The sequence below is a fragment of the Penicillium coprophilum genome, assembly GCF_028826855.1.
Source record: "Penicillium coprophilum strain IBT 35676 chromosome Unknown utg000002l_segment0_segment1, whole genome shotgun sequence".
NCBI classification, from domain to species: Eukaryota; Fungi; Ascomycota; class Eurotiomycetes; order Eurotiales; family Aspergillaceae; genus Penicillium; species Penicillium coprophilum.
Genome location: NW_026622722.1, coordinates 4,707,545 through 5,773,850, shown reverse-complemented (window position 1 = coordinate 5,773,850; position 1,066,306 = coordinate 4,707,545). Strand labels below are relative to the sequence as shown.

The 1,066,306-nt window shown below is 48.9% G+C and overlaps 415 protein-coding genes across 415 annotated transcripts in view, besides 3 other annotated features; 215 read left to right on the top strand and 200 right to left on the bottom strand.

The window, feature by feature from the left end:
* Window positions 1-1,521, bottom strand: part of N7500_004245 (S-adenosyl-L-methionine-dependent methyltransferase MidA) — a gene marked incomplete at both ends in the record, with an annotated part of 1,974 nt that extends 453 nt beyond the window's left edge. Inside the window, 5 exons of the mRNA XM_056675391.1 lie at window positions 1-449; window positions 515-719; window positions 808-1,074; window positions 1,139-1,392; window positions 1,467-1,521. The exon at window positions 1-449 is cut by the window's left edge and continues 453 nt beyond it. Of these exons, the coding sequence (XP_056535916.1) occupies window positions 1-449; window positions 515-719; window positions 808-1,074; window positions 1,139-1,392; window positions 1,467-1,521 (1,230 nt within the window). The remainder of the gene's footprint in view (window positions 450-514; window positions 720-807; window positions 1,075-1,138; window positions 1,393-1,466) is intronic.
* Window positions 1,522-3,074: 1,553 nt separating this feature from the next.
* N7500_004244 (uncharacterized protein) lies at window positions 3,075-4,770 on the top strand (the record flags this gene model as incomplete). The annotated part of the gene is made up of 6 exons (XM_056675390.1): window positions 3,075-3,227; window positions 3,284-3,480; window positions 3,543-3,653; window positions 3,710-3,998; window positions 4,126-4,203; window positions 4,258-4,770. The coding sequence occupies 6 exons, from the start codon at window positions 3,075-3,077 to the stop codon at window positions 4,768-4,770; spliced, it is 1,341 nt and encodes a 446-aa protein (XP_056535915.1).
* Window positions 4,771-5,434: 664 nt separating this feature from the next.
* Window positions 5,435-6,506, bottom strand: N7500_004243 (RNA recognition motif domain-containing protein; the record flags this gene model as incomplete). Its single annotated transcript, XM_056675389.1, has 4 exons — window positions 5,435-5,683; window positions 5,742-6,158; window positions 6,239-6,399; window positions 6,461-6,506. 4 exons carry the CDS (start codon window positions 6,504-6,506, stop codon window positions 5,435-5,437), a joined length of 873 nt encoding a protein of 290 aa, XP_056535914.1.
* A 381-nt stretch (window positions 6,507-6,887) lies between these two features.
* N7500_004242 (CDC2/CDK family serine/threonine-protein kinase) lies at window positions 6,888-8,342 on the bottom strand (the record flags this gene model as incomplete). Its single annotated transcript, XM_056675388.1, has 2 exons — window positions 6,888-7,752; window positions 7,807-8,342. The coding sequence occupies 2 exons, from the start codon at window positions 8,340-8,342 to the stop codon at window positions 6,888-6,890; spliced, it is 1,401 nt and encodes a 466-aa protein (XP_056535913.1).
* Window positions 8,343-8,603: 261 nt separating this feature from the next.
* On the top strand, window positions 8,604-9,547 carry N7500_004241 (copper chaperone CCS1; the record flags this gene model as incomplete). Its single annotated transcript, XM_056675387.1, has 4 exons — window positions 8,604-8,621; window positions 8,681-8,753; window positions 8,804-8,938; window positions 9,018-9,547. The coding sequence occupies 4 exons, from the start codon at window positions 8,604-8,606 to the stop codon at window positions 9,545-9,547; spliced, it is 756 nt and encodes a 251-aa protein (XP_056535912.1).
* Window positions 9,548-10,123: 576 nt separating this feature from the next.
* Window positions 10,124-12,046, bottom strand: N7500_004240 (uncharacterized protein; the record flags this gene model as incomplete). Its single annotated transcript, XM_056675386.1, has 2 exons — window positions 10,124-11,891; window positions 11,949-12,046. The coding sequence occupies 2 exons, from the start codon at window positions 12,044-12,046 to the stop codon at window positions 10,124-10,126; spliced, it is 1,866 nt and encodes a 621-aa protein (XP_056535911.1).
* Window positions 12,047-14,793: 2,747 nt separating this feature from the next.
* N7500_004239 (cytosine permease) lies at window positions 14,794-16,516 on the top strand (the record flags this gene model as incomplete). Its single annotated transcript, XM_056675385.1, has 3 exons — window positions 14,794-15,060; window positions 15,128-15,344; window positions 15,408-16,516. 3 exons carry the CDS (start codon window positions 14,794-14,796, stop codon window positions 16,514-16,516), a joined length of 1,593 nt encoding a protein of 530 aa, XP_056535910.1.
* An 817-nt stretch (window positions 16,517-17,333) lies between these two features.
* N7500_004238 (oxidoreductase, short-chain dehydrogenase/reductase family) lies at window positions 17,334-18,294 on the top strand (the record flags this gene model as incomplete). Its single annotated transcript, XM_056675384.1, has 2 exons — window positions 17,334-17,403; window positions 17,459-18,294. The coding sequence occupies 2 exons, from the start codon at window positions 17,334-17,336 to the stop codon at window positions 18,292-18,294; spliced, it is 906 nt and encodes a 301-aa protein (XP_056535909.1).
* Window positions 18,295-19,712: 1,418 nt separating this feature from the next.
* On the top strand, window positions 19,713-20,805 carry tif35 (translation initiation factor eIF3 core subunit g; the record flags this gene model as incomplete). The annotated part of the gene is made up of 4 exons (XM_056675383.1): window positions 19,713-19,729; window positions 19,794-20,415; window positions 20,511-20,682; window positions 20,756-20,805. The coding sequence occupies 4 exons, from the start codon at window positions 19,713-19,715 to the stop codon at window positions 20,803-20,805; spliced, it is 861 nt and encodes a 286-aa protein (XP_056535908.1).
* Window positions 20,806-21,502: 697 nt separating this feature from the next.
* On the bottom strand, window positions 21,503-22,471 carry N7500_004236 (uncharacterized protein; the record flags this gene model as incomplete). The annotated part of the gene is made up of 3 exons (XM_056675382.1): window positions 21,503-21,701; window positions 21,951-22,048; window positions 22,073-22,471. Coding segments are annotated over 3 exons (696 nt in total), but the record flags the coding sequence as incomplete, so codon positions are not given.
* A 4,465-nt stretch (window positions 22,472-26,936) lies between these two features.
* N7500_004235 (uncharacterized protein) lies at window positions 26,937-29,190 on the top strand (the record flags this gene model as incomplete). Its single annotated transcript, XM_056675381.1, has 4 exons — window positions 26,937-27,136; window positions 27,500-27,549; window positions 27,615-27,711; window positions 27,768-29,190. 4 exons carry the CDS (start codon window positions 26,937-26,939, stop codon window positions 29,188-29,190), a joined length of 1,770 nt encoding a protein of 589 aa, XP_056535906.1.
* A 4,736-nt stretch (window positions 29,191-33,926) lies between these two features.
* N7500_004234 (uncharacterized protein) lies at window positions 33,927-34,242 on the bottom strand (the record flags this gene model as incomplete). Its single annotated transcript, XM_056675380.1, has 2 exons — window positions 33,927-34,134; window positions 34,229-34,242. The coding sequence occupies 2 exons, from the start codon at window positions 34,240-34,242 to the stop codon at window positions 33,927-33,929; spliced, it is 222 nt and encodes a 73-aa protein (XP_056535905.1).
* An 853-nt stretch (window positions 34,243-35,095) lies between these two features.
* On the bottom strand, window positions 35,096-37,424 carry faa4 (long-chain fatty acid-CoA ligase FAA1; the record flags this gene model as incomplete). The annotated part of the gene is made up of 5 exons (XM_056675379.1): window positions 35,096-35,185; window positions 35,238-36,382; window positions 36,441-36,836; window positions 36,896-36,921; window positions 36,988-37,424. 5 exons carry the CDS (start codon window positions 37,422-37,424, stop codon window positions 35,096-35,098), a joined length of 2,094 nt encoding a protein of 697 aa, XP_056535904.1.
* A 713-nt stretch (window positions 37,425-38,137) lies between these two features.
* N7500_004232 (S-adenosylmethionine-dependent methyltransferase) lies at window positions 38,138-39,598 on the top strand (the record flags this gene model as incomplete). The annotated part of the gene is made up of 3 exons (XM_056675378.1): window positions 38,138-38,195; window positions 38,248-38,409; window positions 38,853-39,598. 3 exons carry the CDS (start codon window positions 38,138-38,140, stop codon window positions 39,596-39,598), a joined length of 966 nt encoding a protein of 321 aa, XP_056535903.1.
* Window positions 39,599-40,356: 758 nt separating this feature from the next.
* On the bottom strand, window positions 40,357-41,830 carry N7500_004231 (uncharacterized protein; the record flags this gene model as incomplete). The annotated part of the gene is made up of 3 exons (XM_056675377.1): window positions 40,357-41,036; window positions 41,110-41,398; window positions 41,462-41,830. The coding sequence occupies 3 exons, from the start codon at window positions 41,828-41,830 to the stop codon at window positions 40,357-40,359; spliced, it is 1,338 nt and encodes a 445-aa protein (XP_056535902.1).
* Window positions 41,831-45,335: 3,505 nt separating this feature from the next.
* On the bottom strand, window positions 45,336-47,600 carry N7500_004230 (Hsp70 family protein; the record flags this gene model as incomplete). The annotated part of the gene is made up of 4 exons (XM_056675376.1): window positions 45,336-47,125; window positions 47,256-47,321; window positions 47,388-47,508; window positions 47,574-47,600. The coding sequence occupies 4 exons, from the start codon at window positions 47,598-47,600 to the stop codon at window positions 45,336-45,338; spliced, it is 2,004 nt and encodes a 667-aa protein (XP_056535901.1).
* A 1,229-nt stretch (window positions 47,601-48,829) lies between these two features.
* N7500_004229 (uncharacterized protein) lies at window positions 48,830-51,287 on the top strand (the record flags this gene model as incomplete). The annotated part of the gene is made up of 5 exons (XM_056675375.1): window positions 48,830-48,849; window positions 48,899-48,967; window positions 49,032-49,502; window positions 49,556-51,154; window positions 51,203-51,287. The coding sequence occupies 5 exons, from the start codon at window positions 48,830-48,832 to the stop codon at window positions 51,285-51,287; spliced, it is 2,244 nt and encodes a 747-aa protein (XP_056535900.1).
* A 1,768-nt stretch (window positions 51,288-53,055) lies between these two features.
* Window positions 53,056-53,495, bottom strand: N7500_004228 (uncharacterized protein; the record flags this gene model as incomplete). Its single annotated transcript, XM_056675374.1, has 2 exons — window positions 53,056-53,381; window positions 53,435-53,495. The coding sequence occupies 2 exons, from the start codon at window positions 53,493-53,495 to the stop codon at window positions 53,056-53,058; spliced, it is 387 nt and encodes a 128-aa protein (XP_056535899.1).
* Window positions 53,496-54,533: 1,038 nt separating this feature from the next.
* N7500_004227 (oxidase ustYa family protein) lies at window positions 54,534-55,572 on the bottom strand (the record flags this gene model as incomplete). The annotated part of the gene is made up of 5 exons (XM_056675373.1): window positions 54,534-54,574; window positions 54,642-54,860; window positions 54,910-54,979; window positions 55,042-55,286; window positions 55,338-55,572. 5 exons carry the CDS (start codon window positions 55,570-55,572, stop codon window positions 54,534-54,536), a joined length of 810 nt encoding a protein of 269 aa, XP_056535898.1.
* A 622-nt stretch (window positions 55,573-56,194) lies between these two features.
* Window positions 56,195-57,189, top strand: N7500_004226 (uncharacterized protein; the record flags this gene model as incomplete). Its single annotated transcript, XM_056675372.1, has 4 exons — window positions 56,195-56,486; window positions 56,542-56,633; window positions 56,684-57,040; window positions 57,121-57,189. The coding sequence occupies 4 exons, from the start codon at window positions 56,195-56,197 to the stop codon at window positions 57,187-57,189; spliced, it is 810 nt and encodes a 269-aa protein (XP_056535897.1).
* Window positions 57,190-58,690: 1,501 nt separating this feature from the next.
* On the top strand, window positions 58,691-59,494 carry N7500_004225 (uncharacterized protein; the record flags this gene model as incomplete). The annotated part of the gene is made up of 1 exon (XM_056675371.1): window positions 58,691-59,494. One exon carries the CDS (start codon window positions 58,691-58,693, stop codon window positions 59,492-59,494), a length of 804 nt encoding a protein of 267 aa, XP_056535896.1.
* Window positions 59,495-60,062: 568 nt separating this feature from the next.
* On the top strand, window positions 60,063-65,077 carry N7500_004224 (P-loop containing nucleoside triphosphate hydrolase protein; the record flags this gene model as incomplete). Its single annotated transcript, XM_056675370.1, has 10 exons — window positions 60,063-60,274; window positions 60,307-61,376; window positions 61,435-62,617; window positions 62,649-62,971; window positions 63,028-63,139; window positions 63,194-63,432; window positions 63,523-63,948; window positions 64,042-64,231; window positions 64,301-64,381; window positions 64,462-65,077. The coding sequence occupies 10 exons, from the start codon at window positions 60,063-60,065 to the stop codon at window positions 65,075-65,077; spliced, it is 4,452 nt and encodes a 1,483-aa protein (XP_056535895.1).
* Window positions 65,078-65,777: 700 nt separating this feature from the next.
* On the top strand, window positions 65,778-69,919 carry N7500_004223 (SKI complex RNA helicase subunit SKI2; the record flags this gene model as incomplete). Its single annotated transcript, XM_056675369.1, has 5 exons — window positions 65,778-66,007; window positions 66,062-68,591; window positions 68,652-68,940; window positions 69,002-69,189; window positions 69,239-69,919. 5 exons carry the CDS (start codon window positions 65,778-65,780, stop codon window positions 69,917-69,919), a joined length of 3,918 nt encoding a protein of 1,305 aa, XP_056535894.1.
* A 485-nt stretch (window positions 69,920-70,404) lies between these two features.
* On the top strand, window positions 70,405-73,984 carry N7500_004222 (putative nonsense-mediated mRNA decay protein (Nmd5); the record flags this gene model as incomplete). The annotated part of the gene is made up of 8 exons (XM_056675368.1): window positions 70,405-70,494; window positions 70,558-70,636; window positions 70,705-71,165; window positions 71,231-72,608; window positions 72,660-72,791; window positions 72,855-73,400; window positions 73,455-73,751; window positions 73,815-73,984. 8 exons carry the CDS (start codon window positions 70,405-70,407, stop codon window positions 73,982-73,984), a joined length of 3,153 nt encoding a protein of 1,050 aa, XP_056535893.1.
* A 2,282-nt stretch (window positions 73,985-76,266) lies between these two features.
* N7500_004221 (uncharacterized protein) lies at window positions 76,267-76,494 on the top strand (the record flags this gene model as incomplete). Its single annotated transcript, XM_056675367.1, has 1 exon — window positions 76,267-76,494. The coding sequence occupies one exon, from the start codon at window positions 76,267-76,269 to the stop codon at window positions 76,492-76,494; it is 228 nt and encodes a 75-aa protein (XP_056535892.1).
* Window positions 76,495-76,849: 355 nt separating this feature from the next.
* vip1 (putative actin cytoskeleton protein (VIP1)) lies at window positions 76,850-77,768 on the bottom strand (the record flags this gene model as incomplete). Its single annotated transcript, XM_056675366.1, has 3 exons — window positions 76,850-77,474; window positions 77,552-77,638; window positions 77,689-77,768. The coding sequence occupies 3 exons, from the start codon at window positions 77,766-77,768 to the stop codon at window positions 76,850-76,852; spliced, it is 792 nt and encodes a 263-aa protein (XP_056535891.1).
* A 352-nt stretch (window positions 77,769-78,120) lies between these two features.
* Window positions 78,121-79,096, bottom strand: N7500_004219 (uncharacterized protein; the record flags this gene model as incomplete). Its single annotated transcript, XM_056675365.1, has 3 exons — window positions 78,121-78,699; window positions 78,772-78,845; window positions 78,901-79,096. The coding sequence occupies 3 exons, from the start codon at window positions 79,094-79,096 to the stop codon at window positions 78,121-78,123; spliced, it is 849 nt and encodes a 282-aa protein (XP_056535890.1).
* An 891-nt stretch (window positions 79,097-79,987) lies between these two features.
* On the top strand, window positions 79,988-81,544 carry N7500_004218 (uncharacterized protein; the record flags this gene model as incomplete). The annotated part of the gene is made up of 1 exon (XM_056675364.1): window positions 79,988-81,544. One exon carries the CDS (start codon window positions 79,988-79,990, stop codon window positions 81,542-81,544), a length of 1,557 nt encoding a protein of 518 aa, XP_056535889.1.
* A 2,166-nt stretch (window positions 81,545-83,710) lies between these two features.
* On the top strand, window positions 83,711-87,448 carry N7500_004217 (carbamoyl-phosphate synthase (glutamine-hydrolyzing) CPA2; the record flags this gene model as incomplete). The annotated part of the gene is made up of 5 exons (XM_056675363.1): window positions 83,711-84,053; window positions 84,230-86,472; window positions 86,522-86,652; window positions 86,693-87,281; window positions 87,341-87,448. The coding sequence occupies 5 exons, from the start codon at window positions 83,711-83,713 to the stop codon at window positions 87,446-87,448; spliced, it is 3,414 nt and encodes a 1,137-aa protein (XP_056535888.1).
* A 1,253-nt stretch (window positions 87,449-88,701) lies between these two features.
* On the top strand, window positions 88,702-90,349 carry N7500_004216 (S-adenosylmethionine-dependent methyltransferase; the record flags this gene model as incomplete). Its single annotated transcript, XM_056675362.1, has 3 exons — window positions 88,702-88,965; window positions 89,064-89,360; window positions 89,423-90,349. The coding sequence occupies 3 exons, from the start codon at window positions 88,702-88,704 to the stop codon at window positions 90,347-90,349; spliced, it is 1,488 nt and encodes a 495-aa protein (XP_056535887.1).
* A 330-nt stretch (window positions 90,350-90,679) lies between these two features.
* Window positions 90,680-91,016, top strand: N7500_004215 (uncharacterized protein; the record flags this gene model as incomplete). Its single annotated transcript, XM_056675361.1, has 2 exons — window positions 90,680-90,757; window positions 90,870-91,016. 2 exons carry the CDS (start codon window positions 90,680-90,682, stop codon window positions 91,014-91,016), a joined length of 225 nt encoding a protein of 74 aa, XP_056535886.1.
* Window positions 91,017-91,564: 548 nt separating this feature from the next.
* On the bottom strand, window positions 91,565-91,779 carry N7500_004214 (uncharacterized protein; the record flags this gene model as incomplete). Its single annotated transcript, XM_056675360.1, has 2 exons — window positions 91,565-91,696; window positions 91,726-91,779. 2 exons carry the CDS (start codon window positions 91,777-91,779, stop codon window positions 91,565-91,567), a joined length of 186 nt encoding a protein of 61 aa, XP_056535885.1.
* Window positions 91,780-92,640: 861 nt separating this feature from the next.
* Window positions 92,641-96,578, bottom strand: pex1 (AAA family ATPase peroxin 1; the record flags this gene model as incomplete). The annotated part of the gene is made up of 4 exons (XM_056675359.1): window positions 92,641-95,858; window positions 95,912-95,990; window positions 96,044-96,280; window positions 96,342-96,578. The coding sequence occupies 4 exons, from the start codon at window positions 96,576-96,578 to the stop codon at window positions 92,641-92,643; spliced, it is 3,771 nt and encodes a 1,256-aa protein (XP_056535884.1).
* A 218-nt stretch (window positions 96,579-96,796) lies between these two features.
* Window positions 96,797-99,408, top strand: N7500_004212 (DNA replication licensing factor MCM7; the record flags this gene model as incomplete). Its single annotated transcript, XM_056675358.1, has 4 exons — window positions 96,797-97,114; window positions 97,172-97,302; window positions 97,360-99,280; window positions 99,340-99,408. 4 exons carry the CDS (start codon window positions 96,797-96,799, stop codon window positions 99,406-99,408), a joined length of 2,439 nt encoding a protein of 812 aa, XP_056535883.1.
* A 385-nt stretch (window positions 99,409-99,793) lies between these two features.
* On the bottom strand, window positions 99,794-100,153 carry N7500_004211 (putative adhesin; the record flags this gene model as incomplete). Its single annotated transcript, XM_056675357.1, has 1 exon — window positions 99,794-100,153. The coding sequence occupies one exon, from the start codon at window positions 100,151-100,153 to the stop codon at window positions 99,794-99,796; it is 360 nt and encodes a 119-aa protein (XP_056535882.1).
* A 1,440-nt stretch (window positions 100,154-101,593) lies between these two features.
* On the bottom strand, window positions 101,594-102,979 carry N7500_004210 (ATP-dependent (S)-NAD(P)H-hydrate dehydratase; the record flags this gene model as incomplete). Its single annotated transcript, XM_056675356.1, has 6 exons — window positions 101,594-102,475; window positions 102,529-102,561; window positions 102,611-102,621; window positions 102,680-102,726; window positions 102,775-102,814; window positions 102,886-102,979. The coding sequence occupies 6 exons, from the start codon at window positions 102,977-102,979 to the stop codon at window positions 101,594-101,596; spliced, it is 1,107 nt and encodes a 368-aa protein (XP_056535881.1).
* Window positions 102,980-103,379: 400 nt separating this feature from the next.
* Window positions 103,380-104,493, bottom strand: N7500_004209 (uncharacterized protein; the record flags this gene model as incomplete). Its single annotated transcript, XM_056675355.1, has 2 exons — window positions 103,380-104,435; window positions 104,488-104,493. 2 exons carry the CDS (start codon window positions 104,491-104,493, stop codon window positions 103,380-103,382), a joined length of 1,062 nt encoding a protein of 353 aa, XP_056535880.1.
* Window positions 104,494-105,137: 644 nt separating this feature from the next.
* aspf8 (ribosomal protein P2) lies at window positions 105,138-105,527 on the top strand (the record flags this gene model as incomplete). Its single annotated transcript, XM_056675354.1, has 2 exons — window positions 105,138-105,296; window positions 105,357-105,527. 2 exons carry the CDS (start codon window positions 105,138-105,140, stop codon window positions 105,525-105,527), a joined length of 330 nt encoding a protein of 109 aa, XP_056535879.1.
* A 554-nt stretch (window positions 105,528-106,081) lies between these two features.
* Window positions 106,082-107,435, top strand: N7500_004207 (40S ribosomal uS19 domain-containing protein; the record flags this gene model as incomplete). The annotated part of the gene is made up of 4 exons (XM_056675353.1): window positions 106,082-106,264; window positions 106,549-106,604; window positions 106,820-107,116; window positions 107,176-107,435. Coding segments are annotated over 4 exons (606 nt in total), but the record flags the coding sequence as incomplete, so codon positions are not given.
* A 1,078-nt stretch (window positions 107,436-108,513) lies between these two features.
* Window positions 108,514-110,349, top strand: N7500_004206 (acyl--CoA ligase; the record flags this gene model as incomplete). Its single annotated transcript, XM_056675352.1, has 3 exons — window positions 108,514-108,613; window positions 108,701-109,336; window positions 109,397-110,349. The coding sequence occupies 3 exons, from the start codon at window positions 108,514-108,516 to the stop codon at window positions 110,347-110,349; spliced, it is 1,689 nt and encodes a 562-aa protein (XP_056535877.1).
* A 172-nt stretch (window positions 110,350-110,521) lies between these two features.
* Window positions 110,522-111,493, bottom strand: N7500_004205 (uncharacterized protein; the record flags this gene model as incomplete). Its single annotated transcript, XM_056675351.1, has 2 exons — window positions 110,522-111,090; window positions 111,244-111,493. 2 exons carry the CDS (start codon window positions 111,491-111,493, stop codon window positions 110,522-110,524), a joined length of 819 nt encoding a protein of 272 aa, XP_056535876.1.
* A 451-nt stretch (window positions 111,494-111,944) lies between these two features.
* Window positions 111,945-113,165, bottom strand: N7500_004204 (glycoside hydrolase family 28 protein; the record flags this gene model as incomplete). Its single annotated transcript, XM_056675350.1, has 3 exons — window positions 111,945-112,403; window positions 112,459-112,878; window positions 112,935-113,165. 3 exons carry the CDS (start codon window positions 113,163-113,165, stop codon window positions 111,945-111,947), a joined length of 1,110 nt encoding a protein of 369 aa, XP_056535875.1.
* Window positions 113,166-114,901: 1,736 nt separating this feature from the next.
* Window positions 114,902-116,045, top strand: N7500_004203 (enolase; the record flags this gene model as incomplete). The annotated part of the gene is made up of 3 exons (XM_056675349.1): window positions 114,902-115,258; window positions 115,311-115,545; window positions 115,594-116,045. 3 exons carry the CDS (start codon window positions 114,902-114,904, stop codon window positions 116,043-116,045), a joined length of 1,044 nt encoding a protein of 347 aa, XP_056535874.1.
* A 448-nt stretch (window positions 116,046-116,493) lies between these two features.
* On the top strand, window positions 116,494-118,265 carry N7500_004202 (uncharacterized protein; the record flags this gene model as incomplete). Its single annotated transcript, XM_056675348.1, has 4 exons — window positions 116,494-116,792; window positions 116,857-117,286; window positions 117,342-117,478; window positions 117,533-118,265. 4 exons carry the CDS (start codon window positions 116,494-116,496, stop codon window positions 118,263-118,265), a joined length of 1,599 nt encoding a protein of 532 aa, XP_056535873.1.
* A 242-nt stretch (window positions 118,266-118,507) lies between these two features.
* On the top strand, window positions 118,508-119,682 carry N7500_004201 (putative NAD binding Rossmann fold oxidoreductase; the record flags this gene model as incomplete). The annotated part of the gene is made up of 2 exons (XM_056675347.1): window positions 118,508-118,834; window positions 118,942-119,682. 2 exons carry the CDS (start codon window positions 118,508-118,510, stop codon window positions 119,680-119,682), a joined length of 1,068 nt encoding a protein of 355 aa, XP_056535872.1.
* A 487-nt stretch (window positions 119,683-120,169) lies between these two features.
* Window positions 120,170-121,194, bottom strand: N7500_004200 (inositol oxygenase; the record flags this gene model as incomplete). The annotated part of the gene is made up of 2 exons (XM_056675346.1): window positions 120,170-120,226; window positions 120,280-121,194. 2 exons carry the CDS (start codon window positions 121,192-121,194, stop codon window positions 120,170-120,172), a joined length of 972 nt encoding a protein of 323 aa, XP_056535871.1.
* Window positions 121,195-121,959: 765 nt separating this feature from the next.
* Window positions 121,960-123,019, top strand: N7500_004199 (putative glycerol dehydrogenase; the record flags this gene model as incomplete). The annotated part of the gene is made up of 3 exons (XM_056675345.1): window positions 121,960-122,320; window positions 122,377-122,757; window positions 122,820-123,019. The coding sequence occupies 3 exons, from the start codon at window positions 121,960-121,962 to the stop codon at window positions 123,017-123,019; spliced, it is 942 nt and encodes a 313-aa protein (XP_056535870.1).
* A 2,585-nt stretch (window positions 123,020-125,604) lies between these two features.
* mirD (putative MFS siderophore iron transporter) lies at window positions 125,605-127,517 on the bottom strand (the record flags this gene model as incomplete). The annotated part of the gene is made up of 3 exons (XM_056675344.1): window positions 125,605-126,536; window positions 126,590-127,203; window positions 127,282-127,517. 3 exons carry the CDS (start codon window positions 127,515-127,517, stop codon window positions 125,605-125,607), a joined length of 1,782 nt encoding a protein of 593 aa, XP_056535869.1.
* A 1,073-nt stretch (window positions 127,518-128,590) lies between these two features.
* sidH (enoyl-CoA hydratase/isomerase family protein) lies at window positions 128,591-129,470 on the bottom strand (the record flags this gene model as incomplete). The annotated part of the gene is made up of 2 exons (XM_056675343.1): window positions 128,591-129,180; window positions 129,242-129,470. 2 exons carry the CDS (start codon window positions 129,468-129,470, stop codon window positions 128,591-128,593), a joined length of 819 nt encoding a protein of 272 aa, XP_056535868.1.
* A 444-nt stretch (window positions 129,471-129,914) lies between these two features.
* Window positions 129,915-131,300, top strand: N7500_004196 (GNAT family N-acetyltransferase; the record flags this gene model as incomplete). The annotated part of the gene is made up of 2 exons (XM_056675342.1): window positions 129,915-130,871; window positions 130,929-131,300. 2 exons carry the CDS (start codon window positions 129,915-129,917, stop codon window positions 131,298-131,300), a joined length of 1,329 nt encoding a protein of 442 aa, XP_056535867.1.
* A 1,048-nt stretch (window positions 131,301-132,348) lies between these two features.
* On the top strand, window positions 132,349-136,351 carry N7500_004195 (ABC transporter ATP-binding protein; the record flags this gene model as incomplete). The annotated part of the gene is made up of 2 exons (XM_056675341.1): window positions 132,349-133,279; window positions 133,332-136,351. The coding sequence occupies 2 exons, from the start codon at window positions 132,349-132,351 to the stop codon at window positions 136,349-136,351; spliced, it is 3,951 nt and encodes a 1,316-aa protein (XP_056535866.1).
* Window positions 136,352-136,661: 310 nt separating this feature from the next.
* sidD (nonribosomal peptide synthase SidD) lies at window positions 136,662-142,954 on the bottom strand (the record flags this gene model as incomplete). Its single annotated transcript, XM_056675340.1, has 2 exons — window positions 136,662-142,472; window positions 142,529-142,954. The coding sequence occupies 2 exons, from the start codon at window positions 142,952-142,954 to the stop codon at window positions 136,662-136,664; spliced, it is 6,237 nt and encodes a 2,078-aa protein (XP_056535865.1).
* A 1,825-nt stretch (window positions 142,955-144,779) lies between these two features.
* Window positions 144,780-145,901, top strand: sidJ (putative siderophore biosynthesis lipase/esterase; the record flags this gene model as incomplete). Its single annotated transcript, XM_056675339.1, has 2 exons — window positions 144,780-144,830; window positions 144,900-145,901. The coding sequence occupies 2 exons, from the start codon at window positions 144,780-144,782 to the stop codon at window positions 145,899-145,901; spliced, it is 1,053 nt and encodes a 350-aa protein (XP_056535864.1).
* Window positions 145,902-146,549: 648 nt separating this feature from the next.
* On the bottom strand, window positions 146,550-150,161 carry N7500_004192 (uncharacterized protein; the record flags this gene model as incomplete). The annotated part of the gene is made up of 1 exon (XM_056675338.1): window positions 146,550-150,161. The coding sequence occupies one exon, from the start codon at window positions 150,159-150,161 to the stop codon at window positions 146,550-146,552; it is 3,612 nt and encodes a 1,203-aa protein (XP_056535863.1).
* Window positions 150,162-153,576: 3,415 nt separating this feature from the next.
* On the bottom strand, window positions 153,577-157,311 carry N7500_004191 (SH3 domain protein; the record flags this gene model as incomplete). The annotated part of the gene is given in 6 exon segments (XM_056675337.1): window positions 153,577-155,133; window positions 155,189-155,379; window positions 155,446-155,529; window positions 155,585-156,346; window positions 156,376-157,028; window positions 157,040-157,311. The coding sequence occupies 6 exon segments, from the start codon at window positions 157,309-157,311 to the stop codon at window positions 153,577-153,579; spliced, it is 3,519 nt and encodes a 1,172-aa protein (XP_056535862.1).
* Window positions 157,312-158,183: 872 nt separating this feature from the next.
* N7500_004190 (Rtr1/RPAP2 family protein phosphatase) lies at window positions 158,184-159,147 on the top strand (the record flags this gene model as incomplete). The annotated part of the gene is made up of 2 exons (XM_056675336.1): window positions 158,184-158,566; window positions 158,589-159,147. 2 exons carry the CDS (start codon window positions 158,184-158,186, stop codon window positions 159,145-159,147), a joined length of 942 nt encoding a protein of 313 aa, XP_056535861.1.
* A 511-nt stretch (window positions 159,148-159,658) lies between these two features.
* Window positions 159,659-160,202, bottom strand: N7500_004189 (40S ribosomal protein eS17; the record flags this gene model as incomplete). The annotated part of the gene is made up of 3 exons (XM_056675335.1): window positions 159,659-159,739; window positions 159,796-159,993; window positions 160,056-160,202. The coding sequence occupies 3 exons, from the start codon at window positions 160,200-160,202 to the stop codon at window positions 159,659-159,661; spliced, it is 426 nt and encodes a 141-aa protein (XP_056535860.1).
* Window positions 160,203-160,678: 476 nt separating this feature from the next.
* On the bottom strand, window positions 160,679-162,087 carry N7500_004188 (mitochondrial 37S ribosomal protein bS1m; the record flags this gene model as incomplete). Its single annotated transcript, XM_056675334.1, has 2 exons — window positions 160,679-161,317; window positions 161,365-162,087. The coding sequence occupies 2 exons, from the start codon at window positions 162,085-162,087 to the stop codon at window positions 160,679-160,681; spliced, it is 1,362 nt and encodes a 453-aa protein (XP_056535859.1).
* A 338-nt stretch (window positions 162,088-162,425) lies between these two features.
* Window positions 162,426-163,657, bottom strand: N7500_004187 (SDR family oxidoreductase; the record flags this gene model as incomplete). The annotated part of the gene is made up of 5 exons (XM_056675333.1): window positions 162,426-162,932; window positions 162,990-163,280; window positions 163,334-163,466; window positions 163,537-163,588; window positions 163,636-163,657. The coding sequence occupies 5 exons, from the start codon at window positions 163,655-163,657 to the stop codon at window positions 162,426-162,428; spliced, it is 1,005 nt and encodes a 334-aa protein (XP_056535858.1).
* A 1,314-nt stretch (window positions 163,658-164,971) lies between these two features.
* tor (putative TOR pathway phosphatidylinositol 3-kinase TorA) lies at window positions 164,972-172,241 on the top strand (the record flags this gene model as incomplete). The annotated part of the gene is made up of 4 exons (XM_056675332.1): window positions 164,972-165,098; window positions 165,154-165,370; window positions 165,441-171,789; window positions 171,849-172,241. The coding sequence occupies 4 exons, from the start codon at window positions 164,972-164,974 to the stop codon at window positions 172,239-172,241; spliced, it is 7,086 nt and encodes a 2,361-aa protein (XP_056535857.1).
* A 417-nt stretch (window positions 172,242-172,658) lies between these two features.
* On the top strand, window positions 172,659-174,022 carry cwc25 (U2-type spliceosomal complex subunit CWC25; the record flags this gene model as incomplete). The annotated part of the gene is made up of 2 exons (XM_056675331.1): window positions 172,659-172,684; window positions 172,744-174,022. The coding sequence occupies 2 exons, from the start codon at window positions 172,659-172,661 to the stop codon at window positions 174,020-174,022; spliced, it is 1,305 nt and encodes a 434-aa protein (XP_056535856.1).
* Window positions 174,023-174,678: 656 nt separating this feature from the next.
* On the bottom strand, window positions 174,679-176,070 carry N7500_004184 (MFS transporter; the record flags this gene model as incomplete). The annotated part of the gene is made up of 1 exon (XM_056675330.1): window positions 174,679-176,070. The coding sequence occupies one exon, from the start codon at window positions 176,068-176,070 to the stop codon at window positions 174,679-174,681; it is 1,392 nt and encodes a 463-aa protein (XP_056535855.1).
* A 529-nt stretch (window positions 176,071-176,599) lies between these two features.
* On the top strand, window positions 176,600-177,898 carry N7500_004183 (uncharacterized protein; the record flags this gene model as incomplete). The annotated part of the gene is made up of 1 exon (XM_056675329.1): window positions 176,600-177,898. The coding sequence occupies one exon, from the start codon at window positions 176,600-176,602 to the stop codon at window positions 177,896-177,898; it is 1,299 nt and encodes a 432-aa protein (XP_056535854.1).
* Window positions 177,899-177,999: 101 nt separating this feature from the next.
* Window positions 178,000-178,756, bottom strand: N7500_004182 (alpha/beta fold family hydrolase; the record flags this gene model as incomplete). Its single annotated transcript, XM_056675328.1, has 2 exons — window positions 178,000-178,438; window positions 178,668-178,756. The coding sequence occupies 2 exons, from the start codon at window positions 178,754-178,756 to the stop codon at window positions 178,000-178,002; spliced, it is 528 nt and encodes a 175-aa protein (XP_056535853.1).
* A 724-nt stretch (window positions 178,757-179,480) lies between these two features.
* N7500_004181 (HesB/IscA family protein) lies at window positions 179,481-180,601 on the bottom strand (the record flags this gene model as incomplete). The annotated part of the gene is made up of 2 exons (XM_056675327.1): window positions 179,481-179,852; window positions 180,275-180,601. The coding sequence occupies 2 exons, from the start codon at window positions 180,599-180,601 to the stop codon at window positions 179,481-179,483; spliced, it is 699 nt and encodes a 232-aa protein (XP_056535852.1).
* Window positions 180,602-180,911: 310 nt separating this feature from the next.
* Window positions 180,912-184,488, top strand: bna5-1 (kynureninase; the record flags this gene model as incomplete). The annotated part of the gene is made up of 6 exons (XM_056675326.1): window positions 180,912-181,101; window positions 181,171-181,514; window positions 181,582-182,062; window positions 182,111-182,535; window positions 182,882-183,139; window positions 183,202-184,488. 6 exons carry the CDS (start codon window positions 180,912-180,914, stop codon window positions 184,486-184,488), a joined length of 2,985 nt encoding a protein of 994 aa, XP_056535851.1.
* A 208-nt stretch (window positions 184,489-184,696) lies between these two features.
* N7500_004179 (ER membrane protein complex subunit 4) lies at window positions 184,697-185,370 on the bottom strand (the record flags this gene model as incomplete). Its single annotated transcript, XM_056675325.1, has 3 exons — window positions 184,697-184,772; window positions 184,826-185,175; window positions 185,233-185,370. 3 exons carry the CDS (start codon window positions 185,368-185,370, stop codon window positions 184,697-184,699), a joined length of 564 nt encoding a protein of 187 aa, XP_056535850.1.
* Window positions 185,371-186,120: 750 nt separating this feature from the next.
* Window positions 186,121-188,582, top strand: N7500_004178 (putative AP-2 adaptor complex subunit beta; the record flags this gene model as incomplete). Its single annotated transcript, XM_056675324.1, has 5 exons — window positions 186,121-186,365; window positions 186,448-186,523; window positions 186,579-186,943; window positions 186,996-187,424; window positions 187,475-188,582. The coding sequence occupies 5 exons, from the start codon at window positions 186,121-186,123 to the stop codon at window positions 188,580-188,582; spliced, it is 2,223 nt and encodes a 740-aa protein (XP_056535849.1).
* Window positions 188,583-189,227: 645 nt separating this feature from the next.
* Window positions 189,228-190,791, bottom strand: N7500_004177 (putative eukaryotic translation initiation factor 3 subunit EifCl; the record flags this gene model as incomplete). Its single annotated transcript, XM_056675323.1, has 2 exons — window positions 189,228-190,349; window positions 190,486-190,791. 2 exons carry the CDS (start codon window positions 190,789-190,791, stop codon window positions 189,228-189,230), a joined length of 1,428 nt encoding a protein of 475 aa, XP_056535848.1.
* A 1,294-nt stretch (window positions 190,792-192,085) lies between these two features.
* Window positions 192,086-194,375, bottom strand: N7500_004176 (putative C6 transcription factor; the record flags this gene model as incomplete). The annotated part of the gene is made up of 7 exons (XM_056675322.1): window positions 192,086-192,497; window positions 192,564-192,911; window positions 192,965-193,135; window positions 193,195-193,346; window positions 193,405-194,088; window positions 194,227-194,258; window positions 194,282-194,375. The coding sequence occupies 7 exons, from the start codon at window positions 194,373-194,375 to the stop codon at window positions 192,086-192,088; spliced, it is 1,893 nt and encodes a 630-aa protein (XP_056535847.1).
* Window positions 194,376-200,152: 5,777 nt separating this feature from the next.
* Window positions 200,153-201,482, top strand: N7500_004175 (branched-chain amino acid aminotransferase, cytosolic; the record flags this gene model as incomplete). Its single annotated transcript, XM_056675321.1, has 3 exons — window positions 200,153-200,567; window positions 200,648-201,249; window positions 201,309-201,482. 3 exons carry the CDS (start codon window positions 200,153-200,155, stop codon window positions 201,480-201,482), a joined length of 1,191 nt encoding a protein of 396 aa, XP_056535846.1.
* Window positions 201,483-201,805: 323 nt separating this feature from the next.
* N7500_004174 (AAR2 splicing factor family protein) lies at window positions 201,806-203,217 on the bottom strand (the record flags this gene model as incomplete). Its single annotated transcript, XM_056675320.1, has 2 exons — window positions 201,806-202,181; window positions 202,319-203,217. The coding sequence occupies 2 exons, from the start codon at window positions 203,215-203,217 to the stop codon at window positions 201,806-201,808; spliced, it is 1,275 nt and encodes a 424-aa protein (XP_056535845.1).
* A 741-nt stretch (window positions 203,218-203,958) lies between these two features.
* Window positions 203,959-204,679, bottom strand: N7500_004173 (40S ribosomal protein uS11). The gene is made up of 3 exons (XM_056675319.1): window positions 204,551-204,679; window positions 204,416-204,488; window positions 203,959-204,316 (listed from the first exon to the last, which is right to left on the bottom strand). Exons 1-3 carry the CDS (start codon window positions 204,618-204,620, stop codon window positions 204,004-204,006), a joined length of 456 nt encoding a protein of 151 aa, XP_056535844.1. The 5' UTR covers window positions 204,621-204,679; the 3' UTR covers window positions 203,959-204,003.
* A 350-nt stretch (window positions 204,680-205,029) lies between these two features.
* Window positions 205,030-207,023, top strand: N7500_004172 (prephenate dehydrogenase (NADP(+)); the record flags this gene model as incomplete). Its single annotated transcript, XM_056675318.1, has 7 exons — window positions 205,030-205,124; window positions 205,491-205,551; window positions 205,610-205,721; window positions 205,783-205,931; window positions 205,998-206,597; window positions 206,657-206,788; window positions 206,868-207,023. The coding sequence occupies 7 exons, from the start codon at window positions 205,030-205,032 to the stop codon at window positions 207,021-207,023; spliced, it is 1,305 nt and encodes a 434-aa protein (XP_056535843.1).
* Window positions 207,024-207,575: 552 nt separating this feature from the next.
* On the top strand, window positions 207,576-211,708 carry N7500_004171 (putative cytosolic regulator Pianissimo; the record flags this gene model as incomplete). Its single annotated transcript, XM_056675317.1, has 4 exons — window positions 207,576-209,336; window positions 209,393-211,231; window positions 211,282-211,442; window positions 211,507-211,708. The coding sequence occupies 4 exons, from the start codon at window positions 207,576-207,578 to the stop codon at window positions 211,706-211,708; spliced, it is 3,963 nt and encodes a 1,320-aa protein (XP_056535842.1).
* Window positions 211,709-212,205: 497 nt separating this feature from the next.
* N7500_004170 (alpha/beta hydrolase) lies at window positions 212,206-213,297 on the bottom strand (the record flags this gene model as incomplete). The annotated part of the gene is made up of 2 exons (XM_056675316.1): window positions 212,206-212,893; window positions 212,957-213,297. 2 exons carry the CDS (start codon window positions 213,295-213,297, stop codon window positions 212,206-212,208), a joined length of 1,029 nt encoding a protein of 342 aa, XP_056535841.1.
* A 1,630-nt stretch (window positions 213,298-214,927) lies between these two features.
* N7500_004169 (uncharacterized protein) lies at window positions 214,928-216,052 on the top strand (the record flags this gene model as incomplete). Its single annotated transcript, XM_056675315.1, has 1 exon — window positions 214,928-216,052. One exon carries the CDS (start codon window positions 214,928-214,930, stop codon window positions 216,050-216,052), a length of 1,125 nt encoding a protein of 374 aa, XP_056535840.1.
* Window positions 216,053-216,688: 636 nt separating this feature from the next.
* N7500_004168 (uncharacterized protein) lies at window positions 216,689-218,044 on the top strand (the record flags this gene model as incomplete). The annotated part of the gene is made up of 1 exon (XM_056675314.1): window positions 216,689-218,044. The coding sequence occupies one exon, from the start codon at window positions 216,689-216,691 to the stop codon at window positions 218,042-218,044; it is 1,356 nt and encodes a 451-aa protein (XP_056535839.1).
* A 320-nt stretch (window positions 218,045-218,364) lies between these two features.
* On the bottom strand, window positions 218,365-219,756 carry N7500_004167 (fungal specific transcription factor domain-containing protein; the record flags this gene model as incomplete). Its single annotated transcript, XM_056675313.1, has 2 exons — window positions 218,365-219,061; window positions 219,098-219,756. 2 exons carry the CDS (start codon window positions 219,754-219,756, stop codon window positions 218,365-218,367), a joined length of 1,356 nt encoding a protein of 451 aa, XP_056535838.1.
* A 35-nt stretch (window positions 219,757-219,791) lies between these two features.
* N7500_004166 (Zn(II)2Cys6 transcription factor domain-containing protein) lies at window positions 219,792-220,873 on the bottom strand (the record flags this gene model as incomplete). The annotated part of the gene is made up of 2 exons (XM_056675312.1): window positions 219,792-220,417; window positions 220,474-220,873. 2 exons carry the CDS (start codon window positions 220,871-220,873, stop codon window positions 219,792-219,794), a joined length of 1,026 nt encoding a protein of 341 aa, XP_056535837.1.
* Window positions 220,874-221,135: 262 nt separating this feature from the next.
* Window positions 221,136-222,683, bottom strand: N7500_004165 (M20 family metallo-hydrolase; the record flags this gene model as incomplete). The annotated part of the gene is made up of 5 exons (XM_056675311.1): window positions 221,136-221,214; window positions 221,261-221,846; window positions 221,893-222,161; window positions 222,216-222,530; window positions 222,586-222,683. 5 exons carry the CDS (start codon window positions 222,681-222,683, stop codon window positions 221,136-221,138), a joined length of 1,347 nt encoding a protein of 448 aa, XP_056535836.1.
* Window positions 222,684-223,147: 464 nt separating this feature from the next.
* Window positions 223,148-224,691, top strand: N7500_004164 (amino acid transporter; the record flags this gene model as incomplete). Its single annotated transcript, XM_056675310.1, has 4 exons — window positions 223,148-224,038; window positions 224,090-224,170; window positions 224,225-224,600; window positions 224,648-224,691. 4 exons carry the CDS (start codon window positions 223,148-223,150, stop codon window positions 224,689-224,691), a joined length of 1,392 nt encoding a protein of 463 aa, XP_056535835.1.
* Window positions 224,692-225,857: 1,166 nt separating this feature from the next.
* Window positions 225,858-228,038, top strand: N7500_004163 (uncharacterized protein; the record flags this gene model as incomplete). The annotated part of the gene is made up of 4 exons (XM_056675309.1): window positions 225,858-226,332; window positions 226,392-227,472; window positions 227,525-227,532; window positions 227,620-228,038. 4 exons carry the CDS (start codon window positions 225,858-225,860, stop codon window positions 228,036-228,038), a joined length of 1,983 nt encoding a protein of 660 aa, XP_056535834.1.
* A 549-nt stretch (window positions 228,039-228,587) lies between these two features.
* On the bottom strand, window positions 228,588-230,930 carry N7500_004162 (putative C6 transcription factor; the record flags this gene model as incomplete). The annotated part of the gene is made up of 4 exons (XM_056675308.1): window positions 228,588-229,806; window positions 229,873-230,249; window positions 230,308-230,784; window positions 230,847-230,930. The coding sequence occupies 4 exons, from the start codon at window positions 230,928-230,930 to the stop codon at window positions 228,588-228,590; spliced, it is 2,157 nt and encodes a 718-aa protein (XP_056535833.1).
* A 440-nt stretch (window positions 230,931-231,370) lies between these two features.
* On the bottom strand, window positions 231,371-232,915 carry N7500_004161 (uncharacterized protein; the record flags this gene model as incomplete). Its single annotated transcript, XM_056675307.1, has 1 exon — window positions 231,371-232,915. The coding sequence occupies one exon, from the start codon at window positions 232,913-232,915 to the stop codon at window positions 231,371-231,373; it is 1,545 nt and encodes a 514-aa protein (XP_056535832.1).
* Window positions 232,916-234,772: 1,857 nt separating this feature from the next.
* Window positions 234,773-236,552, top strand: N7500_004160 (uncharacterized protein; the record flags this gene model as incomplete). The annotated part of the gene is made up of 7 exons (XM_056675306.1): window positions 234,773-234,886; window positions 234,980-235,135; window positions 235,239-235,371; window positions 235,438-235,653; window positions 235,708-236,297; window positions 236,356-236,472; window positions 236,526-236,552. 7 exons carry the CDS (start codon window positions 234,773-234,775, stop codon window positions 236,550-236,552), a joined length of 1,353 nt encoding a protein of 450 aa, XP_056535831.1.
* An 80-nt stretch (window positions 236,553-236,632) lies between these two features.
* Window positions 236,633-237,961, bottom strand: N7500_004159 (RCC1 domain-containing protein; the record flags this gene model as incomplete). The annotated part of the gene is made up of 1 exon (XM_056675305.1): window positions 236,633-237,961. The coding sequence occupies one exon, from the start codon at window positions 237,959-237,961 to the stop codon at window positions 236,633-236,635; it is 1,329 nt and encodes a 442-aa protein (XP_056535830.1).
* Window positions 237,962-238,395: 434 nt separating this feature from the next.
* N7500_004158 (putative MFS phosphate transporter) lies at window positions 238,396-240,443 on the bottom strand (the record flags this gene model as incomplete). Its single annotated transcript, XM_056675304.1, has 2 exons — window positions 238,396-239,905; window positions 239,959-240,443. 2 exons carry the CDS (start codon window positions 240,441-240,443, stop codon window positions 238,396-238,398), a joined length of 1,995 nt encoding a protein of 664 aa, XP_056535829.1.
* A 3,051-nt stretch (window positions 240,444-243,494) lies between these two features.
* N7500_004157 (uncharacterized protein) lies at window positions 243,495-243,790 on the bottom strand (the record flags this gene model as incomplete). The annotated part of the gene is made up of 2 exons (XM_056675303.1): window positions 243,495-243,547; window positions 243,634-243,790. 2 exons carry the CDS (start codon window positions 243,788-243,790, stop codon window positions 243,495-243,497), a joined length of 210 nt encoding a protein of 69 aa, XP_056535828.1.
* A 1,560-nt stretch (window positions 243,791-245,350) lies between these two features.
* N7500_004156 (uncharacterized protein) lies at window positions 245,351-246,707 on the top strand (the record flags this gene model as incomplete). Its single annotated transcript, XM_056675302.1, has 3 exons — window positions 245,351-245,852; window positions 245,937-246,039; window positions 246,197-246,707. The coding sequence occupies 3 exons, from the start codon at window positions 245,351-245,353 to the stop codon at window positions 246,705-246,707; spliced, it is 1,116 nt and encodes a 371-aa protein (XP_056535827.1).
* A 1,712-nt stretch (window positions 246,708-248,419) lies between these two features.
* On the top strand, window positions 248,420-249,559 carry N7500_004155 (Actin cortical patch SUR7/pH-response regulator PalI; the record flags this gene model as incomplete). Its single annotated transcript, XM_056675301.1, has 4 exons — window positions 248,420-248,422; window positions 248,519-248,707; window positions 248,785-249,162; window positions 249,317-249,559. 4 exons carry the CDS (start codon window positions 248,420-248,422, stop codon window positions 249,557-249,559), a joined length of 813 nt encoding a protein of 270 aa, XP_056535826.1.
* A 1,266-nt stretch (window positions 249,560-250,825) lies between these two features.
* On the top strand, window positions 250,826-251,992 carry N7500_004154 (mannitol-1-phosphate 5-dehydrogenase; the record flags this gene model as incomplete). The annotated part of the gene is made up of 1 exon (XM_056675300.1): window positions 250,826-251,992. The coding sequence occupies one exon, from the start codon at window positions 250,826-250,828 to the stop codon at window positions 251,990-251,992; it is 1,167 nt and encodes a 388-aa protein (XP_056535825.1).
* A 224-nt stretch (window positions 251,993-252,216) lies between these two features.
* On the bottom strand, window positions 252,217-253,196 carry N7500_004153 (enoyl-CoA hydratase/isomerase family protein; the record flags this gene model as incomplete). Its single annotated transcript, XM_056675299.1, has 2 exons — window positions 252,217-252,848; window positions 252,965-253,196. The coding sequence occupies 2 exons, from the start codon at window positions 253,194-253,196 to the stop codon at window positions 252,217-252,219; spliced, it is 864 nt and encodes a 287-aa protein (XP_056535824.1).
* A 447-nt stretch (window positions 253,197-253,643) lies between these two features.
* On the bottom strand, window positions 253,644-255,330 carry adaB (chromatin-binding transcription regulator ADA2; the record flags this gene model as incomplete). The annotated part of the gene is made up of 3 exons (XM_056675298.1): window positions 253,644-253,712; window positions 253,766-255,157; window positions 255,238-255,330. 3 exons carry the CDS (start codon window positions 255,328-255,330, stop codon window positions 253,644-253,646), a joined length of 1,554 nt encoding a protein of 517 aa, XP_056535823.1.
* A 591-nt stretch (window positions 255,331-255,921) lies between these two features.
* Window positions 255,922-258,294, top strand: N7500_004151 (serine/threonine-protein kinase; the record flags this gene model as incomplete). The annotated part of the gene is made up of 6 exons (XM_056675297.1): window positions 255,922-256,045; window positions 256,150-256,308; window positions 256,371-257,145; window positions 257,207-257,622; window positions 257,674-258,038; window positions 258,097-258,294. Exons 1-6 carry the CDS (start codon window positions 256,024-256,026, stop codon window positions 258,292-258,294), a joined length of 1,935 nt encoding a protein of 644 aa, XP_056535822.1. The 5' UTR covers window positions 255,922-256,023.
* Window positions 258,295-259,256: 962 nt separating this feature from the next.
* Window positions 259,257-262,221, bottom strand: N7500_004150 (coatomer subunit beta'; the record flags this gene model as incomplete). The annotated part of the gene is made up of 6 exons (XM_056675296.1): window positions 259,257-260,465; window positions 260,524-261,792; window positions 261,850-261,881; window positions 261,942-261,963; window positions 262,017-262,079; window positions 262,204-262,221. 6 exons carry the CDS (start codon window positions 262,219-262,221, stop codon window positions 259,257-259,259), a joined length of 2,613 nt encoding a protein of 870 aa, XP_056535821.1.
* Window positions 262,222-262,900: 679 nt separating this feature from the next.
* On the bottom strand, window positions 262,901-263,737 carry N7500_004149 (complex I NDUFA5 subunit family protein; the record flags this gene model as incomplete). The annotated part of the gene is made up of 3 exons (XM_056675295.1): window positions 262,901-262,964; window positions 263,017-263,121; window positions 263,187-263,737. The coding sequence occupies 3 exons, from the start codon at window positions 263,735-263,737 to the stop codon at window positions 262,901-262,903; spliced, it is 720 nt and encodes a 239-aa protein (XP_056535820.1).
* A 411-nt stretch (window positions 263,738-264,148) lies between these two features.
* On the top strand, window positions 264,149-266,474 carry N7500_004148 (putative disulfide isomerase; the record flags this gene model as incomplete). The annotated part of the gene is made up of 4 exons (XM_056675294.1): window positions 264,149-264,375; window positions 264,431-264,512; window positions 264,569-266,062; window positions 266,115-266,474. 4 exons carry the CDS (start codon window positions 264,149-264,151, stop codon window positions 266,472-266,474), a joined length of 2,163 nt encoding a protein of 720 aa, XP_056535819.1.
* A 760-nt stretch (window positions 266,475-267,234) lies between these two features.
* N7500_004147 (cytochrome b-c1 complex subunit 10) lies at window positions 267,235-268,084 on the top strand (the record flags this gene model as incomplete). The annotated part of the gene is made up of 5 exons (XM_056675293.1): window positions 267,235-267,237; window positions 267,405-267,457; window positions 267,751-267,804; window positions 267,873-268,020; window positions 268,076-268,084. The coding sequence occupies 5 exons, from the start codon at window positions 267,235-267,237 to the stop codon at window positions 268,082-268,084; spliced, it is 267 nt and encodes an 88-aa protein (XP_056535818.1).
* A 1,250-nt stretch (window positions 268,085-269,334) lies between these two features.
* N7500_004146 (amino acid permease) lies at window positions 269,335-271,191 on the top strand (the record flags this gene model as incomplete). Its single annotated transcript, XM_056675292.1, has 3 exons — window positions 269,335-269,596; window positions 269,665-269,776; window positions 269,844-271,191. 3 exons carry the CDS (start codon window positions 269,335-269,337, stop codon window positions 271,189-271,191), a joined length of 1,722 nt encoding a protein of 573 aa, XP_056535817.1.
* A 6,012-nt stretch (window positions 271,192-277,203) lies between these two features.
* N7500_004145 (C2H2-type zinc finger protein) lies at window positions 277,204-278,982 on the top strand (the record flags this gene model as incomplete). The annotated part of the gene is made up of 3 exons (XM_056675291.1): window positions 277,204-277,966; window positions 278,057-278,824; window positions 278,887-278,982. 3 exons carry the CDS (start codon window positions 277,204-277,206, stop codon window positions 278,910-278,912), a joined length of 1,557 nt encoding a protein of 518 aa, XP_056535816.1. The 3' UTR covers window positions 278,913-278,982.
* Window positions 278,983-279,952: 970 nt separating this feature from the next.
* On the top strand, window positions 279,953-280,555 carry N7500_004144 (uncharacterized protein; the record flags this gene model as incomplete). The annotated part of the gene is made up of 1 exon (XM_056675290.1): window positions 279,953-280,555. The coding sequence occupies one exon, from the start codon at window positions 279,953-279,955 to the stop codon at window positions 280,553-280,555; it is 603 nt and encodes a 200-aa protein (XP_056535815.1).
* A 770-nt stretch (window positions 280,556-281,325) lies between these two features.
* Window positions 281,326-282,563, bottom strand: N7500_004143 (agmatine deiminase family protein; the record flags this gene model as incomplete). The annotated part of the gene is made up of 2 exons (XM_056675289.1): window positions 281,326-281,571; window positions 281,664-282,563. The coding sequence occupies 2 exons, from the start codon at window positions 282,561-282,563 to the stop codon at window positions 281,326-281,328; spliced, it is 1,146 nt and encodes a 381-aa protein (XP_056535814.1).
* A 961-nt stretch (window positions 282,564-283,524) lies between these two features.
* N7500_004142 (MFS transporter) lies at window positions 283,525-285,167 on the bottom strand (the record flags this gene model as incomplete). The annotated part of the gene is made up of 5 exons (XM_056675288.1): window positions 283,525-284,070; window positions 284,126-284,775; window positions 284,845-284,902; window positions 284,959-284,979; window positions 285,045-285,167. The coding sequence occupies 5 exons, from the start codon at window positions 285,165-285,167 to the stop codon at window positions 283,525-283,527; spliced, it is 1,398 nt and encodes a 465-aa protein (XP_056535813.1).
* Window positions 285,168-286,982: 1,815 nt separating this feature from the next.
* On the top strand, window positions 286,983-288,021 carry N7500_004141 (urate oxidase; the record flags this gene model as incomplete). Its single annotated transcript, XM_056675287.1, has 3 exons — window positions 286,983-287,119; window positions 287,192-287,838; window positions 287,897-288,021. 3 exons carry the CDS (start codon window positions 286,983-286,985, stop codon window positions 288,019-288,021), a joined length of 909 nt encoding a protein of 302 aa, XP_056535812.1.
* Window positions 288,022-288,425: 404 nt separating this feature from the next.
* Window positions 288,426-289,174, bottom strand: N7500_004140 (mitochondrial 54S ribosomal protein uL13m; the record flags this gene model as incomplete). Its single annotated transcript, XM_056675286.1, has 3 exons — window positions 288,426-288,550; window positions 288,704-289,064; window positions 289,154-289,174. 3 exons carry the CDS (start codon window positions 289,172-289,174, stop codon window positions 288,426-288,428), a joined length of 507 nt encoding a protein of 168 aa, XP_056535811.1.
* A 360-nt stretch (window positions 289,175-289,534) lies between these two features.
* Window positions 289,535-290,363, top strand: N7500_004139 (40S ribosomal protein uS9; the record flags this gene model as incomplete). The annotated part of the gene is made up of 4 exons (XM_056675285.1): window positions 289,535-289,580; window positions 289,651-289,673; window positions 289,868-289,939; window positions 290,073-290,363. 4 exons carry the CDS (start codon window positions 289,535-289,537, stop codon window positions 290,361-290,363), a joined length of 432 nt encoding a protein of 143 aa, XP_056535810.1.
* Window positions 290,364-295,409: 5,046 nt separating this feature from the next.
* On the top strand, window positions 295,410-300,012 carry N7500_004138 (DNA-directed DNA polymerase alpha catalytic subunit POL1; the record flags this gene model as incomplete). The annotated part of the gene is made up of 5 exons (XM_056675284.1): window positions 295,410-295,796; window positions 295,818-297,593; window positions 297,621-298,178; window positions 298,237-298,977; window positions 299,032-300,012. 5 exons carry the CDS (start codon window positions 295,410-295,412, stop codon window positions 300,010-300,012), a joined length of 4,443 nt encoding a protein of 1,480 aa, XP_056535809.1.
* Window positions 300,013-300,298: 286 nt separating this feature from the next.
* Window positions 300,299-302,374, top strand: N7500_004137 (uncharacterized protein; the record flags this gene model as incomplete). The annotated part of the gene is made up of 9 exons (XM_056675283.1): window positions 300,299-300,351; window positions 300,496-300,677; window positions 300,739-300,821; window positions 300,872-301,416; window positions 301,475-301,625; window positions 301,688-301,753; window positions 301,812-301,920; window positions 301,979-302,194; window positions 302,253-302,374. The coding sequence occupies 9 exons, from the start codon at window positions 300,299-300,301 to the stop codon at window positions 302,372-302,374; spliced, it is 1,527 nt and encodes a 508-aa protein (XP_056535808.1).
* Window positions 302,375-303,007: 633 nt separating this feature from the next.
* N7500_004136 (DEAD-box ATP-dependent RNA helicase DBP2) lies at window positions 303,008-305,597 on the top strand (the record flags this gene model as incomplete). The annotated part of the gene is made up of 6 exons (XM_056675282.1): window positions 303,008-303,063; window positions 303,266-303,456; window positions 303,515-304,483; window positions 304,544-304,651; window positions 305,191-305,319; window positions 305,380-305,597. 6 exons carry the CDS (start codon window positions 303,008-303,010, stop codon window positions 305,595-305,597), a joined length of 1,671 nt encoding a protein of 556 aa, XP_056535807.1.
* A 435-nt stretch (window positions 305,598-306,032) lies between these two features.
* Window positions 306,033-307,231, bottom strand: N7500_004135 (SGNH/GDSL hydrolase family protein; the record flags this gene model as incomplete). The annotated part of the gene is made up of 4 exons (XM_056675281.1): window positions 306,033-306,678; window positions 306,736-306,875; window positions 306,937-307,069; window positions 307,122-307,231. 4 exons carry the CDS (start codon window positions 307,229-307,231, stop codon window positions 306,033-306,035), a joined length of 1,029 nt encoding a protein of 342 aa, XP_056535806.1.
* A 3,351-nt stretch (window positions 307,232-310,582) lies between these two features.
* N7500_004134 (uncharacterized protein) lies at window positions 310,583-311,010 on the bottom strand (the record flags this gene model as incomplete). Its single annotated transcript, XM_056675280.1, has 2 exons — window positions 310,583-310,815; window positions 310,902-311,010. The coding sequence occupies 2 exons, from the start codon at window positions 311,008-311,010 to the stop codon at window positions 310,583-310,585; spliced, it is 342 nt and encodes a 113-aa protein (XP_056535805.1).
* Window positions 311,011-313,414: 2,404 nt separating this feature from the next.
* On the top strand, window positions 313,415-315,100 carry N7500_004133 (putative C2H2 transcription factor (Con7); the record flags this gene model as incomplete). Its single annotated transcript, XM_056675279.1, has 3 exons — window positions 313,415-314,053; window positions 314,279-314,459; window positions 314,748-315,100. 3 exons carry the CDS (start codon window positions 313,415-313,417, stop codon window positions 315,098-315,100), a joined length of 1,173 nt encoding a protein of 390 aa, XP_056535804.1.
* Window positions 315,101-318,016: 2,916 nt separating this feature from the next.
* On the top strand, window positions 318,017-320,667 carry N7500_004132 (pentatricopeptide repeat-containing protein; the record flags this gene model as incomplete). The annotated part of the gene is made up of 2 exons (XM_056675278.1): window positions 318,017-318,802; window positions 318,889-320,667. 2 exons carry the CDS (start codon window positions 318,017-318,019, stop codon window positions 320,665-320,667), a joined length of 2,565 nt encoding a protein of 854 aa, XP_056535803.1.
* A 658-nt stretch (window positions 320,668-321,325) lies between these two features.
* Window positions 321,326-322,981, top strand: N7500_004131 (xenobiotic compound monooxygenase, DszA family; the record flags this gene model as incomplete). Its single annotated transcript, XM_056675277.1, has 4 exons — window positions 321,326-321,445; window positions 321,497-321,685; window positions 321,737-321,984; window positions 322,054-322,981. The coding sequence occupies 4 exons, from the start codon at window positions 321,326-321,328 to the stop codon at window positions 322,979-322,981; spliced, it is 1,485 nt and encodes a 494-aa protein (XP_056535802.1).
* Window positions 322,982-323,073: 92 nt separating this feature from the next.
* N7500_004130 (Yip1 domain protein) lies at window positions 323,074-324,379 on the top strand (the record flags this gene model as incomplete). Its single annotated transcript, XM_056675276.1, has 5 exons — window positions 323,074-323,133; window positions 323,261-323,381; window positions 323,451-323,859; window positions 323,921-324,070; window positions 324,130-324,379. 5 exons carry the CDS (start codon window positions 323,074-323,076, stop codon window positions 324,377-324,379), a joined length of 990 nt encoding a protein of 329 aa, XP_056535801.1.
* Window positions 324,380-324,880: 501 nt separating this feature from the next.
* N7500_004129 (uncharacterized protein) lies at window positions 324,881-327,251 on the top strand (the record flags this gene model as incomplete). Its single annotated transcript, XM_056675275.1, has 4 exons — window positions 324,881-324,920; window positions 325,164-326,212; window positions 326,282-327,124; window positions 327,186-327,251. The coding sequence occupies 4 exons, from the start codon at window positions 324,881-324,883 to the stop codon at window positions 327,249-327,251; spliced, it is 1,998 nt and encodes a 665-aa protein (XP_056535800.1).
* Window positions 327,252-327,765: 514 nt separating this feature from the next.
* On the bottom strand, window positions 327,766-328,282 carry N7500_004128 (uncharacterized protein; the record flags this gene model as incomplete). Its single annotated transcript, XM_056675274.1, has 2 exons — window positions 327,766-327,862; window positions 327,963-328,282. The coding sequence occupies 2 exons, from the start codon at window positions 328,280-328,282 to the stop codon at window positions 327,766-327,768; spliced, it is 417 nt and encodes a 138-aa protein (XP_056535799.1).
* A 96-nt stretch (window positions 328,283-328,378) lies between these two features.
* N7500_004127 (O-methyltransferase family 2) lies at window positions 328,379-328,775 on the bottom strand (the record flags this gene model as incomplete). The annotated part of the gene is given in 2 exon segments (XM_056675273.1): window positions 328,379-328,676; window positions 328,690-328,775. 2 exon segments carry the CDS (start codon window positions 328,773-328,775, stop codon window positions 328,379-328,381), a joined length of 384 nt encoding a protein of 127 aa, XP_056535798.1.
* A 229-nt stretch (window positions 328,776-329,004) lies between these two features.
* N7500_004126 (GNAT family N-acetyltransferase) lies at window positions 329,005-329,556 on the bottom strand (the record flags this gene model as incomplete). The annotated part of the gene is made up of 1 exon (XM_056675272.1): window positions 329,005-329,556. The coding sequence occupies one exon, from the start codon at window positions 329,554-329,556 to the stop codon at window positions 329,005-329,007; it is 552 nt and encodes a 183-aa protein (XP_056535797.1).
* A 1,305-nt stretch (window positions 329,557-330,861) lies between these two features.
* Window positions 330,862-332,136, top strand: N7500_004125 (uncharacterized protein; the record flags this gene model as incomplete). The annotated part of the gene is made up of 1 exon (XM_056675271.1): window positions 330,862-332,136. The coding sequence occupies one exon, from the start codon at window positions 330,862-330,864 to the stop codon at window positions 332,134-332,136; it is 1,275 nt and encodes a 424-aa protein (XP_056535796.1).
* Window positions 332,137-333,589: 1,453 nt separating this feature from the next.
* On the top strand, window positions 333,590-335,056 carry N7500_004124 (Cytochrome P450; the record flags this gene model as incomplete). The annotated part of the gene is made up of 4 exons (XM_056675270.1): window positions 333,590-333,667; window positions 333,718-333,993; window positions 334,081-334,284; window positions 334,340-335,056. 4 exons carry the CDS (start codon window positions 333,590-333,592, stop codon window positions 335,054-335,056), a joined length of 1,275 nt encoding a protein of 424 aa, XP_056535795.1.
* Window positions 335,057-335,515: 459 nt separating this feature from the next.
* Window positions 335,516-335,731, bottom strand: N7500_004123 (uncharacterized protein; the record flags this gene model as incomplete). The annotated part of the gene is made up of 1 exon (XM_056675269.1): window positions 335,516-335,731. The coding sequence occupies one exon, from the start codon at window positions 335,729-335,731 to the stop codon at window positions 335,516-335,518; it is 216 nt and encodes a 71-aa protein (XP_056535794.1).
* A 1,331-nt stretch (window positions 335,732-337,062) lies between these two features.
* On the bottom strand, window positions 337,063-337,486 carry N7500_004122 (uncharacterized protein; the record flags this gene model as incomplete). The annotated part of the gene is made up of 3 exons (XM_056675268.1): window positions 337,063-337,073; window positions 337,102-337,249; window positions 337,316-337,486. The coding sequence occupies 3 exons, from the start codon at window positions 337,484-337,486 to the stop codon at window positions 337,063-337,065; spliced, it is 330 nt and encodes a 109-aa protein (XP_056535793.1).
* Window positions 337,487-338,668: 1,182 nt separating this feature from the next.
* On the top strand, window positions 338,669-339,926 carry N7500_004121 (uncharacterized protein; the record flags this gene model as incomplete). The annotated part of the gene is made up of 2 exons (XM_056675267.1): window positions 338,669-338,836; window positions 338,901-339,926. The coding sequence occupies 2 exons, from the start codon at window positions 338,669-338,671 to the stop codon at window positions 339,924-339,926; spliced, it is 1,194 nt and encodes a 397-aa protein (XP_056535792.1).
* Window positions 339,927-339,976: 50 nt separating this feature from the next.
* On the top strand, window positions 339,977-343,685 carry N7500_004120 (ATP-dependent 3'-5' DNA helicase; the record flags this gene model as incomplete). The annotated part of the gene is made up of 2 exons (XM_056675266.1): window positions 339,977-339,979; window positions 340,080-343,685. 2 exons carry the CDS (start codon window positions 339,977-339,979, stop codon window positions 343,683-343,685), a joined length of 3,609 nt encoding a protein of 1,202 aa, XP_056535791.1.
* Window positions 343,686-344,640: 955 nt separating this feature from the next.
* Window positions 344,641-346,852, bottom strand: N7500_004119 (Zn(II)2Cys6 transcription factor; the record flags this gene model as incomplete). The annotated part of the gene is made up of 3 exons (XM_056675265.1): window positions 344,641-344,881; window positions 344,964-345,760; window positions 345,824-346,852. 3 exons carry the CDS (start codon window positions 346,850-346,852, stop codon window positions 344,641-344,643), a joined length of 2,067 nt encoding a protein of 688 aa, XP_056535790.1.
* Window positions 346,853-350,517: 3,665 nt separating this feature from the next.
* Window positions 350,518-351,275, bottom strand: N7500_004118 (phosphoribosylglycinamide formyltransferase; the record flags this gene model as incomplete). The annotated part of the gene is made up of 2 exons (XM_056675264.1): window positions 350,518-350,778; window positions 350,865-351,275. 2 exons carry the CDS (start codon window positions 351,273-351,275, stop codon window positions 350,518-350,520), a joined length of 672 nt encoding a protein of 223 aa, XP_056535789.1.
* Window positions 351,276-352,034: 759 nt separating this feature from the next.
* On the bottom strand, window positions 352,035-354,702 carry N7500_004117 (RING-H2 finger protein; the record flags this gene model as incomplete). Its single annotated transcript, XM_056675263.1, has 3 exons — window positions 352,035-352,190; window positions 352,249-352,524; window positions 352,579-354,702. The coding sequence occupies 3 exons, from the start codon at window positions 354,700-354,702 to the stop codon at window positions 352,035-352,037; spliced, it is 2,556 nt and encodes an 851-aa protein (XP_056535788.1).
* Window positions 354,703-355,485: 783 nt separating this feature from the next.
* N7500_004116 (uncharacterized protein) lies at window positions 355,486-356,781 on the top strand (the record flags this gene model as incomplete). The annotated part of the gene is made up of 1 exon (XM_056675262.1): window positions 355,486-356,781. One exon carries the CDS (start codon window positions 355,486-355,488, stop codon window positions 356,779-356,781), a length of 1,296 nt encoding a protein of 431 aa, XP_056535787.1.
* Window positions 356,782-357,213: 432 nt separating this feature from the next.
* On the top strand, window positions 357,214-358,833 carry N7500_004115 (uncharacterized protein; the record flags this gene model as incomplete). The annotated part of the gene is made up of 1 exon (XM_056675261.1): window positions 357,214-358,833. The coding sequence occupies one exon, from the start codon at window positions 357,214-357,216 to the stop codon at window positions 358,831-358,833; it is 1,620 nt and encodes a 539-aa protein (XP_056535786.1).
* Window positions 358,834-359,265: 432 nt separating this feature from the next.
* On the bottom strand, window positions 359,266-361,512 carry N7500_004114 (VPS9 domain-containing protein; the record flags this gene model as incomplete). The annotated part of the gene is made up of 2 exons (XM_056675260.1): window positions 359,266-361,144; window positions 361,208-361,512. The coding sequence occupies 2 exons, from the start codon at window positions 361,510-361,512 to the stop codon at window positions 359,266-359,268; spliced, it is 2,184 nt and encodes a 727-aa protein (XP_056535785.1).
* Window positions 361,513-361,887: 375 nt separating this feature from the next.
* On the top strand, window positions 361,888-363,761 carry atg15 (triglyceride lipase ATG15; the record flags this gene model as incomplete). Its single annotated transcript, XM_056675259.1, is given in 3 exon segments — window positions 361,888-362,064; window positions 362,123-362,929; window positions 362,946-363,761. The coding sequence occupies 3 exon segments, from the start codon at window positions 361,888-361,890 to the stop codon at window positions 363,759-363,761; spliced, it is 1,800 nt and encodes a 599-aa protein (XP_056535784.1).
* A 910-nt stretch (window positions 363,762-364,671) lies between these two features.
* On the top strand, window positions 364,672-366,344 carry fgaCat (catalase easC; the record flags this gene model as incomplete). Its single annotated transcript, XM_056675258.1, has 4 exons — window positions 364,672-364,693; window positions 364,750-364,802; window positions 364,852-365,031; window positions 365,094-366,344. The coding sequence occupies 4 exons, from the start codon at window positions 364,672-364,674 to the stop codon at window positions 366,342-366,344; spliced, it is 1,506 nt and encodes a 501-aa protein (XP_056535783.1).
* Window positions 366,345-366,800: 456 nt separating this feature from the next.
* Window positions 366,801-367,672, bottom strand: N7500_004111 (uncharacterized protein; the record flags this gene model as incomplete). The annotated part of the gene is made up of 3 exons (XM_056675257.1): window positions 366,801-366,817; window positions 366,877-367,085; window positions 367,143-367,672. The coding sequence occupies 3 exons, from the start codon at window positions 367,670-367,672 to the stop codon at window positions 366,801-366,803; spliced, it is 756 nt and encodes a 251-aa protein (XP_056535782.1).
* A 997-nt stretch (window positions 367,673-368,669) lies between these two features.
* Window positions 368,670-369,686, bottom strand: N7500_004110 (DUF3632 domain-containing protein; the record flags this gene model as incomplete). Its single annotated transcript, XM_056675256.1, has 1 exon — window positions 368,670-369,686. One exon carries the CDS (start codon window positions 369,684-369,686, stop codon window positions 368,670-368,672), a length of 1,017 nt encoding a protein of 338 aa, XP_056535781.1.
* A 2,241-nt stretch (window positions 369,687-371,927) lies between these two features.
* N7500_004109 (uncharacterized protein) lies at window positions 371,928-372,460 on the top strand (the record flags this gene model as incomplete). The annotated part of the gene is made up of 2 exons (XM_056675255.1): window positions 371,928-372,214; window positions 372,271-372,460. 2 exons carry the CDS (start codon window positions 371,928-371,930, stop codon window positions 372,458-372,460), a joined length of 477 nt encoding a protein of 158 aa, XP_056535780.1.
* A 2,730-nt stretch (window positions 372,461-375,190) lies between these two features.
* N7500_004108 (uncharacterized protein) lies at window positions 375,191-376,634 on the top strand (the record flags this gene model as incomplete). The annotated part of the gene is made up of 2 exons (XM_056675254.1): window positions 375,191-376,148; window positions 376,210-376,634. 2 exons carry the CDS (start codon window positions 375,191-375,193, stop codon window positions 376,632-376,634), a joined length of 1,383 nt encoding a protein of 460 aa, XP_056535779.1.
* A 615-nt stretch (window positions 376,635-377,249) lies between these two features.
* N7500_004107 (uncharacterized protein) lies at window positions 377,250-377,501 on the top strand (the record flags this gene model as incomplete). The annotated part of the gene is made up of 1 exon (XM_056675253.1): window positions 377,250-377,501. The coding sequence occupies one exon, from the start codon at window positions 377,250-377,252 to the stop codon at window positions 377,499-377,501; it is 252 nt and encodes an 83-aa protein (XP_056535778.1).
* Window positions 377,502-378,829: 1,328 nt separating this feature from the next.
* Window positions 378,830-380,642, top strand: N7500_004106 (putative MFS alpha-glucoside transporter; the record flags this gene model as incomplete). Its single annotated transcript, XM_056675252.1, has 2 exons — window positions 378,830-379,156; window positions 379,257-380,642. The coding sequence occupies 2 exons, from the start codon at window positions 378,830-378,832 to the stop codon at window positions 380,640-380,642; spliced, it is 1,713 nt and encodes a 570-aa protein (XP_056535777.1).
* Window positions 380,643-381,062: 420 nt separating this feature from the next.
* On the bottom strand, window positions 381,063-382,169 carry echA (enoyl-CoA hydratase echA; the record flags this gene model as incomplete). Its single annotated transcript, XM_056675251.1, has 4 exons — window positions 381,063-381,112; window positions 381,179-381,724; window positions 381,832-381,969; window positions 382,022-382,169. The coding sequence occupies 4 exons, from the start codon at window positions 382,167-382,169 to the stop codon at window positions 381,063-381,065; spliced, it is 882 nt and encodes a 293-aa protein (XP_056535776.1).
* Window positions 382,170-382,594: 425 nt separating this feature from the next.
* Window positions 382,595-383,493, top strand: N7500_004104 (Rer1 family protein; the record flags this gene model as incomplete). Its single annotated transcript, XM_056675250.1, has 4 exons — window positions 382,595-382,663; window positions 382,768-382,885; window positions 383,025-383,327; window positions 383,414-383,493. 4 exons carry the CDS (start codon window positions 382,595-382,597, stop codon window positions 383,491-383,493), a joined length of 570 nt encoding a protein of 189 aa, XP_056535775.1.
* A 798-nt stretch (window positions 383,494-384,291) lies between these two features.
* Window positions 384,292-384,944, top strand: N7500_004103 (copper transporter family protein; the record flags this gene model as incomplete). Its single annotated transcript, XM_056675249.1, has 2 exons — window positions 384,292-384,788; window positions 384,851-384,944. 2 exons carry the CDS (start codon window positions 384,292-384,294, stop codon window positions 384,942-384,944), a joined length of 591 nt encoding a protein of 196 aa, XP_056535774.1.
* Window positions 384,945-385,770: 826 nt separating this feature from the next.
* N7500_004102 (class I SAM-dependent methyltransferase) lies at window positions 385,771-388,664 on the bottom strand (the record flags this gene model as incomplete). Its single annotated transcript, XM_056675248.1, has 9 exons — window positions 385,771-385,921; window positions 385,977-386,179; window positions 386,233-386,371; window positions 386,429-387,707; window positions 387,757-387,831; window positions 387,890-388,149; window positions 388,205-388,221; window positions 388,272-388,403; window positions 388,455-388,664. The coding sequence occupies 9 exons, from the start codon at window positions 388,662-388,664 to the stop codon at window positions 385,771-385,773; spliced, it is 2,466 nt and encodes an 821-aa protein (XP_056535773.1).
* Window positions 388,665-393,091: 4,427 nt separating this feature from the next.
* Window positions 393,092-394,608, bottom strand: N7500_004101 (uncharacterized protein; the record flags this gene model as incomplete). The annotated part of the gene is made up of 2 exons (XM_056675247.1): window positions 393,092-394,284; window positions 394,341-394,608. 2 exons carry the CDS (start codon window positions 394,606-394,608, stop codon window positions 393,092-393,094), a joined length of 1,461 nt encoding a protein of 486 aa, XP_056535772.1.
* Window positions 394,609-395,369: 761 nt separating this feature from the next.
* N7500_004100 (putative chromatin remodeling complex subunit (Arp8)) lies at window positions 395,370-397,709 on the bottom strand (the record flags this gene model as incomplete). The annotated part of the gene is made up of 4 exons (XM_056675246.1): window positions 395,370-397,001; window positions 397,053-397,452; window positions 397,524-397,602; window positions 397,670-397,709. The coding sequence occupies 4 exons, from the start codon at window positions 397,707-397,709 to the stop codon at window positions 395,370-395,372; spliced, it is 2,151 nt and encodes a 716-aa protein (XP_056535771.1).
* Window positions 397,710-398,179: 470 nt separating this feature from the next.
* N7500_004099 (ADP-ribosylation factor family protein) lies at window positions 398,180-399,026 on the top strand (the record flags this gene model as incomplete). Its single annotated transcript, XM_056675245.1, has 5 exons — window positions 398,180-398,254; window positions 398,348-398,386; window positions 398,469-398,552; window positions 398,611-398,934; window positions 399,000-399,026. The coding sequence occupies 5 exons, from the start codon at window positions 398,180-398,182 to the stop codon at window positions 399,024-399,026; spliced, it is 549 nt and encodes a 182-aa protein (XP_056535770.1).
* Window positions 399,027-399,558: 532 nt separating this feature from the next.
* N7500_004098 (zinc-dependent alcohol dehydrogenase) lies at window positions 399,559-401,151 on the top strand (the record flags this gene model as incomplete). The annotated part of the gene is made up of 9 exons (XM_056675244.1): window positions 399,559-399,799; window positions 399,868-399,919; window positions 400,006-400,087; window positions 400,153-400,174; window positions 400,240-400,320; window positions 400,375-400,468; window positions 400,531-400,581; window positions 400,652-400,905; window positions 400,967-401,151. The coding sequence occupies 9 exons, from the start codon at window positions 399,559-399,561 to the stop codon at window positions 401,149-401,151; spliced, it is 1,062 nt and encodes a 353-aa protein (XP_056535769.1).
* An 833-nt stretch (window positions 401,152-401,984) lies between these two features.
* Window positions 401,985-402,988, bottom strand: N7500_004097 (uncharacterized protein; the record flags this gene model as incomplete). Its single annotated transcript, XM_056675243.1, has 2 exons — window positions 401,985-402,713; window positions 402,797-402,988. The coding sequence occupies 2 exons, from the start codon at window positions 402,986-402,988 to the stop codon at window positions 401,985-401,987; spliced, it is 921 nt and encodes a 306-aa protein (XP_056535768.1).
* A 678-nt stretch (window positions 402,989-403,666) lies between these two features.
* N7500_004096 (dihydroorotate dehydrogenase 2) lies at window positions 403,667-405,265 on the top strand (the record flags this gene model as incomplete). The annotated part of the gene is made up of 3 exons (XM_056675242.1): window positions 403,667-404,137; window positions 404,193-404,644; window positions 404,710-405,265. The coding sequence occupies 3 exons, from the start codon at window positions 403,667-403,669 to the stop codon at window positions 405,263-405,265; spliced, it is 1,479 nt and encodes a 492-aa protein (XP_056535767.1).
* Window positions 405,266-405,987: 722 nt separating this feature from the next.
* On the bottom strand, window positions 405,988-406,837 carry N7500_004095 (triose-phosphate isomerase; the record flags this gene model as incomplete). Its single annotated transcript, XM_056675241.1, has 2 exons — window positions 405,988-406,057; window positions 406,137-406,837. 2 exons carry the CDS (start codon window positions 406,835-406,837, stop codon window positions 405,988-405,990), a joined length of 771 nt encoding a protein of 256 aa, XP_056535766.1.
* A 1,583-nt stretch (window positions 406,838-408,420) lies between these two features.
* N7500_004094 (RpiB/LacA/LacB family sugar-phosphate isomerase) lies at window positions 408,421-408,903 on the top strand (the record flags this gene model as incomplete). Its single annotated transcript, XM_056675240.1, has 1 exon — window positions 408,421-408,903. The coding sequence occupies one exon, from the start codon at window positions 408,421-408,423 to the stop codon at window positions 408,901-408,903; it is 483 nt and encodes a 160-aa protein (XP_056535765.1).
* Window positions 408,904-409,462: 559 nt separating this feature from the next.
* Window positions 409,463-410,513, top strand: N7500_004093 (putative U-box domain protein; the record flags this gene model as incomplete). The annotated part of the gene is made up of 3 exons (XM_056675239.1): window positions 409,463-409,545; window positions 409,671-410,208; window positions 410,280-410,513. The coding sequence occupies 3 exons, from the start codon at window positions 409,463-409,465 to the stop codon at window positions 410,511-410,513; spliced, it is 855 nt and encodes a 284-aa protein (XP_056535764.1).
* Window positions 410,514-410,879: 366 nt separating this feature from the next.
* N7500_004092 (acyl-CoA-binding domain-containing protein) lies at window positions 410,880-411,424 on the top strand (the record flags this gene model as incomplete). The annotated part of the gene is given in 3 exon segments (XM_056675238.1): window positions 410,880-411,116; window positions 411,128-411,202; window positions 411,305-411,424. 3 exon segments carry the CDS (start codon window positions 410,880-410,882, stop codon window positions 411,422-411,424), a joined length of 432 nt encoding a protein of 143 aa, XP_056535763.1.
* Window positions 411,425-411,725: 301 nt separating this feature from the next.
* Window positions 411,726-415,104, bottom strand: N7500_004091 (tyrosyl-DNA phosphodiesterase 1; the record flags this gene model as incomplete). The annotated part of the gene is made up of 7 exons (XM_056675237.1): window positions 411,726-412,487; window positions 412,537-412,939; window positions 413,005-413,117; window positions 413,226-413,633; window positions 413,950-414,249; window positions 414,310-414,800; window positions 414,855-415,104. The coding sequence occupies 7 exons, from the start codon at window positions 415,102-415,104 to the stop codon at window positions 411,726-411,728; spliced, it is 2,727 nt and encodes a 908-aa protein (XP_056535762.1).
* A 375-nt stretch (window positions 415,105-415,479) lies between these two features.
* On the bottom strand, window positions 415,480-417,213 carry N7500_004090 (CeGAL family transcription factor; the record flags this gene model as incomplete). The annotated part of the gene is made up of 1 exon (XM_056675236.1): window positions 415,480-417,213. The coding sequence occupies one exon, from the start codon at window positions 417,211-417,213 to the stop codon at window positions 415,480-415,482; it is 1,734 nt and encodes a 577-aa protein (XP_056535761.1).
* A 636-nt stretch (window positions 417,214-417,849) lies between these two features.
* N7500_004089 (Carboxylesterase type B) lies at window positions 417,850-419,754 on the bottom strand (the record flags this gene model as incomplete). The annotated part of the gene is made up of 7 exons (XM_056675235.1): window positions 417,850-417,974; window positions 418,026-418,428; window positions 418,487-418,997; window positions 419,047-419,131; window positions 419,184-419,371; window positions 419,423-419,427; window positions 419,482-419,754. 7 exons carry the CDS (start codon window positions 419,752-419,754, stop codon window positions 417,850-417,852), a joined length of 1,590 nt encoding a protein of 529 aa, XP_056535760.1.
* An 893-nt stretch (window positions 419,755-420,647) lies between these two features.
* On the top strand, window positions 420,648-421,841 carry N7500_004088 (uncharacterized protein; the record flags this gene model as incomplete). Its single annotated transcript, XM_056675234.1, has 4 exons — window positions 420,648-420,895; window positions 420,945-421,412; window positions 421,464-421,531; window positions 421,591-421,841. Coding segments are annotated over 4 exons (1,035 nt in total), but the record flags the coding sequence as incomplete, so codon positions are not given.
* Window positions 421,842-422,714: 873 nt separating this feature from the next.
* On the top strand, window positions 422,715-423,269 carry N7500_004087 (uncharacterized protein; the record flags this gene model as incomplete). Its single annotated transcript, XM_056675233.1, has 1 exon — window positions 422,715-423,269. The coding sequence occupies one exon, from the start codon at window positions 422,715-422,717 to the stop codon at window positions 423,267-423,269; it is 555 nt and encodes a 184-aa protein (XP_056535758.1).
* Window positions 423,270-424,873: 1,604 nt separating this feature from the next.
* Window positions 424,874-425,650, top strand: N7500_004086 (uncharacterized protein; the record flags this gene model as incomplete). Its single annotated transcript, XM_056675232.1, has 1 exon — window positions 424,874-425,650. The coding sequence occupies one exon, from the start codon at window positions 424,874-424,876 to the stop codon at window positions 425,648-425,650; it is 777 nt and encodes a 258-aa protein (XP_056535757.1).
* Window positions 425,651-426,526: 876 nt separating this feature from the next.
* On the top strand, window positions 426,527-428,602 carry N7500_004085 (rDNA-binding RNA polymerase I transcriptional factor; the record flags this gene model as incomplete). The annotated part of the gene is made up of 1 exon (XM_056675231.1): window positions 426,527-428,602. One exon carries the CDS (start codon window positions 426,527-426,529, stop codon window positions 428,600-428,602), a length of 2,076 nt encoding a protein of 691 aa, XP_056535756.1.
* Window positions 428,603-428,944: 342 nt separating this feature from the next.
* Window positions 428,945-429,889, bottom strand: N7500_004084 (uncharacterized protein; the record flags this gene model as incomplete). Its single annotated transcript, XM_056675230.1, has 1 exon — window positions 428,945-429,889. The coding sequence occupies one exon, from the start codon at window positions 429,887-429,889 to the stop codon at window positions 428,945-428,947; it is 945 nt and encodes a 314-aa protein (XP_056535755.1).
* A 1,454-nt stretch (window positions 429,890-431,343) lies between these two features.
* On the bottom strand, window positions 431,344-432,537 carry N7500_004083 (MBL fold metallo-hydrolase; the record flags this gene model as incomplete). The annotated part of the gene is made up of 3 exons (XM_056675229.1): window positions 431,344-431,914; window positions 431,974-432,114; window positions 432,185-432,537. The coding sequence occupies 3 exons, from the start codon at window positions 432,535-432,537 to the stop codon at window positions 431,344-431,346; spliced, it is 1,065 nt and encodes a 354-aa protein (XP_056535754.1).
* Window positions 432,538-433,353: 816 nt separating this feature from the next.
* Window positions 433,354-434,391, bottom strand: N7500_004082 (alpha/beta-hydrolase; the record flags this gene model as incomplete). The annotated part of the gene is made up of 1 exon (XM_056675228.1): window positions 433,354-434,391. The coding sequence occupies one exon, from the start codon at window positions 434,389-434,391 to the stop codon at window positions 433,354-433,356; it is 1,038 nt and encodes a 345-aa protein (XP_056535753.1).
* A 1,452-nt stretch (window positions 434,392-435,843) lies between these two features.
* On the bottom strand, window positions 435,844-436,098 carry N7500_004081 (uncharacterized protein; the record flags this gene model as incomplete). Its single annotated transcript, XM_056675227.1, has 1 exon — window positions 435,844-436,098. One exon carries the CDS (start codon window positions 436,096-436,098, stop codon window positions 435,844-435,846), a length of 255 nt encoding a protein of 84 aa, XP_056535752.1.
* A 1,148-nt stretch (window positions 436,099-437,246) lies between these two features.
* On the bottom strand, window positions 437,247-439,133 carry N7500_004080 (Amino acid/polyamine transporter I; the record flags this gene model as incomplete). The annotated part of the gene is made up of 4 exons (XM_056675226.1): window positions 437,247-437,952; window positions 438,020-438,232; window positions 438,314-438,884; window positions 438,944-439,133. 4 exons carry the CDS (start codon window positions 439,131-439,133, stop codon window positions 437,247-437,249), a joined length of 1,680 nt encoding a protein of 559 aa, XP_056535751.1.
* Window positions 439,134-440,405: 1,272 nt separating this feature from the next.
* On the bottom strand, window positions 440,406-441,339 carry N7500_004079 (Class II aldolase/adducin N-terminal; the record flags this gene model as incomplete). The annotated part of the gene is made up of 2 exons (XM_056675225.1): window positions 440,406-440,480; window positions 440,542-441,339. The coding sequence occupies 2 exons, from the start codon at window positions 441,337-441,339 to the stop codon at window positions 440,406-440,408; spliced, it is 873 nt and encodes a 290-aa protein (XP_056535750.1).
* A 979-nt stretch (window positions 441,340-442,318) lies between these two features.
* Window positions 442,319-444,065, top strand: N7500_004078 (cytochrome P450; the record flags this gene model as incomplete). Its single annotated transcript, XM_056675224.1, has 3 exons — window positions 442,319-443,718; window positions 443,805-443,949; window positions 444,018-444,065. The coding sequence occupies 3 exons, from the start codon at window positions 442,319-442,321 to the stop codon at window positions 444,063-444,065; spliced, it is 1,593 nt and encodes a 530-aa protein (XP_056535749.1).
* Window positions 444,066-446,150: 2,085 nt separating this feature from the next.
* N7500_004077 (uncharacterized protein) lies at window positions 446,151-446,825 on the top strand (the record flags this gene model as incomplete). Its single annotated transcript, XM_056675223.1, has 1 exon — window positions 446,151-446,825. The coding sequence occupies one exon, from the start codon at window positions 446,151-446,153 to the stop codon at window positions 446,823-446,825; it is 675 nt and encodes a 224-aa protein (XP_056535748.1).
* Window positions 446,826-447,041: 216 nt separating this feature from the next.
* N7500_004076 (uncharacterized protein) lies at window positions 447,042-447,298 on the top strand (the record flags this gene model as incomplete). The annotated part of the gene is made up of 2 exons (XM_056675222.1): window positions 447,042-447,093; window positions 447,141-447,298. The coding sequence occupies 2 exons, from the start codon at window positions 447,042-447,044 to the stop codon at window positions 447,296-447,298; spliced, it is 210 nt and encodes a 69-aa protein (XP_056535747.1).
* A 327-nt stretch (window positions 447,299-447,625) lies between these two features.
* N7500_004075 (ankyrin repeat domain-containing protein) lies at window positions 447,626-448,588 on the top strand (the record flags this gene model as incomplete). Its single annotated transcript, XM_056675221.1, has 1 exon — window positions 447,626-448,588. One exon carries the CDS (start codon window positions 447,626-447,628, stop codon window positions 448,586-448,588), a length of 963 nt encoding a protein of 320 aa, XP_056535746.1.
* A 436-nt stretch (window positions 448,589-449,024) lies between these two features.
* Window positions 449,025-450,543, bottom strand: N7500_004074 (MIP/aquaporin family protein; the record flags this gene model as incomplete). The annotated part of the gene is made up of 4 exons (XM_056675220.1): window positions 449,025-449,337; window positions 449,400-449,941; window positions 450,001-450,452; window positions 450,501-450,543. 4 exons carry the CDS (start codon window positions 450,541-450,543, stop codon window positions 449,025-449,027), a joined length of 1,350 nt encoding a protein of 449 aa, XP_056535745.1.
* Window positions 450,544-451,411: 868 nt separating this feature from the next.
* N7500_004073 (uncharacterized protein) lies at window positions 451,412-452,299 on the bottom strand (the record flags this gene model as incomplete). Its single annotated transcript, XM_056675219.1, has 2 exons — window positions 451,412-451,968; window positions 452,032-452,299. 2 exons carry the CDS (start codon window positions 452,297-452,299, stop codon window positions 451,412-451,414), a joined length of 825 nt encoding a protein of 274 aa, XP_056535744.1.
* Window positions 452,300-453,920: 1,621 nt separating this feature from the next.
* On the bottom strand, window positions 453,921-455,797 carry N7500_004072 (uncharacterized protein; the record flags this gene model as incomplete). The annotated part of the gene is made up of 6 exons (XM_056675218.1): window positions 453,921-454,132; window positions 454,198-454,275; window positions 454,329-454,434; window positions 454,872-455,026; window positions 455,086-455,112; window positions 455,650-455,797. 6 exons carry the CDS (start codon window positions 455,795-455,797, stop codon window positions 453,921-453,923), a joined length of 726 nt encoding a protein of 241 aa, XP_056535743.1.
* Window positions 455,798-456,888: 1,091 nt separating this feature from the next.
* N7500_004071 (uncharacterized protein) lies at window positions 456,889-457,518 on the top strand (the record flags this gene model as incomplete). Its single annotated transcript, XM_056675217.1, has 1 exon — window positions 456,889-457,518. One exon carries the CDS (start codon window positions 456,889-456,891, stop codon window positions 457,516-457,518), a length of 630 nt encoding a protein of 209 aa, XP_056535742.1.
* Window positions 457,519-458,153: 635 nt separating this feature from the next.
* N7500_004070 (Zn(II)2Cys6 transcription factor) lies at window positions 458,154-459,775 on the top strand (the record flags this gene model as incomplete). The annotated part of the gene is made up of 3 exons (XM_056675216.1): window positions 458,154-458,487; window positions 458,542-459,025; window positions 459,079-459,775. The coding sequence occupies 3 exons, from the start codon at window positions 458,154-458,156 to the stop codon at window positions 459,773-459,775; spliced, it is 1,515 nt and encodes a 504-aa protein (XP_056535741.1).
* A 2,003-nt stretch (window positions 459,776-461,778) lies between these two features.
* On the top strand, window positions 461,779-462,577 carry N7500_004069 (uncharacterized protein; the record flags this gene model as incomplete). The annotated part of the gene is made up of 2 exons (XM_056675215.1): window positions 461,779-461,998; window positions 462,063-462,577. 2 exons carry the CDS (start codon window positions 461,779-461,781, stop codon window positions 462,575-462,577), a joined length of 735 nt encoding a protein of 244 aa, XP_056535740.1.
* Window positions 462,578-463,148: 571 nt separating this feature from the next.
* N7500_004068 (uncharacterized protein) lies at window positions 463,149-465,213 on the bottom strand (the record flags this gene model as incomplete). Its single annotated transcript, XM_056675214.1, has 5 exons — window positions 463,149-463,747; window positions 463,834-464,026; window positions 464,084-464,785; window positions 464,842-465,078; window positions 465,133-465,213. The coding sequence occupies 5 exons, from the start codon at window positions 465,211-465,213 to the stop codon at window positions 463,149-463,151; spliced, it is 1,812 nt and encodes a 603-aa protein (XP_056535739.1).
* A 924-nt stretch (window positions 465,214-466,137) lies between these two features.
* N7500_004067 (uncharacterized protein) lies at window positions 466,138-467,238 on the top strand (the record flags this gene model as incomplete). The annotated part of the gene is made up of 1 exon (XM_056675213.1): window positions 466,138-467,238. One exon carries the CDS (start codon window positions 466,138-466,140, stop codon window positions 467,236-467,238), a length of 1,101 nt encoding a protein of 366 aa, XP_056535738.1.
* A 1,993-nt stretch (window positions 467,239-469,231) lies between these two features.
* Window positions 469,232-469,437: a sequence feature (Protein overlapping with rRNA (N7500_004066, KAJ5171283.1) was converted to a misc_feature.).
* A 179-nt stretch (window positions 469,438-469,616) lies between these two features.
* Window positions 469,617-469,769: a sequence feature (Protein overlapping with rRNA (N7500_004066, KAJ5171283.1) was converted to a misc_feature.).
* Window positions 469,770-469,850: 81 nt separating this feature from the next.
* Window positions 469,851-470,121: a sequence feature (Protein overlapping with rRNA (N7500_004066, KAJ5171283.1) was converted to a misc_feature.).
* A 414-nt stretch (window positions 470,122-470,535) lies between these two features.
* On the top strand, window positions 470,536-472,337 carry N7500_004065 (CAZyme family CE10; the record flags this gene model as incomplete). The annotated part of the gene is made up of 6 exons (XM_056675211.1): window positions 470,536-470,748; window positions 470,825-470,829; window positions 470,886-471,073; window positions 471,127-471,713; window positions 471,780-472,182; window positions 472,234-472,337. The coding sequence occupies 6 exons, from the start codon at window positions 470,536-470,538 to the stop codon at window positions 472,335-472,337; spliced, it is 1,500 nt and encodes a 499-aa protein (XP_056535736.1).
* Window positions 472,338-472,844: 507 nt separating this feature from the next.
* Window positions 472,845-473,858, bottom strand: N7500_004064 (alpha/beta hydrolase; the record flags this gene model as incomplete). The annotated part of the gene is made up of 1 exon (XM_056675210.1): window positions 472,845-473,858. The coding sequence occupies one exon, from the start codon at window positions 473,856-473,858 to the stop codon at window positions 472,845-472,847; it is 1,014 nt and encodes a 337-aa protein (XP_056535735.1).
* A 598-nt stretch (window positions 473,859-474,456) lies between these two features.
* On the top strand, window positions 474,457-477,359 carry erdS (aspartyl-tRNA synthetase, cytoplasmic; the record flags this gene model as incomplete). Its single annotated transcript, XM_056675209.1, has 2 exons — window positions 474,457-476,193; window positions 476,238-477,359. The coding sequence occupies 2 exons, from the start codon at window positions 474,457-474,459 to the stop codon at window positions 477,357-477,359; spliced, it is 2,859 nt and encodes a 952-aa protein (XP_056535734.1).
* An 838-nt stretch (window positions 477,360-478,197) lies between these two features.
* On the bottom strand, window positions 478,198-479,050 carry N7500_004062 (uncharacterized protein; the record flags this gene model as incomplete). The annotated part of the gene is made up of 2 exons (XM_056675208.1): window positions 478,198-478,659; window positions 478,751-479,050. 2 exons carry the CDS (start codon window positions 479,048-479,050, stop codon window positions 478,198-478,200), a joined length of 762 nt encoding a protein of 253 aa, XP_056535733.1.
* Window positions 479,051-479,761: 711 nt separating this feature from the next.
* On the top strand, window positions 479,762-481,674 carry N7500_004061 (tubulin alpha chain). Its single transcript, XM_056675207.1, has 6 exons — window positions 479,762-479,847; window positions 479,930-479,970; window positions 480,031-480,057; window positions 480,172-480,247; window positions 480,349-481,303; window positions 481,364-481,674. Exons 1-6 carry the CDS (start codon window positions 479,823-479,825, stop codon window positions 481,590-481,592), a joined length of 1,353 nt encoding a protein of 450 aa, XP_056535732.1. The 5' UTR covers window positions 479,762-479,822; the 3' UTR covers window positions 481,593-481,674.
* Window positions 481,675-483,047: 1,373 nt separating this feature from the next.
* Window positions 483,048-487,283, top strand: N7500_004060 (EF hand domain protein; the record flags this gene model as incomplete). The annotated part of the gene is made up of 6 exons (XM_056675206.1): window positions 483,048-483,060; window positions 483,224-483,381; window positions 483,446-483,569; window positions 483,633-483,818; window positions 483,884-487,203; window positions 487,254-487,283. The coding sequence occupies 6 exons, from the start codon at window positions 483,048-483,050 to the stop codon at window positions 487,281-487,283; spliced, it is 3,831 nt and encodes a 1,276-aa protein (XP_056535731.1).
* A 962-nt stretch (window positions 487,284-488,245) lies between these two features.
* Window positions 488,246-489,145, bottom strand: N7500_004059 (uncharacterized protein; the record flags this gene model as incomplete). The annotated part of the gene is made up of 1 exon (XM_056675205.1): window positions 488,246-489,145. The coding sequence occupies one exon, from the start codon at window positions 489,143-489,145 to the stop codon at window positions 488,246-488,248; it is 900 nt and encodes a 299-aa protein (XP_056535730.1).
* A 697-nt stretch (window positions 489,146-489,842) lies between these two features.
* N7500_004058 (MDR family MFS transporter) lies at window positions 489,843-491,571 on the bottom strand (the record flags this gene model as incomplete). Its single annotated transcript, XM_056675204.1, has 3 exons — window positions 489,843-490,156; window positions 490,224-491,367; window positions 491,422-491,571. 3 exons carry the CDS (start codon window positions 491,569-491,571, stop codon window positions 489,843-489,845), a joined length of 1,608 nt encoding a protein of 535 aa, XP_056535729.1.
* A 2,772-nt stretch (window positions 491,572-494,343) lies between these two features.
* Window positions 494,344-495,421, top strand: N7500_004057 (uncharacterized protein; the record flags this gene model as incomplete). The annotated part of the gene is made up of 2 exons (XM_056675203.1): window positions 494,344-494,887; window positions 494,958-495,421. Coding segments are annotated over 2 exons (1,008 nt in total), but the record flags the coding sequence as incomplete, so codon positions are not given.
* Window positions 495,422-497,243: 1,822 nt separating this feature from the next.
* On the bottom strand, window positions 497,244-500,898 carry N7500_004056 (ATPase P-type K/Mg/Cd/Cu/Zn/Na/Ca/Na/H-transporter; the record flags this gene model as incomplete). Its single annotated transcript, XM_056675202.1, has 5 exons — window positions 497,244-497,299; window positions 497,362-498,911; window positions 498,983-499,467; window positions 499,531-499,761; window positions 499,837-500,898. 5 exons carry the CDS (start codon window positions 500,896-500,898, stop codon window positions 497,244-497,246), a joined length of 3,384 nt encoding a protein of 1,127 aa, XP_056535727.1.
* A 1,460-nt stretch (window positions 500,899-502,358) lies between these two features.
* On the top strand, window positions 502,359-504,433 carry N7500_004055 (uncharacterized protein; the record flags this gene model as incomplete). The annotated part of the gene is made up of 9 exons (XM_056675201.1): window positions 502,359-502,449; window positions 502,603-502,706; window positions 502,757-503,018; window positions 503,072-503,102; window positions 503,161-503,242; window positions 503,302-503,339; window positions 503,390-503,942; window positions 504,021-504,162; window positions 504,234-504,433. 9 exons carry the CDS (start codon window positions 502,359-502,361, stop codon window positions 504,431-504,433), a joined length of 1,503 nt encoding a protein of 500 aa, XP_056535726.1.
* Window positions 504,434-504,969: 536 nt separating this feature from the next.
* N7500_004054 (origin of replication complex subunit 5 family protein) lies at window positions 504,970-506,776 on the bottom strand (the record flags this gene model as incomplete). Its single annotated transcript, XM_056675200.1, has 4 exons — window positions 504,970-505,208; window positions 505,252-506,095; window positions 506,164-506,541; window positions 506,627-506,776. The coding sequence occupies 4 exons, from the start codon at window positions 506,774-506,776 to the stop codon at window positions 504,970-504,972; spliced, it is 1,611 nt and encodes a 536-aa protein (XP_056535725.1).
* A 986-nt stretch (window positions 506,777-507,762) lies between these two features.
* N7500_004053 (uncharacterized protein) lies at window positions 507,763-511,897 on the bottom strand (the record flags this gene model as incomplete). Its single annotated transcript, XM_056675199.1, has 4 exons — window positions 507,763-508,874; window positions 508,937-510,147; window positions 510,207-510,637; window positions 511,598-511,897. The coding sequence occupies 4 exons, from the start codon at window positions 511,895-511,897 to the stop codon at window positions 507,763-507,765; spliced, it is 3,054 nt and encodes a 1,017-aa protein (XP_056535724.1).
* A 3,990-nt stretch (window positions 511,898-515,887) lies between these two features.
* N7500_004052 (DNA-directed RNA polymerase III core subunit RET1) lies at window positions 515,888-519,637 on the top strand (the record flags this gene model as incomplete). The annotated part of the gene is made up of 3 exons (XM_056675198.1): window positions 515,888-515,947; window positions 516,022-516,779; window positions 516,829-519,637. 3 exons carry the CDS (start codon window positions 515,888-515,890, stop codon window positions 519,635-519,637), a joined length of 3,627 nt encoding a protein of 1,208 aa, XP_056535723.1.
* Window positions 519,638-519,889: 252 nt separating this feature from the next.
* Window positions 519,890-521,935, bottom strand: N7500_004051 (DUF4246 domain-containing protein; the record flags this gene model as incomplete). Its single annotated transcript, XM_056675197.1, has 3 exons — window positions 519,890-520,459; window positions 520,518-521,555; window positions 521,609-521,935. The coding sequence occupies 3 exons, from the start codon at window positions 521,933-521,935 to the stop codon at window positions 519,890-519,892; spliced, it is 1,935 nt and encodes a 644-aa protein (XP_056535722.1).
* A 652-nt stretch (window positions 521,936-522,587) lies between these two features.
* Window positions 522,588-523,437, bottom strand: N7500_004050 (TMEM53 family protein; the record flags this gene model as incomplete). Its single annotated transcript, XM_056675196.1, has 2 exons — window positions 522,588-522,865; window positions 522,930-523,437. 2 exons carry the CDS (start codon window positions 523,435-523,437, stop codon window positions 522,588-522,590), a joined length of 786 nt encoding a protein of 261 aa, XP_056535721.1.
* Window positions 523,438-523,948: 511 nt separating this feature from the next.
* N7500_004049 (polyubiquitin-binding protein UFD1) lies at window positions 523,949-525,259 on the bottom strand (the record flags this gene model as incomplete). The annotated part of the gene is made up of 3 exons (XM_056675195.1): window positions 523,949-524,815; window positions 524,874-525,191; window positions 525,257-525,259. The coding sequence occupies 3 exons, from the start codon at window positions 525,257-525,259 to the stop codon at window positions 523,949-523,951; spliced, it is 1,188 nt and encodes a 395-aa protein (XP_056535720.1).
* Window positions 525,260-525,499: 240 nt separating this feature from the next.
* Window positions 525,500-526,828, top strand: N7500_004048 (GYF domain-containing protein; the record flags this gene model as incomplete). Its single annotated transcript, XM_056675194.1, has 1 exon — window positions 525,500-526,828. One exon carries the CDS (start codon window positions 525,500-525,502, stop codon window positions 526,826-526,828), a length of 1,329 nt encoding a protein of 442 aa, XP_056535719.1.
* Window positions 526,829-527,079: 251 nt separating this feature from the next.
* Window positions 527,080-528,597, bottom strand: rvb2 (RuvB family ATP-dependent DNA helicase reptin; the record flags this gene model as incomplete). Its single annotated transcript, XM_056675193.1, has 3 exons — window positions 527,080-528,033; window positions 528,091-528,537; window positions 528,589-528,597. The coding sequence occupies 3 exons, from the start codon at window positions 528,595-528,597 to the stop codon at window positions 527,080-527,082; spliced, it is 1,410 nt and encodes a 469-aa protein (XP_056535718.1).
* Window positions 528,598-529,151: 554 nt separating this feature from the next.
* N7500_004046 (uncharacterized protein) lies at window positions 529,152-532,441 on the top strand (the record flags this gene model as incomplete). The annotated part of the gene is made up of 2 exons (XM_056675192.1): window positions 529,152-531,463; window positions 531,547-532,441. The coding sequence occupies 2 exons, from the start codon at window positions 529,152-529,154 to the stop codon at window positions 532,439-532,441; spliced, it is 3,207 nt and encodes a 1,068-aa protein (XP_056535717.1).
* A 312-nt stretch (window positions 532,442-532,753) lies between these two features.
* On the bottom strand, window positions 532,754-534,001 carry N7500_004045 (uncharacterized protein; the record flags this gene model as incomplete). Its single annotated transcript, XM_056675191.1, has 6 exons — window positions 532,754-532,782; window positions 532,841-533,144; window positions 533,242-533,437; window positions 533,526-533,650; window positions 533,723-533,762; window positions 533,817-534,001. The coding sequence occupies 6 exons, from the start codon at window positions 533,999-534,001 to the stop codon at window positions 532,754-532,756; spliced, it is 879 nt and encodes a 292-aa protein (XP_056535716.1).
* A 1,666-nt stretch (window positions 534,002-535,667) lies between these two features.
* N7500_004044 (epoxide hydrolase family protein) lies at window positions 535,668-537,093 on the top strand (the record flags this gene model as incomplete). The annotated part of the gene is made up of 4 exons (XM_056675190.1): window positions 535,668-535,941; window positions 536,001-536,057; window positions 536,131-536,328; window positions 536,393-537,093. The coding sequence occupies 4 exons, from the start codon at window positions 535,668-535,670 to the stop codon at window positions 537,091-537,093; spliced, it is 1,230 nt and encodes a 409-aa protein (XP_056535715.1).
* Window positions 537,094-537,382: 289 nt separating this feature from the next.
* N7500_004043 (uncharacterized protein) lies at window positions 537,383-537,869 on the bottom strand (the record flags this gene model as incomplete). Its single annotated transcript, XM_056675189.1, has 3 exons — window positions 537,383-537,556; window positions 537,619-537,668; window positions 537,737-537,869. 3 exons carry the CDS (start codon window positions 537,867-537,869, stop codon window positions 537,383-537,385), a joined length of 357 nt encoding a protein of 118 aa, XP_056535714.1.
* A 232-nt stretch (window positions 537,870-538,101) lies between these two features.
* N7500_004042 (fumarylacetoacetate hydrolase family protein) lies at window positions 538,102-539,224 on the top strand (the record flags this gene model as incomplete). Its single annotated transcript, XM_056675188.1, has 5 exons — window positions 538,102-538,129; window positions 538,177-538,415; window positions 538,477-538,792; window positions 538,852-538,948; window positions 539,020-539,224. The coding sequence occupies 5 exons, from the start codon at window positions 538,102-538,104 to the stop codon at window positions 539,222-539,224; spliced, it is 885 nt and encodes a 294-aa protein (XP_056535713.1).
* An 898-nt stretch (window positions 539,225-540,122) lies between these two features.
* Window positions 540,123-541,901, bottom strand: N7500_004041 (uncharacterized protein; the record flags this gene model as incomplete). Its single annotated transcript, XM_056675187.1, has 5 exons — window positions 540,123-540,255; window positions 540,315-540,991; window positions 541,049-541,205; window positions 541,354-541,544; window positions 541,653-541,901. The coding sequence occupies 5 exons, from the start codon at window positions 541,899-541,901 to the stop codon at window positions 540,123-540,125; spliced, it is 1,407 nt and encodes a 468-aa protein (XP_056535712.1).
* Window positions 541,902-543,508: 1,607 nt separating this feature from the next.
* N7500_004040 (uncharacterized protein) lies at window positions 543,509-545,358 on the top strand (the record flags this gene model as incomplete). Its single annotated transcript, XM_056675186.1, has 3 exons — window positions 543,509-543,703; window positions 543,810-544,560; window positions 544,619-545,358. 3 exons carry the CDS (start codon window positions 543,509-543,511, stop codon window positions 545,356-545,358), a joined length of 1,686 nt encoding a protein of 561 aa, XP_056535711.1.
* A 1,085-nt stretch (window positions 545,359-546,443) lies between these two features.
* Window positions 546,444-547,427, top strand: N7500_004039 (uncharacterized protein; the record flags this gene model as incomplete). Its single annotated transcript, XM_056675185.1, has 1 exon — window positions 546,444-547,427. The coding sequence occupies one exon, from the start codon at window positions 546,444-546,446 to the stop codon at window positions 547,425-547,427; it is 984 nt and encodes a 327-aa protein (XP_056535710.1).
* Window positions 547,428-548,444: 1,017 nt separating this feature from the next.
* On the top strand, window positions 548,445-549,377 carry N7500_004038 (uncharacterized protein; the record flags this gene model as incomplete). Its single annotated transcript, XM_056675184.1, has 3 exons — window positions 548,445-548,483; window positions 548,798-548,864; window positions 548,932-549,377. The coding sequence occupies 3 exons, from the start codon at window positions 548,445-548,447 to the stop codon at window positions 549,375-549,377; spliced, it is 552 nt and encodes a 183-aa protein (XP_056535709.1).
* Window positions 549,378-549,952: 575 nt separating this feature from the next.
* On the bottom strand, window positions 549,953-550,939 carry N7500_004037 (uncharacterized protein; the record flags this gene model as incomplete). The annotated part of the gene is made up of 4 exons (XM_056675183.1): window positions 549,953-549,995; window positions 550,059-550,332; window positions 550,660-550,732; window positions 550,859-550,939. The coding sequence occupies 4 exons, from the start codon at window positions 550,937-550,939 to the stop codon at window positions 549,953-549,955; spliced, it is 471 nt and encodes a 156-aa protein (XP_056535708.1).
* A 1,501-nt stretch (window positions 550,940-552,440) lies between these two features.
* Window positions 552,441-553,062, bottom strand: N7500_004036 (uncharacterized protein; the record flags this gene model as incomplete). Its single annotated transcript, XM_056675182.1, has 3 exons — window positions 552,441-552,703; window positions 552,826-552,895; window positions 553,027-553,062. 3 exons carry the CDS (start codon window positions 553,060-553,062, stop codon window positions 552,441-552,443), a joined length of 369 nt encoding a protein of 122 aa, XP_056535707.1.
* Window positions 553,063-553,597: 535 nt separating this feature from the next.
* N7500_004035 (WW domain-containing protein) lies at window positions 553,598-555,214 on the bottom strand (the record flags this gene model as incomplete). The annotated part of the gene is made up of 4 exons (XM_056675181.1): window positions 553,598-554,569; window positions 554,631-554,780; window positions 554,817-555,084; window positions 555,147-555,214. The coding sequence occupies 4 exons, from the start codon at window positions 555,212-555,214 to the stop codon at window positions 553,598-553,600; spliced, it is 1,458 nt and encodes a 485-aa protein (XP_056535706.1).
* A 529-nt stretch (window positions 555,215-555,743) lies between these two features.
* On the bottom strand, window positions 555,744-557,806 carry N7500_004034 (uncharacterized protein; the record flags this gene model as incomplete). The annotated part of the gene is made up of 2 exons (XM_056675180.1): window positions 555,744-557,208; window positions 557,256-557,806. The coding sequence occupies 2 exons, from the start codon at window positions 557,804-557,806 to the stop codon at window positions 555,744-555,746; spliced, it is 2,016 nt and encodes a 671-aa protein (XP_056535705.1).
* Window positions 557,807-558,469: 663 nt separating this feature from the next.
* On the top strand, window positions 558,470-560,868 carry abp2 (putative ARS binding protein Abp2; the record flags this gene model as incomplete). The annotated part of the gene is made up of 2 exons (XM_056675179.1): window positions 558,470-559,129; window positions 559,183-560,868. 2 exons carry the CDS (start codon window positions 558,470-558,472, stop codon window positions 560,866-560,868), a joined length of 2,346 nt encoding a protein of 781 aa, XP_056535704.1.
* Window positions 560,869-562,286: 1,418 nt separating this feature from the next.
* On the bottom strand, window positions 562,287-563,137 carry N7500_004032 (uncharacterized protein; the record flags this gene model as incomplete). Its single annotated transcript, XM_056675178.1, has 2 exons — window positions 562,287-562,991; window positions 563,051-563,137. The coding sequence occupies 2 exons, from the start codon at window positions 563,135-563,137 to the stop codon at window positions 562,287-562,289; spliced, it is 792 nt and encodes a 263-aa protein (XP_056535703.1).
* Window positions 563,138-564,195: 1,058 nt separating this feature from the next.
* N7500_004031 (ketohexokinase) lies at window positions 564,196-565,473 on the top strand (the record flags this gene model as incomplete). Its single annotated transcript, XM_056675177.1, has 6 exons — window positions 564,196-564,242; window positions 564,286-564,715; window positions 564,792-564,950; window positions 565,001-565,062; window positions 565,116-565,223; window positions 565,284-565,473. 6 exons carry the CDS (start codon window positions 564,196-564,198, stop codon window positions 565,471-565,473), a joined length of 996 nt encoding a protein of 331 aa, XP_056535702.1.
* Window positions 565,474-565,983: 510 nt separating this feature from the next.
* On the top strand, window positions 565,984-567,139 carry N7500_004030 (ribosome biogenesis protein BRX1; the record flags this gene model as incomplete). The annotated part of the gene is made up of 2 exons (XM_056675176.1): window positions 565,984-566,219; window positions 566,290-567,139. 2 exons carry the CDS (start codon window positions 565,984-565,986, stop codon window positions 567,137-567,139), a joined length of 1,086 nt encoding a protein of 361 aa, XP_056535701.1.
* Window positions 567,140-567,818: 679 nt separating this feature from the next.
* On the top strand, window positions 567,819-568,910 carry N7500_004029 (F-box protein; the record flags this gene model as incomplete). The annotated part of the gene is made up of 1 exon (XM_056675175.1): window positions 567,819-568,910. One exon carries the CDS (start codon window positions 567,819-567,821, stop codon window positions 568,908-568,910), a length of 1,092 nt encoding a protein of 363 aa, XP_056535700.1.
* Window positions 568,911-569,531: 621 nt separating this feature from the next.
* Window positions 569,532-570,428, bottom strand: N7500_004028 (Rab family GTPase; the record flags this gene model as incomplete). Its single annotated transcript, XM_056675174.1, has 5 exons — window positions 569,532-569,656; window positions 569,706-569,786; window positions 569,836-570,225; window positions 570,325-570,337; window positions 570,408-570,428. 5 exons carry the CDS (start codon window positions 570,426-570,428, stop codon window positions 569,532-569,534), a joined length of 630 nt encoding a protein of 209 aa, XP_056535699.1.
* Window positions 570,429-571,014: 586 nt separating this feature from the next.
* Window positions 571,015-575,045, top strand: N7500_004027 (uncharacterized protein; the record flags this gene model as incomplete). The annotated part of the gene is made up of 7 exons (XM_056675173.1): window positions 571,015-572,661; window positions 572,724-572,950; window positions 573,006-573,153; window positions 573,224-573,412; window positions 573,467-574,279; window positions 574,331-574,680; window positions 574,739-575,045. The coding sequence occupies 7 exons, from the start codon at window positions 571,015-571,017 to the stop codon at window positions 575,043-575,045; spliced, it is 3,681 nt and encodes a 1,226-aa protein (XP_056535698.1).
* Window positions 575,046-575,050: 5 nt separating this feature from the next.
* Window positions 575,051-575,299, top strand: N7500_004026 (Chromo domain/shadow; the record flags this gene model as incomplete). Its single annotated transcript, XM_056675172.1, has 1 exon — window positions 575,051-575,299. The coding sequence occupies one exon, from the start codon at window positions 575,051-575,053 to the stop codon at window positions 575,297-575,299; it is 249 nt and encodes an 82-aa protein (XP_056535697.1).
* Window positions 575,300-575,694: 395 nt separating this feature from the next.
* On the bottom strand, window positions 575,695-577,595 carry N7500_004025 (putative ATP-dependent Clp protease; the record flags this gene model as incomplete). The annotated part of the gene is made up of 2 exons (XM_056675171.1): window positions 575,695-577,091; window positions 577,160-577,595. The coding sequence occupies 2 exons, from the start codon at window positions 577,593-577,595 to the stop codon at window positions 575,695-575,697; spliced, it is 1,833 nt and encodes a 610-aa protein (XP_056535696.1).
* A 1,664-nt stretch (window positions 577,596-579,259) lies between these two features.
* N7500_004024 (FAM207/SLX9 family protein) lies at window positions 579,260-579,829 on the bottom strand (the record flags this gene model as incomplete). The annotated part of the gene is made up of 2 exons (XM_056675170.1): window positions 579,260-579,766; window positions 579,827-579,829. The coding sequence occupies 2 exons, from the start codon at window positions 579,827-579,829 to the stop codon at window positions 579,260-579,262; spliced, it is 510 nt and encodes a 169-aa protein (XP_056535695.1).
* Window positions 579,830-580,338: 509 nt separating this feature from the next.
* On the top strand, window positions 580,339-581,851 carry N7500_004023 (glycerol-3-phosphate dehydrogenase family protein; the record flags this gene model as incomplete). Its single annotated transcript, XM_056675169.1, has 4 exons — window positions 580,339-580,400; window positions 580,458-581,581; window positions 581,642-581,693; window positions 581,770-581,851. 4 exons carry the CDS (start codon window positions 580,339-580,341, stop codon window positions 581,849-581,851), a joined length of 1,320 nt encoding a protein of 439 aa, XP_056535694.1.
* Window positions 581,852-582,236: 385 nt separating this feature from the next.
* N7500_004022 (putative glycogen debranching enzyme Gdb1) lies at window positions 582,237-586,960 on the top strand (the record flags this gene model as incomplete). Its single annotated transcript, XM_056675168.1, has 3 exons — window positions 582,237-582,454; window positions 582,519-586,836; window positions 586,892-586,960. 3 exons carry the CDS (start codon window positions 582,237-582,239, stop codon window positions 586,958-586,960), a joined length of 4,605 nt encoding a protein of 1,534 aa, XP_056535693.1.
* Window positions 586,961-587,551: 591 nt separating this feature from the next.
* Window positions 587,552-590,233, top strand: N7500_004021 (putative DUF221 domain protein; the record flags this gene model as incomplete). Its single annotated transcript, XM_056675167.1, has 4 exons — window positions 587,552-587,719; window positions 587,781-587,945; window positions 588,012-589,176; window positions 589,239-590,233. The coding sequence occupies 4 exons, from the start codon at window positions 587,552-587,554 to the stop codon at window positions 590,231-590,233; spliced, it is 2,493 nt and encodes an 830-aa protein (XP_056535692.1).
* Window positions 590,234-592,237: 2,004 nt separating this feature from the next.
* On the top strand, window positions 592,238-594,466 carry N7500_004020 (F-box protein; the record flags this gene model as incomplete). The annotated part of the gene is made up of 1 exon (XM_056675166.1): window positions 592,238-594,466. The coding sequence occupies one exon, from the start codon at window positions 592,238-592,240 to the stop codon at window positions 594,464-594,466; it is 2,229 nt and encodes a 742-aa protein (XP_056535691.1).
* Window positions 594,467-594,788: 322 nt separating this feature from the next.
* On the top strand, window positions 594,789-596,405 carry N7500_004019 (F-box protein; the record flags this gene model as incomplete). Its single annotated transcript, XM_056675165.1, has 1 exon — window positions 594,789-596,405. One exon carries the CDS (start codon window positions 594,789-594,791, stop codon window positions 596,403-596,405), a length of 1,617 nt encoding a protein of 538 aa, XP_056535690.1.
* Window positions 596,406-596,968: 563 nt separating this feature from the next.
* On the bottom strand, window positions 596,969-598,249 carry N7500_004018 (3-deoxy-7-phosphoheptulonate synthase; the record flags this gene model as incomplete). Its single annotated transcript, XM_056675164.1, has 5 exons — window positions 596,969-597,120; window positions 597,176-597,590; window positions 597,635-598,077; window positions 598,135-598,189; window positions 598,244-598,249. 5 exons carry the CDS (start codon window positions 598,247-598,249, stop codon window positions 596,969-596,971), a joined length of 1,071 nt encoding a protein of 356 aa, XP_056535689.1.
* A 355-nt stretch (window positions 598,250-598,604) lies between these two features.
* Window positions 598,605-601,126, bottom strand: N7500_004017 (uncharacterized protein; the record flags this gene model as incomplete). The annotated part of the gene is made up of 2 exons (XM_056675163.1): window positions 598,605-598,820; window positions 598,886-601,126. 2 exons carry the CDS (start codon window positions 601,124-601,126, stop codon window positions 598,605-598,607), a joined length of 2,457 nt encoding a protein of 818 aa, XP_056535688.1.
* An 887-nt stretch (window positions 601,127-602,013) lies between these two features.
* Window positions 602,014-603,285, top strand: N7500_004016 (uncharacterized protein; the record flags this gene model as incomplete). The annotated part of the gene is made up of 1 exon (XM_056675162.1): window positions 602,014-603,285. The coding sequence occupies one exon, from the start codon at window positions 602,014-602,016 to the stop codon at window positions 603,283-603,285; it is 1,272 nt and encodes a 423-aa protein (XP_056535687.1).
* A 431-nt stretch (window positions 603,286-603,716) lies between these two features.
* Window positions 603,717-605,140, bottom strand: N7500_004015 (ubiquinol--cytochrome-c reductase catalytic subunit CYT1; the record flags this gene model as incomplete). Its single annotated transcript, XM_056675161.1, has 5 exons — window positions 604,989-605,140; window positions 604,734-604,891; window positions 604,561-604,623; window positions 604,094-604,491; window positions 603,717-604,033 (listed from the first exon to the last, which is right to left on the bottom strand). The coding sequence occupies exons 1-5, from the start codon at window positions 605,055-605,057 to the stop codon at window positions 603,717-603,719; spliced, it is 1,005 nt and encodes a 334-aa protein (XP_056535686.1). The 5' UTR covers window positions 605,058-605,140.
* Window positions 605,141-606,262: 1,122 nt separating this feature from the next.
* On the top strand, window positions 606,263-609,042 carry N7500_004014 (uncharacterized protein; the record flags this gene model as incomplete). The annotated part of the gene is made up of 4 exons (XM_056675160.1): window positions 606,263-606,374; window positions 606,431-606,755; window positions 606,806-608,719; window positions 608,772-609,042. 4 exons carry the CDS (start codon window positions 606,263-606,265, stop codon window positions 609,040-609,042), a joined length of 2,622 nt encoding a protein of 873 aa, XP_056535685.1.
* An 866-nt stretch (window positions 609,043-609,908) lies between these two features.
* On the top strand, window positions 609,909-610,939 carry N7500_004013 (putative extracellular SCP domain protein Pry1; the record flags this gene model as incomplete). The annotated part of the gene is made up of 2 exons (XM_056675159.1): window positions 609,909-610,208; window positions 610,265-610,939. The coding sequence occupies 2 exons, from the start codon at window positions 609,909-609,911 to the stop codon at window positions 610,937-610,939; spliced, it is 975 nt and encodes a 324-aa protein (XP_056535684.1).
* Window positions 610,940-611,237: 298 nt separating this feature from the next.
* EifCb (translation initiation factor eIF3 core subunit b) lies at window positions 611,238-613,653 on the bottom strand (the record flags this gene model as incomplete). Its single annotated transcript, XM_056675158.1, has 4 exons — window positions 611,238-611,666; window positions 611,725-613,258; window positions 613,330-613,522; window positions 613,581-613,653. 4 exons carry the CDS (start codon window positions 613,651-613,653, stop codon window positions 611,238-611,240), a joined length of 2,229 nt encoding a protein of 742 aa, XP_056535683.1.
* Window positions 613,654-614,219: 566 nt separating this feature from the next.
* N7500_004011 (SWIB/MDM2 domain protein) lies at window positions 614,220-615,335 on the top strand (the record flags this gene model as incomplete). The annotated part of the gene is made up of 5 exons (XM_056675157.1): window positions 614,220-614,226; window positions 614,320-614,456; window positions 614,546-614,986; window positions 615,044-615,094; window positions 615,150-615,335. The coding sequence occupies 5 exons, from the start codon at window positions 614,220-614,222 to the stop codon at window positions 615,333-615,335; spliced, it is 822 nt and encodes a 273-aa protein (XP_056535682.1).
* Window positions 615,336-616,062: 727 nt separating this feature from the next.
* On the bottom strand, window positions 616,063-616,764 carry N7500_004010 (uncharacterized protein; the record flags this gene model as incomplete). Its single annotated transcript, XM_056675156.1, is given in 4 exon segments — window positions 616,063-616,299; window positions 616,340-616,422; window positions 616,478-616,604; window positions 616,618-616,764. The coding sequence occupies 4 exon segments, from the start codon at window positions 616,762-616,764 to the stop codon at window positions 616,063-616,065; spliced, it is 594 nt and encodes a 197-aa protein (XP_056535681.1).
* A 1,167-nt stretch (window positions 616,765-617,931) lies between these two features.
* N7500_004009 (E3 ubiquitin-protein ligase HEL2) lies at window positions 617,932-620,387 on the top strand (the record flags this gene model as incomplete). The annotated part of the gene is made up of 3 exons (XM_056675155.1): window positions 617,932-618,354; window positions 618,436-618,674; window positions 618,737-620,387. 3 exons carry the CDS (start codon window positions 617,932-617,934, stop codon window positions 620,385-620,387), a joined length of 2,313 nt encoding a protein of 770 aa, XP_056535680.1.
* Window positions 620,388-620,737: 350 nt separating this feature from the next.
* On the bottom strand, window positions 620,738-623,624 carry N7500_004008 (MutS family protein MSH4; the record flags this gene model as incomplete). Its single annotated transcript, XM_056675154.1, has 6 exons — window positions 620,738-622,161; window positions 622,209-622,296; window positions 622,347-622,466; window positions 622,519-622,668; window positions 622,723-623,082; window positions 623,133-623,624. The coding sequence occupies 6 exons, from the start codon at window positions 623,622-623,624 to the stop codon at window positions 620,738-620,740; spliced, it is 2,634 nt and encodes an 877-aa protein (XP_056535679.1).
* A 133-nt stretch (window positions 623,625-623,757) lies between these two features.
* N7500_004007 (G-protein beta subunit) lies at window positions 623,758-625,419 on the top strand (the record flags this gene model as incomplete). The annotated part of the gene is made up of 3 exons (XM_056675153.1): window positions 623,758-623,982; window positions 624,047-625,122; window positions 625,176-625,419. The coding sequence occupies 3 exons, from the start codon at window positions 623,758-623,760 to the stop codon at window positions 625,417-625,419; spliced, it is 1,545 nt and encodes a 514-aa protein (XP_056535678.1).
* Window positions 625,420-626,777: 1,358 nt separating this feature from the next.
* Window positions 626,778-627,422, bottom strand: N7500_004006 (putative IgE binding protein; the record flags this gene model as incomplete). The annotated part of the gene is made up of 2 exons (XM_056675152.1): window positions 626,778-627,101; window positions 627,168-627,422. 2 exons carry the CDS (start codon window positions 627,420-627,422, stop codon window positions 626,778-626,780), a joined length of 579 nt encoding a protein of 192 aa, XP_056535677.1.
* Window positions 627,423-628,536: 1,114 nt separating this feature from the next.
* N7500_004005 (uncharacterized protein) lies at window positions 628,537-628,746 on the bottom strand (the record flags this gene model as incomplete). The annotated part of the gene is made up of 1 exon (XM_056675151.1): window positions 628,537-628,746. The coding sequence occupies one exon, from the start codon at window positions 628,744-628,746 to the stop codon at window positions 628,537-628,539; it is 210 nt and encodes a 69-aa protein (XP_056535676.1).
* An 831-nt stretch (window positions 628,747-629,577) lies between these two features.
* Window positions 629,578-630,773, bottom strand: N7500_004004 (velvet factor family protein; the record flags this gene model as incomplete). The annotated part of the gene is made up of 5 exons (XM_056675150.1): window positions 629,578-629,851; window positions 629,907-629,999; window positions 630,077-630,379; window positions 630,431-630,510; window positions 630,561-630,773. The coding sequence occupies 5 exons, from the start codon at window positions 630,771-630,773 to the stop codon at window positions 629,578-629,580; spliced, it is 963 nt and encodes a 320-aa protein (XP_056535675.1).
* Window positions 630,774-632,433: 1,660 nt separating this feature from the next.
* Window positions 632,434-632,752, top strand: N7500_004003 (uncharacterized protein; the record flags this gene model as incomplete). The annotated part of the gene is made up of 2 exons (XM_056675149.1): window positions 632,434-632,511; window positions 632,597-632,752. 2 exons carry the CDS (start codon window positions 632,434-632,436, stop codon window positions 632,750-632,752), a joined length of 234 nt encoding a protein of 77 aa, XP_056535674.1.
* A 3,769-nt stretch (window positions 632,753-636,521) lies between these two features.
* N7500_004002 (uncharacterized protein) lies at window positions 636,522-637,712 on the top strand (the record flags this gene model as incomplete). Its single annotated transcript, XM_056675148.1, has 1 exon — window positions 636,522-637,712. One exon carries the CDS (start codon window positions 636,522-636,524, stop codon window positions 637,710-637,712), a length of 1,191 nt encoding a protein of 396 aa, XP_056535673.1.
* A 646-nt stretch (window positions 637,713-638,358) lies between these two features.
* N7500_004001 (DUF3602 domain-containing protein) lies at window positions 638,359-638,919 on the bottom strand (the record flags this gene model as incomplete). The annotated part of the gene is made up of 3 exons (XM_056675147.1): window positions 638,359-638,528; window positions 638,622-638,825; window positions 638,883-638,919. 3 exons carry the CDS (start codon window positions 638,917-638,919, stop codon window positions 638,359-638,361), a joined length of 411 nt encoding a protein of 136 aa, XP_056535672.1.
* A 756-nt stretch (window positions 638,920-639,675) lies between these two features.
* Window positions 639,676-640,116, bottom strand: N7500_004000 (uncharacterized protein; the record flags this gene model as incomplete). Its single annotated transcript, XM_056675146.1, has 2 exons — window positions 639,676-639,812; window positions 640,029-640,116. 2 exons carry the CDS (start codon window positions 640,114-640,116, stop codon window positions 639,676-639,678), a joined length of 225 nt encoding a protein of 74 aa, XP_056535671.1.
* Window positions 640,117-640,714: 598 nt separating this feature from the next.
* N7500_003999 (presequence translocated-associated motor subunit PAM17) lies at window positions 640,715-641,518 on the top strand (the record flags this gene model as incomplete). Its single annotated transcript, XM_056675145.1, has 2 exons — window positions 640,715-641,269; window positions 641,342-641,518. 2 exons carry the CDS (start codon window positions 640,715-640,717, stop codon window positions 641,516-641,518), a joined length of 732 nt encoding a protein of 243 aa, XP_056535670.1.
* Window positions 641,519-641,908: 390 nt separating this feature from the next.
* On the bottom strand, window positions 641,909-643,035 carry N7500_003998 (enoyl-CoA hydratase/isomerase family protein; the record flags this gene model as incomplete). The annotated part of the gene is made up of 4 exons (XM_056675144.1): window positions 641,909-642,059; window positions 642,112-642,468; window positions 642,544-642,654; window positions 642,713-643,035. 4 exons carry the CDS (start codon window positions 643,033-643,035, stop codon window positions 641,909-641,911), a joined length of 942 nt encoding a protein of 313 aa, XP_056535669.1.
* Window positions 643,036-643,672: 637 nt separating this feature from the next.
* On the bottom strand, window positions 643,673-646,342 carry N7500_003997 (Zn(II)2Cys6 transcription factor; the record flags this gene model as incomplete). The annotated part of the gene is made up of 5 exons (XM_056675143.1): window positions 643,673-643,759; window positions 643,821-644,782; window positions 644,835-646,147; window positions 646,202-646,228; window positions 646,281-646,342. The coding sequence occupies 5 exons, from the start codon at window positions 646,340-646,342 to the stop codon at window positions 643,673-643,675; spliced, it is 2,451 nt and encodes an 816-aa protein (XP_056535668.1).
* Window positions 646,343-647,145: 803 nt separating this feature from the next.
* On the top strand, window positions 647,146-648,196 carry N7500_003996 (uncharacterized protein; the record flags this gene model as incomplete). The annotated part of the gene is made up of 3 exons (XM_056675142.1): window positions 647,146-647,207; window positions 647,456-647,648; window positions 647,696-648,196. 3 exons carry the CDS (start codon window positions 647,146-647,148, stop codon window positions 648,194-648,196), a joined length of 756 nt encoding a protein of 251 aa, XP_056535667.1.
* Window positions 648,197-648,888: 692 nt separating this feature from the next.
* On the top strand, window positions 648,889-649,125 carry N7500_003995 (uncharacterized protein; the record flags this gene model as incomplete). The annotated part of the gene is made up of 1 exon (XM_056675141.1): window positions 648,889-649,125. One exon carries the CDS (start codon window positions 648,889-648,891, stop codon window positions 649,123-649,125), a length of 237 nt encoding a protein of 78 aa, XP_056535666.1.
* Window positions 649,126-649,582: 457 nt separating this feature from the next.
* On the top strand, window positions 649,583-651,550 carry N7500_003994 (allantoate permease family MFS transporter; the record flags this gene model as incomplete). Its single annotated transcript, XM_056675140.1, has 6 exons — window positions 649,583-649,723; window positions 649,800-649,879; window positions 649,952-650,132; window positions 650,185-650,737; window positions 650,857-651,123; window positions 651,198-651,550. 6 exons carry the CDS (start codon window positions 649,583-649,585, stop codon window positions 651,548-651,550), a joined length of 1,575 nt encoding a protein of 524 aa, XP_056535665.1.
* Window positions 651,551-651,686: 136 nt separating this feature from the next.
* N7500_003993 (uncharacterized protein) lies at window positions 651,687-652,322 on the bottom strand (the record flags this gene model as incomplete). Its single annotated transcript, XM_056675139.1, has 1 exon — window positions 651,687-652,322. The coding sequence occupies one exon, from the start codon at window positions 652,320-652,322 to the stop codon at window positions 651,687-651,689; it is 636 nt and encodes a 211-aa protein (XP_056535664.1).
* Window positions 652,323-653,513: 1,191 nt separating this feature from the next.
* N7500_003992 (uncharacterized protein) lies at window positions 653,514-654,404 on the top strand (the record flags this gene model as incomplete). Its single annotated transcript, XM_056675138.1, has 2 exons — window positions 653,514-653,977; window positions 654,062-654,404. The coding sequence occupies 2 exons, from the start codon at window positions 653,514-653,516 to the stop codon at window positions 654,402-654,404; spliced, it is 807 nt and encodes a 268-aa protein (XP_056535663.1).
* Window positions 654,405-654,829: 425 nt separating this feature from the next.
* On the bottom strand, window positions 654,830-656,848 carry N7500_003991 (WD40 repeat domain-containing peptidylprolyl isomerase; the record flags this gene model as incomplete). The annotated part of the gene is made up of 3 exons (XM_056675137.1): window positions 654,830-656,265; window positions 656,319-656,693; window positions 656,776-656,848. The coding sequence occupies 3 exons, from the start codon at window positions 656,846-656,848 to the stop codon at window positions 654,830-654,832; spliced, it is 1,884 nt and encodes a 627-aa protein (XP_056535662.1).
* Window positions 656,849-657,077: 229 nt separating this feature from the next.
* On the top strand, window positions 657,078-658,973 carry N7500_003990 (chaperonin-containing T-complex subunit CCT2; the record flags this gene model as incomplete). The annotated part of the gene is made up of 4 exons (XM_056675136.1): window positions 657,078-657,080; window positions 657,152-657,309; window positions 657,383-658,757; window positions 658,821-658,973. 4 exons carry the CDS (start codon window positions 657,078-657,080, stop codon window positions 658,878-658,880), a joined length of 1,596 nt encoding a protein of 531 aa, XP_056535661.1. The 3' UTR covers window positions 658,881-658,973.
* Window positions 658,974-659,239: 266 nt separating this feature from the next.
* N7500_003989 (uncharacterized protein) lies at window positions 659,240-659,425 on the top strand (the record flags this gene model as incomplete). The annotated part of the gene is made up of 1 exon (XM_056675135.1): window positions 659,240-659,425. One exon carries the CDS (start codon window positions 659,240-659,242, stop codon window positions 659,423-659,425), a length of 186 nt encoding a protein of 61 aa, XP_056535660.1.
* A 628-nt stretch (window positions 659,426-660,053) lies between these two features.
* Window positions 660,054-661,539, top strand: N7500_003988 (glycoside hydrolase family 76 protein; the record flags this gene model as incomplete). Its single annotated transcript, XM_056675134.1, has 3 exons — window positions 660,054-660,144; window positions 660,198-660,892; window positions 660,943-661,539. The coding sequence occupies 3 exons, from the start codon at window positions 660,054-660,056 to the stop codon at window positions 661,537-661,539; spliced, it is 1,383 nt and encodes a 460-aa protein (XP_056535659.1).
* A 970-nt stretch (window positions 661,540-662,509) lies between these two features.
* ireA (bifunctional endoribonuclease/protein kinase IRE1) lies at window positions 662,510-665,979 on the top strand (the record flags this gene model as incomplete). The annotated part of the gene is made up of 2 exons (XM_056675133.1): window positions 662,510-665,469; window positions 665,523-665,979. 2 exons carry the CDS (start codon window positions 662,510-662,512, stop codon window positions 665,977-665,979), a joined length of 3,417 nt encoding a protein of 1,138 aa, XP_056535658.1.
* Window positions 665,980-666,535: 556 nt separating this feature from the next.
* N7500_003986 (uncharacterized protein) lies at window positions 666,536-669,659 on the top strand (the record flags this gene model as incomplete). Its single annotated transcript, XM_056675132.1, has 3 exons — window positions 666,536-666,792; window positions 666,867-667,786; window positions 667,807-669,659. 3 exons carry the CDS (start codon window positions 666,536-666,538, stop codon window positions 669,657-669,659), a joined length of 3,030 nt encoding a protein of 1,009 aa, XP_056535657.1.
* A 593-nt stretch (window positions 669,660-670,252) lies between these two features.
* Window positions 670,253-672,916, top strand: N7500_003985 (Branched-chain amino acid aminotransferase II; the record flags this gene model as incomplete). Its single annotated transcript, XM_056675131.1, has 5 exons — window positions 670,253-670,272; window positions 670,321-671,353; window positions 671,403-671,620; window positions 671,691-671,809; window positions 671,856-672,916. The coding sequence occupies 5 exons, from the start codon at window positions 670,253-670,255 to the stop codon at window positions 672,914-672,916; spliced, it is 2,451 nt and encodes an 816-aa protein (XP_056535656.1).
* A 1,047-nt stretch (window positions 672,917-673,963) lies between these two features.
* On the top strand, window positions 673,964-678,283 carry N7500_003984 (CDR ABC transporter; the record flags this gene model as incomplete). The annotated part of the gene is made up of 1 exon (XM_056675130.1): window positions 673,964-678,283. The coding sequence occupies one exon, from the start codon at window positions 673,964-673,966 to the stop codon at window positions 678,281-678,283; it is 4,320 nt and encodes a 1,439-aa protein (XP_056535655.1).
* A 1,070-nt stretch (window positions 678,284-679,353) lies between these two features.
* Window positions 679,354-682,116, top strand: N7500_003983 (Kha1p; the record flags this gene model as incomplete). Its single annotated transcript, XM_056675129.1, has 3 exons — window positions 679,354-679,473; window positions 679,569-680,597; window positions 680,656-682,116. 3 exons carry the CDS (start codon window positions 679,354-679,356, stop codon window positions 682,114-682,116), a joined length of 2,610 nt encoding a protein of 869 aa, XP_056535654.1.
* A 213-nt stretch (window positions 682,117-682,329) lies between these two features.
* Window positions 682,330-683,289, bottom strand: N7500_003982 (uncharacterized protein; the record flags this gene model as incomplete). The annotated part of the gene is made up of 1 exon (XM_056675128.1): window positions 682,330-683,289. The coding sequence occupies one exon, from the start codon at window positions 683,287-683,289 to the stop codon at window positions 682,330-682,332; it is 960 nt and encodes a 319-aa protein (XP_056535653.1).
* Window positions 683,290-684,154: 865 nt separating this feature from the next.
* Window positions 684,155-685,966, top strand: N7500_003981 (deoxyribodipyrimidine photo-lyase PHR1; the record flags this gene model as incomplete). The annotated part of the gene is made up of 2 exons (XM_056675127.1): window positions 684,155-685,362; window positions 685,423-685,966. 2 exons carry the CDS (start codon window positions 684,155-684,157, stop codon window positions 685,964-685,966), a joined length of 1,752 nt encoding a protein of 583 aa, XP_056535652.1.
* Window positions 685,967-686,154: 188 nt separating this feature from the next.
* N7500_003980 (Zn(II)2Cys6 transcription factor) lies at window positions 686,155-688,720 on the top strand (the record flags this gene model as incomplete). The annotated part of the gene is made up of 2 exons (XM_056675126.1): window positions 686,155-687,395; window positions 687,454-688,720. 2 exons carry the CDS (start codon window positions 686,155-686,157, stop codon window positions 688,718-688,720), a joined length of 2,508 nt encoding a protein of 835 aa, XP_056535651.1.
* An 839-nt stretch (window positions 688,721-689,559) lies between these two features.
* N7500_003979 (uncharacterized protein) lies at window positions 689,560-690,445 on the top strand (the record flags this gene model as incomplete). Its single annotated transcript, XM_056675125.1, has 2 exons — window positions 689,560-689,840; window positions 689,929-690,445. Coding segments are annotated over 2 exons (798 nt in total), but the record flags the coding sequence as incomplete, so codon positions are not given.
* Window positions 690,446-691,136: 691 nt separating this feature from the next.
* N7500_003978 (putative NRPS-like enzyme) lies at window positions 691,137-693,605 on the bottom strand (the record flags this gene model as incomplete). Its single annotated transcript, XM_056675124.1, has 1 exon — window positions 691,137-693,605. One exon carries the CDS (start codon window positions 693,603-693,605, stop codon window positions 691,137-691,139), a length of 2,469 nt encoding a protein of 822 aa, XP_056535649.1.
* Window positions 693,606-694,284: 679 nt separating this feature from the next.
* On the bottom strand, window positions 694,285-695,241 carry N7500_003977 (putative short-chain dehydrogenase/reductase family protein; the record flags this gene model as incomplete). Its single annotated transcript, XM_056675123.1, has 1 exon — window positions 694,285-695,241. One exon carries the CDS (start codon window positions 695,239-695,241, stop codon window positions 694,285-694,287), a length of 957 nt encoding a protein of 318 aa, XP_056535648.1.
* Window positions 695,242-695,658: 417 nt separating this feature from the next.
* On the bottom strand, window positions 695,659-696,663 carry N7500_003976 (UbiA family prenyltransferase; the record flags this gene model as incomplete). The annotated part of the gene is made up of 1 exon (XM_056675122.1): window positions 695,659-696,663. One exon carries the CDS (start codon window positions 696,661-696,663, stop codon window positions 695,659-695,661), a length of 1,005 nt encoding a protein of 334 aa, XP_056535647.1.
* Window positions 696,664-697,082: 419 nt separating this feature from the next.
* N7500_003975 (cytochrome P450) lies at window positions 697,083-699,056 on the top strand (the record flags this gene model as incomplete). Its single annotated transcript, XM_056675121.1, has 7 exons — window positions 697,083-697,467; window positions 697,525-697,707; window positions 697,761-698,104; window positions 698,154-698,275; window positions 698,321-698,604; window positions 698,657-698,758; window positions 698,866-699,056. The coding sequence occupies 7 exons, from the start codon at window positions 697,083-697,085 to the stop codon at window positions 699,054-699,056; spliced, it is 1,611 nt and encodes a 536-aa protein (XP_056535646.1).
* A 143-nt stretch (window positions 699,057-699,199) lies between these two features.
* N7500_003974 (uncharacterized protein) lies at window positions 699,200-700,174 on the bottom strand (the record flags this gene model as incomplete). The annotated part of the gene is made up of 3 exons (XM_056675120.1): window positions 699,200-699,953; window positions 700,026-700,055; window positions 700,113-700,174. The coding sequence occupies 3 exons, from the start codon at window positions 700,172-700,174 to the stop codon at window positions 699,200-699,202; spliced, it is 846 nt and encodes a 281-aa protein (XP_056535645.1).
* Window positions 700,175-700,648: 474 nt separating this feature from the next.
* Window positions 700,649-701,970, top strand: N7500_003973 (uncharacterized protein; the record flags this gene model as incomplete). The annotated part of the gene is made up of 4 exons (XM_056675119.1): window positions 700,649-700,832; window positions 700,967-701,046; window positions 701,097-701,473; window positions 701,529-701,970. Coding segments are annotated over 4 exons (1,083 nt in total), but the record flags the coding sequence as incomplete, so codon positions are not given.
* Window positions 701,971-702,284: 314 nt separating this feature from the next.
* On the top strand, window positions 702,285-703,196 carry N7500_003972 (alpha/beta hydrolase; the record flags this gene model as incomplete). The annotated part of the gene is made up of 2 exons (XM_056675118.1): window positions 702,285-702,764; window positions 702,819-703,196. The coding sequence occupies 2 exons, from the start codon at window positions 702,285-702,287 to the stop codon at window positions 703,194-703,196; spliced, it is 858 nt and encodes a 285-aa protein (XP_056535643.1).
* Window positions 703,197-703,368: 172 nt separating this feature from the next.
* On the top strand, window positions 703,369-704,403 carry N7500_003971 (aldo/keto reductase family protein; the record flags this gene model as incomplete). The annotated part of the gene is made up of 2 exons (XM_056675117.1): window positions 703,369-703,659; window positions 703,717-704,403. The coding sequence occupies 2 exons, from the start codon at window positions 703,369-703,371 to the stop codon at window positions 704,401-704,403; spliced, it is 978 nt and encodes a 325-aa protein (XP_056535642.1).
* A 184-nt stretch (window positions 704,404-704,587) lies between these two features.
* On the bottom strand, window positions 704,588-706,429 carry N7500_003970 (FAD-dependent oxidoreductase; the record flags this gene model as incomplete). Its single annotated transcript, XM_056675116.1, has 4 exons — window positions 704,588-704,888; window positions 704,943-705,219; window positions 705,268-705,366; window positions 705,397-706,429. 4 exons carry the CDS (start codon window positions 706,427-706,429, stop codon window positions 704,588-704,590), a joined length of 1,710 nt encoding a protein of 569 aa, XP_056535641.1.
* Window positions 706,430-711,040: 4,611 nt separating this feature from the next.
* Window positions 711,041-711,514, top strand: N7500_003969 (uncharacterized protein; the record flags this gene model as incomplete). Its single annotated transcript, XM_056675115.1, has 2 exons — window positions 711,041-711,139; window positions 711,209-711,514. 2 exons carry the CDS (start codon window positions 711,041-711,043, stop codon window positions 711,512-711,514), a joined length of 405 nt encoding a protein of 134 aa, XP_056535640.1.
* A 266-nt stretch (window positions 711,515-711,780) lies between these two features.
* On the top strand, window positions 711,781-712,155 carry N7500_003968 (reverse transcriptase; the record flags this gene model as incomplete). The annotated part of the gene is made up of 1 exon (XM_056675114.1): window positions 711,781-712,155. The coding sequence occupies one exon, from the start codon at window positions 711,781-711,783 to the stop codon at window positions 712,153-712,155; it is 375 nt and encodes a 124-aa protein (XP_056535639.1).
* Window positions 712,156-715,353: 3,198 nt separating this feature from the next.
* Window positions 715,354-717,471, top strand: N7500_003967 (uncharacterized protein; the record flags this gene model as incomplete). The annotated part of the gene is made up of 3 exons (XM_056675113.1): window positions 715,354-715,901; window positions 715,963-717,060; window positions 717,105-717,471. 3 exons carry the CDS (start codon window positions 715,354-715,356, stop codon window positions 717,469-717,471), a joined length of 2,013 nt encoding a protein of 670 aa, XP_056535638.1.
* A 131-nt stretch (window positions 717,472-717,602) lies between these two features.
* N7500_003966 (uncharacterized protein) lies at window positions 717,603-718,016 on the top strand (the record flags this gene model as incomplete). Its single annotated transcript, XM_056675112.1, has 1 exon — window positions 717,603-718,016. One exon carries the CDS (start codon window positions 717,603-717,605, stop codon window positions 718,014-718,016), a length of 414 nt encoding a protein of 137 aa, XP_056535637.1.
* A 675-nt stretch (window positions 718,017-718,691) lies between these two features.
* N7500_003965 (Mitochondrial carrier protein) lies at window positions 718,692-719,805 on the top strand (the record flags this gene model as incomplete). The annotated part of the gene is made up of 5 exons (XM_056675111.1): window positions 718,692-718,736; window positions 718,796-718,864; window positions 718,912-719,055; window positions 719,110-719,282; window positions 719,340-719,805. 5 exons carry the CDS (start codon window positions 718,692-718,694, stop codon window positions 719,803-719,805), a joined length of 897 nt encoding a protein of 298 aa, XP_056535636.1.
* Window positions 719,806-719,901: 96 nt separating this feature from the next.
* Window positions 719,902-720,549, bottom strand: N7500_003964 (uncharacterized protein; the record flags this gene model as incomplete). Its single annotated transcript, XM_056675110.1, has 1 exon — window positions 719,902-720,549. One exon carries the CDS (start codon window positions 720,547-720,549, stop codon window positions 719,902-719,904), a length of 648 nt encoding a protein of 215 aa, XP_056535635.1.
* Window positions 720,550-721,016: 467 nt separating this feature from the next.
* On the bottom strand, window positions 721,017-722,180 carry N7500_003963 (DUF3716 domain-containing protein; the record flags this gene model as incomplete). The annotated part of the gene is made up of 3 exons (XM_056675109.1): window positions 721,017-721,400; window positions 721,670-721,998; window positions 722,159-722,180. 3 exons carry the CDS (start codon window positions 722,178-722,180, stop codon window positions 721,017-721,019), a joined length of 735 nt encoding a protein of 244 aa, XP_056535634.1.
* Window positions 722,181-723,118: 938 nt separating this feature from the next.
* Window positions 723,119-724,285, bottom strand: N7500_003962 (Taurine catabolism dioxygenase TauD/TfdA; the record flags this gene model as incomplete). Its single annotated transcript, XM_056675108.1, has 1 exon — window positions 723,119-724,285. One exon carries the CDS (start codon window positions 724,283-724,285, stop codon window positions 723,119-723,121), a length of 1,167 nt encoding a protein of 388 aa, XP_056535633.1.
* A 507-nt stretch (window positions 724,286-724,792) lies between these two features.
* Window positions 724,793-726,046, top strand: N7500_003961 (Major facilitator superfamily domain general substrate transporter; the record flags this gene model as incomplete). The annotated part of the gene is made up of 1 exon (XM_056675107.1): window positions 724,793-726,046. The coding sequence occupies one exon, from the start codon at window positions 724,793-724,795 to the stop codon at window positions 726,044-726,046; it is 1,254 nt and encodes a 417-aa protein (XP_056535632.1).
* A 552-nt stretch (window positions 726,047-726,598) lies between these two features.
* N7500_003960 (acyl-CoA dehydrogenase family protein) lies at window positions 726,599-727,970 on the top strand (the record flags this gene model as incomplete). The annotated part of the gene is made up of 2 exons (XM_056675106.1): window positions 726,599-726,920; window positions 726,973-727,970. 2 exons carry the CDS (start codon window positions 726,599-726,601, stop codon window positions 727,968-727,970), a joined length of 1,320 nt encoding a protein of 439 aa, XP_056535631.1.
* A 1,316-nt stretch (window positions 727,971-729,286) lies between these two features.
* On the top strand, window positions 729,287-731,218 carry ilv3 (dihydroxy-acid dehydratase ILV3; the record flags this gene model as incomplete). The annotated part of the gene is made up of 3 exons (XM_056675105.1): window positions 729,287-729,351; window positions 729,406-730,799; window positions 730,851-731,218. The coding sequence occupies 3 exons, from the start codon at window positions 729,287-729,289 to the stop codon at window positions 731,216-731,218; spliced, it is 1,827 nt and encodes a 608-aa protein (XP_056535630.1).
* A 2,096-nt stretch (window positions 731,219-733,314) lies between these two features.
* On the bottom strand, window positions 733,315-734,874 carry N7500_003958 (uncharacterized protein; the record flags this gene model as incomplete). The annotated part of the gene is made up of 1 exon (XM_056675104.1): window positions 733,315-734,874. The coding sequence occupies one exon, from the start codon at window positions 734,872-734,874 to the stop codon at window positions 733,315-733,317; it is 1,560 nt and encodes a 519-aa protein (XP_056535629.1).
* Window positions 734,875-735,938: 1,064 nt separating this feature from the next.
* Window positions 735,939-737,212, bottom strand: N7500_003957 (cupredoxin domain-containing protein; the record flags this gene model as incomplete). Its single annotated transcript, XM_056675103.1, has 4 exons — window positions 735,939-736,538; window positions 736,600-736,668; window positions 736,733-736,768; window positions 736,841-737,212. The coding sequence occupies 4 exons, from the start codon at window positions 737,210-737,212 to the stop codon at window positions 735,939-735,941; spliced, it is 1,077 nt and encodes a 358-aa protein (XP_056535628.1).
* Window positions 737,213-740,339: 3,127 nt separating this feature from the next.
* N7500_003956 (pepsin-like aspartic protease) lies at window positions 740,340-741,572 on the bottom strand (the record flags this gene model as incomplete). Its single annotated transcript, XM_056675102.1, has 1 exon — window positions 740,340-741,572. The coding sequence occupies one exon, from the start codon at window positions 741,570-741,572 to the stop codon at window positions 740,340-740,342; it is 1,233 nt and encodes a 410-aa protein (XP_056535627.1).
* Window positions 741,573-743,520: 1,948 nt separating this feature from the next.
* N7500_003955 (uncharacterized protein) lies at window positions 743,521-744,687 on the top strand (the record flags this gene model as incomplete). The annotated part of the gene is given in 3 exon segments (XM_056675101.1): window positions 743,521-743,632; window positions 743,733-744,529; window positions 744,547-744,687. 3 exon segments carry the CDS (start codon window positions 743,521-743,523, stop codon window positions 744,685-744,687), a joined length of 1,050 nt encoding a protein of 349 aa, XP_056535626.1.
* A 574-nt stretch (window positions 744,688-745,261) lies between these two features.
* On the bottom strand, window positions 745,262-746,451 carry N7500_003954 (RTA1 domain-containing protein; the record flags this gene model as incomplete). Its single annotated transcript, XM_056675100.1, has 4 exons — window positions 745,262-745,627; window positions 745,678-745,915; window positions 746,003-746,381; window positions 746,430-746,451. The coding sequence occupies 4 exons, from the start codon at window positions 746,449-746,451 to the stop codon at window positions 745,262-745,264; spliced, it is 1,005 nt and encodes a 334-aa protein (XP_056535625.1).
* Window positions 746,452-746,945: 494 nt separating this feature from the next.
* N7500_003953 (fatty acid synthase beta subunit) lies at window positions 746,946-753,489 on the top strand (the record flags this gene model as incomplete). Its single annotated transcript, XM_056675099.1, has 4 exons — window positions 746,946-752,715; window positions 752,779-752,894; window positions 752,958-753,350; window positions 753,409-753,489. The coding sequence occupies 4 exons, from the start codon at window positions 746,946-746,948 to the stop codon at window positions 753,487-753,489; spliced, it is 6,360 nt and encodes a 2,119-aa protein (XP_056535624.1).
* A 297-nt stretch (window positions 753,490-753,786) lies between these two features.
* Window positions 753,787-754,730, top strand: N7500_003952 (thioesterase family protein; the record flags this gene model as incomplete). Its single annotated transcript, XM_056675098.1, has 2 exons — window positions 753,787-753,876; window positions 753,942-754,730. The coding sequence occupies 2 exons, from the start codon at window positions 753,787-753,789 to the stop codon at window positions 754,728-754,730; spliced, it is 879 nt and encodes a 292-aa protein (XP_056535623.1).
* A 445-nt stretch (window positions 754,731-755,175) lies between these two features.
* On the top strand, window positions 755,176-760,471 carry N7500_003951 (uncharacterized protein; the record flags this gene model as incomplete). Its single annotated transcript, XM_056675097.1, has 15 exons — window positions 755,176-755,415; window positions 755,465-755,996; window positions 756,055-756,284; window positions 756,333-756,612; window positions 756,666-756,899; window positions 756,958-757,733; window positions 757,805-757,967; window positions 758,033-758,395; window positions 758,448-758,571; window positions 758,631-758,702; window positions 758,761-758,811; window positions 758,890-759,573; window positions 759,630-759,713; window positions 759,785-760,165; window positions 760,228-760,471. The coding sequence occupies 15 exons, from the start codon at window positions 755,176-755,178 to the stop codon at window positions 760,469-760,471; spliced, it is 4,458 nt and encodes a 1,485-aa protein (XP_056535622.1).
* A 1,318-nt stretch (window positions 760,472-761,789) lies between these two features.
* On the bottom strand, window positions 761,790-766,886 carry N7500_003950 (uncharacterized protein; the record flags this gene model as incomplete). Its single annotated transcript, XM_056675096.1, has 5 exons — window positions 761,790-762,394; window positions 762,450-766,133; window positions 766,189-766,673; window positions 766,736-766,762; window positions 766,831-766,886. The coding sequence occupies 5 exons, from the start codon at window positions 766,884-766,886 to the stop codon at window positions 761,790-761,792; spliced, it is 4,857 nt and encodes a 1,618-aa protein (XP_056535621.1).
* A 676-nt stretch (window positions 766,887-767,562) lies between these two features.
* N7500_003949 (cytochrome P450) lies at window positions 767,563-769,410 on the top strand (the record flags this gene model as incomplete). Its single annotated transcript, XM_056675095.1, has 6 exons — window positions 767,563-767,640; window positions 767,705-767,855; window positions 767,912-767,971; window positions 768,033-768,290; window positions 768,346-768,711; window positions 768,776-769,410. The coding sequence occupies 6 exons, from the start codon at window positions 767,563-767,565 to the stop codon at window positions 769,408-769,410; spliced, it is 1,548 nt and encodes a 515-aa protein (XP_056535620.1).
* A 445-nt stretch (window positions 769,411-769,855) lies between these two features.
* N7500_003948 (Branched-chain amino acid aminotransferase II) lies at window positions 769,856-771,201 on the bottom strand (the record flags this gene model as incomplete). The annotated part of the gene is made up of 5 exons (XM_056675094.1): window positions 769,856-770,107; window positions 770,157-770,791; window positions 770,852-770,992; window positions 771,069-771,104; window positions 771,168-771,201. The coding sequence occupies 5 exons, from the start codon at window positions 771,199-771,201 to the stop codon at window positions 769,856-769,858; spliced, it is 1,098 nt and encodes a 365-aa protein (XP_056535619.1).
* A 736-nt stretch (window positions 771,202-771,937) lies between these two features.
* N7500_003947 (ankyrin repeat domain-containing protein) lies at window positions 771,938-772,776 on the top strand (the record flags this gene model as incomplete). The annotated part of the gene is made up of 2 exons (XM_056675093.1): window positions 771,938-772,195; window positions 772,339-772,776. The coding sequence occupies 2 exons, from the start codon at window positions 771,938-771,940 to the stop codon at window positions 772,774-772,776; spliced, it is 696 nt and encodes a 231-aa protein (XP_056535618.1).
* A 1,106-nt stretch (window positions 772,777-773,882) lies between these two features.
* On the bottom strand, window positions 773,883-775,295 carry N7500_003946 (Aspartate/glutamate/uridylate kinase; the record flags this gene model as incomplete). The annotated part of the gene is made up of 1 exon (XM_056675092.1): window positions 773,883-775,295. The coding sequence occupies one exon, from the start codon at window positions 775,293-775,295 to the stop codon at window positions 773,883-773,885; it is 1,413 nt and encodes a 470-aa protein (XP_056535617.1).
* Window positions 775,296-776,198: 903 nt separating this feature from the next.
* Window positions 776,199-798,331, top strand: N7500_003945 (AMP-dependent synthetase/ligase; the record flags this gene model as incomplete). Its single annotated transcript, XM_056675091.1, has 6 exons — window positions 776,199-776,744; window positions 776,836-777,558; window positions 777,608-777,917; window positions 777,971-780,186; window positions 780,248-788,065; window positions 788,129-798,331. The coding sequence occupies 6 exons, from the start codon at window positions 776,199-776,201 to the stop codon at window positions 798,329-798,331; spliced, it is 21,816 nt and encodes a 7,271-aa protein (XP_056535616.1).
* A 2,613-nt stretch (window positions 798,332-800,944) lies between these two features.
* N7500_003944 (CFEM domain-containing protein) lies at window positions 800,945-802,509 on the top strand (the record flags this gene model as incomplete). Its single annotated transcript, XM_056675090.1, has 7 exons — window positions 800,945-801,040; window positions 801,089-801,221; window positions 801,271-801,455; window positions 801,506-801,542; window positions 801,601-801,668; window positions 801,715-802,097; window positions 802,155-802,509. The coding sequence occupies 7 exons, from the start codon at window positions 800,945-800,947 to the stop codon at window positions 802,507-802,509; spliced, it is 1,257 nt and encodes a 418-aa protein (XP_056535615.1).
* A 1,585-nt stretch (window positions 802,510-804,094) lies between these two features.
* Window positions 804,095-806,413, top strand: N7500_003943 (uncharacterized protein; the record flags this gene model as incomplete). Its single annotated transcript, XM_056675089.1, has 5 exons — window positions 804,095-804,179; window positions 804,228-804,282; window positions 804,336-805,629; window positions 805,719-805,977; window positions 806,037-806,413. 5 exons carry the CDS (start codon window positions 804,095-804,097, stop codon window positions 806,411-806,413), a joined length of 2,070 nt encoding a protein of 689 aa, XP_056535614.1.
* Window positions 806,414-807,919: 1,506 nt separating this feature from the next.
* On the top strand, window positions 807,920-809,203 carry N7500_003942 (NAD(P)/FAD-dependent oxidoreductase; the record flags this gene model as incomplete). Its single annotated transcript, XM_056675088.1, has 3 exons — window positions 807,920-808,151; window positions 808,219-809,013; window positions 809,070-809,203. 3 exons carry the CDS (start codon window positions 807,920-807,922, stop codon window positions 809,201-809,203), a joined length of 1,161 nt encoding a protein of 386 aa, XP_056535613.1.
* Window positions 809,204-810,901: 1,698 nt separating this feature from the next.
* N7500_003941 (putative extracellular exo-polygalacturonase) lies at window positions 810,902-813,827 on the bottom strand (the record flags this gene model as incomplete). The annotated part of the gene is made up of 8 exons (XM_056675087.1): window positions 810,902-811,792; window positions 812,193-812,267; window positions 812,317-812,418; window positions 812,519-812,707; window positions 812,762-812,922; window positions 812,975-813,033; window positions 813,091-813,457; window positions 813,518-813,827. 8 exons carry the CDS (start codon window positions 813,825-813,827, stop codon window positions 810,902-810,904), a joined length of 2,154 nt encoding a protein of 717 aa, XP_056535612.1.
* An 810-nt stretch (window positions 813,828-814,637) lies between these two features.
* On the bottom strand, window positions 814,638-815,463 carry N7500_003940 (mitochondrial pyruvate carrier family protein; the record flags this gene model as incomplete). The annotated part of the gene is made up of 4 exons (XM_056675086.1): window positions 814,638-814,833; window positions 814,892-815,028; window positions 815,184-815,199; window positions 815,273-815,463. The coding sequence occupies 4 exons, from the start codon at window positions 815,461-815,463 to the stop codon at window positions 814,638-814,640; spliced, it is 540 nt and encodes a 179-aa protein (XP_056535611.1).
* A 444-nt stretch (window positions 815,464-815,907) lies between these two features.
* Window positions 815,908-816,421, top strand: N7500_003939 (L51/S25/CI-B8 domain-containing protein; the record flags this gene model as incomplete). Its single annotated transcript, XM_056675085.1, has 4 exons — window positions 815,908-816,009; window positions 816,078-816,184; window positions 816,268-816,300; window positions 816,363-816,421. Exons 1-4 carry the CDS (start codon window positions 815,924-815,926, stop codon window positions 816,419-816,421), a joined length of 285 nt encoding a protein of 94 aa, XP_056535610.1. The 5' UTR covers window positions 815,908-815,923.
* A 150-nt stretch (window positions 816,422-816,571) lies between these two features.
* On the bottom strand, window positions 816,572-817,854 carry N7500_003938 (DODA-type extradiol aromatic ring-opening family dioxygenase; the record flags this gene model as incomplete). The annotated part of the gene is made up of 4 exons (XM_056675084.1): window positions 816,572-817,035; window positions 817,092-817,252; window positions 817,314-817,486; window positions 817,546-817,854. 4 exons carry the CDS (start codon window positions 817,852-817,854, stop codon window positions 816,572-816,574), a joined length of 1,107 nt encoding a protein of 368 aa, XP_056535609.1.
* Window positions 817,855-818,518: 664 nt separating this feature from the next.
* Window positions 818,519-821,332, bottom strand: N7500_003937 (uncharacterized protein; the record flags this gene model as incomplete). Its single annotated transcript, XM_056675083.1, has 4 exons — window positions 818,519-818,646; window positions 818,709-820,230; window positions 820,281-820,924; window positions 820,975-821,332. 4 exons carry the CDS (start codon window positions 821,330-821,332, stop codon window positions 818,519-818,521), a joined length of 2,652 nt encoding a protein of 883 aa, XP_056535608.1.
* Window positions 821,333-822,565: 1,233 nt separating this feature from the next.
* N7500_003936 (uncharacterized protein) lies at window positions 822,566-823,090 on the top strand (the record flags this gene model as incomplete). The annotated part of the gene is made up of 3 exons (XM_056675082.1): window positions 822,566-822,603; window positions 822,668-822,852; window positions 822,963-823,090. The coding sequence occupies 3 exons, from the start codon at window positions 822,566-822,568 to the stop codon at window positions 823,088-823,090; spliced, it is 351 nt and encodes a 116-aa protein (XP_056535607.1).
* Window positions 823,091-823,811: 721 nt separating this feature from the next.
* On the bottom strand, window positions 823,812-825,262 carry N7500_003935 (glycoside hydrolase family 76 protein; the record flags this gene model as incomplete). Its single annotated transcript, XM_056675081.1, has 3 exons — window positions 823,812-824,384; window positions 824,457-825,160; window positions 825,223-825,262. The coding sequence occupies 3 exons, from the start codon at window positions 825,260-825,262 to the stop codon at window positions 823,812-823,814; spliced, it is 1,317 nt and encodes a 438-aa protein (XP_056535606.1).
* Window positions 825,263-826,570: 1,308 nt separating this feature from the next.
* Window positions 826,571-827,622, bottom strand: N7500_003934 (palmitoyl-(protein) hydrolase; the record flags this gene model as incomplete). Its single annotated transcript, XM_056675080.1, has 6 exons — window positions 826,571-826,673; window positions 826,741-827,129; window positions 827,196-827,249; window positions 827,309-827,399; window positions 827,470-827,481; window positions 827,543-827,622. 6 exons carry the CDS (start codon window positions 827,620-827,622, stop codon window positions 826,571-826,573), a joined length of 729 nt encoding a protein of 242 aa, XP_056535605.1.
* Window positions 827,623-827,886: 264 nt separating this feature from the next.
* N7500_003933 (uncharacterized protein) lies at window positions 827,887-829,345 on the bottom strand (the record flags this gene model as incomplete). Its single annotated transcript, XM_056675079.1, has 2 exons — window positions 827,887-829,247; window positions 829,315-829,345. 2 exons carry the CDS (start codon window positions 829,343-829,345, stop codon window positions 827,887-827,889), a joined length of 1,392 nt encoding a protein of 463 aa, XP_056535604.1.
* A 584-nt stretch (window positions 829,346-829,929) lies between these two features.
* On the bottom strand, window positions 829,930-830,665 carry N7500_003932 (putative GPI anchored protein; the record flags this gene model as incomplete). The annotated part of the gene is made up of 2 exons (XM_056675078.1): window positions 829,930-830,184; window positions 830,249-830,665. 2 exons carry the CDS (start codon window positions 830,663-830,665, stop codon window positions 829,930-829,932), a joined length of 672 nt encoding a protein of 223 aa, XP_056535603.1.
* Window positions 830,666-831,450: 785 nt separating this feature from the next.
* Window positions 831,451-832,084, bottom strand: N7500_003931 (copper transporter family protein; the record flags this gene model as incomplete). The annotated part of the gene is made up of 2 exons (XM_056675077.1): window positions 831,451-831,565; window positions 831,621-832,084. The coding sequence occupies 2 exons, from the start codon at window positions 832,082-832,084 to the stop codon at window positions 831,451-831,453; spliced, it is 579 nt and encodes a 192-aa protein (XP_056535602.1).
* Window positions 832,085-832,320: 236 nt separating this feature from the next.
* On the top strand, window positions 832,321-834,465 carry N7500_003930 (ferric reductase family protein; the record flags this gene model as incomplete). Its single annotated transcript, XM_056675076.1, has 2 exons — window positions 832,321-832,481; window positions 832,527-834,465. The coding sequence occupies 2 exons, from the start codon at window positions 832,321-832,323 to the stop codon at window positions 834,463-834,465; spliced, it is 2,100 nt and encodes a 699-aa protein (XP_056535601.1).
* Window positions 834,466-835,096: 631 nt separating this feature from the next.
* On the top strand, window positions 835,097-835,697 carry N7500_003929 (uncharacterized protein; the record flags this gene model as incomplete). Its single annotated transcript, XM_056675075.1, has 3 exons — window positions 835,097-835,108; window positions 835,168-835,530; window positions 835,611-835,697. 3 exons carry the CDS (start codon window positions 835,097-835,099, stop codon window positions 835,695-835,697), a joined length of 462 nt encoding a protein of 153 aa, XP_056535600.1.
* A 434-nt stretch (window positions 835,698-836,131) lies between these two features.
* Window positions 836,132-838,204, bottom strand: N7500_003928 (putative serine/threonine protein kinase; the record flags this gene model as incomplete). Its single annotated transcript, XM_056675074.1, has 4 exons — window positions 836,132-836,222; window positions 836,291-837,606; window positions 837,679-837,751; window positions 837,819-838,204. 4 exons carry the CDS (start codon window positions 838,202-838,204, stop codon window positions 836,132-836,134), a joined length of 1,866 nt encoding a protein of 621 aa, XP_056535599.1.
* Window positions 838,205-838,953: 749 nt separating this feature from the next.
* N7500_003927 (cupin domain-containing protein) lies at window positions 838,954-839,427 on the bottom strand (the record flags this gene model as incomplete). The annotated part of the gene is made up of 3 exons (XM_056675073.1): window positions 838,954-838,983; window positions 839,034-839,265; window positions 839,330-839,427. The coding sequence occupies 3 exons, from the start codon at window positions 839,425-839,427 to the stop codon at window positions 838,954-838,956; spliced, it is 360 nt and encodes a 119-aa protein (XP_056535598.1).
* Window positions 839,428-840,688: 1,261 nt separating this feature from the next.
* On the bottom strand, window positions 840,689-841,927 carry N7500_003926 (uncharacterized protein; the record flags this gene model as incomplete). The annotated part of the gene is made up of 1 exon (XM_056675072.1): window positions 840,689-841,927. The coding sequence occupies one exon, from the start codon at window positions 841,925-841,927 to the stop codon at window positions 840,689-840,691; it is 1,239 nt and encodes a 412-aa protein (XP_056535597.1).
* Window positions 841,928-843,329: 1,402 nt separating this feature from the next.
* Window positions 843,330-844,034, top strand: N7500_003925 (glutathione S-transferase family protein; the record flags this gene model as incomplete). The annotated part of the gene is made up of 1 exon (XM_056675071.1): window positions 843,330-844,034. One exon carries the CDS (start codon window positions 843,330-843,332, stop codon window positions 844,032-844,034), a length of 705 nt encoding a protein of 234 aa, XP_056535596.1.
* Window positions 844,035-845,216: 1,182 nt separating this feature from the next.
* On the bottom strand, window positions 845,217-847,612 carry N7500_003924 (Zn(II)2Cys6 transcription factor; the record flags this gene model as incomplete). Its single annotated transcript, XM_056675070.1, has 3 exons — window positions 845,217-847,183; window positions 847,242-847,415; window positions 847,519-847,612. 3 exons carry the CDS (start codon window positions 847,610-847,612, stop codon window positions 845,217-845,219), a joined length of 2,235 nt encoding a protein of 744 aa, XP_056535595.1.
* Window positions 847,613-848,059: 447 nt separating this feature from the next.
* N7500_003923 (uncharacterized protein) lies at window positions 848,060-848,902 on the bottom strand (the record flags this gene model as incomplete). Its single annotated transcript, XM_056675069.1, has 2 exons — window positions 848,060-848,574; window positions 848,629-848,902. The coding sequence occupies 2 exons, from the start codon at window positions 848,900-848,902 to the stop codon at window positions 848,060-848,062; spliced, it is 789 nt and encodes a 262-aa protein (XP_056535594.1).
* Window positions 848,903-850,101: 1,199 nt separating this feature from the next.
* Window positions 850,102-852,150, top strand: N7500_003922 (methylisocitrate lyase ICL2; the record flags this gene model as incomplete). Its single annotated transcript, XM_056675068.1, has 6 exons — window positions 850,102-850,492; window positions 850,554-850,842; window positions 850,898-851,310; window positions 851,361-851,784; window positions 851,835-852,088; window positions 852,143-852,150. The coding sequence occupies 6 exons, from the start codon at window positions 850,102-850,104 to the stop codon at window positions 852,148-852,150; spliced, it is 1,779 nt and encodes a 592-aa protein (XP_056535593.1).
* A 1,974-nt stretch (window positions 852,151-854,124) lies between these two features.
* N7500_003921 (uncharacterized protein) lies at window positions 854,125-854,628 on the bottom strand (the record flags this gene model as incomplete). The annotated part of the gene is made up of 1 exon (XM_056675067.1): window positions 854,125-854,628. The coding sequence occupies one exon, from the start codon at window positions 854,626-854,628 to the stop codon at window positions 854,125-854,127; it is 504 nt and encodes a 167-aa protein (XP_056535592.1).
* A 1,516-nt stretch (window positions 854,629-856,144) lies between these two features.
* On the bottom strand, window positions 856,145-856,546 carry N7500_003920 (uncharacterized protein; the record flags this gene model as incomplete). Its single annotated transcript, XM_056675066.1, has 2 exons — window positions 856,145-856,222; window positions 856,286-856,546. The coding sequence occupies 2 exons, from the start codon at window positions 856,544-856,546 to the stop codon at window positions 856,145-856,147; spliced, it is 339 nt and encodes a 112-aa protein (XP_056535591.1).
* Window positions 856,547-858,214: 1,668 nt separating this feature from the next.
* N7500_003919 (uncharacterized protein) lies at window positions 858,215-861,288 on the top strand (the record flags this gene model as incomplete). The annotated part of the gene is made up of 7 exons (XM_056675065.1): window positions 858,215-858,304; window positions 858,382-858,802; window positions 858,865-859,226; window positions 859,300-860,146; window positions 860,211-860,394; window positions 860,457-861,093; window positions 861,151-861,288. The coding sequence occupies 7 exons, from the start codon at window positions 858,215-858,217 to the stop codon at window positions 861,286-861,288; spliced, it is 2,679 nt and encodes an 892-aa protein (XP_056535590.1).
* Window positions 861,289-861,890: 602 nt separating this feature from the next.
* On the top strand, window positions 861,891-864,165 carry N7500_003918 (Zn(II)2Cys6 transcription factor; the record flags this gene model as incomplete). Its single annotated transcript, XM_056675064.1, has 7 exons — window positions 861,891-861,932; window positions 861,988-862,011; window positions 862,104-862,581; window positions 862,641-862,957; window positions 863,015-863,431; window positions 863,484-863,716; window positions 863,772-864,165. The coding sequence occupies 7 exons, from the start codon at window positions 861,891-861,893 to the stop codon at window positions 864,163-864,165; spliced, it is 1,905 nt and encodes a 634-aa protein (XP_056535589.1).
* A 982-nt stretch (window positions 864,166-865,147) lies between these two features.
* Window positions 865,148-866,581, bottom strand: N7500_003917 (DUF3237 domain-containing protein; the record flags this gene model as incomplete). Its single annotated transcript, XM_056675063.1, has 5 exons — window positions 865,148-865,176; window positions 865,236-865,530; window positions 865,583-865,903; window positions 865,963-866,454; window positions 866,513-866,581. The coding sequence occupies 5 exons, from the start codon at window positions 866,579-866,581 to the stop codon at window positions 865,148-865,150; spliced, it is 1,206 nt and encodes a 401-aa protein (XP_056535588.1).
* A 1,158-nt stretch (window positions 866,582-867,739) lies between these two features.
* Window positions 867,740-870,064, bottom strand: N7500_003916 (Rad21/Rec8 N terminal domain protein; the record flags this gene model as incomplete). Its single annotated transcript, XM_056675062.1, has 5 exons — window positions 867,740-868,963; window positions 869,022-869,484; window positions 869,550-869,684; window positions 869,740-869,880; window positions 869,940-870,064. The coding sequence occupies 5 exons, from the start codon at window positions 870,062-870,064 to the stop codon at window positions 867,740-867,742; spliced, it is 2,088 nt and encodes a 695-aa protein (XP_056535587.1).
* A 769-nt stretch (window positions 870,065-870,833) lies between these two features.
* Window positions 870,834-873,628, bottom strand: argEF (bifunctional acetylglutamate kinase/N-acetyl-gamma-glutamyl-phosphate reductase; the record flags this gene model as incomplete). The annotated part of the gene is made up of 3 exons (XM_056675061.1): window positions 870,834-870,889; window positions 870,942-871,182; window positions 871,238-873,628. 3 exons carry the CDS (start codon window positions 873,626-873,628, stop codon window positions 870,834-870,836), a joined length of 2,688 nt encoding a protein of 895 aa, XP_056535586.1.
* A 1,578-nt stretch (window positions 873,629-875,206) lies between these two features.
* N7500_003914 (SNAP receptor SNC2) lies at window positions 875,207-875,790 on the bottom strand (the record flags this gene model as incomplete). The annotated part of the gene is made up of 3 exons (XM_056675060.1): window positions 875,207-875,226; window positions 875,283-875,514; window positions 875,683-875,790. 3 exons carry the CDS (start codon window positions 875,788-875,790, stop codon window positions 875,207-875,209), a joined length of 360 nt encoding a protein of 119 aa, XP_056535585.1.
* Window positions 875,791-877,696: 1,906 nt separating this feature from the next.
* Window positions 877,697-878,440, bottom strand: N7500_003913 (Serine hydrolase FSH; the record flags this gene model as incomplete). The annotated part of the gene is made up of 3 exons (XM_056675059.1): window positions 877,697-878,196; window positions 878,252-878,351; window positions 878,399-878,440. The coding sequence occupies 3 exons, from the start codon at window positions 878,438-878,440 to the stop codon at window positions 877,697-877,699; spliced, it is 642 nt and encodes a 213-aa protein (XP_056535584.1).
* Window positions 878,441-878,946: 506 nt separating this feature from the next.
* N7500_003912 (putative short-chain dehydrogenase/reductase family protein) lies at window positions 878,947-880,057 on the top strand (the record flags this gene model as incomplete). The annotated part of the gene is made up of 2 exons (XM_056675058.1): window positions 878,947-879,130; window positions 879,192-880,057. The coding sequence occupies 2 exons, from the start codon at window positions 878,947-878,949 to the stop codon at window positions 880,055-880,057; spliced, it is 1,050 nt and encodes a 349-aa protein (XP_056535583.1).
* A 300-nt stretch (window positions 880,058-880,357) lies between these two features.
* N7500_003911 (NAD-dependent epimerase/dehydratase family protein) lies at window positions 880,358-881,293 on the top strand (the record flags this gene model as incomplete). Its single annotated transcript, XM_056675057.1, has 1 exon — window positions 880,358-881,293. One exon carries the CDS (start codon window positions 880,358-880,360, stop codon window positions 881,291-881,293), a length of 936 nt encoding a protein of 311 aa, XP_056535582.1.
* A 590-nt stretch (window positions 881,294-881,883) lies between these two features.
* Window positions 881,884-882,986, top strand: N7500_003910 (nascent polypeptide-associated complex subunit family protein; the record flags this gene model as incomplete). The annotated part of the gene is made up of 4 exons (XM_056675056.1): window positions 881,884-881,929; window positions 882,067-882,076; window positions 882,476-882,648; window positions 882,751-882,986. 4 exons carry the CDS (start codon window positions 881,884-881,886, stop codon window positions 882,984-882,986), a joined length of 465 nt encoding a protein of 154 aa, XP_056535581.1.
* Window positions 882,987-883,549: 563 nt separating this feature from the next.
* On the bottom strand, window positions 883,550-884,960 carry N7500_003909 (uncharacterized protein; the record flags this gene model as incomplete). Its single annotated transcript, XM_056675055.1, has 2 exons — window positions 883,550-884,816; window positions 884,878-884,960. 2 exons carry the CDS (start codon window positions 884,958-884,960, stop codon window positions 883,550-883,552), a joined length of 1,350 nt encoding a protein of 449 aa, XP_056535580.1.
* Window positions 884,961-887,132: 2,172 nt separating this feature from the next.
* N7500_003908 (uncharacterized protein) lies at window positions 887,133-891,429 on the bottom strand (the record flags this gene model as incomplete). The annotated part of the gene is made up of 7 exons (XM_056675054.1): window positions 887,133-887,271; window positions 887,335-888,541; window positions 888,601-888,786; window positions 888,855-890,284; window positions 890,334-890,432; window positions 890,486-891,341; window positions 891,399-891,429. The coding sequence occupies 7 exons, from the start codon at window positions 891,427-891,429 to the stop codon at window positions 887,133-887,135; spliced, it is 3,948 nt and encodes a 1,315-aa protein (XP_056535579.1).
* Window positions 891,430-891,829: 400 nt separating this feature from the next.
* On the top strand, window positions 891,830-893,368 carry N7500_003907 (Major facilitator superfamily domain general substrate transporter; the record flags this gene model as incomplete). Its single annotated transcript, XM_056675053.1, has 1 exon — window positions 891,830-893,368. One exon carries the CDS (start codon window positions 891,830-891,832, stop codon window positions 893,366-893,368), a length of 1,539 nt encoding a protein of 512 aa, XP_056535578.1.
* Window positions 893,369-893,812: 444 nt separating this feature from the next.
* N7500_003906 (NAD(P)/FAD-dependent oxidoreductase) lies at window positions 893,813-895,111 on the top strand (the record flags this gene model as incomplete). The annotated part of the gene is made up of 1 exon (XM_056675052.1): window positions 893,813-895,111. One exon carries the CDS (start codon window positions 893,813-893,815, stop codon window positions 895,109-895,111), a length of 1,299 nt encoding a protein of 432 aa, XP_056535577.1.
* Window positions 895,112-895,251: 140 nt separating this feature from the next.
* On the bottom strand, window positions 895,252-896,692 carry N7500_003905 (fungal specific transcription factor domain-containing protein; the record flags this gene model as incomplete). Its single annotated transcript, XM_056675051.1, has 2 exons — window positions 895,252-895,437; window positions 895,496-896,692. 2 exons carry the CDS (start codon window positions 896,690-896,692, stop codon window positions 895,252-895,254), a joined length of 1,383 nt encoding a protein of 460 aa, XP_056535576.1.
* A 628-nt stretch (window positions 896,693-897,320) lies between these two features.
* Window positions 897,321-898,111, bottom strand: N7500_003904 (O-methyltransferase; the record flags this gene model as incomplete). The annotated part of the gene is made up of 2 exons (XM_056675050.1): window positions 897,321-897,350; window positions 897,401-898,111. 2 exons carry the CDS (start codon window positions 898,109-898,111, stop codon window positions 897,321-897,323), a joined length of 741 nt encoding a protein of 246 aa, XP_056535575.1.
* A 309-nt stretch (window positions 898,112-898,420) lies between these two features.
* On the top strand, window positions 898,421-900,067 carry N7500_003903 (Aldehyde dehydrogenase C-terminal; the record flags this gene model as incomplete). The annotated part of the gene is made up of 3 exons (XM_056675049.1): window positions 898,421-898,453; window positions 898,500-899,210; window positions 899,270-900,067. The coding sequence occupies 3 exons, from the start codon at window positions 898,421-898,423 to the stop codon at window positions 900,065-900,067; spliced, it is 1,542 nt and encodes a 513-aa protein (XP_056535574.1).
* Window positions 900,068-900,549: 482 nt separating this feature from the next.
* On the top strand, window positions 900,550-902,261 carry N7500_003902 (uncharacterized protein; the record flags this gene model as incomplete). Its single annotated transcript, XM_056675048.1, has 2 exons — window positions 900,550-900,951; window positions 901,032-902,261. The coding sequence occupies 2 exons, from the start codon at window positions 900,550-900,552 to the stop codon at window positions 902,259-902,261; spliced, it is 1,632 nt and encodes a 543-aa protein (XP_056535573.1).
* A 155-nt stretch (window positions 902,262-902,416) lies between these two features.
* N7500_003901 (seipin co-factor family protein) lies at window positions 902,417-903,124 on the bottom strand (the record flags this gene model as incomplete). The annotated part of the gene is made up of 1 exon (XM_056675047.1): window positions 902,417-903,124. One exon carries the CDS (start codon window positions 903,122-903,124, stop codon window positions 902,417-902,419), a length of 708 nt encoding a protein of 235 aa, XP_056535572.1.
* Window positions 903,125-903,615: 491 nt separating this feature from the next.
* On the bottom strand, window positions 903,616-905,475 carry N7500_003900 (putative Rab geranylgeranyl transferase escort protein; the record flags this gene model as incomplete). The annotated part of the gene is made up of 4 exons (XM_056675046.1): window positions 903,616-903,956; window positions 904,145-905,174; window positions 905,220-905,352; window positions 905,402-905,475. 4 exons carry the CDS (start codon window positions 905,473-905,475, stop codon window positions 903,616-903,618), a joined length of 1,578 nt encoding a protein of 525 aa, XP_056535571.1.
* A 476-nt stretch (window positions 905,476-905,951) lies between these two features.
* Window positions 905,952-908,079, bottom strand: N7500_003899 (uncharacterized protein; the record flags this gene model as incomplete). Its single annotated transcript, XM_056675045.1, has 6 exons — window positions 905,952-906,288; window positions 906,342-906,671; window positions 906,751-907,448; window positions 907,516-907,611; window positions 907,665-907,781; window positions 907,921-908,079. The coding sequence occupies 6 exons, from the start codon at window positions 908,077-908,079 to the stop codon at window positions 905,952-905,954; spliced, it is 1,737 nt and encodes a 578-aa protein (XP_056535570.1).
* Window positions 908,080-908,863: 784 nt separating this feature from the next.
* N7500_003898 (alpha/beta hydrolase) lies at window positions 908,864-909,832 on the top strand (the record flags this gene model as incomplete). The annotated part of the gene is made up of 2 exons (XM_056675044.1): window positions 908,864-909,027; window positions 909,085-909,832. The coding sequence occupies 2 exons, from the start codon at window positions 908,864-908,866 to the stop codon at window positions 909,830-909,832; spliced, it is 912 nt and encodes a 303-aa protein (XP_056535569.1).
* Window positions 909,833-910,171: 339 nt separating this feature from the next.
* On the top strand, window positions 910,172-910,533 carry N7500_003897 (uncharacterized protein; the record flags this gene model as incomplete). The annotated part of the gene is made up of 2 exons (XM_056675043.1): window positions 910,172-910,290; window positions 910,380-910,533. The coding sequence occupies 2 exons, from the start codon at window positions 910,172-910,174 to the stop codon at window positions 910,531-910,533; spliced, it is 273 nt and encodes a 90-aa protein (XP_056535568.1).
* Window positions 910,534-911,190: 657 nt separating this feature from the next.
* On the bottom strand, window positions 911,191-912,064 carry N7500_003896 (uncharacterized protein; the record flags this gene model as incomplete). The annotated part of the gene is made up of 3 exons (XM_056675042.1): window positions 911,191-911,479; window positions 911,557-911,921; window positions 911,978-912,064. 3 exons carry the CDS (start codon window positions 912,062-912,064, stop codon window positions 911,191-911,193), a joined length of 741 nt encoding a protein of 246 aa, XP_056535567.1.
* Window positions 912,065-914,319: 2,255 nt separating this feature from the next.
* On the bottom strand, window positions 914,320-914,914 carry cyp1 (putative peptidyl prolyl cis-trans isomerase (CypC); the record flags this gene model as incomplete). Its single annotated transcript, XM_056675041.1, has 3 exons — window positions 914,320-914,733; window positions 914,790-914,831; window positions 914,882-914,914. 3 exons carry the CDS (start codon window positions 914,912-914,914, stop codon window positions 914,320-914,322), a joined length of 489 nt encoding a protein of 162 aa, XP_056535566.1.
* Window positions 914,915-915,752: 838 nt separating this feature from the next.
* N7500_003894 (F-box domain protein) lies at window positions 915,753-916,244 on the top strand (the record flags this gene model as incomplete). The annotated part of the gene is made up of 1 exon (XM_056675040.1): window positions 915,753-916,244. One exon carries the CDS (start codon window positions 915,753-915,755, stop codon window positions 916,242-916,244), a length of 492 nt encoding a protein of 163 aa, XP_056535565.1.
* Window positions 916,245-916,717: 473 nt separating this feature from the next.
* On the top strand, window positions 916,718-918,574 carry N7500_003893 (aspartic endopeptidase; the record flags this gene model as incomplete). Its single annotated transcript, XM_056675039.1, has 1 exon — window positions 916,718-918,574. One exon carries the CDS (start codon window positions 916,718-916,720, stop codon window positions 918,572-918,574), a length of 1,857 nt encoding a protein of 618 aa, XP_056535564.1.
* Window positions 918,575-918,755: 181 nt separating this feature from the next.
* On the bottom strand, window positions 918,756-919,919 carry N7500_003892 (3' exoribonuclease family protein; the record flags this gene model as incomplete). Its single annotated transcript, XM_056675038.1, has 1 exon — window positions 918,756-919,919. One exon carries the CDS (start codon window positions 919,917-919,919, stop codon window positions 918,756-918,758), a length of 1,164 nt encoding a protein of 387 aa, XP_056535563.1.
* Window positions 919,920-922,351: 2,432 nt separating this feature from the next.
* N7500_003891 (putative metalloreductase transmembrane component) lies at window positions 922,352-924,574 on the top strand (the record flags this gene model as incomplete). Its single annotated transcript, XM_056675037.1, has 1 exon — window positions 922,352-924,574. One exon carries the CDS (start codon window positions 922,352-922,354, stop codon window positions 924,572-924,574), a length of 2,223 nt encoding a protein of 740 aa, XP_056535562.1.
* Window positions 924,575-924,825: 251 nt separating this feature from the next.
* Window positions 924,826-925,872, bottom strand: N7500_003890 (GNAT family N-acetyltransferase; the record flags this gene model as incomplete). Its single annotated transcript, XM_056675036.1, has 1 exon — window positions 924,826-925,872. One exon carries the CDS (start codon window positions 925,870-925,872, stop codon window positions 924,826-924,828), a length of 1,047 nt encoding a protein of 348 aa, XP_056535561.1.
* A 568-nt stretch (window positions 925,873-926,440) lies between these two features.
* Window positions 926,441-927,405, top strand: N7500_003889 (uncharacterized protein; the record flags this gene model as incomplete). Its single annotated transcript, XM_056675035.1, has 4 exons — window positions 926,441-926,506; window positions 926,568-926,864; window positions 926,891-927,146; window positions 927,194-927,405. The coding sequence occupies 4 exons, from the start codon at window positions 926,441-926,443 to the stop codon at window positions 927,403-927,405; spliced, it is 831 nt and encodes a 276-aa protein (XP_056535560.1).
* Window positions 927,406-928,215: 810 nt separating this feature from the next.
* On the bottom strand, window positions 928,216-929,301 carry N7500_003888 (alpha/beta hydrolase; the record flags this gene model as incomplete). Its single annotated transcript, XM_056675034.1, has 1 exon — window positions 928,216-929,301. One exon carries the CDS (start codon window positions 929,299-929,301, stop codon window positions 928,216-928,218), a length of 1,086 nt encoding a protein of 361 aa, XP_056535559.1.
* Window positions 929,302-930,083: 782 nt separating this feature from the next.
* On the top strand, window positions 930,084-931,562 carry N7500_003887 (C2HC5-type zinc finger protein; the record flags this gene model as incomplete). Its single annotated transcript, XM_056675033.1, has 1 exon — window positions 930,084-931,562. The coding sequence occupies one exon, from the start codon at window positions 930,084-930,086 to the stop codon at window positions 931,560-931,562; it is 1,479 nt and encodes a 492-aa protein (XP_056535558.1).
* Window positions 931,563-932,418: 856 nt separating this feature from the next.
* On the top strand, window positions 932,419-934,141 carry N7500_003886 (cytochrome P450; the record flags this gene model as incomplete). Its single annotated transcript, XM_056675032.1, has 3 exons — window positions 932,419-932,496; window positions 932,585-933,196; window positions 933,254-934,141. 3 exons carry the CDS (start codon window positions 932,419-932,421, stop codon window positions 934,139-934,141), a joined length of 1,578 nt encoding a protein of 525 aa, XP_056535557.1.
* Window positions 934,142-934,366: 225 nt separating this feature from the next.
* N7500_003885 (Mpv17/PMP22 family protein) lies at window positions 934,367-935,146 on the top strand (the record flags this gene model as incomplete). The annotated part of the gene is made up of 3 exons (XM_056675031.1): window positions 934,367-934,462; window positions 934,522-934,938; window positions 934,994-935,146. 3 exons carry the CDS (start codon window positions 934,367-934,369, stop codon window positions 935,144-935,146), a joined length of 666 nt encoding a protein of 221 aa, XP_056535556.1.
* Window positions 935,147-937,050: 1,904 nt separating this feature from the next.
* N7500_003884 (MDR family MFS transporter) lies at window positions 937,051-939,121 on the bottom strand (the record flags this gene model as incomplete). Its single annotated transcript, XM_056675030.1, has 4 exons — window positions 937,051-937,698; window positions 937,764-938,190; window positions 938,240-938,619; window positions 938,675-939,121. 4 exons carry the CDS (start codon window positions 939,119-939,121, stop codon window positions 937,051-937,053), a joined length of 1,902 nt encoding a protein of 633 aa, XP_056535555.1.
* Window positions 939,122-940,791: 1,670 nt separating this feature from the next.
* On the top strand, window positions 940,792-941,943 carry N7500_003883 (Aryl-alcohol dehydrogenase (AAD); the record flags this gene model as incomplete). The annotated part of the gene is made up of 1 exon (XM_056675029.1): window positions 940,792-941,943. One exon carries the CDS (start codon window positions 940,792-940,794, stop codon window positions 941,941-941,943), a length of 1,152 nt encoding a protein of 383 aa, XP_056535554.1.
* Window positions 941,944-942,618: 675 nt separating this feature from the next.
* Window positions 942,619-944,158, bottom strand: glkA (glucokinase glkA; the record flags this gene model as incomplete). Its single annotated transcript, XM_056675028.1, has 2 exons — window positions 942,619-943,923; window positions 943,979-944,158. The coding sequence occupies 2 exons, from the start codon at window positions 944,156-944,158 to the stop codon at window positions 942,619-942,621; spliced, it is 1,485 nt and encodes a 494-aa protein (XP_056535553.1).
* Window positions 944,159-946,259: 2,101 nt separating this feature from the next.
* Window positions 946,260-947,199, top strand: N7500_003881 (Mic19 family protein; the record flags this gene model as incomplete). The annotated part of the gene is made up of 3 exons (XM_056675027.1): window positions 946,260-946,318; window positions 946,527-946,584; window positions 946,654-947,199. The coding sequence occupies 3 exons, from the start codon at window positions 946,260-946,262 to the stop codon at window positions 947,197-947,199; spliced, it is 663 nt and encodes a 220-aa protein (XP_056535552.1).
* A 301-nt stretch (window positions 947,200-947,500) lies between these two features.
* N7500_003880 (ribonuclease P/MRP protein subunit POP1) lies at window positions 947,501-950,209 on the bottom strand (the record flags this gene model as incomplete). Its single annotated transcript, XM_056675026.1, has 2 exons — window positions 947,501-949,801; window positions 949,871-950,209. The coding sequence occupies 2 exons, from the start codon at window positions 950,207-950,209 to the stop codon at window positions 947,501-947,503; spliced, it is 2,640 nt and encodes an 879-aa protein (XP_056535551.1).
* A 235-nt stretch (window positions 950,210-950,444) lies between these two features.
* Window positions 950,445-951,924, bottom strand: N7500_003879 (putative MFS drug efflux pump; the record flags this gene model as incomplete). Its single annotated transcript, XM_056675025.1, has 4 exons — window positions 950,445-950,855; window positions 950,912-951,042; window positions 951,104-951,476; window positions 951,535-951,924. 4 exons carry the CDS (start codon window positions 951,922-951,924, stop codon window positions 950,445-950,447), a joined length of 1,305 nt encoding a protein of 434 aa, XP_056535550.1.
* A 1,303-nt stretch (window positions 951,925-953,227) lies between these two features.
* Window positions 953,228-954,154, bottom strand: N7500_003878 (PaaI family thioesterase; the record flags this gene model as incomplete). Its single annotated transcript, XM_056675024.1, has 2 exons — window positions 953,228-953,605; window positions 953,735-954,154. 2 exons carry the CDS (start codon window positions 954,152-954,154, stop codon window positions 953,228-953,230), a joined length of 798 nt encoding a protein of 265 aa, XP_056535549.1.
* A 308-nt stretch (window positions 954,155-954,462) lies between these two features.
* Window positions 954,463-956,302, bottom strand: N7500_003877 (ubiquitin-specific protease UBP6; the record flags this gene model as incomplete). Its single annotated transcript, XM_056675023.1, has 3 exons — window positions 954,463-954,524; window positions 954,580-956,235; window positions 956,287-956,302. 3 exons carry the CDS (start codon window positions 956,300-956,302, stop codon window positions 954,463-954,465), a joined length of 1,734 nt encoding a protein of 577 aa, XP_056535548.1.
* A 324-nt stretch (window positions 956,303-956,626) lies between these two features.
* On the top strand, window positions 956,627-957,480 carry N7500_003876 (actin-related protein 2/3 complex subunit 4 family protein; the record flags this gene model as incomplete). Its single annotated transcript, XM_056675022.1, has 7 exons — window positions 956,627-956,629; window positions 956,680-956,708; window positions 956,765-956,830; window positions 956,892-956,942; window positions 957,007-957,313; window positions 957,365-957,409; window positions 957,472-957,480. The coding sequence occupies 7 exons, from the start codon at window positions 956,627-956,629 to the stop codon at window positions 957,478-957,480; spliced, it is 510 nt and encodes a 169-aa protein (XP_056535547.1).
* Window positions 957,481-958,609: 1,129 nt separating this feature from the next.
* N7500_003875 (uncharacterized protein) lies at window positions 958,610-961,300 on the top strand (the record flags this gene model as incomplete). Its single annotated transcript, XM_056675021.1, has 5 exons — window positions 958,610-959,419; window positions 959,497-959,913; window positions 959,977-960,039; window positions 960,114-960,425; window positions 960,491-961,300. 5 exons carry the CDS (start codon window positions 958,610-958,612, stop codon window positions 961,298-961,300), a joined length of 2,412 nt encoding a protein of 803 aa, XP_056535546.1.
* A 1,735-nt stretch (window positions 961,301-963,035) lies between these two features.
* On the top strand, window positions 963,036-965,489 carry N7500_003874 (DUF2461 domain-containing protein; the record flags this gene model as incomplete). The annotated part of the gene is made up of 8 exons (XM_056675020.1): window positions 963,036-963,597; window positions 963,654-963,769; window positions 963,829-963,882; window positions 964,001-964,020; window positions 964,077-964,147; window positions 964,246-964,448; window positions 965,076-965,216; window positions 965,451-965,489. 8 exons carry the CDS (start codon window positions 963,036-963,038, stop codon window positions 965,487-965,489), a joined length of 1,206 nt encoding a protein of 401 aa, XP_056535545.1.
* Window positions 965,490-970,567: 5,078 nt separating this feature from the next.
* On the top strand, window positions 970,568-972,050 carry N7500_003873 (Zn(II)2Cys6 transcription factor domain-containing protein; the record flags this gene model as incomplete). Its single annotated transcript, XM_056675019.1, has 4 exons — window positions 970,568-970,717; window positions 970,788-971,114; window positions 971,167-971,508; window positions 971,571-972,050. The coding sequence occupies 4 exons, from the start codon at window positions 970,568-970,570 to the stop codon at window positions 972,048-972,050; spliced, it is 1,299 nt and encodes a 432-aa protein (XP_056535544.1).
* Window positions 972,051-972,142: 92 nt separating this feature from the next.
* Window positions 972,143-972,334, top strand: N7500_003872 (uncharacterized protein; the record flags this gene model as incomplete). The annotated part of the gene is made up of 1 exon (XM_056675018.1): window positions 972,143-972,334. The coding sequence occupies one exon, from the start codon at window positions 972,143-972,145 to the stop codon at window positions 972,332-972,334; it is 192 nt and encodes a 63-aa protein (XP_056535543.1).
* A 1,822-nt stretch (window positions 972,335-974,156) lies between these two features.
* Window positions 974,157-978,168, bottom strand: N7500_003871 (serine/threonine-protein kinase; the record flags this gene model as incomplete). The annotated part of the gene is made up of 5 exons (XM_056675017.1): window positions 974,157-974,392; window positions 974,446-974,778; window positions 974,828-976,713; window positions 976,773-977,501; window positions 977,552-978,168. The coding sequence occupies 5 exons, from the start codon at window positions 978,166-978,168 to the stop codon at window positions 974,157-974,159; spliced, it is 3,801 nt and encodes a 1,266-aa protein (XP_056535542.1).
* Window positions 978,169-979,250: 1,082 nt separating this feature from the next.
* On the bottom strand, window positions 979,251-979,962 carry N7500_003870 (nuclear transport factor 2 family protein; the record flags this gene model as incomplete). Its single annotated transcript, XM_056675016.1, has 2 exons — window positions 979,251-979,641; window positions 979,883-979,962. 2 exons carry the CDS (start codon window positions 979,960-979,962, stop codon window positions 979,251-979,253), a joined length of 471 nt encoding a protein of 156 aa, XP_056535541.1.
* A 1,999-nt stretch (window positions 979,963-981,961) lies between these two features.
* N7500_003869 (uncharacterized protein) lies at window positions 981,962-982,585 on the top strand (the record flags this gene model as incomplete). Its single annotated transcript, XM_056675015.1, has 1 exon — window positions 981,962-982,585. One exon carries the CDS (start codon window positions 981,962-981,964, stop codon window positions 982,583-982,585), a length of 624 nt encoding a protein of 207 aa, XP_056535540.1.
* An 830-nt stretch (window positions 982,586-983,415) lies between these two features.
* On the top strand, window positions 983,416-983,886 carry N7500_003868 (uncharacterized protein; the record flags this gene model as incomplete). The annotated part of the gene is made up of 1 exon (XM_056675014.1): window positions 983,416-983,886. The coding sequence occupies one exon, from the start codon at window positions 983,416-983,418 to the stop codon at window positions 983,884-983,886; it is 471 nt and encodes a 156-aa protein (XP_056535539.1).
* A 2,464-nt stretch (window positions 983,887-986,350) lies between these two features.
* On the top strand, window positions 986,351-986,632 carry N7500_003867 (uncharacterized protein; the record flags this gene model as incomplete). Its single annotated transcript, XM_056675013.1, has 1 exon — window positions 986,351-986,632. One exon carries the CDS (start codon window positions 986,351-986,353, stop codon window positions 986,630-986,632), a length of 282 nt encoding a protein of 93 aa, XP_056535538.1.
* A 246-nt stretch (window positions 986,633-986,878) lies between these two features.
* On the bottom strand, window positions 986,879-987,497 carry N7500_003866 (FAD-dependent oxidoreductase; the record flags this gene model as incomplete). Its single annotated transcript, XM_056675012.1, has 2 exons — window positions 986,879-987,292; window positions 987,357-987,497. The coding sequence occupies 2 exons, from the start codon at window positions 987,495-987,497 to the stop codon at window positions 986,879-986,881; spliced, it is 555 nt and encodes a 184-aa protein (XP_056535537.1).
* A 539-nt stretch (window positions 987,498-988,036) lies between these two features.
* On the top strand, window positions 988,037-988,992 carry N7500_003865 (pyrroline-5-carboxylate reductase family protein; the record flags this gene model as incomplete). Its single annotated transcript, XM_056675011.1, has 2 exons — window positions 988,037-988,076; window positions 988,124-988,992. The coding sequence occupies 2 exons, from the start codon at window positions 988,037-988,039 to the stop codon at window positions 988,990-988,992; spliced, it is 909 nt and encodes a 302-aa protein (XP_056535536.1).
* A 240-nt stretch (window positions 988,993-989,232) lies between these two features.
* Window positions 989,233-990,948, bottom strand: N7500_003864 (MDR family MFS transporter; the record flags this gene model as incomplete). The annotated part of the gene is made up of 1 exon (XM_056675010.1): window positions 989,233-990,948. One exon carries the CDS (start codon window positions 990,946-990,948, stop codon window positions 989,233-989,235), a length of 1,716 nt encoding a protein of 571 aa, XP_056535535.1.
* Window positions 990,949-993,247: 2,299 nt separating this feature from the next.
* On the bottom strand, window positions 993,248-993,634 carry N7500_003863 (uncharacterized protein; the record flags this gene model as incomplete). The annotated part of the gene is made up of 2 exons (XM_056675009.1): window positions 993,248-993,543; window positions 993,598-993,634. 2 exons carry the CDS (start codon window positions 993,632-993,634, stop codon window positions 993,248-993,250), a joined length of 333 nt encoding a protein of 110 aa, XP_056535534.1.
* Window positions 993,635-995,567: 1,933 nt separating this feature from the next.
* N7500_003862 (peroxiredoxin family protein) lies at window positions 995,568-996,278 on the top strand (the record flags this gene model as incomplete). The annotated part of the gene is made up of 4 exons (XM_056675008.1): window positions 995,568-995,614; window positions 995,662-995,774; window positions 995,843-996,006; window positions 996,099-996,278. 4 exons carry the CDS (start codon window positions 995,568-995,570, stop codon window positions 996,276-996,278), a joined length of 504 nt encoding a protein of 167 aa, XP_056535533.1.
* Window positions 996,279-996,551: 273 nt separating this feature from the next.
* N7500_003861 (uncharacterized protein) lies at window positions 996,552-996,758 on the top strand (the record flags this gene model as incomplete). The annotated part of the gene is made up of 1 exon (XM_056675007.1): window positions 996,552-996,758. One exon carries the CDS (start codon window positions 996,552-996,554, stop codon window positions 996,756-996,758), a length of 207 nt encoding a protein of 68 aa, XP_056535532.1.
* Window positions 996,759-996,930: 172 nt separating this feature from the next.
* On the bottom strand, window positions 996,931-1,001,220 carry N7500_003860 (Mtc5p; the record flags this gene model as incomplete). Its single annotated transcript, XM_056675006.1, has 2 exons — window positions 996,931-997,959; window positions 998,020-1,001,220. 2 exons carry the CDS (start codon window positions 1,001,218-1,001,220, stop codon window positions 996,931-996,933), a joined length of 4,230 nt encoding a protein of 1,409 aa, XP_056535531.1.
* A 536-nt stretch (window positions 1,001,221-1,001,756) lies between these two features.
* On the top strand, window positions 1,001,757-1,002,384 carry N7500_003859 (E2 ubiquitin-conjugating protein UBC13; the record flags this gene model as incomplete). The annotated part of the gene is made up of 4 exons (XM_056675005.1): window positions 1,001,757-1,001,809; window positions 1,001,875-1,001,963; window positions 1,002,023-1,002,154; window positions 1,002,209-1,002,384. 4 exons carry the CDS (start codon window positions 1,001,757-1,001,759, stop codon window positions 1,002,382-1,002,384), a joined length of 450 nt encoding a protein of 149 aa, XP_056535530.1.
* A 919-nt stretch (window positions 1,002,385-1,003,303) lies between these two features.
* On the top strand, window positions 1,003,304-1,004,165 carry N7500_003858 (60S ribosomal protein eL24; the record flags this gene model as incomplete). The annotated part of the gene is made up of 3 exons (XM_056675004.1): window positions 1,003,304-1,003,354; window positions 1,003,554-1,003,697; window positions 1,003,884-1,004,165. The coding sequence occupies 3 exons, from the start codon at window positions 1,003,304-1,003,306 to the stop codon at window positions 1,004,163-1,004,165; spliced, it is 477 nt and encodes a 158-aa protein (XP_056535529.1).
* A 1,036-nt stretch (window positions 1,004,166-1,005,201) lies between these two features.
* On the bottom strand, window positions 1,005,202-1,005,867 carry gup1 (glucosamine 6-phosphate N-acetyltransferase; the record flags this gene model as incomplete). Its single annotated transcript, XM_056675003.1, has 2 exons — window positions 1,005,202-1,005,291; window positions 1,005,361-1,005,867. 2 exons carry the CDS (start codon window positions 1,005,865-1,005,867, stop codon window positions 1,005,202-1,005,204), a joined length of 597 nt encoding a protein of 198 aa, XP_056535528.1.
* Window positions 1,005,868-1,006,487: 620 nt separating this feature from the next.
* On the bottom strand, window positions 1,006,488-1,008,376 carry N7500_003856 (class II fumarate hydratase; the record flags this gene model as incomplete). Its single annotated transcript, XM_056675002.1, has 6 exons — window positions 1,006,488-1,006,674; window positions 1,006,729-1,007,746; window positions 1,007,800-1,007,915; window positions 1,007,982-1,008,019; window positions 1,008,073-1,008,117; window positions 1,008,170-1,008,376. 6 exons carry the CDS (start codon window positions 1,008,374-1,008,376, stop codon window positions 1,006,488-1,006,490), a joined length of 1,611 nt encoding a protein of 536 aa, XP_056535527.1.
* A 256-nt stretch (window positions 1,008,377-1,008,632) lies between these two features.
* On the bottom strand, window positions 1,008,633-1,009,878 carry N7500_003855 (alpha/beta hydrolase; the record flags this gene model as incomplete). Its single annotated transcript, XM_056675001.1, has 3 exons — window positions 1,008,633-1,008,917; window positions 1,008,967-1,009,284; window positions 1,009,342-1,009,878. 3 exons carry the CDS (start codon window positions 1,009,876-1,009,878, stop codon window positions 1,008,633-1,008,635), a joined length of 1,140 nt encoding a protein of 379 aa, XP_056535526.1.
* A 1,015-nt stretch (window positions 1,009,879-1,010,893) lies between these two features.
* On the top strand, window positions 1,010,894-1,012,254 carry N7500_003854 (putative aspartate transaminase; the record flags this gene model as incomplete). The annotated part of the gene is made up of 3 exons (XM_056675000.1): window positions 1,010,894-1,011,973; window positions 1,012,030-1,012,135; window positions 1,012,190-1,012,254. 3 exons carry the CDS (start codon window positions 1,010,894-1,010,896, stop codon window positions 1,012,252-1,012,254), a joined length of 1,251 nt encoding a protein of 416 aa, XP_056535525.1.
* Window positions 1,012,255-1,012,780: 526 nt separating this feature from the next.
* N7500_003853 (putative chitin biosynthesis protein (Chs5)) lies at window positions 1,012,781-1,014,170 on the bottom strand (the record flags this gene model as incomplete). Its single annotated transcript, XM_056674999.1, has 2 exons — window positions 1,012,781-1,013,989; window positions 1,014,099-1,014,170. The coding sequence occupies 2 exons, from the start codon at window positions 1,014,168-1,014,170 to the stop codon at window positions 1,012,781-1,012,783; spliced, it is 1,281 nt and encodes a 426-aa protein (XP_056535524.1).
* Window positions 1,014,171-1,014,578: 408 nt separating this feature from the next.
* On the bottom strand, window positions 1,014,579-1,015,022 carry N7500_003852 (uncharacterized protein; the record flags this gene model as incomplete). The annotated part of the gene is made up of 1 exon (XM_056674998.1): window positions 1,014,579-1,015,022. The coding sequence occupies one exon, from the start codon at window positions 1,015,020-1,015,022 to the stop codon at window positions 1,014,579-1,014,581; it is 444 nt and encodes a 147-aa protein (XP_056535523.1).
* A 693-nt stretch (window positions 1,015,023-1,015,715) lies between these two features.
* On the top strand, window positions 1,015,716-1,016,347 carry N7500_003851 (translation initiation complex factor eIF1A; the record flags this gene model as incomplete). The annotated part of the gene is made up of 2 exons (XM_056674997.1): window positions 1,015,716-1,015,736; window positions 1,015,919-1,016,347. The coding sequence occupies 2 exons, from the start codon at window positions 1,015,716-1,015,718 to the stop codon at window positions 1,016,345-1,016,347; spliced, it is 450 nt and encodes a 149-aa protein (XP_056535522.1).
* Window positions 1,016,348-1,017,130: 783 nt separating this feature from the next.
* On the bottom strand, window positions 1,017,131-1,019,400 carry N7500_003850 (uncharacterized protein; the record flags this gene model as incomplete). The annotated part of the gene is made up of 6 exons (XM_056674996.1): window positions 1,017,131-1,017,631; window positions 1,017,696-1,018,554; window positions 1,018,604-1,018,730; window positions 1,018,779-1,019,033; window positions 1,019,090-1,019,224; window positions 1,019,274-1,019,400. The coding sequence occupies 6 exons, from the start codon at window positions 1,019,398-1,019,400 to the stop codon at window positions 1,017,131-1,017,133; spliced, it is 2,004 nt and encodes a 667-aa protein (XP_056535521.1).
* Window positions 1,019,401-1,019,819: 419 nt separating this feature from the next.
* On the bottom strand, window positions 1,019,820-1,023,055 carry N7500_003849 (ssDNA endodeoxyribonuclease RAD1; the record flags this gene model as incomplete). Its single annotated transcript, XM_056674995.1, has 7 exons — window positions 1,019,820-1,020,731; window positions 1,020,782-1,021,877; window positions 1,021,928-1,022,456; window positions 1,022,504-1,022,574; window positions 1,022,627-1,022,714; window positions 1,022,781-1,022,958; window positions 1,023,008-1,023,055. The coding sequence occupies 7 exons, from the start codon at window positions 1,023,053-1,023,055 to the stop codon at window positions 1,019,820-1,019,822; spliced, it is 2,922 nt and encodes a 973-aa protein (XP_056535520.1).
* Window positions 1,023,056-1,023,407: 352 nt separating this feature from the next.
* On the bottom strand, window positions 1,023,408-1,023,659 carry N7500_003848 (uncharacterized protein; the record flags this gene model as incomplete). Its single annotated transcript, XM_056674994.1, has 2 exons — window positions 1,023,408-1,023,478; window positions 1,023,527-1,023,659. 2 exons carry the CDS (start codon window positions 1,023,657-1,023,659, stop codon window positions 1,023,408-1,023,410), a joined length of 204 nt encoding a protein of 67 aa, XP_056535519.1.
* Window positions 1,023,660-1,024,714: 1,055 nt separating this feature from the next.
* On the top strand, window positions 1,024,715-1,026,335 carry N7500_003847 (WASP family protein; the record flags this gene model as incomplete). The annotated part of the gene is made up of 2 exons (XM_056674993.1): window positions 1,024,715-1,024,924; window positions 1,024,986-1,026,335. The coding sequence occupies 2 exons, from the start codon at window positions 1,024,715-1,024,717 to the stop codon at window positions 1,026,333-1,026,335; spliced, it is 1,560 nt and encodes a 519-aa protein (XP_056535518.1).
* Window positions 1,026,336-1,027,300: 965 nt separating this feature from the next.
* Window positions 1,027,301-1,028,201, top strand: N7500_003846 (F-box protein; the record flags this gene model as incomplete). The annotated part of the gene is made up of 2 exons (XM_056674992.1): window positions 1,027,301-1,028,024; window positions 1,028,080-1,028,201. The coding sequence occupies 2 exons, from the start codon at window positions 1,027,301-1,027,303 to the stop codon at window positions 1,028,199-1,028,201; spliced, it is 846 nt and encodes a 281-aa protein (XP_056535517.1).
* Window positions 1,028,202-1,028,867: 666 nt separating this feature from the next.
* Window positions 1,028,868-1,030,711, top strand: N7500_003845 (CorA family magnesium transporter; the record flags this gene model as incomplete). The annotated part of the gene is made up of 3 exons (XM_056674991.1): window positions 1,028,868-1,029,380; window positions 1,029,441-1,030,081; window positions 1,030,132-1,030,711. The coding sequence occupies 3 exons, from the start codon at window positions 1,028,868-1,028,870 to the stop codon at window positions 1,030,709-1,030,711; spliced, it is 1,734 nt and encodes a 577-aa protein (XP_056535516.1).
* Window positions 1,030,712-1,030,980: 269 nt separating this feature from the next.
* Window positions 1,030,981-1,032,105, bottom strand: trm44 (tRNA (uracil) methyltransferase; the record flags this gene model as incomplete). The annotated part of the gene is made up of 1 exon (XM_056674990.1): window positions 1,030,981-1,032,105. One exon carries the CDS (start codon window positions 1,032,103-1,032,105, stop codon window positions 1,030,981-1,030,983), a length of 1,125 nt encoding a protein of 374 aa, XP_056535515.1.
* Window positions 1,032,106-1,032,797: 692 nt separating this feature from the next.
* Window positions 1,032,798-1,033,190, top strand: N7500_003843 (uncharacterized protein; the record flags this gene model as incomplete). Its single annotated transcript, XM_056674989.1, has 1 exon — window positions 1,032,798-1,033,190. One exon carries the CDS (start codon window positions 1,032,798-1,032,800, stop codon window positions 1,033,188-1,033,190), a length of 393 nt encoding a protein of 130 aa, XP_056535514.1.
* A 286-nt stretch (window positions 1,033,191-1,033,476) lies between these two features.
* N7500_003842 (histidine phosphatase family protein) lies at window positions 1,033,477-1,034,434 on the top strand (the record flags this gene model as incomplete). Its single annotated transcript, XM_056674988.1, has 4 exons — window positions 1,033,477-1,033,652; window positions 1,033,725-1,033,988; window positions 1,034,089-1,034,304; window positions 1,034,371-1,034,434. 4 exons carry the CDS (start codon window positions 1,033,477-1,033,479, stop codon window positions 1,034,432-1,034,434), a joined length of 720 nt encoding a protein of 239 aa, XP_056535513.1.
* A 147-nt stretch (window positions 1,034,435-1,034,581) lies between these two features.
* Window positions 1,034,582-1,035,037, bottom strand: N7500_003841 (DASH complex subunit HSK3 family protein; the record flags this gene model as incomplete). Its single annotated transcript, XM_056674987.1, has 1 exon — window positions 1,034,582-1,035,037. One exon carries the CDS (start codon window positions 1,035,035-1,035,037, stop codon window positions 1,034,582-1,034,584), a length of 456 nt encoding a protein of 151 aa, XP_056535512.1.
* Window positions 1,035,038-1,036,207: 1,170 nt separating this feature from the next.
* Window positions 1,036,208-1,038,759, bottom strand: N7500_003840 (ketopantoate reductase family protein; the record flags this gene model as incomplete). Its single annotated transcript, XM_056674986.1, has 6 exons — window positions 1,036,208-1,037,088; window positions 1,037,150-1,037,898; window positions 1,037,955-1,038,384; window positions 1,038,449-1,038,489; window positions 1,038,541-1,038,661; window positions 1,038,726-1,038,759. 6 exons carry the CDS (start codon window positions 1,038,757-1,038,759, stop codon window positions 1,036,208-1,036,210), a joined length of 2,256 nt encoding a protein of 751 aa, XP_056535511.1.
* Window positions 1,038,760-1,044,194: 5,435 nt separating this feature from the next.
* N7500_003839 (uncharacterized protein) lies at window positions 1,044,195-1,044,684 on the bottom strand (the record flags this gene model as incomplete). Its single annotated transcript, XM_056674985.1, has 2 exons — window positions 1,044,195-1,044,581; window positions 1,044,619-1,044,684. 2 exons carry the CDS (start codon window positions 1,044,682-1,044,684, stop codon window positions 1,044,195-1,044,197), a joined length of 453 nt encoding a protein of 150 aa, XP_056535510.1.
* Window positions 1,044,685-1,045,252: 568 nt separating this feature from the next.
* N7500_003838 (uncharacterized protein) lies at window positions 1,045,253-1,045,648 on the bottom strand (the record flags this gene model as incomplete). Its single annotated transcript, XM_056674984.1, has 1 exon — window positions 1,045,253-1,045,648. One exon carries the CDS (start codon window positions 1,045,646-1,045,648, stop codon window positions 1,045,253-1,045,255), a length of 396 nt encoding a protein of 131 aa, XP_056535509.1.
* Window positions 1,045,649-1,046,733: 1,085 nt separating this feature from the next.
* Window positions 1,046,734-1,048,747, bottom strand: N7500_003837 (ATP-dependent RNA helicase SUB2; the record flags this gene model as incomplete). The annotated part of the gene is made up of 5 exons (XM_056674983.1): window positions 1,046,734-1,046,779; window positions 1,046,832-1,047,089; window positions 1,047,144-1,047,504; window positions 1,047,561-1,047,971; window positions 1,048,495-1,048,747. The coding sequence occupies 5 exons, from the start codon at window positions 1,048,745-1,048,747 to the stop codon at window positions 1,046,734-1,046,736; spliced, it is 1,329 nt and encodes a 442-aa protein (XP_056535508.1).
* A 311-nt stretch (window positions 1,048,748-1,049,058) lies between these two features.
* On the top strand, window positions 1,049,059-1,049,727 carry N7500_003836 (ribonuclease P Rpr2/Rpp21/SNM1 subunit; the record flags this gene model as incomplete). Its single annotated transcript, XM_056674982.1, has 1 exon — window positions 1,049,059-1,049,727. The coding sequence occupies one exon, from the start codon at window positions 1,049,059-1,049,061 to the stop codon at window positions 1,049,725-1,049,727; it is 669 nt and encodes a 222-aa protein (XP_056535507.1).
* Window positions 1,049,728-1,050,897: 1,170 nt separating this feature from the next.
* N7500_003835 (uncharacterized protein) lies at window positions 1,050,898-1,051,490 on the bottom strand (the record flags this gene model as incomplete). The annotated part of the gene is made up of 2 exons (XM_056674981.1): window positions 1,050,898-1,051,128; window positions 1,051,215-1,051,490. 2 exons carry the CDS (start codon window positions 1,051,488-1,051,490, stop codon window positions 1,050,898-1,050,900), a joined length of 507 nt encoding a protein of 168 aa, XP_056535506.1.
* A 1,421-nt stretch (window positions 1,051,491-1,052,911) lies between these two features.
* Window positions 1,052,912-1,053,811, top strand: N7500_003834 (WW domain binding protein 11; the record flags this gene model as incomplete). The annotated part of the gene is made up of 1 exon (XM_056674980.1): window positions 1,052,912-1,053,811. The coding sequence occupies one exon, from the start codon at window positions 1,052,912-1,052,914 to the stop codon at window positions 1,053,809-1,053,811; it is 900 nt and encodes a 299-aa protein (XP_056535505.1).
* Window positions 1,053,812-1,054,775: 964 nt separating this feature from the next.
* nimA (serine/threonine protein kinase nimA) lies at window positions 1,054,776-1,057,100 on the bottom strand (the record flags this gene model as incomplete). Its single annotated transcript, XM_056674979.1, has 3 exons — window positions 1,054,776-1,056,866; window positions 1,056,927-1,056,979; window positions 1,057,049-1,057,100. The coding sequence occupies 3 exons, from the start codon at window positions 1,057,098-1,057,100 to the stop codon at window positions 1,054,776-1,054,778; spliced, it is 2,196 nt and encodes a 731-aa protein (XP_056535504.1).
* Window positions 1,057,101-1,057,631: 531 nt separating this feature from the next.
* On the top strand, window positions 1,057,632-1,059,661 carry N7500_003832 (ankyrin repeat and BTB/POZ domain protein; the record flags this gene model as incomplete). Its single annotated transcript, XM_056674978.1, has 3 exons — window positions 1,057,632-1,057,865; window positions 1,057,937-1,058,022; window positions 1,058,086-1,059,661. 3 exons carry the CDS (start codon window positions 1,057,632-1,057,634, stop codon window positions 1,059,659-1,059,661), a joined length of 1,896 nt encoding a protein of 631 aa, XP_056535503.1.
* Window positions 1,059,662-1,060,211: 550 nt separating this feature from the next.
* On the bottom strand, window positions 1,060,212-1,060,603 carry N7500_003831 (uncharacterized protein; the record flags this gene model as incomplete). The annotated part of the gene is made up of 2 exons (XM_056674977.1): window positions 1,060,212-1,060,400; window positions 1,060,493-1,060,603. 2 exons carry the CDS (start codon window positions 1,060,601-1,060,603, stop codon window positions 1,060,212-1,060,214), a joined length of 300 nt encoding a protein of 99 aa, XP_056535502.1.
* A 201-nt stretch (window positions 1,060,604-1,060,804) lies between these two features.
* N7500_003830 (DNA repair ATPase SMC5) lies at window positions 1,060,805-1,064,629 on the top strand (the record flags this gene model as incomplete). Its single annotated transcript, XM_056674976.1, has 6 exons — window positions 1,060,805-1,061,236; window positions 1,061,296-1,062,207; window positions 1,062,264-1,063,154; window positions 1,063,209-1,063,281; window positions 1,063,332-1,063,459; window positions 1,063,508-1,064,629. 6 exons carry the CDS (start codon window positions 1,060,805-1,060,807, stop codon window positions 1,064,627-1,064,629), a joined length of 3,558 nt encoding a protein of 1,185 aa, XP_056535501.1.
* Between the last annotated feature and the right edge of the window lie 1,677 nt (window positions 1,064,630-1,066,306).

Sequence of the window (1,066,306 nt, the reverse complement as noted above, 5' to 3'; positions counted from 1 at the left end):
GCTAGATGCAGAGGTCTTTTTAGAAGCAAGCGAGGAAGCAGAATCACCACCAATACGGCGAGCAAAATCTGCAGCATAGATTCGGCTCTCAGGGCTTATCTCAATGGTCGAGCCTGGCCGCGATTTGAGTGCTCGGTAACGCTCAGAGATTTCCGGGATCACGAGTGATGACGGGGTGGAAGCCTTGGCTTTGGTCAATTGGAACTCGGGCTCTCCCTTGATATTCTCTTCGACCGCCTTTGGATTTAATGTCACCATTAGCTCACGCCATTGAGGGGTATTCGCGTGTTTGGGCGGGGTGTGGAGTTCAACTGGGCCGGTGGGAGTCATGATCTTTCGTGGCTCGTTGGTATGCTCGTTTTCTGGAGATGGCGGAACAGATTCAAATGCATGGATTGGAAGCGCATCAAAGAATTCATGTGCGAAAATGAAGGGTGTTTTGCCTTCCTCTATATCACCGATAGTCTTGGTGAGCATCAGACGAACGAGGAACTGACTTGAGATCATAACTTACCATGTGGCAGAAGACGGATATCCTCCACCCAGATTACGGGTACATCAAAGTACTTGCACACACTTCGGTGTCCGATATCTGTCTCCTCCATTACAGCGTTTTCGCCGCACAGCAACCGCTTCTGCACTTCTCGGAGAGTCCCGCTAGCTTCCACGAGATAGATAGCCTCAACACTTGAAGAGAAGGACTTGAAGTTTCGGAAAGTCTGTTGGTTGAAGGTAACGTTCAGTCCCGTGCGCTTCTTAACTTTTTTTTCCCGTAAAAGGAAAATAGGAATAAATGCTACCACTCACCCGCAACATATCATCCATCAGAGTTCCCTTTCCTGGGCCAACTTCCATCAGCTGTACACCACTCCTCGTCCGCCCCTGCGCCATCCACTCTGCGATAGTCCAAATACCGATCAACTCTCCAAAGACTTGCGAGATTTCGGGCGATGTGACGAAATCACCGTTTTTGCCGAATACACCTCCGTTCTCTCCTCGAGTCGTATAATATCCGCCATCTGGAGATGTCAAAACCTGGCGCATGAATGCTGCGATTGGCACGGGGCCAGTGACCTGATTTGCAAAAGTAAATGATCAGCAAAAAAGCAATGCGACGTAATTCGAAATGTATAGGTACCTTCATGACACTGGCCAATGTTTTCGCTAGCGGAGTGGACCATTCTCTCTGTTCAAATGTGGAGTTCCATCTTCCTGAGCATCTTGGAAGTACTGTGTTGCGAGGTCTGCGGAGAATACGCGACGCTACGCGCCTCGAGGCTTGGTTCATTCTGGACTTGTGCTTGGGTGGCAGTAATGGTTCATGTGATCGGATTTGAGATAATGGAGCTATTTGCAGCAGGTCAACGAATCGTCCGGGCCCAAATAGTCTTTCTGTTGCATCGCGCCAAGTCAAGATGTTCTCTCTCAATCTCTCCGCGGAAGCTCCGCTGCACGTGATTATATACTTATCGAACTACTATCGGCCGCTAGTCCTAAAGTGGTATGGCTCAGCAACAAGCCCTAAAGACTACGGAATACGGAGTATAACATCAGTAAATATGGGAGCAGCCTTGGAGTGTATTGTTGTCATCAACGATATCGAGTATGCTTGAATTTTTCAAGCTATTAGCATTTGAAAGTATAAACGGAGATGAGCAAGAGCAGTTAGAGGTCAGTGATGGTTTAAATCTCGTTCGCAAATCGGTCGTCACCATCTAACTTCGTATAGTGCAAGAGTTGATGGAATGGCTCTCAAACATTGAACATGCAAGTTTATATGACGCTCGATCAGGGCTCGTATTTGGCCATTCATACATTATTTAATCACATATTCCACTTTTCGATGCCCCTTCCCAAATTGATATCACTGATAGTACGGCAGAGAGGGCTTAGATTTTGAGTTCGCAATACTAGTATTACTAGTGACAAACCTATCAAATTATCTTGAAAGTGTATTTATAGCGGAATATGGGACCATTGTGAGATAACTCGTCTAGTTGATCTGGGTTTTCATACTTCCGTCGTTTACTTGTTTTCGACATAATACCATGTGAGTGAAAAACAAAGGAGTGATTTTTCGAGGATATACAAAACGATTCAATTCATTCTTACTATAAACTAAAATTAAATTAAAGATAGATATTTGGACGTCAACTCATTTAAATAATGACTTAGGGGCATTGGCATTTCCGCATGTGTAAGGTTTTCCCAGCCCTTGAGGTAATATCTATGTAGATGAAACTTTTGGAGAGTACGAGTATCATCTGCGCACGCGTAGAGCTGTACTAGTTTTGTGACCAACTTGAAAGCAACTGTATCTTCTTGAATGAAAAGCTGTTGTGTTGAGTATACTTTGCTCAGATCGCTCTCAATCCAACATGCTTTTTTGGATTGCCACCATTGTATTTCGCCAGACTTAATTCACCTTAGAACCTCATTGATTGTTTTTGACTTCCAATGACTTCGCATTTTTCTAGATATTGGTTCGAATTTTCTTTGTTCGAATGGTGGCTGAAGGAAATTGAGGATGTGCGGATAATAAAAACGGCTACGGTCTTGTGAAGACAGTCGGTTTAATCAAAGAGTGAAACAAGACACGCAGTATATCCCAGCATGGAGTCAATCTAAAGAAAAAAAGAGAGGCTGATCTACCCCTTCAAACTTCACTGTCGAGTACGCTCCCAACAAGTGATTGGTTACTATCTATAGTCCAGCGTTTTCTTTGTGTTAGAAGAGCTTCGCAATTTCTTTCTTCCTCATCTTCCTACCTATACTACCTTCGGTTCAAAGCGGTTATTTGTCTTGTCACTCTTGCTTAGACGTCAGCGAGCTTTGTTCTCATATTGAAGTCCATGAGTCCGTCTGTTTAGCGCTGATATCTCGAGGCCATGGATCCCGAGTTGTCTTTATCTGACAACAGTCAAGACTTGATCCCCCAAGTCTATAAGAGCCCTCTCCTCTAGAGACTGAGTTTTTCAATTCATTCTTCTATATCTCTCTCACCTTGTCGATACCAGCCCACGGGGTTTTCTAGTCCCCTCTTCATCCGTATCCCAACGCAGCATTGAGTCAAAATGCCGCCCACCACTCGCCATGGCAGAAAGGCCAAAGATGACACCCCCGAGGCCCTTTTGCCTGGGATTCCTATGGACGAGAAGCGACTAAGAGTACCAAAACCGCCTGGCCTCAGTCGTGTGTCCAAGCCCGGCGTCAAGAAAGGAAAGAAGGTATCATCTCCCCTTGTCTTTTGTGTCACAAAATATACTGATGATATATTATTTAGAAGGGTCAAGACCAAAGTCTGCCCCACATTGCACTTGCAAATGATCTCCTCGAGCGTGGAGATGAGCTACGTCTTCCTGAAATACCATTTCAGAAGTTTGAGTCACCGAAAGTATGGGGACCCCGCGACGTGCCTATCACGGATCCTACCAAGCTGCCCGAAGGATGGTCTGCAAGCGAGACAGATCTAGCCGAGGAGTAAGACTTGTGCCAGTTGTTACTACGCATTGAATATTCCATTGCTAATACCTTCGGAGTAGTGATATCGACGGCCAAATTTCAAGATGCCACAGGCGCATTGAAGAGAACATTATGCCTGCCATTTTTGAACAAAGATTGGAAATTTACCAGAAGATGAAACAGAAACAGACGTGAGGAAATCTTGCATTCTCTGCATTATGCCAATATCTAACGTGCTCTTTTATAGAGATATGATCAAATCCGAGCCTAAGGGTCTTAGCTGGGAAGTTGTTCAGCGTCTTGATTGCCTGGAGGGGGTCAAAAAAAGCTTCAAGGAGCTGGGAGGCGACAATGGCAATACTCCCAACTTGATTGCCATCATGGATGCCTACAGGTCTGGGGACCTTGTCTGGGATGATGATTTAGTCACGTATTGGGCACATGGTAAAATGGTTGGTGGTCCGAAGAAAATGGATATGGAGGAATTTTACACTCTCAGTAGGGAGCTTGGCCCGAATGGTGTTTGGGTAGAAGGAGTGAGTTGAAATGCCAGAGACATCTGAGCCTAATTCCCGATCTATGGATAGACTTGTTATATCAAGCGAGTACAGCATGAATGCATGGTCATATCCATCTGCATACAGTACTAACTTTGACTTACAGCTGGACAGCTTCAAGCCGGGGCATTTATACGTGTTCTGCACCTTGCCCCCATTCAATCCGGGTTGGGCCTCGCATAAAGTAAGACTTTCCTGATACAAATTTAACCAATTTGAGAATACTAACATAAAACAGATTGTCATATCAATCCGGAATCCTGCTACTAGCAGTACAAACACATTGGCACAAACTATGCACCTCCCATTCTTGGAGGATACTGGGGCCACGACAATGACGATGTACCAAAGCGACAGAGATGCTCTTGAAGGACTGAGTGGCCTCCCCCTGCCTTTCTATGGCTCAACAATGATGAGAACAGTAAATGGTTCAATTCCTATGGATAACCTGGTAGTACAAGTCAACATCTACGCCAATGGTCATCCTATGCTCCCCAAATGGGTAAACGTTCGAGTCGGTGTAAGTCGTGTACCTCCCAATACTCCCCCAACCGCTCCGCGCCTGAGTGGTGTCTGGATTCACCATATGCTATATTGTTTGAGTATGCCCGACAACAAGCTTGAGATGCACGTTGGAAACGATCTACAAGAAATTTTGGGAAATGTACCCCTTTGCGATCCAGCATACGCGATACCACCACCCACGTCGACGTTACCTCCACTCCCATTAGCGGCACCACCACACCCATGAGCGATGCCACCACCCACAGTCTAATCCTATGTGATCAAACCATCCTTTTCAGAGAAGTTTGATAATGTATGGATAGCTGGAGATTGATTCCTGATTATATATTCTGATGTTACTTGGTCCTCATCTGTTTCTTGCTTTTCTGGAGCTTCAGTGGCGTTAAGTGCTTGTCCAGCTAGAGGGGGGGTTGATCTAGCAGACATCTTGTATTTGGAATTTCTGAATAGAACGAGTGCTTGTTTGGGTATTGTTGAAGACTACGTACTGTTTCCAATGTCATTGCGAGAATCAAATGTCATAAGCTTGTGATGCTGCCTATAGCTTCACTTCATTTCAACGTAGGTGTAGATGAGAAACTAGTGATAGAGCAACAGGTGATACCGAAGCATGGGTACGGATTGACCTGCATGGTGAAGAAAAGCCCTTGATACATTATTAATATTCGGTCCGATTTGTCCTGTTCGCCGCTATCTGTTGCAAAAAAGTGTGCTCCGAATGCTAAAAATTGACCATAAACTGATGTGACCATATCATACATTTCATGAGAGTGCAAGAAGAGGAAGAAAAAGAGGAAGAGGCATGACCTTCACGACCATGCCGCGTAGTGGATACTCCTTACACCAGCAGCACTAGCCCAACCTCAAGTTCTCATGCTCAAATTAGGTACTCAACGACGCCATTTCCTTTGGTTCTGATTCTTCTGGGTATCCCGCGGCGCATCGACCATCATTTCATCGCTGTAGAGGCCAGTCTGCGAGGTTGCCTGGTCCTCGGCTAACAGGTCGTTTAGGGGGCCTGGGCCACGACGGGCTCGGAGTCGTTCTTGGTCAGCTTGTGCTCGGAGTGCAGTGAAGGGATCTTGGTGAGGAATGGTCTTGGTCGATTTGAGGGTCATTGTAAGCAGTCTCCCATCAGCCTAGCAAACATTTGTCAGCACCCATCTTGCAGGCTCGTTGAATAGGAACAGTATTTACCCTCTGGTTGTGGAAATTGGCAACCACCAGCTCTGCAGCCGCCTTCTCCGCGTATGCAAATTCTGCAACAACACTGGGCCGACTTGCTACTATCTGGCAGCTGATCATGGGTCCGGTTATAGGCTCAAGAGCAGACTGGATGTCGGCAGCTGTTGTCCCAGGGGCAAAGTTCCTTCCGACAACAATGAATGGGCCCGAGGCACCCTTGATGGTCATGTTCATGCCACCGGACGGGCGGCTGTTCTGCGCAAAGTTGCCTGATCGGGCATTCCCTAGGCCATTCTGAGTTTGGAAAGCTGTCTGCACCTGATCCACATTCACGCGATCTTTCTTGCCAGGTTTACCCCGTGTCCGGTTGTTGTTTGTAGTGGGCGCTGGCTTGTTCTTGTTGGGTTGCACGGTCGCTGAGGCGGAGCGCTAAATGTCGACGCGAGAGATTGTCAATGATTTTCCCCAATAATGGTCGCATCCATAATTGCATGGTGGAATTTTCATACCTTGGATACTCCGATCCTGCTTGCTAAGCTTCCGGGCTTTACAGTCTGTGATTTGTTCTGCGCTTTCTTGCCGGCGCCAGAGCCCGATCCTGGTGCGCTTGATCTGCGGTTTTTTCCAAGGAGTTGGTTTGCAAGCTCCTCTTGCTTCTTCTTTTGACGATCTGTGGAGAAAAAGACAGTCAGATTTTGCTAGGTGTCAACGCTGGAGGTTGGAGTGATTACCAGCCTGGATGATTTCGTCGAAAGAGACCGGTTGCTTGGTCGCCATGACCGAAAGAATATAGACAATTAAAAGAAAAAAAAAGGAAAGAATTAAAGTCAGAATATGTGAGAATATGTGGTGAGGTTGAAGAAGAAAAGAAGCTCGGGGGCCGATCAGACTTGGGGCCGATCTACCCTGTCCGTAGCTCCTTGATTATATCTACATCTATAGCCCATTGGCCCCACGCCTGTTATTTCTATGTTATTCTTTAGTACTCTAAATTACTCAAATTTAATCTACAATAGATATTTTCTCAAATCCAGGGATTCTATCGGAGCTCAAGGGGCAGACACGGAACATATTTCCGGGGTAGACTATATTGTCTATTTTGTACAGAAACAATTAAAACAGGATTTGCTGTTATTTACTCTCATATGTGAAAAGCAATTATCCCAGCCGAAGAGTAAATCCAGCCCCTGCCTCACCAGTATCTCCACCCGGAGCACCTCCAAAGACACCCGCAAAGTCCAGCTCGGGGGCTTCCTGGCCCCGCTTGGGAGCCTCAGGCGTGTGGTGACGCCTCCGTTTCTCCATGCCGGCCTTCGATGGGAATGTTGGGAACATCTCTCGCGGTTTTGGGCGCGGATCTTCCTTGAAATATTGGTGATCGAGGCACTGTTTTGCAGTAGGACGGGAGACCGGATTTAGCGCCAGCAGTCCTGACATGAGACTCAAGCCCGCATTAGACAGGTAAGGGAACTGGGTACGAGGGAGCAGAGGAGGGTTGCCGGCCGAAGAAGGTGCCGATGTCGACGGGAGCCGTAATGACTTGGCATTGGGCAATGAACGGAATCCAGGCCATGTTTCAGAATTTGGTGGCCCAGTTAGAGCGAAGATCTTGGACACCTGGTCGACTTCATTTTTGCCCTGTAAGAGAGGCTCTTTGGTGAGAAGCTCGCCGAAGATACACCCAATGCTCCACATGTCGATCTCCGTACCATATTTGTCGGCACCGAGGAGCAGCTCCGGCGCACGGTACCAGAGTGTCACAACAAGCTGTGTCAGCTTGGGAGGTGGATCGCCGAAGTAGCGGGCCATGCCAAAGTCGGCAATTTTGAGTTCGCCACGGTTATTCATTAATAAGTTAGAGGTCTTGAGATCGCGGTGCATGATCCACTGTGAATGTAGGAACTCGAGTCCTCCAACCACCTGCAGCAAGACGGTCTTGATCTCCGAAGGAAGAAAGGGCTCGCGCATCTCGTCAAGTAGGGCTTTGAGGTCATGTTCGTGGAAATCCATCACTAGATACACGCTGCCGGAACCAATTGATCAGCATATGAGATGAAAAAAGATGCATGGGACTCACTCATCCATTTTATTGCCCATTACTACCTCCCGCAGATAAACGACATTTTGATGTCGCGCCTCCAGAAGTGTTTGGATTTCCCGAAGCCCAGTGACTGGGAACCCGTCCGGCGAGTTCTCCAGCTTGAGCTTCTTCAGCGCGACAATTTCTCCCGTCGAAATGTCCTTTGCCCGGGAAACCCATCCGTATGAGCCTTCCTCAATGTGATTCAATCTTTCAAAGTTATCCACATGTCTGCAGGGCCCCCATTCTCCAACCGGGAATCGCAGTAGGGTCGACTGGATTTTTTGTTCCTGCTCAATCTTCACACCTTCGGCATCATTCGGACGGACATCAGGATCGTTGGAGAGTCTGCGTCGTTTTTTCGGGGGGCCTAGCTCGCCATTGGTTGAGGTGGCATCCCGGCCTTGAGCTTTGTTGGCATTTTCGAGTCGCTGCTTCTCTGCTTTAGCGCGTCGTTTTTGTTCCTTGTCGCGTTTTTGTTGCGCGATAATTGCTTCTGTTTCTGGGTCGTCAGTTGCCCATCTGGATGACATTTTCGTGGGGAAATGTTGAAGGGAGAGAAGTTCGGGAATGACGTTTCGCTAGAAGCCGAGTTCCTTCGATTTGAAATCCAACGCCCCGCCTGGATTTGTATAGCGCATTTATTTTTGTTCTAGTCTTTGGTCTAATCTTTTCTCTGACCTTTTTGTCTTCTGATTCATTATCCCTCTCTCTTGCTCTATCCTTGGATTTTCGTTTTGTATACATAATCCTACACTTGCCACCGAATTCGGATCTACTGTCTCTTCCCCGCCATGATCGAACCATTCCAGGTCAGTCTATTTGACCATGACTCGCAAACACCCAATACTGATGTGGTCTTCATATCTAGACGACCTTTTCGGTCCCAATGACCTGCGAAGGCTGCGTAAAGTCTATCTCCACCTCTCTACACAACCTGGAAGGTAGTCACCACACCCCAAACCCAGCTTCATCTAAGCTGACCCCACAACAGGGATCAATAAGGTTGAGGCAAACCTCAAAGACCAGCTAGTTTTTATCGAAGGCACTGCTCCTCCCAGCTCTATTGTCACTGCGATCGAAAACACTGGCCGCGATGCCATCCTCCGCGGCAGCGGCACTACAGACAGTACGGAATATCCGATCCCTCCATAATTGCTATTCCATGCGACGCACATGAGCAAGTCCAGCTGATATACACCATGTAGGTTCTGCCGTCTGCATCCTGGAAACGCACTCAACGAGCGTCTCAAACAATATCCGCGGCCTCGCGCGCATGGTCCAGGTCTCCCCGAACATGACCCTCATCGACCTGACAATTAACGGCCTCTCACCGGGAAAATACTGGACAACTATTCGAGAAGCGGGAGATATCTCCCGGGGCGCTGAGTCTACCGGTGGTATCTGGGAGGCTGTGAAGAGCAAGGTGCTTGGTACCGACGCTGCCGCCGCCCCGGCCAAAGAGACCCGAGGCATTCTTGGTACCGTGGATGTTGACAATAAGGGCCGGGGCAGTATTTTCATGGACCGGCCTGTGGCAATCTGGGAGCTTATTGGTCGGAGTATGGTAGTTTCAAAGGGGACGGAAGGTCCCTTCAAACGCGAGGACGAGAATACTCTGGTTGGTGTTATTGCGCGTAGTGCGGGTGTGTGGGATAACGATAAGATGGTTTGCTCATGCTCGGGTAAGAATGTCTGGCAGGAGAGACGGGAACAGGTCGTCCTAGGTATGGCTTGAGTTTGAGTGTCGGTTGACTTTGTTCGGAGTGATCATGTAGCCGTTTCAATCTAGTGATATATGTAGCTTCAAATATGTGATACCATGAAGTATAAATGTGATTACATATATGAATGACAGAACAATTTTACTTTGCTTTCAATGGGTGGCTTTCAATGGGTGGTCGCGTCATGTCCATAAGCTCTCTCTCTCTCTCTCTCTCAAATGTGCCTTGTGGTATCAGTAACCTATTTATAAATAGTGAAGAAATTATCTCGTTCAACATTCATGCGCTTATATATAAAGTATATAGAATTATACTTCGTGTACTCTTGTCTACAGTTGAACCCGGATATCCTCTTTGAGTACACTTATTGGGATATCCTCTAACCTGTCCAGGTGGAGTTGACTAGTAATCGAAGTTTTACCACAAAGACAGCAAAAGAGAGATCCACATACAGAATACTGAAAAAACAAGCTCCCGTGATATAAAAGCATTTCGGGACTGCCAAGGGTAGGTAATAATACAGTGTGGTCAAAGAGGACAGAGGGCCCTATTGGTTAGGCCATTACTTTGAAAAAGTGTTAACGAAGAATTCACCAAGCCTGTCTTGGCTGCACAATTCCAGGATAGAACTCGTCGTCTGTATCTTCTTCCACAAATTCCAATTCTACATCGGGAATGCCATTGGGCATGAGCCGTAGGGACAGGATCCCTGGAGATATCACCTCAGTTAGGTTTTGAGATCCTCTGGTATTACCACAGTTGCTGGTAGCATGCTGCGCTGATTTGACTGACTCATTCCCTCTATCGGGATACTGGCTGTTTGTTTTGCCATCAAAAAGGGAGTACCCATTTCCATCCTCCACCGGGCTTGGGAACAGGACCTCAGAGTCGATCGGCGACCATGTATCGTTCGACATGGATTCCATTGAAGTCATTTCCGTCGATGTGATATCTCGCGATGTGGTATTGTCCGGTGTGTAGCGGCTCGAATAATCTTCAACACTTGACCATTGTGTGGTTGCTCTTTCGGAGATAGACGACCATCTTCGACCGAAGTTCCGGTTTGAGATGCAACTGAGAGGATTTGGATAACAGAAAGACTGTGTCTCTTCGGAATGGGTGGTTGGGGTTTGCGGGGGCACCAGAAGTATGCGACCTTCATCGTATTCATCATATGGAGGCGGCATGTTGCTGTATGTATCATCCTGGTGCATAATGCATTCAAGTGGCCCTTGAGAAGCGCACAGCGTTCCTTCTTGTTCGTACAGCACGAGGCTCTGGTGACTGGGGCTGGAACCATGTTGGCTTGGGCTAGAATTCTGTTGGCTGAGGCCGAGACTGTGCTGGCTGAGATTGGGGCTGTATCGTTCAGGGTCGGAGCTGTCTTGACTATGGTTGGGATTACCATGGTGCCTCGCCCACTGGTCCAGCGTCTCTCGATATATTCCTGGAAATGCAAATCGAACTTCGGCGGAGCACTGTCTCGAGATGGGGATCGAGCTTGGCGGATTATCACTGGTTTGTGTATCCGAACTTACATGACTGATATTTTGCCGCTGAAGGTTGCCTGTTTGATGTTCTCCACAAGATGTCTGAGCATCTGATAGCCTGTCGGAAGATATTTTAATATCTTCCTCGGTAGAGATTGCAACACCCCATGTATGGTCTATCAAATGGTTTTCTGTCGATAATGTCGCATGAGTAAAGTGATTCTCAGAATTCATACTCGCCCCAAGGTCTCTAGCTCCCTCAAATTGGAAGTCAAGACCATGGTGATTGGCCGAGGTCGAGTTTACCCCTGAATTACTTACAGCTCGACCGGAGATTTCAGGGAGTTTGCATGCTGATTCAGATGCGAGAAGAGTTGTAGGAAGAGTTGCAGGGGAATCGTGAACCGAAGGAATAGGCGAGACACGAATAAGAGATCGCACATTAGCATTGGCGGATGAGGAAGAAGGTGTAGGATTCATGCGAGATAATTCGGCGCCAAAGGCCAGGTCCTCTTGTGTATCCGAAGTGTAGGCCCCGGATGAAACCCCACGATGCTGTTGTCTTTCGCGCCTGAGAGCAGCAGGACTAACATACCCTTTCTCTGGATTTTCTTCTTCACTTGAACGGTGAATGAAACCCAACCTCAGAGCATACAGACCTGACCGTGCTCTATGGAGAGATCGTCTGGAGAGAGATTGGACCCACGCCATTGGACTACGTGACTCCGAAGACAAACTGCGTTGTTCCTGGAGCCCCCACGACAAGGTCTGTATCTCTGGGTTGTGACGAGGATCTAGGGGATTAAACACGGGGTAATGGATTCTTTCATGGCACGTTGGCTGTTCTTGGACTGCAACGATCATGCTGCTGTCTTAGTTAGTAAGATATCTCTTTCATCATCTGGCATCCTTTGTTCGTCATTACCTGGCTCTCTTGCTTGTCTGGGAGCGGAAGATCGATGATAACGAAGATAAATGGCGACGCATGGTGCCCAAGCCGGTCTGTTGGTGGTCGGGACTCATTTTTTGTCCAAGGACGTGCATCCAATAGTTTGAATCATCAATGAGATAAAGAAAACACGTGAAAAATCAGCACATATAGATATTGATCATGCCAACGTGTGATATCTGACGTCAAAGAAAGGAGAAAGAAAACATGAGCTCTTGGGGGTTTCCTTAAGATCACGAGGTAGAAGTCGATGTGACGCGTGATCGAAATTTATAGTCGAGCTTGATCGCTCTTGCCCTCGACCTCTATGCTTTGCCTTTACTTTGCCTCTGTTTATTGTATGATGTCTAGGTATAGGGGTGATATATTTCACCTTGTAGACTTATCCAGAGATCATATGCTTTATCATGACTCTAAGGTTGAATATGTTAATGAGCCTACAAGAAAGCGAAGATATGGGGATGCAAATAGAGTACTCTCTTCACGAGTATTAGAGCTAGGGTTCACCATGGCAACGTGACCGAACATACACCCGTGCACCTGGGCAAGCGCGGCAGGAACAGCAGAGGGCGAACAGACCCTTGTCAGCGTGACCGACTAGAAAACTAGGGCTTGGGCAAAGCCACAAAACTTCTAACGGCTGGAACGAAAAAGAATTGTTTCAGAGATGGATTTCTAAGATAAAACCCAAGGAGCTCACTACGCTTCAATCTTAGCTTATGATTCAAACGATTACTCAAGCAATGATATTCGTAGATCGTAATGGTAAAGTAATTCTTCGTCTTTGGATTCTACCGGAGAGATTCTTTTCTGAACTTTCAACGTGCACCTTCCCAACAGTTTCATCTCGGGTACATTCTTTGGCGCGTCAAGGAACCGAATGGGCAAACGGGAGAGTGGGATGGAAGACAGCAAGCGAACGACTAGCGCTAGCGACCATGATGTTGATACGTTTGTTGATCGCCTCCGTACTTCCTCGGATGCAGCACGGTCCCCTGAAATTGGAGCCCACAACTAGCCGTCATGGCCATAGTCTAGCAAGCGTTAACAACTTGAGACTGTGGGCTGAACCAAGGCATGTAGTATGCAGCGACAAGGAATCTTTGAAAGAAGCAGCGAGGAGTAAATGTCACTGGGTGGTCTATTTTCATCAGTGATTTATTGACGGAGGAAGAGATAAAAGCAAACACAGTAATCATAGCCTATACTTGGGCGAAATAGGTAAGGATGATGCTTTGATGCTTTTCAAGGTTCAAATGGGTTGATCACGATGCAGGCTATAAAGTTATCGAGGAGGTCAGAGAAATTGTACATAGCACAGATTGTTTGATATAGAGATCTGAATTACTGTATGCCGAGAAAGCCAATGTACTTTTTTAGTAAAGCGCTACTGGGTCAATGGTGAAATTAAGTTCACTGAACGTGCCCGAGAAATCTATTTCTAATATCTGAGCTGAGATGCTTACATATATAAATGATAGTTCTAAAGATGTGAGAAAGATAAGAGGAATAAGAGATGAATCCCACAGGCAGAGGTGCCAGCTTAGAGCACATATGTTTCAATAGTTCCTCAACTTTCGGACAGCCCCCATATGTCTAGTATGGCATGTTCGAAAAAAAGTAAATAATGTAGCCAAAAAGAGAATATCAAAAGCCCAGTCTCCGAGCCAATCAAGAGCTTTTCGTTGGCGGGTAGCGCGCTAGACAAAATTAAGCATAGATCGAAGCGTTAACTTTACATGATCGGATCTGTCAAAAGATCTCGCCCGCGCACCAATGAGGTCCAAAATGGCAATCTTCACAGCCTTGTCTCTAGCTATAGCCTTCAGTGGGGATAAGGATGACCAAAAGCGAAAGATACGACATGCCAGGTGGCTTCAGAACGTGATTGGATATGCGTGTGCACATCCAATCGAGTCGACCTTCCAAGGCCACTATATTATGTGCGGCCAGTTATCCCCGTTTCTAATCAGTACTAAAGCCACATCATTGAGAATATACTGGGGTCAACCCGAGAACGTCCGGGGTGCCGTGACTAGGTCCCGGCGTGGATATTCCCCGCACAAACACGGGGAGGTAAAAACACACTGCAGATATCAGGGTTCACGCACATCGCCTCCCATTTGACAAGGGTCAAGAAGCTTGATTGAAAGGCATAATTGGACTCGGACACCAATCAGGGGTATGCGAATGAATACAAGGTTCATGTAGAGGGCCTATGATCCGAATGATTAGCTTGACTTGGCATCAGACAACTTGATTGGCACGGATTACGCCGTACAAGCACCAAAGTTGTACCTGAAGCGAAGCTGTCACTATCAAGAGCATATCGGAAGTCGGCCTTTCTCTTATCTGGGTCCCGAGATGTGTCCACTTTAAGATCCGCTCACGTAAATTCTTCATCCAATGACAATTCAATATTCACTCCGAGACGGAAGCGAGTGCAGAATTCCTCGGCATTCTGATAAGCTAGGGCTATCGGAAATCTTATGATTGGCTTAACAGATCTTCTGATGGGGTTCCAAGGCTTGTCATTTGCCTTGTCTTCTGGAAGGGGGCCACGCGACAGGGCTATCTTTGCCACAGTGCGAGATCGCGGTGGGGACGCGCAAATTCTCGCGACACTATATTAACAGCTTCTCCCGTTCTGTGGAGCAAAAAAAAAGAGAGAGAGGATGTGACAGTGTCTTTGTACAATTCAATTCCTTCATCCTGATCTCCCTGGGTCTCGCTGAGCCTACCCAGCTCTTCGATTAATCCCGTTCATCTTCTTGTCTCCGTCCCATTCTTCGCCTTCATTGGTGAGGATTTAACGGAAAAGATGCCCCTCAACTTCGCCAAAACGTTCCGCAGCTCAAACGAGGACCTGGAAAAGGCTCCCCAGGTGAACAATTCCGACTCGACTAGCAATGATTTATTCGACAACTCCAGCGATGGTGCCGTGCCCGGAGAGAGCTTTGAATATGGCGATTCGATGTACGCCAAGATCCAGCGTATAGCTGGCAAGCTCAACATCGAGCAGCGTGGTGTCGAACGAGTTCCGGACTCTGAACGGAATGATACGTCCTATCTCAATATTGGTAGCATGGTGTGTTCCTGCAATTACCTGGCGTGATCGCCGTGGCCCGGAGGCCTTTTCCACTGACCAAACCTAGTGGTTGGCCGCGAACATGGTCGTGAGCTCCTTCGCCATTGGCGTTCTTGGAAAGTCGGCGTTCGGCTTGGGCTTCGTCGACGCCATTTTGGTCTGTCTCTTTTTCAACCTCCTCGGTGTTATGACCGTGTGCTTCTTCTCGTGCTTTGGTCCTCCCTTCGGGCTGCGCCAGATGGTGCTCTCGCGATTCTGGTTTGGGTGGTGGGTTGTGAAATTCAGTAAGTTAGCTCGGGATGTCCATTGGATTGTGTAGAATTGTCATACTAATAATCATTTTCTAGTTGCCGTCCTTAACATTATCGCCTGTGTCGGTTGGTCTGCTGCCAACGCCATCGTCGGAGCTCAACTTCTCAACGCGGTAAACGACGAAGTTCCCGGATGGGCCGGTATCCTCATCATCACATTCTGCACGCTCTTTGTTACCTTTTGTGGATACAAGTTTGTTCACATGTATGAGTACTGGAGCTGGATCCCTACCTGCATCGTGTTTATCATTGTACTTGGCGCATTTGCCCACTCCGGCGATTTCATCAACATCCCAATGGGAGTCGGGAGATCTGAAATGGGTGCCTGTCTATCTTTCGGATCCACTGTCTATGGTTTCGCCACTGGCTGGACCAGCTACGCTGCCGACTATACTGTCTACCAGCCCAAAACCCAAAGCCGTCGCCTGGTCTTTTTATCTGCCTGGGTTGGTTTGATTGTCCCCTTGATCTTCACTCAATTCCTCGGTATCGCCATCATGTCCGCGACGGAGATGGGTGACGGATACAACAACAAGTACGCCGAGGGCTACCGAGCTTCAGTCAATGGCGGCCTAATTGCAGCCGTGCTGGAGCCTCTGGGTGGCTTCGGCAAGTTCTGCCTCGTCATTCTAGCTTTGTCAATCATCGCCAACAACTGCCCCAACATCTACTCTGTCGGCCTGACCTTGCAGGTGCTGGGTCGGTCTACTCAGCGCGTGCCGCGATTTATCTGGACCTTCCTCGCCTCATGTGTATCCCTTGCCATCGGCATCCCGGGTTACTCACACTTCGAGACCGTCCTTGAGAATTTCATGAGCCTTATTGCCTACTGGCTGGCTATCTACTCCGGCATTGCGCTCGTTGACCACTTTGTTTTCCGACGTGGATTCGGTGGCTATCGCCCGGAGGATTACGACAACCCTGACAAGCTACCCTTAGGCATCGCCGCATCGATTGCGTTTGCTTTTGGCATTGTCGGTGTTGTTGTGGGCATGAGTCAGTCGTGGTGGACGGGTCCTATCGCTAAGTATGCTGGTGACCCAGAAACTGGCGGTGGCGACATCGGCTTCGAGTTAGGCTTTGCTTTCGCTGCATTCATGTATTGCATTTTGCGACCGATCGAGATTCGTAAGATCGGTCGGTAAGTTTGATTTCACAGGATTTGGGTTTGCGATGTACATATTGGGTTGGTTGGGTTATATTGAATTATTATACATTTGCACAGTTGCATTCCAATATATTTGCATTAGAATATGTTGCATTTTGATCTATACTATTTTCAGTCGTAAATGGGGCAGGCTAATACTGACCTCTGATATGACTTCGCAGGAAATGCTATCTACTTATACAAGAAACATTAGTTGCTTATGGGCTCTTGTTGAGTCTTTTGGGTAGTTTTTCTGGATGTCTTTTTAGATGTTTTCTTGAGTATTCCCTGACTTATGACTGCTTTAGCCTCAAAAAAAAAAATGTAGAATATGGGCGGTAAAAACTGTTCAAAATGTGCAAAACGGCGTTCCATGTATAACATGTGATACCTCTCTACTCTATCCGGAGGACTCGTAAACTCGGACTCGGAGGAACTCAGAAAACTCGCCGCTTGTCCTTCGGAACAAGATCAGGCCGTTCTGACAGGCAAATGTGAAGAATAAATATAGAAGACTGTCAGCTAGCTAGCTGGCATTGGAGAGCTCGGAAACCATTGGCTTTCATTGGCTGGACAAGCCACATGTGGGGCCCAGGGGCTTAAATCATGCGTTCCCAATCGGGCAATTTGATAGTTGACCTCGAGCACTCTTTGACCTCTTGCTTACGCGAAACGTGCACTTCGCAGGTATAAAAGATAGATATAGCTCGCTTCATCTCACTTTGGAACCAGAATTCCTCACTCCGAGCCAGTTTGACATATTTCAAACTCAATATTGCGCGTGACACATCTAGCCCTAATTTTATACCTCAACCATGCCTTTCGACTATAACCCTGAAAAGGATGTACCCGACCTCGCGGGGAAGTCAATATTCATAACAGGAGGTTCGAAACCAATGATCTCTCCTTTCTATCAGTCTAGAATTAACAACCAACCTAGGAACTGGCGGCCTAGGCGCAGCATCAGCAATCCACCTCGCCAAGCACAACCCATCACACATCTACCTCAGCGGCCGCAATGCCACGAGCGCAGAGAAAGTGATCGAAGAAATTCATCAAGCCGCCCCAAATCTCGCAGTCACATTTATAAAATGTGACCTATCCTCCCTAGCTTCCATCAAAGAAGCCGCCGAGCACTTCGTCAGAAGACACCAAACCTTAGACATCCTAATGTGCAACGCGGGGATCATGGCCAAAGCCCCCGGTCTAACCGTAGATGGCTATGAGGTTCAATTTGGCACCAACCACCTCGGCCACGCACTACTGATCAAAAAGCTCCTACCTCTTCTCGAAGCCTCCCACAACCCGCGCCTCGTGATCCTTACCTCACAGGGCTGGGGACTGCACCCGCACGGCGGTATCGTCTTCGACAAGCTCAAGACACCGCAGGATATGACATTCGGCGGGCCTTGGCGGCGGTATGGACAGAGCAAACTGGCTAATTTACTGTATGCGCGTGAGCTAGCGAAGAGGTTTCCGGCTATCACGTCGGTGTCGGTGCATCCTGGTATTGTGAGCACGGGTCTTGTTGATGGCCTTAGTCTCAAAAACAAGATGGTTGTTTATGGGACTACTTGGTGGCTACTTATAAAGCCGCATGAGGGTGCGTTTAATCAGACCTGGGCGGCTACTGTGGATAAGGCGACGATTCGGAATGGGGGTTACTATGAGCCTGTTGGAAAATTGGAGGATGGGAAGCTTGACAAGACAGCGAAGGATGAGGCCCTTGCGGAGAGGCTGTGGGATTGGACTGAGAAGGCGTTGCGGGAATTCTGATTTGATGTTGTTAGGGCATTCCTGAATGGGGGTTGGACTTGGGGGGAGGAAGTTTGGCCTGGTAGATCTGTGCTTTCGTGAGCTTTTTAATATAATAATCCACAAAGAAATCTTGATTTGTAATATAGGCCATGAAGATGCTTCGTAAATCCTACGGGTATATATTCGACTGGTTTGATCTGGGAGGGCAAATTCACAAGTATAGGTATCACCCCAAGAAAGGGAAGAAAGAAGATGGATAAATTCAATTGCAGGGAAACTCTGGGCCCCATTTTTCCACCCTTGGAATGTCTTCCTCAAATCGCTGAGTGGTTCAAATGAACAGAGTTACCCTAACACTTCATCACCCTGGCAGCAGCATATTATCCATTTTTTTCAACAAGCTCGATAGCCTTGAGATACTGCGGTTGACCTTCGCCGACAATTCACGCCCCTTTATCGAACAGCGTTTGTAGGATATCAATTCGACCTCATTCTGCAGTCAATCATCCATATCCCACCCATGTTCGAGAAAAATTTGGCACGCCAATGGGGATTGCTTACTGCCTCTTGGAGCAGTTGAAGCAGTTGTAAGGAAGGTGCATGCTGAGACTATGACCCTACTGTATCTGGATGACTTCCGTGGAACTTGATCAATACGTGCTCCGAAATGAACACAGGGTCCGTGTGCATAGCATATGCAAGAACACAATCTGTACCATTTGCGCCGCCTTCTAAAGGAGTGTCTTCCAATAAAGAAATATTCTGCTCCAATTGCTGCTTCCAGCGGGTGTTGGAGGGAGGTGGGTTTTCAATTTCGATCCGACTTTCATGATCAGCATACAGAGCTAGATCGTCAATTTTGAAGACAAAGCAACAGCAAGAATGCCGGGACCTGATATTCTCAAGATACCTCAAGGAGCTCCGTTTGCCTGTGGGGATACGCAGTTTCTAAATTGCCAATTTAGTGGTACTAGAAAATAAAGGCTCGAGGGACTATACGTGAACACCATTGTACAAATTTATATATAGAATCAAGTTTCTGTCCCTGATTTTTTTCACTCCACGAGTTGAGGTTAGTTCAGGGTGAATGACTACCCTGCCCACTGCAAATGTTCGCTGTGGTTTGAAGGAAATTTTCTTGGGGTCATCGACGTGAACTATGTCTGGAAACGGTGGCTATACCGTTGATATCTCTAGGATTAGAAACTCGCTGAATGTTATGATGTTTATCACGGGATAGAAAAGAGCTAATACCTTCATCGCTATGTTGAAACGAGGTTGAATAGAATCACTTTTGATGGGGCTATACACAGCGCGCCACGTGATTCCCGCCACCAGCCACAACTGCGCCACGGGAAATTATTAAATCCACAACGGATTCGCCTTTGAAAGAAATCCAGAAATTCAGCAGCCGTAATAACACCATCACTCACACCATGTCTCCAACCGGAAAGTGAGTATACACGTTTCCACCCCGTGAAAAACATCCCGACCTAACAGAACTTTTTATTTTACAGCCGCGCCGACTGGGCCGACGACGAAGATTTCGATGACCCCTCCGTGCTCCCGCCGCAAGAAGTGATCGCGAACAAGGACGGCACCAAGACCGTTATCTCCTACCGCTACAATGATGACAACAAGAAAGTGAAGGTCACCCGCCGAATTAAGACCACTATTGTCCGCGAACACGTCAACCCCCAGGTCGCCGAACGCCGCAAATGGGAAAAGTTCGGTCTCGAGAAGGGCCACCCCGCCGGTCCCACGTTTGATACTACCTCCGTCGGCGAGAACATCGTCTTCCGTCCTAGCGTCAACTGGAAGGCCAACGCTAAGGAAGCGGAGAAGGAGGGCGGCGAGAAGGGCGGCATGAAGGACCAGCTGAAGGACAAGAAGGTCAAGTGTCGTATTTGCAGTGGAGAACATTTCACAGCCCGCTGTCCCTTCAAGGATACTATGGCCCCCGTCGAGGAGGGCACTCCTGCTGCTGGTGGTGCCGAGGCAGAGGACGATGCGGGTGGTCTCGGTGCTGGAAAGTCCAGCTACGTTCCTCCTCACATGCGGAAGGGCGGTGCTGGTGGCGGCGAGAAGATGGGTGGTCGCTTCGAGAAGGACGATTTGGCGACTCTCAGAGTTACAAACGTACGTTATATCCTTGTTCTGCCTTCTACGAGCTTTACGAGTATCGTGGTTGTGCATCTTGGTTTGGTACTGACTTTTTTTTTTTCGGAAAATAGGTCAGCGAGTTGGCAGAGGAGAACGAGTTGCGGGATCTCTTCGAACGTTTCGGTCGTGTCACCAGAGTCTTCCTTGCACGGGATCGGGAAACCCAGAGGGCAAAGGGCTTTGCTTTCATCAGCTATGCGGATCGTGGCGACGCAGCACTTGCTTGCGAGAAGGTGGATGGCTGTATGTCTTCAATATTCCGTTTCGTGGTTTTCTTCCTACGAGTTCCTTGGTTGCTAACCCATTTTTCTGATAGTCGGTTACCGCCACCTTATTCTCCGCGTCGAGTTCGCCAAGCGCACTTAAACTTCTTTCTCGGTTCTCTCTTACGACTTTTTGAATGGAAATTTTCCTTCTTCTCAGGCGGGCCTATATTTAGGCCGAAGCTCTTTTCCTTGTACCGTAGGACATGGTTGATAATGATGATTCCCAAAAAGACATCCAGCATGTCAGTTACTTGCATTCGTCAGTCTATACAAAAGCAATGGGATAGAGAAATTTTGAACTTCATACACGGTTTCCTTACTTGTTTTGGGGTTTACCCTCATCCACGGTAGCAGTGTTTCTTTGCCTTTTTGGTAATCCTTCCAATGTCCTTCACGAAGCAAAACAGTTCTATAATTGCTTCACGGCTACCATGGAACATCTCTCAACCTTGGAAGCACCCATGGGAAACCAACCACGTGCTTGTATGAAGCGACGGCATCCTGGAAACAACATCTATGGGTAAGTCCATTAGGATGGGTCACCATCCAGTATGTCATTTGTTTTTGGACGTGCGGATCTGCATGGGGGTGAAGATCATCGCTGAACTTCAACTGCGTTTCAACTTCACTCGACATGTTAATGCTCAAATTCCCTTGTAATCAAGTTGTCATAAGCTGCGAATATGGTAGCAGTGGATGCTAGCCCATGGCCACTTATGCCGAGTCTACTTTCCCTCACTGCTGACTTCAGTCTTGACAAATTTCCACATCTTCCCACCCTCCTAGCCAGCCCAAATCTAATACACAGGCGCCAGACTCGGCTGACAGTAATCCTGCATGCCGTTGACGGCAAAACCGTCATCTGAAAGATAAATGTCGCAGGCCTCGACCGTTCGATTCTTGGAAGCCTTCAGGGATTGCAATTGAGACATCAAATTTCCTGCATCTTCGCATGACGGTAGAGATGACATCGGAAGGAAATGGAGCTGAGGCAACCTAGATGTTTGCCTAATATGCCCTAGCCTGAACGCTACTGCGTACTAGTTAGGCCCTCGGGTGCCAGATCCCAGGCTCAATCACCAAAGTACCAATGTATAGATCGATATTAGATCTCAACAAGTCAAACACAGACCCAGCCTCGTCGGCAAAAGTGGTCTTGAAATTTCCCGGTAACGGGATTGGGTTGCATAACGTAGCATCGGTGTTTATTTTAGGAAAGAGACTTGAATCGGCAGGAAAGCTTACCTACGGGTCCAGCTTTCCGCCGAATGCTCCCCTACTAGACCAGACGGGCTACGTAGACAGTGGCGGAAAAGGCCGAAATGTTCCCTGTAGCTTTGGCCCTAGCTTCCTCGGAAAATCCTCACCATGCCACCATACTTTGAGTATTCCACTCCGCCACGGCGGCATTCCATATGACAGCCAAACACATGTGAAAGGTCGTTTGTGACATTCCGAAGTCCCAGTGACATTGCAGGGAATATCGGCGGCAAATAACATGATCCTAGTTGTGATTGGTCCAAGGAGTTCGACCAGAAGGGCAGTTCTTCGTTGGGAGCGTTTTGGCCGGTGAGCAAGTTTTTTCTTGGCTGTTCCTCCGTGCTACACAGGCACGGCTTAGGGTTGGCCGAGCTATTCCTAGGATGGTAGTCAAGGGCTGATGAGAATTGCCATGGGGAGGCAAAAAACGGCCGGATGGGTTTCTGGATGATGAGTGGAGTCTTCAACTGGCCTGCATCCAACGCGCCATCCAAAGCATATTTCCTGCCTGACAAGCTTCATATTCAGAATTTTGGAGGGCGGCAAGCCAATGAGACATTCTTTTCATCTTGATCCTTGTTTGGCTGATGCCTTGTCTTTCCATCCATGCCGACAGGGCCAGATACTTCAGACCTGGAAACTTTTTTCACCCGGGAGCTTCGTGGTCGTGATACAATCTGTGCTGGCGGGCTGTAGATCCAGGGTGATCAAAGTTTGGGATGACACAGTGGGGAAACTCCCAATGATCATCCCAGTCTGGGGCAAACTCTGGCTGGCAAGGAAGTTGAGGGCGAAACGATCCAATCTCCCATGGGACATCTAGCCCATTGTGGTGGGCTACCAATACTCAGGTCTACTTTGAAAGTAACCATCAATCTCGGAAGAAGTGATACACAGGTAACCCATCACAGAACCTTGTGTTCAGACGACCCAGTGGAATTGTGGAGCCATACAAACCCGAGCTGCTTAATCTCGATGGAAGAAAAGCCGGGGAAAATTCGTTTCAAAATGGTACCATTACCATTGAATCGATGTGCTAGCTGCATATTGTATGCACCTTGACATGGTACAAGATGGTAGAATTGGGTAGATTTTTGCCCGGTCAAGGCCGGTGGATGTCTCGGGATGGAAGATCTGGAGGTCTCGGCCGTTGGTAAAATAAAACTTTAATCTACTTCAGTCAACAAGGCAGAAAAGCCTCACGTTATTGTCTTCCGGTAGATGTGGCCTAGCTCCTTCCTTGCATGGTAGGCATCCAGCAACATCTCCTCCGATATACGAGGATTTGAACTCTAGACCTGATAGACCAGGATTGGCGCACCGACCATGGCATATGGGTCCATCGGGCGTACCGCATTCTAAGATCCTGGAGCAACAAGCATACCGGGCTGAGGCAGCAGGACAGGGGGATAATAGTCTAGAATGACACTCTGACTCTGTACCCATGTCTAGGTTGTCGACCAATGAGCTTTTTTTGAGGGGGTCTGAATTTGCTGTTGATGTAAAAACCGTACACCATTAACACGGTGAAGTCAGCAATGCCGACTCCGGGATTTGATTCTATAGCTCGACGTCTACCGTTACCTGGTAGGCCGAGGTGTAGCTTTGCGCCCCTCTCAAGATCGAACACCCGAATGTAACCAGCAAGGGCATGGCATTGACGGGCGTTGTCATTGAAGAATTTTTGCACGGGATCAGATTTCGAGATGTCAATGGAAGGACAGACTCGGTAGATGGCACGTGCCCGAAACAGAGACAGGGTCATCCAAAGTGATAGAAAGATTGGGCGAGACAGTTGCAACCTCGAGCTTTCAGAGTTTTTCCGGCTCCTAGGGTTCTGGGGCTATTCCATGTCGAAATATTAATCCGTGCAATTTTTTTTTTTTTTTTTCAAAGTCAAATTATCATTGGCATTGGCTTCGAGGTACCTGCAGCCCTGGTACCCACGTATCGGACAATTTCTGAGTAGTCTGTATCTCATAGTGTTGTGCTCCGTACTCGAGCAAGCAAAGTTGATGCATCGAAAAGTGATATGTGAAGAGTTGACGGGAAAAGATCTGATAGTGTCTTTCGGGTGCATTGTTAGTTGCATGAATGATTTGAGATTCAAGTTCAATGAGAGCTCTCTACAACATAACCTTGAAATGGGTTGAAATGTTCGCTATAAATTCCAGAGGGATATACGGAGTACCCCAAGCCATATAAGCAGACACATCAAGTATAGTGTACACAGTCTATTTGCCAACTGAATATGCTAGGATGATGTACCTGATACATGTAAACTTTGTTCCAGTTCACCGCCCCCCTTCTGCACGTGCCCTATGACCGTCATCCGGGAAGGGGGTGATCCCCCGAGAGTCAAAGATGTCGCCTCTTTTCCATTGACTTTGACTTCGTATGTGATTTGAAGTTAGATTTTGCTTTCTTTGACATTCTTCAACACTTTCCTACACTCTTTTCACACACTTTCCCACTCTTTTAGCCTAACACGGCCAATCAATCCTGCACCTAGTACCGATTTCGGTAAGCATGGTTGTGGCCTGTGGGAAGAGCTGCACAACATACCCGCCATAACCACCGAGGAAATCGAATCGATGGCTTATCTAACCAATCATCAGCTTGCGGGTGCTTTTTCACTCCTTGCCATCTCACCCAGCCTTCTGCAGGATGGTCGATCCTTTTAGCCACTAATGCAATATTGTCGACACGATCGATCCACTGGGATCTTTTGAATCTACTGGTATTTCGGAACGGTGGGACTAGTGCCGCTTTCTGGAAAAGGCTCCCGGGTACGGACCGCAATTGTATACCCTGCAGCTTTAGCTTCTCTACTCTGTGGAGATTGAATATCTTAACTGTTGTAGGAAATACAGCTTCGCCCAAGTCCGGTCAAAGCTATTTGCTTCTACCAAAGGTATTAGAAGGGTGGATCTAGTTGGAGGTTGCATCGTTTCGAACGTGCTATTTTTACTCTCCCGGGTCGGTGTGAACACCGCCAACATGGACAATGCAACGTGCTGAATGGAACTTGTCGATCGCATGATCTTCCACTTTCTTCATGCAAGAACCGTTAGTGCCTCGAGCCTCCTACAGCTTCAAGGATACTGGAAATGAATCGGGGACTACTCCGACAGGCCTTTCAACAAAAACATTATGAATTTCAGTCGAAAAACTTATTCCCAAAGTGGTTATTTCTCACACTGAATTTGCCAAGTTCTATTTATTATTGGTCTGTGGATTCCCCAAGGCCTGATACATCAACCACCTCTGTCATGGGTCTGCATAGGTACATATTCTGGGGGTCGATCACCTCCTCCATCCTTTCTAGTTTCATCTTATTTCGCTCTCCTGCAGCGACCCGTCTGTCGGGTATTCGCACTAGGGCATCTGATCCCATCGGGAATTATCTGTAATGGAAAACACATACAACGTGTACGTACCGTGCCTTACGGTCCGTGCAGCATCGGGTTCAAGACTCCGTACGTAGTGACCAATGCCATACCCCTTAAACAATCAAACTGTCTGGAGAGGTGATTCGATGTGGAGATACACACCTAGATCATTTTGCGTTCAGACTAAAATTCCAAATTCAGAACTTCAAAATACAAATCATTGAGAAAAGAAAAAGAAAATAAGCAATATGATTTGTTTTCTTTTTTTTTTAGAAAAAAAGAGATCACACCCTAGGAATCTGGATACCTTTCGCCAATTACGGTTGGACCCCTATGCAAACTCGCATCTATTGGAGCCTTGCCGAAGACAATATACGTATTTCACTGTCCCTGGCAGCCAACTCGTGGTTATGGTCGCCTCTCGGCTAGAGGTAGAGATCCCTAAGGGTAGGCTAATGATCCTCCAGTCAATATAACGGCATTCGACAAACACAGGATCTGGTATCAACCCTTTTCTTGAGTAAAGACATATAATCTTACCTAGTACATTTATCAGGTAAGCCACAGATCTACCATGCAACCTATCAAAACAAAAACCTACTGATTTCTCTTAAATACCATAGGGTTGCAAAGTTTGAAGCATTTCATACCTGCAAGATACCCCATTGATGGAAGAGCTTTTTATTTGCTCCCCCCAAGGCTGTCACACCAGATTACATCAGTTTTCTTTTTTTTTATTATTTCGCTTGCTATTATTTTGCTGTTTTATTGCTTCGGTTTATTTATTCTTTTCTATGAACTTTGGGCTAATTCTTTTCCTTGACCCTTCTTCTTTCTTCACACACTCTTAGATTCTGGCCCGATCTATATCACACTCTGCCCTTTTGTACTTTTGAACTTTCACTTGGAGATTTCCCAATTAGGAAGTCATGTCTATAAGGTGACGCACTTGGGTTCCCGAACATTCATCTACTTGTCAACTAAAAGGGCACCGTTTTACGCACCGTTTTACTAAGATATCTATTACACCTACCCCATCTTTTATAACCCTGAGATCCTCTGTCTTTTAATACTTTGCTCTTTATCACTCTACTCCTTTACAGGCTTTCTTACCTTCTCCCAACCTATTTTCTCACACAATTGTGCTGGTTTATATCTGGTCTATTGGAGTTTCCTGTGATTCTCATAGGCTGAAAGCACACACTTTTTGAGTGAGCTCGGCCAGAGGTATCAATCGAGTACTGTGAGGGAATTTGACTATACAGAATTCTGTCGACCTTACCTAACTTTCTTTTGATGCTATTCTAGACATCGACTTCTTGCCACCCAAGACCTCAAGGGCTAGACAGCTTTGGTGTCGAGCCCAGTGTTACATTTTAACCCAAAAAAAAAAATTAAAACTTCAGGGTCCTCGAGGCACCTGGCATCAGCACACTCAGGATGAATCCCTGTAAGCTTCACTCTTGTCTATTCCCTGTTCTTTCCGTCATGCGGTTGATTCGATATTGTTTTCACCTTTTTTTTCATCTTTATCTTTTTCTCTTTTATGTCATATATATTCCCTGCCTCTTTCTAACCTATGAATTCCCCAGCACTTCTCTCGGAGGTATTCTCATTGAACGATCCCGTTACTTCGGAGGGTGACTATATCAACTCCCATGTGACAGGGTTTGGAACAGATGAAGACGACAATAGCCAGCGAGTCGGAGGTCTTGTCTCTATACCTGACACCAACGGCGTGAGGTACCACGCACAGCAGCCTGTGATGCAGGATTTACAGTAAGTTATTTTTCTATTCTTTCAATCCGGACTTGCCCTTGCGCTCCACTCGGTCAGCCTCTCGCCCCCTTGTCGCTGCGCTTCCTCCGGGTCCGAGCAGCTTGAACTTCAGTCCAGCCTGTTTCTGTACCTTCCATACCAATCTGCTGCCTGCATGTCTTTCTTCCGATGTTTTGTCCTTTTTATTTGAGCTCGTGCCGTGTCTTGAGGTCCTTGCCTCTTTTGCCCCCGTTTCGATTGTCTTTTTATGCATCATGGTTTCCGTGCGCCCGGACTCATATGATATCTTCTGGATCGTTTTAATTCCAGTCGATCGCACGTGGATCTTTTCATGAGCTTTTACTGAGCCATCTTTTCCTCTAGATATTCTGGTTCGAGTGCTCTTGCAATGACTCCACCAGATTCTTGTCCCGGTAAGGCCTCTTTCTTATAGATAACTCCCCGAGAGACTCCATTTGACTGATATGGTGTTGTAAAGACTCATTTTCGCCCACATCTGGTCCTCTCTTCCCTCATATCTCTCGGCTTCAACATCCTTACGATAGAATGGCAGAATATCAACGGGTGCCAGCGCTGTAAGCTTTGCTCTCCTGTGGATGAGGTTCATGAGTACTGATCCTTGTTCATCTAGTCAACCGCCGACTGGCATGCCAGCCGGTATGCAGAGCTCAGGGCATACCCTGAACTCCATTCCAGCACTCATGGGACGCAATAATTCCTACGGTTCATACGCTTTACAGCGCGGAATCGGAAATATCGGCTTGCCCATGGGGGGAATGAACGATCTCTCCCGTAGCCATGGATATCCGGGCACACCTCGCGCTTTGGATAGCGGGATGGATCGATCCCAGAATAATATGTATCAGCAACCAATAGTGGAGTCCTCACAACGCTCACAGCCTCAGGTGGAGGCCCCACCTTTCGACGACACTACTATCCTTCATACAATTGTTGCAGAGTTTGGTGGACAATATCAAACAGTGAAACCAGAAGTTCAAGCAAAAATGGGTCGAGGGCCCTTTCCAGCTGAGGGAAAGTGGACTTGCTATCGGCGCAACTACTTTGCAGTGACCTGCGGCTTTGGGCTTCATCCTTGGCCTCTTACTGCTCCTCTATACATCCGCTATCCTGATCAAACCCTTGAGCCAATTCGTGGATTTTCAATGGCCATTTCTGCTATCGTGAACGGTCAATACGGAGAAACTCGAGAACTTGTTCAACACACCCCAAAGAGAGACAAACAATCCGAACGCAAACCAGGTCGTGTCGTTCTTCAGCCTGCATCCCCGCCTTCATTCACAGCAACCTCAACAGTTAATGGAAGTCTTTCGGGGTTTCCCCTTGGCTCGCAATCTATGGACTACAACCCTTCCTTTGCAGGGACACCTCAACCGTGCCAGCCTCCAACCTCCCACGTGTTTGAACGTATTCAATTCCAAAAGGCGACCGCTAACAATGGCAAGCGCCGCGCCCAGCAACAGTATTACAATCTGGTCGTTGAACTGTACGCTGAGGTGGCTAGCTCGGTCCCAGGTGAAACTGAGTGGGTACAAATCGCCCGGCGCCATTCCCACCCCCTGGTCGTCCGCGGGCGTTCACCCGGTCACTACAAGGATGGACGCCGTGGCAGTACTGGTAGTATGGGTCCGGATGGGGCTGGCGGAGATAATACCTGTGGTGTCGTTCCTCATGGATTGGGCCAAACGGGCCGCTCACACATGCTCATGTATGACACGTCTCATCGAGCTGGGCTTCCTTACGGTAGATCCGACTACAGGAAAATAAACGTCACAGACCATTCTCCGCTCAGCGACAGCCCTCTCATCTCCTCTTCCTCTTCTTCCGGGTTCGAGTACTCGATGATTGACACCATGGACCCCATGGACACAATCAAGTCCGACCTCTATCTCAAATCAGACCCCTATCAGGATAATACCTATACGGGGGTCCCCAGCCACCAAAACCGTCAGAATAATGGCGGATATGACCCCGTTTACTCAACAACTTATAGCCGCTACGATCCCATCCAGAATTCGCATAGTCTATGCACTTAGGCTGTGCCTTTTGTTACCCTGGGTGAAATTATTTTTTTTCTTCGTGTTTTGTCTTTATCTTGCCCGATACGATCAAATGGGAAATGGTTTATGCACTGGGTGCAGGACGGCGTGGGGGATCATGAGGCCAATTTCTATTCGTTGTTTTATTTTTATTTTATTTTCTTCTCTTTATTTATCGTCTGCCAGTGGACTTTGCGTGGCCTTGGTTTATTTCATTGTGATTCTATTCTTTTATCTCTTATGAAATTACTTTCAGCTTTGATTTTGACTCGAGATATGGTTCCATTTCCATGTGTCTGTCGGAAAAGAAGCACACAGAATGTCACTAAAGACTGCATCCACAAGAAAATGACGAAATGTCCCAATAGAACCGATTGATCCAATCAAGATCTGAACTTGACTAGATCACAGTATCTCGATAGTCATGGTTGAATTAACATTATTCAGGTCTATGTATTAATACAAAGGGCATATAATAATAAAGCCAAATATAGTATCACAACACATCGAAAAGCAAATCTTCCAGAAATAAATCAAATCCCCTCCGATCCCTACAGGGTAGTCAAACATTCAAACTCCCCGATTTGCTCTGTTCAACAGACAGGAACCGTTATTTGCTGCGGTCCTGATCCTGGTCTTCATCTGTTGCAGGGCTGCCAGCCCCATTTCCAATGGACAAGGGCTTATGCGGGCTTGCCTTATTGCTTTTGTCTTTGATTTCCTCCATTTAGTTTTCCTATTCTGTGTGAATATTTCTTCTATCCAATCAAACATGAAGCAAGGACCTGTAATTTGCCAGAACTCTCTGCCTGTCTGATGACTACATCGACTGCCTCCGCAGTAAGCAGCATGGGTTGCCCGACTACCGGAATGATTGGGTTGAGCTCATCAAAATGACATTCAAAATTAAAGGGCCCTCTTGTGGCGTTGGTAATTTTGTTCTCATTTTCCTTTTTCGTCTTGCTTTTTTGGGGGGGGAGGCTCCGCGGTCTTAGAACCAAAGCAAGGTGGGTACTATTTCCGTACAGTGGACGGAGTACGCCGAAGTACACCGTATAGACATCAGAAGACGGCAAGATGCAGAAGAGATCAGAGCCAAATCAGTAGGTAGCCTGTTTGGTAGAGTTTAGAAGGGGCTAGGTTGGGGTGATAGTTTGGGGTGATAGTTACTTTGCTAGGCAGCAGAGATCGCCTTTCAGATCAAATCATTTCCTTTGGGTTTCATATTAGAATGTATCAAATGTATCCAAATAGGTATTAAGTGTATTAAATTAAGTCGGAATTCTTAGATGCAGATCCTGATCGACCGTAGTGCAGGTGATCGCTACAACGTCGGTACGTCAAGGTACATGTCAGCTTAGCCCTGTTTGGCTATGTGAATTCACTGGTATCAAGTAAAACAGGTTTTGGTGAACCTATTTGATCTTATGCCTAAGAGAGTACACTCCAATGAAACCTGCTCAGGTGTTAACTTAAATTATTCAATCCTCATCGAGGCCCTGCACCTCGGCATATTCCGGCGTTTTAAACACTCTGATCCTTGTCAATAACATCCCCTGTGGGCCGGGGTAGTAACGTCCGCATGCAGTAAGAGATTTGAGAGATATAGTAGATTTTATTCAAATCAGACTATTTTTGACTTTAATCTGAAACAATTGGGGTCGAAAGTTCAGTCTATTCCATCATTGGTATATACCCGTTTGCCACTAGGATATATATATCCCATCGGATAGGGAACAAACCATGTATTCTAGTGAGAAAACCGCTCAGATAATACCCATGTATATTGTACATGTAATGTGTTGGAGTCCATTATCATTGGTTGTTTCATTTACTCATAACCGGTTGGAAAGGGACGTACTTCTGCACGTTGTACAAGGGAAGTCGGGCAAAAGGACAATCCTAGGCGCTTTGGGATTTCTTATGCTTTATTCAACATTTTGGATTGACCCTAATTTGTCTTTTGGCCATACTTGGCTGGCGTTATGCTGATATCTGGTGTTTTGCCATTCTTGCATGATTCATATGGACCAAGAAGGCCTCTACTTCATTACTCATGTCACTCTATCCTGCCCATTCTCTGTCTATCAAAATCTGCATTAATACAAAAGATTGCCATTAGAACACAACATATAACTTACCGCTATAGATCCTGTCCATTGTACTTGCTATCGCTATAGCAAAGTATGTCGCATTGCTTTCCTGTTGATCTCTCGCCTTATACTGTTGATTCCTGTTGCTACCCCCATGCAGGTAATCTGTAATCTCCTTAGCTACTATATGCAGAAGATCGGACTCTTGGTTCGATTTGTCCTTAGGAATGTTTTAAGGTGTGCGAATGTCAGAATATCCTTGCAGCTCCTACCACTGACGTTGCCACCCTGGACAACTCCCTGCATCTTTACCCTTCCCATGGCATATCCCTTACCTTGCGTATGTTGTCTACCACGCTTCATTTCACTAAAAGCTAAGATATGTAATAGTACAAATTCGGCCTTTGTGATTCACACTTTCATTTTTATTTTTATGTTTCCATAAAGTTTAGATTGCTGGGACTAGTCTAGAGTCCAGATATCTCCACGCCACATAGGCCAAGATAGCTCAGTAACATCAAATACCCAACACAGACATCGCTGGCCAATGATTGCGCTCTAATGAATTCTGGGAAATGCAGTTTGAAGCCCAAGGATATATAGCGAGGAGACTCTGGTTATAGCAGCAAGGCACAAGCCTGAAGTAACGGACCCCGGGTTGTCAGTACGACGATCATAAACCCTATCCTTCACCAAGCCAAGACGCCCAAAAGGCAATTTGTATTCTTCGATCTTTATATTTAGTCCAATGAGCCATGTACGATCTCTCATTTCGTAAGAGACATGGACAGTTGTATCTCCAGATCTCCACAATCAATCGCTTTACTACCCCAGTCCATGGCACGGTAGCTCCAACGTCAGCGCTTTCCACTGTCTAATAACCATGCCCTTAGATGCATCACGCATGAGGAAGCTAGATCCATGTATAATTGGGTATCTTCTATTCCAATCGAGATTAGGATCGGCTCGACTGTCCACCCCGGGCCTCCAGGAAGAATGGTCTATATCTTCGTGTTCCACATCAACGGTCTCCGAGCATGGTGCTATATCTGTCTTACCCGGAATAGAGCCACATGACCGATCTAGAGATCTGTGTGATGTAATATTGTAAACCAATATCTTTTTCGGGCTACAAGCTATGAATAGAATATCAAACGTATTCTACAGAGACTTCCGTGACGAAGAGTCCGTATAGGTCAAATTCCCGATTCTTGAATTGATGACCGTCGATCTCTGAGATACACAAGATATCTCCCAAGGTCAAGGGGTCGTGCTACGCCATAAGTGATATCATAAAGTCAAATCCGAAACGATACTTGCAGAGCCGCAATACTATGATATGCCCGAAGCCACTGGTATAAGGTGCTTTGGTAAGATTGTTTCACATTACCTTGAAATAAAATGACTTAGAGACATCCCATTCCAAGGTCCAATATTCTGTATAGGCAATGCGACATCATGGATCAATTCACATAGTCGAGATGACTAGAATAGAAGTTAGCCTAGACACACATATTCCAAATATCCATTACCATATGACCCCATGACCCAAAAATACAAAAGCAAGACATTCCAACATCTCAAACAAAGAACCAGTGGCAAAGCCCAATCCTAACCAGACCAACTGCCTCTCGCATCACTTTCTCAATCAGACAAGAGAGAAATCTCGGAAATTAAATTCGACCTCTAATTGGCCCTTCGGCACAAGAACCAACATGTCACGATCCGGACCAGGCTAAGCAACGATCCACCCTCTCAGCCGCAGCAATTCTTCCGAGCCACAGGAACTTTCGACCAATGCCTCAAACAAAACAAAGGCAGGAAAAAGTCCGCACGAGACGAGGCTAGGCGGGGAAAGATGGACGCTGACTGCAGCAGCCCAATACCTCCCTGCACTGCGAACAGAGCGGTTGGAGCCGGGGTCATTGCAGCCGCACGGACAGGCGTGGGCGTGAGCATGGGAAAAGACAGGGTACGGCACGAATGATCAGCCCATACACTCCCTGTGGTCTTTCCGATGGGGACGTGCACACGTAGATCAAGACTCTTAGACTCAGAACAGGGCGTCAGCCACCGGCCATTGACCACTGCTTGGTTGTTTGTTTTTATCTTGGCGGGACACGCGAAGACAAGACAAACAGTCCTGGAGCGGCAATGTGGCCGCTATGACCTCTTTCCAGTATATGTACGTAATAAGTGACATCTCGGCTCCGACAAACCGGGTCCTCTTTTCAATCCTAGAGTCCCGATGAGTCGAGGGGATAGGAGAGACAGGTGCAGTATGTAGGTAGGCAGTTGAGTGCTTAGACACCAGACAGGGGCACAAGAAATTGCAGCCATGCAGCAATACAACCACCATATTGCAATTGAGTTTTTGGGGGAAGGTTTGACTCAACAATATATCCAGGGAGTTTCTTCCATACCAGCCTGGCAGCCTGCAACGAATTGAGTTCCCTCCGTTCTTCCTGGCCAGTTGTATTCAAGCCCAGGGTTCCGTGAGAGCCGTACCCATGACTTCCCGTAGATAATCACAGCCAACCACCAGAACATCTCGTAGCGCATCTATCCCCAGCTCATGAATTGATCACATGAGTTTCCAGATTCCCGTTCTCGCGCCTTATCCGTTGACTCCTCAATTGCTCAGTTCGTCCGGCTATCCCCTTCCTCCCCTCCGACACGCGACACGCGCACTGCCAACTTCCGATCCAGTGCATCCTGCTCTTCCTTCGAGGCCTGCATGCCCAATGCGCTTTCTACCTGGGGTGTGGTCCATAATCCGATGCCTGCCCAGGCCATGACGCCGATACCGAACAGGGCCCGGGTTTTGGGGGTAAGGCCGCGGTAAGAGCTGTGCGAAGCTGATTAGTTTCTCCCTTTGTCTCGATCGTGGTGTCCGGGTGTGGTATGTGCGGGGTCGGTCGGTTCAAGTCTGTGTCACGTACCTCCAGAGAGACATTTGGACTGGTAACGAAAGTATTTTAGTCGTGAAGGGGAATAATCATAGGCATGACTTGACTTGGCTTTCAGCATGCTACTTTGACGGGGACAGTCACGTGAGAGATATCTACACTTTCGGGTCACGGGATTTGGTACCTGGGGCTAGCAAACTCTAAGTATCCTTCGATGTATACTAGTACGACGGGTTCGAATATGTGTCTTTTTATCTGCCGCTAAGTCCTGCCAGGTACATTGACACGCCGGGGTACTTGTGGATTGCTGGGGTGGTGGTGTAACTGTGGCTTTTAAATGAGGTACCGAGGTACTTCGGACAAAAGCACTGGCTACACAGGCACTTGTACTTTTGTATATGGTAGGTCTGCCAGATGTAGAGTAGATGGTTGGATAAAGGGGTCATTCAAGACATCGTTGGATTTAAATATGTGTTCCAGCTACCTCCAGGTGACATTCAGGTTGATATCCTTGGCTTTTAGTTGGCAGTCCATACCAAGAATTATTCTTGGAAAGATCAAATGATTTAGAGCGTGCCAGGAAAAAAAAAGTCAATGGCCAATCACAGAAGCCTCATGTAGAGTAAGATGGCGCTAATATGTAGATTATGTAGAAAACAGTCCGTCTTCATGTCGATCATTCATGTCCACGTTCATTACTATATCATCTACATCGCGGCAGGATTGTGAAAACAATGTCAATAAGAGTAAGAGGCGAAGAAATGTAAACATGGATTGAACAGAGTAGAAAGAACAGAGAGGGTCTCGAAGCGCAAGCAAATACAGCAGAGAAAATAAATAGAAATAAAAAAACAAGGGTGAAGCTAGGAAATCCAAGTGAAGAAGCTGGTCATACTTCATTTACTTCTTGCCGTACGCCTTGTTGATCTGGGACTCGTAGTGGGCGACAATCTTCTTGCGCTGGAGTTTCTGCGCAGCGGTCATGAAACCCTGGTGTCTTGTTAGCATATTTCGTGCTTTAGATAGTTTGAGAATCACTTACGTTTTGTGGGGTCCACTCATCGTCGGATAGCACGACGCCGCTGATAATCTCAATGCCCTTCAAGCCACCAGCGCGACCGGCAGACTGCAGCTGCTGCAAGACAATCTTGTTGAGCTTTTCATTGTGAACGAGGGACTCAAGGCTGTCACCATCAATGTTGTGCTCCTTTGCAATCTTCTTGAGTGCTGGCTCGGCAGGGACAATGATTGCAACAGGCTTGTCTTGGTCCTGGGCGGCGTAGACACAGATGTTACCAACCACAGGAGACGAGCGGTAGACAGACTCGAGCTTCTCGAGGGCGATGTATTCACCGTTCAGGGTCTTGACCAGGTTCTTCTTGCGGTCAATGATGTTGAGGTGGCCGTTGCGATCGAACTCGCCAATGTCACCGGTCATGAACCAGCCATCCTCAGTGATCGCAGCCTTGGTCTCCTCCTCATTGTCGTAGTAGCCCGAAGTGACACTACCACCGCGGATGAAAATCTCACCCTGAGGGGGGTTGTTCGAGGTCAGGTATCCAGCATCGGGGAAGTCAACAAGCTTGACCTCGATCGAAGCGGGAATCTCACCCAGGGCATCGGGGTTCCAGGCCAAGGGGTCGTTCAGGGCACCCATGGCGGAGGTCTCGGTCAGACCGTAGCCGCTAATCATGGGGGCGATAGCCAACGACAAGAACTTCTGGGTGTCCTTGGAGATGGGACCACCACCGTTCATGACGACACGAAGTCTGCCTCCGGTTGCCTCCTTGAGCTTCTTGAAGACAATGTTGTCCAAAATCGTGGCGCCCAGGCCCGAGCCAGGGAAGCCGGTAGTCATGAGGAAGCTCTTGGCCGACAAGGCACCCCAGAACAAGCCCTTAACCAAGAAGCTGGCCTTGTTCAAGTTGGCCAAGACACCCTTCTTCACTGACTCCCATACGGCCGGAACACCGACCAGAACGGTGGGCTTGAACTCCTTGATGTCGCCCAGGCAGTTCCGCATGGAGGCATCGGATAATGTTCGAGGGTTACCGTATCCCATAGTACCGCCCCAGAACAAACACATGTTCTCGAACATGAATTCCAGGATGTGAGATTGGGGAAGGTAGGTCAGGAGGGAGTCCGTGTGGTTGATACAGGGACCAATGACGGCGTGAACACCAGCAGCTATCAGAGAGATATTAGCTTAAAAAAGAGGTAGTCTCGCGGGCCATTTTCAACTTACTAGCAGCGATGACATTGGCGTGGGTCAATGGCACACCCTTTGGTGGGCCTGTTGTGCCCGAGGTGTACATGATGCAGCACAGGTCCTCTGGCTTGGGAGGAACAGGCTCCACGGGATTCTCTTCACCCTGCTTGCGCAAGTCCTCGATGCTCGTCACATTGATGTGGATAAACTCGCTGTGTAACTGATCAAGAAGCTTCTGGTCCATTTCAGTGTCGGTATTGTAGATAATGTGCTTGATTGAGGGCACGCTCCGGAGGATACTGATGAGCGATTTCAACAGGCCGGGGTCGAGGAAAATGGCAGTGCTGCCAGTTTGAACGATAGAGTGCTTCAGGCCCTCCTCGCCTAGGGTATCATATGCAGTCACGATGGTCACGGATTGGGAGGCAGCACCTGTAACAATCTGTTAGTGAGTTCGCGGTTCACAGAGAGAAAAGCAGAGGTAGACAAACCGTGTGACATGGCCAGCCAGTGAGCGCTATCAAGGGCAATCAAGTCAGTCATCCTGCCTCGAATTTCTTTGGAGTCGCAATGTCTCTCTTACCTAGTTGCACCGTAAAGGTGGATTCTGCCGCCCTTCTCAAAGCCCAGCTTGCGGAGACCACTACCAAGCTCCAGACAGAGCTTCTCATATTCGAGGAAAGTCTTGTAGGTATATCCACTCATTTCAAAATAGGTCCATTGCTTGTCGACCTCCTGTTCGACGCCATCCACAATCTTCTTGACCTTCTTGTTCTCCACATGGGTCTTGATTAGCCGACGACTGCCAACAGCTTTGGAATTGCCGAAGACGCGAGCGGACCGGCGCATATTCTCGTAGGTGGTAGTAACATCTTGGAGCGTTGTAATGAGGCCGTCCTTAGCCTTAGGGTGGCGACGGGGAATTGTCTCGCCAGGGACGCGCTCGTACCCGGATGCCTCGACCGAGAAGGGACCCTTCTTGACCATGCGCGGCTGGAGATTGATGTTTTGTGTCGACATATTGACTGTATGGCTCGCTCAAGGGAAAAGGGGGAGAAGCCGGGTCGGGGAAACTCGAAGAAAAGTTCCTCTACTCGAGGGGTCTGAGGTTAGCTAGTGCGGAAATAGCGCGGAGTGACCTTGTGAGGAGAAAACCCAGAGCTACAGCGAGCTGGAACAGAGGGTATGATGGAATGAATATTACCAAGTGAAGGAGAAGAGAGAGTAGTAGTATTGGTGCCTGAGCATTCACCGGGGGGAAGAGGAGAAAGTTGGACCTGAGTTTGGATATATGTGGCTGGTCTACGGTATATGACGCAGGAGGTCCAAGGGTTTTCGGCCTGGAGTTTTTTTTCTTTCTTTTTTTCTGTTTATGCTGTATCTTCGAGTGACACGAGCCGGTTTTTCCGTCTACATTCTTTTCTTCCTCTATATAAAGGTTTAATGTATAGAATCTGAAGTTGGAATAGCTGTTATAGCAATGTTCATAGTACCATTCCCTTGATATGTTTATTTAACCGGCAAATCGGTACCCGTTTACTTTTTCTGTTGGGCTCCCAACAATTATTATATGTATAACTCATAGCTTATACGAGTTCATGGAGTGTAGCACCTTTCAAAGTCTATTAACATAAATCGTAGGATGTATAGAGCGTATTTCATGTCTGATCCCGTGATCCCTCGGACATTTTGGTAAAATTAAAATATTCTCCAACCCATCCGGATATCAACTCATGGACGAACTCATCAAGTTACTCGCCAATGGCGAAGAGGTCACTGACGTGGATGAGGGTACGCTATTCCTATAATTATCCCAAGTATAGCTACTGAGCTGAAGTTATAGAATCATTTCTCCTCTTCGCACAAGACATCGCAAGCAACAACCTAGGGATGCTCAATCCCCGTGCATCATCAGTAGAGATCTCTATCAATGACAATGAATACATAATCTATCAATCACCGTCATTACTATCCTCTCATCGAGCGGGAGGTACTACAGGCGCCGGTAAGTACAGAGTACACGTATATTGTACTCAAAGCTCGCATGATCTACACCAGTGTTCTTATGATTTTCCCCCGGAATCCCCCCAGAGACACGAAAACTCAAGCTCGGACTACTCTGCAGGTCTTTTACCCGAGTCCGAAGTGCCCAGACCAGGCCCGAGGGTCGCGGCGTCGAGTCGTATCCGTTTGCCTGTGCCTCGGCTCTCGGTGTGAATGTCTCTCATTTTTGACTCAAGCCCTAACACTGTCACACTGTACTTTTCTCCCCCAACACGAGTTCTAGTTGTCAGCTGTTCCACTGTCTCTTGGCCTTTCCCCCCTATTCATCCCTTGGAATACCTTGGCTCTCCGCCCCTACATATCCACAAAACATCCCCCCCGCTTTCAATGATCACTGCCATCACCATCCCTCCCAAACTTAGCCTACTAACCCAAGAAACTCAGTTCTATGGAAAATCACCCCTCTCTTCGCAGAATGGGTAACCAACCCCTCAAATCCGCTCTGGACAACCGCCTTCCTCGGCCAAGCCTCAACTGTAGTCGAACTCGGCACTGGGATCTCAGCTCTAGTCGCGCTCGTGCTGGCGCCCTCTGTGCACCACTACATCGCCACAGACCAAGAATACGTGCGCAAGTTGTTCCGAACGAACCTTGACGCTAACACGTCCGTCTCTTCTAGCAACAGCAGCAACAAATCAAAAGGCAAGAGCAAGGGATCCAAATCATCCAAATCAAAGCCAACATCATCTCCTGCCAAGCCTGTAGATAATATTTCCTTCGCAGCTCTGGACTGGGAGACTGACCAGGCCACTTCACTGAAAGAATGTGTGGATCCCGACGACGTTCGGGCCAAAGATGCAGAGGAAGAAGAAGATCGAGGCTTCGACCTCCTCCTTTCCTGTGACTGCATCTACAACGAAGCACTCGTGGCACCGTTTGTTCGCACCTGCGCCGAGATTTGTCAATTGCGGCCAGCATATGTGGCTGGTTCGGAGGAACAGAGCTCGCACCGCAAGCCGACTGTTTGCATTGTCGCGCAACAGCAGAGGTCGCCTGATGTGTTTGAGACTTGGCTTAGGGAGACGATGCGGGAGTTTCGGGTTTGGAGGTTGAGTGATGATGTGCTTGGGGAGGGACTGAGGAGTGGGTCTGGGTATTTGGTACATTTGTTATTGGCGAAGCATAAATAGACAAACACAGCTGTAGATACAACAGAAGTAGGTATTGGTGGCTATGTTCATATGTGTCAAGGGCATACATGCTGTTCAGGTACTTTACATAATTGACATGGAAGCTTCAGCTCTTCTTTTACTAAAATCACTTGGTTCGAGTTACATTGAGATGGCCGCAACGGGCGAGACTGTTTAGAGGAATAGTTTCGAAATATGTTTAGTTTGTTGGAGCTTTCTTCATGCATAAAATCCATGGATGAGGATGTCCCCCATTTCTCGAAACGGTTGCAGTTACACACCCGTTTCTTGCATTGACAGTAAAAACCCCGAATGGTTCTTTCGATCAGATAAGGCACTCTATATGCAATAACAGGTATCGACAACGTACTTTCGTTTCCCCGATCGTTTTACGAGTAGATGATATTTGCTGCATGGTACGTATATATATGAACTCAGGTATGGCCGGAAGATTGTATATGATTGGCTATGGAAGTATTGCACGATAACGCCCAGCGTCAAGCTGCTGTGTTTGAAGGAAATGGAAGACACCAGGACCACCCGAATATAACGAAAGGGCATCTGAAAAGATGGAATGCCCCAAGACAGCATTCTAAACAGACACAGCAACAAACAGATGTAATAGTAACATGATGCAATTGATTATCATATCGAGAGCTGATATCCGCATACGCTCAAAAAAGAATTATGTAGGTGTATATATGTATTGCCGGCGGAAATCGACATTGAAGATAAACATTAGTCCGCATGGACGGCATCTAAGGCTCCGCATTTTCTTTTTCCGCGGCAGGCGGCGAGAATTCATATTTGCGTTTCGATGGCACAGATGACTCGGTTGGTGTAGGGGATGGACCTTGGATCCCCGATTCTGACGGTGGGATGGTTGCCAGCACCTCTCTGGAATCCGTTTCCGGGGTGCGGTCGATAATAGACGAGATGGACTGCTTGGTCGATCCGTTGACTGTGTGCTTGGGGGGTGTTGCCGCGGCAGAGTCGATGGGAGTGCCCTCGCCGTCAAGCATGAACCGATCTAAAACTTCGGTTTTGACTCGGTAGGAGCTCTCGCGCTCAAGCTCGCCCTCGGACTCGGAGTCCATCTCATCATAGTGCTGGTCGCCATCGTGGTCCATGGGAATAGAGCCCAGGGGACTTCCCTCTGTTGAGGCACGGTGGCTATTCATGACTGGCGGGAGGGGGGCGTTCGGATCGTAGACTACACCGCAGACTTCGAGAGCCCGGGACTGGCTGCCCAACGTGCGGTCTTTGTGTTTCTTAGTGAGATGGCACATGAAGCCGTGGAGGGTGACAAAGTCGGATTTCCCGCAGCCGTGGATCGGACAGGTGAGGTATACTAGGCTTCCGTCGGAGGGTCGTTTCCACAACGCTCGCCCAGATGGATCATGCGCTGCTGGTCGGCCGTGGCGTTCGCCCCATGCCTCTACATTTTTGATGGTGTATTTTTGCTTGCGGCGGATAGAGCCCGCGCTGTGTATTGAGTCATGGGAAAGCACTGGGTGTGGATGCTGAGAAGGTGGAGGAGGTGGAGGAGCTTGGTGATGAGGTTGGGTATGCATGTGAGGTGGTGGTGGCATTGAGGGCGGTGCCTGAGATGTAGGTGGAAGGGGGGGCTTGACGGGGCTCCGGGGGGCTCTGCTGCTTGAAGAAAGCTAATGTGGTTGCTGCACTGGTCTCTGATAATCGGCGAGGTGGTGTGGGACGTAGAGGCGGCGAGTCGCTCACGGCATTGAGTCCCAAGCCCATAGACTCTCTCTTTAACTTCTTGCGTTGTCGTCGAAGATCCTATGAAGCTTGTTTTAGAATTCCAACTCCCAATGCCCAATCGGGTATCAATATTCGGCCTACCTCTTCCTCTGCCTCGGCTCGTTCGGTCATTGACCGAAATTCCTCGTCTTCATGTTTGCGCATTGCCAGAATGCGACTACGGGCTGCATTCCGGGCCATTTCCTCGTGCTCTAGATGTCGAAGTCGAGCTTCGATATGTTCCAAAGAAGCTGGACTGTGTACTGGTGGCACTCCTTGGGAGGGATGATGTTCATGCATGGGCGGCGCAAAATGACGGAAGTGATGACTCTGCACCATCTGCTCCGGAGGTGGCATTTGATGAGGTGGATTTGGATTCATGGCAATGGGGTGATAGCGAGGAAGATGGTTGAGATGGCCGGGTATGCCACTATCGGGGCCAGTATGATGCACTGGTGGTGCAGTTGTCATTGTGAGTATGCTAGAGGTTATACAATCTGAACTGCACCAAGAGCTGAAGAGATGAAGAAGTCAAAAAGGGAAAAGCAAAAAAAGTAAAGAAAAAAATAAAGAAAAACAGGATGAGACAATCTAAAGGGCAGACCCATCTCCGATCTATGGGTCGACGGTTTGGAAAGGATTGACATTCAGAGCTAACAATAATAAAAAAAATAAGAAAATGTGTGAAATAAAATATGAAATAATATTCCATAATAATAGAAATTAAGAAATGACTCTTTCCACTAGCGCGACCCTTCTGCACCCCCGTTATCTTGAAAAATTCCCCTAACGGCGTAAGGGATCTCAGGGGATCTCGACATATCTTATTGATCGGATTGATGGTGTATCGTATTGAATAGATAGAATATTATACAAGGTCATCTAGGATGTTTTTGATTTACCAAACCACCTCATCCATGGAATTGGCTCGACGCTAAAATGTAAACAAATCAGAATGAGAAGAACCTTCATTTCCTTTGGATCAGAATGGAGCCTAATCTACACGACCAATGATCGGCATCTCCATACAAAATTGGTCACTTGACATCGAACATGACAAGTCTAAAATTTTCTTGTCAGATTGGATTTTGTTCCAATCTCGATTTTTTTTGTCTTAGATCTCTACTCCGTCCTGTAGGATGACCTTTTTGGATTTGAGCTTCCCCGGAGAAAAGTAGGAATCGCCTGAATCCTATTTTTCATGGTATACCTAGGTATACACCCGAAAACCCTTGGAAAGCTAAATTCGATAGTCGAATGAGAGCCTCCGTGATTGAATTTGCCCCTATCCAATAATAAGCAACAGATCTACTCCCATTACTGCCAAGGATACCCGTGGACATCTGGGAGATCATTATGTAATACTTGTTCCTGAGAAGTTCCATGGTAGCCATAGAAGCGGGAAGAACATTGAAAATGTCAACAGCGGCCGGAGTACGGAGTAGATGGAGTACTTGATGGCCTCTCCACATATTATTGTCTGGTGGCATCAATTTATTTGATTTGTGTATCGCCGTACAACACACCTCTCCGTACGGAGGATGGAATACTCCATATGGAGGACAATAACAAATACATGCTATGTAATCTTCTCAGGGGATCGAGGAATCAAGGAAAACTCTACCCACATATTTAGGGCCCCCAAATTGTAACCAGAATATGGGTCTTGTCTGGATTTCCTGCTCAACTGACTTATTATCGCATCATTATGGGGCTGCAGTGAACGCCAGGGCTTAGCTTGTAAAGGCAAGCAACGGCAAAAAGGGAGAAGCCTCTTCAGAAAAAAAAATAAATGATAAATAAACAAGAACACACATGTCAAGTGGGGAAATGGAAATAATCATGCGTACTAGGGGCACGCTAAGGCAGCTGGTCTCACACAAGAAATGATCGACGAATGGGCGAGACAGAGAAGGTAGTTTGAAAATTTTCGACGGACTTGGACCGGGACTTAATTTAACCATACACTTATTGTATATATCCAATCTATTGCCGGCATTGATAGTAAATTAAGACCACACTTGTCCCCCTGTCTAGTGCAATTCTATATTAAAATCAAAGCCTATGGAGTACGTACACGATCTTAATTAGAAATAATTCTTGTTTACAAACATCATTGCAAAGGACCCACTGTGGCAGCCCAACTACTGTGTACAAGAATGATTTGCTGCTTGACCGCACCGCTGCAGGGAAAGCCTGCACAGTTGCTTCGTTCTATCGGCTCGAGTCCAGATTGGCCTGATGGCAAGAAGTTGCTGTTCTCGTGTTTTGAATGTACGGCCAAATCTTGTTTTCATTCCGGCTCCTATGGAGATGTAATATACAGGGTATCGAGGACAATTGTAGGATTCAGCATTGTTCAACACAACCGAACACAAGCCACATAGTAGAAGCTTGCAGAAATCTACCTTTTACCTAAATCGAGGTGCAGTGTCCATGGCTACGCTCTACTATCCCCTCTCATACCTCCTTCAATGTCTAGCCCCTCTCGCCCAATTCTTATAATTCACTCCTAGTGAATTTGCCTTGTTTCTTTGTGGATGATGCAAGGATGAGAACACTATAGAGTCGATTGGTCCAACCAAACGGACTGCAGTTAAACCTTGTACGATGGGAGCAAAGTGGAGGCGCAGACGCCAGATTTCGATTAATAGATTGGTGCGATTGAAAGCCATACAGTTTCAGGTGACTGGCTCAACGTGTGCTCTGGCGGGACCAAGGGTCAACAACCCGTGCGCCAGTTGGGAGATTCCGGCCTATCATCGTTGTCATTACTCCAGATATTTGACTTTGCGGTGGACATGACACTCGGAGTCCAGTAATATGTTTGTTATTCAACGCGTTCAAATGTAGTCCGTATTTCGGGTAATAATAGCCACTGCTACCACCGCCTATGTACATACATCCGAATGGTTGGCTTAGCCACAATGGCTTCCATTGGTTGTCATATTCCTGGATATACGACGGCATAAAATAGGCGTCTGTACGTTCAATGCCTTTTTACCAGCCTTTTTTTTCAAAAAAACCCCCCATTTCTAGCCAATACATGGGGAAGGGGAATGAGATTCGAAAGGACCAATGAAGACATCGTAGTTTTATTGGAAATGCACCATCCCTTCTAGCACATGTAGCCAAATGGATCAGTTTTATAGAGTCCTACGTTATCAAGGAGGCCGTAGAAGCGGACGAATAGATTCTCTGGTGCTGTTATGATCACTAACACCACATTGCAATGCCATATGCAGGGTGTTTGTGGAAACGGGTTGCATGCTGCAAAGCTAGAAAGCGTATCATGTAGCAGTTGATTTGAGCTGTGTGTTGTTTGCCTCTGTGCCTATGAAGTCTGGATTGGGCGGTACCAAGTACCTACCTACTCCATTCATATATGTACATGTAGAAAGTGAAGCTGATAAGCCCAGAAGCAATTACGGCTGCATCCGTCAGCCAGTAAATTCCAACTGCCCATGTCACTGGCAGGTAGGTCAAACGTACGGAGTACTCCGTACATACGCAGACATGCACACTAATGTTGATTCAACTGAATCCTACAGTTGGAGGTTGGGAGAAAATGACTGTGAAGCGAGAGGAGAATTGTCCGATTTCTATTGTCACATGCCCATGAAAGCCAAAGCCTACCACATCCTTTTTTGTGGCCCCCCTGCCGTAATGTCATTAAATACAACTGTAGACAATCCCGGCATGATCACTTCCAGGCGATTAACCCGAATAGTGGCACGAGGGCAGAAGAGAAAAGAATATAGGATCATACATGGGTGTGGTAGTTAAACACCGATACACCGGAAAACGCGAAAGAGTAAAAAGGGGCCTTGAAAGTATGTGTACAGGTAAAATGCGAGGAAAGGAGATGCAAAATCAGGGAGTCTCTGAACACAAAAGGAAAAAGAAAAAGGAAATTGATAGAAAAATACAGGAACCATTTACGGTTCAGGTGTGGCAGTTATAAAGGGAAAAGCATTTACTGCTTGTTCTCGCCCTGCTGCTCACCACCCTGCTGCTGCTGCTGCTGCTGCTCGTTGTTGGCCTTGTGCATCTTGTCGAAGAGGGTCAAACTGGCGGTCTGGAGGTCGTCGACCTTCTCCTTGAGCTCCTCAGCAGTGGTGGTGCTCTCGCCAGACTGGCTCTTGACAACGAACTCACGGAGGGTGGCGATCTTCTCCTTGATAGCATCAGCCTCAGCCTTGTCAAGACGGTCCTCGAAGTCCTTAAGGGCCTTCTCAGTATCGTTCAGGACACTGTCAGCGCGGTTGGCAGCCTCAATGGCGGCCTTGCGCTCCTTATCGGTCTCAGCGTACTTCTCGGACTCCTCAACCATGGACTGGATCTCGGCATCAGAAAGACCGGAGCCGGAGGCAATGGTGATAGACTGGTCCTTGTTGGTGGACTTGTCCTTGGCGTTGACGTGAACAATGGAGTCAGCGTCAATGTCAAAGGTGACCTCAATCTGGGGAACACCACGGTGAGCGGGGGGGATGCCAACAAGCTGGAAGTTGCCCAACATCTTGTTGTCACGGACGAGCTCACGCTCACCCTGGTAGACCTTGATCTCGACAGCGGTCTGCATGTCAGCAGCGGTGGAGAAGGTCTGAGACTTCTTGGTGGGGATGGTAGTGTTGCGGTTGATCAGACGGGTGAAGACACCGCCGAGGGTCTCGATACCGAGGGAAAGAGGAGTGACATCGAGCAGGAGGACGTCAGTAACCTCACCAGCCAGGACGGCACCCTGAATGGCGGCACCGATGGCAACAGCCTCGTCAGGGTTGACGGACTTGGAGGGCTCACGGCCAAAGATGGACTTGACGGACTCAGTGACCTTGGGCATACGGGTCATACCACCGACCAGGATGATGTCCTGGATGTCACCAGACTGGAGGTTGGCGTCCTTCAGGGCCTTGCGGACGGGCTCAGTGGTGCGGGAGATAAGGGGGTCAACCAAAGCCTCGAGCTGAGAGCGAGTCATCTTTTGGGTGATGTGCAGGGCTCCGCTGGCGCCGGCGGTGATGAAGGGAAGACTGATCTCAGTCTGGAGGGACGAGGACAGCTCGATCTTGGCCTTCTCGGCGGCCTCACGGATACGCTGAATGGCCATACGGTCACCGGTAAGGTCGACACCGGTCTCCTTCTTGAACTCGGCAACGATGTTGCGGACGAGGTGGATATCGAAATCCTCACCACCGAGGTGAGTGTCACCATTGGTGGACTTGACCTCGAAGACGCCCTTCTGGATCTCAAGGACGGAGATATCGAAGGTACCACCACCGAGATCGTAGACAGCAACGACACGGTCAGCCTCCTTCTCCATACCGTAGGCAAGAGCAGCAGCGGTAGGCTCGTTCACGACACGGAGAACGTTCAGGCCGGCAATCTGACCAGCATCCTTGGTAGCCTGACGCTGAGAGTCGTTGAAGTAGGCGGGCACGGTAACAACGGCGTTCTTAACCGGCTTGCCGAGGTAGGCCTCGGCGGTCTCCTTCATCTTGTTGAGAATGAAGCCACCAACCTGGGAAGGAGAGTACTTCTGGCCACGGGCCTCAACCCAGGCGTCACCGTTGGTGTGCTGGACGATCTTGTAGGGAACCTCCTTAATATCACGCTGAACCTCACCGTCGGTGTACTTGCGACCGATCAGACGCTTGGTAGCGAATAGAGTGTTCTCGGGGTTGACAACGGCTTGACGCTTAGCGGCAATACCGACCAAGCGCTCGCCATCCTGGGCGAAACCAACGACAGAGGGAGTAGTGCGAGCACCTATTGAAAGATTGGGTTAGTTTTCAATTTCATTCAAGCCTATCAGACTGGGGGTGGAAAGTCTTCTGATTCGAGCTCAAAAGCTACTCCGACCACCTTTCCCGCAGGAATTGAAATCTTAGAAACGTACCTTCGGCGTTCTCAATAATCTTAGCGGCCTTGCCCTCCATAACAGCGACGGCAGAGTTGGTGGTACCTGTAAAGTATCATGTTAGAATTCTGTCAAGGTGAAATGTCGATTTGATCTTGCGTCAGTACTTACCGAGATCAATACCGATGACCTGGCCCTTTACCTTCTCCTCACCACCCTCTGTGGAGTTCCATCTCCGGAATGAGGCAGGGAGTCTGGAGGCAGGAGTGCGAGCGAAAGCAGCGCGCGGGAGCTGTGAAAACTGAGTCAGTGACGTGCGACGCGTAGATTTTTTTTTCTCGGGAAGGTGAAGCTTACTGCGCGAGTAATTGTGCGAGGAAGCATTGTGATAAATTAATTAATAAAAGAGAAAAAAGAGACACTCCAACGACTCAATCGTGGAGTTTAAAAAGGACAGAAGGGATGGAAGAGATGGAGATGGAGAGATGGAATCGAAAAGAAGGGGAAAAGGGAATAGAAATTGCACGGAGAGCTTCGGCCCGTCGAACTTGGTAGAATCACGGGATCTGACCAATCAGGGTGGGAGCTTCCAGGTTGCCGTCGACAGCCTCCTAGGTAACCGAGCTCACCGCCTTGTTGCCATATACGGGTATACACTAGCTTATGGATGGGATAGGCTGGCATACATTCAGATAGGAGATACACCAGAGAGCTAAGATTTTATGGTAGATACTGAGACAGATAGGGATAAATAAAAGGGAATTCCACTGTATATTGTATATCATGTAGTAAGTACGGAGTACTCCGTATTGAGGTGGCAGTTCAATGGCACATCATTCCGATGTGGCAAAGACTCGAAAACCTTAGCTCCGAGCTACTCCCGAGGTCCATATGTACAATCTGGTGTCTTGTTATGTTTTTATACAAAGAGACATGTAAAAGAGCTGTCGTAATAAGCATTTCTTCCTCAATTCAGTTGCGACAATTGTGTATCTCCAGTGGGTGAACCAGTCATACCCTCAACGTGTCGTGTGACTTGGTCGGCAAACTCCCCTTCGCTGTTGGCTTGGCCGAACTTGAGACAAGATTGAGAATAGACCTAAAAGACAGCCTGGATCAAGATGATCAATGACAATCCATGTACGAAGTACTTTAGGAGGGAAAATAAGTCTTGGCCCAGATTATTGGAAGTGAGGACTTGACTGGGGACATTTCGGGACTGGCATGGCGAATACCACTATGGAGTCTATCGAATCCAGATTCAGAATCCAAAATCCATAAACAGTGTAATGCATCATCATGAATGATCAAGGCCGGTTCCGGGGTGACAGTCACAAAACCGCATTCGTTGGAATTTGCAGTTCCCCGGCTTTTTGTCCCAGTCCCAGATCTTACGTCATCCATGAAAAGCACCCAGTTACACTTTGAACTGCAGAGAGAGAGAGAGAGAGATAGAGAGCACAGACTAATCAAAGTAATATTTTTTTTCCCCACGAACAAAAGAAAACATTGTCCCTACCTGTCAAGTTGCTCTACTCCAACGGGGAGCTCCCGTTTCTCTCTTCGAACTTCCCCGCTCGAACAATGTCATCTCTGGCTTAGCTCTATCCACCATGACCTCGGATTCGAATCTGTGAGTCTGGTGCAGCATACTATCGGAAATAGCTCTAATGTGGTCTTAGACATCGCCCAACCGAGGCTCTCATCCTCCCGACCAAGCGACGCTTCTTCCCGTTCAAGATCCCCAACTTGTTCGTTGATCAACTTATCTTCCTTATCTTCCGTGCGCAACCTAACCCAAACCTTTGGTTTCAGTCACTCGCAGCTTCGCAATTATATTAGTACTGCTGATCCCGATCACATTTATGTTGTCGTCGAGAGAATCGTGTACTCAATACAAATATCGGCACAAAAGCGCGAAAGTGTAGCTGTGATCCCATTTGAGCCGCGTTGTCTAGTCGCTGGACATGGTTGGATAGTAGTGGGAGGCCCAGAGAATGGCGAATGTGCTTTCATTCACATCGGTGATCGCGGAATGCAATTCCATGACGATGCGCCCTTCCAGGCCGATGTGGATAGTGCGCTCCCGCTCGATCTTGATCCACCGTCAATGGCTTCGCCGGGCGATTCGAATGCCGATTCTGCGTCAACCCGTTATCGAAGCAGCAGATCATCCCCCGAAGTAGAGCTTCATCGATTCGGTGGAAGTATTGTCAATTCAGTGGCTATCCATCGTTTCCATGGTGGTAGCGAGGAGTTCGCGGATGAAGATATCGTGGTTTTGAGGTGCGCGCAAGTCGGAAATGGCTGTCTTCTCACCATGCTAATTATTTGAATAGCAATAATGATCGGACAGTCACGGTGTATTCGCTGACTCGTGCGAAAGTCATTAAGGTTCTTCATCATCCGACTTGTATGAACTATGCGACAATTTCCCCGGATTCTAAATTTCTCACGGCCGTAGGGGATGAGAATCATGCCTATTTCTATGAAATTACTCGTGATTTAGAATCATCTGGGATAACAGAGTCTGGACAGAAACTCACGGGGTGGGAATGGGAGCTTGTCAATCGCCTGGCGATGAACATTGGGCTGCGGGCGGATGATGCGTGCTGCTTCACTGTCGCTTTCTCGCCATCCAGTCGCTTGTGCGCCATCGGATCCCAATCTGGAATCATCACGGTCATCGATGTCGAGTCTGTCTGCAACAACCTTGGCGACTCGGATGATGCCGCTATTCTTTGTCAATTCCCGACGTCAAGATCATGCGCTGAGGGTGGTGCTGTTCGTTGCATGATATTTTCCCCTGAGCCATGGGACCTTCTTGTATGGCTGGAGGGCCACGGCAGAGCCGGCGTGGCTGATGTTCGCCAAAATTTTATGCGCAGGCAAATCCTCCATTTAGATTCTAATGACCCGCAATTACAGGAAGTCTACACGGACCTTTCGACAGAGAACTTCGAACGACACCCCGTGAGCGGGGATGTCCTGGAGGCGACACCACGAACGCGACTCGACAACGAGGATCTTTTACCTGAGCAGAATGGAGAGCAAACGGAGCGGTCGTCTCTGCGAGAGTCTTTGATTCAAGATCTTACCGAGAGAGAAAGGTTGATCATGGAATTTCTGAACACGGCACGCTGGACGTCGCGGCTGGAAGAAGGGCTTACTGAACGACCGGAGCGCCCGGCCAGGGCAAGCCTTCAACCTCAACCAGTGGCTCGCCCGCAAAATCACGGTTCCACAGATGGTGCCACTCGCACTCATCGTCCTACTTCACCCCTGCGTCGCTATGATTCTTCTGATGTCTCCCGCGATAGTAATCTGGGCCGCACTCTAACGAACCCAAGACGCCAAAGCTCGGTGGTGGTATCTCAAGGAAGTCGACCTACGGAAGCGACGCCACCTCATCATGATCGCCAATCGGGCATCACCCTCAGTTATTCGACCTCGCACTCAGAGCTCACACCCCTCAGGTCAGAAATTATCTCTCGGGCTGGCACGGACCCTGAACCGATCAACCACGAAACTAGCGTATCAAATCAACAGACTGGAGCTTCGAATCCAAGTCTAGACATCCATGGCTTGAACCACCGATCCCAACAGCCAAGCTCCATTCCCCGGCGCGTCGAACGACCACAAACCGGAGCGGAGAGAAGAAACGACAGCTCCCGCCTCACCACATATGAGATTCGTGCAAATGTCGCTGCTGAGAGGCTTCGGAATCAGCGCCAGATTGCTAATGAGGTACATAACCGCTCTTTTGAAAGGGAACAACGACATCGCCAACACCTCCTCGGATTTGAACAGACACATTCTCCCCGCTGGATTAGAAATATAATCAATGATCTCCCTGATCGAAATTCAATGCATGGCACCGGCGCCGAGGAGCCAGATTCCACTGCTGGAGTTGGCTGGGGCGCCGATGGCCGCACATTGTGAGTGTACAATACAGTAACTTTGCGGAATTAGACTAACTTTTACAGGTACATCGCCACAGTTGAAGGGATTTTTGAATTCCCACTGAACATTCACGATCGGAAAACATTCCCTATTTTCTCTTGCCGTTAACGTCCTATGCCTGGCGTTACAGGGAATTTTCTATCTAACGTCATCTGGTCTCGCTTCTTTTAATTCTTCGTCATTTCTTTTACTTCTGCTCACGCAGGCTCCACAAATGCCCCAGATCTCTCTGGACAAGGGATATACTGCTGAACAAGGATGGTCCACAGTCTTCATTTTACAAAAAGGGACTCATTGGCCATTCCTTGTTAGGACCCGCTCTTGTCGTGCTAACGAAGTCAATATTTTTCTCCCATGGAATTGTTCTCACATACCCTTCTGGCGCTTAGGGGCGTACATCATCTTATCCCGATTCCATTTGTCTTATTTTCCATGCTATATCCACAATTCATTGTATAACTGATTGAAGTAAAAAGGTTAGGTCACATATTTTCTTTTTGCTAATACAGCCTTCTCTGAATTGAGAAAATAAAAATAGAGACCAAGCAGATAAGCGATAAAAAAAAACCAAGCAAGGAATAACAACATGAATGTACCGTTGTCGCAATCAGCCACTTTTGATGCCACGCTGATCATGCTCAAATCCATATATGACAATGTGCTATACAATCCCTTCGTTGTTGCGCTGGAAAAAATTTGTTGATATTGTGTATCTGAAGCATCTAGTTGTAACATCGCAGCTCAATTCGGAGGCGTCAACATGAGAATAATATCAACCTGGTGATCCATTGAGGTGGACGAGTAGACTTGTAACTTATATGGACCTAGTATATTTCAACAAGATCCTTTGTGCAGGACAAGGTCAAGAGCTGTTTGAAATTCATCGTCTATGATATGAGAAACGATGACTCCGAGCACTATCTATGGCCAGTGTGAACATTTGTATGTTTTCTAGCAATCCTAGCCTAGGCTACTGCAATCCTATACACTATACTATGTGAGTTACGGTATTGGCCTAGCCTTACCTCTTTGGGCTTAGCTCCCAGATACACCGTCATATAACCTCCTTTGAGTCCCTTCAATGCTCCCAACATAAAAGACTCTCAAATTTTCATTCTTCTACCTCTTTATATTGGACTCATCGCTGTGCCCCTGTTAATTAATCCACCACCCAAGGCACGATTATACATAGAAAAGCCTCGTGCACAAAGTATGCCTTTTCCGCCTTTTTCTGCCCTCTACATATAAGACTTGAAAGGGGGAAATCTAAACTATCTTACAGATATCTCAGAAAAACACCTAAAAAGACTTAAAAGTCCAATTAAGAGTCTGGTAAGACATCACATAAGGCAGCATAAGCGGCCGCCTACTCTTGTATGCCATATTTCAGGAAAAATACAGCGTATTTTACCAATAGACCACACACAAAACTTAGTACTAAGCTTATTGTATGGACCTCGAGCCTAGGGGTGCCATATCCATTGTTTTTTTTTTTTTTGCCACCATATTTTCTAGCCTGCGAAGAAACTAGAAACGAGGTTCTGTGCGCTCCCAATAACTTCCTCGGAGAACCAATCGAGGCCTAGTAGCTAATGACAACAAGTATGGAGTTTTGTAATATTACTTGGATCAGACGTAACTATCCTTAGTCTATCCATATATGCAATATATGAAGTGGCAAGATTGATATTGAGCCCTTCTAGATTGCAAACGCAGTCAAGATGACAAAATAGCAACAGATGTGAATTCATGACATCAAAAGTGACTATCCAAAGCATGGGCTCTCTGGGCCTATCATAATCGTTATGAGTCATGAAAAGCCAATGCTTGATATCGTTGCAAGTATGCACGATTAACATCTTAGCTGATTTTCCATTCAATAAGCCTGGTGTCCTCCACATTCAGCACTGTCGACACCCCGCGCGCAACCATTTCCGCGGGCATCAAGCTCCTCTCGCTTGTAAGCTTGGTGTCCTCCACATTCAGCACTGTCGACACCCCGCGCGCAGCCATTTCCGCGGGCATCAAGCTCCTCTCGCTTGTAAGCCTGGTGTCCTCCACATTCGGCACTGTCAACACCCCGCGCGCAACCATTTCCGCGGGCATCAAGCTCCTCTCGCTTGTAAGCTTGATGTCCTCCACAATCAGCGCTGTCAATACCGCGTGCACAGCCATTCCCGCGGGCATCAATAGAAGCGTAATCTAGGATGAAAGTTAGCGTCTGAATCTGTAGCCCACAATGTAGAATCCAGTACCGCTAATGGGCGCGGCAAGGCACAAGTATGGCAAGGCCAACAGAAGGTAGGCAAAACGCATCTTGTCAGATGTTGTGAAGACTTTGGAATTGAGGTTCGAGTATTCGAGTGAGTAAGTCGGTTGGAAAGGGGCTGGCAGAGTCGTGAAGGTTGGCATGGACTTGGAACGGGAATTGAATTGGCTTTTATAGATAATCAAGGTTGTATACAGCCGACTGGTCCTTAGTGAATATGCCTTGTTGAATTGACTGTTCAGCATCCCTCTCTAGACTCACTGCTCACCCCGCTTCCATCTCACTCTCTCTCTACGCCACTCTTGATGATTTGTACCGCATACTGTCGCATTTGATTGATTCCGTCTTTGAATACGTAGGCTAGGAATACCATACGTATTTTTCCCATACGCGTTTCTTCTTGTGGCCCTCGGAGATGCTTTGCCGAGTTGAGAAACGTTATCAAAGACCAAGAGACACACAGAATCTACTAAAGCGCAATCTAATGCAGTGCCTAATGCAGTTTGAATACTACCTGGGGGCCAGGAAAAGCTCAATGACCGTCGGGCTCCGGCAAATATCCTTTCATCTCACTTGATCTAAAACCAATCGGTGTTTTTTGCTTACTATCATTGCAGGTGCCGGAAATGGACGTGCCGCCTGCAACGTGTCATATCATTGAGCGTCTCCTTTGAGACACCTACGGGAGTCAACTATTTCCTTGAAGTAGACTCTAGATAGAGGCTTGAGATGACATCTGTTCGATAGCAAGCAAGAGAACTGAGAGAGCTGTGCGGGTGGCCTAATTGAATCCCGTACTATCTTCATTAGAAGTTCCTAGATTTTGACACTGAAAACGTGTTCCCTCATGGCAGGCTCATTTCACAGGAGAACGTAGGGAGGAGCAGAAAGTTGCTGATACCCACAAGGAAGAGAAAGAAAAGGAAAACGGGGAAAGGGCTACGCTTGTGAAAGGTTTTATTGGATTGAAGACTACCGTAGCTATTGTGATAGAATTCTTTCTCTTGCAAGTAGAAAATCAACTTGCTTTCCTGAAAAGAAAAACTACATCCTAGGCTCAGACGCTTACCATAAAGTGTATGCTATCAGGGTGAGTTCCCACTGACAGTGTAATTGAATGGACTTGCTGGAATTGAAAAGATCAGTTAGCATCACACCGGTCTTTGCGTTTCAAGATATTATATGTTTCTTACGTAGTTCAGGGTGATAATCTGGATGACGGATCAAATCAGGATCGAATCCATCGAAACTGTTCGCCAAAACCCATTCCTCGATAGACTCCCAATTCGCACACTTATGCACGACCTCGAAATTTGGCCACGGCTTGGGATAATTTGGGATCCAGTCAAAAGTGTTAATAGACAAATCCGCGTTGCACATCACATACTGCCGTAAGCCATCCAAACAGTGGTCTTTGAAGAAATTAGCTTGCACAAAATGAATGATGGTGGCAGGACTTACCAATATGCTGGCCTAGATTTTCCTCGGTGGAGTTGTAGTGGTCTTGGTGAATGTACCTGCGCACCCATCTCTGTAGGATATCTTTATTAGCGGAAGCCGATTTCAACTATGCATGCTATATTGGATACGTACCAAGCAATGTAGCTGATGATATACGTCCAAGGCAGCCATATACCCCGATCCATCTCGAAGCTCAACAGAAGTGCGATTGATTCTGTCCAGTGATTCCTTATCCACGAGAATGGCAGCAGACGGATGGAGAAGCTTATTCCATGCCTCCTCTAATTCCGGTCTGGGTGGTCCTTTGAACGGATTCGTTATCTCCAGCTGATTTTGAAAGGTTCTCAGTTCCCACTTGAGTGCCTTTGATGCTGGGCCTAAGTTCAGGTGTCAGCAGCAATTAGGCGGACGAACGATATCATACTCACTATAAGCTGGGGCGAATTTGGATGCATCTGCCTCTGAACAACGAGATTGTGAACGGTCCCAGAAAAGAAAGAAGATTGTTGTATAAACGGTAAAGACAAAAAGTTGGATGAGCCATGGCAAACATTGCTCGTAGGGGCTCCTCTTTGGCGAACGAATATGCTTTTCAGCAAATTCGCTTTCTTCGTCTACTGATAGCGAATTTGATCTCGTTGGGAGGAAGGGCCTCTCCTCCATCAATTCACTTTGTGGATGTGTCATGTTGTGCATCCAAGATGCATACTTCGGTAAGAATGCGAATAGAGATAAAAATTTGAAAAGGCTGACTTCTCGGCAAGTGAAAGGGAGACTGACTGTGAGATTTTTTTTCCCTTCATCTCAAGACTACCCCGCTCATGCCGCGAGACATCGAGATAAATTGTGTCTTGTAGATAGGCGCGGAAAACCTCCGAGGTTGATGCATGATGACTGCAGCCTCGGGGAGTCAACGAGATTAGCGTGGCAAGGGTTATACTGCAACCGACCCCCTGCATTTATTTTCCGAAGGATTTCCACTTGTAATTAATTATGCAGCTATTTTAGTACATTTGGGTATAGAAGATACACAAGAGAGCGGCTTCGGATGAGCAAGCTAGAAGGCCGTGAGAAATATTAGCTGCTTGCTTGGGACAATGCTGCATTAAGGATTAGCCTGAGCGAAATTTCACGGCCTCGGCGGGGCCGAATCAGTAGTTCTATAGCTGATGAGATAGTGGTCTCTTTCCCTCCTCATTCATCACCTCCATCAACCGACTTCCCATCAATCCTCCAGCAACACTTCTTATCTTTACTTCTTCAGTCACTCCGGTAGACATCCAATATGGGTCTAGACATAAGATACCTCATTGGAGGTAAATTCAAGACAGAACAAGAATACTCCATCTTGAGCTCCAACGATCCTGAAGTCTTAGACTCTTCTAAGCCCTCGAGAGAAGCCTCTACAAAAACAAACAATTTGCGATTTGGTGGCTCCGCTCGGTTCAAAGTCGTATGTGCTGCTGCCATCATCAGCACGGGAATTGCTCTGGCGATGCTATTTTTCACATTCCTGGGGTGGAATATGTGCTCTTCGAGGCCGCAAAACTCCCTTCTTAAGACACCAGTGCCATCTTGTCTGTCTTGAAAAGAAACTTCATTTGAGAGAACAATGAACTGACCAGTCTATAGTCCCCAAAGAGATTCGATATTTTGAATGGAATCAAACCTTTGTCGACCCGCCAAATCCAGAGAACGATATAGCATGGAATAAGCTCTTGCCTGTATGTTGTACACAGATTCCGTATTCATTGGCAATTTTCTGATAAGATAGGACGGACGAGGATATATCTACGTCGAGAACGGCGCCAAATACGGCCTGGAACCAGGTGTCCAAAAGGAGACTGGAGAGATATATGGTGTCTCAATGTTTCATCAAATTCATTGCCTCGCTGTCATTCGTCGAGATTATTATAAGTTGGTAATGGGTCTTCAGACAGATGACCATTCAGTAATAAAAGAGGCAGCAGAGCGACAGCTTGCCTCCGAGCATACAGGTCATTGTTTTGATTATCTGAGGCAAGCGTTCGAATGCTCTGGCGACATGTCTCTCGAATGGCCAAGAACAGAGAAGGATGGAAGCCGATTCCAGACGGATGGGGCAGGTATTCCTCACGTTTGTGTGAGCAAGGTGAGAGCTTCCTTTCCGTTTTTGTTTTTCTTTCAACCCTACAAGCGATTCGAATTAAGCATCACTAACATCATGCGCAGAGCGCAATAATGGACTACATGGAAGTTCATGGTTATCGTGAAGCCCACAACCATGATATTGCAGCCTGATTTTGAGTGATGAGCCAAAGTGATTTGGTAGAAGTTTCCAATGAGTCAAAAGCTAGTTCAAGCTATGGCAGCCCAGAAACGCGAGGTGAAGCATCGATCCTTTTTAGTCAATGCGAGTCTCTTTTCTCTTTTTGGCATTGACCTTAGACCACGAAGTCATACATCCTACCATCAAGCACTGTGTATATGCTTCTCTAGTATTATTTTGGGGGTTTGGATCCACAACTTGGGTCGCAAGAGAATGATTTTCAAATGGTAAAAATCCTGCTCGTTCATTTTCATAGCTCTGGCATGTGATTTCTTTGTCCTCCGCTATTATCCTCGATGGATTCTGTATAAATTAAAAGAAAAGGAAAAAAAAGCGGCAGTTAATTCGAGCCCTGCAACTAAAATCGATAAGCCACAATGGCCAGCGTAGGATCTGTATCAACGTTGTTCAGGAGACAATGTTACAATTGGAGTATTCGCTATTGATTGGCCTGTTGGCGTTAGGAGTGGCTGATTTGGGTGACAGCAGATTGATTTTGAATACGATTAGACTGCATACGACGCTCCATCGTGCGCTCGTAGCCATTGAAGATTGTTAGCGTCATTCTTAAGGACTAATACGGAGTAGTATTCCGTATTATAGATCCGAAAAATCAATAGTCATTTGAACGTCTTTCTTTCCTCGGCAAATGTCAGCATCGTAGGATTTTTCCCTATTTCAGTGACCCTCCGATAAAGAATGCATCTTCGCCGTCATTGATGCATGTATGTCGTGCTCGGGCTTCAAGCAAGCCAAGAGCTAAGAAAAACAAGCATTACCACCCGCGTAAAGTGATTCTTAGTGTTCCAACTCCCGTGTTCTTTAGGATAAGGCACTATTCTTGTATTACAGACAAAAGCTGTGCACAATACTAGCGTCTCGGAATATGCCCCATCAATCAGACTGCGGGCCAACCGCCAACCGGGCGCCAACCGGGGTCTCATCGGAGTCCGAAAATAAATATACAGGTGCATAATCAGAAATAGTCAGATCAATTGTGGAGTATGCAGATGAAAAGAACGGTAGGATCAGCAGAATGCTGCAACATACTCAAAATCGTACTTTTGCATAGCCTTTTGAGCTACTCCATAGTTGGAATGCAATCAACAACGCACGATACCATCGACTGCCACGTATTAATTGCCTCAGTGACATCCGGTCCTATAGGGTAGACTTTTGCAGTACACTATTTTTGGTTTTGTCAATCTAGGACGTTGTATCCGATTGAGGGGGGTAAGCGGAGTGTTGTCCTGGAGTGGACTATGCATCAAGTCTGCATCCACTTGCGAGGTATCCCGGGCTTTTCTGTATTCTACTAAGAATTCAAAATCAATTCCGCAGTATTGTCTCTGAGCCTATCCTGTCCCGGCCCAATCTTGGCCCGCGTTGTTTCTCCTCTTCTACGGCCGTTCCTCATACCAAATTGCATTTAATTGTCCCGGTCAACATTGTTATGACAACATCTATGTCACAATGAGCAACCGACTTCCACCGTACAAGTTTTCTGCAGTAAAGGACTTGGAGCCGTCAAATATGAACGGCTCAGAGCAATATGATCCTCTGCTAGACGACGCAGATGAGAAGTCTGCAGAGCAAGATGAAAGGCGGATTGGCACCCAAGCTCGAAGTCGCTTCATTCGCCTCAGTGGCGGCTTGCTTTTCTTGTCAATTCTCATCTTTATCATGGGAGGCATCAACATCGCTATGGTCTCGTCCGTGGCGAACGGCACTACAAAGACGGGCGACGAAATCCAAGCCGTCCGAATGGCATTGGCCACAAATCATCTACATCAAGCCTCAGATCAATCGACTGGGGATGAGTTCGGCCACTGTGGGAAATCCATCACAGAGGCCCGGGAGCTTGGTTGCATCTTCGATCCAATGTCCTGGGCATGGCAGCGACCAGAATGCTACCACGCTGATTTGGTGAAGGATTTCCTAGAGAGAATTGATTGGCATTTCTACCTCAGCAATGAAACCCTCCCGGAAGAGGAAGTGCCACGCGAGGCATGGGAGCGGGGGGACTATACCATTCTTTATGGCCCGCGGATGTGGCATCAATTTCACTGTACCTATTCCTGGAGGAAGTTCCACGACGCTTTCCGTCACGGAATGCCTATGGATAATGATATCCTCAAGCCTGAACACACGCTTCACTGCGATGGTGTTTTCCTACACGGCTACGACCCGAAAATTTCAGTGCCGTGCGACCACTGGGAGAGCGGATGCCACACAACGGAGCTCCATGCAGGATTCAATCGTTGCGGTTGGTCGTGAGGAGCAGAGATCTGGGCGTGACGGAATGCGGAATACCTACAATGATGTCAAAGTGGTTCAAGGCTGGGGCAAGGTTAGTGGATGAGGGACGGGTGATTCTAGCGGTGGATATACGAGTAAATATTGGCCGTGATAGCATAGAGTCCAAGTGAGGAAGGGCCTCGGGGATCAGTGAGCCCATCCATTTACCTAGGTGGTCGTGACTCGTTAGTATACACCGCTGGATAAACTTGAGCTTTTTTTTTTCGGTCTTTGATTGTTCGACCCTTTACTTTTCATAGTAGCTCCGACAAACGAAAGGGACACCGATTGGTAAAGTGTGTCTAATTGAGTAGAACCTTTCATCACATTCATATGTGAGATCGGTGATGATAAGCGATGGCGCGATAGACGACATAGGGGTTCGTTAGTTCCAAGCCCGGCGGTTACCAGGTACCTAGGTAAATGAACTTACAAATCAATTTCGGATTGGTGTTCATGGTATTTGACCCTCTCGAGAATAAGTACCAATTCTACCCTTACATCTATCCCATCGAATCAGAAGAACGGAAAAGGAGTACACCAAATCATGCCACCAGAGTGCTCACTCCAGGCCGATAACAAATTCGGCCCTGTAGTAGGTAGCGAGTGCCGTGATGGGTTTGATTTTACTCTATTATTCGAACAAGCCATACTTGGTCTCGTTCCTGCGGTCGCATTTCTCCTCGTGTGTCCCTTTCGATTGCGGATTCTGGCCAAGAGAGAAGTGCGCACTCAGCCTCACAAGATGAGATTGGCAAAGTCGGTAAGCACTTTCACATCATTATTCACAGAGTCAAACACGAGGTAATGTCGATTCTGCCTCAGATAACTGCTTTCGTTTTCGCCGCGATTCAACTCGCCCTATTGATCAGCTGGGCAAAGAAAACTCGGCCCACTGCGAAGTTCTCTGTCGCGTCGAGTGCAATCAACTTGGTAGTGGCAATGCAAATTGTGGTCTTGTCGTGGGTGGAAGATGAACGATCTGTTAGACCGTCATCGCTCCTCGCCACCTACCTTCTCTTCACGTTGCTCTTCGATGTTGTACAGACAAGAAGTTTGTGGTTATCTCACAGAGATCACCGTATTTCTATTCTGTTCACCACAAGTGTCGCTGCGAAAACAGCAATGGTGCTTTTGGAGAGTTTGGGGAAGCAAAAACACCTCGTAGGTTCTTATCAAGACCTTCCACCAGAGTCGACTAGTGGGCTTGTTAATCGGTCGTTCATGTGGTGGCTGAATCGCCTTTTTTTCACGGGCTTTCGATCCTTGCTAAGTACCGAAGATCTTGATCGTCTAGACAAACCCCTGGAGTCCGCGGAAACGGCGCGGAAAGCATTAAGAGTTTGGGCTCTACGCCGGCATCCCGAGCGCCGCTTCGAACTCCCATGGCAAATGGGCCGAGCGTTCAAAGGTCCACTTGCTTTGATGGTGCTTCCACGCATTTTCTTGATCGGATTTACCTTCTCACAGCCCTTCTTGATCGCATCTGTTCTCAACTGGCTTGATAACCCACATAGCGCGAGCAATCTCGGTTACGGCCTCATCGGCGCTACACTTCTAATATATTTGGGAATGGCCCTCTCAACCCTCATGTACGACCAGATGTTGTATCGGTTGGTGACAATGTTTCGAGGGGCAGCCTCATCAATGATCTACGACCATGCCTTACACATCCCTGATGGCACTCTAGGGGATCGTTCTGCCACAGTGACTCTAATGACTACTGACGTTGACCGCATAATTGCCAGTCTAATTACTTTGAATGAATTCTGGGCGCGGACGATTGAAGTTGCCATTGGCATTGCGCTACTCGCGCTCCGGTTAGGGTGGGTTTGCCTGATGCCATTAATAATCGTTCTCAGTAAGGAATCCCACTTTCGATTCACATATGGACACTATTTGCTGAAAGTTGATAACAGTTTCTAGTGGCGGAAGTATTTATATCTCGAAGCATATAGGGGGACATCAGAAAGTATGGGTGGATGCCGTACAGCAACGCATATCAATCACCCGCTCATTGCTGGACGGTATCCAGACTATCAAAGCAACTGGATTATCTCGGACCTTTGTTCGGCTTGTACAGAGAAAAAGGACCGAAGAAACCCATCAAATGGCCACGTACCGATGGAGTGTGGTCTGGAAGAATATGATCCAGAATCTGCCCTGGGCCTTGGCTCCAGCTTTGACCTTCGTCGTCTATGCTGCTCAAGGAAAGGAGCTGAATGCTACCAAAGCGTTCAGTAGTCTGTCCATTATAACTCTTTTGACTAACCCGGCTTCGAAACTACTAAGTGCGATTCCTTCCATAGCGGCTTCGTCGGGATCTTTTGATAGAATACAAGACTTTCTTTTACTGGAAACTAGTCCTCAGCACACAGCGGAGGGTCTCTGTCACACGAGAGAAACGGAAGTTGATACATCTCCACACATCGCCGAAATGGAATACATGTCTTTCAAGGGCCCACTAGACACCACCGACCTTCAAACACCTGTCATCTCAATGAAAAATCTCAGCATTCGCCCATCCTCATCAGCAAAGATTGTTTTGAGAGATGTCAACTTAGAAGTCCCTCTCGGAGCACTGGTCATCATCCAAGGGCCAATTGGGTCTGGCAAATCGACGCTGCTTCGGGCCATACTTGGCCAGGCGGTTTGCGAGACAGGATCAAAGACAGTGACCATTCGACAACCGGCCTTTTGCGCTCAAACACCGTGGGTCCCAAGTGGCACCATTCGTGATATAATCTGTGGATCCTTCTCAGCTGCTCCTATAAGGGAGGACGCAATTGATGAGAAGTGGTACGAGGCTGTTCTTCACGCATGTGACCTCAATTCGGACCTGGCTCTCCTTCGCGAGGGCGATGCTACGCAAGTTGGACACGGATCTGGTCATATACTGAGCGGTGGCCAAATGCATCGGATCGCTCTTGCTCGAGCGGTATATGTTCGCAAGAAGCTTTTGCTGTTAGATGATATATTCAGTGCACTGGACCGGAAAACCAAGGGTAATATCATATCACGTCTTTTCGGTGTTGACGGACTGCTTCGAAAGACAAAATCGACTATTGTTTTGGTGACACATGAGAGTAGGCTTCCTCCAAGGTTTGTTTTGTCTTCTATTATGAGCTGACAGCCTATCAGTGGACCAGCTGCCTTGTGCAGATCGGAATTATTTCCTTTCGGATGGGCGTCTTAGTCAGGAAGAACCTTGCGTGGGAAATGCCTATCAAGAAGTGAGGTCTGACGCTGTGGAAGCTAAGGAACCGACAGGATTCCCGGACTTGGCGATAGAAGATAAAGCCGCCTTGATCTCCAAGGCGAATAAGGTTGACGATCTCAGGAGGGCAGCCGGGGACTCTGCTGTTTATGCGTATTATCTGCGTTACGTTGGGTGGACGAACGCGCTGGTATTTGTCTTTTTCGTGACAATGAACGTCTTCTCCAGCACGTATAGTCGTACGTGAACTTTACCTGTGCTACTCCAGATATCACTAACATTGGCTTTCTACTAGAAATTTGGCTTAAGCGATGGGCTGATCGTGGTGGAGGCCAAAAAGCACTCTATGTCTCGGTGTATTTCTTCCTTGCCATTTGCAACACTGTTGGTAATGGTGGTTATGTCTGGTGAAGTGCTCTGTCTAATGATACATATAGGGCTCACTACTAACAAAATCATAGGGCTATTCTTATTCTGATCTCACCATCAACAGCACGTCGGCTTCATTATGTCGTGCTGAAGACTGTCATGATGTACATTCAATCATCTTTTCTCGCACATCATTCAACTGCTGACACTTCAAGGGCAACGCCTCGATTTCTAGTAACTGTTGACATCGGGTCAATACTGAACCGTTTCAGCCAGGATATGACCCTTATAGAAAGCGATTTGCCTGTTGGCATCTTAATCACTGTCTCAAGTAAGACCCCACCCGTTCTACTCACCCTCTGGAGAAATTTTCTAACTTTTGCCGCTTGCTACTTATTGACCTTATTGCTGATGGGTATAGATCTCTTTTCGTCAATTGCCAATGCTGCTCTAATTGCAACCGGATCAACGTACATGGCAATATCCGTGCCTTTCCTGATCATCTCCCTCTTTCTCTTACAGCATTTTTATCTAAAAACATCGCGACAACTTCGCTTGCTTGACCTGGAAAGCAGAAGTCCGCTGTACTCCCATCTTCATGACACTGTCGAGGGTCTTTCTACAATTCAGGCATTTGGCTGGGAAGCAGAATTTCGAATTGCCAATTCAAAATTGCTGGACGCTACCCAGCGCACGTATTATATGCTTCATTGTATTCAGCGCTGGCTCACCTTGGTCCTAGACCTCATCGTTGCTGCCGAAGCAGTCATCGTCGTCAGCTTAGCAGTTTCTCTGCGGCATACAACGAGTGTCGGATTGCTTGGAGTATCGCTCAACAGTATTCTTGGTATGTCTTCCTATGGAAGTTGACTTTCTCTGCTACTGCACCTTAAATATCGTGACCGATATTCATTTGCTCAGCTGACTTTCTATCTCAAAGCTTTCAATGGTAGCCTTTCGTCTCTCATATCGGGTTGGACACAATTGGAGATATCCCTTGGCTCAATTTTGCGCGTCAAAGATTTTGAAATTCAAGTACCACGTGAAATTTCAACTGGGCGGGTAGAGGTTTCCATCGACTGGCCAAGTCGGGGAGCTATTGAGATCTCGGACATGACTGCACAATACTGGTACGTACTCCGCAGCATGTGCAACACTATCACCATCTTTTGTTCGCGTCATTAACAAATAACGAAAAGCCCTGGAGTAGCAGTACTAAGCAATGTCTCTGTGAAAATCTTACCGGGTCAGAAAATCGGTATCTACGGGCGTACTGGGAGGTAGGTATCATCGCCTTCAGAATCACATTCAGCTTTAGGATTACTAGTCAATGCTAACCTTCCACCGCGCAATTATTCAGTGGGAAGAGCTCTCTACTGTCCTCCGTATTAGGCATGCTCACTTTGATACGTGGGTCGATCATTGTCGACGACATTGACCTCATCACTGTCTCCCCTGATATGGTCCGCGAAAGGCTTGTCACAATTTCCCAAAAGCCACTCATCATGGTTGGTTGCACAGTCAGATTCAATCTAGATCCCACCGGGGCACTTCCAGACGAAGACATCATCGCAGCTCTAGACCGAGTTGGGATCTGGAATGGCGTATTACTTGAAAGAGGTGGGCTAGATTCCGAGATAAAAGACAATCTATCGCTGTCCCGAGGCGAGCAACAGCTGCTTCAGTTTGCTCGTGCAATATTAAAGATACAAGCAAGCAATGCTAGGATCTTGTTGATTGATGAGGGCACCAGCAGCGTTGACACGAAAACTGACGCCCGTGTGCAATTCCTTCTGCAACAGGATCCATTTCGTGCATGTACGGTGCTTACGGTTGCACATCGTGTCCACACTCTCTTAAGTTACGATTTGATTATCGGTCTAGATCGGGGCAAGGTGGTAGAGATGGACAAGCCTATAGTTCTGAGAAATCAGAAAGACAGTATCTTTGGCAACCTTATCAATAGCGGCGGATGATAGTTCAAACTTGACGGAATGGAGATTTAGGGAGCAAGGCCAAACTTCTTGAATGGCGATCGGAATCCTGTTTACTACGAAAAATGCATATATTCAAAAGACATGAAACTTGAACGGGATCTCAGATAATATGAACTACTCACCTGGGCACTATTGTGACTTTCTACACTTTGTTTAGTTACTCGATTATTTCCAAGGTTACTGTATTAATCTCAACTTTTCTTAACAAATACTTTTCTTAACTGCTTTAATCACTCCCTATATATTAATTCTTCTAAACTCTTTTGTATAGTTCATGGGTTATTATTCTCTATGCTCCAAGTAATGAAGGGATTGGGTTTGTTTGGGCTTTGGGCTTGGGCTTTGGTGACAAGAGATGATAGCGGTAAACTATTGACCCCCACATCGACGTCATGAATACTGCCGGACCATACCGCCTTTTCGTCTTTCAGTAAAGTTTACCTACCAGACCGTCTGTTAGAAACTTGGCTGAAATCACTTCGAAACTCTCCGTTCAACCTACCCGCAAGGTGAATTTTCTCCGTTTAGCTTGTTCTTCTCAGGTTAAAGTCCAATTCTTTCCGGGTGCCGCCAGGAGTTGAAATTGATACACAGATCGGTGTGGGGTTCGGCTACTGCCGAGTCAAACATCGACATAATTTCACTCGCCGGTTGACTCTCCGACACATTCCTGAGCACCATGGCGGACTCACTTAATTCCCAAATGCACAAGTTGGACTTGGAAGGCAAACAGTTTGACCCCGCAGCCTTCGATGCTCGCCTCGCAGACGAAGAGAATGGCAAGATCGAGAACTTCCAAACTCGGAAGCAAGCTCCTCAGAGTGCCCAAGAGTTGCTGACAGAGCTTGAAAATGAGTTCCTGACCCCATCAGACCAATTTAGCACAAAATGGTTGAATTCTCTCCAGAAGTAAGTTCCAGTATATGGTTTCATTTGCGGGGCAGCTTCTAACAGCTTTCGCAGACGATGGGACGTTTCGACAGATTATGCAGACCTTTTCGAACTCGCTCCAACCCAGACACGGACGGTGACTCGTTTTACACGAGAGGGTTTGGAAGGACGAGTTACTGGATACCAGGAAGTCACCGTTCCTGCTGCAAGCGCAACAGCTAAGAATTCCACATCGCTTCTCCGCAGACCTGCTGGCCGCGCCGACTTTGTCAGAGGTGCTGCAGGTTTCTTCCCTTTCGCACCCGGGGGCTTAGACGCCATTGAGGCCTTGGCAGCAATGGAGGCCGATGCCCAGGTTGCAGAGCAATCGAGCAACGGGGCGAAATCTGGGCTCGATCGGATAATCAATTTTGGCACCGAGGGAGGTCTTCTGACAACACCCCCTGGCTTTGAGAACGGTGTCAATTTTGATGAAGCACAATCTCAAGATGCCACAGAGGGTGCGCAAGAAGTCGAGACTGCCCTTCTTCAGGAGGAAAGCGATCTGAAGGTGGACCGACCCGAGGAAACTGCGGATGTCGACACAGGAACAAATCCCGAGCTTGACGATGTCAGTGATGATGAAGATGAAGAAGACATTGACGCCTTGCTACCAGTTGAGTTCCCGGCATTGGAACCGCGTAGCCAGTTACTCGCCGGTGTTCACAAGCAAAGAGGTAGAGAATGGGCCCACGTTGTAGATGTCAACAAGGATATCCCGAACTTCAATGAGTTGGTTCCAGATATGGCAAGAGAGTGGCCATTCGAGCTCGACACTTTCCAGAAGGAGGCTGTTTACCACCTTGAGAATGGCGATTCAGTGTTTGTTGCGGCCCATACCTCGGCAGGAAAGACAGTTGTAGCTGAATATGCAATTGCCTTGGCTGCTAAACACATGACCAAAGCAATCTACACGTCTCCCATCAAAGCGCTGAGCAACCAGAAATACCGTGATTTCAGAACCGAATTCGACGATGTCGGTATTCTGACCGGTGATGTCCAAATCAACCCGGAAGCCAGCTGTCTCATCATGACCACTGAGATCTTGCGAAGTATGCTGTACCGAGGCGCTGATCTCATCCGGGATGTTGAATTTGTTATCTTCGACGAGGTGCATTATGTGAATGATCTCGAACGAGGAGTGGTATGGGAAGAAGTCATCATTATGCTTCCAGAGCATGTCACATTGATTCTTCTCTCCGCCACTGTGCCTAATACCCGAGAATTTGCATCCTGGGTGGGCCGTACAAAGAAGAAGGACATTTATGTCATTTCAACTCATAAGCGCCCTGTCCCGCTGGAGCACTATCTCTGGGCCGGGAAGAGCAAGCACAAGATCGTTGACTCTAATAAAAGATTCCTTGAGAGCGGCTGGAAGGAAGCGGATGATATCCTGTCTGGCAAAGATAAGGCCAAAGCCAAGAAGGAGGCTGAAGCTCAGGCGCAGTCGGCGCAAGCTAGAGCCTTGGCCCCTCAGGGTCGGGGACGCGGTCAGCCAGCGAATAACAGAGGTGGTCGCGGTGGTCCCCAGCGCGGAGGTCCACAGCGTGGAGGTCCACAACGAGGTCGGGGGCAGAGCGGCGGACAGTACGCAAACCGAGGAACAGGTAACATTGCTCGCACAGGCCGAGGTGGTGGCCGTACAAGCGCGGCCCAAGACAAGAACACCTGGGTGCATCTTGTTTCGCATCTTCGCCAAGAGGACTTGTTGCCAGGATGTGTCTTCGTTTTCTCTAAGAAGCGATGCGAGGAGAACGCGGATTCGCTGTCAAATCAAGATTTCAGCAATGCCAGCGAGAAGAGCTTGACGCACATGTTCATTGAGAAGTCACTTACCCGATTGAAGCCCGAAGATCGCACGCTGCCGCAAATTCTTCGCCTTCGCGAGCTACTAAGCAGAGGTATCGCTGTACACCATGGTGGTCTCCTGCCTATCATGAAGGAAGTTGTGGAGATTCTCTTCGCTAGATCTTTGGTCAAGGTTCTGTTTGCCACAGAAACATTCGCGATGGGTCTGAATCTTCCTACCCGAACTGTGGTATTTTCCGGGTTCCGTAAGCATGATGGCAAAAGCTTCCGTGATCTCCTGCCCGGCGAATATACGCAAATGGCCGGGCGTGCTGGTCGTAGAGGTCTTGACACGGTGGGGTACGTTATCGTGACGAACAGCGGAAAAGATGAGGCCCCATCTGCTGCCTCGCTGAAACAGATGATTCTCGGAGACCCCACAAAGCTTAGGTCCCAATTCCGTCTCACGTACAACATGATACTGAATCTGTTGCGTGTGGAAGCCCTGAAGATCGAGGAAATGATCAAGCGAAGTTTCAGTGAAAATGCAACACAGGCTCTCTTACCAGAACACGAGAAGCAAGTACAGGTATCTGAGGCAAGTCTTGCGAAAATTAAAAGGGCGCCATGTGAGATATGTGACCTGGATTTGATGACCTGTCATGACGCCGCTATGGAGTATCGAAGACTCACGGCGCAGTTCCACACCGAACTATTATCATCGCCTGTCGGCAAACGTCTTTTCACGATGAAGAGGCTGGTTGTGTACCGCAAGGTGAGTTCACGTGCCTCGTAATGATATTATGTGTTTGGTAAAATGCTAATGCGTGAATAGGATGGACTCCGTACTGCTGGTGTGATCACTCGCGATGGAGTTTCTGCGGGAGTTGTCGGGGCCGTACCCTGTATCCAAGTGCTTGAGATTGGCACCTTGAGTAGCAAACGACATCCCACCGACATTCTCCCATTCTTGCCTCTGTTCCGACCCTACTTCCAATCGCTGCCCACTCGCGTCGATGACATGAGCCTCCGCGTATGCAAGATCCCATTATCCGATCTCGAGTGCGTGACAAACACCCAAGTTAAGATCACAAAACCAATGTGGTATCTGAACATTAAGAAAGGTAAGAGATATTTGCTTCTTTTTGCTCATATAGTTATCAAAAAATACTAATTCAGGAACAGAGTCCGTTAAGTGGGCAGAAACAGAACTGTGCCAATTCACAAATTCCTGGATCGATCCTGCTTGGGACGAAATCGACTGGCAGCGTATCAAAGAGATGGATATCCGCGATATCCTCGACAAACGACAGGCTCAAGCAGAGATTGCTCAGTCATGCCACTGTTTACAATGCCCTGATTTCGTGAACCACGTAAGCATTATATTACTATTTATTTGAATCCCGTACTAATGCCTCATAGTTTGAGATGCAACACGACGAGTGGCAGGTTAAAGAAAATATCTCAGAGCTGAAACAACTGATGTCCGACCAAAACCTTCAACTACTTCCGGACTATGAGCAGCGCATTCACGTGCTCAGGGAGCTCGGTTTTGTTGACGAACACTCTCGTGTACAACTGAAAGGCAAGGTGGCATGCGAGATTCACTCCGCCGACGAGCTGGTGCTGACCGAATTGGTCCTCGAAAACGTGCTTGCTGAATATGAACCGGAGGAGATTGTTGCACTTCTTTCTGCATTCGTCTTCCAGGAGAAGACAGAAAGCACACCTACGCTCACTCCTCGCCTGGACAAGGGTCAGAAGGAGATCATTCGAATCGCTGAGAAAGTGAATGATTTCCAAATCTTGCACCAAGTCATTCAGTCTAGTGAAGATTCCAATGACTTCGCCAGCAAACCACGCTTTGGTCTCGCCGAAGTTGTCTATGAGTGGGCCAAGGGAATGTCTTTCAATCGCATTACGGATCTCACGGACGTGATGGAGGGCACTATTGTTCGGGTGATCACCCGACTGGACGAGACTTGTCGCGAAGTGAAGAATGCGGCTAAACTGGTCGGCGACCCAACTCTTTACACTAAGATGGAGCAAGCTCAGGAGTTGATCAAGCGCGATGTCATCTTCGCGGCCTCCCTTTACATGTGAAGATACTCAATCCTTAGGGGGGGTATATGGTTGAATGCCTGGGCCCCCATTGGGTAGTCATGAACCTCTCCACTAGATGGGGGATTCACCACAATGTATGTAAATCAAGACGAAGAAATGAACAAGAAACTATCAAATTCCATTGAGATCAATCATACACAATATTTTATAGAAAGCAGTAAAATCAACAATCCCATAGTCCATAGTTCCTGGAAAATCCGTGTGTGCGGCCTCTGATTAGCTGCGGGGCGACCGCCTCCCGAGAAGTCGGAAAATCGAAAAAAAATCCCCCTCCTCTTGAAGAACACACCCTTTCTCCCTTTCTCTTCAAGATCCACACGATCTCTTTAGGACATTCACGTCCTTTCAATCATTGACTCTTTTGCCTCGGCCCTCTTTCATCGGCGCCGGTCCGCATCTCCCACGGGGTTCTCAGTTTATTTGGAGATTTTTTGACTTTCTGGTGTCTGGGGGATTGTTGCGCGATGGATGTCACAGCCCTCCGAGACCGCATTCAGTCTACTCTAGACGCGAATGCGGATATTCGCCGACAAGCGGAGCTTGATTTGAAATATGTACGTGCTGGGTCGACTGGCGGGGCACGGAATACCAGGCTCACACGTGGTTGATATCTTTAGGCCGAGACGCAACCTGGATTTATCAATGGACTCTTGGATATCTTGCAGGGCGAGCAGAACAATGCAGTCCAGCTCTCTGGTAAGTCTCTGAGTGTTCATCTTGGATTGCGAAAGAACTTCTGTCTCTTGCTAACCCCACTCTTATAGCTGGTGTTTACCTGAAGAACCGTATTACCCGTGGATGGGCCCCCGTCGAAGATAGCCCCCAGCGTACGCCAATTCCTGAAGCCGAGAAGCCCAGTTTCAGGGAGAGACTTATCCCTGCCCTGGCCTCGACGCCTCCGAACGTCCGTAATCAACTGGTTCCCCTCCTCCAGAAGATTCTCCAAAACGACTTCCCCGAGCAGTGGCCCGGATTCTTGGATCTCACTTTGCAGCTCCTCGGCACCAATGATGCAAATACGGTCTATGCAGGTCTGCAGTGCCTTTTGGCAGTCTGCCGAGTCTACAGGTTCAAGGCCGGCGAAAAGAGAGAGGAGTTCGATAAGATCGTGGAGCATTCATTCCCCCAGCTGCTCAGCATCGGATCGAAACTTGTTGATGAGGAAAGTCTGGAAGCTGCGGAGATGCTCCGTATTGTGGTGAAGGCTTTCAAGCACGCAATTTACGTCGGTTACCCTGATTCTAGTCTGCGCTCGCGAAAGCGATTTATACTGACTTGTCACGAATTTAGTTCGAGCTTTCTCCGTGCCTTCAAACCCACCAGGCGACTGTAGACTGGTGTACACTATTCTTGCGCATCGTCTCGAAAACACCCCCTGCGAGCTCAATGGCAGATACGAAGGAGGAGAGGGAGATGAACCACTGGTGGAAGTGCAAGAAGTGGTCATACGCCAACCTGAACCGCCTATTCATCCGATATGGCAACCCAACCACGATCACGAAATCTTCTACCCCCGACTACACACCGTATGCGAAAACCTTCATCAGCACTTTCGCCCCCGAAATTCTCAAGGGATACTTGACGGAGATTGACAAATGGGTGTCCAAGACGCAATGGCTCAGCAACTCGGCACTTTCATATACTTTGGTCTTCATGGAGGAGTGTGTTAAGCCAAAGGCTATGTGGGACCACTTGAAGCCCCACATGGACAACCTGATCGCCCACTTCGTTTTCCCTATCTTGTGCCAGTCCGACGAGGACATTGAGCTTTTCGAAGACGACCCATCCGAGTATCTCCACCGCAAGCTGAACTTTTACGAGGAAGTGTCCGCTCCTGATGTTGCCGCCACCAACTTCTTGGTTTCTCTCACCAAGAATCGCAAGAAGCAGACCTTCTCGATCCTCACCTTCGTGAACAGTATTGTTAGCAAGTATGAGTCTGCGCCGGAAGAACAGAAACAGCCCAGGGAGAAAGAGGGTGCTTTGAGAATGATTGGCTCGCTTGCTTCCGTCATACTGGGCAAGAAGAGCCCGATTGCTGACCAGGTCGAATACTTCTTTGTCCGTCATGTTTTCCCCGAATTCCGCAGTCCTCACGGCTTCCTCCGTGCTCGTGCTTGCGACACCCTGGAGAAGTTTGAGCAGCTCGACTTCAAGGACCCAAACAATCTGATGGTTATCTACCGAAATATCCTCGAGTCCATGACCGATTCCGAACTTCCCGTGCGAGTCGAGGCCGCCCTTGCTCTACAGCCCCTCATCCGTCACGATGTCATCCGTACATCGATGCAGCAGAATATCCCCCAGATTATGCAGCAGCTTCTCAAGTTGGCCAACGAGGTCGATGTGGATGCTCTGGCTAACGTCATGGAGGACTTTGTTGAGGTCTTCTCTGCCGAGCTTACTCCATTCGCTGTGGCGCTCAGCGAGCAGCTCCGCGATACTTACATGCGTATTGTTGGTGAGCTCCTGGAGCGTAACGCCTCCAAGGGTGGTGATGAAGACGGATACGGTGATTTCTTGGACGATAAGAGCATCACCGCTCTGGGTGTGTTGCAGACCATCGGTACCCTCATTCTCACACTGGAAAGCACCCCCGACGTGCTTCTGCACCTTGAGACCATCTTGATGCCCGTTATCAGCATCACCCTGGAGAACAAACTCTATGGTAAGTTTTGAATCTATCAGTTTTATGTCCGGCTCTAATTGGTTGTTTTAGATCTTTACAACGAAATCTTCGAGATCATCGACAGCTGCACATTCGCATCCAAGACCATTTCTCCCTCCATGTGGCAAGCCTTCGAGCTGATTCACAAGACCTTCAAGGCTGGTGCTGAGCTATATCTCGAAGGTGAGAAGTTCTCATTGGTTCACACGTTTTGAATTTCTATTGTATTGACTTTGTTTTGTGTAGACATGCTCCCCGCCCTTGACAACTATGTCGCCTATGGCTCTGATATGCTGGTTCAGAACCCAGCTTACCTGGACGCCATGGTTGGTATGGTTCAGGACATCTTCTCTGACGACAAGGTTGGTGGCGTTGACCGCATTTGCGGATGCAAGCTTGCTGAGACCCTGATGCTCAACCTTCGGGGTCATATTGACCAGTACATTCCCATGTTCATTGAGATGGCTATGCGGGTTATCGACGCCGGCGAGGCACACACCAAGTCGTACCGCATTCACTTGATGGAGATGGTCATCAACGCCATCTACTACAACTCAGCTCTCAGTCTCCAGGTTATGGAGGCTAAGGGCTGGACCAACAAGTTCTTCAGCACTTGGTTCGCTAACATCGACAACTTCAGACGTGTGCACGACAAGAAGCTGTCCATTGCCGCAATCAGCTCTCTGCTGACCCTGAAGGCCACCGATGTTCCGGTCAGTGTCCAGCAGGGATGGCCAAGACTTTTGCAGGGTGTGACCAGACTCTTCCAGACCCTGCCTGCTGCTCTCAAGCGTACGTATCCCCAACCCTCCCGTCATGTTCCCCCAAGGCTAAGAATTTGTCCAGAACGTGAGGATGCTACCAGGGAGTCCGACTTCACCCTCGATGACGAGGATGATGAGGACGACGAGGACAATGACTGGGATGGAGATGTTGAGTGGGACGAAAACGAGGTTGAAGCAGCTCTTGAGGAAGACGACGTCGCCGACGAGAGTGCCGCTTACCTCGACTTCCTCAACCAGGAGGCTCAAAAGTTCGGCTCTTATACCGATGATGATGATGACGACATGGACGAGGAGAGTCTTCTGGAGACCCCTCTGGACAAGGTGGAGCCATATGGCATGTTCAAGCATGTTCTGCTGAGTAAGTGATCTACATGAAGAGTATCTATCCCCTTTACGTGTCACCCGCTAACCTAAATTTCAGACCTTCAGCAAGAACAGCCTCAGCTCTATGAGAGTCTGACTAAGGTTCTCGGTCCCGAAGAACAGCTGGTCATTCAAGGCGTCTTCCACGAAGCCGACGCCAAGGCCATGGTCGCCGCTGCCAACGCAGAAGCCGCCGCAGCAGCGGGCATGCAGGCCAACGGCAACTAGGAGACCATAACCGAGATGGATTGAGAAAACAAAAACAAGCTTCGAATTTCCAATGCCTCGGACGTCTAGTCTCTGCCAATCACCCCTTTCACATTTTCCTCACGAGACCATATGCCCATTTCATGTCTTTCCCGCTTCTCTAGATCATGTCCCATCTGCTCTGTACCTCCGTGTCTCTTTCGTCATGTCTGTTTCATGCCATGCACTCGCTGATGTACTCTTAAAAGTCCTACCCGTGGACATTCTGCTCGAGGGTGTCCCCCCTCTTTCCCCATTTCTAATCCTCTTCGATGCACAGATTCCCCTGAAGACACCCTTGTTTCCTCATGACATAGTACATCAGCTATGCTACGAATGCTGGATTCCAGTCCTGGAGCCTGTAGTACCGTAGATACCAGCCACACAGGTGGACTCCGAATCGAATCCTCAACGATACAAGAACGTTTCTAGATAAATCATGCAAGGACGCCCAACGAGGCAGCCAAAACTGGCTCCACAGAAAGTCCCATGAAAAACAAGAGGCCTGTCGTTTTGAAAGGGCAGCGTAGCTAATCTCGCCCACCTATTTCAAACTGCCAAAACCTACAGGATTTCGATGCCAACGTGTAATTTCCCGGCCATGCTGCTATTTAACGACACAGGCCCCGGCCTGTGCCTGGGGGCTGACAGAGCGTGTATAGAGCGAGCGTCTGATCTACCTATATATCCTGTTGGGCAAAGGTTCCAACTTTGTTTTACTTCTGACAACCAAAACTCCCTTGCGGCTTCATCAAAACGAGAGCATCGTATCTGGTTGGACGATCAAGGCTCTTAATTCGGATTCTTGCAGTCTTTTTGTGGCTTGTTAAGTAACGGGGGCAAAAAAAAAAAGGAATCCGTGCCCCAATTACTCCCAGCGCAGGATCGAAATCCTCACCAGTTTCACCATTGCTAGGCTTCCCAATGCGGTATCACCCGTAGTCACTGTTTCACCTAGCAATCAGATGACCTTGTGTCTCTCACCCACTCAGCCATCCAGGGAGGATTAGGTAGACTACCTTGGACCGGGGTCAAATAGAATCTTAATGTTTATACTACGCAGATTTTACTCCAGCTACTCATTAGGCAATATTCCTTGGTTTGATCCACCTTATGATCCAGCTCATGATGTATAACCTGTGAAAGATTGATCTCGTTGACTTCCCAGATTCCCAATCGAAACCCCTGACACGTCATGAGAACAGGCACGGCAAGGAATATACCTATCGTAAATAGAAGCAGTGAAGAAGACAATAATGTATCGCCATGTTGGATTCTCAATAGCCGATGCGAGAGCCATTGGGAAGACGAGGGTCGAAAAGTTGGGGGAGAAGGGGGGGTTTATACCCCCAGCAGACGCACCTTCCTAGCATAGAAAGTTCCATTCGATACCATGGATGCATGATGCATTAACACTGAAATAGGTACCTACCTACCCGAGACACCCCATTCTCCTGGATGGTACATATAGGTAGGGAGTGACAGTCTCGGCACTCTGTTGTCCCACCGTAGGACCCTGTCTTGAGTAGAAACGGAGAGACGTGTCAACTGCTAGATACAAATGCATTCGAATGCATGTGCTAGTAATTGGCCAATACCTATGTATCATGTTTCCTTTGTATGTCAGCTTGTCCACTATTTTAACGTCATTTTCGAGATCTTGTAAGTGCAGGTACAAGATGTGAGGTCAAAACAAACGTGATAAATGACGTCATCTGTTTCAGAGGCAATTATCAGATCCAGATGCCACATTGGAGGTCAACTTGAAAGATCATGTAGAAAATATTCATGCTATGAAGCAAGAGAGCCTCTTGTGACTCGCGACCCAAAAGCCTTCTAGTGTTTATTGATGTTGTGTTTTGACGTTCTATTTCAATACGAGGATCGATAGCTATACAATCTCATAGACACATCACACGAAGATTATTTGTACAAGCTGCATTTGTTGTTATAGTTGATACTACAATATCCAAGGCCTAGTAAGTAAGGAGTAGATTGGAGACAGTTCCAAGTGCCACTCCACACGTCATCATGATGACCCCAATGACCGGTTTAGCTGGTAACGTCAGTTGGTTTCTGGGGATAAAAAGAGTATTGTTCCTTCTCCTACACTGGGAACCCAAACATTCTACATCTAGCACCAAAGTCATATTGAAGGTTAGTAGTATCGAGCTTGCCATAATTTATTATTCATTTCCTCGCATTGAGAAACTCACACTTATCCTCTTCTTCAGCATATCAAATCCAATTCGACAATATCCAAAATGTCTGCTCCTTACCCCGGCCGCCAATCTCCCTCTCCGGAGCGTCAAACCGGCGCTCAACAGCAAGATATCCCCGGCTCTGGCAAGACCGATGTTGGCAAACCCCCAGCCCACGAGCATTCGCAGCAATCGTCGGAAGACTTTAGGGACAATGTGTTGAAGAGCAACCCCGAACACCCATTAGAGAAGATTGAGGCGGAAAAGTTCGCCAAGGGAAAACATGATTGAGCTGGAATGTTTCTCGCATGTACTTGGAGAGGCCCATTTGTTGAATTCTGAATAATGATATCATGAAGAATAAGCTCGGATAACCATTTTCTTTGAGCTTTGTATTTATTAAAACAACACACCAAATCTCTAGAGAAAACTGAATCTTTGTGTTCATTTGCTTCGCTTATTGGATAGTTATGAAAAAAAAAGGTTCGCTTGTAAAGTGCCCGAAAATCAGGTCATCACAGAAAAGAAGAATCAACTATGGACATGGCATGGCATCATAATAAGGGAAAGAATAAAGCAATAGACACACACAAGTCCGGCGCAAATATTCATATCCACATGAAGTTAAGACCTCATTCCGATAGTTCTACACCTTCTCGGAAGGCGCAGCAGCAGCCTCAGGCTGAGCAGAAGCAGCAGGAGCAGGAGCAGCGGCAGTAGCAGGCTCGGCAGCAGCAACAGGCGTAGCCTCACCACTCTTACCCTGCTTCAGATCCGCCAGACGACGAGCCTCAGCGTGGATATCGCGCACCTGCTTATCGGTCTGAACATAGAAGTCACGCAGCTTCTGGCCGGAGGGATGCTCCAGGGCCTTCTCGAAGTAAGAGCTCAGACCGCGCCAGCCGGAAGCCGCCTTATTGGAGATCTGGTAGTTCTCATCGATGCCCTTAGCGCGCTCTGTGGCATTGTACTTCTTATCGAAGTTGTTGAGCGCCGACGTGAAACGGCTGGAGACTCCGTGCTTCTGGTCCAGCTGAATTGCCTTCATGATCGCATTATCACTCACCACGTACCCGTGAGCCAGATACTCTGCGACAATACGCGATCGGGGCTTATCTTCTTGTGCGATGTGGTGCTCTTCCTCCTTGGTCTCGCTGCCTGCGCGGGTGGCTTGCGCTCCGGCTATGTCTTCGATGTTGTGAGCTGCTTCAACATGCACGGCAGAGGTGCCTAGTTGAGTCTGGTCTAGGAGGAGGGCGGTCTTGGCAGCGCTGGTTTCAGGGAGTTTGGATTAGTTTGGATTTCTTATGTGGTCTGCGGGAAATAAATTGGGTGCGGGGTAGCTTACGCTTCCTTTTCAAAGGTCACAGTCGCGGACTTCTGAGCGTCGGCTTCCCCAGAGACGGGGGTAATAGAGAGGCTGACAATTTTTCCACTGTTCAAGTCAGTAAGTTGTCAATTAAACCACTAATTGCGACAATGTACCAGAAGCTGAAGAAGTCGCGGACCTCCTTCTCGGAGGTTGCTGGCGAGATGCCAGAAACGTGAACAGTGGCGTGAGACATGATTATGATAGGTAGGAGAGAGAAAAAGATTGAAGAAATTGAAAAGTCACACGATTGCCCAGGTGGTGATGCGACTATTTATCTGGAAGGTCTAGGGCCTGCGCCACAAGTGACTGTATGACGTATAGCGGGGCTGCACCGCCTCACGTAGCTAATTTCATTTGGGTTTCTTTTCCCGTTTCATCTAGTCTGGATCAATGGAGCTGCCTGGAAAATAAATTCACATGTCAAAACTAGCATTTCGTTGAATGTGTTTGCCTGCAAACCTCCCAATGTGAAAATGTTGGGCACTGCCGCACTGCCTCCACAGTGGCAATACGAAAGGATGATATGACTTGGGATGGAGGTTGAACTAGGTGCCAATAATGCTCTCGGACGATGTGGCAGAAGCCTCAGTTGTCGAGGCCTCCTTTTGCCTTTTTAAAGTTTGCTCCAGATCCCGCACGCGCCTCCTAAGCTGTTCATTCTCCCGCTTCATGTATTCCACCTCCAATCTGTGATGTGCAGCCTCCTCAAACCGCGACAGTGAGTTTCCAGGTGAATGGCCGAGCTGGGTCTGTGACACCGAATTTCGGTGTGGGTATGCACTGCTGTTATTGTAGGAGAACGAGGATATTGACCCGACGGAGGGTCGGCGAGATGTGATGGATGGCTCGCGGCTGCGAACCGTTCGTGAATGGTCTGCCGGGCGATATGGTATCTCTCGTGAGGGTGCAATTCCGGCGACACTTGCGGACTGTGGGCCCTGGTTTGAGCTGAGGCTTGAATTAGACCGGTTCCGTCGGGCAGAGTGAGACTGGGTTGAGCTGCTGAGGGTGGGTGATGCCCGTGCGCCATCTGCCTCATTGAATGTCGAGGTGGAGGATGCTGTTGAGGCCACAGATGCTGTCTGCTGCCGGAGAATAGATAGCTCTCGGGTCAATCGATTCACCTGCAAAGAGTTTTGGTGCGTCAGCAGTTGAGGGGTAGGTAGGTATACTTCGGGCTATAGAATATCACTCACCATCGCTTCTTGCTCTTTCTCAAGCACTAGATGGAGATCCGAAGGTGTCAGCGGCTGAGGATGACGCAATGGCCCTTGTTCTGTTAGTCGGCGAGCTCGAGGAAATGACGCCTGCCTCTATGAACTTACCCTGGGCGGTACGTGTGATGCCATAATCCCCCGTTCCGAGTGGTGGACTTCCCGGGGGCGGGAGTGCTGCAAATGTCTGAGGACCATGTACCGGTTGTCGGGGTGTTGGAGGTTGCGATGCCATAGCAGGTGCCGTTGTTGCCGCGCGAGGTCGTGACATATTAGAGTGGGAAGTAGCACTCAAATCGGGCGCCATAGCCATCAGGTATGTTTATTGTGTAATGGTAAGTTTGTTTTTCCACGGCCGCAGTCGGCATGTGAGTCGAGATGACTGAAGTATAACGGTTTCAGCCTTGAGATAAGTCAAATTTTGGCCTAGAATTATGAATCAAAACACCCCTTGATGCAAATTCCAGAGAGACTTCTGAAACATACCAGTTATGGAGGGGGAGATCAAAGGTCTCCTTCCGACGGGGAAAGAAATTGAGAAAAGGCAGGACGAGAGAGAAATCTGAGAAGTTGGGCTTCTCTCAAGCCGTGAGACGTTTTATCCTTTGTCGCTTTGATTGGGCCGTGCACGTAATCTGTACATCTACTGGATGTACATGTACCTAGCTCTAGAAATAAGCCGGTGACATTCCATGTTGGAGGGATATCTACACTCTCCGGAACAAGACAGCCGACATACTAGATAAAATGTTTTATTTTAGCTGTCTTATGACACAATCCATAGAGGTACCTCTATTAACTACTTACATTGCACAAATGATGGAGATGGTACGGGGTAAACATGGTGTTTAGGCCTCGTTGGGGGCATATTGGATGTCTCAATTGGAGCTATCCAGTAAATTGAGCAATAATAGAGTCGATCAGTCGATCGGCATCTTCAATATCCTATCAGACCTAATAAACGTCATCAACATATGTAGATGCTCGACTTGTACAGCAAAACAAGCTCCACTTCGGGGCCGGGATGATCTGCGTGTTACATAAGCGCGAACCAGTGGACGAACCTCACCTAGTCAACAACTTCGATAGGATATCACTGTTGTGGCAGTGAAGTCTTCCGAGACCTGTCTGGGTCTCAGCTTGTTCTCTCCAGATATCTTATCTTACAAATCCCTTGGAGACCCCGCCCAATGAAACCATGGTCCGACCCAACTCCCCTGACGCTACCCACATTCCACCCGTTCTGAAACAGCTCGCTCCTTACGTCAAGTCGCGTGAGGAAACCCTTCATATCCGCCAGGTACTGACGTCTTATCTGCGCTCATTCATCGAATTTGACAATCAGTCAAGCGATGCTTCTCAATGCCACCTATCCCTGTGTGCGACGACCGATGCTGTTACCAATGTCAAACCTATCCCTACCAATATATCTGGGCTGAGAAAGGATTATCTGAAGGCACTGGCAGCCAATGTTGCGGCCCGCAAAGATTTTGCCTTGGCGTCTGAGAATGTCGCCTCATTAAGGCGCCAGAGGACGTTCCCGAACCGTCCTTCTGATGATGACCTGCAAGAACCCGGCACCGAATTTCGTGAATACCTTGCCCTTCTGCGCGATCGACGGCGTCATAATAAGCTGCAGGTATTTCAGAACTATCTTGAGGAAATCAAAACACGCGATGCAGGCAGCTTGGACGACGTCGGCAATGACGGTGAGCAAATACTGTTACCGGAGGTAGACGCAGAGGCGGGACGCAATGGCACCGAGACGGACCTGGATGAACTAGTGCACAACCTCGAGAGAGCAGTTGTCCGCGCAAGAACTGAATTGGGCCGCCAAAAGCAATTGTTTGAGAAAGCCAAAGCACAGCATGATCCCCAGGCCGAGACTTCAGGTGCCAAAGCACGAGCATTACAAAAGACCCGGGACGAGCTAGTACAATGGGTGGAGGAACGGCTGGTTGGCCAAGGGGATATGGATGAAAGTATGCTCCAGGAACTTCCTCCAGAGGAAATCAGGGATGCCCAGCAAGGGCTAGAGAACCGCAAGATACAAATTACGGAGCAATATGCCGCATATCTGCAAGCCCGACGAGATCTCCTCGATGCCGCTTCTAGAGCTTGTCAGCCAGTTACGGTGACCCCGAAACCTCCGTCTCGATCCACCAACAAGAACGAACTTGTCATGGCAGAAATACCACCACCCAACCCAATCGACGTTTTGTCATACACAAACGAAAACCTAGTTCCGCTATGTAAGAGTCAAAAATCGCTGGCTCTCCAGAAAACCTATTTGTCCAGTCTACTTTCGAAAGAGAAGTCCACCACACTCCGCGCCCTCAATCGTCTTAGCGACGAATCCCACCTACTTCCTGAATACCCCGCTCCCGCCCGCCAGCCGCGCTTTCAGCATGCGGCTGCTGCTCTCGACTTGCGAAACCAGGCTCAGACCTCCGATCAAACCCCAGACGAGGTTGTTGGTCTTGCCGAAGCATGGGCATTTGCCTCTGATGCTGCAGCTGCCAACGAACGAGACTTCGTTCAGCAAAAACTTGCATTGGGCACTGAGATTGCGCAGGACGCCCGACAGACCCTGACTGATGTATGTAGAACCCTCAATCAGGACTTTGATGAAACCATGCTGGAGGGTCGAGAGAATCGCTTCACCAAGGGGATGTCGAGGAGTGAGTCTCGGATTGAGAAACAACCGAGAGGTCCTTGGTCAGGTCTGAATGGGAGAGTGGGGGTTGTAGAATGATTCAATGTTATACCATATGTAATGTAATACTCTATCCACTATATCTAATACCCTGTTTTTTGCTCAATCCAGCTATGTCCGTCATATAATCTGGTGTTATAGCTCTGGTTTGTCTGGTCTGTTCCACTTTCCAGCCGTGCGGAGATTCTCGAGTATCGAATTCACTGCATATTGCGCTTCAATCTGAGTGGGACAATTGGCCTGTAGGTTGTCATTGTGTATAACGCTTATTATTTTCAGTGACCTCGCCTCTTATTTTCTGTATGTCGATTGGATGTGGCCGCGCCAGCTAAATATATATCCCAACGTTGGGGCAACTGCACACCGGAGTTTCTACCAAACATAGATGACCATTCAACTTTTCTGTTTACTATAGGCGTATACGGCCTAATATAGTCTTGACATAAAAGGCAACAAGTGTTTGAATTTGAGTTGATCACATATATATATCTAAAGAGCAACTAGGAACCATGCCTCACTCAGAATAGCGATCAATCCATTGGGTAGGGGCCACTTTAGATGAGGTATTTTCAGGTGCTCCAATTCAATTATATAAAGGTCCTAAGCTGCTCCATAGTTGCATCGAGAACAGCCATAGGGTGTGAGAAGGGAAACATGTATCTGTCTCCTCCGCACTCCGTATGCTGATTGGGTACGGAAGTAAAAAGGGGGAGGTGAAGAATATTGTAATTGGTTAATATATGTTTATAGGGATCCACCTAACCTTGGAGCTAATCCATGGGTGTGGCTATTTTTTTTCTTTCCAAGGTTCCAGGGGCCAGGGCTTAATGCCGAGTGTATATAAGACATGTGGTCAGAAAGGTGCAACATACTTCGCTTTTGAGGATTCCACACTTCACCCACTGACAGTCCTTTTGTATGCTGCATTTTGAAAGGTGTGAGCACAAAAGAAGCAGAAGATGTTTCTGCTTAATATCTAAATGTAATCCATGGTAAACTTCCTACATATGTTGTACTACTTGGCTTTGGGCCATACCATGCATGTTGTGTTGTGGTCAGCGAGCTTTTATACAATCTTTGCCATAGGAGGGTTATGGAGGCCCGAAGGAGTGGATTTAGACATAACGTGTGATTGAAAGAACTAGCCTGATCCATAGGCCGAAACATTAGTTATTGGAACTCGGTATTTCGCTCATCAAACAACATGCAGACTAGCACTAAGACCCCTAATAATTTATGAATTCAGTCATCTACCTGTTTCTTGTTTTGCCGACCAATCTTTCTTCCGACGGTGATCCTTAACTCCAACCAGCTGAACCTAGAAGCAACTGCAACATCAACCTGCTCCCTCTATCACCCAAACTCCACATCTCCGACATACAGATAGACTGACACTGCACGTCATCTTATAAGCATAACACATCAATACCTACTCCGTATTCCCTTTACATCCCCAGGCCGATTACGTCACTCGCTTGACTACCTTCCAAGATTTAACTCTGATTCATCCCTATTTATGCATCTAGTCCATCCTTTCATACGGTTGGCTTCCAACCATTCTGATGCTTAACAACGAGATATTATCATACCAATTTTCGCGATGTGGCGGAATACTACAGAGTACGGAGTAGTTGGAATGTTCCAAGGTTGTAGGTGTTGAAGTGGAGAGATAAGAGATAGGGTTAGCTCCGGCATCGGCATGTACCAGACAGATCAGTGATATAAGATGTTCTTGCTGGATCCCAATTTCTTGCGACACACTCTATAACTTTCATATGGGTGACAATGTAGATAGGGGCAGTGATAATTAATAGGTTCTGTATCCCTATGTAGGTAGTAAATATAAGATATAAGAAAAGATATTTGCCGAGCGAACCCCGTCTCCACATTCAAAATTTGACTCATCGCTGCCAACAAAATACAAAAAAAAAAATTTAAAAAGGGGGAAGAAGGAAAGAAATATATAAACCAACCATCTTTTTAATATAAACTTATTAACATTAATTATTAGATCCTCCAGATCTATATAATTCCACTTATCCCTTGAATTATCCCCCGGCTTTCTCTCGTTCAAAAGTGGAGCCGTATACGGTGAAGGGAGCGAGCCAATTAGCGACGGCGTGGCGGAAAAAAAAGAATCCCAGCAAAGCGTAGACTCATCCTCAACACATCTCTCAGCAATTGAAACATTACCTTTGGTGCGCGATGGTTCTTGCTGCTCGATGTGGGCAGGCAACTGCCCTGCTGCGCCAGCGCTGCATCGCTGAAACCCGACCAGCACTCTCTCTGCGCGCATTCTCATCTCAGTCCGTCCGTTCATCGGTCTCGGCTCTGCGCCTGCAGAAGATCCCAACGGCTCGCTCTCAGCAGCTCCGTTCTTTCTCCAGCACCTTGAACCGCCTGGCCGCTGAAAAGCCCCCAAGTGCTGAGTCTTACCTTGCCAGCGGTGCCGTGGCGACCGGTAGCAAGCTCATCGATGTCAAGAAGGTCCTTGTCATTGGTAGTGGTGGTCTGAGCATTGGCCAGGCTGGAGAATTTGATTACTCCGGTAAGTTGCAACCACTTGGAGCTGGACCTCTCGACCGATTAGAATGCTCCGTGAGTCCCTCATGGGGGTCTGCACAGGGGTCTTCTATGCGGGGAATACACAGAGCTTAAAAATGACCCCTAAATATCAAATGAAATAGCAACCGTCACTAATCTTTCAACTGTTGGATCAAACAGGCTCCCAAGCCCTTAAGGCTCTCAAGGAAGCCGGCGTCCACTCAATCCTGATCAACCCCAACATTGCGACCATCCAGACCGACCACAAGCTTGCGGACGAAGTCTACTACCTCCCTGTCACCCCTGAATATGTTACCCACGTCATCGAGCGCGAGCGCCCCGATGGTATTCTCCTTACCTTCGGTGGCCAGACCGCCCTGAACCTGGGTGTGCAGATGAACCGCATGGGCACCTTTGAACGCTACGGTGTCAAGGTTCTTGGTACCCCCATCAAGACCCTGGAGACCAGTGAGGACCGTGACCTCTTCGCCCAGGCCTTGAACGAGATTGATATTCCTATTGCCGAATCGACCGCCGTTGAGACTGTCGAGGACGCTCTTAAGGCTGCCGAGGAGGTTGGATACCCCATCATCGTCCGGTCTGCTTACGCCCTCGGTGGTCTGGGTTCTGGCTTCGCTTCCAACGCCGAGGAGCTCCGTGACTTGTCCTCGCGCTCTCTGTCTCTCTCCCCCCAGATTTTGGTCGAGAAGTCCCTCAAGGGCTGGAAGGAGGTTGAGTACGAGGTTGTCCGTGACGCTGATAACAACTGTATTACCGTTTGCAACATGGAGAACTTTGACCCTCTTGGAATTCACACCGGTGACAGTATCGTTGTTGCCCCTAGTCAGACTCTATCTGATGAGGAGTACCACATGCTCCGCACTGCTGCTATCAAGATTGTCCGTCACTTGGGCGTCGTTGGCGAGTGCAATGTCCAGTACGCTCTGCAGCCCGATGGCCTCGACTACCGTGTCATTGAGGTGAACGCTCGTCTTTCGCGTTCTTCTGCTCTGGCCTCCAAGGCCACCGGTTATCCCCTTGCTTACACCGCTGCCAAGATTGGTCTGGGACACACTCTTCCCGAGCTTCCCAACGCCGTCACTAAGACCACCACCGCCAACTTCGAGCCCAGTCTTGACTACGTTGTCACTAAGATTCCCCGCTGGGATTTGGCCAAGTTCCAGCACGTCAACCGCGACATTGGCTCCGCCATGAAGTCGGTTGGTGAGGTTATGGCCATTGGTCGTACCTGGGAGGAGTCCCTGCAGAAGGCCATCCGTCAGGTTGACCCTCGATACCTTGGTCTTCAGGGTGATAAGTTCGATGACCTTGACGAGACTCTCCGTAACCCTACTGATCGCCGCTGGTTGGCCGTTGGCCAGGCTATGCTTCACGAGAACTACTCGGTCGACAAGGTCCACGAGCTGACAAAGATTGACAAGTGGTTCTTGTACAAGATCCAAAACATTGTGGATTGCAACAACGAGCTTAAGGAGATTGGCAGCCTCTTCGGCCTTAAGCAGGAGATCCTGTTGAAGGCTAAGAAGCTTGGTTTCTCCGATAAGCAGATCTCTCTCCTTGTTGGATCCACCGAGGATGATGTCCGTGCTCGCCGTAAGTCTTTCGGTATCACCCCCTGGGTTAAAAAAATCGATACCCTTGCTGCCGAGTTCCCGGCCGACACCAACTACCTCTACACCACCTATAACGCTTCTTCCCACGATGTTACCTTCGATGATCATGGAACTATCATTCTTGGCAGCGGTGTGTACCGTATTGGTAGCTCCGTTGAGTTCGATTGGTGCGCTGTTAATGCCACTCTCTCCCTCCGCAATATGGGCAAGAAGACCGTTATGATTAACTATAACCCCGAGACCTACTCCACTGACTTCGATACCGCTGACAAGCTGTACTTCGAGGAGCTTAGCTACGAGCGTGTCATGGATATTTATGAGCTCGAGGCCGCTAGCGGCGTCGTTGTCTCTGTCGGTGGTCAGCTGCCTCAGAACATTGCTCTGCGTCTGCAAGAGAGCGGTGGTGCTACTATTCTGGGTACCAACCCTCTGGACATTGACAAGGCCGAGGACCGTCACAAGTTCTCTTCTATCCTCGACAGCATTGGTGTCGACCAGCCCGCCTGGAAGGAACTGACCTCTGTCGCTGCTGCCGAGAGCTTCGCTGACACTGTTGGCTACCCCGTCCTGGTTCGTCCCAGTTACGTCCTGTCTGGTGCCGCCATGAACGTCATCTACAGTGTTGATGAGCTTAAGGAGAAGCTCCTTAACGCCGCCGCCGTTTCTCCTGACCACCCCGTCGTCATCACCAAGTTCATCGAGGGTGCCGAGGAGATCGACGTGGATGCTGTCGCTTCTAACGGTAAGCTGCTTGTCCATGCCGTTTCCGAGCACGTCGAGCCCGCTGGTGTTCACTCCGGTGATGCCACTCTCGTCCTCCCCCCCCGCCAACATCGAGGAGCCTATCATGGCCCGCGTCAAGGAGATCGCCGAGAAGGTTGCTAAGGCCTGGAACATTACTGGTCCCTTCAACATGCAGATCATCAAGGCCAACCAGGAGGGCGCCGAGCCCGCACTCAAGGTCATTGAGTGCAACCTGCGCGCTTCGCGCTCCTTCCCCCTTCGTCAGCAAGGTTCTGGGTACCAACTTCATCGACGTCGCCACCAAGGCTCTCGTCGGCCGTGATGTCCCCGAACCCGTCGACCTCATGAAGGTGAAGCGCGACTACCTCGCCACCAAGGTCCCCCAGTTCTCCTGGACCCGTCTGGCTGGTGCTGACCCCTTCCTGGGCGTCGAGATGTCCTCCACCGGTGAGATTGCTTGCTTCGGTAAGGATCTGGTCGAGGCCTACTGGGCTTCTCTCCAGTCCACTATGAACTTCCGCATGCCTGAGCCCGGTGAGGGTATCTTGCTCGGCGGTGATATCACCCAGCCCTACCTTGCCAAGATTGTCGAGTACCTGAACCCTCTTGGCTACAAGTTCTTCGCCGTCAACTCCGAGGTCAAGGCTCACCTCGAGTCCGCCAAGGGCGTCTCCGTACAGGTGATTGAGTTCCCCAAGAAGGACAAGCGTGCCCTCCGTGAGGTGTTCCAGAAGTACGACATCCGTGGCTGCTTCAACCTTGCCAAGACCCGCGGCAAGACCCAGCTTGATGACGACTATGTTATGCGTCGCAACGCTGTCGATTTCAACGTGCCTCTCTTCATGGAAGCTAAGGTATGTTCAGTGTTCTGGTACCTATAATGATACAACTTACTAACTTGTCTTCTCTACAGACTGCCCAGCTCTTCGCTCAGTGCATGAACGAGAAGCTCCCCCGCACCGAGGAAATCCCCTCCGAGGTCCGCACTTGGTCCAACTTCGTCGGCGGCAAGGCGCTGTAAATCTTTAATTCTTTTTGCACAAAATGACAGACGAAGAGAAAAAAAAAAGCCCCCACCATGTCGAGGTAATGAGGGACAGGAAGTCAACATCTCCTTCCGCTCGATATCCCCTATGACCTCCCCCGGTCGTCCCGTCATGATTTTCCAAGGACAGGATCTAAACTTTCTGTTTGGTGTAGTGGGTAGGACAATTTTGTTGATAGATGGCGTGCATTGTCTTTTCGGCCTTTTTAATTACTGTACTCTCGGATTGGAATGTTGTCTTTTCCTTATGAATCATTGAATTGTTCCCCATCTCTACTCTCTATTCTACTTGGAATCAAGGACACAGTGGCGTAGCGCTTATACGCCCCCGATATACGAATGATCTCGTCGTACTCCATAATCGTGCCAAGCGCCCAACACACCACCCTGAGTTGGTGCGTCCCAGAAGATTCAAATTACCCACAAGATCAAAAATTTAGAAATTAGGTATCTTTTGTATGAGTCATCCATACAAAAGATACTTCAGTACGTCTTAGATATAATTCAAATTTCCTCAACTTTCGAGCTATGGTGCTACCGCTGGTGCTGCAAAGCCTTTGATTACTGCTGTGTCATTGGGTGCTGCTGCTCTTGCGGCCTTTGCGGCCTTTGCGGCTATGATCTAGGACTTGGGTTTGGTTTTATGCCTGGTGGTTAGTTGATTGGGGATTGAGTCACTAGGTCTATATACTTGAATGAGCTATGCTATATGTCTACTTAACTATATACCCGAATCCTGAGTCGAATCTAGTTTCTTTCGAGCTACATACATTTCTTGGAAGGGTTAGTAAGTCTTCGACATCTATTCAGTATTTTTTTAATTGCTATCATCCAAGTGTTACTATTTCACTTAGAGGTATAAATAAAATTGGTTTCCAGCTCTGGTAGGTAGTCAAACCAACACACACACTCTCTCTTTCTCTCTGTATGTGTGTGTGTGTGTGTGTGCTCATCTCTAGGCATAGCTTGTACAAGGTAGGATCCTGGTCACCAAGGTGACAATGACAAAAGTCTTTGCAAATAGCTTTGAATCAGTAGCTCAGCCACCAGGGAAAATTCAGAATATTCTCATCAGATTGCTCTCTCTGTGTGAGAGATTCTATCAATCTCCTTCTATCATTGCCAAGAGATTCAAATACATGACGAATATTCACCGCCCCACGGGATGACTATCCACTCTGATCGTATATCTGCCAACGATTCTTATTTTTATGATCAGATCAAACACAATGGCATCGAGAACTGTACTGCCTTCGGTGACGACTAGGACCGTCCCACAGCCTGCCCCCAATGGAATGGGCAATGGCCTATTTGCGACAACCGATATTAACCCCGGTGAGGATGTTTTACACATCAAAACACCATTTGTGGCAGTTCTCGATTCTCCACGTTTAGAGGACACATGTGCCGGTTGCTTCGGAAAGAGACAGATGGAAACTGGTAATGAGTTGAAGGCTTGCACAGGATGCCGTGTTGTGAAGTATTGTGACCGAGTGAGTTGCTATGACGATAAATCGTTTGATGTCTCATATTTCCCGTCCGACCCAAGAATATTCCCCATTTGATTTAGATTCTAATACTTGATGACTAGGCGTGTCAATCTAAGGACTGGAAGTTTGCGCATTCTCTTGAATGCCCTATCTTCAAAAATGTCAAACCTATGGTGCTTCCCAATAATGCCCGTGCTCTCTTACGCATAGTGCTGCGCACTGCGCGTAACAAGTACGATTCGGAAGAGTCCAAGGTCTTTGATGGCTTGGAAACTCACATCAATGAGATTTCGGAGAGCCAAGGCCAACTCGATAGGATTAACTTGACAGCAAAAGCTGTCAAGAATTACTCAGGCACGGACGTCGATGAAGGAACTGTCTCTACTTATGCTGCGAAGGTAACTAATTCCAGCTTGAAACCTCTTGCCTCGCAAGCCTTTCATCTAACTATCATTTTTAGTTGGATCTGAACTCCTTCAACCTCACAACCTCTATGTATGACCGCATTGGCCTCTACATGCATCCATATGCCGGGTTGATTAACCACAGCTGTGACTACAACTCCACAGTTGGATTTGACGGCGAAGAACTGTACGTCAAGGCTATGTGTCCCATCAAAAAGGGCGAGCAAATCTTCATCTCCTATATCGACACCACGACACCATACGATATCCGTCGCAACGAACTGAAAGAACGCTATTTCTTTGACTGCCAGTGCACAAAGTGCCAAAAGGGGGCGGACACTATTGAAGACCGGTTCTTGTCTACACCTGAAGACATGGCCCCTCTAGAGACAGCAGAGCGTGAAGCCCTGGAGCTCATGCAGAAAGCAACCGCAACCAGCACGGAACCAGCTGACGCAATCGAAAAGCTGGAAGCTGCTATGCACAAACTTCGTGAAACTGCCCTATGGCCTCTCACCCGTCAGCCGTATGCTTCTCTCCGCGATAAGCTGATTATATCTCTGTTGACGGCTGGCAACTTCACCCGGGCATTCATCCACGCTGCCATTCGATACCTGCGAATCGATCCTGTTGTCTATGGCAAGGCCCACCCCATCCGACACATCCACGCATGGAGCCTAGTCAGGCTTACAGTCTTCATTTCCCAAGAGGGCTTCCAGCCTGACCAAAAAGACCCTGTTCAGCTTCATGACTTCAAGTTGAACTATCACTACTTGATTTGGTACATTCTTGCTGAACTTACTAGCACACAATTGGAGAGCTGCACCGTGCCCAGCTTTAAGAAGCTTGTTGGAAATCAATTTGTACAGGTCCACAATGAATTCAAGGCCAATGGCCTTGATCCTAGCAAGAACAAGGCTGTTCTGTCCGCTGAGTGGAACAAGCTTGAACACCTTGTCAACAAAGCTCTAGAGAAAGAGTGAAATACTGGGTCCATTGTTTATTTTACTCAAATTTACATACTACTACATGGCTAGGCTTACTGGAATAGATCGACCCCCTTATATAACCAAAAGTAGTGCCCAGTTGGCCTCTCGCCACTCATGCTCGAGATGGCAGGAACGATCTGAAGTTGATGCTTGTACAGCCACTTCACCTGGCCGGTCGACCCTTCCTCTTCAGACTGGCTGGGGGCCATATAACAAACTCCCACCCTTTTCGAATTTCTTCTCTCTCTTTTCTCTTTTCCCCCACGTTCGCCTTCGTTTTTCATTGCCGACAAAGGCAATTCGACACCGCGAACAACCGCCACAATGAATGCCTTCGAAATGGCTGCCCTTTCTAGCTGGTCCCTCGAGAATGGACCTCCAACCCGTCACTCCACTGATGAGGTTCGTGCCACCCCCGAGACCAGTAGCTCCCCCCACTATGGGGCCAGCCGTCAGGCTGCGTCCCCCCCGGATTGCCGCCATTAGGATTCCGGTGATTCCCCCTGGTTATCAGCAGATCCCAGGGTATGAAGCCCATCGCCAGCGACAGGAGGCTCGCGCGCTCATGGGCTCGATTGCGGAGCGCCGGGGCAAGAACACCCCCGCCCCAGTCTTGATCCGTGGCGATGCGCCTCCTCTGTCGCGCCGACGGCGTTGGTAAGTCACTTCCATTTCATTCTTCCTCCTTGTATCCTTTTTTTATCTTCACTTCAGTTTGTTCTTGGCTTGTTCTCACTTTGACTTAATTTCACATGTGCTATCTAAAATGATTTCTTCTACTTTGTTTGGGTTGGACTCAGCTGACTTTTGATTCTGATAGGGTCCCTGGGTGCCGCTTATGCTGGTGCCTTTGCCGTAGCCAGAGCTCAGCAGCTAGCCAATGAGTGACCTCAGACTTTGTCTGGGGGAGCTTTCTGCTGGTGCTTTTGGTGGGCATGGTAATGGGGGTTTCTGTAGTGTGGGGGTTGATTCTCGAGGGGCTGGCTGCCCATTGGTGAGGCTTATCTCTCTCTGATTTGACCTCCAATCATGAACGCTAACCTTTGGACATAAAGGTATGAATGCTCTAAGTTCTGCTCCCCGAATCACCGGGTACGAGCTCGTCAAGTGGTATGTCCATCTCTTCCACATATAGCCCGACTTGAACAGTTAATTCATTGATGTATAGTGGGGGTGGTTTTATATAAACTCCAGGTCCTGGATTGGTCTTCATAGGAGCTGCACGCAGAATCGTAAGTCTAACCCCTCCCATCTATTTTTCAGTCTCTGATTATGGAAGACCAAGGTCGCCTCTTCACCTTGCGATGTCACACTCCGAGATTGCAAGCCTTCATACGCTACCTGGGAACGAATAATTGAAACATATTTACCCGACCGGCGCAGAAGAGAGGACCTTGATCAGCAAAGTCTTCGGTGGCCTCCATGCCGACGGGAGATGGGCTCTGCCACCAAGCACACTCCAACTGGTCACCCAGTCTTCGTGTCGTACAAGTACGTCATAAAGGACGGCCAGGAAAAATGTGTGGGCAGACCAGTGGTGGATCTCAGAGATGCCAGCATGGAAGCACTTAAAAAAGATATGTACCTAGTCCCGACACAAGTGGACATCCTCCAGCTTTGCAAAGAGAGAAAATACATTCCATTTCTTGATGCAGCCGCATGGTCCTATCAATGGAGGGTACATCCAGGCAGACGATGTCGGCAAGCTAGGAGTTATCACTCATTGAGGACACGAGGTCCTCAAACTCGCAATGATGGGCCACTGCAACTATGTAATATACGCCCAACGCGAGCTAGATAATATCTACGGGGCCTGCGAAGCTTTTGTCGGGCTTATATCGACGACATCGCGATCGCCTCCGATAGCTTGGAGGAGCATATCTAACACTTGCACCACTTGCTTGGCAGAAGGCATTGCTACCGCCCCCCGACAAGTGCATTTCCTGTCTCTACATGTGTTATGTTCACGTGCGAGCGAAGCCCTAATTTCTTCAGCAGATGTACATTTGTGGGGTTCTTTAATATACTCAAACTCCCCTGAAGCATCAGGTATACCTTCGCTATGTTGAAAAACGAACCGATCTACAAGGCCTCCAGAGATAGACAAGATTGGCTGGATGAGCTTGCTCCTTTTCTCATCTCACATCTCATGTGACAACATTCAAATTTATAATATAATGTTCATCTACCAATATTGATAAATACAGGAATAGAGGGCAAAGAATGAATCGCGCATACAAAGCTACCCATATATACAGTGTACATAATCCAAGTCATAATATGCATCACATCAGACTTGTTCGGCCTCCAATCTCATTGGCAGCCTCGCCATTGGGCATCTCGCCATTTCGGCCAGCGATAAATTCACGGTAAATTCCCTCGAGACGTCTGCGCTCTGCAGGGGGAAGAGAGCCACGTGTGGTAGCCAATGAGCGCTCAACATGCTCCCAGCGGACGACGATTTCCTCACGCAGCTCATCTGCATCAGGCGCAGTGCCATTAGTCAACGGGGCCGCGGTGTTGTTCGTACCGGAAGGTCCCTGCTCGAGCTGGCGCTGGCGGCGACGCGAGTTCTTAATTGCCTCCAATTTGGCTGCGATCACTGCCGGGGCTGGCATGGAGACAGATCCCGATGCTTCCTCCGAAGAAGAGTAGAGGAATTGAATGAAGGATTTGCTAGAAGCACTGGCATTGTTGGACTTGGCACCGGGCTTGGCTGTATCGGTAGAATGATCACCCAGCGCGCTGTGGACTGCCTCTAGATGGGCGTTGTATACGACAGCCTGCAGATCTGCGCCAGAGAATCCGTCCGTCTGGGTGGCAATATCACCAAAGCGAGAGATGACTTCGTCACTCATCTTGAGCTTTTCGCTCACTGAGCGGATGATATCAACACGATCTGCGTGATTTGGCATGCCACAAAGCAAGGACTTATCGAGACGACCAGGGCGAAGGAGGGCAGGATCTATCAGGTCTGGCCGTGATGTAGCTGCCAGCACATAAACGCCCGAAAGGCCTTCTGCGCCGTCCATCTGTGTCAACAGCTGGTTGACAACACGGTCCGTGACACCAGTGGAGTCGTGACCACGCTTGGGCGCGATACTGTCGAACTCATCGAAGAAGAGGACGCAAGGGCGAGCAGCTTGGGCTCTCTCGAACAAATCACGAACACTTTTTTCACTTGCTCCGATATATTTGTTCAAAATCTCGGGACCCTTAACACTGATGAAGTTCAGGCCACACTCGCCAGCCACTGCGCTGGCCAGCATTGTTTTACCGCATCCAGGAAATCCATAAAGAAGCAAACCAGACCGCAGTCGCAATGGGCACTGTGCGAAGATCGGGGCATATTTTGTAGGATATTGCAAGGTTTCCAACAGCATTTTGCGAGTTTCGAACAAACCACCAACAGAAGAAAACGTGGTCGTTGACGAGGTAAGAGTGACGTTGCGAAGAGAAGCCGGAGTAAAGTCCTTCAAGGCACTCTCAAAGTCCTCTCGTCCGAGAGTGATCATCTTTGATGTTGCTGTCAGATCTGAGCAAGAGCGAATGAGGGCCTCATTGCGCGCACGGGCGACAAGTAGCACAAGATCACCAGGCATGTACCCATCGGTTTTTCCAGCCAGCTCCAGATACTCGACATCCCTTCCAATGACAAAGCCATCACCCCCAGAAGAGCTTGGTCGGCTCCCCGGGTTTGAAGGATCCAACCATGAATCCTGTGTTGAGGAGCTCGTGGCCCTCACATGCCCGTTTGAGCTTTCTGTGGGCTTATCTTCGCTAGTAAGTTTTTCTAAAACCCTTCGGCGCCCTTCCTTGTCAGGAGCTCTCATATTGATAATCTCACGGACAACGTGACCACCGATGATAACATTATTGAGAGACTCCTTAGCCTGGGCAGTGGCCAGCAGCACAACAGAGGAATTCAGCGCGCAGTATTCTCGAACCATAGAGCAAATGACCTCGCTATTCTGGCGACTGCGTCCATTATCTCCGCCTACTTGCAATTCAGTCTCCGCTGGGCAAAGTTTGTCCAGATCCTCGAGAATCACGACTGACTGGCCACCAAGACGCGCACACCATGATGCGGACATGAAGAGCCGGTTCAGGGTCTCTTTGATGTTGGAAATGCGTGTTTCATCTGTGACGAGCTTGCGACAGGAGAAATACTTAATGTTGAAGAGGTGATCTCGTCTTAGGCGATGGGCCAGTAGCTGGGCAAGAGCCGTTTTGCCAGCACCAAGTCCACCGGTAAGCAGGATGGACGAGGATTTTGTGAGGTTATTCAATGACTGTTCAATTATAGAATCAATCCCTACCAATTGAGGAGCAGGTTCTGGGAGAGAGTCTTCCATGGGTAAGAGCGATGGATTAAGGTCCAATGGTTTGGGAATTTCGGCTTGGACCTCTAGATTGAGCTTAGCTTCTGATCCCAGAAGCCACCCAAACATTGACTTTGTTTCATCTGATGGCCCCTTCAACGGGGGATCGAAGCGAAGAATAGCACCATCGAATGGAGAGACTGAAGGATGATACTCAGACTTGGGTATAGTCATTCCATCTGTCAAAGGCCCAGAGAACAGTCCTGTGTCAGACCCAGTGCTGCCGTAGATGACTTTGAGGCGCTCAGCCAGGGCATCCCGGGATGCTGTTGTGTCAGCGCCGAACTTCAGTCCGTCCTTCTTCTTTGAAGCATCGCCTATGAAAGGGTAGATTTTAAGGGTCTTGACTGCGGAGCGATGCAACTGTGGGGGTGCTGCTTCGACGCGGAGGATTCCTCCAACCATGTTCTCTGCACCAAGGGCCCTACACAACAAGGTGGACATCGCCGCATGCCGATTGTCCGGAGCCTCCTCCCACGGAAGTAACTTAGCCACGAGTTTGGTCGTAGTGGCACCAGCATCACTTGACTTTTGCTGTTCAGCTTGAGCAAGTTGTTGTTGGGGATCTGGTGGGGGTTTGAGACCAGATGGATGGACCACTGACACGCATGCCCAAGTCGCTCCGCGTAGCTCGTGGCTAGCCAGCAAGTCCTGATCAACCCAAACACGAAGGCCTTCATTTGCATCATCTTCTATTTCCTCATCAAAATATTGAGTGGTCGCTGACCGGTCCACGCCTCTCAAGTAGAGAGAGCCTCGTGTGCTGGAGTCGGACCGACCAGTCTTCTGGCGTACAGTGCTTGAAGCACTCCTACCCCCAACACTCTTTCTACTGCTACCGGCTGCACTGCGGCTGTCCGCTCGGGAGCTCTTGCTTGTCTTGGATCGAACTTTTGGGGCCACTATGACTTCTGCATCCGGCGCGATCTTAGCGAAGGGAGAGGCGTCTGAGGGAGCGGGTGTAAGAGAAGTGACGATAATATTGGCGGTAGATGTTGGAGAGAGATGCAATGCAAGTGGGTGCATATGCACCGATTGCGTTGTATTGTATGTAGGATTGGGTAGAGCGCGAATTTGTGACAAGAGGTTCAGTTCCAGGAACGTGGCGTGGAGTTCAATGACTAGTGTCTAGTTAGTACCAGTCTAATTGTAGTTGTATGTGATTTGAACCTACTCTCCCAGTCTTCTGGTGTCAACGGCTCAATGTTTATCGTATGTGCAACGGGTGGATCGAGGTGGATGAACAATCCGACCTGCAGGTGTTAGCACCCCACGTGGGTAATGGCGCATAGGAAGTGTTGTATACCTTCTGGCCTTCTGTAAGACCAAGGAGCCTCCCAAAAGTAGTATCAAGCTCAACGGTGGAGGTTTCCTGTTCCCTGGAGTACCCACTGTTGATGCCATCTCTTCCAACGACAGGCGCAAGCCTGCGCTTGCTCGGCATACCCGTCCAACCGAGGAAGCATGACTGCTGCGGAGAAGCTCCATTGGCCTTTCCGGAGGTCGATTTATATTGTAATTCGATAATGACGTTTTGAGCGGTCTGGGATAGCTAGACGTTAGCTGGATATAGTTCACCGGAATATAGTGATTAGTAGACTGACCGTGTTTGCATTGACCAGCAGAGCGACCAGCGACGGCGGTAGATTAACAAGACAGTTCTTCAGAGGAATGAGGGCGACTTCCGCTGTCGCAGCAGGCTTCTTGGGGGCCATTTTGAAGCACTGAGCGATCGTGAACACCGAAAAGGCAAGGAGGAGGGGAACCGTGAATTCGGAGAGACACACGACCCCGGACTCCGCACTACATCTCTCTTTCGCCTCGGCCCGATGACGAGTCATGTGACACGTGCCTCGATAACCGGATTAACTGATCATCCGTGATAATTGATACCTTTCCTAATCAGGTTAGTGGCATTTGTGGGCGCGTGTTGACCTCGCGTTCGCGTTTTACCGGCGAATTTGGTAGAGGCTCGGATAGCCACTGGACCCTCTTCTCTATTTCTCTCCCGATCCCACTATTGATTCTTTGCGCTTTGAATTGAGCGCATTTTGTGATTATGTCTCTTCTTCAATACCCCCCACCTGTGGACTATTCCGCGCAACTGAATGGGTTCAAGGATTTCTTGAAGGGATTCAAAACCTTCCAATCCTCCTCGGAAGCCGCTGCAACCGAGGCGTTGGAGGATCTGAACATCGATGACGGCCAGACAAGCGATGAATATGATTTCATGGATGATGTCGACGAAACGACTGGAGCAAACACCCGTGGAGCAAGGAGGCACCGGGAGCCGAAGCTCAAGTACATGCAAATTCTGCAGGATATCGCAAACCGGGATAAATCTAATATTTTGATTGAGCTGGATGACCTCTCAATTGTAAGTATCGAATATCAGTCTTCCTCGCTGATATCTAGCTCACAATGGTGGTAATAGTTCGAGAAATCCATGCCCGAGGGAGAAGACCTGAAGCTTGTCGAATCTATCCAAAAGAACACAAAACGCTACATCGATGTTATCTCTCAAGCAGTCGATGAGGTTATGCCTAGGGAGACAAAGGATGTCACGTATGTTGAATTTGTTTCTATGCGAATACAATGGCTGCTAAACTGATTATCGCGCAGATTCAAAGATGATGTGCTTGATGTTATCATGTCTCAGCGCGAGAAGCGAAATGAGACCATGGAAACTGCAATGGAGGCTGACATGGAAGCTGCTGCGACCGCCCCATCGATGTTCCCTCCAGAACTCACCCGTAGATATACACTCAACTTCAAACCCCTCACACCTTCGGGGTCCAGCGCCGAGCGCGATTCCAAGGCCCTCGCCGTCCGTTATGTGCGCGGTGAGCACCTGGGTACCTTGATTACAGTTCGCGGTATCACCACCCGTGTTTCAGATGTCAAGCCGGCTGTGCAGATTAACGCCTACACTTGCGATCGCTGTGGTTGTGAAGTGTTCCAGCCCATCACCACAAAGCAATTCCTCCCCTTGAGCGAGTGCCTGTCAGAGGAATGCAAGAAAAACAACTCGAAGGGTCAGCTCTTCCTGTCAACTCGTGCATCGAAGTTTGTTCCCTTCCAAGAAGTGAAAATCCAAGAAATGGCCGACCAGGTCCCAGTGGGCCATATTCCTCGCACTTTGACTGTTCACTGCCACGGCGCTCTAACTCGCCAACTCAACCCCGGTGACGTGATCGACGTGGCGGGCATCTTTTTGCCCACTCCCTACACTGGTTTCCGCGCCATTCGCGCTGGCCTGTTGACTGACACATACCTGGAGGCCCAGCACATCACTCAGCACAAAAAGTCATATAATGAGATGGGCATGGACAGCCGTACTCTGCGCAAGATCGAACAACACCAGCGCTCTGGTAACATGTATGAGTACCTTTCACGGTCGATTGCACCTGAAATCTACGGACACCTTGATGTCAAGAAGGCATTGCTGTTGCTTCTGATTGGTGGTGTCACAAAAGAGATGGGTGACGGCATGCACATTCGTGGAGACATCAACATCTGCTTGATGGGTGACCCTGGTGTGGCCAAGTCCCAGCTTCTTCGATACATTACCAAGGTTGCTCCTCGTGGCGTGTACACTACCGGGCGAGGAAGCAGTGGTGTCGGTCTCACCGCTGCAGTGATGAGAGATCCCGTCACAGATGAGATGGTGCTGGAGGGAGGTGCCCTTGTTCTTGCAGACAACGGCATCTGCTGTATTGATGAGTTCGACAAGATGGAGGACTCGGACCGGACAGCTATTCACGAAGTTATGGAACAGCAGACTATCTCCATTTCCAAGGCTGGTATTACAACTACGCTCAATGCCCGTACTTCCATCCTGGCAGCGGCCAACCCGCTATACGGTCGCTACAACCCCCGGGTGTCACCCGTGGAGAACATCAACCTGCCCGCTGCTTTGCTCTCTCGTTTCGATGTCATGTTCCTGCTTCTGGATACCCCATCCCGCGAGGGCGACGAGGAGCTGGCCCACCACGTCACCTACGTCCACATGCACAACAAACACCCGGAGAACGAGGAATCCGGCGTGCTGTTCACTCCCCACGAGGTCCGTCAGTACGTTGCCAAGGCACGCACATTCCGCCCTATTGTGCCTACCAACGTTTCTGACTACATGGTTGGTGCTTATGTGGCCATGCGCAAAAGACAAAAGATCGATGAGTCCAAGAAGAGGCAGTTCTCTCATGTCAGCCCCCGTACTCTGCTTGGTATCGTTCGTCTTTCGCAGGCCCTTGCTCGTCTTCGCTTCAGCGAAGAGGTTGTTCGCGAGGATGTCGATGAGGCTCTACGTCTCATTGAGATCAGTAAGGCTTCTCTGTACAATGATGGCGAGCATGGTGCCGACAACACTCCATCTAGCAAGATCTACAACTTGATCCGCAGCATGAAGGAGAGTGGCGCTGCTGCTGTTGGAGATGGGGAGGAAGGCGAGATGAGCATGAGGCGTATTCGTGAGCGAGTGCTGGCCCGAGGCTTCACTGAGGATAACCTCACCATGACTATCGATGAATATGCCGAAATGAACGTAAGTTGTGATAACTCGACGAGACTACTATGCTTTTTCACTAACATCATTTTCTATAGCTCTGGCAAGTCACTGGCAATGGCACACGTCTACTTTTCACCGAAGTTGACGGTGATATGGACATGTAATTGTGAGGATTTCTCATTATTTCTTTTTGTTCTTGATTGTCGATTCGGCTTTCTATGCGTGTTGAAGATGCATGTGGAATTGGCTGGAATCAAGGCGACGGGTGTTTGGGAGTATTGGGAATATGGACTCGGTTCTTATGATTTCGTAGGCTTAAGAAGATCTTGCCAATCTACTTCTTTAATCTACATTAACATCCCTCGTATTCTTTCACTAAACCGATTTTGTTTTTAAGGATTGACGGCTGTAATATGCCAGAATATCTCACGCTATGGACCCAACTCGATCGTTTGCGTTTATTGCACTACTCCCATACATTGTTTGAAAGTCTCTCTTCCCTCCTTCGCCCCACTACCAACAAACTCACTCATACACCGGGGCACTATTCTAAGCCACGCACTGCCATTGAAGCTCGACCTCCTTGCAAAGATCAGAAGGAGCAGCCCACAGATCATCACACTGGGTGTTGCAAGGCGTGTTCTCAGGAACGAAAACAAGAAACTCATAGTTCGGCATCGGCAGACGGAACTGATGATACAAGTCGTTATTATACTCAGACGCCTTGAAGCCAGCACGGCAGGCGCAGTGAAAGGATGTACCCGTGTTGATGCACGAGGTCGACGGGTCACACTGGTTCTCGCCTGAGATAGGGTTGCAGGTGCCACACTTAGACCACAACCCTGGTGTTGAGTCGGCGGCCACCAGGGAGGCGGTGGTGATAATCATGGCGATGATGGGAAAATGCATCTTGATGAATGGTTGGATATGAGTATAGACTTGGGGTAGATCCGGTGACTTGTATCTGGGGATTGTGTTCTGATGGCATTACCTTCCGCTGGGAATTTTGCCATCTTATATACTCGTTTTTGAAGGTATATATGCTCATGTGAATCGCTAAGCTAGGCGTGCTCCTTTGTTACGGAAGATGTTCTTCTCCCTGTTCCCTGCGAAGCCCATCAGCCTTGTGTTGCATCACAAGATCATTATCGGCCTGGGTTCCCCATACTTTGTAGGGTGGTCCATGAATTTGGGCTCCTAGTATAGGCTGGTGCACGAAGGACACGATATCCATACTCTGTGCAACAGTTGAATTATATATCATACTGGTTGACTTCTGTAATTATGTATAGTAATGCAGTGGTGCCCTATGATCGGATATGACAGCGAACCAAAACCAGCCGGGGTTGGGAATACGAGATCTGGAACGATACCTCAGAACATGACCAATGTCTATCGGTCAAAGTGATGTCGATGGCTTATTAGCTCAACATTGCCTTTGAGCAGCATGACTGAGACTGTGCAGGCTTGGGAGCATCGATTGAGGGCAAGTCTTGAGGCGAGTGCATGTCTCAGGCCATCCCCTAGCCACATTTCGATCTCAACGTCAACAATCGTATAGAATTGCGGAGATCTTGACTTGCCAAAGTAGAGGTCTTAAACTGCTTGAAGCTTTATGATTACGAGCTGATATCTCTTTGACCTGGTCAGACTTACGCAAAAGGTCTTCTTTTCCGCAAGTTTTAGGAACATGACAGAAGACCAGCGAAAACAAGCGAGGCAGCGCAAGTCGGGCACTAGTTACTCAAGGTCAGGGCAGGGGCTGTGACACGGTGCTTTTGCTTTCTATTTACACTATGTACCATCAAGGGTACCTAGGTAGAGATTCTGAAAATCCAAGTCAGCATAATGATATAGTATCGTCAGATGACACTTGGTCGGTAAAATTATCTTGTCATCTAATAGTGGGCATTCGGGACCGGTCTGGGGCCCGAGTCTGAAGCATCAGCACCGAGAGACGGGGGTTGACCATGCTGATCGATGAATTAATGAAAGCCGAGACTCACATACTATGAGCCATTTCTTTCAAGTCAGGTGAGATAAAACCTATACAAAAAAGATGTTCTATGCTACCTAGCTACCATTTAACACCGCGTACAAAGCCAGTGCCGCTGAGATTGCAATATTGGAATAGGATTTCTATGAAACGCACAGTTCGAGACTCTTCCTTTCGATGACTGTAGACAACCGCTTGTGCGAACCATCACAAAAGTCGACGAAACATGTTTCATTGGTGGGTTTGCACACAGCTGAAGGCCTAAATATATGGAGATATGCTCCGGTGTTACCAAAACCTGTACTCTATTTCTCGTACATAGATGCATGACTAGTATCCTTTTGCATGGTACCCTAAAGGTGCGTCTTGGATCCGTCTGGCTCTCCGATTAGCCTCAAAAAGGCCCCGTGAACCTCATCGGTCAGATCACTTGCTTGCATGCTGCGCCCTTTGGCTGCAAAAGCTCGTCGCGAACACTCTCGTGTAATGCTACTTCCCGCCCACGCTGCCAATAGCAGAGTTGTTGTCGGGGACATGCGCTTGTTCTCGGAATCGAGCTCCGCCTGGACTTCTTCCTTGCTCTGGGCCTCTTTCTCGTTGTCCTGCTCGCCAGAGTCCCACAAGTTGTCGTGGTAAGCTGCTCGCCAAGCAAGGAATGTGCCCAATGATCCGGTCAGAGTGTCTCCTTGACCGCCGCTGCGCTTCAAGCCACCCTTGCCATCAGAGATGATACTGGTAACGCCATTGGAAATTACATCTTGAGGACCCTTTTGAAGAATCGTCACACCGCCAAGGGCTTGAGATAGTTGCTCACACGCGTCTGATGCTTTGCTAGTAATGTCTCCATCTCCGGCTTTGGCAACATCCGCTTGGCTGGCAACCTTGATACCCATCGCTTTGGCGAGACGGCCAAACTCTACCACATTCGGCGTGAGAATGCACTCCTTGTACCCTTTAACTAGGCTCGGGTCTTGCGTTACAATCAGCAATCCATCTGCATCCAACACAAATGGTATCGATTGTGACCGCGCCTCTCTGATCACTTCGGCAACCACCTTTAGCGTCACACCGTCGCGGCCAAGACCTGGCCCAATTACAAGTGCATGGAGGCGAGATAGCATTCCGATGATCGGACCCGCCAGTGATGGCGCATCAATTGAATTTGGATCTTTGACGGTGTCGCTGCTAGGAAGCAGTGGGTGCACCATCAAGTTAGGAGAGTAGCCCTTGATAACCTGCACATTATGGGTTAGGAATGGTGTCAATCTAGCTCCGGATGTTGGCTTACTGGTGCCGCGGATCGTTCGCAGAGTACGTGACTCTGGTGGTTGTTAGTCGTTTGCAGAAAGTACTTCATCTTTCATACATACCATATCACATCCTGCAATTCGCGAGTCAATATATTTGGTGAAGAGCAATGGGGTGTTTGGGGGACGTACCCAGTCTTGCGGACGCCATGGCTGAAAAGTAAGGAGCTCCGGTGTAGCTTATGCCAAGTTAGTATGATACCAGTGTTGCCAGGCATAAAACCTACTCAACGCAGCCTCCAATCACAGCTACACGGCCCAGCTGCCCTAGAGTAATAGTCAGCGGAGATGCCCATTGCGTGATAAAACACAGTATCGATAACTCCAGATCAACGTACCTTTATGAAACTTTTCAAGCATTGGCGGTACAATCTTGCGCACCTTGCTGAAGAGCACTTTTGATGAGACCGAGACATGATGAACAGACTCCATGGTAGGTATGTAGATATGTAGATATGTGAGGTAGTAGAAGGATGCCAACCTGTAGAGTTATCAAGGTGCGGGTGATGTCACTCAAGTGGGGCCTAGACAAGCTTGGAGTTCCCAAGTCCTGTCGACGGGTAGTCAATGTCATTCAAGCACGCATTGAACTACAAATATACAGGAAAGATAGTCAAAAAAAAAAGTAAGTTGGTATTTAAATAGCGCTCAGTATTGACGGTGCTTTAAATAAAAACGAAGGCACCCCCCTCCCCCCCTTCTATGGACACCCCGAACGCTCATAATGCGGAGTTAATATGTAGTAACCAAAACAAAAGAGATCATGGAAAGTACTAGGAAATAAAAAAACCCGAAAGTTTTTTTTTTTAAAGGTATAAGAACATCCAAAACTTCAACGCTTGGTCCTAGAAGCAAGAGCGGCCAATTTTCGCTGGCGCTCCAACTTCTCTTTCTTAGCCGCCATTTCTGCTCGCAGCTCTTTCTCATCCTCCCGTTTGGCATATTCCAATGCAGCCGCTTCTTCGCGGTCCACATCGTCTATTCCGGCCTCCATGTCGGACGATGCATCCGAATAATAATCGTCATAGCCACCGAAATCACCCTCGTCTTCCTCGTCAGTTCCGAGATATTCGTTCTGTCTGGAATTGCGAGACTGATGTCGACGGTCGTTTCCGCTACGGCTTGACGGCAAGCCCGCAGTTCCACGGTATGTAGGCGGCTCGGGATTCTGCGTCGGTTTAGCCGTGCCCCTGTATGTGGGCTCCTGGGAATCGCGCTGTCGGACAGCAGATCTATCCTTGGTAGAAACACCCGATCCAGCCTTGCTTCCCAAACGCGCTTCTTTTTCTTTGGCCTGAAGTTCCATCATGCGACGCTTCCGCTCCACCTTGGTGAGTCTTTCTTTGGGGCCGGCTCTGTGTCGTAGTAGGCCCACTCCCACGGGCGCCTTCTCTTGCTTGGCCTTTGCCTGCGCCATGATCTCCGCAAATGATCCCTTTGGTGGCGGCTTCGACTGTGTGGCAGCAGCTACCTGGGTGGGTTTGGCAAGGGGTGCCTTCTGTGAGGGGGCCACTTTGGGGGCCGCAGACAAACTAGGTTTGGAGGTGGGCTTGGACAGGGTTTGTCTGGAGATATTGGTCGAGGCTGGCTTTGGCACAACTCTGGTCGCTGTAGATGATACCGCTGGTCTCGTGGGAACCGAAGACTTCATTGGGGCGGGGCTATTCGTCGCCTTGCTTTCAGGTTTTGGTGGCCGAGACAGCTGATCCTCAGCTTTGCGCTTAGTACCTCCATTGACATTACCGCTGGTGGAAGGCGCCTGTCGCACGGCGATCGGTTTTCGCTCCTCTTTCTTAGGCACGGAAGGCGCAGGCGAGGCAGGCGCCTGAGACGGTGGCAGTTGGGCGGGTTTACCCGTCTGGAGAGACGAGAGGACAGAATCGAGGAACTATTATACGTCAGTCAGAAATGACCTGGAACGAAAAGATAGGTAATCATACACTCATTGTGAACTTGTAGTAAGAAAATCCTGAAGGACGTGAAGTCGAAGAGTAGTACAGAGAAGAAGTCGCTCACCGTCGATATTTGGTACGACTAAGTAACTTCATGACTCCGAGCCCGATACCATGAGAATAGATCTCTGGCTTGGCTCGCTCCGGATTTTCTGTTATTCCAATATAACAGAACTGACGCAAGAAAAGGACACGCCTGACTTGGCCCAAGAGCTTTCTAAGTGAGAGCTATATACTGCGTAGACGAGTAGAAAAGGCAGAGGGGTTTGTTTCTAGGCCAGCATGCAATTATCAAGGCCGGATATGAAAGGGTCACGTGGTAGCAAATACTGCGCCACACCCACTCGCTTAGAAGTCCCGCCGACACTAGCCACACCCACTCGCACCACCTTTTTTTCCAAGATTTTGAGCGTTCGGTTAATCCTTCGTCAACCAACCTCTTCCACCAGAACTCGACGTTGCAGTCTCCGCCCAATTCGCGGTTAAATCGATTGTTTCTCTTGTTCAGATAATAATCACAAACGGTATGTACATCTCGTTTTCGTGTCTATCAGCCGATTTTGCGGCCTGAACAGTGCGATCGCATCCGATCTTGAATTCACGATACTAATGAAGATTTTTTGTCCAGTCCTTTCAAAATGAAGTATCTCGCTGCCTACCTCCTCCTCGCCCTTGCCGGCAACGAGGCCCCCTCCTCCGCCGATATCAAGGCTGTCCTCTCCTCCGTCGGCATCGACGCTGAGGGTGACCGTCTCGAGAAGGTCATCTCCGAGCTCCAGGGCAAGGACCTCCAGGAGGTTAGTGATACTCGGATGTGCATGAATCAGATCCGAACCGCGTGCTGACTTTTAATCTAGCTGATCGCTGAGGGCTCTACCAAGCTCGCTTCCGTTCCCTCCGGTGGTGCCGCTGGCGCTGCTGCCCCTGCCGCTGCCGCTGCCGGTGGTGCCGCCGCTCCCGCTGAGGAGAAGGTCGAGGAGAAGGAGGAGGAGTCCGATGAGGATATGGGCTTCGGTCTCTTCGATTAAGCGCTTTAATCAAAGGCCTAAAAATCATGGTTCTGGGGAACAGATGTTTGGTTGGTTCGTCAGCCCGGGCAAGATTTGCGCCGGTTGGCTTCTCAAGTGTGTTCGGTCAAGACTGTTTTGATACAGTTGCGCCTTTTCATGTGAGCTGGAATAAGCTCCTATAGCCAATAACAATTCGTCTGCCCTTCACTACAATATTTTCTCATTCTCAATACGTAGTTTCCAAAGATCGCCGGGACCCGCTCATCGTTTAGAGCAATAGGCTGTACTCTTGTCTGAACGTCTATTGAACTAGAGGCCTAGCCATCCACGTCATGTTCGTTCAATGTACTCAGATAAGGGCCATTAATAACCTCCGATCACGATACTTGAAACATGCATGTCAGCCCTGGGGGTTGATGGGTAATCATAATACAGATAAATTACAGTGATGGGTACAAGCTTTTGTATGCAACGGCAGAACAAAGTTGAGTAACTCAATATTACAAAAGTTTTGATTACAAAGCAAAAACGAAAGGTTCAAAATAGATTACCCGTAGCCCGAAGGGGTATAGTGTCTAGGGCTTGGAACCTACCCGTCGCTTAACGAGTGCTGCCCACCTCGTAGAGCCTGTGTGCTAGTAGCCCGACCGCTCAGCGACACGACAATTTCCGACAACCCATCCTCCTTCGCTTTTCGAGACACGGTCGAAAGGCGGTTTACAGGAATATCTGCAAAAATGGCTGACACCGAATACGTGAGTTTTTTTTTTTTGCCCTTAAGCCCGTGCGATACACTAACATGGAGTTTTTATTTAGAACGCCGAGGAGGCTGCCGGTACGTTATGAAAAATCATCCCCATTCCCACCCATCGCCCATGGATAGAAGAACCGCATGAGAGGAGAAAGCGCGCATTACGATCGACAATACGATAAGGGTTGGAGATATACACGTTGGCGGGGAACAACATCGACCTGGGATGCAGGGAGACAAGCACTACAACAAGATCGCAGACGCTGACTGAACCTTCGCCGAACAGAGATCAAGAAGAGAAGACAGTTCCGCAAGTTCTCTTACCGCGGTATTGACCTCGACCAGTACGTTACCATCACCAATCATCGAACCCTTGGGCTTCCATTCGCAGCCAGTGCCTCGTGAAATGGAATCGAAGATGGTCATCTGACATTCCAAAACACATCGGATAAACTGCCTGTGACATCCTGGTTCTAGCCTTTGGGAGGCACTGCATTGCATATGGACACCAAGGATTAAAAGTTTGCAAGGATATTGGTCTAACTGAATCCTTCTACAGGCTCCTCGACCTTTCTTCCGAGCAGCTCCGTGATGTCGTTCACGCCCGTGCCCGCAGACGTTTCAACCGCGGCCTGAAGCGCAAGCCCATGGGTCTCATCAAGAAGCTCCGCAAGGCCAAGCAGGAGGCCAAGCCCAACGAGAAGCCCGATCTCGTCAAGACCCACCTCCGTGACATGATCGTCGTCCCCGAGATGATCGGCTCCGTCGTCGGTATCTACTCCGGTAAGGAGTTCAACCAGGTTGAGATCAAGCCCGAGATGGTTGGCCACTACCTGGCTGAGTTCTCTATCTCTTAGTATGTGCTTCATATGTTCATTTCCCATGATTCAAATCAGAGCACTAACAACCTCCCAGCAAGCCCGTCAAGCACGGTCGTCCCGGTATCGGTGCCACCCACTCTTCCCGTTTCATTCCCCTCAAGTAAACGATTTCAAACGATTCCCCTCGGAGTGGTGTGTGGAGGAAATGGTGCTGGGAAAGCAAAAATGGAATTCAGCAAAATTCTCAACTGGGTTTTTTTTTCAGCATGTATTTCCAGTGCGGGTCAGCTGTTTCCAACTCAATTTAAGATCTTGTCGGCATGAAATCATCTTGGGATTTGGATTTAGTCCCTCGTCGAGTCTGGCGAGGTAAAATAAAAAGATACTCCTTCCCTCGTGTCGCTCTATGTCATCAGGGAAGGAGTCTAAATCTAACGACATCAAAAATTTCATTTTCAGCCACATCGTAGGCCAGTAAACTGAATGAGAGAATCAGACTAGCCCTCATGCCTCTGGGTCTAGGTCATCCTCATTGACACTGCCACATTACTGTGAACTACTCCACAAGTTGGACTCCGCTACCTTGATTCTGGGGAAGCGTCATTGAATTTAGCGGCAGGGTCAAGGCTCACTACATGCAAATATTATATTGAATGTGAACTCACAAGACTTGGTAGCACATTTACAGTAGAATTGAGTTCCGTGTGTATTCGATTTCTGCATTGCTGGCCATGGAGAACATACCACTGTGCTATATCCGTTGGTATATATCATATATCTCTGATAGGTCTCTTCCTAAATGCAAAGGCCACTTCAAATTGCTAGATGCGTTGCACCTGAATATTCCACGTATTATTATCATTGCTTTAGACTCACTCCGTGTCACTCTATAGGATTACCCGACTTTGATACTATCTCCAAGATTCCGCACTTTATGTTTATATGGTTGGTTCACATCGCTCCCTACAAATCTTGCATTAGATTTTATAGTTCGTCAACGTTATGTTTGATTTAATTTACTATATACAACATATTTCCTGCTATTGCTTAGAACATTGCCATTCGGCACTCGGCAAGGTCCGTTATGTGTAATAATATATATATCTGCGACGTTAAACCCCGAGATCTCCGAGTGCCGATCTTGACAATGTCAACAATCACAAGTACGCGTGAATCTCAACGGAGCAGATGATTTGGACTATGCAGTGCACAGTATGTGGCATTACAGCGTTCAGTCCAATTTCACAAAGTACAAACTTCACCAAAGCAGTTTTTAATGGGGCCTTCGGCCGGAGGCTAATGCATAGGGCCGAGGCAAGCCGCGAGCCGAGAGTGCGGAGAAGCACCTCTTTAAGTAGTCGGCTTGCGTCTGTTTTCTTTCATCTGACAGTCTCTTAGCTATTACATCTCGGCTTACTTTGATTTCCCCACAATGCCCGTCTCATCCAATTACCCCCTGGTCGACATCCCAGAAGTGGACCTCTGGACCTTTCTATTTGAGCGCAAGGACAGAGCTTATCCAGATGATAAGAGTGTGTGTCCAATGAGCATCCCAATGCTTTGCCGTTAAACACGGCAATTCTTTTTTTTTGCCCTTCATACTGACCTAGCCCCACCAGTTCTCTATCAAGATGCCGACACTCAACGCCATTACACATACAAATCGCTCCGCGATGCCTCACTGGAATTTGGAAAAGGCTTGAAAGCCATCCATGACTGGCGCAAGGGCGATGTACTGGCACTCTTCACCCCAAACAGCATCGACACACCCGTGGTGATGTGGGGCACGCTTTGGGCCGGCGGAATTCTCTCGCCGGCGAACCCAGGTTACACGGTTGACGAGCTGGCCTTTCAGCTCAAGAACTCTGGTGCTAAGGGACTCGTAACGCAAGCTCAGCTGCTGTCGGCTGCGAAGGAAGCTGCGAAGAAAGTCGGCATGTCTGAGGACCGCATTATTTTGATTGGGGACCAACGGGATCCCGATGCACGGGTCAAGCATTTCACTTCTGTGCGCAATATCTCTGGTGCTACTCGATACCGCAAGCAGAAGATCAATCCTGTAAAGGATGTGGCGTTTTTGGTCTATTCGTCTGGAACTACCGGTGTGCCTAAGGGTGTCATGCTGTCACATCGGAATATCGTTGCCAATATCAGACAGCAGTTCATTGGCGAGGGTGGAATGTTGAGTTGGAATGGCGGTCATGATGGAAAGGGTGATCGCGTCCTGGCATTCTTGCCCTTCTATCATATTTACGGTATGGTTTTCTAATTGCGTGAATACTTGGATGAACAAGATGCTAACTACAAGTCATTAGGACTGACCTGCTTGATTACCCAGGCTTTATACAAGGGTTACCACTTGATTGTCATGTCGAAATTCGACATTGAGAAGTGGTGCGCACACGTACAGAACTACCGCTGCACGTTCAGTTATATCGTTCCCCCTGTGGTACTGTTGCTAGGAAAGCACCCGGTGGTCGACAAATATGACCTTTCGAGTCTTCGCATGATGAACTCCGGCGCCGCACCGCTCACACAAGAGCTGGTGGAGGCAGTCTACTCCCGCATCAAGGTTGGTATCAAGCAAGGCTACGGACTCAGTGAGACCAGCCCAACCACGCACTCTCAGCGATGGGAGGATTGGCGCGAGGCTATGGGCTCTGTTGGCCGTTTGATGCCTAATATGGAAGCTAAGTATATGACTATGCCTGAGGATGGATCCGCGCCCCAGGAGGTTGCCGTAGGCGAGGTTGGTGAACTTTACCTCAGTGGACCTAACGTTTTCTTGGGCTATCACAAGAACCCAGAAGCTACCAAGGGCTGCTTGTCTGAGGACGGGTGGTTCCAGACTGGTGACGTTGGTTACCAAGACGCCAAGGGCAATTTCTACATTACCGATCGTGTCAAGGAACTCATTAAGTATAAGGGTTTCCAGGTGCCCCCTGCTGAGCTGGAAGGATATCTGGTTGACAACGATGCCATTGATGACGTTGCTGTCATTGGTATTGAGAGTGAGACACACGGTTCCGAGGTTCCTATGGCTTGTGTCGTTCGCAGCGCGAAGAGCAAGTCTTCTGGAATAAGCGAGAAGGACGAAGCAGCGAACATTACCAAATGGCTGGATAGCAAGGTTGCCAGCCACAAGCGTCTGCGCGGCGGTGTGCAGTTTGTGGATGAGATCCCCAAGAATCCCAGTGGGAAGATCCTGCGTCGGATTCTGAAGTCGAAGTTCAAGGGGGCAGCCGAGGCACCCAAAGCCAAGCTGTGAATGAGTTCTCTTTAAATAGGCATACAATATAAACCTTAGATTTGTTCATGTTCATCATGTTCGTTTTGATGTTTGAAAGATCTAACACCCGAAAAGTAGTGTATCCATATCTAATCCCAAGCCCTTTCGTGACTTGAAAATCTAGATATTCAAGCCCGAGCTGTATAATTTCTTACGGAAAGAACCTCTTAACCATTCCCTCAACATCCTCCCCAGCAACAGCATCAATCTTCTCCCTCGCAACCCTATCAACAGCCTCCTCAACGTCTTCCTCCCCATTAACAAGATCAATCCACCCCTCCGTATCAGCCCTAGAAAGTAGAAGATCTGCGACAATTGCCACATCCTCCCGAGTGACACTTCCCCGGCCGTTAGGCGTGGTCCCCAGGGCGACCTTCCGCGTCGCAGGCTGGTTGGTCAGAATGCCAGGCCGCAGGTTAATAGCCTGGAAAGGCGGCAGCGATCCAGACGCGCGCTTTCGCTGTTCAGCCAATGCTGTCATGTACTCGTCGGCTTCTATCTTGGCTTTCGCGTAGGTCGGCAGGACTTCCAAGTTGGTCTTCACTAACCCCGCCCATTGGTCATCTGGCATCCAGCTCGGCTGATTACGCCGACTACCGAGGTAGGAGACCATGAGGAACTTGCTAATTCCCGGTGTGGCGAAGGAGGCTGTCATGAAGTGCTTCGCGGCTTCTTGGTCGATAGCGATTGTGCGTGCTGGGCCGCCCACACCACCGGCGCCTATATTCCAGTGTTAGTTTATGGGTTAAGTGTGTTGCACATTAGGGAATAATTGATTGTGTATCAATGATGTGTCGAATGTGTATCAATTGTGTATTGTGTCGTGAAGGTTGCGACGGACAAGATGCGGGGTGAGGGGAAGGGATATCATACCAGCAGACCAGACGACGTAGTCCGGTGTAGCTGTGTCGATGATTACTTGAGCATCTGAGGGACTCTTTACATCCTCTAGACTAGAGACTAGCACTTTGACAGTGCCCTTGTGCCCTTGGCCTAGAGCCAGAATCTCGGTTTCATGCGCGGGGTTGCGAACGACGCTGGTTACATTCCAGCCTCTGTTGAGGAGGAGCGGAGTAAGGTGGAGGGCGACTTTGCCGTGACCGCCGAGTAGAAGGACGCGCATTTTGGATATGACTGTATGACTCTGTATGTGAAGAAAAGAGAAAGAGAGAAGATGCTTGGTATTTATGTGTGATTGTCAGTTGGGGAGACGAAGTGAGTTGCGTCATTGAAATGGGTACCCTCCAGATGTTGAACTTGGCGTTGATTTCTAATCGCGAAGAAAAGTTTCCTAGCTGTATAGAAATTGAGTTTATCGGTCAATTGTGCCAATTTTAGGTGCGTACTACAGTCTCGTCTTTAGTTAGCATTAGATAGCTCCAAAAATGTTCAATTGAATCCATCTATAGATGGCTATATAAGTACACTATACAATGACGTCTAAAAAAGCAATATGACTGGCAACATATTTCACCTCGTCATCCCCTTGGTCATCCAGTCAAATTTGCCCTAAAGATATCGCAATCCCTGCGTGGGTCATACTATGCAGTGATCACCGTTTGATCACTGGCAATCTAGCAAGAAGCCCCAGAAGGCACGTTCTTGCATTTGCTGCTAGTTTTACCACCAGTGATAGAGTTGCCAGCCCAGGTCCAATCAGAGCAGCTGCCGCTACCGCAAAGAATGAAGACGTTAGTAGCGCTGCTCGAAACAGTGCCGGTAACCTTCTCGACAGTAAGGCCGGTAATGGGGACACCAGTAGTGGGCTTGCCGGTAGGGCTGCCATTCTCGTAATCTTGCTCGATAACGATACCGTAGGAAGTGATCTTGGACAGCTCGATGTTGGAGAAGGTCACATCGGAGACTGAACCGGTGGCCTTGTAGATGGTCTTGACGCGCACGCCGTTGGCAGAGTTGGTCACGGTGGAGTCGGAGATAGTTACATTCTTCACAACGTTGTTGTCGCGTCCACCAACGGATCCGATGGAGATACCGTGGCCACCGGAGCAGTAGCCGCCAGTGAAGACGATATTCTGTTAGAACATTGGGTTAGATTTGGCATTGTAGAGAGATTGTTTGACTGCTTACCTCGCCAGAGTTGACAGCCAGACAGTCGTCCTGGTTCTTGATGTTGGCGTTGCTGATGGTGATATAGGTACTCTCGCCAACATCGAACGCATCGGTGTTGTGGCCGCCATTCTTATCACCATCCGAGTTGTCGATGGTGATGTGGTCAAGGACCAGGTTATCAGCCTGGACACTGAAAGCCTGGACGGGGGTGTTCTTGACGTTCAGACCGGTAATGGACGAGTGGTCCAGGGAGTGAGCGTAGAAGAACTTGGGCTTGGTCTTTCCACCGTTGGTTCCCTTGGTGTCCCACCATCTGGCTCCGTCGCCGTTGATCACATGGCCTTCTGCGCCACTGATTTCGATGTTTGAGCCGGAGAAGCGGATGAGGGGGCCCTTCCACTCCTTGTATCCGAAGGTGGTCTCGCCCTTGAAGATGACCTAAACAGTAGTATTAGGTATTTTGTTTTTAGTGCTCGGATAACGGAGATATCTACCTTGGTACCTTCCTTCAAGTTGGAAAGGTCAAGAGTCTTGCCGGCAGGGACCGCGATGTTGTCCAGCACAATGGTAGAGCAGGACTTCTTGCTAGCGCTGGCACTGGCAGCGGAGTTGAACGTGCAGGTCGAAGACGAGCGCTCAACGATCTCGGAAACACGAGAAGGAGCTGGGGCAGCGGACACCATGGCGGCGCCGAGGGCCAGCATGGAAATGAAAGATGTACGCATACTGAAGTAAATGTCCGATCAACAGACAAGTAAAGAGAGTGTGAATGCTCGGGACTGGCCCAGCTTGAGTGCAATAGGAAATGAGAAAAGAGTGAATGAATGAATGGGTTTGAACAAGCTATTCCATCGAGCTTGGCTTTGGTACTTAAAGGCTTGGTCTGCACGATATCCTGCGTAGAGCTCCTACGCTAGTTTCCTTCTGAAACGGGAATATCACCATCTACCATGAGGCTGACCCCTGTTCGTAGTCGGAGAACTCAATGGATTAATTCAGGAGGCCCAGGGAGACGATGAATTAATCTATTAGTGTTAGCTACACCCAACCTGGCAATTCTCCGAAACCTTTAGATCCACCGAGTCTAGAGCCCTACGGAAACGACGATGCCGGAATAATTTATGCTCGGAATATCATCGGCTAAATTGACCCCGAGACATATTGGTTTCAGTCTGGGATGAACTGGTCATTGTCCAATCAGGATACAGAATTCATATCTGCAGACTATATGCTTAGGCGCCGTTGAAAGCTATGTGGAGCTCCGTCGAGCTTGTGTTTCACGCCAATCACTTAATTTCAAGATTGTGCGATGGAAGGCTCGATACATGTAGACCCATCCTAGAAGATTTTGTGGCGCTGAAACAGAAATCCACTCTGATATTCAGAGTCCGGTGTTTTGTTTAATTGGTACCTTATAAGAGAGAAGCAAAAACGCATTATAAATCAAGATGCTTCAGATGGTATCTACATGTTCCTAGTACCCCTAACCTGAGTATGTGATCGTGTACACGCCTTGTAGTCAAGGAAATCGCACTTGATCATAGGCTGCCGAAACAACCAAGAAGGCAACATATCACTGCCAGCGATGGTACATGCCGGAAATTTATACATTGCAAAGCTGATACTGGGTGACAACCTTAGAAGCCCATAGACTTCATTTTTTATCAACAAGCTTGGCAACACTGTCATATGACTACTCCGGACTTGAAACAGATATTTGGAAGTTGTGGCAGAACTTCTTGCAGAACCTATGATTGCGCTGTGGTCTCGAATATATTGCTGCAGCCTTGAACTCAATATAGGTGCTTGGAGGTTTATAAACCAAGGGCATAGGGGGCGCGATCTGTTCTAAGACGCAATGTTTGTGATGTATGCGAATAAGTCTTCCATAGTATTTCGACTTTTGATTTCTTTTCTTCGGGAATACTGCATTGAACTTGAAGGTGCCGCACATTTCCCATCATACAGACCTTGGACAGCACATGAGATAAACTGTCCGCAGGGCCAGAAAGGTGGAAACTACAACACTCTTATACTTCCCCTGTCATATTTCACGATTATTCGTCGCGATAGACTTGAATTGCTCGAAACAATATCGGGGTCAGAACAATAAAGAAAGTGTCAATCCGCCAATCTGGACTAGATCTAACTTGTGGGTTATCAACTATCCTCCGCTTGAGTCTTGACATCATCGCCTGTCACCTACCTATTACCCGTGGACATCACACGGATAGTATGTAATCCCGTACATTATACGGACACTACGTCATTTCAAGGTTGCTCTTGGGGATATCGTAATGATGGATGATAGATAAAAATCACCATTCCAATCTTTCAAGGTATCAAGTTACCACACTTCATCACATTGAATCCATAATGATCAGGTCAATCCAGGCTGCTCAGCGCTTGGATTCACGGGGAAACCCAACTGTTCAAGTTGATCTTACTACAGACAGAGGTAATGGAGCAGCCGTACATTAAACTCGCAGCTATAGACAAGTTAAATTCTTACACTGATGCAGGTACCTTTCGAGCCATTGTTCCCTCTGGTGCGTCCACAGGTGCAAATGAGGCTCTTGAGCTGCGAGATGGCGACGCCTCTGCATATGGTGGCCGGGGCGTCCAGAAAGCTGTGTCAAACGTCGGACTGGTCATTGGTCCTGCGCTAGTGAAGAGCGGGCTCAAGGTTGATACAGACCAGAAACGCATTGATTCGTTCCTCAAGAATCTGGACGGTACCAAAAACAAGGCAAAGCTCGGGGCGAACGCCATTTTGGGCGTCAGTATGGCATGTGCCAGAGCGGGCGCAGCCCATGCAGTAAGTCAAAATCCAGATGAACGATCGAAAATGATAGCTGATGTATAGTTAGGGAATTCCGTTGTACGAGTTTCTTCGACGTGAGTCTGGAGCAAAGAGGCCATTACTGATGCCAGTGCCGTTCTTCAATGTCTTGAACGGGGGTGTGCATTCCGGTAACAAGATGGCTTTTCAAGAGTTTATGATCGCTCCTGTCGGGGCTTCCTCTTTGACAGAAGCAGTACAGATGGGTAGCGAAGTTTACCATCACCTGAAGAAGACCATTGTTGAGAAGTTTGGACCGTCTGGTAAGCATACCTTCACACAATATCGTAAACTATACTGATCATCTCAAGCTACCGGCATTGGAGACGAAGGCGGGTTTGCACCCCCGATTTCCCAGCCTCATGAGGCACTAGACCTCTTGGTTGAAGCCACTTCTCGTGCTGGTTATAGCGGCAAAATCAAATTTGCGATCGATCCTGCATCGAGCGAATTCTTCAGGAATGGAGACTACGATATTGGGTTCAAAGACAAACCGAACTTGCACAGCCCAAAGCAACTCTCAGAGCTGTATCACTCGTTGTTGCAAAATTATCCCATCGTTTTGCTGGAAGATCCATTCGCCGAAAATGATTGGAATAGTTGGACCGAATTTAACAAAGAATGTCCAGTCGAGCTGGTTGGGGATGATTTGCTGGTCACGAATACTAAGTATGTGCAAGAGGCAGAGGATAAGAAAGCGTGCAATGCTATGCTGCTCAAAATCAATCAAATCGGCACCATCTCCGAAGCAATCGAAGCGTAAGTATCACCTTCTTTCCTATCTGAAAACAAGCTAACATGATTCATAGGGCAAATTTGGCGTATAGTTTTGGTTGGAATGTTTTCGTATCCCACCGGTCTGGCGAGACTACTGATGATTTTATTGCTGATTTGGTAGTTGGACTGGGAACAGGCCATCTAAAATCCGGGGCACCTTGTCGGGGGAGAGAGTTGCCAAGTATAATCGACTGATGGATATTGATGATGTTTTGGGTCAAAAGTGTCCTTACGCTGGTCCTCAATTCACCTAAAGTATTTCAAATATATATGTATTTACAGTCCTTACAATATATGTATGTACGTTGCATGCACCTTTCTCCATGTGTTGGGGAATTTGCCGAGGTCGGGCTTCTCCGCGTCTGAAGGCCCCCCCCTTCTCATCCCCCGGACTTCCATAGCAATTATGTTCTAACTTGATATCAACAACCACCATGTCGGACAAGCCAGTCCCAGATGCGGATGCGCTGGAACTCCCACCCCGCGCTGTACGTGACGTCCTTCGCGTGTGTCTTAGCGCAAAGGAATACCGATTCCTTCACGAATCGGTGACCAAACGCGCCCCTGCCGTGCAAAACAAGCTACCATCTCCATCTCGCTACGATGTCATTGCTCGCCCGAAGAATCGCCACAGTGAAGCTGCTATTCGCTCATCGCTGCGAGTCTTCGTCGGCTCTGGAATCGCGTTGAAGTTGGCGGATCTGTTGATTACTCGGTTCCAAGGCGCTCCACAGTAAGATCATTAATCTATCAAGAGACTCCTCTTTTAGGAATAAGCACTAACACTGGCTCTACAGGAAAAAGACCCGAACCCCCCTCTTCCGGTCTCCCAAATTCCGTCTCTCCATCTCCCTCTCCCTCCTCCTTCTCATCCATCGCCTCCTCTACCGCTTCCTCATCCGACTGCGAGCCAACCTCCGCACCGATGAGGCAGAACCATTCAGAGAACGCAACCCGCGTGTCTCGCGGGCGTTGACCTCGCGCTTTGCCCCAGCGATCGGAGCAAGTCTGGCGGGTTTCGCCTTAGGTATCTGTCCGCAGGATCAGCTTCGACTGACTGCGGCAATTTACACTGGCACCAGGAGTTTGGAATTCTTGTTCAATGTCCTGGACTCTGAAGGCTGGCTGGATAAGCGCCCGTGGTGGTTCGGCAGCTGGCTGTTGATGCCCATCTCATTTGGGCAGCTTTTCCATGCTTTCGTGTTTGATCGCGAGACCACACCCAATGTTTGTGGTCGGAGATTTCAAAAATTGAGTTACGGTCGCTAATTCGATCCTATAGTGGTTTGGAAATGTGATCTTGAGACTCTCACCGAGTTACATCCAAGGCCGACCGGAGTCGCTCCCGGCCAACATCGCCTGGCCCGAGAAGGAAGAGATCGTGAACTCTCTCGCCTCTATTGCTGATCTTCGTTGGCCGTATGTTTGAAGCTGAGTATGTCAGAGTGTATTGCGATCGCTAATATGACACAGGGCATTCGTTTCTCCAATCCTACACCCCGACGACCTCAACACCTTGCCGTCATCGGTGGCTTCCATCTCCCCCATCACTGGACCAGCACACCCAGCGATCTCAAATCTATCATGCGCCCTCTTGCACCCGAGCCTCCCGAACTGCAGCACGGCATTCTTACATCACATCCTCCTCTCTGTGCCGCCGCTTGCGCGCTTCCTCACGGCTGTGACTCTGGCGCTTTCGATTCCCAAACTGAAGAGTATCCTGCTTCAGCCTATTTCGTCATTGAACACTATCTCAAAGCGGATCATCACCATGACAGCGGTTCTGTCTGCTGCAATTGGCTCAGCGTGGGGTAGTGTGTGTCTCCTGAACAACAACTTGCCCCGAACAACGCTTCCTACGAAACGGTTCTTCCTCAGTGGAGCACTGGGCGGTCTACCCTTTTTGTTCCTGGGCAATAGCCGCAGCACTTTCCTCTGGTTCTTCCGGGCCGCTGTTGATTCGGCGTACAAGACTGGGGTCAAGCGCGGACTATGGAAGGGCCGAAGAAGCGGTGAGCTGTTGTTGTTTGTTATGTCTTGGGCGCTTATGGGGTCGATCCTTGAGGCGAACCCCGAGGCCGTGCAGGGTGGTGGACTGCGTAAAGCTCTGGGTTGGCTACGAGGTGATGGATTTGCGGATCCTGTGGATATCGCGAAACGCAAATTGCGTCGGGAATCGAAGAAACCCGACACGGAAGCCAATTAACGGGTTAATGGCCTATGTTTTATGTTCCGGCATCTTAATATTCGAGTTTCGGTGTGGAATTCACTTTCCGACCCCACGTTTGCGGAGATGATCTTCGGAGACTGGCCTCCGCATTTAGCTCCGACTTTATAACTACAGCTCAGTTTCAAAATTCCCCTTTGTTAGCAATTGATTTTTATTTTTTTCTTGATATTCTTGACATTCTTCATCTGCGGGATCTTCTTGGCCTATACTTCTACACAATGACTGCCCAAAGATTGAAGATCGGTTGTGCTGGTTTAGGCCGTATGGGCAAGCGCCATGCCCTGAACTTCCTGGAGCGTACTCCCCGAGCTGAGCTTGTGGCTGCTAGTTCCCCTGACCCCGTTGAGCTCGAATGGGCCAAGACTCACCTCGAACCATTTGGTGTACGCCTGTACCAGAATTACGACGACATGCTCAAGCATGAAGGTTTGGTTGCCGTGGTGGTTGCATCGGCAACTGCAGTACATGCCGAGCAGGCAATCAAAGCAATTGAAGCCGACAAGCACGTCCTCTGCGAAAAACCTATCTCTACAAGCGTTGAAGTGGTAAGTTGGTCGCAGTTTGAATCAATCTCACCGCCAAGTAGTTTCGTGTACCAAATACAAAGAAACAAATATGGGAACCAATGACTGACAATTCACCTTTTATACAGTCCCAATCCGTCATCGATGCAGCAGCCAAAAAGCCCCACCTCAAAGTGATGTGCGGTTTCTCCCGACGCTTCGACAAGTCCTATCGAGATGCATACCAGAAGATGCAGTCAGGAGCAATCGGCACTGCGTCAGTACTCCGCAGCCAAACCTGCGACAAACTCGACCCGAGCGGGTTCTTCGTCGCGTACGCAGAGTTCTCCGGCGGGATCTTTGTCGACTGCTCCATCCACGACATCGACCTGACACTCTGGTTCTTCGGCGACGAGTGTAAAGTGAAGTCCGTGTCGGCTGTAGGCATCACAGCCGTGGAGCCCGACCTGCGCAAACACAACGACCGCGACAACGCCGTTGGTTTAGTCGAGTTCTACGATGGCCGTATGGCCTTCTTCTATGCTTCCCGCATGATGGCCGCCGGCCAGGAAGATGTTACGGAGATCATTGGAACGAAGGGAAAACTGGCTGTCAATACCCAGCCGGCGCTTAATCATGTTAATATCTATGATGAGTCGGGGGTGAGGAGGGAGATCCCACAGACCTACTATGATCGCTTTGAGTATGCGTTTGTCACCGAGGCTAATGAGTTCACGGCTGCTTGCATTGATGATACTGCCTTGCCTATTGATCTTAACAATGCTGTTAAGGCTGTAAGGATCGGTGCTGCGCTGCAGGAGTCGATGATCACGCAGAAGAAGATTTTCTTCGATGAGAATGGGAACCGGTCGGAGTTGGCTCGTCTGTGAATAATGTGCGATGTATCTTGGGTTTTTGTATATACCCTTTCAAAAATAATACGATATACGACTTCAACATGATTTCAATATGGATCCATTCTTGCATTTACTTCAAAGTAGTAGGACTTATCTAACTCTACATATCGCAACATCGAAGGGGAGATATCTGATTTCATTCTACGCATGCAGGTGTAGGCCATCCTGTGAACAGTAGCGTAGCGTGTTAGTGACATTTGATACCATTTTTCACTCTAGCATACTCTTGAATTTCTGATGTATAAACAGTGCATTGAAGGGATAGTTACGTTCGTCTCTATCTACCCTAATTTCTAGATTCGATTGCCTGGAGTGGATCCAAGGTTAAAAAAGTAGGATTCTAACGCTAATAAATGGAATCGCATATATCGTGGCTATTTTCATGGAACTGAGATGGTAAAAAAGGGGAATCGTGAAATGGTATGTGTGAAATGAAGACGCAAGAGCAATTCGCAGACATCTACCACTTCAGAACCTTGGTGGGGAAGTACTCGTTGATGAGCTCCATGTAGTACGGCTAGAAAGAAACAAGTCAGCCTTAGGTTCAAAAATAGCGGGAGCAAAACATACCTTCAACTCCTCAACACTAGGAATTCCATCACTCTTGCTGTACAAGTCATACGGATTGAAAGCCCTGACAGCACGCAGCATATCACGGTCGTGGTCATTCATCAGCTCGTGGTATGCACCAGCGCTGTGCCAAGGATAGAAAGAGTGATAGCGGATCATGGCGAGCGCCTCATCGGGAAGAGTCGACTGCTCTTTGGCGAGGTGATAGAGATACTCATCGTGGCCCCAGGAGAGCATGACCTTATCGAGACCACAGCCGGGTGTGTAGATACCGAACTTGGTGTCATAAATTTTGTGGCCGAAATCTTCATTGTCACGGAACGAGTCGCGGCCGTAAACGATTTTCTCATCGAAGGCACAGCCGACGGGGAAAGTGTCGCCGACAACATCCCATTGGCCTTCGGCGTCAAAGAAAAAGAGGAGCTTGCCCAGATCGTGGATTAGACCAGTCAGCTGCATCCAGCGGGGCTTGCCGTCGCGACGAATAGCCTCGGCGGATTGCAATAGGTGCTCGATCTGAGAGAGGCTGGTATCGGGGTCTGACTCGTCGATCAGGGTGTTGAGTTTCTCCATGGCTTCCCAGACGGTCATCTCGGCGCGCGTCTTGCTATGGAAGTCATGGCGAGCCTTGAGGTTGTATGCAACGGTCTGCTTGGTGTGCTGTTCCTTGTAGAAGTTCTTGACTCGGTCGCTGGCGTCTTCGTACTGGCGGAAATTGGCCTTGTCTTTCTCCTTGTCGAATTCAGACTCTTCATATAGACCCTTCTCTTTGGCCTCTTTCTTTTCAGCCTCGCGCTTCTTCATGTCTTTGAGAACATTCACTTCGTCAATGGCGTCTGACATTTCTTCGAGTGCCTGGCCATCACGCTTCTTGAAGACAGGAGAGGCCTGTGGGGAGATGGCGACTGGTGCCATTTCGACTGTATGAGAGGAATAGAGTCCCTTGGTTTCTATGAGATATAAAATTGAGGCTTAAAGTTTGACAAATGAGATTGCAGTTATCAAATCGTAAAAAGGTCTGGAGTCGGCACAGGACTTGACTTCAGGATGTCCAGTGTATATATAGGATCGAGGCTCCAGAGAATATCGCGTGTAGATTTCCGACGTCAGCGGTTGTGTGAGGACTCTCCCCAGTTCCATTTGCCTGATTTGCCATCATATCGATGTATTGTGTATGCGGGATGAAAAATCGTGAAACATCACGGATTCTGGCTTCCGCGCCGATGAGTATCTGGGTTGCTCTCCAAAAGAAAGATGATGATTGGCAGCCATAGCGACCCCACGACCCCAAGCTGACTATGTGGAGTGGCTGTGATGTCAAGTGGGGAGAAATTCTTCGAACTGGAAGACGGTTTCCGCTGATCTGCTGATTTGGATCTGGGTATTGGTCTGGCGGTTATCAAGGATGTTTTTTTTCTTGAGTGATAATGGCATAGAGCTCCAAGACTATTCCATCGTACATCGGAACAATCGAAAATTCCAGAAGATTAGAAGTTCCTAGTGATTGATGGAAAAAAGGCCGACGTCCTTGGCCATGAAGGGAATAGCCCCGCGTGGGGGTTCTATTGATTAGTAAAATTCCCCCGAGAAAGGTTTATCTTTCTTTATATTTGAACTTCATTCTGTTCATATTCCTTGTTCTATATTGTAAATAATCTCTTGATACCCTATACATTCACAATGGCTGCCTGCGATACCCGTTTCAAGCTTAACACTGGCGCCGAGATCCCCGCACTCGGTCTGGGAACATGGCAATCCCAGCCCGGCGAGGTTGCGCGCGCCGTTTTCCACGCTATCAAGGTTGGCTACCGTCATATAGATGCCGCTCTTTGCTACGGCAATGAGAACGAAGTCGGCCAGGGTATCAAGGAGGCCATTGACGGCGGCATTGTCAAGCGCGAGGACCTATTCGTGACCACCAAGCTATGGTGCTCCTACCACGCTCGGGTTGAAGAGGGCCTCGAGCAGAGTCTGAAAGACCTTGGGCTAGACTATGTCGACCTTTATCTGATGCACTGGCCCCTGGCAATGAACCCCAAGGGTGAGTTGAGTTTTATCAACTAAGTAGATTCGAGATGCTGACCACTTCAACCGCAGGTAACCATAACATCTTCCCCAAGCTTGCTGATGGCTCGCGGGACATTACCCACAGCCACTCTCATGTCACTACTTGGAAGAGTATGGAGAAGCTCGTCGGCACCGGCAAGGTCAAGGCCATTGGTGTTTCCAACTACAGTGTCAAGTACCTCGAGGAACTCCTACCCCAGGCAACCATTGTCCCCGCTGCCAACCAAATCGAGAACCACCCCTTGCTTCCCCAACAGGAGATTGTCGACTTCTGCAACAAGGCTGGCATTCACATCACCGCTTATAGCCCACTGGGCAGCACCGGAAGCCCGCTGTTTACTGCTGAGCCCATCGTGGCCGTCGCTGAGAAGCGCGGAGTTACTCCAGCTACTGTTTTGCTCAGCTGGCACAGTGAGTATTCCTCGAGGTTCCACACCCTAGACCAGATACAGCGTACTAACCGGTTATCCTAGTCGCCCGTGGCTCTTCGGTCTTGGCCAAGTCCGTCACCCCTGCCCGCATCGAGGCCAACCGTGCCGACTTGATTCACTTGGATGCAGAGGACATGGCTACCCTTCGCAAGTACAGCGATGGCCTTCAGGCCGAGGGTAAGCTCCAGCGCTTTGTCTACCCGCCGTTCGGTGTCAACTTTGGCTTCCCCGATAAGCAGTAAGCATTCTTTGTACCTGGAAGAATGGCTGATAGAATTGCTACACGTATATAATGGATCGGTACGTTTGCATATTATGACATAGATACCAAAATGGAAAATTTATGATTTCATGAATAACAATGGATATCTGCACTATAGAATGGCTGTTTTTTGGTCACTAATTGCAAGGACTCCCTGTTCTTAGACATGGGAGTTCTATTCATCAAGCTTCCCATGCCATTCTATACCAAGTCTATTTGTCACAGTGTAGTTTTGCTCTAGTCCAGCAATTTAATGTTTCAGTCTCGCTTTTGCTTCGATTTGCGTTGGATTCCAGTTCAGGCATGAGACCTAACTGAGCTAATTCTATCATCTGTCCTTTTTGATGAATACTCTGTCTATCGAGATCTTACCGTAGGTGGTAACAGCATGCGGGACACACTGTATTCCTCACCATAGCGTGAGCTTGATTGCTCGGCCATGGATTCACATCGCTCTCCCCAGACCGAAACATTGGAAACAACCCAGATGTTCTGCGTATGCGGCAAGTAAGCATGGCGGGGGAAGGTCTTAAGTACGGGCGGTCAATTCAAGGTATCGGGAATAGTTTGATCAAATGCCAGCACGGTTCTCTTCGAAATAAGTCGGTCAGGATCAGTGTAGGTAGATTGCAAAGATTAGGTAGCGTATCTCAGAGTCTGACAAGCCCATATAGCCTTGCAAGGCTTGCACTATGTGGAGCAAACATAGTAGAGTGATGAGACCTTTTACTTTGTTTTGCACCAGGTCCATACCAGAATATCGGACACTACAACTTTCGAAGCTACGCTAGCAATTTGCGCTGAATGCATATTCACCTTTCTTGAGAAATCTAGGATGTTGTCTCATGGCATGCTATGATGGCTGGATATATACGTCGGCGCTTTCCCGCCAACGATGAGGTTAATATTTGAGGGCTTTGAGGTCACGTGTGACAACCATGTCCAAGGATCACGTTCATTGATGGTTGACAGACAACGCAAAGGGAAAGATATATCAACAGTAGAGTAATCGCCGGATGACTTTCATCAATGCACCCCTATAAGATCGGAGAAACATACAAGGGAAGCTGGGATGGAGGATTGGGAGCTGTTGTGTTTGTCCTGAGGATGAATACTATACCGCAAGATCTACACCTGGATATACAAACATCTTGCTCTACAATGTTCTTCTCTATGCTGTACTGCTTTTGTCGTCGTGATCTGTCTATGCATGTGATACCGAAACGAAGAACAAACCATGCTGACTCCCACCAAACTAGGAAATCAATCGAGCGCTACCTGGTGTTCAACAAATTTCAAACCAGGGACAAGAATCATTCGCGGAGTCATTCAGCAGGGCATTATTCTTTCTGCCAAGCAGTCGAGACCATGCTACCAGGTTACTGCTTTCGAAGTACGTAATGAATCTTGAGATGAAGCCGCCGAACACGGATATCCACCGGGGACCATGGGCTGCGGTTTAGCGGGTCGTGTCTTGTTATCCACCGAAGGCCCTCGGATCAGATAAAAACGCCGCAGTGCGCTAAAAGAGCCCAAGAGCCCAATCTAATCAGATGATCAGACAAATTATCAGATTCGGTAGCATTCGGACCCTTTCCAAGAAAACTAGACCAGGGGAGCATCCGACTACGCCTGGGCACGCGACCATATCCACCCAGCAACATGGTAGAAACTCGGCTTGTTTTTCCATAGGGGGGAATGTTCCCTGGAGATCACTCTGTGTTTGGCTGCCTGACTGCCATTGCTTTGTTAAATGAAACACTGTGGATCTAGGTCTTCAGCAATGTATTATATGACCAATTTGAGCCGAAAGGAAAGGGGGATTTCTCGGGCGTCGGGCAAAAGCAGCCAAGGGGGTCCTGGGAAAAAAGGTTATCAGATCCTTTTGGCCTTGGTTCCACCTTAGAGTGGATGGGCTCTAGTCTTACGTGGACCTGGCGGGTTCGAATGGCACCAGGCTTTGTAAACTGTAGAGGTAGGAGGTATATACATGTATGTATGTATTGCTTCCCATATAATTCATTTATGGAGACAATACGGAGTACGGAGTACATGGTACATACTTTTAGTGTGTATATAGTACACACTATTTCATACATAGATTACACACTTACTAGCGGTATATTCCTGTAATTTACCTCAAGTAATGCGTACCATATTACATTATTACATACCATACCGCTGTTCTCCCGGTAAACGGAAACAAACAGCAAGCGAGCTGCTGGTCGCTGAAAACTCGGCGTTCCTGGTCTTGGCGTACAAAGTCGAGAGTATAAACGTTTGATGTGGAGATTGTATGATTGGCATAATAAAGCTAGTTGTACAGTCATATAACTTTGGTACGCTATTGAAATAGCTCAAAGCTCTACAAATTACAAGGACAGAAACGTCAGTTCGAATAGTCATGACATTCTGAACTCAGATCGTCATGTGGATATAATTAGATAATAAGGTACAAAGAAGGAAGTCAATCGACTCCCTGGAGGTAGCTAGTCGTTTTTTGGATATAAGGAAATGAAACATCAACAGCATCGTTGTCAAAGGTTTTCCCAAAGGGCAAACACCTTAGAAGACAGTACCTCGGACCTGGGCAACTTGCCTCAGGTCGATATTTCGGATCATGAGGGTCCAGATGATGCACAGACCCATGAGACCAGTACCAACGGCAAGCATTCTTGTCTGAGAATAGGCGTATGCTTCTTGAATAGCCAGTCTCGCCATGGAGCCGACCGGATACTTCAACTGCTCGTCAAGGCTCTCGTAAATAGTATCGAGGTTCGCAAGCGCAGACTGTGGAAGCCTCGTCGCAAGGGCTTTGTAGAATGTGTTGGTCCAGATTGCAGCGCAAATAGTAGAACCAGCAGCATTTCCAACAGTACCAACGACATTCAGCAGAGCAAGGACAGTTGCAACGTGCTGGTGGTCAGCGGCAGCCAAGATAGCAAGCTGCTCAACAATAATGAAGACAGATCCACCAATGGAGATAAAAATCTGACACATGACAAGATAACCGACAGATTGGTTGGGGCGGCGGAAGTAGATCATCAATCCCTGAGCAAAGATGTACAGCGGGACCGCAATGTAGAGAGTCCACTTGAAGCGACCAGTCCTGCGAATGGCGAAGCCGACTCCGAGTAAAAGGAAACCGGAGACCACGTCGAAGGTGTTGCTAACGTACCCGGCCTCAGAGATGCTGAGGTCGTTGACTACCTGCAAAAAGGATGTATAGTAGTTGTTCCAGCAGTAGTAAGAGAGCTGGTATGTCGCATCGAGCAAGCATGCACCAATGATAGTGCGATCAGTCAACAGACTGAAGTTGAACATTGGTGTAGGAGCAAAGCGGAACTCCCAGACGAGGAAGACGGCAAGCATAACAAATCCGAGCACGATCATGGCAATGATGTAGCCTGACGCCCAGCCGTTGGGAGCGTAAGTCGAAATGCTGAATGGGAGGAGGAAGATTGTAAGGCCGATAGAGAACACCAAAACACCAAACACTAAGTAAGTTAGTATTTCGAAAGGTCAAATCCTTTAGAAGTTGTTCACTTACAATCGAACTCCTTGATATAGAACCAAATGCTTTGGAGGAGGGTCCGGCCACTGCGCTCCCTGACTGCAAGACCGTTCCGATGGGCCTTCTTAAGGTTGCTCTTCAAGATGAAGTAAAGAGGGGACGCAACAATGGGGAAGATGATGGAGAATGCGCCGAAGGCCCACCGCCAGCTAATATCTTCGTAGAAGCCCTCAGCAGCCTTGGGGCCAGCGAATGCTGTGATGATGTATGGCGAAGAGGTGAAAGCGTAAGCCAAACCTCGATTCTTGAGCTTGGAAATGTCGGCGGTGATAACATCCACGCAGTATGTCATACCTCCAAATCCAATGCTGTAGAATACATAGGCAGCGCAGAATGTAGGAAGGTTGTTGCACGAAGCCATAAGGATCAGACCGAGAGTAGCAAAAACGGTCATGGCCAGGAAACCTTCTGCACGGCCCCAAACATCCATAACCTTGGCAGTGGGGATGTACACTGCGGCCGTCATTGCATCTGCGACAATGTAAATGACATTCAATAGGGAGTGGCTTTCGAAGGCACTGGTAACGTATCCGAGCAAACTGTAGCTAATCGTGGATTGCATAGCATTGACGAAGTACAAGAACCAGATGCTGTGGGAAGATTCACATTAGTTGAAAAACTCGTTTGGATTGGCGAATCGCCTGTCAGGTAAAAGGATAAGAGCTTACTTTCCAAAGACCGCAATGAGCATGGTCTTCGTCCAGCTCAAAGTCACGGCCTCGAGATCTTTAACACCCTGCTGTGTACCTTCGGTGGGAACTTCAGGGTTGTCCGCATTGGCTACAGCAACAGTTTCGGTGGGCAGTTCAGTCTTTTTTTCGCCATCAGTGCTCATAGCGACTTGAGTAACAGACTCCTGAGTCGATGACCGCCGGAAGGCGGATCGGAATCTGGAAACGCCCATGTCGTTGATCTGGATATGAAAATTAAATTGGAGGTACTCGAAGAAGAAAAAAAGACAACAGAACCCTAGGGAACCCCTTGCCCTTATAGTAAATATAATCTCTGGTTATTGGTGCTCCAGATCCAGCACATAAAAAAACACACCCGAACTCGGCAGCTTGGTACACTCTTGGAAGACCAATATACGCCACACTATGAGAAATGAACCAGTAGGAAAAGTCTTGGCGATGTCTCAGCGCTCATTCGCTAGGATATCAAGTAACGGATGTTTTTTTTCTTCCTTTCCTCCATAGGGCTTTTTGCACAGGCCATGTGTGGTCACCCCACTTGAGGCGTCAACTAGGATGGGACATTCCGAAAGCAGAATCTAATCAGATTGTCTGGATGATGGTTTTTACACCGGAGAGATGCGGCGAAGGGAATCTCAACCGGGGATGGAACCACTTCTGGCTTCCAGCAGCTCGTGGAGGCTTCCTGTTGAGGTAATTAATATGTGAGACGAGCTTGGCATAGCTTGGCGCTGATGATGGAACTTATCTCGCCGCGGCAAGAGCCGGAAAAAGATATAAGAAGAAGTATGTACGGGGTAGGGTTACTACTTCTGGTTGGATAAGGTGTGGTTTTGAGTAAAAGTTATGGTATCAAACGCGCTACGCTCAGATCCACGTGGATGCATCCTGCCAACACAAGTCTATACTTAATGGGTATTAGCGGTATGTAATATATGTATTAAGAGATTTCGATGAAACGCACGATTAGGATTCCTAAAATTGGTTGGAATGTCTAGATTAGCAGACTTCTTCAGGTAAAAAAACATTCTCAATCGTTTGCCTTCATGTTTTGATGCACACTTGGTACCTGATTTCACGTCTGTCTTCGACCCAAGCTTTTGACCAGAAAAGAAAAATAAACAAAAGAACCTTGAAATACTCCAAGGTTAATTACCTCACCTTACCGTCAATCAGATAAGTACAGGCCCCACTAGTAACCATGGCACGCCATATGATAGTGGAAACTAATTGCGCCACCCAATCTGATTACAGAGTAGTGTGAGTGGAGCCTTTGCTTTTTTCCTCACAGCTTCGAATTCTTCCAGCTTGGTGGTCGTTTCTCCACAAATGCCTGGATGCCTTCGGCAAAGTTAGGACCCCCAACCAACCGAGGATACCACTGATCCGCTAGATCTGATACAGTATCCTCCACACTGCCAGCTTCCCAGCTCATCCGAACACCCAAACGGCCAACAATAAGGGAATCGGGGCTGTTTTTGCACATGACTTCCGCAACTTCGACTGCTGCTCGGACAACATCGGCCGGTGAATCCACCACTTGACTGATGAGACCCCAGTCATGTAGCGTTGTGGCGCTCACGTTCCTGCCAGTAAGCACGAGATCCATGGTGCGTTGCAGCCCAATGGTGCGGGTCAATCGCGGTAAACATCCGGCTACTGGCACGATGCCTCGTTTCACTTCCGGAAGGGAGAAAATGGCGGAGGATGAGGCTAAGATAAGATCGCAATTTGCCACCATCTCAAAGCCTCCACCCATGCAGATGCCGTTTACGGCGGCGATGATGGGTTTCTTGCCGGTCCGGCGAGGCAACCCGGCCAGGCCAGGTGCGGACATGTCATTGACCACGCCAGCCTTGTTCATTGCGTTCCATTCTACTCATCTCGGTCAGTCTTTTTCTTCGATATGTTGCGTCACCACAGAGAAGAAACCCACCTCCTAGATCAGCCCCTGTACAGAAGGCTCGCCCAACACCAGTGATTATGGCAACCCATAAGCTTTCATCTTCGTCAAACAGCTCCCAGATCTTGGCAATTTCCCGACTTGTAGCTTTGTCGATGCAGTTTAGCTTGTCCGGTCTATTGATTGTGACCTGGACAACCCGCTCATGTGGAAAAGAGATATAGAAATTCTCATGATTCAAGGGACCTGATCGTAAAGACATGATGAATTGTGAAGCAAAATATGCACAAGATTGTGACTAATTCAGCTTTAGGCTTTGACTTGATATTTCTCTTGGGTCGGCGTAGGGGATTATGTATTGTCATTGGGAGCTCGGTCGCAGATAGCTCCCACGGAACCTCGGGAGTTAACTCCATAATGCGACATCGGTATTATCTCCGTACAAATATTGTACAGTTGTAAAGACTTGAAAATAACAGCCCCATAGGGCGATCAATTCCGGCTCATTTATCCTCTCCGAAATAAAATTTAGAAAGGATTCGGCCTCGGTTACTATCTCCTTGAGTGATCATCCTTGGCCTGTCGAGGTGTCACCTACATATAATCTGATTGCGCAGGGCGGAGAGCTCTCTTTTTTTTAAACCCCAAAACTCCAATTCCTTCTTAATTCTTGATCCTTCCCTCGACTATCGAGGAATCAACAACAATGGCCTCAAAATCACACCAGTATCCTTTGGTCAAGTTACCACACCCTTATCTGACCACATATCGTGTGAACACTGTCGCTGGATCAACACCGGCTAAGCGCAACTTGGCACTTGATGAACAGCCTGCAAAAGGCCGGTCTTTGCCTGAACAGCTACACTCAGACTCGCTTTCATGGCTTGACCTGACGTTCATTCCCAAGGCTGAACAGCCACCTATTTCGGATAACACTCCCTGGGGTCGTGCGCGTCGCAGTCCCCAGACCGTCTTCGAGTGGTCAGGGAACAGCGCTCCTTCTTTGGGTCAAATTTGGAACGTGGTTCACGCTATTTACCTCGGACACCCAACAATTGAATATTTCAGACTGACTCTGTCCGGCGCAGGGCAAGACGTCATCCGAAATGAGCTTCTTACCACCGGGTTGGCAATCAACCACCCGAAGAACCTGCGGGACAGAGACAACAAGGCTCTGCAATTTGACGATTTGCTGATCCTTCGAAGCGCCTTCTGGCAAGGTGCTGCTTCTCCAATGGGCCCTCGTCCCATCTGGGTGGTGGGAGATGGCACAGATGGTCCTATGCGAGAACCTTTGTCTCAGTATCCCGTCATGCCAGAGAACTACCAAATCACAAACAAGTTCCCCGAGGAGCCTGTATATACCCGTCACCCAACTCGCCGCCCCAAGCCGCACCCCGGATCGATTGTCTACAGTCGTTACATCCCAGAGATCAACGAGCACTTCTCACTCGAGGTTGTTGACTGGGAAAACTCGGAGCACGTCCAGCTGTTTAACAAATGGCAAAATGACCCGCGTGTTGCCGCAGGCTGGAATGAGACTGGAACCATTGAACAGCATACCGAGTATCTACGCAAACTGCACTTTGATCCTCACGTATTGTGCTTGTTTGGATGCTTCGATGATACCCGTTTCTCGTACTATGAGTTGTACTGGTCAAAGGTAAATTCCTCGACTCCATCGCGCTTTAATCAGGCAATACTAACACCTTGCCTATAGGAGGATCATTACGGCGCCCACTACGATGCTGGAGACTATGATCGCGGCCGTCACTCTCTCGTCGGCGATGCCAGTTTCCGAGGTGCACACCGCGTGAATGCCTGGTACTCGAGCTGCATTCATTATGTCTTCTTGGACGATCCCCGGACCGCCAATGCTGTCGGTGAGCCCAAGGCCACCGGCGCGACCATTCTGTCCTACGAGAACGCGCAGGGACTCACAATCGGCAAGTACGTCGATCTCGGGCACAAGCGATCGGTGCACTCTATTTGCAGTCGCGAAAAGTGGTTCCAATTGTGTCCTCTATTCTGGGACGGACGCGAGCGACCTTTAGAATCTGCCGATCGCGCTGCATGGAATGCCAAGCTGTAAATGTAAATTGGTTTGACCTTTCTTCACTTCCTACCCACGGCTTGACTTGGATCTACAAAAGCTACAATGTACGAAAATTCACGACATATTTCCGAGGTCTTTTTTTTTTCTTCATTTGCCGTCATCATCCCGAGACAAGTGGGGGTAGCTCGTGTTGTTCCACCTCCAGCTTCCTTGTTGGGGCAGTAACACGTTGTCTACTCCACTTTGCCCAAATCAATCAGATAATCTTTCAGGAGGGGTTTTTTTTAAAAAAAATTGCATGTTGTGACGGGTCCCACTTGTCTTTGCTGTTTTTGTATATTTTATGTAATAATGTCAATACTGCTCCGTATCCCTACAAAATATCATTCTTACAGATTAAATATGCAAGGTATCAACCGGTGTATGTACACAATGCCTCGAAAGATCAAAACATAATCGTGATCAGTTGGACAAAATTTATATACGGACTACCTGCTAGGTAGCTAGGGGAGGGTTTGGAGACGATTCATCCGAACTTTCCATAACCTTCTCCACCACACAACTAACAAACAGCAAAGCGTCTGAAATTTCCACATTTTTAAATACACAGCGTATCTTTTATAGATGCGAAATACACGCGTATCGAAATGGCATCTATAATACAGCTGTAATCCCTTGACCATACAAGTATGGATGGTAGTGGGGAACCTCGGTACACAGGCTCCACTTTGATCTGATAACTCCGTATAATTGAAATTCTTCATGCCGTGGTGGGTTGCATATTCGGATCCAACTGTCAAAACCGATGTCGGCTGATTGAAAAATTAGCTCGGCATGTTTAACATCCGGAATCCCCCTAGAAATATCCATCTTCACATTTGGGATACATCTCTTTCTTCGGGTCTTTGTCGCAACCCACACCTAAGGTCGCTTCACCGAATGGATTCACGCTAAGGAGTGGATGCAATTTTCATGGTGACGCCACTGTCAAGCTAACAACGTGATAAATTGATCGCTTGCGAGAACTTAGCTTCTTCAACACTCAAACGACAATCCCAGTGTTGAAAGCCATTTTCAAGTCACCATGGGTTTCGGCAACCTTGCAGGCTACCCCAAGCTGCTTGTGGCTGCCAATCCCTCGCGGCTGGAATTAGGAACCCTTTTTGTTGGCCTGGTGTCGGCAATTGGATCGGGTGTCCCCTTTCCCATCATTGGTATCATATTCGGCCAACTGATCGATGATTTCAACGCAGTGAGCTGTGAGGAATCAGCTAACTCCTCAGGGGACTCCACCGATCAGTCAGACATGAACAGCAAAATTCTATTGATTGTATACCTCGGAATTGCTCAATTCGTTTTGATTTACCTGCACCTGCTATGCTGGACCATGACCGGTGCGCGCCTGGCGCAGCGACTCCGCGAAAAATATCTCCAGAACCTGCTCCGACAAGAACCCTCTTTCTTTGATAACTTGCCTGCCGGAGAAGTTGCCTCTCGACTCAACACCGATATCCAAACAATTCGCTCCGGCACAGCTGAGAAAGTTGGAATCTGTATCTCGAGTTTCTCGTTTTTCGTCACCGCATACGTTGTTGCATTTATCAAAGACTCCATTCTTGCCGCCATGCTGCTTTCCTTGATCCCCGCATACTTCATCATGTCATTTGTTGGAAGTTATTACATTGAGAAATACACCGGGCGCATGTCGGATTATGCTGCTTCCGCCGCGTCAATTGCTTCCGAAGCGCTTAACAACATTGTTGTGGTGCACGCCTTTGGTGCAAACGGTCGTCTGGAGAAAAAGTTCTCCAAGGCACTGAAAGACTCGGAAACCGAAGGATTGAAAAAAGCCAATGCCACTGGTATCCAAGCCGGTGTCTTGTATTTCGTCGCGTATGGTGCGAACGGCCTTGCATTCTGGCAAGGAAGTAAGCAGATCGCCGAATCAGTACGCACAGATTCAGCTGGTGCCACTGTCGGATCTGTTTTCACTGTTATTTTTGTCTTGGTTGAAGGTCAGTTTATTTCACATCTTACTATAGAATATCTCACTAACATAAACAACAGCTACCCTGCTTCTGAGCCAAGTTGCACCTTTCATCCACTTGTTTACACAGGCTGTTGCTTGTTACCACAAGCTGCGTGATGATATTGAGCGTGAATCATTGATTGATGGACACTCTGATGCGGGTATTCGCCTCACCCAGGCCGAGGGTGGATTCGAATTCAAGGACGTCTCTTTCATTTATCCCTCCAGGCCCGAGATCACTGTTCTTAACAAGATCAATCTCTCCATTGCTCCCAAGAAGCATACAGCTATTGTTGGTCTCTCTGGAAGCGGAAAGTCCACCATTGCAGGTTTGGTTATCCGCTTATATGATGCCACTGAAGGTGAAATCACTTTTGATGGCCAGAGTCTCCGTGATATCAATACCCGTGACCTGAGAGGATTCCTCAGTCTTGTGCAGCAGGAGCCTTCCCTTCTCGACCGCTCTCTTTTAGAGAACATTGCACACGGCTTGATGAATTCAAGCAAACCGGCCCACGCACACCTGAAGACGGCACTTCTTGGAACCGACCTCAGTGACCTCGCCGCCGAAGTCAGGGATGGTCAGGATCTCATGGCGGCAGCAGAGAAGCGAGGCCCAGAAATCGTCGAAATCGTCCAATTGGCCCGTCATGCTGCTGCACTTGCCGATGCAGATGGATTTATCGAAGCATTGCAGTATGGGTACGCCACATTGGTTGGCTCTAGCGGTCGACTCATCAGCGGTGGTCAAAAGCAGCGAGTCTCTCTTGCTCGCGCTCTTGTCAAGGACCCCGCGGTTCTCATTTTGGACGAAGCCACAGCTGCTCTGGATTCACGCAGTGAGCAGCGTATTCAGCGGGCTATCAACAACATCTCAACCGGTCGAACTGTCATCACGATTGCTCATCGCCTGTCAACAATCACAAATGCAGATAAGATTGTCTGTATGCACAAGGGAGATATCTTGGAGGAGGGAAGTCATTCAGAGTTGATGGCTCAGAATGGACCTTACTCTGAGTTGGTCAAATTGCAGACTCTGGGAGCAGCATCCGCATCCAACAAGACTGAGACTACTTCCAGCATCGAGAGCGTCAGCAAGTCCGACGCTACCTCTATTACTGACGTCGAAAACGAGAAAGTCAGCCTATCAAATGATCCTCAACCCATAAAGGAAGCCCGTATCTCAACCACCGAAGCACCAGCCGGCGACTCCGAGGAAGAAGAGGAAGAGCTTGAGACCCCGGTCAAATCGGTGTGGGAACTTTGCAAGGGTTATGCACCGGCTCTTAAGCCCCATTTGCTCATTATTTTTGCTGCTCTTTTCGGTTCCAGCATGGTCGGCGGAGCCTTCTCTGGTGAAGCTGTCATTTTCGGAAACACAGTCGGAAGTTTGAACCCTTGCCATAGTGCATCCAGTATCAGCGACCGGGGTAACTTCTACGGTCTGATGTTCTTCGTTCTTGCAATCATTGAGTTCTTTGCAAACATCATCAGCTGGGGAGGATTTGGCCTCGTCTCTGAGAAGATCGTCTACAAAGTGCGAGTCTTGTCATTCCGGTCATTGTTCGAACAAGATCTCCAGTGGCATCAATCTAAGGGTCGATCTCCTGCCCTCCTTCTGTCCTATATCACCAGAGACGGTAATGCGCTTGCCGGTATGAGCGGATCTGTCATTGGTACTCTGTTCTCGATTTCCGTTAATCTTGTCGCTGCCATAATCCTGACTCACATTATTGCATGGAGAATTGCCTTGGTTTGCCTAGCCCTTGTCCCCCTTCTACTGGGGGCTGGTCTCATGGAACTGATGATTCTCGGCAAATTCGAAGAGCGTCACGAGAACGCCTACACCAAGTCTGTCGACATCGGTGTGGAAGCAGTTACCTCCATCAAGACAATCGCTTCTCTTTCCCTTGAAGAAAACACTCTTCAAACCTACCGACGATCCCTGAAGGGGCCTCGCAAGGAGACATTCATGGTTACCGTGCAGGCAAGTTTATGGCAAGCCATGACCTACTTCTTAGGTAACATGGTGAATGCACTGGCATACTGGTGGGGTTCCAAGCAGATTGTCAACGGCAACTCCACTCAGACCCAATTCCTGATTGTTGTATTCTCTCTTTTGGTCAGTGCCTTGCTTTGGAGTCAGATGTTCGCACTCGCGCCCGAACTCTCTGCTGCGCGGTCGGCAATGTCCAGAATTCTTGGCTTGATCGAAATCGGCAAAGACAAGATGGATGCCCGACTTACACTATCCGACAACAACGATGTTGAGGCAGTCCACGAGAAACCCACCTACAACTCTGGCAGCATGGCCTCAAGTGTGCAGCTCCGCGATGTCCACTTCTGCTACCCTGCCCGGCCGGATATGAAGGTGCTGAAGGGCTTGAATATTGATATTCGCCCCGGCAAGTTCTGTGCTCTAGTTGGACCCAGTGGTGCCGGTAAATCTACCATCATCTCCTTGGTCGAACGCCTGTACACACCCGAATCTGGTTATATCGTGATCGACGGTGTCGACGTGACCAAGACCTCAGATGTCTCATTCCGTGACTGGATCTCCCTGGTACCCCAAGAAAGCGTTCTCTTCGAGGGAAGCATTGAGTTCAATGTTGGTCTTGGTGCCCGTCCTGGCCACAATGTGACACTTGAAGAAATCCAAGAGGCTTGCAAGCTCGCAAACATCCACGATGTCATCATGGCATTGCCGCAAGGCTACCAGACCCTCTGTGGACCGAGTGGTAACCAATTCTCTGGAGGCCAGAAGCAGAGATTGTCTATCGCTCGTGCGCTCGTTCGCAAACCCAAGCTTCTCATTCTTGATGAATCGACTAGTGCCTTGGATGCTGAATCCGAAAAGCTTTTGCAGGATGGTCTGGAGAAGGCTGCCCGGGGAATCACTGTCATCGCTATTGCCCATCGTCTTCACACTATCCGAAAAGCCGATATGATTTTCTTGATCGACGGTGGTGTGTGCACTGATTCGGGATCTCATGACGAATTGCTTGAGCGGTCCGACAGCTACCGGGCAAATGTCATGCATCAAACAGTGGCGACTTGAAAAATATTATATATCCGATTCAAATTTTAGTTCTTTAATATATACCTATTTCTCATTTTTTCAAAAAGTCATCTCATGTCCGTAAATTGGCTTGTGCAGAAGTGAATCCTTTCAGCGTAACCAATATGAAAACATTACAAATTAATACACATACAATATGAGAAGTAGCAAGTGGAATTATGAGTCTAAGAAAGCCATCGATATGTAATTGTAGAAAGACCATACGTTGGGATGTTCCGAAATAGATAATAACCAAAACAATATCATCAATCTATCTGCTTTACAAAACATCATATCTCATTCAACATATTCAGGCATCGATTACCAAGGGCTCAGAGCGACAGCCCGACAATTCCTGAACAGCAGCAGCCAACTCATCAAGAGTGGCATCCACAAACATCGCATCCCTTTCACTCCCAACAAATCCAACATGCATCTTTCCACCGCGCACAAATGAGACAGCCTTCAGGGGATAAGCAGCATCGCCATGTGGGTTTGAAATATCAACCTTGCAGGAGGATCCAGCGAATGGCATATCATCGAAATCATCCCAGTCTTGATGGTGGACAATCGAGTCAAAGGATCGTGCCTCTGGTGACCACTGCGCGCACTGCTTCGAGATCTTCTCGAACCCGAGGAAATCGTGCGCTGCAGACTCGGCACTCTGCTTCTGTACAAAGCGCAACAGATCCATCGCCGTCCACTGAGACTCGAACTTCACTCTGACAGGAGTGAGTTGGTAGCATGGACCCATGACGTTCTCCACGTTTGCTAGGTCGATCGTTCGGCCTGAAGTCACTGATCCGAATGTCACATCCGGTTTACCCAAGCGACGGGCGAGTACCAGTGCCCAGGCTGCGGTGAGCACGTTCGCCGTCGTGATCTCTGGGATGGACTGGAATTCTTCAACCGCCTTCTCATGGAAGATGGCTTTGTCTGTGGGCTGGGTCGAGGCTCCATAGAGTACAGACAGGGTCGAGTCCTTGAGCAGGTCGCCCCAGTAGTTTACTGCCTGGGTTTGCAGGCGTCCATCGGAAACTCGTGCCATGTACGAGGCGAATGGCTCAAAGTCCACAACCTTACCTCCGGCATACAGGGTCTCCAAGTCTTGGAGCAGTCTAGGGAGGGAGACACCATCATACTGGGCGTGCGAAAGACCTAGCACAAGACAGTGCTTTCCGTCGGTTCCCTGGACATGGAAGATCTTCAGGAATGGTGATCCAAGCTCGAAGTTTGACTCGATGTCTACTGTGCAGAGCTCGGTGACGTACTGTTCAATATCCTTGTCGGTCTGGTGCATGACTATAGGGACATGTGCGTCTTGAAGGACAACTTGAAGGAAGGACGATTCATGCTCGATGAAGACAGTGCGCAGAATATCGTGGGTCTTGACCAGATTATTGCAGGCGCGTAGCAATTGCTCCTGATTGATATTTTGATCGAAGTACAGCATGGTGTATTGGATAGAAGTGCGTGGCGCTCCAATGGTTCCTCTGATATCGAGCGCTTGTGAATCCGTGACCGGAGACACATCCTCGATGGGCCAGCCTGAGTTGGCAAGCTTGGGCCGAACAGCTGAAGACAAGAACATCTTGACATCCAGATTGCTCAGCGCAGAGAAAGGTTTGTATGGCGTGGCGTTTTCCTTCGCTTGGTCCACCTTCAGCACCTTGGCTGCATCGCCAAGACGCATGTGTTGGAAGATATCCGCCACTGACAAGCTGTGTCCTTGTGTGCGAAGACTTGACACCAATTTCATTGCCAAGACAGAGTCACCTCCAAGGCGGAAGAAGTTATCGTCGACGTCAATTTGCTCTGGGCTCAATCGGAGGATATTCGCCCAAGCGGATTGCAGGATCTTCTCTGTCGGTGATAGGTTTGTCTGTGCCAAGCCCTTAGTCCATGCTTCTTTGAAGCCCCCACGAAGTTGTTCGAGAACGCTTTGAGGGATCTTCGATGCCAATTTGTTGAGGGAAGTGTGATCGAGTTGCTCCAGTCCAACGGGCAACTTGTCAACCACAATGTACGCAGAGGGGGCCATGTAAGACGGCAGTGAGTCTCGGATGAATTTGTCAAGCTTCTTCAATGATACAGCAAGTGTAACAGAAATAGTATCGCAGATTGTCATCTGCTCGCCAACCATCTCGTATCTTGCCGGCATGACTCTGACGTTGTCTTCCTGCGAGGGCTGGCTTTCGATGAAGATAGCAAGCTCTTGCTCAGTCACTTTTTGAGTGCCCTCTCTCAACGGCTGGAACACAGATGCAGCGGCGCGAGTTGCTGATGGCAGGTGTTTCTCAAAGTGTGATTCAAGGTCTGCAATATCCACTGCATGCCCTTGAAGGGGTACGACATTCTCCTTGCGACCGACAAATACTAGGCTTCCATCATCCTGAAGCAGGACCATGTCGCCCGTGGGCTGCACTTTTCCTGCTCGGCCAGCGCAACCAGAGCTGCCGGCCACGAGCCATGAAGGGGACTCGATTGCTTCCCCAGAGAGGCAAGCTCCCTCAAGCCAAAGCTCACCAACACTGCCGATGGGCGACAGCAAATCCGGATTGCGAGCATTACACACCCAAGGAACCACAACACGAGGATAGACGGATCCTTGTTTGGTGCTCGCATGAGCGCGAAGGTTGCCAGAGGTTTCGTCCACAGAAAGAGGAGGAGCCTGGTTCCATTGCCATATTTGGTCCACTTCTGTCTCGGGAAGGCAAGAAATCTCATCAATGCGCTTGTCAAGACCCTTGGACAATTGCACGCAAGCGGTTTCCAACTGAGCAAGGATCCGCTGCATCTGTGAACCCTCGATCAGGCTGCTGTCGAAACTGGCGCAAACTCTGAGACCACCTTTGCGGATTCCAAAGGCCACCATGAGCGGGTAAGGGTTGAAATGAAGCGCCTCACGGACAACATCTCCAAGCTCAAATCCAAGATCGCTACCCACGTATTCGGGGTCAGGCTGGATGACCAGACCAGTACCAGCTTCGCATGCATATTGCGCATCTTGGCTGACCTTTCGGATGTTCTGCATACCCATGTGCTGGTAAGGTGTACGAGCCAAGATGGTTTGCTGTACCATCTGCAAGTACGACTCGACTGAGCTGGATCGGCGGACCTGAATGCGGATAGGGATTGTTGCGATCAGCGGCCCGACGATGCTCTCCACACCCGGCAGCGAGATATCACGACCAGTGAGTGTCTCGCCAAAGACAACATCGTCGCTTCCGGTGTATTGGGATGCGACGAGGGCCCATGCACCGCGGATCAATGTAGCCATCGTGAAGGGTGATCCAGCACCTGTCTCGAGGGAAATCTGATGCTCGATCAGGCCATTGGGAGTTGGCATGAAGTCGCGAGAGGGCAGGCGGGGGAACTGAGGCCCGACAGCGCCCTTCAACTCACGTCGCCAGAAGTCATGCATGGCGGTCTCGTCTGTATCGCGTACGTACTTAACAAAGTTCCGCATCTGTGTCTGTATCTCGATGGATTGGTTTTGGTTCTGCAAGGCATCGCTAACTTGCTTGAGAACAATTGGCTCTGACCATCCGTCGTAGAGAACGTGGTGCACAGTCCAGACCATATATCGCTTGTCATCATTTGGATTGCTGACAAGACCGTATCGAGCTAGACTTTGACCAAGGTTCATCCTCTCGTTTCGGTCATTCTCGAGATATTGATCTAGGTCAGTGGAATACCTCCAGGATACTCCTTCCTTCACAACAATCTGTTGAAGGCCTGGATCCTGGAGCGGTGCCAGGCGAGATCGCAAGATAGGGCTTGCTGCAACAACATCTTCCCAGGCCTTCTTCCAAGCGTCCAGGCTGATATGCGACGGAATACATGCGACTCTCTGAGCAATGTACGCTTTTGTGGATTTGAGAGAGAATGTGAACAATGACTCCTGTGTGGGTGTGCAGAGGTAGATATCTTCTACCTTTTCTTGATCCACTCCACAAGCTTCGGCTGCTTCGAGGCGGGCGCTCTCCGCGGATTGGGAGATCAAAGAAAATGCCGGAATCTCGTTCTGTACCAGAGAGGTGCACGGCTGAACAACAGTGGCCATCGCCGATAGGGTAGGGTTTCCGAAAGTGCTGATGACCGAAAGATCGAGATTTTGCGCTCTGCAGACGGATACGAGTCTCATCGCTGCCAAGGAGTCACCACCCAGCGCAAAGAAGTTGTCGTCGGGACGAATGGCTTCTGCTTCGAGTTTGAGTGTCTCAGCCCAGGCATGTCGCAGGCGTTTTTCAAGCTCGTTCAGTTCTCGAGAAGCGGTGCTTGCGGCTCCTTGGTCTAGTTGCCGCAAATCAACTGTCGCACCAAATGCTCGAAGTTGTTTGCGATCAGTCTTGCCTGAAATTAACACTGGCATGAGATTTACCGGAATATATGTAGTCGGCACCATGTATCGCGGCAGAGTTTTCGCCACGTCCGCATTGGCCTTCGTCAATATGTTGTTCAACTCGCTTGAGATATTGTCTAGGGCAAGCTCAGTATTTCCATGGCCCTTTGGCTGGAAGGCAACGAATGCTACGAGCATTGCCTGGCCTCCATAATCCTTTGGGTGAATGACCTCAGCAATGACATTGGCTTCTGAAGGCAGAACAGCTTTGAGCTGACTCTCGATTTCACCCAACTCGACACGCTGCCCACGCAGCTTGACTTGAGTATCCTTTCGTCCGACGAAAACGATACCGCCAAGACCATCTGGGTCATATCTCCCAAGATCTCCAGTCTTGTACAGACGGCCCCGACGACCAGCGTAACCCTTATGGCCTGCGACCAACCAAGGTGGATCATTAATGAAAGCAGCAGCAGTCTTTTCGGGGTCATTCAGGTAGCCCTGTCCGACAATGGGTCCCTCAACAAGCAGCTCGCCTACAGCGCCGACTGGCACAAGCTCGTTGTGATCATTCGGATTGGCAATCCACATGGCTGCACCGTTACCTGGGCCGATGGAAAGATAGTCTCTGCCAGTAGCAGCACTAGCGTTGACTGTGCATCCAATAGTGCATTCGCAGGGACCATATCCAATGATAATTCTGGTTTCCTTGCCCCAGTTGTTGGCGTCTCTTGCCGAGACTGCTTCGCCTCCGAGACCGAGACCGCTGAGCGATGCGATGACATCCGCGTCCAAAATTCGGCCCACTGAGGGGGTCAGACCTGCATAATTGATTCGCATTTTTCGGATAACTTCGTTGATATCATTCAGTCGATCCTCGTCGGATGGAATACAAAGACAGCCACCGTTTCCGAGCGTTAAAAGCATACTGTCGATGCTGACGTCGAATGCGTAGGATGCAAAATCAAGGACCCTGGACTCTGGGGTGTACCCAACTGCCTTCGCTCGAGGAATAGCACTGCTCGTGTAGGTTTCGTGGGAAATCTTCACTCCCTTTGGAGTGCCAGTGCTGCCAGAGGTGAAGATGATGTACATAAGGGCGGAGGATGGCACAACGGGTAAATCAAAGATTGCTGGGGAGTTTGATGGGTTCGTGAAAGCATCTTCTTCAACGACAAAGTGGTTTCCAGTTGGCATAATCGTCAAAGACAGCTCATGTTGCTTGCGGGACGAAACCATCGACTTTGCGCCGACCTGTACCGCCATATTTTGAAGACGGGCAAGGGGAAGAGTTGGATCCATAAGCGCAAGGGTTGCGCCTACTTTCATTACTCCGAGTACAGCAACAATCGTCCATCTGGACTTCTCGAAGCACACAGGGACGACATCGTGCAGCTCGACGCCCATTTCTTTGAGCGAGCACGCCACAGAGGTGGACCAATGATCAATTTGGCTATAGGTCAGGCTTCCATCCCAAGAATCAATGGCGACTTTGTTTGGGTATTCACAAGCTCTTTCGGCGACCATCTCTTGCATGCAAAAGCTGTAGGTGGGAGGCAATGCGTGGTTCCACCCCCATATGTCGTCCAGGTCACTTGTAGTCGGGCGAAGGCACTGTTCAATGGTCGCTTCGGGATTTGTGAGGCATATTCTGATAGTGTCGGCAAGTGCCTCGACATGATGATTCACTGTGTATGGCAGCATGTTCTCGGTGTGCCACAATGGGCGGATCTCGAGGTGGGCATTATTGAAGCGAACTTCGAGATGAAGTATCCCCTTTTCAATTATGTTTAGTTATGCTTGAGTGGCTAGGGAATTGATTGTTCACTTACTTCATCTTTTGCTTCTTCGGATGTTTGCGACAGAGAGCTGGTGCTCAAAAGGAGCGATGCGGGACTCGACGCTCTCGTACTGATATTCCTAGAGATCGCAGATGCGACTTCTCCCACATTACTTTGTAATCCTTTCATTACTTCATTCATGAGTAGTTTGTTCACCGACTCGGGCTCGGTGCCATTTGCGGAATCTTTGCGGGACCAGTCGTATGATATTTGGCTGTCTTCCCGGCTGCGCAATAGCACCATGAGCCAGGACAACAGCACGATCTCTTCCTTCATTCCGGTCGGGGTGGTGATCTGTTCAGAGGCAAGATGCGCCATGTGAAATGAGCTGAATTCGCCATTCGCGCCTGTCGGCACTTTCTGAATTCCATTTGGCGCATTGTGAAGATTGGCATCTTCAAGAGGTATAAAGCCCATTATGACGGCAGACCAGCACAGCTGGTCTTAGTACCCTCAAGGTGATGTGAGGAAGGAATTGGAGCTTGGCTATTAAATTTGGAGCCTTTGGGTCTTGACGGAAGTGTGTCACTATATAGCCAACTAGCGGTTCTGTTGCATCATGCTCCACAAGGCTTGAAAGTTCCGAAGTATCATGACTGTACCCAGGTATTTTGCATATCATCACCGAGATCGGCTATTGCGGGGTGGATTATTCGACACTATCCCGTTCTGAAAGGCCAAATGATACTTGAAGCATGTGGCCGTTTCATCTTTCCTGAATTGAACACATACCTGTATGCGATTACAGATCTCGAAGCTATACACAATACTGTATGGTAACATCTCCACGGGCTCCACATGAAAGAAAATGATGGAAAAATGCAAAAAATAAAGAAAATTTGCGCCAAGATCGGCTTAATGGATGAAGACATCCGGTTCAGTTAGTTCATTTCTCATCGAGACAGAAATGAAAAGAACATGTTGTAAAGCAGCATGAACATGACCAACCTATTCTGTAAAACACATCAAAACTCCAAATTGAAAAAGAGGTATTCGCCGAGGTTTCGGAAGTCAGCAGAGGACCCACGATTGTGCGTCTCAAGCGGAAACCCCCGATAGAAGCGAGGGACGAGGGAACCCTGGAGACAGTGTGATAATTTTATCAATCCGAGACCCACCTTTGGCATCGCACGCACACGCATGTGTCGTGTACACTTCTCGATAGTGTACAATATATTAATTCGAATGCAAGTATCCATAGAAATAAATAATAATATCTACTTGGGTCCTGGCGTAACAAGCATGTAAGAATAAAAAAGCAGTAGAAAAAGGCCTCATTCTGTAGACTCTGTTGTGCACGCACGTTCCTTGATTGATTTCTTGGCTCGCTTGTAGAGGGATTTATATGGATTCTTCCAAACGCCACGAAATGGCTTCTATGCTCTGATAATGACTGCAACGTTGCATACATACTTTGGTCTTGGTTTTCGCAATGCATGAAACGAGCCTCTTCAGGCAAAGATCTTCAATATAAATCCGAGTGGCCAAGAATTTCTGCGCATCTCAGAAAAGTCTTGCATGTAGATGCAGGTCTTGACGAATTTACTCCCACCCACAACATTATGTAGAGTTTTCCAAGGGGGGCTAATCTAATCAGATTCTCCTGTTTCCAGCCAATGAATCTAATCAGATCTGTTGATCTTACCTAGAATAGCTAGCTCCAACTAGCCTGCATTGTAACCACAGCTTTTGTCTCAACGGCGGAGTTTGATTGGTCTATCTTTATTTCCCGAAGCTTCAGTAATTCTTGGCAGTACTAGCCGAGACAGTACTTTGATCGTTGTACGTATTTACCGTTAAGATAACATCCGTACAAAACCTTTTCTGTAACATACAGGTATTTTATGTTACATAGCATTACCTGAACGGGTATGTATACTGAAATACTTGATTCGAGACATCCATATAATTTCCTCAAATTTCCTACCCTTTTCTCTTTGACCTTGGCACTACACAAACCCATGGATATGAGACTTGTTACCTAATATTTCGGCTTGCCTCGGTTTAATCAGATTGATAAGATGGCCTGAAACAGTTCACCCTGTGGATCGAGTCATTCGGTTCACAGTTAACCGACAAATTTGTCTTCCGTCATTGCGGAAAGACACAAAGCCGGTCTCGGCAAATTGTTCGATTAAAGAAAAGACCCCATCCCAGAGGCCCTCTAGCTCCTAGAAAGTTTTCCCCTTCAATTGACACCTACGCACTACCCCACCACACACGAACACCCACATTCACCGACATGTCTAAGTTCTGGCCTAAGGGAGGCCTTCCCGGTATCCTGCACCACTACGTACGTTTCTCCATAGCTGTCAATTATAACACCCGGATCGCAACTAACCCTTAATTGCGCAATGTGTAGACCGAAACCCTCGTCGCATTCGAATATGCGTCCAGCACCGTACGCCAACCGCACAGTCTCCTCTTCGTAGGAGGACTCGGCGATGGCCTCGCAACAACATCCTACATGGCCGATCTTGCGCGCGCATTACAAAACTCAGAATGGTCCCTCTTCACACTAAATCTCACATCCTCCTACCAATCATGGGGCGTTGGGCATCTCGACCGTGATACAAATGAGATCGCCCAATGTCTGGAGTACATCAAAAGCTACAAGGCTGAAAAATTCGGCGGTGGCAAGATCGCGATGATGGGCCATTCCACGGGCAGCCAGTGTGTCCTGCACTACCTGTCCCAATCAAACCCACACACAAAGATTCCAGCCTTCGACGCTGGCATCGAACATATTACGCGCCCGGTGTTAGACGGTGCAATCATGCAAGCGCCTGTTTCTGATCGTGAGGCGATCTTCTGCGTCTTGAAATGGGGAATTGGAGATACGACGCCTGAGAAGGCTCGTCTTGTATATGATGAGATGGAGGCGCTGGCGAAGGCGGCTGTTGCTGAGGGAAAGCCACATGATACCATGCTTCCTCTTCACTTGACTTCAATGATTTATCCCGCCAATACCCCGATTAGCTGTCGGAGATTCTTAAGTCTTGTTAGTCCCGAGAGTCCCCAATCGCCTGGAGAGGATGATTTGTTCAGCTCGGATCTGAGCGATGAGCACCTTAGCACTACCTTTGGTATGATTCAGGAGCGGGGCCTGTTGAATCACAAGCTCATGGTGTTGATCTCTGGGAAGGATCAATCAATTCCCGATTGGGTTGATAAGGACAAGATGCTGGCTAGGTGGCAGAAGGCTACCGACCATGACGGCAAATATCAAATTTGGGATGAGAAGCACACTGGTGTTATTCCTAATGCTTCTCATGCTTTGAGTAATGATGACCAAGCTGAGCCCCGGAAGTGGCTTGTCGAGAGGGTCTTGGGATACCTCAAGACGGCAGTGGAAAAAGCTTGAACAAATCGCAATGATAAATGTAAGATTCTAGATTAGATGAACCAAATACATATACCATTTGACATACTTTTCAATCGCATCCAATGTGTGAGGTAGATAACCCTCCAATAATCGATCTTTAAGATCGAACTACAACCTGTCATTGTCCGTAATATTCGATAGTTTGTACCGCAATATGGCTTGAACGGGACTTATTTACTTACGAGCATGAAGAATATATATTACCCTAACTCTACCCCGAAGCCACTTGCGAACAGAGAAAATCCTACGCTTTATTTGGGTAACCTACAAGGGATGAACGGCTGGTTTCACGAGTGGTGTATTCAATGAGATTGGGAGAATAGGATACATAGTTTGAAATTGAAAATCCAGCTCAGAAGTGTTTATCACAAAAAGGAAAAGAAAGAAAAAGATCGAAAGTAGACATGGGACGCTCAAATGCACCGAGTGGTATCTAGTCGTCACAGCAGAAATGATAGGAAAGCCCAGAGAGGGAAGATGGGACAGAGAAGAGAAGAAAAGGCCCGGAAAAGGGTGTTTAGGGAATGGTGGGTAGAGCAGGTGTAGGTAAATGAGAAATCAAGGGAATAAGAAGAGCCTATGTCAAGGCATGGTGAATGGTATAGAGAGTGGGAAGGGAAGACAAGTTTAAAACATGCCTCCATCAACGGGGATAGCAGGAGGCGGGTACTGAGGAACAGCCGGCGGAGAAACAGGCATGGATCCCTGGCGTGCACGCCCGTTCAGGTTACCGCCCTCGCTTGAAGTCTTGCGGAGACGGTTGCGCGAGCGCGGACGTTTTTCATCATCTAGAAAGCCGCTTTGTTCTTCCACGGCGGTCGGGGCGGGAGAAGAGACCCGTGACAAGTCGTTCTTGTCGCTTTTGTCACTCTTAAAGGCACCCAAAATGGTTTGGGTGGCGGTTCCGCGACGACGGCGGGGGTTCATAGGTGGCACTGGAGGTGCACTACTGGGTGAAGGCAGTGCAGATCCGGGTGGGAGACCGACGAGAGGGACATCTGATGTGGATGAGACAAAAGTAGGCTCAGAGATCTGCTTCTTGTTCACAGGGCGCTTCAAGAGGGAGCCGTGCCCCAAGCCACGTTGAGGAATCTGTGAGCTGCTGGAAGCAGAAGCCAGGGATGTAGATGAGTTGTATTCCGGCATTTCATTCAGCGGAGGAGTGGCATTAGCAGAATAGGCCGGGGCAGCGGGTGGAGCCCGGGGCGAGGCACCGATGATCGAGGACGTGTTGGACTGCGAGAACTGGAATGGCCGTTCGTATTGGAAGCCGGGCGTGCCGGATCGGCTGGTACTGCGGCGTCTGCCTGAAGCGGTCGAAGAAGTGCGGTCGAAGTTCATAGAGTCAGACATTTCTGCTGATGGGCGACTCGATGTAGGGCGCGAGACAGGCATAGGAGGCTCATAGCCCTCAGGAACAACGAATTTCTCATGTGCAATGATCGAACCCTCGTCTACGGTTTCAAGGTCATCCCGTTCCCGAAGTCTGGTTCGACTCTTGGACCGGCCTGATGCATCAGAGCCTGCACGATCTCTATGGTCTCGAAAAGGTGAGTGACCACGGCTGCGGCTAGACTCGCGCGAGTCTTCATAACTGTTGTCACGGCTTATGGATGGCATACGAGATCTAAGCGAACGCTCTGATCCAATATGAGGAGAGCTGGAGTTGGAGTGCCGGCCAAAGTTGAAGGAGGGCCTCTCCTCCTCACGCCACGACTCATCTGAAGAGAGAGCAGGTGTGGACGAATTGCCACCGACATAACCAAACAGCTTCTTCTGATCCGGCTTTCCGCCAACCTGTTTACTAGACTTTTGCTTCAATATGGCAAATGCATTACCAGCCCGGGACAAGTCTGGAGTTGACCGGCCCGGGGTGGGGCTGCTGGATCGACTTTCGTTCTCAGCAACACTTCGCAGCTTCTCCTGCACCTTTCTACGCCTCTCTGCCAGCTCAATGGCAAATTCCTCTCGCTCCTTTTGGGTCTCTGTGCTCCCGTGACGACGATGATGAAGTTCTAATTCCTCCCTCCAGGAAGAGCCAATTGATACAGAAGCTATGTCGGGAATAGTTCCAGGTGCGGAGGATTCTTGGCTGTTTCGAGAGTCTGTACCCTCCGCCGAATGTCTAGAAGGAGACTGCGAGTTCGTGGTACCTGAGCGTGTTTCTGACGATGGCTGACTCTCTTCGGGGGGTTGTGCTACCATGGGAAGAGCGTTCGGTGGCTGGGGAGTGGATTTCTGGGCCGCGGTCATAGGAAGATAGCTATCATTTTGGCGGGGGGATGGAGGAGGGAAAATGGAAGATCTGTCACTCTCCTGGCGCAGGTGAGATCGAACCATTCCCCCCATTCCGCTAAAGCCTTGGTCAGGCTGCAGGGTTGGCGAGTCAGGCCTCTTGGGTGTGTTATCGGTGGTTTCAGGGGATGAGATTGTGAAGTCAAGGTCGTTCTCGTTGATTGCCTTAAGATCGGAGTATCTCACTTCGGGGAGCGTTTCGAGGTGTTCCTTCGTGGGTGTTGATGACTTGTTAGATGCTACGCTCGGATGCTGAAGCGGCGGGCCGTACTCGCTGGCCAGCGCAGGCGCAGATGGGTTTTCGCGCGAAGAGCGACTCTCTCCTTCATCGCCAGACTCGCTAGCGCTCGAGTTGGCATAGAAAGTCCTCACCCCAGGTCTGAAAGGAGAAGCCTCAACGCTGGACGAATGATCGATGCCACGATGCGCATCACTACTATAGTGAGACGATGCGGACTCTGCTCGGGAACGATAGCTGGACTTGGATAGTCCCCGAGCACGGACTACGGGTTCTGCAGGCAGAGGTCGACGCGGAGGTGATGCACGGCGCGGAGGCGGAGTCTCTCGTCCTTGGTGCATCTGAAGTTGGCGGCGGGAAAATGCCTGCTCGTCGAAACCTGTGGTAGGCCGGTTGAACAAGCCCATGGCAGTAGCCTTTCCATGATCTTCTGGGTGAAGTGAGGCGGCCAAGAGCGAGGAGACCTCGTCGTTCTCGCTTGTGGGTGGGCTCAGGGGAGGGGCCCCAAAAGTTGCTGCTGTGGGCGAGAGACGGTCCCCGAGTGCAGCCTCCCCAGACATGCGTGGCTTCGGTGACGTTGCTGACGAAGGGGGACTAGTGGGGTGTGAGGTAGAAGGCGGCTCAACAATTGCAAGCTTTTGCAGGCGGCCCCGCAAGTTAGTGGCACTTTTGGAGTAGTTGCGGTTCAAAGAGGGGAGGTCTGGCGTGCCGGCTCGCTGGCGACTCAGACTCTCCAGGCGGTTCAAGGTCGAGTTTTGCTGGTTCTGAGCAGCCTGGGTCAATCCTTGTCCATACAGACGACGATTACGGATTGAACCATTGCGCGGGGTAGACGTTGGGGGACCGGTTCGAGGGGCCTCGGGATGGGTTTCCGGGAACGGATAACCAGTCATTGGTGACTGGGATGTATTCAACGGTGACTCGTCGACCGAGGTTGCTGCAGTTGAGGCGGGAACTGTTGACAGAGGTCCAGATGCGGTGGAGGAGTATGTGGCCCGGCTATTAGATGAAGCAGTTGAGGTGGCATATCCAGATTCCCGGGCAGCCTCCGCCGTCTTCTCTTCCTTCTCTTTGAGGCGCAACCGCTGAAAAGCAGACAAATTCATATCGTGGTCATATACCGCTTTTCCCATGGTCCGTTGACCACTCTCTGGCGCATCGGGGGTTGTTCCGACTGGCGATCTAACCGGGATCTTGTAAATCTTCTGGCGACCTCCAAACAGATTATTGCCCTCAGCGCGACGGGCTCTGCTCATAATACTGCCCCCTTGGGATCGGTCATCGTCTGTACCGTATCCATCCCCACCGGAAGCGAAAGAACCAGAGCGGTCGAGTGCAAGGGAGGGTCGGCCACCGTCGTTGGAGCAAACCTCGTCAATATCTGCCAGCATTGCGGGGTTGTGGCCAAATAAATTGAGTCGAGAAGCGCGCTTAGGAAACAACACGCTATCGTCACTGGCCTTGCCCAGCATTGATGATGGGTCATCCTGTTCCTTCAGCATGCTAAATCGAGCGGACAATTTGGGCATTAGCAGACTGGTGCGAAAGTTGTCTGTCGAGGGCAATGCGGCTGATAGGTCAAAATCTGGGGTAGGTTCCGGTGACTCCTTTTTCTTCGATGGCTTCAGACTGAATCCTGATGAAGCCCCTTCTTGATCCTCCACGGGCTCCTTCGCCTTCTTGTGTTTGCGGAATCGATTCATCATGGATGGTAAGTTTGAAGCGCTCAGGGGTCTTGTAGTAGGAAAGAAATGAATGCGATTAGGATTGATTAGAACGAATGTCGATGTATCCAGTGAGTGTGTAGTAGTAGCTTGAGGGTTGATCGGTGTCTCGGTTTGGCTCAATGCCCTCCAAGTGACTCACTGGATATCCTTATCCAGAGAATGAATTGAGCGGCATGACCTTCCAGTGCAACAAGTGCAGATTGAGATCAGGGAGAGAAATGTCTCCTGACGAATATAGGTGCAAGGAATGCCAAGTTCGAGCCGTGTATTGTGAATGGTCCGGATCCAAGGCCAATCAGAGTGTTTAATGGGGATTGACAGCAGATAGGAAAAAGCAATAAGCTGCTTGGACGAGAAGAAAATCAAAAGAAAAAAAGAATGACTGGGGAAATGGAGGCGAAGAATGCGATGGGAGGGGAGATTTGCAATGGATCCAGAACTGTAACTCCCCAGGGCTCTCTTAGCGGCATACCAGAAAAAAAAAAAAAAGTGAAAGTCAAAAGGATCTAGATGATCGTCCCAAACTGGTGTCCACCAGTCGATCAATTACTCCCATACCTATTTTCTTTATATATCATGAATTAATTCTCAATTCTAAATTGAAGATGTTCTGTTTATTTACTCGGGGCTTTTGGACTATGTTGTATAGTGTCCCCAGGGCAAGGGGCTTCCCGCGACTGTATCCATGGTCCAGTGTAGGTATGGTATGGTACAGCTACTTAAGCGAGCAGTCTAAATCCCTATAGAAATCAAGTACCCATCTCCTAAAATGACTGTAATTCATGACCACCCCTTGCGTAAAATAAAATAAAAAGTCAATGTTCAGGATCACATCCTTCTCTCATTTCCAGGTGGAATTTGGGGCTGAACGCCACTACTGCGGGAGAGGTCGGGCCTGTCGATGTGGCCAATTCCCTTCGGCTGTAAGCCCATGGTGTACGATGGACTCCGTACGTGTTGCTTCCCTCTGAAACCGGGGGACACTCCGGAAAGAAAAACACTCATTCGCTAGGGTAGTTCCGGGGGCCTGGACACGGGAAACACCAAGATCGTCGCCCCATTACTTCATTCCGAGCGGAGCAGGATTTTGATCTGGAAGCTGCTCAGGTGTCCAGGTAGTTCATCCAATCTCTCATATCAGCGCAAAGAGGGTGGAGCCAAACGAATATACCCCAATTCAACTCCTTGCTTTATAGGAAGTTGGCAGCAAGGGAATATCATTGGTCACCATGAGGCAGAACAATATGAGCTAATCAGGCACGCGATGCAATATGGGATAAAGGCAGAGTATGGGAGATTCCTCAAGATCATAATCTGTACGAAGTAATAAGTAGAGCGGTACGGAGTACATTGAAAGTACAGCTTGGTTTGAGAAATGAGCAACACGGCGTTCACATCGTACAGCCACAATATAAGTACGGAGTAACGGAGTATTTGCCCTACAATGGCATCAATAGGCCAGGACCTGGACTCACGAGTACTCCGACACTGCAGGACCTCTGCAGTGTGCAGGACAATGGTAGCATTCGACTCTGCATCTGAGGCGATGTATGGCTTCCGACTTCCTAAATGGTCAGACCCGCAGAAATAGCCTGATCCATGGGATAGCACCCGATAGACTCTGGGTAATCCCCACTTGATCCAGGAATCAAATTTTTTTTATAGAAGTCCATATTAAAGATGAATATCTATGGATTAGAGCTGAGATACAGAGAGAGAGCAGCAAACGCGCCCAAAGCCCAGAACGGTTGAGGGGGAAAAGAGCAAACTCATCTAGCGTATCTCCCAGTCTTAGCTGGTAGGCTTGACAGCCGTTTGGGACCCGCCTACAAGCTTTTGAAACTTCCGAGACTAGAAATCGTTAGGCTTATATTATGTAGCCAAAAAATAAAAAGGAAGTGCCCCTGACTAGTCCCAATGCGGATAGTAATTTAACGCCCCGGCTCCGGGGTTCTTTTTTTGTTGCGCAATGGAAGACCTTGAAAATCCAAGTTTTGCAACATGGGCACTATAAACTTGAGATCTAGAATGCTTTGATTGGATGTCATAAGCCCCCAGATATCTACCTATATTGTACGGATCAACCTTGGAAAGGCATTTACAGGGAATGATCCAATCGGGGCTTAATCAAACCCTCCGGGCCAATCCTCGTGGCCAAAATATTGGGATTTTTTTTTTTAAAAAAAAAAAAAAATTGAAAATGAAAATCTCCGACATTGGACATGTCACTTATTCTAAATGCCCTAAATAAAATGTGCCATACTCCGTATATTACCAAATAACTACCGGTAATGTGTTGTCACCTTGCATTGATCTATGCTTGGTAAGTGCACAGAAGCCAGAAAAATGAGGTATTCGATATTCATGATCAGCTCGAAGTCCAGGAACCGATCGCAAATATTAATATCCGAAGTATGAGCCAAAGTTCCAGGAAGTTCCACTGATATGGCACAACAAGCCGGTGGAAGCTCAACAATAAGAGAAAAAGAAAGAACATACTAATTGGAGCCCCTGTCGGGGATGAGGGGTTGAGACTGGGGCCCTCTCGATATATCGTGTGGCCAAGATGGATCCCGCCCATTGCTCTACAATCATTTAGCCTCGGGTATTCGGGTCACTATACGACGTACAGGATACATCATTTCCGGGCGGAGGGTTGTGCCTACGGGGTACTCCGTATACAAAGTAGACTGAGATGGTGCTATTTAACTCCGCCCTCGAAGGTCAAAAGGGCAGCACTACGAAGTGGAGTCGGCAGTTGTGTTTGGCTGTGCTCAATCCGTTAATTAAAGAAAACTTTCTTGGCGTCGGTGGGATTTTGGGATTAATTTACTTCAGACGGGGCGTTGGATTCTAGAACACACGAGGAACTGGACGTATTGGCTTAGCCTGTGATATCTCGTAAGCCCTAATCACTACAACCTAGGCGTGTAGATGTACCGAGTATTGCCGTCATCGTTGGCCAAGGGATCCAGGTAAACATATATGATACTCTGGGGCTTGGGAAATTTACCTACAAACGAACTTACGACAATTTAAAGATAGACTGAGAGAGAATAGTATCTCATACTCTGCTTGGATAGAATCATGCAAGATGTACTATTGACAAAAAAAAAAAAAAAAAAAAACTGCACGCTCGCTCAACTCTCCATCAAACAGGGACCACATTACCACACCAAGCCCAGATGATTCATAAGAGGGAGCAGGACAAGAAAAGAGAAAAGGGAGAAGAATATAGAAGACAGGGGAGAAAGGAGGCTCCTTTTCATTCATACATGATCCCACCCAATCTAGAAGGGGCAAGCAAAAAAAAACACAAAAAGGAAAGGTCGTCTGCTCATAGCGCAACTGCAATAAAAAGGTCGAATTCTCAAACCAGAATCCTTCCGTCCGGTTACTTACTGGCTTCCCAGCCCACCCAGCTACGGGGCATCACTCGCCAGACCTTGCATTCACCACTGCGAAGGTCGTTCAGCTTAAAGCTCTCCATTTTGACCTTCTTACTCTCGCGGCCTTGCTCCCAGGCTCGGATCTTCTTCTTTGTGCCATCCCAGTCGACCACGATGCCAACGTGGTCAGGCTTTCCAACCTCGGCGCTGTACTTCTGATGCATGGTACCGCGGTGGCCCTGGAATCGGGCATTGCGGAAGCTGACAATGTCACCGGCGCGGATTTCGTCGTTCTGAGATACGGAGGCATTGGCCAGATTGGAATAAACTGAGGCACCGTATCCACGGGTACCCACGGGAAGCAACGCGTTAGGAAGAGGATTGAGTAGGTACTGCACTAGCCCGAACGGAGTGCCGTCTCCAACAGTAGAGTTTTGGATCGAGTTGACAGCCTCAGAGATTCGCGTACCTAGCTGAATATGAGCCTGTTCGAGTTGGTCCTGGCGAAGCGGGAGCGGCGGGGGTTCATGACGCTGTTCGAAAGAAGCATCCGCGGGGTTCTTGGGGTCAAATTGAACATTCAAAATTGTCTGGGAGTAATCGAGGAACAGGATATAAACATCCCTCGAGACTGTCGTTTTGCCGCCACGGTTGGTGGACGCAGTCTCCTCGACCTCGAAAAGTAGATCATTGCGATTCTGGAACGCTGGAGGCGGGGTGTTGGGTTTAGTCCACCAGAGGGTATACGTGGCGAAATCAACATCGGTAGCGATGTAACCTTGGTCAATAGATGGGCGAGCAACATCCATAGACCGACGAACGTTGGGCTGATTTCTGAGAAGATCCATGGATGCGCGCTGAGTTCGGGCTGCGGACGGAGATGGCAAACCCGAAGCTTGGCTTTGGGAAGGCAGAGGCGCCAATGAGAGACGTTTCTCATGCAAGGGAGAGGGTCTTTCTTTGGCCGGGCTCTGCACAGGGGGTGCATCATAAAGATCGTCGTATTCATCAGCCCCTTGTTGCGGTGGGAAAGGAGGAGGAGCCTCTGGGCGACCGAGCGGGAGGGGCGGAGATGTGGGGAGACCATGTCGGGGAGCGGAGTAGTTGAAAGGGTCATACTCAACATCATCATCGCTTGGATCTCTGGGCGGAGGGGGAGGAGGCGGTCCCCTAGGTGTGTCAATAGACGCACGGGTATTCCGGGGCGGCTGATTTGGAGGTGGAGGCGGAACTGCCCTGGGAGCCGTGGGCGGAGGTGGGGGATGCCGGGCTTCTTGGGGGCTGCGCGGTGACTGAATGGAATGGTCGTCGGTGGTGATGCCCTCGTCAAAGCTGGAGTCACGTTCGTGAGCTTTCAGAGCATCCTTGTGTTTCACTCCCGACGCGATATCAGTGTCGTAATCTCCATCATATTCAGTCACCTCTCCTTCCGCTTCTTCTCCAGCCTGTCGAGGGGATGATGCACTCATGCGACTATCAGCGGTAGATCGGCGACGGAGCTGATCTGGGGGGTGGGGGCGGGGGAGCGCGACCCTGCGATGATGGTGGCATGGGTGGATTGACTGGAATGGGAGGTGGTAGACGACAAGCTCTCTTTTCGGCCGCAGGGGTGGAAACGGGAGAGGACAGAGTGTCATAAGTTTCGGGACGGCGAGAGTCAATCTGATCAGGTATCGCAGGTGCAGGCACGGCGGGTGGGACAGCCGACGTATTCAAAGATAGACTAGATGTGTTCACCGACAATTCATCATCAGACTCGTCACCTTTGTCGGCAGTTGTCGGCCGTGGTGGAGGAGGAACTGGTCGCCCTGTATCTCATCGTTAACTCACGTCAAGTAGATTGTTTCAGGGTCTTGGTACTTACCACCAGGAACTGGCGGAGGTGAAGCCGGTGGCTCTCCCGGGACAGTCGGGACTGGTCGTGACTCTCGAGGAGGCGGGGGGAGGTGCCGAACGATCTGCAAATGTCAGGAAGTGAAACAATATATTAGACTGCTGAATGGCATATCTTACCTTGGGATGGGGACGCCGGGACCGGACGATCAATAGAGGCGCGAGGCAGTGCACCTTCATGAATGACCTCCTCGACGTCTGGAACCTCGCGTGAGGAGTGTTGTTGCACGAGAGGGGTGGCCAAAGGCTCATCCTCTTCCTTCTCCACTTCAGCAGAAGAAGGCACCGGCTTGCTAGCGACATTCATTCCAGGAAGGGGAATCATAGGAACTGGGGGTGCATTGGCAGGCGAAGCGGACTCAGATTCGAGCTCTCCAAGCCTCTTCTCTGACTCGCCGGGAGTCTTAGGCTTGCGAGCACCACCGGCACCAGGCATGCCTGGCACACCCCCGGCAGGCGGGCCGAAGAGACCCATCATACCCATGCCGCCGCTCATCTTGGCCATTCGCTCACGCAGTTCCATTCTGCGCTTCGTTTCAGGATCCATCTCCTCCTCTTCCTCTTCTTCTGCTTCGCCCTCGTCTTCAACATCTGCCTCGGCAGTTTGGTCGACTGTGCGAGTCGACTTCTGACGCTGGGCGACGGGGCGAGGCTTAGGCTGATCCTCCTCATCATCCTTACTGGTGGATGTTTCACCTGCATCCTCGGAGTCTGCGGCTGCGGAGTAGTCGGCATCATTGGCATCACTCGCGATTTCTTGAGTGGGCGAGAACGGGGCAACAGGCTGCGGAGGTGGGGCTGCAGCTCTCAGTGTATCAACACTAGAATTTCGGACAGCTGATGTTTCTTCGACAGAGGGTGTATCTTGTTCCTCGTCGGGTACTGCAGGAGCCACAGGTTCATCCATTGACTTCTTAGGAGCAGGGCGGGGGGCTTTTCTTTCTTCTGAGCTGCTTCGGCATGACGCTGAGCTTGCTCTAATTGCTGCTTCTGGAGCAACGCAATTCGGTCTTTCAGACTAGTTGGCTTGGGCTGGTCCTCCGCGACATCTTCACCGCCTTCAACGGGAGCAGGCCGGCTTTCAGAAACCGGGGGCTCGCGGGCAATTTGTTCCTTCACATCAGGATCTTCTTCTCTTCTGTAGATCTTGGGTGCAGGTTCCCTTGGCGGAGGCTTGTAGGCGTCCCGGCTAGGAGGCGGCGCGACGAAAGGCTTCTTGATGAAGGATGGCTGGGAACCGCCCGGTTTGAACGGCGTAACTGGTGCTGCAGCAGGTTTATTGAAGGCAGCAATCCGATCTCTGAACGAGGACCCCGAAGGCTTCTCCGCTACGGCCGAAGGCGCAGGTTTTGAGGGTGCCTTGGCTGCGGATTCGGTTGAGGCCACGGGTGGGGCGGGAGCTGCGGGCGCCTTTGCCGGCTGCGGAGGCGAGGATGCAGCTTCTACTATAGGGGCACTCGCACGTAGAGGAGGGGACTGGGGTAGAGGTGACTGTGGCGAGGCAGTCTCATAATCTTCCTCGGTGGGCCGCACCTCTGGCTCGGGTTCGGGCTCAGCCTGTTTGCTTTCGACCACGGGGGGGTCTCCACTGGCACCGGTTCGGGCTCCTTTTTAGGTCTGGGTCGAGATGGTCTCGGAGGGGCCGGAGGATCATATTTTTCAACGAAGTTCTTCGGGAAGATGCCCTCCTGTTTTCTCCCCTGGGCGTCTGAGTATTCACCGTAGTACCAATCGTCGTCCTCGAGGGCGGTGACGGTCACGATTTGACCGATCGGGAAGTTGAGATCATCATCGTGGCCTGAAGCATACTCGAAGACCGAGCGGACCGTAAAAGGCGGACCTGACATCTGGCAAGTCAAGTCCGAGGTTCAGACGTTGAGATAATCGATGTGGAGTGAGGAATGCCGAATGAGTCTGTGACGCAATGACGCTAGAATATTTGTACAGAGCAATTCGCCAGCTTCAATACGTTTAGCATGCAGCGATATTTAGGGCGAAACGAATCAATTCCTTTGTGGTACGATGGGGTGTCAGCTTAGATGAAACGGACGACGTCAATGAGTGGGTGCCTACGACCAGGAGATGAGGGGGAAGGGAACGGCGGAAGCACTCACGGCGTGGAGAACCGAGCACCCTATCCAGAGCCAACAAATACTTGATGCAAGATGAAAAGAAAAGAACAGGGTCAGAAAGACAGAAAAATGTAGGGGAGATGTAGAAAGGTGGTTGTCACTTGGCGGGATGAGGGAAATGGGCTCCACTAGGCGATCGGCGGCTAACATTCAACCAGGGAACACGCACATGGGGTGAAATGTGTTGAAATTCAAGTTTATATGATATTCTACTGACTTTACATATATGTAGCCTGAATTCTTTTGAACAGAAGTATATTCAGGTAGATAAATATCTGGGTGGCTATATAGAATCGAACTTTGATATATCGAAATATTCGGAACTTGTACCGAGGACATCATACACATATAATATATATGTTCAAGCTACTACATATGTGATTCCAAATAATGTCACTGCCCAAAGCCTACGTCAGCAGTGAAGTGTCTCATATTTGGGGAACCCGGGGGGGAGTTTTGCCTCTTCCGCTTTAGAACCGAATTCTGCTGGTTTTATTTTTTTTTTCTATTTCGTCTCACCTCAAATCAGCCGATTTTCAATTCAAGATCACCTTCCAATATATATTCCGGTGCCTCGGTTCGAAATTATGGCACAGTCAGGTCCAAGTCACGCTCTCAAGACCTCTCTTCCTGAGACATATGCCGCCGTCAATGCCCAGCAACCCCCACCTTCATACAAATACCCTACACAAGAAGAGCAAGACAAATACCTAGAAGGTAGGCCCGGTGCAACCCAGCAGCACCTCGAAGTCGCTCTGGAACACGCGCAGCAGATCCAAACCCAGAAAGACGCCGAAGATGTCATCCTAAACCGCATCCTTGAGCTCCTTGAACTTCCCTCTTCCCCGACAGCCGACCCTGCCGCCCCCTCCCAAGAAGATACCATAAAATTCAAATACGCGCTAGCTCCATTCCGGCCCAGCGACTACGACAATTTAATCCTGGAGCGGAACTTCGAAGACTCGTGCGGGTACACTCTATGCCCTCGCAAGTATCGCAAGCAAGACAGAGGCCCAGGAGGCGGGTTTCAATTTAAATACGGCCCCAAAGGAAGCGGACCAGGGGGGGCGCGGACGCAGTGTCGATATCGTTTCCGAGGATCGCGTCGAAAAGTGGTGCTCAGATGCATGCGCAGAGCGTGCTCTTTGGATCCGCGTGCAGCTTTCCGAGAAGCCTGTATGGGAACGACGGGCAGGTGATACGCGGGGCACGGCTATTCTACTGCTTGAAGAAGCCCGCGCTAAACGCTTGAAGGCCCCGGCGCCTACTAGCAGTGTATCCTCCGTTGTGGATGATTTGCAGAGTATGGGGCTTGGGAACCGCGATCGGTCTCGAGAACTTGCCATGGAACGCGGTGATACCAGCACGATTCGTCCGGATGGACGTGTCAACGTCAATATCAGAGAGAATCAACGTAGTTCTCACCAGGCTCCTGGCGCTCCACAAATGCGCCCCGAGGACGCAAGTGGCGGTGCCATTGAAGGATACGTGCCCAGGGAGCAACAAAGGATGGACCAAGATGGAGACATAGATTTGCTCGATCAGATCTGATCCAGCCAGCTTGCTATGTGGTTGTGGGGGGTTTTTGGCGTTCTACTTTTTTAATACCCGATCAATGTCGACATTGATATTTGAATAATGACTACGCAGAGACCATATGTATGGCTATAGGCCGGGCAGCAGGACTCATCTACACGTACATATAAATATGTAGGTATATAAGTCGAGCATGACGCAGCTCATCCAAGGCCTCGAGTCACTTAGACTGAGGTAATCCTCAGTCCGGGGACTCCTACGTAGTCCAACCCAGAGAGTCAACTCATAGGTGGACACGAAAAGGGAAATTTGGCAATCAAGCGTCATCTCCTTTCGGAGAATCAGCGACACCTTTCTCAAAGAGAATCATGTTTATTCATTCCTCATCCAGGAATAGCCTTCCACGCTAAGCTAAACCATGCTAGCCGGGCGAAAAGCCAGCCAGAACAGACATTGTCGGGGTAACCGCCAAGGGTCGACCGTAGGCCAGGTATGAATTTTTTTTTCGTTATTCCGGGCGCTGGATTTAGCGGGGACCGAAACGGCGGGGACGCTCAGCCTGCTGCTGCTGGCTGACAGCAACAACGTTGACCTTGAGGTTGTCGAACTGTAGAAATATATTAGATGAATCCCGAGGTATCGTCATGTGCAGGCTAAACTTACGCCCATGGACTTGAGAAGGTCCTTGGTGTCGGCATCAACATCGAGCTGGCCGGACTCGGTCTGGGAGACATCGAGAGCGGAGACCTCAGGAACGTACTGATCCTTGCGCTCACGCTCCTCCTCCTGAAGCTTGAAGGAGATACCGCGGACGGGACCACGCTGGATGCGCTTCATCAAGTGGGTGGTGTAACCAGCGATCTAGAAGACATTGCGAATCAGAATTGAAGGTCTCGATTGTTGATTCTGATGCAGGAACTCACCTTGTTGCGAAGACGCTTGGAGGCAATGATGGCGATCTCATCACAGATACGCTTGTTGGTCTCGAAGTCGAGGGTCAACTTGGGGTAGTAACGCTCGATGATGACCTTAGCGGAGCGCTTGACTGTCTTGGTACGGACGCGACCCATTTTGGCGGTTGTTGGCTGGCGGAATGAATGTTCGAAAGATCGAGAATCGTCGTGCCGATTTGGATGAGTTTGAGAGCAGGCTTTCGCTTAGTCCTGTGCGGGTCCTTGCCCTAGGCCCTAACCATCAGATCACGTGGTACATGTCTGGCCCGCGGGCCCGGGGCGTATTCAGAGATTATGTAATCTTGTTTGACATCCTCCCGTGGACCTGTAGACGGGTCCATGCATAAGAAGATATGAAGCAAACACGTTGAAGTATATCTTCAAGTGTAGCTTTACTGTCAACTTATTTGTGTTGTTATTCTTCATTCAGGTGGGAAATATGCAGTTGCAATCGTCGCTGAAAATAACTTGATAATGATGCATCCGATTTATATGACATAGTCAAAAAAGAAAATAAAAGTAGCTTTACACAAGCACCAAATCTATCATACATGGTACAATCCTTTGCACATCCACCCGTACCTCACTCTTCCCTATGACCTAGAGTTGAGGTTATTGAGGAGGCTGCGTGCGACGTCCTCTGTCCCTCTCGTGGGTTGTCTCCGAGGACGGTTCTCCGTGGAAGGCTGGAACCGAGGCTGGCCGAATGACTGTCGGTCCAATCTTGGGACCAGTGGGGAGGGGGCAGTGGCAACGTCGGAGATGGTCAAGGTACTCGGCTTGTGGTGGTCTTCGATTCCGTAAGGGGCCTTGGAGGTTGCACTCGCGCGATAAGATGAAAGGCCAATGCGGCCGTCGGAGTCAATCGAAGCCCGGATGGGAGTAACCCAGTATTTACCTCCACCGGGGATGGACGCATCAAAGAAAGTCAGACCGGGAGGTGTGCCTTGCTCCACAAAGGTCATGGCATTCAGATCTTCGACGGCAATACCACCGATACCTGCGAGAGCCCGAGCCATGCGTCCCTTAAAGCGTCCCTTGGGGCGCAAGATGCGAGCCTCCACGGGGCGCTGGTGGGCCTGTGGGCCAAACTGGGCGTGGTTGTGGATCAGAGCGTGTGATCGTGTGTATGACAGGCCGGCAGACGGGTGTGTCTTTGGGGGCCCTGAGACGGCGTATTCGAATGAGGACAGCTTAGTTCCAGGGGATTGATAGTACTTGCGCCCGATACGCTCGCTGGGAACGGCAGGGGGGAAGCGAGGTCAAGTAGATCAAATACCACAGGACCGAGAGCGAATGGGTCATTACGGAGGGTTTTGATGTAGACATTAAACTCCGCATCGGTGACGGTTGCGGGATGAGCCTCCAAGTCCTCTCCATTATCCTGTGCCAGCTTCCGAATCTCAGCAGACCGCTTAGCAACAAACTGTTCACGAAGCTTCTTTAGGAGCTCAGGCTTATTGCGAGTCACTTGCTTCAAGTACGCTGCAAACTCTGCTTCCGTCTGCCCAGCAAGCCAAGGACCGGTGTGTCTGAATTGTTTAGCACCAGGTTCCTGGAGACCCTGGCTGGTCTCGGTGTTGTCGAGATGTGTCTCGAACGGACTTTGATGCCTTGGCACAACACTTGTAGCATAATTGACTTTGGAGGGGAGGGACATTGGCATGTGCATCTCCTGGAACTTCTCGAGAGTCACAGTGTGATCTGCGGCGGATTCGAAGTCGGTGACATGTTCATACGTATCAAGGGCGTGCAACCTGACCACAGGTCTCGATGATTTCTCCGACGTCGATTTGGCCGGTAAAGGTCGCTTCAATCCCCAATCGCCTCGGGCTAGTGATGATTGCGGTGTAACGATGGAGGCTCGGATGGGGTGAGGCAGAGTTGCAGTGCCGGATTCTCTCGACGTTTGATCCTTAGGGCCATTGAGGGTTTTGGGGAGTGCGAATAAACGCGACTTTCGCAGCAAGTTCGCCGTTGGTGACAGCCTGGCGGAGGCCATCTTGTTTAATGGATTGACTATGTGATCTTGGATAGCTGGCGCAAGAAAAGTTGACCGGAGAACACGGGCCAAAGCGGTACGGTGAATCACAGCCACCCAGCCCGCAGTTTTGTATCTATACAATGTACCTAAGACCCCAGATCAACCTTTGCTATGTATATTACGTATCTGTATAATATATACGACGCAGAATGCGGAAAGTGCTCGATATCTTCTGTTAATTGAAGTTTTTATGACATACGTAGTTGTCAAAGTAATGTTGGATTTGTTTTTCTACAATGTATCCATAATTTCGATCCAGATCTATGAAATGTAAAACATCGAAGACGAGTCCCAGTTCAAACACCAACAGCTAGAAGAGAATCAACGGTGTCTGAAACTGTTTGCTTTAGTGGGCAATAATTGAGTCCAAGGACCTTTTGCGACTTAGTGTTGTCAATCTCATAGATATTTTCCGGAAAGTCGCTGGGAGAATCTGCAGGGGGCAGCGCAGACTCTAACTGGGGGTGAGTCTCGCGAATGATATCTGCAAGTTCCTTGTTTGAGAAGAAGCCGGCGACAACAAAGAATCTCTGGCTGCCTGCTTCGGCAACTTCAATGGCTCTGACATGTGCGAGGGCCACATCACGCACATCCACCCACAGGAAATTGCCCGTTGGGGCAATTTTTTCTTTCATTTGACCCTGGATTAGGTTTCTCATGCGCTGGTTAGAGGTGTTGATGGTCTCAAGAGAGTTAAGATAATGAACGACCGGGCCAAACACCAGTGGTGGATTGATGGTAGCGATATCGAAATTCGGCTTCTCCTTCTCGACAAAGGCCCAAGCTGCTTTCTCCGCGAAGGTCTGTACGACATTGACTTAGCACTTGATAAGTTTGACTGATAACCGAATTTCACCTACCTTGCTACCACGATAAACTTGCGAATGGTCCAACGCCTCCTCCCATGTCAGCGGATTCCATTCTTTCTCACTGTAGACCTTGGGGTGCTGCTTGCCATTCACAATGGCAGCGAAAGATGATGTGATGACCACTCGCTTTACGGTAGGGGCATAATCTCTGATGGCCTTCAAAATACCAGTCGTTCCCTTGATGGCTGGGTCAAGGAAATCTTTCACAGGGTCCTGAACATTAAAATGGAAAGGAGACGCGGTGTGGATAACATAGTCGAAGGGAGGGCTTGATTTGACGGCCTGTTATATTTTCGTTAGCTGTGTATGTAATAGGAGAAGGACCTTCGGTTTACCTCGTCAAATGCACCATCCTTAGCTACATCCTTGACAATTGCATAAGAGAGCTTCTCCTTCGACACGTCGGGGTGGGCCTCGATTATCCGTTTGCCCTTCTCCTCCGATCGAACAGTAACGACTGTATCAAAACTAAAGTAGAATTGTCAATCTTCAATATTTTCAACCAATAATGTGAATGTTCAATGTGGCTGCAACATACCCATGCTGTAGCAGGATGTCCACAATGTGGGCGGCGATGAAGCCACTGCCTCCTAAATAGATAATTAGATTGGAGTTCGAAAGCAGCTCAGTCACATACCAGTCAAAAGAACTTTAACCATTGTAAAAGAAGTTGGAGCTATAGATGAAATATTCGAGAATTGGATAGATGTAAAAGAGCGAGGAGCTTGGCTTTTGTGGTTCCTAAACCCCTCGATCCCGTCATCCCCCGTAAGGGCCTATCACGGCCTAGAAAGCTTGACCGGCGATTATAAATACAAGATCTCACGATGTTCAATGGAGTTAAGGTGCTAATGTTCAATAAAATCCGTATGTCCGGAGAAAAGAGCTCGGGCCTATGGGCACTCTCTTATCTCCTTGCAACACTTTGATCGAGCATTACATGGACCCCTTGTGGCTGTAGAAGATTTATCTAATGTATACCTATCAGCCCAAGTAGAAATCAGGCCGACAAGTGTCTAGGCTGCTTATTGGTCTTGAAATCGATCCGAAATCCGGTTCTGTGAATAGTTTTCTATCTGTCTGATCTGCCTAGGGTTTGTCGATTCAAGAACCGGAAAAGACTGATGTTAGCAGTAACGTCCTCTGTCGAATATGTTCTTCTTTGCTCCCATCACATCGCCTTCTGTTTCAAAAAGCCCGCCTTTCATTTTGACACTCTTAGCAATGCCCTCATATTCGTTAGCTGCTACAGCAAGACTGTTCTGCAGATCTACCCCTAGGATGTGCTAGAATCTTGGTATCAAGTCACTTTGTCCACAAATATCGATCACCCAAATACTTGGCCTAAGTGAAATTATCTATCTACTGAATGGATCTTATCACGGTCATAGATGCAACTTTGAAGCGTTGGAAACAACTGTGCACGTTTAGCCCCATGGAAATCTTCATGGTACAGAACAAACAAAGTCGGCCGCTTATACGGTCTCTTCCAAGGTTTGCCTCGTTCCTTGCCTTATATCTTATACTTGAGATAAGCACTCTAGTGTCTTGACTACCCGTGGACCTAGGTCGGTAGGTATATCTGTTTATATCGATATGCGGCAAAAACATTAGACTACCGGAGTTATCAATGCCACCGAATCCGTTGGGTGACGTATCTGGCGTCGAGGATAATGTAAGTCGATCCTCACATAGACCAGAATTTCAACGTGATTCAATCTCCACGGATTATCTTCAATATACCAAGTCTCAAGATCCAAATAGTACGTAGTGATTACCTATAGAGTGGTTGTAGATGGCCAAGATTGCCAGGGTCGCACGGAGTCGGGAACTCCAAACTGGCCCGTGCACCCCGCGACCTTCTCCAAGCCTCACACATGACCCTCCCATCCAACCTCATGCGCTCTGCGTGTTTTTATTTTATGGCCTAGACATTGTATTCCAATGTCCACCCTGGGGTGTGATTCGCAAATATGGCCCAAGCAGGTGCAATCACAGACGTGACCCAAAGGTTGTTCGTGGAGCTCAAGTCAAAGAATGAGGAGGCCAGGGCCCGAGCTGCCTACGAGCTCTACGATAATGTCCTATCCGTATCTAGAGGTACTACCGGATAGACCCTGAGGCCTCTAACTAGCTGACATATCTTCTTCTGCAGATTGGCCGTCGGAGAAGTTCGTGGAATTTTACAACGCCGTTAGCCAACGTATCGCCCAACTCGTGGTCAACGGCAGCGATGCAAACGAAAGAATCGGTGGCTTGTTAGCACTTGATCGACTCATTGACTTTGACGGTGTTGATGCGGCTCAGAAAACAACGAGATTTGCCAGCTACTTGCGCAGCGCCCTTCGCAGCAATGATAACGTGGTCTTGGTGTATGCGGCCCGATCGCTGGGCCGCCTCGCGAAGACCCGGCGGGGCCTTGACTGCAGAACTGGTCGAAAGCGAAATACAATCCGCATTAGAATGGTTACAATCCGAGCGTCAGGAAAGTCGGCGTTTTGCAGCAGTGCTTGTGATCAGGGAACTGGCCAAGGGCTCACCAACACTCCTCTACGGCTTCGTTCCCCAGGTCTTTGAGCTTGTCTGGGTTGCCCTTCGAGACCCCAAAGTCCTCATCCGTGAGACTGCTGCCGAGGCCGTTGGTGAATGCTTTGAAATAATCGTGGCTCGTGATTCTCAAGTCCGTCAATCATGGTTTGCACGGATATACGATGAAGCACTCCTGGGCTTGAAGTCTCATAACATTGATCATATCCATGGCTCTATCTTAATCATCAAAGAGTTGATTTTGAAGGGCACAATGTTCATGAAGGAACATTATCGCAATGCTTGCGAAATCATTCTTCGTCTTAAGGACCACCGTGACCCAAAGATTCGCACTGAAGTTGTCCTCACAATTCCCATCCTTGCCTCATATGCCCCCACCGATTTCATTGAGATATATCTACACAAATTCATGGTCTATCTCCAGGCGCAACTCAAGAGAGACAAAGAGAGGAACGCCGCCTTCATTGCCATTGGAAAGATTGCCAATGCAGTGGGCACCGCTATCAGCCAATATCTCGATGGTATCATTATCTACATTCGAGAGGGACTTGCGATGAAGGCGAGGAATCGATCGGGAGTCAATGAAGCACCGATGTTTGAATGCATAAGCATGCTGTCCCTCGCAGTGGGACAGGCGCTCAGCAAATATATGGAGGCCCTTCTGGATCCCATTTTTGCCTGTGGGCTGAGCAAATCATTAACACAGGCTTTGGTCGACATGGCCCATTACATTCCTCCCATCAAACCTATGATCCAGGAAAAACTTCTTGATATGCTGAGTATTATCCTTTGTGGAACGCCATTCCGTCCCCTCGGTTGTCCCGAAAACCGACTTCCTCCTATGCCATCATTTGCAAAAGACTTTGCACCCCATGAACTTCACTCTGATTCCGATATTGCATTGGCACTTCACACGTTGGGCAGCTTTGACTTCTCTGGGCACATACTGAACGAGTTTGTGCGAGATGTCGCTATCAACTACGTGGAAAATGATAACCCGGAGATTCGAAAAGCGTCAGCTCTTACATGCTGTCAACTTTTCGTTCACGATCCGATCATCAACCAAACCAGCGGGCACTCTATTCAAGTTGTCAGTGAGGTTATTGATAAGCTCTTGACTGTGGGCATTGGAGACCCTGACCCTGAAATCCGACGCACCGTTTTGTGGTCGTTGGACCGCAAATTCGATCGTCATTTGGCACGACCAGAGAATATTCGATGTTTGTTCTTAGCAGTCAATGATGAGGTCTTTGATGTCAAAGAAGCCGCGATCTGCATTATCGGCCGACTCTCCAGCGTTAACCCTGCTTATGTCTTCCCGCCACTACGAAAACTGCTGGTCAATCTTCTCACTGGCCTTGGCTTCGCGAATACCGCCCGCCAAAAGGAGGAAACAGCTCAACTCATCAGCTTGTTTGTCTCTAATGCGACGAAATTGATCAGGTCCTATGTTGATCCCATGGTGACCGCATTGTTGCCTAAATCAACAGACATCAATCCAGGCGTTGCTGCCACTACCTTGAAGGCTGTCGGTGAGCTCGCCAATGTCGGCGGCCATGAGATGAGACAATATCTGCCGCAGATTATGCCAATTATTCTGGACTCGCTCCAGGACCTATCGTCGCATACCAAACGCGAAGCTGCGCTTCGGACATTGGGACAGTTGGCGAGCAATTCAGGCTACGTTATCGAGCCATACATGGAATACCCCCATCTTCTCGCCGTACTCATCAATATCATCAAAACAGAACAGACGGGCTCTCTACGCAAAGAAACTATCAAGCTCCTTGGAGTCCTCGGTGCCCTCGATCCCTACAAGTATCAACAGATCAGCGAGATCGAACCTGATGTGCACCATATCAACGAAATACAGAATGTTTCTGATGTTGCCCTAATCATGCAGGGCCTGACTCCCTCCAACGAGGAGTATTATCCCACGGTGGTCATCCACACTCTGATGCAGAACATTTTGCGAGAAAACTCCCTAGCGCAATATCACTCGGCTGTCATTGATGCCATTGTCACAATTTTCAAGACCCTGGGGTTGAAGTGTGTTCCATTCCTTGGACAAATCATTCCAGGGTTTATTTTGGTTATCAGAAGCGCTCCCGCTAGTCGCCTTGAGTCCTATTTCAATCAAATGGCAATTTTGGTGAATATCGTGCGACAGCATATTCGCACTTTCTTGCCAGACATAATCGAGGTCATTAGAGATTTCTGGGATGCTTCATATCAAATCCAGGGCACGATTTTATCCTTGGTCGAGGCGATTGCTAGGTCGTTGGAAGGAGAATTCCGGAAGTATCTTGCTGGCTTGATTCCTTTGATGCTCGATACACTGGATAAAGACACATCGCCTCGTCGCCAGCCCTCAGAGAAGATTCTTCATGCCCTTTTGATTTTCGGTACAAGCGGAGAGGAATACATGCACCTCATCATTCCTTCCATCGTTCGTCTGTTTGATAGGCCACAAAATCCTCAGAGCATCCGAAAATCCGCTATCGACAGCTTGACAAAGCTATCGCGTCAAGTTAACGTCTCTGACTTTGCATCCCTTATGGTTCACTCCCTGTCACGAGTTGTGGCTAGTGGTGATCGTGTGTTACGTCAAGCTGCGATGGACTGTATCTGTGCTCTCATTTTCCAACTTGGACAAGACTTCACGCATTATATTCATCTTCTCAACAAGGTCCTAAAAACCCATCAAATTACGCATGTCAACTACCACATCCTTGTGACGAAACTCCAGAAGGGCGACCCACTCCCGCAAGATCTCAATCCGGAAGAGGTTTTTGCTTTCCCTACTGATGACACCAATTTCTCTGAAATTGGACAAAAGAAGATTGTCGTAAACCAGCAACATCTCAAGAACGCGTGGGATGCTTCGCAGAAGTCCACTCGTGAGGATTGGCAGGAATGGATACGCCGTTTCAGCATTGAGCTCTTGAAGGAATCCCCATCTCCGGCATTGCGTGCATGTGCTAGCTTGGCTGGAATCTACCAGCCGCTCTCAAGGGACCTCTTCAATGCTGCTTTTGTCTCATGCTGGACTGAGTTGTATGACCAATACCAGGAAGAGCTCGTCCGCTCAATTGAAAAGGCGCTTACTTCTCCCAACATCTCCCCAGAGATTCTGCAAATTCTTCTTAATCTGGCTGAATTCATGGAGCACGACGACAAGGCTCTTCCCATCGACATCCGCACTCTTGGGAAATATGCTGCAAAGTGTCACGCTTTTGCCAAAGCCCTTCATTACAAAGAACTCGAGTTTGAGCAAGATCAGAACTCGGGTGCTGTTGAAGCTTTAATTACCATCAACAACCAGCTTCAACAGTCCGATGCTGCCATTGGTATCCTTCGCAAAGCGCAAGCGTATCGTGATGTCGAGCTCAAGGAAACGTGGTTTGAAAAGCTTCAACGGTGGGACGAAGCTCTTGCTGCTTACAAGCGACGCGAAAGGACAGACCCAGACTCATTTGGTATTACAATGGGTAAGATGCGCTGTCTGCATGCTCTTGGCGAGTGGAAGGTTCTCTCGGACCTCGCTCAAGAAAAATGGAACCAAGCATCACTGGAGCATCGCCGAGCTATTGCGCCTCTTGCCGCTGCCGCTGCCTGGGGTCGGGGCCAGTGGGAGTTGATGGACTCTTACCTTGGTGTGATGAAAGAGCAGACTCCGGACCGCTCATTCTTCGGTGCCATTCTGGCAATCCATCGCAACCAATTCGAAGAAGCCAACATGTACATTGAAAAGGCTCGCAATGGTCTCGATACGGAATTGTCTGCTCTTCTAGGGGAGTCATACAACCGTGCCTACAATGTCGTTGTCCGGGTCCAGATGCTCGCTGAGCTCGAAGAAATAATCACATACAAGCAAAATATCGGCGACCCTGAAAAGCAAGACGCCATGCGTAAGACGTGGAATCAAAGATTACTTGGGTGTCAACAAAATGTGGAAGTGTGGCAGCGTATGCTCAAGGTCAGAGCTCTTGTCACTGCCCCACGTGAGAACCTTGACATGTCCATCAAGTTCGCCAATCTTTGTCGCAAGTCCAATCGCATGGGTCTTGCAGAACGGTCCCTTGCGTCTCTAGAGACAGTGGTGTCCGATGCCAATGGCACACGCACCATCGCACCACCCGAAGTCACATACGCCAGGCTGAAATTCAGTTGGGCAAATGGTCACCAACTCGAATCTCTTGAAATGATGAAGGAGTTTACCGCTGGTCTGACCGATGATTTCTCCCGATATAACACACTCATGGTATCAAATGGTGATCATCATGGCGCGAATGGAGTCAATGGGATCGCCGATCAAAACCATCCGGATGTAATCAGCCTGAACGAACGGATTGGTGACGCCAGCAAATTCAGAAAACTTCTTTCCAAGAGCTATCTCAGGCAAGGAGAGTGGCAGACAACCTTACAGAGAGGTGATTGGAGGCCGGAGCACGTCCGAGATGTTCTCAACGCGTACTCGGCGGCGACCCAATACAACCGCGATTCATACAAGGCGTGGCACTCTTGGGCACTTGCAAACTTCGAAGTTGTTACAACGATTTCCAACCAAGCTAACCGTGAGGGCTTGCCTACGCCAGTTCCTCCCCATATCGTTACAGAGCATGTGATTCCTGCCATTCGCGGATTTATTCGCTCCATTGCTTTATCCTTGACATCTTCTTTGCAAGACACCTTGCGGTTACTCACTTTGTGGTTCAACCATGGTGGGGATCATGAGGTGAATACTGTCGTCACGGATGGATTTACAGCTGTCAATATTGACACTTGGCTTGCTGTCACCCCTCAACTCATTGCTCGAATCAATCAACCCAACATCAGGGTCCGAGGTGCGGTTCACAGGTTACTTTCTGAGGTTGGCAAAGCGCATCCTCAAGCCCTTGTTTATCCACTGACGGTGGCAATGAAATCGAACGTGACTCGACGCTCTCAATCTGCTAGCAACATCATGGAAAGCATGCGGCAACATAGCGCCAAGCTTGTTGAGCAAGCAGATCTCGTAAGTCATGAGCTTATCAGAGTTGCAGTTCTGTGGCATGAACTCTGGCATGAAGGGCTGGAAGAAGCCTCTCGTCTCTATTTTGGTGATCATAATGTTGAAGGCATGTTCTCGACACTTGCCCCCTTCCATGATATGCTAGATAAGGGCGCCGAGACCCTTCGCGAGGTGTCATTTGCCCAAGCTTTCGGTCGCGATCTGGCTGAAGCTAAACACTACTGCATGATGTATCGCGAATCGGAGGAGATCGGCGATCTCAACCAAGCTTGGGACTTGTATTACACCGTGTTCCGCAAGATCAGCCGACAACTGCCACAGCTATCGACTCTCGATCTCAAATATGTGTCTCCTCGACTCAAGGATTGCTCAGACCTTGACCTTGCCGTCCCAGGAACATACCAAAGTGGTAAGCCAGTCATTCGCATCATGAGCTTTGACCCGATCTTGCATGTCTTGCAGACAAAGAAACGACCACGTCGTATGACGCTCAAGGGCAGCAACGGAAGCTCTTACATGTACCTTGTCAAGGGTCATGAGGATATCCGACAAGATGAGCGGGTCATGCAACTCTTCGGCTTGTGCAATACCTTGTTGGATAATGATAGCGAGAGTTTCAAGCGACACTTGTCAGTCCAGCGCTTCCCTGCTATTCCATTGTCTCAGAGCTCTGGTCTGCTGGGATGGGTTTCCAACAGTGATACACTGCATGCCTTGATCAAGGAATATCGTGAAAGCCGTCGGATTTTACTCAACATCGAGCACCGTATCATGCTTCAAATGGCACCTGATTACGATAGCCTTACTCTCATGCAGAAGGTTGAAGTTTTCGGCTACGCTATGGACAATACAACCGGCAAAGATTTGTACCGTGTGCTATGGCTTAAGAGCAAGAGCTCCGAGGCATGGCTCGAGCGCCGCACGAACTATACTCGATCGCTCGGTGTTATGTCTATGGTCGGCTACATCCTTGGTTTGGGAGATAGACATCCATCGAACTTGTTGCTGGATCGTGGTAATGGCCGTGTGGTTCATATTGACTTTGGTGATTGTTTCGAGATCGCAATGCACCGAGAGAAGTACCCGGAACGGGTTCCGTTCCGACTTACTCGCATGTTAACATTCGCCATGGAAGTCAGCAACATTGAGGGTAGCTACCGTATCACTTGCGAGGCTGTTATGCGTGTTCTACGGGAGCATAAGGATTCATTAATGGCGGTCTTGGAGGCTGTAAGTGACCTGACTCCTTGACGTTGCCAAACCACACTCACTGACTTATACTTTTCTAGTTCATTCACGACCCTCTCATCAATTGGCGCCTGGGTGCACAAGACTCGTCACCCGACCGTGTGTCTCTACCTGCAGATCGCCGCGGGTCCATTATGGACGGTGTTAATTTCGAACCCGGCGCCCAACCGGCAGATTTCTCCCGTCGCCGCCGCCCGTCCATGCTTGAAGGTGGTATTCTTGATGCTCCAGAAGGCGTTCCACAAGAAGCTCGCGAGGCACAGAATGCCCGTGCTCTCCAGGTTCTCGCCCGAGTCAAGGAGAAGCTCACTGGGCGAGACTTCAGAAATAACGAAGAGCTGAGTGTTAGCGACCAGGTGGATAAGCTCATCGCGCAGGCAACCAATGTTGAGAATATCTGTCAACACTGGATTGGATGGTGTAGTTTCTGGTGATCTGGCTCTGCTCTTCGAGTTCCATGGCGATGACGATATGATATGATGCGTTTTGTTCCGATTTCAATTCCTCACCTTGTACTTAGAGTTATTCCCTATCATTTGCTATTTCTGTGCCTCTAATGCTTCTCGTTTGTTATTGATTTCACTCCCTTGGTAGTTGTTGAGGCTATACTAATACCTTGGCTATGGCCCTCATAAAGTAAGAAAGAGAAAATGGGAAGTTCCCATTGTGCTATGTTGTTTAACATGTTCATCGAACACATTCCATATCGCAAGGTGTAGTTCTCGTATAGAGGGAGAACACGTGACCGGTGGCAACTGAGCTTAAGGTCCCGACGGGGATTTACCTTTGGGCATAGCAACGTACTCATACCAACTTTTCTTTGTATCTCATTATTTGCATTCACAAGCATCATGGGTGGAGATCTGAACCTGAAGAAGTAAGTATCGGGTCACGGCTTGCATATTCAGAGAAGCAAAACACTAATCGATCAACCAGGTCATGGCATCCAGGTCTGATGAAGAATCAGGAGCGCGTATGGCTCGAAGAGAAACGCGCTCTTGATGAGCGCAAACAGATTGCGCAGCTACGACGTGAACGTGAGGAGGAGCGCCAGATGGAGGAGATTCAACGCCTTCAAGAAGCCTCCGGAAAGACCAAACAAGTTAGCCGGGTCGACTGGATGTACCAGGCACCCTCGACCGAGACTGGGCACTACTCGGAGGAGATGGAGGGATATCTGCTAGGAAAGCGACGCATCGACGGAGTTCTTCTGAAGAAGGACGCTGACACAAAAAAGCTGGGGAAGGGTTCGGAGGTGGTGGGCAACGGTGCGGCGGCCGGCCCATCTATTGTCTCGGCGCGCGACACCATGTCCAAGGTTATGGCGGATCCACTACTTGAAGTCAAGAAGAGAGAACAGGCCGCTTATGAGGCGATGGTGAAAGAGACGATCAGACGCAAGGAAAGAGAGAAGGAACGCGGAGATCGCGATCGCGGAAAGGATCGTGACCGTCGCCATCGCACCCATGACTCAAAACGCAGACGCTATAGTGATGACGCTGATGATGATCGCCGTGACCGCCACCACCGAAGATCATCACCTCGACGACACCGATCTAGATCACCCGCTTCGCCTGATCGATCTTCCCGCAGACACCGAAATGACCGTGATCGTGAACGCCGCGATAACGAACATCGCTCAGACAACCGTGACCGGAGAAGTGACGAAAATCGATCTCGCCGGGACGATAGAGACCGGGATCGAGACCGTCGCGAATATCAAGACAGGAGAGACTCCCATTCCAGCCGACACCATGATCGCGACGACCGAGGTGCCCGGCGAGAGCGCTCACTATCCCGAAACTCCCGATCCCCTCGCCCATCAAGCGATCGCAGGGAACGCCCCGCCGTCGAGGAAGATCGCCGTCGTGACTTCCCCGGGCGCGAATACAATAGTCGACGTGACTCTGGCCGGGCCATGGGGCCACCCTCGACCCGTCCCCCAACAAACAAGCCCGATCCCAAGGAATTGGAAGAGGAACGCCGCCGCAAATTGGCAGAAATGCAGTCCAACGCCTCAGAGATCGAATCAGAGCGACTCAAGCGAATCACGGAGATCTCTGCCAAGGAGGAAGAGCAGCGGCAAGCTGACGATAGGCTGCGCTCAGACCGTGGCAGGTTCATGTCTGATGTCAATAGGCGAGTACAGGAGGATACCTTGGATGAACGCATTCGACGTAGCCGTGGTGGACTTGCGAAGATGGAGGAGGATTAAGACCGTCTTGTTTTCCAGCTGGGACTAGGCATTTGCCGTTACTTCAGTCCCTATATTCATGATTTCTTGCTTTCTTCTTAGCGATACCAGAAGTTTTGATACACAAATGATTCATATCCCTGTTCAAGTCTTTGAGTCCACTGCAAGTATCTTCCAGCATCCAATCGCCCTATTCTTCTGGACCTCTAGTGGAGGTGGAGCTTCTCGCTATCACGGGCACCCCGGTTCACTGCATCAGGTTTCGAGTAACGTGGAATTTCTCTGTGAGGCTCATGTTCTTGGACGCATCTTTGGATAATCAGCACTAAAACGCGTTATCCATAAGGTTTCTATTTGGATTCCACAATAACTTGGTGTCTTCCAACTGCATTCTCTTCTGCGAACCGTTCTTCATTGTAATTGCCCACTTGATTGAGCTTCAATGAGTGGCCTCATCAGTACTTTGGCGCTTGAATCGGCTCTTTCGCTGAGATTCTTCCCATCATCGAGGCTTGGCTCTTTCTGCACAATCATGCAAACAAGCCATTATATATCCATACCGTGATGTTTCATTAAATATTATCTAAACCTATGTGCTAAATTTAGGCATGGCCTGCAGCTTTATATTGAAAAGAAGTCCAAAAAGAAATATACAGCACCCATCCAAAGACACATTCCTATGCCAACGTTTCTGGAGAGGGTTTTGTCGTGGCTCTCTCTCTTCGAACAACGACAATTATACAGATAACCCCCAAAGAGCACAGAATTGCTAGAATTGTCATCCACCACCCATACCCGATGCTTGCTACTGCAATAGGCGAGACAACAGTGCCAATAGCCGCAAGAATATTCCGCACCAAATTCAAATTGGCCACAACAGAAGCGCCGACTCCAGACTTGACATCCACGAGGAAGGGCATGATTGTCGAAGTGATAAGCATAAGCCCTAATCCAAAGAGAAAGGCTCCCACCAAGGGCGCAAACCAGAAAATTTGTTTTTCAACCAACCACCCATAGAGGAGAAGGCCAACCGGAACAAAACCAACCCCATACCACACGGTCTTCAGTCTTTCCACGGGATTGATCTCCCCGTCATGGGTAAGCTGGTACTTGCGCAACTTCGCATCGCTGAGCCGTCCACCTGCAACGCTGCCGATTGCATAACCCAGACAGTTGCTGATATAGCAAAGACCAACTTCAATGGAGGAGAAGTTATATGGAGGTGCGGAGTAAGCATACGGGAGAGTAGTGTTGAAGCAGTACAGACTTGCAAAACAAATGCTGACATAGCACACTGACAGTGCGATCGAAGGAATCAGGAGGAGCTTGAGCTTTGGCAGTGGGGAAACAGCATCGCGTTGAACTTGTTGAAGCCAGGATCGCGATGATCCGGCATTTTCTTCGGGGGATGCCTTCACCAAGGTCTCGGGCAAAGCCAAAAGGATGAGTATCACCATGGCGAACGTGAATATGGCCATAAAATACAAGTTTGATCGCCACCCAAGCCATATTTGAAGGGCGCCTCCTACAATCGGAGCAACCAGGGGCCCGATCAGAGTTCCAAGGTAGAACCACCCCAAGGCAGATCCACGATCTGTTGAGATATATATGTCACTGATGACACCGGCCCCGACACTCTGAGCAGATGAACATCCCAGCGCTTCGATCAATCGAAAGACGGTGATCAGTGGTAGTGAATTTGACACTGCGCAGATAATGACGGCAATGGCCGAAATGAGAAAGCTGAAAACCAGCACTGGTCGACGTCCATACTCCTGGCTTAACGAGCTCCACCATAAAGGCGCGATGGCTAGACCGATGAGGAAGACCGTGGTAGTCAGGGCTACCTTAGGCTCTGTTGTATGGAAATGTTCCACTAGGGTGGTGAAGGATGGAAAAAGAATGCAAGAGGCAAACGGCGCTGTGAATGCTGAGAAGGTGATGATCATGACGATGCTATTCTTTTGCCATGCTGAATAGGATTTTGGATCGTCGACTCGTTGAGCAAAACAAAGTCGATCGAACCATGATATACTGGAAGGAATAATGTGAGATTTCAATTCTGACATGACTGGATGTATTTTGCAAACAAAGGCGTCAAGATTGAAATTCTGTGGGAGATATATTCGATCACTAACTTCTATATACATCTTATATATACGTTCCAAGGTCTGTTCATAGAAAATTCGATATCGGGAATTCGGGAATTCACTCAAGTCAGCCCTACAGCAATATAGAGAGATAAAGAAAAGGCCGATAGCAGCCACCGATGCAATTTGTATTCAGAAAGCGCCACTAATTGGCGCCTGGAAACCCGAAAATCGGTCCTCGTATTCCTTTCCTCCCGAAAACCCCGAAGCCATCGAGATATTTCCTCCCATGAACAAAAGTTGCATTACGTGTGCGGAAGCCAAGCTTCGCTGCAAGTTGCCAAGCAACGGTCAGCCTTGTGTGAGATGTGCACACAAAGGACAAACCTGTGTTCGGACTGAACGAAAGAAGCGGCCCAAGAGAGTGGGATCAACCACTCACACCTTGTCTTCGAGGGAAAATGAGGATCACACGATTCAGAATTCAGAGCCCCTCGAGCTATCATTCATGGATGCATTCCCGGATGAGCTCGACTTTTTGACCCAGCTAGCTGAGATTGAGAATTCAGTCGACATGACATCCTGGATGTGGACACCAGATATGCTCTCCATCTCTGAGGATCACGGTAGCATGACCGACGTGACCTATCCACTGATTGCGCCTTATACTGCCATCCCGGAGCGAGTGCTGTATGCTGACACTTTCCGACTGCCAAGTGACTACATACTCACACTCGAAAGCAATACTACCACCCCTTTGGAAAGACTTGAAAAGTACTCGCGACTATTCTTTGCGCATTTCCACACTTTGTTGCCTATCATTCATGTCCCCACATTTTGCCTGGCATTAGCTCCAGCAGTACTTGTGCGTGCAATCTGTCTGATCGGAGCGAGGCTCGATGCAGACCCTATATCGTTTTCAGATGCAGGGATTTTCTACAAATCTCTCCCGTCAATATTTGCAAAAGGATATCTCCATTCGGACGGAGCAGCGCCAAGTTTTGAAGAATTACAAGCACTCGTATTGTTCCAATTCGCCAGCATGGCAAGTGGAGGAAGTGCTGAACGAGCAGCCTCGCGAATGTTACATCCACTGCTTGTTTCTGCTATGCGACAGGCAGGACTTCTCAAAGTCCACGGGGAGTGTACAAAAGCCACACGGAATGCAAGCTCATGGAAAACCTGGATTCAGAAAGAGTCACAGAAGCGGGTTCTTTGGGGTGTCTACGCGGTAGACTGCTATCAATCAATTCTTTGTGGTAGTCGACCACTTCTTTCGCCATCGGAAACTCGCGCTTCTTTTCCTTGCGACAATGCAAGCTGGGATGCCTATTCTGCATCATCTTGGGCTGCATTACCCGCACAAGACCCATCGAGCTGTTTCTTGAGCTCAATCAAGGGTTTATTGCTTGGAAAATCTCCATCCCTGGCAAATATGACAGCCTTTGGCATGAACCTGCTTATTCTAGCTGTGCATGCCCTGCTTCTTGAAGCCCAGATTTCAATACTTCCTGTGGACCTCTCGGCTCTCCACCAAGCTCTTCAAGCCTGGCATGCTTTATGGGAGGAGTCTGGAGGACAATTTGTTTGGAACTCTGAGCTTAACCCGGAAATCTTTTTGATCACCAATAGCCTTTCTTTGTATTATCTCGCAACCCACTTTTTACAGAGTGGACGCCCGGTATTGAGCGAGAAAGCCTATATGGAAAAGTCCACGAACTCCGGGAACCCGCTGATTATCAAAGAGCAAATCTATCAGGATGAGATGATGCGGTGTGTTAGAGGAATGCTGAGGGAATTCCAGTAGTAATTCGACGGAGTGGATTTCAATGAATATGGTGTATTTCATCTCTAATGTATTGGCCGTCTACTCAATCAATATCTATCTTTTTATTCATTGTCATACAATCACAACTTCGAGCTCTGTTGTTTCAACCACGGCAAGGCAGCTTCCACGACAGCTCTTGGCTGTTCAGGAAAAAGTGCATAAGTAGCATCAGCAATAATAACAGATGTAGCACGCTCCGGGTACCTCGTAGAGGTCACGTTCCACTGATTACTAGGCTGGAATGGATCCTCCGCAGGGATCAACTCCAGAACCTGCGTATTATCCCCACCAGCCCAGTGTTCCTTCAAGCTACCATATTTCTCCACTGCAGCGTGTTCCATGGCAAGAACATCATGATACCATCCGTCCAGCCAGACATGGGCGTCGTGACCCCGAACAAAGAAAGCAGACTGCAGAGCCTCAAGCCGCTCAGAAAGAGGCAGAGAGGTATTTCCCGCGACAAATGGAACCTGAGCAACCCCAGTAGGAAGATCGATGTCACCCGAAGCTGCGAACAAACTGGGTTGGCCATTTGTAATTTGCGAGTGATTGAGTGAAGTTTGGAAGGGCGTTTGTATAGCCAGCCAATATCGTATGGAGAAGGACGATACTCAAGGGGAAACGCATAGTGAATTGGAGAAAAAATATTCGATGGTGATATTCTTCTTTCATATGGAGAGAGCGAAGCCAATTATATATGCCTCATTGATGCCTCCGTTAGGTGTTCAGCATATCAGTGCCAATTTACACCGGCAGACATGCCGATATGACAATGGCGCAAGTATTTCCAAAATGGGATGTTTCCAATATAGCAAGGTAATGTTCAACCTTCCACATCTGGTAAATAGGTACAATTACAAGAGTTTCGGGATTTCGGGATTTCGGGGTTTCGGGATTATCTGGAGAGCTTACATTGGGGATTCCTGCATACAATCTCTGCCCGGTGGCTGAAAAAGAATAACCACGGGCTATTTATTCTCTCTGTCTCTCTCGATTGCAACTACAATGCGCCAGGCGTCAGGAGTTCATGGCGAATGCACAAACACAACTGAGAAAGGTGGACATCCTAACTTGATAGGTGAGAAATGTCATGGATCTTGCAATCAGTCAATTTTTACATGCGAACTTCGCGGTTTGGGACTAGTGATACACCGAGTCAATGTGTAATGAAAATGTATGATGATCATTTGAACAAACACTTCGAGAATGCATGTAAGGACTGCTTGTACATCCATGCATAGGTACAAGACGAATTCTACTATCAGAAGAAAGCTGCAATCAGTACTCCGTACTCATCAATCAACTTGGATGGTATCCACGGTTCTTTTCCCCGGTAGAAAAACTTGATCAAGAATTAGGTCGACCTGCTAAATCGCATCGCGTTACTCCATATCGTATATCGATGATGTTGGTAGTCTGACCAATATAAGAGAAGAGGGGTATAGCATGTAATATTCTATCTTTCCAGTGTGCAGAATGCAATATGATGTACATAAGATAATAGATGGGGAGGAAGAAAATAGTAAATATCATCTCTCCTACCCCTCCCAGGGACAATTGCTCAATCGCTGACATCGAAACTTGTCCCGCAACCGCAGTTGCTTGTTGCGCGAGGGTTATCCACAATCTTGAACTGGCTCCCGATCAACTCGGTGGTATAGTCCACAGTGCTGCCATGCAGCAGCTCGAGCGAGGGCTCATCCATAACTACCTTGGCCTCGCCAGCTGACTCTGTTGAAACTTCTGAAGCATCTGCTTCTCCTTCAAACACAGTATCCTCTTCTGGGTCAATTTTGGAAGCTCCCTCTAGAGACATCATATATTGGAAACCATGGCATCCGCCACTGGTGACTGTGATGCGAAGATGGTGGTACGGATTCTCTTCTTTGGTGGCGGAGGGAGAAGAGGTTGGGTCTGTGATTTCACGGAGACGCTGCGCTGGGTTAGCTTCAAGATTCACAGAGATAGAACTCCAATAAGGAAGGGACAGCAAGAAAAACGAAAGGAAAAAAAAAAAAAAAAAAGAGGAAATAAACATGCAACAGTGAGGATTCGCTGGTGGTCACCCACCCAACTACTAACTCACCGGCGTGTGGCTTAAGTACGGCTGAGCGGACGGGAAGCCCTGTTTTCCACACCCTATGGTCGCATGTACTTAGAGGAGCATCCGAGGGACCCATGGCGCGGCCAGAGGGTCGTCCCTGCTCGGCTGAAAGCAAGCCAACGCCGAGATGAAACCCCGGCACTTGATGCCATGCAGCCTGGACAGCTTTCCCCCCATCCCAACACAAGCCAGATAGTAGAGCGAAGCAAAGAAAGGCAAATCAATAGCAAAGAAATTCATTATTCACTCACCTCCACAGCTCGTGGCGAGATAGCCATCATGAGTGGTTGTCCATCATCTCCAGTTCTCGGGTTTTGCGTCACCTTGGTCGCCGGGCGGACGGACGAGGAAGAAAAACACGCATGTTGCTGGCGGATATGGCGAAAGGTCGATGATTGATGTGCGGAGTGTTTGAGAGGATGCGCGCTACTTGCGATAGTGCCTGGCCGACGAGGAGCGATTTCGCCGCCGGAGAATGCGGAGAGGCGCAAAGCCGGTCGAGAAGTCGAGAAGAGCCGGCACGTCGGTACTTGGGATAACCGGCGGGCGGGTGCCGATGAGAATAAATGGCGTGACATGACTGATGTGTGAAAGAAGGAAATTTTCAAGAAGAGAAAGTAGATAGATGAAGAATACTAGATATCAAATCATCCCATTCCGATTACATCGGGTTAGTCAGTTTAGTAGTGACGCCATTGGTCAGATCAAGTCGGAGGATGGGGGCAGAATAATAACCATATCAGGAAGTGATCGCCACGTGGTGGGGGACTGCAGATAAATGTATCAACCTTGTATGAGACTCTGCTGAAGTTTTGATTTGGTACAACTCTCAAACTCGTCAATCACACTACCGCATTCCAGGAAGAATATCGGTCTAGTTCTGCCATCATGGGCTCCCGGCAGCATGTTCGGGACATCAAAAGCGGTTCCCCGCTTCCCTATACAGATGATATCAGGGCTTACAAGAAGGAGTATGCCGAAGCTCTTGATGCTCGAGATCCACTTCGGAGCTTCCGGGACGAGTTTATCATTCCATCCAAGAAGGATCTCAAGCGGAAGACTCTGAAAGGAGACCAGGGTGCGTATCAGGTTCTCTTGTGTACCCAAAGATCCCTTCTAATTTTTTGGCTCTGTTCCTTCTCGTTAGGCAATGAAGCATCCGATGAAAAATGCATCTACTTCTGTGGTAATTCACTTGGAGTTCAGCCTCGTAGCACCCGGAAATATATTGAGCAGTACCTACGGACTTGGGCAACCAAAGGCGTGACCGGGCATTTTGTACCGCATGACGATCAACTGCTACCTCCTTTTGTCGATGTTGACACCGCAGCCTCCAAGCTGATGGCTTCAGTTGTCGGTGCTTCTCAAAGTGAAGTGGCTGTCATGGGCACTTTGACTGGCAATCTGCACCTGCTAATGGCAAGCTTCTATCGCCCTACCAAAGAGAAGTATAAGATTATACTGGAGGGCAAGGCTTTCCCCAGTGATCATGTATGTCTTCAAGCTGCGCAATCCAATCGTGGGTGTGATTTCTTGTACTAATACGAGTGCAAATCAGTATGCGGTTGGGTCTCAGCTTCGTCATCATAACTTTGATCCAAAGGGCGGCATGGTTTTGATTGAACCTAAAAATTTAGATCAACCCACCCTGAGCACGGAGCAAATCATCAAAGTCATTGATGACAACGCTTCCAGCACCGCACTCGTCCTTCTGTCGGCTATTCAGTTCTACACAGGGCAGTACTTTGATATCGAACGGATCACGGCTCACGCCCACTCTAAAGGAATCTTGATCGGCTGGGACTGCGCTCATGCCGCTGGCAATGTGGATCTACAACTTCACGGTTGGAATGTGGATTTTGCAGCCTGGTGCAATTATAAGTACCTTAACAGCGGGCCGGGTGGAATAGGAGGACTATTTGTCCATGAACGTCACGGTTCCGTAGATGAGAAACAGCCCGAAACTGACGATACATTTCGGCCTCGACTCTCAGGTTGGTGGGGAGGAGATATCAAAACGCGTTTCAACATGGAAAATAGTGAGTATCTAATTCTGATGTATAGATAGGCTAAGCTGACGGCTATAGAATTTCTGCCACAACCCGGTGCAGCTGGATTTCAGCTGTCGAACCCCTCTGTTCTAGACATCAATGCCGTTGTCGCGTCTCTCGAAATCTTCAACCGGACAACAATGCAGGAAATTCGACAGAAATCTCTCAGCCTCACAGGATATCTAGAACATCTTTTGATGAAGTATCCTCTAGATGCAGCCCCTGAAGATAAACCATTCACCCTTATCACGCCATCAAACCCAGCCGAGCGAGGTGCTCAACTCAGCCTACGTCTCCAGCCAGGGTTGCTGGATCATGTCTTGCATTGTCTGGAGGAGAAGGGTGTTGTTATTGACGAGCGGAAACCAGATGTGGTTCGGGTCGCCCCTGCGCCTTTGTATAATACCTACACGGAAGTGTGGGAGTTCTGTCAGATCTTTTTGCAGGCGTGCAAAGAGGCCGTCAAGGCGCTTGACCGTTCTGTGTAGAATCGTGTCTGAACTGCATGTATTCAAAATTCTGTACGAAGTGAAGTTTTGTTAATATATTTTCTTTTGAATCTCCGTACCACCAGAGAGCTAGGGCATGCTACCTTGTGTACCTTGTATAGGTGCTATAATCCGCAAAAAGTAGGGATCCACCCTTATAAGAGGATCGGCTTCTCGGCACGCCATCCAAGGCTTGTTATCTCCGCAAATGGCGGTATGGATCCCCCTCGAAGACTAGTGAGAAAAAAATGAAAGTCAGAGCTGTTTCTCTACTTTGATGCCTCCTTAGTCACAGATATTTGATCTTGATATAGCCTAGATGGCGGAGAAGAAAACACAATCTACTTCGCAACCGAAACCCGATCAAGATGTGGATGTAGGGCGAAGCGGAGATCCTGCTGATGTTGACTACTCAGTCTTCACGGTCGGTCAGCGCAGATATATTGTTTTTATGGCCTCTTGGGCTGGTTTCTTTTCGCCTGTCTCTTCTCAGATCTACTTCCCTGCATTGAATACCTTGGCGAAGGATCTGCATGTATCAAATTCATTGATCAATCTGACTTTGACAAGTTATATGGTAAGGCATTCTACGTGTATATGGCAAATTTTTGTTCTAGGACCGGGTTAACAAGAATATAGATTTTCCAAGGACTGTCGCCCATGTTTATTGGTGACTTTGCGGACAAAGCTGGCCGACGACCAGCATATATCTTGTGCTTCACCATCTACATTGCAGCTAATATCGGACTTGCCCTACAAAACAATTATGCAGCTCTTTTTGTTCTCCGATGCTTGCAAAGTGCAGGAAGCAGCACCACCATTGCCCTCTCATCGGGAGTGGTCTCCGATGTAGCCACTGCATCGCAACGAGGTTCCTATATAGGATTCGTCACAGCAGGGTCTCTCATGGGCCCCTCAGTCGGACCAGTAATTGGAGGTCTATTGTCTCAATACTTGGGCTGGCGGGCAATCTTCTGGTTTCTGACCATTTTTGCAGCGGCTTTCATGGTTCCGTTTCTAGTTTTCTTCCCGGAAACTGCTCGTGGGATTGTCGGCAATGGCTCACTGCCTCCTCAAAAATGGAATATGTCCCTGATCAGCTATCTAGAGTCCCGGAAGGCTCGCGAGGAAGGTGCCATATCTACGGCGATTACATCCAAGCAAAAACTCACGTTCCCCAATCCTTTCCAGACGCTGGCGATTGTATTCCAGAAGGATACCAGTCTAATCCTCTTCTGCAATGCTATTCTTTTTGCTGGTTTCTACGACGTGAGCGCCAGCATTCCTTCTATCTTCAATGATCTCTACGGGCTAGACGACCTCCAGGTCGGTCTCTGTTATATTCCGTTTGGCCTCGGTGCGACCATCGCCTCCATTGTCAACGGCAAGTTCCTGGACTTCAATTATCGCCGACTCGCAAAGCAGTTGAATTTCCCACTAACCAAGAACCGCGAAACTGACTTGCGGAACTTTCCTATTGAGAAAGCTCGTCTTCAGCTAGCATTCCCTCTTCTCATCTTAGGAAGCATCTCCGTCCTTGTGTTTGGATGGTTCTTGAACTATGGGATTCATCTCGCTGCGCCAACATGTATTCTGTTTCTCATGGGATTGACCTTGACAGGAGCATTCAATACCATCAGCACACTCCTGGTAGACCTCTATCCAACACAAGCGGCCAAGGCCACTGCTGCCAATAATTTCGGGCGTTGCTTACTGGGAGCCGGCGCAACGGCACTCATCGATCCTATGCTTTCTACTATGGGTCGGGGGTGGTGTTTCACATTCATCGCGTTAGTGATGATCGCCACAACACCGCTGCTTTTGATTGTGATTCGAAAGGGGCCGGGTTGGCGCGAAGAGCGTCGTCTGAAAGAGGAAGCTAAGAACCCTAGGAACGAGAATGATACCGAAATGACAGCTCGATGATCATGAACTACATTTTTCCTGTCGATACCCCTTGAGAAACTTGCGCCCAAGGGATGCATTATTATAGAACTGTTCAATAATACAAGAAGGCAAAGGACCAGCATGATCACTGCCATGATAAGCTGTTGTTCCAAATTGCATTATTATCCACTGACGCATTTCCAACAGTCTCTTTTCATCTTTCAACCCGTACTCCAAGATTATCATATTACCTGAAAGCAAAATGAGCCCGCTCCAAAGGTTGTCGTTCCGACTCCCATGCTAGCCAATCCGATCTCGTAGTTCTGAATATATATTAGCAAAATGAGCGCCGTCAAAGCTATAGAGCAAGACTTACGGCAACAGTCCCATCGCATTGACCTTCCAGATACCCAACCCCAGTAATACCAGCTGCATCAACATGTAGACCACCTTCACTCCAAGCATACGCGAATGTGTGGAAGGAGTTTCGTACTTGGCGAACGCCGCATTGGTATTGATCAGACCCTGGATAGGACCCTTGAACAACATGAGGACCATCATGATGCTGAAAATTTGGAGGCTGTTGCCGGACATGTACATCATAATGGCATTCATTGGGATCTGTTTGGACGGGGCGATAGCGATCTCCCACGCCTTCTTCATCTTAAGCGCGTCGGTCTCATCAGGTTTCTTCGTGGTAGACTGCTGCTGCTGTTGCTGTTGACGCTAAAAAGCACCGCATCAGTATATTCGCACGGCATTATGATTTGCGGTGGAAGTTACCTGCTTGCCTCCCCGACTACTCGAGAAGCCTGGCGGGTCCGGAATGCTGGATGCGGCCTTTGAGGGGCGCGGCATGGGGGAGTTCATTGCAATAACCCATTGTGGAGGAGGAGGTGGTGGTAGAGGAGCTTGTGACATGATCAAGATAGTAGATGTGATGTTGGGGGGGAGGATGGTCTTAGAGAAACAAATGGAGAAGGAAAGTTGCTGGGTAGGGAGGTTCCCTCCGCACTGTGGCTACTCCGCCTTCCAATTCTCCTTTCTCTCTCTCTCTCTCTCTCTCTTGATTTCCAATTTCATTTAAATCTTCTAATTTCGATCTGTTTGACAAAAGGAGAATGTCCAATCCCTGATTTGATTTGTTTCCGAGTCTCCCGAATGCGCCACAGGTGAACACGTTCTCGGTCTCACCCTTTTCCTCTCTCAAACTCCCCCGACGGCCCGGACCCTTTGAACACGATCTCGCGTTTTTTTTTACTTTGACCTTATTATTGACGATCCTCCGGCCAATCTCGTCTGTGATTGATCGCACGGTCATCAGATACGAAAGCTCGCCGACGTTCGCATTCCAAGAAATCGCGCCTACCAGTGCCTAATCGCTATTCGTCCATACCGCAGCCATGAGTTCTGGAGGAGATGCGAAGTTATTCGCCAGGGTACGTTAGCTTGCCCAGCCTACTCTTTAATCGCATGATCTCTTTCACTTCGCATACTGGCCCTACCCCCCTTCCCCGCATTCTACTTCCATACATTTAGTTTCCCTCGCTTTGGTGAGCTTTGTACTCGGGCCTTTTGCTTCTTGCTTCCCTTGCATTCGGCATAAGCCACTTGCTTTGCTCCTACACCTTTCTGAGTTACCATATCATACCTGATATCATACCGGCCCTCATGTTTATTGCTATCACTCCTTATCCTGCATTCCATGGCTCACGCTCGCGAAATACACAGGGGAAGGTTGCAGAGCTGCGGCAAGAGCTCAATAGCGGCGGCAAGAAGGATAAGAACTATTCCGCCAAAAAGATCGCGCTTAAGAAAATCGTCGCCAATATGACCATGAGCAACAACGACATGGTTGCGCTATTTCCGGATGTTATTGGTTGTATGAATCTGCCAAGCTTGGAGATCAAGAAGATGTATGTCCAGCCCCTCTACTCAATAATGATGCTTATGGTGTGTCATGTGGAGTAGAGCGGACTTTGCTAATACGATATCTAGGTGCTTCTTGTTCTTGGTCAACTACTCGAGAATGAAACCAGAGGTCGCATTGAAGGCGCTCCCTATATTGGTTGATGTATGGATCCGCTCTTACGAAAGAAGATTCGTCGAGGTCTGACTTTTCTTTATAGGATATGACAGATAATAACCCCCTTGTGCGTGCCCTTGCACTACGAACCATCTCATATGTGCATGTTCGCGAATTCGTCGAAGCGACCTTCCAACCCGTCAAGCGCCTGATGCAAGACAATGACCCATATGTCCGCAAGACGGCTGCTTTCTGCGTCGCAAAGCTCTATGAACATGATAAGAAGATGGTTGAGAACTCAGATCTGATCGACAGACTCAACCGTATGTTGAAGGATGAGAACCCGACTGTAGTTTCTAGTGTCTTAGCTTCGCTGGTGGATATCTGGGGCCGCAGTGAATCAATTTCACTCACCATTGACTATGTCAGTGCCTCGAAATTGGTTTCAATTCTGGCCGACTGTTCCGAGTAAGAATATCTGGTTCTATACCTAGGGACATTGTACTAACCGTTCAAACAGATGGGGTCAAACTTACATTCTCGAGGCATTAATGTCATATGTGCCACAGGATTCCGCGGAGGCGCTTCTGTTGGCAGAGCGAGTTGCTCCGCGACTATCACATTCAAATTCCGCCGTCGTCCTGACCTCAACCCGTGTCATCCTTTATCTCATGAACTACATTGCCGGTGAAAAGCATATCACCTCATTATGCAAGAAGTTATCTCCACCGCTCGTCACATTGCTTTCCAAGCCTCCTGAGGTTCAATATCTGGCACTTCGCAATGCCATCTTAATTATTCAGAAGAGACCAGAGGTCTTGCGGAATGACATCAGAGTATTCTTCTGCAATTACAACGACCCAATTTATGTCAAAGTCACCAAGCTGGAATTAATGTTCATGCTAACCACAAAAGAGAACATTTCCATCGTGCTTGCAGAGCTCCGCGAGTAAGAACTTCTCACATTGGCTGTATTAAATGAATACTGACACTTTGCAGATATGCCACTGAAATTGACGTTCACTTTGTGCGCAAGGCCGTCCGGGCCATCGGCAAATTAGCAATCAAGATTGAATCTGCTGCAAAGCAGTGTATTGACACGCTCTTAGAGCTGGTCGATGCCAAGATCCCATACATTGTCCAAGAGGCAACAGTGGTCATCCGCAACATCTTCCGCAAATACCCCAATCAATACGAGAGTATAATCAGTCATGTCATCCGAAACATCGACGATCTGGACGAGCCCGAAGCCAAGGCGGCCGTCATTTGGATTATTGGACAGTATGCGGACCGCATCGATAACTCAGATGGCCTTCTTCAGGATTACTTGGCCACATTCCATGACGAAACGGTCGAAGTGCAGCTGGCCCTGCTCACGGCTACCGTCAAACTTTTCATCCAACGCCCCACCAGGGGTCAGAAGCTCGTCCCACAGGTTCTGAAATGGTGCACCGAAGAAACAGATGACCCTGATCTTCGTGACCGTGGCTACATGTACTGGCGCTTGCTATCGACAGACCCGGCAACCGCCAAGCAGGTGGTCATGGGCCAAAAACCCCCAATCACGGCCGAGAGCGAAAAGCTAGACCCACGCACTCTCGAGGAACTGTGTCTGAACGTCGGCACGCTAGCCACCGTCTACCTCAAACCTATCCACCAAGTCTTCCGCGCTGCCCGTCCCCGGCGTCTCCTGCCCAGCCCAGCCTTGCAACGTGCTCCTATCGACAATGGCACAGGAAACATGCTCGAATACAACCCTCCATCCGCAAGCATGGCCGCTACCTCAACGAGTAATAGCGGTCTAGCCACAATCATCACCACAGGTGAGCCCGTCACGCCAATCTACACCGGGCCTCCGCCTTCTCTTCCTGTCGGCCCGGGCGTCGACTCCGCAACTACAGGCCCCAGAAACATGAACGAGGCAGCAGATGCAGCAGACGCTTACTTCAGTGGTATCGGCTCCCAGCAAATGGCTTCGCTGGATCTTGATGGTACTGGTGGTGGAGGTGCGCCTCAGACACAGTACGTTGTGACCCAAAATCAGCAGCAGGTTTATCAGCCACAACTGGCTGGTGGAGCTGCCACAGGCGAGCTACTATTGTTATAATCCAACTAAGAGAGGGATGTACTTGTACATGTAGATGGAAAACTTTGGCATGCGGCCGACACCTATTAATCCAAATATTTTCACCCTTGAAATTCAAAGTTTTCAGGGTTTCTTTCATTCACCTTAATTCAGACCAACTCCAAATCTTGTTTGAACACGGTGCCCGTGGAAGAATTGAAACATGTAGAGTATTTCTCGTTGATCTAATGCTTTCATCAAGTAACTGATTTTCTTCTACCTGACACAAATACTCTCCATGCTGCGTCAACCATCTGCCTTAATATAAGCAGCGACAGCAAACCAGGAGACACATAAAATAGCGGACGCCCACCAAATAAATCGCGATAATCCAACTTGAACTTGATTTTGAACGGACCAGGAAGCCTTGAACTTCCATAATCCACGGACGGGCAACACTCGAAAAATAAAAAATGGAAAACAAGACACAGAAACAAGAAACGTGAGGGGGAAAGGGGGGGAGCAATGAGTATAATATGGAGAATAACAAACAAAGTAGGCAGAGAAAAAGAAAGAAAATTCATCTCAAGTCATGTCCGTTCCTCTTCTTGTAAGCAGAAGGTTCCCACCACTCTTCGCTTTTTTTTTCTTTTCAACTCTCGGCACACTTGTGAGACACAGGCTCGCTTAGTAGACGCGAGCAAGGTTACGCAGGTACCAGTCGACCAGACGGCGGCCGGCCTTGGTCTCGCTGACGTGGATCAGATCGTCCTCAAGAGCGTAGTCGAGATCGTTGGCGATAGCAGGTTCGCCATCCAGGAGGCCACCGTCGACCCAGCGGATCTGGCGGCTGCGCTGCTTGTTAACGAGCAACCACGAGCGGAGCTGCTCAGGGGACACCTCGAGGAAACCTGCAAGTTTCTTGAGGTCCATGGTAGTGTAGAGCTTGAGGTAAGAGCGGATGGTGGGGTTGAACAGAGTGTTCTTGACCTCGTCCATGAAGATGGCGGTGTGGTGGTCGACGGGGTCAACGTTGGAGGCTGGGTTGTCGAAGTCGGGAGGAGTGGGGTTGATGAACTTAGGGCAGGAAGAGCGGAAGAGCTCCTCGAAGACGGGCAGGGCCTCGGGGCCACCCTTCTGCATGCGGTAGAACTGCTCGCCGTACTTCTCGCGGACGGCCGAGTGGATGGTATCATCCAGACGGGTAGGGTGGAGAGCGACACAGATGGCGATCAGGGCGTACATCTGGTCGTTCTTCTTGGCGATGGCCTCGTAGTTGTTGCCTCCCTTCTGGAAGTTCTTTGTCCGGGACACATACACGAGGATGTGGCTGAACATGCGGATGGCATCACCGTAACGGCGCATCATCATGTAGGAGAAGCCCACGTAGTAGTAGGTGGTGAAGTGGGCGGCCATCACGCGGGCAAACATAGCCTTCTTGTTCATCTCGACATCGTCGAGGATCTTCAGGGCAAGACTGAAGTCACCGAGCAGACAGTGCACGCGGAGCAGTCCGATGATCGAGAAGTAGCCGAGCATCTTGTACAAGGGGCGCGAACCGTACTCGCCGGCGACAGCCATTGGGTCCTCTCCCCGCTTAGTAGCGTTCAATTGCTCGCTGATCTGCGAGCGCTGGATCAGAGAATAGAGCACGTTCAGCACTGAGTAGCAGCCCCATGTGTTCGGGTTCTCGCGGAGCAATTGGCTCTCTTCCTCGTTGGATCCAGTGCGAGCAACGCGGTTGCGGTAACGGCAGAAAGATTCAAATTGGTAAATGAACTCGTCGATAACTTCCCAAGCCCAGTAGTACTGTAGAGAAAATAATCGTTAGTTTTTTTTTGTACTGGCTTTTGAGGGATGGATCGACTTGTTGATTTCACGAATGCCAAGCTTTTCTTTTTCATTCATGGCGTTCAACAACCGGTCGGCGAAACTAAACACCTACGTTAGGAACCTCCAAGTCCACGGGGCCATCGGAGTTCAGGATGTAGTGGAAGAGACTGCAGTAGTTGTCGTAGCTAGCGAATTTGGTCTCGAGAGTAGCCTGGTATTCCAGCGGGGTGGCGGCGGCGGCCAGCTGAGCCTGAAGGTCTTGGGCCTGCCCGGCGCCATGGGATGTAGTATGGTCTAGCTCGCTCATTCCATCGTCGTAGTTGACCTGCTCGTGGTAGTCGTTGACCATAGCCTCCTCTTCATTATCGGACTCATCGTTCAAGTTGGGGCGCGCATTGGCGCGGTCTTCGTAGGACATGTTGAGTGGGAGGGGAGAAAGAAAAGATTCGAAAATGCAGCAAGATGCCGAGATGAAACGGCAGTGAGGGAGCGGAAGGGGCGAGGTGGGGAGGGGGTGGGATAGCGTCGGCGTGTGCGATTTGCTTAAGAAGTCGAATTTTGAGGGTTTTCGCTTGGGTGTTTGTGCTTATCTTATCTGCGCATAAGTATCTCACATGACTAAGCTATGTGGATTTTGTGCATCGTACACTCAGGACGATATAAGTACAGGGCACCGGGGCTGTCACCTATATTGGCTGACAATTCTTGTACTGGCTCCCTCACTTCACTTCGAACATAATCTCAAAACCAACACTATAGCTTCGCAACTACCAATATAGATACGTAAGCACTATGAAATTAGAAACCTCATATGTAGAAGGAAGTAGTTATGATCATTGAACTTTACAGCATGCTGATGGAAGGAACTCTAGATATTCCAAACGGACTTAGGCTCGTTGACTTCTTTTTGGCCGTTGCGTGTCGTGATATAAAAAAGTGATCGTGTATATTATCTCTGTTTTGATCGCTTGTTGAAAAGCTGACTCGATACAGTATGAGTAGCAACTTGAACTACCTACGTGGGTGTATCTACTTATTCCCATCTGGACAACAATGTTTGGAAATTCCAAATATGAAAGCCCAACACACAGGCGTATAGAGATCAACGGTGTCACAGCAGACAGCATAAGATTGATATTAGCACATTATCAGCATATTTCAGCTCCGTCCACCTTTTTCTACTTTCTAGAGGAACGCCGGCAGGTTCAGTACTAGTACTAGAGAGCAACAATATTTCTTGAGTGTGTAGTTTCATTCACTAGACAGGTGTGATACATGTAGGGGAAAAGTCTTCCGGTGGACCAGAGGCCATCAACTGTCCGCTTGTCATCGGCTACCACTTTTCTAGGTGCAGGTGGCAACCCCTGCCCTTCCCCTCAGTCCACGTTGCCCCTTGAATCTCCTTTTTTTCTCGCTATAACCCACAGGCGGTGATACTACACTCCCTCCTCTCTGACCCGAGTTCCAGGAGGGCAGAGCATGCATTGGCCATCACTGAAGATTTAGATAGGCCAGTATCAATGTTTACTCTGCTGCGACAGGTTTCTAGGGTATTGCAGCTTTTTCCTCAACACCCTCGTTCCAGTCCTGCCGTCGTGGTATATCCACTCCGCATTTTTCATCCCAGTCTGCAGCAAGATGAAGTCTTCTGCAATACCATTCATGAGGCAGCAGCATGGAAATGGCCACAACCACAGGCTAAATGTTGAGTTTCAGGGCCCAAGACTCCTCCACTGTTCCGGATTATCGAAGATTGCAACAGCCTCAGGTGGTAACCGGAGATTTAGGTGCAGCGCTTTTTTCCTGATCTCATGAATCACCTCGGCTGTTTGCTTAAACCTGTGACTAAGAGCCGTTCCAAACCGACAGAGTTCAGTAAATGCCTGTTTTGATTCATCACTCTCTTCCAACCGATGAACCAAGATCCGAAGACCTGTTTGTACGGCATCAACTACCTGACTGGGTATATGCTCCAGGCCATACGACTGATGATGGATGCGAAGACATTGCGCAGTTTCCTCAGCCGCCTTTACCTGATAAAATTGGGCCTGTAGCACGGAATGCGGCTGATGGGGGTGATTCAAAATCTCAATCAGATTTATGACGGCCTGGAGACATTTAATTCTGTCCGCAGTATCAGCACAGAACCAATCATCGGGGTGCACGCAATAGAAAGGCAGTCATGCTTACCGCAGGAGAAGAACTTGTGGGACCGGATTCTGTTGTATCTCGGGCACGCTCGGCCAGTGTTGCAGCCAGGCATCCAAACGATCAAATGGTTCTTCGGCTTTTCTCCACAACTCATCAAGGCTGGTGCCTCGGTTTCTTTCAGAAATGAGCCTTTGAACATCGACTAAGATTCTGGTGATCCCAGCCATTCCCTGCCTAATTTCCGGGAATCGGGCTGGCTTTTTGTCATATGTGATTTTGTTTGAGCGAGGATACGGGGTCCAGTCAAAGTCCTCACTGCCACATAGTTTAACATCGGATGTGGGGTATGGCAAAGGGACAATTTTCTGCAGCTCAGTCGACATTTGTCTGCCTCAATTGGTTAGACACTGCTCATTTCTGCGAGAAAGGGCCGTGCTTACAAGCTCATATTGAAGACACCCCAGGCAGTGATCGAGCGCACCCGTTCTATCTCTGGCGACACCTTGTTTTTAAACACTGCTGGAGTATCAAAGAGTCCTATATCCCGTGCCAGCTGAACAGCTTGATTAAGCATCATCCAGCTTTTCCTGACTCGTCCTTGGCATTTAAATCTGCAAGCTGTCAATCTCCTGGGCGTGATTTATTTGCTACAAACCAGTGGACAACGTACACACAACACATCACGAGGAGAGCTTGGATATTAGGCAGGTCGTGCTCATCGTCTTCGACTTCCCACAATCTTTGTGCCTCACGGAAGAAGTTCTGACCCCGCGAAAACACGTTCTCGGGTGTGGAAAGTACATCAGGGCTATCAGAGTAGGCCTATCGGTGTTAGCTCATGGAGGTGCAGCAGGGACCGAGGTATTTGCGGGACTCATACGCTGGCCATTGACAATAGGCTATTTACGAGAAGCGGCGTGCAGAACTCGGATGTCTGATCGCCGCGTTTCATATGTTCGAGGAAGATACGTTGATCAAGGAATTGCGAGCATGGATGGTCCCAGGTAAAGTAGAGCGAGACCAAGTGCGAGACCAGGTAATCATCATCTGTGACTTTCGTCCACGGCTTTGCCGGCACCTCAAAGAGAGGTATGTCGCAGAGCCTCTCCAGTGTGACACGAGCATAAGGGCTGACTGCTGGCCATTGTGGGGCTTTCATGTTCGAAATCTCTTCTGGTGAGCTTGCTATCGTGCTAGGGTCCGACGACCGCCTCACTCCATTGCCTGAGGCTTCTATGGGATGCTCCCCGTACTCCAAAATTGCCAATCTGCTGGCATTTGACAATTCTTGGGGGTCACCGAACGTCGTGGCGGGGCTTCCGACGGCATGAGCGATATCCTGGAATGAAGCCTTGTTCCGAATCAAATCCATCACTTTGTCAAATTGGGGTTGATCAGCAGATCTCAGGGTGCTTAACAAAGACTCTAGTAGATCTTTATGATTTGTGAGCTCCTGGATCGTCCGCTTGACGGCAACCTTTCGTCTGAGGTCTCGACTTGGATCGAAGTGGCATTCAGTGTTGGCGGATCGACAAGCTTTGCATGGAGCATCTGGTCCAGAACACTATATTGAGCAAAACGAAAAGATTAGTCGGGGTCTTCATGGTTGAGGTTTTTTTCCAAATTTAGGACAAAGCAGAGAGAGCGAGAGAGGGAGAGGGAGGAAGGGGGGAAAATGGATCAACTGATTGCCCCGACTCACCTTCCTCTTAGCTGCTTTGCATGCCAGGCAGGCTGTAGAATTTTTTTTGGCCTACTGACAGCAGTTGACGTCTGCGGAGCGAACATGCGCGGCGGTCCGGGAGCCAACGCTGCAAATTGCTTCGAGCCCTCGTGGTGGCTCATCTTCATTTTTGTATAATAAGTTTTGTGGAGATGTGTAAGTTCCAAGAAGTTGTTTCCCGGGATAATCTGACCAAAATATACCGGGATTGAAGCTTTGACAACAATGCAAATCTGTTGAGGCAGCGCTTGGTGGTGACTGACTTTGCAACCAGTGCAGCCAAATGATGTTCTATACAGCACTGAACCACGGTCTTAAGGTTTCTTCTTATGGGCCATTGAAATTGACGTCTCCAACGTCTCACCAGCTTGATGTCAGAAAGGGGGTAAGTGTCATGTCGCAATGATGCGGGCGTCACGGTGCGGTGCGTTATTTACGCGTAAAGGTGGCACACAACTAAAAGAAACTATTCTGGAATCGGTTGAAGTGATCAAAGTCCACCTGCAGGTGACAGGACCTCAAAAAGCGAGGGGGCGTGGGCAAACAGAAGGGGAATTTCAACGCCGTCACACAACCGGGGTAACCCGGTAGGCCAAGCTTGAATTCAGTGATTGGGGAGCTATCAAATTCAGCAATTAGCCAATATTGACTGATAATATGCAGATAGCGAAAGGACCATCCAGTCAAGACCTGAGACTGTTAATGCGAGATCCGAGGAGATCGAGGACCGCATACGGAAACCCTACCAGCTTGAACTAAAGCACGAAACAACTAAAAAAATAAAATAAATAAAATAAGATATAACGCGCGAATAGGAAAAAAGGAAGAAGAAAACAAAAAGAAAAGAAAAAGAAAGGAAAAGAAATCATACTAAAGGGATGTACCAGTACCAAAAGAGATTTTATCCGCCAATATGGGGTTTGATACGTTGTCACCTTGTGCCTTCTTACTAGAAATCGATTCTTTCTACTTTCAATGTTATCATTGCATTCTACTTCTGTTCTGACTCTCTCTGGCAAAGAAAAAAAAAAGACTTAATATGCTTTAAACTTGATACTCCTGGTCTAGGGAGAGATTGTACGGAGAGATTGTCGCCTTGTATGGGAAACTCATATGTCAATCACATATCCCGAACTCCACAACCTCCACGTTGGCCACATTGACTTTTCTCCATGAAGCTGAAACGACATAATTCAAGGAAGCCCATGTCAATGTGTATTCTGGAAAGTGGAGAATATCACTTCAATAACCCTCCTTCGCTCCGGAATGGAATCTGGATTTCAACCTTGCCGGCCTGGAAGAATGATCCATACAACAGGGTTCGTTCCAAAAGGGGTCAGAAATTCTAGTACACCGGTCGATGGGACTAGATGTGCTGCTACGAAGTACATGTTGTGACACCGAACACTTGATGGACCTCCAAGGTTCTAAACCTGAACTACAACATATATATATCCAACATCGAATGTTCTCCATACGCAGGATTCACGTACCACCTTGGAACCTTGTCCCGTCCCAAAGTCTTTTCCGCTGTGGATGCTGTGGATCGAATCGGGATTTGCAGGGGAAGAAGGCACATCTTGAACACATCTTGAACCTCCACATCATAACCAGATCTATCGATCCTTCCAGTACTAAACTTGAATTATAATTTGCTATCTCGATATTTCTGGGATTCTTGAATGATCCGATCCCAATGATTCGCCAGTCTCTCTCACAAACTCCATTGGTCCCTTTTTACTTGATAAATCCACATAACATCTTCCAACTGTTTTTTCTACTGGGCAGTTAAAACAACAACCAATCGGAATCGCTAGAGATGATACATTTCTTTCTTGGCATTCTGCCAGTTACTCTGAATATCAAGCCTGATTTGCATTCTGGCGACACTGCAGTTGGGGAGATCTCAGCTACGTTAGGCCACATTTGGGCGATATTTCAAGGTTCAAATATCTACAAAGTATTCCGTGTATTGTACTCCTTTCGGTTGAATCGGATCTGTGTGTACCCCACTACTGATATGCCGTGGAATAATTTTTCCCAACAGGACCTCTCCCAATAAGTATATTGGTCCGGCGTTGTCCACGCGTATCTCCAGGCTGTTCCAAGTATTTTGACTAGTCCTAGTGGCTTCCGCGGAGAAGAGTGCTTGTTTCAGACAAAAAAAAGAGAGAGAAAAAATGTACTCCGTAACAAAATTGGAAGCAAACTTTTAGAGCTCTTGGCCTAGATGAACTATACATGCTAGCGTCGCGTAGTGCCGCTTGCGCGCCCGTTATACTGAATTTCAAGAACGTAAAGCCGGATCTTCGATTTCCTTCCTTGATATCCTATCGCTTAAGGCTGTTAGAAAGTATGTATGTGTACTTCGCCCCCACACTAAGTTCCAGTGATGTAGCCAGGCATGTTTAGATGCCGGGGTCGGTAGCCAGTGAAATCAATTATGCGGCTGAAATCCCCTCTTTTTTCTTTCCCGTGTCTTAGGCCCTTTTCAGCAAGCCTCCAGAAATCCCTGCAGCCAAAGTACAGTACATGTGGACGTGGTAAAGAGTCTGCAATGTAAAATGGGTCACGGGAAACCAATCGCTATCACCTGCATGTGTGGTGGAAGCCCTCTCGCCTTACTAGAAGTAGACTCCTACCAAAAGGGGACTTAGCGCGATGACAATAACGCGGTTATCCTATAGAGCTGTCATGCTTTTTTAGATTTCAATAATCTAGTCTAGACTATTTTCAAATTTGCATGTGTTGATCTAGATTTGAGTGGATCTGATCCCTCCATACCTCGATATGCGTAAGTACTCCGTAGACCGAGCATGTATATTCGATGTACTCCGTATAAGGTTCAATATCAAGTCGGATAAAATAGCCAGATGTCTTTAGTTGGTCGGATGTGTTCACCGTTGGCGGTCGCCCATCTTGGCCCCCGCTTTTGGTTTCATGATTTTTGTACTTGACAGTTTCCAGAATTTGAATTTGCTATATTGCGTACAATATAGTACAATTAAATTCTGATTGCGGTGTACCAATCTCAAAGTTTTATACAATCTAAGGAAATCTTCGACTTTGAATGTCTTTTTTGATAATTTAAAGTTCCCTTTTACGTTCAATCACGGCCCGTCAATGCATTGCAGATGGGAATTAATCTTGGAAAACCCAATCTTTGTCTAAGGTTTTCCAATCTCCCAAGCTAGGTATTGCATAACTCCACTTGCTGACTGTCATTTATGTACAACCTTGGAACACAGAGCATAATATACATGTTTGCTCTTTTTCTTGGATTTTCGGGAGAATATCAGCTAGATACTATCGCTACAACATTGTATATGTTTGCGGCTGATCACATACGTCAGATTATTACGATCCTTGGCCTTGCTTCCTATGCCAAACTCCTTGTTTTTGACCTGGTCAGTTCTGTATCCAATCATCGGATAGGTACCTCCAATCGTTGCTTACGGCATACGTACATGTCAGCATCTAACTAGTTACTCCACACCATTGGCTTTAAATATGTCATCGTATATCAAGGCAGTACCTTCCTTGATATTTGTAGATCACGCCGATCTAATCCTTTATTGTATACGGACACCTCGTGGTGGGTGATAACTGCCGACCCCTCGATCTGGCAGATGTCTTTCTTTCTTCGTAGGGTCCATAGACATCTGCCTTTCTGAAGACGTTTTAGAACGAGGGAGAGGTCTGCCCCTCGATCATCTCGCATTCTCATCTTCTTTCGTATACTACTCGTTCTATATTCATCCCTTCTCTGCTTTTCCAAGCATTGTTAGCTGACCGGTCATTCTCCCGTCTTTCGATTAAAATGCCTGCACGTGCAGAAGGAGAAGACTTTATTACCAATTTCAACACTATCGTGACTTTACGCAATCCATACAATATAAACTAAAGAAGTACGGGGGCGATTTGCATTTGATCTTGTTGGGATGTCTTGTGACCCGGTCGTTTACTCGGTCAATATCAACGGCACTTTATGACTTCTTCCAAATAACGTCTCTGTATTTCAAATCCCAAATTGAGTCACATACCAAATCAAAGGCTCATCCACTACAAGCAGCAACGATTAAGTACTCATGATGCTCGTGAACATTTCTACATACCGTACTGAGAGCCTGCATGCCTACAAGTTGCAGCCTACTCGCACTACAGATGCTACTTGACTATCTAAGCAAGAGGTAGCTCCATATCTAAGACAAGGCCGCACTTTATATTGTTACCGTACAGGGATTGGTTCGGTTCGACATACCCCTCACCTTAGCCTCGGCGATCAGTGCTAGCTCCATACCAAGATTTTCTAGCTTATCAATACAACCGTCCAACTAGGTATGTCTTGCGATCCCCTCGATGACTTCTGCCTTCATAGTAACCTAAGAATACACCGGTGCGGCATACCAATAATCGACGGTCATGGTGTTTACCCGACTTGCTTTAGAACATGAAGGTGGCAGCACTATTCAAGAAGTTTATCTTGCACACTTACTTGCATATCATTATGTTTGCCACCTAGTTGATTCCAGATCTCATTTCCGACCTCGGAAGGTGCATGATCATAACCGACCGGTTGCCGCTGGCTTCATTGAATATGAGTGGTCGCACGGATATATTCTCCGGTCCAACCAAAGTTAGAACATAACCCTCTCGGGTCGGAGTTCGTAGTCGGAGCTTTTCCGGGACTTTGTAACAAGGTCTGTATTCCGTGGACATTTCACTTGCCTGTAGGCCAATGAGTGATTTTGGGAAATCTACGAATACCTGTCCTACCCTCTTAGGAGGTATGGAGGTTTTGACCGGTCTTGAACTTGGCAGGTACGGTGGCTATGGCGGACAAAGTTGAGTGTATAATACAAGTATATATTGTTATAAGATTGGACAACAAAATTAAATCAGAACTCAAAGTCGGTGTTGATGAAGACTGTGGACTGGATGTATACGATCTGTTGCACATAATATATAGAAAGGCCAAATGCTGTTCAATGTGCTACCTGATACCGTCCACGGGTGTGCCACTCAACTTTGTAAGCTGTATGCCATTGTTGGTGAAATCCATTAGATAGCGCCCCCTATAGTTGTTTCGAGTTTCGAGATGCCTGACCTCATGTTCATGCAAACCGGAAATATTATTTCGCTGTCAATCATCATTCTAGTGCAGAGGTACAAGATATCATTGCCCCGAGGATGTTGATTGCTTTACATTTGTTTATATTATTCTATAGAAGATAATATAGGGTAATATGATCCTCAAGGAGCATATTACCTAAAGCGAAGCTTGGGGTGTGAGGAATGCAAGGATTGTGCAGGCTAAAGAGCCAAGACTTTCGATACTGCAGTCACACAAATCAGATCTTGCGAATTCTGACGACCTCATTTTGCATCGATTTTGGACTACAATTGCGATATAAGTACGGAGTACAGTAAATCAGATCGATATCAACTCGGCTAGCCTCGGAGATGCTAAAAGTGGACCTAAGATAGCCAATATTTTGACCCATAGGATGTTCATAATACCCCTAGGATGCCCATAGTACTTCGTAGACACGAGTTCGAATCGGGGTTCATTGGGGCAAAGAAATCGCCCTTCAACGTGTTGTACAACATATAGCGATGTGCAACAGAATGTTCTCCGGTGGCAAATGGAGAGAGGCGACTTCCCCGGGGGTCTTTCGGCTTTGATTTTTTTTTTTCCGGGTCGATGGTTAAGAGGGGCATTCCCCGAAGCAAACCGCTTTTGTACAATTGGAATTCTCTGTGAAATATCTCTTTTAAAAGGTACGTTCATCCTCCTGGTTTTTCCTTCCAAAATCATCAATTGACCGTCTAGTGACTCATAGATCCTCTCCTTCCTCCCACCCCACCCCATATCTAAGGAAAGATCTTCGATACCAACTACAACATGGGTTCTGTCGCTCCTCACGTTGCCGAGCTGGATGGCTCCAAATTCAATATCACTCGCACAACCAACCCGCGCGATGTGCCTTTGCCCGGCTCTCCAGAGGAGCTGAGCCATTCCCACTGCACTGACCACATGGTCACCGTGAAATGGACCGCAGCCAAGGGCTGGGAAACCCCCGAAGTCAAGCCCTACCAGAACCTCAGCATTCCCCCCACAGCCTCCGTCCTGCACTATGCCACAGAATGCTTCGAGGGCATGAAGGTGTACCGCGGATACGATGGCAAGCTGCGCCTGTTCCGCCCCGATTGCAACGGCGAGCGTCTGAACTCCAGCTCGCAGCGGTCCTCTCTGCCTGGATTCAAATACGATGAGCTGAAGAAGCTTGTCGCCAAGCTACTGCAGATCGATGGCCCTCGTATGTTCCAATACCCCTACAACCCCAGGCACCTTTTGCTATAATATAAATAGGCGTTCTTTACTAATAAATATCTCCAGGCTGGCTCCCCAACCCCGGTTCTTTCCTTTACATTCGTCCCACCGTCATCGGCAACGGTCCTCACCTGGGCGTCCAAGTGCCCAAGGAAGCCCTCCTCTTCATTATTGCCGTCCCCTGGCCCGACTTCACCAAAATGCCAAAGGACCCCAAGGCTGAACCCCGCAAGGGTCTGAGGCTCTACGCCTCCAACCCCGATAGCATCCGCGCCTGGCCCGGCGGCTTCGGTTATGCCAAGCTCGGTGCAAACTACGGCCCTTCCCTACAGTCTCACGGCAAGGCCCAGGCTCTGGGCTTCGACCAGATCCTGTGGTTGTTCGGACAGGACCGCCAGGTCACCGAGGCTGGCGCCAGTAACTTCTTCATTATCTGGCACAATACCGAAGGCAAGCTGGAGCTTGTCACTGCTCCTCTTGACAACCAGCTCATTCTGCCTGGTGTTACCCGTCGCAGTGTTCTTGAGCTCGTGCGCGAGCGTTTGTCAGAGCACTTTGTCGGCAAGCTTGCGCCCCTCGAGGCTGTGGAGCGCACTTTGACCATCGATGAAATTGAGACGGCTTCGAAGGAGGGCCGCATTGTTGAGTCGTTTGTTTCAGGCACCGCTGTAAGTTCGAGAATTTTTCGTTTCTTTGCCGGAGTTGATATGCTAACATCACATCCCAGTACTTCATTACCCCGGTTGCCATGATTCGCAACGAGAACACCGATATCAGCACACTGGGTGCGAACGGCGAGCCTGCTGGATATGCCGCGCAGATCAAGTCGTGGCTCGAGGCCATCATGTTCGGTAAGGTCGAGCATGAGTGGGCTTACACCATCGACAACGAGGAACAATAGATGGATAGAACGTTTATAGAAGATTTTAGATTTAGACTCGCGGGTATTTTGGCCGAGAGCCCTTGGACGTGTTCGTGAAGCTTAGCATCGCGGTCGGTTATTTTGATACTAGGGTTGGACTGTATATAGATTTTAGACCTTTCATGAAGAATTCCGGACATTTCATTCAATGCTTGTCGTTTGACTACAGACATATTTGTAGAGTGTAACAAGACGCTGGTAAATGTACCTGAGAAATGGATATCAAAAAGACTCATCGAGTATTTTACATATTTCATGAGTGCGTACAAATAGAACTAAAGTCGACGTCCTAATCTCGCATTTCACTCAACAATCATTGGAGCATACTCTCCAGTCTCGTCTTCTTCGTCATCCCCGTGCCAGTCCATTTCGACCTGCTCGCCGTCCTCCAATTGGAGCATACCGCGGTGAACGACAGCCCCACGACGCAGCTCCCAGTCATATTCTGCCTTCACCCACTCTTCAAGCTTGTCAAGCTCTGACTTGACCTTGGATTCAATTTCGCCAGCAATGTCATCAACTGACTGACGGAACTTTATGAGTAGGTCGCGCAAGAAAGCCCCGCCTTCATCACCGTCGATCTCAAACAGTCCCCCGTCAACATCGTCGCATCGCTGCAGCTGTACCGACAGTATCCGAAGGACTTCAGTCATAAAATCCTCCCTATCCACAATTGCCCTCCGAGAGGTAAGAATAAGCTCAAGAAGCCGCTTCCACTGTTGTAGACACGAGTAGTTCATCATAGTCAATACCATGAGGAACGTAAACTGCAGTTCGCCAAGCAACTGGTTCCCCCAGAAGCCTCCCCTGCATACCGATCGATCAAGTCTCCCAGAGCCCAAGACCGATCCTGAGCAGCTTCAGTCCGTTCGCGCCCGACCGCGCCTTCCCTCCACGTCCGCTTCAAGTCAATTGGGATGAATTCGAACTCGCGTTCCGCTTCCTCCTTTAACTCCGGCTCGACCGATCCATCAGCTGGCGAGTCAACGCCGGGAATATGATCTGCATCACGGTTGGCCGTGGAAGCAGATGACAACACCCATCGTGGATGACCGTCGATATCAACCTCTGGATTCCCAATAACGCGGGATAAAAGGTTCGGTGAGATCCGGTCGGTTAGTCGAGACCAATCCCTCCGGCCGCTCTCTTCGGTCTGCGCATCATCTTCGGTCTGAATACGAGCTTCGATTTGGGGTTCGGGTTGGTCTTGTTCTTCCATATTCTTCTCCCCTGTTTTTGATTCGGTCACGGGCTTGACAAGCAGTGAAGGGGCAATCCGGCTGCGATACTTGAATAATCCTCCACTCTGCCACACAGAACCCAGATTCGCCTTGTAGCGCATGCCCTCCTGGCGGGCAGAGTCACTTTCACTGTCCAGCGCTACTAGGGACTCTGTATCTGCGCACCATTTCCATATGTAGATCTCAGTCCCTTGTACATTTCGGGATTGGGTTTTATTTCGGCCTTGCGCGACGAGCGCTGTGTCGTTGCTCCCTTTCCCCGCGGTGCTGATGTCACCGATGTAAAACCATGCGCCACTGCGGAGAGAGAGGGTCTCCGTTGCGCCGGTGTAAAGGAAGTGCCATCCTGGCGAAAGATCGCGGATTCCATGGAAGTTGGGGGTTGATGTAAAAGTTATAAGGTCGATGCCGACTAGGGTTTTCGGGGGAAGCTTCGGGAGGAGTATTGTCGGGGTTGGCTGGTGGGTGGCCATTGTGCCCTGTTTATGCGAATCGGAGGGGTTCGGGGAAGATTGCGCGCAAGTTAGAGCTTTAAAAGATCAAATGTTCGGAGCGATCGCGTAGCTTGGGCTAAGCTGTCGGATAAATGCCGTTTTATCTTTTATCGGGAGGCGAGTTTTTTTCTCTCATGAACCAGGCCTGGTTTAGAACGTCATAGAGTCTTTGTAAATCCGGAACCTTTAATAGGGCAGGATAATATAGAGAAGAGAAGGTATGAGGTAGAGCTAGTTGAGCAGAAAGAGAAGGTCAATCTTTCGATATAAAGTGGGCAAATCGAATAGCGGAGGCCGAGCAGTCGAGGGTGATTCTTAGCTTCGTATGTAGATAGTTCGCGGGATAATGTGTGTAATGAATATGAAGGTGAAGGCCTACAAGGGGACGAACAGAATCAAGACAGCTGCATGTAAATCCCAAGATCTCAAGCCGCCATACTATGCTTCTGCCATCTCTTCCCGCAGAAGCTCCCCGCCGGGCCTCAGATCAAAGCTACAAAGTGGCGACTACTGATATCTTACAATTGAGCTCACCAGGAGCTTACAGTTTAAGATATATAGGTCAAGTTGTTGATTTAGCACTACCTAATCCAACAGCAGAACCCGAGAGTTCATTTTCAGCGTATGAAAAAAATTGAAGACCAGGCGATAAATGCCGTTCCTCGCGTTTATTCCATCCACAGATGCAGGAGGAGCCTGCAAATAGCCTCCAATCCAGACATGCAATGACTTGCAAGAGGAAGGGAAAGACCAAGCCGCATACGCTCACAGACGACGACCACGGCGACCACCCTTGCGACGGGTAGAGTCGGAGGGAGTGGGGGTGACATCCTCAATGCGACCGATGCGCATGCCGGAGCGGGCAAGGGCACGGAGGGCAGACTGGGCACCGGGACCGGGGGTCTTGGTGCCGTTACCACCAGTGGCACGGATCTTGATGTGGAGGGCGTTGATGCCGAGCTCCTTGCAGCGGACAGCGACGTCCTGAGCGGCCAACATGGCGGCGTAGGGGGAGGACTCGTCACGATCAGCCTTGACCTTCATACCACCGGTAACACGGCAGATGGTTTCACGACCGCTGTAATCAACAACTTGTCAGCCAACATCCTTTGCGATCGATTCCAACTTCAATTGGCTGGTTTGAATACGAGAGTATTGCGGGTGTAGGGCGACTCACGAAAGATCGGTAACGTGAACGAAGGTATCGTTGAAGGAGGCGAAGATGCGGGCAACTCCGAAAACGAGCTTGCCTGTGTAAATAGTCAGATCTCATGTTCTGAACTTCTTTAACTCGAATTTTGTTCCAACATACCATCACCGGCGAGAGGGCCGAGGGAGACGTTCTCCTTAGCGGCAGCGGGAGCCTTGGTCTTGGGGGCCATTGCGACTGTTGTTGGTGGTTAGTGTGGATGGAATACAGAAAAGAAGAAAAAGTCGGATCCCGATCCCACCTGGAGGTGGAAGAAAAAAGTGGGTGTGTGCCCTAGGGAGAATTACGCAATATGATTGGCTCACAATATCAAGCGAGCTGGCTGCCTCAGGCCTTAGCTGCCGTGTTTTTATACCCGGATTCTGGTCGGCCCGGTAGGCGGTGAATCATTAGCTCCGTGCAGTATTTAAATTTTTCGTTCGCCCAACCTAATTCCTTCCAACATCACAATCGATATTCTCACGCTTCAGCGGTATTCGAGTTTGGAATACACGATTACAAATAATATCCAGTGGTTATCAGTGTCACCGGCTTTGAGGGCCACACCTTATTTCCCAGAAGTTTCAGGCGCGCTTGTCGCGATGGGTCGCACCAAAGAAGATGCATCAATCGGCATCATTGGTATGGGCGATATGGGCAAAATGTATGCCCAACGCCTGAGCGATGCAGGATGGAGGTAACTGGCCGCCCCCCATTCTTCGGACAACACAGGCCCGCTTGAAATGGTAAGCTATCTACCTCTCATCCTCCTTTCTTTGCCCATCCCCTCGAATGATGACATGAGTGCATTTGGCTCGAGTACGGTTTGGCTGGCGCTGTCACACCATTCTGGTTGATGGCTAACCAGCTGGCTGTCGGTGATGTAACACCCACGCTACCTTAATTTTTTTGTCTGATCCTGTTCAACCTGTCAATCTGAATCTTCAATTTTGCCGTTTGAAAACATACACTAACAAGTGAAAAGATTTTACAGATTCGCATCTAGCCTCCAGCATCATTAACCCATAGATATGCATAACTAACTTCGAACTTTGATATCAAGGATAAACGCGTGTGATAGACCTGAGAATTTTGAATCTTTAAAACGAGAGTTCGCTTCTCAAGTACGTCCCCCGGCTGGGATTATGCCACAAAAGCTCAAGAGGCTCATTGTATATATAGAAAGGAGTCACCATATTTCCCAATGGACATCTCGTCTCAAGAATTAGCGATTACATTCTGTACAGTGTAGAGGCTGGGGTCATCGACAAGGTCGTGGCGCAGTATGGATTATGTATGTGTCGAACAGCCGCCAGTCTGCTTCTAACCCAAGTATATTCTAACTCGGATTCAAGCAACCAAGGTTGGTGCCATCGTCGGTGGTCAAACGTCTTGCAAAGCTCCGGAGCTCGCGGCATTTGAGAAACACCTGCCTCCCGATGTAGAGATTATATCTTGCCATTCACTACACGGGCCCAAAGTGAACACGCAAGGCCAGCCGCTGGTATGGCCGAACTCAAACATGGATCCTATACTACGTCAGACATGCATTAGTAACGCAGTGATCTAGGTTCTCATCCAACATAGAGCCTCTGACGAAAGTCTCAAATTCGTTGAGAGCATCCTCTCCTCATTCGGCTCCAAACATGTGTATCTCACCGGCGAGATGCACGACCGCATTACCGCCGATACGCAGGCTGTCACCCATGCTGCATTCCTCAGTATGGGAACCGCCTGGCAGGCCAATAACCAGTTTCCTTGGGAGCATGGACGGTGGGTGGGCGGCATCGAGAATGTCAAGATCAATATCACCTTGCGCATTTACTCGAACAAATGGCATGTTTATGCCGGGCTTGCCATCCTTAACCCAGCAGCGAAACAGCAGATTCGCCAGTACGCCGAGTCGGTCACTGACTTATACAAATTGATGATCGGAGGACAGAGAGAGGAGCTCAAGCAGCGAGTGAAGGCTGCAGGTGCGTCAGTTTTCCGACCTGGCTCCGAGGGACAAGATTTGTTGTTGAAGGATGAGGTTTTGGATCGGTTCTCTTTGTCCAATCGGCCACGTGAAAAGGCGCCGCCAAACAGCCACCTCAGTCTGCTTGCTATTGTTGACTGCTGGTCGAAACTCGGCATTGTCCCTTATGATCATATGATCTGTTCTACGCCGGTATGTATCCAGTCATGATGATGGCATTGTCGAATTGTGGTTATATTAATACGCTGCAGCTTTTCCGTCTCTGGTTGGGTGTGACTGAATACTTGTTCCGTAATGAGGATCTCCTTGAGGAGGCATTGGATACCGCGATCGATGACAACACTTTCCGTTCGGATGATTTGGAATTCACATTTGCTGCAAGGGTATGTTTGGACAATATCCCAGCGCCGCTCCGGGTCATGTTAGATTCATTAGTTCATGCTAACATGATGCTTTCATCAGGCATGGTCCGACTGTGTTTCTTTTGGTGACTTCGAGTCCTACCGTCACCGGTTTGAACGAATTGCGGAATACTTTGCACCACGTTTCCCCGAAGCTGCCACACTCGGCAATGAAATGATGAAGACCATTTTGGAGAAGACTACCTCCAATAACTAATCAACTGATAACGGTATGAAATTTGTGAATACATGCTCTTAGTCTGAGCAAGACTGGGAAGGAAGGGCAGGGTCTCAAGTAGTTTTATCAGAATGTATGATCTTAGGCTCCATGATAAATAAATAAAAATATCATTTGGGTATTCAAGAAGATAAGAAAAATTCCTTGAGTAGAAATACATTGCTCTTCACATTGCATGGTGTGGCAAAGCTTCTGGCGTGATAAGATTTCTTAGTCAGCGGGTTGTTTCTCTAACCCTGGAGATCTGCCCAGGTGGTTGAGTCGAGTATCTTGCGGGACAGCAGTTATACGATCACTGCTGTTGTTCAATTTAACATTTGGGCGCCCTCTTCTGACAGGTGGACATGGCCACTATCTTCCTTTGATCATCAAGCGACCTAGTGACTGCGCCCCTCCCTCACACTTCCCCATACTGCCCTTGCTCCGCTCCGCTCGACCCTCCCGCTAAACAAGCGACCTCAATGCGGCCATCAGATACTCAGAATACCTGCGATAGATGATAGCGAAGCCAGCAAGGCTAGATGGAGCTCTATGGCTTCCGGGCACAACTCAGCATACTCCGCGTCGACTCAGCATCGTGCACTGGGTGATGGACGCTCCTCGCTCAGTCAGGATGGCGGCTCGGCCGATGGGAGTTGGCAGGACGGCATCACAAGGATTGGGAGGAATAGGCGGTCCGAGTCTGGAGGCAGTAGCAATATGGGCGGGCGAGGAGGATCATTGGTGCCCTCATTAGCTCCCTCGTTGGCACCCTCCATTGGTGGGCCAGGTAGCTTTAGTGCGGAGCTCAAAAGCTCGACTTCACGCAGTGTTACGCCCCGACCAGACGGCCAGTATAACAGACGTGCCAGCCGATCGATCGGCGAGGAAGATTTTCACACAACCGAGGCGCGGCAGGCTTTCCTCCGAGACAGGATCGCAAAGGAACTGAAGATCAAGAGCGGAACCGAGAATATGCTGGAGGCGCTGCTATCAAAACCACCGAAGCAAACCAAAGAGCAGCGTCTCAAGGTGGAGTCAGAATTGAGCTCATCGAACCGCAAGCTGGTCGAATTGCAGCATGAGTTGGAAGAAGAAATATTACGTGCGCAGGCGCCAGCCTCGACTCCTCCTCGCAGCAGCCGCCTTTCGAGCCTCTTCCGAGCTAGCCCTATGCGCTCTCCATCTCGAAACAAGGATGCCATCGGATCGGTCAACGGCGACGTGGAAGAAGGGGGTGATGGTGACGTGGAGTCGCCTACATATGTCCTCTCGGAAACACTACAGGCGTTGGAGATAGAGGACATGTCTCCTGATTTCTACGTCGAGCGCGCGAACAGCTTGGTCGAATTGTTTAAACGGCATCCCACATTGAAGTATGACCTCGCTTGGCCTGTGTTTGGCTTACGGGTTCAGGTTATGCTTTTGAGTGATAGTAAAGAGGTTGTAGCTGCGGGTTATCGACTAACGCGCTATGCTATTGCTGACCGCAAATCTCTACAAATTATCCGAACACTCCATACCGATGAGCTCGTGATATTGTCCCTTGTCAAAGAAACCAAAGCAAGCATTGAGAGGGAACAGGCATTGAAGTTCGTAAGAGGCTTCCTGGATGTCAAAGATGGCGTCCGAGAGATATCCCGCGCCGTTGTGCGGACTATCGTTGCTGTTGCTGAGCATCATGAAGATCGTCTTCGGAACATCTCAATCATGACTCTGGCTGAGATTTTAGTCAAAGATCCCGAACTGGTTGCTTCTGCCGGTGGATTTGCTGCCCTACATGATGCGCTTGCAGAAGGGACGTTCGGCGCCTCAGAGTCTTTGATATCAAGCTTTTTGCATGTTGTGGACACCCCACGAAGTCGAAAGTTTCTCCAAGGATCTGAACTTGAAGCTGTTCTTACCCCTTTCACGGATTCATTATCTGACACACTACGCAATGGGCGATTAAAGTCTGCAGCGCGGGCAATTTCTGCGATGCTCAAGACTTGGCCCGGGCTAGTTATTCTTGCAAGACATGACTCACAGCCTTTGCGTTCCCTCCTTGATTCCCTCCAGTACAATGATCCCACCGCCCGAGATCTCATTATGGAGCTATTATTCGATGCTCTGCGAATTAAACCTCCCTCCTGGTCGTCATCTTTCCTTGCAGGCAGACGACTCACAACTTATGGCAGAGTCTCCAATCTTCGCTCTGATGTCGAAACAAGAGCTAGCCGCGCTTTCAGTGACACTAATAGCAATAGATTTGACCTGACAGCTCATTTCTCTACTCTCATATTGGCCGGTTTGGTTGAGGCAGGGCTCCCAAAGGTATGCATCCTTTTTTTTCTAGGCATGGCTTAGCACAAGCGCTGACCAAAGTCCAGGTTCTCTCCGACGTCATTGAGGACGAAGCGGATCTCTCTCTCAGACGTAAAGCAACTCTGCTATTGACAGAGGTTCTCAAGCTCGCCCATCATTCCTTGCCCCAAGCCGTCAGCGCAAAACTTCAAGTGCTTCCACACCTACTCCCGCCCGCAATCGACTTCGAAACTGAAAATCATGATCTTTCAACTGCAACTATCTTCCAAATTGATAGTATTAACCGGACATTGGCACGTTCTGGTGGATATCCCAGCGGACAGGGCCGATACAACATGGAGACTGACATATCGGCTTCTTTGCTTCCTGTTGAGCAAGGGAAAGACAAGATGAGCCCTTCCATGGACGAGACCCAGTTCCGCAATGCCATCCTTGAGACTCATGTCCTGAACACCGTCAACTTCAACAAGTGGAAATGGGACATTATTCACCGTCTCGTGGAGGGTCCTCTCACAAATCCAAAGAGAATGGACGAGGCAATCAAAGGCTCCAAGTTCATGAAACGTCTCATTGGGTTTTACCGCCCGTTCAAGTATCGCTTCTCCATGGTTCCAAACACAAAGGCAAATCAACGATATGTTCGAACCGGCTGTGTTCTCATGCGTACTCTCGTTACGACACCCGAGGGCACCAAGTATTTGGCCGAGAATAAATTTCTTCGCCAGGTTGCAGAATGTCTGGCCCAGCTGGACCGCATGAGTGGGCTAACGTCTGCGTCCCCACTTTTCTCCAAAGAGCAGATGGCTACTACTCTAAGTGGAGGCTACTTTGCCATGCTAGGATCATTGAGTGGCGATGTCAACGGGCTGCTCATGATGGAACGATGGCATATGCTTAACATGTTCTATCATATTATTGAGCTGCGAGACCGGAATGATCTCATTCAGACTTTGTTAGGAAACATGGATTACAGCCGCGAAAGTCACCTCCGGGTCATGCTTTCCAAAGCCTTAACAATTGGTTCCAAGGAAATCCGGATCTTTGCAACGAGAGTCTTGCGCAAATATGCCGTTGGAGACTTCGCACTTTCGCCTCACGTCGCGATTGGCAATGCAGAATGGGTGGTCAAACTTCTTGTCACCCAATTGTACGATCCCGAGGTCACGGTCTGCCAAGTTGCCGTCAAAATACTCGAAGAGGCATGCAATCAACGGGATTATCTCGAGTTTGTGGTCAAATGTCGACCCTCCCTCGACCATCTCGGTGAAATCGGCGCACCGTTACTGCTCCGGTTCCTGTCGACTTCCGTTGGATATCACTATCTGGATGGTCTCGATTATATCACTCAAGAGATGGATGACTGGTTCCTTGGTCGCAATGATAGCTATGTTGCCCTTGTTGAGGCTGCTCTTTCCCGAGCTTACGTTGAACAACCGCGACGTAGCAGCCTCATCCCCGAGGATCTGGTGGACCTCCAGGATATTGGATTGGTACCACCGCATTTCTACCGAGAACTTGCACGAACTGCCGAGGGATGTAAATTGCTAGAACATTCTGGCCACTTTAATGAATTTGCTTGGACAATCCGCGATTTCAGGCTGGATGAAGAAGACAACGAAATGCTCCTCAAGGCTAAAGGATGTCTCTGGGCTGTCGGTAATGTCGGCTCAATGGAGCTTGGTGCACCATTCCTAGATGCTGAGATCATTCAACGAATTGTGCAAATAGCAACCAGTGCAGGTGTCCTCACTATGCGAGGCACTGCTTTCTTCGTTTTAGGCTTGATCTCTCGCAGTCGACACGGACTTCAAGTGCTGCGGGGGTTGGGCTGGGATTCCGGTGTTGACCAAAAGGGAGATTCACTGGGGCTTTGTCTCCCTACCGATTTCCGGAAATTGTTCTTGGTGAGTATCTCTGTTCCCTGGCTTTCGCCTCGTTGTACTCATCCATCTAGATTTCCTTCCCCGGCTTTGATCATAGATTAAAGCAAACACCAAAGGAGAAACTCAAGGAAGCCACCACAGACTCTGATCCTGGCAATCAACGGATATTGAAATTGATCGTTGATATGGGCAATACCGTGCTCTCCAAACGAGCCGCTTCTGATCTTCACCTGTAAGGCCCTCCCGCTTTGTTCCGCGACTTGTCACATTTACTCGGAACTAATTCTTAACGACAGCATAAAATCCAAACAACCTGAGCGATTCCACCAAACTCATCTCTTCCGCAAGACTCTATGCATTCTGGAGAGTCATCATTACAGACTCCCAGCTCGACGTTTCGCCTTGGACTTATTTGACAAGAGTGTCATGCGACGAATCGTCCTCGATGAAGACTCCGACTTAGAATCGGACTCGTCATGTACCTCGCAGTCGGAATGAATTCCTTGATCATCTTCTTTCCTTTGAACCTTCTTGTCCTGCCAATATACCCTGCTTGTCGGTTGATTGGGTGTTTGGCCTTTTGTATCCTGAGCGACGATTTATGCATGTTCAATCTTATGACTTCTTAAGAATTTCCCGATGTCTAACAACGTAGTACAGTGAAGTACGAAATTTCCAAGATCTCCGAGATCATTTCTGACCTTCAGAAAACGGCACACTTGGGTGTGTCGGATTTCTTCACCGGCGTAGATCTGGGGTAAACATCGTTCGACCTCGATCAGCAAACAGCGTGACTCTTTTACCAGTCTTTTTCATATCGTCTTCGATTTTGAACCCTATTGCCACTCAAGCTCAGCCTATCTATGTTGCTATACCAAGCATATAAGGGTTATATTAACTTTTGATAACTTTGACCATGCAAATAGGAAGAGATTTTACTCTTTCATTGCTGCTGGGCAGCTGTCTGATTGGCCAACATCTGGAATTATCATTGATCACGCCGACCCGCTCAATTTCTCCATCATGAAATCCAGTGTCACCGCATGCGCCTCATCTGCCACTGGCAGACCGGGAAACACCGTGAAACCATGAGTAGCGCCAGGGTAGATCTTGACGATAGCCTCGCCACCAGCAATGCTCCACTTAGAACTCATCAGGATCGTGTCGTCAAGCAACGGATCCTCGGTACCGCAAAGGAAGAGAGCGGGAGGTAACGATCCAATAGTAGGGGCCGCAACAAGTGCCCGGAGGTCCTCGTATAACGGGGACACACAAGGACGTTTGCGCTCGGCAGTGCTCATGCCCGGCACATATGCGTTGTTGAACCTCTCCATGATTTCCAAGTTTATCATGAGGGGCTTGGTGGAAGCCGCCATCGCGGGAAGACCGAGACCCAGATCAAACAAACCATAAGGAAGGACGAGACCTAACAATTTGTGAGACGGCCGTGACCGCATGAGCTGCAGGGCTGACAGAGCAACAAGACAGGCCCCCGCTGATTCTCCACCGATAAAGCAGAAGGGGGCACCGTATACCTCCACCGCATGGTCCACCATGTACTCGGCGACATCAATGGCATCATGCACAGCAGCTGGGTAGGGATGCTCCGGGGCCAGACGGTATCCGACTGAAATCGCCGTTAGCTGGCACGCGTTGGCGTATTCCCGGAGGGTGCTATCGGAGCTGTCCAGGCATCGATAAGTACACAGGCCACGGTAGAAGAATGATAGACAGGGATAATCTCACTGTTTGTGCGTTGCCAGCACAAAACCGCCGCCGTGGAAGTGGAGGAAGACGCCTTTGCTAGGCTGGCCATGATCAGGCTTGTAGATACGGATGGGGATATCACGGCCAGCTTCTCGCGAAGGCACAGCGCCGTCAAAAGCCCCTGCGAGATAGACGGGCTTGGGCAGCGATGTCTGACCAAGCTCCCGCATCTCGCGGTACTTTTTGATATCTACTTCCCACCATCGGGGCCCAGTGGTGGTGATGCTTTCCAGCAGAGTTGCCGCTTTCTTTGTTGACTCCGTGACATTGCCCGGGTGAAATTTGGAGATATCAAGGGCGATATCGCTGGCTATCGGCATCGGGAAGGGGGTTCGAAGCTCGATGATGAGCCTTTCTATATGAATTTTATGAGTGTCTCGAGCGAAATCCGTTCAGATTCCGAAGGAAAGCCATTTATGTAATTCTCTTTCGGCCCCCTACAAGAGTCCAAATGCAGCTATGCAAACTTTGGTTAGTGTCGGAGTACTCCCTGAGCGGTCTCAGCACTGCTGCCTATCGGTGTTGTTATGTCTAGGTTGTTCAAAAGAAAAAAAATACCATGAAGTATTCTGAAAGTAGCGTCATCAGATATTCCGTTGAAATCCTCTGTGGAATGAAGATAGGCTGCCGTAACTCCTAGAATGTCCAAGCCTCTTCGCTCGAATCAACAATGACCAATAAATTCCTCCACTCCAGTTTATCGCGCAGATTCAACCTTTAGCCATGTACGATCGAGAGAGCTTAACCCCGTTAATGTTCCATGTGCCGCAGCAGCTTAGACCTCCGCAAAGCCCACAAAGCCCATAGCCCAACCCAACCCAACCCGCAAATGGGCTGGGCTCTGAGCCCGGACCAGGGCCCACTTAGCCCATAATGGGGGCCCATTAAGCCCAATTAACACCAAACAACGCGAACATTTTGAAGAATTCATTACACTATGTTTAAGCCCTATGACTAGCCCTTACATTGTGGTAATACTTTGATATTCCAATTGATAAGCTTTTGATACTAAGTTAGATTCATATATCACGTTTAATTTACGAAAAAACGCGTTATTTAGATGATTTTGAAATTACAGAGATTCACTTGGAAAGTAATGAGTTGTACTAAATAAATTTGAAATTTATATCTCGTATCACAACATCAATATTCAACATTTTTCGCGATATCTCAACCTATACAAATTAAGTCTCGTTCACATGTGCTCCTGTCGAGATCGCTTTATGAGGGCGGTCAAAGCCCATGAGTAAACCCGTGGACAGGTGCGAACTTAGTAATCACACCCAGCCCCTAAGCACCTGGACATAGCCCTGTGTGATTCGAACTCCAGGGATGAGCCGCCGTATAGGGGCAGTCAAATCACGAACTGGGTGCAAAACCTGCAAGTAAGTATCTGCTGCCGCTTTAAGAGTCCTTTAGCTCTGACTGCCGACCAGAATCCGAAGAGTCAAATGTGGTGAGGAGAAGCCAAGCTGCCTGCGCTGCTCTAGTACAGGACGAAAATGTGAATATGAGGGCACAGATACATCTCCACGGGCTCTCTCCATATCTAGCCATGCATTGCCAGTGACTCAAAATGCAGCATGGCGTGAACGTCGTGCATTTGCATATTACTTCCAGCATGTGTCTCAACATCTCGCAGGTGGACTTGATGTAGAATTTTGGACTGGGGTTGTTCCGCAGATCTGCCGCAGTGAGCCCGCTGTGTGGGATGCAATGATTGCAATTAGTGCATTGTATGAAAATCCGAAGCAATGCGTGCACTTTCATTTTTTGAAAGATCGCCGAAGTCAGACACGTCTGCTTAATCATGTCCAACAGGAAGCATTGACATGGTACTCGCGATCCATCTCTGGTGTTTCTTCACAGATTCAGCGAGGCAATGCAGATCCGTATATTGCACTCGTCAGCTGCGCACTGTTTATTTGCGTGGAGGCAATCCAAGGACGTATGGAGAAAGCTTTAGAGCTCTACCAACAGGGTCTCAATCTGATGCATGACCTCCGTGCCCAAGTTGGCCGTGGAGGATTATCTATCAGCAAGGCTACCCTGTTGGAACGCAGCATTGCTCCCTTATTCCTACGACTGGGCACAGGTTCCCTGACTATTTCAGGGACTCAGTTTCCTGTTGAACTTCTTTCCATTGTAGAAAGAGACATCAGCTCTGGCTTTGCATCTGTCGATTCCGCAAGAACTACGGTTTTTGCCCTAGCCGCGGAAGCTCTCCTCTTTGAGCGCGAGGCGAACTTGCACCTCAAGGCAGTTAGGGCAGATTCCGCCGTAAGTCCAGAAATGGTCGCGAAAAAAGAAACACTCCGAGCCCGTCTCGCTGAATGGCATCGGGCATACATCAGTATGTGCCAAGGCAACAGCTCCGTACCTACTGCTTCCATAAACCCAGAGCCTATCCTGCTCACATATCATGCTGCTGCTGTGATTTATCTGGCCGGATGCTTAAGGCAACAGGAAACCGCCTTTGATGACCATTTTGCAGACTTTGTCACCATCGTCGAGCAGTCGAAGTTGGTTCTCAGTGCCCCGGCAGGACCAAACGGTGCCCAACCACCATTCACCTTTGAGATGAGTGTGGGTGTTCCTCTCGCTCTGACAGTGTTGAGATGCCGCGACCCAGACTTGCGGCGAAGCGCTTTGAATCTATTGCGACTATCGCCTCCGATACAAGGATTTTTCAAATGTGCCCCGGTGGTTCTTTTGTCCGAAATATTGATGAAGCTGGAGGAAAGCTATAGCTTTTCCCTAATGCAAGAGAACACATTAGTAGCCTCTCAGAAGGCCCTTGCCAAGAGTGTCTCAGGCGGCTCACCAGCCTCTATAGCAACGCATGAGACAGTCGGCTCACAAGCAGCACTCATTCCTGAAGAGGCTCGTGTACATGACTATGCTATCTTCAGACCAAATGAGTGGCAACCTTCGTGGATCACAGAGGAAGATCTCGCTCCGTTTTCGCAGGGTCCAAACCAACTATATCTGGGATTTTCGAGAAATCAATACGACAAGGGAAGCGGCAGCTGGCAGCCGATTTTCCAATGCATACCGTTAGAGGCCAGTTTTTGAATGATCATTCATGTCTTTCATTTTTCTCCAAAGTAACATGTATGCATTGAAATTCAATTTCTCTATCAAAAGGAAAGCTCAAAAGGTTGCGTTTGATCTTTTTGATCAGTCACGGATGGCTTATCTATCTATAGTGGAGCACAGATAGCATTTCCAGCCACGTGGGAGGTGCATCGATCCATGGATTCAAAGCGTTTGGCTGTCACCAAATCCGGACTAGCGTGTTTAGTCCGCCGACGGGATCCCCCGCCCTTTCAATTGATAAGGATGCCGACGGCGGTGCCCCTCTTAACAGCTTGTTGACACTCCAAAATGTATCAGTCCTCACACAGAATCTTTCACTTTTACCTACCCTCAATATGGCTGAACAATTGAATATTGACCTAGATCTCATTGTGCTGAATTGTACTTTAGCCACCGTTGAAGAAGTTGTACAATGTGACATTGGCGTCAAAGACGGAAAGATCCACTCGATCGTCCCCCAAAGGAACCCTGGCTGGGTCAAAGGCCAAAAAGATTATTGATGCCAAAGGAGCTCTGGTTACGGTTGGTTTTTTCCTCTTCTTTTCATCCTTCTTACAAGTGAAATCGTGACCATGTGCTAAACTTCTTCCAAGCCAGGAGGAATTGATGCCCATGTTCACCTCCAAGAGCCGCCTCTGTTTGGACTCGGCTCCACTGCAGACAACTTTGAGTCTGGTTAGTCCCCCCCAATATCTAAAGCCGACGGTTAACGTGTTCATGAAATTGACACGCCTCATAGGCACCCGCGCCGCGATTGCGGGAGGTACAACCACCATTGTAGCCTTTGCACCTCAACGGAAGCATGAGGATAGTGTTCTCGCAACCCTCAATAGTGCCCATGAACGCGCCCAGGACCAATGCTATAGCGACTACTCGTTCCATCTCATCATTTCGAACCCATGCGCAAACACGCTTGCGGAATTTCCAGCCTTCCGAGAGTTGGGCATCTCATCCGTCAAAATATACATGACCTATGAAGCTTTACGTCTGAATGACGAGCAATTCTTAGATGTCTTGTTCCAGTCCCGTCTACACAAAGTCACAACTCTGGTACATGCAGAAAATGACTCCGTGATTGCGTGGATGACCAAGAAACTGCATGAGCGCAAACTATATGCACCAAGGTACCATACCGCCTCTCACCCTGCAGCCGCCGAGATTGAGGCCAGCTACCGTGCAATTTGTCTTTCTGAATTTATCGATACTCCGATCTTAATCGTACATGTTTCCAATCCTCGAGCCGTTGAGAACATCCGACAAGCCCAGGCAAACGGGCTTCCCGTTTATGCCGAAACTTGCCCTCAATATCTATTCCTTAGCAACGAAAACGTGGATCTGGCTGGGCTTGAGGGGGCAAAGTGTGTTTGCAGTCCACCGCTACGCAACAAATCCGACCATGAGGCTATTTGGGCGGGTCTCGAGGACGGAACGTTTACCATTCTCTCGTCCGATCACTCCCCGTTCAATTTCAACGACTCGAAGTCTGGAAAAGGATCGAGTGTGACCGCAGAACATCCCGAGGGACAGTTCCACCTAGTTCCCAACGGATTCTCTGGTGTCGAGACCCGAATGCCATTGGTCCTTTCCGCTGATCGACTTAAGATACAGAGATATGTGGAGCTGACATCAACCAACCCCGCCAAATTGTATGGCATGTATCCGAAGAAAGGCGCTCTTATTCCCTCGGTCAGTGATGCCGACTTTGTCATCTGGTACCCCGAAGGGGATCTTGATATGACTATCACCAACGACATTCTTCACCATAACGTCGACTATACTCCATTCGAGGGGCACAAGGTGAAGCAGTGGCCGCGCTATACCGTGCTTCGTGGACAAGTGGTTTGGGACAGGGATGAAGGAGGCGTCGTTGGTGCTCGAGGCTATGGTCAATTTTTGCATCGCACAGAAAGCAAATTGGCAGGAAGTAGGAGTGAGGGCTCTTGGGATGTTGAGACCGCGTGGGTTTAATAGATAGACAAACGCATATCTTAATGGCCCAGGAAATACTTCTTCGCATCCTAGGCCAAATTTCACTTTGGATACAGACAAGCTTGGACAGTACATGATTATGCATCCTAGAGGTAGATACCCATCTTTGCCTGCTGAAGCTTATTTTCAAGGCCCGACCTTTTCTTTTGCCAGCTTGACAACCAGAGTGGTTGGACCGTTGGTGGAGATTCCCAATGGTCCCCTTAGTAAAGTAAAATCATTGCATGAAGTTATGAAGGATATCTTGGTAAGAATGAAGCACCACTGGCTTTAAATAACAATCTTCATCTACAAAATGCTCATGTTGAGGTGTCAACATTGTGAGAAGCAGCCGCGACGTTGACCAAGTTCTTCCAAAAGATGCCATCAACTCGAATAGCCGCAAAACGAAGAAGTGGCCAAGATGGAGCGCGTGTACGCAATGTTTGTCTCCAAACACCCAAGAGCTTTTGGTCATTAATCATCATATGCGGCTCTCTGTGCTGGAAACATAGCATGAAGCTGAATTGCCCCGGATAAGAGAAGCATGATCTCGTATATGTCGGCCAGAAAGCTGATTGGTGTCTAGCATCGAGGCTGTAGATAAAACGAGTCACAGTGCGGATCAAGCCTCGCGATGCGTCTAGGATGGCTGCGACCGAGGGTTGAATGTGATCCAGCTCTAATTTGTCGTCGAGTATTGGTCGTAAAAGAGCGCGGAAGAGCAGGATTTGAACTGTAAAGTATGAAATGTGCAAGCTACCGCGAGTATCGACTGGTTCTTCATCTGTTTCCGAGTGTGTCTGCGCTGGTGCTGGCATGTGAAGTGACTCCGGCAGTGCACCGATCCACTGTTGTAGTTGCTGGCGAAACACTCGAGCCTGATCTATCAAGCTCTCCAAAGGTTGTTGCTGACAGACAGAGCGGAGAGAGCTGGCGGTGCCAATTAGTGGACGTTGATAAAGCAAACTCAAGGATACCTTTGATAGAGACAGCCATGGAACGAGGCAAGAATGACTAGAAAGGAAAAATGAAATTGTGGTTCGAACTCACAAGAAGGTCCGACACAAATCGTTAGCAATAATCGTGAGCGAACTCAGATGCATAAAGTAATCCGGGCAAACATCATCCACCCCAAATCCGGCTCCAGGATTCAGGTTGACTTCAAAGTCAGCCAAGCCGAGAGGGGTCACATTCCAGCTATCGTAGGAAATTATTGATTGCCGCCCATGAGTGACGGCTCGCCAGCTGTGTTCGACAAAAACACACCACCACAGGCGTCGCCGGAGGCGAATTTCCCAAATAGGTAGATCCCAGCCTATTGGATTCATATTTAACCCCAAAGACTGAGCAATGGCTAGTGTTGAGCTTGCCAAAGCCCACGCCGAAGGATTCTCTGCGGAAGCTGGATCGAAAGGGTCGAAATTGAGGAGTAGGAGAGAAGTCTGGATTGTTGATAGACGCGGGAAGTGCATCTCTCTCTGCACACAGGCATACGATATGCCCCACAAATCTTCTGATGATGGTTTGTTATAGCCACTGTCAACGCAAAGGATGTCATCCCATGCAGTGAATTGTAGTGAAAGTGCGTATATTGCGGCAAGAAGCCCAACTGAGGCGTTTTTCACGAAGTCTTCAATGTCTCGAAGAACAAAGGAGCGAGAAAGAACTGGGAGTGCATGGAAGATGTACCGAAAATACCTTTGAACCATTAGCAGGGGAACCCGCTACTGAGGGCACATGGTAGCTACAGCTTCACTAGTCCGACTCCCATCTCTGGACTCACGAGATTGTCGAGTTGGGTTCTTGGGGTGCACGTGCCTTGTTCGAACATGCACTTTTCAATAGCTTGTAAAGACCGGGATACTGTTTGGCTATGGTTTTGCAGAAAGTAAACAGGCACGGTTCCGGCCGATCTCGTTCCCCGTTGGCCTTCAGAGAGAACTATATTGTCGGGTTCGGGGCCAGCGGCTGTATTTGAAGCCATTCTATAAATAAGCCTGAAGAACTTCACTTCACCTGAGTCATCATACGGGTAATTTCGCAAGAGGAATGGGTCAGACTCGCCCGAGAACCCAAAAAGTTGAGAGGAGAAATCGGGCTTTTGATCGAAGGTTAACTCCTCTAAGCCTTCAGGCTGACTGGAATGTGACCATGATGGACTCTTATCAGTAGTATTGAGACCAAGGCAGCTGGTTGAGTCAGCAGGTAGTAGGTCCGAGATGTTTTCTCGCCCAAAAGAGTCAAACATGTCTTGGAATTCGTCATTGTTGAACGTGGGCCAGTCATCGCGAGGCCAGCCAGTTGCGATCAAGGGACTGTCGAGGAGTGATTCGTTGGGCACACCACGGATGTCAGATAGAAAACGATCATCTGCAGCCAGCTATTAGCCAGCTATCAGCACAGATTTTGCGTGGAGCTGAATGCACTACCTGTGCCTGGAAGTTGTTGGGATCGATTTCCATCCTGGGAGGGTGGAAGAATGGAGGGCGGCCTCTGTGTGTCGATAGTTGTACCGGAGACTATGCCCCCGGCAATAGACTCCGAGAATCCATCACGTCGAGGGGATTGCGACAGTGGGCCGAAGTCTTGGGCTTGTTTTTTGCTGGGCTTACGATTCGGCTTTTCCAGAAATGTGCAAGATCGCCTAGTACGCTCGCAAAGTGTGCACGGCTGGGATGGATCGGGGATATTGCAGTGAACTTTGCGGGACCGACACAGATCGCACGGTCTCTGTGCTTTGGAACGATACCTTCGCACGCTCGCAACACGGCCACTTGAAGTAGTAATGTTATCGAGATTGGAAGCACTTTCCCTATCTCTATTCATTTTACCTTGTTAGATCGTTAGCCAAGAATTGGCTACAATGGCGAGACAATGGAAATCAGGGGTAAGGAGAAGCCGCCGATTGGTGGGCAAGTAAACTGGGGGCGGACTAGTCTTTAGCCGATGAAATTGCCCTGAAAGCTCTGATAGAAATATTTCACTCGGGTTGCAAGTTTTTACGAGATCATTTGATATATATAATCTTTCTTCCATTACATACTATACAGGCCTCAATACTTCATACATTATTGTACGTATACTTGCCTCAAGCAAAGTCGCCTCGTTTCGCGCGGAGCTTGTCATATCCTAAAACAGCACCTAACAAGACGTTGGCACCAATAGCACTGGACTAGTTAGCAAGCATCACTAGAAATATCATTCATAGCTTACCAGTCTTCGGGAGAACAATACTCCACAGGGTTGTGGCTAATGCCATTGCGAGTCGGTGTGAAGATCATGCTCGTTGGGCACCGCCGATTGGTGTAGCAACTATCATGACCGGCACCACTGATCATATCCCGCCACTGCTTTCCTCCTGAAGCTGGATCTGGGAATTCCGCAAGAACAGCTTTCGCGCTTTCTTCAACCACGGAGATGCAGTCCTTGTCAAAATGAACAGCGGGGCTATCGACCAGCTCCTTCCATTCGACGGTGCAGCCTCGCTCGCTATCTTCGGTCGCAATTCTCTGGAATTCGGCCACGCACTCTGCAATCATCTTTTCGAGGTCTTTGTCAAAGGTATGGCGAAGGTCCAGACTGAAGTTGACCGTTTGAGCTACAGTGTTGACCGTTCCTGGCTCCGAGTGTATGATCCCCGTTGTAGCGAGACCGCTGGCCTTCTTTGCGACCGAATTCGCAGTGGTGATCATTTTAGCAGCGCATAGTACAGCATCTTGACGCGCGTACAGCGGTGTTGTGCCTGCGTGGGTATCCCTACCACCAACAGTGATATCAAACCATTTAAATGCTTGGACACCTGGGCATGGTTAGTATTGATCACCAATTAGTCAAAAACTCCTGACCTTGCACAACACCAATCTTTCGACCTTCATCCTCCAATATGGGCCCTTGCTCAATGTGAAGCTCAAAGTGAGCAGCAAAAGGATTGGCCTTGAACGAGGCTGGGGTTTCACCCACATAGCCTATTCTATCGAGTTCCTCCTTCATAGTCTTGCGAGGTGTGTTGTCACCGGTGGAAATTTCCTTCAAGTTCCAAGCCGTATCGAGAGGAATCGCTTCGGCCCAGACTGCAGCCGAAATAGCCATCACCGGGAATCGTGCTCCTTCTTCACTATTAGGTATGTTCATCAGCCAGTTGTTCAGCCTGTTATGGGAAGAGACATACTTGGTCCAATCAACGACTCCAATGCTTCCTTCTGTCTCAAACGAGTTCTCTTCTAGTACTTTCAGTACTTCTAGGCCAGCGATGACACCGAGGATGCCATCGTACCGTCCTCCAGTAGGCTGCGTGTCAAGATGGGAACCCATCATGATGGGAGGGGCATCCTTGTTCTTTCCGGGGCGAATCGCAAATAGATTGCCCATTTGATCGACGTGGGTATGACAGCCAAGGGATTTTGCAGACTCAATAAACCAATCTCTTACGTCTTTATCCGAGTCTGTTAGGCTAAGCCTAGCCATTCCGGTTTCTGTGGAATCCCTGATAACAGCACAATCAGCGTAGGTCGAAGAGGCTGGAGAGTGAGTAACCTTACTCTCCATATGAATGCGCAGAGCCATGTTGGCAACTCGCATGTAGCGACTCCAGTAGTCGTTCCTGGTTGACCTTGAAAGGAAGTTGTGAGGACGCCATATTTTCGGGTACTGATATCAAAGTGTAAGGAAAGATGAAGCAAGTGCAGAGGAAGAGGATAAATGCATTCGGATAGGTCAAACAAGAAAGTATTTGAATTGTTGATCGGGGTCAATTCCAAGTCGAAAACGGGCGTGGGGAAATCCACGCCGTCGGCCGTGCTGGGGAGATTGGGGAGTTATGGCCGTCGGCCACTGATAACGCTCTCTCCACCGTGAACACCTTGTACATACTATGACCTACATTCCGATTATCCTCTTCGAGTAGCCATGCAGTCTCCATCTATCTTGCAGCCAGCATTTCCCCGCATAAATGCACGCTTATCTATTGTGGCTTGATTTCGCCGACGGCAGTTGGCCTACGCTTGGCAACGTTTTACTATATAGTGTGATTCTTATTGTCCATGAAACGATTATGTATACTATTTCAAGTTTCCAAACATGACCACAGACACTCAACATTCGATGAGTTCCGATATCAAATCGCCCGATATTGAGCGAGCACCAAGTCCCCAACAGGGCTACTGTGAGAAGGTACCCGAACAGACCGAGGTGTTCAACGACACAGAAGATGGAGTCAAGTATCGCACAGTCGGCTGGATAAAGGCTTCAGTAATCTTTATCAAGATTCTGTTTGCCGTTGGTGTTTTATCTATTCCAACTGCGATGTACACCTTGGGAGCGGTTGGCGGGTCGCTTAACGTCGTAGGATGGGGTGCCTTCAATACCTATGTTGCAGTTGTTCTGGGCAAGTTCCGTCTCAGACATCGAGGATGTCATAGTGTCGCTGATATGGCCGAGGTTGTGGGCGGTAAAGTTACAAAGGAAATCGTTGGTCTTCTCTTCATCATCGCATACGTGCTGTCCGCCGGAGCAGTAATTGTTGGAATTTCGGTTGGTCTCAATACCTTGTCCCATCATGCAGCATGCACAGTCTGGTGGGCATTTCTAGCAGCTGCCGTTGTGGCTTCGGTAGCCTCGATCAGAAAGTTGAACCAGTTAGGCTGGCTCACTTATCTTGGCTGCGGCTCCATCTTTGTTGCGGTTTTGACGGTGGTCATTGCCGTCACACAACGTGATCGACCCGCAGCCGCCCCTCAGACAGGCGATTACGAATTTGGCTTCAATGCTATCGCCTATCCATCTTTTACAGCCGGCGTGGTCGCTACATGCACAATCTTCTACTCAAGCTCTGCGACAAGCGCCTTCCTTCCCGTCATGGCTGAGATGAAGCGTCCTGAAGATTACCGAAAGTCACTATATCTTTGCATGGGATTCGTGACATCAAGCTATCTCTGCTTCAGCCTGGTCGTCTACCGATGGTGTGGAAAATGGGTCGCCAGTCCGTCACTAGGGGTGGGTTTGCACCACTCTGGAACCATGAAGTACGTACTGATGCTTCTTTAGAGCGCTGGACAGACGATCAAAATGGTAGCATATGGCATTGGTCTTCTGGGCCTTGTTATAAGTGCCTCGGTCTATATGCATGTAAGCCTTCGAGTATCATCCGAGGAGAAGAACCTACGTTAAAAATGATTTTAGCTAGCCGCGAAGTATATTTTCGTGCGATTACTACGCAACACAAGACACTTGCAACAAAACACTGTCACTCACTGGGTGACTTGGCTGACGTGCACTTTTGGGCTCGCCCTCATTTCTTTTGTGTGCGCCGAGGCAATCCCGATCTTCAATTACTTGAACGCATTGGCGGGCTCATTGTGTTTTGCTCCTCTCTCAATGGTCCTACCGGCCTGGCTGTGGCTGTACGATCACTCAAGCTTCAGGACAGGTACTGCCATCCAGCGATTGATGTACTGGGTGCATGTGTTTTTGATTCCATTTGGGTTCTTCTTCATAGTCGGTGGGACGTACGGAGTCGGCCTACAGATTAGAGATGCTTATGCATACGGAACAATCAGTACGTCAAACAATAAGCGTGCAATGAGCTATCACTAATATGTCTAGAACCCGCGTTTTCATGCGCTGACAACTCCAATTATGGAGGTTGAAGTCGGTTATCTCGGAGCTTGGATTATGGAATTTGTACTTTACACGGCAGAGGTATATCAGCTTAATCTATAATATACTCATAGTATCTATCCCTCTTTGGATATTTTTCAATTCACCCTGATTGTACTATAATATGCGGTGAGTCTGTAGATCTTAATATGCATCTTGGAATACGTAGCCCACGACTGTGTCAAAGGGATCTTCTTTATCCGTTATACTGCTTACAGTGATCACACTATCTCACTCGCAGGTTGGGATTGAGATAGATCATGCAACAATGCCCTCTTTACCCACACAATGCAAATAGCTATTTTTTCCCACTCAATCTCCGTCCTATCAACAACGTCTGTTCCGAATGTTGCACCATCGCATGACACCTACGGGCAACCAAAGCGGAGAAAGGTGCGTAAAGGCACCCACAGTTGCTGAGAATACAAGTGCTAGAAGATGAAATGTAGCTTCGATCTGCGCATTGCGAGTACCTCATGTAATGGCTGTCGACTGCGCGGCTTTGTTGCCTTGCTCTATATCCTAATTGCCTGCCATCATTCGAGTTGCTAAATATTCTGCGCCCCAGAATATTATGAAAGGGTACGGAGATCGCCATTTGTAGTCTTGAGCTTTCGGGGATATACTTTAAAGCTGCCTTGATCACATACACATCACATAAGAGAGCTGTGGCTGACACGGCCGAACGAGGGTGCAACTCATTTCGACGGCCGTGTGTTGTTTCTAACTATTAGTACTCCCTAATGGAGCTAGTATTCCAAAGACAGTCGAATTACTAATCCGGCGGTCGAATTAATCCTTAAGATCCCCAAGAAATGTAGCGGCATTCGTCCGCTGTGTCCCACCGCACGAGGACTGCGAAAAAAGTACCACTAGTTGACAATAACATTGATAATGCTCCTTTTGTACCCTCAACCACCAGTTTTTCGCCGAATTGTAAGAGATTACTAGTCTAAGGTATGATGCCTTTTAACTAGAATTCTATGAGGGAAGAGAGCAAGGAAGAACTACTCCGTACGGATAAGAAGATCGAGGTTACTTGTGGGTCCCGCACCTGGGCACGTGCAGATAGCGGATCCCCCTAACCTCCAGCTTCATTATCCTTTTGTGTCTCCCCTTTGCCGTGATTTATACTAACAGTAATATGGAAAATGCAATGGAATCTCTGCCACAGACACACCTCATCGACGGTGAATCCACCCCGACTGTAATGGAGAGTTTGGAGGTCTCAAGCTCTGAAGAGCATACACCTAGCGATACGGCAAATATGCCTCATTGCGTCATCCAGTTGATCCAATGCCAACAATGTTCCCGCCCTTTGAAAAGTCCGCTTCGTCTACCATGCGGTAACTCAGTCTGTCGGGAATGTTTACCCGCATTTCGGCCGCGGACGGGTATCACTTACCCTGTGGCTGAGGGGAGGGACCAGGAATTTACATGCTTTTGGAAAGGAAACGAGGCGTGTGTTGGGGACCACTGTGTTGGAGATTGTGGCGCTGACGTGTTGCTTGGGAAGCTGGTTGATGTTTTCGGAGAAATACTGGGGTCAGAGGCAAACAATGTACCTCGAGATTGGTCCGAGAATGATGGACCATTACTGCAGTGGAAAAAGGATGGACAGAATCAGGAAGGTATTGCACACTTGAAACGACGTGGGTGGCTGGGGGGATTTATAGCCTGGCACTGGAAGGCCGATTTCCGTCTGGTGCATGTGAGGTCATTTATGGAGATTCCACAACCCCAGCCGGAGGTATAGAAGAGCAGGATCTCATTCACTTCCAAACGCTGCGAGACAGCCTCCGCGCCGAATTAGACTGCCAAGTTTGCTACGCACTCGTTCTGGATCCGATGACCACGCCTTGCGGCCACACTTTCTGCCGGAAATGTGTCGCACGGGTCTTGGACCATACCGATCTGTGTCCTATCTGTCGCCGAAAGCTAGGCATGCCGAATGATCTCCAATCAGAGCCTATAAACCAGACCGTAGCGCGGCTGATCGACCACCTTTTTCCTGACCAGATCTCAGTCAGGCGGGAGACCAGCGCCCAGGATGAGACAGGCCTGGATCATGAGAAGAACTTACCGCTTTTTGTGTGCACGCTAGCATTCCCGACGATGCCGACTTTTCTTCATGTCTTTGAGCCCAGATACCGACTTATGATTCGGCGGGTTCTCGCAAATGGAAACGGAAAGTTTGGCATGGTCATGTACAATCGACAAGGCCGGGCACAGATAGGTCAAATGCGTGACGCACCGTTCATGCAATACGGAACGCTCTTGACAATCGAACGATGCGAGCTGCTTCCAGACGGTCGCAGCCTTGTGGTGGCTACGGGTGTGTCACGGTTCAAGGTTGTCGACTCGGGAATTCTGGATGGCTATTATGTTGCCAAAACGGAGCGCGTAGATGATATCTCGCTTGCAGAGGAAGAGCGGCTTGAGTCAACAGAGACCTCAGGAGACGGTGTAATTGCTCTACCAGGGGTGAATGAATCAGAACGTCCGCTAGACTCAATGCCAACTCAACAGTTACTCCTCTTGGCAAGGGAGTTCATCAGCAACCAGCACAGATCAGGGGCCCCTTGGCTGCACCCGCGCGTCATGTTAGCATATGGACCCATTCCTATAGATGCAGCCCGCTTCCCATGGTGGTTTGCGAGCATTTTGCCCATCTCCGAAGAAGAGAAATATCCAATACTTGCCGCTACAAGTGTTCGAGAGAGACTCAAAGTTTCGGCAAAATGGGCGAGACAGCTCGAGGCTCGAAACTGGTAGATTTCACCTCTTCTCCCCGTTAAAGTCTATTCTGACATTTTCGACTAGGTCTACTCGTACGTCACTTTTCTCTGTCTTATGACTATCCGTCCCTCTCCTCATCTTCTGCATGATTCCTCTATTGCTGAAACCATTGCCGGGAGTCTTCGCCTCGATATCGCCGAATGTATTCACATCCTTAACACCATTTTCTTTCTCGGTCTCGGTCTCGTTTGGTGGCTCTGGTCTTTCGTATCCTGGTGTTAGCTCACAACTTTTCAACAAGCGTGAACAACCCAGCGACAATCGCCAACCAGAAAAGAAGAATGAAGCATATATCCATCAGGGATTCGTGATTGCCACCTTCTTGGCGATCTTCTTCGCCCAGGTTGGTCTTCACTTTCTGCATGCTGTTCGAACCAGAAGACGCAGACGACGATTTCTGGAAATGCAATTTCCGCGACCCTTACCCCAACAGGATCGGCAGCAAGACCCTGGGATCAATACGAATGCTACAGAGGAAAGTACACGAGATGATGCAGAGGGACGCCCCATCACAGGAAACGCTCCTGGCGTTGGGTAGTGGGGTCCAACGTGTCTGATATTCAAATTTACACTCATTCAGCACTGATACTTCAATCATCTGCTACCCCACTATACCCCCTTTTTTGACGAAGCTCTACGATATTTTGCTGTTGTGCGTTTTCGTTCATCATTATCTGGGACTTGATCCAATGTTGTATATATACCTTCATTAAGGCTCAACACATTGAGCTCTGTATTTATCTTGTACTTTGACATCTGGATTGCCCGAGAATCTCTTGATATGAGCCCGGTTTCTACGACATGAGTTTACGGCTCCCATTGATTACCTTCGGGTTATTACCCATGACTCCCACTGGTCATGTTTGAACAAATTGGCTTGGCGGTAGTTTCGCCAAGTGTATGCTCCAATCTGCAACAGTAAAATCTCCATACTTGTTGCCTACTCTTAGTTCACCGTCAACACACGCTACAGGGCATGTCAGCAGGGACGGGACGACAGCTTGTAGGAGGACGTTGATACAGAGTCTCTCTAATTGGTATTCTTCATCAAGTACAAGTACTCCGAGTGAGGAGGTCAGCCAACGTCTCACGAGGAAGGAAGGCTCTCATTTTCCATGACATCGTAAAAATCAGCAGCCATAAAGACGTCAGCACTCGAAGGGGTTGTTGCAGGATGTAACGTGGGCCCGCTCCCTAGAGTTAACGGAAATTCATGGGCCAAAGGTGAGAACTTCTCTTTTCCTACGTCTTCCGGTGGTTGGAAGTCCAAGAAATCCCAAATATTAGGACTCAGCCCATTAGACAGAATGGGCATCACATCTATATCGGGAAGGCCATCTAGAACGGGCAAGGAATGATCAAAAGAGGTATCCCCAGGAGTCGGTAATTCCAGAGCGGGTGGATCAATAGGAGTGGCTGGAGCATTCAATCTCTTCAAAATCTCTACCACCTGGTGGTAGAGGGGGCGCTTCTGGTTCGATCCGGCATGGCGGTTTACACAACCACCTGAATCCTCTTCCAACTTCATAAGGGCCTCGAGGGCAACAACACTGCGCGACACCGGGTGTTGCAACAATTCCTGGGACATAGTGTCGCCGAAGTATCGTTCAGGTGAGATTTTAGTACGCAGCAGTTCAATGGCCTCTCGAATATGGTCTCGTGTCATTAAGCGGCCGATTTGAGCACTCGAGCGCTCAGCCTCGGTCAACGGAGAATCAAACAATAACCCCAAGACCAGTACAACGGTAGCATTGAAGAGTTGCGTCTCATTGGTGGATAGTGAGCTACAAACTGTGCAACGGGCTTGGATCTGGGCTTGCGTGTTGATAATGTTATGAGCCAGCTGCTGGCAAGATGCACGCCCCATGGGGGAGGAGAGTGTACAGCGATGTAGGCGGAGAAGTAGGCTCCACAGCTGTTGATGCAACATGAATCGTTCGACTGGGATGGCGGCCATGGGACCCATGGCTGTGAGTCCGACAGTGCTTCCCAGCCTAAAGTAGGACGGTAAATTTGCCACATATTTTTCGTACTGTTGATTGAGATGCTGGCGGCGCTGGCTAATCTCGTTTGCGGTGTCGCCAAGATCAAGTAATTCCCGTACAATGACTGAGACTTCCAACGCGTGTACCGTATAGGACAGCATGGTAAACTCAGACCGAGGGCGCTCGGGAATCTTGCCATGTGTCCTAAGTAGATCGTCGTCATTAATATGCAACGGCATTCGTGTATTGAACTGTGAGGGATGAATAGTATAGTAGCCAAGAGTCTGTCCGCGCGACCAGTCTCTCAAGACAAGAGTCCACCTAGCAGTCCCGGATAATTTAGCGCCTTGTTCGAGTGAGCAAAACCCGAGGATTGGTATTACCTACCAAATTCGAGTCGCAATCTCCGTGCGAATATGAGGTGGTTCAGCGGTCGTCAAGTCATGAAATAAGGAGGCATCCAAAGTGGCATTACCCAAACGATGCAATCCAAGTTTGCGCGCACCTGAAATGGCGGTAACCAAGATGGCATCAAGTTCTAATGAGCTCTCCTTTGCATCCAACAGGAGCATGATAGCTGCTTGTAAGCTGAAGAGAGAGCCGCAGAAGAGGGAAATCCCTCCATGGAGACAACGCACACTGAGGGATCGCCATGTCGATATAGGCTCATCCGAGACACGTAGTTGCTCCACGCGGTAAGTCAACGGAGTAAGCTGGGCACCCAAAAGGGACGGAGTTGGATGGAACGCGAGTCCGAGCACGAGCTGTATGGAAACAGTCAGCCGGCGATAAATCAAAGCGGGGTTTAGAGGGGAGAGGCACCGCGAGAAGCAAAACAGCAAGAGAGTCCATGGATAGCGTACTGGCAATAGCTGCATCGGGGGAATTCATTTTTAAGCAGTGGTGCAATTGATCCGCTTGCTTCTTGAAGCTTGGGGTGTGCACCACATTTCCCAGAGGTCCCTGACAACGCGTGACAAAGACCTCGTGGAGGGCTTGAATGATATCCCACTCTGGCAGGGCCTGGACCACATCTCGGATCAAGGCAAGCTTTTGTTCGTTCCTTTGCGGATCCCCGGTTTTCCAGTATGGATTGGGGATATCAGGGGCCACGCCTGCTGATTCGGGGAGAGGAATGATGTGCACGAATTGTTCCAAGATATGCGCCGTCTCTTCAATTTCCGGTCCTTCCTCTTTTTTCTCCGGGGTCACCTGGTTGTTTGGCGCATCATGTTTGTTTTTGGTCCGCTTAGCTCTCGGTTGACGTTCATCTTTTGTACATAAGTGGGCGCAGTCACGCTTTATGCATTCCAACTAGATACAATGAGTTCACATCTCCATAAAACTCCAGGCGCACTTACACAAGGCTCTTTGCGATCACATTTTAATTTGGAGACACGGCATCTCGAACAAGAGAGAGTGAGCTTTTTGGGGGCGACATCCATGTCGAGCAGAATATAAGACAAGTTGGAGATTTCCCGACATAAACACGTTTGACTGTAGTGGGGGCGAAACCCATCTCCCGTGATCGCCTATGCGGTATCAACAGTTGATCTGACTGGCGTGGACAATATATCGAAAATTAGATCAAATTGCTGATTGCGGCCCAATGAGACAAGTTCTACAAGGCATAATTAGTGGACGAAACATCCTTGAAAATATCCTTCTCTTATATCAACCGAGGAGACTAGGTAAATCAATGGCAAAAGCTAGGTGCATTGCCTAGCCCTGGAGTATCTACTCAATTACAAACAGTCCAGCTAATTTTCGATCAAAATATCATCCTTGAAAACACTTCTCATGTTTTATCTCTCGCATTCTATTAATCACTTCAGCTGGTCAATATCGGCCAACAAGAAATGAAACCAGTATATCATATATTGCTTCATAGTTCCGCTGGCTCGGAAATGATCTCAGGGCTAGGCTGACCCTCTGACTTGGACTCAAATCTGTGGTCGCGAACGAAGAAAATCACAACGAAGAATCCCACAGCTGCGAATCCAATCCCCAACCAAAATGCACTCCGGTATCCACGAATTGGGTTCTGTCCACCCTCATTGACATGAGACTCAACAGTGGCGGCGATACCCAGACCGATGGAGATGGAGTACTGTACAACCGTCGAGATAAAGGAACCTGCAACACCTTGCTCTTCGGGCAGGACGACATTGGTAATGAGAATTCCAGATGAGGCAAAAGACAAGTCAGGTCCACCAACGACAAGCAGACAAGCGGGAAAGATAAAGGCCCAGTAGACATTCGAATAGTTGACGAAGCTCATGATCAAGTTGCCGAGGAAGAAGGAGAACATGGATACACCGAATATGTACTGAGCAGGTGTCTTAGCGATAAAAAGTCCCACAGCCATAGTAGCAAAAAAGCCACCAATAACGAGGGGAACCATTTGAGCCACTGCGGTAAGCGGCTGGGCTTTATGAATGGTTAGAATGTAGACCGTGGTATAGTAAAGAAAGATTCCAAAGGACATCCAGCCAAATGCCATGGCAATGACCACGGGTGCAAAGCCAGAGCGGCCCCAGAGGGAATTAGGCAGGACCGGGGCAGCGACACGGGACTGGGAGAAGACGAATCCGATAATCAGGAAGACGCTGACAATAAGCAGGGCGTAAATATAGGGCTCTTGCCAACCGACGACTGAAGCTTGGTTCCAGGCAAAAGAGAACAAGATCAGGGCTGACACGCCTAGCAAGCTACCGATGTAGTCGAATTGGCGGAGACTCAATCCCGGAATTGGGGAGCCGATTCGGTGAGGAACAACGACGAAAGTCGCCACACCCAAAACGAAGCAGCCGATAGCCCAGAACCAGAATGCCCACCGCCAGGTGACGTTTTCGGCAAAGCCAGCTCCGATCAAGCCACCGAAGATGTAGCCTGAGGGAGCGCAGAAGCCCAAGAAAGCAAACGCGATGTTCTTCTTGACCGAAAAAGGTGGGAATGCACGCGCTAATAGCGCGAATGAGTTAGGGGCTAGTGCGCCATTGCCGATTCCCATCATACCGCGAGCGATGTCGAATAAAATGACATCGTGGGCGAAGCCGCAGACTAGTGACCAAATGGCCATCCAGATCCAACCAAAGAGGAAGACGTATTTGTGGCCAAAGTGATCACCCAAGCGGCCGGTAACTAGGACAAAGACACCACCGCAGAGGGAGTAGGAAGCTAGAAACCATGATCTCTGCCCATTACTGCTTGTGCCAAGAGATGCACCGATCTGTTCCATTGAGTAGGCAGCATTGCCTAAACCGCCGACAGAGAATAGTTGCGACAGGCCAATGATCAAGATGAAGACAGCCTCTTGGAAGGTGGAGGAAAAGCCGGTCGGCTTAGTTTCAAGTTCAGCACCTTCTAGGTTTGAGATGATTTCTTTCTCGTGAGGTTTGCTCACCAAGGTGGATCCGTCGGTAGACATCTTTTGGGAGGTATAAATCGATTGGAGGTGGAGATGAACATTGCAAATAGAGGAATTGATTTGAATTTATACATCTGAATCGAGTTCATTTTCTCGCGTGCGCTGAATGTTGAACCCATGGAGATATATGGAGATGGAAGTTGGCGTTGAAAGTCCGCGGAGTTTCAGACAAAATCCGATCTCACCAACCACTTCGACTTCCCCCTTTATGAGTGTTCAAGCTTAGGGTACGATAGGAAAGCAGACTAAAATTAAATCAAAGTGAACAGTCCAGCCAAGTGATATTCAAATCATTTATTAGGCTCTTTTTCGCTATGCGCCGCGTAAAGCTCCCTCGATCACAATTATATCAAGATCCAGTCTAATTTTGGTGATTGTATGTGTATGATTGGATCGAAACTGTTATACAGATCGCAATTCCAGGACGAATTGCTAATGTTATAGAAGCCAACTATCTTTTTGTATTCTTCAACGGATGTAAAAACATCGGTAGGCAAAGGCGACGGTATTTCTCCTTTCTCTTGTTAGCTAATATCGACGGAGTCCAGGGACCAAAGCTACGCTCACTTTCTCTGCATTTTCATAAATCAGCCAGGCTCGATGAATCTTTTCCGGAATTTCCGACGCAAATAAGTAGGAGATTTTCATCATAATGTCATTATGCTGGTCCCAGTTCTAGATACTATACCTCCCAGCACCGAATTTTCCCGGCTTACCAGTATTAGCTCGGAGATTGAGCTTGACAAGTTCTGCTTCGTGGGCATGGTAAATAGGCTGAGGGACCTGAACAGCTTTCAATCCATAATGAAGAGCCTAGGGGGTGGGAGACGGGAGACATCTCAGATGCTAGATCCAAGACCTTTCTCGGTCTGGTCTTTATACATAACCCGGAGGATTCGGGCTAGAACACGGGTCATTGCGACAAGGGATGTCCGGCGCGGAGTACGTCTCTTCTAGGGAAAATTGAATACCCGGTCAGCAAAGGGCCAGTAGGTGTGCTGAGGGTCAAATTGAGGTAGCTAGGTGATCACGTCGACTTCCTCGCCCACACCCTAGCTCCAAGCTTCGTCACCTAGGTCTAGATCAACAAGTGGTGACTCTGGTGCTTCATTCCTAACCTCGATACCCTTTGCTGGTTGTGGTCCCCAGATACTATGAAGGCCTATCATGCTCAGGTCTACCTGATTGATGAAACCCTCCCAACTTCCGTGAACAGCAAGGAGGTAGAAGCAAGAGTTGCGCTCCCATTTATTCTTGTGAGGCTCTTGTTTTGCGAACTCTGCTGCCTGTTCGTATGGGATCAAAAGCTTCGTTTTTGGAGGGCCATGGGATTTAGTTATTCTGTCCCTACATCACTTACAATACACCGTGTAAAGGTGCCTCAAACCAGTCAATATTCAGCCATAATACCAGGCATTCAAGCCTCATTCAAGTATCAACAGTCTTCACCGTTAGGCCAAAAAGGTGCACGCCTCCTTGGTGAGGTCAATTGGTGTATCTCTCGTAATTCTCGTTGTGACATTCAGTGAAAACAACTCTGAGCGCTAATCGTGCCAAGCGCCCAACAAAGACTCAGTGTTAGTGCGCCCCAGAAGACACAAATCATTTACTAGGTCCAACATTTGAAAATTGAGCGTCTTTTGTATGGACAAGTCAATGTATCTTTGGGGGCACTGGGCGCGTGGCACGATGATGCCCCGTCGTGATATGCCGCTTATGTAATATTTGTCCACGTCTCCATCGAACTTCAAACAATCGTGCCCCAAAGCTGAGTGAGATGGCTCAATTGATATCCACAATTCAGTCCTATACTCGGGCCTATTTGGCATCCAGAGGTCAAACAGCACCAAAGCAGTCATGACATCGCTCTCATTGTCGCTAGGCCCACCAGCCTTAGTCCGGCTCCACGACGCCTTGATATGCCTATCCAAATTCAGCGAAACAGTCGCCATCGAGGCAGAGCCTGAAATCGTAGGTTATTACATATTGCCTCCCGTGGTTAATCAATTCAATTCAATTTCTGGAAGCCCGCAAATGAAAATCTTTTAGCTAACTTTACTCCAGCTCCGCCTCAGTGCCCTCAATTCCACCAAAACGGGCTTTGCCTCCTTCGCGTTTGAGAAGGGAATTTTCTTTGAAGCATATTCTTTCAACTCAAGCAGTAATGGCAGGAGTGGCAGTGTTTCACTAGACCGGTTCTTTTGCCAGATCTATATCAAAGTTAGTATACGGACTCCCTTGTTCCCTTCCTCAACGGTTAGATTTGTGGTCTCCAAGTTTGTAGGTCATTATCTTGATTGGTTCATACTCATATCTAATACAGGCACTTCTCTCTATCTTCCGAGGAAGAATTGACAAAAACAAGGACACGGCCGTTGAACGCTGTGACATGGAATTGCATGAAGATTTGCAGCAAACCGAGTGTAGATTGACAGTAAAGATGATCTGTGGACTAGGTAAGACACCTATGCATAGATACGACATTCATAGCTTATATTACATATCTCTAACACTATATCTAGGCGTGATCAAGTCATACAAGCTAACCTACGAACCAGCGGCAATCCAACACGCCGTCTTTGACAAATCCAAAGCTACCAGCATGTGGACTGCTGATCCACGGTTCCTCAGACAGCTCATTGAACACTTTAGCTTATCTGCTGAGCAGCTAGACATGTACTCCGATTCTGGCAGAGCCGTGTTCACAAGCTTCACAACAAAAATCACCGAGGGCAAGGGTATGTCGAGTTCGTCCCCACCAAGTCTCGAACGTCAACTAACAACCCAAACAGAAGTACTGAAACAACCAGTCCATACCTCCGTAGCAGCAGACAAGCGCGACTTCCAAGAGTACTTGGTTGAAGAGAACATGCACGTTGCGATCAACCTAAAAGACTTCAAAGCCGTAGTCGCGCACGCCGAAACGGCAAACGCCACCGTAACAGCACGTTACACCCGACCCTGCAAGCCTCTGCAACTGGAGTACCAATTTGAAGGCATCAACGCAGAGTTCACAGTCATGACCCGCGGCCAGGCAGATAATGAAGACGCACCCACGTCAACAAGAGCGACAATCCCCCGGCAAACGCCCTTGCCTGTCCCAATATCAGCGGCCAGGCCGCGCGATCCTCGCCCATCGGTGACTCCAAGCACACAGATGCCCCCGCCACCACCCCGAAGCAGGTCGATCCGTCCCCTCAATGGGTCATCTACGCTGGAAAATTTGAGCCAGAAGGCTAGCGCAGATCGACCGGCCACAACTGGGCTTTCAATGGCATTCGATAGCCTTTTCGTGCCTGCTGATGATGACCGGCAGTGGGATGAGATGAATGAAGAAGAGGAGCCGCAGGATATTCTTGGATGGGATGCGTCGGGAACACAGGTATGTGGTTTTTTTCCACCTCTGGTGGGTATATATGGGTGGCTGATCAAACACCTAGGATGCATTCGGGGCATCTATTCGCGATGCAGAACCTTCCTTCTCAAGACAGGATGATCACCGTCTCGAAGATCCGGAGGACGAGATGGGTCTCCCGCCGACACAGCGTTTGTCTCAGGTATGGATTTCCTTTCTTGCGAGACTTCCAACCCGCATACTGATAGCCGATAGGTTCGCCAATATGGCCTTTTCGACTGAGAGGATACCCTTGTTGAATATCCCTGCCGGGGGCAGTCCAGCTATCACCAATTCTCGGCGCTTCCAGATCCCAAGGGCGATCATGTCACAATCAACCAGCTGGTCGCACACCCCGCTCCAACCCCGGCAACCTTCGCGTCAGCACCCACAGCTTCGGGAAGCGCAATCACATTATATGTACCCGACACATTCCCCTGGGAATCTGTATCAGGTCCACAGTTTCCATGCTCGCCCCATCCAAACGCTGCTACTCGACCATCTCCCAGGAGAGCAAGGACATGCTCACTACCAACAGCGAGTTTAGCAGCAGACGGGAGATCTGGCGGTGGAAGTTGACCTCGATCATTGCGGCCCCAGGCAACAATAGAACCACCAAGATCAGCATCAGAGTCTGTCGGTGCATCCGAGATCGACGGTTCCACCCGTCCCGGACCAGACGCAGCATGTACATAAATCCCATGCCAACTAGCCGCAATACCAGTATAGCTATGACGAATAATACCTCCAGACCCTTGCTCATCATCCTGTAAACCATGCCCATCATAACCCGCCAAAGATAAACTTTCCGGCACACTCAACAACCCCCAGCGATTCCCTTTATCACCAAGAACAACAAACCGCCCACGCCCCGAAACAACCGTAAACTCCCTCCCGCAAGCAACAGCCTCCGCGAAAAACGGCACACAAATCCGAACAGGAGAATAAGCAATCCTAGCCTCTCGATTTTCGCTCCCGAGCTGACCCTTCCGCGCCCCACCCCAACCATAGACATCCCCATTCGAGAGCACAGCAACCGAGTGAGCCATCCCACTCGCCAGCGCTGTGATTCTCAAATCCGGTGGCGGAAAGGACGGGATACACGTCCCCGGGGCAGAGACGGGAGTGTCTGGTCCTAGACCCAGTTCTCCTTTGGGCGAGGAACCTGATACGAAGACTCGGTCTTCAGTCTCGAGATTTTTTCCTTGGCCGACGTTATGGCTGCTGCTTCTTGGCACAGAAGCTACAGCAATCGTGCCCTCCCACGTCGCGGAGACGTGTTTGAACTTGGATACTTCTGTGTTGGAGACTGCATCTGAGAGAATCATTTGACGAAAGCGCAGGATGTTTCCTTCGTTTTCAGCCGTGGTTGAGTCTTTAGTTGCCCTGTGCGGCCCGCACCGTCCGTCTTCATTGCAGCCGGCGGCGTAGATGGAGCCGCTGGCTGTTAGGAGGAGGGTATGATTTCCGCCTGCTACGATAGTAGTAATCTCAGGTTCATCTGCCAGGGCGGTGTTTTGAATGGTGGTTATTTGGGATTCTCGGGCTGGCTCTGGCTGCGCGAAGAGACATTGCACTGGTGTGGAGACGTCTTCTTCGTGGCCGATGCCTAGTTGGCCTGATCCGTTGGAGCCAAAGGCAAAGAGTCTCATGATTCTTTCTTTTCTCTTTCTCTGAGGTTTTATGTTTGGGGTATCATCGAATTTGACCGAATGTGCGATGCACATACATCGATTCATGTCCAGGTGGAAGATATAATGTTAGTCAGCATTTCTGCCTCAGGCCAAAGCTACAAAATCCAGTCTCTTTTCTGACATCTGAGTGAGAATTCAAAGATGCTATATGTAGCAATATGTAAATTTCCGACCAGCATGGTAAGTGGTATCAATATCTAATAATAATCATGCACGCTGAATCATATGGCGAGCATCAAGTTTTCCAAAAAAAAAAAGCGACTTGTATGTGCAATATGCTTTTTATAAAATGAAGAAAGAAAAAAAGAATTATTCAAAGCTAGTTTAATAAGAGAATTTAGTTCATGGTCACATCACAGGTAATAACCCCAAAGACCGAGCAAGCTCGTCGCTTATTGCTTCTCATTGGAGAAAGAATCTTCGGCCTCGCTCTCCGCAGGTGGAGGCAGGGTGAAATTGTCCTGTTTGGCAGACACATTCTTCTCCATTCCCTTGAACATAGGACTGGTCCGGTGGAAATAGGTGTGAACGTGGCCCTCGAGAAGCGAGTCGTCGGTATCCATGGCATCAGCAGCGTCCTTTTCAGCGGACTTGGCGGCCATTGCACTCTCCCACTCAATGCGGTACTCCTCGACCTTCTGCTGGTAGTCGAGTTTGGCATCGTAGAAGCGATGCTTGCGCAGGATGTATCGTTCATACCATGAGAGGTGCTTGGGGTGCACGGCAGGGCCGTGATAGTCTTCCTCGCGACCCGCGCGGAGGCATTGCCATCGGCGCTCCTGCTCCTTCAGGTCCAAACCAGTGGTGTCCGGAAGGAAGAACGCGGTAATCACAGCACCAGCCAGACCAAACCAAGGCACGACGTAGAACTTGGTCTGGGTATCGATGTAGTTGTACAGGACGGCAGCGAGAAGCGCACCGGCTTTACCCCAGGCAGCGGACATACCGTGAGCGGAGGCACGAATGGGGGTCGGGAATACTTCGGCAGCGACCAAGAAGGAGACCGAGTTGGGACCGAACTGGTTGAAGAAAGAGCTGAGGAAGTACATGGTTTGGAAGGACTTGATGTTTTCGGGGCGGCGGTAGTAATCGAAGTTGAAAGCAGGGACGATGAACAGAATGAAGCAGAGCATGAAACCGACAATCTGCATCCATTTGCGACCGTACAGCTTGTTGTCGATCAGGAAAGAGGCCAAATAGTATCCGCACAGGGAGACACCGACATTGACCAAGTTCCACAGCCAGGTAGGCATGACAGACTCGGATGCGGGACTAATCACCTTGATGAACTCGCTCTGGAAGAGCTTGTTGCCGTAGAAGAACACATCGTTGGCGAACCAGCCACCGGCAGTCGCGAAGATGCGGAATCCGAAGTACTTGAAGGTCAGCTTCAGAGACTTGGCATCATAACCAGTGACGGAAGACTTCTTCTTGGCAGCGGTAAGTTGCTTGCTAGCAGCCTTCATGTGATAGGCACGGTAGTACACAAGCCACAAAGTACCGACGGCGGGAATGGCGAAGGAAACTCGGTAGGTCCACTGGACAGCGACGGCGGAGTAAGGGTTGTTGCCGCTACCGTGGTGGAAACAGAGCAGGAGAATGATGAGCAGAACCTGATTGAAGAACTGACCCCAGCCCTGCATCAGGAAGGCACTGGTGACCTTGCGGCCACGGTGCAAGCGATCATCTTTGGTGGAGACCTTTCCAGAGCCGACGGCGTTTTCCATACCGCTGGTGGCAGTCATAGGGTACTCGCCACCAACTCCGATGCCGTAGATGAAGAGGCACCAAGCATAGCAAATAACCCAGCCATTCTGAGTCACACCCCAGGCGGCAGTCAACATGACCAGACCGAGAAGCATGATGACGGCGTCCTGAATCAAACCCCAGCGACGGCCAAGCCTAGTCCCACGTTAGTATGATATCCTTCCACGGATAATCCAATTGCAACATACCAGTCACCCAAGATTCCAACCAGGATCTGACCGACAATAATACCAATGATTTCGAGGTAATCAATGGCGTAGATCCACTGCTGGCTACAGATTTTGTGGTGTTCCCAGCAATCAGGGAAGGTCTTTTGGAAAAGAGGCTTGATGTTGCCGATGGAGAAGAGCACGTAACCCTCCAGACCGAGACCAGCACCGGGGAGGACCATGTTGCGGAAGTAGTAGGAGATGGGCGAGAGGGGGTCCTTCTTCATCATAGTCCAGATATCGCCCAACTCTTTCTTTGCCTCCTCATTGTTGGAGGCGGTGACGAATGTGATCTTCTTCCACAGAGGGAGATCCGCCCAGTAGGTGCCCTCGGGGGTGTAACTGTCGTCGGGGCGAATGAGGGAGTCGAAAGCACCCTTCTCATTGATGTCCATATCCTCCAGTGGGTTATGGTCTCCCGACATGTCGGGCCCATGAGGGGCACGAGGACCAAAGTCGGTCATCGTGGAAGTACTCGGGTGTCGCGTGAGCAAGGCAAAGTCCTGGTAACAGGTGCAATTGCGGGGGAGGGAAGAGTCAAAGTGACCACAATGGTTGGGGAAGGTGAGTGACTTGAACTCGAGCAAGTGGCGAGGGACTCTCTCTTATATGGAAAAAGGTAGAGAGAAGAGAGAACAGTGGAAGACATGCAACGGCATTGAGTGGCGGCTCCACCCAAAAAAATGAATTTTTTTAAAAAAAAGTCAAGGCAAGAAGCACGTCGATGGGGTCAGGGCCCTCCTGGGGGCCCATCTCTTGGTGCGGCTATGGGTCTTCTCTTGCTGATTTTGGCTCCGAAAGCAGAATTTCGACTTTTAGTGGAGATGGATGGATCAGGTGGATCCAGCATGGAGCTGCCGGCAACCAATCAACTGAGCACGTGCAGGCAGAATCTCGAATTAGATCGCCACCGCCTGCGGTTCATGGCAGATCTTTCCAAACTTTCGCGGGGCGATAAATTTTCAATTTTTGATGTTTAAATAATAACTCCTATATGGAGTACCTACAATAGACCGAGGTATGGATCATAGTAAGTGTGGATAGGCTAGGGAGTATATTCCATGCACAAAAGTTATGTGAAAGGTCATCTCTTCGCTAAATTCAAGATGCCAATGTAATGCCAATGTATGCCAATGCAGTGCCAATGGGATACCTCGGGAAAAGTGGCAATGGCCTTATCCATACCTTAGTCCCGGGGCCGATCTCAGTTCCAGAAATATCAGAGGGATAACGTGGAATGTATTCTGCGCTTCGACCACGGACTTTCAGAAGCAATTAACCAATATCTACTCCGTACAAAGAAAATCACTCTGCCAGCAATTATTTTCCAGATGGCACCCCAAACGGATGTCTGGATTGACATATTGACGTAGGAGAGTTCCACGCTAGTTGGCTCACCCCGGCATCTACCATGCAGATCTCGGACCAATCAGCATGCAGTATTTGACCATGTGCGACTTCCCATCTCCGCACCTTCCCTCAACATCTCGAACCTACCTCCAACACGTGTTATCACGTTGCGTGTCACTGTCATACATTCCGATCTATCCGAGAGATTTAGTAGATGAATTGCTTGAGACTATCATGGACAATGAGTTGCCCGGTGGAATTGCCTTGAATTTGAAACAAAAATTGTATACTATACCTTATAGGACCAACAACGCCTCTTGAGATCGATACCTGCGACAATAGCTGCATCAGGACCTTCCAGAATCTTGGCTAAAGCTTGCTTTGATTCCTCAGATTAGCCCAAGCAATCTAAGCAATTTCAGAGCCTGTCAAGCAATAGGCGCTCCGGCGAGAGGCGTCGCCAAGTGAGCTTCTCCAATGCTTAGTCCTGCAGGGATAGATTTGAGGTTATCGCGCACGTGCTCGGATTTCGCATGGTCAGTTGTCAGGCGCGTTTGATGGCTCGGTCCTCAGGAAAGCGAATCTGAGAAACCTTTGTATCCACCTAAGCTGCTGCCGTATGACATGCGCGTTGCGATCTAATTTTGCCTTTCCCCTTTTTCCATTTTAGTTGCTTTCAGGGGCTACCTAGGCATCTGGAGTGTCGTATACGTTGCGTGAATTCATCGATCTCGAGCCTTGTCTGGACTTTCTTCGATCATTTGGTCTCCGTTCTGGTCTCTGCTCTGGAATTCCAACCCGATGTCGGATATGACACCCCTTGCAGATTGCATACATTAGCCGCCTGCTGTCAACTTTACGCTAGGAGCTTGTCTCCAGATGCTGTGGATCCAGATGGCACTACATCGTAAACGCTAGCTAGAGAACCAAGTAGGAAGGTCCGTATATAGCGTTCGGTATCTCCGAACCCGAAAAACCCACTCGGGCTAACGTTCGAAATAATCAATAATCAATATATCGGATCCCTCTGTGCCAGTCTTGTTGTCCCATGTCACGGCGTGTTCGCGTCTAGGCTCGGGACATGACGCCCGGCTGCCCTGAGACCCAGATTTATTGGAAGGATTCTATCGAGCCTTGAACCTTCTGACACATCAGCACTAACCGCACACTTGTTTCCAAGTCTGGATGTTGGTGGGTAAGCCACGAGCTGCCAGCTTACGACTTGGTTCGTTCTCTTCTCGCGGTTCCCTGTATTGCATGTTGGTTCACGTGGTTGTGTTGTTATCCCCTACAGGGCACACTGAGCGCTAAGCTGATGGTCTGAAAAGTGGCGTTTGGCGATATTACTGGCAAGATTATTTGAGCGATATATTAATGGTTCGTCCCACTGTATCACTATCAAATTCTGTCTCACCTATGTTGCATTACATGTTCTCTCTGTGTAATCTCTTGATGCCGGTCTACACTTGGCCTATAGCTTGATTTGGCACACACTACTTTGCTCAGGAACAGGTAATGGGGGAATAAAAGACATAAAAGACATAACCATCCGATGTTTCAGCCATCGGAGGTTTGACCTCACATTGATTTTTGAGATTTCATCTCCGATAGCCTAATTAGGTTTGCGGAGACCCAATGTGCGAGTTTCCAAGTAAAGGAAATATTCAGCAACTTTAATGGGGAACAGTGTGAGATTAATCAATTTCACCACCACACATCATGGCTTGTTCAAAAGTTCTGTGCATCAAGGGGAAACCTGACTAGATAATTCAGGTAGCAATATATAAGCCTCGAGGACTACACACATATCGACCTAGGAGAACTACTAGTAGGAAGATAATGTACATGTAGTTTTTTTGTCTTGTGTGTCTCCTGTTTACTCGTCGAGCTGTTCTGTCCAGGATTCAGAGGAAGCCTCTATGGTAAACTATCTCTCATTAATCCTACTCCCACCTACAATAACAGTATACCCTAAGGGGTCGGTTTTGAATTTCTAGAGTGAAGCAAGTCCCTCTATACGATATTCAAGCTAGCTTCGAGATGATCAGGGGCACACTACGAGTCGAGAGTTGTAGGATTTTTGCTTATAGAAAGGGTGTCTTCGGAGGCCACTTCATAAGATAATTGTACATAGTCCTCGTTAACCCCAGGATACATTAACCCAATTACGGCAAGGTCGCTTGTGCGCATTGCTCTTTGGCGAATGTGTAATCCAGATCTTTGGGATGAAATAAAATTAAAGATAGAGATGAGATTGATGATCTTCCTCGACCTTTTCCTCACATTTACATGGCCTATGAATACCTACGGCGCGACGAGCGGCACAATTGACAGCTTCGGATCTAGCATTCAATTGGCCGGGTGCCCAGGTGGTTGTGTGTTCCGGATCAATCACAGTCTTCGCCCCCCGGCCCGGAGCCCCAGGACCGGCCACAAGATGCTGTCCTCCACCAATATACATATGGAGATTGTGGGTTTTCTTCCGAGGTTCATGCCATTCTACCTTTCAATCTGATCTGATCCACGGATGATATTAAAAAGATATTATAATTGTAATTGTGGCAAACTCACCAATGTCTAGTGTGGGGGACCCACCGGATGGCAAATCATGTGGCCAGGTATCTTTTGCAATTCATACAAAATATACATAAGCACAACACAGACAAAATCCCAATTGTCTTAAGCCTTGAACGGGGACGGGGATTATGGAAAGAAAATTGATGTTTATAAAGTTGTCATTGTTTAGTGTCAGCCTTCAGGGGAATCACCGAGTATGCGTGGAGGAGAATGGGGAAGCTGATATGTAACATGTTTCACAAGCAGGGGTCCACTTCCCTAAAATGCGTCTATAGATTGGCACTCGGCCAATTCAAGCACCCACCATACCACCACTTCGCTCTCGAAGCTCGCAAAATTCAATAGAGCAAGAGGGGAGTCACTCATCACCTGGCCCATACCGGAACTTCGTTATCCAGACGATGCTGAGTCCTGATTTATAGGTCAGTTTGACGGTAAAAAGATAGTTATCTATATTTGAGGTCTCAATTCATGGTCTTTGATCATCGCTGAGATGAGCAACGAGCAATGGATAAATTTTTGATAGAGTCGTCGGGAACGCAGTCATTGACCTGGGGCTTCATGAGTACTTGTCACTTTTTTCCCTGGGCTATATGCGTCACACTCTTCTGAATCATGAATGGGGATTACTGGAGTCGGGAGAAGTTAAGTCAAAATCAAATCGATGCCTATTTCTGCGATATCACGACTGACATGCTTGTGTTTTGTATCTTCTGAGAGCTACTGTTTCTTGTAAATTTAGCTAGAAAGGATGCTAGACATGCGATAAGCCTCGCAGAAACTGTGGGCACGAGACTTTCCGCGCTGGGGGTAGCCAATAGGCATTTGACCAGGGTGGTTGAGGGGAAGGACGACCAAGGGGATTATGTGGGTATATATGGCGTACTGCGACAAGGGGGAGGACTAAAGTACGAGAACTGGGACCAGAGTGAGGGACACCAGATTTGTTTGAGTTTATAGAAATTCATAATAGTCTTGAGATCCAGGTAGACAGAAGCTTGAAGTTGATGTCGCCCTGAGACCAAATGTACGAGGCTATTTACCGTGATATGATTCCTATCAGTCGGTATGGTACCCTGCTCTAGAGTCTCATCTTTGACGCCCTATTCTCACCACCATTGATCTTGCATGGTTTGGATTATTAATTCACAGTGGTGTTGGATGGCAATTGACCCCTGCGGTCTTTTTGCTTTTTGATGGAACGCGCCGTTTGCGATACATAGATATCCCCTCGTTTCTAACCTGATCGTCAAAATCACCCACGCACGTTCTATTTAATACACCCTGTCCCTCGGCCATCTTTATCGGGGTGGGATTTGACATTCGTGGTTTATTTATTGACGCACCTCAAGGGAAAAGGGAACGTTTACATCCAAATACACTGGAGAGGATTCTCTGTTGAGCAATTACAAGGGGAACCGATACAATCAGTTCACCACCGAACATGACGACCGCATCCCCGCCTCCAGACGGGGGTTTCCATGCTTGGGCGCAGGTGGTGTCGGGTCATCTGGTTGTAGCTCTCACATGGGGTTACGCTTCCAGCTTTGGAGTATTCCAAAATTACTATGAGAAAACCCTACCTCAATCAGCCTCTGACATTTCTTGGATAGGCGGATTCCAGGTATTTTGCCTATTGTTTATCTCGGTGCTATCCGGCCGTGCGACGAATGCTGGGCTTGCGCGACTGGTGGTAGGCGCAGGAGCGGTCCTTTTATTACTCGGCACTTTCATGACAAGTCTGGCCACGGTGTATTGGCAGATTTTTCTGGCGCAAGGTCTCTGTGTTGGGATTGGACAGGGCCTTATGTGGTTGCCCAGTGTGGCTTTGATTTCGACGTATTTTGTGCGGCTGAGGGTTTTTGCTCTCACAGCTGCAGCGACAGGGACGAGTACAGGAGGAATCATCTTTCCAGCAATGATTCAGTATCTCACTCCCCGAATTGGTGGGTTTCTTCTCTCCTTTCTCTCTCACACTCACACACATATCGTCTGGTTTGGCTAAATTCATGGGCGAGCGTGATTTATAGGCTTTCCGTGGGCAGTTCGTTGTATGGGATTTGTGGCTCTGGTTATGGTCGTCTGTATCCTTGCGCTGCTACGTCCTAGATTGCCATCTCGAAAGTCGGGCCCGTTAGTTGAATGGGGAGCTTTTAAGGAACCAGCTTATATGCTTTTCACTTTTGGGGTGTTCCTTCTCTATTGGACGCTTTATTTCGCTTTCTTCTACGTATGTCACTCTTTGTTTCTTTTTTTATATAGGGAGATTCCGACACTAACATTCTTCTAGATTCAAAGTTTATGCGACAAAGGAATTGCACTTATCTCAGATAGATGGCGTAAAACTGATCATCGTTATCAATGCGTGCGGTATTCCAATTCGTGCACCTTGCGGCTATCTGGCTGATCGATACCTCGGCCCATCGAATTGTTTGATTCCATGGGTGGCGCTATGCGGTATCTTGATGCTCTGCTGGATCGCTGTTCATACGGTCGTCGAACTATATATTTTCGCCGTTTTCTACGGTCTGGCATCAGCAGCCGCTATGGCTTTGTTTGCTGGTACTGTCCCCTCTTTAACCAAAGATTTGGACAAAATCGGAACCCGTGTTGGAATGGCGCTGACACTGATGAGTTTTGGGCCTTTGACTGGACCATCTGTCGCTGGCGTATTGATATCTCGTACCAATAGTTATCTTGCGGCACAGATTTGGGCAGGAGTAGCGTTGACTATAGGCGTTCTAGCCCTAGGCATGGCACGCATCATCATAACAGGACCCATTATCCGGGCAAAAGTATAAAGTCTCAACCGCTTTTTCTTTTCTTAGCAAAACAGTTTCCTTGGCAGATCTCCAAGGGTCGCGAGGCCTCTTATGATTAGTTCACCGTATCCGTAGCTCCAAGCGCTACTGGGTTATACCAGTCTCATTAGGCTGATGGTAGCTAAGAGTCTATGACCGCGGGTGGGAATGCACTGACTTTGCCCAAAATCACAGATTCAAGGCATGGACACGTATCCCGTATTCAAATCACACCCACGATTATATCAAGTTTATTCAGTGAGCCTTGAGATGTGAGCATGAGAAGAAGTGAAAAACATAGGTTATTGATCAGCAGTGTCAAATACCCAGGTACCGAGTGACCATACTTGGTCTGTCGCACAACCCAGATTTGGGTCGAGATGTAGAACCCGGCCCCGGACCTAAGACCTAGGCTAGGGCCATAGTTTAACCTAAATTTATACATATAAAACTAACCTCTTAGCGTTTACAAAGCTACTAATGAATTAGTCTATAACATAGTAAAAAAAACAGGGCCTTGGGAGAGATGTATGTCTATATAGATGATCAGTTCACTCTAAATTCATTAATGATGTTTTCGTTGAGATAAATATTGTTGGTCTAGGCGGACCACTCGCTGGTGTAAGACGTTATATATATGAGGTGTCACTGGTGCGATCTAAGGTACCCATATCATCGATTGCCCAGACTTATATGTTAAGCTATTTGATCTTTTCCTTAACTAATTTGTGAGTTCAGAAATATTGACATTATGCTCAAGTTTCTTATGTATCTTTTGTATGGAGCTATGCAAAAGATACCTTATCCTACGATTTGCCAGCCGACAATGGATGTTGGCCAGACTTGCCACCTGGCCCCTAGGCCCACGCACTCAAAATGATTTTCTGCCAGGTGAAAGCCCAATCTAGACTCTGCTCAACCAATCAAACTTGATCCGCCGTCATATCGCACCGTATGTTGTACAGGAGCAGAAACGGGTCGGATCGTACTCCCTAGAGATGGAGTATTTCCTTGTTTCTTTTGTATTTGCGATGACGAACTATGGTTCGCTCACCGAGGGCCAAATACAGCATTTTGTGTATTGTCCATTAGATTGCATAGGTCAATCTTGAATCTGTCAAACTGAAGAATCGTAAGTAGGTGGGAATTTGAAGATTTGATGTCAAGACAACGAAAGTTCCCAAGAGATTGACCCAATTTAGGGATTGGCGTCTGTACATATACAAAAATGTGTCAACTGGGATGTGGCCAAAGCAATATAACCCCCTGTCGCTGACGTCAAATTCTTTTGGATCTACTATATAACCCTGGCAGACCCCTTCATCTCTGAGATCGAAACCTTCCCCACCGGCCCTCAGATAAAATTTGTATTGAAAAATAATGTACCAAACCCACGAATAAGACTGACGTGTGATTTCAACTTGCAACTTCCTTCGTGGCTGGCAACATTCTGAACATTCTTGAAGCGGGCGGGACTACACCCATTCCCTTCCCACCCAGCCACCATACCTGGGCTACTCCTCCGTATATACTTACGTTACCAATAGCGAGAGGTCTTCTACCCGATCATGTATAATGCAAACATTCCACAGCACATCATCTCGATACTGTGCAGAATAAAGTGCCCCCGCCATTTCTTACAGCCCACGTCTGGAATGAAGCCATCGTGAGAAATCTAGAGACCGATCGTTCCGATCATCCAAATTTCCAGCATGGTATGCTTATAAGGATAGCGAACTTGGCCAGAATCGCAGATTCGGAGCCCTCCCATTATTGAGCCTTCACATCATCTGCTGTAACCATACTCACAGACTGCATACTGGATCCAACTACATCTTGCAGAAGAGAATCATACCAACGCATATACCCGACACGCCATCATGTCAGAGTGCAGGGGCTTATTCCAGACAGTGGCTGTGTTCATCGCGTTTATACTAAGCATCCTATGTCTCTTCGCAGGGACACAGAGAAATCTCCTGAATAATGTGGATATCTTAACAGTAAGTCCGATCGTCTTCAACCACTTTCTATGAGTGGCAGATAGACGCAGCGTACTGACTTGGCCCTATCAATGTAGCTCTATACGCCCGCAGACCTCACCGGCAGTGGAGCGAACGATTTCTATTCCATCCACATCATGTCCTACTGCCAGGGGACACTAGGGACAACCGACCCCAACGGAGGAGTCACGCGCAACTTGACCGAATGCTCAAACCGCACGGTTCTATCCTCATTTGACCCGACCAAAGCCTGGCCAAAGGAGATCACCGGTCAGGAACTGGGTTGGCCACGCGTGATCAGCGATGACTTCCACGCTCTCAGATTGACAAGTCGAGTTATGGCGGTGTTATACTGTATGGGAGTTGGGGCGATGGGGGCGACGATACTTGTACGAGTATGGACAACTCTTGCTCCACGACCCGGCCAGGGTCCGTGTGAATTTTGGCTTTTCATGGTGAGTTACATAAACAGCACGTTCTGCCCAGGTGATAGACCCCCTACATAAACTCTGTCTCGGCATTGCAGGCAGTGTACTACCTAGTTGAGCGTGGTGCATTTTGGATATCGAATTTCCCCATATCATTTGCTGACATGGTATCATTGATTAGGTCGGATCTCTCAGCATCAGCATCGCATCCATAATCGCCACGGTCATTGCTTTTGAATTCGTTGCTCTGATCAACGCTCACGGCAAGGGCTGGAACGTGTCAGCCCATTACGGAGAGAAATTTCTCGGGATGACTTGGGCCGCAGTGGGGCTGTTACTCGCCGGTAGTATCGCTTGCTTTGCGAATGTCTTTGTTCCCAAACGGGCTGCATCTACGTCCGTCGAAAAGGATATAGAGGGGTAATTTGCAAACCAAAGAGAAGGAAGAAAAGGAAGCGGTGATGTTAGCCAGTCGGAGAACGCAGGTTTCAGACGGGGGGCGGACGTCGGGGAAACTCGCAAAATCGAATATACTGCATTTCATAGTAGATAGAAAGAGCCATTTACAACATAATCGAACGATCCTACCATAAGATTATTTTGCGCAACCAATAGAGTCTAGCTCAATTAACTAGATATTGTTTCAAGTGAAATTACATTGCCAATCCGGCCACTTACTTTTGCGGGATATCTGAGCGTGTACTCCGTATGGCGTTGGGCCAATGGCTGGGCTCCGAGTTACCGCGAGGGTTAGGTTTCCCCCTAACTTCCAGGGGCTCAGGTATGTCGGGCAGTGCAAGGCAGCAATCTAGTTCTGGCGGCTAGAGCATGGAAAGCGATAGATGTCTTTGGAATAAACCTCGGCTTGATGGGGTCGATGGAATTGGCCGCGACTAATGGAAAAAAAACTGGGTCGGGGCTGCCAACCGTTCATCCGACGTCACACATGTGGATATCATTGTTCTATGAGTATCATGAAGGATCTGGAATGAGTATACACACTAAGGTACTCCGTGACATTATACCCCAAACTAGGTACTCCGTACATTCCGTGTACAAGGCTCAGACGCCGAGGACCACAGTACTCCGTTTCCCGGTTTATCGGCTGGGTTTCTCCGACTACACTTGCCAAGGGTTCAAAGCGCGAGTTGAATATGGACGGGTTTTCCCGGTGATTTTCTAATTGCCGGTGAGTGGTTCAGGCCTATGAATGGGGATCGATGTGTTCCTTAAATAGGTATAGTGTGTCTACGGACTACGGAGGAAGAGAAGTATGGAAGTTGCACAGACAAAGCGGGGGGAAAAGAAAGGGTGCATGTATAGGAATGTGAAATTTGAAATGACAGAATAAAATTGAAACGGTAGGAATTAGGAAAGGAGAATACAAAGATAATACCGAGAAAATCAAAGACACACTGACGTTCTAAACAAGGCGGAGGCCAGTCCCGTAGACTCTAGATCTATGAAGTCATCGTCATATTGGGACTCCCGTATATATCCTCGTCACTTTCCCATTTTACTTAAATAGCTGCAACTTCCCCCTCGTGAACTAGAAAGCGCAACTTGACTAAGACTTCTACTTTAATTCTCTACCTCTACCTTTCTACCTCTACCTTTCTACCTTTACCTCTACCTCTACCTCTACCTCTCTACCTCTCTCCACTTCCACTTCCACTTTTCCATCTTCATCATGGTCAAAACAGCTATTCATTTCGGCGGTGGTAACATCGGCCGCGGCTTCGTTGCCGAGTTCCTTCACACTGCTGGCTATGAAGTCATCTTCGTTGATGTCATGGACAGTATCATCAATTCCCTACAAGAAACCAAGTCTTATCAGGTCACTGAAGTCAGTGATGAGGGCGAGTCTACCAAGACGATCACCAACTACCGTGCAATCAACTCCAAGACTCATGAGAGCGAGGTCATCCAGGAAATCTCAACTGCCAGCATTGTAACCTGCGCCGTGGGCCCGAACATCCTCAAGTTCATCGCTCCCGTCATTGCCAAGGGCATCGACGCCCGCACCGACGCCACACCGCTCGCCGTCATTGCCTGTGAGAACGCCATCGGCGCCACTGATACTCTACACCGGTTCATCAAGGAGAACACCGCCCAAGACCGTCTCGACTCCATGCCAGACCGAGCCCGGTTTGCCAACTCGGCCATCGACCGTATTGTACCTGCCCAGGCTCCCGACAGTGGTCTCAACGTGCGCATCGAGAAGTTCTACGAATGGGTCGTGGAGTCGACGCCTTTCGGCGAGTTCGGTCACCCCGAAGTCCCAGCTATCCACTGGGTTGCCAACCTGGAGCCCTACATTGAGCGCAAGTTGTTCACCGTCAACACCGGTCACGCCACTGCAGCCTACTATGGCTACAATGCGGGCAAGAAGACCATTGCTGAAGCCCTCAAGGATACTCGTATCCGTGGTATTGTCCGTGATGTACTTCAAGAGACTGCCTCCCTCATCGTCGACAAGCATGAAATCAGCGCTGCCGAGCAGCAAGAGTACGTCGAGACCATCATCACCCGAATCTCAAACCCCTACCTCGAGGACAGTGTGGAGCGCGTGGGCCGTGCCCCAATGCGCAAAGTGTCTCGCAAGGAACGGTTTATCGGCCCGGCTTCGCAGCTGGCCGAGCGTGGTGGAAAGTTCCAGGCATTGATGGGCTCCTTTGAAATGGCTCTGCGGTTCCAGAATGTGAAAGGCGACGAGGAGAGTGTGGAAATGGCCAAGATTCTCAAGGAGAACTCGCCTGCCGATGCTGCTGTCCAATTAACCGGATTGGACCGAGACCACCCTCTCTTCCCCCATGTGGTCAAGGTCGTAGACGAAGTACAATCCGACACCAAGTAGGCACCTCTTCCTTATGCCACCACCACACAACATCCTAACACCGCTTTTCAGAGAGGCAGGGCAACCGCATATTTGATTTTGCCTTGACTGAATTTGAACTTGCATGAAATATGGCGAATACCAGGTACACGGCGCGACGGAGAATTGGGATTAGTGTTTTTACGAGTTTACGAACTGGAGTATGAATAGCGAACAATGGAATATTTCTTAATTCTTTTTTTTACCTACAACTTACTATCAACCCACACTGGCTTTCGCTTCTCTACAAAAGCCTTTAGTCCCTCTTGAATATTCTCCCCCTCATACAATCTCTTCACCCAAGTTTCATTCAACATCGCCGTCGCCTCATCCGCCCCAATCCCCTCCCACCCCAATTTCACTCCCTCGCGACTAACAAGCACCGAATCAGGACTATTTCCCGAAATCTCCTCAGCAACCCCCAAAGCCTTCTCTAAAACAGCCCTGCCAATCTCCTCCTCCCCATCCTTCTCACCAACCGCAACAACAGAATTAACAAGGCCCCACCTTTCCGCCTCCACAGCACTAACCATCCGCCCCGTGAGAACCATCTCCATAGCCCGCTGCTTCCCGACGGTCCGCACAAGCCGCGGTAACGCCCCAGCAAGAGCAACAACTCCACGCTTCACCTCCGGCAATCCAAACACCGCCCGCGAAGACGCAATCACAATATCGCTATTGATAATCATCTCCGCACCCCCACCAAGACAGAGCCCGTTCACAGCGCAGATCACGGGTTTCTTGCCCTTGCGTCTCGCTAGTCCACCGAACCCGCTGTGTGGCATCGGGGTCACGGAGCTAGAGGTTGTCGTTGCTCCCGAGGTGCGGTCGTTCCATTCTGGGGAAGTGGAGTTAGCGGGTCAAACAGATGAATTGGAGCATCAGTCATTGGGTTTTGGAGATTGGGATAGTGTGTGTCTGTGCTTTTGGATCCTGGCTATAGTGCTGGCTCACCTTTTAGATCGGCGCCGGCGCAAAACGCTCGTCCTTTTCCGGTTAGAATGCCTACGCGCATGCTCGGCTCTTCGTCGAGCCATTCCCAGATTGCGTGGAGGTCTGCGTGACCTTGCGCGTTTATGCAGTTTAGATCGCGGGGTCGGTTTAGCGTGACGAGGAGGATGTGGGGTGCTGGGTAGGTCAGAGTTGCGTGGGCTGGGGTTGGTGGTTGGATTGTGAAGGGTGGCATTTTGGGTTTCTTATGTGAGTTGATAGATAATTGGGTTGATTTGGAAGAGAGAGGTACATTAAGGAGGATTCAAGGAGATTATATAGAAATGATACAGAACGTCAGTGATCGACGGCAGTTGGAGGTTGTAAATGCGGAGAAGATGCCGAGGGCCGAGTGTGGGGATGTATTCTTCGCTGGCTTTGGGAAGAATATATTGATCGACTTTGTTCTTTGAAATTAAGTATATTGAGACGTATTTGGGGTACTTCCATTGTACAGTTGTGCAAATTACAGGTGCTATTCTACCTGTGATTTGGGACAAGGTCCGAGATCAACACGTCCACCCATCTCTCAGGTTCCCTATGAACGCCAAAAAAATAAGAAAACGCCCCGGAACAAAACCACAAATGAATTTGGATATCAATAAGCTAGGAAGTGATTACAGCATATCATGGATCGGCGTACCTACGCCTTGTTAATCCAACCGCTGTGTACCATGAAATCATAAATTCGGCTGGTTTTAGTGCCCTCGATCTAACATAGTCAGTAAAGAATTCGCGTTTCAAGAGCCAAGGATAAAAAAATACCTTGCAAATCATCCGGGCATCTTTCTTCTTCAGGTTGCCGCCCTGCTTCATTGCTTCTTTCAACAGTGTCTCCTTGATGACCAGATACGGCTTTGGCATGATACGTAGAACATTGCATACTTCTGCCTCTTCCTTAGTCAAAAGGTGCAGGTCGGCAGCGGTGTCATTGTCCAACTTCCACGGTGGCATCCCGCTTAGCGGGGGCACCACGTATTTCGTCTTTGTCGGCTGCGGGGGAGGCGCATCCCCATCGACAGCGAAGGCGCGATCAAAATCGTTTAATGGTTCGTCAGCAGGATCCGCTGGTGCGTGCGGATTGGCAGCTTTTTGCAGTCGCAGCGGCAATTCAGGCGTTGTGAGCTGGATTGCTGCCGCTGGTGTCTCTGTCAGCTGTGTCTGCTTTGGGCGGTTGCTGGCAAAACGGTCAAATGATCCTTGAGGAAGCATTCGTTGCACGCGCTGTTGCTTATCCTGCTCATACTTCTCACCTGCTTTCAAATCACCGATGCCCATCTGTCGCCATTCTTGAAGCTGGGAGATGGCTAGACGGAGGTTATGCTCGTACTCCAGGCCCTTGTTGACGTCTTCAAAGTCCTTGCAGTTCATCATACGTGCTAGTGGCTTTGCTTTGTTCAACAAGTCTCGCTCTTCCTTAGACCGTTTCTTATCTAGGGCAGTGTTTTTGCGGTATTCAAGGAGGTTGTGCTCGAAGAGGATTTTCTTGCGCTCGGTACGCGCAGTCAGGCGAGAGTTGTAGATGTCAACCACGGTCATCTTGAGCTCAGTCTCTGCATCTGGCTCGCCGTTTTCATTGAGTCCAGCCCCGGGCTCAAAAGTCATATGCTGCACCGCTTCTTCAGCATCGTTCAAGAACTCGGTCTCAAACTCCAATCGTCCTGGCATGTAGCCCTGCACTTCGTGACATGCCGGTACACTGGCGGTCGGTTTCTGCTTTGGTGTAGTTGGAGGTGCTGACTTGGCTGCATCTTTGCGCTCCTCGATGCGTCGCTTCTTGCGCGTTTGAAACTCCTCCTTGGAAATTGAATCCTGCAAGCTCCTATCGTCTGGATCGGCGCGGGCTGCGAGCGGGAAGTTGACACTCTTCACATATGTGTCGTAATAGTGATCTCGCACTTCATCCTTGCTGCGATAGCCGCCAATGTGGTCTGCGATGTCTGCCCAGGAACCTAACCCATAGATTTCGGCGCCTTCAAGCAATAACAATTCTTCGTCGGCACCCCAATCCTCTTGAAATATGGGAACTGAGTTTTGTTCAATGACTTGAAATGGATGTGTGGCGGGGTCATGGTTTTTAGAGTGCTTCCCGGCTGAGAAGCAGGGGACACAGAGGTCATATTCGGGGCAGGCGGGGTGCGAACAGGAGATGCGAACCTAAGGGACGGAGTTGTGTCAGTTTCTCATCAAAGTAATAGGCCTTCAAATGGTCATGACCCAACCATATCAAGACTTACGGTTGACGTAACATCAATAGAGCACACATCGCAGTGGAACTTAGTGCCGGCCTCGGTGCCGCGCGAGGCGGTCTTCTTGCGTATCACACCCATTAGCCCTCAGCCCCTTTCATCATCCGGTTTGTCGAAAGCCGTATCAAAAGACGGACAGACTCAGGAGTCTGAAAATACTAGAGTTGCAGGTGATAAATTGAGGTGAGATCTTCCGGGGTAGGTGTCTCCGCACTTCGGAGCGGGGAATATTCCGAAGCTTAGCAAGGATCTCAAGGTGAAAAGATACAGCTACAATTCAAGCTGAATCTCATATCACTCGTTCTGTGGAGTCAACTGCCTTGATAGTTAATGCCGTGGTGGAAGTTGATGCGTCGTTAACCCTTGTGGCGGAGCAGTGGCTGAGGCTGATTAATTACTGTACCTTGATGTAACCAACATGTGACCAGTTCTACCAATCAAACATGTAATTTAGCGTAATCCAGAGTAAACTATGTATTACAATTACAGGGGGAACTTCCCCTCTCTCATTCTCATTTGATCTTCGATCTCTCCGACTCTTTCTTATCCTTAGTTGTGCTTCCATACGGATTTCGAAAGATAGTGGTGGTTGTCTTTGTCTTGAATTCTCTCCTTTTGCGTGTGTATTATCTGCGTCCTTGTGTGGCTTCTCCAGGTTTATTTTGGAGGCCATTCGCATGTTGATTATTGGGTGATTCTTAGCACCCTGCACACGCATTGCAGTATCTTGGACTTTGATCTCTTCTTCTCAATCTCTTTACAACAACCGCCACTATGTCCTGGAAGCTCACTAAAAGTATGTTTACTGGCAGTTGGTCTCCCTCTTCCCACCCCTCAATACCCCTCTCTGCACTGCAGTGAACATCATGGGCAGTCGCTAATTATACAACTCGCTTGAAGAGTTGAAGGAGACGCACCTAGCACCCTTGACCTCATCATTTGGCCGGTCGTCGTCTACTTCGACGATCAAGGGTGACTCAAATGGTGATGAGGCTGTGACACCTGTGGCCTCGAACCCGCCCAGCATTGCCTCCGCCACCTCCTCAACAAATGGCATCGGTATGTTATTCTTATACTGCAGCAATCATCCATAGTAACTAACCATTTCATTATTTTGACAGCGGCCTCCGAGTCTCTTGTTTCTCCTCCTGTGGCGACTGTGAACCCCGGCATCCTCATTGTCACTCTCCACGAAGGACGCAATTTTTCGCTGTCACCGCACTTCCAACAGATCTTCAATTCGCATTTCCAAAATAACTCTTACGCGCCCTCTTCTCTACGCCCAAGTACCTCTTCATCGTCACATTCATCTCAAAATCAAGCGGGTTCCTTTGTGCAGTCCGGCCGACCGCAGTCCACAAGCGGGGGGATCAATGCCGCCCCCACTATCCACGGTCGCTATTCCACCAAGTACCTTCCGTATGCCCTCCTTGATTTCGAGAAGAACCAGGTCTTTGTGGATGCCGTATCGGGAACTCCAGAAAGCCCATTGTGGGCGGGAGACAACACAGCCTTTAAGTTTGATGTGTCCCGGAAGACCGAGTTGAGCGTACAGCTGTATCTGCGCAACCCTGCAGCCCGGCCTGGTGCCGGACGGAGTGAGGACATCTTCTTGGGTGCATGCAAGGTCAACCCTCGCTTTGAAGAGAGCCAGCCGTATGTGGAGGACCCGAAACTCAGCAAGAAAGACAACCAGAAGGCTGCCGCAGCTCACGACGAGCAAGGGCGTCAACTGGGCCAGCAGGGAGCCGAGTGGCTGGACCTCCAATTCGGCGTTGGCTCGATTAAGATTGGTATTTCCTTTGTGGAGAACAAGCAGCGGAGTCTCAAGTTAGAAGACTTTGATTTGCTCAAGGTTGTGGGCAAGGGTAGTTTCGGAAAGGTCATGCAGGTCATGTAAGTGGACTATAAAGGCGATTCATTCGGTTCCAAAATTCTGACAGTGAGGGAATTACAGGAAGAAGGATACTGGTCGGATCTACGCCCTCAAGACAATTCGCAAGGCTCACATTATCTCGCGATCGGAAGTCACACACACACTTGCCGAGCGATCGGTTCTTGCACAGATCAACAACCCGTTCATTGTTCCGCTGAAGTTTTCATTCCAGTCGCCCGAGAAGTTGTACTTTGTGTTGGCATTTGTGAATGGCGGAGAGTTGTTCCACCATTTGCAAAGGGAACAACGATTTGATATCAACAGAGCCCGTTTCTATACCGCAGAGTTGCTGTGCGCTCTCGAGTGTCTGCATGGCTTCAAGGTTATCTACCGAGATCTCAAGCCGGAGAATATTCTTCTTGATTACACTGGGCACATCGCCCTTTGCGATTTCGGTCTTTGCAAGCTGGACATGAAAGACGAAGACCGAACCAATAGTAAGATATCCTCACCACTCATGATAAGTTATATCAGCTAACAAAACGTAGCGTTCTGTGGAACCCCCGAATATCTCGCTCCAGAACTTCTCCTTGGCAACGGCTACACCAAGACCGTGGATTGGTGGACCCTCGGTGTCTTGCTCTACGAGATGCTGACCGGCCTGCCTCCATTCTACGATGAAAACACCAACGAGATGTATCGCAAGATCTTGCAGGAGCCTTTGACCTTCCCCAGCAGCGACATTGTTCCACCTGCTGCCCGAGATCTTCTCACTCGACTGTTGGACCGTGATCCTGTGCGCCGACTGGGTGCCAACGGTGCTGCAGAGATCAAGTCTCACCATTTCTTTGCCAACATTGACTGGCGCAAGCTTCTCCAGAGGAAGTACGAACCCAGTTTCCGACCAAACGTGGTATGTATTTCTTACCCCCGATTATGTATTCGATCAACGTTTCACTAACTTGATGCAGGTGGATGCCCGCGACACTGAGAACTTCGATGTTGAATTCACCCGGGAAGCACCCCAGGACTCATATGTCGACGGCCCCGTCTTGTCGCAGACCATGCAACAACAGTTCGAAGGATGGTCGTATAACCGACCCGTGGCTGGCCTCGGTGATGCAGGAGGCAGCGTCAAAGACCCGTCCTTCGGTAGCATCCCGGAGTAGTGCTTCTCGCCGCGTCAACTTAGATCGAGTATTCCCGGTGCAAGAAAGAGAGAATAGGAGGCCCATAGAGACCATTTCCTTTTTTTAACTGCGTATATGTCTTTCATTAACATATCCACCAATCTTGATCCTTTTTTCACTCTGTTCTCCGTCATTTTGTTCGTTTTCCCATCACAAAGGAGTCTGTGGCATCTTGCTATCGGAATCGCTCCCGATCTTCGAGACGACCTTGGCTCTTCTCGTTTTATACGCCCGTTGAGCGCTTTGATTTGATTTCGTTGTCTTGTTCAGTCATCTCCCTTCCATCTCAAGTGTTGATTCTCTCTAGGCAGGTTCCTTACTCACCCTTCGTTTCTCGTTGCTTTTCTCAAGCGGTCATCATCTGCACCCTTGTTCTGTATTCTCGATAAAAAATTTCACGATGGACAATGCCAAAACAGTTCTACATCAGTTCCGCCCTCAGTAAGATGGATACGCCTCTCAGCAGCTTTAAAATGCGAAGTAGTAAGTTCAATCCCTATAGCCCGGCTTCAGCAACTGCTTGGTAGATGGCTCCCGCAGAAATAACCACTGTCTTGTATGGATCTCTATTCTCATCTATACGTACGCACTCGTTCTTGCATCTACGACTAAGCTATTGGGCATCCAGAAGCCTTTACCAATGGTCACGGGGTGAGTATAAGGTCAAGGAAAATCCGGTATAGTATACATATACAATAATCTAGTAAATCAACGAAACCACTGGAAATAGAGGGAAACATATTGCTTGTATCTAGGCATGTAATTTGCTCCAGAGACACATGACAGCGAATTAACAAATGAGAAAATGTAAAAAAAAAAGTCGGACACACGTTAAGACGCCGCTCGCAATCAAGAATGAACTGACTGATCAGCCAGAAAACAAACGATCAACCTAACTCTACCAGAAAGTCACCCAACAGAACCCGGTGCTTTTTGTTCGTTTACTCGGCTTCGGCAGCATCGGCCTCATCCACTGCGGCCTTTTCGGCCTTCTCTACCTCATCATCCACCTCAGGTACGCCATTGGTCGCGCTCACGGGCTCTTCATCACCGTCGACATCAATCAGGGATTCAGAGGAAGCGGGCTCGGGGACAGTACTCTCCTTCTCTAGACGAATGTACTCGTCCCACTCTGGGAAGAGATCGTCGTCGGTAGAGGCAACGTCGGGGGCACCGGGTGGGACACCGATGAGGCGGGCAACCTTGGTCTTGCCAGATTGTTCTAGGGATTCCTTCCATTGAACAACGAGTTTAGGCGCACTCGAAGGCTTGTAGGTCTGGGCGAGGAGGACTGCCTCGGCGATGCGGTTGGTCTGGATGAGAAGAGCGATGCAGCCTTCGATATCTCCTAGGGACCACAGAGTGGAGAAGGCGACATTGTGGAGGCCTGACTCCGAGGCCTGGGCGGCCAGGGCCTTGAGACCTTCGCGGTTGTTGCTAGCGGTGTGCAACAATAGCAAAGAGCCGACGTCCTTGGCATTGGTGAAGCACTCTTGGGCCAGAGCAAGATTCCAGCCGGCAAGGGCAGCATCACCGACAATCTTCCACTTATGCTCGACGTTAGCCTCGCGAGCAATCGTGAGTGCGGTTTCAAGATCGTTCAGCGCAAGCGCGAGCTCGAAGCGGTGCTCGGGGTCGGTGGCGACTTCCAGGGCCATTTCCTTGTATCCCTGGCCTTCGAGGAAGCGGGCGACCTTGTTCATCTGGTCTTGGGGGACATCCTTGAGAAGTTCGGATGCCATTTCCATATCGCCTCGCAGAACCACTGTTTGATATTCAACCATGCTGAGAGAAAGGCTGAAGGAGACAGCATTGACGTCTTTGTCGGCAAGGTAGATACGACCATCCCGGGGCAGGTAGCCAAGAACGTACATCGGTTGGTCGAAGTGAGAGATTGTGTAAGTCTGGTCACCGACAAGGTAGTTCAGACGGTTCGTAGAGTTAGTGTAGATGAAGCAATCTCCGACCCACTGTCCAGTTCGAACGGTCTCGTTGATGGTAGCAACCAACTCAACAGCTGCCTCAACTCCGTCCTCATCGGCTTCGCCAGCGTTTAGGCCATTGATATAATCCTCGCGAGAGTAGCGGAGAACGTAGAAATCATCTTCACAGGCAAGGGTTACCAATTCGCCAGATTCGGACCAGTAGACCTGTACATGTCGATTAGCATGATTTCCAAAGATTATCACGGGAGATCAAACAACTTACGGACTTCGGGTCGGCCTCAATTCTTCGAACCAGGCTGCCAGTCTCCCAATCAAAGAAACCAATACCACCTTGGCCCTTCACACCCAGAAGAACACCGCCGGAAAGACCCTCGGCTTGGAACCCAACATCAAGACCGGCGCTCTGCTCCTTGAAGTTCTTGAAAATTTTGACACTTGTCGATGACTCGCGGATAGCATAATCGTTACTGTTGTCTTTCGCACCCCAGGCAAAATCAAGAGCCTGCCCAAAGGCCTTGTTTCTCCACGCTAATGCGGTGTAGATGATGTACTCCCCGTCGCCACAGACAGAAACAAATCGTCCATTGGCGGAGTGTGTCAAAGTCTGTGGGTACACCTCGCACTGTCCCAAGTCCTTTGTTGGTAGAGAAAGCGGCTCGCCATCCTTGACAGTAGCATCACCACCCTTGATCATGGAAGACACGACCTCATTGTGTCTCGCCCAGATGAGCTTACCAGATCCATCCATTGATACGGCGGGCTCTTCCCGACCCATCTTCACCACGACAGCTCCATCGTCGAAACCCATCGCAATTCCCTGTCTACCACGCTGGTAGGAAACACACCATGCTCGTTCTAGACCATAGCTTAATGACTGCTCCAGGCGATAGGTGTTTGCGTGCCAAATCTTAACGGTGCCATCTTCAGAACCCGAGATAATCACAGGCAATTCGGGGTGATAGCAAGCGAATGAGACATTACTTGTGTGGCCCTCGAGTGTTGCGATGAGTGCCTTTGTTGTGTAATCCCAAATCTTAACGGTCTTGTCGTCAGAGGTGGTAAGGAGGTATGGCTTATCAGCGTGTGGGTAGTAGTCGACATGGTTGACACCTTTCGTCTCGTGGGCTTCGAGTGTGAAGTTGGCATGGGGAGAGCCGAGGTTCCAGATCTTCACGGTCCGGTCCAGACATGCGGAGGCGAAAGTGTTGGTATCTTTAGGATTGATCGCCATGCCCATAACATAGTGGCTGTGGCCCTCAAACACTTGCACACACTTCCAGCCTTTCTCCCAGTCCCAAAGCTTAATTGTCATGTCATCGGAGGCTGTGAGCACAAACGGCTGGGTGGGATGGACGGCAATAGAACGAATGTAATCGGGGTGTGCTTCGAAGGAGGTGATCTTTTCGGATGTGTTGTAGTTATAGACCCGGAGCTGGAAGTCATCTGAACCGCAGACAATCCAGTTCTTCCGCGCAATGAATCGACCGGCGCGAACAGGGACATCGGTGAGTTCGAAGGTTTTGATGATGGACTAAAAGGCAGACAATTTAGATAATGATATGGTGAGTGTGGATCTGTGTTAGCTTACCTGCGATTCGTAAGACCAGATGTAGACATGGCCTGGACAGGAAGGTAGTTAGCGCACTGGACATCTCGCAGACTGCTCCTCTCGAGACATACCGCTATACAAAGTCGTCAAGATCTAAGAAAGAGATTAGTTTGAGCAAAGCTACCGAGTGGATTGTAAAAGCTTACCCATGGCTCTGTAGGGTGGAAATCGATCCCCTTTACCCGCTCGGAGCGGGCAAACAGCTGCCTCTATAACGTTTATCGTCAGCAATCTCTCCAATTGTGGACGTCCACCTGCGAACTCAGATCGCTGAAACTCCTGCAGGACAGACTCGCAGCTCTATGGAGCACTTTATCATCTGCATTTGCGTACCTTGACGTCGAGCCGCATGTTGTGTGGGGGATGAGAGTGTTTGTGTGATGCGGCGTTGGGCCTGTAACAGCGATAGGTGATTCCGCGAGCCGCTCAGACAGCCCAATAACAGGGAGGAGCGATCCTCGGAGCAGGTTATTAATTGGAGGAATTAATAAAGGATTGAGATGGAGGAAAGCTAGAGTGAGAGCGCTTCATTCAGGGACAGCAATGTATGTGTCCACAAGGGATTCCCGCCTTGGCTCACCGCCTTCCAGTCCGTCTATTCACTATACAAATGTCCTACAGATTCAGTTGCATGAAGGAAGCTATACTGATTTGCTGTATGACATTAGTAGAATATAAGCTTAGGCTCTAGGTAGAGCTTTGGATGAAAGACTAATAGCTTGAATACTTGTGATATACTTCCCTGTATATATAAATAATCATCGCACCGATGTGCAATACATATAGACGTGAAACACGAAGACTAATGAGCTCCATGCTATGAAGATGCGTCAATCGCATCAAATATTTCCCCAGAGGAATTATTGCTACCACCTCGTTGATCGAATACACAAATCAGGTGCAATCTAGTAGTTCTACGACTAACCCTAGATTTCAGATGATTAAACCCACAAAAAATGTATTCAAACACAGCGACACCTCTAGTAATAGTTACAGAGATTAAAATGCACAGCCAGTTCAGCATTGCTGTTTAGTTACCGCGCTCGAAGTAAGTCCATTGTCCAGGTCGGGGCTTCTCCTCAAGTTCCTCCCACCTGTAGAAGTGTCAGCAGTAAGCCTAGACCGCAAACCTCGAATTTCACTTACACCTTGGACTTGGCCAACTCATCCACAAGCTTAAGCTCCGCCTCTGCGACCTGAATGATCTCTTCAATAAGGCCGGCACCGATTTGCTGTTCAACGTGAGAGATCCTGCGCAGGTTAGCACGCTATTGCCCGATTTTTTGTGGAAACTTCGGAGATACAGGTGCACGTACTGATCGGCATCAAGAGCTGGCTCGCTCTCCCATTTCATATCTTGGTGGTAGAAGTCAAACTCAGCCTTTTCGGTGGTCTCGCTAGCCTCGTTCATGATTTTATGCCATTCCGCTTCTTGTTGCGGGGTACGGGCGGGACCCTCAGTTGTGGCTGACAGGCCTTCACCGTCCCATTCTTCGCCACGAGGATTGTCGGATCCATCCTTCTGTTGGGCAGCGGCGTGGGTGTAGCTACCGTCGGCGCGCTGGACCTTGGCGAAGCGCTCAGGTTCGGATCCTACGGTCTTGCGCACACGCTCCAACCAGGCATCGAATCCGGCGGGCTTTTGCGATTCAATGACCTGGAGACGGTGGCGAGTCAAAGCTTCGACGGATTGGCGGTAAGCGGAGGATTCGGGGAACGCCTGCAACTTCTGCAGAGTAGTCGAGTAAAGGTAGATTAAAGTAGGGCGAGGGCTGGGGTGGGTGAAAAGGCCCGTCAATCCGGTAGGAGCAAAAGGCTCCAAATACCGAGGCTTGACATTGGCCAGCAGTCGGAGTGTAGAACGCATTGTCAATGGATTTGGTGGTATTGAACTCGGTCTGTTCCAGGGAGATGAAGTGTTGAAGTCGGCCCGGAGCGGATTAACCCGATGTTCCACCCCAAGCGGCAAGGGGAAAGGCAACTCACCTTTTCCGATACCATCAAAGCCTCACATCTGGTTCTTTGTTTGGACTGTGTGCAGTTCTATTTTGCTTTCAGCTACGGGGCGCTATAGTCGCTAAGTGCTGTTTCTTTCTGTGAAGTGACCAGTGCCCACCCGAGCCACCAGTCTTCGCCCCCGTTCAATGTGCCACCTGTGACATTTCGCGATTACCCTCCCTATTTCGACCAGAGTCCTTCATTTGTGACACCTTGAAACCACCTATACTGTCATTTAAACTGCTATTGAAGTTATCCACCACCTTTATCTTCCACCAAAATGAAACCGTCTTGGCTAGGGTGGTCCCTCCTCTCACTGTTGGCAGCGCCTGCTTTGGGCACGCCTTCAGATGCTTCCTCCGACCAGGAATCCGGAGACGCACTTGTCAAGCGGAGTGGCCGCGGAGTGGACCCTGACACACCCACAGTATTCAATGGTATTACAGTGCCTCCGTTGACGCAGCTGACCCCGGACAATTTTGAGGAAGTGACCAAGGATGGTCACTGGTGAGGATCCCTTCTGCAGCAATCAAGAAACCGCTCAAGGCTCTAATTATTCTAGGATGATCAAACATTATTCCCCTAATTGCCCGCATTGCCGGACGGCGGCCCCATTGTACCAGACCTTATATGAGTACTATTACGTGAGTAGTCATTCCATTATTTTCAATCTCTGGGGCCTGAATCTGATTAGTGATAGACCTCAAATCCCTTATTTCTCTCTGGTTTGAAGCCAGATGCGCTCTCGTCTCTTGACTCCTTCACTGGCTACTACAATTTCCATTTCGGGTCCATTAATTGCCTGGCCTTTGGCGATTTCTGCAAGAAGATGAATGTCGAATTTTTCCCAGCGTGGGCGTTCTATGATATGGGAGTTCAAAGCGAACCACCCGCTGGTGCCAAAACGATGTCAGAGATTGCCGCTATGGTCGAAGCCAAGCTCGAGAAGATCAAGCCTGGGTCCCGACCTTCGCAAGGCGTCCAAATCCCAAAGGCTAACGCTAAGAATATGGAAATGACCGCCAAACCCGAAGTGATAAAGCCCGGTGCGAAAACAGCTGTTGAGAAGCAGAGTATCGAGACTGCGGAGTTGGAAGGCGTTAGCCCTGAGTCTGTCAAGGCCAAACTCCAAGGACGGCCTGCTAATCCCCAAGGTGTTTCCATCCCACTCACTGCGGAGAGCTTCCAAAGCCTTGTCACGACTACCCATGATCCCTGGATCATCAAGTTTTACGTTCCTTGGTGCCATCATTGCCAGGCTCTAGCCCCGAACTGGAACTCGATGGCCAAGGAGATGAAGGATACTCTCAATGTTGGCGAAGTGAACTGTGAACTTGAGAAGCGACTTTGCGAAGATGCTCGCGTCAACGCATACCCGACAATCTACTTCTTCCGTGGTGGTGAGAGAGTCGAATATACTGGTCTTCGTGGCTTGGGAGATCTAATCTCGTACACTAACAAAGCTGTCGGTGTGGGCTCAAGCATTCAGGATGTTGATGCGACTACTTTTAAGCAGTTGGAAGAAACCGAAGAGGTTTTGTTCCTGTATCTCTACGATCACGCGACGACATCTGAAGATTTTGAGGCCATGAATCGCCTCACGCTCAGTCTTGTGGGACACGCTCGCATTGTCAAGAGTGACAGTGCTGCGCTTTCCGAGCGGTTCAAGATTTCAACTTGGCCTCGTCTTTTGGTCGTCCGCGACCGACGTCCCAACTACTATAATGCCCTTGCTCCTAAGGATATGAGAGATTTCCGTCAAATTCTGTCGTGGATGCAGACTGTGTGGCTTCCCATCGTACCTGAACTCACCGCATCCAATGCTCAAGAAATTATGGACGGAAAGTTTGTGGTTCTGGGACTCCTCAGCCGCCGCCGTAGCGATGACTTCAAGCAGTCCAAGCGCGAGCTGAAGGAAGCCGCTCTTGAATGGATGGACAAGCAAGTTCAGCTGTTCCGCCTCGAGCGAGCCGAACTTCGTGATTCCAAACAATTACGTATCGAAGAAGCTGATGACCGCAATGATCAGCGTGCACTGCGGGCTGCGAAGAACATGCGTATCACGATCCGCGAGGACGACAAGAAGCAAGTCGCATTTGCTTGGGTCGATGGCGACTTTTGGGAGCGCTGGCTGCGCACGACCTACGGCATCGACGTGGAAACTAGTGACCGCGTTATTATTAATGATCAAGATGTAATTTGCCCCTCGTGATGTTTGTTCGAGCACTATAACTGACTTCTTCTAGAACCGCCGCTACTGGGATACTGCTTCGAGCGGAGCTCCTATTATGGCCTCGCGTACCTCCATTCTTGAGACTATTCCTCTCGTCATTGCTTCCCCTTCGAAGCTGTCACCCAAATCCACTATCGGCACGTTCGAGACTATCTTCTTCTTTACTCGATCCCTCCTCAGCAGCCATCCCGTCATCTTCTTCATCATCTTGGGTGCCGTGATTTCTGTGGCCGCCATCTTTGGGCGTGGACGCCTCAGACGTAGTGCTGCGCGCGGTGGCATTATTGGCAACTCCAACAACAGCGGTGGCTTCTTCCACCTGGACGGCAAGGAGGGTTTCCTCAACGGAGGCTCCACCGACAAAGTCGACTAATGAGACAAATGTACAGTTAGGGTGTTTGGCTACGCGGTTCTTATAATCTTTTGTTTCCACTGTATTTGATTGATGCTGCTTTCCTCGTCATGCGTCTGTTCAATCCTGTCTCAATTGAATCTTTTTTTTGCATGTCAGTCTGAGGGGTTTTCGAAGCACATATCTTATTGCATTTCCTTCCATCCCATGAATTTTCGGAGTCTAGGCGCAGCTTCTCGAGAGCAAGGCTCCCTCGTATTAGCTCCATAATCTTATAATATTTTTCTCTCGAGAAGTTACGGTTCTCTCACTTGCGCTTCTGATCGTTCGTTCTTTCACAGCCGTCTCATGATGTAAAGGAAATCATCTTCCAATGTTTCAGGAAGGCGCGTCTCTTCTTCTGCGAGTATAACCCTCCCTCGCCCACAAAAATATGTGCTCGATTCTGGCACGTTCAGTTGATGAGGGACCATCTGATGCGTCCGTCGACGACAGACGATGTATGTATTTCACGGGTTTCTTGTGTACAAATGGTAGATAATATGAGACAAACCCAAATTGTAGCATTGTAAAATGATTCTCTCACATAAATCCTATCCTCGCCTGCTCAATACAATCTCATACTTCCAAAGGTCGAACGAAAACAATTACGCCTCCTCTCATTGGCCACTAGCCTCGAGGTCACGTGCTAACTCGGGCACTCCCGGTTTTCGTCGACCACCAAGTGCCAGCTCCTGTCTCCTAGCAATTGTCCCACCAAATTACTCCGGTGTCATTCAAAATGGTAAGTGTTCTCACACTCAGAGAATGGAGAAACCTCGTATTCTATTCCGATGTTTCTTACCCACTCGACCGCTTTCCGGGGAGAGGACCCTATCACAACCGGCTTCCGAGCCGCGGGATGAGACGCGATGGAAGATGTCACATCAATTGCTAACAAATGTCCTGTAGTTCGCCCCTACTGCTCGCCGCGCCGCGGCCCAGGCCTCCGCTTATGCGCCCAAGTGAGATCCCCCGCATTCTTTTCCCTCGAACCCCGGGTAGTACATCTTAGCCGGTAGTCAGCGTGTTGGACGAAGCGAATAGAGCATGGATTGGCACTCGCCAACAACGCAGCTATCCTAGCTGACTGGATGCCTGTCTTTCCTCTTTCGCAGCGGTGCTTGACGGGTGTCTGGCAATGTCCGAAGGGTAGCGGGGATTACAAGCCCGAGGGCTTCGGGGGAAAAGCTGGACTCGAAGAAGGCAGATCAAACAAGCAACAAGAGCACAAAGCTAACGCCTCGCTAATTTGCAGGTACACCGTCCCCCGCACCGTCGCCGGTATGACCCTTGGCACAGCCATCCAGGCGTGAGTATATCCCTCAATCGATGCTCCTCGGCGGGACAAGATACAGGGGCTAATGTCATTTCAAACAGTGGCACCCTTGCTGCTAGCTTCGGTGTTGCCCTTGGCAGCGGTGCTCTCTTCATCTTCGGCGAGGTTCCCCGTGTCCGCAACGACATCCTCCGCAAGCTTCCTTTCCTCGATACCTACTACGACCGCTCCATCGCCCCCGAGGACAACGTGAGTCAATTACAGTTGATTTGGAGACTTGAATTTGATGCTGATACTCTTATAGCCCTTCTAAATGATTCGCCGATGGTACATACCTGTCTCCCTGTTGATCGATATGAATCGGGACTTTCAAGGGACAGGCTGGGGTTGTGTGTAGAATAGCGATGAAAGTCTTTTCTGTTTTTAATACCACATAGAAACAGTTGTTTCAAAGTAAATATGTATGTCATGGTCCGTATGTGTGATTGTACAGTATCCATTTATAAGTTTCCCTGAGATTATGGGGCTGAGAAATCTAGAGCTCTTGGGAACTCCAGGACTCTTATATACCTCGGAGATTCGGAAATTTTATGGGGGTCCTTTCCGAACTAGCCACGCGTGTGTAACTGAATAACACTGTCGCGGACTGGACTTCGGAATATATAAATGCCATGCAAACAGGGGTTCTCCAGCATTCAATCCAAAGCCTCTTCCCCAACACGGCAGGTCCATCCTCAGATAAGAAGCCTCAAAAGGATAATAACAGCCCTAGAGGGTGTCAGAAAGCCAAATATACTCGTAGCTAATCAGCACCTGAGCACGATCGACACGAGTCAAGCCCTTATCTTTGTTATCATGATAGCCATGTTGCGCGGGTGTACATCTGCTGCAAGTACCACGCTAAACTTCTCTTAGGGCATAAGTCCCGTGAATACAACGCCTGGAGCTTCCTTGCTGGGACTGGCTACCTCTCTGCCAAGCTTGTAGCACCGATCGTCGAAGCCCTGTGCCACAAATGAGCGGTGATATCTCCGGTCTCTGCAAATCACAAGCTTGCAGAGTGAAGCCACTCCCATGTTCGAATAATATATCCGTTTACTCGGCTCATTATATCTTTTTTTATTTATCAACACCGATGTCATATGCTCTTATCGCGCCTCTTTGTACGAAGTACATTGCGGAAAGACCTGGGGAGCCTGGTTTCCATGAGACGTTCCCCTCACATATCTACCACTCTTTGCTGTGCAACGGTGTCGGGTCGTCCGATATCTATTATTCCGGGTTAGGCCTGGCCTTGTTGCAGCTTGTTTAGAAACCCATGTCTAGTTGGTCCTTGAGATCGCCCATGCGCGGGGCGAAAGGCAATATGCCCCGTGCTATGCGTAGATAAGATGATGCCACCCCCTGTCTGGTCAATACTGAGCTATTTTATTATATTTCCACTTCCCTAGACTGTTGCTTGAAGGTGAAAACATTCTTGTTCATCCCTTGCATAGTCATCATTCTATTTCGTTGGTATATATATCGCATACATTAAGTGCGGCACGCCTGTTTACTTCGGTCATGGGCGCAAGCATGGAGACCAAAACTGCCATTTCGGACATCTCTAAAGACCACCACGAGGTTAACAATGCCCAAGTGACTTCTGTGCTCCCGGATGGCGATGTGCCCTATACGGACCATGATATGGATGCCGATGAGAGGGCGATCACGGCGCTGGGTTACAAGCAAGAGTTCAAGCGCGAGTTTTCGCTATGGACGACTTTCTGCGTCAGCTTTGCTGTTCTGGGGCTGCTACCATCGTTTGCGAGTACCCTGTATTATGGTGAGTGCTTAAAAACATGTGCGTGTTATATTGGGTGTAAGATATAGCTGACGTTGATTGCGTTACAGGAATGGGATATGCCGGAACGGCGGGTATGGTATGGGGTTGGATTATTGCTATGATATTTATCCAATGCATTGCAATGTCAATGGCCGAGCTATGTTCAGCAATGCCGACTAGGTATAATTTACTGCTCGATATCGCATCCGAGAACTTGGTGCTCGGGGAAGGCTAACGTCTTATACAGTGGTGGTTTATACTACGCTGCCGCAGTCCTCGCACCTCCAGGCTACGGACCCTTCGCCGCTTGGATCACCGGTTGGTCTAATTGGATCGGACAGATAACTGCAGCGCCATCAGTCAACTACTCGCTCGCCGCAATGATCCTCGCAGCAGTCTCAATCAACAACCCAAACTACACCCCGACACTATGGCAGACCTTCCTGCTGACAACCCTTATCATGATCGTGCACGCTGGAATCAGCAGCATGTCCACAAAGCGCGTAGCGCAATTCAACTCATGGGGCTCAACATTCAACTTCATCGCGCTGATCGCAGTCCTCATCTTGATCCCCGCCAACACAACAAACAGCCCGAAGTTCACACCCTCCAAAAAAGTATGGGGCGACATAACAAACCTAACCGATTTCCCAGACGGCGTCGCCGTGCTCATGACTTTTGTCGGCGTGATCTGGACGATGTCTGGCTACGACTCGCCCTTCCATTTGAGCGAAGAGTGTTCGAATGCGAGTATCGCCTCGCCGCGCGCAATCGTGCTCACCTCCGGCGTAGGTGGGCTGATGGGCTGGTTCTTACAGCTGGTTGTTGCATACACGGTGCTGGATATCGAGGCCGTTATCGATTCCGACCTGGGGCAGCCCTGGGCGTCATATTTGTTGCAGGTCATGCCACAGAAAACAGCTATCGCTATACTAGCCTTGACGATTGTCTGTGGGTTCTCCATGGGCCAGGGGTGTATGGTTGCCGCGTCGCGGGTCACATATGCCTATGCTCGTGACGACTGTTTTCCATTCTCGAATTACTGGAAGCGGGTGCATCCGTCTACGCAGACGCCGGTGAATGCAGTTGTTCTGAATACCATCCTCGGCATCTTGATGTGTCTTCTAATTCTAGCCGGGGAAGTGGCGATCGGCGCTTTATTCTCTATCGGCGCTATTGCGCAGTTCTTTGCTTTTGCTATTCCTATCACCATTCGGGTGTTCTTTGTCGGTGATCGGTTCCGCAAGGGCCCCTGGCATCTAGGCCCCTTTGGTCCGTATATCGGTGCTGTTGGTGTTACGTTTGTGTTTTTGATGGTCCCGATATTGTGTTTGCCTAGTGTTACTGGCAAGAACTTGACGCCTGATGACATGAATTGGACTTGTCTTGTTTGGGGTGCACCAATGGTGGCGGTTACAATTTGGTGGTTTATTGATGCCCATCGCTGGTTCAAAGGTCCTGTGGTCAATGTTGAGCATGCCATTCATGCGATTGAGCAGGAGCCGATCATTAGTGAGGGTATCGAGCCTGACTTTCCAGCGACCGAGGCAACTGCTTTGTCGCGCAAGGCGGATGATCCAGATAATCCGATCTAGATCTCCGAGTTTGTGCAGAAGTGGTATTCCAGTTTTGGTTCAAGGTTCGATATCTATGTTGGTACTCTATAGCTTAATATAATATTAAATGTCATAGCCGCCTCTTCGAGGCATGTCGCACGTTATTACATTTCCGGGGCGATTTCGGTGGTTTTGTTTGATACCTTCCATCTCTTAGTAGCCAAGTAGTAGAGACGGATGAAGACCGCCAGTCAAAGAGTCTTAAAGCTCTCAATCTGATGCATGCAATACAAAAATATCTTCGTCTTCACGCAGAGACTTCTATCTGTGAGTAGTAGTGATGGCCGCAGAATCCACCGACAAAGATGTAAGCATTTGCCACCTGCCTGTCAGAAAGCACAATATAGATCTGGCTCCATAAATATGGATCGATCTGACAGAGTCACATGGAGCCCGACCCAGTGCCCCTCTTGGATTGATTTAAGGCTCGGATGGCCGTGTGGTTCTTGATGTAGAAAATGGAGCAAACCCACTACTCCACCAGTTCCATATGGCTGAGAGAAGGTTCACTGTACGAGATCCGTATGACATTCTACTGGGGATAAAATGATTTTATACGTTATATCACCTGTATTATACCACAGGGAGGAGCTGAAGAAGAATTGATCCTTTGCATATATAACCGAATTAGGGTTACTCAAGGATGGATACGGAGTATACAACATAGAGCACGTCATATTCCACCGTAAATGATATTATGGGTTTCAAAGAATAGGCCAGAGCTTAATATGCAAGAAATATACACTGCAGGACAACCATGTAAATTGCTGATCGTCTCTTGGTTGCACTTTGTACATGCTACCTCCACGCGAAGGGAGAACCTACACCACTTGCCCTCTAAGAAAGTAGCAAACCAATCAACAAATGCCTAGACCTTAAAAACAAGCCCAGACACGAAGCCGACTATTTAAAATCCAACTCAATCCCTAAAGTACCGAAACCAAGCAGCCGTCTCCCTCCCCCTCGGCTAGGTACCCTGTACAACATGCCTTGCGCTGGGATCCCCGGGAAGAATCCTGTAAGCTCCACCATCCACCCCTGAGACCCCACTGGCAGTGGTGGACACTGGACATGGATGCAACGGAGAAAAACGAAAAAAAGGGTTGGAACAGAGATATGCTTAATCTGACTTCAGATGAGGGGGGGCAACCCACACCAACACGAGGAGCCATCAATAAGGCCCACTTGTATACTCTATCAATTCGACCATTTCCCGAAGATATATCTCCACACATTGAAATTTTTATATTGCGCAATAATGTAGTTAACCTTGAAGATAGCCACGGTACACCTTAAAAAGTCAAAATGCTCTTTGATGGCAGAGATTACTCCGAAGCGCCAACCACAAGAACCGGGACAAGAATGCGCAAAGTAACGGGAAGAAACACGTGTTAAGCTGTACTCCGTACAACATACAGCCGTACGGAATACAGCTCCTCTGGTCCACGCCCGCTCCCGGGCTGATTGCAGTCTCGATCGTCACTGTCAGGGGTAGGGAGAAGAACAGAGATCGGCAAGTCTACGTCATGTACGTTAGGTTTGAAGGATCCCATGGATTCTCTGAGGTTCCTGGATTTGAGTGGACCGTCCGAAATTCCTCTTTTTGGTTCTTTTGACAGATTTGGCGGTCTGTACGGAGTACCGTGGATGTTAATAAAAAGAGAAAGTTGTTCAGTGGCTGTTTTGGCTGTTTTTGGGTCGGGGGTGAACCGAGTCCGTATTGTACGTTACAATTTTTCGAATTGGGGCCGTTTTGCCTTTTTTCCACTGCGAACTGGTCTTTTTTTGGTTTTGCATTTCAACTTCGTTCCGGCGTTTCACAATATATATTATCATGTACTACTCCGTATGCTGGTACCTATAGGCGCAAGTTATGCAAGTTTGAATATACTTTGTTCAAGCATTCCTCAAGGTTACACTACAAAAAGATTCCACGGTTTGCAAAATCAAGTCCAAGGCTCACATATATGAATTCGCCTGAATTTTGTTTCGTATTTGATTATTACATGGTAGCGAGGTGTTCAGGTGAGCCTGAGATATTAATAGGAGGCGAATCATACATGTATGCGTAGCCATTCTATCGAATTATATCCGAAACCCGTGACGCGGCCAGGGCAGAAATTCCCTCGGTACGACTTACCTAAGGTTCTGGACTTCTCTACGTTCTCACAATATGGAACATTGAAGAAGAGAATAACCGAAATTCCCTATGTATGCCACTCCATGTTGTATGTTGGTTATGTATTTCGATCCACAGAACACATGGAAAATGGAGAAAGATGGAGATATTAGAGAACGGGACTGTAACCACTATTTTGACATTCGAAAGTCAATTTCAAAGTTCACCCAACCCACCCTGGAAACTTTCAATCTTTTTACAATACAAACCCCGATCAAAAATAAAATGCAAGTCAGATCCTGAGGACCTTGCGAAAAAAAAAAGAGCGCTACTCCTATCTGGGCATCGACTACAGCATCGACAACCTATGAGGTCGGTGGCGGCACGATCCTCTCGTCCGCTGGTGCAGATTGTGGTCCCTGATTGGCTGGATGTATTCTTGAAACTTGGCGATCCGGACTTGGCTTTAGCAGTGTTTCCGGCCTATGCCGGGTATAAAGCCTTTTTGTGTGTATCGGACGTTGACGATCGGATGTAGGGGTAGCGTTTTCGGGTGTGCGCTGTATAGATCGTGTACAACGTAGACCACGTCGACCATGTCGGTTTAAGGGGGTTCTAGTCCTTTTTCTATTGTCTATCTCTTTTCTTCAAATCAGGGCTCTCGTATGGTTACAAAAACGCTACCAAACGTATATATCACCACGTGATATCTTATTCGGCAGCGATGGGGACTGGGGCGGGATCTACATCTCGCGCGCGCTTTTCTCTCCTATCCCGGTTGATATTGCCAACACCTTAAGCACCCGGGCAATTTATCCTTACTGGGCCCATACCTGTGGGTTTGCTATGTATTCGGCTCGAATGGGTTTATTTCTGAGGAAAAAAAGAAGTGACGATCTTAGGCTTTTACGAAGTATAGACTCTAATACGGAGCACAAAATCAATCCTAACAGAATAGGAAAATATTAGTACTTAATATGCATTGACAGCCCCTGATGTTCAAAACGTTAAGACCCAGGAAAGCCTCACCGTACTTTGCGAACCGTTTCGGGGACTGGAGAGTGGGGTCCGTTAACTCCCGGCATTGATGCCGAGTGTGTATTTTGCAAAGAGAAAGCCACCTGCCACTTCAATACACCGCGTTTAATATTGGTCAAGCCACCAATCTTTCCCCGAATCCTTTTAGGCAGGATAAAGAGACATACAACATATGCAGTTGCTTAGAGGTTCCAATCCAAGTACTCCGTACATTTGTACATATTCTGGTACATGTATACTGTATACATCCGTACACATACCGAGGTGAAACAACGTGGAAGGTCAAGCGAACTTCCTTTTCCGTCGTAGCTTGAAATCATTCTCGCCCCTTGGCGGAATCTGAGTATAACATAACAAGTTATAATCTCTCAATGGATTCTCTAGCGCACGAAATTCTGATCAGGTGGTCAGGTCAATATTTCTGCAGAACCCTGGTCGAAGCCTTCCAGGTCCACAATCGAAGCGGGAGAAGCTCTTGCGAAGAGGTGGAGAAAGGAGGGGCAGGGATGTTGGGCCCGTACAGATCTCCGGCATACCTACAAGATCATACGGAGTACTCCGTACAATTGACAGTGTTTTATAGAGTTTTGTCTTATGGGTATATCCCGTCAATGTGGACGTGGTCACACGGGACTCGAATGGCGCGCATGAGATGAAACTTGAGCCTAGGTGTTACTCGGTCGAGATCTCGGCTTAATAATAGAACATGAAATCTGTACAAAAGTACGCTAACCTCTATGTACCTATGTCAGGCCACAGAAGTAGCTACATCCAATAAGGGGAACCCCCTGAATGCCAATTTTGTCTAGATCATTCCTGTGTGGCTGAACCTAGGAGAAACACCCCTCTATTTCCCTATATTGGAGCACCTAGGCAGCAATAGTATTAGTGTGCCAGTGAGACAATTAGACTCATACCAGTGAGAGATCAATACGCTTAGTGTTCTTTTTATGGTATAGTTCGGGTCATGTTTCATTTTGAGCCAGCCCGATGAGCTAAGTGCGGAAATCATTGCGGAACAGCAAGCGGCTACGGCGCATCCACTAAATAGGCCAACACTGCATGGCCGTTACAGCAGTCCGGTCGGACATTCTCCAGTCTTCCTCCAAAGGAGGGTCTAAGAACGCATGCCCCCTCTTCTGGAGATGTGCCATGTACATCCGGGCTGCATGCAGGGAGCCAACTGAGGGCTGCAGGCCGAGGGAGTGAAGGATGCATGATGAGGCCTTCTATCACCGAGCTCGATGAAGCTCATCATCCCGGGCCCTGGGCCTCTGGCGGGACTACCCCAGATGACGTGCTTGAAGAGATCAAAGCCCAGGTTTAGAGTGAGAGTCTCCAAGTGGACTGAGGTCTACACCATCTACCAACCTGGGATATGGTATCCTAGAGTAATTCAAATGCACTTAGGGGAGTGGTTGAGGAATGAGGTGAATACATATCAGATCTCATCTCTATGTCACCTGCGGGGCCTGTCAGCCACTGCGGAGCCCAAAACAAAGGAGAGCCAGGGTCACCCATAATCCACCTTCGGGGAGATGGCTCCATCTCCAATTATATGATCTATTCTAGCATCAGATACACAACGGCAACGATAGAAAGTTTAGTTGTCATTGCCGATGGCAGTTCGATAACGACCGCAATCGGAGGCTTTCAGGAAATGGACCCTGATTGCAGCAAGTGGTAGTAAGCCGTATGCTTTGGTCCTACATTCTACAGAATACCTGACATATCCTGGGGAATCATCAGATTGCATATGATATAAATTGTTATATGGAGGACATCATATATTGTTTGACTATGGTCTCGGGGCTTTATTAACATCCGTCCACGGGTACTAGGTGCCCGGATATACCCTGAAAGTGCGTCATCATGTCCGGACGCGTAGGGGCATAAGAACCCTGAGATTTGACGATGTGTCTACATCTGTGGCTATGTGTCTATCAGACTCAAATTCTCCCCCTTTCCCCTTTCTATTGTTGCGTTATAAAAATCAAATCCAAATCCGACTCTAATCGAATAAATCATAAATCCAATAATCCCAACAATCCTAATACGTCTACACTACCGCTATCGGCCATAGTTCGGAAGACGGCCGTGTAAGTTTTGTAATTTTTAATTCAGAATACTGTAATTACACATCTTTTTTCTCCCTCAATTTTTTTTCTTCTCTCGCCTCTTGCCTCCCCGAGGAACGATCGTCTTTTTTCGTCTTTTCTCGTCTTTTCTGTCTTTTTTTTTTTTATTTCGACCCGGTCTTCCTTAGAATTTTCCTTTTCGTCTTTACCAAGAAACTTGTCCCCCATTTTCCTCTTCTTTCCCCCCCAAATTTCCCCCAATTCTTCCAATCTCCAATTTCCTTCAATTTCTTCATTTCATTCTTTGAAATTTTTCAATTCTATTCGGCTATTTCTGAGTCAATTCCTCGATCTCAAGGATTATCTTGACGCGAAGCAGATCTCGGACTAGTTGTTTTTGCTGCGAGAGACCCACTTGCACGCCCGCTTCTTCGGTGGATACAGAACCATCGACGGTGACAACGTGCGGATAAATCACCATCCTATTTTTTTTCTTCTGGTGGGTGATCGTGGGGAATCTTCTTCAATTAAGCATCTCTTCCTTTCACTTCTCTCTTCGTGTGGAGTCAACTCGTGTGAACCCGTGAACCTCGTGAGACCCTGTGACCGTTTGCCTCTCTTTCTGTTCGCAGAAAATTTTCAAACAAGGAGCTTCTTGGGCTTCAAAGAAAAAAATTTATTCAGTGTGCAGGTTTGATGATCGAGTTACCGTGAACAACTTCTTTCTTTTCCTACACGATCTTTCCTCTGTCCACAATGGATCCCAGATCTCACCCTTCCCGTCCTCCATCCACCAGCCTGCCTCCAGGCTCCACGCCCATGTCTTCGACTCCCATCTCGAGCATGCACATGCCACAATACTCGATGCAGCCGCAGTATCCGGTCTCGCAGCCGCACACTCTGCCTCCATTGCAGCCTCACCACCCTCAGTCGCCCGCGCCTCACCATTATATGGGACAGTCTTACCGTCCGGATTTGTCGCGGTACCCTCCGTCAACTCACGATGTCTACGGGGCTTCTCAGGCCCCTATGATGCCGCACACGACTGTCGGTAGCCTTCCGCCATCGTCTCTGTTGAACCTTCCTAACCCTCAAACACAGGCGCACCAGCAGTACCCCCCACCTCCGAGCGTGCTTCCGCCCGCATCCACCGCTCAGAGCTACCCTCAGCCGATTGCTCCGGCACCCCCACGCGACCGTCGCCCGGATTTCAATGGTCTTCCCTCCGGTGCCTTTAGTTACTCCGATGGCAAGACTTGGGGTATGTCTCCTGATGTGAATGGCGCAAACGGCTCCCCCTACGCCAAGGAACCGCCACGGACGCAGGTCGTGGGCTCTCAGGGCCGCCGTGGCATTTTGCCCAGCGTCCCGGGCCGCGCGACTCCGGTTTCCAACGGTGTTAATGGTACAGCTAAGAGCACAACTATCCCTGCTAAGGATGCGGATGGCAAATTCCCATGCCCGCACTGTAACAAAACTTACCTTCACGCCAAGCACCTCAAGCGCCATCTGTTGAGACGTGAGTTTTGGAAGCCAGATCGAAGGAAAATTTTTTTTCCCAAAATGATCGAGATTTGCTGACAGACCTTTTTTTTTCTGATTTGTATAGACACCGGTGACCGCCCCTACATGTGTGTCCTATGTAAGGACACTTTCTCCCGCAGTGATATCTTGAAGCGTCACTTCCAAAAGTGCTCAATCCGACGGGGTAACCCGACCGGTGCGACCCACTTGTCCCACCCCCAGGCCCATCTGAAGCGGTCTCAGCAGCAAGCAGCAGCGGCTGCCGCGGCTAATCCCCCTAAGCCGCTCCAGGATGAAGTCAGTAATCCCGTCCCCCACTCCAATGGCGTTATGGGTGCGCAATTCGATGGGGCCGTGAATGGCAACGGAATGGCCGCAGGCCGTCCTGCCTACACGGATCAGCAGCCGCTAGGCTTCACGATGCAGTCTGTCAACGGCATGAACCGTGGTCCCGGTGACGACGCGTTCTCCGCTGGCCAGGCGCACGCGCGAGCCTCGTGGATGGCTGGACCCAAGCAGAATCCGTATCTCATGCAGCCTGGTGTCGATGCCCATGGCCAGCAGCTGACGGTTGATCGTCCCCTTGAACAGGTAAAGCCCCCGGTCTATCATGACCACAAACCGGTCATGCCCGGTCCCCATTCACATCACCCGGGTGTTGACTGGAATTCGATGTTTCAGCACGGTCCTTCCGACGGTTACATTAACCCCGTTTTCCCCCACTCCATGGCCGCGGGCCAGGAGCCGATTCACGCCCCTGTCGACCACGACCGCAAGTTCTACCCCGCCTCGACCGGTCCTGAGAGCGGTATGAACGGACTGTACCTTGCTTCGACTACGCTGAGCGGAGATGGTTAGTTATTTACCTTTCCTACCTTATTTATCACGACAGTTTGTGCTGACTTAAATATCCAGGTACCGTGCAGCCCGCGAGACAGTAGACTGTGAATTCGATCGGAAAGCAAGATGATGACTACGAAGCATGAGATTGAAAAAGCGTTTTGACGAAGCAAGACACCATGCACGGGTTTCTTCTTCACGCCGTGGGTAGGACTATTGCTCTCCACCCTCTCAACTATTGCTTCTAGGCCTTCGTCCCTGGCTTCTCTGCTGGTGCAAATCCACTGGTCACGATGTCTCAGCAAATCCGTTTACGATAGTCCCTTGGTCCGTTCGCTTCTGGCTTTCAGCTTGTGGTGTTTCGTTCTCCTAGCGTCCCCGTTCCGGTCTTGTTCTAGTATCGTTCGTCCTCGATCTATCTTTTTCTTTTATTCCGATCCCATCCGGTGTGGGTGTTGCATTCTTACACAAGTGGTTTGCGAGTCTGGTTATCTTTTATCTTGAACCCCCGATGAGCGGGACAGATGGTATGGTGGGTGGTTTCTTCGGCGTCCACAACATAGACATGGGCATGTGTTCATCTTTTGCGCGAGTGTTCGACATCAGAACGAAGAAAAGCTTTTTTTTATATATTATCTTTCTACGGGATGGTTGTTGTCGAATTACCATGTTTTTTTCCCATTCTCGCAGTCCATTTTCTTCTTTCTCCATGTGGCTCTATTTTTTTTTTTTTCTGTTCTTTTCTGCATCGCATGGCCTCTTTTCTCGTGTAAAGTCGGCATGGCAGGACATATGTGTGCTTCGGGAATTTCTTGAGGTGTGATTTAAGGTGTTTTGATTCTGGTTAGAAAAGCAGTTAGAAATAGACTCATGATTCATATGAATTAAGTGTCTACAACATAGGGAGAATGAAATGACAACCTAGGATCTGCTGATAGGATGTGCACATGTAGTGGAGTAGCGGAGACATGGAGACATGGAGAGGGACTATAACCCGGAAACTTCCTACGTAACGTCATGGCTATAATCCAACGCCCGTGATTGGAGGTGATTGAAGCGCCTACGGGATCGGGAACTCTTACACTTCTCTGTTCTACTTCTACATATTCACCTCTCTAGACTTGGAATTCTCTGTCCCACCATGTCCAACAATCGACCATTCCTCGCCAACTTCCTGGCTGCCTTCCGCGCCCAGTCAACCTATAAACCCACCACCCAGCAAGTCAGCACAACGTCAACCATCTCCTCCGCCCAAATCTCCCAGAACGCCCGCGCCATCGCTACAAAAGCAGCCAACTCAGCCCAGGGCTCCTCAGCACCGTCCGCTTCTACCGCAACTCACCACACTCACCACAATCACAACCATAACCACCACCATACCCACACATCCTCTTCCAACTCCTCGGCAACAAGTACAGCACCAGCCGGTCCAGTCCAAGGCCCAAACCCCGCCCCTTCACATCACTATCACCACGACCAAGCATCTGTCTCCTCCACACCACCATCATCCACCTCAACACCTATCCCGATCAACCGCGGCCCTGCAGACCGCCAGCGCCGCGGGAGTGACTCCTCCAGTGGCTCGGGTGGTTTCCGCGATGCTATAGGTCCCGAGAAGTGGTATATTGGCGGGAGAACGCCCGCTGGCGAAGAGCGCTTTTATCGGCTCGGGATGGTTACAAAGGGTGGGGGACGGCTTGGCGGGAGTGGGCGGGTGGGGAGTATCGATCAGTTGAGTCTTTGAGGTATAACATGTGGGGGTGATGGAGTCCCGGGAGGGTTTTATGGGGTTGGCTTTGGTTCCGGCCTGGGTTGACTCTGGCTCTGGCTCGGATGCCTGTGGCTATGGCTATCATCCTGGGACAACAACCGCATGCTTGATCAGATTGTTTTCTGGCCCTGCTCTATCATGAGGTTTATACGTTTCTCATTTTATTTTTGTTTTTTGTCCTTTTTGCCTGCGTTTTTTTTTTTGGTCTGTTAGTGGCGCGGGATCGCTGGGCGTCTTGGAACGGTGTCGTTTTCTATCTCTTCTCCTGCTTTCCTTTCTTTTCTTTTCTTTTCTTTTTTTTTTTTTTTTCAATTCTCCCTGGGTTCTCTGATATCTGTCCAAGTTTGGAATCTGGATTTGGGAGGAAGATATCAGGTTCTGAATGGGGGTCTTGGTTTCTTGCTGGTGATTTTGCTGGTACAAAAGAAGCCCCAAAAAGATATATATCTTACACTATTTTACATGAGTTATGACATGCGTGGGAACGAAGGATTTGTTCAGTCTATCGTTTGGCTTCCCTCTCTCCTATTCTTGTTCCTATCTACATTGGCCGAGGCCTATAGGTTGGTCAAAAACTTGCCTTCTCAATATCAGCACCACAATCGCAATATAAATTGAGATAATGGGATCTTTTCCTATAAACTACATGCATATGCACGAATAAGGTACCAGGTCTAGTATATTTCGTATCTGACCGCTGTCAAGTAAAAGATGAGTATGTGCATGTCCACCTTGGAGCCGCATCACACCACCTGCTGCGTAACACAATGTAGCACCCCTCCGGTTCTGGGCAAGGCATTCACCTCAACTTGACGAACCTCCCTCTCAGGAACCAAACTTTTGAACATCTCAAAAGCCTTCATATCAGCCTCAGCATCCCCGAATGCCGGTATAACCAGTCCCCCGTTCACGAAATAAAAGTTGACGTATGAAACCGCCGGCGTCTCCTCCTCCCCAGCAACATCCCCCTCAACGCAGCTCGGATCCGGCTCAACAACATCATGAATTTCGAAGTGCCGTCCATGTGCATCAGTAGATTTCTCCAAGACCCCCGAATCTCCGAATAGATTTCCCAATGCACCTTCTCTGCCTTCTCATGCGGACGACAGACAACAACAACCCCAGGCCTCACAAACCTCGCCTCAGCATCAACATGCACATCCGTGACATCAAGCCCAACCCGACCAGGAAACCAGATAAAAGTACTGACACCTAGCAACCGGCCCAGCTCAGCCTCGATTTCCGTCTTCCCGAGTCCAGGATTCCGTGCATCCCCAATAATACTACTCTCCGTCGCCATGAACGTCCCCTCGCCGTCGACTTCAATGCCCCCACCCTCAAGTCTGATATCAGTCTGCACGCGCACGACAGCATCCATCACAGTATCCACATTCGCATTCTCGATATCCAGTACCGCTTCCGCCAAAGCCGTGTTCTCGCGCATGGCTTCATCATCCATGATCGGCCACTCCGCGTACTGTGGGGAGTTTTCCAGCGCTTTTGCCGCCACGGACGAGACATTGGCGCCGTAAATGCGCTCCGTCGTTTTGTGGCCCCATTCACAGAAGTGGAAGTCGATCGCGTAGCGGGTTTTATCTGCTGCGTCGGCGCTGCGCACGTACACCGGGCCTGTGTCGCGGATCCAGCAGTGGTTTGTTGGGGCTGGGACAATGGTTATGCTGGCGCGGTGCTGCGCTGGGAGGGTGGTTTGTTTGTCGAGGAGGGCTTGGGCTTGGGGGATGTCTTCTGGTCGGGTGTGGAGGCGGACGGGCTCGAAGGCTGCGATTGCTGCTGCGAGGGATATTATCTCGTTGCTTGTTTTGGCGTGCAGTTCGGGTAAGGTGGAGCGTCGCGAGGGGAAGCTTAGGAGGGTTGCTAGGTGGGGGTTTGTTTCTGCTGGGCAGATGTATCGCTTTGTTTTGTCTGCTTGGTGCGCCAGAGCGCGGTGCTGGATGTGCCAGGTTTTGTTAGTGGCGGGCATGGTTGTTGGGTAAGTTGACTGAAATAGGCGATTAGATTGGTAGGTAATTGGTATGTGAGGTCGGGCTATAGAGATCTGGATTGTTGGGTTAGATCACATGTGTGTGGTGCATGATGTGATGTTGATAGACTCATATACTAACAGTGATAGATGTAGGTCTCGGGCTTGGGATAAAGTGAAGAAATGACATGCGCAAGAGTGCCGAAGGTCTGTTTGAGAGGCAGTTGTGCTGGATGTGAGATCTTAATGTGGTATGAAGAGAGAGTAGGCAAATGTCAAAGATGAGCCTAAACAGGTTGAAATGGAAATCGCCGTATTGGGACCAAGCGATAAGCTTAACATCATAGTGGAGACTTTGATATGGACCTAAACCCCTTTTGAACTTGACTATACAACATATCAATTTCGGAAGTATTCGTAGGATGCTGAGTCTAAACACTGTATAGATTCATGCACCGGCTCTATTGGACTATAGAAATGCCTTGACTCCCAAGTCACTAGTGGAATATACCGAGGGACTTTGTGTTGGGGGCCCTAGACCCCCAATGAGGTGAGAACCATGTAGTTGACTGGATCTACATCTTCTCTCTCTCCACAGTGAATACACCAACTAGTTTTTGCCATAAACATGCCTCATTGTGTAGTACTCAATGTACTTTATTTGCCTTTCTCCTCGGCCTTGAGAAATTGAGAAATAGACACGATGATAATCAATGCAGTTCTCTAGGTTCATCCACCGCAGCTATCATCGGAGATGAATTACAAATGATGCCACAGATTCCAAGTATACAAGAGTATCATGAACAGCAGCGCTTTATAAAAGACGCTGCTATAGGAAACCCAGGTGCAACGTATAGTTCCGAGGTGACCTACATGATATGATGTATGATGTAGGGCAATAGGCAGAACTGATACTTGCCTTCGCCAAAGAAAAAGTGCTGCCTAACTGCGTAACCATCATTCACCTCATTAAAGCCCTTTCCTCCTCGTTTTCTCCCAACCATAACATCGGCAGTGCAGTCAGCGCTACCAAAACCCCCAAAGTGCCTGTCATTGCACCCCACCCAAAACGATACTCAACGAACCCACCCCAAAGCGGTCCAAAGAATACTCCGGCAAATTGACACATGCTCTGCAGTCCGAATCCCTGTGCCACGGCGCCTTTGGGTCCAAGTATTCCTGGGTCCCTGAGTTCCATCGCCGTGAGCGCGCGCTGCGTCTCAACGTACATGGCTGGCGCGCAGGCGTGGAGAAAGATTCCGACAAGGAGGAGCAGTGATACTAACAAAGCGATCTGTTCGTTCGACTTGAACTGGACAAACCGGAGACAGATGAGAGTAGGGGAGAGAAAAACAAAGCAGCCGAAGGCTACGAAGCGAGCACCGAACCTGTCGGTGAAGCTGCCGAACACCGGCTCAAAGAAGGCCGGGACGGCCATTGGGAGGAAGATTAGTCCCATGCCGAGAGCACTCCAGCCAAAGGTCTTTTCGACGAATATGGGAAGGGTCTTGATGTGATTAGCCAGTGTGTTTCGTATTAAAGACAACGAGGCAGGTACGTACCGCATCGAAAGCAGAAAGCAAGATTCCCTGCGCGAGGAGCGCCCACGAAGATATCAAAACTCGGCGCTGCTTGAGCATCCGGAAGATCACGAGTCCCTTCCTTCGCTGTATAACCTGGGGTTCGCGAGAACCGACAGAGGGAATACGCTGCGCCGTGTCCAGATCCGACTCCAGGTCTCCATTTGATTCTCCAGTCCATTGAGCAGCGACCTTCTTCTCGATCAAAACCAGTCGCATAAACATGTCAAGCGCAATAATAGGATATGCAAACCAGAACACAGCATCGTACCCACCAGAATTGTACACAACACCTCCAAGGAATGGGCCCAGCAAGAATCCCGACGCAATCGCGGAGCCGAGATACCCTATCGTTTGACCGAGACGCTCCTGGGTCACAGCATCGCCGATGAGAGCGAATGACGCTACTACTACTAGAGCAGCTGCGATGCCTTGGAGTACACGAGCCGCGACAAACGCAGCAATGGAATGCGCCAGCTGCAAAACCAACATGCAGCCAGTTAATACGACCAGGGCACCGATGAAGGGCAGTCGACGTGTGCGTCCGCGGTCGACCAGGTAGCCGAAGACGGGACACATTAACAGAGCCGTACCTGCTTCGGACATGAGAAGGACGCTGACCCAATATTCTCCTGCTTAAAGGTGAGTATACAAGTGCCTTGGGAGGAAAGGCTGTTAGTGAGGACAGGAACAAGACATACGGTGTTCAAATTCGACTCCGGCTCGGGTCATAAGGGCTGTTGGCATCACGGGGACTATCTGTGGTTCATTGATTTCGTGTCCAATTCCCATCATAGAATTGGGATTTTGCTTACCATGGCATATAGGAGGAATTCCTTATTCCAATTTAGCCTCGGTCAGTTGGTGACTTATAATACTAGCCAACTAGGCTTTCACATACCGTGAAGGTAGACATCCAGACTGCAGCAATGATAAAACTTGTTGAAGAACGAAACTTCAACAGCCAGGGAGCACGTTTCCCCCCTGGCTTTTTCTTGAGGTTTGATAAATCGCCCAAAGTCATGATTGCCTGGGGGAATACACAAGCGTTTGTCTGCGAAATGGAAACAAATAAGTTTCTCGGTAATTCGAGTCGCAAATATGGATTTCCGAATAACCCGAAAGCAGTCCAAAGCTAGGAGTCAAGCAGAGCCGGAATTATTCGATAAATACCAGGCAAAGCTGGCAAGTGCAGACTCTCTGTTGAACAAAGAAGCAAGAGGCCCGTCAGCCCAGCCTTGGCCGAGAACCGGAGAGAGTCTGTCCGCCCTTTTACTCATAGATGCCTCACCCAATCGCGGGATATAATGTTGATTCATAAGGCTTGGAAATGTGTACTGCATGCAAGATTCGTCAGATCGACGTTGCAGACTTACCACGCCACCAACCACACCCTCCGATTCGAGGATTGTAATCTAAGCCGGGGATTGGGTGTGCTTTGCCTGTGTTCTTATGATGCACTCCGTGGATTATTTATTCGATCAAAAAAGAATTCTGCTATCTGGATCTGACATACACATTACATACTGTCGTTCTGGGATATTTTGAGATTGCTCCCACTCAAGTTTGGGAAAGAGTATTTGGAGGTTTGGTATGTATGAAAGAAACTCCCACACAGTTCAATATCCCGGTTATTCCCTGCCCAAAGACGAAACTTTGCTTTGATCGCCGGAGCAGCTTGGTCGGCGTGGCTGAGCACATGATGGGTCTCGGGTAATATTGTCAATCTTATAGAGCCAAATCGACTTCATGATGGCAATGATTGTTGACCGCTAGATTCGTCAGTGTGTTTGATGTTTGCACATGTTGTGACAGGATGTGTAGGGCAGACATCTCCCTATTGGGATATGTAGGTACTCTGCTGTGCTTTATGAGTATTGAGGTTCTTTCACTACCAAACTTCGGCGAAGACTTGAGGCTTAATTCCGGGTGTTGTCAACCCGAGAGAAGCACCCTGATGGGGTTTGTGTTGCTTGTAGGTTGTTTGGGAATACCTACCGCGCTCCGTAGGCCTGATAGATGGCCGATTTGCATGATTGAGCTGGTATTCACCACGGAGGATATAGATGCAATATATATCGGACGATAGAAGCAGAGCCGGTTTACCCCCGATGTACCCCCAGTGTAGAAAGTACACAAAGGAACAAAGGAGAACAAAAGAAAGCCGCGATCTCTCGTCATCGAGGCGAGTCAACGTACAGATGGTGACCATTTTCGCCCCGCCCTGTACCACCAGCCATGAGATCACTGCGCGAGTATACTCTGGCTGTCAGAGAGGAAGTCATGTCAGCGCTGAGTGTCTATCGCCAGGACTTCCGCATCTTTGACGGCTCCAGCTCGGCGGAGTCCGGGCTGACGTACATCCTGAATCTTTAAATAGCGATTTCATGAGTCATCGTAGGACAAATTATAAGGGATTTGAAATATAATAATCAAGGGGTCTGCAGTTGAGGTTTGCAGATTCGGAGGTCGGAATTTCGGGATTTGTAGGATATGAGATCTCCACTGTGCAATCAGCTGTCCGAAAGTCTGGGGAAAAAAAGAAAGGTGTTCCCCCTTCTGTATAATGGACGTTGAGAATTCTAATGTCCTGGAAGTATCATGCCATACATGAAGCCCTAGAGGCACAGAAGAAAACTGTCTAATCAACTGATAAGATCGGGATTTGAGGGGAGACCGGCCACTCGCGACCATCGCGGCCATCGGAGGTGCCCGATACTCTCTTGATCAGCTAATTTGTCGAGGTCTACAATAAATAAGATTGCATCTGCTGCTTAATTCAATTCTTTGCCTTTCAGTATCTCTATTCCCTTCTCTTCTATATCACTCAAAATTCAAGATGAGCGCATTGGCAGCTGCCCGCTACGGCAAGGACAATGTCCGCGTGTGCAAGGTGCACCGCGATCAGAAGACTGGTATCCAGACTGTCGTGGAGATGACCGTCTGTGTTCTGCTGGAGGGCGACATTGAGACCTCGTAAGTCTAGCAGTTGAGCGACATCTCTTATCTCCAAAAAAAAAGTTGAAGCTAACCCGAAGGTATCCACAGTTACACTAAGGCCGACAACAGCGTCGTTGTCGCAACCGACTCGATCAAGAATACCATCTTCATCACAGCCAAACAGAACCCCGTAACCCCACCGGAGCTGTTCGGCTCAGTCCTGGGCACACACTTCATCGAGAAGTACAGCCACATTCATGCGGCACACGTCAATATCGTGACCCACCGGTGGGAGCGCATGGAAATCGACGGCAAGCCCCACCCACACTCGTTCATCCAGCCAGGCCCCGAGACGCGCAATGTTCAAGTTGATGTTATTGAGGGCAAGGGTATCGAGATCAACTCTGCCATCAACGGCCTGACCGTGCTGAAGAGCACTGGTTCCCAGTTCTGGGGTTTCGTCCGCGACGAATACACCACTCTTCCGGAGACCTGGGACCGTCTGCTTAGCACTGATGTCGCAGCAAATTGGCAGTGGCGCCGCTTTACTGGTCTCACCGAGGTCAAGGCGCACTTTGAGAAGTTCAATGCTGCTTGGGAGGCGGCCCGCGCTATTACCCTCAAGACATTTGCTGAGGATAACAGTGCCTCTGTCCAGGCGACGATGTACAAGATGGGAGAGCAGATTCTTGCTGCTGTGCCTCTGCTGGATACCGTTGAGTATGCTTTGCCCAATAAACACTTCTTCGAAGTTGGTACGTTTGACCCTCTCCCATGCGAAGCTTGGAGTCATGCTAATCTCTGCACTTTTAGACCTCAGCTGGCACAAGGGCATCAAGAACACTGGCAAGGATGCCGAGGTGTATGCCCCTCAGTCCAACCCCAATGGTCTTATCAAGTGCACTGTTGGTCGCGCTGGCCAGAAGGCTAAGCTGTGAATGCGTTGTTGAGGGTTGTCGGCCAGCCCCGACATGGGTGCTAGCTTGGTTTTGTTTTTCTTTCTCCTGTACATATATCCATTTCCTATACTTCTGGGACCAGATCCCCCATTTCTCGAAACCAATCCAGCGGACCTTTTCCTACAATACAGCATTGTATAGTACGTGGTATTGTGATTGTATGTGCTATAAGTACATTTCAAAAGAACCGCAGGCTCGAAAGTTGAAAAGTTCGAGGCCAAGTCAACGTAGTAGATAATCAAAAGCAATATCCCAAATGGACTCCACACCCATGCGCTTTTGCGGTTGGATCATAACATCGCAGGAGAATAGAATACAGGCAGACACAGACCCGGTTTAGATCGGTGTTGTAAATGACAAAAGAAAATATAAATAAGGTTGCTTTATGCGCTTGGCTTATCGGCGGCGGCTTTGAATGCTGCCTGCACTTCTGGCAGATTCCCGATCACTGATTGATTGCCGAACTTGACGATATTCTCCTTGTAGGGGTGGGCGGCACCCTCGAAAGCTGCACGACATTGAATTAGATTGTGATCAAAACACAAAAATGAATGGGCTGGGTTGGTTGTATGGAGTTCATGTCGTTCTCCGAAGACGGACCCGTGTGAATCTCCATCAAATAGCCCATTCGGAGAGCGGGGTGCAGCAACATAGCACTTACTCTTCAATCGGGCGAGGCGGATATCCCTCAGACGGTTCTTGGGCAGCATACCCCTGACAGCGCGGCGCAGGACTTCACCTCCACCCCATTTAGCAAACATCTGATCCATCGTCATGCTCTTCAAGCTACCGGGGCGCGTCGTGTGCGTGTAGTACTTCTTCTGAAATCGCTTCTTTCCCGTTGTCTTGAGGTCATGGCATCCAACGACCACCACGTAGTCACCACAATCTGTTGAGGGGTCGTAGATGGGCTTCTTCTTGCCCATCAAAACGAGGGCGATCGACGAGGCGAGGCGGCCCAAGGATCGTTCGTCGACGCCGGCGTCGACATAGTGCCATGTGCGCGAGTAGGCGAGACGAGTCTAATACATCGACTGTTAGGAATGGGTTGCTTGATTGAATGCAGAGTATGCGCGGTTGGCCCGGAAGGCTCCGCATTGAAGCTGTTTACCTTGCCAACGACTTGCGACATCTTGTCGATGCAGCGTAGGGATTGTGGTGCCGGAGTGGGGGCAATTAAGCAATTAATGAAAGGCGGAGAAGTTCAATTGAGGATCCCAGCAACAAAAACAGGGCCAGCGTTTAAATGTCCGAGATAATGATGATCTCAGCCTTCCTGTATTGCTTGTAGCCTCTAACCCGCCCCCGACTGAAGTTCTCCGGGTCATGTGACCAAGCCCTAAGTCTCGTGCCACGCTAGTCCAAAAGAAGAATTAGCGCCGCACACTAAGCGAAACCCGCACGGAAGGGCAAATCACTGTGGTATGTGAATTCAAGTGACTCTTTTTCCATCTCCCTCGACAACACACTCCCTCCCCCACGACAATCCACCATGGCTTCCGTCCCGAGTGTGCAATGCTTCGGCAAGAAGAAGACGGGTAAGCTCTCTTTTTTTCGACCGGAGATACTTGTGAATGAACCCGTGCGCTGACATTCAATTTTCAATAGCCACCGCTGTCGCCCACTGCAAGGTATGATGAACGCCTCTACCCCCTCGGTCCCAATACGTTGTTTCGAAATATCTGGAAGGGAAGAAACCGGAAATGAATTGTGCACGAAATGAAGAACTGGGATTGAATTTTGGAAGGATATACGAAACAACATGTTGCGCGATCATGGGGCTATATACACATTGAATTGGACAGCACGCTGAGACTTTCTACAGCAAGGCAAGGGCCTCGTCAAGGTTAACGGCCAGCCCCTCTCCCTGGTCCAGCCCGAGATCCTCCGTTTCAAGGTACGCACAATATAATCGCCCAACCAACTCCCGCGCGTCACAAATGAAGTCATTCGCACGGATCGCAAACGGCTATGGCAACGCGAACACGTCTCCGAAATCGGTTTCTGACAAATTACGCTCGAATTTTTAGGTCTACGAGCCCCTCCTCATCGTCGGCGTTGACAAGTTCGCTGGTGTCGACATCCGTGTCCGCGTTACCGGTGGTGGTCACACCTCGCAGGTCTACGCCATCCGTCAGGCCATCGCCAAGTCCATTGTCGCCTACTACCAGAAGTACGTCGATGAGCACTCCAAGAACCAGCTGAAGCAGGCTCTTGCTCAGTACGACCGCACACTCCTGGTTGCCGACAACCGTCGCGCCGAGCCCAAGAAGTTCGGTGGTCGCGGTGCCCGCGCCCGTTACCAGAAGTCCTACCGTTAAATTTTTCTTTCTCACTTGTTACGCGGCGAAAGGAAAAAGAAAAGTTTACGGCAACGGGGAAATGGAATATGTCTGTCTTCATATGTTTTTTCTATCACGACTTATTTCCATGACTTCTTGGTGGACTGGGGACTTGGGAGGATTCGGGGATGTTTGAGCGGTTTTTGTTCGGTTTAACCGCTCTTGCATGAGAGGACCGGGCTAGAGGAATTTGGGAAAATGACCTCTGGTTGTTGTTCCGGTGCCTTGATGATATGTTTTTCACTGGCGCTGTCCTGCACGGCTGGAAAAAATACCTAGCATAGCCAGGAAAATCTACTCAATGATACTGGGTTTCATCTTGTTCAAATCTTTGTTTTTGGGGTCTTGGGGGTTATATTAGCTACGGTGTTCTAACATTGGTCTCACTTTTTCCCAGAGTTATGTTCTCCATACGCAAGACTTGGACGCTGCAAAGGTATACCCAGGAACTGACCCCTTTCTCATATGATCTACATGTAGGGTTTATAGATTTGTAGGCTGATGGCAATATCTTGTCTGATTAGATCGATGTTTGGCGGTAATTCTGAGTGCCAGATAGCCAATGTCCGGGGTAAGCTATCAAAGCCAATATAATATGGACTTCACCACAATACTTCTGACATATAAGCTGCATCGCTCTCAAGTTCCTGGCACCTCAGCTCCTCTCCACGTGCTCCCACGTTTCCAATAACTCTCCGCCATATTTGTCGTTTCGGCCCCAGACTAGTTATCAGTTAGATATTGCTCTGTGCTACCGGTGATAGCCTCGGGGAGTGAGCTTACCATTTCAAATGAAGTTCGTAAGACTCAATTGCCACCAAATTAGCCGCATTGCAGTGTCCTCCCTCGGAAAAGTCTCTTAGGCCATCAAACTTCATTCTTGCGTCAGGCTTCTTGCTTCTCTTTCCTTGTTGAGGGTAGCAATGGACAGGGAAGTATGGGAACAGCGCAATTTCTTTGTGAGTTGAATACGGTTTGTAAATGCGTTCTCACTGCAAGTCCTATATGAACCGCAACCGTTAGCAAAGTATATACAGATCCATCTGATCAAGCCTCCAGGGTTGCGACCCTATCTTCAAACTTCCATCGAAGATTGCCTTTCTTCCTCATTGGCTGTGCATATGCATGGTCAGCCAGAAAGACAACCCTCTCATGGGTCATCATTATCATGAGGTCTCAGGCCTCCAAGACTTGGGATATCTATATCCAGAGTTTCGGGGGTTTGACTATCACCGAAGCGTAGGAGAAGCGTAGGAGAATTTTTCATTTATGTCTATGCCAATCCATAGGTAGTCGATTGAAAAATTCAACGCTCATCGCGTATAAAGTTCGAGGTTCAGCATTTGATATGGATTCAGCTATTCGATCTGAGTTTAGCTCCAGGCCTAGAATCTCCCAATTAGCAATCCGAAGAATGTAGGGAATGGAAAACTTGCCTCTTCATGCGCGTTCTCTTCTCAAATGTCATAATATACCTCTGCAGTCCAGTATATGAGACTTGTCTTGTCGAAGTATTTGTTCAAAAAACAATCCTCTGTAGTGGAAGTCTCAAGTAGCTCGTATCAGAGTTGCTCTTGATATTTCTTTATTTCATTGGGCCATGCCACTGTGTAGCCAACCCTGAAATTGTAGTATCCAAACCGTCATCATTTACGAGCATTGGAAGTTTGGGGGTTTGGGAAGTTTTGAAGGATTTTCCACATGGGAGGGTTCTCTCAAAACATTAACGTTCATAAAAAGGAGGGAGGGAAAACTTGCCTTTGTATATTCATCCCAGCTACCACTGAATAATAGCCGTGGTGCCATTTAGATATAGTCCTGGAATGGTTTCTCTAGAAGGTCATTGGGAATGGAAAACTTACCTCTGCTTTTGTCCCTGAAGCGTATACAGTCTAATCTCAAATATCATAGTAACGCACAGGGAGATTTTACACGAATCTCACTTGATCCAGGCTTCGCATTCATGGGCCTCTGGTTTCTCACGTCAGGTATGGTTTCTCTATCATTTGCCATCCCAGGGGAGGCCACTGAATAGAGATAGCATAACGAATCATCATTCGCGAGTTCTCGGGCTTGTCCATCAATGTACTCGTAGTCATTGCACAACCATCAAATGGCCACAAAGTGTGAGGGACCAGAAGTGCGAAGAATACCTAGATAATTGGAAAGGCGTGGATTGGAAGGATCATACCTGATCGTACAGAACGGAAACCTAGAGCATCTCAGAATCGTTAGCAGGAGCTTCCATTATCACAACACAATAAGGGCTATAGGGTCAGATAAGGAAACAAGCTATGCATCCAAGTTTGTTCCGCATCGTATCAGAGTTCTTTTCAGTATTCTTGTGTCTCTCAACGTGTCCAGTGGAACCAGTCATTTGATAGGCCACAGTCACTTTCAATAAATGCGTTCTCGTCATAACGTGCGAATTGGGTCCATCAAGCACCCATTGTGCTTGTGAGATGAGAGGGTGCTCATATTGAGGTAGGGTAGAGGGTAGATATAGAATGCATACCTAGGTCTCTGGAGAGGGTTAGCGAAACTACTCACATACTTTGTTATAGTGCGAATAGTTAGACCATCTCACCAAACACCTTTTATCTCAACCTAGATCAACTTCGTCCAAAGTTTGTTTTCATCTCATCAGCCTCTGTAGATAGCTCGAGGGGCCATTATATGTGAGCTTCAAGCCCCATATTTCACTTGCAATGGTAGCTTTTCAGATGGTGTTATCGTCATGTGTATGTGTCAATGGGATGAATGCTATATACCTCTCAAATATTAGCGGAATTGGCCCAATGATGCAATGTAGGTAGTAACAGTCACCGTACGATCAACTCCGCAAAGTAGTATTCTGTTGGCCATCAAGCTAATGGGTAAACATCCCACGCTGAGGATTGAGGAAATCCTTGTATCATCGCTTGTAGGATTCGAGTTGAAGACCGACTCGGACTTGAATGCAAAATTCAAGTCACCCCAGGCACAAAGGCCTGATGATCTATCTAAACTGTAGAGAATGTTAGCTGAACTGTTCAAAGATCGGATACAAAACCGTACTGGATAGAGTCCTTCTATTTGCTTTGGCATCAGGTCAATAGATGCTTCCACATATCCGAAGACTTAGCGATGATCTGACGGTCATGATATGCGACAGCACAGGATAAAGAGCTCTCATACTCCTCTAGGGTATAGTGATAAATCAAATTTGCTTACCGTAAATTCCCACGCCAATAATATATCCACATACTGTAAGTACCAGCCTGTCACGCTTGTGTGAAGCGCTGGCTGCTGTTGCGAGATTTGGCGGCGACTATGTTGAAAAACGCTCTGACGCTCTGCACCGAGGTAGAATTAGTCAATGATACTTTTATCATGGGAGTTGCACCCACAAGCTTCAAGGTAGACTCACCAAATCTTTCCTATGAACTGTTGTCAAGTGCATTGTGCTGCGTTATGCCGGACATAGTTCGTTGATGCGACTATCTAAGAGTCAACATGCATGGCCCTAGAAGATTGGATATTAAAACAGCGTGAAAAGGATGGAATTAAGAGAAAACAGATTAAAGATAAGCCGATTGGAACTCTATTGGCTTGCTTGAGATCGGAAAGAATGATAGTGGGTTGGAGATTGGAGACTCGAACACGTAGGAAAGCAAAAGATTAGATTCAACGTGTCGAATTATTAATGTACAATGAAGCATATTAGGTATGGAACTGCTTATACCGTCTCAAAAGGGAAAAGAAAAACGGCTCAACCGCAGTTTCCGGTTCCTGATAGAAGCTAAGTAGACCCGCATAACGAAATGGCTTTCAATGCTGTCCTAGCGAGTATGTCCTAGATATCATGTGCTCCTTCCTCGGTCACTGATAATACCATTGCCGAGCCTGAGGAGGTACCATTTTAGAAAACGTGCGCAGGCAGTACATATCATGACATTGGTTCTAACTCCTATTATTCTTTTGGGGCTAAATTGCACTATCTGGGGCTGATTTCTGTCAGACAAAAGCATACTTCGTGTGATATGAACAATTATCTTAGTATCTGTTAGCTGCATTCCCTAAAGCTAGGAGGGCTACGTACATCCATAATGCACCTTTTAGAAGTGTTGCATGAACCTACCAATTGCCTTGAATACTAAACTCATATTACTAGTATTTCAATCCTTGTTCAGACCTGATGTAAACCCTATGTATCAAAATAAACGGTACAGATTTATACATGCAATATGCCTCTATCCGGGCCATCCATCCATGGTGCCCACATATCACAACATTACAGCCCGCGTTTGCAGTGTGTATACCGATGGTGCTGAAAGACTGGATCTGTAGTCAAGGGCGTACAGGAGCCTGATAATAATGTCGAGCCTGTCTTGTGAGAATGATAAACTGCATATATATGAACATATATGTACATAGTTACAGATCTAGATATTAGGGCACGATGTGATCGCCTGATCTCGGGACGGGTAGATTCGGATGTAGTCGGGTATTCACGGGTGACTATACAGTGCGCGACATGAGTTTTTGTAGCCCGGGGCCATCCCCTGATTATAATATACTGCCAGTAAAAGCCTCTATGAATTCATTTACAAAATTTAGTATGGCGTATACCACCTTTGGTTCTCAATTTTGGTTTCTACACGGTGTAGCATCATTTAAAAAATGCTTTCAGGAGAAATGTGGGCAAATGCCTCTTCTATTGCTTCGCTTACTACCTGAGCGTGCAGGTGGTTTGTATAGCGCGTTTTAGGCAGGCGGTATCAATGTATGGCGGTGAGCTAGGGGGGTCCATATCGACAGGTTCTTATCTGAAAGATCCACCAAAATTTCCTGAGGCAGAAACACTTATACCGCTGACATAATCTCACAGGATCAAACGCGACCCGACGCGTGGTGTTCGCGTGCCTGGATGTATTGCGCGACAATCCGTGAGTTCTCCTTCCCCCGCAGCAACAACCAATTCAATCTACCCTTCTTCACGCACCCGACCCTATTGAATGGGCAGTCATCTCTGAGCGAACTACAATGCCTACGGCTCGTGAAAGATTGGCCGAGCTGAGGGCCCTCCGTGCCTCAGGAAAGAAACGACTTTCCACATATGAGGTTGAGGACCAGGGTGATATCTACGATGAGGTTGATGACGACGGATACAAAAAGGTGATCCGAAACCGTCTTGATCAAGATGATTTCGTCGTCGATGATAACGGTGCCGGTTACGCGGATGATGGCCGCGAGGTTTGGAATGAACAGACAGCAGAATATGACAGCGACGAAAGTGACGAACTACCCACACGAGGCAAGGTTGCCAAGCGAAAAAGGGAAGAGGAACAACAGCGGAAGGAAAAAATAAACAACGGCATATCCAAGTACTTCAACAAAGGACAGGCTGCGGCTTCTGCTCCCAAGCCCAAGGTGAGACCTTTTTGCTCATAGTGTCCAAACCCTTGTTCTGACATTGGAAATTTCAAGGCCGCTGCTACTGCCGAGGATGATGCGTTCATGGCAGATCTCCTCGGGGAAGTCGACACGAACGTTGTATCGAACAACGTCCCAACACGGAATATTGTCAAGTCAGAGGCCCGACGCAAAGTTCGCGTTCTCTCCCCGCCATTGTCTGAGAAGCGTCGCCGTGAAAAGATTCAGGCAAGAGATGAAAATGAAATGCCAAGCTCGCCAATGAAAAATCATGCACTCCACTCTGATGATCTCGATGACGGCCCTCTACCGATGCCAGACGATGATGATGTTCCCATGAGTGATATATTACCTTCCTCTCCAATCAGCAAAGCAGTGGAGCGGAGAAACACTGTACCGGTCAAGGCTGAAGAGCCAGAAGACGATGATGTTGACCTCATGGACGTTGCAGAAGTCACTGGAGACTCCAGCCTCAAAACGAAAACAATCAACATGACTGGCAGCCGGCCACCCCCGAAGATCAAGCATGACATTGCTCCCACACCAGCAAGCTCGTCCCCAGTCAAGTCAATGCCTGAAGTAATGGATGCTTCTTGGAATGACGTGAGGAGCAAACTGAACGTTGTCAGCAGTCCAGCCCCGGAAATGCGATCATTTGGAAAACTGCGCGCCCAGGATGTTGTTGAAGAGGACGGTAGTCTACGCATTTTCTGGCTGGACTATACGGAAGTCAACGGCAGTCTTTGTCTTTTCGGAAAAGTGAAGAACAAGCAGAATGGATCCTACACTAGTGCATTCGTTAAGATTGACAACATCTTGCGAAAGCTTTATTTCCTTCCACGTGAATATCGATACAAGCAGGGACGAGCAACTGAAGAGGAGGTTGACATGCAAGACGTTTACTCGGAGGTCGACGAGATGATGTCAAGGCTTAAGGTTGGCATGCACAAGATGAAACCATGCGAACGGAAGTACGCTTTCGAAATGCCCGGGGTTCCAAAGGAGGCAGAGTATCTGAAGTTACTCTACCCTTACGATAAAGCGGCATTGCCAATGGAAACCAAGGGAGAGACTTTCTCGAATGTTTTCGGTACCAATACCTCCCTATTTGAACAGTTTGTTCTCTGGAAGAACATAATGGGCCCTTGCTGGCTCAAGATCGACCAGGCCGACTTTGCTGCAGTGACCAACGCATCCTGGTGCAAGTTCGAATGCCAGGCCGCCAAACCAGCACTCATCAGCCTCGTCCCAGATTCTGAGAATCTGGACACTCCGCCCTTGACTTTGATGAGTCTCTCTTTCCGTACACAGCTCAATGTCAAGGAGAACAAGCAGGAGATTCTCATAGCGAGTGCTCGAGTATATGAAGATGTCTCTCTAACTGATACCACTCCCCCAGAGAAGCTTCCGTGCAAGACATTCACCGTCATGCGCCCTGTCGGTGGATCATACCCAATGCATTTCGAGGCCGAAGCAGAAAGCCAGCCGGGGAATATTATGCTCGCAAAAAGCGAACAGTTCTTGCTCAGCAAGTTCCTAGCTATGTTCGAGAAGATGGACCCCGATGTGATCATGGGCCATCAGTTACAGGATGTCGACCTGGGCATTCTACTTAGCCGGATGCGTGAAAAGAAGACACCTGGCTGGCATCGTATTGGCCGGCTCAGGCGTGGAGATTGGCCTAAGAATTTCAACAAGGGTGGCAACTTTTTTGCCGAAAGGCAGCTGATTGCTGGAAGATTGATGTGCGATATTGCCAACGACATGGGCAAGGTAATGTGTTCCTCGAAGTGGGTAAATAGCAATGCTAACAGCCACTAGTCTCTCATGATGAAATGTCAATCGTGGAGCTTAACTGAGATGTGCCAACTCTACCTCGGTCAAGGCAATGTCCGCCAGGAACTAGATTCTGAAGCGGCATTGAAGACCTGGGCAACCACCAGAAAAGGTCTCATGAACTTTGTCAATCATTGTGATACAGATACATACTTCATTGCGGCGTTGGTTCTGCGTCTCCAGATGCTTCCACTTACAAAGGTTTTGACCAATACCGCTGGTAATTCGTGGGCACGCACACTCAGCGGTACGCGTGCCGAGCGAAACGAGTATATTTTGCTACACGAGTTCCATCGCAACAAATACATCTGTCCAGATAAGTACTCTTCTCGGCTTCAGAAGGCAGAGGAGAAAATACAAGATGGCGACGATGACGAGGCGGTCGACAAGAAAAAGAAGGACAAATTCAAGGGTGGTCTTGTTTTTGAGCCCGAAAAGGGTCTTTACGACCGCTTCGTCCTTGTTATGGACTTCAACAGTCTGTATCCTAGTATCATCCAGGAATACAACATCTGCTTCACCACAGTGGACCGAACAGCTACGGTAAATTGACCCAAGCAAAGCCCTCGTCTCGTTCGTTTGTTCTAATATATGCAATTAGGCCGAGAATGAGAATGAAGAAAAAGTGCCAGATGTCCCCTCTTCTGACCAAGAACAAGGTGTTCTACCTCGGCTGATCGCGACGCTCGTCAATCGCCGTCGCGAAGTGAAGAAGTTAATGAAAGACAAGCGTGCTACCCCCGAACAACTGGCCCTCTGGGACACAAAACAGTTGGCCTTGAAGTTGACTGCCAATTCCATGTACGGATGCTTGGGATACACGCAGAGTCGATTCTATGCTCGGCCTTTGGCAATGCTCACTACCTTCAAGGGACGTGAGATTCTAAGAAACACCAAGGAATTGGCCGAAAGTCAGCAATTGCGAGTCATTTACGGTGACACTGATTCGGTCATGATCAATACGAATATGGACAACATGAGCGACGCTATCAAGGTTGGCGAAGAGTTCAAGAAATCGGTCAACGAACGTTACAGGCTTCTAGAAATCGATATCGACAATGTCTTCCGTCGACTTCTACTGCATGCCAAGAAGAAGTATGCTGCTGTCAATCTTACCGAGGTAGATGGCAAGTACGTAGAGCAACTTGAGGTCAAGGGCCTTGACATGAAGCGTCGTGAATACTGTGCGCTCTCAAAAGAGGTATCATCAAAGTTGCTCAACGAAATTCTGTCTGGCGAAGATCAGGAAGTCGTGCTTAACAAGATTCACGAGTACTTGCGTGAACTTGCAGAGAAGATGAAAGAATACACGATCCCTGTGCAGAAATACGTGATCTACACTGTATGTGATGTACCCGATAAGATTTTGTTGATCACTGTGCTAACGCTTTTTCAGAAACTTTCAAAGCGACCTCAGGAATACCCTAATAAAGAAAGCATGCCACCGGCACAAGTGGCTCTCCGTGAAATTGCCAGAGGCAAGACAGTCAGACCGAACGACGTTATCTCATATATTGTGACCAACGGGGACTCGGAAACCTCATCTTTGCCTCCTGCGAAGCGATCGTACAGCCCGCAGGATGTGCTGAAGCCCGATTCAGGGCTCAAGCCCGATGTTGAGTTCTACATTCTCAAGCAGATCTTCCCTCCCATCGAGCGTCTCTGTGCCCCGATTCCCGGCACTGATGCCGTCCGTCTCGCTGAGTGCTTGGGTCTTGATACTCGGAAATACCAGATCAATACGTCTAGTTCCAACACTCAACAAAATGCCGAGATCACCCCGCTCGAGTCCCAAATCCCGGACTCGGTTCGGTTTGCCAATTCCACGCGACTTACGCTAAGATGCCGATACTGCAAAGAACAGTCTGTTTATGAGGGTTTGGTGACTTCATCGCACATGTGCACTGCTCACGGAATTATTTGTCCGAACCAGAGCTGCCAGAAACCTTTTTCAGTCATTACAATTGTCGCGCAATTGGAGAACCAGATTCGCGAACAGACCTCCCGATACTATGAAGGCTGGTTGGTATGTGACGATTCGTCATGTGGCAACCGGACACGGCAAATCAGCGTTTATGGACACCGCTGCTTGGGTCCCCGAGGTCGTGCCGAAGGCTGCTTAGGCCGCATGTCATACGAGTACTCGGAGAAGGAGATATATAACCAGCTCCTGTACTTCGCTGGTCTCTGGGATGTTGAGAAAGCCAAGGTCGCTGCTGAGAAAGAGACGGGAGAAAAGAAGGACAGTGTTGCCGCCCTTGCCGAGTTCAATCGCACAAGATTCGGTACAATCAAGGGGGTGGTCGACAGCTACCTCAAGAAGTGTGGTCGCCAATGGGTTGAGATGGATGGTCTCTTCCGCTTCATGTTACAATAGATGCCTCTGTGGCATATGATTTTAAATGTTTGTAAATACCTAGGGATATTGGAGTCGGGGAAAGTTAGCATGGCCATAATCAAATCGAATAGCATATCTTAAGGTCTTCAAGTGTTCTTGAGTGGATGTTGAGTCCATTGGGTCCATTTCATTTCAACATCTTTCTTATCTATCTTATCACAACCCCCCAATTCTCTGGCCACCCCACTCCGTCATTCTTCACTTCAGTTTGATCGCTAGTGCAGAGCAGATATCCCTGCTTATTTTCTGATTGGCTCTTTCAATCATGTCTGTTAAAAGGGTTCTGGTCATTGCAGGATCAGACAGCTCAGGCGGCGCGTAAGTCTAGATATCTTCCCCGCGAAACTGGCTAGGGGAGAAAAAAAGCTGTATCCCGTCAACTTATCTCCAAAGCGATAATTGAGCTTATATCCCCGGTGTCTGTGGTGTTTCGTGATATGGAGAAACTCTAACACATTATAGAGGTCTTGAAGCTGATCAACGGGTCCTCGGGGCCCATGGGTGCTATGCTCTCACTGCCACCACTGGGTTGACGGCACAAAACACACTCGGCGTGCAAGACATCTTCGTTGTGCCCTCGGAATTTGTGAGAAAGCAGATCAATGCTGGACTGGAAGACGTTGGTGCCGATGTAGTAAAACTGGGTAAATCATTTGCATTTCATGACTCTTCCTTTTCTTTTATAGAGAACTGATGACCTTTAAGGCATGCTCTCATCTGCTGAGACCATCGATGTCATTGCAGAGACACTGCAAGCCCACAAAGTCCCTTTAGTCGTTCTGGATCCGGTATGCTCAATTTTCTACTGGTAAGTTGTCACTCTAACACACATCAACAGGTCATGGTTTCCACCAGTGGCTCTCAGTTGCTACCCGAAAAAGCAGTGAAGGGATTACGGACAAAATTGCTTCCTTTGACCACAATCCTGACACCAAACATCCCCGAAGCTCTTCTTTTATTGAAAGATGCTGGGGAAGAGACCCCCGAGCCAAAAGATCTAGAGGGAATGATTGAGCTTGCCAAGAAGATATGCTCATTGGGCCCCAAGTCGGTTCTCCTCAAGGGAGGTCACCTTCCTTTGACCAAAGACCACAAGACATCTCAAGACCCGAAAGAAGGAACTTTGGTTGTGGATATCCTCTTTGACGGGACGACAGCTACCTTGTTCGAGACAGAGTTTTTGGTGTCCAATAATACCCACGGCACGGGCTGCTCACTTGCTTCGGCAATTGCTGCAAACTTGGCTTCGGGCAAGGACATGATCAGAGCGGTCCGGAGCGCCGTGCGATTTGTTGAGGTAGGTATCAAGACAAGCATTGACCTAGGTAAAGGGAGTGGGCCAATCAATCATTTCCACTCCACTTACACCATGCCATTTGCGCCGTAGGTGCCCCATCCCCTGAACCTTTGGTTTTCTTGGTTCTAATGGCATGGTATCTAGCGGCCGTTTCATTGAATACCTCTTGGACCGCCAGGATGTGCAGCAAGTATGGCAGCACTTCACGCACCATGAGTTTGTCGAAGGCATGGGCCAGGGCACGCTGCCTATTGAACGCTTTAAGGGGTACCTTGTGCAAGATTATCTCTACCTGGTGAGACAGTGATCTTCAATGCGGTTGCATGGAAACATTCAACTTATTGGAATTCAATATAGGTACAATTCGCCCGAAGTAATGCACTTGCATCATACAAGGCCAAGACCATGGACTTAATAGCAGCGGTAAGTGCCTACGCCCATTATGCTTGTTTCTATCAACATTCTAACACAATCAATGCAGTCTGCCCAGATTGTCCTCCACATCCAGCGGGAAATGGCATTGCACATCGATTACTGTGCCTCCTTTGGCCTTTCCAAGCAGGAGATGGAAGATACACCAGAAACTATCGGTAAGCCGGTCATGCTCCTTGACAAGCTTGACAGATGTGCTAATCTCAATATGTATAGCTTGCACCGCATACAGCCGATACATTTTGGATGTAGGCCAATCAGAGGACTGGCTAGCCCTTCAAATGGCCCTCGCACCATGTTTGATCGGATATGGAGCCATTGCAAGACGGCTGCATACGGGAGAAAAGACCCTCCGAGAGGGGAACACTTACTGGAAATGGATCGAGAATTATGTTGCCGACGACTATACGGAGGCTGTACGACTGGGTTCAGGTGAGTCAAATGAAGAAAATATTAGCAAAATATCCCACTAATCCATCTTCTATCACAGCATTGCTGGAGGATCACATGCAACATGTATCTCCAAGTCGCATGGAAGAACTGATTAAGATCTTTGTTCGAGCTACGGAATTAGAGATTCGTTTCTGGGATATGGGCCTCGGAGGTAGGTAGAGATGTTAGTTTACTATATAGTTACACTAGTCTCATCAAAAGAATTGTCTTGAAAGTCATCAAGATATTTCCAGCATGATTCAATAATTCACCCAAAAACATCACAAGCGTTGACTTGGTTGAATTTCCCTTTCAACCTGCCATATTTGCCTCTCTCTAAGAGGTTCTGGAAATCTACCACTTCGCTCTCCAAACACATGTCGCCACTCTTTCATAGCAGATCTCAGTTTTGCCTCCTTTATAACCATGGACCTTGCGATGCCTGGCGCAAATCTAAAATCTTCTAAAATTTTCTAAAGTTCTGCCTGAGGTTGAGAGAAGTGACCAATCAGAGAACAAACCCTGTGATAAGGATGAAAGCGGCGAGTGGCGATTAAGCCTATTTAGGCAGGCGGTTGGCAAAGTGCCTGAGCCAGATCTGGTCATGTGATGGAGAAAATACAAAGAGAGCTAAGCCTAATTGATTTTTTGCTCGCGCCTCCCCTGGCTTTTTTATTTTTTTTCTCCTTCCCTTTTCTTTCAAAGTTCCCGACCTTTTCTCACCTTCAACTTTCTCTTCTCTCTTTATTCCTGTCTCTATTTCCCTTCTCTAATACCCTCTCTCTCTCTCACAACCTTTCGCAGACTTACATTATGTCGTACGGAGGTGGCTACTCTCGCGGTGGCGGCGGTGGTGGTGATTCCTACCGGTAAGTTGATTCTCGCAGTGACTTTTGTCGCGCCTATCCTGTCAAATGCATGGCTTGCTGGTGAACAACCTCGAACATGCAGCTGTTTGCAAGGGTGTTGGGTCTCGAATTTTGAGTCTCTTGACTCAGTTCTGGCTTGATTTCTTAACCAAACAACCACCGCATTTCGTAAGCAGAATTCGTGCTGACTTTGAGATTTTAGCTCCCGTGGAGGTGACAACGGCGGCTACTCTAACGGTGGCTACGGCGGTGGCCGTGGAGGTGGTAGCGGCGGTTACGGCGGTGGCTACGGCGGCGGTGGTGGTTACGGTGGTGGTGGTGGTGGTTATGGCGGTGGTGCCGGCGGTGATCGCATGAACAACCTCGGCGCTGGCCTGAAGACCCAAGACTGGGGTAAGTTAATGCCAACAAACGTGTTGATTCGTGTAATACTAACTTTGGTTCCACATAGATCCCAGCACCATGCCCAAGTTCGAGAAGTCATTCTACAAGGAGCATCCTGATGTCACTGCGCGCTCTGAGGAAGATATTCAAGCCTTCCGCAAGGAGAAGGAGATGGCTGTTCAGGGTACCAACGTGCCCCGTCCCGTCAAGACCTTCGACGAGGCTGGTTTCCCTGCTTACGTCCTGTCCGAGGTTAAGGCCCAGGGCTTCGAAGCTCCTACTGCTATCCAGTCCCAGGGTTGGCCTATGGCTCTCTCCGGCCGCGATGTTGTGGGTATTGCCGAGACTGGTTCCGGCAAGACTCTGAGTTACTGTCTCCCTGCTATCGTTCACATCAACGCTCAGCCTCTCCTCGCCCCCGGCGATGGTCCTATTGTTCTTGTTCTGGCTCCTACTCGTGAGTTGGCTGTCCAGATTCAGGCCGAGATTACCAAGTTTGGAAAGTCCTCCCGTATCCGCAACACCTGTGTCTACGGTGGTGTCCCCAAGGGTCCTCAGATTCGTGACCTGTCTCGCGGTGTTGAGGTTTGCATTGCTACTCCCGGCCGTCTGATCGATATGCTCGAGGCTGGTCGCACCAACCTTCGTCGTGTCACTTATCTCGTTCTTGACGAGGCTGATCGTATGCTCGATATGGGTTTCGAGCCCCAAATTCGCAAGATCATTGGCCAGATTCGTCCTGATCGTCAGACTTGCATGTGGTCCGCCACCTGGCCCAAGGAAGTTCGTCAGCTCGCTTCTGATTTCCTCAGCGACTACATTCAAGTCAACGTTGGTTCCACCGACCTCTCCGCCAACCACCGCATCACACAGATTGTCGAGGTCGTTTCCGACTTCGAGAAGCGCGACAAGATGATCAAGCATCTTGAGAAGATCATGGAGGACCGCTCCAACAAGTGCATCATTTTCACTGGCACCAAGCGTGTTGCAGATGAGATTACCCGATTCCTTCGCCAGGATGGCTGGCCTGCGCTTTGTAAGTTTCCCATGGGTTCCCCACTCGTACATGTGCACGGTACTAACATATCCCCCCTAGCCATCCACGGTGACAAGCAGCAAAACGAGCGTGACTGGGTCTTGAACGAATTCAAGCAGGGCAAGAGCCCCATCATGGTGGCCACTGACGTGGCTTCGCGTGGTATTGGTATGAACAAACTACATCCCTCCTTCCTTTTCCCTTCCCCTCCTTTTGTCCCTCCTTAAGGGGCCCTTTAAAACACTCACCCGTGTTGACGTTGTGCGATACAATGGCACGGTGCTCAACTCTCTCGAGGCACGTCGGTGTATATGTATACGCCGCGTCCAGGCGCATCTGGTCATCCTAAATGGTTCATATGCCAAGAGGACCTTGGACTCACAGTGCAGCACAGCAGCAGGCATTCTAGCCTGACTTTGATTCTCCATCTCTTGTGTGACAGGCTCTTATGAGAGTCGAAGTTTTTTTTTCACACAGCGTTGTTCTTGAACTGTTGAACTGTTGAAGGCTGTATTTCCAAGGTTGCTCTAGGACCACGATAACACCGCCATCCCATGGATTCGCTTCCCTTGGGATTTTCTTAACAGAAACCCATCAAGAGAGCAGTGATGCATCAAGTCCTGCACGACGGAGAGAGGGTCCTTCATGGCCATACTCCTCATACCCCCACTAATGTTCTATTTGCTAACGAAATATCTCTTCAAAAGATGTGCGCGATATCACTCACGTGCTCAACTATGATTACCCCAACAACTCGGAGGACTATGTCCACCGTATTGGTCGTACCGCTCGTGCCGGTGCCAAGGGTACCGCCATTACTTTCTTCACCACTGACAGTAAGTTTGCCATCCAGGTTTCAAGGCATCAGCGAGTTGTACTAACCTTCCTTTCTCCAGACTCTAAGCAGGCTCGTGACTTGGTTACTATCCTCACCGAAGCTAAGCAGCAGGTCGACCCCCGTCTTGCCGAGATGGTTCGCTACGGTGGCGGCGGCGGTGGTGGTCGCTGGGGTGGCCGTGGACGCGGTGGTGGTCGTGGACGTGGTGGCTACGGCGGCGGCGGTGGTTTCACTGCTTCCAACGCTGCTCCCGTCGGCGGCAACCGCCGTTGGTAGATGCCTCGGTACTGCTCCTTGTGCAGTCAGTCGCATTGCCCTGTATTCTGCTCTTCCGGTAGACTCTTTCTCGTTCCTTTTGACTTCATGCGTAACTCGGGAAGGACGGCGTTATTTTTGATGTCATAGATAGTTTTTTTCTCTTTTTCTTCCATCCCTATGCTACCAGGGATTTTTCACGGTCACGGATCTTGATTCAATAACTGGGATTCTAGAAGTTGAATTCTCATGATGAATCCATACATGTTGATTAATTTCAAAAGTTTCATGTCTCAGAGAGTTTGCCGAAGTCTCTGATTTCTGCAATAATGATTATTCTTTACACATTTCACTGAGGGCTTCTTTCACTCCTCACTCAGCCAGAACCAGACGCGTTGACAAAGATAAGCTTAGGAATGATGCACGTAGCTATTACCTAGACCCAATCCACACACACTATGCCTGTAACAACAACCTTTCCACCTCGGCTGCCAAAACTTCATGTACATGGCTAGTCATATGACCTGCATTGAACCAGAAATACCGCTTCAGCGGCGTCGGGCATCCGTACTTCTCATACTCAACCGAAATATCCGGCTGATCATACCCAGCACAGAAGTTCGTCGTATTCACGATGCCATACTTATAGGGCTCATCAAGCATAGCCGTTAGCCTCGCATGGGCGTCAAAAAGCATAACCTGCGCTTCCTTATGCTCTTCCGCAAATGCAGCCGCATGATCCGCCAGTGCGGCATTATACCACCCAACCTGTGTGGCGTTCGGACTTGGGTTGTTCTTTGCTTGGTTCCCTGGCGTGCGGTCTAGAGGAGGGAGGTTCATGAAGAGATAGCTTCTATAGCCCAGGCTGTAGAGGGTCTCTACAGATTCGAAGAGTATGTCTGTGAGGTTTTGATAGAAAGTTGGAAAATCGACGCCGTATTTGGCACTGTCGTTGATGTCGTTGATGCCGATCCAGAGGGCGATCAGGGTTTGGTCTTGCTTGAATGCTGGCAGGTCGCGTTGGAGGGCTGGGTGGCCGTATTGTTTGAATTGGTTTATTTGGTCTACTAGGGAGACTGTGAAGTTGTGATGAAGGGGTGTGCTTAGTTTCGGTTAGTGAAGATTGTTCGTGTTGAATATATGTGGTATTTGCGCTTACTATTCGGTTGATATGTCGGCACCTGCGAATGCAAAATCCCAGAGTTGTTTTTTGCAGCGCTGTGGTGAGGTGAGGCCTTTGTGAATGCCACAGTGTGTGAGATATTGGACCCAGTTAGGGCCACCTTCTGCGGTTGCGGTCTATATGTATGGAATCAATATCTTATGCTGTGTTTGATTCAATTGTAGGAGACAAGCTTACTTGGTTCTGTACTATCTTGTTGGAAAGCAGAGTTTCGGCATCATAGGCAAGGTTGAATCGGTCTCCAATGAAACTAAAATTTTGGTGCCCGTGGGTTCCCTGGACATAAGTGTAGGAGTCACCGAAGGCAATTCTTTGGTCTATGGTTAGTGTCGCTTGGGAGCCTGGGGCCTCGGTACACATACAGGGCCTTGGTTGATGACCACTCGAATTTGGGTGGTCTTGATAGAGGGTTTGCTTTGACGAAGGGAGTGCCAGACACGATGGCTAGGATCAATGTTGCTAGCAGAAACATTGTGACAAGTGGATGAGTGGACTCAATATACAAAGGAAGATTGCAGATGCGCTATGAGATACTTCTAATATTACAGAATATATAGATCCCTGAGTAGACGGTGTAGTTCATCTAACCCCGCAAATGGTCGGTATTCGGGGTAGTGCTATAGAGCTGACGGAAGATATTTTTCCGTTAATCTATAAGGAGCTTGTGTTGACATTTTGCTATCGTTGGGGAGGAAGGGAAGGGAAATAAGATACTGGACTCGTAGTGCTTATGGAAAGAGGCCGGATATGTTCCTTGGCCTTCGGCATGACACGATATATAGTGTGGAAAGCCATGGAAAGATACTTAGATCTACCCGATTCATCAGGGAGCTCTCACATATCAGACCTTCAGACGAATCATCCGCCAGTATCCGAGAACTTGCACCTTGACCAGTGCACCGGGTTGTCTAAGCACCTCGGACGGTTGTCTTGCGAAGCACTACTATGCACGGCCTCGCTCCGTACAAGTCAACGAGGCAGCCACGAATGTCATCCACAAAGCTCCGATTGCTTCATATAACCCAAAGAAGTATGGTTATCAGCGATAAACGACCTTCAAGTGGAGGGAAATCAAGTGACAGAAAAAGCAAGTATAGGTACTTGCTAGGGTGGGGCGACAAACCTGATACTGAATGCCTCAACCTTATACGGAGTAGGCCTTACCTCATTTGACACAAGTGTATGATGAATCTGCGATCGACGCCGAAATGTACACTAGAATCTACACTAGAGACCCTACGCATACTATCATACTAGGGGTTGATTTCAAACCAGCCGAGATTTTCGCTCGTGCATAGCTCGACATTCAAGCTTTATGCCTAAACGGCCTAGGGTGAGGTTATGTTGTGGGTTTCTTTTTAGTGTTTCACGATATGACAAGCTATGGAATGTAAATATATGTACAGCTACTTGGAGATCAGTGGGGATCAGCCATTGCTCATTTGAGTTTGGTTTTGTATACAAGTTTATACATCCTAACCGTCGTGAATGCTGTTTGGATTGCAAGATCTTTCCCTTCTAGCTACAGATCCTTTCCGATTTAGTACGAAGATGTAAAGTACCAAAAGACCTCTGAGAGCCACGTGCATAATTTCAGGATATTTTTGTGACTACATAGGTGGCACAATTGCCGCTTTCCCGTCATTCAGGACATTCACCCCGAGACTTTGGCTATATCCCAAAAACGAGGTTTCCGCGAGAAACCCACCAAAGCGAGACCTGCATGCACATCAACGCGTGTGCTCTGTACTCCGTACGGGGTATGCAGTCTGGTCAGCATTCACCAACATCCCGCGCATGCATACACCCAAGGTAATCTTAAAGTAGCCGACAGAAAAATTCACCCGAAAGAGCAATACACGATTTGAGGGATGCCTAAGATGGCGATGTGCAGTAGTGCGGGCAACGGACTAACCTTCAAAATGTAAGCAGTGTGCATAAGCGCCTCCCACGTCTTCAAAGTGCCACCACTCCAATCGCAATCAAGAGAATTCATCCGACGATGCACGTCGGAGACGAGAGGGGGTAATTCACGCTTTGGTCCAGATTGAGACGGATCCCTGGATAAATTACCAGCCGCAATGCCCAGACTTGTCTGGCCAACAGGGGGCTGCTCCGGTAGGATGCACTAGTAAGACCACGTTCGCTGTATTAGGCGATAGTGCGCCCCTCAGGGCAAAAAGAAAAAACAAAAAAGATAAAGATCAAAAGAGGCCGTGTGTCTTCTTTCCATTTTTGTTGTCTAGAGCAGGCGTAGAATATGCATGGAAATGTAACTCTACTCAGGTCGGGTCTATGGCTTCTGCTTGGACGGTGTATGCAAATCATGACAATTGAGTCACGGTTATTGGAAATGGAAATGATAGAACCTGGATTGAATTATGCATATAATTAGGGCAATTATAGTGTTTTCACATGTCTTAGGCATGATCAGAGACATGATCTTCGATATAACAATGTGCCACTTTCTTCTCAGATAAATCAATTGGCAGTGTGTCATTTTATATTTTTTGGACTTCCTTGAGATACCTGTCTCGGGATCTGAACCCCTGCAGGAATAAGTCCCATTTATTGGCGGGATCAAGCCTGCCTCCTGCCATTTCAAGATTTCAATATCAAGGTCAAGGTCAAGATCAGTCCCTATTTTAACCGAGGTTTTATCCAGTCTGTATATTTCAGCCTTGACCCCTACGGGGGAACAATCGAAAAAATTGGGAGAAAAAAAAATCAAAGTGAAAAACCGACCCCTCAAGATATCCCGCGGAAATAAACAGCTCAATGATCATCATCCGGGGTGTGCTGATCCGCACAGGTCTCTCTAATCCGATCTGCCGAAGCATTAGCGGGTGAGACTTACTGTCTCCGGCGTAGTCCCCGGCGTAGTCTACTAACTTATCACTGCACTGGCCAGCGAAGTGGTGGAGTCGAGGGAAATTGCGTTTTTTTTTCCTTTCCCAATCTGAGAGCACAGACACCAATTTCTCCGATAGGAACTCGGCAAGGTCGTGGATCGTTGATTTTAGGCTACTCTTTGCATTTATTTTTTTGGGGAATTTCTCATCTATCAACCGGTGGAGGGACTGTTTGCTGTGGGAATAGACGAATGTAGTTGAAGCGGAACTCTGCTTGGAAGGGATCACCGCGTACCAACACCTAGGCTCAGCAAAACCTGATTCTGACGTTCGAGGGAAAGAAAATAGCGAAGCCAAGCCTTTCCTATAATGATCGCCCCCTGAACAGAGCTTACAGCATACAATATACAACATAGGAAAATGACCGGAGAATACCCATATATTGTGCTCCGTACGGAGTTCATAGGCTCGACCAGAACCCTTGTGGGTACATTTCCGCCCTCTTTTTTTACTCCATTAGCCACCTCGTTTAACCTCATTCAGTTGAAATATGCGAGGATATTTTGATATTCCCAAGTTGCATTCAACGTAATTTGCGAGTATCTAATATCCAATATAAGAAGTAACATGCTAACATGGGCCCACGTGCATCCAGTGACACAAACGTCTGCAGGCCCTTGCGAGATTCAATTCAAAGAATTTTTCTCTTTTGATCTCTTTGAACGTCCAAATCCAAAGCCACAGCCGCGAACGGCGCCTTATATCACCCTAAATTAGGAATATGACCTGACCAAAAAAAAAAACAAACAAACAAAAAACAAAACGGGATACTGCCAAGTTCTCAAAATAACCTCTCAATAGATAAATATGCAACCCTGGAGATTTGCGAAATGCAACCAGGCACATGAAAACCGGGGACTGGGGCTTTCGAGTTGATCGTCCGAGAGTACAAAGTACTCCAAGCCAAGGTATTATTGATTGACCTCCGTATTCGTACGGAGTACTCCGTACAGCGCGACTGGATATGGAGCGGCTGCGGCGTCCAATGATTGACGCGCCATTTGAATTTGATATTGATCATCCCGTTCTGCTCTCGACACCGGATATCCCGCAATGGACTTGTGTGTTGTCCGCGCGGAGTCCGCCTGGTTCCACCATGTCGCTTGGAGAACGTCGGGTGTTTGCGATGGATTAATATTTATCCCTGATAAGGTATTGTGTAGAAGATACTGTGTCAGATGCAAATGCGACCCAAAAAAAAATCTCCCACCTCTCTTGCTTTTTCCTCACCGGCAGTGGAGGAACAGGTTCCGCCTGCGGGGGTGAGATCCAGCCCCTGAGAACGCCAATCATCAATTGAAGAAGACAGTGTCAGTTTTCCGAGCTGAGAGCCTTGCATGTTATTTTATTTTATTTTTTCTCTTTCTCTTTCTGACTCGCATTCAGTCTCTGGGTTTAACAGAGTACGGGTGTTTGATCCTCTTTGATTGGGAGGCTGAAGATCGAATCCAATGTAAATACTGTAAGAGGTATACCGTCATCCACTATGGGGTGAGCATTGAGCATACACTGGTCATACCGGAGAGCCGCCGAATATCTCCGCTCGCAATTTAATGTTCGCCGACCAATGGGCGAGACTCTGACTTTCCACGGAAATCCCGCTGGGAAAAATGATGGGCCCCTTTTCTCCTCTTTTCGTGGTATGTGCTTTGGTACTATAATTATCACATGAATCCATACAGAGTACGGAGCCCAGAGTCCAGAGTACAGAATACGTGATGGACAATGGCAGCGATATCAATTGGCAATGTGTATGCGCAGATCAATCTCGCAAGGCCGAGTACCATGGAATTGGAGAGACAGCTAGAACGGAATCAGATTGAAGTTGTTGAATATCAATTTCTAAGAATTTCCGAGATAAGTTCAGATGTCAGGAGATAGGCTCCGATCACCGGGAGTTCTCTTCCCCGCCCACGCGTCTTAGGTATTGTCATGGTTACGCGAGATATCCTCACTTGAAGAGAAACCGAAGAAAGTGGTCCGGCCTATGAAGCTTGTACCGGAGTACGGAGTACTCTCTCAATGGTATATCCCAAGGTTAAGCCTCAGATGTGAACATGGACCAGGGCAGTGTGCATTAACTGTGGGCAGTTTAAAGTACAAAGTACGAAGGATGTCCGTACCGAATACCTGTACTCTGTACTGAAAGTGCAACCCTTGAAGAAGCTATCACCGGCTTCAACCGCCTCGGCTGTGAACCTTTTTCAGACTTTGACGCTAAACTGGAACCAGTCAGGCCTATCCACCGAGCATTTCCATCTGAGCTCCACCACTTTTCTCCTATTGGTGTACGAGGAACCCTTCGTCCACGCTACTGGTCTTCCCGAGTCCCATTTCTTCTTCCCCCGACTTGCGCTACACCCTTTTCTACCCTAGTTCCCTCCCCTCTATACTCCTTTGAGACTCGGTTCCATCTCTTTCTCAAGGTTCCTCGGGCACGCCATTCTTTAGCGCCCATCTTGGTCAGGCTCAAGCCCTCCCCTGGCTCCTCTCTGACATCTTGGTACACACGGGCCATATACGCTAGGTTCTCCCTTGAGTTGCGGGTAGACTAAGAGGCCTCCAGTTGGGAACCTAACCAGTAGTCCTTAGTAAAAAACAACAACACCTGTTGACCTCAATCATGATATTTCATCCATAGTCAACCATTTCGATTAATGAGCAGAAGATCTTGAGAAAAATAGGTTGCCACTTCTCTTCTGGATGGTTCCGCTTTTTTTTTTCCCCCTTTCAAAAATCCAAAAAACCGAACAAAAAAAGTGTTATCACACAGACATGGAAAGCTTAGCCGGTAACGAGGGGAAAAAGGGGGCCAAGTTAAAGTGATTCGGAGGATTGTGTGGAAAAAGGGAATGGGCCGAGATCAAGATCGTTTAATTTCATTTTGATATATTCGAAAATTTCTCTTTTTATACTCCGTACTCTGTATCTTGTATGAATCTGATGTCCTACGCCATGTCCTAATACGGAATAGATACAGGTGAAACTCGGCTGTTATATGGTATTGCATATCTATAAACCATAAAAAAGACATAAAAAAAGAGAAGAAAAAGAAAAAAAAAAAAAGAAATGTAATTTTCAGATGACCAACGATATGGCCAACCAAAATTACCTGGTCCACAGGATCCACAACATCCTCGGATCCCACGAGGATTGCTTTTCCCTTCTCCTAATCGTCTCACCTTTTAGGCCGCTCTAAAGTCGCGTTGACTCCTGACCTTTTTTTATTTCTCTAGCTTCTTTTCCCCGTGGTTTTTCCGCCCCCGGTGCCTCGTGCTTACCGCCACCTGCAAGGCATCCTCGAACTAAGATTAAGCATCTAAGCACCTTGGTATCAACTTCAATTTTTTTTCTTTTTTTGGAAGCTACGCGCTTTCATCCTTGTGTTGTGAATTGTTTTTTCCCCCTCTCTAGCTTCAGATCTCTTATCTCAGCATCTGTGGCGCAAACCTGTTTGATCAGTGTTTCGCGACTCAACTTCCACCCCTCATATCAATTCCCTAGGAATTGAACTAAAAAAGAAAAAGGTACGTGAAGAATATAAATCTGGAGGTCAGCCACGATCCCAACGTGGCAACCTAGACTACCGTCCCTTGCTTGAAACGTGTCGGACCGACTCGTCAATTTCCCCGACTTTTTTTTCCAAGGCTCATTGTTGTCTCGACGCGTCTCCACACAGGTCCAACACACAAACCTCTTTTTCATAGATTCGTCGGCATCTTTGCGCGCGAATCTTTTCTTTTATGGACAACCGGCCCGCTTCCGAGTACGCACAGCCAGGTTCGCACCACCCAGACACCGTGACCGACGCACCTTCTGAACAAAAGCCTGCAGACCAATCTGCTGCTGCTGCTCACTACACCCCGCAACCCGAGGTCCGACCTACGCCGCAGTACACCCCACAACCTGAGGTTCGACCCAATATTTCGTCGGCCAACACCCCTCAGTCGGATTACGGTCTGAACCCTCCGCCGACCGCCCGCTCGCCTGCCTACCAGGACTACCTTCACCGTCCTCCCCAGTCCTACACCCCCAACTCCCAACCCGGTGGCACGGCAGGTATGGCTCAAGCAACAAGTCCGTTCAACACCTTGCCTACGGGCCCGCGCAGTCCGCACTCCAAGTCTGACGCGCCCGTTCCTATAGATCCTTCGCTTCCGGCCAACAGCCCCACCTATCCTCCTCCCTACTCTCCTTATCAGCCTCAGGGGCATGAGATGGCGCAGTACCAGGGTCATCCCCCTCCGCCGCAGCATATGTACGCGCGTCCGGATTGGCCTCATAGCTATGGACAACAGCATCATGGATTGCCGGGGCCCTATGCTTCCCCGGCCACAACGGTTGGTTCCACCTCTCCTGCACTAGGGCGACGCGATTCAAAGGTATGTTTTTGATGATTCCTGGGGGATTACCTGAAGGCTTTTTACTTTGTTCAATCATTGTTGTCTTGGATGCCTCCGGGGTTGACTCAGCAGTCCGTGGGTCACTGTCCTAGGGATTGTCAAAAACAGCGTGTCTTTGCCCCTCAACCGCCTCCTTCCGAGATGGAATTGGGAGTGATGAGTTTATTGGGTTTGATCAAAGCTAATTCATTTGATTTCATCTAGGTCTACTCATTTGTCCCAATTCCTGGCGCACAGCAGCATAAGCGTCCTCGTCGTCGTTACGAGGAAATTGAGCGCATGTATAAGTGTGGATGGAACGGATGTGAGAAAGCATACGGTACTCTCAACCATTTGAACGCACACGTGACCATGCAATCGCACGGTGCGAAGCGTACTCCTGAGGGTAGGTTCATCTCATTTTCCTTGGTTTTAGATGTTTATTGGCCCATGCGACTGAGATCTTGGGATCTTTTGTCGCAAATGGCTAGATCGGGTTAGCGCCGGCCGTTGGACGCTAGTGAGTTACACTAGATGTCGCGGGGCCCGCAGTAGCGTGGTCGACGGCGTGGAGTTTAAGCTTGCCTCTTATGCCTACCCGTTGTCCCCTCGCTAGCACGCAGAGTCCCATACTGGTTCCCATTTTGGCAAAATTGGTTTTCACTACCCAAGTTCCCTGCTGACCATACTTTAGAATTCAAGGAAATCCGCAAGGAATGGAAGGCCCGCAAGAAGGAGGAAGAGGCCCAGCGCAAGGCTATTGAGGAGCGTGAGCGTGCTGCTGCTCAGGCTGCCCAGGCCAATCAGGTCGAACCTCCCAACTCCTCCGACCCATCCCACGGACAGCCGCCTGCTTACGCCGGTGGAGTCCGCCCTCAACTCCCTCCGATCGGATACCAGCCGGCGGATAGCCAGGTCCCCAGCCAGTACGGGGGTCCTCCTCCTGGCGGTGGCATGGTCTACCAGAACAACGGACAGATGGCCTACCCTCCCAACTACCCTCACTCTCCCTACCAGAGCGGACCGGTGTACCCGCAACGTGAGTAATGTCGCAGCCTCTTCTCTCTATACCAGGATCGACCCTCTGGACTTCTCTTTCGACAAGGGCATCCTCGCCCGACCTGTCTGCTGATGCATGAATTCGCTACGGCTTCCAGAGACTCAATCCACCAACTATCCGCAATAATCTTCCCCTCATAATCACGTCTTCCGCCATGGACCTACACGGATGGAAATGCATTTGCTTTTTCTCTCTCCTCACGATATCCCCTGTCCTTGACTAATGTCCTCGTCCTGGATTCCGATTCCCATCCCCCCCCACCACATCATTTCCACTCCCAATTATTTCGTGCTATGATACCAACCTCTGCGACTTTTAATCCTGAATCTGTCTAAGAGTGGCTTTTCCAGCTTTGTTCTATACCTGTCATCCTTTTTGTGTTAGAGTGCATCGAGCTGAGAGGGTGTGCTGCCCTTCTGCCCCTTATCTCTGTTCTGTTTCCTACTTGAAATTTGATGCAGAAGCGGTGTATGTCTTACCTTTGTTTGCCCGTTTGCTGGGCTGTGGTTTCAAGAGTGGTTGGGCGATGGATTATTCGCATCTGTTCATTATTGACAGCATTCTCCCAAAATCGTTTCCCCGGGGGCTCTTTGTCTTAGTTCTGTTTGTTTGTCATCTCCTTTGGTCTATCTTAACTTTGCTACATGCAAGTATGCTCTCTTTATCTCCTCTCTCTTGTTTCCATTTTCTTTTTATAACGTACATTACGCTCTACGGGGTCATGCTCCAATCTGATTATGTGTATTATTCATTTCCATTTGTTCCTTTGCCTCTTTCGTGAATCATCAGCAATAAGCTTGAGTATTGGTTATTCTCGCTGTCTTCTGTAGTGTACTACATACCTGAGAACAATCTATGTGACTAATGCTACAATTTTCACTAACACGTAAACAAGGTTAGGAAGCAGAATCTGCCAAATGCACGACAATACAATCATGGCTTAGAAGAAGAGAAAAACACATCCATAAAATTGCTCTGCTATATGCCAGCCTGATCTAAGGATGTTATCAGAATCAGAAAAGGCATAGATAGCCGAACTAGAAAGAATCAAACAGGTCTTATTGGCGTATGAATAAATCAATTTAAGCAACAAATAAGATGAACCACGTCTAAGATCAGCACTAAGTAGTACCGGCATTTGCCGACGACCGAGCACAATACCATGCATCGAAAGCTGTTTGTGCGTATGCGCTGGCAACTACTGCACGAGGTACATATGCGAGTGTGTACCTGACTAGGACTAAATAAGACAAAGCGTAGCACTGTATCTGTGGGCTGTACAGCATACATAAGACAGGAAGCTAGTATACGGTACAGTAAAGTGTCTCCACGTGTTGGACGTTAGTATCAGCCACCGATATCATCGTGGGGGGGAATCTGGTAATTTTCCTTTTAGAGTTATTCCTAATCATTTCTAGCTTGCTTCCTCTTCTTGCCTAGCTAGCCGCATGCTATGTCACATTTCTTAGTGCTTAGTCTGTTTCTCGTGTACTCCACTGGTGCTTCTTAGCCTGGGGCTAGTGTCGTGTGCTACTCTAGGCTGTGCATGTGGCATGTGGCACAGGTACTCCGTATAGGTACTCAGTACAAATGTATATAGTTCTAGATGGTGCTTGATATCTATAGGTTTTGCTTATCTCTCCAGAGTTCCTTTACCTCTCTTGTTTTCCCTTCATATCGCTAGTATCTTAAAATGACTGGCATCTTCATTTTATTTGAGACAGAGCATATCACACAGGGGGTCTCCAAGCATATCTATACCTGAACGTATTCACCATTGCGAATCATAGACTTTTCGGTGTGATACTATTCTCAGCGTGTTGTGCTTGGTTCCTTTTTTCTAAGCAATCTCGTATTATTTACTAGTAGTAAATCCTTTCCCCCACACCCCACATTTAGTTCGTATACGGATGGATATGCCAAGTGACTAAATAATGCGGCGATCGAAGTAGTATTTCAACCTCCAAACTGGTGGAAAATGGTAAGGTGAAGAGTATTTAGGTTTTAGGACTCCATGAAAAGGTATTCAACCCATTTCAGAGGTGGCGTCGTCTCCAGACTATTGTTTCTTTTCTAGTACCTCTTTTCCAAACCCCCGAAGCTCACTTGAATCTTAATGTGGCCTTTGAGACTAGAGCTGGGTTGTACACCTGCTGTAACCTAAGATTAGCGACTGGTTTACCCGAATACAAGCACTTGGAGGTAAAGGAAACATGTCTACTATATAGCCATACAATGTCATCGATTTTTAGATCGTGGTTTGATGATTGTGCGTATTTGTATTTGCATGATGGCAATTTTTGGGTACAATGAAAGTTCCGAAACCTATGGCATCGGCTGGACGTCGAAGATCCAATAATAGAACATCAATGAGATAACAAAAGTGATATAGAGATATCTATATGAAGCTTCATGCCCGCTTCAAGGTTGATTTGAAGTAGGTAATTACATACCAGTAGTCATCCACGGATCAGTGCATGAGCTAAGTGTAACGTAGATCCAGATATCCCAAGGAACTAGTAAACTAGTAAAACACTTAAACGCACAGAAGACTCTTGGAAATGACCTCTAGCGCTCCCGTCAAGGCCCGCAGGGAACATGGGTTGGAATGGGAACTAAACTACTTGCAGTCTAGGCCTCGAGGAACTGAGATAGCCTCAGGCAGACATTCTGACGCCTGAAAATATGCCCGAATATACAGGCACCAGGACTAGACCCGATATGAACTAGCGTCCGGTCCTACGAAATTGTTTCGCGGTCCATCTCCGGACATGCAATGAGGAAATAATAATCTGTTCTTCGTGTTTTTCAATTTTGCCACTGTTCCAGTGCTGAATCCGTGTCTCCTTTCTAGCATTGTGCAGGACACAAGCTTACCACCTGGAGATCACAGTAATCCGGTCATGACATTTCGGTTTCCAGGCTCGCTCGTGAACAGAGCTTTGCGCAGTCGAATTCTTACCGCGCAGCAATACCGTGCTGCTACTGCATCCCAACGACTACCACAGACATGGATTGCCTCAAGTGACTACCGCCGCTATACTTCCTCCCACAACCGCCCTACCGATAGAGATAGCGATTCTCACCGCATAAGACATGGCCCAGAACGCTACGAGAGGGTTGGCGATAAGCATTTTAAAAATCGGCATGGCAATAGACGGGATGTTCAGAATGTTAAATCCAGGGAAAACCATGACGTTTTGATGGCCATTGCGTCAGGTTCCTTTACCGGGCGATACAACGACCGTGAAGCTTCTGCAAGTGAGGCCGTGGATCCCGAGGCTGCTGAAAGCGAGGACCTGGAGAACGACCCCTATGATTACCAGGATGGCGAAAGCGAGGCGCAGGAGAACGATGTCTCTGGTGACAAAGTATCCGAAGAACACGATCTGGAGGCCGATACCGCCGATGGCGAGACTCCTGAGAAAGTCCGTTTTGGTGGCTCGCCTGGAGAAATGCCCAAACTCACACCTAAGATTATCAATGAGGAGTTGAAATGGTTGAATGACCCCCGCAGAATGGCGGATCGGGTCGCGCGTATCTTGCACAGTGGTAATCCGGCTCTGGCCGCAGCCTTGGTTCGTGCTGGAACAAAGCAGGGCTTGAGATGTGATGTTGCCTGGAATCATCTCCTACAATACTGCATGGATCAAAATCACCCGCAGGCTGCATTTAAATTCTACAATGATGTGAGTTCTGTTTTGTGGTGCTCCCACCCCAGGAGTTGCCCGAGTTTGAGGTTTGGACTTGTATGCTGACATATCTTCTCTCCCAGATGAAAAAACGTGGCAGGAGACCAACTCCTAGAACGTACACGATCATGTTGAAGGGCTTTAGCGCAGCCCCAAGGTCATTAGCTATTGCCAAGACTGCCGCCTCTGTCTATCGCTCGATTGATTCACCAAACTCAGGAGTCAAGCTTGATATCATACACACCAACGCTATGCTTACAGTTTGCCACCGTCATTGGGATATGGATCGGCTGTGGAAAATTGCCGGTGACCTACCCGAAGAGGGACCAGGTGCCCCGGATGCTACCACATACACCATTATCTTGAACGCAGTCCAATTCGCAGCTCGCAGAGATGTGGAGAAGAAGTCTCCCAATGAGATTGAACAGATCCTCGAACGGAAAGCTCAGGTCATTACCGAAGGCAAGCGGATTTGGGCCGACATCCTCTGGCGCTGGAAGAACCAAACCTTGAAAATTGACAATGAACTTGTCAACGCCATGGCCAGCTTGCTTCTGGAAGGAGGTAGTGATATTGACTGTTACAATGTCATGGAACTGTACAAGCAAACCATGGGGATTCCCATACTGCAAAAGCGACCCACCGAGAATGAGAAGACGACCCGCCGCAGAATCACACCCGAACAAACCCAGGCTATTGAGGTCCAAGAGGCTACGCGACAATCAAATATGGAAGATTTGCCGTTTGTAGACGAGAATAATCGACCGATCGAAAGTTTGGAAGCGGCCGTGGAAGTCGAGAAGGACTTGAGAGAAGAAGTAGAGGAGGTGGAGAAAGAGGAGGAAGAAATGGAAGAGGAGGAGGAAGAAGAAGACTTTACAGAACTCTTCAAACCCGTCGTTCCCCAGGCGGAGGAGCTATCATTCCTCAAACCAGACAGCAAGGAACTAACTCTTATCCTGAATGCTTGTTTCACCATGACCCAAGGGTCTGAGGGTGGACAAGCCTACTGGAAACACATGACTTTGGAAGACCACGATTACCGCATTGACCCCGACACATTCACCTACATCCAATACTTCCGCCTCCTCCGCATCTCTCGCTCCAGCAAAATCAGTGTCAAAACAATGCGGGAGCAGATGGTTCCCTCCGGCCAAGCAACCGGAACAGCATTCCACGTCGCTCTGAGTGTCTGCCGCCGTGATCGCCGCAACCATTCAGTTCTCCAACACGCAAACGAGCTGCTCGGGTTGATGGACAAAGCATTGATTCTCCCAGATATTCGCGTCCTCGAGGGTTACCTCGAAACGATCCAGGTCCTTTCTGCCAACCCGTCCGTCCTTCTGCACCTCAGAGGACTCGACACAGCCGAAAACTCCAAATCCTCCAAACCCACCAAACTGCATGAGATGGGCAGGAAGCTACAAGCGAAGCTGCGACTAGCTGCTGTCGCCACCTTGCGGCCTTATATCCTCCAGCTACACGAGGCAATGGAGAACGGTAAACCAGAGTCGAAGACTCGCTGGAGTGCGATCCAGAACACACTGTCAGATTCTGTCGCCGGTCCGGCGGCTGTGAAGATCATGTCGCGGGTTCGTCTGGTGGTTGACGACACTCTTAAGCTTGATTATAAGACTTATGTCTCCAAGGCCGAGCGCAAGGCTCTTGAGGCTGACTCGAATATGCTGAAGAAGTATTCTGATAAGGATGTCATTGCGGCGTGGAAGAGAAAGAAGGTATACCCGACGCTTCAGCAGAAAGAGGAGGCTCGGGAACGCATCAAAAAATTCCAGTGGGAGGCTCAGAAGTCTCGGAACCAAGAAAGACTGGATCAGCAAGAGGCCTTTTCCGGAGACGCATAGATTGAGGCTTGGTCGAATTCGTGGTCTTGGACACGATAGAATCGAGTGAGATCTGGATTGTATTATGTTTGTATATTACACACTGGGGGCTATAGATGGCGTTGCATATTTGCATTATGTACATAATACCATTTGGTACATTCTCTACTTCTAACATGGAACAATAATTAAGATTCTAAAGGAATTTGATGTTGCTGTCAACTTGTAAGATGTATGGTCCTTCAACCATTTTTCTATCCAGTGTCAAGTGATAGATTCAACCATTATCATTATTAACCTGGAATTTCTACTGTAGATAAGATCGATTGAAAGGAGTATAGTATGTAACGACTTGCCGAATCGGGTTAACGAACAAAGTGTCACGCCATCTGACAGCCGATGATAGAATGCATACAATGTTGGCAATACAGTGGAGATGATTGATTTACACACAATTTACACCAAGTAGGAAGTTCACCTGTCAGGGCTCTCGGAAGTTTGCCGTGCCCCGATTGTCGATGGCGCAAGATACGTGTGCGATGGGCAAATTCCGAGACGGTGCGGGGATAGTCCCTGGACAAAGCAGTTTGGGACAGGGGTTGGGTCACTTATAGACCATCGCTAGATATTTAAACACGAGGAAGCCTACGAAACATCTTTACTCCAGAGATTGCGAATCATGGGAGACAGCGCAGATAAGAGCCAGTATGGCTCAGCCACCGGCAATGGGAAAAAACAGATTTTGCTTAATGCTTTTGACATGTCGACCGTGGGACACCTATCCCCTGGACAATGGAAGGTTGGTATAGGAATTGAAGTTTGAAGGGCCGAAATGCTGACAGCTCCGCAGAATCCCAAAGACAAGTCAGCGACCAAGCGAACACTCGGCTACTGGATAGATTTGGCGAAATTATTGGAGCGCGGTGGAATCAACGCATTGTTCCTGGCAGATACAACTGGAGGGCACGATACCTATGAAGGCAAAGTGGACGAGTGTATTCGGCGCGCGGCGCAATGGCCCGTGACGGACCCGACTATCGTGAGTGTCAATGAGACAAAAGTTTCGATATGAGTCTGACGATCTGTTAAGCCCATTTCGGCAATGGCTGCAGTAACAAAGAATCTGGCGTTTGGCATCACGGCCTCGACTTCATTTGAGCAGCCATTTTTGCTGGCCAAGCGCTTTTCAACTTTGGACCATTTGACCAATGGTCGACTGGGTTGGAACATCGTGACCTCATATAAGAAAGCGGCGTTCAAAGCGATTGGTCTGGATACGCCGATTGAGCATGACGAACGGTACCGCCAGGCAGATGAGTATTTGAGGGTGCTTTATAAGTGAGTTAGATGCCCATGGATCAGCTAGGTGATGCCGTTGAAGACTGACTCAGCCGCTGTTATGTGTAGATTGTGGGAGGGTTCCTGGGCTCCTGACGCGCTGTCGCCCAACCCCGAAACAGACACGTATATAGACCCGGAGAAAGTCCGCCAGATCAACCACAAGGGCAAATACTTCTCATTGAGCACACGGCACATCGTCGACCCATCTCCGCAGCGGACGCCATTCCTTTTCCAAGCAGGGACTTCGCCTGCAGGATCGGAATTTGCTGCAACCCATGCGGAGGCAATCTTTGTCTCTTCCCATTCCCCAGAGGTGTTGCGGCCGAATATTGCAAGAATCCGCAAGTTAGCCGCAGAAAAGGGCCGTGATCCACAGTCAATCAAGTTCTTTGGTACCTTCACACCCATTGTAGGCGAGACAGACGAAGAGGCGTGGGCGAAGTACGAGGAGCTAAAGAAGTACGCCTCGGTGATTGGAGGACTGGTTCTTTTCAGCGGATGGACGGGTATCGACATTTCCAAAATCCCATTGGATCAAGACATCACGGCTGCTGACTCGCTGGAGGCAAACAAAATCACGAGCTTGCTTGATTCATTGCTCACGACTAGCAAGGATATCCCGCGCTGGACACCTCGCGTAGTTGCTGAGAGGGCTGCAATCGGTGGTCTTGGTCCGGTGGCTATTGGAAGCCCTGCTACGGTTGCCGATGAGATGGAACGCTGGATCCGAGAGGCTGACCTCGATGGGTTCAATCTTGCCTATGTTACCACGCCTGGCACCTTTGAAGATGTGGTAGACCTGCTCATCCCTGAGCTGAGGCGACGTGGTATTTATCCTGAGCTTCCAGACCCCTCAGAGCCATCTCTCACAGCCCGTGAGAAGATATTTGGCAGGGGACAGAAAGAGCTCAGGGCTGATCATACTGGAAGCAAGTACAAATATGATGTGTATCAGGAGGAGGAACCTTATGTTGCCGGTGCCGAGGGAAATTGATTGTCAAATTAATGACATCGAATGAACATTCAATCTACATATGAACATAGACAGAACTCTTGGATAATTAGAAAGCCCGTGATCTGCAAGACATGCATTTTGAGAGTGAAAAGGTGAAACAAAACGTGCCTGGTAAGATTACCCGTGACCTGGTACGTAATGCCACTCTAGCCTTTCCGGGACAGCTTGGCCAACTCGTCTCCATACTCCTCGATTACCTTGACCTTTCCTGTCGACTTCGCCTCTGAGAGGACTCAAGGCGTGCCATTCTTGTGCTAGTTTTTCGACCATCACGACCTTACTACGTGGACCATGGCTACCGTACACCACAACTACCCCCATGGTGACCCCCATGATGATGATTCTCTCCTTGGTGATGATTTGATCGAAGCTGACGACGGTGAGTACTTTTCTCTGCCGTTCTTGACTACTAGTATATCAGCATGATCCTAATTCGGTGGAATTCTAGCCATCGAAGCTGACGATCCCCTGCGCGATACCTCCGACACGGCCCCTCTGCGAGGCAACATCGAATCTTCCTCAAGCGGCCGAGGCAATACCTCTGGCTATGGCAATTACCTAACATCCTCTATCGGTGGTGAAGATCGCCGCGCGACGCAAAATACCATCGATGAGAGTGTTTGGGAGACATTGTCACGCGACTTGGTTGCCGTGTGGGAGAAGATGCGCCAGGTGCTTTGGCCGAAGTACTTGCTTGGAGGAATGATGCAGCGTGGAGGCAGTGGCACCGCTGATCCTGAGCAAGGTGGAGTGTCTGGATTCGGTGGTAACCTTCGGGGACTCGTTGGACGCTGGCCGGATGCCGACGTTGTCCTGCAGGGTGGCATGAGCGAAGGGTTGCGGGACTGGGATCTCTGGTAAGCTATCTCACCCACGAGAACAATTAGCAGAAAAAACTAACGGAAGCGTTTACTTCAGGGGACCGCTTGTGTTTTGTCTAGTCCTGAGTTTGTTCCTGTCAATCGCAAAGGGTGACCAATCCTCAGCAGTCTTCTCGGGTGTTTTCTGTCTTGTCTGGATTGGAGAAGCGGCCGTGACTCTCCAGATCAAGCTCCTTGGTGGCAAGATGTAAGTGTTGTATGGGTGATTTCTTAATATCGCTGTTTACTGACATTGCGACCTCTTAGTTCTTTCTTCCAGTCGATTTGTATCATCGGTTATACACTATTCCCCTTGGTCATTGCCGCAATGCTGAGCGCACTGGGACTTCCTACTATCGCACGCATACCGGTATATCTTGTGTTAGTCGCATGGTCGTTAGCAGCTGGAGTAAGCATCTTAGGAGGGTCGGGAGTGGTGCGGAACCGTGTCGGCATCGCAGTGTACCCGCTGTTTGTGTTCTACATTGCGATCGGATGTCTCTGTTTTATCAGTTAAGGCTCTCTATGATATTGTGCTCAAGAGTTGGAGAAATGCGCCGTCACATGCCTCTGATAGGCATCGGCAAAACCTCAATAACGTTGGATATTAGAATAGCGTGGATACCGGTATATCCCAGACTTGAATTGAATTTATGTGTATTGTTCTACCGAGGCAACGATAGATGATTGTTTTAGATCAATACGCTTTGTTTTCCATCCCATTGACGCTCTCTATTCAGAGAATCCCGTTTGTTGGGCCCCGCACCCGGCGGTCAAGTTATAAGAACCGGCAAGCTAGCTTTTCCTTCTTCTCTCACCTTTGCACCCTCCCATCCTCTTGTTCTTCTGTTCGCAAAGCTTGCAAAGTTGAAATCTTCCATTCTTCGTCGATTCGGCTGGTCCCAATCGATCCGATCTGTTCATCTGCGGTTATCGTGACCTGTGAAGCTCCGTTCAACCCAATTTTGACACCTGGAAATACCGAATCTCTTGAAGTTTGTCCTCAGGACGCGACACCATGTCTCCTGCTTCCCGTGAGCATAACCCCTCGGCAGGTGGTGTGTCATCATTGCTTGGGCGCATAGCCTCAAATCCCCCACATAGTTGGGCAGTTTCGCTAACAACTCCAAAGCTCCGGAAACAGAGCAACTGAAAATGGACCAAAGAGGTACGTATTAGTTGATCCAGGGATCTGTCATTGTTCCGCGACGCATCGTCCATCTCTATTTTCTTTACTCTTTGCCACGGCTTTCTCCGACGTTCATGTGATCTGACCATATCGTCTTACAGTAACCGCGCAGTCGCCCCCTCCGACAATGACAGCGGCGAACGCCCCGTGCGACAACAGCTCAAAGAGACCAATCTCGGTGCTGTGGGCGAAATGAACGGCTCTGCCCGTCCGAACCGAAAGCGCTCCCTCGACAACACAGATGGAGCAATCGACACACCTCCAACCAAACGATCTCGGGAGTGTACCCCGGACAACCCAAAGGCTTCCACCGGAGACAAATCCAACCACGCCGGAATCCCCAAAGATGCGACTACTCAAAGTGTGAGTGAGAATGTGCTGGCCACAACGCCTGCGAACACTATCCCCGAGACCAAGATCCAGTTTCCCCTGGTCCTCGAGATTAAGGTTTCAATTGGTGGATCTGAGCAAATCAGCCATTTGACCGTCCCTGTTGAGATCGATATCAAGCTGCCTGCTGGAGTAGTCTCCTTGGCTTGCTCGACTTCGAGACCCTCTCAAGGCGAATCCCTCAAAATTCATGTCACCAGCCCTTCTGCAAAGCCTATCCCATCAGGAAACCCTTCCCCTGGACACTCTTCCCCTGGACACTCTACCTCTGGACACTCTACCACTGGGAACCCTTCTCTCAAACAATCTTCATCTGGACATGATGTATCTGAACACTACACACATGACGACCCTTCATTCTACGTATATGAAGATCCTGAGTCAATTGGAGGTTCCTCATCTGAAGACTCTCTGCCTGACTACCGTTCACCTGAATTCCCGTCCTCTCCGCCTCCTGTCCCACACAGTCCAACGCATCCCGATTACCCCAGACCCACGGTTGAAATTATTGGTTCTAACCACTCTCATTCCCCACAGAATCTTGAAACGACCGCCGGCGAAAACGGAGATGACTCTTCACAAATTCTCAAGAAGAAACGGAGTCGAGAACAACTTGAAGATGATATCTCGAAGAATTCCCACGCTGCGACTGGCCCCGCTCCCGGTTTGACCGAGACAACTTCAACGGACGCGAAATCTACTGCCGAAGGACAACCTGAGAAGAAGAGACCCCGCGATAATTCGGAAGAGCGCAAGGCCAAGGTGGACCAGGTAAGTTTGCTCCCTTGACTTTCCCACCTCTTTTGTCCCCCGTCTTTCACTAACGCTTACTTCTGACAGACTTTCACCGCGAGTGCATTCGGGCAGTCCGCCAACTCACCATCACCATTCGCAATGCCTGCAACTAAATCGACATCTGATGCTTCGCCTTTTGCAACAACCGGTGCCTCTGCTACTGGTTTCGGTGCCCTCGGATCTGGTTTCTCTGCCTTCGGCAGCGCTTTCTCTGCTCCATCTGGTAAACTTACCAGTTTCGCGTCTCCCAATGCACCCGCCGATTTCTCTGGAACAACCGGTAAACTGACCAGTTTTGCATCTGCCAACGCTCCTTCTAGTTTCTCTGGAACATCTGGTAAACTAACCAGTTTCGCGTCTCCTAATGCCCCTGCTTCCTTTGGCGAGTCCGGTGACAAGACCCTTGGCGCAAAACAATCTGATGACGAAGAGAGTGACAATGAAGCGGCGGGTGAAACCGATGGCACCTTTGTTGCTGAGAAGACCGATGAGCGTTTCCACGAACAAACTGGTATGGACCCCTCCTTGCATCTTTTCCCCAGGATCCCAAAAATGGCCAGTCACTTATTTCCACGTGAAAAATTAGTTGAAACCGGCGAAGAAAACGAGACCACCCAATTCACAGCCAAGGGCAAGCTGTACTACTTTGACGACAAGAAATGGAAGGAGCGTGGCATTGGCACCTTCAAGGTCAACCTCAAGACGGAATCCAGCGGAAAGAAATCTGGTCGTATGATCATGCGCGCCGATGGTGCCTTGCGTGTTATGTTGAACAGTGCGATTTGGCAGAGCATGCCCTTTGGCGATAGCAAGAGTGCTCGCCCGACCACTCGGGATATTTATCTCGCCAGCAAGGAAGACGACAAAGTTATCAGCCTCCTTCTTCGGGTAAGTCTTCAGATCATTATCACTGAAATCTTTTGAATTTAATACTAACAAAATAACACAGCTTGGCAGCGAAAAGCCCGCTCAGGAATTGTATGATGTGCTAAAGGACATCCTGGAGAAGATCTAAGCTACATGTGGTCATGTCGATACATGTAAATTAAGAAAACAACACAAAAAAAGAAAAAAAAAGAACCACTCTTGTGGGGGTTCAAAGTTGTTATTGCAGATTTGAGCGATCTTTAATACACTTGTGTTAATACTGAATCTTCTTTCAGCATTGCATGTTGTCTCATATTCCACGACGCATTTATACTACGGACAGTCTACTACTGCCAGTGCACCAGTTCAGATTTTGTCTGTAGTATTCTTTATAATCCGAACACTTGATATAATACCCTAATCCTATATACGAGTTGAAAATTGAAGTCAAACTCTCGAGTGGAATTTTCAATCCTCATACTCGTATGAATTTTCGTGCCTAAATCCTCTACAATCTGCCTTTCTATACATCTATCTTGGGGAGTGAACTCAACCCCGCGTAAGGGGAAATCTTAAAAGGACACAGCCCAGATGCATTATGTATACAGCACAGGGCTGGACCTGGATCCTAAAATCAATCGAAACAATGATGACTTGGTGCACTAGGTAGGCGGCGCAGCAATGACCTTTGACCCGGGGTTCTCACAATCTGCCTTCTCGCACGATGCCGTTGTTTGGACACGCTTATCCCCTGAAGACCTATCATCTATATTATCTTTTTCATTCCCAGTCAGATATCCGCTTCACTGGTCACTAATGTTACAAAATGTTACTTTTACACTTTGGGGCCGATGCTTACCTATGTAGCATCCCAGAGCTTAAAGTTGTTATGACTCCGTAACTATTCTTTGAGCTGACGATTGAGCTTCCTGCCGCTCCAATTTGAGCCGGTACTAGAAATTTGATAGCCTTAATGATGCCCTCGCCACTTCCAGCAAGCTGATAGAAGCTTACATTCGTCAATCCTACGGACATCAAAAGATCCGGCCACTGCTTCTCAGACAGTTCAAACGCAGCGACCCGGGCCATCACCATGATCCTCAGGTAAGTAGATGGCAGATCGCAGTGGACATCTGGAACAATGGGCTCAAGGAGGATCAGAGAGTAAACAGGCTCCATGGCATCAACAATATTAGGCAGAATGGATCGACAGTGCTCGTCCACTCATGAAGGATCCAGTACATATGTCCGCGCGCCTGTTTGATATCCATCAGCTCAAAGCACGATATACAATATGAAGATTATATACACCATTGACTGGCTGAGGACCGAAGAAGTCGTATGTACATAATTAGCTCTATGTCTTCCGGAAATCTCTCGATAGTCGAAACAACCTGTGGTAGATCTTGTAGGATCAAACAACCAGGCGTCCCGCTCTCTCTCGGAATTGCCGCGAATAGTGACCTTCGCCGCCTCCGACATTAATGAAAAGGATATCTTCAGACTTGCTGAAAGAGCCATGAATTTTTGGTTGCTGAATATCGAATCAATCAACCCAGTTAGAGGTAGTCTGCTGTTTCAGTGACATCCACTGCTGAAAATCCTTGGGTAAATCACGACTGTGGCCCAGCCACTCAAAATAGTTCATGTTAATATTATGTTCCAGAGCCATCTTAAGCTAGCTAAAACTAGACCCTGAGAACTAGGGTTGGATAATGGATCGTGGAGGATTTTGGGTAAAAGATCTTTAGGAGTAGACCAGGCTGATGACCTTCCGTAAAGGTCAATTAGCATTAGAATGATGAACATTGTAAGAGCTTCACCATGGCTGCCTTTCGAAGTGGTATAGGCCCTGACTTAATCAGCGCTCGGGCGTGATGATTGCACAAGAAGATGACCTTTCACTGTCTGATTTGTTGCCATTCCTTCTTAAGGATTCCCATATGCACCTCATCCCACCATTTATCATCTCTAAACAAGCACTCCCTTCTCCGTCCCTCCTCCCGGAAGCCAAGTCTCTGGTAAATATTCTGTGCACGAGCGTTCCAACCAAAAACATTGCACTCCACCCGGTGCAAACCAGCATTCTTGAATGCCCAGTCAAGCATCCAGTTGATTGCCTCGGCGCCATATCCTTGACTTTGATATTCCTTCTTTATATCAATACCGAATTCCGAGCAACGATGATGTGCCATATCTGAACTTGCAGATTTCAAGAAGATTGTACCGATGCGCTCATCATAGCCGGTTCTGTAGATAACCACAAACAGCAATGAGTTGTCAATGATGTATTTTTTGATATTTTCAGTGAATTGGCGGGTCGTAGGTCGTATAAGTGATGCACATGAGTTTGTGAAGGCTACTGGGTCACTTTGGATAGAATGGAAGAAGTCGTCATCCTCGGGGGAGTTAAAACTATGGTATTCCAGACGACCGGAGCGGAATAAATCCATGCTGTCGTTGATCAGAGAAAAGAGGGACGAGAGGGAATATGTGAGAAAGGTCCAGGGCAAATATATATAATATATATACACGACGGGTGCCTTGTCTGGTCAGGTGACAAGAACAGGGGCATGCTGAGTCTATCAAGGGTCGCAGCAAGGATTATTCTGTAAGCCAGTATCAATAGTAATCTATATCTAATATAGTCCATATGATGCTTGAATGGATAAAGCATAAGCATCACACTTGCTATCAAGATAGGTATCTGAATGATACAATTGCCGGAAAATGGACATCAACAGCCAGACCAAGGGATTCGAAATGCGTGAGAAGTTTTTCGTGACACAATGTAAACATCAAAAGAAAACAGAATCTGCTAAGCCAATGGAATAAGTTTCTGAGTCTCTTCTGAACCATTACATTGCAGAGAATGATTCTCAAGTATGGGAAACGTAAGTTCTTCGCCTATCATTTCCCCTACCGAGACGAATTTCCCTGCAATGGCCCCCAAAGCACAATGGAAACAATTACAGAAATGGCTTCGCTAGTTATAATCAAAAGAATATGCTCGCTATAATTTGCAGCCTCATATTTGGGAACACCAAGAACCAAAGGTAATGTAAGCATTAGCGAGTATCTGAAACCCGTCCCAATGGAGATGCCCATGGCCAGACCATAAAGACCATAAACTCGTATTTAGGTAGGTCTCCACTATTTTGATGTCATTCAACGCTGGAGATTGAACCGATCAATCCAAGTCAAGGAGAAAAGATGCAAAACGTGCAAAAGGTTGCAGCCACCGCCACTGTGGATTCTTCCATTGTTGGTTCTGCAAGGAGCTGTTGGACATAGATCACGTCAATACATCTAGACCATATGGACATAAGTGATTCTACCTATTTATCTTCAAAATTGGCATCTCGCTCTGCACACTCCTACGCCTTTGCTAATTTCTTGCAAATACAAGAGCCACTATGTCTTCACCGATTGGATGCTTCCACACCGATCCAAATCGACTAATTCCTCCACTTCCCCCCAATTCCAAACTTCCAGCAGAAAGGTTTTTGAAACAAACATACAAGTTCTATGATTATAACCAGTCTCCCGTCAACATTGTCTCCAAAAAAACTAGTGCTGAAGATTGCCCAATATGCGTTTGTTATGGAGTACGGACTATGATGCTCAATTTTCGTCTTAATCCACAACACCCAAAGAAAACCTATCCTGATGCCATAAATGAACCGTTATTTCAATATGGCCTTGCTTCATATCATTTACCAGCCGCTGCCGTTAGCGTTCAGGTACCCTACACGGGAATGCCGTTTACATTCGATGTGGAAAAAGGTCAAAACGGCGAAGCGTACCATGCGCTCATCTGCTCCCTTTTAACTGGCAATGCTGGCCAGATAATACGTATCAACATTGGCAAGGCCTTGCAGCCGGCTACCGTGGAGCAGCAGGATCTCCTTTACTATTATGTTTCGCAAAAGGCTATCGTTGATACCCCAAGAGGAGGCGATTCAAGGGACAATGCAACCAAGTGTATAGCCCGTGTTTTTGAGCAAAACGCCGAAACGCAAGCCCAAATCTTCCAATCTCTAAGAGATTACCTCAACGATTCGCAGCTTCAAAATGCACCAGCCGATGAAAACCCAACTGGGGGGTATCCCTACGCTTCCCAGGCATACGCAGCAAAATATTGGATCAATCGATATCTTTCTCTGACAAAACAAGGGAAGCTACCCAAGCTTGCAGGTGTGGGAAAGATAGCTCTCATATTGGTCCGCCGGACCCATAAGGCCGGAGACGGCCGTTCAATGACAGATGGAAATATTAAAAGTTGTCTGAAATCAATACGCGCAGCGAACCAGGCCATGGCTGTCAATGGCTATGAAGTTTTCAGCCATGTCATATTTTACGGTGATTTTGATCGAAATAAAGCCTCAAGTCTCGTTGGGTGGGCAGGCGATTCCGATCTCAAAGCTCTCTATATCACCTCGCCCTTCATGGAGCTCAATTCGAAAAACGACATCGATCAGCAGATCCATGCCTTTTGGGCCAATTTCAAAGGGTCCCCAAATTCCTCATTTCAATACATTCCTGAGGGGGTGCCGCTCGAGGTTAAGTTGTTCGGATTCTTCCTTGCATTCCAAGCGCGATACGGGTCAAAACTATGTTATATTGGCTTCCGGTCTGGCACACTCGATGGACCTGGGTTTATCGGAAGCCCGATCTTCTACCTCGATGATACGCTCACTAAGGGTTCATGGGGCGATTTCGCCAGTGGTAATTACCTCTGGGACGGCACTGACCGGACGCTGCAAAAGCCCGAACGTATGATGTTTATGACACGAACGACAAATACATTTGTCCGCATCAACATCAAGAGCAATAATAAAAACCCCATTGAGCTTGACGGAGACGCGATGAAGCACTTAGGCAGTGCGTTATATCTTTACATGGCATCCGCACCAAACAATGATCCGTCTTGGACACGGCGGATTACTTTGATGAACAATCCAAATGCTCAACAAAATGAGCTGCAGCAAATGTTTACTCATTTCCAAGACACGTGGAAAGCAGTCAAATAATTGTTGTCCTCTACAAATGAACAAAATATGTCTGGTGTTTTATTCTTGTCCGTTGTTTTGATATGAGACTTGCAGCCCTCACGATCTTTCATTCTTCATTGAAGATGACCACCTAGGGAAATGGCTGATACCCCTAGGACGCTCAAAATTCTTTTTTAATTAACCCACGAGGTACAGTTGCTATTGGGTATTATTTAGGATCGTCGCTCAGTATCTACTTTGGGTAGTCGTACAACAAGACTGTAGGACAGACTGAATTGATCTCCCATGTGTTGGAGCAAAATCTACCATCTGCTCAAAGATCACTTATTTCAATACCTACCCATATATTTTTATTATCAGACACAAGAGTACTTCGCATGTAGTAACTAGCTGGACAGCACGGGTAGGTGCTCAGCAAATAGGTTTTTCTGGTGGTTGTCAACGTCACTTGCAGTTGAACTGACGAAACACGGAGGAACCATTTTATGCCGCTCATGTTGTATTGGAATCTGGCATTTGTAAGTTTAGCACCTTCGGCCAACCAATCTATTTTGACTGGCTAACTAGGCACAACCGGGGCCGCCCATACCCCGGCCCTCCCAGAGCTGGAGCTTAAGCATGTATCGAACATATTAAATAACAGAGGGTTGTTGATGAGCCCACTGATGTTATCATAAAGAACCAAGACACTGTACCGTGTAAGCGGTAAGTCTTAGATGCATAGAACCTTAGAAGACCTACCTATACGACTAGGTAATTAGGTAGACATTCATAGTAGAGAATCTTCACTAACTTATTGACTTGTTTTGTCTTCCTCATCTGTCAAGTAGAGTGCGGCGGCTTGAACAGTCCTAGGCGTGATGTTGCCGTAGAAATTTCCCGGTTCAGAACGAAATGGTCACCAAGAAAGAAAATGAGAGATATAGAAACTCAAATTACATCTAGGTCGATGTGTACAGGCGAGAATAATGGCTTGATGGCTTCTGAAACCTGCTGTACATGAGTATCATATTATCTCAAATATCCATTTGTGCCACGCTTCAACCTACCTCTTTCCCCCCTTATGGATCTTCAAATTCTTTTCCCATCTATTACAATGACTATTTTGGTTGCCAGTCTTTTGGGGAGTTTTTTATCTGTTCTCTACCTAGGATATAGGTGGATGCTGCCTCGTCCGATCCCAGGTATTCCATACAATCAAGAGGCTACGAAGAATGTGTTGGGGGATATACCTGCATGGATCGAACATGGGAAAAGGACTGGAGAGAGGCTCAATTGGCTACCTTTGCAAATTAAGAAGTTGAACTCGCCTATTATTCAAATATTTGGGAACCCTCTCACAAAGCCATGGATCATCCTCAGCGACTTCAGAGAGAGTCAGGATATTCTGCTACGCAGGTCCAAGGAGTTTGATCGGAGTGACCATTTCGGAAACGCTTTCAAAGGATTGATGCCTGATCACCATATCTCAATGAAGACGACAAACCCTCAATTCAAGGTGCATCGGAGGTTGATTCAAGATTTGATGACCCCGGCCTTTCTAAACGAGGTTTGTTCTCTTTATTTACAATTGTGATAACTGCATACTCATTGGAGCAGGTTTCGGCACCTCGAATCTATGAGGCTTTTACCTCACTCGTCAATGTTTGGACCGAAAAAGCTCGGTTGGCGAACGGCCATCCCTTTTCTGCTCTAGATGATGTCTACCAAGCAGCGCTAGATGCTATATGGGCTGTTTCATTTCCTCTCAATTCAAAAGACAGCCTCATGTATGCTCAACGATGGTTCCTCACTGGCTTTGCAAGTATCAACACCACATCGTCCACTGACATCGATGAACCTGCGGTCTTTCCCGAGGTTCCGATCCCAGACGCCGTAAGTTCGATTTTCACACTCACGGAAAGCCTGGAGTCTATGATGTTATCACCAATACCAAGATTGAAATTCTGGTTCATGAGTCAGCTGCCCTACATGCGCAGGGCAAGAGCAGTCAAGGAGGCGACGATGGCCAGTGAGCTCGAGAAAGCGAAGGCGAGGTTCTCTTCAGGTACGCAAGAGGAGCGCATTGTGATTTGTGCCATGGATGCTATCCTGCGTCGTGAGCTTGCTACTGCGAAGCAAGAGGATCGAGAACCCTCTTACAACACGAGAACAATATTTGACGAGGTGACCAACACCCTTATTCTTTGACTTCGGAAGGCATCGCTGATTGAAGATGAAGATTTTCGGTCTGCTGATTGCCGGCCACGACACAACATCCACGACGGCAATATGGGGCCTCAAGTTTATGTCCGATCACCAGGAAATACAAAAGGAATTACGCGAAGCCCTTCGGAGCGGGTTTCCTATAGCTATTACAGAATGCCGTCAACCAACCGCGGAAGAGATCTCCAAGGCTCACATCCCATATCTTGACGCTACACAAGAGGAAATTATCCGAAAGTCCGTGACAGGAGCAGGGATATGGCGCACAGCAATGGTTGATACTGTCGTTCTTGGGCATCATATCCCTAAAGGCACAAATTTGTTCCTCCTGGGAAATGGTCCTGACTTTATCGAGCCTCCGATTGGCAAAATTCCCGAGGATCGTCGCAGCAAAAGCTGCCAGGAGATGAATGGGCGGGTTGGATCGTGGGACCCAGCAGATTCGAACCTGTTCCAGCCTGAACGGTGGATCACGAAAGAGGACGGCAAAGAGTCATTCGACTCTACGTCAGGCCCACATCTTCTATTTGGGCTGGGACCAAGAGGGTGCTTTGGAAGACGAATGGCGTATCTCGAACTGAAGATTGTTCTTGTGTTGCTCTTGTGGAACTTTGAGTTGCAAAGCGTACCGGCCACTCTCAGTTCGTATCAAGCGGTGGACAAGCTAAGCCATCAACCTAGACAGTGCTATTTGCGGCTTTTGAGCTCACCATTGAACGATCTTGGAACCTGAATTGGGAGTTGGAAGTATGAAATATTCACGATCATACGGGGGTAGAGGGCTTGTATCAATCATTCGAACCCCCAGAGAAGCCCTATGGTTTCGTATGATATTCAAATCAATTTAGCAGAAATTGAGGTAGATTTGGGTGTCTGTTATTTTCAGGTCCTTGTGGTGTAAGTACTTCGCAAATTTTCGATGTAAAAATCAGGGTGTAGGCTAGATTTTCGCAGAAGCCGGTCGTCTAATGAAGCCCATTGAATCTCAGGTTTCCGTTTCCAAATGCTGAAAGATGCTCTTGGCTTTTGGAGAGGCTTCCTTCTTGATAGTATTGTGAGCCAAGATATATCTTGGCTCACAAAAGGCTTTGTACCATTATTTTATGAATATCGATTCAATATATTCATCTTTTAATCACACTCAGCTGGGTTTCCTCAGGCCCATTGTCCATCTTCTTTCTCACCTACGTTCTCACAACTGAATGAGCGCAATACGGGCGCCCCATCTGGAATAGATACGATGATGCCATATTGTATTGTGGTTCTCGTAGATATCCCGAAGTGGTGAGTCGTACATCTGGCACAAGTACAAGGCAGTCGCAGCCGTTATACCATGCTGCCCACAGTTACCAATGAAATGAGTGTTAAGGTCTGCGACGTGTGTGGCACTCATGTGCTTACCGGTCATCATACGTAAGCATGAAGATGTCCGTGGAAAGGGTGCGTAATGGTGTTTCATAGACCCTCCCACCTCTTTCATCCCACTTCCAAGCCCTTAGAGGAAGATCGTCTTTCTTATCACCCAGGTAGTGAAGACAGAATGCTCCACCGTCTCTCCCTATGAGTCAGGGAGTTGCTTATAAGTGCGGATGTCCGCTTCGGTGAGGATATAGCCGCCTTTATATTTTTGACTTGCGCGGCAACAAGTGTCGCCCGCTCGATCACTCTAGGTACGAAGCTTTATTCCAGATAATTGTATAGAGCACTCTAACGCTATATAGGAGATTATCGGGGACCATAGCTCAATAGATACTAGAGCGAGAGATACACATATTGAGATTAAGGTTTAGAACCTCGATATATTAGGCATCAACGGCCATAGTGATACATCAACCGGTTTGGCTTTTCAATGAATTGAGTCTTTTATACTCATCCTCCCTCTCCACTATAACCTCTGTCGTTTGCCATATACCCGCCTGGCTATTACAGCTCTCGGTTTCACAGGATTGCTGCTTTATGTCCTCAAGGGGTACTTCCGTCGAAAAAAGGGTTCGCTTAGAGCAAAGCTGTATGGAGCTGTATGAGAGCTTCAAGCCGGAACCTGGTCCATTTCTTGAGGTGGTTTTGCCAGAGGAGTCGGCGGTAGACCCAAAAGCCTTGCGGAATAATGGGCGGATTGTTGGGATACAGGCGGCGACGATGACAACATTTTGCTCAACCCTAAGCTGGAAATTAACGCTGGCTCAGGGAAAGAGGTGTAGGTAATTCTTACAGGCCCCAAAGGACTAATGTTACCACCTTGTAAACTGATAGGTGTTAGCTGCTAGACCAAGTTGATAGGATTGAGAGAGGTGGACCAACGAGGATCAGTGTGGTCAGTGAATAAGTCCAAATATGTTGCTTTGACAATTGTGACGATGGCAGAAAGCAGAGTCAATCCCATCATGATGCAAACACCTAGTTTTGTCGAAAATGGCATTTGTAGTTTCCAAAATGCAGAAATTGGTACAATAGCCAAAATAATATCCGTCGTAGTTGTATATGCACTGACCCAATAAGAGAAGCCATTGAAAATATCCGGGCTCCAACATGTGCCCTCAATAGAAAGGTTCCACATCTTTGCTGTTGGTTTGCATTGAAAAAATACAATGAAAATGGATATCATGGCCAATGCAACCTGGAAAATGACCATAGCGTACAAGAGTCGTGCACGAAGTGGGTTGGGGTCAAGCAGATGAACGATCAGTATGGCAATCGAGATGTTGGGAAAGCTAAATGCCCCTACATGTTGCCCTAACTTTAGTACCCGACTTAGTCCATAGAATAGGTAAAACATACCAATGTTGAAAGGATATGCAATAATCTGCCAGTAGGCTGATTGTTCATATCTCTCAATGCCATATTCGGAAACTACAGTCGCAGTGTGCCGGCCTAGACCAAGAGTGACCGAGTATGAAACGAATGCCGTGGCAATGACACTGAGAGCCTAGGATAAGAACATTCACAATTTCAGTCAAGCCGAGGTAGTTTCTTGTCGAGGTTTGTTTCTTACCAGCGAGAGAACAATAAAAAAATCATCCCAGCCGAACCGTTTGCTATCAATCCGAGCGAATAGCTTCAAGGAAACGGCTGCGATTGAAATTCCGGTGAAGACCCACCCAATTGCATTGATCTCCATTGCTCGTGTCTCACCATGATCAACATTTGTGTCGAAGGAGGCCATGGCCAGGGGTTTCAGTCCTTCTCATAGATTCGATCCATAGGACTCAATTGAGGAAAGACTCTTAGCCAGGAGATTTCTAGAAAACAAGGCGGCTAAAACCAGTCGTGAGTGGCAAATTAGTTGAGATAAATAAGCCAAATCTTGCAAGATATCATGGATAATTAACCTAGCCCTTACTAGCATGCACACACAATATACATTGTGGTACCATTAGTACGGAGTAAATGTGTGCACCGACTAGTACTCCATACATAGTCGCAGATGAATAGACCGTAGCTTGCACATATTGCTAACATCCATGTACACTATATGGGCCTGTGGGCGACGATGACCAATCAAATAACTTCAGAATAGGCGAGCTCTTAATCATATCGAATGTTTGAAGTTTGCGCGACACCAAGAAGTCGCCGGACAAGAACACCACTTTGCCAAGATGGTTATGTCTTGATTTTTTCCATCATTCTTAGTGATCAAATGATAGTCTTGACGTGATGTAGGCCTTTGTTAGATGTGTATATGGAGTATCTTTGTTTCTCTATCCAATGCGAAGTTCTAAAAGCTGTAGACAATAGCTCAAGTTTTCGCCCCAAGTTGGTATAGAGCCGAGGCATATGTACTCCGTACATTACAAAGGTATATCCAGTACCAACCCGGATACGAATATTTATTCCTAATAGTTATACTCCGTACGTAGGATAATTTTCCTAAATTAAACCTACCTACATGTGAAACCTGTCCCGCTTAGCGAGGTAGACGGTCGGCCCATAGCGTCTCTTGGCTCATAAGATTAGCCGGAGAGAACCTCTCAGGGGCCCAGACCAATTAATATGGTCACTATCATTATACTACTCCGTAAAGAGTCAAGTAATTGACTTCCAGGATATTGGTATCGAGTGATGCCACAACAGCCTGTTATTAGCTCCGCTCAATCCCTAATGAGCGCCCGCTCTCTCAAGTAGCAACGCTAATGTAAGTGTGGGATCTGTTTGGTTAAACGCAAGACTCTGAGGGTCCACCGTGAATGACTTAGAACCTCACCCGTACCCTTAACCTCGTGCTAGCCCCAGACTAGCCCTGGGAAAACAGGATAAGGACCTAGGAGGGGGAGGGGCAACTAAGTCCGCTAGTCGACTCCCTTTGATAATTTGGAAATCAATTCTCACCCTCTGAACGCCAAATATCATGGTCTCTCCGTCTGTCTCTACCATTCTGGATGGAATTGCCACCTCACGAGCGGCATTCGACAAGAACGAAGCCGGCTCAAGAGAAGCTCTGATTGACCAAAGCCGCGCTCTGATTGCAGCATTGGAAATTCCGAGCGAGTTTGTCCAGCGCACCTTCTGGGCAGAGGTGAGGAACTGTAATCTCGTTGAAAGTTTATCTTGCTTGAAATCCTAATTGGAATTTACGATAGCCAGCTCAAAGCGCCATTATCCGTATCGCTGTTGATGTGAAGATTTTTCAATGTCTCAAAGAAGCGGGAGATGAGGGACTCACCCCGACAGCCTTTTCCCAGAAGACTCAGGTGGATAATGCTCTCCTGCAACGCCTAACGAGACATCTAGTAGCGATGAACCTCGTATCATTCTACAATGGAGCGTTCCATGCCACAGAGCTGAGCAACGGTCTCGCGGCGGAGAACTATGAGCACAGCATCAGTTTCTGCTATGATGTGACCCGCCCTATATTTAACGGATTCCCGGAATATTTCAAGAAATCTAAATATGGTTCCCCAACTCTGGGTGGAACTGACGGCCCATTTCAGGAGACGCACAGAACAAGCCTCCCTTTCTTCGAATGGCTTGTCGCAACACCACCGCACCTCCAGCATTTCGACTCTTTTATGAGCGCATACCGCGCGGGTAAGCCAGACTGGCATTATTTCTACCCCGTGGTTGAACGATTAAGCACGGGCTTCGACGCTTCTATTAGCGATGTCCTCCTCGTCGACGTTGGTGGCGGAAAGGGTCATGATGTGGCTACCTTTGCCGCAAAGTATGGCCCTTGTTCGGGTAGAATTGTGCTCCAGGATCGAGAGCCTGTCATTGCAGGTGTGGTGGCTAATGACACGGAGCGAGCTTTTGAGGTGCAAGCTCATGACTTTTTTACGCCACAGCCTATAAAAGGTGCACGTGCATATTCTCTTCATTCTATCCTCCACGATTGGAGCGATGAAGATGGGATCAAGATTCTAGAGAATCTTGTGCCCGCTTTAAAGAAAGGTTATTCACGGGTCCTGTTCAACGAAATTGTGATCAACGAAGAAAAACCGACACTCGCAGCGACTAACATGGATATGATGATGCTGGCTCATTTTGCCGTGAGAGAAAGAACGGAGGCTGATTGGAGACATATTCTGGCGCAAGCTGGATTGAAGGTGGTCAACATCTACACCTATCCGGGTGTTGCGGAGAGTTTGATTGAGGCAGAACTGGCCTGAGTAGGTTTGAATGGCATTTCCTCGGGGATAATTGTACACTACGGACTAAGATGGTCAATATGTCAATGATAAATTAAGCATAAGCAATTAAGCTTATATAGAAAGGCTGAGCATTGACCAGCCTTGGAACTTTGGTACGGATGGCCATTTTAGGTGATATTGGTGCACGTGATCTCGCGTCTGCCCGTCAATTCGGGATTTTATCGACTTCAATATCAACATAGAGCACTATGGGGCTTCGACATGACGGGCTCCTCGTCAATACCACTGCAAGCTTCGTCCTTGAAACGGAAACGAAATCATGAAGGCGATCGCGGCCTCGAGTCCAATGTGCCTCCACCCCCGAACGCGTCACCCCAAGACCCTGCCGATCAAACGCTCTCGACTACGGCCGACCCTTCTCCCAATAAACCCGATAAACGGGGACCTAAAACAATAGCCACGAAACAACCGGGCAAAGGGAAAAAAGTCACCTCGAAGCCGCCGAAGCCCTCGAAGCGAACTCCATCTGCGCCATTGCCAGATGCCTTTAAACGCCTATCGCAAACCCATCGCGCCTTGAACCTTGTTTATACATTTTGCTGCACACGAAAGCATTTTGCTACCACATTTGACAACATAAAAAAAGCTGTACAAGCTCAACTCGGCCAGGGGCGAGAACTCACTGTTGAGGATGTCGCACGCGTGAAAGTCATAGTTCCCGGAGCGGTCCGATTCGAATACGTGGACGAAGCCAAGTTAGAAGTAATGACTGCTGGAGATGAAGAGATATCTCAGTATGGGCTATACAAGCAATCTAGCATGGCATTTGGGGCAGACATGGACACAGCTGAAAACGCCAGACGTAACGATCCTCACTATGCAGATGACACAAAGCAAGTTCTGCTATTCGAGTTTGTGGATGGTGACCTGAAGCGGGAAGTACTACACCCGAAGACTGGGGAGCCTGTGAAACCAATGCGTCGTATGAAAGACGAGGATCTGAAAATGCCCGTCTACAGCCAAAAGCAGATGCTGGGGTTGATTGAAAAACGAAACGCCAAGTTCTCAGACGCGTTAAATGCGTTTCTAGTTCAGTGTGAGGACAAAAATGTTGACCCAGTGGATTTCCTTGAACAAGAGAAGAATGCTTTCCTTCCCAACCCTCCAAGCAGCGGGACAAACACTCCTCTTGCGGCGAAGCTGCCAGCAACAATTCCCAAGGAACGAAAATCCATTGGGGAGATCATTGCAGAGATTCGGGAGATGGATTGGTACCATGCACAGATTGTGCCGGAAGGCCATCGAGTATTCGAAGCTCAATCTCCTGTATACGGAGATTTGACATTCCAGCTCTCACAGGACCTTGTCAATGCTCTGTATAACACAAAGGGAATTACGCAAATGTATACTCATCAAACAGAGGCAATCAATCACCTGTACGAGGGCCATAATGTGATTGTGTCGACATCGACTAGCTCAGGGAAATCTCTTATCTACCAAGTCCCAATGCTACACGAGCTAGAAAAGGACCCCGAAAGCCGAGGGATGTATATCTTCCCCACAAAAGCCCTGGCACAAGATCAGCGCCGCAGTATGATGGAACTACTTCAGTATATGAACGGGCTGCAACACACGAGGGTTGAAACTTTTGACGGGGACACGCCAATGGGGAGCCGGAACTTGATTCGTGACGAGGCGCGGATCATTTTCACCAATCCCGACATGCTTCATATTACAATTCTGCCACAAGAGAGTTCCTGGCGCACTTTCTTGAAGAATCTGAAGTTCGTTGTCGTCGACGAACTGCACGTCTACAACGGCCTGTTTGGGTCTCATGTCGCTTTCATCATGCGACGCCTTCGCAGGATCTGTGCTGCGGTAGGCAATCGACATGTCAAATTCATATCTTGCTCGGCTACCGTTGCAAACCCCGAGGATCACATGAGGTCCGTCTTTGGGGTGCAAGATGTGAAATTGATCGATTTCGATGGATCTCCCTCCGGTCGTAAGGAGTTTGTTTGCTGGAATACGCCATTCAAAGACCCCAAAGATCCTACCTCTGGGCGTGCTGACACGGTCACCGAGACTGCCAGGCTATTTTGCCAGCTGATTCTCAGGGGGGTAAGAGTTATTGCCTTCTGTCGAATCAGAAAGCTGTGTGAGATTCTTTTACAAGGCGTGCGCGCCGAGTTCGATAGACTCGAACGAACAGAGATCGGCAAGCTAGTAATGGGCTATCGAGGCGGATACAGCCCTCAAGATCGACGCCAAATTGAAAAGGAAATGTTCGAGGGAAAACTAATGGGAATCGTCGCTACCAACGCTCTGGAACTGGGCGTTGATATTGGCTCCCTGGATGCAGTGATCACCATGGGGTTCCCATACTCGATCTCCAATCTACGCCAACAAAGCGGCCGCGCCGGACGACGTAACAAGGACTCCCTGTCCGTCCTAGTCGGAGACCGATACCCAACCGACCAACACTACATGCAGAATCCAGATGAAATATTCACACGGCCTAATTGCGAGCTGCAGATCGATCTATCCAACGAGCTCATCCTCGAAGGCCACGTCCAATGCGCTGCATTTGAGATGCCTATCCGCCCTGAAGAAGACAGCATCTACTTCGGGCAACAGCTTCTTGCCCTAGCCCCAACCCGTCTCATCAAAGATTCGCTAGGCTTCTACCATTGCCACCCACGTTTCCGCCCGCAGCCCTCCCGCAGCGTCTCAATCCGCGACACAGAAGATCAACACTTCGCCGTCATAGACACAACCAACAATCGCAACATGGTGCTCGAAGAAGTGGAAGCCTCGCGCGCCTTTTTCACAATCTACGAAGGCGGCATCTTCCTCCACCAAGGCACAACCTACCTCGTCAAAGAACTAAATACCGAATCCTTCCTAGCGCGCGTCGTCCGCGTCCACGTCGACTGGAGTACCATGCAACGCGACTTCACCGACATCGACCCTATAGAAACCGAAGCAATGCGTTTGGTCAGTAACGACCCCTCCGCCTCGAGCGCCTTCTTCGGCGCAATCCAGATCCACGCGGTGGTTTACGGCTTTTTCAAAATTGACAAGCGGGGTCGCGTCCTCGACGCCGTCGCCGTTGATAATCCGCCAATCGACCGCCTTACGAAGGGCATGTGGCTCGATGTCCCAACGCGCGCTATAGACATTCTGCAATCGCGCCGGCTAAATATAGCCGCAGCTATTCATGCCGCTGAACACGCTGTCCTTTCCCTTCTGCCATCCTTTGTTGTCTCCTCGCCCGGTGACGTCCGCACAGAATGTAAAGTCGCGAAGAAAGAGCTCGGCCAGTCGCTGCGTCGCGCGAATATGCCCAGTGAGTTCGAGGAGAAGCTTCAACCACCGACGCGGCAGAGGCCTGCCCGGCTTACCTTCTACGATGCGAAGGGTGGGTCATGTGGGTCTGGGATTGCTAACAAAGCGTTTGAGTTTGTTGGGTTGCTTCTCCGACGGGCGGTTGCGCGCATCGAAGCTTGTTCTTGTCTTTCGCCGCAGGGTTGTGTGGAGTGTGTGTGTGATGAGCGATGTAAGGAGATGAATGTTGTTATGAGTAAGGCCGGCGCTGGGGTTATACTGCGGTGTTTGCTTGGGTGGGAGGTTGATGTTGATGCCTTGCCGTGGGGGGAGGAAATGGCGGGTGACGAGCTTGGAGTCGGAGGTGCTGGGGAGTTGGCTGGTGGCTTGGAGACTGTTGTAAGGGCCAAGGAGGTGCCGTGGAAGCCTGGATGTCGAGTTGGTTGTTGAGGGACACTGTGTGCAGTATGCATCATTATCAAGTTGTGCCCATTCCTGAAATTAGGTATCCAGGTCAAACCACGTGCCGGCACGGAGCGTTGGGGGCCCACGCCTCAAGAGGAGCAAGCTACCTGTGGATATGACTCATCTCATTTGCTGGCTGATTTTGAATCTTATACAGACATAGACTGAGTATAAGACTCTTTTGAAGAAGTGGTTGAGCATTGCCTCGGGATTCAACGTTCATAGGTCCCATGTCATTCGTGACAGCTCAATGCAACCCTCATTCATGGATTTCTTCTACGCTGAGTCTCTCAACTCTTCGAAGGTTGTAAGAGTTTTTGGATAGATACCTCAGTAATTTGTGACAGTTGAGCTTGGAGCTTGCTGTTTCGCTCCAGTTGAAAAAAGAAGAAACCTTGGAAGATTGGATGTATAAATAAATAAGGAATGGTATCAGTCAATGATCCGATAGGAAACTGGGTATAATAAATGTACATCAAGTCATGACCGAGAAAGACCACCTTGGGGTCCGAAGGGAAAGGAGGGATAATAATGTGGCAAGGTAGATAGGTGAGGAGGGTCGTTATGTGATGATAGTGGGGAGAGGCTGGTTGAGATGTTATATGGCAAGGATAATTCAAGGGAAGGCGAAAAGATGGTGAGAAGGCGCGAGAAGGCACAAAGGCCCGAGCAAGGATGAAGGTGTGAGTCGATGCCTGATAGACAATGGAAATCTGTCCAACTGGGACGCGGCATTTGTGTCATTCAGTCGCAGAACGTGAATGGATGGGGTTGCCTGGGTGTTTCCCGGTAAAAATAAGTTTGGCGTATTTCGATGTGAAAATGCCAAGCAGTGTAGGCAGCGAGCTTCAAGAATGAAGAGCAGACTTTTCTCGTGGTCAAGGGAGCCCATGGACCGAAGATGGATGTTTCAACCAACAAAAAATCCAGCCACTCAAGACTATGAAGGGCTCTGGTTGTCGTCGGTTTCATCAAGTTTCAAACCCCCGAAGAGAGACTTCATATCACGAACATTCTCGCGCATTTCGTCTCGTGGCTGTGGTGAGCGTTCGCTGGTCAAGGAACGAATCTCACGGACAATACTTGTAAGTCCTTCCTCATTGGGGAGCCACCAATGGTGGACCTCTGGAGCTTGCCAGATGGTTGCGAGGCCGGTGCGGAAACTAGGTGCGATGATGTACCTGTTTGCATGGATATTTCCCGATTAGCTTTGCTCTTGGTCCTTCAAAATTGAAATGCAGATACGTGGCGGTAAAATCTTACCCATGTTGCTCTAACAACGCCAACGTGCGCCGGGCCCACATTTGATACTTATGCTCCCTGGGAAGAAACATGCTGACCATGCCTATGCTATTCTTAAAATTGATGCAATATCCATTTTCCTTGTATGGCCAGCGGATCATCGTCTCAATTAGGCGGCACTGCTCTTTGGCCAAGCCGTGCAATTCTTCAAGCAAAGGCTGCCGTAAGACTTGCATGGTCTGGAATTTGTACATTGTCTCGGTAGCGATAATGTCAATCCAAGCATAGTTGAAGTCCCACAACGCTCCACGGTGCAAGCCACCTGGCACGTATGGATCGGTAACATCATCTTCGGTCAAGGGCCGTTTCTGGGGGTAACTTTGCACTTTGTATTCGTAATCATCGAATGCCCTCAGGATCGTCTTGGCCTGTTCGAGCCACTGGCCCAGGTGCTCGTTCTGGATGGCGAAATCTTCTATTGATATCATGCCGCGAGATAATTTTGCATAGAGGGAAGCCATATCCAAGCCAAAGCGTCGGTTGATTGATGCGACAAGGGCGAGTTGTTTGGATGGATCATCTGGATAGATAGCGGCTTGCTCGGCATCATACTGCTCCTTTGCAAGATACCAGTCTCGACCGAGGACTGTTTCGGTGCCAGCCAAAATCCCCACGACCACATCAAAACGCGAGTACCATAAGAAGATACTAGTGTGCAACTCATTCAAGTTGGCGGACTCTGGGGTGATAAGCTCTCGCATAAGTGCGTGTGCCGCCTGGTGGTGATCAATCAGGTTCACCCAGTCGCCGATGTATTCCTAGAAGTGCAAAGAAAAAGTCAGAAAGGTCGCTGCAGTAGTCATGGGGGGAAAGAAATATACCTCAAATGTTGTCAGGACAAGAACAGTACACAGTGTAGCCTCACTGTGCTCTTCTCCAGAGCCCAATGATTTCCGCAGGAGGACCAAGGCTTTATTATAATATTTCAAAAATGTGTAGATCTTTCCCCCAGGGGCATGTAAAGAATGATGGTAGGCCGAAAATCCCACCAGGGCGTAGAGGAGAGGCTCATAGTGCAAGGCAAGTTCGACAAGACTGTGGTGGATGAAATGGGAACAACTCTGTCTCAAGAAGAAATGTGGCGGAGTCATAAATTCTTGCTGGAAATTCAAATAAAATCGTAAATCGTCTGGTAGGCGCGCATTGTTGAGCAATTCTACCGTGGAATGTCCAAGGCTGCCCGAGCGCACGCTCATCGACTCTAAGCGCGACTCAGCTGATGGCGAACTACTTTGGTCTTTGATGTAAGAACTGGTGTCGGACAGGGGCCTTGTACTGTGCCTCCGAAGCGATTGTGCGCTCCGACTCTTACGTAGGTCCGGCTGTGAGGTGGTTGTGCCGCTTGCTGGCGACGGTCGGGAATCCGATACAGCACTGTCGGGTTCCTCCTCGTCGATTATAGGCTGCAAGGGGCTGAGAGTCTCGGAGTCTAACTTCCCAGGTGACTCGCTGGCGTGTGACTGCGGGCGACCAGCGCGCGACTTGGCTGTAGTGCGTGAACTAGCCTTGGAGGATGTGGAGGATGTGGGTGATGGGTAGACACAGTCGCGGCTCCCTTTTCTACACCGTTCACAGACTGGACGGTTCTCATCACACTTGATCCGGCGCGAACGGCAGGTAAAGCAGCCGCTGCGGGTGCGCTTATGCTTCTTCTGGTCTGAGAGAGGTTGAAACAGGGATTGTTTCTGGGAGGTCGTATATGAAGGGGACACTATCATCGTCGGCGCCGTGGAGGGATCGTGCCAGAACGCAACGCTCTCGGGATACTGCGTCGGGCCAAACAAGGACTCCTGTTTCATTGAGTCGAGGAAGCCCGACATGGCCGTCTGGGGCGACTGATCTGAAGTCATTGTGCGCAAAACCCATCCGAACTATATATGAACTCCCCTAATCCCATCCGAGTCAACATCGAATCATCTTATCAAGAGGTAGAAGAGATGAAGTTGGTGGGGGTTGAAGTAAGTGACCTATGGAACCGGGGACGTGCGGAGATTAAAAAGGGAAAGGGAGGAAAAAAGATGATTTGGCCTATAAAAATGACCTTGAACTGATTTATCAAGTGAACATCTTTCTTTTATTTGCCCAGAGAAGTTAAAAGATCTGCGACCGGTAAATACGATATGTCCGAACTACTACAACATACGTATCTCCAAAATGAAGGGGAAATATGGAATAGACATGAGATGGATGAATACATATGGAATCTACTCCATAGGTGGATATACCATGGGCTGATCCAGGAGAGCTCCTCAACTTGGAGCCACTATATGGGGCTTAGGTATTGCCCTTCAAGGCCGTGTAACGCGTCTAGTGATCTTTTTATTATATATTTGACTTATATTGGACCTGCATTTTGGTGAGCTAAATTTGGATATCTCTCCTTCGTACGGAGTACGGAATACTATATATATACCCTGGCCTTTCATCTTCAACCACTTGAACATCTTTTTACGGAGTAGCCAGTCACAAAATAAAAGATCTCAAAGGATACGTCTCGGCGTATCAGAAAAATGACAGAGAAATAGGAAAATAAAATAAAATAAAAAAGGGGGGAGGGAACGACGATCCCAAGCCACAGGAATAAAAGCAACTTTGGTCTTAGGGCTTGGGTCTATATGCAGAGGGTCATGATCAGAGCGCCTATGGATCTGTCCCGGTCCCCCGAGCCCTTTTCGGTTTATGGTATTACTACGCTGAGGAAATCTTGGACAGTTTTCTTTGTGCTTTTGTTTGGGGCTTGGAGCAAGATGAATCCCGTGTATTTTTCCATGTCTTACCTTTTTCTATTTTTTTATTGATTTCTCTTTTTTTTTCCTGGTTTTTTTTTTTCTATATCGAGTAGTGGATCTTAAGGCAAGACAAGGATAACTTGGCGATTATGTATTAAGCGCCGGCAAGCTGAGGATCCTGTATTTCGGACGAAAGTACGGAGTACACAAAGTTCGAACGGCGAGTCCCGCAATAAAAAAAACCTAAACCCGGCAATTTTGAAACTTTGGATAAAAAGGAAATTGCCGAAAACGTTCCATTGATGGAGATCGGTTCCATGTGGAGGCCGCTAGGGTTGATTTGGGGGATCTGGAGGTTTTTATTCGACTAGAGAAACAATAGTCTACACTAATGATTCATGGATCTTTGATATGGGGGGTTTTCATCCTGAATTTTCTTTTCTCAGGCTCTGGTCAATGGATCGGTGTGCTCAAGATAAAAGAATGCAGCCTGTAAGCTCTTCCTACGTGCTTTCCACTCCTCTAACCTCCAAATTCGAGGGACAAGGATATAGCCGGGGTTTTGTCCGGCACTATCCCTGATCGACGATAAGTTGACAGAAGGTGGACCTGTTATGTACCACAGATCGAAAAGAAAAAAAAAGAAAAAGAAAAAGAAAAGACACTAACGCTCGTGGAAGCCTTGGATCGACTCCAATATCGGCTTCAGTGCCTCAATTCAGTTGGAAATCCCGTCTAGCACGCTATATGATCCCTAGATTCACTTGCGATATTAATTCAAATATCTATTGGAGCCATGGGAAGGAATTCGAAATTTTTCTATGGAGATGCATTACATAGATTGCCCCGGTGCAACCCCATTCAACGGAAATATACCCAATCCCGAGGCATTTCAAGGTTCCAAAGCTCTGGCCACATGCCTCCCACGGTAATGGCTGGACCGTGCACGAGCATTCCCCATCTGGAGATATAATTCAAGCTAAGAGAACGCTAGGGGACCACGGGGAATCATACACTGGAGTGCCAAGAAGCTCCTAAGTTGATTAGTTCTTTGGGGGGGGCTTTTTTTGTTGGCTTGCAGCTTCCCGACCAGGTATAAGAAGTGTTACCCGTATATGATCCCAGTATTTTTCTGGGAGATATAGATCCTGCGTTGATGCCCCCACTAATCGATTTGGCACTATACCTGATTTGGTATCATTTCGAGAGCAACTAGGTTCCAGTGGAGACTGTCTGCTAGTGAGATCAGCAGGCAGCAAAGAGTGGTTCTCAGGTGGACTCGTTGAAGATCATATGGCGTTGTGATTTGCAAGGTGCGTGCGCTGATGAAACTGGAGTTTTATACTCCGTACTCCCAGGGCTTTTTGGTATTTTCCACTGAGTCGAAATGGAAAAGAAAAAAGAGGATAGAGTTTTTGGAGATTATCAGCTTATATTATGCCCCACGAAGAAAAGTGTAATTTATACACAGAACATCATATATCGGCCCGAAAGCTTACAAGCCCTCGCTATTGGCTACTATGAGGGGTTAAAAAGTACCTGTAATGATTTTTTTATCTAACTAACCTAGTTGGTGAATATCAAGTGGCTGAAATGTATACTCCGTACGGAGTATACAGAGTACGGATACCACGCCTAGCGGCAATCGGAGCTTATTACTCCGAGTTCCAATATATAGGATGGTATTATCCAACCTTGAAAGTGTATCACATTATACGGAGGACCGAGTACGGAGTACAACATATACACTAGACCTGCAAATGAAGGTTCAGTTATGGTCTATCAAACAGAAACAAGCAAAGAAAAATCACCATCAGAGTCCAGTCCGCGCCCGAAATGGGTATGATATCGCCGATCTCAGGTGACGGGACAACATCAAATTGAGTTGACGCCGGTGAATTCGGGGGCCAAAAACAAACCACATGGTCCACCATCAAGCCCAACATCCAGTGAGTAGAGAAAGAATAGTGGAGCCATCATCCATAGATCCAAGACGTTGGGAATTTGGGTTGATCTGTCACGTTGGCGCCACGATCATAGGCTCAACGGCCTGTTCAGCGTTGCAACCCTTCCGATTGCCCACTTGCTCGTCTTGGTTGCATTGCAAGGACCATACCTTTCCTCTTTTGTTATGGTTGTCCTTACTTTCCAAGGCTCTAGATTCCGGTAACTGGGGGTTTCCAGAAGGGGATGTCATACACCTACAGGATGTGTCGCGTGGCGCATGCTTTACCGTTTTTGAACTAGGCCAACTAGCCATGAACTCCCCCCAAAATAGTAATCACATATTATTAGAGAGGGGAGGGCTATTGTGCTCAATCCGTTGTGCAGGCCTGGGCCTAACATGTGACCGGTGAAATCGTTGCAATCTTACTCCGTACATTTCTGGTGATCATCAAGGTTTCCTTGCAAGCCATTCGGGTGATGACCATGCATGTCTCATGTCCGTGACTATAATTATAATTAGACATATAAGATTTGCCCACGATTGCCCCAACATGTTCTTGGCTTTCAGCCTGGGCTGCGGTTCTGATTTTCAAATCGGCACTACTTGACTCACGAAATATACGCCGTGCAATATAATGTCTTTTTTTTCTCTCTGCAATCATACAAGGAGATATACGGAGTATGTAGTCATAAATCGTCAACAGCCCCGACGATGGCATCATTCGGGATTTAGTTTCTGGCCGATCACTGGTCAGACAAAACGCAGATCGAGAAGCGCGGCGTCCTTTGTCCAGGATCCGGCACTATGCGGAGTAATGTCATCCAAGACAAATGGGTATTCATGCACTTGTGCCCTGTTGCTTCTGGGCCATCAATTCCTTCACCACTTTATCCACTCCTTCTACGACCACTCCCCACTCGGCTTCATGAACCCGAGTTTCAAAGGTCTCAAGGTTTTCGTCCTGGCCCTTCCGGAAAGGGATTTCCCGCACCAGAATCGGTGTGCCCATATCAACTTCAGAAATGACATCGTGCATCATCACACCGGTCTTGTCAATCTGACCCTCCAACCATGCAGCATGAGCACGGCCAATCGCATTCTAATGATCAGGGAAAAAAAAAGACAGATATTAGCCTATCATCCCAGCTAACAAGGTACAATCCCCCAAAAGATTCTATAACTTACAACACCATTGAATGCCCCCGGCAGCGCGGGGTGCAAGTTAATAATCCTCGTCTTAGTAGCCTCTAGAGGCTCCAGGAACTGTGGCGATAGAATGTGCATGAAGCCGAGACACACGACCAACTCCGGCGCGTCGGCAAGGATCAGCTTTGCGAGCTCAGCATCGTATTCCTCACGCGCAAGCTGGACACCCTCCGGTGTCGCGGGATGCTGCTTCTTGTACTTCACAAGATTGTGATATGCGGTTGGGATGTTGGCCTTGCTTGCGCGCTCGAGGCCGAACGCGGTTTTGCGGTTGGAAATCACGCGGACGATTGTTGCGTTTAACTGACCTGCGGCCACTTTATCGATCACGGCTTGCAGGTTTGATCCATTGCCGGATATGAGGACTGTTGTTCGAACCGGGGAGGTCATAGTGAATTGTAGGCTTATAGATTTTTGGTAGGTGGTATGGTGGGGGTTTTCGTGAAAACTTCGGAGGATGAAAGGGTAGAGAGCACGCTTGAAACTTTTTTTTCCGGCTACAGTGGGGTCAATTAAGCACTGCCGGTGGTGGTGAGACTGCAGATGAGAGTCTCAAAGCTTATAGAATAAAAGAAATAGCCCAAGGTCGCTGGCGCAAGCCAGTAATGGGGACTTGAGGGGTCAGGGGATTTTTTGGATTACCTAAGTCAGCCGCGGGGCAGCCCCCAGGACTGTGGATGAGATAGTACGGACTATGTTTATAGGGAATGTGAACAATACTCACAACCATGATAGTATGTAAGAGTAATTGTCACATGGGGTTTGGATTTCAATGCGTGAAGGGTATGGCCAGCCAGTGTAATTTACGATAATAAACTGAAGAAACGAAAATCAACAATTGATAGACGTAAAGACTATGATTCTCGGGGCTAGAAGTCGAGGTTATCTTCCAAGAGGGTTCCTTTTTGTTTGCAGGCCCCAAGAGCAAATATCCAAAAGCCCAACATGATCAAAGCACCTCAAGTTGATGCACAGAAATGAAATGCAAAGGGGATATCCATGAAAAAAAAAAAAATCGTTAAAGGTTCTAAGCACACGCTGCATGCTAAAGCTAAAGGAGAGAAGTGTTCAAAAATCATAGTTGGGAATTGGGAATTGGGACTTGTTCAGATGGTGGGGGTGATCATGCTTAATAGGAGACGAAAGGGATCAGACGGCTGTGCCATCTGGAGTTGGAGCAGGCGCAGAAGCAGGGGGAGGAGCAGTATTGGGTGCCGGGTTGTCGGTGTTGGAGTCGTTACCAGGAGCTTCGTTGACTCCTTGACCTCGACACAGAGGACAAGAGTTTCTCCCAGTGGTTAACCACTACCGCATATGGTCAGTAATCGAACATATTGAAACAAAATTGACGAAGATGACAAACCTGGTCTATGCAGTCCTTGTGGAAGACATGTTTGCATTTACCCAGCTCTCGAACTTCCTCGGCCACCTCATAATCACTCAAGCAGATCAAACAGCGCTCTCCGTCTTGGATTTGAATGGCGCTAGCGCCTTCCACAGCTTCGGCGACCAAGGAGCCCGCATACTCAACGAGACGGAACAGTCCGCCGGCGGAATTGACGTCGGTTTGAGAGGCAACGGGAGGTTTGGCTGGACCCAACAGTGATGAAAGTAGGATCATGTCCTCGTAGGTAGGGTTCTGTTAGAGTATTAGTCAACGGGGTTCTGACCAAGGCCAGTACGACATTCTTACATCAGTGAACAGGCTTGGTGTCGTCAAAGCCGGGTGGTTTTCAGAGAGATTAGTTCCAACAACATAGATTAACCAACTGCGTCCTCCACTTGGTGTGGGTTGATCGGGTTCGACCATGCCATTGCGTCGAACAGCGCCAGAGCCTAGGGCCCGATGACGGGCATATTCAGAGTCACTTCGGCGTCGCTGACGGGCAGTATTGAAGGCCATAGGCCCTTCCAAAGTCTCCGCCGACGGTTGCATTGCCTGGTCTTCATGGAGGTGGGGTAAAACATCTGGTGTAATTGCTGAGGCAGAGGAGGGTCTCCGGCTCGGGGTGGAAGTGCCGGAGGACAAACCAGAAACTCCTTGTTCTGCTGGGGTTGATGGAGGTGGGTGCGGACCCGGAGGACTTTCAGAGAAACCAGAGGGATGATAGGACGGGAATGCAGCACGGGGCCCGGCATCAGACATTCTTCTAAAGGCGTTGGGGACTGATGGGCGAGGGAAATCTGTAGCTCCGGCGGGGTTGTGTAGTCCTGCATGACCTGGGTGCCGAGGAAAGTGCAATCTGGATCGCACATCGCCCCGTTGGGTAGTGTCACCAGCGGCATCTTGAGGCCGTGGAATGTTATTGGGTGGCAAAAAGGGTAGGCCAAGTAGAGCATCTAAACCGGGGCCTGGACTTGTAGGTTGTTGTTGTTGTGGTTGTTCAGTATTCCCTCCGTTCCCAGCCGGGACAGACCGAACTCCAACAACAACCAATGTAACTGTTCGTCCTTCGCCTTCAGCAGGCTCATCGATATCCATCCCATCGTTTTGGGTCCCACGTTCGCCCACACCATTCACGCTCTGCCCTGAAGCGCTTGGGCCCGTGGGTGGCTCGGAATTGGCAAATCGGAACACACGCAAGAAATTGACGGGATGTGAGGGTGCTTCATTTCCAGCATTGCTCGGTCCCTCCCCTGTCGTAGTCGGCTGAGCCTGCGCAGAAGTCGCGTGCTGCAAACTCTGAATGAAATTCTCCAAAGAGCCATCTAATCCATCGTTGCCCAATGCCTGTATATTAGGCAACGCAGGGCCGGCTGTGCCAGATAGTTGGGCTGCAATTGCGGATGCGGCGAGCTGAAGAACTCTTGACAGAGGTGTTTGCTCCTCTCGTCGCAGGACTCTAGATGATCTCGCTCGGATGATCCCAGGCAATCGACGCATCAAAGCAGGACTCGGCTGGGTAGGAGATGAACCGGTTTCCGGCTCCACAGCCTGGATGGCCGGTTCTACCGAATCAAGTTCATGAGGCTGCTCGCCGAAGTCCAGACGCGTGTCCATGTCCCGATCGTCATATAATGAATCTGACATTGGATATTCCGGGCTTTCGTGGGGCCGCAAATCTGAGTGCGCCTGACCGAACATGTGTGAAATGGGAGATGAAATCGAATGGCGCATTCGTTGTAGCCTGACACTTCGGCGCCACGATGCTCTTGTGGGCTCGGGTATTTGAGATGGAGAGTCGATATATGGCGGGGTTGCTGGTGCAGCATCTGGAATTCCAGCGGACTCCGCGCGGGGTGGAATAAAATATGGTGCTCTAGCGGATCGGCGCCGAGTGATTCCTCTAGAGCCAAGGGAGTTGAACGCACTAAACCGACCGGATGCGTGGGCAGCCTCGGATCTTGGAATGGGCATATGAATTAGGCCATGTCGATGTGCATGTCCCTCCGCTGGAGTTTCTTCTTGACTGTTAAGAAGTCCACGGATAACTGAATTAGGGAGAAGCCTAGACCCTAGTCTTGACATGGTGGATTGTCTTCGTGCTGCCATTCGAGCAAATGCCGCGGTGCGGTATTCCCGGGGTGGGAGCTCATACTCGGGCCCGTCCTCCTCCTCAATACTCCGCATGGGTTGCGAACCGCCAGCAGAGAACCGGCCTGGCCGGTCGGATGGCATATCTTGGTCGCTCCTTGTGTGTGTGTTCATATCGGTCCGGGGTGATAAATCACCCTCTCCATTGTGTTCAGCTGCCTGTCTATGATTCATTTCTTCTTCATCCCTCGTGTTGGGGCCACGCTGTATCGAGAAAGGTGGAAGATGTGCCGGATAGCCAGTATTGGATGAATCACGTTGTGTAGAAGAGAACTGTCCCATAGTAACCGAGATATGGCTGTCGGAAGGATGTCGATGTCAACGACTGTTCATTGCCACGCGAGGACCATGTGGCTAATAGCGGCGACCGTATCGATATCGGGTTGGAACGAGGAAATTGATATAATGGGCGCAAGTTATTTGAGTGATGTACGAAACAGATGTTGATTTATTGCTCAAGCTGACAGGGGCGATGTAGTTGATTCTCGGGGGTGATTCTGAAGAAGCCGTATGTCGGACCTTGGGAACAAAGGAGTGGAGAGCGGACAGGGAGTTGGCGGCTACCAGGTTATTTGCAACAGGTACGAAACGCGTAAGACAAATTTCCCTGCCCAATACGAGCAACAGCGGCCAGAGGTCTCAAATTGTCTAGGGAGTTCAGGCACAGCCCACACTACGAGTGGTATAACCGCCGAGCCTTGAACCCCACGGAGCTATGGCAACCACTCTTAGAAAAGGACAGCTAGCGACTGGCAAATACGAAACGGAGGTAAAAGAGCGCCAGGAAAAATGGAAAGGGGGAACTAGAGAAAAAGGAAAAGGAGGAGTAGAGGAGTCATATCAAAGCAAGCAGTTGATAGAGGACGATAAGTGATGATGTTTGCCTTTTTTGCTTCGATTTAAGTGCCTTAGGCATCACATTCCATTCCGTCATCTTCCACCACCCGCTCTCTCTGACAAATGCGCAACTATCAATTGGAGCAATCACAGCCTAGGCCCTAGTACAGACTTGCTACAGCTCCTACCTTCTTTGACGCCGCATGGGAGACGACTCCTCTTGAGCATATGGCTGTGCCGTCGTCTTCGGTTTTTTCTCTACCAATACCGCCTTGGCTCCACCCGCCTGGTACTCGCACATCTCAATATGACCGCCGAAAACGCAAAAGGAGTGTGGGATGGAGTGAAAGCGATCTGGATGGCGAAGAAACAACTGACATAGCCTCGGCAACGGAATCTGAGCCGGCTGGGGCTCCCTTGGTGTTGACGCCGAATGAATCCCATCAGTACCGAATTGCCGGTTTTCCGTCCAACCAAGAATTGCCGAAAGGTCATTTTCCCCATGCACAAGATAAGGATGAGCAACTCAGAAGAGAAACTACCTCACGCCACCTCAAAGATTTGGCGGCATTATCACCTCCAATCTATCCTCCTCAGTCGGCCCAGCAAGGCAACATTCGCTTCCAACATCTGGGTGCATTGACAGCCATTTTACATCGATGTATGCTCCAAGGTGATTATGTTCGAGCCGGACGAGCTTGGGGCTTGATCTTGCGCGAAGATTATAGAGGCTTTCGAATGGACGTTCGTAACGAAGCAAGGTGGGGCATCGGTGCTGAAATCTTGCTGCGGCGTGACGAACGGGAAAACCCAGCCAACCCTGGTGCGTCCAAGGTGCCGAATCCGAAGGAAAGCACACCCGTAAACTTTACCACCAAGGGCTTTGCGGCAGCTAAAGAATATTATGAACGACTTATTCTCAACCATCCGTTCATGAAATCTTCACCACAGTCTATTTCCTCTTTGCACTTTTATCCTGCAATGTTTGGGCTTTGGGTGTACATGACCCAGGAAGAAAGCAAGGCGAATAGGAAGGAAATCGCTCTTCGCCAAGAAGAAGAGCCAGGTGAGTTTTCTGAGGACGAAAATTCAGAATCTGAATTTGGCCACCGTCGGAAGTCACAAAACAAGGCAGATGCTGCCATCACAGCAATCAGGGCACTGGAGTTGGAACAGGCACAGCAGATTGCTGCACGTATGGACCAGCTCCTAGGGTCTCCTCCATACTCCGACTCGCCTGAATTGCTGGAGCTAAGAGGGATGATCTCTTTGTGGATCGGTGATCTGTTCCTGTCTGCGCTATTATTACCGGCAGATTTGGAAGAAGACCACGATCCCGACCGGATGCTCCTAGATGAAACTTCAGGCTCCCTTGAAGCGAGACGTCAGCACAGGTTTGCAACTGAAAAGAAAGCAACCGAAGTCCAAAGGTCGGTCGAGCTGTTTGAGAAGGCCAAGAAACGAGGCAGGAGTGTTGCATACAATCTGGAGAATTTTCATATTGATGATGACTCTCCCGGCTAAGTGATCTCGATGTTCTTCCGCTATGGAACTGCTCATGTAAACCTTGACCCAATATACCCCCAATGAATTAATTGCATTCTACCTACAGCTAAGCACCCATCTACAACCAAACACCCCTCTCGCCCAGTATGATATAGTTCTTTGTATAAGTTGTATAAGACACATTGTGGCCTTAGATGATCGTGGCATGCATGATGTAGCCAAGCAAGCATGCTTGGCATCTATGCCGGGGGATGATCACTACCACCCCAAGCACAGTTGCCATAGATGAGGCTCGAAGACGTTTAACATGATTGGCACGTGACTACGCGGTGATATCGCGTTTGCCCAAAAACCTTACCGTGGACTGATCCCGGTCATCTTTCGGCGTCATCAAAAACAAATAACACATCTCTCCATTTACCCTACAATACCTGATTTAAATAAAGGACCATGGGGGTCGGCGATTATGTCCACTCCAAAGAAGGTGGGCAGCTTCGCGGAGCCCCCGATCAATCCCTCCAGTCGCGCCAGCAACGTGCAGAACAAGCCAGAGTCGAGGTGCCGGTCACCCAGCTAGTCGACTCAGGCCTTTCAAACATTAATGGTAGAGGTGGCTCGCTAGAACTTCCTGGTGCATCTCAGTTTCCCAATCAGCCCCACAATCTTCCTACAAATGGAATGCAGCGGGATAGGGATGTGTTTGACACAGATGTGGAGGCCATCGATGATTCAACTGTGGCGGGGACTAGCGTCTACGGATTTGATGATAACAAATCTCAAGCAGCGTCAAGTACCAATGCTGCTTACACCAACCCTCTACCATCGACGTACCAGCCCCGGCCTTCACGACATACGTACAGTTCTAAGTGGTATGATGGTCTAGGTGATCAAGCCATGAAGAAAGCTGGGTTTGATTCAGATGACTTCGATGACTTCGGAAGCCAAATGACCTCGTCTCTTGGTGGAGATGGCGGTAATAACGAAAAGCTCGAAGCACACGACTGGCATGTGTCAAGCAAACCACGTACGACCGAGGAGCCATTGAGCAAGCGCCTGGAAAATTTTTGGTCCGCCAGTAGAAAGAGAACTACTTCGCGGCAGCCTGTTACCGTAGACTCTGACCCCGAGCCTCAAACTCAACCACAACCCAAGTCCAAGCCGCGGAAATTAGGCCAAATGCTTCCTCCTACTGGACCCAGGAAGATTGTTCTCCCTCCTAACTCTTCGGCAACACCCAGGACACGTTTCAGTCCGCCAAAGCCTTCACTTCTTGAACAACTTGACCAACAACTTGATGCATCCCCCACTCGCCATATCTCTCAACCTCCACCAGATTTTGGCCAGTCGCTCAGCATCACATCGTTTCAAGATCATACTGACAGCGATGGTGGAAGCGACGATGGCATGGACCGTACTATACGCGCGGATGGACGACGGGAAAGCGGCGGCCATTCGACCAATGCTTTTGACATGACCAGCCTGACCGACCTAGACGTCGACCATACGATGCAAGATCCTTTTTTCGTGCACGAATCGCACGAATCGCAGGAGTCACAGGAGTCGCAAGAGCCGTCACATCGTAGTCGTCGCAATACTGTCATCCATTCCAAAAAGCGATCACTGGAGGCAGACTATCCTCCAGAAGTGCTTTACCAAAAGTCTTTCTCCGAGCTCCAAGCTGAGCCCTTTGACAAATCCCCCACCCCTCCTCCACCTGTTGTCAAATCACCTTCCTTGCCACCAAATCCACCGATTGTCCCAGACACCCAAGAGCCTGGGAGTGTCGTCTCCCATCTGTTAACTCTGACGGATCAAGAACGCCAGTCTTGTTTGTCACACATGACCATGGATGAGTGGGAAGACTGCGGTGATGAAATGATCGACCGTTTCACCCATCTTCTTTCAGAAATGAAGAACTTACGACGTGCCCGCCGCCGCACAGCTGCTGTGTTTGAAGGCGAAGTCAAGCGCCGTCATGACGAAGTTGAAACAGACAATTTGGATTTGACGAATAAATTGACCGAGATGAGAACTGGCGGTGCAGAGGTTCTGCGTGGACGCTACTCATGAGGGAGGGATAGCTGTCTTGCTCGGCATGGCTTATCGTTAACCCTGATGTCGATTGAGATAATTGCGTTATGCCCCATATTACGTACGGCAGGACTTGATTTATGCATGTTAATACCCCTTTTACGCTTTGGTACCTTTTTTTCTATTGTTTATTTGCTTGGTTCTTACATCGGGGCTGGGGCTTATCAATTTTGCATTCATATGTTGGTCTGAAGTGTTGATTTTTGCTAAAATGATGTATGATATGGACAATGCGTAGCTCACTCCCGAGATCACCAAAGCTATGCTATCTAATCCAAGGTTAATTCGCCAAGATGAAATGTAACGCCAGATATAATAACGCCATCGATCCATGATGCAAAAATACTTCATCCCTCACTGCGAGCAATAAAAAGGAGATGAAACAAAAAAAGGTTATCTATCTACGGAAACTTATCGAGACTCGGCAGTACTTTTGAAAAGCGCAGCAGCGAGTCTCTTATAGTCCTCCAGTAGAACAGCTACGTCCCCAATCCGGAGATCGCGCGCATCCTGTGTCTCAAGGAACCGCTGAATCGGAGGATCATTCTTCAATGAAGAGGTGGGGACTGGGCTGACAGGACCACTAGTGTTGTCTGCCGAGGCGGGCGATGGCCTGGATTTATCCAGTCCCGATGGAGATACGGACCTGCCGCTGGGTGTTTCTGGTGTGTTGCGGCCAAAGTTCTTCATCATGCCTGGAATATGGTTCAGAGGGTTGAGCGTGTTGCCGAAGTATCGCATCGATTCTAACGGAGTGGAGCTTATGGCTGGATTCGATGCAAGATCTTCACGCAATGATGTCGTGATGGACTTTTTGCCGCTCTCTTGGGTTCGAGTGCTGTCCACGCTCCTGTCCCGAGGGGTAGGGCCACCGCTGGAAAGGTCTGTGAGTCTCGAACTACTGCGTGGGGGTGTGCTTTCATCCACAGAGACAGAATTAATTGCAGCGAGCTCCCCTTGGGTCAGGTCTTGGTTGGCAACAGAGGCAGGCGGCAAGGAAACTAGACGGCGAGCTTCGGCCAATGTTTTCGGCAGTATTGGTCCGCTACCCTCCGGGCCGGGTCCTTGGATGTTTTGCATTTCCTTCAGACGACCAAACAGAAAGTTGAAGCTGCTGTCCAATGTAGCACCAATGTTCTTTAGACCCTGATCGGCAGTGGTACGCACGGCATCATTTGCCGCCCCGAGGACTTTAGAAGGCGGCTGGAAAAGGTTGCTGAGGCGTCGTTGCTGTGGTGTGACAGAGGGTCGAGGCCTAGGTAATGTAGAGGAAGCGGGTTCTTTGATTTCTGGTTTTGACAGTTCCGGCGATGCAGATACAGTCGTCACAGCCAAAGTTGTAGTCTCCTTGGGTGGCCGAAAAGGATCGACATGGCCTGCGGATTCTGTCGTTGTCTCGCTAGGGGGTTTGAGAGGGCCATCCTGGAGCTCATCTGCACGCAGAGTGGAAAGATCGACATTTTCCAAAAAACTTATTGCGGCCTCTAAGTTGGTTAAGCAGTAAGCAGTTTCTCCGTCAATTCTGTTTGAGGACCTGAAACGCTGGATAAAAACCAAGTTGCTGACAATGTTGATTCCCTCAGGGGGGCACGTCACAAGCGAATAGATCAGAGTGGGCAGAATCTCGTCTGCAGAGGAGGAAGATGGTAACAGTTTAGTAAGGGCGTCGACGATGGCCTTGTGCGCTGCTGCGAGTTGCTGAAGCTTTCCAAGGGGGTATTTGTAATCGTTCATCTTCGCGAGATACTCTCGGGCTTGACAAAGGAATTCGTTCGCTTCGTCCTGTTTCTGCTCGTCGATCGCTTCGAGGTCTATATCGATCCCAAGGTCCTTCAAATTAATGCCGACCAGCAATAAAGCCGCAGTCTTCGAACGCAATTTTTCATCTCGCACATCATCCAATGTACTTTTGTGCCTCCACAGTTTATCATAAACCAGCTCGCACACCCTCCGTTCGGCAGCCTCTTCTAATGCAATCCGTTTGTTTTCAAGTGCTCTACGAGCCTTTCGCCTTTCAGCTACTTCGGCCGCGGTCAACATTTGACGGCCTGGAGCCCCTTGTCTGACATCGTCGTTAGAACGTTTGCTGCTCAGTTTTGACAGTGCGCTTCCTCGTGGGGCTTTTGCAGGAACCTGAGGCGAAGGATCCCGATTGATACGAGTTATGAGAGCAGAGATATGCGTGGCAATATGGGACTCGGCTCGGCTGTAGAAAACTTGGAAAAGCTCGGAGATCTTCTCGATCGTGGGAGGCGAGTTGTGTACTCTGGCGCTCAGTGAATTCACGAAACTAGTGAGAAGATGGCTGTTAGAATAAAATATTGAAACATGGCACCAACATGGCCATACTTACCGATCCGCCAGGCTGATTAGTTCGATCGGTAGCTCCTCTGAAGGGTCTTGTACGCTTCGCGAAAGCACAAAGCCATCGCCATCATCTGTCTGGGCATCGCATGCGGTGCCAGAGTCTGCGGAGCCCCGTCTTTCAAATACGTCGGGTGTATTTTCCTGCCCCTCAGTACTGACAGGTGAGGCCAGAGGTGCTGTTTTGGAGTTTTGCTCAATTGTGGGAGACTTCACACCTGAGCTGTCCATTCTGGTGAAAGACCGTGCTGAACGTAAATGAGGCTCAGTGCTATTTTCAGAGGGGCCAGACATTTTAGGGCCAAGGGCGATGGGGTCCTATAAGGCACTAATTGCGTGTCTCCGCTCCCCGGTACAGCTGATAGGCCTGTGCCGATCCGCGTCTAAGACCCCCAGGTATAGCCTGGGCCTATTGTCCAGAAGTTGAATCGGAAGTACTCCGTATCAAGCATGCAGTATACTTTGATCAGTAGCAGCTGATTACTTTCCTGGTGATCAGTTCAGAAGATACCAAATTGAGAAATTGGATTCACATGATATCGCTTCCCGTCACGGGGGTACTCATCACGTGCCGATCGCTCTCCGCACTGCGTCACTTATCAAGTGACTCGCCGATAGCCGCGATAGACTAACGTCTCCTTGATCTTGATCCTCATCATCACCACCGTCATGCCTCGAAAGCGTTCATACATTAAACTCAGTTTCAACAGCCTATTATTATTGACTGCAGCATTACCAGATGTTGCTTCCGCCTCAGGCTATTATCCACCCTCTCAACAAGTTCCCATCATCCCGCCCCAGATACCTGGGAATGGAGCCGAAGCTACACCAGACACACATGAGTTTGTAAGATGCCCTACGCAAAGCTGTACTACCCTGGCTGATCTATAATAACCGTTCATAGTCCCTGCGTCACATCTTCCACCGAGGTACCTATGATCAACCCGACCTTCATGCAAGGCTCGACGTCAAGCCAGACACTCGCCTCCGAGCTGTTTCCGAAGATGGCTACGAAGAACAATATATTGCATCAGAGAACATTTTGCCTGCATCATCTAGCCCCCTCACAATACAACGGTTAGCCGACCGACGACTCCCAGTGATTCAAGGTCACTTGACAGCTGCGCGGTCTTCCGCCTTTGCGGCCGCTTTGACTCCACTGGATTGGGTCATGGACACCGTTCCTGGGCCGAATATTACAGACAAGCAGACTGTCCTGACATTTGCACAAATGACTGCAAACGACTATATTCAAGAACCTGGAACAGGAGAGTGGCACACTATTCATGGCCAATTCAACTATTCGGGAAGCTTCGGTTGGCAAAAGGATGGATTGAGAGGGCACATCTATTCCGATAAGACAAACAGCACTGTGGTCATTTCCCTGAAGGGCACTTCACCTGCTCTTTTTGATGGCGCCGGTACCACAACAAATGATAAAGTCAATGATAATCTATACTTCAGTTGTTGCTGCGGCCAAGGTGGCTCTTATCTATGGAGACAATCATGCGATTGCCAGAGTGCTACATTTACGGCAAATTTGACATGCATTGTCGAGTCTATGACTGACGAAAACCGTTATTATCAGGCAGCGATCGACCTATACTCTAACGTTACCGAAATCTACCCGGATGCGAATGTTTGGATGACCGGTCATTCGTTAGGTGGTGCAATGACAAGTCTGGTTGGATTGACGTTTGGGTTGCCTGTGGTCACTTTTGAGGCAGTTCCAGAAGCATTACCCGCAGCTCGTCTTGGTCTCCCAAGCCCGCCAGGGTATGACTCCCCGACTTCCACAGTCGCGAAAGTTCACTGGAGCCTACCACTTTGGTCACACAGCAGACCCAATTTATATGGGAACCTGCAATGGAATTAACTCCATATGTACATGGGGTGGCTATGCGATGGAGTCAGCATGCCATACCGGACAGGTGTGCACCTATGATACCGTGGCAGACAAGGGCTGGCGTGTTGGTCTTGGTACCCACAAGATTGAGAACGTAATATCAGATGTTATTTTGAAATACGACAGTGTCCCATCATGTGTCGCAGAGGAAGAATGCTTCGACTGTGAACTCTGGAAGTTCTTCCGAAGCAACGGTTCTGAGGTCACAACTACTACCACTACCATCACTACCACGTCTGCCACCAGAACTTCTACGTGCAAGACTCCTGGATGGTGGGGCTGTCTAGATGAAAGCACAACCGCCACCACTACGACTACCACTACCACTTCGCCGACAAGCACTGCGACTACCACGACATGCATGACTCCTGGTTGGTTCGGGTGCAATGATCCCACCACAACAGCCACCCCGGCACCCACAGTGACTACCACCTTGCCCACGGTGACTGCGACGACCAGCTGTCACAACCCAGGGTGGTTCGGCTGTCGTGACGAAACGACCACGGTAGCTACAACTACCGCCGACTCTGCGTCGCCCACTTCCGCGAGCTGTCATAGCCCGGGGAGGGTGTGGGGATGTTGGGATGAGTCCACTAACACACCTGCAATCACATCGGCGCCCACTTCTACCAGCTAAACCCCATCTCACATGCACGCACTTGCAGCATACTCATGGTGCTCCTTTATTTTTATTGATCCGTCGGCTCTTAAGAAACCGCAAGCGCTAAATATACCCACCCAATCTTACGATTTGTTCCGATCTCAATTTACTTCAGTTTGCCTTTCTCACATCGATATACAAGATATACTATTGGCGCATTGGGCGCATTAAGCGAGCCTTTTTTTTTCGTGTCTTTTTTTTCCTCTTTTCTTTTGGCTCTGTGTGTTTTGCATCATCACCTGTACCACTTTCAAGGGAAGCACTATTCGAGGTTTCTTGTCGAAGAGCAGGTGTGCAGAATTCCTTGAACGGACCGAACTTCGGGGGTTTTAGATCGCTATGAGACAATTAGATTGTTCCAATGAATTTTTTGGGATATAGAACTGTATCTCCGGGGTCGGACCGGGGGCTTGCCGATCTCGGATCGTGCCGATAGGACCTTGGAAGTTGCCCAGGTGACATCGGATCGAACTGCTCAAGTGGTATAGTCTAAAGTTGGGAGAAAGACTTGACCTCCCCGGAATGTCTCTTGGTCTAGCCGCAGTCCATTTACAAAGCCATGTTGTCCCGATGCTTTGATCCCGGGGAGTGGATCCGACAGGGATGACATCGGCTCAGATGCGATTGGATAGTATGCATGCACACGTCAATGCCCTGATATTTGTAAATTTTATATAGTACAAAATACAATATAGTTGATACTTGCTGATATCGAGAGGCACCTATGGACCGATAAACAAGTGTATGTTTTCCCATATCAAAGATCCTGTGGGGCCATGGGCGACTTTTCCATGGCTCCCCCACAAGGCACTTTTTTCTCCTTTATATAAACCAGAGTGCTCCCAGGATTCTTCTTCTTTCTCCATAGCCAAAGATCTCATCCATCATGGGTCAAGATAACGAGCCTAGTAGGTTTTATTATCAACCCCCCAGACTAACCTAGCTAATACCCTCTCTTTCGCAGAAACTTACCGCTACAATGAGACTCCGGTCTACACGGCCTCCAACGGCTGCCCAGTACGCCCGGCTCACTGTCTTCTGAATCTCAAGATCTAACCCTATATAGGTCATGGACCCCCAGGCTGCTCAGCGTATTGGTCCCAACGGTCCTCTTCTGATGCAGGACTTCCACCTGATCGATCTGCTAGCACACTTCGACCGTGAGCGCATTCCTGAGCGCGTGGTTCACGCCAAGGGTGCTGGCGCATATGGCGAGTTTGAGGTTACTGATGATATTAGCGATATCGTATGTACTGCCTGGGAAACCTTTTCCATTCAGCAAAGGATCATTAGGTTAACAACACATAGACCATCATTGATATGCTCAAGGGTGTCGGCAAAAAGACCAAGATGCTCACCCGTTTCTCAACCGTCGGTGGTGAGAAGGGATCTCCAGACAGTGCGCGCGATCCCCGCGGATTCGCCATGAAGTTCTACACCGAGGAGGGCAACTGGGATTGGGTGTTCAACAACACCCCTGTTTTCTTCCTGCGCGACCCTGCTAAATTCCCCGTCTTCATCCACACTCAGAAGCGCAATCCGCAGACCAACCTTAAGGATGCCACCATGTTCTGGGATTACCTCTCCACCCACCACGAGGCAGTCCACCAGGTAATGCACCTCTTCAGTGATCGCGGTACCCCATACTCCTACCGCCACATGAACGGCTATTCCGGCCACACCTACAAGTGGATCAAGCCAGACGGCACCTTCAACTACGTCCAGATTCACTGTAAGACAGACCAGGGCAACAAGACCTTCACCAACGACGAGGCAGCCAAGCTGTCCGCCGAGAACCCCGACTGGCACACCCAGGACCTATTCGAAGCTATCCAACGCGGCGAAAACCCCTCCTGGACCTGCTATGTGCAAGTTCTGAGTCCCGAGCAGGCTGAGAAGTTCCGCTGGAACGTCTTCGACCTGACCAAAGTCTGGCCTCAGAACGAGGTACCTCTGCGCCGCTTCGGCCGCTTCACCCTGAACAAGAACCCGGAGAACTACTTCGCCGAGATCGAACAAGCCGCCTTCTCCCCCTCCCACATGGTCCCCGGTGTCGAACCCTCCGCCGACCCTGTCCTTCAGTCCCGCCTCTTCTCCTACCCTGACACCCACCGCCATCGCCTGGGCGGCAACTACGAGCAGATCCCCGTCAATTGCCCGCTCAAAGCCTTCAACCCTTCTCACCGTGATGGCTATATGAACGTCAACGGAAACTACGGTGCCAATCCTAATTATCCCTCCACCTTCCGCCCGCTTGCCCACAAGCCCGTCAAGGCTAGCCAGGAACACGAGAAGTGGACCGGCGCTGTCATCGCCGAGCAGTACCCTGTGACCTCTGAGGACTACGTCCAGGCTAACGGCCTGTGGCAGGTCCTTGGCCGTACCTCCGGCCAGCAGGAGAACTTTGTCGGTAATATCTCTGGTCACTTGTGTGGCGCCGATGAGCGTGTTCGCAAGGCTACTTACGAGATGTTCCGTCGTGTTAACCCGGATCTTGGTGCTCGCATCCAGTCAGCTACAGAGGCTCATGTTTCCGGTGCCCCTCCAGCGCGTTTGTAAATGTCCTTTTCCTTGCTTGTGCTTTCATACTCGAAATAATTGTGGATTCAGCCCACATCCCTGCATAGATATCTGAGCAATTTGAATACGACTTACGAATTATTTGGTCTTACCTTGGGAGGTATCAACAACAGAGGAACTGAGTGAGGGCTTCGCAAAGTCATGAAGAAAATTACATATCTACTTTTTAGCCACTGTAATCGTTCTAGTAATATCAGCTTCTATGCAGAGGTCTACATGCTCCTTACAAGCTATAATCGACTTTTCTCTCGGGTTTCTCCAAAGGGGTACTGGATTCTATATACATATTCTCTTGCAAAACGAGGCTTCCAGAATACGAACTTTGACATGGATATATTCTCTGAGTCAACTGAAGACAACAAATCATACGAACGCAATATTGTAAACAGTGACACTTCCAATGAGCATGAAGGAATCGACTGACCTCTTTTTCTTTTACTGAATGAATTGACCTATCGATATCTCGTCAGCATTTGATTCCAAAAGGGGGAATATATCATGGGCAACTCACGAGTTCCAGTATATGTGATACCACCAATCATCACATGTTGGTATGACTGTCTAAAGAGCGCATACGCCACACTGCTGAGCACTTTGTTACTACCTGCAGAGCCATCTATCCAATTATATCTGTAGTTGAAATGGTTGAAAATCGTAGTGTTAGCATTAGCCGGAAGCCTCAGGAACCTGTGCTCATTCAATTGATAAATCAGTTGCGACCTATCAATATCGGGGATTAGCGTATGTCTCAAAGCGTATCAGGGAAAGAAAACTCACACAAAGTCTCTACAGCCAACCAATTCCGTGTTAGTGGGATCAAGGTGACAAGGGACCAAACCGGTGCTTCGAATGATCCTAACACAATCCCAAACAGACTTATCACGGCCCATAGGTACTTCTACCGAGTGGAGCGCTAACTGATGCAGGCCTTCGTATCCAAAGGTAGACATCATTAGTATAGATGTATTTGTTCCATTGAGTGCCTCCATACCTTCCAAGTCTAGGATAACTCCCCTGGTACCGATAGGCGCATAAGGGGTATCGTCACCCAGCTGGCGTAAGAACGTGAGTCGGAGAATAGTATGGTTATTTCGATTAGGGTCATTAGGATCCTCTTCATCTATTGGGCCGACATCTAGAAACTCGAGCCGGCACGAAGCAACCTTTTTGCGTACGAGGCCCAAGGGAATATCCGAGTGATTTGAGACGATGTAGTCCCGATTATGAATTACATTTGGTCCTTGAACACGAGGACGGCGCGGAGGAGGGGTGTTGTAGACAGCTCCGGAACGAAGAGTGTGAGACATTTCTAAATGTATAGTTAGCTCTTGGGACCACTCAACCATAGGGACTATTGTTGTACTTACTTGCTGTGAGTGATGAATTGGCTGATGTTGGCAAAATGGCTACTGTAGTAGATTAGTTGCTGTTGAACTTGTTGCTGTGAGGTAACTGATTGTTGTTGATACTTGAATCTTGAGTATACTCTACGAGGCACATATTGTATCTTATATATTCGTAGACCTTGGAGGCTCGTAGTCAGTGGAATCATGGCATTGTAAAGAAAATGTCGTATTCCAGTGATCAGTCTACCCTTGAAAGAACCCATTATACTAAAATTAATCGAATCGCCAAAGAACTAGCCAAAGAAGCTTAAAGCAACCCTTGAAAGGTAAATTCGGCCAATACGCATTATCCCTAAAAATATGCCAACAGGTTTAGTCGGTTTGATCAAAGAAGGTCCATGAAAGAAAATTACATAGAAAAATATGGCATTGTTAGAAGTAAGCCCTAATTTCGAATGGAATTGTTGATTAAAGAAACTGACTCGTCAAAGGGCATGTGGCAAGCATCTATATCTAGCGTTCAAAGAAGAACCCCATGATAGTATCACAGGGATGCTTGGGGCTCTGGCCTTTGCATATTGACAATTTGAATTGATTTTGGCCATTGGGTAGTCGTCAGGTCGGGACTGCAAATGAACTTAATAGGGGGTGCCTACCTGGCAGTGTAAGCATCCGTCGCATGATTCACAAGCCTGATCTAGACAATTATTGTGAGAACCACCAACCATGATTCCATACACACTAGAATAAGAAATAGCTAAGATTTACATGGCTGTGTGTGGATTACGTGCATGTCTCGGAGGGTCAATCAATCAATTTCTCCTGGTCGTGTCTAGAGCGCAGAAGAATGCAACACGAGAAAAGCAACTCACAATACGATTAACATAGAACAAAGAAAAAAGAACAACACGGTAGCCCTCGGACATAGAATCATACGCCAATTCTGATTTCGCTGTATCTACCATTTCTTTTTCAGACCCATGAGGTCCTTCTCCTGGGTCACAGCATCGCCTGCTGCCTCAAATACCTTGAGAATCTGAGAGTTCCTCTCCTTGACGTGACCTAACATAATTTCAATTGCCTTCGCGGCCTCTTCTGCGAGCAACGTCTCATCTGCTTTGGATGCTTCATCGGCTATCTCATGCAACCGCTTGAGCCAGTATAACCATCTCCAGGGACTAAACCCACCAGGTGCTCGTTGACCTAGCTCTGATTGGACAAAACTGAAACCACCTCTCCCAATGGTACTGTCAGAGCAATCATTCCATGAGACATCGGATAAGAGTATGATGTTATGCCCGGCTTCTCGGATCCAGGCACATGCAGATGGAAGTAACGAAGCAATACGAAGGAATGTTCGGTGATTGTTTTCCTCATCCGGATCATTAGAGCTGCCAAGGGGACGCTCGGACTCAAATGTATCACGAAAAATGATCAGAGCAATCTGGCAAAGCCGATCATTCGCAATGCGCGTGGACGCAAGCTTTGCAAGGAAGAACGCAGCATTAAGGCGTTGCTTTGAGTCCATTGCCACGTAGCTGTTGATCCAGCACTCTGTCATATCCGTCGCAAGAAACGGCAGGTCATTCCAGACAGTCCCATCGGGGGTTCTAGCAATATCGATGCCACCGCCCCGTGCTGGCCTCATTAGAGGCCCTCGCCCTCGCGTCCGAAGAATGTCAAGGACCCATCTGTCTTGCTCAAAGCTTTCGTGGGAGACATGTCTGGCGCATTGATAATAGACGTACCACAAAGAATGCAGAAACTCCTCGCAGGAGTCAATGGACTTGCCGCTCCGGCAGTACGATTGGTCAACGATCCACGCCCTGTTATGTGCTACAGATCGGAGGAGGTCAAAATCCCCTGCTCGAGCAGCCACCTCAAAATCTGCCCGGTCCGCTGGGTTGCATGCAGCGAAGCCGCAAGAATTATCTCGCGGTGGTAAACTTGCTGAATCTCTTAACACCTTGTGCATCCCGATTTCAGTATTGTGAATGAGCTGGTAGTACCGACCGGAGGCGAGCGTCCCAGAAGTAAATCTCTGGAAATGAAGTAATTGTTAGAGAGATAAATTGCAATGACAGTAGAGAATGGGTCTATGCAAAGGGCAGACTGAGGGATAGATAAGGAATGGCAGACAGCAACAATATTTTGCCACCATATTATACCTGTATACGGTTCGTAAAGGTCACCAATTTGGGGTAGGAGATCGACAGTGATCAGCAAAATATGTGCCCATGACTCGATACTTGAGTAGAATCATGTCACATGTGAGACTAGACCCTATTTAGCGCTGTAGTGCTTCATACCAGGAGTGAAAATATAATAATGAAACCTCAGGATAATAGTTCTTGCTCAATGCTGGTATAGAATAGATAACAGGACAACATGTACCGAAACGCAGCGAATTTGTATGGGTCCCTCTACATAGTGACTACTTCTAAACCAATCCAATATCAGCAGCAGAATCTACCTGCCTGATGTAACCACATCCTGACAGATGCAATCTCTATTAACAGAGTCATAGTAGCAGGATTTGTCCTCAATTGCGTCTGTGCACTGTGTGTAGAAGTCAGCACACTTCCAGAGAAATGGGGTCCAGGGCAAGCTACCTTTTTGAACTGGCAACGACAGATAGCCTTCAGGCCACTTTGTGACTCATAATGGCATTGATTGTTTGTTGGATCGCACTCCTAGTTTGAAAAGGTCAGCCTCTTCGTCTCGTATTTCAAAGAACATTGAGAGACTTACTCCTGGGTATCTAATTTGGCGATTGTTTTCGTTTCTAACATCCAAGTCATTGAAGGTGGGGAACACAGCGCTCGCTGGGCTAGCCAATGCTCCCAGAGTAGCAGAGAAGACAACTCCAAAAGATGTCAGGGTGAAAGTTTTCATGATGATAGCGTGCGCCTTCGGTTACTCGAGAAGTAGGACTGGTGTTTTGGAAAAGGGATTTGTGTTTTCATTACCCTACCATATGTCGGGTGTATGACCACTTTATATAGGCTCTATTTAAAACCATGGTGGGAGCTCTCAGACAGGGCCACAGTCGGGAGTCGGTGGTCGGGGGTCTCAGAGCTGTTGAAAGCTGAGTACCTGGGTAAAATCCCAACATGGGAACATTTCGGTCATTCCACCATGCCACGCGTCCCTCAAAAAAGGGAATATGCCGCATCAACCAATTGCTTGAGGATATATTGTTAGCTGATTGTTGGTATACCGCGACGGGCCACCTCGGCAGCGGGCTAGGGTATGGATCAACAAATGTAGATTATGGGCATTCATATAACTGGCAGAAACGTAAATTCGAGTGCATGCTTGAATCTGGATAATCACTCCTATTCCTGCTTTGGTTCTGAATGTGATACAACATCAACTAATGCAGGAGGATCATCACCTGCGCTGGAAGCCCGGCGGCAGCCAGATTTGTTCAAATACGTCAAGTACTATGGCCATTGATCGTCGTTCAACAGGGGTTCTGATCCATTCAAACAAGGCAGGGCAACAACGAGCACCGCAGACCAATCATATGATATCGCGTAAAAGGAAGAACTATCAGCCTCGAAGTGTCAACCAAGAAAAGGTTTGATGCGAGTCAGGCGGCAAATGTTCGGTTGATAGGTTTGAACTAGTAATATAGGGGTCAGAGAGTGCTGAGGAATGTTAGCCAGCTAAGGAAAGCTATACGGAGTACATTCTTAGAGGTTTTTTCAAGCTCTACGGAACTGCTTCAACCGAGGCCGAAGGAGCATGGCTGTGTAGATATCTTTGTGTTTATCATGTGCATTAACATGCGCCATGGGCTTCACAGGACATATTAACACCGAATCTACAATGTGTGCTCATCCTTGATCAGATATGGTATTGAATCGTCACTTGTATAGTATACTGAACGATTGAAACATATGTCATTGCTCTGCATCGTTCTAGGTCATGGCTCGATCTTTCTGAGCCTTGTCCAAATCCTGTCATCCCAGTAGCGTATCAAGTAAACATTATCACCAAATTCTGATCCCAATCCAGTTAATGATATGCAAATGTGATCACTATTTTCATCCTGTGTCTCCGCATAGCTAGTGCTGTGTTGTGGGATATCTCCGTGACTAGAAGGATATAAAAGGGTCGGTGCTCGCTGCCTCTAGATGACTTCTCTACTACCAAAGCACTCCTCTTTCTGTCTTTCTCTGACCAAGATCCCTTTACCCAAACCATCACAATGCAGCTTATCAACCATGCCATTTGTACCGTCACAATTCTGGCCACCATTGCGGCAGCAGGCCCCGGTTCAATCGTTGCTAGGGGCGAAAAGCTCCACGTTTTCAATGGCGAGAAATCCGTCATGGTCGAAAGTGGAGCCTCTGTGGAGACCCGCAACGTTTTGGCAGCCTTGGCCCAAGGAGACGTCGACTGCAAGGGCTCTGCCTTGTGCGAAAAGCTCGGTTCTAGCTGTGACGATGCCTACCGCAAGGTGACTCCCAGCAACACCTACAGCACTTACCTCGAGTATGTCTACCCTTTAATGAGAATGGATGATTTGACTTTTCATTAACTCGACCAAGCAATTCCGACACTGGAACTTGCAGTGGAACCTGCGGTCTTTTTGTCAGCGGCGATCACTGTGAGGCCTTGGGGCAGGATTTGTTGGACGCCTACAATGATATTCGCAAACGAGGCCATTGTAGCCATTGCGGACGCAAGCAAATCGCCAACGGCTGTATGATCAAGATTGACCGGGTGATGGGTTGTTAAACGGGCTGCGCCGTGTTGATCGGATGGGAGATATATGCCATGTATGGGCCTTGCCAACTCCTATGGGGCTCAGAGATTTGTAGTCCCATATCCTCCATCCAGTACAATCATGGGGTATTTCGAATACTGTAGCAATACGGAGTTTAATACTAGCCATTCAGCATCTATAGTACCGCCCTAGTGAGAATTCTGTTCATGAGGCTCTGCCAAGCCTGAGCTAATTTTGAGTTGCATTCTGTAATTTTTTTACTGAGAGATACGCGATACGATATCAATCTACATATTTTCAGTGGTTGAATCAGGATAAGGCTTCGTACAATAGTAGTAAATATTCAATCACAAAGCATACTCGAGTTTACATACCAAATATCATCAACACGAGGCCTTCCAGGCGAGTAATTCATTGTACTCGGTTGTTTATAAAAGCATTTTATTACTAGCGCAATCTGATCGGCGGGATCTACATGGATAGAGTTCTTACCACGGGGGTGTGTACGGAGTGCATGTACCCTGCCAAGGCAGCCCGGGCAAGAAGGGTCACCCCTAAGGCATAGCACTTTGCTTTTTCTTCCAGTGATATGAATATCAATAATTGATATTTGTTGATGGAATTAACCACTTGCAATTTTCCGTATTTGATTGACTGTGTGCATGTGGAAGAATACTATATTTTTGATCGGTGGCGTTCACGCTTATTGCATTGTGGCACCTTCTCGGGGCTGTCTTGGCGGAGTATGCGTGAACCGTAAGCCCCTGTTCTTGTCCTAACGTAGCCCTAATAGAGAAAATGGCCCTGTATATTGTACCTAGGTACTCCATACGGAGTAGTGATAGGTAATGCCCTTGGGCTGTGATGATGTAAGCGGGCGCTTTGACCTAAGGACCTCGTCCCCCTAGCCGTGCGGAGTAACCCCACTGGAATACTTTGATAGACAAGCTTGCCTTGGTGGAAATATAACCCTTAAAGGTCAATGTCAAGGGTCGAGTATCAGAAGTACGGAGTATCGCATGGATCAGTTATGGACGAGTATACAATCATGACGCTGTGAGCTACTCCACTTTCTAGACACACCATTGTTAATATAAATACACTTAGCGTCGGGGCTGTGCCGCAATCTCCTTTAGACAACGCTAATGCATGGGTGTACCTATATTACTGACTTAGCCTGAGCGACCACCTCGGATCAAGCATGTGTACGTACCTGTACCGCAATCCCGAGACAACGCTAATGCACATACAAACACCCATAGCCCTAGGGTCCAAAACCCCTTTTGTCCTTTTGGGGAGCAAATGGGGGCCGGCCAAAAAAAAAAAAAAAAAAAAAAAATAAGATTACCCAAATTACTATTATTACACTTGCCTTGATAATGAAAGTAGCTCAGTGATTCTGCTGATACTCATAAGTCTTTATCTCCATATGAATGGAGATATCCCTTGTAGTATTAATTAATTCACCATGCTCTTTATACGAGGGCGGTGTGAGAAGCGTTACCTAATAAGACACTCAGGCATCAAGAATCTTTCCAAAAGGGGTTTGGACCCTGAGCGCTATGGGTCCTCGTAGCACAGATATGTCGGTCGCTGGCAACGGAGAAAGGTACCTATAGAGACAGTGCATGGCCCCAGTGGATTGGCCCCAGTGGATTCTCTCTATTATTAGCATATTACTGGCGGACAGCTAAGCGAATATCCGCCCGTGTATGTACGGAGTAGTTGCCTCAAGATCGCGGCACAGCTCTGACAGACCGTTCGCCGGATCCTGGGAGATGGTCGCTCGCACTACCCTACCACGCCAGCTCGGCAGAGAAGACCCACCTATGCATATACGCTGAAAAAAGAAGTATTTTTACAAAATCATACATAGATTCAAATACCGATCCCAAAATGGTACCTCAGAATGCCACCTATAAGCTGTGTAGTAGGAGACTGGAACCCCCCCAATTAGGACGCAGTTATATACTATCACTATATTGAAGTATTCCAAGGCATGACTTGTAGCTTGCATAAATTATTGGACCTTCTCTGCTGACCTGTCGTATGGCAGAATGGACCTCTTGCCATTTTCTGTTGTTACATTTTTTTCGCATGCATTTGAAAGAATATGTACTGTATTTGACATCGGTGTCCATGACTGTGCAGTGCATCACCTTCTTGCCCGGGTACATGCATTTAGGGCCACAGTACCGCAGTTTTGGGTCTCAGTTTCCAAAATTGAGCTAAAGATGGGGCTGGATTGTTTCTTCACTGAAACAAAGTAGTCCGCTAAAGCTTTCTCAAATGTACCTAACTACTCCGTACGCGGACTAGAATTCTCCTCCTGACAAAAATCTAGCTGCTGCTTTCCTTTTATAGCAAATTCCCCTAATCGTGATAGGAAGAAGCCTCTAGGTTTTGATTTAGGCGGCTTTCGCTAGCGGCTGTAGTGGCTCCTAGCTCGGGCCCTACCTGACGCTTGTCCTAAACGTCTGATCCGGTTGGTTGGGGCGGCGAAAGTCGACGATCCTAGGTCATTTAATTGGGTCGTAATGTGGACTGGGTGACCCGTTCAGGGATCAATCAATCCTAACCTGTCTAGGCAAAGGCCCGTTGTTCTTGGTCCATCTATTCCATGTAGGCTGAGACGTTTACCGAGCAGCTGGCTCAGCCTTCTGCCGAGGGATGCTTGGTGTTCTCTCTACCTTTCCCCATGTATCCCACTTAGGAGTCTCGCCTTTTTCAGCATTCTCACCATGCACAAATCATGGAACAAGTGGTGTTCCCTTCGACGGATGATATCCGCAGTCACCATTGGCACTTGCGGTGTTTTTATTTACTTAATATGGTTTGGGATGAACTCTGACCGTGATAATGTCCCCCGGCTCCTCACACAACTTATCCCAGCAGGTCACTGCACCTGCCAGTCATCCACTTCATTTCAATGTGCCGACTGCCTCACCTGTCTGGCCTCGCCACCGCCAGTACAACCAGACCACCTTGTAACTTGGAGTTTCCAGTACGGACGAGACGACCAGAATCTAGGCCTGAGCCAGAGTCAGTGCCAGGCATCATTCCCCGGTCTCTTCCAGGACATCCAGCGAGGGGTCAAGTATTGGAAGTCGCGAGGTCACATATCAAGAGACGATCTGAGCACGACTCCATTCGAAGATGGTATGGCCCGCGCTATCATCTCCAACGGAGATTTGTACGTCGTGGCAACAAGAGCAAAAGGGGATGACCATCGGCGCAAGATCCTTGGTACTCTAGGATCTATCCATCGGGCGCTATCCGCGTCCTCGAATCGTACCTCGTACCCCACAATCGAATTCATCTTCTCGATTGAAGATCGCGTGGATGACGTTGACGCGGCCAGCCACCCGGTTTGGGTATTATCGAGGAAAGCATCCGAGGAGTCGGTCATTTTGATGCCCGATTTTGGGTACTGGTCCTGGGCCAAGAGTGACATCGGCCCACACGGACAAGTCGTACAGAGCGTCATGGCCGCTGAATCTAATCTAAAATTCGCAGACAAAGAACAGAAGCTGGTCTGGCGGGGTAAGTTGAGCTTTGCGCCAAAGCTGCGTCGGGCGCTCTTGGACATTGCACGGGGTGAGCCTTGGAATGATGTGAAGGAGTTGGATTGGAGCAAGAAGGCCAACTTCTTGTCAATGGAGGACCACTGTCGGTACATGTTTATCGGGCATGTTGAAGGTACGTTTCTTCCTCGCCGTAACTTTGCTGTACAAGGCTGACAGATATTGTCGATGGCCAGGTCGCGCATACTCTGCATCCCTTAAATACCGGCAAGCCTGTCGGTCTGTTGTCGTGGCGCATAAGCTGCAGTATATTCAACATCACCACTATCTCCTCGTATCGTCTGGTCCGGAACAGAACTACGTTGAAGTCGAGAGAGACTTCTCCGATCTTCCGGAACGTATGGACGACCTTTTGGAGAATCTGGACAACGCAGAGCGTATAGCCAATAACAGTATCAAAACTTTCCGAGAACGATACTTAACCCCAGCTGCTGAGGCATGCTACTGGAGAGCTCTGTGGGAGGGATGGGCTGAAGTCTCGGCGAATGTCACACGCGACGTTGAACGGCCGCCGGTTGGTAGGGGACTACGTTACGAATCTTTTATGTTGCTGGACAGTAAGGATATGCTCAAATATTCATTTGGATCGGGGGAAGAGTAATCCCTTCTTGTATATAATAATATGATAGTCGATATGGTCGCTATATAAATGACAAATATCACAATATGATTGCCCTTGCAGGTTGCCATCAGCTGATCAGCAAGATATTCCTTGTTGAATTGGTCTGAACAGCGATGCAGCACCATGTGGCTCGGGCGTCTGCAATGGAAGAGGTCGTCACACCTCAAAAGTCACACAACACTAAATGTCCTATTGCAGATCGTCTTCGTTTAGGCATTGGACTAATGCATGCAAGTCTTCTATCATGACGAGGAGCGTATAGAACGTATATCTCGAAGATTTGTCGCATATAATCGACTATACTTGATCGCCTGTGGTAGCTACAGCGCTCTGGCATCCGACCAGGACAAATATTTAGGTTCGTGGAAGCAGAGCCCCTTGCAGCTCTGCTTCCCAGGCATACATATGCCCATGAAGCATCAATGTGCCCATCTTACCGGCCTCCTCACCTCAAGATATTAGGTTCTCGACTGACCGGTCCCCTACCTCGTGAATCTATTGGTATGCCATACCTGGAACTCTTTCTATTACCGCCACCACATCAAGCATCATCATCACGTCGAAAATATCGGGCAGGCAGACCTCAAGTCGACCATGTGGTATTACCGCCACTCAGTCACAGATTTTGCCTGCTGCATGGACCACTTCGTCTTTGTTATCTGGCTGGACCTGCCCATGTATCTCCTGCGGACTAGAAAGCCGAAGGATGCTCTCAAGGCGGCTTTGTGGAAGGGAAGCAACTACTTGTTCATCCAGCTGATGTGGAAATACGTCAATCATCACGCGGCCTTTTGCGTGAGTCTCCTATCACCGGCCCTCTCTGCTACTGGGCCTGATAGTAGGTAGTTGGGAACAATATACGTTTGTAGATACTGAGGATCCGACTTCCGACTGCCGGTCGAGCATCACCTTGATTGATGTTGCTATACGTATTGGTTGTGAATTACTGCTGATCCCCGGAGCCTAATCAATACATCTCAGCAAGTTGCAATTGGAGGATAATCATCTGTTTCGCGAGCAATAGGCCAATACCATTTCACCCTTTGTAAATTATCCGGCCGACTCGCATTGGCCCAGAGACTTGTTAAGAACTCTATCAATTATCTCGCAGTCTTGAACATCTACCTTGGACCATAACATAATAATCCATTTACAGAACGAGTAGACTATAAAGACTAAGTGAATACCTTTCAACGAATGATCTGTGCTAACAAGGCTTCGACTGTAGTTCGGGACCAAAAAGTGATAAGGGGCATGTAAGGTCATCAGCGAGTCCGATTAGGCGGGTGAAATTACAGGGCCGCAGCGAAGAGTTCAAGATGGAGAGCCAGAAGAATAAAAAGTGAGAGAAAGGGATATAGTTCTATAGCTAGAAGCACGCCGGTTCTATTGGATTAAGGTCAAGCCAGTCCCTAAGCCAAAGTAGACACTGTATACCTATTGTACCGAAGAACTTCTGCTAATAATACTGTTCATATAGATATATATTGCAGATATACTGCAGTAGTAGAATTGCTATTCACCCCTGTTACAATTAATGGTTATATTAGAAAAGGCAGATGGGAAATCGAGCTGAAACCTTTAGAATCGACCTCCGTCTGTATGTACATATAAAACAAACCCTAATCCGGAGTATATACATTCTTGCAGCAAGGGACTCGGAGAATTATAGATCTCACACGTGGTTGTGAGACTTATATTATATAAAGCATATATACTAAATTCTACAGGGGCTTTTTTTAATCACATCAACATATATACCTAGAACTGATATAAAATAATATAAATCATCAAATAATCACGTTCACAGTCAAAGGCTCGTGACCTATCATTTGCCCCATCCGGACATCGCCAAGCCTGCCATCCCGCGAAAATTTGCGCTTGGAAGCATCGAGCCCGTCAAATCCCCCGTTTCCCCGCCAATTCCGATCATTGGCTTTTATCCTCATTCTCTCTAGCCTTTCGCTCTTACCGCAGGATTCATTTGACCTCGGGAGGCGTTAAAGGGACTTTTCGTGGAGTGCTGCAATGTTTTCAGCATTGTGGGTACTTTGATTTTTTTTTCTTCCCCTGACATCCGAAACAGGCCCAACTTTCAAACCCATATCGAAAGTTGCGCTGAAAGATCCCCCAACCCAATTTCCTCCTGTCTTCGGTTATCCCGCCTATCCAACATGGCTGAACCCAAGGCCACAGATATCACGCAAGTGAATAACCTTCCCGAATATGGGTACTCTTCGACCGCAGGACCAGCTTCGGACTCGTCCACGACCAAGGTCATTCGAAACGCAAAGGCAGCCACAGAGAAGGAGCAGTCTATGACATTGCTCCAGGGCATCCGGCTGTATCCCAAGGCCGTCTTTTGGAGCGTGCTCATCTCCACTTGCATTGCCATGGAGGGTTACGATATCAGTTTAGTGAACAACTTCTATGCCTTCCCAGAATTCAAGCGCAAGTATGGTGAGGCATTGGGCAATGGCAAATATGAAGTATCGGCAGCGGTAAGTCCAACCAATTCTCAAGCGACCACCCTTCCATCTCTTGGAGTGAGGTGGATTTGACTCTTTGAGTAAGGAAACTAACAATCCTTTGGATGTATAGTGGCAAGCAGGTCTGAGCAACGGTGCCTACTGCGGCGAAATCATCGGTTTATTCATCAACGGCTGGGCTTCAGAACGTTTTGGTTACCGGTACACGCTTATGGCCTGCCTCATACTTGTTAGTGCGTGGACGGCAATCTTCTTCACGGCCCAAAATGTGCAATCCCTACTTGCTGCGGAGATCCTCTGCGGTATCCCCTGGGGTGTCTTCCAGACTTTGACAATTACGTACGCCTCAGAGGTATGTCCAGTTGCGCTCCGAGGGTATTTGACGACCTACGTCAATTTCTGCTGGGGTCTTGGCCAGCTTATTGGCATCGGTGTGATCAAGGGCATGTTAAGTCGGACCGATGAATGGTCCTACCGGATTCCATACGGGTTACAATGGATGTGGCCGTTGCCTCTTTTCATTGGTATTTGGCTTGCCCCCGAATCCCCATGGTGGTTGGTCCGGAAAGGCCGCACTGAAGATGCCAAACGCGCCCTTGTGCGGTTGACCAGCCAAAGCCAGGAGGACTTTGATCCCGATGAGACGGTTGCAATGATTGTTCACACCACCGCTCTAGAGGAAAAAATCACCAAGGGAGCTAGCTACCTAGACTGCTTCCGGGGTACCGATCTCCGCCGCACAGAGGTTGTGTGTATGGTCTGGGCTATTCAAAATCTTAGTGGAAACTCCTTCTCCAACTATTCGACCTACTTTTTGGAACAGGCTGGGTTGAGCTCCTCGAACTCTTACTCCTTCGCTATGGGTCAATACGGCATTAACATGGTTGGTGTTTTTGGATCCTGGTTCCTTATGAAACTCGGAATCGGCCGGCGGACATTATATCTATACGGTCTCTGTGGTCTATGCACTATGCTCTTAGTCATGGGTTTCCTTGGTCTCGTCCCCAAAGAGCACAGGGACCAAGGCTCCCTGGCTACGGGTTCCATGATGTTGATCTGGGCCCTATTTTACCAGCTGACCGTTGGCACGGTCTGCTTCTCTCTAGTAGCCGAGCTCTCCACCCGCCGGCTGCAAATCAAGACAGTCGTGCTCGGCCGCAACCTATACAACATTGTGGCCATCATCTGTGGCGTTTTAACCCCGTACATGCTGAACCCTGGTGCCTGGAACTGGGCTAACTACGCTGGCTTCTTCTGGGGTGGGATCTGCTTCCTATGCATCATTTACACATACTTCCGCGTCCCCGAGCCTTCTGGCCGCTCGTTCGCTGAACTTGACCTGCTCTTCGAGCGGGGTGTCAGTGCACGCAAGTTTGCGACGACCCAGGTGGATGTCTTCGATGAGACCATCGAGAGTCATGTCATTGATGAATACCGTGCGGAGAAGAACAATCGAAATGATGAGAGCCAGCTGGAGAAAAATCATGGCTTGATATGATGCGATGTGTCTTATGTTTACGACTAATTTTGCTTCTTTTGGCCCAAAATTGATAGGCACCCTTTGATGTACATAGTATCTTTCAGCAAATAGCACTAATCTAATATCTTCACATGAAATGATACACTGACTGATGAGACCCACTTCGATTTTTTTTCATATGTCCCCTTTGCTTTTGACCTTTGAAAATCCCATTTCCTAAGGTTCAGCCAACCGGCAATGCGTAACCAGAAAATGAGGCCGATCCGGGTGAGGATGAGGCTGCACACGAAAAGTATAGGCCGAAGTGAGTGGGATGATATTGCTCAATGCATTGTGAATCAATCCTATCCTACAGTTCTAGCATTGTGACTTACACACAAGCGATGAAAAAAGCCAGCTTCTTCATTCCATTCCAAAGGAGTGTGCTCAACCCATCGTCTATTCATGGGACCACTCAGCCTTCTTCTTTTCCGCAAAAGCAGTCATACCTAAAATAATCATTAGCAATCCGAAATTCATCCCTACTCACACAGCAGGCTCAATTTCCAACTCACCAATTTTCTGATCCTTGCTCCCAAAGAGGGCATGGAACAACCGTCTCTCATACTCAACACCCTCCTTGAGCGACAACTCCTGACTCTTATTGACAACCTCCTTACCCGCAATAACAGCCACACGGCTATAGCTGGCGATAGTCTCGGCTGTCTTATACGCCTGCTCAAGCAGCTCCTCCTTACCACCCGGCACAACCTTCGCCGCAACACCCCACTCACCGGCCTCCTTGCCGCTGAAGTTCTTTCCAGTGAGGATAAGCTCCATGGCCTTGCTCTTGCCGACCGCACGAGTCAGGCGTTGAGATCCGCCTGCACCGGGGATCGTGCCTAACTTGATCTCTGGCTGGCCGAATGTGGCATTTTCGGAGCAGTACAGGATGTCGCACATCAGTGCTAGCTCGCAGCCGCCGCCGAGGGCATAACCGGAGACAGCGGCGATGACAGGAGTGCGGATGGAGGTGGCGAGGTGAGACCAGGGCGCGATGAAGTTCTCGCTGTAAGCAGTCGAGAAGCTTAAGGGGGCCATTTCTTTGATGTCGGCGCCGGCTGCGGTGGGTTTGGTGGGTTATTATGTTGTTGATGACATCGGGATTAGGCCAAGGGATGGAGGGAAAGGATATGGGCGTGGAAATATAAATAGGACATGTACATACCGGCAAAAGCCTTCTCGCTTCCTGTGATAATAATTGCGCCGATGCTCTTGTCATTGTCGTAATTGCTCAGAGCTTCATTGAGCTCCTTGAACAAGGGACTGCATAGTGCATTGAGGGCCTTGGGGCGGTTGAGGGTAACTATGATAGCAATGAGAAATGACCCTGCAGTAAATTGACTGATGTGACATACTCAATCCTACTCCGGGCTTGGGGGTTGAAGTAAGAATGTGTTCGTAGCTACTAGCAGCTGACGAATAACCCCGAACTCGGGCTAGGTAGGAGGTCAAGGGGACGGATGTCCGCGAAGTGACCAGACGAGTGCATTGACGGGCAAACATTGTGATGTGCGAGGAAAAACAAAATTACTACTGTTCAGATAATTGAGATCAAAATATGCAGAACAAGGAGAGAGAGTAGCTACCCGGTAGCATCATAGATGGCCGTTTCCCCGCGACCGACTGAACGCCGAGATTAACCGTCCCGAGGTACACGTGAAGTGACTAAGCCATTTTAGTGCTTACTGCACTGCCACACATGCAATGCGCCACTGGTCACGTGCCCAAGAGTGGCTGGTGACTAATCTCCAACATGATTGGCCTGTGGGCTGTGGACACTTTTCTGTCCCGAAGGCGCAGTGCCTGTCGTAGAATGTCTGGTTTCAGCAGTTTATTTTAATCACTGCTTTCCTTTGCTTTACCTCTTTCCTTTCTTTCGTTCGGTGTTTTAGCCCTGTGCTCCGTTTATCCTCCCTAATACATCCATCATGGATGTCCCTGAGCCCGATCAGTCGCCGTTCACAGCTGTGTCCGCGCACACCTCTAAACTGACCCGAGTGAGTGTCTGATGGGGGGCAAAGACATTGCGCAATGTCTCCGAATCCTTCAATTCTGAAATCAGGCAGTGTTTTCTGATCAATCGCTAATATGTCGATCACAGCACTACCAAGCCTACCTCGATGCCTCGACCCCGTACACAACCTACCGTTGGGTTGGTTCCGGTGTCCTCCTATTTCTCTTCTTCCTGCGCATTTTCCTCGCCCAGGGCTGGTATATCGGTAAGCTTCAATGAAACACTCAGAGATGAAATCAGCAAAGTGAAAACGATGCGCCCCAACCACAACACACGAAAGCCATTCATCCTTAGTGCTGGGAACATCTGCGTAAACAAACAGCTGACTGGAATCCTAATCATAGTCGCCTATACACTCGGCATATATCTTCTGAACCTCTTCCTCGCTTTCCTGACCCCCAAGTTCGACCCCTCTCTCACTCAGGACGAGGGTCTCGAGGATGGTGACGCGGGCTCCCCCAGCCTCCCTACCAAGAAGGATGAGGAGTTCCGGCCCTTTATCCGCCGTCTCCCAGAGTTCAAGTTCTGGCACTCGGCCACTCGCGCCATCGCCATTGGCTTCGTTTGCTCTTGGCTCGCTGTCTTCGATATCCCCGTCTTCTGGCCGGTCCTAGTTGTGTACTGGATCATTCTCTTTATTTTGACGAGTATGTTTTCCCTTTTCGCTCGTGATACGATACGACATCTGTGCTATCATCGTGACCAACTGTCTAACTTGACCCTTCTTTTGCAGTGCGACGACAAATCCAGCACATGATCAAGTACCGCTACGTGCCTTTCTCCTTCGGAAAGACACGGTATGGCCGCTCATGAGATCTTCTATTTCTGAACTTATTTTCTGTCTCTGACTCTATATCCACGATTGTTCGCATATGCATGTCTTGTATCTGTATGCGCACTTTGACTTGGTGAGCAACAGACAGATATGATATGATAAGAGGTGATAGCGCTGGGCTCACGGTCCATTTATGAATTTTCCCAGACTCTTCTTTTTTAATCACTGTTTGCTTAGAGGGCCGCTGTTTTGGCGTGTTCCAGTCTTCTTCACCTGTGAAATATGATTAGACCTGAAGTCAATGAATGAACTGACTTGCAATATATTATTTTCTAAAACCCGAAGCCCCTATAGCTTCACTCTACAATTCTATTATCTACAGTTTCATTTAAGGCACTGTTCTGTGAGACATTTCACATGCAACTGAGTGGATTTGCGCTCTTGTGATCTTGTTTGAGAACTTTCTTCATGATCATTAGATGAACCTCATCCATCCGAGGTAATATATAGATTCACAGAATAAGGCTCTTCTCTCTTTCTGCCATCTACCTACCTACATCGCATGTAATTGAGAAGAAATACCCCAAAGACAGATATATCAACAAAATATCCGAGAAGACCACCGGGAAGGCTGCTGAAAAGACATCACTCACCAGGCCACATAAACGTCCAACCATCTTTGGCTTTGTAAAACCCAAGAGCATCTAATCTTCTTATCTCACCTTCTGCCTACAGGCCTCCCACTCGACCATTCGCAACCTCGAGTGATACTCCATTGTGGACTCGGCCTTAGATGATGACTCCCACTCGTACTTGAGTGAGCGTCTTATCACGACATGGACATGGACATGCCAGCAGTGTTCTCAACCTCCACCCAAATCACAGTTCTGTTCACAGGCTGGACAACTTCAACCACGACGCAATACGTCTTCACGTTGGCCTTCCTATTTCTCCTCGCCATCTTCAACCGCTTCCTTGGTGCTCTCAAATTCCAACTCGAGAGATCTTGGCTCCGAGATACCTCTATTCCTTCAACCATGCTTCTCGCACCCGTGAGTCGATGGCAAAATATTCGAAAAGCAAAGCTCAGTCCTCTTCCTGACTACACACGCGTGCACGGGGACGAGAATCCTGAAGAGACTTTCCCAGTTTCAAATAACTACAACGAAACACGAAACATATCGATGAGTAATCTCCAAAGGGACGTCCCTCGCAGCTGGGCCTCATCAAAATGCCTACTCCCTTCGTGGAAGGCCAGTGGAACGTGGAGTCTTCGAAAAGACGGGACACGTGCGTTACTTGAGTGTGTTAGGGCTTTGATTGGATATTTTTTGTGCGTGGTTACATCTGCGGTTGTCTATACGGTGATGATCCACTAACATTTGAAATTGATAGGATGCTATCCGTTATGACCTTCAACGTCGGCGTCTTCGTTGCCGTGCTTTTCGGTGTCCTGGTGGGCGAGCTGCTTCTTGGGAGATTTTCTTAGGGAACTCCTGGCTGGCAGGTAGGGGCTTGTCATGATGGGTGATTGGAGTCTTGATTGCTGCCGACGTCCCACCTGGGCTCTATTTAACTCGCTCTGCGCAAGGATACATGATATCTCACAGGGGTGAATTGGTGTTCAGTCTGTATTTTGGTAGCTCAACCAATCATGTAACCTCAAAGTCTACATAGATATCTTCCAATGTTTCTATGTATCTACCCCTGGTAATATTCGAGTCCACGGACTTGTTCGGTTATTCAAAATTGAGTAGATCTCCCTTTCGGGCATCTTTTGTGCTCGATAATGGTGGTAATCCGAAATCATTTCTGTATACGCTGCAGAGTGCGCTTGATACACCTTGTCGAAAAAAGTCAAGGTGTGTATAAGCTTTCGGTATCTTTGGTTGCATTATTGCTTCAACGCCGACATTTCTACATGATCATAAATCGCAAGGTCGGCTACCCAAGTGTATGCAAACTTAGGACACTGTAGGTCGGTTGAGAAAAGGCTCCATCTCTGTTCTCAGAAGCTTTTCGCCAATTCGAGGGCTGGCTCCCGAAAGCTAGAATTCTTTTCGAAAGAAAGATCGTCAGTACGATTGATCTGGGTCCCCCAAATCAAGATGGCGGGTGGGGGTTAGGAGCGGTTGGCAGTCATCCTAATCCCGCATACTTTAGAACATAGTACTGACTCCCTGCATTTTCTGATGGCAAGTATACGAAACATTCTGTCTAACTCTATATCATAGGTATCATAAACAGTTACCGGAAGCACGTGCGGCATAAGTTGAAAGAAATACATCAAGGGGAAGAAAAAGATATCATTGTACTCATATCAAAAGATTATCCACGCTGCTCGACATCTTGCCTGCTGGAATAGCACTGTCCCCCAATGAGAGAGCCGAAATTTTTCGGTCTGTATTGGGACGGGACAAGTCCTCTGTTTTAGTACAGATCCAGGTCGATGCGTACATATTCACCCTAGAACAGATGCATAAGCTTCGTTCGTACCAAATAAGAAAATTCCAAAACTTACCGGTCAATACATGTACCTGGAAAACGAGCTCCCACACGGCAAGAAGAAAACCCGTTTTCTTCAAAATGCTTGATGTACCAAGGATTAATACTGGCGGAACGGAGAAGGATGCGACCACCCTTCTTCAAGGCTTTATTGAAAGTTCGAGCTTGGGCAGGCGCTGAATCCTCCACGGGATCAAACCAATCCATTGAGTCCATGATCTGATGTAAACTTAGCATGAAAGATACTGCCAAAAAGAGATTTTGATACCTACCACGGCGATAGTCAGACTTCCTGGGGTGATACGGTTGATTACTTCGTTGATCTCATCGGTGTGGATACGAAGACCATCAAATGCACCAGGCGTGGAAAGCCTGACATGGGCTTGGGGAGAAAGATAGGTGGGGTGGCATCTATGGTTACAGTTAGCACGTGTAAGTAAGCGATATACTAGGAGGAAAAAAACGAACCTCCGTGAGAACTTTCCCTGAACACAAAGGAAATAGAAGTAGTTGTCGTTGCCGATCAGAGTATCGTTGATCACAGGGTCAAGAGTATTGACAACATATTCCCAGATCGATTGACCGCTGACGTCCTTGCCCTTCTTCATATCTTCAGTCAAACCGTTGCGGCGGAAGAAATCATCGACGATCATATTTCGCTGGTTACGTGGCACTCCGGCGGCCTTCCAGGCAAACCATTCAGTACTCACAATGGCCCAGTGGAGTGGTCGGCTCATTAGCACACTTCGAATGCGAGGCCAAATTTCGCGCTGTTCTGCAATACTTTGCGCTTCGCAGAGCTTGCGAACTTCACCCTGGAGTCCAAACATATTGAAGAGCCACCGCACCATGCGTATGGCATGGCGAGATCCACCGGTCTCATACAGACCATGGCCAGAGGTAGAGGTGAAAGTCTGGGTATGCTCAAGCCAGTATTGGAAAGCCTGGCTGGACAGGTGGGGGCTAAGTTTAGTGATTAGCAGTTCACGGAATTGTGTGTGCTTGCCATCACCGAAGATTTTCCACATATCCCGGTGACCCAAGGCTAGATAACAGGCAACCTTCAGCTCAAGGAGATGATTTTGGTTGGGGTTCAAGTCCACTGCGTGCACCCGGCGGGGATTCTTTTGTAGATAATCAAGAATGTTGTCACCAGCGCTGGTGATGGCCAGGATCACGTCGTCTTTGCCGATGTTCAGGAGCCGGTGGTCGACTCGCGGGTCTTCCCAAGTGAACGCATAGATGTACTCGTTCTGGAATTGAGTATGCTTAGGTAGCATGTCATTGTAATGAATGCGATAGTGGTGATTCTGATAGAAAGATGATGGAAGGGGGAGATTTGCGCTCAGGTTAATCACTGCAGACTCATATGCCTTGGAGCGAATCTCCTGTGTGCTTTTCGCCACCGCATTATCCATCTCTTGCTTGTGGTTGGCAGGAAGCAGGTAAGGAGACTCGGTAAAAGATGCATCCAGTCTTTCAATTGATGGACTTGATGGGGTAGGTGCGATTTCCTTTGGGCACCCAACAAATATGTAGTAGGGAATACCACCAAGGAAGTAATTTCGTTCGCTGGCAGAGATAACAGTACCAAACTTGTATTCCAGATAGTCTCGACGAGCGGCTTCAAGACTGACCCGGTCAAAATCAAACCAGGCTCTCCAGAACACACGCCCAAGCCAGTTTACATGGCGGTTGAAAGCGCCGCCGATGTAGTTGCGACAGGACACATCCACGATACTTTGAACTGTATTCGAATGAGTGACAGTCATGCAAAACTTTGAGATATTGCTTACCGTAGAAATCACACACGCCCAGCATTCCGGTTGACTTCAAGCGTGATGTTAATGAGTCCACAACGCCGTAATAGTCTGAAAGAATCATGAAAGAATCAACATCATTGATCTCGAGCAGATTTTGGATACTTACCAGGGATCATTGATAGACTGTAGCTCATAGTGATCAAGTCCACGCCATATGCTGCCGTGTTTGTCGAACGCGGATCGAGCTCCTTCTCGGGTAGATGGAAAGACCGGGCATCCTGGCAGAGAACAGTAACATTTTTCCATCCAAGACGTTCAAAGCGCTTGCGGGCAACCTCACAAAGGGACGGGGAGAGGTCAACTAGGTAAACATGTTTGAAGAATTTGTCCACCGGAAGAAATGCTGTCATAGCTTCGATGTTGTATCTGTCACAAGTCAGATATTCGATCTGGATCACGTCGCAGTTCCTCTCGTGCCTACCCAGTACCACCGCCGATCTGAAATAGATTAGCACACTAGCCCCGAAAGATGGAAATTCAATACTAACATCCACCCAGACAGCCTTCCCAGGCTTGACTTCTTTGTTGTTAATCTTGAACTTCAACTGTGCAGCTACAAGACCAAGCATGTCCTCACGACCACAAAGAAGACGCCGACGAGTGGCATCGTAAATTGCGGCCTGATACAGTTAGCTTAGAGCCCTATCCAAGACCGTGTCATTTGATCCCACCTGGGTCTTATAGAAGCTCTCCAGCGCATCCTGCTGACCCCCAGCCTTCTTATCATGTGGCTTAATGAAGTTCGCCCAAATGAATTTCAAGTAAGGGCCAGCTCTAGAGTTGGCAACCTTGATGTGCTGAGAGGAGACAAGAAGAACCAGGCCCACGAGTGCAAACACCAGTACGGCGGCCCCGACGATGTAGATGTGCATCCAATCCATGTTCATATGCAAATGGCAATGTAACGGAGGACGAGAAGAGAAAAAGAGAGAGAAGTGAAGGATAGATTCAAATATAATTCCAATCTGCTCTAATTAACCACATGCGCCTCTCACGAGGAGACGGTGCATGTACCATGTCCTATCACGGCGACACATGGGTGCAAATGATAAGAGGGAGCTGAAGTGGTAAAGGAAGGTATAATGGACACGGTCTGTCAGTATACCAACGTGCATTAAGGAAGTAGCTTGTACATGTTTGTAGCCCTTTTGGTTGCAATAGTAGATCATCCGAAAGTAGAAAAGGAAACCCACAGGCAAATCTATTCCGATCCAACTCTAAAACCAATTGGGTTCCTGCAGTAGCCTGTAGTCCTGATATCCGAGCCACTCACAGCCCAGTCACTGTACATGCGGCCCCCCGAGAGTCTTGGCATTGACAGTTGAGGTTCCCTCGACCTGGCCCGTGGGCCCTACGGTGCCCCCCATAGGGCCGCCACCAGGACCAAACTCTAGGGCCCACAGGCGCCAATGAGCTCCCTCTTTGCTGGCACACTGGGAGTTCCCCAGATTTAATGGGACGTCGAAGCCAACTACAATTTAATGAGTTAGATACCGAGAACCGGAAGATGATGCGATCATCCAATATTAGTATGTCAATACTCTTTGTAAATCAATCCATGCCTGTAGGGTCGTTCGGGGTCTTGATCAGGTCTTAGATATATATAATCAACTTTAAACCATCGTACATGCCCTTTTCACCCTATCTGTGTTGCCTGACCCGCGATAAGATGAAAATAGTAGAGAATTCCCTAAAATACGATGCTTGGTAGAAGAAAATGCACGTACATTCGTACTAAAATGTTCAATAGCGGCTATCTCAGGCTATCCAACCCCATTTTCCAATTGCCGACCCTAATACGAGCTTGATGCCTGCTGTCTAACTTGTTTCAAAGTTCTGAACAATAAGAACCCCTACGCTTATTGCATGGAAGTATGAGATACTGTCAGCAACCCTTCCCTAACATGGCCTGTCCAAGTTCAGATCAGCTTTGTAATAAAAGCTACAATGGTCCGTTCACGTTCAAAGAGTGAGAACATTGATCTGGGGGTATCTTGCATCATCCACCGAACAGCAAGGGAATCATTGACCGCGAGTGTTCAGAGCCATTCGAAGTAATGTTTCTTCCATTCGCTCCGTAATCCTTCAACAAGAACTGTAAAACTATCTTTGTTCGTCATATTTGTAGCCAACCTTTCCTTGTCACTTGCTGAAGGAAAGTTATCAACATGTAGAGCGAGAATGGAGTAGAAGGTAGTGTCAATGAGTGAGAGCTTCCCGGCGCAAACGGGGACTTAACTCTAGAAGGCGGTCGTGATAATCATGGCCGGTGATGTTGGGTCCGCAGCAAGATGAGCCAGAGAGAGCCAAAGAATAAACTAGCAGATAGTATAGAGCAAAGCTCAGGATGGGATTACTGCCGCATCGTTGACCATTGAATAACTAAAATGCTGCCTGACAGTATCATCCAATGAGAGAGTAATGGCCAGGTGGCACACTGAGTCGCCCGTGCAGCCTATCATGTTCCCTTTTTGGGTTTAGCCCAAGCCCCCTAACGGCCCCACCGACTTTAAGTTATCTTCAGGGCTGACAGTGAGAGTCTGACACAACTATAATACTCGCTTAGGTATGGCCAGCAGAAGGTCTACAAGAGCAGACTGTGAGAACTGGTGACTGCTCTCATAATAATACTCTTTGCTCTTCACTGGTAGGAAAAGACTAGGTAGAGCACATTTCCACTGCATCGCCCAGCCCAGTTGCCAATGGTTGGTGTACCGGGGCGCTCGAAAGCATGCCGTACCTGCCGGCGGCGCAAAAAGGGTGTATGTGTTTATTCTATTCAAAAAAGTCAAGCTTATTCTGCATTCAAAGGACGGTACTTACCATGAGAGTAGTGTGATCTACAACAGCCCTCGTGTGGCCAATGCAGGAAGTCTTGCATCCGCTGCGAGGGGTATGTGGAGGATCTTCTCATACATAGCTACTATCACCATCGTCGTGAGGGAGAAGTTCCTTATTCTCGTAGCTTTCACGATACTCAAAGTCGCATTCCAATCGAGGCTGATCAGAGCCATTCGTCTTTATCGGCTACGTTGGCTACCCCTATCACTCTTTCTCAAACCGCCCGCGAGTCTTATCTCATAGGGGACTTTTGGGCATCTTATATGCCCAATAGTCACTCTTTCTCTCTTTTGAGCCATACCCAGTGAGACTTAGGTGGCTCCCTCAGTGTACTTCGAGATATCCTACTGGAAAACAGCATCATACGTACTGCTCTCGGTGCAATGGCACTCAGTACTGCTGCAACTAAAGACAACAGCCAGCATTGGATGAAACAGCAGGGAGCAGAATTGCATATTAGTGCCTTGCAGCAGATGCAAAAAGCATTAACCTCCCATAGGAAGCCTGGTCTCAAACTTCTCGGTGCTGCACGAGTATTCAGTTTCTACGAGGTATAGATTGCTCAAACTCTACTGCAGTTAGGCAAATGTTGTTTAAATTGGCTGATGGCTAATATGGTTTATCCAGGCCCTTCATGGGGGTGACTGCCAGAACCAGGAAGCACAATCCCGGAACTGGATGATACACCATTCTGGAGATCTTGCGCTGACATTGTCAAACCCACCGTCATTCTATGCTACCGGTCCAGCTCATAGATTGTTTGTTGATGGGCGACTCAACCATGTATTGAATCTGTATCTCGACAATATGTGGTGATGCTGATTTGTAAACAGGCACAATCTGCACTCAAGGAACGAAAGAAACATGTCTTCAGTGAACCAAGGTGGATGAATGATCCTTGGATTCATCATCCAAAAACACGCAAAGACCTGTTGGTAGACATTCTTCTGGAGCTCCCCTCGCTATACGAGGGAAATGATGAAATCAATTTTCAGCCAGATTCACCGGCAAATTTGAGGCAGCGTTTTGACCTCCAGAGAATAGTTTCCACTGTCGCTGAGAGATTAAATAGCTGGAAATCAAAGTTTGCCATCACAGTGGCGTGTATAGGGCCAAAGTGGCAGTTCCCAAATGACAATTTACTGGGCATCGAGTATCATCACCCACAGTGTCTATCGTGAAATCTTTGGTGGGAAATTTGATATTGTCAATCTTGATCCAGATAATTGTTGTCGCAGTATAATACGCTGTGTCCCGACATTCCTACACCCATCCATCGGTGCCTTCAGTCGACATCTCATCCCTTTTCCATTAATAATAGCGGCTCGGCACCTCAGGTCAATCGAACCACCAAGCTTGCAAGAGGAGACTAACTATATCCGGTCGTTATGTGAGAACTCGGAGTTCACATCGATGCACCAATTTATATCAAGCATGGAACCGCACATTTTGAGTGGACTCAATCAAACACGATGGGAGAATCAAAATTCGAGGACTAGACACTTATTAGTTGACTCACTATGGTTCTTCAGTAACGGTTTCCTGTCATTCTATGTATTCCCTTTGGATTATTCCTTCGCCATCATTGCTATATATATTTTTCGTTGAACAAAAATAAAAACTTCACATGTCTTCCGTCCCCTCAAGTACATCTGACCGCGAGCGTTTTGCCTCTCGATGTCCTTTTTAGCTGAGGAAAACTACAGCAGGTCGCCTTCACGTAGCTCTTCTTTTACGGCCTACGACAGAGAGATCTTTCAGCATACACCGTGCAATATGACCCAGTTTCTCAGGTGAGTTGTATGTCTTTAGGTGGGGTCTAAGACGGTGAAGCCTGGTCCCGTAGCAGATGAAGATAGCTTGCTGGCCATATGGAGAGGCATAGCCGCTTGATATCTGCTTTTAGACTTGACACAAGGGCAGCGGTGTGACACATCTAGGTTGATAAACACAGTCGAGCAGCACTTTGATCAGTTTTGAAGGGAAGCAAAAGCCAAGCTTCAATGTCGTCCACCGTGACCGGGAAGATCACGACATGGAATTCCATGGCATGTGGACGAATACATGCAGTATAAGCCCTGGATACTGGGTCTGTAACCCTAGATTGCAACGATATGTATCAAGAAGGGTTATGCTTAACTATTATATCAAGAAAAGATACTTACCAGGTGAGAGGTGGGTAGGTCAGTTAGCAGAAAGAGAAGAAGAGAAAAAAGAGTCAGGATGGCGGAGTAAAGAGAGGGCCCGACTGGATGTCAATATTATATTTGATACAAGACTACGTACATCTGCGCCATGAGACGATAAATTGTATACAAGACTACGTTGATTAACGATTGACTATATGTAACGCCATTTTCCATTGCTCAGACGCCAGAACCATGGGAAACTACCTAGGTAGAAACTTCGAGATTGTAATGTTCAGAAAAAAAAAGATCCATAATACATAATTCACAGCCGCAAATATCTACTCGTCATCGCTCATGCGAGTATCCTCATCAGCCGGCTTCTCTGTCTCCTCGTTCTCCAATGGGTGTTCCTCTTCCTGATTCACAGGCTCTGGTGGCATATTGCTTGCAAACTTCGGATCGATGCGCAGACGGGTCAAAGCACGCTTGTAGATTTCAGCCTCGTTGGGATCACGCATCATCACATGCATCTGGTCAACCCGTTCCTCGGTATCTTCCTGTTGGGTGGAAGTGGGAGCGAGACCAGCCTGAGCAATTGTGCGGGAACGCTCTGGCTTGAGGCGGGCCTTTCCTAAGATTGGATAGTAGTAAGCGGCCAATTGTCTGGTGTCGCCATTCTTAGGTTTGTAGAGCGTCAAAGCGATGTCCTTTTGCTCGGTATTGAACACCTGAGCACTGGTAGCGTAAGTTCGAATGCGATCATAACGGTGGAACTTGTGGCCCTCCGCGTTCTCGCTGGTGTAAAGGTCTTCGCTGTCTCGATTTGGGTTGGACAAATCCATATTTGCGTCGATGTTCTTAACATAGCTGGATTTCTCTGGAAGGAAGAGCTGGTAATCATAAGGAACTGGGCCCGGGTGGGCGTAAAGAGCGGGGTTCGTGTTGTGAAGATGCACCTTAGATTCATGCTCCTGGCAAACGCGCTGCTCGGGCGCGACTGGTGTCAAAATACCAACGTCCATACGCTTGTCCCGCTTGCCTGCCACAGCTGCCAAAGGTGCCTTATCAAACTTGAATTGAAGGTAGCCACCAGGGTCTGGGAAACCTTCCAGGTCGGGCATCACAGGGAAGAAACCGACTGGCTTCAGCTTCGGGTTTTCAGGGTGAACCGGGTTGGCCCAGGCGTTGAGTTCTGCCTTTGTGGGGGGAAGACCACGGATTTGGCTATCAGAATCCTCTCCAGTGTGCTTGCTCTGGGGGTAGGCGATATCGAATCCTTTTTGGATGAATTTCTTAACATGCTTCGGGTCATCCACGGGAGGCTTCCCCTTCTTCGCAGTGCGTGACTGTGTTTTAATAGGTGCAGGCCGGGAGCCATCCCCGGCAGTACGATCGACACCAATGTGCTGTGTACGGCGGAGGAAACTGACATTGGTATTCCTCGGGGCAGGGTTTCGAAGTTGCTCGATAGTCATGAGAAGGGGAAGATCAGCGGGATCCATAGGCTGAGGATTCTCGGGTGCCATAATAGCTGGTTGACACGTTAGATGCAGTCATACAATTCGGGGAGATTCTGTGTTGACATACCACTCTCATCGCCCAAATGTAACCCCGGAATACCAACCAGGTCAATTGGCATCCCACCTTCAGCATCGACTTCAATGTTGGGCTCCTCCCGGCGTGCCAAGTTTGACGCGAAACCGGGGGTGAGGAAGCGACTCAAGCCCTCGTGTGGAATATCTAGCAACTTGGGGGGCATGTCCGGGGGAGGGAGATCATTGCGATAGCGAAGGGACGCAATGTATTCCTGGTGAAATCCACCTGATGACTGACCATCCTTAGATTTGGAAGACATACTGTCGTCTTATTTCCTCGCGCGGGTGACTGGGCGATGAATTGCGCATTAGCAACTCGGCGTTCGTCTGGACTGAGAGGGATAGAAGCTCACTGTAATGGAACCGAATAGACTGGAGTAGGCCAAGACAAATTGGGATATTGTCGCCTCAATTCTGGCAGCTAGAACTAGCAGGACAGCTATACAGTAGCCAGTTAGTTTGGGAGGTCGACTCATAATCGATGTGAGGAAATGAGGCGCAAACCCACCGTGAGGAAACCAATGAAACAGGAACAGTGCTGGGGAGGAAAATTGGCAGTAATATCAGAATGCGTTATTTGCCTCGTCGGTATAAGGAGCTTATCCAGACTGACCACAAATGGAGCTGGAGGAATTGGCAAAAGCTGCCATACAGACCAACTCCGAAGCTGAGCCTGATTGCCATTATTCTGCCTGCATTCACCGCTTATCCTCCGTGTTGGAAGGACACACGCGTGGAAATACAGAATTGATCACGTGGAGTGACGATAAGTGCGGAAAGGAGAACGTTGAAATACAGAAGTGCGTGCACTGAATCAACTTCAACCCGACAGGACAGCAGCTCACATCTAATCATACGCTATTCGTGTTTTCTTTTACAACATCTAATTACGGATCATGTATTCCAGGTACTCCATTGTATTAGTAAAAAAATATTGAAATCCTTTTGAAAGTGACCAAAAACATACAACTCCCACACCGAATTCTCATAAAACCATAAATAAATCTCCCAAAGCGCACACTCAGTAGGCCCACATGCACTTGTATGCCATCAACCGGGGTCCAAGTCGATCATACTCCAGCCTTCCAATCCAGCTATCGTTTGTACCGCTCAGTTTGCCGAAAATGCTAGCTCCCTTCCACACAACTACCTGGGGATCGAGATCTCTGGGCGGTGTCCCGATCATGATCTCTTTCGAGAACCCAGGGCGGAGAGCCTGGAGTCGCTCTTCCAGGAAGAGATGGAATCCACTAGTCAAGCTGCCGCCGCCGACTACCATGATACCGCCGATGAAATCTCGCATCTTCTTCTCGTCTGAGCGAGACGCGTGGGCAATGGAGGTCAGGATAGCATTGTCCAGACCGAACACAGGCATGATATCATCTCGATCTTCCACCGCAGGCGGGCGGGAAACTTGGGCCGCAGCAGCCGTGGCAGCGGGTGTGGTTGTCCCTCCTGCCTGAGGGGTCGCTGTGTTCTCCGGTCCTGGTGAGCCAGCGACAGAAGATCGAGGTGTGCCCTCCAGGTCTTGGACTTTGCTCAAAGCGTGAGGATGTTGAGGGCGACTTGGTGTGGCCTGAACATCCGGCGCTGTTGAATGAGACTCGCCATTTGTCTTACCACGAGGAGGAAGGGGAGGAGCCATGGCGGTCAAAATCTCTGACTGGGCTGCAGAAGTAGGATCATTGGGTGATCCGTCGTAGATATCAACTGATCGATCTATTAAGGTCCGTCTGCCGGTAATTTTGTCAGAATTGTCAAAGATATCTGGCTCAAAAACACCCATTGGCGCAAGGTGAACTTCGTCAAAAGCCTTGAAAGTATACTTCCGTGTATCTTGGCCTGCCACACGAAGGTGGAAGTCAAAGACTTGTGGAGAAACGCTGGCTTCGTTCATGGTGCAGATATTCTTCTTGAGCTCTTCGGCTAGAAGGAAGTCGTGTCTACGCCGGAGGTTGATGTCGGCATAGGGGAAATGATCGTGCAACATCATCTTGATAAACGTTTCGGTCACGTCTTGACCACCAAACTTCAGGTTCACTCGAGAGTTCTCGACACACATGCCTTCTTCCACACAACAGATCGAAGTCTTCTGCGCTCCAATATCGACAACACATGCCGAGGTGAATCCAGCACCAAATGTGGCTGCCAGACTCTCTTGAATGAAACACACTCGAGCGAACGCGAATTCTCGCATCAACATATCCAAGACTTGGGTGACGTAGGACTTGTCGTAAAGATCAGGGATGACGAACACACACGAATACTGAGTCCAATCCTTCTTGCTCGTCAGGTGCAGTTGATTCTTGATCGCATCTTCCACAATCAATGAAATATCCAGGAAGAGAGACCTCTTGCTTGTATAGTCCTTCTCGTTGCACCAACCATTCCGGATTGGCCAATACAGCTTGTATCGAGGGTTCGAAGAGTCCGGTACCCGCAGAGCCGGCTTGCCGACAATATACTCAGGTGGGGGGTTGGAGAGCTCAGTCCATTCAGCACGCATTGGATCATTGTGTTCAGAGATGATTTCTGGCGCAGTTCTACGGTTGTAATTAACGACCATCTCCTTGGAGTTTGGAAGCATTCTTCGCTTGTTCTGTCGCATGTGCACCTTCAAGTCCGCAGACATCCGATTGAAATGAGATGACCACTGTCAGAAAGATTAGTAAATGGCAATCTTTACAAATTGCACGGGACATACTTCAGAACCAAAGGCCTTTTCGGGCTCCATTTCAGAGCCATCCTCGTGCTTAAACCTCTTGGGCTTAGGTTCATCATGGTCTTCGGATTCGTTTGTATCTGCTCTCCTCGCAATTACCATTGGCAAGGTCTTTGGCAGTGCGTCGCTGGCAAGTCCAATCCGGAGGTTCTGACTACCCATATGGATGATGATGACCTTGGAGCCAGCCATCTCGGCTGGGGTCTCCTCCGCATCCTCCATGTGGGCGTCGCCATCTGCTTCGCCCTCGCCTTCCGCAGCCTCTGTCTTGGCCATAGCAAGGGCGCGGTCGTGATCCTTCGCTTTCTTTGTCATCTTTGTCCTTGCTTCCTCATTTTGGAGTCGGAACGCGAGATTTTGATCGTCTCGTTTCAGGTAGTCGCTACATAGCGCAATCAGCATTCAGATCCTTAAGCGGAGCCATGCGGCAGATATCGGCGTGGGTATGCGTACGTGTAGTAGTTCTTCTGGTTAATTGCTGGGATCTGCGGCCAGCTAGATAGTTCCATGTTATTGTCGGTCCGCTCCAGGCCTATGTCGAGTATTAGCTGCTCTGTCGTTGACGGCTATATTCCACCGATAAAGTCAGATGATCTTACCCTCATCACGAAGGGCCTTGCCCGACTTCTTTCCAACCATAACTCGTATCGGTCTGTAGTCGGCTATCTTGATTTGAGACCAATCGCAGCAAATCTAGGGAGTGCGCCGAAGGTAACTGCACCGAGTGTACTACAGACTGTGAGTGGTAGGCGCGTAGAATCTAATAAAGGTGGACGAGACGAGAATATGACAGCGGGAAAAAGCCAATGGGGCTTTCTAAATGAGAGCTCAATCCCGCAAGATGATGATCCCCCGATTGACCGCCCACACCGCACAGGCCGATCGGCCAAAGAACATCCAATGCGGTTGCCACCAGTGCCTTCTTCTCGTTCACCTCTATCTCATCTACGTGTACGATAACCTCATAGCAAGTTTGTCTCCTTTCACTAGATCCATACGATTTACGCGCCCCTCAACCTTGTATCCTCGGCTCCATACTTGGTCGGACAACCTTTGAACCAAAGGACAACAACAGCGAACAACGCGCCCACTGATTAATCATACACACCATGGGAGGTTCACTGTCGCGTATCTGGTCCCTGCTCTGGTCCAAGAAGGAGATCCGGATTCTGATTCTAGGACTTGTACGTCGTGTCTCACTGCGTCCCACGCGGGGAAAGCAGGATCTCATTAGTGTGACAAGGACTGCAACTAATCAACGCTCTTTTGCGAGTTAGGATAATGCTGGAAAGACCACACTGCTATACAGACTCAAGGTAAGATATAATAGGTTTGGGACTTTAGTTCTCTGTCGCATTTGAGTGTGAGATTCGTGGACCTGACAACTCGCGCCCACAGATTGGTGAGGTCGTCACCACGATACCTACAATCGGTTTCAACGTCGAATCGGTCACATATAAGAATCTCAATCTCAATGTCTGGGTATGTTTCATTCATTTCTAAGTTCATTTGGATCATGCCTGACATCCCTGGATTGTAGGATCTTGGAGGTCAGACTTCTATCCGCCCATACTGGCGATGCTATTACGCCAACACCGCCGCCGTCGTCTTCGTCATCGACTCCACAGATATTGAGCGGTTAGGGACCGCAGCAGATGAATTAGCAGCCATGTTGAATGAGGAGGAACTTCACGACGCGGCATTGCTAGTGTTTGCCAACAAACAGGATCAGCCCGGTGCGAAGGGCGCAGGCGAGATCTCAGAGGCTTTGAAGCTGGGAGAACTCCGAGACCGAAACTGGAGTATTGTCGCTTGCTCTGCCATTGACGGCAAGGGTATTAATGAGGGAATGGATTGGCTGGTGGTTCGTTTTCCCTTCCTACTGCATAACCTGCTGGTTTCTTCAACTAACTATCCTTCTACTTGCAGCAAACAATCCAATCCGAGAATGCATGATTTTCTGGCGTTTCTATGTCGGGTTTAGAACTTCATCTTTGATACCTTGGTGTTCGAGTTTCTTGCGCGACTCGAAGGCCTTCTGCTGCATTCGGAGTGCCGTACCACTTCTTCCCCTTCGACTCTACCTAGGAGAGTCCTTGTCTTATATTCCTTCACGATTTCTGATATCAGACCTGCATCTTACACATAATTGTTTAATTGAATTGTTGACACTGAACTGTGTAAAAGAGCAGTGTCAGATTTATCCATTTGCGTTCGTAATTGATTATGCATATCGATATCTCCATCTCTATCTTCGTCTCTCTGAGTGCCTAATTGCCTAACCCCAAATTTGATACCCTTCCAATTCTCTCCCAATTGTCTCTTGGCATCTGCTAATTGTTTTTGCTTATCTTTGCATCCTTCCTTCCACCCCCGCATCTGCGATACGACTAATACCGCCTATCGGATCAGACCTCAACTACCGAGCTATTTAAGCCAGTCTTATTGCACAGACTTTCTCCTGATATTGAATCTCCGAGCCAGCAACATGTCGGTCCCTTCTATTCCTCCAATTCAAATCGCTGCTGTTATCGCACCCAAGAGTACTCCCGTCTCCGCAAAGGTGGGGATCAAGAGCAATCGTCCCGTGCCAACTCCAGGAAAAGGCGAAATCCTCGTCAAACTCGAGTATTCGGGGGTATGTCACTCGGATCTTCACAGTATCCGTGGTGACACGCCTATGTTGACTGATGTCGCCGGTCATGAAGGCATTGGCAAAGTAGTTAAAGGTAAGAAGTATCGCCTATCGCCTTGAACGTAGTCCAGAACATATACTAACAGTTGTCATTGCACTTAGTGGGGCCAGAAGTTGACGAGAAGCAATGGATGGGAACCCGAGTTGGTATCAGGTCTGTGTCCTTCATCACCAATTGATCGTACAATTGGAGTTATATTCACGCTGAACGATTGGTACTAAACGCATTTCCACTACTAGATGGCTCTACAGCTCTTGCCGCCAGTGCGAAATTTGCGATGTCAACCACACCGTATGCCCGTATCAGAAGAATGCTGGTGCTGTAAGTTGTTGATCACCGCAAATCATGTTATTGTTTTCATTACTGATTGCATTAATGGCTTGCAGAATGTGCCTGGGACTTTCCAGCGTAAGTATCTCGTCTCTCGGTGCGTTTATCCAGTCAATTGGCACCCTTCTAATGTTATCCCTCAGAGTATATTGTCAGTCCAGCACTCCATGTGACAAAGATTCCGGAGCAGCTTTCCCCGGACAGTGCCGCGCCTCTTCTCTGTGGTATGGTTGTCTCATTGGTATTTTGCCAGTACAAACTCTAATCATCAACTCCAGCTGGAATTGCGATGTACTCTTCCATCATGAAGACCAAGACTCGCCCGGGAGACTACCTTGCCATTCTTGGTGCTGGAGGTGGCCTTGGCCATATGTATATTCCCCTAAATTGCGGTGACTGAAAGATTTGTTTTCTGACAACGATATTTTTTGCAGGGGAATTCAAATTGCCGCTAAAAAGGGTCTGAAGGTCATTGCGATTGACAGGTGCGTTATATTTCAAGCTGAACATGTTCTGTCACTTTCATCATAGACTAACCTAGCGGTGTTTCCACAGTGGAGAGACAAAAAAACAACTATGCCTTTCGCTTGGGGCCACGGAATTCCTAGACTACCGTGAAGTTGACATTGTCCAGGCAGTTAAAGATAAGACAACCTTTGGTGTACATGCTGTCATCTGTACCGCCAACGGCGAGCGAGCATATGAACAAAGTATGCATATGTTGCGTCCTTTCGGCACGCTGGTCTGCGTCGGTATTCCCAACGAGCCTTTCAACCTTCCAGCTACACCATTCGATATGATTGTCAAAGGTGAGTTTTCTTTGATACTGGTATGATTCAAGGCATAAACTGGTCTGACCAATTGATATAGGTCTCACAATTGTCGGAAACTCCGCAGGTACAGCGGATGAGATGGATGAGATGATGGCTATGGCAGTGGCTGGTGATGTGAAAGCGCATATTGACGTCTTCGAGTTGGACGATATCAATGATGTGCTGGACCGCCTCGAGCGCTCGGAGATTGATGGCAGGGTGGTCTTGAGAATACCGCAATAGTTGCGATAGCCTGGCAGTCTAGGCATGTGCGTACTTGACTATCCACATGGGATTCCTCAATGAAGACGGAACACCCAGTAGAGGAGCAGGACGTTTTGTTTGATGCTTCAAACTGAATCTTCTTTCCATTTGGGTAGACGAGATCGAACTTGAGAAAAATGCCCGCGATGGTATCAAAATATATTTGCGTCGATGGTGAAGAAAATATCACTACCTCTAGATTCGATACGCAGCCGATTGCAATATGAGAGATGCTTTCTAGCTTGTAATTCCCCCTGTTCAAGACTATGCATAGGTGAGCGTTATTCATCTCCAATAAATTCATCCAGAAAATAAAGGTTATCTTCATGGAAGCTTGAATTGGATTCACTCGGATCTACTTTGTCACAAAAGTAAGTGAGTTTGACTGATGCAGGACTGCCATCAAAATGCGACGACTATTTTAACCTAGATACTCCTCGGTCAACTGTCATGCAATCTAGCTGAATAAATGGTGCCGAAATTAGTAACGAGATGACCGTACATTTTCATCTTCGAGCTCGGAGAGAACACACTTCAAGTATAGTATATCAAAAAATGATTCACCAATGAAGATTCCTAGGCATCGAAGAAAAAGTATTATCGACCATGGAATGGATACTCATAGACGCATGATATATCAACATAGGCAGGTTCGGTGGTTGCTTGTTCGCTACAAGGGTGGCCGAGTATTCTGAGGCTTCATCCTTTTTTTCACTACATGTAGATAAACCAATTTTGACAAATAGCAGGGAGCAGTTCATTATAATTGATCTTTCAATACTTCTCACGCTTGATCAGGTACGATCTAATTCCTAAGAGTTCCTTGACTTTCCTAGACCCCCTATCCACCCTCGCCCAGAAACCCTTTCTGCAACAACCACTGCCAGGCAACTCACCATCAACCCTTCAAGAATCCCATCAGAATCAGCATCGAGCTCAGCGAAAATATTCAAAGAACCCAGAATTTGTCGATCAGTTCGATTTTGCCACACCGCAAGAATATCATCTGGTTTATCCGCAGCAAAGAACTTCAGGTTACCATTCCCATCACTAGAACCTACATCTCTCCCCTCTGTTTCAAGGAGAGACAATGCGGTCTTTGACCCTTTCCAGTAGAAGGTTTTGACAGCCCCGCCATGAGTAATTCCAATACGGTAGGTCCTGCCCATTCCCTTTCGAACAATGTCTACCGAACAGTGCTTGACAAGGTCCGAAGAACTTTTTCTAGAACCCAAAGTCTCATCTCGAAGAGCATTAGAGCCTACTTGGTGGAAGATATCAACCGTCACATGGAGACCGACTAGACCCTCAAAGCCACGGTAGTGAATGTGCGCGCGGTGGTCTTGAGGCTCAGGCGATGGGTCTTTCCGGCTGCGCACGACATTGCCACCGGAGTAAAGATCAAATGAGGCTGGTAGGTAAAGGCCTTGGCGGTACCATGGGATACGCAAGGTGTGATATACTGGGCTTGGAGATTGAGCAAGCCCCCCAGAGGGGTGAACTTGAAGGCAAAAGCTCCAGGCATTTGTACCGAGTGCTACCTGTGCGAATTTATGAGTGACCTTTTGATCGGAGAGGGTTCATATGAAGGCAACGAGGCACCCATGCCAGGCTGCTAACGTACATCTTTGAAGACGTTGAATGAACGGTAGGGCTCCTTTGCACGATTTAGCTGAGGCTCCGCGTCTGGGGTAGTATCTGTACTCTCTTGCTGGGATGTTGCATGTCCCAGAGCAGGGGAATCACCCTCCCCGTCAAAGCAGACATGATCAAACCCCACCGCTGAAGAGTTGGTTGTTCTTCCTTGGATTCTCATCCTAGCTGGGTTTTTGGCGCGCGATTTTGTGTTGAGCTTAAGCAAGTACACGGAGACTTGAGATGCGGATCTGTTGAGATATAGACACAACCTGAGTGATTTGCAAAATGTGGAAGGTAGAAGCCAAGTCGGTCATAGCTGGGCTTTAACAGCGTTGCCCGATACGAGCTCGTCCCTCGTGATCGTTGAAGAGAAGATCGCCAGTCAATACAATTTGTTCATTGTTCATATGAAGCCTATACATTCCTAGAATCATAGAGAGAATATTTACTCCAAAGTACCTAGCAATCACCAACAATCCCTTTAAAATGAAGATAAAGGGATGAACTACATCGAAGTACTTACATGTAGGGCTACCGCCCCAGATATTCTGCAGGCCATATCGCTACCGCCCGGACTGTGCAGCAAAGAACCCGAATCCGCCCTCGAGAACCGCAAGGGACGTGCGAGAACCTCGGATCCGCTCAATTGCAATTGTAAGTGATCTATGAAGTGCACGCTGATCTGTACGGGCTGTTTCCATTGGCCAGTTTGCCATGCGAGTCGATTGGAGCTTGGCTATCTCCACGGCTCCAGTGACAATCCACTATCAATCGCAAGTACTAATCGCTATATAGGTTCGATCGGGCGTTGCCGTTGCTCCGCCGGCGAAAATAACCAGCTCCACACATATTCAAAATGGCGTGTAACCCCGCAACAATAGCCTGGAGAGCCAGCGTCCGGGCTCGTGCCCTTCCTACCTCCCGCTTGAGCCAACGGCCGTCGGCATTGCTACAGAAGGCCCAGCGCTACCCCGGTGCTTCGCGATATGCTTCGGACGCGGCTGCGCCCGCTGAGGCAGCCAAGGAGACAGTGAAGGATGCTACAAAGGAGGCCGCCAAGGAGATCCCTCGCAAAGCGGGCCGTGGCTCCAAGAAGGCCTTGTATGGTGCCTCATTGGCTTTGACTCTGCTGGTGGGCTATATCTATGGAACCGACACCAGGGCTAGTATCCACAGATACGGTATTGTGCCCTTGATCCGCCTCTTGTGGCCCGATGCGGAGGACGCGCACCACACTGGCGTGGAGAACCTGAAGATGCTCTACAAATATGGTCTTCACCCACGCGAGCGTGGCGACCCGGACAGCGATGGTGCTCTGGAAACTGAGGTAACGGCATTCCCAACCCAGCCGATATCCAACCACTGACGAGATCCGTCCTTAGGTCTTTGGGTACACCCTCTCCAACCCCATCGGTATCTCCGCCGGTCTGGATAAGCATGCCGAGGTCCCTGATGCGCTGCTCGATATCGGTCCCGCCATCGTCGAGGTGGGCGGCACTACCCCGCTACCACAGGAAGGAAACCCCAAGCCTCGAGTGTTCCGACTGCCCTCGCAACACGCCATGATCAACCGTTACGGCCTCAACTCCAAGGGCGCCGACCACATGGCGAAGGTGTTGAAGCAGCGCGTCGCTGACTTCGCCTACGCCGCCGGATTTGGCACACACGAACAATCCGAGCAGCGCGTCTTGGACGGTGAAGCCGGTGTCCCACCCGGAAGTCTGGTCCCCGGCAAGCTTCTCGCCGTGCAAGTTGCCAAGAACAAGCTCACACCAGATGGAGACATCGAAGCTATCAAGCGCGACTACGTCTACTGCGTGGACCGAGTGGCCCGGTACGCCGACATCCTCGTCGTGAACGTTTCTAGCCCCAACACCCCCGGCCTACGCGACCTCCAAGCCGCCGCACCCTCACAGCAATCTTGAAGGCGGTCGTCGCTTCCGCCAAGAACGTCGAGCGCAAGACCAAGCCCTATGTGATGGTCAAGGTCAGCCCAGACGAGGACTCCAACGAGCAGATCTCCGGCATCTGCGAGGCTGTCTGGAACTCCGGCGTCGACGGCGTGATCGTCGGCAACACCACCAACCGTCGGCCCGATCCCGTGCCCCAGGGCTTCGTCCTCCCCGCCGAAGAACAGAAGACCCTCAAGGAAACTGGCGGCTACTCCGGACCCCAGCTGTTTGACCGCTCCGTTGCGCTCGTCGCCCGCTACCGCGCCCTGCTTGACCAGGGACCTCCATCTGCGACCGAGTCGGATAAGTCAGTAGAGAAGGTCTCTGAGCTTCCTCGGAAGGTCATTTTCGCTTCCGGTGGTATCACTACCGGCAAGGAGGCGCGCGCGGCTCTTGATGCCGGCGCTTCCGTGGCTATGATGTACACCGGTATTGTCTACGGTGGTGTTGGCACTGTTACGCGGGTCAAGCAGGAGCTGCGTGAAGAGCTGCAGAAGAAATAAGCGGTGTGAACTATGATTTTTTTTTTTCTTATTCAGTCTTTGATAGATTCTGTAAATAGAACGGTATATGAACAACAGCAATATTCTGTATTTGTTCATTATTCTGCATGACTCGCCCGAGAAATCCAATAGGCACCGTAGGGTTGTATGCAATGGAACAACCGAGTAAGGCAATGCCGACAATAATGGAAAAGGGGTATCTTCCGTTGAAATTGGGTGGATAATGCTATAGAGCTCGGATTACTCGATCAGTGCAAGACGGAGCTTCAGAATCCACAACAAACCCACATCAACGCACAAGAGTGGACCGAGAGAGGTAGCTTCATGACATCGAAAACCTATCGTAGTTGCCGAAGCTCAAAAAAGCTTTAACAAGTCATCTGAGACACAAATCTCTGATCTGCCTCGTGATTGAAAACCGGGGAAGTTGTGGGTTCGGGGTTCCCCAGATAGGCTTCCCGAGAGGCAAGTTGACATTTCCACTTTTTTTCTGGATTCCGTTTGTCTAGATGCGTCTTGGTCTGTTTTAATATGTGTACTTTTCCGTACCATAACGAGGAATTGTATGTGAAACACAATACCGTAAAACATCTGTATAATTGTAGACACCTGTGTCAAGGCGTTAAGATGTCAAGGTTGACATGTCAAGATGTCCAGATGTCGAAGAGTACCTGGGGTATGTGGCATACAGAGCCAGCATTAGTGAAGAAAAACCAAATACATCACGCGACAACCAGCGTCTCCTCCACCTCACGGACAACCTCACGCACACCATCAATTTCATGCGCGAACCTGCCCAAAAACATCCCATCAACAGCCCGACCAAGCCCACCCCTTCCCCCAGAGTCCAGGCCCCGCACTACCCCCGTACAAGACACGAGCTGTCCCCGGTCGAGCACCAATAACAGCCCGGATACCCTGCACAACAGCAGCAACGTGATCAACACCCGCCGGCTTGGGCTGGCCAATCGCCCAGACAGGCTCGTAGGCAAAGATAACGGGCGCGTCGTCCGGGATAGCAGCCAGCACTGCGCGCACCAACACCGCACACTCGCTCACAGCCTGGCCGACTGCTTGCGAGGCGACAGGGCCCGGCGCGGTCACCTCGCCAACACAAACGAGCGGGACCATGTGCTGGGCACAGGTTGCGGCGGCCTTGCGGGCGGTTTGGTCGTCTGATTCATTGAAGATGGAGCGGCGTTCGGCATGGCCTAGTTCGACGATTGAGCAGCCTAGCGCGCGGATTGAGGCGGGTGAGACTTCGCCTGTGTATGCGCCTTGGGATTCCCAGAAGCAGTCTTGCGCGCCTAGGAGGAAGGGGGGTGGGGATTGGGGAGTTCCGGTGTTGGCGAGGTTTGCTTCGTATTCTTTGATGAGCTGGGCGCAGGGCCAGATGGTTAGGAAGTCTGGGATTAGAGCTAGGAGGAGTTTGTCGCGATTTGCTGGGTGGACAATCTCGTTGGATGGGTTGAGGAGTTCGCGGAGGTAGGTGAGTGTGCGTTCTGGGGTGAAGTACATCTTTAGAGAGATGAGCAGCAGCTTCTCTGGGAGAATTGGGTAATTGGACGCCATGGTGATGGTGATGGTGATGGTGAGGGTGACGGTGATGGTGACGGTGACGGTGTTGTTGCGAGGGCTGTTTATCCGGGGGATGAGGGAATGTGCTTAGCGTTCCCGTCTGAGGGAATTCTCGGAAAAGTTGCTTTGAACAGAAATTGGAAGCGAGGATACCAGGTCATTCCAAGTTTTTTGGTGTTTATTGACTTGGTCAATGATGTGTCAATGCGCTGCATTAGCGTCAATTCTGGGACGTTCCGATATTCCTAGGTAAGTGCTGAGTGCATAGTATGGAGGGGCATGAGGGGCAGTCAGACATATAGTGTACTATATCTTTGATGCCACATACTATAACCAGTCGGAGTACTCAATGCCGAGTCCAAGTGTGATAGGCCAATGGAAGCCAATGTAGTAGCACGGAATACCCTGGACATGCTCGAATGAGACTATACCCATGATCTTGGCATTGTGTTTTGGTATTCCACCTTGTAAGTTCTCAAGTGTCTGCTATATCCACTATATCCCATGTGTCTACTCAGTACTTCATATGATCAAAGGATGTATAGGGTACAATTCATTGCGTACAGTGCAGATCCAAACGAAAATCCGGAGTACATCGTACAATCGAGGGAACCAGTGGACTAACTTCTAGACAGTGACCAACAACATTGGAGGCAGTGGAGTTGGAAAGTGGATAAAGCAACAATCATGGGGGTTAGCGTCGGGGGACAATAGCCGTACTTGTGCACTCGACTGGGAAATCAAGTTATGCGTACTCCATATGTTGTACTCCGTACAGAGTACTCTGTACTCGGTAGGGATTCACGCGTTGATATTCAATATCCGGAATTCTACCAAAGGCCTGATTTCATGTTGAATCCAGGCCCGGTTTATGATGTCAATTCCGATAATCCCCCTCTTCCCGTCCGGATGGGATGCGGCTGGGGCCATCTCCGTGTATTTCTGAACATACGAGGTGCCCAGGCCTTAGCCACCGAGATCCTAGCAAATGAAAATTAGATCCAAAAAAGACCAGACACCAAGGCCCGTTCCTTGGCCTCGAGGCACCAGGATTCAAAAGGGAAACTGTACCGTGACGTCTGTGCCAAAAGCCACAGCCGTCTTGCCTTGTAGACTGTATTTACCACTGACATCGATGGCGTGTGGCAGAAAGCGTTGAAGCTCAGGGGGGGCGTTCTAAGCCAGCGCCAGCGAGGTTTAATAAAACATCCCGTGTAATACGAGGTAAGATGCAGGTATGAGCCAAAACAAGGCTCCTAAAGTATCCGACCTCGGTTTAACCTGATGGAGTTGACCACTCATAGCCCGTCATTGGCTACTATGATGCCGGACACTTACAATACGCGTAACAACATCAAGTCCGGAATGTTTCGGTGGAGAACGGCTGTAGATGATTGCATCAAATGCAAGGATTGGACATTGAGGAAATTGGTACGCCAAATAGAGGGGAAGAGAGAGAGAGGAAAAAAGATATAAAGCTCCCCTGGACTCCAGAAAAACAGGATTACTTTTCTGTATAACAGTCACTCCATTTCATTCAATTCATATCTGTACATTCTTCCTCTTGTGCATACATCATGTCTACTACTCCTTTCCGCATTGTCATGGCCTGTGACGAGGCCGGTGTCCCATACAAGGATGCCATCAAGGCCACTCTCGAGAAAAGCCCCCTTGTCGCCGAGATCATTGATGTCGGTGTCAACTCTTCCTCTGATAAGACTGCCTATCCCCACCCCGCCGTCGAGGGTGCCAAGCTCATCATGGATGGCAAGGCTGACCGTGGCCTTTTCATTTGCGGCACCGGTCTGGGTGTCGCCATCGCCGCGAACAAGGTGCCCGGCATCCGGGCTGTGACTGCTCACGACCCCTTCTCTGTTGAGCGCTCCATCCTGAGCAACGATGCTCAAGTTCTGTGCATGGGTCAACGTGTGATCGGTGTTGAATTGGCCAAGAAGCTCGCTACCGACTGGCTCAACTACCGTTTCGACCCCAAGTCTGCCTCTGCCGCCAAGGTCCAGGCTATTACCGACTATGAGACTCAGTTCCGCACTGCCGCTTAGACTCTTCTCATTGCTCTACGCCTCGATACACTTATAACGTCTTGAGAACCCCCTGGACTACCCGCCAACCCCACCTCACCAACCTTGTGAAAGAGTCAAGTCCCTCGACTTGTCTGCATGATTGTTATGCCGTTTTTAGTTCTCACAGCGCATGATACCACGACCCCAATGTTACTTCCGCTTCTAGATTGGATTGGAAGATCACATAGATGTATATAGTGAATGAAATAACTATAGTCAAGTTCAAATTGATCGCCCCAGGAGTAAATCTAAGTAAATTCCACCCAGGGCAGTGGACCAATTGGGCTGACTCAGACCTTCTGCGGGGATCTATGAGTTTCCATACAAGCAGTTGTTCCATGCTATTTGGATGAACTCACAAAGGTACAAAGATTCCTAGGTATAACGAGCATTGCAGATCAGACGTCCTCAAATACCCATCAGTTTTAAGAAGTACATATCCACTCCTATCACTCATAAGGTCTATACGGTGGACCGCCCCACATTGGGGGAACAGATCAACACGAGAAAACCCACGGCCCTCACTCACACATAGACCATGGCGCAAGAACTCAAGGCCAAGGGCAATGAGCTCTTCAAAGCTGGAGACTACACCGGCGCCGAAGATTTCTTCTCCCAAGCGTAAGCTATCAGATCCGACCCCTCCGACATTTCCGATCTCTCCAACCCCTCCTCCGCCACAGCTCCCAGTTCGAAGTGGTGAAGTCATTTTAAAACCCCCGAAACTCACAAGACCCCTTACATAGAATCCAAAAGAATCCCCACGATGCAACCTTCTTCACAAACCGCGCGATCACACGAATCAAGCTCGCCAAATGGGCCGACGTCGAACATGACGCTCGCGCCGCCATCGAAATCTACGGTCTCAAGAATCCCATCGCCTTGAAGAGCCATTATTATCTTGCCCAGGCCCTCCTTGGCCTACAGCGCCCACAAGAAGCGCACGATGTCGCGTCCGACGCGTACCAACAGAGTTTAGCAGCGAAGAATGCCCAGTCGGAGAACCTGTCGCGGACGGTCTTGCGCGCGAAGCAGCAGATCTGGGCTGCGCGGGAGACTGCGCGAGTGCGCGAGCTGAATGAGACACTGGGTTCTGTGGAGGCGCTCGTTGAGGCCGATGTGACGCGTGCGCTGGCGGAGTTGCAGGGTCGTTTGGAGCGCGGAGAAATCGGGGAGATTGGGTTTGGGGAGGATCAGAAGGCGTTGCGTGAGGATGCGGAGACTAAGGTGAGGAACTTGAGGGAGGCATTTCGAGTGGCTTCCAAGGGAGAGATTCAAGAAAGGGTATGTTTTGATGAATTGACGCTCGGTTTTCGGAGAGAGGTTGGTTTGTTGACATTTGGATTTGATTGTAGGTTGTTCCTGACTATCTCATTGATGGCATCACATTTGAGATCATGCATGATCCGGTCATTACACCATCCGGGGTCAGTTTCGATCGCTTGGGCATTACCAAGTATGTTGAGAAGTCAGGTGTCGATCCTTTGACTCGGGCACCGATCAGTGTCCATGACCTGCGGAACAATTATGCTCTCAAGGCTGCCTGTGAAGAATTCCTTGCCAACAATGGATGGGCAGTGGACTGGTGATCTCTCTCTCTCTGTCTCTGAATTTGTACATTGCCTTGGGCATTCTCTGTTTTCCTCTTTTTCTGGTGCATTAGCGAGTGATTTCCACAGTACTTGCATATGGACATGCATCTGCTGGCGTGGGTAAATAATGAAGTTTCTGAATTGAATCTCGAATTCGAGATCATTGTGGTCTACGCTAAAACTCTCGAATAAACACAACATACCATCTAGACCTGTGGCCTGACCTGATCAACTGGCGAGTGTGTCAGCCACCCCACCTATACCCGGACCCCGCCCTCAACCATCTCCAACTTCCTCAACATATAAGTCTGTTCCTGAATTTTACCTCTTTTGCCTCTTATACAAACACCCTACAAATTCAAAATGGCTGACATCACCCCCTTCATCACCGTCCTGGAGTCCGCCCAGAAGAAAGAAAAGTTCACTCCCGAGGTCCAAGAAGCTGCCGCCGGTATCGACATTGCCGCCCTCAAGGATATCTTCGCGAAGGTCGCCGAGCAGGGCGAGTTCGAGAAGCTCGATGATGCCACCGAGGCTGAGACCCTCCGCAAGGCCTTCGAGTTCGCCGCCAAGGCTGTTATGATGCTGAAGACTTCCCCGGTCTCTTGGAGAAGAAGGATCTTTACATCTACTTCAAGGTTGGCAAGGGTGATGTTATGGAGAAGCCTGGCATGTTCGATATCCAGGTATGTTCAACTTCAAACCAATCGCCAGCTCGGGAAACCCCCGGGTTGTAGCACATACCTTTAAACAAGACCGGTAGCTGACAATGTTTTCCAACTTTACAGAAGAAGCAGCTCTACGGTGCCTGGGAGAAGGTCAAGGACTACAGCCCCGCCAAGGCTCACCAGCTCTACATCGACTGCGTCAACACCTTCATTACCAAGTACGGCACTCGTGACGAATAGATGATACAATTGGGAGAACTGGTCCTGGAGAATGACCCGCGATTTATCAAAGGGGATATATTGGCGGGTGAGGTTTTGAGGAGACGGTAATCTAAATGAGAAGAGATAATCGTATTGTCTCAATTCTCTCGGGATGAAGACAACGAATACAAATACATGCTACTTTCCATGACCCCGTACTCACATACCTCACAATCCGTGTGCTACCCATGTATATGCTCAAATCACCACTCCTATTAACTGTCGAGACGAAAATCCGCCAGAGATAGCTAAGAACACTGATGTTATAATGACACCAGGCTTAGACAATCCAGCTCTGACCCTGCCAGTCCGGCAGAGGATGCGAAGCAGTCGCACACCACGGCTCATCACCCGCACCATACGGCGTCAACGGAAGATCATAAGGCATCCGGAATCCGACAACTACAGAAGCCGTCTCAGCCCCCTCAGACACAGTAGGACGATCCCGCCTAAAGCAAGGAACCATCAGCGCGTCTGGCGCAGGGGATTTCCCCTCCGCTCGGGATTCAGATTCGGTCGCAGAGCCAGTATCGCCATAATCCCCATCTCGAAAAAGCTCCGGCCAGACAACAACGCCAATTTCCCAGCTACAAATGCGCACCTCGCCACTCGCATTCATCGCCGCGCCCCACGCCTGCGTGGACAGATTCGCCGACGATACCATCGCCCAGTCAATAGTCTTCATGTCTGAATCTGCGAAGCGGATGTAAGTCTTGATGTGTGGGGCTGCACGGGCACGGCCTGCTTCGCGCCTTGGGGGATCTTCTTCGGATAAGTCGATGCATTGGCCTGAGGGGATCGAATCGCCTGCCCATTGGCAGAGGTACGGACGCATGTATTGGAGTTGCTTTTGTTGTGCTGCGCTTTGTGTTTTCATGTGGATTGAGCCGCCGGAGTTGTAGCCGTCTAAAGAGCGGCGGATCTCGTCTGGGGTTGGGAAGATTATTGAGTACGTTGTTGGTTGTGGGGTTGGGGCGAGGGCCTTGAAGAAGACGTCTTTGAGCCATTTATTTGTTTGGCCGAGGGTTGCTATTGAAGAAATCTTGGATTTGTTGGAGGTTTGTTACAGCGCGATGGTTGGAGATACGTACCTGAATTACTATGTGTGGCTTGTTGGCTGTGGTTTTTTTCTGGATGGGTATTTGGCTCATCAAATCTTTCAGAGCAGGCCAGCCCCATAGTGTATCCTCTTCTGAGCTGGATTCACTGGCGTGCTTTTTGGACGGGACACTAGCAATCAGGGCAGCGCGAACAGCGCCGAAGTCATAGTTATCCAACTGCTGGACCAGCGAGCCGGTCTTTTTGGGCCCATACGCTTTTAGATAAGCAAGGAGATCCCTTTTGAATCGTGTGCCCGAGCCGATTTTTGATTTTGCGTCTGTCTGAGATCCTGCTGGGCTTGCTTTCTCCAGGGGAAGTAGTGGAGAGCGCCAGGCGGCTTGTGTCATATTGGTCCAATCCATAGGGATCATGTTTGCCGTGTGGATGATGACCCTGTTGATTATTCAGTCAGACCTATATCGGGCTATAGCAACCAACAATTTCTGGAAGCCTCTTACTGGGCTAGATCATCATGCCGAAGAAGAATCATCATCTTGGAATGATGTGTCCCGAAAGGTTCGGGCATGTATGCCACAATAGGCTCGACATTAGGATACCGTGAACATGACTCCTGGTAACAGCTTAGTCTGACGCCAGTTCAAACTCTCTATCAGTGATGAGATGTAGTCAAGGGATGGAATCAACCCAATTGAAGCAAGTCTCACCAGTGCAAACTTACCTCAATTCGCGTCCGATTCGAATCCTCTCTCCGCCAGGACCCATGCACAACCTTGACTTGCACCAGAGCCCGGACATCCTCATCAAACTGTGACATGAGAAAGTCCACATCGAACAGGAAATTGAACTGCCAGCATTCGCGAATCATAGGATCTCCGAGAATGTCCCGTAGTCGGACTGTGTCGACATTGTTACCACTCGATAAATCGCGAATATGGGTAAGTTGTACTGGCGAATTGATAAATTGGACAGGGCGAGCAGTGCCTTCAGGGCCATCAGTCATTTCGCCATCAGTCAGTCGGGAACAGCCGCGGGGAAGTGGTGGGCTGATGGCCCTCTCTAAAGATGTCAGGGGTGTCGCCGAGCCATTACCAGAATCTGATGAGATTCTGGCTCTCTTAGAGGGGCGCTCCATTCAAATGATCTTATGGGGTGGTGGTTGAGTTGAAGGTTCAAAGGCGGTCGAGATGGGCGATCGCGAGAGATGAGCACGAGTATCGATCCAAGGCTTCAAATCTTTATATCAAATTTTATACCACGCTATTCAAACAAATTTGATATCTGGGTTTTCCATTTATTCCATTATTCTAGCTGCTTTTCGGTCCCAACGTTGTTGACCAGGTTGTACAATTTTATTGCTCATCTCCATGCAAGGTTTCAAGCTCCAACACAGCTTAATTGCGAATCGCAAGCTTCTGGATCTCCGCAACAACTGCATCAGTGACCTGCTTCGTCGTGGCATTACCACCCAAGTCACGGGTAAGAACTCCCTGCTCGCAGACATTCTCAACACAAACCAGCAGCTGTTTAGAAGCCTCCTCTTCGCCGAGCCAAGCAAGCATTTCCGCCGCCGTCCAGAATGTAGCCACGGGGTTAGAGATACCCATACCAGTGATATCAAAAGCGGAGCCGTGAATAGGCTCAAACATACTGGGATACTCCCGTGTAGGGTCGAGGTTAGAGGTAGGTGCGATGCCAATAGATCCAGCCAGAGAGGCAGCGAGATCAGAGAGAATATCAGCGTGCTAGTCAATCGTTAGTCCACAGACCTAGTTGAACATCATCCTTTTTTTTCGAAAACTCACCAAATTGGTTGCAACGATGGTATCCAGACTCTCGGGCTTCAGGACCATGCGAGTAGTCATAGCATCAACAAGCATCTTGTCCACAGTGACATCGGGGAAGTCAACTGCGACAAGCTTTGCCACTTCGTCCCAAAGGACCATGCCATTGCGCTGCGCATTACTCTTAGTGACCACAGTCAACAGCTTGCGTGGCCGCTTCTGGGCAGTCTCAAAGGCGAACCGCATGATTCTCTCCACACCGTGACGGGAGAAGATAGAAACTTCAGTCGCAACTTCCCATGGCTTTCCGGCGTGGGAGCGGCCACCCTGGCCCGCATACTCTCCCTCGCTGTTCTCACGGATGATCACCCAGTCAAGGTCGTTGGGCCCGCACTTGCGCAATGGGGACTCCGTGCCGCGGAACACCCGTGTTGGGCGCACGTTCGCGTACTGTTGGAACGGCTGGCAGATGGCGAGTCTCAGACCCCACAGGGAGATATGATCAGGAACGTCTTCTCTCGTGGTTAGCATCATGCTTTTTTTAAGACATTGTTTGCACTGCTTACCAGGAGCACCGACGGCGCCGAAGAAAATTGCGTCATGCTTCTTGAGCTCCTCAAGTCCACCATCGGGGATGTATTTGCCGGTCTTCTTGTAGGTCTCGGAGCTCCAATCATAGTTCTTGAACTCCAACTTGAAGGTCTTCAGAGTATTGGTCAAGGCATTCAGAGCTGTGATACCAGCATTAATGACCTCTGGGCCGATACCATCGGCTGGGATGGATGCGATGCTGTAGGTCTTCTGGCTAGCAGACATTATAATGCTGTGGTAAAGTTCTTGTTTGAGGTGATTGAGGTGGAATATGGAGAGGACAAATTCAGCGCGTGTGAGAGCCTTTTAAGGAAATCAGGTCCAAACTCTCAGATTTAAGTCTCCACATGCAAGCTGCCCATAAACCTATCGCATCACCCCTCATCACGAGCCTAGTCGACTATAATCGTCGTGGGGTGCAGACGGAAATTCAAATGCCCGGGTTGGGCTATACGGAGGGCCCCCACTCGGAGAAAGACATGTCCGCGTGGCGAACAGCCCTGATCTAGTATACCAGTGAGCTAAATTGAAAGTGATGGAATGTCCCCCGAGCAGGATTAAATCATTGAACATATATTCTTATGAATTGTGTATCAGGAATCACAAAAAGTTATTATGAATCATCCATGGGCCATCAGCCACGCTCCAGAGATCATTGAGCATAGATGATGAAAATGGCAAAGAGTCTTGACCAGCAAAACTCGGATTAAAAGCAGGGTTTCCCTCAGCTATGTTGCCGAAAACAAGTCCAGCTGAAGACTGTCCATTTAGATAGTTCTCAGCGGGGTCTAGCACTTCGGCAAAGTTACCGATAGTATCAGACGGTGAAAAAACGGCAGAGTCGTAGTTTCCTGCAGGGCCAAGGCCTTGGAGAGGAGAGCGAATTGATGATTGAGATGGAGTAATTGCAGTAGAGACTGGGCGGCTATTGTACCCATTCGGCGCTAAAGCTTGAGGTCGAATTGGTGAGACACCTGTATCGTCAATCTCATTATCTCCATCCTGAACCGGCAGCATACGTGATACCCGTTTATCTATCCATGCTGTAGCTTGGGTATGGGGTTGGGCTGATTTCTCGGTGCCGGAAAATGCGGCTGTAGCCTTGGCTTGCTGGCTATTCGATTTCTGTGACTCAAAAGCGGATTCCATGCCTTTGATCGCCTCGATGCAGGTCTCTGGCCAGCTGCTACCGCGCAATGATAGATTTTCCAAAATGGCAATCCCTATTCTCGCATATTTGAGCGCAGTTGACGTAGGGAATTCCTCTTCCCATGCAGCATACATCAAAATCAAACAGGCCATCCACGTTGACCATGTAAAACCTGGCCAGGAGAGCGGAGATTTCGGTTCAGAAGACATGTGCTTTTTCAATGCCGCAAGTATAGATCGAGAGGATCCAATACAAGTCTGCAAAGCGTTTTTGTAATCCGCGCTGGGCTTCTCGGATGCTAAGAGAGGTCGATTGAGCGAGATGATAGCTTCGTGTCTCAGGATCATCAGGAGTAGTCGGTGATATGGATGCAAGGTCGGCTCTTGGTCTAGACCAGCTTCTGCTGGCTCATCAATAGGGTTGACGTCGTCATAAACTTCATTCCACCATTGCGCTAGTTCTCCAGTAACATGAGCTGATTCAGTTTGGCTGGCGTGACTGTGGAGAATGGACTTATTGCGAAGTTCAACAATCAAACCTCGAATCCGTGCAAATTTCGCAAGATAACACAATAAGTGCAACCTACGATCGTCGGAAGCTTTGACAGTTGTTGAAGAGTGTCTCTCGACACCGGGGTAGCACACGTCAATGTCATCATCTCGAATGGAGAGCGGAATGCCAAGGGCCTGAGAAAGATATCTTTCAAGAGAATAAATCGACCAGAACAACCTACAACGAATATCGGCTTCCTCGTTATCAAAGCAAGAGAACCGTCTTGGGCAACGATGCAACCCGAGGTGGAATGCAGTGCGGGTAATAACACCCCCTACCCGTGAGGCAGCATTCAAGCGCAAAAGAGACGCCAGTGCAAGTTGAGCGGCAAATGCTGCTTGTAGCAGTGGCAAGCTAGTTGGCTCTTCGAGAAGACTTTGTACATCTTGCATCACATGCTGAATGGATCGAAATACCAAGACCGATGGAACGGGACTAAGTTTCGACTCAGACGACGTTTTCTGTCGATTGTCACCGAGAGAAATAGATACAACAGAGCGGAGGATCATCAATTCTAGTCGGCTCACCGACTCCATCCCTTTTGGCTGACTTTCTCTATGGTTTTCAAGACTGTCGGAGCGTGAAGGCATGGGAAGATCGGATGCCAATTCTCGAAATAGCTGCGTGTCCATTTAACAAGATCGTCGAAAACAAAGGAAGTGCTTGGTGTATAATTTAGTTCCTCCCTTGTCCACAGCTCATCCGAGCTTTGAATACGTCCTGCATTTTGATGTAGCCGGTCGTCTTCCCCTGGCACAGAGGTTTTGTCACGGGCTCGTGATTGATCCAAGTCCGCTGAACGACGTGCGAAGGCATGGTAAACATGACGGATAAAATGGATGCCACTTGAACTTCCAAGGAATGTCGCAGTTCCGTCATTTTGAGACTCTCTCATGAATCCAATTTCGCGAGGCGAGGGTCTTGGGGTGCCCACCGTGGAAGTGCGTTTGCGTCTCTTGGTTGCACGAGAAGAATATGGCCATTCGGACTCGTTATCCTCGAAACGTATGCTGTTAGGTGAAGCCGAAGCCATTATTGCTGTGGTTTATGTATTACATTTCTTCAATCTAAGATATTGAAAGCTATGTTCCGTTTTGAAGAAATCCAGCCCGGGGCCGTGGATCGTCATTACGTCAGCGGCAGGCGCGGCCCTGGCCATCACCAGATCTGTAAGATTGTCCATAGTATATGATTCCGATTATATTATTTTACAAACTTTTTACATAAATTACTTTCCACTTCTCTGAGTCTCATACTTCCACCGTTGTTTAAAAGGCACCCTTTCCGGGAGTGCTATCACCCTTCAAAGCAGCACATCCCTGTTCAACATCCTCAGGTCGGAGCAACTGGCTATTGGAACCCTCCTTGTAGGCCAACCCAACCAGTGTTTTCTCTGTCAGATAGTCAGACATATGAAATATTCAAAAATTGATTGGAAGCTTACCATTAGGATTGTATCGGGGCCATCCGAACTTAGTCAAACCCTCTTGAGGATCACTTGCAAATGCAACCCAGGCGGAAGCCATGTACCGGGCAAATTCGTCCTCGCGGTCGCTGTTTGGAATCCCGCTAACATGCTCTCCAGTTCCGAATACCATAGGCAAGTCGACACCGTGGTAGCTTCCGCTGTTGGGGTGCAAACGCAGATTGTCCCAGTCGCCGAAGTAGTGGGACTGCCAGACCGGAACGTCGTTGTCAACTCGATATCTTGCGGACGCACCACTAGGGCAGGTAAAAGCTGCATCATTGAAAGCTTGCCATGCGGTATCACTGAGAGTGATATTCGCGTTAAATGCACTGATGCGATAGTAGCCAGGTTCATAATGGTTGCTGTTGATCAAATATGGCTGCGGCATGTTAGCATTACCTTTGGAGATGGACTCGAACATACTGCTATCTACTTACCAGGCGTGCAAATTGACCTGCAGCAGATCGCTCAGCATAGTTACCAAACACGGTAACTCCATCGACTGTTGGATGAAACACTGCTTGTGGAGTGGCTGGTGAAGGTGCGGGCGGGACCTTGCCTCCTGCCTTGACGACTTCAGCGAATGGCTTCTGGCGAACACACTTAACAACTTCTTCGGGGTCACTGGTCTGGTCTCCACAGCCGAGAATCTTAGAAGCAGTGTAAAAGTAACTGGCGGACTCTTCAGCAGTGTTGGGTACAAAGCTAAGTGAGGTTCCAGAGTGCGAGATGAGACCAGCAACGATAGGATCCTTCGCCCAGGCTTGTGAATAATAGTCAACGGCAGAGCCACCAGCAGACTGGCCAAATATTGTAATACGCTTTGGGTCTCCACCAAAAGCAGCGATATTTTGATGGGCCCACTCCACTGCCATACGCTGATCCAGCAGTCCGACATTTTGGGGAAGATTGGGTGCACCAGGGAAACCAAGGATATTCAATCGATAGCTAAGATCTATTAGTAAGGATTTGCACACGTAGGGTGAAGAATACCGACTTGATGGTCACAACCACCACCTCATGCTCATCCGCCAAGACTTGTCCATCATAGTATGGATTGTTGGCGCCGCCTCCGGTAAAACCTTCAAAACAATTGTCAATAATCCGAAAATAAAAGAGTCGGGGTGAACATACGACCACCGTGGAACCATAGCAGAACTGGTTTCAAGTTAGAGACTGTGGGACGGGTCCACACATTCAAGAAAAGACAATCTTCGCTCTGGGGAGTATCCAAGGCCTGGGTAAACGACTTGACAATTCTGGGAGCTTGCGGAGTAAAGCCAGGATAATCTGGAACTGACCCGGCATTTGCTGGGCAATCACTAATTTTGGTCAGATATCTGCATCCTCATTACAGGGGCATATATACGCACGGGCTCTGTGGGTGATAAGGTTAGCCACTTATGTCACGGAGCGAAGGTAGAAATCTTACATAGGCAGTTGCGTGAATGGTGCCATTGGCATCATAAGCCACCGGAGCCGCAAATCGGAGATCCCCAATAGGTGCCGAAGCATAGGGAATACCCAAATACTCAGAGACCGCAGGCCTGCGAGGGGCAGCATGCCCCTCAATCAGTCCACTGCTGGTCACTACAGAGTCACCGATGTGATTTTCTGGGTGACCTGAGCACTGCTGTCCCCAAACTGTGGGGGGGTACGTAGCCAGCAACAGTGCAGATCCAATTTGAATCCAACCCGCCTTCATTTTTGTAATTTTCAACAAGAGTGAGGAAAAATGGTCAGGGCTGCGGAAGTTCAGAGACATATAACGTTCGCGTATATCATAGTGGAACCGATCTGTATTGTCAGGGGTTCCGAATGTTCCGTGTTCGCTTGGTCGCGATGAGATCGCCGATCGTGGCTTGAATTGGACGAACGGGGGAGTGCATCAATATACACGAACTGAGTAGCTTCGGCGATTCGGGGGCACAAGAATCCTTGGCGACTAATGCGGAAGGATGACCGGATGATCTTCATGTAGACCTGCTGGATGAAGCGTTTTTTTCCATTTAGTACTCCGTACAACATACCATAACAAGCACAATGTAAAATGTATATTACAATCCGATTTGCCAAGAGGTCTCTTATCAAGTCATATCATCAGATTTATAGGGTATGGAGATGCTTACCCACTGACTATTTCGACATCCCTGCACGCCATGTGGAGAGCTTGAAATTTGTAGATTAATAACAATTTGAACAATGTGTGTTCTTCAATTTGCTGGGTTCTATTTCCTTGACGCATTTCCACGTGGAAAACGCATTGTTGTCTTGTAAATATTCAATGCCCTAACCAAATATATACTCGATCTACATCGTGCATGTTCCTATACCCACCAAAATCACCTGTACTATGTACTCCGTACTTCAATACCACCAATCTAAATCCCTATCCTTCTCTTCCTCTCTCACGAGGTCTGCTTGGGGGGCCAAGGCTATGATACATCTAAGCGAACATTTGCTTCGAACCTCGTGGGGCGGCCTGTATCGGACGATGTGATCGTCGGAGACCACTACAGTTCCGAGTGATCATAAAAAATGATGCCTGTTCCTTTTTGAAAGCCTTTCAAAAATCTGCAATAGCCAAATCATCGTATCATGCCGTACGAAATTGGATTGAGCACACCTGATGTGCCCAATCGAGGGTTTCCGCTATGGATCTGCAGTGTTGTGATGGTAATCATAGCTGGTCTGTTCGTTCTGTCCAGACTGGCTATTCGATTCCATCACAGCCATTTAGGATCGGATGATTGGATGATTTTGGCATCGCTGGTGGGTTGTCCTCGAAGGATCGGAGGCTTGGATCAAACATTGACATATGGTAGATATGCTCAATTGTTCTCACAGTGACCGAGTGCTCTGGTAGGTTATGCTCCCATGGACATTATTCCGAAGAACTCTTATTTACTCGAAACTAGCGGTACACTATGGATATGGAAAACACTCCAAAGATCTCACGCAACATGATCGAGTGACTGCGCTCAGGTGGTTCTTTGGCGCCCAGCTCGTATACAAGATCGTCATTGCTGTCAACAAACTCTCCTTCATGTGCCTATACCTTCGGATATTTCCCCAGCGCGCCTTCCGGTTGATTTGCTATTGTGGGCTGGGGATAATCACTGTTTGGGGCACGGCATATGTCTTTCTCACCATCTTCCAATGCAAACCCATCGCCTCGTTCTGGGATATCACTATCAAGAACCCGAAATGTTTGAACAAAGAGGGGTTGTGGATGTCTTACTCGGTCATCAACATCATATTCGACCTGCTCATTCTCGCCCTGCCTATATACCCCCTGAGTCGGCTTCGGCTACAAAGGGCAAAGAAGATTGGTCTCCTTGTAGTGTTTGGAATGGGAGCATTGTAAGTGCATGTTCCTGTGATATCTTTTTGATAAACTGCTCATATATCTAGTGTTTGTGTCACAACGATCATCCGAATCACCACCCTTGCCCAATCCGCCAGTGACACTGATCCGACTAGTAAGTTTTGCTTCCCGTCGGTGCACTCATGAAGTATATATAGGCTGATACAACAATAGGCGGTCCTATTCCAGCCACCATCTGGAGTGTGGTTGAAGCAAACACTGGTATTATCTGCACCTGTCTACCAGTCTTCAGACATCCGCTTCAATTCTTCTTCCCGCATCTCTTCAACTCCTCTCAGCAAACCACCAATCCGTATAGTCAACGTGTGGCACGTCATACGACGCATGCGAGTGGGTCCGAAAGGAATCTCACCCACGATGATTTATGGCAAGACGATGGTCTAGAGATGGCGAGCCCGGAGATTTGTAAGGCGGATGTCAATGGTAGAATCATGACAACGACGCGTATAAATGTCTCATATCAACAGGACCAAGAATCGGATGCGTCATCGCGACCAATCCGCAGGGATTTTGAATAATATGGCGATGCACACCTAATCAGAATAAAAGCAAAATCAATACATCGTTTTAATACATTCTAGTGTTCTCCTGCATTTTACGGTAAACATGGTGGGCATCACGTGACCGCCACTTATGCCCGGAGGTTTCTTACTCCGAAACTTTCATTACGCAGCATCAACCATACACAGGACGTTGGCAACCTGATATCTTGCATATCTTAGGGATTTACACTGCATTTTGCATTTTATAACCCCGTAATCATCAAATGGCACAATTGCGATCGAAGCGGAAGGCACCTGGTGCCACCATGCCAGGTGTGACCGGAATACCCCACACAAGAAACATAGATCGACTGACTCGAGATATCATTAGAAGAGAACCTGAATCCAATTTCTTGTGAGCTATGCAGACAACGCAAATGCAAAGTATGTTGTTATTTAAAGAACAGTCCCGGAACAAGACAAGTGCTGACCAACAGAATAGTGTGATCGCAAACTGTAAGGCCAACTACGATTTCTTAGTTCAATGATCTTATTTTAATTATTGGAATCTCGTTCAGTCCGTTCTGTTCTCAATGCGCAGGGGAAGCAACGGAATGTAGCTACCCTGAGAGTGGTAAAAGGTAAGAACCTAGCCTGACATATATATATGCAGGTACCCGCAGGAAGCTAACCCACTGGTTCAGAGGCCTACCTTTGGGATACTTGAACCAATTGGAAGAGAGGCTGACAGAGACCGAGTCAGCGCTTTACGGGGCTCTGATGACCATCCGCTCTATGGGACCATCAACAACAGTCCAAATCCCAGCAAAGATAAACACTTCCAGCAAACAAAAAGTAGCTCGCATGGAAGAGTGGTCTCAGCTGCCCCTTCGAGAGTGGCCCGATATGGAGCGCTGGCGGACGGCCATGTCGGATCGGTTTACCATTGAGCACCCAAGTGACGTGGCTCCAGATACATCGGGAAATGGTTACGCGATTCCTGTGACTCCTACTCACGATCAAACGCAAGAATTGGGAGACCAGCCTCATTCCGGACTAGTTTCATATGCATGGCCACCCAGGGACAACAGGGTCAGTTTGGGGAGTTCATACGATGCTCCTCAGACCCACCCTGGGGTGATGTCTTCACCGGTATGTTTTGAACACCAGGTCACGATGAGACCTGAACCCGTGCCGTCTTCAGGTAGTCCCCGAGATGGAATCATTGGCGACGAGGATGCTACCGGTGTCTCGGTGGATGCAAATGCAGCTGCACAAGCTAGGGTGGAGACGGGCCGACCGAGCAAAGCTGAGGAGCTGTCACACAATAACCCGAGTCTTTACTTTTAAAATATGTTTCAGGCACGTACAATAACACTAATATTGAAACCTCACCTCTTTCCCGACGAAGCTTAGGCTCCCTATCTGTAACAGGCTAAGTGCAGATCATGAATGCCTGAGGTTTAATTTGGTCCCAGCATCACGTGCCATTGATCACATCACGTGCTCATGGGTTAGTCATCTTCGTCAAAACACCCGGACCAAAATGCCTTTGTCGCGTGAAAGAAAAGTCAAGTTCAAATACTCCGTACAGCAAGGAACAGTTGACTCCGCACAATATACGTACAATATATTGTATGCATCCTTAACTATATCGTAGGACCCTAGCAGGGTTCACTCCACCCAAATTTCAGTGGAGCCTAAGATGAAGGGCTTTAAGAATTTAGACACCAATAGTACTCCACAGAAAATCCACCAATCCACTCAGATAACGAGCATCATGTCGGTTGGATTTTCCAACCCTTCCAACTCGATCAGCTGCAAGCGCTCGCAATAAGACCCCTTTACTTGAGTTTATCTAGTTGAACCCTCTGGTTGGACCCTCTGCTTGGCCGAATCCGAGCCAAACGGGTCACGGAGCACAGACTACCTTTGAGCGTAGAACGGATACAAGTGGTTGGTGAAACGCCCGTGCCTTTCAGACTAAGAGCCCGGACCTGCATCCGTTTCAATTAGATGATTCTCGGGGTATTATCGCATCACGCTGTACGGGTCATTTTTATGGATATGTACTCACTCTTCACGTGTGCAGTTATCGAGGGTGTAGAATGACAACATACATGGGACACGTCGAACACGTACACGTTGACTGTGCCTAACCCCCTCCATACTCAGGCACATATCCGAACCTAGATGATGGGTCTGGAATCAAGTCGGGGACACGGAGGAACTCCCCCTTCTAAAAGCGACTAAATATAGGCGTAGTTCAGATACCGTGGAAAGAGGCAAATAGTGAAAGTTTGGGTGAACCACTCTGATCATCAGGAACACTGGGGCCCTTGATATCCAGGGGACCTTGACGGAGTAGAATTGATTTTGGTTGGGCTATCTTTTAGCCTACTGGTCAAAAGTAGTCAAACGCTGGTGTAGCGCCCAAAATCCCGTCAGCCCGTAAGGAGGACCGGCCCCCTCCCCCTTCTCTCTTTCTTCTTCCAACCTCCTTGGGATTGTGTGTGTCTTTTGTTCCTTCATTCTCTCCTTCAATTCTGTTAGTCCGAGATACAAAGTGATCTGAGATCCTGGGCTCCTTTTTATTCTTTCCTTTTTATCCCATTTGTTGTGCGCCACCATTCCTTAAAGGACTGCTATTTCTCTCTACATTTTGCTGCGCAAAATCATAGGGCTCGACACTCATTTTTGTGCACTTTTTCAATAGAAGTTGGAATTCACAGACACACCGATCTGATACTGGACATTCCTGTTGATCTAACATTCTTTCACCCCGCGATTGTCTTACCACGCGAGACTCAAATACGGATCCGATCGCAAAAGAGCGGCATTCAAAAAGAGATAAAATTTCATACATTGCATGTGTGGATTGATAAATCAATTTCCGACCGTCTCGAAACGCTCTCTTGTCATATTTTGAACTTGGCCAAATTTCCGAATTCAACATGTCAAACCTCAGCAGAGCATTCACCCGGCGCAATAAGCGCCCAGAAGTGTCCGCGCCCATGCCATATCGCGGTGAAGGGCACGTGCGACTCAACTCGGCAAGCATAAAGCGCAGCAATATTTCCGGACCAGTTCAGCTGCTCTCTACGACCAACATGCTAGCCTACAACGCACCTGATATCAATCCAGTCAAATCAGCCGGCTCTTCATCTGCCTCATCACTAGGATCGCGAGACGACTCCGATTTCGCTTTTTCCCCGCAAAGCTACGCGTCTTCAATGTCCTCACCCGACATCTCTCCTCACGGGTGCTCTCCGATTGACGCAAACCCAATGGCGTCGTATTTCCCGAAGCGCACGGGCACGGTGACAAGCCACCCGCGCTCCTCCACCTCGTCTTCGTCAACCACCGATGCTCCGCTGGTGCCCAAGCGGGCTCTGTCCCACACCAAGCGGTCACATCAGGAGCTCGCTCACTCGCGTTCGATCTCCAGAATGTCACCACCCCCGCTGAACGCAGCGCGCATCACACCAACTATTCGTGCATCACAGGAATTCTTCCAGGCTGAGCCGCATCCATTTGGCAAAGAACTGGAGCAGGTGAACGAAGTTGCAGAGGAATTTGGAGGCCTCAATATGCTCGATGATGAAGAGCGGATCTTGTATTCCAAGGGGCTCAAGAAGTTTTCTGTCGAAGATTATCTTGTGGAAGTCGAAGAACTGTACGGCAGCATTTTCGAGGACACACGTGGACCTATGTGCACATCTTGGTTCTAATGTAATTGCTGCCCCACCCCGGTTGACCCGGGGTGATCAACGACCCAAGACTGCAGACTTGCAAGGACTGGATATTCCTTCGTCTGCCACGACAACCAACTCTTATTCTTTCATTTACGACTATTGCCCCTTGTTTTACGATACCATTGGAGGACCTTGTGTTCCTGCGCTCAATCCAGATTTTGAATTCATCCCTTCTTATTTCCCGTAATAGACGTTCTGTTTTATCGTGTACCATTTGTGGTCGACTGCTTCATATCCTTTGATGAGGCCTACAAAGCCTTTGTGAAGATTTTGAGGTTTTGATGTGACGTTTTGGTTGTCACATATGGAGTCTCGTTTACGATCAATTCGGAGTTTGAAATATTGTCCAATCAACGCGTTAAAAAGTGTCTTCAAGAGCCGACAAAGGCAAGATGTAGAGGATGATGTATAAAATATGATGACCTTCCAGAATGAGCACACGATGACATAAGTCAATATTACCCAAATAGGCATAGCGTAGGGCTCACCGACACGGTCACGGGTGCTCCGCTGGGCTCCACAAGTTACCGGAGGAAATGAAGGAAAAATTTCGCTTTGCTTTGGCTTTCGATCTAGCAACTTGACCATTCTGTCTGCATCCGATTTTTATCTATCTCAAGCAACTGAACCTTCACGGATGCAGACAGACTGTCGCCTTTTCCTCCTATTCCAATCTGTAGCATAAGCCCCAAGATCTCGACGTGAAAAAGTGTCGTGTGCTTGGACCAGGCTTTAATAAGCTCTGACATTGAATCAACTGGATTTAATTTCTGCCAGAGTGCAGAAAAGCAAATGTCGAGACTGGTTTCTGCCTAGAACTTGTCCTACACCCCTTCTTCCTCGCATTCGGCCATGGTCTCCCTTGCCACGACTTCACGCAAATCGGCGCGACAGGCCACACCTACGCTATCTCGATCCAAAATGCTTCCGACTTCCTCCCCAGTCCCGATTCTCAAAAGCTCAAAAGCTCCACCCGTGGTCACTGGCTCGAAACGCAAAATGAGCGAAATGGACCTTTCCCTCTCCCCTTCATCGTCCCAGGCCGATGACGCGACAGAAGACCTTCCTCCCACCAAGAAGCGACCCCGCGTGCAGTTCGATCAAGATGTGATAATACATGACGTTGGCTCGTCGGAGAAGAGCCTGGCAGTCATTCGGGAGGAGGTCCGCGGGGCTATCCACCGGCATGTCACAATGTCAGAAAGCGAGGGCTACGACCGAATCACGGGTATTTTTTCAGCCGATCCAACAAAACAAGGCGATGACAGCTTGCTTGCATACGAATCACCAACGCACACGTCTTTAAGAAACCATCTGCTCGGTCTAATCTCACATGTTGCCTCCTTGGACCGCTCTTGCAGCGGGTTGGTCCATGCCATCATCAACAGTGAGTGGCTTGGACGGGACGACTCTTATGTAAAGCTATACACCCGGTTCCTGGGAAACCTGGCCGCCGCGCAGGGTACCTTCTTGGGCCCTGTCTTGAAGATGCTGGCAACCAATCTCGGGTCCATCCCTCGAGGACTCGGTCGCTTGCCAGGCTACGCCGTTGTGTCACTATCCGAAATGCACACTCGCGTCCATATGGCAATGCGTCATGTGCTGCGACTCGTCCCGGCCGGTAGTGGATCACTCTCCCAGATCTTGTCCACCCAGTTTCCTATCGACTCAGATTTAGCCAGCGCGAACATTGCCTACACCCGAAATCTCATCCAAATCATCACCTACGCCCCCGAGCTCCAGTCAGACATCCTGGCTCTTATCACTGAGAAGCTTGTCAAGGTCGATGTTGAAATTCAAGTTGATATGGAGGACTTCGAAGATGATGTCGGCGATGAACTCCTGCATCAGGCTGATGATGAGGAGATTGATGATGATGCCTCTTCGGTTGCTACTGATGAATCGGACGATGACGACTCTAAGGGTGCTAAGAAAATCAAAGACAACATTCTTAAAGTGGATGGGATGATTGATATCCTCTTTGAATACTTTTCGCCCCCGTTCACCTCGGGCACCCTGGATGACAAGGAAAACGCGCTGGATCTCCTCCTCAGCCACTTCCAAACGATCATTCTTCCTACATACCGATCCCGACACTCCCAGTTCCTCTTGTTCCATTTTTCCCAGGTCTCTCCCGTTCTCATCGATCGCTTCGCGTCTACATTTGTCCAGCTTATTTTCAACAAGCTGCAGCCTGGCATCCTGCGCCAGTCAGCAGCCGCATACCTGGCCAGCTTTGTTGCTCGTGGTGCTCACATTTCTGGAGAAGTGGTCCGCGACGTCTTCGACCTCCTCCTTACACACCTCAACAGTCTGCGTATGGATTACGAGGACAGCTGCCGCGGTCCCGATCTCCGCCGATACGGGCCTTTCTACTCCACTGCACAAGCCCTGTTATATATCTTTTGTTTCCGATGGCGAGACCTGACAACCGCTGCCATTGATGGTGATAACGCGGACCAGGTAGACGAGCTTGAGCCCGGCCAGATCGCATTCCCCCCCAACATCAAAGAATTCCTTCACAAATGTATCTATTCGCGACTGAACCCACTTAAGGTCTGCTCCCCGGCCATCGTCGCCGAGTTCGCCCGCATTGCCCACCATTTCCAATTCCTATACGTCTACCCTCTCCTGGAGACCAACAAGCGCATTCGCGTCACTGCCTTTAGGAGCCTTTCTACTCTCTCAGACCCTCGCTTTAGCCATGTCGGCCGCGAGATCCGAGCTGGCGATAACAGCGGCTATCAACTGGATGCATACTTCCCCTTTGATCCCTATCAACTTCCTCGCAGCCGACGCTGGCTGGAAGGCGACTACGTCGAGTGGCGCGGTATCCCTGGTCTTGACGATGCGAGCGAGTCAGACAGCGAAGCCGACGAGTCCGACGATGAATCCGGTGAGGATGTCACCGAGACTGATGATGAGTGAAGTGGACACTATCTCTCTTTCTCGACTTAAGACATGATCTTTGGTTTGATTTTTTTGTTACTTGAGCGTGGCGTCCCGGATTTCCACCAATATTTGCGATTTTATGATCTTGTTTTTTTTTTCCACCAAAAGTTCCCGATACCTTATGACTGATGATGTCGTTCTTGATAACGGAACTATCCGGTGGATTCTTTGGGAGATTTCTGCCCCTTGTACCACTATAGTGCTGATGAATCTAGCTGTTCAAAAATGGGAATTATTTATATGAAAACAACGCTTGATCTAATAAATCCATCTGCCTTATCACATGGCTCTTACGCATTAAATGTACATGAATAATGCTCACATCTCATCTCCATTTTGATTCCTCCAACTTCCAGCATATTGATACTGGACCAATGCAGGACCAGTTGTCCCATTACCATAAGAATTTGACAATGCAGCGAACGAATATCCCGGCAAGATCACAACATCCTCGACCAAAACAGGCTCTAAGAGGTTCGAGATACTTGCCACATCGATCTTTTCATCGCGAGCCAATTCCAAGCTCTTCAAAACCCCACGAGTGAACCGCCTCGGCCCCGTAAAGTCGATCACATTACCCGTCATATCCAAAGTTAACCCCGACACCGGAACCCCGTACCTCTCCGTCTTCTGACGAATCCCATCCATAATATCATTGATCACCATCAAAAGATGCGGTGATCCAGGCGCCCCCAAGATCATCCAGCTCTCAAACTGTCGAATAAAACCCTCTCCCCAGCCGACATCAAATTCCCACCCAACAACAAGCCTAGCCTTAGCACGCATTGTCTCGGGGATCCATTCTCTGATGGGTACATCGCCAAACGAGACATCAAGGTCAGACCAGATGCCACCTTCAGCGAAAAGAAGCAGATAGCGCAGGAAATCGGCTTTGAGGATCGGCACCGCCAGATCAAGGTAGGTGGCGACGATATCGGGACGATGGGCGTAGTTTGCTTGCACATATTCATCGCCCGTGAAGTCCGTCATGATCTGCGCAGTATGAGCTGGGTTTTTGCGGAGACAATCGTCTAGCCATTCGTGGGACCGCTCGCTCAATCCTTCGGGTCCAACTTTGTACCAGATCTTCTCCGGGATCTGCGGCAATGCCATTCGGATGCCCTCTGTGGATGGATTATGTGTAGAGTAGTTTTCTGGTGTTTCTAGTCTCCCAGGGTAGAAATAGAGGACGAAAAAAAGACATGATAGAATCAGTATGCTTGTGGTTGAGAATTTTGTGAATGTCGGCCCATGAGCGAGCATGGTGACGGTGTAATCGAAGAATATAGTCAAGCGAGTAAATGATGCATGTAGTACCCCGTGTATACACAAATCAAATGCTGTCTGGTGAATTAAGACTGAGAGACTGAGATCTTCATTGTGATATTGCTCTTCTCCTAAAAGGGGGCTTTTCGGACCCTATTTTTAAATGAGACCTCATCTTATAGAGACTTGGCTCAAATAAGCGACGAAAGCCACTTGAGAAAACCGGATTCTTCGCTTCTATTGGCCAGATAAGCAAAAATTCATTAGCCTCCCGAGATCCACAGAATGCAGATATTTCCGACTAGTGTCCTTGAGGCTGATCGCGGAGGTCCGTGTTATAAATTTCCTCTTTATGCGAGATCTTGTCTTCAACGTGTTGAACTACTCTCTATATTGTATGTCTTGTAACTTTCAAATAATTCCTTGAGAAAGTCCTGTTTCATGGATAGTCTCATCATTTTGGAATCCAACTTGGTGGCTATAGAGTAGCCAACGCTTCATCGAAATGGAGGAAGAGAAGTATATAGAAGATACAGAGGAACGAAAAAAGGACCCATTGAAAAGCGTGTAGCTAAGAGACGGAAGAAAAGTCGCTATTCATAATTGTAGACTAACATAAAGACAATGTTCAAGAAGTTTCCTGCTCACCCTAGATACATCTCTCAAGGGAAATTGTGGTGCATCTGGTGGTTCTAGTCAACACTCCACTCTTACACCATCTTTTATACACATGGACATGGAGTTGTTTCTGCCATTTGCCCAGATCCAACCACTTGTGCGTGTGCTTACAGGTGAAAACGCCGAGATCTTTTTGGTGATGGCAGTCTCTTTAGGCAACCATCGCATGATTGAGTATTATAGCAATACATGCACGTGTGCAGAGACGTTTCGACATCCCACTCCAGATTGTAACTGTCACAAAGAAAATTCTTTGGAGGAAAGTTCTTTGGAGGGAACCCTCTTCCGGCTTGAAGGGTTTTCAAAAATCTCATTATAAGATCGGCCGACAATTTCTATATCCAAAGAGTTATGAGCGGGTGTGCTCTGTTCGGCAGTCTCGGCTTTCCCATCTTCCATCTGATCAACCTGAGCACGGAGAAAGCCCAGTATAGAGCTGAGAAGAACATCAGGCGAGCTCATATTCGTGCTACGAACTGTTTCATGGTAGTCGCGCACTGCAGCTGCATCCTCACCAAGGTTTCTATCTTTGAAAGTAAGTAAAGGTGTCAGTATATCTTCGTCAAACCTAGGGCTTTAAAGGTGCAACTGGTAGCAGACAATCAATCAATTAGCCTTATCACCACGTTCTGAAGATGCTCATATAGAGGCAGCAAATTGTTGGCTGTAACAGGTAAATAAATTCAAATTAAATCAAATTAAATCATTGGACTAAGAGTGTTGTATTCAACAACTAATCAAAACGCGGTAAAAACCTACGACTGAGATTGCGTTTAGGCCTCGACTGCATCCTTGAAGTCTTTTAAAAAGGTCCACCGGACCCTTTCTCTCAGGCCCTTCTCCTTCCAGTCATTCAACGTTAGGGGGAACTGATCCGCCAGATCAACGAAGGAATCGTCATGCGCGTAAATCAGCAGAACATTCTCATCTACATCCAATTCTTGGGCCTTTTTGATCGTTCGGATTGCCTCGATCGAGTGTCCCATCGTTGGGATGAAGAATGGCTCGCTGACCGGCATGTCCCGAGTAGTCTGGATAATATCGAACATAGTCTCGGCGCAGGCACAGTTCCAGTCCTGGGCATGTGACTGGAGTACATCGCCGGGGATATGGAGGGACGCATGAGGCCTTATCTCTCCACTATGGTGACAGAGATCCCCTCCGAGAAAGACGAATGTATCCGGACTAGTAGTTGTTCTTGCTAAGCCGGCTAAATGACCGATTGCGTGACCAGGCGTATCAAGCAGGTAGAAGGAACCATCTCCGAAAAAGTCGAAAGCCCGAAATTGACCAATCTGAAGGGTGTTCTCGCCTTCGAATGTAATTTCTCGAAGTCTTCTTCCGCTTCATTGTCATGTATTAACGCGGTGCAATTTTCTTTTGAACGAAACGGCTATGCGTACCTGAACTCTTCCTGTCTCATGGGCGAATCCCCTTTCACCGGGTAGCCAGGAAGAAATTCATCTTTAAATCCCGGGCCCACAACAATATCCGTAGAAGAGGGGAATCGGGCAAGGTTCCCAATATGATCCCAATGCCAATGACTGTATGAAATCCCGTCAGCCTATTTTTGCTGCCTGCCGGGAGATCAGTAGCACAGGGGAGATCAATTACCTCCACACCACACTGTTTATCGCATTTGGCGAAATATCATGTTGCTTCAGAATATCAATCACGTCTTTTTCTGACTGGATATCCCATCCCCGCGCTTTCAGTTTATTGCCGACAATGGGTGCTAGATTTCGCCAATCAGTTGGGATACCCAGGTCGAAGACGACATTCCGGCCGGTTGGACTGGTGATCAGGAATGACCAGGAAGGAATGGTTGGGAGATATTCGTATCCCACTATAGGGGGTCCTATGAGAAAGGAGGCGGGCAATTTGGAAATCCTGGCACCCGTGTCGATAAGCTGCACTGTGCATGTTGCACCCCCTGTTGGGAGGGACACTTTGCTGGAAGGTGACATTATGACTGGTGGAAGGGTTTGGCGGAGAATGGGGAGATATCGAGCACTGGGGATGTGTGTATTTAGAGAGTCTTCAGCAACGCTTCTTTATTATAAACATCCGGGCTTGCGGGGAAGGATACCCTATTTCCTATTTTGACACCTTAATCTGGATCTCGGTTCAAATCCGACTTAACGACTTTTTCCAATCATTCATTCGGTAGGTTTTGGTGCTCGGCAGTTGGAACAGCAAACGTGAAGCAATATCGCTCTTGACAATGGAGCGCCGGCCTTGAAGCACCCAAGCTATACCACTTAACTTTGACAGTACTGGCTGTACCGAGTGCCGGTAACGCCTAAGCTAGACCTCACCAAGAACCGCAACTCTGGATTATAGAATGGGGAACCGACCCGTATATAGGTAGCTATACAGATTTGACTTCCCCTGCCGAGTGGGACTTGGCTATCTGAGCTGCCGCTTTTATGAGAGTCCTCACTCTAACGATACGAACGGTGGGGAGTTTAGTGTCCTTCGTAAACACCCCAAAGCGGTATGATGTACCTAACGTAGATGTACTCCAACTAGTCACTTGGAATACATGAAGGATATAATGTAATCGGTAAGCGATTGGAACTGTAGACCGCCATCCCCAAGACACGTAGTAAATCCGGTATATGCCACTCTTCTATAACAACAGCCACTCATTTACTATCTGTTCCTCGATGGCCACGATATGCTTAGAATAAAGCAATGCTTATTTCCTGCGTTTGAATTTGTTTGAATTTTCATGTTTCGGCCTTCTCTTCAACATCCTCAACTGGACATATTGCTGAATCCTAAACAACTGATTCCGCCAAGCTTTTGTCCCATTCTAGGTCCAGGAGCCAAGCCATACCATCGAGTGTCATTTCTTTGATCTTGCGACTATGGCTGGCTGGCCAGGGAGGAGATACCCAAGCTGTATGACCCTCGCCCTCGAGAATGGAAGTTTTGACTTGTACCCCTGCTAACTTGGAGAGCCACTGTCCGTAGATAATTGCATCATCCCGGAACTGATCAAACTCTCCTCCATAGACGAAAACTTTGGCTGGAAGATGTGGAAGATTCCGGAGGTCGGGAAGGTTCAGGTTGATCGGGGAAAACCAAGGTGAGTGCACATCCAGACGAGCCTCCAGATCGCGGCGCAAAGTATCATTCGTCGCCTTGTGTTCCATCGCCACATCTCTGGATTTGAAGATCTCACGATACTCCGATGGAAGCATAGCTTCAGCGACCAAATATGGTAAGCCCGAAAAGATACCGGTGATGGGGTTTTGAAGAGGAGACAGGCCTGCAAAATCCTCAATCCCAGCCGACATTGCGGCAGGTATGCTTCCGATGACTGCAGCTGCAGCGCCACCCGAGCTGAGACCACCGACCACCAAGCCACGGCGCGGGTCAACACTGACCCCAGTATCTTTGAGCGCTCCATCGTTCAAGTTTCGCACCTCGGACATCCATGCGCAGACTTCCCAGGCAATTCTTAGAGGTTCTGGAAACGGCTCCATGGGTAGCTGATTAATTGTTGGACAGGCCACCACGCAAGACAAAAGGGTTGCAAATCCGCGGGCTGGTGCTAAGACCAGATCAGGACTGCATGTCGAGAGGCCACCACCGTGGAAATAGATTACTAGGGGACACTGAAGGGGTAGTCCATCCGACGGTCGAGGCCAGACTATCTTCGTTCGATTTGATCGGTTGTTGGGCAACGGGATGTCAACCCACGCCTCTCCTAGGTGAGGAGGACATGGACCGAGGAGTTCGAGCCCAGCAGCCTCAAGCTTGACCATGCTTGAGCGCTGCTCGTGCATGAATAGGGGCTCACTAGACGTCATTGTCGAGGCTAGCCAGAAGATAACAGCGAAGTTGTTCACGAAGGGGAGTGGTCAAGGCAGTTTTTGGACGATACGTGCAGTGAGATTGACCTCACAGTAAAGCTGAGATAATGGGATCGATCGTGTTGTTGAAGCTTCCAAACTTGAGTACAGGGGCACAGTCTGCTTTTATCTGGTACAACATGGCTCCAATCTCAGATTGAATTATGCGAAAATGTTCTTGTCTCCTTTTTTCAGACAGTCTTGTGGCCAAATCAGATTGCAGCATCCTCATGGATAGACTATCCCGAGCTCTCGATAAAACTCTACCAAGAAACGCCGAGACATTGTTTCCTGATCTGGCAAGTTACGAAGTCATGGATCTCTTCATACAGTGCCAAGCTCGTAATAACCCCAAAGCGGTTTAGCTCACCTACAGTGATTTAAATCTTCCCGTAGTCAAAGCGTCGACAATTAGTTCTTTCACCTACGGTTTCCTTTATCTCTTTTTTTCTTCTATCGTACTACAATTCTACCCTTATAGGATAGAATGTGGGCTATATGCTTTCTTTTGCCCAAGACTAGGTATCGGTTAAGAGACAGTATTCTTATCTTGATGTATTTCTTTTCGTTCATTTCTGCTTACACCGAGAAGTCTCCGGTTGATGAGCACGTTGTATACTCTCCCATTCAGACTCCATTTCGACATGTGCGACATGGACCAAGACCTGGTAGTTGATTATCTTTTACCTAATTCGACATAAGTAATGAGAGAATGAATGTTGATTTGTTAACGAAATACCCAGGTGATCAATACATGTCCCAGTCCTCCAGGGCTCCTGGTCACGACCTCGTAATCCGTCTTGTGTCACCGGTCAGCCGGAGGCGATAAGAGCCTCAATCCACGCTCATTTGAGTTAAAAAAATGTATATCCAGGATATACTTGAAAGTGGCGTGATAACCAGGGCCATCTGCACCAGCCGCTTTCTCCATTTCAGTGCTGGGTTGGTGACCTTCTCTTTCGTTTCTTATTTTGTCCGACGGTGAAAACAACCATAGGTATGTCAGAGAGTCCATGCCACTAATCTTCATCCAATTCTTCGGTGTCAGCTGCGGAGACACGCCGAGAGACTGGGTCCCCGGTTCGTTTGCGCGAAGGCATCTCGCGACCTTGATCATCGGAGGGAGCAACTTCCTCCACCTGTGTTAAACCGGCAGTGATGGCGCCAGTTACCCGCTTTCGCAGCCTTGGGCTGAGCTTATCAAGATCATCAGCCACCTCAAGCAATTCTATAGCTCTCCGAAGCTTTTTCTTTACTGTTCCCTGTTTGGCGCCGAGTTATTGGGTGTGCTCAATGGGCGTTGTAGATCCGGCCGCTGTGAAGGGCGGCGAGCAATAAATCTGTAAGGCCAGTTGCGGCCAACCTGGGCCACGATTCCATCGTGAGCAAGTATTCGATTTGCCTCGCCCTCTACCATGCCCCAGGGGTAGCAGGAGTGAAGGCAGTCTCAAGGGAGACCATCCACTGATCCAGTTCGTCCTCTTGGGCAGGGCTAAGAACTTTGCCGGACCCTGTGGGAGGACCGGTGCCGAGGATTCGTCCGCGAAGTAGGTGGTACGGAATATCGAACTCCCGGAATGCTGCGACTCTTGCTTCATCATGCTCCTGGTATGCTTTTACGGCATTTCCAAGGCGAGCTTCTCTCTCTATGCAGAATTTACCCATGGTGGCGAGAACAGGGTTAAATGAGGGATAAATATTCACATAATCAATGTTTACTGTGCGCACTTGGGCTGGCACTAGTGATTCCTACGTCATATCCACTGTTTGTTCTTCTCTACCTACATACTACCCCTTTTCCCTGCCACTTCTTAGCCTTCCCTTTCCATTTTAGTGCTCAGACCTTGACGCCTTTTGTTCAGCAGAACTGATCACGTCTCTGAGGGCCCTGATCCGCCCACTAGGTATTACATACGCACTCTGATCTACCCAGGTGCTCACGGAGCATGCTCTGATCATCATCTGAGTCTGGGTTGAGCCGAGATATGAATCAGAAACAAGACACACCATAGGCTTGACGGCTAGCACTTAAATTCATTGCTCATAAACATGAAGCATAGGAGATTTGGAATGCAATACCATCGAAACGTTATTGGCGAGCTCTTACCTGAGATCAGTCGATTGCGCAGTGGGCAATAGTGAAGAAAGGTATGTTCGAAATACGTGTGTTTCAGTCATGAACCATTCCTCCGTATGTTTGGTTGGCCCGCTTGGATCACTACCTAGGTAATGGATTCTATTTGGTCAAAACTTGTGTAATTGACAAGATACAATAGAAGTCGAAATCAGTTTTAACTCTCAGTGCGATTTACCTCCCGGACTTTGAGTGGGGACACGCTAATTTATAATTTTAGCTCTTCCCCATAGTCCTTGTAGGGCTGTATTATATTCAGTAACTACAGTGACGGTCTATAGATTTCGACATTTGCCCGACACCACTAGTATAATATGACATTCTGCCCGTCCAAAAGCTTCCATGAATTGAAACTCTCTCTCTAATATGGCATATACCACCCCTGGCTCTCTAAATGCTTCTAGTCTAAGAGTACAGTACTTGTCCTAAGATGAAGTGGCCATCTGTCATTTTTCAGTCCAGCGAGGACGTCAGCTTTCGCTGGAGAGACGGGTGCAGCGATATCCTGATGGAAACATTACAGGCATTTTTCCGAGTTGAACACGCAGCAAGATCTTGAATTATAAACATACCACAAACTACAATACTCGGAGAACAACCCCAATACTATATAACAGAAAGCAATACCAGTTTACATATGCAAATCTCAACAAGTCAAACTACATGGCCAACCACTGCCTTATTCGAAAATCTTCCCGATCACCCTATCCGCCAGATTCTGCTCGCGTGGGACAAGTAAAGCTTCGTAATTGTCGATCTCCTCCTTTATCCCACCGAGGCTCAGGTCTGCGGTGCCCGGCCGCACGTAGCGGCTGCGGAAGACAAGCTTCCAGAAGAGGAAAAGCACAATGAAGAAGCCGATCATGCCGTAATCGAGGAAGAACCACATGATGTCCCAGCCACCCTTGATGAAAAGGTCGTAGCCGCCGGCCAGAAGTATGAAGGACGTGCCGCCCATAGCGAAGTAGGACGTGTACGGCTGGAAGCGGCCCTTGTAGGACAGGGAGTCGCGGGAGATGCCCTGGCGCTTGAGAGACGAGAAGAAGTGCCTGTAGGTGACGGCCGTGCAGAGGTAGTTGATAAGCTGGCAGCAGGTGACGAGGTCGACGAGGTAGTTCATGGCATTGGCCGATGAGTTGTTGACCTGCAGGAAGGCGAGCAGACAAAAGCTGAGCGAGAAGAGCAGGGCCCGGAGCGGGACGCCGGATTTGGTGCACCACGAGAAGAAGCGTGGGGCGTGGCCCTCAATGGACATGCCGTACAGGGTGCGGGTCGCCGAGAAGAGGATGCCGTTGCCGGCGCTGAAGATGGATGTCATGATAAGTGCGTTGACGAGGGAGGGCAGGCCGTTAATCTTGAGCCGCTCCATTGCGATGACGTAGGGCCTGTGTACGAGACATTGTTAGGACAAGTGATTATGGGGAATGGCCGAGCGTTGTTGAGAAAACTTACGATGCAGCGCCAGTGCCTGATCCGGAGACTGCACCACCGAGAATACCCAGGAGGGTGGCGTCATTGTACGGGATAACGATACCCATACAAAGAGCAGATCCCACGAAGAAGAGAAGGATTCGCCAGGCGAAGGACCGAAAGGCAGGAGGCAGGATCTTTCTGGGGTTCTCGGTCTCGGCAGCCGCCATAGAGATGTACTCTGGGCCGCAGATTCTGTTTTTGGATACGGTCAGTCCCAACACACAAAGACATACTGGAAGGGGTGGGGGTGTGGCTATAGGTGTCAACACTTACGAGAAGCTGGCTTGATACATGCAGGATAGGACACCCAGGAATTTGCCCGTCCCTCCGGATACGATGTGTTCGACAAAGGGGCCCGGGTCATTCCAATATCGGAAGCCGTAGCGGTCATGCAGAGGGTTGCCGCCCAGCATAGTGATGAAGGTGAAGCAGAACAGCCCTAGCATCAGAAACACCTTGAATATGGACAGGTAGAACTCGGAGATGCCAAAGTAGCGCACGGTGACCACGTTGAGGATAGCATAGAGAACTATCATGGCGATTATTATGGCCTCGACAGGGACTTTATCGGTCCAGAAGGTGATCATGATGTTCATCGCGACAATTTCGAAGGGCACAAGGAAGGCCATGTTGAGGAAGAAGTTCCAGGCCATGGCGAAGCCGAAAGCGCCGTCAACCCATTCGCTGCCGAAACGGATGAAGGGCGAGGGCACGGGTAGGTAGGTCACCATTTCGGCGAAGCACTCGTTGACGGCCCACATGACGGCGCCCCAGATGAAGAAGGCGATGAAGAGACTCGCGGGGCCACCCTTGGGGAGAGCCGAGCCCATCTGCACATAGAGAGCTTCAAAGTTGTCAGCATTCCGTGCTGCCGTTGTGAAGCAGAAGTTCTTGTCGACTTACAGGTACCAATGGCTCCTCCAATAGCGAAAAGCTGGACTTCGGATCCCTGCAGCTTGCGGTGCAGATTCTGTGACCCTGCGGCTATGTCCACAGACGTGCCCTGCTGAAGATCATCGTCGATCTTGGACGAAGGCTCCGTGGCGATGGATGGTGATGGAGGGCCCTTTTCAAAATACTTGGAGGCTGACATATTGACGTGGTGTGTTCAAGGGCTTTCGCGGTTGTCGATGTTGAGCTTTGGTCGTGGAACTGAGTCTCACAACATGCCAAAGGGACCGTCTGGGCTATGAAGGATCCAGATCGGATAGTACATATGAGAGTCTCGAAACCGGGGATCGAACAATGACACTCAGAGCTGGCCGGGGGTGGCTAATATCGTGGCCCACTACACCTCTCACTATCCCGATGTGAGATAAGATAGTTAGCATTGCCTGTGGTAAACCTGGGCCTATTTAGATAACGGGCCCTCCTTCGCGAGCTCCGACTATGTCATAGAATTGGTAGACGCTACAAATTTAATTAATTTCTCTTTTTAGAACTAGAATCAGCAGTTAAGATACCTAAATTGACTAACTTTGAAGTCTATCTTGTTGATTATATATAGCAATTTACGTAGTCACTCTAACAGCTATCAATTTCGTAGCGTACTGATACTAATTTTGTAGCCCCTGCCACTATCTCGATACGCTTGGTCCCAGGGGTGATCGTTAGCATATCGACATGGTATCGGGCGCTAGTCCGCCCCTGTGGGATGGGTAGCTTATCGACTATCGCGGCACTGGCCATGAATGGCAGCCTGGCCAAGAGGGCGTATCAGCGATCGGGACATCCGACGCGTATCAACATCACCATGCTTTTGCTTGACGGTGCCTCTGAGATGGAAGAGGAGATATGTATCCATTAACAGGTAGACACGGGGCAGGTGTACAAGGAAGTTCGAGTGAGTATTGGCTAATGGTATACTGTGATCATATTATGGGAGGTGTATTTTCCAAAAGCAGTGAAGGGTTGAGATAATATCCAACTAATACCGCGCCCTCATACCCTCTGCGGCTTTAGTGTCACGCTAGTCCCGAGGTCCACCAAGAGCGTTCACAGGTGGGTCTGTCCCACAAAACAATAGACATTCAACACATCTAAATACCCCAGTATATACCAATTTTCACCTGCACCATCTCTGATAATCTAGCTTCGTGCTTATTTTCAGTATCCCTTGCCAATTGAACGCGTTCAACTTCTAATTGCTTGGCATGTTTTGCCTGTAGCCTCTGTAGGATCTTATCGGTATCCTACCTTTTTCACACCGACCTATTTGCTCCAGTATGGATACTACTAAAGTACCTGTAATGGGTACGGCAATTTGCTACGCCAGAAGCAATTGGACTCAGTGTTACGTGCTATGCTGAAAATCACCCGTGTATTTGCTATATCTGTATTTGTCTCTTGATCTTGTTGTAGGGGTTCACTGCTTGAAGCTTCCGTTGGATAGTGCCTCCTCGTACTGGTAGTACGGCTGGAACTCTACATACAACGTGTCCTGTGTGTTATGTTAGCCCAGGGCTTTCATCGGCCAAGGAAGGGGTCAGCAGACTACATACCGGAGTGCTGGCCATCTTGAAGTTATAAGCTGCCTCCGCGTCGCTCACAATGTGCTTCTTGTGCCCGGCACTGTCAGCCAGCAGCTGCACCTTGCAGCTCCTCTCCATCAAGCAGAATAGGAACGCCGCCTCATCTACAGTGTAGCCAGTCGTCAGCAGGCCGTGGTTCATCAGAATAGCCGCCTTGCCGGTCTCGCCCAGGCTCTCTGCGATCTTCTGGCTCTCTGATGCCTCGTTGGCAATGCCGCCGTAGTCCGAGTACACCGAGTGTGCGTTGTAGAAGTAGCACACGTCCTGGTTGATCATCTCGAGCGGCCGCGCAAACGCCGAGTAGGCCCGGCCGTGCACCGAGTGTGTGTGGCAGATGGCGTGCACATCGGGCCGCGCGTGGTGCACGGCGCTGTGGATCTGGAACCCGGCAGCGTTGATGGACCCGGCCGTGTTGCCACCAACGACCTCGCCGTGGATGTCGACACAGATCATATCGCTGGCCTTCAGCAGGCCAAAGTGCACACCGAGCGGGTTAATCCAGAAGCGGTCAGTCCACTCCGGGTCACGCACGCTGATGTGGCCCGAGATACCCTCGGCGTAGCCCTCGCGAGCAAAGACCCGGAAGGCTGCCGCCATGTGTTCGAGCTGCCACTGCCGCGTCTCAGGGTGCGAGCTGAACTTTGGGATACCAGGGAGGCTTTTGCCTCTGTGAGCCATGGAGGCCAGGGCGTTGACATCACCGTCCATTGACTTGGTAGGTGGGGCGAGCGAGGAAGCCACGAGGTTTGCTGTTGCGGATGGTGCCATTGTGATTCAGTTGTACAAAATGAAGTGTTGCGAAGCGACGAAAAGAGAGAGGCGTATTGTGATGTCCTGGGTAGCAAGACGTCGGGGCGATGCCACACAAATACATACACCTAACCTTAATTGCAGTCACAAGCGCTCTATCTCCGTGATAACTCTATACTATTCCTATCCACCTTCTGCAAAGACAAAAGGATGCTAGTGGCTTGCGATAAGCCGGTGTTGATCTAGCCGATACATGTAGATTGTCTTTGTAAGGCGCATAGTATACCTCACCTCGCTTAGGGCGAAGATTGTAGCTGTGCAACCTTCATAGCCGATTGAGCCTGAACGACAAGACTTTATTAATTTCTCGAGAACTTGCGCAATTCTCGTCGGGGTAGTCCGACATCCAACTAACTACCCGAGGGCCATGAAAACACACCAACGAGCTCCCCATACCCCGCACTGCTAGTGTCTGTCGCCATCGTCGCCATCGTCAGGCGGGCGTAAACATGAACTAGGACACAATGTATTCCGCTCAGTCAACCCTAACCCCTAGCTCGGGTCGGGTTGTCCGACATGAGCAGATTTAGGAACGTGTCTCGGCGCCAGCGGGGGCCTGATAAGCACGAAGGCTATCGATATCGCTGTCGGGCCCCGCTACATACTGCTAAAAGAAGAGGGGGACAGCCAAATGCTGACTTTAGGTGTTGTCTTAGTGGTTGTGGTTAGACTAAGAAGCGGACCCTTTTAGGGAGCATTGCGGTCAGCTCTCGTCAGTAGGCGATGCTTATCAGATCTGTTATCTAATAAAGTAGAGGTGGTGCCCAGGTGGTGTACTACGTATTATACTCCCCCCAAGTCACTGATTTGAGTTAGAAAGCACATACAGGTCTGTCAAACCACTATCATAATGTCCGCTCGCTACTTGCTACCATTAAGATCTAAAAACCAACAGACGCAGACAATTTCGCGAGGTTAGTGTGAGAAGCTGTTCCAGATGGCATCCTTGTCGGTCATCGCCGTCGTATTAGCGCCAGTCCTCTTCCTCATCAAATATCTACTCCTCGACCCCCTCTTTCTCAGTCCCCTGAGCCGCGTGCCCGGGCCCAAGGCGTTCGCCCTGACAAAATGGCGGCTGGCATACGAGGACTGGAAGGGCGCGCGCACCCGCACCATACACCAGCTGCACCAAAGATACGGTCCTGTCGTCCGCATTGGCCCGGATGAGGTCTCGTTCAACAGCCTGGCGGCGCTGCGGACCATCTACGGGCCCGGTAGCAAGTACGGCCGAACGGGCTTCTACCGCATGTTTGACGTCTATGGCCGCCAGAACCTATTCACCTTCCACTCGACGGTGGAGCACGGCCAGAGGAAGAAGCTGCTCTCTCACGCCTACTCCAAATCCAACATGCTCAAGGAGCCCTCTGCGAGCATGGTCGAGGAGAAGGCACGGAAGTACATGGCCCTCATCGACGCGGAGCCGGGGCATGTGAGCGAGATCTTCACCACACTGCACTACTACTCCCTCGATAACATCACCGAGTTCCTGTACGGCAAGTACGGGTCCACATCCGCCCTGGAAGGCTCGGAGCCGCACCGGGCTCTGATCAGCGACATCTTGGATCCGTCTCGGCGCAAGCTTTCGTGGTTCACCGTGCACTTGAGTACAGTGACGAAGTGGCTTTATTCGCGCACCGAAACAATGGAGACCGTCGTCCAGCCGCTGTTGCCCATGCAGAAGCCCGCCACATACACCGGCATTCGAGAGTTTGCGCTGCAAGCGTATAGGAGCTTCCGGTCGGATATGGAAACTTCCGAGAAGGAGGGTAGTCGGCTCTTGGGTCAGGCCGAGGGGTCGTCTATCCTCGAGCGTCTCTGGGCGTACCACCAGACCAACAAAACAGACGGTCTGGATGACTTGGAGGTCGCCTCGGAGTGCGCAGACCACTTCCTGGCCGGCATCGACACCACCAGCGATACGCTCATGTTCCTGATCTGGTCCCTTTCCCAGCCCAAAAACAGGGCCTTTCAGGAGAAGCTGAGGCGGGAAGTCCTCGGGTTGTCTGGGGAGTCACTCAACCGCCACGGCCTTCCCACCGCCGAGGCGAGCGACAAGTGCATCTACCTGAATGCCGTCATCAAGGAGACGCTAAGGCTCTATGCCCCCTTGCCATCATTTGAGCCGAGATCAAACGCTGCCGATACCGTCATTGACGGGTACAGTATCCCGGCGGATACTACCGTGGGCATATCTCCATTCACCCTCCACCGCAACCCTGAGGTTTTCAAGGATCCTCGTACTTTCGACCCCGATCGCTGGCTGGGGCCCCAAGCGGCCGATATGAACCGCTGGTTCTGGGCCTTTTCGAGCGGTGGCAGGATGTGCATCGGTTTACAGTGCGTTATTCCCTTCTATGTTTCTTTTTTTGAACATAAACATGTTGTGTAGTGGGTGTGCAAAACGCTGATTCACTTTCCAACAGCTTGGCAATGGCCGAAATGACGACACTCGCAGCAACGATATACCGCAAATACAGCACCACGATCGCGCCGGGGTTTGAAGATATCACGCCGGGGATCACTGCTCGATTCGAGGTCTTTTATGACGATAGATTCCCCAAGATGCTGGTATGTTCATTCCATTCTGACTTGCACAGCCCAGAAATGACGTATTTTTAACACTGATATCCCTGAAGGAGCATACTTGCCTTATCAAATTTGAGGGGCTTGGGGGTAATGCTTGAGGTAGCGAAGCCGGGCTAGGTAGTACTGTCATAGGAACAGAGATATGTGTCCATTCCCTGTAGCTATCATATTCTAAGGGAGATATCCTTGGACTTTTGGCTCCATGTCGTTGATCGCTAGGCTGTAGTGAACAATCGATGCCATACGCAAGCGATGCTCACTTTCTTGGCGCAGCCAAGTTGACTGGACTCTATATATACTAGCCGAATCATTATCTTGGAGTTTGCATGAAAGATTTGACTAATTAATGTTCAAGATAACCGGGGCATGGCCCCTAAGCTTAGGGAGATATATCTTATCTAGGGAGGCCATAGTAAGATATATAATAAATATCGGAGATTAGGTATATATTGTAGTGGGGAGCGCTGTCGTCGGCGCGTAGTAATGCCTGTCTGCGAACCAGAGCAAAACCAGTGTAGGTTGTTGAGTAGCGGAGGATAGGGGAAGGAAACCCAGGGGTAGTTTGTAGAAGAAAGGTGGGATAGTCTTCTATTCTCTTGCTTCTAGCACTTAAATACACATATTCCGCTTAGTCAGCTTACACCGCTATTTCTCACGTGTCCCTCTACAATATATATATATAGTATACTATATATAATAGTATACTTATATATATAGTAATATATAATATATATAATTGTGAGAATATATCACTATATACTTAATAGTAACTATAATATTATATTATATAAGATATAGAAAGGTTTATACTTAGCTTAAGTAGATGATAATAGGTGAGAGGTAAGAAAAGTTGTATTCATTAATTATCTAGCTAGGAATCCTCCATTCCTTATATAGGCAAGCTCTAGCAGTATAGAATATCATAGAAAGTCATTAATAATATAATGACTTCGTTATGATGTCCTAGATTTATAGCGATATTCTGCCAAAAATCCCTCCCCTATAGCTCCCACGTATTCTTTTTTATTTTATTTTTATTCATTTACCTATTGCCCCACGAAGGGCGCTGTCTTACACTAAAGACGTGCCTAATTAATAGACTCGGCTTTCAGAAAGGCACGATATATCATCACCTAAGTAAAAAGAATGGAAATAATTCTCCATGAGAGAAGGCCAGTTGTACAAGCTAGGACAGAATGCCAGTGAAAGGTCCGTTTGTCGGCTATCCACATCTTTCCGAGGCTTCACTCTATTGGACACAGTTATCCACATCACTTTATTGATTCGCCCAACCGATAGAGAATTCGCCCTAAGTGTCAATTTAATCTTGATTTTGACGCTTAAGATATCAATCCACGAATAAATGGCAGATTTACCAATCCGATTTCCAGATCCTTCAGAATTGTAAGGCCCCGAATGATCAAATTGGCGACGCGACAAGGCAAGGTCCATAACTAATGATCTCTAGACCAGAATCCGAAGCGAAAAGTGCTGCACCAATTCAAACGAAACAATACGGGAAGCCAAAGTCGACTCGTAGGAGTATTGGGAAAGTACGCACGGGCTGCAGCACCTGCAAGACGCGCCATATCAAATGCGATGAAACAAGGCCACACTGCAAAAATTGTCTCCGAAGCCGCGGACATTGCACGGGTTATGTCACCAACTCAAACAAACCCTCCGGTCCAGTCCAAATATGCTGGGACTCCAGGCAGAATGTTCATCGCTTTACCCCAAAGTCTGTGTTACAGCACGATGTCCGTGCTAGTGACTTTGATGATTCCATAAGTATGATGTATTTTGAAGAATTCGTGGGTTTAGTCAGAGGTCCTTGGATCTCGGCGGTGTCCAACGCTGAATTATGGCAAGGGACTTTGCCACAGCTTACGCGCAGCAATAATACGCTCCGGTGTATCGCAATAGGAATTGGTGCACTAAGTGTTAGCCATCATCAAGCTAACGGTTCAAATCCCCGCAAGCGATTGATGCTTCTTGGTCACAAATTCGAGTGCGGTATGCATTATCAAAATGCCGTGCGGTATTACTGTTGTGCCCTAAAGCTTCTGAGCGAAAACAATGCCATTCAAGATGTGGTATCTAGCTCAGTACTGTTACTATTTTTTGAAGTTCTCCGGGGTAACAGGAAGACTGCGTTGAATCACCTCAATCATGGCCTATCGCTAATGTTGACCCTGTTGACGGATGACGCGCACAACTATCTACATGCTGTAGCGCCAAACCCGAAGCCTTTTCTCTTATCACTTACCAGCATATTTGCACTCTTGGCACCTCAGGCCCGCTTCGTTCTCCCAGGCTCCGTGGGTCAAGACCGGCCGCTTCCCAATTTCATTAGATGCCTCGAGGGCGATGGCCTGACTATGGAGTCGTTCATAGTCCTGCTGGGCCAGTTATCAAGACGCTCTGCAGTCAATGGTTGCCCATCTGCGTTCAACAGTCTCAAAGGATTTGAAGAATATTGGTGGGATGTTCGGAGTAAAAGTTCAGCAGTGGGCCCTATGGCGATCAAAATCATACGGAGCTCAGGTGTTCTGGGCTCCAAAGAGGGGGACGTCATTGACACGTTTTACTGTAATCTCCTCGACAACCCATGGATCAAAGAGTTCTGTGAACGCTCGAGGAAGGCTATGAATACCTTGAGCGATGTATCACTTCCGCTGTTTAACAGAATCTTCATGTCCGACACTCAGTCACCGACATATCTCAAAGCCATTCATCTACGTTTGCAGTTCCTTCAGGTTTACGCTTTCGAAAACCCACCACAATACTTCAGCGCGGAGACTTTATCCTTGCAAACCCCCTATTTCGTGAATACTTGTCTCTTGCAAGGATTGCATTGAAGGTTGCCAAGCAGAAAGTCTCAAACTTTTTCTGTCACATATCCCTAGAATGTGGAATTGCATGGCATCTGCTACTCATCGCTTTCTTCTGTCGTGACCCTTTAACTCGCGATGAAGCTGTACAAATGTTGAGAGACTATCCATGCCAAGATGGACTATGGAATGTACAGTCTCTCTATATCTTGGCGTCAAAAAGCCAGGATGTGGAACGCAAAAATGCGGCAGAAGGCACATCCAGAGAGCAGTGGCAAAGACTATGGCGTCGTGAGTACGTTTTTGAAGACGGTGGCAGTCGAATTGTTTTTCGCTATCAAGATCGGCCTGACGCCACGGGCGATTGGCAAATGGTGGAGGAGGTCACAGAGGTTACGGGTGAAATAGATACGATAATTTGGATGAGGCGACCTCTCACGGGCTTCGGAGCTTTGACCATCGGTGATCTGGTCACCGATCAAGCTGACACTGGAGTCTAGAATTTCTATTCTCCAGGGTTATCGCATTGAAACATTCCAGACGCCGCCGGAAAGTTCAGCACAACTCTTGTGCTATCTATCTACTGACTTGTTTAGCGCCATTTAGCTCCGCCTATAATTAAATGTTCCATTGCAGTGTTACGCCCAAATACACTGATCCGAAATACATACCCCTGTAACCAAAGTCTACTAGTGATCGTGCCAAGCGCCCAACACCACATGGGGCTATTCATACACTAGTGATACGCTTATCCGTTTGTGCCTTAAATGTTGCCTTGTCCTCCCTTTAGTTGATCCCTACTAATCTGCTGCGAATTTTCCACCAAAATGTCTCTGCTTCATGTGCCAAATGAACTTCTGCAGCTTATCGCAGAGGAGCTGGAACTGGTGAGCGATGTAAATGCTTTCGTTCGAACAAACACCCGCCTTTATCGTCTCTTAAATTCATATCTTTATCTCTACGATGTCCAGAAGCTTGGGAGTTCGGCATTATTGTGGGCTACGAAGCACGGGCAAGAGGCGACAGCTCGAAAATCACTTCAAGGAGGAGCTCATATTGAGACAATGTTTGAAGCAAATCGAACTCCACTGGCACTAGCAGCAGAAAATGGACATGATGGTGTGGTTAAGCTGCTGCTCGCCACAAAGGGTGTTAACCCTGATTGCATGGATCGTTACAAACGGACGCCACTGTCATTAGCGGCTGGGAAGGGACATGATACAGTCGTCAATATGTTGCTCGACATAAGAACCGTCGACCCAGACTCTAGGGATTATCAAGGACAGACACCCCTGTCGTGGGCAGCAGAATACGGACATGAAGCGGTAGTCAAGCTGCTGCTTAGGACAGAGGGCGTCAACCCAAACTCCAGGGATTATAATAGACGTACACCTCTGCTGCTCGCTGCACGGAGCGGATGCGAGGCAGTGGTTAAATTAATGCTTGCCACAGACAGCGTTGATCCAGAGTGCAGGGACTCTCTCGGATGGACGCCGCTAGCGTCGGCGGCACATAATGGACATGAGCTAGTGGTCAGACTGCTGCTCGCTACCAAACGTGTTGACCCAGATTCCAACAACTATCTAAAGCAGACTCCCCTCTCTTTGGCAGCACAAAGTGGACAGGAGGCGATGGTCAGGCTATTGCTAGCTACGGAGGGTGTCAACCCAGAAAGCAAGGATTCTGACGGACAGACGCCGCTGTCGCGAGCGGTAAAGAATGGGCGTGAGGTGGTGGTCAAGTTACTTCAGATACATAGGCCGCCTGGTCAACATACTTTCAAGCACTAGACTAACGTGAAGCATTTGATTGCACACTTGACAAGTTCAGAGAAGCTGGTAATATTAGTAGAGCATCAAGCCAGTCAAATGACAATTTGCTATGCCCTCGCTAGAAAATCATCGATCAACCATCGATCAGCCATCGTCTCGAAATTAATCGAAAATTGCTCCGTAAATCTATATACAATGATAGGTCAACTATTATTGCGGGACTTAACTAGCTTCGATCCGAAGCTTTGTTAGCCCTCTTAGTGGCCCATCACTAGAGCTCACGAGTGCATGGGCCTTAGCATCCTTTTCCCGGAAAAGATCGACACTAGGTAGCGTGAATCATCAAGTGCCACAAAGTGAGTGTACTGTATACACATGAGACAATTAAAACTTTGGTAAATGTACTTTTGGAATATATACAAAGTGATAATTACACATATAAAGTAAGCGTGCTCTAGCTCTCAGTATCCTTAACAGACTGCTCAAGATCGGGGACCTTCTTTTTCCCAATACGAAGTTTCTTCCGGAGATTCAAAGCTCTCACACGGTATGCCCGCTTTCGCCTCCGTGGGGGATAGTTGACTGGACTCTCACCACCCGTAAATATAGCCATGTCATAGATTAAAGCGCCAAACATCGCACCGGTGATGTCTGCAACCCATGGACCCCAAACCCACCATGCATGGTATTCTCGGAAGATCTGGCCGCCCCACCCAGCCATAAGGGCAACAAGTCGCGGACCAAAGTCTCGTGCGCCATTGAAACAACTATAAGGAGACGGTTAGTTTCGAGCGCATTCAGGACTAGGAATTGGAGATTGGACACATACCCTCCGGTGTTATAGCCCAGTGCAAGGACCACAATGGTAATGATAATTCCAATGATAAATGCCTGCATTCCAGCTCCTGGGGGTGCATTGGTGTCATCTCCCAGAGCGAGAATAGAACCGACTAAAATTGCGCTGCCCAAAAACTCAGTGAAGAATGCAGTCGCAGGATGGACGAATGGTTTCGGCAAGGTGAGAAGAGCCTGACTAGCGACGCTTGCATTCTGGGGCACTTTGGCCACTTTGGCCACTTCAACAATGGCATCATGGTAGATCGCATACGAGATGCCCCCTGCGGTGATAGCACCGAGGAGTTGCGCAGCAATGTAAATCACACATCGACGCGCGGGAAATCCACGAAATACAGACAGCGAGATTGTGATGGCTGGGTTTAGATGGCCACCAGACATACCACCGGTCGTATAGATAGCGGCCATGAAACCAAAGCCCCAGGCGGCACTTTGAGCAGGGTATGACCCTGCTTGTCCGGAAGATGTAAAGTTCGATAAGGTAGCGCAAAGACCGATTGTCATTGCCATAGTTGTCTGCGAAAATTTGCATTAGCAATTGTTTAACGATTTTTTGGGTCATATCGAAAACTCACTCCGAGCCATTCAGCCAGCGGCTCGCGTAGATGGTGACGAATCTTCGACCAAGTATTGAAAAAGCCATCTTCTCTGGGATCATTGACTTTTTTCGTGCGATTTTCGGCGGACTGTTGTTTCTTAACTGCCTCTGTGTGCGCTGGATCCTTGCCGTTCTGTGTCATATCGTGTTTATCCTCCTGTCGATCCTCTGGCAAGGCGCCATGACGCATACCAGGCCGAACGATATGAGGGAGAGGCTGGGCCAAACTCCAAGTTGGGCTATCATCGTCTTGGTTGTACTGAGATTTGTATTGTTCGTACTCTTCATTCGTGTATCCACGATTGTTATTCGGATTTTGCGCGCCGGAGCCCGCCAAACTGTATGATGGGACGTTTCCCAACCCCTCATTCTTGCTTCCTTCTTCTTGGGTGCCGCCTGATTGCTCTTGTTCGGGGGCTTCGACAGCATCTATCGCAGTATTAGCGTTATGTTTCGCAACGACCTCTTCAATCATACCTTTGACTCCGCCATCGCGGTCGGTTTCTTTCGATGATCCCATCACAAATTAAGACAAGGAATAGCCTGTGAGATTAAAATATAGAATAAAGATATTAGGCTTCGGGGTGTCATCATTTTTAAATGGCCCTCTGGTGTCAGAAGCTTGATTTTAAGGGAAAAAAGAAGGTTAGCTCCACTCTTTCGTCACCGTTGATTCTCAGTAAGAGTCTTCTTTTGCCAGGGAATGTCACTGCCAAGGAAATCAGGGTCTTCCATGAGGATAGTTAATTGGTGGATGCTATTCCACAACTATTTCTTTACCTCTATTTTCATGGGACACTTTGGAAAGACCGTGCACAGTAGTCGGTTCATTCTTGTACCTCAGACTATACATTTTCCAGTTAGGGGAATCCACATAGATCCTCCCATTTTACTACATGCGATATAGAAACAACTTGTATATTCAACAGGCTCATGGGTCCTTTAAGTAATCATGCCCGAAAATACAATACCGCGAGGCCTTGAAAATGGGCATTCCCTTCCCAGATGTCACTTCCCAAAAGGTTAGCCTCAGGGCCAGGGCTAAGTGGCGACATTACCTCAGGGAACGTGGATGTGGTTCCGCCAATCACAACTGATACGCCACCCGGACGCCACGGGCGCATCCGGACGAACTACAGTATCTGTGGGTTACCCTTTACGGAATGCCGAGAATTCAGCTTTCCTTGTTCTGAATGTAAAAAGGCCTGCTTTTTCGTCTAGAACACTAGCCCTAACCCGCCCTTTATGTTGTTGAAGTTCCGAGAAACTTGCTTTCTTCCCACATTAAACCTGGAGCCAGCATACATGCGAACAGGTAAATTCCCTCGTAACCACCACAACCGTTCTTCTAGCAGCAGGTCGGAGGAGATGATAATTATGGCCGCAAATTAAGTGGAGGTAGTTGCTAGCTCTTGGGGTGGTTTCTGGGTGGAGAGCTCACTGGGAGGGGAATAAACCGATGTCTGTCCTTGCGTTTCCCGATATGTCACAGCAGCCTGGGATTGGAGTCCCGCCACCATAGCCTGAGCAGAGAGCCGTTTTCTCCGTTCAAAGAATGCCCAGCCCAGCGCGGCGAGAAGCAGGACTCCCAGAGGAATTCCTACACCGGCTCCGATCGCGAGATCGTTGCTAACTTTTCCAGCCTTGTCCGCACTGCTTGATGCTGTTGGACCATCCCCATCCTTGTCCGCGCTGATGGATGTTGTAGGACATGTGGTTGTGTTCGAAGTCGATGTGGAGTTTGAGCTAGTATCACCAGAAGTGTAATTGGCGAGCAGGGCCTTATCCAAAACCAAGTCCGCAGGATCGAGTGTGAAAGGGGCACCGGCGTAACATGCCAGCTCATTTGACGGACCGACTATGATGGAGTTGGCGCAATAGTAAGACTTTTTGTCCTCAATACGAAACAACGGCAGTGCGCACCCTCCATTGCGCAAGGCGGTAGCTGGAATCAGATCATGGCTGTCAGTTTGAAAGCAAGAAATCCACATTCCTGAGATCGGCTTACCCTTAGAACACTTATCGTCGCATCCACCCTCTATTGGCCAATCCTTATTTGTACAACTACCTCGACTCAGTGCAAATGGTTGGGCCATTCCATAACAAAGCCCATTGCTAAGACAAATCGAGTCTTTAGAGCAACATGGTGAGTCCGTATCACGCGAGAAACAAGGCACATCGTCAACTGCAAGATTGCCACTAGGATAATAGCAGCGCTTCTCCGCTATTACCAGGTACGCAAATATGGAGAGGTGGAGGAGGATATGAGGAATCATCGCGAGATCAATGAATGTTGAAGCAGCTGGATGAGGAAGATCCTATGATTTCAATAATGAAAATGGGCAAACACCTAGAGCCGCATTTTGATCCAAGCCAACAGACACGGGAACTGATCAACATCTTAAAGCGACGCTACAACCTTTTAGTGTCTTCAGAGCCAGTTCCTGGACCAATGGTATAATAGTGGAGAAAACACCACGGGAAGGGGTTTGGGGGCGATGTGTCGGTTGATATCTTGGGTCGTGTGCACAATTAACGTCCAAGTGCCGAGCTGCTCCTTGAGTTGTTGTTTATATAAAGAGGGAACATTTCATAATTTTGTTACGTACTTTATATGCTTCAATCACCCATGTGAATCAGATATCTGCGTGGATGTAATTATGCCATAGCAAAAAAAAAAATCGACCTGAGCCTATATCTGACTGAGACAAGGCTGTGCTAGGTGATCATAGAGGGTAATTGCATTTGCAAGTGTACTACTGTTCGCTGTTGGGTGCCTTTACCCTTCCGGCCCCCGGCTCTTTTGGCTGGATAATCGCGTCGTGGCTTGACATTCTGACAGCTTTGGTAGGGTTCAATCTCAAGATTGGGGGTGGCACTGCAGACCAAAAGCTTGATAGAGTATGCGTGAGCGCTGAGAGTGGCTTTTTGGTAGCAGCTACCGGCTATCGCGAGCAGGTGTGGCAATAGATAGAGTCGGCCGTGGGATTGACACAGGTGATGAGCAGAGAGGGTCTTGGCGCTATCGAGAACGCAAAGTGAAATGCGACCGTCTGGAGTGGTAGAGGGATGAATTATCGGTTTTTGATTGTCTGAATGATTTTTGAATTTTCAATTCGCCTCTTATTGGCTGCATCACATACTGACACACATACTGACACCTAATATACACTCACCGAATCATTATAGGTTTAAAGACAACAAGAACAGCCGGCCGCTTGTGGGGCCTCATGATGCCTCCGTAGTCTCTTTCTGAGTGATCCTCCTGAGCATTAGGTTTGGAGGTCGTTTGAAATATTCTCGGTGTCAGGCAGAGGGCAGAGAAAAAGTCATACGAGACTTTATATGCGAAATGGCTTTTTTGTGTATAAGTTATGACTAGGGACTCTGGAGCAAATTATGAGTCCTGTACCCTCAAGCTCCTATCCCTAGGCTTCGTGACGTTTTGCTGAATATCTGCCCTAACAGATAAGTAATTGTCATGCTTCTCAAGTAAACTCACTTCGCCTAGCACATCGGAGTTTAAAATGACCTCCTGGCTTTGACTCCCTGGCGGACGCACTTGGCGCTTTGTAAACCTCAGCTGAATGGGAGCACAGCGGAGCCTTTTTAATTCATTCCGAGTAGAGCCTTTGAGAAACCATGGAAATACAAAGCCCAGCAGTCGATGCATCATAGGAAGACATGCACAGACGATTCCCATGTTGCACTCGACAAGAGTCCAGACTGAGCGAGGGATGAAATCCCCCATATTGAAACGTATCAGCAGTTGTTCTCTACGTTCGTCTTTTTCCAAAGCTTCCAAGATACTCACAGCTCTGGCCTAATCCAGTCGAGATGTTTGAGGCACTGCAACCGCACGGATGATACTAGTGACACAGACACTATTCATCCCGGTCATTCCCACAGATTAGATAATTGGCCAGCCCAAAGGGAAGAAGTTGATCGATATTGAGCCCAAGAGGCAGGGGAGAAGTACACCGGGTAGATATCTTCGGTATCATCTAGACTTCGCATCACGGATAATCGTAAGTTCTCTTTGGCCTTGAGCAGAATCTCGGAAGACGATTCCACGTCCATGAAACCAATGTATCGACAAACTCGGTGGTCTGATAAGATTTAGTATTGGCCATGAATTCTCATTTTTAAAGGAGGGAGGGAGCTTTAAACGAACATTGTCCACGAATCAAAACAACTGCCCAAAGTGCTTCCAATCGAGCATCGACAATAGGCGCAAAATATGCGAGCATACCTATCATATTCATCAGTAAGTCGCTACTTTCCAATAATAAAAGTCGCACCTACGATCATATTTGTCGACGGCATCTCGCTTTGTGTAGTCAGTAGGCCGTGAATTGACTTTGAACACGGCCCAGCGAAATCTTTCGGACTCATAGACGTCCAAAAGCTTCTGTTACAGATCAATTCTGGACATCATACTCTTTTTGTCCCCTTCTTCACTCTCGGCTTTCGGCTGGACCCTATTGAATTTGATCTTTGTTGTCTGCTGTGTGGGTGTATGCTTCTGAAAATCAAATGGTACACCATGCAGAATGTCATTATGGGGAGGATCAACTTCATCGACCAATCCCTCCAGCCAATGGGTAATAATTTTCTATACCAATGTTCGTATGGCGAAATAAGCCTCCATGCCTTCAACTTATGCCATACCTGATCTGGGGCGAGGGATTTATTCAACAGACTGTCAGCTGAGGAAGAAGGAACCAATTGATCCACCACCGCAGTATAAGCGGTGGAAACTTGATACACTATTAGAAGAAATTTCATTCCATAATGTTGATTTCATCAACTAAACATGCTCCATGAGAATTTGAGCCAGGCACATACCTTCTGACCATTCGGACCTCCTATTATATGTGACAGCGGGAGCATGTCATCCGCGAGCTGAAACTCCGGCTCCGTGATAGTCTGACGCTTGAGTTGCTGGATATCTTGACTATTACTGCCTTCATAGACGTAGGTCCCCTTACCAAGCAGACGGGCTGGCTGGGTGAATGTTAGCCACTCCGAAGATATAGTTGTCCTGTTAATCACCACATACAAATTCCACCCGAAAAAGCCCAGTCTCCTATGGTAGAGATCACGAGGTTAGTCAGGTACAAGACACGGTCTCATTGCAGGCAAATTAATCCCTGGCCATAAAGCTCGTTGAGCTTCTTGTAGTTTTTCCCGAGAATAGTTCACACTATCCAGTTTCTCCGCGGTTGATGTGTTTCTTTTTTAGTGTGGCGCGCACAGGGCAGCTGAACTTGAAAAGAGTTCAAATCCTCACAAGCATGGATACGAAAAGCGAGGCCATAGTTCTCGGCTCATAGATTCCCCATATGGAATAGTTGGCAGCCGTGGCGTGGGCTAGTTTCCATCGCTTGCGATACCCTCACGAACTCTGGAGTGAATGCAATCACCTCAGATGTAGAGTCTCGGCGACAATCCAAGCCAGGATAATTTCAACGCATCTGTTAATTTGAAACTTACCAGTGAAGACTAGTAATCTTGGAACACATGTTGACACCAAGACGGAATTATCTCTATATACAACTCAAACTCGGTGGCTTGCTGCCTGATTCGGTTCTACATTCCAAGGTTGCCCTAATCCTTTACATACTCAGAGCTTCTATGATGCATTCGGCTGTGGTTCGGTAGAGTCTGCAGCCATACTGCACCCCGCCCGGGAGGGCCGTCCAGTGCAGGAACTCCTGCCCTGCCAGAACCCACCAGTTGACCTGGGCATTCCCATATCTGTTCAATTTCATTATTGATACAGATTTACGCGCTACGTCTAACACGGATTATTCAAGCAAAGAGGTCAATAACTCAATCTTCAGGCATAGCCTATAGATATGTGGTATAATGTTACATTTAGAGGATCGGTTATTAAGTGACATCTGGAATTTATGACCCCTCCTGTTCAGCACACACGAGTTATTGTAAAATATTTCTTTTTGATGTGACTATATTTTGAGTTAGTTAAATCCTGTTTCTACATCTTAGCGAACGGCTCTCGCCAAAGCTTGCCGTCTGGACGAACCGCTCGAGCTGCAAGATACGAAAACGGTTTGTGCAGCCGACGTGATAAGAAAGTCAAAGAATCATGCGGCCCCCTGACTGCACATCAATCACTCCGTCAAGACACTTCCCCGCAACCACTTCTCTGCAGAGAAATGCAGGTGTAGTTGGGACGAACCTATCACCCCATAGCCTGCGTGTTCGTGGCGCTCCCCCTAAACTTAATTTCGCGCTGATCAATGCATACACATGTTTGCCAGGAGTTGACCGAGACCAAATATGCTATCACGAACGTGATTGTTCCTGGGAACAGTCAGATTTTATCCAGATATCTCAACCGATAGGACATAACTTCACGGCGGACCTCCATAAGATCGATCGTGAGAATGTTCCACCAAAATAGGCGAGAGATGAAAGCCACTCAGCCTTCAAGGCCCCGAAAGCTGCTCACACAGATCCCTCTTAGTCACTTGTGGGCTGTTGGGTGTTGGGTGTTGGCTGAACTATTGTAGGATTGCGAAAGATAAACACTCAGCCCAGGTGGGTGCATGTGTCTACATTTCAGCTAAAACACCACAGACACATCTGTCACGGTCCGGGTGCGCAAATAGGCTAGAGGGCCCGGGGTTGATGAATATAAATATTTTGCTAGATGCCCTTTGCTGATGTCGCTTTTCTCGTCCTCATAGTCCTTCAAGAACTTGGAATCCATTCAAACCTGCTTTCACATTATCACCTCTTACTACCTTCTCTTCAATCACTTACATCCACAAATCTCCAATCTGACACGGAGCTTCCTTCACCCTCTGAAGCCTTAACTCTTTGCAACTTATCAGCAATGGATGACAAGATCAAGCATCAAGTCACCCCGGGCGTCTTTGTCCCCTACACCGACGAGGAACATGCCGAAGCCCGTCCTGCTCCCGCCTGGTTTTACCAACCCAGCCAGCAGCGTCAATCAAAGCTGTACCGCATATTTTACGTCACCCTTGTCGCGATCGCATTGTGCTCCGCTGGATTTGCTGTGGGTCGGTACGCCATGCAGAACAGCCCGAAAATAGTCATCGATTCCACAACTGCGGAACCAATGTACCCTCTATCGGAGTCGACCGCCGACAATGCAACTCTTGCATTGGTGGAGCACTGGCAGCTATTTGGCTTCACGGACACCGCGTGCACGAAGGGTGTCAGGTCTATTGATGTGGGAGATGGCCCCCAAGGATGTACTGTTGGGGGAGACAAAATGAACGGTGTCCAGTCTTTCCGATTTGTTGGCTTACAAGAACGTCCCGACACCGGAGTTTGCATTTATGGCGGTGCAAGCTGTGGGCGTAATAATGCCTATACCTCGGAATCGAAGAGGAGTCCTCAGTGTGTCACGTTGCCCCGACCAGGTGCTGCAACTCGGTTCCTGGTTCAGGCCCTCAACAATCCTGGTGGTGGGAGAAAGTCGTGCCCTTCGGCCTGACCTCGATTATGGTGAGAGGCGCCCCAGGAGAAGATCCAAATTTTGAATGGGGGGTTCTTTTGAGTCCTCGTTGAGAGATGCTTTGCGAATCAATTGACAGGGAGTAGGGGATTCAGGTGGAAATGGGATATCCAACTCTTCCACCTTCAGGGTTGCTTATAGTATCTTTAGTTTATTCGGAATATATTTCATAGTTTCCTTGATTGCTGGAGACATGTTTGTCAATAGAATTTGAAAATTCGATTCGTAGTGAGATCTCCCCTCCCCTAATACTCCATGTGTATGTCTACTTCTCGTAAATTTGGTCTTTTCACAATGGTCGTGAACCAAGGTATGGATGGGTGACCACCAGCGAATCCTCACTGCTGTATGTTTTTGTTACATTTTTTGTCATGTAACAAAATTCTGAATTATTGCTTAAAGCCGAAGAAGGTGTGTGATCGCTTTCTTATTCATCACATTTTGCCCACCCTCCTGCCTAGGTGGGAGATCTATGTGCAAACAAACAAGACAAACACCGTGCCTGTATTCTACCCGTCATCGTAGTCGAATATCCGCCTTCTGTGACGAGATTCTCCCGAAATTCTGCAACTTCTGGAAAAGCACAGACGATCATTCTACGGGTTGTGCACACAATGCGTCCAGCATGCTGGACATGCCGCAAACGCACCATTCAATGTGACCGAAGCGACAACCCTTGCTCCAAATGCAAGAAAGCTGGACTAGAATGTTTCGAAACTAGACCGCTGCGATGGGTCAAAGGTGTGGCAATCCGGGGTAAAATGCGCGGACATGCCCTCGAAGAAAACTACAAAGTCGCCAATCGAAAAACACATCTGAAGCTCAACCCAGAATCGATCTCGCCCTGCGTTCAAAAGTCTTTGGCGCTCACCCGTCCTCCCCCGTTCGCGTTGCAAGACCCTTCCACAAAGGGCCTTGATTGGTCATCGAGGTTCTATCTTGATTATTGTAAGTTCCTGGCGACATAGATTCTGTCGTGGGTAGGCTAATACCAGCAATGAGATAACATACGCATCGCCAAGTTGTTCATTCTATATGACAGCCCGAGCAATCCGTTTCGGAGCTTACTCGCGTATGCAGTAGATAATCCAACGTTGGAGATGAGTATAATGGCTGTTGCTGCGCGACACTTCGCCAATTCGGCGAGGTCATTCAATCAGACCGATGATACTTTGTCGCCTCGATTTATCAATGCCAATGTGGATGCCCTCCACTTCAAGAAGCGAGCTATCAAGACATTATCATCATCCTTGTCCCAACCGGAGCTTTTGCAGAAAGATGCGATCATGGCAACTATTCTACTTTTGATTTTTCTCGACATACTCGAGTCTGGCATCGACGGATGGAAATGTCATCTTCATGGGGCAGAAGGCCTTGTCAGGATATCTCAATCGATGCTATTGCCTGACGCCAATCAAATCAGTACCAGCGATTCTGGAGGGACAGTAGAGGGAATGAGGCGATTTGTCGCCCGACAATTTTCACTGTACGCTTCTTCCTTCATATCTTCCGATGTATACAATGTGCTGATCACAGCAGTGTATCAACTATCGGCGGTGCGCTCTCGAGTTCAAAGTCCACGCTTCAATCGTGTATCAATCTTGATGAAGACAAATATCAAGAGTCAATTTTTCGAAGTTTTCTCGGGTGCCCTGCCTTTCTCCTTCAGGCTATCCGTTATTTCTCTGACCAAAGGCATGCAATCCAGACTTCGCGGATGCACGACAATGCCTTCATTCAGGAGCGTATACGAGAAACCCAGAATATGCTCCATTTGACGGCAGATTTTGATTGTGTGGAGTGGGCGTCCAACTCCTTGCAATTGAAAGATCTCCAAACAGTGGACATTGAGAAGCTGTCCCTTCTTTCGGAATCATACAGAACTACCACATTGGTCTATGGGAACCAAGTCCTTAGTGCTTTGATGACATCAACCGGGACAGTGACACCTGATTATCATGGATTGGTGCGGCAATTACTTGACGTGATTGACGCCCTCAAATGTGAAGACGCTCTGTTTAAGTGCTTACTGTGGCCAACCTTCATTGCCGGCCTTGAATGCCAGAACGAGAGTGAGCGACAGCAGGTTATGCGGTATCTAAAGAGGCTTTGGGATTTGACCTGCTGTTTAAATCTAATCAGTGCTTCAACAATTTTACAGGGCCATTGGAGGCAAAAGAACATTGATACCAATTCAGTGCCCGACTTTATAGGACAAGGCTGGTTGCTTGTCTGATTTTCCTTATTGATTCCCTGATAATCCGATCGTCTTACACGACTGAGCTTTGGCATGACTGAACGCGTGAGTTTTTCTAGCTTCCGATGAATTGAGATTACAGGCGGTGACAATCAAGCAAATCGTTGGGTTAAATGTACTAAAGGCAATACAGATAAGCATTTCGCCTCTTATGCACATGCTGTTCCCGTGGATGTGCCTAGCCTCCTGTGCAACCAGGGTCTCTCTTCCAAACGGAATCAACTGCAACATTCTTCTCACGGATAGGGGTTTCAAGAATGGAGATTGCACGTCGAAACAGCACACGCGTTTCCCACAGAGGAATCTCAAATAGAAGTGTGTCGTCGCATAACCCATGTTCCAAAAGGGAAAATCCAGATGATGCGGACACGTCACCGAATTCACCAGCCAACGCCATGAGAGAGGCCATCTGCCACATTAAAGTTCGCTGAACAATTCAAGATATATCATAACTCCAAGGCAGCATAAACGATGTTCGGAAGGTTCCTTCGAAATTGTCAGCTTCAGACTTCATCGCCTTGAATCCATACACTTACGTTGGCAAAGAGGCCAGGAAGAAGAAAAATTCAGAGAACACCAAACTTTAAGCATGATGTTAGGCGAGTGATTGGACGGTACGGTAGACATTGGGCACTAACTTGATTGATAGGTGCGAATACACTAAAATATTCGGATGTTTTACCGCCGTAGGACTCCACAATACTTAACGAAGGCATCAGCATCATTCCGTAGCCACCATTATAAAACCTTTTAGGGGCGTGGGAGAATGTCATTATTGATGCGCAATGGAAATCGGTAAGCTACCGAATGCGGCGAGTATAGTGTACGAGAAAGTGTTGCGCTTTACCATCTCCCATTGCGCAGATATGAGGCCTGATCCTGCTGAGAAGCACAGGTTTCCTATGAACACAGACTGGTTGGAGACGCCACGAAAGCCCATCAGTGAAAGCGAAAGGGTCATCAAGGTAGTTACAAAGCAACCGAATCATAGAGGGCTCTTAAAAACAGTCAGTCCATCTGGTACGTGTACATTCAAGGCGCATACATGTAGGTATGGCAGAATTGAGGGTTGGTACATACTGGATCGGCGAATTGACTGCTAGCGATGTTGAATAGGACCTCTGTTGAGAGAATGCCCGAAAAAAGGTTATCGCTCTGAAGCTTTCAAATAGCATAAATCCGTATAACAATTGCGAGACCTTGACGGTAGGAATTTATATTGGGGTCTTGTTCTTATATAATTGATCATCTGCATGACCCTTATCCTCATCTCCCGAAAGGCCACAAGCTTTGGTTTCCTAATACGGCTACTGAAGCTTATTAACAGACAGACTGCCCAGGTGCTGACTTTTTGATGTTTAATATATCCCCAGAAGGTTGGTAAATGTTATCACGTGTATTGGTATAGTCCAGAAGTGGGAGAAGCCTGGAGTAATATTTTCGCACGCCATAATAGACTTACTTAAAAATTTAGATTGGTGAAATCGAGGGCGCCACAAGCTATCCACAAGCTATAACTTCCTAGACTGGCGACATCAGCTTATTGATTGATTGCCGGACCCCATGGATAAAAGTAATTGCGTCATGGTTTGGGGGAAGCATTTCGAAGATATCTTATTGGTCAATCCTCCGGAGTATGGAGCCGGCAGCAATGGTATCATTGGTCCTCCACGCCTTCATTGACCCACCAATGACAACTTCCTAAACGAGTAAGTCTGGTTGCGCGACTTCAGCGACTCTTGCAAGGCAACGTCCGTATATTCTGGACTTGCTTGTAAATCACGGATCAGGGACATTATGGTAGTGGGATGAATATTTAAATACTTTATTCCCCCTCTTTAAATCAATTCCTCTTTGCTTTCAAGAACATCTTCAATACTAAAGTGAACTGCTTTCTACTTCTCTTCGGAAAACTTCTACTCAGAACTTTGCTTTTATTTACCGAATTTCTCTCTCTCTCTCTCTCTCTCTCTCTCTCTAAAATGTGCAACCAGGAAATCGCTGCCAACGGCTGGACCGCCATGCCCGCCAACGCGGGCGCCATCTTTGGTGACCAGCCTTTCATCAATAAGCCGGGCCCTCTCCCTCTGAATGAGATCAAGTTCCCCTTTGATGATCCTTCAGTTGCAAACACCCTGGAGTACGCAAAGGAGATCCTTCATGCTGAGACCTTTAACCATTCCATGCGAGTCTACTTCTATGGTAAGTTCACAAATCAAACACATAGCCCTAACATCTTCAATATCTTGGTCTAAACTCCATTCAGGAATGGCTATCACAAAGCAGCAGTTCCCCGAGAAATTCGCAACCTTGAATCCTACTACATGGGCCTTGACCTGCCTGCTCCATGATCTCGGCACTGCTGAAGAGAACCTGACCGCTACCCGTATGTCTTTTGACATCTACGGTGGTATTAAGGCCATGCATGTACTCAAGGACTTCGGCGCCACCGCAGATCAGGCCGAGGCCGCTGCCGAAGCCATCATCCGCCACGAGGACATGGGCGTCGACGGTACTATCACCTACCTCGGGCAGCTCATCCAGCTGGCCACTACCTACGATAACACTGGCATCCACCCTCATGTTTGCAACTTCGGCGAGCTGATTCATGAATCCACCCGCACTGAGATCAACGAGACCTACCCTCGCATAAAGTGGTGCACTTTCTTTTCTACCACCATCCGCAAGGAGGAGAGCATCAAGCCCTGGTGTCACTCGACTCACCTGGTCAACTTTGACAATGAGATCGAAGCCAACACTCTCATGAAGAAATGGGAGTAAGCATTAATCGGACTCTATGTTGCGTTTTGGTTGGCTCTCTCTTCCTCATCGACAATACGAGTTTCTCGCCCAGCCAGCATTCTGCTTGTTGCAGACGCACAGCCTCTTTTGTCAGCTCTCCTTAACGCAGTCGTCTAATGACCATCATCTCCACTCCTATAATAAAAGGCAATATCTACAATGAGCTTCTTGCCAATAAGAAATACGCAGCTGCTTTTCCGATGAAGAGTCTATAAAGTGTGATAGAATTAATTGCTAGGAAGTTGTCGTTGCAAGAGACGTGAGGCATCAGAAGAGGTTACTCGCTTATGTGAAGGATATGCCTGGGCGCACATTCCCCCACTCGGCCAAAAGACCATTATATCAGAGCCCATGCTCTGATATGCCCAGGACCAATATATATATCAAACCATCATTACATGAATGCTTTATCCATGACATAGCCCCGGTACAAATTTTTATTCTTTCATCACCCCTGAAAGTAGAATAGTAGACATCAAACGTCTAATATCATTGGTAATTGAAAGAGTGAAAAAGAATATCCCCAGTATTAGTGACGCAGAGAGAAAGTCTATCTTAATGACGAGCGAGGACGACTCCCCACGAAACGCATGATAATGATGCATACCAGGTAACAAGAAGCTACCACAATAACCCCAGCCCAATTGGTAAGCCAAGGATAGGATAGCGGTCCAAAAATGAGGTATTCCGTAGCAACCTTTCGCGCCAAGGTCATAATGATAGGGAGAAGCGTACTCAGCCCTGTGATAAGAACAACAGCAATAAGAAGGAGCTTCCGAGCCCAGCAGGGTATTTGAGGAATAAAAGAAACATCCGCTTCGATCATCAATGACAAAAGCATCAGTGCAAAGAAATTGGGTATGATCAGGATGATCGGCATCCTAATTTGCACGATTGCTGATATCATTGCCCAAGATACCGTTTTAAAAGCAAAAATGACCAAAGCAATGACCATGAGTGCCGTATATGTCAATGCCGTACCAAGAACTTCTGTGTGTTTATTCCAGTCACTATCAGGGTCTTCTGGGTCTGTACGAATGTCGGTCCCTGCGTATGATGAGGACGGCAAGGCTGAATTCGACTGGGCGGATAGGTCATGAAGGGGTATGGATACGGAGGAATGAGTATCAGATTTGTTGTGTGTCTCATCTGTCACAAAGCTTTATTAGTTCCTGCTATAATCTCTCATAGATGTCTGAAATGATAGCTCGATCTGTGGGACAGAGTAATCGTACCTTGCCCGAACGCTTCAACAAACGTAATAAGAGGCACAATCAAGAGGAAAACAGCCACAACCTGACCAAAACCCCATTGGCTATTGTCATTTTCGGAGACCGTGAAGGCTTCAAAAAACATTTCATGGGTGACTTGTAGTAAAGTCATCAAACGCATTATACCCCATGAAAAAGCGACCAGCAGCCAGAGAACCTGATGAGAAACAATATCAGAATGGTGAGGAGATCAAGCGTGTTTTGAAAAGCTTACCTCTAATAGCATAGAGGACCATAGATCCATAAGCAGACGGGTCGATAGAAATAGTGCCAATAATGGTCTATAAATGAGACCTCGCCTCAGACCGGGGATATGGTGTTTAGGGCAACACCATAAGTAAACAACACGCAAAAGACGTCGTACATAAGCGCTGATCTGGAATCTCACATTTTGAATGAATCCCACAGATAGCACCCGATACAGTTTCATCACGCGAAAGACGAATCCCAATACAATCAGCAGCATTGAGACTATCATGGAAATATAGCCCACACTAAAAAAAAGAACATCTGGGTTATCGTACAACCCTATGGTAACATCATAAGCCTGGATGCCCATGTGACAGATGGCAGGGTGCTGGATTGTGTTCGATTCGGTCAAGATAGCAACTTCTAGGACAGAACTCTTTCCATAGATCAAAGCCCACCAGTATGTACTGGTGAAGGATAAAGCTACTATGAGCATCATGGCAAGACATGCCATTGCTATCACACGAAACGTGCGCTCCAAAGAATGATTGCGGAGGTGACCTCGCAAGAATGTCAAACAGGCCAGGTGTGTTATACTGGAAAACCACGCCAAATCAACTATTGCCAGCCAATGATAGGATTGGAGTCCTTGACGAAGTTGGACAAAGCCACTAATGAGAATTGAGAAGCCGGTCACAAGCTGGGTATCACTCATTGCGACTATACACTAAGGGCATTTGTCAGTCTCCATTGGGCAGAAGAACAATCAATGAGAACATATACCTTGATAAAGCTCCGTTCCAACTTATCTTTGGGGAATCTCAAATTTCCCATGCAATATCGGGGAATGTAACGCACTGCCCGAAGAAATATAGTATCCACTGGATTCCCACGGATGGATGATGTTGAAGAAGCTCCGTTCTTTTCAACGTGATCTAAGCTTGGATCGTGAATGGCCAAAAAGTACACTAGGATGAGAAGCACTGCAATCCCAGAAGTCGCGATATAGCCGATAATGACCTGGAACATGGATCAGTTCCTACAAGCCTTCCCACAAATATATTTTGAACATACCCCTTGACCAGTGATATCGGGGTTCTCTGATATTTTTTTGGGCCATGGCGCATGGCACTTGTAAGGAGCATCTGATGCCATATGTCTTGTCTTACTTGGTAAGAAGGCGAGCCTCTTTCTTGGTGAGACCACCCGAGCTCATAAAGTATACCCGGCGCGGAACAATTTCAGCGACAAATGGCGTGTAGTATAGCCTCGGTAATGAACGTTGAGAATGTCAATCAACCTTTCTAGCTTGGATAACTTGACCACTTGGGGATATGTGAGTGGAAAGTGAAATCGCAAACGCCAGAAGACAGTGATGAGCCTGGCACGTGATGAAGGCTGTGCATGAATGCAAGCTGGGAGGTTTGGTGCATCGCCCCTAACCATGCGCATGTAGATAATCAGCCGCCTTGGGCTTTGCCAAGCAATTTCCAAAAATAAAGAGAAGGCTTCGTATAGCAGGATTGTACAAGTATAAGAGATCCTAAAATCGATATTGCAATTATTAGTCATTTACGTAGACTAATTGTCGGATGCCATAGGCATCCAGGCATATAGATCAAACATGTTTGATATGCCATCATGTTTGGCAGTATAAATAGGATCTCAGTATCCTATTCATACTTGCTTTCGCTTCTTTCTCTCTCTCTTAGTCTTGCTTCTAGATAGAGAATATCATCATCTTCTCTGTCATCCCTTAGTAATATAATTAAGATTTTTATCTCTCCGATTTCTCAAATAGCCGGTGTAAATTGGAGGGATAGATTCGGATCGGTTAAATGAGGTTGCACTGTACAATCAGGAGCTGGAGTGGGCCCTGGAAATCCAATGAAGAGCCACAATATCTCGTTTCTGGAAGATCTGGTTGCCCAAGCTTCCCGTCTCAACCCCGCCCGCTCCCAATTAATGTCCACATTTATCCAAAACAAACTTCCCTCCACGATGTTTTATCTTTAAAATCCCCACAAGCTTTTCGAACAGCGATCCTAGACCAAATTTCCAATATATACTGAGTTCGTCATGGTATGCTCTCCCCCTCTATCCCATGACGATTACACGGTTGGGTGGATCTGTGCCCTACCGCTGGAAATGGCAGCCGCGCAAATGCTCATGGATGAAGTCCACGAAGACTTGCCTGTGCAGCCGAACGACCATAATGCATATACTCTAGGAAGCATTGGGAGACACAATGTGGTGATTGCATGCCTGCCTGATGGTCAATACGGCATTACATCTGCTACCGCAGTTGCCATGCAATTATTATCAAGCTTCCGATCTATTCAATTTGGTCTGATGGTTGGGATTGGAGGAGGGATACCAAATAAAGAGGTGGATATCCGCTTAGGTGACGTTGTGGTCAGTAAGCCAACAAATACACATGGCGGAGTGGTGCAATTTGATTATGGTAAAGCGCTGAGTGGCGGCAAGTTCCAGCGAACAGGCATGCTCAGCCATCCACCACAGATCCTCCTGACTGCGCTCGCCAAATTGCAAGCAAACCATATCACAGGCTGGAGAAAATTCATGAATTTCCTCACCGAGATTAAACGCAAAGCACCTCAAGAGTCCTCGAGTTTAACCCGCCCAACTCAGAAGGATCATCTATTTCTTGCCGATTACGACCATGTCGATATCAGCTCCAAGAATTGTGACGTCTGTGACAAGACCAAGTCTCTTTCCCGGCCTTCTCGAGATCCAGATCAGCCCATGATTCACTATGGACTGATCGCATCTGCCAATATAGTGGTCAAAGACAGTCAACTACGGGATCAGATAGGTCATGAAATGGGTGCATATTGCGTGGAGATGGAGGCTGCGGGGCTCATGAATAATTATCCATGTCTGGTTATTCGTGGAATATGCGACTATGCCGACTCTCATAAGAATAAGGAATGGCAGGGCTATGCCGCCGCCACCGCTGCGGCATATGCAAAGGAGCTTCTTTCAGTGACCTCAGTTGCTCATATTGACCGAATACCACCGGTGCATTTACCTGTGCCTGGTCTGGGTACGTATAGCTCATTTGTATCATCTGTTGAGCAAAGCATAATAATCTTCTCTAGGTTCGAGAAACCCTATTCCTTCACAGCCCAACCCACCAGTAGTGATCAACCAGAGTGAGCTAGGGGGAATCTACCTAGGTACGATCAGGGGCGATGAGATAATCCCAGGGCTAATACAACAACCTGACTATTGGAGGAGAGAGATCAATGCACTCATAAGGCGGCTACTCTCAATTCATCCCACTTGGTGGGTAACACGGCGGGAGGAAGCAGCGCAGGTCATGAATGATTTCTTCGCTCGCAATAGGCTCACTTTTAGAGTCAACCTGACTCCAACGAGGAGTCAACGGCCAGCCTACTCTGCACCTGATCGCCAGTATCTAAATGCACTGTTTTATCATAATTTAGGGTGGATCAATTGGAACAAAGATGAAGGCTGTCTTGCTATCAACATAGGTATACTCAACCTGTGGTCTATCCTTGAGTTTCTAGATAGAAATTGATTGACGAAGGTCCAAATTTGCAAATTTGATTGCTAAGAGACGTTTATAATTGCATTTGTGAAGTATCGTCATGGGTTCAGGCATCGTCGAGGCAGTTGAGGGAATTGACCATTTGGTTCAGGGTCGCCACATCCCATGCTCTTTATGAAGCGATCGAGAAGTATAGAGTGCGACCCTGATTCCCCGTAGTACCATGATGAAATTACTCAGAGGCGTAGAAAGATATCTGGACGTGATGTCTCAGAGCAGATACATGCTGTGTGTCATGACACGATTCTTCAGAGTTAATTGAAATTACCATTTAAATATAAAAAGAAAACCCGCGAACATTAAATAGATTAGTACTAGAGAGGGATTATAGAAACATGTTCTTTAGGGTTGCTACGTAGCTACAATCGTCCTTAAGAATATGGGTTTTACAAGGAGTATATGCTCTGGAAAACTGTATTGAAATACGTGGAGAAGGGAGAAAGCTATCTAGGTATAGAGACTATGATATGCTAGGAGTAACCCAGAGGACACATGATCTCTGACACCCCCCCCACTGAGATTCTGTAAGGATCGCATGGTTTCTATTAGATAGTACTAGCCGTAGGATAACGTAGTCGGTAAGAGAGCTACGCACCCTAACTAATATATTGATTTCATATTTAAATATCTTAGCCAAAACTCCATTAAATTAAATACACTAAAATGATTTATCTAGTAGGGCATCTATTGAATTTATGCCCTATACCTCTACACCCACTATACCTTACTAGGGCCTATATATATAGTTCTAAAGCCGGTGCATTATATATACTAGCACTTGGGGGGGGTAGATATTTAAAGCTAGATATTAAGCTTAGAAATCACTTAGTTAGGTATAAAGGATAAAGGGTACTAAACTAGCTACTCTTAAGCTATTTTTAGTAGTCTCTAATTTAAAAGCTTTAATTTATATAAAAGGGTACACTTTAAGTGTAAAGGATAAAGGTCCTTTCAATTCTGATATTCAGTCATCTATCTAACCCTAACCCTGACCCTCCACGACCTACAGCGACCCTTAGATATATAAATTTTAAGCGCTAAGCCTAATTAAGGTAGATAAAACTACTTATATTTCTTAATAAAATATAGTTATTTATATCTATTTTATCTTATAAAATAGGTAGGCTAGCCCTTAGAATATAACTAGTAGGTCCTAGAGGATAATATAATAAATATACTAAAAATGGTAGTAAGATATAAGAAAACTAAGAAAGATAAGACTAGTTAATATTAGGTTACTAAACTAAACCTAGAATAGTACTAAAAATTGAATATTATAAATATTTATCTAGACTATCTTACTATATTGTTCTAGTTTTAGATTGGTCAAACAGCACAATTGAAATATAATTAAGGTTATTCTTTGTTATGATTAGAAAAAAGTCACATATAGGCGTAAGGGGTTATATAGTTTGAGGTCAAGTTGTCTAGACAGCTCAAGAACCTTGGAAATCCATCTCATCGGGATTATGTAATCAGTATCCATCTTCAATAAGAGTGACACTAGTCCTGAATAGGTATAGAGCCGGATATAATCACTGACATTCCAAGTGGTTACTCATTTGGGCTACCTCCGGACTATAAAGAGGTTGGTTGTTCTGAGGTGGTAATCACATTTAATCTGACAGCAAGCACATACGACCATAGGGTGTGGAAAACAGGGCTTCCCGTCCGCTCAGCCGTACTTAAGCCACACGCCGGTGAGTTAGTAGTTGGGTGGGTGACCACCAGCGAATCCTCACTGTTGTATGTTTTTCGCTTTTTTTTAAATTTGTTTTGGACATCTATTCGTATTTATCAGATTTTCAGCAGTACCTGTATGTAAGTGGTGTTTCATCAACTGAGAGATGACTGTTTTACAAAAGTTTACTTATATTTCTCTGATATTGAGAAATTTCCCCTAGGGATGTGTTGGCTTCATTCTATCAACTGTCTAGGTGGTGAGTCATGTAGAAGGACTGACACGACGGTCTATCTATGCGGCGATGACGGCCAGAAGAAACTTTCTCACGCGTTAGCGAGACTGTATGATAGATGCTCGGAGGTAAAAGGAGACAATAAGACCTTTCATGAAGCCAAGAGCAATCTTCTACGGAAGATGGGCAACGAAGAACCACTTTTCGGACGGTGAGGATTTGAACAAGCAGTAGATACCATCAATATCACTGCATGCATATCTTGAGAGCTCCATGTATACTCTCTCCCATATCCTCTTCTCGCCTGCCATAACCATGCACCACGGTTAGGGAGCCGGAAGTCAGCGTGTTGACTAATATCTTCACGTTCGCGCCAAAACACAGATCTTCTTCCAACTTACCTAAATTGACACCAGCTGTTGTTATGGTCGACGCCACAAGGGCGAGGACAAAAGGAAAGTCATCCCAGCCGAACTCCTTCCGATAAAATCTTGTTGCCAGCCGAATGACCCCAAGAGTGGCCGCAGTGGGTATCATTACCAGCGCGATCATGAAGAGTACATGGTCCCTATCGGGAATATCATCGATTGTTTAACACCGTATTTTGGATCACATTCTCAGATCAAATAGGCGAATAAAATCGGAAGGACCATTGCCTATATGCATACAATAAGTATAGGGGCAAGAAGGGGAACGTTTTGCCCGCTCGTTTATAAAATAGAGATCGAGATGGTTGGGTCATTGCTTGGCAATTGGGGGCCAAAGGGGTGGACATGAGACAGCGGAGCTATAATTAAACCACCAGCACCAGGAAGACATATAGCTTGGCTTGTACGGAGTATATACTTGGTCCAGGCTATGCTAGACTCACTCGGCCCCATTGCTATATTACATAGATGCGTCACATCTCCCACATTCTGTATTTACTTTTGTTTCTCCTGTTCAAGGGGTATATTCGCGGCCACCATGAGGGTAACTTGGCTGGCCTTCGCGGCAGTTGCCGCAGCACGAGTTGCCCTCATCGGGTCGAATGGATTTATTCAGGGCCATGAGGCATCGAAAAATCCGGGGGTCACAGAATGGCTAGGGGTTCCGTACGCGCAACCGCCAGTCGACCAATTGCGATTCGCACCGCCCCAGCCCTACACGCCCAATGGCGCTCACGTCGCGTCAGAATATGTATGTTCTCATCTTGCCCCTTAATCCCGCTATAATTTGCAAAGATTCGGGAGGTTCTGACAATGGCATAATTCAGGGGAAGTGAGTACCATCTGGGGCGAAACTGTTCTTGCATTCTCGATTAACGGAAATGCCAGAGACTGCATGTACTCTGTTTCGAAGCTGGTCGACTATCCCGACAAAACTCCGCAATTTGATAGCATCTTTGAGGCTTTCGGGGCTATTAACAACCACACTCAAAGTGAAGATTGTTTGACTCTGAATGTTTGGTCAAAGTCAGACTCAAATCAGCTCAAGCCGGTCTATGTCAATTTTTACGGTGGTAGTAGGTTTTTGGTCCTTGTTTCATTTGCCTCATATTTCTGATCCGTCATATAGGATGGACAAGTGGCACGACGAATACACCTTTTTATTATGGAGGCAGATTTGCTGATGCAGAGGATATTGTCGTTGTGACGGTCAACTACCGTATGAATATCTTCGGGTTTCCGGGCCTGCCTGGAACCCCGCCTAACCTTGGTCTGCTGGATCAGCGTTTGGCTGTTGAATGGCTGAAGCGAAATATCCGCGGGTTCGGAGGCGATCCAGACCGCATTACTATATCTGGCCAGTCCTGCGGAAGTGCTTCGGTTGATTATTGGGCATATGCCTACCAGTCCGAACCCTTAGTTGCCGGTCTTATTTCGCATTCTGGCACAGCCATCAGCTTCCCAACAAATAATAGGACAACCGCAGCAAAGCATTGGTATACTGTGTCTGACCAATTAGGCTGCGGGTCTTCGGGGGATGTCCTGCCGTGTATGAGAAAACAGAATGCGAGCGCTATTCTCGCCGCTGCTAGTGCAGTGAAGGTCTCAAACACAAATCCTGCGAGAAAATCCCCGGCTTTTCAACCCACTGTGGACAACGTAACGGTGTTTGGAAATTACAGTCTTCTTTCAGAGCAAGGGAAATTTGCTCGTATAGTGAGTGACATCTCAAACATACCTGGCCAGTTGTTGTAGCTGCTAAGCAACACCTTTTCCAAACAGCCCTATTTAGTCGGCCACAACGCCAACGAAGCGGGATTCTACAAGATTTCAAGCTACGCCCAGGGGTCGAAGTTGACAGACCAGCAGTGGGACGACTTCAATATGCAGACATTCTTCTGTCCATCTAATCTCGAAGCAGCACACCGAAGCCGGCATCATACACCAGTTTGGCGATTCCAATACAATGCGGATTGGGAGAATACCCGCCTTTACCCCACTAGTGGGGCATATCATGGCGTCGAGTTTAACATGCTTTTTGGAGAATCTGCTGAGATTAGTGGGATTGCTGAGTCTGATGCGCAGCGTCGGCTGCAGGTTGAGATGCGTTCCGCGTGGGGTTCATTCATCACTAATCCCCAAGGCGGGTTAAAAGCCCTGGGATGGGCAAGTTATAATCCTGAAGGTAAGTACGCACAAATTCTATCGAGATAATCTCACCGCTGATATTCTTCAGCTCCGACGCTCGCTGAAATCGGTTTTGATAATCATCCTAGGGTGTCTTTTGTAGACACAAAAGACTCTGCTCAGCGTTGTGCAGCTTTGCTGGCGCAAATATGAGTCAGCTCAATAATACTAAGGATGTCTCTAGGTTGTTTTTATGTCATGTACTCCGTATTCATTATTCCATAGAAGCCTGGAATGATCCATTGGACGCCAAGATATAAGCATTAAAACGGGAAGGGAAGTTCCGAATGACATATGATTGCCCCGTACTTTTTCTTCGGACATCGGCGTATCCAGTCCCGAGGTCCGTTCCGAGGTCTCCAGGGCCTCGGCCTCAGCGTCCGCTTATTAAGTTTGATTTTGTGCCAGGTGGAGCCGAGGTACGGAGTATATGTTTCAAATAGTAACGATTCCAGTCAATACAATCCGATAAGCCAGCTACGGGTACTGCTGCACCATATCTATTCTGTAAGTATACACTGTGACTAGGCTCATAAAGTGACAGTAGGATAGATATATCAAACGCTATGTACAGCAAACGCCGTGAATGCTAGTGGTTCCAACGCCAAAGTCCCACAGTGGTAACAAACTAAGAATGATACACAAGGTTAAACAAATCGATCACCGGTCAAAGATAGCCTTCATATCTGCACAGGCATCACGGTATAAAACGTCCACGCTCTTTTGATCACGCCACGGATTGGGTGACTTATCCCACGCATGTCGGGCTCTCTCGATGAGCATAGCACGGGGGCGTTTACCCAGGCTTTCTAAGCGGCGAACAAAAGCTTGGCCCTCCTTCATCAGCATGTCCCATTCGCAGATGAAGAAGAACACGTCGCGAGGAAGAGCCTCCGAAAGGATACGGTCAGATGCGTGGACTGGAGAGGCATACGGGGAGGCACGTTCGGCCAAATCAGGAAGATAGGCCTCATCAAAGAGGGTGGTAAAAAATTTAGGGAGAGTCTTATCCGGCATCAGACTCATAGCACGTCGGTGGTCGCGGGATTCTTCAAAGTCGAGGATCGGGTACCAGCAGAACAAAGCAACGATGTTGAGATCGCTGACCTGATTGAGTAGATTTTGTGTGGAGTCGGCTCGACCCATGTGTTCCTTTACTTCCGTAGAAATTCGGCTACGCAACCGCAAGGGCACCGTGACGGCAAGATTGCCGCCTGCCGAGAACCCGCTCAGCGCCACGCGACTCACGTCTAACCCGAGTTCGCCGGCATGTGTTGCCAGATATAGAAGCGCCTCAACTCCATCGTCTACCGCCGCGGGGAATGGGTGCTCCGGGGCTCGTCGGTAGCTGACACTGACCATCACGGCCCCGACATTGTCCAGCACTATCTTGGCCCAGCGAGAATCATCCGTAGCGGCGCCAAGCGTGAAACCACCACCGTGAAAATTGACGGCGACGGGGAAGCGATGGCCTAACCTTCGCTGTTCATGATAATTTGGTGGACAGTAGAAGTGGAGGACAACGGGATGACAATGGGAGTCGGAGTTAATGGTGCGGGTGAATAACGGTCGGGGAGGTCGGGGAGGGCCGATCTCGTGCAGGAACATGCCGATGCGCATCAGAAACCGCCAAAAGATGGCCTGCACATAGAGCCACCAACGAGACGAGGCCATTATGCAATCAAAAAAACAACGTTCGTCCTACTGATCTAGCATGCGCTTCGGAGTGACCCGGAAGCCGAGGATGATAAGAGGGGGTCAGACCGGAAGACCGTAAGACCGCAACACGGCAAAACCGCAAGAATGGTGAAATAACTGAGATTGGAAGAGGGAAAAAAACAAAGATAGAGGGGGAATTAACGATAGCCTGGAGAAAGAGAGACAAATTGTCGGAGTAATATCTAGGTAGTAATTGATACAACGTAAGATGCGAAGCAATGGCCAGTTTTGCAGGGCTCCATACCAAGGAAATCAGGGTTCCTTGGTATTGGATGATGTCATCACCTCTTCTGGCCCTGTCCCAATTGACAATATTTATTGACCTGAATTCTCTTGTCCTTCTATGTACCTAGTTATCTATAATCAGGTTTATCTATTCTTCTGATAACATATAACAGTGGCAGTTCCTGTTTTGACGTCGATCTTCTCATAGGGTTTCCAAGATTTGAAACAACTGGATCGCCCATTCCGGGCCACCCTCCCCCACCTCTCCCTTATATCTACAAACTCCTTTCTCTTTTTCCTTTTTTGTCCTTCCCCATAAACTTACACCATGTCTATTAAACGCGCCCTCTCCAAGGCCATCAGAGGACACTTAGGAGGCGATGATGACGCCTCCGGTTCTAACGTTCGCTCTGCCCTGCCACCCAAAGTTCGTACCGCCCAATCTCGGTCCGGTTCTCCCTCCGCATCCCCTCGTCGCAGCATTCTAGGCAGCTTCCTACGTGATAAGAATGAGTATATCTCTTCATCTGACGATGTCTCCGACGACTCTTCTACCGGTGCCTTGAGTAAAAACCAACAAAAGCGGTTGGTGCGCCAGCAACGTCGAAGCGAGCGCAGTCGTCTCAGCGAAGAGATGTTCTCTGAGACCGACCACCGCCGCAAGGAAGAAGAGATCGCAAAAGCCGCAGCCGAGGAAACGGCAGATATGAAAGCACGGTATGGTGAGCTGCCCTTGATGCAGTCGGCTACTCGATCAGGAGAATTGCGCACTCGGCTCGATGACATAAGTCTTGCCATGGAAGGGCAGCAAGTGTTTTTCACTGCACGACTGCACGTCATCCGTCGTATGAGTGCCAAGTTAGTGTTCCTGGTGTTCCGCCAGCAGCTAGGTACCTTCCAGGGTGTCTTGCATGAGCGACCAGGGATATCGTCTATCGCCATGGTTCAGTGGGTCGAGCACCTGCGGGTGGGCTCTTTTGTCACGGTCCGCGGCACTGTACAAAAACCTGAGGTTCCAGTGATGGGCTGCTCAATTCATGATGTTGAGCTGGCCATTGACTCGGTTCACCTCCAGGTTCGCCGCGAGGAACCGGTCCCCTTTAGCGTCTACGAGGCAGAGATCCGGACTAACGAAGAAGACAAGGCCGAGGGCCGCCGCAACCATATTCCTGACCGCACACGTTTGGCCAACCGAATTCTTGACCTTCGCACAGCCACCTCGCAATCCATCTTCCGTATTCAGTCCGCGACCTGTAATCTTTTCCGTTCTGCCCTTGATGACCGCGAATTCATCGAAATACATACCCCAAAGCTGCAAGGCGCAGCTACCGAGTCTGGAGCAAGTGTGTTCCAGGTCAACTATTTCGGCCGCCCTGCATTCCTCGCCCAGTCTCCTCAATTGGCGAAGCAGATGGCTATTGCTGCAGATTTCGGCCGTGTCTACGAGATTGGTGCTGTTTTCCGTGCCGAAAACTCAAATACCCACCGTCATCTTACAGAATATACTGGACTGGACATCGAGATGGCTATTGAAGAACACTACCATGAGATGCTAGAGACTCTTGATGCTGTGATTAAGAATATTCTCAAGGGTATCTACACCAAGTACCGACGTGAGATTGAGCTTGTCAAGTACCAGTTCCCATCCGAAGATGTCGTGTGGCTTGAACAGACGCCAATCATTCGTTTTACCGACGGTATCAAGATGCTGAATGACTCGGGCTGGTTGAATGAAGACGGCGAGCCGCTACCTATCGATGAAGACCTAGGTACCCGTGATGAGATTCGTCTGGGTGAGCTTGTCAAGGAGCAGTATGGCACCGATTACTACGTGCTTGACAAATTCCCCCGCGGTGCACGTCCCTTTTATACGATGCCCGACGCTGAAGACGACAAGTACACCAACTCATTTGACATGTTTATTCGTGGGCAAGAGATTGTCTCGGGCGGTCAACGTATCCACGATCCCCACATGCTCGAGGAAAACATGCGTCGTGTGGGCATCAACCCGGATGATATGGAAGAGTATCTTGAAGGCTTCCGCTGGGGAGCCCCCCTCACGCAGGTGCAGGAGTCGGCCTGGAACGTATCGTAATGCTTATCCTCAAGCTGGGAAATATCCGGCTGACCTCATTGTTCCATCGTGACCCCAAGAGTCTACCAGCGAAGCATGTCTCCGAACAGCTCCGGCACCCAGAATCATCGACCATTGATCCGCCGTGGCATCATGAGCACAAAGCACGGGCAGCTACAGACAATAGTGAGCTACAGCCTCTAGAACATCTGGTGGCCAACTACGGTGATGCCACATCAACCTCCTGGTTTGATGAACGCTTCAAGATCTGGCGTGACATGACCACTGGTGCAGCCGTCGCCTACGTGCCCAGCTCCAGCAACTACGCAATCATTCCCGGTAATCCGGCTTGTGATCCCAAGCAGTACACACGCACAATTACACAATTCTTGCAGTGGCTACGCCGCGACACCAAGTTCAAGCCTGTGTGGATCCTCTGCTCGCCTGAGGTTGAGACAATCCTTGGCGAGCGACTAGGCTGGCGCAGTTTGTCCTGTATTGCCGAAGAGCGTGTTGACCCATCGCGCAACCAGGCGGCTTCTGATGGCGAGATTGCACGCAAGTTGCGTCGCGCCGAAAGTGAGGGCATCAAGCTGGTCTCCATGAATCAAGGCGAGATGGTACCAGACGACATCCGCCAGAAGATCGATGAGCGTATCGGCGAGTGGCTGTCTAACCGCAAGGGCACACAAGTTCACCTGTCCCAGATCCGCCCATGGTGCGACTCCGAGCATCGTTGGTACTTCTATGCTCTAGACAAGGACGGTGGCGTCTGCGCCTTCGTCGCTTTGGCTATGCTATCTCCTGCTCATGGTATGCAAGTCAAGTACAGTCTTGACTTCCCCGGCGCGCCCAACGGTGTCATCGAATACATTGTCACGCACGCAATCCAGACCGCCGCTCAGAGCGGTGTCAAGGGCCTCACGTTTGGCGCTGGCGCCACTTCCCAGCTTACTGCTGGCCACAACATGTACGGAACCAAGGTCAAGATGCTGGAGCGTACCTACGAAGCCCTCGCTAAGCAGTTCCATCTTGTGCGTAAGAGTGAATTCCGTGCTAAACTTGGCGCCACTGAGGACCCTCTGTACATCTCCTATCCGTCCCACGGCCTGGGCTCTAAGGGTATCCGCGCCATCCTAAACTTCTTTGAAGATTAAGATCAAGCTACATTATTTGTTTCAATGGCTGAGCCATTCATGGAGCTACGATTTAATGGGAGTTTTGTGCGATATTGTTGTTTGATCTAGATGGTAGCGCGTGGGCTTCTATTGAATCGACTGGCACACATGCCAATCAGATTCTGGGACACCCGTGGACGCATAGAGAGATAAAAGATTAGAGAGAGGGAAGGCGAGACTTTGCTGACGCATATTCTGCGACATGAGCTCTTGGTGCTTATTTTGCTTTTGACTCTCTTATCGCTGTTAACTCTCATATACTGCCCATAGCTTTGTTTTGTTTTTATTCCCCATTACCGTTGCTCATCCTGTATCTAGCACCTTCGGAGCCATGTACCTGATTCTGCGGCTTCGGCGTTTAATTGATATTGTCTTGCTATTCAAATTCTGCCCTCTACATCTTATCTCCATCATCAGCATTATTTGCTCGGGTCCATGATTCCACATTGGCTAGACAACTTTGCTCTTGGAACCAATAACCTCTTGTGTAGAGTCCTTGTAGTAGAAGTTTGATATGAGCCAAATATTGAAATGAGCATGATGTTTACTCGTCATAAGTCTGATAACATCAATTCCGCATTAGTGAACTTAATTAGATCATTTTCAATCCACTAACGTTCCTTGTCATTGATGTGTATTATACCTAATATGTGGGTATCGTGAGTAACTTCCAGAGGGGGGGAGTGTATGAGTAGTTGCCACAAAACTATCTTAAGACCTCCACAGAGCAACGAATAAATATGTCCCAATACTTTTTTTCGTCAGTCTATATTTGTTTAATCGTACATCTCCAACAAACATAAGAATCGAAGCATCCCTATTTCTTCTTCAACTCCTCCAAAACGCTTTGCCTCCTAGCATCATTCACGGCCCTCCCAACCTCCTTCACAACCCAATTCCCCAGTACCACCGCGAGAGCAGTAACAAGTACAATCCACCCAGCAGTCGGCACCAACGAGCGCGGGAACACATTGAACAGGAATGGGTCAAGAATCAAATCTACCGCCACGGGTGGAACATTCTGCATCAATGCTTGGTCTGTGCTGAAATAATCTGCTGCAGCTTGTACATGCAGAAACAGGACGGAGTCACTGGTCGGCGCAGGGTCGAGTGGATCTTCGCGCCTGTGCGGACTGACGCGGCGCGGGATGGCATTTACTTGGAGACTTGTGTCTAGGGTTTCGAGTCGGGCTGCTGCGTACGCGCTAAAGGAAGACAACAGACTTTTGTCTTCAATTTCTTTTGGCACATAGGTCGCGAGGGTGAATGTTGTTGGTTGCTAAGGGGTGTTAGTCATTTGGTATTGTAAATAAGGAAATAGAGAGAGAGGCATAGATGAGTGTAGAGAAGGAATTGATAGATGATCTTACTGTGGCTAGCCAGCACACTCGTACTTCATACCGCTGGCCTGGGTTCAAGTTTTCAAGGAAGAACCACGAGTCCGTACCGCCAGGCATGGCAGTTGTTGGAAATGAGGCATTGAGGCGAGTGCGCACCACGGGCCTCTGTGGTGATAGGCGCTCCAAACCTAGGTCGTCGAGATCTGGCTCCTCGGAGGGAACGGTTACAGGTGCTGGTGCTAGGAAGATGGTTTTTTCCACGTTTGCTTGCGCCACTGCTGTAAAGAGGGGGAGCATGAGGCCCAGAGTGGGAAGGAGTTTGATATGCATGATCAGAGGAGTTGATGCTCTGTTGTACAATATAGGCAGATTTTTTGGAGTGATGTTTTAAGAGATGTTTTATTCTCGGCTCATGACGAGATTCAGGCAATTCACAGTGATAGTGCTAGAGTTCAATTAGTATTGACTATGCAATATGTTCACTGAGGAAAGTATATACAGTACCGAGGTGTGTGTCTTAGTACTTTGATATGGCCGAATGGTGGTTCGAGGGGGTCTTCCGCGAGTGGATCCGAACTGACCGAGTATTCGATAGCTCCAAGACCGGCCAGCACTGTCAACACCCCTTAAGCAATTTAACCCCCTAGACACTCCTAGACACACTTGGCAAAGCCACAGATTTCAAAATTACCCAGATAGTCATCTAATGAAATACATTCTTTTTTTAATACTCCCGTTCTTCGATCATAAGTTCATCACGTGCCATCACGAGATCACTACGAGGCGGTCAGTAACCGCTGCTCCTCACCGGGAAAGAGCCAATCAAAAGGCCCAACGCGACCCAACGAACGGATCAACAACGAAGTTCCCCCTGTACAGCACAGACGTCTCCTCCTCCACAACATTTCTGGTCTCTGTTTTCCTTTCCATCTTCTCGTCCATTCCTCCATTCTTCAGGTACGAAGACTACCCCCGCCCCCTTCCATCGTGCATTTCTGTGTCAACCTGAATCTAACCGAGTTTCAGACCGCCGCGTTTGTTGTTTGGGTTCCCGTTTTCCCCTCCTGATTTTTTAGCCTGAAAAAACATCGACTCGATCACAATGAGAGAGATCATTAGTTTGAACGGTATGTCAACATCTTCCATCTATTCTGCTCGTCAGAATTGAGATAATATTCTCGGACGCGCTGACATGAATGTTCTCTACAGTCGGCCAGGCCGGTTGCCAGATCGCCAACTCCTGCTGGGAGGTAAATACCCGCATCCATTGAGGGACAAAATATCGGTAAACTGACAGCATTGATTAATAGCTTTACTGTCTGGAGCACGGTATCCAGGTATGTTGAAATCCTATTCAAACTCGTGGTGGCGCCCAATCTTGACTCGGGCACCCGTCGTACCCCCTATTTTCTCGCCGGAAGGTAAACTCCCACGACTAACATGGATGATAGCCCGATGGATTCCTCACTGAGGAGCGCAAGAAGGCCGACCCTGACCACGGATTCAGCACTTTCTTCTCTGAGACTGGTATGCAAAAACTGATTTTTTTTTTCAATCGTGTTCCCCCGCCTTGATGTGCGAAATTCCAAAACATGGCTTCCTAACATTATTTCTCCCTCACTTCATAGGCCAGGGCAAGTACGTTCCCCGTACCATCTACGCCGATCTGGAGCCCAATGTTGTCGATGAGGTCCGCACCGGTACCTACCGCTCGCTTTTCCACCCCGAACAGATGATCACCGGTAAGGAGGATGCTTCCAACAACTACGCCCGTGGTCACTACACCGTGGGTAAGGAGATGATCGATGAGGTCCTTGACCGTGTTCGTCGTGTTGCCGATGCTTGTGCTGGTCTCCAAGGTTTCTTGGTCTTCCACTCCTTCGGTGGTGGTACCGGTTCCGGTTTCGGTGCTCTCCTGATGGAGCGTTTGTCTGTTGACTACGGCAAGAAGTCCAAGCTGGAGTTCTGTGTCTACCCTGCTCCCCAGAACGCTACCGCCGTCGTTGAGCCATACAACTCCATCCTCACCACTCACACCACCCTGGAGCACTCCGACTGCTCCTTCATGGTCGACAACGAGGCTATCTACGACATCTGCCGCCGCAACCTCGGCATTGAGCGCCCCAGCTACGAGAACCTGAACCGCCTGATCGCTCAGGTCGTTTCCTCCATCACTGCTTCCCTGCGCTTCGACGGTTCCCTTAACGTCGACCTCAATGAGTTCCAGACCAACTTGGTGCCTTACCCCCGTATCCACTTCCCTCTGGTCGCCTACTCTCCCATTATCTCCGCCGACAAGGCCGCCCACGAGGCTCACTCTGTTACCGAGATCACCTCCAACTGCTTCGAGCCCCACAACCAGATGGTCAAGTGTGACCCCCGCAACGGCAAGTACATGGCCACCTGTCTGCTCTACCGTGGTGATGTCGTCCCCAAGGACGCCCACGGTGCCGTGGCCACCCTCAAGACCAAGCGCACCATCCAGTTCGTCGACTGGTGCCCTACTGGCTTCAAGCTTGGTATCTGCTACCAGCCTCCTCAGCAGGTCCCCAACGGCGATCTCGCCAACCTCAGCCGCGCCGTGTAAGTTTTTCTTCTGACTCCTTTGACCTGGTTACAACTTTGGTACTAATTATGATGTAGCTGCATGCTGTCCAACACTACCGCTATCGCCGAGGCCTGGTCCGCTCTCGACCACAAGTTCGATCTCATGTACTCCAAGCGTGCCTTCGTTCACTGGTACGTTGGTGAGGGTATGGAGGAGGGTGAGTTCTCCGAGGCTCGCGAGGATCTTGCTGCTCTTGAGCGTGATTACGAGGAGGTTGCCTCCGACTCCATCGAGGGTGATGAGGAGTTGGAGCCCGAGTACTAGATTAGCCATGTTTTGTGACCGGTCTTCGTGACTCTTGGTTGTTTCACTTCTACGGGTTGGCTTGGGGACCAACGCCGAGTCTAGAAGTTCGGTCTTCATGCGTCTATCGGGCTTGTTGCAAATAGAAGGGAACATAAGTTTTGCTGCCAATGATTTCTGGCTTTGTTGTTCGATATATCTTTAATATCCCTGAAGCAGCGATGAAATTTCCCCTCGTTCCATCCAACTTTCGGGTTTCTACATACGTATGTCATTGTTATTACTCTCTGAACCTGTTTCTCCTTGGATCTCACAAAGTGTGCAAATCAAAAGTAGCTTGTTTGACTTACAGGGTTGTCTCATAGCCGGCGATGAAAGAATGTCTTGGGCATCAGGGTTAATTAATATGCAGCATACATTCATGTTTACGCTGTACAACATACGGAGTCCTGGGAATGCGAGGCAGTGTATCGTTATCGGCCACTTTTCAGGGGGTAAGAGAAGACTGTATGCATACGAACTAATCCGGTCGTAGTAGGTAAAATCCTCTAGTTGTAGGTTGTACCAAGGGCTGCAGGGATTGGTACACTATCCCTGGATAGCAATGGTTTTATCTTCCAATCTCAGTGGCAGTAATACATGTATAACTGCCATCAGCCAATATCTGGCTGAAGTCTCCACAGGATTTCAGTTGTTGACGTTGGCTCCTTTATAGTAGCGCACGTAGTTGGAGGGAACTGAAGCGTTTCAAGAGAAATGGGGCACTTAATACATACATCGAATGTGTCTGGTAACTTTGAGGTGCTTCGATAGATGGGTCTAGTTATATATCCTTATTCTTCTTCCACGCGATATCTATCCACACTGCCGGCATTCTCGGCAAAGTTAGGTATCAACTAAATTGGACCTCTACGTATACCTTGCAGAGCAATGTTTTAGAATTACTATGGCTTGCTCATTAGAAACTTTGCGCTGCTCTTCACCTCCTTCTCCCTCTTGGATGCATACGTTTCGAAAGTCGAGTGAGATTCGGAAACTATCCTAGTAACAACTGATTGACTCAAGTCAGCTGGTATAATAACAAAGATAACAATTGAGGAACCTCAAGTCTTATGTAGCTCTTTCATTTAATCTTTGTAGTTAGAAACATTTGAACGCCCCCTGCCAGGACGAGACAACGTGTTGGGATGGACGCTAGACTGACTGACCGCCTTGAGAACCCCGGGAACCTTCCCTACGACATCGACTCCAGCCACTTTCTATCATTCCACCTGAAGTTAATTTTCTTCCTTAGAGCTCGAGATTTATTCGTCTCGTGTCCTTACAAGTATCCATCAAATACTGCGCTTAGCCCATGTTTGTCGCATACTCAGACTAAGCTGACCGCATCCCGTATCTCCAACTTGTCGCTCAAGGCCCCCAACTATTGTGAAATCATTGGAAGGCGGGGAGTTAAGCTCCTCCTAGGACACAGAAATGGCTGATACCAGTGAGTGATACTCAACACTTCTTGCCAGAGCCAAAACGAATTGCAAGAGAGCTTCGGCGCACTTTAAGGAGACGGCCCGCCGACCTCCGTCATCACTACCCCCTCCCCTTCATACATCGGGTTCTCTATGCGCAACCGGAGCTGACGGATCATAATCTTCCAGCACAACGACACCCAAATCTCCACCTCACCCCGGAGGAAAAGCGTGTCTTCTTCCAGCTTTTCCAGGCTGCTGATACCACCAACCTCGGCGTCATTACTGGTGAAATCGCCGTTCCATTCTTTGAGAAGACTCACTTATCCCCGGATACTCTCGGTCTGGTATGTGGATATAACATGGGTCTTTGGGCAATGATGGGAGTCATGGCTAACTAGCGTCGTCCAGATATGGCAAATTGCGGATAAAGAGAACAGGGGTCTCCTGACCCCGTCTGGCTTTGGTATTGTTCTGCGACTAATTGGACATGCCCAAGCTGGCCGTACACCCTCCGACGAGTTAGCTCTGCAAAGTGAGTGACGTTACCTTCGAACAAATCAATGGAACCTATGCTGATCCCGCATCTGCTTCACAGGTGGTCCTCTGCCTCGTTTTGACGGAATTGTGGTCGATACAACGGCAGGCATCCCGGAATCGGGGACGAAAAGCCCTCCGCCTGGAGCAAATGGGCCTATTCGTGTTCCTCCACTTCAGCCGGATGACGCCAACAAATTCGTCTCTCTGTTCGAGAAGTCGGACGTCACCAATGGGATGATCTCGGGTATGTAGCTCTTCAATGCGTATAAAGTGCTCCCGCATCTAACAGGTTTGCTGTTTGATCTATAGGCGAAACCGCAAAACAAATCTTCGAACGCGCCCGGCTCCCAAATGAAGTTCTGGGCCGTATCTGGTTTTTGTCTGACACCAAGCAGCGGGGTGCCTTAGATGCCACCGAATTTACAATTGCCATGCATCTCCTTACGTCATATAAATCTGGCGCCCTGCGCAACATCCCAGCGACCCTACCACCTGGTCTGTACGATGCGGCAGCTCGAAGGGGATCTGCACGGGCGTCTTTTGGATCGAGACCCAATGTGCCCCCCATCCCGGCTATTCCCCAGCAATTTACTGGACCCCAGCGAACTACAAGCCCTATGAGCCAGGCCAATCGTGTGCCTTTTGTAGGCTCCCTTTCCGCTCAGGCTACCGGGGGAGACTGGTTGATTACCCCACAAGAAAAGGCCCAGTTTGATAGCATTTTCGAGACTGTTGATACAGCTAAGTTGGGACTCATTACTGGAGACCAAGCTGTCGCTTTTTTTATGAAGGCCCAGCTCCCCGAAGAAACACTTGCTCAAATTTGGGACCTTGCGGATATCGACGCAGACGGTCAGCTGAGCCGGGAAGAATTTGCCGTCGCTATGTACTTGGTGAGAATGCAGCGTAGCGGCAAGGAGCCGTTACCACAAGTGGTCCCGCCCGCCCTCATCCCGCCCAGCATGCGCCGCCAAGTGCATGCACCAATGGCAGCCCCCACTCCTCCTCCAGCTCCCGCCCCCGCTGTGCGGACAGCGGCCGATGATTTGTTCGGCCTCGATACGCCTGTGCAGCCCTTTGCCCAGCCTCAGATGCCTCAGTCTACAGGAGGCTCCAATAGTGCTTTCCAAACTCCAGGCTCGCCGTCTTCTAGAGCATCCCCTCAGACGACATCGCACACCTTCAAGCCTTTTGTTCCAACTTCTACCTTTGGCCAGAGCTTGCAGCCACAGATCACTGGTGCGTCAGCTGGGACCTCGACAGGAGTTCGCTCCCCTCCGCCTCCATCTGATGATCTCCTTGGTGATAATGACCCCGAAGAATCAAACAAGTTGACCAATGAGACTACTGAGCTCGCGAACTTATCCAACCAAATCGGCTCTTTGGCCAAGGAAATGCACACTGTGCAGGAGAAGAGGACCACTGCTGAACAAAACATCACACAAACATCACAGCAGAAACGTGACTTTGAGACACGTCTTGCACAAGCACGGTCAATGTACGAGCAAGAAGTTACAAATTTCAAGGCACTTGAGGAGCGCCTCAAGACATCAAAGGCGGAGACGCAGAAACTTCAGCAGCAATATGCATTGTTGGACGGCAGCCGCCAGGATCTGCAGAATCAATATACTCAAGTTTCGACAGCTTTGGCTGCCGATGAGCAGGAGAATGCCAGCTTAAAGGAGAAGATCCGCCAGGCCAATGCTGAGGTCGCCCAGCTCAAGCCGGTACTCGAGAAGGCTCGATCCAATGCACGCCAACAGAAGGGTCTTGTTGCCATTAACAAGAAGCAATTGGCTACCGTCGAAGGCGAACGGGATAAGCTTCAGGGTGAAATCGACGGTCTGGCTAGGGAGACGCCACAGTATTCCGAGGAGTCTGTGACACCAGCCGGTAGTGTACCCGAGGTTGCAAGCCCTGCTATCTCTACGGCAAGCCAAAACACAAACCCCTTCTTCCGTCGAACAGGCAGCTCGAGCGAACAGACACGGTCACCTGATGTTTCCAATGATCAGCAGAGGGCATTTGACAGCCTCTTCGGACAGTCATTTGCAGCTGCCCCTGCTGCCGGACCACCGCCCACTTCGTTCCGCTCCGAGTCCCCACAAGTTGCGATCACATCTCCTGTTACATCTGCTGTCACGACTCCATCAGTTTCTCCTCCCCCTGGTTCTTTGCCTGGCGCATTCCCTGCCGGGCCCTTCTCTGAGCCACCGCCTCCGAGCCAATCTCGCCAGATGACCCCAAACTTCCTGCAGTTTAACGATAATCAATCTGTGACTTCGTCCACCATGGTTTCGCCTCCTGCAAGTCGATTTGGTGGCCCTGAAACCTCTGGTTTTGATACGCCTTCTCAGGCGGCTACCAACGACTATGGACCTAAATCAGTAGCAGAATCCAGCGACTACAGTCGTGCACCAACCTCAACGGTTGAAGGTACACCGGCACGGTCTCCGTTCGAGGAGGAGGGACAAGAGGCCTCAGCTAGGTTCCCCGAAGTCCCGGCCGCAACTGCCCAGCAGCCCGAATCTGCAACATCCCCTGTCGCTAAAGAGAGCGAGGTTGAAGTCCACAAGGACTTAAGCTTTGATGAGCTGTTTGGCAGCAAGGCCCACAAACGGTCGGAATCCCAGCAAGGTAATGACTTTGAGGAGGCGTTTGCTTCTATGAAGCCTGTAACTGGAGCTGAGCGGACAAACGGAGCTGCATCGATCGGTCCATCCGAATTCCCCCAATCCAAGAGCTACACCATGACGACGACGACGATGAGAGCTCTGACGATGAGGGTGCTATGGGATTCGATGACAATTTCACGCCTCCTGCACCAATTGCCAAAAAGGAGACCCAGCAGGATTCCATTGACGCTGCTCAACTGGCTGCTTTCCCTGTTCCGGGAAACTCAAATAAACCTCCATCTCCCGCGGCGCAACAGAGCCCCCCCAGAGTATGAAGCCCCGAAAGAAGATGCTGTTCACCTTCCTTCTCAGTTTGATGGCCTTTTACCCGAGCGTGCCAATCCCACCGTCGCACCGGATGCGCCTCACTCAGTGGATCACACCACTGGGGCCCCTGTCGTAAGCAATGAGACACAACGAGACTCTGTCTCCGATGCCGCCATTCCTCCAGGTGGAGCAAAGGTGGGAGGACCAGACTTCGAGGCAGCCTTCGCGGGAATGAACCTTGCACCCGCAGTCGAAGCAGATGACGATGACGACGACGAGCCACTGGGTCATGAAGCCAAGAACACGACCGACTTTGATTTCTCTTTCGACTCTCCGTCCCAGAAGCAGCAGACTGTCTCCGGTGCTGATGCTAGCCAGTCCAGCTCCTCTCAGTTCTTCGCTTTCGACAACAACGTCCATGCATCCGCCGCCCCGCCTGTTGGATCACCCAACGACGGAGAAACAAAGCCGGCTTCGCATGAATGGGACGCGCTCTTTGCGCCTCTTGATAAGTCCAAGCCCGATACCGGCGAAGACTCGAACGGAGCGAAATCCAAACAGCCTGGATGGGCTCTGAACAACGACACTGGCGAAGATGACCTGATTCTTCAGCGGCTGACCGGCATGGGCTTCACACGGGATGAGTCCTTGGATGCCTTGGAGAAATTTGACTACAACCTTGATAAGGTAGGATTTCTTTCGCGTTAGGTTTTGCAATCTTACTAACTAGTGACTAGGCTGCCGACCACTTGACTTCAAAGACTTGATTATGACACCCTCCCTTTTTCTCACTGCACATATCTCCTACATACTCTCTGTTTCTGCCCCCGTGTCTCTCATTCCTTCATGGAAGCCCTGAACCTGATGACCAATCCCTCAGTGGCCTCTGCATCGATGTTTCCCTCCGTTTCTCCAGCGCTGTGTATATCGTTTCCTTTCATTTTCTTTTCGTATGTTGCGACCACATTGGTCTCCTATGGATTCAGCTCCTTGCCCAATACCATTGGCCTGGAGCTGAGGATTTTGGTGTCTCTTGTCCGTTGTCTTTGCCTGTGTAGTGTAGTTTACAATAATCCATAATTGAGTTAAATATGTTCATCTCTCATGGCGTAGCTATGAGCACACGTATACACCGGCTTTCAGGCTTATCCAAATCTTGATACATCCAAACTTTGGACAAATTACAAAAGTGAAGCGAAAAGAAAGCTCCATCTTCTAGTTGGGCTTGGATTGGACTCATTTGCCTCAGAACGCACTTGCTATGATCTTTCAGCCCTGTATCTCTGGAGTGCGGGTAGAGACCGCGCTGCTCTTTGGCTTTCAAGGCCCAGGTCCATAGTTTCTTATTGACAATGGACATCTCCGCATTTTGAGAACGTCTCGTGTGCAGTTGATACCGAAACGCACGAAACCCCAAATTCGCACCACTGTGAGATTTCTTGCCACAGTGTAGTCCATTTTCACCCCTATATTCTACGTTTTGTGGCTAATCCCTTCTTCCCTTCCTAGCTAAGAGACCGACTATTGAATAAATATTGAATACATCTAAAAAGCATCCGAGAGGGCTGCTAAAAAAACAATACTAAGCGGCTGAATTTCTTGTTTTGTAGGGATGTACCAGTGTAGACTGTCAGGGCTGGGAGCCAAGGGGCCCAAACAGGCTTAAATTCCACTTCAATCAATGCGGATTAACTAGAACTCTCGGTCAGTTCTCCGCAAACCCGAGAAATCAAAAACACAAAATTTGTTGTAAACGCGAGAGTCGCTGCTGTACTTCCAATTTCAAGCACGTCATCTCCTCTCTAATAGCAGTATCAGAGGATTGCAGGGTTTCAGTAGAAGGTGAATTTTGCCATGGCGAGCCAGGTTTAGAGCTTTTAGTTGAAAGATATAAATCAATCGCTTGGTTCTGTCGCTCGGTGAGGTAAGAGCATATTTGCACGATAGAGACGAGCTGGATATCACCTAATGCTCCTCTATCCGTCTGGCTGCTTAGAGTTGCGTCATGCTCGAGAATATCTAACACTGAGATATAGATATTCATGAGGGAAGAATAACAGCCGATAGATAGATGACAAATGACGCTGTCAAATGAATTAAATTCCACCAGCGATGGCATAGTTGTCGTGGGCATCGCTCCAATATTCGGCGGCAGATCTCGTAAGATTTCTAGCATAAAGTGCGAAGCTGAAAAGAGATAGTAAAGCACACCACCAGGTGTTTTGATATCAGGCTGCTGTGTTGGTTGGGCATTTGAACATTGTGTCGACTCAAATGAACTAAAGCCAGTGGAGCCGTGGGCAAGCCACGAGGCAACCGAATCAAAAGCAATAGCATCTATGAGTGGCTTGGTACTGATGCAGACTACTTCGTGCCCGGGTTGAATTGAGGATCGTGATGGACTCGCGAGCTCTTCGGCTGAGCGACACAATCTCGAGAGACGAATGCTGAGTTGAGAGAGTTGCCCAATGACGACGTCAGAATCAGCTCCACTACTGCTAGCTTCACTGATACTACGTCGCGCATCAGTATGTTGAGTTTGTCCAAGCAGATCAGGCGATGCTTGAACTGGAACGGAGCCAGCCCATCCAGGGTCCTCGGCTACATCCTTGGGAAACTGCCAATCCATGAGCAGACCTGGGATACCGGAGACACATGAAGGCTTGATAGAATGTATGATCGATCGGCCGGCTATTGCCCTGGGAGATGCCGGTGGGGGTGAAATCAACGGTGGAAGTGGAGTTGATGGTGGATCATGATCTGCGGCGATAGGCTCGTACACGCTCGGCCGACCTTTGGGTAGGGAGAAGCTATATATACATGGTACATGTTTTCGCTGGCAGCGTATGCATGCACCTGTATTTTCAATGCCGGTACGTGCACATCGTAGCTTCTGGTTATGGCAACGGTCGCATGAATGCCGCATGGGTGTTTCCGTTTGGCGCGGCATTATCAGCGAAATATGAGTCAAAGGATCTCCGAGTGCAGAGAATGAACTATTACGTATAATTGAGGTGTTGCGCAGTCCCTTATAAGTGAAATGAGTAGTTGTTTATTCCGCGGGGCAATGCGAGGGGTTGCGGGAGCAGATATATCTGAGCACCTTCAATGCGCGATCTTTATCACGCTTACCACGCCAAGCAGAAGTCGGAATATCCTGGGGAACGTACGAGATAAATGAATATATATATTTCCAGACTTCAAATCTAAGTCGAATAATAGGCAAAAATATTGAACGCTGCCGTAAAAATCAAATAATACAATGCTCGAATATTAAAACGTATTTACACCACCATAGACCAGCTTAGGCTATCTGTATGTAATAATCAAGCTATAGCAACAATATCCTCCTTTCCGTCACTATGAATCTTCTTCCAGGGAAGAATCAAACTTAGTACAAAAGCAGTTCCGAACATTGCGATGGAAACAGCGAATGCGGCTTTGAGACCTTGCATATATGCAAGTATGATGCCAGGAATTTCTTCCGCAGGGAAGACAGTTCGAAGCTCCGTGGAACCTGTAGCGTAAACCGCCAGCGGATTAACTCCAGGGGCAGTCAAGGGCAAAGTAGCAATGAGTCTGTTGACAAATGCCGATTGGGCAGCCGAGATGCTGAATGCGCCCCCAAGTGTTTGGAAGACTTTACTCATATTAGCTTTGCATAAAACTGGGCATAAATGGCCTTGGAAGTTCAAGAAGTATCTTACAATAAAGAATTGCGGTGACGGTGGAGATGTCTTCCGCATCAACCTTGGCGTGAGCAATATTGAGGCAGTTCTGATATGGAAACGCGATAGCTGCTCCTGCAAGGATTTGGTATCCAATCCACTTGGCAGTAGAAGTGTGGGTGTTCATTGTGTAGAAGAGACCACTCGCGACTGTCGCAACCGCTGCACCTAGAGCCATGAATGGCGCCGGGCGCCCGGTGATGGTGACGGCGATGCCGCCGGCGAGAACAAAGATTCCGATGGCAATCACCATGGGTAGGTTATCCACACCGGACTCAATGGGATCGGCTCCCTTGACACTTTGGAAGTATTGAGGAAGGTAGTAGAGAAGTAAAAAGAACGAGCCAGCGAAGAAAAACTGGTAAAGCGATGCGGCCCAGAGGTCGCGCTGCTTCAATAATCTCGGCACCAGCATCGCGTATTCGCCCTGATAGGATTCCCAGGCAAGCATAGTCAAGGCAATTACAACAAAGCCAACAAGGAGCCCTATCACTTCGCTGCTTTTCCAGGCGTAGGTGGTTCCCGCGTACTGCAGCGCAAGGATGAAGCAAATGATGCATGCCATTGCAAGGGCAATGCCCACAGGATCGATCTGTAAGAATTTCTCTTTCCAGGTAGCTTTTTGGACCTTGACAGCACTTGGTAGGTGGAAAAAGAACACGATGATAAGCGCAACGACACCTCCGATTGGAAGATTGATATAGAAACACCAGCGCCAGGTCACTTTATCCGAAAACACACCACCAAGGAGTGGACCGGCCACGGCAGCGACAGCATAGGTGATTCCAATTAATCCCATGAAGGTTGGTCGCTTTCTTGGCTCAGCACAGAAGGCAACAATGGTAGTTCCGCCGGTCGCGATTCCAGCACCGCCAACGCCGGAGATCGCCCGGCCAACAATTAGGGCATTGGAGTTTGGTGCGACACCACATATGAGACTTCCGAGCTCGAATAGGAAGAGTGTCGCAAGAAAGGTTGATTTCAAGGGGAAATATTTGTATGCTTTGCCCCAAGAGGATTGGAAACCACCCAGACACATGAAGTATGCTGATCCATACCACGAGACTTCTGAAAGCCCATGGAACTCATCAGTAATTTTCGGAATGGCGGTGCCGACAATGGTCTATCCAATGTTAGAAACTAGTCAATAGAGATAAGGAGTTCTAAGAGTACTTGCCTGGTCCAGAGCGATCAGGAAGACCGACATCATAACCGAGCCAACAAGGAGCCATAGGGTCAGTCCTGTGGGATATTTATCTTCAATGGAGGCTTCGTCCAGCAAGATGGGCTCATTGTCGCCCTTCTCGTTTCCACTTGTTTCAGACATTATACCTAGCAAAAAAAAAAAAAAAAACAAAGTCTTTTAAACACTTTGCAAGTTGATGAGACCCTGAGACTTGAGGGTAGGGTGATGCTTCTTTTGTATTCAATAAGAAATCAAACCCCAGTCCTGACAATATAATACATGATCTAAATGATGGGTTTAGTTAGGGCTTCGGGACAACTTTATGCAGTTCTTCGGTGTATTATTCAGCTTTGGTCAACGTTGATTGGCTCCATGGCTGTCATTTAGGCCGATTCAGCGAAAACATCCCTACCAAATCGGCACTGACATGACACTAGCCAAGTCGGGGCAACCATCGCACCGCATGGGTGACCAATGGAAGTTTGAAATAAGATCTGAATTGAGTTTCTCGGATGTCGCTCGCGCGTATCGGTGGCCTCTAGCCGAAAGCGAGGCGAAGAATTCGCGAGCAACAGTAGTGCAGAGCACCCATTCTGGATATTCACTGCTCTGATCGCCTCTTCGTAGCGCATTCTAAAAATACTATACTTTGACATTCCAACATGATGTGGGGTGTCCCATGCATTCAAAGTAAGTTGCTCATAAGCAACATTGTCAGCCGCTTATATGGCTTTCATACTTATATAAACGTAGCGAGATAGGGCTTGAGTAATCTGGATATCAAGATGCTTCATGGCAATATTACAGATGACGACTACACTGAAATCTTCTGGTATGTCTTTTTAGATGTCTTTTTTCCTGGTCATTAATTGTAATGTAAAGTGTCGGATGGGCCGAAAGGAATAATTCCAATCAAATGGCAACTTGATATATATCATCAATTTCTATGCTATAATCGGTACAAGCTTATTTGGATAGCCAAATCTCAGTTGGCAATACAAGTCAACAGGACCAAAGTTCCCAGTGGTGGCTATGCGCTGCACAAGCGTCGCTCCCAAGCCTCGAGACCTATACCCAATCATTTTTACCACACGATGCCTGAAGATAGTCGCTAGAAGTACTTTGTTTCATTGGGCCTGAGACAGTTTTTTCTTTTTATTTTTCAATCTGCCTTACCGGGGACTTTCGAGAGTCTCTCTTGAGCATGGTGATCGTTTAGACAAAATAAAAGTCATTAAAGAGCCTCTTTCCTTCTCGTACGGCTATAAGTTGGCGTTAATTCTAAGGTGAGCTTCTGATGAGGCAAACCAAAATGACTCCGATGATGCGTAGCTGACGAGGGCTGTATTCGGAAAGATATACGATCTGTTCAGAGACAAGCTATTGACTGCCAGTCACCGCTATTAAATTTCGGAAGCGCTCATCAAAGAACCCGATTCATGCTAAAAGCTCGTTTGGTATGCACGATTCTTAAAAGCAGTCAAAATACCTTTGACGGCTCAACAACGCATTTTCATTCGCAAGGGTAATCGCCGTCCCCCGAGACGGGCGAGGTCCTGCCATCTTCGGTGCGCAAATATTACAATGGATGAGAAAATACCTGTGCACGTTTCTTCTCACACAATAAGGCATTCAACAAACTGATGGAAGACATTTGTTTCCATCTTGTGTCTGAGAAGCTTTACAGCAATTCTCAAGTACTCGTACAAAACCCATCGGGCATCCTTGATGAGTTGAAGTGTAGGGGGTTTGACGTTGCGCGTGCTCGAGGTAAGACTTACCATTCTCATCAAGCCATAAATAGAACTATTTACTGCTAACTTCCAAGCAAGACTGGCCTACAGCTCTGAAACCTCCAAATTATCACCCTCAGCCTGCCATCCTACAAAAATAGAGCCAGCCGCACTGTCTCACGCAAGGCATCTCTCCTATTGATAGCTTCTGATTATCTCAATCTTCGCGCGCAGTTAGGACCGGGGGCCGGGGTCCTAACTGCCGCCTGTTCCCATATTCAGACATATCTGTCGGTTTCTTTGATACGAGGTTGAGGAATTTTATATGGTTTTTAGGTTGGCCTGAGGGAACTATCAAAGAAGGGGTTTTGACTTTCCTGCGTTATCCCTGGGTAGTGTTGAGATGGAGGAATGGTTCAAGTAGAATTTTAAATCTATGGAAGAACCGTGGGCCCATAGTATACAAGAATGATTGGCTTGTCTGGCACTTTGAAAGTGACTATTTTTACTCAGATATCCTAGACATGAGTGAAGTCCCCCCATATACCTAGGTAGATTTATACAGAGAAATTGAGTTTTCTCCGGAACGTTTCCACATTTTGAGATTTCCAGGCAACTCAATTTCTCTCGCTTATTTTCTCTCCATTCAAGTGATAGATATTATATATATTAATAGGAAACCCTCTTATTTATTATATATATTATTAGGCAACCCTCTTATTTATTCTGTTGCCTAAGGCTGTACAAAGCACTGAATTAGGAGCCCGTATCCCAATAGTATCCACAACATAAGCTTTTGCTACAGTTCCTACAAAGCTTGGCCTTGGGCTTAATACTTTGAGGGATTCTAATTACCATATCCAAGGAGCATATTCCATGTATCTAGTATTCTTTGAAGTATCAAATGAAATTAATAAATATTCAAAAAAAGAGAAAGTAAGATTCATTTTCTGTGGGGCCAGATGTTGGGTTAGTGGAGGCGTGCCGTGTCTCTGGATGCCTATTGTCTACATACGGACCCTGAAGTAGTTGCCCCGTCTTTCTCTTTCCCTTTCAATCTCACGCTTGTCCTGTGCCACACGCATTGCTTCATGTCTCATTCTTTATTTTCTTAACCATCGCTCTTTTCACCATCCAATTCTCCATCTTTTTTTTTCCCAACACATTCACTTACCAAACAATGGAGCTTTCCGCACGACATGCTCACTCAGTCCCTCTGGATACAAAGTCATTAGGACCAATCTCAACTTTGGCACCCTTTTCGGCCTTGATCATCTCCATCGTGCTGGTCATCTTCTTCTTCCTTCGCTTCTACCTCCTCGAAGGCTTTCTCATCCGTCGTCTATATGGCCCCATCTTCACCCAGATGAGCGAGCTAAACCGTCGAGGCTTCATCAATCATCATATCGCCGGTGTCACCAAGCTCATCATTTTGATTGTCGCCGCATACCCCTTCATCAGTATTACTTTCTGCAGAGGCCCGTCATTCAACACGCCCTTCGTCCATGGCTCACCCGTGACACTGGGGGATATTTTGATTGTTGTGTCTCAAATGTTGATTGGTATCTACATTTTTGAGTTGATCTACCGTGTGAAGTTGTCCCCCGTGGCTGTGATGCACCACATTGGGACAATATTCATTGGTCAAGCGGCCATAGCGATCAGTCTGCGACCGCTACGTGAACCGGATGCCTACATTGAGTTTGCCCTCTGTACTGTCTGGGGTAAGTATATGGGGCTCTGCTCTGCCGATGAAGCGAGAGAGACAAATATACTAATCCATTGGGGGGTTAGGTGCATTCGACGCTGTTTTCGAGTTATTCCCCCATGTCGCCATAGTCCTTTACCGGATCTTTCCCAATAGCCACCACTTTCTCAGCAATGTTTTCCTCTTCTCGTGTTTCTCAACCGCATTGGGGACGGCCGCCGAAACTGTTGTGACGATGTGGCTGTTTGCAAGTACGTGGGCCCGCTGGCGACTTGCCTTTAAGATTGTCACCCCAATCTTGCATGTGGCATTCTCCGCAGCACAAATACATGGCAGCCTTGTCTTCTGGCGGATGTACCGCCGACAAAAGCGCCTCCAGAGGGAGACCGACGCCGAAGCAAGAGATAGCGATTTGAAGGGGGAAACTGAGAGCTCAATAAATGATTGTCAATGTGAACACCCAAGTGGGCAGAACATGGAGGGGGAGGTCAATCATGAATTGGTCACGGTAAAATCAGGGGTCCCAGTTGTTGCTGCTGTTGAGAGGTCATGTTAGTGTGCCTATGTGTGGGTCATCTACGACAGCGTGTATACTGTACAAGTATTTCTTTCCGTCTTTTCACATTCAGAGTCCATTAAAGATTTGCTCCTGTTTTGTGTAGATATTCGAACCGGGCTTCAAGAGTATGTCAAAATTAGGCTACTTATATACTGATATGAGCTAGATCTCAAATATGATACTCCTAAGCGATGTCTCTAATCTCAATTGTGGAGTAATAAGACGAGGTCCCTTTCTTCTTTTCACCACCTTCATATGGTCCTAATTCTGACCTAGACGGGTAGAAACATTGCATTCTAATAACGTAGGCAGCCGGGACCAAACGGTCACTGCTCCAGAACATTCTTCTCAAGACGTTTGGAATGGGATTGTCCCGTCAAAAGTCTCAGATTCTGCGGCAACAGAGACCGAAGCCGATTGGTGCATTTTTGGTTCCAATTAATATCCACTATCAACCTGTTTGATAATTAATAAGTTCTCTGTGGCGTAAGCCTCATATATTTCTGTCGGATTTCTGTGCATGGCTCGCGGGACCTGAAGATTAGTAACTCTAAGTATCTTGTGCATATTCCCTTTTATCAATGTCATTAGCAAAGTCACCGATACCGGGTCAACCACTTCCATTATGCTCGTCAGAAGCTCTGGCTAAAACTCTTGTTCAGGGCTTCTGGCCTGCAAGTGATCTTTTAGGAAAAGTGATACCGAAAGTAGAATATCATGTATCAGTGGAGATTACTCAACGGCTCCTATGATAGGTCATTTGAGCATGCAGGTGGCATTGCAGCTTGACACGCTGTACAGATACCATATCAAGCTCGGCTGGGTTTCTTAGGGCAAGGCTGGAAGGGTCTGCAGGACCATTCGATTTTGAATCCCAGAAGCTTAGCCCTACCTAGACTTTAGGCGTCTAGTCTGCCATTCACCGCCCTGTATACTCCCCCAAGACTGAAGGCGGTGAAGGTATCCAGAATGTGAGTCCATCTATGGGCGTGGAAATATGTAAGTAGGTGACGTCCCACAGGCTACCTACATGAATAGCCTGTAAACCTTGGAAGTTGAGCTGTATATGATCAGTAAATTTGCAGTCCTTGGATTGAATGCTTGACTCAATGTATTCATTCCTCCATGCTTACTGCAAAGATCATGGAGCCTGAAGCTATTCAGGAGTGCGAAAACTGCGTGATCCCTGCAGTTGCAGATTATTGATCTTCCACGTGCCACACCAAGGCGGTGAACTCTCATTTTCCGGTGTAGGTGATTGTGATATTCGGTGTTTCAGTTCGTCGTTGCCTGCTACCAATATTTGTTCCCGTCGGATTCCATTTCTCGCGTCGAGGCCTGCCAAATAAGGATTCTAGTATAACGCTGCTGCGATGCCTGGCAAGGCCGCGGCAAAAACTCGATTATGTTCGAGGGACCGCTTATCCTCGGGTATTACCGGCTGATTCGGTTGAGGCTTGAAGGTATTGTGGCTGCCGCCACAATCCGTCCAAAATGGTTACTATGTCAACGATTCAGCAAAACACATACAATACCAGAAAAGAAATCAAGATAATCTGTGGTAAAATTAGGTCTGTTAATCACAGTGCAGCGTCCGATAATAATAGAACGTGGAGGCAAGACCTCAAGACCCAGGCTTGGGCGTGGTCACCTCTCATGAGAAACAAGACTTGTTCTCCTTTCCATTCCCATTTCCTCCTCGATATCATAAGATCATGAAATTGCATCCATTAAGATAATGGTACCAGTGATCATCATCATTTCATCATCATTCGTTGCAGCAATTGGGATATTCGAAATTCTCGAACCACCCCTAGCTGGTCTTCTCATGCTTCTCATGCTGCTTGGCCATTCGCTGCAAATCAAGACCTACAATAGGTTAGTTTGCTGTTCCAACGATTCGAGCCACAATTTATTCCCTGCTAACTCACCGAAGTCCTCCCAGGAGCGCTCTCTGTCTCTCTTATGGGGACCTTTGCCGTGCATAAGATTGTCGAATCTTTGCGAGGTGTGCATCATGACGTAGGCCAGTGCGTTCACACATGTCACCCCAAACGAAAGAACCCATACGCGGAGGACAGTCAACCAGGATGTGGCTTGGCCAAATGCACCATATGCGGCCATCAGGGTTGCAGTCAAATTGACAGAAAGCACCGCAGCAACAAGGTGAATCGATGGGCGGTTGGCCGAGAACGATCCAGATTCGGATCCATTGACGCGAGTTATCAGAATCAACCAGCTCTGGGTCAGAGCGATTTCAAGGAATACAACCTCATCTCGTGAGCCCCAGCCTTCGATAACTCCTCCATCCTCGCCTTGCAACAGGATGGTGCCCAATGTCACCCAGGTACCGACTGCCAGAATGAACCCTAGAGCAATTGATTCTCCCCAGAGTCTTGGCTGGTTCCATTTGACGGGGGATTGAGAATACGTTGCATTGTCATAAGCGATAGCCAAGGTGGCAACGTCGGCAAAGATGGCAAGGAGAACAACGAGGCGGAGGTCGAGAGTCTCATTCTTGATCGCAATCCAGAGTCCGAAAAAAGCTTCCAGGTGAATGGAAAGGGCAATTCGAAACACGACATAGGAGTACATGCGATTGAAGATCTGGCGAGCGATCTTGATTGCCTCAATGATAGTTGACAGGCCAGGCGCCAAGAAGACAATATCAGCAGCAGAGCGGGCTGCATCGGATGCGCCCTCCACCGCAATACCTGTGTTTGCCTTCTTCAAAGAAGCGGCGTCGTTCACACCGTCGCCAGTCATTGCAACCAGATAGCCGCGTCGCTGGAGAATCTCCACCACACTGTACTTGTGCTGGGGGTACACTTCTGCAAAGCCATCTGCGGCTTCAACAAAATCATTCACCTCCGAGCCAGACATAGAGCCAGCGCCAGTGAGACCAAGCCGTTCAGCGTTGTAGATATTGGTTCCGAGACCGAGTCTACGTGCGGTTTCGCGCGCAATGGCCACCGCATCTCCAGTGAGCATTTTGACAGAGAGCCCCAGGTTTTGAGCCTCGGAAATCGTCTTCGCAGTGTCGTGGCGTGGGGGATCCAAGCATGGCATGATTCCCAGGATCTCCCAGGGACGTCCTTGGCGCTTGCGAGCAACTCCCAGTGCACGGAATCCTCGATTGGCAAACTCGGTGACCTTTGCCTCGTATTCGGCGAAAAACTGCTCGCACAGGGTGGTTTCCTTCTCCACTGTTCTCAGGATGGTCATGGGAGCACCCTTCACACAGATGATCTTCTCGCCATTCGGGGCTTGCACATATGCAGTCACTTTCTTTGACACCGGATCAAACGGAACGAAGTCAAGAGTCTTGTACGAGGGAATCTGATCTTTGGCCCAGGGGTACTGGCGGAGACCCTTGAGGAACACCTTGTCGATAGCATCGATCCCGCCCTTTTTCGAGTGGCCGCAAGACAGGCAGTCAGCATAAGGTTTTCTGCGTCCATTCCAGGGGCTATGTATGGATCTCCCAATGTCAGTCTGTTACGTGTCAATGTTCCCGTCTTGTCCGAACAAAGTATCTGCGCCCCAGCCAACGACTCAATAGCTGAGAGATTTTGCACGATAGCCTGTTGTTTTGCCAGATAAGCTGCACCCACGGCCATTGTTGTGGTGACAACAACAGGAAGACCGACGGGGACTCCGACGACGGTGATCGCAAGCGTGAACTCAAGTATCTGGACAATCGGGTTTGAGCGATAATAACTGCTGATCCAGATAACAAGAAGGGTGAAAACCACCAGCATCAGAAGAACACGGGCCATTTCGCGCAGGACACGAGTGAAGTGACCAATGGTATTGCCAGCCTTGCTAACCAGGACTGCTGTATTTCCGACAGAGGTGTGATCACCAATGGCAGTCACAATTATGAGGCCAGTTCCACGTTTGACAGCCGAGGAAGCAAACAGGATATCTCCTTTATGCTTATCCACGGCGAGACTTTCCCCCGTTATTCCAGACTGATCAACTTGAATATAGGCCCCGTCGCCTACCAGTCTGCCGTCTGCCGCAATGATTGTGCCCTAAAACGAATATTAGGCTCAACGTGTTTCTTTTTCTCCCCTCGCAAATCGCTATGGACTCACATCTTCCACATGAATGATATCCCCGATCACGACCTCTTCAGCACTTATCTCCACGATGGAGCCGTTGCGAACAACCAGAACTCTCAGGGCAAGAGTTTCTTTGAGGCTCTCGACAATGTTGCCTGCCTGGTACTCCTGGGCAAATCCGACCATGGCGTTCAATAGGAGCAGACCACAGATTATTCCTAAGTCGATCCAATCGTGCAAACCGACGGCGAGCAGGATCGCAACCTGGAATTAAGAAGATTATGAGCATATGCTTTTGCCAAACAGACTACATGGTCAACGGTAAATGAGCAATCTTACCTCCATCACCCACTGGACCGGGCCATTGAAAAAGGCGAGAAAATTAAGAAAGTGGTTTCGTTTCTGTTCCTTCATACGATTCCAGCCATACTTCTTGCGCCGAATCGCCACCTCTGCGTCACTCAGGCCCTTGTCGACCTTGGTTTCCAGCATATCGGCAGGAATTGGGCAAGGTTCCCCAGCCCGGATCGTGATTGCGTCCACGTCAGTCTTATTTCCGTCTTCGTCCTCGATGTCCTCAAGGAGGCAATTCAGGGACTCTTTGGTTTCTTCCTGGAAAGAGTTAAGAGGCTTCACCGTCTCGGGGAGAGAAAATTCGTCATTCTCTTGAGCCCCAATGATGTAATCTTTGTTCTCGCTGATGGTGGATGCATGCGTTTCAGATTCGGAAGCAAGGTTAGGTCCTTGGGAATGGTCAGGGGGGGTCGGAGTACGCTTGGAACGGGCGCGTCGATCTTCCTGGACCCTGATTCCAGCAAGCAGACTGGAACGAAACAGTCTGACTTGGTCTTTCTTCTCGGCTAACAAACTGTCGCACTGTTCACCTTGGTCTCCCTGTTCACTGGACGAATCATCCAGGCTGCTCAGGCTTTCACGGAACTTTTGATATGCCTCCATATCTTTCTCTTCTTGGGAAGCATCCTGCTGTGCATGAGTATCATTCTGCTGTTCCTCCCCGGGAATTGTAGCTTTGTTCGAATGGAATGGAGGTCTATCAATCAGCTTGGACGAGAAAGGCCGCTCTCCGCTGAGGTCCGAGTCCGAAGGACCCAACGGATCAGTCGAGGACTTAGGGATCAACTGTCCCAGGCTACTGGTCTGGATTGGGGGCAGTTCCGAATGGTCCCGTCGCTTGAAGGGACTGCGAGACTGGCCACGTTGTTGGTTCCGTTCCTGGGAACGGCCGCGTTGCTCGCCTTGAAGCACGCCTCCATGCGGCGGAAGAATAACGGAACCCGAACGTTCCTCTTCCGGCCGGTCTTGAGTTGGAGGCTTGTCTGGCGGATGACTCCTAAGCGGCGCGTTTCGTGGGTCCATCAGGTCAGACTTGGGTCTGGCCATGATGGCGAAACGGCTGCAAGGACTGAAAGAATCAGCAAACTGTCAAACAACAAAACACAAATTGTGTTCACATGCTCATACAGGAACTATGTGGTGATACATCATTGATCTGATACAAAAAGGCGGGATACAAGGCGGATGGGAAGGCGCAGTGCGAGACTTGCTTCCCTTCGGACAAAAACACCAAGCTCCCGACAGACGGTATAATCACAGCGCAAGAACATACTTACCTGAAAGAAGTGATTTATGCTCTGGCGTTAAGTGATATGATGACTAAATGTGATGGGAGATAAGAGGTATTGCGAATGTCGCGAGTGTTGCGAGAGGAAGAAGGAGAAACGCCGAGGACCGAGTATTTATGTTGAAGGAGCGACTCTCAAGGGCCAGGCGCCAACAACCATCGAGAGCATTCCCCATTACAGACGCCTGCCTACGCCTGCCTGCGCTTTGTTCGATAGATGCCATCATTATCATTCTATGGGGAACGAGCCAATACTACCGACAATGGCCTCTTTCTATCGTCTATGGGAATTCACCAAGCCCACACCAATGAGACTGAGAATACCGCTCAAGCCCGGGGGTTGAAATCGTATATAGGCTTATCACAGCCTGAGCATGAGTCTCTAGGCTACGATGCGACAATGATATATCGCGTAGCCTCTTGAGGTCTGAAGTCATGATGTGGCATGGAAGGAATTAGGGGGGTGATGTTACGGAGATCCTTCCGAGCCCGCAAGAAGCGATACGGCCGATAAGGCGTATCAGCTTATCGCAGCCTGCCCGTGACCACCGATCAAAATGGGAAGCTTCGATCTGCTACCTGGACGAAATATTTCTCATGGATATTGTCGTTGCCTGTGAGTAGTGTCGCGACCTACACGCAGAAGCTCAGGAATATGACACTGAGGTTATCAGCACAACTTGTGAGGATGTATTGACTATTCGCTTCCCCAGTTTTCTTTTCAATTGAAAAGCACGATCATTCAATTATCGACATGTTTGACTTTGAATGTAGTAAGCCATATTCGGGAATTGGTATATTCATCCAATTGGAGTACAATTACAATAAAACTAACCCAAGAACAATGCATGTTCGCGTATAGATCAGCGTGGTCTACTTAGGGCAGAAATCGAAACTAAGGCCTGAGGCAGGAATTCCGTCTGACTACCGATATTACATAATCTCACGTCACTCCCGAACTTTCAGATTCAATAATGCGGTCGGATGTCTGTTCATGTAAATCGATTCGAGATCTCCGGCATCTCATATTAATTAAATAGACTTGTCACTGTGCTTATATTTATCTGTGCCGAGGCTAAATCCACGATGGTCGTTCGTTTGTGCTAGACACTCGAAAGTGGAAGTCTCATGACCATTCGATTACTTGAACATAGCTGGATTCTTCTCTCACTCTTTCTGCATTCTCCCTGATCTTTACCTTCTCGACATCGGGTGTCATATGCATCTATGGCTCGCGAAATTCCAGGATTCTATTATGGTAAGTCATGTTGTGATAAGTTTCGTGCCTTCTGCCAAAGTACGCGAGGGCAGTACGTAAAGGCGTGTTCAGCTGTGTGCCGGTCTCACACACAGGCTGTATCGTGCTGTATATTCTATATGCTACTGTTTTAACTGTTCGGCGATCAACTACCGGCCACAAGGCACGAATTTCTGTGTCAACTCATGCTGACCAAATATCACAGATGAGGAGAAGAAGAAGTACTTCAAGATTCAAGCCAACCATGTCGCACCTCCAAGTGCACAATATACACAGCAATCCGTGAAGCGAAAGCGGTCGGAGCTGAAGGTAAGTAGGAGGGACTTATGTACATTATTACATGCGCTAATCAATCGTAGACACGTGAAAACAAGACACGATTAAGACAACGTGAGAATAATGAGAAGATCAGAAAAGCCGCGTCGTTGAGGCACCCTTTGGTCAATGTTCAAAGAGAGATTGGAGTTCTTGTATCCTCCTCCAATGCCAGGCAAGAGCAGCAGACTCGCATTCAGGCCAGCCAAATGCGTCGTGGGGAACTTCATCGTTTTGAGCCATGGCCCAACTCGTACAGCATCCGACATGTCTTGCGTAACCCACGTTCTGGGACATTGATTGCCGGTGAGTTTCATTGGCTTTTATTATCCCGATACGTGGCTGATATGCATGACAAGGCTCGGCTCGTGGATATGAATCGTCTGTATCGTAAGTGGATGGGTTTGCCGCGGTCAATCATCAAATTATCACACTGACTAGGGAATAGGGTCTGTTTCCCTGACATTGACGAGTCACAGTGGAGCTATGATCACACCATGGAACGGGTTCTATTCAGAGAGCCGTACTGGGTGAGCACATTTTCCCCAGCACTTGCTTCCACTCAAGGCATGTTTAACATCCCGTTAAGCTAGGATCGATGTCTCTAAGCCCATCAGGATATCTACTGTATGTCACCATACAAAAATATTCGATAGACTCACAGCTAACAGTTCCAGTGCAACAATGAACGAAGGGCCGCAAGGCGACTGCTTCCTTTCGGCGCATCTCCTCCCAGAGCCCGATGAGGGCGGCAACTATGTCTGGCCAACCTGTACGATTCCATCTTCATCTCTAACCACAGAAATTGTGCTCATCCCAGACTTTTCAGTCTCTCACCCAATTCGAATCAGACCCCACTACCCAATGTCATTCTGGTGTTCCGCAGCTCAGCCCACAACATCAAGCGCACACTTCGCCATAGGAACATCAGAAGGGCTCCACACCTTAGAGGGTACCAGCAACCATTGGAGCCTATCTAAGAAGCCATTCAAGGGTAATGCGGTTTCAACAAGCAACAGAAGACGCTCGGAGAACAATCAGAGTAAAACCAGCGTGCATGCCGTGGAATGGATGTCTCCAGACGTGATTGCGGCGGGACAGAAAAACTCCAAAATCTTCCTCCACGATCTGCGCAGTGGTGGCAGTGCCACACGTCTCCAACACAACGATGCCGTGATGGCAATAAAGAAGATGGATGAACATCGGCTCGTGGCAGCGGGACCTAGCTCGGTATGTAGCGCTGTCTGCTCTACCTTCTTTTGTCCCCTACGCGACACGGCGTCAGCTCATGGCTGACATTCATCTCAGCTACGAATGTATGACCTCCGCTTCGCGCCGGAGGCGCTCAAACGTCATGACTCCTCGAAGTCCTATCTCAATTTCCATGACTTCTCCTCACTTCCGTTCCCGACCTTCGACCTGAGCACCGAACTCGGTCTGCTGGCTAGTCGTATGTATCCCTTGAACATCAAAATGAACTGGTTTTTAGTTCTTCCGATGCTAACACACGCCTCGCTTTAGCCTCCCAGGACTGCAAAATCCAGCTCTTCTCTCTTCAGACCGGATTGCAAGTCTCCTCGCCTCTCACAAGGCATCAATATTCCTCGCCACCTAGCTGTGTGCGATTTGAGTACGGTAATGATACCCCAGAGTGGCGGGGCCCGCATGGACCGAGTTTGTTGGTTGGCACGGATGATGTAGTTGAGCAGTGGACCTGGTAGGAGTGGGAGGAATTCGAGCGCTGGTCGTTTCTTTTGACATTCTATTTTTTCTGGTACGGGGGACCTGCGCATGGTCTTTGGTGTTCCTTGGGGACTTTCTTTTCCATAGGTTTTCTATCATGCGTCGGGGTTGGAAATCAGCATGAGAAATTGTGTTGCATGGTGATAATTTCTCTGCATGAAAGCATGCATTGTGTGAGGTACACGAGATGGATAGCGACATCGAATCTCCAAGCATGTATCTCGCAAATCTACTCTTCTGCCCATAGGGACTGGCTATTCAAGGGCTATCACGATAGAAATCGGCCCTCTATAAGCGCATGAGACGACGATCTACGAGATTTTGAAGCATTTTACTACCATGTAGGCAATGATTGAGTAAAATGACAACATGGGTATAATTCACCGAACACAAAACCAGTACGCAATGCAGGGCTCACAAGCCAGGAACTCCCGTTGATAAATGCGACAACAAATCGTCAGTACAAGGACCAAGACAGCTCCGATGGTACTCCTTCGTCCCAAGAAACATCGAATCAGTCCAGACCACCAGCCAACCACTCACCAACCTCGACACCAATACCCTTAGCCAGCTCACCGACCCAGTCACCAGAAACATTGACACACCACTTATCTCCCGCGTCAGCAGTAGTATTTCCACTGCTAGTCGCCATAGCGTTGTGGCTAGCAGCGGGGACGACAAGCCGCAGACGTCGCAGTGTTGCCAGCTCGGCGTAGATACGGTCTGCGACGGCGGCAACGCGAAGTGGGGTTGCTGGGGGGGTTCGGATCAATCGCATGGTAGATGGCCAGAAGACGTTCTAGGGGGAAGGAACGAGCAGTGAGAATGGTAGAGGGACCGGCGATACCTGCGCCACCTCCAATAGCTGACGTGGTGGCCGAGGAGGTCGCGAAGGCTGAGGAGAGTGTTGATTTTGTGATACGGGTTTTTGTTCGCTTTCCTTTCTTATTGGGGGTGGAAGGGTCGTGGTTTGCGGCTTGTCTCTCTTCGGCTTGGGCTTGGGAGAGGACTTTCAAACGCCGGCGGTGGTGGGCACGCTTGTTCCGGGCCGAAAGGGATGACGAGGAGAACTTGGAGAAGAAGATTGTGTCCAGTCGTTGAGGCGTGTGTGAGGCCAGATATGCGGAAGTGAGGATCAGGGTCGAGAAATATGGCAGAGAAGGGAGCGCGGAAGGCATAGCAGTCTTTGCCAGCGGGGCCCGTTTCGCGTTGGCGGGAGACTCATCGGGGACGATGCGGTGCACTAGCGCAGACTCGCCCTGGTGTCGGAAGATAGCTCTGTTCTTGACAAGCAGCCGCGAGAAATCCCACTCATTGTTTCCGCCTGGGGGTGTCTCGCCATTTACTACAGGCGCAACAAACCGAGGCCAAAGTCTCTCACATATGGATCTGAAGTCCGGTATAGAACCTGCTGTTGGTCCGACCAATGAATCGTAGACTGTAGATACAAAGTACGGATATACCCGTGAGGAGGTTTCATCGGGCAACCCGTCAACGACAGGCGCATTCGAACTAAGAATGATGTGGATGGCCTCCTTGCGGGTATAGGGAGGGAAACTGACGTGCGGAACCGCCGCACTTTGGAGGAACAATGGACGTGGAGTCGAGCTGAGGACCAGAACAACACACAGAGACGGAATCTACAAATCATCGGGTTAGCCGCAACATTCTACACCCAGCAAAATAAACATCCAAAGCCAGAACTCACGATCTCACCCAGCCGTGCCAGCGCCGACAGCAGAGTATGCGGCGCCTCTCTTTGCCTATCTATCTCATCCAGTACCAGCACGAATTTGCTTTGGTCCTCAACGGGCCTCGCTGCCAGGCACTCCTCAAGCAAGACTGCAAGACCACTAACGTGCTCGCATCTTCCCTTGCCAGCTTTCTCCCATTCCTCCTTCTGACCAAGTGCCTCCAGTGTATTCCATAGGATTTTCGTCAGGAGATGCCGCCCCGTGATACATTCCGAGCTCCTAACAATGGCATGCGGCACTTCGAGTGTAGCGAGAACGGCCCGGAGAATAGTCGATTTGCAGGTCGCAGAGATGCCATGGACGACCACTGTTGGAGGACTAGGGACATGAGGCTATTCGAATGGCGCTGGAAGTCAGTCACTTTCTCCGAAGATGACTAGCGATTGTGAGGAATTCTTGTTAATATAGTGAACTCACACTTAAAAGACTGGCTAGCTGCCGCATTTGAACATCACGACAAGGCCATTGTGTGCTCAACGAGCTGGCAACCTCTTTTGGTAGCATGAGAGGCCCAGTCAGTTTGTTTTGGACCTCGTAGGCTGAATTGTCAAAAGCAAGTTGCGGCATCTTGATGAGTCTCCGAAGGGCGGCTCCTTTCGAACACACGTGATCACGCGTCGTGTTGCAAATTTGGCGACAAAACTAGAAAAATTTACCAAAACAAAGAGATGGAAATTTACGAGCATTGGAAGATAGGGAGATTTGTATGAAAACTTAATTCAGCTTTCCATTGCTAAAATACATGCAAAAAGCGTGTGCAGGTTCATGCATGACGACTAAGACCTGGCCCAAAGACCAAATAGCACCCATCATCAATCTTGAGCAGCAAGCTGACTAGGAGATAACCAAAGTCATTGGTGGATAAAGGCTCCAGAGCCAGTGTATCCACGCTCAGCTTGCATGCGATGAACCAATGTAAAAGAACGGGCACAACACAAAACGCAGTTCGAAAAGAGCAAGGCGCAAAAGTACAACGATGAATGGGTAAAAATAAGTTGAAAATCACAATGTGGAATGGGAAAAGGAAAAAAAAAAAAAAAGCAAGAAACAAGCATAAAAAATAAGACCCAAGCCGGGTGAACCAGACCTCATATCACAGCAATAGAATACTAGGTAGTTCCAATGAACGACCGAAAACTATCGCCAGATAACCCCATGTCCTCGACATGCAAAGCACTTATGGGAAAAACAGGGGGAGCAAAGGGGAAAACAAGAAATACATTGGGGAACAAAAGGAGCAGAGGAACATAGTTCCAACGAAGTCTGCATCATGCATGGGTCGCTTCATGAAAGATATGCAGTATGCAACATGGGCCAAATGCAATGATCATGGCACATTGCTTCAAAGGTGTATGCAGTAAAACGCAATGGTAAATCATCGGATAAATGATCATGGCATGTGCAATTGATGTAGGCCCAGTTCGATGACAGTGTAAAAAGCAACCGTAAAATCGTGAAAAAAAAAAAAAATGAAAAGGTTTCGTCGCATCGTCTCACTATGAGTACACTGGGGTTGTGAAAGACAAGCACTGATATAGGTGTCCCAAACCCAATCAGAAGTAGTTCTGGATTTGCTGAGGTCCAAGCTTCACGGACAGCTGGGAGGTGGGAGCAGTGTAAACAGACGAGGTGTCACTTTGACCCGAAGGGGTGTTGGAGACAGAGCTCTGGGAGGATTGGGGTACATAGGTCTGAGTGCTGTATCCGCTGGATGAGCTCGAAGACTGAGTACCAGGCTGATGGTATGTGAATGGCTTCTGCAGCAAGGTCTTGGGGATTTGTGCATTGCTGGTCATCTCATTGGGAGTAACCTGACCGCTGGTAGTAGCGCTGCTACCGTTGCTGCGGCTGTTCGTGTCCGCAGCCATGATCTTTCCAGCAATACGACGACCATGAGGAGTCTGGCGGATAGACGGAAGAATGGGGCGAACAGCCTCCACAATGCGGTTGCGAGTGTCAAGATCACAGAAGTCCATGGCGGTTTGAACGACATAGTTCGCAAATGAATCACGCAGCATCTTCTCAAGTTCATTACCCATGAGGAATTCTTCAATCATCTCACGCTTCATGTAGTTATCAGCAGTCCGGAGGCACTTCTCGATCACGTTGGAACTGAACTTTTGCTTGGACAGCTGAGGGATATTGCCTCCGAAGGTAGCACACAGCGGGTTGGTGAAGCTAGGCTCCGCAAGGTCTAAAATGTATTGCACAACATAATTGCCGAATGGATCCTGGACCAAAGCGAACGAGTGGGAGGTAATCTGCGAAATCAGACGAGCCTTCTGATGACCCGAAGCATGATCAATGCAACGTTGAAGGACACAACATCCATGACGATGAGTACCAACAACTACACAATTGCCTCCAACAGCTTCATAAATGAACTCGGCATCCTCAGGAGTAAGGCGGTTGAGGCATTTCTGAATAACGTGGTTGCCGTTTAGATCCTGCACCAGATCAACAACGTGATATTGCAACGCATTAATGACGGTTTGAGTCTGCTGGGGAGTCGAGATGAATTCAATCATCTTCTGCAGTGCACGCGTTCCATGCTGATTCAGGGCAATCTTGACCAACTCTGGGGCAGCATTGTCGATCAAAGCAGTCCGTTGTTCGTCATTGGAGTATTCCAGCAACTTCTGGCAAAGATAATTTCCGAACGGGTCTATAGAAGGAGAAAGATTAGCAACAATAATAGGAGGGCCAGGTGTTAGATTTGTTGCGTACCGGTCATGAGCTCAATGACATGCATGTAAGTCTCACTGAAAATGAGCTGCACGTGTTCCGGGTTACGCTCCTCCAACTTGCGCTGCAGGTATCGGCAACCATGCTGGTCCTTGCACAGACTGTACAACTCACCCTTGTAATGCTCCAAGGGGTAGTTGCCGAAACGAGTGAGCTGGGTAGCGTCATTCTCCTGGCGACGCTGAGCCATGCTGCCTCGGGCTGCAGGTTCATTAAAGCGGAACCCAGGACCATAGCCAGGATAGGCATTGTTGTAGGCGGAAGCTCCTCCAAAGTTCTGCATGTGACCATTGATCGGGGCTGCTTGGCCGACATAGGGCTGGATTCCATAATTGAAGGCAGGAACCGCAGGGACTTGGAATGGCAAACCCATTTGCACAGCGGAACTAGAAACGTGGTTGGTAGATGCAGCTGAACTGAGCTGAGGCCCGAAGGGTGGAGCGCTCGCATGCAGAGTCGACTGATTACCATAGAACTCGGTCTCCTCAAACTCGGTCTTGGCCTGGTTATTCACACCATTCTGGGGAATGCGCCCCATGCTTGTACTGTGATGATGCATGTGCTCATTGTGAGTCTTGGGAGGAGTAATAGCGTTGCCAGCTCCATTTCCCTTGATGGTAGGCAGATCATTGGTTGAGTATGACGACTGCAGAGCAGTAGGCCGGCTCGAGGCAACTGGGGTTGCTGTCTCATCATGGCGGTCATCATGGAAGGAGATCTGACTTCCCATAGAACGACGAGCACCGTGGCGTGAGGCGTGGATAGAATTGCCGTGATCCTCGTTATTCTGGCTTCCCACCTGGTCCAAGCGCCCAAAGTTGTGGATGTTCTGCGGCATGCTCTGGTGAGAAGATCGGTGTCGACTGTGGTTGGAGTAATTATCAGAGCCCGGGACAAGAGGATTGGCGAGATCATGAGCATCAGGATTTGCCGACAGCATGTTTGAATCACCGCGACGAGACAGAGTTGGGAATTTGTCATCAGGTTCGGTCAACTTGATATAGCTCTTGATGTCAGGAGTCGATAGGCGTTCCAGTTCCCTCAAATGGCCATGGGGCTTGTCCTCGTCACTGGGGAAAAGATACTTGGGGACGTTGAAGGTGTCAAGGCGTGATCCATTCAAGCCGGAGATACTAGACCGATGAGACTGGCCGTTCGGATTGCCGGAGGGCAGTGAGTATCGATGAACAGCACTGAATAAATATTAGCCAGGCACTCAATACCACAGCTCAAAAAGGGGGTTTCAACTCACGATGGACCCGATCGGAATGGAGAAGTAGGATCGGCAAGGAAGTCGTCCTTCTCGGAGTTTCGGCGCGAGCCGGGGACAGAGTGTCCGGCAAATCGATCAATCGAGGGCTGGGCGGGCTGTGAAGCAGCCTGGGGCGAAGTCAAGTTTGAAGGAGCAAAAGCGTTGAAGAAGCCAGGCGAAGAGGTCACGCTCGAGGTGGAGAAACGAGCAGGGCGACTGAATGCACTCGACACGGTAGTATCACGGTACTCGGGCGGAGTGGTTGGTTCACTGACTGGGCCAGAAATGCCAGCCTGAACCAAGTCCCGAGCGAGCTGGTCCATTTCCAGTTTCTCGCGGGCGTGCTGGAGATCCAGCATTTTCATGTCTTCTTCGAAACGGCGTTTCTGCTCACGCATGTACTCGATGTGTTGTCTTTTTTTCTCAAACTGCTGAAGAGGTCAGATATGATTCCCAGAATGAATGGTTAGAGCGAAAGGTTCGGGAGGTTTGGGAAAATATCAGTTTGAACGAAGTGAGAAAGGTGGATGTCTCAAAAACAACTCAATCAAAAAAAAGTCATCAAAATTGCACAAGAGACGCCCGAGAAGATACTTCAAAAGACACTTCACCAAAGGACACTTAAGAAACAGATATCTTCAAAGACTCCCGAGACAATTGCTAGGCATGAGGAAACACGAACCAAAGACAGGATGTGAAGTCAAGAAAAAAAGGCAACGGAAAAGTGACGCAAAGGCAACGGCAAATGAAGATGATTCAGCAAACAGGCAGCGAGCTTGTTCGGACCTGAAGATATGAAACAGACGCAGATGTTATGAGGCAGAAAAGAAGAGAAAGGGGAAAGCGCCTGTCTGTAGGTTTTATACCAACCCGAACCAGATTGGAGCCTAGCAGGCAAGAATCGATTTCAAGCCTGAATAGGCTCAGAATGGAAGGGATCGAAGCACCAATGGTAGGTGTCAATCACGCCAATCACTTCGGCAGGATGCCTAAATAGCGAAATGGAAAGGGAACTGATGTATAGAAAACAATGGAATAGTCGAATAAAGGAGATAAGGATGCTGAATGATGATGGATAAATGGTGATGGATGAAGGAGATAAGAATGATGAATGACGATGGTTGAATGGTGATGGATGAATAGTGATGAGGACAGCCTTGTCAACTTGAAGGAACACGTGCAGTGATATGCCAGAAACTGACAGAGCTTCCAGCCCCTCTGTCAAAGAAGCTTGCAGGACAACACCAATTCATACAAGTCCATTCATTCATCGCCAACCAACATTCAATGGGAAAAAGACAGGTATGGGGTCCAATGCACCGAGCTAGTGGCTAATTCAAAAAAAAAAAAAAAAAAAAAGAGAGAGAGAAAGAGAGAAAGTTCAATCTTACCGAAGACAACAAATCCAATGGATCTTGCATCTGGCCCGAACCAGAGCTAGGGCTCGAGCCAGTTCCCGAGGTTGGATTCAAATAATTCCATGACGAGAATTTGCTCGAATCAGTCGTAAATCGACGTTGCAGGTTTGCTCGTACATCGCCAGCCGGGCGAGACGAGAATCCCGATCCAAAGTTCGAATGACCCGGGGAAAGAGAAGTGTACCCAGGGAACGCAGACTCCGAGGGCGGGGATCGTGGGGATGGGAAGCGCAGCTCGTCGAGGCGTTCACTCAGCCCATGCTTGAAGGCCATCGTGGGCAGCGCAGCCGAATTGTTCAACTATACACCAAAAACGGGGTCCGGTCAGCAAATATAGGGATTTGTTGACGCCAAAAATGGATTTTTAGGGGGAGCTTCTCCGGGGGGAAGCAATTACGACCAGCCCCAGATGTTGCGATGCCACGTCCGGTGGCCGGGGAATATCTGAATGGGAGGAAAGGGTGGGCTGGCGGTGTGCTGTCGTCTCAAGCAAGGGGATATCGAAGAGAGGGGCTGAGGGGTTGGCCAGGCGGAGAAGATCTGCGCTCGCAAAAAGGATCCAACTCACACAATGAACGCCTCGAGAGTCAAATCCGGTCGATGAGAGAAAGTGCTATACGATTTCAAGTTGCGCAGGTCATCTATGGGCAAATTTTGACAGAAAATATTGTGTGTACCTGACGGTGCGGAGATCAGCAGGGAGTTGCAGAGTGGGATAAAGCTCCTCTTACCGCTCCGACTTAGCGAACACCGAGGGATCGAGCGGGCGAAATGAGCGTGTCGCGTGGGGAAAATACAACCTAACAATGACCCAAACGAACGATACAAAACTGTTGTACAAAAAGGGAGTTGTGAAGGGCAAAGAAAGAGAAGAGGAAGAGGGGAAGAGAAAATGGCTGGGAGTCCAGATCGGAGCGGGGAGATCCTTTTTTAGGTGACTGTGCTCTGCTTTTTTTTTTTTTTCTTCTTCTTTTTGGGGTGAACTATTTGGTTTCTGCTTTATTTTTATTTTTGTTTTTATTGATTTGCACGCCACTGACCTTTTGATATTGTGTATATTAGTATGTTCTTCATGAGTGTATTCTCAAAGTTATATATATATAACAGTGGTTGCTTCCACGTTCCGGGTAAGGCGCCAAAACAATATATGTTCTCTATACTCTCTCTCTCTCTCTCCGCTTCTGTACTTTATAGTATATCGTCAACACAACTTGACGACCGCAGCAGGTGATCGGCCAGCAGTTTACTCGGAAATTGATCGGGTTCTATTGATTGGAGAGCCTTTGTTTTGTACGACGTAGGCGCTTTTGTCCCAGGAAGAGCCCGGGGTAATCAATGGGCTCAAGCTCCTGCGAGGCTTGAAGACACTACGAATGGTCAATTCCATGGTGAACTGGGGACAACCTGGGCTATACACGAGAGGAATCATTGTGCTAGGACACCAGTAAGGGGGTTTTCAATGCGCTGGTCGACAGAGCGTGGCATCTGCAGGTGCATTTGGCCCCCTCTTAACCATTTGTGGAGACCCAAGTGACCAAAGTGCCCGAAGATGTGACAGCGGATCACCCCCAAGGGTTAGGCGCTTGTACCTGAATATGAAATTATGTTGTAATGTTGAAAGAGGAGGATTACCAATATCGGATATATCACAGTCAAATAGGGGTTGAATGAAAAAAAAAAAAATGGTTCGCGATCACTCATCCATGGATGATTTTCTTTCTTTGGTCTTGTTCCACGGATCCAGCTTCCCTTTTTTTTTTCCCCCTGTGGACTCTTTTTCCATTCCTATATACTTCTGGAATTTCTCAGAGTTTTCTACGTAACTTGCCCTATGTCACATTCTGCATGATAAGGGCTTCTCACCGGACAAGCGGTGTGTAAGTGCCACTGATCCGCGTCGCTTGGACCTGATCCACCAAATGACAAGCATACCGGGGCTCCTCTTAACCCCAGTCATCCTTATTATTTTATTCATCGATCGCCAATCATGGGCCACTTTTCCCCCTCTATACGTACATCGATGTACATGTTTACAACTCCATATAGTTTTCGATCTGAGCTGATTACTTACTACGGTCTGTGCTGATTTTTGACCTAGGAAATCTCCAAATGATAGTACATAGGTACATGAAACCCCGATTTTGCACAAAATGCTCCGTAGTGTGCTAATATCTTGGGATCCAATAGTCACTGTGATTAAACTCATAATGGAACAGAATGGGACTCAAAACCCACTTATTGACGCCCAAATTGAATCAAGTTTAATTGCTTTCTTTCATGCCCAACGCCTGACTTGCGCCTCTAAAATTGACTGGTTGCCTCAGTTTCAAATCGCGAATCACAGTCCGAGGTCATTTGTAAAATGGACTTACCAGACGGCACTATGGTTCTGCTTGGAAAAGTACGAAGTACGCTGGCAAATAATATCTGAAACCTCCTAGGTAGAGTGGTCTCCGCCCCCCTCCGTCCACTCAACCCCTGTTACAAGAAGCCCTAGAATGGGTCTTCTAGACGATGTATTGATAACGATCATATACCGGTCAATAGCATTGCTAATGCTTTGCTTTGGATTCTCATCTCGGAGGATACTGTATAAAGTACAAATCGGATGGCAAAAATGACCCCTGTCTTACCACCCACGTGCGGATGGCATTGCATACTTTCTAGATTCCTTTTGCTACGGCGATCAATACCATCTTTCAGTACTATGGCCGATACCTTGGGACCACTCTCGCGCCGATAGATCTACAACATATGCATTCGATCAGAAATGGGGTGTTCTCTTCCCGGAAAGGTGATATTGCGGTGCACTTGTGTCCACAAACTCAACAGTGGCAATTTCAAAGTTGCGGTCAACCCTATGTCGCCACAGACATCAAATAAGAATACATCGTACACGAAGGACAGAGTGTCCCCGATACTCGATAAATCATATGCCACACAGGCAGTGCAACTATGGTTACTAATTATAACCCTAGTAGTCTGTAAACGGAATGCCTCGCGCTTGCTGTATGCAGCGAAAACCCTTGTTTCCACGTCTTATGAGTGACCGCTTCTTTCCTACCCGGTGCTGTTCTCTATACAATATTCTACAAAGCACTATTAGAGCTCGCCCCCCTCAAGTAGAGCCAAGTCAATTTTGATTAATAACACGTCCGTGCAGGCATCAAGGTCCGGGGCTAGCCTGCATGCGCAAAGACCCACTAAACGTACTACCATGTCAATGGACAAATCCTTGACAACCTGGCAAGGTCTCGTAAATTCCACCCTGTACAGAGTGCTTCATGCGTTCTGAAAAGTTGAGGCTAATATAAATCGTTGCTCGAATCAGTTTAAGTATAGTGCTAAGTCCCAACTCTTCTTGTCCATCAAGTTATTCTTTTGAGACTCCTACTGCCTCGGATTTAAGGCCAGTGTGCTCCGATCATTCGATCTTGTCTTATTACTAGACAGCGATAAGGGTTGAATTAAGAAAAATTCGAACGAGTTAATCATTCAATAGCCGAGAGAGAACTTAGGAATGTCTATTCACTTTAGCCTAAGCTCGTTCTCGATCTCCATTCTGGAATGATGAACCTGGGTCGAATCAGAATATATATCACAGTTGGTGAATTCTCATATCTTGTTACCACACAAAAAGGGTCAAAAACTGCTATTATACACCTCCAAAAGGGAACAACCGAGTATCGAGTCTTACTTCAGGCAAATTAACAGAAATTTCATGAATTGCAATGACTCTCTCTGATTGTCCATGGAGAAGACGTCGGTGTGGTTAAGGGATATTTTACACCTTACAGTGATATCTTGGCATGTCTTTTGCGTGTTGTTATTTCATTCCCAGTGGTGCCTGTGTAGCTAATGATTTACAAATTTCCTAGCTATGAGGTCGAGAAGAAAAAAGGTGCGAGAGGGCATCTGAAAAGAACATCCAAAAAAGACGGTGGAGTGTCACCTGACATATCGCATCCCTAATCTCATATTGAGCCAGATAGATCAGACTGCCAACTCATCTTGTCACCAAGGATAAATGCCGTAAACGCGGTCAGCTACCTACTCTTGTTCCTACAATATTAAGTATGAGGCTCCATCGATGCCTCAGGCAACTATCAGCTCCAGCCCGCGGCTTATTAAGCTATCTCCAAATTCCTCAAATCTTCCCCCTCCATGAGATTTCATCTTGCGAGCTTCTCTTTGGACAACTGAGTAGTTTGACTGGGATAGTTTTTTACATCAATATCTCCGAACCTCAGCCATATAACCAAAATGCCTCCGCGCAAGAGGCCACAGCCCTCTGCGGCCAGTCGAGCGCGACGTCCTTCAGAGGTAACAAAACTTTTTTTGCCGTCGCAATTCCCATGCTTCTGATAATCATACTGACTGCTCTGCTTCTTGACTAGGCGGGAAATCAATCGGCGACTGATCCCACAAAAAGCAAGCGCTCGTCTCAGTCCAATCCTGTTCCTGAGCCTCACCAGCATTCCGAGCCTAGAAAAGTTGAACCCGCTTCGAACTTCAAGGCTAGAGATCCATTCGATGCGCTTTTGGAACCATTTTACTACAACAAGGGTCTTACGGATCCGATCGACACGGCCAGGGACAAATGGAACCTGCTGCCAGCATTCCTCAAAGTCAAAGGGCTGGTGAAGCAACACATTGACTCATATAATTACTTCGTGGAGGTACAGATGAAGAAGATTGTCGAGTCGAGCTCTACAATTCGAAGTGACGTGGATCACAATTTCTACATCAAGTTCACCGACATCTACGTTGCCTCGCCTCGACGAGCCGATGAGCAAGGCGATGGCGGAATTGATTTCGAATCTACGATCACACCACAAGAGTGCAGACTACGAGACACTACATACGCCGCACCCATCCTCGTTGACTTTGAGTATGTCCGTGGCCGGCAAAGGGTTATCCGACGAGCAGTCCCCATCGGAAGAATCCCGATCATGCTCCGGAGTTCTAAGTGTGTGCTGTCCAATAAAACGCCTGCTCAGATGAGCGTCCTCAATGAATGTCCTCTCGATCCCGGTGGTTATTTTGTCGTCAATGGAACAGAAAAGGTCATTCTTGTCCAAGAACAATTGAGCAAGAACAGAATTATTGTCGAAACCGATCCGAAGAAAGATATCGTTCAGGCCTCGGTCACCAGGTATGCCCACGTCAAAAATGTCTTGTTTTTCCATTACTAACATTCAAAGTTCCTCCAACGAGCGTAAATCCAAGAGTTACATTGTCTCGAAAAAAGGTAGACTTTACGTCAAGCACAACGTGCTCAATGAAGACATCCCGATCGTCATTTTGCTCAAAGCCATGGGAATACACACCGACAAGGAAATGATGCAGATGGTTACAGGTGACGACAGTCTGTATCAAGATGATTTCGCCATAAACTTCGAAGAGGCCATCAACGTCGATGTTTACACTCAGCAACAAGCTCTTGAGTGGATTGGCTGTCGCATTAAGATCAACCGCAAACAAGCTGCTTATCGCAAGACTCACGTGCAAGAGGCAGTTGAGGCCATTGCGTCTGTCATTATTTCTCATATCGAAGTCAAAGACATGAACTTCCGACCGAAGGCTATCTATGTTGCCCACATGGCTCGTCGCGTTCTGATGGCAAAGAGTGACCCGGCCCTAGTGGATGACCGTGATTATCTTGGAAATAAGCGGTTGGAACTGGCGGGTCAGATGTTGGCCCTTCTTTTCGAGGATCTATTCAAGAAATTCTGTTTCGATATTAAGATGAACATCGACAAAGTCCTGAACAAACGCAATCGGGCCGAGCAGTTCGATGCTTGGACTATCGTGACTATGCATGGAAATCATATCACTCAAGGAATGAACCGAGCCATCTCCACAGGAAACTGGAGCTTGAAGCGTTTCCGCATGGAGCGTGCCGGTGTCACTCACGTTCTCAGCCGATTGAGTTACATTGCAGCTCTCGGTATGATGACCCGTATCAGCAGTCAGTTCGAAAAGACCCGGAAGGTCAGTGGTCCTCGTGCCTTGCAACCGTCCCAGTTCGGAATGCTGTGCCCTGCAGATACTCCCGAAGGTGAAGCATGTGGTTTGGTCAAAAATTTGGCCCTCATGACACACATCACGACCAATGACGAAGAAGGGCCGGTGCGAAATTTGATTTTCATGCTTGGCGTCGAAGACATATCGAGTGTTGGTGGACAGCAGCTCTATGCTCGGGGCGCCTACACTATTTCCATTAACGGAACACCGACTGGTTTGACCAGACGTCCCAAGTCTTTCCTCAATGCTTTCCGAAGACTGCGCCGCATGGGCCGAGTTTCGGAATTTGTCAGTATTTACATCAATCACCACCAGCGAGCCGTTCATGTGGCGACCGATGATGGACGAATCTGCAGACCCCTTATCGTCGTTGAGAATGGCAAATCCCTTGTCGGCGTGCATCACCTTGAGAAGTTGCGTGATGGAAAAATGGAGTTCGACGACTTCCTCGCGCAAGGGCTTGTTGAATACCTCGACGTGAACGAGGAGAATGACTCCTACATCGCTATCTACGAGAAGGATATCTCAAATACTCACACGCACCTTGAGATTGAACCCTTCACAGTCCTTGGAGCCGTTGCCGGCTTGATTCCCTATCCTCACCACAACCAGTCCCCGCGTAACACTTATCAATGTGCCATGGGTAAGCAAGCTATTGGCGCCATTGCTTCCAATCAGTTCCAGCGAATTGATTCCATTCTTTATCTCATGGTATACCCACAAAAGCCAATGGTCAAATCAAGAACTATCGAGCTCACAAAGTACGACCAACTACCTGCCGGTCAGAACGCGACTGTTGCTGTGATGAGTTATTCGGGCTACGATATTGAGGATGCTCTAGTCCTGAACAAGGGATCCGTGGACCGTGGCTTTGGACGTTGCCAGGTCTTCCGCAAACAGGTCACGACGCTGAAGAGTTACCCCAACGGAGCCAAGGATTCTCTCAGAGCGCCGACGTACGAGAATGGCGCTCCAATCCGCAAACACGCCCTTCTCGAGTCCGATGGCCTGGCTGCTGTCGGCGAAATGGTCAACTCCGGCGAAACCTACATCAACAAAGTCACACCCCGTGTACAAAATTCCTTGGGAATCACTGGCTCCGACATTGGTGGTGGAGATGTTATCGAGGCATCCATGACCTACAAGCTGCCAGATCCTTCCTACATCGACAAGGTCCTGGTATCTGCCACTGAAGGTGAGACGCAAATCATCAAGGTCCTGACCCGGCAAACCCGTCGCCCCGAGGTCGGCGACAAGTTCTCTTCCCGTCACGGACAGAAGGGTGTTGTTGGAATTATTGCAGACCAGGCGGACATGCCCTTCTCGGACCAAGGAATCAACCCTGACATTATCATGAACCCTCACGGTTTCCCCTCTCGAATGACAGTCGGAAAGATGCTGGAGTTGGTCGCTGGTAAAGCAGGTGTTCTGTCCGGCCAGCACGGCTATGGCACTTGTTTCGGCGGCAGTCCCGTCGAGGAAATGTCTCAGATCCTGATTGAAAAAGGATTTAGTTATGGTGGCAAGGACTATCTCACTTCCGGTATCACGGGTGAGCCTCTGCCTTTCTATGTCTTCACTGGTCCCATCTACTACCAGAAACTGAAGCACATGGTACAAGATAAGATGCACTCACGTGCTAAGGGTCCCACTGCTACTCTCACCCGTCAGCCTACCGAAGGTCGTTCACGTAACGGAGGTCTGCGTCTCGGTGAGATGGAACGTGATTGTTTGATTGCGTACGGTACCAGTCAGCTGCTGCTGGAGCGCCTGATGATCTCGTCTGATCGTCACGAGGTGGATGTATGTGAACAGTGTGGTTTCATGGGTTATTTGAACTGGTGTCCTGGGTGCAAATCGTCTCGTTCCGTTGTGAAGATGGTTATTCCCTATGCTGCTAAACTTCTCATTCAAGAACTGATGAGTATGAACGTTACGGCTCGTCTGAAGCTTGATGATGAGTTCCCCGAGATGAAGGGACGTTAAGCTCTGGACTTGGCTTTGGGTTGATCGGAGTTTGGGAAAATCAAAATGGGATGTGTGCATACTTGGTCTTACGAATGAATGGCATAGCGCGGCGATTTGATATCATCTTTACCCACATGTTCTTTTTTGTAGTATGTAGCTGGAGGTCAATACAGTGCATGGGATCGACAGAGCCAGCTTGGCGGTAATCATAAAAAACAAAATTTCATTCTAGAAAACAAGCGGAGGAAACGGGAGAAAAATGACAGCACATTAGAGCATCAAAACATTTGACTCAAAAGCCACGTGCTGATAGCGAGTAAACTCTCCCATCTCCTGCAAGAGCTTGACCCTTACATCCAAAGCCTCCTCCAGACTCATCGGCATATCACCCTTGGACTTCATATTATCAAGCGCCACCTTTTGCAGAGCTGCCTTGAGCCCTTCCCCAGTCTCCGGCACCTCCTTAGTCCAATCTAGACGCTGCGGTGGAATATTGGCCGTGGAGATGATACGGATATTAGGATCGACAAGGAAAAACGCCATGGCGCGCGCACACCCAGGCTTAGACTTGTCCTTGAGTTCGAAGCGCGTGAACTTGTGTTGTATAGTGGTCGGGTACATGACGACTCGGCCTATTGTGGCGCGGATAGCACCTGGGTATTGGATGGCTGGTTCACCGTTTTCCAGGCCGAAGACTTGCCGGAGCCAGATGAAGTCATTTGGCTCGTGCTCGATTTCTGCGAGCGTGTCGGATTCTACCATGGTGCGGAATTCCATGTACGGATCTAGTACGTTGTCGTGGCTGTATGATATGAATGCCGCGGCGCAGATGTGCTCGTTCTGGTTTATGTTTTAGAATTGTCAAGTACTGCGCGGCTCATGGAGCTTTCGAACTCACCATCGTGCCCTCGACATGCCAGTCCGTCTCGAAACATGGATCCTCTGGAGTCAGATCAATGCCTAACAGACGTGTGATCACCTGTAGCCCACGTCCCTTGTAGTCCCGGTTGAGATCAACACCTCGTTCAATCCGAACGGCACTGGGAAGGTCCTCGGGCAGCTTGTCCATCAACCAGGGTGGGACTGCCCAGGGAATGAACTTGCCTGCGTCGGGTTGGATCGCACGGTAGTTCTCCATCCCCCATTTCTCCACGCGCTCGTCAAACTCACTCTGAGCCTCTCTTGGATGCATCTGAGGTATCTGGGCAGTAACTTCCTTCGGAACTGGGTAATACTCAGCCTTGTGGTATTCGATTCGAGCACGGGAATGGAGCATGTCCTTGAGGGGAGTCAAAGTAGCGTTCCACTGCGGAATGATACAATTGAAAGTCTTCTCGATGAGCTTGTAGATGTGCCGAAATTTGACTGGGTGAAGGTTGTTGATATATGTTGCTATGTGCCACTGGCCGTCATCGCGGAGTTCCCAATCTGAGGGAAGAACCTGGTAATTTCGGCTATAGGGCCGAACCTTGACATCTGCCCGAGCTAAAACACGCCAGGTAATATCTTCTCTGGTTATTCCAGTCTCTTTTGGTATTGGAATCACTTCGCCCTGCCCGGCGTACTTGAGGGCATCATCGACCCCAATGATCCTGTCGGTGAGAATGCGGGTCGTGCCGTAAACGAGTGGGTACAATGCCATGGAAATGAGGTCTCGTTCTTTGCCTAATACTCCTGGATAGTAGTATTGCAGTTCTTGCTTATCGAACTCTAGTACCTCGAACTGGGATCTCATCTCGCGCAAGATCGACTCAGGCACGTTTGTGTCAGACTTGGTGACATCGCCGTTGTACAGGGCGACTACACCAGTGGTCTCGTAGATCATGGCTTTGAATTGGAGCTCGTCAATTATCCATTCAGCCATATTGAGTGTAATGTCTTTGCCACTATTCATGGCAGCCTTTTTCCACTTCTCTTGTGTGCCGGGCTCAAAGACCTAAAACGATTTCAGCGGAATGACCAGCCCTAGTTGTATTGAGGACCACTGACCTTTTTCCACCACTCAGGAATATCAGTCAGATACTCCATGAACTCTACCATATGGATCTCACGGAGGGTCAAGACAGGCATTCTAGGGGAAAGTTCAGCATTGAGCACCTCTCGGGTCTTGGAGTCCTGCACTGACTCTACGTATCCTGCTTCGATATCTCTATCATCCGCTGCAGATGGAAACATACTCCGACTTTCGACGCCATATATGTTTTTCTCGATCGGAGCAAAGTCCAGCGGCCGGTTGAATCCCGGAAGAGCGAAGCGGCAGTCTTTCTGTGCCTTAGCATTGAGAAAATTCGCCTCGCTGGCCTTCTGTTGGAACATTGTTGCGTTCATTAAAGAGCGGTGTGCCAAGGAAACGTCCTCAGGGGGGGAATGATGGGATGATCTATTTTGCTCGGTCAGAATCACACTGGGCCAACGAAGGACGCCAAAGCCTACTTCAAAGAGGCTTATGTTGCATTGACCTGCACAATGTCAGACACAAGCACCAATATATGTGGAAGATGATGATTGGAATGAGAGAAGGCTGAAACAAGTGAAGCCGAAGACATTTAAAACGAGTGCCAAAGTAATGATGCAGGGGTGTCGTCGTCTTCAGGGTACATCGCAATGGCTGATGCCCTCCGGAGGGAGCTGTGCGGAACTTGGCTCCGGGCCTTTCGGCCACTTGGCTGTAACAATGGGCATATGAGCAGTGGATCGTGGGGAATCGGTCATGGTGATTCAATCCCCACCATGGAATTGCAAAACTTTGCTCTTTGATCAAACAACTCGAAGGTCCGACGGAAATCAATTCCTCCATGGCTGTTCTTTGCACCTATATAATCACGGGCGGAAGACTTGAAGGGGAAAAATACCTATGCATGGAGGCAAGCATACTATATACATGGTTATCGCACAGCATGATGTTCATCAGGTTACCCTCTAGTCTTCCAGAGACCAAAGCAAAACTCAAGAGGAAAGAATCCGGTAATCACACCGACACCAAGTCTCCCAAATACTCTCTAACAATACCCCAATACCGATCGGGCTCGGCTCTCATATGTCCAACATGAGGGGAGTTCTTGAACGATTCACGGCGCACCGCCCAACCCTCAGCCTCGGCGTTCGCAGCATGAGATTCCACATCGCGCCAGTCCACCAAGTCATCCGTATCTGAGTAGATATAGCATCGACTGAGAGTCCCGCCCGAGTGTGCAGCTCGCATCAAGGACGTATCATTGATGAGCTTCCGGGCGAGGGAGATCGGATCTGGAAACATGGGAAAGGAATGGATCAACTTGAAGAGAACCAAAAAAAAAAAGAAAGCTCTTGCCAAGTAGCCGCAAGATCCACATCCGCGGAAGAGCAAAGGAGAAAGCCTTAAGTCCCGCTCGTAGGCTCGGACTGCCTGGTGCACTATCTAGGATCATTCCCGACAAGGGCAATGGGGTCCCTGTGGCATTCTTCCAGGTTTGTAATAGGTGTGTCGTACTCGACATCCCTCCGTTTGAGAAGAAGTGTACAAAGACTGGATTCTCAGGGGTCACTAGACCGCGCATTGCTTCCACTGCTGGGGCGACGCGAGCTCTCCGGCTCTGGGTCCCTAGGCGCCAGATGAAGTCATTTGATGAGCTTGTGACGAACATAATTCGCGCTGATGGTACTAGCCGTCTGTACTCGACCACGTATTTTGCTAGGGCGCGCGGGGGTGCATTCATCCAAAAAGCCAGGAATATCACTGGCCGATCTGCCTTCTCGTTTGAGTTGGAGGGGTCTTGGAGATAGACTGACGGGGCCAGTCTGACAAATGCCGGCAAAGGGATTTCAGTTGAAGTAGTCATGATGCAATCCCGAGTACCTGGCCTAAGGTCAATATTGTCGTCGACCCGAAGGCGCGTGGACGGCGATCCCTGGCTTGCCAAGAGCCGTGCGCACTAGTCAAACTATACGATGCCGTTTCTGACCACCAGAATTTGAATTTATGTGTAGGCATGTGTAGTAGACATGCTTGATTGTTTCGAAGAATATGCCAAAATCCTTAGCCCTCAGAGTGTTGTCAAATTTCCCGATATCCTGAGTTTCGGAATCAAAAGAACTGCAAAAGGATACCACTGGCTCGTTGACCAACGATAGAACCCGAAGAATGGAACTACCTATGAGATATATAAAGATACTAAGGTTTATTGCAAGGCCTTTTATGTATTCAAGTGAAAGTAAACAACTCCTCAAACGCCATGTTGAACCTTGCTATGCCCTTGAAGGAAATCCTGCCGAAGAGTCTGGAGATTTCGCCAATATCTAAAAGCCCGGGATAATCATGAAACCATGGTTTGAGATAGATCATTGCAGACATTAGCGCTTCCCCAAAGTTCGACCACCACCGTCGGACCTTTTACTATTCTCCTTGCTCTTTTGGCTTTCAGTCTCACTTCCCGAGGCGGTAGTAGAGTCGGACAGGTCCTTTCGCTTCCCACGCAGAGTCTGCCCAATTCCTTGGAATTTGGGTTGGTCATCTGGGACAACTTGGCCATTCTCATCACGAGGTTTGACCGGTTTGATTGCATATCCGAAGAAGAGCTGATTGGGTGGGAGTCGAAGCGGTTGCGGGCCATTGGTTCTTCGGGTTGGAGGTGGATGTGAAGAACTTGAGGCACTGGGAGTAGGAGTGGATGGGTTAGGCGTAGGAGTCTTGCTGCCCTTCTTAGCATTTAGACGTTGTCCTCCAGACAAAAAGTTGGATGATGCCGCACGGGCACCTGCGGCAGCATCAGTGGCCTCGGGGGCAATGGCGGGGTAGTTGATCGCTTGTGCCATGGTGCCATGGGGGTGCAATAGCCCGCCAGCTGGAAGTTTTCCGCCGCTAATGACGCTACCAGGTGTGCTGGTTCCGCTAGTGCGCTGTGGTTCTTCGAATCCAACCGGAGCGGCGAAATCAACCTCCAAATCCGTCTCTAGAACTGACACAGCATTCTTTGTCCCGGAGGGTTTTGTTTCCAGCACTGCCATCTCATATACTTGATCATTATATGAAAAAGTGAAGACATCGCCTTTGGAAAGGCATGAGAAGTTCCTGAAGGCGTTCTCTAGTACAGCTTTTGGGTCACTAATATCGAGGAAGGAGGTTGACTGTGCTTGAAGTTTGATGAACTGGCCAGGAGGAAGGTCTGTCGATTTGATTTGAAGAAGGTCGCCAGGTTCCAGTAGTAATGTTTGCATCAGCTATAGAGGAACAAGTCTTAGTTTAGTCACGGTACATTGAGGAGTCTGTCTTACTCACCCAGAATGGCAAATATATCTTTCCTTCTTCAGCGATGAACTCAAGGACACCCGCATGTGTCATCTTCTCTTTTGCACCATTGTGAAGCTCAAACAACATCGGATAGGTAATGTGGAGTCGGGTAAGCTTGTCTAATGCGCTGGGAGGCATGATGACCTTGCCGCCATGGTTCACATTTTCTCTTTCGGGACCAGGAAGCATCGCAACTGGATAGCAGCGATAATATTCATCAAAGCGACGGGACGTAGCACCTGGGCGTGCCATGCCGGCACCTAGGACTCCATCCATAGGGTCGTCGGACCAGTAACCGGGTCGGTACTAAAGCTGTTAGTCAGGAGGGGTGAAGACTCAGAAAGAAAGATAAAGAGCTTAAATTGACTCACCATCTCAAGTTCTCGGGGTTCAAAGACTAAAGATGGGTAAAGAGAAAGTTGTTGAGAGATCGGGTTTATTTGAAGTACAATGCCGCTCTCTGGATCGCCGTCAGTGACGCAGCTTGCTCCGCCATGATTTTCCGCTCCGACCCCGGACAAGGAAATCAGCTCTCTCTGAGATGATTTACCCTTCAATTTCGTGCAACATTAAACTTTTCATCTCTTTTCAACTGAACTCCCTAATCAAGACCCATGTCGAGCTCCTTGCCACGCGCCAAGCGCGCAGGCGAAGATTTCGCCAGTAACCACTACAATGACGACGGCGAGGACGCAGAGCACAAGAAACCCCGCTTCGACCTTCGCAACCCCTCAGCTCTTGCAGCTGATGCGCCTGAAGAGGACGCAGTACTAGATGCGGACGAGATTGGCAGACGTGGCCAGAGAATAAGACGCAAGGCAGTTAATCTCGAAGGTTATGATTCGGACAGCGAGAACGAGGGGTTTTCTGCGCACACAGAAGATAAACCCAAGCGCAAGCAAGCTAAGGAAGACGCAGAAGACGATGACATGTTTGCCGAACTTCAAGAAGACTTTGGCGAAGAGGAAGTCGACGGTGACGAGGTTATAAACAAGAACAAGAAGTCTGTTCGCTTCCTACGAGACGATGAAATCGAAGGCCAAGTCGCTTCTTCAAAAGGCGGAGGAGCGCTGCATGTCAATTTGAGCAAGGGTGCAGCCGAGATCGTTGAAGAGGAAGATGAAAGCGGTAGTGAGGTCGGGGAAGAGGAGCGCGCCCGAGTTGACGAAGATGTGGACGAGGAACTTGGCGCGGGTGGGAAGAAAAAGCATGCACCTCTACTGGATGCTTTCAATATGCGAGCAGAACAAGAGGAGGGTCGATTTGATGACCAAGGGAACTATGTCCGCAAAGCAATAGACCCCGATGCGGCCTACGATTCGTGGTTGGAGGGTGTTTCCAAGAAGGATATCAAGAAGGCCAAAGAGGCTGCTGAGCAACGTGATGCAGAGCGCAAAGAGAAGGATCGAATGGACGACAGCATCTTGACAGCGGATGTCCTGAAGACGATCATCACTCACCTCGAACGCGGCGAAACAATACTCGAGGCACTGGCCCGACTGGGCAAAGGCCTTCACAGAAAGCCTAAGTGGCAAAAGAAGAAGAACAAAAAGAAGGCTGTCGAGGATATTGAGATGACGGATGAGGACCCCAGCGAGGTGGCTCGGAAGAAGGCAATTGATTCTATTACTGGTGCCGCCGATATTCTGATGGGCCGTGGCCAAATTGATATTTACGACACGGAGCGCGAAATGCTCACCCGGCAGTACCGCAATGATACGGGCGAGGACTGGATTGACCCTCCTGCAAACGCGGTGACTGAGCAAGGTCCTGCCATGTGGGAATATCGGTGGTCCGACGCCAGGGATGGAGGGGATGCCCATGGGCCATATGATAGCGCCATGATGGACTCATGGAAGAATGCGGGCTACTTTGGCGAAGGCGTTGAGTTCCGTAAAGTTGGAGATTCAGGGCCGTGGAGCGGCACTGTCGATTTCCTGTAACATAACCACTCCATATCGGCTACAAAATTGCCTTGGCTACACAGAATATTGATGAATGGAATATTAATACCAGATCCTCCAGAACAGAGGACTGCAATTGAATCTCAAAGGCCAAAATTACCTCAACATGCGCCAGTCCTATCATACATCGTGTGATGCGACAAAATAAAATAATAATCAAGATCCAGTGTAGTTTTTTCGACCCGCTTAACTGCCCACCGAATAGCCCAGTAGTAAAACATGCAACCTAATCAAGAAAGCTCCATGGCGTCGCCATTGGTAGCAGCGGTGAAACTAACGGTACCTTGGTCACCAATGAAGCGCTGTTCATATTGATTAACGAACTTCACACTCCGAGCAGGGTCGTAGAACAATCGGTAGCTGCGCTGGACGTCATCAACGCTGACCTCCTTCGCCTTGCGTTTTTGACTCAAAAGGTGCGAAGTGGTAATAATGTTACTGGCATAACGCAGATTAGACTCCTGACCAATTTTGGTAAGAAGGGCGAGAGCATCAGGCGAGAGGTCGATTTCTTCTTCCTGCGCTCGGATGGCGAGAATTTGACGGATCTCATCACCAGAGTACATCTGCGTGCTGACGATAACAACGCGATCGAGAAAGTCAAGGGGTAGACCGTGGGGAGATGTATAGGTAGTTCCGCGGATGCGTGACTGACCACGATTGCTAGCCATGATGACGATAGGGGCCAACTCAGCCTCAAGGGCACGGTTGATGTAGGAATAACACTCAATATCGAGCATGTGAACCTCGTCAATGAACAGGACACCAGGAATAATCTCTGCTTTGCCCTCTTCTTTCCATTCAGCAACCTTGGTATTGATCTGGTCCCGAACTTCACTCCGAATCTCACCCGTATCGCCGGAGAACAGGGCTAGGAAGCCTTGTGAACGCGAATTAATGACATCGATCTCATGGAGGCTGACGGTGTGGACGATCTCCTTGCGAACCTGAAGCTCGCCTTCGGGGCATTGGACAAACTTCGTATCGGCGCCCATGGCATCGTAGTCTCGAGAGCGTGCGTATGAGCGACCGAGCTTGGTGATCTTGCCGGAGGACTTATCGATCGAGATCACATCTCCTGCCATGACTCGTTCCTTGGTCATCGAATCAATCATCTTGGTTCCCATGTCGTAAATCGTTTCCATGTCCGTGGTCTTGATTGTGAGCTTTCCTTGTTTATTGCCCTGCAGGCAGTTAGTATCAATTGTCATTGATTCATGTTGTGAGAAGAATCCACTCACACCAGTAACACTTCGGTCAATTTGAATCTCCACAACTTCACCCTCAATGATTTCGCTCTCTTCCTTGATGCGCACACCAATAGACTTCCGGAACGCCTGGGTCAGGGCTTCTGTTTTCGACATTTCCATTGAGAAAATTTCAGAAGCAGCAAGCATGGTGAAAGGTACATCGGGTCCGAGAGATTGTGCCATTCCCATTGCAATTGCTGTCTTTCCAGTGCTAGGAGGTCCTGCGATAAGAACGGCGCGACCGGCAATCTTGCCTTCCCTCACCATCTGCAAGATCACTGCGGCGGCTTTTCGGGCCTTTTCCTGACCCACAAGACCTTGAGATGACGCTCGAGGCTGAAGAGTGTCTGCATCGACACCAAGACCTCTAATATGGGAATGGGCGGCGATGAGGTTCAGACCCCGGAGCTCCTTGCCCTCTGCGATAGTCGAGATTGGCTGTTTAGGTGTTAGCGACCATGGGAATATGATAGAATTAGTGTAACTCACCACAGCCATGGTTTAAAAATCCCAGACAGAGATGTGTTTTGAGCTGAAAGATGATGTTGGTAAAATGCGCCAGAGCTCTGGAAAAGCAAAAGAAGAGAGACAGCCAGGGCAGATTGCAGATCGAAATGCCCCGTCACCGCTCGGCAAAATAATTGCTCAAAGAAATGTGAACCCGTTTGTCTTCATTTCCACTTGTCATATCTCCGTCAGTTGCACCAATTTCGCAAATTTAGTCCTCGTCGCGTCTTTCTCTGACTTTTCCAGCTCCCTTGACTATCCCAAAGGGAACCAATTAGGCGATTGCACAATACCTACACCTACACGTCTCATTCCCCACGAACAAGTTTTCGCGTAGTGAACGCGTAACTCACTATTGCAACCCCTGGGTATCCTTCCAGGGCTCATGCTACATTGAGCAAGCGAAAATGCGCAATATGTGTTCGTTCTAGGACTTTGGCGCAGACTGCATAACTCGAATCAACCTTCCAAGCGCCACTTCACTTCTGCTGCAAATACGATGAGGATTTTGCAATACATTCATACTAGGGAATATGGCCAGCAGAATGAATATTGATTCTCCTACCACGAATCCCGTCAAGCGGCTCTCGGGTCGATTGTTCCCGTCCTCTGTGCCACCTTCGACTAAGGCGCAAGATCCTCGGCTTGCCGGTACAGCTAGGCATTTCATTGATCCTCAATCTTCAAACGCCCAAAAAGTACACCCCATCACTCCCGCAAAGCCTGCCTTAGCCACGAGACCTTCTACAAACTCGCTCCCACAAGTGCCTCCACTGTCGATCCCGAACAGCGCCCCGGGCTCTAAGTCCGCAGAAAGCCAAAGTGCGCCTAATCAGCACAGTGCATCTTTTATCTCCGATTTAGTCAATTCATTGATCAAATTGAACAAGGGCGAGGAAGAAAAAGAGAGACTTCAAAAGGAGATAGCTTCTATCAACAAAAACTTACAGAGGGCGAAGCAATCTCAGCAATTTCCGAGCGTTATCGCTCTCTTTCAGCAGCAACTGGACGCAGCCAAGAATGAACTGGCTAACCATGTCAACTCGATTGCGCAGCATCGATCACTCTCCAAGCAGGCACATGATGATTTTACCTTGACATTCTCGCAGTCGAAGTTTCAGCCTCAGCTCGAGAACATACCCGAGAGGGTCGCGAGGCTAGAGTCCACGTTTGAAGGGATGGCACAACGTCCTGAACCAACCTCCGGTGGGGAGGATTCAACGAAAGAGAATATCGAAACCGGGTCTGCTCAAAAAGGCATGCGAAACCCAGATATCGTTAAACTCGAAGCAAACCTACGCGAAGTGCAGCATGCTATTAATAACCCCAATGGACTTTCAGAGGTACTGGAGTACTTGAAGAAACTTGGGAACACAGTCGCCCATCAATCCAGAAAGATTGGTCAATCCACAACGCAAATTTCACAGCTTGGGGATGAAGTGAAAGGTGTTGACAAGAGGCTTGATGACAAGATTGCTGCGTTTAAGCAGATGGTGGACATCGTCGAAGAAGATTTGAAACTTTCCAACGAGCAGCTTGAGACCAAGATTTCTGATGCTAATTCGAAATTGAAGACTACGAATGAGCAGTTTCAAATCAAACTTTCCTCCATTGAAAGCGATCTCCGATCCCTCGATACTAGGCGAAATAATTTCAATGATCGCGCCGGGACTCAGGTTTCACAAATTGAAACTGATTTGGAAGCTCAAAGGAAGGAGACCATGGAGCAGATCACTGCCCAAGAAAATCTTGTGGCCTCACTTCGAACCCAGCAACAAAATATTGACAACGGTGGCCGAGGTTCATCAGAAGAAATTCCAAGGCCCAATGGCGGGGTGCTTGCAAGATTAACGTCTCTGGAAAAGAAAATTCAGGGTCATGCAGACCTTCTTAACGTTATCAAGAACCTCCACGAGGAGGTGGATGTCCTTCGTCTGTCCGAGTTGAATACTTTCCGCCAGAGTCAAGAGTCGAGCCAAGCAACACTGGAAGCAAGACACGATGCGACTTTACAAAAGGTGGAGGACCTGGCTAAAAAGTCTGAGGAAACGACCAGGAACCAGACGGAACTCTCCACCGATATCAACCAACTTAGGTCGTCCTTGCCAGCGACGTTGGAGCCATTTCAAAAACAACCTCAAGATGTGCTGGATGGATACGAAAATGGTCTTGCTCCAGTTGCCGGCCTCACTCAGGCTCTAAAAAAGTGCGAGGAAAAAGTGGATACTCACGCCAGGGCCATTCGGTCACTAGAACAACGATACAGCAACATCACCACAGGCGACTTAGTCGATCGTATGGCATGTGCCATGCAGAGAATGTACCCCTCTGTTGATCAACTAAGTCGACAATTGGTGGCCCATCAAACTGATATTGAAGCCAGAATTTCTGCGCTCAAAACAGACACAGACGCGTTCAAAGCGGACACAGAGATGTTTAAGGCAGATACGAACCAATTCAAGGCAGATACAGCAAAGGCTCAGGCAGACGCACAAAACGCCCAGGCCAGCGCAGAGAGGTCTCAAGCAACACAGATGTCACCAGCGCAATTCCAGACTTTGACTCAATTGCCAAATTTGCTTCAACAGGTCAAAGACCTCTCTGATAAGCTTGTACCGATCGAGACACTCATCCAAGCCCACAGTGTCGAATTGCAGAAAAACCTTGAACTGCGGAGCGAATTACTCAACAAGGTCATCGCTCAAGATGACACTATCGGAGGCATTGCTCAAAAGGCCGATGAGCGCGTGGAAGAGCTCGAAACCCTCACCATGTCCACGGAACGGATCGGTCCGTTGATCGCGGAGGTCAAGGACCAACTCTCGCAAATACAAGAGGTTCGACAAGAAGTCGACAGGTTGACCCAAGCCGCGGAGGAGAGCAATGCTACCCCATCGACCGATCTTGACGACCTCCAGAGACGACTGAGAGATTTGGAAGATCAGAAAAAGTGGATGACGCAGCTCTTGACTCATTTCGGAATAAGCTGAAAGACTGCGAAGACCGAAACAAGACGGATGATGCAGGTCTTGAGGAACTCCGAGAACAGCTTCGAGACTTGGAAGATCGGAACGCAACCAAAGATAACGTTTTTACCGAACTCCAGGAACAGCTGAAAGCCCTTAAAGACCAGATCCATCCTGTGTCATTGGAGCAATTTAATGATCTGAAGGAGAACGTGAACATGTATCTCAAACGTCTAAGGACGGCCGAAGACACTTTCAAGGCACTCGGAAAAGAAGTAATGGATTCCGATGCTAAAGAAACAACGGATTCTGAGACTCACGATAAACCGATGGAGCAGCGCATCGATGGATATGAAAGTGCTCAGTCACAATCAAATGGGCGCGCTCTTACTCCAAAGCCTCCTGCAACACCAAAGACAGTCATCCCCAAGGGCCCTAGTCTGGGTGGATACCAGCCAGTTCAGCCTCATGGGAAGGATCAGGCCAATAATTCCACAGTAAGCGCTCAAAAGACAAAACACTCTGCGACGCAAGGTCGACAGCCGTCGCAGGCGCCTAGTGTCACTAGCAACAGTCACACCTCACTGTATGATGGCAAACCTGTCGAACCCCGTCAGGTCCAAAATCTGAAAGGAAAGCGACGAGTACTCTCTATAATAGACTCCGATGAAGAGAGGAGCACACCTGAATCCTCTTCGGTGGTCGGGTCTTCTCCGGCTTCTAGCTCTTCTGCCCCGGCGCATTTTGGCCAGGGCCCCAGCAGAAAGGAAAAGAAGAAGGCGAAGAAGAGAGCGGAGCTGGCCGAAGAGAATTCCAAGGCTTCAAGCAGACCGGGCAAGAAGCGAAAGCGAAGCAAGCAGGATGAATGAGCCGGTTCAGACCTGGTCTCGTCAATCTCTTGTTCTCCATATCTGTCGTCGTGCATCTCTTCAACCCCCTCCGTCCCCAATTACGACTCGCCATGCAAATCATCGATATCTACTCCGTACGCGAGTCAGCTTTAGAAGCATTATTAGATACGTTTTCGCCACTCGGTAGGCTCAAAGCCTAGTCGGCGATTTACTACCTATCCACTCAAATCGATATTACTCAGCACACCCTTGGGTGAATTATTATTGTACATGAGATTTACTACACATACGTCTAAAATCCAAAATCACGTGACATATACATATCCCCAACTATGCCGACTCTAAAAACTTTACGACCGCTATTATCATCGTGTAAGCATAAGATATTATCGATTATTGTTGAGAAGAGGGAATTACCTTGCCGAAAGGCTTCGGGATTCTCGGAAATGAGCCAGTGACCCGCTTCGACGTCCACAATTTGCGCGTTGGGGAAGAACTTCTTGATGGCCGGTATAGTGTCATCCGAAACATATTTCGACTTGGTGCCACGGACAAAGAGCGTCGGACCGTTGTATCGGAGGTTCTCAGATTCCTCAAAAGGGAAATCGGCCATATGATCCAATGAACCGCCGATGACAGATAGCGGCACTCGGAACTTAAGTGTGTTATCTTCCTCGGAGCGTATCAAATTGGTAAGAAGAAATTGGCGGATTGGAAGAGACTGGGCAGTGTTAGCATGCCAAATATTTTCCGGAAGGTGTTTCGCTTATGGCCACACTCTCTCCTCTCCTCGTCAAAAAAAAAAATGAACACCTTACCTCTTCATAATCCTCCAGAATTTTATTGGCATCGGATTGCTTTGTTACCTTCGCGGCTTCGATTTTCTGCATGCCACGAACATATTTGGGGAAATCACTCTTCAGAGCTGCATTCACCGGTGCATTGTCAACAGGGATTAAAGCTGACACGCGTTCGGGGGCGCGCAGTGCTACTGCCATTGCAGCTTTGGCACCCCTTGACCAATTATTAGTAGGAGAAAGTACACACGATATGGATCCATTCGCGGGTATGACTGCGCTCAGAATAGGGAAGAGTCACGTACATGGAATGCCCGATGAGAACGCATTTGTCCAATTTCTGCTGCTTGATGAATTCCTGCACATCCTCCGCCATGACACTGTAATTGTGCTCAGAAGCATGGAAAGAATGGCCATGGTTACGTAGATCCTGTTTAGATCTGTTAAGCATTCTCGAATGACGTTTTTTCCTGTGTTTATCCAAGGACAAGCGGAAACTTACCAGTGCAAAGATCTGGCATTTCAGATCCCGTGCCAAAGCCCTGAGATGTGTGTAAGGACATGTACTTAGATGGATATCTGGCCACGAAACATACTTGCCAATCGTCCTATTGTTCTGCTTTGATCCAAATAGTCCGTGTAAAATCAAGATAGGATCTCGGACAGCTTGGCCGGTTTCTGGGCCAAAGACTTGATATGCCAGCTCGGACTGCAGCATGCGGGCTGTAGAAAAGGCCCGGAGGCTGGAAGCACCACGTGTAACCGCCCGGAGAGAGAACATGTTCCGTATCTTAGGTCGCGAATGACAACCTTGGAAGTATCAAGATTCGTCAGGAACCTTGGAAATACCCGGCCCGCCAGCCGGTTGCTGATTAAGCGGGTTTGATGGCCGCGGGAGCCCTGAGCCCGGGAAACCTAGGGGCTTACCTAATGGGGCACCCGGCCCAACCGACAGCCCATTCGTGGGGGTCCCTATTATAGCCCATTTGGGGGGTTCAACTTGGATCTTATAGTCGCTATGATCGAACCCTTCTACTCATTGCATAGACTTGAAATTTATTACTATGTAAGTGTATACTCTAATTTTAATTAAAAGAAGAGTAGCCAGCCACTTATGCGGGCCTTATGATGTTCTTCGTAGGTCTTTTGAGTGGTCTTCTCAGATGTTCTTGTCAGAAATCTTCAAGATAGTTTTCTCCTTTGCCAGTCTTATAGGTAGACGTCAGAAAAATGCGGGAAAAACGTGCTTTGTGCAAGGCACTTTTCTAGGTATAACCTCTGATTGAACCAGTAGAAATCGAGAAAGATCGATATGTACTTTACCTCAAAATACAGACGTATTTTCAGTCTCTACACATAGGGGTACCACCACTTCCTAAGTAAACCTCTAAAATTTGAAACTTACCTAGCATTTTCTTTCTCGCATGTTCAGACGTGATGTATAGATTTAATAGTATCTTAGTAATATATCATCTGAAATAGTAAACTATTACCTCAAAGTAAAGGCTAAAAATGGGGTCTAGATATAGGTATGTAATTGAAAATGCACATTTCTTAGAATGCTTGTATTGTCTAGCGTTTAATGGGCCCTATTGGCCCCCATTCAAAGCCCAGTGGGCTTTCACCCTAGGCCCATACATAGCCCATCGGTGGGCCTAACGACCGGGCCCAAGACCCAGCCTATTAGTGGATTTGGGTGGGTTGGGCTTTGGGCGTTGAGGGCTTCGCCGAGGTCTACTGTAATGTACACACATATTTAGTTGGGTCCAGCGGAACATGTACATTAATAGCTTAGAATCTCCAGTACCCTGGGAAGCCGCCAACCCGCCACCAATTGAGCAGGCTTGGCAGCCCCCGGTACGGCAGGCTTTTGGGCCCATCGCGCCAACTTGTGCATGCCCATTGTGCGAGCCTTTGTAAGCAGGAGGTTTTCTCAATCTCAAAGTGATAGTTTCTTGAGCTCGATACGTGTCTATTCTAAAGCACCTACAGGAGTTGTTTCTATACTTTTAGGAAACTACATACATATTCGGAAGTTGATTCATGGCAGCTGGTTGACTTACAGGAGACTTCGCTTCTAGCAAAATTCTCGGTTGAGCCATCCATTGGAACAATTGTTTGAAGATAGGAATTAAATTATTGTAGGATAAAAGTTACGAAGAGCTTCAAGTGAATAAAGTTGTCACTCGGAATAGCTGGTATTTACCCCGACCTTTCACGGTATCCTGGTGTGTTAGGCGTAGTGGCGGGTAGGATGCCCCGGTCCGGGGGTGTACCGACTGGCGGTGAAGGCCCCGGTTAGGAAACCCGGGCCCCCAACATTGCCAGTCCTGAGGGGATCTGCGTCCGACGTCATCTCACTAAAGTTCAAAGCTTCCCCTCTAGGCTAATCTCTTGCCTCAGATAGCTTCCAATTCTCATCCATCAGACATAACAACCTCCTCATCATGGCCGATCAGCCGCACCCGTATAAGATTTCAGTTCCTGATGAGAATCTCCAAGACCTTCAGCAACGTCTGGCACTTGCCAAATTCGCTACTCAACTGGAGTCCTCCGAACAAGATCCTTGGGATTTTGGAGCTCCAGTAAAAGAAGTCCAACGACTCATAGAGTATTGGAAAAATGGCTTTGACTGGCGGAAGGCCGAAGCGAAGTTGAATGAGCTGCCCCAATATCAAATGCAGATCGAAGTAGATGGGTTTGGCAGTTTGGATATCCACTGTGAGTTTTGTGTGACACGGCTTCGAAAGTATTCGATGTTTACCGGGCTCAATATGCAGATGTCCACCAAATTAACAGCAACAAGAACGCGATTCCACTACTTTTTTGTCATGGATGTAAGTATCAATTTCTTCGTTATCTCGGTCATCATTTTTCCATCGCGGTGTAGTCACTGACCCGTATACACAGGGCCAGGAGCGTTCATCGAAGTCACCAAGCTGCTACCGATGCTGAAAGGTGGTGATGATAGTCCCGCATTCCACGTTGTGGCTCCGTCGCTGCCAAATTTCGGCTTCTCTTCGGGAGTGACTCGTCGTGGGTTCGACCTTGCGCAGTATGCCAAAGTCCTGCACACGCTTATGATCAAACTCGGTTATGATCAGTATGGTATGGCCCGAAAGAGATACCAATGTACCAGTCACATTCAGAACTAATCTGGATATACTCAAAGTGACCCAAGGCGGAGATTGGGGGTTCTGGATCACTAGAACTATTGGCCTACTATACCCCGAGCACTGCCAAGCATCTCATATTAACATGGTGTTGGCCCAGCCGCCTAAGTTCACCGATAATCCATGGGCAGCCCTGCGACACGCGTTGCTGCCGTACAATGACCGGGAAAAGACAGGCCGCGAACGCACTGAATGGTTCAAACAAGAAGGCTATGGTTACAACCAACTTCAAAGCACCAAGCCACAAACCATTGGTGCAGCACTAGGGGATAGCCCTGTTGCCTTGCTGGCCTGGATCTATGAGAAACTCCACGACTGGACAGACTCGTATCCTTGGACTGACGACGAGATCCTGACCTGGATCTCTATATACTGGTTTTCTACAGCCGGACCAGCGGCTAGTGTCCGCATATACTATGAAGCTGCACATGCCGATATGATCAAGGGCAAGTCCTACACGCAGTTGGTTGCATACATCCCGCGTGTGAAACTGGCAATTGCCCACCTCCCTCGTGAAATTACCATCATTCCTTGCTCTTGGGCTGCTGGCCTGGGTCCGGTTGTTCAACAGAACGAGCATGCCCGTGGAGGTCACTTTGCCGCCTGGGAAGTTCCTGAATATCTCGTGCAGGACTTGCGGGCAATGTTTAACAAGAATGGACCTTGCTACGGGGTTGTTTCAGGAAAAGATGGATACTGACTATGTGGTGGCTACGTACCGCCGTTTGTAGCTTTCTGAGTATCTATCTCAGTTATTCGAAGCCTGTTGGGGTGGTCACAAGAATATGGAAGATAGATAGAGAATATAATCTCTTATATTCAGTGATCTGTACATGCTGAAATAGCAATTCAAGAAAAAAAAAATAGATGTAAAAAGAGAAAGAAATGGGTTGATACTGGTGAGGACTTAGTATATTCCCTCCCAAGGTTGCTCTCACAATTGATCAAAAAATATAGGAGTATGCAGTACAACGAGATGTTTGCAATTATCAGCTGTCGAGCAGCACCGGAACCTTCTCAATTAGATATTCAACAATGGCATCGGGGCCACGCTCAACCTGCAAGCCCTCGGGAATAGCGTGAAGCTTGATATCTGGCCGAACAGAACGTGCAATCTGATGGATCTGCTGGGCCTGCTCGGTGGACCACATAGAGGCACTGAACTATTTATGACGTTAATATAGAATCCTATATAGTAATGCTTGAGAATCGAGATCGGACTTACCAGAACCTCGGGGTTGTGCTGCTTGACCTTGGCCTCGACCTCATCGATCTCTGTGCGATGTTTGTCAAACGAAATTCACTCTCGACTACTCTCAATGTACTACTCTCAGTGTGCTTACTCTCACAGTTGTCGACGTGAACGATGGTGTACCGGTCGCTCAGAGCCTCTGCGACACGGCCGATGAGGCGCTTAGCGCGCTCGGGCGCGGTGTTGACAGTAACCAGGTGGAAGGGACCTTTAGGAGTAGACATGACAGCAAGATAGGAATGATAACTCACAAAACGAGTACATCGCTGGGGTTTTATTTTGCAAGGTGAAAACGGCTGCGCTCCCACTTCCCCACAATGTGGGAGACTGCCCCTCTGGCTTATACAGCGCCGGGGTAGACTTACTCCGTTATCGGTCTTGATAGCTCTTGATTATATATGGGGTTTCTGCCTCACCATATTTGTTTCCTTTTTTTCACTCCCAATTAATATAATCATGTCTAAAATCGCCTCCACGTTCTCGCGTAAGAATTCTCAGATTGTTTCCGAATCCCAGACTAACAGAAAATAGGCCTGGTGCGCTTTGTGCCCAAGTCGAACCCCGCCAAGGTTCTAATTGGTGAGCCCGTCGATCCCAAGTTGGATGTCGGATTGGCCCTCTACCAGGGCAAGGAGGTTGCGGTGCACCCGTTCTCTGGCACCTCAGTCCTGAGCCCTGGCAAAGTGACCGATACGACGGAGACCATCGCGCGTATTTTATCGCCTCTAGCGCAAAACGAGGTTGGAACTATTCGCTGTATTGGCTTGAATGTGAGATTCAAATGAGAACACAAATATTAAAGGAGACAAAAGTGACTAATCCGCGCTATAGTATGCCTCCCACGCTAAGGAGATGGCTCTCCCAATCCCAGAGGTCCCAACGTTGTTCATGAAGCCAGCCAGCTCTCTGGCGGATCCTTGGCCTGCACCAACAGTTCTGCCTAAAATTACGCAGCAGGATAACACTGGCGACTATGAGTCTGAGATGGTAATTGTCATTGGACGTGATGCCAAGGATGTGTCCGAGTCCGAGGCCCTCGAATATGTCCTCGGCTACACAGCTGCCAACGATGTTTCTAGCCGTACTTCCCAGATGAACCAGAGCCAGTGGTCTTTTTCTAAGGGCTTTGATGGCGCATGCCCGATTGGTATGTCTATTGAGAACTGTGTACCATTCAGATAATTTTGCGCTGACTCAATCTCATAGGTCCCGTGCTTGTTTCCGCTACCCTTATCCCCGATGCCAACAAGCTCCAGATTCGTGGTCTTAAGAACGGCAGTGTAATGCAGGACTGCCCCTTGACGTATGTTGAATTTGCTTCGCATGACTTACGGTATACAGGATAACACGAGCTAACATTCGATTTTCCCGCAGTGACCTGATCTTCAGTGTCCCCCAGTTGATCAGCTTCCTCTCCCAAGGCACCACACTTCCTGCCGGTACAATCATCTTGACCGGCACCCCGCCCGGTGTAGGCGCAGCAAAGAACCCCAAGGAGTTCATCAAGGCTGGCGACGAGTTCGCCGTTGAGCTGCTGCCACACGTTGGAACACTTATCAACAAAATCGAGCACCAGTAACGGAATTCAGTATATAAAATGATAGATTCGACTTCTTGAGGGACTAGCTCTTTATTTATATATGTTCATAAAGACTTGCAGTTCCTCTGGCAACTGTTAAATACTAGTTATGCATATTTCATGCCCATCCATACATATACGCCCCTGAATATCTCTATATACACTGCACAACTAAGATACCTACCAATGATTAACATATGCATCAAGCTAGATAGATCCAAATTCTTGCCCTAAGCTACAAGGGATTTTTCGGATCAACTGTTCTAAGAAGCTTTGTCCAATCACAGAGCTCAATCGGATATAGAATCTTCCCTGCGCGGAGTAAATGTCATCCGCCACATCGCCCTGTAGCACTCAGCTGGGAACATTTTCTAGCTAGAGCGCAAGCCGAGCTTCTCACCCGGCAGTGGCATGATAGGGCCTGTGGCCCTCGTTGACCCGCGATGGCTCAGTTTCAGCGCTATGGGCTTATATCGGGCTGGTGTCCCGAGCTGTCCCCGTTCGAAGTGGTTTGCTGAAAAGACAGTGTGTGGCCTTTGTTTTGGAGATATCTTTTGCTGGAATTTTTATTCAAATCTCTTCAGTCACTTTTCCTTTTTTTTATCTTGTTTGAATGGATGTTGTCATTCCTCACGCCAGCAAAATTGATGCCTGGTCGGTACTAATCACACACAATTTCTCTCTTCGATTGTCAAATTACGTCGAAGAACCATGCAATTCAAGGGGTCAAACTATATACAGTCTGGAAGCACCATGCCGTGTTCGATGCCGATACCGATGCTGAGTCTAATTTAACCGACGCCAATCCGAACCGGATCACTCTATCAGGCCCGATGCTCTAAAAACCAACCCCCAAAAATCATCACACAAACCCAAGTCGATCTCCATACTAGTGCATTTACTCTTCGCTACGCCAAATCTTACCTCGCCAGTGCAAGAAGATAGTTGGGATCACACTGACGAGCACAATCAACGCCGACACAATGCCCGCGCTGGGTGCAATGCCCGCATTCTCAAACATTGGAGTAAACCTGGGCGGAGGTTAGCAACGACCCTGCGAAAAGAATTGGAGGGGAAAAATAACACATACCAGAATGGACCAATGAAACCCCAGATCTGTCGGACAAAGGTGACAAAAACACCGATATTACCAGCTTCTTGTGGGAAGCAATCAACAGCATATGTGACCATCACCGTGGTCACAAGCTGGTTCCCGACAGCAGCAATAGCAGTGCCGACAATGGGCGAGACGCTCCAGTGTCCGCTGGGTGATTCCTGCGTGCAGACTAGGAAGATAATCACGCCGATGATGGTGAGCGCAAAACCAAAGTAGCTGAGCCACAGGCGAAATTCTGGCTCGGCCTTGCGGTTGATGCGTTGGCTGCGCCGGCTCATCCAGAAGTCTGACAGCACGCCGCCCATTTGCTCGCCGATTACGGAGCCTATGATCACGCCTAGGAACTGCATACCTAACTGTTCAGAGTTGAGTTCAAACTTCTCTTGCAATAATTGGGGCACCTCAACAGTGGTGAGGACACTGGCGAATAGGAAGATCATTGCGTATGCACATGCCGGGATAAGGATTGATGGGTGTCGAGCCATTGTCAGCGGGCGGACAAATTCGAACCATGAAAATGGTGCTGGATCAATCCGTCGCAGCGACATGTACTCAATCTTTCTTGTCGACTCCTTGCTGTCAATGCCGCTGTCCAGATAACGAGTTTCAGGACCGAAGAACAGATACAAGATGAATTGGCCGCCATTGATCTTTGGACTTGTCAGCTTATGACAAGTTGACTGACTACTATGGGCGTGGGAGCTTACCATTGCGAGGATCCAGAAGATCCACTGATAACCAGCGCGGTAGGCGACGAAGCCGAAGATGAAAGGCCCAATCGGGACGCCCAGGGTGACCATTAATGTCCAAACGCCCATGTAACGACCGCGATCCTTTTTAAAGGTCGTCTCCATCACAACTGCACTGCCAATGGCGGAGGCAGGTGAGATAAAAAAAAGCCACGAGGGCCCGACAAGCAGCCATAGAAGCATATGTGGTGCTCTTAGCACAGCCAATATTACACACGAGACTGCAGACGAGAGAGACAAGAAAGATAGGTCGGCGCCCGTACCGGTTGGAAAGTGGTTTCCAAAACAGAGGCGCACCTCCAAGGATGGCGATTTGCAAAGAGGTCAAGTAAGCAACATCTTGCATTCCGACGCCAAGTGCTTTGGATAAGTCTAAAAAGGCAGGGATAATGGCGGCGGCGGTGAATGTGCCCATACAAGCGTGAAACGCCACAAGTACAAGGTTTATCATTTTCTGCGTGTTGCTGCATCAGTCTTTTGTCGGACGGAATCTTTTACTTTTGCCTTGTTTCAAGATCATTTGCGACGATGTCATCTTGTAGCAAGGAGAATATTGACTTACCTTCCGCTCAGACCAGTTGTAAGGGTCAGCTGGACTCATTCCGGGAATAGGGTCGAGTTCCAAAGTCCCGTGTCGCTCCATCAGATAGTCTCGGTGGGCTTTTGGTAGACGGGCAGTCATTGACTCGGCGTGTGTGGGTTCTCCTCCATATCCTGCGCTTTCAATGAGGTCGATGTCGGCTTTGGTACCTGGAACCTCCTCGAGCTCGTCTCGACGAGATGTGTTCGGCTGCAATTCAAAGGACGCCATATTGTTTGCCTCCGATGAGAAATCTGGAGACAAGTACTCAAAAGGCTCCAGTCACCCTCTTTCTATGGTCCAAGATGGTGTGTTGATAGTGAGAATAGTCGGAAGAAGATGGGGGAGGGGGAGATTGAACACTGATTCCAGATCTGGGGGTTTCTCTATAGTACTTCTGCTGGGCACGCGAAGCCAGCGAGGTACTGGCAAGAAATGGTAGGGCAAGTGGGCACGACCAAGACACCAATCCCACGGCGTTTGCCCAGTCGGAGCTTCCCCTGGGGTAGGTGCATATATTCTCCGGAGTTTTCGGCTCCGTTGCGGGTCCCTCGAGGAGGAAATGGAGAGAAAATGGAGAAAAATGCGGAGGAACTCCATGGTCCTTGATTGGAACGCGTCAGAACTGGCGAGTCAGGATCCTGCTTAGCAAAATCTTGTCATGGGGTCGTGCAGAAAGCATCGCCATGGCACTTGAACACGGCTAACCGACGAAGCTTGTTAGTATGCAGCACCACGTCTATCCCGAGCCAAGTGCCGAGATGATTTTGACATCTTGGCGTTGCCTGTATGTATTTCGCTTGACCCTTCAGCTAGGGAAATCCCGAGTAAGACATTCCAACCCAAGCCGCACAACCCTAATATGCATGTGATAATATTTAATGTGAGCATTGGAAGTCTGATGAAAAATCGAGGATAACGCAGCAGCCACACATCCTTGGCTGTATTGCCACGACGCTTATTTCGGGTTGAATGCCTAAATGCTTGAACGCTTGATCACGTCCTTTGGACAGTTTGAATTCGAAGACTCTTTATTGATTGAATTTTATTGAGGCCTAAGTTTACTCCTTACGTATGTTCAACTGATCTGTAATCTTTGATTTTTGGCCCTATGGAGTACAGAGTAGTAAAGTATTGGATGTATAGCCAATGTCGGTGATCGCATAAGCAGTCCCACACCCCACAATTGCCTCTCCACAATCTGATCTGTTTGTTCCTTCTTCTCATTAAACATGTCGTCAATGGAGATAATGACAGCACCATCGCCCCTAGGAGACAGGAGACTGGTTTGTCGAGTGTGTCAAAAAACATTTTCTAAGGCCGAACACTTGAGGGTGAGTAGGCTTGGCTTCAGATTCAATTTCTCTACGAAAGAGGGACCGCCAAGTGATATGAGATACTAATGGATCTTTATAGAGACACGAGCGCTGCCGTATGTACTGATTAAATTCAATCCTTATACAAAGGGCAAGAAGAAATTCGCACCCAGCTGACCGAAAGATTTAGATACGGGGTCTAAACCATATATCTGTAAACAGTGTCGACGCCCCTTCGCCAGACAAGATGCTCTTACTCGCCATGAAAAACTACACGGTCGTGCTACGAATGCAAAGAATGACTTCTCTCAGGCCCACTTGTCGTCACAGCCTACCTCATTAGATTCTCTCGCTTCTTGGGATACGAGTAGTGCTTCCACTGCTGATCCGACGTCAACTTCAGCAACGAGTCACTCCTGGGATGAATCTCATCCTGAGAATCATGCGAGTACCCATAATGCCTCATCGGAGTTGGACTTTGCATTGGTCTGGCCTGATTCGGAAAATTTGTTTCAGAGCTTGATGTCCTCGGATACAGCAGATCAATGGCAGATGCCGCTTGGTACTTTGCCTTTTCCGCCTGCTGCGCAGGATATCAATGGCATGAGCTTTGGGTCTCCGAACGCATTCGATGAACGTAGGTGCTCTGTCGGCGCAATACCGTCCGGCGGAGGACATCAGGCAGTGCGAGATGTCACAGAAATGATAACGAGCTCGGTGAGTTGAGCGTTTCATCCACCAGAGAAGGACAAGCTGGTTAGGATCTCGAGCAAGAAACAGACCCAATTACCATGCGATCGAAATTGACATTTATTCTCCTTAGTCATCCAGTGTTACTGCCGCCGCCAAAGCCACGTCCATAACCTCAGTATTCCTTGACGAATGTCTCCATATGTTCTTCGTCCGCTTCATCCCCACATTTCCAATATTGCATCGTGCAACTTTCGTTTTCCGTGATTGCACACATGCTCTCCTCCTTAATGCCATCGCCATAGGCTCTTTGTACCTAGGCCCCAAGGACTCGCTGGCAAAAGGCGAAGCCCTATGGCGACTAGCACATACCGCACTTTCAACTTCATGGCAGTCTTTGATCACACATATCGGTCCCTATGATGCCTGCAAAGGCGTGCAGTTGATGATCACAGCCTTACTGGGTCAGATCTATGGGGCGCTATCCAAGAACCGGGCAATTCGAACCACGAGCCAGGTCTTCCATCCGCTGGGCTTCTTATGGGCCAGACACTGCGGCATGTATGAAAGCGAGCCATACTCAATAGACAATCTCCCTTCGATTGATGCCACTGCCGCAGAAAAGGAAGACCAATGGCGGATCTGGGCTGCACGAGAGATCCAGCAACGCGTTCTGTTAGCCTACTACGTACTGGACGGACTTGTGGCGCAAGCGGCAAGCGACGGTGCCTCTTCTCGCCATGTTGCAAACCCGCTCAGCCTCCCTAGCTGCGAGGAAGCCTTCGATTCCAGCACTGCCGATGGATGGCTAACTCACATGCACGCCCAAAAGCCGGATCCGTCCTCATTTAGAGCGATTTTCCGTTCCCTCTTCCCGCCTGTTGGTAGCTTCCGCCCCCCTAGAGCACCATTTCTCTGCCTTTGCACTGCGTGTGGTGCTAGAAGGTCTCCAATCTCTTATCTCCGACTCTGATGACGATGAATTAGCAGTGGGAGCCCCAAGCCCATCAGACGTCCGGCGAGCTTTAGCCCAAGTTCACGAGACAATATCTATGAGCATCCATTTTTCCGCGGCAGAGAGACTTGAAATACTCTTGCGCTGGCACACAGTCTGCCTAGATACGATGATCAACTCCACCGTCCTCTCCCGCCACGTCTGCTCACGCTACAATATTTGCCAATACGTCTCCAGTGGATGCGGAACTATCCGCCCGGGCTTTGATCTAGTGAAATGGGCTGATTCATCAGACGCGCGGCGGGCCGTCCTCCACGCAGTCGCCATCCAGGACATAGTAGAGCAATTACCACGTGGACGCGCGCACGTTGTCCATATGCCTAGCTCACTATTCGCAGCTGCGACAATATACGTTGTCTTTTCACTTGCCGGGGTCGCCACAGTGAATTTGCCCCGCAACATCGTCTGGCAGGACGCTTTGCTATCCTATTCGGATCTCAACCTAGGCCACGAGGATATTCAGCCCCTGTCTGGCTCAGAGACAAAGCGATTTGTGGAGAATGGAAATGGGACTTCCTCGGTCCCGCTTTCCATCGGGGGTGCTGTCAGGAATTTGCTTTATGAACTCAACTCTATGCAAAAGCTTTTCCGGTGCTTATCTTCGCAGTGGGGTATTGCGCATGACATGGAGGATATTATTTCTCAATGGATTCAGCTTTGTCATTAAGTGATCCAGCTGGACTGGTTTTTTGAGTTGATAAATGTTGATCGCATGGAATTTTATGCATTTTTGGTGTTATTGGAGATGCTCCAGAGAGTATTTATTGGGTGGCAGATTGTTGGATCATCAGTATCCATAAATGTAGTATATACCTGAAACTGACAAGTACCAAGTCCGTTTCCATATTTTCTAGCTAGTCAAGGACAACGTTCACATTCTTTCAGAAGTGTTAGAGTTCTCCACTCACTCCACAGCATCTTGTATCGAATTGTGACGTACTCTATACCAATGTCATTGGGTTATTCTCTAGGCTAGGTCCAAAGTCAGTCACCTTGCTACTTGCAAAACGTCATTTTGAGATGGAAGAGTACCTCAGATGCCTAAGATTGAATTCTTAATCGTTGAAAAAGGAAATTTATGGGAGAGAATGGCCCTATTGTGGTTGATTTAGGGTTTGTGACCATGCGGTTCACGTGCGCTTTCTTTGATGCACGACTGCCCTGGTGCAGCTGCTCTGCCCTGTTTTCTTGCTCTATAGTGTATATTCTGTTAGACCAAGTGTGCATGATCTTTCAAAGCTCCATCTAGGAATATGCAAACTCTTGTAAGTAGGCAGATGTAATCTTTACATTGATTATCACTAGCAATGTGAATGGATTACATATTGTGCCAAAATTCTAGGATGGCTCTTTAGACTTAGGACCTCTGATGCTATGTGTGTAAGCGCAATCAAAACATCTCAATACTCGAAGCAATATAAAGAGGAAACCGAACTGTAGATATAGATTATTCAAAGTGTTAAAATCACGTGCCTCGTGGTGAAATGCGGGATAGACGCGACGCGACGCAACTCCGACTTTTCCGACCCACTTCCAGTGTGTTTCATGCTGCTTTCGGCTAGAATTTATCCACTAACATTCTTAATCTTCTTGATCTGTGGGTCCAACTGTGAACGATCCATTCATATTCAAGCCAGGTGATCTACAGTAACCCAGTGCCAGCGTGGCGTCCCCATGCCAAACAAGGCCAGATGATCGCCAATAAAACTTGAAAGACCCCACAACCTGGCATCAGCTCCAACGAGTTTCCCGATGGATCTTACATCAGCCCGTGGAACAAAGCTCAACGATATCGTAATCGGTCACCGCCCTAGCACAGGCCGCGGAAAGAAACTTACCCTTGCGCAAGAGGGCGTTCTGAGGAGACTCTATGAACAAGAATTGCCCTCCGTATCCAATGATGAGGTACCAGTGAAAGCGTTCTGGCTGAATCTCGCGTCGCGGTTTCATGATCAGACCGGTCGCGAGTATTCATGGTTGTCTGTGAAGCGGCGGGCTGCGGGTTGGGGCCACAAGTCTCCAGAAGTTGACCACCGACTGGATATCTCCCGTGATAGCGAGCTCGTGGTCGAGAATTCCGTAGCTGAGCCTAGTCATGAAGATGTCGCTCATGAATCCCCACGAAAGAAGGGTTCATGTGACAGCGAACAACCAGCGCTACCGCAACAAAAGCCTTCCCTGCACTCGCAAGATTCGAACATCCCGAAGTCGTCTCAACTTGAAAGGAATCCTGACTCCGGCGACTGGCTGCAGCGCAGTTCGTTACCAGGCACCGAAGACCCAATTCAAGACAAGAATAGCAATGTCAAATGCCCTCGTGTGGCTCAGCGTCGTCCCCGGTCAATATCACCCCACCGTGGATTGCAGCCTAGATATCGTTATCGATCTCCTTCAACAACGAGACGCACCAAAATTGTCTCCAGACGACTGCATCACCATCTGGGCTCTTCATCCGATGGGATGGTCATGCCTGCCCCCTACCCTTTGTCCGGCTCCTCCCCAGCCCATGAAGATATACCGCTCGGCCATCTAAGTACACAAGCCCCTCCTGAGTTCAGCCGCCTCCGCAAGTCCGTGGAAAAGAGTGAGCCTCAGAAAAGTCCTCGTGATGGAGCAAGGTCTAAGCGAGGAGAGAGTAAAGTAAGCGACGGTGTTCTTGGATCGGCGCACTTATTCGAGCAAGATGGCTTACCACCAACCCCAACTCGAATTATGAGAAGACGTGTTGCAAAATGAACGGACCGAAAGCTCTTCGGTGGAATGACTGCAATATGACAAATCGCATATACATCCCGAGGTCGCTTGGAGAGATCAGAGCGGTGTGGGGGACCAAATGAGAATATGAGGGATGAAATCGCCCCATCCTGTCATGATACCTGACTGCATATCCGTTCCTTCCCGTGCCTTGAGGAGGAGGAGAAGAAGAAGAAGAAGAAGAAGAAGAAGAAGAAGAAGAAGAAGAAGAAGAAGAAGAAGAAGAAGAAGAACACGTTTCATGTGGAGAAAACGAATCACTATAGTGCAACAATGACACTAATGGGGCTCACTTTCTAAATCATAGACCATGCCACTGCCTAGCCCCGCAAATCTATCCTATGTGCGCGATCAGACGCTACGCATATAGATAAATACCTGTCATAGTCTTGCATGTATTATAGCCGTTGTGGAGGTTGCCCTCCCTGTTGGTACTTACTACCATATTGAGTCTAGCATGAGGACTTCCTCATTCTAATCTATTTACCTTCCAATATCTGTGTGTATCTCTAGACCTCATACTGAGGAAAACTCTTGTCAAACAGGACACCTAGAATTGACTGACATGGACTCAAAGAGCTGTAGGAGCCACATGATGGAGTTACAGGTGTTCATGCACATCGAGGTCATAAGCCCTGAGCTAATAGGAACGAAGCTGAATTCACATATAAATCCCTGATCTATATATGGAGTTACATATTCCACGTACGACTAAGCGTAGGCCAATGTGCCTTGGAATCGCCTTCTCATTAATTGTGCAGAATCGTTTGCCGCGTTTTTATGAACGACTAAGCGCCGCGATGTTGACGACTCATCGCATTGATCTGAGCTCTTTAAATAGTTCGTTTGAGTCTCCTCCTTTCTCTTTTTTCCTCTTTCTTTATTCTCCTCCGCGTTTGCTTTTCAGTGTATCCAAGTTTACCCGAGTGAAACTCGAATCTCCAAGTACATCATCTTATCATCCTATCATCCACTGCATACCTCTCACATCCAGTCAAGATGGGGAAAGTCAAGTGGGACGCCATCGCTGACCAGACTGTGAGTTCACTTTTCATTTTGCTATCATTTCGTTACGATTACGTTCTCCGGGCTCAAGTGATCGGTCTAGGCTGATCGTCTTGGTCTTGACTCTTGTACTCTACCTGGATAAGTCTGATGTTCCTACCTTCCTTGCAAGACATACAAGATGTCTTTCAGATTTTGTTTTGATTTGATCATTTATAACTTTCTTTTTTCTTCACATTTTGTTTACTATTCTGACTCTGCTTGAGCCTCCTCTACTCTGTCTATTTTCATGGACTGCACACAAATCTGATAGTGACAACCGTGACTGACAACCTCGTTTGACACAGCTCCTCGCCACTATCGTCGAGACTCATCACTTGAGTGTCGATGCTGCCAAGGTCGCCGAAGCCTGGCGTAAGTTCTCAGTTCCGCCGCAATTATTCTCTATATCATCAAAAGAATCAATCTAATATACCCCCAGCCACCCAAGACGAAGACCACCGGCCAACACCTCGTGCTATCAAGGAAAGATTACACAAAATTCGTGAACTTAACCGCGCTCGGAACCCTGATGCCGCCATCTCTGGACCCTCTAGCCCAGCAACTCCCAAGAAACGCACTCCACGAAAGAAGAGTGATGAAACTTCCACTACTGCTGGCCCTTCCCGCAAGCGTAAGCGGACGGACGACGCTGCCGACGAAGAAAAAGCGTCCGATACCAAGGAAGAGGGTGATGTGACCGCAGAACACGGCGAGCCTTTTGTTGAGTCCCCCGCCATGGAAGAAACGGCCCTGGAGCATATCGATTCCGGCCTTCACCCAAAGATCAAGCAAGAATCGCCCGATTTCGACAATGAAGAGGGTGATGCTGATTGGACTGCCGAAAACGAGAACTCCGACACTGATTCTGACCAGCTACTCAAGTAGCTCAATGGTCATCCACCCAGGGGATCCATGTCAGTCGCCTGAACCTTCGGCACCCTGGATCCATTTGATCGGCCTTCAGAATCTTGCGGTGCCTTTTGTTTTTGCGTTCTGTCGTATCTTGTTGTTGGGTGGTTTGTTCTTCCATGGCAACCTGTGTGATACGACCATCCACAGAAAATAAAGAACAAAACCCTCCAAAAAAAGATAGTGCTCAGCTCTGAGTTGCACCAAAATTCATAGGTGAATTGACTGATGCTCTTGCCGTCCTCCTTTTCTCTATTATTGCCGTATGAAGATGAAAATAGGTCAGTGGGATCAGTGACTGCCTTGTATTTCGAGAAAAGAGAGTCGACTAGCTAAGCTCATTTCCAATGGCTGTAAATCCATCTGATCATAACCCTTCGTAAATTGTTTCATTGCATATCCCTAGTATTCCTCCTATTTCTGCGATTCCGAAAGCATCCCCAGATAAATCTCGGATACCATAAGCATGCTGACACCTTCACCATGTCGACGCGGTATGGCTCCCTCCTTGAAAAAGCGAAAAAGGTAAACGCGAAGCTTTGTGATCGCATTTAGAGGGCAGAGGGGGCTTCCTCTTCCTCGGCGAAGAAGACACTGAGTGAGGTGATATTAGCCCTCTGACGTTCAATTTGTATCCTCGCAACTAGTAGAACTCACTCCTCGGTCATCTCGCGCTTGATCTTTGGCTTCTTGCCCTTACCCTCACCAGCATTGAGCTCCTCGTCCATGGGGATCGAGCCTTCCTTGGCAGACTGAGTATCGACTTCCTCGGACTGAGCGGCAGCGGGCTTTGCAGACTTCTTTGGGGTACTGCGCTGACGCTTCTTGATCACTGGCGAAGCAGGGCCAGCAGTTCCATTGTCATCGTTCAACCCCGCAGCCTTAGCGCGAAGGCGAGTGATGCGGTGGCGGACGGCACAGGCAGTGGCTCCTGTGGAACTGCATTAGCATAGTGCATGTCTCAGCCTGGAAAAGAAGTAAAGAAGATTCAAAGGGATGGAAGCCAAAAAATTCCGGTTAAATCTTGCACGGCAGATAAGAAAATGGGCGAGAACCGGGGGGGAGTGAACAATAAAAGAAAGGCTAATCAGGCGCAGAGCCCAGACAAGAAGCTTAATGCAAGATGTATGGATGCAGAGAATGTGTAGATGGGTTGTGGTCACAAATAAAGTGCACAGAATACAGTATATGCGCCAAATTCTGGGGCCCAGGGGTAAAGAACAGTGTGAATATTGAGGATTCTGCACGTAGTACTCACCATCTCCCATGTACTCTGCAAGAGCATTGAAATCGATCGAAGTGGAAGTGATTGCCAGTATGCCAACGAGCAGCTAAAGAGAATGGTGGTTAATTCTTGAAACAAAAAGAGGATAGGTAGTTAATGCAACTCTCGGGAACAAAGGACACTTCAAAGGATGTAGGGGCTATAATATGGCGATGAGGTTCAGCCAAATCACCGTCCGGATCCGACTGCTCACTGTCCGGACCTGGCTCGTCTGCGTCTGGACCTGGCTCATTTGCGTCCGGACCTGGCTCATCGTCGTCCGGTTCAGAGTCATCTCTGTATGTCAGACTCATGGCACTCGACGTCTGATTCAAGGTCCTCGACGTCCGAGTCAAGGTGATTGACGTCTGATTCAAGGTCCTCGACGTCCAAGTCAAGGTGATTGACGTCCAGGTCAAGGTGATTGACGACCAGTCACCAGGGCTATCATAGAAGGGGAACATTCGAATGGTGTATTGATGAACTGAGAGAAACAATCGGCAGGGCTGGAGCTTACCTTGGCATCGGCTTTATCGTTCCAGGTGATCGGCATTGCTGCTTTAGGCGTCAAACGAGCTGGCGTCAAACGATATTAGTATGTCTATTGTGAACGAAACTGATGAAGAGACTGTGAACAAATATTGGATCTCACGGAGGCTTCCATTATCTGATAACGCTAGAGTAAATTAGAAATGAACGTACCTTTCGTAAGAATATGTGCGAGTTGAAGCGAGATAGAGATGAGATGGGTGCACAATGTCGATGTGACGGACGAAGAGAAGAGATGAGATGGGTGCAGTGTCGATGCGACGGACGAAGAGAAGTGAAAAGAGAGATTCAAAAGATTGCTCGGACGAGCTCTGAACTTTTAACCGTCACCTTAAGGTACACAAGCGAGTAGACATTCTCTCTTATCACTTCTTTATCCCGTCATTACGAGTGGTGGAAATACAAGAAGTGGAACAGTAGATATCCCCCCAAAGCCTTGACTACATTGCCTAATCACACGGCTTGATTACACAGCCTGAATAAATAAGTCCTAAGTACAGTAAGAACAGTAAGGACAGTAAGGACAGAATAGACATGAGCAGCATAGACCGCACGAGCTGATGAACAGCATAAACAGTGTGAGTAGTATAGATAGGAGACAGAAAAGAAAATCAACAAGAACGCTATCGGGTAGGTCTAAGTGCTTACAATAGAAAATGAAAGAACATGAGAGGTTGCAATTGAGTGCGAGAGTCCATATATTGTTTGGCCGTGAAAACTCGCACGAAATTGTAACCCTCTCCTACAAGCGTAGGGCAAAATGTAGGATTATGTCCAGTCTAACAGATTGCAAAGGCAGTTCAGAGGTGTGGTCCTGAGTCACGTCAACTAAATAAGTATACAAATAAGACAAGAAGGGATATTGATGTTAATGTTGATGATGCAGCCCGTCTCGAATTGATGAGCAGACTCAGTCCTTTCACGCTCAGATTGCGTCTGCGTCCTGCCAAACACCGTCTCGATCTGTCCACCCCTCGTCGCTGTCTTGCTTCAATACATATGCAAGCTGACAACAACTCTTCAATGGAGGAGATCTAAATGTTGCTTGGAAATCAATGTGCATGAAAGGTCTGCTTTCTTTGAAATCAAGATTATGTAGACAGCAGGGTACCCGAAAGACCTGGACTCAAAGCCAAACGATATCTTCCCTCCCGATGCCGCCGGAACCGCCCCATAGAGGTCAGGAACAAAGACAATATTTCCCAACCAACGCCTGGTCCAAGAAATTAGAGTCCTTGGAGTTTGCGTTTCTTAGTGGGATTTCCGCTGGATTTATCGCCATCTCCGTCCCCATCCTGACTTTCAACGACAGAGTTCTTCTTCAACTTTGGGACGGAGACGTTCTTGCGCTTGATTGGAATTTTGGTAGCCTTACGGCCACGACCGATGGGCTTGTCTGCCTTGTCATTGGTGCCAGGTTGCGCAGATGCTGCCCCTAGGCGGGCCTTGATGGTGTAGACGTGGTTCTTCACACCTGCAGTACTGTCACCTACAACATGTTAGACAAGTTCGTGTGATTAGTCACATGTAGGGTCTTTAGAAAGATCTCATAGGGAAGAACGCATGATATATGGAAGGGGCAGGTTTGGCATATAGTCCTCAAGTACCCACCCTGTCCCATCGCTTTAGCAATGGCGGCAAAATCCAGTGGAGAATGGACAGCCAGGATGGCTACCAGCAACTACCAACCATTAGCCATTGATATCGATACTTTCTCAGGCCATCAACAGGGGAGCCAGCTAAGGTCTGAACAACCCAGGAACTAGCACCCCGTGTGCTGCTGCTGATATGCCCATAGCTGAGCGTACTTACCTGCTTGTCTCTCTCGTGATCCCAAGAATGAGCCATTGTGATAAAGAAACGCTTGTGGGTTGAGGACGGATGTCTGGGAGACTTCGTGGATAATGATTATGTTAGAGAAGGAAAAGAACAGTGGAAGAAATGAAGAGAAATTTGAAAGTCACCTTCTCCCTTGTTGTTTGTGTAATTTTCTCCACGTGAGGACAGTCGACAGGAATATGAAATGAAACTTTTGGCTTAACACTCATCTTGTTGACATTCTGTCTTGATAGGCAGTAAATAGATACGACGCTCTAGTTTTGTGTGCGTCGCTTTAATTCTAGAGTCAGAAACCTATCAAGTCCCTAAACACCGATTGTGTGCTACTCGGAACGCTCATTCGGGCACAGGGATTTGTGATAGTTGGACCAAATGTTGTTTGGCATAAAACTCGATTCAACAAAACGAAAGATCAACCCGGGAATCTATACTAAATCGGAAGCAGTGCAGGAAGATGAACATGTTCATTGAAACCACTCAAAAAAAGATCAGATCGTGTGCTCCCGTTGACCGTAGCGATGGAAAATCAACATATCGATGCCCATCATTGGCCAGCAGACGGGGGTGTCGACGTCCACGGCCCACTGACAAATTGTGATTCCGAACCTCTTCCTGCCTTCCCCTGTGAATGTTCGAGATTCTCTGGATGATGACTCGGCTGGTCGTAAGGAACTTGGTGAACATGTGTTGTTTCAGGAAAACCGGCCGGTCCACTGCCAGAACCAGATTGAAGCCCCGAAAAGTGTTGATTGTCACCGACTTGCGTCAGGGGGTTATGATATTTCGGATAGCTTTGGGGAATATCGGCTTGGTGTGATCCTGGCTGTGTTCGTATCATGTGCTGCTGTTGGTATTGACTCTGTACATGTTGAAGCGGTGAGAATCCCTGCAATGCAGGATCCGTGTGGGAATGTTGCGAATGGGAACGTGGGTCCGGTTGGCGTTGCCCGAATCTACCTTGGTCAAGCATAGAGTGTGGCGAATGATTGGGGAAGCTATCCACGGAGTTTTGGTACAGTTGCCCTTCCCGGGCAGAAGAAGCATTCGAGACGCGGCGAGCGGACTCTCCCGAAGACTGTTCCGTGTGCTCTGTGTGCTGGACGGATGAGTAGGACCCAAAAAAGGGCTTATGCAGGGTCGAGTTCTCACTAGGGGCGTTCAGATGGCCTTGCTGTGATTCGAATTGCCAGTGTGGCTGGGAAATAGAAGCTCCACGCATGGAATTTGCCATTTGCCCCTGTGGATTGTTGGTCATTGTCCAGGAGGGTGGTGACTGTTGGTTATGCAGTCCAGCAGGATTTGCAGAAAATCCTTGGAAGGATTGTGCATGTTGCGTCGTTGTATAACCGCCTGGGTGTCCCTGATATGTACCTGGATTATTACCCCACGTAGAAGCGGGTATACTTTGGCCTATGTGGTGTGGACCCGTGATTTGATACCCTTGATGTGTCTGGCTCCCATAAAACGCCGGCTGGACACCATTAATTTGTCCAACAGGGCCCCGTTGCAACGGATTCTAGGGAGAAATAAGCACCACAGTCATTCAATATATGCGAGACTCGAAGATTTGAACATACCAGGCCATATCCGGCTGCGTTTGCAGCGAGCTGCTGCTCATATCCGCCGGGTAAATGCTGACCCGTTTGATTCGAATACCAACCCGGTACCCCGGAAGACCCATAAATTGGATTGTTTGACTGCCCATAAATCTGGGGGTCAAGGGAGTTCTATCCCACCATCAGTGCCTTTCTTGCAATGCTTACGCAGACATAATGAGCGCGATTCCCTACGGAAATTCTCGCACTGTCCGCCACGGAGTACGTTCCGCCGGTCATTGTGTCCACGGACTCCATCTGTCGAGTGTTGCTGTTTGTCGGATGCGATGTTGGCTCCTGCGATGGACCTGCCCCGGGCGTCGGTGTTGTTGACGGGGTCAAGACGATCGGTTCGGTAGGAATCTCCCATTGCGACTTCCCGGTCGTCCGCTGTACGTAATACCATTTCCGTCGGACACCTTCCCATTGGGGGAGCCTACCAGATATTAGTATTAGAATACAGCAGATGGTTTCTTTGATTTTCGGGTGTTGACTTACCAGCCTTCTGGGAGTTGAGGTGGTGGGGAGGACGGGCCTGCGGTATCCGCAGGGGCCTCGGGCGCCATCTCAGACCTAGCAGGATCCAGCCGATGTTAGGATAACGAAAATAAAACTAGACATCCAAATTTCGGCTATCACTGATAAAATTCAAATATACACAGAAGAAAGGTGTGGGATAAACAGAAGTGAGGTGCAATGAGACTCGCAGATAAGACAATCTTGTGGGGCTTGGCCGTTGATCGCAGTGCACAGACCGAGTAAACACCGGCACTGGTACACGTTGTATGCACTTAAGGGACATATCAAGCAATGAAATCATGGAGTCATGGAATACGCTGCGCCATATTCTCATTCTCATAAATCACTGAATATTATTGTAGTAAGGTATCAAATAGTGGCTCGTGTTTATCCCCTTCCCAAATGAATAGCGACCCCCAACGCCAGATGCTAGAAACATAAAGCATATCGGCATAAGAAAGAAAACATATTCGTCTAGGCGCATGTAAGAACCATGAAGGATGAAATAGTTACAAATACAAGAATGCACTTCTGTTGGGACTTCGCCGTAGACCATTACCCCGAACGTCCCAGGGACTAAAGGTCACCATCATTGCCATCCCAGTCCTCGTCCCCGCTGAGTTCATCGTCAAGAAAGTCATTCTCGTTGAACTGTAACTCGGTCGGTCGCTGGTTGTCGATCCGAATGTTTACAATATCGCACATCCCCTGTATCTTTCCGGCTCTAGGCTGCGGAGTCCCGACTGACGAAGGACCACTGGCAGCATCGTCATTTTCGTTGAATTTTTGATGTGCCAGCCGAGTGCTTTGGCGTTTGGAAGAAGTCGATCGTCCACTATCAGCCGTGGATGGTCGTGGGTCATCAACTTCAGAGCACAGGTCATTCGGTCCATCCCGTGCAATTAATGTGGTGGGTTTGAGCGAGCGCTTCTGAAGGGAGCGGAGATTTGGGTCTGGTGGCATGCTTCGTCGCAGAAAAGTCTTTTCGAGAAGGCCGATCCATCGCTCACGGAAAGTAGCACGGTCACGCCAGCCAATCTTCAGGATTGCACTAATGACCAACCGACGTAGATCTCGAAGTTTGGGTGCTGCATTCACCAGTGAAGTGAAGAAAACCTCCGCAGTAGCGTCGTCCCATTTGCGTAACTGGATGAGCTCGATTTCTTGAAGCTTCTCTGGCCACGTGGGAATTTCTGTTTGGACAAGTAGATCTTCAAAATGCGGCTCGACATCGTGGTAACTGGACGCATCATGCATAGAAAGGTCCATTTTGAAAATTTCGAGATTCTCACAATATTGAGCCAAATTTTGGATGAAAGACATATTGAGATGACGATTGTGGCTTAGACTGAGCTCTCGGAGATTGGTGCCATGTAAAGACATATAAGCTGTGAGATCCGATGAGCACAATCGATCACAGTTGTTCAGCGTGAGAGAACGGAGGGTATTTGGTAGATTGGTCAGGATCTCCCCACAAACCAATGAGCTTTCAATGAAATCTAGTCGCTGGAGGTCTGTAAGCATCTTAAGAGCTTCAAGGAGGCCAGCCTCTTTCGCAGCGGAAGTTTCTTCATTGGTATGATCGAAGTGCAACAATTTCAGCTCTCGGAGACCCCGAAAGGCACGCTGTGGGTGCGTTTTCACCATCATCTCGACAAGCGCATCAGGTTCTAAGAAGCGGCTGTTCCAGTCCCAGCTGCGAAGGGTAATGCCATGGTTCTCAAGGGCAGAAAAGAGGACGTCTGGATAAGTCCACTTTGATTGAACAATGTGCCATGGAGGTATTCCCACTGTGTAGTCATCTTTGTGATATAGTCGTAACGTGTGTAAAAGAGGCGTATTTTCAATTAACTGAGCAAGGTCGAAGTAGCCGTATGGTCCACTTTTATAAATGAGCACCGGTTCAACTTCAACATGGAGTTGCTTGATCTTGCTAGAGTAGTTCATCGAGAGAGACTCTTGTGGGCGTGCCAACAGAGAAAGGAGCACATGACTCTTGTAGGCAGGAAGAAGGGGGGACAGTAATAGAGTGCAGCGAGCGCTGGCTCGTGAAAGCTTCGACACAGTAGAGCGACGTTGACTAGCCACTTTACAGAATCATTGCGGGCAGAACGGCTTTCATCGAGTAGTGGATGCGATGCACGCAGAAAGATGTCAAGGAGAATATGGTAGGGGAGAGTTTGCCAAGGGGGAATGACACCTGATCCCAGGAATAGTGGGTCATCCCCGTCTGTCTTGGCTCGTTTGTGCAAGACCCTCCCAACTTGACCACTGGGTTTCGATCGTTTAGGTCTCCTTGGCTTCGAGGTAGTTGCAGTACGCCGAGGACCTCTGAGTTTTGGGGGGCAAGTAGGCACAGATCCAGCATCTGGGTTTGGTGCGTCGACTGGTGTAGCTATCAGTGCTTCGGACTCTTGGTCTTCCGCATCTCCATGAAAGCTGGCATCCGTCGAGTCTTCGCGATAGGATTTCGGCATTCGAGTTGTACTGCGCGAGCGAAGAGATAATGAGGCACGCCTTGAGCCGGGCAAACCGATTGATTCATCTTGAGATGAGCTTTCCTCGTGGTAGGTATGCACCTTCGTGCGGCTGGACCGCATAGGGCGAGTGGACCTTGAGCGCGAACCGGAGGGCGCCATGACGGATAAGGTCGCGCTAGGATAAGAGAGTGGGTTGCAGAGACCCGAGCCACATTGTACGCACAATGTCCCGCGCGCAACAATATGAGCAAAATATAGATATCACTAGCTTGTGGAGGCGACCACTCGGCAATTATTCTCGTTCAACTTGACCCTTACGACAGTCCGGGTAAGTCCGGTTTCATTGACGGATGAGGTCGAAGGCGCCAAGAACGCCAAGGTGACAAACTTATCGATAACAGAAGGTGTCAATTGACGCTAATCTTATTGGGGACAAGATCACACGTGATATCCAGGCAAAAACCCCGCCCTCAGGCCATGACGCTAGTCCTTCTTGGGTAGCACTAGATGGCCCCAAAATAGATTCTCAGCTTGAGCTTTAAAGATGGGCGCTTCCAGCCACCTCGAGGGGAAACCTCCTGGAACCCTACACCCTCGGCGCATTGCTCTTCTGAATCTGATTTTCTTCCATTTTTCTTAGTATTCATAAACCGAACATACTGTGTTGAAGATAGCCTACATATATGCCGTGACTCCTGATTTGACGAGAATGACGACTTGCCTATGCGACCTGAGATCCGCATGATTGTTTGTTGCATCGCGCCCCAAGCTCTATTCCGCAATTAAATATAGAGCTCTCTCAATCCAAATCGCCAAGTCTAGATGGAAACATCATTTCCTGTCACGATGGACTCAACAGATCGCTCGAACCGTGGCGAGCTCAACGGGCCACAAATGGTTGTTCAACAATATGCGCGATATCCTCCGACCTTGGAATCGACTTTGCAGAGTGCTTCCTCTCTAGGAAGTGCTCGCAGCCAAATAGATATCAACAAATCGCCTCCCTTACAGCGAAGAGAAACCCCCAGGAGTCTACAGTCTTCCCCAAGGGGCATGCGTTCTGCTATACTCCCATCGTCCGCCAATCGCTCGGGGACATCCATGTCTCCCCCAGCTTTTGATCCTCATCGTCATCAGCCGATGAAAGATCCTGCTGATCAGGCAGATTCCCGAGTTCTTCCCTCTCGGGATATTACTGACGAGACGATTGATGATGCCTATGTATCATTTATATTGTATTGCAATCCCAATGTTCCATCGTCGGTTGACACATCAGACCTGAGAAAGACTTTCCGTTGTCTCCCACGAAGTGATGGGAAAAGCTTCAACATTTTTACCCTATTCGGGCTTATTCGAAGACGGGTGCAGAATGAAGAGTTGAAGACATGGATTCAACTAGCAATTGAATTGGGTGTCGAGCCACCCTGTATTGAAAAGAAGCAGAGCACGCAGAAGGTGCAACAGTACACTGTTCGGCTCAAAGTACGTCTGCCCTCAAGCTTTTGTCCTGTATTCGTCTTGCTAATCTTGCCTAGCGTTGGATGCGTGCTATGCATATTGATGCTTTCTTTGAATATTGTATGGGCATGCCCCATTCTTACTATACACAGCTCCCACCATCTGGCCCTTTCGTCAGCGAATCTCGCGATGGTGTATTATTGGAAGAAGACCTCGCACTCAGAGCACTTGTGCCACAATGGAAGCCAAAGCGGGGAAGAAAGAGGGTTGAAGATAGATACAGCGAGGAAGACAGAGCAATCAAGCGGCCCCAGTTAGATACATCTGTGGGCGCTTTGCAGCAGAGTACTTTTCAGTCCCACTCTGGAACATTCCCGCAGAGTGCGATTCCATTCAGTGCATTTCCAGATGATATGGAGCCAAACGACCCATGGATAGCGGCGACCTCCTCCTTCCCAAATGGTACAGGGCCAGATCAACAAAATCAAGATATACGCTGGAGACTTCCTGACCGGGAGGCCTCTCCTGCAACTTATCCGCAATCTGCTATCATTCCCCGCAGTCATCTACCATCAGATGTCCTCATGTCTGCGGAACCGCGATCGGCAGTAACCCCATCAACTGGTGAAAAGAGCCGGTCTAGAAGACGACATGGCCCTGCTGTTTCATCTGCGTGGCCGAATAGCAACGGCTTGTCAGCAGGGAAAGGCCGAGGAAGACCACCAAATAAAGGGTCATCATCGGGTTCATTTTCTACCTTCCAGGTCAATCCTAGTCGGGAATCATCACAAGCACCTAATTCTAATACTCAGGCTTCTGCACTTGCCATTGACAGAAACCCGCCCCAAATATTTCAGACCCCGCCTCACAATCAGCTTCCAGCATCTATTGTTCAGGGAAGGCCCAATAAACTACAATTGCAGGTTCCTCAGCATTCAGGGGCCCCGATTCGACTTGCCACTCCACCAAGACTAGTAGTGAATGGTGTGAATGGTGCTGTCATCCCCGGGTCTGAAGGGCCCAATGGTTCACGACCATACCCCACCACAGATACTCCAAATAACGGTATCACTACTCAAGCATCTTCCTCCAGTGGGCAAAGCAATGCAACCATCACCCGGAATCCCTCCATTGAGGACATTGTCCATGCTCTTTCTGCAGAGCTACTTCGGGCTACGCTTACAGGGCGGACAGCGACTCTCTCCCCCAATGAGGCGGGTGCTCTGGCCTCGGCGATGGTAATCAATTTGTCTTCATTATATTCACAGTTCCAACTTGGCACTCCTTCGCTGTTACTGGCCTTTCATCTTGGCGTTGGTCATCATTTTGGATTCGCAAGCAGTAACCCAGGTTCACTGGTCATCAAGGTCGAACGTGCCACCCCAAGCAGCGGTGGAAATAGTGGTGCGTCTGGTTCCAAAGAATCATCCAATGGGACTCAGTACATCATATCCCATGAGTACAGAACTGCAAGCCAGTTTTCTATGCAAATCACGCTCGCAAATTTCAATTCTAGTATAGGGGTTACGGATGCGTCTAATCATGCAAACACGAGTACGGACCCAAGTCGTCAGAATATTGACAACAATAAGACGGTGGACCTGGATTTTGAAGATGACGAAGATGACGATCCCAGCCAGTCCATTTCCGAGGCAACATGGAAGCAGCGTTACACAAGGCTCCGTGCTCAGATGCAGAGAAGAGACCAAGCTTTGTCGCAGTACAAGCGAAAGATAGTGGAATCTGTCATGGCAGATATATAACCTTTGTCAGCCAAATACGTCTCGTAGATTCATATCATGATTTTAGCATCGTCTTTTTGCTCATTTGTGGTACATACCTTGTGGCATTTTTCGTGTTTGTTTGATAGGATACCCCTTTGATATTTTCAATCCTACTGTTTTCTTCCACTTTATAAAATGAATCAAATTCCTCATCTCCGCCCCTATGTCAAGGCGGGCTCAAGATTATTTTATACTGATCCCCAGGGAGATGCATGTTACATCCCGACTTTAGACATGACTGATATGACTAATTAGGTTCAATGTTCCTCACTTCGTGTCCTCAATAACCTCTTATTTGAAGAGAGGAAGAAGAGGAAAACCTCCAAAATTCCGAAAGGACCAGTACCAAATTCAGATAAGAAGTAATGTAAAGCCCATATGGTTCACAGCGTTGTATGTTGTACTAGTGTAATGTATACTATGGTCACGCAGGCTGCCTTAACACCCTATCTTTCCTTGGCCCTTGGGGCCTCAACTTCTGAGGCGTCCCCTTACAAATTATATCACTAAAAGAGAGATTGAAATGACATGTATGCTTCGAAAAGGCCGGAATAAGTTGCAGGCAGGCGGTATCTGAGAGAGTTGTATCCAGGTCTTAGTCGCTCATACACGTGGGCACATATTATTCATAACTCGATCGCTCTGGTAATGGGTATGTTTGAGCTTTTGCCTTGTCTTTCAACCGCAAAGCCATGTTATGACGACCTAAACCACACTGCAAATCTGCAATGAAGATACAAAAGTATGCCCTGCGTGACATTGACATCAAGTCTGGGCTGGAGGGACAACCGAGGGCATGGGACGATGGTCTTTAATATGCGTTTCATAAATTTGATGCATTTGATACGTTCCTAGGTTGAGCTTAAATTTCTGTAAAAGCGACTTGTCTCCATTTATTTGAATCCAAATGTATCTGTTCCTTTGGCAATCTAACTGGGATAAAGTCCAATTAGACCCTTACCGCATGTCTATATACTGCTCTTACTGCATTATGTCTTCTATCAAGCATCCAGCTAAGTTCTTGTGAATATGGGATTCCTTGCACGAAACGTGCAGGGATCACGGCAAGATAGCAGGGTTACTTCGCAAAAGCCTTCATTCGACTACCCAATCCTGTTATTTTGTACCTATTTTCCATCATCTGCTGGGTCCCAGATCACCTTTTCCGGCTAATAAATTGCTAATCCACCTGGAAATAGTACATTTCCTCACTCCAGACTTTATCTTAAATCAACTTATGAATGCATGCTAATACTACCAAATAAAACACAATTCCTCATCAAGCGCGTTAATCACACCATACTTAGCGTTCAAAGGAGATTCAAGACAACAAGGGTAAATCAAGGGTACGAGATAATGAGAAAATGAAGGCTCTTCTTGTCTTCAACAAAACCTGGTCAATCTTGGATATTTTCAACTTTCACAACAACAGGCTGATCCTCCAGATTTTCTGTGCTCTTTGTCTTTTCCTCTGTCTGCTGTTCTTCTTCAATCTTTACGATCGGGTCATCCTGGCAAGCTGGAGTGCATGGCTCCCAAAAGGTGGCCGGGGCATAATTGATGAAAGGATTCAATTGTCCAAGTTCCCGGATATCGAAACCGGGTTGAGTAGTAGGCGATGAATAAGGATAACTGGCTGACGTATTCTGGAACTGGTATAGATTCATGGGGGATGACGATGTTGCGGGACTAGGTGATGATATTCCAGGCGGTATACTTGAGGCCTGCTGGAACTGCATCGAGGCAAAATCCTGGGGGATATAATACTGTCCTTCAGTGCTTGTCTCCAACATCAACTGTGGATAATTCTGCAGGAGGTTTTGTTGGTTTGCATTGCCCTGAGTACCCGGCTCGCACTTTACGAAGGGATTCCCCGCAAGGGAAGAATCAGTCGATTCCATGAGAGGCATCATGAGCGGCGGGGCCATTGGGAACATGCTTTGTATCTCCGGGGGCTCTATCGTCTTTCCCTTCTTGGTCTTTCGCTTTGGTTTGCTTGCCCCTGTGTTTCCTTCCATCTGTTGTCGGAAGCGGGAATACCGCATACGAGCAGCGTGACCATTGGATATTTCGACTTCAGAGGCAACCCGATTCCAATCGACCTATCAAATTTGACTAAGTTTAAACCAAGCTTCACCTCATGGTTGGGAAATAAACTGACCGACTTCAGATCCAATTGCTTGATGATTGTGTAGAGAAATTTTGCAGTAGGAGTATCAGTCTCTAGGACCTTGTTCCGCTGAACCATGACTAAAAAGATGATATTAGTGATAGAAGATAAGAATGATGTTGTGAGGACACTGAGAGGTTTCATGAACAGTTTAGATCGGCTATATAACTAGTAAAGAATCAAAAGGATCATTGGGACATGCCAATTGCTTGCTGGTCACATCAATGATTGCTTTGTGCTTTTTTAGCGTAAGAGAGAGTAAGACGTTGGCGAATTACATGTGTCCTAAGACGTCCCATATTGAACCCCGATTTCGTCCTGCAGTATCCCACCTCATTCTTTATACATCTGCTTTGGGTGAGATACGTCAATGAAAAAAAATTTTACACAGGAACAAAGAGATTGAAAGAGAATCGTTCCTCCATTGTAGCTTTTCAGAAAGCATGTGAAGCCTTAATGCTTAGGTCGTTTCATTTAATGTATGCCGTGGGCACGTGCGCTCATAGATGGGTCACGTGATATCTATTGCCCTAGTCTGGTCCATTCAAGGGCATAGAGATAAAATATGTGTACTTCAGCTGTAGGCTTTTGATGAATAGAATAATTCACTATGGACCGTGTGTGGTACTACAAACCTTTATGGTGATTTTTGATGCCAAGGCAAACATTATCATACATATAGTAAGTGACTGGCCCACGCTTTGTATTACATAATATTCTGTCAGCCAAAAGAATCCTACCTAGGTAGTTATTTCAATCATCTTTACTAGATATAGCATACGGTTGAAATCACAACTAAGAGGTTTAGGGATAAAGAGAAAAGTAACCTTTTACTCTCAAAAAACGTAGCTTCAATTGCTATTTTAGGATGTTTCCATTATTGGATTAGGAAGGCGGTGGGGCGAAAGGGTGCAATTACTTATTCCCAGTCACTGTACGTGCAGAGTACCTAGTGCACCTGGATCTGGACTTAAAAGACACGCTGACTAATTTACCCTCACGCAGCCTTTGAAAGCCGCTGTTAATCCTCGACACCATCAAGAGCTTTCTTAAACAGATGATGAATTTATACGAATACTAACTCATTCTGCTTGCAAAAAAAAAAAAAAAATATTTGTCTAACCAACACTATCAGCATGACTTTAGTGGCTGTAGGTGCGTGCTATCTTGACACAATTCTAACGTAAGTTTTTTTCCGCTATGCCTTGGGAGTGGCTTGAATATAGAAAGTCGTATTCACGTGTGTTGATCAGAACCCACCATTACCCAGGTGAAGATGAGAAGCTTCGTGCGTCCAGGATCAGTCACCGGCGCGGAGGAAATTGCCCAAATACTCTCGAGGTACTAGGGCAATTGTTAAAATATAGGCCGTCGAGTACCGAATCATCCTTGAATCTGATTACTGTTCTTCCCTCCAAAACGGCAGTGGCATCTCAACAAATCCAATCAAGTTTAGGGAATATGGTCCGGCTAGATAGTTCCATTTACCGTGAGGCGTTCAGTGAGCCAGCCTCCAGTTACATCATTTCGAGCCAGACCACTGGTAGTAGGACTATCGTTAATTACAACGAGCTGCCCGAAATGACTCGTGCTGAGTTCGCATCTGCTGTTGAGCCCCTACGTGCCCTGACTGATCGACCCTGGTTCCATTTTGAGGTGGGCTAAATATAAGTTAAATATTGGCTAGGTGCTGAACTGGTCACAGCTACGAATAATGCTAACTTGGGCTCAGGGCCGTGCACCAGATGTAACATTGGAATGTATTTATTATATCCGGAAGAACTTTCCTGGGGCTGAGATAAGTGTCGAGGTGGAGAAGCCAGGCCGTCCAGGCTTACAGGAGCTTGCAGACGAGGCAGACTATGTTCTCTATTCAAAGGGCTGGGCTCAGGTGAGATTTAATTTTCAGCTTTTTCCAAGCACCTCTTAACAGTTGGGCAGAACAATGGATATACTTCCGCCGAGGATTGTTTGCGGGATCAATCTTTGAAGATAGGCCGAGCGTAGGCTTTACTGTTCCATTCCCCAGATAAATAGTCTAATCTATCGTTTATAGATCCTTGCTGTGCTGTACTTGGGGCCATGACGGAGCTGCAGCACTTGAGCCAAAGACTGGCAACTTTGCTCATGTCCCCGCGCATACTGAAGGACTGGGAGTTACCGAGTGAGTTTTGGCCTTCTCGGTGTACTAAAGCACAAATTAAGTCATACTGACAGTCTACAGTACCATCGGAGCGGGAGATACATTTAATGCTGGCTTGCTATACGGTCTCATCTACCGGGGTCGGGATTGGGATTTCCGAAAGAGATTAGAATTTGCAAACCTTCTTGCCGGCTTGAAGGTCACCCAAGAGGGCTTCGGAAACCTACACAGAGCCTTGGACGTTCTGCCGTATTCATCAGCCGTTCACTGAACCAGATCCCGTTAGCTCTCTACATCTTGTAATTCAATGCCAAATATTCGTTTCATGCAATAGATTGCCAGTTGTTGCCTATGCTTAGAGTTTAGGCTATTTAATCATAATCGAATTACGGTAAACTGAAGTGCTCTAATGCTCAAGCAAATGTCACCACAATGGAAGATATATATTCAGAGAGAATTTTGGGATCTGTTAAACTTCAGTGTCCTGTTTGAGATAATGAGGCATATGAGATGCGACCCACTAGTTAGTCGATCATATTCTCTAGATCATAAAGCAAGGTATAAAACACAACAAATACATATATGGATTTATCACTTTATTGTTTGGCAGGAAAATAGGGCGGCAGACAACGGCAGATACATCGATAGCCCACCTGGCACGTGACACATCAAGTCTCAGGGCGGTGGGAAACAAAAAATATTCTGCCATCAACTTTTTGATCTCGGCCTTCTTTTGCACGATTAATTTCAATTCCATTTTTTGACACAATCACCAAGCACAATGGCATCGGTTTACAAGAGTGTCTCAAAGAAGTCTGCTAGACAGCCCACCGAGGATATGTCTGACGAGGACATCGAGATGGAGGAGCTCCTCAATGCGGAAGATGACACCACAGATAGCGAAGAGGAAGAGTCCGATGACGGCGAGCCAGCTGAGGTTGTGAAGAAGCAGCTTGCTTCTGGGTTTATGCCCAAGACCCGAGTACTTATCTTGACCTCCAGAGGTGCTTCCTACCGGTATGAACATAGCGCCTTGGGATATATGCTGATCCGGTTGACTGATCTCTGACAATTTGTTTTTCTCTAGCCACCGACACCTGATGGGCGATATCTGCGGCCTCCTCCCCCATGCCCACAAAGAAACTAAGCTCGACACGAAAAAGAAAGCCGCCGGATACAACCTCCTCCTGAACTCTCTTGCCGACCTGCACTCGTGCAACGTGATCTTCTTCCTCGAGGCCAAGAAGAATGGCCAGGATCTTTACCTTTGGCTTTCACGCCCTCCTAATGGCCCCACTATTAAGTTCCACCTGAACAACTTGCACACAATGGGCGAACTTGGCGCTGGATTTGCAGGAAACTGCCTGAAGGGCGGCCGTGGATTGGTTGTGTTCGATCGCTCTTTCGACGAGCAAGGGCCAGACATGGGCGTTCCTGGTAGCGAATACCGTGCGCTTGTTCGGGAGATGCTGCGTGGAGTTTTCTGTGTGCCCAAGCGTGGTGTCAGAGGTATGAAGCCATTTGTCGATCGCATCATCGGTATCTTTGGAGTGGACGGCAAGATCTGGATTCGTGTTTATGAGATTCGCGAGTCTGAGCCTGGCAAGAAGAAGGATGGCGAGGAGACCGTCAAGCCAGTACCGAAGGGCAAGGATGCCGGCCTGCCTGAGGTTTCTCTGGTCGAGATTGGCCCCCGCTTCGTTCTCACCCCAATTGTCATCCTCGAAGGCAGCTTTGGTGGACCCGTCATCTACGAGAACAAGGAGTATGTCAGCCCCAACCAAGTCCGTAGCGACATCCGACAGGGCAAGGCTGGCCGTTACTCCCAGCGCCGAGACGGCCAAACTGATCGGGTGGCCAAGCGCTCCGACTTAGGACTGTCCGAGAACTCTGTGAGGAAGGTGGATGCATTGGACACAAGGAAGTTGTTTGCATAGGGGGTTTATGTTTTTGTTTCGTCGTGCTATTTCTAGACTTGATATCCCTCGGGATGATGTTTCGACTACATGTGTATATTTGATGCGACGCTTTCATCATGGTCCTTCAAGGCGTCCGGGCAAAGTCTCATCCTGGTTAATTTCAAAAGTTGATTATTTCTATCTGTTCCTTGCTCTTGTCTGTTTCGTTGCGATCCCGAGAGCTATTTAGGAGGGTTATCTTTAGTGGAAGGGCAGATTGGTTGGACCCCTGGGCAGACGCACCTGCAAGGGGCAACATTAGCTAAGCGTTATATAAAAACCCTCGACGCCATCCATCGCCTCGAGTCCGTCTTTGTCTCCGGACACCATCTACCATGGCATCATTTTTGTTGGCTAGCCCTACATGGCTACAGGAAAATTACTCTTCCATCATGTTGACTCTTCATTCCACGCTATCTCTTGCTCCTATTAGCCCCAACGGCGGGGTCCATATCTGATAGGCCCACTGTACACGCGACAAGTGTTAATTGCTTCAAACAACATTTGTTTTATACATAAATCCTCGACATTCAATCGTCTTTTTTTCCCTCAAATTACCTGATACAAGTAATAGCCTCTCATCAGTAAGTCGTCACTCATTGACACACTACCTATGAGTCATTCTAATGGAGTTAGTAATCGCATAAATATTTCCATCATGCGAATTGATCATCTTGCAACGGAGCTTCTGCTCCATGTATTCCGTTCATGCGACTCAGTCTCCGATGTCTTGAATTTATCAGCAATCTGCCGTCGACTGCACCACGTCCTCAACTCAACAAGCAAACTACATATTCTAGCCAGGGTCGCGGAGACCGAATTTGGTCCCCTTGAAGATATCATTCAAGTGGTGACGCAAAATGAGAGTCAGCCTGCTCATTTCATCCGACGTGTGCCCATGTCTGATTTCCTTTTGAAACAAGTCATTCAGCTCGGTCAGGTAGCGCAGAAATGGGAGACGATCTACCCGTTTAAGAAGTGGAAGGTAGATTTTGAGAATCGTCGCTCGCTCACCGATGAGGAACGACTACGACTGCGCCGCGCAGTATACCGATTATGGCTTTATCACAGTGCATTCCATTCTCGTGTTTACGATCGTCATTCTCGTAGTCTTCGCCATGTGGTGTTGGAGCGCGCTCAATTGCTCCACAACTGGTCTACCCAAGAGTTGGCCGAGATCGAGGATTTGCGCCTCGTCATGGGTGATATCGTGCAGAATCACATATGTCCGAGCAATGTGACAATTCAACGCAAATTCCGCAAGCGTTATCCAGACAGCAGCCAGCAACTTTCATTCAATATCCACCTCAACTATCCTCCACAGTCAACAACTTCTTTGTCTTTACAAAATAACCCCTTTCTCCAGAATGGCCCTGATACCTCGATTCAACAATACTTTCATACGGCCAACCCGAGTAATTATGCGGAGTCACCAGCCAAATACCGGTCTCGATTTCGCAATGACCTTTCCCATGACCCGGGTTATGAAGGGTGGGGTGACGAGATCCCACATTACTACATTATTCAGGACATGCTGAAGCTTGATCCTGGTCAGATATTATGGTTGCGCGACCACGCTTTGCTGAAGGAACAGGTAGAGGAGTATGTATGGTCTCTAGGTGAATGGTTCCGCAACAACGGTGAAACGTTTGGCGATACGCTGGAATATGTCATGAATGAACGTGGTCTCGAGGTTGGAGAATTTCGATCTGCGGTGGCTGCTCGTGAGATGGGCGTTATCTTAAACTAGATTTGTGTTTGCCGACCTTTTGATTTCCTTTCGAAATACATAATAAACCAATCGCCTGATAGCACTAGAAGTTATGAAATGACATCCATAGGTTGTCCCCGGATCCAGGCGCTAAGTATTAGTAATATGGCGCTATAAAACCTTGGGCCCGGAGAAATAAATTGCCCTGTGGAGCACGTGGACCCTATCTTCGACGCATTGACATCTCCTTACTTCTACGTAAAAGGGGGGTGGAATGAATATATGATTTGGGAATTTTCATACAGAAGCCACGCACCCGCAATGTCAGACGCCCAACAAAGTTCACTGCATCAGCAAATCTGTTCATCATCGTAGAAACATATCAAGCACACCAGCTGGACGAACAGAAGAAAAAGGGATCAATTTCGTCGAGGGCCACGGGAAAATGAACAAAAAAAAAGACGGAAGAAGGGGAATCCGGCAGCTGATAACATCGGTTCCGGACCCCTGTCTTCTCATGTGGTTTCTCTAACAAATCCCGTCTGTGTATCATCTTTGTAGGCGTCGATTTCAGACTCCAACACAGATCAAGACCATCTCAGTATCAAATCGCAAAAGAAGAGTCGTGGCAGTCGGTGCATCGTCCTTGCGAGGGATAACCTAGCAGCAGCCCTGCTTCTGCTCGCTATCTTGCTTGCTGGGGTCGATAACAGGACGGCGGTCGAGGACCTGCTGGCCACCCTCCCCGGAGTCGAGAGCCTTACTGGAAACGATGCGGTAGATTTCTATTGAGGTTAGTATTTTGTACCAAAATAAAAGGAATAGAAAACCGACCTGTAAGGATGTTCTGGAAGGCCAGCTCAACGTTGCTGGCATCGAGCGCGGACGTCTCGATGAATGAAAGGTTGTTCTCGCCTGCTGAGTGTCAGCACCACACAATGAAACTGGTGTTTGGGAAACGCACTGGCAAACTGCTTGGCCTCCTCTGTGGGGACCGCACGCAGGTGGCGCAAATCGCTCTTGTTACCAACGAGCATGATGACGATGTTCGAATCAGCATGGTCCCGTAGCTCCTTCAGCCATCGGTTCACATTCTCATACGTCTGGTGTTTACTAATGTCGTAAACAAGGAGGGCACCGACAGCACCACGGTAGTAAGCAGAAGTAATCGCACGGTAGCGCTCCTGACCAGCGGTATCCCAAATCTGCGCCTTGATTGTTTTGGAGTCGACTTGAATGGACCGGGTTGCGAACTCCACACCGATCGTTGACTTCGAGTCCAGGTTGAATTCATTACGGGTGAAACGACTCAAAAGGTTAGATTTACCAACACCAGAGTCTCCAATAAGCACCACTATTCACTCCACAATATCTCCGCGGTCAGCCTTGGGATCTTCTGGGAGGGGGAGAGGGACAGAAGAGGATGGGCATCAGCATAAGGTGGCGACGTTACCTTTGAAGAGAAACTGTGGGGGTAATTATCATCAGCATATACTTCTGAAATCTGAAGGAGCTTGTCGTCCTAAATAAACTCACGTCATATTCGTCGTTGGCCATTTTGGATGTGATCGAGCTAGTAGAGCTCGGAAAGTGGTATCAAAGTGAAGGTAAACGTGGCGGATAATGAGAACTGAGGGGAGCACTTAGAAACTTGAGAGGGCGAAAGCGAGATACGTCAGTACTGAGCTCGTAGCCGGCAGCAAGGAAATTAGGGGAGCACACACAAGGGAAGTAATAGAGAATCAACAGGGGATAGTCAGCGATGCCTGGGCCGAGTGTCTCCCCTTAATCATGCCCACCCATTGTGGCTTAGTGTGGGGATCACGTGTGTTGGCGTCTGGCGCGCGGGCGGTATCTCTTATCTATGGGCAGAAACATCAACTTTGTTCATATTCTTGCTCGCCTTGCTTTTGATTTTACTCTTATTAGCTTGCTATTTATCCCATAAACTTAAGCGTGTTCAATGAATATGACATACGGTAGGCATGCGCTCTATTTTGATACCCCAAGCCCCCACAATTCAGTCTCATCAAGCACTGTCATGATTGCACCTTGGGCATAAGGCATAAGGCATTGAAAGCTGCACAATGAAACATTTGTTGACTTAATTTACTAGGATACTACAATGGTATCAGATTCTGAAATGAACTATGCCTCTGATCGAAGTGAAGTTGGTGATGCCGACTCTCTAGCATCTACCACAGAAAGTGAAGAGGGAACCGAGTACCTCGTGAATGACATCCATGCAGAACGGAGGTTCTACGTAGAACCGGATTCCGATGATGACGAGGGTGTCTTCATAACTCAATATTTAGTCGAGTGGGCCGGGTATAGCATGGACAGGTGCAGTTGGGAACCGAAGGAAATGTTTACTTCTGAAGAGACTCTAGATGGTTGGGAAGAGAAAAAAAAGCAGATCGCCGAGGGTAAGGTGACTCCTTTCGATCTCAAGTCATGGGAAAAGCATACGGCTTTGGTGGAGAAAAAAACAAAAAAGCGAAAAGAAGAGCGAAGGCGCAAACGAGAGCAACGAGCACGGCGAAAAAGCCTCCCTAAGGTTGACTCGCCCCGACTGGCCAATCTCGATAATGTAGATGCCCGTGAGCCTGAAACACGTATTGCATCTCACCGAGCTTCCAGTCGCCTCTCCATTGATTCCAATGCTTCGGCCTTGTTCATTCCAGCTGAAACACCACCCTCATCAAAAACGGCAACGCCTCGTCAACCGCAGCAACAAGTAGCACCTTCGAGATCAACTACCGCCAGTGCGCAATCATCTGGGAAAGAACCTCTGGGATCAACAACCTTGATTGCACAAACTCAGAAAGCCCCAAGCCGGCTTCCAAACTCGCGACTTGCTCAGCTCGCAAAGAAGATTACACTCAAGCAGAAAGCCTCGGTACGCCAAAAGAGCCCCCCACAAGCACCAAAGCCAACATTGTCTTCTTTTGGTACGGGCCCGGGGGTAAAGCGCGCATACCGTGATACGAAATGGGGCGAAAGAGCACCGGATTTGTCACAGATGGAGCTGATGAAGCCTTCTGAATTCGCACCAAGAATGAACATAGGCTCCACCACATCAGTCGTAGGCCCATCTGTAACAAGTTCCAAATCCCCTGAAGCCCAAAATCAACCTGCTTCTGAGAACCCTGACAGCCTGGCCAATCGACTAGAGCCACATACTGTTCAAGCAAGCGATAATGCTGCAGAGCAACCAAAGAATCCTGTTGTTCTTGCATCCTCATCAGCTATGGCCCCTCCAGTACCTCGGTCTTCGAACTCAGGCTTCACTACGTCCGTTTCCTCGTCGGCTGTGTTATCTGCACCCAGTGCACTGCCGAATCTAGAGAGACCTGTTGGTCCTGTAGATTCCACTATCTCGATTTCCTCACAACCTACCCAATCAAATCTAGTTCCACAGGCAAACCTCACTCACCCTGCCGATTCTGCCGATCCTATTGTCTCTACTGTTTCGCGGCCAAGTGAGACCTCTTCAACGAATCCTGCTGGGCGATCAGCATCTGCCCTTACTGGACCTTCACCAGCTCCTTATCCCCATCACCCATCACAAGTCAATATCGACACGCCTACCGGTTCTTCGGCGTCTACCAGCTCGATCTTCCCCTCGGTTGCGCCTTTGGAGGCTCTTGCGGAGGCTACATCAACGAAACCTGGTAGACTCTCGGGCTCTAAACTTGCTCTCTCGCCAGCCATCCCGACCAAGCCCCGTGCAATGATCAGCCCCGAGAGGCGTACCGAGAATCAAAACTCGCAGGAGAGCCATGAGACGGTCCGGCATTGGGATAGCTATAGACCGGACAGCTATAGACCCGACTCATCCCGACAGCCTAGAACAATCTTGGCGGATACCTACCGACCGTCAGAGCGATCTCGTCGGTCATCGCCCTCACGTTGGTCATCTCCACCTCGACGGTCATCTCCACCTCGACGGTCATCTCCACCTCGACGGTCATCTCCACCTCGACGGTCATCTCCACCTCGACGGTCACCACCCTATCGACGGTCACCGCCATCCCGAAGGTCACGATCCCCGGGCTCTCGCGGGTCATCACCTCCGGGTCGACTGTCAAGGTCTTCTTTCCATGTAACAGGCGGTGGTTCTGCGTCTCGTAGCCCGTCTCCGAATTATTCGCCCCCCTCAAGATCTTCAAACTCAATCGGGTTGAATGGAAGCATGTTAGGCAATGTTGAAGCATTTGCGAACACTGAACCTAGAGCCGGAGCGTCTGCTCAAACTAATGCTTCTATCGCGGCCGAACTTGTAAGAATGTCTGCGCGTAAAGGTGCGGCCGCCCATTCGCCTCAAGTTTGGTCCATACTGGTGCTATAAGGGAGAAGCTCTGATTCACGTGTTTGTCGGGCCCAACAAGAGACCCTTCGGTGCTTTTAGATTATGCGGCATCCGTCCAGCGGTCCAGCAATCTTTGATCTTTGCCAAGAACCCGAACACACACCAGGTTGAGGTTTGGTTCAAGCACCTATGTACAGTCAGAGACTACGAAAGATTGTGCGAAGCTAGTGTTAGTACCGATTATATAGATCTATCTCTCGTATAATGCTAACATCTGCTACAGGAAACGAATTCTGTGTTGAGTACCGGCTGGATCGAGGGCTTTAGCGACACCAACAACAATCTGCATGATCTCGCAGAGGATTTGCGAAAAGACGACCTCATCGCCATTCACTATCCTATGGCGAAAAGAAGTGGACCGGGGATTGCCTGGGTTGCTTGGTCAAGCGGGTCACAGGAGTTCAAGTCTCCACGTCCTAATGATGAAGTGCCACCTGGCGTTCCTCTACTCATTGCTGCTCGCACTATGCTTGCACCGATCGAGATTTTGCAAGCAATTGAACCTAGCCAGCCCGGGGGTCAATCCCGTGGCTTTTTGCCCGATACATCGCTTTCATTGCGCGTCGAGCCACCTAGTTCAGATCATGGCCTAGAGTCTGGAAACCTCCCAAGACAATCAAACTTATATGATACGAGGATGGGTGGACTTTTGCAGCCGCGCGATATGCCGGCCCTAGCGGTCCAAAGCTTTCCCGCAAGTGAACTCAAGCAGAGTTTAATCTGCGCTAACCCTCCACGCCAACTTCAAACCACAGGTCAAGCGGATCAAGATCAAGCGGGTTTCCAAACGATTGATGAATTCATGAAGAAAACCCTTAAAATCGATGTGGAAGAACTTGCGACAATTGAGGAAGGCGGGAAACCTTCAAAAGCAGGTATTTTCTACCTGCACTTTCCCTCGGGCAATCAAGAGGTACAAATGGAACTGGAGCTTCTGCACGCACACCTGAAATATCATGAAAAAATTGTTTTAACAAGCGAGAATTCTGGTGATTGGGCAAAATTTGTGCAGAACAGCAGACAGGGCGTGGCCATTGTATGTGACAGATATTTACACGTTTACAATTGCCAAACTAATCAGCAGTAGTTTCATGAAACATTCGTCGGTTATGATACGTTGCAGCCTCCACTCAATTCTGTGCTTCCACTCAATTCGTTCAATTATTGGATTGTTCGCATTCGCAGACCACTCGAACTAATCGATCCCCGATATTGTTCGCCCAGTGACCACCATCTACGCATATTTCCATATGGCGGTGTCATCCTACTCACCGAAGACGTGTTGACAGACCTCAAAGGGGTGGCTGTCACTCTCCAATGGATTCGGAATGCAAACAGGAACAAACGAAAATCTTGGACGTTGATGTTCTTCCCCGGGATACTTGACTGGATCGAAAGGAGACTCGATGATGAAAATCACTCGCAAGATCATGGACTGTATGTCATACCTCTTTACTGCTATTTGATTCAAGCCTCTAATGAAACCTGTATGTAGTCTGCTGCTCATCCGCACGTTGATTATCAAGAACAACGTCACAGACCCCCGCACAACCGTGTTCGATGAAGCCAGTCTACAACTCAACTCGAAAAGCAACGTTATCGCACCCTCTCTTGATGAATACGGTACTCGCACAGAGCACCACGACTTGAAAATCGAGGGCAAAATTGAACGCGACGCAGATCACCTGATTGAATTCTTCGCAGGGTGGTCACTGATTAACATACCACGTTTCCGGAACTTCATTGCGGTCACGTCTCTCAATCCCCCGCTGGAGCACGATGGGGTAAATGGGGCCATGTGACTGTCATGCGAGGTGGCTTTGGCCATTTCTTCAAACGGTTCAAAGTCGACTCGGTGGGTCTGATGGCCTACCTGTCAGGGTCAGGTGACTCTAAGCCAGTGCCTTCCACTAGCCAAGTAGCTACCCCATCGAGCGCCACCACGCCCCAGACGCCTAATTGGGCACCTCACAACTCCAACGCCTCTATTCCATCTACCTTCGCCGACAATCCGAATGGCAATGGCACAAACAAGTACCCTGCTCCCTACAAATGATTCTTACGAAGTTCCGACCAAAAGCAAGTTACACCGCACATACGTATGGTTGTACATATTCGTCTTCCTCTTCTTGCAGTCTCTTATGATACCCTTGTTCTTGTATGCACTATGTTTAGAGCTCTATGAGACCACGAAGTGAACCAAATCTCAATCAATGTCTACCCCTGTACCTTATAGCCATGTATACTACTCTTGTCCGATTGTGTTTGGAATCGAGACCGAATGCCCAAGCAGTAACGGGAGACCTATCACATGTATATTCGGTATTTACAAAATTATAGCTTTGCTAAACTACACGCTAATTGCCGCCAATGCAACTGATAGGGAGAACACCACCTGGAAAGATATGATGAATAATCGCCGGGGTTGAGATCAAAGTATACCATTTACACTTAACCAGTCGCCCGGTTCCGATACTCCTGGAAGTCCGACACATTCGAGCCATCCGCACCATCTTGCATTGTAGTCTTTTGATACTGGTCTTTCTTCTCCTCGCGGTTCTTTGCTTCCCACTGACTTTCCTCGGCTGAAATCATAGCATTGAAACGCCCACCCTGTCCACGGGCAAGGTAGATGGGCTGTTCTTTGCGCTCGGCCGCAGCCTGGTTCACGAGGACGAATTTCACGCTCGAGCCGGGCGCTTCAAACATTGCATCACTGAGAATGGTCTCCATTTCGGTGCGTAGCGCGCGTGCGCCAGTGCCCATTGCCAAGGCATTGGCAGCGACCTTGTGGAGTGCCGGTGTGGTGAAACGCAGCTCAATACCCGAAAGGGAGAATAGGGTCGTGTATTGGGCTAGAAGGGAGTTACGGGGTTCGGTGAGGATGCGCATAAGTAAGGGTTGAGATAGTGCAGAGAGAGCGGCGGTGACGGGAATCCTGCCGATAAGCTCTGGGATGAAGCCGTAGCTTTGTAGGTCTGAAGGTGTTAATAGGTCAAGTGCGTTGAAATAGGTTGGCTCGGCGCCAGAACCGGCTGGCGAGGCAGAGGAGAAGAAAGGGAGGTGCTTCTTATATAGCGCTTCTTCCTCAGATCCTGGGAGGATTGGAAGTGGCTGGTTGGTAGAGGTATTTGGCGAGCCAGGGAAATCAGTAGTATTCGAGGGGCTCCGAACTGGCTGACCAAATCCGATGGAACCACGGGATATTCGATCCATGATAAATTTGTGCAGTCCAACGAAGGCGCCAGAGAACACGAATAAGATGTTGTCCGTGCGCACATTGTACACTTCTCCCTTGGTGGCTGGGCTGGGGTTGTGGGGTTGAAATGACCCATTACCCAAGGGACTGTTGGAGGGATAGCTATTCGGAGCACTAGTTGCACGAGGATTCTTCTCCGGCTTGGCCTGGACCTGCACGGTTGTGCCTTCAATGATCTTGAGAAGCGCCTGCTGTACTCCTTCACCACCGACATCTTTGCCATGACTGACCTTTGCAGCTGCAATCTTGTCCACCTCATCAAGGACAATAATTCCACGCTCGGCCTGCTCCACGTTGTAGTCTGCAGCTGCCAAAAGTCGGTGAACGCACACTTCTGCGTCCTCTCCAATGTAACCGGCTTGGGTGAACACGGTGCAGTCGGAAATACTGAAAGGCACAGAAAGCACCCGAGCAAGTGTCTTTGCCATGAGTGTCTTCCCTACACCAGACGGACCAAGTAGCAGAATATTGGACTTCTCAAGCTGTAGCGGTGACGTATCGGCGAAATCGGATTGCTCTAAGGGGGTGTTCGTGCGGGATTTGGGCGGTTGAGGTATGCTGGTTGCTTTATGCACGCCTATGATATCATCTATAGCGTTGAGTAATAAATCAGCAAATGAGTGACAACATCGAGAACCAGTAGGTGAGTTGATATACCGTCTAAGGGATGAAACTCGAGTGCTTCCCTCCGCTGACGCTTCGCGAGAGCTTCGGCTGTTTCTTCCTCCCGGCGCATTATTTCTTGCACACGTTGATAGTGATTGAATACAGCGACACTGAGCACCTTTTTTGCACGATCCTGACCGACGACATATTGATCGAGATACTGCTTTAACACTTTCGGTGTGATGCGGGGTGCGCCAAAAGCCGGAGTTGATCCTAATGGCCCGATAGTAGGACCCCCAGTTTCACAGCTACCAGTAAAGGGCTGACCTGTGAATTCTGACCGGTTGAATTGAGACGAGGTGGGAAATGTGCAGGAGCTAGACAATTGGCGTGTGGGCCAGCTGTATGATTGAGTAAGCCGAGACCGGACAATTTCAGGACGAGCCAAGGTGGCCGGGAGGCGACGTCGTAGATACCACCACAGCATTGCTGGGCTCCAGTTAATGTATGGGGGGTTTATGGGAGGTGGACGGAGAGAGCCCAGGAGTCGCAAACTAAAGAAGGAGGATTGGAGAACGATGGATCAGATATCGGATAGCCCAAGGTTCCCCGCATGGGGGCATCTTATCTGATGAGTCATCGGGCCGATGCTGGATTGGCTACAGTAAGTTTTAACAGCCAGTGTGCCATAACGGATCTTAGCCGTAATATATCCTGCAATACGATTTTACACATCTGGATAGACTAGTTTGATGCCGATCCTCTCTCCTATGTTGTACATAGAAGAGTCATCTACGCAGTCTATGCTACTTTCTTGTCCCTACCATCGACGTAGAAAACCGAGAAAGCAAACAAAGTACATAAGACTACTAAAAAGACTAAGGGCTGTACATTACGCCGCATAAGCGGCCAAGAATTCTTAGCTCTATGAAATTTCAAAATCCAGGTCCAATCCTTGATAGCCAAGTCCATGGTGATTGAATTCTATATGCTTAATTTGCCGATGCTTAATTACTTAGTGCCTACAATTCTCTATACTTTTACATTCCGAATCTCGCTAGCATATCATAGCTCTTTATTTAATCCGTACAGAAACCTTCCAGTGAAAATCGAGTAATTGACTACGGGAAAATCTGTTGTGGCGCACTGGCGGTTAAAAGCGGTCGTAGACCCGCTATCCACGGTTAAATCTATATATAAGAGTTAATCGAAGCAAATCGAGAGCTATAGTTGATGCTCGAAACCTGCAATATCTATTTCACAAGCAGTATCTCAGATCATGCGGCTGTGAGGCTAACTCAGAAAACATGGCGACACTCAAATACAGGGAATATGGAACTAACGCTGCCGTCACCCAGGGACATATCAAGTCTACACTCCATCTCTCGCTAGTCAGGTTGCACCCACTTGGCTGGCCGACGCAAGAAGTAGGCTCAAACAAGGCCTCGGGTGCCCAACTCATCTGGTTCAGTCCGTGGAGGGCAACAACATGGCGCTTATCTCAATAAGCAGATGCCTTGTTTTTAACAATCGTTTGGAGAAAACAATCTTCCTATTTGGGTTCTCAAGCAGTGATGGAATTTGAAGGGGCTTTTTCATGTCCTAGAAATGGTTGGGCGGCAAGTATTGCGATGATGCGGAATTGTACTTGAGAACATAAGCTGCGGAGAAACATGGCTTTTTCGGGATGTTGAAAAGGCTATAATATGTGAGTTGTAAACTCAGTTATGATTCCTACGGGTAGACAGAGCATACAATAGTAGAATAGATACATATCTTTCATGACAATGATGGGTAATTAGTTCTTGGTTTCTAATGCCGAAAGCTGCTCGATAGCCTCCGAGACCCTAGAGGCCGGAAAGCGGTGGGGTCCCCATGAATAGAGGAATGCTTGGGGCGCAAGACCTGCTTGAAAGGAAGGTGTAGGGTTTCACCGTTCAAATCCAATACAAGCAGGTGTTTCTATCGTATTTTGGTTGAGGGCGGTACACTCCAGTGTATTCGCCTGAGCTCAACTTGTCGAAGAGTCCTTGGATGCATTTTTTGTCGCGTCATTGCCGGAGTTGGCTTGATAGACAGATTTTCACGGCTAGTGGAGACCACAATGGCTCGGTCAACGAGAAATTATTCTTCTCATGTTGGCCGCCCTTCTTATTTATTCGCCTTGAACACAGGCTGTTGTTCCATCGTCTGTGAGATGAAGTTACGCAGGGCCGACCACCGACCGGCCGTCGGATTTGACTCGGTGCTTGCTTCGCCGTTGTTGGCAACCGAGGCTGATGTGATGTTAGACATCTCGGTCAAGTTCTTGTTGAAGCGGTCTCGCTCCAATTTCTCGACTTTTTCCCGGCGCTTCAGGGCACCTGGCTTGTGTCTCAGAGTCTTCTGCTTGATCACGTTTACTTGACTGGCGGCATCGTTGGATTCTTCGGCCTCGGGCAAGGCATCGGCCAATGATTCGAGATTGGTGACAAGTTTTTTTGATGCTCGTCGGCGCTTGGGAGTCTTTTGAGAATTTTTCTCGATCTTAGACACGAGGGCAGCATGCTTGATCTGACGCTTATCCCTTTTGGTTGTGCGAAATTCGTCACCAAACACACTGGGTTTGGCTATCGCGCCTCTGCCCGAGATAGTTTTCGTTGATTTGCGGATAGGAGCCTGTGAAGATGGAACGATAATTAACCGGGCTGAAAATGGAAGATAAGTAATGCAGCTTACCATGTCGGCATGTGAGATCTACAGAGAGCACAGTAAAAGACGAAATTGCGACGGGAAAAGCGAAAGGCCGGCTCCAAAGCTTCACCGCCCGAATCCACTATCCCCACCCTTTTTTCTAGGAACTCAACGCTGTTTGGCTCCAACAGACTAACAGGCTCCCGAGGTCAGATCAATAAATAATATTTGTCAAAAGGCCAAAAAAATAAAATCCGTGACGTTATCAGCTTTTAGTTGTTGCCGAATTTCGACGTCCTTCTTGTGACATCAGAAGTGATCAGAAGGCGATCTCGGAAAATTTGACACGAGGTCCCAACACGATAACTTGTATGGATATACGCCTCAACCTACGTCGGATTTGCGTTCCTCACTCTACCATATTTCTACCTCGGTCAGCCCGGTTCCAGACCCGATTCATAAGTCCACCTTTGCCCCCGCCGAGTTATTCTTTGCCTCTTAAATCCACCTTCTCCGGCCCCTTTTCTCGCAGAACAATTGTCTCTTCTACAAACATTATGGGTTCTCTCGGTCCTTATCAGCGCAAGCACAAGATCACAGTGGTGGGCTCCGGTAATTGGTATTGATCTCCCAGAAAGACTACGGTGGATTTTGTGCTAATAGTGTTTCTTAATAGGGGCTGTGCCATCGCTAAGATCGTTGCCGAAAATGCGTCCAGCAACCCCGAACTCTTCGAAGAGAAGGTAGAGATGTGGGTATTTGAGGAGAGTGTCGAGATTCCAAAGACTTCTAAGCACTACAATGCCTCGAACCCCGGCCCTCAGAAATTGACTGAGGTGATTAACAATGTCCACGAGAACGTGAAGTACCTCCCAGGAATCCAGTTGCCAGCCAACCTGCACGCCAACCCGTCCCTAGAGGATGCGGTGAAGGACAGCACACTCCTCATCTTCAACCTGCCCCATCAGTTCATTATCAAGACCTGCGAACAAATCAAGGGCAAGATCCTCCCCTACGCCCGCGGCATCTCTTGCATCAAGGGTGTGGATGTCAACTCAACAGGTATCCACCTCTTCTCCGAGACAATTGGCAGAATTCTTGGCATCTATTGTGGTGCACTGTCTGGTGCAAACATCGCCAATGAGGTCGCCCAAGAGAAGTGGTCCGAGACCAGTGTCGCCTACGATCCCCCACACATGGACTCTCAGGTCCCCACCCCCCAGCGGTCGCCTTCTTCCTCCACAACCGACTTGGTCGAGTTCCAGCACAAGGACACCACGGGTCAAATCTCGGAGGTTAAGTTGCAGGCCCTGCCGTCAGCATACCCTCCTGTCGACCATTCCGTGCTCAAGTCCCTCTTCCACCGCCCTTACTTCCACGTGCGTGTTGTCAACGATGTTGCCGGTGTCTCTATCAGTGGCGCTCTTAAGAACGTTGTTGCTATAGCTGCTGGCTGGGTTGTCGGCATGGGATGGGGTGATAACGCCAAGGCGGCTATCATGCGCGTGGGCCTGATGGAGATGGTCAAGTTCGGAGACACGTTCTTCAGTGCCACTATTGACAACCGCACCTTCACCGATGAGAGTGCCGGTGTGGCAGACTTGATCACCAGCTCCAGCGGTGGTCGTAACTTCCGCTGTGCCATGTACAGCGTTCAGCGTAACCTGCCTATTGAGGAGATCGAGAAGACTGAGCTCAATGGCCAGAAGTTGCAGGGTACCCTGACTGCTATGGAAGTTAACAGCTTCCTGAAGAACCAGGGCATGGAGGATGAGTTCCCTCTGTTCACTGCTGTTTTCCGTAAGTGTTACCCCGTATCCCCTGCCATGTGACCCCTCGATCCAAGCTAACGTTGCACAGGAGTTTTGGAGGGAACCATGAAGGTCGATGAAATTCCTTCTTACATTGAGCGGTAAAGAAAAAAAATCCCTACTAATCTTTTGCTTCTATATTTGGTTTACTTATCAAAACATTTCGTTTCCTTCTAGCCCCCCTCAGACCCGAACCCCGACTTCTGCACCACAAAAATCCAACGATAATACCGCTCAGTTCACTGCTGCACGATTATAATTAGGACCGGGATTGGATATTGGAGATTTTTTAGACATTTCATGGCCTGTATTTATGAATTGCATGTGGATTACTAGACATTGGAGTTCAGACTGTTGGATGTATACAATGATATGCTGATATGTTGATATCTTAAAATACCAAGGAAAATGTATGATGTCATTCCCCGCGCGGTCTAGGCTTTCTCCAGGAACATATGAGGGGAACGCTAGGTCCTCTGTGCCCAAACTTCCTTGCTTTTCGGCTTTTTTTTTTTCTCCTTAAATATTCTCTCACCTTTCTGTGCTCTTCACTATCGCAGTGAAAGTAGGGTGAATCGCCCTAGATTCTCCTATACTCTCACAGCCTCTGAGCTTCCATCCGAATTGATTCAATCGTTAACCCAATGGCCTCCCCACGTCAGGTTTACTTGCTTCCTTTGAAGGATGACGGCTCTCCAGACGTACCCGGTGGGTACATTTACCTGCCTCCTCCGCCAAAATCTGGATACGTGCTTCGATTCATCATCGAAGGAACGAGCTCCATCTGCCGACAGGGCAGTCTCTGGGTGAATATCCCCGAGGAAGGAAAGTCTTTCGAACGTTCCTCGTTCCGCGAGTTCAGGTATGTCTTTCCATTGCTTTGTTATATGTTGTTCAAGTTCAGGGCGGTCGCTAAACAGAAGTAGACTGGAGCCCAACTTCAATGAGAACATTCAGATCGATATCCCCGTGACATTCGCGGGAGCATTTGCTTTCTACACAACATTTTCTCCGCTGCCAGAGTTCTCAGTCGAGGATGTGTCTCCTCCAAAGCCGACTCAGACGCCTGTTCACTATATTGATGTGTCGCCCAAACTAACCCTTCAGGGGAAAGACTTGCCGCTGAATGCCCTCTCTATTTTCTCGGTGATCTCAAAGTTCATGGGTCAATATCCGACGGACTGGGAGAGACACCTCCGTGGAATTGGTCAGCGGAACTACAACATGGTCCATTTCACACCCCTCATGCAGCGTGGCTCGTCCAACTCTCCCTATAGTATTTTTGATCAACTGGCATTTGACAGCGCCTTTTTCCCTAATGGAGAAGCTGATGTCGCTTCATTGGTCGCGAAGATGGAGAAAGACTACGGTCTTCTCACATTGACTGATGTGGTCTGGAACCACACAGCTAATAATAGCAAGTGGCTGGAGGAACATCCCGAGTCTGGATACAGTGTCGAGACTGCACCGTGGCTGGAGTCAGCCTTCGAGCTGGACTCGGCTCTTTTGAAATTTGGCGATAGCCTTCAAGATTTAGGCCTTCCGACAGACTTTAAAACCGAGGAAGACCTGGTAACAGTCATGAACGCGGCGCGCAAGCAAGTCATTGACGGCACTCGTCTATGGGAATTTTACGTTCTCGATGTGAAGAGTAACGCTAAGAAAATCATGGACGAATGGGTCAACGCGAATATCGATCCTGCGCTTGTTGAACGGGACGAGATGCAGCAATTCAAAAACTGGTCGCTCACGCAACAAGCCAACGTTCTTCGCGAGCTTGGAATTCCAACCGCCAAGCAGGTTCTCGGACGATTTGGCCGTGCTGTCGACCCAAAGTTTGGAGCAGTTGCTTTAAATGTACTTTATGGGGATTACAATGAGGCGCATACCAACCTCACCGAAGTTGAAGGCCACTTGACCAAGCTCCTTGACGAGGCCAATTTGCCATTCTACAAGGAGTATGATACAGACGTTGATGTTATTATGGATCAATTGTTCAATCGCATCAAGTATCTCAGAATCGAGGATCATGGTCCGAAGATGGGTCCTGTCACCAAGGAAAATCCATTGATTGAGACTTACTTTACCCGTCTCCCTCTCAATGATGTCACGAAGAAACACGACCCCAACGCCCTCGCTTTAGTCAATAACGGTTGGATCTGGAATGCCGATGCTATGAAGGATAATGCCGGGCCGGATTCCAGGGCCTATCTGCGCCGCGAAGTTATTGTGTGGGGTGATTGCGTAAAGCTTCGATACGGATCCTCCCCCGAAGATAGTCCCTTCCTCTGGGACTTTATGGCACAGTATACCCGCCTTATGGCCAAATACTTCACTGGTTTCCGAATTGATAATTGTCATTCGACACCGCTAGTAGTTGCAGAATATTTGCTAGACGAAGCCCGCAAAGTCCGGCCTGAGTTGACCGTGTTTGCGGAACTCTTTACGGGCTCGGAGGAGGCCGACTATGTCTTCGTCAAACGTTTGGGTATCAATGCTCTGATTCGCGAGGCCATGCAGGCCTGGAGCACAGAAGAACTGAGTCGCCTCGTTCACCGTCATGGCGGTCAGCCGATAGGTAGCTTCGAGATGGATTTGCCTTCTTCCGGGAGTAGTCATGCCATTGCGTCAGCTAGGTCTGGCAACGGGGAGGAAAAGTTCACTCATATCCGGCCCTGTCCAGTGCCAGCCTTGTTCATGGACTGTACCCATGACAATGAAGTCCCTGCTCAGAAGCGCGACGCCAGGGACACCCTTCCCAACGCTGCCCTTGTGGCAATGTGTGCTTCCGCGACTGGAAGTGTGATGGGCTACGACGAGGTGTATCCAAAACTCATCGACCTTGTCCACGAGACTCGACAATACACCTCATATTCCTCTGATTCTGAGAGTCTGGCTGTCGGATCTGGAGAAGGTGGGATTGGTGGTGTCAAGAAGCTCCTGAATGCGCTGCACACTATGATGGGAGTTGAAGGCTACAGCGAAACTCACATCCATCACGACGGTGAGTACATTACTGTCCATAGAGTCCACCCCAAGACCAGAAAAGGTATCTTCTTGGTCGCTCATACTGCATTCCCTGGCAATGAAAGTGGCGCAATTCTGCCCCCCACTCATATTGCCGGTACAAGTGCCAAGCATATCGGATCGTGGCAGCTTGAGGTTGATGCCAGCGAAGGTGCAAAGGCAGAGGTGCTGGCCGATGACAAATACTTGAAGGGTCTTCCCAGCCACACACGCGACGTTGAAGGCACCAAGATCGAGCAAACCGACAAAGAAGTCAAAATCACCGTATTGGACTCTCTTGTCCCTGGGTCTATTGCTCTTTTCGAAACATGGATTCCCGGCGCAGATGATGACGACGGATTTGAAAACAACCTTACGAATGGTGCGGACGAAGCATTCTCTGAGCTCAGCTTGGTTGATCTAAATTTTGTGCTATACCGGTGCGAAGCTGAGGAGAGAGACTCTAGCGACGGCCAGGATGGCATTTATACCATTCCGAAGCATGGTCCTATGGTCTATGCTGGTCTTCAGGGCTGGTGGAGTGTACTTGAGGACATCATCAAGTATAACCAACTTGGCCACCCACTCTGCGATCACCTACGAGAGGGCCAATGGGCTTTGGATTACATCATTGGTCGCATGGAGAAGGCGGCTTCTAAGGAAGGATATATTGCCTTGGAAAAGCCTGCCGCATGGCTTCGTGAGAAGTTTGACACTGTCCGCAATCTGCCGAACTTCCTCTTCCCGAGGTATTTCGCAATCATTCTACAGGTTGCATACAATGCTGCATGGAAGAGAGGTATTCACCTCCTTGGAGACAATGTGCGGCACGGCCAAGAATTCATTCATCAACTGGCTATGGTTAGTGTTCAACAAACTGGCTATGTAAAATCCGCGTCTTTGTGGCCCACCAAAATGGTTCCCAGTCTTGCAGCCGGGCTGCCTCATTTTGCAGTTGATTGGACTAGATGCTGGGGAAGAGATATCTTTATCTCCATCCGTGGTTTATTCCTTTGCACACAACGCTTCGATGATGCTAAAGAGCACATTATCGCTTTTGCTAGTGTACTCAAGCATGGCATGATTCCTAATCTGCTGAGCAGCGGAAAGTTACCAAGATACAATTCTCGGGATTCCGTTTGGTTCTTCCTGCAATGTATCCAGGACTTCATTGAAATGGCACCCAACGGCATTGATATCTTGCAAGAGAAGGTCCCAAGACGGTTCTTGCCTTATGAAGATACTTGGTTCCCCTTCGATGATGCCCGTGCATACTCTCAGTCTCCGACTCTTCTGGAGTGCGTCCAGGAAGTGTTCCAAAGACATGCCTCTGGTTTGTCGTTCAGAGAATACAACGCTGGTCCCGATCTTGATTGTCAAATGAAGCCCGAGGGTTTCCTGATCGAGGTGAAGGTCGACTGGGAAACGGGGTTGATTTTCGGTGGCAACCAGGATAATTGTGGTACTTGGCAAGACAAGATGGGAGAAAGCACTAAGGCTGGGAACAAAGGCTTCCCTGGTACTCCCCGCGATGGTGCCGCTATCGAAATCACCGGTCTTGCCTACAGCGCTCTAGCGTGGGTGGCACGTCTCCACGAATCCAAGGCGTATCCCTATGAGGGCGTGGAGATCGGCGATGGCAAGAATATTACTTTTGCCGAGTGGGCCCGCAAAATCAAGGACAACTTTGAGCGTTGCTACTTTGTTCCGCTCGATCCCAGCGAAGATAGCCAATACGACGTGGATGCGAAGATTGTCAACCGCCGAGGAATCTACAAGGATTTGTACAAGTCTGGCAAACCCTACGAAGACTACCAACTCCGTTCCAATTTCCCCATCGCAATGACAGTTGCTCCGGATTTATTCACACCTGCAAAGGCTCTCGTCGCTCTATCGATTGCCGACTCGGCAGTCGTGGGTCCTGTGGGCATGGCGACACTAGATCCATCCGATCTCAACTACCATCCATACTACAACAACTCCGATGACTCTGATGACTTTGCGACTGCCAAGGGTCGCAACTACCATCAAGGTCCGGAGTGGGTCTGGCAACGTGGTTATTTCCTCCGTGCCCTACTGCATTTCGACCTACTGCGCCGAAAGACGCCTGAGGAACGGACTGAATGCTTCCAGCAAGTCACTCGACGACTTGACGGTTGCAAGAAGGCATTGCGAGAGAGTCCCTGGAAGGGGCTAACGGAATTATCGAACAAGGGAGGGGAGCACTGTAATGATTCGGTGAGTTCCTTTCGTTTTGATCTATTTTCGCACAGGTTGCTAACAGAAAGTATAGTCACCCACCCAATCTTGGTCTGCTGGATGTCTGCTTGACCTCTACTATGACGCATCGAAGCATTCTTAGATTTGTTTTTCGCTTTTGGATACACGATACACGATTGATTGCGTTTTCCCCTTAACAGATCGCATATTAGACATCATGCATTTGAGATAATTTTAAGCGTTTTATTTGGAAGCATTTTAACTGGATTCATATTTGCATCGTATCAACTTTATTGCCACTTCAATTATATGATCTAAAATAATCTTTTTACAATTTAGTCAATGTGTATGTACAATGCTGTCATTGCCATATAGTTCATGCAACGAGCTCTGGAGGTTATGCGCATTAATGATGACTCATCTAACTGTAGCCGCCGAGCGAAGCCGTCATTGATGGCTTGATGGAAAGCCAAAAAAAACAAAGGGGGAAACTCACCGACTGTTCACATTCCCCTCTCGAAAGCCAAATCTAAGGATTCGAGCAAATACTTGCAGTACAGACATAGCAATCGAATCGTCCCCAACGCTTGACTGTCTCATCTTCCTGACGTCAATCATTTCGGTGATCAACGGGGTACTGCCGCATGCCCTTAACGAACCACTAGCTCCGAAAGCCCCTCGCCGAAGCCCCCGCGGAAACCTGGAGCGCGGAGACATTTTATAAAACAGAGTCATGTCTCTTACGGCATCAGCGACCTCTGCTGTGTTGACCTTGCTTGCCGACAGCCCCGACGGCGGAAGCAAGAGGCGATGGGAAGATCAACTGAGAGAGCAGCGCGATCTGTACACGCAGTTTGTGATTAGCTCTGCGCTGGGTCTCAGTGCCTTTTTGACATTCTGTGTACGTGTCTCTGTCACTGTCAGGTTCGGGTTTTGTTCACTGCTGACTAGTTCACTTCTAGATCTTACGACCAAAATGGACCGAGTTGTATGCTGCGCGACGCCGTCAAAGAAATGCTGCTTCTCGGTTACCTGAGCTTCCGGATACTCTTTTCGGTTGGATACCCGTTCTCCATCGGATTACAGAAGAGGAAGTGTTGCAGTCTGCAGGCCTGGATGCATATGTGGTATGTTCGAATGCTTTGGCGTCTCTGCCAGACAATGGACCCTTGCTAACCTAAGTCTCTGGGTAGTTTTTATCTTTCTTCAAATTCGCGATCAGATTTCTTTTAGCTGTCTTTATCTTCGCTGTTGCGATCATTCTTCCTATGCACTACAAATACACCGGCCAATATGGAGTTCCTGGCTGGGATCACGTCCCCGAAAATAAGACCATGGCTCCAATTGGTGGAGTTGAAAAGGAAAAGCCAGTCACAGACCCCACATATCTGTGGATTTATGTGTTGTTTGCATATGTCTTCAGTGGCTTGGCCATCTATATGCTTCTTGATGAGACAAAAGTAATCATCCGCACTCGGCAAACATATCTCGGGAATCAGACCAGCACCACTGATCGCACTATTCGTTTGTCTGGTATCCCACAAGACTTGGGGACCGAAGATCAGATCAAAGAATTTGTGGAAGGTCTGCGCGTCGGCAAAGTTGAGAGTATCACGGTGTGCCGGAAGTGGCGCGAGTTGGACGAATTGATTGATGAGAGAATGAAAGTCATCCGTGAGCTCGAAAGAGCATGGACAAAGCATCTGGGATACAAGCGGCCTAAGACGGATGGAGATACATTGCCACTGACCAACCGACCACCCCGTGACGCCGACGATGAACGGTCCGGGCTTCTATCCGGACACGAGAATGAGCATGTCTCGGGTTATGCAAATGAAAGACCCAAAGTCCGCATCTGGTACGGTTCATTCAAGCTTCGCTTCCGGATGATCGATGCAATCGATTACTATGAGGAGAAACTCCGGAGGATTGATGAACATATCCAAAATGCCCGAGAGAAAGAATACCTTACTACCGAGATTGCTTTCGTGACGATGGAGTCAATCGCTGCGTCTCAAATGCTTGTTCAAGCAATCCTTGATCCACACCCAATGCAAATGTTCGCTCGACTTGCGCCGGCACCGGCAGATGTCATTTGGAAAAACACATACCTGTCTCGTACTCGACGAATGTTTCAGTCGTGGTCCATTACCATCGTCATTGGATTCCTCACCGTATTTTGGTCTGTGCTCTTGGTTCCTATTGCCTCATTGCTGGAGTTGGAGACCCTTCATAAGATTGTCCCCCAGCTGGCAGAGTTCTTACAAGAGCATCCAATCATGAAGTCCTTGGTTCAGACAGGTTTGCCTACTCTCGCATTCTCGCTATTGACGGTAGCTGTGCCTTATGTGTATGAGTGTAAGTTTTCCATTGAGCATCCCCCTTCATGTAGTTGCTCAAATCGCTGATCATCTTTGCAGGGCTCTCGAATAACCAAGGAATGGTGTCACGTGGTGATGTTGAGCTTTCCATTATCTCGAAGAATTTCTTCTTCTCGTTCTTCAACTTGTTCCTCCTGTTCACTGTGTTTGGAACGGCGAGTGGTTTCTATGGGTTCTGGGAGAATCTTCGGGATGCATTCAAAGATTCTACAACGATTGCCTTCGCACTGGCCAAGTCGCTCGAAGGCCTGGCTCCATTCTACATCAACCTGTTGATTCTTCAGGGTCTAGGTCTTTTCCCCTTCCGACTCCTCGAATTCGGAAGTGTCGCATTATACCCCTTCCACTTCCTCTCGGCCCGCACGCCACGGGAATACGCGGAGCTATCAACTCCTCCCAAGTTCAGCTACGGCTTTTCGATCCCCCAAACCATCTTGATATTGGTTATCTGCGTGGTTTACAGTGTGTTCCCAAGCTCGTGGCTGATCTGCCTATTCGGCCTGATTTACTTCACAGTCGGCAAATTTATCTACAAATACCAACTGCTGTATGCCATGGATCATCAACAACATTCCACAGGCCGTGCATGGCCGATGATTTGCAACCGCGTATTCGTGGGGCTGGTAGTTCACCAGCTGGCCATGATTGGCGTTCTGGCTCTGCGCCGAGCCATCACCCGGTCGCTGCTCCTGGTTCCACTTCTAGGCTTCACCGTTTGGTTCTCATACTGGTTTGGTCGTACATACGAGCCCTTGATGAAATTTATTGCTCTCAAAAGTATCAATCGAGACCAGCCGGGAGGTGGCGACATTTCCCCTTCGCCTTCATCGACCCTCTCACCGCCATCAGGCCTAGATCGCGATAGCCTTCCGATACGCATTGGCGGACAAGATCTCGAGCTGCGGCTGAAAAAGTATGTCAACCCGAGCTTGATTGTCCCGTTGCATGCTGCCTGGCTTCCTGGTCGCACAGCCGCCCGAGGGAATGGAAATGGTGCATCCGCCTTCGAGGCTCATCAGACATCGAACGTTTAGGTTCGCATGCCTACACTGTGCCATTTGTCTATACATTCTTTTTTTCTGCGTATGTCTTTGACCCATCATGTTTTATGACCTCGATACCTCGTTTGCATCTCACTTGTCTTGTTTTGATATGTTTTCATGTTTTTGATATCCATGGCATGTTGCTCTCCTTTTGTCGGGCTCGTCTCGCCTGTCCCTCGCTATTCCCCTCCCGCGCAGTAGTTGTATTTTGTTACCTGTTTTTTTTTTCCAATTCTTTCATTTCTGTGTCTCAGTGTCCAATGTCAAGGTCGAATATAGAGTTTGTATGATACTGATAAGATTTCTGGATTTCGTTTCTAATAGCGTGGTTTATCTACCCGCCAGGCGTTAGCGGCTGCCTTTCGGACGCACAACACAGGCCCCCACCGAGACACATCTCGTATCTAGAATTCCTAGGTGAAGACATCAAGTTCGCTTAGGTTTACTCGCTTCTCACATTCCTCAGTTCCAAAGTAAGCCCGCGGGAAACGTGGCAGTGTCTGGGCACGAAGTCAGTGGTCTGACCGAGGGAACAGCGGAAGAGCTGAACGCCCAAGGTTCCTTCCTAGCGAATCCAGAAATATTATCTGAATGCAATTAGATACGATTGTTCGGGAGGAAAAAAAGTGTGTCGAACGGATTGCCTTCGACGAGGCGACCTGTGGCATCATTCTGCTAGGGGTTCACATCACAATTGTAATCAATATAGCATCTGTCCAATAAGGCTCCTTTGCAAGTGATCATTAAATCTGTTAATGGGCTCAATCTAACAGCGCAGACATACCTCGAACACATACGGAATCACCGTCTTCTGGAATCCCTAGGGTCCACATGGTCGGGCCACATTCCTGAGCAGTGGGGGATGGTACAGTTGTCTCTTGCGGTGAGGAGATGAAACAGTACAAAAAAAAAAGAACAGAGACAAAACAAACCATCCTTGGGCGTTGAGGAATGTGGGATATGTTGAACTAAATATTCGTTCAAGGATCTTGGTGTTGTCTCATTGTCATCATCACACGATTCGAGACATTATGCATGTAAGCGGTGAGGTTCGAGTGCCAAGCCATGGGCTGCATCGGGGAGCATTCCTTAATTCTCTTTCCGAGATCCTCAGGAATGTCAGTGCCGATTGATATCAAGTTCTAAAGGTTGCTGTTGTAACTGGGCTGCTACGGTACCTTGAATGGGATTGAACCATGGATCCAAGTGGAAACAAGAGTCGCACAAAGTTAAGCTCGATCGTCGAATCCATGAATCATCAAACCCTAAAACCCTGCAAGTCCACGGGCAGGTGTGTTCCATGGAGAATGCCCTGGTGCATTGACCTTATACTAAGCACCTACCTAAATGGGCCGAAATGGGTCTCTTGACGTGCTCCACTGATTTCCGCGTGGTGTATCGGTGCCCTACACTCCTTTCTACCGGTCGTTGTGATAGAGATGGCAAATTTTATTGATTCTGAAAGTGGTGAGGTGCAGTATTTAATTAAACAATTCAGCCCTTGCCTCGCCCTCGAATCTCTCGGGTTTCATTTTTATCGTATCAGAGATCCCGCACCGCTTTCAGACGTGAAGCCGATACAACCTTGCACTTAGCACACACTTTCAACCTTGGTATCGTGGTGGATTAACTTTTTCTTCAAAGTGAGTGACCTTTCTTGAAACAAAATGACTGGATGTTCGGGCTCGAGAGATTGCAGATCAGTGGGCTTACATGTTCTAGACGGTGCATCGGGACGTTGAGTGCTGTATAGACTTAGGTGTGGAGAGATAATTTTTCTCCGGCTCTTCGCATCATTCAAGTACTATTGTGAATCGTGCTACTTGGTTTATGCTCAGGTGTCGAAGCACTTTTGTTCTGGGTGCCAATCAATCGAATTGCCGTCGACACGTTCATACAATTCCATCCAACATCTGGTTTCCAAGCAATGTTCTGGAATTGATTGAGATCTAGTAGTGAATATTGGGTCATCGCCTGTGCTAGAGGTCTATCATCATGCCTACGCTGCGGTCTTCGAGCCAAGAATATGTCTGTCAGATGCCCATAAATGCATCCATCATTTATACGAAACAAAGCTCAACAAGCTCAATACCCCCAGTTTCGAAGAAGTCTGGGGCAGGATACATATCCCAGCGTCGACATCTCTCAAAATGCAGTTCCACGGGCAGCTCGTCCCCTTCCGCTGCAAATATTGCACCAGCAGAGATCCTACTAGAGATTTTCTCCATGTTGACACCGCGGGACTTCGACAACGCCCGGCGGACATGCTCACTGTGGATGCGGACTAGCCTGAGCCACAAGTTGCTTGAAGATATGCTGAAAAGGGCAGGGTGGTGGGATGCATGGCTGCAAGACCGCAAAACGCCACGCATCTCCCGATTAGATGAGAGCGAGGTCTGGAGAATGAGCCGCCGCTTTGCGACAGAATGTCTCCTTTCGGGGCGAAAGTTGAATGTCGAGAAGCCGGGCTTTCTGACTACTGCTGTGGTAGACTTTTCAGGTCTATCTGGTTCTACAGGAAGAAAATCCCGCATTCGACTCCAGCCATTTTTGCAGATAGAAGGCAAAGGGCCAGTTTCAACTTTCAGCACTAGCAGCTGCAGCAACTACTTGCTCGTGACAACTGGCTGCATGATTTATCTTTATGCTCTTTTGGGTCGGAAATCAATGCCAACATCGGCCAAAGACTTCAGCAATGTGGACTTGTCGCTAGTCTCGCGAATCTCATGTCCGTTCGATGTTCTCTCGGCTGTCATAGACACCAGCAAGCCCCATTTTACCATCGCTGCACTGCTTTCTAACCGCGTTGGCATGATCTGCAACTTGGATATGGCTTGGGCCAAAGTTTCAGCGACCAAGGGACCTCTTTCTAATGGCAAAACGGCCACCTTATCCCGCCACTTCTTCTACAATGTCTGCACAGTAGACAACCCACCCCGAACAGTTGCTCTCTGTCCCGGTCAGTCAGTCGTCGCCTTCGGCTGTGCTGCGGGCATCGAAATCCACAGCGTGAACGAAACAAAGCGCAATGAACAACGCAGATACTTTACCGTCCCTCAACCCTCCGAGATCCTTCATTTCCTCCCAAGTAGTCCAGAAACACCCAGCGAGCTACGTCTCATTTCCTCACTATCCGGACCGGGTGTCCATGAATGCAAATGCCCACCTTCACCCTCCCCTTCATCTTCATCCTTCTCGGCATCATCACCAAAACACAATCAATTCCATTTCCTTGCAGATATTCAGTCTTTCAATCGCCGCCGTATTCCCCATGCCCCATCCCGCAGTCTCATCCGCGCAACACACTGCCACCACTATCGTGCCGTTCCCATCAACGATGGCTTTCATATCATGTTCATCGAGCCACGCACGAGCTTATTATGCATTGGCACCGATGCTCCTATCGGCGGGCCAACAAGCCTCACGCGTGCATTCGTGTGCGTTCCGCCACCTTTCTCAAACACCCAAAACCGACAGATCAAGACACCACCGCCATCCCCATCACTCTCCAACACAATCCCGCCTCCAAAAGATCTCCCAATTCCGACAACCTTCACCGCAGGCTCCGACCTCCGATGGGGTCTTCGTGTTGTCGCGGCCTACGATGACCGCCTCGTGTTGTACTCGATTCCCTTGGACGTATTCAACATGATCCGCAAAGAGCGTGAACGCCAAGCCGATGGGGTAATGGGCGACAGCGATCTGGCACCGGCCTGGTACGTTGACTCAGAGCGGACCCGCAAGCAGCGTGAGAGTCTAGTGCAAAATCAGAACGGGGAGTGGGAGTTCGTTTTGTCTGTCTCTTATCGGCCCACGGCTATGATGTGGCCGTTTAAAATCTATGGCAAGGAGATCGGATCTGTCAAGGGGACCGTTGAGCTTGCTTTGCAGTCTTCTGAGGGTGGAGTCAGGGTTTGGGCTTTTGGGAAGGATGGCAAAGGTACAATCTTGGATGTTGATACTGGTGATGCTCCCACTCGGTCTTTTGGTGTTAGTTCCGATGGGGGGGTGGAGGATCTTGGTCTTTTTCAGAGAAATCTTGGTCTTTCGAGGAAAAGGAAGTTCGAGGAATTGAATGAGTTCGTGGGTTATGGTGCTGGTCGATATTCTGGAGTGGATGGGGTCAAGCCCTGTGCTGCTGGTGTTCACGATATACATCACCCATCGGTTCGGCGATCATCTTTTGCAGCTTGTATCATAGATTTCAAGATTCCTTTGTATTAATATAATGATGTGAACAAAGTACTCTCAGATGTCCAGGGCGTCCATCCTGACTTTTGGCTTCCTTCCTCTTTCGTCTCTTGTCTCTGGTCTCTTGTCATCTTCCTCTTCTCTCCCTCGCTTCGTTCACTTTTCATCTGCCTTCCATTCTCCGTTCCCTCTTTTCCATCCATTCTGTCCTTTCTTCCACTCTGTTCACCTCTCGGTGTCCTGAGGTCATTTTCTTTGCAAACTCCACGTCGTTTACCGCAGTAAGTTGAAATCCATGGGTTGATTGACTATCCTAACCACCCTTGCCTAGCTTTCTTGTACAAAATCGACGATAATGGCTTCAACCCCCCTCGCCAACCTTCCTCGAGACTGCTGGTTCCAGATACTGGAGTGTCTGCCAAAAGATGATTTGAACAGCCTGTCGCAAGTTTCCCACGACGCTCGTGCCTCAACTGAGCCTTTTCTCTATCGATCAATTCACTGGGACTGGCAGCATCCGCAAGTCCACAAAATCCTGTGTCTTCTCCGGACTATCTACGATCGACCAGAGTTGGCTTGCTACATCTGGAATATCAGTTTCGTATGGTGGAACGTGGAATCCAACAGAAACATTTCCATCCCTCAAGGGAAGCTTGACTGGACCAAGACAATGCTAGAGTTTAGGCCCACTTTAAGATGGGCTCGGAAGGTAGTTCGAGACGCAAGATTCCCGGCAAACCTCGATACCAAACTGATTCAACGAATCAATGATGGAGATGCTTATGTCTATGCCACAATGCTGATCTCACAACTTCACAATCTTCGCAGCCTTCGACTGGACTTTTCATTCATCCTTGAAGGGGGCTTCCCCGGGGAAGTGTTGCATCATTCTCTCTTCGGCAACGCACCTCCTGGCATTTTAACTCAGTTCTCAAAATTAGAGATGGCCGACTATGGAAGCAATTTGCCTCTCACAGAGTTCCGCGAAAGTATCGATCCTAGGAAGGCCTACCAATTCATCCCCTGGTTCTACCTTCCTTCCTTAAGAATTCTCGAAATATGGCTTCATAGTGTGGAGGGAATTTGTGTCTTTTCGGGGCGGATTCCGAGAACATCCTTGGGATTCTCAAACCTGCGCAGTCTGGTTATTGCCAAGACGCCTGTCTTACCCGAGAACATCGCCATACTGCTGTCTCGGTTGCCGTATCTGGAGTCCTTGCACGTGGGCATGGCTTATAAATGCCGGGCAACAATCGAGTTCCTCAAGCGGCCTGGGTGCTTCCTTCATTCTTTGGAAACTTCGAGCCAAACGATCAAGCATCTTTCTATCAGCGTGGAGCTTCTCCCATGTTGTCTAACAAACTTCCGTCTGCGTGTGTCAGGTGAAGATGGTAAGCCCTTTCGTGGCATGTTGAAGAGGTTTTCCCAGTTGAAAACGGCATCTTTGCCACTCAATTTTCTCATCGGTTGGGGTACAACGGCCTACGAGCTTCGCGATGTACTGCCATTGACTCTCGAAGCCCTTCACATAACGTCCGATCTCTGGCAAAACTCAGAGCTGATGGCGTTTGAAATGACAGCACTTGGGGCGTTAGAACGCTTTATGAGACACAAAGAGTATGGCTCCCATCCTTCTCTTCGAACTTTTTCCTACGAAGGACTGCATGAGTATAATGAGGATGAGCTCAGTGCTCTGGGCATACAGGTCCATGTTCACTACCCCTACTTGGTTAAGCGGGAAGCAATGCTTCTGTTCTGTCTCAGGAGGGGGTACAATCTGTTTTCTCGATATTCTGACTGCACAACTGGTTTCATGTTGAAGCATGCGATGTGGGAAGACAACGTTGCTTACTGGTTCCCTTGGCCGTTCGCTGGGCTCGATGAGCTTCCAGCAAGCATGCCTCGAGAGATCAGGATGAGGGGCCTGACTGATGTGAACTTCTCTAATCGAAATTCCTCTGATGGGAACTGACTTGAATCTACGCTGGTGGTCAGGAAGAAACTTCATTGTATGCATAACCAAGATTTTCAAGATATCTCCATAGCAAATATGATCCATCTTTTTGTATTTCCCGCGAAGATCATCCAGCCAAGATATATAAGCCTTTTAGGCTCAATCGACTTCAAAGTATATAGCCGTGGACCCTTATGACGGCATAGGGCTAATCAAGGTTGGCCCCATATCCCCACTATAAATGCCGAAACCCTATGAGCATCAAAGGTTATATGGACATGAAAAGGCCGTTTTATCACAAAGCCCTTCCCACCTTCTTTCGGCCATCTACCTATGTTGTTATAGGAAGGGGAAAAAAAAGTATCTTGAATACATCTAAACGGATTATCTAAACCATTGAAAAGACCTCACACGGCCAAGTATTCTTGTACGATGTAAGTGTGATCTTCGCTGTAGCAAAATTGCCCTAAGTTGGAACACGTTGAGCTTCAAGGCTGAAATAAAATCATTGAACTTTTGATCCACTTTGATACGCTTGATACATGCCCCGTTGTAATTTAACTTGAATATCCGAACACAGCTTATTTCGCTTCCGATTTCTCGCGACGAGCGCGAACACCCTGAGCCAGGGTCTCCAATACTGACTCGGTGTCCTCCCAGTTGATGCAAGCATCTGTGATACTGACACCGTACTTGAGACCGGCCTTGCCCTCTGCGGGGACCTTCTGGTTGCCTAGCACGAGTCAGTATAAACAGCTTATTACACATCAAATCTTCAAACCACTCACCCTCATTGATGTTACTCTCAATCATAACACCCATAATAGCTTCCTCACCAGCAGCGAGTTGCTCAGCAAGCACAGCAGCGACCTTGGGCTGGTTCTTGTGGTTCTTCTCAGAGTTACCGTGGCTGCAGTCAACCATAAGACGGGGACGCATGCCCTTGGCACTAAGCTTGGCCTTGGCATCGGCGATGCTGGCAGCATCGTAGTTGGGACCCTTCTTGCCTCCGCGAAGGATAACAAAGCAATCAGGGTTACCAACGGTTCCAACAATGGAGACAACACCGGGCTTTGTGACGGACAGGAAGTGGTGGGGGTGCTTGACGGAGCCAATAGCATCGACTGCGACATCGAGCGAACCGTCGGTGCCATTCTTGAATCCAACGGGGAAAGACAGACCGGAGGAAAGCTCACGGTGGACCTGGGACTCGGTGGTACGAGCACCAACGGCACCAACGGACAAACAGTCAGCCAAGAACTGGGGGAGATTGTGTCGAGCATCTCGCTGGCGATGGGCATGCCCTTGTTGGTCAGGTCGACGAACAGCTGGCGTGATACGCGGAGACCCTTGTTGATCTTGAAGCTGTTGTCGATATCGGGGTCGTTGATCAGGCCCTTCCAGCCGACGGTTGTGCGTGGCTTCTCGAGGTACGAGCGCATCACAATGAGCAGATCGTCGGCGTACTTCGCTTTCATCTTCATTAGGCGATCGCAGTATTCGAGGGCCATTTCCGGGTCGTGGATGGAGCAGGGTCCAATCACTACCATCATACGCTGGCGCTCATCTGTGCCATGGACAATTGCGACGGCTTCATTGCGTCCATCAAGTACGGTCTTTCGTGAGGTCTCGGTCAATGCGATCTCATGTTGGAGGAGATTGGGCGGGGTGAGAGGGTTGTAGCCGAGAACTAAAGCTGTTTAGAGACGAATTGTTTTTTTTTTCTAAAACAAAAGACCAAACTTACTGCGGGAGTCTTCCAAATGATTGTGGTTACCCACATTAGGGTTATCAATGAAGAACTGTGCAATTGGCGACGTCAGAGTGTGAAATTTAAGAGGAGGGGTTTAACTGACCGACATCGGAGGCAGAGGGGCAAAAGGGAAGATGGGAGGGCAGATTTTCAAGGACAATTGGGAGTAATCGAGTATGTGTAGGTAGTAAGAAGAGTAACAATTCCTAAACAAAATCGAAAAATAATAAAAAACAGCCCTTGAATGAGTCAAAAAGCTCAGAGTATAACAATTTCCACGTGATCGTCGGTGAATTTCGCCCGGCGCTGAAGTTCCAATCACGGCGATCCCATTTATAAAGAAATTGTGGATTAAAACATATTTGATATAATAATAATTGGTATAAAGAGTCCGACCTGCATGCAATCTTGACCAGCTTGGTCTCACCGAAATAATATATGTAGCTTTTGGAATTCGCCCCCTGTCAGACTGGCCCTTGTTGCACCCGACGGTCGAGCTCCTGTAGTCCACGAACCAGGTCTCGACAAATATCTGCATGTTGTTCCTTGACAGATTGCATTTGCTGCCGATAGAGCTGCATTCGTGCTTCTTGTGCTTGGAACAAATCGTCAAGGATCCGACTACACCCCTCTCGATAGATTTCGAGGACTCGGCTGATAGTGGCCTTTTCTGCTGCGAGCTGAGTGGACAAATGCTACATCCCAGTTAACGCGATTCCATTCACATAAAGAGTTTTGTACTAACCGAATTGGTTTCCTGAAGCAGGTGGTGTGCGTCTTTTTGGGCCACTTGCAAGGTTGATATCCATTCCATATCGTCATGATCGCCCGTCGTAGAGGATTTGTGCGACTTGGAAACCGGCTGTGTTGACCCCGATACATCTGTTCGGAACGATTGGTCAAGCCCATGATTCGTTGAAGGAGCACCCCCTAAAGCTCTCTCGTCGATCGTTCGCTGTGAAGAACTTGAACTAGTCGTCGAGTTTTTCTCGGTGTTGTCCCCATCAGCAGTATCCTCCTGAGGAAACGAGCGCTGTTGCTTTTTGTACGAATTCGGTGGCCAGGGGTGAGAGCTCGCCAGGTTCTCCGTTTGGATCCCATATTCCAAGAACATATCTCGTTGGAACTTAGACCACATGGCCCCCTCATATTTAGTTTCGATGGAAATACTGCATGAGTCTCGATCGTATTCACTTGGACTGGTATCGGTGTCGCTGGTTGTTTCTTCGTGGTGCCTTTCACCACCCAGATCAAACTGGAGCGCAACCATGCTCTTGGCTGACTGAGGCATGAGTCGAGGACTACCGTTGCTGTCAACAATGCTAGTCTTTGGGGCTGATTTTGGGGCCTGAGGAGACGCTGAACTCAGTCCTATTGGGGATTCATTGGTGAGAAGAGGCTTTCGAGACTCCGGAGTATGGCTGATCCCACGTTCCTCTATCTGTCCTACTGTGAGATCATCGAATTTTCCTGCATTTGAAGTGCCCAAAGAGCTATTTGCGGGGCTTTCGCAGATGTTAGTGACATGCGAAGAGGTGGTTGGTCCAGATCTTATGGGTTGCAACGTTGCAAATCCGGGGATATGTTCCATTTCCATGTGATAATCAAGGATTGACGGGCCCTCATCCATCAGGCCTCTGCCGATTTCAAATTCGGAAGAGCTCGCTATACTGGACATCCTGTCATCACCCAGGGCCTGCCAGAAGGATGCGTCATCTCCCCGTTGTAGTATCTGCTCTTCCTTGGACGGAAGTGTTCTGGTGATCAATGCTGGATTGACGGTTTTCAGATCGGTTTCGTGTTGGTACACTTCAACTGGAATCGCTCTGTCCAGTACGCTTTCAAGCTTTGGAGGTTCCGGAGGTTCCAAAGCTGTGTCGGTCGGCATTGGGTCGAACTGCTGCTTTTGTGGATATTCCTCGGGTTGTACTGGATCAGATGAGATGATGAGAGGTACAGCTGGATCATTGGCTGGTTCATTCTGAGAAGGCTCTGTTCCGTGGAGCGCAAGCATCAGCTTGTTGCCAACACTCTCTGCTCTACCACGATGTTTGGGATGACTCTTGTCATGACGCGGCTTGGTCTGGCTGCTTCGTCCCTTCGGAAGTGCCCTTGACTCCAGAATGGTGACCTTTGAATTAGTCGGTCCTTTAGTATCGACGTCGGAACTCAAGGATAATTCGGAAGTCACATGAAAAGCTTTGCCTTTGTTTTTTTGTCCGTTGGACTGTGCCCGATGCTCTAGGATGCTGACTTTTGAAGTACGGGATGGCCCTTTGCCATGATATTCGAGCTCCGATGATGACTCAGTTGTCACCGATGTGCAACTTCTTGTCTCGACGATCACACCCCCTTGACTCCTATTCCCATGCTTGTTGTGATCATTTGTTGGCGGCGAAGGCTGGTGCGAAGCTTTGGGCACATTTCCATTGCGCTTCGCGGCATAATCCTTGCTTTTGCCGCTCAATGGACTCATATCAGAAGGCCCACTATGACCCAGAGGGGCTTCAGGAGGCAAAGTGCTTGAATTAATCGTTACCAGTGGCAATTGTGGTCCTCTGGTATCGCCCTCTTTGCTAGTAGCGATCCTCCTGTTGTTCGATTTCCTGCGTTTTGCAGAGGTTGTTTGTGGCTTTGACGGCATTGCTCGCTTACTTCCTGTGTTTTTGCCGACTATCTTCGGTCTGTTTGGGTCTGTATCGGTAACGGATGTTCCTCCATGGGTCCCTTCATTCTCCACTTTCTCATCGGGTGTAGGACGGAGGTCTTCATCCCAGTCCACTTCTTGGGGATTGGCTTTGGGTGGCCTGGGTTTTGTGAGCTTCAATCGAACAATCTTCGACTCCGAAGGCTGGGACCGAAGGGTTTTTGCCCTTTGGCGACCTGGGTCTGTGAGGCCATATCCCGAAGTTGCTCTGTCATTGGCAGTCGCCTTGCTCCCTTTGGCTGGATCAATTGGTGTAGACGAGCCCCGAGCAGGCTTCATAATTGCTATCGTCATACACTTGAGATCAAAACACGAAGATGAGGTGTGAAGGACAGTGTACTCTCCAGAGCTGTCTAGCTGATGAGGATGCTGAACTAAGCCCAGTTCCAGCATATGGCATGAATCACATGATACCTCGACTATAGCCTCGCGTATCCTACCTACTATTTTATACATACCTAGCTCTAGGTCATGACAATCAATTATGGATAATCAAAAGGTCCATTTGCAGATATGACCAAGATAGCTAGTTTTGCTCTAGGTAAGCCTATGCTGGTCCCATCACATATAGATATTTTGAGGACTAGTATATTCGTAGTCCTTGGAAGAACGTAGTGCATTTTCTGTCCCTGAAGTTTATCTAAAAATGTTGAGATTGACTTGGATTCCGAGGAATACAAAAGTGTTCTATTTTTATCTCAGGCTGTTGTCACATATCGAAAATTACAAGTATGCAAAGCACTTTTGCTTCCCCATACACGGAGTAGCCCCATATTACATACTCAGATCAGATCTTATCTGCAACTTCACCTAACTCTCAGGATGATCGTGCGAAGCGCCCAGCACAATTCATTCAACGATAATTTATTCCATATTGTATCAGTGGCCTTAGTATTTTAAACACACCACGTTGTCATGAGCACGGAGTACAAAGGAAAAATTCTCGTTGAGGACATATTGAATCGGGCCAACAGATGTCTAATATACGTTGATGGGCTATGATGCTTCAATTTAGATCCGATCGGCCCGTGTAAGATCCGCGATCCGTAGTCGATTAATAATCGCCATGAGGTCCCGAGGTTTGGTTCGCTGATGGGTACGGCTGAGAAGCCTTCAAAAGGTCGCCTCATGTTCATACGCCTTAGATTGCGTTATAAATCTACAAAATGACACAACCGCCACGAGCCGAAGATGCGCCAGCTTCTCAATGCCGGTTTAGCGCAACCCAGCCGCTAGACCGACTTCGAGGCCTTCTTCCCGCTATCTTTGCTAAGCCTGATGTCAAACTAGAGATCGACCCTATTCCTAGAACGAACGTTGACCGCCGTCGATCATCATGTGTCGCCGCTTCCCTCGATCAAGATGAGACTCTGCCTGAGAAGATTTCCACGCAGCAGGAACACGGGATTGGTGTGTCAGAAACCGTCGCCAGGGATGAGACAGTCCTCTACCTCGCGTACGGGTCAAACTTAGCTTCCAAGACTTTCCGCGGAATGCGCGGCATAAAACCGCTGTCGCAGATTTCTGTGTTAGTCCCCGAACTCCGTCTCACCTTCGATCTACCGGGAGTACCGTATGCAGAGCCCTGTTTCGCAGGCACACAATACAGAGACATCTCTCCTCCAACAGACGACGAGACCGAACTCCAAGACAACGAGACTGAACTTCAAGACGATGAGACGGATTTGTTGGACAGTGAGTATCTGTCAGAGAAGGCTGTGCTCATAACTCGAACACGGCAGGTGGAGGTAGCCTCGACCTGTGATAAGCGTCAATGGCACAAACCTCTAGTCGGAGTTGTTTACGAAGTCACGCTAGCCGACTACGCGAAGATCATCGCCACGGAGGGCGGTGGTCGTGGATATCTTGACCGTGTCATCGATTGTCATCCCTTCCCTCCTTCGTACAACCCCTCCGACCCCGTACCGGATTACCCCAGCACACCAGCTTTCAAGGCACGCACTCTGCTTTCACCAGCTGCGGACAATGCCCGCTTGAAACTGCTATCTCAGAAAGACGATGTCGTGCCGCTACCTAGTGGTCCAAAGCCGTCATGGTGGTATACCGTCTGCTTGCATTTCCGGCCGGATCCTAATTACGCTCAGCCCTCTGCCCGCTACCTTGGGCTGATCAAGACCGGCGCTGCGGAACATGATTTGCCTGTTTCATATCAGGAATATCTCGCACAGATCAAGCCTTATCGTATCACAACTATGCACCAGAAGATTGGGAAGGCGATCTTCCTAGTTCTGTGGGCGCCTTCTTTGATTTTGACCATGTCATTATCCAGGATATGCGCCGGTCCTGATGGTCGTAGTCCACCATGGCTAGTGGCTCTGGCCAATTCCGTTTTCTCGGGTATGTGGACTAGTTATGACTGTTTCTTCGCTCGTATATTTGGGGATGGCGAGCGGGGTTTAGATGATACCCGGGCCTGAAGTTGTCTCTGAGCCACTTGAATTGTTTTATCGCATGCGGACTTTACAACTACAATAAATAGAAATCACTGTACTCCACTCGTCTCATTGGCACATCGCAGAGCATACCATATCCTCTATGATACAGGCATGCACATACAGACATAAGCTGCAATCTAGAGACTCGCATATATGTAATGATCTCATCTGTCATAATCACAAAGGAAATTAAATTCAGATGACTCCTCGAAGCACACAGTTTTCGAAAGGAAATGAAAAAAAGAATATATCTAGGATACAGATACAGGTGTTCGGGGAGCGTTCTAACAAAACACAGACACAGCGACCAATAGATAGACACATAGAAAATGTCGAAGCAGAGAGGCCTCTTTTGAGGCACCTGTCTCAAAACCGGGGATGTGGTATGGGTTCCCCAAGTCGTACCGGCCCCTTCAGCCTCTCACATTTTCCCACTCAAACAAAGGCCTTGCTGCAACATTTAACGGCGAGGGCCGATCGGGGGGGCTGTACACGATCTTTCGGGTCTTGAGAGGGGCCCACTTGTAGCGCTTGACCCAGATGGAGATGGCGAACAGACCGGTCAGGAGGGCAACGGACTTGACACCCATCTTCTTACGCTCATCCATCTCGGGCTCGGCGGACCAGTTGAGGAACTCGACGACATCCTTGGCCATCTGGGAGGTGGTGGCGGGGGTACCATCCTCGTACTCGACAACACCGTCGAAGAGGACACGGCCCATAGCAATACCTATCACAAGAGTCAGAAACGCTAAAAGGAAACACATTTTATGAGGTTGTCGTTACGTACCGGTACCGGGGAAGTAAGGGTTGAAGTTCATGCCCTCGGCGACGGCAGCACCAGCAGGAGGCTCATCGGGGTAACCAGTGAGCAGACTGAAGATGTAGTTGCAACCACCGTGGCGGCCCTTGGTGATCAAGCTGAGATCAGGAGGAAGAGCACCACCGTTGGCGGCACGGGCGGCCTCCTCGTTAGGGTAGGGGGCGGGGATGTAATCGGAGAGCTTGCCGGGGCGCTTCTCGATGTTGCCCTCGTTGTTGGGCTCGGTGTCGTACTCGTGCTCCTCAGCGAAAGCCTTCATTTCGTCGACGGTGTGCATGACGCCAACCATTGAGCGCCATGGGACACGGGTGAGGGAGTGGCAGGAGGCGCAAACTTCGCGGTAGACCTGGAAACCACGGCGGAGGCTTGGGACGGGGTCAGTACAATGTCTGCCGGTGAGAGCAAAAATGTGACTTTGGGGAGAGAGTACTCACGCAGCGTGGTCGAAAGTCTTGTTGAACCGATCGTGGACCCAAGGGTACTGAGTAGCGTGGAGTCTGGATAAAATCACCCGTTAGCTTCCGCCATTGTTCTGTAACCAGATCGCACAATGCTTGGCTGCGCCGAAGCCACAAGCACGGCGATCCTCCTGGGCAATTTCACTCACCCCTCCTCAGCGGGTGTCATGGCGAAGGCCTCCTGGCCATAGAGATGGTAGTACCATGCGGTGGAACCGGCGGCGGCGGCAGTTGCAAGCGCAGCAGTGAGTGTGAGGTAGAAGGGGGAGCTGGCGGCCTCGGCTCCGGCGGAGGTGGAAGAGGCACGCTGTTAAATATTAGCAACGGAGACATTCTGTAATCCAATGCAAGTTCGAGGAGTCGATTGTCCTCTTCCGTGAAGACCAATGGGGGTGAGGGCGTACCGTGGACTTCCCGAGGGACTGGCGGGCGATGGCCCGGTTGGACGCGCGCAAAATCGAACGTCCCAGCATGACGAAGTTTAACCCAAGCAATTGAATTTGATTGGGAGTGGGTGCTGTATCGCCAAAGCGAGAGAGGTGGGTGGAGAGAGGAGGGGGGGATGGTACAGGAGAGAGATGCTAGAGGTTGAGGTCGAAGTCGAAGAAACTTGACATTGATGATTACCCCCTTGCTCTGATTGGCTCCCGGCCACGCTAGAAAACCGACTCTCGGAACACCACAATTCTACTGACTTATAGTGAATTGATCTATATAAAAATCGACTAATTGATTACAGTGATCTAGGATGTTTAATTTGTAACTTCTCGTTTTACTTCTTCTGAAGTATTCTCGTTTTTTTTTCTCCGGTTGTGCGTATCCCGGGATTGACCGAGAAAAAACACCCATCACCGGAACAACATTGAACAATCTAACTATATTCCAATATAGTCAGAAGATCTTCAAATCAGATTGTTAATTATTAGCTATATCACACTAGTCTATATTTCCCCCAGCATTTACTATCGTCCAGATCGGGGTATCTCGGGATCTTCCCAGTGCCTCCATACCTACATAGTTAGGGATCACTACAGCGATATTTAGCTATGTCAGCTTGTATTGCAACTAATGCCATATTAATCAGAATCCTATTGAGACAGGTAGCTTTTAGTGCCCCGTTGCTACAAAAACAAAAAGGTACGATTAGTGAATTTCATTCTAACGTCAAGTCTCAACCTGATGTATATATTTTAGCCGTCAAGTTTGCTCCGAATATCTCCAATTCGACTTCAATTCTTCCTTTTGCTCACCCAGTCACCCTATTTGAGCTTTCTACACCACTAGAAAATAGATATGATCCAACTCTTTCTTTTTCTTTCAATCAAAGAAGACCTGGCTTTGTCTACTCCGTACAAAGGTACTGAATGCATACCAGAGAGCGGTGTACATTTTGCCAACCGGGAGAGGCGGTATTGGACCCTGTCTGTCTGTGCGGGATGATCGTGCAGCATTGGAATGTGGTTCCTGATTTACGGTTGAGAATTAAGTGGTTGTATGCAACCATGCCCGCGTGAGGATTTGACACCAAATACACCCCGAAGACGCTGTGTGTCTACTTGACATCGAGACTGGACCACCCTCCACAACCCCGCGGGACAGTCTGGAGCGTGTCCGGGGCTGCGTCAAACCCCGAGTTTCCTACGAGTACTCTCTCAGATGAAGAGTTCAGCAACACAAGATGCCAGGTGCAAAGAAAGGACCCACGGCTACAGTTCAGCCACGCAGAGATGTGCTGGCCTCGCTGCGCATGGCATCAATGGAAGACATCTCCAGAGCTGCTCTTCCGGCAGGTGCGTAAGATAATATGCGGTGATAAGGAAACACATGCTGACAAGAGGAAAAACAGAGATTGTATCCTCTATTCTCGATTATGTCGGCCCCGTTGATTTGATACGAGCAGCACGGTCCTGCAAGCTCATGCATGAGATGGCGTATGATGACACTCGATGGGTACACAAATTGAAACGAATTGGGTGTTGGGATGAAGCAGATGCTAGAAAGCATGCTGAGCTTGTGTTTGGGACAGTTGCCAACATGGAGGTCGTCGAGCAGCAAGAGGAGGCCGAGCTGGGCGATGGACCAGTCCCCGACATCACCGTTAGCGGCGACCCTTCCAATGACCTAAAAGAGATATCCGATGGATTTGATAAGATTGAATTAGTGAACACAGCGTCGCAGCCCACTATGTCCCAGGATCTTCTGGATGATCCCGCCCTGACAGTGTTGAAACAGGTCAGGTCAATACGGGGGAGGCGCGCCAGGAATACGGCAAGATTCATGCTGCACTGGCGCCGTTTTATGAGGATATCGCGCGATCTGGACCATCTTCTGAAAACTTGGTTTTCACGAAATATAATGATCCCCAGGCCCAGGCCCAGATACTGGCACAATTGCTCATGTTCTCCAAATCTGATACGACGCAAGGATGGGACGAGCGGGTGGATCGTTTAGAGCGTACAATATCGATGTTTGAGACTGCTGCGCTGAAGGAGTTCCGTCAGGGATACGAGACAGAAGACATTGATGGGACTATGCGGAAATATGCACATATTTTATGGACACTCAATGGCGGGCAAGCTGCCGTGGACCTTTTTATCCATCACAATCACCTCATGACTCGGAAATCCGAGCTAGGAACCGTCGCTTCCTGCATCGACGGATCAACCGGCCAGGTCAAAATGGAGCAGACGCAAGCTTTTTTCACACGTCTCAGCGTCGCCTTCAACGACGAAATATCCATCATGAACCGCGCATTTCCCCCGGACTTGGACGTTACATCAAAGTTCATGACAAAAGTTGGCCAAGATGTGTTGTATCCTTTCCTCACGGCGATATTCGATGAACTACATCGTATCAGCATCGAGTCATATCTAAGTGCAATATCGGCGACTTTTGTTCAATGCATGAACCTCTCGGAGGCTCTGCTTCCTATACGAGGCTCCGATGATAAATTTGACGAGTATCTTGATAATGTCGTCGTCAAGATATATGAGCCACATCTCGATTTGTATTTGGCAGAAGAGCTGGATTTTTTTAAGAAAACCTGTGAATCTACAGTGAGTGAGTGGGATCGGCATCTCTCTGAACAGGCGGCCTCGACGGAGTCTTTTTTGATGTCAAATGTTAATCGCCAAGCCGACAAACGAGACTTCCTTACTTCCTTCAAAAAGGTGATCATGATGCCGGTAAACATCCTACCGAGCTTCTCAAGCGCCAAACCAAATGAAGAGCCAAAATTAGATACGGAAACAAGCAGTCCAAATCCGTCACAACCTTCCAAAAGTCCCAATCGATTTTCAACAATACCGTCACCTGCCCCAGTCATCGAGGAAGTCCCGACCACCGAGCTGGCAGCAAAAGCTGCCATCATGAAGTCGAAGATGGAGGGTATCCGCTCATTGTTCAGTATCGAGATCGCACTTGGTCTAGTCCATTCCGCCAAGTCCAGCTTGGAGAGAGCCGCCCAGTTTGTGCGACTTGGCGGTGAATTTGGCCGTGCAGCGAAACAGCAATGCGAAGCAATCTTCGTGACGCTGCTACGTATACTGGGACAACAGCATGTGATCGTTGGATTCGATAAGGCTGTCAGTCATCTATCCAACTACCGACCCCGCGAACAAGGCGAACGTGACCAATCCGGGGTTGAGCCCCTCGTCACATTTTTGGAGCTGGTCAATGTTGGCGATTTGATTCTGCAGATGATGGATGTATTTTACGAGCAGGAGTTGATCGGCTTGAGATTAACTGATAGAAACGATTTTGTGGACCCTGCCAATAAAGAAAAGAAGAAATTCGAACAGATGCTCGACGAACGTGTCGCAGCTGGTCTCAATAAGGGAATCGACGTTCTCATGGAAGAGGTGGACTACATTCTGGCAACACGACAACTAGCCACCGATTTCAATCCCGGCGTTTCCTCAGATCCACACCGACAGACCATGGACGTAGGCGTCAGCGAAGTCGCCGTCGCCGTTGTCGACGTGGTTTCATCGCACACGCAGATGCTAGTCGGGAGCACGGATAAGAGCACACTAGATGTGTTCAATCAAGAAGTCGGGCTCCGCCTATTTACCGCTCTATGTAAACACCTCAAGCGACAGCGTATCAGCGTGGAGGGATCACTTAAGCTGATCAGGTATGTATCTCAAACCCAGCCGTGCAAAATGCTAAGCTGACTTGATTCGTAGCGACATGAATCACTATTTCAAGTATATCCAAACATTACGAAACAACGAGCTGCTTCTCTATTTCACGGCATTCCGTGAGCTCGTGCAGATTTACCTGATCGATCCTGGCCATGCTAAGGAACTGGCGACTGTCATCGCTGACGCGGATCGATTCCATGGGATTTGGCGTGTGGAGGAGGTCTATGAATTTGCTGAGCGCCGGGCTGACTGGTACCTTGTCAAGCGGGACGTGGAACGAGCTATGTATGGAATTGGTTGCACTGTGATGTAAATAGATACCGATACCCCCGGGAATTGCATAGCGAGTTGGCGCATAGGCACCTAAAATGCGGACATGTCTGTCATCACAAACTGTTCTCATAACGAGAGCAGGCTTTTATAAACACACCAATAGCTCCTGAGGAACAAGTGTTGATATTTGCTTTTTCCAGAGACGGTGAATACTGTCCCTCCAGTCATTTTTTTCTTTCTTGTTTTGTTTCAGTTAAGACAAAAGAAAGTGAAATGAGACGAAACTCGATAGTCTACAGCAAAAATAATAGAAAAATAATATCAACTATCAAATGTCAGATATCAAATATCAATTTGATGCAACCCCTGTGCCTAGCCCTAAGTGTCTGACGTCAACACCGGCGGCTACTGGAACATCACCGCAGCGTCTGAAACGGACGTGAAGAAAAAGTCTCTCCGATCTGGTTGCATTTCAAAACATTAGACTTTCGAAATGACTTTGACTTTTGCCTTCATTGCCGGTTCAGGAACTTTCTTCATCTCTCAGGTGTTTGAGTACGTCGATCGACATCTGTGAAGGAGATTGTCAGACCGATTTTCTAGATACCTGCATTGTGCCCGCTTGTGCCCGCTTCTAAGAGAATACAATATACACAATAGATGTCCATGAATGCCTAGGGCAATAGGCAATACACGACTATTACAAGGTTGCATCACCAGGCACTTCTATCCAAGGGACGTCGTCACAACTTCGGGCCGCCGCCTGAACCGGATCGGAGCCTGGCGCTTCCACTATTGATCCAACGAGTATACCAAAAGGCCATCTCACATCATGCAATAGCAAACTACAACTACGAGCACCCGTCTCCGGCTTCAAGTCAACCAGAAGAACTCCAATCTTTCAAAATGGACCAAAACAACCACACGAAAACTACACGATGGCTGGCCATCTTTATACTCCTCACCATGCAACTACTCAGCGTAAATGCCGACGTAGTAACCGTCTGGACCACGGTGAAATTGCCCGCGCCAACACAAACCGCCCCGCTATCACCATCGTACACCTCCCTCGACAAGTTCAAAGACGATATGTTGAAAGTCACGAACGAGTACCGTGCCAATCACGAGGCCAGTCCACTAGAATGGAACGACACCTTGGCTGAGTACTCGCGGGAGTGGGCAGAAGCCTGTATCTGGAAACATTCGGTGTGTATCAATAACCCGAATACCATGAGATGATGATGCTAATATCGCGCGTGCAGAAAAGTAGCTACGGCGAGAACCTCGCATTCGGATACAGTAATGCTTCTGCTGCTGTCATCGCATGGGGAGAGGAACGCGATATGTATAACTTCGTCAAGCCGACAGGCTTCACCGAGGAGACGGGGCATTTCACTCAGTTGGTTTGGAAGTCGACTACTCAAGTCGGATGTGCTGCTGTCAACTGTGGGTATAAGAAGGACGATAAAGCCAAAAGAGATGACGAGATCGAAGTACGAGAGGATATCATTGAAGGGGTGTTAATGGCACCCCGTTTCAGCGGCGATGAAACGGAACGAGACGGCTTGGAAGGGCTGAAGGTTGCGCGAGGCGAGCCGCGAGCTCAAGGGTGGTATGTTGTCTGCGAGTATACACCTCCTGGAAATGTCGTGGGCTTGCATGATTCCTATTTCAGGAAGAATGTTTTGCCAAAGAAGGCGCCCGTTGTTGAGTCATCCTCATCAACGTCTTCTTCCACGACTTCCGAGTCTTCTTCCACGTCTATGCCTCAGCCATCGCCGTCGCCAAATGCCGCGCCATCCACTACCATCGGGAATCGTCGGCCTACGCCTCATCGGCATACAGGATGTGCTATCAAGTTCGAGCTGAATTCGACATTGGGGATGATGCTGGTAGCATTGGGAACGGTGGGCGTTGGAAGGGTGCTTTACGCTTGAGATAGTTTACTTTAAATGATTTAAATAAGAGATACAAAGTTGAACTTTGCTAGGAACTGGTTTCGTAGCCATCTCTCATGCTTATCCACATTGCACATTTGGTCGGGAGGCGTACCGCTCGATCTATTGATTTTTGGAATGTCCCGATCCTCACTGGGCTTGCCCAGGGGACCTAAAAGAAACACAAGGGGACAGAAGGCTGGGTTCAGGCACAAGCGCGAAACGCCAGCAGACAAACAGGGGGAAAAGAGGAACAAAAGGAAACACATTATTTGCGAAAATAGAACAGACAGATTCATCAGCCAATGACCTCCTCGGTCTCCTCGATAATCTCCTCCACAATCTCCTCGACCACGGAGTCGCCCTGGTCTTCGACGACGGGGCGCGCGTCGGCAGCGGCCGGGGGTGTATCTGCGTCCTCGGGAAGGCTGAAAGCCTCCTTCTCTTCGGCCAGGAGCTCCTTCTCCCGACGGAGCCAGGCGAGCCACTCGCTGAGTACACGCTTGCGGGTCTCGACAACGGCGGTGTTGGCGATGTCGACAGCGTACTTGTCTTCCTCGTCGAACTCCTTTGAGTACTCGCGGAGGTTCTTGCGCACTTGCTTCTGCTCCTCCTTGCTGAGAAGAGTGGCAGGGCGTGGGCGCCAAAGGAATTGCTTGAACTTTTCGGTGGGGTTCTCGGAGAGGGTAGTGCCGGAGAAAGTGTGCATGTTCCAGCCGTTCTCCATCTATAATGCAGTCAATATTATGAATCATAATTGAGAATAGAACCTGATTGAGTCTTACCGAGTGAGTCCACACACTGGCACTGCTGACAACATAACGACCGGTAGAGTCCCAGTCAACATCGGTGACACCGTAGTGCTCCACGGTCTTCATCAACTGAAGGTTGGCTGCGAGATCCTTCTCAGCCTCGTTCTTCTCGCCCTCGAAGTCCATATCCCAGAAGTCCATATCGAAGTTGGTCTGGGAGTGGACGGTGGCAACAACAACGAATCGACCCTTAGGCGACCAGTAGATGCCGTTGCTGGTTTTCTTCTCAATAGTGCGCACCAGCTTGAAGTTGCCGGCAGTGTAGCCCTTCTTCTCAGGTGCAAAGAATGAGACAGAAGTCTTAGGGAGGACGGCGGCACCGGTTGGTGCCTCGCCGTTGGCGATAACGACGAATCGGGATCCATTGGGCTCCCAGGCAAAGTTAATCACGGTATCCTTAAGACTGTCAACAACCTCAACAGGCACACCCTTCTCGCGGACGCGGAAGATCTCTAAGTTAGTGGCCAGAGACTTCTTCGACTTAGAGTGACGGTCGACCTTGACGCAGACGTAGGCACCCTGTGATTGCCAGTGCAGCTTGACATCGGAAACGTTGAAGAGGTTGCGGGTTCGGACAATCTCCTTCGAAGGAACGCTCATCATACCGACACGGGCGGGGTTGCTGCCGATTTCTGGAGTCCAGAAGCAGAGCAGTTGCTCGTACTGCTTGACACCCTCGCGAGCGACGGTAGCAGGTGACCACTCGAAGTCCATAGCACCCTCAATCTTCACGGAAGTGCGACCAAGAAGATTCATGTTGGGAAGTTCATAGATAGAGAGAGATTGGCCCTGGAGCATGCGAGCAACGTACTTCTCATCCGCGGACCACTTGAAGGCAGGCCATTGCACCTTCTTCTTAGGTGCAACATCGCCCTCGATATCGGTAGGGGCAGCCAAATCGTGCGACACAAACGAACGGAGAGGCTTGCCAGTCTCGATATCCCAGACAATGATGTTCTTACCGTCCTCCTCGTAGGTCAAAAGTGGCTGGCCTTCCTCGACCTGGATGGGCCGTGCTGACCATGTTGTCAAGTAGCCCTCAAGCGGAGAGAACTCGATCAACTGCACGAAGGGGTGAGGGAACTGCTTTTGCTTGGAGAAGGACTCACCGCCCCAAAGCTGGACACCCTGGGGGTGAACGGAGGCAAGGAATGTACCCTTGGGGGACCATTGAACGAAAAGTTGTGTCCAGTGAGCGCGATCCACGATGTTCTCCGGTGGGTTTGTCTTGTTGTTCCAGAATACGCCAACCTTGTCGCCACGGTAAAGGGCGAATTGATCACGGGCGCTGCTATCTCCCATCCACGAGCGCAGGTGCTCCTTCTGCTTGAAAGGTTCCGGGGTGGGTGCCTTGTATTCTTCATCCACCCGACCTTCACGACCATAACGTTCAATATCCATCAACTTGTTGACAGCCATAATGTGCTTTTTATCAAGAGGGACGCCGTGCAACTGCTTGACAGCAGCAACTGCCATTTCGGGGGTTTGATATTCCACAAAGGCGAACCTACATGGCCCAGCGAAAGTTAGAGATCTTCCATGATTCTTCCATGCCTCATTGGATATCCAAATACGCACCCTTCGGTCATCTTCTTGTCGTTAACGGGCATGAAAACCGCATCTTCGGAGGTGCTGCCGACAGAGTTGAGTTTTCTCAATAAGAACTTGACGAGTTTTTGCCGGCTATCTTCGGGCACAACGGGAAGGCCGTCGATGACGATAAATGTGTCCAGTCCCTCCTCGACCTTTACTTCATATTGCTCCTTGAGATCTGTGGATTAATATGTTAGAGAGAGGGGCACACAGACCACGAGAAATCTTGGACTTACCGGAGAAATCAATCTCCTCCTCTTCTTCCTCATGGAGATCCTGCTCGGACAGGGTATCGAAACTGGGCGCCATGATGGATATACCGAAGGCGTCTAGAGGCTTCGGAGCAAAGATAGATCGGTGCAATCCACTGATAGATTTTCGGGCAGAAACAAATCGCGGCGGCCAAGCGGGTTCTTTGTGTGGACTGACTCAGCACTGAGTCAGCACATGTTTAGGTATCTTTGCCTCAGGCTCAAAGTGCCACGTGACCGGGATGCATCTGATTAGTCACGATTTCCCCAGCTTCAGGTCGGGCCCGTCAATCATCAAGACGTTTCTAGAGGCTCTGAGTTTGGACACACATTTCTTTCAGACTGCATACCAAGCTATTTGCCTGATAATATCTTCGGTTATCATCTCATTTATAGTACTCCGGTCTCTGCACTTATTTCGCCTGACATTTCTGCTTCCAATGCCCCGCCGGTCTTAAGCGCCAGTGCGACTTGAGTATAGCCCACCTGACAACTACGAGCTCTCTTTCGACCACCAAACTTCTCTACGAACCCCGCAATATCCTCAATTGCGAACTGCGAATCTCAACTCAGCTCGTCCATCTGAACATAAGCAGTCAATCTCCGTGATATACTAGCAACAAGATGTCGTGTAAGCTACCTCGGTGCTGCCCCGGTGCCAACTGCCGCTTCCCCAAAAAGGGTCCCGAAAAGCCTCATAACTAATCGGCATCTTGCGCAATAGTAACCGCTGACGTGCGCGACAAATATATCGACATAATTGACGACATTCTGGCCAAAAGCGATCTCACCACCATCTCCGAGAAGCGGATTCGCAAAGGTCTTCAGGATGTCGTCGGCTATGATCTCACTCCGATGAAGGTCAGTCAAGTTCCGACTATCCAAGGCGCAAAATCAACTTGGAGCTATACAGGATGACTGGCGAATGACTGTGACTGACATTCGCATAGTCTACGATCAAGCAGCTGATTATGGAACGATTCGATCGTTATGTCGGTGTTGGCGGATCGCCCGATGAAGAAGCCCCAAGCAATGGTCAGCGCGATGGTGATACAGCTTCAGCTGCGGTACCGTCCCCGCCTCCATCCTCGTCTCCTGTGAAGCGCCAGGCCTCCAGCGATGCCACTTCCGAGCCCGCGAGCGCATCGCCGCCTGCCAAGAAACAAAAGCCCGATACCGATACTGATGCTGATGCGGCGTTTGCGGCTAAACTGCAAGCCGAAGAGAATTCGCGCGCGCGACCTACCCGTGGGGGCAACACTCGGCGTGCAGCTCCCGTGAAGAAGAAGAGCAAAGCCAAGACCTCGAAAAGGGTCAAGGCAGAAGATGATTCAGATATTGACTCGGGCGAAGAACCAAAAAAGGAGGTCAACAGAAATACTGGGTTCCACGTATGCCTTGCTATATTATCCTTCCCAAGCCTCTTGTCATTTTTAACACGGTCACAGAAACCCATGAACCTTTCCGAACCTTTGTCCGCACTTCTGGGAGAAGTTACAGTGAGCACTCTCCCGACTCATGGTCCCTAGGCCTTCTCTGCTAACCTTCACATAGCTCTCGCGACCACAGACAGTTAAAAAGGTTTGGCAATACATTCGTGAGAATGAGCTTCAGGACCCCAGTGATCGCCGCCAAATCCTCTGCGACGACGCTATGCGTGGTGTCTTCAAGCAAGATCGAGTCCACATGTTTACCATGACTAAAATTCTCAATCAGAATTTGTACAATCCTGATGAGTAGTTCGGGGCTGACAGGTTGGCTTCGATTATTATGGAAGAGCAGGCTCCAAACCAAGACCTGTTTCTTAACGATTCTCCTTGGTCTTTCACGGTTCTTTTTTTGCGATGCATGGGGATTCTGGCGTGAATTTTTGAGCAACTTCCATTCCCCATTTTTTTGTTTCTTTTGAATTTGACTAGCCTGTGCTCTCCAGCAGGAGGTATAGTCCTCCATACGTGATTTTACAAATCGAATATGAGGAGATATAAAATCAACGCCGAAAATGGCTCCTCTCTGCAGCTAGAACCTGTTCCGTGTCTATTCGTCTAGACAATTCAAGCGCTTATAAGATGTCTCGTGTCCTTCTTGGTCTCCCCCACTCATCTGCTTCTCTTCTCGTCCCCCAACTCCCTAAATTGAACGACCGACTATTGAATTTTAATCTTCGACTCAGTTCCCTCATGACGCCCGCGACTGTACTCTCTTATTACCCTGGCGGTGCTATTCTCTGTGAAGAAACGCGAGTCAGACTGGAATACTTCTGCAATGTTGGATGGCCTCTTCCAAATTTTAAGCTATAGACCCATGCAAGGTATTGCAATTATCAAACGTTATTAGCGGAAGTGAGCATTTTTTAATCTATGATTGATTTATGGTTAGAGAATAAAATATAGCGATAGGTATTGCATCTAATTAAAGGAGGATTTCGCTGAATATTTCTTTCCTACGATTATTGTGGAGGAAAAGGTCACCGTTTTGACGCTGCTTCCGGTGACAACTCTTCGCTCATAGTCTCCACATACATATCAAAGAGATATTTGTTCATCACTTGTATATTCCCATTGTTCAACTGGGATTCAGCCGCTGTCATCCGTGTGGAGTTGGCCCCTCGCGGTATCCCACATATATACTGCGTCTTTGTAAAGCTGGACCTGCTCGTTGTGCCTTTGAAGATAGTCTTCCGTAAACTCGAATGGACAGCATGCTAAAAGCCCTCAATCTTTCCAGTCGTGAGAAAGCCGTACTAGGCAGTTTCTTAATGGAACCATAGAGCCATTTGATAAGAGCTGCCAGGATGTGAAGGGTTCCCACAGTCGATCACTTGGATCTGACTAGACAATCAGAATACGAGCATCTTGGGAGATGGAATTTGGAGAACATACGAAACTTCAACGTAACTACTTCGGACGCCGTGGTTAGTAACGGCGCCCCAGCATTTGGACAAGGGATTTTCACTATAACCTCATTGCCGTCATTCATTGTGAGAAAGAAAGCCTTGTTGAAGTTTCCCTCGAGATTTCACACACTCTGTTCCAGGGCCAAAGAGAGAGGCGACTTGGGAGCAAATATTGTTGATATTGAATTTCACGTAACGCTTCTTGAGTTGGTGCTCCTCATTGATCAGCCATCGGCCGGAGGTATACCTGAACAGGCCATCCTGGACGCACATGTGGACTACTTCAATTCTTCAGTTCTCCTGAGTATAGAGCACAGCAGTAAAAGGAAATGGAGGCAGACTAGTATTTTGTATCACCGATCCTCTCCTATGTACTGTCGTCCAGAATATGCCGCTCAAATTCATGAACGACTTGATGGGGCGATGCAATGAACGAGAAAGCGGCGACTTCCACATGATTCATCGAAACATACGAATTCTCCACGTATGGTTCTATCTGCTATGACGCGAGTAAATGACGCCCTGGGAGTTAATCTAGAGATCGTTAGTGGATGAGGACTCATCGACGTGTATTTGATACTCGGTCTGATTACTCACAAGCCAAGGAGTAAATATGCAGCACGAAATGTCGGGATCTTAGGGTGGTACGTGTTGGAAAGACGCAGGATAAAGGAAATGCTCGCTGGACGAAGTGCTCAAGGTGAAAAGGGCAAGAACTGTACTACAAGTTCAAGGGGATGGAAAAGAAAGGTGCGATTTTTATGCCTGGACCAACCTTGCCCTTGTCATGGTCTTGGATTGGCCTAGCTAACTGTATACAGATTGGAATGTACCCATCTGACTGGTGGTAAGGGGGCTTGCCCAACTGAAAACTTCCAAATGATATTTGTGCTTCGAGGTCAAGTGCACTATCAGACGTCATGGATATCGACGTGCTATCTGCGCAACTTCTGTCTAAGTGGTGCTCCTTGGTTTGTCGAGCCTAATATGGGCTATATTTAGATATATTGTAGCCAATGGCCATTCTGTTACCAGCCAAAAAAAGTCTCTTATTCCAAGGCTCCTAGCTCATCGTGTTTTGACCTTATACACCAGTGCTAACAAGCCGATGAATCTGCCCAATAACAATATGTATGCTTACCAGCATCTTGTGCAAGGGAGTTGGCAAACACCAATCTTTTTTTTTTATAGACGGTCCAGGATCAATAAATCCGTCAACTGAGATTTTCTTGTAATCAAAGACACAAATCTTGGACGAGATCGGTTGAAGACCTCACATCCTCATCCAATACCGGCGGGATCAGTCAGCCGCATCTCACTTTTTTTCCCAGAACCTCTCCCCCACCACAATTCACAAACTCCAGAGCTTTGCAGCTCCAGCACACCTGTCATCGACACCGAGCCATAGCTTGCGTTGTGATATTTCTTCCAGTCTCCGCAATGGCCGATAACCAGGCCCCAACCCCAGATTTGTCCAGCCAGGGTCGTGGCGGGCGTCGCCGCGGCCGCGGAGGGGCAGCTCCCCCCGGCCGTGGAGATTCGCAACACAATACCGGCGATCGAGAAAAACGGCCCAAGCCTCGCACCCGTGGTGGCGGTCGTGGTGGCAGCGATGCAGGTCGACAAACTCGCAATACTGATCAGACCAATAATCACAATACTCAGCCCTCAAAAGCCACAACGCCAGCAACAAAGAAACCGGTAGAAGCGGCCACGGACGATGCAGATGATGGGGAAGTCTGCTTTATCTGCGCTTCTGCCGTCGAACATACCTCGGTCGCCCCCTGTAACCATAGAACGTGTCATATTTGTGCGCTTCGCTTGCGCGCATTGTACAAGAACAAGGCTTGTGCTCATTGCAGGGTACGATCATCTTGCGACAATGTCTCCACAAGCTGCGTTGCTTTTTGCTGTAATACTGTTTCCACCTGCTGACTTGTATAGACTGAATCGAACTTCGTGATCTTCACAGATGATCCAGTGCGGCGATATGAGGAGTTCGACAAGAAGGACTTTGCTCGGATAGACGAAAACCTTGGCATTGAATATGAAAATGATGAGATTTTTGGAGACACAGTGCTGTTGCTGCGATACAATTGTCCGGACGAGGACTGTGATGTGGCCTGTTTGGGGTGGCCAGATTTGCACCGCCATGTAAAGAGCAAGCACAGCAAAGTTATGTGGTATGTTGATATCATAACCTGCGCAATTTTTGGATCAGCCGCTGACTGTAGCCTGTTACTAGTGACCTCTGTACTCGTAACAAGAAGGTCTTCACTCATGAGCATGAATTATTCACCCCGGCGGAATTGCGCAAGCACGAAAGGTCCGGCGATGACAAGCCTGGAGCCATTGACCAGAGTGGCTTCAAGGGACACCCTGAGTGTGGTTTCTGTCGTCAACGGTTCTATGGCGACGATGAGCTTTACGCCCACTGCCGCGATAAACACGAACGGTGTCACATCTGTGACCGACGCTCCTCCCACCGTCAACAACAATACTATATTGACTACAACGCACTGGAGAATCACTTCCATAAGGACCATTTTGCTTGCCTGGATAAAGAGTGTTTAGAAAAAAAGTTTGTCGTCTTCGAGTCGCAAATGGACTTGAAGGCTCATCAAATCGAGGCACATCCCGATGGCCTTTCAAAGGACATTCGGCGAGACGCGAGAATGGTTGATCTGGCCGAATTTGATAATATGCGCACTCCTTACCAACAGCAACGCCAGCGTCGCGGTGCTGGCCGAGGACGTGACCCCAACGCTGAGCCATTGCCAATCTCCAGTGCACAGCCAATGACCCGCGCAGAAGTTGCATACCAGCGACAGATGGCTATACAGAGTTCTCAGTCTGTCTCGACCCGAAACTTTGGCGGCCAGCTGACCCGAGAGGACGTCCAACCCGTGCGTGCTCCAGAGCGATCCGCCGCTGCCACTCCAGTGCAGTCTGGCTCCGCGTCACGCCCTCAGCCTCTCCCTACTGCAGCCTTCGAAGGCCTGAACATTTCTGCCAACTCTGGACCAGCTACTGCACAAGAACAGACCCGCCGAATGCGCCACCAGGCTGTGGTCGAACGTGCTTCAAATCTTCTCCGCAATGATGCTACCAAACTCGCCGAATTCCGCAGCAGAGTATCAAGCTACCGCGCCTCTTCCATCTCAGCAACCGAGCTAATTGATGCCTTCTTCTCATTATTCGACACATCTAGCACCGAGCTAGGAAAGCTCATCAAGGAGCTCGCTGAGATATACGAGGATGAGTCCAAGCGCTCCGGCCTCCTACAATCCTGGAATGACTGGCGTGCCATCAACGAGGATTACCCAGCTCTTCCAGCCGGTGGTCTCTTACCTGGAATGTCAACAGGCGCAGTCAACACTGGCGGCCAACGCGTCCTGCGCCTGAAGTCATCAACTGCTAAATCCTCCCGCTCTGCCGTCGGCAGAAGTGGGGCCCTCCCAAATGCCCCCTCGAACCCCTTCCCTCCCCTCTCTGCCGCAGCTGGCCCATCGTCTCGCCGTGGAAAAGCTTCTCCCGCTACTCCTTGGGCAGCAGCAGCCCCGCCGCCGTCTTTCTCCCGTCCTTCGATGCCTAGCCCGATCAGCCGCCCATCACCTTCAGCACCATCTTCCAGTCGCACACCCGCCGCACCCGCTCCCCACGGCGCTGATTCATTCCCCGCTCTTCCAGCAGCGGCAAAGCCCAACGTCCTCATGGCTGGCAAGACTCGTGGCACCGTCCGTTGGAATGATAACCGCGGCCCTACCCCGAACGCATGGGGCTCAGCGCCGAGTTCTGGAACTGCGTCTCCGGCTGAACCTAGTAATGACGAACCTAGTAATGGTAAGAAAGGGAAGAAGAACAAGGGAAAGCAAACGCTGTTCCACTTTGGTTAATTCATTGTCACATTTCGACGGATTTACGTTTCTTATGTCCATTGGCCCTTGCTTTTGGCCTATGTTTGATTGAATACGGCATGGCGGGGAGCGCTATCAAAACCTATATCATGTGTTGGGGTGAATTTATTGTTCTTTGTTGTTGTACCTACTAGCGAATGCAGATATATTGTATTGTATAGAGGTAATTCATATTTCTTTTATTTCATGTGTCTGATAACCTATATTAGGGAATGATGTGACTCTCGAAGATCGTCAACTCATCAACCTGCCACCATAAGAGTACATAAATATGATCTACAGGAAAGGGGACAATAGAAAGGTCAGCCCACTCACCATCCTCGTTAACTTCAAGTCATTCCGACCAACACTACACTATCATTGTCGGTGACATGCTCAGACCCAGAATCCAAATCAGATTCGATCACGATGGTCTCGGGCACGCGTTTGTTTTCCATTCCTTCGTATTGCTCACTCGAGTTCAACGCTTGGGTTTCAGGTGTACGAGAAAGACGTTCAGTACGAGCCTCTGTCTGACTTTCATCACCGGGGAATGACTCCATTTCTCTGTTAATGGCAGTCATGCGCAGCACAAAGTCATCCTGCAGTTTGATCAACAAAGCCCGGAGGACATCGTTATCCATCGTACCATCGCGGGTAATCAGTAGCTGCTCACGTAGAGACAAAAGCAACTTCCGCTTCTGGGCAATAGCAACAGCACGCGATGAGCTGTTCCTACGCTTGGCCAGATGATCCATTGCCTCTGAGACAGACCGCGCCTTATCCAAGACGCCAGATGGAAGGTCAGCGAGCTTGGCGAGGACAAGTCCATACCGGCGATCGGGAACAGGACCCTCTGCAATACGGTATTGCATGGTCATCTTGGATGCATCAGGGGCGATGTCTGCTGCTAAGTGAAGATTGATCACACCGCTGCGCTCGGCGAGAATCTGCGCCAGGTCGTGGAAATGCGTGACAAACCAGACTAGGGCTTTACTAGAGATGAGTGCTTCTGCTAGCGCGATGGCGATAGCGAGCCCGTCGGTTGTGCTAGTGCCGCGGCCTAGCTCATCGATGATGACCATACTGCGTGGCTGGATATTACGAAGGATGAATGCCATTTCCCGCATCTCTGCTGCGAAGGTCGAGACGTTCGCGTCTAGATCGTCTGATGTGGCGACGCGGGCGAAGAGCTGGTGAGAGATTGGGAAGGAGGCGTACTGAGCTGGGACGAAACATCCTATCTGTGCCATGACTGTCACCAGGGCTAGTGAGCGGATGTAGGTCGACTTGCCGCTCATGTTGCAGCCTGTGATGATCTGGAATCTTGTTTGCGGCGTTGCATATGCGTCATTTGGGATGAACTTGCTGCTATGAATCTTTTCTCTGATCGGATGACGTCCCGCTTTGATGGCGAGAGTGTCGGTCAGCTCTGGTCTGATGTACTCGTGATTCGTTGCTAGCTGAGCGAATGCCCCAAGCATGTCTAGCATTGCAATTGCTTCACTGACTCGGAAAAGTCCGGATACTTCGGTGCACACGTCTCGGAGCAGGTCCTGGATTGTTTGGTCGCTCATATTGATCACCTCACTGTGGGCATCGGTGACCTTCTGGTTGAGTTTGACCAAATCCAATGTCTGGCACTCGATGCGGTTTCGCTTGCGGTACACGTTGATGAAAATATCTGGTAGTGGACCTGGTTCTGTGGCAGGAATACAGATGTAGTATTGCCGTGCTGTGTCGTACTTCAAGTCCAAGACCATGTCGCAATTCTCTGAGATAAGTCAGAACCATTTGTGAAACTCATAATTTCCGACATGCCTGCTAATTTCTCAATCAGCTCTGTGGCGTCTGCATTAGCCTCTTTATAGGTTTGCCTCGCAACATCAAGCAAACTGTTGACGCCGGCCTAATTCACGTTAGCGAACTATATCCGATATAGGAGTATACCGATCTGACCTTGACGCAGTAAATGCGCTGGTTCCTCAGATCAAGTGGCTTTGACTGGTAGGCTACATGCTCATTCAGTGTTGTGTCAATCAGCTCTTCAATTGAACGATACCCATCAGGAGCACACAACTAAAGTGCATTAGTTTGAGCGAGAAAGAAACCAAAGGAATATAGAGTCTACTTCGCGTATGGTAAGCAGCAAATCGCTTTGTGCTGCTCCAAGCGCTTGGAAGATTTTCTTGATCGCAGAAACATAGGTCTTGAGCATGATGACGTTGTTGACAGACTGTTCGACGTATTGGATTGTTCGCTTGGTGGGAACCAAGATGATCTTGATAGTTCGTTAGCACGAGCTTTCAATACTGGCTAGACTCGGACACTCTACCGCGGTCAATACTTTGTCTGCATCAATAAAGCCCTTGAGTGCTTGCCTCACAGACACAAACATATCTTCTTTGGTGGTCAGATCTTCCACAGCATTGAACCTGGCTGTCAACTTGACTCGTTCTGTTGAAGGCTGTAAGATGCTAGCGCGGAGGAGTCTGGCTCCCATAGGCGTCAAAGTCTCATTCAGTAGCCCAAACAGACTTTCTTTAGATTTCGCATTTTGCAGGTTTTGGATGAGTTCAAGGGAAACAATAGTTGACAAGTCAATTGTCATGGACCCTTGGGACGGTTCGAAGCGTATCCGAAGAGAATGGGTGGTAAAAGATCGCTGGAGTTCTACCTCAACATATTTGAGGACCTAATTCTTATGTGAGTATTTTCTTTTGGCGACAGTAATTGTGTTCATACTGCGGCAAAGCAACATGCTGCGAAATAGTTCCCGCCTAGAGTCACCTTGAGCGAGTCAACTTCCTCCGGGAAAGCCAGCCGGTCTACATAGTCATGACCTGTCTTTTCAGACCACCATCTGCGATCCAGAAAAGTGAAGATAGGATCTGGCAAATTCTCTTGGATGATGTAGCGGAGCTTCGACTCTTTGGCAGTGTTCATGAACAAAATCTCGCTAGGTTCAAAAACACCAATCTTGATGATTGTCTTGACGTAAGTCTGGCTGTCACATATCTGACAAAGCACTGCTTCAGCGGTCGCAAGATTGACAAATGCGAGGCCAACGGTGGATGAGACGCCCCGCGATTCACTGACAGCGCAGATAATGTCTTGTGCTGCGACACTGGTGGCAGTTGTGGTCGGCCTCGCTGTTGGGTGCTTACTTGTGCCTCTGGAAGCTGATGGCGAAAAAGAATCCAGTGAATCCAATGAATACAATGAATAAACCGACATTGCGAGACCCAACTCTCATGGTCGAGATGGTGTAGATGGATAAATCGATAGGGCCGATAAGATAGATAAGCATCGAGATAATTTTGCTTGTCAAAATTTCTCTTTTCCCCCATCGACCACAAAATCAATAACAATGGCGACCCTCTATCCTCCCCCCAGCAAGCGCCAAAAGCTCGTTCAGGCCGATAAGGCCCGTGAGCAGCAGGAAATTGAGAGTATTCCGTCCGACTTGGGGAGTGTTCGAGTTCAATTCTTCGACCAAGCAACCGGGCAGCCCACCGGGCCTGCGGTCTCGGTCCCAGTCGCCGATGCCAACGTGAAGAACCTTGAGACTCTGCTAAACACATTACAAGGAAATGTAAGATTCGCTCATTGTGACTAATTGACAATTGAATGTTGTATTGACGGCGATTTTTGTATAGGAGGAGGATGGACGAGTACCATACCGATTCGCCTACCATTCCGAAAAAGAGGAACAGACAATTGACATTCTCCGCGATGTGTACCACTCACTACTCCAGCCCGGTATCAAGACCACCGAAGATACGGTGTCCCTCTTCTACACACCGCAGGCAGTTTTCCGAGTGAGAGCCGTTTCACGATGCGCGGCCTCCATCGCGGGCCACGGTGAAGCAATTCTAGCAACATCCTTCTCCCCAGTCTCATCTTCTACTATGGTATCCGGAAGTGGAGACGCAACTGCTCGCGTTTGGGACTGTGACACTGGAACCCCGAAACATACGCTCAAGGGCCACACCAGCTGGGTGCTGGCAGTCGCATACTCGCCGAATGGGGCCATGATCGCAACCGGCAGCATGGACAATACCGTGAGGTTCTGGGATGCAAAGCAGGGCACGGCGCTAGGTGCAGGGCTCAAGGGCCACGCAAAGTGGATCACGAACCTGGCCTGGGAGCCATACCACGTGCAGGAGTCTGGGCGGCCGCGCCTGGCATCCGCCTCCAAGGACTCAACAGTCCGCGTATGGGATGTCGTCTCGAGAGTGACTGACCATGTGCTCACCGGCCACAAGTCCTCGGTTACTTGTGTGCGATGGGGTGGTACTGGCAAGATCTATACTGCATCCCACGACAAGACCATCAAGATATGGAATCCGAAAGACGGTACCCTGCTCCAGACTCTGGCGGCGCATGCTCACCGTGTCAACCACCTCGCGCTTTCAACAGACTTTGCTCTTCGCACCGCCTACCACGACCATACTGGCAAGGTCCCTGTGACAGAGGCTGAGAAGGTCGCCGCTGCGCGCAAGAAGTTTGAGGAGGCGGCAACAGTGAACAACACTATTGTCGAGCGGTTGGTATCTGCCAGTGACGATTTCACAATGTATCTGTGGGAGCCGTCTACTTCTAGCAAGCCTGTCGCACGGATGCTGGGCCATCAAAAGGAGGTGAACCATGTCACGTTCTCGCCTGACATGGCCTATATTGCCTCAGCCGGGTTTGATAATCACGTCAAACTGTGGAACGGTCGTGATGGAAAGTGAGTGTTTCCCAATATCTGACTGCTGTGATTTATAGCTAACATCGTCCCAGGTTCATTACCACCTTCCGCGGCCACGTGGGTGCAGTCTACCAGTGCTGTTTCTCGGCAGATTCGCGCATGCTAGTGTCCTCGTCCAAGGATACTACTCTCAAGATCTGGGACTTGCGCACCGGCAAGCTCAAGATGGACCTCCCGGGACACAAGGACGAGGTGTTTGCCGTCGACTGGAGTCCCGATGGACAAAAGATTGCTAGTGGAGGCAAAGACAAGGCGATTAAGATCTGGCGGAACTAGATCTAGTCGCACTTGACATCAACCTGCCCCAAACCTGCTTTTGAGAGACAGCTAGTCTGATATAGGTCTTTGCCGTCTGATGTTGCATGCATCCAAGACGAGCACGATGTCCAACACGCGTTGGCAATAGCACTATGTGTGTACCCTCAAACCTGGGGAGTCATGGGTGCCCCAACCCCCATAGTGAACCCTCCGTGGGTTCGGTTCACATCATCATAAGTCTATAGACTTATCTACTCAATGGCAGAGACCCACAAGGCTGCCTTACTGCATACCATGGTACATGGCCTGGATATATAAGCGAATCGCAGGGACTCTAGGACGTCTTTTTGGGTTGGACTAGAGCTTGCAATATAGATGCATGGAAGTTAGATTATGGTTTCCCGTGTGTGGATTGTTTGATGAATCCTGTCCTGCCTAGTGCCTGGGGCATAGGTTACAAGTGGACGAACTTTATGTTACTTGCACTCTCATGAATATGATTTTTGGCGTATCGATTGAATGGTTTTGTGGTATTTATATATCCCCAACAAGACTAAATACCGCTGTGCTTCCGACAAGAACCCTATGTAATTTAGATTCGGAATGAGCAATAACATTCATGGATATGACAGTACCGCATTATAGTTAGGGAAGGTGCATTTGAGGCCATTCTGGGAAGGTGCGTGTTGCCCCGGGGTATAAAACCCCCAGCCCAAGTCCATCTTTCTCTCTTCCTCTTCTCTTCTTCTCGTCTCTGCCCACCTCACCTAGCCCACATTGGACCGCGTGGGCGGGGGACCACCCATCGCCTAGAGCCCACGCACAGACATATCAACGATTTAACTCCCAATTTGTCAAGGCCTAATGAATGCATGGATCGCACCTGTATCATAACCCTTGGTCTCGTTCGAGCCCGTTGATTAAGTCATACTTGAGCATTTGGGCTTCATCATGAGCGGTCCCACGGAATACAACATGCTTTTGCTATGATATCTTTGTACTATCTTAGCTAGCTAAAAGTGAGACAAGTACTACCCTCCTTCCACAATCCCTGCAGCCACTGATGACATATTGATTTGAACTCCCGAGGTCAATGTATAATCTGAGCATAGACTTACAGGGTTGAAACCATACGGGTGTTCCTGAAGCTTCTCGGCCCGTTACTGCAGGCAGCAAGGTACGTACATCCCACATTTCAAATGCTTATCTTACAACGCTACAACCCGATATAAAAAAGAGATTGTCAGTTTATTAAATTCAAAGAACCTGTATCTAGAGAAACAAGGAGCGTGATTATGATACATTGCATATCGAGGAAAGCAACATAAACAAGAATTCAAAACGAGCTAGAAAAGAACATCGGCCACATCATTAATCTAGATATACTGCCAAGTAGGAATTTCCCCATCGTAAGTCAAAGCGACAGCCGAGAACCCAAGACACTCATCAACATTGCCGTGGGGCACAGTAGCATTCTGAATGGCTGCGAACACCTGCCAGCGACTATCATCAGTCGGGCAAGCCATGAAGCCAGTGGCGCCCCAGCCAGAGAAGGAGTAATGGGCCCAGGGCTCATCAGCAGCGTAGTGGAATGGGCCGCGCGAGGAGCCCTGGGGGATGTTGGCCGAGTGAGCCTGGGTGAAGCTGAGGGCTCCGTTGGGGTCAATGTAGACCTGCTGACCACCTGGAACCATGACATCCTGTTTATCGTTAGCGATGGCTGTGTTTTGTAAGATGTGAGGGATATAGTGTAACTTTTGACTTACCAGAGAGCCGCCGCCGGGAGCGAAGACGGTTTGGTTTCCGGGTGGGCAGTTTTTGACCTGCTCTGGGCAGTAGGAGGCTGTTTCTCCGCCAAGGTAGAACTTCTGACCGGCGGCATTCAGCTGCGCGAAGTGGATGGGCGATGCGGAGCGCATGGCCATCACGCCGAAAGCTGGGTTTGGGTTGGCCGGTGGTTGGCTGGTTGGCGCGGAGGCAGCCAGGAGGGGGAGGGCTAGGGTGGTGATTGTGAACTTCATTGTGGTGAAAGCTGGAGGTTTGCAGGGCTGGTGTTGTTTTGTGTAATGGAATAGATGCTTGATGTGAATAGCAACAAGAATGGGCGGTTGTTGGACCTCTTTATATAGACCGATCAGAAGAGCAATATAAATAGAAGTTGCACATTCCTGGCGACTGAATCAGAGGGAATCTCCGTCATGACTGTCGGATTTGACCGCTAGGGAGACTAAAGTGGCGAGAGTCTCATTGGATGGCGGATGATGGATTGTGAGAGTTTGAGACAGTGTCAAAGTACTGTATACTTCATTTTCCGAATATAATCATCTTCTGCCCGGTTTATGCAACAATGGGAGGTTGGGTTGCTACCGAGGATGTTATTTTTCGTCGCTTAAGCGGAGATATGTGAGACATGGAGAACAGTTCGTCTGCCAAGAATGGGAGAAAGCTCTACGCGAATCCAAGTGGCTGATACATACATAACATGGTGGATTGAAGATGAGTAGAAGTGGATTGGATATCATCAACCTTGTAAGAATCGGGGGGTTCGGGTGAAGATCTTCTGCCCTTGTCTCAGTTTATAATTGGAACATCACCACACTACTCTAATGCAAGCTCGTCTCTCGGTCACATTCGGTCTAACCCGCAAATATCCACTTTATCTCATAAGACAAACATCTACATTTGATGTTATTCGTTACTAAAACTCCTACTTGACCCTCGGGAACCTTTTTTCTAACCCCCACGCCCTATCACCGTCATGGAAACATGGCCTCCCTTTCCCCGGAAACCCCACTCGACCCCGACGGACCGATAAATGAACCTGCCTCTTACTAAACGTACATTGAATCCTCGTCTCCGAGGAGACAATTGCACACCGTCCAACGCCACTGACGCTCTGTCTGCACCGGCGAACATGCAGGAATATTCCATGTCTCACCGGACCCTGCATTGCATCACAGCCTATATCGGCTAATCTGGTAATATCGAAAGCCCTGACAGAGTCTGAATCTTGCGATTGTCCTGGGGTTGCTGCGATGCAATAAAAATCTCCTGCAGGAACGCAGCAACGCGCATATCCACGACTTCATCTGTTTGGATCTCGAATATCCCAGTGGATTGGTGGCGGATCGCACACTACATCAGAATAATGGCGTGGAAGCTTCCCCATGCAAGTTCCCATCTGTTGCCCTGTTTCAAAATGGGGTGAGGATGGGCACAGCCAGTTGGGTGATTGGAGTCGGTCAGGAGAGGAGTGAGGTCAGTCCGTTCCACGGTGTCATACATTGTCCGACGTGGATAGTTCGTTGAGGTTGATGTCGTTGGACAACCCGGCGTTGTCGGCATTTTGTCAGGTACGGTGTGACGTCTGTAGGCTGTGTTTCGTGGGTTTGCATGTATGGAATATGGATTCGTACCACGTTAGGTGTGAGCTAGCATGTACTATACTTGGAGGGCCATATGCTTCTACGAATGTCCTTCTGGGGATCCATGACTTGCTGGAAGATAGGTAGGTGAGTTGATTCTTGAGCTGAAGTATGTGGGTGCTACCTTTCATAGGCAATTGGTTGGATGGATGGCCTGAGATGTGAGATATGGTAGTTTACACTGGCCGGCTAGTATATATCGAACCTCGACTATATTGTATGTTGTACATGGACAATTCACCATGCCCTTGTACAAGCCCATCTGAGACAGAACAAAACTACAATCTACGGGACTCACTTAGAATACCATATTTGGACATGTAACTGAAAAGCCAGAGTGGATTTGGATATCGAACGACTTTTCTCTATGCCGAGCAAACAGTCTCGGCACTCAGCAATTCAAACCGAACCTCAACTCGCCGATAAGAAAAGTATATGTACGTGCGGCAATCGACCGCAAAGGATATGAATAGACACAGCCAGAGGCCAACAAAACAATAGAAAAGTCAGGAAAAAAAAATTCAGAAAACCCCCCTGCACCGTTTCGAGTAGCAATATTGAAACCTGCAAGCCTGAGTCTTGCCCAGAACACCGGTCTTGCCCAGAACACCGTAAGCCACGCGCCGTTTCCCCCATGTCTTGATTCATAGTAAGCGGGAGAGAGGAAAGAAGGGAAGATGAGACAATACGCTGAGCCCAGCGCCCCCACCCGAGTATCGCGTAGTGCACTATAGATTAAAGAATCGTTCTTTTAATAGTCGCCTTCATCATCGTCATCGCCATCTCCACCTCGGCGAGGTCCCTTTACTCCGTCCTTGCGAATGGGGATCTTGATACCCTGTAGCGCAAAGCATTTGCTAAGCTGGGTGCTTTCAATAACACCAGGGAACTTCTTAGCAGAGAAGACCTGAAAGGGTTCGGAGAAAACCGACGCCAGGACGGGTGCAGTCCCGTGATTGATGACTGGGGTGCCGTTGGGGGTTTCCGTAGACGAGGTGCCCACGTCAACGAAGCTCATTTTCAGGCTAGATTTCTTTTAGCGATTGATTTCAGTGAGTTCCATTCTCCGATTCGACTTACCGGAAAGTACCTTCTGTCCGTACACTCAAATCTTGCAGGATAAACCACACCCCTATTTTGTTGTCTGGGTCCGTCAACCGGAAAGCACTGGCGCTAAGGCTTCCGATCAGATTGCGAGTGAACATGCCCCCGGTCCACCAGAGACGGGTTGCGTAGCGGGCGACATAGACGGTGGCATTTGACCACCGGCGTAGTATTGTGGGTACGTCACTGGCTGACCGTATTGATTTTGGTAGGCCACCTGCTGACCACCGTAGTAGTTGTTCATCTGTGAGGGGTAGCCCACGGGGTACTGGTTCTGGTTGTAACCGGGGTAGGTTGGAGATACGCTCTGGGGCGGAGGAGGATATGAGGAGGACATGGCGGTAGAGATGGAGGGTGAGGTGGCGGAATGCTTGACGAGATTGACTTCGTTGGTACCGTCGGCATTCCACAGATCGACAGTGAGCACGTAGAATGATGTATCGATCTCACTAACGAAGGGTTAGGAAGTCGGCGGATGGAGAACAGCGGATTAGACATACTTGATATCGATTTCCTTATCGGTTTGCGCGTCGCGCACAATTAGACGAATACATGGTGGAGGAGTGATAGGTCTTCGGTCCTGGGATGTGTGTTAGGTGGGAAACACAGCAATGCGGAAAAATCACCCACCTTGTCACCAAATCCACACATACGAGCCCGGATCGGCTGCTGTACCACTTGTAATGACCATGAGCGACCGTCTTGGTAGTTCGTCACTGGTGCCAAATGGTCGGATTGCCGTAGCGAGTTGGGCCCCGACGGGTACTGGACGGACGGAGCAGAGATGCGATCCATTGAGAGCGGAGGTGGGACGGGATGATGTCTATCCTCGACAGCGTACATGGTACCGGGTTGGAAGGAACCGAGGATGCCTTTTGGGATAGATGAAATGACGGGTCCTGATTTTTATAGATCTATTGACAGATCTTGACTACCTGGTTGTTCGAGGAGAGAGGGGGGTTATGCGACATGCGACCCCGCGGGATATTCAGACGTCACACTTGGGGCATCGACTCTGGGCTGGGAACAGAGTACAGTGTCACGACGAACGAGTAGTTCCCTCAAAATTATCCAAGATCAGTCCAAGGCGCGAAGTCTCTGGTTGAACGAGGCACGAAGCGAAAGGGTCGGAGAGTTTTGTTCGCGAACCGCAGAATGAGTTCGGGTACGGGGAGTGGCGATAGTATTCACTTGAGGGATGTTCTTTGAATTATGTTAGCATCACCTTCCTTGCATCCAATAGTAATTTTTTTTTTTTTTTAGGGTCAACCGCACGATGACGCTGTCAAAGTGCGGGAGATTTGCTGGGTGCCACGGATCACTAGGGGATAACATACCCGGAGAGAAAAAAAAAAAAGGAAATCAGATAGACGTTCTAGGAAAGGAAAAAAGAAAGAAAGAAAGATGAAGATATTACAAGTGTCACTCTCTGCAGGGACCTGGACCCAAACCGTCGGGTCTTAACGAATTAGACCATCCAAAGAGGCTCTTCGAGTCCGCATTCGGGGTTCATAGAACCCGCAAACGGTTTTCATTTGATTCGATGAAATTTTCAATCTCCATATAATTTGTGAGAATCGGGCAATTCTCGGGGCCGTGATCGATTTAATCTATACTACACATTTTGACCTCTGGTATCAAATTATTTGCAATACTCCATATCTCCAGAAGTACTCCGTACTCATAAAATGTACACCCCTTACAGGCTCCCACGAGGATGGCATGTCCCGATCGTGTGGTGACCCCCTGGACACTCTTAAAATATCATCTGTACTGTTGCAGACTCTGTGATCCGTCCAGACATTGAAACTAACAGGCCCTTGCCTAAAACATATGAAATACCAAATTCAAGGAGCATTCCTGGACTACCGGAGGCTGGAAAACAGCGAAAGGGAACGACTTGAACATCTCTACCCCGTATCAAGGGGGTTGTTAATGTAAAGGTAGCACTCAGTAATTCCGAAGCCTGGAGTATGCCAGCGAGTACTCCATACAGCCCAGGACTTCCCCGGAATGAGATGCCATAATTTTGGACATGTCAATGCCTATTTCAATTGAAATTGAGGATGCACTGGTTTCAGACATAATTGAGCACCTGCGACATTGATGATACCCTTATCTTTCAGTGAGGCGATCAATAATTCCCTGAGCCGTGATACCAAGTGGCAGTGCGGTGTCGCGAACAATATGTCATCTGTACGTGCACGTTCCCCCGAGGTCAATCAAGCCCGGCACGGTCCTATACCCTTCCTACACCCCCACTTCATCACTGTAGCAGAGTTGTGGAGATTGACCCGTGTTTTATGCTCCGGTCTCACCCCAAAATTACTTGTGTCGACACCATTCTCCTACACCATTGACTGCGGCTCGAGCTCAGTTCAGGTGTACACATCTCCTCACCAACATCGACCATAGCTATGGTAAGAAATTGGAGTTTTTATGAGGTGTGCAAGAGTTTTCCAAATTAAAGGCCCCGCTGCCTAGATATTCGTGGAAAATTGAAATGGATACGCGTTATGGCGTCCGGCCATCCCTGATTGTAGGCTCCTCCCTCTCCACGGCAGCCGGCCAGCCTCAGTGCGTCAGGACTTCGTCGCTAAGTCGCAGTAACCTGGGCAGTCGATTATGGGTACTAAAAGTCAATCAATTTCCTGATTGCAGCTCAGACAGGCCACAATCTGGCCCCATCACACTCACACGGTGGATGCGGTCTTTCATTCCTTGACAGCGACACACAGACCCTGAAGTACGTTGTGCACGATATCGGCGCAAGCTACCCTAACGCCCCAGACCATCCCTCGCTCGGCAAAGAAGCGCTTTAAGAAGAGAGAGGCAGCACAGTCACCTAGTCGACGCCTACCAGCTGGCAACAGGCAACACCAACACCAACCTTGCTACAGCCTACTCACCCAAATACAGAGCAGGCTAGGACGTCGGGCATATAATGAGTCTTAAATTCTGGCATCGATGCGGAGGGGGCCAGCTTGCTCCTTCAATACAGCATTGCCGCCTGGTTTCTTCGTCGCGACTACCTGGACCTCCTCTTCAACCTCAGCATATCCCTAGAAGAGGTCAACAACGCCACGGGCTATGTTCTACCTGACAATTCGCAAAGAAGCAGGCGTGCCGCTTCATAGTGATATTACATGGGGCTAAATGATTTAGCAGTCCTCTGTGGCGGCTACGGCTCATGGCGCTGGGCATGAAATTCTACCAGTGATTTACATGTGCCTGTCGCTAAGGCGATCAACTCGGCACCATTTCCGATCGGATTGAAGTTGAACCGAGTAAGGCAAATTTTGCCGAGCAGTCTTACTTTTCTGTAATAGACATACGCTGGGTAGTCAATTTGCCTCAATGGCTTTGGCAGGGGCTAATACTTGACTTTTGTAAGAACTTTGTATTGCTATATATACTGTATTGGGAGCAGGGTCTGGGCTTTTATGTACAATCTGGACTGGAATATTGTATCGTCGGCATCAGTTTTAACCTGAGTTGCCCCGTGGTGCTGGAACCAAGTCATAAGACTTCCTCCTGAGGTACCTTTTTCGGTCGATCGTGCTATCGCGAGAAAGTCAACCAAGTTGTGTTACACGGCCAGTCGTATACCGACAACAACTATTATGGCACAACCTGATGGGGCTGTACTGCGTCATGTGTTTTCTCGGGTGCTTACTCTGACAAACAGCATGGAACCATGGCCTCGACAACGGGCTGGACTGTATTGGTGGAATGCAATATTTTCAGAAGATCCCTCGCATCGATGTTGCTCACTCTGAGAAGATATCAGCCACATGGTAAAGCCTCGTACGTCGAGATTCAAGGTTTAAGGTAGTACAACAGCAATATCAATCTTGATGGTGTGCAGTATACTAGAAACATGCCCTGGTAACCTGCCATTCTCAGCGGTGGAGGCCCGGCGTATACACACGATTTAATATGACGCGGGTATACGCACCGTCGAAAACGCCATTCGTGCATTGAGGTATTCCAAGGATGCCTGAAATGTATCTGCTGACTAGACCGCCACAAATGTCACTATCGCAGGCCTTCGCCCAATGTCGGAGTGGAGACCAACAATCGCACTCATTACAAACTTGTGCGGCAGGATGCACCGAGCGCCGTGGATTGCGTCCTGTCCTGCAACACCAAATACATCAAGTTGGGTCGTTAGTATCACCAACACCGGTCTCCTCTAAAACCCCCGAACCGGGGTACGAGGCCTGCGCTCAGCTATCAACGCAAAGGCAAGCAGAGGGCCATCCATATCATTTTAGCAGGGAACCAAGTGGTAATAATCAAGTGGTAATAATCGGATTTACAGACTCCGGAGGTCCACCCGGGAGTGCATATCACCACCTGCACAGGGGTCGGCGAAGTTCGGCTTTGACGTCATTCCGAACTCCGTTGCAGTCCCACACATCGCAGCTACCTTATTCCGTAGGCGATCAGACAATCAACTTCTGGAATGGAGCTCTGTCCGTCAAAGTCGCCGACCCCACTACCTAGAAATGGACCCTTGCTACAGAGCACATATGATCTGATGCAGCTATCATTGCCGCCACGCACACAGCCATCACCTCACATCCTTGGTCTCTTAGGCCTAGATTGACGTTGCTAATAATGCGATGGAGCTTGATGTCTACTTTACCAGAAGCTTTACCTTGTTGTCGATCAGTAAATATGTTGGCTGGCGGTATCTTCCACCTACCAAACGCAGGGAGAGGCGCTATCTCAATAATTTTACCGCTTGGTTTCGCTTCCCCACGGTGCTGACTGCGCTCAGTTCCCCCAAAATTGTTGACACGGGATGACCTTCGACGTGGCATCACATCCGTGGTCTCTTCGGTCAGATCTAGAATATCGAGGAGAAAACGCTATTTAGCATCCTAGCATCGACACCACCGAGCAATGATAATGGTTATCGATGAAGTGAAGGTATCCGCCTCGCGAAGTGCAGGCATTACATGAATAGAGGGCTGTTGAAGGCTACACAATCTATCGGTATTGAGGCGCAAGAACTCTCGTACTAATCCTGCCCAAGTACTCCCGAGGTCCGTAGATCCACTCCACACTCGCAAAAGTCGGTATGCGGAAGTTGGGCAGCCCTAAAAGTCGATATAGATCCCCGAGGAAATCACGCGTTGCCTGCATCTTTGAATCCATGGGGCGTGATTACCAAGCACTCCATTTACCAACCTTGGAAGTGACGCTAAAGCAGAACACCCTGGTCAAAATCGCAAGGATTAGCAACAGGACCCAAACAAAGAAAATACACAGCGGCTGAGCGGATGGCGAGTCAGTCCAACAGGGCCCTGAAATAGATTGCGTGCGAGCCGAGACTCCGGTGCCCTGGTACACCGAGAATTAGGGAAGTATCGTGATTATCACCTCAAGGGGGGATGAGAGGAGGCGAGTTCATGATTATGTCTCGGAGGGATCTGAGCCGCCCAAACACACCCTCCATTGACTATAACAAGTAAAAGGGAAGAAAAATCGACCGACTTATATAATCTAGACCGTTCAATGCCGAATCCGAAGTCTCCCAAAGCCCTATAGGCACGATGCCGAGTTGTGGGGGAAATTGTCCGAGCTTATGGGTACTGGAAGTGAGACGCGATAACCAATGGTAGCTTGTGTAAATACCAACAAGATAGGCTTAGGAGAGCGAACACGAGATGCTAATCGAAAAGGAGTTTAGGGCATGGAAAGATCACGGGTCCATGCATGGGTCTGAACAGCGTCTGCCCCGATCGGGAAAAAGCATCGCTTGTTAAGTGAAACTTATTTGGGATAGACTTGACCGGCCCCATAATGCTAGTCCTGAACAGGATTTAGCGTGAACCCGGGTGGGGCCGTCTGTTTATTTTCTTTTCTGTTGGAATGCTAGTGGGGTTCTAGCTTGCCTTATATGTATGTCCAGGAGACTATTCCGAGAATCTAGCATCGGGGTGGTTCTAATGGTTATATTTCAATAGATCTGGGTTGTCGTTTTGCTTGGGAAGAGATGGAATCCATGTAATACCGGTTGGAATACGACACCGGAAGTTAGGAAGGCATTGGATATGAAGAGGCACAAATTGGCAACGGAGCGGGTTATCGGCTAGATTATGTCATTTGAAGCACGAGCCATCCTGCATTTACCGATTTGGGACACAGCGCCACTCTTACCTCATTTGGTGTTTTGAATGCCCAGATGGGCACTGAAAATGGCAAAATGGACATATCAAAATATTAAACCCCCACCGCTTGGGCCTACTGAAGTGCCTTCTTTTATGATATCAAGAAATCTCGGTTTCTCCGGCTGATATCTGGATGCTTGTCAGCGTTGGGTTATGATTCAAAATCAACTGCAACCCCCGATAAACAAGGTCTGGAGCCTTACACCTCTACAATGCAATCATGTGAATCAGCATCCCCCTGGTCAAATAAGCGACGCCAGATGAGTATGCAAAGTGACCGGCGAGTTAGAGTATGACACCCCCTGCTTAGGGCTTCCACCCCGACTCAATTGATAGTGAGACTGGAGGGTCCAGTCTCCATTGCTCATATCCGTTTTCTCTCTCTTTTGAGTACTACTGCCTCTCGCAAATGTCAACGCTGACGCAAATCCCACAGTATAAGGAGCAGGGCTCGACCTGTGTGCATTGCCTGGATCGCAGCATGCTCAGCCAGTATCCGCCACGGCCCCGACTGACCCGGCTAGACAGCAAGCATGGGTCTTTCATCTCCTCTACAGGCACTTCGCCATCATCTCCTACTACCATGACAGAGTCTTCCCCCTCGCAGTCAAATCCCCAAACCCAACACGAGCACCAACCAAAATGCCTCTCAACCCATATCGAAGAAACCCTTCACCTAAAAGACCTCGAATTGATGATGCACTGGTGCACAACAACGTACAAATCCATGACGGGGGACCCCGAATCCGAACAAATCTGGCAAACAACCATACCGCAGCTATCCCTCCGCTATCCAGCCCTTCGCCAAGGCATCCTAGCCCTCTCTGCGCTTCATCTCGCTTCAACAAGCGCATCTTCCCGGCGCTGGCGATATCTTGACACGGCACGCTTGTACCAGGCACAAGCGCTATCGGGCCTCCGCATCGAGAGTGACGAAGAGGCACCGGAAGCAGAGAACCAAGCGACCTTCGCGCTGTGTTGCATAATGATCGTATTCACCTTCGGTTTTTGCCAAATCGACAGCGAAAATGACTCAGATGAAGAGCAGCCCGATGTGCTGGACGAGTTCTTCGAGGTGTTCCAGCTCACCCGGTGGCTAGTTAGCATTATGGCGGCCTCGAGGGAACGTATCACAGGGGATGAGCTTAACCCGCTTTTCCAGTTCAAAGACTCGCTCCCAACGATGCCGAATATGTCGAGGTTGGTGTGTCTGTCGCTACAGCGACAGAACAACATGGAGGCTGTGCGGGATGCAACGCACGAGACGGATGTGTATGACAAGGCCATTGAACATCTCAGCCAAGCGCTCGACCAGCTGATGAAGGGCGGCGAGCCGAAGGTATTTGCATTCTGTTGGAGTCTCCATATTCCGGCGGAGTTTTTGGAGTTGCTTCAGGCACGCCGGCCATTTGCGCTCGTTGTTCTGGCGCATTATACGGTTATTCTGCATCATCTTAGGGGCTCATGGTGGATGGGTGATTGGGGGAATAGGATCCTGCAGGAGATTGGGGATCTTCTTGAATTTGAGTGGCGAGAGCTTATTGGCTGGCCGATTGATGCAACGGGGTGTTTCCTTCCGAGGACTGAGGCGCAAGTGTGATACCCTCGCTTGGCTTTTGATAGCGAATCTGCATCTTTTGATTGGGGCGTGAGCGATGCATCTAATGAGACATGAAGTATATAATTAGCATAGACATTTGATTGTACATAGCATAGTTTCAATTTTCTGCAATTAAACATGGAATGCCATGAGAATACACCATTTCTCACTTTTTGGGAAAGGATCCCAGGAAACACAGATGATTGCCGTATAGATGGAAACGTTTGTCCAATACAAAAAAATTAAACAAAAACACAAGCCCACCCAGATTTAACCCAAGCGCCGTTCCTTTTCCGGTATTCCAAGATAGGTATGAAGCAATTCCCGAGTATGTGAAGCCAGGAATGCCATTTGGAGAAAATGTACAAAGAAAAAACCAAAGGAAATACCACAAACCCTTAAGTCTGACCGATACCTCGATGGGGGAAAAAAATAAGGACCAGACTCCCTTATCGAAGGAGCACTGCCCGCAGTGATTTCTGGTTAGTTTCTGCTCGGACAATCACCTCTCCCCGGATCGGCACTGCAGCTGAAATAAAGCAAATATTCCTTGCAGCCAATCCCAGATCAAAAATAAGCCTTCAGTGGCCCTATCAGAACGAATCAATCGCAAACTCCCCCCACCCCCTATCAATCATTAATCGGCTCAAGCAGCAGAAGGTGAATCCTTCCGCAGCTCCTGCCTCTCCTGTTCAAGCTCCCTCACACGATCCTTAGATTGTGTGCGCACGCGAATGAGCTCCACCTCCTGCTCCTGAATCTTCTTCTCGCGCTCTTCCTCTTCAGGGGTGGGGATGTAGGCGTTTGCGGCACCGCCTGTAAAATGAACACGTTAACTCAGCTGTAGCTTTAACAACATTGCACAAGTCCAATATCGCATGCGCTCCATATATTATGTCCAGAACATACCTCGGCCTGTGTGGTGGGGGAACTGTTGGGCGCGCAGGGGCGGTGACTCGACGTCTTGACTCTCGCGTGCAATCTCTGGTCGCTCTGGATCATTGTGTACCATGTTTCCTGAGCCACCGCGACCTGTTGTATAGACCTCTTGCTTGATTGTTGGTGTAATGAAGTCCTTGGGTGAGGGCGCGCTTTGTTGCCGGGTAATGTTACCTACGGTATAGTGGATTAGTGGGCTGGGGCGTGGTGGGAGATGGGGAACGGGCTCACCTGCCCCTCCACGGCCATAGGAGATATTTCTTGACATGTTGTAGACTGTATAGAAAGCAACTAGTAAGTTGTGGTGCGGAAGTCGGGGGAAAGGGATCTGGGAGAAATTTGCCAAATGACGACAGACTTTTTTTCTTGGCTCTTTTATGTTACACTAACTATACACCCATGGATTGTATAGAGTACCTAGATTTTCTTATTTCTCTAATTTCTGGATTTCTATATTCTATATTCTATATCCTCATCTACTATAAGAGATCTATACTTACGCGATAAGCCAATGAGGGATCTTTTGCGCCCCTAAACCTCCCAGGCCGATCCGGGGAGAACCTTAACCGAAACTATGGGAATATGTATTAAACCCCTCGAGATCCTTATTCCCCTTGCCACAGCCTCGCCACTACTAGTTTTCTTGCCATTCTACTAACGACTGTGGTAGAAAGACTTCATGCATCACTGCTAGGATAAAGGCCTAGGTTGCCCCGGTTCTTAAATTAACGTTAGAACTTCAAAGGAAACCCTAAATGACCGAAAGTGGTCCTATCAATTTTAATATTACCTAGGTAAGCTCCAGGTGCTTACGTCTAAAAATACGAGAGGATAAACTATGTATCTTCTAGAAGGGGATATCGTGCGATACTCTCGAATATTTACCGTTTAACATGCAAGTTTATGCTGTTCTTCCGTTGTATATATTTTCTCCCCGTCTCATCCCCACCATCCTTTCGCCCCTGCTCTGTAAGTATTCCATACCTTTCCTGCTCTTGTCACTAAACTATCTTATCCTTTCGTTTCAAGACTGGGCCTGTGGCTGGACTGACAGCTTCTCCTGCCACTGCCAACGAAGGTGGTCGACGCATCGGTTGCAAAAAAATACCATATAAGCACCTGCCATTCCATCAGTGATTCCAATGTCAACTAGCGTGGAATCTGAGATAATGGACTTCTTGATCGAGGAGCTCCCCTATCCGACACCTCTGCCGGAAACCCCAGTAGAATTTCTGTTATACCTGGCCACTCTGATACGATGTGTCACTTTTTGCTTTCCCATTAGAGCAGGAACTCTCACCTCACATACCTCACATAGCTCGCACCTCACGTTGACGTACAATTTGCCGTTTAGCGCGAAGAAAACCAATTCCTTACCTGTCCTACGACCTCCAACACTGGTCAAGCCAGACTTTTCGCGAAAGTCAACTAAAAAGATATGATCACGTTCTGATGCAGGGTCCATCGTGCGCCGATATGTAGGAAAAAATAGAAGAGCCTTCCCATATCCACGGACCGTACCGCCTATGATACCTATAGAGAGTCTAACATATCCTTGAGGAATGTGTATAGCGGCTAAATAATCTAGCTCTCGCGTGATTTGGCTTCCTCAAATTTCGGACCTGCCTATCTACTACACACTTGTATTGGACATGCTCTTTCCTCTGTCATGATTTGCAAAACCCTTGCTGTCATCAGCACAGTCACGGCCATGTGCCTAATCTCTGCCGAATACTAGATGTTTGACCTCAAGCATACTTATTTGAGATACCAGGACCTCAACTTGTGTCTCATTGGGTTTGGAAGAACCGACTCTTTCACTTCATCCTCCATTACTCATGTAGTACTCTTGGATCACCAGGGTCTTAGCCTAATTCAAGTACTCCGAGGTGCACCTGTATTAGATCGTGATGATGTCGGTTGTCGCCCTTCCAACCTTGAAAGTCGCGCCGGGCGGGCCCACCCACTTACATAATCCGGCTCCACCTCCAGGGCTCCGGTTCTCACTTCACCTCTGCAAGATTTGGAGTCTGCAATTAAGTCATTTCCAAATCCTCACCAAAATGAACGCCAATCCCATCAGCATGTCCATCCGCACAGCCATGTTTCTTGGCCGACTAAACCCCGCCGCGCCCTCGCTCGCCGGCGCCCTCCGTCCCCTCCAGCAGACCACTCCCCGTATGGCATCCAAGCAACTCACACGCCTGAGCTCCACGGCAGCTCGCCCGGCTGCCACAACACTCAGCCTAGACTCCCGGCCACACGCCAAGGCGGCGTCGCCATCACCTGTCGCTCTGCGAGCAAACTCGACCTCAGCACCTACCAACAACCAAGTCAAGCTCGATTGGAACTCCTTCTTCAAGCTCCGCGCTTCCCGCCGCCGGTATTCGCTCGTCTCCTCAGTCGTCAGCTCTGTCATAAGCACCAGCGTCGGTGTGCAGGTCCTATCCGGCCAGGACCTTGAACATCTCGGCGCGACGGTTATGGGCCTCGATCCGTTTATTGTCCTGGGATTGGCGACCGCTGCGTGCGGTGCTGTGGGATGGCTTCTTGGACCGGCTCTCGGAAATGGTATTTGGGGACTTGTTTACAGAAAATACAAGCCCTCTGTCAACACGGTGAGTAATTGTAAAACAAGCGAGTGGCGATTTATGTCTGGTTTGTGCTAACGTATTTTATTTCCGATGTAGAAAGAGAAGGAGTTCTTTGATCGCATTCGCCGGTTCCGCGTCGATCCCTCAACCAACTCGATCTCTAACCCCGTTCCCGACTACTATGGCGAGAAGATTGGCAGCGTGGCGGGCTATCGAAACTGGCTTAAGGACCAGAGGGCTTACAACCGCAAGCGTCGCAACTTCATTGCTTAGTTTCTCCCTTCCTCCCTCCCTCTCTTTTCTATCTTGTGACATTGGTGCATTTCTCTTTTGTTTGTGTCAATATGGTTGAATCTCTCGGAGCTTCTGTTCAGAACCAATTCTGGTGCTTTTTTTTTGTCCGGGCCGGTGTTTATTTTGTTACAATATCATTAGCGGTCTTGGTAGCTGTGGCATTGCAATTTATTGGGAATGACCCTCGATAACGCAAATGATGTATAGCTATCTTTCGCGACATATATCAAGACTTTCAACCTTCGATCGTTCTTGCGTGTACTCAACGAAATCCGAAAGTGCTATCTTCAATCGTCAACATCCCATATTCTCCACTCTTTCAAAAGCCACTAGCCTCGCTATTACAACTACCAATGTCAGGCTTTAGATTTACAGCTTCGCAGGCATTTTTGCTTTAGGCCTTCGACGAGTATCAACCTCTGTCCACCACGGCATATTTGGCGGTGGATTATCATCAAGGTCAGCCTTGAAGTTCGGCTTTCGCTTTTCAAAGAACGCCTTGACACCCTCCCTCTGATCCCTGTCCTATAGTAAGTGTCTGCAATCATCTTCTTTACAAGGATTTCACCTACTCCGTTCCAAACATATGGTTGATGACTTGTGACTCGATGAGATGAGCAGCCTCCGCCGAACCAGTATCGCGCCACATGAGTGCCCTATTGAGGTAGGACGAAGCCGGGCTGACGTTCTCCGCAATCTCAGTGGCTAGCTCGAGAGCGCGCGGTAGGACCTGCGATGCATCGGGGAGGATCTCATTGAACAGGTCGCCGAAATGCTTAGATGTAGGCGGGAACACTCCCCCAGTGCTGACGAGGTAGCTGGCGTTTGAGTGGCCGATGAGACGAGGAAGGAAGTATGAGGCGCATGATTCCAGGACCACGCCTCGGCGGCCGAAGACAAATCCGTATTTGCCTTTTTCGTAGCCAATCCTGGGAGGTGAAAAGAAAAGTGCATGTCAGCAGGGCTCTAGCAGATGTATGGCTTTCTGGATGTGGTTGACATACCGGATAATCGCTGGAAGAGTCATGGTCATCCCGACCCCAACGGCTGAGCCTTGCATTGCTACAATTGTTGGCTTGCGGCATCGATGGATGGCCAGTGAAACCCCGCCGCCACTAGTTTGGGTCTCTTAGCGAGAGTATACAGCGAGCTATTAGTTGAATGTCAGTTTACCTATCACGATGGTCCATCATCTTGACTCGACCACCGCCGAAACCAATATCAAGGTCTGCACCCGCGCAGAACGTCTGTCCTGCGCCAGTTAAAACGATTACTTTCACCCGCTCGTCGACATCGAACATGGGGAAGAGCTTCTCGAAGTCCAAAAGCATTTCCCCCGTGAATGCATTGCGCTTAGTAGGACGGTTCAGGGTTACAATGACAACTGGGGTGACTGCCGGGGCGCCCCGGGGGTGATGAGAGACAACGACATGGCCGGTTGTTTCAACCTTCTCATAAGAAGATGGAAGCTCGATGGGACCAGGACCAAAGACCATGATGGTGAGAAGAAGACAGATTTTGTTCAGGTAAATACAAACGTCGTAAATACGAACGTCCCTAACTCCAAACTTATATCATGTCTCGGTTATGTCCCTGACCATAAACATCCTACAATCCAAGCCGCGGCCTCGGCTGGACTGGCTTGGCGTGCAGAAGCTGGGGGATCGACAACCCCGCTGAGGAGTCGTAGATTGCGATGTTGGCATGAATTACAAGGCTATGGTCCATTTGATATGAGTTTGATATCTCGGGATAGTGGAATTAGCTACACAGATATATATAAGCTAAAACAAATCGATCCGCCCAACTTCTAATTTAGTCTGGTAATGCAAATGCAAATGCTAGTTGTATAGCCATGATTTAGTTTGCCGACAAGCAGAGGTGTGAGGTATGGGTAATGGAAAGTGGAAGATGGAAATGTGAATGAGAGAGGATATGAACAATGGAGATGGACGAACCTGACACACCAAAGGGCCAACCTTTAAGAGTATCGGGCGACATCTCGCCTTTCAATACTACATACTGCTCCATCCTGACTCAGCCCATTGCTAGACGTCGTGAGTACCTAGGGTCTGTAAATAAAGGCTGGCAGGACCGCCTGGTTTGGGGTTTCAAGTCGAGAAAGCGCTAACGCTAACCTAAGAACTGACCGCTAGCCAGGGCAATCCAAGGCAGGTTTTCATCCCAGCAGTGTTGCATCAATTGGCGTGCATTTTGAATCTAGCGAATATACTGTCAGAAAAATTCTTCAACCAAATCCCAGACAAATATAGACGCGTACCTGTTTCATGCCTGAGCTTTCTAACACAAAGAACCGGTCTAAGATCTTTTCTTTTTGAACTGCATCTCTGGATTCACAACCAGCCGTGAAGAGCGGAAACAAGGAGCAGACTTCAGTGGCTGCACCAGGCCGCATGCGCCCAAGGGCGTCGATGAGTTTGCCCAAAGCATTTTTCACGGGAGATGAGTCAGGCGGAGACCCAAGAACACGCCGATGGAGATGCAGGATACCGGCGAACCGGAAGGCTTCTTCAATGGCTATCATGTCCGAGGACTCGAGACCCTGATGGTGTTCTGGAATAGTATGAGGACCCTCGGTGATCCCATCGTCGATACCATCAAGTAAGGATTGTCCTTCCAGAACCATTTCCGCAGATGCATGCCAGTCATGCCGGAAGTTACCCATTTCGTCGAAGCGTTGATTGTCACATTCCTGCACCAGCTGTGCGAGACGGATCAGAAACACTCCAGTGCGGGGAGTAAACCCCGTGAAGCAGTCAACACCCAGCTCATCATGGCCGTCAGGCGCGGAGCAAGCTGTTAAGATGGAGTGGTATATCGTTAGTGGAGGACCGGCTTCGCGGCATGACAAAGATCCCATAGTGTCGAGATAGCCCAGCCAGCGAGCGAAGAGCGCCCCAACTCTGTTCCCCGGCTGCGCCATGCTTTCGCTCCGTGCAAGGAATAGATCGCGAGCAAGCTTGAGGTGGGTCTTCCAGGTGATCGGCACTTCAAATGTTCCCGGAGAAACAATTTTTAATGACAACAGCATAATAGCCGTAGCCAAGTGACCGTCAGTAATGTCTTCATTTGGGGACTCCAATGCCATACGCAAGGTTGGGAAAACATCGCTAACCCAATGAGCAATTCGATTAGCGGGCTCGGGGTGACCTAGATATCGAGCGCGATGACTAGCGGAGTACGCAAGCAGCAAATTAAGGAGATTGGAATCACCGATTGCCACTGTTTGGTCAGCTTTCTGAGAGATGACATAACGTAGAAGTATATAACTCACTTGATGGCAAAACTGAGATAAATGGGTTATTATCGCAGTTGTGGGGAACAAGCATTCGAGCAGTGTGATTCAGAAAATGATGGAAGTACATCAAATTGATGGGGTTCTCCAGGAGTGATGACGGAAGCGGAGACAAGTATCTCGGAACATTGATGGGCACTGGGGAAGCATAGTAACCACTGCAGAACTGAACCTGTAGTTTGGGGTCAGATTGGGAGGCTTTCGACTGTGCAGGTTCCTCGTTGCGCCACCGAGAACTGATCAAATCCAACGCTGAGTTGATGTCTATGGCAGCATGGTCATTATTGAAAGTCAAATCCTCATCAGGACGCCCAGAGTCCAATCCATAATTGTCGGTCACGTTATTCAGATACGTTTGCCATTTGCTCTGGGCCATTGAAGACTCGTGCGACGTTTGATCAGCTTCGTGATTGCTCTCTCCCAAAGCGTGACGATCTGATTTCAATTCATTGTGATAGTCATGTACAGAACCGATGTTGCTGGCTGTCTCACGAAGCCTCGGAGACGAGTTTGCATCACTTTCAGTAATCGACACTCGGTGTGAATCGAAAAGCATGGAGGACAGGCCGCTAGTATCCTGCGGGCTGTGTGAGGATCCGTTTTGTTCAGTCCCAGACCCAGCACCAAGATGAATGCCCTGGTCATCATATGACTCCCGAGAAAGATGTCCGTCATCACGAGAGTGGAATATGGATGAGTCCGAGCCGCGACAGGAAGCATCTCCAGAGTGGCGCAGGTATGAGATTGGCTGCGACACAGGATTTGTATGGAATGCAAAGGCAGATAGTGATCTGAGACCAGATATCTGATCCATTGAACCCAGATATGAGGTATCAAAGCTCTGTCCAAATTGATATTGTAATAAGGGCGCCGAGGATGCTGATGTTGTCAAAGGAGGGGATTGTTCCGCCCAAGGTGTAGAGAACTGAGACTCTAATTGGCCAGGCGAGGTCACCCCTTCAGAGCCTGAACCGAGACTGGGGGAATCGAACAGGCCCACTTGTGCTGGTGTGCTTGGAGATACTGCTGGCGGCGAAGTCAAATCCCCTGGAAGAGAGTTGAGAAATCCATCTGCAGGGTTGCTTGTTGGAGTTGAGAACGAAATCGGACTCATATTGTTGACAGCGAATGAGTCCGAAAATCCAACTACAGCTCCTCCATACCCACTGGATTGTGAATTCGGTGAGTCAATTGATATGCGTTTCGTCCTTCCTCCCCAGTTCAGGCGAACACTATAGTCGCACGGGTCACCTTGTCGCTGGCAATTAAGACATGCTGGTTTCTCCTCGCCACTGCAGAAATAGTTGTTAGCTATACGAGTATCATGCAGGGAATGTGCTTCTTACCATTTTACCTTGCGTGCTTTGCACGGCCTAGTGCGATTGTTAGCCTTGGCAAAGCTTGGGTGGAATCTTGACAACATACCAACATCCTTTACGACTTCGACGCTTTGGTTCTGGTGCACCAGGTCTTCTAGGTCGAGGCATTTCACGTCAGAGGGTGTCTGGTCGAGTATCGATGCCACGAAAGAGGAGACCGAGACAATTCAAGATAACAGAGGCTCGAGATAGCCAAAGACCACTATGTATTGTCCCGCCATACAGATTTAGCCTTTTCAAGTGTATTGGTCCAATTGAGACTTCTCACGCCGAAAGCAGATCAGAGTTGACAGTGGCGCGCTTTCTACGTTTCGATCCTCGTTGACCCCAAGTAGCGACGAAGCGATAATCGACCAGACACCCACACCTAGTATACAAGCACATCGAGGTATGGGAGGGAGATGTGCCAGAAACAGTTCGAGTCCCACTGCTCTTCAGCAATGGGAGGACAAAACAGCAGATAGTGACCAGGATAGTGTCAATCGTGATAACCTCGGATATGAAACAAGATGTAAAACAGAATTTTTCTCTGTTGGATATAATCAATTGACCTGACAGGGAGTGAGATGATCACACTGTGCAGACAAAAAGCACAGCTTCACAGCAAAAGTCATGCAAAAAAGACAGTTGTTGGCAGACTAAAAGTGTGGGGAAGCACATGGCCGAGATAAGAAACGATGAATCAGCCGGGTTATGTTATAATCCGAGATACCAAGTGAAGCCTAGGCCGGCATACCGCGGGAAGCCGGCAATTCCCGAGGAGAGCCGTTCAGCCCCGGATATCACGTGAGCTATCTCGATACACGTCATAGCTTTTTGGATGCACATTGGTTCTCTCGAGCGCTTTGGTAGCACCTGTTACTTTTCTATGTTGCGCATTAGGGCCTTTTAAAGTAACTCCTTTACCCGATATGGCTAGGTCTCTGATCGATAAGCACCCGCTTCAGTGGATGTCGAGTCCTTCAAGGGGGTTGTCAGCTTTGGTTCATGTACCGTGGTCCTTTCACTTGTTATTTTGGTCCAGCACTAACGGGTTGTTCTCCAGTTGGTCGGACTTTCGAGCTTTCTATGGTCATTCAAATAGTATGGGTTGGCTAAGCTATACTTACAAAGTTTTAAGATTTTGCTGACATTCTTGAAGCATACACGAAAACCCCAACCAAGCGTAAGCATTCGTTTAGTTTGGATGTTGGGAACTATGCTAAACTTTACACTTTACAGCAATGAAGCATACGGCTGGCATTTCCAATTTCTGACAGTGATTGGCCTGTCGTTATCAACACTCACATTCGCCGTTGCACTATTAGCCGATATTACCTCGTCCCGGCGACTGTTCCTAATCAAGAACATCCTATCAGTATGCAGTGCCCCCCTTGAGGTTGTCATCAGTGTCTTGTATTGGGGTCTTCGCGTTGTAAGTAATTTGATGCTGAAGTCGAGGGCTATCTAATCCACGTATAGATTGATGAGCGATTGGTGATCCCCCCGGACATTTTTATCCCCATTCACGCCGGTATGTGTATTAAAATTACCTTTGGTCAGGATACCCCTGATAACAAAATGATAGACATTAGCTTCCACGCCACACCGTCCGTGGTGATGTTGATTGACCTGCTGCTCCTGTCCCCGCCATGGACAATCACTGCACTCCCGGCACTGGCTTTGTCTGGCACCATCGCCTTTGGCTACTGGTTCTGGATTGAGCAATGCTTCTCTCAAAATGGATGGTTTGTGTATGATCCAGCACTTCCGGCGTCATCGACTGACTCATCTAGGTATCCATATCCTATCTTTGAAGCACTGCCCACGTCAGGTCGTATTGGCCTCTTCACTCTCAGCGCCGTTGTGATGGCAATGAGCACCATCACTCTCAAGTGGCTTCATGGACGCGTCAATGGATTTGGTAGCCCCCTGAAGCCGGAATCACGTTCTGGTGATATCAAGCGAAAGGACGGACTCTAGTCAGGGATGGTATGGTATCACACCAATACTGTCCGCTTGATTGGGATCAATCGGCGCTCGTGTCCAATCTTGTATGGGAGGTGGGCTCTCACCTTGAAATCGCCACAGGAAGCTCAGACGGGCGTATTGAACAGATCACAAGCGTCTTTGTTATCGCTTTTTTTCGGGTACATCCATGATTTTCGTGGTCTCCATCATAAGTACATTTACGTCTCAGACTATCTCAAACGCAAATATTCCTGGGTATAACCGCTATCAGGATCCAAGTTCAAAGTTAGAACTAATAGAAAAATCATCGCGAGGGGTCCCAAAGGGGTTCATGAAAAATTGCTGCCAAGAGTTCACGTGCGCAGACAGGATATGTTCGATCACTTGAATATACATTGGCGTTTTGACCATTAGTATTTTCAATCCAGCGCTTGTTCCGCGAGGCGCCTATCTAAGCCATAATATTCCAATTGGCCCCCGGACCATAGTCGTAATTTACTGGGATGCTCCCACAACTTGATCACATGTGCTGATCACCCCATACCGGGTCATTCGAATCGTTCCTTTCGGCACATTAAATTGCGGGGATTAGCGTGCTACCATAGCAAAAATCGCCGCTCTTCAAATCCAATTGCTATGAATGGCTGAATGTTCGACACAAATCCTTCGGGGATACGGAGCATGAGCAGGTCATCCGCCACAGGATGTCTAGATTGGGCAAATCAAGCGCCACAATCTCGACTAGCTTCGGATTTACAGCACTCTGCTGGTCTGACACCACCAAATTGCTATCGGCCGAGAGCACATTGAGCAAAGCCGAAGGTCTCGAGTTAATCTCAAACGGGCCGTTGTGGACTTGGCAAAACACACGGATGGGGACGGACAAGCCTGGGGTAGTGGAGCCCGGGGATATGGAGTCCCCGTATGGGGTTACGGGTTGACCCTGATTCCCCGGATGCCCAGACTCGGCTTGTCACCCTCCGAAATTTAGGGTAGCCTCAGTATCTTGAATCGAATTGAGTACAATAACAGATCTTTTCTGTTCCTGTTTGATCTCGCTTTTCATGGGATATCACACTGTATCCCATGTTGATCATATCCTCAACCACTGAAATCCGTGCCGATCAAACTGGGGCCCCAACAATCAGATCCAAGCTAACGTTGCAATCCCTGCACACGGGCTAGAATGTGGCGACCATGGCGTTCATTGGATCCTAGCGACAAATCTCGCAGAATCTGCCGGATACCAGCGTAGCGTGTTTGCCCCTCAGTAGTGCTGAGTGGCTTGTATTTTTCCAGCTTGGGTTTTCTCCCGCTCTATATAAGAACTCGCAGGTCGGCAAAACGTAGTCGCACATTTTGGAGAATTCGTTCTGCTGATCTGCTTGATCTTGCATTATGGCTTCTGAATCCTTCGAAAAACCAACTGTCTTCCAGTCGGAAGACCCTGAGAAAGTTCTCGATCTCAAGGATCCCCTTGCTGCGGCTGGGTTCGAGGATCCCGATGCAGGGAAGAGTGCCGAAGAAAGGGCGGAAATCGTGAGTTGTGTCTGACTTTGTCTGGTTTCAAACCCATTGGCAGTGACGAAAAATTAATCATGCCACAAATCTATAGGATCGCAAGCTGCTATGGCAACTCGATATGCGTCTCGTGCCGTGGCTCAGTCTACTTTATCTCGTTTCATTCCTTGATCGGTAAGTAAAGGAGCAACTGTTCGCGCACACGCTTTCGATGAAATATCACAAACTAATCTCATCTTGTTCCAGGACAAATATCGGTAACGCGAAGATTGTCGGTCTTCAAAAAGATCTGAACATGACCAGTGCCCAATACAATGCCACACTCACTATATTCTTCGTCTCATACTCAGTCTTCGAGCCTTTGACCAATGTCCTGCTCAAGAAGTTGCGGCCGAGTATCTTTATCCCATGTATTATGATGGCATGGGTATGGAACACATTCCTTTCCTCTTGAATGATATTCATCTAATTGATCATAGGGAATTTGCATGATCTGTATGGGTTTCGTCAAGAACTACCACGGCCTAATGGCCGTCCGTTGGTTCTTAGGTCTATCTGAAGCCGGTCTGTTCCCCGGTGTGGGTTATTTCCTCTCTTGCTGGTATAAGCGCTCCGAATTTGGAGTACGTATGGCCATCTTCTTCTCCGCGGCTGCGCTCGCGGGTTCCTTCGGCGGCCTACTAGCTGCAGCGATTGCTAAGATGCACGGCGTGGGCGGTATGAAGGGCTGGGCTTGGATTTTCATTCTAGAAGGTCTACTCACAGTTATTATTGGTGTTGCCTCGTTCTGGTGTGTCTATGACTTCCCTGATCAGGCGCGGTTCTTGTCGGAAATCGATCGCAAGCGCGTTCTCAGACGACTCGCAATGGATCAGCAGTCTAGTGCTGAGCATGAGGAGTTCAAGATGGATTACTTCTGGTCCAGTCTTAAGGATTGGAAAACCTATACTGGGGCTATGATATATATGGGGGCTGATGGGTCACTTTATGCATTTTCGCTCTTCGTGCCTACTATCATCAGTCAACTAGTGAGTTGCCAGATTGCTAGATTGGAGATTTCAAAGCTAACCTGTTTCTTTCTAGGGTAAATATTGACCTTTGGCGTCGCATTCGGGATTTCTGGGCTATTTACTGACTGGGTGCTTCTATAGGCTACAGCTCGATTCGCGCACAGTTGCTAAGCGTACCGCCATATGCCGCCGCCGCCGTCATGACAGTGACAGTTGGCTTTATCGCAGATCGTACAAGACAGCGTGGTCTCTGCAATATGTCTGTTTCGATCCTCGGTATAGTAGGTTTCTCTATGCTACTAGGCTGTGAGTCTGCCGGCGCCCGCTATGCAGGAACCTTCCTTGGAGCCATGGGAATCTACCCAGCTATTGCAAACACGATTTCGTGGACCAGTAACAACACCGAAGGTAAACGCCACCCTGGATTCTGCTTTTCTAATATATACATGACGAAATCAAAGACTAACTCAATTGCTGTCTAGGCGTATACAAACGAGGTGTCTCCCTCGGATTTATTATCGGCTGGGGAAATCTGAACGGCATTGTCTCTTCTAATATCTACCGCGACGCTGATAAGCCGAAATTCTACCCCGGTCACAGTGTAGTACTCGGCTACCTGGTGCTGTTCCAGTTTGGTGGATCCGTGTTGCAGTACATCCTGCTGCGCCGTGAGAACAGCAAGCGCAGACGGGGGAGCGAGACCAGTGGATCCAAGGCTTGGACCAGAGCCAGATCGAGCTGTTGGGTGACAAGAGACCGGATTTCCTTTACACACTGTGAGCAGCGGAATAATCGGATGGGACGAAAGGGAGAACGGAGCCACATCGAGATATAAATGGGAATAAATGAGCATGCATGATCATGATTATGATTCTAGTACACAATTCTACGTTTCGTAAGGTGTCTAACAGGACCGGGTGGTGGCATTGCATGAGAAGCATCGCAATTGTAGGATCCTTTAAAATCCCATCTTACACCCCCTTCTCATATCGATTGACAATCTCCTGGCCCTTCTTCGGCCCACGCACAACATGACGACTGGCCCAGCTCAGCACCTCCCCGGTATCTGGCGCAATGCGGAACGCATATGCCGTGCGATACATATCATTGATACAGAGGTGATTACCCCTAGCATTGAGCACAGTAGTCTCATTGCTAGTCGAGACCGCGGGCGGCATTGGCGGCGCGACAAATTCCCCCGGGTCCTTCTGCGCAGACCCAGATTCGGCCTCTAGCAGTGAATCGGAACCCGAATCAAAGTCGAAATCGTGGAATAGGTAGTCTGCTTCTTCCGGGCCCGGCGCGACTTTCACGAACCAGACGCTCACGCGTCCACTATCGCTGCCTAGGCGCCATATGTATTTCTTTGTCCACCGTAGGCCTGGCTGTAAGGCACCTACACCGACATTGCTAGGTATTTCGCCTTCTTCACAGTATAGCCAGTCGCGATCGGGGGTTGTGGTGGGGGGTTGTGCGGTGAAAGTTGCGGTCCCGCGGAGCTCGCCGTTTAGGTCGAGGGGATTGTCGCTTCGGAGGGTCCGAGTTAGGGTCCAGCGGGTATTGCTGAGAGATGTTATTAGGGTTGAAAGGAGCTGACGGGAGGGCATTGTTGACATCACGGTGTTGGATAAGGGAGGGAATGCGGAGAGGAGTAGGTGGAGTTATCCAATCATCTCGGGCTTTCCCCTCGGGCTATAACACTGATCTCCATTGCTTATTTTTTTTTCGTATTTGCCTATGACACGAGAACCCGTCAATACTCGGGTAGAATGTCCTAAAATTGAAATCTCTTTTCCCTCTTTGAAAGTAATCACATTGCACTTCTGTACTTCCACATGTCCAGGCTTTGACCTTTTTACCTGTCAACTGTGTCCCCGAGGTCTCTATGGTAAATAGTAAATGATTGAGACCCGAGTTTATTGGTAGCCGATTGAATATTTGCAAGTGATCATATAACATGAAAATATGCCAAGGTCCAGAGTAAGCGAGAGGGAATTTACCGTATGTACGGAGTACTCAATTTACACGGTAAAAAGGAGGCTTGGTATGATACAACGTCGCAGTGTATTCCATCTCCCACATCCAAATTCATCACCTATATTGTACTCCATATCAGGGTACCTATACAATCTTAGCATCTCCACTTGAGAAGAGATTGAAACAGATCCATTTCGACCCAACTCTCGCGGCCGCCGATCGTGGGTCCTTGTTTGGAGTTGATAAAGGGGAGTTACTCAAGTGTATAAGAAAATACATTAGAGCCTAGTACTCCGTACATCCTATATCGATGTGATCTAGTCAGTACAATATCCATACGGAGGAGCTCCTTACATGATCAGAGATCCAAAGATTAAAAATAGCCTTCAAACGTGGGACTTGGTCAATCCTTTACTGCATTCAGCCAATGTTCGATGACCTCAAGGCCTAAGAATTTGACGATCCGCGAGAGAGTCAGAGAATGGAGGGCTGTTCCGTTTGCGGAGATTAAAAAAGACGCTTGCGATGCGACTCACCAAATCCTACTAAAGATTATAAGGTAATTAAAAAAGAGATTAAAACCAATATTAATAGCAGACTATTTAATCCTAAATAGTCTCCGATTATCTTATGTGACCAATTAAAAAAAGCAGGAAAAAAAGAAAACCAAAAACCAAACGGTGTCCGGCAACAGTCGGCCCTGACTAGACCCAAAACTCTCACGTCGCTTGTCTGGTCTTTTGCTCTCTCTTTTAGTATGGAGAGATTCTATTCCAAGACATCAAACTGAGCCTCAGGGCCCTACATTCGCTACCTTCACCATGTCACTCACTACGCGCTTCTCATTTCTCACTCTTATCGCCCTCGCAATCTCAGCCCTAGCCGCCGACAGCATCCTCCCCACATCGGCCTCCAGTAAATTCCCGCAATGCGGCCTGTCCTGCAACACCCTGACAGTCGCGCAGACTTCATGCGAAGCAGGCGAAGCCTCAACCTGGACCTCATGCTTCTGCCAGTCAGCCCTGCTCACCGGCCTTAAATCCTCCGGCAGCATCTGCTCTGCCTGCAGCGCCGCCGACCAAACCACTCTCTCAACCTGGTACAATAACTACTGCAACTCTGGTGGCAAGGATACATCCGACACCGACACCAACGCTAATACCGAAACCACAACTACCAAGACCTCCCCCGACCCAGCCTCTACATCTGATACCTCGAAATCGGAATCCGGCTCCAGCGGAAACACGAACAAAACCCCCGCCGCCACGGAGGAGAAGGAGTCATGGTACGTTTGATCCCAAGACTGTAGCGCAGATCGGGATCCCAACTTCACTAGCAACTAGATCGCTGACTAGAATCCTACGTAAAGGTGGAGTTCCCACTACCGCTGGATCATTATGCTCATAGTTCTGGTCGTCGGATTCACCCTCATCGCCGTACTCGGCGTATGGCTCAAGCGCCGCCACGAGGCGAGACGACCGCATCTTTACGGTGGCGGTAGCAGCGGCATGCTGAGCGTCCCGCCTGCTCCACGCGATGCCGCCTGGGGCTCGGGTCCGGCGCCGCTGCCTGTGGGCGGTCTTGCTGCCGACTCTCTCGCCAGTAGCTCACGCTCTACGATGGCGAAGACCAGTACTCCCGTCCCCGGGGCTCGGACACGATTGACGAAGATCGAACAGGACTCTGGGGATGTGGAGATTCGGCAGGTTTAGGGCTGTTGGATTCTTTTGGATCTTCGGGTTTCTTACGTCTCTGATTATTTTTTAGTTTTTTATTACAATGCGCTACTTCTATACCATACTACCTGGCTATGGTTGCATTTCTTGGTGTTTGGTACGGATAATGGGCTTCACGCTGTGCGCTGTGTTTTTCTTATTGTTGGTTTTGATCTCTTTCTCTCTTTCTCTTCTCTTTCCTTGTTCTATCGGGTTTATGGCCCTAAATACGGCAGAATGATTGCTGCTGATGACTGCGTCGACGTTCCTTTACGCTCAAATTCGTCAAAATTTCTTTCTTTTGTTCCCCCTCGAACTGCCTGATCAAGTGACAGAGTACATAGTACAACGCGTGCGCGCATTTCATGATTCTTTATACACATATATTGTAATACATCTAGATTCCACTCGAGAATGATATTTCACGAGATGCTGATACTGACAATCTTAATATCAACCTCCGGTTTTTCCTTATGCGTCCGCACATTTTCAATCTTGTGCACGATATCCAAGCCTTGCACCGCACGTCCAAACACAGTATGCTTATTATCCAGCCACGGTGTCTTCTCCGTGGTAATGAAGAACTGGCTAGCATTTGTATTAGGGCCGGCGTTGGCCATGGAGAGCGTATACGGCTTATCGTGTTTGAGAACGGAGAACTCGTCTGCGAATTCCCCACCCCAGATAGACTCTCCACCCGTCCCGTCGCCCTGTGGGTCACCACCTTGGATCATGAATTTGCGGATCACCCGGTGGAAGATCGTGTTATTGTAATAACCATTTCGAGCATGCGTGACGAAGTTCTCTACAGCCCGTGGCGCAGCCGACGGATACAAACGCAGGTGGATGTCGCCAAACGTTGTGTGCAGGATTGCAGCAGTGCCAGTCTCAGCGGCTTTGGTCACTGCTGTACCAGTACCGGCCGTTGCCTGGGTTGGCTTCTCATTTTGGACGTCGCGGGTGGACTTGGAGATCTCTGTTTCGTTCGTGAACATGTAGAAGCGCACCTTGCCGAAGCCAGTGCTGAAGAGAATTGGGTCACGTTCTTCGGCTTCCTGGAGAAGCGGGTTGCTACTGGCCGCCATTGAGACGGTCACGACGCCTTTGCGTTGCGGTTGTCCTTGGTACAGTGCGAGGTTGAGGGATCGGAATGGATCTTCGCGGCCATAAACCCGGACTACCCGGTTTGTGTATGTGTTGATGCATTTCACGCCGTAGAGAGAGCCGTAGAGGAGGAAGTGGCCAGATTCATCGAAGCAAACGTTGACTTTACTGCGGGTTGCTTCGTTCTCGATTTCGCGCTCCACACCCATGCGGCGTCCGAACTCTACTTCGTCAAGTTCGTAAGGGGCTGTCCCGGCTTGCTGCATCTCCGTGATGGTGGTTATTGATTCGTCGTATGTGCGGTAAAGTTTCCCGGTTGCAAAGTCGAATACTCGGATTTGGCGGTCTGGGAAGGAAACTGTGGCGAAGTGTTCGCCTGACGGGGAGATTGTGATGGATGTCGGGACAGATTTGGCCTTCTTAAATGCGAAAAGGTTGGTTGAGGATTTGAGGTCGAAGACGTTGTCAGGTTTCTCGAAAGAGCCGTCTCCGGCTCTCCAGTATTCGATCATTCCTGATTCATCGGCAGAGACGACGCAGTCGAAGGCGTTGTTGAATGCTAGTGAGACCACGGGGCTGCGATGGATCGACTTCAAAGTGTGCAAGGGCTGGGGATTTTCACCACGTCCGTCAAATACTTGAATCGTGTTACTTGACTCATCCGTCACCGCTAGCAGAGGTAGCGAGGCCCCGCGCGGGTGTACCCAGCAGACACATCGAGGCACGAAGTCCAGTGTATACATCGACAAGAGATCTACTGATGTCAGCAAGTTACTCAGCCGACAGAGTCAATCATTCTGGGCCTACCAAATGTAATAACGTCAAAGATCTTCACCGTCTTGTCCATTCCCACTGTCGCAAAACTACGGCCGTCGGCGCTGACAGTTACACCCCGAATCTCGCCTGGGTGAGCAAGGAACTCCTTCACGAATTCGATGCCTTCCGCCATCTTCTTCCAGAACTTAACAAATCCATCGACGGAGCAAGTGATCACAAAGTCCGTATAGGGTGCGACGGTCACAAATGATAATTGGTCCTTGTGCATGAGAGACTTGGAGTACCGCGCGGAGACTGGGAGCGCGTTGACGTAGACTTTCTCGAAAGGTAGCTTGCGCCGCTTCTTCTTGGGGGCGACTTCTGAGGGCAGTGCAGGGCCGAAATCATCGTCGGAAGAGTCATCACCTAGCAATCGCATAGGGTTAATATCTATTACGTGCCATTCGGGGGAGCGGTCTAGACGGTGTCCATGGTGCACTTGACTCACTGTTCTCGGCCTCCACATCAGAGTGAGGCCGCTTGTTCGCAGGGGCCTGAGCAAGTTCGCCGGAGTCAGCCATTGTCGATATTGTAAGTAACAAAGTCAATTCCAGCGAAAGGGATCGTCACGACAGAAAGGAAACCTCTAGAGACATCGCGGGCGGTGATGGAATGCAGCCAATCACAAGCTCGGGCCAATCGTGCCGCAACTTTTCTCCTTTCCCACCCCACTGTTGACAGGAGAAGTTGATTCAACCTTTCCAGCAAGACATTTGATCTTTGGTCGATTGCCTTATTCAGCTGGTCATCATGGTATGATATTCCCAACTTGACCCACCAGAGTGTGGAAAATATGTGCACTGGCTCACCTCTGCCCCTCCTAGGCATCCTTCGGCAATCCCACACAGATCTTTGGTGACGATGTCATTGAAGAGAAGGGCGAGAATGCCCGTCTATCCGCTTTTGTCGGTGCTATTGCCGTCGGAGATCTTGTGAAGAGTACTCTTGGTCCCAAGGGAATGGATAAGATCCTACAATCTGCGTACGTGGGGGAGTTATCGATAATTCTATATGCTGATATGACCCCGGCAATACTGACATTGCTGTCCTCCCAGATCCACAGGAAGTATCCTGGTGACGAACGACGGTGCTACAATTCTTAAGTCCATCGCCTTGGATAACGCTGCTGCGAAGGTTCTGGTCAACATCTCCAAGGTTCAGGACGATGAGGTTGGTGATGGAACCACATCGGTCACCGTTTTGGCTGCCGAGTTGCTGCGCGAAGCCGAACAGCTTGTTGCCAAGAAGATTCACCCCCAGACTATTATTGAGGGTTACCGGATAGCCAGCAAGGCTGCCCTGGCCGCTCTCGAGGCTACGGCGGTCGACCGCAGCCAAGACCCTGAGGCTTTCCGCAAGGACTTGCACGCCATTGCCCGCACAACACTCAGCTCGAAGGTCTTGTCGCAAGACCGGGACCAATTCGCCAAGCTGGCTTGCGACGCCGTTCTACGTCTCAAGGGATCCACCGATCTTTCTCACATTCAGATTATCAAGAAGGCCGGTGGAAAGCTGAGCGATTCATACCTCGATGAGGGTTTCATTATGGACAAGAAGGTCGGTGTCAACCAGCCCAAGCGGTTGGAGAACGCCAAGATCCTTGTTGCCAACACAGCAATGGACACAGATAAGGTCAAGATTTTCGGTGCACGAGTCAAGGTCGAGTCGACCGGCAAGCTCGCTGAATTGGAGAAGGCAGAGCGCGAGAAGATGCGCCAAAAGGTTGAGCGTATCAAGGCTCACGGTATTAACTGCTTCGTTAACCGTCAGCTCATCTACAACTGGCCCGAGCAGCTGTTCACAGAGGCCGGTATCATGTCCATTGAGCACGCCGATTTCGACGGCATTGAGCGCCTGGCTCTTGTTACCGGTGGTGAAATTGCTTCCACCTTCGATCACCCTGACCAGGTCAAACTGGGTGGGTGTGATCTGATTGAGGAAGTGATCATTGGCGAGGACACCCTGATCAAGTTCTCCGGTGTGGCCGCTGGTCAGGCCTGCACCATTGTGCTGCGCGGTGCCACTGAGCAGCTTCTCGATGAGGCCGAGCGCTCACTCCATGATGCTCTTGCCGTTCTCTCGCAGACTGTCAAGGATCCCCGCGTCACACTTGGCGGTGGTTGCGCCGAGATGGTGATGTCCAAGGCCGTGGAACAGGCGGCTCAGAACACCACCGGCAAGAAGCAACTTGCCGTTGACTCCTTCTCTCACGCTTTGAAGCAGCTCCCTACCATTCTGGCTGATAACGCCGGTCTGGACTCCAGCGATCTGGTGACTCGCCTGCGCTCGGCTATCAACAACGGTATGACCAGCTCTGGTCTTGACCTGTTGACGCCCGGTGGCGGTATTGCGGATATGCGTGAGCTTGGTGTGGTGGAGGCTTATAAACTGAAGAAGGCGGTGGTGTCGTCTGCCTCAGAGGCAGCCGAGGTATGTGATTGACTCTTTCCTATTCTTGGTACTCAATTAGGAATACATGCTGACTCTCTTTAGCTTCTCCTGCGGGTGGACAACATCATCCGTTCGGCTCCCCGCCAACGCACCCGGATGTAATGGACACGATTGTGATGACATGGATGAATTCATCTCTGTACTCTTTCTACAAAGGGACTAAAAATGTGCAATAGAAGTTCAACTAAGTACATGGTATATTCATCTATCCATTTGTGTAGTCTGCCAGGCAGATGTATCGCGCATAATGGGTCGCGCCCTGTCGCATCGCCCCAGGCATGGCTCATAGCCCCCGAGGTCATTGCAGTAGTTCCTCGTGAATGTTCCAGGTGCACATATTGAACTAGTTTACGTCTTCAATATTTTCTGGGGCCTAGATTCTCAGGCACAAGGATCAGATGCCAAGACTTCATCTCTATCATTTTCTTAGTAGGACTTAAACTTGGGGATTCTCATGAATTATGCCCTATTCTAATGATAACCCTGAGCATATCAAGGAATGTGTGTGGGAATATCAAACCGAAAAGACCTGGGACTCCGGGGACCTGAATAATGAGGCACCAACCCTCAAAGCGGAAGACTCTGACGCCCAGGTGAGTGTGAAAGCTTGGTACATAGCCAAGGCGTTAGCCAAGGCAGCAGCATAGATCTATTCTATAGGTATGAAGTACGGAGTACGGAGTATACATACTTTCATTATGTCTTATAGTAATCTCTTCATATCCAAGTAGATATGGAGGTATCAGGTATACTCCATACATCATATGCTCTTGGATTTGACATCACATTCCTATCCCGTGGGTCATAAAAGTGGGCGATAGCCCAGATCGGCATTGCCTGGACAGTTTATACTATGTACGATAACAATAACATTAAGGTACTCTGTACCTTGACAACAAAGTAGGCGCAATATCCAGGGATGTCTCAGCGTTAAGCTCAATGTTTCATTGTCCAAATGCAGGACCGGATTTGCCGCCAGGGGACTGAGTCTAACCGTCATCGCTTTGGTTTTTTAGGGGTAGACCAGCAAATCTACCAAACCCACCAACCTAGTAATCCAATAATGGCACTGTAAAAGGGGAACTGGAATAAATAGTAAGGTTATTAATATGTTCAAATAGTGCAACATTCTTAGACGGAGACGTACCAGGAACTGCCTCCGGTACTGTTACCGGGTACCCCGAGCCCCCGTCTTTTCTTCCTTACATTCTCTCTCTTCAACTCTACCCAACTCCCATATGCCGCTGGCCTTTACGCTCGTTTGAGATTCTACTCATGATTTTGTCCAAGTGGCTGGCCACTCTACTGGGCGGCGCATTCGCCGTCCAGGGTGCTCTCGCTATCGAATTGAACATTGATGATGAGAGTATGTTTTCACCCCTCGATCACATTCGTTGGCTAACACAGTGCTTCTTTCAGACTCCCTTAAAAGTGCGGCTAAAACAGTCGCCACCAGAATGATGAAATACTACGACGCTCGCGAATCCAAGAACATCCCCGGTAAACTCGATGGCACTTGGTGGGAGGGCGGTTCCATGTTTATGACCCTTATCCTGTACTGGTTCGTGACCGGCGACAGCCAGTTCAACACCGCCATTCAGGACGGAATGTATTTCCAGAAGGGCGACGACAATTTCTTCCCCAGCAACTACAGTCAGTACCTGGGAAACGACGATCAAGTCTTTTGGGGTCTCGCTGCTATCACGGCCGCGGAATTCAACTACCCCGAACGAGAAGGCGAACCCTCCTGGGTATCCCTTGCACAAGGTGTCTTCAACACCCAGTACCCCCGCTGGGATACGAGCAGCTGCCACGGTGGTATGCGCTGGCAGATTTGGCCGTATCAGGACGGTTACCTGACGAAGAACGCGATTTCGAACGGAGGATTGTTCCAACTTTCGGCCCGCCTCGCTCTCTACACCGGAAATAAGACGTATGCCGACTGGGCCGAGCGCATTTGGGATTGGAGTGCGACCACTCCCTTGCTCAAGCAGAAGAACTGGAACATCGCCGACACTACCACCTGCGGGACACAGTGCACGGATCATGGCGATTTCCAATGGACCTACAACTATGCCACCTACATTAGTGGCGCTGCCTACATGCACAACTACGTATGTCCCCATGTCCTGCGCAACGAGAGTCGATACTAACTTAGGACTAGACCAAAGGCACCGAACCGAAATGGAAGGAGGGTATTGAGGGCCTCATCAAGACCTCTCAGCAGTTCTATCCGACCACTGGATTTAATGGAGCCGGCGGCCAGATTCTATCGGATATCACCTGCGAACCCCTCGGCAACTGCGATCGTAACCAGATCACCTTCAAGGCCTATTTCTCCAACTGGCTTGGAGTGTTGACTACGATTGTCCCCGGTACCTACGACCTGATTTTCCCTCAGCTGAAAACCTCTGCCCAGGCCGCTGCAAAGCAATGCTCAGGTGGTGATGACGGGGATCTATGTGGTATTCGATGGTACAAGCAGGCCGATTGGGACGGATCCAAAGGTCTGGAGCAACAGATGGCTGTACTGGGTGTCCTCTCTGCCAATCTGATCCCCTTCCTGAACAAGGGGCCAGTGACGGCAGAATCGGGTGGAACCTCCAAGAGTAACCCGAACGCCGGCACCAATTCCTCGGACAACAAAGTTCCCGTATTGAATACCATCGGTACTGGTGACCGTGCAGGTGCAGGCATCTTGACCGTCATCTTCGTCAGCGGGTGGGCTCTTGCTGTGACCTGGATGATCCGTGGTGGTTAAAGTCTTCCGTTTTTAATATTTACTTATCTTTCTTGGGATCATACGTGATCCCTTTTTTTCCCCTTCTGTTCTATAATCCTTTTCTCTCTCCACATCCTTCTACACCTGTATCTATCTTGATTTTTCTTGTGTGTGTTTTTTTTTTTCCCTTTCTCCCCTTTCACTGGCACTTCCGGCGTGTACTGCACGAGGATGGGGTTGTGGCGTTGGATGTGCTGATTTGATCTACATATTTCTTGAAAAAAATACTCGGCGATAATGAAACTATTTCTTGATACCTTACGTGCATACTACAAAGTAGTGTGGTTTCGCCCTTGATTGGTACCCCCTGACGGGTTGACCCACCCCGAGAGGCTGGGGGTTCAAAGATATGAAAGACTTGAAATGGTGTACTCCGTACGGTGTACGGAGTACAGTGGAAGGGAGAATGATTAAAAATGATGACTATGTATACGGAATATGGTGCAGAAATATAGCCATGACATGTAAATCTGCATACACCGGATCCACGGTATATACCAATGTCCCTTAAAGGGATATGATCAAAACACTCTCGAATGTTCTTATTGTTCTAGGCTGTATGTTGTATGGAGTATACCAAGGCGTGCGTGGACAAAAGTACCATACTTCACACTGAGTTAGTGAAAGAAACTTGTAACAGTAATATACACTTGTATTACACACAATCTATCTGCCTGCTCTTCAATCTCTTCCTTTCTCACTTCAACATTCTGGCACATTCTCACCATCTCTTCATGGTGCATTATTAGATTATAAGTGATTTTTTTTTACCGTACATTTCGAACATTTGTGGGTTGGGGGATGATCCGCCCGGATTCTTAACTCGCTCCACACTGTCATTCGACCCGTTAAACGTTTCTTCGTTTCAGCGGCCCATGACACTCCCACTACCTCCTTCGCTCCCTCGATCCTCCGCCTACCCTGAAATCTTTGTGCTGACAGCTCCACGATGCGGTGGCGGCTGCCGGGCGCCCGTACGACACTCCCCGCCAGTGTCGCACTCCTCCTTCTCCCAGCTCTGGTCGCTCCGCTGCAGCAATCAGAAGCCCATGACTCTGTCTCTCGTGTCTCTGTGCCCTTGGCACAAGAGTCATTAAAACACCATGCAGCCCATGTGGCCGCACCACCCATCGTGAAACCCAACGATGCGAGCGCCCTTGCTACTCTGGCTCTGGCAGGCTCCGGCCGTGCCGTTCGAGCCCCTCCTGTCCAAGCCAGCAGTACCCCTGCGGGCTTGGCTTCGCAGCTTCACGCGCGGTCCTTGCAGGACTGGGAGGTTGAGGATTTTGTGCTGCTGGCGACCGTCGACGGAACCATTCACGCCCGTGATCGCAAGACCGGAACTGCTCGCTGGGCCCTAGAGGTCCCGAGCAGTCCTGTGGTCGAAAGCACTTACCACCGAGCGAATCGTTCCAGCTTTGACAATACAGAACCCGAAGACGACTTCTTATGGATCGTCGAACCGAGCCAAGATGGCAGCCTTTATATCTACAGCCCCGCACCAGACGCCGGCTTGCAAAAGCTTGGATTAACTGTGAAGCAGCTTGTCGACGAAACCCCCTATTCCGGCACAGACCCTGCTGTGACTTATACTGCCCGCAAAGAAACTACACTGTACACCATTGACGCCCGGACTGGTAGCATTCTGCGAGTGTTTAGTTCCCGTGGCCCAATTCCCGCTGGACCTGAATGTCGCAAGGTGAACGGAGAAGATCCAGACTCTGATGAGTGCGAGTCGACATCTGGCACTTTGGTTCTCGGTCGAGTTGAATATGCCGTCGCCATCCAAAACACTGAGACGGGAGATCCAATCTGTACCTTGAAATACTCCGAATGGGCACCGAATAACCGGGATATGGACCTACAGAGCCAATACTACCGCACAATGGATCAAAGCCACATTTATAGTATGCACGACGGTGTTGTGCTGGGATTCGACCACTCGCGCATGGATCGGCCTCGCTATACCCAGCGCTTCCCATCTCCTGTGGCACGAGTCTTTGACGTAGTTCGTCCTGCCCACAAAGATGCACCAGATGCCTCGACCCCGCTAGTCTTGCTCTCACAACCCCTTCAGCCACCGGATCCAGATTACGGCTCCCTTGATGATGACAGAGACATGCGTGTATTCATCGATTGTACTGAGGCAGGGGGCTGGTATGCCTTCTCCGAGGAAACCTATCCCCTGGCCACCGGCCGCGCCCCAATGGCCCAATGCTATGAGAAAGACTTCTTCCGGCGGGGGCAGGCACTCATGAGTCTGACTGCGCGCCAGCAGCGGAATGCGTTGGCCGGTGTTCACTCTCTCTCCGGCCCTCGTATCGTCCGTCCACACATTCCAAGACTCTCTGGGTCATCTACCTCCGAACTTTCCAATGATACGCCACGAGATATCCTCCGCAGTCCTTCAGAGCTGGCTTTGCCTCCCGCGTTGCGAAATAGCGCGATCATTCGCAAGAGCTGGGACAATGCTTTGGATATTGTCGTGACGTTGGTTTTACTGTTCATCTGCACCTTCATCTACTTCAACTCGCATCACCTTCGTGATTTGGCCAAGCAGAAATTGGACATCAAGAACATCATCAACTCGAGCGATAAACCTTCTCTGTCCGCCCCTTCCACCCCTATTGTCGGCGGTGCTCCGGATATCAAGCGGTCATCTACGCCAACCCAACAAGTTCCTAACGTTACAGTGGATTTAGATCTGGATCATTCATCACCGGAGGGTGGAGCAACCCCGCGTGCTTCTCGAGACTACGCCTCGGACACCAAGCCGCGGGTGCAGATTTGTGAGCCGTCGCGCGCGCCTGGTGAGGAGGACGCCGATGAACCTGGAAAGCCAAAGAAAAAGCCTCGCGCTCGTGGATCTCGAGGAGGAAAGTCACATCGCCGTCGCAAGAAGCCCGAGGGCGATGGCGATAGCCCTGAGGGAGCCGACCAGGCCGTGGAGCAAGTCAATAATGTAGCGCCCCAGTCTCGGCTTGAGCCCGATGTCCAAATGGTCCGGACGATCTCAAATGAGATTATCGAGACGGACGGCGTCGTTCGCGTCGGCCGGCTTCAGGTTTTCACCAATGTTGTGCTGGGACATGGCAGCCATGGAACCGTGGTTTACCGCGGTTCCTTTGATGGACGAGACGTCGCGGTCAAGCGTATGTTGATGGAATTTTATGACATTGCATCCCATGAAGTGGGTCTGTTGCAGGAAAGTGACGACCATCATAACGTGATCCGATACTTCTGCCGTGAGCAGGCCACCGGATTCCTGTATATCGGCCTCGAGCTTTGTCCAGCATCTCTTCAGGATGTGATTGAACGTCCTGCTAGCTACCCAGAACTAGTCCAGGCCGGCTTAGATTTGCCTGATGTACTACGGCAAATCACTCAAGGTGTCCGTTATTTGCACTCTTTGAAGATCGTCCACCGTGATCTGAAGCCGCAGAACATTCTGGTGGCTATGCCACGTGGGCGCACTGTTTCGCGGTCATTGCGACTCCTTATCTCGGATTTTGGGCTGTGCAAAAAACTTGAAGACAACCAAAGCTCTTTCCGGGCAACCACTGCCCACGCCGCTGGAACATCCGGCTGGCGAGCCCCTGAGCTCCTTGTGGATGATGATGGCCCTATGTCTCTCGCATCCCAGCACACTGAGTCCTCAGAGCCCGCTGTGGTGGACCCACAGACCAACCGTCGCGCCACTCGGGCCATCGACATCTTCTCACTGGGTTGTGTGTTCTACTACGTCTTGACTCGTGGCAGCCACCCCTTCGACAAGAATGGCAAGTTTATGCGCGAGGCAAACATCGTCAAGGGCCATTTCGATTTGGAGGAACTAAACCGCCTAGGCGATTATGCTTTCGAGGCGGATGATCTCATCCGCTCCATGCTGGCTCTAGACCCTCGCCAACGGTACGTATCTTTCTTTATAGAAACACATTCAACTTACTGACTTCAATCTCTAGTCCTGACGCAAGCGCTGTATTGATGCACCCGTTCTTCTGGCCCCCATCAGACCGTCTCACATTCCTCTGCGATGTATCTGACCACTTCGAATTTGAGCCTCGCGACCCCCCATCAGAAGCTTTGCTTTGCCTGGAATCCGTGGCTGAGCGGGTAATGGGTCCTGAAATGGATTTCCTGCGCTCATTGCCGCGAGACTTCAAAGACAATCTCGGCAAGCAGCGCAAGTACACTGGGGCACGGATGCTGGATCTCTTGAGAGCTCTTCGCAACAAGCGCAATCACTACAATGATATGCCTGATCATCTTAAGGAAAACATCGGCGGCTTGCCCGAAGGATATCTCAATTTCTGGACATACAGGTTCCCGAGCTTGTTGATGAGCTGCCATGCAGTCGTTGTTGAGCTGGATCTAACACACATTGATCGCTTCCGGAGGTATTTTGTGCCTCAGGAATAGATTTGTGTCCAAAAATATCTTTTGAATCATATATAAAAATACATTAACCATGAACCTCATCTACATACTCTCTACAAATGTTTTATATAACCCTGGGGTATCCGCATTCTATTGAACTATATAGGAACTGGTAAATATCGAATATCGGTCCACATGCACTATGCAATCAACTAGCAAGAACGAATTCGTATATTCTTATGCTTTTCAGTTGAATTCAGATGTGTCTTGTAGAGCCGGCAGATAAGTGGATCGCGGCCATACGTGACTGCTTCGCGCCAGTTTCTTCCGCGTTCTGATTTCCCTAACTTTTTTTCTCTCCCTCCTCCTCACCCTGCACCATTCCGTCTGGTGTTTGGCACCTTGTCTTTTTGTGAAGTCATGCGTGTCTGATAAACTCTTCATTCTTCATTTGCTCCCTACGATTAATTACCGTCCCCCACCACCTCTACCGGTTTTTACTGGCAACTACCCTCACCTCTACACCCTTCCCTACGCAATCTCCAATTGAACCCATCAGCTGTATGGATATCTACTGAATATTTTACCATCTGACACAATGGTATTTCTCCGACTTACAGTCAAAGTCTTCCCGCGGGAGCAGCTGAGCTCGAGCTCCAGCTCCAGCTGGGGTAGAACCCTCCTCGGCGCACGAAAGTCTACAAACGACGACTCCAGCCAGGGATCTGGTGTCTCAACAACATTGAAGAAGCCCGGTGTCTTTTTGCTTGTCCTCGAACATCCAGAAGAGGTTTCGCTCGGTGGGCTCGCGGGAATGATCCAAGAACATTGGGGAAAGCTTCATCCAGAGCTGGAGTGAGTGTTCATACACTTGGATGAGAGACTTATCTTGTCTGTCAAGCTCCAATTGCTAATTACCTTGGCCATAGACCGCTTTCGATCAAGAAAATCCTCGACGATACGAAGGAGGATATCGATCTTTACCCTGATTTGACCGTTGCTGATGTCTGGGTTGACTATGGAAAAGCTCGCGCTGATGGCCTTGACCAGCGCGGCTCCGTTCGCGTTCTCCAAAAGCCTACCTCAACTGCCCCGGAGCGATTCCCCTCTGTCGAACAGGATTGGGATGCTGCTATTGTTTCTTACGAGCGCAAGCGTGCCATGAAGGATAAAAAGGAAGCCATGGAGAGCCAAATACCTGCCATTCAGGAAGAAGACGAAGAGAGTAGCGCCGAATCACGGCGTACTCACTCTCGGTCCTTGTCTCAATCTCGCATCGATTGGGAACATTCGCCTCAATCGCCTCAACATACCAACAATGGGTCTCGTACGTCAACCAAGAAGTCAGTTGAGCACCGCCATCGCGATTTACCTGTTTCTTCTGTTGAAATTCGCAGTCCCGTCACCACTCCCCCACCAGCAAAATCCAACGGTCTTACAATCGCTGGTACGCCGCCTCCCAGGCGTGAGAGCGAGGAGCTCGGCGAGTCTCCATCGCCAGCCGAGCGACGAACTTCCAGTGCAGGGTCCCAACATACAGCTGCATCTTTAGTTACCAGGTCCCCGGAACCGCAGTCTAAGCCGCAAAAGCTCGTCAAGTTACCAAATGCGAGCAGAATAGTTAAGCGGACAATTACGCAAATGCCTGACGACGCAGAATCCCCACCTCTGTCGTCTGCGCTTAATGATACCACTACCCAAGAACAAACTCAATCTACCGAGGAGGCTACCGCGAGTTCGAGTGACAGTGAATCAGAGTCTGCTCCGCAACATATCGTGGAAAACCCACTCAAGGCGGGCATGACCGGTACATTCAACCGTCAGGGGCATGCGGATGTAGTAGCTAAGAGTTTATCCCAATCCCCGCAGAAAAAGCCATCCGAAGCGGTGATCGGGACCCCCGTGAGGAGTCGAGCGAAGAGGATAGCGACAGCGAGGATAACAGAGTTGAAGCGGAGAAAAAGACGAAGACTACTGAGCAGGATCAACTAGAAACGGAAGACCAGACTGGTTCTGACGACTCTGAATCAGCCTCTGAATCCGAATCCGAATCTGAATTCGACTCGGACGCCAGCGAAGAGAATGGACCCAAGGATGAGCCTATTACGCCCCGGATTGATCACTCGATCCCCATTATTGAGGATGGGGGTGTCATTGATGCAGATGGTGATCTACAGATGGAAGAGCCCGTTGTGACTAGGAGCTCTCGGTCCTCAAATCAGTTGGATTTCTCGATCTCGAAAACCAGCGGTACAACCCATGATACCGGATCTCGCAAGCGGAAGCAGGCCTCCGAAGAACATATATCGGTTAAAGCAGCTCGCCAAGGACAGACTCATCCCTCGACCCGACCCCCATCTACCCCTCCCCGTTCTGTGCCTGCGGTCATTGTGCACTCTCAACCGGCTCGGCAGACCGAGTCGAAATCGCCGGCTGCGCAAATGAGCCCAGTGCGCACACGAAACCGTGCGCCTCCTTTCTCGAGTCCGGCTCGACAAGCCAGTGTCCGAGAGGAGAACAAAACGCCCCCCAAAACCTTTCAGTCTGGAATTGGGTTGGGTATCACACAGAGCCCTTCTAGCCATCAACCTGTCATCGTGGATCTTTCACAGGAATCCAACGCAATCTCCACCCAGGATTCTTTTGGCGGACCACTTTTCCCAAGTAGCAACGTGACTGCTAGTGATGTGCCTTCTTTCACTCCTGTTAACAAGCATACTCCTGCGATTGACAAAACGAAAAATCTCCATTCCGTTCTCCGTGGCAAGGATTCCCCGGCAACGGAAAGGCGATCCGTGTCTTTCGCCGAGGGAGAGAACCTTGCTTCTAGCTTCGATTCTGCCCCACGCTCCACTCCGCGCAACACTTCGATTAGTTCCAAATCTGCTCCCGCCGCCAACACCAAAGGGACGCCTCTTAGCGCAACCTCACGAAATGCCAAGTCCAAGGCTAGGTCTGCTCAGCAGACGCCTACCTCCGCTGTCAAATCTACCCTACAGACGTCTCCGGCCACCACGTCTAGCAAAGCCACGCCTAAAGCCAAGGTCAATAAACCCACGCCAAAGTCCACTTCTAACCATGCTCAGGCAACACCATCCAGCGGAGACGTGGTCTACCCACCTGGCTTTGACGTTCAGCTGTTGACACAGCAAGTTGAGAACGAACAGAAGATCAAGGCACAGTCAAAGTCGGACGAGAAATCGCTGAGGGAGAAGGAAACAGCGGAGAGAAAAGAAATTGAGCGCAAGCTTCCAGAAAGCTATGATCCCCAGCTTACGATCATTCTGACCGAGATGCAAAATATCTTGCACAGACTGGCGGACACCAAGCTGGGATTGGTCAAGCGAAAACCGCTCCGCGCCAAGCTCGACACCTTGCGAGAGGACTTGAAAGTGTGCGAACAGAGATTGGAGGCAAAACGGTCCACCCCTCGACAAGCTGTCGTAACAAAATCAAAGCTAACCCTCAAGGAGATGCTGAGCAGCCAAAAGCAGGAAATTGCTGCCAAGCTACGACCCAAGACCAAGTCCGCCCCACCTCCCCGTAGTGATGTGTACGAAGTGCCCAGCTCCGGCGAGTCTGAGTCTGAGTCTGAGTCCGAGTCTGAGTCTGAGTCCGAGTCCGAGTCCAGTGACGATGACAGTGACAGCGACTCGGGCGATATTATGCCCGATGGTCAGTCACTCAAACTGCAGAAGCCTCGATCTAAGTTGTCCAATTAAGATGCGCGTTTTGCTTTTTTAAGATATCCATGTTTTTTTGCATGCATGCGATGCTTCCTTCGTTATCCTGTCAACTTCAAGCAATCCTGTACATCCCAAATGCCGTTTCCACCAGTGTATGATATTGATCCAACGCTGAACATGAAATGTAACTTTCATTTCAAATATGAACCCAGTTGAGATCCGAGATGAATGTTCGATTAGTATCTCTGTACAAGGTAAAGTGTCCATGTCAACTCTATACTGTCTTTACATCTTTACTCCAGTCGCTGAGGCGAAATAGGTAGTTGGATGATAATACCCGGCCTTAATTTCCGGCTGGGACATGTGTGCAGAAACCCCATGGACCAACAAATCCGATGCGACGACCATTGATAGCGACTCTGTGGCTCCTAGCCACTCGGCTACGGGGTGATTGTATCTGGTAGCATCATCTTGATATTGATTTGCCATTGCTCTGATTTTGGTAAATCTCCATCATCGACAACTCGAGCCAAACATTATACGTCGGCACCACCAACGATTACTTGATTCAAACCCCCCGATACTTATTAAAACTGAAATTTCTTGGTGATTGACCATTACTGTCAACCATGGCGGCGGTAATGCCCAGGTAAGTCTCGCCACCGCACACAGCGAGCCTCACTCTAATGTAAACCAGCACGGGATACACGCCGCATCCTACCAAGATGATGAAGGCGGCGCAGTGGATGGGCACCCGAGATGTCGAATTGGGAGTCGTACCCAAGCCCAAGGTCACCGAGCCTGGCGACGCTATCGTCCAAATCACCCACTGCACGATCTCCGGCTCAGATATTCATCTATACGAGGGTGAGCTGAAAGACGCAATGGAAAAAGGCGACATCCTCGGCCAAGAAGCCATCGGCTTTGTAGAAGAAGTCGGGCCGGATGTCAAAACCCTCAAACCCGGTGACCGGGTCATCATCCTACCTGTCATCTCATGCGGTACCTGCGGATATTGCCAACGACAGGAGTATTCACTCTGCGACAACACAAATCCATCCAAGGAAATCGAAGCCGCGTACGGCCACCGACTCGGTGGGAAGCTGGGGTATAGCCGGCTGTGTGGCGGATATCCAGGCGATCAGGCGGAGTTCTGTCGCGTGCCGCATGCGGACTTATCGTGTGTCAGGGCGCCGGACCATATCGATGCGCGGAAATTACTGGGTTTGACGAATGTTGTGACTACGGCTTGGCATGCGGTGGAGTTGGCTGAGGTGCAGGACGGGGATGTAGTGGGTGTGTGGGGTTGTGGGCCTATCGGTCTCGCTGTGCAACGACTGGCGAAGCTCCGTGGGGCTAGGAAGGTGTATGCCATGGACAAGGATGCGCAACGACTGCGGATTGCGGAGGATTTTGGCATGACTCCTGTTGATGTGGATGCTCATGCGAATGTGGCTGAGTATATTCTGTCGATTCAGGACCATGGCCTTGATCGATCTATCGAGGCTAGTGGAAACCGTACTTCACAGAGCGCCGAGTTTCCGGCCATGCAGGCGATCGGCCTCGAGAAGGATAGTAGTGATACACTAGCGGCTATTATCAAGGCGACCCGTAAGGGTGGTAATGTGGCGTTGGTTGGGGATTTCTTTTTCACGACTTATAATTTCCCGATTGGGCCTTTGATGCAGAAAGCGTTGACCGTGCGTGGTGGCCAAACATGGCCGCAAAAGGTATGGGTTCTTCTCTTTCCGGCCTAAATCGATAGCTCACCAGACGCAGTATTATCCGTTTTTGATGGACCTGGTAGTACAAGGCACACTAGACCCATCGTGGATGTTCACATATATCGACGAATTCGAGAATATCGCCGACATGTACCAGAAATTCTCTCAACACGAGGTCCCCGGCAGACTGAAAGTGTGTTTAGTCACAGCCTTTGGACGCAGCCAACAGATGCAATCCGCCAGTGACCTGCCAGTTGATATCCACTATGAGAGGTGATACCGCACAGTACATACCTATAGACTAGTTGGGCCGCATAGTCAGCATAGTCAGCAAAAACCTTAGAATCCCACAGTTTCTATATAAAGCATTGACCCCCCCGGTGAATTGGCTCTACAAATTCATCATGTTGCCACCACCCATTGCACTCGATTGGAATAATATAGGATTTAAAGTCCGGGATGGTAAGTAATCGTCCCTTACGGAAACACAGATTTTTAATCTTATTAGGCAACGGTCATGTTGAAATTCACTTCTCTCACAGCGGGGATAACAAATGGTCGGCACCGCAATTCGTCGCCTCACCCTTCATACCAGTGCACGGAATGGCCCCAGGCCTAAACTATGGCCAACAAGTCTATGAAGGCCTCAAAGCCTTCCGCCACCCATCGGACGAGAAAATAACCATATTTCGTCCCGACCGTAACGCCAAGCGTATGCAGTACTCTGCTGAAGTAGTCTCCATTCCACCCGTTCCAGAGGATCTGTTCATCGAGTGCGTGCGGTTAGCAGTTGGTGCAAACGCCGAGTACGTACCACCCCACAGCTCCGGCGCCGCAATGTATGTTCGACCCGTACTCTTCGGTTCCTCTGCACAGCTGGGGCTGAGTCCTCCGGATGGGTATACGCTGGCTGTATTTGCTATGCCGACTGGGGTATATCACGGGGCTACCGCGGTTGAAGCGCTGATCTTGGAGGATTTCGATCGCTGTGCACCGCATGGAACCGGCGCTGCTAAGGTTGGTGGAAACTATGCGCCTGTGCTACGGCACAGTGACCGCGCGCGACGGGAAGGGTTTGGGATTACCCTTCATTTGGATAGTGCGAGTCGCAGTGAAGTCGACGAGTTCTCTACTTCTGCTTTCATTGGAGTAAAGCGTGACGGGGATCAGGTCACTGTTGTCCAGCCGGGTAGTCAGAATGCAATTGACTCGGTAACGGCGGCGTCGATACTGGAAATTTCCCGCATGCTGGGGTATCAGGTGGAAAAGAGGCGGGTTGGTTATGAAGAGCTGCGCGATTTTGATGAGGTTATTGCTGCTGGTACGGCAGCGGCTTTGGTACCTGTGAGTAGTATCACGATGCGGTCCCGTGGTGATAAGTTTGAGTATCGTTGCGGGACTCAGAAGGAGGGTGGTGAGGTTTGTGTTAAATTGCTGCAGACTCTTCGTGGTATACAATCAGGAACTATCGAGGATACCTTGGGTTGGAACTATGAGGTGCAGGCACCGCCGAAGGGATGGGCCCAGCAAGGGCAGGAGATCGAGCTGAGTGGAGTCGATGTCCCATAAACAAGTCCATCCAAGTAAAGATACACTGCAAATTGTCGCTTTCACCAGCTTAATGTCAGTTTTGTTTACTGGAAATAGATATCTATCTTATGGTTCATACCTCAAGTGAGTTGGACATTAAGTTAAAATATCAATCTAGGCAAATGCCCTCTCATCTGGTCTGGTTTCGAGTATGTTTTCCTGAATTCGCGAAGATCAGTTTTAGCATGTGCTAGGGAATATATATCTACCGAAACAACCTAGGATTTCTGACATTCTTGGGGCTGAATCAATGAAAAGCGTATGATAGCGTCCTGTTGAGCAAGTTAGATATATATATAATAGGATGTTCTAGATCTAAACTAAAGGCTGGAACCGAGAAAGTGAGCGTGTGGTTGAGGACTAGGGCGACAAGAGTAAATATCCGCGCATGCAACCTTGTGTAGCCTTTTCAGTGATTCTTTTAGAGACCAGCTTGAGAGAAAGAAAGAGGTATATTTTGTGGGATTTCATGTAGAACCTCAGGTTAATGAATGTCCAAACCATGCAACAATAGTGCACCAAGGCTTTAGGGCTATGGAGATAGGGGTTTCCCCCTTTAATCACCGATAAGTCCACAGGGCTATATTTATGTACATCCTATGCTCGGGGTCGGGATATTCAGTCCGCGCCGCGTGGATGTGGATCCAATACACTCAAACTTGTTCAAATTGAATTCCAAGGTTGTTTACACTGAGTACTAATATCTACTGTTGTAAAATAGGGCTTTGAAGGAAATGTTAGCCGGTCATTTGACAGAATGATCCTTAGTCTTTTTCTGCTCTCATAGTTATATTTGTTCTATATATATAAGTAACAGTTGCCAATACCAAGTTGAAGTTCTCCAAAGATATCCACGTCGGTGAAACGGAGTCCGTTCCTCCGTTATACATCGGAACGCCTCCATCCCGATGAAGATCAGAAAGAAATATGGATAACTCCGCTTGTCCGTGCACCGATGAGTCTGATTAAAAGGCTTGGGCTCGCCCATGTTTCAAGAGCTCAGACTTTTACACACGTCCACTCGCCATGGAGAAGGACTATGATGAGGCCGAGTTCGCTCCAATCACGGAGCGAACTGCAACTGTACTAGAGGAGCGAGAACAACAGACTTTGACTCGCATCGCCTCCTCCAAACTTGGCCAACAACTTTCAAGATCGGCAAGCAAGAAAGGTGGTCTTGCCCCTCACCTTGATCCCACCAACCCTCAATTTGATCATCGCCGATGGGCACAAATGGTATTGGACCGGGTCAACGATTCAGGCATTGAAATCACAAACCAGGGCGTGGTCTTTTCCAATCTATGCGTGAGCGGTTCCGGCTCGGCTCTACAATACCAGGAAACCCTCACTTCCAGTTTGAAGGTACCCTTCCAAGCTGCGACAAGAGCTTTGACGGGACGTACCCCGCCACCAAGGCAAATCCTCCACAGCTTCGATGGCTTACTCCAAGGTGGAGAACTTCTTCTTGTCCTGGGTCGACCTGGTAGTGGATGTACAACCTTACTGAAGACTATCTGCGGACACCTTGGAGGTTTGACGGTGGAGCCAGAAAGCACAATTCATTATCAAGGAGTTGCGTTTGATCATATGATCAAACATCACCGAGGAGAGGTGGCATACAACAAGGAGGTCGACCTACATTTCCCCCACTTGACCGTGGGCCAGACCCTCACATTTGCCGCCCATGCTCGTGCACCCCAACAGCGCCTGGACGGTATGACTCGCAATGAATACGTTGAGACCATCACCCAGGTGGTCTTATCCATCTTCGGATTGTCCCACACCTACAACACCAAAGTTGGCAGCAATTTTGTGCGCGGTGTTAGTGGAGGTGAAAGAAAGCGTGTTAGCATTGCCGAAATGTTTCTATCTCGCTGTCGCATCGGGGCATGGGACAACAGTACTCGTGGTCTGGATGCCGCATCCGCCCTGAAATTCGTGAAATCCTTACGTCTTTCAGCGGATATGGGGCAATCCTGCCATGCCATTGCAGCCTACCAAGCATCGCAGTCTATGTATGATCTTTTTGACAAGGTGGTTCTTCTATACGAGGGATACCAGATCTACTACGGACCCAAAGATCGTGCGGTATCCTATTTCCAAGACATGGGCTGGGAGAGACCTGAGCGTCAAGTCAGTGGTGACTTTTTGACTGCCATCACCAACCCAGCAGAACGTACGGCACGGCCTGGCATGGAGGGCAAGGTTCCCCGCACAGCGAAGGAGTTTTCCGAGCATTGGAAGAACAGTCCAGAATACCAGCTCTTACAGAAAGACATTTCCAACTTCGAAAAAGAGCACCCGCCAAATGGAAACGATGCGAAAAAACTGATGGAAAGTCACGAAGAGCAGCAAGCGCGCCACACCCGAGCTCGCAGCCCTTTCCTGCTCTCCGTTTTTATGCAGGTGCGGCTCTGCATACACAGAGCCTATCAGAGAATGCTTCAAGATCTCCCAACGGCCATGTCGCCGGTTGTTGTTCAGATCGTTTTGTCTCTGATCATTGGATCCATCTTCTACAATACCCCGGACTCACCTAGTTTCTTCTTTCAGAAGGGTGCAGTGATGTACTTTGCCGTGCTCATGAATGCCCTACTTACCATCAACGAAATTCTTCAACTCTATGCCCAGCGCCCTGTTGTTGAAAAACAAGCTGGATATGCATTTGTCCACCCGTTTGCTGAAGCACTAGCCAGCATCCTCGTCGATCTGCCGATAAAGATCATACGAATCTCAATCTTTACAATTGTTCTCTATTTCATGGCAAATCTGCGCCGTGAAGCGGGAGCTTTCTTCATTCATTACCTGTTCTTGCTTACTGCTGTCCTAACAATGTCTGGCCTGTTCCGTAGCGTCGGTGCGTTGACCAAATCTGCTGGGCAGGCCATGGCTATTGCTGGCGTGCTCGTGCTATGCATTGTTGTTTATACCGGGTTCACCCTGCCCCAGCCGTACATGCATCCGTGGCTTTCGTGGATCCGGTGGATCAACCCGATCTACTATACCTTCGAAGCGCTCGTAGCCAATGAATTCCATGGTCGAACATTTGACTGTTCCTCATTCATCCCCAGTTATGGGACTGGCACGTCCTTCATCTGCGCCACTGTTGGTGCAGTCGCCGGTGAGCGGACTGTCTCTGGGGACGCTTTCATCGAGAAAAACTACCAGTACCAGCACTCTCATCTCTGGCGGAACTACGGAATTCTCATCGCCTTTTTCATCGCCTGGAATGCGGTTTACTTGATTGCTACAGAATACATCAGTGATGACAAGTCAAAGGCTGAGGCCTTGGTCTTCCGCCCTGGACATGCGCCCAAGTATCTACAGGAAGGCCACAGCATCGAGCTTGGAATACAAGAGGTCAACAGGCTCGAGCTGCAGAGAACCAATAACACCATCTGCCTACCTGAGCAAAAGGACATTCTCTCATGGAACTCCCTCAACTACGATATACCGGTGAAGGAGGGCACCCGTCGACTCTTGGACAACGTTAATGGTTGGGTTAAGCCTGGTAGCCTGACTGCTCTGATGGGTGTTTCTGGAGCCGGAAAGACAACTCTGCTTGATGTCCTTGCGCAGAGAGTCGCCATTGGTGTTGTCTCTGGTGATATCTTCGTGAATGGCAAGACCCTCGCGGCAAACTTCCCCCGTCGGACTGGATACGTGCAACAGCAAGATCTACATCTTGACAGCACCACCGTGAGAGAAGCGTTGCGTTTCAGCGCCATGCTTCGTCAGCCCCAAAAGGTTACCAAGCAAGAGAAGTATGAGTACGTGGAACAAGTGATTCAACTCTTGGGCATGGAAGATTTCGCCGAAGCGGTGGTGGGAAACCTAGGAGAGGGTCTCAACGTTGAGCAAAGGAAGCTGCTCAGCATTGGTGTCGAGCTTGCTGCAAAGCCTACGCTCCTTATTTTCCTCGATGAACCCACCAGTGGTCTTGACTCGCAAAGCTCTTGGACTATTTGTCAATTCCTCAGAAGACTTGCAGATAACGGCCAGGCTGTCCTCGCGACAATTCACCAGCCTAGCGCGCAGTTGTTCCAAACCTTCGATCGGTTACTCTTCCTTGCCAAGGGAGGAAAGACCGTCTACTTTGGCGATATTGGATCCCAATCCTCTACTCTTTTGAGATACTTCGAGCACAATGGTGCTCGGCCATGTGAGAAACTCGAGAACCCCGCTGAATACATTCTGGAAATGGTTGCTGGTGATTCTTGCCCAGTAGACTGGGTTGAAACGTGGAACAAGAGCTCCGAGTATGAGGGTGTACGGGATGAAGTCGCACGACTTCATCATGCCAGCAAGCCGTCTGTTTCTCGACCCTCCCTGGACGAGCCTGACGAGCTTGATGACGATAATTCCGAGTTTGCCATGCCACTCCACAGCCAGCTGTACTACGTCCTTGCAAGAGTATTCCAACAGTACTACCGTCAGCCAGAATACGTCTACTCCAAGTTCATTTTGGGAATCATGTCCGGTCTATTCATTGGCTTCTCGTTCTGGAAAGCCGATAACAGCCAGCAAGGCTTCCAGAACGTGCTCTTCAGTATTTTCCTACTGTGCACAATTTTCAGTACCCTTGTCAACCAGATCATGCCCAAATTCGTCGCCCAGCGCTCCCTCTACGAAGTCCGCGAACGCCCATCCCGCATCTATTCTTGGAAAGTCTTTATCCTATCCCAAATGCTTGTCGAAATGCCCTTCCAGGTCTGTCTCGGCATTTGTTCCTGGGCCTGCTTTTACTGGTCTGTCTTCGGCGCCGGCCAAGACTCCGAGCGCCGCTCTCTGATCATGCTCTTCATCGTCCAATTCTTCATCTACGCCGCAAGCATGGCACAGCTAGTCGTCTGTGCAATCCCGGAGCCCACCCTTGCAGCTATGCTTGCCACGCTGATGTTCGGTCTCTCCTTCATTTTCAACGGCGTCATGCAGCCGCCCGATGAACTCCCCCGCTTCTGGATCTTCATGTACCGGGTCTCGCCCTTTACCTACTACATCGGCGGTATCGGGAGTACAGCGCTCCATGGTCGCCCGGTGGAGTGTAATGCTGCAGAGATGAGTGTCTTTGATCCACCTGCTGGTCAGACCTGCTTCCAGTATATGGAGAAGTTCCTCGCAGCTGCGCCAGGGAAGCTTGCCAATTACAATGCTACGTCCGGTTGTGAGTACTGCTCTCTCAGCTCGGCTGATCAGTACCTCGCTGGCCGGAAGATCGAGTGGGGTGATCGGTGGAGAAACTACGGAATCTTCTGGTGCTATTTTATTTTTAACATCTTTGCTGCTATTGTGCTCTATTACCTCTTCAGGGTGCGGAGCTCGAAGGCTAAGACCACGAAGGCTTGAATTGTCTGATTGGTAGATGGTGTGGGGAGGATTTGCATTTTGCGCGGTGTTTCTTCTGCTTTGTTTGGTCTCTGAGATCTCGGTTGTACATTTTCTGTATCGTCTGTATATCCTGATACCTGGCTCATTTATCATAGACGCCGATCAAAAGATTGTCTGGGATAGATAATCTAAGCTCTTTTTTTCTTGTTTTGCTTTGCTCTTGCTCGTTCGCATTGTGTACAATTGGGTAAACATCGTCCCTTGTTGGCTTCGTTCATGTCTCGGAGTCTGAGACGGTTTAGCTTCTCAACCTCCAAATAATATATATTATGGATGCCTGCCAAGAACTAGTCATATTCTCATTGTTTTTGCTCTTGTAGTGAGTCTCTATTGAATGTGTGGGTATGAAATGATATACTTCGTATACATGCTCCGCCAAGAGGGACCAAGTTCCAGCAATACAGAGCATGTGCAAACTATACGATACAGGAAGATTGTTGTCGGCAAGAATATCCATAATGTATCACATGAGGTGCCTCGACACGAGAGTATCATTATTTCGAGCTCATGTGGTATGGCAGTCTAGACTCGATTATTCCTTAGAGCGCGTCATTTCAGATTTCCCATTAATTTGGACACTTTTAGTAGTTGAGATCTAGGGATATGTTTTTTTTAAAAAGAGTTTTAGATTTTAAATATGTGATTTCTCCGAACAAAAGTGCGGAATGTCAAATATACCAGATATTGACAAGGCCAAGAATGCAGAGTATGTGCTGATCTGGGGTATAGAAAGGCCCAACACGTGGGAACATAACCGAGATGATTGTCGGATCATTGGCGAGTGGGTTCAATATGCGGAGTACGCGCCTATTCCTAAAAGACATCAGGCCGCATGCGGTTTCTTTCAGATGACCTGTCATTATTTTGTTTCTTTGACCCAATCCAAGTTCAGACTAGCGAGGCCAAGCTGTTAATGGATACGGAGTGCCGTCTTATTGGTCCTCGTATTCTCTCTCAAGCTGACTTCATTCCTCTCCAGAACTTGATAAAGAACTTGAGAACCCTTTGCTGGCCTCTGGATATCATCCATGGCGACCAACGCGACAACTAACAGTACTCAGCGAGTCAGTCCGCAGGGTGGTATCCTCGAAGGCGGCAACCCAACCCACTATGACCCCAAGAACCCACTGGTCTTGTTTATTATCCAGGTAATTCATGTCGCCATCCAGAGAAATTCAAACTGACAAGCAAGGCCGTCATAATTATCGTACTATGTCGCCTAATTCACTGGCCTCTTTCGAAGATTCGTCAGCCCCGAGTCATCGCAGAGGTGATCGGCGGCATTGTTCTGGGCCCATCGGTGATGGGTCGCATCCCCGGATTTACTGAGGCGATTTTCCCGACCACCAGTATTCCCAGTCTCAATGTAGTCGCCAATTTGGGTCTGGTACTCTTCCTATTCTTGGTCGGTCTCGAGACCGACCTCCGCTTCCTGATCAGTAATTGGCGGATCGCTCTGAGTGTGTCCGCTGCGGGCATGATCTTGCCATTCGGCTTGGGTTGCGCCATCTCATATGGCCTCTATCATGAGTTTCATGGTGACCCTGGTACGAAGCCTATTGCCTTTGGTACCTATCTGCTGTTTATTGGTATCGCCATGGCCATCACGGCCTTCCCCGTGCTGTGTCGTATCCTCACCGAGCTCAAGCTACTCTCGACCCGTGTCGGTGTGATCGTGCTGTCCGCCGGGGTGGGTAATGATGTGGTGGGCTGGATCCTACTTGCATTGTGTGTCGCTCTTGTCAACGCGGGTAGTGGTATCACGGCGCTGTATGTGCTGCTGGTCTGCGTCGCCTACATGCTATTTTTGACTTTTGCTTTCCGCCCGCTGTTCCTCCGCTTTCTTGAGAAAACAGGCAGTCTGCAAAAAGGACCCAGTCAGTCGGTGGTGGCCCTCACCCTCCTCATTGCGCTGGCGTCGGCTTTCTTCACACAGGTTATTGGTGTTCACGCCATTTTCGGAGGCTTCGTGATCGGCTTGATTTGCCCGCACGAAGGCGGCTTTGCCATCAAACTCACCGAGAAAATTGAGGACTTGGTTGCTGCCATTTTCCTGCCACTTTATTTCACCCTGTCCGGTCTGAGTACCAACCTGGGTCTCCTGGACTCTGGAATCGTCTGGGGTTATGTGGTTGGTGTAATCGCCATCGCGTTCATTGCGAAGGTCACCGGAGGTGCTGTTGCGTCTAGGCTCTGTGGACTCCTATGGCGTGAAAGCTTCTCGATCGGTGTGTTGATGAGTTGCAAAGGCTTGGTGGAATTAATTGTACTGGTAAGTATTGTTCCTGCGCTGAGTCGCCCAACAACAGCGGCTAACGCACCTATCCCAGAATATTGGCCTCCAAGCCAAAATTTTGAGCACGCGCACTTTTACAATTTTCGTCGTGATGGCCTTGGTCACCACATTTCTGACCACTCCATTGACAACTTTGCTGTATCCGACGTGGTACCAAGTCAAGGTCGAGCGATGGAGACGCGGGGAAATCGATTGGGAAGGAAACCCTGTCCAGCGCGACGACCGTAATGACAGCGTTGCTCTTGCCAAGAATCAGTTGAAGACGGTCCCAGTACGCAAGCTCCTCGTCTACCTTCGTCTAGATGGTCTTTCGGGCGTCTGTACTGTCGCAGCCCTCCTCAGCTCAAAGCGACGGGCATCCGTCTCGTCACGCATTCATCCCGCAAAGATGCCAAAGCAGACCGAGCAGAATGTTGAAGATCCTATTACCGCGGAAGAGGAGGAAGACACCCCACTCAAGGTGCACGGTGTCAGGCTGATGGAATTGACCGACCGTGATTCTAGTGTCATGAAGGTTGCTGCTGCAGGCGAACATGCACTGTGGGATCCGGTAGTGAACACCTTCCGAGCTTTCGGAGACTGGCATGATCTATCCCTCATGGCTGGTGTATCCGTCGTCCCCGAATATTCTTATGCAGACACTGTCATCGGAATGGCGCAGCAGGACACCGCAGATATGCTCCTCCTCCCCTGGAGCGAGACTGGAACACTAGCCGACCACCATAGTGGGTTAGAGATTGACGGCGCCAATCGTTTCTCCAACGGAGCCTACACAAGCTTCATTGCCGACATCTTAGAGCGGGTCACAGGCCATGTCGGCATCCTAATCGAATACAGCCCAGCTTCGGCCTCAAAGCGACCCGTAATCTCACGCACTCCCAGCGGTCTAAGCCTCCAGGGCTCCATCTTCGCCCGCCAGCCAACCGGAAGCCGCTCCCACCACATTGTACTTCCATTCTTTGGCGGTGATGACGACCGCTTTGCCCTTCGGTTGATCCTGCAGCTCGCTAAAAACGATCAAGTCACTGCAACTGTTATTCAAATTGGCGGGTCGAGCAGCGAGGGCACAAAAACAGGTGTCTCGACTACAATCTCTGCCTCGAGCTCAAATGCGCTCCCGTCCAGTTCTCAATCGGACATCGTTTTCCTCGAGACACTCCGTGATTCAGTGCCAGAGGAACTGCAAGAGCGCGTCGTCTTCACCCAGCCAGCTGTGAATGAGACAATCACCGACCCTATCCAAATGGCTGTTGTGTCCGTCCGTGAAGATCTTAACCACACGTTCAACAAGGCGAATAACATTGTCATCATTGGTCGTCGTAGTATCTCTTCCGAGATCGAGCTGGGTCTTGCGGAGGATGGGATTGGCCATGATACCCGCCGGGCTTTAGGAGCTGTCGGTACGGCGATGGTACAGCCCGAAAGTAAGATTTACGGCAGTGTGTTGGTGCTGCAGGCTGGTACCGACACGGGGTTGGCCGATTACTATCGCTGATAATGTTTTGCCGTATCACTTGGAGCAATTTTCAATATTTTTCGTTGCATATTTGGAAGAATGGCTGATCAGCTCGTATGAACATTTTGTAAGATGCTATCCCATCTGTGAAGATGCAGAAATTATCAACATGAAACACCAAGTAGAGTGTCGGCTCATCAGAATCAAACCAAGCCAGTAGCTAGAGCCAAGACGCCAGACCAAAACGTGATATCATGGATCTCGCATTATACCAGATGAAGTAGACGACGAATGGCGGAAACTCAGCGAATCTGGATACCATGGCGGATTGTAGTGCCGACGAGCCTGCATCGGCGTTTCCAAATTCAAATGCCGAAGGCCCTCCGGGTGAATCTCATTGAGGCCACGCTCACTGGAACGCAGTTCCTGACTGCCATTATGACCCTGCGCAACCGCGATCAATTTACCCAGGATCGCATATTCAAGCTTCAACTTGACACTGTACGCGAGAGGTTTGAAGGTGACCTGGATAGCATAGAAGCCGACAAACTCGATGACGACGACAGATATATCCAAAAGAAGAATAATGATATTAATAACCAGCAACTGATTGAGAATCCCATGACGCCGACCGTCAGGTCTGAGACGAAGCAATTTGACAGTTTCCCAGACGTAGATACTGGAGATGAGGAATTCCTGCACACAAAACCCGATCAGTTCGATACGTTCTATGATATCGTACGCGAGGGCCCAGGGCCCCGTCGGATGAGCCACAGTCCCGAATATTATAACTGAGGTTGGGATATGTAAGATGACAGCATCGATACAGATCATCCACAGCAAAGCGAGGAGCACCTTCTTATTCTGCAGCACCAGATGTAACCGCGACCACAGCACGATCGACTGGCCCGTGACCATGCCGTACCAGCTCGGAATGGCGAGGGACATGCATAGCCAGGGAGTGACGCCGGTTGGGAAGAAGAGCAGGGTGAAGCCGAGGGTGTACGGGATGATGGAGACGGAAGAGATGAGTAGGCTCCAGAAGTAGGTGCTCTTGCGATGTCTGAAGGAAGACAAGCATAGGACGACAAGCTCGATGGCGTTGTAGCATGCTAGTCCGGCAAAAGCGGCAAATACGCGTGTTCGGGTTACGTCGGATGTGCCGCCATAGTTGTGGAGGAGGGATATGGAGATATCGGTATTGGTGGCCATTGGAGGTGGAGGGACATTGCTGGTTGTGCTCTGGGGGTGGATGTATATAGATACGTAAGAATAATTGCGGCTAGAAAGAGTGAATGAACTACGAAGTTGTCTCAGGTGTAGATTTGGATGCTTTAAGTTCACTCAGGGAGGATTCCGGAGTGGGAACGCGGGTAGCATAATTCCATGACAGCTTCTCGAGGTGAAGAAAGAGGCAACAGGATGAACCGGGGAAGCTCCCGAGCCATGGATTGGAAGTCTGGGGAGGTTGGAAGTCATAGCGAACAGGGATGAACTCCCCTTATTCCTCCCTTTATTCCTCGCACGATTGGACTGTGGAGATCTACTGTCGATGTCCCTTGCTTCGAGGTTTCGAAACAACGTGACTCTTGGAGGTACGGAATACTTGAAAATGTGTGAAGGAGAGAGCCGAGCGTATGATGACGGTGAAATTCACCCCGTTGAATTGTTGAATTGCAAGTCTCTACAAGAAAAGTCGTCCAAACGAAGTTGTTCCCATCCAGGACGTAGATGTTCAAAAATGGACAGGTCTGCCGAAGTATGTAGTCCGAGCATGCCCATTGGAAAGCCTGGGGGTTACTCGAATTACTGGCATAACCTTGGAAGTCTTCCTCCATGCCAGGTCAAAGCAGACCGAGAGACTAAAAAGCGATCGCAACCAGATCGGACTATGACGTCACTCGATCTATAGTGGATCTCGATCTCGATCTCTTGAATGACCTGTGAGATTCTGATGAACTACCCCTTTCTGTTCTTTTCGATGCAGAATACGTTTTTTCGCTGTTCTCAATTGATCCCCCGGGCCTTTCTAGTTAGAAAAAAACTGCGAACCCAGCTTGTTCGCAACTTATCAACCATGCCACCAAAGAGGAAGGCCACTGAACCGGCAGCTGAACAGCCCAATGGTTCACACACGAGTAAAAAGGGTCGTCCAGACCTGCACCAACCCCACCCGAATGCAAAGCAAACTGAGGACTTTGGCATAGTCCTACGCCAATTCTATCCGCCAGAGATGAACAATGACCGCTGCCAAGCGTATACCGATGGCGAACTGGAACGCCCCATCGAAACGCTGCAGAAGGCTTGCCGGGAGACTGCCGACAAGCGCCAGTCGATTGACGTGGGTAGTGCGGTAGTGCATTGGTTCAAGAGCGATCTTCGACTCCATGACAATAGGGCGCTGCACACAGCCTACCAGTATGCCAAGGAGAAGCAGGTCCCATTGATCGGTCTTTATATCGTGTCTCCGGAAGATTGGAGTGCGCATTCGACTAGCCCCGCTCGAGTGGATTTCACGTTGCGCACCCTCGCGCGACTGCATCAGGACCTGTGGGAGTTGGACATCCCTTTGCACATGGAAACACAGGAGAAGAGGAAGGCGATCCCGAAACGCATCGTGGAATTGTGTCAGCAATGGGGCGCGAAGAGTCTATATGCGAATATCGAGTACGAGGTAGACGAATTACGGCGGGAAGCTAAGCTTGTTACACTCTGCGCCGACAACGATATCAATTTTGCTCCCGCTCATGACACCTGTGTGGTCACTCCAGGCGCGTTGGCTAGCCAGCAAGGAAAACAATATGCCGTTTACACTCCATGGTACCGCTCCTGGCTGGCCTTTTTGAAAGAGAATCCGGATTACCTCGAGGTTTCTGAGGAACCCGGGCCAAATCCAGGCAAAGCGCGTGAACAATTGAAGGATCTATTCAAGTGTAAAGTACCAGCGGCACCCAAGACCCACATCTTGTCGGACGAAGATCAAAGACGTTTCGAGGGGCTTTACCCGGCCGGTGAGCATGAAGCTCTCGAGCGACTGGACAAGTTCCTTGAAGAGAAAGGCAAAAAGTACGAGGAGATGCGGAACATGGTACCCGGTGAGAACACTTCGGTGCTGAGTCCTTACCTTGCATGCGGAGCGCTCAGCGCAAGGACTGCTGTCGTCACAGCAAAGAGGACAAACAAAGGCCATCTCGATCGATATGACCCCGGTTACATGACTTGGATCAGTGAGCTAGCCTGGCGTGACTTTTACAAGCATGTGCTGGTGAACTGGCCGTTCATCTGGTAAGTCTCTTATCTTTTAGGACAATGGTTTTTCGATTCTAATACAGAGTCGTCGTGTAGTATGAATAAGTGCTTCAAGCCCGAGCATACCAATATTGAGTGGGAGTACGACAATGACCAATTCCAAGCATGGTGCGATGGCAAGACAGGCTTCCCGATCGTTGACGCAGCAATGCGTCAGCTCCGTCACTGCGCGTGGATGCACAATCGCAGCCGTATGGTTGTCTCGTCGTTCCTTACCAAGGACTTGATGCTCGACTGGCGGCGTGGGGAGCGCTACTTTATGGAGAATTTGATTGATGGTGACTTCGCCTCCAATCACGGCGGGTGGGGATTTGGGTCCAGTACCGGTGTAGATCCACAGCCCTATTTCCGCATCTTCAATCCTCTACGCCAGAGTGAGCGATTCGATCCGGAGGGAGAGTACATCCGCCATTGGGTACCGGAACTGCGCGACGTGTCTGATAAAGCCATCCACGAACCGTATGCGCGGGGAGCAGCGGCCATTGCGCAGAAGAATGGCTACCCCAAGCCCATTGTAGACCACGCAAAGAGTCGAGATCGAGCGTTGGAGCGGTTTAAGCGTGCGCTTCAGAAAGATTAAATCTTGAAGATGTCAAGAATAATAATGAAGTGCCTTATGTCGATCGGCAATGTAAAACAAAAAAGTTGGAGAAATTCCGTGCCAAGTCCAATTGCGGGTGAGACATCACTTAGTGTAGTTTTCCCCGCAACATTCTTCTCTCTTAGGCTTCTTTTTTCTTCACTCGATCTCACCAATGATGTCCTGGGATGGAGTCCCAGGGTGATCAGCCGTCTCCGGACCCAGACTCGGTCGAGGTGGAACTATTAAATGGCAAGCGACGATGGCGCCGAAACAGAGTCGCTTGCGATTCCTGTCACACTCGCCGTGTACGATGCGACCGTGCTTTTCCCTGCTCGAGATGTCTGCGCGGTGACATAAACTGCCAATTCACCCGCGAACGCCGGAAACGAGGACGTATCGCTAGATCGAAGCCGAAGGATACAAATGCGAATGATGAGGACGAGACACCCCAAGACCCCATTGAGGGGAAGCAGGCCGACGGGGAATACAATCGAGGATCACAGTCGCAGCAGGTGCTCTCGCCAGTCGACAATCATTCTCCTGTATCGACCTTTCACCAGCGATCGCCGGCAACGAATGAGCTCAGCGCTGTGTCGGCACCCAATGCTGACGAGCGCCGGTCTGTACCGAATCGTCCACAGCCCCAGCGGGCAGGACCTGCTGAGAATATTACGGAGGAATGGCTTTCGGCGGCACATCTGTCCCCAGACTCATATGAACTGCTTGCAGGCACGGGTGGCAGTGAGCCGCCTCTGCCCCGGTTGATGGATATCTGGAACCCTGTTGATTTCGCTGGCCACCAACCTGCCCAGCGTGCCCCTCCTATACCTTCTGTATCGGGGATGAATCTCCCCAGACGGAGACAGCCGTCAACTTCCCGGTCGCCATTGAAATATCCTGTGTTAGAGCCTCTCATGCCTTTTCTCGAATCAAGCCTCCCCCGTCGACTGGTGTGCGATCTACTGGAACTCTACTTTACCAGTGCTTTCTCAACCCACATGCACCCCGTGTGCCATCACATTCATTGTTATGTCCTGCGAAAGACTTCTTTTCTGAGCGCTGATCGTCCTAGGCCCACTAGTCCTGCCTTGCTGGCAAGTATGCTCTGGGTGGCCGCTGTGGATGATCGGGCCTTCTCTTTATCCATCTCACCATTACAACGGAGGAAGATATGTCAATTTCTTTGTGCATTGATCATTCGCTTACTGCGACCTTTGATACATGTCTCGTTCAAAGACCAAGATCCATCTCCCACTGAAAACGCGACCGCCCACGACTTTTCAGCCGGGGCTCACCACCCATTCGAAGGAGTCGGTGATGACAAAGGGCTTGTGGGCCCTGCTGGATCTTTAGACGATGTCATTACCTATATTCATGTGGCCTCAATTATCTCATCTAGTGAACAGAAAGCTGCAAGCATGAGATGGTTCGTTGTACCCCTGCCCCTACCCCTACCCCTGTCTAGTCCACTAACTCTACTCTAGGTGGCATGCGGCCTTTACATTAGCTCGAGAACTTAAATTAAATCAAGAGATGGAGATCACACCTAATATTGACACCCTGACTGATGGGTCAAGTCCGTCATTCGGCTATGGTTTAGGCGGATGGCCTGGTTCTCCAGGTGGGCTGGGTTTCGACTATTCCAATCCTTCGCGCCCCAGTATGAATTGCGTATGCGACAAGAACCATGATTTGCATAATGGTGCGGTTACAGAAGAGCACCGTGAAGAGCGGCGCAGAACCTGGTGGCTACTATACATCATGGACCGCCATCTCGCATTATGCTATAATCGTCCGCTTGCCCTACTCGATGCTGAGAGCGAGGACCTCTTGCTCCCCCTGGATGAAAGCTCCTGGCAATCAGGTATCATTCACAGCAATAGTCCTCGGCCAGACGGGCCTCAATGCCCTCGGTCGGGCGACCAAAACAAACGTCGCATTTTCCCCAATTTCATTTGCCACGACCACTCTATTCTTGGGTTTTTCCTCCCACTCATGACCATCACCGGCGAATTGATCGATCTCAACCAGGCGCGAAACCACCCCACTCTTGGTGTCAGGCTCCAAGGAAAAGACGCGTGGGAGGTTCACGTCTCGGAAGTGCTCCGCCAGCTTGAGGTCTACAAGGCTAGCCTCACAACATTTGCCGCTGCAACAGCTGCAGACCCAGCGGCCTCATCGACGAGTGCCTACACAAACAAACCAGATCCTGTCGATCCGCAGTTGTCTCAGGCCTATTCTTGGCATACACAAACTGTGATCGCCTACTCCTCCTACCTTACTCACGTCCTACATATCCTGCTCGTCGGAAAGTGGGACCCTGTCTCACTGATCGAAGACAAAGATTTCTGGACATCTTCCCCGGCGTTTGCGTCGACCATCTCACACGCATTGGAAGCTGCCGATTCCGTGCAACAAATCCTCCGTTTTGATCCCGACATTAGTTTTATGCCCTACTTCTTCGGCATCCAGCTTCTGCAAGGCAGTTTCCTCCTGTTGCTTATTGTAGAACGCCTGCAAAAAGAAGCAGGCGAGGGCATTCTCAACGCGTGCGAGACCATGATCCGAGCGACGGAATCATGCGTTGTCACCCTCAACACGGAGTACCAGCGTAGTTTTCGGCAAGTGATGCGCTCTGCGGTTGCGCAGGCTCGAGGTCGCCCAGTGAACCCGAGTGAAATTCGGCACCGCCGAAAAGCCGTTCTCGCCCTTTACCGCTGGACGCGAAAGGGGACCGGCTTGGCCCTGTAACTACCCCACAAACAGATTCAGCTAGCTTCTCTTTGTTCCTGTCGATCCCTGCATGCTACGCGGCTTAACTATCTGCGGGTCTGCGTCCGGTACCTACAGGGAACGGTGGGAACCTTTCCCCCCGCGGTCATCCTCCGCAATGTGGGTTGAATGGCCTTTTCAACGGTGTATAGTTCTAGGGTGGGCGTTTTCGGATGGCGTTTCCCTAGGCGAAAGCTTCTTTTCTCTGTAATTTGAGGGCGGATAATCTAGCGAGTATATAATTTACCCTGACATCTCGGTCCATTCTTCCATTGTGGCGTCGAAAACAGCATCTATCAGCTCTATACCAAGCTCAGCTGGCGAAATATTTTACATGAAACAAAGCCTATGTCATCCTCCGTTCTCTTTTAGGTTCTTCAGGAGTCAGGTCCTTCTCAATTTACCCGATGTTCAAGGATGTCTCGCTTAAATCCTCGATGCCGAGCAACTGCAATTCACCGATTGGACAACAATGTCCCCGAATGCACGGGCTTCCTTGTAAAATCCGGGGAAATCGGTTAATTGAACAATTTATGGGATCATGCGGTCTCCAGGGATGCCGTTGGAGCTCCCCAGGTTTCTCCACAACTCCACAGCTCCTCATGAGATGTTTTCTTTTTTTTTTGGTTTAAATAGCCCAAGAATGGCCCCGGTTTTGCGGGGGATTATTATTTCCTGCGCTGGTAGCAAGCTCCATACAAATCTTTCAAGCTCCAAGCTTGAACTTCAGCTCAAACCCCAAGAGCTTCAATTACAGAGTTGTCTCATATCCTCGAGCTATTACCGTTTCCGCTCGTGACAATTACACCGCATTCACCATGACCGAAGCTCCTCAGTTCCCATACGAGATTACCTCCTGGGCCATGGACAGTCTAGGGGATTTGCATATGGGACAAGACGAGCTTGGCCAGTACCCCTTCATCGCCAGTGAATCTCCTTTGACTATCCAAGATGGCCTGGATCCATCCTGGGCTGGCGAGCAGTTCAACTGGGTGAACGAATACCCGATAAAATCGACGGCATTTCAACCATACCCGCAATTATGGTATGACGCCGGCCTGGTGAGACAGGACTGTGGGATGAAAGCCGATACCTCAAGGTAAATCACTGCCACATTGGCTCAGAAGGCTACATATGGCGACACAAGAGAGAAAATGCAGAACCGGGTGACTGACATATGCAACTAGTTTCTCACTCAACCAATCAACCCCATTCCACACCACCGAGAAACCCCCGATCCATCCCCGCCCAGATCTCCAACTTGCAACACAAAGAGCGCTCTTTATGACACCCTCCCCAAATACCCTACCATTCACATTCCCCGGATCTCCCACCTCAGATCCCCACGGGTCCCCGGGCTCAAGCCACGCTTCATCAGCGGGGTGGGACGTAGAAGCCGAAAACGAAGATTCCCATTACAAGTTCGATTTCGGGCCGTCGGGGTTAGACGCCCAATATCAGGCTCCTAGTCAGACCCACACCCTAAGCTCCCCGCACCATCAATACTCAAGAAAGGACGAAGAATGTCTCACACCACTAGAGATGCCAGATGGAAGTACCCGCATGACATCAAATTGGCTCCCCGTCGACCCTGAAGCTGGCTTTGCGATTGGCTCGGCCATGATGATGAATGAGGATGTATTTGCGTTTCAGGACGTCAAGCATGCTTTCTTTCCATCTGCCCCAGCGGCTTGGTCGTATGACCCGTGAGTGCGGGCCGTGATGCATGATTGTTTCGCTGTTTGAGATAAATTGCTCAACTATTACCCGCCTCCCCCTCGCTACTGCGCCCTCTAGTGCGAGCCCCGCTACACCCAGAGCCACCATTGTGAGGTGCTGGCCTTACAGAAAGGTCATTGCGCCCGCCGCGCCCATCTCCCTCGCGCCCCTGAATTCTAGTTCAAATTCCTCGTACTGGCCGGCAAGCGCGAGTGCGCGCAGGACGTGGCTCGAATACGATTTTCAAAATATCGAGATGATAAGCTTACTGGGTTGGGGATGAAATCCATCGAGAGGGACCACATAAGCCTAGATGAAATCTCTACGCCGTGGGCCGGATAACAAATGATATATGGACGGCATATGATTTTCAGGTTCAAGCATATGTTACCTATGAGAAATTTGTCCAAGGACAAATATAATCACCAAAATACAAATTTGTTATAAGACACTGTTATGCGTTGTATAAACCAGGAAAAAGACAATCTGATTGATGCATTGGTGATGTGGGCACAAAGAGTGCTTTTCGGTCTTTCGAGGTTGTTGAATCTGATAATAAACGTCACATCCATCTGGTTCTTTTCGGTTTTCATACGATATCATCTCACATCAATACCCAGGATATATCAAATGATGATGGCCGAAGCCTCAATCCAAGACTGAACGGAACCTACTTTTATATCTTAGTCCAATCGAACCAGACCGTGATATCCTCCAGCTCATCCCGATGCTCCATGTAATAAGCCTGTCCCAACATGTGAAGCTTTCTTCGATCTGTCTTTTTGGACTTGGTGCGCGGCACTCTATCAATAAGGATATACAGCCCAGGAACATAGTACCTGGGCAAACTCTGGCGAACCGCCTCGCTCAGCGACTGGGTGAGCGCATGCACAGCATGCTTGTCGCTGATCGGGCGGAACTCTATTTCTTCGACCGGACCGTTCTCCATGTTCATGGGGTTATTTGCCAAGTAAAGGTAGACGGCAAGAATAGGATCGCTTTCGCCGTCGATAACGCCGAGAACGTCCACGACGACGGCATCGCCGGTGTTCAGATTGCGCCGGAGGGCGTACTCCACTTGGCCGGCTTCGACGCGCGCTCCATCAAGCTTGAGCATGCTGTCCTTTCGTCCCATCAGCTCGATAGTCCCGTCATGGTTGTACCGGCCTAGGTCGCCGGAGCGATAGAAGCGGTGTTTTGGCCTGTCGGTGTGCAGCTGGGCCATCCAGGCTGGAGGTGCGGTGAGGAAGTTCTCCGACTTTCCAGATACGTGGTCTAAATACCCCTTCGAGAGATGGGGACCCTCGATGAGGAGTTCCCCGACGGCGCCCACGGGCATGAGCTGGTTGGGGTTGTCGGGATTGACGATCCAAATTGCACCAGTAGCAGGGCGACCGACCACTGACCCGTGGCCCATCTGGAGATTGCGATTATATGCGCAGAGAGAGGCTACCTCGCCCATACCGTATTGGTTTACCACCTGAACGTGGTTCAGCCATTTTGTGAGTACCGCGTCTGAGACTGGCTCGCCGCCGATACACATCATCTTCAGGGTGGGGACGCGCTCAGGCTCCATGTCGATGGCAACGGAGGGTGTGACGAACATTATGTTTCCCTCCAGCTCATTCATGTCATTCATCAGTGCGTCCATTGTCAGAGATCTAGTGGGGACACAACAACAGCCACCAGCAATGAGAGGCGCCAGGAAGTCATTATTGCTGATATCGAAGGTGTATGAATCAAATTGGAACATCCGGCTATGAGGCCCCATGTCCATGACTCGGATGTAATCTGTCAATGCTGAAGCATAGCTACGATGCTCTTGGATGATGCCCTTTGGTTTCCCCGTGCTGCCAGATGTGAAAAGCACAACACAAGGGTCTGTGGGCTTGACGGTCGAACAAGGGACCGAATTCACCAATGGCAACCTGGACACGGATGCCTCGCTGACCTCAAAGAGAGTTTCAACCCGATCGGCAAACTTCTCCTTGTAGCCAGCGGAAGTGAGCATGATCTTTATTTTGGTGCGGTCTAGTGAAGATTGAAGATATGGTGGTGGATCACTTCCATCAACACAAATGTATGCGCCGCCAGCCATGAGGATAGCCAGTCGGGCTACGATAGCCCAAGTAGATTTATAGAAGCCACAAGCAACATAGGTATTTGGGCCGACGCCTTGTCCCACTAGCCAATGTGCCAATCGAGAACTCAAGTTCTCCAGTTGGCGATATGTCAGATCCCCATCCCATGAGCGAATGGCGGGAGCGTTCGGGGTTGTCTTGGCGTGTCGTAAACAGAGATCATGTAGCAGGGAATCATGGGCAGGCGCGATGTTTGCAGTTAGTCGAGTAATCTGGTCCCGATCTTGCGCGGAGCATAAATCGAGGCTGCCGGCTGTCTGTGTGGACTTGCCATCAATGGATGATAGGGCTTGGCTGAAGCTGTTCAAGAGGCTGGTAGCCAATGGAAGTCCAATGCCAGTGGTCCCAACATCCAATCGAGCGTGTAACCTATCGTCGGAGGTATGCTGGATTGAGAGGCGGAGACCGGCGAATATCGAGTCAGCCTCTGTTGACTCTCTCGCCGGTATGCCACAGCAGACTTGACATTCGCCGACGCCCACATCTAGACCAGACAGGAGGCGATCAGCTGGTTGCTTCTGGTAGACTATTATCACATTGAAGCCAAAACGCTCGTCAACCTTCCCAGTATGACCGGCCTCCGTAATTTCGGCATGGAATAATGCGTCTAGAGCTTCAATGCTCTCATGGAAGAGATCTCTCACGGTATCAAGAGGATCTACGTGGATCTGGACGGTCGGCTTCGAGGAGCCGTGAGCCTTTTCGCCTATGTAGCATTGGCCGTTTGCATAGTCTTGACCAATGTATAAGGTTGTTGAGCAGGAGAATGCCCGAATGGTAGTGACCCAGGCCAATTGGAGTAGTCGCTGGATGTGGATATCCGCATGTTCACCTTGGGCGGGTGGGGGAGGGTTGAGGGCATCGACCAGGTGCAGAAGTTTCCAAGGACGTTCCTTGAGAATCAACTCCACTCCATTCGTGGAATTGCCATTGACTGCTACTTTCAACGGAGCAGTACTGGGCTGGGAATCAACGATTGTGGGTTCTAACAGGATAGGAGCCATGATGAAGATAGACTATAACAACTGCAGAGAAACAAATCGACTCAGTCGAGTATATGGGATTTTGTGGGCTAAATGTTCGGGAGCTTGCACAGGGAACAGGCATCCAGAAGCTCGCGGTGTCGTTCTGAATATACCTCTTGGCACCGATCCCTTTGTTGGACCAAGTGGGAAATCAATGAAACCCTCGTTATTGACGCCACAGGCATCCATTGGGCAAATCATAGCCATAGTTCGGCATATTTGGAGCTCGGAAGATGTACTCCGTACTGCATCACTTCGTGCTCGATCCCGGAGTGTTTGCTCTGGTGTGAGAGGTGACTGTATTTGGAAATGGGCCGCTTGAGCGTCCGAGCTAGCAGCGCAAGCAATTGGTGCCGGGGCTTTTGTGACACTCTGCGAATAAGAGAGGTCCAAATACAGTCGACGTCGAAAATAGGAAGTATTTCAAAGCTTACTTCGGCCAATGCAATGTCGGAGGTGAGGACTGTTCTGCGTCAATATCAATGGTCAGCCCTGGAGTAGCAGTGGTACGAATAGTCAGCTGCAAATGGACTCAGTGTACGAAGTAAGATATTAGGTGAGAAACAACCGATAAACGAGCTCTAGCCATACATTACTAACGAGGTACACATAATTCGTCAACTCAAAATTACATACAAACGGAGTTGCAGCAAGCAAGTCACACATTCTGCATAATTCCAGGATACACACGCTCAAGGATCGACGACAGCTCAGCCCATAGTTTCTCACGGGCTTGACGCCCCTCATCACTGCGGACAAAAGGTGAAAGCGCAGCGTTGTCCACGAGCCCATCTGTCATATATGCGCCGTGGCTTTCCTGTCCAGCCACTGCGCCCGCCACCAGGGTTCGAGATCCGACCTCAGTGGATCGCGCCATCACCATCTTCAATAGTGTGAGCCAAAAGCCAGAATCCCGCCCCAGCTGTGAGTGGCAGAGACCAGGGTTGAGCATATTGACGACCACCTCAGATTCACGCACCCGGTCTGCGAGTGCCTGTACAAGAAGCACCTCGAGTAGCTTCGATAATGGGTACCGCTCGCCCATCTTGGCTCTTGCTTGGTCGCTGACGAACTTCATCGGCTCATCTTCCTTCCACTCTGGGAATTTCACCCATGCGTGCACCTCACTGACAACGAAGCTAAGTCGCGGCGTGCGCGACGTGTTCTTTCGTCGTGTGGCTTTCAAGATTGGCAGGAGGAGCAGGCCGAGGGCTAGACTGTTGATGACATTGACAGTGACACTTTGCTCATAGCCTTCGGCAATGCTAAAATTCTGTGTGGCAATCGCTGCGTTGAGGATGGCTACGTCCAGCCTGGGGAGCTTTGAGGCGCGGTCACCAAACGCAAGGACCGAGGCGTGGGAAGCCAGATCGACCTCCCATACTTCACAGACGCCCGGGCGACCGGTAGAATTCTCAATTTCCTCCTTTGCAGCGTTGCCTGCAGTCACATTTCGAACACCTAGGATGACTTTTGCTGCGCCTAGTCGCGTGACATGACGTGCAGCTTCTAGCCCTAAGCCGACATTCGCGCCGGTGATGAGCACTGTCTGATCGGCGAAAGACTCTGTTGGATACTTGGGAGTAACGAAGAATTGTGAATAAAGAAAACCCATGATGAATGTTTATACTGATGAATGTTTATACTGATGAATCGAAGAAAGGGTCTAAATAAGTAGTAAAAATGCAACGGGGAATATGCATCAAAGACCGTGTCATAGATCGGAGATTACCGGGTTTAAGCTCGTTGGGATCTACAACCACATACTGTATCCGGCGGTTACTTTGATTTCGGGATTATTGTTAAAGCCGACTACGTGAAGAGATTAAGCCAAGAAAATATGAGGAATATCACATCAGACTTAACTCCATGGCGGCCGTGCAAATTTGAGCAGTTGCACTCTCTTACTGCCCAAACTCGAAAGTGACGTCGCGGATTATTAAGGGCAAATTCTTTCTTTTATGAAACAAGATATCCCTAAGGGGTGAAATATGGGCTAGAATATGCCTATCGCTATTGAGGCGTAAATTGATCACAATTGGCGCCCTTCTAACACAGCATGGCTTGAAAGTTCGCTGCCGAGAGACCCCCCTTGAGAGAACAGAGGCAGCACATATATAACCGCAATCCAACAATTCCAGAGTCGAAACGTCTGTTTATCTCCTTGGACAGAACGAAGCATCAGAGTCCTAACGGCCACCACCGAAGCCAATAACATGCTGATGGCAAACCAAAGAGATGAAACACCCCAAAATCTCGGACACCATAGTCCCCAACAGAGCATAGGTAAAGCAATAGTCCAGCGTGCCACAGTATCACCACATACCAGCGGCACTGTGCGCCGACCCCGCTTAGCATCACCGAGTTGATCAGACATATCCTGCAATTGGACGGTGGAGAAAATAATTCCGATGATGACAAGAAGCCAGCGCCCTGACCATCCATGAAGAGGGAACAAAGAGCCGCCCAGGGCCACTTCCATAGCCCCCGATGCGAAACAGGTATATCCCAGTCCGTTTATAATGTTCCGAATGACCGGGTTCTTGTCCGCGCCACCCCAGTTATTGTACCACACTCCTAACAATATCAAAGCCACAGAATGTCGCACTCCGCCAGCAAAGACAAGGCTATATATCGGGGCAAATAGATATAGCATGATCATGATTCGTGTACCCCACTCGTGAGAAATCCGACCGCGAGGAAACGGACGCCACGATTTGTTTAACTTGTCCTCCGCAAGGCCTCTTTCACCCCGTTGGTTGTTAATGGCGAATGGGAGTAAGTTGATCAAAACCCATAGAGATGCTGCCAGAGCTCTTTCAATAGACTTTGGAGAATCGCTGATGGACTGCGGAGGGAGCAAAACTCCTCCAACTCGCGGGTCGTATTTCGACGCGGCCCAGGCGTTTGTGATGCCGAAAATGGTACTTGGTGCCACAATGGTTTTGAAATCGCTGAAGACGAACAGCCAGAGGGTATATGAATGGTACCACAGAGATTTCAATGCGCTTTGAATATTCAAGACATGTCGATTCATGATGGATCGGTGTTGATGGTATAATGAAGGTTGGTTGTGATATGATGCACCTTATACCTCTGGCGTGAGTCCTGCATTCATGTCAAACACAGTAGAATTTGAGGATTGGGGCTGGAGTCGAGGTCTGACAGACGACGGGCAAACTAACGATGAAAGTAAGAAGCTGAATGGCGCAGACTTTTGAATGTGTCGAATATAGCGCCAACCCTATGCTAAATAGAAAGCCATTGAAGCGCTAGGATACCTTTAAATCTGATGTTGGAAAGCGGACGACTTTGAGTCATATCCTCCGATGGCTGAGGATGACGAGTGTCGTCCAACATTGCCTCTGGATTCCTGATACAAGAACCCATGTCGAAGCTGCCATAGTACTAGCCCCACTATGAGGATCAGGATAGCCGTTGACTTTGATGGTCATCATGCTAGCCCCAGGGGCAATTGCTATTATTGCAGGACTACTGGCCCACCGACTTGTCTTTATTCACGGGGAGTGGCATCTCAAGGGCCCCAAGGTCGTTGTTCTTCATTTTCTTTTTGGCGGTCTATTATATGCGAACCATTTGGTTGGCAATGGAAGCACTCAAGCCAGCTTGGTTGAGACGATATATTTGGCAGCATTTTATCTGTCGTCACTATTCACAAGCATCGCAGGATACCGACTGGTATTTCATCGTTTGAAGCACTTCCCCGGCCCAAAGCTAGCGGCATTGACCAAATTATGGCATGTCTGGAAATGCCGGGACTCCCGTGGACATCTTGTCTTGCAGGCCTGGTACGAAAAATATGGGGAATTTGTACGAACCGGTAAGAGATATCAGCAGCCGTGTAGGAGTCTATGATGACATGGGATAAAATCTTCAGGTCCCACTGAAATTACCATATTTCACCCTGAAGCCTACGAGACCATGGACGGTCATGGCAATCGCAACACGCGCTCTGATTGGTACGACCTTCTGTATCCTCGAATATCGTCGATATTTACTCGCGACCGACAGCTGCACAATGAACGGCGCAAGATGTGGGAGCAAGCGCTGAGCACAAAAGGTCTGGTGGACAGAATGGCACAAGATATTCCATAGACTGACAAGGCCATTTAGCACTGTCCCAGTATCACCGACGAGTGGTAGAAAAGGTACAAACACTCAAAAGGCTAGTTGCTTTGGAACAATCACGGCCTGTTTTAATAAACGACCTGATGTATTTCTTCGCTTTTGATTCGATGGGTGATTTTGCTTTCAGCGAAGATTTCGGCATGATGAGAAACAAGAGGTGGCATTCGTCGATAGCCATGCTGCGCTCGGCGCTCACGTTACTGGGTCCCTTCAGCCCTGCGATATGGATCCCGAGACTGGGGTTTGCGTTCATTCCCACCTTGTGGAAAGTGCGACACTGGTTTCATATGCTGGAATTTTGCGACCAATGCATGGCTCGACGAATGAAGGTAATATGCACCATATATGAAAGCTCTCCTGTGGCTAACATGGCGGTAGAAAACGCCCCCAGATCGCGACATTGCATCTTGGTTCATTGAGGACCACGTCAGACACAGATCAGATCCCAAGCGGGCGAGGTGGTTGAGTGGCGATACTGCAACACTAGTTGTAGCCGGAAGGTCAGTAAGGCTGGATATTATGAAGCCACCGACTAATAACTGCAGTGACACCACTGCCCCGAGTCTAACCCTCCTCTTCTATCTTCTCGCTCGCTATCCCATTCATACCGAGAAGATATATAAAGAGATTCAAGGCTTTGACATAGAGAATCCAGCTGCCTTGGCCACGTTACCACATTTGAATGGATCTATAAATGAAGCCATGCGATTGCTTCCAGCCGTACTCACCTTTAGCTCTCGAGTAACTCCACCCGAAGGACTGATGGTAGATGGCACGTTTATTCCGGGAAATACCAAGATATGTGCGCCACGTTATACAATCGGTCGACGTGAGAAGCCTTTCTCCTCTCTTTGATCAGAAGTACTAAAATACACATGAAGTTGAGACAGCATATCTCCACCCTCATGAGTTCATTCCCGAGCGGTGGTACAGCCGGCCGGAGTTGATCAAGAATAGAAGGGCATTTGCTCCTTTTGGTGTCGGTAAGCGAGAGCCCTACCTTTGTCCGATGTGGTCAGATGTCCCATGTGGCTAGTTAGGTTGACCGGAGAGAACGAGAGACTCGTATGCTGACTATTTACTCCGACAGGGCGTACGAGCTGTGTTGGCCGTCATTTAGCTCTTGCACAAATCCGTCTCGTAACTGCCGCTTTAGTGTTCCACTATCGGATCAAATTTGCGCCTGGTCAGAATAATGGCGAGGCCGTGGAGCGGGATATGAAGGACCAGTTGACTGCTCGGCCTGGCGCTTGTTTACTTGTGTTTGAAAGTCGCGGTTAGGCATAGTAAAATGAGATAGGACCGAGAATGAAGGTAACATGAATAACAATAATTTTTCCCCCAATTTTGAATGGCGTCTTCAAAATTCCGTACCAGAAGGGTTGGGCTAGAAACAACTTGCAGATAGTATCTTTTCGCTGTTCTTACTCAGGCCGAAATCCCCAGGCAACGTGGATGTCATATGTAACATAACAGCCAGATTGAATATCCGCGTAAGCCTTTTGCTCCAGTTCCTCAATATGTTGCATAGGAAGCGCCCCCTGCGTCCCTCGAGCAGAGTGAAGACGCGCCCACGCAAACATAGCCCTCATTCCATTCGCAGTCAAACGCGCGCGGGTATCATAAACCCGACCCGCAGAGACAGCCTCAGTGTGGACATCCACAAGACCCGCAGCGCGCATCTCGGCCGCCAATCGATTCCAGCCATAGTCAAAGCGGGGCTTCATGGCAGTCATGTACATTAATCCCATGGCGCTAGCAGCCTCAGTCGTGGAATCAGGTCGACCAGGGAGGTGGCGAACGTTAGTAAAGTCACACTCTTCCCACTGCATAGCACCACCAGGCTTTAGGAGCCGGGAGAGATTGCGAATAACTCTGTTCCATTCGGACCCTGTCAAGCCAGCGGAAATGAGTCGAACGTGTACAATATCATACTGTCCATACAGGTTGACCGGAACATCCTTGCGGGCATCAAGAAGGTACAGAGTCACGTTTTTGGGGAGTGTTCTGGCAGGTGGATAGAGCGAGGTTGATATGTCATAGCCGTGTAGGATTGCATTGGGCCAGTCATGGGCCAGGTCGCGCAGGAAGGCTGCAGTGCCCGTGGCGATGTCAGCAACTCGTGCCTGGGGATGCATTTTGTCTCGAACGGAAGGGTGCAGCAGGTAGCCGATGTTTCTGTGTCAGCAGGTGTCAGTATGATTTGCTTGTGGACTGCTTCGCCACACAGGGCTTGGCGGGGTCTCTTACTCGGTGAGAAGATCAAATTGCTCGTCAAGTCTACGGAGCCACCGACGTTAGTGTCTGGATTTTTATTGGTTGTTGGTGAGTTCGTACCTTTGGGCTTCGGTGGAATCTCGCTGCATATTCTCCGTGTATGTATCCCTAAAAAGAGGCATTTTGAAGGAGCGTACTTTGAGTCAAACAAGTGAAGGCTGATGTCTCAGATTGTACAGTAGAGGGAGGATGCAGGAGACTGCAGCGGGTTGATGGGAAGAGTGTGAAGTTCGACGCTGGGAATGACAGGGTCACTGTAATCTCCCAGAACAACCTTGGAAGTCCTTCCCTCCAGTCGCTAGAGTCTTACTCCGGTAGCTCAGCTGAGATTCAGCTATCCGCAAATTGGAGGAAGTTGAGGTCAAAGTTTTCACGATGTACGAAATGAAGACGACAGGGTTCATGGACACCTTCCCTATCAGATGCTATCTGCATATGCTGTCCTCTAGATTAAACAACCATAGCAGATCAGAGGAATCGACCGGCTTTCTTGGGTTTGCAAAATGTCATTGTTCTCATCAATCTAGCACTTCTGCTGGAAAGCTACATATATACCATCGAACAACTTTTGGGAACTTTTTTTTATACTGTCAGACCTCGTCATCGCTGACTCCTGTCTCAACTATGATCCACTTAAACCATCGCTCTCCAGTGCTGATAGTGTGGAGTTTAATATTCTTTTTATTGCTGCAGTAGCTGTTGCACTTCGGGTTGCCTCTACACATATACGTCGTCGCGATTTGAAAACCCATGACTATCTTGTTTTCTTCTCCCTGGTGAGTCTAACTGGATACCTTTATCTTCCCTCCGCTGATGATTACCCCAGGTGCTATTGACTGGCTATGTGGTGGATATGCTAATTGGCAAGTTGACCCGATCAACTACAGGCAAATCGAGCTAAGAATTCATACCAGGGGCTACTACAGCTGGCTATGGTGGTCATACGGCGACTATGGCTGTACGAAACCCGGGAGAGTTGGTTAGTGCATTGAAGGTACTGGCTCTGTCTCCTTAGATGGGTATGCGAGATATTGACCTAGTTAGATTTTCTGGGCATCGGAATGGATTTGGGCAACCTCAACAGTCTGCTTTAGACTTGCCATACTGCTCTTATATATCGAGATCTTCCCAGGAAATCAGAAATTCTTCTGGTGTGCAAGTGGAGTGGGATGTCTTGTCTTCCTATACTGGGTATCCGCGATCTTGACCATCGCTTTACTCTGTCGTCCAATCGCCTACAACTGGGACCACACTATCCCTGGGAGCTGTGGTGATATCTTAAAGATACAATATGCATCTGCAGGGTTCAACATGGGGATTGATTTGGGAGTCGTCTTGCTGCCGCTTCCTATCGTCTGGCGGCTTCAAATGTCGAGTCGGAAGAAGACTGGCGTCACTGCATCTTTTGCGATAGGCATTCTGTAAGTGTCCCACGAGCTCCCTCCCGTTTTACATACAGTCACTCACCGCCAGTAGAACAGCCGGGATCAATCTGGGCCGCATTATCCAGACCAAGTTGTGTCCCGCCGACGACCTCGTTTACTGTCTCCGAGACGCCTCTATCTTTATCATGGCAGAAATGACGGCAGGCATCTTGGTAGCCTGCGTTCCAACATTTGGGCCCCTGATGTTTCGCCGACGAAACGTGCATTCAGCGCGACCACGCGATTTGCCCACCATTGGGTCACCTCGGATGCACCGTCCGCAATTTGATTCTCTTCTTTCGACATTCGACCGCAGTCACAACGACTACAAACAGCCAGGCCATACAAAGGAAGTGGGGCATGGCGGACCCACATCGTGCGTCGGGACTGGGGCTGAAAATGAAGCTTTAGATACAGGTATAATGGTGACGCGCGACCTCGATGTGCATAGTCTGAATGTACTCCCTCGAGTATCTGAGAATAATACTGTTTGAAAGGAAAGATTCCCTAAGAAATATGCAACATTTATCGGGAGATCTGCATTGGGTCCACAAATATCAGGAACTGGACTTGTCAACTTCCACACCGCGGATGTGTACGCTCCGGAATGCATGTCAGATTTGTACCACCTTAAGACGATTGTATTTTTTTCTGAAACTAGTTGAATAAAATACTCCAGGATTGAACTGAGCGTGATTGGTCAGCAGATTCATTTCCCAGGCATCAATACGATATAAGGCCAGAGCCACGTGCGGGGCAGCTTTGCCTTACTTTTTGCCTCGCAACGTTTTCTCTTTCGCAACTAATCATGCTTCCCTTTGCGATTGTCATTTGCCATGGCTCCTATCATACTCCCGCTCCATACCAAGCCCTTGTTGATGCTTTGACTGCGAAGGGCATTGAAACATATTGCCCCCAACGGCCCACTTGTGATCTCACTCAGCTTAATGTTGGCAACCCCAGCAATCCTGATTTTGATCGCAGGGCTCCCCCAGGAGGCTATCCACTACCTGTAGATGATGCAACAGATATTGGGCTGTTGCTTGACAAGTTGATTGCACAGGGGAAGTCCGTACTACTCGCAGGACACTCTTCTGGTGGCTGGGTCGCCGCTGAGGCTGCACAGTATTCTCGCCAAGCCCCCGTTCGCGCAAGGGATGGAAAGACTGGCGGTGTCATAGGGATCTTCTTCATCGGAGCATTTATTGTTCCGCAAGGCCAATCAGTGCATTCCTTCTTCCAGCCCGCAGATGGCAAAGTTGTTGCGCCTCCATTTATGCGATTCCACGTGGGTTTACCAGTGAAGCAACCTATGTTTGTAGACACTGACCCATAATGATAGAAACACGGTGTCAATGGCCTTGGCACCATGGTCGACCCTGAGCAATTTCTCTTCAATGATCTTGATGCGGCAACCGCGAAGAAGTGGGCATCCACGTTGACGGCAGCTCCCGTTATGATTAGCCCCCTTACCCACAATCCTTATGATTCGCTCCCCTGCGCCTATCTTGTGTTGGAAAAGGACCGCACATTACCCAAGGAGTACCAAGAGACGATGGCATTGAGTCAGAAGAAGCCTTTCACGATCTACCGTGCGCCCTGTGGTCACTCGCCGCACCTTAGTTGGACAAATGAGCTGGTTGCTAAGATGGAGGAATTCGGAAGCCTGGTTCTAGCTAAAGCAAAGCAGATTAAATATTCAAAAATGAATCTCATTTGAAAATATAAAGCAATTAAGTTACACTTGAACGATTCCAAGTTGGCAAATGGGAAGTGAAGGTGTTTGTGCAACTTCCAAGGTCAAACACTTTCCCTTTTCACTATCTCATTTCTCGGTCTCTCCATCCTTTGTCCCTTTCCCCCCCATTACCAATCAGTTCTTCCATTCAGCAATGGATACCCCTCGCTATGTATTCGGTGCCCAGGGGTTTGGTGTGGCCTGGACAACTGACAATGTCGACCACCTGATGAAGACTCTCACAGAGGCTGGAATCAATCACTTTGACACCGCTGCCCTTTATCCCGCCTCAAACCCGGGTTTATCTGAGGATATACTCGGTAAGAAAAAGCCAGAGGATGCAGTCATCGATACAAAGGTTCTGTTCATTGGCGATGACTCTTTGTCCTTCAAAAATATGGGTGCCTCTATCAAAGCCAGTCTGGAGCGACTGCAGGTCAAGAAAGTGAGTGAAAAGGCGTTCAATGCCTCTCAGTAATGCTAATGTAGATGGCTAATCTAGATCCACACCCTCTACGCTCATGCTCCGGATCGCAAGACCCCGATTCCCCTCCAAGCTGCACACTTTGACCATTACTACCGCCAAGGGTATTTTGAGAGGTTGGGTCTCTCCAACTACAGCCCGTCTGCGATCCGCGCGTGGATGGAAATCGCAGTGGAGGAGAACTTGATCATGCCTACCGTTTACCAAGGCCAGTACAACGTCTTCTGTCGCGGCTACGAGGATGAACTCTTCCCAGTACTTCGCGAGTTCGGTATTGACTTTGAAGCAACCTCCCCATTGGCGGGTGGATTCCTCACCGGGAAGCTTTCGTATTCTCCATCGCCTGAGCAGCTGGAGGGCACACGTTTCGAGGTCGGCGAGGGAAACATGCTCGGTGCCGTGTACCGCATGTGGTACGACCAGCCCCTCTATCATGAAGCGATGCGATCTCTGGACAATATCGGAAAAGGGATGGGGACTACAGGGGCCCAGTGTGCCCTGCGGTGGTTGCTCTTTCATTCCAACCTCAGGGATCCTGATCGAATTGTCATCGGACCTAGCACCCTGAAGCAGCTTCAAGACTATGTCGACGCTCGGAAGGCTGGGCCACTTCGGGAGGACGCAGCAACTGAGATCAATGCACTTTGGCCGGCCCTGAAAGGAGTTGCGGCGACGATCATTGAGAAGGGATGGTGGTCTCTGTGATGATGTGTTCAAATCCCCAACTTCCCGAACATCGCGACCAAATTGCGTATGAAACAAGGGCCCATGAGATGAAATGTCATTCCTAAGCGGTTTGTTGGAGCGGAAGTATGCAGTGATACAGTAAAGCCGACAGATACGCAATAGCAAATCCCAGTTTGTCAACGTGCCAGTGTTTCCTACTGTATCATCCACTCTGATACACTTGCAAATTACACAAGTGCCCATCCTCCGTCACAGTCCAAGCCTCACTACCCACGGCCTTAAGGGCGTAGAAACTTCTGTCAGGATCATACTTCCTCTTAATATCTAGTAAGCTGTCATACTTATCCCCATAGAATGTATGCTGCCAATCCCTCTGATTAGGATCTGCTTCATTTAAATATGCACCGCTTCCAGGTGTCAGTGCTTCCAGCGGGGGCATAAGGACATCGGTGATGAGCTGCTGGCTAGCGACATTGCTATCCCAGTCGCTATAGTCGAACATCCTGGATTATGATTAGCAAGACCCTGGACAGACTAGAGGGAAATGAAAGACTTACCCCCCAATAACAACATCCATCAGGGCATCTCGCCAGGCTGGGTTAACACTGTTATCGGGATATGCCACTCGGGACGAGTTGACCATGATTCCCGAAATGAGAAATCCGGCGTTTCTTTCGACAATTTTACGGAATATAGTGGTGAGGTCTTGCAGGCTCCGCTCGACTACCGTTCTTGGGATCAGTCGACCGCCAAGAAGTTGATCAGTTATGTTGTCCGGTGGGCTCATCATCTGAAACGCGTCGTAGTATGTAGGAAAGTCATCCACATAATATGCTATTCAACCTGTCAGCTTCGCTCTAACCCTGTGTGTCCTTTCCATACTGTGCTGGATATTGTTTTGTTCGAGGAATGCAATCAACGGGCTAAATATAGAACGGAACTGCGTCGCTGTCCCACCTGGAATGGTGGTCGGCGTCGTTGCTAAGGTAGTGTCAGTTAACCACTAAACACTGGCTCCTCCAGCATCTCCGATCGAGGGAAGAATGAATATGAACATCTCAACTGCTGTAAAGAATGTATCGCGCGATACACCTGTGTCGAAGAATGAAAGGTTACCGGATGCCGTGGGCAGCTCAGGGTAAGCCTTACTTGTCATGGACACAACAACACCATAGGTCCCTCCACCTCCACCAGACAGCGCCCAGTATAGATCTGTATAGTTTGTTGGCGACGCAGTTACCAACTCGCCATTCGCAAGAACGACTTCCCATTCCAGAACCTGATCAGCAGCGAGGCCCACATAGGATGCCAGTTGGCTATGTCCGCCGCCTTGCGAATATCCCCCAGCTAACCCGATCGTTGGACAGCTGCCACTCACGATAGCTAGTCCAGCACTATAAGCCGCGTCGCTACCTTCAAAGGATTGGACTCCAGCACCCACTTTTATCGCCTTGCCAGAATAGTATAACGAATCGTAGTCCATGATAGATATATGTTTCATGTTATGCGTCCAGATCGCCAGCCCTCCAGCTCCAGTGGACTTTCCGAGCAGGTCATGTCCAGTATTACGGATGACGAGGCGGAGGTTGTGACGAGCTGCAAATTTCATTGTTTCCTGGATGTGTACGGCATTGGTCGCGTTCACAGCGTACTGAACGTAGTTACCGATCGTGCAAGGTGAGGTTTTTGATGAGAAGGGATTGCAGCTTGAATTCGTGAAGATGGGGGCCATGACAGACGAGGGATGTTCATAATGTGTAGCTGGGAATCCCCAGTTGGACTGGAGTTGTGCGCATTGCGATTGATCGTACGGGGTGAACGAGTCGATGTGACAGACGCTGGCGATTGGGACAGTCGCAATCAACTTGCCGTCTACTGTCTCGTTGAATCTCGCCCATATATAATCCCTAGGCCAGCAGGCGTCTTGTGGCATGCAACGGCAGGTAAAAGAGGATGTGTGGTTTTCGATTGACAGCCCAGAAACCACTGTTGCGATGGAAAGGAGGAAACAGAGCCGGTTCTGTGCGAGACCGTAGTTGGCCATTGGGGTGATTGGAATTGCGCTGACTTCTGGATTAGAACAGGCTGAATACTTATATCACAGTTATGGTCCGAAGACGTACCACCTTCTGTAAAGTCAAACTCAGCTTTGCAATCAAAGACAGCGTACCTGATTGAATATGAGACTTGGTATAGCCCCAAATCACATCGAGTATGTCTTTGCATAACAATGTCTCCCTGTGATTGTAAACAATCGGCTAGCGAGTTGAATATTTGAAGTTCCGGGAAACTAACTGCTCATCTGTATTTGTCTAGCTGAGAGAGGCTCTTTCTAAACTTAGACGGCTCAAGAATGGTGTAACTAGACACGGAGGGATACGTAACACTTGCGGAGATGAGTAGTGAAAAATGCCATTTTCAATACAGAGGTAGGAAAGAGAAACATTTTATAAGTCTAATGTTTCCGCTATTCATTGAGACTTACGCTACATAATTCCCAGGTGAGTACGTTGTCACTTTATGAACTACTATATTTATTAGACGAGCCAGATCTGATCCTATACCAACTTCAAGTTGATCGACAAGCATGGCCCGATGTATAAGTATATAGTCTCAAGCCTATTAAACCTGGAATTGCTGTTGCTAAAAACATACCATAAAATTGCGGCAAGTTGGCAGTCCCAAAACGAGTCAGATCTTGGCTTCCTGGTGTCTATTTCTTGGCTCCCAGGCCTCTGCTGCTAAGATATACATGTGCATATGTGTTATTGGAATTAGAAGATGGCAATGTTTGGCCATAGCGTTCGTTTGCCAAAATCCTTTCTTCTGACTTGTTTCTCGCGCGTCCGAAATCTCCTTCGAATCCCTATATTAGGGGCATATTAAAGACAGCGACAACAAGGGTCTCTTGGCACTACCTAGCCTCTTGAAAATAAAACCGACCCCGAATTATTCCGGCCTATTTCCGGGCTTTGCGGGGCGCTATCCCTAGTTGCACCTCGATTGAAAGAGTTCAAGGGTCTGTCCATGGCTGTGCTGCATTATCTGCTTCGTTTGATCACACTGATAAATGTGAGAATTACGCTTGAATGTAGGGTTCCGCCATATATATGCACCTATACGTACCGGATTTTCCCTGGTGGGTGGAGATTTCCTATTTGGGCTGCCGCCGCTTAAATGAGGGTGCTCAGGCTTAGGCTCTCAGAGTAGATATCAGCACGAGCTTAGAATCAGTGATTAGCTTAGACTAGTCACGTGTATGATAACTGATACTATGTAAATGCTTATTGGATGCTTACTGATTACTCCGTGTCCAATTAGTGAGTAACTCTGATCACTTAGACCACCATAGACTATACCTTTAATAGACTAGCCCCATAGGGTCGTCTATACTGCGATATTTAGTTCGTAGATAGTATCGCGCTCGCCCTTATTTTCTAAACCCTACCTATCTTATCGAGGAGATACGTTATTTTTATAGGGTGTAAGAGATAGTGAAGGGCTGCCTCTATTTTATAATACTACGGTTAAAAGTTCTTTCTAAATTCTCACTATAGTTTAAGCTCGAATCTTAAATATAAAAGTAAACCATATCCTAGCCTAGTATATTAATTATTTATACGCCTACGCTTTCGGCGCCTTTTACTTAGTACTTTAAGCTCAACTAGTCTTATTTACCTAAATATTTACCTAAATATCCTCCCCCTTATAGCACTGTACTTGATTATAGGTAGAAAAGAGTTTTTTACTAAGCGCGATAAGATTACGAAGGAGAGACGTTATCTCTAATAGGAAAGAAACGGCTATATTCCTAGAGCCTATAGATATAAAGATTTAATTAGGGAGAAAGATAAAAGGCTTACTAAGACTAATAATTTATATCGGTAAAACTTAGATCTTTAGTTGAGGTAAGTCAAGGTGTATCTAAAATAATAATTCCTTCTTATTTATGAGTAATACTGACTCCTCTTTAGCTTTACTATAGACCTAGAAAATAGATTTGAATACTATAAAACCTCGTTTAGTTATCTAGCCCTAAGTTATAAGATAATCAAGGAGTTTCTCTATTGGTATATTAGTTCTACTAAAGGCCGACTAGCGATTAGTATTCTAAGAAGTCAGATGTCGTTGATTCGAAAATAAGCGTGATTACAGTTCTCGAGGGAATTGAACACTGGTACGGTTCAGTAAGCTTAATATCTCTCCACGAACCCCGTCACCACCAAGCAGCCGACCAAGCAGCAGATCAAGCCAATTCACACCAAAAACACTTAGAACTGTCATTTAGCTACAAAAGCAAGTTTCTATGTTGAAGGATCTATTCAAAGATGGTCAAACAGTCTTCCAAGCCCGTAGAAAACGATCCTAGATCGGATTATCTAGGGCCATTGCGAATCGCTACACAACACTGCATTGCTTGCGCAGGCTAACACGAATCTACCTATAGTAAACGAGAGAATCTTTAAGAAACGCATTCGATTAACTAGGCCTATGTCATGCGAAGAGGGTTTAACTATTGAAGAGGGCTTACAGCTAGTTGCGCAGTTAGATTTGCCAGCAGAAGAAGCTACGGTAGAGTTGCGTACGCTGGGCGAATTGTCTAGTCCGGCAGATCGGCCGGCAAATAGGGCTCCATCTAGGTCTAGTGGGTGTAGGGAGATTGGCCACAAGATCAATATATGTAAAAATCGCTATATCTAAATGAATTTTAATAGGTGTTGGTTGAGATAATCGATTTTGAAATTTCCTAATGGAAAAAAGTGTACGAGACGGCCGGGAATTACGTTAGCTTGCCGCTCTTTCTTCTTCTTTCCTTAGCTTTAATATCTTCGTTAATTGGACCTTCGTTATCAGAAGCCTGCCTACTCTGGCAATATATAAGAACTGTTTTTTAAATGAGAGAAAACCATTCAGAAATGATTTCAGAGTCCTCGTATTTAGCTTACTAATAATAATAGGATGTCGAGAATCAGGAAGAAAGATTAGGATACCTTTCACCAAATTTATAACCTAATTTTATTTAACTAAAGTAACTAGGGTAGATCTACACACTACGAATAACAGATCTACTATTTCTTATACAGTAGAGTACTAAGATACTACTCTATAAGAACCTATGGAGAGAATCTATTTTTTAAGGGGTTCTTCTTTAATTTTAGTCAATTTACGACCATTTGCGCAATTTCAGCGCGATTTGTAGAGCCCTTAAGACGCGTACGGAGTGTCGGTCCAAGCATATCAAAAGCACGCGCTGATATACGAACAGGACGGATTTCTTGCTTCTGAATAGCTTATTTATCTAATAAGATCCCGCCCTTCTACTCTACTAAGTTTCGAGAGGATTAAGCACGAATTGGGGGCATGGTGGGTGGTTGAACATAGAGAGTCTAATGAATTGACGTGTTTTGGGTGGGGTGCGCATCTCGGTACTGAATTACGTTATGATCAAAACCCATGATGGTACTTACAATTTAAACTATATGAACAATTATTTACATTTAACGAAATGATCTCTTTTTGAAGATCACTGGGGGTTGCTGGGGCCTAAGGTTGCACCCGGGCAAAACAAAAAAGATAGTCAATGGATATGACGTGGCAGAGCCCCCGTCTGATCGATAATAGATCCGACAGGGGGCCACTGGAGCAAACATCCATGGATTTAGCTTTCACCTATCCGTCACTATGAGATAAACCCCTTTATAAGATACGCGTGTTCTACTTGACAAATTTATCACAAGGTGGGTGTAACTCAATGAATTATGGGCCGCTTGAGAGATAGAGAAGCTCTCTAGATCTTATAAACTAACCATGGAGTACTCCGCGCTCTTCCATGTGAACTCAGCCCCCACAAGAGCCCATCTGCGACCCATTTGCCTTGCCAAGAAGTAAACCCGGGTGCACTCTCGCAACGCGAAGAAATGCGTCTGGTAGCCAATACAACACCCGTAGACCGCACCTTGGAAAATGCAATATCCATACCACCATACGTGAGAATGATTGTGTGTTGCCTCGTAAGATTATCCGTCTTGATGGTAGGAAACCGAATTATTCTCGCCCGACAGAAGGTCAGCCGAAATTCCGGCTAGACACCACATGTAACTAGCGTCACCCCCGCCTGTAATTGGATTTATCACTTAAATAGGTAGTGGGAGAGTATAGCTCATCCCCAGTAGCATTGCTGGCCCAGTGAATTATGGTGTGCTACGCAATCGTGTCCTTGTTTGCTATTAGTATACGCAGGTCGCGCGTTGAGCGCAGGAAAAGGGTTTTCCTCCCCATTTACCTGTCGGTGCCAAGTAACCAGCTAGCTCTAGGTACAAGGGTGCGACATACAGATTGGCCAGCGTTAACAGCCTCCCCATAAGACGTGCATATCAAAATGCCATTATTCTCGCGGAATAGGCGGAATGTCGTGCACATGAGAACCTTGGAACTGTTCTATGATATGATTGGGCCTCTTATGTTTGTCTACCTTAAAAAGCCATCACCTGTGATCAAGTCAGATATTGGATCTCGCTGCATGAAAAGATATAAAAAGAACCGAATCACCCCCTCTTTTGCTCTCAGCACTCTCAGTTCCAGTTCCAATTTCATATTCAACCCTCTTCCCATATTGACCCCGTCTCTACAAATCCGGTCAACAAAGGACACAAATATGTCTAAGCGTGATGCAGTATGCGTTGATTATCCATTGAGAGGTGCTTCTGCATGGGTGAACAGCATCGGAAGGAATTACGACAATGTCGTGCCTAAGGTATGATTCAGCCTAAGTAAAGAGGCTATATTAAAGAGAGTTGATCAATAGCTAATAATTCGCAATCAGTTCTCCAGTTCTGGCCAGGTTTGCGGCTTCCGCTGCGATTTAGCGGGAGGCGTCAAGTTGGAGATGTCTATTGGCCATGATACACAGTACGGCTTCCATGTGGATGCCCAGAAAGGCAATCAATACCGCAGATTTTATAAGCAAGCAATTGGACAACCCCAAGGTGTCCCGGCTGGAGGGGGAAATGTTGCAGTCACAGATTGGAGAACCGCTATGAGCGACCTGAACGATCATTATATGAGTGGAGGTCAGAATTATATGGTGAACAGATTCATCTCTGGAACAGTCATCAGTATTAATTCTTGATGGCACTTCGATCCTGCTAGCTGCCAATATGCACAATGAGACTGGTTTTTATCAAGCAAAGCCTTAAATTCTGTTAGTTCGTTAGATTTAAAAGACAGCTAGTCCTTTTAGGGTATGTTGAATTTTAGATCTACTAGTTAGTTCTTTCCATGCTTAGGTTATAAGGTATTTTTTGGTATCGGCCAACTAAGCTCATCCATTTACAATTGAAGGGGATGAGCTTTCTTGAGTTTGCCTAAGCTTGAATTAGCACGGCAGATGAACCCATGGAAGCAGATCAAGGCCCGGCCAACAATCGACCGGGTAGTGGAAAACCTTACAGCGGCGACGACCCAGGCGGTCGACCGGTTCACACCCCACACACGGCCCACACCATACTCCAAGCGATGGTCCACGCCAGATCTAAAAATCCAACAAGTCGAAGACAACCAACCGCGCAGGAGGTGGCAGGCAAACTGCGCCGAGCTGGGAAGAGAGCACGCTCATACCACGGCTGCCTTCGAAGCAATGCAGCAGAAACGACGAGCGTGGACGAGGACCATCGAAAAGCCAAGTCCTCGCACTGGAAGCAGTTCCTAGACGAAGCTGGTGAAGGGAAGCTCTGGAAAGCCGCGACATACATGAAGCCCCGAGAGACATAGGATTGCGTCCCAGCACTGCGAGTGGGCTCAGAGGAGTGCACACAAAACGAAGATAAAGCGAAGGCATTCCTAGGTATATTCTTCCCCACCATAAATCCACCCGAGTTTAGCCCACCTACCACACCGGCAACGGAACTCCTGTGGCACCCGATCACAGAATCGAAGATTGAGCTATCACTAAAAGTAGCCAAAGGGAACACAGCGCCCGGGGAAGATACTTTACCGATGCTGGTTTGGAAGAAGCTTTGGAGGTATCTGAAGACCTTTATTGTTAGTATCTTCACAGCGAGTGTAGAGCTAGGGCACCATCCGAGACAGTGGAGGAGCGCAAAAATCATCGTCTTACGAAAACCAGGCAAGCCTGATTACTCGAAACCTGGTGCTTACCGCCCAATCTCACTTCTCAACACGCTTGGCAAGCTCCTGGAGGCAGTGCTGTTGTACAATCCTAGTCAGCAGAACAGTTGAAAGACTCGCTTAACTTAAAGAATGCCTGTCATTTTGTATATTCATAATGGGCAAAGAATTGTTCTATTATTGCATTTTACAGACGTGTAGTAGCTCTTTGGCGAGTGGGTTCACGGTGAAAACGGTGATGCGAAGAACGAGGCCCTTTTAGCTGCCTACTGTCTCGTTCATAGTAGAGTGTTTTTCAAATGACAATTGTCGCGTCTATACATCGACCCAAAGCTCTGGAAAGACCCTCGTTACTTGCATATTCATGCACAATTTATCTTACTTTTAATTACCAAACTGCGCTCATTGTGAAGACAACTGGGACGCACGATCAAGCGAGCCACCCAGGTTCCTTGCTAACTAGCATTCAATTGGGATTAAAAAGAGACCGAAAACATCATTGATACCGTAAAGCACTAAAATTGGATGAATGTTTGCAGTGCTTTCACAACGGTATACAATTGGACATATTAATCCCGTTCAAGAGCCCGCTCGTATAATAATTCGGTGATGGTGAAGCATAGAAAGGAAGAGCGCATTCCACCCCAGGATGACTGGACGACAACTGGAATCTGGGTATCAAAAATCAATTCGCTAATTAGCAGGTAGAGAGAGGACTCCTCATAAGACACGAAGACGTTTTGCGTCGCCTATCTCTGCTCGACATAGTCGTCGTTTTGCTGCCCCCGTTCGCCCAAGAACTAGTTGACATTTCAAAGTAGAGCGGTGAAAGTCAATAATCAAAGCACGCCCAAGCTCTTCATTCCAGAGGATATTGTCTCGCCTCAGGTCTTCATATAGTATGCCGAGGGCTTCAATTTCCTTATTCGATCTGTGAATCTCACGGCGAAGCCGTTGCGTCAGTTCCATCGTTGCTATACATTCACCCCCCCAGCCCATTACAAGTAAGTGGTGGATTTGTCCAGCGCCATAAAGAAAATAAATTTTCGCCAAGTCAATCGTACCCAAGAAAATAGGTACAGTAGATCCTTGGGCCTTGCGCAGCACTTGATACACCTGGGCTTCGCGGGAAACTTCTTCCCACGGCCCCGAAGTGGTGCCTTTTCCGAGAACTGTGTAACCGTATTTCATACAGGTTAATTTGAATAGGGCGCCGTATAAGCCGTAGCCGCCGAAGGATATACAACGATCGATATTTTCGTCCAGCTGACTCTTCAAAGAAAGTATCACATCGTCAGCCGATATTAGATGCCGAGTCGGGTCGTTCTGGCCCCGGCGATAGTGATCCACGTTTAGATATAGCTCATCTAGATCCTTCCCGGTTCGCAAACCGAGTAAACATCGCTACGTGCAGAACTGCGCAGCGCGGCGCTGGTAATGGTTACCTTCGTTATGCTCTCCCTTTTGCTATCGACTTGATCGCCGAGTAGATAGTGAAGGCGTGACCTGGCTGATCCTCCGTTTATGACTAGCTGTTTGATCTGTGTCGGAGCCGGAGGAGCTAGGTGACTACGATCGCGGTCGAACCTCCGAAGGTGTATAGCTCGTTTAAGATCGTGTAGGCACTCGACGGCCCTCTAAGGGATTCGGTAACGGAGATAACGGTGGTAATATATAGAAGGAGCCAGACTCTGGACTCGGAAATTCGGGCTTAGTGCTATCGGAATGGGGAATCTGCTGTAGCTCCTTTCCTGGGATTTATGAGCGTGCGGGGTCAAAGCTTGTTTGCCATGTATAGAGATCTGGGTGCGCTCGGTTTCCCCATTCTTGCCCCCGGATAGGTGAACGGAATGCCATCAAACAAAGGTATAACACCCTTGTAACAGAGGACTTCCACAGTTGGGAGGTGATATCGCTTTCTGGGGTCACTTCGCTGTGAGGATCACAGAAAAAGTAGTAGAGCGTGCTAGGCTGGTCGTGCGGAACACGGAGGAGAACACGGCTTAGCCTATTGGTCAGATATAAATATTCAAGTCCTTCCTGAATCATCATATGGTATTCTTGAACAATAGCAGAGTAGACGAGTCGCTCTGCATTGTGCTTCAACTTATCTCCCTGGTCGGTTGATATTTTATTGGATCTGACCATATCTTTCTATAGGTCCATTGGTCGAAGTCCCATGCGCAATATTGCAGAATGTATCTTGTGAGGCGGTTTGTACTCAACGGTTGTCAGAATAGTGGTCGAGTTACCGTCGACACGGTTTATATAGAACTGGTCAGGTCGTGGTTGACTTGTGCTCGGTAGTTCGTTTGTTATCAGAGTGTTCAGGGGCGTGCTCAATTTTACTCTGAGATCAAAAAGCGGCAAGAGGTGAGCACTAAAATGGAAGTGGAAAGGTTTCGATGGCCAGGCATTATCCGGTACATATGCAAAATACCACCTCGTTATCGGAGTATTAATAGATCGCACGGGGTGGGAGCCCACTAACCCCAGAGCCTAACCTATTCCAGCCCGCGAATGGGCTATGCTTGAGGCTCTTTAAGACCCACATCCTATCATAGGTGAAATATGCCCTTTGCCCGTGTACTAGATAAAGATTGCTACAACACAGAGATTTGAATTAGTACCACTACTACGAGGCTGTGTTATACGGGTTTATATGATCGGCATCGCTAGTGTTGACACTGATTTCCTCCTTGATTTCCGCCGAATTAGTTTGATAAATAAAGACAGTTAATTGCACTCAAGTTTTCATACTCCAGTGTATCCTGCCTCCCTCGCAGGCCTTACACCTGGGAACTGTAAGTCTTTACAAATCCACACTGGCCCGCTGGAATCATGTTCAGCTTCAACCGCCCAGATGACCCAGACGCAAACGAGAAGCCTAGTCTGCTCACGAGTTTTACACTCAAAGGATGGCTATCGAACAACAAAACGAAAACAGACCCAGATGATTCGAGTACAAACTCCCCTCATGGTCGCGCCTGGATCAAGGGTGTAGTGATATGCGCACGGGTTATTACGATCATTCTGGCCATAAATATCACCATGGCAATCACTGCCGTGGGCCTTGCCTATTCAAAGAATCGCGAACAAGATTTCTCCTTCGCGGCGGTATATACTGGAAAATGCTCCCTTGCTAAGAATTGGATGACGGGGCTACACCTTATAATCAATATCCTCAGCACGGTCTTGTTAGGAGCGAGTAACTACTGCATGCAATGTCTTGCGTCGCCGTCTCGGGCGCAAGTTGATAAAGCTCATAGCAAGCGCGTTTGGGTGCCTATTGGAGTCCCAAATATCTGGGGCTTGCTTTGGAGCGATCGGGGAAAGAGACAGCTGCTTGGGTGGATGTTGCTGGCTACCTCACTCCCAATTCATTTGATGTTGGTTTGGGTGCTGTTGATATTTTCAGTGGCCATGGCTAACCCAAATGATACTTTCTAGTTATAACTCCGCTATTTTCTTATCAAACAGCCCGACCGATTATACGGTCCTAATAGCACCCCCTGGTCCGATGAACGGAACTGGATCGGAGGGTTGGAATAGTTGCTTCAATGCTACCGTTGGCCTGGATATAGAAACAGTTAGGGCTGAGATGAGCCGTTCAGATCTGAAGAAACTTTCAGTGAAAGATTGCATTGATACTTTTGCGCAAGACTTTGTATCCGGGCAAAGGATGGTCATTTTGGTGACAGAGGATCCAATATCAGACGGTGAGCCTTTGGCATTCATGGGACTGACAGATCCCTTTGACTTCGATCATGTCGGCAGTTCCTTCTATACGATCAACAGGGGCTTTGATTGGATGTGTAGTGAAGAAGATGTCTGCAGCAAGGATTTTGTGCATGATATGGTGAAAGGGAAGGAATGGAACGTCCAGCCACTTACAGTGTATACTCTAGAGGCAGAGGTACAGGTGCCTACCGAGAATGGGTTCCAGAATCTTTCTTGGCCATTCTATCCTGAAGATTACCAGACTCCAGATATGGAACGCTTGAACGAAGTTCTGCAACAAGCTAGGCACGAGGGCGAGGTGCAAGCTGCACTCCATGATCCCTCGAGTTGGTCCAACGCTTCCTTCCCCGGAAATGTCACGGTCTTTCGATATTCGTTTCAATGTCCTGAGTATTCTGGACTCGGCAGAATGGAGCAGAAAGTTCGGATTAAGCACTGTTTGACAGTTCCTAAGGACGAGTCCTGCCGACTGATGTTTAGCCTGCCAATCTGCCTGGTTGTCATTATGTGTAACTTGATAAAACTCATCTGCGCGCTCTTGACCGCACGCGATGGTAGGGAGGAATTGTTCCTCACAGTCGGGGACGCGATCGCATCTTATTTAGCCTACCCAGATCCGACGACAGAGGGAAGCTGCCTGCTGTCTAGGTGGCTGGTCGGCAAAGGGTCTCAGGGCTGGCGCAGGAAGACGAAAAAGAATGACATGTTGGGTGCTCCATCACACTCAAACCTCCCACTTCAAATATCTCCCCGAAAACGATGGTTTCAAGCCGCAAGCACGAGACTATGGATCTCTACTATCACGCTGTGAGTCTGTCTGTTTAATGACTTGAATTATGCTAAAACCTCAGATTCGTCTGCATACTCGTCCTGAGCATCTTTGCCCTCGTCATTGCCTTTTCCTCGTCCGCCGATGTGTCTCGCGGAACGATCTGGGATAACACTATTGGCGAACCGCGCCCACAAAGTCTGATAAACATGCGTACTCCAGACGGCGTAATTGGAATATTCGTCATGATTCTCCTACCCAACGGACTACAGCTCTTCGTTTCAATCGCCTACTTCATGCTCAATGCTCTGATGACCGCTATGCTCGGAGCAGTGGAATACAACGACTACGCCCAAAATCGCAAACCGTTGCGCGTTTCCTGGCCCGCGGCGCCCAACGCTCCACGTACTATCTCTCACTACCGTATCGATACAGCTTCCCGCTCCTGATCGTCTCCGCGGTTCTACACTGGCTCGTCTCAGAAAGCCTATTTTTTGTACAGGTCATTTCCTTTGATATAAATGACGTGCGCTCTTCTGCCGCCGGTTTATCCACATGTGGTTATTCACCTCTTGCTATCATGTTCGCTATTATCGTTGGCGGCTCGCTATTTATCGTCGCGTTACTCCTGAGCCTGCGCCGCTTTAATTCTCCGATGCCACTGCTGATACAGTGTAGTGCAGCAATCAGCGCCGCCTGCCATCCGACGACATCTAGCATGGACGACACCGCTGACCACGCGCTTAAACCTGTGCAGTGGGGCGAGATTCCGGGAATCTACTCAGATCGAGGCCCGATGGTTTTTTCGCATCAGATTGAGAGTGATTATGATGCCGGTGGGGATAGGAGTGCCAATGAGGAGCTGCAACAGATGCTGCCGATCGCAGGTCCTAATGATTCGACTAGCACTGGTGCTGCGATAATGCAGCTGTATCATTGTACTTTTACGTCGGAGGATGTGTGTGAACCGAGGAAAGGGCGTGTCTATGCGTAACGCTTTTTCAGTTTTCTTTTTACTCAGACCAATGGCGATTTTCGCGTACAGCATAGTGAAACAGGAACAAAACTCGCGTGTGATCAATATTCCGCCGTGGTTCCTGCTGGCTGGTACTTTATCTTCCATTGCTATCCTTCCCTTTCTCGCGAGCAGGTTGCAGCCAAAGATGTCTTGAAAGTTGTGTCCTCTTCGGAGTCAATCCAGCGATTATTAAGGGTCTGACAGCATTGGAGCCCAACTAGTCAACTTCAGGGGGAGGATACGGGATAATAGGGTAGGTGCAGGCCATTATCTCGCATGCTAAATGGTAATCAAGATGGATGGGCTTCTTCTATCAACAAGGCTTCTTCTTCGAACATCATGCATCTTTGTCGGAGCCGCGAGAGACTAAAACGGCAGAGATGGCAAATAGGGCACCCATCAAGGCTTTTGAGTTCTTCATATGGTTGATTTTGCAATATGACACTGTGCTATTTCTTGGAATTTATTTTCGTAAAGCCTGCAAGACTCACGCTTTTGGCCAGTTGACTGACACATGCGATATGCTCGGCAACTCACCTTCCGTTCGCCCCTATTTCCCCAGGTGCATCGGGGGATCATGCTCCGATTCTTCCCACAGAATACACCACATATAAGTTCCATTCAACCGGTGGAAGCTGTTAACGTCCCATCATGCCTAAACCTGTTGCGTCAGTGCCCGAAACGCAAAATGCTAGGGTAATTCATTTCACCGGGGCATTGTGCACAAGTTAGGTACTCCAACTGACCTAGTCCAGTTTCATACGCCCCAGTGGGTGTCCCTTGTGGCCGGAGGAATCGCTGGTGGAGTGGAAGCAGCCACAACGGTCGGTTTCTTTAACACAACTCATTGCTCAGTCACTGATTATTGCAGTATCCATTTGAGTATTCAAAAACACGCGTTCAATTGTTGAACGACGGTGCTATTCGAACATCAAACCCTCTCAGTCTCATTGTCCAAGTTGCGAAACAGGAAGGTGTCGGTGCTTTGTACACAGGATGCTCAACCCTTGTCATCGTTGGTCTATTCACTGTGAACGAATATTGATACCATATTGATTGAAATCTATAGGGAACTACAGCAAAGGCCGCCGTCAGGTTCGTATCCTACGATACCATCCGTAATTCTCTTGCAGATGATCGCGGCGTTCTCTCAGCTGGGCGGGGGATGATCGCTGGAATGACCGCCGGCGCGGTAGAAAGTGTACTAGCAGTAACACCGACCGAGAGAATTAAAACAGCACTGTCGGTATCCCCTGCCATTTATGTTCGAAGGCCTTAAGCTGACCGATCTTGCCACAGAATTGATGATGCAAAAGGTGCTCGCCAATTTAAGTCGAGCATACACGCAGTTCAAGTGCTGGTGCAAAAACATGGTATCACCGAGCTTTATCGTGGTCTTGTCTCCACAATGATGAAACAATCTGCCACTTCTGCTGTTCGTATGGGAACATACAACGTCCTTAGAGAAGCCACCAAGGCCAGGGGCATCAAGCCAAACGTGTTCACGACGTTTGGCATCGGTGCGCTGGCAGGTGTAGTCACTGTCTACGCTACACAACCATTTGATACAATTAAGACACGTGCACAGGGTGTCCAAGGAGCTGGCATTGTTGAAGCTTCCCGGAGCGTGATTCGCGACTATGGAATCCGGGGATTTTGGAAGGGTAGCTCCATGAGGTTGGGTCGGCTGCTTCTGAGTGGTGGAATCGTGTTTTCTGTTTATGAAGAGGTAGTTGCCATTCTATCACCAGGGACGCGTCAATAGATTTCAATAACCGAGAAAGCGTATGCATTTGGCCATTTATAGACTAGGATATTCAGGCAGACTTTTCAATTGATAGTGAGTGATACATGCTCATGGTCACAGAACAGGGGTGGTATAAATCTCAATAGACGCTTCTTGCACGGTATTCCTCCAGCCAGGAAAGCGGGCCTGTGGCACAATCGAGATCCGGTCACCCGCTTGAAGATTTTGCATCCAGTGGAGTTTTTGGTCCCTCTGGTAGATAATCCGATGACACGTGGCTTCGCGTTTAGCATGAACATTGGTCGCCAGACGGAGGTTCTCATTTTTGGAAATATCAGGTCGACCCGGTGGCCTTTCAATAGCAAGGTCGAACCACGTCCAAGAATTTCTGAATGATCCATGATCTTCGCGATAACTGCTCCATCCTTGGTCATGGCTGCAGATGTTGATTCTTATCTCTTGAACGGGAAATCGCTCGCCTTGGATGGGCTCGGATGTCAAATATGGGGTTCGGTCGCGACAGTCGTTTTCAGCATAATCCATGGTGTCTTCTCTGTGGGTGGCAGACAATACCCAATATTCTGCGAAATCCAGAATGTCTAGGACGAGTTCAGATGGCAGCTTTTGTCGGAGAATGTTGAAACTCTCGACGGCATCTTCTGAGTTTCTTGGGTAGTAGGTCCTATATTCTTCACCAGAGAGTGAGGCTCCATTTTGAACCATATTTACATCCTCTGATGTTGTGGAGTACGAGGATCCCATAGCGACAAGAGGTGACGTGTGTACAAGGCCAGGGGCCCCCTCGGCCCGAACATGTTTTGGCTCGTGGCTTGGCATCGGACTGTGGCGAATCTGGCGATGTACAATAGGACAAGGCGTACTTAATGCGAAATCTCAATATTGAAATTAAGAATTCAAGTCTAGGGAGAAGCACATTTGTAGTACTTCAAGTAGAGATTTAAAAATCAATGTGCTTCTGAGAGCTCATCTACATATATATATCCAGAATTATGAAACATGAGGTTCCAGTCTCTTGGTCTCTTAAACCCCTAAATGATAGAAAATTAGATATTTCTAGTATACAAATAGCGATTCGACGTCAACGAGTTAAAAAAGTTCCATTGTGTTTCTCAATTCATCAAGGGTACTGAATCCTGCTGCTTCCTGTTTTGCTCTTCCCATACTCGCTTTCCCTGGTTTTCATTCCCGTGTAAGAGTGTCTGCTCCATTTACTCATGTCGCTCATTTCCCTCTTCCTCTTCCTCTTGTTTCCTTTCAGCTTCTGTCCCAACCTTCATATGCTTGAATCCAGCGAAGACATTTTCAGCACCAGAACCATCCTCGTTATCACTAGAAGAATCGATATGGCCAGTCTCGGTAAGGAATCTAGTAATTTTTGCGATATCGTGGTCGATGCGATGCTTGGCAGACTCCAACGAACGGAGAGCGATCCGCTTTTCGCGGTAGCCTTCCTTTGACCCCACGGTGGGATCGTCAAGGGGCGATGAATACCAAATCCTATCGTACTGCGGTCCTGTCAAGGAATGGGCTTTGGTAGATGACTTGTCATAAGTTCTACCGGTCTTTGAAGCAGGAGCATCGGTAGACTTTTCCTATTAGCAAGTTAATTAAGGAGCCCTTCTATATACCTGAATGTAGAACTAAAAATTGCCTGGGATCACGAACAATTGCTTTTCGTTTCTTGGTAGAGGTATGAGAGACATCTGGCGAGCTAAAAGGAACACATGGCAAACTTTGCATACTCTCCTGGACCCAACTTTGAAGTGCACCTCGTTTGAAGACACCTGAGCATGATCAGCATGAAGACGATAGAGGAGAATACAGGGAGAAATATACTGAAATTTTTACATCTGCGGCCCACCCAGTGACAATTCATGCAACTACCCTCGTACATCACCATGGGCACTCCGCTTATATTGTAAGCAAAAGCAACACATGACTTGAAGATGCCCCCGTGATTAAGACAGTACGAACATTCCTTTCCTTCTGGTGCCATGATTCCAAATTGTTGTCCAAGTGCTGAACTTCTTTGTATTCCAGTGACCAGATGTTGTGGGCCATCGGCCCAGTCAAGGGGCCTGTAAATGGAGGTCGGGGCTTCTGCAATATATCGCAGTATCCGGCCGTGAGAGCCTCCTCCGTTGAACTGGCTTGGGTCAACATTACCCTCATCAGTGAGGCCTATCATCTCTATCAAAAGTTTAGAATCCTGCCTAAAATGGTTCAAGATAAACATACTGCCATTGGAAGAAGCAACATGGCCAGTCAAACCTCTTTGCTGTAAGGCTGCATAATATCGAGTGAGTATTGACAGTTATCATTTTGGTTTGTCTATCTGAATTCTTTTTACCTTCACCTTCCTCTGAGGACATGCTGAGAAAGTCTCAAACGACCAATAACTCGCCAGGAAGTCTTATTGTGTGGGCTTAAAGCCTTGGAAGGAAAGTGGAAGAGCGGAGGATCCCAGGTAGATGCGAAAGGAAAGAAAGCTGAAGTCATAACCTCATCAGAATGAGCTATTTTATATGTACCGCCTGGATACCTTTGTCCGCATGATTAGTGCTATTTGCATCAGCTCTTGGATGTAGCAACAAACAATCCACTTCATAGCACATTGCCTGCAAGTGGTGGGTGTTTACTAAGACAGGCTTACCTCCAGGGCTCACGCCGCTCTGCACCCTCCTACGTATAAGCAATACCCCATACGGAATTCTTTACCCCAAAGCCAAGATCATTGGGCTGGATAAATTTGTATGGAGTCAATGAGAGGTAATATCCTTTTACAGTCCTTCGAGATCGAATCCACCATAGCTTGAATAACAACACGTAGGATACATATCTATCTATCTATCGATGGTAGCATCACTTTATTCGGACGCTGGTTTTCTATAGACAGCGAAGCTACAGTAAAAAGCATTCCAGTGGGGGCGTGAAACCTTGGAAGCCACAGTATTTGGGCTTAATGTGGTAAAAGTCATGCATATCTCGCCGATGTGCTTTGCACCCCTTTCCAAAATCTCCTATGAATAATCCCACTCTCCATGTAGTTGATATCGAGAATATAGGCGCGATGATAAACTTTCGATCATTCCGAAGCCAAAGCTTCGTTTATAAAGAGCACAATAAGCCAACTGAACGGTTGCTATAGCCCGGATTCATGATAGATATGAAGGAACACAGAAGGCACTACTTGGAAACCCAGCACGAAGAGACCAGATATAGATTCATACAAATAGTCACAAGTCAGACGGTCCCCAGATTGCGTACACTGACCAGTATTGTGCAACTCTCCTCCCAAAGAAGAGTGATTTCAATCCAGTGCTTGAACAACTTGCGCCCAGTCCCCAAATCCGTAAGCCCCCGGCACGCTTTCACCATCGAATAGACTTGCCATGATCACCCGATCAGATTGCTCCCCTTGCCATGGCTCTCTACCATGTTGAGCTATGATGTTATCATAAACCAATACGTCACCTTCCTGCCAACGATGTAGAACCCGAATCTCATCTGTAATCTTCGCCAGGTGGGCGAGATACCTGTCAGGAATAGGCGTCCCATCCCCGAAGAGCTGCTGGGTGACCTTCTTGCGTGCCTCGGTATCAAACTGCGTACGTTTCCAGTAGGCTGCCAGCCCAGTGAAAAGAGTCGGCAGGTTTGTACCGGGTTGTGTTCGAATGACAGGGAGCCGGTGGGTCAAGACGAGGCCGTCATCAGTCCACTCCCATGTTGTATGCTCCCCTCTGCCGTAGCGGGTAATCTGGGCCTCGATCTTCCGGCGTTTTGTCTCTTCGTCATCGCCGTCTTGAATTTCTTTGCCAAAGGCCTGCTTCAGCGTGGATCCCCCTTCATACTGCTTCTCCGCTCGGTAGGTCACTTTGCTAAGGATTCCTTTCTCCGCTAATTTAGTGATAAATTCCGGAATTTCTTGCTGTGCGCGATTGAATAATTCCAACGAAGAAGAAATCGGTGACTCCCCTCCCTTGGACGGTGCATGGTGCCCATAGAAAAATATATACTCGGGCGCATGTGGTACCTGTGGCGACTCGTTGTGGCTATATATCAAGACCTCCTTGGGCGCCTCGTTGGCGGGCGCGACATTTGGCGCAAGCAGCGGCCTGTCGACTACAATGCCAATAATCTCATGGGGTTTATAGCCGAATGCATGCGCGAATTTGCTGAAGTCTTCCGCGTTATGGATGGGTAGATCGCGAAACAGCAGCGTGCCATGCCTTGCGAGCTTCTTGGTCAAAATGCCGTCTTTCTCTTGGAGAGCCTTGATTGTCTCGACCACCGCATCGAGGGTTGCCTTGGCGTCGGCCTCGGTGGGTCGCAATGCAAGCGGGATAACTGTGTTCTTGGGATGCGGAGGTCCAAGAATGCGTTGGTTGGAAGTTGGGAGGTCAAAGGATTCAAATTTCACGACAGAGTCCTTCAACTGAAGCGTGCTGATTTGCAGCTCTTCGGTAGTTGTCGCCATCTTTTGCTTCAAATGTGAGATGGGTGAGCTACAGTTCCAGCGCAAGGAGTACATTTGTAGTTAAATGCACGACCCCTCACAAATGCCGAGATGGCGGAATCTTATTGGATCGCCTTGACTTGATTCGTGATACAAGACACCTTCTACGCCCATTATGGCCTCATCATCAATTGCCGATCGATAACGCGATTGTGCCATGTGCATATAGTGTTACGTGCTAGTCTGGGCATACCGATAAACAGGATAGACGAGGACTCTCAAGTATAAAATCAACTCACTAGGTCCTGGGTATGACAGGGATTACAGCTGCAGTGATTTCAACTGCACTCACACACAATCATTATGTCAACACCTTCAGTAGATTCTGAAGACAAAGCCAATGTATCGACAACTGTGGAAAGCCAAGATGAACACCCACCGCCGCGCCCCAAATTCTTTTACAGTACAATTTTTCAAATCCTGGTCGTAGGATTATGTGCATTCTGCGCGCCAGGGATATGGAGTGCAATGAATGGTTTGGGTGTGGGCGGATCCCAGAGCCCAGATTTGGTCAACACGGCCAACGCCTTACTATACGCATTGATGACAGTGACCTGTTTCGCAGGTCCATTTATCACAAACGCGATCGGTTTTCGCTGGACCCTGACCCTGGGTTCACTTGGATACCCACTTTACGCAGCGGGTTTGTATCTGAACAATCGCACTGGCGCAACATGGCTTGTCTATCTCGGTTGTGTCACTTGCGGCATCAGCGCTGGATTCTTTTGGAGTGTTGAGGGCGCTGTAGCGACGGGGTATCCGGAGCAACACAAGCGTGGTCGCTACATTGCCACCTGGTTCACGTTCCGCAATTTTGGAAACATTATCGGTGGTGCCGTATCTTTGGCGATCAACCACAGCGTCAATCACCGCGGCCAGGTCGGATACCAGACATATCTCGCGTTTATCGCCATCCAATGTCTCGGACTAGTCATTGGGCCCCTCTTATCAAACCCCGAAAAAGTGCAAAGAGACGATGGAACGCGTATTGAGGCCCCCCGTGGCATCCACTGGCGGAAAGAGCTCGAGGTGATGTGGCGGCTGGCAAGGAGTAGATCAATCTTGCTCCTTGTCCCGCTATTCTGGTATTTTGGGTGGATCCAGGCATATCCTGGTACTTATCTTGCGACCTACTTCACCGTTCGCGCTCGCGCACTCGGAAGCTTCATGTCGGCAGTGGTGGGAACTCTGGCGACTTGGTTGGGTGGGTCGTTAGTGGATCTTCCTTGGTTGAAAAATCGAAAGCATAGAGCAATTGTCACATTCATCTTGATTGCGCTCATGAACAGTGCGACGTGGATCTGGGCGGTCATTATACAGAACGAATATCGACACACCAACCCTGTGTTGGACTGGGGGGATCAGCGGACTTTCGGTCGTGGCTTCGGCCTGTATCTCTTTGAGCGTATCAGTCTGGGCTTGGTCGAAAATTATATTTACTGGTGTATCGGAAACTTGTCGGATTCACCGGGTGACCAAATTCGATACAGCTCATTGCTTCGGGGGATCGAAACCGCTGCGGTTGCAGTTGGATTTGGCGTTCAGGCCGTGCCGACAGTGTTGATTGCAACGGCGAGTATTAATCTCGGCTTGTGGTTCATCGTCTTGCCTTTCAGTTATTATGCCACTCTTCAAGTCGTTCGAAAGTTCGAGTTGTTGGAGAAAAGAAAGCAGAGTCCTGGTGGAAGTGACATAGTGGCCGAACAGGTGGCTGAACGATGAACGCCCTCACCTCTTCCTAGATTTCATTGGTTATTTTTTCATCCTTATTCAAACACAAAAATATATATTCAAAGTTCCGATGGTTGCGTCGTGTTCTTAATGGTTCTCGAGAATGTTTGGCACTGGAACCAGCGATATGCTCACAGGGCCCTGCTGCCTGCAAGAGATTAAATTCTCTTGCAAACACTAGAGCACCTGTTTGCTCATCTCGTTTGGCGGTCCTAGTAGAGAAGAAGAGTATGAGAGCCATGAGGCTTCAGTACAGCCTGCAGATCAAATTAGAAATGTTGGGCTCTATGTTCTTCCATACACCCAAGTGCATTCAGGGCATTCAGTTCGGCTACTTGAACTTGGTCGAAATTAATGAGCAATGTATCAAGGGAAAAAATGTAACCTGTCAAGTAAAAACGCTTTCATTTGACCGAGGCCGAAGACTCCGTAGATCGAGAATGCCAAGACAGCGAGTCGGCTATATGAGCAACCTACTCTGTAGAATCGTATATATTCGATTCACGAAGATTCTCCTAATAATCTTTATACATATTTGCAACCATGTATCGATCACAGATTCCACGCGCTCTGCGATCACAACGGCTTGGACTGCTGCGTGGTTTATGTCGAACGGCAGTGTCCCCTCAATGTCGCGCTGCATTCTCCACTTCAGGGCGGCGCGACATCATGGGAATGACGGGCTTTACGGATGAACAGCTTACAGTCCGTGAAGCGATCTCGCATATTTGTTCCAAGTTCCCCAATACATATTGGCAGGAGCATGATCAACAAGAAAAAGATCCGAAGGAATTCCATGCTGCATTGGCTAAGGATGGATGGCTTGGAATTGCTTTACCCGAATCCCTTGGAGGCGCTGGTTTAGGTAAAGTTCTGCCGAGTAATAATTCCCATGTCAATCTCTAACGTTCTGTCAGGTATCTCCGAAGCCACAATGATGATGCAGACTATCACACAATCTGGCGCAGGCATGGCCGGTGCTCAAGCCATTCACGCTAATGTCTATGCAACACAGCCATTGGCCAAGTTTGGAACCAAGGAACAGCTAGAAACAACCATTCCAAATATTATCAACGGTACATGGCGCACATGTTTCGGTGTCACGGAGCCAAACACTGGCCTTGAAACTCTCAAGCTCAAAACCTTGGCTAGCAAAACTGCTGACGGATATTCGGTCACCGGCCAGAAGATCTGGATTACGTGTGCGCAAGTGGCATCAAAGATGATACTTCTCGCCCGAACCACGCCTCTCGAAGATGTCAAGAAGACCAGCGAGGGTCTCTCCCTGTTTTGTATCGACATCGACCGTGAAACCCCTGGTCTCGATTTGCGTAAGATCAAGAAGATGGGTGGGCGCGCTGTGGATGCCAACGAGGTCTTCTTTGATAATTTTAAGATTCCTGCAAACACGTTAATTGGAAATGAGAACCAAGGGTTCAAAATTATCCTCCACGGAATGAACGCAGAGCGATGCCTTTTGGCCGGTGAGGCACTCGGACTTGGCTATGCCGCTTTGGAGAAGGCCTCGCAGTATGCCAAAGACCGGGTGGTCTTTGGACGGTCAATTGGCCAGAACCAGGGTGTGGCGCATCCATTGGCTGATGCGTTCATGAAGCTGGAGGCGGCGAAGCTGGCTACCTACCACGCAGCACGTCTTTATGACACCAATGATGGATCGGTGCCTTTCCATGAAATTGGTGTTGCGTGCAACAGTGCCAAGTATCTTGCTGCAGAGGCTGCCTTCACGGCGTGTGAGCGGGCAGTTCTGGCGCATGGTGGTATGGGATATGCGGTTGAGTACGATGTCGAACGATATATGCGTGAATGTTTTGTACCTCGTATTGCGCCTGTGAGTCGGGAGATGATCCTGAATTATGTGAGCGAGAAGGTACTTGATCTACCTAGAAGCTACTAGGCATTATCTGTACAATAGATGAGAGAATCAACCGCCCATTGCGCTGTCAAATTTTGATTGAATTGGCGAAAACGAAATGACCAGAAGCTTTTCCCACCTATATACCGAAACACCAGTCTTATGAAAGAAGATTTTGATCTCGCTACATTACATGGCCTGCTGAACACTAATTAATACAAAGATTCTGCGAAGCGTGATGTTTAGACATACAGCATGGGAACTATACAAAGCATGTATTGAAGGACATAGTTCTTGCAAATTGATATTCAGGACTAGTATCACCCACTATAGATATTCTTGATCAATCATTTATACGTAAGATACAATCCATAACGGTAATATACATAGAATCATAGAGAAACACAGGATCTATAGACTCTAATACCTTCCAGAGTATACGGAAGAGATTCAGAGTTAAACCAATCCCAATAGTGTTAAGTGCTATCGACTGACTGGGATTCTCAATAGGAAAGAACGTGCTATTTGGGGAAGTTATTCATTAAAGGCTTATTTAGAAAGTGATGGTGCTCGTACTTGATCCTGATCATGTATCTAAAACAAAATATACCATATAACCTTTTTCGACATCCACTGGTCGGATTTCATTTAGAGATACGAATATACACTTATATGGCAATTCCAACTCTGAATTCTGAATTAAAGCATACAATTAGCAGAAGCGTTAGAGTATAGCGTTTTTAAGACGCTCGCTGAACCCCCTGAATAGGCTATGATAAGGGCCATACAGGCCCCCACGAAAGGGCTATGGGTGAGGCTTCGGGCCCGGGGGTCCGGGCCCATTTCTGGGCTTTGCGGAAGTCTCGGACTCAACCCTGTTATCCAAAATCATCAATCCACACTAGAACCCAGTGCCCTCCACAATGTACATCAACACGTTCAAGACCTATCTCAGATGCTAGATCGTTACCAGTCTTCATATAAGTGACATTTAGCGTTCTTATTGGCATAAGCCTGACCTCGCATATTAGGGATCTGCCAATGAAGCAAGAAGGCCGATCTCGGTTTGTTAACTACAGTCTTCAATTTAACAATGCTTCAGTCCATATAGAAGGCGCATTAAGGCATCTGTGATATGCTGAGAGGTTCCTAATACCAAACGTGAAAATGCCTTTCCTCAGCTGACAACCAGGCGCACACAATTGGCGGGGAGGTCTCACTCTTCTCCGGTTTCATTCTTGAACCGGCGGACCCACTTTCTTGAGCTTCCGCCTTTTATTTCCTGTCCCCCTCTGTTCTCCAGACTTTCACTCAAATTGCTGTATCTGGGTGTGATTTTTGCAAATCATACTCTCATCATGCTTCCCCAAACTCGGGCACGTATGCCCGCTGCTCTCCGGGCCTTGTCCCGGTCTAACCCTGCGTGAGTTGATTTGGGTCACGTCAATTGCTTCTGTCACTAACTTCTTCTCTCCAGTCGGGCTCTCTCAACCACTCTCCCGCGCTTCCAGAATGACGATAAGGCCCTCAACAAGGTGTCCCGCACCATCACCCAGCCCAAGTCACAGGGTGCTTCCCAGGCAATGCTGTACGCAGTCGGTTTGAAGGAGGCCGATATGAACAAGGCCCAGGTCGGAATTTCGTCAGTGTGGTTCAACGGCAACCCCTGCAACATGCATTTGCTTGACCTCAACAACAAGGTCCGCCAGGGTGTCCAGGATCAGGATTTGATTGGCTTCCAGTTCAACACCGTCGGTGTCAGTGATGCAATCAGTATGGGTACCCCCGGTATGCGTTACTCTCTGCAGAGTCGTGACCTTATTGCCGATTCCGTCGAGACCGTCATGGGTGGACAATGGTACGACGCCAACATCAGTATTCCCGGATGTGACAAGAATATGCCCGGTGTTCTGATGGCTATGGGCCGTGTCAACCGCCCCAGTCTGATGGTCTACGGTGGAACCATCAAGCCCGGCTGCGCTGCTACCCAGAACAACGCTGATATCGATATCGTGTCTGCCTTCCAGGCCTACGGTCAATTCCTTACCAAGGAAATCACCGAGCCCCAGCGCTTTGACGTCATCCGCCACGCCTGCCCCGGCGAGGGAGCTTGTGGTGGTATGTACACTGCCAACACCATGGCTTCCGCCATTGAGACCATGGGTATGACTCTTCCTGGTTCATCCTCCAACCCGGCCAACTCCCAGGCCAAGTACCTCGAGTGTCTCGCAGCTGGTGGTGCCATCAAGAGGCTCCTCGCTGAGGACATTCGCCCTCGCGACATTCTTACCCGCCAGGCCTTTGAGAACGCCATGGTTGTTGTCAACATCACCGGTGGATCGACCAACGCTGTGCTGCACTTGATTGCCATCGCTGACTCAGTCGGCATCAAGCTCACCATCGATGACTTCCAGGCTGTGTCCGATCGCATTCCCTTCCTGGCTGATCTCAAGCCCTCTGGCAAGTACGTCATGGCCGATCTCCACGCTGTTGGTGGTACCCCGGCACTTCTGAAGCTTCTTCTCAAGGAGGGTCTTATTGATGGCTCCGGTATGACCGTTACTGGTGAGACCATGGCCCAGAACTTGGAGAAGCTCCCTGGCTTCCCCGAGGACCAGAAGATCATCCGCCCCTTCTCCAACCCTATCAAGAAGACTGGTCACATTCAGATCCTCCGCGGCTCTCTCGCTCCTGGTGGCAGTGTCGGCAAGATTACCGGCAAGGAGGGCATGGCTTTCACCGGAAAGGCCCGCGTGTTCGACAGTGAGGATGACTTCATCGCCGCTCTGGAGCGTGGTGAAATCAAGAAGGAGGAGAAGACCGTTGTTGTCATCCGCTACTGCGGTCCTAAGGGTGGCCCTGGAATGCCTGGTACGTGCAATGGATCTAATACAATGAAACATAATGCTAACAGTATTATAGAAATGCTCAAGCCCTCTGGTGCCCTCATGGGTTACGGTCTCGGTCAATCTTGTGCCCTCATCACCGATGGTCGTTTCTCCGGCGGTTCCCACGGTTTCTTGATTGGCCACATTGTCCCTGAGGCTGCTGTTGGTGGTCCCATCGGTCTTGTCAACGACGGCGATATCATTACCATCGATGCCGAGAAGCGTGTCCTTGATGTCGAGCTCACCGACGCCGAGTTCGCCGACCGCAAACAGAAGTGGGAAGCTCGCAAGGCTGCTGGCGATCTCCCTGAGACTGGTCTTACCATGCGTGGTACTCTCGGCAAGTATGCCAGAACCGTTCAGGATGCCAGTAAGGGCTGTATCACTGATGCTGTAGAGTAAATATTTTCTTTGGCTTGTTTTTTTTTTCATCTCGGGCCCTGTCTAGAACACAAAAGCGATTCCTTGTTTTGGGGCTGTCTTATACATGATATCATTTGGAATAATACTTTCTTTCTTGTTCAATTCGCTTCCCTTTGGTGAATTCCATTTCATCTTAGGCTCTCTGGTTATATTGCTGTACATCATTGTAAGTCACAGTCACATAATCTCAGCCTGTTAGTTGTTGAGTGCGGCCGCGCGCTAATCTGTGATTGAACTTGACCAATCGAGGTCTCTAACCATCAGGGCTTGTCTGTTAGGTCGTATGACATGCCGGGCTTCCCTCGTAGGGGCAGACACATGGGGATTGAGCTAATTCTTGTTATCATTTCCTGGCCCCGAGAGACCGATGTTGATATCTGGCTATATATATGCCCTTTTGGTCGGTTTCTAATACCGAGAGTCGATTGTAGAACACAAGCTGGGATCCATCACTCCACTACATATATCTATCCCTTGGGTGCCCCGCATATCACACGGGGTGTTAGTGATATAGTCTATCCCATCACTTCTCCCTTAGAATGTTAACACACGATATAATTTACCAGCAGGTCTCAACCTTCTACGTGGATCATCTGAAAACATCCAAGTGCCACTTGAACGCGGCGTCCGCTTTATTATCTCCCCTAACTTTTCCAATGCCAAAGATGAGCCCTCAATCTTCCGTTGCCTGTGTACGGTCGAACCATCACTTTTCCAACATCGGAGACGACTATATCGTACTGCATAGATGTTTATTCACCTCTCGATAGTATTACTCCCCCCTATGGCTCTCTTTTCTCTGGCATATCTGGCCGAGTCCGAAAGTTGCCCGTAAGATCCAGGGTCCATGCCTACCGTGATCTTCTCGCCCCTTCTCGGCAGCATCGTGAACCCATGAGTGCCATCGCCGTGACTCCGAATTATAGAATGCTATCGAAAATCAGCAGCCCCCCTTGTGTGATGCTTCCTTCCTAGGATCAATTACCGAGAGGTTCTTCAATGACCGGATACACTCTCTGATTTGTACTTTGACAAAATCGACGGATAGTCTGGAAGGATTACTTTCGGATGACCAGTCCATAGTTGGTAATATGAAGTGAATGCTGCACGCTTCGTGGAATTGACAAAAGCCTAAAATTGCAGAGTCGAGAACCTGAAATTTGGGCCGTACCAGGCAAAATCAACAGCATCACGAATCTTCTTGGATTTAAATAGAAAGTGCGAGGTATAAAAAACAGTCACGTCGACGCAACAGTCGGACTATAGTTGATATGTTTCTATTTTGGCAAAGTTCTCACAGCACCTTTCAATATTGAAGTTGTATATATTCATCATAGCGGCCCTACAGAAAACGCTCCACGGACATCGGTACGCTGTCTTCTAGAGATGCATCACATCCACAGTTCTCACGACTGGAGCTTCCCTCATTCGTTTAATTCTAAGACGCTGTAATATACTCCAACAAAACAGAGTAGCTAGCCAGTGAGTCCTGTAGGCCGATAATCTTACCACATCCGGTGACTGAATCAGGTGGTCCTTATTTGGGAATATACTTATAGAAGAGCCCACTAGACTTTGAGTTAAACCTATGGTAGAGGGGTAGTCTTGAACGCTCGTAGTGGGGCTGCTCCCGATATTATATAGTCAAGGTATTATGATAAGCTATGCTTAGGCTCCTCGTCTGGGCCAACCGTATAGAGCTCGGCCCACGCTCATAGTCATCACCAACATATTGTAGTGCATATTGGCACACCGCATTTTCGACATTTCTATTTCTATGGACTGATGCGAATTCATGAAAGGCCGAGAGATTTTAGCTGACCTTGATTTGAAGTTTCACATACCGGAAACCAATCCATTACATGACCAGCACGCTTTTTGGATATAAGAATACTATGGAGAGGTGCTCATCTGCATGTGAGATTCTGAAGCACGGGACGAAGAGTACCGTTGACTTGAATCTATAGCATATTCGAGAACATGTTGTAAAGGTAGAAATAGCTCATGTCTATTAATATTCAGAGGGAGACACGAATGGATACGATGCCAATGTGTCACCATCACTCTCCCACCTCTCAATCAAAGCCACCAACGTGCGCCTGTCGTCGCTCCTCAATAACCAGACGATTAATCATTCTCTCTATTCTCTCAAGAGCTTGGAGATCCTTGCCAGTAGTCCAAGGCTGGTGTACCAAGTATCGAATGGACGTCTGTATCCCAATGACCGCATCCATAGCAGGGGGTACGAGTTGCTCCGACGGTACGGGAACAATGGCATCATCCAGTTCCTGTAGAGTAGTCTCGCCATCAAGGATAAATCTGGCCACATTTGATGTATTCTCGAAATCCTCGTCCACAGGATGAGTGAAGTTTTCAAGGCTGGTGACTGGCCGACCATCAGGATTGTGTCGTGCGACTGTTTCGTATAGAGTAGTGAGGTCCGGTAATTTTGGAGCCGTGATGAACTCAATCTGAGGCTCCATGAGACTGCTCTTCCGGAAGGCTCTGTAAATAATGGCGTTTGCGACATCGTGACGCCAGCTCCGGGTGATCCAGGATAAAGCGTGATACAAACTCATCATGTGGATCGGGCTGGGGGACGGTTCAATACTGGCCACAATGTACGCGAGCCATTGTCTGCGATAATAGTGCTTGAGAGTCTGGGAGATTCCCAAGTTGATTGGCTGTTGCTGAGTCGAGCCGGGCGTGGAAGCAGGAAATAATTGAACATGCACATTTGGAGGCGGCGGCGTAGCCTCGACGGCAGCTTGGTGATCTGGATGATTGTCCAGTAGAAGCAAAACCCTACGCTCACCTACGTGGTTGTAAAAGAAGAGTAGCCATTCTTGCATAATCCATTGCGTTAGCCAGGCTTGCCGGTGATATCGCCAATGGCAGTCCATGGCTTTGAGATTCGCTTTGCGAAGTGCTTCAGGCATATTTGAGTGCCCGATGACCCAAACGGGTAACCGGTCTGATCCAGTGCTGTTTGTACAGAGCATGAGGCAGATGCGGGAATTTTCCCTATTTGTTATTGATTGGTCCTGGGCGGTGGAAGCGCCGAAGGGAGGTTTTCGCCAGAAAAGGCCAGCCTCGTCCATGTTGTAGATATCCTCTTCTGGAAATTCACCACATAGCGTTTTCATTGCTTTCATTTCCTTGCGACCAGTCTGGAGTGGGGGTTGAGGCACGCCATCGTGGCGTTCATGGACTTGAGTGGCATATCGTTTTCTAAATCTGGCTAACCATCCATTACTAAAGTGAGGAAGTGGTAGAGTCTGGTAATCTGAAATTTGACTCCAGGTTTCGCGTGCTTTGGTAACAATAGCATCGGACGTGGGCATTGGGCCTTCTTGATTTGCGAGCCATTCACAAAGTGAGGTCTCCAGGAGGGGCCATTGTGGTGCCAGTTGACGTCTCAATGTCGTTGCTGTGCCACTATCAAGGTGTTCACATTTTTTGGAGAGGATTGTCGAGATGGTCGATTGGGAGAGGCTTCGTCCATAGGTTCGTTCGAACCAAGCAGCACATTGCTGTTGCGATGGACGTGGATTTTGACTTTGTGCCCAAGTTCGAAGAGCTTGTTTATGGGTCCCTGAGATCCCGAAAGTCTGACGTCTTGTCGGAGTAGACATGATCTACTTCTGGCGATTTAGGCAATTCACTTGAGAAATAAATTTTCGGCGCGTGAGCAGTTGATGAATAATACCGTAATTACGGTGCAGATTGATACCGGTTTTACTCAGTCTCCAGCCTTCAGCGCATACGTAACTGTGTTATTCCTGGTTAGATTACAGTTATCGTCAATTCAGCGCATGTCGATATTTCTTCCCCTGAACAACTCCCTACACGCGCAACTGTCCCCCAGATCTCTATAACTCCATCCTCAAGGATGAAATAAGTCACTCCCTTCCCCAAATAATACCAGATCTCTCTACCTCATTCCTGAAGGATATTCCTCGATTCAGTGGTGATAGTAATCCTACCCTCCGACCATCATATCATGTCTGTCCGGGATGTCGAGAATACATGTCAAGCGACAGTTCGATGTTCGGGGACAAAAAATTCGACTGAGGATGTGCAGAGGTCAAGTCAAAATGACGAACAGGCCTAACACAACACGAACACGCACTTCCAAGCTTAGAAGCAAGCCGTTGAACGACCGGGCTATTTAGAGAGTTTCCCAGTACGATCTAGTAAGGCTTAGCATTGCGACAAAGAACCTTAATAGAAAGAGCGATCCCACAATTGGTCGTGTTTCATCGCACCTTTTTCTTTATTGGCGGCCGTTTTGTGCCATCGGTAGTCACTTGGTTTACCACCAGGGGAGGCTCATTGACCAGCGCATGCGCTCCCCTCTCAATTGTGGTTCTTCGGAAATTCCTACATAGCACGAGCTCATATCTTGAAATTTCGCTTATGGCGATGATTTTTCTACGAGCCCGACAAACACGTGAGAGCTGGGTGTAAGCTTTCGCCGTTCAGGAACTGAAATATTAACAAATAAAGATAAATTATCATGACAGGCGGGAAATTCCAAGTATCAATATACATATATAAAAAAACCACATCCATTCATGGATGGAAGGAAAATAATCGAACGCCAAAACCGCATCCCCCAAAATGTATAAAAGATCTCGCCCGAGGCTAACCTCGACTCGACACTTCCCATTGAATCTCCAAAACTTTTGCGACCCCTTCAGGGCCGTTGCCCGGGGATACTTCCTGGTGCTTCCCAGATGATCGGATGACCCTCAAGCTCTGTTGCAATCGCGCTTGTACGGGCACGTGGCTGAGGCTCATTCCAGCTCCAGTGACCCTGCTGCGTCGACGGCGAACCAGGACCCGAGTAAACTCCCAACCCAGGTGATACTGCACGTACAGTCGGATCCGGACTCGAGACGGCCGTCATGTCGATATGGCCTGATTTTTGGGTAGGGACAGCGCTTCCCGCTTCGCTTTTTCCACCGTCGCCGTGATTGAACATTGCCCAGCGTGCAGTACGCTCTGTGCGCCCATCCTGCGAGGACATCCACTGCGAGTAAACGCGGTTACGGCCGAGGACGAAGAATAGTGCCACCAATATGCCTACGAAGGCGACAGCTGCCACGGCGATACCGGCAATGGCCCCCGTGCTGAGCCCATGCTTTTCGTCGCTGCTTTTGTCGTCCCCGTTTTTGTTGTCGCTGGAGCCGCTACCTCCAGTGCTGCCTTCTGCGGGTGCAGGCTGACCTGGGACTAGCATGTAAGGGTATTTCAGAGCTTTGTCATATTGCGATTGCCATGTCTGGGTTTTGTTCTATGGGGTTCAACAGTCACAGTCAGCCTGAATTCATGCCAAGGGAAACAGAGAGTCATACCGGGTTGATTACTCCGACCATTCCATTCTTTATGCATGAGTCAATTGCAGTGCAGTAGTAGAATGTGGGCTACGTCGGACAGCTGTTAGCCTCATTCCTAGGTTGCGAGCATGTGTTTTGGCTAGATACATACCTCGGTACTATTGACTCGCAAAGACCAGGTCGGGGCCTATATTGCATATATTAATCTCCTTATTTTGATTGATCATTTGTGTTGCAAATTCGAGATTATTATACTCACCGGTCCGACCATTTGTCCATCTTGCAGATTAAAATCCGCGAAGGCTCCAGAATAAAAGATTTCTCCATCTGCTGGTTGACAAGGGGCGTCATAATCTGCCTTGACGACAGAATGGTTCGTTGGGTAGAATTCAAAAACGACAATGTCGCCAACATTGGCCGTTATACTCGCTGGATCAAACTGGTGTGGATCTGATTTCGCCCCCACCTTGACTGTATGGGTCGTGATACCGGTCGAGGAGGAAGTTGTTGAGGTTACCGTCGATGATGAATCTGCATGAGTAGCAGTTGCACTTCTAGAAGAGTCGGCAGCCACTATCACGGTTGCCAAAGCCAGCCATGCTAGCGGCCGGGCTAGTTGGCTCACAAACATAATGTACAGGGGAGGGTTGACGATTCGCCAACACAATATGCACACCGCAATGTGATTTGAAGTTTTACACAGAATAAAATGGGGACGAGGGTGAGAAAAGGGGACTTGGGCTAAAAACAAAGAATTTTGGATTTCAAAGCCAGATCCCGGACAGGGCTGAGTATTGGAAAGGATTTTGGGCTGACAGCACAATGGAGCTTTGATGGGCTCGATGGGGTCTCGTAATGGTTGGCTGGTCCACCACCTCCCCTATTGGTTATGTGCTCGTCTAGCGCGGATGCGAAGGGGATTTTTTTAGTCCTCATAGTGCACTTGATCACATCCATATCTTCCCCAAATCTCTGGTAAGTGCGGTAACTCACGTCGGAACATTTATCACTTCAGCTCAGTTAAGCATGGATTCTCCATTTCCGCGTGGAGTTATGGTCTTAGGCTGGATCTACTCTTGATTGAGCATCAATTTATGGTGAATTTACTTTGTAAGTTATTAGGCGGGATTACACGAGAAGAGCCAAGCCGAGATTCCCTCCCTCAGCCCTTTTAGGCCCCCATCGGGTTTTGTTCCATTAAAAGGCCCTTTGTGTGCCTGACTTATTTTAGATCTGGACATCTAAGATTCTGAAACGTCAAGCTATTTGTGCAATTTGAAGCCCAGTATGATCTATATGTATCCTGTATAAATCTCAGGAAAGGCTGTACGGAGTATGCCGAGGAGTTGGGGACTGTGTACGTACAATTTAATATATTTCTAGCCCCCAACCCATATTAGCTTATCTATGCTCAACCGTTCTCAGACTAGTCTAGGCGTTTTCTGTATAGGGCTACTTTATACTGTGAGGCTGAGAGATTGCCACGGTTCCATGCCAAGTCTTTCGTGCATGGCAGTGCTTGAAAAAAAAAAAAATATGGCAAGGGACCAGTCCAATGCTAAGGACGTTTTTAAGCCCTTCCTTCCCCCATATCCGCACCTTTGTCTCTTAATCTGGGGTATGCATTTCTTTTCAAGCTCGGGTTTGGGGGGTGTAAAAAGTCCCCTAGACCTTTGGTGACATCTTTTACCACTTCGAAGGTGAAGGATTTGACAGTTCCTCCAAATTCTGTCAATATCCTCGTTACCTTGATGCACTTTCAAGTGTCTGTGCTGGGGATCAGCCGCGTCTTTGCCCCGCATTTAATGTTGCCTTGCAAAAGGGTGTTTTAATGAGCACATGACACGCTCACCTGAAGTTTCGTGGGTGGGATTCAGAGCCAGCTTCGACTGTCATTGTAACTAAGACAAGAACGAAGAACCAAAGCATTTTAAAGGCTACAATGCACTCGATGCTTGACAAGGCGAAGGAGCCGCGTTACCAAATGCCCAAAGGTTATGTACCTATGTACGTGTATGTACCAGATTTTAGGCCGCGGATGCGACCCGATCGGGGTGCCGCCGCTTTATGAGGGCGCTCAGGGTCCTGCTCACTGAGTATTTCACAGTACAGGGAGGGTGATTGCTTAGTCAGCACTCAGACTGCGCCCAGTGAGCGCAGAGACGAGTCGACATTTACTAAGATAATATTCGACAGGTACTAATATATATTAGATAAATTACAGGAGCAGACCTGACTGGGGTATTGATCCCTGCACCCCAAAAATCACCAATTACACCCCATGATATAATCAATGAATTATATAACTAACTAACTAACTAACATTCCACATGCGAGCTGCGCACACAAGCGAGCTGCGCAGTCCCAAACACATAGTAAATGCGATATATTCTACATTTATATTTCAACAACTATGTCATTATTTTAGCTCCTTATTTGTCGATAGCTATCGATAAAACTTATTAGCACCATATCTCAATTTTGAAGATATTGGATAGATATATTATTATTATTTCAAAAATTACCGTCAATTACGTTACTAAAAACTAGAAATATATATATCTCATAAAGTTAGAAACTTCCTTCAAATCCCGTAAAGAGACCAGATACCACCTAAAAAGTAGGAGGCTATAGGGCGAAATCTTTATAGACCATAGTGGTTGAAATATCAAGTTGTAATTTATCGCATTTACGATGTGTTTGGGACTGCGCAGCTCGCTTGTGTGCGCAGCTCGCATATGGAATACATTAATGCACCCCATCGGAATAAATAGGACAAAGATCACATGACCACCAACCTTATATATCAGATCTATATACAAAAAGCCTCAATTCTTCCGCATTGGGCAGTCTTTAAACGTATGATTGCTCTCCCTATAGGCCGAGAACCTGCTTAGGGCCTTCTGCCTCTTGATTGGGCGCTCCTGCTGCTGCCTGTAGGTGATTTGTCTCCCGTTTTGGCTGCGGTATCCTTAGGGGGAGGATTAGGACTAATTGAGTGGCTAGGATCCTTTTAATATACTAAAATAGGTCGATATCGCTGAATTAAATAGGTTTATTTGATCTAATAAGATTAGATAAGTAGTGCTTATAGAAGCTATAAAGGATAAAGGTCCTTTCACTTCTGATACTTGGTCATCCATCTAAGTATATCATCTATGTCCCAGGGTTAAAGTGGGGTTGATTCGTAACTAGCTCGGGACTCGGTTTAGGTATATATAGGGTACTAGCGTATAAGAACCTAGAGATCCTTAGGATCCTATTTCCTTCTATAAGAGTTAGTCTTACCACTTAAGACGAATACATTTTGGATCCCCTCTCCCAATCAAAAGCCTCGTATCCTACCCGGTTGACAGGCCCTACACCTGATAATTGTATACTCTTACAGTAATAGACCTGAAACCCATTTCGGGTTAGGTCAGGTTAAAGTTAGGTCCCAGTTAGAGTGGGTTGTGCTGAAGTCTAGACTTGGAGTTCTTCCGCCGCGCGATGTGTGGCGTTGGGACTACTTGTTCCTCTATATATTCCTTACCCATGAATTTGAACAGGAGTAGCGGGTCTGGAGACACAAACAAGAGATTGCCCATACCAAAGTATCCGCCTAAGCCAAAGAGAGCTTTGAATAAGACATGAATTCTAGAATTGAACTGGATGCGAATGTCCCTATCCAGTTGAAAAATTGACTAAATACAAGGCCATAAATCGTAATTCGATACGGGTTCATCTAAATATATAAAGCACTGCCTGAGCCTCAGTCTTCAATCCGACCTCTGCGCAAATCGTAACTCATTTCTACCGAAATCGTAAACGGACACCACATTCTTCAAAAATGGTACACCCAGAATGTTTAAAATAATGCCCTCAAACGCCACACGCTCCGACGCCACTAAACTTGAGACACAGTACCCATCACCGGTCTGATAAATGAGATCCTGTCCATCGTGATAGAATGTATGGTCTCCAATTTGTACTCCAAACATCGGTGGCTGTGCATTACAATTGACGACAGAAACTCCCAGTGTCTCATTGTAAATAGCTGGCGGATCGAACAAGGCATTGATGGGATCCGCAACCACAGCAGGCAGATAGCTGTAGTCGTTTCCGGTATCTGTGAATACCTGGAACTCCATGCTGTTGGTAGTTATGGAGGTCGTGCTCGTGGCGAGATCCACATTTTTTGTGGCTCCAAATGTCACAGCAGACACGGTAAAAGCCCAATATGATCGAGTACGTTTGCCAGAGGTGAAGGCGGGCGGAATGTTTTCCAAAATTTCTACGGGAACACTGGCAAATTTCGGATCATATGCCACCGGCGGTAGGTCGCCCAAAGTGAGGTACCCGCCGAAGGTTGGCATAGAAAGGTTTCGCGGCGTGTGTGCGAGCGCAATGCTGAAGTAGGGTTCTGAAACATGGCCCTGTTCGTACATGGTGTTGAACAAGGGACTGTAGCATTCACGATTGTACCAAAATGTTGTATTGTCGGTATGGTCCCCTGGATGTGCGGAGGTGAGGGAGGGATAGGCGAGGCCTAGCACGCCACTGTTTATGCCGTCACCCATGGGATTGCTGTGGCCGACGATTCCGACGGCTTGTCCGGGGACAGTAATACCGGCTAATGTGATGTCTTCGTAGGCCATGACTCCGCTCGCTATACCATTGCCGTATTGTATGCCGAATGTTTTATTGGGGATCAAACGATAGGTGTCTGATTCGTTGTACCCTGGGGAGACGTGCTGGCAGTCCGCTTGAGGGATCTCAAGGTTCGTTGTTTGATTAATGCAAATGAAGTCATTTCTGACAACGTAGGTATCACTGCTGCCTGTATCGACGAGAAGCTTGAATGTCTGATTGGCGAACGTCACGTCGACGTTGAGTGTTGTTCCATATTGTGCTGAAAGCAGCGAGGCTGTATTGCTGGTTGTGTGGGACGCAGTTTGAAATATTAGGGGAAAAGTGAATTGACTCGCTTTGACGAGAGAAGGGAGCTTCATTTCGGAATTACTCGGTGGTGCGGTAAGATTGTTTAATCAATGTAACCTTACAAGTCGAACTAAGCGCGCTTTTAAATAAATGAAGAGCTTCAGGCTACCTCATTTTGGCTTTCATTGACTTGGAAAGGTTCTAAGCAGAAGCAGCAGGCAGATCAGTATCGGTTGGAGCTAAGGCCGCTCGTCTATTTTTGTTGTATTCGATACTTCATATTTGGATTATTACGTTAAAAAAGATCTAGGTCTATTTAGACTGCGACAGCGTCCATTAAAGCGGAGACACCTTTAGCGCCGCCAAGACATATGCGGGCACTCTTCGCAAAGTGGACACTGCCAGGAATAGGTTATCTACATACAATAGCCTAATAGAGTAATTCTTGCATTTTTCTGCATACGGGCGGGCGATGGGTGTCAAATTGCAAAAGGCCTACGGGTCGTGGACATTTCCTAGTGCCCAAAAACGGGCAATGTCGCAGTCTAGGTCTATTTTATAAAAGAAAAGACTACTATTATAGTTCTCAAGAGGGTCTCCTTATAGATAATAGGAATAATACTTTATAATAGATAACCGATTTATGAATAAGTACTTATATCATGGTCATTTCCCAGCGCTAGAGAATTGTGGTATCGGCCCTATCTCGGCGCAGACTAGATATAACAACGGATGAATATTTCGGCTCCCCATATATTTACCAATCCCTAGGCTGACGTGATTGTGAAGATATTCCAAGGCTCTGATGGCTTGTCTGTCATATCTAATTTTTACGTATAAGTCAACGCTCGTGATGTGGATTTTGTGTTACATTTTGCCATTTCGTCAGCCTACGAATCATGTCTTTGGTTTACCTATGGATGATCATGGGCCCTGCAGGGGATCTGAGTTAGACCTGGCAGTGACCCTCCGGGTGGTCCATGATCTTAGACTCTCCACCCGACCTTGCCCCTGTCCCTCCACGGCCCGCAGCGACCCTCGGATGTATGGATAGACAGCACTAATCCAATTTAGGATATATGAATCCACTTATATAATCAAATTTATCTAATTGTTTGTATCTTGTTTGTCCTATTTAACGACCCTGAGAGTCACCCGCGGGTCACTGCCAGGTCTAATCGGAGGATTATCCATACTTCAAGGCTAAGGCTCTTCGTCAGCTTTGGCATCCCACAAATACCTGTAAATAACGAACACCCCACTAGGACACTAAGATTCTCTAGGTAACATTAAAATCGGGCAATCAACACCCGAAGTACCCGATCGAGAGATCAACCGGGTAGACCTACGAGGATCAATGATCGACAAAATAACCCAGATTACTTACAGAGTGATCAGAGTGATCGCCGGGTAAGTTTCTCGGGAGGGGGAGGCCTGGAGTGGACGGAAGACGCCGCGCTCGATTGGTAGACAGAAGGCGGGAGTCAGCCCCCAAGCAACGTGGCCACCGCCCACGTCGCAATTGCTAGGGTGCTGCTAGCACGATCGCTGAGGCATTTCGGCTATTGGTCAAACGACAACACTCTCAGACCATTAGTCTGCATTAGCGTGTGCAGCCAGGAACGAAGGATTTTATTACGGGGTTTGCTGGATGTTTTACAATGGAGTATACCCAGACCGTACGATCGAGGAAACTCCGTGTCCAAATGCGTAAGCAACGAGTGCGCATTAGCAGTGGGTACGGTCGATGGAACAGCACCTAAGATGGTTGGTCCTTGGCTGCCACCTCGTAAGCAAGGTTTAAAAGGAGATGAAGACCAGAGCCATGTGGATAATTGATGCGTATCATGAATGAGACTGCTTTGTGACACCGTGGACCTGAATGAGTGGTCTCCGCCTGTGGTTGTTTTACTTGTTGCCTGCATGGCTATGCTAGGTGAGCCTCTATGCATCATGATCACGTTCGTCTCCCCCCTCCCCCTGACTCTAAATTGAATTGGAGTTGCCTAAGCTGAACCGATGATCTTCGTGATTAGAACCCCAGTGCTAGGCGAGAACTGGGCGAATATCAGTGACCCAGTGGAGCGTCGTCGAGCGCAAAATCGAATTGCCCAACGTGGATATCGAGAAAGTGAGTAGGACAATTGTCATTGGTTGTGAAATGGAGACTGAGACTCGGTGGATAGAGCGGGACGATCTTGGTAGATCACAAAGCTGATGATGAGATTTAGGGTTACGCAAGGGGGACGAGAATTCCACATCCCAGAACAGCACACAGACTAAAGCCACTGCCAGATCGGCCACCGGTAGGCTGTCTTCTCTTCTAGACTCAAAATCTTCTCAACCAGGGGCATCACAGCAGCAACCTGCTGTGGGACCACAATCATCAGGGCAATGGCCATCGCAACCATATGCGCATCCTCACAATCATATACAACAGCAGGACCCCCCACAACTGCCGTCCGATCTAGATTCATACATCTCGCAACTAGATCAGGTTGGCCTCACCGAAAGCCCTTGGGCACAATCGTTGGATGAGAATACACATCAAATCTTCAATTTGAAGACCATGGGCTCTGGCTCCGATTCGCTCTCGACCTCGCCCAAGAATCAAGCCCATCCCTTCCAAACTTCAATCGACACAGACCTTCTTTGCTCAACACCCGTACCGCCACTTCTACACACCTCAAGCGGAACCCCAGAGAGCACCGGCAGCTCCATTACAAGAGGACCTGATGGAGCACATGGGCACACAGCATTACATCGCGCAGCACTATACGGCCACGAGTCCGTATTAGCAGTACTACTACAGGCCGGTGCTGATCCCGCCCTACCCGACAGCGCGGGCTTCACGCCCCTACATTTAGCCGCGCAACAAGGTCATGCAGGTGTAGTGCGACTGCTACTATCTAGCTCCCCATCTCGAGACCTAATCAGCTGGGTTACCCGAAAGGGTGAGACAGCACTCCATATCGCCGTACAGGCCCAGCAGCCGGGGGTTGTGCGCGTCCTAATTGAGCATTCCCCCGTGCTGTGAACGATCAGGATTGGTGGGGACGCACCGCGTTGCATATGGCTTGTGAGTCGAACCAGCAAGAGCTAGTTGAGATGTTGGTTCACGCTGGAGTGCAGTTAGATATTCCAGATTTTGAGGGGCAGACGAGGGTTTATGATGCTCGCATATAGGTGATGTTCCATAAATAAGAATGGGTTTGGGATATCTTACCACCTTCAATTTTCTGGTTTTTCTGCATCTTCGGTTAATTTGCCTCTGGGACGGGGCTAGCGTACCCAGCTGTCTCCTTGTTCTTGCATTCTTTCCTGGGTCTAGTGGCAGGTTAAGCCTGCCCAGCTGAGCGCAATACTCTCTATCTCGATTTACACACAACAGTTCCAACAAAACTCCTCTCACATCATATTAGATTTTCCATTTGCCTAATTAAGCTTATAATTCGTGCAGCCACGGAGGATAGGTTTTGCTACTGATCTTCCAGGACTACCCTATAGAATGTCCCTCTAACTGTTAGTACTTATACCTCTCTCTTGCAAGTGTGAATGTTCGCTCTCAACAAACTTAGATTGAATAACTTGTAAAATAATGCAGCTAGTATTTAAAATCCAGCATTGATACATCGTGGAGTGTTTGTGACACAAGTAACTGTTGAAAGTAAATCTGAATGCTTGAAATTACAATAGGCACTTTGTTGGTCATGTCTGAAGAACTCTCTCTGTATGCACTCCCTACTTGATATATAGCTGATTATCTATGTCCTCGTAATTGATAACCCTGCGACTCCAGAGCCCCTTCGTCGAACGAATTCGCCGAGTGAGACTCAGAAACAGGTGCACCTTTACGACTAGACGAGCGACGACGACCCCGGCGGTTGCTCTCTTTGGCTTCTTGCTTTATCATTTTCTTTTCATTGCGGGACAGCTTTACTTTTTTGGGAAAGTCACAGCCATCTCCTTGGAGATAACGGCCAGGGTGCCAGATGTTCCAGATGACCATGGCGGAGAGCATGGGCAGTAATTCTAGGCAGTAAAAGGGTGCCTCGTGAAGGGTCAAGGGGCTTGTCCCGGCCTTGTCGGTATCGGCAAACTCAATCAGACGGTAGATGATTCGAATCTAATATACATTATTCGTCTGTAACTCATGGTCCTGGAAAGGCGACCTACCGTGATGAATGTCAAAGTGGCCCACATGGCCATCACCAACGGGCGCCAGCCACCGCCACGAGAGATGCTACCATGCTCTTGCATCCGACGGTGAAAGGCGAACAGTAGTCCACAGAAGCACAGGATGAAGAACTGTTGCGCTGCAATGCCGGCTGTGTAGATGTGCAGTCCGATTTTGTTCATCTCGTCGCTAAAGTCCGAGTCCATGATACCACCAGTTGCTTGAACAATGAAAGAGCTGTCAGATCAGAGTCAGCTAGTTTCATTACACAAAATGAGTGTCCTGGACAGTTGACCCAGGGCGGCCTTTCGGGGCGAAACTCACCTCACATCCAGCCAGATGAAGATTTGGGCCAGTCTTTCGGCCCGAATGCCTGCCACCTTCTTCTCTGGTAAGAAGTAGTAGACCATCCGGCCGAAGATCATGTACACAAAGGCGTTCACCCATAAGGGCGTCAGAAGAATCAAAAGCTGTCCGGGGGTCGTGGTTGTCGACTTGGTTTGATCGATGGTCGAGTAGGTGCGCATAATCATTCCGATGCATTGCCACACTGTGCCCACTACAATCACCCAGCAGAACTTCTTCCGGTACATGATCGCTTGAGCGGAATGGGCGAGCCAGGTAAGTCCGAATAAAACTGTGAAGAAGACAGCGGCGGGCCCATTGGCGCAGTAGGCATATTGAGCGTCCTCGCTGGACAAATCTATCAAGATCAGTCTAGGCCCAGAAGATTGATAGAAAAAGAACATACCACAATGAGTTGGCCAACCCATAATAACGGCCAACAAGAGTATAACAGCACCCAGAGATCAAAGAGAGTGATAGAAGAACAACAAAACAGACGAGCGGAGAAAAGTCACAAGGTGCTGACGGGCGACATTTTTAAATTGAATTCAATCTCACGGTCGATCAGCCGTCGGGGTTTGGCCTTTAGAACGGTTGCCTGATCAGCATTGGTCCGACGCATTTCTAGCCCCCTAAGCGCCTCTAGCTTCGTATAAAGACAGGGCTATTTTGGTGTGTCAGATTGGCTGCAGCCTTGGGAATGCTGCACGGTGAGCTAGCGTCACTGCACGGTGAGACGCTTAGGGCTCAACATCTCCCAAGACCCACCCGTCGCGATTGCGCCCCCCCCCGTCAACGACGATACCTAGACAAAGAGAAAAGGAGACAAAGAAATGAAGAATATATGGCAGGGTCTGGCGTTTGCGATGGGCAAAAAGAATATATTGATGCCTAGCCTTGGCAGTTCAATTGTTTCTTTGTCATGTTGATCTCGACCGAATTGCCAGGGCCGTCGGCTGTCTTGTCGGCTTCGACTTCCTCGAACTGGTCGACGCCTGATGAAATATCCTCGTCGTCGTCGCCCAGCAACATTTGGGGCAGCCAAATTCTCACCATCACAGATGGCCGTTTCTCACATACCCTGTCCATTTCTACTGCCTCATTCCCCGCTGCGCTTCAGCTGCGCGATGACTTTCTCCATGATCTTCAAACCGCTGGTGGGGCCGAGCCGGTATCCTCTCTGGTGGAGCTGTGGGCCCGCTTTATTGGTTTTACTGTGCGTCGTTTGGAGCAATCTCCCCATGGATTGGCTGACGATCTCCGACATCTTTTGACCATCGCCCTCGATACCTTCGATCGTGATATTCTACTGCAGCGCGAGATCCATGGCGTAGTCTATGCCTTGGACATCTCCGCAGACGCCGAGTCGGCCATTTTAGCTGCTTACGTACGTGCGCGCCATGTTCTGCGCAAAGTCAGTCGACCAGCGGCACCTTCTGCGCTCCTGGCTGCCGCGCAGCAACGCAAAGCACGACTATATGCTGTGTTCGGCGGACAGGGCAATGATGAAGATTACTTTGAAGAGCTGCGGATGCTCTGGCGGACCTATCGCCCGCTGGTGGAAGACCTCATTCCGTCAGTCTCGAGTATGCTGCAGCGCGAGACCCGTGAGGAGAGCATCAGTCGATTCTATCACAATGGCATGGACATAGTCACCTGGCTCGAGAACCCGGATCGTACGCCACCATCTGACTACCTAATCGGTGCGCCTGTCAGTATGCCGCTCATCGGTTTGTTGCAGCTGGCCTGGTATCGAGTCGTCGGACGCATAGTGGGTACCACACCTGCCCAGCTTCAGACCGCGTTTGCTGGAGCCACAGGACATTCTCAAGGCATCATCCCAGCCACTGTGATTGCAGTGGCGCAATCGTGGACACAATTCGACGCGCTCGCGCTCGATGCGCTTCGTTTGCTGCTCGCCATCGGAACTGCCAGCCAGGACCAATTTGCCGTGGGCCAGCTGCCGCCGGACGTTGTTGCAGACGCCGAAGCCAACGGCGAGGGCTTTCCAGGACCCATGCTGAGTGTGGCAGACTGTCCAATCTCTCAGCTCCGCACCTATGTAGCTTCCGTAAATGATTATTTGCCCGTTGATGCCCGCATTGAGATAGCTCTAATCAACGGGCCTACCAATGCCGTTTTGGCTGGACCGCCACTGTCACTTCATGGGTTTAATGTTTGGCTACGACAGGTGAAAGCTCCGGCAAAGGGCTTGCAACATCGGATTCCTTTCAGCCAGCGAAAGCCTGAGATCCATACCAGATTCCTTCCAATAACCACGGCCTTCCACAGCAGCTATCTAACAGATGTCGCTCCAGGCGTGCTGGAGCGTGTCCCCGATTTCACCATAACAGGTGACCAACTCCGAATTCCTGTCTTTTGCACACACACAGGGACAGATCTACGCAAGTGTGGAGCCGTCAACTTGATTCCCAAGCTCATTGCGATGATAACGACCCAGCAAGTCGTCTGGCCACTGGCCGTGCATTTTCCCGGATCCACGCATATTCTTGCTTTTGGGCCTGATGGTGCATCTGGCATTGGAACTCTCACTAATCGACTCAAGGAGGGCACTGGTGTCCGTACTATCCTGGCCACGGGCATCTCCAGCTCCCGCACCGAGCTGGGAGATCGCAGTGAGTTCTTTAACTGGAATCCTGCGCCCAAGGGTCTCGTCTACGGACCTATATGGCGGAATCGCTATCGACCGCAGTTGGTACAGATTGCTGGCGGCGGCGTGCTTGTCGATACTAAGCTCAGTCGCCTCTTGGGCTTGCCACCAGTAATGGTGGCCGGAATGACGCCCACAACTGCAGCCTGGGATTTCTGTGCGGCAGTTATGCGTGCCGGCTATCATATCGAATTGGCACTGGGCGGATTCCATCAAGCCGCCCAGTTGGAGACTGACATTTACAAGCTGCTGGACGCGGTACCTGCTGGCCGGGGCATCACCTGCAACATGATCTACGCCGCTCCTCACGCGGTGAAGTGGCAGATTCCCCTGCTGGCCAAACTACGTGCGGCAGGCGTTCCCCTGGAGGGACTCACTATCGGCGCGGGCGTGCCTTCACTCGAGGTGGCCACTCGGTACATCAACGACCTCGGTCTACGCCACATAGGCTTCAAGCCTGGCACTTTACCCGCAATATACCAAGTCCTCGATATCGCATCGGCTCATCCCACCTTCCCTATTCTACTCCAATGGACAGGTGGGCGAGGTGGTGGCCACCACTCATTCGAGGACTTCCACCAACCGATCTTGCAAGCCTACGAATCCATCCGCCGCTGCAAGAACGTTATTCTTATAGCGGGCAGTGGCTTTGGCGGTGCACAGGACACATTCCCCTACCTAACAGGTGATTGGGCCTGTCGGTATAACCGCCCGCCCATGCCCTTCGATGGTATCCTTCTCGGCAGTCGTTTGATGACCGCTAAAGAAGCGCATACCAGCCCCGCTGTAAAACAGGCAATTGTGAATGCGCCAGGGGTCGAGGACGAAGGTGATTGGGAGCAGACATACACACAACCAGCTGGCGGCATTATGACTGTAACCTCAGAGATGGGGGAACCAATTCATAAGCTGGCTACGCGGGGTGTGCAACTATGGGCTGAGTTAGATCGCAATGTCTTCAGCCTTGATCGTAGTAAGCGCGTCGCGTATCTGCAGAAACACCGTGACTACCTGACTCAGAGACTGAATACCGATTCGGTGAAGGTTTGGTTTGGATGCAATGCCCAGGGATCTGTTGTCGACTTGGAGGAGATGACTTACGCCGAGGTTCTGCGCCGTTTTGCTGCGCTTACCTATGTGTCGGCTGAGAGCCGCTGGATCGATGATTCCTACCGCTTGTTCCTGCAAGATTTCCTAAAGCGCGTGGAGGCCCGCCTTGGCAACGTAGCCCCCGGCCCCGGAATCAGCGAATTCAACAGCGACGAGGCTCTTGCTGATCCGACAACAGCGCTGAACGCCATCTTGAAGCGGTTGCCGACCGCTGAGGCCCAGCTTATTGGCACGCAAGATGCAGAATACTTTTTGCTTCTATGCCAGAGACGCGGCACAAAGCCAGTACCTTTCGTCCCTGTCCTCGACGAAAGCTTCGAGACTTACTTTAAAAAAGACTCGCTGTGGCAGTCAGAGGACCTTGCAGCTGTTGCTGATGCTGATGTCGGCCGGGTTTGTATTCTGCACGGCCCAGTGGCGGCGCGATATTCAACCAAGGTGGACGAGCCGGCAAATGAAATTTTAGGCAACATCTACCATGGACACATTGAGCGCCTGCAGCAGCAAGATCCCGAATACCAGCAGGATGGTATCCCTATTGTCGACTGCTTCAGCCCATACTCTGTCCCACAGGACTGGCGACTTGCGGAGCTGGGCATTCATTGCTCGCCCGTCGGAAACACAGGCGCGATGTTATATGAAGTGAAACCACTGGACGGTGCGCCCGGTGCGCCATTGACACCCTCCTTAGTAGAATGGCTTGTGGCCTTGGGCGGTTCCAATGGGGGCTGGCGCCAAGCATTCTTCCACGCAGCGACAATCGTGCAGGGCCGAGCCATCTGCGAGAATCCGCTGCGGCGGCTTTTCCAGCCCACGCGTGAATCGTATGTGATGGTGCAACAGGGCCACGGAGGCCTTTCGGCAGATCCGATAATCACGCTGTTCGAACATCGGCCACATTCTGAGCCGGTCAAGGTCGTGGAAGTGCGGGTGGATGAGCCTGGCGTTATCACGCTTGAGATCATCAACTACCGTAATGCTGGAGGTGCCGCTATTGGTCTGCAGTTGAAGTTCCAGTTTAGGCGTGAAGCTGTTTACGCTCCCATCCATGAAATTATGGAAGGCCGCAACCAGCGTGTCAAAGACTTCTACTATAGAGTCTGGTTCGCGGGTGAACTACCAGAGACATGGCCCTCGGTCCACGACACCTTCCGCGAATCGCAGTTTGAGGTGACGGCCGACTCAATCGCCGAGTTCGCTCATTGTGTACAGAATGCCAGCGATGCCGCCAGCAAGCGGCGTGGCAAACGGATGGCGGCACCGTTGGACTTTGGTGTCGTCATTGGCTGGGAAGCTTTGATGAAGCCGCTTTTCTCGCGGGAGCTTGACGTCGATCTGTTGACGCTGGTGCATCTCACCAATGGCTTCCGCATTCCCGCGGATGCGGACCCCATTCAGGCAGGTTATGCACTTGAGACCAAGTCTCGTATACAAGCCATTACGATCGAGGAGACAGGTAAATTGGTCGAGGTACGTGCGGATGTGTACCATGAAAACAAGGTCGTGCTCGAGTTAAGCAGTCAATTCCTCTACCGAGGCCACCACACAGACTGGGAGAATATGTTCCGTAAAGTGGACGAGGAAGAGATGGAGCTCTGCCCCCGTAGCCCCATGGAGGTTGCGATCTTGAACTCAAAGTCCTGGTTCCAGCCTCTGGATCGGTCGCTCGACCTGGAAAACCAGACTTTGGTCTTCGTACTTCGTTCGACCTACCAATACGCCAGCAAGGACACCTTCAAGACCGTTACTACTGTTGGTGAAGTTCGCGTGAATTCATCGCTCCCAGGTGGTTCGCGGCCGATTGCGACCGTAGACTATCACGCAGTCACCTGCCGAGGTAACCCCGTCATGGATTACCTCAAGCGTCATGGGAGTCCAGTGCAGAAGCGGGCTATGTTTGATCAGCCTAGTCCCTTGACTAACGATGGCGCATCTTTGATTCTCACTATGCCACACTCTAACGAGGCTTATGCTCACGTCTCCTGGGACTTCAATCCCATCCATGTGTCCGCGTCGCTCTCGCGATATGCAGATCTACCAGGTCTGATCACGCACGGCATGTACACCTCGGCACGGGTACGTGGTCTTGTCGAACACTACACCTGTGCCTCAGCCATCGGCGCCTTCCGTAGCTTCCACTGCTCATTCACGAGTATGGTGCTACCGGGAGATAAGATTGAAGTCGTCTTCCAGCACATCGGCATGTTGGCGGGACGCAAAATCGTCTCAGTGGAAGCAAAGCACGTCGGGCGCGGCGAGACCGTTCTGCGTGGAGAAGCTGAGATCGAACCTGAGGAGACGGCATTCCTTTTCACTGGTCAGGGTAGTCAACAAAAGGGCATGGGTATGCAGCTCTATGCCCAAAGCAAAGCGGCCCAGCAGGTCTGGGATTATGCTGATGCCTACTTCTCCGATAACTATGGCTTCCGCATTACCGACATCGTGCGAAATGATCCCAAGGAGTTGACCGTCTACTTCGGAGGGCCTCAAGGCCGACACATCCGTGACCAATATCGTAGTATGACCCGAGAGTCAATTGGGCCCGATGGGAATGTCCAGCTGCTGCAACTGTTCCCCCAAATTGACGAGGAGACTGAGTTCTACACCTATTATTCGCCCCAGGGCTTACTCTCGGCCACGCAGTTCACACAGCCGGCTCTGACGCTTATGGAACTGGCTATTTTTGCCGATTTGCAATCGCGCGGGCTGATTTCGGAACGCAGCTCGTATGCCGGCCATTCATTGGGTGAGTATGCTGCTCTTGGAGCAGTGGGCAAGATCTTCAATGTCGAGTCCCTCGTTCAGGTTGTCTTCTATCGCGGTCTGTTGATGCAGTATACTGTCCCCCGAGACGGAAAGGGAAACTCGGACTATCGCATGTGTGCAGTTGACCCCAGTCGCGTTGCACCTGGTACGTATATACCTAACATCATTTTGATGAACTGAAGGTTGATTTGTCGTCTCCACTCTTAAGGTTTCGGACAGGAGGCTCTGCAGCTACTTGTGAAGGCTATTGCCACGCAGACTGGTCAATTACTTGAGATCGTTAATTTCAATGTCTTGGGCTTGCAGTATGTGTGCGCCGGACAAGTAAGTGAATCTCCAGCTTTTCTGGATAGATCACCACCTGCTGACTGGACCTGAACATCATAGATTCATGCGCTCCATTGCCTCGCTACAGTACTCAACTATCTCCATGCCCATGTCCCCTTGCCAGAATCGCCAGAGCAGATCTTCAGCTTAGCGCAAGCACAAATCGAGCAAGTCGCGCTGGCAAATCCACCAACGACACTGACTCGTGGCTGCGCGACAATTCCCTTGCGCGGCATCGACGTACCGTTCCATTCCTCCTCGCTGCTGCCTGGCGTGGCAGGCTTCAGACGCTGTTTGCTGAACCTCATCGACGGCCATTCGTTGGATCCTAAATGCCTTGTAGGTCGGTATATCCCGAATTTGACAGCCCAGCCGTTCGAGGTGAGCAAAGAGTATTTCGAACTCGTCCACCGGACAACGGGCTCCGTAGCGCTTGAAGGCATTTTGCGCGAGGTAATTATATTCGTTCTTCTATGTATTGCTGAAGGAATGGTTGCTAATTATGACTTAGTGGGATACATATCTTGACCCAACGAACGCAGATGGCCTGCAAAAAATCGAGAGCGCTATTCAGGCGATGAAGGTGCTCTGATGAGTCTTCGTAGTTTATCTTCATTGTTCAAACTTTTCGTTCCTTAATCCTGAAATTGTATGTACAGACCGTATTATATATTTCCTCCCCGATCCCGATTCCTAGCTCTGGAAAGCTTAGATTCCGTCGACGTGGCCGGGGGGTGCTCTAGGATCACATACATGACCCACCCTGTAAATAAGACAGAATTACTATTTAAACCCATTATACCCTCCTTTCTCACTTTCCTCGTCACTGCTTCTTGATTTTTCTTCCTGCGCTATCTAGACTAGCCCCTTGTCCTCCCGTGCACTCACCATGATTTCTCTCCCTGTGCTGACTGCGCTTTTCGGTGCAGTAGTTGGATTCTTTCTCTTGGACCCGAAGGCCTTGCCGGGTCTGTGGCATGTTGGTCTCACTGTCATCTTTTACTAACTGGTTCAAGCCCTTTTTAACCTCGTTACCTCATGTAGGCCCGAGTACTCAGCATTCTCTTTAAACATCTGGTCTGGCACCGCAATAGCGCTCTCGTCGCGAGCTCATCAACAGTCTCCTCAGCTCCCTCGACCATCTTCCGCCCTCGACACACACGCTCCTACTGCTCCATTGCGGAGCTCGACTTCAACTTGCACAAATCCAACAGCACCTTCTATGCCGATCTCGACGTGAGCCGCATCGAGCTCCTGGTCACCTTGTTCAAAGACGCCATCACCCCGCTCTCTCCGCGCACTACCCTGGCACCCGAGAGTGCGTACAGCCGGCGCAATCGGCGGAAACAGCTTATCGCCGCTCTAGGGGGCGTGGTTTGTCTTTTCCGTCGTGAGATCAAGCCATATCAGAGATATGAGCTCGTGACACGCGTACTGGCCTGGGATGATAAATGGATGTATATCGTTAGTTATTTCTTGAAACCTGGTGGTCGGCATGAGACAGAAAAGATGCAAGATCAAATTCTTGCCTCGGCAGTTTCTCGCTATGTCTTCAAGCAGGGACGACAGACAATGCAGCCAGCGGAGGTATTTCGTAATCTTCGGCTTTTGGCAGACGAGGACACTACAGCCGTGAATGTGGCTGCTACGGCGGCACCAGATCGCCTGCCTTTGCCGTGTCAGGATCTAGTCGATGGCGCAGCTCCTTCTGGGGGCGAGCAGGACCCGTGGACCTGGGCCCATGTCGAGATGGAGCGACAGCGTGGCCTGGCTATAGCAAGCCACATGGGCGGCTTTGATGGGCTGCAGGAGTTGGGGGCGAGCTTACAATGAGAAAGAACTGTGGATACTAGAGGCTGGTTCGATCGCGGATGATGTGGCAATGGATGGGCAACCCAGGAAGCAAGTAAATGTCAGACAACTATAGTGATAAAATCAGATGAGCGTGCACGAACGCGAAAATGTTTCTCACGCATTTTACCCAGTCTTGGTAGGTCGTAAGCGCTAATTCTCACCTTGCAGCTAGTAGCCTCACGCTAAGGCGAAGACTGATTCCCTGAATACCATCGGGCCCATTTTCCCCATCTCGCCCATCGTATTGGGGGCTGCCGGACAGTGTAAGCGCCCCATAGCTGTCTATTTTGGTCTTGATGTTGCACTTTACTGCTGCAGCTGGTTGACTTGAACCGCTGTTTCCCCCACCTGGTAAAAAAAAAAAGAAACGGTGATCGGGAAGATCGAGCCTTTTGCAGTCCAAGCCGTTCGTGCCAGATTCGCAATGGTGTCGCAATGGCTTCGTCCCAGGACAACTATTTGTGGTCTCGACGTCGAGGATCAATTCGGACCTATTGTCAGTGAACTCTGTGCCTCTGGCTTCGACTTCACCTGGTATTTCGAATCGGTCATCTTGGCCTTGCCAGTGACAGTATTCTTTCTCGTCTGGGCATTGCCAAGGATAAACTACCTCCGAAAGGAAAATGTCAAAATCACAGGGGGTTATTGGGGCATCGTCAAGCTGGTACGTCGCCTCCCGCTCAGTGGAAACACCTTACTTATCGCGCTGGCAGATTGCATATGCCCTCTTGGTGATCATTCAGGCAACTCTCCTCGGTCTATGGGCATCGTCTTTCGGAAAAACGACACGTGCCACGATCGGCTCTGCTACTGTTACGCTGGTGGCCTACCTAGTACTCGGAATTCTTTCTCAATATGAACACGCCCGCACCATCAAACCCTCCACGATAAACACCGGCTATCTTTTTCTCTCTTCATTGCTTTCAATTCCGGAATCTCGCACTCTATACTTTGTAGAGTCGAATCGCGTCATTCCCATTCTTTACACAGTTAATCTGTGCCTTCGAGCTGTCCTGCTAATCGTCGAGTCGATTCCTAAAGACTCTGTTCTGAAACGTGCTTATCAAAATCCACCCCCAGAGAGTGCCACAGGCGTGCTGGGCTTGAGCCTCTTTACGTGGATCAACCCCCTATTGCTGCTTGGGAGTCGAACAGATTTGACAGTGGCACAGCTGCCTGCACTGGAAGACACTTTGCGTGCGACGGGTGTTGGACTCAATGGATTGGAGACGCTCTGGAGAAAGGGTAAATGTACATCTGGTAAAGCACTAATAGGTGTAAACTAATCACCAGATGTGAATAGGTGCCAACTGGGACCAGCCGCATAGTTTACTCTGGGCGTCCATGCGGTACTACGCAGGGCCGTTCCTGCTTGGAATTCTTCCTCGCGCGTTGCAGATTGGCTTTACATTTGCTCAACCATTCCTGGTAGAAACCACTACTAGCTGGGTGGACTCTGAGGATGGACCTAACACTATGAGACAAGGATATGGCTTGATCGGCGCCTTCGCGGTCACATATATCGGCCTTGCGGTAAGTCCTGACTTGTTTCCGACCAGAATTGGAGATTGACTCGGTCAGATCACCACCGCGCTCGCTCAACATCAAGCCTACAGAATGGTATCTATGATGCGGGCCAGTATGATTGACATGATGTTCCGACACGTCACCGTCATGCGCGACAGCGATATAGAATCCAGCGCCCCGGTCACCCTAATGAACGCGGATATTGAGCGGATTTCCAGTGGTTTTCGCTATGTACATGACGTCTGGGCGTGTATTGTCGAAATCCCCATTGCTCTTTATCTGCTTTGGCGGCAGCTGGGCATCGCTAGTGTCGCTCCCATTGTCGTCGTCGTTGGTAAGTATCTTGCTCTTTTTTTTACCATTGTGGCCAATACTGAATTTTCTTAGTTTGTATGTTGATGTGTGTGCTCATATCTGCTCTGGCTGGTCCGCGTCAAAAGGTATGGCTGGAGGCTATCGAGAAGCGCGTTGATATGACCGCCCAGGTGTTAGGATCGATGAAAGGGGTCCGCATGGCCGGTTTGACCGATAAAATCTACAACACCGTCCAATCTATGCGCACTCATGAGGTGCGCATGTCAATTCGGTTTCGCCGATTGCTGATTCTCGTTGTCGCCGTGGGTGAGTCTAATTTGCACAAGATCCCATCCCCCACATCTGAGGACTAACAATGGCGCAGCATATAGCAACTACACCGTTACCCCATTGGCCTCCTTCTTGATATACTCCCTGAATGCACGGGGCCATGACAATGAAACACTGACCCCTGCCCGTGCATTCACCTCGTTGACCCTATTTACACTGTTGGCCACCCCCATCTCCAACCTGGTCGAAGCCGTGACTGGAATTGCAACGGCTGTCGGATCTATCAAACGCATCAACCTGTTCTTGCAGTCTTCTCCACGGAACTACAAAGGCCAGGTAGATGAGTTTGAGATTGTGAGCTCTGCAAAACAGTCCACAATCATAGTGGATGAAAAGAAGGGGGTGGAGTACCCTAGCGTCTCCAGCCTCGAAGGCTTGCCTCGCTATGATGCTCTTCCAAAACTAGCTGTAGTTGCTCATAATAGAAGCACTGGCTGGGAGGAGGCCAAACCCAATGTTATAGATCAGGCCTCATTTGAGATCCGCCGTGGAACACTCAACACAATCGTTGGCCCGGTCGGCTGTGGCAAGTCAACGTTTGTTCGCATGCTTCTGCACGAAACTCCAATTGCTACCGGAACGCTTCATGTTGAGGCTGGAGTCATCGCCTATTGTACCCAAGTGCCTTGGTTGACTAACCGCAGTATGCAGGAGAATATTTTGGGTGAGTCCATGTTTGATCTAGGTTGGTACAATACTGTGGTGAAGGCATGTGCACTAGAAGAGGATATTCGGGACCAGCCAAACCAAGATCAAGGCTTGCTGGGATCAGGAGCCGCTACTCTCAGTGGAGGCCAAAAGCAACGAGTGGTAAGTGTTTTGTTGAAAGTGGAATTGGATCAGCCGCGGATGACGGATAATAACTGGCATTGCTTGGATAGGCTCTGGCACGTGCCGTATACTCGCGTGCAGATACAGTGATTCTTGACGATCCGTTCAGTGGCCTCGATCGTACGACTGAAGATGCCATCTTCAATGCCCTGCTGGCCCCCAGTGGCCTCTTGCGTCGCATGGGCGCCACCATCATCATGACCAGCAATAGCGGTACGTTAGAGATCTACGTCAAATCTTCTAGATATTGCGGACTAATACTGAACCAACTCTTGCAGTCTCTCGCCTCTCGTTTGCTGATCACGTCATTGCTCTCTCCAAAACCGGCACAATCGTTGAACAAGGCTCGTACAAACGGCTGAACGAACGCTCAGATAGTTATATTCACAGCCTGTCGGCGCCAGAAGGCAGCCGGCAGGCAGCTGTGGGCGATGATATGGAGATCACGGAAGTTGCGAACCCTAAACTTCACCAGCCACTGAGCCTAGCCGCCCTGGACCTCGAGCCACCACCGCCTCAGGACGGACGGCGGACAGGTGACATATCTATCTATTGGTACTACATGAAGATTCTTGGGATATGGCGGTCTCTCATATTCATCTTCCTCATTTGCTGCTACGTGGTGGGAATTACTTTCCCTTGTATGTGTTTCTCAAATATGCGGTACCACAAGCTCCCCGCTAACCAATGTAGCAATTTGGGTCGAATGGTGGACAGCCGCGAATATGAAGCATCCGAATGGGATGCTTGGTTACTGGCTAGGTGTTTATGGCTGGATTGCCGTCATGGCAGTGTCCACACTTGTCCTAGCTTGCTGGTCCGTCTGGACTCTCCCCTGATATTGTGTACTGGACTTTGAGGCTGACATTTTTTTAGGCATCTGATGTCCAACCTGGTCGCCCGCGCAGCCAAATCCATGCATGCTCAACTGCTGAAAAGCGTTCTAGAGTATGTGATTGTCTCCCTCCTGTCTGTCTTTTGTGGTGTCACTGACTTTGCCGAACAGCTCCCCATTATCCTTCTTTCACAATACTGATGTCGGTCAAACAACCAATCGGTAAGCTAGGCCTTCATATCTGTGCGACAAAGAGCACTGAGCCCCGTGTCGATGTAGTCTCCTGCTCACACTTCATAGTTTCAGTCAGGATCTTCAACTCATCGATATGGAACTTCCTCTCGCCGTTCTCAACACTATTCTCACCTTCTTCACCTGTGTCGCTCAAATGGTGGTCATATGTGTTTCAACCAGCTATATCGCAGCTACGGTGCCCGCCTGTCTATTGGCTTTCTATTTCATTCAACGGTTCTATCTCCGCACCTCGCGTCAGATCCGTTATCTCGATATTGAGGCCAAAGCACCTCTGATCTCGCACTTCCTTGATACCCTCAACGGCTTGGTCACCATTCGCAGTTTCAAGTGGGAAGCACAGTATCGTAAGCAGAATGCCAAGTTGATCAATGACAGCCAAAAGCCCTTCTACCTGCTTTTCTCCATTCAGCGTTGGCTGGAACTGGTGATTGCGCTATGCGTTGCCGGATTCGCTGTTACTTTGGTAGGTATCGCCGTCGCCACGCGGGGCAGTCTCAGCGCTGGTTATATCGGCGTAGCCCTGTTAAACATCGTTGTCTTCACGGAAAATCTGCAGGGGTTGGTCATGCAATGGACCGTTCTCGAGACCTCGATCGGTGCTGTGTCACGTATTCGCCACTTCCACCGTACGAGCACATCCGAGCACCAGGAGGAAGAAACGATAGACCCCCCGGCCGAATGGCCTGATCGAGGTGGTATTGAATTCAACAACGTGATTGCTTCATATCAGTAAGATTTCTCTTCTCCCCTTCTACTGATCCCAAGTTGCTGATTTGTGCGTGTAGAAGCTCCTCAAGCCGAGCTCTTGATGATATTTCGCTCTCAATTAGGCCCGGCACGAAAGTGGGCATTTGCGGTCGCTCTGGGAGGTATATTTGCCCGCATTGGAGCTCTTGCTGGTATTCTCCAGATCCAATCTGATCAATTATTTTCTCTCTAGTGGCAAATCATCACTCATCTCCTCACTGTTCCGTCTCATTGAACTCACGAGCGGCAACATTGTCATTGATGGGCTGGACATCTCTGCTATTCGTCGCAACTCGCTCCGCGCCCAGCTAAACTGCATTTCTCAGGAGCCGTTCTTACTGCCCACCTGCTCTGTCCGACTCAATATTGACCCAGGAAGTGGCCTCGATGACGACGTTCTGATCAATGCGCTCCAAAAGGTCAAGCTCTGGGATTTGATTGAGGGGCTCGGTGGCCTGGACGCCATTATCACAGCACAAACCTTCTCGCCCGGCCAGAAACAACTCCTGTGTTTCGCATCCGCCATGGTTCGCCCGGACGGCAAGATTCTGATTCTCGACGAAGCGACTAGCAGGTATGTTATTTGAATTTATCTTTGACAGTGCCTTCTCCAGAGGCTGATCACACTAAACACAGTATCGATTCAAAAACTGATGAGATTATGCAATCACTCATCCGATCAGAATTCGCTTCGCACACGATCATTGCCATCGCGCATCGCTTGGAGACGATCGTTGACTTTGATGAAGTCATTGTCATGGAGTCCGGACGTATCAAGGAGCATGGCGCGCCGGGAGTGCTATTGGAGCAGAAAGGTGCTTTCGCCGAGCTTTATTGGGACACAGGGCGAAGTTCCAATCGGACGCCCATGGCCTTTTGAACTTCTTGTACCTATTTTGTTCTTTTTACATACATTACGTTTTTTTCTCTGTGTTCTTTACAAGGGGTATGCTTGAGGTCTATTTCATAAACCACATCAGGCTCTCGGTACCCTGTCGCAGGACTTTGGCTCTTAGAGTGTATAAGCATAGGGCTCACCGGCTTGATCCCACAGACGGCGAACTTTTTAATCCAACCACCGTAGCTGTTTCGCCCAGACCCAATACAGTTTATACGCAGGAAATTATAGGAGTACTAATCCCATCCTTCTATTTTCCTTACTCGTACACCCAGGGGTGAAAATCAGCAGGGGAAGGCAGCCGCCCGGAGACGCTAGCAGCACGCGACTTGAGTGAGGTTAAATCCGCATTTTTGATCCATTATTTAGGCACAAGTTTACGCCTGAGTAGACTTCCGTAAAGCCCACAAATGGGCCCCCACCCTAGGCCCAAAGCCCAACCCGCAGTGGGCTATGGGCCTAACCTTAGAAACCCGACCCAACCCATAGCCCACTAATGGGGGCGCATAAGGCTCCTATTAAAGCCTATCTTATCGGCCCCTGTAATCGCTGTATTACGACCTTCCACAAGGTCTTCAGAGTTTAAATTCAAAATTTATAATTTTACTAGGTATATAAGTATATACTTTCAATTTTGAATTGAATCCAACCAGTAGAGGTCGAGATACTCCGAAAATGGACTAATCTCAGTATTTTAGTGAGATATATATTTTGGGTTTGTATAGGAATACTACTACTTTCTATATAAGCTTCTGTAATTTATAAACTATTTCAATAACGCGCTTTCTTGCGTTTTTAAACGTGATATAGAGAGATAACTAGTAATTGATTCTAAATAATCTAAATTAATTAAATATTACCTTTATAATAGGGGTTAGAAACGGAGGTAAAACGAAGGGTAATTCTAAAAACCCTTTTAGGGGGTTCAACTGAGTATGTTTGCATTGTTTGGGGCCCATTGGGCCCCTATTGAAGCCCAATGGGCTTTCACCCCGGGCCTACAGCCCATCGATGGGCCTAAGGACCGGGCCCAAAACCCGGCCTATTTAGGGGTTGGGTCGGGTTGGGCTTTGGGCTTTGGGCTTTGTGGGCCGGTGCGGAAGTCTACGCCTGAGAGCATCAACGCCACAACAGACAAGGGGAGCTAGCTATGCATTCATTTCAAGTTCCAACCATGGAAAGACCTTCAAAAATATTCATCAACGATGGTCAAATTGAATTGCTATATCGACTACAAGAAGTATTTGCAAATACCGTCACAGTGTCAGGCCAGGTGAAGGTTCAGAAACGCCTCATAAATTCAGAACGAATACTGGAGAGTCGCCCCGGAACTTGCAATCGCTCTGGCTGTGGGATCCAACAACACCGAGTTTTGCTGTTCTGGCGTATATGGCGCTTCGGTTTTAGGCACAAACATTGTATTCGCTACCATTCCACGGTGGAAGAAACGAAATGCCTTGCGGTGACGTGTCTGGCGTTTCTCACGATACGTTTTGAACTCGGCCTGCTCCAGCATAGCATACAAATAGCGTGGATGTACCACGATGGCCTGCGCCCCTTTCTGTCCAAAGCCAAAGGAGGTGAGGGAGAAAGCCTTCAGGCCGGACGTTGTGATGCTACGGTTGGGGTAGACGATATAGTCGTTCTTTTCGAGGTGGCCGTCCACGCTGTCGAGATTGCGGTTACCTGGGATAATGCCGCTGTTGAGCGCTTGCAGGCCACCGTTCAGCATCCATGCTCCGGCGGCACCCTTTGGGTGACCTGTGAGATATTTCTGTGAGATGGCGAAGAGTGGATTGCCTGGTGTGCGACCGAGATGTTTCATCTGGGCTTCGAGAACAGCAGGCTCATTTTTATCGTTCATCACTGTACTGGTACCGTGTAGAGTGACAAAGTCCAGGTCATCTAATTCAACATGTGAGTCGGATTGAATGAAGCGAAGGGGGGGGACAAGGCGCACCAATGCCGAGACCAAAGACTGCCAGAGCCCCACGAATGGGCGAGATCGAAGTTTGACTTTTCCAAAAGTCATTGCCAAATGTGTCCAGGGCTTCCTTGCGCTGGCGATCGGCCTCTTGCTCGACAAAGCGGAGGTGGTCCTCACGCGCTTCGCTGTCTTCAAGATCTCCCATGATCTCTACCTCCAAGTCGGTTGACTGCTGAATCTGGACGAAACGCGCCGCCAGACGACGCTTGCGGTATCGCACATCTAAGAGGGGCGAGGGGAAGCGGTTTGTTGGCTGCTCGCGTGCATTGGTCAGAATACCCTGCCCGGGCGCGGGCACTGAGCGCCCAGTCTTGTCACTGGCGGTGCCGACCCAAGCAATAATACCTTGAATGGGCAGGCCAAGGTCTAACGCCAACCGTGCAGAAGTGATGACCTCAATTCCACTTCCCTGTGATTCGACGAACCCGCTGCGGCTCTCCGCCGAGGGTCGCGACATCTCCTGGGGAAGTCGGCCCTTTGTTGCTTCAACAGCCGCATCCGTGGTCGCTTTCATATTGGCAAATTCTTCTGCCACAGCCTGGTTCATATCGTCATATCCTCCGACCAGGCAGATCTTAGCCCGTCCGGTCGTGATCGTCTCATACCCGGTTTCCAACGATTCGACCGATGTGGCACAAGCACCGACCGCCGTCCGGATGGGCCCAGAGGAGGATAGGAGTAGCATATTCACCCACGCGGCAGTAGTGTTAATAAATGTCTCCTGGAGGATATCCTTCTGCACTTCTTTGTCCATGTATCGATCCTTGAACAACTTCTTCAGGGAATGAACACCCCCCAAACCTGAACCAATACAGTTACCAAATTCCGAAACATGAATATACTGGTACAGCTCATAGGGGTCGGTGATTCCGGACGCGATCAATGCTTCTATCGTGCTCACCAAGGTGAAGAGGGTTCCACGGTCCACCTGGGCAACAATGTCGTCAGGAATGCCGTAGGTGCGTGGATCCCAACCGGTAGGGACCTGTCCTGCCACAGCATGGTCATAATTTAAAGCTTTGGGGATCATCAGGACGGCTCCCTTCTTCAAGTTGACTAGGCAACGCTCTCCGAGAGACAGGACGTCAACATGTTTCTCGCCATGCTCGTTGACAAGTTGCTGCGCCACTTCAGGGGAAACCTCGAATTCCGGTAGGTCTTCCTCGAGAAGGATTTCTTGAAGCAATTGCCTTTTTCCAGTTGTCTCCTGTGCATCTAGTGTGGCCTCCACCAGACGGATCCCCGTATGGGCAAGAATATACTCTTCATAGCGAACCTTGATGTCGAGGTCTTGGACAGCCTTCTTGGTCTTCGCGTCCACCCATCCGGTATATTGTTGGCCGTCAAGGAGTCCATTGTAATGCGTGATCAAGCCCATCATCCAAGCCATCTCAATGCACCCTTCGAGCGACAGGCGCCCAGTAGCCTCCATCTGCCACCGAGTACGGGAGTTACCGAATGGTCCTATCTCGGAGAATCCAGTCACCACCACGACGCGATCTAGGTTCGCCATTCCAAGTAGTTTTTCCCGCAAGGGTTGGACTTCAACATCCTCATCAGGTAATGGCGGGAATGTGAACGGAATATTTGCCAGGCGAGGACGAGCAACCTCTTGGTCTTTTGCCTGGAGACCCAAAATTGTGAGCTTCTCTTCAGCTTCCTTTTCCCGAGCCAGGTTGGCACGAAGAGTGCTTTGATCGAAGATATCACGGCGGACCTTATCCACCGTGGCTCGAAGATTTGGGATGGCGTTCAGCCCTCCCGTGAGATCGGCATACAATGGCTGGACGTTGCATTCGCTGGCCAACTTGCGAGTTAGCAGCACCAGAATATATGCTGCCATCTCCGCTGTCGAGAAAGTTTGCACGCCATGAAGTTCGATGCCAGCGGCAACGATATTATTATCCGCCATCAGCCCCGTGCCACGAGTCCATCCAATAACCGCACCACAGATGGATAAATAGGCAGACCAGCTCTCCGAATGCCACTTTTCAAATAGTGATTCAAGCGCAAGCTTGGACTCGCCGTACAAGCCATCATTACCAAAGGCACCGTGGTTCGGAGAAAGTGGCAGAATGACTTGAGTGGGTCGCGTGCGATACCCGCGGGCCTGCTTGTGTTTCTTGATGGCGCCTAGCAAACGTAATGTGTTGGTAAGCATGATGCGGTGGGCAAGCTCCGAGCGCGAATCAATTTGGTCAATCTCTCGTCCAGACTCTGTAATTGCCGCGAAGGGGATTACATGGTCCAGGTCCCAGCCTAGCCCGGTATCTGCGAAAATGTGCTCTACAAGGCCTTCAAGATCTTGTTGACTGCCTTGGTTGAAGGGAGCGACGATGAGCTCGGAGCCCCGGGCGCCATGCTCGACGTAGAGGTTCTGGTAGTAGCGGATGGTAGACGATGAATAGCTGCTGGTAGTGATGATCACTTTAGCACCACCACTCAAAAGACCTTTCAGGACCTCGGCATTTATCGACCCTGCGCTGACTCCTGTCATCAGCACATTTTTGTTGACAAAAGTCACTCCTTCACTCCAAGAGGTTTGCACCTCCTCGCGGTACAATGTAGTCATCGGCTGGTTGATATGCCAGGATGACTGAACACGTGTCTTGATTGTGATCGGTGCAACAACCGGAGATTCGCCACGAGCGACTTCGGAATACTTAATATTACCCTTCTCGTCAATATCGGTGCTGGGGCCTTTGATGAGAGCATCGTAACTAGCAGCCAGAGGCTCAAACCGAGGGATGCGAGTTTTCTCACAACGATCCAACAGGCGGTGCAAGGCCGCTTTGGCTTCAGGAAACCGTGGTCCCCAGGCCAAAGATTCGTTGCCGGCGAGATAATTCAGCATGCGCACTAAGCGGGGACTAGATCGATTCGCAATGGCGTTGCTATATTTGGCATAATCCGCATCTGAGAAGTCACCACGCAGGATTCGATGAAAGAGGTCGAGGGCGTCTTGTAAGACCCAGTTCCAGCTCGAATGGAAGCGTCGAAGCTTGGAGGCTGCCCAGAGAGGACGGATACCGGAAAGGAAGAAATCCCCCACCTCCGCCGTGATGCCGTCCAATTGGTGCTGCAGCTCGGCTGTTGCTAGTTGTGCTTTTAACGCCTCGTGGGCATCTTGTCTCAGGTCCTTTCCTAAGAGTCGTGCATACAGTTCCATTAAGGACTTCTTAAGCTTGGTCTGGTCCTTCACAACGGAGTCGAGGGCTGCACTGTCTACCGGGGTTGTGATTGTTACCGCAGTCGCCGCAGTTTGGGTAAACCCCAAGAGGTTGAGCCCGTGATCAGTGCCATATTGCTGCACAATTGTATCAAAGAACGCGTGTGCCTCTTTTTGGTCCGTCAACCTCGATGAGATTTGCGCTGTGCTTGCTCGCAGAAAGATTGCATCTTGACGACCTGGGCCCAGACCCCATCGAGACTTCAAATAATCACGAACATCCCCACTAGAAAAGCCCGCGGGAAGCGTCTGCGCAAAAACCTTGGACAATAGACCAGTTGAAACTTTGCGCAACTGCCCCGAGAAAGAGGGCGCGGATTGTAGCAGGTTTGCCAACTCATCGAGAGCCATCTCTTCTGCCTTTTCGGGGAGCGAGCCGAACTCGGCATCGAGGTCCCCGACAATCTCGTTCTCCATTGTCGATCGACCTTCATCACGATTAGTATCATCAATTGGGTCTTTCTAACCGAGCAAGTCACATACCATTGGCTAGAGCCTTGATTGTTTTCATTGTTGCCAGTTCACCGTGACTCTTTCGTAGCTTTCCGGCAACGATAGCAACCAAAATCTCCTTTGCATCAATATGAGCGTCCAGGATTGGGGCAGCATTGGTGATCTTCGTTGAGGCGGTGACTTTTATTTGAGCTTCAGAAGACTCCGCCGTTTGGAGACCTTTCACGGTAACTTGGGCAGTTGTGGCGGCCTCGGTCACAGTTGACCTGGTGGGTGTTTCGATCTTCTTCGTTTTTTCTGAGGTTGCCACTGTACCTGCCTCTAACAAATACTGAATCTCTTGTGCATTCTGCGCATAAGAAAGAAACCGTCGAGTGATGTTGCGAGCAGCATCTTGGGATTTGAGATGTCGAGCGACAGTGTTCTTGAGCATGCTGGTGAGGACATCGGCGGGTCCGATTTCGACGAAGCGCTCAACATTATGCTCTTTGAGGAGGAAATCTTGCGTGGTGATCCTACTCAATGTTAACAACCCCCAGGCCCATGCTTCATTGCTTTCTCGAGGACTGCGGCTTACCACTGGACCGGGGACGCAAATTGATGTCTATCGTATGCAGTCCTGCTGTCAGCGATATTATACTATGATGAGATGCCTCGCGGACTATCACTCACGCCAGCAACTCAACCAAGAGCAGATATGCTAGTTGTTGCCCAACCTGGGGCTGCATTGTTATCTGCGACATTGCTCAGGAATCGCACGGTCGTCTACGTTCATTACTTGTGAACCAGATGCGCAGAGGATCCACTATTTAGGTCTATCTACATATTTCCCCGCTACAAGCTCTTGCTATGAGTTTTTGACCCTTCTTTGCAATGCCCCTTCGGGCTTAGCTATTACCGGCAACAGCTCAGGGCCTACCATGTGGTCACCCACCGGACCCTCAAGCCATGTGCTCAGAACACGATCCAATATCATCATGCAAAGCCGTTCGCATCCTTCGGCCCCATTGTTATTAACAGATATGACACTAGCTGCTCACGGTGCATGATGATGCTACATCACTTGGCGCCAAATAATTAGGGCTTACATGGGTGGAGACAGGGCTAAATCTATGCTTATCCTAGTTCTCCTTCAGGTACAGTCAGCAAACACAACGGCCCCACTAGTTCAGAGGGCATCGGAGGATTATGGGCTAACTCAAGCCTGAAAAGATCCTAAAATTTTCTGGCATAGGATCTAAAGTCGTATGGTGTGGCTTAATTACCCCAGAGCATTCAGCCACTGTCTGTCGTAGTAATTTTGTTATAGTCAGCGCCCTGGTCCGGGGGGATCTCTGATGTTTTCTATACTCGCAGATTGTAGAAAATATTTCCAGAGCCTGGTAAAACCATTCATCGTTTGCGATGATCGCAGTCGAATCACTGAGGGAAGCGCCTGTCGTGGTTTTGGTCAAGACTGTTCCTCTTGCCCTTGTAGCTTATGTGAGCTCGTTCCATGATCGTCCTTAGCAGACATGTTTGTTCTGACTATTCTTATTTTCTGAAGGGACTGGCTATCATCGTCTACCGCATATGGTTCCATCCTCTTGCCAAATTCCCCGGGCCTGTCTTGGCCAAAGTCACAAACCTCTATGGCGGCTACTATGCATGGAGAGGGGACCTGCATCTTGATATGATGCGTTGTCACGAGAAATACGGTTCGAAACAATCCTCTTATGCTGTGGTGCTTTCATGTTGACCTACTGCGTGATAGGCGATATTGTTCGATACGCACCCAATCGCATCCTGTTCAATAGCAACACCGGCTTGAAAGGTAACTGATCCATCGATACATCTCTTCATGTACCTTTTGCTGAGCGTCAGCTATGTTGTAGATATCTATGCATTCACCAAGCAAGTTCAGAAGTCGGCCGCCTACGGGGCCATGGTTCATCGGGCACCCAATACTCTTACCCTGATTGACAAGAAACAACACGGTCGCAAACGCCGTACCATCGCCCAGGGATTTGGAGACAATGCTCTCCGTGGGTTTGAGGATACCATCATGGGCCTAGTGCGCACATTTTGTGACTCGCTGGTCCAAGACACTTCGGCGGGCGAATGGTCTTCTCCGCAGAACATGGCCAAGTGGTGTATGTCTTCTTTGTCAAGTTTGATGGTCGGATACAGCGGACTAATTACCATTAGCAAACTACTTGACTTTCGATATCATGTCTAGCGTGATTTTTGGTGAGAGCTTCGATCTTATCGGCAGTCCTGAAAATCGACATATTGTCCAATGCATTGAAGACTCCAATGTGCGGACAGGAGTTCTCCTTCAAGCAAGCGAGTTGTCCACTCGCCGCCTTGACCGCAAACTCTTCCCCGGGGCCATCGCTGGCCGTAACATTTTCATTCGCTTCGTTAACCAGCTGCTAAAGAAGCGAATGTTAGCCAACCCCCTGAAGCGTAATGACGTTTTCTCGTTCTTGCTCGATGCAGTGGATCCGGAGACAAAACAGGGCTTTACCCCAGCTGAGATTGGAGCGGAGAGCACTACTATGATTGTGGCTGGTATGTAGCTCCCCTGAACGTTCCTTGGCTACTCTGGTCATACACTAATCTTGCGCACACACAGGATCCGATACCACTTCCACGGCTATTGCATCAATCTTCTTCTACCTCTGCCGCTACCCTGATATCTACGAGAGAGTCAAGAACGAGGTTCGCGCTGTGTTCCCTGATCCCAATGATGTCAGCCTTGGAGCTGGCCTCACCGAATGTGTATTTCTTCGTGCATGTATTGATGAGACTCTACGCATGTCTCCTCCGGCTAGCAGCTCATTGTGGCGCGAGGTGATCCAGGACGGTGTCATGATTGACGGGCATGTAATTCCTCGCGGCTATGATGTTGGTACTTGCATTTATGCTGTCCATCATAATGCCGAGTACTATCCGCAGCCGTTCGAGTATCGTCCTGATCGTTGGCTCGACGAGCCCAATGAGGTCCAACTTGCTCGTTCCGCATTTACACCCTTCTCAATTGGGCCCCGAAGTTGCTTGGGGAAAGGATTGGCCCTTACTGAGTTGTCTTTGACCATGGCCTATATGTTGTCCAAGTATGATTTCCGTCCTGCACCGGGCAGCGAAGATGTGGGCGGCGGTTCGGCTTCTCAGGGGCCTGGACGAAGCCGTGAGGGGGAATATCAACTTCATGATCATGTCACGGCGGCAAAGAATGGGCCAATTGTGCAGCTCCGCTTACGCCAGTAAGCAAGATGGGTTGTTAGACAGATGAGTGGGAATTGATAGATAATATGGCGCGATCGAATAAATTAAATTATATCGTGTTTGCACGGGGTCTTTGTACGTTCACTTCGCTGTTCTCCCAGCCTTACAGGTAAAGCTTGTGATGCGGTCTGGTGTCTTTGTATTCGACGACTGTTATTGCATTTATGCGTAGTCACCCAGGCCCTTATCTCGTCGTCACCTAACTTGATTTGTAAGTCCAAAATACGTTACACCTTCTGAGAATGAAGCAATAAGAAATATCCCAAATGTTGTTTCTATTGTGACGACTTTCTTTACTCGGACCTTTGGAAAGAACATCCCGGAAAATTCCCACATCTTGACACTTGAGTTCTTTCACTTGAGAAAGCGGACGGTCTCAACACAGTGGTCCTGAATTTCTCATGATATGTAATTGACGTTCTCTTATTCACTTTTGCACAACTCCATCGAGCACTTGCTTCACCTCATGACACCATTCCAGGCTATCCTCTCTATCACCGCGCTGAAGACTCGTCAACTCTGTATATAGCTTTTGACAGACTGGGCCAGCAGCGCTCTCAGTTGTGTAAACAAAGTAGTCCCCACGCGACTGGTGCGTGATCGAGCGAATAGGAACCAAGCAAGCGGCAGTTCCCACGGCCATTACTTCACTGAAGGTCGACAATTCCGCGTATTTGACCTGGTCATGGTTAGCCAGCCATCCGGTAATATGGGACTCCAAAACTCACCGTGCGATGTTCGACTTGATAACCCAATCCTTTTCCAATCGCCATCAAACTATCCGAGGTCACGCTGTTGATGATATTATCACTCTTCGGCACGACCAAGACCACTTGCTCCGCTCCCCCTTCTTGTTGCGTGATCTTGACGCCCATGAACCCCGAGGTTGAGAACTCATCAATGTCCTCCCCGGTTTTGCTATCCAGATGCAATGTCATCGGGAATCCCGCTTTCATCGCGTGTTTCGACCACTTCATCACGGGCGCGTAATTACCTCCGATCTTAGCATGCCCGGTTCCCTTGGGAGCTGCCCGATCAAAGTCTTCCAAAGTCACCGCCGGCAGCGGTGCTGTTCCATGGTAACTGCTGAATGGCTGGACATAAACACACAACGTATACTCAGCCGGTGGTGTGAGGGCCAAGTGCCCGCTGGACCCGAACAGCACGGGCCTGATGTACAAGGCTGCACCACTGTCATAGGGGGGAACCCACTCGGCATTGTAAACGACGGCTGCATTGACGGCAGCAATGAAATGGCCAATAGGCACAGGTGGAATGGATACTACATCTGCCGAGTGCTGCATACGCGCGGCATGGAAGGCTGGGCGGAAGATTTGGATCTTGCCGCTCTGGGTGCGATAGGCTAATTGGGGTTGTTAGGATGTTTGGACTGATTATGGTGAAGCTGGTGTGGCATAAGTACCTTTTAGACCCTCGTACACCTGTTGGCCATAGTTTAGGGCGGTTGAGAGTCCATGCACTCGTAGATAGGGATCCTCGATGAACTTGGGCGCTGTCCACTTGCCCTCTTCGACCGAATAGGTTGATTCGATGTGACCATTGACTAGAAAGGTAATAATCGATTAGCTTCATTTTGAAAAAATCATAGCAAGGTGGATCATCTTTGGAGAGACACTCACCCATATCGGTCACAGCCAGACCTAGTTTGGTCCATTCTACATTGTGTTAATGCCTTTACTAAAACTACTTGATATGCATATTTAAGCACTGTTACCGACCAATATCAGGCGCAGGGGCTGTCGGGAAAGTCATCCTAGCAATTAGAAGCCAATATCGTCCAATTTGAAAGATTGGTGAAGAGACGGGTACAGATGGAGTGAAATTTTTCAACGAGGGTCCCAGCTGTTAGGTATCAGACTCTTCAGCCAATTTTAGGAGGTATTCTGCAAATAGTTTTATTAACAAGTTCGTGGGGGCTTACTTCCATTCCTTCTTGTCAGCAACGCAGCCACACGGTCTTTGCCTGACAATGACATTGGATATAACAGCCGCCACTACTGCAAGGTCACTCTTCTGATGTGCAGTAGATGCAACATTATGCAGCATCAGCAAAATATGCTCAGGTAAATCTCTCCGAGCCTGAGATGGGGATTAGAACTTTTTTTTTTTTGGCAAGCCAACCGTCGCTAGATCTTCCCATTGCGCCTTTAACCTTGCCCTCGCCCCCAAAGGTTGGGGGCGGTAACTTCCCACTGCTCAATGGACTCGCTTGGGGTGACTCAAATGGCTAAAGTTATACCTTGTAGCTGCGTAGAAATACTTTTTTTTGCTGTTCAACTCAGTACTCGACACACCGGTCGAATAGTAAGTCCCGTGTCCGCGAGCGACATCATCGAAATCGGACATTCTCTCCCTATACATCTTTTTCCCATTCCCTCTTCACAATACACAAGATATCAGCTCAAGTCCTGCACGTAGACCATGGCTCATCCAATGCACACAGTCTGATTCTGCCTGTGATCAGATTCAACCCCCTGCTTATTTGCTCATGACTGAAATAGATAGAACATCGTGGCAGAAACCTTCTAAAACCGAGGCTATGCACCAGTTTCGTGGCAGCCTGATGCAAGCCGAAAAAGAGTCTATTTGGCCCTATCCTCATACAAAGTGGTACCATGAAAACCTGGTCCGCTCAGCAGGCTGGGCAGCTATCACTGATGATCCTACGTCCGAGTCGGAGTTATACATAGCCTTGCCCGGTGCTCCGCCAGACGATATTCCTTTTCACCCCGAAACTTTCTCCATTGTATGTCACCTGCTTCTTAACTTTTTCTTTGGCCCTTGCTCTTGCTCTTCTACTCTTCAAAAAGTGACCTACCCTTCCGTTTTTTCACTTGTACTTTGCTCTGTGACGCCGATGAAGTGACTTTATCGATTAACTGTTTACAGGACGAATGCCCCATGCCTACTCAATCTGACCCGGCACTCCTTTCATCTCTCTCTCCTACCTCACCATCCAGTCAAGTCAATCCTCCCACAGCAGTTTCGCAGCCACAACCACACCATCTCAGTCCTATGGCCAAAACGCCAGATCGTAGTCCACCCTGCTGTTCTGCTCATGACCGCATGCTTCATCGAGAGCTCTCACGTGGCGCCAGTGTCAATATTCAGAACGCCAGCGGCCAGACCCCGCTGCATATCGCTGCTCAACAAGGCAACATTGGCACTGTACGGCTCTTACTCGCCTCAAATATGATCGACGTGAACGTTCAGGACCGATGCGGAGCCACTGCATTGCATCTGGCGAGTGAGAACGGACATGTTGCGGTAGTGAGTTTGTTAGTGGCACATAATGCCCGATTGGATGTAAGGGCAACAAGCGTGTGACGTGTGGATATTCATATAAGGACCTTTGGTTGGGTAATGCCCGGGACCATCTTGTTGATCGTCGAGATTGCCTGTTTGGTTTGATATGATGGCTGCTTGGGAACAAAAAAATGTACTCAGTAAGGATAGCTAAGAGATATAGATACAGCCTTCATGCTTAGCTATGAGTGTCCAGATGAAAATGAAACCCCAGACTTCAAATTCACCGGTTGAGAGGAGTCCGGGCGGCGCTCGCAGAGAGGTAAAACAAAGATTCAAAGTCTCTCCCCAAACTGAACTTCCACTACCTTTCCATCCAATCAACTTCGATGTCATGAATGTACTGTTGTTTGAAAAACTCAATATGAAGTTAGATAACACTAGGGCTCACGACCTCAGGTAGTCAGAACAGTCTTACACTAGCCTTGGAACTTAAAGTAGACAACGGGGCTCGGGACCTCGGGGTCGGCCCGCACGGGAAGCTTGGATCCTTGAAAACGGGCCATTTTAACGGATGTATCTTACTCGAATTGCCATTGACCTTGAAAATTGATATTATTGGATATGTAGGTGGTTTCTCAGATTTGCATCTTATCCAAAAGGTACTCGCTGAAGTATCCTACTATCTCGTGGCTACAACCACGATTGGGGGTCTCTAAATATATATACGATCGGCACAGTGAGGTGCCCAGGTGTATCTGTGACTGCACCATCTACAAGTATCAAAAAACACTTGATAATTCAGCTTTATATACTGATTGATAAATGAGATTCTTTCTGCACCTTCTGCTCAGAAAAAGTAACTCGTGCGCAGATAAAAAAAACAAAACAAAAAAAAACAAACATCTAGGGAATACGGGTGAGGTGTTGAGCTGAACGTGCGTAAAAGGCGGTGCACTATAGCAGAACAAGTATGGCAACGCGACCGTTTGTTTCCAAAAACCAGTTTATCACACACGCGCTCTTGCTTAGATGCGACGACTTATCTACGTGTCTCGTTCACCAGAATCATTATCAAGTATTATCATTAAGCTGAGCTTGCACATATCTCTATATCAACCTCGACCCCTTAAGCCACCATGAAATATTAAAGTCCAAGTTGATCAGCCCAGCCGCCTTCTACACGGTCAGGGGACGGGCCCGTACCACATGTAAATCTTTTCCTCCAGCTGTCGCTTAATACGCCCGGATGATCGCGTGAGCCACCACGATAGACTTGGATCGGTCTCCGCCAGGGAGCCCCAAAGCGAAACGTGGTCCTCCCGAATGCGGTCCCAGAATCGCTCAGCCACGCCATTATGCCAATCCAAGTGGAAGATGGAAAACAGGGCGAGCTCTGATATGTTTCCGATAATACTATCCTGTTCGACGGATGTGGCCATGGAGCGTGGAGCATATGCCTCCGCATCCCCCGATGGCAGCGATGGAGCAAATTGCCATGGGAACGATGTTCGTGTGAAAACGAGCGCGAGGTTATTGACTGTCTGTTCTGGTGCTGACGAGGTCGGGTCGTGGTCAAAGTAAGCGATGAAGTCTCTGGTCTCAAGCTGCGTTAGGAGTGCATCGATGTCGATGGCCCCATTGGAGATGACGTGACGCTGAAGGGCGGTGCGAAGGGCCTCTCGTGAAGGAAAATCCCGGAGAGAGGTGGCAGACTGGACGGTCTGTGGATTACGCAGTACCGTCCAGACCGCAGGATCAGGGAAGATGATACTGCGCAAGGCCGTGGCCTCCCCAAGCATGATACTGGCATGAGGCCTGAGTTCGCGCGCTAGATCGTGCAACGCGGGAGAATTAGCGATGAGTGCCGACATGGAGGAGGGAGAGGCGTCGTGAACGAGGAAAATACTACGCAACGGTTGCAGTACTCGCGCCAATTGTGCAACGGCATCATGGGCGTCCAGCGCATACGTGCGAGACTCTGCAGATGAAGTGCCCAATGCTGCCACGACCGGTACATAGCCATTATGGATAGCGAACTTGATTCCCTGGGTGGCAATATCTGTCACATGGCCTTGATGGTAGGACATCGTGCCGTCAGACTCAGAGACGGCCGTAAATATACCAGAGGAGATGGGCTGTGTCTCAACATCCTGCTGCTCCAGGAGCGCGCTGAGCTGGTAGTTCGTCGTGCGGATGCGACCTAGTCGATACGGCTGATCGTTGGGCCCCTCCGCTCTCGATATGGACGGAAGATCCAGGTCTAGCTCACCATGTACGACAACAGGAAACAGACCGACTCTGCGTAGAAATGCTAGTGAGTCGGCAAGCTGTTCGAGCTGCTCGCGCACGGCGGTTCGCGGCGGAGAGAGTGAGTCCGGCCCGAGAGCGATTACGGCCAGTGATTCGCACTGCGGAGGGTGAAACTGGCCGAGATACTGCTGTATGTGCTGTGTCGAGTCAATAAGACCTAGCAGTTGGGTTATTATCCCACGATTGGTATGCATGCAGAACCGCTGCCCTCTCGAAGACTGGACAGAGAGATAGCCCCAGCTAGCGCGAGTGGGGGGCCCGCAACGACCAAGCAATGGGGCCAGCATAGTGGAACGATTACCTCGACACCAATGGCCAAGGTAAGCTGGCCGGTTGCAAATAAGCTAGGGGCTGAGTGGTCAGAGGATTCGTCGAGCTGGGCTTATACTTGTCGGGCGCTAGTAATGGCAGTCGTGCTCGCCTCGGGTTTTGCGCACTGTGCACGATTGTCATCACGAAATGTGGCGCATCTTGCTTTCTCTTGACTCCCGGCCTGACCGTGATAGCAAAGCCACAAAGAGGGTAAGCAGGGAATGGCAGATCTACCTGTGCCCGTGCATGCTGCACGGTGAGCTAAGCACGATCGTGCTCCACCTAACTACTGCACGATCAGCCGCTAGGTGAGACGTCAGAATTTAGTCGAAAACTAGCGTCGACCTAACCGTATCTGTGACCTTGTACCTCACCATCCAGCTTTTCCGCCCCTTGCAGCGCCCAGAGTCAGAAACGTGGTAGTTATGTGGCCCCTTGGGCTAACCCTTAACGGCTACAGATTGTACCTATGACTAGTGTATTACTGATGCCAAGCGAGACTCCGGATGAGCGAAAGGCATTGTCCGATTCAGGCAAGCCTCCTCTAGTGACTGCCAGGTTGTGTGATAGCCCCCACACAACCTGATTGGTGGATTGTGGTCGGTTCCTGCACGAAAGTATGGGATCGTGAATGCCAAAAAGGTCGTGGGCATATCGCGAAGTAGTAATCTGTTCAAGAGCTAGCATCTCCCAGACTTTCTGACTGCGCAAGTCTCGTCCGTCATTCTGCCCTACACTCTCGCGCTGTCAGTGAAGCTTCGTTGTTGGACTACCTATCCCATCCAACAACTTTAAAATTCCTTCATCGCACACTGCACGGCTCCTATACGATCCGTATTAATCACTATTACATACACAAAAAGCACTTCTACTTCACCATGGGCGACTACGGCGAACATCCTTCCATGGACTTGGACCATGTTGAGTTGCCATTTGAGCTCAAAACAGGTACATCCCTGTTTCCCCTTTTGACTGACGGAATTATTCTAGATGATGAAAAGCTGGCCGTGCCACCAGTGGGTGGCAGGGTTCGCCATACACGAATTGCCCTGGAGTTGCGGTCCGACATCTCGTCTGCAGCCCTGACAGCCTTCTGCACGCCCCGCGGATTGACGCCAATGAGTGTGTTGAACGTCGCTTGGTCTTTGGTGCTCGCAGCGTACGCCGACACCGAGGCGGTCAATGTCCTGTTTGTTCGATACGTGGCCGGGGTGCCCTACGTCGGCTTGTCTGAAACCGTGATTGACGGCGGACGAACAATACAGCAGACCTTGGCGGAAGCTGAACAGCAGGTGCACACGAGCATGGCGGTGCCGTCAGCGACAAGCTTTTCCGAATTGCAGAAGCGGACGGCTGTGGAAGGCCATCCAGCATTCAACAGCGCAGTGCTTTTATCAGACAGCAATGCCCCAGAGTGGGAAGAGGTGCGTGCAATCTGAAGTCGGAATTTGGTAGTCCAGTCGGCGTCAGCAGATAGAATTGCAGTGAAAGAAGATTTTAAATTATTTAAAACAGACTGGAGATTACATTGCCATCCAGGCGACAGCAACCCCCGATCACCTGGGGATCTTTTTACAATTTCCCACCCATATGCTTCCCGCGGGACAGGCCCATCACTGCGCGACGACCCTGAGCCATGTGCTGGGAGAAATTATTCGGCAACCTGATCTCTCAATCGCCGAGGTCAGTATGATAAGTCCACAAGGGCTGCAGCAGGTCTCCCAATGGAATCAAACGGCGCCCGCTGTGGTCTCACGCTGTCTTCACAACCTCGTGGATGAGACAGCCCAGGCGCGACCTGACGCCATGGCTATCGAAGGAGCAGATGGTCATATGACCTACGGCGAGTTGCAAATGTATTCAAATCGCCTGGCGCAGCAGTTGGTTCAGCTTGGAATCGGCCCGGAGATATCAGTGCCATTATTCTTCGAGAAGTCGAAGTGGGCGATTGTTACCATGATTGCCGTCGTCAAGGCTGGTGGCGTCATCGTCAACCTGGATGCTAAACAGCCACAAACGCGCTTACGAGGACTGCTCGCTCAGCTGCAAGCCCCGTTAGTGCTGACCTCTGTCCAGTATGCTGGTCTCTGGGACAGCGAATTCCCTGTTGTGGCCGTCTCCGAAGATGCCCTCGAACAGCTACCGACGGCGACGGAGGCCCCCGTTGTCACTGTTACGCCGCAGAATGCCCTTTATATCATCTTTACCTCAGGCAGTACCGGTACTCCCAAGGGATGTGTAGTCGAACACGAGTCCTTCCTAACAGCCGCCGCACAACACGTGCAAGCCGGCCAAATCCTCCCCCTCCAGCCGGGTGCTGCAAATGACGCCTTACACATTCGACGTCAGCATGCTGGAAATATTTACCACGCTGACTACCGGCGCCTGTATTTGTTTCTGCGACGATGAACAGGCGGCCTTTGGGATTGCCCACATTGTCAATTACCTCCAGATCTCCTGGACATTCATGACGCCCTCTTTGGTGCGTATGATTGACCCGGCCTCGGTGCCTACCCTGAAGACGCTCGCCCTTGGTGGAGAAGGTCTGGGGCGCGTAGATGTGACAACATGGGCCGACAAGTTGCATCTGATCAACGGTGATTTTTCTTCCTTTGAGCAGAATTGAACTCTCCACTAACAACTTCCTTAGGTTATGGTCCCAGTGAATGCTCCGTCGCAGCGACCATCAACGAGCCATTGTCACTCACGTCTGATCCAGCTAACATTGGCGTTGGATACGGCGCTTTGTGCTGGGTGGTGCATCCCGACGATCATGACCGACTTGTTCCCATCGGTGCAGTTGGTGAACTCGTAATTCAGGGCCCCATTGTTGCGCGGGGCTATCTTCATGAGCCTGTCAAAACAGCCGCAGTCTTTTTAGACGAGGTTCCTGCCTTTTCTGCCCTCCTGCCCCGGTCGCCGCCGGCTTTCCGGCTGTATAAGACAGGAGACCTGGTTCGCCAGAACAGTGATGGTACTATCAACTTCATCGGCCGCAAAGATCGCCAAGTTAAGCTCAACGGACAACGCCTGGAGCTCGGCGAGATCGAACAGCGACTGTCGGAAAATTCCCACGTCCGACATTCCCTGGTTTTGCTGCCTAAAGAAGGTCCCTGTCAAGGTCGACTGGTTGGCATCCTATCGCTGCATGATTTCCCCTATAATGGTCCGCGTGACACCAGTGTCCATAGCTTACCTGTGGAGGAGTCACAGCTTGCGCGTCTCTTATTGCCAGAAATAACCGCACAACTGGCTGCACATCTCCCTGCATACATGGTACCAACCTTCTGGGTGGTACTGGCCGCACTGCCCTTCACAACATCAGGCAAAGTCCACGTCGTTTCAATGACACAATGGCTGCATGAGATGCCCGACGAGATCTACCGCGAGATTGCCGGTGTGAGTGATGATGCGCCGAAGACTTGTCTTTCGACCAATGTAGAATTGCAAATGCAGCAGATATGGGCAGAAGAAATGGGCATCCCTGCCGCAGAGCTCAAGACTAACCGATCTTTCATTGCCCTTGGCGGTGACTCCCTGACTGCCTTGAAGATCGTGGCCCGCTGCCGTAAGCAGCACCTGGTTGTTTCGGTCCCAGATGTCTTGCGCGCTCCTAACATCATTGAATTAGCCGCACGGGCAACTCAGGCGCCTGCAGACTCATCTCAAGAGGGAAAAGGGAATTCCGACAACAAGACCAATTCTGACCCGGCCCAACCGGCCGCGACCGTGGACAATACTCTTCTAGAAGCGGCAGGCTTGGCCAGTCGCAACCAGGTAGAGGATATCTACGGTTGCTCGCCCATGCAGGATGGCATTCTACTTAGTCAAGTCAAGTTCCCTGGCACCTACGAAGTCCGCCGGGTGCTGCGAGTGGAGTCCACCCGAGATGCATTCACCACTGTCGATCGTCTGCAAAAGGCCTGGCAGACAGTGGTAGATCGGCACCAGATGCTTCGAACGATCTTCGTCGACACAGCTGGTCGTTTCCAACAGATTGTGCTTAAGCAAGCTCCGGCCTGCATTCAGATTCACGAACTCTTGGACGAGCACGATGAGGACGTTGTTATCAAGTTTCTTCAAGCCCTGCCTTTACCAGCATACCAGCCTGCGCAGCCTCAGCATCGTTTGACCATTTGCCGTGCGGCTGGTGATAATGTCTTTGTTAAAGTAGAGATCAACCACGCCTTGGTCGACGGAGGCTCTACTGAGGTTATCCTCCACGAACTTTCGCAGGCCTTCGATGACCACTCCTTCTCGGCGCCGCCCGCACTATTCAGCGACTACATCAATTTTATTCATGCGCCGGAGACTGCCAGCAAATCACTCAAATACTGGACAAAATATTTGGACGGTGTGCAGCCGACCATTGTACCCTTGTATCCAGCAGAGGGCAGCCCCAAGCAGATCCGTTCCGTGCCGGTGCCATTCACAGATGCCTCTGCACTGTCTCGATTTTCCGAGAACCACGGACTCACTTTAGCAAACGTGCTGCAGACAGCCTGGGCATTGGTTTTGCATACCTACACGGGAGCCGAAGATGTCTGCTTTGGTTACATTGCCGCAGGCAGAGATGTTCCAGTTGTGGGCATTGAGCACGCGGTGGGAGCTTTTATCAACATGTTGGTGTGCCGCGTACGGCTAGCTCAGCAAGACACTGTCCTCGACACTGTTGCTTCGATGCAAAATGAGTATTTAGATGCTCTGCCTTATCAACATACGTCACTGGCCCAGATCCAGCACAATTTGGACCTTTCGGGCATGCCTCTTTTCAACAGCATTGTATCAGTACAAAGAGATGTATCTGACCAGCCGTATGGAGAGTCACTATCGTTCCGGCCCCTTGAAGAAGATGATCCAACAGATGTAAGTGTTCATTCGCGTTGGTTGTATGGTGGTTCACAACTTCTCTGCTAACAGATACTAGTTTGATCTTGCCGTCGCCATTCATGTTGGCAAAGAAACTGTCAAGATTGATATCGGTTACTGGTCTTCGCTGCTATCGGATGGCGATGCGACCAATCTGGCGAACACATTTGCGGGTGCCATTTCGAGCGTCCTCATGCATGCTCAGTCTCCTCCCACCGCAATCGACCTTTTTACCGAGCAAGATCGCCACCAGATCTTCAGTTGGAACCATACGGAACCTGTCGCTGCACTCGGCGTTGTGCATGAGTACTTCTACGCCCAGGTATTGCAGCGGCCAGACGCACAGGCGGTCTGTGCTTGGGACGGAGAATACACCTACGCCGAGCTAAACCATCTGTCGGAGAAGCTGGCGTACCACCTGGCTGACCTCGGGGCGGGTCCTGAGGTACTCATTCCTCACTGCTTCGCGAAGTCTAAACTGGCTACAGTCACCATGTTAGCCATCATGAAGTCCGGCAGTGCTGGCGTGGGATTGAGTGCAGCCCATCCCCGAACCCGAATTCAGGATATCGTTGAGAATTGCGCATCACACATCGCGGTCGTGGCAGCGCAACACGTACCTGTTGTAGAGGGCCTCATTGATCACATCGTGATCATCGATGAAGCCTTCTTAGCCCAGCTGCCGGATCCGCAACCGAATGCGCAGTTGCCCCAGGCACAGCCCTGCCACCCGGCATTTGTGTCTTTCACATCCGGCAGTACTGGCAAGCCTAAGGGCATTGTACTCGAGCACCGCTCTCTGATCACTAGTATTCTCGCCCACGGGACTGAATGGGGATGCGACCCGTCTGCCCGCGTTCTTCAATTTTCGGCCTACGCTTTCGACGCCAGTGTATCAGACACATTTACCACGCTTGTAGGTGGTGGAACGGTCTGCATTCCCCACGAGAAAGACAGAGTCGATGATCTCGCTGGTGCCATCAATCGACTACGCGTCAACTGGGCATTCCTGACTCCCCGCGTGCTGAGTCTGCTGTCCCCCGAGACGGTGCCTAACCTGCGCAAGGTCATCCTGGGAGGGGAGGCCATCTCACGAGAGGACATTTCCCGGTGGACAGAGGCTATCGACATTCGCATTGTCTATGGTCCAACGGAGTGCACCATCTACAGTATGGGAACCGACCCGCTCACCGCGGCCAGTGATCCCGCAAATCTGGGCCACGCCGTCGGTACGCGGCTGTGGGTGACGCACCCAGAAAACACCAATAAACTCATGCCTGTGGGTTGCACTGGAGAGCTCATTATAGAAGGGCCCCTAGTGACACGGGGCTATCTCAACGAGCCCGCCAAGACGGAAGGGGCCTACTTGGAAGACCCTATGTGGCTGCCCAAGAAAGCAACAGGGGAGCCACGGCGTTTCTACAAAACCAGTGATCTGGTACGATACTACCCAGATGGACAGCTGCGGTTTATTGGTCGCAAGGACACTCAAATCAAACTCCGCGGGCAGCGGGTGGAGCTAGGCGAGATTGAACACGCCATCCTCGCGAGCATGCCGGGAGCACTACACATCACTGTTGACTCCGTCGAGCTGCCAACACAAACGCTTGTGGCATTCCTCTATCTCGATGCCCCGTCTGTGGACAAAGGACCGCTCCTCGTGCCTTTGGCTTCCGACGTCACCGAACAGCTGCGCACCTTGGAAAAGAACCTGGCTGAGACACTTCCAAGCTACATGGTGCCCAGCCTGTTCATTCCCATCTCCCACATCCCCATGACCATCTCAGGAAAGGTCGACCGCATTGCCTTGCGCCGCGCTGTCCAATGTCTCTCCGCCGAGCAGTTGGAGATGTATGCGCTAGCGCAAGGTGCTAAAGCTGCACCGCAGAGTCCGCAAGAGCAGCGCTTGCGAGACCTTTGGGCCAAGGTTTTGCGCAAAGACCCCGAGTCCGTGGGTCGCCACGATAGTTTCTTCCGCTTGGGCGGAGACTCCATTGGCGCTATGAAGCTGGTGGCAGCCACAAGGCACGCCGGCTTCGTGCTCAGCGTGGCCGACATTTTCGGGCATCCCGAACTATTCGACATGGCTGAGTGTGTCGGACTTCCTAAAGTTGTGGAGCCAGCCATTTACGCTCCCTTCTCTTTGCTGCCGAATGATCCTATCCAGCGGGAAGGCTTGCTGGCCGATGCAGCCAGACAGTGCTCGGTTTCGAGCGACGCAATCGAAGACGTGTATCCTGCTACTCCTCTTCAAGAAGGTGTGTTTCTCATGTCAACAACCCACAATGGTGCATATGTTGCCCCCACAGCCTTCCGCTTGCCCGCCGGTTTCGATGTGGCACGCTTCCAGAAGGCCTGGCAGGTGCTCGTCAATACCCATCCCATTCTGCGCACACGGTTGGTCACCATCGATGCGACCTCGCATCAGGTGGTCTTGACCCCGTCCGCCTCCTGCATACAGTGGGAGAAAGCGCCATCTAGCAGCGATTACCTGGCGCGTATTCAGGCGCTGTCGGTGGTTGCAGGTGCGCCACTGAGTCATTACGCACTCATTTCGGAGGGAGAGTCTACAGTTTTTATCTGGACTTCACATCATGCCTTGTTTGACGGCTGGACCGTTGAACTGCTGTTAGATCAACTGGCGCAGCTTTACACACAAGATTTATTACCCACCATAACTCCATCTTATGCCCAATTCGTCCAATTCATCCAGAACTCCGACCAGAATGCTTCCCGCATTTTCTGGGCATCACTTGTGCCCAAAGAGCCTCCGGCTACTTTCCCTCGCTTGCCCTCAGCAGCTTATCGGCCGGCTGCCAAGGTAACCTGCTACCGCACAATCTCGGCTGCTGTTCCGCAAGGATCAAATTTAACCCTCGCCATCCTGCTGCGGGCGGCGTGGTCTATTGTGCTCGCGCGTTATATGGACGCGGAAGATGTATTGTATGGTCTGACTCTGTCTGGTAGAGATGTGCCAGTTCCAGGCATTGAGCACGTGGTGGGTCCAACTATTACGACACTGCCCATCAATGTCCATCTGGATGGCGAAATGCCGGTCCAGACATTCTTGCAGCAGCAGCAGGACCAGAATATCGAGATGATGCGTCACCAGCATGCAGGATTGCAAATGATACGTCGAATTAGTCCGGCCGCGGCCGCGGCCACGGAATTTACCAATTTGTTTGTCGTGCAGCCTCAGACGAACGAGGCGAAGGGGCTCACCGAGTTGGTCAAAGTTCCCACTGATATGACCCGCTTTGATCCGTATGCATTGGTAGTTGAGTGCAATCTGGCAGACAAACAGGTGCATCTCGAAGCTCGCTTCGACGATGCTGTCCTGTGTAAAGATCAGACACAGCGCCTTCTTGGTCATTTCGAACACGTCCTCGGCCAACTCACACAGCTGGAACCCAGTCGTCTTCTCCGGGATATTGACGTATTCAGTCGCGAAGATGAACAACAAATATGGGAATGGAATGAGGTTCCCCCCAAATCTGAAAATAAGTGTGTGCATGATGAGATCGCCAAGCAGGCCCAGCTTCGGCCGGATCATACTGCCATCGACGCATGGGATGGATCGCTCAACTACGGCGAGCTCGAACAAAAATCATCGCAACTGGCCCACTGGCTTTCGGCCAACTTCTCAATTCAGCCAGAGTCACTTGTACCACTGTGCTTCGAAAAGTCCCGGTGGACAATTGTCACCATGCTGGCGGTAGTGAAATGCGGCGGAGGCTGCGTGATGCTGAATCCGGATCATCCCATCTCACGTTTGGAGGGAGTGATTGCGGACACAGCCTCATCGGTGGTGTTGGCCTCGCCGGAGCTCGCTGGACTATTTACTTCAGTGAACACCACAGTGGTTACTATCAGTGAAGCCCTGATCACTGACCTGTTAGAGCCCACAGAAACGTTTCTGTCACTACCATCCATTCAGCCTACAAATCCGATTTTCGTCATTTTCACCTCTGGTAGTAGTGGAAAGCCCAAGGGTATCATAGTGCAGCACAATAGTGTGTGTACTGTGGCTATCCAGCATGGTGAGGGCCTTGGTTTCACTGGCTCCGATCAACGTGTGCTGCAGTTTGCCTCGTTCAGTTTCGATGTCAGCATGGGAGAGGTCTTTATCACGCTCATGAAAGGCAGTACACTCTGCATTCCAACAGAGCACGACCGCATTAACGATCTGGCGGCCACCATCAACCGCATGCGAATCACCTGGACATTCATGGCGCCCACGGTGGCGGCCTTGCTCGATCCCCACGACGTGCCCGACCTGCAAACACTCGTTTTAGGAGGAGAAGCAGTCTCACAGAGCTTGGTAGATCAATGGGGGAGCCAGGTTAATTTGATCGACTCGTATGGGCCAGCAGAATGCACTATCTGGGCCTCGCATGCCAACCCGAGCGCCACCGTATCGCCAGCAAACATCGGCCGTGGAGTTGGTTGTCGGTACTGGGTGGTGGATACCCAGGACCATAACCGATTGGCTCCCATTGGTTGTGTGGGAGAGCTACTCATTGAAGGTCCTATTGTCTCGCGTGGCTATCTCAATGAGCCAGATAAGACAACGGCCGCGTTTATTGAGAATCCGGCCTGGCTCCACGGTAAGGAAGAACCACAATACAAGTTCTACTGCACCGGCGACTTGGTGCGATACAACGCGGATGGCACACTCAACATCGCTGGACGGAAAGACAGTCAGGTCAAACACCATGGCCAGCGCATTGAACTGGGCGAGATTGAGTTCCACCTGCGCTCCCGTTCTCAGGTTGAAGCCGGCATGGTCATGTTGCCCAAAACTGGTCCCTGTCAGGGCAAACTAGTGGCTGTGATCGCGCTGAGAGATTTGCAACCCGTTGCGATTGAGGGAGATCGCGTTGCGCTTATTCCTGACGCTCTCCGGCCCCAAGCACAGCCGCAGATCGAGCAGGTGCAGGAAGAGCTAGGCACAGCGCTGCCACCCTACATGGTCCCAAATATCTGGCTTGTCCTGGACACTATTCCATTGACAGCATCTCGCAAGGTCAACCGGATGCCAATCTCGCGCTGGGTGGCCAACATGTCCGATGGGACCTACCGCACTGTAGTGAACATTACAGCGCCAACTGTGTGTCTACCAACAACGGAGCTGGAGAAGCAGATGGCGAAGGTTTGGAGCCATGTTCTCAACTTGCCCGTCGAATCCATAGGTATGAATCGTTCCTTCCTTAGTCTGGGCGGAGACTCGATCACGGCCATGCAGGTTGTCTCACGCTGCCGCGCAAACGATATCGAGCTTAGCGTTCAGGATATTTTACAAGCGAAGTCTCTCGCCGCCGTTACCGCCCGCGCCATCACCGCCACGCAATGTGCTGTGCTTCGCGAGGAGCAGTATGATGTGCCCTTTGAACTGTCTCCAATCCAACAATTGTACTTCGAAGAGGTGGCTCGGGGTGAGGGGGAGCAGAATCACCACTACAACCAAAGTGTTTTGATGCGTGCGACACGTTCTATTTCGCACTCAGATCTCTCTCGGGCTATTACGCAGCTGGTGGTCAGCCATGCGATGCTGCGAGCCCGATTCAGCCAGCAGGCTGATGGTCAATGGGTTCAGCTGGTGCAGAGCCCAGCCCACGATTCAGCCCCGGTGGTCAGCCACCAAGTGGCCAATCGTGCGGCGATGATGGAGATTGTTAGGGCTTCTCAGCGCCGTATCAATATCGAGCATGGTCCAATCTTCGTGGTCGACAATTTCATGCTGCCAGACCGGCATGGACAATTTATATCATTCATCGCACACCACCTGGTCGTCGATGTAGTATCATGGCACATTATTCTAAGCCAATTGGAGTTGCTGCTACTCTCCCCTGGCTCTCAGAGCCCATCCAGAATGCCGTATCAAAACTGGGTCCAGGAACAGCGTCAGTATTCTGAACGCCTAACGACCTCATCTGACCTGCCAATTGCCCTCCCTGCGCCGAACTTGGAATACTGGGGCTTGAAGCGGCTGCCGACGTGGGAGGGTGGTGAGGAGCTGCAGTTCACACTTGATGCAGCAACTACTGCTCTCCTGCTGACCACTGCCAACACGGCGCTCCGCACTGAGCCGATCGACTTGCTTATTGCTGCCCTACAGCAATCATTCGTGGAGTCGTTCCCCGATCGCACAATGCCTGCTATCTTCAGCGAAAGCCACGGTCGAGAACCGTGGGAACCTTCAATTGATATCTCCGAAACAGTCGGGTGGTTCACTACTTTCTGCCCCATCTACCGGCGCGTGCGCCATCATGAGAGCATCAAGCATACAGTCAAGCGCACTAAGGATGCGCGTCGCGCTTTCAAGGACAATGGCTTTGCGTACAACACTCGTCGCCATTTCAATGCTGACAGCCGCGAGAAATTCGCACATCACCGCATTATGGAGATATGCTTTAATTACCTAGGTCAGTCACAGCATACCGAGCGCGAGGAGGCTCTATTACAGGAAGAGCCGCTACTAGCAGGTGATATCATCAAAAATATCGGGGATACGATGGGCCGGCTCGCTGTCTTCGATATCGGTGCTGCCGTCTCCCGGGGACGTCTCACCGTCTCGTTCTTCTTCAACAGCAGCATCCACCATCAGGATCGAATCCGACAATGGGTGCAGAGGTACAAGACGACTCTTTCTTCTGCGTTGACCGAGCTCGCGGCTAGTGACGTCGAATACTCCATCAGCGATTTCCCACTCCTACAAATCGATTACCAAGACCTGACGACGCTGACCACGACGACTCTTCCCAACATTGGCCTCTCACAGTCTGCGATCGAAGACATATATCCTTGTTCGCCAATTCAGCAAGGCATTCTCATCAGTCAAGCTCGTGAACCTGGAACTTACGAGGTGCGCCAGCTCTTTGAGATTGTTCCGCGTGCTGGTATTAGCCCCGTGGATGTGCCACGCCTGCTGCAGGCCTGGCAACGCACTGTGGATCGCCATCCCCTGCTTCGCACCGTCTTCATCGAGTCACTGAACGGTGCTGGGGGTTACGACCAACTGGTACTTCGCTCCCACGCACCGCAGGTTCAGCGACTTGTCTATCAAGGCACTGATGGCGATGTGGTACCATTCATTCGGCGACAGGCCGCCCCAGACTACCACCAGCCAGTCCCCGCACATCGACTGACCATCTGTGAAGCCTCTGGGGTAATTTACTGCCAACTGGAGGTAAGCCACGCGCTTATCGATGGTACCTCCATGGCACTCCTCGTCCGTGATTTCATTTCGGCTTATGAGAACACCCTTCCTACCACTCCCGGTCCGCTCTATAGAGACTACATGGCCTACATTGCCTCGCGGTCACCAGAAGATGCCCTGGCGTACTGGACCGCACGGCTGGCTGATCTGGAGCCCTGCCACTTCCCTAACTTGCAGCCCACTGAGTTGCCCGCGGCTGCTTTCCAGTCACAGACTATTCACATCGACGCAGATGGCCAACTCCAAAGATTCTGTGAGTCCGAGGACCTCACACTCAGCAATTTGTTCCAGGCGGCTTGGGGTCTCGTTCTGCGTGCATACACAGGCAGATCAGATGTCTGCTTCGGATACATGGCCTCTGGTCGCGATATTCCAATGGAGGGCATCTATGACGCCATTGGGCCATTTATCAACCTCCTGGTATGCCGACTGCATGTCGGCGATGCAGTGTCAGTGCGCGACCTGCTTCAGGCAGTCCGGTCCGATTACATGGATAGTCTGCCCCATCAGCAGACTTCTTTAGCCTCGATCCAGCACGCCTTGGGTAAAAGTGAGGCAGCTTTGTTCAACACCATTCTCTCACTCCAGCGCGAGCCGGTGGATGGTCCAACGCCACAAGTAGAGTTCCAGATTGTCGATCAAGTTGATCCAACAGAGGTAAGTTGATCTAGTCTTGGCGTCACCCTCTCCTTCCACATTGTGCTAACCGCTGCTCTGCAGTATGATGTCGATCTCAACATTACCACTGGCTTGGCCTTGGGCGTGGAGATTCATCTCAGCTACCGCACATCCATGCTTAATAGAACTCAGGCCGACAGCCTGCTGCAGAATTTCACCAACGTGCTGCTCGCCATCACCACCAGCTCGGACCAGCTTCTATCGAACTTGAATATGACCTACCCGGGAATAAGTACTTTGCCAGAGCTGTCCCCCGAACCTACACCAACGGCTGTTGAAGCTACAGTGTTGGAGCTCATCGTCAAACACAGAGAGCAGCATCCCATGTCTATCGCGGTGCAATCCACAGATGGCCAGGTCAAACTCACGTATCACGAACTTGATCGTATGACAAGTGCTCTGGCCAGTGACTTGCAGGGTCTGGCCGTGCAACCGGGAGACACAGTTCTTCTCAGCTTCGCGCGCTCGGCCTGGGCTCTAGTGGCTATGCTGGCTGTCCTCAAGGTGGGCGCGACCTCGCTCTTCCTGGACCCGCTGGCCAGCTCCGACAGTCGACAGGAGACGTTTTCGGCTGCGCGAGCCAGTGTAGTCTTGTGTGGCATGGAGCATGCTACCGATTTCGATGAGGCATCTCTCATTCCGGTAATTGTAGATGCGGGTGCGATGGCCGTTTGGGACGATGCGTCCGCGGTCTTCGCGCCGCCGAACTGCTTGTCTCCTGATACAGTAGCGGTAGCCATTCAAGACGGCGCAGACTGGGCACTTCTGACGCATCGCACGGTCAGTACTGTCGCCTCACTGCTAGGACCAGTGGCTGGGCTCGGCGCCGATGCTCGGGTGCTGCAGTTCAGCGCTGCAACCTCGCCTTTATACATAGTTGAGACGCTGTATTCCTTGATCAACGGCAGTACAATCATCGTTCCCGCAGAGGGTGCCAGCTTTTCTGAGGCCATCTGCAGCTCCCAGTCCAATTGGGCCATTACAACTTCCACTGAGGCCGCTCTAACCTATCCGGCTCAAGTGCCATCTCTGCAGACTCTGCTGGTGGCTGAGGAAGAGATTTCCCCTGCTTTGCTCGCAAAATGGTGCGACATCAGGTTAATTGATCCACACGAATTGATTCAACCGCCGATTTGGCTATCGCTCTCTGGCTCTCCAGCTGGCAGTGTGACTCTGCAGCTCCTTCCTGCGTCGAATCTCGGGCGGATGTGGATCCGCTGCCCGTTCAATCCTGCAGCACTGGCGTCGGCGGATTGTGTTGGAGAGGTTCTGGTCGACGGTCCAGTGGTGCCCCGGGGCTATCTCCGGGGCCGCAAAGATCGACTTCTGGATGCCCCGTGGCTACCTGGCACTCCCTTATGCCGTACAGGTGACCTCGGCCGATGGACATCAGAGCACCAGCTGTCCTTAGTGCAGCATCTCGGGCTCACCAGCGAAACCTCGTCGAGTCTAGCCCTCCTTGAACAGCAGGTGCAATCAACTCTCCCAATTACACAGCACGCGGTACTTTCCATCCTCCGCCGTGGATCCATTGAAGAAGTAGCTATGTTCCATGTCGAGTGTGACCAAAAGATTCAGGCGAACCCAGCCATGCTGGTGATGTCAGACGTGAAGCGACAACAGTTCATGTCGTTGATATCATCGCTCAAGGAACATGCGCCTGAGGCTGTGCCGCCCGCTTTTGTCTTCCCACTTAACGGCCTGGCTCTGACGGCGGATCACAATGTCCACCGCGGGGCCTTGGATCGGTTGGTAGCTGGCCTCTCGCAGTCGGAGCTGGAGTCCTACCGTCTTGTTTCTGCAAAGACGACCGCCCACTTCACGGCCAACGAGCTGCTCCTCCGCGATCTCTGGGCAGAGGTCTTGGGTCTGCCAGATCGTAGTGCTCTTCGTCCTACTGACACTTTCTTCCGGTTGGGAGGAGATTCTATTGGAGCCATGCGTATCATCGCCGCTGCCAGAAATCAAGGTTTGGCACTGACGATGAATGGAATCTTCCAGCACCCCACTTTGGCCGGTATGGCTCAAGAATTGCGCCTTCTGGCTCCGCATGAAGATCGACCGTTGAAGCCGTTCTCTCTGCTCCCTAATGCACAAGATTCTGCGCTTCTCATCTCTGAAGCCGCGCAGAAGTGCCAGGTCGACCCCACGGCAATCGAGGATATATACCCCTGTACGCCGCTCCAGGAGGGACTTATGGTTTTGACCAGCCAAGATCCCACGGCCTACGTGGTCCAGGAAGTTTTTCAATTGCCAAAAAATGTCGACATGTCGCGTTTCCAGGCATCCTGGGCAGCAGTCGTCGCCCGCAGCACCATTCTGCGCACCCGGATCATTGCCACTGCTGACGGTGCCTTCCAGATATTGCTGCGGAACCCCATTGTGTGGGGAACGGGATCTGATCTGACAACATTCCTGGCCCAAGACGCGGCCGAGTCCATGACCTACGGCCGGCCCCTGGCGCGCTTCACGGTCTTGGAGGGTTCAGGCCTCCGATACTTTGTCTGGACTGCGCACCACGCAGTCTACGACGGTCTGACCATGTCCATCTTGGCCAAGCAGGTCTCTGCGGAATATAACGAAGAGATTGCGTTGCCTGAAGTCCCCTACAATCGGTTCATTGACTATATACAAAGCATCAGTCCGGCCTCGGCCACTGAATTCTGGACAGCGCAGTGTGCAACTCCGGCTGCAACCTTCCCACTCCTGCCCACGCGCAGTTACCAGGTGTCTCCAAATCAGGTCCAGACGCACCTGGTTCCTGTGACCCGCAACCCGTCTGACATCACGCTCCCGACTGTGCTGCGTGCAGCCTGGGCGGTTGTGCTGTCGCATCTGACAGACTCGGAGCATGTGAGCTTCGGAGCTACGCTGTCCGGTCGAAACGCCGCTTTGGCCGGAATCAACCAGGTGCTGGGTCCGACAATTGCCACAGTCCCCATCCACGTCCATGTTCGCGAGGGCCAGTCGCCGGCTCATTTTCTCCGGGCCGTGCATATGCAGTCCATCGACATGATTCCCTTTGAGCATACTGGGCTGCAAATCATCCGACGCATGGGTGAGCAGGCTCGTGAGGCTGTCGAATTCCAGAATTTGCTCCTCATTCAGCCTGGAAGCGCGCCGATGGATGAGTCCGACTTCTTGGGTCTGACACCTGTCACATTGGAGAGCCAACAGGCCGACCCGTACCCCCTGACAGTGGAATGTAACCTGCGAGAAGGCTGCGTGGAGATCAAGGCACAATTCGATAGTTGCCTCATCTCGGTAAGCGAGATGGACATGATACTCAAGCAATATGCGCGCACCATTCAGCGATTCCAAGCTGTGCTGGTCACCACCACCGAGGACACCGCGGATGATTCTATGGACCCGGTAGGTCCTATCAGCAACGAGGATTTAGACCAGATTCTTTCTTGGAACGCTGATCGCCCATCTTTCATTGATTCGTCCGTTCACGAGCAGTTTGAGGAGCAGGTACGTCTGCAACCTGATGCGCCAGCCGTCTCCTCGTTCGATGTCAAGCTCACCTATCGTGAACTAAATGTTCTGGTGGATCGGCTGGCAAATGAGTTGCTCGCACGCGGCGTTGAGCCAGAGATGAACATCCCTCTTTGCTTCAACAAATGCTCATGGACCATTGTCGCCATGTTTGCCGTCATGAAGGTCGGAGGAGTGGGCTGCATGCTCAACCCAGAGCATCCCAGCAGTCGTATCCAGCTGCTACTAGACGACCTAGATGCCAGTTTGGTCCTTTGCGATCCAGGATCCTCAACCATGCTTTCGACACTGCTTCCTCCCAAGGGCGTGCTCCCAGTTGATGGTGCATACCTACAGATGCTACCCCCATCGGCGCCTCCAGGACTCCGCGTCCGGCCAGACAACGCTGCTTTCGTGGTCTATACCTCAGGTAGTACTGGTAAGCCCAAGGGTAGCATCCTGGAGCACCGCTCCCTTGTCACCGGCTTACGGGCTCACTGTGCTGCCATGGGCATCGGCCCAGGCACACGCACCTTCCAGTTTGCCGCCTACACCTTCGATGTCTGCTTCGAGGAAATTATAGGCTCTCTGATGCTGGGAGCCTGTGTATGTGTGCCCAGTGAGACAGAGCGTATGAATTCTCTGGCCGATGCGATGGCCCGATACCAGGTAACCTGGACAGAACTTACTCCCACCGTCGCCAACCTGCTGCTTCCTAGCAGCATTCCATCGCTAAAGACGCTGGCTCTGAGCGGCGAATCTCTCACGAAAGAGGTTATCCAGCGCTGGGCTGGTGCGGTACAAATCATCAACACTTATGGGCCGAGTGAATGCTGTGTCTCATCTACTTGCAACGTGAACACTGCCACGCTCCGTGACCCCAGTAACATTGGGCGCGGCCTGGGTTGCACCACCTGGATCGTCGATCCCGGAAACGTGGATCGGCTAGTATCCATCGGCGCCGCCGGCGAACTTCTGATTGAGGGACCCATCGTTGCCCGAGGCTATCTGAACGAGCCGGCCAAAACGGCAGCCGCTTTCATCTCCGCACCAACCTGGTGGCCCGAATCCTACCAGTGTGGACGCATCTACCGCACTGGCGATCTGGTCAAATACAATTCCGATGGTACCATCAAGTTTATCGGCCGTAAAGATACCCAGGTCAAATTACATGGTCAGCGTATCGAGCTAGGCGAAATCGAGCATCGCATCCGCGGCGCATTCACGAACGATTCCCAACAGGTGGCTGTTGAGGTTCTAAGTCCCACTACGCGGAGCGGGCTCAAGATCCTAACTGCATTCATTTGTGAAAGCGATGCCGTCTCAGAAGATGTTGAGAATCTCTTGCTACCGCTGGGGGATGGACGGCCGGAACGCTTCCTTGCGTTGCAAGCCCGCCTGTTGGTGGACCTGCCTCGCCATATGGTGCCGCAACTTTTCATCCCCGTCTCACACATGCCACTGTCACCGTCGCGCAAGTTAGAACGCAAGAGCTTGCGCATGGTAGGTAACGGGCTCACGCCCGAGCAGCTGGGCGCATATGCCCTCACGCAGGTGGCAAAGACGGCGCCCACCACAACTATGGAGAAGGCGTTGGCGGGCATTTGGGCCCATGTGTTGGGCGTCGGTGCTCCTGGTGTGGAGGACCACTTCTTCCACCTAGGTGGAGACTCCATTGCTGCCATGAAGGCCGTGGCCGCGGCCACCAAGGCAGGCCTGCCGCTCAGTGTTGCCGATATTATGGACTTCCCGACGCTAGGCGCTATGGCCGCAGCGATGGATTGCGCTTCTGATATGCAGGCGCTAGAAAGCACGGCGCCAGTGCCCTTCAGCCTCGTGCCCCCCAATCACCTCTCCGACGTGATGACTCAGGCGATGGCTCAATGTGCGGTCCTGGACGATGCAATTGAGGACATCTATCCATGCACTCCATCTCAGGAGGCGTTGATGGCACTTACGGCGCGTGACGAAACCGCATACGTCTCGCGTGCCGTCTACCGGTTACCTCTCAATCTGGATGTCGACAGATACCAACAGGCATGGGAGCTTCTGGCCCGCCGTCAGACCATCATGCGCACGCGCATCATCTACTCCAGTATTGCCACCCAATCCTTCCAGGTAGTAATGCACGAAGTCGAAGCGTGGCAGTTGGGCGACTCAGTGGAGGCGTATCTCGCCGCCGATAAAATGACACCCATGCACCACGGCCAGGCACTAATGCGCTTTGCCCTCCTTCCCGGCACCACCCAGGATCCACGACCCTCTCTTGTGCACACAGCTCATCATGCCGTATATGACGGCTGGAGTGAAGCAGCCATGTTTGACGAAGCCGAGGCCATTTATCGCCATGGCCTAGCAGCCTTGCCGCCCGTAGTTCCTTACAACAAGTTTATTCACTACCTCAACAGCGTTGATGCTACCGCGCGTGATAGCTTCTGGCGTACGCAGCTGGATGGTGATCTGCCCGCTCCATTCCCCCCTCCTCCCCTTGCTGCAACGGCGTCATCCCTAATTCCTCGTCCCAATCGCTCGCAGTCTTACGCAATTTCCCTTCCACTTCGCTCTTCTACCTCTTCCTTCCCCTTCAGCGCCCCTACCATTCTCAAAGCCGCATGGGCCCTCCTGTTGCAGCGCTACACGCTCTCTGAAGATGTCATTTTCGGCCATGTGCTATCGGGCCGCACGGTGCCTCTCCGGGGCGTGGCCGACATGATGGGCCCGACCATCGCAACTGTCCCAGTGCGCGTTCGGCTTATCAAAGACGAAGACATCGACACCTTCCTGCGTCGCATTCATGATCAGGCCCGGGCCATGACACCCTTCGAGCAAGTCGGGCTTCAGCATATCCGTCGGCTGCTGCCTGCCTCAGAGTCGATCGACGTCGGTCATCTCTTCTTTGTTCAGCCTCCTCTCGACGCTCCCGCTGCGGATCTCGGCCTTGAGGCTATCACAGATGCTGACTTAAACTTTCTCACTTATCCATTGATCGTGGAATGCCAGCTGGGCACGAACGCCGATCTGAATGTCGAAGTAAAATATGACGACGCCCGCATTGCCCAAGCCCAGATGAGCTGGCTTCTGAAGCACTTTGAGCATCTGCTTCAACAGCTATGTCAACTGCCATGCAAAACTCCTCTTTCTGATCTGACGCTGACAGGGCCGTCTGATTTGGCCCAGCTGCGCCGGTGGATGGGACCCCCCGTGGAACCGGTTACCTCCACTCTGCATGATAAGATATGTGCCCAAACCCGCGCCTATCCGGATCGGTCTGCCGTTGAGGCTTGGGATGGTCATCTCACTTACGGGGAGCTCGACCACCTCTCATCGCAGTTCGCTCAAGTCCTCGTCGATCTCAATCTGCCCCATGGCGATTCAGTCGGCTTGGTTTTCGACAAGTCCTGCTGGGCTGTTGTGGCACTTCTCGCCGTGCTCAAGGCTGGCGGAGTTTGCGTTCATCTAGATCACCAGCATCCGCCTGCACGACTCAAAGAGATTTCCATCGACACAAGATTGCAGTACATTCTTACCGCACCCCCTCATGCGGGCATAGGGGCGATGCTGGCAGTGGACCATGTGCTAGTCGTGGATTCCACCACGGCGTGCAAGCTGCCTAGCAGTCCCACAACTGTCCAACCGCTACCGGTCGTTGACGCCACATCGCCAGCCTACCTGACCTTCACCTCAGGGAGTACCGGTAAACCCAAATCGGTGGTGATTGACCACTGCGCTATCCATACCAGCATCATCGCCTTCAGCTCAGCGCTAAACCTTACCCCCAACTCGCGGGTGCTGCAGTATGCCGCGTACACCTTCGACATTAGTTATGCCGAGATTTTCGCGCCGTTGGTTCTTGGTGCGACGGTTTGTATAATCTCAGAGCAGGACCGACTCAACGACATAGCAGGTGCCATTGGTCGCCTCGGTGCCAATTGGGCCTGTCTCACACCTACTGTCGCCAATCTTGTCCAGCCTTCAATGGTACCATCGCTGAAGACGCTCGTTCTCAGCGGTGAATGTCCCACAGAGGAAAATCTTCGCACCTGGGTTGGCCACGTGCCCACCCTGATAAATGCCTATGGCCCCAGCGAAGCCTCAGTCTGGTGTGCTGCCGGTCCCTTCAAGCGGCCGGATGATCGCTGTACCAACATCGGTCTGCCTGTCGGTTGTCGCCTGTGGATCGCCGAGCCTGATAATCTGCATCGCTTAGCGCCGCTGGGCTGCGTGGGCGAGCTGCTTATCGAGGGTCCCATTCTGTCCCGAGGATACAAAAAAAACGAGCAGGCCAGTAACGCCGCTTTCCGTCGCGATCTTGCATGGATGACTGAGCCGCAGCTTCGGTCTGAATGCTCGCTTGTCTACCGTACTGGCGATCTTGCGCGCTACTTCCCTGACGGTACCATTGAATATCACGGCCGCGCAGATACTCAGGTCAAGGTTTACGGTCGTCGCATCGAGCCGCGCGAGATCGAGCACCACATGCGTACTCTGCTGCCTGGCTACTCCACCATGGTGGACAGCGTGACCCTCGCCAGTCGCAATGGCCAGAAGGTTCTGGTGGCTTATATTTACCAGGAGTCTGGCCCCGTGTCTGACAGGGAGCTGGGAGCGATTGCGCGGGCCCTTACGCCAGAGCTTCAACAAACACTGATTAAACTTCAAGCGGCGCTGCGTGCGATGCTGCCGCCCTACATGCTGCCGGCACTTTTCATCCCTCTGCAACTTCTCCCGACAAATGCATCTGGCAAAACAGGCCGCAAGCTGCTGGGCCGTGCCATAAACACTTTGTCGGACGCCCAGCTGCAAGCCTATGCCCTCCAGGATGGTGTAATCAAGCGCCCGCTTGAGACTCCAATGGAGCGCAGGTTGGCTGGTCTCTGGGCCGAAGCTCTCGCTGTCGACGTCTCGACTATTGGCGCCGATGACACCTTCTTTGGCCTCGGTGGGGATTCCATTGTTGCCATGAAATTGGCCAGTCTCGCTCGCAATTCGCAACTCAATTTAACTGTCGCCGATCTCTTCAATCACCCAATTCTGGCAAATCTAGCCGCCTATCTAAGTACCCAAATGCCACCCACCCCGGGCACCGAGACGCCACCACTGGCGCCCAAGTTGACGACTGCGACAGCTCCCGTGCTGGATCTGGCTCTGGCTGAGGTTCTGGCACCGCGGATAGGTGTTGTTCCTGGCGCGATCGCTGCTATTCAGCATACAACGGACTTCCAGGATGTCGCACTGGTCGGCCATCTGAGCGAGTCCCGCTGGATGCTGAACTGGTTTTATTTCGATGGTCAGGGTGCTCCTGACATCGAACGCCTCCGTCAGGCCTGTTACTTCTTGGTTCAGCACTTTGACATTCTCCGTACGGTCTTCGCACCTCACGCAGGCCACTTCTGGCAGGTGGTTCTGCACAAGTTGCAGCCCTGCTTCGACGTTGAGACTACCGCCGACCTCGCTGCCTTCACTCAAAGCTTGTACGATAAGGGCATCGCCAACGATTTCCAGCTGTCCGAGCCATATGTACGGTTTGTACTAGCCGTGCATCCAAACGGTCAATCACACCGTCTGCTGATGCGCCTGTCACACGCGCAATATGACGGTGTGTCTTTGCCAACCCTCTGGGAGTCCCTTCAGCGTGCCTACCAAGGCCAAAGTCAGCGTTTTACTCCCTCCTTTACGCGATTCCTCCAAGACACTACTCCAGCAGATCTTACTGCTGCACGCTCACACTGGCGCAAACTTTTAGCCGGTTCACCAGAGACCCGCTTTGTCTTGCACAACAAGCCCAGCCTGCGCGACGACGCCACGGAGCGCGTGTTGCATGTTACCCGCCACCACGTTCCAGTGGTTTCGCTCCCCCAGTATGGTATCACGACAGCCACAGTCCTCAAATCTGCTTGGGCGGTGCTGCTAGCACGCCTGACTGACTCTACCGATGTCGTCTTCGGACACACAATCGCGAATCGCTCTGCCGCGACATTGGCTAGCATTGACACTGTCGTAGGTCCTTGTTTGAATGTAGTGCCAGTTCGCGCACGCTTGGATGCACGTCAAACAGTGCTCGAACTTCTTTTAGCACAGCAGCAGCAACAGGTAGCAAACTTATCTCATGAGTTCCTTGGCTTCCGTCAAATCATACGTGACTGCACGGACTGGCAGCGCTGGTCTCACTTCAGCAGTGTGGTGCAGCATCAAAATATCGAGCCGGACCGTGCGTTGCAGCTAGACCAGGACAATGCCACCGCACTCTATGAGCCTGGTTTCATGGGCGCTGATCTCGACCTCACGGATGTTTCAGTGTTGTCGACTCCCACGGGCGATGGCTACGTTGACCTAGATCTTCTCACCTCATCGGCAGTCATGACGCCGTTCGCGGCGGAGTTGCTGATTGAGCAGTTAGGCAGTCTGCTGCGCTTGTGGGCAGCCCTGCCAGTGGAAAAGATGCCCGTTTACGAAAAGGGGGAGTCGCCGGCTCTGCTCCCTCTACACAGAAGAGAAGAGCGCCCAGTTGACGAATTGCTTGAGAAGAGCCCTCTGCCGACTCCGAACTCCAACGTCCGGGCGGCGGTGCAGCAGGCGTGGCGTACCATCCTTCCCATTGATTCTCGGATTGATGATGACAAGGTAGACTTCTTTGAGGCGGGAGGAGATCTGGTACACATGGCCCTGCTGCTCTGTGAGTTGCAAGCTCAAGGTCTTGGTGGTGCTGTGCGCCTAGAGACACTAGTGAAGCATTCTTCCCTGGATTCCATGGTGCGGGTGCTCCAGTGAATGTGGCTCTGCGTTGATTACCTCACTTTGTCTTTATTATTTGGCTAATTGGTGTCGTTTCTTTCGTCCCTTGTTTTTGGATTTTCAGCTTACTGCAGTAAACTTTGTTCTGTTCAGTTTAAATTCTTGACTTTTTGCGTTGTATATGAATTACAAATCGTTTTTGGCTTTTTTTTTCATAGCATAGCACACTCATAAAATTCTTTTTCATCTGTCATTTTCGGATTTGTTTGGCATACCAGCCACGTTCGCCAATACGAGCCTGCATCAATCAGTACATCTCACCCCACTGTTCCTTTGACCACTTTCGATCTTAGGTAAACTTACTCTTGAAGACTATGCCTTGATGCAGTAGCTACTCAGTGAAGTCCGTAGATGGCTTTAATATGTACAAGTGCTACCATGGGAAGAAGGTAGTAGCCCAAAGCGACCTCGAGCCGGGTTCCAGCTGAGGGGGACTAGAACGGACTTGGCAGGGACTAGAAAAAGGTTAACCTACTTTCTAGTAGACTGCGACATTGCCTGTCCACGATGGGCGGTGGGCTATTTGGATTTCCGAATGCCCGTCCCATAACGCCTAAGGCCTATAGGCATATTCATCCTAGGTATACCCACTATACCTACTGTGATATAAAGTCACCTAAAATAGATATATAACTCACTGGCTTTGTATAGTAAATAACTATTAACACCTATTTTACTAACTCTATGTAAAATCGCGGTTTTAATCTACAATATCTATAAATTTTACTAAGATATCTAATTATATAAGAAACTATTTATAGTTAAGAGTTATAAGAGTATGCTGTTATCAGGTATTAGGCATATCAATAGGGTAAGATACGAGGGCTTCTTAGTGGGAGAGGGAACCAAGGTGTTTGCATCTGAAGCGATAAGACTCACTCCTGTAGGGGGAGAATAGGATCCTAAGGATCCCTAAGCTCTTATAGAATAATGCATCCCAGAGGCACGATCAAGTCCAAGATCTCGGGCTTCTGGACTATGGATTACAAGGGGAATACACCACTACTCGACATGAGGAATACAGGAAGAAGTCAGATCGTGGCTGTCAACAGACCATGTATCTCTATATGTGGACCTGTCAACAAAGCAAGGTGGAATCATCTAGATCCACCCGTTCACGAGTACCTCGAGACAAATGATCGAAATAGTTCAGAACAATAAAACAGTTGGCATACATTCTAACTAGCTCACGTTGTGTGAAAACATGTCTGGATAGATACCCTTTACTTCCGAACGTGTGACCAATAAATAATTGATTGGTAATGAATAATCCCTTTGGAAGCATCTATTTATATTGGAATGGGGCTCAATTCCGAAATCGCCTATATGCCGAGGGTCAAAGGATGCCAAGTCCTCCGTAGAGTACAACAGGCTTGGCATCGGAAATCATCTTCTTTAGGTATAGTGTCTCAGCTCCCGTGACACATGGGTGACGTGAATCCTCCACAGTTCTCCTTTTTTTTTTCTCCAACCGACTTTCAATGTGGATTTGTGATCTTGCCTCTGGGTAAACCTTGGAAGTCCAATAGTTCCACAAGCGTGTTTCAACTACAGCATGTTTGGTGGGAGTTCAGCTCTCCTCAAACCCCCACACTCAATATCGATGCATATTAATTGAGTCTATCTTCTCTTAACCTCGCATATGGAAGGTGATGATCTAACCGATATCGGTAGAGCATGGCTGCTTGTGGGAAGTCAATCACATTCAACTCATCATGATGCGTTACCAAACAGGTCTTGGTCGGTAGCTTATATAGATGTGAAGGGACATGTAAAACAGTTGATCGATCGATTCTCGATGTAGCCTAGTAAAACCTTGATATGTATCTCCCCTTCATTGGCGCATTCCTTGATCAAGTTGATCCCCGGCCATGTGTCTCACTTACACACATCATTAACATTGCAAAATAATGTATTCTGGATCTGGGAATACATTGTACGAATCGTTTGTTTTTGTCAGTCAACATTCAGACGTCACGAACACGAACATTTGGCTGAAGCCCACGTCAATAGTTTCATTTAAAGAAATTATTGACCATATGTATTCGCAAATGAGGGTGCTTACAGGGGCCGATCCAGAGAGATCTGGAGTCCATCTGTTTTCTTGGCGATGAGAAATCATGAAAATTTGCTCTTTAATAGTGGGGATGATGTATGTCCGGCAGGCTTCAACCCGTGCAGGAACCACTTGAAATTGCACCAGTGTGCTGAATCCACGGTTCAACGCGACAATCCATCTGTTCTCGAGGAAATTACTTGGGTGGCGTCGCGTGGCCCATCTTAGGATCCATCATGAGGAATATTCCGGAAAAGATACCCGCTTTTGGCTTCTCATAGCAAAATGTTAGTTCGGGTTTCACTTGAACCAGCCTACAGAGTGGAGCATTGCCTTGCTTTCGATCCAATCATGGTCGGTTGCATATATCAGCTATCAAGATCTATGGACCCTGTCATACGAAAATAAGCTTAACGTGTGCAAGTGTCCACGCTCACTCGGGTCCATTCAGGTCCAATTTGGAACAAAATCCGCTACCCTGGAAAATTTCCCCTTCTTGATTGCCCTCATTTTTGAACACGTTGGTTGCCATCATGAGGGTCAATTTGGTCTTTTTCGCTGTTTTGGCTCTGCTTCTAGTGGGAATTCATGCGGCAGCGTCAGATACAACTCTCTTCCCATCTTGTGCGGTACGTACATATCATTCAATAGCTGTGTTCATTGCTAACAACCATTAGATCACTTGTGACAATAAATTATTCTCCAATTGCTCGTTGACCAACGATACATCATGCTTCTGTGACAGTGGCTCTCGTCCCACGGCCCTGTTAGATTGCGTTGAAATCAACTGCACGACAAAGGAATTCTTCAGTGCGTCCCTGTCATGATTCATTTACAGAGTTTACTCTAACCCTCCTAGCTACAAAACGTCTATATGAGAAGGAATGTGATATAACACCGCTGAAAGGCCCTTCCACGGTCCAAGCCGCTACTCTAGTTCCTCTTATTCTTGCGTCGTTTTTCTTCGTCGTGAGATTAATCGCCAAGAGCAGCGGCCTCGCTGGCGGATGGGGACTTGATGATTATACAATCATCGTCTCATATGTCAGTGGACCTGCTTGATGTTCCTTCGTTCGGTACTGACAGCCTCGTAGATCTTGGGAGTCGCCATATACGTTCTGAATATTTACAGTAAGCCAGGGTTCCCGGTGTTCAATCTCAAAACGAACAAGCACTAAGAAAAAATCAGTGATTCGCAGTGGCTTCGGTCAAAATATCTGGGATGTTCCCTTTCCCACAATCACCAGGTTTTACCAGGTTCGTGTCCTCTCTCCAAGCCTCGGGTCCAGTCTAACAAGATCAGTATTTCCAAGGTCTTGCTGTGATGTATAAGGTTCAAATCTCCCTCGCAAAGATCTCCGTGTGTCTCTTCCTACTCCGCATCTTCAAATCACGGACATTCCGCTATTTAGCATACGCTCTCATCGGTATCAACGCCGCCATCGGTATATGTTGGGCCTTGGTGGACTCCTTCCGGTGCTTGCCAGTACACCTAACATGGACCGGCTGGAAAAATGAGGAACCCGGACAGTGCATCGATTTTATCAGTTCGATTCTCGTCAACTGTCTGGTGAACATCTTTGTCGACTGTATATTGATCGTGATGCCGGTTTACGAGGTGATCAAGTTGCAGCTGCCTCTACAAAAAAAGCTATCTGTGGGGTTGATGTTCATCGTGGGTTCTGTGTATGCACTTCCTGGGCTGGAATCTTCTCATATACACCTCGCTAACCAATGTCACAGCCTAACGATTATCGCAATAATCCGAGTCGTCGTATTCTGGAATCACCGCTGGGGGGCAAACCAGACTCTCGGTCTATATCCCCTCATTCACTGGACGGTCATCGAATCTCAAATTTCTGTCATGTGCGCTTGCCTGCCTGCATTCAGAGCTATCGCAGGTCGATGGTTCCCTCAGTTCCTTGGCGGAACGACCTACCGAACGAATCAACCGTACACAGCTGATTACTATAACAACATGTCTACGGCAAGCAGCAAGATCAACAAGTCTGTTACCTACTCAGTGAACTATGAGTCTCGGTCAGCAACGCATAGTGATGTGGAGTTGCTGGATATCGATTCGAGACATCGACCATGATTGGTTGACTGGTATTTCTACTTCTTGTTCTATAATTGACGTACTCATCATAGGTGAGATATGATTCCATACATGTATATACGCTTCTTTGACCATTGATCGATTTTATCAACGTTACTATACACAGGTTTATAGATAAATTACAATTTGAATGTTCCAAATATGAGAATTGGTCATCTTCTGGTTGGTGTATGCAATGTCTATGGAAATGGTCGCGATAGTTCCCAGCAAATTAATCCCAATTTCCAAACTTATAGCTCTGCCGCGATACCGAGGTTGTTGCCCAAATGAGAACTTCCAAATATTGAACCGAATCTTTGATACAGCACACTTTCAAGGGTTCTTTGGCCAGTGATACGTACCCCGACTACGGTATATATCGATGCAGTCTGGTATCAGGTCATCGGTGCGGCCTTGCTTGTCTGTTTGATTGTGAGTTAGACCTCTCTCTTTGCGCCCATAGAGCTATATAGGGAGCTATATGGCGGTAAATCGATCTATCACGCAGAGACAATTTCCCCTATTCTTCTCCTGGCCCTCGATTATATATCAACTGCCATCGAGAATTGCTCTTGCACAGCATAAACATTAGACTAACATGCAACCCAAACCATAACACGGTCGACTAATATCTGCTCTCGAGTATGGGCATTTTGCAGGAGCTCCAAGATAGTACATATACGAACATTGAATCCATCACAGTGTTTCTATTTTGTTTCTATGCTTCTTGATTAAGTTGAGAAAGAGATTAAGCAAAAAATGAAACCATAAGGGTATCAAGAAAGCATGATAAAACAGAGATCCGCGAAAGCACCTACCCTGAGCTCAATGGCGCGCGTAAACAGAAAGATATTTGCGGCACAACATCTGCTCACCCACTCCCATGATCCCCTTTCCATCTCACACCTGCTTTTTCTCTCGGTGACCCTCCAATCCTTACTCCTCATTCACTTTCTATTCGAGTGTTCGTTTACGAAGACTTCGTTACCCATTTTCCTCCCTCCTTATTATATAGTGTCGGCAAGATGTACGAATGTAGCTGTAAGCAACACATGAATGCCCTTGACCACTGGGCTGCGAAGTACTAGTATGAGACGTGTGCTCGCACATTCTTGTCTGAGAGTGCCGCGAATCAACATATGAACGCCCTCGACCACCGGGCTGCGAAGACAAATGTGTCCGACCTAACCAAAGAGCATTATTGAGCCATGTGATAGCTTCAAGTCCCCCGAATCCTTATCAATCCACTATCTGCTTTAAAGCGACCTGTCCGAATGTTTCGTCCCTTTGTAGGGAATATCTGGTGGTGTCGAGTTCCTAGACAAGTGTAGATGTACATGTAGCTGCTTCAGACATATGCAGAACTGGCCAGTTGGCGAGAATTCCCAAATGATAAAGAGCCAGATATGATTTAACCATACCATACTCAATACAGTAATATGAGCAAGTATCTATTGGCGACATCAAAGCCTAAAAGGTACCTCTCCCCCGTGTACCCCACTGCAATACCGATACCTATTTCTTTTCCCCTCAGACACGTTCGTCTTCTCCTTTTTACCCCGGATTATCCCTTTCCTCCCCGGCCATGAAGGCAAACAAGCATTTCCGCTGTAACGTCTGTCAGCGCGGGTTCACGCGTACTGACCACCTCAAACGCCACCATTTGCGCCGTATGTGTGCGCCCTGCAGCTATCCAAAACAATACTAAATCTCGACAGATTCAGGCCAGAAACCCTATTCCTGCATATTTTGCAATGATTCGTTCGCACGCTGGTTAGTAGATGCCGCACAAGCTATTAAAGTGCAATCTGAGACTTGGACTTTAGTGACAATCTGCGCGACCATTATACCGATTGCACTAGACGTGGGGATCGCGAAATCCCTGAGACAGGTCAGAGGGGTAGGCGGCGACATGCCTGTCAATCGGTTAGTCGCGACCAGATTACCCGAAACCCTACCGCAGATATTGACATTTTCTTGGCCAAACAGTGTACCTCGATGAAATTACGATGCGATGGACGAAGCCCTTGCGGGTCGTGCCAGAAGAGGAAGTTGATGTGTAACAACGAGCGGACGGCAGACCCGACCCTCGGAGCAATTAAAGCAGGCTCAAGCCTTGAATCAGGTAAGGCGCAATGGAAGCCCCATACCAATCATACAGATATCTCAGCGCAACACGAAATCTCCGACCAGCCATCATTTGACAGAGGATCAATCAAGTTTCTACTTAATGGTGGCACCGATAGCTTCACACAAAACTTTCGACTTCCGCCATGCAGTGATCGGGGGCGCAGTCTCAATTATCATAACACAAATGGCTTCGAAGAACTTCAGGGTACAGGGCCTCCATACAAGATCGATGGCGGGTTCATTGATCCCGACTCTGTCCCGCCGCAATTCTTCCAAGACAAATTCCTGGATTTTTTTCATGGCCCTTTTGGTGATGGTCAGAAGCCCACGGATAATCCTTATTATACCGGGGAACTTGACGACCAGCTTGTTACCCCTCCGGGGCAGCATCCGACATCACCTGGAGATGCCGCCATCATGGAACCGGAGCGACCGTTCACGATGGCATTAATTCAATCAATATTGGCACAAGCGTGGCAGGTCCCGCTTGATCCTAAGGCGCAAGAAGCGGTGTCTGCGAATCTTCACTTTCTGTTGACCACCGCGCGCATACGAAAATACATTGCGCTCTATTTCAAATACTGGCAACCTAGCTGTGCAATGCTTGCTGTATCCTTTGATCCGGAGACAGTTCCCCTGCGGCTCTTGGCTGCGGTAGTCTTCATGGGCGCAATGTACAGTAGTGACCAAAGGGAAGTGTACGCCGCCAAGAGAGTGCTAGATTTTGCAGAGTTATTCGTCTTTGCGAATGATGTTTTCTCCACCGAGAGCGAAATTACTGCTATGTTCTCGGGTGGTCGATGCGGCGAGGAAAGTAGCGATTGGAATTGGTTCCAGAACTTTCAAGCTGGGGTTATCATTACCATCGTTCAATACTGGGCAGGAAACCGCTTGTCTCGATATCGAGCGATGGAAAATCGATTCAGTGAGGTTGTGAAGGTTGCTCGACGAATTGAACTTGTGAAAGCTCGTCATCTTCCTGGTGACCAGGTCCTGGAGCACCTATGGATCCAAAAGGAATGTCGGATTAGGTGAGTATATTCCCACCGTCTTAGGACTGCTTTGCTGAAAATTGACAGAACTATCTCCATCATTTCGCTGCTCGATTGCGCATTCTTTTTTTCCAAAACTACCCGTGTCGCCTCACACACACTGAAATGGAATGCGATTTGCCCTGCGAGGAATCGCTTTTCTGCTCCGAGCACCCATTTGCTGAGCCAAACTTTTGTTTTTCGCGCGGTCTAATGGTTTCGGAGGCCTTTGAAAATTTGTTTCACGAAGCACCCGAGTCTACTCCGATGAAACTCACAGCTTTAGACATGTTTATCCTGATTCATAGTATGTCCTTGTGCCAGCGCCCTTTTTCGTGCTTTGCACCGGCTTATCCTTATGTTTAGTTCTATTCTCATTCATTAATACCCATATGACACTTCTCGGCTCTATCATCCGCAGACGCCATTCCAAAAATCCTTGCAGAAATACCAGGATTGGCACGGACGACACCAGCAAGATTCCTGAAGACTCTATCCTCATTTCCCTCCGGACTGCTCTATCACGCTGGCGTGATTATTGGATTGCACTTCGCAGCAGAGTCACAAGTGACGAGTGGAGGTCCATGGGGTTTTATAAGAATGGGTATAACTTTTGGCTTGTCTCGCAACTGCTTATTACCAACAAGAACGCTGTTGATGTGGTGATGCAAATGGAGGTCCACTGCGAAGATAAGTTGGAGAAGCTGAAGGTATTGTTGCTTGACGACCAGGAAGATCTATAACTACAACGAATCTGGAGATTTTTGTCAATCTAGTAACCTCGGCTTGATGGGCTGAGGCTTTGGGCCCTTTTTTATTGTTAATATTACCCCCGGCCATTATACGTTGATATAAAGGGATTTCCCAAATTGTCTCGAAACGCTAAATCAACGCATTGGGTACAACTTCTCTCTCCTTGGGTTCCGTGGCGTATATTGGATGCGGGGTCTCCTAGCTAGGTGCTCGATCGATTCATCAGGGCTTTTTACACAAGTTATGGCAGATAGACAGACAGTATGTGCTATGCTATGTTACCTCGACATCGTATCCGTGAAATGCCTTGCCCGAGACACTTTTAGCATAAATTATACCCTGACATTCTCACGCTGCTGCTAATTCCAAAAGAAATGCAAGGGCTGATCAACAGCCAGCCACAGCAGCTGTGCATACTTATACTAGAGGCCCCGCGAATATGTGGAGCTGAAATGGTAGCTTCAAAGTATTAAATCCGTACCCCATACGATGGTTCAGGTCAACTGATTCTCGATATCACTGTTATTTGAGACTATATAATGTCTTTTAGACACTAATCTATCAAGTGAGGTATTCGATTTTGCGAAAATATAATAATTGATTACCTCATTTTACACTCACGAACATCGTACATCGCTCAAATTGCGCATTAATCGATGAGACCTAGTAAAGGTCCCTTCAATATTATTATCATGTCAGTTCCTCTATGCTTGACTTCTTTGTATTGTGCAAGCATCCGATGTTGACGTTACAACACTACATGCCTGTCGAGATTGACTGATTTATCTCGGCATGAATATTCATTCCAGTCAATGTGATGTAGGACATGCATGCATATTTTCTCCCATGTACCCAATCAGAGATATCTGCAATGCAGTGGCTGCATGTGATATTGGGCTGACCTGCAGAGTGTCATAACCATCAACTTTCCACATTTCAATGAAGGATCGGCATGGGAGCCCAAAGACAAAATCCAAGGGGTATCACGGAGGACCTTAACAACATAAGTGCCCAGGTCCACAGCCAAGGCAGACGCTATTCTGCATAGAAACAATAGTGTCTCCGCACAATTATATCTCCGATCGAAACTAGTACGTGACAGACATATGCTATGGATATGTTCCGAGTCAGAATGCATCACTCTAGCTTCCACTACTTGACCACATCTTCTCCCAAAATCCCCGACCACTTTCAGACTACTTCGTACTCAGTACTTCGTCTAGTCCTACTTTTAGATGAGCAACTATGTCAGGAATTCCGATCCCTGACGATCTCGTTGATCTCGACGATCCTTTCAGCTCGAGATGCACGAACTTGACTAGCGTCCCCACACATCTTCTCCTGTTTGATTTATTATTGTGGCGTTCACGCACTCTGTACTCCGCACGGAGAACCCCGTAACACGCAGCACGTAACATTGCAGATGCCTATAAAGGTCCTTGTACGGCGTGTGCTGCCGTCTGATTTTAGTTGAGCAGTCGCACATATCTTTCACGATGGTCCTCATCAAGGCAACATTCGCGTCTGTTTTTGTGTCCCTTTTGGCATGTGCCACCGCTGTGGAAGTACCTAAGACTGACTACGATGTCATCGTGGTCGGTGGAGGTCCCGCAGGTCTCAGTGCAATTAGTGGTGTTTCTCGTGTCCGCCGAACGGCTCTCTTGATTGATAGCCAGGTGTACCGCAATGCTGCAACCCGGGAAATGCACGATGTCATTGGAAACGACGGTGAGATTGTACTCTAAGTCCACCCCCACCACAAGGTCTCTTGCCTAACCTATATCATCCTCATCAGGCACCCCGCCCGCTGCATTCAGAACTCTGGCTCGAGAGCAGATCCTGAAGTATCCAACTGCCCATATTACCAACGAGACTGTGAAGTCCATCGTTCCTTCCAAACAGGGTGACTTCTCTGCCTTTACAGTGACCGACAGCCAGGGCAAGAACTACACTGCCCGTAAGATTGTGCTTGGTACTGGTGTTCGTGATGTCCTACCAGCTACTCCTGGTCTTCAGGAAGGATGGGGCAAGGGTATCTTCTGGTGTCCGTGGTGCGATGGCTACGAACACAGAGACCAGCCCTTTGGAATGATCGGTGATATCACCGATATGCTAAGCAACGTGTTAGAAACCCACACCCTGTACACAGATATCATTGCATTTGTCAACGGCTCGCAAACTGCAGATGGCGAGGCTCGGGCAACGGCAAAGGTCGCAGATTGGAAGGAGCAGCTTGCCGCGTGGAACACTACCATCGATAACCGCACAATCACTTCCATCGAGCGTCTTCAGGATGGCGGCAAGGATAGAGATGAAAAAGAGCACAAGCAGTTTGACAAGTTCCGCCTTCATTTCACTACCGGCGAGCCTGTCGAGCGGAATGCTTTGATTGTCAACTTCCCAACTGTCCAGACCTCCACCCTCCCAGCTCAGATGCACCTGAGCATGGTCGGTGACAAGATCAATGTTACCAGCGGGATGCGCACTAGCGAGTCCGGTGTCTTTGCTGTCGGTGATGCCAACAGCGATGGTAGCACCAATGTACCTCACGCGATGTTCAGCGGCAAGAAAGCAGCTGTTTTTGTACACGGTATGCTTCATTCTACTTATTGATGCTAGATAAACGACTGACAATATCTGATGCAGTGGAAATGTCTCGTGAGGAGTCGACATCCCAGATTTCGAAGCGCACCGGTCTGTCTCACCGTGAGCTCGAGAAGGAAGCCATGCGTGCGATTGGTAACAACCTAGATGACCAGTGGAAACGCGCTCAGGAGTAATTGACTTACTTGACTACGGTTGTGACAGCCGGCTTTGGCCGGGCCCTCCAACGTTTACATAGTCAGCTAGCTGTACTCTGTCATATGATAATAATTAATGACCTATCTACCATATCTCATCTTGCTGTATCTATTGAAGCGCGTTACTTTCAATCTAATAGGTAGTATAAGTATTTTGTTAGCCCTAGCCCACAAGCTCTGTGGCTCAGTCCATTTACGAGCACACTCCTAGATAAACCTCCACAAAGCAACAACCCTAACCCGCCCCAGCCCACTAATTCGCTAGGCTTTGGGTCCGGTCCTTAGGCCCACCACTGGGCTACGGGCCCGCGAAAGCTTTATAGGGCCCAACAAGCACTAAATAGTACGAAGATTCTCAGAAGCGTGCCTTTTTTTCATCACCTTATGTTTAGACGCCGTTTTGAACCTTTATTTACAGGTGAGATTTTACTATTCCGCAGCGTGTATTATTGATACGTAGTGAAACTTATATATTACTTTTCAATACGGGAACAACCACACATTATTCAAGCATGTTCTAAACTACAGGGGCTCACTTAAGAGAGTGGTACTCCCGTATAAATCCTATATGGGCTATAATGGGGGCCTTGATGGCCCCCACGAATGGACTGTGGGTTGGGCTTCGGGCCCATTTATCGGTCTCGTGGAGGTTTACTCCTGGTTGAATAGCAGATTGATCTGCTTGACTACGGACTAGTATGGGATATATACAAGTTTTATATGGAATCTAGAGAAACATCTCAAATCAAGATGTAACGTTGGGGCCATATTCCTGAGGATGGAGTATCACAGAAATACTCCTGGCGCTATATCTGTATCACATTTCAGATACATACCGTACCGTACCGTAACTGATTCAACTGGGTCCAGGTCCGTCCCGTGCGGCCCGAGACCCATCACATTCCGGGGATGAGATTCGAAGAATGTTACTCCTTGCAATTCAGAGCTAAGCGGTCTTGTGTCTTGTAGCTGATCTACCGATCTTCGCCAAAGTTTTTTGTAGTTCAGTTCTGTGTGCGGAGTGCGTGGTTCTTACCTGTATTTATGTGTAAACCATACTCCGTATTTCGTAACGGGGTAACGTGGTTGACGAACATTGTACGTATTGCAGGAAAGGGAACCGTGTAGGACAAATTCAAGAATCAGATCGAAGAAACTCGATATTAACTACCAGTAAAGGGAGCCTTTGCATTTATACCACTTAGCAACTGCAACAATCAGTATAAGACCTAACTCGATCCCAATTTGCGCAATTGTTATTTGGCATGGTTTTAAGTTGAGAATGTGGATGCATGATCCCTCTTGAGCTCTAGAATGCCGGAAAGAAAGTATTAAATTATAAAAACGACAAACACAATGTACCAAAATCTAGGTTGATAAGCAAAAAGGATTCTGAGTGGAGGTATGAGGATTATGCAATGGGGCATATTGTTGGGAGCCATCTCTCTCTGCTCGGGTATAGTATAGACCGGCCAAGGCATTGTAAGCTAGTATCACCTCCATTCTCACAGTTGAAGCTACAGTGCAAACAATCTGAGTGGATCGAAAGCTAGCATAGTCAGTAGGTATGTAAACATGTACATGTGAATCGTCAAGTTTTCTTTGCTGTAAAAGGTATATTCTGGTGTATAATCTGCTTCCATGGTCATAATATTCCCCACGATGAGTTGGAACACTTTATAGTGTAATCCGGAACTTGAACAAATCTCTTTCAACAATCTCACTTTTTTTCCCCTCCAGCTCCTCCACGTCCCAATTTGCACTGACCATCCGAGCACTCAACCACTCACGTCTTTCCTTTCCAAGCCACACAATGATATCTGCTGGAAGCTCTGGCGTATCAACAAAGATATCTGGGAAGATACCTTCTAGTTTGTCTGCCATTTCCGTCCTGATGGCCCCGGGATGAAGAGCCAGCGCAATCAGGCCTTCATTTCTATGCTCGCGGGCAAGGCTTTCTGAAAAGCGGCAGATAGCAAACCGGGAGTTCTGATACGCAGACCCACCCGTCGTCAGCAAGTGAGCTCCAATCGATGTCAAGTTGATGATTGTTCTTGTGTTGGATCTCAATATCATTGGAAGGAGATAGCGGCAGCATAGGTACGGGCCCTTGATGTTGACATCCCATCCTTTCATCCAATCCTCTGGGTCGGAGTCGACAATGGGTATCAGTTCCGGTAGATATCCGGCATTGTTCACGAGAATATCCAATTTTTCTTCGAAAGAGTCATTTACTGCTGTTGCAGCAGCTTGTACTGATTCCTTTGAGCTAACATCAACCTCTAATGCGAGGATTTGTGGCTCTGGAAGATTTGAGTTTGCAGCTTCTGCTTTCAGCTCTTTCACGACTTTATCCAGCGATGAGCGAGCTGCGATTGCGATCTTCGAGATGCCAGCTTTTACACAGCGGATCGCTGTTGCCCGTCCAATTCCTCTTGAAGCACCCGTGATAAAGATGGATTTGCCTACAAGCTCGGTTCCTGTTGGTGTGATGCAGGGGTAGGTGTCATTGCGATTTGAAACGAACGCGGCCCAGTCGAAGGCATTGGTTGGGCCGATCTGATCTAACTGTTCAGGGGTCATATTGGATGGTTATAACCGAAGCCAAAGTCTAGGAGGGTAAATGGGTTACAGGCTTTCCTGGGGGACCTGGCCATTTAATTCACATTGGCCAATTGCGGGGTAATTTGGGATCGATTAATATGAAAAGTACAAGCGAGGTCGAAAGGGACCAATGATAGTTGATGCACCCATATCGCGATGTAGTTCCCGCGTGAGAAATGACTATATATATTGGACCACTTTGAATCTATTACTTGATCTGTTTATTTGCACTCTATGGATACCCTTGGACTACTCTATTTAGAAACACACTTGACATCCAAAAGATCTTCGTCAACCTGAAAATACAGAGAACGAGTTAGTACATATGTTGGCAAGGTGACACGGATCTACAAGATCAACTCACATTTGTGCAAGTGAACTGATCATCCCCATCGGGGCTAATAACATCAATGTTACTGGCGTTAATATTCGAGCAAACCTATACAAGTTAGATGGTGAGTTATAATATGCGGTTTGCAAGCACTTACATCAGGGCTCGAGCAGACAATCATCCCCACATAAGGGTCGCGTTTGCCAGAGGTGACACCCTTGATATTCTTGAAGACAATATCTTCAATAACAAGTTTGCTCTGTGAAACGTATGTATTAGTCTTCGATAATCGGAAATAAGTGAGAGTGAGTCTGTTGTGGAATGAAAGAAAACAGGAAACGAAAGAGATGGACACGTACTGGGAACTCGTTGCATAGAGTCAAATTCTTTTGACCATAGCACTGGGTCACTTCGATGGCATAGTCGACATTGTCAATGGTCATTCCGTCATAGGTAATGTTCTTCACCAGGCCGGATCCACCGCCGCCCTGGAGATCGGTAGACATTGCAGCGGAAGCCCCAGGCCACACTTTGATACGCGCACCATCCTTCATGCGGTTGTTAGAAACGTAATTATCTCATCCACGTATTACTCCACTTACCGATGCGTTGAACATGGAAATATTGGACACAAGCACATTCTGCACGATATCAACCTCACCCGGGTATTGGCCCAGAGAGCCGACGGAGATACCGTGGGAGCCGTTACAATGAAGGCTCTGAACCAGAATGTCGGTAACATTAGGCTTGAACGAGACGCAGTCTTTCATATGGTTAGTAAAGCAGATCAAATGAAGTTTGCGAGGGAACTGTACCGTCTCCATTGTTAATCACAGAGTTCTGGATAACAACATTGGTGGAACGATAGAGGTCCCTAGTAATGGTTTTAGTCAATGACAGCTCGTAGCGCTCTTGATGCAGATAGACTTACCATCCATCAGTATTCTTAGCCACATTCTTACTGCTGCTGTATCCACTGATATCAATTCCGTCGAAGAGGATGTTGGATGAGTTTGCCACAAAGTGATACCACTGAGGCGAATAGCGAAGGTTGAGAGGTCCAATGGTACCTCCATTCAGTCCAATGATACCCACCAGGATTGGTCGCAGGATAAGGGGATCCTTTGCATACAAGTCATACCACACCTGGCCATTTCCATCCAGGGTGCCTTCACCGTAGAGATTGACATCCTCACCACCGATCTGGAAGAAGGTTGTAGCGTTTTGGTATACATGGCTGAACGCATTCTTTTGCCAATAATCCGTGTCATCAGTAAATTGGACATGACCTTGGATTTCTGTTACAGCTTGCATAAGCATTCATTCATCTGATATCGAACGCAACACACATGACTTACCAAGATCTACATGCTTCAAAAAAGTCATGTCAAGTGCCTTTCCAATCGTATATGTCTTGCCGGCATCAAAGACAACCTTTCCGCCGTTGTTGCATTTCTTCAATGCCTTGAGAACATTGGCTGAATCGTCGCGTCCATTGCCATGATTGGCTACATGACACGTGCGAGTTCTGGCATGGGTGGCCGGAAGGGGCTTGAATGGGTGATGTGGCTGGCACGCGTCGTTTCGAGAGTGTTCCTTGGCCTCAACTGCACCGCTGATTGACAACCAAATCCCCAAGGCTTGGGTCAAAGTATTTGAGATCTTCATCGTCGGTGTCAAGAGAATGTGGAGTTCTTGAGTTGGATCGGCAATCTTCCCGGCTGAAGACACTTTTCTGGTACTTCCAAGGCAGCTTATATATAGTCTCGGAATTGACAATTTACTCTGTTTACCCCGGTCACTCTCATCTGGGGTCAACGCTAAACACCGCCCCTTGCGGTCAGCGGTGGGGTGACCTCATCTCCTTCATTTACTCCGGGGAAACGAGCTAGCAACTCCACGATGTGTGGAGAAACCGGGGCATAGCCATGGCCTGTATGGCGAGCTTCCGTCTCATTGAAGGGTTACAGACGAATTGACTTTGCGTTACGTGAGGGTGGTCCCCAGGCAGGTCTGATAGGAGGAATCTTTGGCGTGATTTCCCCGATTGGGAGGAAAATCCCGGATAAATTGGGTACAGCTCACAGCCCTAATCTATATGCATTTCAAACAAATGATGCCAAATATTTCAAGCATCATAGTTCTCCGAATTCCAACTACCAGACAGAGTATAGGTAGGCTTATAGAACAAATGCTACTGGAAACTCTTCAGAACCCTGGATGTCTCGCAAAAGAAACGGTAACCAATCACTTCGAATCATGCTTTATATGTACAACGGCGGTCCAGTAAAAGGGCCAGGTTGCCAGCCCAGAGGAGATGAGATAGCGATCATCTGAATTGAGCAAGCTCGTTGAACCCCGAGATTGCCTTAAAGATTCACCTCAGCACAGGTAAGAGGTCCCTATAGATACCGATCTAGATGTATGAGGAACACTCTTCTAAGTTCCCCTGCCGTCACCACAGACTCCATTTTATATCTAAGTCGACTTCTCAATAGCCTTCTTCACGGAGCCCTCAGCCGCCTCGGCAGTGGCCTTGATGGAGTCGACAGCTTCGTGTTCAATTTCCTTGGCGGCTTCGATGGTTGAGTTGGACTGGCTACGCTGCCACATGAAGATACGAGTCACCTGGACGGCACCAACGCATCCGAGGAAGAAGTTCACAGTGGCGAGCCTATATAGTTATATCGTGTTAGTGTGGGCGCCAGGGCTTTTTATTGGATTCAACATACAGGACGTTACGGGGCTTGATAATAAGACACCAGCGAGTCCAGATGGCACCAGTGCCCATCAGAGCAGCGTTCTGGGTGAGGGAGAGCTTCTCAGCGGGACGGGCGAAGTCGGAGACACCGGCGAGGACCAGGGCCCACTGTTGTAGATGATTATGTTAGCCATAGTGCTTAGCAGATGCACGGAGAAGTCTCTCGCAGTATGGTGACATTTAACAGAGATATTGAATCCGAAAGGGTGACTTGGGGTGTACGTGTAGATGGCATATCAGATGGGGAGGTCAAGCTGTGGTACCTTCATAACAGGGGCCCTGCAAAACAGAAGTTAGCTTCAATTCGCAGTAGCAAAAGAGACAAACGATGCAGCATGGTCAGGATTCTTACCAGAAGTGGACAGTCTTCACACCAACAGGGCTGTTCCATAGACGCTGGAACATGGTCTGCTGCTCCGCAGCACCGGCTTCGGAGCTCTGCCAGCGGAAGCCCTGGGCACCCGGCCGGCGGAATGGCGCAGAGGCATTGCGGAATGCAAAGCGAGCATTGTTCACAAAGCGGAAACCCACGCGCGACGACATGGTGATAGCTGTGATGGTGGTTCTGGTGAGAGGTAAGACGGATGGATGCCGGTGATCGGTGAAGGGGGAGTTTTCCGTCTAAGAGCGTAGATAGGGCAATTACCACCACAACCACAGGTGTATGAGATTACAGTCTAGGGAAGATTACAGGACTACTCTCAAGCAGTCTATTCTATCTACTTCAATTTATTATATCTCGCTTTCTCTCTATCTTTTGCGCTGTTGCTACCTACCTATGACGCTCCCCAGAGGTAGAAGCTGATGTAAGCATATTGCGCTAGTTGATATTGGGACTAGCGGGATTATGGCTCTGCGCAGCGAATCAACGCCGACGTGAATAATGCACTGCATCGCAGACTGTCCAGCAAGTTAATCCCACTGCTTCCACACTCATCCCTCCGTGGCTCGTCTGAGACCTCTATTTCCCTAATCCTTACATTTGCTTGACCATTCCACCACAATGTCTGGCAAGTACGTTTTCACTCAGGGCCTGAAGGAGCTCCGCTTTCTCTTCTGCCAGACCTCCGAAGCGAGCGCGGCCACAAGGTGCGTACACTCCAACCCATGGTGAATTGAGTTTCAGTCCATCGATTGACCATCTTTTGTGCCTCTAGATCTTTCCTGAACCGCGCCTACCCGACCATGAAGAAGCACAACCCCCAGACTCCCATCATGATTCGCGAGGCCGCGGGCACCCAGCCGCGAGTCTATGCCCGATATGGTACGACATGACACCTTTCAAGTCCACTGTGTGGTCTCTATATACAAGCGGGTCAAACTAACGTGACTGGTTCCTCTCAACAGCTTTCGGCCAGGAGAAGCAAGAAGCGCTGTCCGGTGATTATCCCCCGCCAAACATAATTTTACATCGAGGCGCAATAACTAATTGACGTTTCTAGGCCTGTCGGACTCTCAGATCGAAGAGCGCATTACACAGTTGGTGAAGCAGCAGCTATAACTTCTTTTTGTTCCTGCAGATCCATTTTATGCCCCCGCGTTCCCACCGTTTTACACCCATCTTCTGTACCTATAGATGAAATCGAAGCTCATATCCAAAACAATTCCAATTCCAACTCAATAATTTACATTGATCAATTGATGCTATGTCTTATAACGCACTACTAGCATTACCAACCTCGCCAAACCGATACTGCGCCCAGCTCATACTCCCTTCGGGGAGGGTCCAAATCCTCTTTCCCAGGTCCTCACCCGCAGCACCAGCCCCAATATGAATAGGCAGCAAATGCTCAAAGGAAGGATGAGCCTGGCGTGCATCCGGCCTCTTCATCAGCTCAGCCATAGCCTTCTGCCGTTCCGCCGGCGCAGTCGTCACGGCATCCTTGAGCGCCTGATCGAAGCTGACTGCATATGGCATCGGGGTCGGATTGCCAAACGCAAAGCGCAGATCACGCAGGTTATGCACAGCCATCCCGGACACAACAATCATGATATTTTGCTCGCGAAGCTTCGCGACTGCCTGTCCGAGCCGGTAGTGCTGATCTGGGTCTTCGCTGCCGAAAAGCGAGACTTGCACGATGGGAACGTTCAGCGGGTTTGTTTCTGGTTCGAAGGCTGCATTGCCCGCCATCAGCATGAAATTTCGCGTTTTGATGCAAATTGTCACATACCGCACTTGAAGCTAACCCAGACGCCGTGGTCGAGTCCGCGCTTCACGCCCTCGGCCGGGATCTTGGCTTCCTCCAATAACCTCAGCACTTCGTTCGCGACCTCCTTGCTACCCACATTCGGGTACTTCTCTTTATAGTAATGGCTCGGGAAGCCACCGAAGCTAAATTGAAATTAGTTCTAAATTCGCAGGACAGAGGCTGGGATTTCGATATCACACATACTCATAGATCAGATCAGTCTTCTCGGCGGTATTCACCTGGATCGAATTTCGACCTGTCTGCCAATGCGCCGAGAATACCACAACGGCCTTTGGCTTGACCTTGGTCGTTATCTCGCGCCCGATCTGGGCGAGCTTGAGGTGTGCCGGGTGGTCGACCTCGTACATAATGTTTGGCTGATGAGCATCAAATCAGCTTTCATCCCATAGTAAGAACTGGGATGTGGATAACTCACCCCGCCATGGCTGAAGAAGTAAATGGGTGTCTTCATGCTGGACTTCACGTGGCCACTAGTGACTGGTTCTCCTTTCACTGTCGCGGCTGCTGCAACAGATGCTGAAGCCGATAGAGGTACTGCCGCTGAGCGCGCGGAAGATCCAAAGAGACGTCGGATGCCGAACAGATTGGCGGTGTCTCCCCAGAATAGGGTAATAAGTACAGCTGTGACGACGGTCAAAAGAGAGACAAGAGCGAGTTTACGTCCGCTGAATGAATTTGGTGTTCGTATTTCCGAGTTGTTATGTTGGCTTGATTCGGAAGACATATATATATATGGCTTATTGTTTCGGATAGGGCCGGCAATGTACTACTCAGAAGTCTGAATAGCGGTCGTATCTACACTTAAATGTCGTAGCAGAAGAAAAGGAGATGTTACTACCGTGGAACTAGGGCTTATTAATTCAATGATTTCCGAAGCGCGTAGAGCCGATTCCAAGGGCGAGTCTTGGAAATTCAATCCACATGAGTGTGTCAGCGCGGAATCTGCCCGCTAACAATCCCATATATCCGCTTTACGGCATTGACTCGGATTTACGGATATCTTGTTCATATACCATGTTTACCTATACATTGTGCAAGTATTGAAGTTGTCCAACGATCTATTAATGTATACAAATGGTAAAACCATTCCGAGATATTGACCCCATCGTGTTCATTCCAATCATGCACATCCCATTCGTAAAAAAAAGAAGAATAAAAAAGGAGAGAGAAAAGAAAGAGAAAGAAAAGAGCCACTGGAAAGAGGAAAAGGGGTAAAAAACAAGGGTAGGAAAAATAGAAGAAAATAAGAATAGTCATGCAGTCCAGAGCTAGAAAAAAAGCGTTCTTGGCCGGGATAGAATACATCAAAGGCCGGTGGTCATAAGGGGAAAGGCATACAAGCCTTATCTAAAGTGTAACATGTCATGAATGGATGAATAAATATCCAATTACATGAGAACGCAATCCCCATCACTCTGTTTGTTGACAGCCGAGCGTGATAGGCGAGTCTTTTGCATTCGGCTTCCACCCTTCTTGAGGTCTTCAAGACGCTCGCGGGCCTTGGGGAACCCTTGGGCTAAAAGGGAAATGAGGGTCAGCAGAGATTACAACGATGAATAGTAAAAGAAGTCAACTCACCAGCTGCGCGCCAGTACCATCGCTTTGCGTCATCCAAGTTCGCAGTGACACCGATTCCGACCTCGGTGAAATATCCCATAGCATATTCAGCCTTGGCAAGACCTGCGGTAGCGGCCTTACGAGCCCACAGGTAGGCCTCGGTGTCGTTCTGCGATAGAATCCCCTCTGATCCGGTGAGATACCATCCACTAAGGGCGAGTTCACTCTGGTGTTCACCCTGGGCCGCGGCGCGAGTGTACCAGATGATACTCATGCGGTTATCAATGGGGCATCCCATCAGGCCGTACTCGTAGGCAGTACCAAGTCTGAATTGAGAGAACTTGTAGCCCAACTCGGCAGCTTGATGGAATAACTGGGAGGCATACTGTTCGTCGCGGACGATGATGTCATTGCCACCGGCATTCTGATACATGAGGGCAAGTTCGTGAAGCGCATGTGGGTTTTCCTCGTCCGCACGGTCAGCCGCTCGCTTGAGCCACGATACACCCTCCCGAGGGTTCCGGGCTTGACCCAGCAATCCCTTTAGATTAATCATACCCATCTTGTACATAGCAGGTGTATCACCGAGCGCAGCGGCACGCTTGTACCATTGAACGGCCTTGAATGGATCACGTTTGGTACCACCGCCCTCTTCCTGGCCAATCTCGCAGCATACGGCCACGCGGTATGCAGACTGTGCGTGTCCTTGCTTCGCAGCAGAGTGGTATAGCGAGAAAGCTTCCTTAGGGTCGACTTCCAGTCCCAGTAAGCCCTCGCCGTGGCAGTCGGCTAGATAGAACTGGGCTTCGGAGTACCCGGCCGCAACAAGCTTTTTGACAATCTTGAGTGCATCAGCAAGGTATTTCTCCTTGGCCTTAGCTTTGGTTTTAGGATCGAGTCTGCTGTCATCCCCTATCAGAACCGTGGATGCCTCGACCAGCTTTTTGGCCAGAATGAGTTGAGTTTTCATATCGGACGGATTAGCTCGCGCCTTCTGTTGCAGCTGCTGTATCTCTTGGATTGTGACAGGCGCCTGAGGCGTTCCACTGGGCGCCATCATTGGCTGTGGAGCAGCAGGGGCTGGAGTGGATTCAGGAGCGCTGTACTGCCGGACCGGCGCAGGTTTTGATGCCTGATCATGACCAGGGCGGAAGGGAGCTGGGTGGTGAGGAAGCGCATCGGGATTCTGGTGGGGATCCGACATCTCGACCTGATCGTGGGTATAGCCTGGCTGGTTGGTCCGGGTCGGGGAAGGTCCATGTGAATAACCGGCATAATCCTCATAACCATTCGGTCCGTACCCAGCAGAGCCTGGGTGATCAAAAGCGGGAGCGTGTGAACTTTCTCCGGGAATGTCAAACTGGAAACCTGCATTTTCAAACTGATTGGTACTACCTCCGTGTTGCAAATTTGGCTGAGATTGGGAGCGCATAGGATCCACCCCATTCGGGGAATACGAGTAGTCCCCCGGCGAAGGGGTCGGGGCATGGCCTGGTCTCTTGGCCGGTGTTATGTCCAGCCCCATCTCATCAATCGGACCGCGCTGATGAGCGTCTATAGCATCGAAGTTGGGCATATCGGGTTCGTCAGGACCGTTAGACTCATAATAGCTGTCCAGAAAGTCTTTGGGCGCATATGAAACACGATTGGCGGGCTCCGGGGGATCATTAATCCAGCGGCGGGGATTATTAGGCCTGGGTCTATATCGTTGGGGGCACGAGATCGTGGGGTTCGCATGCTTCCAGCAGTATCAGGACGCATAGGAGGTTCTGGGTATTCTGTTTCTTGGTAGGTAGATTGGCCTGGGTAGAGTGGTGCGCCTGGAGCGAGTGGCATCGTTGCGCTTCTTGGTGGTGGAGGCATAGAGGGCCCCATGGATTCTGGATAGTCTCTCTCCCGTCGATCTGGTCTGCCTGAGCTGGCAGCTCGCACCGGGCCCGTTGGGTAGCCACCTCGGCCCCGCCCGGGGGGAGGTCCTCGTGGAGGCGGCTGTCGCATATCCGGACGTCTTCCATTTGAGTTAGAGGTGTGCGGTCTAGGCGGGCCTCGGGCATTGATGTCCATTGCAGCCATATCGTTCTCTAGACCTCGCGGTGGTGGTCCGCGCCGATCCCTTGGGTCTCGTTGGCCTCTAGGGTCTCGCGGATCTCTGGGCGCCCTCTGGTCTCTTGGGTCTCGATTAGGAAAGGAGGGAAAGGGATTGTCGAAGGAACCCCCTGGGGGTGGGCGCGCACCAGCTTGAAGTCGGTCAGCAGGCGCTTTGGAGTCTTTGTTTGAATTTACATACGTGTTCTTGAGCGTGATTGCGGTGGTCTTCCGCCAGGAGGATAGCCACGTCGATCATCGTATCCAGGGCCTGGGGGTCGTCCATTTCCCGGGCCTGGTGGACCAGGTGGGCGCATCGAGCGTGGCTGAGACTGTGTAGCATACGGTTGCGAACCGGGGGAGCTGGACTGGTAACTGTATGCCGCATCGTCGTAGCCGGGATCTGTCTGCTGGTAGTTATAGCTACTCATGCTACCATCACTGTATCCTGCGTGGGAGCCATCTTGCGAATATCCTCCTGGCGATGTCATGGGAGGAGCGGGATTGTTATATTGTCGCAAAGGCGGCGGCCTCTGCGCGGAATGTTGAGGGTATGACATGGCGCAAGCCGACAAGCGCAGTATACAATGGTGATTCAAGTAGTCTCCGAGGATTCACGGGTGAAAATCTTTGTCGCATGCAAGGGGATCGGTAAAAGGGTTCCAGGGCTCCAGGGCTCCAGGGCTGTAATTTGATGTTAGCTCATCCATTTCGCGATCCATGGATCTGAGGCAACCGGCACTCCACACTCCCTTACCTCGCGAGATGCTCGGATAACGCGTCTATGGCATCAACGGCAGCAAATCACATTCCAAAGTGAGCACGAAATTCAAAGTAAATCCAGAGGATCAAAAGGATCAAGAGGGGCAGAATGATTTAGGGGCGGTCGGAGCAGGTGACCTCTAAAACACTTGACCCCACAGGGAAAAAACCCATACACTATGTCAGACGGAGTACGGAGTACCCTTTGTATTTAATCTCCTTTACCACCTTTTAGAATCCCATTGGTTTATCTTCTGAGGACGGAGTATCCATTTTCCTATTGTTATAGCCGCCTCTTGAATTACCCGGAAACATACTTTGATACCATCGAAAAAATCGGGAAACAATGTATTGTTGTATATAGTAGGATGTGAAGCTCACCGGTCAAATTTAATGTATCCCCTCGGTTCCTGTCGATCAGGGGGTTCGTAGGTCCTGCAGACTTTCTCATGCCCATCACAATCAAAACTTCAAACACTGAGGACTCTGTTGACATCCAGTTGTACTCCCCTATTTATTGTATACCGTAGTGCTAGCCATTTTGCTATCCAAATACAGGTATTGTCAGCGACCCAGCCCCGAGCTCTAGGTAGGGATCAAACAACGATGACCAACTCTGTGTTCACCCGTGGACCCATCGTAAATCGGGCAACACCCTAGGGCTGCCCAAGGTTGTATAACACACTAGGACCTCAAAAGGTAAGAGATTTGTCAGTATCAGGAGTACATGAGAACATCGAAGTCTCCACATCTGTCTCGGAACACTTCCTCACGACGTCACAGTCAACAAAAATGACAAAGATGACAAAAGTGTGGGGAGAAACAAAAGACGTGAGACACGCTCGATTGGGCAAAGCGTACTGCGCCACATCGGCTGCGCCACGCCGCCTCCCAAGAGCAAATGAGAGCCGCGATGATGTTGATGATCTCCATCGGTCTCAGCATCTCTACATCTCCCCGAGTTATCCGATAACCATATCCTTAGACCGAAGTTTTCAATCGGTCATCAGCATCCGCACTTCAGATACACAATGTCACGCGCCGGATTATGGGCGAAGACAATAGCTGGGTAAGTGATACTCGACTGCACTGTGACAAGGACTTTTTGCTCACAATTAGCTCCCCCATAATAGTGGCCTTCTCATGGTCGTCGGTGGCCCCGCACTTGTCGAGTATATCCGACCCACCGATGAAGAGCTGAGGAAGCGATACAACCCGGATCTGCGGAAGCGCAGCACCGAACAGGGAGAGCGTCGGGCGCAGGAATTCGATGACTACGTCAATAAGCTGAAGCACTGGTCCAAGTCCGATAAGTCCAGTACGTTATGTTTTCCCAATCTGCCCTAGAAATGATTATCTTTGTGAAATCGTATTCGCTCGGGCCTGAAAGTGCATTGGTGGCTAATGGTTATGGCTAATTGTTTTTAGTCTGGTATGCCGCTCAGGAAGAATTAGATCAGAAGCAGGCAGCATTGGAGGCACAGCGCGCACAGGAGAAGGAACAAACGCGGACACAACGGGAGGAGATGCGCAAGGAGATGCTGGGTGAAAAATGATCCCCCGACTAAACCACCTCGCCTCTACCATCTGTGATCATGCTGTGTCCGCACAGAGAATCCGATCTACCTACTCATCCGAATCTCCTCCGCCTCTCCTACCATTGACTCAATTGGTCACCCCATAACTTCTTTTCCGTCCCGGGGCTTCGAGGCCCCGAGGTTTATTGCGCTATCTGCAATATTGGATATCCCTGGGTGTATGTCATGATTTTTATTGGTTGTACGATATGTTTGCGACTCCTCTCTCATCTTTGCATCTGCAGCCTCAATATCTGAGGCTTTCACCAATGTATAACTACCGATTTCCGGTCTGTGTCTCTTCAATACCATAATCTAAAGGCAAACCTCATTCTATTGCAACCACACTGCACATATCTACGTATTGCCACAAGTTTAGCTACTTCGTACGCGGTCATGTTTTGCAATGGGGCCTGGTAAAATTATAATCATTTTGTTTTGGTATTGAGGCTTCTCCCCTACGATTCAGAATACTACCTAGACATGCACCTACCACTTGGAGCATGTAGTGGGCCAATGAGCTAGAATGTTCATTAACCTGACGTGGTGTGTACACAGATATATATATATATACATCTTGCTCCACAAATATTACCCGTCTACGTCCCTGGATTGTGGAAAATGTCTGATATATATATGATACTCATTTGAGGGAAAATATGGACACAAGCTTGTTACTACAAAATATGCATAGCAAGCGCTACATAGATATCAACATGAAAGCAGCGGCACCAATAGGAATCAAAACTGCCAACACAGTAAGGATACCTGCGCCGGGTTTATCACTACCTTCAATTGCCCGAGTTCGAATATCGTTCTGCTTTGTACCTTCCGACCCATCATCCTCACCAGTGGCTGAGTTCCCCTTACTTGTGCCTCCACTCTTCGAGGTGACAGGCGCCTCAGCTGTATGTACCAAATTAGCCTTGAAGATCTCCAAAGCAGCCATCTGCTCGCCAATCCCGGTAGTGCTCTTGTAATCCGCGTGATCAGTCCAGATCAAGCCACAGGCATTATCGGGTCCGTTGCATTGTTCTGCGGCAGCTATTGCCGACGTTTGGATTTTCGACCGCAATAGCTGATCTGCGAAAGGTGCTAATGGAATCGTTGCCCCCATGAAACGTGCCAGATAGGCTTTGAAGGATCGTGAGTTGAGGTCACATTTCCCCCTTTCACAGGGCTGGGCCATTATATCCTGGCTGTTTGGGAAGAAGGTTCCTAGTGCGCTGATAATGCCTTCTATCCGCTCCCTCCAAACATCTGACCCGTCCGTCTAATCATTATATTTAGCAGGTGGCCAATTTTCAGCTGGGTTGTGCACATTCGATACACCTCAAGTACTCACAATGTTATACATATTGGCAGCCCCGTGGAGATACACCGCAGGCAGATATGCATGCTGGTCATGATTGATGACGGAACAATTGGTTGAAATGTCGGCACCGTCAAATATATGATATTCATTGCCAATGAATCCCACCGCCTCTGTCCAATCCCAAATTTTGTTGGCCCAATCCGCGAAGGTATTGTTTCCTGTATACCTAGCCAATCGAGCAGCGACGTTAAAGAACCCACCATTGGAAATAGTATTCTTATACGACCAGCCTTTGTTATGTTCAAAAGCCTGCCAATGCAAGCCGCCACCACAGGTGCTATCATCCCAGCGTATAGCCTGCGAGTTGAACACATTCTGCACAAGCGATAGCCATTGTGGCCGGCCTTTCGGTGGATCGGGATATTTAAGCTCGGCAGCCGACATCGCCGCAAAGCCCCAGAAGATCTGGTCGTCATTCCCGAGCGACAGCGTTTGATTCCGGGGCATGAAATTATTATCGTCGCCTACTTGATGGAGCAGGGCTTGGGTGGTGATCTCGTTCCACTTGGCATCACCAGTGTAGTACCAGTATTCGACCATTGCGCCGAACATCGCTCCGGCTTCCCACCAGTAATATGGATCGGGGATGTTTCCTGGTACATCGCCGGGATGGTCACCTGTATAGTATTGCAGCATGCCGGCTGCGGCGATTTTGGCAGCGGCCTTGATGGATTCTGGGTTCTTCGGAGTAAGCCATTGACCATAGGATGTGGGTAACATATGAATCTTGACATACTCTCGTCATTCAAGTTAAGATCAATAGACGCATGCGTCATTTGTGGCCCCAGCGTGGAGAGAAGGAAGATTGTGACACTGCATGATTGTGTTGGGTATCTCATGACGGGAAGGATTTATATTGAGGCAAATAAGGCAAAAGAGACTGCTTGAAATTCGAAAAGGATTCTGGGATGCCAAGGGTAGCCGAAATAAGTTTTCATTTCATTGCGATGACCTTGCTTGGAGAGATCAAGAGCCAAGCAATCTTGAAAGACCGCCGCGGGGGCCTCGGGGTGTTCATGAGTAAGGCAATTTGCCTAAGTATGACTTTGACAGGGTTTGGCATTGGCAGATGTGTGGCTTATACCTAGTTGTGTATGCATAGAACAAGTGATAGCCTCGTGCAGGGGGGCCTGGTTGTTCACTATGAGATGGCGGCCAGTTGACATCGTAAATAACAATAAGCAGAGATCGATGGATGGCAAAACTGATGTGCCTATAGCCCCAAGCTAAGACTTGGCAGGTATGATAGTATTTACCTAAGTGTAGGTACTCAGCTCCAGTCTTGTGGGTGGTGACACTAAAATTGGGCAGAAAGTAGCAACTTTGGAATCAGTTTGTCGTATGTACCTAGTCGCTACTGATAGCCCGTTGTCGCAGAATAAGCTGATTAGACTTTTGTTGACGTGTTGTGTATCCCACGCAGGGGATGGCCAATATCTCGTACCTCGCCAAGGTAGCTATGTTGCACATCACCTATCATATCTGGATGACGCAGGATTCTCCATATCTCTAGGCCCTACAGGTCTCTCCTCCCTTATTTCTCCCGAATTTGAACGCATGCAACAATACATATAGGTGATTTTGATGGCTAGAGAACACAGAGACTCCTTAGTCACACATGTGAGCGGTATACTTCATCATGGGGGATCCTTCAACGCCATCATCCGCTCTAAGGTCCTTCTATTATCAGTTATAGAAGGTATCTATGGGTGCACTGGATAGCGAGTTGACAGGATTGACCACTGGATCCTACTTCTTAGCAACCTCCCCACCTGTAACCTCCCCATAGGACCGAACCTACACCATTTAGAAGAACTACAAGCTATGAAATGAACCATGTAAGATGAGCCAAAGCCACCAAACTGCGCAATATTTCTGGCTTTGAAGGTATCTTTGAATTACATCGTTATGTATCGCAAGGTGGACCCGAGTAGGGGGTATTAATGCTGCTTCTGTGTGGACTGTTGCTGTGTTGGTAGATGATATCTAGACCATATGACAGCAACAAGCAGTACCATAAACCCTATAATCAAGGTATAACTCCAGAGGCCACTCTCAACGTTCTCGGTCTGACCTTGACCAAGTCATAAACCAGCAGAAACGTTACTCTCTCCAGCGGCGAGGGCTTTTTCAATGAATTTCTCTAGGTCATCAATTTCCTCGGGCGTCGCCGAGTGACCGAGATTCCTACAATAAAGAAATATCACATTAGCATACCACCACAACGCGGAACAACGGGGGACCAAAAACATACTCGTATTGATGGAAGGAAACATTCTCTAGGCCAATTTCCTTAAGTTTAAGCATCGAGGCCTTTCCGGAGGCGAATGGAACAACTGGGTCCTCTAGACCGTGAGCAAGGAAGAACGGCGTTTTCTTGTTGGCCCATTCCTCGGGCATGTAGTTCTTAATCCGATCGCTCAGCAGCATGTAGCACGACAGACCAAAGACACCACCAAGCTTCTCCTTGTGAGTCAGACCAGCGAACACGGACATCGCACCACCCTGAGAGAAGCCGCCCAGGATGATCCGCGAAGCCTTGATATCCTTATCCATCTCTTTCTTGATAAGGGAATTGAAGTACTCGCGGGAGCGGAGAATTCCTGTTTCGTCCTGGGTGCTGATGGATTCCTCTAAGGTCATCTAGATAAAGGATATGCTGGTTAGCGCTGGGAATTTATTTATCGATTTTGGTAATGGAGGGCTCACGTTGCCGCCAAGCTTGGCGATGTCGTACCATCCGGGCATACTCATGCCCATGTTCTAGGCGATATTTCGTCAATCTCGATATTCAAGTGATCATAGATATGAAGCCCACATACAACTGTGATCGGAATTTCGGGCGCATTGGGGAAGATGAAGGCCACCTCGTTAAACATGCCGCGGCGGCGCCAGGTCTGGGCAAGGGACATCCTATTAGAAATAGATAGTCAGAAGCGAGGCTCATACGCTTAAGCCATGTAAGTTACGGGTATATTCATACCATCCGGCACCACTATAGTTAAACACTGTCAGACTGGACACTATCCTCTCTCTGCTTCTGGCGATGCACTTACGTATCTCCCAACCCGTGGGCCATGATAACGGTGGCGGTGTGCTTTGTAAGCGCTGGAACCACGTAGGGATCGCGAATCATATTGAAAGCCGACATGTTATGAGACGTAAAAAAAGAGTAAGTTGTATGAAAAATCGAGAGATTTCTCCGACGGTTGGTTCCCCCACGATTCTGCCGCCGATGTTATCAATTGCTCACCGCCCACTTGCTCACCGCCCACTTGATAACAGCATCCGAAGATAGACTGAGGTCGGCGAGGTGAGACCTCACCTTGGAGGGTTCAATTGATGCATTATTAAACATTATAAAGGCCATACCTACCTAAGTAACAACGATCCCCGGTGATCACACACCGTCAATAGAGTATAATTCCTGCTTAATCGACTCAACGACTCCATTGACGAGATCAGCCTCCACAACCCCTTGCTGCCAAGAGACAGCCAACGCCAAACATCCATCTCCACCAGTGACAGCCGACACCTCAATTGCATTACCCATCACACTAGCGCATTGGGAAAATACCATCCCCTTGATAGAAGGCAGGTCAGGATTCGTTTGCGGGTCCAGAACGCCAACATTGGACACCTCAAAGCTCTTATCACGGTCCTTGCCAACCTTCGACCAACACAGTTCGTCTTGAAAATCATCCACAAATTGCAGCAGACTCGTACTAGCATTCTTCCCTTCCATTTTCAAGACAGACTGGATGGTCTTACGAGACCGTCTGGCCTCTGCCCACGGGAAGGACCCGTCAGATGGTGTCACAGTCGCTCGGGAATACGTCTCTTCGTAGTCCTGGACCCAGACACCCATTGACTCATCAGTGATAACATCTGGCAGCCAGCGGCGGCTCGAGAGGGCGCCAGTACACGCGAGTAGGGTAAACTCAGGCGGGATGTGTGCGAAGATAGAGCGGGCGATGATCGTCTGCAGGAGCGCAGTGATCGTCGTACCCTCTACTCGACATCTTTCTCTTACTGTGGTGACGAGTAGTTTCGAGAACGGCACAAGACGCAGGCGGGTTTGAGAGGGGACCAGAACCTTGGAGCCGGTCCATAGACCCGTGGGCCGTCGGGAGTAGATTTTTGCCTGGAAGATTTTCTTGGCAAGATAAGTTAAGGAAAGAGACATCGGGTGCACAAGCTCGATATTCGGCAAGAGAGGAAGCTCCGGTGACTTGATGATGGATTTAGTCTGGCCTGAGGAGTTCGTTGCCCCCAGGGCTCGTAGGAAGGTTTGATGGTAGGCTTTCCCAGAGGTTCCATCGCCAATGGCGTGGTGATATACAAATGCCGCAGTGAATTGCCGCTCATCCTCTATATTTAAGAGGACACAGAGCCTCCAAAAGGCATTTGGAACTCTGAAGGGCGTGTTGTGCTGGGTTGCAAGCAAGGTTTGCAGGTCAAGATCTGGAGCAGGCTCACCATTGGCTTCGGTGCCTAACAAACCTGGTTTCCTGTCCTGAAAAGAGACGACTTGGTCAAGATCAATCTGCGGTAGCCGCACAAAATAGGGGTCTTGTGTGTGATCGTCTGCGACGATGGCGGATAGTGACGGATGTTCCGCGATTGCGGCCTCGCATGCCTTATAAACATAGTCTTTGATAGGAAGCACGAATGAGTCTGGTAAGGAATACGTTGCTGATACAGCAACGTTCAGATAAAACCCAACCTGGTGGCGCGACGTTGAATATTGTTCCAGTCGACCTGATTGGGGTTAGGAATTGTTGACGTACGGAAAAAGGTTCCGATTGTTTTTTGGGGATCTACTGACCGACGGGACGCAATATCTCGAATTTCTCCATGATCAACTATGGCTAGCGCCTTGCAAACGGTTCTCTTCGGCTTGTTGGATAGCCAAAATGTATGAAGGTTGGCTCGCCCCTGATCCATTTTCCTGGTTGTTTGATTTAGATCAATCTTCCCGCACACGTGACACTTTAAAGTTTATACTATACCCATCTGCATCACAAAAGGCATTCTTTACTGCTGGAAAAGGAGAGAAATGGATGCTGAATCTATCATCTATCAAGCAACTAGCTTGTAAATGGCATTGAATGGTTGGGTTTGCAAAGATATCGCATTTGAGACAATTAGGTTGAAGAAAAGCCATAAAATAGTCATCTCATTCCCAAATGGATGCAGTCTGAGGTACCACTAAGGTACATTAGTATCGAGTTGCCTTGCAAGGGCTAAGTGCCTTGGAGACGAGGATGGCAGGTGGAATACAATTTTTCGAGCGTAAGATGGTTGTAGCATGGTTAGAAGATGGTATCTATTGCGTTTAAGTGAGCGGAGAATGATGGGACACAATGTTTTATCTTCTATTATGCATCGCTAAACTCTTGAAACCAATCAAAGATGGAGCAAAATTTTGAAGAACTGGCTTTTACAGCACGGCAATGCCACCGACCAGAGCAGCACCAATTACCCCCCAAGCGGCAGTTTGCATTGGCATAGCAGCACCCTTGGAAGTGGAGGACGGGGATGAGGACCCACTCTGTGCCTGGCCCTCAGAAGTAGACTCGTTGGCGTTGCGCGCAGCGGAGTCCTTGGAGAAGGCGGTGGCAACGAGGTTGGTATTATTGCTGCAGGCAGATGGAGTCTGGTATGTGACGTCGGAGGAGAATTGGATATCGGCGCACTGGATTGTATTAGTATACCGCAACGGACAGCGAACATGGACGAGGTTAGGGAAGTGAGCATACCGCATAGAGACCACCAGTTGGGTCACCGTTGGTCTGTACCTGAAGGGTAGCGTTCATTCCATTGGTGAGGTTACGGCCGATGAGCTTCTGATTGATCTCGACATGAGGAAGACAGAACTCGCCAAGGCCCTTGACCTGGAAAGTCGGAGTGAGAACAATGTTGAAGTTGTCCCCTGGATCGTTGCCAAGAGCAAGAAGGACCTCGACGGCAGTCTGGGAATGATGCATTTCAAGCGCGACGGGGAATGAGCCACCAGACAGTGGTAGCTTGGTGCGGTTGGATGACTGGCTCATCCCACCACAAGGGAAGTTGGTCATGGTATCTTCGTCAAAGCCACGCGAGGTAGGGTACATCAGCTTAAAGTGTGCGGCAGCCAACGGCACGATGGCCGAGAAGGCGAGCAGGGAGAACTTCATCGTGGGTATGATTTTGAAGATTTGGAAGAGGGGAAAGGCGAAAAAATTGAGAGTTTTAATTAGCGAGGATTTGAGGATTAAGAAAAGTGGGAGAACTCAGCTCTTTCAACTTTTCTATACGAGCTCTGCATAGAAAGTGAGCGAGTTAGCGGGACCTGAAGAAGGGTCCACCTATGAAGCCCCGTTGTTTCCAGATATTGTGAATGGGTATTTCCCCTCCAAGGCTGTCCACGTGTCGGAATCTTCCGACATCCGTAGACTGTTCTATTAAGCGGCCTCGGCTCCTATGCGCTGCACTTCACACTGACTTACTTTTTGCTGTATTATACCTGACGATTACACATCTGGACCTCAGTAGACTGTGGTATACTGTCATATGTCTTGAGAATCATCATATTCCCAGACTCTACTGTATAAACATGGACCTGCTGTTTTGGCTCGGACTATACCTGCTCGTGAATTAAAGCCTTCCGCTAGCGCTAAGAGTGGATATTACCCGATGACGCTAGTACCGATGTGGTTAGTAAATTAGCTCAATTGCGCGCGGAGGGCTTAGTCATGTCGTTGCATGCAGCTTTGGCCGAGCCGTAGATAAGGATTTAAGTGGAATGAGGGAATAAGAGAGATTTATGAGAACAATGTGGAAAGTGTAGGATCTCGGAGGAAATGTACCAAGTCATTCTGTGTCATTGCCAATTATTCCCCAACGCCAGCCAAATGCTACTCAAGGCCATATTATCAACATGCAAAAAAATGCATCAAATCAAAGTCAGAATCAAAACTCCTCAATGTCCGTGCTCATTCGTGTGAATGAAGCGCCCGACCGCTAGTTCCCCGAGGAACGCGCCCCCAAGCACTGAGCAAAAATAGCCGATGTTCATAGTCATGACAGCTAGCATGCTAGTCGATACATTAGCACCAATCCAAAACAACCATAAGCGAGATGTGAACATACAGTAAATATGATACGCCCACAATGCAGAGGAATAGCAATGCTCGCGGTAGATCAACGCTGAACCGCCAGGGAATTGGCCCATGCGTGATGTTGTGCACAACTTTGACTGACTCCTCGACGCCCTGCGCCGTGATAAGAGATGCGATCTTCGCGTCTGGATTGGAGTCAATGTTGCCAGCTTCGGTATTTTTGCCAGCCACAGTAACATATCGTCGGTTGAGATGTGTGGCGAGCCAGTGGCGCTCCATGGTCGCCTTGAAGGCGATGAGGCACCGGTCGATGATAGCAAGAACAATCAAGAAGATACATGTGCCTGCAAAGCTACCTGAAGATGAAGGTGTCCAGGCATTGGAGAAAAGTGGTGTGTCATGGGTATTTTGGAATACCATGGCCATGCTCATAGAGCTCGAGGAGGTCATACTGTGTGTAGAGCTGCCCATATCCATACCTTCCATACCTTCCATGATGAGTGAAAGTATAGGTAAAGGAATATAAAAGTGAGAAAATGAAACAGATGAAGATTTGAAGTTGCAATAGCTACCTAGGCTAGGTATTGACGCATTGACGCATTGGGCAAAAACGGTGCCCACATGGCGGACCCACCCGTGAGCATGGTTGAGCATAATATTGGTAATCTGCCCTGTCATTGGGGTATCATGACACTGATTTGGCTTCACTTTATTTCTTCTACAACTCCAAGATGTCCATGTCAATGGGTGACATGCCTGCGGGCTCAATGTCCATGGGTGATGGCGTTCCTAGTTTGTTCACCCTACAGAAGATGTACTGGGCGGTTGTGGGAAGTGTAGTCGGTGCAGCAACTGTAGTCAACGTGTTAGATCGCATTCTTGCTCGAAATCGGTATGTCGGACCTTGATACCTGGTAATCTCGACTAACGATATCAGCTTGCGAGATTCCTCACTGACGCCTGCTAAACCAAAATCGCTGTTCTTCAATATCTACGCCACCATCACAGCAACAGCTCGGGAAGTCAGCTATGCCACTGCACGACCGCTCAGAGTTGGAGGATTAACTCTCCATTTCCCACCGCTTGGTCCTGTTCTCATCATGCTAGCCAACCTAGTGGTAGTCATGGTCCTTTGCTTCTACAAGTTAGACACTCTGGATCCATGGAAATGGGAGAATGTCGGCTACCGCACTGGTTTCATCGCCATTTGCCAACTCCCACTGATCTTTCTGCTAGCTGGCAGACAGAACATCATAGGGTTCTTGGCAGGAATGAGCTACGTCAGTCTGAACTGGTACCATCGCTGGGTCGCCCGAACACTGTGGCTGACTACCACCATCCACATGGCATTCTGGTTCCGCAATTGGGGTCGCTGGAACTATATCACCTACCAGCTTAACAACGACCCGTTGGCGAAGCGCGGATTTGCTGCTTGGGTCATCCTGACCTTTATTGTGATCAGTTCCTTTGCTCCGATTCGTCGGTTGAGTTACGAGTTCTTTGTCATTCAGCATTTAGTCACTTTTCTTGGCTTTATCATTGCAGTGTGGATGCATGCGCCTGATGAAGTCAAGGCCTGGGTTTGGATCCCAATTGGGCTTGTGGTCTTCGATAGGGTTGCTCGCTACACCTGGGGTGCATATGCCAACTTGGCCGTTTTTCACCGTAAGACCAAGTCCAACGCTCTCTGGGCACACTCGGCAACGTTTACTCCATTACCTGGAAATGTCACTTGCGTTACTATCGAAAACCCCGGTATCGGGTGGCAACCCGGCCAGCACGTCTTCCTCACTTGCCACTCTATCGCCCCGTTGCAATGTCACCCATTCACTATCGCATCAATTCCAGAGGATAATAAAATGAAGTTTTTTATCCGCGCGGAGAATGGGGGAACAAGGCGGTTTTTCCGTTATGCTTCAAAGAGCGAGAGTCTATTGGGAGATGGGCAAGTGGAGAGGATGTCCGAGACCACAGTTTTTATCGAGGGGCCATATGGAAGCATCCGACCGTTGCGGCAGTTCGACAGTGTCATACTGCTGGCAGGCGGCATGGGTGCGACATTCACGATACCACTTCTGCGGGACGTTGTCTCAGCATGGAAGATGGAAAGTAACGGCGGCAAAGAGCAGATACCTACCCGTCTCGCTCGTCTAACAGCCACCAAGCGATTACGTTTTGTCTGGGTAATCAAATCGCGTTCCCAGCTGACTTACTTTGACTCCGAACTGCATTCTCTGCTGGCAGATGTGAATGAGTGTCAGCGCACGAATCCAAACTTCGAGAAGGAGATTGAAATTAGCATCTACATCACATGTGATGAAAAGCTAGATCCGCCTATCTCTACCTCACTTCCACTGCAGGCACATTATCCGCCCACGGCGGAGAGCTTTAGGCAAGATAAGACTAAGAAAGTCTTTGAGAAAGACGATATCTCGATTCATTCTGTCTCTGCCGAGTCGGAATTAACTCCACTCCCTGTGGCTTCAGGTGGGGGGTGTCTCCCTGGTGGAGGTTGCTGTTGCACTGTGCAAATCGAAGACGAGGAGATCAGTACTACCTGCGCTTGTACCTGCTCTGGCCCAGCACCTGTTCCGTCCGAAAAGGCTACTCTAGATGTGAAGGCTCCTCGGTCTGAAGAGTTGGCAAGCAACAGTATCATTTACCCTAATATTCTCTCTGGTCGTCCTACGCCCCGAATCATCATTCGCAAGGTCCTAGAGAAAGCCGAAGGCGAAAGTGCCGTGGTTGTGTGTGGACCTCGCGGCCTAGCAGATGATGTTCGCCGTAGCGTGATTTCTCTGAGCGATGAACGAGCTGTGCACAAAGGAACTGGCGCGCAGGGAATCTATTTGCATGTTGAAAACTTTGGATTATGAAGGAGTTTATTCTCCATTCCCTGGTATGTGCATTTTCTTGCGCAATCGACACCCAGACTGGCACTGACCAGTATCTATAGAAATAGCCACGGGAATCTACCACAGGCGACAGTCCGATAATCACCTCCAAGTGTGGTACAATATCCCAAATTCGGAGCCCTCCCCACTAGCCGCTGTCAATCGAATTGGATACGGCCCTGAGTCCCACCACAGAATCGGGCCAATTGACTGCGCGGAGACACTCAATTAATCAGCGAAGAAAGCTATGTTGCAGAAACAGAGGCCAGGGGATTAAGACATGGTTAAATCCTTCTAAAACAGGGGTTTCGGGGTTGAATGGAAATAGGGATAGCCTCACTCTACGCCAGGTGCCAGACACCCTGATCATAGAAAACAATTCTCTATCCACCATGACATATCCTTGCCAAGTACTCCGTAGCGTGCAAAACAGGATCCATTCAAGGTGTAGCTGACTCATTACCTAACACCCTTTAGCCCGACACGACCCGAGCTAGCACATGACATCATCCAGGAACTACCGCCTAAGCTTGACATCAATAATCCTTCCACTTCCATTCTACATCCCTCTCTCACCACCAAACCATCAATTGCAAATTTTCAAACCGCCAATATGTTCCGCTTCGTATGTCTACCTAACAACAACCAATTCATCCTCCATTTCCCAATCACTAACACAAACAGAGCAAAACCCTCGACCCTATCACCCTCTTCCACTCCCCCTCTATCCAAGCCTCAACCCGAGCCCTCAACATCCTGAAACAAGCTTCCGCAACTGCCAGTGAAACTGCCACAGAAGACCAAGCCAGCGATTACACCACACACGCAAAGAAACAGCGCGGCGACTTCGAGCTGGAAGTTACCACCTCCGCCCCGACAGCAGACCAGGTTCGCAGTATCCTCGACTACGTCTCGCCCGCCAGCGGTGTGAGTGGTCAGGTCGAGAGGGTGACATATGGAGTTGCGGAGGTTGTAAAGGGGGCTCGTGATGCGGAGGATGCATTGAAGAAGTTCAAGGAGAATAATGACAATTTCGTGAGACCTATTGTATGTTTGACCATTTCATTACTTCCATTATTATGCGGGAGATTTGTCTGGATGTGGTTTACTAATTTTCTACGCTATAGACTGTTGACTGGGTCAATGGCCGTGCTGTCATTGGAGACAACGAGTCCGAGATCCTGCGCATGGTGCGCCAGCTTCCCGAAAACTAAGAGTCGGTTCTGTACTGCCAGAAGATGTAATGCGTCACATTTAGTCTACTTATACTTGATCGCGATTGAACTCAAATTCATATTTCATATTCCATACAAAGAAATCATTACTAGCAGAAGACAGGAACTGCGCCATTTTTGGTCTATGGCTGTATGATACAAGAATCGAATTTGACAGCATCTCGCGCACCATAAAACTAGAATGAGTCAAGAAGACGTATGAGGTTGCAAGTTGCAACTTGAAAATGAACTTCAAGTTGAAATAGAAAGAAGAGACACGACGAGAAGATGAGCCATCAAACTCAGTACCGGGACGTCTGGCACAAGAAAACCAAGATCCAGCTCGGAATCGCACACGCGCCAGCGGAACGTAAGAAGAGAAAAAAAAAGGCCGACCGAATATGACTGTGACATCTGGCTACTTGGTCGGGAACCTAGAACATTGTTCCAAATGTGCCATCCGTCGCGATAGGCTTCCGTGGTGAGCTGCTGCGGCCATTGCTGTCGACAGCGGGTTTGCGGTGACTAAATTGGTCAATAAGAGAACGATCATACAATTAAATCGATGAAGCATAGATTCGAGTCGAACATACCGGAAAGTAAACCCGACGAATAAGCCCTTGCTCATCTTGTCATCACGATCGGCCATGTCCTCAAGCGCGCGCTGCTTATCATGGACCTCCTTGTACTTGGCCATATCTGCCTCATTGCTGAAGTCATCAAAGTATCCAGCATCAGTCTCTGAATCAAGTTCAGGCACGAACGGCGCACGCTGATCACGCAGAGTTGCAAAATCGACCTCGGCGAAATAGTCGTGCGCATGAATCTCCTTCATATTCTTGAACCGCTGTTCTTTCCCAGCAACTAGTTTCGTGATGAGATCCCAGGTCCGCCGTGACAGGAAGTAATTAGGGTCCTCGTAAACGGGCTTTCGCAACACCTTCTGCCAGCGCTTCAGGTTTTGCCATGTTTCCTCGACCGTGGCGCCTGCGAAGGGTGGATAGCCTGCCAACGCCTCAAACAGCATACATCCCAAGCTCCAGTAGTCCACAGTAAAATCGTATTGATCTCCCTTGAGCACTTCCGGCGCCATGTAATCTGGCGATCCGACAATCGACTTGGCGTAGTTGACTTCCCGCTGGCGCAGAGACTGGTATCCTTGACGTCGCTCAGCCATTGTACGCTGTTCCATCGGCCGACCAAAGGGAACAGGCGTGTTCCCGACTTCCTCAAGCTTGACACGCATTGACTCGATCTTTCCCGGGCTCAACATACCCGCCGCTAGACCGAAATCGGTCAGCTTGACATGACCCGTGGAGTCAATCAAAAAATTCTCGGGCTTCAAATCACGATGAATGTATCCCAGAACATGCAGCGCGTCAATGCAGCTGAACATCTCAGCAATGTAGAAACGTGCGTGACGATTATGAAGCACACCCGTGTTATTCAGCAGCGTGCGGAAGTCTCCTCCGGGAACATATTCCATCGCCAAATAGATCTGCGTGTCATCCTGGAAGGCATAGAGTAGCTTGACTAGCCAGTCGCTCTTGGCCGCAGTGAGAATATCACGCTCGGTCAGGATGTGACGAATCTCATCCAGCTTGAACAGTAGCTTTTTGCTCATGACTTTCAACGCGCATACTTCGCGTGTATCCTTCTTCTGTGCCAGATACACCTGTCCATACCCGCCCTGACCAACCTGGGTCAGGATCTGGAAGTCGCCCTGGCGGAGACGTGTGCGACGCTTCCGCAGGTGTGCGCGCTCGCGACCGAGGTATTTTAGGAGGGCGGGTTCGTGCTCTTCGTTGGGGGTAGCGGGGGGGATCGGGGTAGGCGGCTTTGAATTGTGTGTGGCGGGTTTGGCGGTTGTGGACGTAGCTGAGGAGATCGAAGTAGTGGTCGAGGAAGTCTGTGCATAAGTTAGTCACTTTGTCGTATATTGTAAGGTTGGGCCGCACTGACAGAGTTGGGTGACATTGACGAGCCGCTTCACTTTTGGCTGTGCTAGCTTTTCCATTTCCTCGGGGGTGAGGCCGCGCATCTGCACCTGGCGTCTGGTTGTCTCATCGCGTGGTTGATATGGCTCCTGACGTGAAAGTGCAGCGGCAGTCGGGGTTGAACCCAGATCCTTCGTGAGACGCGTTGGGTTGGGGGGGTGTATTCTCCTTGTTGGCTCTACGCGTTGGGCTCGAAGGGGTTTGGTGAATAACGCTCTCGTTGAAATCCTCGCCGCTCTTGCCTGCAGAGAACATTGGATGATTGTAGTGGTTATATGTCGATTTGGAGGGGGAAGTGGGAGTCAGCTTCATGGCCTTGTCGAAGACATTGGGCAGATCGAGTGCGCCCGGCGGCAATCTTGACTTGCTGGGACTACCCTGTGGTGTCTGTGTAGGACTGGTAAATCCATCGGCCGGAGTCGAGGGACGATCGAATTGACCACGAGTATGCAACAACGGTGGTGGATTCGGGAGTCGTAGACCCAGGTGGTCCTCTGAAATAATAGCCATGGTGTTGATGGAGGAGCGATAGAGGGGTTGGTTTACGGGTGACCCCCTGATAAGGCCGGAAACTAATTGGGCGAGAACAAAGGCAAAGTGACTCCGTTCAGGCAAGAAAAGAAAAGAGAGTGAAAAATGGCTTTGTCTCGGGATTCTGGTTTATGTTTATTATTTCAACAGTCGATCACTCTCCACTCAAGATCGGATCTTGATTCTCATTTTCTACAATCCACTCTCGATATTTCCCCCCTTCCTCAGACAGTTGCTGTAGCAACTTCCCCCCACGTCATACAGAATTACTGTACACCTATTAATCCCAGTATAGTGGATGAGTTTATCGAGGCGAGCTGAACATCATCTCCACTTCCAATCGCAAATTGGGCTTTGACAGTTCGTTTGAAGTGGGATCGACTCTAGTAAGTCTGAGATGAAACAGCCATTGGATTGCGCTCGGACACTGATATTTTTTCTGACCTTTGCATATTTCATGAGACTAGCGAATGTCGCACATCGCCGTGTTCGGGGAATAAGCAATAATTGTCCGGTCAATCCCTTGGGTGTCCTAGCACTTCATAGTATAGATTTTGAAGCTATCGCAAGGGATATCTAGGTATAAGCAAGCTACCAGATTGGGAATAAACTCAGAGTGTTTCCATGGATGAGAGGCACGGGGACCCCGATAATTGACCATCAACCAAGGAACCAAAAATACATACACAACCTTGCAATTTCATTGTAATCTAATTTCCAAGGTTCTTTCAAGCAGCGCCCTGCTTCCGTTGGCCAGTCTAGAGTAGCGTTAGTCTCGGAATCTCTCAGTTCAGCCCTGGGTACCCACATAGAACGCCAGCCCATAATCATCCGTCGTAAAGGTGATTTTGGCCCCCTTGGGAAAATAAAACACATCGCCCGGAGTCGCCGTAACCTTCTGGCCCGTCTCATCGGCAATTTCGAACTTGCCCTCGACAATAATCTTCATCTCGTCGTAGGTATAGGTGTATACGAGAGGGGTGCCCTTTTCGAGTCGGTAAAACCCACATGACATGGGCTTGTCTGGGTTCTCGTTCTCGCTGTACTATATCAGCAAACTTGCCTCGGTATGGAGGAAACACCCGAGCACACAACTAGCCATACCTTGATTGCACATCACCCAAGAAGGCATTCTCATTGGCGATAAGCGGCGGCTTGAAGGTAGATTGCGCCTTGGCGTGGTAGGTGAATGGAAGTGCCATGGTGGAATCCGTGTGACCTTGAGGACCAATGTATGTTGTAATCGGGATAAAGTAGTTCGAGGACTACCTCTACTTTATACTCATGCTGCCGCAGTTTATCATTATATCAAATGAGGGGGTGCGGTTGAACAAGATCATTTTCTCAAATGGAAGGTAACTCGATCTAGACAAAAAGCGACAAATCGGATCTGATGTCCTGAGTAGGCAGTCCAGCAGAGAACTGGAGGGATGTCATGGAGAGAATGAGGGGATTGGGTGAGGGGAAGCTTGGGACTGGAGATAAGGACCTGAACTGGTAAAGTGGACTGTTATCAATGGAGAAGTACAAGTTTTGACAGCACTTAGCTGGACGATCTTCATTCTCTAAGGATATGAGATTGACCGTGATTTATCCAAGTACACGCATACATCCATGTACATGATATGCAGATATCGAGGATTTCTTTACCTAATGCGGTTAGCTCTTCCCCGGAGCCACAGTTCGTCCATGGTACCGCTCGTCTTTCAATGCTTGACATAATATGTTGGTTAGGAACACTTGCCATAACACGACTGCCGGGGACCTTGTGCTCCGTACAGTATCTTGGATACCAATGTACTATTACTTCGGTCAGGATCGGAGGTCAGATGTTAGCCATTACGCCGACCCATCTGTCCACGGAACTTTTTGACCATAACTCCAAAACCTAAACAAGATAATGTTGACTATATCTAGGGCAACCGGCAATCAAGGAGGTGCTGTCACTCCTTTATTGCTAACGCTACCATCAAGCTTCGACCCCTCACTCGAGTGACGTCCCTAGCTAGCTCTGATGCCGTCATTGGTAGATAGGCTCCACATAATGCCTATTTGCTGGGCTCTGGGCCATTTTTGTCAATATCAACTCTGGGGCCAGGTTGGAAGATATACTTCATTGATGATGTGGCAGAGCGGTCCTAAATCAACATACGGTCAATCAATAAGAACAAGCGATGTCGCCGTCGACTGCTAAAGACTTTTATCCTTTAGCTATCCACTGATGCCTGCAGCTAAAACGAAAATAAATGTATCGCGCTAATAATGAAACTACATAGCTTTCCGGTTGCCTCTTACTACGCTGATCTCTTTCTTTCCTTTTTTTCTTGCAGCCTTAGAAGCACCTAAGAGCTCGTGAAATTGACGATATCTGAGGATAATAATCCATGAGCCAGAGCCTGCAACAAAATGATATTGCTTCAATGTGACAGAACACGGTTTTCTACGTGCAACTTACGATATCGACTATTTGACAGTATTTTCACCCTGCCTTGACAGACGGCTCTGTGGTGGCCCCTCCCAGCGAAAGCAATGCTGCCCCAGCTTTATTGCGGTGTTTCTAGACCGACCACCCGTTCTCAAAATTGGGTTTCCATCCCTTGTGCCCATCTCAAACGGCACGCTGTACTCGGGTGCTGTTGGTTGGTCCGGCAGCGTAATTCGTTTCGGGGCATTCAGATATCGCTTCATGCCCTCATCCATGTCGGATCGTCGTGTTGCTACCCATTCATTCAGGAATTCGCGAAACTTTTGTACCTCGAAGTCTAGCTCCCGATGGCTAGTCCACTCTGAAATACTTTGCACCATATCTATATTCCGCTCCCAGTGGGGGATACCCGAGAAGGTGGTATCGTTCGTGATAAGCTCGTAAAGTGTAAAAACCACGCTGCTGACATCATCGCGACCGTCACACAGGTTCTTCTCCCCGGATGCAGCCCGATCGAAGTCGAAGAGAATGATCTTGTGGCTATTAGGATCGATGAGCAGATTCCGGGGTGCGATATCTTGATGCATCACTCCATACTCTAGGTTGAGAATATCCACGAGTTGAGTAAGCTGTTGCAGCCACTCAAATCGAAAAGGGATCTCTGGATTTTCGAGAGTCTCGCTCGGAATGTACTTTGTTGTGAATCCAATCACCCGAGACCCTTCCTCAAGGACCACACGATCAAAGGGTATTAAATTAGGATGTGGCGGTAGACTTTTCAGTATATTGAGTTCATCCCACGCCATCTGCAGTCTTAGAGGCTTATACAAGACGTTAAACTTGAAAGCAACTTTCTGGGGGTTCCTGGCCTCGTCTTCGTAAGATACGAGATCAACGAATGGTCCAAGTCGGTCGAGCTCTTGGAGCTTAGGGTACTGAATAGTACGGCAATCGCGAAGCGACTCGCATAGCGAGATCGGGGGGTATGCCATAAACATAGTATCGTCTTCTTCCGGATCCGTTGAAACATCAATTAAAAGTCCGTCGTCGTCGACTGTGATTGCGCGAACTTCTGGAGACAGATAGTCCGCCAATGGCGCTAGAATCGAGAGTTCTACATCCCCGTCGGGCGGAAACACCTTGGCAGTGCCTTTGACCTTGATCATCTGTAGTTGGTCCCAATCCCAGACATTGGAATAGGCTTCGGTGGCCGGGTTTTCGCTCGGGCCATAATAGCCCTGGCTGTCGGACCAGAATCGGTCCTGAGGCCTGATCATGGCAAGTTGGAGGAAAGGGTCACCTTTGTCATGTTGCTTTAGAAATGAGGGCGAGGGGGAAGGATGTGAGATATGGGTCAAGCCTGGCGGTCATGTGAATCTATTGGCAAAACGACCCCGGCGCTTCATGTCTTCCCCCACCTTGATGCATCTTCGAAGGGTCATCTACCCAATAACAGCTGTTCACCGCTAGTTCCCTTATGGAATTTTGAGCCTCACATATGCAAAGCTCAACGAGACAAGCGCTTCAATTGCAGCATGTATTGGCCATGAGGAGGTAGGTGGAGTCGAGACTGTGACATTTAGCGCCTAAGGGACAATCGCATTCGACTAATGTGTGGAATCAATTCTCTTCAAGGCAAAGTTCATATTTGTGAAATAAAAACCCACTCCTTGCTTTGAAGATTCCTGTTTGATTATGATTGATCCAACATTTCGTTCGACTATTCTACCACCTATTCCTATCTCCTACATCTCCCTCCATAATTTTGATTCTCTGATCAATATGACCTCACAAATCACACCAAATGAATTCAAGACCGATGTCGGGAATCGTTTGGTCAACAACCCTCAAAATCCAAACAGTTGCCCTTGCGGCTGGTATGTCTACTACTCGTCTGTTTGTGGGCATGTGTACAAGGAGGTCAAGTTCCAATGCGGTGCGTACGGGGAGGTGGAATACGAACGCGGGAATCAAATGAGACCGTCGAGTCGAGGTAGGTTCTGCCAAACCCCAGCGCCGAAAAACATCGTCCAGGGGATGCAGATCAATGCCAAGTGCCTATGTTGCTGATTCCCAGTGCTCAAGTAGGTGACGCGCGGCAAATCATGGGGGAAATGACGTACTAAAAAAGTAATTATAGCCACAATTCTCGAGGATTCTTTAACAGATGTTTGGGAATGTATTTGCTGTCGTTATGTGGCATTGAGGATTCTGGAGCTCAGGGGGAGGGTGAGTTGTGCATCAATAGATCCAGTGTACAAGAGCTACTGTAGCCAATGTACACTGGCACTTGGTCATGTGAGGGAAGGGGGAGTCTACAAGTGCTCTTCATCTTCTCCGTAGGAAGCTCGGAAATTCAAACCATATTGCTTGGTAAGAAGTTTGACCCTTTGGTGTATAAATATCGCCGGCTAGACCACTGATTCCCACATGACTCGCGCAATTGATGCCCCCAAGTCGAGGTCCAGAGCTACGAATTTGACTAATGCAGGTGGATCAAATGGAGATAAGTTTATCTCCGACGATGCAGATGGATCTATGCAAGTATAAATTGCCATCAAGTACATCGTAGAGCCCAGATTCATATCGGTCAACGCAGTTCCTATTTCAATTTTCAAAATTCTCCTACAGTCATTTCGCCCACACCCCAACACTCTTTCATTCTCATTCTCAAACAGAATGCCATTGACAATCCACCACCTTGGCCGCTCGCAATCAGAGCGCATCATCTGGCTCGCCGAAGAACTAGACATCAAGTATGACTTTGTCTTCCACAAGCGCGACCCTATCCTCGCCCCTCAATCACTGAGAAACCTGCATCCCTCTGGTACCGCACCAGTGATCGAAGATGACAACTCCCCCTTTACGGACAAGAAGGTCGTCCTTGCTGAATCCGGAGCTATCATCGACTACATTATTGCCGCCTATGGAGAGGGTCGTCTTGCGCGCACACCAAAGGACGGCGAGGAGTACATCCAATTCCTGGAATGGTACCACTGGGCGAATGCCTCTCTACAGCCAACCTTGTTCCGTGTGATGATGGCCCAGCGCTTAACCGACGACCCAGAATCAGGGCACGTCAAATTGAGCAATGCGAAGCTAGAGGGTGCGCTCTCAATGGTTGAGGCGAGACTCGGTGAAACCGGAGCCTACCTGGTTGGGAATGACGTCACTGCAGCGGATATCATGGCGATCTGTACACTCACCACCATGAGAGGATTCTGCAACATTGAATTCGATGAGCAGAAGCATAAGAACATTTTAGCCTATCTCAAGCGGGTTGGTGACCGGCCTGCTTATCGAAAGGCCATGAAGATCTGTGAGGGCGAGGATTTCGTGCCTATTCTTGGTGCAAAGCCCGCGCAGTTTGTATTCCCTTACTGAGCTCTGGATTTTATGCACCTATTGTTGTAAATTATGCTGTACATAAATGTGAACTTCTAGAACTCTTGACCTTACAAATCTACTACGGGAACCTTCCAAGGTTGGAGAGTGGGCCCGGAAGGCCTATCCGAGAATTAACCAATTGCCTCTAGACCTCATCTTGGAAGAAATACTCATAATCAGGTTTCACGTATGTATTCGCCAATGATGTGTTTTCCTTTGAGTGGGCTCTGGCGAGTTCTCAAGCCCCCATTGTGACTGAACGGATGGTGATAGGCAATTGGGGAATCTCCAAAAGTGAATAGCATTTCTTGGCCAAAAGCGCGTAGGGAAGCCAGAATATTGGGTATTGCAGAGAATACTGTGAGAATCAGAGAATTCTCTCTGCGGAAACAAAGGCTCCTGGCATGATTACATCTTTTGCAGTAGAGAGAGTATTGGACGAGACCTTGGTGAGTAGCGCCTACGAAGGAAAATTTGGCTTACTGCTTGCATTGGGTGATCAGGTTTGATGGTGAGTGTTCCGGGCATGGGGTGTGCTAAAACCAACACAGGTAACGATGGTCAAGCGAGCTGATGTATCGGGTTGTTGAAGCAATGCGGATGATGTCCCTGGGGGTTTGATAGAGTTGCTCAGGTTTCCGTATTACTGGACATTCAAACCGGGTGGCCATTTGGTGTCAATAAGCCAGAAACGGGACAGTTGCTTGGGGCTTCCGGAATGGTGATATCGCGTATTGGAAAGTTGAATAAAGCGTGGAAGTCAAATGAACCACCGTCATGGTAAACTCATTAGCTCCTAGATCAACCATAATTCGTAGTCAGAAAATAGATCACAGTTGCAAAAAGAAAGTCTTGATCGAAAAACAAAATCGTTGTCATAACCCATTAACCAGAGAGCAACCGATCCCTAGACGCCGCGTTGGCTCAAAGCAACACCAATTTAGGGCTGCAAAGTACAATCTCAGCCTGAACACAAAGAAATGAGAACCAGAAGACCGATCAAAAAAATAAAAAACACCGGGGATGAAAACAAGAACTCGAGACTTCCTGCTTTGTTAGCTGTCACATTAGTACAGCTAGAATGCAACGAATGGTAGATGCTTTTCGCTTGATGCCCAGGCGTGCGACCAGGATGAGGGCTGCTGTCAGGCTAGCCAAGGAAAACTATAAATTGTCGAGTTAGTCGATGGATGAAATGATTTGAAAGCTGTCAAACCCACCTTCCCATCCCCACTCCGCCATAACATTCACCCAATGCAATTTACCGCGTACAGTTCTTTCAAATTCAATATTTTCAAGCGAGGCGAGTGCTGAACCCCGTCGCGCAGACCTCGACGCAGCTTGCCCTGATCTTACTCCTGTTGAGCCCTTGTGGGAACCATTGAGACTATATTTGCGGAAATCGGTTGGCAATGACGAGCTCATTTTCTCCCTGTTTCCAGATGAAAATGACCCCGGACGCCGTGAACTATCTGTTTCAAGCTCATTTCTGGCATTCATTGCGTCGCGACGTTCCCAGACTTCCTTCAAGACCTCTAAGCAGCGGTCTACACCACCTAGCATCAAGCGCGACTGAATTGTCGTCCATCGATCCAAGACCCATTTTCGGTCATCGTCCGTGTCAACCTCAGAGCCAGCTGCTAAGAGAGGAAACATCTGTATGATAGTGGTGCGAGACGTATATGGTACGGTGGCAAGTAGTATTAGGACCCTCTTTGCCAACTCATCGGCCGGCTCGGAGGGTATCTCTGGAACGGCCTGATGCAGGTAAAGCAACGTAGCCCAGCGATAGGCATGTGCAACTTGAATGCTATGCTGGACTTCGGAGTTAGGGTCATCTGGTGGCTCAAACCAGTGAGGTGGCTCCCATTGCTCAACAAGAGCTTTCAGTTCCATAGCTTGAGCTACAACCGACACCGTGTTGGACGATGTTCTCCGCACATGCTGAATCAATTTTGCCACCCGACTCATAAGAGGATATAGAGTAGCTGCACAACCCATCAGGGGATCTATATCATGGACTGCGTCACTCGGAAGCTCGAAAATTGAAGAGTCCCAGCTTTGAGGGCCACACTCCTCCAAAGAGGTTAGTCGCGCAATCACGTCCATATAGGACCATGTGTTATAGAGAAATCGGATGCGGTCTAGCTCATCATCACTAACGCCCCTTTGCATCCCGGCCTCAATGACCTGACACATCAAAGTTTTTGCACCTCGCAAATGTTGAATGCAAGTACGAGTGTGTTGGTCCCACGTATCGGCAAATGCCAACGCAAGACTAGTCGCAAGTGCAGTATCCGCTCTCATATTCTGCAGTTGTCCAACTAGACCTGTTATACTCTGGCGCATGTATTTTACTCCTTGGGCCCGAAGATGGGGGCTTTGTTTGCCCGAGTGAAAAGCCGTTAGAGCAAAAATGGCATGGCGGAGAGCGGGCGTGTCTTTCGCCAACGGCCAAATGAGTGTTCGCCATGGGTTCTCTAAGGCACCATCTTTGATGGATAAAATCCCACATGTGAGCTTATCGAATCGCATGACCAGCATTTCTGGGCTTTCAGGCGGTAGGGATGGGTTATTTGACAAGCTCGGTGCGTCCAAATTGAGAGAATCTCCGTCTGGGAAGATGAAGTTCCAAGGTCCCAGTCCTGGTTCCGACTTCCGGATGATCTCCTCGATGTCATCATTTTCATCCTCCAACAGTTGAGAGAAGCTCAGCCTCGATGCATCCGCATCTGGCTGCTCTGGACCCAAAGGCATATTCTTGGTAGGATCAACATTAATATCAGTAGCCATGCAGTTCCCGGGTGACAGCGAGTCCTGAAAGGGCTCCAAAAAAGAGAGAAAATTGAAAGAGGGAGAGTCGGCTGATAATGATACATTGATATCAAAAGGAGGCTCACCGCACTCAGCCATGGAAACATCGCCCCGTGTGATAGGTAGATCTTCAAGGGAATGTGTGTCCGTAGACAAAAAGCTATTGATGCTCATGGGCGAGCTGTGAAAAGGATAGTCTAGAGGTGAATGAGAGCCATCAGACTTGCGGGGCTGCATACGAATCGGCGATGCTAATTTTTCAGTTGTTGGAGGAGTCGGAAGTGTCTGGCCAATATTGACAACCGACGGAGCTTGACTGGACGTGAGATTTGCTGAAGAATGTTGGTAAGTATATCAGGTCCAACTCGAGCCCCACACGACACCGGTTACCTTTCTTGGCCTTGGTCACCAAAGGCCGCCCAGAGGCCAGGTTGGTTTCCTCAAATGGCCGCCATTTGAAGTCTTTCTTGTATCCCCCGCATCGGACCTTTCTTCTTTCGCACTGGTGACATGATGGCTTGATTTCGTCGCACTTCAACCGCTTGGCCTTGCAGGTGATGCACCCTACAAAATTTGGTTGAGCCTCGAGTCAACGTTATCCAGGACAATTTGACGATATAAACGTCTACTTTCCTGATGGAAAGATGCAGATTCATCTATAACTTACCATTGCGACTCTTTGTCTGCTTTGGCTTTGCCCCAAGCTTTCCTCGCGCTGATGGCTCGGGCGGATCTAGAATCGGGCTTTTAATGCTTTCCATACCAAGTCGATGCTAGAATCCATTCACACGGAGGGAAGAGAAATGCCCAGAAGACAGGGAGATAAGAGGTGAATGAAGATAGGGAAATACGAGGAGATAAGCCGATGCGGGGGTGCCGATCTTGGAGAAATGTCCTTTCTATTGCAATCTCAACCGGGTTGGGCATCAGCTATATCTGATTTCATTTTACATGAGTTGACTTTCATTTAAGCCAGAATATCTGGGGACATATCTACTAGTAGGTATCAACCAGATACAATAACCTGGTGCGGGGAATTTCTCCAACTACGCTAGCACTACGGCCACAACTGCCAGCTACGATGAAACTACATTTTATAATGAAACAGAAGCGAAGAGAAAGATCCTTAATTGAAAAAGGAAAGACAAACGGCAGCTGACACCCCCAACAAATGAGGGGACAGGCACAAACAGTCTTCACAATCCCAACTAGTACCGTTGGCGGTACTTGGTTGAGGGGCCGGCCTCAGCAAGGGAGGGCAGCACGGCGGGGAGAGAGGGAGGCACGACGGGGAGAGTGGACATCGCCGAGGGGAGGGAAGGAGGCACAGTCATCGCAGCAGGGGGGGTGATGGCAGGCACCGTCCCACAGACATCCATGTCCGGAGAGATATCACGGATCATGGTGTCAGCGTAGACACCGGGGACGGACACAAACTCAACGCGCTCCATGGGCAGCACACCCTCCACATCCTCCTCAGCGGGCGAAGGAGGGTACTCGACATCCACCATTGGTGGAAGGATGTCGTTGTCGTTGCCAGCTGCAGGCTGCAGCCGGCCGGCGGGAACATAAGAGCTGTAGGGCTCAAGGTGAGCCCACAGACGGAGAACGAGGGATTTCCACTCGCCGCCGATCCCCAGATTCTGGTGGAGGGCCACAGATGCGGCCAGGGGACGGGAGTGGAGGAGGTCGAGGAGGTCGGAGAGGTAGGTGGACACCTGGGCTACCCGTGGGTTAGTATGGGTCTTTCCTTCGATTCTGAAAAAAGGGTACTTACCAGGGTGTGGCATCCCTGCCCAGTGCAAGCCGAACCACGCAAACTCGGGAGCGAGGACGACACGGAGGAGGTAGGTTTGGGGGGAGCCGGGCCCCACGACGATGACCATGTTGCATAGGAGCTCGGTCAGCTCCCAGGTCACAACAAACATTTCGGGCTCGGAGCCCGCGGCAAACAGCTGGTCGAACAGTGACATCTCGTCCCACTTCAGAAGAGGGCCAGCCAGGTACTCGCCAGCGAGTACCTGGAGGCCGCTCTTCGAGAACGGAGCCATGGTGTCCAGCACCATTTTCGAAACACAAAAAACAAAAACAAGAAAGAAAACAAGAAAAGGAGGGAGGCGGAGGCGACGATTGGTGAGATTTACAGAGGAAAAAGAGTAGACTAGATGGGAGAACTCTATAGACTTATATATGAAATTAAGCAGTATTGAGGCTATTGATAGTCAACTTGAATGATGCTCAGCATTGTTTCTTCGGTGTGAATGTCTGTATGGAGTCTGTGGTGTATTATGTGATGCTTCAATCATCTCAATAGGGCTATCTGTTGTTGGTCAATTAGAGACTCTGAATAGTATTGTTCAATTGATTCACCTGTCAATGCCTGTGTATACCTAGATCACATTCTTGAAAACGGAACTGAAGTTTTAGATTGATTGTCGTATGGGCTTTTGAATTGTCAGGTGGTTTGATTGGAGTGAATAGTTATCTGGGTATAGTACAATTGGTATAATGTAAGCCTCTGAAAGAAGTACCGAAGTGAAGTGATGTTGCGATGAGGTCGAGGTGCAGGAAATGTAAGGCCCCAGTGAGAGTAATGTCAATTGAAATTGATAAGTGCTAGGGTCAGAATTACTGCGGTGGTAATAGAAATCTCAAGGTGCCTTTGAACGTCTTTGTGTGTTCAACATCGAGTGATATGTCGAATATCGTAGATCGATTATATATTGTCGAAACCATCCGAGCGTACTTTCTAAACCCCGACCGCTGATCAATAGTTTAATGTAAAAAGACTACGTGAGCTCAAGACAAGACCGAGGAGAAAAACGGCATACACAAATATATATCACAAGGTAGACGGCCGTGTATGCGGCATTGTGTAGTCTTTTAGTAGTCTTCCCAGTGGGATCAGATATTCCTTGGATATGTCTTTTTTCAGGTATATTGCCCCCCCCTTCCAAGCTCAAAGGATATATAGAGAACAGAATAGAGAAATCTTTCAATGTTTATTCCTTGATATACGAAATAGCTCGTAGTCGAGGAGGTTGGAGTCCCGTACTCCGTAGACCCGAGTCAATGCCAAGGATTAGTCATGTAGCGAATTTCGGACCTCCCTCAGCGGGGAAACCCCAGATGTTCACGGCCCGAGGTCAAGCGGAGCCCTTCCAGCGTTGTTTTTATTCCTTTCTATTCTTTACCTCCTTTCTGTTTCAATTTCAATTCGCCATTTGTTCTTTCACTTATACCATTAGCCATGTTCCGCTCAGTACGACGATTGCCTCGACGCGTTCCCGTTCTGTCCACTGTTTCTGCGCGTTCGTTGCGGCCATTCACAAGCGGTTATACTCGGATGATGCCTGTGCAGCTCCCCGTATCCACCACACTGCCCTCAGACGCATACCAGCTGCTGTCCACACAAGATAAAGCAGGGGAAGCCGAAGATGCACTCTATGATCAACAGATTCGCGATGTGGAATCATGGTGGAATTCGCCTCGCTACGAAGGCATCAAGCGCCCTTATACGGCCGCGGATGTTGTGAGCAAGCGGGGTTCTTTACAACAGACTTACCCTAGCTCTCTGATGGCTCGAAAGCTTTTTAATCTTCTCAATGAGCGAGCGGCTGCTGGTCAGCCCGTTCATACTAGTGAGTCCTTGACCGGCCGAGCTCCAATTGTGACCAATCTAACCCTGGTTCTGCACAAAAGTGGGAGCTATCGACCCCGTTCAAATGACGCAGCAAGCTCCCAACCAAGAGATTCTGTATGTCTCCGGTTGGGCTTGCTCTTCACTCTTGACAAGTACAAATGAAGTATCTCCTGATTTCGGCGATTATCCCTACAATACCGTCCCGAATCAGGTCCAGCGTTTGTTCAAGGCCCAGTCCATGCACGACCGGAAACAATGGGACGCCAGGCGAAAGATGACCCCGGATCAGCGAAAGGCTACACCTTACACCGATTATATGCGCCCAATTGTTGCGGATGGTGATACCGGGTAAGTTAATAATTGAGATCGAATGCGCGAAGCATTACTGATTTCCTTGATGCAGCCATGGTGGTTTGTCGGCCGTTCTAAAACTCGCCAAGCTATTTGCAGAGAATGGTGCCGCGGCCGTTCATTTCGAGGATCAGTTGCATGGCGGAAAGAAGTGCGGTCATCTTGCCGGAAAGGTCCTCGTTCCAATGGGGGAACACATCAACCGACTGGTCGCAGCTCGATTCCAGTGGGATATGATGGGATGTGAGAATCTGGTCATTGCCCGAACAGATTCTGAGAGTGGCCGACTCATCAGCAGCGCCATTGATGTGCGTGATCATGAGTTCATCCTTGGTATCACTGAAGATGTGGAGCCTCTGGCCGAGACCCTCCAAGCTATGGAACGAGAGGGCGCCTCGCCCAAAGAAATCGACGCATTCGAGCTTGAATGGGTCAAGAGGCACAAGCTTGTTACACTCGACGAAGGTATTTGAGCAATTCTGCATAAAACGATTTCATTTACTAATGATATGTAGCTGTCGATGCTCACCTTGAGTCGGAGGGCGCTCCCCAGTCTTCTCGGGATGCGTACAAGGCCTATGTCAAGAAGAATCCCGATCTTTCTTTCTCCCGCCGCCGTGCTCTCGCGAACGACTACAGCAAAACACCTGTTGTGTGGTCATGTGATAGCCCGCGCACTCGCGAGGGTTTCTACCACTACTCCGCAGGATTCCCTGCTGCGACCAAGCGCGCCAAGGAATTTGCTCCTTACGCAGATCTTCTCTGGGTTGAGACTGGTGACCCAAATGTCGAGAAGGCCGGAACACTGGCCGGCGAAGTGCGGGCGGCGTATCCAGGCAAGAAGCTTGTCTACAACCTCAGTCCTTCATTCAACTGGATGGGACAAGGATTTGATGAGGCTTCTCTCAAGTCGTTTATTTGGGATATCGCCAAGCAAGGGTAAGCTCAACATTGTATCTACCTCGCTTCGATAGACTAACTTCTTACAGATTTGTCTTGCAACTCATTTCCTTGGCTGGTCTGCACAGCAATGCCACTATCACGACCGAACTTTCCCGTGCCTTTAAGGATGAAGGTATGCTGGCCTATGTTCGTCTTGTCCAGGCCCGCGAAAAGGATCTTGGTGTCGATGTTCTCACTCACCAGAAGTGGAGTGGCGCGCCGTATATGGACGGCATCATGGGTGCTATCCAGAGTGGAAGCAGCAGCAGCAAGAGCATGGGTGAAGGTAACACCGAAAAGGGTAAGTCCTTGTGCATTGATGTTTAGAAGAAATCAAATCGCTAACGAAATCCAGGTTTCTAATTCTGACTAAAAGATATGTTTTGGTAGATGATTGGATTGGTAACTGTTCGATATCAAAAGGGAGACCACATGACGTGAAAATGTCACAACTTCTGTTTTCTGTTTACTTTGCATCACATTTGTACGGCGTTGTAGTTACTACTTTTGCCCAAAAGACTCGTATTCAGCTAGAGTTCACGACTAGTATACAAATTTCGAGCAAGCTTGACCAGCCCACCCCTGCGAGTATGTTCATACTCCGTTCCTGGGAAGCTTTCCTTTAGGTAGGAACATTCCCTCGTAATTGAATTGAATCAAGGGTGAGATCCGGAGTCTACTTGCACACTCCCTGATTCTCGTGAGCAAGTTGCTATATGGCATATTAGTTTTTGATGCTCCGATGTTTGGGTATAAGACAAAATATCGTACCAAGCAGAAGCCACTCGCACAGTATCCTGCGCTGCCATCAGCCTTGCAGGGAAAGCCGGCACCAATCTGAGAGATGGTTAGAGGCTGTGATATCGTTCGGTATTCATTTTTCTAGGCTTACCACAACAGGAGCCTTGTCCGCAGCCAAGGCAAGGCCGATAATGGCCATAAACGCGATGGAAACAAAACGCATATTGGAGGATCTATGTCTCGATTGTGGTAATTTCAGAAGTGAAATGATACTGGAGGAATGTGTCTCATTCCAGGTCAGCAGGGTGATGATATTTATATTTCTTTGCGAGCCCTCTATCAATGCTCGGCATTCCGATCTGGGGTCTTGATGATGTTGCAAAGCGGATATTCGGAGATGAAGCTTGTTCAGGTACTCTCTTTTGTTTTGTGAACTCTCTTGCCCATCTGCACGCAGCAAGACTATTGGATCAAGGAGCAGTGTCTCGAAGTGGGTTCTGTTCTTTTGTCAAATATTGAACGCTGACTTCTTGGTCATGTGTGTTATACATTGAGAATTGGTCCATTCTGTACCACTCCAGATGCGTCAAGTCCGAGTTTGGATGTGCAGCTTCTTCTATTCATTTCCCTTTCTATGAAACTACTGGAAGTTTGATTCTCTTGTCAAAGAGCTCTGCCTGACTTGGTGAAATAGCTTCACAGTTATTGTTTTGAGATGTGTGGTCTTATGATATTGCCTCAGCAATGCATGGATAGCTCGGACATTTTGATTTGGTCTACTCAGGTACTTATGCCTATAAATAGTCTGGATCCTGCATTCAAGTCTGCAGGCTGTCACGCAAAATAAAAAAGGAACGATGACCTCTGCAAGGGGGATGATAGTATCCGAGCATCGCAATGTTGTCAACCAAACAAAGATAAGAAGTTTGTTTGGACTTATTGCACGTTACATATCCGGTCGCTGTACATGTTTGCGCTCTGCTGTTGAGCGCAAAGTGAGTAGCGAGTCTACGTATCAGATAGTTCAGATTGGTATAAACTTCAGGGAAGCCCAATTGAAGTCTGGGCTTAGAGTCCGACAGTCTAGATAACGGGATTTCGATGCAGATCAAAAAGTGACTCGACGGGAGACTGCCGATGCACGATGGATCCTGATTATATACTTCTAATCTCGCCTACTGATAGTTTGAGACTTTAATTCATGGGCGTTGGGCAAAGCGCTAGCTATTGTGGCCCTTCTGAGATGATTACTCCGTAAGTGAATTGAGTATTGAATGGAAGACTGGGATTAGATCGATGGTATTGCAAAGAAAGCATTCATTATTTTGTTAAAAGTGGTGCCAAGAAGGAGAGAAACAATTCAAAATCTAATTGTACAATACAGAGTCGCGCCTGCGCCCTCGAAGGTATCACATGATGAGGCGAGGGCTAATATCGAGTAGGTCAACAAAACTGGAGTGGTCCATCAAAAGCCTATGATACTGGCAAAAGGAAAACTGAGCCGAGGAAATGATAACAGTCTTCCATGTGGTAAGGCCTCGAGCAGAGAGAGTGTATGTTTGTAAGAGAGAGAGAGAGAGATAATGCCGTATATCATCAGACACCGACGAACAAGGCAGAGGCAAACAGAGTTGAAAGCAGCATAACAGCCTTCAAACTGACATGCACCTTAGGCACAGAGACATCCGCCCCAGAGCTGGTACTGGTGCTTGTCGCTGCAGTTTCCGTCGAGGTACCTGTTGATGTCTTGTCGGCAGATGTTTTCGAAGCGGTTTCCGTTTCCGATGCAGTCGGATACGAGGTTGCTGTTGCGGTGGCATTGGTTTCTCCGTGGCACCACACGTCCTTCCAAGCGACACCAGCGCCGTAGAGGCAGTCGGTAAGATCTTGAATTGACTGATCAACGGCTAGAGCGTAGAGAGCACAGTCGTCGTTATAGGAAGTTACCCCTGCGGGCTTCGCGCATTTTGAAAGGAGTCCTTTGTACTTGTCGGTGTTGGGAACTCCACATGATGCATCTTTGACTGGAATTTCGTATTGCGCTGCGGTTCCACAACCTGTGGTAGTTGCCATAGCTCCGGTCGTTGTTGCAGTTGACATAATTTTGGGGCTTGAAAGGATTTCGAGATGTGATTTTTTTTTTTAATTTCTGGTTCAAAAGAGTGATTTAATGTAGGTTGTTCAGTTCATATGATCCTTTATAGCCGTTTGGTCCTTTTTTATGGACCCTTCGTCGGTGGAGCCATAGCCCTAGACTATTTGACGGCTATTTTTAGTCGGCGTTGTCCGTCTTGTTATTGCGCCAAGTGTAAATGAAACTGCCAAGGCAAGCTTTATGCGACTGGTATGGAGTAATTAATAAAGAAGACCCGTTCAGTCTTGCCACAGAGGATGGAGAAAAACAAAGCAATCTAACTAAGCCACTCTATAAGCCTCCTTCTCGTCCTATTCTATAGTGGGCCGGGCTGAGTTGGGCTGAGCTCTTGGTATCCGGGAAGCCCGGCACCTAAGTTTTTAGCAAATCGTACCTTCGGCACCCATTACTTGAAAGTACAGTATGCTGGGAGGTTATGTGAAAGAAAATTGATGTCTTTAACTGCCGTCGACAAATCTAGACATGTCGAAGTATCGCCGTTCCAGATGGCTAACGGCAATTTCTCCCTAGGCTATTTGTTTTCGGTGTGGTTTTTTTGTTTCAGGGAAAGACATAATCTTGAGATGCGGATCTCATATGTTTTTACGGTGCTCAGTTTGATGGCTTTTTCCGACTCTGCACAGAACATGCCTCTTATGACCCCGTATCATGTCGCCACACTCTTTGACAGGTAGAACAATGCACTGTAAACGGTGACTATATTGTCGATTAGGTTCTTGAGGCGGGAGGGACCGAATACTAAGCTTCCTGCAGTGGTTCAGTCGTCAGGGCCATTTGCAGCCTGTAAGGCTGTAAGGCATTTTGCAGTTCTGGGTCTATTTATGTACATCTTGTCAAGTTGAGTACAAAGCAGCCGAGAATCATACTGCTGCATACCGTCCTCTGATATTTCGAAATTGAAATCATTTCGTTCTATAGGTGTCAGAGGGACATTCGGCGAACTACTGCTCTACCTGTGGCAACCTAAAACTACAACACCGTGTGCCCCCCGTGCACAACAGATATTTGTTTTGTCCATAGGAATTGGACATTCAGAACAAGTTTCCCTGAACAGAATAAGTGGCGCAGACTCTGCTAGCTGATTCGGTGGGCCTAGATATGGTCCACGGGGCGCTCGAGACGAATTCTACTTGCAACTTCGATAGAATCCCAGTTCTATGGCATACCGAGCCAGCATCATTATTACCTAGCACGGTGCCAAGCCCTTGTTTTTTGCTTTTAGTATCTAGTTTCAGACGTTGTCATCAAGTATATGGAATTTCTCAACAGCAGTGGAAGATAAAGAAGCATGTCCGGCAATAAAGATCGTCGGATATATGATGAAGATGATGAATTCGACAAAGCTAAATAGCAGGAGAAATGGAGACAGAAGAATCTTGGACAAAAAGGCTGCACAAATAGATATCTAGAAAGTTGAGAGAGTAGGCAAAAGGAGAGGTGTGGGAAGACTCAAAGCAACTGTTAATTCCATGCTTTGAGGGATGGGGTTGGGCCCATAACATAAACGGGAAATTCGAGATCTCGGATGACTGTCTGAAACTGAATAAACAAGAATATTAGCTATTTTCGCGATCTCAAAGGCTGAAGTTAATCTGTATTTACCTTGGAGTCCCCAACGAGAAATGCGAGCCTTAGATTGAGCTTGTACGTCCTCTTGATGTTGCAGACTTCGAAGCTTGAAGTGACTTCAGGAGGAAGTCGGCTGCTGGCCCACAAGGTATCATCCAAATCTGCCGTTGAGTCTCCAGGTGCATCCTCGAGACCTATCGGATAGTTTATATTGGCCATGCTTTGCACGATCCACGTGCTAGTAGATGACTCTGATGTCCCTTGTGCTTTAACATGTGTCGTTTCAACCAGCATTGTTTGAAATGCACTCAGCAGTATGTTGCAGCGCGAATCGCCAAGTTTTGTGACTAAAGGAATCGGGTTATCAAGGAAAAGACAGGGTCCATTTCGAAGCTCGGTATCGATTCGGAAGGATAAAGGTGAATCGCCGTCGAGGATGCGCGGGTTGACGCCAATGAAGCATTGTTGCTCCAATGGCTGTTGATAGGGTATTGGATCTGAAAATGAGTGAAATATAATATTTTGAGTCTTGACAATGATCAGCAATGATTTCAATGCAATTTTCGTTGCCAAAAAGCGGGCAGTTCCTTACTTTTTTCACTGTACTTTTCCCAGCAACAATCACGCTCAGCGAATATTTGATCTCAGCTAGCGACTCCGAGCCCCCTGTCGAGGGTGGAGTCTTTCTCAGTAGGTGGGATTTGGTTTGGGGCCAGCATCCAATATTTGCACATCCAATTTGCGGTTTGTTTGACCAGTGCCCTGTTTTGTAGCATTCGATGACTTGTGGAATCTAAGACAATTCCAAATCCAGTCAGATACGGATAGACACACGTGGGTTTGATGGAGATTGGTACTGACTGTGATAGAAAATTGGAGAATGTGATTCCCGCTTCCGATAGTTACACTGGAGCTATTTGAATCATTCATCAAATGGTCTGAAGGAAAGAGGCGGTGAGATTTTCTGAAAAGCTGAAGATTTCTAGTGTTAATGACAATAATCAAGATGTAAGATTTGGCTAGGGTGGCCGCTTTTCCACATACATGATGCGTTTCCGTGCGCCTGCTTTGACTCAGCCGGGATGTGGCTTTTCCCGATAAGTTTAGGACAATTGTTGACAAGTCGGCCGGCGACTCGGTTTGCAATATTACCTCGCCCGATACTGTATCTCGATGGGTATATGCTGGCTCTTGCTCATCCAGCCTCAACTCCACTTTCATCGTGGGTTGTGAGAACCCGAGTGAGCTCATTTTGAACAGCATGGGGGAAATCAGCCAAGGTGAGTGTATGTTGAAAGAGAGTATAAGCAGCTCTCGTACTTATCCTTAAAAGGGTCCAATCTCACGGTTAAATCATTTTAACTCCCACTTTGGTAAGTAAAGAATGGTACATAAAAAAACCTTCACTGTATGTCTCACTTCAAAGTGACCCCAGATCTCGGCGTAATCAGAATTTTGTGCCTCGTGGGATTTCGCGGAATTCCAGTTATTTTTAGTCGGTCAATATGGTAATTCATGTCGAAAATTACTAAAATGCTGAACCCTGATCAAAAGGGGGACAACTGGAGTACTCACAATATAGTTTGCCCATTGGCGGCTCAAAGAATAAGGGTGTTTTAGCCTCACGCTAAGGAATAGGGCTTGATGTCTGATTGGCCAAAGATCTGGATGAGAATGTGGGGCCCCGACTTAAAATAGCCGGTTATCCTCAATTTCAGTTGAAGCGAGATAATGTATACTAGCTTGTTGTTTCTTTCCTTGGACGAGAAATCAAAAAGATTCAATTCTTTGCAAGTTCAATGATATTCCATGGAAAGTGTACTGCTCGGCATATCTGCACAGCCTGTCACACGTTAATCCAAACTGGCTTGGCATCAGGGATCTCTGGGATTGCATCTCCGACTTGCAGCTAACACACCTCCAGTACTCCGTACTCGTTCCACATTGGGTCCAAATTGATACATGATGAATCCTTTTGATCGACCTTATTCGTTTCAGTATGTACAGCAAGGTGATGAAAGCGACGGCCTGAGTGATGGTCATTCGCCCCGGGTAAGTGTATATGAAGTGGAGATTGCTGGATTTTCAGATCTGCGGCAAGCCGAACTGACATTTCCGGTCGTTACCAGAATACTGAGCTCCCAAATGAGCATTCCCTCTCCCTACTTCATCCAGCTCATTCTTCTGCCTTGTCTCTCAGTCCCTTCGAAGACCCAGTCTCTTCAAGTGAAGTGACCCGCCGACCGTATCCCTCCTCATATGCTGCGGTCGATATCCCCAGACCAGAGTCGATGGAATCACTAGATCTCCCTGACCAGATTAGATTACATAACCTTTCTAACCAAGGCTCCGCCATCTCCTCTTCCAAAGAATCGGGGCCACGACACAAAGGAAGTAGCATTCGTCGATACCCAACACGGCGAATCAAGTTGACCCAGGGCTCAGTCCTGAGTATCAACTATCCGGTACCGAGTCCTATACGCAATGCTATTCAACCCGAGTATCGAGATGCGGAGGGGGAACTTCCTGAAGAATTCACGCAAATGAGATGTGAGTAGTCACAATGTGCCATATTCAACCCCATCATGATAACCTGATTTTTCTTTTTTTAGATACTGCAGCGACCTGTGATCCTGACGAATTTACGCTACGCAATGGTTACAACCTCCGTCCTTCGATGTATAATCGGCATACTGAGCTTCTCATTGCCGTGACATACTACAACGAGGATAAAGTACTAACCGCCCGAACCCTACATGGGGTAATGCAAAATGTACGAGATATTGTGAAATTGAAAAGGACGGAATTCTGGGATAGGGGTGGTCCCGCATGGCAGAAGATTGTCGTCTGTCTTGTCTTCGATGGCATGGATCCCTGCGATAAGAATACACTTGACGTTCTGGCAACCATTGGCGTTTTTCAAGATGGTGTGATGAAGCAAGATGTGGATGGAAGAGAAACGGTCGCCCATATTGTTTGTTTTCCCACCTCCCAGCCATTCTGGATTCCAATGCCTAGGGAAATATTCAAATGCTGATGCTTTCTAGTTTGAATACACCACGCAGTTGTCAGTTACCCCGAAGCAAGAGCTTGTGCGCCCGTACAAAGATGACCCTATGAATCTGTCCCCGGTACAGATGATGTTTTGTTTGAAGAAAAAGAATACGAAAAAGATCAACTCACATCGGTGGTTATTCAATGCGTTCGGGCGCATTTTAAATCCTGAGATCTGTATCTTAATTGACGCAGGCACAAAACCAGGACCTAAGTCTTTGCTAGCCTTATGGCAGGCCTTCTACAACGACAAGAACCTCGGCGGGGCATGCGGTGAAATTCACGCGCTTCTTGGCCACCGATGGAAGAAGCTTCTCAATCCCTTGGTTGCGGCCCAAAATTTCGAATACAAAATCTCGAATATCCTAGACAAACCATTGGAGAGCAGCTTTGGGTATGTGAGCGTACTGCCGGGTGCCTTTTCTGCCTACCGGTATCGCGCTATTATGGGCAGACCTCTGGAGCAATATTTTCACGGAGATCACACGCTAGCCCAGAAGCTCGGTAAGAAAGGGATCGATGGAATGAATATCTTTAAAAAGAACATGTTTCTTGCGGAAGATCGTATTCTTTGCTTTGAGCTAGTGGCCAAGGCTGGTAACCAGTGGCACCTCACATACGTGAAAGCGTCGAAGGGAGAAACGGACGTTCCAGAACTACCAGCAGAGTTCCTCAGTCAACGGCGGCGATGGCTGAATGGTTCTTTTGCGGCATCTCTATATTCCATCATGCATTTCGACCGGATATATAAGAGTGGTCATAGTATCATTCGGTTGATATTGCTTCATGTCCAATTGGTTTACAATATCTGCCAGTTGGTTATGACATGGCTTTCACTCGGTATGTTGTTAGTGCTCTTTGGGGGCTTAGATTAGTCCTATGTCAGACCACTAACATATGCTAGCATCCTACTGGCTCACAAGCTCCGTCATCTTGGACATTGTGGGAACACCAAGTGCGACCAACAAATTCAAAGGGTGGCCCTTTGGGAATGATGCTACCCCGATTGTCAATAACATGTTGAAAATTGGCTACCTGACCTTTCTTATGCTACAATTCATTCTAGCTCTCGGAAACCGACCAAAGGGGTAAGTATCAGGGCCTAGAAATGTGTACACCCTTGTACTTCACAGCTAACATTCAATCACAGATCAAAATTCCTATACACGCTCTCCTTTCTCTACTTTTCCGTGGTCCAACTCTACCTCCTCATTTTGTCATTCTACCTCGTTGCGCAAGCAATGACACCCGAGAATCTTAGTTTTGACTTCGATCATGGGTTTGGGGCACTTGTATCGGGCTTTATTGCTTCCACCGGTGGGCTCGTTCTGATCGCCCTAGTCTCAACATACGGGATCTACTTCCTTGCTAGCATACTCTACGCCGATCCTTGGCATATGTTCACTTCATCTTGGGCCTATTTCCTCGGAATGCCATCTTCGATCAACGTTCTGATGGTCTACGCATTTTGCAATTGGCATGATGTTTCATGGGGTACAAAGGGGTCAGATGCACCTGAAAAACTTCCATCGGCACAAACCAAAAAAGACGATGAAACGCCTTTCGTTGAAGAGCTGGATAAGCCTCAAGTCGACATTGATGAGCAATTTGCATCCACTGTGAAAAGGGCCTTGACTCCCTGGAAAGAACCGGTGGAAGATGAAGGAGTGGCCCTTGATGATTCATACAAAGCATTCCGAACGAATCTGGTGCTGTTGTGGACCTTTAGTAATGGTCTTCTGGCGTTGCTAATTAACAATCTCAGCATCGACAGGCTTTGCCTCACGGTACGTTGAATTGAGTTTGAGTTGTTTATTTTTGTTCACAGTCACTAACTGATACAGTCGACCTCTACACCTCGAACTGCGTGGTATTTCAAAATCATTCTGTGGGCGACTTCTGGTCTCTCAATTTTCCGATTCTTTGGAGCACTGTACTTCCTAGTGAAAACCGGAGTCTTGTGCTGCGTTTCTAGGCGTTGAATCATAGCTCGAGGCTGTAAATGAAGTTCTGACTTGGAGAATCATGGGCTTACCAGGCACTTTCATGTGCATTTCTATCTTGGACTCCAGATCTACTTTGTCCTTCTCTTCTATGTTAGATACCATGTCGTTTTACTCTATATAATAAACTTCACTTTTAATGTAGCCAGTACCATGGTTCTGCGCTTACAAATTCAAAGTCTAATGGATTAGCCGAGCTTTCCCCGAAAGGGTTTTGATATAGAAAAAGTCCAATGCCACTCACATATGACGCTGAGCCCTGTATGAAACCGGAGAATAATGCAACCCCCGGAGTACGCCGAACATGGATGTATCACCTCCCTAATCACAGTCACCTTAGGAACCCCGGCCTGTTGTATTTCGCCTCCATGAAACAAACTTAATAAACTATTGGACAATCTATGGATGCCAAGAAATGTATGATCCGCCCTGGAGCCATTAATGCTGCCTATTCTGCCCAGAAGTCGGTTTGCTCCGCTGGACGAAATTTCTGATTCAAATCGTACTTTTTTATTATTTTTAGACCTCCCAAGGCTGGACTCACATTTTTCTCCACTCTATAACCTCACTTCGAAGGAACTATGTCGACCGAGTCATTCGAGAAGCAGGGGCCTCAATTAGTGGTATGCATCTCACCTGAATCCCCCCCAACCTATCAGGTACTAATGCCTATTGCAGTGTGATCTCTGTCATTCACGCAAGGTAATACCCCCTTTCAAAATATCTCTATATATTGTCCATCTATAGCTATATTTACCTACCTTTAATCGGCAATTTGCTAACCAGATACGCAGGTCCGGTGCGATAGGCGCGATCCATGTGGCAATTGCCAGGATGCAGGCATATCCTGTAATCGTCGGCGAACTGTGAAGCGCAAGTGTCTTAGTACTCGCCCCCGGGCTCACTCCCGCAGCCCTTCACACAGTTCTCGACGAAAAGTAACACCTGATCACCATTTTGATGAAGTTCACTTGACAGATGAAGTTATACCAGTCCTCCGCTCTAACCCAAGTCGTAATTTCGATCTACGTGGGGTTAAAACTGGGGTTTTATCTGATCCGGTTTATGATGCCCAAATGACAATCCAGCATCAACTATGCAATCTGCCGGGTCTCACTCTAGCCAGACGCAGTGTGCTCGAAACAGCTTTGTCTATTATCAAGATCTTGTCTGACAATTCCAGATCGCTGGTACAAGACAGCCTTAACGATCATCAAGAGCAAGTTTCTTCTCGGAGTCTGTCCGTTGAATTTCTTACCTGGATGTTGAAAGGTATATCGATGATCAGCTGTCCAAGTTTCGAAATCGATACTGACCACGAAGCTCTGCAGATATCCGAACGGACAGATTTGGAATCTTCGTTGCGGATTACTTTCGACATCTTTCTATTCCATCATTGAAGAAGATGGGTCTTTCACTCCTTCGCGGCAACGTATCGACTCGCGAATCAATCATCTACACCGTTTGCGTGAATGCCGTCGCCTACAAGTTCCTCATTACGCTTGTAAATCTTGAAGAAGACACCGACCTTGCCTTTGAGTTGAAGAAAAATTCCACAGAATATCGAGCAGCAGCTCAGGCCGCATTAAAGCAGATCCCTCTGCTGATACCCCCGTCTCTCGCGCTATTACAGGCTATCATATGTGGTGTAAGTCTCTGGAATCTGCCCCTGTCTTGTTTCTCGATGATACTAATCCATATCTAGATATTCCTTCATCAAGGGTGTGGAGACGTCGATCTAAGTGGAGACCTCACCAAGGCCGCCTGTAACACCTGCATTGACTTGGATCTTCCAACGAAAGTTTTCTGTGGAAATGCAAGCGAGGAAGAGCTTTTCTGTTTCCTTTGGTGCTACATTTTGGACAGAAACTATGCGTTCAAATCACGAAATTCACGCTGCCTTCTCGACGTTCAGCTACCGGCCACTTTCAACGATCTTTATCCAACTTACCCTCCCATAGCCGAACACTTCTCGGTTTATCTAGATCTTGCTCGGGTGCAGGATACAATGCTTTCATATCTTCCCGATAACTCATTGAATCACAGCAATTCCTTATTACTATATGGCACTGGAGAATACATGTTGCTGCAGATGCAATACATCGAGCAAAGAATGACAAACGTGAGTCGAGTCCTCTCCTTTTCTTCGTGCACAATGTCTTATTCGAATACAGATTGCTTCCTTGTCGTTTGAGTGGAAAGGACTCGACTCGCAGACCGAAATGTCCGCCCTCAAGTTCGCCTATCAATCAGTCATGACCGGAATCCTATACCTTCTCCAATCCGATCCTGGCCAAAACATCTGCTCAACAGAGAGCTATCTTCAATCAGCGCGTCGGGAACTTTCAGCACTTGTATCCATGTGTCAATCGGCGAAGAAGCAAACTGCAGTCAATTTTTTGAACTGGCGAGTACTCAATACCATATTAGCATCTTACTTTCATCTCTAATATACCCATCAGGACGATTTTGCTCTACCCAGCGACGGCATACCTCATTCTATTCTGCAATGTCATCGCGACATCTGACATCGGCGATTTCAACCTCATGAAAGCAATTGCGGATTGCCTCGCTCAGAGTGGAATCAGCTACCCTCTTGTACAATTACGAACACTCTACCAGAAATTCTTGGGCCTTTCTCAGGAGTTTTTCAACGATGAGCGCAATGCGCTTCAACGGATCAGTGCGCCTCAACTGGGAAGTCCGTTGACTGACCCTGTTGAGAACCCATTTGCGATTACATGGGGTGCGGATGATTCAATTTTCAACCAGTTCGTTTTCACTGGATCAGAGAGTTTCTCTGGTATGTTGAGTCTGCCGGAGCTTGATCCGTCTCTGCCATACAATTTTGATTGAAATGTATGATTGAAGTGTATTATACCTGGCGTGTTGGTGGATTTGATACGGTGTTGTATTGAGATATATGGGCTTTCATGGATATAACAAATTAATTCGATTTCTGTACATAAATGATATGATATACACCAAAATTGTATGAAATATTCCAAGTTATATTCCTGGTACGTACAGGTATATACCGTTGCTGTTAAGTACGGTCTTGCGGTACATGACGGCGGGTGATATATCCCGTTCTATATATTTCAAACCGAACTTCAAACTCAACAAGGTACGTGCAGAAATTCAGGTATCTCCTATCCAAGTCGAAACATTTTCCTTGAAAGAGATTTCTATACGTATAATCATATGGACAAGACTGTTTTCCGCTAAGCATATGATATGTAGGCTATTACATACAAACATGACGTCTTGTAAATGATACCATGAAGCAGAAAAGAACTTGAACAGACCCGGAACGAGGTCCATTCCTATGATAAAATTGAGATTGACTTAACATGAAAATGACTACATGAAAATATAGCATAAATCTGAAGGGAAAATTGACTCGAAAGAAGATAGCCCGAGTTGGAGATAGGGCATGGAAAGTTGAGAACAAGATAAGAAACGTCTCAAACGCGAGCAATACCTTACAAGGCCGACTATTTTGAGAGAGATAGCCGTCAAAGAATTACAGCAGAAGAATCATAAAGACGCACGAAATGAAGAGCTAGCATATCGCAGAGCTCGGAATCAGCTTAATTGCGGCGGACACATGGGAGACCAGGGAGGCGGGTATACCCATGGCTCGAAATCAAATAAAGAGAATCGGAAGAACAAAGTCGTGGTGAGAAGAATCGAATCATAGAAACGTTGCGCCGCGTATCAAGAAATGGCAAAGTAGAAACACCGTTTTTCCATCACAAAGTGGAAGCTGCAGTTTAAAAAGACACGAACTCGCTGAATAACAGACAAGACATCATCGGTTGACAAGGGAATTGACCTAATTGACACGGAACGCATCGAAGATGACTGCATGGCCAGTTAGTACGGACCAATCGAAAAGAAGGGAAAGGATTGAAGAAACCTACCTTCATGACCTCTGCGGCAACCGCTACCGATCCACATCAAGGTGTTCAAGAATGTGTATCGCTCATCGCCGGTCTCCATGGACAAATTGACCCGGTATTTGTAGCTGCCGGGGTTGACACCGTCTGCCATGTTGGCATCAATGACCTTTTCGAGGACGTCCTTGGCGCCTGTCAACCATCCTTCTGTGCGAACCATGATAAATGCAGGTGGCTCATCGACAGTCTGAAGAATGTAACTCGCGCGAAGGTTGGTAGTGGAATCCTTGGTCACAATCTGTGTATCTTGACCACCGGGCTATTCTTCAAAATTAACACTGAACAAGAAATGACCGGAGATAAAGGCTTACCAGAACAATACCCTTACCCCATCGACCGGCCCATTGGCCGCCGATGAAGGAGACCCACTCCCTTTGGCCCCAGATGCTAGGGCCAACGGACACCTTGGGGTTCATTTTGATGCTCATGCGGAAATCAAGCTCCAGCGACGGCGCAGGGATCTGAAGGGATCGGGCAACGTCGCCTTCGGGGAATGTGTGGAGCAGATTGTTGGCGGGGATCGAGTCCTTCATCACGCTGAGATAGGTGGGACATTCGAGCAGATGCTGGCGCTGACGACTAGTATTCTTCGCGCGAACTTGCTGGCAGTAAATACATTGAACGGACAAGCACTTTTCCACATGATCAGCTTGAATGTTCCAAAACATATGACCGAGTTGTTTAGCCATACCTTGTCTTCTTCCTTTGCGCGGAACTCGACGAAAGCTGCGTGCACATCGTCTAATGGGGGCGCGGGCAAGCTCGAGCTTGATGTCTTGGCCTTTGGCTTGGGAGTCGGGCGCGAGGGAACGGCGCTTGCCGGCGCGGAGGGAGGGCCGGTAGGCGGAACCGGAGTTGCCATTGTGGCACGACTCTGTAGAGCTCCGAGCGGGGTCTGCAACGGAGTAGCATGAGGGTTGACACCATTGGTCATAAGGGTGCCGTTGGGAGTTGGGATAGTACCAGGGCCAGCTGGACCTGATGGGGTGGCTGTCGGGCCATTGGGAGTTCCGGGGTAGCCATTGGGAGGACCGATTCCGTTAGGGGCGGCCTGGGCGGGCTGGGAAGGTTGAGGCGCGTTGGGATGACCGCGCAAACCTGGACATTCGAGGAGATGTTGTTTCTGTCGCGAAGTGTTCTTTGCTCGAATTTGTTGACAGTATATACACTGAACGGACAGACACTAAAACGGGTTTTCGTATGTTAGGGACTGGTTGAAATATTACGAAATACACACGCACCTTATCATCTTCCTTGGCGCGAAATTCGACAAACGCCGCGTGTACTTCCTGGTCGACGGTGCGACCCATGACGAGCAGAGTTAAAGTAATACTATCGAGAACAATAAACAAAGAAAGTCGAAAGAATGGGTAAAAGTCGCGTATAGGTAAAGTTGGAGGGGTGAGGGAGAAGAAAAGAAAATGGAAAGACGAAGACGGGAGAATACGCGGGTTACGCGCCCTGCGTAATTTGGAGCACTGCTTACGGTACCTGCCATCTCCGTACTGGACTTATATTACACACTTGGGTAGTTATGAATCTATGGTTTTATTAGTTGATCAGTCTAGTCTATTCGAATCTATTATATGTCCTAGTCGTTTCTGTTAAACCTCATTACCTTTCCTATCACTTGCTGCCCTGGTGGTGTAAAAACATCAGCCAATGGATGAGACCGGCGCTCGGGACCCTAGAAATATGAAATATATAAAAAAATTATGAATAGCTGCCTAATAAAAAGCAAAATCCTAAAGGCACAATGAATAATCTCTATAGACCTTGAGATTTCCTTTGAATCAAAAGTTCCTTGTATAGCCCTAGCGGTTCAACCTTGTCAGTCTATTGAGTCGGAGAATTCAGGGCAAACGAGGCACACTCGGATCAGGGCTATGATTAGATTGAGTGGGGGAAACAATTTTCCTGAATCGCGCGCATTTAGCAGAAGTAAAAAAAAAAACAGATCGAGATAGAAAAGAAATATAGATCTCTCTTATATACTCCGTACTTGCTCGTATATTCATTTCCACGAGATCGAAACATCAGGTATTATTACTGTTACCCTGTTGGACCGTATCCCATACGCGATACTGTCAACTACTTCAGTTACAACTTACAGGTTCCTGGTAAGATTGGGGTATATTGAAAAAAATAAAGATAGACTGAATTGTCCGCATTGCCTTCACCTTCCCACATACGTATACCCTCTCATGCAATTCATAATATTGTTCTGCGCATCCCGGTGATGTAATATGCCACAGATCGCGTCAATAAGTTCGTTCATATCATCAACCTGCATCATAGTAGTGTCCATTTTTTGGTGTTTGATTGCAGCAATAGGAACCAGCGCACGACTGAGCAAAGCCCCTCATATTTTCCACTTGAAATTCAGCGCTTCAAGAGTCTATTATCAAGCATGTGTTCCTCGACGTCATTGGTGGTCGTCATTGAGACCCAGTACGCACGGTTCACGCTCACATTCCAGATAGTCTCAGGAAAATCTCGCCATAGCGATAGTGGACTGCCCATTCCGTACTTTCGTCGATATACCCATCTTGGTGGACATGCAGCACACCTTTTGTAGCGAGCGTGAGAACATTCATCAAAGCCTGAGTCGCGACAGCTCGCGTCGTACTCTCAGGAGGAAGAAGACGCGCGAATGTGGTCTGCCCGAGTTTGGTCGTGAGCGGGCTAGACGTGTTGCTGTTCGGGCTCTGTGTGCTTTCTGCTTCACCGTCGCTAGCAGTACCCATCTTGGTCTTCATGAAATCTATGAAGTTCAAGCTTTCCCGATCAAGGGTTGACTGAGCGCGTTCGAGAGCAGAGCGCTTGCTCGGCGTGAGTGAGCTAATATTTTCGCGCTCTGTCGCAAGCTCGCCCTCAAGATAATGAGTGAGATCTAGGTCGTCTCCGAACTCGCCCAGGAGATCGACGCTAAGCTGGTCTTGCCCTCCGAGATAGCTGCGCCCAGCAAGGGGGCTAGCGCTTGTGAGACGGCTTCGGGCTTTCCGTCCTTGAGAAGAGAGCTCGCTAACACTGCCGAATCGTTGTCTTTGTCGAGAGCTTTGAATAGATGCGGTGATGTTCCAGGGCATCTGGGATGAGTGATCGTCAAACAGACTTGAAGGTGCATCACGGCCGACTTCAACTTCCATATTGAGACGGTCGATGTTCTCACGGCTAAGATGCCCTGCTTGTTCGTCTCTCGCGCGTACTCGACGCTCCTCTGATTCTTCATTATCTGCGCTGCGCTTTCGCCGGTTTCGATGAGAGTATCCACCAACGGCTTCAAACAGACTCTCACCTGAGTAGAGGTTGAGCGGATGCGTTTCGTGACCCATTCCTAGTCCGACTCCAACCGACCCGATTCCTTGGCCGAACACCCAAAAAGCAGCATTCTTCTTCGAAATAGTCGGAATTTTGTTTTGCTGCTTTTGCTTCAGTGCTTCGATCATGTTCGCAACGTATTCATTGTTCCATTGGGCCATCGTCATATTTCGAAGCGCCGTGGCATCGTCGGATATGATTTCCTTTGGGCGTCTGACTCTGCGGGTTCTCGCTGCTTGAATATCGATTGTTTCCTCAACTCCATCTAGGTTTTCATTTGTCTGGGGAATTGTTGGACCTGCAGTCTGGGTGTCGAGCTCTAGCATGTCATTGGTCTCTGGCACTATGACTTCCTCGTTGTCAATCTGCATCTATTGAGCAGAGTCAGTGGACATTCTTTTGCTTTCGGCATCAATGTATGATACTCACAGGGTCTTCATAGAGCTGACGTTGCTGGTCGTCTGTCGGTCCTTCGCTTTCCCTCAGGTCAACGGTGGACTTCCTTGCACAAGGGGACTGCTCCCTGGCACCGAGCTCGATGATATTACCATCCTCATCAAATTCGAAGTCAGGTTGAAGGAGGACACCTTCTTCATAGCCTAAGCCTAGCCCCGACATGTTGCCGAACTTATCTTTCTTCTGTACAGACCCATTGATTTCATTGAGTCCACTGATGGTACCATCTCCTAGGATGTCATCCGATGGGAGCTCAAGGTGCAAACTTGAAAGTTGGGAATTGCCTGACAAGCTATTATTCGGTGATTTGGTCCATAGACCACTGAGCTGGCTCGAGCTGTCGTCTGTGGTGGCAGTGAAATAGGACAGGTCAATTTCAAGTCCCGGGAGAGCCGTCTCGGGTAAGAAAGACGGGTCATAAGGTAGGATCAGATTGCTGGGCCTGGGATGAGGTCAGTCTTCGACCAATTCCTTGCAATACTACAATTCAAGGAAACTCACTTGGTCTGTCCGGCAGCTGGATCAAGCCCACTGCCTGGAACGATCTTCAGCTTGGAGACCATCTTGTCATGCATCGCCTGTGTATCAAGCAGCGTATACCCACACTGTTGATTGTATACCCGAGAGACTCCGTACCTTATACAAACAATCTGTTAGCATACCCATGAAGGCGGCACTGAGGAAATCTTACAGCAAGCTCCCCTGTAGCCGCAGGGCCATAGGTGCGTCAGGATTGATGATGACTCGACACGCATTGGGGACATCAACGTCCAGGATCGCTTTTCGGTTCAGTCTTCTGGCAATGGAGCGGGACCCTAGAGTTGCGACCAGCCTGTGAAAAAGGTATTATTAAACTTGGCTTTGTGTCGTGAAATTCCTGCGTATTCTTACCATATTGTCGCGACACCATGCTCTGGCGAGGTGAGGACTAAAGTGTGATAGGCAAGTGAGCTTTTCGTCCGAGATGACGATGGCCTGTGGTGGCATTTCGACTTACTTTCGTGGCTGTAGAACATGGTTGTGAGGCAAATGGACTCGAGTGACCACAGACCCTCGAGTCTCCACAAAGCTTGAATTTTCAGATGCAGTTAGGAATAGTGTGACCAAGTCATCGAACTGTTGTTCTCTAGGAGTGGGCGCGGAATTAGGTAACCCCAGAAGAGGGAGAAGGTGGAAGTATGATGTATGAAGAGGGTGTGCAAGTCTCAGTCTAAGCACAAGATCCTTGAGGTGAGGTGGACAGATGAGCTCTGCATCCTAAGTCCACGCGTACAACTACAGCACACATGAGCTTGGGTCCAATGTTTCCCATTGCCATACATTGTTTTCTAAGTACAAACGACTGGACTCTCCTTTCTTTTCAATTCAATAAATCAACTCGATTTGTATATCCATGGATGGTCCTGAGATAGGGAACAATCGTCGGAGACTGGGTCAAACCCCAACATTAAAAGAAAGAAAATTTACTTTTCTTGAGACTCTTGAGAAAGCATATGTCAGCTGAGCACAAGGGGACAAAAAATGACAAGCCATTTGAAAAGAGGCAGCAGAATTCTAAGGAAGCAAAAAAAGGACCAAGACCAACAAAAACCGCACTCTTTTGACACAAAAGTATGGGCGTAGGCATAATCAACTATGGAAGATCTGAATATAGATAGGAAGCACCCAGAAATCTCCAACCCAGAGCGATTTATAGGATGCACGGGGGGTATGAGACAAAAGACATGCAAAAACAGGACACAAACACACCCTGGCAATTACTCGTCACTCATTTTGAGTGGGAGCTTAATCGAGAGGGATACCCTCGTACTCGGAGTAGCCCAGAGCCAAGTTCATGTTTTCTATTGGGTTCGTTAGCGTCACAGGCATGAAATAGATGGATTCAACACTTACGCAAGCACTGGGTAGCAGCACCCTTGAGCAGGTTGTCAATGGTGGCGCAGACAACCACGCGCTCGCCGCTGGAGTGGACAGCAAATCCACCGATCTCGACACCGTGGCGGCCGGCAATGTCCTTGACAAGAGGGGCTTCGCCAACGATCTTGACGAGCTTCTCACCAGCGTAGCGATCCTGGTAGAGGTTGCGGATATCGCGGGAGGTCATCTTCTGCTTCAGGGGAATGCTGATAGAGTGCTTGATAGAAATGTTAGCAATCGTGAAAACCAATGCCAGGTCAACAGGCACTTACGGAGATACCCTGGAACCAAACTGCGACGTGAGGAATGAACGCAATGCTGGTGCCCAGCTGTGCGCTGATCTCACGCTCGTGGATGTGGTCAGTCAGACTGTAGGGGATGAGGTTGTTGGTGAGGAAGTTGACGTCGTTCTTAGGGCTGGGCTTGGTACCGGCGCCGGAGTATCCAGAAACACCGAAGGTAGTAGGCTGACCGCCAAGGAACGGAACAAGAGGGGCGATTCCAAGCTGAGCAGCAGTGGCGTAGCATCCGGGATTGGCAATGCGAGTAGCCCGGGCAATCTTGGACCGCTCAACCAGCTCGGGAAGACCATAGGTCCACTTAGGGTCGAAGCGGTAGTCAGCGCTCAGGTCGACAATGACGTTACCCGTCTTGGAACCCTCGTCAACGGCATCGACGAAAGGCTTGCAGATACCGTTAGGCAGAGCCATAACCCAGCAGTCAATGTCACCATTAGCGGACATCTTGCGAACATCGTCGGGGCTAAGATTCTCATAGATGATCTCGCGCTTCTCGTAGCCTTGGAGCTTCTTACCAGCCAGCTCGCGCGACGAGACGTGACGAAGATCCATGTTAGGGTGGGCATTGAGCAAGTTGATCAGGGCCTGGCCGGTGTAACCGCGGGCACCAATGAGAGCAACTTTGGCGGGCTGGGTGTTGGAGATGTTCTTCTCTCCAAGAGGAGGGTTGGGGTTGGTAGTAGCAAAGGTGCGGAAAGAGTTCACGGCAACGGTGGGACGCTTAGCACGGCTCATGCGCAGGGCGTTGGTGGTGGTTGAGAACGCACGCTTCTGCTCAACAGAAGCACCGCTAGCGCCGAAACCCTTGCTAATGTTGGCGGCAGCCTCAGCAGCGCGGTGAAGGCGCGCTTCAAGGTTAATGTCACCGAACATCTGGCGACCGTGCGCGTTGAACTCCTGAACCAGCTGCTTGACTTCCTCGCCGTTCTCGGCGCCGTACCAGAAGAGGACCTGGCCATCACGGCTCAAGCTGCCATCGGCCTTGTCGAAGAACCAGGTCAGATTCTCATCGTCCTCCTTGACAGTCCATGCCAGCTTAGGGAAGTCCTTCTTGATGCTAGCGAAGACGTTGTCGGCAACGTTAGTCAACCAACCAGACTTGGTGATGGTGAAAGTGGCCAGGTGGGCCATCTGGGAGTTGGGCTGCGGAGGCAGCACAACGCCAAGAGCTTCCATAGGCTCGTCGTAGTAGATCTTGAAATCCTTCTCCTTCATACCCTCAACGTAGCGGTCAACAACAGCACGGGCATCAAGACCCTCACGATCACGGACCAGAACCTCCTTCAGGGCGTCCATGTCTTCAAACTCGGACAGAGAGGTCTTCACGTGGATCTTGTTACCGCGGCGGATCAGGGTACCAGCACCAGAGTCGGTGAAGAGTTCCTTCTGGAGATCAGCAGGGTGAATGATTGCGACGCTAGACGAGCGAGGCAGGTCATTGAGGAGATCCTTCATCTCCTTGATCTTCAGGCGAGTGCCGTGGCGCACCCACCACTGGCTCATCAAATGGTCGTACTCCTCATCGAGGTTGATGGCGGAGATCTTCTCACCGGTGTCACCGTTGAACAAACCACCCTTCTCGGCCAGATAGACAATCTTGAGGGGCTGCAAGGCGCGGGCAAGCTCACCGGCAGCCACATCCGCATTGACATTGAGCACCTGGCCGTCAGGGGTCTCGGCCATGGAGGTCAGGATGGGCAGGCATCCAGCAGCAATAGCTGACTCAATGGGAGCCTTGTCAACACCATTGATCTTGCCAACCAGGTTGTACTTGGGCTTGTCGAGGTAATCGGCCGAAAAGACGCCGGCGGTAATGGGGCGAGCACGGATACCGATACGCTCGAGCTCCTCAACCAGCTTCATGTTCTCCTCCAGGAAGAGCTTGCGGGCGAGGGCCAGGGTCTTACCGTCAGTCACCCGGATTCCATCCTCAAAGTGAGGCTCAACACCGGCGGCCTCCAGCATGCGGTTAAGCTGAGGGCCGGCACCGTGGACGACGATGGGGTACAAACCGACATGGTTAAGGAACGCGAGCGCGGATGACAGAGTCTGAAGGTGCTCCGTAATAATAGCACCTCCAACCTTGATCACAGCGAATTGCTGAGAGGACACGGAGGTGAAGTGTGACAGGTACTGTTGAACCTCGCGCTTGGAGCCAATATTGCTCAACAGTTGCACAACGGTACTGCGGGTGGAGGTCAGGTGAGGATCCGTCGAGCGGGAGTAGGTGCGAGTCTGGCGCAGGGAGGTGGCAGTCTTGACGGCTGAGACTCGCAGAGCAGTCGGTGCGGAGAGAGTACGGAGGGGCTTGCACGAAGCTCTCCGCACAGCGGAGCGAAGGGACATCATCCTGGCAACACACATGCGGCAGCCTCAATGGTCTCACGGTCGGCCCTTGGGTGGGAGAGGCCCCAAATATGTATAAGAAGGTGGAAGGGTAGGTGGAAGGTGAGAAAGTGTTGAGTCAAGAGATATTTTTCAGATCGGCCGGGCCTCGGAGCGATAACTTGGCCCAATGACGGGGAGAAGGCGGTGGACCCTCTCCCTCTAGCGAGCGATTTATCTCTCCATCTTTACGTGCGACATTTGATTATTCCAATACTGTTTTGCATGAGTATTTTAAGAGTATTTTAATCCTCTCTTTTTATCTCAAATTTGTATTGTATACATGTACACCAATTCTCCCTTGACTGCTTTAGGTGCATATTTAACATTTGTGTGGTGCCCTAACCGGGACCAAAAAAAAAGATGGTTAAGAAATCATAAAAGAATCTTCACATTCCTCGGGATATCAATCTCCTTAGACTTCCTTAACAGACATCTTACCTCCGAAAAAAGTCCACTTCTTCCAAGGTTCTGCTCGGATATCGTGAAACGTCATCCTGCTTGGGCTTAGTCTCAGTTATCTGATCTTGTTCCTTGTTCTCACTCGTTGCGTTGAGCCACCACTATCCACTTCCCTCCACCCTGGCTGGGTCTAGCACTCTGCCCTTCCTGCCGAGGGCATACACGAGCCCTTTTCCCAATGGTCTAATTGAGGAATTGGTGGACACTGGTTTTCGTGCCAAGGGTTCCCAGTATTATCTGATTTTTCTTACTGTCCAACAGCCTTCGCTAGATGAATTTTCAAGCGACTCTCCGGGAAGGGCGAGGGCCTGCGCTGCTGTACTCATATAGCAAGAGATCCACAGTGGAAACGATTTTGATCAGTTTAATATATGAGTAGACACCTGATGCCAATGGGTTCGGGCATGCATAGCGGGTTCCTTGCAGGATGATCTCATTGGCGAATAGGAGCTTCATAGGATGGGTCTATGGGTTACGTGGACAGTGTGCTAGCCCTCATCCCTGAGACTGAGTGGCCGTGTCTACTATAATGGTAGCCGATTCAACTCTCGCTCTCAATCGCCTCTCTTCCATTTCCAGTCATGCATACCCCTAAGCTCAAAGACCTAGACTCAATCGTCAGACTTAACACGAGGGTGGATGTTAGCCTTGTCCATCGAAGTGTGGATCTACGCGAACATTCTACATTGCACAACTATGATGCTATTCAAGTGTCCCGGCAAGACTGACTTTCAGAAAAGAAAAAAAAAAGCGAAAGCGCACTATAAGGGAGGTTCATTGCAGTAAGAAAGCACCCGAATGGCAATGTGGTAAGCATACTTAAACACGGCGTCATGGAAGTATCATTTACATCTTCATCCGTCGACCGGGTCGCATATAGCGACACAACCCAAAATCGGATGAACTCGTTTCGTTGCACGGAAAAGTCAAAGAGGATTTGGTCATTGAAAACACACGCCCAGAAAAAAACAGCAGGAGGTATTAGCGGCTGCGAAGAAAACGGAAAAGGCCACACGGCCCTAGCAACAGTAAGCCCAGTAAAATTCAAGATTCCATGTCCAAAGAGAAGTCGTAAGTCGCGCACAGTCGAGGTGCTTAGTGCTTGGTGGCAACCACTGTGTATAGTGTTAGTGGCGAACTGAGGAGGGTGGCAGAAGGCCAGATCACTTACCGGCTGGCACAATAATGACAATGAGAAGGACAATCACGCAGATGACTAGACACACGCGCATCTTCATGTCCTTCCACCACATATCTTTGCGCACACGGTTGGCGCCTCGGCGGAAGCCCTGGGCTGAGACAGCGAGGTTGTCGGTCTTGTCCTGGAGAGAATCCAAGTTCTCACCACGTTGGGAGACCTTGTTAATGTTTTCGCGCATCACACCGACGGTATCGTCGATTTGCTATAGAAGATACCGTGTTAGCCCCATTGCGGGAAGCAAGTACCCTAGCCTTCGCATTCCGGTAGATCACTGAGTAAACAAGCATCCTCCATCCACCGGATGATGTCTAGGGGTTTTCTCAATGGCTAGGGACGCCACGAGTCAAGATAACGTCAGGGATCAACTCACTGCTTGCAAAGCGGCAGTTCGCTGATTGCCATTCTGTCCGGCGGCAGCGGGGGCTCCAGCAGAGCCGGAAGGGATATAGGGGTCGTAAGGTTGTTCGGTGGCAGCCATTATGAATGTCGTAAATGAATTTAAGAGATCCTCAGGTTTGTACTGGCAGGAAACTGGGAGTGTCTAACGACCTCGCGGGAGCACTAGGGGTTGCGCTGTTTGGATGGGGAAGCGCAGCAAAGAGAAAATCTAGGGCACTAGAATCGACGTGAAAAGTGGAGTATGGAGCAAGAGCTAATGTAGGATGATGAATATTGGAATTTAGCGCAACGGCGAGTGACGGAGGGAAGGGATTAAATGGTTGTTGTCTGGAGTGAAGCTGACAAGGGTGACTTGCCGCTGAGGCGGCTTGCCCAGAGTCACGTGCTGTGGCGTTCCCAGCACAAAGCGTACTATATGTACGTATATAGGCCCCGGCTTTACTATGTTTAGAGCGTTAGATGTTTATTCTTTTCAACTTGTTGACCTTTATTGTGAAGGTCGTCTGCACCCTTAACTGTTCAGGCTAGGCAATTCTCTGGTTTTTTCCCTTAAACTCAACGAAAATGAATTTAATATACCGCAAACAACGTGCGTGTAGAATAGTAGATATATAGTACTACCTAGGTACTATGTGCTTCGCATAAGCAATACCCCTGGTTTTTTATAACTCTTTTCAGTATATTAACAGTCCTGTTTTGAGGAAATTCATCGTTATATAGCTGCCTATTGATATAAGTGCCGTCAGAAGCGTTGCTCGAGGAACCCGTGCACGTGTCCTATTTTTAGTAGCAAGCCGCATCAGGTAGCATTTTCCGGTCCTGTTGCCGTGATGCCCCTCCATTAAGCACCAGTCCGCTACATACAATGTTTGAAACTCTTTGATGAATGAGGCAAGCCAAAAGTTCAAAAAGAAAAGCATGAATATAATCGGCGAAAACAGAGAACAAAAAGCAGAAGTAAAATTCCCGATATTGAAACATTCACAGGAGGGTAAGATGATCCGACATGTTTTTTATCGATGTGCTGAAGCCCGCAATGAGAACTCGTCTGTCATCATGTTCAAAAGCTAGGGAATCTTCATAAAATACTAAGTAGGTTCATTCACGTTACTATATCGGAGGCCAAACATTACTATCGCCTAAAAAGGCTACAAAGTCCTTTGGCAAGGAGATTCGATCGCGTCCTTCATAAAGACCCCATATTGGCTCTTCAATGTCTATCACTTTGTGTCCATTATCCTATGCGCAAGTGTGGTGCTTTTATAACAAAGCCTGAGCCCCATAACTGACCATCAGAAGAGAAGGTTTCTTTTAGAAGCCAACCACAGTGAAATAGAAGAACCACAGGTAGGAACGATTTTGACCAACTCACTGAGGAGGACAGATTCGGCCAGACCAGCCAAAATATCTCTTCATGTCAGCCTATATGAAATCTATACCAGGATATCTTCTAGTGATGAATGTATCAACTCTACTACCTCGATAGCAGAGTCGGTTCCTGTGGTCGAAAAAACGTGCTGGAAAGCCTGCAGAGCGTCGTCCAATGCAGAACCTGCAAGCTGCGCTGATCTTGTTCTTGGTCAGTAGATGTAATGAGTTTCTCGGCCAATGGAAGATTTTTGTCGTTCCTTTGCATTAGATCTTTCCTTGCACACGCTCAAGTATGTTGAGATTTGGGACCTTAGGGGTGGGTAGTCTTAAAAGGATTTCATTTCATTTACACAACCACATGCAACTTGTTCGAAGGCATGAAACAACCTAGAGGATTCGAACATTGGAACCTCTCAAGGTTGAAAGCAGCGGTCGATTGCATAAGCAGAATCAGATCCCGAGGTCGTTCCGAATGCACAGAAGGGTAGTAGCCAGTAATATATTATGGCAATGCAACGTAATCAATTCAATCATCCTGCTTTGCAGTACCTGTTCACAATCCCCTTTGCATAGACTGGCAGCCTCATACAGTTCTGCATTACCATTCAACACAGCTAGTCCCTAATAGCATTCGCAAGAGTCTCCTCAATAACCCTAATCATCTCCTCCGTATTCTTCATATCAAATGGAACCATATGCTTAGAACCATGATCATAGAAAGTCGCCTTGGTGGGATCACAGAGTTCATACAACCTTACGCTCTCCGGGAACAGCGCATCCGCCTTGCCAACAATATTTGCCGTCGGAATGACAATTGGATAAGTTCCCGCCTGCGGCGCGATCTGCTCTAGTCCGGTACTATCCCAGGGCGCCGCACCACAGATAAACACCGCTGCGCGGAATAGCGACGGTTCGGCCGGGTAGTTCTTGCTTTGGTGAATTAAAAGTGAGGCTGCTAGTGCCGCGCCTTGTGAGAAACCTATGACCACGTCGAAGGGGCCTTCTTTTGTGATGAAGCTCTTGGTGTGATCGAAGGCTTCGTGGATGCTGGAGCCTGGCGAGGAACCTCGGGTGTAGTGGTTATAGAAGGGGCCGTCCACTATGCCTTCGAGTTCTGGGTTGGTTTAGTAGGTGAATTAGGCGATGGTTGTATAGGGACTAGAGTTTACCCTCTTCCACTTTGGCGTCCATCTTCCCGTTCATGAATTTGAAGTCGTGGCCATTTTTCTCTAGTATCTGGCGGAGGCCTCCAATTTGGATTTCAAAGATCTATGGCTGGTCAGTATTTTCTATGTCAAAATTGAACGTATGCATACTTCACCATTTGTGCCTCCCCCATGCAAGCAAAGGAATCGCATTTTGGTGCTTAAGGAACTCGTATATAAGCTTGTATATATTGTTTGACAAGCACGAAATTATAGTGAAACAGGTCAGAATTTTGTGGTACAAGATTCCTCGGGTTCCTGCTCAAGGGGAAAAAAGAAACGAAGTCTACAGGACAGGTGGCCAGGGGAACTGTCTCGAGAGATACAAGGGGGATCAACCTGCAGGCGGGGCAGGGCTAGAGCTTGGCGGGATGATGTGAGATTATACAAAGGTCTTGTTCTTAACTCCGAATTTCTTCAATTTAAAGTTGAACAGCAGGTCTGCAGAAATCCCTTGCCAGGGGGACCAATAGGAAATTTCAACATCAGAGATTTTGTTTGAGAAACTAAAAGAGATACTCTTCTTCGGACTACTTTGACACATGTGAAAAAGAAATGTTATTCCTTGGCCCGAAGTCATTGACCTCATTGACCGGCTATTTAACCCCCTAATCTGATCGCAACTTCCACAACCCTACATATTCTTCAACTCATAAGCTATGGATCTACGTGATATTATAGCCACTCGTGGCTTCGCGACCTACAGCTTGCGTCATCCTCGGGAAGCACTGTCAAGCTTTGGCCCAACCCTGAACGAGGCCACCTTCGGCTTTTTAGGGACATCTTTCCAGCCAGAGCGCGATATTCGCGACTTAGAAGGCAAGGTCGTCCTTGTGACTGGAGGTACATTTCCTCTTTTCCTCTATCGCCAGCTTCCAAATCACTGACATTGCGATTGATTAAGGCAATGCCGGCCTAGGCAAAGAGACCATTCTCCAACTCGCCAAGCATCGCCCGTCGCGCATCTACATGGCCGCCCGCACCGAGAGCAAGGCGCGCGGGGCAATTGAATCGCTACAAAGCCAGCTCCCCTCCCCTGCCGATATTCGCTTTCTCCCCCTCGATCTCTCTTCCTTCAAATCCATTCGCGCCGCCGCAGACAAGTTCCAGTCCGATAGCGATCGCCTGGATATCCTGATACTAAATGCGGGCACGATGGGTAACCCGCCCATCACGACAGAGGAGGGCTACGAGATCCAGTTCGGCACAAACCATATCGGTCACTTCCTGCTCACAAAATTGCTTCTGCCTACGCTGCAGAAGACCGCTGATCTTCAGCGCGCCAAGGATGAGGTCCCCGATGTGCGGGTCGTGACGGTCGCTTCGGCAGCTCACTGTGTTGGCCCCTCCACTTTCGAGGAACTTACGTCTACCCCTGGCTTGTTGGCTTCCAGTACCTGGACGCGCTACGGCGCCTCCAAGTCGGCTAATATTCTCTTTGCATCCGAGCTGGCCCGCCGGTATCCTGATATCCTGTCTGTTGCTGTGCACCCGGGTGCAGTTGACAGCGGGCTCTATGGGCATACGAAAACTCTGAACTCGCTGATGAAGTATAGTATCAATGCTGCTGGCTCTATGGTTTTCCGGAGTATCGCTAGTGGGGCCCTCAATTCTCTTTGGGCAGCTGGTACGCAAAGGGAAAATATTATCAACGGAGCTTACTACACCCCCATTGGGTACCGCAGTGGTGGCACTGCGACTGTACAGAACGAACAATTGGCCCACAAGCTCTGGGATTGGACCGAGAGTCAGGTTTCCAAGCAAAATTGAGGAACCGCCAAGGCATGTATGAATATATGAAATGACTGAAATGTAATCAACGATTTAGCTTGCTTCTAATTGGTGTCCACGTTGTTTGCAATGAACGTTGCGATTCTCCGACCTGTAAGAAGCAGTGAGCATGGAGGCAAATGGCATCATGATGATTTCGATGTCGGTCATGCTACCTAAGCCCTGGATGACTGCCCGCGTAGCTTGTTCAATCCAAAGGACACCCTATTATCAGACAAGACTTCCCTTGAGTGGATTTTCTACCCTCAACCCCGTGTCGCGCCAGACACTATCACCAACATGGGCCACATCGTCGTGACCGGTGGCTCCGGCAAAGCAGGCCAGTTCGTCATCACCGAGCTCCTCAACGCCGGACACAAAGTCCTGAACCTGGACCTAATGCACATGGAACACCCATCCGTACACACCCTAAAAACCGACCTCGCCGACAGCGGCCAAGTCTTCAACGCCCTCTCCGGCCAATGGACGCTCAGTGAGCCCTTTCCGGAAGGCCTACCTCCACGCCCAGACGCCGTAGTTCACCTCGCAGGCTACGCACGCAACATGCTCGTACCAGACAACGAAACCTTCCGCTCGAACACGCAGGGCACATATAACATCGTCGAGGCCGCTTGCAAACTAGGAGTCCGCAAGATCATCATCGCGAGTAGCGTAACAGTGTACGGGGTATCATTTGCGCAGGGAGATGCCAACTTCCCCTCGTTTCCGGTCCACGAAGACCTGGACATCAACCCGACGGATACGTATGCGATCGCGAAATTGTGCAACGAGCGCATTGCGCGTGGTTTTGCGTCGCGCTTCGACGCGGATATCTACAGTCTACGCATTGGGCGCCTTATTGAGCCCCATGAGTACAATGATGATATCTTCTACAGCTATGTGCATGAGCCGGCGTTGTGGAAAGTGCATGGGTGGTCGTATATTGATGCTCGGGATCTAGGTGGGATGTGTAAGGCGGCCTTGGAGACTAGTGGGCTTGGATTTCAGGTCTTCAATGCAACCAATGATCATATCACCAATCTTAGTCCCACGAAGGACTTTTTGAAGTCTCAGTTTCCGGATATACCCATCACGCGCGAGATGGGGGAGTTTGAGGCGCCTTTTTCGAATGCGAAGATAAAGCAGCTTCTTGGGTTCAAGGAGAAGCATTCTTGGCACAAATATTTCACTAATTGGGAGAAGAAACAGATTGAGATGGAGGAGAGGAAGAAGTAGATGATTAGTGATTAGGATGGAATGAAACTGTGTCCACTGATTCCCGCTTTGGGTATATACCAAGGTATCAAGGTTCATATTGCTCTAGTAGTATTCAAATACACCAGAGTGTCGCTATTAGCTCAATGTTGCAATGTTGCTATGTTCCAACACTGAACTATATATCTCATTCTCATGGAGCCCGATTAGGGTTTAGCCGAGAGCATCAAGATCCCACAATCGAACACCCTGGGACTTTGCGAATAACCAAAATCACCCAAGAACGACAGGTAGATTATATTCCTATAGATTCAATTTATAAATCATAGAAAAATGTAGACCTTCGAAAAAAAAACAGCCCGTTAAACCCAAGTCGGCGCATTAGCGAATATTCTGGCAAACTCCCCACACAAAACTCTTGGGGATGCATCATCATTCCACCCACTTCCACTTCACGTTCCCTTTAACCATCTCCCCCTCAACCTTTTTTTAACGGTACGCCATCTTAATTGTTGAATTAAACAATTATATTGAAATCCTCGAATTTCAATCGCCCTATATCGAATTACCGGCTAATCCTGCGCCAGGCGATCACCCCTCCAGACTTCATCATGGATCAGGCAAAGTTGGCTAGAATGCAGGCGAGCGTTCGCATCGGTACGTTTCTGTCTATTTTCGAGGATTTTGGAGCTTGAAATATGATCTGGGTCATGACGTGGAGCTGCGATTCTGTAGAATCGGTAGCCCTGGAGCTTGGTCATATCTCGAATCTGCAATTCTTTGAATGTCCTAAGAGTCCCTGGTGTATGCACAGTTGATAGCTAACATGATTTTCATTAATAGGGTATGTACATATTGTCCAGAATTGCTCTCATCCCGACCCCTCGATTTCCTACGGAGGGAACGAATTTTCGAATTGTGCAATATCCGGATTCGACACAGCCGATAGTCAGAGAAGTTCTCGATTTTTGAATCTATGCGACGGCGTTATATCAAATATCGGACCAGAAATAGATATCGCATGGCGCATGGCGAAGAGAATCCAGTCTTGACTCTCGGCCTGTCATCAATCCTTGCATTCCTTCGATCTTTTCGGACCCCCCCCCGTTCAGCCCCCCCACCACCCATATTCACCCGCTCTCCACACCGATACCACATTTTTTTTCAACCAGTCCGAAGTCCAACCAACTAACAAATTTATAGTGGCAAGGGTACTCCCCGCCGCAAGGTCAAGAAGGTCGTCCGTAACTCCGGCGCCGATGACAAGAAGCTCCAGGCCGCTCTCAAGAAGTTGAACGTCCAGCCCATCCAGGGCATTGAGGAGGTCAACATGTTCAAGGAGGACGGCAACGTCATCCACTTCGCCAACCCCCGTGGTGAGTAGAAGCCACCCGAAACCAACTCTGTTCTTCTCGACACGGAGATGAAGCAGGAACGAGAAATGGAAAACACCAGACTAATCATTTTATCGCGATCAGTCCACGGCGCTGTCCCCTCCAACACCTTCGCCCTGTACGGTAACGGTGAGGAGAAGGAGCTCACCGAGCTCGTCCCCAACATTCTCAACCAGCTCGGCCCCGACTCCCTCGCTTCCCTGCGCAAGCTCGCCGAGAGCTACCAGAACATGCAGAAGCAGCAGGGTGATAAGAAGGACGATGAGGAGGATGATATCCCCGAACTCGTCGAGGGCGAGAACTTCGAGACCAAGGAATAAATACGCCTAGATGCGAATTAAATCGAGTCTTTAAAAACTTTCGTCTATGATCAATGAAATATAAACTCCAGTTTGAGGGTTGTTTTTTGTTGAGTCTTCTTCATTTCTTGGTTGTTTCGTCTCTACCCCCGGGTAAGGTTGTTGCGTGCGTCTATACAATGATAGCGTTATTGGTGCACCCGGTGGAAAGGAATCTTATGACAGCTCGATGGTTTCCGGTAAGCAGGAGGATGAGGAATTGGACTTGTTACTGTTCTACGGTATATCGATTTCACGCGCGTGGTCCCTCAATAGGACGGTTCATTATGTCTGCAGATGCAGCTATCGTACAAGTTATCCATTGATCAAACTCCGACCTATTTTACAGAGCCATTGACTCCATTCCATGTCTTGCGCGATATGCGCAGTATTTCTTGAATGATCCCGCGAGCTGCGTAATGATTCGGATTTTGGGTTGTTTGCGCGCAAGATCTCGCAATTGTGGGGAAAGATCCGCGACGTAGGGAACAAGTAAAGACGGAAGGTATTCCATCTTCATAGTGCTTGATAGCCTTCATGTGGCCTCAGCTATCCTCTTTCAGTCCGCACATGTCCGTTTTGAGGAAATAATCGAACGTGTACCAGAACCTCCAATAAATGCCTGATTTTTCCTGGTCGAATGTGCCGTCCTCGCGGAGCAGCGGGCCCTCGCCCACGATATCACCTGTGAACCAGCTCAGGATCGGGATTGAGCGGAGGATGCGCTCGGTCATGGTTGGCTGCGGAGGGAGTGCTTCGACCATGGGGCGCAGCTTGGTACGGCGAACGGTTGGAATATGCGTCATGAATTCGTTGTCAGTGGTGGGTTCGACCTGAGCAGGAGCTCGGCGTTGATGGATTGAGGTGCGATCGTTACTAGACGAAGCTCCTGTTGTCCATGTTGACGAAGAAGTAGTTGTATTGAAACTGCTTTGCTGGAATGAGGGCGTGGCGGTGGCAGTTGCAGAAGTTGCAGTGGATGTAGTCGTACCATCAGAAGTACCAGCGATTGTCGAGGACTCGACCGAGTGTCCTTCATCCTCTGGTATGTCCGGTACACTGGAAAGGTTGTTCATGGCAAAGGATCGAGGCAATGTCATGCGATCCTGATCTTTGCTGGAACTGGAGAGGAAAGTGGTGGAGTGCGATGTGGTCAAGGTACGCGGTGCTTTATTGCGCATGCGACTGCTCGCAGCGGAGTCTGCAGGGATGGGGGCGTCCTCAGTTGGGCCGTGGCCATGGTACAGCTCGCAGAAGACCATGTGACCATCGATTTCTTGGGGCGAGTAGAAGCATGCGCGGTCTGCGGTCTGAGTTGAGTCAAAAGTGACCTTGATCCAGTGATAGCCACCGGCATAGCGCTTCGATTTGCGATTCGCATCAGCGGACAGGTTTCGGATGACAACGTCGCCTCCGCTCAGGAGCTGGGTGTAGTGATTCGCTGAGTTCGGGTCGTTACGAGGGTAGTCTTCGCAGATCATGCCCTGGGAGATGCGCTCATACTTGTCGATCACCTTCCACTCGTGGTCCTTGTTTCTGTATCCGTAGAGTATGCATTCGGTCGCAACCTTCTCTGTTTGCTTCCGTGGATTATCAAGACTGGATGATGAAGATGACTTGGGCAACACGTGTGGTTTCTCCTCCTCCTGTTGTTGCTGTGAGAATAGTCGGCCGAACTCGGCAACGTTGGGATTCTCGCGCTTTGCCGGTGTCCCAGTCCTTGTTCGTGAGCGGGCATTATCATATCGAGCATTTCTTCTCTTGCCGAATGGTCCTGATTCTTCGGGTGGTCGTCGAGGATTGCGAGATTCACTGGGAAGGAAATTGTTGTCAGCTTTGATAGGAGTGGGGCTACAAGGTACATCGCACATACTCTTTGTAAACATAACCCCAAGGGAGGAGGTTGCCATCCTCGTCTCTGGCACGTTCCTCCGGTGGGACGGAGTGGTACTCCATGACAGTATATGGATGGGGTCAAGGGTTTGAGTAAATGTGGAATTAAGAGATATGAAGAAGTCAGAGGTCAAGAAAGGGGAGGTTCTGTGAGTTGAATGCGTAGGGTAAATTGGTCCATCGAGGGAGCCAAAACTTTTGGTAAACATTGGTTCGCTGGGATACGGTCACGTGATACCATATACATCTTTTACTTCCACTCCTAGAAAAAAATGAGATTTATATTTCAATTGCTCCTACGGCCTTTGGCTCTATTAATGATTCTTGGTGGCTTGACACTAAGTAAATGCGACCATAGGTGCAATTCTCTTTTTGCATAATTTCGCTCGATCTGGTGTTGCTACCAGTTCAAATATATATCTGCATGCTTCATATTCTCCAAACCTTTGGAAATACCACTGTCACTAGAGGTAAAATTGCATTCTTGAGCAATTCCACAATTTTAGTTTTGTTGAATATCTTGACACATTCACGACTGAACTACACGCGGGCAAAAGGCAATCCCGAGGTTTCATGGGTCAAGTTGCCATCCTATGATCCAACTATATGTCTTTCTTTCCTATATCTCAAGGAGCTGTCGCTTGTGCTAGGTATACCGGAGCTACGGCATTACCAACATAATGAGCTATCATATCTTCTTCGCTCTGGCGGTTGGGACTCACACTAGGGGGCTGTTCGTCATTATAACGGCAACAGTTCGACGAGAGGCGATTCTAACCATTGATTCTATCACTATATGTTCATAAATTTCTCAGGACTACACAGTATCCGAATTTCTACACTCAATGACTTCTGCAGAACACAAGGACCTAGAAGACTGAGAGACAACGTGGATTCAAGTATATAGAAAGCACGACTTCTGGGACGATGGACTACAAGAAATATATCTGGAATGACATAGATCGATTCTGGAAATACGTCCGATGAAACGGGTTATGACTTCGTCCCACTCTGATGACAAGCATTGGATCCTCTCCGTTGAAACCCCTGCTCTTGGCCGCCGTCATAATGCACTGATTCACCTTCCCTTCACTGCAAGATTCCTTCACCAATCCAACTCAGTTCGATTGTTTCTTTACTTTTCCCACGACCTCACAAGCCTCGCGAAGATGCTGCTCGACCTGACTCATTTCCTACCAATCTATTTGACCTGGCAGGCGAGCCTGAACCACTGGAAAGGTGGTTTAAATCCATTGCTGTAGCATGATACACTACATGTCATTAGTAAAAAAAAGCTCTATATAGCACTCTACGACCATTTAGGTCCAGATCTCGAATATGATGCTGGAAGGGGCGTGGGATAGAGTCGGTGGATGTTGTCAAGTAGTTCCAAATGAAAATCAAATACCAAACCATGTGAATATCCTGGATAGCGCCAGAGAACAGTTCCAACAATAACAATTCCAATCAAATATAATCAAACCCAATTCCCAACCCATGGAGTGCCTTGCCAAACCCGAGTAAACAAGCTATCATACGCTGAAGGGCATTTTGAGGGTATCTCCTGCTGGGGGACCAAGATACCATTCAGTTAGGGTCTTGAATCTTGGGTAGTGTTTTGGGGTATTCATCATTAGAATAATTTGTCAGAAGCCTCGCTAAGTCTAGCTTAATTCTAGGTTGAGACCTTCGCTCTATGACAGGTCGTCCGGAAGACTAATATTTCACCACTAGTTAATCAATCATGACTGATTTATGCGCCGGCGCTACAGTCTTCTGGGCTTGATTCTGTTGATAGATTGATACATTTCTACATGTGTATGTTTTTGAATGTTTTGAGTATGCAATCGAATCATTTTAATCTTTTTTGCTTCTGAAAAGAGTACTGGGACAGTTATATATTGATACAGTACCTCAGCTCCCCGGAAGGTACTACTCTGAATGCTTTTTTGAATACGCTCCCATCCAGTGTACCGCAAGAGACTGGCCTTCCCGTAGCAATGCAAGAACAGGGCATTTCTTCTCATAATCCTACCCTCAAGGTAAACTACATGTCACACTGGCTGGAAGCAGGATTTGCCCCTGAAATATCCCAAGTTGTCTGTTTTAGTGATATGTTTCTACTAATGATGCCTGGCTATGACTATTGCGAATTGAGAAATACACATATCATCGTTTAGATGTGTGTCATTAACATAGGCGCTCGACTATTCTATGCTGATGTGTCTATCCCCGTCACATTGCCGCCTCGGCGGCGACACTGAATGCATGCACACTTCCTCGTGGCTGAAAGGTCGAGGAGTTCTGATGACTTTTGCTGTCACTCGTCACGACTTCATCCTCGGCCACGTTACCCCAACCACCACCTCCAGGTCTAAATGAGAAGTACTGTCAGCATATATCATGAGATAAAGGAGGAACGTCTTGGATCACTCACGTATGAATCAAAATGCGCTCTCCGGGCTGGACTACGAGCTCCATTTTCCCGCCAATATTAATCATTCTCTCGGTCCCATCAAGCTCCTTCTTCATGTAAAGATTCAAGCCTGCTTGCCCAGACTCACCTCCCGCCAGCCCATACGGGCGGTAGACGCGTCTTTCGCTGAGCATAGACACCGAAAGAGGCATACGGAACTCTAGCTCACGGATAACGCCATCTCCACCGCGGAAGCGACCAACGCCACCAGATCCATCTCGGATACAGAACCTACGGAGTATGACCGGGTATCTCAGCTCGTAGACCTCTGCATCTGTGATGCGTGTATTTGTCATGTGGACATGCACGCCTGATGTGCCGTTCCAGGTTGGTCCAGCACCTGAGCCGCCGCATATTGTCTCACCAACACCAAATCCAGGTACTTCAATACCGGTCTTAGGATCAACTCCACCCATACCAAAGGATATAATGTTGCAGCAGCCCTGGGAGGCAGCACAGGCGTTGAATGCACCCAGAACGACGTCTGTAATACGCTGAGAGGTGATAGGATTGCCAGCGCAGACGGCGGCGTGGCCGGATGGATTTAGAAGTGTGCCAGAGGGGATTATCACATTGACTGGGGCAAGGCAGCCCTGGTTGAGGGGAATGTCAACGTCAATCAAAGCCCGCAAACTGTAGATAATAGCTGAGTGGGCGATGGCTTTGGGAGCATTGAGGCAGTTGAACGTTTCCCGGCCAGTGCCTGTGAAGTCAAAGTCGGCAGACCCAGTCTCAGAATCGATGCGGATCTCCAATTTGATTTCGGTACCATCATCCATGAAGTCAGAGAATCGGAGAGGAGCTCCCTTGTTCTTGAGGCCAATGGACTTGAGCAGGTCACGGACAGCGACTTCTGCGTTGCGTTTGATTGCGTCCATATAGAAGTGCACTACTTCCAATGTGTTCTCAACTACCAGACCTTCTAAAAGCTGTGCACCTTTGTGATTTGCTGCAATTGCAGCCTTCAAGTCTGAGACATTGTCATTATATGTCCGCGTGCCACTGCAACCGGGGTACGAAGCGGGCTCATTGTATAAGAACTTTCGGACGATCTCCTCGTCAAAGCGGCCCTCTGACACTACTTTGAAGCCCATTGTCATAGCACCTTCCTCGTACAGCATTTTGCTGTTTGAAGGCATAGATCCCGGGGCGATGCCGCCGATTTCAGCTAATTTGAGTTAGAATGACACGGCAAATAAAGGGAAAAGGAAATAGCTCTCTGCTTACCATGGTGACCACGAGATGCAACATAAAAGATAATGTCTTTGCCCTCGCTATCCCAAACTGGAGTAATTATAGTAATATCAGGAAGATGTGTTCCACCGGCAAGAGGATGATTGGTGAGAATGTGATCGCCAGGCTTCAAATCGCCGGCATACTTCTCATGCTGATACCGGACAGCATACTCCATACCTACAGGAGACATTAGCATGGGGTTCGTCTAGCCACCAAAGGGTTGTTCCAAAATGGTGTCGACTTACTTCCTAGATGCACTGGCACGTTTGGCGCATTTGCAACCAGTTTTCCATCAGGAGAGAACACGGCGCAAGAAAAGTCGAGCCGCTCTTTGATATTTGTTGACACGGAGGTCTTTTGGAACATCCGACTCATTTGATCAGCGACAGACATGAAGCGATGACCAAAGATAGATAGTCTGATAGGATCTACGACCGTTGAATCTGCAGTCTGCTTCTTTGAAGACTGAACATCCAAAATCACATGTCGCGACAAGATTGTAGCGGTAGCGTTTGGCTCAACAACAATTGTTTGAGTTTTATCAATGATCATTGCAGGTCCCTCAAGGACGTATCCTGGCTTCATGTTATCCAGGAAGAAGACCGGCGTAGTAGCTTCACCGACGCCGGAAAAGTAGACAGACGATAAATCATCCCGTTTCTCTGAGCCCACGGACGTTTTGATGACTGATTTAAGTTCTTGCTGGGGTGCCTCTGGCGCAATAGATGTTGCCTTTCCAACACCTCGGACCCGGATGTCCTCGACAAGAATGTTGCGACCAGGGAATGTGAAAGAAAACTCACGCTCGTGCTCTCTCACAAATTCAGCGATGAAGTCTCCGTGATCAGGTTCAAGGACCATCAGCAAGTTGTCCGTACCCTGGTATCGCAGATTGAGGTAAGTTTCATGCTTAATCCGAGTCGCATCAATGCCATCCGTGATCAACGCAGAAGTGACCTTAGACTTCAACGTTGCAATACGCTCCGTAACGCTTTTCATGGCTGTCTGGTCCAGCACTCCCGATGCTGGCTCTTGGGCCTCATGAACAACGTCGGCAAGAGCCATACCGTAGGCAGAGAGAATGGACGAGTATCTATGAATGATGACAGTACCAATAGACAAGGAAGAGGCAATGGCGCAAGCATGTTGTCCTCCAGCGCCACCAAAGCAGGCCAGATTATGCGCAGAAGTATCGTAGCCACGGGCTTCTGTAAGGGCTCGAATAGGTTTTGCCATAGACTCATTGGCAACCTGAATGAAGCCCAGTGCGATCTCTTCTGGGGACTTGTTTTGCCCAGTCTCAGAATTGATCTGATCTGCGAGTTCCGTGAACTTCTTCCGGGTGATCTCGACATCGAGGGCTTCGTTCTCGTCTGGGCCAAAGATCTTCGGGAAATATGCTGGAAGAAGACGACCAAGAAAAAGGTTGGCATCAGTCACAGTCAAAGGACCTCCTTTCCGGTAGCATGCTGGTCCTGGATGGGCACTTGCAGACTCGGGACCAACGGCAAACAGTCCATGTCGCCAGAAGAGAATACTACCGCCGCCCGCGGCGACTGTATTGATATCTAATTGGGGTGCCATCACTGTCACGCCGGAGATGGTATTCTCGAAGGTGTGCTCCAACTTCCCGTCATATCTAGAAACGTCTGTGCTAGTACCGCCCATATCGAATCTGGAAAGTCAGTTGATGGCAGTCCATAAAATATGGTGAATCGACTCACCCAATGACAGGCTTTCTATCGTTCTCGTCGAAAGAAGTTCCTGCGTAGCCCACAACGCCGCCTGCCGGGCCAGACAAGATCGCACGAAGACCGGTGAATCTAAGGGGATTAACAAAATCCTCCCTCTGCATTCCAGGTGATTGAAAACATACTTATCAAAGTTAGCTAAGCCTCCGTCACTCTGCATAAACTCGCAGCGTGTGTCAGCAGATCTGAGTCCATCCTTAAATCCCGAGCGGAAGCCCTGAATATAACGCTGAATAACTGGTGTCAAGTACGCATCTGCAGTAGCCGAAGCACCACGAGATGTCATTTTGATCATGGGCAACAGCTGGCTGGAAAGGGATATCTGTTTGAAGCCAACTTCCTTCGCGATCTTCTCAATTGCAAGCTCATGGTCTTGGAATGTGTATGAGTGAACCAAGCAGACCGCAATTGAACGATATCCCTTCTCATACAACTTCTGAAGGCTCTGTCTTGTGCATTCCTCATCCAGAGGCTCCAGGATGCGAATGACTTCTCCACTGACACCCTTTTTCAAAGAGGCATCTGACTCCAAGGACTTTTGTAGATTCTCCTTGTCCGGAATAGGATTTTGTTGATAATCCTCAACTGTGACACGCTCATTAATCTCAACAACATCGTCATACAAGACATCAGGACGTTGGATGTTGAGCGCAAACAGCTTTGGTCGAGACTGGGTTCCAATACGCAAGGCATCTTTGAAGCCTTTGGTGATCAAAAGCGCATGACGCTCTCCCTTGCGCTCAAGCAAGGCATTGGTGGCGACTGTTGTTCCCATGCGGATGCTGACATTAGAGAAATCGGAAGTTGTGAGTTTTTGATCGCGGGGAAAGGCCTTGCCTGTTGCTTGCTCTAAAATACGCCTAATGCCCTCAATTGGAGCATCGGCGTAGTTGGCCGGATCCTGCGAAAGCAGCTTGACAACGATTTCCTCATCGCGACCCTCAACAATGCCCAGGCAGTCGGTGAAAGTACCACCACGATCTGGAGGGTGCATTAGCTAACTGTTGTATGTAAATTGTGAAGTTACCAGTGACTCACCGATGGCGATCTTGAGGCTTGGAGTAGACATGATGTGCGATGTGTTTAGATACCCTAAGAATGCAAGGAGCAAGGCTTTTATGAATCTCCATTGAAACTAAACAGCAGGTCGAAGCGAAGTGAATAAGAGAAATAACGCCACAATCTAATCGAATCGGCTTGAAGATGCCGATGGACGAGATAAAGCGGGGAGAGCAATGGGAGCGAAACGCGGAGAAGGGAGAAGGGCCGCTTATCAGTCGCTCCGACCTTCCTGACGCACCCAAACCCTAATTGGCCGCGCTTTTCATGATAACCACCTGAATGAACTCTCTTGCGGGTTCATTGACCTTCAATTCAAGTATAAAACCATCTCAAATGACTATCTCTTTCAATTTCAGAGTGTACGTGTCTCTTGCTATCTGATATATACGAATCCTTACTCCAATACTATGGACGAAAAACAAGGCGTTTCTCCGGAAATTCAACTCGCACTTGATCAGAGAAAAGCCCAGGCTGGAGAAATTCTTGAAGCTCAAAACAAAACCGACGGCAAAGATGTTGCAGCACAATTCCTCGCTCGATTGGACCCGGCCATCCCAGTGGAGCCTGTCACCGAGGCTGAGGCGCGCCGTGTGTTATGGAAAATCGATCTCATCCTCATTCCCTTGATTATGGTGACAGTGGTTCTGGCCGCTATTGATAAAGTTATTATCTCGAATGCCGCCATCTACGGCATGAAAAAGGATACCCACTTGACTGGAGATCAGTACTCTTGGGTAGGCTCCATCTTCTACTTCGGATACCTCGGTTTTGAATACCCGGCAGCGCTACTCATTCAGCGGCTTCCTGTAGCCAAGCTGTATGTGGGCATGGTCTTGGGGTGGGCAGTCCTACTGCTGTGTACCGCAGCAACGCATAACTTTGCCGGCATAGCCACCGTGCGCTTCTTGATGGGCATGACAGAAGCTGCCGTGTTCCCAATCTCCAGCATTTTGACGGTCATGTGGTGGAAGACAAGCGAGCAGCCCATTCGTGTCGCATTTTGGTTCAATCAGCTCTCCTCCGTCTTCTCGGGTGTTGTCAGCTATGGAATCGGCCAAACAAACACCTCTCTAGCGCCCTGGAGACTGCTCTTTATTGTACTTGGTGCATTCTCTCTTATTTGGGCAGGCGTGTTGTACATATTCTTGCCCGATTCGCCCGTGCAATGCTGGTATTTCTCGGATCGTGAGAAATTCGTCTGCCTTGAGCGCGTCAAAGACAACAATACCGGCATGGAAGACAAAACCATCAAGTGGTACCAAGTGCGCGAGTGCCTTCTTGACCCCAAGACTTGGCTTTTGGCGCTCTTTTCGCTGGCCCAGAACATCCCCAATGGTGGTCTTGTGACCTTCTCGGCTATTATTGTGACCGGTCTGGGGTACTCCCCGTTGATCACTACCGTATTGGGTATCCCCACCGGTGTCCTTGCAACGGTGTGGCAGATCCTGCTTGGCTTCATTGCTGCTGCGGTGCCCAACTCCCGTTGCAACATTATTGCCGTGGCCAACCTGGTCCCGATGATCTGCGCGATCCTAATGTGGAAGTTGCCACGCGAGAACCAGCAAGGCCTGCTAGCAGCGTACTATGTCTTTTACACTTACTGGGCGCCATATGTCCTATCGACTTCGCTTCCAATGGCCAACACCAGCGGCCATAGCAAAAAGTTGACGATGAACGCTGTCTTCTTCTTGGCGTATTGTATTGGTAACATTATTGGTCCCCAGTGTTTCCGTGCCGATGATGCACCGTCGTATTCGCGAGGATACGAGGGCCTTCTGGGCTGTCTTGTTGTGGCTATAGCCGCCATTATCTCCTATGGGGTTCTTTGCCGATGGGAAAACAGCCGCCGTGATAAGGAAGCCTTGTCAAATGCGGAGACATCGGAGGTTGTCGCTTTTTCGGACATGACTGATAAAGAAAAACGGTCTTTCCGGTATACTTATTAGGTGTGGAGATGTTCACGGGCTGTTGATAAGAATGGATATAGTGAACAAATGAGAAGAATTCTAATTGGACGCGGTATCTTTGTACTTCCATAGTCTCGGAATAATTTGAATTGTTAATCCCAACACAGAAAGAAATAGTAGGGCCAATGATCTTGATGAATATATTGGGGAATAGGGTAGAAGAGTGCAAGTCGGAACGAGTTGAGACTCTCTCGGAGAATCTCCGAGAGCTGTGCTCTATCGGAAGGTCAGAACGAAGCTGCATCATTCTTCCCCGCAAATGGGAATATGCTCACGATACATATGATTGTGCGTGAGGAAGCTAGTAGCGAGATGAGATGTTCTGAAAAAACGCAAGACGGTGCAAATTACCTGAATAAATATGGCGGTGCCACCCTCGAAGTTTAACAATTCAGACCAAGTCGCGATAGGAACTCAACTCACATGATGAACAAAGACACGCAAATCCTCATCGTTGGCGCCGGCTGCTTTGGCACTTCGACCGCATACCACCTTTCACAGCGTGGCTACACTTCCATCCGCGTACTGGACCCGTACGCACCCCCCTCCTGTGAAGCAGCTTCCACCGATATCAGCAAGGTCATTCGCAGTGACTATAACGAGCCCCTATATGCGCGTCTTGGAATTGAGTCTATTGAGGCGTGGCGGTCTTGGCCGTTGTTTCGTGGGCTCTACCATGTCCCCGGTTGGATCCTCAGCGCGGCGAACCTGTCTCGACCCTTTGTCGAGGGTTCGATTGAGACATGTAAGAGGCTTGGGGTCAAGGGCCTTGAGAAACTCACCACAGACCAGATCCGTGCTCGCTTTCCTGTTGTCACGGGCAAGTTGGATGGGTGGAATATCAATGTATGGAACCCAACGGCTGGGTGGGCAGCTTCTGGTACAGCTATCGAGCGAATGGCTGGCGCTGCTCAACTGAAGGGAGTGGAATACATTTCGGGGAAGAACAAGGGGAATGTGCATGAGTTGATCCTGGATGATATCACGGGCGATTGTAACGGAGTCGTCACTGCAGATGGTACGAGACACGAGGCGGATATAGTCATTGTGGCGGCAGGTGCTTGGACACCTTCACTATTGGATGTCAAGGATCAGTTGACTGCCAAGGGACACAGTGTCGCTCACATCCAGCTCACCCCTTCCGAAACGAAACACTATGCCTCGATGCCCATTATGGATAACCTCGAGTTAGGCTATTTCTTCCCACCTCAAAAAGATGGGATATTCAAGATGGCCCACAGCCAGTTCATCACCAACGTACAAACTACAAAGTCTGGTATCATCACTTCTGTCCCGCACACGTTTGTTCAAGCACCCAACGATGGCCTCCCTCTTGAGATCGAAGCCCAGATGCGCCGGAACTTGCGGCGCGTGTTCCCCGAGCTTGCAGACAAACCCTTCTGCTATACACGGCTTTGCTGGGATGCTGATACAGCCGACCGTCATTTTCTTGTCACGCCTCATCCTACTCACAAAAGTCTCTTCCTGGCAACCGGCGGCTCAGCACATGGGTTTAAGTTCCTTCCTGTCGTTGGAAAATATGTTGCGGATCTGCTCGAGGGAACTCTTGATCCGATTATCATGCGTCAATGGCAATGGAGAGCTGGACAAAAGGGCACTGCGAAGAACCTAGCGCACTTGGATCCTGAAATGAAGTTGAGCGACCTCACAGGTTGGAAGGGTAGACAAATCCGTGAAAGAAGCCATGCTTCTAAACTATAACTTGTCTAGATAAGAGGTGCGAGGTAGAATGAAGTCGCACAGTTAACAAACAATTTGACTACTGGCTATACAAATCGAAATCATATTTAGAACATATACATGAGAACATAATCAAAAGCTACCATTGCCCACGTAGAAGTTCAAGTCAAGCTGAGCTTCCTTCCACCCAGCATCACCATGGCATGCTCCCACGAGAACCGGGCTTCTTGCAATGGATCTTTCTGCCGTTGTGTATTGAGCTTCTTCCGGAGTTTTCTTTCATCTTGCACCGACAGATCCCGCTGGCGCCAAACCATTTCGACAACTTCAATCGCAGGGGTAATATTCTGGGAGAGGTGAGACGTCAACCGACCGACGACAAACGGCAGGGAGGAATGTACATACCCCAAATCGACGAATACTCTCCAGCTCTTTAAACAACTGCAAGACAATCACCCTCTCCTCTTCCCTACGAGCACAACATCCTGCCAGAAAGAGAGGCCATAGAGGCGTAACTGCGGTCCGCATCATATTTACCTTCTTTTTCAAGATCAATGTCAATATCTGCTCAACATATACATCCTTCTCCTCAGATTCCAGTGTCGGGATACCAGATCGATTCATAGGGGCTTTAGTCAAACAGATCTCATGAAGAAGAAGAAGGGCCCCAAGCTTGTTTGCTTCTGCAATTGCAGCACACTCAGTATCCGGATCGATATGCTCTGTGGGTATCTTTTGTTGAAGGCTATCGAGGTTCGTCTTTAGTTGATGAACATCTTTACGGTTGATTTTTATGTTTCCATCTTCACAATTCCACGCTAGCTCGGCTACTTGATTGATAAGTAGTAAGAGAGCAGGGCTCAATCCCATGTATGGATCAATGGTGTCTGATTTCTCCAGTATACTGTCCGGAGAAAGGGGCGATGTATGAAATGAAGCAGGAGTGACGCGAAACGCAGTGCGAGCTAAAACTAAATGGAAGGCGAAATAACGATTGAAGAAACTCGCCAATTCTTGGCTGTGACAGGACCGACCGGGGCGTTCTTTTCGTGTCCGAATCAAGTTTTGGAAACCGTTGAGATGGGTGACCCACGAAGAGCGACTGTGATCGGATATCTGCAAGAAATTAGGACATCTCTCATTGGTAGAAAGCGTTGAGGAGCCTACGTCGAACCAGCATAACATCAATACCAGACCGAGCATCTCATCTAGCTCACTTTCCACCCAGCTGTCTTTATTCAATAGACCACGCAGGTGACTTAATGCCTGATGGTGATGCTCCAATGCCGACAGCCGGTACCGCTGGTCTGACAGCTTGAGGGTATTGGCTGCGATTGCAAGTGCAGCGTGATATAGCCCGTCGGACTGCAGAGCCATAGGGAGTATGAGATATCGATATGGGTTGTAATGTGCGTTATCGACAAGAGTTGCGCTGCTGCAGATGATATGTTCGAAATAAGACATAAGCACGGGATCGCAATCTGATCGCTGGCCGGGAGGGATGGTATTCAGCCAAGGGGACAACGGGCTTGGTTGAGAAAACGGCTCCATTTCTTTGCAATTGGGCTGGGCAGCATCAAAATGGATCTGGAGATCGATCATTGTGGTATTCAAAAACATCCAGGTCCGATTATTGCGCGCATGCTCTGACCTTAGCGACAGTATATCGTCCACATGCTCTAGCGTTTCCCTCTTTCGTTCATCCTTTTGCTTGGACCATACTCCTGCTCTTCCATGGCAAACGCCTCGGGCTAAAGATTCCTCGTGCCAGACTAGACGAAGTCCGTACCCGCATGAGGCATTGTTACGGGCGCAACGACTGCAAATTGGGTGGGTTTCTAATGCATGTCATCTCCAATTAGAATGGCCAGAAGTATAGGGTAACCACCGTACCGTCACATTTGATGCGTCGCGCACGGCATGTCCAGCAGCCTGTACGAGCTCTTGAAATTGCAGGCATCGCGGATATGCAGCTTTTACCCCGCAGAAGGACTTTATATGCGAGGTGATAAGTATATTTCCTAGTCTTCGTATTCTATTCATTTCTATTCGCCCGTGGATGTGGGAATATCCACTTCGGGCTTATCTTTGATGTTTGGTGAGGCAAAAGGGGCTTCCTCCGGATGTAGGAATGTACTGGGGAAATCTTTTTACTTGAAGAGGTATTTATATGCCCACATCCTTGCTGGCTGGAAATCATCGAAATGACAGATTAGGAGACCCCTAACAGCTACTTGACCCTACTAACTTCAAGTTCATCCTTTGTTGTTCAGCATTAGAACACCAACCATGGAGATAGGCTAGACTTACCTCGAAATCTCCTGGCACTATCAATCCCTTGACAGCCCAACTTTCCATGTTGGCATGATGACGAACATATTCACGGTATTGCGGAGCTCCAGGCCGAAGCACGTTATCTGCCAACACCAACGCTGATGGCTTGAGAAGACCCAGATCCTCACAAATCTTGAGATCGGCCACATAAAGGTCTTCGACATGGTCTAGGAAGAGGAGGTCGATAGCGATCAACTCCTTCTTCGCATGAAGTCTTTTCAACGAATCCGACGCAGACCCTACCACCACTTTGACGATATCGCTCAAACCTGCCAAGTCGATCAAATTCATGGCGATGGATGCGATCAGCGGATCAAACTCCAAACTCCAGAGTCTTAGATCTTTCTGTGTTCCCTGGGCTTGACGCATAGCTTCCCCAAAGTATATGGCCGAATAGCCGATATATCCGCCCAGCTCGACTAGAACGGTCGGCTTTCCTTGTTGAACTATCTCGCGAACCTTTTCGGCTTTATCGGGACCAATGTTGATCAAAAACTTCTCCTGTGCGGCGAACTCGTCTATCACGTCAAGGATGGCGGGCGGTGAACCGCGCAGCTTCTCCAAGGCATGATGATTGTATATATATTCTAGAAGGGCGACTTCGCGCCCATCATGGGATTCGACATCGTTTCCATCGACGAACTCGTTCAGCGAGGGGTACTTGGATGTGAGATCGGAAGATAGCATGATTTTCGAAGAGATGAAGAAATTCTGGAGATAAGACAATCGGGGAGAAGACATAGAGACACGGATTTCTTTGCTTATTTCCAATGCATGCACGGGCTCGGGGAGATACAATCTCACGCCGCAAGTACATGCATATATCAGAATTCTAAATAGGTAAATCAATACAAATGTCAGATGCACGACATACTTGCTCCGTAAATGCATGCGGTCTTGGACCGGCCTCGGCAAGTCCGAACATTTCTTTGATATAACCCCCGCTCCACCTTATAACCTCGTTCTTTCAGGGGGTTTCTCTACATTTCATCCATCATGGGTTTCAGCACAACCGCCGAATTTGATCAGGTAAATATGAACCGAACTATTTGATACATCCGCTCACATTTCCAAGGCATATCAAAGTGTTAGGGGTGCTTTTACATCTGGTACCACTAAGAACAAGGAATGGAGACGTCGTCAATTGAAACGTGCTTGGTGGATGGTCGAGGACAACAAGAAACGCATTTGCGATGCCCTCTATACTGATCTGCACAAGCACTATCAAGAAGCTTACACCGGCGACTGCGGTGGCGTCCAAGCCGACATTCTACGTACTCTCAAAAAGCTAGACGAATGGACCAAGGATGAAAGACCGGGCAGGTCCGATCCTCTCAATTTCCTAGGAAGGACCACTGTCCGCAAAGAACCTCTTGGTGTGACTCTAATTATCAGCGCATGGAATTTCCCCGTCAGCTTGCTCCTGCAGCCAATGGTCGCCGCAATTGCTGCTGGGTGTGCCGTGATCCTCAAACCATCAGATGTGGCAAGTGCTACCCAAGATGTATTGATGGAAATCGTTCCCCAATATATGGACACAGATGCAATCCGGTGTGTTTCCGCTGGTCCACAAGAGATGGGATACATCCTTGAACATCGCTTTGACCACATTTTCTACACTGGATCCCCCAATGTTGCCAAAATCATCCATGCAGCAGCCGCAAAGCATCTGACTCCCGTTACATTCGAGTTGGGCGGTCAATGTCCTGCTATTGTCGCGGAGTCGGCAAATCTTGATCTCACTGCGAAACACATTGCGGTTACCAAATTCATGAATGCTGGACAGGTAGGCTCACACTGTTCATCCCTCAACCATCAAAGCTAACTCATCTCCACTAAACAAAGGTTTGCTTGAACGTTAACCACGTTCTTGTTCATCCGAGCCTGCGAGAACTCCTTGTCGCCGATTTAATTCGACACTTTGATACTTTCCTAGGAGGCAAAGCCAACAACCCAGAGTATTACACACACATCATCAACGAACGCAGTTTCGACCGTCTCGAGAGATTACTTGAACATTCCTCCGGAAAGATTGTCTATGGGGGCCAGCGCGATCGTCAAAGCCTGTACTTCGCACCAACGATTGTCACCGGAGTCAAGCCTGGCGATTCCCTTCTCTCTGAAGAGCTTTTCGGCCCGATCCTCCCCATCGTTGACGCAGACTTCAATGCTGCTATCTCTCATACTCGTGGGGGAGAGCATCCACTCGCAATTTATGCCTTCACTACTCAAGATGCCGAGAAGGCTCGCATCTTGAACGAAACTCAGTCCGGGGGCGTGACCTTCAATGACTGCGCTCTCCACGTAGCTGGTCGTGATGTGCCATTCGGTGGTGTTGGGAACTCCGGTCAAGGGCGCTATCATGGCCCGCATGGTATCTTGACTTTCTCTCATCTCCGTACCCATACCAATGCCATCCCTTCATGGTTGGAGGGACTTATGGCTGCACGGTACCCCCCGTACTCCATTGAGAAGGCTCACAAGATGAGCGCACCCGTCACCCCGCCTTTTGACCGAGATGGCAATGACACGACATTCGCTGCTCGTTCGAAGTGGGTCCTTGGCGTTGGAGTTCTCGCAGTCTCCGCATTGTTTGTGTCTCGGGATCAGGTCATCTCTTTGGGTTCTCAGTGGCTCAAATAGGAACATGTGTAGTAAATCAAACTATCTATTCTGCGGCTTTTGTATATAGTAGGTGGAATTAATCTCTATATCCCCGTTTGAGAGGGGAAGCTCTCCAAGCTCTTGACCTCGGAGGTATGAAGCGCGGAGTACAAATCGGCAAATCCGGACATATGACAAGAAGATAAGGGCACTGATAATATGAACAGCATATAGGTACTTCGATTGTATTTAAGCCATCAAACCCACTTTCGGCACATTCGTGGGTGGAGAAACGGTCAACAAATCAGATGAAGTATAGAACACCGGCATATTCGGTGATCATGGCCAAATTCACCGGTATCTTCAATGTAAGCCAATCTATATACTAGATATCATGCAGCTCAAAAAGTTGAACCCGTTACAAAATCAGGGAGGGGAGTACGGACAAGTTGAGTACCAGAAGCTGAGCTTCTTTTGCAAATCTTTACCTACCATCCTTATATCGAGGCATCTCCGAAGCAATGAAGCTTTCATTGGCTCTTCTCGGATTGAATGCCAGCATTGTCTCTGCTTCTCTACTAGAGAAATGGTCATCCAGATTCCATGCCTCGTCGCACGCGGTGGACATGTTCAATACTGCCATTGAATGGAACGACGGGTACTGGGACGACGAAGCCGGCTATCTCATCAGCACAGCCAGTAGTCCTGGACGCTATGACAGTCGACACACAGCCTGGTATGCACCTCAATTGCTAGCTAGAAATGGACCGGGCGACGTTGCAAAAGCCATCCGCATCTTCGACAATGTGATCTCTGGTCAATATCTTGATCCATCTAAGCAGTGGTATGGAGATTATCAACAAGCGCCTTCGGAACCTCAGCCTGGGACACTGATATATCCCGATGAAGGTCCATACGGCTCGGTAAGTTGGTGTCTAGTCTTTTCTCTGGGCTCTTACATGGGCTCTTGCATAGGCTATCTTTCTGATATCGTTATGGCCAGTGGGATCCGAATATTCGCGTCTTCGTAGGTTGTTCTTGGATTGTGGCCTTGAATGATTACGGCCATCTACTTCCACGAGCGACGGTAGCCAAAGTGGAGAATTCCTTACACATCGCAGCCAAGGGTGATCTCTATCGTGTTGGCGGTGTCGATGGTGATAACTCTTACCCCTGTTACTCCAATCCCTGGTTGATGCGAACCGTTTTCCACAACTGGGTTGGTGCCCGAGTTGGCGATGCAAACTTGACCCAGTCTGGTGAAATATTTGCACAGGAAATCTACGACCTCTGGAGTATGCACCACACATTGTCTGAATTCAATTCTCCCACATACGCTGGCGTTGCCATGTGGGCTCTAGCTCTCTGGAATCAGTATGCCACAAAGGGCAGTGTATTGAAGGAGTATGGACCGGAAATGCTCAAGGCCAGCTGGAATGAGCTCGCTCAGCTCTATAACGCACATCTAAAGAACCTTGCCGGTCCTTGGGATCGCTCATATGGCTACGATATGAAGGAGTACGCATCTCTCGTTGGCGCTGTTATCTGGGGTGTCGTTGGCCGCAAGCATGCGCCCGTCCCCCAGCAGAATCTGGGGATGTTCCATCAAGACGATTTTGCTTTTTACCCGCTCTTTGCCCTGTCGATGTCTACAATGGTGAAGACCCTTCCTGCAAAGGCAAAAGCAAGCTTGCTCAAATTCCAGGGCGAGCATATTTTTACTTCGCAGGCTTTCTCGCCGCCGTTTGATACCTATCCTCGCAATATTTCCGCTTGGATCTCCAAGGATGTGACAATTGGAGCTGAAGCGATTGCTGAGAAAGTCATCGGTGGTCCCGCTAAAAATCCCGGTCAATTTAGTCCTGCCGTCATCCAGTGGGCTATAGACGAGCAGAAAATTGGCTGCATTTCACACTGGGTCACAGAGGCATCTATTCATGCCGTGGCCGCTCCTAGGTCTCTGCACATCTCATACCCGAATGCGTCATCTTCACACGGCCCTGTTTCTTTTAACTTCTTGTTCAGTGGTCTCACCATCAACAACGGGTTCAATGTGACTGGGCTGGAAGGTCTACCTGGTTTGAAAATCAAGGTTGAGACAAATGCACGACCGGATCATACGATTACTTACGTCGGTTCTGACGGTGTCAACGAATTTGCGTATTACAACGTTACATATACGATGCCGGAGACTTTCACTGGGGAACCATTTGTGACCCTCCAGGTAGTGTGACGGTTTACATGAACAAGACATCATATACCGTGGTGTCGTGGTGTCGTGGTGTTCAATATCAATGTCAATTTTATGTGCTATGAGGTCCAAAAAGCGTGTATATACAAAAATCAAAGTCCCCACAACTCCACTGAATATGCACACATTACTCGTCATTACTCGTCCTTTTTCTCCCCCTTACTCTCCTCCTTTTTCTCACCCTCGGGCTTGCCATCTCCATCAGCGGACTCCGATTTTGTCTGCGGAAGCCAATAGCGTGCAATCAAACCACCCAAGAACTTCTGATCAGCCCACTTGATCAAACCATAAAGAATCCAGCCCCAACCCCACAGAGACATGCCCATCATGCTCGTGACCATTAACACCGGACCAAGAATAAGCAACGACAAAACAGCCCAGAGCAGTATCGACACCGCAGCGAAGACAAACACGCCAGCCAGGAATACAAGTAGAGGAACTCCACAGCAAATCATCTGACAAACGATCAAGGTTGATGCGGCAGGACGCTTCAATGCAGCTTCATACATCGCAGCCTGACGGGGCGGAGGAAGTAGCCAGGCGATGAATCTCTGAATGCAGGACTCGAAGTAATCAAAAGCTTGAGGGAAAAGCGTAGCGAACCATGCTTTGATGGTGGCCCATATCGACGAAAATGAGAGGTTGTTGTCGACGTTCTGGCCTTTTGGAGGAGCATCGTCTGAAGGAAATTGACCTGGGAGCGCAGGGTCCGTCAGGTCCTTTGTTGATTTGCTTAATTTTTTTGGTGCTTTCGAGGTGGTTTTTCTGACTCCGCTTGTTGTGGATTGGACTTTGTCAACAGGAACTTGTCCGGTCATACCGCTGGTCAGGTTATCGAGCGGCATCGCGAGAGTAGCTATTCTCAACCAATGAGAGAATATGGAGAATAAAAGCAGAGATGGTAAGCTTTTAGTAAAGAATAGTTAGAATCTATGTTCAAGAACTTGATATCGATATCTATATCAAGGGAACGATCAGATCCATCACATGACGTCAGGGGCGTTCTAGCAACTGGTTTGTGTTTCTCGCCGATATTAATCCTGCGTCACTGTTAGCCACGCTACACTCGGGGATTTCGCTACATGTATATTTTACAATGTACACTACTTAGAGCATGAAGGCTTTGGTTCATATGCATTTGATTAACAATGTGTATCATTCCAAGCCGAGTAGCATAATCTAACCGTTACACATCTGCACATTCTAGAAAGGATTTGGAGCTTCCGAGCACTTGAAACCATGACACAATTGAAAATTGTAGATAGGATCATTTGATTAACTATTTCTGCAGAAAATATGAGTGAAGTTGTAATTGGAAAGAACGCTATGCTACGAATCATTGGTCAGAAGTGCCATCGCGATCGTCAAACATCATGAAATCGGCGTCATCAACTTCATCTCCTACAACTTTCTTCCATGCCTCTTTTACAAGTTCAAGCGTGTCATCTTCAAATGCCAAGTCGAGGCTCGATGAAGGGAAAGCGTAACAATCAGGAACTGCGTCGTCAGAAATAAGGCGCCGGGGCCCACCGTTGCTGAGACGACCGCTATGAGTGTATCGCAACGACCACAATACGGTAGCCGGGAGACCTTCAGCCCGGATTAGTCTATCCACGGCGGACTCGAGAAGAGCTTGGCCTTCCGACCCAGGCAGTGCCACACTGCAATAAATAACACCTATGACAATCAATTAGCCACATGTACGACAATGTTGTTGACGAATCAAGTTCAGAATGTGCTCGTGATCAGGTGAAAAGGTTTTCAACATAGCAAGTTCAGGCAATGTAGATAAGTTTTTTATAAAAAATCATCATGCGAGCGGATTGAAGGGAATTTAGAGCAAGATTGCGCGAGGGATGACTTACTCTGCTGGGGTGGACACTCGCCAGTATCGCTTGAGTGGACCTGGAGATAGACTGGTGGGGAGTGAGGGCTGCCCAAAGTATCCCCTGGGAACATGAGAACTGCAGTTGCGGGCACAGGAGCACCTTCAACTGTCACAGGGAAAAGAGATGGGAAAGTAGCCGACACAATACTGATTGAGCGGGCGACCTCGACCAACGGTTTTGAGCCTTCTTTGGGAATGGTATCAACATTCAAGCTAAACATGCATTTCGCCTGAACGGACCCTTCATTGGCCAGTTTCAGCAGAAAACGATGCTCTGAATATTCAGCTTCCTTGCGCCATAAGCAATCTTGAATTTGCGTGTCCAGGGCATATATACCCCCTCCCACAGCGGACGCGCGACAAGCGGCTTGGAGTATTTCAGCTCCACCACCATACTTAGCAAGCACAGCTCCAAACCCAGGTCCGAGATGTCCAATGGATGACAGATGTCTCTGAATCCTGGGCAAAGCATAGCTGGCAGTAGTATCTTGCTGAGAAAGCTGTGACAGCGACAGTGAGAGAAGAGGATTGTGAAGTTCCTCCGGGACACTGAACTTGGAAGCCAGGTAATCCTTCAAGGGCATTGACATATCATCATTATCATCATCATTTGAAGCGTCATCCTCATTGGGTTTGATGATATGACGCAACAATCGCATGAGGGTTCTCTTGGACTTCATACTGATATGAGTTGCAGCAAAGACATCCTCCCGGTTGCCAGGCACACGGTAGAGAACCTTTTCCGCACCAAGCTCGCCATTTTCTGAATCTGGCTGTTCAGGTGCATAAATCCACCAGCTGCCCACAGCCATAAATTCCAGCTGGCGAAAGACCTTCGAGGATACAAGCGCTGACATTAGTTGAGACCGGGCATATATAAAATATGGGGAAAGGGACAATGTGTAAGCACGGCTGGATGCAAGTTTGGGGGGGAATGCCCGTCTCCTCGGAAGAAGATGCATCATGTTTGAAGATTGAGGCATCTTTGAATGTTGATCTATGTTCGCCTGTTCGGCAGCATGAGATTAGCAGTGAATCAAGCAGCCACACACCAGGGTGAAATCACCTTGATTGACTCTCTCTGCCCACTCCTGGGCCTCATCAAGACTGAAGGCTGCATCTGAACCACCATAGTACTGGTTTCGGTCGATGTGAAGAACCTTCTTTCCAGATCGTGAGAGGGCCCTTTGGGAGTGTGAGTGCTACTCACTACCACCCTAAGAGAGTCACTCACAGTGCCAGAAGAGACTGGGAAACCCCAGTCCCGTCGATGATCACATCCCAAGTCGTGTCTGACAGAGTTTCCATGATATGGAAGATCAGGAACCAAGTCCTAGCTGTAAGTAAGTCCAAGTATTACAACCAAATTTGGCAGTTCAAGCTCTCATAAGGTTGAGAATTGGGATGTTTGATGCAACCAAAGCATTCCTAGTATTTCCACAAGCTTTGATGCTGGAAATCCCAAAAATTTGAGGTTGGAGGAAAGAAAAAGAGAAAGAAAAAGAAGAAGAGAAAAAATTGGAGAAAAACGCGGGAAGTGCGCGTGAAGGCGGTCACCAGCTCCCCACTCCAGTCAACAACCCTGACCAGGACAAAAACATTGAACTCGAGCTTAAAGAACATTGTATGAAGAAAGTGATATTATTTCTGGGCTGTATGGACTCACATTTTATCCTCCATGGTATTAAAAGTATAACGATTCCAATATTAGAGTATGGCTCACACCGGCTTTGCTCCCTTTCACTCTTAAGGCACCCGGTTGCCTTTATTGGAAAATATATATTTCAACGAGGGCTTTTGTCGGCTTCCTTGTCCAAGGGTCCACGAGCTTCGTCTTTCTCTTCTTCCTTCTCGGTCCCTTCATCTTTACCCAGCTTCACATTCTCCAAGAAAAACATTACAATAAGCATCAATGAAAGTGAAACAAGACCTGCGATTGCAAGGAGCCTCTGGGACTCTCGGTAGCTGCGATTGATGGCATCACGAGCTTCAGTTCCCATGGCATATTTTCGAGCCACCACAATTGATCCGAATATGGTTTTAGCCTGATCCTTCAGCTCACTTGGAAGATACTTTTGGAGCTTGTTGGGGAGAGTATTTCGCCATATTGCCCCGGCGACGCTATTTGAATGATTAGAAAGGAGTGTCAAATCGAGCTGGGTGTGGTTGCTTACCTTGTCCCAACTGCACCACCCACGCTCATCGATGCAAAGAATACCGCGGTAACAACGGAAACATCCTGCCGCGCGACCACAGCCTGCACTGAGACCTGTGCGGCCGTTTGGTAGAACCCACGACCAATACCAATCAATGACTTGGCTGCCACGAAAGATGCTTCATTACCACTGCGACCATCTCCCATGTCGACCAGATAGAGAAGTACACCCATTCCAAGAACGCAGAGCGGAACGCCGGTCAACACCCAAATTTGGGAGCGCTTGGTATATTTCATGAAGAAGGCAGCGAATATGCCAGCCACCTGAAAAGCTACCCGAAGGGAATTACTAGATTGGACGTTAGTCTCAAAAGGAGAAAAAGATAGCAACGAAGATAGCTAGCAAGAAATGGGACGGGGAGCCGTACTCAATTCTGGTTGCAGGCCCCGGCGAAAAGTTTCCAGCCACCTGAAGGTAACTCGTGAAGAAGACACTAAACACCGAATAATGGAAAAAATCCAATGCCCCAAGCAGACATGCAGCTGCCACTGTGCGGTTCTTGACCATACGATAAGGCACAAATGGTTTCTCCGCGAACCATGCATCCCAGCATAAGAACGCTATGATCAAAACCACGCCGAGAACCAACATGGCGATAAAAGACCCTTTTGTCCATGCGCCACTGTTATTAGAGCCTGTCAAGGACAGGGGAACCAAAAGGAGAGACAACCCAGCCACAAGGAGAACAGCTCCCGGCAAATCAAGCTGAATCCAAAATAATCGGTACAGCTTCTTCCACCAGACATCGTTGGTTTTCCAGCCCAAAGCCTCAGACACAGATACCGGAGATGGTGCCCGACGTTGATAAAACAGCATGGTACCGATCAATGGCAGCGATGCAACGGGCAAGACAATCGCCCACATGCCCCATCCCCATCGCCACGTTGAATGATCGAGGATGCGCTGACCGATGATAGTACCAAGGTAAAGAGTCGGAATTGTGGTGAGAGAGTCGGGTAACGTTGACCAGATACCGCGATTGACCAACGAGGTCATATCTGCCACGAAGATTTGCTGTGTGAGGGCAAATCCCGTCGATCCGATAGCGTCGAAGATCCCGGCAACCTGTGAGATAGAGCAATGATTAGCATGGAATTAAATATGCCACGAATCCAAGGGGAATACTCCTTACTATGTATTGCGTGATGTTCGTGCAAGCGGCCCATATGGCATAGCCCAAAACAGACGTCAGAATGGACAAGATGAACATTTCAGCCCTACCGAAGACCTAACCACCATGGTAAGCAAGAAAGAAACAGCTGGAGACTCAAGAATACTAACATCTCCCAGCTTTGCAATAATGGGATAGGCGGAGATACGTGCAATGTTCATGACCACGCGGGCTGCGCTCATGGCAGAGTGCTGCTTGAAGTCACTCGTCGTATATGGGGCATACACCTGAGTTGAATAATCAGCGAAATTAATCGCTAATGTACACAGAAACAGTCTGATCAGCCATTAGTAAAATGCCCTGCTTGAAATGTATCTGCAATGACTAACCCTGTAAAGACAATGATCAAGCCTTGCTTGGTCCAACTTTTCGAAGCACATCAGCCCTATAGACTCCAGGTTGAAGGCTAGGAATGCTTGATTGCTTTTCGAGGTTTTCCTCTTGGTGAGCATTCTCAGCAGCTTGGCTACTCTGGTTGTTTGATGGTACCATCGAAATGGAAATGTCCCCTTCCTGCTTGGCCATGGCCGTGGTCGTATGTCTTTAGTGGAAGTACTGAAGTTTCTCAAAAGCCAAATCAGGCGCCAAAGGATTTAAAGAGAAAGTCTTCCTCAAAAGTCAAACAGCGAAAGCAGCGAAACCGGACCGGATATTGTCGCACTGTACCCAACATTGCCTTCAAAAAGCAGCGAGAACAGCAGCAATGTACGGAGAAATGGAAAGTATTGGAAGCCATGACTTCTTTGCCCCACTCGGCTTTCTGCGAGAGGTAGATATGGTCTCTTGGACCACGGATACTATGTACGAAAGTGGACAAGTGGAAACCAAACCTAATCTTATCAATCATATGTTAAACAAGAAAAAAACGAGTACTATCCCAAACAGGTAATTCAGACGAGGGCCGCGTCCCCCCTATATGTATCTATGAAGAATGCCAAGCTAGCCAAGGACGAATATATCCACCGCACGAGAATGGCCTCACTTTCGGAGTTAAGAGAAGTCAAATATTCGGGAGAAGTATCTTTCTTTGTAACGGACTTTTTCCGAAGATTTTGTCTCATGCCATTCTTGTCCCCACTTCCACGTGCGCAATAGTATGGGAGCCCTGAAGACTGGGGCCCTTGTAATGTTTTTCACCTACTCTTGAACGGCTCCAAAGTGTGACTATTCGGCTGTTCTCGCCGGAGTAACTTCTGTCAGACCCACAAGACGGCTACACTTCGGGGATTCTCCTGCTGATAACGATCTAGTCTTCAAATTAACCCGTTCTTCATAATTGCTGCCCCAGATATTATCTTTCCAACACACAATGGAAGGCCAGTGGAGATTTGAACAGGCGGGCTGCCATGTCCAAAACATGGCGAACTGGCTCGTCGTAAACAAGCAGGATGAGGAATATCTTATCCAAGTGTCGTGGCCACTCGAGTGGAAATCGACCCAAGATGAGCCAATCGTCGACAAAGCCAATGCGATGTAAGTGAAGAGGTTATTGTGGATATATCATCAGCCAACACTTCTCAATCTGTCTAGATATATCGTGGATGGCAATGCGATGATGCTCTCAGCAACAGACATTGTGCGACGACGGCAAATACGTAAATCGGACGAGACATCGGCAATAATCATCGGAATCTCCTACCCATTGGCCCAATCTGTTTACAGCCCTCGTCGAAACCATGATCTAACTCCCCCTTGCGAGAAATATGACTCGCCCCAAGGCCCAGATGGAAATCCCAATCCTTATGAGTACGGAGGTGCAGATGCTTTTCTCTATTTCATAACGAACACTGTTCATCATTTTGTGTTTTCGTCAATATTCCCTCGCGTGTCAGTTTGCCAAACTGCTCTGTTCGGACACTCATTTGGGGCCCTGTTCGCCCTCCATGCACTGTATACAGCCCCCGCAAGCTTCGACGCTTATCTTGCTGCAAGTCCGTCAATTTGGTGGAACGAGAGATTTTTGTTGCAGGAAGAAGAGCAATTCTACAATCTGCCAGAGTCGCACCACCGGCCGAAAGTTTGGATGGCTTATGGATCACTTGAGCAGTCACCCATACGTCAAAAAAATCAGTCTTTGGAGGAATATGAAAAACGGTTGGCGATAGTCAACGAACGTCTCATGGGGGATAATTGCGACCAAATGTTTGTTCGACTTTTGCAAAGTGGTCGGGTACAGTCAGTCACAAGAAGAATATACGAAGATGAAGACCATGGAAGTGTCATTGCTGGGGCACTGAGCGGAGCTATCTTCCATTTCCTTGATCAAGGCGATGAATGAACAATGAAGGAGTACCATAGTCATAGCAGCTCTATTGATGTGATTGAAACGCCCACACAAATGCTTCACTTTATTTTTTTATTTTTTTTCCTCCTGGCCTATCTTCTAGGTAGTTACTAATGCCAGGACGATGCTTACGCCGGTCTACATCGATGTGAAAGAGAAGTATGTGATACCATGTCAGTAGGGTTCTACTGAGAGTTCAGTGGGGTTTTGATCCCTGCACCCCAACATTTACTAGTTAACGTATTCGGTCAGCGAGTGGGCCATGTAAGCCAGTGGGCCACCCTACCCAAAACACGTCTATAGATTAGCACTTAGTCAATTCAACCACCTACCATGCCACCAATTCGCTCTCCATCCTCTCGCAATGTAGCAGAGCAAGAGGGTAGGATCTTACTAGCTATCCAGGCTTTTCAGAACCAAGCAATATCTTCAATTCGTGAAGTGGCCCGCCGGTTTAATATACCGCGTACAGCTTTATAACGCCGCCTCACTCGTGATCCTTTTCGTCTTAAAACACGTACTAACAGCTATAAATTAATAGAAATCGAGGACTACGCTCTTTAAAAATAGATTCTCTCTATATATCTACATGGAGCGGCTCCCTAGCCTTCTACTATACGAGAAATGGCGAATCTTTTGCTTTAATAACACGGAACCCTCCTAGCTATTTCGGTCGGCGAAAAATAGACCTATGACTTTGCTAAACGATATCCTCTCCTCTCCTCCCGGTTCTTAAGACGCTATAATTACGAACGTGCGAAGTGCGGAGACCTAAAGATTGTTAGTGAATAGTTTAATCTTGTTTAAAAGACTATTATTTAATTTAGAATCGATCCCGATAGCGTTTACAACTTCGATAAAGACTAGTTTCGCGATAGGGTTAATTGCGACAGCGGAGGTGATAACGAGGAGTGAATTATATGGTCGTGTCATGGATAAACTATGTGCGCTACTATGTATATTGGTCCTGGGCATGTCAGAGCATGGGCTCTGATATAATGGTCTTTTGGCCGAGTTGGAGAATGTGCGCCCACGCATATCCTTTACATAACCTAAAAGCTTACGATCATATTCTAAAATCTATTAGTAAATTATCTATAAAATACTGGTTAGTAAATTTTGACTTACCTTCGATCAATTATATTAGCTACTTATATTTATTAGCGCTTTTATAATCTATTAAGCTATTTAGGTGGTATAAGCCTCTATATAAGAGGTATTATATAGATTCTAGCTCGCTAGTATTAATTTATTAATTGTATATAAAGAACAAAAGAACATATATTCACTACCTCTAGCTTTCGTATATGCCAATCCTTGAATCACCGATGAAGAAAAAATCACCAAGCAATCTACCATTCTTGAACTTCGCCGTTGTAGAGGACGACCTTGCCACCGTACTGCTCCTTGGTTCCATTGGTAATCACATCAACCATACCGCTTGTAGACTTTTCAACAGTGTCAGGTGCTGACTCCATACCCCAACCTTTCGCAGCCCCGTTGCCCATATCGGTCTGTACCCAGCCGGGGTCCAATACAAAGGTGTTAAGCCACTCATCTTCGGCGTTGATTCGAACACCGTACCACGGGAGAATTGACTTGGAAGCTCCGTATGCTGCACTAGGAACGGGAGGCTGGCGACTAGGGAGTGAATCAGTATGGGCATAAATAAAAAATAAATAATAATCACATAGGGGAATGTGAGAGGAACATCTTACCCTAAAGCTCCAGCTCCAGATCCCATGATAGCATAGACAGGCTTGGTGATCGACTTTTCAAGTAGAGGACGAGTGGCTTGGTAGAGAGAGATTACGCTAAAGACGTTCACCTCAATATGCTCGAGGACGTCGACGCGTTTGACATCCTTGACAAGGGGATACCCTTTAGCGATACCGGCATTGGCAACAACGTAATCAATATGATCAATGCCCTTGTCGGCGGCTTCTTTGACAGCGTCAAAGGCGGACTGCTCAATACCGGCGTCATACTTCACGACGATAATGCTGCTGCCTTCGCCCGTGTGTAGCTCGGATAGCCTCTCAACAGTTGGGTGTGCGGTATCACGGACCGCAGCAACGACAACCTACGAGTGGCTCAATTAGCTAGCTCCTGACGGATATTCTGAAAAGGATGATTTACATAGTTCGGGTTGGCCACGAAATTCTTTACCAGTCCGAAGCCCAGTCCGCGATTAGCACCGGTAACAAAGGCAACAGTGGGAGCCATGATAGCGTAGTACAAGGGGTATAGGTCAAAAATGTAGAGAGTTGAGACAATTGAATCAGTGCGTTGATACAAATTGGTAGGCAGATAGATACAAGCATTGCCTTCAAATATATTTCTACTAACACGCCATTAACTACCTAAGGCTGATTATCAATCTGTTCGATTACAAATGTAAGAAGGGGGTAACGGCGGCGCTGAAACAAACAAAATACAGCCGTGACTTGGTTCAGCCGGACCGACTGTTCTAAGGCCATGATGCGATCGGCGGAGATAAGCACCTGACAGGGCTGGGCCGAAATGGGGACGTAGGTAGGTTTCGTCGGAGATCCGGCGGAAGGAAATAGGGTAACGGGAATCTCCACCGTGACCGTGCGTATATGCCGCATAATCCTCCAGGGCTGCTTTAGCCCGAGACCCCCAGAGCCAACTATATGCGACACGCTCGTCCAAGGGTCTAATGCGAGATGATTGTTGATCGTTCATCTTGCATGCGAAGCGATTTACCTAGATCACTCCACTGATGGTCAGCTTTGGATGCAATGGCGTAAAACAATAATTCTAGGAGAGAACATAGTTTCTTCTTCTTTCTACTCGATTGTGCTGGCAGTCAAACCTCAATTCATTTTACATGGATCGGCGTGTAAGTATCATCCAAATTTGTAAGATATATAGTACTATGCCAAAATATAGGAGAAAACAAGCGCTTCAGTCAACGATTTTCACTACTTTCGATACAATTCATATATAAAAGCAACCATGTGGAGCCGGTCAGAGATATCGCCTGGAGTTCTTGGGATTTCTAGGATCTTAGGCTATAAATTACAAGGCCAGGATGTGAGCGCCCTCGCATGGAAGGCTTCTGTGTTGCTTATTGCTCTCCTCTTTACCTATGCCATCAGTGCAGGATTTTATCGTTGTATGTCATCACAGTTGAGGGTTGGATTTTTTAGATGTTGACTCGAAACCCTCGCAGTCTCTATGGATCCTAACCAACGGCAAATGCTTGAGGTTGTCTTCGAGGGATTGGAGAACGGAGGAATTACAATGGACAGTTTGGACGGTAAATCAGTCGCTTGTTTCGTAGCTTCCTTTGCCACTGGTAAGTCTTTCTCGGACCGTGCTTATACCCTAATTAGACCTCAATACCACCATGACCAATTTGTATACTGATTGTCCATGGATGATTACGGTGACCTTCAAATTGGCGATCCTCTAGACTGGGCATCAAATCATGCAATTGGCATTGGGCGAGCCAGTATGGCCAATCGGCTGGGCTACTTCCTGAATATCAAGGGACCCAGTGTCACCATTGATACAGCTTGCCCAGGAAGCATGGTTGCGTTGCATTTGGCCGTCCGCACCCTTCGCAACCGAGAGTCCGACAGCGCGATTGTCGCTACTAGCAATATCTTCCTGAATCCTGAACACACCGAGCACGGGCCTACGTATCCCACCGAACTCTCAGTAAGATCCTACTGACCTGTGATCTGGAGAAGTATGTACATACTGTCAAATACACTGGTATCCTGAAATGTATGGGTCCAATCAATGGTGTTAAAATCTCTGAATTTTAGAATCCGTTCCTAGCAATTTATATGGGCTGTGGATTATCAATCTAAAATTACTGAACAACCTGGATTAATTACCCCGGTATGCCGGTCTGTATGCTCCGACACGTACATAGAGCCTTCTGCCTCAGGCGCATGTTTATGCCTAAGGCTAGATATTACTCAGCGGTTCCTAAAGAGGTTAGGCTGCACCGCTATATGAACCGAAATTTCGGCGGAACACTTTCTTCTCCATACCACTCCCCGTGTTCTGCACAGAACGGGCTACTATACGATTGTAGCCTGGTCTTTGTTGACGCAGTCCTTCACTGGGCTTCGTTTGGGAGTGGTAGATAAGATTTCTTGTCACTCTGTATCTGCTGCTCTTGATGGTTCATTTGATGGAAGCGGTTCGTTTTGTAGTGATACATCCATAATCTCATTATTAGAATGGCACCTTGCTGTGCCGCCCTGATATTGTAGTTTGTAGAGTCCAGGAGGCTTGCAAAGAGCACCTTGCGATGACAGCCAGGCAATGCTGCCCTAGATGACTTGGTCCGGGCGCGCCGAAAGTTGTACCTGCAACCCGTATCGCAGATGGAATCCAAACTCTCCAAATTGGGCAGCACCTTTTTTTCCCGGGAGATGTGACTTGATTTGTATGACCTACCACCTTGACTCGATGGATTAAGCCGCGCGTCACGACTCTCACTCCTGTGTACCTGCTTCAACCACCCGGGCCCGAATGATCTTCAGTTCATCCACTGGCTTGTCCTGCTCACCGGTCTTAACCAGTCCCATGCGCTGAATTATTCTCATGCCACTTTTCACCCGGCCGAAAATTGTGTGGCTCCCGTCCAGCCATGGTGTTGGCGCAAGAGTGATAAAAAACTGACTACCATTGGTATTGGGTCCACTGTTGGCCATGCTCAGAACTCCAGCGCCGGTGTGTTTCAGTTCTGGACGAATCTCATCCTCGAATTTCTCGCCGTAGATGGAGCTACCTCCTCGACCGGTGCCAGTAGGATCGCCGGTTTGAACCATGAAGTCGGGAATGATACGATGGAAGATGACATTATTGTAGTAGCCGCGTTCGGCGAGGGTCGCAAAGTTCTTGCATGTCTGAAAAGCAAGACATTAGCAATGTTTCCATAGAAGATTTGCGAAGGGTCTCATACTTTGGGCGCATGGGTATTGTAGAGCTCCACGGAGAAGGAGCCCTGCGGTGGGTTAGTAAGATTTCTTGAGAGAACAACGAAGCACTAGTTACCATAGTCGTGTCAAAAGCCACCTCGGTAGTCATGATGAAGATGTGAGTGTAGAATCGTAAATCAAAGAGCTAAAATGAGAGCTGAGAGTTTGCGAGGAGCGGGATCAGTGAACATTACGGAGGAGTGCAGCGACCATGCGAGTCTCAATTCCCATTGGGCCAATTTGTTTGGCAGAAAACTGGTACCGCCCTATCTATATAATCTACACGACAACGTACTATTATCAAAGTTATAGCAAAGAAATATATGTACACCGTAAGAAAATATGAGAGTTCACGACATACATCAATTGCAGTCTCCTGGTTCTACAGAAACAAGCTGGCTATTGGTATATATGTATGCACGTAATCTTGGTCTTCAGACTTTACTGGATCAGACTATCTGAGCAAAAGATCTGCAGCTTAGATATAACATCCAGGAGATCAAAAGGCACTAAGAAACTATCGATGAAGCAAAGTAAATCTATAGATCACAATGGGTGGCCTTCCGCTCATTTTCCATGTTATTTCCAAAAGATCATCTGTTTTTGACTTACCTTGGGTTAGCATGACTAGCCTCATGGTAAAAGTTTGCTCAATATTCAGTAGCTAGGTAATACCTACGTTTTTGCAAGATATTGATTAATGAGGGTAGCCCTCAAAGTGAGACCAAGCAGCCCGAATCCGGTTGCTATATTGTTAACCATCTGATAAACTTCAAATTTCGCAAAGAGATATAGCATGTGACTCTAATTATGGAAGGTCCGATTTGCCTGACCAGACAATATCGTAATGCTCCTCTCTGTCCTCACTTCGTTTATCTCATGTCTTGCTTCTTTCCTACCTTACTTGCATCCCAGCAGTGTCAAATCGGCTGTCTGGTGTGTTCTCAATGGCGCCAACCACAACGATACACGATCTCCCCACAGAGCTGATCTGGATGATCGTGGGAAATCTGGACATAGTCAGTCGTATGCACCTACGCGGATCTTGCGCCGACATTAACAATCGTATCTGCCCACCAACTCGCAAGGAACTGATCGAATTCGAGAGCACCCCATACGGGTTTGAAAGCGGTCTATTCGCCTGTGCCAACTGCATTCGGCTGCTGCCAAAGGAAATGTTTGCCGAGAATCTGACAGTGCATCAGAGGGCAAAGAGAAGATCTAGTTCAACTACCAGATTCTGTCTAGAGTGTGGAACCTACCCTGACCACTGCCCTCCTTTGTACTCAGTTGAAGATCATATCACTATCAAAAGCAAATTATCCGTGGTTTGTCATATTTGCTGCGAGTTCAAGGAGGGCAAGGCTGGAGAAAGGAAAGGCACAGTCAGAGTGTTTGGAATGCTGGGAATCTTCACTGTGAATATGGCAAGAAGGTAGCCGTCAAACAGGGTAAAATGCTGTTCCAATTGCTATTCAGTGGTTGACTTTTGTCGACGTCCTTTTCTTAATGGTTTTCCATTGAGCTTATTGTGCATCTTCGTCCATAGACCTCGGACATGTCCGTCAACTGGTGGATTAAATGTGGACAATCGCCAGATTAGCCGTGGGATATGAAGAATGAAATCAAAAGCTTATGCCGTAGGAATCCTAGAGTTTTGAATTAAGAACGAAATGAATGGACAAATGTGAAGAAGACAAGGTGTAGATGCGAACAAAAAGCGGTGAACTAAATTTTGCTGTGGTCACTAAGCTCCTCCGTGCACTCGGGCATGGCCTCGGGAAGCTTCAAAGGATCTCTCCCACTATCAACTCTTTGTGGCCATCATGGTCTAATTCATTCTTTTTTCTTTGATCGAGTCCAATTTCCTGCCATTTGCCTCGTGCGTACAGTCCATAATTTCTTGTTCACTATGACCGATGTCAGCCCTGTCGCGGAGCTTCTGGGACAAGCCCTCTACCACTTCGACCGTCTGAGGCCACTCCTTCCAACTTATGGGCATCTAATCATTTCTGCTCTTTTTCCGATTTGGATCGGCGCACATGGATCCTTGACAAGACCTTCCTCTGCCGCCAAACCGAAGAAAAAATCCGACAAGAATAAAGATGAATATGACACGGATGACGAAGAGGGACGTGGCCCTTTGCAGAAGATGGAAGGGCTTGAGCCATCAGACGCCCTGATATTCCCATTGACTGCAGGACTTACACTTGGTGGGTTATACTTGGTGATCAAATGGCTCGAAGATCCGGCCATCTTGAATAAGATCCTTAGCTTCTACTTCTCCCAAATGGGACTCTTCTTTGCTTTCGCTTTCCTGAAGGATGTGCTCTCGATGATTCGTTCATTTGTGTTTCCTAGATATTACCGCCAAGGTGGACAATTGTGGAAAGCGAGACAGTCCGAACGCCTTTTCGTGGCATCTGGGGACCATTCAGCAAAGCCACACCCCATTCGGCATTCACCTCTTCCTGGGATTTTGGGCCGACTTCCACTCCCTGGTATGGTGTTAGGTCTGCTTTGGACGTATCGAAATGTTTTCTACCAGCGTCTCAAGGTTCGGGCCCATATACGTGGCTTATTTGACTTCAAATGCCTTGTTGGTCTCCTTGATATCATAAGTGGAATCCTTGCATTGTCTGCTGTAGGGTACTTTGCATTCGTCGCGAACCCCTGGTGGTTGACTAACTTTCTCGGTTTCTGCTTCTGCTACGGCACCCTACAATTCATGTCTCCCTCCACATTCTGGACAGGAACCCTCATTATGGGATCCTTATTTTTCTATGATATTTACTTTGTCTTCTTCACACCGTTGATGGTAACTGTTGCAACTAAACTGGATGTACCGATCAAGCTCCTTTTTCCTCGTCCGCCCACCGCTCGTGATGCGCCAGGTGTCGTGCCGTTGGCCATGCTCGGGCTGGGTGACATTGTCATTCCAGGAATGATGATTGGGCTGGCACTTCGCTTCGACCTGTTCCTCTTCTACCAGAAAAAAGGTGCCCAAATGCCACGCACTGAAGGATCAGACCAATCAATCCTCAAGCCTACGTATCAGTCGGCAACCGGTGCTTGGGGAGAGCGATTCTGGGCGCCATCAGTCAAGCCACTGCAGCCGGAAACTCAGCCCCCCTACCACGATGCCCGGGCTTTCCCAAAGATTTACTTCAAGGCTAGTATATTCGGCTATATTGTTGGGATGATCACCACCCTCCTTGCCATGCAATATTCGAATCATGCCCAACCAGCTCTTCTATATCTGGTACCCGGCGTCTTGGCGTCACTTTGGGGTACTGCACTCATTCGAGGTGAGGTCAACACAATGTGGGACTTCTCTGACGCTGAGGAAACGGAAATTGAAGAGGGAAAGAAGCAAGATGAAATCGAGGACAAGCCTTCTCGAGATCAGAAGAGCCTCTTTATGCGCATCTTCTCCGGTGACTTCCTGCGTACATCAAACGATAAGAACACAACACTGGACAATGAACCCAAGGAAGAGGAAATCGATGACTCGAAATCCAAAACAAAATCATCCGAAGCAGACGGACATGATGCTAAGACGAAGAAATCTAAATCGGACCGTGACAGTTTGGACCTGGTCTCTTTCTCCGTATCAATTCCTCGCACGCCCAAACATGAAACCCAGGCTAGCTCGCCGTCCATGGAAGAGGACGAGGCGGTGTCTGTTTCGAGGGATGTCAGCGGGGACAACGAACCGCCGTTGAAGAGAAGGCGACGCAGCATGATGAACAAGCAATCAGCAAATTAGCGATGTGATCAATCAAGTCTGACGCAGCGAATGTATTAGTCAAACAAGATCAATTTAAGGATTATCAATATGACGGCCACCGTTGCAGTCTACTCCAATACATAGCTCTACATATTAAAAGACGAAATTGGCAAGAAATACTTGTAGTGGTATCATTGATTTGTAGTGCATATCAGTTCCATTAGCATTGATCCAGTATCCGCTTCATCTCATCCCATCTCTGAGCAGAAACATCCACCAGGTGGCGCAGATCATCACTGTCCACAGTCCAACCTCCATGCTTCTCCATCTTCACAATGACCGTCTTTCCGTTCTCTTTATCAACAACAACAGAAACCCGCTCTTGACTCAATCCCTCCTCGTATCCATCTGGGTCCGCAAGAATCCACCTTTGCTGTGCACCCTTCTTCTGCTTCTGCTCCTCAGCATCGGGAATGACGACCGCCCTCCAACCAGCAGCAACATCACCCTCGAAAGAACAGAATGAACTAGAAACAGGCAAACCACGCAAAGACAACTTTTGAGCATCGGCAACATCGTCCGAGCAAAGGATAGTCTCATTATCTGCATCCCACCAGGCCTTAGGAAGCTTCGTGTCCCGAAGCGCAGCCAAGACAGAGGCCCAGGCCGCGTCGAATGGGTTTCCAGCCAGAGAAATGATCATGACATCAATATAAAGCACCCAGAATGCCTTGATCTCCCGCTCAGGACCCCTGCTCTCTTCTGTATCCACTTCCATCCCCTCACCCGCATTGTGGAATTCTTCCGAGTCCAGGTTCGGTGGCTGATACCAAATGCGCAGGTCGTCTGCTTTAACGAGACGGGTGGTGTGCAGGAGGGAAAGGATTTGGTGAGAAAGTGACTGAGCCAGTGCAGAAGGTGGTGCACCGGGTGTAAAGCCTGGCGCGCAGCCAGTGCTGAGGGAAAGATTGGGAACAAGTAGATTCAGATCTTGGATGTGGCCTTTATCTTCCTCATCTTGGGATTCGGGGACTCCCATCTCGTTTGACTTGTCGAACTTTTGCTCTGCTGAGGCCTGCAACACGCTCCAGGAAGCTATGTCCTTTGTGTGTAGGATCTCTGCGCGGACGCCGCAGACAGCGGCTGTGTCGCCGATTCGTACGACTGCACTGCCGTTTGTGTGGGTTAAGGAGCCAGCATTGGCGGATGTGACACGGAATTGTGAGGTGGCACGGCCGTTTGCGCGAATTGAGGGCTGGTTGCTCGCTGGTGGAGGGGAGAGGTGGGCGAGAAGGTAGGCGTGAGGTTGGAGGCGGGCGAATTGAGATGGTGGAAGGGATAATGATGGAGGTGTCGGGTTACTGGGAGTAGTGGTGGACGCCATAGCTGAAGAGAGAGTCTCTGCTTGTGTCCAAGGGTAATATAGAAATTATTGGAGATGCAGAAAAAGCCGACGAGCATGGCATGGCAGAATAATTTCCTATCGAAAGCGGTGGAAGCTGCCACTCATGCCCCAGGCATCAAGTGTTTATCTGCCAAGACTTTCGTGGGCTTGTCTACTAGACTACACCGTCTCACTGCCGCGGGATAACCATCTCCTATGTACGGAGGTCAATTTCAAAGGGTTGAATTTATTTTTCAGTTGCTTTTTCTGCTAATATCACTATTTTACAATGGTGGTGTGAAGCATCACCTACTACCTTATACCTTTTTACCATCACTCTTTTGTAATGACACTACTACTAACCATATACCTGCCACTACCTATCACAATGGGCAAAAGGATTGCTGTTGCTGTAGGTGAAGCTATTATTGGCGTTTCTATAATTCATTGGACTTGTCATGTAACACCAAGCCACATCTGAAAAGACCCCATTCCTGCCCTAGGCAATCAATCAATCTTCTGTTACGCTGTATCCCTTTGACACTATTCTATACAGCTTACGACGCAATCATGCAAACTCCAATGTTCATATAGTCTGGGAGTACGTTGAGAAAATATCACACAATTGGTTACTTAAATTCCTAAAACTTGACATTGAGAAACCGATCGCGACATTCATCCTCGAGCACTATAGAGGAGATGGGACCGAATTTATGATACTCGCAAAAAGGTTCTTACAATATCTTCTTACAAATAAAGTACCACAATAATGCTGTGGTTATACAGCTATCTCAGCCCGGTGCCGTATTTCTTCCTGAGGAACAAGTCGTGAACGAAGTCGCTACTATGCGATGTCTCACCGACTAGACATCCATTCATTCTCCATTTGGACACAAAGAAAAAAAAAGACCCCCTTGAACTAAGTCCATTCATCCTGATGGAGCATATCGACCGCGAAACAAATATGTACGACGCTCTCAATACTCCTGAATGCCCGAAAGAGGAAGTTGGAAGAGAGGGAAATTAGAATAATGAAGTGGGACCCGGATGAGTACACTATGGAAGCAATAACGAAAGCGGCGCAAGTGGATGAAGCCTACTAGATTCAAAGGTATGGAGCAAAGTGCAACGAGATCGGAACGGCTGCTGGCAGGCCAAATGCATGAGCTATCACCTTATTGTCAGGAAAATAGAGGTTTTGATCAGAATCGAGTCCTGGGTAAAAGAAAATTATGTCTATTCTTTGCGGGCATAGTATAGCTTTTTGCCGAGAATAATCAGCTAGAAAAGGATGCTCGTTTGATCGGTACGAGAGGCGTCTCGAAGAGCTGTGCAACATCACGCAAAAATTGATTTCAAATGATATCTCGAGAGAATCTGATTCTAGCAAACATTGAGGCAAGTCTTGTAGTATATGGGAAAGGGAAGGGAATTGAATGGAAACCTCCAGCATAACGTGGAGTTCGATTTGGCTGCTGTGTACCACAGCAGGTGCTTGCCGTTATGCAGGAACCAAAAAGGAGCTGTAAGTCAAGATGCCTCTTATTCAACCGTTGAAATATCGATTTCTTTGATTCCTTTGATTGCACAGGTAGGCAAGGGTAATATTCGACTGCACAGGTCATGATTAGGGGACACAGCTTCGTACTACTGAATCCTATTCGCTTCGGCAACTAAACCCTTATATTCTCCGAATTGGCAGGCTCATTGACCTCTCTTATGGCCTTTTTACGGCATCATTGAGGTTAAATTAGTCATACCTAGCCCATTCCTACATATGGAGTATACATGCTCCCTTTGTGACGACTCCCAGCGGCTACCAGCACGGGGAATTCTGATCCACAACATACATTACAATTCGATTATTATTGGATGTGTTTCGAGGTAGAACCTTGTGAGAATGAGAACATGAGTGTTCTGCATATACCCCACCCACGCTAATGCGGCTCGATCACCAGTCACTCTGCTGCTAATATCGCCGGCTGTGATTGGGCTGCAGAGCGCTAAACCGTCACATATCACTGGAATATCCCTATCACAATGGCGAAACGCCTGTACTTTCATAAATCGGTCTGTAATACCCGTCTTCGATTGGTTCAATGTCTGACCAGCCACAAATATTCTGTTGGGCTTATTCTATCACAGGCCAAGACTGCGAGGTTGTGTGACCTCCCCGCTTCCATTTTCCCATACGGAGTACATGAAGACGAAATTTCCCTCGAACATTGCTTTTCCCGCTTGACTTGGATGACATCAATCGTGGTAGCTTGAGTTAAGATATGAGCGGCCGAATATAGTACAAGAGAGCAATACTCTTGTGTGCGGGTGATACCTAAAGGTAGGTTACTCCGTCCAACATTGTATAATGAGATCGACCTAATGAGAAACAATTGCAGAAATAATTTCAATATTGCTGACCAGTGCACTGCAAAATGCTGAGCACTATGGTTTTCCTCGCCAAGCGCATCAATGTCGCGATCACGGCATCAACAACTCCAGCCGAGGCAGCTGAGATGCAGCGAGATCCATGGTCAAAGTCGGCAAAATATGGAGTAGGATTTGTCTATTTTGCCGTCGTGCTGCTGATCATTACGACATTTGTCCGATGTTGGCATAAATGGGGCGACAAGATGCGGATTGCCCTCTACAGAGAAAACCGACCAGAGATCTCTCGCGACGATTCGGTACCGGACGAGTACGAACTCCCGAGTGCAGGTACTGATGCTTCCAACGCTCACTTCTTTCCATCACCGAATGTGATCTCTCCACCTAAGAGGCGCGAGTCAATTCTTGCTAGCATAGTTCCTTTGAACAAGGCAATTGCCTTAATGCGATGGATCTTCTACCGACCAGTTCCCTCTCTGAGGATTGGAAAGATAGAGCTCTCGTTCCCATCTTTGGCAATCACGGCAATTGTCTTGATTGCGTTTACTTTTGTCACATTATACTGTTTTGTGCCACAGCCCTTATACTACTGGTCTATTGCGCTGGGGTCGCCGCCGTTGGCTATTCGGGCAGGTATGCTCGCAGTAGCCATGATTCCCTGGATCGTTGCACTCAGCACCAAGGCAAATTTTATTACTTTGATGACTGGCCTCAGTCCTGAAAGGTTGAATGGACTGCACCGCTGGTCAGCCTATATCTGCCTATTCCTCAGTTTGGTTCACATGGTCCCGTTCTACATCACTCCAATCTGGGAAGATGGTGCTTTGGTCAACTATAGCGTAGGCATCCCACCGCATGCCTATGTGTATGGGACTGGAATTGCGGCGCTCGTTCCTCTGCTTGTGTTGTGCATCCATTCTCTCCCAGTCTTCCGCAATTGGATGTATGAGCTTTTTGTCTTTATTCATATCCCAGTCTCGTACATCTTTGTGGCGATGCTTTTCTGGCATACAAGAAACTACTTGTCATCGTGGGCCTATCTTTTCACAACCATCGCTATTTGGATCATCTCTTATATCGTCCGGCTGTTCTACTTGAACTGGACACACCCTTTGCGCTCATCATTTTTGATTGGAGAAGAGTCGGCCGTAACCCTTCTTCCACAAAATGCTATCAAGATTACCATTCCCACAAAGATGCGTTGGAGGCCCGGTCAGTATGTCTATTTGAGGCTGCCGAGAATCTCTGTGATACAGAGTCACCCTTTTACAATTGCCTCTCTTTGCAGCGACGACTTTCCATCTGCGTATGGTGAAAAGTACCGTGACATAACACTGGTTTTCCGGCCATTTAAAGGCTTCACCCGCCAGGTATTTCAGGAAGCCATAGAGCGTGGCCCCTACAACACATACAGCGCATTTGTCGAAGGACCTTATGGTGGTATGCAGCGCGAGATTGCTGCTTTCGATGACGTGGTTTTCTTTGCCGGAGGAAGTGGCATTACTGCCATTGCAAGCCAACTGCTGGACCTCATCAAGAAGATTCGAGATGGCAAGGCCATCACCAAGTCGGTCAAAGTCATTTGGGCGCTCAAGAGCCCCGAGACTATGGAATGGTTCCAAGAAGAACTACGGATCTGCCGTGACTATGCACCATCGAACATTGTGAGCTGTCATTTCTTCCTTACTGGAGTCAAGCAAACCGACCAAGTTGGACGGGATACAGTCCAAGAGAAGATATACGGCATGCTCAAGGGCATCGACAAGCGAAACTCGGCCTATATCCGCAATGAAGCTGCGGGCAATCCGGATATAGAAAAGGAACTGCGCCGTGAGAATGAAGATGGTGTCGCAGCTCTTCCCAACACGTACGCGGCCACCCATGCGCCCAATACCCGCCAATACTACCAGCCTGCCATGAACGCCCATGGCCCTGCTGCATCCAATGGTCATGGCAACCCGAACTTTGATTTCGGATTTGGCGCACCTCAACCTGTGCCACAAAGGCCACCGCCATCACCTGCACCACGATTTGCTTATTATCAGCCACGGGCACGAGACAACTGGCGAACTGATTACTTCCGCCCGAACATTACCCAGATGGTCAATGAGCTTTCGCAAACATTTGGCCGCCGTGCCTGTGTCTTCGTCTGCGGTCCACCGAGCATGAGAGTTGAGGTCGCCAACGCGGTAGCCAAGCTACAGCTGCAGGTGATTATGGACTCGTCAAGAGATGAGATATTTTTGCATGCCGAGAACTATAACGTCTAATGTAGCGTTGCCGTCTTCTGTTTGATCTTATACCCACGGTGTTACAGATATATGAATATTATGCCAGTTCTTCTAATGTTTAACTTTCACACGTAGCGGTATATCTTGCGAGAGATAATTTCTCATATTCAAGTATAATATCATCATGTACGCAACGGTCATCTAGCACAAGCACTATTCTAAATCAGATGCATGAACAAGCGCAAAGGGTATCCAAAGTATATCAGAAATTCACACATGCAAAGCATGTCTCACCGGACTAGAGGTTTGTGTTTGTCGTCTTCAGCTTTGCGCTTGCGCGAAGGTGTATCCTGTTTTTCAAGGACTTGCGACTCATTCAAATGCTGTATTCCATGGTCGCCTTCTTCTCCATCCTCCGCTTCCACCTTCTCCCAGTCCTCATCTTCTACCTCCCGGGGAGGACTGACAGTCTGGGAACTGCTTTCTTTCGGAGCATGTGTATCATCTTCTTCATTCCAATTCAGATCTAGTCGTACGATCTTCGCGCCCGAGGGCTTCAGTCGCCGATAGTATTCGGCTACCTCGCCGTCAACCCTAAATCCACGAGCAATATACCAGTCCAACCCTTCTTCGTTTGCCTCATGGACATGTGCTGTCACAGAGCGAATGTTATAGTGTTTGACAAGCTCGGACACCTGGTATGAGTCTTTCTTCTTTCGGTCCGCATAGAGAAGCGAATTCAATAGCGATGCGGCAACACCACAGCCCCGATATGGGGAGAGAAGATGTAGAGTCTGAATGTAGAGAGTTGTGGGGGTGCTATCCCCTTGGGTTTGAGTCTCTTTGTTTGAGTCCTCTGCCTGTTGGATTCTTTCTAGCCGACACCGAATGCCCCCAATCACTTTGTCTGTCCCCACAGATGCACCGGACCCGGGAGCTGCAACAACAGGATGGTCATGATAAATAGCAACCCGCGAAAGAGAAGCGATCACCGGATCAGTTATGATAGCTGTGTAGAACGCGTTCGGGTAGCGGATGGGAAGGAGTAAGCCCGTGATCCGCGTCAAGGAAGGGATATGCGCCGTATTGACTTTCTCGACTGTTATATGGGGGTGTGGAGTCGTCACACCAGCTGGAATATCGTGAAGATAGGGGTCAAATATTTCTTCTTTCGAGTGTCTCGGGCCGGACGTGTTTGCGACGGCTGATTGAGGCGGGTGAACTGGCGGGGGGTGGATAGGAGGCCGCACAGGTTGGCGGCTGGTCGGTGGAGGAGACAGCGAAGACGGAGAAGTCGCTAGTCTTGTCTGGTTCTTTGAAAAGAACTGGTATGCCATTTTGGAGCAGTAATAGTTGTGAAAGAACAAGCAGAGAGGCAGCGAATGCGGAGATACGATAAGAGATAAGCACAGTGAACAACTTGCTCCAGCCTCATCCGTCTCTTCATCTCCCAGAGCGATATTTCATTCGCATGCTAATAGACACCTCAATAGGTCAGTGCCCTATTTGCTGCCCATGCCTATTTTCTATTGTATGCGTCGATAGGACTCCTTCATTGACCTCCCGAGGTCCCCTATTGTTGCTGACTATTAGTCCACGCCCCCCCATTATTGAAGCTCACTGACAATACGCCTTACGCTAGGCTATTCAATTCAGCCCTCCCTATTGTCGTCCTTCATCCTTTTATTTCGGCTTCTATGTTTTGGACTTTTACCTTTTTCGTCTTTCCTACACCCGTGCACCCATTGCGTCAACCCTGCATAGATTTCCAGTACATGGAGAACTAAACCTCGGACCTAGCGGTTCGGAGCACTCACTACCTGTGTCGCGGGCAGACACAGCCGTCGGTCAATCAGGACCGGACGAGAAATATTCGGCGCATCCATCTCCGGCCGCAATCCCAAAATGGCCGATTCGAACAACAACGGTGGTCGCAGGCCGACTTACCCTGCCGGAACGATCGCTAAAGTGGTATGACCATGAGAAAACTTCATGGGTTGTACAATACGGTTTCTAATAGTTTCCTGTCTAGGCCACCGACATCCTCAACGAAACATTCCAGAACATCATCCATGACCTTGTCGCCAAAGTTCACCGCGAAGAGAAGGTGGCGCGCATGCGGTCTGCAGTGGTTCTTGCCCGACAGAAGGCGGAGGAAGACGCAATTATGCCGGAGGAGGCCCCCAGTAAAACCTCGACCGATACAAAGAGAGAAATCATACTCGATACCAAGAAGCTTGCGGGTATGCGCATGGAGACGGATGCAGCCGTTTTCAACCGCGGAAGGGTCTTCCTCAAAGGAAATCCGATGAAAACCGTGAAAGAGCACGTGTGCCCAGATTGTCGCCTCCCAAGGCTCATGTACCCGACCACTGGGGCTCGTTCTTGCCCCCTCCTGATCCTGACGTTGAATATTGCACAAATGTGCCCATGATCGACCTTCCCGGCCATGACGTCCATGGAAAGCTCTTTGCAGTCACACCAAACCCTAAGAAGAAGAAGGGTGACCGTGACAGTACCATTCCCGAAATCCCAACTACCAAGTGCCCTCTTTGTCCACGCTATTTTGTCATGACTCGTCTCGCCCAGCACCTTGAACGCTGCGTCTGTGGTGGCCGTGGTGGCCGCGATGGGGGGGGCGCAATAAGACTCCGACAGAGGGCGGACCTAGCAGTGGCAATAGCCCCAGCTCATCAACACACAAGCGCTCTTACGCAGACGACGACGAAGAAAGTCCCAGCCCCACCAAGAAGAAGAAGCTGAATGGACCCAAGAAGGGCTCCACCGCAAAGCCTGGGCCAAGTAAGCTCAAGCAATCATTTACGGTTGAGGACAACGACGACGACATCAAGAGCGAGAACGCCGACTAAATTTCCATTTGTTTCCTCATACCCTTTTTTCCTATCATGGTGTCCGCGGCGTTTGAGCTTTGTTTTGATGGGCTGGTCATATCCTATGGCGTCTCTGGGTCTGCTTTGGTCTGGTCATTGTTTGACCTTTCCTTCGAATAAATCTGCATAGATGAATGATGATGGGGGGGGATGGACTTTGTAGGATGTACATTACTTGATAACATGAGATACAACTGACAGGGGCACTGCAAGAAATATGCAACTGATTTGTGCTAATATGAATATTTTCTTCGTTTCTTATTACTTTTTGACCCCATTGAATGGCCCAAAGGCCGAGACATACATCTCACATACACGCTGCAAACTGATCTCACCATGCAACCACCCAGGTACGATCAATCTTCTGTGATCATACACCACAGTACGTCTATGTCCCCATATCCCATATTCGACAATAAGCAAAGCAAGCTCTGAACATATTAGGACTGAAGCTTGGACAATCGCCGGTTGGTTACAATGAACGATGGACAAATCATCCACCTGCTATTTAATGAAGTTATTCCAGTCGTCATCATTGACTCCATGCTACTTCTCTTGTTTGATATTTTTAACGGCCTCAAACATTTGTATGTGTGCTGTTACTACTGGAATCCCTATTTAGACCATCCCAGGTTAGCTCATATGCCCATCCCTGTACCTCTATGTAGGTCTATCTCTCGGCAGAATTGCATGAGATCATTCACAGTTACTGCAGGTGGATATGCTGGTTGCAAAAATCCAGAATGGGCTGGATATATGTATTCCATCCCGGCACATCGGGGCTCTACATCACCAATTAGCGCGTGTGTTATCATGATGCCTGTAGAGGCTACTCACAGTATACTTGTGATCAAAAACATGATCTTGATTAGGCTCATAGCTTTCCACAACCGGTACATTCATCGCTTTCAGACGCTCAGCCATTTCCTGGCTTTGTGCAAGCGGAGCAGCCCTGTCAGCCATGCCATGCAGGAAAGCTGTGGGCGGATACCATGTCTTCGTTTCAAGAAGCGGAGATGGTGACATCGATAGCAGAAACGCAGTCAGGGCTGCTTCATCCGCAAAGCGCTCAGCATGCAACGAGCCTACGCGTACCGACCTCACAGTAGAACCGACACGCGCAGCTATATCAGATCGCCACTGGTGGAGCTCCGCCTGAAGTCGTATCCGACGGGTGAAGCGGACGTCGGTTCCCCAGCATCTACTCAGCACCTGCTCGGATGTATTCTTATTTTCATCGGCCCATAGCGCATCCGTCAAAATGTTGGCTTCATCTCGGTCCTTTAGAAATTCTTCCAGCTCAGTATCAGAGAACTCGCCAATCCATGGCGGTGCGTTTTTCGAGTTCTCGGGAACTGGCGCTAGAATGGGCCACGCCGCTGCTGGATCAACTACTCCATAAACGAGAATGACAGCCTTTGGTGGTGGTGATAAATGGTGTCCCATGAGGCCAGTGAGAAGTGCGCCACCTGAATCACCGCAGAGGATTAACTGGCTCATGTCTACCGTTTCTGCGCCGAGTATAGACGGGAGATTGGCCCGGCACCAACTCACGGCATCTAGAGAATCCTGCAACTGCATTTCATAGCTTGCCTGCGGACCAAGCCGGAAGTTGTGTGATACCATATGATAGCCTCGCTGGCGAAAGCCAGGTTGCATCCATGGGAGCGGCGCAAAGTGGTTTCCTGCGAGCCAGCCGCCGCCGTGCGTGTAAAATATCACTGGGGCTGGCTTATTGACGGGAGGGTCAGCGGGCCAGATTCTTACAGCGAGCTCTACGCCGCTGTCGGTCTTGAATGGGTGATCGGAGAAGCCTGGGGGGCAGGTTCGAGTCCCATATTCCGTAGCGTCGGCTATTGCCTGATCGTCACTCATCGCTCGAACCTTCTCTCAAAATTGATATGTGCTGATATTGTATCGTATCAACCTGGCTTGGTTACAAGTACGCTCGCTTTGATGCTTTGAAAGGGGAAGAGATGCGCCAATTTTGCCGGCCGGTTAATATGTCTCACCAGCAATGCCCCAATGATATGATATACCCGGGGATTCGATTATGTCCGATCATTCTCATTCTCCATTGACAGTTTCTATTAGCCGCCTTGCCATTTAAGCGTGTATATATCGTGCAGACGAAAGAAAGGCATTACATCTTACTGCACTTATCTCAGACTTGTCGTCTCTGCTATGTTCGCTTGGACGAGAATAGAAAGCATCTAGTATGTCTATTCGCTAGTCATTAGCGAACATACTTAGCCTCTACTGAATTGTGCGGTCACTCGTCTCAAATAAGAGCAGAATCCTAAGATCATCTTCAACAACTCACAGCCGACTTGCTCTCATGAGTAAATTCAATAGCTACGGATCATAAGTTGTAGGGCGTCCTCCTATGGATACAAAGTAGCCCTAAGTGTTCCCAGTTGATCTTGAAACGTTCAGCCAAATTGAGTAATGAGCGATATCGGATTGCAAAAGAGAACACATACTCAATGAAATTGAGATTGTGCTTATTAGATTGAAAGGCTGACATTGATTGCGGCTCTGAAGGCAGCCTGTGTAGACGGTTAGCCCTGGCCCCGGGGAGAACTGTGGCTTAATAATTGCGGGGATCCCCGAGCATCTCAGCTTGTTATTCATCAACGGCCTAAACATTTTCCAACATGGCTGATCTTAGTGCATGGGCAGCTCCCCGTCTCTCCCAGCTTCTCCCACTGGATCCAGATTCTCTTTCTCAGGTTATCGATTATGCCGTCAGTCTCTCGAGGGAGGCATGTGCGGACCACCTCAAAAACCTCCTCGGCGACTCCCCGGCCGCCCTAGAATTCATCTCCTCCTTTAATGCACGCCGAGAACCCCAGCGACCACCTCAGAACCCTTCCACACAAAGCAGAGATACACCGAGATCAAGTGGGGGAACCAAGAAGGGCAAAAAGAAGGCTCCGCTGCACAGTGCCGGCCCACCACGTCGACCCGACGACTACGGCGATGTAGGAGGTGGCTACAAGAAAGCCGAGGAAGAAGACTATATATCCTCTCGAAAACCAGCTACTCCTACTCTTGCGCCATCACCGCATGGGTCCTCTGCGTCGTCGCGCATTCCCTCCCCCTTACCCACATCATCCCCGAAGCCACCACCATCTGCGAGTGGCCCCACGATCTCGGACATGTTACCAAATGTGCGATCAAAAGTGAGCAAGTCAACACGTCAAGGTGGTGGAGGAGGATCGTCATCGAAGGGAAACCCAGCCCTCACAACCAACGACATATCCGATCTCACCGCCGCTATCGCCGCGTTGGAGGTATCGACAAATCCGAGTCTGGGCGAGAGACGCAAATGTACATGCTACGGATCATTGCACCCTGTATTTGAAGCAGCACCTAATTGCCTCAACTGCGGGAAAATTATCTGCTCACTTGAGGGTCTACAGCCGTGCTCATTCTGCGGCACACCACTCCTCTCCGCTGAAGAAGTGCAAGGTATGATTCGGGAATTACGGGCGGAGCGCGGGCAAGAGAAGATGCGCGTACACAATGAAGGTGTTCATCATGAAGGGGGTCCTAGGCCTACTGGCGGGTCCGAACCTCCCAGCAACCTGGATGCCGCGAAAGCACACCGAGACAAGCTGCTCCAGTTCCAAGCGCAAAATGCGCGCCGGACCAAGGTTGTCGATGAAACGGCAGATTTCGAGACCCCGAATGTCGCCTCAACCTTGTGGATGACACCCACACAGCGAGCACTAGCACTCAAGAAGCAGCAGCGCATTCAGCGCGAGATGGACGAGAAAGCTCGTCCTGAGTGGGAGAGGAAAAAGACTGTAATGAGTCTTGATATCAAGGGTGGCAAAGTCCGCCGAGTCTATCATTCCGCGCCAGCAGAACCAACCCCAGAGGCCAATGAATCTGAACCTGCTAATGAAGGAGGTGCAGTAGACAGCTCGCAAGGACAACATACTTTCAGTCGCAACCCCCTTCTCGCAGCTGGTGGTCTTATGCGACCTGTTTGGCGTGCGCCAGAAACAAAGCAGACCGAAGCAACGGAGCCAACCGAACGGAAGCAGACTTGGCGACGTGTGCAAGATGACAACGACGACAACGAGCAGTGGATTCTGGATGGAGGAATACATGGACACACCACTTAGAATGTAATATTACGTGGATTTAACCGCAAAGCTCAAAGCACGAGCCTCCAAAAGTATCATTTCGGGCCATATTCATTATCCCGAATCAAGCATTTCGGGAGGCAATCAGGTATAGCCTCCAGGGATTATCACCAGTTTCATTGTCGACATTGACGCGGGCAAGCCAACCCCACGCAGAAAAACCTGTTCACTATGTATCCCAGTTTCTGACACATTCCTTGCTCTTCAAAAGCGCGGAACCCTCGGAGGGGATGTCTCATCACCGGGCTGTAAATCGGCTAATAACGGGGGTATTACCCCAATTCCCAGGACAGCCCCGAGCTAGTGGAGTCGATAGAAAGGGCCTGCTGGATGCTACTGTATGACCGAATTTGGGAATGACGGCCGTCTACCGAAAATAGAATAGACACATCCTTCTATGTCGCATTCCTATGTAACGATCATGAACACCTATTTTCACCCCAAGAATTCAAGTTGAAATATTCATTTCGTTATCTTTCCAGCATGAACTGGAATCCAGAATCCCCCACAAAAGTACCACACATGAGACAGGCTTCCCCGCGGATGTCATCAAGGTCAGTACGTGCATATTTAAGCATAGCCAATGACCGGCTGTATAAAATCATCCCCAAACAGCCGCCTATAACCGAGCCAGACAATGTCCTTATCCGAAGAAATCGACAAGCCTTAATTGGGGCTCCAGTTTTACCAGGCCTATTTCGTAGTATGGCTCCGGGGTCCGTCGTCATGAATCGCGGTTGGGTGCGGGTATCAACGGCGGAAAGAGTATAGAGGTATAAAGGACATTTGAGACAAGTAGAACCACAAGCTTATCTCTCAATGATCATCTCACAAAATGCTGCTTGAATCTGTACTGGAGTGCTTTTCTCTCCAGAGAGTTCTGGGGGGCTTAATAGGGCTATTAGCAGTAGCGGTACGTATATCCTGTTTTGATATATTTGATACCCTCTCTCGCCCACTTCTAAGTATCGCTAGAAGTAGACTAATCTAACTCACTTCAGACCGTCGCTTTCGCCCTCTACAATCGCTTCATCCACCCTCTCCGTCGGATCAACGGACCCTTCCTCGCATCCATCACACCCTGGGTCCAACTCTACCATGGTCTGAAAGGTGATCGCCATCTCTGGCTGCACAAGCTACACAGCCAGTACGGGACGCACGTGCGAGTTGCGCCTAATTTCGTCTCTGTCAATTCTGATCGTGGATTACACGATATCTATGGGCACGGGAAACGCCTTCAGAAGGCTGATTTCTATAATGCTTTCCCTGCTATCAAGGGCGTGTATAACACGCACAACGCCATCGATAAAGCCATGCATGGTCGCAAAAGGAGAGTGCTTAGCCAGGCTTTCTCGGATAATGCTCTCAGGGGTATGGAGGATGTGATGTTGCTTCATGTGCGTCAGCTGTGCGCTGTGCTGGCTGGATATGATGGAGATTTCGAATCGCATGATCAAAAAGGCAACGTCAAGAACATGGGTAGCTGGTTTAGTTATCTCTCGTACGATGTCATGGGCGAGCTATGCTTCGGCAAGAGCTTTGATATGCTTGTTTCTGATGCTATGAGATATAAAGTCGGATTGGTCGATCGTGCTGCGAACAGGCACTATGTGGTAAGCATCTGTGTTTCGTTCTCCATTATACGGATCCCTTTTCTAATTTACTCATAGTGTGGACTGTGGATGCCCCTAGACACATGGGGTCTAGACCAGATATTCATCCGCAAGCTGACGCGCGACCGATGGAACTTCATTATGAATTCGCGCGTTGAAGCAAACGAACGCGCCAAGGAACGCACCCAGATTGGTCGCGACGCCAAGAAAGACTTCTTCTATTACCTGTTGAACGCGAAGGATCCAGAGACAGGCAATGGACTCAGCACGCCCGAGCTGTGGGGCGAGTCGAATGTTCTCATGATTGCGGGCAGCGATACAACCTCGACTACATTGGCGGCCACACTGTTCTACCTGGTTCGGAGACCAGATGCACTAGCCAAGCTGTCTGCTGAGGTGCGCGGCGCATTCAAAGAAGTTGAGGAAATCGTCACCGGCAGCCAGCTCGGTGAACTAGTGTATCTCAAAGCATGTCTTGACGAGGCGTTGCGTCTGGCCCCGGCCGTGCCCGGTGCGATTCCCCGCGAAGTGATGGAAGGCGGTGCGGTGGTCGATGGGGTCTTCTTACCCGCCGGCACAGACTGCGGAACGCCGACATACTCAATCCATCGTCAAGAGCGATACTACCGGGAAGCAGGAACCTATATCCCGGAGCGCTGGATTGAGGACGCTACATGCACGGCATCTGGGATGTCTTGGCAGACGACCAAGGAGAGCATTGAGACTGCGCGACATGCATTTTGTCCATTTAGCATAGGACCCCGTGGCTGCATTGGCAAGAGCATGGCTTTCATGGAGATGCGGCTGACAATTGCGCGGTTGGTGTTCCTCTTTGACATGTCATTGGCGGATCGCGAGGGCGAAGACGCGGGGGGACATCTGGCGCTGACGGATCATTTCACATCCGCGAAGAATGGGCCGAATGTTGTGTTTAGACGAAAGTAATTCATCATTCTGAATATTAAACAATTTCTCATGCTTGAAAACGGTCATGTCGAAGATGTAGAATTTGAAACATCAAAAGGTCGCTTAATCTCTCAGCCTTATCCGCCCCCCCGACTTCGTAACTTCTCAGGACACGGTTGCGCGTCTTGGCAACAATCCCTGACCCTTTTCTACTGGTGTATATTGGACCATTGGGACTTACATGGATCTAATTAGAGGGCCACTATGACCTCGCCATTGATTGTGACGTTCGTGCAGGCGACCATCTTGAACGCCATTTCCAATGTCCTCGCGCAGCTGATTGACCAGCGAAACAACAAAGTAAGAGCTTTTATGCTCGATATACCCCAAAATATGACAGATTTAACAAGAAATACTAGGCTCCATTTACTCTAAACACATTAGCTCTCCTGCAATTTGTGAGCTATGGTATCTTAATCGTGCCCCCCAATTTCTACTGGCAACGCGCCCTTGAAGCGCGTTATCCAGGGTTTCCTACGCGTGCCGAATTCTCAAATGTGTTCAGTCTTCGATCGCTGAAATCTATCTGTTCACCTCGCTCATGGCTTTCCCTCTTTTCGAGATCTCCTCAGGAAGATTCACTCCCTAGCCACAAGGAGAAAGAAAAGCATGTCCGATGGGCACCGCGAAAGCAGCCATCCGGGCTGCGTAGCTTCCTCATGAAATTCTTCTTTGACCAGACGGCTGCTTCGATCGTGAATCTTGTGCTGTTTGTGGTTGTCATCAATCTGCTGAAGGGAGAGAGTCTGAAAAAGTCATGGGAGTTAGTTGTTTTGGTAAGTTGCTTCACTGGGGAAACAATTTTGATTACACAGATGCTGACTTGTATAGGATTTTCGGCCACTTATGAGTGCTCGTCTGAAGTATCGGCCCGTTGTCTCGGTCTTAATGTACTCAGTTATTCCTGTAGATCGACGAGTGGTCTTTGGAAGTGCATGTGGAGTGATCTGGGGTGTGTATCTGAGCTTATATGCTGGGGTTTAGGCCTTGTCTATCAAACTGCTTCTTTGTGTTACTTCAGCGTTGTATTATCATACTTTGAAAGAAATTCATGCAATAATATGTCAAACGGATTTACCCACATGGAGCTCAGTTAACGGGATAAAACATAGTTATTTGTGTGAAGACTCGGTGATATATTTACTTTACCTGCGAACACGATCAAAAATTGAGTGACTGAGACACAAGGTGTACCATATCCATATTCCAAGGTTTCCCTAGGAGGCTATATCTCGTTGGAACATCTTGCAACTGTCTAATGCATTGAGGAATTGATTGCGAACAGTCTGCATGCGTGTAAATACCAATGGACATATCCGTGTCACTTCCACTCCCACAATTCCAGATCCATATGAAAGCGCGATGATCCAGTTATCACATTGAAACTAAGCTTGGAAGGAAATCGACTATACATGTTAATGTAGGAAAGTGAACTTGGGGAATTTCCCTAGCAAGCTCAATCTACTGATGCGAATGGGCGTCCTCGTATCATTACCCAGAGAGATAGAAGCGTGGGTGCGTCACCGGTCACCGCAGTGGTACCGGAAGCCGGGGGCTTTCACGATGCCAAGCGGGGTTGATGCCTAAGTCGTATAGAGTATGTTTGCAACAGAAAAAAAAAAAAAATCATGAATTCCGTTCGTATGGGTAAGCCATACACAATGTCAATAGGCAGCGAACTCATTGTGGGTCACATGCGATGCGGTACCGGCAATACTGCCCGGTATTCAAAACTGCGGGCAGCGGATCTGCCCGCAGAGCCGCACCGCCTTCCGGGTATATAAGGCCGGCTGGGGCCCATCCCCCACTTCTCTTTCTTTTCTCCCCAGCTTCCTTTGCCTTCTGGCTTAGATCAAGTGTAGTATCTGTTCTTATCAGCTTAATCGCTGATAGCCCTGTACTCAGGACTTAACCGATTATTCCAATTTTTTGACCTCGTGACTTGGCCCCTGTGCTTGCACATGCCTCGTTGCACTGTGTCGCTGGGCTTACACTACCCCCGGCTGATGCGAACCCTTTCTTCATCACCTATTCGGCTTGTCCGGGTCTTTGGAGAAGAAAGATTTAACATTCGTAGAAGCATGTCCCACTTCGTAGTCTAGGACTCAGCTGTCCCGACCTTGTAATTAATCTCACATTGCACCATGTGCATGAATGTCTCTGTACACTGCTCGTAGGCTAGGAGCCCTTGTCGCATTACAATTTGTAAATGAATGCCTCTGTAGATCCCTCATCATAGGTCATGAGCTTCTGAAGCTCCACTATCAGCCTCGAAGTCACCATCAGTCTCGACGCCATCATCCATATCGACGCCAGCATGGTCTCAAGTTACCTTCGGCGCAATTAAACGCGCCCAATACCCTCTTCTACATTGAGAATCGCGAATCCAAAGCTCTTACACCTCGTACCTGCCCTTACCGACGAAACAAACCGCGCTTCGTGACATACCGCACCCAAGTGCTCTCGGCACTCGGGGATGTAACCGAGAATCAAGCTCAAACAGGTCCCAAGAGACTGACCGAGAACGAGTGAAGGCGCAAGTCTCATAACCTGCTCTCGTATCGTCACGCTACACCATGACACAATCCTACACACTGAGAAACATGCTGCCTACGGATTAGGCCAGTCGAGTGATGGGGAGACAGGCTTGTGTACTGTTGAGAGATAGAAAGTATTGATATGAAAGATTAACTCCATCGCAAAAAGCAATGATATTGGTATTTGTATCCGGCATTAATATGCGCATGAATTAGGATAGACAATAGAAAGTGTGGGTGTACCGCCCAGTACAATAGCCTGTAGACGACTCCCCGAAGAACAGAAACAGAGAAGAGAAGATGACTAAGATTAAGAATGTGCACGAAAAGACTTCAATGCGAAGTTGAAGCTTAGACAGGGACCACCTCGACCTTCTTGCCCTTGACAGACAACCACTCAACGAAGATGGGCCCGATGAGCGACAAAGCACCCATAGCAACAGCGACGTAGAAGGTCTGCACAATAGCCGCATTGTAGGCAATCAGGACCTGGTGTAGGGCATCACCACTAACGATACTACGGAGCATAGTAGCGCCAGCAGAGATGAGTTTCGCAGCATCCTCTTCAGGCGCATAGTGAGCCAGATTCTGGACGAGCTGGTTCTGGAACACGTTCTGTCCGACGGAGACGAAGATAGCGCCACCAAGGGTCTGTGCGAACATGACGATCGCAGTGCCACTGGGTATGTCTTCAGCCTTGAGGGCGGTCTGAGCGACGATCATAGGTTGCTGCATGCCCAGACCCAGACCGATACCGAAGACCGCCTGGTATCCGATCCACTTGGAGTGGTTTGAGTCGATCTCCAGAGTTGTCAGGAGTCCTGCGCCGATGGTCAGGATCACGGAGGAGGCGATCATGAAGGGCGTGTAGTATCCGCAGGCGGTGACGAGGCCACCAGACAGGATGGAGACAATCACGACTCCCATGATCGTGGGCAGGTTCATAATACCGGATTTCAAGGCTGTTGCATTCTTGATTGATTGGAACCAGATGGGGAGCTAAGTGGGTTAGAAGTTCGTTCGAACAATTTAGAAGCGGGAAACGTTAGACGGAGAGAACTCACATAGAAGGTAAAGACGAAGAAAGAAGCGCCGATAGCAAGAGCATACCATGACGCACCCCAAACGTTACGGTTCTTGATCAGACGCGGGGGAACGGTTGCGCGGTCTCCGGCCCAGATCTCGATGCCAATGAAGATGAGACCGAGAACGCCGAAGACCACAAATAGACCAATGATACGTCCGTTGCTCCACGGATACTTGGTACCGCCCCATTGTAGTGCGAGCAACAAACTGATGATAGAGGGTAGGAAAAAGAAGGTCCCGATCAAGTCTAGCTCCTTGAGCTGTTCCTTGAAGGTATTCTTCTTGAGAATCGCCTTGGGCGCTTGGAAGAAGAAGAACACGAAGAGGAAGGTCACTGCTCCGAAAGGCAAGTTGATGTAGAAACACCAACGCCAAGTGAGGTGGTCGGTGAATGCGCCTCCCATACTGTCGCCGGTTAGCATAATTTCACAATCAAGAACCAGGAGCAACATACAGAGGACCGGCTACGTTGGCAATGCCAAACATTGCGCCGACGATACCCGTGTACATAGGTCGCTTGACCAGGGGTACACTCTTGCTGATGATCAGGATCGAGCCCGAGAAAAGACCGGCAGCACCAAGTCCGGCGATGGCTCGGCCGCAGATGAGTCCGACCGAAGTGGGGGTGACAGCGCAGACGAGAGAGCCGATTTCGAAAATGCAGAGCGCGCTGAGATAGATCCACTTGATTGAGTAGAATGTGTAGAGTTTGCCGAACATCAGGGACACGGCGCATGTGGTCAGGAGGTAAGAACTTCCATACCAGCCGACATCTTCGAGGGAGTTGAATTGATCAGTGATTTTGGGGATTGCCGTTGCAATGATCGTATTGTCCTTGAGGATCTGGGTTAGCTGGACATAATCAAGTAGGCCAAGCGGTAGTGCATACCAATGCCACGCAGAATACGCATAGGCAGAGAGCAATGCTGATCAGCGTCAACTTCCATGCGTTTGGGTACTCCTCCTCATCAACTGGCGTTTCGGCATCATTATCCCCCTTTTTCTCTTCTTGTGTTGGCTTGTCGAATGTTCCCTTGGGAGCCAACTCCTGAGTGGACTCTCCATTGATTTCCGCGTAGTGAACTGGCGTGGGAGTGTCACGGCTCGCGAGCTCTTTGTCGGCGTCAGGATTGGGAGTCGAATCTCGTAAAGGCTCGTCTACTAGGGTGCTTGCTTTCTCACTGGAGGGCTTTGAAGTACGACCTCCAGACTGTACATGGGCGTCGTGATCGGGTGCCATGTTTTTGTCTTCAGTGTTTACCACAGTGTTTTGCTCAGCGTTGTCGGGCACATCTGCCTTGGGAAACTTGGCTTTGAGGGCATCGAAGAAGCCCATCATGAAAACAAAGAACCAAGATGATCAAAAAAAAAAAAAAAAAAGCAATGAGATTCAGTAAGATAAAGGACAAATAGGGGGAAACAGAGAGATTTAAAAAAGAAAAAACAAGCCAAGAATAAATATCAGAAAGAACACCAGTTCGTACAGGTCTCAACCTTGCGGGGGAAAGGGCCAATCCAGGTGGCTCAAGACCCTGCGATCGTATTTTAGGTGACCATGTGGTACGTGAAACTGAAATCCTCCGCCGAGGTGCAGATCCTGTTTTTGTTTTGTTTTGTTTTTGTTTTTTGGCAGTTAGGCAGCGAAGTCTAGCCCTCGAAGTACGGGGTACGGACTAGTATATGAGTTCAACAGCAACGGTGGCAATGTGAATGTGGTTATGCAACTACAATTAGTCGCAGTAGTCCATCCGCAGGAAAGGATGGATTTGATCTCATCCGACAAAATCTGAATCACAACATGCAGTTCAATGGCCAAGTGTCCAGTTTGGTTTGCCCCAGCGGGGCTGCAGTCAGGAGAATGCAAGGGTAAAGGTGATCTATTATTCAATTGCTGCATGAACTTATGCAGTCTTCGGTTGTGGTTGCTCACCAATTAGCGTTCAGGGGGTACGAGTAATCACCCCCTTACTCGAACACCAAGCGAAACAGAGGACATCGCTGCTGACCACATAAGGGGATGAGGATCAACATTCCGAATAAGTTGAATCAATGGTAAATGGGAAAGAGAGATGTTCAAAGTCTTTTAATTCTCTTGGAAGTTCAGTGATCGACAGGCTGACATGGATGACATGAAACTAACCGAATTGGGATTAGTGTGCCACACGGGACCCGGAGATCGGTGTTAAGCTTGTTGCGATTTCCAAGGCTACTGGCGAGTTACCTGAATATCCATCTAGAAGTTTCATGGTGATTCTTCATATAGCACTCGTTTTGAGATGAGAAAAAGAGGCACCTCCCCCATCCAGAGGGGCAAAGGTAGAGCCATGATTCACGATAGCCCTAATCCAAAGGTCCCGGTGCCCTACAGCATCAGCATAGACTCAGCTGATATATACAGACACTGCCATACGACGGCTCAGTGAGATTCCTTTCATAGTGGATTTTGGAGGGAAGGAATATGTTGTACATATTTGTTTCATATATATCCCCTGACGATATCGTTGGAACGATCTGAATAATTGGAAATAGAACAAGCTTATCGACGAAATCACGTCGAACCTGGTCATATTGAATATTGATTCAGGAACTCAGCCCGAGGTGTTACACGTGCTCATATATGACGGACGGTAATGACATATGTGGTGCAGAAAAGCATACAGGACGTGGTACTAGCATTATAAATCATCATTGGCTGCGGAGTATAGATCCTGCCTACATACATAATTAGTTTCTATAGAGGAAGGCAATCAGAAAGACTATACAATGTAGACTTGAGCGGAGATAGAAGAACGGACATTTGATAGCGTCTAGCGGGGTTAAAGTACACGCTAAAGAAGCTTACAAAACTATTCGTTAGCACCGGGGCATTAACTCCGGGCTTGATTTATAACGAAGTTAGAAGCTCGAATATAAAAAGGCACCTCACCCAACTAGAATAATTCATCGATCATAACCAATCTACAATACCATCAATCTATACTACACTCTACCAACAACAACTTCACAATGGACGAAATCTTCAGGCAAGCCCCAGAACCCGCCACTCCTCTAGGCCGCTACCGCGTCCTGTCCTCAACAGCAGGCGTCCGCGTGTCCCCCCTCCAACTCGGCGCAATGTCCATCGGCGACGCCTGGAGCCAATTCATGGGCAGCATGAACAAAGAGCAATCCTTCGCTCTACTAGACGCCTTCGTCGCCGCCGGCGGCAACTTCATCGACACAGCAAACAATTACCAAAACGAGCAATCCGAGACCTGGCTCGGCGAATGGATGACCGCACGTAACAACCGCGACCAGATCGTCCTAGCCACCAAATTCACAACGGACTACCGCAGCCACGCAGTTGGAAAGGGTAATGACCCGAACGCCTGCGGCAACCACAAACGCAGCATGATCCTCAGCGTGCGTGACTCCCTCCGCAAACTCCAAACCGACTTTATCGACGTTCTCTACCTCCACTGGTGGGATCACACCACCTCCATCGAGGAAATCATGGATTCCCTTCATATCCTCGTCGAGCAGGGGAAGGTCATGTATCTCGGTATCTCTGATTCGCCGGCGTGGGTCGTCTCCGCGGCGAACACTTATGCGCGCGCGCATGGTAAAACGCCTTTCTCTATCTACCAGGGACGGTGGAATGTGATGCGTCGCGACTTCGAGCGTGATATCCTACCCATGGCACGGCATTTCGGGATGGCGCTTGCGCCGTGGGATGTTCTTGGCAGTGGACATTTCCAGACTGCTAAGCAGCTTGAGGAGCGGAAGAAGAACGGGGAGGGTTTGCGGAGTGTGATGGGTAGTGAGCAGACGGAAGAAGAGAGACGGATTTCCGAGGCATTGGCGGTTGTTGCTGCTGAGCATGGGATTGAGTCTGTTACTGCTATTGCGTTGGCTTATGTGTTGTGCAAGGCACCGAATGTGTTCCCGCTTGTTGGAGGGCGAAAGATTGAGCATCTGCATGATAACATCCAGGCGTTGTCGATTCAACTCACGGATAAGCAGATTGAGTTTTTGGAGGCGGCGAATACCTTTGATGTTGGGTTCCCTGTCAACTTCATTGGGAGTGATCCGACTACCAATGGTGGCAAGGTGAACTTGCTGATGGGTACGGCTGGTCATATCGATTTTGTGAAGGGACCTCGGGCGATTGGGTATTAGTTTGGTAAATAGAGGACTTGATGTGTTTCGGAAGTATATAATGTTAGTAGGACGGGTGCAAATATGATGTTCTTTTCATTAGCCTTGGGTGTGCATCGTGCATCTACTTGGAAAAATTCATTAAAAGAGCAGTGGAATTGAGAAATAAGAAATAGACATGAAGATGGGAATGGGCGTAGAAGCCAGTTCAATGCAATGTACTGTTATCGCGTGCCATTCCACGCCGGGAAGGACTTAAAGATGTCTCTGCAACTCCAAATGAAAAATCCAGCCTCCCCAATATAGTCTGACATAGTTATTGGAAGTAGATGGAATGGGACGTAAAAATTGCGGATGCCCGCACCTGCAGGTTGGAAACTCCTGCAGGTTGGCAATATGACCATCAAGTTCTGAATCTTGATTCTAGCTGACATATTGCCATGGGGTTGGAGGAGCGCAAGGTGAGATAATTGGGTTGGGTATTTGTTTTCGGTGGGAACCAATTGTGGCAGCTCTGAGAATTTTGGGTAACACCAGGTAGGTCGACCAAGCTAGCTTTCAACTTCGCGGGGGAGAGAGGGTGATGGCCGGTGTTAAGGTCGTGAAAAACGAAGAGCCCCAGCCAACAGGAACAAGAAACGGTGCCATCATCCTTCAAGGCAAAAATGAAGGCAAATATGAGATAGTTCAAGTCATTTATTTCTCCTTGGGAATTTCGAGGCCTTCGTCCCGGTTAGCGACGAGCGCAATCAGAGCTGCGCCAACACCGCTGCCGTCCTTGGAAATGCCAATGCGGACCTTCTTGTCGCCTGCGACTCCAACTTGGGGTACCTCGCGCAAAGCTCCACGCAGGTGCCCTTCGAAATTGGGGTAGAATTCAACAAGACTGCCATCGACACCGATGTCGATCATGTCATCAGTCTCAAGCTTGTTGGTGTGTACGAGAATGGCAGCCAGCGGAACAGCACTTAGGCGAGCGGCACGTCGTCCAATGGCGTGGACTATGATCTTCACGGCCTGGCACTCTTCGAGGCTGGGGTTCTCGATCTCGAGGTGATCCTTCAATGCGGCCTTCACATCCACCAGGTCCTTGCTACTATCAGCCTCGACTGAACTCAGCAGGCTGGTGTCCAGACCCCATTGACGGAAGAGCATAGATTTTTCAGGAGTGACGACCTTGGAGTTCTTGTTGGCCTTGAACAATCCCAAGTTGGTATCGTTGTGTAGAGACAAAAGCGCACGGCGCAAGATTTCGCCTAAGAACATGCCCGAGACACGCTTCTCAAACATCTGCACACCGGGGTTGTTGCTGTCGGCATCGAGTTCATCATCGAACACAGTGGTAGGAAGCACGCTCATAGGGTTATCGAAGCTACCCCACTCAGCGTTGATAATCATCTCGCCTGTCGAGTCTTCGAAGTGGGCATCCTTCATATCGTGGAGCTTGGTGATATTCTTGGTCTTCTCCACGTAAGCACCGTTGGTACCGGTTCCGAAAATGGCACCGATGAAAGTGCCAGTCTTGCCTGGCGAGGTATATGAACGAGCCATGAGAGTGCCGACGGTGTCGTTCACCAGTGCAGCCACGCGCACTGGCAGGTGCAACTCGTCAATGGCAGACTGAAGCAGCGCGCAAACATCGTGGCCAACCGCATCGGGGATGTTAAAGCCCTTAGTCCAGCGGATCAGGGTTCCGCGGTTGATGCCGCACTGGCGGACGGGGAAACTGAAGGTGAAGCCCAGATCGAACATGTCTTCTTCATTATTACCATCCTGTCGGCGGAGCTGGTGGGCTTCAAAGTGTTCGTTGTGGTGGATGCGAAGGAATGCCTCGATTTGACGGGCCAAGAATAGGAAGAGGTCTTTTGATGTGCCAGAGGCCATCAATTCACGGGGGATTAGGATCTTGGATTGGGTGAGGGAGAAAGTCGTATCGCCGTGTAGGAGGACCGAGCACACACGGAAGTTAGTGCCACCAAGATCGACTGCCAAGTAAAGGCCCTATAACAAGGAGAATCAGTGGGCAATTCTCATTGTCGATAGTCTGCCTTCATACCTTTTCTGTGCCATTCGGCACTGCAGTCACGAAAGTAGGAATTTGGCTCAAGGTCGTGCCCTCTTTGGTCAAGCCCTCCTCGGACTGCCTGATATACTCGGCAACCCCGCGCTGCACTTGCTCGGCGGGGTAATCAAAGTCTTGCGCAATGCGCGTGGCTTGATCCAACAGTGAAGACATGGTGGGATAAGAAATGAGAATGGCCGGGTTAAAGAGTTGAGGTACCGGCTAAGAAAGGAATGGAATGGGAGGAATAAGTAAGGAAGGGGAAAAAAAGGCGGGAGACTAAAGAAATAAGGAACAGAAGGAACATCAAGGTGGGATGACGGAGCGGGCTCCATGAGGTCAATCCGGTACCTTGGCAGTACTTTGCCCGCCATCAAAATTACCACGGTTGACGATGTACCTTAGATGTACTCTTTGTGTAATGGGGAATTGCCGGATTCACCGGAGAGAGTCACTTTATTCTCTTATATTTTATGATATTGTACGCTTTGAATTTAATTATTTGAACTACATATATAGATAAAGGATCTCAACAAACAGTAACGTGTTCTATACAGTATGATTCCATCGATGACCGAAAACAGCCTCTACATTCCTGATTCGTAACTTTTGATTTTCTTTTTTTTCCATGACGCCATGAACAAGATTGAAATTTTGGCAGACATGGGCAGTGTGGGGAGGCCATACTCTTCTTACTGGTCAGTTCATTCTAGGTACAGAATTCCCCCGACTTCACCGGTGAGCGACACAGGATAAGACTAGGGCAGGGGACGGGAATATGCCAATGCCACGTCGCGCACGGGGGATAAACCTGATATTTCGCGCAGTATTTGCCCAAACTTGTATTGCTGCATATGATTTGCGCACGGGGTAAATTGAAAGCATTGCCATATTATCTTGCGCTTACAATGTACAAAATAGGTACGGAGTACATCTCCAGACGATCGGGATGGATCGGCACCATCCCGGCATAATCGGGCCCAAAGCCAACAGGAGATGGGCAAGTGGCCCGAATGCACGGAATCCCGAGTGTGGGTGTATGAAACCCCATGGAGATGATGAGACATGTGGCTTGTCTTTTATTAATAGTCAATCTTCTTCCAAGGTTTCCTGTCGAGCCACATGTTCTACCATTCGCCTGCCAATATCTCAAAATCGAAATTGTCTGTTCGTCATATCCTCGCCTATACACCACAATGATCACAGGTGGGAAGGTTTGATCAGCCTGTAATTAAGTAGGAATACAATGAAGAACTCTTTGAAGGCAGAAATGACCCTTTTGTACCCTAAACCCCAATGGAGTACCACATGTGGTATAGATTCATTAAGAAAAATTAGGGTTATCAAGGTTTTGATGGAACATCAGCTCATACTTCAAAATGATCTATGGTGATTACGGGATAGTCACTACCTCGCTTTAAGTATTGCCGGGAGACTAAGTAGAACCATCGTAGTCAATCTCTTTTCTTAACGCCGCGTTCCTTACACGGTGCTTATTCTTTCTCGTTGATTCCGTCCTGAGAGGAGTTTGAAAGGGCTATACTATACCACCAGATACCTAATTTTATATAGAAAAGTCAGCTGTAGGCTAGGGAGAGAAAGATAATACTTAGAAAAGGTCATCTACAAAGAATGAATATCAAAAGATATCCGAAAAGACATGACAAGGCACATAAGCGGCTGACTATGATGGGATGCTATGATATTAACTTGCCTTTCTCCTACTTGAAGGGCCATGATATATCATCCAGATGTCGATATAGCGATAGACCCCGCGGAGACCAAGTACACAACGTTTGGTTTGCCATCACATGGCGTTAGGGCGTGGAAACCATGGCTATTATAAACGTTTAGTTTTCGCCGCTTTCTCCTAGCAATGAACTGAGCATTGAATACTTTCCCAAATCGAGCTTGAGACTTGGTCCCCCCAAATAGGACTACTTGTTCCGTCATATTTTTCTTTTTCGATAGTGTTGTTTGTAAAACTGCAATTGGCATTCGAAATTGACAGTGCCGAGTCCTTCAACATTGCTCATTTATAATGTTACTGGAGCCCTGGTATCACTTGGACATCATACATTCAACGTACGTCTAGTTCCAGAGTTGACCATCAGGATGCATGACGACAGAGCGGCAACTGGCGCCCCCGGACCGAGGATGACTAACGTATAATCACGTGACCTCCAACATCCTCCGAACTGAACGGGTTGTGAGCGGGCATCTCGAACCATCACTATCTTTCTATCTCCACAGGACTCGTCCTTTTTGCCGAAAAATGGGTGCTGGAAACTCTAAGCCTGAGGCTACGGCTGGCTCACAACATGTGTTCTCCAGGTATCGCTCTCCGATCTCAATCTCAGCTTCCGCGGCATTTGGTGCTCGATGACGGAGAGAACGGGAATCACCTTTCAATTAGCGCCAATTGAGAAGGGCAGATGATTTCTGCAGATTGGAAGGAGCTCTCGAGATTTCTGCACCATTTGCGACACCGCGGAGCTATCTCAACCCACCCTACAGCCGACGCTAACCTAAGCATGCACAGCAACTCTCCCGTCCAATTCTCCTCAAACCTAGTCGATGCACTCCAATCGACCTCAGAGGTGAGTTCAGCCCAGCTACAAGCAAACCCCCATTTCAATCGAAAAGCTCACAACCCACCAATCAATTAGACCGACTCCACCCGCGCCAAAACCCTGGAATTGGAGATTCAAAACCGTGTCGCGCAGGAACTGAAGCGCATCCGCGAACGCGAGCAGCAAACCCTCGCCGAAATCGAGAAGCGCATCTCAGAGTCTAAAGACACTACCTCCCTGCCCGTCACAGCAGCCACCGCGCCCCTCGCCCCATCCACCTCGGGCTACCCAGCCGGCTCATTGAACCTGGACGCACCGCGGATCCCTTTCGCCGGCCGCCACCACGATCCTGTGCCTGCGGTCGCCGCGCCGCAGGAGACTGCTGCCGTTGCACAGCCCGTCACTAAGCGCGATATCTCGCGCGATTCTGTAGCTGCTGAGATCGAGCAGCTGCGGAGCAAGCTTGATGGGCGGAGGAAGCTTGTGGAGCTTGATGATGATGTTGCTAAGGCCCGCTCGGATGTTACTAGCTGTCTGCAGTTGAATGATCGTCGGCCGTTGAACTGCTGGGAGGAGGTCGATGCTTTCAAGCGTGAGGTTGCGCGTATGGAGGCTGCTTTCGTGGATCGCATTGTGGGTTAGATTGGTGGGTTCGGGAATACAGCGGCTTGATGTGAAGTCTCTACGTTTTATGGAACGTGATTTTGGGCTAGGACCTGCTGTACTGTATGTATAGAACGTGCATTTTTCTTTGTTCCATTTGTTTTCATCTAAAATAGGATAGAGTTAATCCATGGATGAGAGTGGATCGTTGTTTAACCCTTGGGTGGGCTATTCTTTTGCCAGTCGAAATATATAATAAGTATGGAGTGGCTCGGGCAAATGGTGCTTAAAACCACAATCGGGCAGCTCTACTGTTGGGCAAGGGTCATGAAGTTTGATGTCATACAAACTCCCAAACCCCTAAACGTCCACCCTTCTCCCCTGAGGCTCGAATGATACACATTCTTCTCTCAGAGGGTTTAACATTGGCAGTCAATACCTTCGAAAGCTGGATGGAGCCAATGCCTGTTCCTTTGCCTTCGGAAAGATTATAGTTTCCTGTAGTGACAAAACCAATCAGGTCATCTTCGGTTGGTACGTCCAATGTCTCAGAGTCAGGCTCTCCATCAGCAGATGAGATGAGAGCCTTGGCAAGGAGACGCCGAGATTCTTCGGATTCGGGTGTGGGGTTTCCTCTCTTGGAGAGTTTTGGCTGACCTGACTTGTTGGTCCTTGCCGAGCCATGATCGAACCATTTTTGGCGTAGAACTGGGTCCGTAGGCAGTCGGTAGATTCGTGCGCGGGGTGTTGGTGTGCCTCGCGTGGTGAGGGAAAGATAGACCGTGGCAAGGGTGGAGACGCCGACGGAGGCTTTATCGAGCTTCCTCAAGCTTTGGCAAGTATCGGCCGGAGGTAGACGGACATTGTGGATATTGAGGGGTGGGATGATAGGAATAGAGGATTCATTTTGCTCAGTCTCATTGGAGTCAGTCGACTCTTTGTCCGAGTTGCCACCGGCAGTTTCTGTCATAGCATCGTCCTGTTTCGGTCCTTGAAGAAGCCTTTCCCAGTCACAGGCCCACCCACGGCCTATCTCGCCCTTTGGACGACCATCACCCAGCGAAATGTTCTCGAACTCGGGGCGCCGCCCCTTGGGACGTCGCTCCCAATCACGTCGAGATTTTTCATTCTCACGCTGGCCCCATTCCCATCCAGCTCGTGTGCCTGGGAAATCTCCAGGGAACCAAGCCTCGCCCGCCTCGAAAGCAAGTTGCTGCTGCTGCTTCAAGCCGCCAAGCAATGGATTTCCTCCGCTGGAGAGTGGGTAGAACATGAGTGAATACCAGACTGGAACAACACATTTCCATGGTAATAATACGGTCCAGGACCCCGGGGCATTGCTGCGATTGGCCCGGGCTTGGGGCTTGTTTGCAAGTATCATGATCGGGATTTGAGGGTCTGATGGTTGGGATGGCGGATATTCACCAGGACTGGCAAGAGTGCGGCGTCGGTTAATAGCCTTCTGGCTCGGAAGCTGACGAGCTGCTGTTAACCGAGTAGATCGGTCGAATAGCTGAGAAGGGCCTTGCGTTTTGTCCGGATGCCATGTAGAAAGTAAGATGGCAAGGTCATTCATGTGAGATTCGTTGTCGGGGACGTGAAGTGTGCGTGGAGGGAAGTGCAGACGAGGATCAGAGATAGCAAAAGAGAGCAGGGCGTTAGGCGGTAATGAGGACGGATTCGACACCCCCAAAAGGGATGGCCAGACAGCTTCCGGGCTTTGTGATGACGGGGAATCACCGTCTGGTCCAATAATCGGTTTCAATGTCGCCAACAAGGCCTCGGTCGACCCTGGCCCTGTGATTTCAATGCTGCCAATCTCGAACCGCAGGTCTTCGACCATGACAGGTGGGTTTTGCGATTTAGATACCCCAAGAACATCCGTCCATAACTGTAGAAACGCCGACGGATGGACTCTAATCCATAGTTTTCGGTGATCTTTCTTAGACTTGGGCTGAGATTCGTCGGCATCGACCATCTCAACATCTTCTTGCTTGGCACACCATATCAATGTCACTGGTGCAGTTGGACGTTTTGGATGGTCTTTCTCATAAGTCCAAACGCGTAGAGACCGAGTCCCGGCTCTCCATTTCCTCCCCTTGGTGCCCCATGCATTGTCCCCGTCGACACCAACTGCCGTCAGAACGGCCTGAATAGCTGGCTCCGTTCCCTCAAGCTGAACAGTAGACATATAGCTCATATCCCACGCTACGGCACCCCGCGCGCCTCGAGCCCGGTGCGTAGGCCGATAGCATTTCTCGGTGGGGGCTAAAGGAATGGCAAAGCGCCAAATCGGATCTTTAGTCGTCGCCATATGAGCTCGCTTTGCATGATATAAATGGGTAGGCAGCCATGTTTTGCTTTTTTGGCGCTTGCGGTACTTCTGCTCTGCCGGAACAGGCCTCGACAGCTTGTTCTTCTTGATCTTGGGAACTCGTGGTGCAATATCGAAGGCATGACTCCCCTCCTTCTCCAAAGAAGTCTTGTTCTCTTGGTCACGCTTTATTTTCGCAGCCGCCCGTCGGGCCTTCGTTTTTGAATTGATAGCCTGCAGCCGCCGAGCGGTATCGAGCCGAATGCGCATCATCTGTGACGGCTTGCGTCTGCGCGCCGTGACAGTAGGCGTGTTATCCTCGGCCATCTAACATGTGTAAAATAGCGGGTCAATCAACGGCTATTGGCGAGTTCGTAGATCATTGTCAATAAATACCTCTCGTTTGGCTCGAGCCCTCAACCTCCGCGGAACTCGCTTCACATTGTGACTCGCTGTCCGCCGCCGCAGGGTGCGGGGAACCTTTTGGAAGGCTCGCATTGTAAGCGCATTTTTCGACCGCTTCATTCCCTCCTCCAGGGCCTGTATCTCAAATGCTCGAGCTGCAGAGTAGGCGGCGACATCGAGCTCGCCCGTTGCGGAGAGGGCGGCGTCGGCCGACTGCACAGCCAAGGTGCGCGCATCGAAGGTTTTGGCGCGTTTGCGAGAAGCCCCAGCTGGACCATGAGGACCTGGGGGATTGAAAGGTTTCCGCTTGGCGGAAGGGTTGGTAGCCATGGCTGCTGATTGAAGTTGTGTCAACGTTTGCGAGTGTAAAAAAGTTCCCGGGCTTGGCGCGTCATGATCGGCGCCGAGGACGATCTTATTTACTGTCCTTTTACTCGTGACATTTACTTCTTGCGGACTTTCCAAACACCATTTTAATACATTGTCCTCATAATTCAAACATATCCTGTAAATGGACAAATAGAGCGAACGGATGATATGCATATATTGCAATTGGGACACGCCCTCACATTACCACAGCAACACGGTCTGTCATATACCTCTGGATGTCGCCCAAGAAACAGGCCGCCAGGAGGGAGACGGCACCGAATGCAATACTGACATAGTATACCCACTTATATGCTTCGGCATATGCAATCTGACCAGCCCCTACGACCATTTGATATGCAGTCTCATTGCCAGCAATGCCGGGGATTGTGTGCAGCTCGTGTAGCAACGAGGCACCTGTCAGCTCAATTGCTTCGGTAATCAGTTTGACGTCGGTGATGTTAAGCTGTGTCATCATTACACCACCAATGTAGTGCGTTGCTGCAGGGATGAATTTAGATATGAAGACATTGTAGTAAATGGTGTAGCCGATACCACCGCCTACCACGCGAATAGAGAGGGTAAGGGCAGAGATAGTGGCAATCAGATCCTAGCGAAAGTAAATGTGAGTGGTCTGACTTCCCACCTTACAATAGAACAACTTACATCCGGGCAGATAATGGTAGTAATAATCGAGGCTGGTACCACAATACCTCCAATTCCAAGGCCAGCAAGGATGAGAATTCCCCAGAGCTGATACATATTATCGGTGCGGCCAATAGCCATAGCACCGCATCCTGTTTTGAGAAAAGCATATCAGTATTTTGAGCGACTTTTATGCTCCCCAAGAACACTCACCTGCAGTCATCAGAACGCTACTAGCGATCATGAGCTCCTTGTTGTGCCCGCGGAGAACGCTTAACAGGGCAAGCACAATACATGCTCCCGCCATGATTCCAAAGCCAATCGGGATACTACGAACACCAACGTCCACTGGGTCGTGGCCGTAGACATTGAATGATTCTGTAGGCCAGAACATAAGCACAGAGAAGAAGTTGGCACCAGAGATGAAAGTAATGACGAGGGTAAGAGCAAGAATCCGAGGCTCTTGCTTCAGGCGAGATGGGAAAATGGGGTATTTGGCTCCGTAGATCTCCCAGAAACCAAAAGCAACAAGCAAAAGGAACCCAATGATTAATGGTGCCAAAACATGGGCAGATGTCCACGGATACTAAATAAATATGTCAGTAAAATACGTGGCTCTACACAGGGTATATCCCCAAGCATACCATATATCCACCCCATTGCAACGCGGCCAAGAAGACAATCAGGCCAGTGATGCTAAGAAAGCCACCAACAAAGTCGATACGTCCAATTATCTCCTTTCTGCTCAGGCCAGCTGAGTTGATTCGTGGAGGAGGGAAGTAAAACAAAATCGTGATTAACAGACCAAATGCGCTCCATGCAGCACAGAAGGCACCGACGTAGCGCCAATGGCTGTGGTACGCGATAAGCTGAGCCCATAGCACGGATGGACAGAATGGTAGAATGGTAAAGATAAGGACTGCCACATAGACTCCTCTCTTTCGAGTCGGCGCCATCTCGGATGTTGCAGCCAGTGCTGTCAGTTCATTGATCCCGGCACCGGCACCAGCGATGGCCATGCCCGCTGCGTGCATGTTAGCGAGTGTCTAACTAGATATATGTGCAAATACAAACCAATAAAGTGATTCATTGTGTGCACCGTGCTGCAAATGATCATCCCAATAACAATCAAGGATGCCCCAATAATAGCGACTGGGCGACGTCCGATTAAATCTGATAGAGATCCAACAAAAGGGCATACACCGGCAAGGCCGAGCAGGTTTGCAAGGACCTAAAGAGAAGCTCGTGAGTCGACGGCCCTATATATACTTCAATGAGTTTACACTCACAAACCACACCCAACGGTCTGCTCCCCCAATGTCTCCATAAATGTAGGGAGGGATGCCGCCTAGTGAAAATGCGTCAGAATTATATCATAACTTTCACATGGGGTTTACATACCAAACAGATAGACTGGGATCTGACTTCCAGTCCATAGAAAAGCCATGGCAGTAAAGCCCATGAAGCGACGGAAAGTCATCTTTTCATGATTATCCATGATTAGTGTTGTTCAAAATCTCAGTTAAATAGCCGAATCCTACTGGGATATCCTGCTCAGACTCATGTATAGCTTCCTCTGAGCCTAGACCAGTCATTTCCTGGTGACTATGCTGTGAGGCATCACTATGTTCGTGATGTTGTACCACCGCCTTTTCTTCGACTGGCCGACTCGATTGAAGGATTGAGTCCGCCATAATGAGTGTGAGCCAAGGACAGCACAACTGTAAATAAAAGAAGTACAAGTGAGGGCCAGGTAGACAAAGAGTATAAATATGGGGCCTGGCTGGACTCAAAATAAATTTAATTGAATCCAGAACTTGGAGGAAGGAGTAGCATATAAATTGACGGCTTATTGAACTAGTAAACTCCAGTTTTGGAACTCCCCAAGGAGTTCAGAGTGGGGGAAGATAAGCTCATACCCGTTATAGCCGGGGACATCAATGCTTGAACAGAAAATACCGAGGCAGCTTGGCGAGTAGGAAAATGCGGGGAAAACGTCGAGGCTGAACACTTCGGAGGCTCGTGCCAGAAATGGACGTCAGCTCCGGGGATTTTATATCTTTGTCATATGTACATTGTATCTGTAAGATGTCATCAGATAGCACCTTTTTACACTAGGATGGTTCATATAAGGATATATGAGGTCCGTTCTTCCCTTGCTAGCTTCCTGCTTTCGAGTTGTCTTCGTCCATGGGGGCCAGGAAGCCGGCTGCTGAATTTGATACCATCTCAGTTAAAGTCTGAGTTGAAGTCTCAAAGTCACACGATTGAAGAAAAACCCTCGTATTCGTAGAACTCAAGCCAGCTAGCGAGTAAAGTGTGAACGTTTCCCACAATTTAGAAATATTCTCCAATCATGCTCAACTTGAGTTTCTTGGGAACAACGAAAAGTCCCGTTGCTTCGACACAAAGTCGGCCTGCCATGTCACGGACCTCACACTTGGCGTAGGCTTTGGTATCTGTACTCCGTTCCTGATCCAGGCTTGTATGCAGGGTATAAAAATTGTCCGAATAGACTGGTGCTCGGTAGTCGAGCTCCAGGTTGGCAGTGACCCCTGTTCGCGCTGGGAAATGCCGAATGGCTATGCGCCCCATGTTCTCATCGACCACCGTGCCAAGCGCGCCGCCGTGGACCATAGTTGGCCAGCCTTCAAGGCCTGGTCCCAAGAAGACCACGCTAACAATTTTCTTCTCTTTCTCATTCCAGAAAACTTTCTATAAAATACGAGAATCGTTAGACAAAGCGGGATCCCGAGGTTCGGTAGTCAAAAGTTCGGCAGTTAAAAGGTTCGGCAGTCAGATATAGGTATGCCTCGGACGCCAAGGAGAAAACGAGAGACCAACCTGTAATCCCAAGCCCCTACTACCCGCCATGGGGCCAGAAGTCAGTCGATGGGTTTTGTGCGTATCCGCAAAATTTTCGTAGACGTCTTTTTCCACGTAGTCGGGGTTACGGCGCAGCTCCTGCACAATGGGGAGTCCAATGTCGAACGCCTGTTGCATTTCCTGAAGCTCTATCAGGTCCTCTAACGACCCAGGAGCCGGTGGCGCTGCAATTTTGTTGTCCAGCCATTTCCCTGCACCGACGCCAAGTGTGCCAAAGATGCCTGCATAGATTAGGCGGCGCGTCCAACGCGATGTTGCTCGTGAGGCATTTGGTTGTGCCGCGGTGCTGACGTTTCGAACCGCTGGGCGCCAACAACTTCGTGTCTGTGTTGAAGATTGGCGAAGTGCCGACTGGATTATGTTGCGATATTGGATCATGGCGGTCACATTGCCATTCCTCTTGGTTTAGGATGTTGATTTTAATTAGTGCTTGGGACAATTTAGACCGAGGCTCAGGTCACGTGGATACTGCCATTAGTCATTTACATACGCCCATGGGTTGTCACCGGAAGAAATCAAAGATCCATGACTACGGAATTTGTGCAAGGTAGAAGACAATAAGACAATCAATTGGTAACAGTTAAGGCGTTGAGACGAGCATAATTCATGTTCATCGTTTCTATTCATCTAGAGGCAACCATTTGCAGATTTCTTTCTCATGTGAACAAATGTTAAGGCAAACCCATTTACTCGAATTTAGGCAGCTCAATCGCCCGGTAGAGACAGATGAGGGCAGAGTGTGATTCGCCTATATATGTCATTAGCAATGGCTCTTGTAATGTAGTAGAATGCAGTTCACTTACCACCACCCGAAAGGGTCTCGATCTTCTGTGCCTCCACCTCGGTCACTGTGTCATCGTTGAACCACCACCATTTGTTATCTGCCTCGCGGCGCTTGCTGCCTGTCTGAGGCTCGTCCCGATCCTGTTTCTTGACATATGCCGTGTAGTGACCGCTGTCAGCGCTAGCACCCTGGTGGGTGATCACGGCGCGAAGCTCATACAAACCAGACTGGTTGGTTCCGCTGTCTCCAGCACCCTGTTGGTTGATAAGCTCTTGCAGCTCTTTCTTAGCAATACGGATAGACTCCGTTCTTTCTGCTTCGTACTCGGCATCGGTCTTGAAAGTTTCTTCCATCTGGCTATCACCATCCTTGTCGTCGGCTTTCGACTTGTTCTCCTCAGTGGCCTGCTTCTTCTGCATCGGCTCCATGTTTTCGCCTAGGTTGGTTTCTTTCTTCTGACGCTCTGCACGTTCTTCCGCAACTCTTTGACGTTTCTGAGAACGCTCGACCTCCAGCTCCTCCTTGCGGATCTCGCGGACCTTGTCACGAATAGGAATGAGCTGCTTTCGGAGGTCCTCGGTACAGAACTCCACGACATCCAACTCGGCAGGGAATGTCACTTTGCGCATGATCTTAGCCTTTTTCTGTGTCTCACGCTTCCAGTAAAATCGGACAAAATGCACTGTGAGGTACTTGGGTAGTCGTGCGATGCGCGAGCGCTTCTTGTACACACAATTGCGTTCCAAAAGAGGAGAATTCTTCTCAATTTCCTCTTCGAGACCGGCCAAAATTCCATCCTGAAGGTGGTTGGTTTCTTTTCCGATATGACAATCAAGTTTGTAGAACACATCAGAACTTCGACTGGGTTGCTCGCCGAGTTCCTTAGCGGCGGGATCCTGACACTCGGTGACAGATTCGAATTGGCCCGCAAGGTATTTATCTACAAATGAGGTAGTAGTGGCAGACTCTCCCTCGCCCTCAGTGATGGTCAACTTGGTCCGCAACTGGTTCAAGATCTGGGAGAAAGCCTCCTCGGCATCCTGTTGGGAATACCCTTGTCCATTTCGGTCACGTTGGGCAAATTGAGGGAAGACAGCTCGGAGAGAATTGAGGAACATCAGTGGAGGAATACCGTCCTGCGTCTCGGACATTTGCTTGAACAGATCTCGCAGAGAAGCGGCCAAATCTCGAGAACCGCCAAGGCCACCAATACCAAAGCTGCTGAGGTCTGACAGACTCGACTGTCCAGTCCCTTCACTTGGCCGATACCGCAGGAGCTCCTCCTGAAGCTCCGGGACACTCCGCAACGTTTGTAAGGAAGAGTTGAGATAACATGTGTTCCCAAGGTTTTGCAAACCGGCAGGAGTGGCACCCTCCTGTCGCGCCACCTCGGCCTCGGTCATGTCCTCAAGGAATTTGACAGTCTCCTTTGGCCGACCAAGGTCAACGGAACCTTGACCTCCCGAAGGGGTGCCCATCATCATGAACATCTGCCCGGGTTTGGCATTAAGGGACGAAAGAGGCGTATCATCTTTGAGCTGGCCACCTTTGACCAAAACCTTTTGGCGGTCAGGTTCCACGCCAGTCAACGAGAAGAGTTGGTACTTGAGTGTTTCGCCGTTGGATGTAGGATCGAGCTCGACTTCGTGGCGCTTGCCGGCGTGTTTGACAATGACTGTGTATCTGTTAATAGTGGTTCAGGAACTGCCAATACATCCATACATACTCGGTATAGCCGCCATTTTCAATAAATTTTAGGGATGGATGATGTGAGAAGGATAAAGAGCTTGGAAAAGCTTACGATTGCTGGGGCAAATGATAAACAGCATAAGACGAAGCGTGGGGGGTCATTCACCGCCCAGCCACTATCATCACCGCCCACCCCGACGTCAACTCCCCTTCTGCCTAGGACAACCTATTACCCAGAGAACTGCCTTTCTAGTTCACTGCTTCAGGTCGAAGGGTCTTCACAGGAAAAGCATTCCAATTCCTCTTCAACGAACGCCCCATCGCATAATTATCCTTGACGATTGCATCCTCGTGGCCTGGACAAACACCCCCTCATCATGGTGGGTACAGCTCCAATCGGCCAGCTCGTTCTATACTAATTGATCATCAGAGTCAATCTCTCCGGCCCTACCTCCAGGCGTGAGTCTCGAAATTACGACAAGTATTCAGCGGCAAGCTTCCTAACACTTCACTAGTGTTCGGTCCTCTCTGACCGCGGCTCTTACCATCTCCAACTTCGCTTCCCAGACATCCGAACGGCAGTAAGTTGTCTATTCTGCAAATTTTCTACATGAAAGGTCCTAATATGCTCGGTTTCACCAGCAACTGCCCAGAGATTGAGGCAAATTCTTCACCTGAGATTCTACTGAACCCGTACGTCTGACCATCATTTCTCTCAATGGGGTCCCGGTGGACAAACGTATTGATTGGTTCCCAGGCTTCACATCAGCAGAAACGAAAATGAGAAGGTGAAAATCGAACCAAGCTACAATTCTGTACGCATAAGTATCAGAATCAAGCAGGCAGATGAGATCGAGCACATTCTTGTCCACAAATTCACTCGGTTCCTGACCCAGCGAGCGGAATCTTTCTTCATTTTACGCCGGAAGCCAGTGGAGGGATACGACATCAGTTTCCTCATTACTAACTTCCACACGGAAAAAATGCTTACCCACAAGCTAATTGATTTCGTGATCGAGTTCATGGAAGAAGTGGACAAGGAGATTTCGGAAATGAAGCTCTTCGTATGTGTGCGGATGCATCAATTTCGTTGCAAGTTACTGACAGCTCATTAGTTGAATGCTCGTGCTCGATTTGTTGCCGAGTCTTTCCTGACGCCCGTATGTTCTAACTAAGCTGTCTAAGCTATCTACCATTGACTCAATTGCTGACGATGATTTAGTTCGATTAAATTGCCTAGCGTTCCCTTGTTGATTCCGAATAATGAATGGCCCTGTGTTTCCCTCTTTCTACTCCTGTACAGATAGCATAGGCTTGCATTGATTAAAAGAGAACCTCGTACCGATTTCCATCGATTGATCTTGTCTGCCTAGGTCCAATTCGTTTCTAGTAGTATAGTAGACTCTTTCCGACGGCACAATACGTCACCGGATATGCTAGCCTATCATTCTCGTAGGGCCTTGTTCTTCGTCAGGAATGCAATTACTTCGATCCTACTACATGTTAATGAATGAAAAAAAGAGCAAGGGTGTATTGACAACGGTAAAAGAGTACATATCTCCAAGAGCCCTCGGCGTTATCTAACAGGTCAAAGAGCCACCATTAACCGCGTGTATTTCGTACTACTCAAAGTCTACGCCATGAATTTTGAGTTTACAGCGGCAATCACTTGTAAATGGTAAATATCGGTCTGAAAAGAAGTAGGGAGTTGGGAAGATTGCTTCATATACGAGACGAAAGGGCTAAGTGGAAGTGGAATTGGCAAAAGTGCGTGAACTAAAAGAAATGTATGTCAATAGTCCGTGGAAATATGGAAATAAATGTTCGTGGGTGCGTGACAGAAATGTTTGTGCTGAAGCGGGACGACGTGGAAATTATCACAAGTTTTCCGTGGAAATTTAATTTCTGCGGCAGAAATACGTGGCAATAAAGTACCTTACGCACATGAGTGCGTCGTATTGAAATGTACCTCGCGGCGACGCAGACAAAACAAAGACATTCCTAGTCTCGATGTTCGAGGAATTTTTAAAAATCACCACAACTTGCAATTCTCAAAATAATGATATGTGTAGTACTTTAGCTCACTAATTTCAATTTAAAAATATTATAAAAACTACCTATCATACAAATTTATGGAGAAAAAAGAGGTTCAACATCGACGATTTTGTCGAGGGGATTTGGATCTAGAGTAATCCTCGCTGTCACCTGGGGTCCTTCCGAACACGACACGCTTCTACGCGCGTGGGCTTAATTCCACGGCTAGAAATAGTTCGAATCTAACACCACGCACTTCTCCTCGTAAACATTCCTCTTTCCACGCACAATAACCATTTCACCCGATTTCATTTCCAGCCCTAAAAATGCGTGGACGAAAGTCTAGACGTGTGCCCAAACGGGACCGCAGGCCAGCGACGATGAATCCACCTGCGATTCAAGCTGCACCTTTGACGCTCAATGAAAATGCAAACTCAGAACCACGTATTGTGACTGCGACACGTCGCAAAGATTCACATACTCGATTTGATGCTCATCTCAGAAAGTCGTCTTCAGATTCAGCCTTGCGTTCTCAGACTGCTGAACACTTTTTTGTCCCATCTGCTTCTTCCATTTCTTCAATCCCACCTACGCTTCCCAAGCCTTCAACCCCATCATCTTTTGTCTCTCCCCTTCCTCACTATTCCTCTTCCACCATTCATCCTCCCACCCCTCTTGACTTAGTTCCTGTGATCGAACTCAATCCTTTCGACTGCTTGATTCAAGCCTATTCGTCGGTCACCTTTCAGCCTCGTTACTGGCAGTACCATTCTCAGGTTCCACCTCAAGTCTCTCAACACGCTGTGGACGTTGCTCCTCAGTTCTTTGCCAGTAAGTACCCTCTTTCTCACTCTTGCCATGATCGGTCGACCACCTTTGACCACCACCATCAAGGCTCAGCAGACCTCACTAATAATAACCTCATTACAGCAACCGTCTTTGAGCCAGGATTTTTTCCAGCCAACAACAGCAACATGCCTTACCCGTTTGAGCTGGCAGGGACCACCAACTATAGAGACTTCGAGAGTTTCGAGAGCTATTCCATCGAGGATCTCTTGCAGCAAGCTTCAATTCCATTTGGTAGTGCTACTCATATGCAAGTGCCAGCTCGCAATGGTGTTTTGATGATTTCTAACGTGAGTTTGATTCTCTCCCTTTTCTTCCTGTTGACGGCTGCATTCAGTATTCCGTCACTAACAGTTCTGATACTTAGATTCCGTACACGGTGACTCGTCAGGAGGTAGCCTCGTTCCTTGGACGCAGTGCCAACCTGCTCCCATCCTCTGAAGGATGTCCAATTCATATCATCATGGAACGGTCCACTGGTAAGACTATGGACTGCTTCGTTGAATTTCCAAGCAAGAAAGACGCAGAAGATACTGTCCAGCGGATCAATCGCGCCTATGATGCTGGCAGCGCCCCACGTATGGGCAGCCGCCATATTGACATCGAGATGAGCACCCCGGCCAAGCTGCTCAAGGCTATTTTCCCCCGGGCAAAGTGCATTTCCTGGGATGACGGAAATCCTGTCCAACTCCCCAATCAAGATGATTGGTCCACTGGTTTTGATGGTTTCCTCACGGATGAAGAACTGTTTTGCGTCACTCGCCATGCTGAACAGCCTCACCGCGTACGTCTAACTTCCCTTTTGTGTTTTTCACTTTGATGCCTCTGATGATCTAACATCTTGCAGAGCGTATTTGCCAGTAAAGTCCCCCAGCGATGCTACGAATCACTCATCACTACTATCTGGAAGGTAAGTCAATCACCATCCTCACTCCTACGTTTGCCCTTCCGTGTCGTACTGACCTTGTTTGTTCCATCATACAGTTCCCGTGGCATGCAACTCATCTGTACACTGTCCACCACCGAAATGCGCTTTTCAAGACTCTTGGTGTCTTGATCAGGGCTCTGGTCGAACGCATGCAAAAGACAAACACAGTTGGTCTGGACATCCGCCTTCTCAACGAGCTGGTGCACGCAGGACTTTGCTGCCCTGGTTTCAATCCTCGCATGAAATACTGTTTTGCCTGGTGGTCGCAAGATCCAAGAGGAATTGAATCATTGGACCACGATTGGTGCCTTTATTTCCCATTCGACACATTGACCTATCTTCCTGGACATGCCCCTACAGCCCTTCAGGTATGACATTTGACAAAGACATTGTTTTCTTTTGCAAGAACACTGATCCATTCTTCTCGTTATAGTTCTACGCCTACATCATGTCCCACGGTGTTGTTCTGCGCACTGATTTTGATGGGTTGATCAACAAGCACACCCACCCTGAGATCGAGCGAATCTTCGGACGGTTCTGGTTTGAGTGGCACGATCATGTCGCGCGTGAGACAATCTACGAAAATGCAATCAACTACGAAGCAGGCGTCCTCCGGAAATTCATCATTACTGGATTCCAGCATCTGCATAAGAGAAACTCCAGCATCTCGACCATTGGCACTGCTCCTGCCTCGCCAACCCACAGTCTCACTTCGAATGATAGTGAGCGTACTATCTCGGCATCTCGCACTGGCTCGGTGAACCCCAGCATTGCCACGCAGGAAGCCTCGACCTTCTCAGCCCCCCGTGATATGGCCCGCAGCGTCGAAGATGGTAACAACCGAAATGTCCCTGTTAACACTCGTGGTAACTCTCAGCCTCTTGTATCTGACCAATATCTGCCGGATACCCCCACTCGCCGAGTTCCTCCATCGGTCCGTCCCTACCGTCCCCCCCACCAGCGCAATGTCTCCGAGCGCACCCGCAATTGGCGCATGCCCCAAATCCAGGAGGCACCTGTCGCCGGCCCATCCCAGAGCCAGGACCAAATCCGTCCTACCTATCGCGCTCCACATGCGACCGCTCACAACGTTCGGTCATCCTCTGACCCCTTCGCCCCCGCTCCTTCGGCTGGCCCTACCAGCCATCGATCCCGCTCCGACGCCGCCCGCCTGTCGAACTTCAACCGTCGGGTGTTCGACGAATGGCTCGCTGCTGGACGTGGCAAGCCCGCCAAGAAGTAAGCAGACCTTGTTGACACCCAGGATCAGTACTTCTCGATTAGAGATGCTGATCGGTAAACACGGTAACGTGTTTTTTTTTGTCTCCCTCTGGTTCTTGCTTTTCCGTTGTGTGCTCTCCCGGTTCTTTCTGGGTGGATGTATGGAGACATCCACCCAAGTTAATTGTGAAAACCCTTGTCTCCGGGCGCTTGCGCCATCTATGAGTTTTTCCTAGCGAGATCGAGCCATCACCGGCGTGCTGACCTTTGAGTATGTGCTTGGCCGGTGTGGACGATTCGCTGTGGCGAAACTCAGAAGATTTTCAAATCTTCTTGGCTTTGGGGTCACTTCGCAGTGACTTCAATAGCTACTTTGTATGTTTGATTTAGCTTGCTCAAACCCCTTTGCTTTTGATTCCTTTTTTGCTTTCAGTACCTTGTCTTTAGGCGTTATTTTTGTTTGTTTGTAGACTAGGTAGCTATACGGTAAGATGCATATAGTAGGACACTAATATATGGTGAATTAGGATATTCTTCAGCATCAACTGTTTGTGCCCGGGTGACTACCGAAGTCCACAGTGCTTGGTCAGTTTTGATTTCCTACTCTTTATCGTTTTTCCAGCATATCATTGCCTTCTTTCCGGCTGTCTTTGCGCTTGCTTTACCTTCTGCCTTCTGTCCTTTCCTCCTGATCTCGGAACTATGGATCTATCAGACAAGGATCTGACCGCTTACTACGGTCGGTCCTAACGAAGGCCCACCAGCACTTGCGGATGAATCTCGAAACATATATTTGTGGCCAAGGCGTGGGAGGGCAGACCTCGACTACTGCTACCAGACGATCTCTCATTACCACGACAGCGAACCATCGACCCCCAATAAAGACTAAGCCAGCGCGTGCTACAATAGGGTTGAAGAGAAAGAGGCACGGCCGAGACAAATGTGACGGTGTGTGAGGAGCTATGACTGGCATTCAGTCAAGAACCTTGATCTATACCACCTAAGTTGTTGGCGAGATTACATTGGATGAGTAGTGATGTCGAGACACGGCTAACATTTCCTGTTGCAGGATACCACAATCTCCTTCAGAATGACGACGAGATACATCCAGCTGCTCATTAGAGGAGCGTGCCAGATAATATACATGGTCTCCATCTGTTTCGGGCGGCTTGCCATCCCTGTATACCATGCAAAGATGCCCATCCAAGTTTGAATACCCAAAGTCATGGGCTTGATATTTGAAGAATGGCGCGAGAGACGTCACCGATTTTTTGGTATTAGATAGCATACACGTGGGTCAGAGGCTCGAGGTGAAGTCGATGACATTCTGCGACCCCTGCAAAGGCAGCAATATGTTCAGCACAGCTACTAGTGCGAGTACCAGTGGGCCACGCGACCACCAATATCGCATATTAAGTCTCATCGGCTCATATCGGAATATATTATATGTGATTGGATGGGACAGATATCCCCAACAGTGGCATTTTCCATATGTCCAGGTATAGATATGATACATCCGAGGGGGAAAACGAAAAAAACGGAAGGGCGCTCGTACTAAAAGCGGAGCCGTTTGTTACAGCCGGTTTTTAAGGCGGGCCCTTTTCTGTTACCACTTTTGTCATCTACAGTGTTTTGCTTCATTTCTGCCTGTCTCGGTTTCCAGATTGGCGATAAAATCGGAGTTTTCGAGGCTACTCAACACATAGGAAGGAAAAAAAATTCTCTGAAGTTCGATCATTTGTATTAAAATCATCAGTATGCCACGAGGGTCCTCTCGACCTGATTCTGCGTCGCCTGAAGCGCCTGTGGCGCCAAAGCGACGCGCTTCAGCCAGACTGTCCGCCGCCGAACCGGAGGTCAAGCGGGTCAAGTCGAATGTCGACCTGACCCTTCGCCAGACAAAGTCTACGGCCAGCAAGAGCAAGTACTTTGAGCCAGAAGACTCCGACGAGCCTGACTCGGAGTCCGATGCCTCTGAGGGGGAATCCTCTGGCTCTGTGTACGAGGAGGCAAGAGAAGAATCTCCCGCCGAGGAAACGGAGCCGGAAGAACTCTCCGACACCGACGAGGACGTGAAGAACCCCAGCGCGAGGGCAAAGCAACGACAGAGCATCAGCAGCGGAAGCAACTCTATGAAGGGTAAGGAGCTGTGGCGAGAGGGCGTCAGAGCGGGCCTGGAGCCTGGGCAAGAAGTTGTCATCGCAAAGCCCAAGGCCCGAGACGCGGGGAAGACCCCATACCAGGATGAGACGCTACACCCCAATACCCGGCTGTTTTTGATCGATCTAGCTGGTAACAATGACCGCCAGTGGCTGAAAGGTGCGAAGCATATGGATTTATACCCCAGTTTTCAAGTTGCTGACTGATTTGAGCAGCCCATGATCCGGATTACCGAGCGGCAAAGAAGGACTTCGAGACATTCGTCGAGTCCCTCACGCCGAAGATTGCAGAAGTAGACGCTACCATCCCCGAGCTTCCTATCAAAGACCTGGTAGGCTTGCGGATACTTTTGTCTTCTATTTGTGTCCGACGCTCACAATTTTGCTCCAGGTATTCCGCATTCATAGGGATGTTCGCTTCAGCAAGAACCCACTTCCGTACAAAGTAGGTTATCTTCCCCCTTGGGTCCCTGTCGCTGTGATCGTCGCACGTTTGTGTGGTGGGTTGTACATGTAATACTGTGGGCTCGTTAGCGATGCCTGTGCTGACTGAAAGTGTATAGACGCATTTCTCTGCCGCCTGGTGAGTGTTGATGCCCGATGCCTTTTTGAAGAGATAAGTCACTGAGCAGGGTGCAGGTCCCGGACTGGTAAGAAGGGTCCATACGCAGCATATTATGTCCACTTCCAGCCAGGTTCTTGTTTCGTTGGTAGGTTGCCCCTCAGCTGGTTTCCGCTGTCGCTACCGCCATCCTACCTTTCCCCTTATGATGCTCATCCATTGTGGCTAATACCACGCTGTGTGTAGGCTGTGGGTTGTGGAACCCCGAGTCGGAGCCACTTGCACTACTGCGAGAAGAAATCGACGAGAACTCGGCTGGCTTAAAGGGGGTACTCCGGGCGCCGGAGATGCGTCGCGAGTTTCTGAAGGGAGCGTCCGATGATGACGATGCGGTTGTGGAGGCTTTTGCACATCACAATAGGGAGTCTGCCCTCAAGACGAAGCCAAAGGTAGGAAGCTTTCTGTTGTCTATTCCCCCTGATCCCAAAGTATGTTGTCCATTGAGACCGACTTTACTCCTTTCCGTCATCATCTTGTGGTTCGGTTGCATGGTCAGCTGTTTGTTTATGATTTATGGATTGAAACGTGAAGGGTTGGGAGATAGGGGGCACGAGGTTCGCCATCGAAGTTGAATCTATCGTCCGACCGGGGTTGATCTTGGGAATCACTTCTATCTTGATCAAGGAGTGACATCTTCAAGAGCTTCAAGGGCTTTTCAAGAGCTTCTGCAAGGCAATGGCTTCAGAACTCTGACCAAGGAGATGCCTTCAGGCTGCAACTATGGCTCGAAGGTGAAAGCAACCCGGCACATATGGATCAAAACAATCCAAATGTTCCAAAAGCTTCAATTCCCCTTCCAAAGACATGTGGAAGACAGGGGGGAAAGCTCAACCCGTGTTTGGGACCAATTTTTGCTCCCGAACCACCATGGAACCCAAAACCCGATTTTGGCAGGCTCTCGATGGGGAAATCGCAGTTTCTAGAATGGGATTTTGTTCTCACGCCGTCGAGTTTGGTTCCATGGTTCACATTCACGCCAGGCTCCACGATCGAGATTTACGGCTGACACATCCTAGGGTTACGAGGCAGACAATAAGAACATCAAATTGCTTCGACTACGCAGTTTCACTATTGGGAAACCCATCGCAGATGATGCACTCACGGGAGACGATGCTCAGGAGAAGATTGCGGCTTTGGTTGGGGTCATGGAACCTTTCGTAAGTCCATTCCCAATCCCGATTTCCATTTCCCGGGTTTGCCCCCCTTCTTGACTAGCCTGTTTTCCTCCCTGAGCTAGCCACTTTGGCGGTGTTAGCCGTCCCTTTTACTCCGTACCCACCAAACCAGAACTGTGCTGGGTTTTTTTTTTCCCTTCCGCTTTGACAGGACTGTGGGACAATAACCTTTATATTGTTCCTATATTTTAGGCTGACCGCTTCTTTCTCGACTAGGTGACGTATCTCAACAGTGTAGTGATGCCCGATACATGATTGAGGACAACTACCCGCGTCTATCTGGAGAGGGGGAAGAGAGATCTGTTTTACCTTGGGCCTTTTACGAAGTACTTCTGTTGAAGAGTCCTGATGGTATGAAATTTATATTACCTGTCTAATATTTCTTTTTATTTTAATTTTCCTTCAAATTGCCTTGGCTCGGGTTTTTTGTCTACAACACTCGACTTGAAACCGGCATCCCCCACCTTGACGCCTCCTGCACATGGCTTCTTTCGTCAGCCCCCGCCGCGTTTCCTGGATTGCTACTGCAGGTCTAACACTGGCGCGGGACCGAATAACGTATCTAACATTTGTTCTGCACTGTTATCACCTCATGCACTGCCGCACTGCTGCACCACTGCACACTTACACGGGAAACACTCCAATTTAAGACATTACTACTGCATTTCCCCTCAACATGACACATATACAGTTCTAGACACTTCGGTTCAATCCTGCCACCCCGTGTCAGCACCCAATGGCTTCAAATCCCCCTCTCATGCATGCAATCTCCAATTTAACCTTTTTGCCATCTACCACTTCCCAACCCACACCTGGCATGTACAATCTAGCTATGCAAAAGAACACAGAAATTTCCAATTGCTATCATCAAGTTCCTCAGTTGACGCACATGATATCACGGCAGGTGCCCGCCGTTCGGCCCGTTGTCGGGCATGTCCGCTAGGCTAACCTTGGGCCTGCAGGCAATGTGGATTGAGGCCGGATAGTTCTACTCCGCCGTCCCAGATTTTGGGCTTTGGGATGAGCACCTTCCTTCTCTGGAATGGACTCCATTTATTTGACTGGGTGGTATTGTTTTGTTTCTTCATAGTGCATCCTGAATGTGTTTGGTATGCATTGCGGAGTTTTGGTTTCTGGTCGATGCTGTTCGTTTTGGGCGTCCACGGATGTCGGTCCATGTCTTGGTCATGTCTCCACTCGATACTCGTTTATCTGCGATGCGGACAGTTGGGCAGCTATATCGTGGGCTGTGTTCGGTGTACCAGTATGGAGTAGTATATTGTCATGGATCTTCACGTATCAAACCCAGGGTTGTCATTCCCACTAGTATCGGGAACTGGGCCCCGGTGACCCCGTGGCATGGTGTTGCCTGCAAATTACAAAGAAGTCCTCAGTAAAATTCGAGAAATCGATCAGAATTGACCGATTTGGACATGCCGATTTGGACGCTCGGAGAGTAAGTTGACACATGGTCTTGCAGGCACGTGGGACACAAACCTCAAAAGTGTGGAACTTGGATAAGTCACTAGATACACGGAGAGAAACACAGGCAGAATAGAATATACTAAGGCATTGCAAGGTATACAATGTTACTTTGAGCTCTTGACAGATCTTTAGGGCTATGGGTTTGCGGATCGCGGAGGTCTATGCCCCATCTCCGTAAAAGCGCTAACTCATGTTCCGTAGATATACTTTTCAGATCGATGTCTGAATTCTCGAAATATATCAGATCTACATTCCATTGACCAGGGGCTGACAGCATACATATGTGTACACCTGTCGTTCAATGTAGACTAGGGTAGAAATAATCACATGTTACACTTTTGTCTTGTTTGTTCAGCCACGCTGCATCGACAGGAATGATGTTTGTGGAATTGGGAACAGGCAATCACCTTAAAACCAGGGATCAGGGTAGACGGCCGGGCGTGCGGGGATCGACATTTAAAACCTTGAGAGAGTCGGTCAATTTCATGAGCCACCCGCAGTTGAGTTAGGTTAATGATACCGATCCCTAGGGGCATATGGACGCAGATCAAAATGCACAATCCAATCTAACCGAATCGCACCTAAGCAGTTTCAAATGCGAAAAGTCAAAAGAAAGCCTGAATAAGCAAAAGTGACTTGAAAAAAGCAAGAAGACAATCGGTTAAGCCGCAAATTAATTACGGAGTACGGAGTAAATATGTCAAAGTCACTAGCTCCACGCGAGATCCCGAGAAACTACTTGGCAAGCATCCAGAAAAAGCAAGGTGAGATTGACTCGCTTGTCTCCCGAATGGCGCCCAAATAGAGTTGAGGAGGTCTAGCATGCATGGCGGTCCCAGTTTTGGTTTTAGCTGTGTGACTGACGAGGTATATGCACGATGGTGGAAAAGCACAAATCAGAGGCGACCGCTAAGCGAATCACATAAGGGGCAACATAAGAAACTCGTTCCAGCCGACGAGAGAAAGGACCAAAGAGCAAAGAGCAAAGAAAGTCCAAAGACTCGGCTAGTAATGACCTGCCGATCTCACATATGCTGTTTCCCAGGATCAGGTAGTCATCAGGCATCTCTCATCACACGACCTGCACGTTCGAGTTCGTTGTACACCGACTCTGAAAGCACTGCCTCGTTCCGGCTCAGTGCAGGGAAAAAAACCCCCTTGCCACGTCAGATCCGCAGCACAGACCTTAGCCCTTTCATTTTGTTCTCATTACAGAGTACTATATTGGTTCATATGGTGTTCCCGTGACTGTAACGACATGCGGGCTGCGTCTATTAGTGCCCGACCCGTCTCCATCCTTGCTGATAGACGCGCTCCCGTGTGGGTAAAGGAGGGGATTGTATGGCAAATAGAAATTGGAACAAAAATTAAGAAAACTAAAACTCAAACGAATTTTTAGTCGAGTAAAAATAAAAATAAAAATAAAAAATACACCAAATGAAAACTTGAAACGAGAAAAAAAAAAGTACTTCGTACAAAATATTATAAATAATCAAAACTTTATGGAACGTCGCAGCCTGCAAAAAGGCCCGGTCGGAATGGATCCCTTAGCGTTGGGCGTTCAGTTCGGAAAACCAGCGCTCAGTCCGTGTCGAAAGGACTAGTTTTGAGGACAGCTAGCGCGTCCTTAGAACAAACAGTATCGAGTGGCCAGCGTTTTTGGATCGGGTGGATCATGGAGCGTCTCTGGAGAGCACGCTAGAGGGGACAAAGCTGAACAGGCCACGCCAGAGAGTGGGGAACGGAAAGACGCGGACGGCAATGCAGTCGATTGGGTTCGAAAAACGTGGCCTGAATTGTTTGATATTGGTACTCTATTTTACTCCGTTTTACGGATAGTGCATACCATATGAAAACGGAAACCTGAACCGAAAACTACATACATGTACCTATCTGAAGAGGAATCTCCTATTATCATACCATAGGATCGAACTGCTTAGCATAATTAGATACAACATAGGATGGGCTAGAACTTGCAAGCATACCTAGGTATGTGTTCTCGAGACAAATACTGTACTGTAACAACCGAGGTATTTTTGCCAGATGGCACACATGCATAGATCGGCGGGAAGGCCGGAGCGGCCCGTGGGACAAGTACCCCGAAACCTGATTGATTAATCCTAGCAATAGTACTCGTATTATTACAATTTACTATATTATTCAATCCATGGTTGCGAGTGTGGACTGCGTTTTTTTTTTTTTCCGTCCTCATGACTATCGGTGATTATTCATATTAAATCCTAAAACCCACATTCTCAGTTCTACTGTAGATGAATTGGGCGGAAAACTTCACAGGGATTGGCGGTGACGGGCGTACGCTAACGAGCCCCCCCCCGTACAACGTGGTTGTGGCTCTTGGACAAGGAACCCGCCCTGTCAGCGCAACGCTAATGCAGGTTACCTTGGCTCATTATGGGCTTTCCGGTTCCAGTGCTACAGCCCTGGGAACTTAGGGCACTCCACCTCCGCTCTGTCTTCTCGCCGTCTTTCCCTCCAAAGCCTGGTTCAATTTCAGTATGAAGAAAGGGATCCGCTATCGCCACACTGTTTTTTTTTCCCTCATACTTCGCGCCAAACTTCCATATCCAATGATCGTATTCAAATGGATGCTCCTTCGTGTTGAAGAGCGGCGAGTGGTCCGGCTGTACCCCACTCCCTCAGCTGAAGTCTGATCGCCACACTTTCACCGCTTGAATATTTCTTTCATAGTACCGACATGCAGTAGTTTCATGTACTTTGATGGACTAGGTAGTCCTGGTTAAGGTGAGATAATTCATAATATTGTAAACGATCTAAATTAAATGGTTCGAAAGATATGAAAAATAAAATATATTCAAACCACCGACATGCATGGGAATGTGTCGCCCCGACCCGAGCCCATCGCCATGGAAAATGATCCTGGTTCCGCGGGGCCGGTTGCGGTTGTGCGACTACGGTCCGAGGCGGTCGTTCGTCCATGGACGGTTACGCAGCAAGGATCACTCGGAGGAATTGCGTGCATGGATTGATCCATGCAAATGAGAGGTCACCTGCCACACTGGTGATGTCAATCTTGACGGTTGGATTCATTTATCTGATGTAGAGCTTTGTTATCTCCGGAGAGATATTGTCCCAGGTGATGGAGAGTGGCGAAAAAACGTGGAAATTTACTCTCGGGCGCTACTGCTAGTTGGGGGAAAAAAGGACAAGAAAATAGAAAAATAAAGGAAAATAAAAGCGGTCGCCGTTCTCGGCTTCATAGCAACCAAAGTCTGGTACGCTAGATTGAAATCCATGGTTCAAAGCCTTGTCACCAACCTTGGAATGTTTCACCTGACGAATTGAAAGCGTAATGTAAGGTCATCCTTTGCCGTATCCATGCAATTCGACGCCAACTTGTTACCACATTGTATAGATACATACAGTAATCCCCCCTCCATGTCTATGGGTCACTGGCGCCGCTTTAGCCCGCGCTGCCCGGGCTCCACCCCGTTCTCTAAAAATTCCCCTGTGCTTTTCCAATCAAATAATTCGTTTCCTTTTATTTCGTTTATCCCATTCCGATCTGAGCTTCTTTTTCTTCTCTCTGCTTATCTCGTGGGGTTTTTTTCAACTTCCTTATACCTGCTCACGTCATAATCGCCTTTTTTTTTTCTTTTTTTTTTTTCCTATTTTTTCCATCTTCCCTATTTCCTATTTCCTTTTTCTGTTTGGGATCTTCCTGCATCTGCCCTTCTTCCCCTTCCCCTGCGTGACCGCGCTATGCTCGCTTTGTCTGTGTGAATCGAATTCCCCTTTTCAATAACTCGAACGTCACATCCCTGCATCCTTGACTCATCTCGTCTTACTTCACCCCCCCAGCAACACAAATGTCGGGCCTTCCCAACGATCATGACCCGAACCGTCAGGGTGATCCAAACCGTCAGGATTCTAGAGACAGAGATCCTAGAGATACAAGAGATCCTCGAGATCCTAGAGCCACTCAGTGGAACAATCCGGAGGATCAAGCTCCCTACCCAGTATGTGCTGTCTCGGAATCGGTTCACAACGGCTGTGACTTTGCGGATCCGGTTGCTGATAGCTTTATAGTATCCGCCAACCTCCTACCCTCCGCCACCTGATCAGGACCGTGCCTACCAATATCCTCCTCCCGCACAATACGCGCCATCGCAGTACCCCCCTCCTCCGCAGTACGCCCCGTCACAATATTCCCCGGCGCAGTATCCGGACCCAAGATACCCGCATCCACCAGCCATGAACGCCATTCACGGAGCGCAAGATCCTTACCGCCTCCCGCCTCCGCCGGGTCCTTATCGCGCCGATGCATATGGACCCCAGGCAGGACAAGGACCTTACCAAGCAGCAGCTCCACGACAGCGAACGGCCATTGCATGCCGGTACTGTCGGCGCCGGAAGGTACGGAAATCGCCCCTCATCTCAGAGCTACGCGCTAATTCTTACTTGATAGATTCGTTGCTCTGGATTCGAGACTTCTGCAGATGGACGGTGCAGCAACTGCGTCCGATTCAATCAAGATTGCATGTTCACTCCGGTCTCCTCGCAAACACAGGCCTTTGTGCCCGCACACACCGCCTACCCTCACCTACGACCTGGACAGAATGGACCAGGGGCTGCGGGCCGCGGTGGACCGCCTGTCCTGTATGGTGCCCATGGACAGCCTCTGCCCCCTCAGCAACAGCCGCAGGGTCCAGAGACCACCTTGCCGCCGCCTCAAGGGATGTACTATCAAAATGGACGACCCCCCATGGATGGTGCCCCGCTTCCCCTTGCATCAACCATGCCTGATCCGGTAAGGCCGCCATTCCCCCTTTGGTAAGAGAAAAAGACCCGAGCTGATTTTTTGATGCCCAGAGACACCGTCGAGGCTCAAACTCTGGATTTGAGTACCCCGATCCAACCAATCTGGCCCCTGTGACACCCGCGGGGTCTGCCCCAGGATACCAAACTCACACTACGCCGAGCCCTTACGCATATCCTCCTCCGCCTGCTCACGATCGACGCACATCGCCACCATCGGCTTATAGCTATGATGCACGCCCCTCCTCCTCACCTCACGGCTCGCCCTTCCCACCTATGCAGCCCCACCAGGCGCCTATGACTCCCCACCAGGGCAGCGTACCCCCAGTCTCGGCTCCGCAGGGTAGCGCGCCAATCAAGCAAAGTGGTACCCCTCAGCCAGGAGGTGTGACACCGCCGCCAACCTCTACTCCTGGTGGCTCGCAACGAGGTGGATTGAATGTGCGCGATATGCTGAACCCCGGCGATTCCCAAGGCCGCTCTAGTACTGATAGCGACATGCTCAATGCGCTGAATCGCCGCGGTCCGCAATAGTAATCTTTATGTTGCTATTGGATATCCTAGTTCCACTAGGAAGCGCACGAAAAATGCGATACGGAAACGGTGAGGAATGAGGGCCATTCGGAATGGACCGTGCGCTGGCCACACGGTCCGGGAGCCATGTGTCGAGTGCTGGAATTGGAAAGCAAGATTTGAGGTCTCGTCGGGCCGTTGTGGGACCCGACTCTCCAAATTTAAGGCTGCAAGGGGAATTTCGGAATCACATTCCAGGCAATGACGAGTACCTGGATGAACGCCACAAGAACGTCACACTCTGATCTGTTACAAGGTCACAAAAACGCGAACCCACGAGCTTCACGAGCACGATTTTGAACTTGATACTGAAACTTCCAGACTTATGGGCTCTGGTTTTATCGGCATATGAACTTTTACTTCGCTATTTCTTTTTTGATCTCTCTCGGCTTCGATATCTGACTAATTGCGAATCCAATTGGATTTGCGCAGAGAGTGAGTTGGTTTTCCAGAATGCATGCAGTTCCTGTGCTAGCCTCAATCGGTTTGACCCGCATGTCACGGAAGTCTATGAATGCATTCGGAGCTATCAAATCACACTCTGTCCGGCTGTCTTTTCCGAGGAATCCATTCTACTACGAGGCCAAAGATAATTGTCCGCATTGCTATTTGATTTTCGGGTGGCTATCTGTTTGTTTTTTTTTTTTTCGCAATCTGTTTCGTTTTCACTCATCGCGTTTTTGCACCGTCGGCTGTTGTCTTTTACTCGGGTTCGTTCTTCATTTTTATATTACTGGGAAGGCATTCGTCTCTTTACTCTTTTGACATCTTTCACGATGTATGTGTGTGGCCATCTGTTTGTTCGCCTACGCGACTAAAAAGACGTGGGTCGGCTGTGTCATCTTTTCCCCTTTGATCATCATTGGACCTGTTTTGAGCTTTATATTTGTTTCTCATCTTTTTTTTTGCTACTGTCTCTTCGCTATCAAATATCTGCTTATACTTATATCCGGAGGTTGTCTGATCACTCTTTCTTGCTATTCACTTATTACCGCATGTTATTTTCACCTTGGGATCTTGTATCTCTGAGCGCTTTCTGATGAAATTCCATGCAATCTATACCAAGTATTCCTCCCTGTCTTTGCAGATCCAATCGATCCGATCTGAAATCCGATCTGGACCGCATTCCTAGTTTTCTTTTTACATGGGAGTTCCATTTTCCCTTACTTCCCACTTAGCCTACTTTTTATGTAGAGTATCAGAAGGGTTGGATGCCTTCTAGGTCTCAGTGTGAATAGTGGTGGCTTGTCCCCTGCAAAGGGGGAATCTTGGCTTGCATAATCCAGATCAAGTGCATTCTTTTCATGCTACTTCATGCACCTCTGACATCCAGCGTTGCCTAGACCGCTTATGTACGTATGTACGTTGTAGACCCGGCAGGGGTAGACGTATGTGTCTCGATGGAGGTACCTACATTGGGTATGAGAAGACTTCCCACGTGACTTGCCCCTAACCTGGACGAGGATGTAGGACTACTATATGTCGGAGATGGTCTGATGGATGGACAGTACTAGGACAGATACTTTGATGGGGCTATTTAGGTACATGGATATCTCCAAGGGTTCGATGATTTAGAACAGCGATGATATGGGTAGAGTACGAATATCTCGGGTACCGAAATTAAGCATTATGCCAAGTAATTGACGTGCCAAAATCAGAGAAAGGGGGAAGAACAAATGACTTGATGATCTGCTGGGATCGGCGGGTAGGGAACGAGAGGACCTCGAAATGAAGGAAACTTGAGTTGAAAAGAAATGGATAATTAACAAGTAGAGAAAGTGGTTGACAGACAAGAAATGATTGGAAAGAGAAAGGAAATGGAAATATGGGTGCAGCCTGCAATGTTGGGCTGGTGTAGATTCTGGAGTGCTGCATAAGATGAAAACGAGTGTGGATGTGGATGGTCAGATGATGAGATGCAAAGTGCTTTTGCAAGGCTGGAACGTAACATGCTTGTGAGATGGTTGCGGATGCAATGCTGAGAAATGAAAGACAATAGTTGGTTGACAGTATTCAAAGATAATTGGTGGCGAGATCGAGGGGATATCAAAAAATCGGTGAAATAACTTATTTGCGGTTGGGGACGGAGTCGAGAACGCGGGACATCTTTTTTGCACGAGATGGGTCCTCAACAACCATGCCGCGGCGCATGAGAGTGCTCTGCACAGTCTCGACAACCTTGTTGAAAGATGAAACGGCGCCACGCTCCTGCTTGAAGCGGACCAGGCTGAGATTGGCTGGCTGGCCGTACTCAAGGACTGTGTAAAATTCAGCAGTAAACTCAACCTCTCGAAGATAGAGGACTAAAGGTTGATGGTTAGTACATGTTCCAGATCAGACGAAATGAGTGGCTTACAATTTGCTTCGCTGACACGACCGTGAACAATGCTGTTGGTCTTATCGAGGTATACATCCTCCATGCCGAAATCCCGCCACTCGCGAAGTAGCTTGTACAGTTCCTTGCGTCCCTTGACCTTTGATGTGCTCAACGCAATGACTTGAGTCGCAGGTTTGATCTGGAAAACCCGGGCAAACCAGTTGTGATTGGCGATCGAGCGGCGTTTGTGGTGGAATGGGTTTAGAGGATCGTCAGCTTCGACGGAACTGTCGGTGTCTGCAAGTCCCTTGCACATCAAAGAAGAGTGGCGAGCATCCTTGGCTACTTTGATCTGTATATCCTTCTCCTTGTCTACAGATCGGTTAGAATGTTGGACAGAAGTTGCGGATGTTACACTTACCAGCAAGAGGTTCTTGCATACTCTGGTTGGACTTTTTTGTTAGAAGCTTTTTGAAAAAGCTACCGCCAAAACGATCAATAGATGGTTTTCGTCTTGCGACTGACTCTGTGTTCTCTTTTTGTGGAGGAGAAGCGGGCTGGAGGGTGATTGGAGTGTGCACAGTGGTGCCTCCGCTGGGAATAATGAGGTGGCTGTCCTTTGGCGGGAGAGTAGGAGGATTCTCTGAGCCCTGGGGGCGATGCTTGAACCAAGACCATTTCTTGCCTTCTGGAGCCCGGGCTGTCGTTTTCTTAGGGGACAGAGGAGCTTCTTCAATTGGATCCAATCCAATCGGTTGACCAGCATGTCGAGATCCAATGGAAAAGTTCTGTTCGTCACTCGGGCAGTCGCTTGTAGCAAATTCATGGACATCCGATGATACGAAATTACTGGAGTTCTTCTTCCGAATGGTCAGGGGCTTTACTTCCTCCATGCAGGAGAGTGAGCTGTGAGGGACCATCCGGATAGTCCCCTTGGCATGGCTCCCCTGGGATTTGGCGAGCGAAGTCCGTAGCTTTTGCTTGCGCTTAGGGCTATTCTCACTGGGACCGCGGATGGGGCTTGCAAAGTCCTCCTTGATAACAGGGAGCAATGCCTCGTCTGGCGGAGCGACGAATGGATCTTGGGAAGATGATGCCTCCAACCCTCTCCTTCTGCTATTCTGTGCCTGATCTTCTTCAATCAAGCGATCGAGATGAGTGATGACACCAGAAAGATAGGCGGGAACATTGTCATTTCGGCCCCGACTGTGCTCAATGAACTTTTGACGTGTCTCGGTCAGTACCTTGATATTATAAGAGTGTGCTGACTCCTGCAAAGTATTAGACCCTAGGATGGTTGAAGTAGCTTGAATTTGCTCGGGGCTTGCCATAGAAACTGGAGTCGCCGGTGTTTCATATCCAGATCCACCGCTCGTAGTGCGAATTGTTGTCACAGAGCTTCCATTGAATGCCTCTTCGCAAATCTGACTCAGCTCGTGGGATACTTTTCGAGTATCCTCCTTCCATGTGTAGTCTGACTCACGAACTTTTCTGACTTGCCCCATGCTCTTCACCTTCGGCCCATTTGCTCGGACCACAGTTGGCTGTGCTGGTAGTGGTGGACTACTTGGCATCTCCGGGATATCAACGCCCTCTGCCATAAGTTGCAAACTGCAGGTACTCGGTGACCTCTTCATCTCACTTTTCTGGCTTGTATTTGGTGGTGCAATCTTTCTCTTCTTGGATTTGACACTCGTGGATCCATGAGAGCGGTTACGAGCGTGGTGAAAAGAAACGTTACGACGATAGCTCATGGAACGTGCTGATATCCCAGGTGCACGGGAGCTGGAATGAGGTACCTTAGAAGAGACGAAAGACTTCATGGAGCTAGGCCCATGCTTGCGCTTTTGGAGAACAGTGAATGGCGAGTCATCCGGCCCATCCAATTCCTCTGGCTCTTCCTCCTCCACAATTGAAGGGGGAGGCTTAACCCTCGGTGACGATGACATAGCTTCAGATTGCTCTGACGGCTCTCGGTGGACAGTAATATGGGCATACTGGGCCTCGGATGCCGCGCTGCCGTGATTGGGTGACCTGTATGGGTCATAGCTCTCCATGGTACCCGAGGACATCGGCTCCTTGAAGGAGTTGAGCCGCCGAGGGAACTCTCTCACAGATGGGTACTGAGCGCGGCGTTTGGAGCTACCCTGACCCGTATGGCTGCGGCCTCGACGAACTCTTCCACCAGTGCGAGAGATGTGGTGATAGTCACTGGCTGAGTACTCCAGAGGCTGTCCTTGGTAGTTCTCCAGCTGCTCATCGCGAAACTTTGCCAAGGCATTGTAGAACATTCGCTCATGGGTCGGCCTGAGAGGGATTTGTTAGCAACTTATAGCTCGTTTCGGTTACTGGCGGGTCGTGCTTACTCGATGCATAGAAGCCTTTGAATCAGGTCCTCGGCTTTAACATCATGCCACAAAGTCTGCAAATTGCGCAGGATATCCAGATCAATGTCCTGCTGACAGGACAAAGTTTGGCCGCAGTCCTTGACCGACAGCGCGGGAGGAGGGCCGACGTAATGGTCCACCATGGCATTGTGAAGCTTTTCATACTTGGTTAGCAAAGGATGTAACCAAATGTTTTTCATGGATATCCGATCCTCCGGGCGCTTTTGGAGAATACGCTGGATGAGATCGGCTGCTTCATCGCTCAACTCGGAAGGAATAACATAGTCTCCTTTCTTCACAAGCCGCAGAGTGTTCCCCAAATCCCCTCCGTCGAAAGGTAGATAACCGGTCAAAAGGGCATAGAGGATAATACCGCAACTCCACATATCCGCTCTATCACCACGATATTTTCGACCGTAAATGATTTCAGGTGCCGCGTAATGAGGGCTACCACACGAAGTATTCAACCAGTGACCCGCAGGTTGCAGCGCAGCCATACCAAAATCAGCAAGCTTGACATTATGATTCGAATCAAGTAAGATGTTTTCGGGCTTCAGATCGCGGTGGCAGATATTGAAACGATGGCAATACCCAAGGGCCGCAATGATCTGCCGGAACAATCGCACGGCCTCTTCTTCGGGTAGAGGTCCATTCTTCGACACATAATCAAACAACTCTCCACCCTCGACGTGTTCAAGAACAAGGTACCTAGATATAGAGTTAGTTTATTTTTCATTCCAAAGGGAGTGGGCACAAACAATTCCCCGCGGTTTTCCCAAACATCATAGAGACTGATCACATTGGGATGTTCAATCAACTTCATGATGACCACCTCTCGTTCAATTCCACACGGCATCTGCCGGGTTGCTGGGTTACTGGGAAAGTTTCCCATATTACGGTCCATTGCCGCGATACTCTCACTCTGAACCATAGCAGCCGACTTTTTTGACACGATCTTGATGGCAGCCGTATGTCCGGTGACGGCATGCTTGGCCAGTCTAACCCGTCCAGTGGCCCCTTTCCCCAATGTGCGTCCCAGCTGCCATGGTCCCACATGTGTCTTTCTCTTTCCTCTGCTTGACAGGATGGACGCCGCTGACATGATGGAGTTCCGGGCTGAGTTGGGCTGGAAATCCGTGGCCACGGAAAGGCGCTCGTTCTCCTTGTTCCGTTGCGGGGTAGGAGTCATACAGAGAGACATCCGGTCAGGACTCTTCAGTTGCTCATATTCTTCGTTTGTCATGCGTGGTGTCTCGATATTTGGCGATTTGGAGTGGTTCATCCGGCTCGACACATCTCCCAAGGGCCGTCGCCTTCGCTGAGATTCATTCATCTCTGACAATCTCTGGTCCATGCTCGAGGTGGTGTAAGACATGTTGGTGCTATCCAAGCTTCTCTCTTCTGCCCAAGCTTGAGTGGTTTTGTGGTCAATCTAGATCACGCATTAGCTGTTTGGTCAACGTTGAGAAAGATATCAATCCCCAACGTACAAGATATTAGGTGCAACGCAGAAAGAAAGAAGAAAAATCAACTCCTTCTGGTTGTCAACGAGAAGAAATTAGCTGTAAAGATCGGCTCCAGAATCTTCTGGGAAAGAAAGACGAAAAAGACCAAAGAGTGACAAGGACTGGTCAACACCACATCATCGAAGAAGATGCAGCGGGAGAAGGGAAAAAGGACAAAGATCTCAAAGGACAAACCCCAAACCACTGAAAATGAGATGAAAACACAAGATGGAGGGGGCAGGATGAAAAGTGTCGATGTTGAGCAAACGGTTGGCATGCTGGGTCTGGAATGAGAGAAATTCCTTCCTTCCCATCGGAATGTCCTTGTCACCGTCTACTGTTTACTATTTACTATATGCTATTTACTACTGCCTGACCCCATGTATACCTCTTCGCCTGTCGGTGTGGTTTGGCCTACCACGGTGACGAGGCAGAGCCGTTCGCATATCTATGCCACTATTCACAGTCACACTTCCACCACTCCAACTACTGGCGCCTAAATGAACGGATCTGTCTTTATTTATTTTTTTCCCTTGTATTTTAGAGTTCTAGTTCCAGTGTCAAATTCAAATAAATAAATATCGAATAGTTTAGACTCGCATAATGCGCTCTCATTGTCAATATCAATTGCGATCGACAGGAGAGACCACATTCCCCTAAAGAAGGGGTATAATAACAAAGCAACCCACAACTCCAGGGTCACAAAGCCATTCTATTTGTACTTCGTACAAGGGTCTTGTTCGGGTTGAGCATTCCATACTCCTAAGCTCTCCGTGTTCTTATCTCCGGTTCTTGAGTTCAAATTAAGGGCCGAGGCAAAGCCACACAGACGGTACATACACCTTCTCGCCTTCCTTATATGGACTTTCTATAGAGCTTCGCAGGACTAGCGCAATCATCACCTTCTCGGGCTTAATTCACGTATTCGCATAGATTCATATCCATTGTTTCTTCACCAATGCCGTTCGCTAATAGATACATCGTTCACATCAACCCCATCTGTAAACCATCGTCCCTCGCCATTCCCTTCGGGTCCGATCAGGATGTCATTCCCACTCATCATACGTTTCCGCATCTTTCCTTTCTCATCAAACGTCCAGTCTTCCAATCCATAGCACCGCTTCCAACGCATTCCATCCTCCACATCCTGAAACTCATACCAAAACTGTACAGCGATGCGATCATCCCAGAAAGCGAAAAGTTCCTTTCGAAGTCGATAACTCTGCTCACGCTTCCATTTCCCTTCCAAGAACGCAACGATAGACTCTGTGCCGGTAAAGAACGAGTCTCGAACACGCCAGATACATGTTGGGGTGTATGCCTGAGCGACTCGGGCAGGGTCCCTAATCATGCATGGTCAGAGCGGTCGGAATCACTACGTCATCTGTTTTTGCAAAAACAGTATTCCACCTCTAGAACGCAAGATGCACCCTTCCCGCTAGAGGTATGCTCAAATATGTCCAGGGCGATCTGCACAGACACATACCACAAGCTGGTAAGAATGCAAGGGATGAAACCTTCAATGCCCTTCTTTCGACCACATGGTCTACCAAGGGTCGTAGAGATAAGAAATCCGATACGTACTTCGTATTCCACATATCCTGTGCAGCTTTGACTTTTTTCTGCGCAGTTTCTTCGGTAAATGGTGGCTTGAGATCCGCCATGGTAGATAATTTCGGGGGGTATGAGATCAAATTTGTCTTCAGGTCGCATTGCGAGGTTGAGAAGCTTAACCCCTTCCAAGCCCTGGAGGACCCGTAGGCACCTTTGGTCATGTTCACGTAAGGCTGTTTCACGTTGCCGGGGAGGACTGTTCTGACACCAATCAAGGGTTTGTTGTTTACTATCAAAAAACGTTGGAGAGTTGTGCATGAGATAATTATCTGGATAATTATATGGAACAATCTGGATAATTATATAGAACAATCTTGCTTGTAAGCAGAAACTATACAGTGCGTATCTCTAGCCATATAAGCAACAAGCACATATCGTACTAGATCTTGCAACAAAAAGCATATGTTTTGGCTCGTGGTATCTAACATAAGTCTGCTTAGTAGACAAGTCAAACTCTTCTCTCAGTTGATGCTCAAACACCAGTGTAAGTGCTAGACTGTTCGTCTATCATAAAGGGTTTGATAGATTTTTGCCGTAGATGTGGAAGATATATATATCCGCTTCCTAACTACACGCTAACCCACCACCTTGTCAAATTTGTGTTATCTCACGCTAAGCTTCTAAGTAAATTAAAAGTGAAAATTGGATATTGAAACAGGGAATTATTATTCCCGGACAACCATGTATCCATACATATTGTTCCATTCATGATCGTTCTGGCCTGAGCTCTCTAGTGCATGACACGACGCCACAATATCAGATGAACTATGTTTAGGCCGCAATCTACAAGGCTCGAGGGTAGGAACATGAACGTCTTTTTGAATTTCTCTTCATTGCTATTCTCAGGCAGCTGGCCTTTCTCTATAGAGACATGATTCTGTATCAAGATTGTCTAGATTCATGGCCACCATCAAGTGCATCGATCCATGACGGTTTGTCATGCGCCCTTGTTTGTACTGTTTGCACCAAAACCCTAGATTGTTTGGCATTCTGGGTTGTCTCCCCTTTCACTTCCCACGGTTTTGAATTGTTATACCACAATGCTGTTAACTGAGATCTTTCCTCCAATGATGATTTGTATATCTCGAAAACTTTGGAATCTCCTGCAGAATGTCTTTCCATTTTCAAGACATTAGCCTTCATCATCAATTAAAGCCTCTGACATTCGAAATTCAACAATTGTTACTTTCAAATTTCCGATTCGTTGAACTTAATCAATGAATGTAGGGCGACTTGGATGATATATCGCATATCATGGTTGTCAAAATTCATCGATATTACGCTCCAGAGATTTTATTATATCATTATGTGTGATGGCCAACGCTTCATTGGTCCTATTGATGATTCCACAGGACTGAAATATCTATATTCCTAGCAAGAGGCGGTAACCGAGGAGGAAAAGAGCCCATCTATAGCCAGAAAGACAAAAGCACAGAGTGAAGCTGATTGCATCGTTTATAGCAGCTCTAGGTGTTAATTCATAGCGCAAGTCAATGTAAAGTATTCTATCCAGCACTTTCTTTATCGGGGTAGTAAATATCAAAGGCTCAAACATGGACCTACTGATAGTGACTCCGTACTATCAGGCACTTTCCAAGTTCATTTTCACTCGACGCCACTAGCGATAATCGCTATCAACTTCCCGCGGAGTTCCGTGTGTGGTCAATGAGGCTTACAATACTCCGTAGTGTATCCCGCAATGCAAGCAAAACAAGCCACATCCTACCCGGACAAGCTTTAGTTCCCGCGCTAAGATCACGCTAGTCTTCCCGAGATCCCGAAATTCCCCGTAACTGGCCTGTATCAAAATTACCATGGTCTAGTCACCGGTTCTAGTCAAACCGCCCTTTAGATCAGAAATCTGACATCTCTTTCTCTCTCTCTCTCTCTCCCATCAATGCCACTTCTCCCATCTCATGAAAGCATCCTCAAATTGACAAATAAACTTTCTCCATGGCCATCCTCCAACGGCTCCATTTTCATCCCCGACTACTTGGTCGCGCTAGACGAATCCGAGTCCACTTCTCTACATCTTGCTGCCACTTACAGATGATAATCGTGGACCCTACACCTATCAAACTAGACAATAGCGGCACTGGTCCCTTACGAGTCCCTGGTTTTAATGGTATTCCTGTGCACTATGAGCATTCAAAAGATAATCGGTTTGCTCATGGAATCGCCGATTGGAGACAAACTCCCCAAGTATTTCTACGAGAGCTTTGCATGCTTCAATTCATGTCGTACGTTACAGAGCAGCCAGGATGGGAGAACAAGTGCGAGGATCCGCAGACATTGGAAGAATGGCACCAGCACGCGGATTTAGTCTTCGATCTCGATGAACCCTTATGGCAGTGGTGTGTACGAGAATTGCGAGACAAGGCGTCTGATTTCAAGCGCACTGGCTATGTTACTGTGTTTGATACAGACTCACGGGTCATCAAGTCCCAAGTTTCTGGCGATCTTCTCAAACAGCTTCGCGAATCCACGTCGCCACTTTTTTCGAAATCGAAATTGAGATCTGCCTTACCTTCTGCCTTAGCGGACCCCCCTGCAGTTGATCCTGAGAGTCCAGTTCGACATGTGGTTGACCCTTCTATGTACCCTCTTGTTTATGGACGCACTCTAGTTCTTACCGACGGTGGAAAGGTTGATATGGAGAGACCTGAGTCCTAGAGACCCCTATAGGCTCAGATTACTCCGATTCCCAAGGAACCTTCCTTCTACGAGAAAGAGATACATTTCAAAGAGAGAGAGAAAAAGACGAGAAAGATTTGCGTGCTGATCAGAAGTCTTTCTACTGGTCGAATGCCTTTCAGTATATTCCTTGTGAGGTTACTTTGAACCAGCAAGGAGAAGTAAAGATTACCTCTTATATCAATGGTGTGCATCCAAAAGAAAGGGATATATATAAAGCGCTCGAAGGGCTGATTTCGGCTGCCGTGCAACCGTGGAATGAAATGCTTATCTTTGGGGACCAAGGTCGGACACCCATTCGAATCAGAACTTATGACTTCCAAGTCGAAGATGGTTTGAATCATCCTGAGAGTTTTCGATCTATGACCAGAGCAATATCGGGAAGTGTGCGTGTCGCAGATGAAGAATGGCCGGGTATTATATCGCAAGTAAGAGAATATCTTAGTCGTCCTGAGCCCGAGAGGCGATACCGTGTATGGCCTGACACTGGGTACCATGATATTGTTGCTAGTATAAAGCCACAGCAATGGAAACCTTCCAAGGAACTAAAACAGCTAATCATTTCCAAATGGAAGCGGCTATATTCTGTGAGAGGAGTAGAGCCAGGGATCTCCTTCACATATGATGAATGGAAGAAGGGTGAAAATACAGGACGCGCTATTATGCCCAAATACTATGATCTTGATGATAGAACTCCCCTACCTCCAGACCCAGATCACCAGTACTATTCTGTGTCTCTCTAAGGTCAATTTGAGGGTCTGCAAATCATTGTTCGACTGTCAACTATTGAATTGACACCCGAAAATCCTATGTATGAGGGTGATTCTCATTACAACGTTGCCGGTATCCTCAATGAGCATATTGTCTCCACAGCCACATGCTACTTTGATATACATAACATCAAAGATGCAAAGGTTTCATTCCAACAGGAGACAAAGATAGACAGCTATGAGTTTAATAGCGAGAAGTACTATGCTATGAATCGACTCTTTGACGTTCCCGAATGGGACATAGACAGTGGTACTTTCCCGGAGGCTCTACAGAATATAGGATCTATTCCGATTTCACGGAGTGGACAGCTACTTACTTGGCCAAATACCGTGCGGTTCAAGGCTGAGCCTTTCAGTCTCGCAGACCCATCTCGGCCAGGCTACCTAAGATTTGCGACCTTGTGGTTGGTGGACCCGCATTATCGAATCTGCTCAACTCGAAATGTGCCCCCCGCAGGACCCGAGCTGGGTCGAAACATCACAGTCAATGGAAAACGCACAGAAGCATGATTCAATGACACTTGCACAGGCGGTCGAGGTTCAAAAACAAATGAGGCAGGAGAGAGACAAGATCAGCGGTTATTTTCTTAGGTGTGCACACATGTTTCACGACTATGAGCACGAGTATCACTTTTGGATACTCCCAGCATCAGGAAAACCCTGGTGCTAGTACCAAAGTCCCACAGTACATAACCACATATACATAAACAATATATCGATCCCTTAGAAGATTATACTCGCAAATGCTCATGCCACACCCGGCCCTAGGGTAGATTTTCCCTTTAAGAAATCATGCTGTTACTTAACCTTGTGCGATTATCTAGCTCGGTGCGAAGGCTATGGAGAGCACTTAGATATCAGTTCAAATTTGGATTGTAGACGAGTACCAATCACACATATTGTCACCTCTATTTGACCCTTATTCCGTCCTCGTGCTCTTTTAATCGCAGCTACCTAAGCTATCCAACTCATTCAAGCTCCGACCGGTAGTAGTGGCTACCCTTTGATGTGATATGTAAGACCTTTCTGCGAAACCAGTGCTTTTTCGGAGGCCGACATGCCAAGTCTTATATTTCTGGGCCATAGTTATTGGCTCTTTATTGGCCTTCAAAGTCAATTTCCAGTCCGTACGATCAGATGTAACGTCCGTATCCATTACAAAAAAACGGCGAAGGCTTCGGAGTCTTCCCGCTATATTTGCCCTCAAACAATAGCTTCAAATCGACTTCGTAGATCTCACTCAGCCGCACTCCTTGGGTACTTGACAAAGTTCCGCTTGATATCGGGAAGATGGGATTTCCATGCATCTGAGAGACCTGGGGCGTTAGGAAGTAGGTAGAATGATCTACACCTAGTAGTATATTGAGCTGGAATCGATCACCGGCAAAGGAGTGGTGCCTGTCGAATTGCGAGAATCGAAGTAGAAGAAAGGAGAGTGATACTACGAGATGATAGAATCGCTTGAAAGCATCATTTATACTCGCAAAAAGATTCTATCTATTCGGGGGAATATGAATATTACACCGAATCGTAATGAGCTGGTATTCGAATATTTACAGTAAGAAGTGCACTAAAATTTAGCTGTATTCTTCGCGCCTAAATGCGACACGGGGAGCTGCTTTCTAGGCAGTTCAAGCCGATCAACGTACAGGGGTCCACTGGCCCGTTTTTAACGCCTATCTACACTAGTCCCAGGAGCTACTGTACCTCGGAAAGTGTGCGTAATTATGGGTATCTTTGCGAGCCTACCAGCAAATATTGGCAAGGCTTGTCCCCAGACAAGGTGGGATTGGCTTTTGTATGCAATCTATGAGATCCAGCAGTGAAATGGCGTCCATTGGCCCGTAGTATGTCTGCTTATTGTGGGTTGTGCGCTGAATCGCTCTATTGTATACAGATTGATGTACTTAGGGAATGGGAAAGATCCTTTTATCAAGAGGTAACATCGCATCGGGATCACGGCAAAGTCACCGCTGAGGTAGCAGTTGATATATGGGACCATTGAGAGACTATGCCGGCGAGAAAAGATCGGAGGGTCTAAGGACGCCACTGGTAGAGCGCTAATGATACGGCAATCCAGGCCAACAATTGAAAGTCTGTTTTCAAAAAAAAAGACTCGGCATTTGAAGCTTGCCTCTCTAGTCAGGTACATTCCTTGAATGTCTTCGGCTATACACCTTTGCAGTGGAGTCTCCGGCGCTTAGAGGCATGACCAAGCTTCTGTGTGTCCTTCCTGGATATTAAAAAATCGTTTTTCGTATTCGCCCGGCGTATCGACGTCTTTGAAAGAATCATGGGGCATGTCATTTTTGAATCGAGCCCTAATTTGAATCTAAACTACAATCATACAAAGTTGCCAAGGGGTAAGTCCACTATGCATTCTACGTGTATTAAAATACAGATACCATACCATTGACCGATAATATACATCCCTACGTATCATTACGACGAGATTCTTTTGTGTCTGCATTTCTTCTTATCAAGAGTGCTAGCAAATTATGCTGTACATTCGATAGTGTTTTAATAGGGAACAAGCTTTCTGTATGATCATGGAGAGCATATTTAGATAAATGTAGCAGACTGGTATTAATTTAAGCAGGCCCTGACTCCACATCACATAGCGAGCATAAAATATCAGACGTCTAGTCAATCCATATGATAGTACAGCACAGGATAGAATAAAAATCAATCGAATACTGAGGATCAAGATATCAACAAATAATGCATTGTTCTCAGTCACACTTGTACCATCCAGATCTCTTTGTCAGAGACAAGGTGAGGTTCATAATGAAAGAAACACAAATGCAATATCCTTCATTTCATTCAGCTCCATAGCCTTTCAGAGACCCTACAAAGATAAAGTATCAAGCATATCCTCCCACCCCCCATATTCTACCCCAGCTTCTCCACCCAAGACTAGTATTGGGGTCACTTACTCCTGAATATCTACTATTTCCAACAAATATCACCCATAATGTGCAAAATGCGTTTTAAATGGTACCGCGGCCACTGCGGCATCAGTGGGTGTGGACACACCGAAGCAGTGTGGATCGAGCGCTGCCAAGAAGCGAATGCTCGTGAGAGACGGACACCATGTCCCAATCCACGTCCAGTTCTCCGTATCACCGAAGCTTTTGCGATGGGTCTTTGTCGTCCTTGTCTTGGTTGGGCTGTGTTGATTCCGGGAGCTCCTGACTTGGTTAACCCTGAACGGGTTGATAAGCCTCGTCGGCGACGGCAAATATCGACTTATTGATCCTATCTTGAAATCTAACGTTTAAAGTAATTCATGAATAGAATGCAGCTGGACTGTTTTTGTATCGATGGCCATGGTAGTCATTGGTTGGATTTTGAATGTTTGTATATTTACACTGTAGAAATACCTCAGTTGATACAGCGTATGCCTCGAGCGGTGTCAAGAAAATTCAGTCAGTTTTGACCAGGAATTATTGGGTGATGAGGGAATATTTCGATATGTCTTTTTGTCCTTGATGAAACCCCTTCACAGCTTAGACAAGGGTTGAGATGAATTGTCCGATTGTTGGCCACTCGTTGTCGCCAAGAGATCTAGGACCAGGGGTCCCACCAAAGACATCTTGGAGCTTTGTGATGAGTTTCTCGACAGTAATATTACCGAAGAAGAAGTCTGTGGTACATATTCGACGAGGAGATTCGAGTTGACGTTGGTATAGGAAGAAAGGGGGATGGCCAAGGCGTTGGGGGCATGCAAGTGGCCAATTTCGGATGAATTATCCCCAGCCCCGGTCTCGATGATGACGAGCGAGGAGGGATAAAACCCATTCCTTGTGCGGATACCGGCATTCTTTTTCCCAGTCAATGTGCTCACGTAGGCTATTTGGTCGACATGGTGTCCCAGGAAAAATTGTACGCCTGCATCTTGTGCTGCGCGATAGACCTATACAACCCTCAGCAATTCTTCCATCTCGAATTTCCATACTGAGTACGCGGCTTGGACCTACATTTGTCAAGTCTCCGAAAGGGATAGAATCATTCTTTGCAAACACCGAAACATTTGTGTAACCGCGTAGCGAAAGATGTAGTGCTACCGAGAGGCCAGCAGTAGCGCCGACGACAATAATAGGATCGGATGTGGAAATCATGTTGAAAGATACAAGGTCGTATATTGGACCATTGAACTGATATAGTCTTCTCCCCGCATTCCCAAAAGCGTCATGTTTTGCGGGAAATTGGAGAAAACGGCCAAGATAGGGAAAGCAATGAGGGGAGCCGGGAAGACCTCCGATGTTTCTCCGACACGTCTCTCTGTGTCTCTCTGGAGTTCTACATTGCCAATATAAGTTCTATTCTATGTCAGATATGTAAATACTTCTAAGCCTCTTTTGAGATTTTCAAATTCATGACTCCTAGTCTAGCTGGTAACCGGCTGCGGAGTACCCCAAGACTTGGGGGGAAATGCAAGCACGTTTTTTTTGGGAGAAATGCACATCTCTGGGAAGATATACCTATGCCCATGGATTTATATGTACCTACACACACATATTTATATACGTCGATGTCTGTATATAGGTATTCGAGCGGGGTATGATTCTCCACACTCGGAAGTGCTCCCGAGATGCTTCAAAATTCGAAACCTGCGCTCTTTCTCTTCCATTTCCTCTTGTTGGACTTGAATTAAATCATGGATATTCAAAATGGAACCCTGTGCATCCTAGGTTGTGGTAAGTATACAACCCTAAAGACAAAATACATCGACTCATATTACTAGGAAACCTGGGCATTGCCATTCTAAACGGCTTGATCAATGCACCCGCAGAGAAGTCCAAAGAGTTACCATTTGCTCAATACACCGCCTGCGTGCGCAGTGAAAGCTCAGAAAAAAGACTGTCTGAGAGATTCGCCGAATATCTCGACAAAATAAGCATTTCCCGCGGCAACAATGTCCAAGCCGTCCAAAACGCCGATGTCATCATCCTAGGCGCGGATCCTGCTGATATCGGGACTGTCCTCACACAAACCGGGCTCCGTGAGGCCTTGGCCAACAAATTGATCATCAGCATTGCAGCCGGGTGGACAAGAGAAAAGCTTGAAACCACACTATACGGGAGCGCAACCACCGCGGACAACACAGCGGACAGAGCCTGGGTGGTGCGCACATTGCCGAACATTGCAGCCCAGGTGTCTCAATCACTTACGGCTATTGAGACATCAGAGCCTGCATTGCCGGAGAGGTATCTCCAGATAACGACGTCGATCTTCGAGCAGATTGGCAAGGCAGTACATGTGGATCCGAGGTTGATGAATGCTACAACCGCTGTCGGGGGCTCAACGCCGGCTTTTTTCGCTGTGATTTGCGATGCAATGATTGATGCTGCAGTGGCGGTGGGTCTTCCGCGAGACCTAGCTCATACTATGATCTTTCAGTCGATGCAAGGGACGGCGACGATGCTTCAGAGTGGTATTCACCCCGCTCTATTGAAGGATCAGGGGACGTCTCCCGAGGGATGCACAATTGGTGGGTTGATGGTGATGGAAGAGGCTGGTGTGCGTGGGCATGTTGGACGGGCGCTTCGGGAAGCTGTTACTTTGGCTCGTTTGATGGAGACGACACCTCATGTCAATGATACAAGGCATTAAAGTGGTTTTTGGTCATCTCTTTTCGCGACTATTTTTCAAGTGATCCGGATTTGGAGCAGTCGAGTCACCTCAAGAGAGGAATAAACTGCCGGATAGATAAAAAGCGACATATTACAGAAGAATGAAGAAACAAATCAATACAGACATCGGAGCCATGAAAAATCCGTGACGGCTCCTGTCTCGTGACTCTTGAGAAGGTCACAGAGCCACGCCCATTTCGAAAAAAGGAAATTGCCAATTTTACCCTTCTTCTCTATTGCTTGTTGCACCTTGCAATCCAAACTCTGTATGCAAATCTTCCGTGAGCTTCAACTGCTTAATGGGTATACAAAGAAGCAACCCGATGCCCCCAAACGGGATCGAAATCCACCAGACCCATCGTAAACTATCTTGATAAACACCGAGCACTTCCGCCATAAGTGTCGGAGTATTTCTCAAAGTACGCATCAGCCCTTGACTGGCCATAGCATATGCACCGCCATTAGCGAGCTTTGCACGCAGAGACACGTCACTAACGTGATGCAACAGCTCTTGGATACGTGCGTTGAAGATAGTGGTCGGAATAACAATACCCCATATACAACCAAAGCTACGCATAAATGCCCATGTAGAGGTTGCAGTGGCCACATCAGATTCGGATAGCGATGCCTGGATCGGAGGTAGGGTGCTGGAGAATATCATACCAGAACCAGCTCCGAAAAGTATCTGGAAGCCAGCCCAGTCGCGAGCAGGCGAACGGGCATCTAGAAGTGAGAACAGGCCACTGGCAATCGTGAGGAATGTATATCCCAAGAAGTGGAAGATGCGGTATTTCCCAGTCATGGCGATGATGACTCCCGTGACGATGCCAAAAGGCGCGATTGCGGCAGTGATAGGAAGCACATATAGCCCGGATTCCGTGGCAGTCGAGTTACGTATAGCCTGGAAGTAGACTGGTAGAAAATATCCGACCCAGTAGAGCAGGATAGACTGAAGAAAAGCAATCAATAGCGCGCACATCCCAGTCCCGCTTGAGAACAGCCGGAGCGGAATCGAGGGCTCAGTGCAAAATCGTGATATTTTATGGGCGTAGAAAAGGAACAGGCCCCCTATTCCTAAGATAAGAGGCACAAGAACTCTCCACGAAGACCAAGCGTATGTTGTCCCAGCCCAAGAGAGTGCTAGCAAAATCGAGATAACGGCAGCTGTGAGGATGGAATTACCAACGAAGTCCACACGCTTAATCTGGTGCCATACCCCATCACCGCCACTTGGGTGTGTAACTTGCAGAAACAGCACTAGCAGTAGAAGCGACACGGCACAAAGCGGCAGGTTGATATAGAAGACCCACCGCCATGAGACATACTGAGCGAATGCACCGCCTAGAACGGGGCCGATGACTGTTCCAACTGCCCACACGGCTGCCATGAGCGCGACATATTTACCTCGTTGGCGGAGGGGGACCAGGTCACAAATGACGATGTCCACGAGAGTGTTTATACCGCCACCGCCGATTCCTTGTATTGTTCGTCCCGCAATAAGAAGTCCGGTGTTCTTTGCACCACCGGCCATGCCACTCCCTAGGGCAAATATGACAACCGAAACGATGAGCATCCATCGTCGACCGAAGATGTTTGCCGTCTGTCCAAATAGTGGTAGGACTACCGTTGATGATAGAATGTAGGAGTTTGTAATCCACATGTATAGCTCGCCGGCATTGATATCAAGGGCTATTGTCGGGAGGGCGGTTGAGAGAATGGATGTATCAAGGGCTGAGAGGAAAGTTGTCACGCATAGGGCTGGGAATACGGCCCAGAAACGCCATGTTTTCTTTGGAGTGAGAGGGTCATGGGTATTATTGGATTGCGCCGGTACTTCTTGTCCTTGATATTGTTCTTCTATCAGTGCTCGGGGCTCTTGGACACCTAGTCCAGTCGGCGATGGCTTTTCCCTCGATAGTAAATTTACTTCTGCCATGGCATGAATATATCGTGAATAATAGTGGACTTAGAATATGCATATATGGTGCTTACAATTGAATCCCGAAATCCGTTCTCCAACCCCGTCCCCTAACCCCGTTCAACGGGGAATTGTTGGTATCTTTCTAAAGGAATTTAGAAGCACTTATACCGCCCTGGCCAAGAACAGATTTCATTTACCAGCGGCATTGATCAATCAGTGGTATCCTGATGCTGGCAGTGTGGATCTGAAGACAGAATCAGCGAAAGTAGAAGGCAATAAATACTTAATTTGGATGACTAAACGTTTATTCTGTTCGATGAAAGACGGCTTTGCCCCGAGATATTGCCAACTACCTATCATGCTACTATTTCGCTAAACATGCCAAACAGCCTCACCGTTATGGTTGGCTTTCCTGGCCACCGATAGGATAGGGCTTACACCCTGTGTCATAGTGAGCTCTACTCGTCGTTTGGAAGAACGTACAACAGTAAGAACACATATAAATCCTCTTTAGAATGAGCTTGTCATTAGTAGATTGTATACCTAGCGTTTCACATAGTCAGATTTCTGTCAACAGAGTCTGATATTATTGTTGTGGGGCGCTCGTCGCACGCCGAAGTATCACTTACAGTATGGTTGTTCAACCGTTTAGGCGCAATGAATAATTCATCAAAAAGCTGAGGATCAACGACTAGATCATCTTGTGTGGCTTTTTGAGTGGATTAGTAATTTTGGTAAAAAATAGTCTTGAAAAAAGAAATGCAAGCGGTGGGATTCGAACCCACGCTCGTTAGAACGACGGCCTAAACGTCGCGCCTTAACCACTCGGCCACACTTGCGATGACGAAAATTTGCTTAGTGAGTATATATACCCCGAAACGGCATTACTGTGACGATCACGCGAGGCATCTGCTGCCTTAATGTCATTCAGACAAAACAATCGTTCATGTATGGTGGTCACTAAACGTTAGGCAAATGGCAAGATACTGAGCCTGCTTTAGTTCTTGTTTCTAATTTACTACACTCTGACTCCTATTTTGAATACCTCTCGTTATTTTTTTATAGAGCAGAACCATTACTAAAGAACTAGTCACTGTTAGAAGCTCTTGTGAGGAAATGGTAGGATATGGTAGGATAGAGAGAAAGGGGGGCAATTGATAAAACAATCGCCTCGTTGAAGAATACGGTATACATAAATATATAGTAAAAACAAAACGTCAAATACGAATACCATTTTCTAATATTATCCTTTTTTCATGCAAGCCTCAGTCTATGTATCATAAAGTGTTAACCTCTCAAATTGTCTCCGTTCTGATGTTTCCCAACCTCCTTGGAGCTTGACAGCTGGGCGGTCGATCTCATTGTAAGGAAAGCCGTCGGTCTCAGAACATCCATCGCCTTTGAATCGAAGACCGGTGGGGTTTGAACTACTATACCATATTACATGAGACTTGAAGTAATATTTCAATTGACAATCTGACTCTGATCATATATTTGATACCCGGTTCTGGCGTTGCTGTTGACAATTGGTGAGTGGTGCTGGCCCCACCGATAGATTCCTCATGAGTAGCTGGTAAAATGCATTTTCAATGGCCGGCTCAGAAAGAATATTTCCCATTTTTCTTTCCAAGACATCCTAGTATGATTGCGCTATTGAGGTAAACAGCTCTTCTGTGTAGGTTCACAAACTTTTGAGATCACGGAGTGCTGTGGATTTGATTCAAACCAAGGTGAATTGACTGTATAGAATGCCTGCACACTTGCAGTGAAGTTAACTTGATGGAATGTGGGATTTTGTAAGGATCGCATGCTTTCTATCAGATAGCACTATATTCTCACTGGAATCCTAAAGCTTTTCCAAGTCTATATATCTAGGCTTTTAACTCTCCGATTGGGATGTTTTCTCAGACTTAAGCAGACATCTCGGAGTCGATAGCTCATCCTCAATTTCAGACATCTTGGCTACGTGACGTAGCTGGAACACCTAAATTTGCTCTCTTTGTGTGGTTTTCTCGAGAACTTCTGTTATCATATGTTGAGATACCTTTGTCAAGAACATATTGGTAGAATAGACACTTTGAAACTAGGCATAGAATACAGAACCCTGCGAGGGGGATTTGTATCAGTCAAGAGTGATGTTCAGGTGGCACTCGGCCGTCTTAAGCTTTTTGCATCGTATGCCTTTTAGAGATTCCCTCAAAATTCATGTTCCAATTTTATCACAGATCCACCGTCGACGGATTCATCGATAGATTCCCCGCTGGTATTTTCATCGTCAACAAGTTCATTGGCAGTAGGCACACTGGCAACAGGCTTATTGGAGAGTCCCCTTAACGGCAGGCTTCTTGGTGACAGGCTCCTTAGCGGCAGGCTCCTTAACGGCAGGCTTCTTGGTGACAGGCTTAACGGCAGATTCATTGGCGGCACGTTCATCATCGGCGGTATTGTTACCAGCAGCCTCATTGCCAGAGGATTCATCACCGGAAGATTCATTCTCTGACACAGGACAGATATAAGGGCATGCTCGGCAAGTAAAGTAGTTTCGAAATCTCCTGGCTGAACCAGTGGGACGGGGTGCAATGGTCAAGTAGCTAGCACAATTTGGACAAACTAGGCAAGTCAGTCAATATGATTCCAGATAGAGGTGTAGTTCAGTATTCTCACATTCTGGTGGTCTGGTCATGACACGGGATGATGGCATGGTGAAAAGCGTTAGGTTCTTTCTTGGTATGAAGTAACAAGGGTGATGATGGAATCGATGGTATTGAGGGACGAGAAGAAGATGGTGGGGGGTATGATATGACCCTTGAGCTTTAAAGTAGAAGGATGCTGAGCGTGCGTGGAGAAGAAGCAAAAAGGCAGCCTGACTGCCAAAGTAGACAGGAGTCACAGGACCTTCACTTCTATTTGCTGGCTTGAGGGATATCAATTTTCGCATCAGAACAGGATGACATAGTTAATCATTTTTCTCCTCCCTTCACTCTCCTTTCACTTTGTGTTATAGGAATCACGCATAGTCTTTGTTCACAGATTTCTTCTTGATGTAGCAATACCTAAAGGTTATAGGTATTCTTAGCCGCTGAACGGCTAGTACCTCTGTCTTGAATCTCTTCATAGGCCTCATTAAGTGTCATCCCGCATTATTTAGGTAAATTACGGAAAAACACGCACATACTAGGTTAAACAGATCGACATGAATGGTCCTAGAAACAACGCTATAGTGGGAATATAGCCCAAGAAGGCTTACCTCATCTATATTTACGACCCCATGCACATCAGATATTCTGAGTCCCAAGCTTTAAAATCTAAAGAGGAAGTACTAAGGAAAACATGATCGAGGCGTTAATGTCGTCTTTCAGCGCTCTCGGACCAATAGAAAAACAAAGAGAAGGAGCAAAATTCAGACACTGTATGAAAGAGATACTGGTCTTCGGCGTGAAACGTCCTCTATTAGAAGAATATGGAGATGTAAGATTTTAATTGGAGAATGAGTTTCTTCTCCTTCAGCCTAACTTTTGGTTTGAAGATACCGAGTATTACTGATCGACACAAATCCCAGACAGTATCCCTGCTCTAACGTATTTAGCTGACTATAGGTAAGTACAGGTTGTTGAAAGACGCGAGAAAGCCCATCCAGAACGTTAAAATTCACCCTATTGGGCTGAATCATGTTACACATCACCGATATAGAGAAGACCTCGATACTTTGATTCAGGGCTGTACGTTGGGAGTATGATGCTGATTGGTGGCCTCCCATCTGACATGTTTACACTCCAGGGTGCTATCCAGCGGCGTATTATTTCAAGGTTAGCAGCAGCATTAGCTATGTGTTCGCAGTGTGTCACGGTGGGCTGGGCAGCATAGTGGGATGCCTTGATTGGGCTTGGGACCAAGAAACTTGTGCTCTTAGGTTGAACCAAGAGCAAAACATGCATTGCTTCTTCTTCTCTTCTTGTAAGCGAGCACGGGGAGGAGGCATGGATATGACGATCCAAGGCGACGTCTGAAGATAGAGGATGTTGGGCGAGGTATGGCTTAATATGTCGCAATGTGACTCTCAAGGATATTGTATATGTAGCTATAATGTTACAGGTGGGTGGATTTCACGTCGGATCTTGTATGTCCGAGCCGGACATCATCGAGATATCAAGGACTCCCATTCTACGATTGAAAGGCCAAGGCACCAAGGCACCAAGGCAAAAAAGTCACATGATACGGCCATCCCACCTTCGGCCTGATAGATTGGGCATTCTATAACATCATCCCCCACCGTGGACCATCATTGTTGGCCAATGACAACAATAAACTTGTTCCTAAGAAGCCCGAAGAACGGTCAAGAAAGCCAGGAAGATCAAATCCGAACATATCTTAGTCCCTGACAGAGTCCGGAGTCACAGATCCGATTCGTTCATACAAATCAGATAACGAGTCTCGGCGGTCTTTCTTGATAATCCATGTGGTTCGGTATCTTTCTTTTACGGATCACCTCACGTCTGTGAATGCAGGGCCCACTTAAATCCCGAAGGGCCGATATGTGTAAGCCGTAAATATTAAATACACACTTCCCCCCTTCTCTTCTTCTCCGTATCCACAATCTTAACTTCATCTCTCTCTTTTCACTCAATTCAATCAAAATGGGTATCAACGCTGGTGACGCTTTCCCCGAGGACGTTGTCTTCTCGTGAGTCATTCTCCTCCTCTCAATTGCTATCTAGCTAACAAAATCAGTTACATCCCCTGGTCTGAGGAGGCCGGTGAGATCACCTCTTGCGGTATCCCCATCAACTACTACGCCTCCAAGGAGTGGGCCAACAAGAAGGTCATCCTCTTCGCTCTTCCCGGTACGTGACCGCTCTTTCGAAAATTTTCTTTTCTCTGTGGTCTTGCTGACCGCCACTCCGCTCTACAGGTGCTTTCACTCCCGTCTGCTCCGCCAACCACGTCCCCGAGTACATCCAGAAGCTCCCCGAGCTCCGCGCCAAGGGTGTCGACCAGGTTGCCGTCCTTGCCTACAACGATGCCTACGTCATGAGCGCCTGGGGCAAGGCCAACGGTGTCAAAGGAGATGATATTGTATGTGATCCATCACCCCTCCTTCTCACACTTTTACATTCTTCTAAACAATCTATGAACTCGATTGGCTGACTGGTTTCTCTTTTTTTTAGCTCTTCCTCTCCGACCCCGATGCCAAGTTCTCCAAGAGCATCGGCTGGGCTGATGAGGAGGGTCGCACCTACCGCTACGTGATCGTCATTGACCACGGTAAGGTCACCTACGCCGCCAAGGAGGTCGCCAAGAACAGCTTGGATCTCTCCCGCGCCGAGAATGTCCTCAAGCAGCTGTAAATTCGCTCTGAATAATAGATTTGGGTAAATGGGCTGGCGCATTGTTTCATGGGTGGTGGGGACTCGGACGGTATTTGTGTTTTTGCAAATATCCACTGTTGCTCCCTGCTTTCAGCGGTTTTCCGAATTTTTAGATCGCCCTGTTGCTTGCTCTGTTTCCTGAAGAGTGAAATACTTTTAATGAAGCCACGAGTTCATTTTCTATTCTTAATTGTCTTCACAGTAAAGTGGTCGTAGTCGTGAAGTATGCTAAGCTAGACATGTACTACATACATGGGTACAACCTTGGAACTATACCTCGTCGTTTTGATTGGTGCACTGCAGGTCTTCAAGCTTAATATTGGACTAGTGGTAAAGGCCAGTGCCACCGTCGTCCGTGCTCAACGCCTAGGAGATCTAGATCGGCCAACTGCCAAGCATCCGAACTTCATAAAGTGTTACATTGCGATTTGCCACCCTCAGTGCACTAATGTTGTGTAGGGGAAGACCCTCAAATGAAGACTTTGAACTATAGTCTACTCAGCAACAACGCATTATATGGATAATTCATGAATCTGATTGACTAATGAAGTTGGTAAAAGTTGAAAGCCCTTCCCAGAAAGCAATGGATATACGCAAAATCACAAACACCGATCAACGCCAACCTTGAAAATCAAGAGTTCCTTAAATTGGATGGCACGATGGATTTATTCTTCTTCCGAGCTTCTTTCGGCTGCAAGCCACGACTCAACCCACCGCCCAGACCGCGAGCCAGAGATGCGAACGGCGACGAATCCTGCCATACATCCAACTCTTGTTCAGGTTGGCCAACGCCCTTGGGCTGCGGTGCTTCCTTTCGGACGGGATCCAAGACAACTGAGTCAGATTGTCGGCGACGAGAATGTTTCGCTTGTACAATGCTATGCTGGGTGATGGGTGCGTATTCTTTGGGACCAGGGGATACCGGTTCCCGCACAGGCATGGGAACATCAACGGCAATGTGCTCGGAGCATTGACAACCGCATCCTGTTGGACAGGTTGGAAGAGCTTTGTTCTGGTCTGGATTGTCGAATGGACTGTCGAATTTGTCGGCCGGTCGAAGGAACCAGTGCCGATGGCAGTCGAAACAGCTCACATGTCCGCAGCTCAGACAGGGAATTAGCATACCGTCGACCACCTCGCCGCAGATAACGCAGGGTAGTTTGGTTGGCAGTGGCTGTCGGGGCTTGCAGTTAGGGCATCGGCGGCCTGATGGTTTGCGCTGGTGTCGCTTGGAGGGTGTGTTCGGGACTATGGGTTGTTTCTCGAAGATGGAGAGCTGCAATGCATGACCGCAACTGGCGCAATGGCGCTGGAAGTCAAGAGCTTGGGGTTTTGGCTCTGGCTGTGGGTTTTCCAAAGCGGTCTCTGTGGAGATGGTGCTGTTCCAGTAATGACTTGAGGTCAAGTCGTCCACTCGATCAGCCACGGCCCCAATCTTCATTACCTCGCTTTGTTGGACGGGGAGGTCCCAAATGGCTAATAGATTGGCATAAGCGACACGATATGACCGATACAACAACTCCTCATCCGTGTCAAAAGAGTCTTGCGCTGGTCCGTCGCTTTCGAATGCACTTTGGTTCTTGAAAGTAACCTTGAATCTCGCAGATGGTGGTGTAGATTCCGTTGCGTGGTTGCTTTCAGTCTCGGATTGAGCCTGTGACTAGAGAGAACTCGGTTAGATATCAATTCTGGCATCTGAAAACAGGCTGGAACTACTTACTACTTGTCCAGCTGCCACACTCGGGCTGTTTTGAGGAGTAGGCTTCTTCTTGTCCAACCTACTTGTCGGTGGCGACGCAGATGACGGTCCGAATGTGAAAGAACGAGATAATGAGGACGCCAACACTGATCCAAACCCAGATCCACTTCTTACCTGGGATTGCTGATCAGGCGACGCAGCCATGGAGACATTGTGGCTAGGGTTTTTTCGATCAGCAGCGATGCCTCGCGGACGGGACAAAAATGGGGGCGTAGTCCCTGTGGAATATGGAGGAGTGGAATCGAGACGCCAGATCTCACTGGACGAGCGTGCTGAGGTCTCAGGTGCAGTCTGGACTTCTTTGGGAACAGATGAAGCTGGCATCACAACTGGCGGCTTGGTTGGAATTGACGATGAGGCAGGGGAGAAATCCATCGAGAAATCTTGTTTCCCGGGTGTATTGGTGGCTTGCTGATTCTCCAAATATCCCTCTTGGTTGGCTTCCAGTAGTACGCACGAGAGCATTGCCACCATTTGCACATCACCAATGCGCTCAAAGTGTTCGAAGAGAGCAGGAACAAGCCAATGACTGCCTAGAGGGTGGTCGCCCCAGCGAATGATACTGCCCGTCAAGTCTCTATACAGCCCGTCGCTTCCTAACCCACCAATTCCGCCCCCGTTCTTGTGTGTACGCCTTTTGAACCTCCCTGAGTCAGGCAAAGTGCCGGGGCTTTTTCGGACATGCAATATCAACTTGATCAGACCCCAGATTTGGGCCAATTCGTAGCAGCCAGCGTCAAGGGCAACAGCCGCGTTATGAGCACATACATCTGTTCCTTTGCCACAAATGCGATATTTACACGCCAATTCACGCTTGACGGGTAGCATATCGCTCAGATTATGAATAGATACGATGTTCTGGGGTGCCTCGGATTTGACTGTGGCTCCGCCTGCAGTTGATCGCTGAGAATTATCTGTGGATCGCGGCCGGTGAATACCATAGCTGCCGGCACTGCGCCATGTTTGAGGTGCTGGGAAACGTGCTGGTAGCCCAGAAAGGACGTCGGAGGAGCCCGAAGAGCTTGATGTGTCTGAGTATGACTCGTCCGAATCATCCGAGTCGCCATCATCCGTGCTCGTTAACGTTCCCGTTCCGCGTGGGCCAGGTGAGTTGGTATGTAAGCGGCCGAAGCCTTCAAAAACTTTATCACCTCTAGACCAGCGAGTCATCTCTTTGAAACCCATGTTCTCGAACAACTCGGCTGATTTATCCTTCTTTGGTTTTGGCGGGAAGAAGCATATGAGGCGGCCGTCATTTGCCCAAAGCGCCCCGCATACTTTGGCCACAGGCACCATGACGTTGGCATTGACAGGGCGAAGCAGCTCAGAACTCATCCCCAGCTCTTGACTCTGGGTCATACCGACTTCATCCTCGTCGCTGGATTCTCCTTCCAAATCACCATTGATAGGAGACTTGATATTATCACCAGTTTCACCCAATATCCACGCAATGCTGTCTTCCAGACTGCTTTCACCTAGAAGGTAACGCACAGCACCTTCCAGGCACCCTCGACTTCGGGACATATAGGTTTCAGCAATTGTGCGCAGTTCAGCGGTGGTCTTCGCGGCCCATTCGTCAGTTACGGCTGCCGTCTTTTGGAATGCAAAAGTTGGGATAGCAGTCTTAGGATAGCTCGTTGGGAACTTTATATCCACTTTCAAGAATAAGGAGGCCCCCTCAGCACCCCAGGGACCATTGAGGGAGATGGAGATCTTTCTTTGTCGAACATCAACTGAATCAAACGCTACCTTGGTGAACTTTTCACCGACTTGGCTGATTTCGTCTCCTAATGTCTCAATATCCCAGCCTGAGATCTTCACACCGCGCATCCAAGCAATTGGATTTGTGTCGGCTCTTAAATTTGACCTCGGCTGCATGCCAAATCGGTCAACATGGCCTCCTTTTATCCAGCCCCGAGCATGAGGAACAGTAATGGCGTTCATCCCAGTACCTGCCGCAGTATTCTGGTTCTGTTGCCCAACAGACGAAGCCACGTCAACGTCGTCGAGATCCAAATCAGAATTCACATCGCGGAAACTCCGATATACGGCACCGAGCCGTGTCACGGTTCGTGTGGAGATAAAGGACTTGCCCTTTTCGTAACCAACGCGCGCCAGAATCTCAGGGTCAACTTTGTGGAGACGTAGTTCCCTGTCTGTTCCCCATGTGACAAGTTGGTATTCGCGATGGTCAATTCCATCCGCTACCCCTCCGCGCGGTCTCCACAAGAACTCTTTGACGTGTCCCTTGTGTCCGGGGAAACTATGTACTAAAGGTAAGTCGTCCTCTGGATTTGAGTCTTCTCCAGCCCGCCGGCTGTAAAGATGAAGATCATTGTTGCCTCTCTGTGGCATTGCGAGCATACCCCATCCAAATGGCGTGTTGCGTGCGCGCCACACAGGGAATGGTGTGTGGATCTGCTTTTCTGGAACATCGCAATCTGAATCGGTGGTGTAGTCCCAGAACTTGATGGTTCTATCTAAGGAACATGTAACTAGAGCACCGCGTCGAACACGATTCCAGTCAACTCCATAAATCTTGGTGCTGTGTGCTTCAATCGACTTGATTGGGTATGCGCCCATGCGGTCATCCCAAATCCGAAGGAACCGGTCATGGGAGCTTGCAATGACATGAGGATCTTGCCGATTCCATTTAACCTGGGTTGCACCAGTAAACCAATCGGAAAATGAGACGGCTGGCCGCGCCGGAGCACGCAAATCCCAGCAGTGCACAAAGCTGTCCACGGAACAGGTCGCTAGGATATCTGGATGGAATGCTGAGAAATTGATATCGGTAATTGCTCGAGTATGCGCGTGGAGCACAATTTCAATGGAGTTCTGCCATGTCTTCATGGCCAAATTCCAGACCAATGCTTTCTGGTTGGATGTACTGACAACCCACTGGTCGCGTGCAGCGAATGGCGACCATTGCACATCAGCTACCTCCCATGGGGTGTGGTGAGGGAGATACCGCGGCGGAGAATATGGCGAGTCTAGGTCGATGACATGTAGACCCTCTTTGGACGCTAGAACGACATCCCGTCCACAGGGTGATATTGACATAGAACCTACCGGTTGCTCTACATGAAAAGAGCTGTCCTCATCAAACGTCGGACTCTCCATCGCCGACGTGAGAGGCCTCGGTTCCATCGAGCTAGACATGGTGACTGTGATCGCTGCGTTTGATCTCCGGTGTTCGTCGGGCCGCGATCTTGCAGGAACCGGGGAGTCAAAGGTCTATCCATGCAGATAACACTAAACCATATGTAATTGGGAGCAATGCAACTGTTCCCATTTTCCACAATGGCATCCCTATCCTTGTTTCATGGTTGAATATGGTAGTTATATTCTCGACTTGTCGCGAAGACTGGAGAGTCGGGTTGCGATAACACGATAAGGACAGGGACAGGCGTGGCTGGTGATGTGGCTGTGGCTATGGAACTATGACATCACATGATCTCGTATACGGGACGCGAAACAACCCCGCCATGCAGGAGCCCCTCGGCCGGTTACGTCGAGACCTGGATTTGCTTTTTTTGTTGACTTGCGCTTTACTTTGCTCTGTTGGCTGCTCTGATTACATACTGTGGTCCTAGCTAACGTCGAAAGTCTGCAAGCATCTAGTCCCCTTCAAGAACAGTCTCCTCGTCTGAAATTACTAAACCAGGTCTACACGCGAGTCGATAAGCCGGTCCGCCATGGCTTTACCCAAGAGAATCATTAAAGAGACGGAACGTCTGATGGCAGAGCCGTAAGTCACTTATCTTCCTCGGAAGATTATTTGTATAACCGCTAACATGTTGTACTTGGTCACAGTGTTCCAGGCATTAATGCTGTGCCCCACGACGATAACCTCCGCTATTTCGACGTCTCAATTCACGGACCTGCGCAATCTCCATACGAGGGTAGGCTCATGATGCCAAGATCCTCATTTCGGTTTGAAGTATTAACATGTTTTCTGCAGGTGGTATCTTCCGACTTGAGCTCTTCCTTCCAGACGACTATCCTATGACCCCACCCAAAATCCGCTTCCTGACCAAGATCTACCACCCCAATATCGATCGTTTGGGTCGCATCTGTTTGGATGTCTTGAAGAGTAAGACGCAGTATCATTCATTCTCAACTACGATTATCTAATCACATCTTCCAGATAATTGGTCTCCAGCTCTCCAGATTCGTACGATTTTGCTCTCGATCCAGGCACTGCTTGGAGCTCCGAACCCCGATGACCCGCTCGCCAACGACGTTGCTCAGAGATGGAAGGACGATGAGCCTGCTGCAATTCAAACGGCAAAGGAGTGGACTCGGACACATGCTATGACCTAAGTCCCTTGGTGTTATGTGACCATGAAATGCAGGACAACCCTTTCTATTTGCGATAGCAGGCATTGAATTCCAAGCGTTTGTTATTGGGCAACATGATTTGAGTAGGATTATATTCTGCTCCTCCCGTTGCCCTTGTCTCAATTCATTTTGGCTTTCTAGAAGGCGTTGCGGAGACTCGGCCTCCCGAGTTCGGCGGGTGCACGCCCCGGATGTGTTTAAATTTAGTCAGCCATTCCTAACTGGAAGGCATCCTCCATCATATATCCAACATAGTCCAGCCACTTACAGTCCCCACAGTGTGCTTATCGTGGTATCTTTTATTACCCAGTCGTGATTCTCACCTTGAGAATTGTGCGTATGTCAATTTTCGTTATTGTTGAGCTCTGACTAAAAGGGCCATTGGAGAAGAGATGTATATGTACTTCAAAGAGTACCCAAACTTGTATATGAGGATCCTGCATGGACTGATATATCGCGGAAAGCTTCCATCCGTATCCGTAGTCCAATTTCGAAGTAAATTCGACTTCATTGAGGGCCAGGAGTGGTTGATCTGCGGAAATTCCATGTTCCTTGCGCTTTGCCGAGTGATTGTCAGTAAAAAGTGGGAGTTTCGTCTCTTTTCACGTCTTTCATCATTTTCAATCAAAGCGAGGTAGAACTGGAAACAGAGACCAAATGATAAAATCCAAGCGGTGCAATTATCCAGATCAAAAAATCACAACGGATTGAAGTATTGGAAGAGAGAGGCATATCATGTGACCTTATCGATAAGTCAACCCGGAAAGGGCAGAGGCGGTCACGTGTCGCACTTTAGCGAGCGCCCGCACCACAATTGGGTCAGTAGCATCACCGCGATCCACGATTTACGACAACCACTCAACGCCAACCGACCCCCGTCAGCGCATCTCCATCCGTCAAGATGCGTACTTACGACGACTCCTTCAGCGGCCAGAAGATCTACCCTGGCAAGGTGCGTTTGCAATTCCAGTCGTCGCCTTTGGGAGGAATTTGTGTGCGAGGGAACAACGGCATCGCGGATTCGACATTCACAATTCGATATTTCAATACCGTCACGATTGTCGCTCTCCGTCTTAGTCGAACCGCCGCACATAAATTCCGCCGTGTTTTTACTGCTACTAGAAGCTAATCTTTGATGTTGAATGTTTTAGGGCAAGCTGTTCGTCCGTGGCGACAGCAAGATCTTCCGCTTCCAGCGTGGAAAGTCCGAGTCCCTTTTCCTTCAGCGCAAGAACCCCCGCCGCATCGCATGGACTGTTCTCTTCCGTCGCCAGCACCGCAAGGGTATCTCTGAGGTCGGTCGCCCCTCCCCTTGGATTATTGTTAGATTGTGTGGAGGGACAAAAGGCCGAATCGAATGGTGACGCCAACCATGAGACGGAGCAAGAGGAGGAATTACCACGTCACCACCATGAATCAGACCAAATGATGGAAAAATGCGACTGCAGATTACTGACCGGGTTATCTTTTTGGATATATAGGAGGTCGCCAAGAAGCGCACTCGCCGTGTCGTCAAGAACCAGCGTGCTATCGTTGGTGCTTCCCTCGATGTGATCAAGGAGCGCCGCTCCCAGCGCCCCGAGGCCCGTGAGGCTGCTCGCAAGCAGGCCATCAAGGACGCCAAGGAGAAGAAGGCTGCTTCCGCCAGCGCCAAGAAGGCCGAGAAGGCCAAGATTGCCGCCTCCAAGGGCGGTGCCCAGCGCATCCAGAGCAAGCAGGGTGCTAAGGGCTCTGCCCCCAAGGTCGCCGCCAAGTCCCGCTAAATTTCTTTATGAAATAGATGGAAATGGAGGTGTTCGGAAAGGAGCAGCGCTGTGATGGTTGCGATATGATGGAACTTACGGGCACTGGAGCTGGAGTACTGTCTGACTGGCCTAGGGCCTTGACCTTGTTTCTGGAAATACTTTATGCAATACAATTTCATGCAGAAAAATGGGAACAAAGGAATCAAAAATATGAATCCCCATGCGAGTATTAAAACTATGTCCTCGTCCAACCTCCAGCTATGGAACGTTTCTTGCTATTCTACTTGGGATTCATGTTCACCAGGCCTACTCATGAGTGGTTAGATGTGTATCTCTATCGGATCTTCAAATCTTCGGATCTTGCCAACGAAGTAGTCCAGATTTGACCTTCCAATCTATAATTGAATTTCATGTTTCGAGTTGTTCTAACCTTTTGACGTTGATGATGTAGACAAGGAAGAGTCACTTTGGTACGTAGCCTTTTTTTTTTAGCAGTTTGAGCTTTTCTATTCCAGATTCAGGATGGTCTGCCACCTTGAATAACATGTATATAATTGTCATGCTCCATACACATCTATACTTGGACCATCTAGGTCTCCATCCCTGCAATGCATTGAATTCTACCCCCGAGAAAGCAGAGACAATACAAGCTTGGAAACAAGAAACAACATTAGTAGTGTTACAAGATAAGATGCGGATCACCACACGGGCAGAAGCATCACCATCATGATCATGAGTGATAGATCAAACACTCCCTAGTCAGAGGACCCCCACGGTGTGCAACTTGCAACTGAGTTGTCAGAAGTGGAAGTGGATGCAAAATCCTACGAATGCCCCAGCTGCTTCATCTCATGTGCCAATAGGCCATGCTAATCATGATGGATTAGGTCCAGATGCAGCTCCGCTCCCTCAAATGCAACAATCCCATGCTTTGCGCAAGTATACCATGCACAACGACGCTTCGCTGCAGCCTTGATTGAACCAAATGACCCAAATACCATACCAAGCAACCAGCGTGAACCAGAAGGGAAAAAATACATAGATCAATAAACGCTCAGTAATAATGCGCCATTTCGAGGCCAGCGCGCTTGAAGCCACACTTGACATAGAAACCCTCATTGACTTCAGAGCAATCAAGAATGCTCTGTAGCCGAGTCAGCAATGAACAATAACACAACACCAAAATCATAAACATGAGATAAAAATCACATACCTTGTAGCACCCAACGTGGGCAGCAACATAATCCAAAGCCTGAATAATTCTCAAGCCAAGCTTCTTGCCTTGTTGATTCTTCTCAACGGCAATGTCTTCAATGTGTCCAACCATACCGAGCGAGTGAATAAACTTGCGCTCAACAATCAGACTGCCAGTTCCGACTATTTGGTCTGCGCCGTCGCAGACCACGAGCATGTAGTACTCGTCATTGCGCGAGGTAATCCAGTCGTACCGCTGGTTCCATGCCTCTTCGGTGATATCACCAACAGTTGTCAACACGCGCAGAACATCCAGATAGCCGCGGTGATAGTCTGAGCGGCGCATGGGCCGGATTGTGTAGTCTGTAGGTAGGAGGGAGATCACTTCGGGGGAGATGAGGTTGGAGGGGAAGAGGGGGCCGTCGGTGACGGTATCGGTTTCGGCGTCCATTGGGGTGACTGTTGAGCTTATGATTGGCTTTGTGGCCTCCGGCATGGTGGTGCTTGTAAGGGCGTGTGCGGTCATTTTGATGGTGGGAATTGGAGAGTGGGAGAGTTGAAGAAATTGAGGGTTGAGAGCGGGTTGTTTATCAGGGGTCGGGGGTCGCAAGAAAGATCGGCGTTTTTGGATTTAAGTGAGTTAATTTGTGTGAAACTTGAGTATAGAATTGAAAAGGAACAATAGGGTTGCGACGTGGGAAAGAAGATGTTTTTCAAGATGTTCAAGAATAAGTACTTGACTTTGCAGGGTTCAGGTACAGCTGAGACACCGCCACTAAGGGGGGCATTTCTATTAATACTCCCCCCCATACCAAAAGACAAGTGGACTCGTCATTTTGGGGGGGTTCTCTCGGGAATTTTGACTATAACTTACTGACCTCTGCATTGAAAAATTCTGAATTTATTTGAAATATACATACGGAGTACTCCGTGCTTAAAAATGGTATCGGCAGCTCTAATTCCCTAGCGTTCTTGATCGGATTTGCGATCGAGGATGCTATTTATAACTCTTAAAAGACCTTGGGATCTACAACACAAAAAAACACATAACATCACAACACAAAGTGATCAAACATAAAATTCTTTTCAGTGTACATATCCTATCGGAAATGGTCTATAATAACACAGGACAGCATTGCTGTTCATCTACTTCAACTCCTTGGGGGCCAGCATCAGCTCGGGGCGGACGTACTGGTCGAACTCCTCCGAGCTGAGAGCCTTGAGCTCCATAGCGCTCTCCTTCAGGGTAAGGTTCTTCTTGTGAGCGTTCTTGGCAACCTTGGAGGCCATGTCGTAACCAATAACGGGGTTCAGGCAAGTCACAAGCATCAGACTATCATACAGTTAGAATTTGCCATTAAAAAAAAATGGGGGTTTAAGCGCATACCTCTCGTTGAGAAGGGAGTTAATCCGTCCCTCGTTAGCCTGCAGACCCTCCACCAGGTGGACACGGAAGCTGTTCATGCCATCAGAGAGAATGCGCACGCTGTGGAGCAGGTTGGCGATCATCACGGGCTTGAAGACGTTAAGCTCGAACTGGCCGTTCATGCCACCAATGGTAGCAGCGACGTGGTTACCCATAACCTGAGCGCAGACCATGGTGAGGGACTCGCACTGGGTGGGGTTGACCTTTCCGGGCATGATGGAAGAGCCGGGCTCGTTCTCGGGCAGGCTAAGCTCGCCCAGGCCGCAGCGGGGGCCGGAGCCGAGGTAGCGCACATCCTGGGCGATCTTGAACAGAGAGGCGGCCAGAGTGTTCAGGGAGCCGGAAGCCTCAATGATGGAATCGTGAGCAGCCAGAACCTCGAACTTGTTAGGGGCGGTCTTGAACTCGGTGCCGGTCAGCTTGGAGATCTCAGCAGCGACGGCCTCATCGAAGCCCTTGAAGGTGTTGAGACCAGTGCCGACAGCGGTGCCACCCTGAGCCAAGAAGCGCAGGTGGGGGAGGGTAGCCTGGACACGCTCGATGTTACGGTCGAGCTGGGCGACGTAGCCAGAGAACTCCTGGCCAAGAGTGAGGGGAGTGGCGTCCTGCAAGTGAGTACGGCCAATCTTAATGATGTGCTCAAACTCGTTGACCTTGACCTGGAGGGCATCGCGGAGGCCCTTGAGGGCAGGCAGAAGGGACTGCTCGAGCTCGATAACGGCAGCGATGTGCATAACAGTGGGGAAGGAGTCGTTGGAGGAGGCGGACATGTTAACGTGGTCGTTGGGGTGGACGGGCTTCTTGGAGCCCATGGTGCCACCGAGAATCTCAATGGCACGGTTGGAGATGACCTCGTTAGAGTTCATGTTGGACTGGGTGCCGGAACCGGTCTGCCAGACAACCAAAGGGAAGTGGTCCAGCAGCTTACCCTCGGCGACCTCAGCAGCGGCCTGCTTGATAGCCTCACCAATCTTGGGGTCTGATGCAAGTCAATAACCGGACAATGTCCAATTTCCATAAAATTCCACATACCAAGGCCGTATTTCATGTTCACTTCGGCGGCAGCACCCTTCAGGATACCGAAGGCCTTGACCACGGGGGCGGGCATGCGGTCCTGGGGCTGGTTGATGTCGAAGTTGCCCAGGGAGCTGTATCCATCAGCGACCTTCTTCTTCTTCCCATTGTAACATATCGATTTCAACAGGGCGTCTTACCGCTGGGTCTGCGCACCCCAGTACTTGTCTCCGGGGACCTATTAAAAAACCATTAGCTCTGTATGGTACAATTGCGTGAAGATTCACTTACCTGGATTTCACCAAAGGCATCGCTCTCAGTACGAGCGTCAACGGACTAGATCACACGCATCAGTTCTGAATTTGTCCGCGCTCTCGAGACAGCATACCATCCTGACAGTAGTTCCAAAGGCTCGCTTGTTGGAGAAAGTGTTCAAGGATTGAAGGCGGGGGAACTGAGCGAATTGACGGGTATTAGAGCTCAGAGATCGGGTAGCAAAGGGCGATAAAACGCTACGAGCTGCGGGGGTGGCTCTGGCCGCATGTGTCAGGGTGGCCATAGAGCGCACCGCGGCTCGGGAGGAAGTGGGATTCATTGCGTGACAATTGGGCTTGTAGCTGTACCAAGGAGGGTATACAAAGGCTCACACCAAGCTGATGAAGCTACTATGGGAAGTCAAATCGAGGATAGGTCTTCTTTAAAGAAAAGTCGCAAATTTGAGGTCAGCTAGACTCTCCGAGTCCCAGCCGAAACTTCCCGGTATCGGTAGAACGGAAAGGAGACGGGTTCTTCGGCAGAGAGGCTCGTAATTTTCGGTAATATTGGTATTATCCGGCTCAGTACTATGGTATTTATTTATCTGCTAGGGTTGAACTCTCATCCCTTCGAAGCTCCCGCTTCATTGTCGCAATCACCTTCCTGTTATATCGCTGACCTCCTTCCAGAATTCCATCGAGTGAAGCGAATACATGTGGAGCACCTGCAATCCGGTCTACCTCTACAGATACCCCAGCAGCTTGAAGCTTAGCTGCATACGCCTCTCCTTCATCGCGCAGCGGATCCAATTCCGCCGTAGACACCAACGCAGGAGCCAAGTTCTGGAAATTCGGTGCGAGAATGGGCGATATCTTCCAATCCTGAGACAAATGAGCATCACACTTTCAGTTACATCATGTCCAAACGTACCTCGTTAGACTCCATCGGTCGAGGAACTCCTAGAAAATGTCGGTGGAAGTATGCCATGCGCGCCACTGGCAGCGCAGGTGCAAATTCCATCTCCCGGTATGATTCGTAGGGACAACCTTCGCGGTCAAACTCGCCCTCGGGAGTGAAAACACGGTGTAAGTCTGTCGCCGGCACGGTCAGGATTTGCAAGCGCAGAGGGATGCTTGCATCACGGCAGAGATGGCTGATGACGGCCGAAAGGTGGCCTCCAGCTGATACACCGCCCACTGCAAACCTATCTGGGTCTAAATTGAACTCAGTCGCTTTCTGGGAGCGAATCTAGCCCTGCGTCGTCAGTAGTTGGTTCACATCCAAGGTCTTGGCTGATGTTCCTACCCAATTGAAAGCGGTCCAACAATCATTCAATGGAATGGGATACTTATGCTCAGGGGCCAGGCGGTAGTCCACGTCAAACGCAACAAGGTCTCCATCAAGTCCATGGACAACTCGCTTGCAGAAATCGTGGTCGTATGCTAGTCCACCAAAGACCCAACCACCACCGTGGAAGTTTACATAGGCCGCTCTCCTCTTCGGTTTACCCTGGGTGTCAAGCTGGGGTGCTGGCTCAAATATCCGTACGGTGATTTCACCACCATCGACAGGACATTTCTGCTCCGTGATGCGGAATATATCAGGGCCGGGAGCTCGGCCGTAGGAAGTGGTATAACGGCCAGGGTCCTTGCGGAAGTCTTCAATGGGGACCTCGTGTGTATGCAGTCGACCGACATTGAATGCATTATAGTATGCGACGTAGGTTGGGTCATACCGTGGGAGCAGCTCCGGGGGGATGCTATTGTGAAGTGGTTGGACGATGGTTGGGGGCCGAAAGTTATGCAAAGCAGAGTCACCAGCTGGTGCGGTTTGAGAGGACATACTGCTAACAAGAAAGAGACACTGCTAGATCCAATTGAATAAAGTATGAGATTGATGCGAGTACAGAAGATGTGATTTGAAGCTATCGAAGTTCAACAAATCTCTCGTGCGGGGTACCATTTGCCTATGTTGTGCTCGCCAACTTCGGCCTATACCCCTTAGACACATTAGGTCAGTGGCGTGCTATTCCTGTATAGTACGGAGACAAGTTGGGTGGCACAGCAAGACTTTATCCTCGGCTGTAAAATCAATATGCGTCAAAAAATGGATTGAGGTAAGAGCTGGAACAATATCCCGGTCGTTATGGCTAGATCACTAGGTCTCTTCTTCTGAATTTTCTCGTGTTCGTGTACATTCGTGTTCATCTTGGGTTAGTTGAAGGTCACCATAATAGAGAATTTAGCTGTAACTAGGCTTTTTCGCATTGGAATATTAGTAGGGACATTGAGAATACGTTTCTAGAAGGCTAAAAGCACACGAGCCAAAAACAATTCATGACTGGTATAAAAGAGATATCATCTTACCTTGACATATATCTCAGCCTACTATATATCGCAACCCCCTCTTCCAAGTGTCCCCCAACAACACCACCACAGGCCATCATCAACTCCCGAGTCAGAGTGCTACACAAGGAAAACTCATATTTATCCTCTTGAGAATACAGTGCATTCACGATGTGCGTCAGCAGACCTCCGATGACGTTTCATGCTGATCTTAGACTTTAGTCCGGAATTGCGATCAATAACGTATCTCAAAGGTTCAACAACCAGCACATGGTCAGAAATAGATGGCTATAGCCGGATATCTCTTCCTTGGAATCCAACAAAGATGAAGACATTGCAAATTTACGTTTCTTGCACCCCGGAGTCCGCTACTAAGCGGGACTTCCCGCGGGGCAAAAAGACGGCGATATCGGGTTGACTCAGCGGATTTTAATCTTTACTTATACTCCCCACGATCTCGCCACAAATTGCCTAGCGATCACAGGAATTCCAATTGCAATCTCTATATCACAATGAGCAAGCCCGATACTCGTCTTAATGTTTCCCCGGTGCCTCCGGACGAGATCTTCGCCCTAAACGGCGCCTACGCCGTTGATCCCCACCCGCAGAAGGTTAGCTTGGGCGTGGGTGTCTACCGAACAGACGATGGAAAGCCATGGCCCCTTCCCGTCGTGCAAAAGGCCGAGAAGGCATTGGTGGTAGAGGACGACCTCTTCCGTCATGAATACACTGCGATCGAGGGCGATGTGCCTTTCCTAGGAATTGCGCGGGATCTGATGTTCGGATTCGAGGGCAAACAAAGCGAAGAGGAGGCCAAGGCACGCATTGGTTCCGTGCAGACTGTCGCCGGTACCGGTGCTAACCATCTCGGTGCCCTGTTCCTTGCCCACCACATGAAGCCCACCAACGTGTGGCTGTCCAACCCATCCTGGGCCAACCACCAGACTATTTGGGAGCTGGCCGGTGTGCCCCGCAAGACATACCCGTACTACCATGCCGCAACCCGGTCGTTTGATTTCGAGGGCATGATGTCAACCCTCGAGTCCGAGGCGCAGGAGGGCGATGTTGTGCTGCTGCATGCCTGCGCGCACAACCCCACCGGCCTGGATCCCAACAAGGAGCAGTGGGTTGCCATTGCTGACCTTTGCGAGCGCAAGAACCTCTTCCCATTCTTTGATTCGGCCTACCAGGGCTTCGCTTCGGGCTCTGTTGAGGAGGACGCTTGGGCCGTCCGCTACTTCTTCAACCACAAGCCGGATATGGAGATGTGTGTCGCACAGAGCTTCTCTAAGAACTTCGGCCTATACGGTCAGCGCGTTGGTGCCTTCCACTACTGTAACAACCGCGCCTCAGCCTCCATTCGCGACGTCGTTGTGAACAACCTATGCCACCTGATCCGTGGCGAGTTCTCCATGGGCCCGCGTGTTGGCTGCACCATCGTTAAGAAGGTCCTTACCAACGACGAGCTTACTGCCGACTGGCACGAGGACTTGAAGGTCATGAGCTCGCGCATCAAGGCCATGCGTAAGGCTCTGTACAATGAGTTGGTCCGCCTGCAGACCCCCGGCACTTGGGAGCACATTATCCAGCAGGTAAGCTATCTGAATTCTACTATGTGTAACATACTTTGTACTAATCCTTTTCTTAGAACGGCATGTTCTCCTACACCGGCCTTACCCCCAAGCAAGTTTACGCCTTGAAGGACAGGTACCACATTTACCTGCTCAAGTCAGGCCGAGCATCTATCAGCGGCTGTAAGGACCCCCAATCACGTCTAATCCTAACCTCTAAGCTGACAGTGTACACAGTGAGCCAGAAGAATGTCGCCTACGTAGCACAGGCCATTGACGATGTTATTCGCAACGAGAACTAAATTCGAAACGAGTCCAAACTGGATTTGTTTTGAATTCACATTTTGCTTAGCCTCGCATCTTAGTCTCTCAGAAGGGACTGATTTTTGATTCTGCAGACTACTGACTTTGCACCTGGCCGGCCCATCTGGTTTACGATGTTTTATGATAGAATTACAATTTAGAGACCCAAAGCCACACGTGCAATTTTGGTGTTCTTACCTACAATGCTCTCCAAATGTCTATACAGATAAATCAAATCAATCGAGTAAATGCGCAAGGCTGCATTAGGAGAATAACGTACTGTACATATAACAGCAAACACGAAAATGGGAAAGAAAAACGAGGAATCTGAGTTGGAGCACGTTCGTAAGAATCCTATAGTTTGCCCGCTTAGGTGAAAAAGACACGCCACCAACCACAACAAGGTAAAACTGTACTGGATAAAATCGTAGACGCTGGTCGACAAGGGAGACAAAGGTAGGATAGGGATGTCATGGAATTGACCGCGAAGCAAGGTTAAAGCAGAATAGACCATCAGAGGGCTATTCAGAGAGGAACTTCGTTGAAGTCACTTTCAATCTCTTTGCCTTTGCTCTTTACGTCTCCGAGTGTTGCCGACTCAGAGTTATCCTCAGGCCTGTGCTGTGGAAGGGTTTGCTCTTTTTCTGCCTCTTTATCGCTCCCCTCTGCAACTTCGACTGAAGGCTCCTCGTCCTTCACCTCTGGAGTAGGTGTCGCTTCTGGCTCACCATTCCGAGTAGGCTCATCTGCTTCCTCGGCTTCATCCTTGGGTGGAGGCGGAGGTGGTGGGATTTCATCATCTTCATCTTGTGATCCAACCTCTTGTGCTTGCGCCTGCGCCTGGGGTTGGCTACTCGTCTCACCTCCAGGGAAAGGAGTCAGAGGAGGCTCCTCGGATACCTGCTCTTGCACAACTTGTTCTTGCACAGGGCTCCGTTGGGGCTGAGTGCTAGGTCTTCCTTGGTTGGCAGTTGCAGACGAAAGAGTAGAAGTAGTACGCTGGTGGGACGAGCCGTGGATCACGCCGAGTTGACGAGCCTTAGGGTCTGCGTTAAGATAGTAGCCGCGCACGCCGGCAATGGTCCCCTCATTCTCACAAGCATCCACCCACTCCGGAACCACGACAGGAATGTTCATCTCTACAGCCTTCTCCCACTGCGCGCCCCGTCCTTCCGTGCAGACGAAGTGAGTGGTATCGATACGGACTGAGTCAATCATCTTGCCTCCAATACGGTCCAGTGCAGCACCGAGAGCCTCCTTTTGCTGCGGATCAAGGATGCCTGTTGTGACAGTGATACCGGACAGGTCGGTCATCTTGTGTGTACGACACGTCAGCTTCTCCGACTGATAGGTACCAGCAGTGGTCCGCAGGACCAGGTGGAATGAGTACTCGGAGTGAATGGCCAGACCACTGATTTTTGTGCTGCGTGTCTCGAGAGGGCGGGGTATGGTGCCGGCCTTGGAGCCATTGCGGTAGAGGGAGAGCGATTTCAGGGATGCAGTGGCTAGGTCGATTGGGTCCCACTCGAGGACGAGCGAGGTCTGGGTTGCATTGCGTAGGCGCAGAACTGGTGGCGACGGAGCCTTGAGACCGTATGTATTTAGGATTCGCTTCTGGAGGGCTTGGAAGGCAGATGCGCTCGCTGCTTCCGCGGCATGGTTGCGTGAAACGGTGATATCGACAATGCTGCCTGAGCTAATGTTGTTCGGAAGAAGGACTGAGGGGAATTCAATCTGTGCGAAATATCAGTAAAATGTCTTTGTTTGCTAGTGATGTTCCGCAGAATTGCAAGTTGTCGATGCCTGGAGAGTAGGGAGTAGGCGACCAGGGGTTTGAGCTTACGAGTCGATTGTCTTGGGTGAGGAGCACCGCAACACCGGCGTCTACCTTGCCGACTGTCAAGGAAACCAACATGGTGAGAATGGAGGGGGAAGTTTAGGATGAGTGGTGGTGGTTGTCAAGTTCTTAGCCTAGACCGGGGCGTTGATTCCGCCAGATCGGCATTTAGCGAGATACGGGAAGCTAAGATACTCGCGCTTCTATATTTACTTCTGTACCTGGAAGTCAATCATAAACAAATATTTCCAGATTGGAGGGTATAATGTATATAATGAAGAGTTGAGATAATTTGAATCTCAGATGCAAAGTAATTTCCCCCAAACGCCATAATCGCAATGTCGCCCAGGTGATATACATAGTCCAACAGTCGACTGCTAGTATGATACAAGATGTTATGGTTATATACATTGAATCTCACAGGGTCGCTTGGTGTCCCCAGCTTGCCTAGGCTTCACTTTTCGAGTCCGATGCATCGAAAACCGGTCATTTCCGTGGTTGTTCATGATCCAGAAGCAAGGATAATAGATGATGGACATCATTTTGGATCCTTTCAAAATCCTGTTTCACACATGGTGGCTGGACGTAGATCTCCAAAGTTCCTGACAGCTTTCTCCCTCGTGATGGAGATTCAGAAAGGAGAGGCTTCCCCAGCTTATCCAATCCTTGTTGCTTCAAAGCCTGCTCGAAAGCAATTCGCACTCTGCGCCCGCACCAGGAGCGAACCACCCGCTTGCTTTGTTGAATCTGTGATACTGAAACTCGCCACCATAACGTTTTCTTCTCACGATGTGCGCAGAGATCGACGATTTTGGGCCGGATCGGATGGGTTGGGGAGTTCAGGTAGCGCGCGGCAACTGGAGGAGTGTTGCATTTGGGCCAATACCGAAGCACCAAGCTCTTTGTAGATGTGGTAAACTTTGTCGTCATGATGGAAAATGACTACCGGTGGTTGTATGGGTATGCTGGCTTGGGCTGTGAAGTATAAGGAGAGTCGTAGCACATCGATATCATGTCGGATTGAACACCAGAAGGCTTCTGAAATTGAGCCAGCGAGGACCTATGGAGACTTTGGATGGACAATTGGAGGTTTGGGATATGTGTTCAGAGAGGTAGCATCAAGTCACAAGAAAGTGTCGTAAAATACTGCGAATGTACTCGGGAGGTCGTCAAATCTTGGGAATTGCGTGTGTCAGGTAGTCTCCTGCTTGTCAGGAAGGCCGCACGGAGGGCAAGACCCATGTAAATAAATTGATTGTTTAAGCTCTTAGCTGATCTGACAGCACATTGTATTGCAAGAGCTCAGATATTCATTAGAAATGCCCATAGCATTGTTCGCCTCATCTTTTTCTGCCAATCAAACTAGGCGGTCAAACCTACCCCGAAATCAGGCCAACAGGCAGAAATTTTACCGGAAGGAGCGAAATCACTGACGCCACTGGGCAGCCAGTGCCTGATTATGTAACATAAAAGATTTGAATAGCACAGAACCCCCACCTCCTTCTTTCTTCCACTCTCACTTCCCTAATCCACCTCGATTAGGCCTCTTCAGATCTTCGTTGATCTAAGGAAAAAACATACCCCAGAGAGCATCGACCCAGGTGAAGGTCGCAATATACCAATATGCCCAAGAATAAGGGAAAGGTAAGCGCGCAAAATATCCAGCCCCTCCTGTTGGTGATAATTTCCTTGCCACATCCACTGTCTCCTACTTGAGAGTAGCCACCTTACCCTCGATCTGGTGACTCTTTGGACTTGTGGAAGGATTTTTATCTTCGAAATCACTAAAATTACTTTGAGTGACACATGCTGACAATCAAATATAGGGCGGTAAGAACCGTCGTCGCGGCAAGAACGAGAACGACAACGAGAAGCGTGAGCTTGTCTTCAAGGAGGAAGGTCAGGAGTACGCTCAGGTCGTGAAGATGCTGGGTAACGGTCGTCTCGAGGCACTGTGCTTCGATGGCGAGAAGCGTCTCGCCCACATTCGTGGCAAGCTCCGCAAGAAGGTCTGGATCAACCAGGGTGACATCATTCTCCTCTCGCTCCGTGACTACCAGGACGAGAAGGGTGATGTTATCATGAAGTACACCGCCGACGAGGCCCGTTCTCTGAAGGCTTACGGCGAGCTTCCCGAGCACGCCAAGATCAACGAGACCGATACCTACGGCGGTGAAGGCCTGGACGACAACGTCGAGTTCGACGAGGACCGCGAAAGCGAGGACGAGAAGGAGATCGATGTTGACGAGCTCTAAGCTCATCCCCTGCTACTCCCAGAGTTCGATGCTCTGCCCTGCAAGAATACCCCGGATACATCCCTCGGTATTCTCCATGTTCGCCAAATTCCTCTCCTCCTACTCGCCGCCGTTGGCACAGTGCCGTCGCTCATCTGCTCCGAAACTGCCTTTGACTGCTTGCCACGCGAGGCATTTTTGACATCCGATTCCCTCTGTACATTCGTTCGAACGGACCAAGAGCATCAATCACCTCCCCAGCTTACGACGCTGCTTCTCACCTCGGCTTGCATGAGGATAGGGACACCCTCCCTCCGTGCTGGCGCTACTGCGACAACTTTTCCGGGCTTGAAGCCATCGAACAGAGGACCCTTGGTGTTTGTCTATTGGCGATTTTGGATTTTCGAAGGTGGATAGATCATCGATTCCACTTTCGTCCTTTTTGCAAATACCTTGGGATCATGACAGAGACTAAAATGATTTCTACGCACACATTATGAACTTGTGTGCTTGTTTTCCTGCATTGCATTGCATGCGGTGTGTTCACTCTGCTCAGCCTCAACTTGCTTTTCTTTTCGTTCTTTTATGATAGAGTCATGAAATGGGCCACGAGAATTGAAAATATCATCTTTAGACTTGCTCCTACAGATATGCCTTCTTTGTAGACTCATTAAGAGAGTAATTGGACGGATCAAGTAAATTCAAGTGACTGAACTCCAGCCAATTCCAGCCCACACTTTGAAGCGTTTACGTACAATTTCTAATAACTATTCTATGTACGCCTTTACAGAAATGCCAATCAAATCAAGAATCCAAACTACCCTTCCCCTTAGTTGATCCCTCTACACACTGCCCCCTCCCAAACATAGCCTTCGCAGCAGCCTGCCAAACGGTCTCCCGTTCCAGATAATTATCCAGCGTATAGAACAGCCGACATTCAGCAGCTTCATACACAAATTGCAGCGGAGTCTGACCATCCTCCGGATCATACTCATCCCGCAGGTTGACATTGCCACTCCACTGAAGCGACGCCGTCGTGCTCGGGCTGGACTCATTGAACGCCTTCCACTCGGCAGGTGTCAGCAGTGGCGATCCACTCTTGACGGAGTCTCTAACCAGCCCGTTCGCTTGCTCAATGTACCCATTTATATAGTTAACACCAAGTGACTGGCCACCCTTGACACCGCCGACGCCTTGCATGGGTGCCTTTTGTGGGCGACCACCAAAGGTGATTGTGCGGACACCCTGTCGTTTCATCAGCTTGACGAAAAACGCGCAAGTTGATACACAGTCGCCGTCTGTGATCTGCCATTGTACTTCTGTTAGTTCGTTTCCTATTTTCCGTGATGTGTGGGGAAGGATCACTTACAATAGCGATGTTATCCGCTGAGAAGGGTGACTTGCTTGGTTTCAACGGGACTGGTCCGTAACCGTTGATGGGGAAGGCCTTTGAAGAGGTGGAGCTATAGTTGAAGTTGGCTAATAGGCTAGAAGCAGAGCTCCCTAGAACTTCGTGCGGTCCATATAGATCTTCCCAGGAGCTGAAGTCAGTTTTCTGGTCAGGCCGGACCATCTGCCGATACGCGAACACATTGCTCGTGTCCGTCTTATTGTCGCGCGAGTATGCTTTCGTGAGGAACTTGGCTGCATCGTGTGCTCGGAACCGTGTCGCTGTGTAGGGCGCGGCATTGGGGAAGAGGATTCGGGACAGGTCGATGCCAATAGACATGTATCCACCGGGATTGGATGAGAGATCAATCAAGAGGTTCTTCTTTCCAGCTTCGGTGCTGTTTTGTAAGAAGTCGACCGCAATTTTGGCGACCTCTGCTGCACTGGATGAGAAGGTTGGCAGAAAGATGATTGCTGTGTCCTCCAGCCCTGATAATTTAGAGTAATATCCAGCAATCGAATTAGCTGAGTTGCGCCAGGTAGTGGTGGGAAATCCTGCTATTTCAGAAGAGGCTTTCTCGGCGCCGGACGGACTGGTCGAAGCGGTAGATAAGGCTCGAGGCAGACACTCTATGTCGTAGAGATGCGTGCCGTTTTTATAAGAAAAGAACTTTTCGCTCGGGGTGGCTGTTTTCTGGATAGTCTTTTCAGTGCCATTGCCAAATTTGAGAGATAGCTGAGCGCCATCAGTCCAGTCTCCAACGGAAGCCCATATTCCATTCACGCTAGTAGGAGTGTTGGTGACACTGCGAGCTGGCGCGGGGAATACTCGATTGTACCTGGGACAATCAGTGTGATTCAATACCGTAGCCACAGAAGGGTACGTACTGCGCATCACGATCTTGGAGGTTCTGATCATTGGCATATGATTCGAGGTACGTAGCCACGTTGGTTCCGTTGATGGACACGAGAGGCGAGACGGCGTCTGGGTCTACCTTCTGCAGTTTTGCATCACCTGGTATATTAGTTCAAAGACTTGACACATACATCGAGCGGAACATACCTAAAGCGTATACCTGGGGAAGTGAGAGCCCATCTTTTGAGATTGACACTAAAGGCATATCAATTTGATATGTGAAGATTGACTGTGAGCATAGCTGGAAGGCCAAATGACCATCATGGGCTGTTCTGATAAGATGGGTGATTTCCAAGTCCATCTCAAATTGACTGGTATAGCTGTTGCTCTTGGCCTTAGCCATAATCGTATCGATTTCCCCCATAATATCCGTGGAAGGCATGGTATACCCCGATGGGGGATCTAGTAATGCAAGTTAGTCATGTTCAAGGGACCCTATTCGAATTGATATCACTGACTCTTTAAAATATCGATAGTTGACTGGAACTCGAGGATCTTGCGAACCTGAATCAGAAAATCAACGGCGCGGTCCGAGTCAAATGGCATGGATAGCAGACATTGATGTGCCAGATCATGAGGTACAATGGCATTTGCTGCGACCGTTAGTTATCAACTAGTTGATAATTTTGAGTCCATACTCACTATGGTCTTGATTGGCATCTTCTACCAACTTGCTGACTTGAGCACATGGCTCAACATCGCGTATACTTCTGGCAGCACCGACTACAGCCGCCAGAGCGACCGGCGTCAACACAGTCTTGAGATGCATTGTGGTATGTTGAAGATGTCAGGAGTCTGCCATAATATTTCCGACGTCAAAAGGACCCATTTACATCCCCACTCTTTCTCAGGGGCCCTTACTTGGCTTCGGCTGTTGACTGGGACAGTTGACTGGGGCTGTTCTGTTTTTAGGTGATCTGCACGATCAACGCCAAGACGAAAAGAGTCCTTATTGGGGCACAGAGCAGGCCAGGTTCAAATCGAGTAAGACTCCAGAATTCGGATGTCTCGGTTGTTTGCTTTGATTTGCTTTTCCTTGATGGGATGATGTACATGATAGGTGTGTTTGTTACACATTACCGTATTTGACATACACAGCTCTTTTGTGAACCCTTAAAGAATGATGCTAATTGAATATCGTATTCATCATTTCATTAATGTACTGGAGTCTCCAGGGCGAGTCTTCTATTAATCAAATACGCTTTTTTGGAAGAAAGCAACGATCTTGCGTGCAGCTTCTTTACCAACCAGTGGATCCAGCTGCTCAACCTCCATGTTGGCGATGTCTCTAATATTGTCCGTTTCAATGATCAACCGCTCTAGAGCATGGGGCGTGACGCCCGGAACAGCTCGTAGCATGTCTTGTGGAAGGAGATTGAAGGTACGGTGCTCAATCCCAGCGGCAGCCATGACGTCGGCAGAGCCAGACGAATTAGATATGTCAATATCAAGGCCGAGTTGAACTGCGCGGAGTGGATCTGGCTCCTGAGCGTTCTTTTTGAGCTCTGCGAAAATCTCGGCTGTCTGATAAGGGGATGAAGACCAGATGATCTTTAGGCGTGGGAAGGCAAGAGTGAGGAGCACAAGTAGATGCTGGGCGGACTTCGGATTAGATGGATTGGCAAGCGAGCTGCTAGTAGTGCTGGCTGCAGTGCCGGAAGATGAGAAACCATAGTCTGTCATAAATGTGGGTCCTGTTGGAACGGAGGCGAACGCATCGAAAGTGAAAGATTTGTTCTGATCAAATTCAATCAATAGTAACGGGGTCTTGTAATACTGGAGCATCGTCTCGGCCTGGTTGTAGAGTCGGCCGTTCTTAAGGGAGGTTATAAGATCACGGATCGATTTCCTTTCGACACAAATGTCTGGAGTGAGAATGTAGTCACCCACGGTGAGCTGGCAGGGAATGACGATCATGTTGTTTCCATGTAATAGCGATGGTAGGGCACTTCGGAATTCTCGCACATCAACTACAACCCGAGGAGGAGATGCTGTTGCTGCTAGTCTTCCTCCTCCAGCAATACGAGTATTGACCGTCCGGAGAAATTGCTCCTGGGGGTCTTCATCCTTTTTGTCATGCGTCAAGGTGACCGCCATGTTCTGAAAATCACATTAGCTAGTATTTCACATTGTGCAGCTGGGTAGCTTACCCCCTTCTCTTTGATCAGCTTTGTGAATGAGTCTTTCTCTCGTCGGACAGCACTCAGATACCGCTGTTCTTCAACAGAGCCACCATAGTACATGAAGTAAACCTTTACGCTTCGTCCCGAATGGGAACTGCGATATACCTCAACCCTTCGAATAAAGGCGGGATCGGGTTCGTACATGATGATGTATCGCGGGCGTACTTCCTCGAGTATATGCTCATCCATGTCACCGTCGTAAGGGTGTATCATGACCAGGTCGTTCATATCATACAACTCGTAGAAATCTTCCATATCCTCCAGGTCATCGACAATAACTTCCTCTTTCTGCATTTCTTCGACCTCAGTGGGTTCAATCTCACTTAGCAAGCTGACGACTTGACCGGGCAATTCGACATCGGTCTGGACACTGCTGTTTGGCACACGACCTGCAGCCGAGGTGATTGCACCGCCGCCACGTACTCGACGACGTTTGTTTGGGGGAGGCCGTCCTTGATGCGCACTCTGGGCTGCTGATGACTCAGAAGGTTTTCCAGATCTGTCATCCTCTCCTGACTGGGACAAGTTTTTGTTGACATTCGAGAGAGACCTCTTCCAATTGAGGTAGTCTCGCAGACGGCGCCGCATCATAAGCTCCGCAGAAGGCTTGTCCTCACTCTGATCATTGTCCTCTTTGGATTCGGACCCTCGAGCAATTTTGGAATGCATAGTGCCAATGTACTCGCGAAGCTGGCGGCATACCCGTTGGTCACTACACATAATCAATATGGTGTTATTCGATTGATCCATTCTCGCAGGATGGAGGTAAGCATCGTGTTCGATTTCTCCAAGGACCTCTGATAGGACACTCCACTTCGGGAGTTCTTCTAGAACCGGGTGCAACTCAGAAGAAAATGTTGTTGAAGATGAAAGGCGGGTCAGTTCGTTGCTCAATTTGCCTTCGTACGCTCGTGATTTGGCAGTCTGGAAAAGCACATGGGCAGCATCAAGGAAAAGCCACGGAGAGTAGTTATGTTTGTTGGAGCCAGGAGGCGGAGCATGCGCAGACACGATAGTATCAAGGTACTTGATAAAAGACACCGCATCGTAGCTAAGTAAAGCACTACAGAGCGGTTAGCATTCAATATATGAAAAGCAACGCGGAAGACACACTGAAGGACTCCTCGCAGATCTGTCAGATCGCTGACGATTTGCCTCGTCCTGAAGCTCACACGATGCCACATTGGGTCTAGTTGACGTCTGATAATCATATCGAAATTTTTGTGCAAAGCACTGTCTAACGTCCACTCTTCCATATCTAGCCCGGTGTTACTCTTCCTGAGTTCAGTGATACTGATCTCTACGCATTCCAGGACAGCATTCTGGATTTCCCTCATTTTGTCGCTCATGGGAACTTCCAACTCAATCACTTCTGCCTTGCGATTTCCTTCTAGAGACTCGGCGACAGAAATGTGGAATCTGGGCCACAGTGATGCCTTGCGTAGGAAAAGATTTCGCAGCATATTAGCTAACGGGGCAAAGCCCGTTGTGAATGGCTCCGGGGAGTCTGAGAATGCTTTCAAGAAGCCGCGCTTATTCGATTGTCGATAAACCCGGACAATGAATGCTTCGAGGGACGTCGCCAAGACCTTATCAGCATGCAAAATAAGCATACCAGTGACCTTCTCGGGATCAAGAAGTTCTAGAAAGATCAGCGAGTGTCTGGTCCATAATACTAGACATACATACTCGACAGCAAGTCTACAACCAATATTCTGGATGTCACACTCAGAATACCCCCTTCGTCATATATTCTCTCTCTGGTAATTTGTCAATACACCGGAATCAACAAACCAGAACCGAGAAACCCACCGCATCGGCACCGTAGCTTTCTCGGTATTGATCACTTTCAATCCCCTCGCAAGAGGAGACTTGCTGGTAGCATAATGCTCCGCCAATGCTGATTTCGGGATCAATCAGCTTCCAATACCAGCGTCGAACCTGGGATGTAAACCGATTCACATACCCTCTCCGATCCATTCATTCTCGCGTTCATCTGCACCCACCACCAGGACTAGATTGTTCCCCGCAGCATCGTAAAAATGTAGGAGATTCGTTATTAGGTGTAGAAGCCCCAGGCCTCGTGCAAGGATGACTAGCTCGTCTTCGGCGCGTAGTTCGGTGAAGAGTTCCTGCTGGTATTGCTTGACAGGGGTTAGCGGTAGGCCTACGCCGAGGTTATAAGAAACTTACCAGTGGCAGAGATAGCTTCACTGGCACATTAGACCGTTCTGGAGGCATTTGGAACACTTCCTTACGCGTTGTGAAGTGAGGGGACCGGGCAGCGAGATGTCGCGCGATCACGTGTGCTGTGATGCATGACGTAATGAAATTATATACCTGAGGACCATACCTAGGAGTGTACGTAGCTTTTCAGGAGAATGGCCTGATATTCAAAGGATACGCTTTCTTCTACTTCTTTTGTGTGGTTTGCTATATAACATTTACGTAGTTACTCTCCGTATGTTGGTGTTGGACCTTGTTTGGGTCGTGACCCGTTATGGATAGACTGGACAAGAACAGGTTGCCTAGAATAGTAGAAACTGGTATTGAATTAAGTACAAAGAAAGAAGGCTTGTTGGTCCATGGTCTCTCAGTTGGATGAATCGTTCAGCTCCTTCGCACGTGCCTCGAGCTCCTCTTTGGAAGCCTTGGGGGGCATATCTATAAAGTGTCAGTTGCGGCCTTCTGTGGGTCTTGTAGTCAACGTACTGTCTGGAATCTGAGGTCCCTTTGATATGAAGTCTGCTGCAGTCGCTTTCTGTTGGCCTGGTTTCTGCTCGGCCTCATTGCCTCCATTTTGGGGCGCAGATGGGAAGTCTGACGACTCGGGGATGACTGGCATTCTGGAGATATAGAAGAGTTTCTTGTTGAGTTGTCACTAGCTAATACTAGCTCTTGTTCCCTGGTAGATAGATTAAATGTATCTGGCAGTAGTTTGATGGTGAGTTGAAGAAACAGGCCTTGAAGGTTGGTTGGATGTCTGCTTTATAGATCTCAAGCGGGATGACGTCGGTGGTCAGGTTGCAACAAATAGCATGATAGAAGTTGTCTCAACGTTCAGTTTGTAAAACAAGAATAAGATGTAAATCCAATTGAACCTATAAATTTTGGTTATGTTTACTGGGTACCTCGGTGTGCAAGCAGCTTTACTTGGGGGCATGCCAGACTAAGTAGCAATGCCTTCGAGGCATAACCAGAAAAGTGATATGAAGCGTTGAATTTCAAAGCATGAAAGATAAGATCGATTTTGATTAAAATAGTGACTATGTAGCATTCTACCTAGTTCGACGAGTACGATCTATAGAGAGTTTGATAGCCATACCTTTGCACGCTGATACATCCTCTAAGCACCATCATACACCACATACTCCTCTGGGCATGAGGTGAAGTTCATCAAACAGTTTATATGATACTTAGTAATTGAAAGGGGCACGCTAGACCGTATTCCGCGATCCTCGTTACTCATGGAACGTATGTTAAGACATCAATTTGTATTTTCAAAGTAGTTGATTCAGATTTGAGATTCTCAAAAGATCAAACAGAATGAATGTATGACCTTACACTTTCATAGTACAAAAAAAGTACCATGTGCCGTTAGCGGTGCTGCGGCTGGCCCATGTCACTCCGGTGTATTGGGTCCGCCCCGCCTACACACCTCCGGTCTATCCTCTCCAACTCTCAAGGCAACCGCCGGTCGGCTCTTTAACACACCAGCCTTTGAATATAATCGATCACAAAGAAAACCCCTGTACATACCGTATCAGTCGGTGTGTCGAGGGCGCTATCTCATCCTTCGAAGATACCCGCCCAACTGCAATGTGTGCACTACTCACCTAACCACCTTTCGAACTATCACCTTTGCCCTCTTCGTTTAGTGGGGGATCACCTCGATTCACCATGCCCTCCATACTCAGCGATGCCGACAAGGAAACAGTGAAGCGGAATGTCCCCAAACCCGCGAACAAGATCCTCGCCGTAGCTGTCGCGCGACTCTACGTCGCCTACCCGGATCCACAGAAATGGACATATACTGGAATTCAAGGCGCTGTTGTCCTCTGCAATGACCTTGTGGGAAGGACTTTTTGGCTCAAAATAGTCGATGTCTCGGTACGCAGTCCATACTGGTGTTGAAATAAGAATAGACGTGCTGACAATTCGTTTTATGTAGCCCGCTAGCAGGGGGGTGATCTGGGACCAGGAGATCTATGACAACTTCGCTTACAACCAGGACCGAACCTTCTTTCATACATTCGAGCTTGAAGACTGCCCCGCCGGTCTGTCCTTTGTCGACGAGAAGGAGGCCAAGACCTTTATTAAGAAGGTGCAGGAGCGTGAGAAACATGCAAGCAAAGAGACATCCAAAACTCCATTCGCCTCTAGTCGAGGCCAGGGACCTGCTCCTGTTGCCAATGGAAAAGTAGGACGGTCTTTGTTTGGTAGCTTGTTGCATCGTTCGGCCCCGGCTCCAAGTGCACCGCTGCCGACAGCACCTGCGCCTTCAATACAGGTCGCTCCGCCACCTCCGATGATGTCCCCAAGCGTGCCAGCAGCTCAGCCAGATCTGCCATTCGACACGAGCGACCCCTCTTGGAAAGGACTCCTGGATGAGCTTAAAGGGATGGGAATTACCGAAGACCAAATCGCCGAGAATTCCGAATTCATCAAGGCTTGGATTGACCAGAAGCAGGCGGCGGCGGCCGAGTCTGCTCCCATTGAAGATCAGAACAAACCAAAGGCTGCTCCTCCTCCACCTCCACCTTCTGCACCTCCCGCGCCGAAGGTGGTTTCGATCAGTCCTCAAGACACGGGTTCCAGCTCGACAAGCAGACGGGGACCGCCGCCGCCGCCGCCGTCACGGAAAACACGTTCTGAAGCACCAGAAGAACCCGTTTCCCTCCCTCCTCGTGAACCATCTCCACCTGCGCGAAGATTCAACGCGCCCCCTCCATTTGCAGACGCAGGAAAATTCGCTGAGCCAGCCGGCCCTGTAGGTCCGCGGCGTCCCCGCGCAACCTCAAATGTCAATCCTGGGCCTCCACCACCCCCGCGACCACCAAAGACACCAATGGACGATATTCACCATAATCAATCGACTCAATCTCGATTTGGGGTACCGCCAGCTTTCTCTGGCGATCGCAAGGTGTCTGCACCACCGGCACCACCCAGCCGTAGCTCTATACCAGGTGGGCCTCCCCCTCCGCCGCCTCGCACGGCGAGCCCAGCAGCACCGCCCCAACTGCCCCCCAAACTGCCGCCCATGACCTCTACTGGACCTCCTCCTCCGCCTGCCAGGAGCCCCGTTTCACCTCCACTCCCACCCCCACCAGCGTCTCGACCTGTGCCAGCTGCACCGTCTTCTCCTGCAGCAGCTCCTCCCCCACCACCAAGAGGACCAGTCTCGCCTCCCCCTGCCCCGCCCTCGGCACCCTCGTATTCCCCTAGTATTCCGCCGCCGCCGCCGCCGCCGCCTGGTTCTGCGGCACCCGGCCCCCCCGCCTCGTCCGCCTCCAGGCCGTAATGGCCCCCCCAATGCCTCCCCCTCCCCCTCCTCCGGCGCCTGTGTCAGGGGCACCAGGTGGACCGCCGCCACCTCCACCCCCGGACCACCTGGAGGTGCTGCTCCCCCCTCCCGCACCTCCACCGCCTGGGCTGCCTGGAGGTGGTGCTCCTCCTCCGCCTCCACCGCCTGGCGGTGCTGCGCCGCCCTTGCCAAAGTCCACTGGTGGACGTGACGATTTGCTAGCGTCCATCCGAGCTTCTGGTGGTAACAAAGGCGGAATGTTGCGCAAGGTCAAGGATACGGAAAAGAAAGATCGTAGTGCTGCCTTGGTACCGGGAGCTGCCAATGAGTCTTCAGCTTCGACTCCCAACGCAGGAGGCGCTCCACAAGGTGGTTTGGCCGGCGCATTGCAAGATGCCCTCAACAAGCGAAAACAGAGAGTCAGCGGAAGTGGTATGTCAATTGCAATACTCAAACATGGGTCTATTTGCTAACTATCTTGGTAGATGACGAGAAAGACAATGACGACGATTGGTGAGCAATTAGTTTTCGGTGGGATTGTTCAAGTATTTGAAGATACCAAGGGTTTTTGTGCATTCTTGCGAGCATTGAGCATTATGTTTCTTGGTCCAGCGTTTTGCCTAAAAGTTTCGCTTCAAGTGTCAACAAAAGAGGGGGCAATGCACTTTGTATATAGCTTTCAAAGGTAGATGCAGTGGATACGAGAGATAGTCTCAGTACGAGGAAGTAGATGTTTCTGTTTATTCTTCCCATTGCTAGGGTGCCTGGTGTTTGGACGAGTGGAGTTCAGTTTACACCGCCATCAACAATGGACATCAACCTGGGGATATTCATAAATTTCACTATCTGCACCCTATACAACGTTTGGAAGTAAACCCTGTCTCTTGTCTCTCCCTGTACGGTAGTCATCAGTCTCGAGTTTCGCTTAAGTTTCATTTTAGAGCCACCTCTTCTCATTGCTGATGAAGCCTGAGTCTCCATCTCTTGGGTCTTTGCCCGTTGAAATCCTGTGCTCTATCTTCCGTCTCTTGGACCCAATTGGCCTCATGTCCATCAGCCAAAGTAACTCCAAATTCCGCACAGTGGTGCAGCCACAAAAAAACCATCTACTGGAGAGGCTGCTTGAACTTGAATGCCGAGAAGAAGTCGGGGGAGTCACCCCCATCTTCCGATCAAAAGACAATCACCTCGACCCTGTTTTCTCGTCAAAAGAGTGGCGTACTATGCGCTGGGCCTGTAGTTTATGTCTCCAGATGCTTCCAAACACAGCCTTCAACAATCACTCTATCCTACGACTGCAGTACCGCAAGCCATTACCAGGATCTCCGGCAGCAAGTTCTTACACGAGCTGGGAGCCAACAAGAAATTGGAAACTCCGCAAGCCGTACCGTCTGTATAAACAACAATCCGACTCTAGGGATGAGGATCGGAAAATACGGCGTCGATACGATCTCGCATCCAAGTGCAACACATTGAGATCGAACAATCGCGATAGAGGTGCAAGATTAGCCAGTTTTCAGGACAGCGGAATTATCACCTTCCAGGGCTTTACTCTGGATGAATACTGCTGTATCACACAAGAGGAAGAGCAGGTCCTGCTGGACCACGAAGCACGCCTCATTGAGAGAGAGCGTTGTGGCTTCAAGCGACACTTGCGCAAGTGCAATGAATGTCGTTCCCGGCGTGGTTAGCTCCCATCTGCTGTGTAGCGAGGCACAGACAAGGTACCCATAATGCAGAGTCGTTGTATGCTATTTGATACTGCCTTGGACCGATATTTCCCAGGTGTTCTACCATAATGAGAGCTGTGAGGTCGACGGCCAATGCTCCAATTCTAGAATGATTTCGCGAAGATGGTTTTGATTCTCTCCGGGTTATGTATATGATGTTATCTCCGATATGGTCGTCGTGGCATGATTTACGTCCGTTTCATGTTAGATTTGCTCTCAATCATTTGATACCTACCACTGTGTCTGTCTGAGAGTTCCAAAACTGGGATGAGAGTGAGGTCACGATCGCCAGTTTATTTATCAACGGGTGGTCCTGTGGCCATTGTTTTACGCGAGGTCATGGGCACGAGAAGCTTCTTGAAATACTCGTGAAATGGTTGGGCTACTGCTTGGATAGCGAGCGAGTGTGGTTACCACTTATCCTTTTGGCTACCTGAGAGAGGCAAGCGAAGCGAAAACAGAAGCTTACGCGGGTATCCTCGATCTATGAGGTTGCACACCTGATCTGGGTGATACAATGCCAAATGGAGATAATGGAGGAGGACCAGGGTGATGACCTGCTTGCCGAGAAGGAAGTACTTTGACCTAAGCGCATGAATCATATTATAGCAGTCAGTATCTAAATAGAACTACGCCAAATGCCAGAGTACGAGAGATTTGAGAAACAGCAAGCGGTGTTTTTATGTACCAATCGTCTAGTTCTGATAATCGGATGAACATTGTTCCGGCCAACGGGAAAAAAGCGTATCGTGATCTGATCGGGAGAACTTGCGTACGGCTCAGTCGATTATCCAGAGACATGCTGTCTCCGAGGCTGTCTGCGCCTTCTACCTCTTTACTGCGCTTCTTACGATCACAATCTGGGTTCACAGCCGCACCATCAGCATGCGCTTATCCGAAGCGTCTTGCTAGCCGCGATAAAGGCTTCTCAACAGGGCCATCCCCGAAACTCTCGAGCTGGGCGCATCTCGATGCCTCTCATAGCTCCACGACCCTTAGTACCACCAGAGCAACAGTCTCGCCGCCATTAGTGCCGACGCAGCTGAAATTCTCGCGTCATGCGTCAACCAAAAGCCGACCCTTTCTCCGACGGCTTTTTGATCTCAAGCGGAACAAGGCTTGCGAGTACAAGAATCAAGGCCCGGCTGGCCCTGGACTTATGGATGAAGGTACGGAGGGGCTCTTCAACATTGGCCGCAGCCTAGCCGCCAAGGCGTCAAATGAGCTACGAATTCGATGCACGGAGTTTGATATCAATGGAGATGTCACACTCGTGAACGGAGAATTCCGGAAACAGGAGCTGATCGCCAAGGTTAGTAAAGAGGACTGGGTTGAGAGCTTAACATTTGCTGACCGGTGAATCGCGATACAGTATGGCCTGCTTCCTCGCGATCTACGCAAGATTGATTCATCGACTCTTCCTCATATCCTGGTGCGACCCAGGGCAATCCTCATCAATCTGTTGCATCTAAGGGTTCTCATCAAAGCGGACCGGGTGCTTGTGTTCGATGCCTATGGATCAACAGACTCATACATGCAATCGCTGTTCATCTATGATCTAGAAGGAAAGCTCCGCCAGAAACAATCCCAAGGTGCCGGTCAGCCTAGTCAATCACTGCCGTACGAGTTCCGCGCGCTGGAAGCCGTTCTCATTAGCGTCACGAGTGGTTTGGAGGAGGAGTTTAATGGAGTGAGAGATCCCGTCGTGCGCGTTCTTCGTGCACTTGAGGAGGACATCGACCGAGATAAGCTCCGACACCTCTTGATCTACTCCAAGAAGCTGGGTACATTCGAGCAGAAAGCTCGTCTGGTACGAGATGCTATTGATGATTTGCTAGAGGCCGATGACGATTTGGCAGCAATGTACCTGTCTGAGAGATCGCACGGCAAAGAGCGAGAAGAAGATGACCATCAAGAAGTGGAAATGCTTCTGGAGTCATATCACAAAGTGTGCGATGAGATTGTTCAGGCCAGTGGAAATTTGGTGACGAATATTCGTAACACGGAAGAAGTGTAAGTTCGACCGTTTCTTCCCCACGGAAATCACATTTAACATAAACCAGAGTCAAAGCTATTCTCGACGCCAACCGCAACTCGCTCATGCTCATGGATCTCAAATTCAGCATTGGAACACTCGGCCTTGCAACAGGAACATTATTTTCCGCTCTGTACGGCATGAACTTGAAGAATTTCATCGAAGAATCAGACTTCGGTTTCGGAGGTGTCTCCGTGATCTGCTTTGCTCTGACTGGTCTCGTCTGCGTCTACGGTCTCTCCAAACTGCGCAAGCTTCAACGGGTCCGCATGTGGGGTGAATCCGGCGTGGGAGGCTCCACTTTTGCTCCTTTATCCCCAAAGCGCAGCGCACTCGCTAAGAATCGTAATAACTGGCGTGCCGATTCAATTGAACCAGTCTGGGGCAGTCTACCAGGGGAAGGCCGATCTGAGCGCATGAGACGTCTCAAAGAAAATTCAGCTGTAGCTGCGGCTCAAGCTGCTTCGAGAAACTTCAAATCGACGCCTGCCACCCAGGCTGCTATGCAGGCATCAGCTACGGCCTCTAGCAATGCTTGTGCGGGAAATGGCAACGGTGATGGGAAAGAGACCGTTTGCCCCGAAGGTCATATCAAGCCTGAGGCATGATACGCTGTGATTTAAGTATGTGTGACGGTTTGATTGCTTTGGAATGGGACTAGGCGTTTTTATTTGGATCTTCAACTAATAGGAGCGGAGTTGAAGAGGTCTGTAACATCACTGTACATTAACACATTCATCTATTCCCCCACTCTATGTTTTATTATGTCTTGTTTAGGTGTGAATAGATTTAGGGCATATCTGCTGACATACCAATACCATTTCTGTTATACTTGTATGCTGGAGCGCATAGCTATCTAGAATGCTATTCAGTATATTTAATGAGCTTTGTGTGTTATCCCTTGTCCCTGGTGAAGACTCTTCGTCCGTTCAACCCAGAGCTTAGCAGCTAGCTGGACCCCACCATCTTTAGAACATTCACGCTCAACCACTTCACTGATCTTGTTCAAAACAGCGTCTCCTTGGCCTCGTTTTGCTTGAGAATCTCTAGAAGTCAAGTTCTCCGCCCGCCCCCTCGTAACCTGCTGTCGATTCCCAATTAACGCCATGTTGATCGCACCAGGAGTACGTAACCACATCTTCTCAACGTCAAACCCAATTTCCTCCGCAATACTCATAGTCTTCGCAGCAAGAGATCCAATCATTGAATTCAGAAACCCGCTCTCAGTCTTCTCTTCCATCTTCATTGCACGAAGTGCCCTCAAATCACCAGATGCAGGCTGCGAATTCTGCTCTATGGCATCATCAACTTTCCCTGCAGGATTGCCATTCGCACTCTTTGGCGGGGGGTAGCGATACGAAGAACCCGCAAGTGAACGTGAACAACACGGCACCACAAAGAATGGTAATGGTGACGAGGGACTCGATAAAGCAGCCATTATAGGAGTCCATACGGTCAGCTCATCTGCATGGTCTGATATGACAAATGTATCATCCGGAAAATCGCCGGTGTGTATCTCCACGCCGATTCCTTGGTCAAGTACATCCGCAAAAGGCCGAGGGATGAAGATTCTCTCTTTCAGACATTCCCGTATCTCGGGTGGAAATGTCTCCCAGGACTTTCGGCGGCAGGCGTCAAAGCCTAGGCCCTTGTATCCTTCCATGAGAAGGATGTATACGAGTATACCATTCCCACAAGCCAGGTCCACGAACCCTGGGAACAGAGCTGTGCTCTTCGATGACTGTTTCTGTTCTCTTGCTGGTACAGCGCCGTACATGCTCCTCCATAGTTCGATTAGACATGCGGCGAGAGACAACTGCTCGAGGACTTGGTTGGGTGATTCAAGTTGTTCAACCCAATTCTGGCGCAGCTTTTCTGCGTACTGAAGTTTCAGGCGAGTGTATGTGTTTTGGATGAGATGTGCTGAGACGATATCTCCATCTTGGTCACCTCGTTCAACCCAGTCCAGACTCACATCTCTACATGTGAACCGGCGTTCCATTTTGGCGGTCTAGATGAGCGGATACAGCAAAGAGTTTCAGTGAACTGCTCTCCGGGGAGCTCAATTGGTTCGCTGGGGGTCTTTTCAGGTCAATAGATTGCCTGCCCACGGTTTCATCGGTGTATCAAAGGGTATTGCGTAGAAGCTAACATGGTGGCATGGATATTTGCCTGGCAGAATATTCGACTTCGCACTTGATGCAAGACTGCGAACAAGGCGGAGAGAAAGGCGGTATACTCCATATATAGAAGCATTTATATCCAAGGCCAGAGAGAAGGTATAACTGTACTATAGTCCAATAGGTGCTTGTCGATCTCGTCAGCATAGCCTGGCCATTGGTAAGAACAAGTCATGGGAGACCATCGTCATATGGGCTAAGCTGTCACCAATTTGAAGACTAGTTGATAGTTGACTGAAAGAAGTACATATACTCGAGAAAATTAAAGCCTACTACAGATGTATGTAAAATATCAATTCTGTAAGACAAAATGAAAATTACAACACCTCCGAAATATACATCCCCATACATCCCCATATAGTCCAAATGTACGCGTCAACCCACGGTAACACCCAACAACAGCAGTCATAACTACGCAATACCCAAAAGTAACTATAAACACCTCAACCTCGTAATCCATCACCTCCATACCCTCTCAATACCTCCAATCCCCTGAAAAACAAACCCTTCCAAAATGAAACTGGTCCAAATCTCCCTCCTGACCCTAACCCTCCTCCTCCCAGCCCTTACAGCTGGCCACCCAACCGCACGTCCTCCCGAAGAACACGAATCCCAGCCCCACAAGCACCACTGGAGCTTCGATCTATTCCACAACAAGCACTGCAGCGGCACGACAATCAGCCACGAGGGCCAAGGATCTACAGGCTGTCGACCGAACATCGAAAACGACGGCGCGCAAGCATTCACCAACCTCAACATCGATCCAGGCTGCAAGGTGAAGTTTTTCCGCGATAAGAGGTGTTCTCGACACGCGATGATTGAAGAGGTGAAAGCCGGTTCTCATACGACGTGCAAGGCCATCTCGCGAAAGAAGATGGCTCATAGTTTTGAGGTTTCTTGTCGATGATATACCTAGTTTTGGGGTGGTTGGTTACCCAGCAGACTACGAGGCCGGAATAAAAGTTGTTAATGTTCAATTCATTTGATTGTCGAATACATTCAGTCTGATTCCGTCGTATATGTGTAGGTTGATCATCCATAGTTGGAAGTGTAGACAGGTGTAGAGAAAAAGATAAGCCTGTTATCCGGGTCCACCATGACGCAAAGAGACCCAGCGCTGAGTATGAAATATGAACCGGATTCTCTCTCTTCTTTTTTTCACTCTCTTTCATATTCAATTCAAATCACACATAATGGCTCCTCGATGCTTTATTATCCGCCACGGCGAGACAGAATGGTCACTTAATGGTCGACACACTGGTCTCACCGATCTACCGTTGACAGCGAATGGAGAAAAGCGCATTCAAGCAACGGGGAAAGCACTCGTTGGAAATGACAGATTGGTTGTTCCCAAGAAGCTCGTTCATGTGTAAGAGAAAAAAAGCCCTATACATTGTTGATCAATATCAATATCTCCGGAGACAACTAACACTCCATTTAGCTTTGTCTCTCCCCGTCACCGCGCCCAGCGCACCCTAGAACTCCTCGAACTTGGCTGTAAAGGACGAATGCCCTGGAATGAACAGAACAAGCCCGAAAACGAAGGCGCTATCCGGACTGAGGCTGAGGTTGAGGTTACGGAGGCGATTAGAGAGTGGGATTACGGGGACTACGAGGGTTTGACGAGCAAGCAGATCCGCGAACAGCGGGCTGAGAGAGGCGAGGGGCCGTGGAATATTTGGACTGATGGATGTCCCGGTGGAGAGTAAGTGGTTTTTTTTTGTCTGGTTCTAGAGCTTGCTTCTAGCTATGCGTTCAAGCATTGTGTCGTCTTCCCAGGCTAACATCCATTTCTCTCCTACCAGATCCCCAGAAGATGTGATCCGCCGTCTGGACGCTCTGATCGACGAAATCAAGAACAAATACCAGCGTCCCGCCTTCGAGAACCCAGATGAACCCAAGGGCGATGTCCTTGTTGTCGCGCACGGCCATATCCTGCGTGCTTTTGCCATGCGCTGGACTGGGAAGCCGTTGACGGAGACAACGCTGATTCTCGAGGCTGGTGGTATAGGCACACTCAGGTTAGACTCGCGAAGAATCCTCCCCTGTCGTAGTTATGGAACACAGCTAACGTGACTGGCATATAGTTACGAACATCATAACATCGATGAGCCGGCCGTTATTCTCGGTGGTCAGTTCGTGGTAGAGTAGATTAACACTTCCGAAAACAGGAAGAGGGAGGTTATATATCTGCTGTTGGACATGGTTAGCATAAGTCATAGGAAGTACCATCCATAGCCTTGTTATGAAGTAATGAAGTGCAATCATGATATATGCAACTTACCATATCAAATCAAATCAAAACTCAATCATTGATAAGTCATCTTCAATCCTCATCACTCTCCTCCCTCTTAATCCCCCCTCGGCATCAGTTTTCTTATCCTTATCCGCGTTTCCCTTAACCCCCTCTTCACCAAGAATCTTCGCAGAGCCCATAAACAGCGCGCCGGAATACCCGCCCAGGAAACGCATGTCTGCCGCCTGCACAGCGGTCATGCGGAGTAGGTTCTCCGTGTCAGCGAGGTTTGCGTTGAGCTGTGCGAGCTGGGAATGGAGGTGGGCATATTGACGGGATTTGGCGGCGGACATCGAAGGGGTGGAGGCGTTGGGGTTGTAATTGGGGGTGTATGTGGTATTTGGGTTTGTGTTGAATGTCTGGGTTGCTGTTGTGTTGTAGTCTCTTCCTGGAAGGGTTGAGGGGCGGGAGTAGGTGGTGTTTGATTCTTGGCGGCGGTGGATTGGAGGGGGAGGCATCTTGCAGTATGCCTTGGTTTAAAAAAATAGCTTGGAAAATATGATTTTTGGATATGGTTTTGATTCTAATTGTGTAGATTGGACGTCATTTGAGATGAGGTGCGTTGGTTGTTGATGTGATTTGACCGCGGGATTGTTTACTATCAGGTGATCACGTGCCGGTACAGATAGGTTATCTTATACTTCGAACGGACAGGACATGGAATTCTTGTTTATACATTAAACATGTACTTGGATTGGAATAAGCTATAGAGACCTCGTCGGTATAAAAGGTCTATCGATTCGTATTCTCCATGAGAGGATAAAGTGCCGTTCAAAAGCAGCGAAACTGAACACTGCAGTGCACCCTTCATTAATTTTCTCAGCAAAGCGCGAACCCAGCAAGCAGATCAACACAACTCAATGAACCGAATAAATTCAACCCCCGTTCTTTTGGAATGCGCCAGAGTCCAGACCAGACAACAAAATCAAAGACGAGGCTGTTTGCATCAAGCCATATGAGAGACAAAGAAAAAGAAAAAAAGAAAAGGCAAATGGAGGAAGTGCCCGTGGGGAGCGAATGATGATAAAACAGACAAAATGAAGACAATAGGCGTATACGAGTCTAGATGGGATGAGGGAAGGAATGCGTCGGCGGGTAGTATACATGCATGCAGAGAGATGAAAAGGTGAACAGGGGGGCCGACGACGACGGTATATCAACATGCTGTAAAGATGAAAAGAGGAGGTTGGAAGAGAAACAGCAAGGATAGGGATGTCCCAGTCTAGGCTCGCGTAGTGGCCTCATTAAAAATCGATAATGCCGGGAAACAGAATGAGTATCGATGCAGAGCAAATCACACAAAAAAAAAGACAAAACACGCACACCTCGTTATCCCACCCACACTCCGGAGCGAAAGGAAAAAAAAATTGAAAAATAAGCAACGGATACCCCTATGTCCGTCATGTATATGTAAAGAAGCGAACAGCAGAGTATTAACCAGTGCTTCAAGAGCACGGGACCGAAGAATAAAGTCCCCACACAAAGACACCATGATGCAAAAAGGTCCAAACATGACCAATTTTCGGTGGACGATCATCCAAGCCGAGTAAGAATGCAATGCCGAAAATGGAATTCAATCATGGGAACGCCGGTCAGCGATTGAGAAAGGCCGAGGGAAAGCTCGTCTTTCAGCGAACGGGCGCCGCGAGCCCTTGCCCACCGAGGCTGACCTGACTGCTGTGAGATGAGGGTTCGGAATCAAGATTGGCACTAGCTCCACTATCACCACTCCCCGCGCTGGCGCTCGCACTTCCGGTCAGATTCTGGTTTTTAGGGGGACCCTTCGCAGGGAACGCGTTGCTCACCCCATAGTGTTGCTCAACTTGCTGCGGTCCTCCTGCGTTTCCTGATCCTGGAGGAAACCGCGGCACCGGCGTACGCATGTTACCAGGAGGTGACGGCTGGCCATTGTGAGGTCCACCAGGGGGCCCAAGACTGTGTTCACGCGGCATTGGAGGGCGACCCATTCGGGGGCCTCCTGGGCCCCCTGGACCAGGGTGTCCATGAGGTCCCGGGGGTCCGCCGAATGGAATTCCAGGAGTCTGACTGTTTCGGCGGCTTTGTGGGAAGGGTCGAGGTGGGTAGTCGCCCATGTGGCTGGCCGTCAAAGAATTGGCTCGAGAATCCGCGTGCATCTGGTTTCGATCGACGGCTCCATATCTGTTGGAGGAGTAGCTCATCATGGGGTTGTCCATGAGTGAATCATGGAGACCGGGGATTTCTTGCATCACACGATCGCTGGTGCGTTTTCTACCAAAGTAGCGGTTGAAGGCTGATGACGAAGGGCGGCTGCCACCAGAGCCAGGAGGACCGTTTATACCAAATTCGGGGTTTTTACGGAGCTGGCTGTGACTGGGGCCCTTGCCCCTTCGGCGGGAAGTCATGCTCATCATGTCAACGCTGTCAGGGTCGATGTGAGGAATCGCCATGGTATCCATCGGGTCAAAGTAATCCTCATCTTCTTCATCAAAGGCGGTAGCAGGGCGGGAAGGAACCGGTCCACGACGTCCTGGGGGGGCCAGGAGGGCCTCGGCGCATATTCATCTCCTGTTCGCGTAACTGAATCTCACGTTGACGAAGAGCCAGCTCTCGCTCCCGTAATGTCAATTCAGAAACAGGAGCCGGTGCTGGCTCGGGGTACCCATTTCCATTCTGCTGGGGTATAGTTGGTTCGCCCTGTTCGTCGTAGACAACCAAATGGCTGAATTCCTCAAGGCCCTCCAATGATGGATCGCGCTGGACTCGATTGGGGGGTGGCATCGGCATCGGTCCCCCTGGACCTCTCTGCATCATACCAGGGGGTGGGCCTCGTCTTTGTTGCGGGGGCATGCCCATGCCCGAGGGTGTTCGGCCACCACGCATGGATGACGGACCACCATTCATCATGGGTCGCTGTTGAGGTGCGGAGGACAGTCGGGGAGGCGGCTGACCCATGACAGAAGCAGGTGGAGACTCCTGTCGGGGCTTGCTCTGGTTTGCGATATTGAGGTGATGTAGCACTGCGTACATTGTCTCGATTCGGGGAATGCGAACATTGGACTCGATTGCCAACTTGATTGGTGAGCCTAGGAAAGTCTCAACTTCCATGGGGCGTCGGCCCTGGAAATCCGAGTACATTGTAGTCGGGGATTCCAAGGCAATCATTTTTTGGACGGTCTTGTCCCGGAAGTCGCTAGGGAATGAGCAACCTTGTGCAGTGGCGAGCTCGATCAGCTCGTCAATGATACCCATTATCAGTGAACGAGCACCGGTTTTTTCGAGGAGTTGTGTATGGTTGGGAGTGTCGAAAACAACACTTGCGGGGTGGAAGGCGATCGGGCTGTGAAATATTTAGCATGGTAGTTGATAGATTCAAACAAATCCGACGGAACTCACCCTATCATTCGTTCGAACTGCTCCTGTCTGATGTTATCCGAGACTCTACAGTCGACCTGACCGGAATTCAAAGTCATTGACAATGCCGCCGCCATATCGTTCTGAATTGATGTCGGGATGGAGGAAGATTTGTTGGTTGCGCCCACGTGAATCTCGCTCGAGCTCAGATGTTCAAACTCGCTGGGACCCGTTTGGGAGATTTCCACGTTGGAAACGAGAGAAAGGATAACGTTGGTGGGATATCTTTGCTCAAGATGGGCTTCAATGCCGAGGGTACTTGTGGTATTGACCAGGATACAGGTGTGCTGGGGAGTCACGACGGATTCAATCACGGAGGCAAGGTCGTATACATCTGGCAGGGCTTTCACGCAGAGAATGACATAGTCGTAGGCGTTTTCACGGGATGAGGCTTCTTCGGGAGCACGAACAACTAGAAATCGAAACAAGTCAGTTGGGGGGCTCCAGGGCTCCAGGCGTTGGGGTCCGAATCTCACCATGCCGGGGTTTGAATCGTTCGTTGCCGAATGCTTTTGATCTGCGAAGAGAATTAGCCATTTGACTGTAACACAAGAGCCTGAAAACATACTTAAACGAGACACCGTATTGAGACACGGCATCAAATCCAGATTTCCAGACCAGCGTCACGTCACAGGAGGTTGTCGCCTGAAGTCGCCATGAGAGAAAGGCTGAGATTGCGTTGCCACCAACTACAAAGGCTTTGGTTAGATATCGACCCATTTCTCCTCATGGCCCTCAAAGAGATGAACTCACCGGACAGAATGCGCAGACGTGGTGGAGGAGCCATCTCTCAAATCTGGAAGGAACTGGGTGGGAAATTCCCAGTTCAAAAGGTCCACCCAGAAAAGAAACGAGGAAGAAAGGGTTGAAGGGCAAAAAGGAGATGGGGGAAAAAAAAGAGGGAAGGAGAGTTGTAATCAGGAAGGATGAAATTCAAATGGAAGTTTAGACCCGGGGGGGGAAAGAGAAACAGGGTTGTTCCACGTTCTTTTTTTTTGGGCCGTATCTTCTCTCTTCCCTCTCAACTTCACGCTTTAGGAGAAAAGAAAAGTGAGAATAAGAAATGATTGAATGCGATCAATCCTTTTTTTTTTTTTTTTCTTTTGAATACTTGCCTTCAATCGTGGATCCTCCGAAAACGGAAATCAAGGAACGATAAGAATATTTTGACGGTGCCAAATTTATGGATGCAGACCTGTTTACTCTATTTTTGATACAATTCTATCGAGGTAGGATTCATCGTCTACATCAAGCCATTCTGCTCTATAGCGACAAGAATCTCTAGACATGACCACTTGGATGAGATAAGGTATAAACTTATGCAAGATATATCGCCACCTAGAGAGAGGTTGAGGGTTGGGTATATAGTCTGATACTGGGTTGATACTTGATACTATAATTAACTCGTTTCCGATACCAGGTTTAAATTACCACCTAGTATTGTAATTATGAGCTTTGTACGGAGTACTCCGTAGTATTATATACCCTCTGGAGGTTCTGGGGATTTTCATCCACGCGTTGTATGCCGCGTTCTCTCTCGTCATCTACCTCCACCTCATTTCAGCGTCTGACGTTGAGCAATATAGTACAGTCTTCCGGTATAATTGAAAGATCAGATATTGGGCACAAACGGCACATTCTTGAAATCATTCCAAGGGTTCCTCAGCTCCCAATCCCTGTGTACTCCGTACAGAGTACACGGTACCTGGATCGGTACCTGAGCTTCTCACACATGCAGATGAACGCATCAATTTTGTATCCCTGATCGACATCCAATTCACAACCGGACTGTCTAGCAAATGGCCCATGTTGTACCACTTGGAACAATAGGCCATTTACGGAGTAGAGGGGTTGAATAGCTCCCCTCTTCCCCACCACATTCTTTTTCAACTGTCAAGAATGTTATATTCCTGACCATCCGTTTATTAAAAAAAAAAAAAAAAGAAAGAAAGAAACGAAAGAAAAGAAAAGTAATATCAAACCTGGCAGTGGAAGATATTTGGGAATACTTTACCGAGTAGGCTCGTTTAAAGTACTTCACTGCAAGATCAGTAGCTGCATAAGATAGGAGGCTGATGGAATTACAAGGGATGTTTAGGATCGACCCTCCGCATACCTTAGAAGGGGGGCGGTGTTGATAATCCCAGCATACCAAAAGGTGATCGACGCGCGTGCCGATGTTTGATGTTTGTTTGCAGCGACCGCAAGGGATCCCAAGAATCTTTCGGATATCGGGGATTTTCTTCTTCAATCTGATAACATAATAGGTTCAATTGGCATGCTCAAAGAGAAATGCAAGCGACAGCTGTAGCTATAATAGTAGCTGCAATGGCTGCAATAACTGCAATGTGTGCTGTTACGGCCCAACATAAAATTGCTAGGGACTGGATCAATCACATCTGTATGGAAGAGCGGCCAATCACTTGGTACCAATCCAGACCTGGGGAAATCAACACCATGCAACACAATAATAATAAATAAGACAAATATGTACAAATATGTGCAAATAATGGCCTGTTGTGCAGGTGAAACCACGACAGTACATTTGACACCTCTCTTTCGCTGTTCATCGGAGCCGGAAATCGATAGAACTGAATACCATTCCTTTTGGTATATTCTATTCCGTACAGTGTACACATACACATTCAACCTAGGTGCCAACAGTTGCCTAGGCAAGACGCGTGAACCACGTTTGCGGAGACCCGAAAACAGCGGATCCTCAATATCAGAGCATAAGTAATCTCCCTCAGCCACAATCTATATTGGCCAAGGCTAATGATTGCATTTATGTTCTTTAAGAGAAGCCACAGATGTCATGACTGCGCCCCGGGCCTACACTAGAATCAAAATTGGGCTGGAAATTGCACTCGGTATATATTAAATACCACAGTTTACCATATATTAATCAATCTCGAATGCAAGCCTCGTCTCGCTGAAACCAAATTAATCTCACAGTGGCTCCCAAGTGGCCCCTAGGGTCGATAGAGTCTAGAGCCCATCAGTTCTCGACATCTTTCGGAGCCTCGGAAGTTCGCGGATGTAAAATAAAAAAGGAGAGAAAATTGTGATTGGAATTGTGAATCGTACAGAAACCTTGGGAAATAGGTACTCCGTACTTACTAAGCCTCGATGCTCCATTGATCGTATCAGTGTACAGTCATTGGCCTATCATAATTTCTGATCGACCATGTCTCAACGCTATTTCTCATTGTGTCTAGTTGATTGGGCTAGTGGAGTTGAGATAAACAGCTACATATGTACGGAGTACGGAGTACGGACTTTGTACCATCATGTGTACTTCGTACAACATATGTACTTCGTATATTGTATGCACTTCGTACTCCGTACCTTGGAGCTTAGTTAATATAAATCTTCAAATCACGTAACTGCAGACTATGCACACATTTGCACAAGACCCCTGACACAGAGCCACTCATAACAAGAACGCTAAGCGAAACAGCCCCCTAGTGGACACTGAAAATCCAAGACAGGGTTTACAGGCTCTTCATCCTCTCTGCCTTGTTTTGATGCGCTACCCGGTGCCTTTCCAAGTCCTAGTGTCCTGAGCTAAGCCACTTTGATTCGACTAGGGTAATGTATTAGGTAACTGTATTTTACACCTTACAATCCTCTTTTATGTGCTTTTATACTTTATACTTTCGGTATTACCGTCAACGGCTGTATGTTAACCTTAACTCGGAGATATATACCCGCACTCCGTGTATACAGCTCATAATATCAGTACTTTGGAGTCAAAAACGGAGAACTTGCATGCTAGCGAGCCAAAGTCACGTATCTCCAGTGAGAATTCAATACGGAATCCCAGCATTCATTCAAGATCCTCAGGTCCGATATTTGAGACCTGCATCTCGGTTGATAGTGCTGACTGCTAAGAAGCACAACTGGAAAAGTGATCCTTGCAAATTTTTCACACTAGCAAGGTTGGGTCCTCTCTACAGGTAGACATCTCATACCAACAACAATGGAGACCTTTTGTTTTTCTGTCGGCAGGGACCGTATCCTTTGTCCTTCTCTTGACTGGTTGGGAAAGGCTTGGGGAGGACCCTGTTTCTCTGTCTTTGACTGTCTCCACACTTCCGCGCTTCATCACAGGGTCCACCAGTAACCCAAAGACAGGTTCATGAAGAATAATTTCTTCATGGTCTTCTGAACCGTTATGAGACGGTTTTATGCCTCGCATGTAGAGCCAGGACCAGACGATATCATTCGTGCCAGCCCTGCAGTCATTTGGAAAAAAAAAAAAAAAGCACCGTTAAACATGCCAGAGAGTTCAAATGGCCTCCGCTATCTGCAAAAATGCCTCTGGTGATGTCTTCCCTATGGTGAGTGTGATCTTCTTGAGGCAATAGGGAGGTGGAACCGTCATTCTCGCTGCATTGTTTCCGCTTAAGATGGTAGCCTATAAACTGGAGCTGTCAATTATTTAGCAATCAACTTCCCTTGGTAGATGTCTGTAGGTTCGGCGAGCTTGAACTTCCTAGTAACGGATGGAGCCTGGGAGTCCAACGGCCAAGCAGGGTAATTTTGTTTGTGGAAGTCGATAGGGCTTAAGACTTCCTGCTTCTCCTTGGTATCGGCACACGGAATCTGGACCGAGTCCGGGCTTTCGTTGGGGTGATTTCGAGGGAGCCCCATACACTTTTGATGTTTTTTTCAGGTATATCACGCTGCTCGTCAGGCGTCTGATTTTTTCCTGGTGTGTTTTTGAGCTTGGATTTCTTCATCCTCGAGCTCTTCCAGATTTTCTAATGTTACACGCTTGGATTCATACTTAGAGCATCGTCGGCCTCAGATCTAGTATCATAAGCTTCTCTCGTCTGGCTTTGTTGGTGGTTTTAGCATGGCATGAAGAATGAGAAGGGTCTCGAACTGTGTGTCGCTGGTGGGGGGCTATCTCTTAATGACTGGACAAAGGACCAGTGGCAGTGAAGCGCTTCTGGTGCTATTTCTCGCTGGGAGGTTGATGATATTCGATGGGATCTCGAGTGTTAGCTTCAATTTCCACTGACAATGCATTTCAATGTTCCGGGACTTTACCGTTGTATACACTTAGGGACCAACGCCATCCTAAGGCAAATCCTTGATTTTTAGGGAGACCAGTACTCGCTAATCTCTACTCTGGCGTCCTATACAATAACATACTAATTTGGGGGTACGGTGCTGTATGAAGCAAATTTAGAGCTGCTTTGTGGTAGGTTACTGGAGAGAACCATCATAAAATGTCAGTTTCATACTGCCGATTCGATCATTTATCTGTGCACCTTATCCTATAACGGTTTTTTTAGAGAAAATTCCATTGATGGCAGGGGCGAAAGTCGGCAGTCATTGTCACTCTCTGCCTTTTAAGCAAGCATGTGGATACAGATATATATATCCAGGCTGTATGGGAGATATCAGCTTAGGAGAACACATATAACCGTAGGAGAAAAAAAAAAAGAATACTCATAAATATATGCCTCGTGCATAGCTACCATTAACCTGTCTTTAATATATAAAAATGGCAGCCTCTTTATGGAACCTAGACTTGATGTGCTAATTCTAGAAGAACAACAAATTTCAATATGCATTGCCCATTGTATACCAACGAGATTTGACGCTTTCAACAAAGCAGCCCGGCTAGCTCAATTGGCAGAGCGTGTGACTTTTATCTGATACCATCACCTGAAATCACAAGGTTCGGGGTTCGACCCCCCGGTCGGGCAACAACAGTTGCCCAGTCATCTTTTTTGAACATTTCAGATAATCATCTTGTTGTGTTCTCTTTCTTTTTTTTCTTTCTGATTCTGTCATCCTTGTAGCAAGTGACATACTTATTATCACAGACACCACCAAGAGGACCATCTAGACTATCCAGGTCCCATGTACCATAGTCAAGGCCAGTTAGAAAATTCCCTGATGAAAGACATTTACAGATTCTACAGCGTTGCCAGGACATCTCAGTCTAAGATGCCTAGCCTAGGTCGAAGCCATGGGAGGGTCAGCAGCCGCCCGACGTAAGTGGACTAGATTATTCAATATCTCAATTACATGAGCCCTATAGTCCTAACAATTTCAATTCCTAACAATAACACCGGTTTATAACGAATATAATGAAACAGACCCGAAAGATTCACGTAAAGCCAACGCGGTAGATGAACATTATCGTCCCATGTATGACCGAGACTGTGGTCAACTCCATTTCAAAATTTCCTCGACAGCAATCTACGATCGAGATCGCTCACTCATCTTCGCCATATATCTTATATATTCCAGGGGGTGCTCATCGGGGTCCCACGCTAGAATGTTGCTTGCTTCCATCTCCATGAGCTTCAAATCCTCATGTTTCTCCATAAACTCATGCTCCTCGGGCTCTAAGAGATGAAGTCTTTCCTTCCAAACGTCGCAAACATCGTCATCCTCATATGCTGTTGGCCCAAAGAACCGCCGGTCGATCCCTTGCCAATATATCGCATCGAAGGCGAAATTATCTCTCGCAGCGTACATGATCCAAAAATCTCCACTCTCCCAACTCCTTCGCATTGCATCAGATAGTCGCTGGTTTTCCACTAGCCGTTCGTTCCGGACTGCTTCCTCCTCGCACTCAGCGCTCTAAGAATGGTCTGGAGTCGTTACCCATACCTCATACACCAGTCATCAAGGCCTTTAGACCAATATTCTGGCTTCTCAAGAGGAGGCCACCAAGGCGGTGCATGGAAATTCCCAGTCCACAACCCCAGTGATATTGAGGCCAATATCCACTAGAACATTCCCTGGCCGAATATCATCACACCAGATTGGAAAGGGGCCATTCTCAAATGATATCCATTGTGCCCTAAAATTCTGATCTTGAATAAGTTCTCGGGAGAGGAACCTAGCAACGAATTCGCGCCGAAAATCATCGGCAGACTCTATACCATCGTTCCTTTGGCTTATAAGGTGTGAGATATGTAGCTCCGCCAGGGCTTCAAAGTAGGAGGATGTTGTACTGAACGTAATAGTCGGTTATTTCGACTGGGGTAGTGTCCCTAGTCTTACAAGCTCGTTCATATGTAGAGATAGAGGTCGGTCCACCACTTCCCAGGTAAAATCATCGACCTGATAGAGGGACCCTATCTTGTATTTGGATAGGCTAGAGAGCGAAAAAATGACTCTCGCTAGCTCTCTACAAAGAGCATCTAATTTGGTCTGGCTGATTTCAGGGTTCAGTGCCACACGTTTTTCCCTTGGGCGCCTTGGCGTCTTGAGGATTTCAAACATATTTGCATGGTGGTCGATATACTCTACTCCATAATGATAAAAGAACCCAATTCCGAGGGACTCTCTTGTTTCCCTCCCGAGTGAACGACAAAAGGAAGCGGAATCGTAGTTTGATCCCCAATAAATCGCATGGTAGCCACCTCGCTTCGGACTTCTTCTTCAGGGAACATCATAGCCCCAGGGAGTGGGAACCGCATGACAGCAGCGTGGGATCTTTCAACATTCATCTGCAGGGCGGTGTTAAAAGCGCTTGTCTGCCAGATTGTAAATTTGACAGGATCACTAGCCTGCATGTGCTTGAGAAGGAAGTTTCCAATCTTCTCGATTATCTCGAGATCGAGAATGTAGATTGCCCAGGCATCGGCGACTCTGTCGCTTGTTTCCGAGGCAGCATCATCGTAGCACATCCGTACTTCCATTTTGGCGTCGAATCGTAGAGGGAATCAAAATATTGTATGAAATGTAGAGTCGAATCGACACTTGTTGGCTTTCTGGACGTTTTTTAGACCACTGTGTGGCTGAAGTGGCTGTACTTTTTACTATGGTGATACCATAGTGAATGACATTCGTACTTCAAAATGGATGCCAGGAACTGAGCTAGATCGGGAATGAGCGCTGTGCCAGTAGTGAAATCGCTGTGTCAATAGTGCTCTACAAGATGTATTGTTGATGGTGCTGGAATGTATACGTATAAGGGCCTTCAGTAATCCCGGTAAGGAATTAGGCCGCTACCTACTCCCGATGGATTGTATAAGAGCATTGAGCATGTATATATTCTATACATTGTCGTGTGTGTTCTGTCGCCACCGCTTCTAGCAGTGGCCAGCGTATCTCACCAAGCACATACCTTCCCCAGATCAACATGGTCGAATTAGGAAAAATCGCATCATCGAGACAAGAATCGCGTGGACGACGACGAAAGTTGCTACGAAGGCTGTGCAAGTCAGATTGGGACTACGACCACTAACTACATACTAAATTCAGCCTGTAGGACACTGCATGGTGGGAGGTTATTCCTGGGATCCTAGAGCTACAGGTAGACCAGATCCAACAGATATGGGCAAATCACGACGAACACAGATGATTGGAGATTGAATTCGGGTGTCTTTGTCCACTCTGACTGGCTTGGCAGGGTCTTCACCCCATCTGATTGAAACCATGCCCGCAGGGCGGTGCATATTTTTTATCTGATTGTCTTCGGATTTGAGTTGTCTTGCAGACGCCGATGACTAAGACATCGCAAATCCACATTGAGGCCCCAAGATTCCCGTCAGATACGGTCAGGATACAGTTGAACAGTTGTGCAGGGCTAACCCATTCTTGCTTCCATTGCTGCTTCGAATACATGGAAGGGTTGTGCCTCACCTCAACCCCACGGGAGGGCAGAGGGCAGAGGTAGCGCCCAACGGCGGAGAAAAACATATCAAAACCCGAGCTATTGCGCCATAACAATTGGAAAGAGAAAAAGAAATTTCACATCAACAGAGTTTTCACCTAGACGTGTCTAAGCCATGTAGGTGGTGGAGTCAACACCGGCCTCGGGGTACTCACTGTGAAGATGGTTAGAATTTTGTCAAATGTTTGGAATGGAAGAAGACTTACGGAAGGGCAACCTCGAAGCGCTTCTCAATCTCCTTAAGAACCTTCTCGTCATCCTCGTTGCTGACAAAGGAGATAGAAAGACCCTTAGTACCGAAACGACCAGCACGGCCAACACGGTGCAGGTAAGAGTCAGCGTCGGCGGGAAGATCGTAGTTGATGGCAAGGTTAATGCGCTCGATATCAATACCACGGCCGAAGACATCAGTGGCAACACAGATGCGCTTGTTGAACTCCTTGAACTCCTTGTAGCGCTTGATACTAGATGGAGGTCAGCAAATTGCTGCGGCCAATGCCAAAGTGGGTTGAACTTACCGCTCCTCCTGGCTGACACCGGAGTGAACTGCAATACTGGGGAAATTGCACTCGCGCAACAGTTTGTCGAGCTCGTTGGCACGCTGGGTGCTCTTAACGAAGATGATCACCTGGTTGAACTCCAGGTTGTCCAAAAGCTCATTCAACTTGCGGTTCTTCTCCTTTTCGTCGAGCTTGATGTAGTACTGCTGCAATCCGTGGAGGGTGAGCTTGGTATCATCATCGACATAGACCTCCAGCGGGTTGCGCATAAACTTCTTGCAAATAGGGCGAATCTCCTGGGAGAGGGTGGCACTGAACATCATGACCTGCTTATCGGCGGGGGTGGCACGGAAAATTTCCTGGACGTCACGGCGCATGTCTGAGGGAGGGTGTTAGTCGTAGGTGACAATCGAGTCGTATTTTGCATCAACATACCGATCTGGTCAAGCATCTTGTCACACTCGTCGAGAACAAAGGCCTTCACGTTGCGCAAGGACAATTTCTTGTCACGGACCAGGGCGTTCAGACGACCGGGAGTGGCGACCACAATGTTGGGGTGGGTGTCCTTGTTGGACAGGAGTTCGATGTCCTTCTGGATCGGGGTACCACCGTAAAAGACGGCAGTCTTAACGTCGGGCAAGTACTTAGAGAAACGGGCGTACTCGTTCTTGATCTGATAAGCAAGCTCACGGGTGTGGCACATGACCAGGATCTGGCACTCGCCAGGAACGGGCTCCAATTGGTGAAGGGTGGTGAGAACGAAGACCGCGGTCTTACCGAGACCGGACTTGGCCTGGCAAAGAACATCGACGTTCAAGATCGAGGTAGGAATGCAGACTTGTTGGACTGTTGGAAGGCGGAGCCGATGTTAGATTGAGTTCGACGAAATAAGAAGCAGAAAAGGATTCGTCTCGCAATATCCGTCCATCCCCCCGACAACATCAAATTGATGCGCGGGCGGTCATCTTTCAACGCTTGATCAAACCACAATGACTGTATCTCACTCAAAAGACATGCTTTTTGTGGATATCCTATCATATTCTGCAGACAACATGAGGTGCGTCTCACAATGAGGCAATGTGACAGATATAACAGTCACAGTCTTCTATCGCGTGCACCAATATCCACAAATACGTGGGAGTTGGGGGATGAAGGCTCGGGCTTAAGCGCAAGAGCGGCACATGACCAAACGCATATGTCTTGTGAGAGATATTGTCCATTTTCAGGAGCAACAATCCTCATGTCGTCTGCAGATTCGAAACACGACTGATTGCCAAAAACCGACAGAAGAATCTTCCCGCGAGGATGGACGGACGTTGGAGATTGGAGAAATGGAGGAACGCTTGTGGGAATAATGAGTTAGACTAACCCTCCGATGGATGTTCGAAGCCGCAGTCGGTGATGGCGCGCAGAAGTTCACCCTTCAGCAGGAAGTCGCGGAAACCGGTAGAGTGGATACCGACGTAGCTGCCCTTCTTGTCGGGACGGCCACCGGTAACAGTCAAGTCGCCCTGCTTGTCGGCATCGCCATTGGTGGCGGCAGGCGCAGCAGTGGTGGCCGGTGCTGTGGTGGTCTGAAGCTCCTCATCAGAGTAGTCGATAAGATCCTCCTCGTGAGACATGACGACGTGAATAAGCGAGGGAGAAAGGAGATAAAAGTATTTCAAAAGAGAGGGTTGATGTGGGAGATGAAATGAAGAGAAGACAAAGGTAGTAAGAGAAGATAATGGACCGTGGTGGCAGGTCTCGATAACAAAGGTGCGCAGGGGAAGAAGTCGCAAGGCGGTAGGACGAAGACCTCACCAAGGGATTATCACGTGGTTATTCAGCCTCACCGCTTTGGGCCTAGCGTCAATGGGAAGCTTTTCTCGAATTGCAGGTCGCAGCAAACTGGAATCTTGAGATCCACTTGTTGATCCGTCGAATGTTCGAGATGGCAAAAGCCAAAGGCAAGAAGGAAGCTAAGAATCCCAAGAACTCTCAGAGCCATATTCGAGCACGGCTGGATTATCTACACCAAGCCGCCGCATATTTCCAGGGCAAATCTACACTCGCCAAGCGTCAGAACGCCCAAATTCACGGCAATGAAGAGAACTCTGTTGCTAGTCATGTCAGCTCAGGGGGAGATGGTCATATGGTAGATACCAATCAAAAAGTCTGCTCCATCAATCAAAAGGAGACTCAAGAGCCATTGAGAAACCTCTCAAGGGTATGTGTATCACATTTACGCGCCGTTGCAATGAAAACGCAGATTCGGCTTCCGGTCACATTGAAAAGATCAGTTTGCAAGCGCTGTGATACCCTCTTAACGCCGGGAGTGACTTGTTCGCATGAAACCAGAAATGCAAGTCGTGGCGGCAAGAAGCCATGGGCCGATGTATTGGTCGTCAAGTGCCTGTCATGCGGGACTGAAAAACGATTCCCCCAGACGGCGAAACGTGGGAAAAAGCTCGTTCAACGACGCAAGGAGAAAGATTTGGCCTTGTTACGCAATGTGAATGCACCCAATGTTGATACCTCGGCGGCCTCGCAGAGAGAAGCAGTCAAATTACGTGAAGAGGACGTAGCTATGTTGGATGCTGGGGATGTCCCGGTGACATGAGTAGCACCCGCCAGATTCGTCCACTACGTGTGGGGTCACTTCCCTACGTGGAATCTTACACACTGCGCCTTCTGTGGTGTAATGCGGAACACAAAACCCCGTGCGGTTACACTTTCAGGGTCGACGCACCCCAGCACCATTGTACTCGTTTTTGTGATATCAGCACCATGAACAACGGCGCCTTGGCGGAGACAGTTGACCGCGCTTTTGATCAGCTTTTACAATGAGCTCTCAGCTAGAATGACCAGGGTTTCCCTCAAACCAGGGCAACTATGCCCACATGATCGCCAGAATAAGTCTCAAAGCCGGTGAGCAGCCTTAATAGACCTGCAGCGACCACATTGCCGACCTTGGTATTCAAATCACAGGCCTTGATATTTCAATGTTCGAGTCAACATTGGAGGAGCCAACGCAATGCAACGTACGATTTAATCGTTTTGAAGAAACTGTTCCTAATTATATTTCAGAACACCGTAAGACAAGCTGTAATCATCCCAGCGTTGGACATGGGCCAATATCAGCGCAAAAAAAGAAAAGAAAAGAAAATCAGAGAAATGTACACGCAACATGCAGAGAGGGGAATCGAAACGATAGGGAAAATAGCAGAAGCATCAAATCAAACAAGAAGACATAAAGACAAGTCGTGTTTATACGCTTGAAACATTTAAAAATCCTTCATGATAGTCATCAAATTTCATGGATTTCCAGTACCGGGTGAAATACGAGTTGCCATGACCGCCTTCGACACAGGTCAAGCAGTCGCGAAAATACTTTAGTCCTTCGAGGTCGCATGCTCAACAGCGGAGTCTCGCCTCAAAGCTGCCTTGCGGCATGCAGCTTTTTCAGCCAATTGTTTCATAAAGAAGATACACAGACCAATGAGATGTGGCATATATGAATGCCGTATCTGACGCGCATTCAAGAAAAGAGTCCGTGAGGACACATTCGATATATAAGTTTTTTTTGTTTTCTTTTGTTCTGTCGGCTTTGATATGTTCTGGTTTGGGTACTTGTGTGGAGAGAATATAGATGTGTATCGGTCTGACCATCCAGTGGTCGAATAAAGTGAGATGTGAAGAGCGCATGACCGTACATGGTCTCTTGGAGCGCTTCAATATAATAGGTTTGCATTCGAAGGAAGTATTTGGAGGGGTTGTGTATGGTAAGATATCATCGTCGGCGCCGAGAACTCTGGTCAATGCGGTGATCTAGGTTCTCGATTCGGCCACGAAATGACTTGACGATATCACGGATATGAGCGATCTTCGCCAGCTCATTGTCCAACTCGTCGATGGAGGCCAAGATTTCGCGGGTGCGGGCAATTTCGGCATCGGCATTTCGAATGACGTTTCCCGCGCGGTCGTAGGTGTTTTGTATAGAGCGCTGCATTTGATCTTCGAGCTAGCAAGGATATCTCATGTTAATACAACTGCGATTTTCCGGTGATATGGACATGCGGTCAAGAACCGTGGGAGGGGTAAACATACATATTCGATCCGGTGACTGATCTGAGCCTGCAACCCGTCCAACTGGTGCGATAATGCGCGTAGGCTCATAGGGTCGAGCAGCAAACGGCCCTGGCTGCTGGCAGCGCTGGTTGCGCGCGAGCTGGAATTGCTGGTTCTTCCGGTGCCTCTGCCCCTGGCCACCCCATTGCCAGGATGGCCGCCTTGCAAGGCAATCTGCTGCTGCTGTCGGAGGATCTGGATCTCGGAGGAAGTGAGACCAAGCGAAGTGTCGGGAATCGAGGCTGAGACGGACATTTGGTCCCGGCAGAGACATGCTCCGACCGCGACAGTCTACGATGCGCCGATCAAACTCGATGTGAGACCAAACGGACCACAGGTCATGATGGAGGATGGAATGTGTAGAGATAATCGGTTGCGATATACTGCAGTCGAACCGGGGACATGCAACTATTGACGGCTAAAGAGGGGAGGGAAGCTTCTTTTTTTTCCCTCATGAGGAGAAATCAGAAAGGAAAAAAAAGAGGCGGAGAAAGCAGGTGTGAGCCGCTGTGAGTTTGGCGGCAACTAAACAGCGCGCGGCTCGAGGGAAGCCACTTACACTCTCTGGCGAAGAGGCTAGTGAGATTTCTCTTTTATATGTTCTGGAGCACAAGGCTCAGGCGGAAATATGACACCTCGGACCTCCCCATAAAGAGGGGCTTGAAAATGGGTCGAAAATCAAGAAAAAGCAATATCAAGTGCATTAGGTGTGTCTTATTTTGATGTTTTATGGTGTTTTCTCTTGTCACATTCTTCAAGTACTACTTTGATTCAGGTTTATATTGCATACTGCGAGGCTAAATGCTGGGCTCTGCACCTATCTCGATGTGGGAGAATCAAGAGGCTCTGCAGTATGTCTACCATAGATAAGAGAATCGAGAGCAACTTCAATAATATACATATATATGTATATATACAGTAATAATGACCATTCTATTGGTTTGAATATCAATCAATATAGATGTACAAAGTACGATGTCGTTGTAGTTCCAGTACTGAACCATGGATACACTCTCCACTTAGTGTCGCTACGGACAACGACAGTGACCAGGCAGGAATTAATTTTGATTGGCAGCTGAGAGCACCGCCTAGGGTTCCGCCTTGTATGGAGCTGTGTATGTGACCAGTGAGCTCATTTTCTGCCTGCCAAAAATATCCACTTAACCCTGGAAGTCTTCCATGGTCACTGCGCCGCTCTGTACTTTAACTTCAACTTCTTTCGCTCTACTACCACACCCAACATTAGCTGCCTAGTGAGACTGTAGCCCGCAATTTTACTTGACACACCGCTTCTTTATACACCTTCTCGCATTCGGCCTGTTAGCGTCACCCAATCCCAACCCCGGACGCCTGCAGTCTCGACCTGACGGCCCGACGCGATCAATCCAGTCGGGGCGACCTGCCGCACTGATCGCCAGTCATTCTGCGAACCAGTGAAACCAGCCATTCTTATTGCGCGCTTTCCTTTCTAATCTGCGCCTCGAATCCTTGTCCCCAACCACATCATTCACGTGCGACGCCCACAGAGCCCAGACGTTTCTGCCGGTGCCTAATTTGCGAAATTGATTCGACAAGAGCTCGTGGAACTTATCGGATTCCGCAGCTAGATTACGCCATACCAATATCTACAGACGACCCACACACATCGATCCCAACACCAACACCAACACGACATCATGGCCAAAGACAAAGAGCGCTCGATCAACCCTGCCGCCGCGCAGCGGAAACAAGATAAACAAAAAGAGTTGAAGAAAGGCAAAGCAGAGGCACTTGCTCGACGGAATGAGAAATTGGCGCGCCGCAACCCAGATCGAATTCAGCGTCAGATCAACAGCTTCAAAGAAGCCGAGGAGTCAGGACAAAAACTACGGCCACGCGATAAGGAGCTCCTTGAAGCACTGGAGAAGGATTTGCGAGGCGTTTTGAAAGCGCGTGAAGCCCTTGGCGACAAGGCACCCCGGTTCGATCACGGCGGCAGAGGAGGGCACCATGGTGATGGCGCTAGACGGGGTGGTGGGGACGGCGTGCTCGGGAAGCGGAGGCGAGGCTCAGATGAAACACGAATGCCTCGTGATAGTGACAGCAGCGATACGGATGAGGATGTGCGAAGGATACCCATGCCGCGGGATACACCGCCACCAATCCCGCGTCAGCACCAGCGCAGACGAGATGGAAATGTGCCTTCAGAACAAAATGTTGAACGCACCGGTCCTCATCCCCTGCCATCTCGTCCAACGGCGGTTCCGGTGGCCAAGACTGTTTACGAAGCGAAACCTCAGATTCGGGATTTGCGACAGGAGGCAACCAAGAAGTTTGTTCCGGCTGCGGTTAGGATGAAACAGCAGTCAATCAAGGGGCAGGGGAAGCTGTTGGAACCGGAAGAGATGGATAAGCTTGAGAAAGCTGGGTATAACGCCGGGCCTGCTCCGGAAGCACGGGCTGGGGATTCGCCACAGGAGGAGCAGGAGGAGCAGGAGGATTGGATGTTGACGTTACAAGAAGAGGAGCGACGTCTCAACCAAGAGCGTAAGACGGTTCAGATAGAAGAGGTTGAAGATGAGGAGGCGTGGGCTTAATACCCGACTTTTCGAATAAAATGGTCCATTGAACGTTCACGTATCATACTACAGATTTGAATAGGATGTGCACCCATTTGCCCAGTAGTCCGAAAGGTGTTTACTGTACCGGTCATTGGTTTTAGGGCTAACATTGCGGATGACCCGACTCGCACATCTAGGCAGTCAGCATGGACTTTTACAACCACTACAAGTCTGGATGACATGAAACACGTTCGCTCTTATGAAGGATGGTATGTATATCCAACATTGATGTATTGCAGCACCAGAACTCCAAACATATCGCACGAAACACCAAAATGCACTAGGCGTAGAGAACATGGCCGAGCAAAATTATTCAAACGAGAAGTAGGGTGAAGTACTTTCAAAAGGAAAGCACAGCAAACATTAGTCCAACATGGCCACTAAGCAGCATATTTGCGACGGACGAGAATACGGCGAGCAATAAACTAGACGTTCAAGGAGAGGCAAAATACAAAAATTCAACAGTCAATGCATGGCTAATGCAAATAAATGTACAAGAAAACTGGATCATCTCCTTCGTTGGAGGAAAGGGGCATGACGGCATAAACAACAAAAGAAAGGTAGTAAAGAGTCGAGTCGGGGAGGCAAGTGTGTGTAGCCGACGAAGGCAAAAAAGCCATGGGCGAGCCATAGACATGTGTATCAAACTCCGTGCCTTGCATGTGGCAAGGATGCACCGAAAACATTAGGGCCAACTCCGTGACATAGTGGGAAAGTATGCGCAAGAAGCGAAGGGCGAAACCCGAAAACGGTGGGTAATAAGAGGAACTGAGGGTTTCCAAAGAAACCAAATCATCCAAATCCAAATCCAGGGAAGAAAAGAAAACCTCCAAACCAAAACCAACTCCAGTCACGCATCCAAGCGCCATAAGAAAAACCAAACCAGGACCAAACCGAAACGACAAAGTAAATGTAAAGGAAATTTGATCTGAGCGAAAGACTACCGCAAGTTGCGGATAACCTTCTTGCCACGGGCAAGGAAGGGACTGGGCATCTCATCCAGTTCGGGGTTCCAGATAGCAGGAGCATCACGCTCAGAGCATTTCACGCTCATGGTGGGACCTCCAGCGCGCGAATCACTGGCGCAACGCTTAACTTCATCCATTGGACGGCCTCCAGCTCTCGCTTGTGCGAGTTCGACCAAAGTGCGGCCACCCATGTTGCGTTGCATAACAGCCTTGAACATCTCTTCGCCGCCACCGCCGTTCTTGGTAGGGGGAGGTTGCTTCGAACCACTCTTGCGAGTTGGTGACGTGCCTGCATCAGCAGCGAGGTTGGCAGACGATGGGATTTTAGTAAGACGGCGGTGGGGAGATCTCGCTCTGCTTTCACTTGCACTGCGCTCTTCAGACTGGGAAGCAGATATACTCGTAGATTGAGGAAGGCGAGTACCGCTCGAAGGGAATAGGGAAGGCTGACTGCTAAGTTTTTGCATGAGGGCCGCGGTGTTCTGACGAAGTAGAGGTCGCCGAGGCGCCTTCAATGGGTCGGGCTTCACCTTGGGCCGAGTTGGTGAGGGCAAATCGGGAGTGTCATCCTCATCGTCGGAGTATGCTAGGGTGGGCTCCCATTTAGCCTTGTTTCGCTCGGCCTCTGCGAAGATGTTGCGAGCGCCTCCTTGGGCGGAAGTACGGCGAGGTGACAGGGAAAGCGAAGCAATTGAAATAGGGGATGGCTCAGCCATTTGAACATCCACCGGTGAATCAACGACGGTCTTGGACCGGCAAAATGGTGTTCGCGTCTCTTTCTTGGGCTGCTTCCGGGGATTTGATGGAGGCGAGCCAAGAGAAAGCTGGCTGATATCGGCGGTTGATGAGGACGTAGTATCGTTGTCGTCTGTCATGTTGGCCGAAGACCGAGAAGACCGCCAGCCTTGATTGCTGGAGCGAGAGGACCCAGATCCGGATCCGGTGGTGCTAGTGCGAAATACATCATCACGGGAGGTATTACCATTGGAAGTGTTGTGCTTGTACTTCTTGACCTCAATGGCAACTCTTTCTTGCACTTCGGATTCGAATCGCTTGCGGAGTCGCTCGAGTTCACTTTGCACCTGACGATCAATTTCCAAGCGGGCTTTGACCTCCCACTCTCGTCGAACAGTGTTTTCAATCTCAGCCTTGATATGTTGTTTTTCTAATTCTCTCTTGGCAAGGTTCTGTTCCATTTCACGGACTTTATGAACTGCAACCTCCTCACGTCGACGCAGGGTCTTTCCAAGGTCAACAACCTCTTTCTCCTTACGCATCAAGCGAATGATAGGAAGATTAATCAGAGCGGATGTATCGGGGCGGTGATCGGGATTGACCCGCAAACAGCTTCCAATAACGTTCTTGAGCTCTGGCGAATAGTAATCAGGCAAGGGCGCAAACTTGCCCTCGCGAATCTTTTGAACTAGTTGAATGTGGGTGCGAGCATTGAAAGGGGGTTCTTTCTGGCAGAGCTCGTACATGATGCAGCCAACAGCCCAAATGTCGGAGCGCAAGGTGTATTTTTCAGCCGCACAGATTTCGGGCGACATGTAGAAGGGTGTGCCAACATAGGTTGATGCAAAGTCGTGAGATTGCATTTGCTTGGACAAGCCGAAATCACCCAGCTTGACGGTGTTATCGCTACCGAGGAAGATGTTCTCGGGCTTGAGGTCGCGATGCAAGATAGTGACTTGTCCTTGTTTCCCCTTGAGTCCAGATGGCTTGGGAGCCGGGCCTAGAATGTTTGATCCGACTTCGGCGGGATCAGAGCCATAGTGACACCGGAACAAAGCAGTGACAAGCTGAGAGAGAATGCGCCAAACAAACTCCTCTTCGGCATACTTATTGGCCTTCTTCAAGTTCTTAATGACCATGCCTAAATCGCCACCACCACAGTACTCCATGTAGAGATACAGATCCTGACTAGCCTTGAGATGTTCTCGGTGATAGTATGCGACGATGTTTGGGTGACGAAGAGAACTCAAAATATTGAACTCGGCAGTGAGTTGTTCGCGTTCTTTCTGGGACATTTTGATGTAGTTGATTTCCTTGCGGCAAAGTATCTATTAACGCAAGTTGGGGTTAGTCCCGGTTGCAAGATGCCACCAATGCACTACACTTACGAATCCATCTGACTTCCGCTTGACTTTGCGAATGATCCCGAAGGAACCGCAACCTGAATGAAAGCATATAATTAGTTTTTGAACATCTTGAATATAAATTGGATCATCAAGGCTGAACATACCAATTTTGTCCAAAATCTCATACTTATCGGCCTCAGCCAAAGCAATCGCCATGGCTATAGATTGCTGTAGAGTTAAGGACAAAGACGTGAAGACGATCCAGAAGAATCAGAGAGTCAATGATGCATGAACGGTATGGAACAAGAACCTGTGTTAGTAAAAAAAAGAGTCAAGCTGCAGAATTGAAGATTTGAGGAAGAGTCAAGGCAATATGAATTGGAGCTTTGAAGACGGGTGTTTGGGTGATCGTTGCTATGCAACGGTGATTATGGCGCTTTGCCGGACCTAGCAGGCGGTGGAGAAGGTCGATCAAACGGTCGGAAGGAGGAAAAACACCGAATGACGTCTGTTCAATTACGACATAGTGGGAGATTAGCATGCATACTTGGATGTATATATATTTCTGTACTTCCACGACTTGATATCTATCATGGTGCTAAATATTAAATTATGTACAAATATAGAACTCCCCTGAATTTCAGACAACATCGTTGGTTAGTCACGTGCCTTCTTATCGATAAGCTCTCCGCCCCGCCGTTGGCCGTCTCATCCCACTTCGACCTGTTGTGCCTGGTAACCTACGTGATGGATGAGCCAACTGTGCTGCGGAAGGATCAGCTGGAGATCAGCTTAGTCAATGAGAAGAAATTGATCAAGGAGGGGACTATTAAAGATGATAACCCTTTAGATCTGAGTGAGCCATTCCGTGAACTATGCAACGCATGTCGTCAGGGCGATTTGAAAGTCTGTCAGGAGAAAATCACTGAGGGCGTCAATGTTAATGCTCGTGATCCATATGATTACACGCCATTGATCCTGGTGAGTACCATATATTGATACACCGACCGTTGCAATCCCACATACCATATAATAACCCATGAACCTGGAAGGCGAGCCTCTGCGGCCATTATGAAGCTGTACAACTTCTTCTCGAGTCTGGTGCAATTTGTGAGCGAGACACATTTCAGGGTGAAAGGTAAACAGCAATTGGCTTTCTACAGAATGAGAGCGACTAGAATTAACGATGGTGGTCATATAGATGTCTCTATAATGCCTTGAACGACCGGATACGAAACCTCCTCCTTGAATATGACTTTTCCAAATCGACGGACCCTCTCCAGCCACTTGCTGCACATATAACTTCGCTTCTCACCCGGGAGTCCCCAGTAACAACAGATATTGTCGTGGCTGCAGCCGACGAATCGATTCATCTTCATAAATTCATACTCGCGGCACGTTCTCCATACTTTTATGGCAAGCTGGCCGAGGCACCGGAAACTGGAACATGGAAGCTCCCTGGTACTATTCCCCCCGAGGCATTCGGTGCCGCTATCAAATACCTGTACTTTGGAGAAGCTCCCACAGACTTGAGGAGTGGACCGGGGACAGGCTTCACGGAGTCTGAGACCTTCGCAGGGATGGATAGAATCTCCAAGTACTTGGAGATCCCCAGTCTTCTAGACAGTATCCTCGATAGTGGAGACAGGAGACGGGCTAGACAAAGAAGAACCGACGACATTTCCAAAGGCCGAGATCAAATGGAACAATGGTTTCAGAAGAATATTCTGGGGAACAAGCTCGAGGTAGAGACTTCAAAAGTGAACGACGTGAAGTGGGGTCGAGCAAATGCAATCTTCGCTGATGTTCTTCTGAGGGCGGATGAACTCCCCGAGGAAGAAGAGGAAGTGGAAATTGATACGCCAGAGGTCAGCAATGGCACACCTAGTTCGATTCCCATTGGCCCTATCTCTACCCCGAATGAGAAGGACCCCGAGGCGCCGAAATCAGTCATCTTCCCGTGCCATCGAGCAATGCTTCTGCGATCTGAGTTTTTCCAAGCAATGTTTACATCCACCTTTCGCGAAGCTTACCTCAATGAGAATCTGACGATCATCGACGTCAACTGTTCACCCGAGGTCTTGGAAATAATTCTTACATTCTTATATACCGAAAGAGCCGATTTCCCCCTAGAGATCGCTGTCGATGTCCTATTCGCTGCAGACATGCTCTTCATTGAGAAGCTGAAGACAAAAGCCGCCGTTGTCATCAGTACCCTCGGCAGTGCTGGAATGTCTCAATCCGAGGCTGCGAGAACTCGGGGTATAGCGCACGAAGATGAAATTGACATTTACTCAATTGTTCGAGCTGCGTGGTTGACACGCGTGCAGCGATTGGAAGAATTCGCTGCTCGGTATCTCGCATATCGACTGGAAGCACATATAGATACCCCAGAATTTGCGGAGTTGATTCAGGAATCAGCATCTCGTATCAAGGCGCGACAGGAGACCGATTCCATTGAAATGCTGGATGATATCCGGTTCTATCTTGGGGAGCGCTTTAGACTGAGATTTGATGAGGCTGGTCTGGATGAAATGATGGATGAAAAAGAACCACCGGAAGATCTTGATGAAGATGAACAGCCGGAAGACATAAAAATTACAGAAGGGGTTCAGAAATTGGATATTTCTAAGGACGCTATCCTCAGTCAAGGCTCAGAGATTCGAACTCTAGACGGCGCGGTTGTCGATGATGAATTCTCGGAAGACGCGATGAACTATGAGATCTTGCTTGAGAAGCTGGACAATTTGTTGGACAGACTCAACCTCGAGGCTTAGACATTTGGGATTCCCCGACTGGCCTATAAGCCAATGGGTGGACAGCGCCTTCTGCGCCTGTGATGAAATCCAAAGTATATTTACCTCTTGCGCAGAGAATTTATGGCCAGGACCATATTGCCGACTCCGGGCAGGAAGGAAAAAGATATATGTTTGTCTATAGACAGAAGAAATAGAAGCCGATTTGACTTGTACCTCAATTTATGTACACGAAAACACTCTTGCCTCAGTAGCAAGCAGATAAATTCATCAAGGGAAATCCACACTTAGGACCAAGTCCAATGTTTTCAGACTGCGCAGGCCATGGTTGGATTGCTTGGACCCAGGACTCGAAGATCAGCTTCAAGTGCAACTGGTCTGGCAAAGTTTGTTGCGTGACTAGCGGGTATTTAAACCATGCCTAAGCTAGTCGATAGCCACCACTTTGCTGTGAATTGAAAGTCGTGGTTGGCCCTTCCGGATCAAAGTGTGGTGGTTGTATCGTAGGTTGGTTTTCATTAAACGGCACTTGTGAGCCCATTGACTCCGTTTGGCAGAGGGTTCGTAGTGCTCATCGTCCTCCGCTCGATTGATCTTTATCACCACCGCCGATGCCTTTCTGCTGCTTCTCCAACACCCTTGCATCCAAGTCTCGTATCTGGTTCTCGATTATACCTCTCCGGGCGACCAAGTTCGCGCGCATATTCTGGAGGGCCTTGGTTTGTTCATCAAAGGTCGATTCTTGCCGCTGCTTTGCTGTCTGTATCCCATAACTTGTTAATTCTGGAATGGCATCCAATGACATGATTGCAGATAAACGGATAGCTTCGGTTTAGATAGATTCGCTCATACCTCAGCAATTTCTTCCTTTGTTTTGAGACCAGCGCCATAAAGAGTGCCAGTGATAGTGATAGAAACTACCGCAGCAGTTAATACCAACCGCTTGATATTTGGAGGAGGCATGGTGAGTGGCTATACAAAGTCGAAGCTGTTTGGTCGCAACCAATTGGCCATCTCGAGGCTTTCACCGCCTACTCAAACTAGACTTTATTGATCGCGGACGCGTTCCCTCGCGTCTGACTTGAACAAAGAAAGCCGGACAAAGCGAATCTCACAGACAGCCCATGAGGCTCCCTCTACATCTACTCGAGGGTTCCGGCAGCCATGGCGTCACCCAGTGTTCCTCGTCGTCGGCCTCACAGCGAGGATGAAGAAAGCGAAGACCCGACGCTTGATCCCCCAACCGAACCCTCAAGCAATAAACGCCCCCGCCTGAACCCCGCTGAAAGCGATGACGGATCGGAAACTGGAGAAGAGAGCGAAAGCGGAAGTGAACACGAGAGCGATGAGGACAGCGCTGGATCCGAAACGCCAGAAGCAGTTTCTCAGGCCCCGCGTGCGGTAGCCCATGATGGCCTTGGCCCCGGTGGCTATAAGCCGGGCGCGATCGTGCGAATAAAAGTGACGAACTTCGTGACCTATACGTCGGCAGAGTTCTATCCTGGACCAAAGCTTAACATGGTCATTGGCCCAAATGGAACGGGCAAAAGCACCCTGGTCTGTGCTATCTGCTTGGGCCTGGGATGGGGACCTCAGGTATGATTTGGATCATAACACTGCACAGCCACCACATGCTGACACTCATTGATATCTAGCATCTTGGACGTGCCAAAGACCTGGGCGAATTTGTAAAGCACGGGGCCCGAGAGGCGATGATCGAGATTGAACTATGCGGACCGCCCAAGACCCGTGCCAATCCTATTATCCAGCGGACCATAAAGCGCGATGGCAATAAGAGCTCGTTTACGCTCAATGGATCCCCTGCTTCTAAGAACGATGTGCTGAAACTGGCTCAGTCGTTTGCCATCCAGGTAGACAATCTTTGCCAGTTTCTGCCCCAGGACAAAGTCGCTGAGTTTGCTGCACTTACACCGATTGAGCTTCTTCATTCTACGCAAAGAGCAGCAGCTGGTCCAGAAATGACCCAGTGGCATGATGCCCTGAAGAGGCTAAGAGCCGAGCAGAAAAAACTTGAGATGGACAACAGTGGCGACAAGGAGTTGCTGGAAAATATGGAGAATCGCCAAGAGATGCAAAGAGCCGATGTCGAAAGAATGCGCCAGAGAGCCGGCATCAAGCGGAAAATCGAGATCCTTGAGCGTTGCCGTCCAATTGTGGAGTACAAGGAACACCATAATGCTGTCGAGGCCCTGAAAGTTACCAAAGCTGAAGTCGAGCGAGAATACCATCGAATCCAAGCAGAAAACGAGCCCATATTGCGTGCAGTCAACGCCAAAGAGGCCTACATCGCTCAATTGAACGGGGTGAAAGATGCCCGTAAGGATTCTGTTGACGAGGCATCCAGGGTCGCCTCTGCACGCAGCCAAAAAATCGAGGAATTCGAGAATAAGATGAAGGATCTCAATGATCGGATTGAGGCCGAGAAAAAGAGTGGTACAAGGCACAAAGCCGAAGGAGCATCCGCTCAACAGGCTATCAATAGACTCCGACGCCAACAAGAAGAGGATGTGGTGGAGTTCGATCCAGAATTTTACAACGAGACCTTGGTAAGAACCCCTACTTCCTTAACTACTTGAACCAACGTGCTGATTACAAACATCAGAGAGAGAAACGACTTCAAAAACGTGAGTTTGAGATAAAGGCCAGAGAAATCCAAGACAGAAGGCAGCCCCTTCAGGACCAGCAACAGCAATTGCAAAGGAATATCAAGCAGGCCGAAACCCAGTTAAGCAGCTTGGACTCGGCCTCTGGCCAACAAGAACTAAAGCTGCAAAAATCATCTCATGATAGTCTGAAAGCCTATAGATGGCTTCTTGAAAACCAAAGCAAGTTTGAAAAAGAAGTCTTCGGCCCTCCAATTGTTACGTGCTCAATCACCGACCCCAATTATGCCGATGCAGTCGAGTCGTTATTCCAGAAGACAGACTTCACGTCGTTCACCGTGCAAACGAGAAATGATTTCCGCACTTTACAACATGCGATCAACCAAACTTTGAAGCTCCATGATATTAGCATCCGTACGTGCTCGCTGTCATTAGATAGTTTGAAGCCTCCGATGCCTAAAGATCAACTTGTCGGATTGGGATTCGATGGTTGGGCAAGGGACTTTCTGACCGGACCCGATCCTGTGATTGCCATGCTGTGCAGCGAGAAGAACCTGCACTCGACTCCCATCGGACTGCATGAAATTTCCAATGAAGTGTTTGCCCGTTTGGAGGAGGGGTTGATGAGCACCTGGGTGTCTGGAAAAACAAGCTATCAAGTGAATCGGCGTAGGGAGTATGGGCCTGGCGCCACATCAACCCGGGTTCGAGAGATCAAGCGTGCTCAGGTGTGGACCGAACAGCCTGTTGATGCTTCTCTTAAACGCGAACACCAACAGAATATCATGTTATGGAATGAACAGTTGCAGGACATCAAGGAAAAGCTTGAATCCGAGAGGGATGCCGTATTAAAGATACGCGAAGAGTATGGGCAGGTCGAGCGAGACATGGTACTTTGCACATTTTCCTTGCTCTATCGCACCACGTACTAACTTCTACTGCAGAAAGATATTGAGAACGAAAAGAGCGCAAAACAGACAGCTCACACTCAGTACCGAGCAATCCCAGAGAAGATCTGTATGTTGCATTTCTTATTCTTTTGCCGTCACTTGTCTAACAACTTGCAGCGCAACAAGAGGCGAAACTTGAGACCATTACATCGATGTTCCAAGGGGTACGGGAGAGAGTTCTTGGGTTCCGCAACCAACAAGACGAGATTGCAATTCAAAAGGCTGAGGCCGCTGTCGAATATGCCGTAAGTTCGCCACTGATTTGTATGTCTAGTTTATCTGACGTGATGTAGGATGCTGTTGAATTGTTCCGCCAATCTCATGAGGAGCTCATGAAAGTCGAGGTCTTATTCTTGGAGGCGACTTCTGATCTTCAGACCCTGCGGCATCGCAACATTGATAGTACGAAGTTACTAGAGGCAAAGAGACGAGAGGCGCAGGAAGCTACAATTAAATTGAGGGAATCCAAAGTGAAGGCCAGATCAGTCTTGCAAAAAGCTCAGCAAATCAGCCGAGAATTGCAAGACCAACCCGACGCGGAAGCTCTACTTGAAGAGCTAAATGATCATGACATGGATAAACTCGAAGCTGACATTGACTCTGAAAAGGCCCGACTGGAGCTCACCCATGGTGGTAGTAGCCACATGATCAAGGAGTTCGAAGACCGTGAAAAGGCCATCGAGAAGTTGCGCTCCAAACTCGCGGATTTCCTAGACAAGCTCACGGAACTTGGCAACGCTATCGCGGACATCCGCAAGGACTGGGAGCCCAAGTTGGAAGCACTCATTGAGAAGATCAGTGATGCCTTTTCGGATTCTTTCCGTCGCATCGGATGTGCTGGCCAGGTCACCTTGGGCAAAGCGGAAGGTGAAGCTGGGCCCAATGGTGAGCCCGGTCCTAGCGAATTTGGAGAGTGGTCCATCGTGATTCACGTCCAGTTCCGTGAGGGCGCGGGACTTTCGGTCTTGGATTCACATCGCCAGTCTGGCGGTGAACGAGCCGTGAGTACCATCTTCTATCTTATGGCGCTTCAATCACTCTCCGCCTCTCCCTTCCGCGTCGTCGATGAGATCAATCAAGGTATGGACCCGCGAAACGAGCGAATGGTTCACGGGCGCCTGGTCGACATTGCCTGTGAGGGCGATACCGAGGAAACCGATGAGAATGGCAACCCCATCGGCGGCGGTGGAGGCGGCCAGTATTTCCTCATTACACCCAAGCTGCTCGAACAACTGTCTTACAAGCCCGGTATGCGTGTACTATGTATCTACAGTGGAGAGCATATGCCGGATGATTACGACACGACCAACTTCAAACGGGCCATTCAGACTATGAGGAAGGTGGCCGCCAGGGCGATCCCTAGTGGGCCATCTGAAGTCATGCAAAGCAGCGGTCAAGTGAACGTCCTTGCCTAATGAAGTTCTCGGGGATTAATTTATTCTGCGATACCCAATTTATCCAATTTACCCGCCAACCTCGGGATCACCTTCACGTAGCAGAGAAGGAGTGTAGTCATGAGCAAGATGAGCAAGGGACGTTGATCTTTACAATCTGAATATGTATACTCCGTACTCTCTATATTGTACACCATCATCCAAGATATCTTTAAGATCCCGTGCACAGACACGGAGTGGCCGATCCTGCATATGGGGGCCAAAACGGGAGCCGCAGTGGACGAATTTCGCGGTCAAAGAGGTCAAAGAGGTCAAAGAACGTTTATCTTGATTTTACTCCGTCTTAGTTCCGGGGGGCTGCCTGGAATCGATGAAAAGGATTCTCATCCATGCTTGGATCGGACGATGCGACCAAAAAAGAAATAGATCGCTCCTCGCTTGCACGGAAAAAAGGGAGAAAAAAAAAAGAAACCTGCAAAGAGAGCTCAGATCGACGTCTCCGTCGATCACCGGAAGATTGCTCACCAATGGGCAGTCGATATTAAACATCTCTCTCGCTAAGATCAACTCTAATATGCCTTCTCTTTGGATTTCAACTGCGTCTCATGTCATCTCTCTTGTCCCCAATGGAGATGACCATGCATATCCATGTTTGGTCTGATTTCAATATTGCAAACATGTTCATGTCAGGGTATATTATATTTCTTTGTCATTTGCCAATACCCACTTGCGGTGATTTCACCGCAAATTAGCTTACTATTTTGAACTTTGTCTACGCCGTCTATTGTACAGAGTCTGAGAGATCCTGAGTGAGTCATTTATCTCCTTAAGATGACACATCATGTTTCATTGCTTGATGCATCATGGAATGAAAAGTCCTGCACGGCCCCCAAAGACCAACGCACTGGTCACTCTGTTGCTCGATCCTTTTCAACGGCCCCCAACGTGGCTTGAGTGCCTGTTAAACTATGTTGTATAGTCAGATACAAAGAGCACCGAGCCCCAAAACAGGTACATATATTATCAAGTGCCGGAGTTCAGATCCCAGCAAGGTCATACAATCTCGGCCACACCCGGCATATTCAGATCTAGACGGCCTGGTGACTGGGAAATTTGTATATCATTGCGACCCAGGCTGCATAGGCAGACTGGACTTAATATTGGGAAACATGTAATGTACCTTGTATGTTGTCCACATCTAATATATCAATGCAAGCCCATTTCCCCGAGCAGGGCTTTAATGCGGCGTAACACCAATACTAAGAAGACGGGACCCAAGCCAGACCTGTATCCAATAATATATGTTACCTAGATACATATGTCGACCCAACGGATCACGACGTGGGTGGACGAGTACCAGGATGTATAACCGCTAACGAGACTCCTCCCCCTTCAAAGAAAAAGCCTAGAATGCAACGGTATGATCCATGATCTACCCATTCTAGTCACTGGACGAGCATTCTACCAATCCAAAGGCGTACGGGGAGTATAGTGCTCTGAGAATAATGGGCTCACACCTTTCCTACCCAATCCCCGCAGGGAAGAAACAATTGCCGGCATGAAACAACAGAAAATCACACGTCGATCGCCCAGGATCTGCCATTAGCGTCCACACCACAACGTACGTTCTATGTTGTACGAAAAGATGAAATTGCCTCGACAGGGATGAGTCGGGGATTGCCTGTTATGCGACCGAAT

Coding starts and splice junctions, on each gene's coding strand:
- N7500_004061 (XM_056675207.1), top strand. CDS start 479,823: ATGAGAGAGATCATTAGTTTGAACG. Junction 479,848..479,929: donor AGAGATCATTAGTTTGAACG/GTATGTCAACAT, acceptor TGTTCTCTACAG/TCGGCCAGGCCGGTTGCCAG. Junction 479,971..480,030: donor TCGCCAACTCCTGCTGGGAG/GTAAATACCCGC, acceptor ATTGATTAATAG/CTTTACTGTCTGGAGCACGG.
- N7500_004173 (XM_056675319.1), bottom strand. CDS start 204,620: ATGGCCCCCAAGACCAAGGCTCCCGCTGCCGCTAAGGAGAACGTCTCC. Junction 204,489..204,550: donor CGGCCCTCTCGCCGGTGATG/GTATGTTGGAAC, acceptor CTATTTACACAG/GCAAGCTCGTTTTCGGAGTT. Junction 204,317..204,415: donor GTTCACGTTACCGATCTTTC/GTGAGTCGCCCT, acceptor TGTTGATTACAG/CGGTCGTGAAACCATCTGCC.